The sequence below is a fragment of the Triturus cristatus genome, chromosome 4_2 (assembly GCF_964204655.1).
Source record: "Triturus cristatus chromosome 4_2, aTriCri1.1, whole genome shotgun sequence".
Lineage (NCBI taxonomy): Eukaryota > Metazoa > Chordata > Amphibia > Caudata > Salamandridae > Triturus > Triturus cristatus.
The window spans coordinates 497,125,369-498,278,801 of NC_140586.1; the positions used below are offsets into that span (position 1 = coordinate 497,125,369).

At 44.3% G+C, this 1,153,433-nt stretch overlaps 2 protein-coding genes across 4 annotated transcripts; both read left to right on the forward strand.

The window, feature by feature from the left end:
• Positions 1 to 411,563: 411,563 nt before the first annotated feature.
• Positions 411,564 to 435,594, forward strand: LOC146834603 (G2/M phase-specific E3 ubiquitin-protein ligase-like). 3 transcript variants are annotated; one of them, XM_085600126.1, is made up of 7 exons: positions 411,564 to 411,776; positions 413,243 to 413,344; positions 413,432 to 413,745; positions 428,501 to 428,682; positions 429,666 to 429,838; positions 434,004 to 434,218; positions 435,095 to 435,594. In XM_085600126.1, exons 1-7 carry the CDS (start codon positions 411,577 to 411,579, stop codon positions 435,349 to 435,351), a joined length of 1,443 nt encoding a protein of 480 aa, XP_085456252.1. In that variant the 5' UTR covers positions 411,564 to 411,576; the 3' UTR covers positions 435,352 to 435,594. The 3 variants fall into 3 exon arrangements, with proteins under 3 accessions (XP_085456252.1, XP_085456255.1, XP_085456253.1); XM_085600129.1 differs by lacking the exon at positions 434,004 to 434,218; XM_085600127.1 differs by lacking the exon at positions 435,095 to 435,594 and having other exon boundaries at positions 434,004 to 434,226.
• A 27,362-nt stretch (positions 435,595 to 462,956) lies between these two features.
• Positions 462,957 to 968,546, forward strand: DDAH1 (dimethylarginine dimethylaminohydrolase 1). Its single transcript, XM_085602072.1, has 6 exons — positions 462,957 to 463,381; positions 773,884 to 773,983; positions 821,499 to 821,572; positions 829,303 to 829,422; positions 938,268 to 938,411; positions 961,004 to 968,546. The coding sequence occupies exons 1-6, from the start codon at positions 463,082 to 463,084 to the stop codon at positions 961,118 to 961,120; spliced, it is 855 nt and encodes a 284-aa protein (XP_085458198.1). The 5' UTR covers positions 462,957 to 463,081; the 3' UTR covers positions 961,121 to 968,546.
• Positions 968,547 to 1,153,433: the final 184,887 nt, after the last annotated feature.

Below are 1,153,433 nucleotides of genomic sequence, written 5' to 3' on the forward strand. Positions count from 1 at the left end.
GATTCATGGTACTTATAGTCCAGTCCCAAGTGGGTTCACCCCAATTTAAAAACAAAATAGAACCCCAGTGGGTTGATGAAATGTTCACTGCGCATACCGTCGCTCTTCTCTATCCTCCAAACGGAGCCCCACCGTCCAGAACAATGACTCGTCTCCGGTGTCACATGGTCCACTTCTCGTAGCAGTGCTACCCCACGGCCGGACCAGCCGTAAAGTATGAGAAGAAAAAGGTTGCCCTTGCTCGGGGAAGCACACACGGTGGGTATTCACTTCTTTATTGGAGGTTGCGGCGGGATGAGCAAGAAAACATCCAGAGCTGTTACCATCACCTAACGCGTTTCGGGCATGCGCCCTTGTTCACAGGTGTCTTTGGGGGTGATGTTGATGCATTGCGGCACTTTTCACTTCGGGATTTCATATTACACCCGCCCCTGTGGGCGTGCCGAGAATGCTCCCAGTTGCACAGATTCATGGTACTTATAGTTCAGTCCCAAGTGGGTTCACCCCAATTTAAAAACAAAATAGAACCCCAGTGGGTTGATGAAATGTTCACTGCGCATACCTTCGCTCTTCTCTATCCTCCAAACGGAGCCCCACCGTCCAGAACAATGACTCGTCTCCTGTGTCACATGGTCCACTTCTCGTAGCAGTGCTACCCCACGGCCGGACCAGCCGTAAAGTATGAGAAGAAAAAGGTTGCCCTTGCTCGGGGAAGCACACACGGTGGGTATTCACTTCTTTATTGGAGATTGCGGCGGGATGAGCAAGAAAACATCCAGAGCTGTTACCATCACCTAACGCGTTTCGGGCATGCGCCCTTGTTCACAGATGTCTTTGGGGGTGATGTTGATGCATTGCGGCACTTTTCCCTTCGGGATTTCATATTACACCCGCCCCTGTGGGTGTGCCGAGAATGCTCCCAGTTGCACAGATTCATGGTACTTATAGTCCAGTCCCAAGTGGGTTCACCCCAATTTAAAAACAAAATAGAACCCCAGTGGGTTGATGAAATGTTCACTGCGCATACCGTCGCTCTTCTCTATCCTCCAAACGGAGCCCCACCGTCCAGAACAATGACTCGTCTCCGGTGTCACATGGTCCACTTCTCGTAGCAGTGCTACCCCACGGCCGGACCAGCCGTAAAGTATGAGAAGAAAAAGGTTGCCCTTGCTCGGGGAAGCACACACGGTGGGTATTCACTTCTTTATTGGAGGTTGCGGCGGGATGAGCAAGAAAACATCCAGAGCTGTTACCATCACCTAACGCGTTTCGGGCATGCGCCCTTGTTCACAGGTGTCTTTGGGGGTGATGTTGATGCATTGCGGCACTTTTCACTTCGGGATTTCATATTACACCCGCCCCTGTGGGCGTGCCGAGAATGCTCCCAGTTGCACAGATTCATGGTACTTATAGTCCAGTCCCAAGTGGGTTCACCCCAATTTAAAAACAAAATAGAACCCCAGTGGGTTGATGAAATCTTCACTGCGCATACCGTCGCTCTTCTCTATCCTCCAAATGGAGCCCCACCGTCCAGAACAATGACTCGTCTCCTGTGTCACATGGTCCACTTCTCGTAGCAGTGCTACCCCACGGCCGGACCAGCCGTAAAGTATGAGAAGAAAAAGGTTGCCCTTGCTCGGGGAAGCACACACGGTGGGTATTCACTTCTTTATTGGAGGTTGCGGCGGGATGAGCAAGAAAACATCCAGAGCTGTTACCATCACCTAACGCGTTTCAGGCATGCGCCCTTGTTCACAGATGTCTTTGGGGGTGATGTTGATGCATTGCGGCACTTTTCACTTCGGGATTTCATATTACACCCGCCCCTGTGGGTGTGCCGAGAATGCTCCCAGTTGCACAGATTCATGGTACTTATAGTCCAGTCCCAAGTGGGTTCACCCCAATTTAAAAACAAAATAGAACCCCAGTGGGTTGATGAAATGTTCACTGCGCATATCGTCACTCTTCTCTATCCTCCAAACGGAGCCCCACCGTCCAGAACAATGACTCGTCTCCGGTGTCACATGGTCCACTTCTCGTAGCAGTGCTACCCCACGGCCGGACCAGCCGTAAAGTATGAGAAGAAAAAGGTTGCCCTTGCTCGGGGAAGCACACACGGTGGGTATTCACTTCTTTATTGGAGGTTGCGGCGGGATGAGCAAGAAAACATCCAGAGCTGTTACCATCACCTAACGCGTTTCGGGCATGCGCCCTTGTTCACAGGTGTCTTTGGGGGTGATGTTGATGCATTGCGGCACTTTTCACTTCGGGGTTTCATATTACACCCGCCCCTGTGGGCGTGCCGAGAATGCTCCCAGTTGCACAGATTCATGGTACTTATAGTCCAGTCCCAAGTGGGTTCACCCCAATTTAAAAACAAAATAGAACCCCAGTGGGTTGATGAAATGTTCACTGCGCATACCGTCGCTCTTCTCTATCCTCCAAACGGAGCCCCACCGTCCAGAACAATGACTCGTCTCCGGTGTCACATGGTCCACTTCTCGTAGCAGTGCTACCCCACGGCCGGACCAGCCGTAAAGTATGAGAAGAAAAAGGTTGCCCTTGCTCGGGGAAGCACACACGGTGGGTATTCACTTCTTTATTGGAGGTTGCGGCGGGATGAGCAAGAAAACATCCAGAGCTGTTACCATCACCTAACGAGTTTCGGGCATGCGCCCTTGTTCACAGGTGTCTTTGGGGGTGATGTTGATGCATTGCGGCACTTTTCACTTCGGGATTTCATATTACACCCGCCCCTGTGGGCGTGCCGAGAATGCTCCCAGTTGCACAGATTCATGGTACTTATAGTTCAGTCCCAAGTGGGTTCACCCCAAGTTCTATTTTGTTTTTAAATTGGGTAGAAGTACACACCCACTGGGGCGGAACTTTCAATAAAGGTGTTTGTGCTCTAACACACGGCTGCTTTATTCCTGTCTGGCTTGTGAACAAGAACTGAAGAGTTTGAAACGCGTAGAGCCGTTTGAAAGGGATTAACATTTGGAAGGGGTGTATGCTGCAATCCCCAGAACAGGGGTTAACCTTCCATGAGGACGTTCTCTAATGGGGCAACCTGTTTGTTTTGAAATTTTAGTGGCCAGGCCCGGTCGCGAGAACGGCCCGCCGCTTGAAAAGCGGATCGGCGGTGCTGGAAAATCCTGGCGCCGATAAAGAATGGAAGGCTCAATCTGGAGGATCTTGGATATTGGCAGCCTACCCTTTTGCTAGTGTCATATCGACCCACTGTTGGATTTTATTGACGATACTTTGGTTTACAGCAGCAACCACTGGGATTTTAATGAGGTTAGAACACTACCAATACCAGAAGCCCTATCGGGTAGAAGTACACGCCCACTGGGGTGGAACTTTCAATAAAGGTGTTTGTGCTCTAACACACGGCTGCTTTATTCCTGTATGGCTTGTGAACAAGAACTGAAGAGTTTGAAACGGCTAGAGCCGTTTGAAAGGGATTAACATTTGGAAGGGGTGTATGCTGCAATCCCCAGAACAGGGGTTAACCTTCCATGAGGACGTTCTCTAATGGGGCAGCCTGTTTGTTTTGAAATTTTAGAGGCCAGGCCCGGTCGCGAGAACGGCCCGCCGCTTGAAAAGCGGATCGGCGGTGCTGGAAAATCCTGGCGCCGCTAAAGAATGGAAGGCTCAATCTGGAGGATCTTGGATATTGGCAGTCTACCCTTTTGCTATTGTCATATCGACCCACTGTTGGATTTTAATGACGATACTTTGGTTTACAGCAGCAGCCACTGGGATTTTAATGAGGTTAGAACACTACCAATACCAGAAGCCCTATCGGGTAGAAGTACACGCCCACTGGGGCGGAACTTTCAATAAAGGTGTTTGTGCTCTAACACACGGCTGCTTTATTCCTGTCTGGTTTGTGAACAAGAACTGAAGAGTTTGAAACGCGTAGAGCCGTTTGAAAAGGATTAACATTTGGAAGGGGTGTGTGCTGCAATCCCCAGAACAGGGGTTAACCTTCCATGAGGACGTTCTCTAATGGGGCAACCTGTTTGTTTTGAAATTTTAGTGGCCAGACCCGGTCGCGAGAACGGCCCACTGCTTGAAAAGCGGATCGGCGGTGCTGGAAAATCCTGGCGCCGATAAAGAATGGAAGGCTCAATCTGGAGGATCTTGGATATTGGCAGCCTACCCTTTTGCTAGTGTCATATCGACCCACTGTTGGATTTTATTGACGATACTTTGGTTTACAGCAGCAACCACTGGGATTGTAATGAGGTTAGAACACTACCAATACCAGAAGCCCTATCGGGTAGAAGTACACGCCCACTGGGGCGGAACTTTCAATATAGGTGTTTGTGCTCTAACACACGGCTGCTTTATTCCTGTCTGGCTTGTGAACAAGAACTGAAGAGTTTGAAACGCGTAGAGCCGTTTGAAAGGGATTAACATTTGGAAGGGGTGTATGCTGCAATCCCCAGAACAGGGGTTAACCTTCCATGCGGACGTTCTCTAATGGGGCAACCTGTTTGTTTTGAAATTTTAGCGGCCAGGCCCGGTCGCGAGAATGGCCCGCCGCTTGAAAACCGGATCGGCGGTGCTGGAAAATCCTGGCGCCGATAAAGAATGGAAGGCTCAATCTGGAGGATCTTGGATATTGGCAGCCTACCCTTTTGCTAGTGTCATATCGACCCACTGTTGGATTTTATTGATGATACTTTGGTTTACAGCAGCAACCAGTGGGATTTTAATGAGGTTAGAACACTACCAATACCAGAAGCCCTATCGGGTAGAAGTACACGCCCACTGGGGCGGAACTTTCAATAAAGGTGTTTGTGCTCTAACACACGGCTGCTTTATTCCTGTCTTGCTTGTGAACAAGAACTGAAGAGTTTGAAACGCATAGAGCCGTTTGAAAGGGATTAACATTTGGAAGGGGTGTATGCTGCAATCCCCAGAACAGGGGTTAACCTTCCATGAGGACGTTCTCTAATGGGGCAACCTGTTTGTTTTGACATATATATATATTCACTGAAAAAACCATAGGTTTCAGGGGTGTTATAGTTAGCTGGACTTTTCACTTGTACAAAACCATTGAAATTCCCCCGTTATAGTTAGTTCAGCTAACTATAACTCGCGCGCCCGCAATGCACTGCTGATGACGTCACATATTACATCACTCATGACATGGTCAGTGACATCACTCATGACATCACTGATGACATCTCAAATGACATCACTGATGACATCACTGATGACATCATCCAGTGAATGTGTGTTATTCTGAAAATTAAATATGTTTTATATATGCATATCTCAAGGTCGATGGAAGAATAAATGGGTATATAAGTGTCTAAATGGATGATTTGTTTTTTAAAAATTGATTGTGTAACTGACTGATTAAGTGTATCATAGTGAATACATGGCTTAGTGAGTAATGTTTAAATATGTAAATATCTGTATCAGTCTCTCACTTTGTGTATAAGTGGCTGCATGGGTTGGTGAGTAGCTACATGGGTGTCTATATAGGTTATTAGTTGGTTTTTTGAGTATCAGTCTGAGTGTCTGCATGGTTCGGTGGGGGTATTACGTAGTGCATAGGTGCATGAATGAGTGACTCACTGTTTGTATGTGTTGAACACAGTATGTGTGCAGGACTGTATGGGTGGATGAGTGTGTGTATGGGTGTGTTAGTGAGTGAATGACTGTCTCAATAGTGTCTTTAAAAGTAACTACATATGTTTTAAACTAGTATATGTGACTATTGGTGTATATATGTGAGTATATGTGAGAGTGAGAGATTGAAAGAGTTCCTGTATGAATAAGTATGTGTTTCTATAAGTGATTGTTTAAAAGACTAAGTATGTGTAAGTTTCCGTAGAAGTAAGTGTGGTGGTGTGTGTATAACTGTATATGCAAGTAAATGTATGTTTGATTCTTTATTAGCATGAGTGACTATGTGTGTGAGTAACTCTATGGATGAGTGGCATTGTGTAACAGGATGTATAGGTGTATGAGTACATATGATGAGTGAGTACATGTATGAGTGACTGTATTGGACTGTTGGTGAATGAGTGGATGTGTATGTGGATCTTAGAATTACTGAAGAGGTTGTTGTAACTGGTATTGGTATGTCCATTGTTTTGAAAATTTTAGTCTCTATTTTTGAATGTGTGTATCAAAGGTTATATTAGGGTGAGAGGAGGTCTGCCACTCTATCACAAGGATGATGTCATCAGTGATGTCATCAGTGATGTCATTTGAGATGTCATCAGTGATGTCATGAGTGATGTCACTGACCATGTCATGAGTGATGTAATATGTGACGTCATCAGCAGTGCATTGCGGGCGCGCGAGTTATAGTTAGCTGAACTAACTATAACGGGGGAATTTCAATGGTTTTGTACAAGTGAAAAGTCCAGCTAACTATAACACCCCTGAAACCTATGGTTTTTTCAGTGAATTTCTGAGGTTTTTTAAATGCTAATTCCTAACTATAACGTGCCTGAAACCTATGGTTTTTTCTGTTAATTTCAAAGGTTTTTTAAATGCTAATTTCTAACTATGCCTACAGAGATAGGACATGTGAAGAAAGAAGAAAAAATGCACAGAAAGAAACAAAAGAAGTGCAGAAAGAAGCAACAGAAGTCCTCAAATACAAAGATAAGTGCAGGAAGAAGGATAACGTGCAGAAAGAACAAAAAGAAGAGCAGAAAGAAGCCTTGTTGCAAAATCATCCTGTACCCTCAACTTTTTCAGACGGATACTGGTGGTAACTGAGTCTGACTAACCAGTCCTAGAGCCAGTGCTATGTTAAAAGACACTTAGAATACAGTGAAAACACCTACATACACTAGGGAACATTATGCGTTGGGGTCCGCCTGTGATTAGCCTTACCTCCTCTATAAGCCCCTAGTATATAATAGGGCATGGGGATTAAAACTACCTCTTAAAACAGGCCACAGGGTGTTTTTGCACACGTTAACTCAGGCCCCGTCCCCTCCTTTCACCATTGTGTTAACACGCCCTGTGTCCGTTTTTAGTTGGGAGATTAAGTTCATTTGAGTCCTGAGGGTCCCTAGGGTCCAACTAGCCCACTAGGTACCTCCAGTAAGTGCCACAGAGCTGCGTTGCAGAGAGGTGTAAAAAGTGGCACGGCCTGGACCACCTCTCTGCAATGCAGCTCAGTGGCGCTTACTGGAAGCACTTGGTGGGCTAGTTAGCCCCCAGGGGCCCTCATTATTGAAGGAAAATTATATCCCCAATTTAAAACGTGCCATGGTGCGTGTTTGCACACGTCACCTCAGGCCCCGTCCCCTCCCTTCACCACTGTGTAAACGCGCCCTGTGGCTGTTCTAAGTTGAGAGATTAAGTCCCCTTGAATCCTAAGGGTCCCTAGGGTCACACTAGACCACTAGGTACCTCCAGTAAGCGCCACAGAGCTGCGTTGCAGAGAGGTGTAAAAAGGGGCTTGGCCTCAGAACACCTGTCTGCAGCGCAGCTCCCTGGCGCATACTGGAGATGCCTGTTGGGGGCGCGTTTGCAGAGTGCTGCATGGAGGGGGCATGGCCTCCGGCACGATGCCAGTCTTTTATTTATTTTATTTTTTTAAGAAGGGGGGCTGTGTGGTTCCCCTTCTTATTCTAATTTATTGGCCCTGATGACCCCATCCCCCAGGGCCTGTCTCCTAATTATATTTTTTTGACCCCAATCCCCAGGGCCGGCCACTGTTTTTTATTATTTTTAAAAAATATATATTTATAGACACACCTAGGACATGCTGGACAAACCGTACGTACCTATCACCATGACGATTTGCGTGATATTCATTAAAAGGCGACTATGCATGCAATTAATCCACGTGGAATGTATTTACACCACTAGTGAAGCTCTGACATGTCTGATGCTCTACCGTGCCTAATCCCGGTAGACACCCTTGTCGTTTATTTATACAAACATGGGTAGCTATTGACGGGCACATTTAATACACATGCACACCAAGCCATTCAAAGGGGATTCGACAAAAATTCGACCAAAACTATGCAAGAAACCCCCCTCACAGTTAATAAAACACACATCCACTGCCGGATGTGTAATACTTTTTATTTTACTCTCTGGAAAGGGGACGAACATCACTTGCGAGTCACAGCGCGCTCCTGACAGAGCCCAATGCTGTGTTATACCCACCATTGCCTGCCGAGTGCCACACACCTCTGTATTGTATTCCACTAGCTAGTGCATATGCTATGACACTCTCTAGCCCATGTGCACTGTAACACCACCCCGTGAAAATGTCATGCCACACTTGTCTTCGCACGGGTTATATTGCCCCATCTAACGTGCCTTCCTCGATGCCTATGTTATAACGCACAGTGCTATGCCATACATATTACAATTTGGGATCCATATCTTTGTCACAGTGCATATGCAACGTTACACTCCCCAGCACATATTTTATATTACAACTTTAGAGACTAGTTAGGTTACACAACACTGCCCTGTGCATATTACACTCCAAGGCGCATATCGCATAGCACGCGCTAGTGCCTGTGCTATCTCGCACTCTCCAATGAATCTGTCATTGCGCACAATGTATTGCATATTATATTTCACGCCTGGTTCATCTTATATCACACTTTTTGGTGCATAGTTTATACCATACACTATATCTAGTTTTCATTTTCAATCGTGCTCTCAGGACTATGTTCTATATAACACTGTGTTCACCTACCCTTTTCACGGGCATTACATTTTGCGATAGGGGGTGGAGGGTCAGGGGGTGTTTTTGCCAAGTGAGCCCGGAGTCACAGTCACTAACGTCTTCTTCTTCCTGAATAAAAGTGAGATTATGCTGCATACTTGTTCATATTTTAAGTAGTTTGCACAGACAAAATGTTTTAAAAACAATAAAGTTTCTAATACCCGCCTTCTCTGAACAGTTAGCTTGCTGCCCCATCCCCCTCCTCCCTATCCTCTGTTGTGTGAATCCATGGACTAGCCTCCTCCCTCCTGCCATGCATGGTCTGATGTGCTGCCACTGCCCTCAATTTAGTATGATGTACCAGTCCACTCCTCCTGCCCTCCATTGCCCAATTCAATGCCCCATCATTGACCTCCTGCTTAAACTCTGTGCTTAGCTTGCTGCCCCTATTCTCCTTCCCCCTGCCCTCCGATGTCTTTGTGCATGCCCCTGCTCCATCCTTTTTGCCCACCATGTCCCATGGACCTGCCACTCCTATCTACTCTGAGTGTTCTGTTGAGCTGCCACTCCCCTCCCACCTGCCTAGCATTGTCAGATGACTGTAACCTGTCCCTGCCACCTCCACCCGGCTGTCCACATGCCATGCCTCTATCCTCTTCCTCCTGTCCTACATGGTCCATTGTACTGCCACACCCTTCTGCCCTCCCTGGTCTGTTGTGCTGCAACTGCTCCTCCTGCCTGCCCCGTGTGGTCTGTTGTGAGGCCCCTTCCCCTGAACTTTCTTGTCTGTGCACAGGTCCTGACCCTCCCTTCTATCCTCCATCGTCCTTTGTGCATGCCCCTGCACCCTCCTTCTTGTCCATCATAGCCATTGTGCTGCCACTAACCCTCCCACTTGCCATGCATGGTCTTCTGTGCTGCCATGGCCCCTCCCACCTTCCCTGTGTGGTCAGTTAGCTGCCCCTGACCCCCTCCCACCTTCCCTCCATGGTCTGTGTGTATGCCATCACAGTCTCACTGTTGCTCTTCATGTTGTGTCTTGCTTCTAGTGCCCATCCTGCCTGACCTCCATGGCCATCTTGCTGCTCCTGCCCTGCCCCCTTGCCCCCAGCCCTCTGTTTACATGTGCAGACCCCTACTCCCTCCCTCCTGGCTTGTCTGTTCCATTGTAATGCCCCTGATCCGTCCCTCCTGCCCTTTATGGTCTGTTATGCTGCAGCCTTCTCTCCTGTCTGTCCATTATGGTCAGCTAGCTACCATTGCCTCTTGCCCCTCTGTTCTCTGTTGTCCATGTGCATGGTCCTGTCCCCTCCCTCTTGCTTTCTATGGATTGTTGTGCTGCACTCCCGTCCTGCATGCCCTGTGTGGTGTATTGTGCTGCTGCAAACCCTGATGCCTGCCCTGCAGGGTCAGTTTGGTGCACCTCTCCATGTCTCTCCTGTCCTCTGTTATCCAAGTCCATGTCCCTATCCCATTTCCTTCCATGATCCAATGTACCATACTTGCGAACATTTTGAACTTGGTAAGAGGGAGATTTTGAAAAAAAACTGGGGTATTGATTTTCCCCTTTGAGTTACATTGAAAAAGAGGATATTGTAGACAGGAGACAGATCAAATAAAGCCCATTTGAGCTTAAAAACATTGGACGTTTCCTGGCTGAATCGGGTCTGTTGGCATGTATGGTTGTACTACCATTGCCTCTTCCTTCTGCCCACAATGGTCTATTACATTGCCACAGCCTTGAAGGAGGGTAGATTTTGTATCACAGGGGGCCCCTGGCCCGTTCTGTCCACACCTGAAGTATGAGACCCTTGTCCTTGCCCTGCCAGCCGCATTTGTAGGCCGTATTAAATTGACCAGCGGGTCCTGTGTTGCTATATAATTATCCTGAGACATCCTTACCACTCAGCCAGCATAAAACCCCTGTGTAGGCCCTTCTGTTCAATATGTAGGCCTCTTTGTTAAATTGACCATAGCTCTGCAATTTTAGTGTATAGCAGTCTGAAGGCAGGTCTGCGAGGCCTTCTGCTCCAAACTAGTAGCCCCCACCCTACCCGAGTGCTCCGTGCTCGGTATCAAAGTTCAACATCCCCCTGAAGCTGTCGACATACAGTAGGCTGCATCCTGGACTGGTACTTGCTTCCTGGGCAGGTTTCCCGCTTTTAAGGAAGTGGCAACCGCAGAGCGTCAAGTTAGGAGAACTGAGGAGATTTTATACATGAATATATTGAATTCCTGTACAATACCCATTATTTTCTGCTTGCTCTATGGAACTTACGATAAGCGATTGGCCTGAGAGACTGACCTTTTCACCCAGTCCATTGTCAGCATTAAGTGGGTAAATGACGAAATGTCTGGTAAAATCTGCAGACGAAGCTTTTGGGTAGCATACGTAGGTAGATGTAGCGTGCAAAGGAGCCCACAAAATGATATAAAAAGGGAGCACCCACAGATATCGACGGACAACCTCGACGGACAACCTCGCCGTCTGTATGTAGGTTAACAGGCTGTGCAGGTTTTCCCCAAGAACTGGGAGCTCTTGTCTTCCTTTGCTTAAAATGTCTTGCTCTGCTTTGCTTGAAGTATCTTATTCTATTTTACCTATATGAAATGTCATGTTATGTTTAACCATTGTTCTCTTTACTTTTGCATTTAAAAGATGTTGTATTGTAATTGCAGGAATGCTTGCTCTAAGAGTAAATGTGAGTGTCCCTAGGTAACATTTTCCTTGGTGTAACTTGTTTCTCATGATGCATTTATAGATGTGTTTTCTCTCTCTCTCTGTCAGTCCATTAATTGAGATACAGAGAATATTATGACAGCTGTATGATTATCTGGATTCTGTATTTTGTACTTTATGTCTCTATTCTGCGGTTTCTTTGAAGTTGCATATTCTCATTAAACTGCCATTGTATTCTGCCTCCAATTCCATGTCTCATATGTCTGTTTTCTTCATTTTTGGAGCAAGCGTTCCTAGGCACCCCGGCTCAAATTAAGGTGCCCCTTTTGTCCCTGACTCACTCTCCTGCTCAGTTCTGTGGTGGCTCCCGGGGCTCTGGGGACCGCCCCTAGCTTCCTTGACCCGTAATAGATCTTCCCTCCAACAGCCTCTCTTGCAAGTCCTGTATTGTTGGTTTGTTGCCCCTGCCCCCCCTTTCCTCTGCCCTCCATAGTCTGTTGTGCTTCCACGGCCCTTCCTGCCTGCTCAGTGTGGTTAAATTGTTGCCTTTGCACCCTCCTACCTGCCTTCAATTTTCAGAGTCCGTGCCCCTGGCCTCTGCCTCTCAACAGTATCCTAATGAACAACTAAATTGCTAACATTCTATATTTATTACAAAAGTGTGGAACGCCTGACATCATCTTGATGTAATCAAAACTGTAATACCTAGAGCATTCCTTTAGAAATTACATATATGAGAGGGTCTTATTGGCATCAAAATTATGGTTAGTGCTCTAAAAGACTAAAATAAGGACCTATTTTCTGAGTTTTCAAATAGCGACAAAGCACTTTTAAATTATTTGTTATCTTTATGTTTTTTTATCTAGTTGACAACTTGATTAAATGTTGCACTTAGGGGAGAGGATGTGGTGTTACTTCCAGAACTGCAGACTTTGCAACTGGGGAACCAGGTTGAAGTTTCTGCTTCAGCTCGACATTCTGTGATTCTGGTCAAATCACTTAGTCTCCCCATGTCTACAACCAAAATGAATTTGTTCTTGTGTGATGTAACCAATGCTCATGTAAAGCACTCCAATACCTGACAAGTCTGCACTATATAACACTGCAAAAACACAAAATAATAAGTGTTTTGCACACTTCTGTCATTGGGCTATATTTGGGCTATATCTGGGTGATTTTGGGCTACATTTGGGCTCTTTTGTCTCCGGTGGCCATCTTGGGAGATTTATTTGTTGTGTGAAGTTTCCTAATTTCCTCATGTACTGCAGTCTCCTCAGTCGGAAATGCTTTCAGTTTTTTACTTTGATTCCATCATGAAGGTATTCAGATATGTCACACATTTGCCATGAATTCTGAATGTTAGCACTCTAGTTGCTCATTAGATCACTGTAGTAAAACTACTGTTCACCATGGAAGTCTGCTCCTGGTATTAAAAGTGCATGTTTCAGTCTGCATGTCAGAATTTTTTAATGAAATAGAAGAGGATTTGAGAAGTCACTCAAAATGTGCCCTCATTTTCTTTCTTCAGCATTAATCATAATTTCTATGGCAAAATGAACCCCCTCATTGTGTTCCTTTTTAAATTAAATGTTTTAAGTGTTACCAGTTTATTCCAATCAAGATGGCTTCAGGTGTGCCATACTTTTGTCATAATGAAGACAGTAAGTGCTCTAGTTGTTTTTAAGAACATTCTTGGACATTCTGTCATTGGGCTATACTTGGGCTACATCTGGGTGATATTTGGGCTACATTTGGGCTCTTTTGTCTCTGGTGGCCATCTTGGGAGACTTATTTGTTATGAAGTTTCCTAATTTCCTCATTTACTGCAGTCTCCTCAGTAGGAAATACTTTCAGTTTTTTACTTGATTCCATCAAGAAGGCATTCAAATGTGTCACACATTTGCCATAAAATCAGAATGTTAGCACTCTTTTTGCTCATTAGATCACTGTAGTAAAGCTACTGCTCACCAGGGAAAACTGCTGCTGGTATTGAAAGTGCATGTTTCAGTCTGCATGCCAGGATTTGAGAAGTCACTCAAAATGTGCCCTAATTTTTCTTTCTGCAGCACTAATCATACTTTTTATGGAAAAATGAACCACCTCATTTTGTTCCTTTTTAAATTAAATGTTTTAAGAGTTACCACTTTAATCCAAGCAAGATGGCTTCAGGTGTGCCATACATTTATCATAAGTAGGACGGTTAGCGCTCTAGTAGTTCTTTGGAACACTCTGGAAAGCTGCAGTAGAACACAAAGGAATCAACTGACAGTCTCTGCCCTTGTTGGATGTACATGTTTTACTGAGAATGTCAGACTTCATTCTCACATGACTGAGAAAGATAATGTGAATTTACAGAAAATAAGCTCTCAGTTTAGCTTATAGATCACCTTCCAAACCTCTGTGGTAAAAGCATGAGAAAATATTTTTCTCTCAATCATGATATCCCAGCAGAAGGCTTTTTCACATGGTGAAATCACCTTAGAACATACCACAATTCCTAAAATGAGTATGGTACCATCAACAAATGATTTATAATGTAACTAAAGTCTTAAAATCTTCTATTAACTGCAATGCTTTTTAATGAGGTGCTATCATGTATATTGGTCCCAAGATGGCTGCCAACACTTCTTGGATGAAGTGCTGACAGCCAATCAGATCTCAGGATGAGATGTGTGGTTAGGCTCCGCCCACATATATATATTGATTTAAATGCTATTTTCTCAGGAACTACTGAACAGATTTACACCAGACCTACAAAAGGCACTTCCTTGACCTGAGGACTACCTCTCTGCCAAATTTCAAGTAACTCTGTTCAGCCGTTCGGGCTGTAGCTGTGTCTAAAGGTCCTATGGAAAAATGCATGGGAAAAACGCGTTTTGGGACCCCCCTTTTTTCTCAGCCCCCGCTTGACGAATCCCCCCGAGACTTTCAGGGTAGGAGCGGAGCGTAGCGCCCCACCTATTTTGAAAATTTTGCGAGGATTCATCGACCGGCGCCAAAGTTATTCCAAATAGAATGTTGCGGATTTCCTATGGAAACAGGGTCCTAACTATAACTATCTACTGGCGACCGCCAGTAGATAATATATATATATATATTCACTGAAAAAACCATGGGTTTCACACACGTTATAGTTAGGAATTAGCATTTAAAAAACCTTAGAAATTCAATGAAAAAACCAAAGGTTTCACACATGTTATAGTTAGCTGGACATTTCACTCGTAAAAAACCATTGAAATTCCCCCGTTATAGTTAGTTCAGCTAACTATAACTCGCGCGCCCGCAATGCACTACTGATGACGTCACATATTACATCACTCATGACATGGTCACTGACATCACTCATGACATCACTGATGACATCTCAAATGACATCACTGATGACATCACTGATGACATCATCCTTGTGATAGAGTGGCAGACCTCCTCTCCCCCTAATATAACCATTGAAACACACATTCAAAAATAGAAACTAAAATGTTCAAAATAATGAACATATCAATATCAGTTACAACAACCTATTCAGTAATTCTAAGAACCACATACACATACAGTAATTCACCAACAGTCCTCTACAGTCACTCATACATGTACTCACTCATCATATGTACTCATACACCTGTACATCCCGTTACACAATGCCACTCATCCATAGAGTAACTCACACACATAGTCACTCATGCTAATAAAGAATCAATCATCCATTTACTTGCATATACAGTTATACACACACCACCACACTTACTTCTACAGAAACTTACATATACTTACTCTTTTAAACAATCACTTATAGAAACACATACTTATTCATACAGGAACTCTTCCAATCTCTCACTCTCACATATACTCACTTATATACACCAATAGTCACATATACTAGTTTAAAACATATGTAGTTACTCATAAAGACACTATTGAGACAGTCATTCACTCACTAACACACCCATGCACACACTCATCCACCCATACAGTCCTGCACACATGCTGTATTCAACACATACAAACAGTGAGTCACTCATTCATGCACCTATGCACTAAGTAATACCCCCCACCGAACCATACAGAAACTCAGACACTCATAGTGATAAAAAACCAACTAATAACCTATATAGACACTCATGTAGCTACTCACCATCCCATGAAGCCACTTATACACAAAGTAAGAAACTGATACAGATATTTAAATATTTAAAGATTACTCAGTAAGCCATGTATTCACTATGATACACTTAAACAGTCAGTTACACAAAAAAAATTCCAAAAAAAAGTATCCATTTAGACACTTATATACCCATTTATTCTTCCTTTGACCTTGAGATATACATAAATATAAAAAATATATAATTTTCATAAAAACACACAATCACTGGATGATGTCATCAGTGATGTCATCAGTGATGTCATTTGAGATGTCATCAGTGATGTCATGAGTGATGTCAGTGACCATGTCATGAGTGATGTAATATGTGACGTCATCAGTAGTGCATTGCGGGCGCGCGAGTTATAGTTAGCTGAACTAACTATAACGGGGGAATTTCAATGGTTTTTTACGAGTGAAATGTCCAGCTAACTATAACATGTGTGAAACCTTTGGTTTTTTCATTGAATTTCTAAGGTTTTTTAAATGCTAATTCCTAACTATAACGTGTGTGAAACCCATGGTTTTTTCAGTGAATTTCAAAGGTTTTTTAAATGCTAATTTCTAACTATGCCTACAGAGATAGGACATGTGAAGAAAGAAGAAAAAATGCACAGAAAGAAACAAAAGAAGTGCAGAAAGAAGCAACAGAAGTCCTCAAATACGAAGATAAGTGCAGGAAGAAGGATAACGTGCAGAAAGAACAAAAAGAAGAGCAGAAAGAAGCCTTGTTGCAAAATCATCCTGTACCCTCAACTTTTTCAGACGGATACTGGTGGTAACTGAGTCTGACTAACCAGTCCTAGAGCCAGTGCTATGTTAAAAGACACTTAGAATACAGTGAAAACACCTACATACACTAGGGAACATTATGCGTTGGGGTCCCCCTGTGATTAGCATGACCTCCTCTGTAAGCCCCTAGTGAATAATAGGGCATGGGGATTAAAACTACCTCTTAAAACAGGCCACAGGGCGTTTTTGCACACATTAACTCAGGCCCCGTCCCCTCCCTTCACCACTGTGTAAACACGCCCTGTGTCCATTTTTAGTTGGGAGATTAAGTTCATTTGAATCCTGAGGGTCCCTAGGGTCCAACTAGCCCACTAGGTACCTCCAGTAAGTGCCACAGAGCTGCGTTGCAGAGAGGTGTAAAAAGTGGCACGGCCTGGACCACCTCTCTGCAATGCAGCTCAGTGGCGCTTACTGGAAGCACTTGGTGGGCTAGTTAGCCCCCAGGGGCCCTCAGTATTGAAGGGAAATTATATCCCCAATTTAAAACATGCCATAGTGCGTGTTTGCACACGTCACCTCAGGCCCCGTCCCCTCCCTTCACCACTGTGTAAACGCGCCCTGTGGCTGTTCTAAGTTGAGAGTCCCCCTGAATCCTAAGGGTCCCTAGGGTCAAACTAGACCACTAGGTACCTCCAGTAAGCGCCACAGAGCTGCGTTGCAGAGAGGTGTAAAAAGGGGCTTGGCCTCAGAACACCTGGCTGCAGCGCAGCTCCCTGGCGCATACTGGAGATGCCTGTTGGGGGCGCGTTTGCAGAGTGCTGCACGGAGGGGGCATGGCCTCCGGCACGATGCCAGTCTTTTATTTATTTTAGTTTTTTAAGAAGGGGGGCTGTTTGGTTCCCCTTCTTATTCTAATTTATTGGCCCTGATGACCCCATCCCCCAGGGCCAGTCTCCTAATTATATTTTTTTGACCCCAATCCCCAGGGCCGGCCACTGTTTTTTATTATTTTTAAAAAATATATATTTATAGACACACCTAGGACATGCTGGACAAACCGTACGTACCTATCACCATGACGATTTGCGTGATATTCATTAAAAGGCGACTATGCATGCAATGAATCCACGTGGAATGTATTTACACCACTAGTGAAGCTCTGACATGTCTGATGCCCTACCGTGCCTAATCCTGGTAGACACCCTTGTCGTTTATTTATACAAACATGGGTAGCTATTGACGGGCACATTTAATACACATGCACACCAAGCCATTCAAAGGGGATTCGACAAAAATTCGACCAAAACTATGCAAGAAACCCCCCTCACGGTTAATAAAACACACATCCACTGCCGGATGTGTAATACTTTTTATTTTACTCTCTGGAAAGGGGACGAACATCACTTGAGAGTCACAGCGTGCTCCTGACAGAGCCCAATGCTGTGTTACACCCACCATTGCCTGCCGAGTGCCACACACCTCTGTGTTGTATTCCACTAGCTAGTGCATATGCTATGACACTCTCTAGCCCATGTGCACTGTAACACCACCCCGTGAATATGTCATGCCACACTTGTCTTCGCACGGGTTATATTGCCCCATCTAACGTGCCTTTCTCGATGCCTATGTTATAACGCACAGTGCTATGCCATACATATTACAATCTGGGATCCATATATTTGTCACAGTGCATATGCAACGTTACACTCCCCAGCACATATTTTATATTACAACTTTAGAGACTAGTTAGGTTACACAACACTGCCCTGTGCATATTACACTCCAAGGCGCATATCGCATAGCACGCGCTAGTGCCTGTGCTATCTCGCGCTCTCCAATGAATCTGTCATTGCGCACAATGTATTGCAAATTATATTTCACGCCCGGTTCATCTTATATCACACTTTTTGGTGCATAGTTTATACCATACACTATATCTAGTTTTCATTTTCAATCGTGCTCTCAGGACTATGTTCTATATAACACTGTGTTCACCTACCCTTTTCACGGGCATTACATTTTGCGATAGGGGGTGGAGGGTCAGGGGGTGTTTCTGCCAAGTGAGCCCGGAGTCACAGTCACAAACGTCCTCTTCTTCCTGAATAAAAGTGAGATTATGCTGCATACTTGTTCATATTTTAAGTAGTTCGCACAGACACAATGTTTTAAAAACAATAAAGTTCCTAATACCCGCCTTCTCTGAACAGTTAGCTTGCTGCCCCATCCCCTTCCTCCCTATCCTCTGTTGTGTGAATCCATGGACTAGCCTCCTCCCTCCTGCCATGCATGGTCTGATGTGCTGCCACTGCCCTCAATTTAGTATGATGTACCAGTCCAGTCCTCCTGCCCTCCATTGCCCAATTCTATGCCCCATCATTGACCTCCTGCTTAAACTCTGTGCTTAGCTTGCTGCCCCTATTCTCCTTCCCCCTGCCCTCCGATGTCTTTGTGCATGCCCCTGCTCCATCCTTTTTGCCCACCATGTCCCATGGACCTGCCACTCCTATCTACTCTGAGTGTTCTGTTGAGCTGCCACTCCCCTCCCACCTGCCTAGCATTGTCAGATGACTGTAACCTGTCCCTGCCACCTCCACCCTGCCTGTCCACATGCCATGCCCCTATCCTCTTCCTCCTGTCCTACATGGTCCATTGTACTGCCACACCCTTCTGCCCTCCCTGGTCTGTTGTGCTGCAACTGCTCCTCCTGCCTGCCCCGTGTGGTCTGTTGTGAGGTCCCTTCCCCTGAACTTTCTTGTCTGTGCACAGGTCCTGACCCTCCCTTCTATCCTCCATTGTCCTTTGTGCATGCCCCTCCACCCTCCTTCTTGCCCATCATAGCCATTGTGCTGCCACTAACCCTCCCACTTGCCATGCATGGTCTTCTGTGCTGCCATGCCCCCTCCCACCTTCCCTGTGTGGTCAGTTAGCTGCCCCTGACCCCCTCCCACCTTCCCTCCATGGTCTGTGTGTATGCCATCACAGTCTCACTGTTGCTCTTCATGGTGTGTCTTGCTTCTAGTGCCCATCCTGCCTGACCTCCATGGCTATCTTGCTGCTCCTGCCCTGCCCCCTTGCCCCCAGCCCTACTCCCTCCCTCCTGGCTTGTCTGTTCCATTGTAATGCCCCTGATCCGTCCCTCCTGCCCTTTATGGTCTGTTATGCTGCAGCTTTCTCTCCTGTCTGTCCATTATGGTCAGCTAGCTACCATTGCCTCTTGCCCCTCTGTTCTCTGTTGTCCATGTGCATGGTCCTGTCCCCTCCCTCTTGCTTTCTATGGATTGTTGTGCTGCACTCCCGTCCTGCATGCCCTGTGTGGTGTATTGTGCTGCTGCAAACCCTGATGCCTGCCCTGCAGGGTCAGTTTGGTGCACCTCTCCATGTCCCTCCTGTCCTCTGTTATCCAAGTCCATGTCCCTATCCCATTTCCTTCCATGATCCAATGTACCATACTTGCGAACATTTTGAACTTGGTAAGAGGGAGATTTTGAAAAAAAACTGGGGTATTGATTTTCCCCTTTGAGTTACATTGAAAAAGAGGATATTGTAGACAGGAGACAGATCAAATAAAGCCCATTTGAGCTTAAAAACATTGGACGTTTCCTGGCTGAATCGGGTCTGTTGGCATGTATGGTTGTACCACCATTGCCTCTTCCTTCTGCCCACAATGGTCTATTACATTGCCACAGCCTTGAAGGAGGGTAGATTTTGTATCACAGGGGGCCCCTGGCCCGTTCTGTCCACACCTGAAGTATGAGACCCTTGTCCTTGCCCTGCCAGCTGCATTTGTAGGCCGTATTAAATTGACCAGCGGGTCCCGTATTGCTATATAATTATCCTGAGACATCCTTACCACTCAGCCAGCATAAAACCCCTGTGTAGGCCCTTCTGTTCAATATGTAGGCCTCTTTGTTAAATTGACCATAGCTCTGCAATTTTAGTGTATAGCAGTCTGAAGGCAGGTCTGCGAGGCCTTCTGATCCAAACTAGTAGCCTCCACCCTACCCGAGTGCTCCGTGCTCGGTATCAAAGTTCAACATCCCCCTGAAGCTGTCGACATACAGTAGGCTGCATCCTGGACTGGTACTTGCGTCCTGGGCAGGTTTCCCGCTTTTAAGGAAGTGGCAACCGCAGAGCGTCAAGTTAGGAGAACTGAGGAGATTTTATACATGAATATATTGAATTCCCGTACAATACCCATTATTTTCTGCTTGCTCTATGGAACTTACGATAAGCGATTGGCCTGAGAGACTGACCTTTTCACCCAGTCCATTGTCAGCATTAAGTGGGTAAATGACGAAATGTCTGGTAAAATCTGCAGTCGAAGCTTTTGGGTAGCATACGTAGGTAGATGTAGCGTGCAAAGGAGCCCACAAAATGATATAAAAAGGGAGCACCCACAGATATCGACGGACTACCTCGCCGTCTGTATGTAGGTTAACAGGCAGTGCAGGTTTTCCCCAAGAGCTGGGAGCTCTTGTCTTCCTTTGCTTAAAATGTCTTGCTCTGCTTTGCTTGAAGTATCTTATTCTATTTTACCTATATGAAATGTCATGTTATGTTTAACCATTGTTCTCTTTACTTTTGCATTTAAAAGATTTTGTATTGTAATTGCAGGAATGCTTGCTCTAAGAGTAAACGTGAGTGTTCCTAGGTAACATTTTCCTTGGTGTAACTTGTTTCTCATGATGCATTTATAGATGTGTTTTCTCTCTCTCTCTGTCAGTACATTAATTGAGATACAGAGAATATTATGACAGCTGTATGATTATCTGGATTCTGTTTTTTGTACTTTATGTCTCTATTCTGCGGTTTCTTTGAAGTTGCATCTTCTCATTAAACTGCCATTGTATTCTGCCTCCAATTCCATGTCTCATATGTCTGTTTTCTTCATTTTTGGAGCAAGCGTTCCTAGGCACCCCGGCTCAAATTAAGGTGCCCCTTTTGTCCCTGACTCACTCTCCTGCTCAGTTCTGTGGTGGCTCCCGGGGATCTGGGGACCGCCCCTAGCTTCCTTGACCCGTAATAGATCTTCCCTCCAACAGCCTCTCTTGCAAGTCCTGTATTGTTGGTTTGTTGCCCCTGCCCCCCTTTCCACTGCCCTCCATAGTCTGTTGTGCTTCCACGGCCCTTCCTGCCTGCTCAGTGTGGTTAAATTGTTGCCTTTGCACCCTCCTACCTGCCTTCAATTTTCAGAGTCCGTGCCCCTGGCCTCTGCCTCTCAACAGTATCCTAATGAACAACTAGATTGCTAACATTCTATATTTATTACAAAAGTGTGGAACGCCTGACATCATCTTGATGTAATCAAAACTGTAATACCTAGAGCATTTCCTTTAGAAATTACATATATGAGAGGGTCTTATTGGCATCAAAATTATGGTTAGTGCTCTAAAAGACTAAAATAAGGACATATTTTCTGAGTTTTCAAATAGCGACAAAGCACTTTTAAATTATTTGTTATCTTTATGTTTTTTTATCCAGTTGACCACTTGATTAAATGTTGCACTTAGGGGAGAGGATGTGGTGTTACTTCCAGAACTGCAGACTTTGCAACTGGGGAACCAGGTTGAAGTTTCTGCTTCAGCTCGACATTCTGTGATTCTGGTCAAATCACTTAGTCTCCCCATGTCTACAACCAAAATGAATTTGTTCTTGTGTGATGTAACCAATGCTCATGTAAAGCACTCCAATACCTGACAAGTCTGCACTATATAACACTGCAAAAACACAAAATAATAAGTGTTTTGCACACTTCTGTCATTGGGCTATATTTGGGCTACATCTGGTTGATTTTGGGCTACATTTGGGCTCTTTTGTCTCCGGTGGCCATCTTGGGAGATTTATTTGTTATGAAGTTTCCTAATTTCCTCATGTACTGCAGTCTCCTCAGTAGGAAATGCTTTCAGTTTTTTACTTTGATTCCATCATGAAGGTATTCAGATATGTCACACATTTGCCATAAATTCTGAATGTTAGCACTCTAGTTGCTCATTAGATCACTGTAGTAAAACTACTCCACCATGGAAGTCTGCTCCTGGTATTAAAAGTGCATGTTTCAGTCTGCATGTCAGAATTTTTTAATGAAATAGAAGAGGATTTGAGAAGTCACTCAAAATGTGCCCTCATTTTCTTTCTTCAGTATTAATCATAATTTCTATGGCAAAATGAACCTCCTCATTGTGTTCCTTTTTAAATTAAATGTTTTAAGTGTTACCAGTTTATTCCAATCAAGATGGCTTCAGGTGTGCCATACTTTTGTCATAATGAAGACAGTAAGCGCTCTAGTTGTTTTTAATAACATTCTGGGACATTCTGTCATTGGGCTATACTTGGGCTACATCTGGGTGATATTTGGGCTACATTTGGGCTCTTTTGTCTCTGGTGGCCATCTTGGGAGACTTATTTGTTATGAAGTTTCCTAATTTCCTCATTTACTGCAGTCTCCTCAGTAGGAAATACTTTCAGTTTTTTACTTTGATTCCATCAAGAAGGCATTCAGATGTGTCACACATTTGCCATAAATTCAGAATGTTAGCACTCTTTTTGCTCATTAGATCACTGTAGTAAAGCTACTGCTCACCAGGGAAAACTGCTGCTGGTATTGAAAGTGCATGTTTCAGTCTGCATGTCAGAATTTTTTAATGAAATAGAAGAGGATTTGTGAAGTCACTCAAAATGTGCCCTAATCATACTTTTTATGGAAAAATGAACCCCCTCATTTTGTTCCTTTTTAAATTAAATGTTTTAAGAGTTACCACTTTAATCCAAGCAAGATGGCTTCAGGTGTGCCATACGTTTATCATAAGTAGGACTGTTAGCGCTCTAGTAGTTCTTTGGAACACTCTGGGAAGCTGCAGTAGAACACAAAGGAATCAACTGACAGTCTCTGCCCTTGTTGGATGTACATGTTTTACTGAGAATATCAGACTTCATTCTCACATGACTGAGAAAGATAATGTGAATTTACAGAAAATAAGCTCTCAGTTTAGCCTATAGATCACCTTCCAAACCTCTGTGGTAAAAGCATGAGAAAATATTTTTCTCTCAATCATGATATCCCAGAAGAAGGCTTTTTCACATGGTGAAATCACCTTAGAACATACCACAATTCCTAAAATGAGTATGGTACCATCAACAAATGATTTATAATGTAACTAAAGTCTTAAAACCTTCTATTAACTGCAATGCTTTTTAATGAGGTGCTATCATGTATATTTGTCCCAAGATGGCTGCCAACACTTCTTGGATGAAGTGCTGACAGCCAATCAGATCTCAGGATGAGATGTGTGGTTAGGCTCCGCCCACATATATATATGCTTTTAAATGCTATTTACTCAGGAAATACTGAACAGATTTACACCAGACCTGCAAAAGGCACTTCCTTGACCTTATGGCTACCTCTCTGCCAAATTTCTAGTAATTCTGTTCAGCCGTTCGGGCTGTAGCTCGTTCTAAAGGTCCTATGGAAAAATGCATGGGAAAAACGCGTTTTGGGACCCCCCTTTTATCTCAGCCCCCGCTTGACGAATCCCCCCGAGACTTTCAGGGTAGGAGCGGAGCGTAGCGCCCCACCTATTTTGAGAAATTCGCGAGGATTCATCGACCGGCGCCAAAGTTATTCAAAATAGAATGTTGCGGATTTCCTATGGAAAAGGGGTCCTAACTATAACTACCTACTGGCGACCGCCAGTAGGTAATATATATATATATATATATTCAGCATACGGTTAAAGTCGATTTCAGCAGAAACCACACTGCACTCCCAGGGGATTGTTTCATTCGGCTTTTTTATTGATGAGTTCACATCTACGCGTTTCGGTGGCCTGCCGCCACCTTGTTCACGATAATGAAAAACCATTCGTTCCTCTTTTTAAAACAGACATGTGACGTACAAAACATAAATGAGGGACTATCAAATTATTTCCTCAGCATGGTAAACGGTAGGTTAAAGGCTCCCGCCATTTTGAAATGTGTTTTCATTTCAATGCTTTGTACATATTAACTACATTAGCATTATAAATAGGTATTCCAATATAATATTTTCATTGGCGTAAATTGCTTGCAATTATTTACACACACAATTTCTTGATCATATATGAATTTAAATATACAAAAATCAAAACCTTAAAACATTCTGATTTCTCAACCTTTCTACAAGATAAACCGCAAGTGCTAACGATTATCTTCTTTTGTTTATAAAGTGCTAGTGCTTATTAATGTAAACATTTACACTTGATTCCAAAATAAAGTGCTAGTGCATACATATCCTCTGTTTACAAAGTGCTAGTGCTTTAAATGTAAACAAATTGTCTTTATTAATCTATTTAATAAAGTGCTAGTGCTTCAAGTAAATCAGTATAATCTTTAAAAAGGTTAAAAAGGTTTTTTTGATGTATATATAATTCCCTACCTGGCCACCATTAAATTTGTATAGTTTCCTCTTAAAACGAATAATTCATTGAATAAACGGCATCTCTTACTTTAGTATTGATTCAAGTGGGAGTTTCTCTTTTAATCTTCATTGAACTTTTTTCTAGTTACTTTGACTATACATATTTTTTAACAACTATAACATTTCTTAATATAGACAAGTGTATAGATCTTCATCCACATTTAAACCCTGGGGTTCCATACAATCGAACTCCAAAATATAATAAGTTTCTAATTTACGGAGTTCCTTTTCTCGATCCCCTCCTCGTTTGTTCTTGGGGATCTCTGCAATACAGCTGTATTGTAGACCTGTTGGATCACTCTGATGGAACCTTTCAAAATGTCTTGCGATTGGATACGTTCTATCCTTATTTACAATCGCTCTTCTGTGTTGCAATACTCGTTGGAACACTGGTAAGGTGGTGCTCCCTATGTACATCTTTTGGCAGGGGCATTGTAAGGCATAAACCACAAAACTGGATCTACACGTTAAGAAGCCTCTAATTTTAATAGTTTTATTAAAAGATGTTTTAAAATGCGTCCGATTCACTCCATGCTGGCACGCCTTACATTTAAAAGATTTCCTAAAACCCATTTTCCGTGTCAACCATGTAGGTGGTCCCAATTTCTTACTTTCAATGTATTCATTGTTTACAATTCGATCCTTTAATGATTTGGATTTACGGAAAGTAATCTTAGGATACTTTTTCATCCTAGGACCTAGTATTGAATCATTTTTCACAAGATGCCAGTGTTTATTTAAAATCATTCTGACTTCTTTGTGATTTTTGTTGAATGTAGTAATAAATCTACAATCACTTTGCCCTTGTCCCAAGTTCCTCTTTTTCTTTTTCTGTTCCGTTTTCGAGGGTTCAAATAAAACTTTTTTCCTATCTAGTTTTCTTGCTTTTGAGGCTGCCCCTTCTATTATATCCCGTGGGTAGCCTCTCTGTAGGAATCTTTCGCTCATTTCCTCTTCAACTTTTAGGTATTCTTCAAGGCTGCTACATGTATATATATATATATATATCGACCCAAATCGGCTCCGTTCGTAGGACCCCTGGCGCGTCTGAATCCGGTGCTGTGCTAAGGCAGAGCCATGCCGTTTGGTATTGTCCCCAGAGATTCACTTGGCAGTGAAACAAGTAGCACGCACTCACAGTCTGTTGAGTTTCCCAATTATTTTATTTTCAATTTTAGTAATTCTCCAGTCTCCAATTTAACCAACGCGTTTCGCCATCCACCGATGGCTTGGTCACGGTTAGCACAGTACATTACATTTGCCCAATAAAAACATTCGTTGTTAGTCATGTGGGTGTTGATGTCACACCTTCCTTGGAAGCATGGAATTCTGGTATATGTAGTTTTTTCATTTTTTTGTTTGTTATTTTTTTGTGTGTGTTTTTAACCCAACCATCATCTACACAGTGTTCATAACTTAACCCAATTATCAATCATTGGCCCCCTTGCCTTTAGTAAATTACGTGACAGAGAACCGGTTCTCAAAAGGGTTCACCAGGAACCCATTTTTTGGTGATTGGCATTTCACTAATTAATGTGTACGGTCACCATTTGATGTAAGTTGATTCTCCCATTGCCACTGTAAGATACATTTATTTATCTCCCCTCTAGTGGGGATCGACTCTCATTGGTCTCCCGTATGATCATTCTTACTAACTGTGGGAATGTATCCGTAGTTATGACGTTCCATTAATTATGTGCATGATTACCAGTTACGTTAGTCTGATGTCTTCCAGTGATTTGATCCTCCCGATGTCAATCTGAAATCACATTTATTTGTCTCCCCTCTAGTGGGGCACGACTCTCGTCCGTTTAATACATGGTGGTTCTTAACTCACTGGAATGATATCTATCTTGTGTCGACCAAGGGTAATTCTAATGTGTATTATTTACATGTGTGTTTTTTTTTTTTTAGCTATCAGGTGTATGGGTTATGTGTGACTATATGAATGTGACTAACAAAAGATATTATAAAAAACCTTTACAGTAACAACATTTGTGCTTGAAAGCGGCTTTCTCTCCTGTTCACAGGTATCTCACTCATTGGGATAGCATATTGAGTCAATGTCTCTACAAATGGACGTACAGTTCCTCACTTTGATTGAGGCCCCATGGCGTAAAGGTCCTGAAATTGAGAATCTGGTATGATTCTCTCCGTCTTAGAGTCTTTTCCCGGTCACCCCCTCTTTCGTGTGGGGGTATTGTCTCCAGGGCATAGAAACAAAGGGATTTCCAATCTCCTCCATGGTTGATCTCCATATGTTTCGCCACAGCATTGCTCCTGTCTTTATTGACTGTGGCTCTGACGTGTTCCAAGATTCTCTTTTTGAGTTCACATTTCGTACTTCCTATATACTTCAACGAGCATTTCAGATTGACATCGGGAGGATCAAATCACTGGAAGACATCAGACTAACGTAACTGGTAATCATGCACATAATTAATGGAACGTCATAACTACGGATACATTCCCACAGTTAGTAAGAATGATCATACGGGAGACCAATGAGAGTCGATCCCCACTAGAGGGGAGATAAATAAATGTATCTTACAGTGGCAATGGGAGAATCAACTTACATCAAATGGTGACCGTACACATTAATTAGTGAAATGCCAATCACCAAAAAATGGGTTCCTGGTGAACCCTTTTGAGAACCGGTTCTCTGTCACGTAATTTACTAAAGGCAAGGGGGCCAATGATTGATAATTGGGTTAAGTTATGAACACTGTGTAGATGATGGTTGGGTTAAAAACACACACAAAAAAATAACAAACAAAAAAATGAAAAAACTACATATACCAGAATTCCATGCTTCCAAGGAAGGTGTGACATCAACACCCACATGACTAACAACGAATGTTTTTATTGGGCAAATGTAATGTACTGTGCTAACCGTGACCAAGCCATCGGTGGATGGCGAAACGCGTTGGTTAAATTGGAGACTGGAGAATTACTAAAATTGAAAATAAAATAATTGGGAAACTCAACAGACTGTGAGTGCGTGCTACTTGTTTCACTGCCAAGTGAATCTCTGGGGACATATATATATATATATATACATAATATATATATATATATATATATATATATATATATATATATTCACTGAAAAAACCATAGGTTTCACACATGTTATAGTTAGCGGAAATTTTACTGATAAAAAACCAATGAAATTCCCCCGTTATAGTTAGTGCAGGCAACTATAACTCACGCGACCGCAATCCTCTGCTGATGCTAATACTGTATTTAGACACTTATTTGCCCATGTCTTCTTCCATAAATTTTTAGCTATACATAGATTACAAATATTTTTTTTTCATAAAGACACATATGTCATCAGCAGAAGATTGCGGTCGCGTGAGTTATAGTTGCCTGCACTAACTATAACGGGGGAATTTCATTGGTTTTTTATCAGTAAAATTTCCGCTAACTATAACATGTGTGAAACCTATGGTTTTTTCAGTGAATTTGCAAGGTTTTTTAAATGCTAATTCCTAACTATAACGTGTGTGAAACCTATGGTTTTTTCAGTGAATTTGTACGTTTTTTTAAATGCTAAGTTACTTTACGCCATTCGTGGCGTGCGCGCCCACTTAACGCAGTTCGTTCCGTGCGCACACGGTGCGCTTCGCGCACCGTGCGTGCACAGTGAGCACGCGGTGCGCTTCGCGCGCCGCGCGCCCACTTTACGCAGTTAGTGCCGTGCACGCACGGTGGGCACGCGGTGCGATGACAAAGCAAGAAAGCACGTCAACAAATCTGTTTCTGCTTTCCTCCGTGACTATGGTATGGGTGCCATTTACCACAACAACTTGCGTTTCAATGATGAAGGGAACAGAGTCTTCCTCTTGAACCTTAGACTCTGCATCGGTACTTACTTGTAGGTACCACTAAAAAATCATTTCATAAACACAACGGCTCTTTTTAGAGCCCCCTAATATCTAAACACTTAAATCTGATTTTCATTTTTTTTTTTTTTTTTTTCTACCGTACGCTTACCGTAAGCTTACCGTACGCGTACCCCGTGATTTTTTTTAAAATCAATAAATGTTTTCTTTGTACTTTACAGTCCTTCTTTGACCCCCTCACAAATGTAAGGGGGTCTGTAACTCTCCTCATTGCCCCCTTTCCTTGTTTTCACTCTTTTTTTTCTGAGTGAAATACACAAAATGGCGGCCGCCGCTTCCTGGTTTCGGCCGATTCGAATGTTTACTAAGATCTAAGAGCCAATCAGAATCGCGCTCGCGCACGCCACCGTACGCTTACCGTAAGCGTACGGTAAGCGTACCGTAAGCGGGCTCAGATATATATATTGATTTAAAGGCTATTTTCTCAGAATCTACTGAACAGATTTACACCAAACCTACAAAAGGCACTTCCTTGACCTAGGGACTACCTCTCTGCCAAATTTTGAGTAATTCTGTTCAGCCGTTCGGGCTGTAGCTCGTTCTAAAGGTCCTATGGAAAAATGCATGGGAAAAACGCGTTTTGGGACCCCCCTTTTATCTCAGCCCCCGCTTGACGGATCCCCCCGAGACTTTCAGGGTAGGAGCGGAGCGTAGCGCCCCACCTATTTTGAGAAATTCGCGAGGATTCGTCGACCGGCGCCAAAGTTATTCAAAATAGAATGTTGAGGTTTTCCTATGGAAACGTGGTCCTAACTATAACTACCTACTGGCGACCGCCAGTAGGTAATATATATATATATATATATATATATATATATATATATATATATATATATATATATGGAGAGAGCAGGTTCCCAAAATCCAGCAGGTAGGCGGAAACGGGTACAGACCACAACACGCTGAAAAGTATATTTCGTGGAAATTTATTACAAGTAGATCGGCTATATATATATATTACCTACTGGCAGTCGCCAGTAGGTAGTTATAGATAGGACCTATTTTCCATAGGAAATCCGCAACATTCTATTTGGAATAACGTTGGCGTCTATTGATGAATGTTCGCGAAATTTTCCAAACTTTTGGCCAGCTCCGGTCCGCTCCTATCATGAAAACTTCACGGTGATTCGTGAAGCGGGGGCCAAAAAAATAGGGGGTCCCAAAACACGTTTTCCCCATGCATTTTCCCATAGGACCTGTTGACGCAGCTACACCCCGAAGTGCTGAACAGAATTACACCAAATTTGGCAAAGAGGTAGTCCTCAGTTCAGACTCGTGCCTTTTGCTTAAATGGTGTAAATCCGTTCAGTAGTTCCTGAGAAAATCAAAAGTAAAATCATATCTGGGCGGAGCCTAACCACACATCTCTTCGTGAGATTTGATTGGCTGTCAGCACTTCATCCATGAAGTGTTGGCAGCCATCTTGGGACCAATATACATGATAGCACCTCATTAAAAAGCATTGCAGTTAATAGAAGGTTTTAAGAGTTTAGTTACATTATAAATCATTTGTTGATGGTACCATACTCATTTTAGGAATTGTGGTGTGTTCTAAGGTGATTTTACCATGTGAAAAAGCCTTCTGCTGCGATATCATGAATCATGTATGAGAGAAAACTATTTTCTCATGCTTTTCCCACAGAGGTTTGGAAGGTGATGTATAAGCTAAACTGAGAGCATATTTTCTGTAAATTCACATTATCTTTCTCAGTCTGACATTCTCAGTAAAACATGTACATCCAACAAGGGCAGAGATTGTCAGTTGATTTCTTTGTGTTCTACTGCAGCTTCCCAGAGTGTTCTAAAGAACAACTAGAGCGCTAACAGTCCTACTTATGACAAACGTATGGCACACCTGAAGCCATCTTGGTTGGAATAAAGTGGTAACTTTTAAATCATTTACTTTAAAAAGCAACAAAATGAGGGGGTTCATTTTGCCATAGAAAGTATGATTAGGGCTGCAGAAAGAAAAATTAGGGCACATTTTGAGTGACTGCTCAAATCCTCTTCTATTTCATTAAAAAATTCTGACATGCTGACTGAAACATGCACTTTCAATACCAGCAGCAGACGTCCCTGGTGAGCAGTAGCTTTACTACAGTGATCTAATAAGCAACTAGAGTGCTAACATTCTGAATTTATGGCAAATGTGTGACACATCTGAATGCCTTCTTGATGGAACCAAAATAAAAAACTGAAAGTATTCCCACTGAGGAGACTGCAGTAAATGAGGAAATTAGGAAACTTCATAACAAATAAATCTCCCAAGATGGCCACCAGAGACAAAAGAGCCCAAATGTAGCCCAAATATCACCCAGATGTAGCCCAAGTATAGCCCAATGACAGAATGTCCCGGAGTGTTCTTAAGAACAACTAGAGCGCTAACAGTCTTACTAATGACAAATGTATGGAACACCTGAAGCCATCTTGATTGGAATAAAGTGGTGACACTTAAAACATTTAATTTACAAAGGAACAAAATGAGGGGGTTCATTTTGCCATAGAAATTATGATTAGTTCTGCAGAAAGAAAAATTAGGGCACATTTTGACTTCTCAAATCCTCTTCTATTTCATAAAAAAATTCTGACATGCAGACTGAAACATGCACTTTGAATACCAGCAGCAGACTTCCCTGGTGAGCAGTAGTTTTACTACAGTGATCTAATGAGCAACTAGAGTGCTAACATTCAGAATTTATGGCAAATGTGTGACACATCTGAATGCCTTCTTGATGGAACCAAAATAAAAAACTGAAAGTATTCCCACTGAGGAGACTGCAGTAAATGAGGAAATTAGGAAACTTCATAACAAATAAATCTCCCAAGATGGCCACCAGAGACAAAAGAGCCCAAATGTAGCCCAAATATCACCCAGATGTAGCCCAAGTATAGCCCAATGACAGAATGTCCCAGAGTGTTCTTAAGAACAACTAGAGCGCTTACTGTCTTACTCATGACAAAAGTATGGCACACCTGAAGCCATCTTGATTGGAATAAACTGGTAACACTTAAAACATTTAATTTAAAAAAGGAACACAATGAGGGGGTTCATTTTGCCATAGAAATTATGATTAGTGCTGAAGAAAGAAAAATTAGGGCACATTTTGAGTGACTTCTCAAATCCTCTTCTATTTCATTAAAAAATTCTGATATGCAGACTGAAACATGCACTTTTAATACCAGCAGCAGACTTCCGTGGTGAGCAGTAGCTTTACTACAGTGATCTAATGAGCAACTAGAGTGCTAACATTCAGAATTTATGGCAAATGTGTGACATATCTGAATACCTTCTTGATGGAATCAAAGTACAAAACTGAAAGAATTTCCTACTGAGGAGACTGCAGTAAATGAGGAAATTAGGAGACTTCATAACAAATAAATCTCCCAAGATGGCCACCAGAGACAAAAGAGCCCAAATGCAGCACAAATATCACCCAGATGTAGCCCACATGTAGCTCAATGACAGAAGTGTGCAAAACACTTATTTTTTGTGTATTTGCAGATTTATATAGTGTAGACTTGTCAGATATTGGAGTGCTTTACATGAGCATTAGTTACATCACACAAGATCAAATTCATTTTGGTTGTAGACATGGGGACATTAAGTGATTTGACCAGAATCACAGAATGTTGAGCTGAAGCAGAAACTCCAACCTGGTTCCCCAGTTGCAAAGTCTGCAGCTCTGGAAGTAACACCACATCCTCTACCCTAGGTGCAACATTTAATCAAGAGGTCAACTGGATAAAAAAACATAAAGATTACAAATAATTTAGAAGTTCTTTGTCGCTATTTGAAAACTCAGAAAATATGTCCTCATTTTAGTTTTTTAGAGCACTAACCATAATTTTGATGCGAATAAGACCCTCACATACATGTAATTTCTAAAGGAAATACTCTAGGTATTAGTTTTGATTACATCAAGATGACGTCAGGCGTTCCACACTTTTGTAATAAATATAGAATGTTAGCAATCTAGTTGTTCATTGGGAAACTGTTGAGAGGCAGAGGCCAGGGGCACGGACTCTGAAAATTGAAGGCAGGTAGGAGAGTGCAGATGCAACAATTTGACCACACTGGGCAGGCAGGAAGGGCAGTGGCAGCACAACAGACTATGGAGGGCAGTGGAAAGGGGGGCAGGGGCAACAAACCAACAATACAGGACTGGCAAGAGAGGCTGTGCCAATATAATAGACCATTGTGGGCAGAAGGAAGAGGCAGTGGTAGTACAACCATACATGCCAACAGACCCGTTTCAGCCAGGAAACGTCCAATGTTTTTAAGCTCAAATGGGCTTTATTTGATCTGTCTCCTGTCTACAATCTCCTCTTTTTCAATGTAATTCAAAGGAGAAAATCAATACCCCAGTTTTTTTTCAAAATCTCCCTCTTACCAAGTTCAAAATGTTCGCAAGTATGGTACATTGGATCATGGTAGGCAGGAGGAATTGGGGTAGGGACATGGACTCGGATAACAGAGGACAGGAGGGACATGGAGAGGTGCACCAAACTGACCCTACAGGGCAGGCATCAGGGTTTGCAGCAGCACAGTACACCACACAGCGCATGCAGGACTGGAGTGCAGCACAAAAATCCATAGAAAGCAATAGGGAGGGGACAGGACCATGCACATGGACAACAGAGAACAGAGGGGAAAGAGGCAATGGTAGCTAGCTGACCATAATGGACAGACAGGAGAGAAAGCTGCAGTATACCAGACCATAGAGGGCAGGAGGGACGGATCAGGGGCATTACAATGGAACAGACAAGCCAGGAGGGAGGGAATAGGGGTCTGCGCATGGAAACAGAGGGCTGGGGGCAAGGGGGCAGGGCAGGAGCAGCAAGATGACCATGGAGGTCAGGCAGGATGGGCACTAGAAACAAAACACACCATGGAGAGCAACAAGGAGACTATGATGGCATACACACAGACCATGGAGGGAAGGTGGGAGGGGGTCAGGGGCAGCTAGCTGACCACGCAGGGAAGGTGGGAGGGACCATGGCAGCACAGAAGACCATGCATGGCAAGCGGGAGTGTTAGTGGCAGCACAATGGCTATGATGGGCAAGAAGGAGGGTACAGGGGCATGCACAAAGGACCATGGAGGATAGAAGGGAGGGTCAGGACCTGGGCACAGACAAGAGAGTTCAGGGGAATGGGCCTCACAACAGACCGCGCGGGGCAGGCAGGAGGAGCAGTTGCAGCACAACAGACCAGGGAGGGCAGAAGGGTGTGGCAGTAAAATGGACCATGGAGGACAGGAGGAAGGGGATAGGGGCATGGCATGTGGACAGGCAGGGTGGAGGTGGCAGGGACAGGTTACAGTCATCTGACAATGCTAGGCAGGTGGGACAGGAGTGGCAGCTCAACAGAACACTCAGAGTAGATAGGAGTGGCAGGTCCATGGAACATGGTGGGCAAAAAGGATGGAGCAGGGGCATGCACAAAGACATCGGAGGGCAGGGGGAAGGACAATAGGGGCAGCAAGCTAAGCACAGAGGCTAAGCAGAAGGTCAATGATGGGCCATAGAATTGGGCAATGGAGGGCAGTAGGAGTGGACTGGTACATCATGCTAAATGGAGGGCAGTGGCAGCACATCAGACCATGCATGGCAGGAGGCAGGAGGCTATGGATTCAGACAACAGAGGATAGGGAGGAGGGGGATGGGGCAGCAAGCTAACCATTCAGAGAAGGTGGGTATTAGGAACTTTATTGTTTTTAAAATGTGTGTCTGTGCGAACTACCTAAAATATGAACAAGTATGCAGCATAATCTCACTTTTATTCAGGAAGAAGAGGACGTTTGTGACTGTGACTCCGGGCTCACTCGGCAGAAACACCCCCTGACTCTCCACCCCCATCGCAAAATGTAATGCCCGTGAAAAGGGTAGGTGGACGCAGTGTTATATAGAACATAGCCCTGAGAGCACGATTGAAAATGAAAACTAGATATAGTATATGGTATAAACTATGCACCAAAAAGTGTGATATAAGATGAACCGGGGCGTGAAATATAATATGCAATACATTGTGCGCAATGACAGATTCATTGGAGAGCGCGAGATAGCACAGGCACTAGCGCGTGCTATGCGATATGCGCCTTGGAGTGTAATATGCACAGAGCAGTGTTGTGTAATCTAACTAGTCTCTAAAGTTGTAATATAAATTGTGTGCTGGGGAGTGTAACGTTGTATATGCACTGTGACAAAGATATGGATCCCAGATTGTAATATGTATGGCATAGCGCTGTGTGTTATAATATAGACATCTAGGAAGGCACGTTAGATGGGGCAAAATAACCCGTGCGAAGGTAAGTGTGGCATGACATATTCACAGGGTGGTGTTACAGTGCACATGGGCTAGAGAGTGTCATAGCATACGCACTAGCTGGTGGGATACAACACAGAGGTGTGAGGCACTCAGCAGGCACTGGTGGGTGTAACACAGCATTGGGCTCAGCCAGGAGCACGCTGTGACTCTCAAGTGAGGTTCGTCTCCTTTCCAGAGAGTAAAATAAAAAGTATTACACATCCGGCGGTGGATGTGTGTTTTATTAACCGTGAAGGAGGTTTCTTGCATAGTTTGGTCGAATTTTTGTCGAATCCCCTTTGAATGGCTTGGTGTGCGTGTATATTAAATGTGCCCGTCAATAGCTACCCATGTTTGTATAAATAAACGACAAGGGTGTCTACTTGGAGAGTACCCAGCGGCGGGGGCGCCGGGATTAGGCACGGTAGGGCGTCAGACACGTCAGAGCTTCACTAGCGGTGTGAATACATTCCATGTGGATTCATTCTATGCATAGTCGCCTTTTAATGAATATCACGCAAATCGTCATGGTGATAGGTACATACGGTTTGTCCAGCATGTCCTAGGTGTTTCTATAAATATATATATTTTTAAAATAATAAAAAACAAAGGCCGGCCCCGGGGGATGGGGTCCCCGGGGCCATAAGTGGCCTGAGGAGGGGGGTAACGCAGCCCCCTCCTAAAGAATAAAAAAAAAAAAAAAAGGTCATGACCCGGGGGTTGGGGTCCCGGGGCCGATTAAGACCTTGGGAGGGCCAAATTTCTTTCTTTCAACAAAACAAATTAGGGTGCAGGCCCTGGGGGATGGGGTCCCCAGGGCCAGTAAATTAAAAAAAGAAGGGGGGCCACACAGCCCTCCTTCTTAAAAAAATAAAATAAATAAAAGTTGTGCATCGCGCCGGAGGCCATGCCCCCTCCTTGCAGCACTTTGCAAACGCGCCCCCTGGCCAGTTGTAAGTTGGGGAATTAATTTCCCTTCAATACTGAGGGTCCCTGAGGGCCAACTAGCCCAACAGGTATCTCCAGTATGCTCCCGGGAGCTACGTTGAAGACATGTGTTCTGAGGCCACGCCCCTTTTTACACCTCTATGCAACGCAGCTCTGTGGCGCTTACTGGAGGTACCTAGTTGGCTAGTTTGACCCTAGGGACCCTTAGGATTCAAGGGGACTTAATCTCACAACTTAGAACGGCCACAGGGCGCGTTTACACAGTGGTGAAGGGAGGGGACGGGGCTGAGGTGACGTGTGCAAACACGCCCTGTGGCGCGTTTTAAGTTGGGGAAATAATTCCCTTTCAATCCTGAGGGACCCTGGGGGCCAACTAGCCCACCAGGTGCTTCCAGTAAGCACCACTGCTCTGCGTTGCAGAGAGGTGGTGCAGGCCATGCCCCTTTTTACACCTCTCTGCAATGGCGCTTACTGGACATACCTAGTGGGCTATTTTGCTCCTAGGGACCCTCAGGATTCAAGGGGACTTAATCTCCTAACTTAAAAAACGGCCACAGGGCGTATTTACACAGTGGAGAAGGGAGGGGACGGGCCTGAGGTGACGTGTGCAAACACGCCCTATGGCGCGTTTTAAGTTGGGGAAATAATTCCCCTAAAATCCTGAGGGCCCCTGGGGGCTAACTAGCCCACCAGGGGCTTCCAGTAAGCGCCACTGAGCTGCGTTGCAGAGAGGTGGTCCAGGCCGTGCCACTTTTTACACCTCTCTGCAACGCAGCTCTGTGGCGCTTACTGGAGGTACCTAGTGGGCTAGTTGGACCCTAGGGACCCTCAGGATTCAAATGAACTTAATCTCCCAACTAAAAAGGGCCACAGGGCGTGTTTACACAGTGGTGAAGGGAGGGGACGGGGCCTGAGTTAACATGTGCAAACAAGCCCTGTGGCGCATTTAAGTAGGGGAAATAATTCCCCTTCAATCCTGAGGGACCCTGGGGGCCAACTAGCCCACCAGGTGCTTCCAGTAAGCACCACTGCGCTGCGTTGCAGAGAGGTGGTCTAGGCCGTGCCCCTTTTTACATCTCTCTGCAACGCAGCTCGGTGGTGCTTACTGGAGGTACCTAGTGGTCTAGTTGGACTCTATGGACCCTCAGGATTCAAGGGGACCTAATCTCCCAACTTAAAACGGCCACAGGGCGTGTTTACACAGTGGGGAAGGGAGGGGACGGGGCCTGAGGTGACGTGTGCAAACAGGCCCTGTGTCGCGTTTTAAGAGGTCGTTTTAATCCCCTGCCCTATTAAATACTAGGGGCTTACAGAGGAGATCATGCTAATCACAGGGGGACCCCAGCGCATAGTGTTCCCTAGTTTATGTAGGTGTTTTCACTGTATTCTGAGTGTCTTTTAACATAGCACTGGCTCTAGGACTGGTTAGTCAGACTCAGTTACCACCAGTATCCGTCTGAAAAAGTTGAGGGTACAGGATGATTTTGCAACAAGGCTTCTTTCTGCTCTTCTGTTTGTTCTTTCTGCACGTTATCCTTCTTTCTGCACTTTTCTTCGTCTTTGAGGACTTCTGTTGCTTCTTTCTGCATTTCTTTTTTTTCTTTCTGTGCGTTTTTTCTTCTTTCTTCACATGTCCTATCTCTGTAGGCAGAGTTAGAAATTAGCATTTAAAAAACTTTTGAAATTCACTGAAGAAACCATAGGTTTCAGGGGCATTATAGTTAGCTGGACTTTTCACTCGTACAAAACCATAGAAATTCCCCCGTTATAGTTAGTTCAGCTAACTATAACTCGCGCGCCCGCAATGCACTGCTGATGACGTCACATCTACATCACTCATGACATGGTAAGTGACATCACTTATGACATCACTGATGACATCTCAAATGACATCACTGATGACATTACTGATGACATCATCCTTGTGATAGAGTGGCAGACCTCCTCTCCCCCTAATATAACCTTTGATACACACATTCAAAAATAGAAACTAAAATTTTCAAAACAATGGACATACCAATACCAGTTACAACAACCTATTCAGTAATTCTAAGATCCACATACACATCCACTCATTCACCAACAGTCCTATACAGTCACTCATACATGTACTCACTCTTCATATGTACTCATACACCTCTACATCCTTTTACACAACACCACTCATCCATAGAGTTACTCACACACATAGTCACTCATGCTAATAAAGAATCAAACATCCATTTACTTGCATATACAGTTATACACACACCACCACACTTACTTCTACAGAAACTTACACATACTTAGTCTTTTAAACACTCACTTATAGAAACACATACTTATTCATACAGGAACTCTTCCAAACTCTCACTCTCACATAAACTCACCTATATACACTAATAGTCACATATACTAGTTTAAAACATATGTAGTTACTCATAAAGACACCATTGAGACAGTCATTCACTCACTAACACACCCATGCACACACTCATCTACCCATACAGTCCTGCAAACATGCTTTCTTCAACACATACAAACAATGAGTCACTCATTCATGCACCTATGCACTATGTAATACCCCCCACCGAACCATGCAGACACTCAGACACTCATACTGATACTAAAAAAAAACCTAATAACCTATATAGACACTCATGTAGCTACTCACCAACCCTGCAGCCACTTATAGACAAAGTGAGAGACTGATACAGATATTTAAATATTTAAACATTACTCACTAAGCCATGTATTCACTAAGATACACTTAATCAGTCAGTTATACAAGCAATTTTTCAAAAACAAATCATCCATTAAGACACTTATATACCCATTTATTCTTCCATCGAACTTGAGATATACATATATAAAACATATGCAATTTTCAGAAAAACACACATTCACTGGATGATGTCATCAGTGATGTCATTTGAGATGTCATCAGTGATGTCATGAGTGATGCCTCTGACCATGTCATGAGTGATGTAATATGTGACGTCATGAGCAGAGGATTGCGGGCGCGCGAGTTATAGTTATCTCAACTAACTATAACGGGGGAATTTCAATGGTTTTTTACAAGTGAAATGTCCACCTAACTATAACATGTGTGAAACCTATGGTTTTTTAAGTGAATATATATATATAAATCCTACTGTAGGTAGTTATAGTTAAGACATAGTGTCCATAGGAAATGCATTTTTTGACTTGCCTATAACTTTGGTGTCGTTTGGCCAATCTTCATGACATTTTCCAAATAAAGTGTCAAAGTAGAGTCTGTGTGTTATGGAAAGTTTAGGGGTCATCCATGCAGTTGGGACCAAGAAATAGGGATGTGAAATAAGGGTCCGTTTGCAATGTTAATTCCCATATGAACGCTTTGTTGAACCTACAGCCAGAACCGCTGGACGGAATTATAGCAAATTTGGCAGAAAGGTAGATGTTGTTATGCAGATTGTGCTTTGAGAAATTAAAACCGAATAATATATTGTTATCTCTAGCCATGGATACTTTATGACTATTTCACGGCGGTCACGGATATTTTGTGGCAACATAAAGGTAGAACGCAAATACGCTCACCAACAGGAATGCAGTGATTGGCTGGGCTCAATCTGGACAGAAAGTTGCTGCCGTCATTTTATCAATCGGGAACAGTTACCTAGGCTGAACATTTCTGTGAATGCTGACAGAAGGGGTTAGGGTAGAGGTACTCTGACTCCATGTTTGAGAAATAGGGGTGTTAGTGACATAGGTTATGTGCCCAAAATTGGTTTTCTTAATCATGCATGATACTCGCAACAACGCCGCGACCACCAGCATGGCCCCTCATGTACCATCGCAGGGACATCACGAATATTGCAGCAACATCACAAATACTGGTGGAAATATAAATATATGTATATATTCATACACAGTCACAGACTCATGTACCCACTCACAAACTTACTCAGGCACTTATACACCCATTCACATACCCACTCATAAACGTATATATCCAGTCACAAACCCACTCAGATACTCATGCACCCACTCACATACCAGTTCAGGTGCTCATGCACTCACAGACTCACTCGGAGAGTGTTGCACCCATCTACAGACCCATTCAGAGACTCACACACCTACCTAGAGATCCACTCATGGACTTATAGGCACAGTCTCATACCCTCTAGAGGCTCTTACACCCAGTCACAGACCCACCTGAGCCATTCACCCACTCAGATACTTAGGCACCCACTTACAGACTCACTCAGAGAACCATGCACCTATGTACAGACCCACTCAGAGACACCCACTTACAGACCAACTCACACACTTATGTATGTAAAAACAGACCCACTTAGACACTCACACACCCACTCACAGACCCACTGAGAAACTCATACATCCACTCATAGATCCACTGAGATACTCATACACCCACTCACACATCCGTACAGTCACTTACAAACCTCAGTCACAGACCCTCTTGGAGACTTCTGCATTTAGTTACTCACTCATACACTCACAGACTCTCAGACTCACTCAGATAAACATGCACCCATTCACTCACCCACTCAAACACTCACACATCCACTTACAGACCCACCCAGACACTCACCCTCCCAGTCACAGATTTTCTCAGAAACTCATGTATGTACCCCTTCACTCACCCACTCAGAGACTTTTGCTCTTAATCACAGATCCATTGAGACACTCATACACTCATACACCCACTCACAGAGTCACTCAGATACTCACACACCCATACAGTCACACCCACACCCAATCACAGCCCTGTTTAAAGACTTATGCACCCATTAAGTGATATACTCAAAGACTGACTCACCCACTCACAGTCCCACTGAGAGACACATGCACCCATTCACAGAACCACTCAGACAGTCATGCGCCCACTCACTCACCCTCTTAGACACCCACTAAGACACTCATGTATTGACTCACAGATCCAGTCAGACAGTCATACACTTAGATTCAAATGTACAAATGCACTCATACACCTACTCACAGATCGACTGAGAGACTCATGCAACCAATCACAGATCCATTGAGACACTGATGCACCCAGTCATAGATGTACTGAGACAGCCACGCAGTTTGTTATAGAACCATTGATAGACTGATGCACCGTCTCACAGATCCACTGAAATACTTATACAGTGAATGATAGACTTACTGATACAGTGATGTATGCAGTCACAGGTTCCACTGAAAAAGTTATACACTGTGTTATAGGGATATTAAGGGAGTTATACATGCAAATATAGAGTATTTTAGATAGTAATGTGTTTAGTGCATTGGTTATAATCCATTTTGCAGTTATAAGTGTTGTATGTTGTGGTGGCTATAGAATGTCTGCTTTTGTTTTGTCATTTCATGATGTATTCACGGTGATCTCGGCTACCAATATCATTGTGGCACCCGGCATCATCGCGAAAACAGAAAATTGGTTTCGAAGATTGTTTTTATACAAACTCCCCACAAAAATATGACTTTAAACAGTGCAGTAATTCAACCCTGGGGGCTTATTTATATGCCCCCTGCGCTGCTGGTGCATCACTTTTTGTGATACCCCGGTGGCACAGGAGCCTGCTCCATATTTACCAGGCAGACCTAAGCCACTTGTTTTTGGCCCTCTTGAGGGGAGGCATAAGAGAGGCACAGCGAGGAAAAAAATCTTTATTTCTTCTTGTTTTTCCTTTTTCTATGGGCATAGAAAGAGAAAAAATCCTCTTTTGATTGTTTTTGTGAAGGAAGGTTTCCCTTCATGCACAAAAACAATCATCCCCGCAATGCAGGCACCCTTGCACCATGGTGCAAAGGTGCCTGCATTGGCGCTTGGCAGCCCATTGTGCGCCAGCACAGGGGAAAAGGACAGGAACGTGTCATATCTGATAGGTACGGGGCATTCCTGCCCTTTTCTTTTGCCGTAGTGTAGCCAACTAGCCCACCAGGTGCTTCCAGTAAGTGCCACTGCTCTGCGTTGCAGAGAGGTGGTGCAGGTCGTGCCCCTTTTTACACCTCTCTGCAATGGCGCTTACTGGACATACCTAGTGGGCTATTTTGCCCCTAGGGACCCTCAGGATTCAAGGGGACTTAATCTCCTAACTTAAAAAACGGCCACAGGGCGTATTTACACAGTGGAGAAGGGAGGGGACGGGGCCTGAGGTGACGTGTACAACGCAGGCACCCTTGCACCATGGTGCAAAGGTGCCTGCATTGGCGCTTCGCATCCAATTGTGCGCCAGCACTGGGGAAAAGGACAGGAACGTGTCATATCTGATCGGTACGGGGCATTCCTGCCCTTTTCTTTTGCCGTAGGGTAGTGCCTTAGGAAGGCCTGTGGTGCAGCCCTCCAGCAGAAACTCATAAATGGGGCCCCTAGTGTCTAAAATACTGTAAAATGTGTGCATATATGTGTTTTACACCTCTTAAAAAAAGCACAAGTTTCCCGGTTACCTAAGTCATCGTGACTATTGGCGACATCACGAAGACAGTAATTTGGGTTCAAAGGCGGTTTTTCCAAAAACGTAATATATGTGTACAAACATGTTTTAAAGCAGTGATGTAGCTAGTAATTTGTGTATTAGAATGACATTTTCAAGTTGACATTTTGGAATGTGGTGATGGTCATTGAATGTGTGCTTTTGTTTTGCAATTTCTCAACAAGATTGCGATCATCGCCACGTCACCGTGGATTAAAATAATTCTTGAAAAATATTATCAATATATATAAAACACGCAGTATTCACCGACGTCATCGCGTCAAGGAATATGCATTTTAGGTGCACTTTTTTCGACAAATGTATACAAAGGGGAAAGTTACATCAATAATAAAGCTTACTAAACAGCTAGACTCAAACTTTTAAAAAAACATGTCTATATATGGGTTTTACACTTTGTCAAAACACACGGTGTTTGCGACCACCAATGTCATCATGACTGTCTGGTGTCGTCGTGAACAAGGAAAATGCATTTCGGATGCACTTTTTTCAGAAAATGAATACAAAAGGGAAAGTTAAATCAATATCTTACTACACAGCTACACTCAAAGTTTATGTAAAATATATCTATATATACTTTGTCAAAACCACATGGTATTCGCAACCGCTGATGTCATCACACCTGTCTGGTGTCGCGGCGAACAAGGAAAATGCATTTCGGATGCACTTTTTTCAACAGATGTATACAAAGGGGAAAGTTAAATCAATATCTTACTAAACAGCTAGACTAAAACTTTAAAAACAACATGTCTATATGTGTTTTACACTGTGTCATAAACACGCTGTATTTGCGACCACCGTCATTGTGTGATTCATCGTAATAAGGACCCTAATCAGATCACATATTTTGTGATCCATGCAATACCACCTAACAGAAGAGGAGATCGAGCAAAGAAATTAAGGGTGCTAGAAATGAAATACATTATCAAATTGGACTGTAAAGTCCCTAATGGCCTCAATATGGATGAAGAATTACATTTGAGTCTGTAAATCAATATGAAGCTCAGGTGTAGAACAATTGGAGAGTGACCAGGGCACTGTATAAACGTTTTCAGTTCAAATTGAATATGGGAGTCAGTATCCAGTCATTATAAACACACGCTGAAAAAATAATTTTTTCCACAACCCATTGGTTGTTGATCAAATTGTGTCTCTGAATTGAAAACCATTCATTACATTTTTTTAAATATATTTTAAATATGCAATAATACTTGTTTGTGCATGACAGGAATGTTCTGATTATCGATGTTTTGGGTCAAGAATAGTAGATCTCTAGAAATTATATCTCATGTGGGTCAAATGAAAGTAAGCGCTATGCAGAGATGTGACCCTTGATTTGAAAGATTAATGCTTTGGACAAATGAGTTAATGAAATGGGCAAGAGATGCAGTATACATAAGGAGTGAGCTGTAAATATTCAGGAACTTTGTGCAAATAAGTTGCTTTATTGAATCATGAAATGAAGTATGATCAAATGTGGATAAGTAGAGCAATCAGTCATAGCAAAGATGAATATAATAATTAAGCCACTGTGGTATAATAATTGTTAAACAAGAATGATTTATAAGTGATATTTCACGATGCACCTCCCCAACTCGCACCACAGCAACCGACCTCACCAACACCGGTGCTTCATCATCGCAAAGCCGATTCCTGATGTGGGTGACCTCCCGAATTCATCGACCCCACATCGTAGTAAGGAACCAACGCCTCAACGCCACCGCGATGTCACCTCCATGGCAAAAGTAAGGAACCAACACCTCACCTTCCCTGCTTTGCAGTAAGGAACCGATGCCTCACCTCCCCTGTGGTCGTAAGGAACCAACGCTGCCCGGCGCCAACAAAGCATCACATCCCCAAAGCGGTGCATCATCTTTGTTTTCATCGTTTACCAAGGTACTGTTCTTTGCGGTCTGTGTGCTTCCGTGTGACTCCATGCCCATCGCCACACACCCCATGGTCAGCGCCGTACTTTGGGATTTTCAGCTGTCACAACATCTTAATAGCCCCAGGTGGAGCTATTTGTTGCTGCAAGCTTTATTTTGGTGGATAACCTATTTTTGGTGTTATCTTGACACAGGTATTGTGGAATATTCTCATTTTGGCCTTTATTTGTTTAGATAAATATTTCCTATTTGTCTAAACTGGTGGGGTTTCCATTTGTAGTGTTTTCACTGTGTTACTGTATGTGTGCACAAATGCTTTAAAGAGATAAGCCTGTCTGCTCATGCCAAGCTACCAATGGGGTGAGCAGGGGTTGGCTAAGTGCATAACTCCCTTACCCTGACTAGAAGCAAAGGTCCCTACTCAGACAAAGGTGCGAACCATTGCCAACTAGAGAGCCCCATTTCTAACAGTATGGTGCCAATTACGATCCTGTAAAAAATTCCCCCGTACGACTCGTATCCGGTCTTTTTACCGTACGAATCGTACAAGTGCCGTACAAACTGGCAATCACGATTCGCATGGTAAAAAGTCCATACGAACCGCATTGGGAATCATTCCCCACACGTCCTCGGGTCGGAAAATGTGTCCAACACGTCCTCGGACGATTTACCGTACAAATGTGAAAAGTGAAGTCCGACCGAGGAATCACGATCCAACCCGTGCGCCCGAGGTCACAACCGTATGGTAAAAACACCGTCCGCACCGAACTCCCATTGCAACCATGGAGACATGTGCCCGCATACGCGCCGAACACCCCCCCAGCACCCATATGTTCGAGTCGTACTCCCCGTGAATGTACACCCCCCCTGTATGTACACCCGTGTATGTGTCGAACCCCCACCCGTGTATGTACACCCCTGTACGTTCGAGTCGTACCCCCACCCCTGTACGTGTCGTACCCCCGTGTACCTACACCCGTGTACGTCAGAGTCGTACCCCCACCCGTGTACATGTCGTACCCCCGTGTATGTACACCCCTGTACGTTCGAGTCGGGTCGTACTTACACTGTTGGTGTGGGGGTACGCTCCATACGTACACGGGTGAGGGTACGGGTCGTACTTACACTGTTGGGGTGGGGGTATGCTCCATACGTACACGGGTGAGGGTACGGGTCGTACTTACACTGTTGGGGTGGGGGTACGCTCTATGCGTACGCGGGTGAGGGTACGGGTCGTACTTACACTGTTGGGGTGGGGGTACGCTCCATACGTACACGGGTGAGGGTACGGGTCGTACTTACACTGTTGGGGTGGGGGTACGCTCTATACGTACGCGGGTGAGGGTACAGGTCGTACTTACACAGTTGGGGTGGGGGTACGCTCTATACGTACGCAGGTGAGGGTACGGGTCGTACTTACACTGGTGGGGTGGGGGTATGCTCCATACGTACACGGGTGAGGGTACGGGTCGTACTTACACTGTTGGGGTGGGGGTACGCTCTATACGTACGCGGGTGAGGGTACGGGTCGTACTTACACTGTTGGGGTGGGGGTACGCTCCATACATACACGGGTGGGGGGACGTTTCGTACTTACACTGTTGGCATGGGGGGTACGCTCCATGCATACGGGGTGGGGGTACGGTCCGTACATATCCGTCCCCACGCTACGTGATGCTTGTGCGGGCCGTACCCAGGCCTTTGCCACGTGGGTACGAGCCGTCCCGCCATTGTTGGGGTGACGAAGGTGTGGGCGTGGTACGACTCGTACCCACGCTCTTAAGGCGTGGGTACGGGACGTACCTGTCTGGTTGTGTTGCCGGTTCGCGTCATCATGAACTTCCGTTGTGGCGGTCGCTGGCTTAGCTGGACACGCCCCCACCCCCTCGTAGTGACCAGGGCCTGAGGATCAGGTATGTCCAGGGCATGTGTGCTGTGTGACTATGGTGGGGGTTTTGTGGCCTGCCCCTGGTCCTGCCCCCCCTTTCCCCCCTCCCTTTGTTGTTCTGACCTTCTGCGCCGTCTGCGTCGTAACCTGTAGAGGAGGTGGACTGCTATGAGGGCTGGGATGACACGTAGGTTCGGGTCCATGTCTGTCCGTCGCGTACGGGTACTCCTTGTTCGCCACGTCCTGTCTGTCCATCGCGTACTGGTACTCCTTGTTCGCGTCGTCCTGATTTCCCGGCAGTTTTTGGCAGCCGGAAAATATTCACCGTGCGGGATGACGTCGGTGCGAATCGTAATTCCTGGTTCGTGAATGGCAGGCTGCGAGCGTCCCGACGTCAGCTCGGCGCTTTCCCGGATCGCATTTGTATGAATATTTTCGTCGGTCGGGGTTTTGTACGATTCGTACGGAAATGGTGTTTCCGTGCGAATCGTAATTCCATGTTGGTAGATTTTGACTACCGGGTACGCGTCGGACGGAGAATTTGCTCCGTCCGACGGTTCGTACCCGGTTTTTACAGGATCGTGATCGGCACCTATGTGTTTATCAGAAAGTACATCAATAAGTTGTTATTTTTAAGCACAACATTGCCGTATTTACTGTGGAGAATGTGTGATAAGCAAATGTATGTCTCATACTGAAAAATCCAAACACTTAAAGAATTTTTTTAACTAAAGTTCAAGTCTAGATATTTAGTAAAATATTGTTTTAACTTTTCTTTCTGTGATCAATTTAGGAGAAAACCGCCTTTACCAAAACATTAATATTTGCGACTACCGATGTCATCGCGGTGACGTCTGTAGTCACAAAAAGCCAGTGGTTTGTATAAATTGTAAAATAAATATAGAGACATATTGTACGGTATTTTTAACAGTAGAGTTTTATTAGTGTACTTTTCAATTTCATATTTTTGTAGTGAGTTTCCAGGAAAAATCGTATTCAAGACTATTTTCCGTTTTCGCGGTGATGCCGGGCATCATGACGACGTCAGTAGTCGCGAAGAGCGTGTGTTTTGTACAAAGTGTAAAACATATATATAGACACATACTACAGTATGTTTAACAGTAGAGGTGCATTTATATATTGTTAAACTTATGTTGTATTTATTTAACTTAAAGGTAATGTTGAAATCTATTTTTCTAATTTTGCGGTAACGCTGGTCTTAGCGAACATATTTACAATTGTGATGATAGCGTGTTTTTCAAAAGTTAAAAAAATGTATAGACACATATTTTAGGGTAAGTGTGACAGTAGGTGGTTATATATCACAACTTTAAAGTTATGCTTTTATATTTACATTATTCATTGGGGAATCATTCTGAGCAGTTGTGTGTGCAGTGGAGAACTCATTGTGGAGGTTGGCTACTTTTTCATTTTTTGAGAGAAAATGTCAGCAGGAGGTGCAGAGGATAACCAGCTTCAACAGGAGGCAGAACAGTATATTGAGACGGTGGAATGAGGAGAAGAAGATGAAGAGTGCCAGCTGAAGAAGAGCAGTATAGCTTGGGAATTTTTCACTATCCCATCTGAGGAGTCTAAGACAGTTGTGAAGTTTGTACATTGCTCTCCTTGCGACAAAACATTATCAAGAGGTTCAAACAAGAAGTACTCCTATGGTACAACTTCTATGTCGTACCATCTTAAAACGTACCATAATAATGCTTTAAAATGGGCAAGGAAAGACAGAGAAGCTTCAGGACCATCAACATCTTTAGCTGCACCACCTGCACCAGGGCAAAAAGTCCCATCTGAAATTGAGAGCTGTCATGTAGACCTTTTTCCAGAAATCCATTGTATGGCAAGGTACTGCTTGGACTATACCACCATAGTCACTGCAGGAGAGCAGTTAATTGCAGCTATGAGAGATGTAGCAAAGCAGCACAGATGTTAATTTATTTTTTCAAACGTTAGTTTGTGCAGCTTGTTTCTGCTGCATGTTTTAGTTTTTTATACAATGTAACTAATAGAAGACGGTTTGTTTCAGAACCGCCTTTCATGGTTAAAAAAATAAGCTGAATGATTTTATAACTGCATGGGTAGTGCTTAAGTGATTAGATGACTGCTAGGGTAGTGTCTGAGTGAATAGACGAGTGCAAGAGTAGTGACTGAGTGATTGGATGAGTGAATGGTTGCACCCCATTGAATGGATGAGTGCATGTATGGTGCCTCGGTGATTGGATGTGTGCATGGTTAGGGCCAGGGTGAATGGATGAGTGCATGGGTAGTACACAAGTGAATGGATGAGTACAAGGATAGTGCCTGGGCCAATGGATGATTTCATGGGTAGTGCCTCAGTGAATGGATTAGTGCATGGGAACTGCCTGACTGAATGGATGAGTGCAAAAGTAGTGACTGGGTGATTAGATGTGTGATGGGTAGTGCCTGGGTAAATAGATGAGTGTATAGATGAGTGTATGGGTAGTGCCTTAGTAAATGGATGAGTGTATGGGTAGTGCCTGAGTGAATGGATGAGTGCAAGGTTAGTGCCTAGGTGATTGTGTAAGCGCATGGATAGTGCACTGGGTGATTGGATGAGTGCATGGGTAGTGCCTGAGTGAATGGATGAGTGCAAGGGTAGTGCCTGAGTGAATGGATGAGCTTAAGAGTAGTGCATGGGTGAATGGGTGAATGTTTGGATAGTGCCTTGGTGATTGGAGAAATGCATAGATAGTGACTGGGTGATTGGAAGAGTGCATGGGTAGTCCTTGGGCGATTGGATGAGTGCATGGGTAGTGCCTCAGTGAATGGATGAGTGCATACATTATGCCTAGGTGAGTGGATGAGAGCAAGAGTAGCACCTGGTTGATTGTGGGAGTGCACGGAGAGTGCCTGAGTGATTGGATGAGTGCATTGGTAGTCCCTAGGTAGCTGGAGGAGTGCATCAGTAGCACCTGGCTGATTGAATGAGTGCATAGATTGTGCCTGGGTGATTGGATGAGTGCATAGATAGTACCTGGGTGATTGGGTGAGTGCATGGATAGTACCTGGGTGAGTGATTAAGTGCATGGGTACTGTCTGGGTGAATGGATGAGTGCATGAGTAGTGTCTAAGTGAATAGATGAATGCAAGGCTAGTGCCTGTGTGATTGGATGAGTGCATGGGTAGTGCCTGGTTAATTGAATGACTGCATGGGTAGTGCCTGAGTGAATAGATGAGTGCATTGGTAGTCCCTAGGTAGCTGGAGGAGTGCATCAGTAGCACCTGGCTGATTGGATGAGTGCAAAGATAGTGCCTGGGTGATTGGATGAGTGCATAGATAGTGCCTTTGTGATTGCATGAGTGCTTGGGTTGTGCCTGGGTGATTGGATGAGTGCATGAGTAGTGCCTGGGTGATTGGATGAGTGCATGGGTAGTGCCGTAGTGAATGGATGAGTACATTTGTAATGTAAATTTTATGAATGATTAAACAGTTGTGTACATACCAGTGAATTCAGTTTGTAGAAAATATTATAGTTTTAGTTCTTTATGGATAGTTTTGACACTGTTAGGGTTTATAAAAACCAAGCACAAGAATGGTACAACACTCTCACACAAAGCAACCATAAAATGGCAACCTCTTCAACTTTGCACTCTGTGATCATGAGAAAGGTAGCACATTAAATCATGTCTTTCATTTTAGACTACACTATTTCCACTTGTGAATGGTTAGTATCTGTTAATGATAACCCGTTCCCTCTCTTTCAAAAAAAGATTCCTATCTATGTGTGTTCACTATGGTTTTGCGATCATCACGGATAAATCGCAAAAAAAAACCAGAATTCAGACCTATCTCTAGATTCATTTTTTTAAACTTTAATCACTACACAACAGTTTATTACATATTCCTGATTTGGAAATTAAAGCTTGCCATTGCTTAAATTGTGTCATCGCTCCTTAACTTTAAAAAAAATCTTTGTCTCTTTAATACCTTTCCCCCCAATAGACTCTTAGCTCAGAGTACCTGACAACCCAGTGGAACCAGCAGGTCACAAGTTCACGGCACATTCTAGAAGGAACATGCTACTTCCAAATGAGATACAGCAGGTGTGCTTTACTTCACATTCAAAAGCATATCCATGTCTGTAATACATTTCTTTTTTTAAACAACAGCCAAAAATAAGACTTTTTCCTAAGGCATCCAACACACTACCTAATTTTATTCACGTTCATGCTTTTCCTTTGGAAACTACCTCATTCAGCTCCAGCCTGCTCCTGCCTAACTACTATTGCTCCTTCACTTCAAAGTTCTTAGAGCATGGATTGTGGGTCACAGACATGTTTATTGGGCTAAAGAGGCTACAAAAAAGAGAGGTATTGACAGGGACTTGGGGTTGCCAAATGTGCAGATTACTTGGTTTGCCTAGGGAGGGTTAAAGTTTCATAAGTTACTGGCTTTCGTTAAATCCATTGTGGGTTCCCAAGATCCACTCGTCATGATTGTGCACTGTGGGGGCAATGACCCAGGCACATTGACCGGGGTAGGGCTTGAAATCCTAATGAATTAAACCTTTGCAAAACTGATGTCGCTTTTCCCTCACACTGTCTTGGTGTACTCTAATATATGCCATAGACAGAAATGGAAGTGCTCATATGAATTCTGTCCACAGATTGACAAAGCCAGGAAACATATTATTGAAACTGTTTCTGCATTTATCAGAGACCATCGCATGGGCTGCATCTATAACAACAATCTGTGTTTTGAAATGCATGGAATTTATAGAAATGATAGAGTGCATTTTACAGATGAAGGCAACAGGGTGTTTCCAAGTAACCTGAAACTCTGCATCCGGCCTTATGTGTGGCAGCCATATACACACAACCAATTCAACAGCTCTTGGCAGAGCCACCCTAGTACCCTAAAGGTTTTTTTTGTTTCTTTTTCAGGAATCTTCACGACAACGTCGCGATCCACAAGGACACGTTGTGAAAACATAAAACAAAAGCAGACATTCAATGACCACCGACACATCCAAAAATATTATGTAAAAAAATCTATTCTGAACATTACCATACAAATATTACTATAAACATAGTTCTTTAAAAACATGTTTAAACTCATGTTTTTGTACTAAGTTCCTTTAAAATCCATCTTTAAGACCTATTTTCTGTTTGCGTGGTTACGAGCTGATCGTGCCTTTTACATAAAGTCTAAAATGCATATATCCACACATACCACAGTATTTTACACACTAGGGGTTTCTTACAGTGTTCTCTAAAGTCATGTTTTTGTAGAGAGTTTCTCTCAAAACCATCCTTAAAACTTATTTTAGGTTTTCACGGTGACTCCAGAGATCACAATGACATCAGTACTCGCGTTTCCCCTGGATATGTCGCGAAAACAGAAACCAAAGCAGACATTCAATCACCACCAAAATATCCCAAAATAAAATGTACAAAAATCCATTCTGAACATTGCCCTGTGCATATTACTATATACACACTTCTTTCAAAGCATGTGTAAACTCATATTTTTGTAGTAAGTGTCTTTTAAAACCATCTTTCAGACCTATTTTGCATTTTCGTGGTTATTTGTGATGTTGCAATCAGCCAACGCATTTTGTTCCTATCACATTAGGAATTTCATCAGGTCTTTATTCATAAAGTAGTGTATCCACAATATTCTAGATAGTCCTGTATTATAATACTGATACCTATCAGGCTGTTTAATTATATCAGGGTTATGTAAATTGTAATGTGTTTTGGATGACTTTGGTTGCAGAGATCTACTCTGGGTTATTGCTTTAGCTTTCTTTTTATCCCAGCACTATTTAGAAGACTCTGGTGTCTGCTTGGTAACTTCGGCATCAGATTTTCCTTTAAGTTGTGGTTTATTAGGCCTGGTTCCCAAACTGTCCTCACCTATAGAGGTATAGGTGTCAGAAATTATTTTAGGGAGCTTGCGTTACTTGTCTGCTACTGCGGATTACCAAGTTGGTAGTGTTAACATGAGTGTGTAAATGTTTAGACTTAAGCGTGTTAGTCTGTAAATTTCTGATAATATCAGTGTGTTTCGTAGTTCTCTGTTTAGTAGAAAAATCTGGACCGATTAAATCGTACAATGGTTGAACCCAAAGTGCATAATTTAGTATGTATGTTCTTCCCAAGTTTTGAAAGCTCAAAAGAAATTGAAGATTTTTCAATGTATTTGGTGTTTGCAAGAGAGCACATTCCTAGGCTTTTGCCTTCTTTGGATAATTTGTTTCCCCTAAACAGGACACTGAGTAAGGCAATTTTAGATTTTGGAAAATTGAATATATAGCCATGTCTAGTGAATACCAATATTATACCATCCACCACGGCAAAATATGTGTTTAAATCTGTGAGGTAAATGTCTTCAACGTATGACAACGCTTTTGTGTTAATTTTTCGTGCAACATTTATGTTACTCGGGCAGCAAACAGATCTGGACTGTTCTTCTACCCGTTTGGAAACGTACAGAATCTTTTCTGGACTCCGAGTGCTGTGAAGGTGGTTAAGTCACGGACTTCTGGTGCTATATTTCAACAGAATATTTTGGGGAAATGTCCAATATAGTTTTGTATTTTTGACAAACAATGGTATTTATTAATCCTGTGCTATGTATATTTGTCACTGAAAAAGTGTGAGAGTGACTGTGTATTAGTCTGTAGTTCAAGACTATACAATAGGAATTATCTTGTTTAAGCACAGGAAACAATGGACTATTCATGGGGGAGACATAAGGCTCAATCACGCCTTGAGGACAGTGTGGCAAAGTTGGCAATGAGTTTCATATCCAAATTGAGGCCAGAGGCAGTTTCATGTTCAGTTTGAATCTGTTTAGGGACTTCAAATAAAACCGCAATGGACGGAGAACCGTTGACGATGATATTTATAGCTGCAAAAACAGTACCCCACATATTACACTCCTCTATGGGGGAACCAAACCAAGTGTAAGACACACAGTGAGAATTCTGATTTTATCATGGGAATTCGCCTTAGGGAAACACTGCCTCAAGCTGATTTGTTTTTTGTGCAATCCAAAATGGAATTCCCTCCTGTTTAGTAAGGATTTTACACAATATGGCACTATTAATTGATCCTGTCCAGCTTGAGTAGTGATGGTACGCAGAACATACTGCATGGACGTCGCTATAGTCTAACCAAATGGTATAAAAGTGCAAGAGTTTCATGTTGTTGTAATTGCTGTGAATTAGGATAAAGTGTATAGCCTGCTAAGGATGGCCAGGTCGACCCATCACAACTGAGAGGACCCAGTCTGGCATTGTCTACTGTGTGTGAGAGGGTGCCTTGGAACCAATTATGAAGTTCCTAGTATGTAAAAGGAATTTCTAAATAGTCATAAGGCCCTAATGCAGGTGTAACTGCAACCTTAGTGTATGTGTAAAATGTTTGTGTGTGTGCATCGACTGCAGGAAAATCAACCCAGGAATAAAAAACTCACACCTGTATCCTTCATGTGCCTTTTCCACAAAGGTAACTTCTCCACCGCCATTGGGGAGCCCATGTGTAGTTAAATGTGTAGTTACTGCTTGCCTGCAGTTTACAGGAATAACTACTGGTTGCACCATAATTAATTAATGGAATTCAAAGAAAGAAAAATACTATAGGGGACAATATCGTTAAATAATCAAGCTTGATTAACCGACATATATGAAAAGGTACTTCCTATTCAGTTGAAGGAAGAGAAAACCCTTATCGCCACTGACGTCTCCATAGAGAGGTGATGAAGGAGCTTTAGGCACACACAAGTAAACTACTCAGGAGACCCATTAAATAGGTACCAAACCTAGAACATTGGTGGTGCCATGTTCTACGGTTCCTATTAATCTAGTTGGACTGTGTATTTACAACAACAAAACTTCATAATACAAAGACTGAGACTTCTTATATATAATCAGTAAATGATGGTCTGTTCGGCTAGCTCAAAGTACCACATCTAAACTCCTAATTCCTCAGAGTTACAGATGTTGTCAGTAACCAAGAACATGATTCTTAGATTCCCAAGGAAATTGTGGACACAGATCTAATCCTTTTGTTTGTCTCCCTTGCATGCCCAAAGAACTCACAAAGAAAAGTTACAATATTGTATTTTCAAACGTTTATTGAAAATCTCTAATCTTTGTAAATAAAACATGAACTGTGATTATAAGAAAGATGAGGAACATTATTGTAATAAGCATTATTAGAATAGTGAAAAATACAAACAATTCAATTGTGGTAACTGTTCATAATGTTACTAAAGTTACTCCTATCTATTGCTAGACTTTATGCTAAAGAGAGCATATCGGAAGTATCCATCTGCCAGGCCTGTTGGACTGACATATCCTCATATCTTGGTACTGTATTTCAGGAAGCCAGGCGATGTACCTCCAAGAGAACCTTCTCATGATTAAGGTCGGGGATAGCAGGACTGTATCTTTCAGCAGCATACCGTGATGACTCCGGCAGAAGGGCACCTCTCACAGACTTCAGCATGTATGCAGTTTAAATAACAAGATGGCAAGCTTATCACACTGTGCCAAAGTTGCAGGACAGCATTTTTATTATAGTAAAGCAGAAGAGTCAACTCCTTGCGAGCACACAAACAATAAAACAATGTCTCATGTTCCTAAACTATTTGACCCTGGAACTAAATGTGCCGACTACAGGGCAACAATTTCTATCAGGAATACATGCTTGCAAGAGCCATTCTCACAATAGGAAAACATGTGCAAACCACCATTAGAAAAAGAGGATACGTTAAAATGAGAAATGAATATGGAAGCTAAATGCAAGTCACATAACACTCCCAAGCTTTTTCCTACAAATTTCTCTTTTGATTTCTACTGTCATTATATTTTTTCTTTAATTGGAGTAGCAGCAGTAATAGCATGCCTGCAGCCATGATCCCTCTTTGTGTCTATGTACAGGTGCAGAAAAGAGATGTCTAGAATTTAAAGTAATCATAATATCTACAATGCTGCATTACCTCACTAATGAAATGAAATGAAATGAAAAGAAGTTTGTATAGCGCAGCCTGCCACCCTACGGGTATCCTGGCGCTTCGATTGAAGAATTACTCACTATAGCAGTAAAGACCAATTGTCAATGAAGGGATCTATCACCCGCCCCTAGGAAATAGCCAAGTTTTCAGCTCCTTCCTAAAACAGGACAGAGAACTAACCTGCCTAAGGTTCTGAGGCAAGTCATTCCATAGACACGCAGCGGCCACGCTAAACGCTCTGCCCCCATCCTAGATTTTTTTAATTTGGTGGTTGTGAACAGATTTGTACTCGAGGAGCGGAGATGCCTCCCAGGAGTATACCAGGTGAACATCTCCTGCAAAGGGGATGGACCCAGGTCATGTACAGCTTTGTGTACAATGCAGAGAGATTTGAACCAAATTCTCTCTTTTATAGGCAGCCAGTGTAGGTCTCTCAGAGCCAATGTCATAGAGGTCCTCTGTTGTCTATTCAGTGCAAGCTTAGCTGCTGTAGACTGAACTCTCTGCAAACCCTGCAAGATGTATTGCGGTGCTCCCAAATACAGGGAATTGCAGTAGTCCAGTCTACTCAGAATTATACTCCTTACCACCAGTGAGCGGGTATCATCTGGTAATAACGGAAGGACCTTCCGAAGCATGCGCAGTAAAGTGAAACAGACACCAGCAGTTTTGTTGGCCTGTGATTCCATCTGGATATTATCATCCACCATGACCCCTAGATTACGCACCGTTTTGAGAGGAATCAGAGCCTCATCCTCAGGGGTGAGCCTAAATTCCGCCGGTAGGGGTCGAGCTATTCTAGTAGCACGGCAGTACACCACCTCTGTTTTCCCCCCATTAAACTGCAGGGAATTTTTCCTGAGCCAACTAGCGGTTTGGTGCATACACTCGGAAAATATCCATGGATATCGCTTGTTTCCCCTGAAGGGAAAACACCAATTGGGTGTCATCCGCATAGTTGACCAGGTCTATTCCATATGATTTAATGATGGGGAATATAGGGCGTAAATAGATGTTGAAAAGAACAGGGCTGATCGCCGAGCCCTGTGGCACCCCGTGGTGTACTCAAGACTTGTCGGAGGTGAACAGTGTCAGAGATACAACCTGTTGTCTTCCCGACAGATAGGATTGTAACCACTGCAAGGCCAATCCTTGGGTTCCTATGCCTTTCAATCTTTCCACTAACACTGCATGGTTCACCGTATCAAATGCGGCTGACATATCCAGTAATACTAGGACAGATGAATTCCCATTGTCAGCACGCATTCTTAGATTGTCCATTACGGTTGCCAGAGCAGTCTCAGTGCCGTGTCCTGGGCGAAAACCAAACTGGTCCCTATCCAGCAGGAAGTTATCCTCCAAGTAGCCTGATAGAATTTTGCTAACTGCCTTTTCTAAAAATTTTGATCGGATATGGTAGGAGAGATATTGGTCTAAAATTTGCTGGGATTGTAGGGTCCAAGGATGGTATTTTGAGCAAGGGGGTCACCAGTGCCTGTTTCCGTGCCTCTGGTACCTCTCCTTCCTCCACAGACTGGCAACAGATCTGCCATAACCAAGGAACAGTTTCTTGCCCAAATATTTTCCAGATCATATGTGGAAGGGGATCAAACGGAGATCCTGAAGACACGCTTTGTGCCAGATGGTGAAAAGAGTTCTCTGTAGGAGCTTGAAAGTATTCCAGGGAGGAATCTACCTGGAGTCCTACATCTGGCTTCCATGTGGAGTCATCCTGATCACTGGTACCAGTGGGGTGCAGATTGCCAACAAATTTTAGTTATTTTCTCTTCAAAGTAAGTGGCAGTCTCATCGCAGAGCTTCTGCGATGCGACCACCCTACTACTCATGCAGGCTGGGTTAGAAAGATCTCTAAACACATTAAAAAGTGCTTTTGTGCTGTTTGGTGCCTGCAGAATAGAATTGGCATACAAATCTGCTTTGGCCTTGGAAATTGACTCCTTATACTGGGCCTGTATTAATTTCAATTCTTTCTTTGCCGGCTCTAAATATGCCCTCCTCCATTTCCTCTCGGCCTTTTTGCAAGTTACTCGTAGTTGTTTCAATTCATAATTATACCAGGGAGCAGATTTCTTTTTCCTAGTTTTAAGTTGTTTTGCTGGAGCTATTGAATCAAGAGTACCGGATATATAGTCACAATAGGTTTGATAGTTATCACCTACAGAGGCAGAGGAGGCAACAAAAATTCTGTTTCGGGAAGGTCGGGTATGTCCTATTTTTCACTAGCTTGGACCATTCTATTCCCTTTCGATATATCGGCTGATTGTTATTATCCTCTAATCTGGATATCGAGATACAAAAATGAATTAGAAAGTCATCAGTCCAATTCTGAGGCAGTATGTCAACCACTTCGGTCTCTGCCTGGTTTGCAGACAAGAGGTCTAAGATATGCCCTCCTGAGTGAGGTGGCTGTGATACCAGTTGATGTAGTTTGAGTTTTTCACATAGATGTCCAAGATCTCTCAGGTGATTGTCTAAATTGCCATTATCCCATAAGTTGAAGTCCCCTAGTAAAATCATTCTAGAATGAGTTACACTCAGGTCGGTGATTGTATTAAATAATGGTTGAAATTGTGTGTTAGATCCTGGGGCTATAACAGACCACTCCCGTGAGTAGTCTACCCTTAGTTTCCTGAAGTGAAAAAGCCCAGCATCTCCATCCCTATGACGTCATCTATCTGTAGAGGTGCAAAATTCAATTTTTCCTTAAAAATCACCCCGATCCCCCCACCTCTTCCAGCAGCCCTTGGTTTATGAAATATCTTATATCCATCTGGGCACACAAAGCCCATTTGTACCGAGGAAACCGTGCTGGTCCAAGTCTCTGTAAGAAAAAGGACATCCAGATCCATGTCTTCTAACATGTTGGATATCTCTTGGTAATGCTTTATAAGGGATCTACAATTAATCAGCCCACAATTTAAAGTGTTCCTAGCAGAGCTCGTGAAACCAGCAGGAAAATAATGATTTCCCCCAGCATCCCTCTTACCCAAGGTAAGTAGCTGTTCCCTGGAATATCTTATCCTACTCGGACTGCAGCGGGCAGCATGGCTGGTGCTGAGCGCATCCGGAGCGCGGACGGGCGCAGTCGGGTTCAACTCTGGCGCGCGCTATACGCGCGCGCGCTGCGCGCTTGCATTGCCTGTTCTAAATAGGCAGGCGAGTGCTAATGCCCGCAAGACTAGAGCGCGAACCCGGAAGTGCACCTGACCCCAGGTTCCTTCACCCAAAATGGCGGAAGAGGAGCGCGACAATTTGGGATTCCCGCTAAAGCAGCAGGATGTGAAAAGAGCAACATTTTATGTGCGGGTAAGCGGGGCAGATGCAAATTCTTTTTAAAAAGTTTAAAACATTAATGGGACTAACGTGACAGTTTTAGCACAGTGGCAACACAATAACACCAAATGTCACAAAAGGTAAAATAAGAGACAAATATTAGCGATATGCCCAAGTGTACTGCACCTTCAAAGGTTAGCGCTTGATGGTTGCCTTCAATCTAGGTGACTGCGCGCTTGCACTGCCTCTTCTAAATAGGCAGGTGAGTGCTAATGCCCGCAACACTAGAGCGCGAACACGGAAGTGCACCCGACCCCAGGTTCCTTCACCCACAATGGCAGAAGAGGGCCGCGACGATTTTGGATTCCCACTAAAGCAGCGGGAGGTGAAAAGAGCAAAATTTTATGTGCGGGGCAGATGCAAATTCTTTTTAAAAAGTTTAAAACATTAATGGGACTAATGTGACAGTTTTAGCAAAGTGGCAACACAACAACACCAAATGTCACAAAAGGTAAAATAAAAGAGAAAGATTAGCGATATGCCCAAGTGTAGTGCACCTGAGGTACGGACTCAAAAACAAGATTTGATTGCTGTATGCCCTTTTCTCAGGACTCAGCTGGCAGTTTTCCCATTCGAGTACATGCACTACAGACCACATTTTTTATTAAAAGATGGGAGTGTGGGGATTGTTATAGAAGAGGATCATGAGTATGTCCCTAGTCCTCCTGTGACAATGGTCACAATCAGTTCAGCCTCCACATTTGTGGAAAATTTACTTTAAACTATGAATTGTTAAATCCTTTCCAGCCAACAATCTTGTGGCACTGAGATAGCAGAATCAGGGGTGTCTTGGAGTCATATGTTTCAGACCTTCAGGTCTGAATTACCAACTTTTGAGAGGTCTAGAGATCCGCCATCTCAAAGTCTGCTGATTGATTGAGTGAGAGAGGTCTGAACCCATGGTCCATTTTATTATGTCCATTTTTGTCTTCTACAATTTAAATTTTATTTCACTGTGCATATTTTATTCCTTTTACTCAGGTGCTTTGCTGGTCAGTGAGATCAACATATCTATTTGCCCATTTGTAGAGGACCATGAAACTGCAAATGTATACCCAAAGGTTTATTGGTGCTATCAACTTAGACAGTAGGGAGCTGCAGCTAAAGTAAATGTAATTAGATCTGAAGTTCAAATGGTCAAGTGGGTTCCTTAGAGAAGCTGTGTGCCCAGAAAAGGATCTTCCACTGATCTGAACATGTGAAGGTTTACAATTATGAAGGCAGTATGAAGGTTACAAAGAGGATGCCTATTATTCATTGCATTTGTATATATTGGTATGCACAGGTGGTGATAAACATCTCTCAAAATGTAAAGTGTCTACACTAACTTAGTAAGTTATTTAAAAGGCAGATGTATAAGTAATCATTAAAAGCTAAAGTGACAAGAATTGGCTACAAAGGTTTATAGGAGATGGCTGCCCTCATTGTGGCCATGTAATTGGTGTGATATTAATCACACCTGATATAATCTGATGCATTAGACTCACAATGTATCAGGTGTGATAAATACCAGTCAATTACACATTTTTGTGGAATAACATGCAGATGTTGGTGCTTATCACACAAAATGTGCATTTTGCATTAAATACCTGGCTGTTTCTCCCCAATAAATATTTGTGTGTTTGACCTGCCGGTATTAATCTCAAAACATATAACTGTCATATGCACATATTTCAATTAACCAGGCCTGTCGAAATCAAGGGCTTAAGGGCATAATGTACAAAGGGACAGGTTGCAAAAATGGTCGTAAATTGAGCATTGACGTTTTGGGACCTGTCTCTGGTTTTGCAACACGACATATGTATCAGTAGGTCGCATCACAGGCCATTTATCATAGGGAGTCACAGAAAAATCTGCCTAATCAACATTACGTCAAATAAATATGCAAAACTAATTAGGTACACACATGGATGTTAGCAGCAGCAAATCATTACCCCCACGTTTCCATCCTAAATAGGAAAATGTTTCATGCTTGAAAACACATCTGGCCTAAGCAGGCAGTGGACACATGCACCACTGACTGCTACCCTCAAGGCTGCCTCTAACAGTTTCCAGAAGGGGAGCTTTTCATGGGGTATAGCTTCTCATTTGTGCATGGATTACCACCTCTTTTGAAAAGTCAGTAATTCATCAATGGTTTATGACCGCAGATGTGGCCTTAAACCATTGATAAATAACATATCGAATCACATTCAGAAAGGGACATCTCTTTCATGCCTCTTACTAAGCGTGAACTGTTTTTTGACTCACAAAATGGGTAAAAAATATTTTGTAGAGACAAAACCTGTGACTTTACAAATCAGGTTTTTTAACAAGAGCGGCTTCTCCATTAGGGTGGAGGAGCATCGCCCCACTAGCAAAAATGCCAGTGCTCTTAAGAGGGCTAAGTGAGGCCGCTCTCTCTAATCCTGGCACTTCTCTCATGCTGCTTACCAGCATGAGAGCAGCGCCAGGAGTGTTTAGGGGAGTTGGCTGGAACCCGTGCGGGAGCCTGAAGCAGACAGAGAAGAAGAACACAGACCAGAGCAAGGAGGACGTCAGAGGTGTCGTGCAGCAAGCAAGGTAAGTGACTTCTTACCTTTATTTATAGTCATCACTTGCCTTACAGGCACCCACCCAACAACCATTCGCCTGCCCCACCACTCTTCCTAGTTGCCAACAACCACTGCTTTTCAACCACAAAATAGGTTTTTAATCAGAGCTATACTACTTCAAACCAAACAAGAAAACATTGATTAAACTGAAACATATACGCCCAAGAAATTCAAAAGTAATCTGCAACCACGTCAGGAGAAAGGCACAACTACTACCTAAAAAAAGGTTTATAAATTGGAATCTTAGAGTCTGCCCAGTTAGTACTTCAAAATCAGGGGCATGTATGTGCGAAATATTACAAGCTGCCAACAGACGTCTGTCAACACCACTAGCTCAGCAGAGCTTGTTAGATACAGTCAAACATGGGTACCACACACATACCATAGTGCATTAGTTCAAATAATCAGTCTGGGTATAACGCACCATCTTTTGATCAAACCAAAGCATTTATAACAAGTTATTAATCGATAATAATATTTACTAACCCCAGCGGGTAACTTAGCTCCGCCAGCAGAGTTTGCAGATTTTTGTCTACTCCGCGCTACGTTGTGAACACGAAGTTTAGGAAAACTCCCCTCCATGGCGGAGCGGAGTTAGCCAGCCCATCCATCCTCCCAAAATAATAAAAAATTTAATTAATCAATCAATCAGGGAATTGTAAGCCCGCTACTCACCCGTGAGGGTCTCAAGGCGCTGAGGGGGAGGGGTATGCAGATCCGTTCAGTCGAAGAGCCAGGTCTTGAGAGCCTTCTTGAAGGTGTCCAGGGAGGGAGCGCATCTGATATCTGTCGGTAGTTCATTCCAGGTCTTGGCCGCAATGTAAGAGAACGATCTTACGCCGGCTCTGGCTCTGTGGATGCGTGAGGTTTCAGCAAGTGCCAGGTTGGCAGATCAGAGGGTTGTATTGGGTATGTGGAAGTTTACTCTGTCATTGAGGTATTTGAGTCTGTTGTTATGTAGGCATTTGTGAGGATCTTGAAGGTGACTCTCTTCTCCATGGGGAGCCAGTGGAGTCTCCGCAGGTGCTGGCTGATGTGTTTGTGCCGGGGGATGCTGAGGACGAGCCTGACCACGGTGTTCTGAATTGTCTGGAGTTTGTGTAGTAGGGACTGGTTAATGCTGGCGTAGAGAGCGTTTCCATAGTCGAGTCTGCTGGTGATGAGTGCGTGAGTGACTGTCTTCCATGACTCTGGGGGGATCCATTTGAAGGTCTTTCGAAGGATGCGGAGGGTGTTGAAACAGCTGGAGGTAACGGCGTTGACCTGTCAGTTCATGGCAAGTGATGAATCGAGTACGATGCTGAGGTTTTTGGTAGTTTGAGGGGGTAGGTGGGCTACCGAGGGCGGTGGGCCACCAGGTGTTGTCCCAAGCTGAAGGGGTTGTTCCAAGGACGAGGACTTCTGTCTTTTTGGCATTGAGTTTTCGGCAGCTGTTGGTCATCCAGACTGCGACATCCTGCATCCCTCTCTGGAAGTTGAGTTTTGCGTTGGTGGGGTCTCGGGTGAGGAAGAGGATGAGCTGGGTGTCATCGGTGTAGGATACGATGTTGAGGCTGTGTTGTCAGATGATGGCTGTGAGGGGGTCATGTAGATGTTGAAGAGGGCTGGGCTCAGTGATGACACCTGCGGGACTCCGCAGGTGATTTCCATGGGGTTAGGGAGGAAGGGACTTACCTGTGTGGTTGCCTCCTCCTCTGCCTGGCTGCTCTCCTTCCTGCTCCTCGCCGTCCTTCTTCCATGAACAAACTCCAACCTTGTTTGTCTTGCGAGTGCGCATGCAAACGTGCAAGAGATACAATGTAGGGTTTTTTCATAGAAGAAGGACCGCGAGGAGCGGGATGGAGAGCGGCCAGGCAGAGGGGGAGGCAGCAAAGCAGGCAGCCAAGCAGGTAAGTGCCTTCCTTTTTCATTTTTAATTAATTTGGGAGAGAGCGTAGTTCCACAGAGTTTGAATAAAACTCTCTGGAGCTCTGCGTAGAGGCACTACTCCAGCTCCGCTCGCCCCTAAACACAATTACAGACTGTTTCTTGACAAGAGACCCCTGAGTTGTCAGAAACTTACACTAACTTATCTCTAGGAATAGGGTGGATATTTGTACACCAAATCTACTAATAAAATTGCAGTTACTGCATTTTTATTATCAGTGCATTATTAAATCGATGACCTTCTCCAACTCGTTTTACTGATGATGAACATGAGAGGCATTTTGTCATGGATTGGGGAGCCCTGGGTCAAAAAAGGAAAACACTGATCAGGGAGCATAGATGAAAGAGCCTTGGGTTTAGAGTGTTCGTGCTGCAGATCGGCACATATAAATTCTCCCTACTTCCACGGACAGAGTAAATCACAGTCGCACGCACAAACACTCATCATACGCTAGGGCCCATCACACCGGAATTCACACTATTACTCTATCCACACTGAATATAGGAGAGAAACCTAAACCAATCTGCATCTAAACGAGGTCAATGGGACCATACAGATATTGTCCTGAGTCATGATTTAAAACATAGGGAAAACATTTGAGACTCAATAAATGTCAAAGGAATGACCACCCGACACCAGAATTCAAATAAATGGTTGTTTATCTAAATCAGTTCAAATGAAAGTCAATCAATAGCAAGATCATTATTCTCATAGTTACCTATTCTAGCTAAATGGGTCAGGACAGGTCTCTCAGTAAAGTCTCCCGAGTCGCCGTCCTCACGATCAGCATCGATCCTCACGAGCATAGGTTCAGGAAGAAGTGGCCAAAATCGGAAAATGCTAAGCCCCAGACCCTCTCTAGTCTAGTAATATTTATACTGAAAATGTACATACTAAAGTTACAAACAATCTTTGAAACGTCCGTTGTCCGTTGAACAGAGCGAGCAGGAAAGGATGTTGCAATATTTAGAAAAACCTCCGCTCAGGAAAAATCACAAAAATAAAAACACGGAAGAAGGAAACTCGAGTTTGCAAGCGATACATTTATGAATGCTCTTCCTTGGTACCATAGCAGAACCACCGCAGGTTTATCTTTGTCCATTGTGGCTTTATTCTTCTCCAAGGACAATTGGAAGCATGCCCGGAGCTGCTGTCCTCACGGAAACTTTTAAATCAGACAGAGGCTGTGGTCAGGTGACTTTCAACCATGTTCAGCAAGGCCTCTCGTCAAAATTCAATCACTCGAGCGCAGGCTGTAAATAGCAGCCATCTTGGTTTAGGCCAAAACGGACCATCTTAATTAAAAGAAACACAAAACAATGTTACCACATCATAATGATTATACAGTGTTAATCCCCACTAATACCCTTATGTGTATGTAATTACCTAGCCATCTGCAACACAAACAAGCATTAGCACGTTATTTTTAAAGCGTAAAAACGAAACAAATAGCACTTTTGCGACAATCCTTTAATTAAATTGCACATATTATTAAGCAACATATATGCATTCCCACGTGTAGTTTCTCACATTAGTAATGTTGGTTAATCAAGACTTTTAACAAAACTAATAATTAGTGATTATAAATTAGTAATTTTAATCATAACATATAGACAAAACTGGAGCTTAAAACTCAATAAATTTTCAACAGAAAACTCTGCTCCAGCATTCGGAGTCGTTCCATAGGTAAATGTGTAGACATTAACAATTTCCAAAGTGGCTGCTAGCCTGGAAATTTTCGGCCCAACGACCGCATCTTTCCAAAGGTTGTGAAAACACGGAAAAATAGCGACCTAATTAAAAAATCTGAATCACTTTCTGTGCTACCAGAGACCTGTCTGTTCACAAACTCTCTAATGCCGCCTAACAATTTTGAAGAGTAAATAAAAGAAACAAAATAGCTCTAAGGATGGAGTTTAAACAAGATGTCAAACTCAATAAGCAATTTCGTCTTCGAAAAACAGTATTTCACAAGAATGTATTTGAACGAACTAAAACGTATGTACACCCACTCTTCCACTTTGAAAGAAATGTGTTGAAGCTCTTAGGTTAATATGGAGAAATTCAACAAAGAAGCTGTTTTATTTAAACAGCATAACCTCTATATTTTTATTTACTTCAGAAAGCAACTTAATTAGGTATGTGAAGAAATTGTTATGGCATTTACCTGGTTCCTAAAGTGGGAAAATAATTAGTGATCTGAATATATTTTAACTTCTACCTGAAATATTGCTTTGAATGTCTAATGTACTTTAAATTGTGGTGCCACAAAAAAAGCAGCAGGGATCCTTTGGGAAAGATGTCAAATCATTTAATTTAGATTTAACATGAGTAAATTGGGCTATACAAAGTAGCAGAGTTGTTCAATTTGCAACTTATAAAAATCATGGCGTATGAAGCTTTGAAAGCATATTTTCAATACAGGGTCACATTTAGTAACTCTGCAATAGTGAAATGGCTTTGCTAAAGGACAACTCATCAATTATCCTGTCTCGTTCGCTCTAGCCCTCCATTACCACACAGTTGATTTTTCCAGTTTAGGCATCTAGGGCCACATATACAAAAGGTTTAGCAGTCGCAAACAGAGAATCAGGCTTTTTGCGGCCGCCAAATAGTCTTTTGACATGTACTAACCCTATTTTGTGAGTCTGTAACCTATTACCGGCTCATAAAATAGGGTTTGTGAGTTGCTATTATGAAGGGGCGTGTCAACGGCGTCTGGGCAGGGGGGTGTATCAATGCTTTGCGACCGGACTGCAATCACAAAACATTTGCAGTACCACCTGCTTCAAGTAGGTGGTAAGCCAGTTGCAAACAGGAAGGGGTCCCCACGGGACTCCTTCCCCTTTGTGAATGGTTGCAAAAACGTTTTTTAGGAACAGGCAGTGGTCCCAGGGACCACTACCTGCTCATAAAAAATGTAACTGAAACGTTTCCTTTTTGTTTTTGAAATGCATCCCATTTTCCTTTAAGGAAAATGGGCTGCATTTTTTAAAAAATGTTGCTTTATTTAAAAGCAAACACAGACATGAAGGTCTGCTGTCTCCAGCAGGCCACCGTCCCTGTATTTTTAGTGATTCCCAATGTGTTGCAAATTGCTACAATTGCTAAATGTGTTTAAGACACCTTAGTACATCGCATTTTGCAACTTCCTAATTGCGAGTCGCAAAAAGTCACAACTAGGAACACACGTAATAAAGTGGTGCTACATGTGGCCCATCTTCCTTCATAAGTGACAGCAAAGTCCACTTCATGGAGATAGACCCAGATAGGTAGAGATCTCTGCCCAGATGGTATTCAATAATTCCGTGCAGAAATCTCTACCTCATACTAGGATTTACCAGTGTCTAGCGGTTGTGTGGTGGAACATCTCATGCCTGAACCACCGGATCTCAACCACGACTGAGTCTTTACCACACATGCCTTCACCACACAATTTGGTAAAGACATGATTGGTAAAGGGACATGTGTGCTAAAAATAAAACTCCAGGCCCCAACCCTCAAAACTGTCCCTTTCCGACACATGCATTGAGCCCTAAAAATTAACCCCACTCCCTCAAAACTACCACAACCCCAACCCCCTACCTTGAGTCCTAAAAATTGTCCCCTTCAAACCGTAAAGTACCCCGACCCAGCCCTCCCTGCCCTGAGGCCTAAAACTGACTCAGCACTTAAAACTGTACTTCACCCCCGCCCGCCCCGCCCGAGCCCTAAAAACGCACCCCAAGGCCCTAAAAACGAACCCGACTGCAGCCCCTCTACCCTGAGTCCTGAAAACTGTCCCCTACATGCCTAAAGAACCCTGACCCAGCCCCCCCGAGTCCAAAAACTGTCCCCAGCCCATAAAACTGTCCCTTTTCCCCCTCCTAGCCCTGAACCCTATAAACTGACCCAGCACCCTAAAACCTACCCTGACACCAGCCCCTCCCGCCCTGAGTACTAAAAACTGTAAAGTATCCCGATTTAGCACAGACCACCCCTGCCCTGAACCCTAAAACTGCTCCTAACCCTATAAACAACACCGACCCACCAGAGCCCTAACACTACCCCATCCCTCCAAGACCCGGCCCCAGCCCCACTTACCTTACCACATCCTCTCCCAACCCTACCTCTTCCTGTCTTCCTGTGCCTGCCCATCCGCTCTGTATCTAGAATGCACATTGCCTGACCAATGCATATGCCTTGTTAAGGCATATGCGTGGGTAGGCAAGCGTGTTTCAGCTTGCGGGGAAACGGCACGTGTGCCTGAGCCCACGTTGTTAAGACCACTTCCCGTCTCCAGCCCTTATAGGAGGAGTTGGATGCTCTTACACCCCCAATTATAACTGTAGAGTTAGTACAAATAACTTTACAACAATATTTCTATCTTTGCAACCACTATGGACGACTCTAAATGGGATTATGGCAACTACATGGACTGGCTCTGTACTCCCTCTGTAGAGTGAAGATGGTGTCCATGTGACAGGAATTGGCAGACCTGAAAAAACCTGGTAAGAGATGGGAGGAGGCAGGTGAAGTTCCTCAGGATATAGGTGACAAAAACTCTTCTGGAAGGCAAACCTGGATCCCATAAGTGTTTCACCAGCCTCGATGGACATACTCTCTCCACCATGATCCCTGCTATATGACCTCTCTGTTCCCAGGACATTCAACGTAAGGCCAGCTAAGAAATTAAACACCTCCTTTTTACCACTACTTTTCTACTCCTCACTCATGTGACACGTACCCATTCAAAGTTATGCACACTTTCTCACACATTTTGCAGATTCACCCACCCTTTGTAGTTTATAATTATTAGACTTATCCTAATGTGTTTTTTATAATCTCCACATTTCAAGTGCATTTGTAGCAACAACATGAATACCATTTGATGAACAAGGCAACAACCAGGGCACTTCTCTAAAGCCATACCAACTGCAGGCACCGGTATGCCATTCTAATAACTATAACACTACCAATCTGCAGAGTTACATTTTCTTGGTATTTCAGCCACCAACATTGATTTGAGTGTATCTCTTTCATGTATGTTGATTTTAAATGTGTTCATTCATATCATTATAAACAAAGAGGGGGACCCAGGAGCCAATAAAGGTCCAGTATCCATGCTCCATATGCCAATATCAAAACCAAAGGGGGGATACTCTTCCTATAGCAAGGTGCAAATAGTCACCATTGCATCGAGGTGCAAAAAGTCACCTATTGATTAAAAAGGAAAATTGAAAGAAGAAAAGGAAAAGGGAAAGAAATCCTAGGTGAGAGGGACCCACCAGTGAAGTGAAAGGACACATGTAGTCCTCTGTTGCCCTCACACACCCCAAGGAGTGTCATGCTTCATCATCGGGCGTTTGCTCCTCGTGGGGCCGGCGCTGCAATTCCCCACGGGTCCCCCGAAGGGTCTCTTTGTCGGAGATCTTTTAGGACTGCCGGATGGTGCATGCGGGTGTGTGGGGTGGGGGTCTAATGAGGGTCAAGGTAGTGCGTGCATAGTGATGAGTCGGTGTGTAAAGGGTAAACGTGCAGCAATTGTTGGGATTGTATACCCTTCACAGACTAGACTACTGTGTAAAATCTTGCCCCTGCAGCGCATTATGCCTGGGTGTGAGCAAGGTCGTAGGTCAACATGTTTCGCGCCTTTGTTGCCTTAGTGGTCGTTGGCGCTTCCTCAGGACCAAAACTGTAAGGTGCACGTGAAATAATTAAAATGCCCTCTAAATAAGACAGGGCGGGCAGTGAGCCTGTGTACCTATGAACTGGCTGCATCTGCATGATGTATACGGCTCCTGATCGATGCCTATGAACTGGCTGCATCTGCATGATGTATACGGCTCCTGATCGATGCCTCCCACTGACAGAAGTAATTCTTATCTGGCTCGAGCTGTGGACGCCCGCACAATGTCGGGCTGGAAAGCAATTAGGAAATAAGGATGAAAAGATGTAGAATCCATGCTAGCGAGCCAACGCTACTCCCTACTAGGTTAAAGAACTGACAATTTTTACCGGGATGTTGACTCCTATCCTCCTACCCCGTCCCTGCGACTGCCAGTTTGTGAGCCCAAACAGTATCCCCCCTTTGGTTTTGATTCATTCATATCATGCCATATTCATTTTTTAAATTCCTATGCTCTTTATCTATCTGTCAACTACCTCTACCTCCTCTTCTCTTCCAGCCAACGCACTGGCATGTGAACTGGCCATGGACAACAGCCAAAGGGCAAAGACTGGCATGTCTTGAGCAATTCCCAATTCCATTTGTATAAACATATTTTTCTCACGTTAAATATCAGGCTGTGTTTAAAATGTTTGTTATAAAGTATAAAAAAGATCATGTTCTGCATGTGTTCACTAAGACATTCAATCGGTCAGCATAAATTACAACCCTTACGATTCTTATGTTGCTGAACAAGTCCTTCAATTTTTCTGATTATTGGCAAGTATATGTATGTGGGTATCCCGTTTCAACCCATCTTACCACCTCTATCCTCATCCCATATATTTAATGATTAATCTATTACTTTTGTTATATTGCCTTATATCATTTCATATGATGTCAGTCTGTGCCTACTAATAATAAATTCATCCAATTAACAATTATTCTACAAATCTCTATATTCTTCTTTATGTGGTGTGCATAGCAGATAATTTAATAAATAGCGATACTACTTGTATTCACATATTATTTTTCACATCATTTCTATCTCCACAGCATCAACAGCCTCTGATGTCAAAACTACATACTCCCTATCAGAAATTATCGGACATCTTGTAAGCAACTATTTGGCCCTCTATCATCAGTTTGTCTGGTCAGTCTGAAGTATCATTAGATGTAGTACTTCTTAAAATATGTCCTAACTAATTTTCTCCTTTATAATCTTTTACAAAATGACTGTTCACTGATCAATTTGGATATCTTAATTGGAAATTACCTATAGCATGTATTACTGCCTTAGAACATTAGCCTGAAAAATCAATATTATTCTCATTCACACTAACATTTTTACAGCCGCTGGATCAAGATCTAGGGATACACATCCACTGCCAACTTCCAGGACCAAGGTACAGCAGCTGACAGCAAAGGATATATCCACAAAGGAAGCACCTACCTCAACTACAAACCCACTTGCACCCTCCCAAAACAACAACCTGAACCATAACTTCAACATCCAGTGGATCCAGTATTGCATGCATAGGAGCTGTTTGGGTCACCTCACCTAAGAACATTTTAACCAAACCCCTCACTAACTCATCCATATCTTCCAATCCCAAGCATTATGATGTATTAATACATTTTTATGTGCACATTTCTAAATAAATATCTGTTTCGCCTAGCATCAATCAATATGTATTTACACATTCCTAGCCATTTGCAAAGGATGTATAATATAAATTTTTATGTATTGTGCTTTGTATCATTTGACTTTGACATTTCATTTGCCTTAGTTCATGGAGCAAATGTAAACTGTGGGGGGGTGGGGGGGTAAACAATGGGAAAAATATCACCAGGAACTTCGAGAGAAAAGTGGATTTACATAGTCAACATCAAATAAAAGTTCAAAATGTCTAACAAACAATCAAAATGAAAGTCCAAACATCCAAAAGTGAAGCCAATGTTGCAAAGCAAAGTCAAAAGTCCAATAACAAAGTAAAGTTGTTCTCTCACCAGATATGTTAGACAAACATCTGCTGGGTTGGGGTGCAACGACTCCTGGCCATCCTCAGACTCTGACTTCATCACCACAACAAATTCCTCCTCAGATGCTGACAGGTGGCCTCCCAGGTCAGGACCATACACCCCAATGCACTGGGACAGATGATGCAATAATTGGGACAGACGTACTGGAAGATACTATAACAGCAGGTGGGGGGTCAGTGGTGGAAATCAAAACAATTTGTCTGCTGTCATAAAGGTCAGAAGCCTACGCAGCTCCCAATGAATGCTGTTCAGCTTGCACCTCTCAGATTGCATACAGCTCCCCGATGATCTGTTTCACATTCAAGAAAGCACCTACCTACCAGCAATCACCTGACTAATGGCCTCCTGAAAAGAAGTTATAGTTATATACTTTGGGCTTCATGGGGGGGGCACACGAGAAGGCTCATGGTTGTATGGGATGAGTGTTTTCTGAGGCCACTGTTCTTCCAGGCAGGCACAAGAAGGAAAATGTGTGTCAGGGAGGGGAGATGGCCTCAGAACTGGTGGTGGATGCTGCCCTAGATCATGGACTGGCCTTCTGCAGGGACACCACAAATGTTTCCTTCTATTGGCTAGGACGTGCACCCATTGGCTAACTCCTCCTTGCATATGGGTTCGATCTGTAGAACTCCCTAGGGGGACTACACATCCTATGCCCAGAGTATTTTAGATTGTGAGCACAGTCGCTTGCTATGTGCGCTTTCCTTGATGATGCTAGTTCCTCCGCCTCTCTGGTGGTATTCAACTGACATGCCTATACAGAGGCTGAGGTCCTTGTTATTCTACACCCTGGGTCCTGCTCTTCTCTTTACTTACCGGCACTGCCCATTGACAAGGAAGGATGATATGAAAAACATTGTGCATATGTCCAACAAATCCTGTAGGTTAAAACAAGGGACATTGTTGAGCAATCCACTTTCTATCCCATGCATGTTTGGTCTTTACACCTTTCACTTTTAGCAGTGGTTGGTTTAAGGGTGAATCTGGAACCCAAAATCTGTCATGGCAAAAAAGTTCAACCTCACATTGTAGGAGGCCATGATTAGAATGTACACAGAGGGAGTGTGTGGTCTAGCCATGAAAGGAGATGGCCATTTCAATCAGCAGCTCCATGCGAGGATGGGCCATGGACGGTGATTGCTGCATCTCCTACAGTGCAGGGGCTTCTCCAACTTGCCTCACGTCTCACATCGTCACCCATCACTGCATTGTGGCAGTGATGGGTGACGACGTGAAGCCTGCGGACCTCCTCTCTTGGTCCTGCGTGGCCTGATGTGAACAGGGCCTAAGCAGCGAGGAGGAGCCGCAGCCCACAGAATCAAGGGAGGCGTGGCCAGGCCGATCATCAATAGGATGCCCCACCAGCACTCACAGACGACAGGCATCCCTCCATACAGAGCAGTGGGGGCCTGAACCATCCCTACACCCCCACCCCACCTGCCACATACTTTGAATGCAGGGCACAGCTACTGGGCCTACACAGAGGGGAGGAGCCACAGCCCACAGCATCAAGGGAGGCCAGGCCGGGACGATCTAATAGGTCACCCTCCGGCACTCACAGATGACAGGCGTCACACCTTATAGAGCAGTAGGGGCCCGAACCATTGTTACACCCCCACCGCACCTGCCACATACTTTGACTGTGGGGCACAGCTAGAGATCTTGCATCGACGCCCACGAACTTCTGGCCCGATAACGATGGCAACACTGGCCATGCCTCGGGTGGATGGCTTGTGCAGGCCCACGGTCTGCACCCCAGGCAGCATCCCAAACCTTCATTTGGCCTCCACTAGAACACATGGCCCGTACATCTACGAGGTGTATGGGTTGTGGCTGGCGGCTTACTTCTCCGGGGAGATGAACAACTGTTGTAAAGCCTTCCTATACTTCCACCCCAAACTCCGGCAACTGGACATTAAATATGAACTCTTTGAACCTGCCCGCTTTAGGGTCTCCAAGAACAGAGTCTCAAAAGAATTCTTTGGCCTGGAGGACCTGCGCCGCTTCCTTGCTGACCTTTCCACTCAGGACAGGGACATCACCTACCCAGCAACGACAGAGGATCATGTTCTATCATTGTCCTCCCACACCACCGCTCCCAGCGCCCCCGGCGGAACTCTAGAGGCTCTTGGCACAGGGGCAGAGATCACAACAGAGCAGCCCTCTCCCCGGGCCACAGGAGCCAGGCTCTCCAGGCAGTGACTGCACTCATTAACGAACAGGACAGGGACAAATCCTGTTCCCCCTTGAAGCCTGCCTCTGCCCCGGAGACCGAGCCCAGAGGACTGAGCAGCCATGGTAATCCCGATGTCAACGGGAACAGAATCCGGAGTGTTAACGACCGAAGTCGGCGGGTGGCTGAGTACCAACATGCTTTTTTGCAGTCTGTCTTTCTCTACCCAAATGTTATTAATGTCTCATGCCTTTCTCACAGTTTTTTCATTGTTTCTTTAGCGCCACTGTTTGCTTATCATATTCTCCACTGTAGCGAGCTTTGTGCGCTGTCCCCTGCTCCTTGACCAATAGCCTACTCCCTACCTTTTCACCCTCCCTGCTTCCCAGACCCTACGCATTGCACTTCTAAATTCCCAGGGAACTCGTACATGCTGGCATCGCCCCCCCGCCGACGCCCAGGGGACCTCAGACTCATGGTCACCTGCTACTCTCCCTGCACATCCATATCTGCACATCTGTGTACCTTCTAACCCACCCTGACCCTGGAAGACACCCTCCATGCGTGTTGCATCCACAAGCCTAGATCCACAGCACAAAGTTTAGAGCCCCAGGTGCTGCGCTCTCTGCTGCGCTTCTCCTGCACAACCCAAACACTGATTCCCTCCTTTCACCTGCCACACTTCGTTCCATCCTCTGACCCTTCCTCTATTACGTCCTAGTGTCTTGAGACCTCCCATTTCGCCCTGGCTGTTCTCTGCATGTAGGTGCCTTCTTAGTGTGCCTGGCCCCGCTACCCACCTACTCCTTCTCCTTCCTACCTGAGCCCCCTCCTTTCCTTGTTACCTCACTTCTCGTGTCCTCCTCACACCCTTCCACCCCCCCTTTCTTCCCCCTTGTGCCCCCTACCCTCGTACCCCTCTCGACCACCACCTAGCCCACTACCCTCACTTTTTACCCCCCCACTCCTGCCCTCTTAAAGTTCACGGTCCCCTGCTGCCTGCACTACCCCCACACAGCAGTGTGCCATTCTCTCCCCCTCCCCCCCTTCTGGCTGACACTCGCCACCCACTCTTGCACCCCGCATAATTGCTCCCCACCCTGCAAGACCCTGGACTCCAACTGACTGCTCCTGCACCACGTGCCCTTCAACCTCTGCGTGAACTTTCCTGGAACATCCATTGCCTGCTGCACTATAATAAAGAGAAAAAGGTGCTCACGTATTTACAGGCTAAATGAGCGGATATGGCCCTCCTTCAGGAGACACACCTGGATGACCTAGAAGCTTCACAACTGGGTGAATAAGGTAATACAGAGCAGTACTTGGACGCCCTCCACTGCGGCAAATAGTCCACAACATACATGCAGAGTAGCGATACTTCTATGCAAATCGTTGCCCATCACAGTTGTTAAGACGTGGTCTGACCCGGATTGCAGACACATTTTACAAGCTGAGGGTGGGGGAAAGGTCTCTGTGTGTGGGTTCAGTTTATGCACCGACGAGTGCCAAACACGACTTCCTCCTCCAGTTAAGTTGTTTCCTTCTGGAGATCAGTGCAACTAAATACATCAACGGTGAGGACTGAAACCTTGCTCGCGAAACAGTTACAGATAGGACAGGTCCCCTAGACAAGGTAAACAACACGGATATCACCTCCGACCACGGCATCCTCAATCACTGGCATCTCTGCCACCGGACGGAAAAGGAGTACACCTTCCTGTCCTGGGTACATGGCACGCAATCCAGACTAGACTATTTCCTCATTTGCCACCCAGCAGTGGCACTTGTTGGGTAATCCCATATACTAGAAGCAGCCTTGTGCGACCACTCCCCAGTCCTACTGTCTTTGGATGTGGGCTTGGCCTCCCCGGGCCGTAAACCATGGTGCTTAAACGTACAAAGATACCTCTCCCCCAGGGCAAGACCCAACCCTGGGCCCATGTCTCTACATACATGGTGGACAAAAGCACTCCGCATACTCCCACAGGGTGCGCTGGGCAGCTGCAAAAGCAACACTCTGTGGCCAACTAATGAGGGATGCTGCCATGATAAATAAGAAGGCTTCTCTTCATAGTGCCGAGTTGGAGACACAGATTACCACTCTAAATCGCCTCTATTCCTCCCGCCACACTGTGCCCAATCACCGCTGGCTAGAAGAGTCCAGATGGCCCTCAATGGCCTTTATACCTCCAAGGCAGAGTATGCCCTCCAGCACATTAAAGGGAGGCACTACAAACAGGGGTAGAAGGCAGGACGCCTGCTAGTGGCCCAGCTCTCGCAACAGAAGGCTGCCATGGCCATACTACCATGTCATGGTCAACGAGGGGGGGGGATACTCACCCAACCCCAAGCCATTGTTAATGAGTTTGCGTCATTTTATGGCACACAATCCACCCCAGACACACCGGTGGGTGCGGATCGAATCACAGCATTCCTTGAGAAGATCGACGTCCTGCGCTTAATGGACAAGGGTCGAGAGCTCCTAGCATTAGGGGACATTAGGAAGAAGGAGATAGCGGTGGCCATCTTCAAGCTACCGTATCACAAAGCCCAGGAGAGGATCACTTCCCAGCTGTATACTACCAATGGGCAGGGGAAGAGGTGATCGACTCCCTCCGTGCGGCTTTCTAAGAGGCAGAGAGGACGGCTTCTTTGGGGTACCTCTCTAACAGGCAGTGATTGCGGCCCTCCCCAAACCGGGAAGGGATCTATTGCTGTCTAGTAGTTACCGACCTATATCTCTCCGAAACAGCAACATTAAGATCCTCAAGAGCCTACTGGCGTCATGCTTAAAAGCGGTCCTCCCCTCGCTCATTCATAACTCACAAGTCTACTTTGTACCAGGCCGTTCCTCCAGGAATCATCTCCGCACCCTGGCACATACTCTCTGGACTGCTGGGAACCTTCCGGAGGAGGCTGTTGCTTTATCCCTAGATGCCGAAAAGGCATACAACCGCATTGAGTGGGGATACCTTTTCACCACCATGAAATGGTTTGAACTGGGGAACAGTTTATCTCTAAAGTATGGCTGCTATACGACTGCTCGACAGCACAAGTCAACTGCGGAAGGTTTATTTCCAACCCCTTCCAGGGTACACGCCAAGGCTGCCCGCACTCTCCACTCCTGTTCCTACTAGCAATGTAACCCTTGGCCCCCCATAAATCGCCACTCATCGCTTGTTAGAAATAGTGGTCTCTAGTTGGCAATGGTTTGCACCTTTGTCCAAGTAGGGACCCTTGCTTCTAGTCAGGGTAAGGGAGTTATGCCCTTAGACAATCCCTGCTCACCACCTACGTAGCTTGGCATGAGCAGACAGGCTCATAGGTAGTGTGCAAAACATTTATGCACACATACAGAAACACAGTGAAAACACTACAAATGGACACCACACCGGTTTAGAAAAATAGGAAATCTTTATCCGAACAAGACAAGGCCAAAACAACAGAAATCCACCATACATATATCAAGAAATAGGTTATTCACAAAAATAAAGCTTGTAGCAACAAATAGCTCCAACTGGGGCTATTACTACGACATGACAGCTGAAAATCCCAAAGTACGGCGCCGACCGCGAGGTGCGTGGCGTAGAGCCTGGAGTCACACAGACCCCCAAAGAACAGTACCTTGGTAAACAATGAAAACAAAGATGGTTCACAGTGTCGAGGAGGTGATGCTTCATTGGCGCAGGGCGACGCTGGTTCCTTACGACCACAGGGGAGGTGAGGCATCAGTTCCTTAATGCGATGCAGAGGAGGTGAGGAGTCGGTTCCTTACTGCTGCAGGGGAGGTGACGTTGCAGTGGCGTTGAGGCATCGGTTCCTTAGGATAATGTGGGGGTCGATAGATTTGGGAGGTCACCCACGTCAGGTATCGGCTTGGAATGATGAAGCACTGGCATCAGTGTGGCCGGGTGGTGCGTTGTGAGCCTCACGAGCAGTGCCCTCGGCTCCAGTGCAGGCAGCAGCCTCGGTGATGGCATCAGAGTCGGTAGGGTGTAGCATTGGCAGGCGTCGGGACGGCGGTGCAAGTCGGGGCAGTGTGCTGTGCACTTCATGAGCGGTGCCCGCAGCTTCGTTGCAGGTCACAGCATCACTCGCTGGCATCGGTGTTGCTATTTCCCTCTGTGGCAGCTGAAATAGCAGGTGCAGGAGGATAGAGGAAAGTGAGTCTTTGTGTCTCTGAAACTGCAGAACAGGAGGCAAGCTCTACACCAAGCCCTTGGAGATTTTCTTCAAGCAGGAACAGCAAAGTCTGGGTCCTCTCTTTGGCAGAAATGGCCACTGCAGGCCAAACCCATACAGCAGACAGCAAAGGGGCAGTATTTCTCCTTCATGTTTCCCAGCTCCTCTCCTTGGCAGAGGTTCCTCTTGAGTCCAGAAGTAATCTGGGGGTCTGGGCTCCAATATTTATATTACATTTCTCTTTGTTTTCTTCTGACAGAGAGGGTCTGTGCTCAGTCCAAACCTGTTCTGTCCTCTCTGGTCCAGCTTCCTGCAGGAGGTGGAGACAGTATTTTCCAAGGCAGGCCAGGCCTATTCAGCCCAGCTCTAACTCATCCAGGAAAGACAGGACACACCTCTACCCCCTCCGTGGCTGTTTTGTGAAAATGCACTTCCCCAGCCCCTGTCACTCCAAAGCCAGTCAATCCACAAACCAGCAGATGCACACGGGATGCCTAAGCAAAAAAATACCCACTTTCTAAAAGTGGTATTTTCAAACACACAATATAAAAATATCACATATTAAAAGATGCATTGTTATATTCTGAGTTCCAGCATACTTAACTCCATCTTTCTATCTTGTCCAATGGGAAGTTATACTTATAAGATTTTATAAATAAACTCCCAATCTATCCTATGGGACAGATAGCCTTTCCATAGCGAAAAGCAAAATACACTGTATTTCACTATCGGGATATGTCACACACACCAGTTCATGTCCTAACTTTCACATGCACTGCACCCTGTCATAGGGGTACCTTGGGCCTACTGTAGAGGTGACTCACATGTAATAAAAGGGAAGGTTAGCACCTGGCAAGGGGGTGCAATTCCCAGGTCAACATTGCAGTGTAAAACTGCACGCACACACTGCAGTGACAGGTCTGGGAAGCCTTTGAATGGCTGCCTGCTTGGGTGGCACAATCAGTGCTGCAGGTCCACTAACAGCATTTGATTTACAGGCCCCAGGCACAAACAGTGCACTAAACTAGGGACTTAGTAGTAAATCAAATAAGCCAAACATGGAAACACCAATCTATAAACATCTACGGCGTAGTCCACACAGAGAATACTGTACCTGCCAACGAATGGGCAGGACATGCAACAAAGCTTTACGTTCATCCAGCATCTTTAATGAAGACCGAGAATTCTGGGCCCCTCACATGATCTGCTTATTCAATCAATGCTTTATCACATCGACAGTACTGGAATCTTGGAAAGGCTCCATCTTACACCCCATCTACAAAAAGGGGGACGCATCACAACCAGGGAACTACAGACTAATTGCCTTGTTGGATATTGATGGGAAAGCATTTGCAAAAGTGCTCCTGAAAGAACTAGAGGCCTGGGTAAATAAAAATCACATCATACCTCAATACCAGACAGAATTCCAGCCCAATTCATCCAGGCTGGACAACGCCATCGCCCTGTTAAACCTGGCAACACGAGCCACAGAGGTGACCTCCCCACCACTCTACGCCTGTTTTGTCGATTACAGTGCAATCTTTTACGGCATTGACCACAACATTCTCTGGTCCAAATTTGCAAAGTGGGGCATCCCGGGGAAGCTGTTGACGGCCATCATGATGCTCCACACGGGCACATAGGTTCGCACCAAGCTCTCTCAGACTCATGTGACGACCAAGATCCAAACCAACAAAGGCTAAAACAGGGCTGCGTGAGTACTCCCACCTTGTTCAACCTATACACTGCTGTCCTGGGAAAGGAGCTATTGAAAATCAGCATCTTTCCACCCAAATTAGGCCATCTTAGATTCCCCATCATGTAATATGCGGGCGGATGACCTGACACTACTGGATCACACCAGAATTGGCATTGGAGGCATTACATCTGTACAAAATGGAAAATAAACACCACGCTAATGCCACAAAAACAAAGGTCCTGGTCTTCGGTCACAAACCTAAAAACTGTACTACAGGTTACACAATTAGGGAAGAATTAAAAGCAGTTTTTGAAGACAACAATAGCCTTAATGTTAGGTACCTCTCAAAGGCAAATGAGACACTGAGATCGCCACCAGAGACTATGATTGACACATCTTCAACAATGGCCAGCCTGAAAAGCCTGCTAAAGAAACAGCGCAAACGCTTCTCAAGGTTACTGGACCTCGAACAAATCAGGCATATCCCTGGGACAGAGGGCCTCACCTAATCACACAAAACTATGGTAAGTCAACCATATCTTAAAGCAAGGCTGGGTAGGACAGCCCTACAGACCATACTGAGAACTAGGCTCCTTACACTGCCAATTTGGGACTACAGGACCCACTGGAAACACAGATTGCCTGGAAATAAGGGATTTCGCCTGTGTCAATATCACACAGAATCAGCCGAGCACATCATCTGCTGCTGCCCAGCTCTGCTGGGACAAAGGCGACTATATCTAAGAACTCTGCTTTTGAAAGATGGCGTGAGAAAACGCAAAGAGTGCCTAATGCTTATTTTTACCATCACAAAACCAATGGCCCTCGCATGAATTGGCAAATTCCACGCAGAAGCAGCAAGAATTTTAAAAACAACCCAAGTTATGGAGACAAATGTTCGCAACATACAAGCTTCCCATACGAACTGCCCACAATGATCTCACTCATGCGCAGCGCACCTTTGATTTTCAAGGCACACACTGAAATGCATGAAGGACACACCATTCTAGGGGCCCGCATAGGGTTCTGACTCTCCATCCTGTACCCTATTTATCTCTGGCATAATCCTTTGGAGAGGCTCTTCTGCACTTCCATGCGCCATATAGACCTACACCTCACACAGCATGCAATCGGCGACTCTAATATCAGACTTTTATTGACCCAGTCAGCGTATCACCTTTTATCTGTCGCATTAACCTTTGACACTCGTGCATGCATAACTTAACCCTATGCATGCTTGCACGCCACAACATTGAATGTCCTCGCACTCCATAACCTTGGCCTTGCGTGGTGTTGTTCCACTCTGTACTCGCAATGTAAAACACTCTTAACCCCACATCTCGGGCAGCTGCTAACCTCGCTTGGGGATAAACGCTACAGCACCTCAAACTTTTGATATGGCATTATTTTATGGCACAATTTATTTTGCCTTTATATTTCTATATTTAGTGTTGTTTTATGCTATTGCTGTTGCAAAAGATTTTAAGTAATCATACAATAAAGATCATTACTGTTACTTACAATCCATAAACATAATTTACATGGAAAGCGTATGCACTTTAGCACTGAATAGCAGTGGTAAAGTGCCCAGAGTTCTAAAACCAACAGACACAGGCCATAAAAAGGAGGCCAAAAAGTCAAATGTTTGGGGATAAACCCACTGAAAAAGCCAGGTCTAACACCGCTCATAGCTGGCATCCCCATCGCGGGAGGCCTCTTCACAGTCAATCTCTATGTGGTCAACAGCCTGCTCACCCTGCGGGATCTTCGCAACTCCCTTCCAGCATTACTGGAAGTCATAGATTACTTTGCAGCCCTGTCTGGGTACAAGGTAAACCGGGACAAGAGTGGGACCCTCCCGCTGTTGACCTGCACCACAATGGCGGCAATCCATGGATACCCCTTCTGCTGGAAAGCTTCTCGGCTCAAATATTTGGGGATCTTGGTCAACAAGGGCCTAACCGAGATGGTCACGGACAACCTGACTCCCCTCATCACGCAGATGAAATGGGACTCTGATAAATGGTCCCTGCTGGGTTTTACTATGTGGGGTAGGGCACAGGCGGTGGGGATGGTCACGCTGCCAAGCTTTACATACACGCTCAGCATGCTCCCCGTTACGGTGTCTCTGGCCACACTACTTCTCATAGACTCCCGGATTCAAGCCTTTGTGTGGGGATCTACCCAACCCTGACTAGTTGCAGCCAAACTTATGGTGCACCGCTCCTGTGCCGGCCTGGGTTTACTGTCAGTGGAACACTATTCACCTGCCCTACATCTTTCTCAACTCGCCTACTTAATACCAGGTACCCCGGACTCTCCACACTGGGTTCACACTGAACGTTCGCTACTTGTTTGCGATGATAGACTCGGCCTTTTCTATGAGGTCCTTACCCCCCAACCATCATACCCACATCCAGTGCTGCAGGCCATGTCCAAAGCCTGGCACCGTTCCCACCGTCTCCTTGGAGTGGATCTCTGACTACATAACAGGGAGCCGCTGTGGGGCAATGACAGCCTCCGCATTGACAGCCAGATCTTTTGCTGCACGCGATGGGTGAAAGCGGGCATACATATATTGGACAAGACCAATTACTACTGGATGGTGCCCTGAAACCTTTTAATCACCTGAAGGAGGAACTTGGCCTACACCCACGATAGGCCTGGTAATATCTGCAATACTGCCTACGATGCTGCCTGGATCCCCTCCTATGGTCCCTACAACCCTCACCAGTGGAAGATTTCTGACAGGAAAATACTGTTAGAAGCTATGATTCAGAGAGTCAGGACCGAGAGCATGAAATGCTTTATAGACTAGACATAACACCTTAACAGTGATTCTTTGTGTAATGGGAAGCCAATGCACATTTTTTATGTCTTGAGACACTGAAAAAAATGTAGGACTTTTTAGCAAAAGTCTAGCTGCAGCATGTTGCAGGATCTGAAGTTTGTTAATATTGTACTTGTGAGCAGTCAGAAGCAGACTGTTACAATAGTAATAAAAGTGGATGAAGTGAGGTTATTTACCTGATCTGTGTAGTTAAGTTTATCATCAATAATCACTCCCAAGTTGCGAGCCTTTTCCACTGGAGAAGGGATACGACCCATTATAGCTGGCCAGTCTGATGGGCCCCAAAAAGTCGATTGGGGTCCAAAACGTAGAACTTCTGTTTTTCCTGCATTCAATTTAAGGCAGTTACAGTCCATCCCATCGTGAACAGGAAGCGTGCAGTCATGAAATCTACGACCTGTGGCAGCATCATTTTTTCAATGAGGATCCCTGCTGGACTCCACATAGAAGGGAAAAAGAATGGTAAGCAAAACTTACAGTTTTCTAACCGACCTAGTAGTAATTTATTACTGACGGTGGCAAAAGCAGACGAGAGATCAAGCAGGATAAGGGCTGCCCCTTTCCCTTGATCCAAGGCCTGCCTGGCCTGCCTGATCTCTTTGGTTGCCTTGAGCAGAGCTGTCTCTGTGCTGTGGCCTTTCCGTAAACCAAATTGGGTGGTATCTAGGATATTTTTGGACTCAATAAAGGTTACCAGCTAGTCATTCAAAAACTACTCGGCTATTTTAGCTGTTAGTGGAAGATGGGAAATTGGACGATAATTGGTTGGGTTGTTATGGTCAAGTGAGGCTTTTTTAAGAAGAGGTATCAAGGCAGCTTTCTTCCAAATGTTTGGGAAGATGCCCGATTTGCACATGGCTTGATAGATAAGAGTTAGTTTAGACACAAAAGCTTCTGCTGTCAATTTAGCTATGTTTGGCGGACAAGGGTCATATGAGGAGCCCGAAGTAGATTTTTCCAATAAATTTCTAATGTCCTCATTTGATGGGGTGATAAATTCTGTCAAAGGTTTAGTTGTTTCGAAGGGCGGATCACCCATATTGGGAGATGATATAGTGGACGCTGGTTTAGAGTTGGAGATTTTTTTTTAAACTGTTTCTTCTTTTACTAAAAAGAACTTTGGCAAAAGGATTGACTAACAGTCAGGGATTTTTGGTTGCAATTATTGGTTAATTCAGTGATTGTTCTTTCACTTTAGTTGAGTCTTTGGCTTCCTCAATCTTCTTTGTAAAGTATGATGTCTTGGTTTTCATGATAAGATCTGTATAAATGGCTATATGTTGTTTATATTTTACCTTATCTTCCTCTTAATAGGCCATTACCTATCTTCTTTCCTGTTTTCTACAGTTTTGCTTACATTTCCTAAGTTCAGATGAGGACAATGGGGCAGATGGACTTTGCCGTTTTATTTTAACCATTCTAACGGGAGCTACTTGATTTGAAGCAGTTTCCACTCACTTATATTGTTTGGCTGCTGCCTCAGGATCATTTGGAAGAACTAGGGTTGTATTCTCTAGTACTTCATTAAGATGGTCTGGCTGCCCATTCCGCCAAGCTTGTGAAAGGAATGTAGATGGTGATTTATTTTTATTAGAATTAAGTTGCAGAAGAGACAGTTCAAAGGAGACTGCTCTATGATCGGACCATGCTACTTGAGATGTCATTACATTTATTAAGACGGTGTTATTTTTAAAAATCCCATCCAAGTTATGACTCGCCTGAAGTGTTGGTTCTCGTACTGTTTGATCTAAGTTTAGCGCCGAGAAAGATTGCAGAAGTGCTGCGGTGTCACAGTCTGAGTTTGTCTCTAGATGGTAATTGAAGTCACCAAGAACCGTGTTGTTGGTTTCTAGGATAGATTGCTCCAGTAGGCTAGCTATTTCCTTTTTCTAGAGCTAAGTGCTCTATATAAGACCATACCCTTAAACGATTGTTGCTTGTTGACCTCTATAACAAAAGAGATTGTTTCTCCGAAGGACAGGAGGGAAGGCTGGCAGCTGGATTTTAAGTCTTTTCTAATGATAACTGCTACCCCTTCTCCATGCTTTAGTTCCCTCTCGCATCTATAGATGTTGAAACCCAGTGGTAATGCTGCCTGCAAATCTATGTTACAAAGACCTTTTCAAGGTCGAAACGCATTGCTGCAATAAATTAATTTGACAATGAAACACTGAGTGTGATCCCGCTCTTTGTTTGCTGTTGGGGAGGCGTGTTTTCTTGAAACTATACACAGACCCGTATCCGTGACACCGCACCAGCCCCGTGTGGTGGATGTGACCGGCGTATTACGGGACAACTCTTGCTTCATATATAAATATACCAGGTAGTATGTATTCACTTAGTTTCTTTATTTGCAGTGTTTGCAGCAGCTGCGGCCCATGGAGGGAGTTCCGTGGGGCGGTAAGGCGGGGCGGGGGAGGGGCAGGGTGGGGGGTTCTAAAAACCGGAATATGGATAATTACAGGTAAGTAAACAATTAAATACATAAAACGAATTTCATAGCTCGCGCTGCATCGCATTTTGAAGTAGTGTTACAAGAGTAGCACTACTTTGAGTGCCCAGTTCACAAAGGCATTTATGAAGTATGTGAAGCAGTGCTACTTCACTTCAATCAGGCTGTCGCCTCACCCTATCCCATCTCGTTATGGGAGGGATGGGGTCAGAAGCCTCACTGGCTCTACTTACCCTATCCTTTGGCGAGTGTGGAGAGGGTTCATGATTAGTGTACGCACTTTGCAGGTTTGAGCCTTTAGTTTCCTGCTTCAGTGATTGAGGCTCGAGGGAGCTGTCTGTCTGCCTCAAGGGTCTATATAGCACTTGCAATTGAGGTGCTCAAGCACATCGGTGCAGGCAGCTGAACTTAAGTAAAAATAAATCATCTGTGTGCGTGAGAGAGACAGTGAGGTGGAAAGTGAGAGAGAGTCCGAGAAAGAGAGAGTATGTGTGTGTGTGTGTGCTTGCGTGCTTGCATGCGTGTGTGCATGCTTGCGTGCATGTGTGTGTCTGTCCATCTGTCTATCTATCAGATGACTCATTGGACTAATGCACCCACTGCAAGAACCTGTGTTCTACTCATGGTCACAGGTTCAGTTTCAAGCTGGCCCACTGAGCGATTCATCCTTCCAAGGTCGATAAAATGAGTACCTTTGAAGGAGTAAGGAAGGAAGGAAGGAAGCTAGCTTTCCTTGGGGATCAGCTCCTGCAGATCTTTCATGGGAGGGTCGAGAATGGATCTGATTCTTCACTCACTCACTAACAGCCACATGGTTCAATCTAGGGGGTGTTTTATTTACTGGTATTCTTTGTATTATAGCATAATGTTTTACGCTCTGCATATGTTAAATGTGCGCTCGTTTTGACCAGTACTGAATGACCTTTGCACACAGATCAGCCTGAGCCTCTTGCTGGAATAACAAGCATTTGCAATGCAATAGGTCTCACATTTGTGAGAGTTAGTGCTATTGGTGCTGTAAATTACAATGTCTTTTACCTATGTATTTTGGTTTGGAGTGTAGTGGATGTATGAACGGAGACGCAGCTACAGCACTGTGTAGAGGACTTAGAATGAGGAATTACCACTGGGACCAGAGCAGCAGCTGCAGCACTGTCTAGAGGATTTAGAATGAGGAATTATAGACGGGACCAGAGAAGCAGCTAGCAGCACTGGTTAGAGGACTTAGAATGAGGAAACACCATTGGGACAGAGACAGTTGCAGCACTGCTTAGAGGACTTAAAATGGGGGAGTTACTGACAGGACAAAAGAAGCAGCTGCAGGTAAATTACTTAATCTCCCGGGCTTTGATATAAAATTTGCCCCCCAAAAAATGTGTATTTGTGTAATGTAACTGGTACTTATGTAGATACCTCTGGATCAAGTTTGCACTAAATAAAACTGAAAAAGTCACCAGTACACTTTAGTTCAGCATCTCTCCTCTCAGCCCGAGAACCATATTTTGTTATGTTTCAAGTTACTTATATGTAACATTATTTTTTCAGCTTGTGGATATTCTAGATTTATGTTGTTCACCCACCTCCACTAAATATGAATACAGGAAAGCAGGTCCAAACGTCCTTTCAAAATGCATTCGACACAAATATATTTATAAAAGGTGCATGCAGACAAAAACATAAATGGAAATCTTAAAAATGTAGAGTGATACTTCAAAGGAGGAAGAGGTGCACAGAGGTATATGTGCAGGAGGTGTGTGGGGCTGGTAGGCTTGCAAGGCCACTTAGCCCGTCCTAGAGGTCGGATTGCCACTGCCATGGCTGCATAGAAACCTGATCGGCAGATGGAGCTGCGCAGCCTCCTGTTGCCCCTTCCTTCTGCCATCAGCTCTGATCGTGTGGCATGTCTTGTCTGCCTACTCTTACACCCCGCCCTCACCCACACAGTGCACCAGGGTTATGTATTGGGGCTAGACTTGTACAGCTGACGGGGGAGAGGAAGTCTTCCAGGTGAAACTAATTGTTCAGTACGCAAATAAAAAAAACACAGCAATTAAGAAATACGCACTCCTTAGAACTATAAATACACCTAATCCCCGAAAAACTACAAGTGTCAGATGTGCACTATTAACAAAGCCCATCAGGACTGCAACTTCACGTGCGGCATCACTGATTAAGCAAGTCACCTAAATACCCAAATGCCCGGTTTACACCATTCACTGAGGCCTTTAAGGAAGAGGCCTTCGCTGCCTGGAGGAGCTGGAGGGGACAATAGACGTGTGAAGTGAATAACCAAGCAGCTGCTGGACACAAGGGGGGGGGGCGCCTGGACAGGATTAGGCTGAGGGAGAAGGGCAAATTCAGCACCTCGCTACCAAGCCCTCCATCCCACACTTGAAATCTCTCACTTCACATGTGGCAGCTGAGGAAGGCACTATCCATTGGGGGACAGGGTGTGGCATACCCCTAGAGCTGCCCACTCTGCTGAAAATGTAATTCGGGAGACATGTTCGGGTCTTGACGTTGTCTCAACGCCCTGCAATTCTGGGCAAATCACTTTATCTCATGTGGCTACAAAAATGAATGTGTCCTTGTGTAACGGAACAACTGTAGCTAAATATTGTTTAATAGAATTGATTTGCACTTTCCTGAAACCAGTGTCAAGTGAGCTGCTTCATAGCAATATGGGATTGGGTGGGGGATTAATATTAAAGCAAAATGGAGAGGGCCAGTAGAAAGTAAAAGGAACATGGAGAACCCGAGGGGAGGCAATAGCGACAAAAAATTGGCACCGAGCTGAAGTGTTACTTGGAGCTGAGTAATGGGCGCGACAGGCTCCATGGTAGCTACAGCGGGAGAGAGCGAAGCCCCAACCCAGCAGGTAGCCAGGAAGGAGGCTGTGTCTGCGCAGCAGCTGCAGCACTTATGGAGCCTGCCAGGGTGAGACTCCTGCGTTACCAATGCTGTCCTACCACCGGAGAAATGGGACCCTCAGCATGGACTGTGTCGGGGGCCTTACCCCCCAACCATCATACCCACATCCAGTGCTGCAGGCCATGTCCAAAGCCTGGCACCGTTCCCACCGTCTCCTTGGAGTGGATCTCTGACTACATAACAGGGAGCCGCTGTGGGGCAATGACAGCCTCCGCATTGACAGCCAGATCTTTTGCTGCCCGCGATGGGTGAAAGCGGGCATACATATATTGGACAAGACCAATTACTACTGGATGGTGCCCTGAAACCTTTTAATCACCTGAAGGAGGAACTTGGCCTACACCCACGATAGGCCTGGTAATATCTGCAATACTGCCTACGATGCTGCCTGGATCCCCTCCTATGGTCCCTACAACCCTCACCAGTGGAAGATTTCTGACAGGAAAATACTGTTAGAAGCTATGATTCAGAGAGTCAGGACCGAGAGCATGAAATGCTTTATAGACTAGACATAACACCTTAACAGTGATTCTTTGTGTAATAGGAAGCCAATGCACATTTTTTATGTCTTGAGACACTGAAAAAAATTTAGGACTTTTTAGCAAAAGTCTAGCTGCAGCATGTTGCAGGATCTGAAGTTTGTTAATATTGTACTTGTGAGCAGTCAGAAGCAGACTGTTACAATAGTAATAAAAGTGGATGAAGTGAGCTTATTTACCTGATCTGTGTAGTTAAGTTTATCATCAATAATCACTCCCAAGTTGCGAGCCTTTTCCACTGGAGAAGGGATAGGACCCATGATAGCTGGCTGGGCCCCAAAAAGTCGATTGGGTTCCAAAACGTAGAACTTCTGTTTTTCCTGCATTCAATTTAAGGCAGTTACAGTCCATCCCATCGTGAACTGGAAGCGTGCAGTCATGAAATCTACGACCTGTGGCAGCATCATATTTTCAATGAGGATCCCTGCTGGACTCCACATAGAAGGGAAAAAGAATGGTAAGCAAAAGCAGCCGAGAGATCAAGCAGGATAAGGGCTGCCCCTTTCCCTTGATCCAAGGCCTGCCTGATCTCTTTGGTTGCCTTGAGCAGAGCTGTCTCTGTGCTGTGGCCTTTCCGTAAACCAAATTGGGTGGTATCTAGGATATTTTTGGACTCAATAAAGGTTACCAGCTAGTCATTCAAAAACTACTCGGCTATTTTAGCTGTTAGTGGAAGATGGGAAATTGGACGCTGCATCGCATTTTGAAGTAGTGTTACAAGAGTAGCACTACTTTGAGTGCCCAGTTCACAAAGGCATTTATGAAGTATGTGAAGCAGTGCTACTTCACTTCAATCAGGCTGTCGCCTCACCCTATCCCATCTCGTTATGGGAGGTATGGGGTCAGAAGCCTCACTGGCTCTACTTACCCTATCCTTTGGCGAGTGTGGAGAGGGTTCATGATTAGTGTACGCACTTTGCAGGTTTGAGCCTTTAGTTTCCTGCTTCAGTGATTGAGGCTCGAGGGAGCTGTCTGTCTGCCTCAAGGGTCTATATAGCACTTGCAATTGAGGTGCTCAAGCACATCGGTGCAGGCAGCTGAACTTAAGTAAAAATAAATCATCTGTGTGCGTGAGAGAGACAGTGAGGTGGAAAGTGAGAGAGAGTCCGAGAAAGAGAGAGTATGTGTGTGAGTGTGCTTGCGTGCTTGCATGCGTGTGTGCATGCTTGCGTGCATGTGTGTGTCTGTCCATCTGTCTATCTATCAGATGACTCATTGGACTAATGCACCCACTGCAAGAACCTGTGTTCTACTCATGGTCACAGGTTCAGTTTCAAGCTGGCCCACTGAGCGATTCATCCTTCCAAGGTCGATAAAATGAGTACCTTTGAAGGAGTAAGGAAGGAAGGAAGGAAGCTAGCTTTCCTTGGGGAGCAGCTCCTGCAGATCTTTCATGGGAGGGTCGAGAATGGATCTGATTCTTCACTCACTCACTAACAGCCACATGGTTCAATCTAGGGGGTGTTTTATTTACTGGTATTCTTTGTATTATAGCATAATGTTTTACGCTCTGCATATGTTAAATGTGCGCTCGTTTTGACCAGTACTGAATGACCTTTGCACACAGATCAGCCTGAGCCTCTTGCTGGAATAACAAGCATTTGCAATGCAATAGGTCTCACATTTGTGAGAGTTAGTGCTATTGGTGCTGTAAATTACAATGTCTTTTACCTATGTATTTTGGTTTGGAGTGTAGTGGATGTATGAACGGAGACGCAGCTACAGCACTGTGTAGAGGACTTAGAATGAGGAATTACCACTGGGACCAGAGCAGCAGCTGCAGCACTGTCTAGAGGATTTAGAATGAGGAATTATAGACGGGACCAGAGAAGCAGCTAGCAGCACTGGTTAGAGGACTTAGAATGAGGAAACACCATTGGGACAGAGACAGTTGCAGCACTGCTTAGAGGACTTAAAATGGGGGAGTTACTGACAGGACAAAAGAAGCAGCTGCAGGTAAATTACTTAATCTCCCGGGCTTTGATATAAAATTTGCCCCCCAAAAAATGTGTATTTGTGTAATGTAACTGGTACTTATGTAGATACCTCTGGATCAAGTTTGCACTAAATAAAACTGAAAAAGTCACCAGTACACTTTAGTTCAGCATCTCTCCTCTCAGCCCGAGAACCATATCTTGTTATGTTTCAAGTTACTTATATGTAACATTAGTTTTTCAGCTTGTGGATATTCTAGATTTATGTTGTTCACCCACCTCCACTAAATATGAATACAGGAAAGCAGGTCCAAACGTCCTTTCAAAATGCATTCGACACAAATATATTTATAAAAGGTGCATGCAGACAAAAACATAAATGGAAATCTTAAAAATGTAGAGTGATACCTCAAAGGAGGAAGAGGTGCACAGAGGTATATGTGCAGGAGGTGTGTGGGGCTGGTAGGCTTGCAAGGCCACTTAGCCCGTCCTAGAGGTCGGATTGCCACTGCCATGGCTGCATAGAAACCTGATCGGCAGATGGAGCTGCGCAGCCTCCTGTTGCCCCTTCCTTCTGCCATCAGCTCTGATCGTGTGGCATGTCTTGTCTGCCTACTCTTACACCCCGCCCTCACCCACACAGTGCACCAGGGTTATGTATTGGGGCTAGACTTGTACAGCTGACGGGGGAGAGGAAGTCTTCCAGGTGAAACTAATTGTTCAGTACGCAAATAAAAAAAACACAGCAATTAAGAAATACGCACTCCTTAGAACTATAAATACACCTAATCCCCGAAAAACTACAAGTGTCAGATGTGCACTATTAACAAAGCCCATCAGGACTGCAACTTCACGTGCGGCATCACTGATTAAGCAAGTCACCTAAATACCCAAATGCCCGGTTTACACCATTCACTGAGGCCTTTAAGGAAGAGGCCTTCGCTGCCTGGAGGAGCTGGAGGGGACAATAGACGTGTGAAGTGAATAACCAAGCAGCTGCTGGACACAAGGGGGGGGGCGCCTGGACAGGATTAGGCTGAGGGAGAAGGGCAAATTCAGCACCTCGCTACCAAGCCCTCCATCCCACACTTGAAATCCCTCACTTCACATGTGGCAGCTGAGGAAGGCACTATCCATTGGGGGACAGGGTGTGGCATACCCCTAGAGCTGCCCACTCTGCTGAAAATGTAATTCGGGAGACATGTTCGGGTCTTGACGTTGTCTCAACGCCCTGCAATTCTGGGCAAATCACTTTATCTCATGTGGCTACAAAAATGAATGTGTCCTTGTGTAACGGAACAACTGTAGCTAAATATTGTTTAATAGAATTGATTTGCACTTTCCTGAAACCAGTGTCAAGTGAGCTGCTTCATAGCAATATGGGATTGGGTGGGGGATTAATATTAAAGCAAAATGGAGAGGGCCAGTAGAAAGTAAAAGGAACATGGAGAACCCGAGGGGAGGCAATAGCGACAAAAAATTGGCACCGAGCTGAAGTGTTACTTGGAGCTGAGTAATGGGCGCGACAGGCTCCATGGTAGCTACAGCGGGAGAGAGCGAAGCCCCAACCCAGCAGGTAGCCAGGAAGGAGGCTGTGTCTGCGCAGCCGCTGCAGCACTTATGGAGCCTGCCAGGGTGAGACTCCTGCGCTACCAATGCTGTCCTACCACCGGAGAAATGGGACCCTCAGCATGGACTGTGTCGGGGGCCACCCACTCTGCCCTTTCAGCGGCATGGGCTCCTGCACTGCCGTGTAAACACACACACAGTCAGTAACTGTAAAAAAACCAAAAATAGCTTTTTAAAAGAAGGCTCGCAGACGCTCTGCTGAGGAAGGGGAGAAAAGTAGAGGAAGCGTAGCAACTGCGGGTTGGTGGTGGTGGGGGGGGGGGTCATTGTCCAAAAATGAAGAGTATGCAGTTCCTCAGGGTAGAGGGGGAGAGAGTGTAGGTGTCAAAGAGACCGTGTATGAGAGGAGAGGAGTTCCTCTGGTCGGAACTAGGGTCCTCACACACCAAGCAAGCTAGGTGTCATGCTTCATCATATGGACCTGCTCCTCATTGGGTCAGCACTGTAATACCCAACGGGCACCCATAAAGGGGCTCTTTAGCGGAGATCTTCTGTTCCTGGCGGTATGGTGCAGTGCATGTGAGGGGTCTAGTGGTGTAGATGTAAGTGAGTGTAGGTGATTAAAACAAGTTGGATAGTCCAAAATAAGACTTTATTGGGGATGGCTATCCACTTGGTTAAAAACAAAAACAGAGTGGCAGCTTGCTGACATCAGGGTTCAGCTTAGCTATGCTCATCTATGGTGGTCAACATGTTTCATGCCTCGCGGTCCTAGTGATCCTTGGCAATTCTTCAGGACCTATTGAAATGTCAACTATCTACACAGTGTGGTGGGTGCATTTGTTACCTGCCACGTATATTACTATGGGGAACGATCTCTCCATGTGTCAATGGCAACCTAAGAGAAAAATAAGGTAAACAAGTCACAGGTCAGCGTAGAGAACATGGTACTCTCCCGCGCATATCTAACAAACAAAATCTCTCTTCCTACATAGGTGTGATTATGAAACATACTAGTTGCAACAGAGGAGCCAAGTGTAAGTCTCCATGCGGTATTAGTGACATGTAATCAAAAAATAAATAAAGTATAGAACTTGCCATACGTGAGTGTGAAATTAAAAACAAGAACCCATTTAAAAACAGAAGACTGGATGTACGGTAGTGGCTTCAGTAAAGGACTAGTATTCACATCATAGAGGTACATGCGGGGCACTCACCTATTAGAGTGTATAACCCTGCTTCTGTCCGTGTTCGCTGCGCTACCGGGACACCAAGATTCTGGTGTCCTAATGATAAAGAAAATAAATAATGTAAAGAAGATAAAACACAGGGTGGCTTGCCCAACACATGGTTCAAGGACAGGTAAAGGGGTGCCACCCTCACTTCGGTCATGTCATGCAATCAGGGGTAATAAATGAGTAGTGACACAGATGCATAGCTGAGCACCAAGGAGACCCCCCCATGTGGTGCACCTCCCATACAGCCAGAACATCGTGTTGTCCAGCCGGTGTTGTAAAACCATTGTCCAGCACCCATAAACAACCATAAACATACCAAACCTCATGGTGATGTCCGGAGGTTAACCGGCACTCAACGTATGCATCCGAGAGACCCACACATGAGGGGTAGTGCTGTATCACAGATGCACAGTCGCAAACCTGGAAGACCCCGACACCCGTAGAAGGTCAAGTATGGCGTGCGGATGGTATGACTGACCCCCAGCTAGTACAACCCGTTGTCAATGATATGTAATGCAGCCGTTGTTAGAGTGCATGACCCACTGCGCATGGGGGGGAGTCATGACAGAGACAGGTGCCAAGCTAAAAAATAAAAACACGAACAGAGCATGAAGCATGCCACTGAAGTGTTAGTTAGAGGTTAGTGATGGGCACGGCAGGCTCCATGGTAGCGCCCAGCAGATAAATGGGCGCCGTGTTGATGAAAGAAAATACGGCACAAGCCTGCTCAAGCGGCTGGCATGTTACACGGCATTTCTCCCCCTCAGCCTCCTAGGAGGTGTAGTGAAATACAGGCAGCGGGAAGGCAAGTTTCACCAGAAGTGTTAGTGTTACATGGTGGTCACAACAAGCATTGTAACAAGCACATCAGATGCACGAACAGCAGCCATCCCTGTAAACACACACACTCCGTAACTGTAAAAAAATATAACAATTGCTATTAAAAAGAAGGCTCGCAGTCGCAGACGCTCTGCTGAGGAAGGGGAGAAAAGTAGAGGAAGCGCAGCAACCGTGGGTTGGTGGTGGGGGTGGGGGGGAGGAGTCATGACAGAGACGGGCGCCAAGCTAAACAAGCATGGACATACATACGCATGCACCCATGCAGTTCTACATAGTAAATAACACATACACACTCAGACACACACCAAAGCACAATCACACACGCATGCTCACACATGTACAGACATACACACAGACAAGCATGCGCATACATATATGCACATATACACACATAAGCAAAATCAAACATGCACATTAACTGACAACATTCATGCGCATACAGAGGATCAGACATGTATGTTAGGTGCTGGTTTTTGTTGCATCGTTCTTTTGCCTAAACCTGTTTTCCTGACCGTTGTAGTTGAGATTAACGTGTATTCTTTATTGGTAAATAATGTTTCATCCTGATGCTAAATAACTCTTGTCTAGTGATTTGGTGAGGCCGCCTGTGAAGAGTTTAAATTTATAACAGCATCTGTAAAAGCGATCACTAATTACTGGATTAATGGAGCGGAGGGGTGGGGTGGTAGGACCGACGTATGGAGATCTTGAACACTGGAGATGGTGGACACTGGGTGATGTGCACGGTGTGGGCGCTGGTTTGCTTCCCACAATACAAAGAGGAGCTGGGCAGTAGGTGTGCATGTCCGGCTTAGGGCGCAACCTCGCAACACTTTCAAACATAGAACGAAAAGAATATTTAACCTACCACAAGCACAGTCAGAAACGGAAAAAAATTAAAGTTAAAAACCTGCTGCATCATACTGCTACCTCTCTCCTCCATAAACTTAGCCGATGTTTTAGATCCCGGGCCAAAGCCTCTCCCCAAAGTAAGCAGTAGCAATAATTATAGATGAGGGTGTGTGTGTGGTGTGTGCGCCAGAGGCAGCAGGACACGAGGGTGGATGAACGCCGCCGCTACACATTTAAAATATAGCAGCTAAAAGACACATTAATGGGGGAGGAGCCTAGCGCGCAACCAAGATGGCCGCGTAGGTGCGAGGCTCCCGAGGACCTCCGCGACCTCCTACATTAATCCTGACGGAATCCTGTCCCAGATGAGGGGACTGTATTTGTGAGCCCGAGCAGAGGTGACGCCCGTTTTCCGTTTTTAAATCGGACCTCGGACACCGGCGGGAGCATCGATAGAGGTTTGCGGCCTTCTCCACACCGGCCCCCCGTTCTGGAGTGGTGGGGCGATCCGGACAAGAAGTGAACAACAGCGGCGGGTGAGGCTGGGTAGCTCGCGTGCCCCGCACTTTCACTTTCGCTTTTGCGCCCTCCTTGCTGCCAGGCGAGGTTGGGTTGCGGGGCGGTGTGCGGTGCTGTGGCCTCGTTGGGCTGCCCTGCCGCCCGCCGGCAGCGATCTGTCCTGAGGATCGGCGGTGGCCCCCCCCCGGAGCCCTTGAACGGGATTGTCTGCCCCCTTTCTGAGGAGATTGGCTCGATTTGGGGATTGCGACCATGGCCACAAAACAAGATGGCGACCGGGCCAAGGTGAAGTCGACCCGTCGTGGCACGGCCCAACAATCCAATAACATGGACCGCTACACCCTCCAGAAGGGATCTCCAGAGGTGCTGCGTAAGTCCCCCACGGGCCCGACGGATGCTCCCGCTCTGCCCACGGACCTGACCCTCCGGGACGTCATGGGCGCCATCGCCGAGATGAAGGCCTCGGTGGACCAGCGCTTTGACACTCTGGCGCAGAAGATCGACTCGGTCCTCGTGGACGTGGGCCTCGTGAGAGCCGATCTGTCGAAAACAAATGACCGGGTCGATTCTTTGGCCCACTCTACCTCGGGCCTCACCACTGACGTGGCGGCCCTGCAACAGGAGGTGCGCAGGCTTGGCCAGGCGAGCGCCCTGATGAGTCGTCGACTGGAGGATTCCGAGGGTCGGGCCCGGAGAAACAACGTCCGCATTATCGGGGTGCCGGAGGGACGAGAGGCGGAGGCGGCGGACCTGTTCGTGGAGGACCTGGTCCTCACCCACCTACAGCCCCGGGGGCTAAGCAAATTCTTTGCTGTGGAGCGGGCCCATAGGGTCCCTGGGGGTAGACCTAAGATCGGCGCCCCTCCGAGGCCTCTCATCGCCCGGATCTTCAATTTCAGGGACAGAGACGCTATCCTGCAGACTTCTAGGCTCCAAGGGCCGGTCAGACTGGACAACATGGATATTAATTTCTACCCTGACTTTACCCCGGCGGTCCAAAAGCAGCGATTGAGCTTTCTGGGTGTCAAACGTCGCCTACGAGACCTGAATCTCAAATATTCTATGCTTTTTCCAGCTAAGCTGAGGGTGGAGGTGGATGGCCGCACACACTTTTTTGATCGTCCCGAAGCGGCCGGGGACTGGCTGGACACCTTGCCCGGAGATCGTGGCCGGGGGGGCGGGGGGGGAGCGGTTGGTGGGGAGGGCCCGCCGGATCAGGACTAAGAGACTAATGGTAGGCCTTGCTCCGGACTGTGTTATTGTCACCATTGTCTGTTAGGGTAAGTTCCCCTCCTGAGGGGGTCGTGCGGGGTCTCTTGGGGGATCTCCCTCCTCCTCTGGGGGACTAGTTAGTTTTCTTCTATGGGGCGACAGGCACACTGCACTTTGGGGGGGCTATCTGGGCTCATGCAGGGGTGCAGGGTGGGGGGAGTTTTGTTGGGATGGGTGGGTTGGGGTGGGGTGTGGTTCGTTTCTACCGCAAGGCAAACCCTTTATTGTACTAATGTTCTTGAGTTGCTCTCGGGGGGACAAATGATGACTTCTGTATGTGATGGGGGGTAGGGATTTGACTTTATTGTCCTGGAACGTCAACGGGCTGGGGGATAGGATTAAGCGGGGTGTGGTCCTGCAGTATCTGAAACGGATCTCGCCTGATGTGGTCTTTCTGCAGGAGACACACCTTATTGGTAACTCCTTTTGTGCCATGAATCGACGTGGTTATCGTCTGGTGGCCCACTCGGGCTTTACGTCAGGCTCACGGGGGGTGGGCATTATGGTCAAGACCTCGCTCCCGCTAGAAATAGACGAGGTGCGCCATGATGAGAGGGGACGCTACACTGTTTTGGTGGGGAGGATGGAGGGCAAAGTGGTCGTCTTTGTCTCAGTGTACGTCCCACCGGGGTTGCAGTCCTCCACCTTTGCGGACCTGGGACGCCTCCTTCTCGACCTTCCGGGGGGGCTTCTGGTGGTCGGGGGGGATTTCAACGCAGTGGTTTCTGGGACTATGGATCGTTATCCCCCTAGGGACCTCCCCCGGGCACAGGCGTGGCTGTCGGGCCTTTTGGATACACTGGGATTGGTGGACTGCTGGCGTTTAAAGCATCCTACTCAGCTGCAGTACACCTTCCATTCGGGTGCCCATGGTAGCCTTTCGCGGCTTGATCATATCCTTGTCCCTGCGGCCTATGCCGGGAGGGTGGGGGAGGTGCGCCATTTGGCGAGGGGCATTTCAGATCACTCCCCGCTCCTGTTGCACTTTGATGTCTTCCCGAGGGGGGAGGGCAGGGTAGCCCCGATCAACGCTTGGTACCTGCGCGACCCCACTATTCGCGCTGGCTTGATTAAATCCTTGCAACGGTATTTCGAGGAGAATGTGGGGTCAGTCCCGTCGGCTATCTCCCTTTGGGAGGCTTTCAGGACAGTGCTGAGAGGGGAGGCCCTCTCCCTTATTTCCCATGCCCGGAGGCGCGCACAGGAGGAGGTGACCCGGGTGGAGGCTGAAATTACTGAATTGGAGGGTGACTTGGGGAGTGGGGTGACTGACGCTGCGCTGCACGTTCTGCACCTCAAGCAGGCGGCCTATAGGGCCCTCGTTACGGAGGCGGCCAGGGGCCTCAGCAGAGAGCAACAGGGGCGATTGTATGATGTGGGTGATAAGGCGGGCAAGTTGATTGCGTGGCTGGATAAGAAGGAGAGAGCGAGTCGTGTGGTCCCGCTGATTGAGAGGGCGGATGGCGTGTGTGTCACTGAGCCGGAAGGCATTGTTTCCTGCTTCGCGGATTATTTCCGCGAGGTATATTCCCCGGTTTCTACCTGCTCGGAGGAGGATTCCCATGCCCTGCTGCGTGACATCGCGCTCCCCTCCCTTTCTGTGGAGGACAGGGAGTTGCTGGATGCCGCCCCCACCTCGGACGAAATCGCCCTCGCCATCCGCTCGGTCGCTTCTGGCAAGGCCATGGGCCCGAACGGCATTCCTATCGAGTTATACAAGCTGCGACCGGATGTACTGGCACCCCACCTCCGCGCGATGTTCCTTGCGGCCCACTCGCGGGGCTCCCTCCCGCCGGACCAGCGTCTGGCTACCATCGTGGTTATCCACAAGGAGGGGAGGCCTCGAGACCGAGTCACATCCTATCGGCCAATCTCGCTCTTGAATGCGGAGCCTAAAATCCTCGCCAAGGTGCTCGCCAACCGGCTGGTCGGTGTGGTGGGCGACCTGGTCCACCAAGACCAGTCCGGCTTTATTCCCCATCGCAATACGGCTCTTAATCTACGACGCCTGCACGGCGTGCTAGCGCGTGTTCCGTTCGTGCGGGAGCCGGCCATCTTGGCGTCTTTGGACGCAACCATGGCGTTCGACACACTCGAGTGGCCGTACATCTGGGCGATGCTGGCGAAGTTCGGCTTCGGGCCGGGTTTCGTCAGCTGGGTCAAATTGTTGTACTCGGACCCACTTGCGCAGGTGGTGGTGAATGGTCGAGTCTCGGCCCCATTCGTGCTGGGACGGGGCACGCGACAGGGTTGCCCCCTGTCGCCGCTCCTGTTCGCACTGGCCTTGGAACCTCTGGCGGAGTGGCTGCGGTGGCACCCTTCTATCCGAGGTCTCCGTTGGACCCCCGAGTATGAGGACCGCGTGTCTCTCTATGCAGACGATATCCTTTTGTATTTAGCCTCCCCGCGCAAATCACTGATTGTCCTGGTTGATGTTCTGCACTCATTTGGCCGTAACTCAGGCCTTGTCATCAACTGGGCCAAATCCTGTGTCTATGTGCTTTCCGGGGAGGCTCCTGTCCTCCCGCGGGGCTGTCCGATCCAGATTGCCTCGGAGGGATTTCGATACTTGGGTGTCTACATTACGCTTGACCCAGTGGCCCGCTACGAGCGAAATTTGCTTCCCCCCCTCCAGCGTTTGAAGGAGGATGTCGCGCGCTGGAGGCGCTTGCCACTTTCGCCGCTCGGCCGGGCGGCTTTGTTCAAGATGATGTCACTGCCGCGCTTCCTGTACGCTCTCCAGAACACCATGGACCTGGTCCCAGCGAGCTACTTTCGTGAGGTGGAGGGTCTGCAGCGCCGCCTGTTCTGGGACGGGAGGCCGCGTATAGCCCTGGCGAAGTTGACGCTCCCGTGGTACGACGGAGGGATTGCCCTCCCGGATATTAAACGGTATTACTGGGCCTCCCAGTTAGCTGCAATTAATCACGGCCTCTATGGGCCCGCCCTAAACCCGGCATTTGAAATGGACAAGATGCTCCTGCCCGGCGGCGACTACAATCGAGCGCTCTACGCTAGTGTGCCCGATTCCCGCTTGACGGGACCCACGCGTGTGATGGTGCGAGTATGGCACGCGGCTAGTGCAGCTATGGGCTGGAAGGACCGTTTGACCCGGGCGTCACCGCTGTATGCGTCCGAGAGGTTGGGCTCTCTGTGGACCTCAAAGGGCTTTGCGCAGTGGGACACTATAGGCATCAGTACAGTGGGGGATCTCTGGACGAGGGGAGGATTTAAAACTTTTGAGACGTTGCAGGCGGAGTTTCAGCTGCGCGGCAGTGAATACTTTCGGTACCTGCAGGTCCGTCACGCACTGGGCTCCGTCTTCCCAGACGTGGCCTCCATCCCGGAGTCCTCCCCCCTGGAGGATCGAGTGCTAGATGGCCATGTTCCGGACAGCACGATCTCCCTCATTTACAAGAAATTGATAAATGATCGCTCGGGCTTACTGATTGGCCTCCGTGAGGCCTGGGTTGCCGATGGGCTGGAGTTGGACGACGAGGACTGGATTTCCGCGGTGGCCTCTCCGAAGGAGGTGGCCATCCCGGCTCGCCTTCGTTTCGTCCAGCTTAAGATACTCCACCGGGTGTACATGACGGGGCCAAGGCTTCTGCGTATGGGCTATGCCGAGGACGGACTGTGTAAGCGTGGATGTGGTGCCTCAGCGACCTTTCTGCACATTTTGTGGGAATGCCCGAGGGTGGAGCGATTCTGGCGTGGTGTGCATGAGGTCCTGCGAGCGGTTACGAATGTCGCGCTGTTGCCTGAGGCGAGGAGATGTCTGCTGAATGTGTGGGAACCGACCGATTACTCAGTCCCGCAGACGCGATGGGTGACTCTGGGCTATATGGTGGCTAAGCGGGACGTTGCACAGCTGTGGGGATCCCAGAGGTCCCCGGCGGTGTCGGCCTGGAAAGAACACATGGATTGGTGCATGTTCCGAGAAAAGGTGGTGTATGTGGCGCGGGGTAAGCCTGGTGCATGGGTGAAGATATGGGGCCCCTGGAACGCCTTCCGCGGGGATATCTGCGAGCCGCCGTTGTTGCCTCCCGCCTCACCAGCTCCATCCCCTTAGTTGTCTCCCTTCCCTAGCTCCAAGCATAGTGTTCCCCCAGTCCTGGACTTGTTTCCCTTCCCCTCTTGGGGGTTTTCAGTGGATGGTTTCGGGTCCCCCATTCGAGGAGCACGTGCTGTCATTCTTGATCGTGGGTTGCCTTGCGGGTGTGTGTTTATTTATGTTGTTGTGTTATAGAAAATGAAACCGTATTGCGGGCTCGGAGCCATATGGCCTGCGTTGTTGATACCTCCTGTCTCAGTGTCTATGCAAAGCTAAGTGCCTCATTGTATGTTTCTCCTTTGTTCTCGTCACTTTAGCGGCCGGCCGGAAGGTTGTAGGCCCATACCTGTATATATTTGAGATTGAAATAAACGGTTTCAAAAAAAAAAAAAAATAAAAAAAAAAAAAGACACATTAATAACAAGCAGTGGATTTTAACCTGGTGGTGTCACAGCAACAGTGAAGTGAAAACAGTCAAAGCCAACATCACTGCACTAACTTGTAGAAACTGTTCGAAGAACACGACACTCCTGCTGGTAATTAAACAAGCATTGGCCGCGCGCGTGCCGCGCGCTCAAAGTTAACAGGCACAGATCCTGCTCTGCGAACAACCCGAACCTTTCTACGATGTTTCTCGACATGTTGGGTGCAGATTGGCTCCTCGAGATACTGTGAGCACAGGGGGCAGGAGTGGTCCGGAGCACCGAGTGATGCGCGAGTGGCAGAAGTTGTCTCACAATCACTAACACACCGGCTGCTCTGACGGCCCGAGGAGGGAGCAATAAAGCTGAAAAAAGACCTACTGTGGGCCCAAGTGCGTCCTGGTCCAGTCTGGGCATGAGAGGAGGCACCAGGCAACAACAAAGTAGTCCCTACAATTGAAAGATACTGCCCTGCAGCGTCAGGGAACTGAAGTTGGTCAATGCTGCTTCCTCAGAAAAAACAAAAGTGACGCACCGGCCCACCAGCCAATAATGAGAAAGTTTCAAAGAGCAATGCCAGATTTAAACCAATGGTAAGGGAAAAAACAAAAAAAATGCAATGTGTGGAGTTTCACCCTTAATACTATTACTTAATGCCTCGTGGAGGCAGCGCATGCGCTGCCCTATGCGAGACCTAAAAACGAAGGAAGCAGCAGAAAAGTATTGATGCTGTTGTTTAGCGTTGGCTTTTGCAACAAGCTTAGTTCTCAGACTGACAAACTGAACAACATCTGTCAGAAGTAGAGAGCGCGTGAGATGGGATGGATGGATCCAGTCCTTAATTTGTGTCTGTGTTTTCCAGTGCTCAGCACCCACACTAAGGGCCCGATTACGATGGCGGTGAGACCACCAATGACAGCCAGTCGGTGGCAGTCCCTCATAATGTGGCAGGCGGGGTGTTGGTGTAAATACCGACCGCCATGCATCCAACAGGCTCCTTGAGCCCGCCGGTGCAGCAGAGGGTCTCGTAGTTCCTATAATGGTGGCGGTGCATACCAGGCACCGCCGTAGGGGTTACGATGCTCCTTTCCACTGGCCCTTTCATGACGGTGAACTCACCGTGAAATGGCTAGTGGAAACGGGCATTGGGGGCCCCTAGAGGGCCTCCCTTGCCCTCTAGACACAGAACCTGGGGGGCAAGCTCCTCATGGTGCCTGCCACGTAATGCAGGGAGATGTAAAGTGTCCCTTTTTTGCATTACAGCCTGTCAGGTGGTCCCAATCCCCGATAGAGTGGCGGGCGGATGTAAATCCGCCCGCCATCGTAATCAGGCCCTTAATTCCTAATCCGGGCCCTTTTTATTATGACTGTCCACCACATGGTGGCGATGTCTGCCTGTTTTCAGCAGCGCACATCAGTTTATCTTTTTAATATACACTAAATAATAACAAAAGTGTGTCCAGGACATTAGCAGTGCCATTTCACAGACAGGTGCAGTGGGGGAGTGCAAGCTGCAGTGCCATCCAAGCTGTACCTTAGACTCTGGCACTTATTTATGTAGAAATAAACCACTGAGAGTTTCACTTGTGGGCCATAAAACTCATACCCTGCTCTGACCGCACAATTCTTTGCTTTAATTCTCCTTTGCAAGGTTCAGCACATATACACTTCTTTAAGTTGTTTGTCAAGTTAAAAAAATCAACAATGGATACAAAAATGCCATTTCTTGGAAATGAAGAAGCAGAGTAATTGGAAACAGAAGAATCAGAAAGGGTTCACATTTGAGATGTAGTAGTATTTCTAAGGTCTGCACTGGGATCTGTGGGAGGGTCCTTCTTTTGAAATGCTGTCAGACAGGATTTTTCTGCAAGGAGGTGTGAAGTCTAAGGCATGTAAGGAGTCTTAAAAAGCAATGCCTGTATAAGTGTAGGGGGTTGGGGCAGATATATTCTGTCAGTTGTACCTCACATTCATTTTTCTAGTAGAACTCCAGGAGAAATATTGCTGTATTTTCAAATATATAGAATAATTTACAGGGTATTTAGCAAATGTTAAACTATAGAAACTGAAAATCTACAAGGCTTGGATTGGCGACCAAAAATAAAGCAGGTCATCCAAAATGGTGGTCCACATTCGCATAATGTGACCTTTTGTGAAACATATTTGGTTAAAATCTGAGGGCTTAATTTTGTTCTTGGGAGAGAAGTGTATGGCAAATTAAGGGCCTGATTTACTAAGCCCTTGCATTACCCATAAGTCACGCAAGGCAACAGAAAGGCTAAAGAGAGATTTCGTAAGCCATGCAAAGCCACCTTGCATGGCTCTGCTTGGTTTAGTAATTCCAGAATAACACAAGGCAGCACAAATTGCTGCCTTGCTTTAATCTGCATTGGGAAGGTGTTGCATGGGGGTAGAATGGGTGCTCCCATGCAACCACCCATGGATATTGAGCCAATGCCAATTTGCTAAGGATAGTAAATCTGGGATTGCATCACAATTGCACACCTTCCCAGCAGAGGAATGATGATGAAAAATATCTTCATTTCATCTTGTATTTCCCCTTTCTACATGTGCTGCATTTTGCAACACACACAGAATGAAGAAAATGCCCCTACAGATTGTTTTGTACATGATGGTGTCCCTTCCGGCCCAAAACAATTCTTCCTGTAATGCAGGCACCCTTGCACCATGGCACAAGGATACCTTCATTGGCGCTAGGGAACACTCAGTGCACCAGCACAGGGAGAAAGAAGGAATGCATTATATCTCAACTGATATGGTGCATTCCTGCTCTATCACTGTCTGTGGTGCAGCAATTTGTCTTAACTGCATTACTTTGTGTGATGTTTTGATAAATCTACCCCCTAAGTGTTTTGAAGACATGTAGGGCCATCTTCCAATAAGGTGGAGTGAGGGGTAGGTTCCCGGCACCGGATCCCTGCTTAACTGACGTTAACTATTGTGCCGTACATCCTCTGCCTGTCACTCGATGGAGCCTGACCATAACCCAAATCGGGACAGTCCATTCTATATATAATAAAAAGGTACCTCAATGTTAGGAAGCAGAGTGCTTGGTTCACCTCGGAGAGCATCACCGAACCAACCACTGTGTAGATAGTGTATTGTTTCTGGTCCTGACAAACTGCCACATGATTTATTACACACTAGGCAAGAAACATGTTGACCACCCCCTTGTAGCCACCTCTGACCATTATATTAGCTGTGACACCACTGATGTTTTCAATTGGGACCAGTGGGCTCGCAGATTAAATTCATTTTGGAGCACCACTGCGCCTCATTTTATCCCTCCACACACCTTGTCCACTTCTACATCACGAGGCCCAGCACCTCACCTTACGACTTGGGCAAAAAAAAATGTCTGACAAAGACCCCCTCAAAGGGTGCCCATTAGGCATTGCAGTGCCGACCTGACAAGGAGCAAGCCCTATGATGAAGCATGACACCCAACCGGGTGTGTGAGGGATCCACTTCCCAAATTGGGAGACACCCCGTCTCCCCTTTAGGGTAAGGGTGTTGACCGACCCAGCCTCCTCCTACCTCCTTCACAGGAACTGCATACCTCTTCTTCTCATTAATGTTCTCCTGGGCAATAATGGAAAAAGGAAGCAAGTAAAGTAGAGAGGTCTCCATGTTTGGTCACACAGGACCATATGCAGTTTATATAAGGGTTCAGGGATTCAGGCTGTAACACTGACAGACGCCTAAGGCTTCCATTTCTCCTGGACACTGGATGGGTCTTGAAACAATCAGAAGAGTGTAATGGATCACTTACCTGTAGGTTCAAAGGGCCAGAGACGCTTAAGGCTTGGACAATGTAGACAAATGCCTAAAGCCCTCACCTTCCAATGGCCACTTTGAAAAAGTGATTTTTCTCTTGTTCACTGCTATTTCTCCAGCTCAACCTCTCTCCTACTGTATGCCTGCCACAACCTCTGACTTTCACCCTTTATCTACCTATCCAACCTCCTCAAATTATATTATACTCACTACCTCTCTTTCTTTCTTCACCCAATTCATCTCCACTTCTCTGTCTATCTCACTCTAAGTTATTCTTTTCCTCCCTCACTCTGTCTACCTTGCCTCTTCCTTTCCCCTATCTACCTGCCCTTTTTCTACTACATCTCTTGCACTCTACTTCTATATTATGTTGTATTTCATCTCTCTCTGACTCGCTATTCACTAACCACTCGCCCTTTCTATCCACCTAATTTCTGTATCTGCCTCTCAGTATGACTTTACACATCATATGTCTACATCTCTTTGTACTCTCCCTTCTCTTTCTCAGCTCTGTCTGCTTCAATTGTTTCAAACACACCTCTTACCCCATCTCTCATAACCTCATTTATGTCTCACCTATCTATAGTGCATATGTCTACATCTCTATCTTACTACACCCTCGCACTTCTGCATATGCTTCTCTCTACCTTACCACTCTATCTCTGCATCTCACTGGTCTGTTCCCATCTCATTTCCCTTTACCTCTCTTCCATCTACTTTTCCTCCCTCTCAGCCTCATCTCACTCTTTACCTCATATGTTGCTTATTCTGTACCTTACCTTTCTACCATTCAAATACCCCTCTCTCTGATCATAGCTTTCTCACATCTTTCTCTTTTTCTTCCTCATTTCTCTAACAACTCATGGTACTGCCACATGTCTTTCTAACCCATCTCTCTCTCTCTCACCCACTACCTAATCTCTCAATTTAGTACAAAAGGGGGGTGGTAATGGACGGAGCATCAGAACCAATCAAACACTCACACCCAGTCAACAGATCTGGGTTTGATCCATCACCGTTCTTTAGCCCACTCTGCCACCCCAGTTCAGACATGGCCATATGCAAATTAGTCTGACCCTGTGCCTCATGGGAACAGTCCAGCCCGAACTGCCAAGCCATGCCTTCCCTGGACCGGAAACAAGCTTCCTAGGACCGGTTTCTGGGATTTCAGCCGTCTTCAGCCAGGCTTGCTTGAAGCCAGTGGCAAAGTGAGCAAGGGACTCACGTCTGAGCATACCCTGCCAACTTATGGCGAACAACGCAGTACAAAAGGGGGGTGGTAATGGACGGAGCATCAGAACCAATCAAACCCAGATCTGTTGACTGGGTGTGAGTGTTTGATTGGTTCTGATGCTCCGTCCATTACCACCCCCCTTTTGTACTGTGTTGTTTGCCATAAGTTGGCAGGGTATGCTCAGATGTGAGTCCCTTGCTCACTTTGCCACTGGCTTCAAGCAAGCCTGGCTGAAGACGGCTGAAATGCCAGAAACCGGTCCTAGGCAGCTTGTTTCCGGTCCAGGGATGGCATGGCTTGGCAGTTCGGGCTGGACTGTTCCCATGAGGCACAGGGTCAGACTGATTTGCATATGGCCATGTCTGAACTGGGGTGGCAGAGTGGGCTAAAGAACGGTGATGGATCAAACCCAGATCTGTTGACTGGGTGTGAGTGTTTGATTGGTTCTGATGCTCCGTCCATTATCACTCCCCTTTTGTACTGCGTTGTTCGCCATAAGTTGGCAGGGTATGCTCAGACGTGAGTCCCTTGCTCACTTTGCCACTGGCTTCAAGCAAGCCTGGCTGAAGACGGCTGAAATGCCAGAAACCGGTCCTAGGAAGCTTGTTTCCGGTCCAGGGAAGGCATGGCTTGGCAGTTCGGGCTGGGCTGAAGACGGCTGAAATGCCAGGAACTGGTCCTAGGCAGCTTGTTTCCGGTCCAGGGAAGGCATGGCTTGGCAGTTCGGGCTGGACTGTTCCCATGAGGCACAGGGTCAGACTGATTTGCATATGGCCATGTCTGAACTGGGGTGGCAGAGTGGGCTAAAGAACGGTGATGGATCAAACCCAGATCTGTTGACTGGGTGTGAGTGTTTGATTGGTTCTGATGCTCCGTCCATCACCACCCCCTTTTGTACCGCTTTGTTCGCTACAAGTTGGCAGGGTATGCTCAGACGTGAGTCCCTTGCTCACTTTGCCACTGGATTCAAGCAAGCCTGGCTGAAGACGGCTGAAATGCCAGAAACTGGTCCTAGGAAGCTTGTTTCCGGTCCAGGGAAGGCATGGCTTGGCAGTTCGGGCTGGACTGTTCCCATGAGGCACAGGGTCAGACTGATTTGCATATGGTCATGTCTGAACTGGGGTGGCAGAGTGGGCTAAAGAACGGTGATGGATCAAACCCAGATCTGTTGACTGGGTGTGAGTGTTTGATTGGTTCTGATGCTCCGTTCATCACCACATCCTTTTGAATCTCTCAATTTAGCACCCCATTTCTGTATTATTTCACCTTTTCACCTACACTCTTATTGTACCTCTGTCCCCTCTACCTCACATTTAATACAAACTTACTAATTTCTTGCTACCTCTCTTTCTCTAACCTTGCCTCTTTTTCTATCCAACATTACCTGCTCTCTCTACCTATTAGTTCTCTATGTACTTCCTTCTCAATTTCAACGCACCCTCTGTAACTCACCTCACATCTCTCTACCTGTCTCTTTATACTTCTCTCTCTCTACCTCTCCTTTCTGTTTCCCTATTAAATCTCACTCACTGGCATACCCTCTTCACTGCCATATCAACATTATCGCTCTATATCTACCTCATCACTGTCTCTCTATTTTACCTCTCTCTCTCTATAATTCATATCTCTTTCTATACTTCACCTTTCGCTCCACCTTACTTGCTGCTTCTCAACACTCCTTACTTGACCTCTTCATATATAACTCACTTATTGTTTTTTCTTTTTCTCTACACTATCACATGTACTCACTCTTTACCTATCTTTTTACATTGTTTTTCTACCAACCTCTTTCTTGTTCTACCTCTCTGCAACACTTTTTTGGCTATTTAACCTTTCTCTCTTTACCTTACATCTCTCCTTATATAACATTCCTTTCTACTTCATCTCCATCTTTACCACTGTTCACACACTTCTTCACCTCTCTCACTATGGCATACTCACTACTTCTCTATTCTTCTTCTAGCGTATGCCAAATCCTATTTCTCTTACTCAGCAGAGCTGGAGGTCCCTGTCTATCCCATGGCCAAAAGTCAATGGCCTTCTCATGGGTCACCTCTATTAACTATGAAAAGACTACAACAAATTCAAATCTCTGCTGCCAGGCTGCTCTTACATATAAAGCCACAACCCCACATCTCTCCTCCCTACATTGGTTACCAGTTGCCAGAAGATCCACTTTCAAGCTGCTTTGCATCTTCTACAAATAAAGACATGGAACTGGACCACTTTTCATCAGAAAGAAAATCACAAAATGCATACAATAAAGAAACCTTCACTCCATATTGGCGCCTTGACCCAGCATACAAGAAAAAACACACATTGGTGTTCTGTTCAAGCAGCCAAACCTTGGAATTCAAGACTCCAAACATAAGATCCACAGATAAACATCTTATGTTCAGATGATTACTTAAGGACTGACTCTTCCCTACACTATATTCAAAATACAAATGTCAGCAGTAGTATGCACAAGACTCCAATGGTCCATATATGTGTGTTTGTAAACATGTATACTTTGATTATATGTCTGTATGCAGATATGTACATCTCTTTTTACAAATGCACATATTACTTATAAATACAAATATATATACTTTCCTATGTTTATGCTTAATAAATGTGTATATTAATTATGATTATATATGTACTCTTTACATTTATGCTTAAAATGTATATAGGTCATTACATAAATAACACCTAAGTATTTCACTACATGCTTATGGATCTCAATTTAGTATGACCACTTATATCCCAATACTTAAATATTACCATACACAAAGTATGTGTAAATGTTACCTAATCAATATACTAATTACTTTCAAGAAAACATAAATCAAAATAATTAAGTAATAAAAACAAGTATTGCAAATTAATTAATGAAAAGACAAAACAAAAAAAAATGGGTATGTATCTCTATATATTTTGTATACTTACTAGAGGAATGAATATAACTAAATAAATATATTTTTTCAAAAACAGAAATAGAAAAATATATGTACATACATGCATTCATATATGTACACCTTTATCAATATATCAATTTTTTCATGTAGATCAATAACATATAAGACGATGAGTGTATGCTAATGGGTTTATTTTCCTATAACGACACATATGTGTCACAATGTGCAAATATGATTATAGCAACTTTATTTATAAGTGCTTCCCTATTGAAATATTGGGGGACAAATATAAATAAAGAAAAGAAAAAACAGAACCATAACTAAATTGAAAAAACCTAATTTACAAGAAAAAATGTCTGAGTTTATAAATATTTATTCATGCATACACATATGGGACATTAATTAGTACAACTTATTTATCCTCATTTTCCCCATGTGTGTATCATGTTAAAATCGCTATATATGTATCTCTTTTGGGTGGTAATGTATCTACATATTTATATATGTTCTTCCCACTGCAGAGAAAGAAAAAAAGAAAAAAGTTAACTTATCTCCCCAAAGCTCATCAAATCACTACTCTATGACTCATCCTATTCCTCTTTCAAAATTTCCCCTACCTCCACTCTCTGACTCATCCCAAACCTCTTTTACTACTATGAATTCCCAAACAACTTTTTCCAAACTCTTCCCTCCTCTATCCCTCATTTATCCTATGCATCCAACTGACAGGGTCTCTGACGCATCCTAAACCTCTTTTACTACTATGAACTCTCAAATAATCCTTACTAAACTCTTCTCTCCTCTGTCTATCCTTTATTGTATTCATCAGAATAACAGACTCATATGTTTACTGCTCTCACCACTCCCAATGACAATTTAGATTTTCCTCTAATAATCCGTCTTTGGTTTCTGGAACAGCGTGCTACTCACTGAAAAGTACCTCAACACCTCGTCAGGCGTAGTAAGCGCTATTTAAATACAATAACAATTAGTCTATGCTATTCCACTGTAAGCTACTCCACTGTATGCTATTCCACTCTATGCCACTCCACTCAACGCCACTCCACTCTACGCCACTCAACTCTACCCTATTCTGAATGCGTACCCTCTGTAAAGGACCAGTTACACGACGTCTTCAAATTCCATTCTAGATTATACGTTATTAACTGTCCTGCTTTTGTACCAAGTGACATTTCTGAGTACTGAAGACAAAAGCGATCCTGGTCAACAGATAACAGAAATTTGTGTTCAAAACCATCTCCACCAGAAAGCGCTGTTCTTACCTGGAGAAGTAACTGCAATCAACTAATGGAAGTTGATATGGTCAGAGCACTCACAAGTAAGAACAAACAATATAGCTGAAACAGTAGCAAATAATTTCTGTAGTAAAGTTTCACATTACCCAGTAGCAAAGTGGTTCCTCTTCACTGGGAAAATAATGGACAATCACCAAATTATGAGGTGTGCAAGGCCAATTGGAAACAAATCTAACTCAGGTGAACAAAGGAAAATTTAAATGTTGTCATATTGTCATGCAATCACAAATGAGAGCAATAGCTCATGGAACCTGATCAAGAAATTTCCAGAAAATCAAGATTTCTGTAGAATTTTCAATAGTATAAACAAAAACTACAGAAATACAGTATGGGAAGAAAAATCAAAGCTTAAACAAAAATTTGGGATGAGGGTCCTATTTGTCTCCAAGAAGAAAACTCAAGATATATCTGACAACTAGTTAATGGTTTAAATCGAGCACCAGCTCAAGTAATAATTTCGAACCTGATGGAAACGATCTGGGTAAACCTCTTGATGGAGCACTTTGAACCCTCCATTAAATTAACTATTTCGTATTCATATTCACAGAGTAATGGAATAAGGAATCTGCTGTGCTCACAGGAACAGGCTCCTTATCAGTTCTCAGAGGATTGAACATGCAAAGTAATACAAAGAGGTAGGAAGGATTGAGCCCCTGGTCTAAAGGGGCTTACAGAAGCTCTCTTCAAATCAAATGCAGCGTTTTGGGCAAGTAAGCTAACTCCGGTATATAATTGTGCATTCCAGCAAAAAACGATTCCAGACTCATGGAGGGGATCAATAATCAATCCAATCTTCACGGATGGCAATATGCAACAGCCGGAAAATAATTGCCTAATTACCTTCCAAGATGTTGAGGCTAAATATTTTGCCAGTCTGCTACGTAGTGATCTGCTTGAATGGGCATCAGACAATAAGATTGTATCCGCAAACCAAACAGGATTCTCTCAAGGAACAGGCACGGAAACCAACTTATTGTCTGTATCACTAATAATGGATAAAGTTAAACACAAGAAACAGGCGCTTTACTTGTGCTAAGTGGATGATAAGTCTGCTTTTGATTGCATGAGTCATAACCTTTTGTGGCAAAAGCTATCACTCTTGAGTATCCCGGCCCCTCTTTTAAAAGCAATCCAACTGCTATATACCAACACTTGAGCGAGGGTAAGAATCAGAGATGGATCTATGCTACAAAGGTAAAATAGTGCCACATTAGGGCGTCACGCAGGGCTGTGTTCTTGCTCCAAATTTATTCAGCTTTTTTTAGCTGACCTTTTGATTGACCTAGATGCAGTAAATTCTTATGCATCAAAAATAGGTTCTATGATCATTTCAAACTTTTTATATGCGAACAATGTTATTTTGATCGCTTGAAACAAATCGGCCTGCAACATCTCATGCATATATTTGTCATCAAATGGAATGACACTTAACTGAAAGAAAACAAAGATCATGGAAGTAAGCAGCAGCATAAATAAAAGGCATAAACGTTTCTTGGAAGGCGATAAACTGGAGCAGAAAAGAACTTACAAATACCTAGGAGTTCTTTTTGACAAAATAGGGCCACTCTTAAACAGCATTAGAAGGATTTGAAGAGAAAGGCTGTTTCCTTGACCCAGGTATTCCGTACCCTACAAAGAACTTCAGATGGATTAAGCTATGCACCATTATGAAAATTCATCACAGCAAGACTCTTTCTGACTGTTACATATGTTGGTGAAGTACTCGGGGCAGAGACGCAGCACTTTTAAATCTAATCTCTTCAAAAGTATTCAGATCACTGTTCCACTTTCCTTTGAAAGCATCGCCAGACCAGATAAGATTGGAGTTTGGGGTCATTAATCAACCAACATCAAGGAAGGACGCCTACATAAAAACCTGGAACAGAATAAGGTAAGCCTCAGAAAGTCAGGTATGCCAAGCTCTGTGGCAGAATATACAAAGAAATGAAATAGCACCAGCCCGCCTCTACTTAGATTCAGCGATTAAAGAACTGTGAATCCAAGCAAATTCCCCTTCTCCAACATCTTAAAAAAAAAAATTAAGGTTATAGTTAAGAAATAATCACTTCTCAATGATAAAAGAGAAGTTAGCCCGTAGATCGCATGAACAACAAATATAAAATACTCAAGTGTCTACCATATCTAGAAGCTGGATGGTTAAGAAACCTGAAAATTGTTTTTATGCACATCCCTTTCGGCTGCATACCTGGAGAAAAAAAAAGGAGAACAAATAGAATAAGACACCCACGAACGTGCCTTGTAGGCTCTGTAATTAGGGGTAAAAAATATCACACACCTCACATGTGTCTACCCAGGATTATTACAAGAAAAAAGACATTTGCTGAAGTTAATCGAGCAGGGAATACATACCTGTGGGCAGGCTGTCACTGCAAGTTTAAGATCCACTGATCCTATGATAAACAGTCGATACACAAAATTTCTTAAAAGTGAAGGCAAAAAAACGTTAGTTACTCCTGAGCATTATTTGACAAACGACAACTTTCAAATATCGAGAAAGTGACCTTGTATATATTTTGTTTGATAAGACCACCTGCTCTTTTTCCACATACTTTGGGCACATTTGTTGCGCTTTAGAACAATATATATATATATAGCATGGCACATATACACTTTAGGGAAACATATAGAACTGTAGGATCTTGAAATGATTGCAGTGGTCCTGTCTTTTATACACAAAGCAGTAGCTTATATTTCATACATATTATATTGTTTTAACATAGCGTCTTTATAAATCTTGCGCAAAGCAAGACATGATGAATTGCATAGACAGGTTTTTATATTTCCTTCTTTTAAAGCCAATATTTGGAATAATTTTATGATGAAAATGTTTTACTAAATGTTACGTAAACTATGATTTTAAATATGTATGCATGAATAAACTTTACCTACCTTTCACTCCACTCTACTCCATTCTATGCCTCGCCACAATATGGCACTTGACACTATGCTATTTCCCTGTATGCCATTCCACTCTAACACACCCTAGTGCATGCCACTGCACTGTACCCCACTCTACGGTATGCTATTACACTGTATACTGCTCAACTGTATGGCACTCCAGTCTATGCCACTCCATTCTTTGCCGATCTAATCTACCCTACTACAGTCTACTCTATTCCCGGAGTATATGCCACTCCACTCTACATCACAAGACTGTATGCCGGTAACACTCAATGTACCTCACTCCGCTCAATGCCAGTCAACTCCTAAACACTTCACTATGCTCCTCTCCAATCTACTTATTCCACTGTATGCCAATCCAATCTAACCCACTCCACTGTATGCCACTGTACTCTACGCCTCTCTACTCTACCCCACTCCACTCTATTCCACTCTCTGCCACCCCACTCTATGCCACTCTAATCAAACCCATTCCAGTCAAAGCCACTTCACTCTACGCTAGTCCCCTCTGCGCTACTCCACTCTGCTATTTCACTGTACGCAACTCCACTTTCAACACTACACTCTACGGTAATCCACTGTACGCCACTGCACTGTACACCACTTCACGGAACGCCACTCCAACATCTGCTATTCCACTCCATGCCACTAGCCTCTATGTCACTCCAATGTACGACCCTCCACTATACTTTGGGCTCCGCTTTAGGCTATTGTACTGTATGCTACTACACTGTACCTCACTTCATTGTACGCCACTCCACTCTACACCACTGCACTCTACTGTACACTGTTCCACTATACCACACTACACTCTAAGCCACTCCACTCCACTGTATGCTATTCTACTGTATGTCACTCCACTCTACACCACTCCACTCTACAACACCCCACTTTATGCTATTTCACTCTATGGCACTCCACTATTTGCCACTCCACTTTACTGCATTGCACTGTACAACACTCCACTCTATCCCACTCCGGTACTGTAGCGGTGGATAAGCTGATTTATCCTTATTACAATAATAATTTGTGCATCTATCTCTCATATACTCTCACCCATGACACCATCAGGGTCTGCCTCCTACAATACGATAACCGCACCTTAGTGGGCATTTTATCACAAAATGAAAAACACACCCATAGAGGCTCAAAACAAAAACAACACCTTTCCACCTACACGCATAACAAGGTGTAGCTTGCTATCTGCGTAGGTAAGCGCTTAGACACCCCAAATAGGGGGTGGTAAGCGCTATATAAATTCTACAATGCAAAATAATACAATCATCTTCAGAACATTTTCCTAGTCATTGCTAGGCAGGAAGCTGAACATATGGGCGCTGTTATAAGGTTAACTCTTGACATTCGCCTTTAGAGAAGTTGGAAAATGATGACTGGGCAGCTAAGAACAGTCGCTTTGTTAGATTTGTGGCTGGTATTATTTCCATGCTCTTAACGTTGTCCAGAGCTTTTAAGATAATTGTATTTGAAGGTCAGCTGGTTTTACGAGCACACTTGGAAAAGGCCTCTCACACAACTTTTGTTGAATGATCTCATATGTGAATAGTCAGCATTTTCGCAACGCCTTTGTTACTCGTGTGTTCTGCATTACTTTAGAGTCGTGTTGCATATTTTATTGTTGCTTAATATACATCTGCTCACTGTTTGTTTTTTCTCGCTGTCCGAGGGATGAAAGTTGGATCCATATGTCCCTGGCATTAGCACCTGCAAACCTCAAGATTTCACAAACCTGGCAGCTGGAGCCCGGCCAGGCAGCTCTGCCTTTCTGGTATCCCTGGAATGCACCCCCTGCATGGCTCAGCCTATATTTTGAAATCTTTGGTGACCATGCGTTTTCCTTTTCCCCTCCCCTTGCTGGTAATGTGTGTTTGTGGATGCCCAGCCTGGAGCGAGTCACGTTACATTCCAGCCATATTACAAAATCCACCTCTTTGTTCTTGCTTTCCTGTGAGTTTGTTTTTCCATCACTCTCTGTCCCTCTGGGACAGTCTAATGGATTTTAAATGATTACTAAGTGCTCGGAAACCATCTTGTGTGCAGAAGAGAGCGCTGTTAACCTTTTGAACATGTGACAGAAATAAAATAGTAGCAATCTGTGACAGGGAGGCCGACGTGCATGCTGGGTATGCACCATCTTAGTTGGCCCTCAACATAGGTGCTTTCCATTCACGGGAAATGGCATTCTTCGTGGACATTTATTTCAATTGTGTGATTCTGTCTGACCATAATAACTACGAGATAAAGAAAATACATTCATTTGATCGTGTTGTCTGAATGAAAAACAGCAAAAATAAAGCAAAGGAACGTAATGAAAAATTAGGAAATTGAAAAAAATATGGTTTCCTCATTCCAGCACAGATTTATCAACATTTGGAGTAATGCAACACAGCAAGACAACTTGCTGCACTGCGTCAAATGGAGAGAACAGTAATGTGCCATAATTACTAACATGCAGCTCGTTCTTGCTCTTTATCTGCTCTGGTGCACTGGTGGCTGCCAAGTGCCAACACAGGCACATTGTACAATGTTGCAAGGGTGCCTATAGTTGCACAATGGTGCAAGGGTGCCTGTGTTACAAGCAGATTTGTTTTTGTGCAGTAAGGCAGAACTTCCTGCACAAAAACAAACCTCTTAGGCATTTTCCTCTTTCTATGTGTGTTCTGAATGCACCACACGTAATAAGAAGACAAAACAAAGAGAAATAAACATATTTCTCCTCAATTCGCCGCACCTGGGAAGGCGTCACATTTTGAAGCATTCTCCGGTTTACTAGTCTTAGTAAATCAGGAAATGTGCCAAAAAACACGGGTGGATGCGTGGGAACCCGTGGAGCACCTTCCCAATGCAGAGTACCCAAGGCAGCGGTTTGTGCTGCCTTGTGTTGCTCCAGATTTGTCGAGCCACACAGGGCCACGCAAGGTGGCTCTGCTTGGCAAAGTAAATCTGATTCAAGAGCTTGCGTCGCCTTGTGTGATGGAAGGGCAGCGCAAACCCTTGATAAATCTGTCCCTCAGTGTTTTATAAGGTGAAAGTAACATATATGAGCAAAACACTAAAGTATCTGATCTTCTAAACTATTTTGTGGATTTGGAAAGAAAGTGATGACAGTACAGGAGATGCTAAATGGCAAAACACTTTTGAGGTGATAGGGGAAGTCATCAAAAGAGGGGAGACATGATTAAAGAGGGAAAAAGAACTGCAGCCCTAAAGAAAATCGAGATTATAATCAAAAGCTCGCTTTATCTCCAATATCAGTATATAAAAACAGAGCCTTCAAGAAGGGCCTTATGATTCCGCTGAACTCTGCCTAAGCATACTTGTACATTATTTTCTATTCACAAACGTTCCTTTAGGTACTTTTGGAAGTCTGTGCCAGGAGTACTTAGATGAAACAGGAAAGTGGAAAGGACCCAGGAGCAGGTTTCTAGGCATACTTCTGGGAATGGTAGAGTGATAGGTCAAGCAAAAAGTTGCCTGAGGACACTGTGTGCACCACTGAGGAAATGCTTTATACTTTTATAGCAGTTTTTGACCATGTATGACACATTATTAAACAATGTGAGCACAAAGTAACTACATAGTCAAAAGTATGTATACATGAGCATTTTCATTGCTTCACAAAACAAACAAATTTCAGTTGATGATAAACAATTCCAATTGAATTACACCATATATTCTGGTAAACTTTATACATGGTATAGAATCATGAAATGAAGTACAATCTTATTGATTCGAGTTCCACTCAATTGTGTGATGCCCTATGCATTTCGCGACAAATCGTCCCTTCTTTAGGGGCCACTGTGAAATAAACAGAATAAAACCACTAATTACTATTGCGTTACAATAACCACTGCCAATGGCTACCAAATTGTTTGATACCCCCCCTTGTGTGAATCAACAAGTTCATGGTGCAAGATCCATGGAATGCAGAACCTACTGCAACAACCTCAAATCCGTGCTCACAAAGTGTTCCTATTGGAATTACTTCAATTCTGCTTGCAACACAACTACTTTAGCTGGGGTGAGGAATTTTTCTTACAAATAAGTGGGACCTCCATGGGGTTTGGGGGGGCTCCCACGTGCGTGAACATCTTTATGGCTGCTTTTGAACAAGAACACATCTACAAAAATCCCACATGGAGTGAACATCTGGTCATGTATTGTCGGTACATCGATGATATATTTTGTATCTGGTCCCACACAGAAGAGTCTTTAAAAAACAACATCATGCTATTAAACACCAAAAACAGTAGAATTCAATTCACATACACCATTAGCAATACTCAATAACCATTTTTGGATGTTCTGGTCGAGAAAAACGACCAAGGAATTAACTCCAGTGTATTTGTCAAGGAGAGCTCAGCACATCTGCTGTATGATGTATGTTATATTGTACTTATTTCAGGTCACTCTGTGATTAATTATCCATGACAACCATGTTAAATCAATGCAATAGGATTGTGATGTGCAGCTGCCACGTTGCTTTCACATCATTGTTTATCAACATTGGGTAATGTAATGATACTCCTTGTGAACTAGATTATATCACCATGTATTTTCTCTGTACCATGACCTATACACTTTTCAACTGGGATATTCGTTGAACTTACACCAGCAGTAGACAGCAGTTTTTTCGCATCTGAACACATGTCAATGTCAGCTACACGATGTTTATCTCACTGGGTTTTTGATCTGGGAGGTTGGTTTATTTTGTGCAATATAGGCATTTTGGACGATTCACTCACGGAAATTGGGGTTGTTTTTCTCTCTCACTGCACTCTTATTACTTTTCAGTTAACGTTCGGTTTATTTCAGAATTAACGTTTTGCTATTATAAATGGTCAAACCGCTTTTTGCATTTCCGTCGTTCTATGTACAACTTTAAACATGGCCACCATAAAATTGAAGACATTTAGATGGTTCTTACCTAGGGCGGAGTTATGATCAGGTGACCGTTTCAAAGAAGATGCTGGAATAGTTTCGTGTATATCTAGAAGACCTAAGATAGCGTCTTCCAAAACTTGGCAACTTGTTGTACCCAGACGAAGACCATATTCAAGTTCCGGTAAACTCAGTCCGTTAGGAGATTATTTTCTGTTGTTATCAGTAGATTCATGTCGCTGACACACATCTCTCTTTTACGTTTTACAGGCTCTGCCAAGCGTAGCGGTTATTTGGCAAGGTATTTGTACTTTGGGCACTGTTTTTGATAGTAAGCGGTGCGTAGTACCTGTATCACATTTAAGTCTGACGTATATACGGTTATGTTTTCAGAAACACACACCTTTATTATAATTTTTACAACACAACTTTCAAACGCTGTCTACGTGTGACAGTAAGTATTGGTTGGTGTTAGCACTTGTTGCTTGATTCACATCCAGCACGTTTACCATGTATCAGGAATTTCTAGCACATTTTTATCACTCACGCTTTTTGTTAACGCTTGTTGAGGACTTCTTGCACGTAATGGTAGACATCATTTTGACGTTGGCTTCTATCCTGTGGGGCATAGTAGCTGACAAATGCCCAGCATTAGCGACTGGTTGTAGCGGCCACACAGCTTTCATAATTTTTGGAAGCTTGGTATGCATGCAGGGGTTCTGCATGCCATGAATCTTGCAGCATGAACTTGTTGATTCACCCAGGAGGGGGTGTCAAACATTTAGTAGCCATTGTATTGGTTATTGTAACGCGGTAGTAATTAGTGGTTACATTTTGTTTATTTCACAGTGACCCCTGAAGAAGGGATGATTCATCCCGAAATGCATAGGGCATCACACAATTGAGTGGAACTCAAATCAAGAAGATTGTACTACATTTCATGATTCTGCACCATGTGTAAAGTTTGCCAGAATATATGGTGTAATTCAAGTGGAATTGTTTATCATCAACTGAAATTGCTATCAAAACTGTTAAAGCATTTCCTCAGTAGTGCACACACTGTCCTCAGGCAACTTTTTGCTTGACCTATCACTCTACCAATCTCAGATGTGGGACAGGCAGCCCACAAATACTTTGTAGCACGCACTATTAGTTAAGCTAGGTGAACTATTACCACATAGTATTATTTTTCAATTACTTTTTTGCAGTGTGCATCGCTAGCATAATTTCAATGTATACTTCTGGGAATGCCATGTGGCACCTCCTGTGGTGTCCTATTCACCAGTGTGGAATTCTACATAGCTTAGAATTATGCAGGAACCCCCTTTTTTATCCTTTTCTCTAGGGGATAACATGTTTTCTCCAGAGAGAAAGAAAATTCCTGCCTGGTGTAAATGGAAGTATTTACCAGCCATAAAAGAATGTTTACAGAGTCAGGTAAATTTGTGAACATGTCTGTTTGTTCTTAAATTGTTTTGCTTCTTCGTTTCTGATTTCTACAGTAAATCTTCCCTACCAAGTAGCTGTTAGCCATCTGGTTGTGAAATGCCTTTTCTGGGCTATTCCAATAATTTTCAATGGATTTAGAGCCTACCCACTGCTTTCAATAGTTGTCTTTGTTGTCACTCTCATTTGCTTGCTTCTTATTCAATGGCTTGCCTTTCTCCTTTTGTGTTTGTTCCACACCTAGAGCACGGTCTCTTTGCCATGCTTTTGATTTACTGACTTGTGTCTTTTCAAAGCTCACCTTTAGGGAACTACTTTTTCACTAAGCACTCCATGAAAGTGCATGTGTTTTCCAGCTCTGTGTGTTACACGCCTATTCCCCTGCCAAATCCCACTGCACTCCATGTTGCAATCTCCTTTGTGTGCCGCACTCGTCTTATGTGCTTCACCCACTGAAAAACCATTCAACCCCAAGCTCCGAATTCCTCTCTCTCATGTGCTGCTTTTCCCCTCCTTCCCCAACAGGCTTTATTTTTATTTTATTCCCCCAACACCAATTTGCTCCACTAGCAGACTCCTCCTTTGCCCCGCATGTGAATTTACATATGATTTAAAATAAACATGTTTTGAAGGGCCCGGCAACTGTCATTTGCTGCTGGCATTCCACTACAAAAAAAGCATGTGTGTATGGTGACTCGTGGTTAGATACACCATAATGCATGTGCATGCATACAGCACAATTTAAGCATTAATAAGCATGCGCACATATGTCATATCACATGCAAATGATGTGATTGGCAGTAGTGGCCATATCATTGCATTTTATTTTCTGGCCAATGCTTCACAGCTTTGGCAAAAACTATTGGCATGATGTATTGCATTACAAAACAAGGCCTATTGGCTTTGCCAATGCTTGTTTTTTAAAGTTCAATATCTTGATTAACATAACCTATATATATTTTTAATATTGTGCCTACACCTCACACTTCTTTCAGAGCATGAAGCTGCAGGTCATGTGTATAAGAAGACAGGTAGATTTCTAAAAGTCCAGGCAGCCGTCAACTACGCTCAATATCAAAACCCACCTCGAAACATTTAAGAATAGCGCTGCTGGTGGTTGGTGCCATGTACGCTATTGCTACCTCAAAATGGAGCAACTATGCTAGCTCTGTTCACTAAGTAGCATATTCATGAAAGAGTTGCATCGCCCTTGCGCCATGCAATGGGTGCAAAAGCAACGCAACTCTAAAGTTTGATTTATCAAGCCAAGGAAGGCCACCTTGCGTGGCTTGATAAACCTAGAATAACTCTGTGCAAATCGCACAGGGAGGCATTCCACGGTTGTAGTGTGGGCGTTCCCACACACGCACCCATGGATGATGGACCATTCCCAGATTTCTCATTACTGGTAGACCTGGGAATGCATCTAAATGCGGCGCCTCCCCAACTGAGGCGTAGCGAGGAGAAATAGCTTTATTTCTCATCATTATTCCTATTTCTAATGCAGCACACATAGGAAGAGGACAGTGCCTCTGGGATCGTTTTTGTTCTGCAAGGTGTTTCTTCCTTCGCAAAAGCAATCCTGCTTACAGCACAGGTACCCTTGCACCATGGTACAAGGGTGCCTGCGTCAGCTCTAGGCAGCACATGAGAAATGACAGGAATGTGCCATATATTATTAGGTATGGCGCATTCCTGCCCTTTCCCTAACACGCAGCACAGCAGGGTGACTTCCTGCGCTGTGATTATTTCTTAGATATGCCCCTGCATACCCTGGTGACTTTGGCGGGAAGCATCCAGAGATTAACGTGCACTTGATTTGAGCGTGTTCCGGAAAATAAAACCTCTCGGGAACAGGCGCGTGCGAGCTGCACGTTCTTTGTTAGAGGAAACGATGTGCTATTCTGAATAAAAAAAGGAATGGGTTGGCATGTATGGTGGCTAAGCAGAATATTGCATGGCTATGGGGTGCCCAAGAGCCCCCCAAAATTGATTGATTGGAAAAAGGATATGGACTGGTGTATGCTAGCCGAAAAAACTGTATATGACAGCAGGGGCTGTCCAGACAAGTGGACTAAGGTTTGGGGGAAATGGAATTAATACAGAGGCATGTTATGTACACCTATACAACCATCCATGCAAAGGAATCAGATGAGAACGGGCTGTGATGTGGGGAGGGGGATTGAGACCACTGATCCCCTGCAAATGTATATTTGGGATGCTGAGATTCCTCGGCTTGGTGCCGCCTTCACGACAGGTAATGCAACACTGGAAGTATATTGACTCGCTGATTACTTGTTGTGTGTTTTCTTGTTTAAATAAAAAGAATTGGGGAAAAAAGGAATGGGGTAAGTGAAGAGGAATGTGCTGCCGGAGAGCAAAGTAAGCGCCCTCTTTGAGTGCAGCCCCATTAATCCCATGAGGTCTGATGTTTGGACGCAGCACAGGAATGTCTCTTAATGGCTTCCTAGCTACGGCGCGTAGTAAGAACGACGGGGGCAGAGTCTGACTGTGCGCCGCAGCGCCGCAGCGCGAGTCACTCGCTTTGATGTCACGCGCCCTGCTCCAGATGTGCATTTCACAATAAGAACTGGGTCAAGCATTTCCTGGTATTCTCGGCTAATGCGAAGTGAAAAGTGCCGAGGACACAAAACCGAGCCAAACTTCATTACATTTCTGGAAATGTTATTTATTAACATGCAGTTTTGAAATTAAAAACATCTTGTGATATAATTTCTTTGGAAGCGTCGCAGAATTCTGTTACGGAGGATATTCACGGGAATGCACACGTGGCGCTTAAATGACAACTCAAAGTTAAGTCTTCAAAGGCAGAATGTAAAAATAAATGCAGTTTAGCACTTATCTATGCCACGGGGCATGGAGTTAAGGAGATGCTCTTTTATTCTGTGCCAACACCAGTCTTATTAATAGCATCGGTGCCTCAAGGCTTCGGCAACTACAATCGGCGGACCATCCATGTGGGTGAACTAGGCTGTTGCATAGTGTGCCAAGCTAAGCACCAAATTCGAGAACAAAAAAAAGACATTAAAAAGTTAAATTGAAAAAATGTATTGGTGCCGATTTCATTGTTTGCCTGGGGTGGCAGCTGCTGGCAGCTAGACTCGGGAATGCCCTGCGGCATTAAATGGAACACCTCGCACATGTGTCCCCAATGCATTGGTCTCATTAGCATGGCATGGTCAGCTGGGCACTGTTTTTTTGTAGCCTTGGCTATCATGGTTTCTTTTAGAGCTAACCCAAAATGCTTTAACCTATTTTATATGACAAAGCAATGTCTTGTGGATGTGGAGAACACTGACACTTTAAAATGGAAAACTAAATATTATGGGGCAGATTTACAAGCCCCTTGCGCCACTTTTGCGTCACTTTTCCCATGTTAAAAGTGAAGCAACAGTGGCACAAGGGGCTTGTAAATCTGCCCCTATGGATAGATCTTTATAAACGCCAACAAAAATGTTATCCATGGAACCTCAATAAATAGAAAAAAGATTTGAAAGTTGTTGGGCAAGGAGCAAGCATTGGATCAGTGTAAACTGAGATTATCTTAGCTTTAGTGAAAGAAAGTCTTGATTTTATTCAAGACAAGTGGACACGTATTATCTATTCTATTCAGATCAAATGTTTTAATGTAACAGCAGCCGAGATAAAACGTACCACATTATCCATGAAAACTAGAGAAAAGAGCTACCAAATGGTGTTGCAATGGTTGCCACCAATCAGCTACAAGATAACCTATAAATCTCTCTATTGTGAGCAAGTCTTCTTTTCCTTGTAGCAGCAGATCAAATGTTTTGAAACTTTTCTCTCTTCTACTCAGTCTGGCTGTGACAGATGGCTTTTCAAGAGGAAGAAGGAGAGGAGAAGCAGGCTCTACAAAAGAAGCAGAACCGCAACATAAAACTTCAAAGACCCTGTTAGAAATGGGGGTCTCTAGTTGGCAATGGTTTGCACCTTGTCCAAGTAGGAACCCTTCCTTCTAGTGAGGATAAGGGAGTTACACTCCTAAAATAACCTCTGCTCACCCCCTTGGTAGCTTGGCACGAGCAGTCAGGCTTATCTTAGAGGCAGTGTGTAAAGCATTTGCACATAACCAACAGTAATACAGTGTAAGCACTACAAAAGGACACCCCACCAGTTTAGAAAAATATCCATTATTTTGATATACTTAAGACAAGGCCAAAAACGATAAAAAAAATACACAATACAGTACTTAGAAATCTTCAGTTATCAAAATAACCTTGAAATAAAGTTCCTTGAAGTTGATAGCTCTGTCCAGAGCTATCACCCCATCGTGAACAAACAAATCCAAACAGTTCTGGCGGACCGTGGCATCGCGGGACAGCTACAGTGTCGGGGAGACCCGCAAAACAATACCTTTAGAAATGCAGGGTGTCGGCGACCTCTCGTCTAGCATCTGAAAGGACGGCGTCTGTAGGCGTAGGTTCCGGAGGTCAGTGCAGGAGTCGTCAGGCCCTCGAAGTAACACGTGTTGCATATCGAACTCCTCGCAGTTGAAGTCAGAAGCACTGGTATCGGTGGGCGTCGAGTGCTGCGGTGCGAAATGCAGCGGTGCGGCGTGCGATGCCCTCAGGTAGCGGTACGAGCAGCGGCTCAATGGCGGCGTCAGATGGCGTCGTCAGTGAGACCAGGGTCGCGGTGCAAAGTGATGCGGTGCTCATCGTGGTGCTAGCAGGTCACGGTTCAAGCAGCTGCATCGTCGTTGCTGAAGCACTGTCGTCGGCTGACAAACTGGAGACAATGGCGCTGGCGTCAGTAGGCCAAGGCTGAGGTGTGGGATGAGGGTGGTGCATCGTGTAAATTTACCGTCGGAGCCCTCGAACCACGTTTCAAGCAGCAGCGTTGATTTTGGCGTGAAGCGGCATCATAAGGTGCCGTGTCGTGAAGCGAGGCGGTGCAGAGTGCAGTGCCCACAGGTTGTGGTGCGAACAGCGGCTTGGTGTCATCGTCAGATGGCGTCATCGGTGAGACCAGGGTCGCGGTGCGGCGTTGCGGCTGTGCCCTCTGCGGTGCCTTCAGGACACACCGTCTGCAGCAGCGTCGTAGATGGCGTCGGGTTGCTTTCACTTCTGTTGCAGCACAAAACGCACAGTATCCAGCGCTGAGAGCAGAAGAACTTGAAGTCTTTGCTGTTCCTGAGACTTCTTGAACAGGGGGCAAGCTCTACCTCAAGCCCTTGGAGATACTCAAAGGAAGAAGTTGTAGAAAGTTCTGTCTAGTCCTTTCACTGTAGCAGCCAGTGCAGGCCAACACAGCAAAGCACTCAGCAAAGTGGTATTTCCTCCTCACAGTCCCTCCAGATCTTCTTCTTGGCAGTCCTCTTGGTCCAAAAGAGTTCTAAAGTTCAGGGGTTTGGGCCCCACTTTTTACAGCCCAAAATCCTTTGTCCTCTCAGGCAGAGTGTCTGTGCCCAGCCAGAACCAGTTTTGTCCTCTCTGGTGTGGCTTCCTGACAGGAGGTGGAGACAGCATTGTCCGAGGCAGACCAGGCCCATTCAGGTGAAAGGAAATCTCCTCCTCCTATTCTAAATGCAGGCCAGGTCTATTCAGCCCTTCCCTGACTCATCTAGACTCTCTGGAGACACTGCTCCTCTCCAGCCCCTGTCACCCAAAACCCAGACAGTCAATCCACAAACCCAACAGAGGCCTACTGGATGGCTGAGCAAGACAATACCTACTTTCTAAAAGTGGTATTTTCAAACACAGAATGTAAAAATCACCTTCACTAAAAGATGGATCTTTAGATTCTGAGGTCAGGCATACTAAACTTTATTTTTCTACTTTGTTCCCAGGGCCAGTTATGTTTATAAGATGTTATAAACAAACTCTCCATTCTGTCCTATGGGAACAGGGAGCCTTGCAATAGTGAAAAATGAAATTGGCAGTAATTCATAATCAGGACATGCCACACACACCAGGGCATGTCCTACCATTCACATGCACTGCACCCAGCCCATAGGGGTACCTTGGGCCTACCTTAGGGGTGACTGACATGTAATAAAAGGGAAGGTTAGGGCCTGGCAAGTGGGTACACTTGCCAAGTCTACATGGCAGTCCCAGACTGCACGCAGGCTCTGCAATGGCAAGCCAGAGCAACATTTACAGGCTGCTTGTGTGGGTGGCACTATCCAGTGCTGCAGCCCACTAGCAGCATTTTATTTACAGACCCTGGGCACACACAGTGCACTGTTCTAGGGACTTAACAGTAAACCAAATAAGCCAATTATGGAAACACCAATCCATGGCTACAATTTACAGAGGGAGCACTTGCTCTTTGGTACTGAACAGCAGTGGCAAAGTGCCCAAAGCATCTAGACCAGCAGAAACGAAGTCTGATACACAGTAAAAACATAGGAGGCAAAGGCAAAAATACAGGGAAAACCCACACCAAGGATGCCAGGTCTCACAATTTGTATTATAAGTAAGATACATTAGTGGGTTAATGCTTTTGTTGCAGTGATCCTCACGTAACTGGTAAGTCACGAGTTACGATCTAGGTAAAATATCTCAATGAGTTATTCACCCATCTACATGTGATGCTTAAGGCTGAAGGTTGGATTATTGTAGATTTTTTCTCAATCTTTCATAAGTCTAATGTAAATTGAATTGATTAATTTGTCTAATAATAAACACAAGTTTTTAGTATTGGGCTATGGAAATGGCTAATATAGTGTAACATCACACCGAGCTGTTTCAATAGGTTTCTTCTTTGCCTGCCTCTGCCATTTTTGATGGTTCCCTCTTTCAGGCCTATTCTGTACAGATATTGGAAAGTGGAACTTAATCAAGGTGCCATAGCGGTGAAAGCATGGCTTCCCAAGCGTAATCCAGTCCTTGCTTACATTTTCAAACTATAGGATGTGGTTGGTAGTCTGGTTGTTATGTGATACGCTATCCTACTGGAGAAGAGGCAATAGGACAATTCTCCCACTGTATGTCTCAATTCAAATCATATCTTCCATCATTTCTTCTGACCTCTGCCTCCTCCTTTCAAATCTGCTTATGGGCTCTTTTCACCAGCTGTGACGTTTGTGGCTTTGACTCTTCGTTTTCCATCGTCCCGCCTCATCATGGTACCTCCAGTGTACCCTGCTAGTTGTTATCTCCCTTCTAGTCACGGTCTAATGAGTAGTGAATAGAGGTTGTATGTTACATGCCTGCTCTAAACAAGAGGTGAGGTGTTGAGGAATATTAAATCCAATACGCCTGGTTTAGGTATGTTGATGGTTTGTGTTCAAGATAGAATGTCTGGTGTGAGTGTGCAATTAGCCCGCACCATGATCAGTTGTCACGGTGCAAGGAGAATCCTAGTGATGAAGTGTGCCACCTATGGTGGGTGAGGGAGTTTGTCCTAAAAAAGGAACATTTCTGTTCAACTAGCATTTTTTATCCTTTTAGACCCAGGCATTTCTGTGTGTGCAAGAGTGAGTGTGCATACACCCAACATCCTGTAACCAAAAAAGAGATGGGTTCTCTTTTTTCGCTTAAAAAATATCTTACTAGCAGAATGATACATTACCTGTGATGACATAATATGACTTCAGGTTTGATGATTATATCAGAGAGAGATCCCATCACCTGACACTCACCAAATTAGAGGAAGTTAAATCATGACTGTGATCCAGTATTGCATGATGAGAGATAAATATAAACCAGTTATTCTGAGCTCAATGGCCTGCATTAACTTCTCTCTTCAATATCGATTTGGTGGGGCAAGCAGCCCAGTAACTGGTAAGTGAGGTATGCATTTGAAAATATTAAGGGCATATTTGCAAGGAGTTAACATCAGCAGAATGATACTTTTTCCAATGTTCTGGTGGAGTTAATTCCTTCACCCTATTTGGAAGGCGATATTAAGCCATGCCACCTTGCGAATAATGCCCCTATTCACACAGCACTTAGCATGAAAGGGGCTAGCAATGGGTGTTGCAGTGGGGGTGCGACCACAACACCCATTTCTTTTAGGCGCTGCCCCATATTTTCAAGGTATGGGGCAGCACCCAAAATATCGCCTGGGAATACCTGGTCTTAAACAGGCAATACAAGAAGAAATGCTTAATTTCTCCTCGTATCATACTCTTTCCATGTGTGCTGCATTCTGCAGCACACACAGAAACAGCAAATCGCCAGTAAAGATTGTTTATGTGCAGGAAGGTTTCCTTCTTGCGCATAAACAATCACCCCTGCGTAGCGCAGGCACCCTTGCAACATGGCGCAATGGTGCCTGCGCTAGCGCTAGGCAGCTTCTTTAGTGCCAGTGCTAGGGAAAATGCACTGGTGCGCCATATTCTTGTGAATACTGTGCATCCCAGTGTTTTGAAACTGACGGAGCGCAGAGTTAAAAAATTTGATGTAACACTGCACTCCACCAGTCTCTAGTAAATATGCCCCTAGGTGTTTTCTTAAGGTGGATTCTGAGAGTTTTCTTGGGTTACAAACCATTTTTCTAACACCATCCATTTTGCGAAAGACTTTTGGAACTCTGCAAATTGCGGGAATGCCCTACACATAGGCATTACATTGCATACCGGACAGCTCTGCAGAGCGCACATCTAGCTACATCATACATAGAATGAGAAAGCCAGAACACATAAACACTTTCAGACCCTGGTTATTTCTTAGTAGCTTTTGAAATTACACTCTAAATGTAACTTTATTTTCCTGAATGAGCTGCTGAGCCTTTGAGGCAGGGGGTGAGAGCTCTGCTGGATCCTTTTGATCTCCAAATGCTCCCAGCCAGAATCCAACTCAGTCAAAGGGAATTACTTATTTTAAGTGAGATGAGACATGTGTACTCTGGGTGCACTATAGAGGAAAATAAAAGGCACCTATCGCCTTGTACACTCTGCATTATTATATACACCATCTGTGAGCAGTCAATGCTGTCACTGTGTCAGCATACAGCACCTGTACACAGGCGGAGCAATCCTCAGATTCCACCTGCATCCCGGATTAGACTCAAGAATAGCACAATGAGAATACAAGGAGCTAAATCCAGGCATTGACAGAAAAACACACTGAATATGTATCCAGACTATTAAGCAAGTGTTTTTTTAGGTCGAGCATTCGAGACCTCTTGTATATACTTTAGTATATACTTATATGTGTATGTCCTTTGTGGAATCTGGAGATCAGCCCTAGGACTTGTCTCCTTCCACTTAGGGACATTTTTTCTGTTTGACTACCTCTATTTAACTTTCTTGATAGAAAACGACCAGTAGAGGTCAGTAAAATACCAGAATTGCTTTCTGCTTGTTCAACTACCTCTATTTAACTGTATTGATAGAAAACGACCAGTAGAGGTCAGTAAAATACCAGACTTGCTTTCTGCTGAGGGACTTTCTTTTTCAAATTTTGCTGGCATCTGCCTCTATTTAACTTTCTTTATAGAAAATGACGAGCAGAGGTCAGTAAAACACCAGAATCACTTTAGCATTCTGTAGATTCCAGTCCATAGAAATTGTCTTCCACGAGCATCCGTAGACAATAATATTTTTTTCAAATCTTGTAATTTCAGTGATATGACCACCGAAGGCCCTGATTTTATATTAAAAACAGAGCTTTGGACTATAACATTTCCCTCTGAAAGGCAATATCTCTCTCCATGTGTTCCCATACCTGGCATGTCACGCAGTTTGGTGTTTATTTTCCCTCTATGTTAAAGAACAGTAGATGTTTCAGCACCCAGGCTAATGTGCTGCATAGCTAAATACATATAAGTTCCCAAAGGCGAGACCGATTGCATTGCAAATGTTTGTCTATGTGAAGTCATCGTAGGACGCATTCCATGAGAGAGTAGGAATTGTTTTCTTACCTCCGTTAAGCTACGTTGTGGTAATGTTGTTATCTTTGACCCTTGCACCCTACTAAAAATTGTGTGAATGTGTTTATCAGTAAACACATGCTGCATTGAATGTTAATTGAAAACATAAATTTTAGCTGATATGACATGTATATTATATGTAGTATAATGATTCAGTTGATGGTGTGTGCCCGGAGCTTATGGTGGGTTATATTTCTCTACACCAGGTATGATCACCATTGTGATATTATTTTAAAGTTAGGACAACATTCAGGTGGTACTTGAGTGTGTCATTAGTAGTCACGCAGCATTGTTTCTTCTCTCGTGCACCCTTTGCTGCCAATTCTCCCCATGACCTGTGTCACTTTGAAAAAAAGTGTTTTTTAGCCAGCAGCATTCCCCATCCCGCAGCTTGTAATTTCATATTTCCCATTACATTTATGGACTAAAAACGCACCAGCATGCAAAGTACACCTGGCTAAAAAGTCGTCATCAGCATAGGGTGTTGCACATACCATGTGGCCATTTGGCAGATATGTCCAAACTCTTTTATACTTGATACCGCAACCAATGACATGACAGTGAACCATGCAGCTGAGTTGCTAGGGGCTACAAAGGAATGAATCTTCTCTTGTGGAAAATTCGGTGTAGGACATAGTATTCCACACTTTGCATATTACCTCTTGTTACAGGGATTCTGCTTAGAAACAGAACTGTGCCTTGGGATCACAGGACGACAGAATGTAGGGACTGAGTCTCCATACCACATCAGTACCCATGTATTCAATTCCGACTAGCTAGCAGTGCCTCACTTGCCCAACTAACCTTCCCAGAGTAACAGGTGAATTGGCAAACAAGAACACAACTCTCTAGTCCCCAAGGGAACTGTGGAAACAGATGACCTTTCGTTTCTCACTCATACATGTCCATAATAAACAAAAGAGAGATACATTATCTTAAAGATCTATGTAGGACCAGTTTGCCGAAATCTGGCTTCTTTTGGAGACAATTTTGCCAGTGTGTGCTACACCTGTTCTATTAATGAAATCACCGCATGTAGGATTGACGTCACACCTCAGAATAGTTGTAGCAAGGACAGAAACAGTGTTAATGCTACTTTTATACCATTATGAGTAAGCAGGGCTCGACAACTGACACTCTCTCAGCTTTTTCTATATCAATGGGGAAATGCCAGGCAGGCAGCTATAACTCCCCCTTGCAAAACCTCATAAAAAAGAGATTTGTTCCTATGCATAGCTGTAAGTTGTTAATGTGAGTTTGAGAGTTCCTAAATCCCTATCACTGCTCACACAAGCTGTGGGTCACTGCTTTCTACCATTGGGCACTACTTGTATAGCCTCTCAGTGACCAGGAAGATCATGGAGGGAGTGGCAAGGATAAACAATCTTTTGAGGGTTGTGGTATTCATAATTCTGGAACCTGAAATCAATTTGTGGTTTGGATTAACACTACATATAGTCTTTTCATTTGGAAAGCTTGCACTGCACATGATATAATTTCCAGGAATCTTGAACTGCCCTTGGCGTCAATTCTAGAATTCTGGAATCTTGAATATCATTTTCACATCCCACACTTATGCTCACAGTGCACTGGAGAACAGCATTTGGAGTTCTTTTTTGTAGTGACGGTCATAACTGTAAGGATTACATTATGCTGCAGACTGCCAGTGCTTAATTGGAGCCTTGTAGTTGCACATGGGGCCCTCATTTTTGGGGACTGGCACCTATTTGTCATCATGTGCCTTTTATTGAGAACAAGAGAGAGAAAAAGGAAGATAAAACCAGAAAAAAACAGAATAACACTGACAAAGTGAGCATGGACAAAAAAGAACCCCCAAGAGTGAGATATATGGGTAGGGAGTGCCTGGTGGTGGAGGAATCACGAATAGGCAGTCTTGTACTCGGCAATCGCCACATTCAAAATGGCCAGCAGTGGGTGTCTGAGCAAAACGTTGGGCCCGGCACTTATTGTTTTTTAAAATAAGCACTGAAGTTCGCCTTTGGACTCAGCTTGTTATTTCTACATTAACTACTCATGATGTGGTGCATGTGACATCTGTCTGCTATACCTGATCAATGCTCACCAATGAATGAGCACTGTACTGGGGCTACATTCTGCCAATGCATTCTGTGCTGTTCAGACAATAGTAGTGTACAGAACAATGTGCACATAATGAACACTATGCATGTTACACATTGTCAACATCAATTATTTGTGCTTAATGATATGTTAATCTGTAACCCATATAACCCCTACTCATTTGATTTACACATGATTTGCACCTGACTTATTCTTTATTTTTCAGAATTATTTCCCATATTATTTTATGTTGTTTTATATTTAGGACTTTATGTATTTATGTTTAGCAGACTATATTAATCAAATGTTTTTGATTAACTTTAGCTAGCCCATGTGCATCTTAACATTGTCATGAGTAGGCCTAGGTGCCACACTCCACCTGAAATAAACGTAGTATTTCTGCTGGTGTGTAACACTTTTCTGATTCAGGCACCAGAGTCACAGTGTGCTCATTTACAAATGTTATTCTTCAATAGTTTGTAGTTTGAAGATAGTAAACTAGCAATTAGGTAGTTTGGATAGTTGCTTCGGCATCTGCCGGGATGGGAAACTGAGGAAGTGATAACTCCTTTGTGAAATATCATGAAGGTCATAATGAGAGATGAAGTAGGCATTATTATCCATGAAAAGGAGGCCGACACCAAGTATGGAGAGAACACTAGGTTTTGATTGGTTCTTGCCTGGTGGGAACCCGAAGAATGTATCATTTGGAAGGAACTTATGTTTTAATTGTGTGAAGCTTGCTACGTAGTTTGATCATTTGCACCTGCCCACCTTTGCAGGCAGACGTCCTTTCCCTTCTCTTGAGACCAATGCTCCTTATTATTCTGCTCAGATATTCCCAAGAGCAAGTACATTCCTTCTGCTCCTAATCGGAACCTCCATTTGCTTCTCCTTTTGATGCTCTCTTTACTGACGCCTGCTGCTTCTGAATTTCCCAGACCTGCCCCCACTGTAGGTTAGCCTTAGGCAGTTTCTTTATGGAAGCAAAAATTTGCTTGGATTTGATTCACACATTTTGCCTTAAATAACGCAAAACCCACATTCACTAAATTGAAATATTTGGATTATATGGATGTATGATGTATTCAGCTGAATTTTGATTTTTGCTTGATTGACATAGTAAATGTATTAATTTGCTAATAAACCTTTATGGTTTGCAAACTTACTCCTCTCTATCATTACTGTGAGACAAAATCTGCCTCACTGCCATTGAAATGTTATTGAATTTGAAAATCAAAGAGGCCATAGCAGAGTGTTGAGTTTGCAACAAGTATGCATAGTCCAAATACCATCCTTATCTACTCTGATATCACTATGAGATATGCAGGTTGTTAGAATCCGGGTTTTCTGGTTGGCACAGGTAGGTACTTGTGACAAGCAGGGAACCTTTCCTCTAGTCAGGGTAAGGGGTTATACTCCTAAAATAACCCCTGCTCACCCTCTAGGTAACTTGGCGCGAGCAGACAAGGCTTATCTCAGAGCGTTATAGGTTAAGCATTTGTGAACACATACAGTAACCAAGTGACAACACTACAAATGGACACCACACAGGTTTTTATATTAAAAATAAGGATTCTTTATATAGAGTTACCACAAAACCATTAACCGACAAAAATACACAATACTGCTACTTAGATGGTAGAAGTTTGCTTAGTTCTCTTAAGTTCTTAAATGCGACACTTCAAGTCAATGTACCTTAGATGGGACACGCAGGGCAACGAAAGTGTTGCAACGATGTTGATGCGATGAAGTTTTTGGTGCAAAGAAAAGATCTTCCAGATGCGTTACACTTCTCCGATGTTGCGAGAAGACTCGACTCGATGCGTCAGCTACAGCAGCGTCACCCCTTTACGCAATGCGACGTCAGCGGCCTTGGCAGTGGCACTCTTCTCTGACGTTTGTGAGGCGCTTCCGCTCGATGCGATGCTGCAGCGGCGTCACCCCTTTATGCGATGCGACGACAGCAGCTCCGACGGCGGCGGCACGCTTCTCCGTGGATGCGAGGCGCTTTTCTTGATGCGGTGCAATGCGACAACTACGATGGCTGCGATGACGACACGCTTCTTCCTCGATGCAAGACTCTTCTCTTGATGCGGTGCAATGCGTCAGCTACGATGGCTGCGATGGCGACACGCTTCTTCGGCGTAGCGAGACACTTCCGGAATGATGCTAGATGCTTCCGCTCGATGCGATGTTGCAACGGCGACACCCTTTGCGAGATGCGACGACAACAGCTCAGACGGCGGCACGCTTCTCCTTCTCGAGTCGCGCTTCCAGTTCCTTGCGACACGCAGTCCCTCAGAAGGCCCAACAACAGCAGCAGGCACTCCCAAAAGACTCTGGGGAGCTGGGGGTGAAGTCCACTGGTCCTGGGACTTCGTTCAGGGGGCAAGCTCAGCACAAGCCCTTGGAGATCTTTTAAGCACAAGTTGTAATAAAAGTCTTTGTAGTCTTTTCTCCTCTCCTTTCAGCAGCAAGGCAACCACTGCAGGCCAATCCCCCAGGTCAGGGACAGTACTCCTCCTTACAGCTTTCCCAGTTCCTTCTCCTCAGGCAGAGGTTCTTCTTGTCAAGCAGGATCTAATTTCTTGGGAGCAGGGTCCCAATACTTATACCCCTAATTCCTTTGTTCCTCTGGGGTGGAGGGGCCTTTGCCCAGTCCAAACCAGTTCTTGAGCACTTTGTTGACATGACTCTGCCTTCCTATTCAGGGTGCAGGGCAGAGACATCAGCCGCTCCACAGGAGGTGGAGCCAGTATTGTGGTGGCAGAGCACAGCCCTATTCAGAGTCCAGGTGCACTCCTCCCACCCATCTGGATGTCAATCTCTCCATTCACCACCAGGCTACCTAGCCCTGCCCCTCTGGGTTTCCCCAGCCCTGTCACTCACAGAAACCAGACAGGCAGATACTCATCATAGCAGAGGCGGGCTGAAATGGTTAGGCAAGCAAATACCAACTTTCTAAAAGTGGTATTTGCAAACACAGAACATTAAAATAAACTTTACTAAAAGATGTATTTTATTATTCTGAGTTCAGGCATACTAAACTCGATTTTCTACCATGTTCCCTGGGTCTGTTAGGATCATAGGATGTAACAATTCTAACAGCCCATTCTGGCCTATAGAGAACAGGTAGCCTTACAATAGTGAAAAACGAAAATGGCTGTAATTCACTATTAGGACATGCCACCCACATCAGGGCTTGTCCTAACTTATGCTTACAATGCACCCTGCCCTTGGGCCTACCATAGGGGTGACTAATATGAAGTTGAGGGAAGGTTTAGGGACTGGGAAGTGGGTGCACTTGCCCAGTCAGCATGACAGTACCAGACTGCACGCAGGTTCTGCAATGGCAGACCTTAGACACATTTTACTAGGCCGCTTCTGTGGGTGGCACAACCAGTGCTGCAAGCCCACCAGCAGCATTTGTATTTACAAGCCCTGGGCACTCCTGGTGCACTTTACTGGGGTCTGACAGTAAACCAAATAAGCCAATCATGGAATCCAACCAACATATACATTTTAAATAGGGAGCACTTGCACTGTGGCACTGGTTGGCAGTGGCACAACGCTCTGATCAGCTAACACCAGCAAAACACATGAGGCACAGCGACAAAAAGTGGAAGGGAGACTCACGCCAAGGTGCCAGGTCTAACACAGATACAGAACACGGTGTATGTATTAAGAGGTGTCCATGAACTGTAAACGGTGTTGGAATTCATCTCTGTGTATGTACTGAAAGGTGGGCAGGTAGGGAGTTCTGTATATGTGCTGATCAGTTTCAGGTTGTGAGCATTGTGCATGTACTGAGATCTGTGAATGGAAAAAGGACTGTGCAAATGTTGAGGGAGTAGTGTGCATGTAGCCAGAGCTGTACATTTGTAGAGAGCTGAGCAAATATAGGGGCATATTTATCAAAGTTTTGTGTCACACTAGTTCCACGCAAAGTAATGCAATGGCAAACAAAACCTAGATGAGATTTACCAAGCCACGCATTGCCATGCAGTGCTGGGTAAATCGGGAATAAAGTAAGGCGGCGCAAGTCGCATTCTTGCATTACTCTGCCCGAGGGAGAGGTTCCATGAAGAATCGTGTGTGTTCCCACACATCTATGGATTGTAACGCGTTCACAGATTTACCATGAGTGATAGATCTCAGAATGTATCAAAATGCTACACCTTCCCCAGGGGAGGTGTAATGAGTAGAAATATCTTTATTTTTCCTTGTTTTGTCCACTTTGTATATGTGCTGCAGCACACATAGAAAGAGAAAAACCCCTCAAATTATTGCTTTTGTGCAGGAACGTGTCCCTTCCTGCACAAAAACAATTCTGCCTTGATGCAGCACAAAGTTACCCACTCTTTACACATTGTCAAATACTATAACAAGAATGATGTCTGACACAAAAATAAACTTGCACTTTGCACATGATTTATGCAAACATTTCCTCTGACAAGACTATTGCAGAGTGTCTTTACTGTAGAAATGTTATGGCTTTCTCACATAGGGTGTTTAATAATGTTAAAAGCAATGTTTCTGATTTAACTTAGGAACCATCTTCACTTACTAGACATGCATTTAATATAAATGACCTTGAAAGAATCTTTTGATGTATGATTAATAAAGTGACTGTCATGTAATAACAAAATGCATAAGAATCTAATATCTATCGCCGTGTTATTCTGCTTCATTGCAACTAAAAGAGTTATGATTTATAAATTTGTGCTACCTTGCAAGGATAAATGTTAGTAATTTTTAACTTACTCTGAACCATCCTCTCCATGTTGTTGTGCTTCACTGCTGATGCCGAGTTTATGAGTCCTAAACGTGTACTATAGTGTCTGTGTAACTTTTAACTTAATTGCAAGTTCCCATCCATCCTTATATTTGGAGAATGTTAGTACACATTAAATGACAAAAATCAAGCAATGTAGGTATCAATGTTACATGTATGTGTTTCCAATGTAGTTCTTAGTCGTACTTATTATTGAATAATTTGATTATTCCATCTAATGCAATACGGACCAAAAGTACTAAAGAAATTATATTCCTATATCTTTAAAGGTGCACACACATTTAAATATGCACCATTGATTTAATAACATAAGTTTATATTTACTTTAAATGCCTTTATTTTGCCATGCTGCATTTCATAAAATCACTGCATTTCACTTTTGCTAACTCAAAATGCAGCACACATAGAAACAGCAAAAACAAGGAGAAATAAGGCATTTTGATTTTGACGCTGACCCATATTTACACAGTAAATATTGGGCAGCCCAAAAGTTAAGACAAAAAAATCCTGGCATGAAACATGGAGCCACGAGGAGAAATGCTCTTCATTGCGCCATGTTAAGACCAGGATTTTTTGGTCTTTATTTTGGCGCTGTCCAATATTTATTCAACCCTTGTAAATATGGGTCAGCGTCAAAATCAATGAGTGTTGCGGCAAAACGGCCTCCGCAACACCCATTGCCCACCCCTTTCACGCTAAGTGTAGCATGAAAGGGGGCCTTATTTCCAAGCCAGCGTTAAGCAACCAGCGTAAGTGGCTTAACGCTGCCTTGTAAATAAGGCGAAGCCCCTATCGCCACAGGAACGTCGTAAAAAATGACTTTCCTGTGGCGATAGGTGCTTGTAAATATACCCCTAAATTTATCACAGGTAATAGATATACTCTCTCAGTAATTTAATCAAATGGACTATATAGTTCCTCAGCCACAGATAGTTATATTAAATACGGCAAAAAAAGTATGCAATATTTCCCAGCTGCAGAAATGCACAATTAAGGAATCAAATACAATATACATTTCTCAGCCACTTGGAGGTACGCTAAATAAACCAATGATAGCATACACCAGTACATATTGTTTGTCAATTATACCGAAGTAGATTCTTCAAGCCTATTACACAAATTACATGGCATAAATATTCACATGCACGTCCCACAAATAAATGGGACATGTTTGAGATGCGAAATGGGCTTTTCTTTAATTGTTTCAACCAAAAAGGCCCTATTCTCCCACCTGTGGCTGCACATATTTAACTTATATAATTACTATCTCCATTTCTATCACACTCACGGCTATGGTAACAAACATTGTCAATAATATCTTTAACCCTTTCGATGCTTTTGACGGAGTGGTTCCGTCATGCGCGTCGGTCGCGCTGTGCGCATGACGGAACCGCTCCGTCACGGCCCCGCCCGCGCAAGAACCCTTCAGCACAGCGCGGTAATCCGCGCCGTGCTGAAGGGGTTAAACACCCGTGCCCCGCAAAAGGAAAGTTCACCAAATATTTTGTACAGCTTGAAAGGATTAGAAACACAAATGACACGTAGCGATCCCCAAGACGATTCCTGTTACAAGTAGATGAAGACAGTAATCAGCTACTTGTTAGATCCAGATTCTTCTGCATGCAGAAGAGCAGCATATCTTTATTTCGATTCAAAATATTCTATAAGGACGCACCACGCTGGCAATAGCAGTTTTAGAGCACTCTGAATGACCTTAAAATGTGAGCTTAAAAATACAATGCACACAAAAGCCGAAAAGAGTACAAATACAGTTCAACACACCAGCATTAAGGCTTTAATGGGGTTTTAGCTGTGGAAGAAGTTGGAGGAGCTTCTTGGACAAGATTATCAGATTATCACACCGTGGTGATAAAAAAGACAAGTTCATAGAAAAGTGGCAATGTTGAACTGCATTTCCACCTACAAATGTATCTTCTTCTTATCCCCCACTTTACAGGTTACCACAAATCTTACCAGAAGAAGTTGGAAAGTTTTGTGAAGATTCGTCGAATGGTGCCACATTTCCTATTAGGCCTTTTTAGGACTCACGGGGTACTACAGGAGGTTTGTCAAGGGGTATGGCAACATCGTTGCCCCCTTGACGCAGCTGACTTCACGGGAGCAGCCCAAGAGAGTGAATTTGACTGACACCTGTCAGAAGGCTTTCGATGCCCTGAAGGGGGTGGGGGCTGTGCTGTCACAGGTGAATGAGGAGGGCCTAGATAAACCCGTAGCCTTCATCAGTCGGAGGTTACTTCCACGGGAACAGAGGTGGAGTGCAATTGAGCGTGAGGCATTTGCTGTGGTCTGGGTGGTGAAGAAGCTGAGAACATACCTGTTTGGGACTCACTTCCGGGTTCAGACAGACCACAGGCCCCTCAGATGGTTGATGCAGATGAGGAGTGAGAATCCGAAATTGTTGAGGTGGTCCATTTCCCTACAGAGAATGGACTTCACGGTGGAACACCGCCCTGGTTCACAACACGCCAATGCTGATGGTCTGTCCAGATTTTTTCGCCATAGTGAAGAGAACTCCCAGGGAGATGGGTAGTTCTCCCCACATTTCAGCTGGGGGACACGTGTTAGACCTGGTACCATTGTCGTGGGTCTCCCTTCCACTTTTTGACGGATTGCCTCCTCTGTTTTTGACCTGTTTTGCTGGTATAGATGCTTTGGCCACTTTGCCATTGCTGTTCAGTGCCGCAGTGCAAGTGCTCCCTATGTTAAAGTGATGTATTTATTAGTGACTCCATGATTGGGTTATTTGATTTACTGTCAGGCCTTAGTAGCGTACACAGGGGTGCCCGTGGCATGTAGATCAAATGCTGCTGGTGGGCTTGCAGCACCGGGTGTGCCACCCACCGGAGCAGCTCGTAAAGTATGACTCGGGCCTACCACCTCAGAGCGCCGTACACAGACTCGGCGAGTGCAACCACTCGCTGGTCTGTGAACCTTCCCTTTACTGCATGGTGGTCACCCCTACAGAAGGCCTGCGGGCAGGGTGCATTGTATGTAGAAGGCAGGTCATGCCCTGCAGTGAGTGGCATAACCTGGTAGTGAATTACCCACAAGCTCGTTTTTCACTATTGTAAGGCTACCTGTTCCCCGTAGGCTAGAATGGGCAGTTTGGTTATAGCATCCTATAATCCTATCTGACTCAGGGAACCAGGTAGGAAGTTGAGTTTAGTATGCCTGAACTCAGAATGATAAGATGCCTCTTTTAGGAAAGTTGATTTTAACATTCTGTGTTTGAAAATACCTCTTTTAGAATCAGTCAGAATCATTTGGACTCGCAACTGGAACAAACAAGATAACCCTCTGCCAAGGAAGAGCACCCGGAGACCGCAGGAGTGTACTACCCTTTCGCCAGAGAGCTGAAGTGGGTTGACCTGTGGTGGTGTCTCTCGTGCCAAGGAGAGATAGAAAGGAACAAGGAAGAAACTTTCATCATCTTGCTGAGTATTCTCCGAGGGTTAGAATTGAGCTAGCCTCCTGTCTGAAGATGCAGGGATACCAACGACTTCACCTCTTCTGTTTGAGCAAAGCTGGAACTGCGGTTTCAGCCGCTACAGAGGAACTCTGCAACGCAAGCCAGCTAAAGTCACCGCCATCTGACCCGAGACCGTGAGCGCTGCTCTGACTTGCCCCGTAGACGGACACCTGCCGCTGTGCTGCACCGGCTCTGAGATCGCCATCTGGGCGGAGCCAATTATCAACAAGAGTGACCGAGCATTCACTGACCCAACGACATCAGCAACGACCTGTGGTGCCGGCACTGCTGTAACCTCTCCGGTAAGGCCCGAGTCAGCCCCCTGCTTACAGCCACATCCAGGGCCCGCCGCATCGCTTTCCCCTGAAGCAAGGAACCGACGCTACCAACGTGCCACACGACATCACAGCTCCCTGATGCCGAAAAGAGCCTTTGTTTGTTTGCTTAAAGGTACTGTCCTGTGAATGTCTAGTTGTGACTCCGGGCCCGACGCTGCACTCCACGCAGGCGGGCTGTACCCCGAGAACTCTTTTGTGTGTTGAAGTGATAACTCCCGTTGGGGTTATCTGTTGCCAGAGACACTTGAAGCTAAAACCTATTTTTGAGTAACCGTAAAGCATATTCGTACTGTGGATTTTTGCCGCTAAGGTCTTGTGTTAAATATATAAAGCGTACTTATTTTTTATACATCCCCGTGTGGTGTCCATTTGTAGTGGTTCATCTTTATTACTGTATGTGTTCACAAATGCTTAACACACTGCCTCTGAGATAAGCCTGTCTGCTCGTGCCAAACTACCAAGGGGGTGAGCAGGTGTTATCTACAGCTTTTAACTCCCTTGCCCTGATGTAGGCGAAGGGTCCCTTTTGACAAAGGTGCATGCCGTTGCCAATTACAGTCTCCGGGGTCTAACATTGGTGGTCAGTGGTGAGGATTTGGACTTGCATTTGTGACGCATTTACAATGATCGGTGAACACTACTAGTGGACCAAAACTTGACCACGTACTGAGTATACTACTTTCCGTTGGAACCGCCTATTTTTGCTATCATGAGCCAACCAGCATTAATAGCATCTGTGGATCTGGACTTCGAGGAAGAGAGTTTGGAAAGCTACAACGTGAAACAGTTGAAGTACTTCTGCCGAAAATTGAAGGTTGCGACCCCTGGTATCACCAAGAAAGATGAGTACCAAAAGCCACTGAGGGCCTGGGTCGAAGCACGAAAAGCCCCTGTGCTGGTGGTGGAGAAGGGCAGCTGGATAATCCGTTGGTTCCAGCCAGGGCAGGGGTACCGTCCCCGCCTGGCAGTAGCATTTCTTCCAAGGGTCTGTCTCCTGCAGAGTTGGAAGACAGGGAGAGAGATCGGATGCACAAATTGGAGATGGCCAAGCTCTCATTAGAGGGTCAGAGGGACCTAGAAAATAGTCGGGTGTCCTTGGAGAGGGAGGGAATGCGTTTGGAGTATGAGAGAATGTTGAGGGAGTTAGAGATCAAGGTGAAGGGCCTAGAAATCAATCCCTCTGGTGGCAGCGCACCGTCTGTGCCTGCAGAAGACAGAGTCCACATTCCGAAAGATGTGATAAAGGAATTTCACAGGCAGGAGGATATCGGGCAGTGGTTTGCAGCCTACGAAATTGCAATGATGGCCCACTGGGTCCCTGAGAAGGATTGGGGAGCGGGGTTGTGGGGTCGCTTTGGGAGTGATGGAAGGAATACGTTGTTAGACCTGCCCAGTGAGCATAGGATGTCGTATGACCACATGAAAGGTGCCCTGATGACAAGGTATGGTTTGACCCCAGAGCTGTATAGACAGAGATTTAGGAACTGTAAGAAGCTAGAGGCAACTACCTGGGTGGAGTATCAGTCATTTTTCTGCAGAACGATGGATGGTTGGGTAAAGGGTAGCAAGGTGGAAACGTTTGAGGCGCTCTATGATTTGTTTGCGTGGGAGCACTTGTCTGCTAACTGTTTTCCAGAGCTACGCCAGCATTTGATTGGTAGTAAGTTGTCCAATCCGAGGAAACTTGCTGAAGAGGCGGACGGACCGCTGGGTCAGCACCAGGGTACACAAGGGTCACGTGGGAGACTCAGCCAAAGGTGGGCAGGGTCCCAAGCAGAAGAGTGGGGGGACAATGGTAAACAGATGAAGTTCAGGAAAGGGCCCCAAAGTAATTCCCAAGGGAACCAAGGGAAAGGCTCCAAGCCTCCCCAAGAGAAGAAGCCAGAGGCCCCGACAGGTAAAACTGTTCAAAGGGGCCCCTTCACGTGCTTTACGTGTTGCAAAGTGGGCCACCATTATGCAGAGTGTCCTCTAAAGGACTCCCCAGCACCGCCACGTGTACCCCCTGACAGATGGGGAGTGTAGCCCTAGGAAGGGAGGAGACTGGTGCCCAAGGTGGGTGGGGTGCCGCAGAAATGTCCCTTGTCTCCCTAGGAGACTTTGAGATGGTCCCAAGGTCCCAACTGCCTGATAACACTCGGAAGTACCGGCAGTGGGTGACCATCAATGGCCAAAGGGTGGAGGCTCTACGAGACACTGGGGTGAGTGTGACCGCTTACAGTTGCCGACTGGTGTCCAAAGAGCAGGTGATCCCTCATGCATTCTACCCCGTAGTTGCAGCGGACAACTTGCAGAGCCAGTGATAAGTGGCTCAGGTTCCCTTTGAGTGGGGGGTCTCAGGTACTCTTCAGGTAGCTGTGAGGCCCGCCATGCCTGTAGACTGTCTGTTGGGCAACGATTTGGAGAACTCCCCTTGGGTGAAGGTGGAGTGAAGTGCACACTTGGAGATTTTGGGTTTGCCGGAGTCGGCCTGTGTGACCACTTGGGCGATAGCAGTAGTAAGGGTGTACAAGAGACTCAGGAGCCTGAAAGTATGGCCCAGAGACCTGCCTTGAAGAGAAGAGGGCGGGGCGCGGGAAGCCGGCCTCCACCATTCCTGCGGTCCAGGAGGAGGTAGACCTCGAGGGGGATGCCCTGGTACCGACAGTGGAACAAGTTGCTGAACTGGGGGACCTACCTGAGCTGACCCATTGGCAGCAAGAGGGAGGGCCCTCCAGGGAAGAGTTTTGCACAGAGCAAAAGAAGTGCCCTTCTCTCATGGGTTTGCGGCAACAGGCCATGAACCAGGCAGCAGGTGATCAGTCTGGCTCACACTGGATATACTGGGAGAACGACCTCCTGTATAGCGAGCGTAAGGTTGCGGAGCCTGGGTCAGCCCGTGTGCTGGTGTTACCCCAGCGCTTTCGAGCCTTCCTACTGGAGTTGGCTCATGACGTTCCTTTAGCTGGACATCTGGGGCAAGACAAGACCTTCGAGAGGCTTGTCACCCATTTTTATTGGCCCCAGATGCGGAAGAGTACAGACACTAACTATAGGACATGCCAAACTTGCCAGGCAAGTGGGAAGAGTGGAAGGAAACAGAAGGCTCCTCTCCAGCCTTTCCCGGTAGTCAGTACCCCGTTTGAGCGAGTGGGGATTGACATTGTGGGGCCACTGGACCCCAAGACAGCCATGGGCAACAGGTTCATCCTGGTCTTGGTGGACCATGCCACCCAGAACCCGGAAGCCATACCTCTCCGGACAGTGATGGCACACATGGTGGGATGGGCATTGATGGAGATTTTCTCCCAAGGGGGTTTCCCCGAGAGGTAGTGTCTGACTGAGGTACAAACGTCATATCGAACTATATGAAGTCTCTGTGGCAGGAGTGCGGTGTAAGGTCCAAGTTCACCACTCCTATACACCCCCAAGGTAACTGGCTGGTTGAAAGGTTCAACCAGACCCTCAAGGGCATGATAATGGGTCTCGAAGAACCCATGAGGCGTAAATGGGACATCCTCTTGCCATGCCTTTTGTTTGCGTACCGTGAGGTGCCGCAGAAGTCCCAAGGGTTCAGTCCCTTTGAATTGCTGTACGGGCACCGTGTACGAGGACCTATGAGTTTGGTCAAGGAAGGCTGGGAGCAGTCTCCCAGGAAACCTCCCCAGGATGTGTACAGTTATATGCTGGCCTTTCGGAACCAAACTCGTTGCTTCCGACAGCTCACTCAGGCGACACTGGAGGCCAGCCAGGAGGAGATGAAGCGGTGGTACGATCAGAATGCCACTCTGATCGAGCTTTAGCCTGGGCAGAAGGTTTGGGTCATGGCCCCTGTTGAACCCCTGTGCACTCCAGGACAGGTGGACCGGACCCTTCGAGGTGTTGGAGCTCAAGAGTGAAGTCACCTACCTGGTGAACTTGCGGACTCCTAGGAACCCTTTGTGGGTCCTACACATTAACCGCCTGAATTCCCACTTAGAGAGGTCCGAAGTGGGCATGCTCTTAGCGACGGATGATGGAATGGAGGAGGAGACCGAGCCTTTTCCGGACTTCCTGTCGGCGACTGAGCAGGATGGGTCAGTGGATGGGGTCAACCTCTCGACCACACTGACTCCCGAACAGCAGCAAGACTGTTGCCACCTGTTGGGGCAGTTCTCTGACTTGTTTTCCCTGGTTACCGGTGTCACGGTGTAGTGCGTCCACGACGTGGACACCGGCGACAGTCCTCCGGTGAAGCACAAGGCTTACCGAGTGACTGACAGGGTCCGGACTGACATCAAGTAGGAGGTCTCCAAGATGTTTGCCCTAGGGGTGATTGAGTCATCTCACAGCCCGTGGGCCAGCCTTGTGATCTTGGTCCCTAAGGCTGCCGCAGAAGGTGCCACACCCAAACTACGGTTCTGTGTGGACTACAGAGGACTTAATTCGGTCACTAGGACTGATGCGCACCCCATCCCCAAAGCTGACGAGCTCATAGATTGGCTAGGGGCTGCACGGTACCTCAGCAAAGTTTGATCTAACGTCTGGGTATGGGCAGATCGCCTTGACTAATTGGGCAAAGGAGAGGTCAGCATTCTCCACACCATATGGCACTACCAGTTCCGGGTTATGCCCTTTGGGATGAAGAACGCCCCTGCCACATTTCAGGGGTTGGTCGAACAGGTGTTGGCTGGGCTGGAAGATTTCAGTGCCGCCTACCTGGACGACATCGCAGTGTTCAGCGCTAGTTGGGAGGAACACTTGCGGCACCTCTGGGAAGTGTTGATGGCTCTGCGGAAGGCAGGCCTCACAATCAAGCCGACTAAGTGCCAGATCGGGCAGGGTTCTGTGGTGTACTTGGGGCACCAAGTGGGGAGCGGCCAGGTGGCGCCCATGCAACCCAAGATCGATACCACCCTGGCATGGGAACCCCCGAAGACTCAGACACAGGTGAGAGCCTTTTTAGGACTCACGGGGTACTACAGGAGGTTTGTCAAGGGGTATGGCAACATCGTTGCCCCCTTGACGGAGCTGACTTCACGGAAACAGCCCAAGAGAGTGAATTGGACTGACACCTGTCAGAAGGCTTTCTGTGCCCTGAAGGGAGTGGGGGTGGGGGCTGTGCTGTCACAGGTGAATGAGGAGGGCCTAGATAAACCCGTAGCCTTCATCAGTCGGCGGTTACTTCCACGGGAACAGAGGTGGAGTACAATTGAGCGTGAGGCATTTGCTGTGGTCTGGGTGGTGAAGAAGCTGAGACCATACCTGTTTGGGGACTCACTTCCGGGTTCAGACAGACCACAGGCCCCTCAGATGGTTGATGCAGATGAGGGGTGAGGATCCGAAATTGTTGAGATGGTCCATTTCCCTACAGGGAATGGACTTCACGGTGGAACACCGCCCTGGTTCAGAACACGCCAATGCTGATGGTCTGTCAAGATTGTTTTGCCATAGTGAAGAGAACTCCCAGGGGGATGGGTAGTTCTCCCCACATTTCAGCTGGGGGGACACGTGTTAGACCTGGTACCATTGGCATGGGTCTCCCTTCCACTTTTTGACGGATTACCTCCTCTGTTTTTGACCTGTTTTGCTGGTATAGAGGCTTTGGGCACTGCACCACTGCTGTTCAGTGCAGCAGTGCAAGTGCTCCCTATGTTAAAGTGATGTATTGATTAGTGACTCCATGATTGGGTTATTTGATTTACCGTCCGACCTTAGTATAGTCTCCGAGAGCACCAACACCATAGCCCCCCTCAAGAAAAACAACAACACCCACGCCAAGAAAGCTAGATGGTTCACCACTGAACTTCAACAGTCCAGACGCACTTGCCGCCGCCTCGAAAAGGCCTGGAGGAACACCACATCCACAGAAGCCCACAACAACTTCAGAGCCGCCACCAACGACCCCACCAACAACTCATCAGAAAAACGACTAAAAGAGCGATTGAAGACAGAATCTCCACTCATGCACACAACAGCAAAGAAATCTTCAACATCATCAAGGAGTTCACCCAACCCACCAGCGAGTCCACCGACATCCCTCCCTCACAAGACCTCTGCAACAAACTCAGCAACTTTTTCCACCACAAAATCAAGAGCATCTACGACAACTTTGACGAAGACAACCAACACACTGAACCCTCACCAACCACCCCTGACACCCTGAAGCCAGCCATCGACAACTGGACAGCCCTCACCACCGAAGACACACTGAAGACGAGGAAGTCAATCCACTCCGGCGCCCCCACAGACCCCTGCCCCCACCACATTTTCAACAGAGCCGCCGACACCATAGCACCCATGCTCTGCCACACCATCAACCGCTCCCTGTCAACCGCCTCGTTCCCTGACGACTGGAAACACGCTGAGATCAACCCCCTCCTGAAGAAACCCTCAGTGGACCCCACCGACCTCAAAAACTACAGGCCCATCTCCCTGCTCCCGTTCCCAGCGAAAGTCATCGAGAAAGCCATCAACAGCCAACTCGCCACATTCATCGAAGAGCAAAACATCCTCGACTCCTCCCAATCCGGCTTCAGAAAAAACTACAGTACGGAAACCGCCCTCCTCATCGCAACAGACGACATCCGTACCTTACTGGACAAAGGAGAAACAGCCACCCTCATCCTCCTCGACCTCTCAGTGGTGTTCGACACAGTCTCTCACAGCACCCTAATACGCAGACTCCACGACGCAGGGATCCAAGACAAGGACCTCGACTGGATCTGCTCCTTCCTCTCCAGCAGAACGCAGCGGGTCAGACTCCCCCTTTCCTCTCGGACCCTACACCTACCACCTGCGGAGTCCCCAGGGGTCCACCCTCAGCCCTACGCTCTTCAACATCTACATGGCTCCGCTCGCCCCCATCGTCAGAACCTACGGACTCAACATTGTGTCATACGCACACGACACCCAACTCATCCTCTCCCTATCGAACGAAGCCAACACTGCCAGACACAACTTTTGAGAAGGCATGGAAGACATCACCAAATGGATGAAAAACAGCTGCCTACAACTAAACACCAACAAAACGAAAGTACTCATCATGGGCTCAAACCCAGAAGCCTGACACGTCACCTGGTGGCCCCCCCGCCATCGGAAGCCCGCCCACCCCCACGGACCACACACGCAACCTGGGAATCATCCAGGACTCAGAGCTCAAAATGGACCACCAGATCAACTCCGTCTCGTCCTCCTGCTTCCACACCCTCCGCCTCCTACGTAAGACCTTCAAATGGATCCCCCTCGAACACAGAAAGACCATCACTCACGCCCTGGTCACCAGCAGGCTCGACTAAGGCAACGCACTCTACGCTGGAATAAACAAAAACCTCACCCGCAAGCTACAGAACATCCAAAACGCCGCCGCAAGACTGGTCCTCAACCTGCCAAGACACTGCTACATCTCCCAGCGCCTGCACACACTCCACTGGCTCTCCATCGAAGCTAGAGTCACCTTCAAGATGCTAACCCACGCTCACAAGGCCCTCGATGACACCGGACCAAGCATACCTGAATAGCCGACTCAAATTCCACGCACCCCAAAGGACCCTTCTATCAGCCCAGCTCTCCTACGCCATGGTCCTCCGCACCAGAAAGACCAGATTGGGAGGCCGCTCCTTCTCCTTCCGCGCGGCCAGAGCCTGGAAGGACCTTCCACTCCACCTCAAACAGATAACATCACTCCCCATCTTCGCAAGAAACCTCAGAACCTGGCTCTTTGATAGACCCCCTCCTTGATGGACTGGAACCTGCGAGCCCCCCACACCACCCCAGCATCTTGAGACCCTTACGGGTGAGAAGTAGCGGTTAACAAACACTTGATTTGATTTGATTTGATTTGACTCAGGGACATGGTCCCTCTGTACTGAAAATTAGTTAAATAAATAAGTAGGTAATGGGCCAGGGTTAGCACACGCTGGGGTTTAGTTGCTCACAACATTGACAAGATGTTAAGATAACCATCACAGGACTCTGAGACGCTGAGACATGGCCCCCAATTGTAATGCATTTAGGGCATTAAAAAGGAGAATGTATAAAGGGAGATAAGAGATTGTATTTGCAATTTAAATTATTTGTTGGTTGTCCCATACTTATTTTAGGAATTGTAGTGTATTCTAAAGTGATTTACCTTGTGGAAAATGCTGATCATCTGCTGGATTTCCTAATCTTAATTCCTGTGGGACAATGATAATGTAGATAGTTTGTAGGATACAATATTTAAGTAAGACAATGTTCTGACAATGATTTTCTGGTATTATATTGTCAACAGAGTAAATAGGTATAATTGGTGGATTGCTGCCATAGTATAATGTTGTATGAGGTCTGTAAGTGACTTCCTAAGACCTAACACTTCTCGCAGAGGCTTTTATTGCTGCTTCACTGGGCACAGCCCCTACTGATCACATAAATCACTTTCTTGCACCACTGCTGCCTTCTTGGAAAAGCAATCTCTTCACTCTCTAAAAAACCTGTACCTACCTGCTCCCACTCTCCTTGTACAAAGGTGATGAATGGAGATTTCTTCAAAAACAGAACTCCAGAATATCAGGTTCTCTTCAGCCCCCCAACTAAATTAAGGCAAAGTCAGAAGCCACAGACTCCGAGAAAATAGCCACGAAGCCTCAGGCCATTGTCTGCTGGGATCTAATAAACCATGTCATGTTTCAGTTCTGTTTTCTCACATGGATTTTGTCATAACGCTTATGGAAGGAGTTCCTAAAGCTAAAACAAGAGCATATAATGTCAGTAAAGCCACTCTATCTCCCTCAGCTTTGTGACAATAATGTCTGACATACTGAGTAAAATATGTGCTTCCAACAGCAGCAGCCTGTCAGTTGATTCCCCAGTGTTATACTGCAGCATCCCACATTGTTCTAATTAACAACAAAAATTATTGTCTATGACAAAAGTGTGGCTGAATCAAAGTTGTTCAACCTAAAGCATTTCCTTTAGAAATTATAACGTTTGAGGGTTCTTTTTGTCATAGAAAAAATGGTTAGTGCAGTAGAATGCAAATTTTGAACACATTACGCATGCCTTCTTAAATATCTTCCTCTTCCATTTCAGTAAAAGAATCCGACATGCAGTCAAACATGTCATTTGAACACCAGTAGCAGCTTGCCAGTTAATTTGCTGGTGATCAACTGCAGCTTTACCACGGTGTTCTAATGAACTACAAAGCTAACATTCAGCATTTATAACAAAAGTGTGGCATACCTGAATGCCATTGCAGCTGAAGCCTATGCACACCTGGGCATTGGCCACCCACAATACAGAGAAAATAAATAAATAGATATGTAAATTGTGGTGTAGGGGTCCATGGGGATTGGCAACCATAGACGGATGTCCTTATGCCCAGGTCTGTGGGAAATTCCCTCTGCTCATGCCCAAATGACATGAGCAGAAGGGGGTTGGCCACCTGCAGGGATTTGGGAGCAGGGCCTGAGAACAATCTCATGATGCGAGCAGCAAAAGGCCATATGCAGTGCGAGGTTGGCCAACTGTGGCTTTGGACGCATAACATTACCTCTGGCCCACCCCTTGCTACACATGACTGAAGACCATAAATAGCGAGGAACTTGCCATTCGTGGCTGCCAACACCACTCTTTGCACAGCCAAAAGCCATGCTCAGTGAACGAGTTAGGTGAATATGATCAAAGAAACCCAGAAATTGACTGAAAGAAAACAAAGGCTAAAGTGATGTTATAGTTAACAATGGTAATAACATCTTAGCTTAGTTTTAAAAAAAAGATATTCACTGAAAAAACAAAGGTTAAAGTGACGTTATAGTAAGGTGTTAAAATAATACAAAAAAATAGCTGAGAAGCTAATATACCAATGATAACTTGTGCTGCATTGATTATGACCTTGCATATTACATAACTCATGTTAAATGACATAATTGATGACATCACAAAGGACATCATACAGCGTAATGCTTCTCAAATTACTCTATAAATGGCTAGATCATTATTAGAAAACAAAGTAGGAAGTATATGTGTGTGTGTATATATATATATATATAGATTCCAATACTCAGGTATGACCTGCCGCTGCACCTGAACGAAGGGTGCGTTGTCCTACGGACCTCCCGGGTCTGGTCCGAAATAATGGAGCAAAACATTTGTAAAGTAAGGATGACAACGCTGTGTCCCCTCTGCAAAATACTGCTGCAAAATACTGCTGAACGCGTTTCGCCTGTACAGCAGGCGAAACGTGTTCAGCAGTAACCGGCAAATAAAGTATTTTGCAGAGGAGACACGGCGTCGTCATCCTTACTTTACGAAGGTTTGGCTCCATATATATATATATATATATATATATATATATATGATGTAAATATATATTTATATTACATGTTTGGTTGCTTTTATTGTACAAACTGAAATGATATATAATGAGTATTGTTGCAGGGCTTCTGTACATACACAGTACTATGTGCAAGATTATGGGAACTCGGTGTATAGGGGCTAAGCCTTCCTACCGCCTTTGTACCCACGAGCCCAGGACCGACTAGCTATAGTTTCACTCGCTCTCCCACTCACCAATGGAGAAACCAATGATTAGACACCCCAGAACACAACACCCCCAGATCTCTCAGGACGCGCAGTAACAAGACACACCCTTTTGCTCACATTCTTGTACCTGTCCACAATAAGATCTGACAGAAAAACAAAAAGAGTTGAAAATATTTATTTTAACTGACAGGCTCTAAAATGCAGTATATGAGCCACCACCACCAGCAAAATGCATTCTATCAATACAGTTAGCATTGCAGCAAGGCACTATATCATAAAGGGAGATATCATTTTATAAAGACAGTGGATAAAGGACTATAAGGCCTAACCACCCTCCCCATGGTAAGCAGAAGTATTATTATATATTAGAAGATCTCAGTGATTTGTCAGCAGACCCCATACCTCAGGACATAGATCGTATTTCTACATCGCAGGCGCGTGTTGCTCTTCTCCCTAGTAAGGTCCCTCTCCAAGTGTGTGTTACCTAAACATTCATCCTCATAATATCAAAGCACGATCGTCCAGCAGCAACAGCTGCCTTGGTATGTTTTGTCTAAGTGCTAGGGCCTGACCAGAACAGAATAACAAAAGTCATTGTTTATCGACCTTGCTCACTACGTTCAGACTAAACTCGAGGAACAGGCAGAGAACGAGCACTGCAGAGAGTTCTCATGTGAAAGGCATAAACAGAGTTGTGCAAAATAAAAACATGCAGTGTCATGCGCAAAAGCAGCATCATGGCTACTGGCCTCATGCTAACTTAAAGATGTCGATAATGTCTCTAATAACCAAGTCACACCCTCCCCTCTGCCAGGTTGTAGTGCGTATATTAGCAGGTTCCACAGAGCCAAATTGCATTATGTTTCATTCAAAATAGATTCAATCAAAAGCCGGGGCAAATTAAAAATGAATAAATTATATATATATATATATATATATATATATATATATATATATATATATATATATATATATATATATATATTACCTACTGGCAGTCGCCAGTAGGTAGTTATAGTTAGGACCTATTTTCCATAGGAAATCTGCAACATTCTATTTGGAATAACGTTGGCGCCGATTGACGACTCTTCGCGAAATTTTCCAAACTTTTGACCAGCTCCGGTCCGCTCCTATCCTGAAAATTTCACGGTGATTCGTCAAGCGGGGGCCGAGGAAAAAGGGGGGTCCCAAAACGCGTTTTCCCCATGCATTTTCCCATAGAACCTGTTGACGCAGCTACAGCCCGAACTGCTCAACGGAATTACACCAAATTTGGCAAAGAGGTAGTCCTCAGTTCAGACTCGTGCCTTTTGCTTAAATGGTGTAAATCCGTTCAGTAGTTCCTGAGAAAATTTGAGTTAAAAAGATAGATATCTCTGGGAGGAGCCTAACCACACATCTCATCGTGAGATCTGATTGGCTGTCAGTACTTCATCCAAGAAGTGTTGGCAGCCATCTTGGGACCAATGTACATGCTAGCACCTCATTGAAAAGCATTGCAGTTAATAGAAGGTTTTAAGACTTTAGTTACATTATAAATCATCTGTTGATGGTACCATACTCATTTTAGGAATTGTGGTGTGTTCTAAGGTGATTTTACCATGTGAAAAAGCCTTCTGCTGTGATATCATGAATCATGTTTGAGAGAAAACTATTTTCTCATGCTTTTCCCACAGAGGTTTGGAAGGTGATCTATAAGCTAAACGGAGATCATATTTTCTGTAAATTCACATTATCTTTCTCAGTCATGTGAGAATGAAATCTGACGTTCTCAGTAAAACATGTATATCCAACAAGGGCAGAGACTGTCAGTTGATTCCTTTGTGTTCTACTGCAGCTTCCCAGAGTGTTCCAAAGAACAACTAGAGCGCTAACAGTCTTACTTATGACAAACGTATGGCACACCTGAAGCCATCTTGATTGGAATAAAGTGGTAACTCTTAAAACATTTAATTTAAAAAGGAACAAAATGAGGGGGTTCATTTTGCCATAGAAAGTATGATTAGTGCTACAGAAAGAAAAATTAGGGCACATTTTGAGTGACTTCTCAAATCCACTTCTATTTCATAAAAAAAATTCGGACATGCAGACTGAAACATGCACTTTGAATACCTGCAGCAGACTTCCCTGGTGAGCAGTAGCTTTACTACAGTGATCTAATGAGCAACTAGAGTGCTAACATTCAGAATTTATGGCAAATGTGTGACACATCTGAATGCCTTCTTGATGGAACCAAAGTAAAAAAACTGAAAGTATTTCCTACTGAGGAGACTGCAGTAAATGAGGAAATTAGGAAACTTCATAACAAATAAATCTCCCAAGATGGCCACCAGAGACAAAAAAGCCCAAATGTAGCCCAAATATGACCAAGATGTAGCCCAAGTATATCCCAATGACAGAATGTCCCACAGTGTTCTAACGAACAACTAGAGCGCTAACAGTCTTACTTATGACAAAAGTATGGCACACCTGAAGCCATCTTGATTGGAATAAAGTGGAAACACTTAAAACATTTAATATGCAAAGGAACAAAATGAGGGGATCATTTTGCTGTAGAAATTATGATTAGTGCTGGAGAAAGAAAAATGAGGGCACATTTTGACTTCTCAAATCCTCTTCTATTTCATAAAACAATTCTGACATGCAGACTGAAACATGCACTTTGAATACCAGCAGCAGACTTCCCTGGTGAGCAGTAGCTTTACTACAGTGATCTAATGAGCAACTAGAGTGCTAACATTCAGAATTTATGGCAAATGTGTGACACATCTGAATGCCTTCTTGATGGAACCAAAGCAAAAAAACTGAAAGTATTTCCTACTGAGGAGACTGCAGTAAATGAGGAAATTAGGAAACTTCATAACAAATAAATCTCCCAAGATGGCCACCAGAGATAAAAGAGCCCAGATGTAGCCCAAATATCACCCAGATGTAGCCCAAGTATAGCCCAATGACAGAATGTCCCAGAGTGTTCTTAAGAACAACTAGAGCGCTTACTGTCTTACTTATGACAAAAGTATGGCACACCTGAAGCCATCTTGATTGGAATAAACTAGTAACACTTAAAACATTTAATATAAAAAGGAACACAACGAGGGGGTTAATGTTGCCATAGAAATTATGATTAGTGCTGAAGAAAGAAAAATTAGGCCACATTTTAGTGACTTCTCAAATCCTCTTCTATTTCATTAAAATATTCTGATATGCAGACTGAAACATGCACTTTTAATACCAGCAGCAGACTTCCGTGGTGAGCAGTAGCTTTAAAACAGTGATCTAATGAGCAACTAGAGTGCTAACATTCTGAATTTATGGCAAATGTATGACACATCTGAATGCCTTCTTGATGGAATCAAAGTAAAAAACTGAAAGTATTTCCTACTGAGGAGACTGTAGCAAATGAGGAAATTAGGAAACTTCATAACAAATAAGTCTCCCAAAATGGCCACCAGAGACAAAAGAGCCCAAATGGAGCACAAATATCACCCAGATGTAGCCCAAGTATAGCCCAATGACAGAATGTCCCAGAGTGTTCTAATGAACAACTAGAGTGCTAACAGTCTTACTTATGACAAAAGTATGGCACACCTGAAGCCATCTTGATTGGAATAAAGTGGTAACACTTAAAACATTTAATTTACAAAGGAACAAAATGAGGGGGTTCATTTTGCCATAGAAATGATGATTAGTGCTGCAGAAAGAAAAATTAGGGCACATTTTGACTTCTCAAATCCTCTTCTATTTCATAAAAAAAATTCTGACATGCAGACTGAAACATGCACTTTGAATACCAGCAGCAGACTTCTCTGGTGAGCAGTATCTTTACTACAGTGATCTAATGAGCAACTAGAGTGCTAACATTCAGAATGTATGGCAAATATGTGACACATCTGAATGCCTTCTTGATGGAACCAAAGTAAAAAACTGAAAGTATTCCCTACTGAGGAGACTGCAGTAAATGAGGAAATTAGGAAACTTCATAACAAATAAATCTCCCAAGATGGCCACCAGAGACAAAAGAGCCCAAATGTAGCCCAAATATCACCCAGATGTAGCCCAGTATAGCCCAATGACAGAATGTCCCAGAGTGTTCTAACAAACAACTAGAGCGCTAACAGACTTACTTATGACAAAAGTATGGCACACCTGAAGCCATCTTGATTGGAATAAAGTGGTAACACTTAAAACATTTAATTTACAAAGGAATAAAATGAGGGGGTTCATTTTGCCATAGAATTTATGATTAGTGCTGCAGAAAGAAAAATTAGGGCACATTTTGACTTCTCAAATCCTCTTCTATTTCATTAAAAAATTCTGATATGCAGACTAAAACATGCACTTTTAATACCAGCAGCAGACTTCCGTGGTGAGCAGTAGCTTTACTACAGTGATCTAATGAGCAACTAGAGTGCTAACATTCCGAATTTATGGCAAATGTGTGACATATCTGAATACCTTCTTGATGGAATCAAAGTAAAAAAATGAAAGCATTTCCTACTGAGGAGACTGCAGTAAATGAGGAAATTAGGAAACTTCATAACAAATAAATCTCCCAAAATGGCAACCAGAGACAAAAGAGCCCAAATGCAGCACAAATATCACCAAGTTGTAGCCCACATGTAGCCCAATGACAGAAGTGTGCAAAACACTTATGTTTTGTGTATTTGCAGTTTTATATAGTGCAGACTTGTCATTTATTGGAGTGTTTTACATGAGCATTGGTTACATCACACAAGATCAAATTCATTTTGGTTGTAGACATGGGGAGATTAAGTGATTTGACCAGAATCACAGAATGTTGAGCTGAAGCAGAAACTACAAACTGGTTCCCCAGTTGCAAAGTCTGCAGTAACACCACATCCTCTCCCCTAGGTGCAACATTTAATCAAGTGGTCAACTGGATAAAAAAACATAAAGATTACAAATAATTTAAAAGTTCTTTGTCGCTATTTGAAAACTCAGAAAATATGTCCTCATTTTAGTTTTTTTGAGCACTAACCATAATTTTGATGCAAATAAGACCCTCACATATATGTAATTTCTAAAGGAAATGCTCTAGGCAATACAGTTTTGATTACATCAAGATGACGTCAGGAGTTCCACACTTTTGAAATAAATATAGAATGTTAGCAATCTAGTTGTTCATTGGGATACTGTTGAGATGCAGAGGCCAGGGGCAACAAACCAACAATACAGGACTGGCAAGAGAGGCTGTGGCAATATAATAAACCATTGTGGGCAGAAGGAAGAGGCAGTGGTAGTACAGCCATACATGCCAACAGACCCATTTCAGCCAGGAAACATCCAATGTTTTTATGCTCAAATGGGCTTTATTTGATCTGTCTCCTGTCTACAATCTCCTCTTTTTCAATATAACTCAAAGGGGAAAATCAATACCCCAGTTTTTTTTCAAACTCTCCGTCTTACCAAGTTCAAAATGTTCGCAAGTATGGTACATTGGATCATGGTAGGCAGGAGGAACTGGGGTAGGGACATGGACTCGGATAACAGAGGACAGGAGGGACATAGAGAGGTGCACCAAACTGACCCTACAGGGCAGGCATCAGGGTTTGCAGCAGCACAATACACCACACAGGGCATGCGGGACGGGAGTTCAGCACAACAATCCATAGAAAGCAATGGGGAGGGGACAGGACCATGCACATGGACATGGACAAGAGAGAACAGAGGGGAAAGAGGCAAAGGTAGCTAGCTGACCATAATGGATAGACAGGAGAGAAAGCTGCAGCATAACAGACCATAAAGGGCAGGAGGGACGGATCAGGGGCACTACAATGGAACAGACAAGCCAGGAGGGAGGGAATAGGGGTCTGCACATGGAAACAGAGGGCTGGGGGCAAGGGGGCAGGGCAGGAGCAGCAAGATGTCCATGGAGGTCAGGCAGGATGGGCACTAGAAACAAGACACACCATGGAGAGCAACAGTGAGACTATGATGGCATACACACAGACCATGGAGGGAAGGTGGGAGGTGGTCAGGGGCAGCTAGCTGACCACACAGGGAAGGTGGGAGGGGCCATGGCAGCACAGAAGACCATGCATGGGTTAGTGGCAGCACAATGGCTATGCTGGGCAAGAAGGAGGGTGCAGGGACATGCACAAAGGACCATGGAGGATAGAAGGGAGGGTCAGGAGCTGGGCACAGACAAGAGGGTTCACGGGACGGGCCTCACAACAGACCGCGCGGGGCAGGCAGGAGGAGCAGTTGCAGCACAACAGACTAGGGAGGGCAGAAGGGTGTGGCAGTAAAATGGACCATGGAGGACAGGAGGAAGGGGATATGGGGCATGGCATGTGGACAGTCAGGTTGGAGGTGGCAGGGACAGGTTACAGTCATCTGACAATGCTAGGCAGGTGGGAAGGGAGTGGCAGCTCAACAGAACACTCAGAGTAGATACATGGTGGGCAAAAAGGATGGAGCAGGGGCATGCACAAAGACATCGGAGGGCAGGGGGAAGGAGAATAGGGCCAGCAAGCTAAGCACAGAGGCTAAGCAGGAGGTCAATGATGGGCCATAGAATTGGGCAATGGAGGGCGGGAGGAGTGGACTGGTATATCATGCTAAATGGAGGGCAGTGGCAGCACATCAGACCATGCATTGCAGGAGGGAGGAGGCTAGTCCATGGATTCAGACAACAGAGGATACGGAGGAGGTGGATGGGGCAGCAAGCTAACTGTTCAGAAAAGGTGGGTATTAGGAACTTTATTGTTTTTAAAATGTGTGTCTGTGCGAACTACTTAAAGTATGAAGAAGTATGCAGCATAATCTCACTTTTATTCAGGAAGAAGAGGACGTTTGTTACTGTGACTCCGGGCTCACTTGGCAGAAACACCCCCTGAGCCTCCACCCCCCATCGCAAAATGTAATGCCTGTGAAAAGGGTAGGTGGACGCAGTGTTATATAGAACATAGTCCTGAGAGCACGATTGAAAATGAAAACTAGATATAGTATATGGTGTAAACTATGCACCAAAAAGTGTGATATAAGATGAACCAGGGCGTGAAATATAATATGCAATACATTGTGCGCAATGACAGATTCATTGGAGAGCGCGAGATAGCACAGGCAGTAGCGCGTGCTATGTGATATGCGCCTTGGAGTGTAATATGCACAGGGCAGTGTTGTGTAAACTAACTAGTCTCTAAAGTTGTAATATAAAATATGTGCTGGGGAGTGTAACGTTGCATATGCACTGTGACAAAGATATGAATCCCAGATTGTAATATATATGTCATGCGCTGTGCGTTATAGCATAGGCATCGAGGAAGGCACGTTAGATGGGGCAATATAACCCATGCAAAGGCAAGTGTGGCATGACATATTCACGGGGTGGTGTTACAGTGCACATGGGCTAGAGAGTGTCATAGCATGCGCACTAGCTGGTGGAATACAACACAGAGGTGTGTGGCACTCGGCGGGCACTGGTGGGTGTAACACAGCATTGGGCTCAGCCAGGAGCACGCTGTGACTCTCAAGTGAGGTTTGTCTCCTTTCCAGAGAGTAAAATAAAAAGTATTACACATCCGGCGGGGGATGTGTGTTTTATTAACCGTGAGGGGGTTTCTTGCATAGTTGGGTCGAATTTTTGTCAAATCCCCTTTGAATGGCTTGGTGTGCGTGTGTATTAAATGTGCCCGTCAATAGCTACCCATGTTTGTATAAATAAATGACAAGGGTGTCTACTTGGAGAGTACCCACCGACTGGGGCGCCAGGATTAGGCACGGTAGGGCGTCAGACATGTCAGAGCTTCACTAGCGGTGTAAATACGTCTCACGTGGATTCATTGTATGCATAGTCGCCTTTTAATGAATATCACGCAAATCGTCATGGTGATAGGTACATACGGTTTGTCCAGCATGTCCTAGGTGTTTCAATAAATGTATATTTTTTTTAAATAATTAAAAAAAAGGCCGGCCCTGGGGGATGGGGTCCCTGGGGCCATAAGTGGCCTGAGGAGGGGGGCAACACAGCCCCCCTCCTAAAGAATTTTTTTTTTAAAAAGGCCATGACCCGGGGGTTTGGGGTCCCTGGGACCGATTAAGGCCTTGGGAGGGCCAAATTTATTTTTTTCAACAAAACAAAATTAGGGTGCAGGCCCTGGGGGATGGGGTCCCCAGGGCCAATAAATTAGAAAAAGAAGGGGGGGGCACACATTCCTCCTTCTTAAAAAAATTAAATAAATAAAAGACCGGCATCGCTCCGGAGGCCATGCCCCCTCCTTGCAGCACTCTGCAAACGCGCCCCCTGGCCAGTTGTAAGTTGGGGAATTAATCCCCCTTCAATACTGAGGGTCCCTGAGGGCCAACTAGCCCAACAGGTATCTCCAGTATGTGCCAGGGAGCTGTGTTGCAGACAGGTGTTCTGAGGCCATGCCCCTTTTTACACCTCTATGCAACGCAGCTCTGTGGCGCTTACTGGAGGTACCTTGTGGGCTAGTTTGACCCTAGGGACCCTTAGGATTCATGGGGACTTAATCTCTCAACTTAGAACGGCCACAGGGCACGTTTACACAGTAGTGAAGGGAGGGGGCGGGGCCTGAGGTGACGTGTGCAAACACGCCCTGTGGCGCGTTTTAAGTTAGGGAAATAATTCCCTTTCAATCCTGAGGGACCCTGGGGGCCAACTAGCTCACCAGGTGCTTCCAGTAAGCGCCCCTGCTCTGCATTGCAGAGAGGTGGTGCAGGTCGTGCCCCTTTTAACACCTAACTGCAATGGCGCGTACTGGACGTACCTAGTGGGCTATTTTGCCCCTGTAGGCAGAGTTAGAAATTAGCATTTAAAAAACCTTTGAAATTCACTGAAAAAAACATAGGTTTCAGGCACGTTATAGTTAGGAATTAGCATTTAAAAACCTTAGAAATTCACTGAAAAAAACATAGGTTTTAGGGGCGTTATAGTTAGGTGGACTTTTCACTCGTACAAAACCATTGAAATTCCCCCGTTATAGTTCGTTCAGCTAACTATAACTCACGCGCCCGCAATGCACTGCTGATGACGTCACATATTACATCACTCATGACATGGTCAGTGACATCACTCATGACATCACTGATGACATCTCAAATGACATCACTGATGACATCATCCTTGTGATAGAGTGGCAGACCTCCTCTCCCCTAATATAACCTTTGATACACACATTCAAAAATAGAAACTAAAATTTTCAAAACAATGGACATACCAATACCAGTTACAACAACCTATTCAGTAATTCTAAGATCCACATACACATCCACTCATTCACCAACAGTCCTATACAGTCACTCATACATGCACTCACTCATCATATGTACTCATACACCTATACATCCTGTTACACAACGCCACTCATCCATAGAGTTACTCACACACATAGTCACTCACGCTAATAAAGAATCAAACATCCATTTACTTGCATATACAGTTATACATACACCACCACACTTACTTCTACAGAAACTTACACATACTTAGTCTTTTAAACATTCACTTATAGAAACACATACTTATTCATACAGGAACTCTTTCAATCTCTCACTCTCCCATATACTCATTTATATACACCAATAGTCACATATACTAGTTTAAAACATATGTAGTTACTCATAAAGACACTATTGAGACAGTCATTCACTCACTAACATACCCATGCACACACTCATCCACCCATACAGTCCTGCATACATGCTGTCTTCAACACTTACAAACAGTGACTCATTCATGCACCTATGCACTACGTAATACCCCCCACCGAACCATACAGACACTCAGACACTCATACTGATACTCAAAAAACCAACTAATAACCTATATAGACACTCATGTAGCTACTCACCAACCCATGCAGCCACTTATACACAAAGTGAGAGACTGATACAGATATTTACATATTTAAACATTACTCACTAAGCCATGTATTCACTAAGATACACTTAATCAGTCAGTTATACCATCAATTTTTCAAAAACAAATCATCCATTTAGACACTTATATACCCATGTATTCTTCCATCGACCTTGAGATATACATATATAAAACATATGTAATTTTCAGAAAAACACACATTCACTGGATGATGTCATCAGTGATGTCATCAGTGATGTCATTTGAGATGTCATCAGTGATGTCATGAGTGATGTCACTGACCATGTCATGAGTGATGTAATATGTGACGTCATCAGCAGTGCATTGCGGGCGCACGAGTTATAGTTAGCTGAACTAACTATAAGGGGGGAATTTCAATGGTTTTGTACGAGTGAAAAGTCCAGCTAACTATAACGCCCCTGAAACCTATGGTTTTTTCAGTGAATATATATATATATATATATATATATATATATATATATATATATATATATTATGCAAAAGTAAGTAAAGTAAAACGTGCTCTCAGATGCATTAAAGCCAAGCAATGATTTATAACGCGTTTCAAGAGTATTCACTCTCTTGTTCACACACTAAATGAAAAGTGACACTATGTTTTACATGTTTAAAACAAGTACTTAACACAAACAAAGGACTTGGATTTCATAGTCGTCCCAAGACAGCCTCACTACGGCGGCCATGATGGAATAGGTTATCATACACTTAAAGCATGTTTTATTCACATCGAAATGGTGGGAGGCGGTCTCCCTCCAAGACTATGTTGATAAGAACATGGTGCCGCCAGGGTTAAGGATCTATACAACACCTTCATACGAATCACCTAACCCGAAGATGCTAGAAGAATGGTCTGAGAACTCCTCTAAAAGTTCCAGAACCATGCTCTGCATACTTGTAAAATATGCCTGGGAAGACAGGGAAAATATAGTCAAAGAAATTGCGGAGATTGAAGAAGAACTCAAAGTACATAGTGAACAAACAATAATTAAGAAATTTAAAGAAGAACTGAAAACAAGATTACTTCAGCACGAAGAAGATATAAAACTGAGGAAACAAAGAAAACTCCACCGAGACTGCACGGACTATGATACTGGTCGATTATTAACATATAGTAGAAAATATGACCACTTATATGACATACAATTACCAGAATCTGGGATGATTAAAATAAGAACAACTGAAACAACAACAATACCAACTGAAACAATAGAAGATTCAGATACAGATACATCAGTGAAAACCACAAGTACATCATCAGAAGTGGAAGTTATCACCCGACCGGCAACTTTTTTAGACGAGTTCCGAGTGCTGAAGAAGGGGCGGCAATCGGGGATAACAACCCCTCCACCAGTTCAGACACCAAGGGGAAGAGGATATCGTGGGAGAGGAAGAGGCAGAGGAAGAGGCAGGGGCACAGCAAGCAAAGAAGATCAAGACGTAAACAAAGGACCAACAAGAGAAAAAAACACAGAGCCCATGGGAACCAGGCGTGGTGGCTACAAGAAGAAACAACAATAATGAATAACAACACCACGGTAAATAAAACTATTGTCAACCTTACACAATCGACAACTTTCACACATAGAGACTAGAATGTTATGTCTTGGAGTGTCCTTCTGCCCAACCGAAGTATTTACCTACTCTGATACTCGCATCAACATGTTTAGATTTATTTGAAAGCTCAAATTAACCAAATGGCATACATTGAAAAATAGTATTGTAAGACATGACGATGTATATCCTGATAGAGATAATCAACCTAGTCTCACAGTGGAAGATGCAAATATCCTCAGAACTATGCAGGACCTTGCCTCAAACACTATTGTTGAAGGGGTGAACAACGACACTGCCACTGTAATTAGGGATATTGTAACAGACAAAGCGGCTAGCACCAAATTTAAGCCCAAATCTGTATTTCATCCAATTCTCCCACACAATAACATTGATACATTTCATGATGTGGTTACGAAGTCATTACTTGAATGCAAACCCCAACAAGGTAGAGATAAATGCAGATCCTTTAATTTAACTCTGAAACAGAAATCCATCATTTCAGATTTAGCTAATGATAAGAATCTTATAATCCGCCCTGCAGACAAAGGCGGCAATGTGGTATTACAAGACAAGGAAATGTATCTTAAGGAAGCATACGGACAACTAGACAATGATAGATTTTATTCCAAAAGTAACACAAGAGTCTATAATGATAATATTACAACTACTTGGGGAAAACTGTCAGAATGGCAAATGCAAGGGATTATTTCATGGGAAGAATACTTATTCCTAAAGAGAGATTATCCAAAACTGCCAATAATATATTTCCTCCCTAAGATACATAAGAATCCACTTGTGCTCCCAGGGAGGCCAATTGTTTCATCTATAGGCAGTGTCTTTGAAAATATTTCAAAATATGTTGACCATTCCCTACAAGAGTACGTGTCAAAACTTCCATCGCATGTTAAAGACTCAAAAGACTTTCTCTGTAAAATTGAAAATATTGTATGGGAAGAGAGTTACATGTTTTTAACCATGGATGTGTGTTCCCTGTACAGCATTATAGAACATAGTCAAGATATTGAAGCTTGTTCAAGATATTTAAATGAGAGAGATGTCATGTTTTTGGAACACACAAAGATGTTAACTGAAATGATGGACATGTGTCTTCGTAACAACATTTTTCTGTTTAACGGGGATCTATATAAACAAACTACCGGTACATCGATGGGAACATGTTTCACACCTAGCTTTGGGAACTTGTTCCTAGGTGTATGGGAGGAGATGATATTCAAAGAAGAAAAACACATGATGTATTTGGAAAAAGTGGTTACATGGTTACGTTATATAGACGACCTGTTTCTTATTTGGAGAGGCAGTGAATTGGAAGCCACAGAATTCATTAACCTTCTTAATGATAATACATGCAACATAGTCTTAACTTACAACTTGCAGGAAAAGAAGATAGAATTCCTTGATGTCAAGATTACAGTTACAGGTAACACCTTTAAAACAAGACTCTACAGAAAGGACACGGCAGGCAACAGTGTCCTCCATGCTCTCAGCAGCCACCCTGATACACTGAAATGGAGTATACCATTTGGTGAGCTGCTAAGGGCACGGCAGAACTGTAGTGATACGGAAGAATACCAGGAGGAAGAAAAAAACATGCTCTGTAGGTTCAGGGAACGTGGCTAACCAGAGTGGGTGCTCAATAGGTCGGTGTCTAAAATAAGAAATATATCGAGAGACAAAACCCTAGAACCCAAGGGTAATGATGATTCTACCACCGATTCTGACACACATGTGATTCTGACCTATAACAATGACTCACATAAAATTCAGAAAATTCTCAATGAAAACTGGAACATTTAAAAAAATGATTCCGTCATAGGCCCCACGATGAGAGATAGACCTAAAATCACGTACCGGAAAAGTAAAAGTTTGAGAGACATACTAGTATGAGGGGACATTACAGAATCTAAAGACTATAATCAGCATAACTTGAAGGGATTCTACCCCTGTGGCCATTGCAAGGCCAGTAAAAATAGCAAGATGGCACGGGAATTCCGCATGCCATCAAATAAAGGCTTAAGAACTATAACTCAATTCCTCACATGTAGTACTACATATGTTGTATATGTGTTAGAGTGTCGATGCGAGAAAAGATATGTGGGCAGCACTACCTTGATGGCGAAGAAGCGAGTCCTCGAGCATCTCAGGGCAGTGAATAACAAAGACCCTCACTATCCCATAGCACGACACTTTGCAGAGTTTCATCTGTCCAATAGTAGCCTTCTGCGCTATTTTATAATAGAGCAGGTACATGTTGGACGGAGGGGGGGCAACAGAGAGTTAACCCTCAGGAAACGAGAATCAAAATGGATTATTAATCTTGAAACTAAGTATCCAAAAGGACATAACCAAGATAAGGAATTAGCAACACACCTCATTGAAGAGTAGTGAGACAGATACTCTATCCTGCTCTATTATCTGTCCCCTTCCCATAAAAAGTGTTGGAAAATAATGGAGAGAGGAATGCATTTTTATGCCTCATTTGTTGTCTTCTTTCCATAGTTCATGATTTTAAGAGAATAGTATTTAGCCATTGTTTTGATATTACATTGTATTAAGGACGCAATTTTAATCCCTATGTTTTCTGTTCTTTTTCTTCACAGGAGGAAAGGAAGGGGCCCAAGGTATTTTTATGGATAAGTCATGGGCCGCCTACCCTTTTCTTCGTCTCTACAAGATAATGCACCTGGGGAAGAATAGATAAGAATTTATATATGTTATATATAATTTTTGTTTTTCATATTTTTCACCTATTTATTTACATTTGGTACTGTTGCATGACATTAGGATAAGATGCGGAGTATGGAATGTTTAAAGGTTATGATATTACAACAGTAATCACTCTGTAAGGAATTTGCTCTTGCTATATAGATATAACGATTTTTGATGCTAGACAGAGAATCTGATAGGTCCTGGAATGTATGTAGATTAGTTTTAGAGACCCACTACCACTATGGAGTATGTATTGACATATTATCAAATCTGTCATTTTAATTCATATGTTGCTTAAATGTCAAGAGCAGTGGTACTCAAAAAAAAAACATAGAGCCAAGTGGCGTAAAATTAGATTGAAAAAAGATTGTTACTGCCCATTTTCGACTTCTTTACTTTGGTTAGCCACTGAGGCACGAGTATTGCTTATGCATAAAGGTTTTGTATAGCCTATATAAGGCAGAGTGGACTTGAGAAGTATCTGTAATATAAGATAACTCAGGGTCAAAAGGAAAAGTATTTCCATTCCTTTTCTGTGCGTTAACTTTAATGCACTTGAGTTGAAAACATGTGAATAAAACATGGTTTAAGTGTATGATAACCTATTCCATCATGGCCGCCGTAGTGAGGCTGTCTTGGGACGACTATGACATCCAAATCCTTTGTTTTGTGTTAAGTACTTGTTTTGAACATGTAAAACATTGTGTCACTTTTCATTCAGTGTGTGAACAAGAGAGTGAATACTCTTGAAACACGTTACATTGACGAATAAATCATTGCTTGGATTTACTGCATCTGAGAGCGCCGATTGACGAATCTTCGCCAAATTTTCCAAACTTTTGGCCATCTCCGGTCCGCTCCTAAATTTCACGGTGATTCATCAAGCGGGGGCCGAGAAAAAAGGGGGGTCCCAAAACGCGTTTTCCCCATGCGTTTTCCCATAGGACCTGTTGACGCAGCTACAGCCCGAACTGCTGAACGGAATTACACCAAATTTGGCAAGGAGGTAATCCTCAGTTCAGACTCGTGCCTTTTGCTTAAATGGTGTAAATCCGTTTAGTAGTTCCTGAGAAAATTAGAGTTAAAAAGGTAGATATATCTGGGCGGAGCCTAACCACACATCTCATCGTGAGGTCTGATTGGCTGTCAGTACTTCATCCAAGAAGTGTTGGCAGCCATCTTGGGACCAATATACATGATAGCACCTCATTAAAAAGCATTGCAGTTAATAGAAGGTTTTAAGTTACACTATAAATCATTTCTTGATGGTACAATACTCATTTTAGGAATTGTGGTGTGTTCTAAGGTGATTTTACCATGTGAAAAAGCCTTCTGCTGTGATATCATGAATCATGTTTGAGAGAAAACTATTTTCTCATGCTTTTCCCACAGAGGTTTGGAAGGTGATCTATAAGCTAAACTGAGAGCATATTTTCTGTAAATTCACATTATCTTTCTCAGTCATGTGAGAATGAAGACTGACATTCGCAGTAAAACATGTACATCCAACAACGGCAGAGACTGTCAGTTGATTCCTTTGTGTTCTACTGCAGCTTCCCAGAGTGTTCTGAAGAACAACTAGAGCGCTAACAGTCCTACTAATGACAAACGTATTGCACACCTGAAGCCATCTTGATTGGAATAAAGTGGTAACTCTTAAAACATTTAATTTAAAAAGGAACAAAATGAGGGGTTCATTTTGCCATAGAAAGTATGATTAGTGCTGCAGAAAGAAAAATTAGGGCACATTTTGACTTCTCAAATCCTCTTCTATTTCATTAAAAAATTCTGACATGCAGACTGAAACATGCACTTTCAATACCAGCAGCAGACTTCCCTGGCGAGCAGTAGCTTTACTACAGTGATCTAATAAGCAGCTAGAGAGCTGACATTCTGAATTTATGGCAAATGTGTGACACATCTGAATGCCTTCTTGATGGAATCAAAGTAAAAAACTGAAAGTATTTCCTGCTGAGGAGACTGTAGTAAATGAGGAAAGTAGGAAACTTCATAACAAATAAGTATCCCAAAATGGCCACCAGAGACGAAAGAGCCCAAATGTAGCACAAATCTCACCCAGATGTAGCCCAAGTATAGCCCAATGACAGATTGTCCCAGAGTGTTCTAATGAACAACTAGAGCACTAACAGTCTTACTTATGACAAAAGTATGGCACACCTGAAGCCATCTTGATTGGAATAAAGTGGTAACACTTAAAACATTTAATTTACAAAGTAACAAAATGAGGGGGTTCATTTTGCCATAGAAAAGTATGACTAGTGCTGCAGAAAGAAAAATTAGGGCACATTTTGACTTCTCAAATCCTCTTCTATTTCATAAAACAATTCTGACATGCAGACTGAAACATGCACTTTCAATACCAGCAGCAGACTTCCCTGGTGACCAGTAGCTTTACTAAAGTGATCTAATGAGCAACTAGAGTGCTAACATTCAGAATTTATGGCAAATGTGTGACACATCTGAATGCCTTCTTGATGGAACCAAAGTAAAAAACTGAAAGTATTTCCTACTGAGGAAACTGCAGTAAATGAGGAAATTAGGAAACTTCATAACAAATAAATCTCCCAAGATGGCCACCAGAGACAAAAGAGCCCAAATGTAGCCCAAATATCACCCAGATGTAGCCCAAGTATAGCCCAATGACAGAATGTCCCAGAGTGTTCTTAAGAACAAATAGAGTGCTTACTGTCTTACTTATGACAAAAGTATGGCACACCTGAAGCCATCTTGATTGGAATAAACTGGTAACACTTAAAAATTTAATTGAAAAAGCAACATAATGAGGGGGTTCATTTTGCCATAGAAATTATGATTAGTGCTGAAGAAAGAAACATTAGGTCACATTTTGAGTGACTTCTCAAATCCTCTTCTATTTCATTAAAAAATTCTGATATGCAGGCTGAAACATGCACTTTTAATACCAGCTTCAGACTTCCGTGGTGAGCAGTAGCTTTACTACAGTGATCTAATGAGCAACTAGAGTGCTAGCATTCAGAATTTATGGCAAATGTGTGACATATCTGAATACCTTATTGATGGAATCAAAGTAAAAAACTGAAAGCATTTCCTACTGAGGAGACTGCAGTTAATGAGGAAATTAGGAAACTTCATAACAAATAAATCTCCCATGATCACCACCAGAGACAAAAGAGCCCAAATGCAGCACAAATATCACCCAGATGTAGCCCACATGTAGCCCAATGACAGAAGTTTGCAAAACACTTATTTTTTGTGTATTTGCAGTTTTATATAGTGCAGACTTCTCAGGTATTGGAGTGCTTTACATGAGCATTGGTTACATCACACAAGATCAAATTCATTTTGGTTGTAGACATGGGGAGATTAAGTGATTTGACCAGAATCACAGAATGTTGAGCTGAAGCAGAAACTCCAACCTGGTTCCCCAGTTGCAAAGTCTGCAGCTCTGGAAGTAATACCACATCCTCTCCCCTAGGTGCAAAATGTAATCAAGTGGTCGATTACAAATAATTTAAAAGTTCTTTGTCGCTATTTGAAAACTCAGAAAATATGTCCTCATTTTAGTTTTTTAGAGCACTAACCATAATTTTAATGCAAATAAGACCCTCTCATATATGTAATTTCTAAAGGAAATGCTCTAGGTATTACAGTTTTGATTACATCAAGATGGTGTCAGGCGTTCCACACTTTTGTAATAAATATAGAATGTTAGCAATCTGGTTGTTCATTGGGATACTGTTGAGAGGCAGAGGCCAGGGGCACGGACTCTGAAAATTGAAGGCAGGTAGGAGAGTGCAGAGGCAACAATTTTACCAAACTGGGCAGGCAGGAAGGGCAGTGGCAGCACAACAGACTATGGAGGGCAGTGGAAAGGGGGGCAGGGGCAACAAACCAACAATACAGGACTGGCAAGAGAGGCTGTGGCAATATAATAGACCATTGTGGGCAGAAGGAAGAGGCAGTGGTCGTACAACCATACATGCCAACAGACCCGTTTCAGCCAGGAAACGTCCAATGTTTTTAAGCTCAAATGGGCTTTATTTGATCTGTCTCCTGTCTACAATCTCCTCTTTTTCAATGTAACTCAAAGGGGAAAATCAATACCCCAGTTTTTTTTCTAAATCTCCCTCTTACCAAGTTCAAAATGTTCGCAAGTATGGTACATTGGAACATGGTAGGCAGGAGGAATTGGAGTAGGGACATGGACTCGGGTAACAGAGGACAGGAGGGACATGGAGAGGTGCACCAAACTGACCCTACAGGACAGGCATCAGGGATTTCAGCAGCACAATACACCACACAGGGCATGCGGGACGGGAGTGCAGCACAACAACCCATAGAAAGCAATAGGAAGGGGACGGGACCATGCACATGGACAACAGAGAACAGAGGGGAAAGAGGCAATGGTAGCTAGCTGACCATAATGGACAGACAGGAGAGAAAGCTGCAGCATAACAGACCATAAAGGGCAGGAGGGACGGGTCAGGGGCATTACAATGGAACAGACAAGCCAGGAGGGAGGGAATAGGGGTCTGCACATGGAAACAGAGGGCTGGGGGCAAGGGGGCAGGACAGGAGCAGCAAGATGACCATGGAGGTCAGGCAGTATGGGCACTAGAAACAAGACACACCATGGAGAGCAACAGTGAGACTGTGATGGCACACACAGACCATGGAGGGAAGGTGGGAGGGGATCAGGGGCAGCTAGCTGACCACACAGGGAAGGTGGGAGGGGCCATGGCAGCAGAGAAGACCATGCATGGCAAGCGGGAGGGTTAGTGGCAGCACAATGGCTAATGATGGGCAAGAAGGAGGGTGCAGGGGCATGCACCAAGGACCATGGAGGATAGAAGGGAGGGTCAGGACCTGGGCACAGACAAGAGAGTTCAGGGGAAGGGGCCTCACAACAGACCGCGCGGAGCAGGCAGGAGGAGCAGTTGCAGCACAACAGACCAGGGAGGGCAGAAGGGTGTGGCAGTGAAATGGACCATGGAGGACAGGAGGAAGGGGATAGGGGCATGGCATGTGGACAGGCAGGGTGGAGGTGGCAGGGACAGGTTACAGTCATCTGACAATGCTAGGCAGGTGGGAGGGGAGTGGCAGCTCAACAGAACGCTCAGAGTAGATAGGAGTGGCAGGTCCATGGAAGAAGGTGGGCAAAAAGGATGGAGCAGGGGCATGCATAAACACATCGAAGGGCAGGGGGAAGGAGAATAGGGGCAGCAAGCTAAGCACAGAGGCTAAGCAGGAGGTCAATGATGGGCCATAGAATTGGGCAATGGAGGGCAGGAGGAGTGGACTGGTACATCATGCTAAATGGAGGGCAGCGGCAGCACATCAGACCATGCATGGCAGGAGGGAGGAGGCTAGTCCATGGATTCAGACAACAGAGGATAGGGAGGAGGTGGATGGGGCAGCAAGCTAACTGTTCAGAGAAGGTGGGTTTTAGGAACTTTATTGTTTTTAAAATGTGTGTCTGTGCAAACTACTTAAAATATGAACAAGTATGCAGCATAATCTCACTTTTATTCAGGAAGAAGAGGACGTTTGTGACTGTGACTCCGGGCTCACTTAGCAGAAACACCCCCTGACCCTCCACCCCCATCGCAAAATGTAATGCCAGTGAAAAGGGTAGGTGGACGCAGTGTTATATAGAATATAGTCCTGAGAGCACGATTGAAAATGAAAACTAGATATTGTATATGGTATAAACTATGCACCAAAAAGTGTGATATAAGATGAACCGGGCGTGAAATATAATATGCAATGCATTGTGCCCAATGACAGATTCATTGAAGAGCGCGAGATAGCACAGGCACTAGCGCGTGCTATGCAATATGCGCCTTGGAGTGTAATATGCATAGGGAAGTGTTGTGTAACCTAACTAGTCTCTAAAGTTGTAATATAAAATATGTGCTGGGGAGTGTAACGTTGCATATGCACTGTGACAAAGATATGGATCCCAGAATGTAATATGTATGGCATAGCGCTGTGCGAAATAACATAGACATCGAGGAAGGCACGTTAGATGGGGCAATATAACCCATGCGAAGGCAAGTGTGGCATGAAAGATTAATGGGGTGGTGTTACAGTGCACATGGGCTAGAGAGTGTCATAGCATACGCACTAGCTGGTGGAATACAACACAGAGGTGTGTGGCACTCGGCGGGCACTGGTGGGTGGAACACAGCATTGGGCTCAGCCAGGAGCACGCTGTGACTCTCAAGTGAGGTTTGTGTTCTTTCCAGAGAGTAAAATAAAAAGTATTACACATCCAGCGGAGGATGTGTGTTTTATTAACCGTGAGGTGGGTTTCTTGCATAGTTTGGTCGAATTTTTGTTGAATCCCATTTGGATGGCTTGGTGTGCGTGTGTATTAAATGTACCCGTCAATAGCTACCCATGTTTGTATAAATAAACGACAAGGGTGTCTACTTGGAGAGTACCCACCGGTGGGGGCGCCGGGATTAGGCATGGTAGGGCGTCAGACACGTCAGAGCTTCACTAGCGGTGTAAATACATTCTACGTGGATTCATTGTATGCAGTCGCCTTTTAATGAATATCACGCAAACCGTCATGGTGATAGGTACATACGGTTTGTCCAGCATGTCCTAGGTGTTTCTATAAATATATATTTTATAAAAATAATAAAAAACAAAGGCCGGCCCCGGGGGATGGGGTCCACGGGGCCATAATTGGCCTGAGGAGAAGGGCAACGCAGCCCCCCTCCTAAAGAATGAAAAAAAAAAAGTCCATGACCCGGGGGTTGGGGTCCCCGGGGCTGATTAAGGCCTTGGGAGGGCCAAATTTATTTTTTTCAACAAAACAAAATTAGGGTGCAAGCCCTGGGGGATGGGGTCCCCAGGGCCAATAAATTAGAAAAAGAAGGGGGGCCACACAGCCCTCCTTCTTAAAAAAATAAAATAAATAAAAGACCGGCATCGCGCCGGAGGCCATGCCCCCTCCTTGCAGCACTCTGCAAACGCGCCCCCTGGCCGGTTGTAAGTTGGGGAATTAATTCCCCTTCAATACTGAGGGTCCCTGAGGGCCAACTAGCCCAACAGGTATCTCCAGTATGCGCCAGGGAGCTGCGTTGCAGACACGTGTTCTGAGGTCACGCCCCTTTTTACACCTCTATGCAACGCAGCTCTGTGGCGCTTAGTGGAGGTACCTGGTGGGCTAGTTTGTCCCTAGGGACCCTTAGGATTCAAGGGGACTTAATCTCTCAACTTAAAACGCCTACAGGGCGCGTTTACACAGTGGTGAAGGGAGGGGACGGGGCCTGAGGTGACGTGTGCAAACATGCCCTGTGGTGCGTTTTAAGTTGGGGAAATAATTCCCTTTCAATCCTGAGGGACCCTGGGGGCTAACTAGCCCACCAGGTGCTTCCAGTAAGCGCCACTGCTCTGCATTGTAGAGAGGTGGTGCAGGCCGTGCCCTTTTTACACCTCTCTGCAATGGCGCTTACTGGACGTACCTCGTGGGCTATTTTGCCCCTAGGGACCCTCAGGATTCAAGGGGACTTAATCTCCCAACTTAAAAAACGGCCACAGTGCGTGTTTACACAGTGGGGAAGGGAGGGGATGGGGCCTGAGTTGACGTGTGCAAACACGCCCTATGGCACGTTTTAAGTTGGGGAAATAATTCCCCTTCAATCCTAAGGGCCCCTAGGGGCTAACTAGCCCACCAGGTGCTTCCAGTAAGCGCCACTGAGCTGCATTGCAGAGAGGTGGTCCAGGCCGTGCCACTTTTTACACCTCTCTGCAACGCAGCTCTGTGGCGCTTACTAGAGGTACCTAGTGGGCTAGTTGGACCCTAGGGACCCTCAGGATTCAAATGAACTTAATCTCCCAACTAAAAACAGCCATAGGGCGTGTTTACACAGTGGTGAAGGGAGGGGACGGGGCCTGAGTTAACGTGTGCAAACACGCCCTGTGGCGCGTTTTAAGTTGGGGAAATAATTCCCCTTCAATCCTGAGGGACCCTGGGGGCCAACTAGCCCACCAGGTGCTTCCAGTAAGCGCCACTGCGCTGCGTTGCAGAGAGGTGGTCTAGGCCATGCCCCTTTTTTACATCTCTCTACAACGCAGCTCTGTTGCGCTTACTGGAGGTACCTAGTGGTCTAGATGGACCCTAGGGACCCTCAGGATTCAAGGGGACTTAATCTCCCAACTTAAAACGGCCTCAGGGCGTGTTTACACAGTGGGGAAGGGAGGGGACGGGGCCTGAGGTGCCGTGTGCAAACACACCCTGTGGCGTGTTTTAAACGGTAGTTTATTCCCCTGCCCTATTATATACTAGGGGCTTACAGAGGAGGTCATGCTAATCACAGGGGGACCCCAACGCATAGTGTTCCCTAGTGTATGTAGGTGTTTTCACTGTATTCTAAGTGTCTTTTACCATAGCAATGGCTCTAGGACTGGTTAGTCAGACTCAGTTACCACCAGTATCCGTCTCAAAAAGTTGAGGGCACAAGATGATTTTGCAACAAGGTTTCTTTCTGCTCTTCTGTTTGTTCATTCCTCATGTTATCCTTCTTTCTGCACTTTTCTTCATCTTTGCGGACTTCTGTTGCTTCTTTCTGCATTTCTTTTTTTTCTTTCTGTGCGTTTTTTCTTCTTTCTTCACATGTCCTATCTGTGTAGGCATAGTTAGAAATTAGCATTTAAAAAACCTTTGAAATTCACAAAAAAACCATAGGTTTCAGGCACGTTATAGTTAGGAATTAGCATTTAAAAAACCTTAGAAATTCACTGAAAAAACCATAGGTTTCAGGGGCGTTATAGTTAGCTGGACTTTTCACTCGTACAAAACCATTGAAATTCCCCAGATATAGTTAGTTCAGCTAACTATAACTCGCGCGCCCGCAATGCACTGCTGATGACGTCACATATTACATCACTCATGACATGGTCAGTGACATCACTCATGACATCACTGATGACATCTCAAATGACATCACTCATGACATCACTCATGACATCATCCTTGTGATAGAGTGGCAGACCTCCTCTCTCCCTAATTTAACCTTTGATACATTCAAAAATAGAAACTAAAATTTTCAAAACCATGGACATACCAATACCAGTTACAACAACCTATTCAGTAATTCTAAGATCCACATACACATCCACTCATTCACCAACAGTCCTATACAGTCACTCATACATGTACTCACTCATCATATGTACTCATACACCTATACATCCTGTTACACAACGCCACTCATCCATAGAGTTACTCACACACATAGTCACTCATGCTAATAAAGAATCAAACATCCATTTACTTGCATATACAGTTATACACACACCACCACACTTACTTCTACAGAAACTTACACATACCTAGTCTTTTAAACAATCACTTATAGAAACACATACTTATTCATACAGGAACACTTTCAATCTCTCACTCTCACATATACTCACTTATATACACCAATAGTCACATATACTAGTTTAAAACATATGTAGTTACTCACAAAGACACTATTGAGACAGTCATTCACTCACTAACAGACCCTTGCACACACTTATCCACCCATACAGTCCTGCACACATGCTGTCTTCAATACATACAAACAGTGAGTCACTCATTCATGCACCTATGCACTACGTAATACCCCCCACAAACCATACAGACACTCAGACACTCATACTGATACTCAAAAAACCAACTAATAACCTATATAGACACTCATGGAGCTACTCACCAACCCATGCAGCCACTTATGCACAAAGTGAGAGACTGATACAGATATTTACATATTTAAAAATTACTCACTAAGCCATGTATTCACTAAGATACACTTAATCAGTCAGTTATACAATCAATTTTTCAAAAACAAATCATCCATTTAGACACTTATATACCCATTTATTCTTCCATCGACCTTGAGATATACATATATAAAACATATGTAATTTTCGAAAAAATACACATTCACTGGATGAGGTCATCAGTGATGTCATCAGTGATGTCATTTGAGATGTCATGAGTGATGTCATGAGTGATGTCACTGACCATGTCATGAGTGATGTAATATGTGACGTCATCTGCAGTGCATTGCGGGCGCGCGAGTTATAGTTTTTTCAGGTTTATTCAGTGAATCTCTAAGGTTTTTTAAATGCTAATTCCTAACTATAACGTGCCTGAAACCTATGGTTTTTTTGGTGAATATATATATATATATATATATATATATAAATTCACTGAAAAAACCATAGGTTTCAGGGGTGTTACAGTTAGCTGGACTTTTCACTTGTACAAAACCATTGAAATTCCCCCGTTATAGTTAGTTCAGCTAACTATAACTCGCGCGCCCGCAATGCACTGCTGATGACGTCACATATTACATCACTCATGACATGGTCAGTGACATCACTCATGACATCACTGATGACATCTCAAATGACAAATCCTTGTGATAGAGTGGCAGACCTCCTCTCACCCTAATATAACCTTTGATACACACATTCAAAAATAGACTAAAATTTTCAAAACAATGGACATACCAATACCAGTTACAACAACCTCTTCAGTAATTCTAAGATCCACATACACATCCACTCATTCACCAACAGTCCTATACAGTCACTCATACATGTACTCACTCATCATATGTACTCATACACCTATACATCCTGTTACACAATGCCACTCATCCATAGAGTTACTCACACACATAGTCACTCATGCTAATAAAGAATCAAACATATATTTACTTGCATATACAGTTATACACACACCACCACACTTACTTCTATGGAAACTTACACAGTCTTAGTCTTTTAAACAATCACTGATAGAAACACATAATTATTCATACAGGAACTCTTTCAATCTCTCACTCTCACATATACTCACTTATATACACCAATAGTCACATATACTAGTTTAAAACATATGTAGTTACTCATAAAGACACTATTGAGACAGTCATTCACTCACTAACACACCCATACACACACTCATCCACCCATACAGTCCTGCACACATGCTGTCTTCAACACATACAAACAGTGAGTCACTCATTCATGCACCTATGCACTACGTAATATCCCCCACCGAACCATGCAGACACTCAGACTGATACTCAAAAAACCAACTAATAACCTATATAGACACCCATGTAGCTACTCACCAACCCATGCAGCCACTTATACACAAAGTGAGAGACTGATACAGATATTTACATATTTAAACATTACTCACTAAGCCATGTATTCACTATGATACACTTAATCAGTCAGTTACACAATCAATTTTTCAAAAACAAATCATCCATTTAGACACTTATATACCCATTTATTCTTCCATCGACCTTGAGGTATACATATATAAAACATATTTAATTTTCAGAAAAACAGACATTCACTGGATGATGTCATCAGTGATGTCATCAGTGATGTCATTTGAGATGTCATCAGTGATGTCATGAGTGATGTCACTGACCATGTCATGAGTGATGTAATATGTGACGTCACCAGCAGTGCATTGCGGGCGCGCGAGTTATAGTTAGCTGAACTAACTATAACGGGGGAATTTCAATGGTTTTGTACAAGTGAAAAGTCCAGCTAACTATAACACCCCTGAAACCTATGGTTTTTTCAGTGAATTTCTGAGGTTTTTTAAATGCTAATTCCTAACTATAACGTGCCTGAAACCTATGTTTTTTTCTGTGAATTTCAAAGGTTTTTTAAATGCTAATTTCTAACTATGCCTACAGAGATATGACATGTGAAAAAAGAAGAAAAAATGCACAGAAAGAAAAAAAAGAAGTGCAGAAAGAAGCAACAGAAGTCCTCAAAGACGAAGAAAACTGCAGGAAGAAGGATAACGTGCAGAAAGAACAAAAAGAAGAGCAGAAAGAATCCTTGTTGCAAAATCATCCTGTACCCTCAACTTTTTCAGACGGATACTGGTGGTAACTGAGTCTGACTAACCAGTCCTAGAGCCAGTGCTATGTTAAAAGACACTTAGAATACAGTGAAAACACCTACATACACTAGGGAACATTATGTGTTGGGGTCCCCCTGTGATTAGCATGACCTCCTCTGTAAGCCCCTAGTATATAATAGGGCAGGGGGATTAAAACTACCTCTTAAAACAGGCCACAGGGCGTTTTTGCACACGTTAACTCAGGCCTCGTCTCCTCCCTTCACCACTGTGTAAACATGCCTTGGGTCCGTTTTTAGTTGGGAGATTAAGTTCATTTGAATCCTGAGGGTCCCTAGGGTCCAACTAGCCCACTAGGTACCTCCAGTAAGTGCCACAGAGCTGCGTTGCAAAGAGGTGTAAAAAGTGGCACAGCCTGGACCACCTCTCTGCAATGCAGCTCAGTGGTGCTTACTGGAAGCACTTGGTGGGCTAGTTAGCCCCCAGGGGCCCTCAGTATTGAAGGGAAATTATATCCCCAATTTAAAACGTGCCATAGTGCGTGTTTGCACACGTCACCTCAGGCCCCGTCCCCTCCCTTCACCACTGTGTAAACGCGTCCTGTGGCTGTTCTAAGTTGAGAGATTAAGTCCCCTTGAATCCTAAGGGTCCCTAGGGTCAAACTAGACCACTAGGTACCTCCAGTAAGCGCCACAGAGCTGCGTTGCAGAGAGGTGTAAAAAGGGGCGTGGCCTCAGAACACCTGTCTGCAGCACAGCTCCCTGACGCATACTGGAGATGCCTTTTGGGCTAGTTGGCCCTCAGGGACCCTCAGTATTGAAGAGGAATTAATTCCCCAACTTACAACTCGCCAGGGGGCGCGTTTGCAGAGTGCTGCAAGGAGGGGGCGTGGCCTCCGGCACAATGCCAGTCTTTTATTTATTTTAATTTTTTAAGAAGGGGGGCTGTGTGGTTCCCCTTCTTATTCTAATTTATTGGCCCTGATGACCCCATCCCCCAGGGCCTGTCTCCTAATTATATTTTTTTTACCCCAATCCCCAGGGCCGGCCACTGTTTTTTATTATTTTTAAAAAATATATATTCATAGACACACCTAGGACATGCTGGACAAACCGTACGTACCTATCACCATGACGATTTGAGTGATATTCATTAAAAGGCGAATATGCATACAATGAATCCACATGGAATGTATTTACACCACTAGTGAAGCTCTGACATGTCTGATGCCCTACCGTGCCTAATCCCGGTAGACACCCTTGTCATTTATTTATACAAACATGGGTAGCTATTGACGGGCACATGTAATACATATGCACACCAAGCCATTCAAAGGGGATTCGACAAAAATTTGACCAAAACTATGTAAGAAACCTCCCTTACGGTTAATAAAACACACATCCACTGCCGGATGTGTAAAGGGGACGAACATCACTTGAGAGTCACAGCGCGCTCCTGGCAGAGCCCAATGCTGTGTTACACCCACCATTGCCTGCCGAGTGCCACACACCTCTGTGTTGTATTCCACCAGCTAGTGCATATGCTATGACACTCTCTAGCCCATGTGCACTGTAACACCACCCCGTGAATATGTCATGCCACACTTGTTTTCGCATGGGTTATATTGCCCCATCTAACGTGCCTTCCTCGATGCCAATGTTATAACGCACAGTGCTATGCCATACATATTACAATCTGGGATCCATATCTTTGTCACAGTGCATATGCAACGTTACACTCCCCAGCACATATTTTATATTACAACTTTAGAGACTAGTTAGGTTACACAACACTGCCCTGTGCATATTACACTCCAAGGCGCACATCACATAGCACGCACTAGTGCCTGTGCTATCTCGCGCTCTCCAATGAATCTGTCATTGCGCACAATGTATTGCATATTATATTTCACACCCGGTTCATCTTATATCACACTTTTTGGTGCATAGTTTATACCTACACTATATCTAGTTTTCATTTTCAATCGTGCTCTCAGGACTATGTTCTATATAACACTGTGTTCACCTACCCTTTTCACGGGCATTACATTTTGCGATAGGTGTGGAGGGTCAGGGGGTGTTTCTGCCAAATGAGCCCGGAGTCACAGTCACAAACGTCCTCTTCTTCCTGAATAAAAGTGAGATTATGCTGCATACTTCTTCATATTTTAAGTAGTTCGCACAGACAAACGTTTTAAAAACAATAAAGTTCCTAATACCCGCCTTCTCTGAACAGTTAGCTTGCTGCCCCATCCACCTCCTCCCTATCCTCTGTTGTGTGAATCCATGGACTAGCCTCCTCCCTCCTGCCATGCATGGTCTGATGTGCTGCCACTGCCCTCAATTTAGTATGATGTACCAGTCCCCTCCTCCTGCCCTCCATTGCCCAATTCTATGCCCCATCATTGACCTCCTGCTTAAACTCTGTGCTTAGCTTGCTGCCCCTATTCTCCTTCCCCCTGCCCTCCGATGTCTTTGTGCATGCCCCTGCTCCATCCTTTTTGCCCACCATGTTCCATGGACCTGCCACTCCTATCTACTCTGAGTGTTCTGTTGAGCTGCCACTCCCCTCTCACCTGCCTAGCATTGTCAGATGACTGTAACCTGTCCCTGCCACCTCCACCCTGCCTGTCCACATGCCATGCCCCTATCCTCTTCCTCCTGTCCTACATGGTCCATTGTACTGCCACACCCTTCTGCCCTCCCTGGTCTGTTGTGCTGCAACTGCTCCTCCTGCCTGCCCCGTGCGGTCTGTTGTGAGGCTCCTTCCCCTGAACTTTCTTGTCTGTGCACAGGTCCTGACCCTCCCTTCTATCCTCCATCGTCCTTTGTGCATGCCCCTGCACCCTCCTTCTTGCCCATCATAGCCATTGTGCTGCCACTAACCCTCCCACTTGCCATGCATGGTCTTCTGTGCTGCCATGGCCCCTCCCACCTTCCCTGTGTGGTCCGTTAGCTGCCCCTGACCCCCTCCCACCTTCCCTCCATGGTCTGTGTGTATGCCATCACAGTCTCACTGTTGCTCTTCATTATTATTATGAAATCTGTTTATTAGCATTTGTTAATATAGACATAGCATACATCATAAATGTAATAACCCACAGGCAATGAGTCTGGTACTCGGAGGAGTATCCGCCAATCGTGAATGCGGTGAGCCGCAGGGTCCATCGCCACTACGAGGCGTGGATTAATGCAAACTGATAAGTGTCAGGGCCACCGCCCGCAGTTGAACAGATTCATGGAACAACCGAAATGGGGTAAAAGAAAACAGGTTAAACAACAGAAGCCCAACAGAACAGCAGCAGCAGGTTCGATCTTAGACCATACGACCCTCAGGATACCCCCCCCCCAGTCAATCCCCCCCCCCAGACCCGGCCCCCCCATCTCCCGTGACATATCGTTCTATGGAAGGCAATTGTCATTGTCCGCACATCCGCCCGGTTCAGCTAGGACCTCCCCGCCAATCCCCAGAGTGGGTCCCCCAGGCTCACCTTCATTCCCTTCCCCTCCAGGAAGTGGCTCCGCAGTATGTGTCCCACAGAGTCCCAGGGCATCCCCATCCAGCTGCATCAGGACCTGCAAGTGTACGTCCCATTGATTCGCTATGGGTGTGCGTCTGAGGCCTAACGTTTCCTCTCGCAAGAGAGCCGTACCCTCCGCCCCCACCCACACTAGCAGGGAGCTCCGCCACGCCTGCGCCCGAGGGGGCTCAGCCGCCTTCCAGCGCTTAGTAATTAACCGCTTCGCCACAATCAGGCCCAGGTCGAGGAAACGACAGGCAACTTTCGTGGGGGGAGTTCTACGAAACAAGTGTAGCAGACAGGCTGGCCAGTCTCCCCGTGCCAGCGGACCGACGCAAGCACGTAACGCTCCATGCACCGTCCGCCAGTATGAGTCGAGCGCTGGACAGCTCCATAACATGTGCACCAGTCCAGCATCCAGAGCCTCGCAGCGTGGGCATTCAGCGTCCGCCCGGTGGAAATAGCGATTGATGGAGTCGGGAGTGAGATATGCTCTGTGCAGTATGAAGTACTGGATTTGGCGAAACCGCAGGTTCCTGGGGACCCGTGTGGGCCCCCGTAGAGTGTCCCTCCATTCCTTGTCGGTCATGGGGCGGTCCAGATCCACTTCCCATTTACCCCGCAATAGAGACAGGTCTGCCGCCACCAGCGTGCGCAAGGAGGCCGCAAACCAGCGAATCATGTGACCGCCCCGTCCCATGACGTGGAGGTACTGCATCATGAGGTGTTGTGCCGGTTCCTCCTGAAGAGCGCCCCACCGACTCATCAGCGTCGCGATTAGCGAGCGGTGACGGAGAAACTGACTGGCCGCTAACCCCGTCTCCTCCGCCAGTTGAGCGAACGGTATAAGCGCACCATCGTGGTAGAGGTCCCCCAGCGTACAGATATCCACCGCGTGCCAGTCGGCAAGCTCTGCCGAGCGCAATATCCCTCGACCGCTAGGTGAACCTTCAATCGGCATGGCAGGGGCATATGGGGTATGCGACCGAGTCAAGTAGAGGGCACGCCGATAGCACCTACAGGCCACCGCCACTAGAAGGGGCCCCGGCTTGACCACTCTGGCCGTCGGGTGGAACAACGCGATAATATCCGTCAGGGGGAATGGCGGCTCCATGGATGCCGTGTCATCCCTCTCCCGGTCGGCCAACCACCTGGCCACCCATTGCAGCTGTGCTGCTAGCTAATAGTGTTCAAAGCAGGGCATCGCGAGTCCCCCCTGACCCGTGGGGAGGTAAAGCTTAGAGAGCGCCACTCTGTGGCGTGCGGTGCCCCATACAAAGTCCCGAAGGGAGCGTTCCAAGGCGGCGAAAAAGGACGCCGGGATGTAGGTCGGCAGGTTAGCAAAATAGTAGAGGAGCCTGGGCAGGGCCACCATTTTGACCAGTGCAATTCGACCCGTGACCGCAAGGGGGAGGGTGCCCCAGAAACGCATCTGGGCCCTGATCGCCGTCACCGCCTTGCCCAAGTTACCCTCCACTAAGTCAGCGGGTCGCCGGTACACCTGAATACCCAGGTAACGGAAGGTGTCCGGTTGCCACCGGACAGGCACACCCCCCAGCTGAAACCGGGGATCCAGGGCATCATCACGGAACGGGTAGAGACACGATTTGGCTGCGTTCACCCTTAACCCGGAGAGCGTTGCAAACTCCGTGAGAACCCGTTCAAGGTCTCCTGAAATATTCGCCACGTCCCGCACGAAGATCAATAGGTCATCCGCGTACAAGGAGACCTGGTGAGTGGCGTCGCCCATTGGAATGCCGTCCGTCAACACCCTCCACAGGGTAGCCGCCAAGGGCTCAATGGCAAGCGCAAAAAGGAGGGGTGAGAGGGGGCACCCCTGCCTGGTACCTCGGCCGACCGAGATGGCCTCGGAAATATACGGGCCAGTTCTCACCCGGACTACAGGGTTCTTATAGAGGAGCGCCGCCATTTGCAGAAACCCAAGGCCTAGTCCGTAATGCGATAGTGTTGCCACCAGGTAGCCCCATTCCAGGCTATCGAAGGCTTTTTCGAGGTCTAACACTAGGCAGCCCGCCCGTGGCCAATGCTGTGCACCGTGTGCGGCGACACGGAAGAACCGGCGAAGATTAAGCGAAGTGCTGCGCTTCGGCACGAACCCATTCTGGTCCCTGTGCACCAGTACAGGCACGGTGGGGGCCAGCCGCTCCGCTAGGACCTTGGCCAGGATCTTGTAATCAGTGTTGAGGAGGGCAAGGGGGCGATAGGACCCTAGATGAGTAGGATCACGTCCCGGTTTGGGGAAAGAGATCAGGTAGGCCTCCCTCATGGAGGCGGGCAGGGTGGCCTCCTCAAGGGCTGTGAGATATAACGCGTGCAGACGGGGCACCAGAGACTCCCGGTATGCTTTGTAGTATTCTGCCGGGAGACCGTCCGGCCCAGGCGCCCTTCCAGAGGCCAGTGAGGCCACCGCGTCCCCTATCTCCTCCAGAGTGAGGGGACCCTCCAGTGTTTCCTGGTGGGCATCCGGAATTGTGGGGAGGCCGGCGGCCCCCAGGAACAGATCAAGATCCTGTGCCTGCCATCGCCCCACCGAGGTGTACAGGTCTTTGTAGTGTGCCGTGAGTATCTGGTGGATCTCCCGCTGCGTGTGCACCAGCGTGCCGTCCAACCCGCGAATGGAGGCTATTGGCGCATAGCCCGATTCCTGTCGGATCAGCCAGGCCAGCAATCGCCCCGCCCTGTCCGATGTGGCGTGGACCCGTGCCAAATGGGCAGCGTAGTTCCTCTCCAACCTCTCCAACAGCTCAGCATGGCGTGCCCGAAGCCGGGCCAGTCTGGTCGAGTCACGCCCACCACCCTCGCCATGACGTTCGCATGCCAGTAGCCGAGTTTCCAAAGCGGTGAGTAGCAACATAAGTTGCTTACGGATATTTCCTGTCACCCCCAGACAGTGTCCCCGCATGGCCGCCTTGTGCGCGTCCCACTCTGTCAACGTGCTCTCCGCCGTGCCCTCGTTGAGGTCAAAGAACTGTTCGACCGCTGTGCCGAGCGAGGCCCGGAACTCCGCGTCCTCAAGAGCAGCCGGTTGCAAGCGCCAAGTGGGAATGGGGGGTCTCCCCGGGTCCCAGCAGAGACGCAGTCTAAGAGGGTTGTGGTCAGAATGAGTCCGGCCCAGGTAATCCGCCTGGATTATCAAAGGGTCCAGCGACGGAGAGCTCACCACCCTGTCAAGGCGGACGTGAAGATCATGTACCGCAGAATAATATGAATAGAGCCGGTCAGTGGGATGTAAGGTGCGCCAGACGTCATGAAGGGCCCACCGTGACAGCCAATCAGTAAGGTTCCTCGCATTCGAGACTGCCTGTGTACTACGGAGTGGCGGGTAGGATCTATCAAGGCTCGTGTCCAGCACGGCATTAAAGTCCCCACCTAGCAGCCAGGGAAGACCCACATACGGGGTCAGGGCCACCGAGAGGCGATCAAGGAACGACGGTTGGTCAACGTTCGGGGCGTAGATAGAGCCCAGGAGCACAGGGTGCCCATTGAGCTGCCCCCGCACCAGAGTGTATCGACCGTCAGGGTCAAGCACCATCTCGGAGCATATGAAGGGCGTGCCTGCCCGTACCCAAACCAGTGTGCCCCGAGCATGCGCGGAGTATGTGGTCCCGAAAAGCTGTCCCCTCCATCGGCGCGCAGCCTGTCCAGTTCCAGCCGTGTCATGTGCGTCTCTTGAAGAAGGGCCACCCCTATCTTGTGCCTCTGGAGATAGGCAAAAACAGAATATCGGCGGGCCGGTGTGTGCATGCCCCTAATGTTCCAAGTGACTATTGCAGTGTCAGCCATCGGTGTAGAGCGCGGACAACACCAGGCTCATCGGCCGAAGCGGGCCGGCCGGGGAAGGGGAGGGGGAAAAAAGACCAGAAGGACCGCTACCCAGATCGCCTGCTGCAAGAACATGGTGTGTGAGAGAACTGCAGAACACTGCAGAATGTAAAGAGGCAAAAATAAAGACAATATGAACAAAAGGAACTCCATAACCGCAGGGGCGAACCCCAGAACCGGGCATTCGTCCAAACATGTAAGGCTCAATTGCCTGTGAACTACCAGATCAAAGATGGACTTACGAGGGGCTAAAGAGCAATACCGTTAGTCCTGGCCTGCAAGAGCCCCATGTTACCCCCGTCAGGGCCTCGTGTGCCTGTAGGGCCGCCAGTCGCCCAACCCCTCCCCAGAGGAGTATGTGTGGGGATCGCCATCACCCCGCTTCCCCGCAACCAGAACAAGCCCGAAACCCCGGTCCCCGGCCCATGTGTAAGGGGACCCATGCTACCCCTCCAGCCCCGCGACCCCCCGCCTCACTCACGGAAGCATACAGGGCCCCAAAAGTCACAGTCCAGGGGACAACAGAGGCAGAAGGCTCCCCCCCCCCGAGAGTAGTTCGGAGCAACCCGCCCGACACCCCAGGGTACCTGTAGTGGACACAGTGCAAACCAACAAGAGTTCACCCCAGAAGGTCGGCTGTCTGGGGGGTCACCTCTGGCAACACCTGGTCTTCCGGAATCAGGATGGACGGGGAGGAGGACAGGTCAGTCTCAGTGTCACTGTGAATGCGAGCCGCCACGTCCCCCTGGCTGCTCGCAGACCCCAGAGTGGCCACCGCCTCCAGAGCCTCCAGCCGCTCCACACGCATCCTCTCCGGACTCAGCACAGTCGGGGGACTCGGCCCCATCCCACCACGTCGGTCCCTCTGTCTCCGCCGTCTCAGCCGCTTCTCCTTACGCACCACAGGCCCCGGGTCCGCGGGCCGGGGGCCACCATGTTGGCCCGTTTCCTCCAGCCAGTCCCAAACATCGGACGGGGCATCGAAAAATCGTGTCTCGTCTTTCGTGACCACCCGGTGGCACGAGGGGAACAGCAGCGAGTATTGGATGTGCAGCTCTCGGAGCCGGCGTTTCACCTCCAGGTAGTTGCTCCTCCGCTTCTGAACAGTCGCAGTGTAGTCTGGGAACAGCATCACCGGGCCACCCCCTATTGTAAGGGCACCCATCTTCCGCGTTTCCCGGAGGATCACGTCCCGGTCCCGGTAGTTGAGGAGGCGAAACAGGAAAGGACGCGGCCGGGCTGCAGGGACAGGCTTCCGCATCGGCACCCTGTGTGCCCTCTCCACCACGAACTGCGGGGAGAGCATTCCTGGGGGCAGGATATCTCGTAACCAGTCCTCCACAAACTGCTCGGGTCGCCGCCCTTCCTCGCCCTCCGCCAGGCCCACGACGCGTATGTTCTGGCGCCGAGAGCGGCCCTCCTCATCCTCCGCACGGTCCTCAAGGGTGTTAACTCGGTCGATCAGATCCTGCAAGGTGGCGGAGTGATTGCGCACTATCGGCTGCACGTCCTGTAGCGCCTGGCCGTGACCGGCAACGGTGTCCGCCAGCCTGCGATGGTCGGCGTGGAGCAGGGTGAAGTCAACCGTGACTTTGTCGATCCGGGACTCCAGTGAGGTGCGGGTTTGCTCCAGCGTGTTGCTCAGCCGGTCGATCGCCGCCAACATGGCGTCCATTTTGGCCTCCAGGGTCGATGCAGGCGGTGCCGCGGTCACAACAGGGCGCCCCGGCATCGCATCAGGGCTGTCCGCCCTCAGTCTGGGCTCAGCCTGCTTGTTCCGAAGCTGCCCCATGGCCAGCTGCTGCGCCGATGGCATTCAGAGGGCTCAGTGGTGCACGAGGTCAATCGGGGCTCCAATCACCACCAGGCGCCGTTAACGAAGGGGGTCCAGTCCCGCCGTCACGAGTCGGGCCAGCGCCAGGGGTGTCAGGGCGCAGGGCAGAGCCGCCGGCGGGGGAGGTGCACCGCGAGCCGTGGGCAACCAATAGCCAAGATCCGCCAGGCCGCACTCCGTCGGGTCCGTAGCAGCCACTCCCCCGCGTCCAGCAGCAGGCAAGCGGTCAGTCCCCTGGGCGTCTCACCCCGATCCCGGCCTATCGGCGCGAGCAGTGGGGCCACCACGCGGCCGCCAGGGTCATCTCCGCCACCACAGTGATCCGCTTCGTCTCCAAGGGGCAGCAGTCGGGCGCTCGCCAGGGGCCCGTCCTCAGCCTCACACCCAGAGAGGGGCCCTCTACATCAGGTCACTCACCGGGCCCCTGGGCGGTGCAGGCGTCATGTCCTCCTCCAGTGCCTCCAGCCGCCACGTCCTCCACCACCGACCACCGCGGCAGGCCCCTGCTGTCTCAGGGTGCTGGGACTGGCAGGAGCACAGCGTAAGGGGCGTCAGCACAGCGCAGGCGATGCAGCAGGCGTCAGGTGCATCGTCGCCCCAGGGGAGTCCCTCGCGGGTCCTCAGTCCTCCCGCGGCCGGTCCGTTTCTCGACGTGTGGCCCAGCCGCCTCGTGGCAGGCCGCGGCGTGGGGTGATGCTCGCGGCAGAACGCCGCTTCCAGCGCTCTCCGCACTGCCACCGGTCAGATCCCCAAGGGGGGCGGCACGCAGGCTGAGGCCGCCCCCGCCGCCACTTTGCGTTTCACCGGGCGCCGGGACCTCACGGGCAGGGATAGGCAGTCCTGGCAGCCCCACAGCACACTCCGGGCAGGAGAACCGAAGGAGAACGGCTCCGTTGCTCGGGAGCTTCACACAGGCACAGCCATCTTGGCCGCGCGCTCTCTAGCGCCCCTCACTGTTGCTCTTCATGATGTGTCTTGCTTCTAGTGCCCATCCTGCCTGACCTCCATGGCTATCTTGCTGCTCCTGCCCTGCCCCCTTGCCCCCAGCCCTCTGTTTACATGTGCAGACCCCTACTCCCTCCCTCCTGGCTTGTCTGTTCCATTGTAATGCCCCTGATCCGTCCCTCCTGCCCTTTATGGTCTGTTATGCTGCAGCTTTCTCTCCTGTCTGTCCATTATGGTCAGCTAGCTACCATTGCCTCTTGCCCCTCTGTTCTCTGTTGTCCATGTGCATGGTCCTGTCCCATCCCTCTTGCTTTCTATGGATTGTTGTGCTGCACTCCCGTCCCGCATGCCCTTTGTGGTGTATTGTGCTGCTGCAAACCCTGATGCCTGCCCTGCAGGGTCAGTTTGGTGCACCTCTCCATGTCCCTCCTGTCCTCTGTTATCCAAGTCCATGTCCCTACCCCATTTCCTTCCATGATCCAATGTACCATACTTGCGAACATTTTGAACTTGGTAAGAGGGAGATTTTGAAAAAAAACTGGGGTATTGATTTTCCCCTTTGAGTTACATTGAAAAAGAGGAGATTGTAGACAGGAGACAGATCAAATAAAGCCCATCTGAGCTTAAAAACATTGGACGTTTCCTGGCTGAATCGGGTCTGTTGGCATGTATGGTTGTACTACCATTGCCTCTTCCTTCTGCCCACAATGGTCTATTACATTGCCACAGCCTCTCTTGAAAGTCCTGTATTGTTGGTTTGTTGCCCCTGCCCCCCTTTCCAATGCCCTCCATAGTCTGTTGTGCTGCCACGGCCCTTCCTGCCTGCTCAGTGTGGTTAAATTGTTGCCTTTGCACCCTCCTACCTGCCTTCAGTTTTCAGAGTCCGTGCCCCTGGCCTCTGCCTCTCAACAGTATCCTAATGAACAACTAAATTGCTAACATTCTATATTTATTACAAAAGTGTGGACCGCCTGACGTCATCTTGATGTAATCAAAACTGTAATACCTGGAGCATTTCCTTTAGAAATTACATATACGAGAGGGTCTTATTGGCATCAAAATTATGGTTAGTGCTCTAAAAGACTAAAATAAGGACATATTTTCTGAGTTTTCAAATAGCGACAAAGCACTTTTAAATTATTTGTTATCTATATGTTTTTTTATCCAGTTGACCACTTGATTAAATGTTGCACTTAGGGAGAGGATGTGGTGTTACTTCCAGAACTGCAGACTTTGCAACTGGGGAGCCAGGTTGAGTTTCTGCTTCAGCTCGACATTCTGTGATTCTGGTCAAATCACTTAGTCTCCCCATGTCTACAACCAAAATGAATTTGTTCTTGTGTGATGTAACCAATGCTCATGTAAAGCACTCCAATACCTGACAAGTCTGCATTATATAACACTGCAAAAACACAAAATAATAAGTGTTTTGCACACTTCTGTCATTGGGCTACATTTGGGCTACATCTGGGTGATTTTGGGCTACATTTGGGCTCTTTTGTCTCCGGTGGCCATCTTGGGAGATGTATTTGTTATGAAGTTTCCTAATTTCCTCATGTACTGCAGTCTCCTCAGTAGGAAATGCTTTCAGTTTTTACTTTGATTCCATCATGACGGTATTCAGATATGTCACACATTTGCCATAAATTCTGAAAGGTAGCACTCTAGTTGCTCATTAGATCACTGTAGTAAAACTACTGTTCACCATGGAAGTCTGCTCCTGGTATTGAAAGTGCATGTTTCAGTCTGCATGCCAGAATGTTTTAATGAAATAGAAGAGGATTTGAGAAGTCACTCAAAATGTGCCCTCATTTTCTTTCTTCAGCATTAATCATAATTTCTATGGCAAAATGAACCCCCTCATTGTGTTCCTTTTTAAATTAAATGTTTTAAGTGTTACCAGTTTATTCCAATCAAGATGGCTTCAGGTGTGCCATACTTTTGTCATAATGAAGACAGTAAGCGCTCTAGTTGTTTTTAAGAACACTCTGGGACATTCTGTCATTGGGCGATACTTGGGCTACATCTGGGCGATATTTGGGCTACATTTGGGCTCTTTTGTCTCTGGTGGCCATCTTGGGAGACTTATTTGTTATGAAGTTTCCTAATTTCCTCATTTACTGCAGTCTCCTCAGTAGGAAATACTTTCAGTTTTTTACTTTGATTCCATCAAGAAGGCATTCAGATGTGTCACACATTTGCCATAAATTCAGAATGTTAGCACTCTTTTTGCTCATTAGATCACTGTAGTAAAGCTACTGCTCACCAGGGAAAACTGCTGCTGGTATTGAAAGTGCATGTTTCAGTCTGCATGTCGGAATTTTTTAATGAAATAAAAGAGTATTTCAGAAGTCAAAATGTGCCCTAGTTTTTCTTTCTGCAGCACTAATCATACTTGTTATGGAAAAATGAACCCCCTCATTTTGTTCCTTTTTAAATTAAATGTTTTAAGAGTTACCACTTTAATCCAAGCAAGATGGCTTCAGGTGTGCCATACGTTTATCATAGTTAGGACTGTTAGCGCTCTAGTTGTTCTTTGGACCACTCTGGGAAGCTGCAGTAGAACACAAAGGAATCAACTGACTGTCTCTTCCCTTGTTGGATGTACATGTTTTACTGAGAATGTCAGACTTCATTCTCACATGACTGAGAAAGATAATGTGAATTTACAGAAAATAATCTCTCAGTTTAGCTTATAGATCACCTTCCAAACCTCTGTGGGAAAAGCATGAGAAAATATTTTTCTCTCAATCATGATATCCCGGCAGAAGGCTTTTTCACATGGTGAAATCACCTTAGAACATACCACAATTCCTAAAATGAGTATGGTACCATCAACAAATGATTTATAATGTAACTAAAGTCTTAAAACCTTCTATTAACTGCAATGCTTTTTAATGAGGTGCTATCATGTATATTGGTCCCAAGATGGCTGCCAACACTTCTTGGATGAAGTGCTGAAAGCCAATCAGATCTCAGGATGAGATGTGTGGTTAGGCTCCGCCCACATATATATATGATTTTACTTTTGATTTTCTCAGGAACTACTGAACAGATTGACACCAGACCTGCAAAAGGCACTTCCCTGAGCTGAGGACTACCTCTCTGCCAAATTTCAAGTAATTCTGTTCAGTTGTTCGGGCTGTACCTTGGACTAAAGGTCCCTATGGAAAATTGCATGGGGAAAATGCGTTTTGGGGCCCCCCTTTTTTCTCAGCCCCCGCTTGACGAATCCCCCCGAGACTTTCAGGGTAGGAGCGGGGCGGAGCGCCCCACCTATTTTGAACATTTCGCGAGGATTCGTCAACCGGCGCCAAAGTTATTCCAAATAGAATGTTGCGGATTTCCTATGGAAACACGGTCCTAACTATAACTATCTACTGGCGACCGCCAGTAGATAATATATATATATATATATATATATTCAATGAAAAAACCATAGGTTTCACACATGTTATAGTTAGCTGGAAATTTTACTGATAAAAAAACAATGAAATTCCCCCGTTATAGTTACTGTAGGCAACTATAACTCACGCGACCGTAATCCTCTGCTGATGCTAATACTGTATTTAGACACTTATTTGCCCATGTCTTCTTCCATTAAATTTTATCTATATATATTTTACAAATTTTTTTTTTTCATAAAGACACATATGTCATCACCAGAGGATTACGGTCGCGTGAGTTATAGTTGCCTACAGTAACTATAACGGGGGAATTTCATTGGTTTTTTATCAGTAAAATTTCCAGCTAACTATAACATGTGTGAAACCTATGGTTTTTTCATTGAATTAGCAAGGTTTTTTAAATGCTAATTCCTAACTATAACGTGTGTGAAACCTATGGTTTTTTCAGTGAATTTGTACGGTTTTTTAAATGCTAAGTTACTTTACGCCATTCGTGGCGTGCACGCCCACTTAACGCAGTTCATTCCGTGCGCGCACGGTGCGCTTCGCGCACCGTGCGCGCACAGTGAGCACGCGGTGCGCTTCGCGCACCGCGCGCCCACTTTACGCAGTTAGTGCCGTACACGCAAGGTGGGCACGCAGTGCGCTACGCGCACCGCGTGCCCACGTTACGCACCGTGCGCACATGGAGGACATATTATGCGCTTCCTTGTGATAGGTAATCTGTTAAATTTAATTTGTAAGTGATGACAATAATATGCCATGCACAGAGTGTTTTTTTTTTTTAATTAAAATTTTTAGCGTAAGCGCACCGTACGCGTACGGTAAGCGTAATCGGCGAAATTTTCAAAAAATAAAAATTTACCGTTTTTGGCCTTGGGGGATCTTTGAGGACTCAACTAACATGGCTATGTGCATGGGCGCTGTCTAAACAGCCCCTTTATATGTTTTTTGCCTTTGTTTACAGCCCCCCCTCAGAGTGCGAGAGAGAAAATGGCGGCCGGCGCTTCCTGGTTTCGGCGATTCGAATGTTTACTAAGATCTAACAGCCAATCAGAATCGCGCTCGCGCACGCCACCGTACGCGTACGGTAAGCTTACGGTAAGCGTACCGTAAGCTGGCTCAGATATATATATTGATTTAAAGGCTATTTTCTCAGAATCTACTGAACAGATTTACACCAAACCTACAAAAGGCACTTCCTTGACCTGAGGACTACCTCTCTGCCAAATTTCTAGTAATTCTGTTCAGCCGTTCGGGCTGTAGCCCTGTCTAAAGGTCCTATGGAAAAATGCATGGGAAAAACGCGTTTTGGGACCCCCTTTTATCTCAGCCCCCGCTTGACGAATCCCCCCGAGACTTTCAGGGTAGGAGCGGAGCGGAGCGCCCCACCTATTTTGAGAAATTCGCGAGGATTCGTCGACCGGCGCCAAAGTTATTCAAAATAGAATGTTGCGGATTTCCTATGGAAACAGGGTCCTAACTATAACTACCTACTGGCGACCGCCAGTAGGTAATATATATATATATATTTTTTTTTTCAGTGAATATATATATACATATATATATTTATATATATTCGCCAAGATTTTGCTTCTTACTGGATACCCAGGCCCATAGACAGCTGGTGCGTGATGCCGGCGAAGCCTCCGGCCGTATTAATCCCAAAGTCATAGAACAGATGACACGCACACTCAGGAGATAACGCCAAGTTACAGGTTTAACCGATTAAACCTGTAACTTGGCGTTATCTCCTGAGTGTGCGTGTCATCTGTTCTATGACTTTGGGATATATTTATATATATATTTATTTTTAATTTGCCCTGGCTTTTGATTGACTCTATTTTGAATGAAACATAATGCAATTTGGCTCTGTGGAACCTGTTTATCTACGCACTACAACCTGGCAAAGGGGAGGGTGTGACTTGGTTACTAGAGACATTATTGGCATCTTTAAGTTAGCATGAGGTCGGTAGCCATGATGCTGCTATATATATATATATATATATATATATATATATATATTCCGTAATGATTTTCGCCCTTCCTGGAAGCTCCGCCCGTTGATCGGTGGCGCGTGAAGCCAGTAAGGCACAGCTGGCAAAATGTACTCTGATCCACAATGCAATAATACGCGCTCTCAGAAGTTCAAGGAGCCAGTATAAGCTATCAGCTTTGATTCTGATTTCTATCTTGTTTATTCCACTTGCTGGTACATTGGTGGCATAGATGTAGGGCTTTCAGTTATGATGTGTTAAGCCACTTGGCTGTTAATTTTATCCCTTTATCTTTCTTTTTCCTTTTTTCCTTTCACTATGAGGAAATAGCAATAGACTGCACACAGCTAATGTAAACTAGGACCTTTCCTATGTTTTCTTGTGCACTATGCACCGTATGGAGAATTCATACATATGAAAAGAAATTGCTCAGAACCTGAGGAAATGGAAAGAAAATTTGCAGACACCAAAGCACGCTTTACAGCACGTGGTTATAAACAAGGTGACATCTTGCGGGGAGAAACAAAAGCAAGATTAAAGACAAGAGCCCAAACATTAACAGCTAAAAACAAAATGAAAAATCACATGAGTATGGAAGAGTCAAAAAAAGAAGACGCCCCTCGCCTAATCTTGACATACTCAAAAGAAAGCTTCCAAATTCGTAAAACTCTAATGAAATTTTGGAATGTTTTAAAAAAAGACTCAGACATTGGTCCCATAATTGGAAATTTTCCAATGATCACTTACAGTAAAGCACCATCATTATGTGACAAGTTGGTTAACAGCCACTTCCAGAATATCAAACCACAATCATGGCTGGAAAAAAGACAACTCGGCTTTACAAAATGCACCTCCTGCAAAGCGTGCAAAATAGGTAGAAACTTGAAAACACTCAAAGATCCCAAGGATCGAACTTTCAGGATTCAAAATTCAATCACTTGCGAATCACAATTTGTGGTATATTTGATCGAATGCTCGTGTGGCAAACGTTATATTGGCTCTACCATCTGCCCACTAAAAAAGCGCATATTAGAGCACATACGCGCTATCCAGAACAAAGATATGTCCTATGCTCTAACCAAACATCTTCAGAATCATATTGGACAAACCTGGAAAAACATCACTTACTCAGGCATTGCCTCCATTGCTGAACATGAAAGAGGAGGCAATAGAACTGAAAGACTAAGACGTCTGGAATCGAAATTAATAATTCGCTTCAAAACACGAATCCCTCACGGGCTTAATGGAGATGAGGAACTTTATGTACATTTATGAACATTAATCTACAGACGTAGATCAACTCTTACTCAAATAATTGAATTTGTAATTCTTATCGTGTAATTATCTTCACACAGGAATTACAATTTTTTCTTGGAAAATGTTTTGTGCAGTTGGAGCTACCTGTAAATGTATCCTAAACTAGCTGTTATTTGCTGGTGCTGCTCTTCTTAATGTCTCTCTGTGTGATAATGACTTGGGCACTCAGCCTCAATTCAAATCAAAATGACATGATCTAATACAAATATGCGTGATCGTAAACTCGTTAGCACTGAGCAACTTGGTTGTTCACCGGATATGGAACTATTCTATCAGACCAAGTCTATATGAGGAGAGAAATAACGTTGTTTCACAAACATATTTAGGCACTCAGCCCTAATGTTCTTTGTCGTCCCTTTTGAATTAATTTTACATACACGCATTCATTTAGATATGTCATAGTACACGTAGTTTAAACATGACTAGCTTCCAACACGAACTAACTGTGTTGTAAATCACTCATAAATCAATAACACCATGTAGAGACACATTATTTTGATCAGTGACACCAGCATGTTTTGATAATTATGCTTTATAATTTAAAATGTTAAATACTACCACTCCCAGAATGCCTCATGATAGGCAGGACGGAACAGTTGGTATAAATATGTAAAAATGAAAGATGGACTTTTGTAAAAACCGTGATCAGGAACCGTTGAGTTCGAAACGCGTTGGTGGAGATAAGGTCATTAGACTTATCAATTTACATCCAGGAAGAGTGCGGCTATTCTTTCTTGCTTCTGAAATACTTGTGAGGCTGTCCTACCTCACGGCCGGCACCAGCTTTCCAAGCGCTCCCCCCGCAAGGGCGCTTTGTTGAATTCATATATATATATATATATATATTCACTGAAAAAAACATAGGTTTCAGGCCTGATATAGTTAGGAATTAGCAGGCACGCGAGATGTAGTTAGTACAACTAACTATATCGGAGGAATTTCAATGGTTTTGTTCGAGTGAAATGTCCAGCTAACTATAACACCCCTAAAACCTATTGATTTTTCAGTGAATTTCTAAGGTTTTTTAAATGCTAATTCCTAACTATATCAGGCCTGAAACCTATGGTTTTTTCAGTGACTTTCGCAGGTTTTTTAAATGCTAATTCCTAACTATATCAGGCCTGAAACCTATGTTTTTTTCAGTGAATATATATATATATATATATATATATATATATATATATATATATTCACAGAAAAAAACATAGGTTTCAGGCACGTTATAGTTAGGAATTAGCATTTAAAAAACCTCAGAAATTCACTGAAAAAACCATAGGTTTCAGGGGTGTTATAGTTAGCTGGACTTTTCACTTGTACAAAACCATTGAAATTCCCCCGTTATAGTTAGTTCAGCTAACTATAACTCGCGCGCCCGCAATGCACTGCTGATGACGTCACATATTACATCACTCATGACATGGTCAGTGACATCACTCATGACATCACTGATGACATCTCAAATGACATCACTGATGACATCACTGATGACATCATCCAGTGAATGTGTGTTTTTCTGAAAATTAAATATGTTTTATATATGTATATCTCAAGGTCGATGGAAGAATAAATGGGTATATAAGTGTCTAAATGGATGATTTGTTTTTGAAAAATTGATTGTGTAACTGACTGATTAAGTGTATCATAGTGAATACATGGCTTAGTGAGTAATGTTTAAATATGTAAATATCTGTATCAGTCTCTCACTTTGTGTATAAGTGGCTGCATGGGTTGGTGAGTAGCTACATGGGTGTCTATATAGGTTATTAGTTGGTTTTTTGAGTATCAGTCTGAGTGTCTGCATGGTTCGGTGGGGGGTATTACGTAGTGCATAGGTGCATGAATGAGTGACTCACTGTTTGTATGTGTTGAACACAGCATGTGTGCAGGACTGTATGGGTGGATGAGTGTGTGTATGGGTGTGTTAGTGAGTGAATGACTGTCTCAATAGTGTCTTTATGAGTAACTACATATGTTTTAAACTAGTATATGTGACTATTGGTGTATATATGTGAGTATATGTGAGAGTGAGAGATTGAAAGAGTTCCTGTATGAATAAGTATGTGTTTCTATAAGTGATTGTTTAAAAGACTAAGTATGTGTAAGTTTCCGTAGAAGTAAGTATGGTGGTGTGTGTATAACTGTATATGCAAGTAAATGTATGTTTGATTCTTTATTAGCATGAGTGACTATGTGTGTGAGTAACTCTATGGATGAGTGGCATTGTGTAACAGGATGTATAGGTGTATGAGTACATATGATGAGTGAGTACATGTATGAGTGACTGTATAGGACTGTTGGTGAATGAGTGGATGTGTATGTGGATCTTAGAATTACTGAAGAGGTTGTTGTAACTGGTATTGGTATGTCCATTGTTTTGAAAATTTTAGTCTCTATTTTTGAATGTGTGTATCAAAGGTTATATTAGGGTGAGAGGAGGTCTGCCACTCTATCACAAGGATGATGTCATCAGTGATGTCATCAGTGATGTCATTTGAGATGTCATCAGTGATGTCATGAGTGATGTCACTGACCATGTCATGAGTGATGTAATATGTGACGTCATCAGCAGTGCATTGCGGGCGCGCGAGTTATAGTTAGCTGAACTAACTATAACGGGGGAATTTCAATGGTTTTGTACAAGTGAAAAGTCCAGCTAACTATAACACCCCTGAAACCTATGGTTTTTTCAGTGAATTTCTGAGGTTTTTTAAATGCTAATTCCTAACTATAACGTGCCTGAAACCTATGGTTTTTTCTGTGAATTTCAAAGGTTTTTTAAATGCTAATTTCTAACTATGCCTACAGAGATAGGACATGTGAAGAAAGAAGAAAAAATGCACAGAAAGAAACAAAAGAAGTGCAGAAAGAAGCAACAGAAGTCCTCAAATACGAAGATAAGTGCAGGAAGAAGGATAACGTGCAGAAAGAACAAAAAGAAGAGCAGAAAGAAGCCTTGTTGCAAAATCATCCTGTACCCTAAACTTTTTCAGACGGATACTGGTGGTAACTGAGTCTGACTAACCAGTCCTAGAGCCAGTGCTATGTTAAAAGACACTTAGAATACAGTGAAAACACCTACATACACTAGGGAACATTATGCGTTGGGGTCCCCCTGTGATTAGCATGACCTCCTCTGTAAGCCCCTAGTGTATAATAGGGCATGGGGATTAAAACTACCTCTTAAAACAGGCCACAGGGCGTTTTTGCACACGTTAACTCAGGCCCCGTCCCCTCCCTTCACCACTGTGTAAACACGCCCTGTGTCCATTTTTAGTTGGGAGATTAAGTTCATTTGAATCCTGAGGGTCCCTAGGGTCCAACTAGCCCACTAGGTACCTCCAGTAAGTGCCACAGAGCTGCGTTGCAGAGAGGTGTAAAAAGTGGAACGGCCTGGACCACCTCTCTGCAATGCAGCTCAGTGGCGCTTACTGGAAGCACTTGGTGGGCTAGTTAGCCCCCAGGGGCCCTCAGTATTGAAGGGAAATTATATCCCCAATTTAAAACGTGCCATAGTGCGTGTTTGCACACGTCACCTCAGGCCCCGTCCCCTCCCTTCACCACTGTGTAAACACGCCCTGTGGCTGTTCTAAGTTGAGAGATTAAGTCCCCCTGAATCCTAAGGGTCCCTAGGGTCAAACTAGACCACTAGGTACCTCCAGTAAGCGCCACAGAGCTGCGCTGCAGAGAGGTGTAAAAAGGGGCTTGGCCTCAGAACACCTGGCTGCAGCGCAGCTCCGTGGCGCATACTGGAGATGCCTGTTGGGGGCGTGTTTGCAGAGTGCTGCACGGAGGGGGCATGGCCTCCGGCACGATGCCAGTCTTTTATTTATTTTAGTTTTTTAAGAAGGGGAGCTGTTTGGTTCCCCTTCTTATTCTAATTTATTGGCCCTGATGACCCCATCCCCCAGGGCCAGTCTCCTAATTATATTTTTTTGACCCCAATCCCCAGGGCCCGCCACTGTTTTTTATTATTTTTAAAAAATATATATTTATAGACACACCTAGGACATGCTGGACAAACCGTACGTACCTATCACCATGACGATTTGCGTGATATTCATTAAAAGGCGAATATGCATGCAATGAATCCACGTGGAATGTATTTACACCACTAGTGAAGCTCTGACATGTCTGATGCCCTACCGTGCCTAATCCTGGTAGACACCCTTGTCGTTTATTTATACAAACATGGGTAGCTATTGACGGGCACATTTAATACACATGCACACCAAGCCATTCAAAGGGGATTCGACAAAAATTCGACCAAAACTATGCAAGAAACCCCCCTCACGGTTAATAAAACACACATCCACTGCCGGATGTGTAATACTTTTTATTTTACTCTCTGGAAAGGGGACGAACATCACTTGAGAGTCAGAGCGTGCTCCTGACAGAGCCCAATGCTGTGTTACACCCACCATTGCCTGCCGAGTGCCACACACCTCTGTGTTGTATTCCACTAGCTAGTGCATATGCTATGACACTCTCTAGCCCATGTGCACTGTAACACCACCCCGTGAATATGTCATGCCACACTTGTCTTCGCACGGGTTATATTGCCCCATCTAACGTGCCTTTCTCGATGCCTATGTTATAACGCACAGTGCTATGCCATACATATTACAATCTGGGATCCATATCTTTGTCACAGTGCATATGCAACGTTACACTCCCCAGCACATATTTTATATTACAACTTTAGAGACTAGTTAGGTTACACAACACTGCCCTGTGCATATTACACTCCAAGGCGCATATCGCATAGCACGCGCTAGTGCCTGTGCTATCTCGCGCTCTCCAATGAATCTGTCATTGCGCACAATGTATTGCATATTATATTTCACGCCCGGTTCATCTTATATCACACTTTTTGGTGCATAGTTTATACCATACACTATATCTAGTTTTCATTTTCAATCGTGCTCTCAGGACTATGTTCTATATAACACTGTGTTCACCTACCCTTTTCACGGGCATTACATTTTGAGATAGGGGGTGGAGGGTCAGGGGGTGTTTCTGCCAAGTGAGCCCGGAGTCACAGTCACAAACGTCCTCTTCTTCCTGAATAAAAGTGAGATTATGCTGCATACTTGTTCATATTTTAAGTAGTTCGCACAGACACAATGTTTTAAAAACAATAAAGTTCCTAATACCCGCCTTCTCTGAACAGTTAGCTTGCTGCCCCATCCCCTTCCTCCCTATCCTCTGTTGTGTGAATCCATGGACTAGCCTCCTCCCTCCTGCCATGCATGGTCTGATGTGCTGCCACTGCCCTCAATTTAGTATGATGTACCAGTCCACTCCTCCTGCCCTCCATTGCCCAATTCTATGCCCCATCATTGACCTCCTGCTTAAACTCTGTGCTTAGCTTGCTGCCCCTATTCTCCTTCCCCCTGCCCTCCGATGTCTTTGTGCATGCCCCTGCTCCATCCTTTTTGCCCACCATGTCCCATGGACCTGCCACTCCTATCTACTCTGAGTGCTCTGTTGAGCTGCCACTCCCCTCCCACCTGCCTAGCATTGTCAGATGACTGTAACCTGTCCCTGCCACCTCCACCCTGCCTGTCCACATGCCATGCCCCTATCCTCTTCCTCCTGTCCTACATGGTCCATTGTACTGCCACACCCTTCTGCCCTCCCTGGTCTGTTGTGCTGCAACTGCTCCTCCTGCCTGCCCCGTGTGGTCTGTTGTGAGGTCCCTTCCCCTGAACTTTCTTGTCTGTGCACAGGTCCTGACCCTTCCTTCTATCCTCCATCGTCCTTTGTGCATGCCCCTCCACCCTCCTTCTTGCCCATCATAGCCATTATGCTGCCACTAACCCTCCCACTTGCCATGCATGGTCTTCTGTGCTGCCATGGCCCCTCCCACCTACCCTGTGTGGTCAGTTAGCTGCCCCTGACCCCCTCCCACCTTCCCTCCATAGTCTGTGTGTATGCCATCACAGTCTCACTGTTGCTCTTCATGGTGTGTCTTGCTTCTAGTGCCCATCCTGCCTGACCTCCATGGCTATCTTGCTGCTCCTGCCCTGCCCCCTTGCCCCCAGCCCTACTCCCTCCCTCCTGGCTTGTCTGTTCCATTGTAATGCCCCTGATCCGTCCCTCCTGCCCTTTATGGTCTGTTATACTGCAGCTTTCTCTCCTGTCTGTCCATTATGGTCAGCTAGCTACCATTGCCTCTTGCCCCTCTGTTCTCTGTTGTCCATGTGCATGGTCCTGTGCCCTCCCTCTTGCTTTCTATGGATTGTTGTGCTGCACTCCCGTCCTGCATGCCCTGTGTGGTGTATTGTGCTGCTGCAAACCCTGATGCCTGCCCTGCAGGGTCAGTTTGGTGCACCTCTCCATGTCCCTACTGTCCTCTGTTATCCAAGTCCATGTCCCTATCCCATTTCCTTCCATGATCCAATGTACCATACTTGCGAACATTTTGAACTTGGTAAGAGGGAGATTTTGAAAAAAAACTGGGGTATTGATTTTCCCCTTTGAGTTACATTGAAAAAGAGGATATTGTAGACAGGAGACAGATCAAATAAAGCCCATTTGAGCTTAAAAACATTGGACGTTTCCTGGCTGAATCGGGTCTGTTGGCATGTATGGTTGTACTACCATTGCCTCTTCCTTCTGCCCACAATGGTCTATTACATTGCCACAGCCTTGAAGGAGGGTAGATTTTGTATCACAGGGGGCCACTGGCCCGTTCTGTCCACACCTGAAGTATGAGACCCTTGTCCTTGCCCTGCCAGCTGCATTTGTAGGCCATAATAAATTGACCAGCGGGTCCTGTGTTGCTATATAATTATCCTGAGACATCCTTACCACTCAGCCAGCATAAAACCCCTGTGTAGGCCCTTCTGTTCAATATGTAGGCCTCTTTGTTAAATTGACCATAGCTCTGCAATTTTAGTGTATAGCAGTCTGAAGGCAGGTCTGCGAGGCCTTCTGATCCAAACTAGTAGCCCCCACCCTACCCGAGTGCTCCGTGCTCGGTATCAAAGTTCAACATCCCCCTGAAGCTGTCGACATACAGTAGGCTGCATCCTGGACTGGTACTTGCTTCCTGGGCAGGTTTCCCGCTTTTAAGGAAGTGGCAACCACAGAGCGTCAAGTTAGGAGAACTGAGGAGATTTTATACATGAATATATTGAATTCCCGTACAATACCCATTATTTTCTGCTTGCTCTATGGAACTTACGATAAGCGATTGGCCTGAGAGACTGACCTTTTCACCCAGTCCATTGTCAGCATTAAGTGGGTAAATGACGAAATGTCTGGTAAAATCTGCAGACGAAGCTTTTGGGTAGCATACGTAGGTAGATGTAGCGTGCAAAGGAGCCCAAAAAATGATATAAAAAGGGAGCACCCACAGATATCGACGGACTACCTCGCCGTCTGTATGTAGGTTAACAGGCAGTGCAGGTTTCCCCAAGAGCTGGGAGCTCTTGTCTTCCTTTGCTTAAAATGTCTTGCTCTGCTTTGCTTGAAGTATCTTATTCTATTTTACCTATATGAAATGTCATGTTATGTTTAACCGTTGTTCTCTTTACTTTTGCATTTAAAAGATTTTGTATTGTAATTGCCGGAATGCTTGCTCTAAGAGTAAACGTGAGTGTTCCTAGGTAACATTTTCCTTGGTGTAACTTGTTTCTCATGATGCATTTATAGATGTGTTTTCTCTCTCTCTCTGTCAGTACATTAATTGAGATACAGAGAATATTATGACAGCTGTATGATTATCTGGATTCTGTATTTTGTACTTTATGTCTCTATTCTGCGGTTTCTTTGAAGTTGCATCTTCTCATTAAACTGCCATTGTATTCTGCCTCCAATTCCATGTCTCATATGTCTGTTTTCTTCATTTTTGGAGCAAGCGTTCCTAGGCACCCCGGCTCAAATTAAGGTGCCCCTTTTGTTCCTGACTCACTCTCCTGCTCAGTTCTCTGGTGGCTCCCGGGGATCTGGGGACCGCCCCTAGCTTCCTTGACCCGTAATAGATCTTCCCTCCAACAGCCTCTCTTGCAAGTCCTGTATTGTTGGTTTGTTGCCCCTGCCCCCCTTTCCACTGCCCTCCATAGTCTGTTGTGCTTCCACGGCCCTTCCTGCCTGCTCAGTGTGGTTAAATTGTTGCCTTTGCACCCTCCTACCTGCCTTCAATTTTCAGAGTCCCTGCCCCTGGCCTCTGCCTCTCAACAGTATCCTAATGAACAACTAGATTGCTAACATTCTATATTTATTACAAAAGTGTGGAACGCCTGACATCATCTTGATGTAATCAAAACTGTAATACCTAGAGCATTTCCTTTAGAAATTACATATATGAGAGGGTCTTATTGGCATCAAAATTATGGTTAGTGCTCTAAAAGACTAAAATAAGGACATATTTTCTGAGTTTTCAAATAGCGACAAAGCACTTTAAAATTATTTGTTATCTTTATGTTTTTTTATCCAGTTGACCACTTGATTAAATGTTGCACTTAGGGGAGAGGATGTGGTGTTACTTCCAGAACTGCAGACTTTGCAACTGGGGAACCAGGTTGAAGTTTCTGCTTCAGCTCGACATTCTGTGATTCTGGTCAAATCACTTAGTCTCCCCATGTCTACAACCAAAATGAATTTGTTCTTGTGTGATGTAACCAATGCTCATGTAAAGCACTCCAATACCTGACAAGTCTGCACTATATAACACTGCAAAAACACAAAATAATAAGTGTTTTGCACACTTCTGTCATTGGGCTATATTTGGGCTACATCTGGGGGATTTTGGGCTACATTTGGGCTCTTTTGTCTCCGGTGGCCATCTTGGGAGATTTATTTGTTATGAAGTTTCCTAATTTCCTCATGTACTGCAGTCTCCTCAGTAGGAAATGCTTTCAGTTTTTTACTTTGATTCCATCATGAAGGTATTCAGATATGTCACACATTTGCCATAAATTCTGAATGTTAGCACTCTAGTTGCTCATTAGATCACTGTAGTAAAACTACTGCACCATGGAAGTCTGCTCCTGGTATTAAAAGTGCATGTTTCAGTCTGCATGTCAGAATGTTTTAATGAAATAGAAGAGGATTTGAGAAGTCACTCAAAATGTGCCCTCATTTTCTTTCTTCAGCATTAATCATAATTTCTATGGCAAAATGAACCTCCTCATTGTGTTCCTTTTTAAATTAAATGTTTTAAGTGTTACCAGTTTATTCCAATCAAGATGGCTTCAGGTGTGCCTTACTTTTGTCATAATGAAGACAGTAAGCGCTCTAGTTGTTTTTAAGAACATTCTGGGACATTCTGTCATTGGGCTATACTTGGGCTACATCTGGGTGATATTTGGGCTACATTTGGGCTCTTTTGTCTCTGGTGGCCATCTTGGGAGACTTATTTGTTATGAAGTTTCCTAATTTCCTCATTTACTGCAGTCTCCTCAGTAGGAAATACTTTCAGTTTTTTACTTTGATTCCATCAAGAAGGCATTCAGATGTGTCACACATTTGCCATAAATTCAGAATGTTAGCACTCTTTTTGCTCATTAGATCACTGTAGTAAAACTACTGCTCACCAGGGAAAACTGCTGCTGGTATTGAAAGTGCATGTTTCAGTCTGCATGTCAGAATTTTTTAATGAAATAGAAGAGGATTTGAGAAGTCACTCAAAATGTGCCCTAATTTTTCTTTCTGCAGCACTAATCATACTTTTTATGGAAAAATGAACCCCCTCATTTTGTTCCTTTTTAAATTAAATGTTTTAAGAGTTACCACTTTAATCCAAGCAAGATGGCTTCAGGTGTGCCATACGTTTATCATAAGTCGGACTGTTAGCGCTCTAGTAGTTCTTTGGAACACTCTGGGAAGCTGCAGTAGAACACAAAGGAATCAACTGACAGTCTCTGCCCTTGTTGGATGTACATGTTTTACTGAGAATGTCAGACTTCATTCTCACATGACTGAGAAAGATAATGTGAATTTACAGAAAATAAGCTCTCAGTTTAGCCTATAGATCACCTTCCAAACCTCTGTGGTAAAAGCATGAGAAAATATTTTTCTCTCAATCATGATATCCCAGCAGAAGGCTTTTTCACATGGTGAAATCACCTTAGAACATACCACAATTCCTAAAATGAGTATGGTACCATCAACAAATGATTTATAATGTAACTAAAGTCTTAAAACCTTCTATTAACTGCAATGCTTTTTAATGAGGTGCTATCATGTATATTGGTCCCAAGATGGCTGCCAACACTTCTTGGATGAAGTGCTGACAGCCAATCAGATCTCAGGATGAGATGTGTGGTTAGGCTCCGCCCACATATATATATGCTTTTAAATGCTATTTTCTCAGGAAATACTGAACAGATTTACACCAGACCTGCAAAAGGCACTTCCTTGACCTTATGGCTACCTCTCTGCCAAATTTCAAGTAATTCTGTTCAGCCGTTCGGGCTGTAGCTGTGTCTAAAGGTCCTATGGAAAAATGCATGGGGAAAACGCGTTTTGGGACCCCCGTTTTTTCTCGGCCCCTGCTTGACGAATCCCCCCGAGACTTTCAGGGTAGGAGCGGAGCGTAGCGCCCCACCTATTTTGAAAATTTCGCGAGGATTCGTCGACCGGCGCCAAAGTTATTCCAAATAGAATGTTGCGGATTTCCTATGGAAACAGGGTCCTAACTATAACTACCTACTGGCGACCGCCAGTAGGTAATATATATATATATATATATATATATATATATATATATATATATATATATATATATATATATATTTCCACAGCGAGGACTCGTTGTTGGCGGCATTTGGCGCTCTTGGCGGTGCGAGAATTGTGGAGACGGCAGAGTCAGCCGTTGTAAAATTCAATCAAGGCTCCTGGTTCAGGAAAAAATCCACACGCACTCCCTGGTATGGTGCAGTTCCAAATCAATTTAATAACATCCCAAGCATGGCAAGCAGGTTTACAAAACCCAACGCGTTTCAGTCAGCTTTGACCTTGTTCACGGGTAACAGTGATTTTTCACTCTTCTGTTTTTATACTAGTCACATGATGTTACATTTCGCTTAGCCTTATGGTCCTTGTAGTCCAGCGACCATAGTGGGATTATTATTAACCATTTTACCAGGTGTCAATTCATATATTTTAAACAAGTTTATGTCATCAATAATACCAATCAAATTATAGGTGCATGTATCAATTAAACATTTTAGTAATCCAATCGTCATATTGACTACTCTTTGTTAATCAACTTGTACCTTGCTCCTTTGCCCTCTGGTGGGCCAAGATTGAATATATCTGCACATTTTATCTCTCTGGAGAGTGATATACTTTTTAAACAATATACCTTAAGTTTAAAACACCTGATTCTGTGAAAATTAAATTTTATAACCATTTTTCAGTTACTTCAAGGAAAAAAGAAGAAAAAAACTTCAGATGAAAAAAGAGGGAGAGCACGGAAATCATAACGGGGCATTTAAGACTGTGTCCAGATCATTTAGTTCTACTCATAAGTGTGAGTGCATCTCCTCGTCTTTATTTAAACCATACGGGGTCAGAGTCCTGAACCCTAGGATGTGGCGTGATTCCTTTTGTCTGAGTGTCTTTTCACGGTTGCCACCTCTCACATGACAACCCACCGTTTCGACAGCATAGAATTTCAATTGTTTCCAGTCACTTGAATGATATTTTTCCATGTGTTCCGCTACTGCGTAACTGCGGTCTTTATTGATCGTTGCTCTTACGTGTTCTAAAATACGTTTTTTCAGTTCGCACACTGTGCTTCCTATGTATTTCAGCTTACATGGACATTCGATAATATATACCACGTATTGGCTTTTGCAGTTGATCATTTGGTTTATTGTCCACTTCTTTTTGTTTGCCATTTTGATTACTTTGATGTTTTGCGCAATTTGACATACTTTACACGTCGAGCATTTATAAAACCCTTTCAGTTGTAGCCAAGTTGGTTGTTTTACTGTTGTTGCAAAGTGACTGTGTACCAGCTCGTCCTTGAGATTTTTAGCTCGTCTGTATGTTATTTTTGGGTGATTTCCCACTATTTTTGCCATCGTAGGGTCCAGTGTCAAAATGTTCCAATGTTTACGTAGAATCTGTTCGATTTGTTTTGATTGGGTCGATAGTGTCGTGATCAATCGAATGGGATTCTCTTCCTGTTTCTCACAGTACTTATGGTCTTTGATGATGTCTTCCCTGTTTTGTTTTTCAGTTCTTTTGAGACAGTCCGATAATATTTTGTTGTTGTAATTACGTTTTTTAAATCTCCTGATTGATTGTTGACTGTGTTTTCTCCATTCATTGTCATCAGAGCAGATTCGACGTATTCTTAGTAGTTCTCCATAGGGAATGTTCCTTATTAGAGATGGTTGATGAAAACTCTCCGCATGTAGGGTAGCATTGCTGGCTGTACTTTTGCGGTGTAATGTTGTTTGTATCTTTCCCTCTTTGACATAGATCTCTGTGTCCAGAAACACAATTCTGTTGTCACTGATGTTATATGTGAAGTGCAAATCACGACACTATCGACCCAATCAAAACAAATCGAACAGATTCTACGTAAACATTGGAACATTTTGACACTGGACCCTACGATGGCAAAAATAGTGGGAAATCACCCAAAAATAACATACAGACGAGCTAAAAATCTCAAGGACGAGCTGGTACACAGTCACTTTGCAACAACAGTAAAACAACCAACTTGGCTACAACTGAAAGGGTTTTATAAATGCTCGACGTGTAAAGTATGTCAAATTGCGCAAAACATCAAAGTAATCAAAATGGCAAACAAAAAGAAGTGGACAATAAACCAAATGATCAACTGCAAAAGCCAATACGTGGTATATATTATCGAATGTCCATGTAAGCTGAAATACATAGGAAGCACAGTGTGCGAACTGAAAAAACGTATTTTAGAACACGTAAGAGCAACGATCAATAAAGACCGCAGTTACGCAGTAGCGGAACACATGGAAAAATATCATTCAAGTGACTGGAAACAATTGAAATTCTATGCTGTCGAAACGGTGGGTTGTCATGTGAGAGGTGGCAACCGTGAAAAGACACTCAGACAAAAGGAATCACGCCACATCCTAGGGTTCAGGACTCTGACCCCGTATGGTTTAAATAAAGACGAGGAGATGCACTCACACTTATGAGTAGAACTAAATGATCTGGACACAGTCTTAAATGCCCCGTTATGATTTCCGTGCTCTCCCTCTTTTTTCATCTGAAGTTTTTTTCTTCTTTTTTCCTTGAAGTAACTGAAAAATGGTTATAAAATTTAATTTTCACAGAATCAGGTGTTTTAAACTTAAGGTATATTGTTTAAAAAGTATATCACTCTCCAGAGAGATAAAATGTGCAGATATATTCAATCTTGGCCCACCAGAGGGCAAAGGAGCAAGGTACAAGTTGATTAACAAAGAGTAGTCAATATGACGATTGGATTACTAAAATGTTTAATTGATACATGCACCTATAATTTGATTGGTATTATTGATGACATAAACTTGTTTAAAATATATGAATTGACACCTGGTAAAATGGTTAATAATAATCCCACTATGGTCGCTGGACTACAAGGACCATAAGGCTAAGCGAAATGTAACATCATGTGACTAGTATAAAAACAGAAGAGTGAAAAATCACTGTTACCCGTGAACAAGGTCAAAGCTGACTGAAACGCGTTGGGTTTTGTAAACCTGCTTGCCATGCTTGGGATGTTATTAAATTGATTTGGAACTGCACCATACCAGGGAGTGCGTGTGGATTTTTTCCTGAACCAGGAGCCTTGATTGAATATATATATATATATATATTACCTACTGGCGGTCGCCAGTAGGTAGTTATAGTTAGGACCACGTTTCCATAGGAAAACCTCAACATTCTATTTTGAATAACTTTGGCGCCGGTCGACGAATCCTCGCGAATTTCTCAAAATAGGTGGGGCGCTACGCTCCGCTCCTACCCTGAAAGTCTCGGGGGGATTCGTCAAGCGGGGGCTGAGATAAAAGGGGGGTCCCAAAACGCGTTTTTCCCATGCATTTTTCCATAGGACCTTTAGAACGAGCTACAGCCCGAACGGCTGAACAGAATTACTAGAAATTTGGCAGAGAGGTAGTCCCTAGGTCAAGGAAGTGCCTTTTGTAGGTTTGGTGTAAATCTGTTCAGTAGATTCTGAGAAAATAGCCTTTAAATCAATATATATATCTGAGCCCGCTTACGGTACGCTTACCGTACGCTTACGGTAAGCGTACGGTGGCGTGCGCGAGCGCGATTCTGATTGGCTCTTAGATCTTAGTAAACATTCGAATCGGCAGAAACCAGGAAGCGGCGTCCGACATTTTGTCTACCGCACTGAGTGTTATGTATCAAACATGATGGCCAAAAACATGTTACGGGGATGTTTTGACAACTCCCTCTCACATAGTCATGTTGAGGGAGTCCCCAAACATCCCCCAAGAGCAAAAACGGCATTATTTTTTTTTCGGCAATTTCGCGGGGTACGCTTACCGTACGCTTACCGTAAGCGTACGGTAAAAAAATAAAAATAAAAAAAAACTATCCACACTTTCTCCACCCCTTGTGCAAATGGTGGCCGAAGGCCACCATTTGTGCATGGCTTATCAGAGCACAGAAATTTCCCAAAAAATTTCAACAGATTACCTATCACAAGGAAGCGCATAATATGTCCTCCATGTGCGCACGGTGCGCGAAGCGCATCGTGCGTACATGGCCCATCTAGCGTAACGTGGGCACGGCACTAACTGCGTAAAGTGGGTGCGCGGTGCGCGAAGCGCACCGCGTGCTCACTGTGCGCGCACGGTGCGCGAAGCGCGCACGGTGCGCGAAGCGCACCGTGCGCGCACGGAACGAACTGCGTTAAGTGGGCGCGCACGCCACGAATGGCGTAAAGTCACTTAGCATTTAAAAAACCGTACAAATTCACTGAAAAAACCATAGGTTTCACACACGTTATAGTTAGGAATTAGCATTTAAAAAACCTTGCAAATTCACTGAAAAAACCATAGGTTTCACACATGTTATAGTTAGCGGAAATTTTACTGATAAAAAACCAATGAAATTGCCCCGTTATAGTTAGTGCTGGCAACTATAACTCACGCGACCGCAATCTTCTGCTGATGACATATGTGTCTTTATGAAAAAAAAATATTTGTAATATATGTATAGCTAAAAATGTATGGAAGAAGACATGGGCAAATAAGTGTCTAAATACAGTATTAGCATCAGCAGAGGATTGCGGTCGCGTGAGTTATAGTTGCCAGCACTAACTATAACGGGGCAATTTCATTGGTTTTTTATCAGTAAAATTTCCGCTAACTATAACATGTGTGAAACCTATGGTTTTTTCAGTGAATTTGCAAGGTTTTTTAAATGCTAATTCCTAACTATAACGTGTGTGAAACCTATGGTTTTTTCAGTGAATATATATATATATATATATATATATATATCAACGCTACCAACAAAGTCCACACTTTCGGTCAAAGTATGTTTAGTTAATCATATCTTGATTGCATTTACGATGTGTAACAATTGTGTAGTCTTGACGTTGTTAATTTCACTCTTGAATGTCGAGCGACAAACAAGAAAATGTGTTTATCCATATAAGTTGGTACATTAACTTCACCCTGTTAAGATGGCCGCCATGTGATAGATGAATATTGCATTAGCTGTACTGGTGGGGGAAGTGACGTCAATGGCTTTTTGATTTCAAAATGCTCTTGCGCGGCTAGCGCAACTAGACACTGAAGAAGGATAACCTGAAACGCGTCTGTCTTTTGTTTGTTGCTGAATAAACAGACCTACGGAATACTCCCTGAGTGCTGTACTTTGTCCGAAAGTGTGGACTTTGTTGGTAGCGTTGATTTTGAACGCGGGCACTACCGCGTAACAGCACCCGCCTACGAGTGCCTTGGCTTCTCGTGCAACTTGGTAGCGATAATTGTTTCCAGGGCACCGCGTGAGGACACCGCAGCTGTGCATCTACACAGGAGTGAGAACTGCAACCGCAGGAGCAGAATGAGCACGGACCGTCCCTTCCAGTGAAAGCAACGGGATCGGGTAAGGCGTGCTCCTATCTTTATCTCAATCCTCCTCAATCACTGCATTACGAGTCCCACGTCAGGCGTATGGGAGTCCGTTAAAAGGAAGAGTACACCTTCTCTTCCTTACATTCAAGCAAACGACAAGCAATGTTTGACGTAGCAGATCGTCGCGAGGCAGCTCATGACATTTTCAAGAAAACCACAACATCGTCATTAGAGAACCCACAGGCTGTATCGAATGAGTCAAACACTCGCAAAACCTTGCGCACACTTTTCACCAAACTCGAAAGACTCTATGAAAGAGAGGTGAGAAAATGGTGGGAAGCCACCTCCCTCCAAAGTTACATGGATGTCGACAGAGTGCCTAGGGCCCACGGATCTACACTGTGCCCGCTTATGAAAACCCGGATCCTTGTCTCCTAGAAGAATGGTCTGAATATACAGCAGCGTCATGCAAAGGCATGCTCGCAATCCTGGTTAAATTCGCGTGGAGTGACAGAGAAAAGGCATTGGTGGAAATTGCGAATCTGGAGAAAGAAATTGCTAACGATGATGACAAAGCTAAACAGGAAGAGCTAAAGGAAGAAATGAAGAAACGTTTACAAAAATATGAATTGAAGATACGACAACGTAAGCAGGACAAATTTGAACGTGATGAACGCGATTACGCCCAAGGGAGGATCCTGACCTTCGCAAGAAAATTTGATGAACCACGAAAAGCCATCCACAAGAAGAAATCTCCGGTACCGTCAGATAGAATAGAAACTTCCGAATCTGAGGTCACGGAAAGTGAACTATCGGGAGAAGACACGACTGCCCCTCAGAGTGATAAAACGAAAAATCCTTTTCACTTGGAGTTCGATCTGATACGGCAAACGTGGCTGAGAGGCGGAAAGAGCTAGCCTCCGGAAAACGCAGACGGACAAGGAGAGGCGGCTGGTGGCGCACGAAGCAGAGGAAGAGGCAGGGGCGCATCTCGAGCAAAGCGCAGCAACAGGGGCAAACGGTGGTAGAAGAAACAAATGATCTGACCATCATTAACCTTACGCCACGTGTATTAAGCAAAGCTGAAGAGGCAGCCCTGAAACTAGGACTATCATTCTGCCCGAGCGATCGCTTAGAATACACGCAGACGCGCATCCACTTATTCAAATTTATCCGCAAAATCAAATTACAGAAATATTTCAAATTAAAACCTTCCATAACTGAAGCGAGAAGACTGAAGCACAAACTTAGGCATAAGGTAACAGATGTCTTAACGGTCCAGGATCTGAATACAATTGAATTGCTGGAAGAATTACGGGCAGAAGAAGCAACCGCAACCACACAGAGTGAGGATTTAGTCCTGAGAGTACATCGGGCGGGGATTGAACAAGAAACACCTTCAACCACCTTTAAGCCTCCCTCTATTTTCAATCCGCAAATGCCATATGATGCCATAGACTCGTTTTCCGATGCAGTACTTCATGATCTTCAGAAATTCAGAATCAAGACCTCTTCCTGCACACCGAAACAACAGAGGAACTTAACCCATGAACAAGAAGTGATCCTTAAAAATTTGGCTATGGATGAAAATATAATTTGTAAACCTTCGGACAAAGGTGGCAACGTAGTGTTACTCACAAGAGAACAATATTGTCGAGAATCTTACCGGCAGTTGAACGACATCAGGTTCTATGAAAAAACCAATAAAGAACTGTACCAAACTAGCATCACCCAGTATCATGCCTTGATTGCTAAATGGCATAATCTAGGGTTGCTTGACATTAATGAATTTCTCTTTCTACGCAACAATGAACCAGTCACACCTACGTTCTACCAATTACCGAAAATACACAAAGACAAAGTTGATCCACCTGGGAGACCGATAGTCTCTTCAAAGGGCAGTCTGGCAGAGAACATGTCCATGTATATAGACAGTTTTCTTCATCCATTTGTTGTACAACTCAAGTCATATGTCAAGGACACTAAAGATTTTATTCTTCATCTGATGGACATTCACTGGGAACCTACCTTTAAACTAATTGCTATGGATATTACTAGGCCTGGGCGGTAAATTCCGCTCCGCTCGCGGAATTTGCGGAATTTGGGTAATTTCGCGTTGCGCGGAGAACGCGAAATTGCCCAAAAATCTGCTTTCCGCGACTTCGCGAAATTTTTTGCTTGTTCGCGTTCTCAATATGCGTGTTCGCGAGATATTTCACCCCGAGCACGCAAACAGCGATCGCGAACAGGAAAAAAGTATCGCGAACAAGCAAATCCGCGTGTTCGCGGAATTTCTGCACGTTCGCGGAGATTTTTTACCGTTTCGCGGAGATTTGCGTAACGCGATTACGCAAATTTCGCCCACCCCTAGATATTACTAGCCTATACACCTGTATCGATCATCAGCAGGGTATAATGGCAATGCGATACTTCCTAAATAGAAGGCCCCTAAAATTTGCAGAACACAGTATCATGCTGCTTGAATTCATCGAATTCTGTCTCCATAATAACATTTTCCTATTTCAGGGGCAATTGTTTAAACAAATCTCTGGAACAGCTATGGGCACCCGCTTCGCCCCCAGCTATGCGAATCTTTTTGTAGGCTGGTGGGAGGAGCAGGTGGCCCTTAGTGACGAGAGACAAAAATGGGCCGAACATATAGTTGTGTGGCACCGTTACATCGACGATCTTTTTTTAGTTTGGAGAGGTTCAATTGAACAAGCAAAGGATTTCATTTCTGAACTCAATAAGAATAATCTTAATCTTGGGTTCACATATGAAATTAGCACCACGGAAGTCAACTATCTAGACCTGAAGGTGCAGGTGAGGGATGGCAACCTTGGAACCGAATTATATCGGAAACCAACTGCCGGTAATTCAATCTTACATGGCAGTAGCAATCACCCCCCCAAGCTGATAAACAGTATACCCTATGGGGGACTTCTCCGGCTTAAACTAAATTGCTCCAGAGAGGCTGATTTTGTGTCTGCTGCTTCAAATTGTATGACAAGATTTTTAACTAGGGGCTATAGTCAGGAAGTTCTCAATGCAGCATTAGTGAGAGTCAACAATATTAAGAGGAAGGATCTGTTGATCCGAAATGACATCCAGACTAACAGCAAAAAAAGTACTAACTTAGAAGGTAGCAAACTTTGGATGATAACAATCTTCTCAGATGATGCCAATATTTTGAGGAGAATAATGAAAAGGAATTGGCATATATTGCAAACTGATTCCGTAATGGGTAAAGATATCCCGGCAGTGCCATTGATTACTTTCCGTAAATCACGGTCTTTGAGGGATAAACTGGTTCAGAGCTACCTACCACCTGTAAGTCACTCTAAAGGTGTTCTGAAAGATATGAAAGGTTTTTTCCCATGTGGGAAATGTAAAGCTTGTTGTAACAGTAAAAGAACCCTGAGCTACACTATTGATGGGATTAAAAGACCTAAACCCATAGATAAATTTATCACCTGCACCACCACTCATGTAGTTTACTGCCTCTTGTGTCCCTGTGGACTTAAGTACATTGGCAGCACTATTCATAGTGTAAAAATGCGCATCTTGGAACACCAGCGTGCGATTATGAATAATGACAGCAACTACCCTGTAGCCAGACATTTCGCCCTCAAACATAACAGCAACAGGGAACTGTTACAGTATTTTGGTTTGGACTGTGTATTTACTAATCCAAGGGGTGGGGATAGAGTGCAACGCTTGCGGAGACTTGAATCCCGCTACATTATTGATTTGCACACCAAAACACCCTTTGGGCTGAACAGCGGAGAGGAATTAGCTGTACATTTGGGGAGGTAATCAGGGAGATTCCGAAACATAATTGTCTTCTTTTTCTTCTTTTCTCGTTTTCCTTCTTTGTTACTCAGGAAGCTCAGGGACGATAAGGTGTAAGAACAATTCTAGTCACCTATATATGTTTTTACTGAGCATGTTATGACTCTTTCTAACAGTAGTGAATGTATAGTCTTATAGATTCTATTGGATATTCTCAATCATACATAATATGCTTACGCTGATACACGGCTTTGATTGTCTAATGAATTATTTAATCCATAAATATATCAATTGAATGATATGAGGTTTTTGCTACAATATGTACGCCGATCCACGGCTTAATTTTATGTACATATGTAGCTTTTCATGACACACAATTGTCAAGCGACATTTACAATATGTTTAGTTAATCATATCTTGATTGCATTTACGATGTGTAACAATTGTGTAGTCTTGACGTTGTTGATTTCACTCTTGAATGTCGAGCGATAAACAAGAAAATGTGTTTATCCATATAAGTTGGTACTTTAACTTCACCCTGTTAAGATGGCCGCCATGTGATAGATGAATATTGCATTAGCTGTACTGGTGGGGGAAGTGACGTCAATGGCTTTTTGATTTCAAAATGCTCTCGCGCGGCTAGCGCAACTAGACACTGAAGAAGGATAACCTGAAACGCGTCTGTCTTTTGTTTGTTGCTGAATAAACAGACCTACGGAATACTCCCTGAGTGCTGTACTTTGTCCGAAAGTGTGGACTTTGTTGGTAGCGTTGATTTTGAACGCGGGCACCACCGCGTAACAGCACCCGCCTACGAGTGCCTTGGCTTCTGGTGCAACTTGGTAGCGATAATTGTTTCCAGGGCACCGCGTGAGGACACCGCAGCTGTGCATCTACACAGGAGTGAGAACTGCAACCGCAGGAGCAGAATGAGCACGGACCGTCCCTTCCAGTGAAAGCAACGGGATCGGGTAAGGCGTGCTCCTATCTTTATCTCAATCCTCCTCAATCACTGCATTACGAGTCCCACGTCAGGCGTATGGGAGTCCGTTAAAAGGAAGAGTACACCTTCTCTTCCTTACATTCAAGCAAACGACAAGCAATGTTTGACGAAGCAGATCGTCGCGAGGCAGCTCATGACATTTTCAAGAAAACCACAACATCGTCATTAGAGAACCCACAGGCTGTATCGAATGAGTCAAACACTCGCAAAACCTTGCGCACACTTTTCACCAAACTCGAAAGACTCTATGAAAGAGAGGTGAGAAAATGGTGGGAAGCCACCTCCCTCCAAAGTTACATGGATGTCGACAGAGTGCCTAGGGCCCACGGATCTACACTGTGCCCGCTTATGAAAACCCGGATCCTTGTCTCCTAGAAGAATGGTCTGAATATACAGCAGCGTCATGCAAAGGCATGCTCGCAATCCTGGTTAAATTCGCGTGGAGTGACAGAGAAAAGGCATTGGTGGAAATTGCGAATCTGGAGAAAGAAATTGCTAACGATGATGACAAAGCTAAACAGGAAGAGCTAAAGGAAGAAATGAAGAAACGTTTACAAAAATATGAATTGAAGATACGACAACGTAAGCAGGACAAATTTGAACGTGATGAACGCGATTACGCCCAAGGGAGGATCCTGACCTTCGCAAGAAAATTTGATGAACCACGAAAAGCCATCCACAAGAAGAAATCTCCGGTACCGTCAGATAGAATAGAAACTTCCGAATCTGAGGTCACGGAAAGTGAACTATCGGGAGAAGACACGACTGCCCCTCAGAGTGATAAAACGAAAAATCCTTTTCACTTGGAGTTCGATCTGATACGGCAAACGTGGCTGAGAGGCGGAAAGAGCAAGCCTCCGGAAAACGCAGACGGACAAGGAGAGGCGGCTGGTGGCGCACGAAGCAGAGGAAGAGGCAGGGGCGCATCTCGAGCAAAGCGCAGCAACAGGGGCAAACGGTGGTAGAAGAAACAAATGATCTGACCATCATTAACCTTACGCCACGTGTATTAAGCAAAGCTGAAGAGGCAGCCCTGAAACTAGGACTATCATTCTGCCCGAGCGATCGCTTAGAATACACGCAGACGCGCATCGACTTATTCAAATTTATCCGCAAAATCAAATTACAGAAATATTTCAAATTAAAACCTTCCATAACTGAAGCGAGAAGACTGAAGCACAAACTTAGGCATAAGGTAACAGATGTCTTAACGGTCCAGGATCTGAATACAATTGAATTGCTGGAAGAATTACGGGCAGAAGAAGCAACCGCAACCACACAGAGTGAGGATTTAGTCCTGAGAGTACATCGGGCGGGGATTGAACAAGAAACACCTTCAACCACCTTTAAGCCTCCCTCTATTTTCAATCCGCAAATGCCATATGATGCCATAGACTCGTTTTCCGATGCAGTACTTCATGATCTTCAGAAATTCAGAATCAAGACCTCTTCCTGCACACCGAAACAACAGAGGAACTTAACCCATGAACAAGAAGTGATCCTTAAAAATTTGGCTATGGATGAAAATATAATTTGTAAACCTTCGGACAAAGGTGGCAACGTAGTGTTACTCACAAGAGAACAATATTGTCGAGAATCTTACCGGCAGTTGAACGACATCAGGTTCTATGAAAAAACCAATAAAGAACTGTACCAAACTAGCATCACCCAGTATCATGCCTTGATTGCTAAATGGCATAATCTAGGGTTGCTTGACATTAATGAATTTCTCTTTCTACGCAACAATGAACCAGTCACACCTACGTTCTACCAATTACCGAAAATACACAAAGACAAAGTTGATCCACCTGGGAGACCGATAGTCTCTTCAAAGGGCAGTCTGGCAGAGAACATGTCCATGTATATAGACAGTTTTCTTCATCCATTTGTTGTACAACTCAAGTCATATGTCAAGGACACTAAAGATTTTATTCTTCATCTGATGGACATTCACTGGGAACCTACCTTTAAACTAATTGCTATGGATATTACTAGGCCTGGGCGGTAAATTCCGCTCCGCTCGCGGAATTTGCGGAATTTGGGTAATTTCGCGTTGCGCGGAGAACGCGAAATTGCCCAAAAATCTGCTTTCCGCGACTTCGCGAAATTTTTTGCTTGTTCGCGTTCTCAATATGCGTGTTCGCGAGATATTTCACCCCGAGCACGCAAACAGCGATCGCGAACAGGAAAAAAGTATCGCGAACAAGCAAATCCGCGTGTTCGCGGAATTTCTGCACGTTCGCGGAGATTTTTTACCGTTTCGCGGAGATTTGCGTAACGCGATTACGCAAATTTCGCCCACCCCTAGATATTACTAGCCTATACACCTGTATCGATCATCAGCAGGGTATAATGGCAATGCGATACTTCCTAAATAGAAGGCCCCTAAAATTTGCAGAACACAGTATCATGCTGCTTGAATTCATCGAATTCTGTCTCCATAATAACATTTTCCTATTTCAGGGGCAATTGTTTAAACAAATCTCTGGAACAGCTATGGGCACCCGCTTCGCCCCCAGCTATGCGAATCTTTTTGTAGGCTGGTGGGAGGAGCAGGTGGCCCTTAGTGACGAGAGACAAAAATGGGCCGAACATATAGTTGTGTGGCACCGTTACATCGACGATCTTTTTTTAGTTTGGAGAGGTTCAATTGAACAAGCAAAGGATTTCATTTCTGAACTCAATAAGAATAATCTTAATCTTGGGTTCACATATGAAATTAGCACCACGGAAGTCAACTATCTAGACCTGAAGGTGCAGGTGAGGGATGGCAACCTTGGAACCGAATTATATCGGAAACCAACTGCCGGTAATTCAATCTTACATGGCAGTAGCAATCACCCCCCCAAGCTGATAAACAGTATACCCTATGGGGGACTTCTCCGGCTTAAACTAAATTGCTCCAGAGAGGCTGATTTTGTGTCTGCTGCTTCAAATTGTATGACAAGATTTTTAACTAGGGGCTATAGTCAGGAAGTTCTCAATGCAGCATTAGTGAGAGTCAACAATATTAAGAGGAAGGATCTGTTGATCCGAAATGACATCCAGACTAACAGCAAAAAAAGTACTAACTTAGAAGGTAGCAAACTTCGGATGATAACAACCTTCTCAGATGATGCCAATATTTTGAGGAGAATAATGAAAAGGAATTGGCATATATTGCAAACTGATTCCGTAATGGGTAAAGATATCCCGGCAGTGCCATTGATTACTTTCCGTAAATCACGGTCTTTGAGGGATAAACTGGTTCAGAGCTACCTACCACCTGTAAGTCACTCTAAAGGTGTTCTGAAAGATATGAAAGGTTTTTTCCCATGTGGGAAATGTAAAGCTTGTTGTAACAGTAAAAGAACCCTGAGCTACACTATTGATGGGATTAAAAGACCTAAACCCATAGATAAATTTATCACCTGCACCACCACTCATGTAGTTTACTGCCTCATGTGTCCCTGTGGACTTAAGTACATTGGCAGCACTATTCATAGTGTAAAAATGCGCATCTTGGAACACCAGCGTGCGATTATGAATAATGACAGCAACTACCCTGTAGCCAGACATTTCGCCCTCAAACATAACAGCAACAGGGAACTGTTACAGTATTTTGGTTTGGACTGTGTATTTACTAATCCAAGGGGTGGGGATAGAGTGCAACGCTTGCGGAGACTTGAATCCCGCTACATTATTGATTTGCACACCAAAACACCCTTTGGGCTGAACAGCGGAGAGGAATTAGCTGTACATTTGGGGAGGTAATCAGGGAGATTCCGAAACATAATTGTCTTCTTTTTCTTCTTTTCTCGTTTTCCTTCTTTGTTACTCAGGAAGCTCAGGGACGATAAGGTGTAAGAACAATTCTAGTCACCTATATATGTTTTTACTGAGCATGTTATGACTCTTTCTAACAGTAGTGAATGTATAGTCTTATAGATTCTATTGGATATTCTCAATCATACATAATATGCTTACGCTGATACACGGCTTTGATTGTCTAATGAATTATTTAATCCATAAATATATCAATTGAATGATATGAGGTTTTTGCTACAATATGTACGCCGATCCACGGCTTAATTTTATGTACATATGTAGCTTTTCATGACACACAATTGTCAAGCGACATTTAAAATATGTTTAGTTAATCATATCTTGATTGCATTTACGATGTGTAACAATTGTGTAGTCTTGACGTTGTTGATTTCACTCTTGAATGTCGAGCGATAAACAAGAAAATGTGTTTATCCATATAAGTTGGTACGTTAACTTCACCCTGTTAAGATGGCCGCCATGTGATAGATGAATATTGCATTAGCTGTACTGGTGGGGGAAGTGACGTCAATGGCTTTTTGATTTCAAAATGCTCTCGCGCGGCTAGCGCAACTAGACACTGAAGAAGGATAACCTGAAACGCGTCTGTCTTTTGTTTGTTGCTGAATAAACAGACCTACGGAATACTCCCTGAGTGCTGTACTTTGTCCGAAAGTGTGGACTTTGTTGGTAGCGTTGATTTTGAACGCGGGCACCACCGCGTAACAGCACCCGCCTACGAGTGCCTTGGCTTCTGGTGCAACTTGGTAGCGAAAATATATATATATATATATATATATATATATATGTGTTCCCTCAAATTGCCCAAGCATATCTGGACGCACTCAATGCTTCTGCAGAGTTTATTTATTGGTGGCAAACAGCAGTCACATCTTGATTTAAAATCACGTTGCCGACACGTTTCGAGGTATTTAACCTCTTCTTCATGTGCGGCTACATCAAAGCATTAGGAAAGCCCAGCACGCTAGTTAAGTAACCTCCCGCCCTTAGTGGGTGTTGCAAAGTGCACGGTGCATGCTGGAACTTGCAGTACATACCCTGAGTGGGTTCCAAATAACTTCTTTGGCAGCTCGTGTTAATATTCTTGGTAGAGCTCCGGATGGGATGCTGGTGTCTTAAGCCTCAGTAGCATTGCCGAATCGGTAAGGAATCGTTCCTACCGCAGCCTCTTGATTTGCAGATGGTGCGCTCCAGCGCGGCAGGGCTGCCGCGTGTAAAATGTTCCCTCAAATTGCCCAAGCATATCTGGACGCACTCAATGCTACTGAAGAGTTTATTTATTGGTGGCAAACAGCAGTCACATCTTGATTTAAAATCACATTGCCGAATAACTTCTTTGGCAGCTGAAGAAGAGGTTAAATACCTCGAAACGCGTTGGCAATGTGATTTTAAATCAAGATGTGACTGCTGTTTGCCGCCAATAAATAAACTCTGCAGTAGCATTGAGTGCGTCCAGATATGCTTGGGCAATTTGAGGGAACACATAGCCAGTAGATAGTTATAGTGAGGACCTATTTTCCATAGGAAATCCGCAACATTCTATAGGGAATATCTTTGGCGCCGATTGACGAATCTTCGCGAAATACTCTTGGCCAGCTCCGCTCCGCTCCTACCCTGAAAGTTTTGCGGTGATCCGTGAATCGGGGCCGAGAAAAAAGGGGGGTCCCAAAACGCATTTTCCCCATGCAATTTCCCATAGGATCTGTTGTCGCAGCTACAGCCCGAACCGCTGAACGGAATGACACCAAATTTGGCAAAGAGGTAGTCCTCAGTTCGGACTCGTGCCTTTTGCATATTTGGTGTGAATCTGTTCAGTAGTTCCTGAGAAAATGAGGGTAAAAAAGTTAGTGAGATCTATGGCCGCGGAGGATCCGCGGACCGAACCCGCACCGTAAGCGCACCCTCCCCGAACAGAGCGCGCACCCTCCCGATCGCGCACTCAATGCTAATTGGCTGTCAAGCGTCTCTCTACATTCGAAACCAGGAACTGTTGGCGGCCATTTTATGCCTCGGTAGAAGCGAGGCTGAAGATGGAAGGGGAATAAGTGTGTAAAAGATATAAAGGGGGCAGAGTGGAAATACTCTGACCCTCTAGATCTGCTTAGGGGGTCCCAGAAGGACCCACTGTGGCCCCCCTTTTTAAAAAAGAAAAAGCGGCGAAATGCGCGCACGGTGCGCGCATCCTATCGCGTTGGATGCACGGATTCTCTCGCGGTGGGTGCGCGGATCCACGGCAACGTTTTTTGAAAAACGACAAGAAATCATTGGTTGTATAACAACTTTCTACACTGAAAGGTAGGATGTATATTTTTGTTTTTTAAAGGTATGATTGTTATTGGTTAACAAAAACAGATTGTAAGGAACATTATATATGATAAGCTGATATGTTGAAAAGTCAAGCACACTTCCTGTCTTGTGTAGGAACATTGTGTGCTGAACTTGTGACCTGTGAGCTAAGTGCAGTGTTCCATGACCTGTTTCTATGGTAACAGGCAGAAGGCAGATTGGGGGAAGGGTTGAAATGTATTTCAGCTGGAAAGGGTTGAAATGTTTAACCAATAGAAATGTGTGTTTGCTTTTGAGTTTATGTGCGAAGGATTGTGATTTGATGTTTACATGTATATGTGTGGAAAATTAAAGGGAAACTTTTCCATTCTTTGCTTTTGCTGAGAGGTGCACAGTGCAGAGATTCTGTAAAAGAAAATATGGTGAGTGATTGATATACTCCTTAATCTACAAAAGAACTTGAAAGATGAGTTATTTAATTGTGAGGGGATGTCTGTAGACTATTTTGATTTTAATCAGACTAATTAATTTTTTCCTGCTAAAGTGTAGGGAGTACTTTTTTTCTCTACAATGTGTGTGCATGTAGAAACCATACTGTGATAGGCATTTGTGTTTTTCATGCGTTTGTAGACAGATAACTGTGCAGTTTTTATATTTTGGTAGAATTAGAAACCAGTCATTGTTTATGAATTTGTGAAATGAGCTATGTTATGTTTCTATACTAAAATGTAGTACTACTTCTAGATGTGTTTTGATATAGTGCATTTGTTTGTCTCGAATCACACAGTGAGTCTGTGTGCATTTGGGAACCACTGTGAGAGAGGCATTTAGTAAAATCGTGTATCTGCTGACAGATAACTGTTTTAAAACCAGTCAGGTTGTCAAGTTTTAGTAGCATTAGAAGACAGGTATGGCTTATGCTTTCATTAAATGAGTGAGGCATTGACAGTAAATTGCAGTCGTGAAATATGTAGATTGTGTGCAGTTCCCTTACCACTTCCACTGTAGTGAATGAGCTTTGGTAAGCTGCTAGGGATAGTGTTGTTTGTCTAGAATCACACTGTGAGTCTGTGTGCATTTGGGAACCACTGTGAGAGAAGTGTTTGGAAAATCTTGTATTTGCTGACAGATAACTGTTCTAAAACATGTCATGTTGTCAAGTTTTAGTAGCATTAGAAGACAGTTATGGCTTATGCTTTCATTAAATGAGTCAGGCATTGACAGTAAATTGCAGTTGTGAAATATGTAGGTTGTGTGCAGTTTCCTTACCACTTGCACCGTAGTGAATGTGTTTTGGTAAACTCCTAGGGATAGTGGTGCTTGTCTAGAATCACACTGTGAGTTAGTGTGTATTTGGTATCACTGTGAGAGAAGCATTTGCTAACATCATGTATTTGCTGACAGATAACTGTTTTAAAACCTGTCATGTTGTGAAGTTTTAGTAGCAGTAGAATCCAGTCTTTGCTTATGCGTTGATTAAATGAGTCATGCTTTGACACTGATGTGCTGTACTTAAATATGTAGATTGTGTGCAGTACCATTAACTCTTCCAGACTAGTGAATGAGTTTTGGTAAACTCCTAGGATAGTGTTGCTTGTCTAAAATCACACTGTGAGTCTGTGTGCATTTGGGTAGGGATTGTGAGAGAAGCATTTGGTAACATCGTGTATTTGCTGACAGATAACTGTTTTAAAACCGGTCATTCTGTCAAGTTTTAGTGGCATTAGAAGCCAGTCTTTGCTTATGCTTTGATTAAATGAGTCAGGCTTTGACATAAAAGTCCAGTCCTGAAATATGAAGATTGTGTGCAGTTCCCTTACCACTTCCACAGTAGTGAATGATTTTTGGTAAACTCCTAGGTATAGTGGTTGTTTTTTTGGGGGTTTTTTTTGTCCTCATCTCACCAATAAACACTTGTGGGTCTTATGAAGCCGCTTAAACGATCTGTGGGAGAGGAGGCACACGGCTTACCACAAATGTTTCCGTTGGTCGACCAGTCCCTTGTTTTGTGTAGGTATCTGGTGTAATCATTGGACAAAGGTGTTTAGTCGTAGATTATGACCCCAGTTCATAAAGGGATGCCAAAGATTGGTAGACGCATCCCCTGTTCCGTCGTATTCCAGATGGGCCATGGCAAAGGAGACTTTAAGCCAGTCTTCTCTGTTGGGTGGTTGAGGGTCCCTCCATCTCTTACATATTTCCCTTCGTGCAAGCAGAACCAAGTATAACAGTAGGCCTCGTTGCTGTTGTGACGCCTTAATACAAAATAGGCCATCGTCCCCAAAGAAAATCAGCGACATGTTGACCTCAATATTGGAGTTAAACACATCTTTGAGAATGTCTCCGATTTCCTTCCAGAAGGTCTTAATTTCTGAGCACTCATAAAATATGTGTAGATCATTTGCTAGGGGAAGCTTGCACCTATAGCATTTCGGGGTTGGTATTGGAGCAAATTTCGCAATTCTAGCTGGAGTGTAGTAGAGTCTATTAATAACAAAAAAGTGGTTCTTTTTTAGAGCTGCAGGTTTGATATGTTTATACAGCAGCTTCAATGATGGCTCAAACAGTGCTTCTATTATTGGCTCAAAAGGGGACTGCTCCCATATTTTAATCAATGGGGGTGTTTCAGGGTCAACGGCTTCCAGGGCTAAGTTGTACCAGACTGATACCTCTTTTTTTAAGACCTGGGCAGAGTGACACAACCTTTCTATCTCCCAGTTTCCTTTTACTTGCTCTTTCTCGGCTTCATACCACGAGGCAAGCTGTAAGTATTTAAACCTGGAGAAACCTGTGCCGATCCTAGCCCTCAAAACCTCCCATGGAAGGATCCCCTCTGTGTCTACCAGTTCCGACCAGATTGTGATTCCGGCCCTCTTCATAAGTAAGGCCAGCCCGTCCTTTAGACAATGATGTGTCCCCGGGGAATCCCAGAGGGGAGCATGGTGTGAATAACACCCTATCCCCCATGTAGTTCTTACTTTAAGCCAAAGTACTAGAGCTGCCCTTAGAACCTTCAGGCGTACTTTTTTGAAGTACTTTGTAGCACCAAACTTGTGGAGAAATGCCTCTACTCTTCCTCCCTCTTCTACCGTTTTTGTCATTTCATTCAGCAATTTCCCCCACGCCGAATCATCAGGACTCATCAGTAGCGAACGGATGGCTTTAAACTGGAAAGCCACTGCGTACCAGCATATATCCGGGAGTGCCAAACCCCCCTTAGCAAGTCTACGCCTAAGCTTTTTCCACGATAATCTGATACCCTTATTTCCCCAGATGAAACTCCCAATCTTACTCTGAATTTTACTTATTAAGTTTTGGGGAAAGGGGAGAGGGATAGCAGAGAAGACGTAGGAGAGTTTAGGGAGAATGGTCATCTTCACCAGATTAACTTTCCCGTATATGGTGAAGGGGAGGTTCCTCCATCTAGAGAAGAGGCGATCGATTTCCTTAATTACTCTGGACAGATTTACAAAAGGGACTCTATCTAGGTCTTTTACTATGTAGATACCCAAGTATCTTAGTTCTGATGAGTCAACTCCTCCCCATTGTTCGATATTCCAGCCCATCACCTCCGTCTTAGATTTATTTACCAGGTAGCCTGAAAAAGCCCCAAATTCCTCCGTAATGGACTCTAAACGGGAGAGAGCAACACCGGGATTGTTCGTGAATACAGTCAGGTCATCAGCATATAGTGCTAATTTGCAACTGTAAGATTGAGATTTGAAGGGATGAATGTCGTTGTCTAGCCTGATGGCTTGGGCTAATGGTTCAATATAAATATTGAACAAAAGTGGAGAGATCGGGCAACCCTGCCGAGTCCCTCTCTGAATGCTGAAACTTGGAGTAAGTATTCCGTTCAGTAGGATACGGGCAGATGAGCCTTGGTAGCAATTTCTCAGAGTTTGGATGAAAATTGGACCAAACCCTAGTGTTGCCAATACCTCCCATAAATATACCCAGCAAACTCTGTCAAATGCTTTGGCCGCATCCAAGGCTATTATAGCCAAAGGATCAGATCTTGTAGTGGCCAAATCGATGTTACCTATCATTAACTGAGTTTGCTCTTGAATCTGCCTGCCTTCTATGAATCCCTTTTGGTCTGGGTGGACCAACTTGGGGACCAGCTTCGCCAATCTCCCTGCCAACACACCCATAAAGATCTTATAATCGGCGTTAAGCAGGGAGATAGGACAATAAGAGTCAGCTCTTAATGGGTCTTTACCAGGTTTAAGGATCAAGACTATGGTTGCCTCTTTGCAGGACTCTGGGACCTTACCAGCAGGGCAGTAGACCGAGTTAAACAGGGAACACAAGGCGGGGGTCAGTTCTTCAGCCAGAAGTTTATAAACTTCATTTGGGAGTGAGTCTGTACCAGCAGCTTTTTTATTCTTGCTTTTGTTGATTTGCCCATTTATCTCTTCCATCCTAATGGGGGCCTCTAATTTCTTCCTACATTCCTCTGTTATGATGGGAAGAGATTTAGTGCTTAACCAGGCTTGGACTGAGCATGGGGAGGGCTCCAAATCCTCTTTATACAGATCTGAAAAGAGGGAAAGTAAACAGGATTGCAGATCTTCAAATCTACTTGAAGTCTCCCCCATGGTGTTTATTATCAGTCTATTGATGTTATTTTTCGCTCCATCTGTTCTAGCCTTCCAAGCGAGTAGAGCCCCTGCTTTTTCCCCGTACTCAAAGTTCTGCATATTCCTTGCATGCCATTGGGCCCTGCACTTTGATTCTATAGGTATAGTGGTTGTTGTCTAGAATCACACAGTGAGTCTGTGTGCATTTGGGAAGCACTGTGAGAGAAGCATTTGGTAACATCGTGTATTTTTTAGCAGATAACTCTTTTACAACCTGTCATGTTGTCAGGTTTTAGTAGCATTAGAAGGTAGTCTTTGCTTATGCATTGATAAAATGAGTCAGGGTTTGACACTAAGGTGCAGTACCATGTACTATTCTGTTCACTGTGGCAGAACTGAAAATGTAAAAGTTTTACCTAAGCACTGTCCTAGAAGTAGTCTGATTATTTAGTCAGTTTATAAGTACCAAATAGATTGCTTCAAATGTCTATGCAGTATGCATGTAGTGTTCTAACATACTATATACTTGTCTTTTACACCTTCAATTCCCTAGTCAGTATCCATACACTTCCAGGAAACACCCTGACACTTCCTTTGCAGTCCTCTAGAGACCCATTCAGCACCATGTACTAATCCATTCACTGTGCTAAAACCCAAACACTTATAAATTGACCAAGATACTATCTTTGCAGTATTCTAATCATGCACTCAGTGCCTAAGTATTCATGCACTGAGCCAGGACTTAGCACATGGACTACTTCAAACCACTATGCACTATGCATGCAGTCTTCTAACCACCTAGACACTTGTCTTTCACACTTTCAATTTCCTAGTCAGTATCCATACAATCCAGCACTTGCCACTGCCTTTGCACTCCTCTAGTGACCCATTCAGTACCAAGTACTAATCCATTCCCTGTGCGAAAAGCCTAGCACTTATAAATTCACCTAGGCACTCTCCTTGCTGTACTCTAATCATTCAGTCAGTACCCAAGTATTCATGCAGTGAGCCAGGCCTTTGCACATGGACTGCTTTAAATGCCTATGCAGTATGGATGCAGTCCTCTAATCACCTACACAGTTGTGTTTCACACCTTCAATTCCCTAGTTAGTATTCATACTCTTCTAGCAAACACCCTGTCACTCACCCATTGTGTCTCCTTATAGTACTGTAATCATTTAGTCAGTTAGCATGTAGAGTTTTAGTGAGGTAGGCTTTAGGGCATGAACTGCTTCAAAGTAGTATGCACTATGCATGTAGTGTTTTAACCATTGTCACACTTGTGATTCAGGGACATAGTTTCTTAGTCAGTATTTATATAAAATGTGTTTGTACAGTAATGGAATAATATAATTTTGAAAGTTATTAATATACATTTATTTGTGATTCTTTTTTACAGACACAGAATAGGAGTGTTTCTCATCTGTTTGCACTCTTCTCGTGCAAGATTGTTTGGATGAAGGGTCCTTAGGTGTTTCATCATACTTGTCGTGCCGTATGAGTATTTCTTGTTAGGATCCCCTCGTGAGAGAACTCTTTTGCAAATCTTGCACGTGATCAAGGTGGCATTGGTCTTTGTTTGCCCCTTGGGAAAAGTAAAAAATGTCCTCACCTCACCTCTGAAGAAAAACGTTGTGGGCGTGGTGCCTTCTGTAAAAAATGTTCCTCAGTTTCGGTAAATATTTTAAAGCGGCAACATTTACAGTTTTTGTAAGTTAAACTTATACAATTTTGTTAGCTGTATGCATTTTATATATCTGTGATTTGTTTCTTGTGGTATTTTGTTGAGAATACCATGTTGTTTTTTTTTTAACAATCTTTCTGATTTTCCAGGTCTTTTGTCGACATCCATGGTCTCCACAGGAGTGTTCCGCCTTGTTGTTTTGTATTATTGTTGTTACATTTTGTTTATTAGTTTATCGTTCATATATATGTTAATAAAAAAACAAAGTTTGAAAATAGTTTATCGTTTACATATTTATGATTATAAAAAATAAAGTTTGAAAAAAATTAATAACGTTTTGGGTTGTTCTCTTAACTGCTGTGTGACTCTGTCTTGTTCTTAGTACTGTTATTTGATGGAGTCCACCATGGTGTTAAATTTTGGGGCACTTATCGCTGGAATACTGGTGATATCTGCAGTTTGCACCAACTTCTGAATAGTGTGTTAGATTTATCTCAACTTTACTTCCGTTAAAGTGTTGATAATGAAATGGAGACTAGCCGTTCTCGTGCAAAAAGACACGAGGTGCACCTTTCCAATTTATTATAAATACTAAAATCCTGTATTGAATTTACACACAAAATTTATTAAGAAATCTCATTGTATTTATATTGATTGGGAATAGTGCGTCAGGTGCTGGATCTTGACGAGATACACTGCTCAGATCGTATATTGTTCTGCACACGAAAAAAATCACATCACAACTTTCACACCAATTGCAATGCGAAACAAATTCCATCGATAAGACACGTTAGCACCAGGGATTTTACACCTGCTTTCTCCTGGTGTTAAGCAGGACAACTACCTGCACCATGAAAGGGAACACAGCAAAGAGCCACACCAGAACACCCACAGGTGCCATAGAGTCTTTTTCTCCCATCTTTACTCATACATTCTCTTTTAACATATTTTCAATAAAATGTTATGTCCCTTAACATACACCCATATATCTATTCTCTTTATATCATTCACTTCGATTTTAGTCTGTTTTCATTTTCTTATCTACCACCATAGTCTATTTACTCTTTCCATCACACCATTTACGTCACACCTCATAGAATTATTTATACTTCCAGGTTGGGATCCATAGCGAGCACCTTTCCCGCGCACCGCCGGTTGTTACGAAGACTTCACTAACACTGGGTAAGAGCTTAGCAACGGGCTTCCGCGTATTATCCTTTTAAGACCATCACGTCACGCTTTAGATTTCTATCTTCTTTCACCTCGTCTGAACGTTATCACTCGATTCTGTCAATTGTCACACATTCCGCATTTCTAATGTTACCTACCACGGGTGTTTACTAGTCACCGAATTCAGTTCACCACACAAGGGTTTCACCTTTACTAGATTGGTTTGTATACTTCACAGCTTTTTTCGGTAGACAACATTCACGTATAGGTTAACTTTATAACCACCTATAGCTTAGATTCCTACTGCTTTAAACTAACAACCAACAGTCCCCATGCCCGATTCTCATATTTACTTTTGTCCTCTTTAGATTTCCCCTGATGAAGGCATATAATGCCGAAATGCATTGGGAAACAAAATACGGAAATTCAAACAATTGTTTAAAACGTATATGAATTGCCACACGTCTTCAAGCTTTATGAAACCTCAAATGAACAATAAAGCTTTGTGTTTAAAAAAACTCGACAACAGTTTTCTTTAAATTTGGAAACCTCTTCCGAGGACTATTATCTGTGCCAGGGGGACACACCCCACGTTGGGGGTGCACCTCACAATTCATATCGACACTCACTTTCGGAGAGTGATACCCCGGAGCACGATTCAACAACAAAAACCTAATAATTTCCTACGGTTGTGCGCGCACTACACCCTTGTTTTACATTATTGATTCCGAAAAATCAGTACGCGGCACACCAACTGAATCAAAATGCAATTTGAAGAAATTTCCCATCTCACAGAAACCAGAGCAGACACGTTCGCTTTTGGACAAGAAGAAGCTACCAGAATATATGCTCTCATCAATGAGGACACAACCACTTTCCCCAACAGAAACACGAAAGAACAGAACATCCGCCAATTACTATATCTTTCAAAGAAGGAAATCAATCAACGCCTGCATGCGAGTACTATGATCAGGTACCTCAAAGCTCAAAGAATTCCGAGGGGCCTGAGAATCCCACTGAAACCCTCCCTATGCAAAAACCAACAAAAATTCAAAGACAGATGGTTCGCTATCCTAAATAAATGTTCGTTAGACTTGATCCTCCTAATCATTGAAGAACTCTCTACCATCTAAGAAGAATTAACCAAAGAAATTCACAACATCAAAACCGAACTTGAAAACTCCCTAACAACGGACAAATTAAGTAAAATACTTGAAGACATCAACAATCAATTAGCTAAACATACAGCGGAAGTAAACGAACGAAAGATCCGCAAATTTCGTAGGGATACGATTGATTATAAGATGGGAGAGGTATACTCCTGGGCTGAAGTTTATGCTAGACGCAGACAGAATAAACCATACACTATCAACACCGACACCTCCTCCTCAGATGGTGATCAAACTCAAAAATCCAGAAGATACACGGCTAAGGACAAAACATCAACAGCTATCCCATTGAACGTGCCTTCAACGTCAACTACCAACATCGTAACTGAAGACACTACTTTTTTAGAGGTAGGCCATTCAAATCTAAACGACCCAGGAGGAGTCACAGAAAAAGTCAAAGAAAAGGACAAGGACCAACCACAGACACGCATGACAGCAGCAAAGAAGGATCGGTCAAAGAAAGGGAATTGACAGATAACCTTGTTATCAACATCTCTGATCATCACTTTAGTGACATTGAATTAAAGATCTTACAGAAAGGCACATCATTTGTACCGACGTCGAATACCAACACCTTGGAACCTAATATTAGTTTTTTTAAACTAATGAGAAAACTCAGATTACGACATTTCTTTGATAACATCCTTGAACCCAACGATGAACAAACCGAGGACCCCCTGATGGGCTTACATTCAAGAAGTACCTTCATGGCACCAGTGAGCCACAAATGTTTGGATCTGTTTGAGACAGCAGTAAAAAACGATATAGCTAAACTCAGCAATAAAAAAAGATTAAAATCTAGTAACCTCACCAACAAGGAATTGGGCATACTAAAAACGATAGCTCAAAATCTGGATATAATTTGCACCAAAGCAGACAAAGGAGGTGCCCTAGTAATACTCAATACTACCTACTATAACACCCAAGTATTAACTCACCTGCTTGATTCAAACACCTATATGAAATTGGGATTCAATCCAACGACAAAATTCAAAGAAACCTTACAGATCATTATTCAAGCAGCAGTCGACAAAGGCACCATTAATGAAAAAACGCAAAAATATCTCATACAACCCAATCCTAAGAGCCCGACAATTTTTATGGTACTTAAAATTCACAAGAATCCCATCAAGCCACCATGTCGACCGATTGTCTCCACCCGGGGGAGTTTACATGAACCAGTGGGCAAATTCTTAGACCGCCATCTACAACCCAGTGTTAACATCATGAGATCCTTTATCAAAGACACCACTGACTTTCTTATCAAATTAAACCAAATCAACCTCACGGATGAAGAAGACATATACCTATGCACCGTAGATGTCAATTCATTATATACATCCATTCCCCACCAATTAGGTCTGGAAGCCATTGAACAAGCCCTTTTACGGTCAAATCATCCACAGGATCTACAAGTATTTTTGATGGAATTGATGCAATTTACCCTATCGCACAGCTATTTTCAATACAATGATGAATGGTTCCAACAGCTCACAGGCACATCCATGGGAAATTGCGCCGCTCCCGCGTACGCGAATATCTTCATGAATCACTTTGAGGAAGATCATATCCTTACCACACCAACATGGATGAACCATTTAAAACTGTACCTAAGATTCATTGATGATATATTCATCGTATGGAAAGGTCCTGTTCAGATTCTTGAAAATCATCTTAACCAGCTAAACCTAATTGATCAACGCCTGCAGTTCACTTTTAACATCCATCCACATTCGATCACATTTCTCGACGTCAACATCACAAAGACCTCGACAGGATTTGACACAGACCTATTCAGAAAAACCACGGACAGAAACAATACCTTACATTACCAAAGCTTTCATCCTTTCCCCCTTAAACAACATCTTCCATATTCACAAATGCTTAGAGTAAAAAGGATTGTTTCAACCCCCAACAAAGTTACCGATCAACTAAACACCTTAGTACAAAGATTCAAATCACGTGGTTACCCAGATCTTGTACTACATGAAGCAAAAGAACGTTCATCTACTATATCTCGCAATGAGCTCTTGAGAACCCAAACCAAATCTGACAGAAATCTAATTACAGTAGTCTCTAAATATTCTATCATGAGCGCCTCTTACAAACATATCATAAAAAAACACTGGCAGCCCTTGAAACTGGAACAAGATTTCAATCACATTTTTGACAACGAACCAGTCTTCGCCTACACCAGAAACAAAAACATTGGAGAAATACTCAAACCTATACAACCATTATCTGGACAACCTATTTTTAAAGGGACTACTCCATGTTTAAATTGCAACAATTGCAACAATATCATAAAAGGTAATTACATCACACACCGATGAAGGGGCACAAGATTAAAATCAAAGTCACCGCAACATGTGACACCTCTAATGTCATCTATATGCTCAAATGCCCTTGTGGCAAAATTTATGTCGGACAGACAGAGAGAAAAATAAAAACCAGACTCAATGAACATAAATCCAACATTAGAATCAAACAACTCAAATCAACGGTGGCCCAACACTTTATTGAAGCTGGACACAATGTCAGTCAATTGAAATTTTGTATCCTTGAAACTATCACGAAAAAAGAAGGTAGAGACAATCACAACTTCATACTGCAAAGAGAAAACTATTGGATTTACCTGCTAAACTCCATGAAACCTTTCGGCATGAATGACCGGATGGAATTTACATGTTATCTTTAATTACTCAGTCTTTTCGCCCTTGATCGAACCAGAGACTCTGCATTTATATCTTGTATTCATATTCTGCATTTGTTCTTTCGTTATGTATTATTTGATGAACATTACCTTCATTGATTCTATTGTTCAAATTCGCAATATTTTCTACCATGGTGTATTTAACCATTGAACATACTCGATTTTCTTTTTTATGGATGTTCTAATTCGCTCGTGTAACACTACGGTTTCATCCTCTGAAACCTTGACACATTTTTTCTTCCATCTTTTTCTCCCATCTTTACTCATACATTCTCTTTTAACATATTTTCAATAAAATGTTATGTCCCTTAACATACACCCATATATCTATTCTCTTTATATCATTCACTTCGATTTTAGTCTGTTTTCATTTTCTTATCTACCACCATAGTCTATTTACTCTTTCCATCACACCATTTACGTCACACCTCATAGAATTATTTATACTTCCGGGTTGGGATCCATAGCGAGCACCTTTCCCGCGCACCGCCGGTTGTTACGAAGACTTCACTAACACTGGGTAAGAGCTTAGCAACGGGCTTCCGCGTATTATCCTTTTAAGACCATCACGTCACGCTTTAGATTTCTATCTTCTTTCACCTCGTCTGAACGTTATCACTCGATTCTGTCAATTGTCACACATTCCGCATTTCTAATGTTACCTACCACGGGTGTTTACTAGTCACCGAATTCAGTTCACCACACAAGGGTTTCACCTTTACTAGATTGGTTTGTATACTTCACAGCTTTTTTCGGTAGACAACATTCACGTATAGGTTAACTTTATAACCACCTATAGCTTAGATTCCTACTGCTTTAAACTAACAACCAACAGTCCCCATGCCCGATTCTCATATTTACTTTTGTCCTCTTTAGATTTCCCCTGACGAAGGCATATAATGCCGAAATGCATTGGGAAACAAAATACGGAAATTCAAACAATTGTTTAAAACGTATATGAATTGCCACACGTTTTCAAGCTTTATGAAACCTCAAATGAACAATAAAGCTTTGTGTTTAAAAAAACTCGACAACAGTTTTCTTTAAATTTGGAAACCTCTTCCGAGGACTATTATCTGTGCCAGGGGGACACACCCCACGTTGGGGGTGCACCTCACAATTCATATCGACACTCACTTTCGGAGAGTGATACCCCGGAGCACGATTCAACAACAAAAACCTAATAATTTCCTACGGTTGTGCGAGCACTAAACTTTTTTTTTTACATGATACAGGGATACCCATGAGGGCCAGAAGACTCATCTCAACAACTCCAGGACCGCCAATGGCCCCCAAACCCACATCTTAGTAAGTCTGTCCTTGTGGTCATTGTCTTAGCATGATAGGCACGAGCCCTGCAACATCACAGTGTGCTGTCACCTCAGCGTTGGCAGTGGGCTTGGACGTGTAGCTACGCACGCATCCTCCTGCATGCACAACTGGCGTGTGCTGGTCTGGGGTTCACAGGTCAGTGCAGGGGTGTGCCTATCCGGCAAGGGGAACGGGGTGTCTCGGACATGTCCGTGTACAGGAAGTGGGGTAAGTGTGTCTCTGTGTTCTGGTGTGGCCTGCTACAAGAGCCGCAGCAGTCGATGTTGTAAAGTGGCATGCACCACCTCCAAACGGCACTGTGATGGTGTAGTTGGAATGTAGTAGGACATGCGCAAATAGGCATTACAATGGTGTGCCGTACGAGTGCACGAGATACAACAGCGCACCGTACAAAAGTGTGGGGGCTCGTGGGAGGGAGGAGCAGTCGTTTGGCAACACAACACACAGTGAACTCGACCATGTGCCACATGCTGGGCATTTCATCCATGATGACCACGGTTGCAGACATCCCACAACACCAACGACTGGCCTTTGTACACATCCTGTATGAATGCAGCGTGGTTTTCACTTTTATGCTCGTTTAGTGGTGTGATGTTGGTGGGTTGTGTGACTTGTGCTCCTTGTTGGTGTGTTTCATTTTGGCCATTGTTAGTCTATATGTGTGTTGTACTTCATTGTGCATGTGTGCCATTCTGCCCATCTCCCCCCTACCCCCACTCCCTGCTTCTTCCTCTTCCTAGTGCTGTTGTGTCTATAATGTTGTTGCTGCACACATAAATACATGTAAAGAATAAATTAGAATAGTTCCTTGATTCTTTTAGGTTTCAAAACTTCTCTATTGTTTTTTTTTTAATTTTCCATATGAACCGTTTTTTAATATTCAGCAACACATAGAAGTCAGAAGTGCAACGTATTCTATCAACACACTTTCTAGAACATTCTACAACACGTGCAGGTTAAAAGTTCATTAATTTTTTAAAACTTAACGATATTTTTTTGCAACATTTTCTTGAACATTTAACGACACGTGCAGGTTAAAAGTTCACGATTGTTTTAAGTTCCAACAGTGCCTTCCAAATGCAAGTAGCAGGTGTGGTTGAGCTGAGCAAATTTTATCCTATGATATGTACTCCACGTTGAAACTGCTTTTTCTTAACCAATCACAAAGATGCTTTTCCCCAAAACTAATATGCACCCTACTTTTAAAAAAGAATCCTTTTCATGATATCTTTAGAGATAAGTTATAGATAGGAATTAGCATTTAAAAAACCTTTGAAATTCACTGAAAAAACCATAGGTTTCATGCACGTTATAGTTAGGAATTGGCATTTAAAAAACCTTTGAAATTCACTGAAAAAAACATAGGTTTCAGGCACGTTATAGTGAGGAATTAGCATTTAAAAAACATTAGAAATTCACTGAAAAAACATAGGTTTCAGGGGCGTTATAGTTAGCTGGACATTTCCCTCGTACAAAACCCTAGAAATTCCCCTGTTGTAGTTAGTTCAGCTAACTATAACTCGCGCCCCCGCAATGCACTGCTGATGACGTCACATATTACATCACTCATGACATGGTCAGTGACATCACTGATGACATCACTGATGACATCTCAAATGACATCACTGATGACATCACTGATGACATCATCCATTGAGTATGTGTTTCTGAAGTTTTAATATGTTTAATATATATAGGGAAAGGCCTGATGAAAAATAAGTGGGTGTACAAGTGTGTGAATGGATGATTTTCTAGGTGTGTAACTGACTCTATAAGTGAGTCATTAAATGTATCTTACTGCAGACTAGTGACTAAACTGTGTGAATGGCTGTATGTGTCTGTGTGTTGGTGTATAAGTGGCTGCATGGTTTTGTGAAGAGCTATATGAGTGTCTATATGGGTTATTGATTGGTTGTCTGAGTATCTGTATGGGTGCCTGAGTGTTAGTGTGGGTAGGGTGTGTGTGACTCTGTGACTAGATGTGTGAGTGTGTGATTCAGCGGGTGCATGGTTTTAAGAGTGCATCTGTGATGGACTGTATGGTTGGGTGAGTGTATGTATGGGTGTGTTAGTGATTGAATGTATATCTCAGTTGTACATGTGTCAGTAACTACATATGTGAAATGCAGTGTATATGGGTGTAAGAGTATATAACTATCTATATGTGAGAGTGTGTGATTTTGGGAGTGGCTGTATGCGCCATAGTGCAAGGATATCTGTGTCATGTGCTGTTTGTTTTTCTGCAGGAAGACACAGAATTTGTTAGTATTTTTATGAGTAAGTGAACTTGAGTGTGTTTAACTGTATAGGTGAGTAAATTGGACTGTGATTAATTATTTGCTTGACTGACTAGATGTGTCAGTACCTCAATGGATGATTGGCGGTGTGTGAGTGTCTATATAGGTGTATAAATGCACAGAGTGACTGTAAGTATGAGTGACTGTACAGGTGAGTGAGTGGACATGTATGTAGACCTAAAAGTCAATGAGTGGGTGTGTAGTTATTGGTATTGGAGTATCTATGGTTGTCAAAATGGCCGTTTGAAATTTTGAGTCGGTGTATCAAAGGTTGTATTAGGGTGTGAGAAGATGCACTAATTTATCACATGGATGACGTCATCAGTGATGTCATCAGTGATGTCATTTGAGATGTCATCAGTGATGTCATCAGTGATGTCACTGACCATGTCATGAGTGATGTAATATGTGACGTCATCAGCAGTGCATTGCGGGGGCACGAGTTATAGTTAGCTGAACTAACTATAACAGGGGAATTTCTAGGGTTTTGTACGAGGGAAATGTCCAGCTAACTATAACGCCCCTGAAACCTATGTTTTTTTAAGTGAATATATATATATATATCAAACTTCAAAGACGCTCCTTCCAACTGCTGTGGAACCAGTGGGAGGGGGCGCACACGCCGGCGGAGCACGCCAGAAATAGTCCTCTATTCCAAAAAAGTCAATTACGTGCGCTCTCAGTGCCAAAAATTCCAACAGAACAGATGATACAGAACAGATCACGTGATAAAGACTCTTGTAGTTGAAACGCGTTGTGAATAAACACCCTTTGCCGTATCATCTGTTCTGTTGGAATTTTTGGCACTGAGAGTGCACGTAATTGACTTTTTGGAATAGATATATATATATATATTTAGATTGTTGTATAAATGTTTGTAGTTAATGCATTCTTTTTGGTTATATTACTATAAATTTTGTCATATATTTCATTGGGGCGTATTAAATAAATATTTTGGTGTTGTAATATAAAAAGTTTAAATTTTGACATCTGTACACAACGTTTTATGTTTATTTGAAATATTTGTTTGAAGTAAAAAGTGTTTTTTAATGTTTATTAATAATAATGTAAATGTTTTTGCAATATCATTGTTGTCGATGTTGTGTGAATCAACATTTTTGACATATTGTATGTTTATTTACAGGTGACAATACTTTTGTTTCTGATATTTGTGCTTTTCATTTAAGTAAAAATCTATATTTTTAACAATGATATTTGTGTTCCTGATATTTGTGGTTTTATTAGTTAAGTATAGGAATTAGATTTATTTTCTGATATTTTTGTATATCGTATGCATGGATGTTATGTTAGTGATCCTATGCTATAATGTTTGCATATTTTGCTTTTCAAGTATCATGTTTTGGAATTATAAATGTTTTATATTTAGATATAAATGTCAAATTCAGATGAACATTTATTCATGTCATTATTCATTGCACTGTAATAATTAAGCCTGCTCGAATATATTCATGGTTTCTAAGTGGACCAAGTTCTCTTTGCCAGTGTCTGTAGATCCCAATAACTTCACTTTTGGTTTATTCTTTGTAAACAATAGGCAAGGCTTCACAGAATGCACAGAGTGCCAGGACCATTCTGATAATTATTTAGTTTGAAATTGTTCACCAATGTTTGGATACATGATATAAACTAAGAAAAGAGTGTAACGAAATAGGGAAGACCTTCATAATAGAGACCAGAGACAAAGGCAATACAGAAATGTAAACCTGTTCCTTCCTGAAAGGTTACTCAGGAGGTACATCTAGCTTTTTCTAGGTGGACTACTATGTCTCACTGCCAACTCAGACAAGAACATCAGACGCTTTTTACCTTTTTTTATTTGTTCTGTTGTTCAGCAGAGGTATGAGAGTATGATCCATCTTACAACTGAAATAGGGACCCCCTTCCTTGGTGCTTAGTCAGATACATAAATAACATAGATTAACATGAACACAGGTTTGTGATACCATGAACATGTCACAATATGTTTTATTGCTCACCCTTTTGATAAACACCATTACCATTAATTTGTTTATTTTTCATAACAATTACAATGCATATTGTAGGCACTAAAATAGATTTTTGATTTTATAACAAACGTTGAAACTATAGCCTTGATTTTCTACTGATTTTGAGTGTGTATTAACATGATGAGACAGAATTCCATTAATTATACCTGTGACACATCATGGGGTTTATTGTTACTTAGAACGCATCTCACTCTAGTATTTCTCAGTGGGTTGCAGGTTGGCTGCTCTCCAACAAGTTTTCTTTCTCGAGTTGGTATATTGACCAAGGACCTTATTACGAGTGCCGATGCCTTGGGACCGCCTGGCGATCTGAACGCCACCACCCTGGTGGTCCGACCATTGTACTACTATGGTGGCAGTGGGACCGCCACAAGACAGTCACTGGGATCCAGGATCCCGCTGGGCAACAGTCTGAAAAAGGGCCAAATACGCTTGAGGGTGCCAATGCCGGCACCGCAGAGCATATTACGACATGCATTTCTACTGTCCATTTCATGGCGGTGACCCAGCCATGAAAAGGGTGGCAGAAATTAAGGTAAGGAGGCCCTATCAGGGCCACTGGGTAAATCTGGCCATGGGGGTACATATTGTGCTCCCCTACAATTGCACCTTTGTGCATGCTCTGTGCGGCATGCATGACATGGTGCATGCCACACTGTGCATGTACGTACTGGATGCTCTCTCAGAGCAGCGGTATAATGGTTAGACTCTCCTATGAGCCTAATTTACCCGCCAACATAACACTGCCACCACACGCCCAACCGCCTTGTGACCTGGAGAGAATATTTTGAAAAAGGTAGCTGTAAGCTAGAGTAGTGGGGTAGAGAGAAGAATTGTTGGCGATGCCAAATACGCACCCTTTCCTTATTAAATCATTTGCATAGTGATCAGGGGAGCTGTCAGAAAAAATGATCATGTAGTTTAGAAGGACTTTAAAGGACAAAAAGGTTAAAAATTGGTCTATTTCTGGACACTGCCAAGTAAAAAAACTGCTTTCCCCATGACCAACTTTGGCCCACCAATAAACTTTCCTACAATACTTCACCCCAAAAAGGTACACGGAGAGACTGTATCTTGCCATAGAACTTCATGCTCCCCCCTCAGCCTATGGTCTGCCTCAATATTTAGCAAGGTATGAGGCTGAGCGAACCTGTTGGCCAATGGTTTTATGATGCAGTATAGTGTGACCCATGAGCAAATTTAGGTCTATACTTCATATAGGTCTAAAATTCCCTTTGAATAGTTCTGTATAGATATTCTGTATTCTACATAGTGGGATATCACTATAGTAGGGCTCGGGTGAGCGCAGGCCCTGACCCATTGGTTATAGTCCATAGGAAGTAAAAGAACCATACACCTGAGCTCCATTACTGTGTTTAGTATTACATTTCCTCGTGCTGTTAAAATACTTTTCATGTTACAAGAAAAGTACTGGATGGACAGCATCTTTGGGTCTGTTGGTTGATTATTTTGTTCTGAGTTCTTGCTTCTCCAACACTTCCTCCCTTAGGAAGCTTTCACTGCTCATCCTTGCTACCCTGAGAGTCAAGATATGATAGGCTGTACTTGGTCACATTTGCAATGCCATAGCAAGCTGGCCCCGGGCCACCAGTGGAAAATGGCTGTGGCCCATTAGTAGTTTAGTAGGGGGTCTGACACAGGACTTGGCCAGCCAGTCAGAACAAAGTGCTCAATGCTATGGGGTCAGTACCAAAAATATACAAACTGTCCTAAAATGCCACAGAGGATGCTTCATCTTTTCATTCAATAGAGTTATCAAACTGGATAAAAAGTAAGTATCATTTGCTTGATTAGTGATGATAATGCACCAATTGGCCATTTGTGCACAAGCAATATAAAGGTCTTTTTAAAAAAAACATCTTTTTATTAGGCACACAGCAAAGCAGAGGTAAGTAAGTACACCTCAGCATTCGTACATAGAAATAATAAATATACATAGTGCAGTCCTGCCCTTGACAGTTTCACTCCTGGTTTACCAGTACGCTCCCACCTCAGTGCACATCAAATGTAGTCTAGCTGAGAATTCCGGCCTCAGAGGTCATTACAATGGGGGTAGCTCCCTATAATTATTCCATTTGCCCCAGACCCTCTCCCACTTTTTGGGGCAGCCCTTAGTTTCATAACCACATTCTCAGCCACCGTGCACTAGTCCATGCCTCTTTTCCAGTTCTAATATGTGGTACAGCCACTGCCAGCCATATTTGGGCTATGTTATGTTTAGCAATCACCATGCCCAGGCATCCAGATTTGATCCATGCGACTCAAGTATGTAGCATCCCACACATTAAGTAGGCATCACTTAGCTGAGAGTTGCAAATCACTACCACATACACTTTTCATGCATGTTTCAACAAATTACCAAAAGGCCTAAATCGCTGTACAATCCCAAATGATGTGAAAGAAGGACCCTTCCTGACCACACTGTCTACGACACTTCTGATCAGACCCCCTACCCATTTTACGCATTGTGTTGCAAGATAGTAAGACATAGGAAGTATTTTACGCTATACCAGCCTAAACCGTGCTCTAATTGCCACCTTCCTGAGAGAGGCTAAGGCCTCTGGCTCAGCCTCATCAGAGGTCTTGCAGGTGAAGGAGTGCATTTGGGAGTTGATAATCAGCTTTATATAGGAAAGGAAGATCGCTTTGCAGTTCATTGGATCGTCTAACAATCTATCCTATAGTGGTGACAAGGTCTCTGCAGTCGCCAACTCATACTCTCTCTGTAATTCGAAGAATGGGACCACCCCCCACGCGACCAGAGATTCTCCACCATAGATATACCTAAAGATGCCATTTATCAAAGCCAGGTCTTGTCCCCAGCGTGCCCAACCTCTCAGAATACCACAATGATGTGGCCGGGGTAATTTTACTTCCCCAGCCCAATGTATTAAGTGGTGTGTGTCAGATTAGGACTGTGAATGCTGTCAGTCTCTTGAATGTCAAACATTTCAGGTTGATGTAGAGTGCTCACAAAAATCCCCCCTGGTGTAAGATATGATGGTTCATACAGTATGCTGGCTCATCCTCTGGGTGATGAACCCATTGATTAATGAACTGCCAGTTGTGCCACCCAGTAGTATTTTTAAATGTCATGTAGGGCTATCCCCCTGTCATACCAGCCCTGTGTCAATTTAACTAGAGCTATATGAGGGGCCCCTCCATCCCACAGCAAGATTCTAACTTCACCTTCTATGGTTTTAAAGTAGGTTGCGGGAACAGGGAACAGCATGTTTTGCAGCGCGTAAAGAAAACACACCAGTGCCATCATTTTAAACAAAGCTGCTCTCTCCAGCAGTAAGTCGGAGTGACCTCCAATGCTGGACATAACTTTTAAGGCACATCAAAGGGTCTTGGAGTTTTCTGGTGTTGAAAAGGACAGGATCAGTGGTAACATAAATGCCAAGAGCAGAAGCCATCTTTCACTACTTGCGTCTCACAGTCTGGTGGTAGGTTTTGGATTTGGACCAATTAATAGCGTACCTGGAATATTTACCATAGTTGGTGAATATATCCAATATTCTGTGGATGGAGGATTGCAGAGCTGCGACATACAGTAGGATGATGTCAGCATAGAGAGATATCCTAGCCTCTGATTCCTCTGTCCAGTGCAATCCGCAGATCAACAGGTCCATTAATAACCAGGCCGCCAAAGGTTCAAGGATCAGAGCAAAAATGAGTGTCAAGAGAGGGCAGCCCTGCCTGGTTCCGCGCTGGAGGGAGAACACCCAAAATATCTTCCCATTCACAACTAGCTAAAGTAGGGGTTTTGAGTAAAGAAGTTGCAGCCAAAACAGAAACTTGGGGCTGAGGCCCATACACTGCAACACGGCAAAAATGTATGATTATTCAACTGTATCGAACGCCATGTGAGCATCAGGGGACTGGACCACAGAGACTTCTCGGATCCTACCAACTCCACCCAGCACTCAATGGAGCTGTCGCAAATTAAGGGACATGTTCGGGCCAGGCATAAAGCCGGACTGGTCGGGATGCACCAATTTGGAACTGATTTAAATATGTCGGGATGCCAGAAGCTTGGCAAGGATTTTAGCTTCTGTGTTGAGAAACAAGATAGGTCTGTAGGAAGCACACTTCTCTGATGGTCTACTGTGTTTATGTATAACCACTATTGAGGCCAATCGCTGGTCCTTGGGGAGTGTAACTTTTTGTCAGCTCTACATATACATTTGTAGCAAATATGGCGCTATAGTGGATGCGGCGAGCGTATAAATCTCTTTCGGAAGACTGTTAGGCCCCATCACCTTGCCCGACTGTATGTTTCGAATTGCCAGGGCTACTTCATCCTCAGTAGGATCGCTCTCCATAAGTGTTTTTCTTCGGTGGAGAGGGTCAGAAACTGTAAATCAACTAAGAGATTGTGAGATTCTTCCACAGTAGCCGTACCTGCAGAAGAATAAAGATGGGAATAGTAGTCTGCAAAGTTGTTGGCAATATCCTGTGGATCTCTCAAGTGTTTCTGGTAATAAGAGCAAATGTCAGTTACCCAGCAGTTCGCCCTCTTTCGCCTGTCCAGCCATGCAAACAGTTTCCCATGCACAGTGTCTGGTTTAGCTGCCTCTGACACTGGATCTCTGTATTCCTGGTGTTTAAGGCCTAAGGGGGGGTCTAGTGTTCCTGATCTCCTCTACCACCAGGCTAGCCTCAAGGTCAAGAATATCGGGTTTAAGTGTCTCTATAGCAACCCTTTCTTCTTTCTTATGTCCAACAGTCAGGGAGAGCACCTGCCCCTTAATGACGGTTTTGTATGATTCCAAAAAGAATTTGTGAAGACTCCACCGATGACCCATTTTCTTTTAATTAGAGCTCCAACAGATTTTACAAGTCCCTCCCAATGTAAAGGTCTTTTAATTGAAATTGATACATAGCTAGGAGATTTCACTTGTACTGAGGATGGTTCTCAAGTCTAAGGCATACTATCTGAATGTAGCTATAAAGAGGGCATGTTAATATACGTATCAACTTTTAGATCAAGAGAGAAGGCTCATTCTCCACTCTGGAGTTTACTTTGGCTCCAGTGTTCTTCCTCTTCTCCTTCTGTCTATTTCAGGCCTATCACTCATGAAGGCTCTTGCCCATGTCAAAGAGCCTTCATTCTCCACCCCCTATATTCAAATGTATTGACAATTTGACCCCTATCAAAGATGTATTTCTGAGACTAAATGTCTCCTCACTTTCTAACAGTGGAAGATCAATCTATATTACACCATTAGCGGTTTGGCATTCCTCACATGCATTTGCACCTTACAGTAGGTCCATCAAGACATCTCTCTTATAATAATCAACTCAATCTGTACGTTCCCTCTGCATCTACTCAAGAGTAGTGCTGTTTTAGTAGTTAGTCTATCAATAGATCTTCCAACGCTTTGTAGCTGGCTGTCGGTATGGCATTGGTGGTGCCTGTTTGCTTCAGAGTCCGCCTGCACAGACACATTTTACACACCCACCATCTGGCCTAACAATGAAATTGCTCTGACGTTATATTCCTCCGATCACTGCATTAACACTCCAACACCCTATATTCAGTAGCAGACATAAGTTATTCTGCACTAGCACTTGAACCCGCTGTTGAACTGTCATCCTCTTCTGGCTATATTACATTAGTATTTCATTGTCTGTCATTCTTGATGGACCTTTGAAGAGGGAGAGAAGATTTCATGGCAGTGGAAATAAAATCACTTTTCACTCATACATTCTGCATGTGTTCTGAGGGCACAGGCTTCCCATGGTGACTAAATTACATATTACTCAATAGATATTTGTTAGTGATACAATAGTACATTACGCATGTATATACAGAGGTGTGGGAAATCATAGGAGGGTTTTCAAAGGGTCTCTAAGACCTAACACCCCAACTTACACATCTCGTCCTTTGGAAATCTTGATGGCTTCCTGACAGGTCAATGGACCTTTGCCACCATTTTGAAATGGAGCTGGAGGGAGAATACAAATCATGCATAGATCAACAACTGGCTGATCCATAATGTTCAATCAGTGACGAGAGATTGATAGAGTTTTCAAAATCTTTCTTTATCTTACAGGATTAGTATGGTTTTTGTCATCTTTCTTCAGATTAATTCATTTTACAGAAATGCCAAATAAAAGATTGATTAGTGACAGCATAAATCAATACAAGGAAAATTGTCACTAATCTACCCTAAATTGAATCCATGAAGAGTTCCTTTCAGAAAAGAGCAAGATAGAGCTACTCATAAAGAGTCGTTTTGGAAACCTACATGCATAGGCAATTACGATTCCATAATTGCCATTCCTTAATAATCGCAATTAAGGAATCGCAATTGCCTACCTTGATGCATGTGCCCCAAAGTCACCTTTAGCAATAGCTGTCTGTAACAAATAACTAGAATAGGAAGTGACTTTCCTGAGTCAAAAAGGGGCCTCCTCCAAGTGAGTCTCAGAGGAAGAAGGAATAGAGTCTAGTCTCCTCACTAGCTAGGAACACTCATTAATATACAATCACACCTTAATGTAAAGAAACGTAGCAAGTGTTAATAGTTCTCCTACAATGGAAACCGCTCATCCGAATGGTGTCAACTTCCGATGGTTCTTCTCTTCATTCCCACGATAAAAATCCACGTCGGTATATGGTAAAGCATTGTTACATATGCTTGTAACATGGAAAAAAAAGTCTGATGAGACCATTATTACCTAAGTTAAAACATGCGTTCTATGTCCATCATGAATACAAAGGAGAGTTGGATATGCTGAGACAAAACTATCAATAATGTTCTGGTGAGGCATACATAAAATATATCTAAATCATTGTTTATTCTAATAGTCACAGCAGGGTTCTTTGTTCAGTTTAAATGTACTAATGTGACATGATGAAGCTAAGAAAACAGAAGCTTGAAACAGCACATTCGTAACTGGTGCTAGGCACAAACATTCTAAATATATGTCTATTAAGATATGAGTAAGAGTCAAAATAACAGGCTTTTGGGCTAACTAAAGGGGCACATTTAAGAATGATAGCCTAGTACAAAAATGTTCCTTTACATTATTTCATATACATTTAGGCAAGCACATTTTCCCTGCATGTGATTAATTAATTAATTATTTTGCGACATTAATAATGCATTTGAAAGGGATTTTTTCACGTTATGAAGCAAGCACATTTTGCCTACGTGTCATTTTCTAAGTAAAAACATTTCTGTAACAATTTAAAACGCATTCTAAGGTGCAATTCTAACTTTGAATTTGCAAGTCAAACTTTGATTTTTAAAGTTATTTCCCAATGAGGCCTTAGCAATGTACTTGTGGGTAGATGCATGGGGACATGGCTATTTAATCAGTGCAGCTAAAACTGTTTGGACTACGTGTTCGATGTTTCAATGAGTGTGACTGATTTGGATTACTTGGTGCATGGTCATTGTTGATGTTTCCTATGTGGTACTACATTCAGTTGTGCAAGTTTGTGTGTAGTTTGGGGTATACTTTTCTAAACGTCTGCTTTATGCTTGATCTAACATGGTTGTTGCTGTAGTGAATTTGTCAGTGCTGCCCTCTTCACTGACTGCTGCGGGCTGAAAAGTACTCTTTAAAAATGTCTCAATGGGCTGGTTCTGTGTAGGGTTGCCCACCTGTTGAAGCTGCCTTTTTCTCCTGCTGCCTTTTCTGTCTTTGCAACTGTTGGTAATACCACTTCTTATGAATTTCATTTATTTCATCAACCATGTGTCTTATGACATGAACAGCAGTGTTCCTCTGGCAGATGCATCATTTTATCTGTTTTTGTGACTTATGTGACAATTTGAGAGGTGTTATTAAACAACTTGTTATTCTGTACAACACACTCCTCAAAAGTGATCTTCAGTTCAGTGTCACCGCACTGCTTTTTCCTCCTTCTGCTTCCATTATTTTCATACTGTGACTTTAAGATTGCCATGGTTCTTTTTTTTTAGACATTTGCAGGTGCTGCCCACCTCACCTGTGGAGTACTAAAGGTGCACTTCTGAGCCTGTGTTATCATCAGTGACTGCTGATGAAGGACTACATCTGAACTGCAATATATGATTCCTCATTTGCCATTTATGACCTTTACTGATTCTCTAGTTATAATATGCCTCTATACACACAAGCACATTTTTCAAAAAAGTCACCTTGCAGTGCTGCTTGATAGGCAAAGCACCGTATTTACCATTATACTATGGCTCCACACTTTACAATATCTTCAAATGTATCCCCACCCACTCCTGGAAAACTTTCACCCATGCACTTGTCAGCAGCAGACTCAACTACTGCAATGTACTCTATGGCAGCACCACCAAGGAGCATCAAAAGTAACTGCAGACCATCCAGAAATCCTCCACCAGACTCATTCTGCTCATCCCACACTGCAGCCACATCACAGCCACCTAAGAGACCTTCACTTGCTACCTATTGACAAAGGCAATACCGTCAAGCTCATCTCACATGCCTACTAAGCCCTCAACAATGCCCGACCTGCTTTGCTTAACCACCGCCTCTCCTCCTACCCTCCCACCAGACATCTCCGCTTCACCCAACTGGCCAGGGCCACGATCCCACAGATTTCCAAGACTACAGCTGGAGGAAGAACCTTCTCCTACCTCACTGCAAAGACCTGGAACTCCGTACCTTTGCACATCAGGCAATCACCATCGCTGCCACAATTCAGGAAGGACTTCAAGACCTGGCTCTTCCACTGCACTGCAGATCCACCCCACACCCCCTGTGCCTTGAGACCCTCACTGGTGAGTGGTAGCACTATACAAGAATACTGATTGATTGGTTAATTGATTTATTGTGGCCCAGACTGGCTTAATTAGTGTCAACATGTGCAACTTGTAAAATCTATTTTGTCCTTTTGCCTTTTTATGTGTGAAAATATTTATGGGGGCACCGCTACAATGTATGCACAGTAGAATTCAATAGAAGACCTATTTGACATTGTTATCCTACATGATTGAGTGCCTTGTGGTCTGTCGTGTGTTTGAGATGTCCTTACCAACAAGCAGGCCATTCCCATAAATCCCATTCACGAAACACTGTTTGATGATGGATTGCCGAAAGATGTAGGAGTCATGCGCACTGCCAAAGTACTTTGTTAGTACATTAATGAATAAGCCCAGATGTTCTACGATTGCCTGCACGTTCATTGAATAGGTGTGCTTCCTATTGCTGTATATTTGTGATGTTTCTGCAGGTGGCACAAGTTACACATGTGTGCGGTCCATAGCCCCCAACACTTGCAGGATCACAGCAATGGCTTAGAAGCCTGCTTGTTGTCCTGTTGTTGCTGCACAGTGTTTGGGAAGTAGAGGTACTGTGGCATGAGGCTAATGATGCCATGCAGGACGATGCGGAGGAACCTGGAAAAGGATGCCTGGGATACTACTGCATTCTGGTGGTGGTGGGTTGAAAAGTTACTGACGCCAGCATGTGCAGGACAGCGAGTGATTGGCCTGCGGAGGGATGTTGGTGCAGCGCTGGGATGTGGGCTGCAGCCTTGGCACAATCTGGTTCAGGAGGCAGACAATTGACCCCCTCTTGAGCCTGTAATGGGCAATGACCTCCTCTTGCCTGAGGTCCATGTGGGTATTTCTCTGATGGTATTTATAATCCCTTCCCCGGCGTTGCCTGTGTGGTGGTCCTGGTGGTGGTAGAGGTCTCCTTGGTGCTCCTAGCTGCAGTAGCAGGAGATTTATGGTGTAGTTGAGCTTGCCGAGGTGATTTGGGTCTGTTCAATTTTTATACAAGTGTGTTAGCGTCATGTTTAAGACCAGGTAATTTCTAACGGTACAAAACTGCCACTAATAGGACTTGGCGGCAGTTTTCGATATTTAGCGGCATAGCTGAAATTCCTTGTACATATGGAGGAGTAGATTCAGCGGGTGTTTTACCGTGGGATCGCCTACCTTGCGTATCATTTTCAGTAAGTCTCGCTAGCCGAATTGGCGTTGTTGAAAATAAGCGATATCTGTGGAAAAAATTCACTAAAGGGGTTTTGCAACACTTTGTAAATAAGGCGCGAAAAAACAACAGTAGCTTCAAAAATATGATGCTACGGCTGCATTAAATCCTTGTAAATATGCCCCCAAAGACCTTCGAACTTGCCAAATAATAACATCTGGTATTTGCAGTGCCTGGAAGCAGAAGTATGCATTAAAAAGCAAAGAAAACAATGTGCTTCATAAAGTAAGGGTTATTGCCACAATTTTATCATAGAACACGTGGCAGGATATGTGGCATCTATATACTATTGGTGCAGAATGCATGCCCAGCATATTTAGTTAGCAGTAGCATGCCCATTTGTTTTGGCAAAGGACATTAGTGGTACTCTTGCCTGTGTAGCTCTTCTCTCCACCTGCCCCTAACTCTTTTCCTCTTCCGTCATCTCTCATTCCTAAACTAAAGCTTAACATGTCTCTTTTTTCTTTTTCTCTCTCCCCTGACTCTGGCCTCTTTTGTCACCCTTATTTCATTTGCACCTTTCCTCCCCTGACTCATATTTCATCCTCCTGCCCTACTCACGCTCTCTTCTTCCTTGAAGTCACTTCTCCCATGTCTCACCTCTTCCCTCCCTCCTTTTATTCAATGTCTATCTTTCTATCTCTTGCCTTCTCTCTTTCTCTTCGTGTCATGCCTTTTCCTCCTCACCCTCTTTATCCCATTATTTGCACAGGGCTGGCTGAATAAAATGGGGGAGGGCATCCTTTCTCCTTCTTACGCTCTCTCTTATACCCATCCTACCCTGCTGTGTCACATGCAACTCACTTGGTGTGTGCAGCATTAGAACAATAAGGTAGGATTTTCCTAAAGACCTATCACACCCACCATGACAGAGTACATAGACTATGGGTATGACCCGAGAACCAGCTGGCAGCACTTGAATAATTACCTTCCATGTCCAGTGGGATGTGCTCTTCTTTAATCCACAAGATGCAGTGCAGGCTGCTTTCTACCTAGGTACGCAAGAGCAAACACAACCAGGGCTAACTTAGGCCTTTAACTATGCAAATGGAAAGCCCCCCTCACCGTTGCACTAGTTAGTAGTGCTTAATTTGAGTCAGTGGTTTCCAGGGCTCGCCACAGGTACTTAATGGTCAACACCTGCGCTGGTGCAGTCTGCCACAAGGTGGCGCTGTCTGGCTAATTTCGAGATGATCACAACAACAGTCAATCATTAATTCAATATACATTAAAAATGACTAGTACCTGCCGCCCAAGCCATTCTACTAGCTTTGGGGGGCTGGAAAAGTCCAAAATATCACACTTGTAGGAGCGTGATGGTCAGTAGTTGTGTTGGTATTATCATTGGCAGCATGTCAATGGCAATGTGTGGTGCAAGCTGCAGTGGCCTACCGACGAGAGCCCTGGCACTTATGTTTTTTACAAATGAAGTACTGCCAGTTAGTATGCACTGAATGATTAACAGGTCGGTGGAGGCAAGGCAAAAAGAGGCTTAGGGCGACAAATGGCCACAGCAAGTTTTTTGTGTGAACTGCTGGTGTACTGTCACCAGTATACTGAGCGCACAGCTGAAAATCTAAAGAGAACTAGTATTTCAGATTCGCAATCTCATAATGAAAAGAAACAGCATAAGCATTGACTCAACAGAGCAAATATCTATTAGACAATAAACCAAAGGTTTTTGGAACAAACAATTTTTATAATCCGATCAAAACGAACATAAGAATTGCACATTGCATCAATGTTGAAATAACATTGAAAATTAGAATACATTCAAGTATGCAAACTACAAGAGTAGCAACAAAGTTAGACGTCAATTCATGAAGGAGTGCCCAATGCATTTCAGGATGAAAAACATCCCTTCTTCAGGGGCGGCTGTGGAAAAAAGAAATTTCATTGTGACAAATAACAATGTAAAAATATCTTGGTCAAAATTGAAAAAACTGGTACAAGATGCATCGTGGGTTGGACAACAGAGAAGAACATCTGGTCTGTTTCAAACCAAGACAATTCAACATGCACAGTGCATAGAAGTAATTAGGACTGAGACTGCAAATTAAGCGCATGTGTGAAAAGCGAACACACATGGACTGATAGAAAGTGCATAGGTGGTTACATCAGTGCAAAAGTGACAACAATGGCTAAAAGAGGGTGTTGTGTGAAAATCCGCGTGAAAGATATCTAACGTGCGATAATAATCATAAAGCATGCGTGATTTCTGACAAACACAGAAAAATGACTCCCAAAAAACTCAATAAACTCTTACTGCAAATGAAGAGACGAAGGAAACACTTCCTTAAAACATGAAGGCCGCAGTGACAGTCAGGTAAATCAGAGACTTCAAAGTTAAAACTCTAGAACACAGAAAGCGCACGATTGACAACCAGAAAGGGGAGGCAAGGAGGCTACAGAAAGTAAAATGGAGAGTGTTGAAAAGGACTTCCTGAGAAAAATGTCCAAAGGTTGCTGGTCAGAAAGTTGAAAGACACTGTGAACCAGCGTGGCAGAAATGCCACTGCTCTAAAAAAATTAAAAGGAATGTCAAAAAGAAATGCGGGAGAAATAAAATGCAATGGGCGTGTTGCCAAAGGCTGCATGCTGGAAAGAAACGGTAAAAGTACCTGAACAGAAGAAACCCACATACTTCAAGCGTGGAAGAAGCTGAAACAAAGATAAAAAAAGAGAAACACAAACAGTTACCAGCGTGTTTGGGAAAAAATCGGACGGAAATAGCTGAAGAAGCAGGGATAGACTTACCAACGAGGCGTTAAGAAAGACAGGGTAACTGTGACGACTGCAAACAAGAGCGAGGAAAAGCAACCATAAACGTGTAAGCTGGTGAGTAAAAACTAAATGCACGGAATCACGTGAGGCCCCTGAGTGAGCATAGAAAACGAAAGAGGACTGCGTGAAAAGAAAGCACCATCTTGCACATGAACCCAAACCGAAAGTTGTGCTCACAATGTGATGAGAAGAGCTGGTAAAGGAATTAAAAACAAATTGAAAACAGAGAGATCTGTATGAAAGTGAAACACCATTTTACTCATGAAACCCGAATAAACGCTGTGCTCAGAATGTTGTGAGAAAGTAGTGAACCATGAGAGAAATTGTAATGAAACATGACCAAAAGAGAAGCAAAAATGAAAACAATGTGGTGATACTAATGGCATTAAGACATGTGTGAAGGGAAAAAATCGGGGACAAACTATGTGGGAAAACAAAGGTTAGGCTTGTAGAAGAACAGAAATACAACTGGAGGGAGACTAAAGAAACATGTAGAAAGAGATAATACAGGGGACAATGGAAATCCATAAAGGACGAAACGTAAGAGACATTGTTATGAAAAGTGATAACAACAGTATACTGCTACTAATAGCAGAGGGACCTGTGCAAAGGGAAAGAAACAGAGACAGGCTGTATAAACGGAAATAGACAAAAGGTCAGACTGGTGAAGAGAAACGCACTGGAGGGAGACTCAAAATGTTATGTTAGAAGAGATGATGGAAGGGACAATGGAAATCGGTAGAGGTCTGCAAACGTTAGCAATGTGAGGAAAGAGGACAAGGATCGAAAAAACGCGTGAGGCAACAGCAAACGTGAAACGAGGAAAATATATAGTGATGGAAGTGACGAAACTGATAAAAAGAAAGGAATTGTTGAATTGCTCAGAATGAAACAGGCGTACAATCTGGAGGGAATCGAGGAGGAATGTAACAAATTGGCGGTCTGTGACGTTACAAAAAACATTGCATTTCTAATTTGTCATTGAGCCCATGGGGTAACAAAGTTTGCAAGAACTTGGTCCACCAAACTTCTCTCTGCGCTAATAGCCTCTCAGTGTTGACTAGCGTTTTACAACGCATGATTTCAAGGATGGTGTATCTCAATTGTGCAATGGTGTGATGGTGTTCTAACCAATGTGTGACTAAATGAGATTTGAGGCTTTTAGTGCGAATTGAACTTTTATGTTCAGAGATCCTGACTTTCACTTTGCGCGAGGTTTTACCGACATACAATAAGCCACAGGGGCATTTGATGGTGTAAATGACATTAGTACTGTCACAAGTGCCGGTGTATCTGAGGTTGATGGTTTTACCTGAACGAGGGTGATGGATAGAATTACCGGTGATAACATTGTGACAATTAACGCAATTGTGACATCTTTGCATGCCTTTAAACTGGTCTAAATTGGCTGCAGTGGTGGATGACAGCATGTCTTTGATATTTTTGCTGCGAGTGTACGCAAATAATGGATCTGTAGAAAACAGACCATTGAAATCCGGTTCATGTTTTAAAATGTCCCATCTGTTTTTGATGATTTGACGGATGCGTCGAGAACTGGTGGAAAATATTGATACAAAAACATAACATTTTTAACTGAAGGAGATAGAAGTTCTGTACGTGTTTTAGTGAGAGTTCTGGATATGGCAGACTCAAGGACAGTCTGGGGGTAACCCCGCTCTTTGAATTTAGCAACTTGTGTTTGAAGTGCTGGATCCAGATGTTGGCACTCGGAGACAATTCTCTTGATCCTTATAAGCTGGGAATACGGCAAATTGCGAATAAGAGAAGGTGGATGGAAGCTAGAATGCAGCAGGAAATTGTTTCTGTCAGTCGATTTAGAGTAGACTGACGATGACAAAGTGTTAGATTTTTTGGTAATCAGTACATCCAAGAACAACAAGTTTTCAGAACTGATGTTATGTGTGAACTGGATGCGTGAATGTTTGAGGTTCAATTCACCAATTTATTTGACCAATGAGATTTCAGAGCTCTGCCAGATCAAGAAAATATCATCAATGAATCTCACATAGAATACTAGATTGTCACTCCATAAGGCGTTGGAAAAGATGTAGTCATGTTCGAACTTGGCCATGAACGCATTTGCGTACGCAGTTGCACCAGAAAAACCCATTGAGGTACCGCTTATCTGAAGGTAAAAGTCGTCTTTCCATTGTAGATAACTATGTTGAAGGCAAAAAGTGAGGAGCTCCAAGACAAAAACTTTTTCTGTGGCAATTTCTGGTAGTTGAAGTAAGGCCCATTCACTGGCTTCAATGCCTTCGGTCAATGGAATCGATGTATATAAAGATGTAACGTCAATGGTACAAAGCAACCATGTTTCTGAAAAATTATTATTCACCTCACTAAGGAGGGTTAAGAAATGAGTAGTGTCCTTGGTGAAACTTTTCCAAGTCTGTACAAATTTTTGAAGAAAATGATCAACAAATTGACCCGCAGGCATAAAAATGGAGTCACACCCAGAAACAATGGGTCTAAATGGTGGATCTTGAAGATTTTTGTGTATCTTGGGGAGCGTATAGAGTTTGGGTCGTCTGGGATGAGACACAGTAAGGAAACTCCGAATTTTTTGGGTAATCCAAGCCATTTCTTCCGCATGATCAAGAATTTGAGCCAAAGTGTTTTGAAATAGAGTAGTGGGATCTTGATCAAGTTTTATGTAGGTGGTGGTGTCTTGAAGGTGAAGACTGACTTTCTGTTCATAGAAAGTGCGATCCATGACGACCAAGGCCCCGCCTTTATCTGCGGGTTGGAATGTGAGTCTGTCATCCTTGGCTAATTTGTTGAGGATGGCAACTTCATGTTTTTTCAAATTGGTGGAAACAGGTGGAAAAAATTTCAATTTGGTGAGGTCACTGCGAATGAGCGTTTCAAAAGAGTCAAGAGTTTTGTGAGAAACTGGTGGCACAGGGCAAGTGCAAGGCTCATTCGGAGCTTGGGGTATCGATGGAGAGAGTGGTCCCCTATCCTGAGCTGTCGCCAGGTTGAGGTGAAGTTTCTTGCCCAGCAATTGCAGGTGAATTCACTTTCCGGAGCAGTCGAACCATGCACTGATTTGGTTCTTATATCCTTTTTTGTTGATTCACTTGAGCATTGTAGCAGCAGCATCCGTATAGCTCCTGAAGAAAGCCTCGCCCAACTCAGGGGCATTTCTAGGCTGAAACATGTTGACCAATTTAGTCCACCATATCACTGCAACTTAAATCCATGTAGCTGGTGCACTGTTTTTAACCATGGCAGAGGGTGCTCTTGAATAAAACATACATTTTTTGCACCCCCTAGCTAGTTTTAATTGCACTTCTTGCACAATTTTGTATTTTCTTTGCGCTGCGCCCTCACTCACACTACTCTGCTCACCGTATGTGGATTTAGAATATCCTAAAAATAAAATTTAAAACATCCCTGAGATCGTCCCTCTCATTGACAACTGTTGCACATGGTAATGATCCCAGTGTGCTCTACGTTTACAGCATGGACCCTCCCACTCCAGTTGCTGGTCACGACCATTTAACTGCACTGATCTACCTGCCCCTGACAAGCCCCACAGTGTTCTTACCTTTCAGGTTATGGTCTACAGAAGCTGATGCAGGTCTTGTGGGGCTGGGTGGTAGTGCTGGTAGTATTTTGCCAGTGGTGAACACCGCACAGAGCCATGCTGTCACACAGTCACCTCACGCATGCAAGCACACACAATACAGGCTTAAGACAGCTATGTTAGAGTCAGTGCATGTCTCCTGGGTGCTGTGGAGCACCGAGTGTGGCCTCTCCCTCCAATCAGGGCGCTGCTCTCACAGCATGAGAGCAGTGCCCTGATTGGTCAAGCGAGTTCCAGGCTCCAGCTTCCAGTTTCTGTGGAGGTCCGGAGCGGAGGATGTGGCGTTTGCCCAGCAAGTGTTTTCATTTAGTTTTTTTTGCACAAGCATCCCGCACCCCCTCTCCCTGTAGATGCCAGCTACTACTAGTCACACTTATTTTTGTAGCCAACACAGTACATTAGAAGAGAGAAAAAAACTTGATTATTCGTTGTTGTAAGACAGCATGCTGTGGTTTTAACATTTGTATACTACATGATTGTCCGACCTGGCTTTTCAATGATTTTAATTAATCTTGCAATAACATTTATTAAAAATGCAATTTCACAGCCCTTAGTCGCAACAGTGCCACCTTTGCCTGGCCACAAATAGGCACACTCATCATGTGATTCTCATGATTTCCTGCTTGTCAGAGATGTAGCTGGCACAGGCCTGCGTTACACACATGAGGTGTGATTACTAGGCAGTGACTAATTAGACCCTACACTGTCCCAATATTAGGAGTGTGGCATCAGACTGCCACAGGACCGCTGCGTCTGCATGGGATCCGAATACTGCCGTGGTGGAGCAACGGTCAGGAGCATTAATATGCTGGCAGTGGCACTGCAGCACGGCCGAGCATATAAGGAGTTACCTGTCCACCGTCCTTTTCATGGCGATAAGCCCGGCATGAAAAGGGTGATAGAGAGGCAATTAAGGGGACCCTAACTGGGCCCCCTGCTGCTCCTGGGCCTGGGGGTGCATACGGGGGGCAACCCTGTTCCTGCACGGTGTGGCATGCACCACATGGTGCATGCCAAACCATGCAGGAAAGTGCAGTCAGCGCTCTCACAGTAGCAGTCTGCATGTTAGGCTCTTCTTTGAGCCTAACAGACCATTCAACGTGAGACCCCAGCAGCACCGCCTGCCCTCCATGGATTACACTTGTAATCCAGCGGTGAGTGCACTATGGGCTTGTCGGTCCTCCTGTCGGCGCTGTTGTGGCAGACCGAAAGGAGGAACACTATACTTGTAATGAGGCCCTTAGTGACTAATAAATTAAACAATATATCAACAATTAATAAAAACAGCTCACAAAAGAACAGTTAGTTAGAGTTGAATTGATTTATTTATATAGTCTCTTTTAAATTATACTCTGGTAGCAATCTGATAAATATCTAATCTTTTTTTCCAATCTGTCACAATTTATACTTCCGAGTGGCTAATGACAGACAGGTGCAGAAAGCTCACACATCTTTGTGACTGGTATGCACCCTGCTGTAAATAATATCACTCTGCACAATGGCTGTATCAGGGGAGCAGATTGGAAAGGAAGGGACATCTGAAAGGAGAACCACTAAAAGCAGTGGATATGGATCCTAAACTCATGGCTGCTTTGTTTCTATACATATGGGACCACTGACTCACTTATCTTTTTTTCCTGTCTGCTGAGTGAGGGAATTAGCCTAAGAACACTGTAAAAGGAGTCACTGCCCAGGAGGGGCCAGGTGCAACAAGCATCAAGTGATTGCAGGTGGGAACTTCTGAATTACGGTTGCTCGGTGCCACTGCAACAATATTTTTTTTATTTTATTGGTTTTAACAACAGCAAGACAAACTCCCTTGCAGGATTAAACTCACATGTGAGAATCTCCTAATACAATGATTACAGATTAAATCTTGTTTTGCATATGGACACTGCGATTTCAATCCATACAAAAAATACTAGGTACAAAATCGGTCAAACATATCATGCATTGAGGAATCTAGTTGAAATGAATTATTCATTGCCATGTACTTAGCACGCATATTAATAATACTTGGTTACAGAGAAGTCCCATCATCCCGCTCCTTGTCGCCCTCTGTTTCCCCTGTATCCTTGCTCCCTAAGGTATGTTGGAACAATCGCCAGAAGCTTTTGGGCTGACTCTGAGGGGGTAAAAGCTCACTATATAAGTCTGATTGGGTATTACAATAAGGCATAGCAGCGACCCATTCATCTATCATTGGTAAAGGGCCCTTCGTCCATCTTATTGCAACTCTCTGTTTGGCTAATAGTAGCCCAATCACTACCAATTTCTTAATGGCGTTATATATTTCCTTATCTAACCCTAGTAGGATCAATCAAAGTTACAACAGTAACGTTCGCTCAAGACCAAAATTTCTTTAAATAGTGGCTACTCAGAGCTCAAAAACAAGGGGCCCTTGTTTTCAACCCCTTTATGAAAGTATAGCGGTTGGCACAATCCATGATCCAAACCACCAGTTGCACAGGATTTAGGGTAAAACAGACAAGCATTGGCATAGGCAATAGGTCTCGCCTTTGGGACCTTATAAGTATTTAGTTATGCAGTACAATATCCTTGGTGCAACAACAACTGTTGCATGGCTAAACACTTATAAGGTCCCAAAGGCGAGACCTATTGGCTATGCCAATGCTTGTTATGATTCTTCTGACCTTTTGCGACGGTTAAAGCTATTGGCATTGTAAATGACAATGCCTTTACCCATGTTTTTTGGATTAGAGTGGAGTGGATGCATGTGGTGTGGAGTGGAATTATGTGGGTAGTATTGGAATTGTTAATTGTGGAATTGTTCGTTGTGGAATTGTGCGATGTTGAATTGTGTGTTGGACAGTGTATTTGTGTAGTGGAATTATGTGGCATGGTGAATAGATAGGGGTGAGAGCTTTACAGCAATGACGTTACGAAAGAGAGCTAATATCCTCACCAAATGCACCAAGATGTACCATACTACCACAAATTAATGTGTAATGAAACCGGTGCTCGTGTAAAGCACTCCAATAGCTACGGGTCGAAATTGCGCTGTATAAAGCTCCTAAAAAACATAATCTTACCTTGCGTAATGGAAGTCAAATTTTGAGTATATGGCTTTAGTTTTTCTTATTACATTTCACTGCAGAGAAAAATGAATACATATTTAAAACTTCGCAGAGGGTGGCGTGGTATTTTTTGTTTCTTTTTTGCACATATTTTTCCAGGGGAATTTCGCAAACACACAAAGGATTCCTCCCTTGCAAATACTCATTGCACTGAAAGTAAAAGATTAAAACCAAGGACTTGTACTAAACCTGTGCACATTTAAGCGATGATTGTTTTTTAAAGTTTTCCGTATTGGCGCTGTAATGATACAAACCGGGTATGTGTGCCAGTCTACCAGTAGCATTCTGCTTTCCCACTGAATAGAAAGATCAGAGCATGTATTACACAATGGACACATGAATGGGAGGGAGGGACCCATCTTATGGGAGCACATCATTGTCTTCATTGGTCATTGTGTTACGTCTCCTCATCCTTATGGGCATATTTCCAGGTTGCCACGCGCAAGCAAAGGATTTAGGCATTCCCAGTACTTAAGAGCAGCGCACAGAGTGTTTTATTCTTAATATAATTTTCGATTTCAAAGGCCTAAATTATGAGCAGTCCCATAAGTTTAGGACTAAATTCGTAGGCTCCTTCTCAGTTGTTGAACAGTCGTGCTTGTTGACTTTCTGCATTGCTTTTCCTAATAGTGCAGGGCTGCGAGGCTGATGTGGGCCTTTGAAATAGTATTCATGTTAATTGCAGCGCCTGTGTGCTCTGCAATTAACATGAATACTATCTCAAAGGCCCACATCAGCCCTGCAACAGCACAGTCTTAAGAAAAGAAATGCAGAAAGTCAACAAGCAAAACGTGTACTTTCACGATTCTGAAAACACACGTTGTGTTGGTTAACTTTCTGCATTAATGTTCCTAATGGTGCTTGGCTGCGGGACTGATGTGGGCTTTTGAGATAGTATTCATGTTAATTGCAGTGCCATTGTGCTCTGCAATTAACATGAATACTACTTCAAAGGTCCACATCAGCCCCGCCACAGCGCACTCTTAAGAAAAGAAATGCAGAAAGTTAATCAACACGACGTGTGTTTTAAGAATCCTGAAAGCACACGTCGTGCTTTAGATTTGCCGCATTAATTTTCCTAATGGTGCGCGGCTGTGGGACTGATGTGGGCCTTTGAGATAGTATACTATCTCAAAGGCCCACATCAGCCCCACAGCCGCGCACCATTAGAAAAATTAATGCAGCAAGTGAATGTCAGCCCTCCCTAACCCCACAGGCGGTAAGGGAGACACTTACCTGCCGCTCCGCCGTGTCACCATTGTCTTTTCCTGCCTCCCGCAACCAGGAAATGACCGTATTTCGCGCCACTCGCGTTTTAAAACCGGTGGCGCGAACGGTCTCTCAGGGGCAGTGTGCGCGCTCCGGGTGAGCATGGTGCGCGCGCGCGCTCATGCGTACATTATTGGGAACAGTGGCTGTGACTATCGCTTCTTTAGGTAAATCGTCCCACTTACGGACCACGCCGTTACAAAAGAAATCTCCCAACCACACTATATGGGATCTTAGTGTTGTTAGTATATGCCTCGGTAAAGTAATGAGTATATTTAAAAAAGGAAGAGGAATCTAGGCAGAACTACCATTTTCATGATCCAGATGCGTCCCAGCACGAGAGATGTAGTTTAATCCATCTGTCAATGTCATCCTCGAGTCTGGAAATAGCCTTCCCATAGTTCTCAGTAAGAACTATATCAGAGTTTGTGTGGATTTGGACTCCCAAGTAGCGTATTGAGTCAGTGGACCATTGCAAGGGAAGGTCAAGCTGTATTGTTGTGGTGCAAGGGTTTAGGGGGAAGATAATGGAGTTAGACCAATTGATGTGGAGCCCAGAGACCTGCCCAAACTGTGTAACTTCCGACAGGGATGAGATTTCTCTCTGGCTCCCTGACATATATTAAGATATCATCAGCATATGCCAACACTATGAGTTGATATCTGGGAAATTGTACTGCCCTGTGACCGTGATATTCTCTTAATTCAGTAGTGATTCCGCAACTAGAGCGTATAGCAATGGGCATAGTGGACACCCCTGGCGGGTTCCTCGCGATATATCTATCAAGCTGGAGACGGTACTGCCCACCCACACTCTGGCTCGTGGCAGTGTGTGAAGTACCATAACAAGTCGAAGGAACACCTCCCCCACTCTACTCAGGCAAACGCCTTTTCTGCATCTAGAAAGACCGCAGCAGCTTTGACTGCTGAGTCTGACTGGAGATTGGAAGTAATATTTCATCCCGGGGTAAATCCAGCTTGCTCTGGTTTAACTACTAGTGGGATCAGGGGAGAGAGTCTATTCGCCAGGATTTTGGCAAAAATCTTAGTGTCCATGTTTAAAAGTGACAATGGCCTGTATGAGGAGCAGGCGTCCGGGGGCTTCTCAGGCTTCAGGAGTGTAATGATTACTGTCTCCCTCATGGTGGGGGGCATCTCCCCGTGCTGCACCATCTACTCATATAGGGTTAAGTGTGGGGTGAGTAATTCCTGAAAAACCTTGTATAACCTTACTGTGAGGCCGTCAATGCCGGGGGCACTGTCTGTATGCATCCTTTGAAGTGCGGCACAAATTTCGCTGGGGTAAAGAGGTGCCAAAAGGTGTTCCCTATGGGCATTGGAGAGCCATGTTATAAGTAGTGTTGGATCGACTCTTCATCGACAGTCGCCTTAGTGGAATATAATTCAGAGTAATATCTATGGAACCTTTCGGCCACTTCCCTGGGAGTGGTGAATTTTTGTCTTGCCTCATCTATAACTTCTAGAATCATTGCTGCCTCGCTTCTAGGTCAAGTAAGTCGTGCTAGCATTGCCTCCGGTTTTATCCCTCCCTGTAGACCCTGGCTGACACATATTTAGCCAAATGTTTTACTCCTCCATCTGCTGTATCATGGAATTTCTCTAAAACCTTTTTAAAATCTTCCAGGAGTTTAGTGTTGCCAGTTTGCTGGTGGGTTTTTTCTGGACTGCCTATTTCCCTCTCGAATCTTGTTAACCTGTCTCTGAATGCCCGGAGAACCCCCGCGTGTTTGGAGAGTGTCATACCTCTGATGTATACTTTGAACGTTTTCCATACCATTGCAAAGCTATCTACAAAGCCGATATTTATTTAAAAAAATTTCTCAATCAGCTGTGGCATTTCTGATTTAAAAACCAGGTCCATCAGGTAATATGGGGGGAATCTCAATAGGAAAGGCGCACCTGTTCCAACACAAAAGTCTATCTCTAATATAACCTGCGAGTGATCAGAGAATGTTCGGGCAGTGTGTCATATACAGCGACTTGAGGGAGCAGGCTTCTGGAGATCAACCAGAAATCTATGCTGATATGCGTGTCGTAACTGGCAGAGTAATGTGTGTATCCTGCAGTGTATAGGAAACGCTGCCTCCAAACATTAACTAGTCCTAGTTCGTCCATTATTTCTGCAATCGCGCCAGAAGCAGCCGCAGGGCGGCGAGGGGGACCTTTTGATGTATCTTTGCCAGGGTTTAATATGCAACTAAAATCACCCCCCCATATTATTGACATACCTTCAACTGGCATTAATAGCGAGCCTAGTGCCTGATAGAATTTAGGGTCATCATAATTAGGAGCATATACGTTAACTAGTATGGCTTCTTGTCCCGCTTTATGACATTTAGCTATATTGTACCTTTTCTTACGGTCTATTTGTAAGCACTGCAACGTTACGCCTGCTTTCAGGTTTAGCAACCATAAGAACTCCCTTAGCATGCAATGTGAAGGCTGCTGAGTATACTATACCTTCAAATTTTCTATGTGTAAGGATTTTACTATTCGAGGCAAGGCGAGACTCTTGAAGCATAGCGATATCAATCTTATGGCGTTTAAGATATGCTACCACTTTCCGTGTTTTTCTATGCTTATCTAGTCCGCTAACATTCCAGGTCATGAATCGTACTTTATTACACTTCAGGGTTAATGGAGATATTCATACCTTCATGTCGTAATTCTTGTAGTTCTCTGGCTCTACGGAGGGCTATATCTCGGTCCCTGTGATTAAGGAGCTTTGCAATGATGGGGCACGGAGGGGCACCCGGGGCTGAACTCGGAGCGAGCAATCTTTTTGTGCGCTCCACTGCAAACATGTTTGAAAGGTTTTCTCTGCCCAGCAATGCAGCCAGGAGCTGCTCCACGTAGTGCTCAATTTTTGTGATGTCTGTGGATTCAGCTGCCCCACAATGCGAAGATTATTTCACCTGGAGTGTGCAGGTCCTCTGCCTTAGCTTGGATGCTCCGTAGTAGTTTCTCCATTTCAGCTTGTGCCTGTGAGCTCGTGCTGTGAGCATCCTCAGCCTCAGACAATCTTTGTTTGACTGTGTTCAAGTGCTCTGTATGTTTTTCAAGTCGCTTGGACATCCTGTCCATGCGGTATGAGAGAGAGCATTGATTTTCCTGTATATTTTATTCAGGCTATGTTGCATGGTAGCTAGAATTTGCTTCAAGTTCATGTCACCTGGAGAGTTGCGAGCTTCCGAACCTGGCTGCTTTTTTATCAGAGTGTTGGTGTCTGGGTGTTTCCCTCGGTTCGAATTGCAGCTTAAACTGCGATTTTTCAGTTCTGCCCATTGTCGTTCCTTCATGCTTGTGCCAAACCTCGATATCTGAGTGTTGGTCTGCAAATTTGTATGTAGGACAGCACTGTCTAGCACAAATGCATTTCACAAGCTCATTTCTGTTGCATGCGGTTCCGATATAGAGATGGGGCGAATACCACTGGAGGGTGGAGAGGACTGACCAGGGGCTCCTAATTCAGGTACACAACTTTAAGAAGCACCTCTGTTGCCACCCACAATCCACCTGGGTGGTGCTCTCAACATTTTGCCTGCTTAGCTGCACATCTCTTGCAGTGAACCCTTAGTCTGGTCTACGGTCTCCCACTCAGCCACTATTTTCCCCTTAGTCTGTCTTCCAGAATACATATAGCTATATTCTGGGCACTTCATCGCCCTGTACATTATGTGGCCTGGGAAGGCCCAGTTTGGTCGTTATACTATCTGTTCTTCGCCAAGACCAACTAGTTGCCAGATTACCAGCTCACACTCTTCCGCGTTTCCAGTTGACGATGTTCGAGGAATCAGCCGTCCCGAGACTTAATTATGCAGCGTGCGAGGGCCCAAAGTCACGCGGTAGGCCGCTCTCTCCTGGCCTTGCCCCTCATATCCAATAATGGTAACGGGGGAGCTCCCCAGCCATGACAGCCACTCGGCTCCCTCCCGTCTCTCCCAGATCACCCACCACCTCAAGGGTGCAGCGGCTCCTGTCCCCCAGAGGGAGCATGGGGTGCCCTGGCGGCCGATGGCTCACTTAGGGGGCTGCCACCCATGCGCTGTGATCGGCCCTCTTCTCCAGTCGGGGTCAACGATCTTTGGCGTCTGCTTCGGCGACGCTGAGCACGATCAGTTTTAAGACCTTCTATTAGTGACACCTTGTCACAGAGGGAGGTGGATTAGCAGTTTCACTGACCCAATCCCACTCTGTGATGAGTGAGTGGCTGCTGCCTTTTCTCATTGGCCAACAATATGTCAGCCAATGAGGGAAGGCAACGGTCCCAACCCTCCTGGGACTTCCAAGGCTGCCCTCTCTACAATGAAGGTACGTTTTAAGGTTTTTTGTATGTTTGGATGTGTGTATGTATGAATGTATGTGTATTTGTTAGTGAGTGCTGTGAATTGATGTGTTGTGTGTGGGTGGGTTAATGCATGGTTGTAAGAAAGTGTGTATGTGTGCGTTTGAGCCCTACCTCCTGGTAAACTTACCATTCGCCACAGATCAGAACCGTAGCATGCACACTGCAGGAGAGGGTCTGTGCCATGCCACAGGCTGGCTGCTGCCAAACACTCTAACACCTTCAGGGCTTACAGTGGTGAGAGGAAGACTCCATGAACTGTGAAAGACTAAGCACACTGACAATTGACCAGGTGGGTAATCTGCACCTGAGCCAAAATTCAAGCAATTACCACTATTCCTGCAAGGTGGGGAATGACCTAGATCAGGACAAAGGTGAACAGAGGTATGAAGAATTGGATATCTGCTTGAGCATACTAAACCCAGGACCTAGTTCACTGACGTGTACCAGGCCATTATTCCATCTGGAGTATTTAGTTTTGATGTGTATTGAGGTAGCTTTCGTTTTAAACTTGAAAAAACTGGGCTGTTCCATCATTTATTTCAGTGTTGTGTGATTGTTGAGTTATGAGCATGAGCACCCTACATTACCTCCCTGAGAATCCTGTGGATGCTCACCATCACCACTATTGAGAGGCAAGTACTTATGGGGTTGTACTAGGCCCTTTTGGCAACTTCATAGTAGGAGGGACCCAGCAACATCAGAGGCACATGACCCCTTCTCGGTTGAGGCCCAGTAGTCTGCTTAAACTCTAGCCTGCCAAACGGGGTATAACAGTATAGTATTAACATTGTATGCCAGTAGTTCTCCAGATGTGCTTGTGGGAGACAAACCCATTAATCATCTGAACTCCAATATTTTGAACACCCAGATTTTTACCAGATCAATTTGTTTTCAATGTTTCCAGTCTATCTAGCGAGTAGAGACTTCACTCCTCATCAAAAACACATTAATCTAGCGGAGTAAAATGGAATAAAAAATGGAAGCATTAACAACTGAGTTCCGAATCAAAAATAGGGACTAATATGTTCATTACAGAATTATTCCTAAAAGCAGTACAGCGAAAAATGCATGAATCGCCATGAAGGCACGGACACAGAAATACAGAATCACAAAATTTAGCAAAATCCCTAATAAGACATGTCGAGGCAAAAATCTAGCATAAATACCAAAGAACAATGGTGGAGGTCACAACCTATGAGCACCAGTGAGCCTAATTAAGAAATATTATAGGTTTCATACGCCCAACTCCTTGTGGCTCACCGTTAAGCCCCAAACCCCAAATTACAAATTTTACGATATTCAAGAAGGAGCGTATAAATATCAATTCAGAAAAAAATATTTCTTTGACAGTCCAATACTGTAATCCAGAAGGTAAACAAAGATTGTAGAAATGTTCGCTTTAAATTCAGATCCTTTATTTTAGATGGAATTTACATCATCCAACATCATCCGATTAGATGGAATTTACATCATTCAACATCATTCATGTCCTTCTAGCTTGCCGATGGTTTTGATAGGCTATCGGGTAAACACATTTGATTTGCATAATGAAAGGCTTGAAATCCGGACATTTGATTAGATATAGCACGGTTTAAAGAGGGAGCCTGCCGTCTAAAGGAGGCATTCCGGATTTATCGCACCGGCTTGCGGCGGGTCGGAGGCTTTGACGAGAGACAGCCTTGGAAATTTGAGCAGGTATCAAGGGGATGATACATATTTGGTGTTTTCTAGTTAAATAGAAGGGACAATCATCAAGGATTTTCTAAACTGGGTCTCATAAATTGATTATATTATTTTTGTGTAGAGTTGGAATAACACGGGAATAACCATGTGGATTGGAAAATTGGATTTCGTAGCAGTGTATTGTCTTGAGGAGATAAACTAATTTATTCAATTAAGTTCAAAGGTGAGATATGAGGATTTTCGTATATAAATAATGGTGCCTAAAATGGCCATCTAGCGGGATAGGCAATATGCTACATGGAATTTAAATAGATTGATATTGATATTTATGAGTATAGAAGTGGAATGACACAGAATCGAATATTTGAAAGGGAATATGGTGCTGCTACCCAGTTGTATATTGAAGGGTTTGAGAATGAATTGATTAAAATAGGTTGAAAAGGCAGACTAGTGTGAAACATTTGATGAGACCATTAAGAGGAGATATAAATTAGTATAAGCAAAAAATACTCCCTTTTTTTCATTCAACCTTACAGGGAGCTGATATTTTGAAACAAATCATAAAAACATTTGTACTGCGGCTGTCATACTCAATCAGAATTAAGAGGATAAAAGGACAGTAGAATTGGAGTCAATAGGAGGTGAGACAGATTGAATTAGATTCATTATTGCCGATGAGTTACTGGTTGACATGAGGATTGAAATATATTATTGTTTTACTAAATGCCATCCCTTGAATAAATACAGGATTATATTGGGAATGTAGACAGTCATTTGATTATGAGTTTTTGTATAATTTTCTCCCTTGAATTGTATATAGATTGTTAAATAGGCAGGTACCTTAATAGTTGCTATTTTTGAGATTGGAGGTAGGGGATTTTGGATACTTTATGATTTTGTGTATCTTTATTTTACAGCCCTGATGATGTCCTAAAGAAGAACAAAACGCGTCGGCTGTAACTACATGATTTTTTGAAGTCAGAGGATGTTGAATGATGTAAATTCCATCTAATCGGATGATGTTGGATGATGTAAATTCCATCTAAAATAAAGGATCTGAATTTAAAGCGAACATTTCTACAATCTTTGTTTACCTTCTGGATTGCAGTATTGGACTGTCAAAGAAATATTTTTTTCTGAATTGATATTGATACGCTCCTTCTTGAATATTGTAACATTTGCAAAAATCTAGCAGTCAAACTCATAAAGAGTACTGACAGCATCCCAATAAGGAAGTCTAAAACAAATGAACAGAGTCCCAGGGCGGAAATGAAACGTTCCCCCAACAGCAGCGGATGCAGCCACATTCCTTAAAGACAGCAGCAATAATGACCCCTTGATCCCACAACCCAAGGGTTGTCATCCATAATTGATGCAAGCTCATAATTTGCTCTGCAAATTCAGCATGGTATGATCATGGTTAAGTTCGCATTTGCAAATCAGAAACAGCTATGTAATACTTTAAAGCTTTTAGTAGTAGCTTATTTCTAAAAGTAAGAGAAATCTTCCGCCTGCTTCCTCAGCAACTACACTCCAGACATGTACATCAAAAAATGAAATATTTCTTAAACGGTGGTTCATATAATTATGTCCTCTAGCATGCCTGCATCAGAACTTCCAGCTGAAGTCCTTGAAAATGATACTTTGGGTACATGAGGGAAGCTTTATTTAAAGTACATGCTTTCTAACATAGTTGTCCATCTTTGACGTCATTCACTTGGTGCTTTGTGGAAACGAATGGAAAGATAGCTTGCAGCTGTTCACTGATTAGGAGGGGGAAAAGCAAAAGCAAGCTGAACAGAACACCACAAACTGCACCTTCCAAAAATAAAACAGTGTCCCACACAAAAATGCTGCAAACACGAGATGATGGATGCAGTGCTGAAACTTTTCAAACAAGTCCAAACATCTGTGTTAAATCCATTGTTCGTTTGCTCACCATGTCAACCCAAGTTTGGACCCAGCCATATGCAAATCAGCCTTCATCCTGCTACCCATAGGGACAGCCAAGACCGAACTGCCAGTCCAGGTCTTCCTTGAACTGGAAACAAGCATCCTGGGACTGGTTTCTGGGTATTACCTCTCATCAGCCAGGCTAGCTTGAATCCAGTTGCAGAGCGAGCAAGGGACCCATGTCTGGGCATACATTTGGCCACTTAGGGCAAACATAGCAAACAGTACAAGATGATGGACGGAGTGCTGAAACTTTTCAAACCCTCACCCCCAGTCAAGAGATCTGGTTAAATCTAGTTCAGGCTAGACTGTTCCCATGGGGAGCTGGGTCAAGACTGATTTGATGAATTAAACCCAGATCTGTGACTGGGGTGAATGTTTGATTTGTTCACCATTCCGTTCATCATTTGTTCATTTTGCTTTTCACACACAAATGTGGCATAACTCCTCTACAGTATTATTTTCACTCCTAAGTATCACAGAAAATTCATTACAAGTGCAACATCATTACTTCATCAGTTATGACTCAATGCATCCCTAAAATCATCAATTATCACAAACATTTTTCACACAATACTTACACATCTTGCACTTTTGAAAAACGATATTACATGCTCAGGATGTCTCAAAATGAACCTATCTGATAAATCAAATGGATGCTGTTCACATTTTACCACCTTTGAAAGTTCACTGAATACTCCAACCTTTAAACACCGTAAAATACCTCTTTATTGCATATTGATCTGATGAACTTCCAAGGTGATGAAGCAGTGAGGCAGCACCTGCTGCATCATTACATCCAGCTTCCCTGTGTAGCAAGGTGGAATGCATAGGGGCATATTTACAAGCCTTCACCGCCATCGGAGCGTCACTTTTGTTGACGCTTCGGTGTTGCAGCACCATTTTCCATATTTACAAGGTAGCACTAAGCCACTTTACATGGCTCAACGCCACCTTGTAAATATGCCCCTTTCCACCATAGTCCTCTATAGCAAATGGGCGTGCAGTAGGTATCGCTGTGGGCATTACACCACAATACCCATTGCGTTTTGGCCCTGCCCCAGATTTACAAGACTAAAGCAGCGCCAAAAATGAATGCCATAGGCTACCAGGTGTTAGAATGCACAATGAGGAGAAATTATTATTTTTGCCTCGTTTTTTGCTCTTTCCATGTGTGCTGCATTCTGCAGCACACTTAGAAGGTACAAATCTCCATTATTTATTGTGTATGTGCAGGAAGGTGTCCCTTCCTGCACATAAACAATTATCCCTGCAGGGCAGGTTCCCTTGCAAAATGTGGCACGGTGTCTGCTCTGGCGCTAGGCAGCTTTTTTTGAGCCCGCGCTAGGGGAAACACTGAGGCAAGCTGTATTCTTGTCAATACTGTGAATCCCTGAGTTTTGAAAATGTCAGCGCGCATCTCTGCCAAATTTAGCACAGCTCCGTGCTCCGACATTTGATTGAAACTATGCGCCATATTTTGATAATCGGTCTTTCTTGGCTAGGCCATAAGAAATCTAATCTGTCAGGGTTTTGTTTGAACAATTTATTTGTGTACTTTTTATGTAAGTGATTTTGACAGAAAAGAAACAATCAACCTCCCTCGGGTATACCTGCAGGGCCTTCACCAGCACGTGAAAAAAGCAAGTTATTACAGTCAGATCCCATGATCCCACCAGCTAAGATTCTTTTACTACAAATATATCATGTTTGCAGAGTTTGTCGTTTATGTATGCAATACCATTTTTAATGTCAGCTGTATTCGGAGATAAATTATCAATTGTTCTTCCACCTTTGCTAGAGATGTTGATGTATTAATGTAGCTAGCAACAAAACAAACCTGGGAGCAGGGTGACTAGATCATGCGACCCAAAAACCAGGGCATTTCACAAAAATAGAGGAAGAACTACAATTTTACATCAACGAAGTGGCAAAAAATTACAATCCTCATCAACACAAAGGCACTAAGAAAATAAATAAAATGTTATGTTCAAAACCAGCATCATACCTGTTAATTAAATTGCTTACTTATAACAGCTGCTAACTAGCCCTGATTTGGAACACCTAAAAAAAGCTATCAATTTTTTAAGTTGACCATCTCTAAAAACTGGGACATGACCCAAATTTGCCAAATCAGCTGTTGAAAATTAGGGATTGTCCCGGCACACCTGGTCACCCTACCTGGGAGTCACCTCAAATCTTCCTTTATTGACCTCTGCACGTAATTACATCATCCTTGTAACTATCCAAACAAACTTCCTTGCTGGTCCCCACCAAAGTGTCCGAGGACCCCCTCTCCGTCCGATTACAATGGGTGATACCGGAACCGGGCAGCATCAGGTGGGACCTGGTATCTTAAACCCGAACCCTGCGCCTGGACTATTTTCAGAAGTTATCCATTTGAAATTGTGCTCGTCTAGGTTGCAATGGTCTACTGAACATGGTAGTCAATTCTTGGAACTGGCGGAGTAGGTACGTTTTCCGAACAGAGGAGTTAATCTGTAACATCAAAGATGCTGCGTTTGCGTTCTTCAAACTTGATAAGGGGTTGGGTACAAAGAGCGAAATGCAGAATGAACTCAACCACCTGATGAGCATCACGACGCATCCATGGAGTAACATATTGGGGAGAAGATGTGGTCCGTCGGCTAGACTGCCGACTTTGGTGCTGGAAACCAGGGTTCGAGCCTCGGTGTCGCGTGCACATCCTGTGATTCTGGGCAAATCACTTAGGGGCATATCAACAAGGGCTTTATCTCTGCTTTTTTGGCTTTAAAAGCCAAAAAAGCAGAGATAAAACTAGCGCCCTATCAGCAACAGGGTGCTAACACGCAAATTCGCATGTTAGCACCCTTTTACTCTACGCTTCCCCTTGCATCTCTAATTAGATGCAAAGGGGGCGTTCCAGAGTAAAATAATAGGAGAAATGTCGCTAAGCGACATTTCTCATATTATCAAGAATGTCGCTAACCCTGTTAGAGACAAAAAAAGCAGCGCTAACCGCGGTTAACGCTGCTTTTTTACGTCTGCTAATTTTCAGACTTAGCCATGATATCCTATGGAAGGAGGATATCATGGCTAAGTTTGCCTGTCCCTATCAACAAGGTAACGTGAGATTATCGCTGGGTTTCCAGCGATAATCTCACGTTAGCCTGTTAGCGTGAGGATTTTTATCGCTATTGAGATAAGCGTTGCTAATAGCACGCTATCGCAGCGATAAAAATTCACGCTAGCCGGCGATAATTATCCTCACGCTAAGAGCGCTGAGCGATAATTATCGCCGGTTGTTGTTGATATGCCCCTTAATCTCCCCGTGCCTGAATATGTAATGTAAATACGGAGCTCATGTAAAGCGCTCCAATACCTTCGGGTCGAGTTCGTGCTATATAAAAAATGCAAAAAATATATATATATCACACTGGTTCCCTTCATGATTATAGCAAAGACCTGTTCACCCAGAAAAACGAAAAGTTAATGATGAACACAGTGTGAAAAAGCCGAGCAGGCAAAACTACGAGGCGGGGTGAACTTCATGACAGCCTTCACAGAGCTCTCGTGGGGTGCCACTGTCCTGATAAACTATAGTTGAAGAGGACGATATTTTGGGAGCATTTTCAAGGTATTCTTTATAGGTCCCAGCCGTGGGTTGGCATGCCTATATATACGTTTGCATAATCATAACTTAACTCACATATGTAACCTTTTTTTACTCAGGTACGTCACATAAATACCCATTTTCCGGATTTGCCCTGAACGGAGTGGGAATTCGCTTCTGAAATAAGTCCCTGGTCACTGTAAAGTTTTCCAGAACCACTTCAACTGGCCATGATTGACAGTAAATGAGCAGAAGGAATTGGTAGCAAAGTAGACATAAGATGAGACTGAGTCCGTGAAAGTAACCAAGCAACTCTTTCTTCTGGTAGCAGTGCCCAAAAGCAAATCACTTATTGGTGTGCGATTAAATCATGAATGCATTGCAAGAGTTATAGCACAGAAAGTAGTGTCGCACAGAGATTGTAGAGCTACAAAGGTTTGGACGAATAAATCAAGATTCACAGCGTCTCCTGGATCAACCTCCTCAATTCAGCATCCCCCCTCACTGAGTTTAGGAGGGGAAGGAGAAGAGCTCGAGGAACTAGAGACCAAAGAGAAAGACTCCGCACCATGCTTCCTCTTTCTGGTGTGCTTTCCCATCATCCGAGATGAGTAGAACCACAGCAGAAAAGACAACTGGATTACAGGAACATATACCCATTATGTGGTACTCACCCCGTGCTAAAATACTCTTCCATCATCAAAACTCAGAAGGCAACCTGCCCCAAGACCTGCCCAGGCATGCCTACCACAACTTTCATGCCTGGACACAACCCGATGCTACTCCATGGTGAAAATCAGAAGCCAGGCACCGCCAGAGCATACCCCGTCCAGCTCCGACATGCCAAACATGCCCACAACACTTCCAACAACTTTTCCTGTATCGTCAGAGAAACAGGCACCTCTGGAGCACACCCAATCCAGCTCAAACATACCCAACACCACCAGCGTCTGCCAAACGAACCCAGCCCACAGGCAGAAGCTACCGAGACCCGGACACACCCCAGCCTCCAAGGGCCAGGAGACCGTCAACGTCAAAAAATGGCTGCGCAGGAACCCCACCGCTCCCACCCAGCAAGAGCCTCCCAGCCCTCAGTAAGACAGTAAAAAGGAACAGAATGGCTGCTGGGTAAGTACAGTGTATGTACTCCCGGTGGAAGGTGGTTGGGTCGAGGGACCCAGCAGCTCTTATGTTCTTCTTTCTGTCTAGGAGATACTAGATCTCCATTAGTGATGAATGGGGCGAGGATCACAGGACCAGGAGTAATGAAGATTACCAGTAAGTAATAAGACAATTCACGACCTGCAATGGAGAATGAACATTCACCCTTAAGAAACAAATAGGCTTTGAAGAAATCCACTGGAGCCAGAGAAGAGAGAAGCAAAGTTTAAAGTTTGTTGTTTGTAACTTCCCTTCATGTATATGCAAGAGGTGGCTAGACCAGCAAAGGATTTGTGACAATGCAAAGGCACTGATTATGAGTTTAGGTGTTCTTTATTGCACCTGACAAATGACGACACTAAGGGTTAAGTTATTTATCATGTGCGATAAATAACACCTACGACGAGTTTGTGGGAAATAACATGCAGATTTTAATGTTTAACACAACAAAATCTGCATAGTACGTTATATACAGTGCAATTTCTCTTGTCATATTTCTGTCCGTTTAACCTGTCATACTTTAATGACAACAGAGGTATTTAAAGTACCTGATAATTATCAGATACGTAAAATACAGCCAAAGTCGTAATTCTGACCTTTTCGTAAACAGGAGCTTATGCACAGGTAGGAATTTACTGGCCCACTCATAATCAGGGCAATACTGTTTTACTTTGGAGAGCAAAGTTTGACTTTGGTTACTTGTATGTTCCCAGGGTTTCTTAGAGGAACTCCTAATTTCAGCTTTGATTTCTGTAACTTTTATAGGTGTGCTATCGATTGATAGTGGTGTCCGATGAAGAGGTTGACTGAAGTCAAAGTAACTATTGGCCAAGGAGCATACAATTATCTTTCTGTTTTTGTAAGGGTTGAATGGTACTATTTAACTCAGAGTAATGACCCAGATTGCAAGGGTGTCTGTGTGCAGGGGAGGGTTGTTTATGTGCAGGAAGGCGCCCCTTCCTGCACATGAACATTCCTGAAATACCATTTTGCAAAAGGCAGCACACATGGAAACACCAAAAACGAGGAGAAAGGAAGCATTTCTCCCCGTTTCCCCAACTTAAGACCAGGATTTTTCTGGTCGTAAGTTCGGTGCTGCTACCTATTATCGCCGCCCTTGATAATAGGTGGCAGCGTCGATTACAATGGGTGTTGCGGTGGAACGCCCACTGCCACACCCACTGCACGCCCCTTTCATGCTAAATTTAGCGTGAAAGGGGCAGTATTCTCAAGGCAGCGTTAAGCCACTTTACGTGGTTTAAAGCCACGTTAAGTGGGTTAACGCTGCCTTGAGAATAAGGCGCTGACCCTATCGCCACGGGGGACGTCAGAAAAAGTGATGTTCCTGTGGCGATAGGGGCTTGAGAATATGCCCCCAAGAGTCATTATCCTGGTCAGCTAGTTGTTCCAAAAAATGTTGAATACCCTTGTTTAGTTAACTAACTATCTACTAAATTGAATGAAAGACATTGTGGCAAATAGTTATTTGGGGAGTAAGCTCATCTCCTTGAGAATAGCACAAGAGGTTGTCAATAGGACAGGCGCACGGCGGCAGCGACGCCCGATGGCCGAAGAATAGTTTCCCTCCTTTGGGAAGGAAGTTTATCCGGCACATTGGGGGCTCATTAATTAATCGAAAGGCATCAGAAGTCCAGAGAGCGGCAGGGTAGATTTATAGACCTCTAATTGTTCTGATTACCTTTTTATTAGCTTTTGCCTAGCAACTCCCGGTGGGCTCCATTTAACGGGTGCCATTTTATGAGCTTTTCAGCAGTTTTTCTCCTCAGGTGTTTTCCTTACTTGCATGGCAATATTGGCTGGAAAACCATGGGATTTTTTCCCAAAATGAAGAGTCTCTTTTTATGTTTACTTTCCCATGGTTAATACTTTGTGAGCAAGCTATATGGGTAGCCTGACTATTATTAGTGCATACAGTGTGGACCTGACAGAAGCATACTGGTATTTTTGAATTGTTATCCTTGAAATAGTCTTTTTTGGCTGTCATTCAAGTGGTCTGTTTTACTTGTCCTCTTCATTGAAGTTACGCAGTCTCTAATCTGTTCTTTGCGGGTGTTGAAAGATTACTTTCACCATCTTGCCTGCCTCCTTCTGCTCAATTAAATATGGGAGTGGCGTAGTCAACTAAATCTCAGTCGACCAGGAACTCCAATGCTAATAGTCGCAAAGAACCTGGAGACAATGCTAATAGAAGGGCTAAAAAGGATCCTTCTTCTCCTAATAAATCAACTTTGCCTTTTACTCTGGAAGGCATCATGATAAGTTAAAAAACATAAAACCTTTTACGGAAGATACCAGTGCGGCACTTCAGTGGATTGAGGAGAAGTGGTTTCATCTGGATTCTAGAATTACAAAGGTCGAACAGAGGGTTAGCGTTGCTCAAGATGTGACTGCCAAGGATGATAATCTATCCAAACAAGAGACCCAACTAAAGAAACTAACAGAGGACCTGGAGAACCGAATCAGGCACAATAATCTACGCATGTATGGCATACCGTAAGGTTCTGAAGGCTCCAACATGATCAACTTCTTGAAGATCCACATACCGAAAATAGTTGGTCTACTAACACTTGCAGATCTCAATATCCAAAGGGCACACAGGTTTGGTCAGCTTGGTGCTTCGACCTCACATAGACCACGAGGGATCATTGCCTATTTTCTTCAATACTCAGACCTAATGATGATACTCACAGCTGCTAAACAATGCAAACAAATGCTGTGGTCTGGTCCGAAGATTCTTTCCAGTCAGGATGTCTCCAGAGTTACAGCTCCCCCCCGGAAGGAATTTTTAGATCTTAGACCTATGTTGCCATCCATGAATGCTCCTATGGCCTTATTCATCCTTGCTTTTTCAAGGTCACTTACAATTACAGGACTGTTACTTTTGCAGACCCCGCAGAGCTTAAGAAATTCATACATAATCACAGGGGTAAAGTTATGGAACTTAGTAACTCTTAAAATGTTGCCATTTCTTTTTTTCTCTCTTTTACAGGTCCCTGACTCCCTCTTGCTTTGATGTCGGTGTCTTCGTTGAATAGCGTTTCCTAGTCCAATGTCTCCGTTTTGTTAAGCTATGCTGTCCCCTTACTGTTTGGTAAGTTCCATTAGCACTGTGACTGTTGTCTTTTCATTTTATATTGTTCCCTCCTCACATGTTGGTAATATGTTCATTTAAACTCGGTGTTTTGATCTATTGGGCGGCGTCTGTTTCTTTTTTCTCATCGTCCCCCCCCCCCTCAACATTAATGTCTTTTTGTGCTTCATTCTTATGACTAAAGTCCTATGGCTTTCTGTCATTTTTCAAAACTATTAATCGTTCTTTGATCCAATTTCTATGGAACAAACGCAAACCTCAATTCTCTTTGGCCCGCCTTCAGCAATCCAAAGATACTGGTGGGGTTAACTTTCCCAACTTTAAATTATATCATTCAGCCTTCACATTGAAACATATCTGGACTTCGCTTTCGGAAACCCATGCAGATCCATCAACAGTTTGGGGGCAACTAGAACATGCACAATTCACGCCCTTTGATTTCAAAGAGATAGTCCTCATCACTCAACCCCCAATACTGACTCATTCTACAGCTATTGTTAAACCTTCAATTATCTCTTCCAAATCCTGCTCTGAAAATATTTCACAAAACCCAATTTGGTATAATGAACACATTAAATTACACAATTGAGTAGCTTTGTGGAAATAATGGATCAATAAGGGAATTATGGTCATAAGACATCTGCTATCTAATGGTTCTTTGGCATCCAAGAAAAATACAATATATCCACTTATTATGCCTCTCATTTCCAGTGCCTTAAACCTCTTCTTCTTCTTTATATTTCACAACAATCTGAAATAGCTTCAAGCAAACAGCCTCCTTCTTCCCTGTTAGATTTTTCTGCCCAAATGAAGGCCTCTGGCTTAGATAGATTCTTGATCGGTTCCTCTAAGACTGACACAAAATCAAAAACAGAGCTAATTTGGGAAACAGATCTCCAGCAGGAGTTTTAGGCTCATACCTGGAAATTAGTGTGGGCCAAGATCCATACCTCTTCTCGTGCAGCAAGCACAACCCAAACTTTATATTATTACTATAACAGATCATATGTAACCCCTATGAGTTTCTATAAATTCCAACTTTCTAATAATGCTAAATGTTGATTTTGTACTCATGATAATAGTGATCTCCTTCATATGCTTTTTGAATGCCCTTTAGTCGATTAGCTGTCTATGTATATAGGATAAGCTTAATGAAATTTAATCTAAATCATTTGTTTTGATATCTTGCATGTTTTTTTGGGGGGTTCTTCTCCCCTTTGGAGTTCACAACGTATGGTCGGGAAATTCATTGACTTGACAGCTGCTCCTGCTTTACAAATAATTACATTCAATTGGAAGGATACTACTAAAATCACCGATATCGGATGGTGGAATCTGTTATATCATCACCATAGACTGGATCATGCTCATGCTACTCCTCTTCCTTTAATGATCAAAAAAGATTTATTATGGTCACCCCTTACCTCATTCCTTTCCAGGCAATGGGCTCGATCCATGTCTAGGGTTATTAATTATGACCCTCCTTAAAGATTAGAATGTTTATTACACAATTATTTTTATTATTGCATAGTTGTTAACTGTTCGCTCTATAATATAAATATTGCACTATATCTTCTTTTCTTCGTTTTCTTCTTTCCCCTTTTTCTTCTCTCCCCTTCTTCTTTCCCCTTTCTTTCTTTTCTGATTTCTTCTTTCTTTCCTCATAAAAATTATTAAAATCCAGTTGTTTTCAGCATTATAGTTATCTATATCAATTCAAGTTCTTAGGCTCATAATTTATTATTATATGCTATGTTTACTTCACATGGTTTTTATAAGTTTTCTTCCTTCTGTATATTCAAATCAAATCAGGTGTTTGTTAAGCACAACTACTCACCTGTAAGGGTCTCAAGGCGCTGGGGGTTGTGGGGGGTTCGCAGGTTCCAGTCCATCGAGGAGGGGCTCTGTCGAAGAGCCAGGTTTTGAGGTTTCTTGCAAAGATGGGGAGCGATGTTATCTGTCTGAGGTGGAGCGGAAGCTCGTTCCAGGCTCTGGCCACGCGGAAGGAGAAGGAGCGGCCTCCCGATCTGGTCTTTCTGGTGCAGGGGACCACGGCGTAGGAGAGCTGGGCTGATCCTGGGGTCCTTTAGGGTTCGTGGAATTTGAGTCGGCTATTCAGGTATGCATGTCCGGTGTCGTGGAGGGACTTGTGAGCGTGGGTTAGCATCTTGAAGGGGTAGCTTCGATGGGGAGCCAGTGGAGTGTGCGCAGGTGCTGGGAGATGTGGCAGTGTCTTGGCAGGTTGAGGACCAGTCTTGCGGTGGCGTTTTGGATGTTCTGTAGCTTGCGGGTGAGGTTTTTGTTTATTTCGGCATAGAGTGCATTGCCATAGTCGAGCCTGCTGGTGACGTGAGTGACGGTCTTTCTGTGTTCAAGGGGGATCCATTTGAAGGTCGTACGTTGAGCCGGAGGGTGTGGAAGCAGGAGGACGAGACGGAGTTGATCTAGCGGTCCATTTTGAGTTCTGAGTCCAGGATGGTTCCCAGGTTGCGTGTGTGGTCCCTGGGGGTGGGCAGGCTTCCGAGGGTGGGGGGCCACCAGGTGTCGTTCCAGGCATCTGTGTTTTGGGCCCATAATGAGTACTTCCGTTTTGTTGGTGTTTAGTTGTAGGCAGCTGTTTTTCATCCATTTGGCGACGGCTTCCATGCCTTCTCGAAAGTTGTGTCTGGCGGTGTTGGGTTCGTTGGATAGGGAGAGGATGAGTTGGGTTTTATCTGCGTATTACACAATGTTGAGTCCGTATGTTCTGAGGATGAAGGTGAGCGGAGCCATGTAGACGCTGAAGAGCGTAGGGCTGAGGGAGGACCCCTGGAGGACTCCGCAGGTGGTAGGTGTAGGGTATGAGAGGAAAGGGGGAGTCTGACCCACTGCGTTCTGCCAGAGAGGAAGGAGCGGATCCAGTCAAGGGCCTTGTCTTGGATCCCTGCGTCGTGGAGTCTGCGTATTCGGGTGCGGTGAGAGACTGTGTCGAACGCCGCTGAGAGGTCGAGGAGGATGAGGGCTGCTGTTTCTCCTTTGTCCAGTAAGGTACGGATGTTGTCTGTTGCGGCGAGGAGGGCGGTTTCCGTACTGTGTTTTTTTCTGAAGCTGGATTGGGAGGAGTCGAGGATGTTGTGCTCTTCGATGAATGTCGCGAGTTGGCTGTTGATTGCTTTCTCGATGACTTTTGCTGGGAACGGGAGCAGGGAGATGGGTCTGTAGTTTTTGAGGTCGGTGGGGCCGCCAAGGGTTTCTTCAGGAGGGGGTTGATCTCAGCGTGTTTCCAGTCGTCAGGGAACGAGGCGGTTGCCAGGGACCGGTTGATGGTGTGGCAGAGCATGGGTGCGATGGTGTCAGTGGCTCTGTTGAAAATGTGGTGGGGGCAGGGGTCCGTGGGGGTGCCCCGGAGTGGATTGACTTCATCGTCTTCAGTGTGTCTTCGGTGGTGAGGGCTGTCCAGTTGTCCATCGCTGGCTTCAGGGTGTCGGGGTGGTTGGTGAGGGTTCAGTGTGTTGGTTGTCTTCGTCGAAGTTGTTGCAGATGCTCTTGATTTTGTGGTGGAAAAAGGTTCTAAGTTTGTCACAGAGGTCTTGTGAGGGAGGGATGTCGGTGGACTCGCTAGTGGGTTGGGCGAACTCCTTGATGATGTTGAAGAGTTCTTTGCTGTTGTGTGCATGAGTGGAGATTCTGTCTTCAATCGCTTTTTTCCTCGTTTTTCTGATGAGTTGGTGGTGGGCGTTGGTGGCGGCTCTAAAGTTGTTGTGGGCTTCTGTGGATTTGGTGTTCTTCCAGGCCTTTTCGAGGCAGCAGCAAGTGTGTGTGTTGTGTATTAGTCCATATTATTATATTTTTCAATATTTGGTTGGATTGACTTTCTATACTTTTTTAAAAAAGATGTTGTCAATAGGGTCATCTTCTCCTCTCGTAATCAAGCAACTGGGTCAGTGTAAGTAATTCAAATATTCTGTTTTCAGCTCCCAAACATATTTGCAGGACAAACTTTTCCTCACAGACATTCAAAATTGGAATAATTGAAAAGCTGCTAAAAGCATTGTCAAATGTACACGTAAGACATTAAAATTTTATTAGACAATGAAATTGATAATGTTAAATAACTTCTGAAGCAACATGCACATCACACCTGAGCTGCAGAGTCAAATTGTATCCTAGGTTTTTAAGTGACACTACTCTTTCAATATCTCTGGAGTTAATGTGCCAAGTCACAAGTGCAGGGGTCATTTGTTTCATCCAGCAACATTATGCTGCTTTTAGCTGAATTATGGAGGCATACATATTCATATTATCCAGTTGTTTTGCAAGTCTTTTGGTTTTATTTTAATACTTAAAAATGTTTGAACAATTTTAGTGCATGATCTGGTAATTCCAATGCCCATTTGGTGGGGACCAAAAGGAGGATGTCTGGCTTAATTGCCAAGTACCAATGATAGGTCAAAACGCAGAACAATGCTAAAATATTACTCTACTATGTGTAAAAACTGGATTAATGCACGATCTTTAAAAGAATGGTTTTGTTGTGTGATTGAATAGGGCCTGGTTGTCTACATACAGTTGAAAATTACATCTTTTAAAAAAAATTGTGTTAACATCAGAGGGCAATACTTTTATCTAAAGTGGAGATAATAACTGGTTAACACAATTTTCTATAACGTGCCCACTAGGTGTTTATCACAATGAAGGTAATGTTCTATCTAATGCCTGGAATTGTGTCTGGGTCAGAATATGCAACCATAGTTTATATATATATACTCCAAAACAAAAATTAAAAGACTTACCTTTTGTTAAGTTTCAAAAAAGAGTTTATTCAAGAAAAAGAAAAAGAGAAAATACAATAAAAAAACAGATACACAATATGATATGAGAACATATAGTCATACATGAAGTCATGTTCACAGCATTATTTAAGAGGGGGAGGGGAGATAATTTAGACTGAAATAAAAAATGAAGTTGTCAACAGAGATTGTAGAGTCTACAAAGGTTTAGACAAATAAATCACGATTCACAGCGTCTCCTGGATCAACCTCCTCAATTCAGCATCTTCCCCACCCTGTGTTTAGGAGGGGAAGGAGAAGAGCTCGAGGAACTAGAGACCCAAGAGAAAGACTCCGCACCATGCTTCCTCATTCTGGTGTGCTTTGCCATCATCCGAGAGGAGTAGAACCACAGCAGGAAACATAACTGGATTACAGGAAAATATACCTGCTATGGGGTACTCACCCCACGCAAAAATACTCTTCCATCATCAAAACTCAGAAAGCAACCTGCCCACAGACCTGCCCAGGCATGACCACCACAACTTTCATGCCAGGACCCAACCCAATGGTCCTTCACAGTGAAAATCAGAAGCCAGGCACCACCAAAGCATACCCTGTCCAGCTCCAACATGCCAAATATGCGCACAACACTTCCAGCAGCTTTTCCTATATTGTCAGGGAAACAGGCACCTCTGGAGCACACCCAATCCAGCTCTGACATACCAAACACCACCAGCGTCTGCCAAGCGGGCCCGGCCCGCAGGCAGAAGCTACCGAGACCCAGAAGCACCCCAGCCTGCAAGGGCTGGGAGACCGTCAATGTCAAAAAATGGCTGCGCAGGAACACCACCGCTCCCGCCCAGCAGGAGCTGTGGAAAACGTGTAATATTTTACTTGGCATATGCGACAGCCATTTTGGCTGTTGGTGTCCATTTAAGTTTCCTTCGTAATTCTTTTGTCTTTTCACTCTGCTTGTGCTATCTATTTTAGTTGACTTCCTGACTCAGCATCAAGCAATGTATGTGCTGAGGGTTTGCAGCTGCCAGAGCACATGGTCTCAGATGTTAAGTGTCAACCATTTACTGCTGCCATAAGAACTCCTGCTCCCCCTCCCACTTTGCTGACCAAGTCGTTATTCATCTGCCCTTGTTTGCTGATAACTATTTCTAAAACGTGTTCTTCCTATTTCTGTTCAAATGCTTACAGTGCAGAAAACCTGTATAAAAGACCTGTGTTGTAGTCCCTCAATGCATGTTTTGGGAACTGCGCACACTCTTATGTAAATTGGCGTGGGCGGATAGGACCCCTCCCGTCGCATTTAAAACCCTCACGATGCCGTATTCCTCTGCAGGCCTGGGTGCTCCTGATTTGGAATTATATTCTAGGGCTGCGCAAGCTTCTCATGCACACCACTGGATTCACGGCCCAGTAGACCTACCTCATTTACAAATAGAGGAAGTTGTGGTGCTCCCCGACCCGTTGCCCCGTTTACTGACTCAGCCTCCTACGCGATGCTGCAGAGTTTTGGACTCGATGAATTGAACAACTCATGCTTGGCACACTTTGCTTAAACTACATTCTGGGTCCTATTTATATTTGCCATTGCTCCAGATGACATGGTGTCAGTGGCTCCCCTTGAGTTCGAAACGGGGGGCCCTTCGATCCCTCGCAACCTTGCACATACGTGAAATGGGTGGTTTGTTTGTCGAAGGGAGAGCCCAGACATGGGAGGAGGTGGTTGAAGGAATGGATCCCTCTACCGCACTCACACAATTCTATTTTTATAGACTACGACACTCTTTACGAGCTCTATTGGGAGATGACCTGCTGGAGTCCCCCAAACTTCCGGCACTAACCAAACTACTGAGTTCTAGGTCACCGGTGAAACTGGCCTCTCGCCTCTATGCCTCGGCGCAAACTGCTGCTCACATGGCCTACACCAAAGCTAGATTAGATTGGCAAGCAGAACTTGGCACACAAATTACGGATGAAATCTGGCATTATTGTTGTGAGATCACGCAAAAGATCTTGCTCAATGGTAGGCACAGATTAACTCATTTCAACTGTCTTAATAGAGTACACTATACACCGCTACGCTTGTTCAGATTTGGGCTCGAGAGACGGACAGATGCGACAGATGTAATATGGCAGGGTGGATTTCCTACATGTGGCCTGGCTTTGCCAAGCTGTAGAAACGTATTGGAGACATATATTCCAGGCCCGCACTGACATCATTGAATTACCGATTGCCCCTGACCCTCTATTGGCACTGTTGGGTTATACTAAGCCGCTCAAAAAGGAAATAAGAAACTTACTAGCCATGGGGCTTTTGTTAGCAAAGTAGAGAATAGCAATGCGATGGATGCGGGGTCCGAAACCTACTATTGCTGAGTGGGAGAGAGATATGTTGATTTGTAATACTCAATCTGCTGTTTATAATGAATTTCTCCCTCCTAGTTACAGGCCGAAGAGTTTTTGGGGCCTCTATACGGAGTACAATCTTGCAAGACAAGCTGCAGATAACGATTCTGATTGAGTGTACACTGTCAGGGGGCTTTTAGTAGTTGCAATGGGACCAGTTGCGCTGTTGGGGTGCATTATGAGTGCACTGAAGTTGATATGTGGCTTCTGTGGTTCACTGCAATGTCTGCTGCTGGGTGTGACTTATATTGCTTTCAGTTAAGACGTCTATTTGTCATGTTTTCTTATTGAAGCATGGAACTGTGAAGTATATTTGCACTTATTTGGGTTAAATTGGATGGCTATTCAGTTTAGGAATGTTTGATTCGCCTTTCCAATGTCTAGATGATGCTAAAATTTGTATTCAGTATTGAATTTAGTTTTTTCTGTTGCTGATTTGTCTTTACATGCCAAGACTTAATAAAAATATTTTTTTTTTAAAAGACCTGTGTTCTGTGACTTCAGTTTACTACCTCAGGCAGCACTTGAGAGTGCTGTGTGGATGTGGTCCCACTCATGAGTGATTAATAAACTTGTTATTTATTTCCAACTCCAGTGCTGATCTCTATTTTGTTGGTTTCTGAACCCGTGGACAAAAGGGTGACCTTGCACCGGTGTACCCCTAAAAAGGTACATTTCCACAGTTGGCGCTCAACGTGGTACCCCATTGGAGACGCGGCCGTCTGAAGGAGTGGTCTTGACGGAAGATCGGAATCTTACTGAGGAAGCGCACTGATCGAGGAGACCTTTGGCTTTGCAGGCCGACGTGACTCTTCCGGTTTTCCAGATTTGACCCTCCAGGTTGTGGCTGGTTTCAACTGGGGTTTTCTTTGGCGCAATTTTGAAATTACCATTAGGTCGACCGGAGATCCGCTGGTGGGAGCTGGAGTCTTCTGTTTGGTAAGGTCGCTAAAGCGACACTCTTGATTTGTTAAGCCTGGGCTTTTTGTTTGAATTTGTTATTCAATCTTTGCAAAGTTTGAAGGCAGGTAATGTGGAGATTGTTCTCCTTTTGAAATATTTTGAAGTAGTACTATTTTACACATATTGGTAAAGCATGCCTGTTCTCAGCACACTCCTTAGGTGGTGTTGCTGCTCTGGTGGAACCAAAGTAAAATTGAAAAAAAGTCAGCTGGCTCCCCCAGAGGGGACACCTAATAGAGATGTGTATGTCAAATATGGTATTTCTTCCATAATGTACGGTCCACTATGGAACAAATACACAAAGAAAGAATTCGATCTGCAATGGCCAGTGAGTGGGTCATTCGATTCTAAAAAGGTTCAATATGTAGAGCAGTGTTTATTTAAAAGAAAAAGTAGATAGGATATGTTTGATTGTGTCCATATGTGGGAGAAAGAAGTGCGATGAGAGCAGAAGCTATAGCAGAAAAAGTACAACGTAAAACGATATATCAAAAAGCTCTAGAATAAAAAAAAAGAAAAGAAGGAACAAATAGAAAAAGAAGGTAGGGAACGTCGATTAGAGGTAAATGGCCAGTACCCTATTAGGCGCCCTATTTATCCCATACTTAATAAATCTAAGGATGATTGCATCCTATTAGAACACCCCCCACCCACATAAAAATGTCCCACTCCAAGTGCCCCGATGAGGTTTCTGACAACAAGCATTTGTCTTCAGATGACAAAGAACAAGATAAACAAGATGGCCGACAAACTCGCTCTACTTTGACTAGAGCAGAAAAAGATAAATTAAAAACCACTGCTAGGGAGGAGGCTTGCCGGCCTCACGCTGCATCGCTCATTGTAACTATGGTTCAACAGTGGAAAAAAACAGAGCAATTTTATTTTGTAGAAAAATTTGTTTGGGAGGTAATATTTGATTATAGACAAATTTCTCAGGAATTAGAGCCAAAGGACATAAATACTGATTATAAACGATTAACAGAGGAGACTTTCCCTTTTTCAGCCTTATCTGATATGATTAGACGAGTGGTTAAAATACGAGATGCAACATTTTGTTTACGAAGGGAGCAGGAATTAGCTAGAAAACAGAAAGGTGTAGAAACAGTTCAATCCCCAGCACAAAAAGTAGATGCTCCGGTGGATGAGGTTGCACTAGTTAGTACTACAGTTACTATAAAACCTATGCGTGAAGCTGCAGCCCTCTATGTTCCTCCTAAGGGTCAGAGAACCAATGATGATAAAACTTCGGATGATGCAAAGGGATATTTTATATATAGTTGGGTTTATACTCCTTGGAGTAGAGCTGACGTGATGGCTCTTAAAGCTGCTTTACCCAATCCCCCGAAAAATGCTGCCGCCTTCTATGTGGAGGTGGAAGGAGCTATGACCTTGCCAGATATTGATATGTTCTTCGGGTTAATTTTGCCCTATGATATGTGGAGAACGATACGTAAAATAGATGAAAATGTAGCATATGGTGATACCTGGGAACATTTAGAACAAATAGATGCAGAAAGGGAGCCTGCGCAGAAACCTCCGAAGGAGATATTAGATCTTCCTTAAGCTATTGTGACTAAGATAAAGACTCTCATACCTCCTAAGAAAATAGATTGGACTACGTTAGCGTCCTGTAATGATTTTAGTGGTCAGTCATTGGCCGATGATACGTGTCAGCATTTGTTTGTAGATAAATGTGTCGCTAACATGTTACCGGAAATAGCTAGTCACTTAAAGGGCAGCGAGAGTTCTTGGACCACGTCTTCTCCAGTTTCCCTTTTGACTATGGCCCAATATTATGAGTGACAGGAACAGGAAGCGAAAGGCATGGAGGATAAGAAGGATAAAACCTTAAAGACAAAAGTTATGTTGGCTCAAGTATATGGTCCACCATTTAGGGGAGGTGGAAGAGGCAGACGTGCAATGTATACACCTGGGGTGCCCCCACTCCCTTGTGCAAATTTGTCCCCTGATCAGTGTGCTTATTTTAAAGAGACTGGGCAGTGGCGTTTTGAGTGTCCTCTTTTGCGAGGTTAGCAGTATCAGCGGGGAAGAGGAAGTTTGAGAGGACACCCAGGTAATTCAGGAAACAGGGGAGGTACAGAAGCTCGCCCCAGATTTGAGGCAGTTGAACAAGGACAAATTACTCTAATACTTTTGATAGACTAAATCAATATCTAATGTCTGATTATTCTGCTGATGTCCTTGCGGATTCCAATTATGCATAGGGATGCCTAGAATGGGGTAAGGAACCGGTTGAGGTGCCAGTAGATCAAATGGGTCCTTATATTGACGCAAACTTCTTGGGATTTACTGATCGGTTTCTGGTTGACACAGGGGCTACCCATAGAGCTCTGTCTAAAAAATTGGTTCCTAGGGCTCCCCTGTCCGGCACAATGATAACATCGATAGGATTCGATGGGACACCTACACCTAGCCCGCTTTCACACCCACTTGAATTTGGACTTGACAAATTCACTGCAACATGTTCATTTTTGCTTTCCCCTAACACGCCGGACAACATTGTGGGTATCGATATGCTTAAATATTTTCGTGCTACAAAACGTTCTCCGGATGATGTGCATGTTATTTTAAATAACAATTATCCAATGGTTGAGAGATCCTGTCTTATCAATGAGGATGCCGCTCTGGCGTCCTTGTCTAGTGTGAAGAAGGGACACTGTTATTGTAATCATTTCTTGCCTCCCATCATCACAAAGTCTCGCGAAAAAAATTGCAATATTGTAGACAGCAGGTTACCTATTTAGGTCACCTCCTGTCTAAGGAGGGACGTGCACTTACACCAGACTGCAATCAGACCATTTTAGATACTACCGTACCCTGTACTCAGAAGGATGTCCGTGTACTGATTGGCCTCACTTCTTTTTGTAGGCAGTTTTTCGCACATTATTAAACCTTTGTTGGCCCTTTTGACTAAAAACACTCTGATGCCCCTCCCATGGACTGCTGAGTGCCAGAGCGCCTTCCAACAGTTACGCCAAGCCCTTTGTTCTGCACCAGTATTAGGTACCCCAGACATGTTGATGAGTGACTATTTGTCCCAGTTAACTGACAGCTTGTCTTCTATTTATAAGCAGGTGTGGGAAGCTCTTCCTTCATGAGCCCTTCTGTGCTGACAGATCCTCGCGACATTTTGGTCACCGAGAGAGGACGAGCTGTGTCACCTGAAAGACCTGAGGAAGTCTTCCCGGACCACACGATCCCTGATACATCTAGATATCTGCTTCGATCCAGGAAGAAAGACATTTCATCGCAGAAATTTCCTTTAGCCGACCTAGAATTTGGATACACACTGCAAAAGAGCACCATAATTTTAATTTGCCGCAACATGAACAGGGATACCGGCAAAATCTGAGAAACAATTCATTTCTTCCAATGTTTCATCAGACACACCAGCTAAGCAATGCTACTAACTGTTGGGTTTGTGGCAAGATTTCTCCTCATCAGAAAATAAAAGGAATCCCGTTGTCACCGCAGCCATTCTCTCACAATGGCTCATGCCCAGCTTGGTTCAAACTTCTATATGCCTCTAATGAACAAAGTCTGTTACCCCAACGAAGATGGGGACCCATAAGCAAAAGTGACTGCTTTAGAAATGGAAGAATATAGTAAAGGAAGTGCAGCAACAAACTATGTGTATCCAAATTCTAGGTCGGCTAGAGGAAATGGACCCCTTGTTATCTCTGTTGCCATGATCACTGGCCCCCTTTGTGTACAAAGTACAGCCAATGTGCCAGTGGGCCACAGTAACTGTTGGAAAAGGGGAACTCGTTCAATCTTGGTGTTGGTGGGGTAGAGACACGAACGGGCGCCATCTTTAAGGTCTGCGCTCTAGTGGTCTACCACCGAAACACGTAAAAACGCGCCAACAGCGAGCGCGCAGCGGGCGCGCCAAAGGCGCGCACAAGGCAAGCCTGTCTGCGCCCACCCGCGCCAGGACGCTCTAGGATGCTGCTGGCAGCGAGGTAAGCGAGGTGAACTCTGATACAGGGCCGTAGTGTAGCTATGCCTCCTCTAAAATATTCCAGAGACCGACTGCTGGAACTTTGGACACCTAGGTGTAGTAAGAAATGCGACAGTAGGGCGTGTCGGGACTCTAGAATCTGTAAGCAATGCCACCCTTATCGTCAATGTCCATCCAGTCAGTCCCAGGGAATGGGGGTTCCTGGAAAAAGGATAGGACCAGCAGGGCGGCAAGGGATTAGGAATAGTAACCTGGGGGAGGGTGCGAAGCACAGCAGACAGACAGAAAATATATGTAGAGGATTTTACATCAATGCCAGATCTGTCTCCAAACATGCCCCGGAAATTTGGGACTTGCTGAATGATAGTAAACCAGACCTCTGTTTTTTTACAGAGACATGGTTCCACACAAACTCGGCCCCTGACCTAGCGATCGCCTTTCCCCCAGACTATAAAGTATTAAGGCTGGATAGAATAGGCAAACGAGGGGGAGGCTTAGCCATTGCATTTAGACCAGGGGTTATGGTAAGGTCGCTAGATTCCATCTCATCCCCCATATTGGAGCTGATGATTGTATCGATCGAACTGGCATACGATCACAAATTATTAGGAGCAGTTGTGTATCGCCCGCCGGGGGAGAATAAGAAGGATTTCTGCACGGCACTATTAGAAATGTTGGCTCCATATGCCCTGCAGAGGAAGGATTTCTCCCTTTTGGGTGACTTCAATTTTCATATGGACCTGGACTCTAATCCAGATACCATTGATCTCTTAACAGCCTTGGAATCTTTGGAGCTACGGCAGAGGGTGGTTGGCCCTACGCACGTGGCAGGGCGTACTCTAGATAATCTCTTTACCAATATATCTGATTTGGTGACAGAGTCTCCCGTAGTGATGGGTTGGTCGGACCATAGGGCTCTTAACTTTCCTTTCAGGGTACCGAAGGGCCTGCAAATAGTGCAAGGTCGCAGATTGGTACGCAGACATTGGAGGAAGGTTTCCCCTAAGAGCTTTAAAACAATTTTCTCTCCCCCCCCAGCCTAGTGAAGGCCAGGACATAAACTCTGTGCTAGATAAACTAGAGACTGAGGTCAGTAGAACCTTTGACATGATGGCCCCATGGAAAGCTGTCATAATCTATGACAAAAAGTGTCCAGCCCCATGGTACTCAGATACGTTAAAGATCGAAAAGGCGGCCTGTAGAAAAAAAGAAAGAAGGTGGAGGAAATCCAAAACCGATTTAGATAGAATGGCCTATAATATCGCTCACAGGAGATACCTTAATAACTGCAATGCGGCAAGAAGAGCTTTCCTGGCCACTCGTATAGAGGGGGCAAAGGGCTCCTCTAAAAAAATTGTTTAGGATAGTAAAAGAATTTACTGCACCCAGTGTAATCAATTCATCGTGCCCTTCCACCCAGGAGTTCTGTGATAAGCTAGCGAGCCACTTCAAGAACAAAATAGACACCATTTATGATTCCTTTGTGCCGCTGCCAGAGAACTGGGAGGAACTGCAGAATATTGTGAGTCCCCCGTCGGTGAGTCTGGCAGCATTCTCAGTGATCACGAGGGAACAGGTGCTACCACTTTTAAAAGGCCTAAAGTCAGGATCGCCGCTAGATATAGCTCCCCCTTATGTGCTGTCAGATCTAGCTTTAGAGCTTGTTGACCCTATGACAGACATCTGTAATGTCTCACTGACGACTGCCTCCGTCCCAACCAGCTGGAAGAAAGCCTTCATCAAACCTCTGCCAAAAAAAACATCATTGGACACTGCAGACCTGCAGAATTATAGACCCATCTCGCTCCTCCCAGGATGCTCCAAAATCATGGAGGCGCTGATAAATCGCCAACTGTCGGATCATCTGGCCCAGCATGGCCTGCTAGATCCCTCGCAGTCGGGCTTCCGTGCTGGTTATAGCACGGAGGCAGCGCTGGTGGAGGTAACAGATACCATCAGGCTTCTTCGGGACGAGGGGACCCCGGCTGTGCTGGTCCTACTTGATTTGTCAGCGGCATTTGACACCATCTCCCACAGAATTCTCTTGCACAGGCTACGGGAGATAGGTGTCAATGGAAGGGCCTGGGAGTGGATGCGAAGTTTTCTATCAGACAGGTGGCAGTGTGTGCAGGTAGACTCTTTTGTCTCTCAGTCTACAGTAGTGGAGAAGGGGGTACCGCAGGGTTCTATTTTGAGCCCCACTTTGTTTAACATCTACGTGGCCCCACTAGCCGCCATCATAGAATCCTGCGGCTTCCAAACCATCTCCTATGCGGATGACACTCAGGTGCTTATCCCCATAGAAAAGGATCACCCACTGTCGAGAGAAAGATTTAAGAGCTGCATGATGAAAATCTCCAATTGGATGAAAAGCAACTATCTCCAACTTAATCCCACCAAGACGGAGATTTTATTGTTCGGGAAGGCAGAGGTAGTATGGACGGATGAGTGGTGGCCAGAGGCACTGGGTCCCTCACCCATTCCAAAAAAATGGGTTAGAAATTTGGGTGTGATTATGGATCAGAATCTATCCATGGAACAGCATGTTAAAACCGTAACAGGTAACTGCTTTGGCATGATGCGCACTCTAAGGAAGATCTTTCCTTGGTTGCCCCTCTCTGCAAGAAGGGGCCTGATCCAGTCACTATTAGTGAGCAGACACGATTATGGGAATGCCCTTCTGGTAGAAGTCAGGGAAGATCTATTGTCAAGGCCACAGGTCGTACAAAATACGGCAGCGCATCTGGCTTTAAATAAACCCCCACGCACGCCTTCTGCCCCTTTATTGAGAGAACTCCATTGGTTACCAATTAGAAAGAGGGCTCTCTTTAAACTCCTTTGTCTGGCCTTTAAAGCACGGGTCGGTCATGGTCCGGCTTATCTCACTAAGAAACTAGTTTGGCACTCTTCGGCAAGGTGCCTAAGATCGAGTGGCCAAAAATTATTTCAAACGCCGAGAATCAGGACAAAAAAAATGGGGGGTCGTGCCTTCTCCTATCTCGCGCCCAAGTATTGGAACCAGATACCCTGGGATCTGCGCTCTTGTACAGATTTAAACATCTTCAGAAAACATCTAAAGACTTGGCTGTTTAGTTGATCTGCTGTGGTCATTTGGAGCCTGCCGCATCTGCGCCGAGAGATCCCCCTGGGGATGATTTGTGAGCAATATAAATGTAATAATAATAATAATAATAATAACTGTACTACAGTGTTGTAGATGTCTACGAGAGGCCGAAGCAGCTTCCTTGCATCACATCACACTTATTTTGTTTGTGGAACTAAGGCATACTACTTCCTACCTCCTGGCTGGTCTGGTACCTGTTACATAGCCTTCCTTCTACCACCTATGTTTTTAACTCCCCCAACCTACCATCAAGATTTGCAATTGTTCGATCACTTTCGTCTCTTTAGTCGACCAGACAGAGACCACATGGGAACAATGTAGACTGGAGCGTGCTGTATCATCAGTTCCAACTGTTGTGTCCTCACACCGGACAATTCACCTTCTGTATATGAGGTCATCTCCAAACTACACAAAATAGCTACTGACATACATCAAAACTCAGGAACTTGGGCTGAATGGTTCTGGAACATATTTTCTGTATGGGGCTTAAAAATATTATCGGTCTTGTTCATAATTATTGCAATTCTCTTCTCTTGTTGTTTATGTATCCAATGCGGGCCAATGCCTTGTTCCCTCTGTATTTCCACTTGTACTACTTGTCTACCATCTAAAACTAATGTCCAAAATGTAAATGCCCGTTTAGCACTAGACCCAGAGGTCAGCGATATGATGCATTAATATACATTATATTTATCGTACCCCTTTTAAAGCATAAGAAAATGTCTTAGCCTATGCCAAAAGGGCCGTCTGTGGAAAACGTGTAATACTTCACGTGGCATAAGCCACAGCCATTTTGGCTGTGGTGTCCATTTAAGTTTCCTTCATAATTCTTTCGTCTTTTCACTCTGCTTGTGCTATCTATTTTAGTTGACTTCCTGACTCAGCTAAAAGCAATGTACATGCTGAGGGTTTGTAGCTGCCAGAGCACCTGGTCTCAGATGTTAACTGTCAACCATTTACTGGTGTCATAGACACTCCTGCTCCCCCTCTCACTTTGGTGACCAAGTGGTTATTCATCTGCCCATGTTTGCTGATAGCTATTTCTAAAACGTGTTCTTCCTATTTGTGTTCACATTCTTACAGTGCAGAAAACCTGTATAAAAGACCAGTGTTCTGTTACTTCAGTGTACTACCTCCGGCAGCACTTGAGGGTGCTGTGTGGATGTGGTCCCATTCATGAGTGATTAATAAACTTGTTATTTATTTCCAACTCCAGTGCTGATCTCTATTTTGTTGGTCTCTGAACCAGTGAACACAAGGGTGACCCTGCACCAGTGTACCCCTAAAAAGGTACATTTCCACGGAGCATCCCAGCCCATATCCTGTTTTGGGAGGTGGTTGGGTAGGGGGACCCAGCAGCTCTTATGTTCTTCTTTCTGTCTAGGAGATACTAGATCTCCATTAGTTATGAATGGGATGAGGACCACAGGACCAGGAGAAATGAAGATTACCAGTAAGTAATAAGACAATTCACGACCTGCATTGGAGAATGAACATTCAACCTTAAGAAACAAATAGGCTTTGAAGACATCTATCGGAGCCGGAGAACAGTGAAGCAAAGTTTAAAGTTTGTTATTTGTAACTTCCTTTCATATATAAGCAAGAGTTGACTAGACCAGCAAAGGATTTGTGACTATACAAAGGCACTGATTACGAGTTTAGGTGTTCTTTATTGCACCTGACAAATGATGATACTACAGGTTAAGGTATTTATCATGTGCGATAAATAACACCTATAACGATTTTCAGGGAAAAAACATGCAGATTTTGGTGTTTAACACAACAAAATCTGCATAGTGTGTTAAATACAGTGCAATTTCCCCACCAAATTTCAGCCGGTTTAACCTGCCAAAATTTAATGACAGCTGAGGTTTTTAACGTATTTGGTAATTCTGACTTGTTCGTAAACAGGAGCTTATGCACAGGTAGGGATTTACTGGCCCACTCATAATCAGGGCAATACTGTTTTACTTTGGTAACTATGGTTACTTGTATGTTCCCAGGGTTTCTAAGAGTAACTCCTAATTTCAGCTTTGATTTCTGTAACTTTTATAGGTGTGTTATCGATTGATAGTGGTGTCCGATGAAGAGGTTCACTGAAATCAAAGTAACTATTAGCCAAGGAGCATACAATTATCTTTCTGTTTTTGTAAGGGTTGAATGGTACTATTTTACTCAGAGTAATGACCCAGATTGCAAGGGTGTCTGTGTGCAGGGGAGGGTTGTTCATGTGCAGGAAGGGGTGAACATTCCTGAAATACCATTTTGCAGAAGGCAGCACACATGGAAAAACCAAAAACGAGGAAAATTGAAGCATTTCTCCTTGTTTCTCCAACTTAATACCAGGATTTTTCTTGTCTTCAGCTCGGCCCTGCTACCTACTATCGCCGCCCTTGATGATAGGTGGCAGCATCCATTACAATGGATGTTGCGGTGGAACGCCCACCGCAATACCCACTGCACACCCCTTTCACGCTAAATTTAGCATGAAAGGTGCCTTATACTCAAGGCAGCTTTAAGCCACTTTACAGGGCTTAAAGCCACGTTAAGTGGGTTAACGCTGCCTTGCGAATAAGGCGCTGACCCTATCGCAACAGGGACGTCAGAAAAAGCGATGTTTTCGTGGCAATAGAGGATTGAGAATATGCCCCCAAGAGTCATCATCCTGGTCAGCTAGTTGTTCCCAAAAATGTTGAATACCATTGTTTAGTTAACTATCTACTAAATGGAATGAAAGATATTGTGGCAAATAGTTATTTTGGGAGTAAGCTCATCTCCCTGAGATTAGCACAAGAGGTTGTCAATAGGACAGGTGCACGGCGGCAGCGACGCAAGATGGCCGAAGAAGAGTTTCCCTCCGTAATGCCAAAGGTCTTTTTCCTTCAGTGGGAAGTTTATCCGGCACAGTGGGGGCTCATTAACTCACCATAAGGCGTTGGAAGTCCCATGAGCGGCAGAGTAGATTAATAGACCTCAAATTGGTCTGATTACCTTTTTATTAGCTGTTGCCTTGCAACTCCCAGTGGGCTCCATTTAACAGCCACCATTTTATGAGCTTTTCAGCTGGTTTTCTCCTCAGGTGTTTTCCTTACTTGCATGGCAATATTGGCTGGAAATCCATGGGATATTTTCCCAAAATGAAGAGTCTCTTTTTATATTTACTTTCCCATTATAATATTTTGTGAGCAAGCTATATGGGTAGCTTGACTATTATTAGTGTATACAGTGTGGCCCTGACAGACGCATACTGGTATTTTTGAATTGTTATCCTTGAAAGAGACTTTTTCGTGGAGAAGTGTGGCTCAATGGTTAGAGTGGCAGACCCTGAGGCAGAGTTCTGGCCCGGGAACAGAGTTCAATCCCCCTCCTCGGTGGGTCTTGGATTCAATTTCCTCTGACCTGATAATTCTTGCCTCGGTGCCTATTCTAATCATGGGTCCCACGCTGCAACTCTGGGCAATAGCTTGCTTAATCTCCACAACGGCCTCAGCAGCACTGGGATGCCTGGCATCACCATGGGGGTGCCCAGGAGTGGACATTTCACAGGGAAAGGCCAGGAAGGGTTCCACAGCGGTATGAGTAAAAGCGCCAGGATATCCCCGTTGGGGTGGCAGTGCGCTATACAAGTACATACACATTTACATTTACATTTCGTCTGTCATTCAAGTGGTCTGTTTTTACTGGTCCTCTTAACTGAAGTTACGCAGTCTCTAATCTGTGCCTCGTGGGTTTAGAAAGATTACATACACCATCTTGCTTGTCTCCTTCTGCTCAATTAAATATGGAAGTGGCACAGTCAACTAAATCTCAGTCGACCAGCAACTCCAATGCTAATAGTCGCAAAAAAGATCATGGAGGCAATGCTAATAAAAGGGCTAAAAAGGATCCTGCTTCTCCTAATAAATCATTTTGCCTTTGACTCGGGAAGACATCATGGATGAGTTAATAAATATAAAACCTTTTATGGTAGATACCAGTGCGGCACTTTAGAGGATTGAGGAGAAGTGGTCTCATCTCGATTCTAGACTTACAGAGGTTAAACAGAGGGTTAGCGATGCTCAAGATGTGACTGCCAAGCTTGATAATCTATCCAAACAAGAGACCCAACTAAAGAAACTAACAGAGGACCTGGAGAACCGAATCAGGCGCAATAATCTACGCATGTATGGCATACCGTAAGGTTCTGAAGGCTCCGACGTGATCAACTTCTTGAAGATCCACATACCGAAAATAGTTGGTCTACTAACTCTTTCAGATCTCAATATCCAAAGGGCAACCAGGATTGGTTCGCTTGGTGCTTCAACCTCACATAGACCACGAGAGATCATTGTCTATTTTCTTCAATACTCAGACCTAATGATGATACTCACAGCTGCTAAACAATGGAAACAAATGCTGTGGTCTGGTCAGAAGATTTTTTTCAGTCAGGGTGTCTCCAGAGCTACAGCTCACCCCCGGAAGGAATTTTTAGATCTTAGACCTATGTTGTGATACATGAATGCTCGCTAAGGCTTGATTCTGTCATGATTCCACGTCTAAACATGAATGAAAGAGAGACCTGTAAAGTCTAAACATGAATAAAAAAGAGACCTGTAAAAAAGCCTATGTGACAAAACTAACGTAGCGTCTGTAGACTTTATGTCTTTTATGATCCCATAAAAAACCCACCCCTATCCCGTGCATCCTGAACTCCACGGAATTTAATTCAGTGTGCTAAGTGTCATTATGTGCTTATTTGTTTCATTACGTATGTTGTATTAATGTATTTTGGTCTGAGTACTTGTTTGTTTATGATTACAGTAACATGATACATTGAAAATGTTGGCGAAACTATGGAGAGACTTGTTTCACTGTAATATTCCGGCAGCAGAATCTGATGTTCACTGTAATATTCTGGCAGCACTATCTGATGTTCAACTTTCGTAAAGAACAAAAGCCTCGCGTATTGCCACGCGCTGAACGTGCAATGAAGAATGAGCCTCAGTACTTTAAGACGTCGCCTCGCGTATGAACGCGAGCGACGTCAAGCATCTTATGGGTGCGGTTCGGGTGTGGCAGGTGTATAAAAGCCACACCCGAGCCTCTAGAAGGCGCTTAGCCTTCCAAGTGCGGTCACGTCAACATCACAGCGGCTTACCTGAATTCGTCCAGACTTCCAGGAACTTCGACGTGAGCTGGACCCACGATCTTCTGAAAAGAAACAGAGAAAGCTAAGTTACTTTTAAATTCTTTTATTCAACCAGGCGCCCTACGCAAGGCAGTAGTGACTGGCAACTTGAATAAGAAGAACAATTTTTGGACACACTTTTGACTTTCAAAAGGAACATTGCCAAAGGAACATTTGCATGCATGCCATGTTTGTAATTGCTAAAACGGAATATTTTGAAGAGTATTGTAGAGGCATATTGTCTATCTTTTGGTGCATATGTATTATTATTTAAGGAACCACAAATTGAGTGATAGAGTATGGAGACATAGAAGCAGAATAACACTAAGTAAGTGAACAAGACTAGAGTGTAGAGTAAACAGTATGAGAAATGAAACACCTTTTTGAATATTAGAATTAAAACACTAATACTCATTTTTTCTTCATAAGAATAGAAGAATACTTGACCAACCCCCTGCATTCTAATAAGTAGATTCATCTGGACTTCAATTCGGACAAGAACTCCATCACACTACGACAACAGGACGCTAGGACCATACCTGTAGATTCGCAGGTAGGATGTTTACACAATCCATTTCTCAGCCGTAACGTAGAGAGCGTAGAGTTAAGAGGTCTTCCATAGTACAAAGCGCTAACAATATTTCTTGTTGCCTTGCAGGTCGACAACAGGAATGCAGCAGCGTCCTAATCCGGCCCTCCTCCCTAAGTTTCTATTCTATGGCCATGGTTTTTAGATACAATTCTCTGGTTATACATTAGGGGTTCTGGGAGGTTGGCCGATTGCGTCTCTGCAAAACCTGCCAAGCACCTTACAGGTAAGAGAACAAGTATCCTGCAGGTAAGAGTGACTTGGTAACCTGACAGAAGGCTAAGCACACGGAAAAAGGTTTGCCCAGATGCTATGGATCAACCATCACCGATTTCCCTACAAGAAATAGCAGCCCTTTTAACAGACATTAAAAATGAGAACGCAGAGTTGCGGAAAGATATTTCGGCTTTGCAGGCTAACATAGGTACAACTAGAGCTCAAACTTGGAATTTCCCATCTGCTAACAAACCTATTTTAAAACCACCACGTTTTCAACCTCAGATGCAGAAATTACAGAGTAATGGCACTGATGCTTTACCTACACAAATTCAGGTAGTAACTCCGGTATCTGTTCCTTTAGCACCCCTGGAGAGATTCAATGGAGACTGCAATAAATTTACGATATTTTTGAATCAATGCCACCTTCATTTTATAGCCAAGCCTGGTGCATTCCCAGAGGATTCCTCTAACGTAGCTTTTATATTATCATATTTAGCTGGGGATGCGGCTTTATGGTCTGTGCCTATTGTAGAAAGAATTGACCCCATTTTATATGACCTTAGACGATTTAAAGAAACAATGAAAAAATTGTTTGCTAAGCACGTTTTCGTGCAATCAGCAGACCATGAATTACTACAACTAAAACAAGGATCCTCAGACCTTTTACATGACATTTCCGTATTCAATAGACTTGTAATAGAGGCAGAATGGCCAGAAGAAAAGCGTGTCTCTTAATTCTATAAAGGTCTTAAAAGATATGGTCACTCAGATTTTAGACCCTCCAACAGATTGCTGGGACTTCATAGACCTAGTAGTAAAATTGAATCATCGTCTCTCTGAAAGAAGGGGTGAGAAAGGGAGAACAGACCATAAGGCATTTCAATTTAAGGACAGAGTATTCACTAAAACTGAGACATTCAATAAAACTGATTTAGGAGTACCCATGCAGATAGGAACCCTTAGGGGACCACTCACCAAAGAAGAAAAAGATAAACGTAGAAAACTAAATCAATGTCTGTATTGCGGAAAAGCTGGGCATTTTGTGAAAGACTGTCCCACTAAACCTACAAAACCCAAAGCTAAGGTTTCTGATGTGACTGTTTCTCAATTATCGGAAAACTCGACTAACAACGAGGTCAGTTTTTCGAGTAAAAAATCCACTTTGGCCTCCACTACTCCGACCACACCATAATGTCATATTAGTATCCGAGTGATGTTACAATCACAAGTAGATAAAAACAGAGCTTGGTCAGTGGATGCATTAATAGATTCTGGAGCTACAGGGAATTTTATTGATGCTCAATTAATGAATGAGTTAGGTTTAAAAAAGGTACTTAAAGACACCCCAGAAAAGGTACGAGCTGTAGACGGAAAAGAACTAACCTCAGGTCCTATCAGACATCACACAGAGACTCTCATCATGACTTGTTCTACTAAACATAGTGAAAACATTGCATTTGACATTATAGATGCCCCGCAGTTTCGTTTGATATTAGGAACTCCTTGGTTGGTGTTACACAATCCTCATATTGACTGGATACAAAAAAAACATTTTATTTAAATCAGAGCCTTGTGTATCTAATTGTTTACAACATCAAGAGGTAGAACATTTAGTTCAAGGTTACGATTTCCCTATGGAATCAAATCATGTTTTACTGTTAGAAGGAGTTCCTCAAGAGTATGAAGATCTCTTAGATGTCTTTGACAAGAAAAAGGCGAACATGTTAACCCCACACAGAGACTTTGACTGTCGCATCGATTTAACTCCTGGTGCTACATTACCATTCAGTCGCATTTATGCACTAACTGAATCAGAGAATAACCATTTACGAAGCTATTTAGATGAATACCTTGCCAATGGTTTTATCAGGCACTCTAAATCACCGCTTTCATTGCCTCTTTTTTTCATTCCGAAGAAAGGAGGTGAATTGCGCACGTGTATTGACTATCGCGCATTAAATAATGTAACTATTAAAAACTGGTACCCCTTACCATTAATACCAACGTTACTGGATCAAATTAAAGACGCTACCATTTATACAAAACTGGATTTACGCGGAGCCTACCATCTGGTAAGAGTTTGTGATGGCGATGAATGGCCTTCCGTACCAAATTTGGTCTATATTAATATCAAGTCATGCCCTTTGGACTTTGCAACGCACCAGCTGTGTTCCAGTTTTTTATAAATGAAGTTTTGAGCGAATTTTTGTATATATGTTGTGTGGTATATATTGATGACATATTGATATATTTGAAAACCACAGAAAAACATGTAAAACAAGTAAGAGCCATTCTCCAACAGCTTTTAAACATGTTTCATGTCACCAAAGTTGAATTTCTGGGCTATAATTAGTCCATCTGGACTCGAAATGGACCCAAAGAAAATTCAAGCAATCTGTACCTGGCCCAGTCCATTGTCTGTGAAACAAATTCAAAGTTTTTTGGGCTTTGCAAATTTTTATAGACAGTTTATTCCTAATTTTTCTCAGCTCATTACTCCCATTACACGATTATTCCGAAAAAATACAAACTTTGAATGGAATGATTAAGCAGAGAAAGCCCTTCAAACCTTAAAGAGACAATTCACTTCAGCCCCTATTCTTATGCATCCAGATCCTTCTCAACCCTTCATAGTTGAGGCGGAGGCTTCTCAATGTGCAATAGGAGGCATTTTGTCTCAAAGGCATCAGAATACTGGACAAATGCACCCCATAGCATACTATTCTAGGAAACTTACCCCAGCAGAACAAAATTATGTGATCTCTGATAGAGAATTGTTAGCAATAAAAGCTGTATTTGGATAATGGCAACACTACTTGTTAGGTGCTCGTCATCCAATTACCATTTATACTGACCATAGAAATCTGCAAACATTAAGATCAGCCAAAGCTCTTTCAGCCCGTCATTTACGGTGGACTTTGTTTTTTAATGATTATAATTTTGTAATCACTTATAGACCTGGGAAAGAAAATAACAAAGTGGATGCTCTCTCACGTATTGGTATAACTGATGATATAAATGTAACATTAGAATCTTCTCAGCCGATTTTACCTTCACACTGTTTCCAAGTGGGAGTCATCGATTCAGAGGATATGACGGACATGCAAAAAGAAATAAAGACAAGACACAAATTAGACTGGCAAAAGGAATACCCTTTATTGCAATGGAGAGATAATTATCTCTATAACAATGAGCAAATCTTTGTACCAACATCTCAGATACAAAATCGAATCATGCAAGCCCATCATGATACGCTTTTGGCTGACGTGACTAAAATGTATCACTTGATTAAGAGACAATTTTGGTGGCCTTCCATGTTTAATGATATCAAACAATATGTGGAAACCTGTGTCACATGCATTCAAAACAAACCCACACATCATGCCCCAAGTGGTTTATTACAACCTTTGCCATTACCTCCACAACCATGGCACACAGTATCTCTAGATTTTATAGTGGAATTACCACGTACAGGGACTGGATTTACCACCATTTTGACTGTTATAGACCATTTTACTTGAACAGCTCATTTCATTCCTTTACGGAAACTACCTATTTCTTTTGAAATTACTCAGATTTTTACAAAAGAAATAATTAGATTACATGGAATTCCTTCAGTAGTGCTTTCTGATAGAGGCGACCAGTTCATTTCCCATTTTTGGCAACATTTAGGAAAAGCATTAAACATGGAAGTACGCTCCTCATCCAGTTACCATCCACAGACTGATGGCTTAACTGAACGCACAAATCAGACTATTGAACAGTATTTACGTTGCATGTTAGCCACCTGCGAAAAAGAATGGTCAGGCATATTATGGGCTATGGAATTCGCATATAATAACATGAACCATTATTCTACGGGCATGTTTCCTTTCTTTTATACTCATGGATTCCATCCTAAAGCAATTTTCGAACACAAGAACATTCCAGTAACAAATCCAACTGTAAACGAGTATATGAAGAACTTGGTTTCCGTTCAACAACAGGCACAATATCACTTAGCTCAAGCAAAAGAAGTTCAAAAACAAATTACTGATAGACATCGATCTATACCACCATCGTATGTAGCAGGGGATAAAGTTTGGTTATCACCCAAGAATTTACGTATAAAAGGTTGTAAGAAATTTTTTCCACGCTTCATAGGACCGATTGTTATCGAAAAAGTAATTAACCCAGTTTGTGTACGCTTGACACTTCCACTCTAGTACCATTTTCACCCTGTGTTTCATGTTTCATTGGTAAAACCTTTTCATTCTCACACACGAATCATTAAACCTCCTCCCGCCATTGATGTAGATGGCGTACCAGAATTTGAAGTAAAAGCAATCCTTGATTCAAAACGCAATCCAGGTAAATTACACTATCTGGTGGATTGGAAGGGGTATGGTCCTGAAGAATGATCATGGGAACCACTTGCTAATTTACAGAATGCTCCACGACTGCTTAGGGCCTTTCATTTGCGATATCCTGATAAGCCCAAGCTCGTACCACTGGTCTTAGGGGGGCTTTTGCGGGGGGTACTGTCATGATTCCACGTCTAAACATGAATGAAAGAGAGACCTGTAAAGTCTAAACATGAATAAAAAAGAGACCTGTAAAAAAGTCTATGTGACAAAACTAACATAGCGTCTGTAGACTTTATGTCTTTTATGATCCCATAAAAAACCCACCCCTATCCCGTGCATCCTGCGCTCCAAGGAATTTAATTCAGTGTGCTAAGTGTCATTATGTGCTTATTTGTTCAATTACGTATGTTGTATTAATGTATTTGGGTCTGAGTACTTGTTTGTTTATGATCACGGTAACATGATACATTGAAAATGTTGGCGAAACTATGGAGACACTTGTTTCACTGTAATATTCCGGCAGCAGAATCTGATGTTCGCTGTAATATTCTGGCAGCAGTATCTGATGTTCAACTTTCGTAAAGAACAAAAGCCTCGCGTATTGCCTCACGCTGAACGCGCAATGAAGAATGAGCCTCAGTACTTTAAGACGTCGCCTCGCGTATGAACGCGAGCGATGTCAAGCATCGTATGGGTGCGGTTCGGGTGTGGCAGGTGTATAAAAGCCACACCCGAGCCTCTAGAAATCGCTTAGCCTTCCGAGTGCGGTCACGTCAACATCACAGCGGCTTACCTGAATTCGTCCGTACTTCGGCGTAAACAGGACCCACGATCTTCTGAAAAGAAACAGAGAAAGCTAAATTACTTTTAAATTATTTTATTCAACCAGGCGCCCTACGCAAGACAGTAGTGACTGGCAACTTGAATAAGAAGAACAATTTTTGGACACACTTTTGACTTTCAAAAGGTACCTTGCCAAAGGAACATTTGCATGCATGCTATGTTTGTAATTGCTAAAACTGAATATTTTGATGAGTATTGTAGAGGCATATTTTTGTATCTTTTGGTGGATATGTATTATTATTTAAGGAACACCAAATTGAGTGATGGAGTATGCAGACGCAGAAGCAGAATTACACTAAGTAACAAGACTAGAGTGTAGAGTAAACAGTACGAGAAATGAAACACCTTTTTGAATATTAGAATTTAAACACTAATACTAATTTTTTCTTCATAAGAATAGAAGAATACTTGACCAACCCCCTGCATTCTAACAAGTAGACTCATCTGGACTTCACTTTAGACAAGAACTCCATCACACTACGACAACAGGATGCTAGGACCATACCTGTAGATTCGCAGGTAGGACATTTACACAATCCATTTCTCAGCCTTAATGTAGAGAGAGTAGAGTTAAGAGGTCTTCCATAGTACAAAGCGCTCAAAATATTTCTTGTTGCCTCGCAGGTCGACAACAGGAATTCAGCAGCGTCCGAATCCGGCCCTCCTCCCTAAGTTTCTATTCTATGGCCATAGTTTTTAGATACAATTCTCTGGTTATACATTAGAGGTTCTGGGAGGTTGGCCCATAGCGTCTCTGCAAAACCTGCCAAGCACCTTACAGGTAAGAGAACAAGTATCCTGCAGGTGAGAGTGACTTGGTAACCTGACAGATTCATCCTTGCTTTTTCAAGGTCACTTACAAGGACAGGACTGTTACTTTTGCAGACCCCACAGTGCTTAAGAAATTCATACATTCATACATACTCACAGGGGTGAAGTAATGGAACTTGGTAACTCTAAAACATTTTTTTCTCTTTTACAGGTCCCTGGCTCCCTCTTGTTTTGATGTCAGTGTCTTCGTTGAATAGCGTTTCCTAGTCCAATGTCTCTGTTATGTTCAGCTATGCTGTCCCCTTACTGTTGTGTAAGTTCCATTAGCACGATCTATTAAGAGGTGTCTGTTTCTTTTCTCTCAACGTTCCCCCCTCCAACATTAATGTCTTTTTGTGCTTCATTCTTATGACTAAAATCCTATGGCTTTCTGTCATTTTTCAAAACTATTAATTGGTCTTTGATCCAATTTCTATTGAACAAACGCAAACCTCAAATCTCTTTGGCCCGCCTTCAGCAATCCAAAGATACAGGTGGGGTTAACTTTCCCAACTTTAAATTATATCATTCGGCCTTCACGTTGAAACGTATCTGGACTTCCCTTTCGGAAACCCATGCAGATCCATCAACAGTTTGGGGGCAACTAGAACATGCACAATTCACACCTTTTTCTTTTGAAGAGATAGTCTGCATCACTCAACCCCCAACGGTGTTTCTTTCTTCAATACTTACTCATTCTACAGCTATTGTTAAACCTTTAATTATCTCTTCCAATTCCTGCTCCGAAAATATTTCACAAATGCCAGTTTGGCATGATAAACACATTAAATTAAACAATAGAGTTCTTTTGTGGAAAGAATGGATCTATAAGGGAATTATAGTCATAAGACATCTGCTCTCTAATGGTTCTCTGGCAACCAAGAAAAATACAATATATCCACTTATTATGCCTCTCATTTCCAGTGCCTTAAACCTCTTCTTCTCCTTTATATTTCACAACAATCTGAAATAGCTTAAAGCAAACAGCCTCCTTCTTCGCCGTTAGATTTTTCTGCCCAAATGAAGGCCTCTGGCCTATATAGATTCTTGATCCTTTCCTCTAAGACTGACACAAAATCAAAAACAGAGCTAATTTGGGAGACAGATCTCCAGCATGAGTTTTTGGCTCATACCTGGAAATTAGTGTGGGCCAAGATGCATACCTCTTCTTGTTCAGCAAGCACCACCCAAACATTATATTATTTCTATAACAAATCATATGTAACCCCTATGAGGTTACATACATTCAAACTTTCTAATAATGCTAAATGTTGATCTTGTGCTCATGATAATAGTGATCTCCTTCATATGTTTTTTGAAAGCCCTTAGGTCGATAAGCTTTGGCTACGCATATGGGATAAGCTTAATGAAGTTTTATCTACAAGCATTCCTTTTGATATCCTGCATGTTTTTCTGGGGGTTCTTCTCCCCTTTGGAGTTCACAACGTATGATCGGGAAACTCATTGACTTGACAACTGGCTTTGCAAATAATTACATCTAATTGGAAGGATACTACTAAAATCACCTATATCGGATGGTGGAATCTGTTATGTCATCACCATGGACTGGATCGAGCTCATGCTACTTCTCTTCCTTTAATGACCAAAAAAGATTTATTATGGTCACCCCTTACCTCATTCCTTTCCAGGCAATGGGCTCAATCCATGTCTAGGGTTATTAATTATGACCCCTCTTAAAGATTATAATGTTTATTACACATTTATTTTTATTATTGCATAGTTGTTAATTGTTCACTCTATAATTTAAATATTGCATTATATCTTCTTTTCTTCATTTTCTTCTTTCCCCTTTTTCTTCTCTCCCCTTCTTCATTCCCCTTTCTTTCTTTTCTGATTTCTTCTTTCTTTCCTTATAAAAATTATTAAAATGCAGTTGTTTTCAACATTATAGTTATCTATATCAATTCAAGTTCTTAGGCTCATAGTTTATTATTATATGTTATGTTTACTTCACATGATTTTTATACATTTTCTTCCTTCTATTTATTCGATTTGTGTATTAGTCCATATTATTATATTTTTCAATATTTGCTTGGATTGATTTAAGGATGTTTCTTTTCATCTGTTCTAAATGCTTTTTTTTAAAAGAAGTCAATAGGGTCATCTTCTCCTCTCGCAATCAAGCAACTGGGTCAGTGTACATCATTCAAATATACGTTTTCAGCTCCAAAACATATTTGCAGGACAAACTTTTCCTCACAGACATTCAAAATTGGAATCATTGAAAAGTTGCTAAAAGCATTGTCAAATGTACACATTAGATGTTAAAATGTTAAGATTAGACAATGAAATTGTTAATATTAAATAACTTCTGAAGCAACATGCACATCACACCTGAGCTGCAGAGTCAAATTGTATCCTAGTTATTTAAGTGACCCTACTCTTGCAATATCTCTGGAGTTAATGTGCCAAGTCACGAGTGCAGGGGTCATTTGTTTCATCCAGCAACATTATGCTGCTTTTAGCTGAATTATGGAGGCATACATATTCATATTATCCAGTTGTTTTGCAAGTCTTTTGGTTTTATTTTAATACTTGAAAATGTTTGAACAATTTTAGTGCATGATCTGGTAATTCCAACGCCTATTTGGTGGGGACCAAATGGAGGATGCCTGGCTTCTTTGCCAAGTACCAATGATAGGTCAAAACGCATAACAATGCTAAAATATTACTCTACTATGTGTAAAAGCAGGATTACTGCACGATCTTTAAAAGAATGATTTTGTTCTGTGATTGAATAGGGCCTGGTTGTCTACATACTGTTGAAAATGACACCTTTAAAAAAAAATGTGTTAAAATCAGAGGGCAGTACTTTTATCTAAAGTGGAGATAATAACTGGTTAACACAATTTTCTATAACTTGCCCACTAGGGGCCTTATTTATGAGAAGTGACGCATCGCTGCGTGAAAGCAGCGATGCGTCACTTCTCAGTGCGCCCTCCTTGTGACATGATGGATGCGTCATATTTACAGTATGACGCATCATGTCGCAAGGAGTTACAGGTGCGTCAGTATTTCCGACGTAGCTGTAGGCGCAAAAGTGACGCATTGCTGGAGTGTGTCACAAAAGTGACGCAACTCCAGCAATGTGTCCTTTCACATGGGGCAAGCCCCATGTGAAAGGGCCTGCGTCAGTCTTACGTCTGCTGTGAGGCAGGCGTAAGATATTGACGCATTTGCACCCTAGAAGTGGCGCAGTGAAATCTCGTAGATTTCACTGCGTCACTTCTACGATGCTTACTTACGTGGGAACACCCACCCTGCATACATTATACCTGACGCAGGTATAATGTAGCGCAGGGGTTTACAAAGTGAAGCATCTACCTAGATGCGTCACTTTGTAAATATGGTGCAACAAGCTTCAATTTTTACGCCGCTGGTGCGTCAAAAAAAGTGACGCACCGGCGACGCAAAACTGACGCAAGGACTCATAAATGAGCCCCCCAGTGTTTATCACAATGAAGGTAATGTTCAATCTAATGCCTGGAATTGTGTCTGGTTCAGAATAGGCAACCATAGTTTACCAATATATACTGCAAAACAAAAAGTAAAAGACCTACCTTATTTTTAAGTTTCAAAAAAAGAGTGTATTCAAGAAAAAGAAAAAAGAAAATACAATAAAAAAAACAGATACACAATGTGGAGTTCCCTAGTTGATAAGGGAAGAGGATTCCCTTCTTGATCCATGGGTCTAGGGTTAGGCTTTTTCCTTTCTATTTAATCTTGCTATTGGGCCAGGGGGATTCTAAGTTAGACCCTTTAATACTGTTTTCCAGTTCTTTGTCAACCTTAAGCAATGCTATCTTTGTGTTTTTAAAAATGGATTTGGAGGACTGTGGGTATAGTCTATTTGTTGTTAGCAGTGCGAGGGGGCTTAAGTTATTGCGGATTGCCCTCTCCACCTCTAGCCATGCCGGGGTGTATCCAGTAGGTGGAGTTATCCAGTATGAGCCTTGTTTCGCCAGGAAAGCCAGCTTGTATAGTCTGAAGTTAGCTAGGTTCACCCCTCCTAGTGTTTTATTTAGCCTTAGTTTCTTGATACTGATCCTTGCTTTTTCCCGCGACACTGGAATTTAGAGATGAGATTATCTGGTTTGCGGTGGAAGTCGGCAGTTAAAAGGAGCGGGAGCATGCTGATGAGGTAGTTGACCATTGGGGGGATCATCATTTTGATGGTCTCGATTCTGCCCCACCACGTAATGTATTTTGGTGACCAAGAATCCAAAAGCTTCTTTATTTTCCCTATTAATGTTTTCTCGTTCTGGTGTAGGGTGTCTATCATGTTACTACCAAATTTGATGCCTAGGTATTTTATGTAGCCTGTTTGCCACGCTAGTCCCGACCCTCCCAGGAACTCCCTCGTACAGTAGATGTTTAACGGTTTGAGTTCAGATTTCTCCCTGTTGAGTTTGTACCCCGAGAGGTCGGAATATCTAGTTATTGTGCCAATCAGGGCTTCAATTGATGTCTTTGACTGTTCCATTACTATGTCTTGTGCGTAAGCGGCTAGTTTTACTTGGGCGCCATTGATCTCTACCCCCTTGATGTTGACGTTTGATTTGATGTACCTGATAAGGGGTTCCAATGCTAGTAAAAAATAAGGATGTAGATAGTGGGCAACCCTGTCTAGTACCTTGCTGTAGCGTGAAGGGCTCAGACAGCGAGCCATTCAAGACAATGCAGCGGACCCCCAAGTGAAGTATAACCTAGCTGACATTGAATTCTACAACTTCTTAAAAATTAGAGCGGCAATCACAAAATCAAAATTATCTAACGCCGAACCCTCAATCTCCTTATTTGTGTCGAAAATTAACAAACTGGGACACCAGGTATCACAGATATATAAACTTCTCCGCCCAAAATCTTCCAAACTTAATGACAAAGCAATAGCCTACTGGGGTCAACTGCCACCAGAGACGCCAAAAGAGCAGGGATGGCCCTCACTATGGAGATCCGTCTCACGTAATAAGATCACCCCGGTTCTCTCCCAAACCAAATACTGGCTACTACATAAGGCATTTTGGACCCTGGCCCGGTTATTTACATTAGGCCTCCGAAGCGATGCAACATGTTGGAACTGCAATCAGGAGACGGGGCCCACCTTATCTTTCAATGTACATTTCTCAAAATGTTTTGGGACAACATCTTTACCTTCATAAGGGGGGTTTGTAAAAGTAATTTTGACAGAAATACATTCAATTTGCCCACGGCCTGCATAAGTACAAAATGGAGAAATGAATCTGACAGAGATCTTTTTGACCTCTTAATAACCTCTGAAGTAAAAATAGTTCTTGCCAACTGGAAAGACACAAGCAAGACGTCGTACAAGAGCTAGTTAAACTGGATCATTCATCTCAGAGGGGCAGACAACATAGCTTTACAAAGCTCCTCATGGAAACCGTCAACCAGGACACTATGGAACTCTTTAGACACGTTTCTAGACTCTTATGAACCCCCGTGAATAATAGAACTCAAGAAGGAACCAAACCCTGGGACTTTACTATCGTACCAGGACACTAGGGAACTTTTTAGAGTCTTTACTATCGTACCAGCTGTATAACTGCATTCAAGAGAAATGATTCATGGGTACACTCAATGTACACCATGTGATGTAAAATTGCCAATGACGAGCACCCTTATGCGTTCAAATGTATAGACATGCAAATATGATACTATAGCTCGCCTAACAGTGGATCCCCCCTCTCTTCTCTTTTCTTCTCTTCTCTTCTCTCCTCTTTTCCTTTCCTTTACCCTACCTTTGCCTGTCCTGTCTATCAGCCACCAATAGGCGCTGGGTTAGGCCCGTGATAACCATGAAGGGTACCACCCTCACGTGATACATGTACATGTAAAATTTCGCCTGGGATAACCTTGCATACACTGCTATACACTTTTGTATACCTTGCTAAAAAACCAATAAGGAATTTGAAATTAAAAAACAGATACACAATATGATATGAGTACATATAGTCATACATAAAGTCATGTTTACAGCGTTATTTAAGAGGGGTAGGGGGGATAAAGGAATGTATAAAGCTAAAAAAGGCTGGTCACGTATCAATATTGTCAACAATATACTTATATTAAACATGCATAAACAATAAAGAAAACAAAATCTGGAATGTCAAGGAAGTTTCAAGACTTCTTGCTCTGAAGTATCACATGCATGGGAAACTCTAGCTTGAAGATCAATACACTTCGTAACAGGGGACCATAACTGTAAGCGTTTTAGAGCAAGGGACACAGGGTATACATAAGCTGTGTCCAATCTATGGTTATGGAATACTGCATACCACCAAGCTTGTAAGTATAGACTAGAAAAGTATTTCCAATGTTTAGGAATTTGTTGAAAAGCTACTCCTAAAAGCTAATCCAAAATTGGTATATTCGAAGAGAAATTAGACCAATCATCAGATAGAGAGCCTAAAAAAATATTAGTAATGGAGTAGAGTATTGTAGAGCTAAAGATAAGGGTAATTTGATTCCAAACACGTTTCAGAGTTTATGAACATTAGGGCAGGTAAAACGGAAATGTTTTAAATCGGCATTTGTTAGGAAACAAGACCAGCAGGTCTTGCAGATATGCAGATATGTCAGCATTTATCTTATGAAGAATTGTGGGGGAAATAAGCAATCTATTGCACATAAAGAAAAGTGTCTGTTTAGAGTTAGCTGCTCTAGAGGATTTTCTTATCTTGAGCCAAATTTTGTTCCATAAATGAGTGGATCAATCTGCATCAAAATCATGTTCCCAGTTCAACTCCCCGTTGGTTTTGTCCCTAGTAACCTTTGATTTTTATAGGTCAGCATATATAGTAGAGGCTTTGGGGCATGTGCCAAGAAAAGTACGAGTGAGATTGTCAGTAATATGTGATGAAATAGGAGTGAGACTGGCTTGATCAATAGCAAGACACAACGCATTGTGCAGTAATTGGTAATTATTTTGAAATGAGAGAGGGAGACTGAATAGGGATTGAGCCTGCGAAAAAGACATGATAGTACCATTATGGACTAGCTGGTTAATCCATAGTAGACCTTTCTGCCTCCATGCTTTGCAGTAGATGGGCTTACCCTTTATCGTTATGATCTGTTATGCCATATGGTGGATTGTAGGAATGTTACCATGTCTATGGACTTATCCAATAATAGTGTATCCACTCGTGTATTTGTGTGCTTAACAATGGTAGTGAATAACTTTTGAGGTTTCCGAGTAAATGACAGATATTCTTGAAAGGAGAAAGGAATAAGGTATGAATGCTCAAGCATAACCCAAAGTGGAGAGTCTGGTAAGGGTCCCAGTAACCACTGAGAGGATTGACGTAATATAAAAGCTTTGTGGTAGTTAGGAAAGTAAGGAAAATTGACACCCCCCTCCAGTTTTGTACTTGTGAGTTTTGATAAGGACATACAGGCCCTCTTATGATTCCAAAGGAAGGAGGATGACAAGGAGTTAATTTTCTTTAAAAAGGTTTGAGGTATGGCAACTGGTATGTTAGAAAGAGTGAAAAGAGCTATCGGGGATAGCATCATCTGTAGAGTGTCTAATCTCCCCCACCAAGAAAGGTAGAGAGGGTGCCATTTGTCTATCAAGGCGGATATTTTTAAAGAGAATGTATCTAAATTAATGGAGATCAACGATTTAATTGATGCAGAGGAGTACATACCCAGATACTTTATATGTTGGGGGTTCCATTTAAAATTAGTTATTCTAAAATCATCTTTAAAGGTAAATTTAGTTAAGGGTAATATCTCACATTTGTCCCTTGTTTAACCTATATCCTGAAACAGAAGAGTAAGCTTTCACTTCTTGTAGGAATGTAGGAAGGGAGGAGTGTGGTTTCGAGAGAAATAATAAAATATCATCTGCATAAGCCATCAGTTTAATGTGCGTCTTTTCAGATGCAAACCCACAAATATTGGGATTCTAGATAAAAAAAGGTTCTAGAAGCTAGATTAAAAAGAAAAGGGGATATTGGACATCCCTGTTGAACACCTCTTCTCAAATTGAAGTATGAGGAAGTAAGGCCATTGACAAAAGTTGCCAGCCTAGGGTTTGAATATAGTTTTGGGCCAAAACCAAACCATCTAAGTGATGAAAAAAATAAAAGGCCAGTACACTTTAGCAAATGCCTTTTCCACATCTAATGCGATATCAGCCATGGATTCGGATGTATGAGAAGTTTTAGAAAGTATGTAAAAAAATAAGCGATTATGGTCTGCCAGGAATCGGCCTTTGACGAAACCAGATTGCTCATTACCCAAGAGATCAGGGAGAAGTGACTCCAATCGCAAGGCCAAAAACTTTGAAAAAAATGTATAATCAATATTCACTAAAGAAATTTGTCTATAAATTCTACAAAAACGTGGATCCTTGTCTTCTTTAGGTTTGAGACAAATCAGGGCTTCCAAAAAGGAACCAGAAGAAGTACCTGCTTGTGAAAAAGAGGTCAGAAGTGTATGTAAATCGGGGAGGAATAAATGAGAAAAATACATGAAAAACTCTACAGTAAAACCATCTGGTCCTGGGGCTTTATCTTTTTTAAGCATGTGTAATGCAGTGTGCAATTCCTTCGATGAAATATCAAGTTCCAATGAGTTAAAGTTCAAAAGAGCATCAAAAGACTTTTCAATAGAAGAGAGATAGTCCGAAATGGCATCATCTATAGGAGAGGACTCCAGTGTGTACAAGGATTCATAAATCTGTAAAATTCTTACAGAATCTCGAGATCTTTGTATTTGGATAGTTGTTGATCATCAAATATCAACTCAATATTGAATTTATGTTTTTTAACCTTAAGATAATTTGCCAGTGTTTTGCCAGATTTATTCTGACCACCATAACATTTTGCACTGGTTTTCAGTAGATATCGAGAACCATTCTCAGTAGACTCCTTCTTAAACTTATGTTTAGTAGCTATGAGTTCTGATAAACATTCTTTCAACTTGGTAGCATCGTAGGAATGTTCCAATCTCTTTATCTTTGCAAAAAGGTCTGTGGCATTTTTGTAGGCAGTATGTTGTTTCTTGGAAACGTAATTAATAATAAAATCACGGGCTGAGGCTTTAAAACATCTGGCACTTGGTTTGCTTAGTATATCTATTGAAATAAAGACGGGAGCATGATCAGTGTTGGAAAGTGGATTATTGGTAGGCGCAAATAGAGGTCTGCCACTGGCAATAAGGCCACTAACACAGTATAGAGCTCAGAATAGGTCTTAGAAATGTATTCCTATGCTCAACCCTTGGTAACGTGGCTGCAAGCAGGCAGGCTTAACTTCAAAGACAGGTATGTAAAGCATTTAAAAACACAAATTCAGTAAATAATTAAGACACAAAACAAAATAAAAATACAACACCAATTTATAAAAATAGGAAATATTTTTATCTTTTAAATGACACCAACACGAAAAAAAAATCCACTGTAGGGAACTAGAGATATGATTTTTTAAATATTTGTCACTTTTTAGTGCTTAGAAACCAACAGTGCCCCATTTAGTCATTTTGTTGCCTCTGACAGGGACACATTCACATTTAGCAATTGTTCTGGAGAGTCTCTCACCAGTCTTGTGAAGCCCCCCCCCCAGCAGGATGTTTTTTTAGAACTCCTTCCAAGAAGTTTTTCTTGCGGGTCCCAAAGTATCCAACACACAATCCAAGGTTCTGGAATCTCCAAGAGGGTCCTTGAAAGTGTGAGACTTCAATTCCCACAGTCCACTTGAACAAAACCCTTACAAATCCACTGGTAGTACTCCAGGCTGGGGATTCTTGTGGTGATGTTCCAGGTGAGCTCTGTTAACCTGTAGCTTGCAGGGAGTCCACTCTTTATTCCTTTTGAAGCAGGTTTGATCCACAGAGCTGTAGTTTCGAATAGTAGGAAATGCACATCAAACTCTTCAGCGCAGATTCTTGTGATTCTCTTAAGTTTCAAGCAGCAGATCTGAGAGCACCGCCCCTCTCAGATACCTATTCAGTGTTCTCTGGGGTCAAGCAGGAGGGCACTCCTGTCCAATGAGCTGCAGGGTTCCACCCAAGTGTCTGACCATTTCCTGCAGAGTGTAACAAAATGCTAACCCGGAAACCACTATTCTTGCAAAATTCAATATGTCAGAATTTTCAGCAACGAGAGAAGAGCTATCTTAACAAACCCCTAGGATGGCTAATCTCCACAGTTTCTCCCCCTTGCATCTGCTCATTCCTTCCTTAATCCTAGCATCTGGCTGGAGGTGGACAGGGGTCTTCCCCTTCGCTTGAAGTCCATGGTTTATGACTCCTCCCCCTGCTCTGGCATTCGTATGCCAAGCAACCTCTCCTCCCCAAGAGGATTCCTAACCCCAGGGGTCATTTATCACCTCTTCAAAGCAGCCAGGCTCACCCAGTTATGTCTGACCAATCAGGGCAGAGCAGTACTGGGTTGAATTTTGGCTTACAGACAAAAGAAGTCTTGCAATGTCTTGTCTGTACATTTTACAATGAATTCAACAATACCATATTGTTGGATTTATCATTACCATTCTACTGAGTCCTTTAATCCTAGTTTTATGGCTTTTCTTTCTCCAGTTATTAACTAATATCCTTTGCCAATGGTAACCTATGGCATGGGATTTGCAATGGGAAAATTGACTTGGGACATTTTTACAGCATCAGGGCTTATAAAAACATATTTTATAAGAATGTTACATATATCTACAGGACCCCCACCTCAGGAACACCCAGGGGAGACTTTAGGGGTTCTGAATATGTACAAATATTGCAGATCCTCCCTCCAAAATGCTCATAACACCAAAGTTGATTTTGGGCAGCACTTTATCACAATGTGGGGAGTGAAATGTGCAATTTCACTTTACCCAGGGTATATAAAACTCTTTTTATAAGGGTCCACCTCATAGATACCTGACCCCCCATCCCTGGGACACCTAGGGGAGACCCTGGCCATACCTAATATGCCCAGACTTTGTAGGTTTACCATTTTTAAGTGCCCCAAACACACAATTCGAGTTTGGGCACAATTTACTTTTTAAAAGCAGTCTTGTAGCCCAGAGCCAAGTTTGAAACTGACCTCGGGCTACAGCAGTGCACACATGCAAGTGCAGAAAGGGCTGCTGGCCTCTAAACTGACATGACCTATTATATACTAGGGACTGATAGGTAGTTTCAATCCCTCTGCCCTATTATGTACTAGGGCCCTATGGGATAGGTCATGCCAATCACAGGGATACCCCAACCTTTAGTGCCCCAAGTGTATGTAGGTGTTTTCACTGTATTCTAGTTGTTTTCAGCATAGCACTGGACCTGGGCCTGGTTAGGCAGAGCCCAGGGTCAGTTAAAGTCAGATACCACCAGTACCAGTCAGCAAAAGGTTGGGGGGTGCCCAGGGCACAGGATGACTTTTCCACAATCAGATATTAATAAAGAGCCAATTTCTGTAGATTGTATGGATTGAGAAATGTTGTGGAAAATAAAAATGTGATCAATGCATGACTGCGTCTGACGTGCCGGAGAGAAGTATGTACATTCTCTCAAGGTGGGATTGCATGATCTCCAGGCGTCTATCAATATTCTATGTTGAAAGGATTGCAAAAATGGTTTATGAGCCTTAGTTGATCTGAAGTAAGTCGGTTGATAAAAGGGGTCTATGATTTGATTGCAATCTCCCGCCAAAATGAGATTATTGTGAGGACATTGCAACAATTTCTTTGCAAGGTGAGACTAAAAAAGGGAATCACCTGCAGTTGGTGCATAAATATTGAATCAATAGAGTGAAACCTTGGCAATCAGCAAATCCATGAATAACCAGCAACCCACATTATCATTTTCTTGAGATACAAGTTTAACACAAAGAAATTTGTGACACAACGTGATAACACCGTTTCGTTTACTGTCACTCAGAGGGAAGAAAACTGTAACTATCCAATCTCTCTTCAATTTTAAGTATTAAGTCTCTGTAGGGTGTGACTCTTGAATCAATGCTATATCTGCTTTCAGTTTAGCTAAATGTGTTAAAACACGTTGTCTTTTGATCGGTGAATTTAATCCTTGTACATTACAAAAAGTAATATTCAATGACATTAACTAATTATTAAGAGAACAAATTGAAGTAAACCAGAAGGAATATCAACCTGATAAAATTTAAACCACAACATCATGTATAATAGAAAAAACATAGCGCTGAACATCATGGATGAAGAAGAAAAGAATGACATAGATAGAAAAATAGTGGAAGAACAATTAAGGGAGAAAGATAATGAGAAAAGGAAGTAAAGAGACAGCAAATGGTAAGAGACAAAAAAATAGGAGAAAAAAGAAAAACATCAGGGGAAAACCACATGGAAGACCGGTACATCCAGATCCCGCTAAGGGACACAAGGACGACTGGATTTGACAAGGTGAGAGACAATGACAAGTATGCAAAATGGAATACCTAAAAGGAGAAATAGATGCAAGCAAGTTATTGACTAATAATTTAACAAACACAACATAATAGGTACGTCAAAAACGGAAGTGACTTAAGAAAAATAAATAAGCACACAGCATATTTTAATATGCAGGCAGAAAATTTAAACACCAACACTACATCAAGAATCTGTTTTTAACCACAATGAGGAGTTGAAACGCCTTAAGCGTCCATAGTTTCTGTTTTGCCAGAGTTAAGAAAACTTTTAAGTTTAACTGGATCCACATAGGTAGTTGTCTTATTTCTGTAGGTGACATCAAAAAGACAAGAATGGAAAAGGCCAAAGCATGAAGATCCGGCCTCATATTTAGAAATTCTCTGTGTCTGTCCTGCGTTTTCTTGGCACAATCTTGTGAAAAGAATAAAGCATGCCCTAACCAAGAGATACGTGTTAGTGTTTTAGTAGCCAAGAGAACTTTAAGAAGATCCATATACTCCAGGAAATACAAAATGACTCCTGTTGGGTGGTTTAAACCAGATTCATTAATATGTTGACGACCCAATCTATGTGCGCGCTGAATGTTCAGATTGGTAACTTCAGGTAGGTTCAGCACCTTCCCTGTTTTCCGTTAGACCATAAATGCGTACGTTGTTCCTTCTATTTCTATTTTCTAAGACCTCAACCTGTTTCTGCAAGGAAGAGACTTGTGCCTGAATGGAAGTTACTTTGCTTTCAGTTACACAATATGAGGAAATGTTCCGTTCCACTGCGTGAAGCCCTTCATCCAATTGGGACCACCTCTCCATAAGAAATTGTGGTTTAGTATTTGTTTCCTTCCAAAAGGGCCTTAAGGCACGTATTTCATCAAGCGATAGATCCAACGAGGCAGGAGGTGGTGATTTTGTAGGAGAGGGTGGGTCTTTTTTGAGAAGCTTGGTGGTAGCCTTACCAGAGTTCGCCAGAATAATTGCTGCTGATGTCGTATTTAGGGAAGCACCATTCTCTGGCTGAGAGGCTGAAGAAGATTTAATTGCTGCAAATTTCAGAAAACTGTGGAGTTTTTGATGAATCTGCAGGCCGGAGACATGTTAGGAGAGCTAGGTCTTCTTATTCTTCCCATATGCTGTGCAAAATGAAGTTCATATAAAGGAAGACTCCTTCATAGGAACAATGAGATATGACAAAGCTTGTAATTAGGAAAGAAACCTATTTAAATGCGGTGAATGAATGACCAAAAATAAAGTCTTGGAGAGATGACTGGTTAACTTAGAACAATTTTCTTTTGCTATCGACGACAAAACTGAGACATATACTTTGAATTTCGAAACAACAACTCAGTCTCTCTCTCGTCTATGGATCGAACTCCTGGAGCGCCAGTAAAAAAAAAAAAAGAAAAGAAAAATCACCTCAAAACATGTTGCTGATTCCGGCATCATCCCCTGAGAAGGATACAGCGGGTATGTTGAAGCGCGTCTCCTCAGTGCTGCAGACTAGATAATCAGAGCGCCCACATTATAAAATGGACACCGTTTTTGAGGGCAGCAGAGTCAGCAAGAAAAACACCACTTCCTTGCTTTCGGCGAGCCTCACACTTCACCAGGTGGGCGTTGAGTGCTTCCTCATGTCCGACCTACGCGTTGGCACAGCAGTAGGTTGCGGAGACCGTGCAAAACGATTGTCAACTTGCGCCGACACACCGGAGATCACGGAGCACCGCCATCTTCCTTGGGCGCCAAGCCATACCCAATAGACCTATCTTTATTTTATTTACATTATGCTGGATTTCCTTAATGGCGATTCTAAAATAAAATAATCTAATTCAAGCACATTGTGGTCCTTGCTCATTTATAAAATGTTAGTATTCTAACAATGTTGCATTTGATGATACCGCGACCCATGAAATAAAAATAAAATATGCATAAGCTTACTCTTCATATTGTTTCTAATGCAATATAATACATTGATTCACTTAATAAAATGAAGGCGTTATCACATACAGGCATTTGGAAAATATATTTACTTAACAAAAAGATCCATCTCTTACGGGGAGAAAAGAAGGAAATTCAAACCTGGGTTATATGGGTGTAAATGTCCCACAATGGTTGGACATACACAAAGGTGTTTAAATACCCCTCACACACCAAGAATGACCAGTGGTGTCATGCTTCATCATAGGGGTCTTCCCGCCCCGCTGCGGGACGGGGCGTGCTACGACCTACGAATACGTGGGAGCACTGATAATAAAGTGCTATGTGTAGTGCAGTGGGAGGGTCTGGGATAGGTGTGAATGTGAGTTAAAAAGGACCTGGCCCCTAGGACAAAAAATGTTAATAAGTCGGGGGGGCTGGTACTAGTAAAAGGGTGGTGCGGAGACTTCCTACTCAATGTGTGGTGTTCTCCTAGTATGTTGTCGACATGTTTCGATGCTAGGCATCTTCTTCAGGACAGGGTTAAGATCCCTCCTATGTGCGCATATTGGTACTCATGATAAGTTTATCAATGTAAGAGAAAACATGCGTGAGTATACAGTACCTAATGGTATTCGTATTTATTTTTAAGTGTATGTGAGGTATTGCCTCATGGACCTTAGGGTTGATGGAAAAACAATAAGGAGCCTCAATGGTATCCTTTAGCAGCCAATCGCTACATGTGCATCCATCCCGATGTCCGGTCGTACTGTTGGAAAATATATCCTAGCCAGATTTGTGAAACTGATGGAGCACATAAATCCACAGTAAATGTGCACAGTAGGATATGTAGTGCTAAAATGTATTTAACCTTTTCTCAGCGATTTCTATGCATCATAATTACAATATCCAAATATAAGCAAATAAGCAAAATTGAGGATTTGGCTCTTACCGCTATGGAGCACTAGAGATTGTGGGCCTGAATAATTTAAAAAAAAACTAATTCATTTACCTACATAGGGCCAGATTTTTCATAGGATTGTGTTGTCCTTGCATCACGCAAGGAGACACAAGGGCAAAGCAATCTTTACTTCAGATTTACCAACCACACAAAGCCAGCTTGTGTTACTGGAGTAACGCAAGGCAGTTCAAGTCTCTGCCTTGTGTCACACTGCACTGGGAAAGCATGTCATGGGTGGAGAGTGGATGTCCCACACATCCACCCATGTATATTGGTGCATTCCCAGATTTACCAAGACAAGTAAGTCTGGCAATGGGTCAAAATTGTATGCCTTCCTGATAGATGTGCGATAAGGAGACATATTTTTATTTTTCCTCGTTCATTCCTCTTTCTAAGTGTACTGCATTCTGCAGCATATTTAGAAAGAGGAATACACCTCTAAAGGCTGTTTTTGTGCAAGAAAGTATCCCTTACTGCATTAAAACAGTCCTGCCTGCAAAGCAGGTCCCCTTGCACCATGAAGCAAGGGTGCCTCTATTGGCGCTAGGCAGCAGACAGTGCACTAGCCCAGCTAGAGAGCAGAAATGCACCATATGTTAGTAAATATGGAGCATTCCTGCTCTCTCCATTTGACACTATGTAGCAATTTGTCTCGCTGCATGACGGTGTGTCAAATATTGATACATCTGTCCCATACTCCTGCATACAAGTTTAGATGTACAATTTTGAGGAAATCGTAAACATTCTCAGAAGTATGCCTAGAAATCTGAATCCGGCAGAGTTTTTAATGCATTCTAATTGGGATGTCAAGTGACTTCTACTATTTCCTCCATTTGATGTTTTATTTAGGGAGTGACTGAAATTTTTGAATAATTCAGGTGATGTGCAAACAAACCTTTTGTTTCTTTTTCTCTGTAGGGATGTTTGGAGATGTTACATTCCCTTTCCCACCCTGGATGCGGAGTTGCTTTGGCCATGTGCTGGAGTAAATTTGCAATAATTTGCAGAGTAAGGAGCGTTCAAAGAGTAGTTTGTGAATAGCAACAATGTCATGTTTCTAAGTGTTCACAAACTCTCAAGGCAAACTGAACCACCACCCCTAATGTGGGTGTACTGCTATGTAATTGTATGTATTTATGGCTCACAACAATGCAGTAGAAACACCATTCATGCTAGACTAATCTCTCTTTTTACATGGCTGTTAGGTTAAAATGGAGACAATTTTAAGCTGTAAATATAGATTATAGAATAAATGACTATGCCACTCTGGTCCTATGTATATTCAAGTGAAAGTGTATCACATAGCTGATATACTATAAACAATACAGTCCACTGTAATGTTAGTTAAAGACCACCTGGAGCCGTATAACAGAACATGCCCCATAGTTGCAACGAGCATTTGTGCCCGCTTTGCGCGCCCCCGGGGCACACGTATTACAGAAGGGGCAGCAGACACTTGTGCTTGTCCTTTGTGATTGGTAAGTTATCATCAAACAAAAATATGAGTCTAATTTTCAAATACAATTATCTAAACAGAATACTTTAGCCAACTTTTTTAAATATTAATGTCCTCCCATTGCCTTTGCTGTCTACTTGACACTTTGGAGACATGGGTAACTTTTTGTGGGATGGCAGCCTTCAATATTTGTGTTTGTGAATCTAATTCATCCCAAAGTAGTACCAAGTTGGCGAACACCCATTAAAGTTTTATGACAACTTTGAAGTTTGCGCTGAAGTTTTAGAAGTTCTGCGTATGGTGGAAATCTGATTTCAACATTCCTTTTGGATTTGGTAGGTTGGAGGAGAGAGGAGAACAGGACAGGCTACCTTAGTGGATTTCTGGCTCTGTTTACATCAAATAATCACCTTTGCTTACTGGCTTTATCATGTGTTAATTACCTTTCTCGTGGCTCACTCTCATTGCTTTGAGTATGATTCAGTTTAACTTAATTTTCGTTTGACCATAGGTATCTTAACGCTGAGTTATGGGATAGTGTTTAACATGTTTCCCTGAAGTTAAATGAACCCTCTATGTATCTGGGCTGGATTGCAGTCAGTTTGTCACTGTCAAACAGTGCATATCCACCATTAACAGTGAAAAGACAATGATGGAGAGGAGTGGGCCCAGGTTATCAGTATATGAGAACAGAGTGATGAAAACGATGAGATCATTCTGAGAAAATGGAACAAGATGAGGTGGAAGATTACTTAAAATGTGTTAGTAACCAGTGGCCTTGGGACTTTTTCAAGAGAGAATATGAAATACTGAACTGGTATGAAGGGAATAAAGTGAAGTTCTGGTCATGGATGATGTGGTGCAAAATTAAAACAGCATTGTACTGTGGGATGTTCACTGCATTATATTAATGGGTGATTTTATTTGATAGGTATGAGTGTTACTGAAAATTGTGATAAGAATTAAACATTAAAAATAGAAAAGGAATAATAACAATGCAATCTACAATTCACAGTCTAGTAAAGGTAAGCTTTTACACACAATTAATCCCAGGTACACATGGGATCCCTACTGTGCAGTTGATTTTGGATTTGACCATAGTGGAGCTACACTGTACAGACACAAGTGATGGGGCTGTTTTCATTGAAAATAATTCTATAAGCCAAAAAGCTGATGCAGGGTCAAGGCCGGACAGGCCTTTCTTTCCACCAGTGGGCTGGAGACCTTGGAAGCCAGTTTTGAAAGCCCGGGGCTGCTCTTGGTGCTACTTTCCACATCTCCCTAGGTTAATTTCAGCTGGGGGGGGGCTTCAAGAGAGAGAAAAAGAGCGGGAGGAAGGGGAAGGTAGAGAGAAAGCCATCAGAGATGGAGAATTGAGAGAGGAGAGAAGGAGAGAGAGAGAAAGAGAATGTATGGTTGGAAAGTGTGCGATTGCACGAGAAGAAAAAGAGAGCATGGCTGAATTCAGCATTTTGAAAAGCTCCATTTGGTTCCACCAGTCCGGCACTGCTCAAGGTGTCATCATGGACCTCTGTCACTGTTTTAGTTGCCATCCACATCACAGGAAATAGTTCCTATTGGCTTTGAATGACTGTAACCGGAAAACCAAGTTTAAACACACAAGAATGACTAAAAATTGAGAAAACATTCAAAGAGAAAAAGCATTGACACTGTAAAATATTGGCCCATCAGCCCTGATTTGCAGTGCACTTCTTTTTAGGCGGGTGTGCAGATGTGAGAGGCAGTAGCTGAAGTGGACTAACCCATTCCTCCATGTTGTAGTAGGCAGAAGCAAAACGTAGATGTCAGTCAGTTGATCAGGTCAATGCATAAAGATAGCTGAGCAAAAGCCACTTTATGCATTTTTATTTGATGCATTTTTTTTTTAATAATGTGGTTAGTGATTAAGCGAATCTGCCCCTAGACAATTCTTAAAAAGGAAATCTTTTTTAGTGAAGAGCACCTAAGTGCTTCAATTGTCATACATGTAATTCTTGGCAGAGATATCCAAAATCTGGGTGAACCTCACCCCTTTCTTCTGACCTCTAGTTAATGTGCAATTCCATGCGACCAATGAAAATATGTTTTTAAAGTGCACATAATGACTGCAGATGGGAGACGTTTGCTGAGAAATTCAGAATGAGTCCAGCCTTTTTCATTGTTTTGGGGCAGAGGGTCTGTAATAGTACATATGCTGCCAGTCTATGGGAAGGTGAACAAGGAAGGACAACAGCTTATATTGAGGCCACGGCAAAACAGGAAAAACATTGTGCAAAGTATCAGTCACCACAATTCATGAATGCTCAATATTTGTTTCAGGAAATATATGTCTCTGACTGAGTTAAAATTCTGCTGCACGGTTTATTACTCAGACCTCAAAACAGGGACCATATACCTTTCATTACCCCAATTGGTTACCAGTGAAAAGCAGAGGTGTTTTTTAATCTATGGTCATTGTACCTAGAGCAGTGGACCAAGCCTCACAGGATTTTTTACCTAATAAATTAGTCTTTTATGCTGCAAACCGTGGTTTTCAGTGGGTTATTCAGCACTGGCCAGCATCTCCGAAAACTGTACACGCAAGTATGGGGACGGGCGGCCCCCAATCGCAGCCACAAATATCGTATTCTCCTGCCATCACTTCAGTCAGAATCCAATCTTTACCAATTCAGGAAACGCTTAATTTTTAAAATTTTAATTTGTTTATAGAGTCAGGCTTTGATGTGATATCTGTGAGTAGTTTGTCCAGCACCGTGATGCTTAGGAGATCGCGAGCGCTATAAATACTACCCCTAAACTATAGACAATGCGGCTGAGTTAAGGACAAAATTATGACAGCAATTATCTTAGGGATTGTTTTTAAGTTTATTTAATCTTTCCAACCTTTTACAACACCCAGGTATACATTAAGTGGCGAGCTGTTGTGACACATTAACATAAATAATTAGGATAGGCGATTCCAACATTAGAGTGAAGTCATCCACCTGTATACATTCAAATACGCACTAAACCGGGCTAAATACAAATAATGAGAAAGCAGAAAAAAACATTGCACTTGTTAGCAGGCTGGTCCAGAGCCACAGTCACCCACCTCAATAGGCTTTACGTACAAAGGTAAATCTACACGCTATTTTGTTTATGCGTAATCTACTCCTGCACCTAAGTATAAATCTAAACTTTTGACCTATTCTCCATTTCTGAGTATAAATTTGCATTTAAGTGTAGGCTACAGCTGAATTTATGAGTGTAGAATGTCTATGGGGACGCGCATTGTCTTACCTGGTGCTATAATTCTGAGGGTGCCTGACACTTGTCCTGCCGTGAGGGGATCGGCGCTCTGCAGCAGAACCCTGGTGTTGGCTCTTTGACGCGCTTCGCATTGCCGTGAGGGGAACGGCGGACAAAACTACATTTCCCAGCACTCCCTCACCCGGGCGCCTGCCAACTACATCGTCAGGCAGCGCCAGGGAGGGATAAAAGACAGAGAGGAGAACCGCAGCGCGGGACGCGCATTGTCTTACCTGGTGCTATAATTCTGAGGGTGCCTGACACTTGTCCTGCCGTGAGGGGAACGGCGCTCCGCAGCAGAACCCTGGTGTTGGCTCTTTGACGCGCTTCGCATTGCCGTGAGGGGAACGGTGGACAAAACTACATTTCCCAGCACTCCCTCACCCGGGCGACTGCCAACTACATCGTCAGGCAGCGCCGGGGAGGGATAAAAGACAGAGAGGAGAACCGCAGCGCGGGACGCGCATTGTCTTACCTGGTGCTATAATTCTGAGGGTGCCTGACACTTGTCCTGCCGTGAGGGGAACGGCGCTCCGCAGCAGAACCCTGGTGTTGGCTCTTTGACGCGCTTCGCATTGCCGTGAGGGGAACGACGGACAAAATTACATTTCCCAGCACTCCCTCACCCGGGCGCCTGCCAATTACATCGTCAGGCAGCGCCGGGGAGGGATAAAAGACAGAGAGGAGAACCGCAGCGCGGGCCGTGCCCGGGCAAAGCCCGGGCCAAGGGCGGGCCCGTCCTTGCCCGTCCCTGACCGATCCTGACTGGGCTGGGCCACCCCTCCAACGTTGCTACTGAGTTTCTGTGCACAAGGTAGAAGTGTGCTTCCAAGTTGGTCGGACAGTAGTTAAGTGCTTGTCTCGTACTTGCTATCGAGCCCTTCGGGCCATTACCCAGTATTAACACAGAGGTTTATTATTCAGCAAATTGTGTTATTGTGTTCCACCATATTATTGATATTGCCTTGAGTCTACATTCCCACTCGTACGTTTTTGTGCATGATGGCGGGCAAAGGGAATTGTACTGGTTGGGGCGGATCTGTGACTGGTACTCTTGACCACTTTATTACTGGAGCGGTTTCAGTTCTAGAACATGAATTAGCCATTACTGAGCGTCGTTTATCCTCAGAGCTAATTCAAGCCAGACGTTCATCTCTGGGTATTCTAGCACTTGCAAAATCCCCAATGATTTTAGCAGGGCAGGACACATGTGACCTAGAGCAGCGGGAGATTCCTGGGGTTAGTTCTACTACATCACTGGCCAGTGGTGACGTGACTGACGCTCTTGGTGAAACTGCCCATACAATAGGTAGTACTCCCAATATCCCCAAACTTGTTTCTACCTACCCCCAGACAAGGGCCAGCAGAAAAGTTAGAAAACCCCCTAATCTCAAGAGGAAAAGAGATGGGCTGACCCAGGGAGGGAGACAGGCGAAACATCCTAACGTTCCGAAAAACCTATTCACTGCGACGGGGGAGGTTTAGGCTGATGATTATCCATCTTTGGACGAGAACTCCACTAGACCCCCTGACCCGCCCCAAACCAGTTATCTGATTCCCCAGATTGAAAAAATGGTGCGTTCCTTATTATTGCCACTCCTAGAAAGAGTAAAAGTGGTCAACGAAAAGGTTGAGCGACTCGAACAAACTGTTTTAGACAACTTTTGCTCTCTGAAAAATGTCATCAAATTAGTTACCAAGGACAGAGACAACTCCTCCAGGGTAAATTCTACTCATCCTGTCCTGCCATCTTTACCTTTTGACCTTGATGTCTTGCCTAAGGTCAATTCTGAGGTTGTTCCCCCTAAGGCCCTGGCCATAGATAATCCCACTAACCAAGGTGTTGGCCATGAAAGGGACTACCCTACGAGTATTTCCAGTATTAATACTGTAAAAAAGAGCGTGAGTAAAGGAGTAAATATGGAGTCTGGGGACAAAACCAGCATACTCCCTAGGGCTCATATTCACCTTCCTCCAGATTCTACTCCTTACGTAGCTGTATTGACTGGTGTCCCCGAACTAAAAGAAGGTACATTGGAATCCTACCAACAACTCAAAAACACAGTTATATTCTGGCTAAATAGGAATAGACCAATCCCGAATTATTTGGACGGGAAGATTCTTTTTGCTAGAAGGGTTAGTTGGGTAGGTCCTAGACCCAAAGATGTCCCCGGGGACTCCATCATCATCAATTTTGAAGACAGACGTATAGTGCGTTTTATTTGTGACCGTTCATCGGTATGTGCCCAGTCCAAAATTGGGGTTCATGATTCAAGGCATTTTTATAATTTTAATACCAACATACCTGCAAGATCTAGTCCAGACCAGACAAACTGGGGAACCAATGATTTATGCTACTCTGTAGCTTTAGACTGACCGGCGTTTGGCAAGCCGTTTCCTATTATGTCTTCCAACTCAAGCAACCCTATAGGCGAGTCCAAGGGTGGAGGAAAGGCAGCCCACCTTCCTGCTAACAGGGTGTCTCAAGTAATAGATGCATTTTCCCCCAAATTGGTTGGCGAAATCCAAAGGGGTTCTGAACAGACCTATGCTAATCCACTTCATGCACCTGGCTATGGAAAGGCGAGGGGATCAATGGTCTCCTGGAATGTTGCAGGTTTGAAGTCAAAAATGGAATCCCCAGAATGGCTAGTTTTTGTAGGTGGCTTTGACGTTTGCCTCTTCCAGGAGACTTGGTCCTGCGAGCCCCAGTTTATGCAGGGATTCTTGAATTTTGGCATCCCTGCAATTCGGGGACCCAAGGGGCGTCCGATGGGAGGCTTGGCAACTTGGGTTCGTCAGGATGTTTTCCCAGGAGCTCACGTAGTCTCAACTAAGTCCGACGATATCCAACTAGTCAGATTACCACTGGGCCCCTTGGGTGATCTGGACATTTACAATTTGTATATGAGAGGACCTAATAGGTCGGGCTCACGGGTTTTGGCTCACTTGGCTTCCCTCATAGACCAGCACTCAGGTGAGAGGGGTGTGCTTGTCGCTGGAGATCTGAATGTCACCTTCGAACCACTCCTGGATCCCGATTTCGGGTGGGGCATTGATCCTGTGAAAGGCCAACTTTGGGGAGTACCTGAGCTTGACCTTAATCCTATAAAAAGGTGGTCTGAGACTATCATCCAGGTCAACGCTTTTTGCTATGAGTATGGTTTGAGGGCCCTGAATGGAAGGACGCCAGGTGATGAACTAGGGGCCAATACATTCGATAACGGTTGCCACTCCAGCAGGATTGACTACGTCCTATGTAGTCTGAAATTATGGCGATTTGTCCTAGATATGGTGGTTGAGGTTAGAGCCGAGAGTGACCATAACCCTATCTGTGTTACCCACCAATGGTGGACTAGCAACCGCCCAGTAGCTGAGGACATGGAACCAAGGCCGCCTGAAGTTGTTCCTACAAATGATATACGTAGACTCAAGTGGCGCGAGCTCAAGCTAAATAACCTGGCCACTGCTGACATAGACAAGAAATTAGCTGATACCATAGTGGAGCTCGAGGGTATGTTGACCTCTGAGTCACGCAGCGTAGTTACCACCGAACTTCATGACAAGCTGTTTGATGATATAGGCTCGTATTTTATGAAGCCTATGAGGAAAAAATAACTATGTGTAACTTTTCACAGTAAAATGGAGATCTCTGTTGTCATAGCAGAGATCTCCCTAAAGGTATATATAGGTATATATAGGGAAACTATTGTATATGAATATTTAAAAAAATATATTAATAAAGTTTCAATAAGACATAAACATGATAATAGTTTTATTATTAATAATATGAACCAATCAAATATGTTGACACAGCACATTAACACTTTAATTTAAATATATATTGAATAAATAATCAAATCTAAATCTATTTATATACATTATTTCTTAAAACAAATTTAAAAAGACACTCACAATAACATTTTTATTTAATGTGCATTACATTTAACAAAACGTTATCTGTTGAATTAATTTAAATTATTTTAAATTTTTAAACAAAAGTTAAAAGACTAATATAATGTTTGTTATTTAATAAATAAATTGATTACATATTTGTATCATATATATATATATATGTGTGTATATTATCTACTGGCGGTCGCCAGTAGATAGTTATAGTTAGGACCGTGTTTCCATAGGAAATCTCAAAATTCTATTTTGAATAACTTTGGCGCCGGTTGACGAATCTTCGCGAAATTTTCAAAACTAATGGGGCGCTCCGCTCAGCTCCTACCCTGAAAGTCTCGGGGGGATTCGTCAAGCGGGGGCCGAGAAAAAAGGGGGGTCCCAAAACGCGTTTTCCCCATGCATTTTCCCATAGGACCTTTAGTCGAAGGTACAGCCCGAACGGCTGAACAGAATTACTTGAAATTTGGCAGACAGGTAGTCCTCAGGTCAGGGAAGTGCCTTTTGCATATATGGAGTCAATCTGTTCAGTAATTCCAGAGAAAATTGCAGTAAAAAGCACATACATATCTATAGCCGCGCAACGTGCGCGAGCGTAATTCTGATTGGTTGTTACATGTCAGTCAACGTACGAATCGGTCGAAATCAGGAAGTGTCGGCCGCCATTTTGTTTGTTTTCAGTGCGAGAGTGGAAAAGGAAGGTGGCGAACATGAAAAGGGGGCAGGGTAGAGAGTTCCTGACCCCCTAGCCTTTGTCAGGGGGTCCCTGAAGGACCCCGAAGGCAGTAAAAAGCATTTAATTTTTTTTTTTTTAAATCGCGGGGGTGCGCTCACCGTGCGCGCATGGTAAAAACCATAAAAAAAATTTTTTTAAATTAATACGTAGTTTATTGAAAAATAAATAGATAAAAAAATAATAATACATACATAACTTAGCATTTAAAAAACCATACAAATTCACTGAAAAAACCATAGGTTTCACACACGTTATAGTTAGGAATTAGCATTTAAAAAACCTTGCAAATTCACTTAAAAAACCATAGGTTTCACACATGTTATAGTTAGGTGGATATTTCACTCGTAAAAAAACAATGAAATTCCCCCGTTATAGTCACTTCAGATAACTATAACTCGCGCGACCGCCACTCTATCATAAGGATGATGTCATCAGTGATGTCAAAAGTGATGCCACTGACCATGTCATGAGTGATGTAATATGTGATGTCATGAGCAGAGGATTGTGGGCGCGCGAGTTATAGTTATCTGAAGTAACTATAACGGGGGAATTTCATTGGTTTTTTACGAGTGAAATATCCACCTAACCATAACATGTATGAACCTATGGTTTTTTAAGTGAATATATATATGTGTGTGTATACATATATATGCACATGTATTTAGTATTAAAATTTTACATTTGATTATTAAATTATTATTTTATTAGTTTAAATGTAGTAAGAATCTATAAATAATAAAATAAATAACATAATTTATTTTAGATTATTTGCTATGGGTGCTTTGGGTGTTATTTTGTTATTATTAAGCCCCTGCCTCCATTAGATTTCAGGGAGTGTGTTGCATAGTGTATTGTTGTACTTGTGAGTGGCCCTGTGACTTACTCCAAGCTAGGCTGGAATACTATTACTACTGTTTTGTCAAGTGTAGTTTGTGAAAATCATGGGGCTTAATATTTTCTAGATTGATATTTGATGTATCTTGTCCCTCCTTAAACCTGTCCTTACTTTTGCCTAAACTGATCCCAGTTTTTAGGAGATATTCCCGAATTTCCCAACACCCTTAAATAGCATAAACATATATGTGTGGCCATCATCCCCTAGAAAACCTAGCAGAGTTGGAGAAGGAGATCTCCACCCATAGCTTTCTGAATGGCATTTTGTAGCACGTGGTACACAATCCAGTTCTTAAATTGGCCCCAAAGTGTCTATGTAAGCAGATATTGTCTACGAGGGGACCAAATGTTCCTGACATGACGAAAGGAGTGTGGAGTAGGTGTCTGATGAATCATTACAGCAGATGAGGTCATTGGTCTACTCCTCGACTTTTGTGAGTATGATACCCTTGCATGCTTTGCCATGTATCTCACAAGGTTATCAATGAACCGAGATAAAGTTTATGTTTTGTTCTTTTTTCGAATTTGACAAAACCCATCCACAATAACATTTACGCTATGACTGCATTCTAAGACACCATCAAGCACTACTTTAACCTAAACCTTTAAAATTGCTTATCTCGTGTTCTACTGAGTGGATTTGTGTTGTTTTGGTGTAAAATAATTTACTCTATTTTTCTAAATATGTATGGTGCTTTTCTTGTGTTGTGTTTTCACTTTATAACTGTTTAAGTGCTGCATAAATACTTTACACATCGCCTCTAAGTTAAGCCTGACTGTTCTGTGCTAAGCTACCAGAGGGTTAAGCACAGGTTAATTTGGGGTTTGCTTATGACTTCAGCCTGACAGAAATTGTGGTTTCTGCTTGCGTAGGGTTTCGTCCTCCTCTACCAGTAACCCAATTTCAAAATGGTATTATATTGGCCTCTTTCTAGAAATAAGGAACCATAGCCGTATCTAAAGATGTATTGAATACCAGTATTTAATGCAGGATTAATAACATATAAGGCCACATTTAACAGATGAGGCATCTTTCTAAGGCACAAAATGTCACATGGGACTCATTCAAGCTTTGAGAGCTCAACTGTAGGTATGGGGGCTCTTTAATTTCTTAACCTCATTCAATTCCAACTTTATTGTGTAGGAACATTACTATAGGAAGTACTGTGCTGGACAAAGTCAGAATTTCCGTCATACATGTATTGTAGTCATACATATACAAACATGGGGTGCAATCTGAATATGTAGTGCGGATGACGCAGTGCTCACATGGTCATTATATTTACAACAAATAATACACAAAGACACAGCACTATTCCCAATGGTTGTGTGCATTTCTAAGTTCAAGTAAACATAGGGAAGTTCCAATGCATTTGCAATCTCTCTTGTTCACTGTAGATGTCAACCAATTAGGGGAGTTTGTTGATGTTACGCCCCCAACATTTTTGAGGGGTCTCCTCAGGATGTCATCATACAGCTACTACTATTAGGTATCGGAAGGATACTGCCTACAATCTGTCGACCATTCATTAACTCCAAGAGTTAATGCACCTGTTGAACAGTTTTGTGAGTGAATATACGCATTCTGCATCGGTTGAGCGAGCAGGAAGTTGTAGTGAGGAGCAGGGAGGAGTCCAGGCTTAATAGCGTATATTTACTCACAAAATGGTTCGAGGGAGACAACCACGTGGTAATTGGTATTTCAATTTTTTTTTCTCAAAGAATGTGGAAAGATTATTGCAAAGGTCTTTGGACTGGGGGATCTTCACATCCCAGGCTCAGGAGGAAAACAAGATTTCTCAATTTGAAATATTTCACGTGGTGTGTTTGTTGTTGCTGCATTGATTTTCTGAATGCAGAAGTCAGCTTGAGCAGCTTTAATTGCTTTGCGATTATTTTTTTGTGGTGTTTTGCAATTCTCTTTAGACACACAATTGATGGACGGAATGCAGAACAAATCAAAACATTCACCCCAAGTCAAGAGATCTGGGTTAAATCCATCATTCTTTTGCTCACCATGCCACCCCAGTTTAGACCTGGCCATATGCAAATCAGTCTTGACCCTGTGCCTCATGGGAACAGTCTAGCCCATACTGCCAAGCCAGGTTTTCCCTGCACCGAAAACAAGCATCCTAGGACCGGTTTCAGGGTTTCACCCCTCTTCAGACAGGATAGCTTGAGTCCAGTGGCACAGTGAGCCCAGGACCCACGTCTCCGCATACCTGGCGCACTTAGGGCGAGAAAGCAAAAGACACACAATGAATGGACGGAATGCAGAACAAATCAAAACATTCACCCCCAGTCAAGAGATCTGGGTTAAATCCATCATTCTTTTGCTCACCATGCCACCCCAGTTTAGATCTGGCCATATGCAAATCAGTATGGACCCTGTGCCTCATGGGAACAGTCCAGCCCGAACTGCCAAGCCAGGTCCTCCCTGGACCGTGCTCACTATGCCACTGGAATCAAGGTATCCTGGCTGAAGAGGGGTGAAACCCCAAAACCGGTCCTAGGATGCTTGTTTCCAGTTCAGGGAGGACCTGGCTTGGCAGTTCGGGCTGGACTGTTCCCATGAGGCACAGGTCAAGACTGATTTGCATATGGCTGGGTTCAAACTGGAATGGCATGGTGAGCAAAAAAACGATGGATTTAGGCCCAGATCTCTGTACTGGGGTGAATGTGTGACATTGTTCTGCATTCTGTCCATCAACTGTTGTTTTTGCATTTGCAATTCTCTTTGTCCTCCGAGTCATAGTCCCTTCTCTATTTTCTCTCTAGGTGTGTACAGTGCATTTTTGGGTCCTCATGGAGCTAATGAAAACCAGGGAGTTAAGAGAGACAGCCTCGTGGAGTGAGATGTTTTAAAGGGGCTAAATGGTCAATTGTCAGTCATTATTTGTTCCATGTACTCCTCCATAGAGCACCTCTGTGAGGGCCTGGAATCACCCAAAAGGTTGGTGAGGTCTTGTTTTTTTATCTTGTTCCATAGCCGTGATGTGTTTGCCACTGCCATTCCTGTGACACTGGCTTTAGGAATAGTTTAACTAAAGGGAATAAGCAATTGATCTGACCTAACCAGTGGTGAGAAGATCAGTGGTGTGCGCTACTGCGTAAGTGGAAAAATAACCCAAGTTGTTCAAACTTTAAGGCAGAGACAATATCCAATAAAGCTTGGGCTAGGATGTTAGTGTCTTCAGTGCATAAATTGAAATGTCCTAATACAGAAACCTTAGAGTCTTTCACATAGATAGGTTCTACAACACCACCAGGGGAGTTGAAAAACTTAGCAGGGAGATAAATAAGGGTCCCAGAGAAGGAGTAATTTGAGGATGTTTTAATACTAAACCACATCCTTTTAGCTCCTACTAGAATACTGAGTTGGAAAATAGCGCCCTGGTAAGAGTCGCAAAAAATAGTCACCAAACCCCGCCTTTTCACTCTAAACTGTTTTGATTCATAATGCAGTATCCAGGGGGTATATCTAACAAAATATCTTGATTAGAACATTCACTAATCAATGTTTGTATTAGACACACACAATACAGCTTAGTATCATTAAAAAATTTAAATATTGAGAGCGTGTTTGGACAGCGAACAAACATTAATGAATTGAGACAGCGTCTCTAGTGCGCATGTAAGCTGATAATAGGTGTGGTTTCCGTAACCCCAAGGGTTTTTACTGGCATTATTATTATTATTATTATTTTAGACTTGTAAAGCATCAAGCTGCCCTAGGGCTTCCCAGCGCTAAGAGGCAGGTTTGCAGACCGTGTCTGGAGGAGGATTAGAAGTGCTGTAAAAACAGCCATGTTTTTATTGATTTCTGGAATGCTGGTTCCTTGTCCAGGCTCCAACATTCCCTCGGTAGACAATTCCAGAGTTTGGGAGCAAAGTGAGAGAAGGATCTCCCCTACCTCACTATCTTGATGAATGTTGGTTTGAGAAGTCTTTCTCTGCTCTATCTCAGGTTTCTATTTGGGACATATGGGGATACCAGATTTCTGATTTTCCTGCGGCCCTTACTGTGTAGAGCTCTGTGTAATATAATCAATGTCTTAAACTTGATTCTGGCCTCCACCGGGAGCCAATGTTGCCCTTTAAGATGCTTTTTGGCAGATTCCCGAGCTGGGGCCTTGCACAGTAATCTGGCTGCCGCATTCTGGACCACCTGGAGTCTATTGGTCACATATTTTGGCATGGGTTCTACAGCTAGCAATGACTAACGGGAAATGTAATATGCTGGTCTGGCAAGAATCTGAATGGAGATCCTTACATTACACTTATCATGCAACATAGCTCCATCAGATCCTGGGTAGAATATGACAGTCTGGCAGAAGATTTTCATGGTTTGTGCTCGAGGCAGAATGTATGTGGATGGGTACAGTTGGGCTTGCCTGTGTTGTCCCTTTGGCTTGATTATCTTAAGATTTTTGGGAGTTCTGAGCATATGTATTTTGGGATCTCCTGTATGGAACAAAATAGAATGGTATTACCCATTTTCTGATAATCCATGCCCACCGTGTTGCCAAATAGTTCTATATAAATGTCTTGCTGAGGACCCTAAAAACCCTTTAGATAACACTGGGTAGAGAGACATAGTCAGGGTTAGAGGTAAGCAGTGGGAGAGAGGTTAAATGAGAGAGAGAGAAGTAGAATAGACCAAGGGTATATTGAGAGAAAGTTCACTTTCACAGGGGTCCCCTTGGAATGTGGAGGCCCTGGGCAATTGCCCAGATTCATCATGCCTTAGAACATCTCTGCCCTTGGGCTCACCCGCGGCCCTAATGGTAATCTCTATTGAAGTGCTAATTCTAATCCTTCCTGGGAGACCCTTAATAAGCCTGTGCCCCCCATGCAATTAATGTTGCAGCATGTGTCAGGCACAGGTGCAGTTTTCTACTGCTTCACAAGTCAAATGCACACTTAATTCATTTGTTTCAAATGTTTTTACCCCTGGTGGTATAGTTGTTAATGAGTTAGTGTCTTTCGCTCATCCAGTGAGGATTCGACAGCTTCGCCATCCTCCCACAGGTGGGGGTCCGCCGTAATTGAAGTCAGTCTTAAAGGCTACCAAGGAGGCCAGGCACGGCCCACCTCTCTGTGCAGGTGACCAGGTAAGTGGTGAGAGGAGGCTATAGCGCTTGTGTGCAGGTGTGCACCTGGCTGTTGTGGCCTATTCAGCTAAGGAAACAGAGCTAGCCCCAACTGGGCTATTCAGTAGCCATGGAAGCATGTAAAGGCCCCAACAGTCACCACAGCAGTTGCAGACCCAATTAGGCTGATGAAATCACTAAGGCAGCTTCAGGTACTATCAGGCTGACACAGATTGATGCATCACCCTAAATGGCAAGGGTATGCAAAGACATTGGTCCCGTGCTCACTGTACCACTGGAACCATGCTCCAATAGACTGACTAGTCCCAGTCATGGTGAAACTGGTCTTGAAATGTCTGTGTTCTAGTCCATGGGGGACCAGGCCTAGCAGTTTGTGCTGGACTATGCTTATTGGAGCAGGGTCAAGACTGATTGCATACGGTTGGGTCCAAAATGAGGTGGGATGGTGGGCAAAAGAATGATTATGTATTATAAAAACCTTGTTTATACCGAGCCATGACTGAGAAGTACAACTCTGAGCCTAAAGGTATTGCTGATTTCTTTTAGTGGAAGTTAGCTCGCCTCACCACTTTGAATCGTTTCGTTACCAGCCGCCACTCTGTAGCCGATGGAGTCCTCCAGGCATAATGTAGGTCCCAGACGGCTGTGCCTGGCATAGAATTACCATCAACAGAATCTGAGTACGACTCAGAGTGCAGACGGTTGTGCACTGAGGCCAGTCCACTCCACAGTAAAGCCAGCTGGCCCGACACAGCGACAGGCAAGAAGTTAAAGTTCCCAAGAAGTGCTGTTCAATTTCTAAAGAATCTCTGTAACCTGCCGAAAGGTAATCCACGTCAGCGTGCAACCTATCTTTACATTTCACGTTTAACTTCATTTTCCAATCCCGAAGGTTATTTCCTTTTGCCAAATGTGCCGTTTCTGTACTTTGTTTTAAAGTCACAAACAGTTTGTTCTGTGAACCTTGTGGTTCCTTGATGTTTTACCGAGTTCAGGTTGATGGTTGGTGTTAATCATGATAGGGCATCAGTGTGCTCTCCAGGCAGTACAGGTTTCTCAGCTTGCCGACCAACGCATCATAATGGTAGACTACCCGCTTGTCTCATGAAGAGCGTACAAAACGATGAAATATTATCACACGTGTGGTAATTGTAACTACTATTCTTTATGGAGGTGTGGGAAGGAGATACACAGCTGTTGAAAAATTAAGAGCTCCAAAGGAAAAGAAAACGTGCTTATCAGTGAGGGAAGAGTGGATCATGTGTGTGTTAGCGAGAGCATGGTTGAGGGCAACACAGGGAGATACTTGCAGAAAGACAGAGCATAAAGACAGTGATAGACATGCAACCTGTGCAGATGGACAATTTGAGAGAGAGAGAGACAGAGAGAGAGAGAGAGAGAGAGAGAGAGAGAGAGAGAGAGAGAGAGAATGAAATTGGCTCAAAGAGTGCGAAACTGTAAGGGACAGAGTAATAGAACATGACAGATTGAAGCACTTTGAAGGCCGCTTCCCTTCGACTGACATTAGTAATGTTTAAATCACAGGCCTGGCTTGTTTTAGGGGTATATTATTTATTGTGTTATAAGTCTGGATACAATATTAGAACAATCACAGGCATGCAAACACTAGACATTTCTCTGATTTACTTACGAGGAACTGTCACTCCTACAGCAGTAGATTGTCCCTTATTCACGCACTAAAACCATAGAAATGTGACACATAAGAAATCCCAAAATTTGTCATCTATGTCACTCTCCTGAGGCTTGCCTGACGCTACGGCAAGTTTGACAGCGCTTGGAGCCGAAGAGTCAGCTGACTGTAGTGACTCTGAGTACTTATGATAAGTTATTAGCTGGCAGCTGAGATCATCCGGGCAGGGGCCTCTCACACCCTGTTTGGTACAGTCCGGTCCTACAGCGCCCTTCCATTGAGAAGGGGTTGGAGCCCAAGTCTGGCATGTGACATATGCCATGACATATGTCACAGCGTGTCACATTTGTTGGATATGCTGTTTCAGGAATAACTGTGTTAGAACCCCCAGAAGTGGTAGTGGGTTATTTTAAAGACGTATCTTTTATCTGGGTTGACTTAAGAAAAAAATATTTAAAAAGTACAAAAGCATTGATTACATATTATTTGGAGGGTCTTGAACCCTTGCCCTAACACATGATTATGCTTTGTACTTACCATTACACCACTTAGTACAACCCCGAGGCAAAAATTTTTATGAGACTGTGCACAACACAGAAGTCCGTCTTCTATTTCCATGTCGTTTTGCTTTCACATGCCACAAATCTACACTTGATTTTCGTTATTTATAAACAAATAGCCCTTCTTTTCTTTCACTCTCAGACTTGCCCCATGCATTTCTTTTTTTTTACACAGCCATTCCCAAAGTCTCATTTCACAAATTAAGGTATTTCTTTCATTGCAAACCTTGCCCCCCTTCCTCATGCCACAGCATGTCACAAATGTCTGACATGCACCGACTTGACTAAAGTGGCCACAAATCTCACAGACACTACTAGGGGTGATTTACAATAGGGCATCTTTCATTTGGGTAAAATAGAAAATAATGAAAAAGAATATAAAAATCGAATTTCCCAGCTGGAGTTTGAACCCTTCTCAAAAAGCACTCATGTTCCCTGTGAGCTACCACTGTACTATCTATTGGATTGTGAGGTTTACTTGGCCCAAAGCCATTTTATCAGGGAAGGAGAATGCCCACCTCTCTTTTCTGTCTCTGCCATTTTGTTTTTACATGCCACAAATTCTATGTCATGACCTGGAGGCTCTGTTTATGATTCTCATTTCTTTACGACATTACAGATGTTTTCCTGTACCTCCCATGTCACATGCTCTAATTATACATGAGCTACCCATATAACTTTGCTGCTTCACAGCCAGAGAAGTGCAGTTTAATTCTTTATGCTTGTACTGACGTAATTATAGATATCTCATATCTCTATTGCTTAGAATGTTTCTTTTCTATATGCTTGTAATGCCATAGTTATAGGTATTTCCTACCTCTATTTGCTGTTAATGTCATGCTTTCTATGGGTTGCGGTTCTATGAGGGCAGGAGTGGTAAGTTGACCGATCACCTACTTCATGCACTACAGCACTGGGATTCAGCCTTCATTTTCTGAACACTTACGGCTGTCGGACTCCGACGCTGCTTGCTGCCTCAGTGGAGCGGGGAACGGACAGCGCACATCTCGCTAATGTGCACAGTCCTCTTTTACTTACAAACAAGGACCACACAACGCGCATGTGCAGAAATTGAATGCGATGCTCAGGGATATTGATCAGAGTGTTTTCTGACTTTTTCTACACATAACGTGACTTGGCTCTGTATGTGGTGGCAGGGGTGAATGCTCTCCCTACGCCCTGTCTCACAAGTATGTGCTGGGTTGTATACATTTGCATAGGCTTTGCCTCGAGTGGGTTATTTGGTCCAGCATCTCCCTCCACATTTAAATTAAGGCATAATCCTTGGCCTTGTAGGGTTAGTTTCACTCCCCTCTTACTTTCTCAACTCTCAGTAAATTGAGTGTGCATGCAGAGAGAATGGCTGGTCGAGTTGCACTTGTGAAGATGATTGTCCTGCCAAGGTTTTTGTATCTGTTTCACAACATTGCAATCCCACTCCACAACACTTTTTACGCACTTTGCATTCTTATCTCATCAGATTGGTCGGGGAGGAAGACCTAGAGTTAGCTGGGACACCATGTCCTTACCATATGAGAGAGGTGGTTATGGGGTCCCCAATCTTCAGATCTACTATTTGATTGCTCAGTGCAGTTTCATACACTCCTGATATCACCCGGACACGCAGATCCACTACACTAGACCTCAGCCTGACCTGGTGCTCCCGGCGCCCCTATGTACGGTGCTGTCGCGGGGCTTTGCCAGGGATCCCCGGGATATCCAAACAGTTTGCACCACTAGCTGGGCCTGGCATAAGTTGACAAAAGTGGAGGTGGTGCTCTATACTCATTGGAGATCCCTGACAATACTAACTCCTGGATCCCCATTACGGAACAAAAACTGGCACAGCGTACTCACTACATATTCAATAAATAAGATTGGGGATCTGTTCCCAGGGGGCTATGTTTTTTCTAGCACAGAGGGTGGGAGGTTCAGTGAGGCAACATTCATGGACCCATTTGTATTTAGCCAGATATGGAGGGCGCTCGGAGCTAAGATTCCGGAGTACCTGTTGAAGCCCGAGTTCTTCCCTCCGCTTACTCTCTTAATCACAAGTTCCGGGGAAGAACACCTAACCTCGAGGCTATACAAAGCATGTATGTCATTAGTCCCTAGCAGGTAGGCCAAGTTACGGGAGGCATGGGAGCGGGACCTTGGACACCCAATTTAAGACTCTTACTGGTCCTTTTGTTGTGCACAAACAATAGAGGTCTCCTTAAACAGCAGACATAAGCTTATACACTTCAAATATTTGTGGAGGGTCTTTATGACCCCAGTGAAGGTTCACTCCATTGATCCCAATCGACCACACACTTTTGTCCTAAGTGTGGTGGCCCGCAAGCCGATTTTGCCCGCCTGACTTGGAACTGCGCTAAGATTGGGGACTTCTGGAGATTCATTTTCAGATTAATAACACAAATGACCCACCTTGAGATGGTCCGTACACCTGAGGTCGCCTTGTTGGGCTATGTGGGGGGACTCCCAACGAAGTTGTGCAAATTCACAGCCATTGCCCTTTAGCTCGCAAAGTAGGAAATGGCTCTCAAATGGGGAAGTAGGGCATCCCCCACAGTGAAAGATTGGCTCAATAGCCTCACATTCTGTAATACTAATTGTGACCTTCATGCTACGACCCAACCTTCGGCATCCAGGCAAAATGACATTTGGGAGCCTCTTAAAAATTACTTACTGGAGATTAGTGCCGCCCCTATTTCACAACAGTCTGCTGGGATAGTCCCCACTGGGGTGGGGTAATTCATATTTCACCCAACTGCTCAATTGTTGTGTTTATTATGTCAAGAAAAGTACAGGCCGGACAGTGAGTTGGTCAGATCTTGATACCACAATTTATGATATATATGCTACCCTGAGACATTGGTGCATTGCACACTTGAGTACACTTGTTTTGCAAATGATACTTGTCTTTATTCTTACTCGATTTCTATGATCACAGTGAATGACCATGCAATGTTGTAAGCAATATTAAAATGATAAAGTTATTTTTAAAAAGCTGTCACTTTGTAAATCATCCCCTAGCAGAGTCTGTGAGATTTGTGGCCTTTTTAATCAAGCCAGTGCATGTCAGACATTTGTGACATGCTGTGGCATGTGGAAGGGGGCAAGGTTTGCAATCAAAGAAATCCCTTAATTTGTGAAATGAGACTTTGGGAATGGTTGTGTAAAAAAAAGAATTGCATGGGGCAAGTCTGAGGGTGAAAGAAAAGAAGGGCTATTTATTTATAAAGCATGAACATTAAGAGTGGATTTGTAGAATGTAAAAGCAAAACAGTATGGAAACAGAAGAAGGACCAGCACTCTCTGTCTATGACAAAAAGCTTTGCACTCCATGATATCAGAATACAACAGATGGTACAGGGACTAGTATCAGGGACTTGCTTGAATTTTGACAAGGGTTCAAACCCCCACCCGGGAAAATTCATTTTTATATTGTTTTTCTTTCTTTATTTATTTTAGCAGAAAAGATAGTACTTTGGAAATCACCAACTGGCATTATCTGCAGTTAATCATGAAAGAGCACGACAGAAATCTATGACATGCTGTGGCACGTCACATAAGCTGTGGCATATGCCACATGACAGAGTGACAAGTGTCACATGCCAGGAATGGGCACCAATCCTTACTGCTTCCATTTCTGTTGCTGAGCAGTTTTAAGACCTTCTTAGAGTTTCTCCTTGCTCAAATGGGTGTAATTTTCTGATATTTATGGGTTTCCCTTGTCTTCATTGCTTGACTTTGCTCACAAGAAAGTGTCACTCATTTGTTGACTGTCACTCATAATTACACTGAGATTATGAAAACGTTACACATAAGCAATCTGAAACCTTGTTAACTATGAGCTAGCTGGCAACTTGGAATTTATGCAAATGTTTGGGAAGCCGTTCATGTCAAAATTACAGATCCCCATATAAGGCACCTCCTGAAATGCATAGAGTGCTCCAAAATAAATTTCACACACACCAGGATGAATGTAAATTGTGTCAAAACAAATATGAAACCTGGCAGAGTGAATGTGCTACTTAGTGATTAATATGAATAACACACACTCAGAATTGAATAAGAGATATAATGAAATATATATCAGTCAAACTAAAATGAATATGGCCCTCACTGTAAATAATATAGCTATCACTGAAGCGAATGCAGTAAGCATCAAGAAGAATTGGACATTTCTTGAATTGACGTACATATGCCAAGATGAATATGACGTACATTGAAATGTATATTACAGATTGAAATGGATATAAGTTACTGAAATGAATATGTTATATTATGAAAATAATATTATGCACATTGAAAATAATATAACATACACTGAGATGAACATTACACATGTTGCAATGAATATGAATTGCTTTGAAATTAATGTTACTCAGATTGCAATGAATATGAGAGATACAGAAATTAATAGGAGATGATTTAAAATAAATATGGCTTGTGTTGTAATTAATATAAGCCCTATTGAATCGAAATTGGTAAGCCTTAAAATGAGTATGACCAAAGCTGAAATTCTCATGACATCCATCAAAATTAATATGGCATGCCTTGAAAATAATATGATATGTATTCAAATGAATGTAATATATATTAAAAAGGGTCAGTTGCATCTTAAAATGAACATGACAAATGTTAATATGAATATGACATCCATTGAAATAAATATAACATTGATTGAAAGAAATAGGACACATTACAATGAATATGGCATGTGTTGATATAAATATACGCTTTATTAAAACAAATTTGACATGATTTAAAATGAATATGAGTAATGTTGCAATTAACATGACATTTATCACAATGAATATGGCTTGCACTGAAAAAAAGTATGATTCACATTAAATTGAATATGATATGTGTTGAAATGGATATGACTCATGTTAACATTAAAAAAAGAAGTATTCATATGAATGTGACATCCAGTGAAAGGAATATGTCACATGCTAAGATGAATGTGACATGTGTTGAAATGAATATGAGTCTCATTTGAATAAATGAAACTTGCTTGAAAATGAATATGACCAATGCTGAAATAAACTGGCCTCTGGCAAAATAAATATGACATGCTTTGAAATGTTTATGATAAGCATTGAAATGAATATCACATATTTTGAAATGGATATGACTCATGTTAAAATTAATATGACACGTTGTATTATTAATATTACATCCACTGAAATGAATATGACATGAGTTAAAAGGAATATAACACATATTAAAATGAATATAATATATGTTGAAATGAATATAAACTTTATTGAAACGAATTTGACATGTTTTAAAATGAATATAAGTAAAGTTAAAATAAACATGACATTTATCAAAATGAATACGGCTTGCATTGAAAATAATATGATACGCATTGACACGATCATAATATGTGCTGAAATGGTTATAATTCATGTTAAAATTAATCTAAGATGTGTTAATATGAATGAAACATCAATTGAAAGGAATATGACACATGCTAAGATGAATATGACACGCTCTGAAATGAATATGAGCCCCTTTGAAATTAATTCAGCATGCCTTAAAATGAATATGACCCATGCTGAAATTATAATGACACTTGCAAAATGAATATGGTATGCTTTAAAATGAATATGATATACATCAAAATTAATATTGCCTCTATTGAAATGAATATGGCCTATGTTGAAATGGATATGACACATGTTAAAATTATTATTGCAGATACTCCGGAGCTCTGCATCGTCAATGAGATCTCCAGGAGTTTACTGAGGGGCCCCGCTGGACAAAGCCACCGTCATTGACAGCAAACATTGCCTGCTGACGAAACCCGCATGACATTGAGAGAAAAAGAACCAAAAAAGTGACTACGTCCAAAGGTAAAGTTTTGACCGGCCCAAACCCCCAAGTGCATCTGATCCGCTCTTCATCATGGTGGGCCTGAATTTTGACTTGGTCCTGGTCTGGTGCATCCACATAGCTGCAATTGGCACTTTTAACTTTTTGGCGCTAGAAAGCACAGTTTTACATTTAATCTTTGAAAATGTATGTCTCCAGTTCCCTACATTGGATCTTTGTCATTTTGGTGTCATTTTAATCATAAAAATATTTCCTATTTTAATAAATTGGTGTTGGACTTTTATTGTCTGTAGTGTCTTTCTTATTTAGTGTATTGGTGCTTTACACACCTGTCTCTTAAGATAACTTTGCCTGCTCGTAGCCAGCTATCAAGGGTTGAGCAGGAGAATAACTTATCAAGACCTTGACTGGGCCTTATATTGTTATTGTGGTGTAGATACCTACTTTCACCTACTACCAAACCACCATCCAACAATCGCACACCCCAATCCATTGGTGGCCTTGCTCGGCAGGCCCCAAGCTGCAGCCAAGGAGGGAGAGAGTCTGTGGCATGCACACAATTGGCATGGGAGAAAATCTGTAGAAGGCTGGGTTGCCCAATACTCTATTCCACTGAACAATCCTTGCATCACTTCACTTTAATACTGCTGACTAAAGACAAAGTTGTCCTATAGAGGTTGACTAAATGGGGGATCCACTGACTAAGTAAGCTATTCCATACCATCCAATTTTTAGGTTTCCCAAAAGCTGATTTGCCCCTGATGGGCACAATCACCTACTTTTGCTTTCGTGCATTGAGTGGAGAGCACTATCATCTGTTTCCTGAGGAGCTGCTGAATCCAAGATACTAACCATGTTCTTAAATCAGGCGTGCAATGTCTGTAGGGCTAAAAGGGCTTTAGGTCCCTTCTTTCGTGTGTCTCAGCCCGGGCTGCTGCAGCTCCAGCTGCTGGGGCAGATAAGTGCTAGAAGTACTGGCTTTAGGTGATTCCACTTATTTCTGTACTGGTTGGGACATCAAAATACTGGTGCTGCCGGTAGGCATCCTGTCAGCTGGCAACCCGAATCAGGAGACTGAAAGTTTGTTGCAGGATCAGCACTTCATTTATTTACTCCACTCTCAATCCCTGATTGATGCCATAATAGCAATAGTTTAGCTTATATCTGAAACCCTACGGCAGCCATCAATTCAAAGGTGAGTTACTCTAGGTGCCTGGGATTACATCCTGCATTCAGACAACTCACTCCTCATTCTCACCCTTCACTTTTACGATCACCCTGCACTCACAGCAGTCCCACAGCACTCACACTGCTCACCAGGCACTCAAACTCCTTCACCCTCCTCCTACCCTGCACTCACACTTGCACACCGCTCACCTTGCACGTACATGACACTCCACTCACTTGTAACTTTCACTGCTCACCCTACACTCACAGTGATCACACTGCACTCATGCTGTTACCCTGCACTCATACCATTCACCCTGCTCCTAACCTGCACTCATACTTGCACACCGCTCACCCTGCACGCATATAACACTCCACTCACCTGTAACTTTCACTGCTCACCCTACACTCATAGCAATCACACTACACTCACGATGTTACCCTGCACTCATACTGTTCATCCTTCTCTTACCCTTCAATCACACAAGCACACTGCTCACCCTGCACTCACAGCGACCACACTGCACTCATTCTCCTTGCTTTGAACTCAAGCCGTCCTCCCTCACCTTACCCTGCGGTCACATGAGCACACTGCTCACCCTGCACTCACAGTGAATACACTGCACTCATGCTACTCACCAATTACTCACGCTTTTCAGCCTGCACTTACACGATCACACTACTCACCTTGCACTCATTTGATGCTTCACTCACCTGTCACTCTCATGGCTCACTCTGCAATCTTACTCAAACAAGCACATCAATCACTATGCATTAATTCCTCTCACTCTGTTCTTTCACCTGCACCTAAACTCATCTGTCACATCACTCACCCTGCAGTCACTCCTCTCACCCTCTTCTCACACTGTCACATCGCTCACTGTGCACTGATAGGTACTCCTTTCATTCACGCAGCTCACCATTCACTCACATGGGCACAGCCCTCACCCTACACTCACACCATGCAAATAAGCACAGCACTCACTCTGCACTCACACCACTCACCTGCACTTCCTCTTCTCATCCTGCACTCACACAGACAAACCTCTCAGCCTGCATTCCATATAGGCAATCTGTTCATCCTACCTGCACACACCACTCACTCTGCAGTAACTCCTCTCACCATGCACTCACCCGTCACTCTCACAGACCACCCTTCATTTTCACCGCTCACCCTGAACCACACACAGGTACACCACTCACCCTGCATTTAAACTGCTCATACCACCCTGCATTCACTCCTCTCACTCTGCACGCACTCCTCTCACCCGACACTCACATGGGCCCTCCTCTAACATTGCATTTAGCTCACCCAACCCTCACATTGGCACATTTCTTACCCTACACTCGCACCACTCACGCTGCACTCCTTCATACTATTCACCATCACCAAGCACTTAAATGAGCATACCTCTTATTCTGCACATATGAAAATGACACAACTCTCAAGAATATAAACATATTTCTATAAAGGCACCCACAGAATACCTGCTCTTTCCAAAGTAGTAAATGCCTACTAAATTCCATCTGCAACAACGGGGCTGGTGCAAGAGGGGAGAGCGGACTGAGAATGTGGGATGGCACAAGGTTTGGCACACAATCCTCAATCCAGCACCATATCCAAAGCCTCAGCCCTACAATGGGAGGCTTTGAGGTGTGATTAAGGATTGTGAGACATCTTCAGCCATTCCTAGTTTTCCATTCACCACAATGCTTCATTCTGGGACATGTGGTGTTTCTTTACATTGTAAGTTGGGTCTCAAAAACCCAAAATGCAAAGTGTTACATGATAAAATCCATGGTTGCTGAAGAATTCAAGCATTTTATTAGATCAGTTGGATGCTGTGATATTACATGTTGTATGTAGATTAGTTATTTTCCAATACTGTAACTGTTTGATCCACACGTGAAACCAAATATAAGTCCTGTACAGCTATTTTAAGGAAGTGCACTTTTCATTCACATCAAACTTGTACCAAAAATTGACAAGGCAATATATTATCATTTTTGGATAGCGTGTAGAGAATATGTTTTTATTAAGCTTCACTTAAAGGAAAGGCAGGTATAGCAGAAGCAGCCGAGCAAGCTAATCTAACACAATAAAAGCAGATTGACTAATGGAAGTGTGAGTGGCAGTGTGTCTGTGTGTGAGTGTGACAGAGTACATATGTAGGAGAGAGTGCAAGACATATAATGAGAATGTGTGTGTGAGAGAGTCTGTGAGTGTATATGTCTTATGTGTGCACGTGTGCTTCTGGAGATTATTCTTGCCTTATTGACAAGGGCACTAACAGCATATGGATGGGATGTGTTACCTATGGCAAACTGCAGGCCCTGATATGCTTCTATTAAGACACCATCATTGGCTGAGGGGACTTGAACTGTCTAACTGAGAAAGCCAATTGCCCAGTCATACACAGCGGCTGGGACACAGAAAACACGCCACCACACCTGGCTGAAGACCTTGACATGATGCATGTGATTCTTAGCATATGGGGTACCCCTGACATGACATGAAATTCTGTCACTGTCATATTGAAAGTACTCCTTGGCATAAGGGGTTCACCCATGAAATAATGATGACCTTGGTATAGTGAAAGTAATTTCTGATTTAAGACATTTGAAAAAAATGTGATCTGCTATGAGGAAAGGCCAGGTTTCCCTGGTGCACCATGAAAGTACTGGAATATTTCATGAATGCCCTATAAGGGTCTGTGGTGTTTTAGCAAATTTTATCCCAAACCTTTCAAAAACATTCTCAGACCAGAAATCTACTCTCCCTTAAATCATCTACAAGAAATCTGTTAACTTGTTTTTGCTTGCTGGAATTTGGGGGAAGTATCACACCTCACCAGTAACATAGATCTTTTCCCTCATATAATGGCTAAGAGGTTAGCTCTGACCCCATTTCTGGAAATGCTTGTCCTGCCCAATTGCTGGGGTCAGGACTGGTGTTAGGGCGAAGGGACTAATGCAGCTGCACCTGGAGTTGACTCTGGTGGGGGCGCTGAATTTTTTGTCTAGTGGCTGTTTTGACTCACTGCAAAGTAGCGCAGAGGGTTAATGTGCCTGTTGCAAAGAATGTGTACCATGCAGATCACACAACTGAGTGTGAGTGAACTGTGAGTTACACTATACAAAAATGAAATGTACATCAGAGAAAGGCTAATGAAAGATGTAGTGCAGTATTGGAGAGTGGTAGTGAGGGAATACTTTGAGAAGGATGTTATAGGAGCGGAGATCACCAAAAAAGCCTGTGGTAACTGGTGCCACCAGTTCTCGAGCTGGCCCTGGCTGGGAGTCTTAGCTCCCCCACAGTTTGGGTCTAGTTGCGCCCCTGTCTTAAATGCACAGACGGCTAGACAACTGGTAACCAAGCTCTACTCCTCCATACAGGCCGAGCTCTCAACACTAAGGCCTAGTACCAAGGTGCTGTGGGATGTGGACCTGGCAGATCTAATTACGGATAAGGAGTGGCCTTAATGTTGTAGCAAAATTGAGGAGCTATCTCCGTCGGCATATTTACACCGGACATACCATACTCTCCTCAAACTGATTACTCACAAATTACAGGCCACTCCAGGTGTGTAAGGTGTAACGCACTATAAGTGGGCTTCCTGCACCTGAACTGAGCATGCCCACTGCTTGCTAGCTACTGGGGCAAAGTATTTCATGTTCTAGGAGCTATACTAAGGTCACGCCGTGTGACGGTTCACATTGATGGCACTACTGTTGGCAAAGAGGCGTGTGTCATGTATGATGGGTAGGGATCACATACCTACTTTGAGGACCTGGTCGCATGATATGATATACTACAATGACCAACTGGAACTCTACTCTTCCACTATTCTCCATTGTGTCCAACCCAACAACATGTGGGGCCCATTGCAAGCTTACTTCTTAACTCATGAAATCAATGTCATCGAAAGCCATTAAAGATGTGGCCCAACATGCAGAATGGGGGAGGGATGGATGTGTGATGGGAATGTACATACACATTGATTCCTGGACAAAAGCTCTAAATGTAATAGTACCCGAAGCGCCATCTTGGCCCCATTACAGCTTTGATTAATGCCACTGTGCTTTGGAGGTGCCATCCTTATGTGTGAAAAAGATGTTCTGGGAAAAGAAGGATCCTGCTGGACTGTTAATGTATTAAATGACATGCTGTCCCATGTGTTAAGGTGCTGTCATTTACTACAGGAAAGTGTACTGTTTTGCATACAGTTGATATAACACAAAAGCTAATTTAAAAAAATGAATTAAAACATTTTCGTTACAAATGGTTTGAATATGTCAAATCTTGAAATTTATATAACTAACAATGAAGCAAATAATACTGTTGTCAAAATTAATATGGGCATCACTGAAATAGGATATGAATCACATTGAGTTGCATAGAGTACTGAATGAACTGGATAAGGACGTGAATGAATTGGATATGGTGAGCTGTGTGTATAACATGTACTGAAAAGCACATGACACTGACAGCCAATCACAGTGGACTTCAATGCAAGTTGCAGAGCTCACTTTGCACACTGAACAGGGTGCTGAGCAAGAGGAGGGGTTTGGACAGGAGCATATTGAAAAAAATGTGCAGAAACAGTAGCAAAAAGTCCAGTCACACCCTTCTCTCCTGTGCTGTTTGGATCACAGAGCAGTCAATCTCCTAGAGAGGAAACACCTACCAATGATGGCCCTGTATGTGGTCCTGCCCCCACCCTTGCACTCCTTCCCATAATCTTTTGCAGGTCTTCTCTGTGCACGCAGCACGTGTTTCCTTTCGTAGGCCTCGCTAATTGTGCAGAGGCTTTTGCTCGAAATTGGCACTGGCACTGATCAACTGCGTGCCAGTGCCCAACAGCCTCTCCAGTCAACAAACCCAGCCCCTCCCAGACTTCTGAGCCCTGCAGCCCCGGTGCACCGTCACAGCAGCAAGGACAGAAATTCGGACTACAAGCAATGGGTATGTAGACACAGAGCAGAGGCGCAACTAGAGCCAAATTTGGGGGGGGGTGCTAAGAAAATTTTTCGAGGGGGGCTGAAACTTTAAGCAATAGGCATAGTGGAGCTGATTTCCGGGGGAGGGGGGAGCTGAATCTTTAAGCAATAGGCAGAGTGGAGCTGCTGGGGCTCTTGGAAGGGCTGAAACAACAGCGAAGCCTCATTAACATGCAAATGGTCTTTTAAAGACCTGTGAAGTTCTCGGGTGCGGCTGTGTGTGTGCCGGGAAGCTGCCTCATCCCCGGCTGCCACACACACGGGGGGGGCTGAAGCCCTTTGACTCCAATGGGTGTTGTGCGCATGCTGACAGGTGTAAAAACAAATGGCAAATTCAGCTGTAAACTAACGCTTACGACTGAATTTCGATTAGGGACCTCTTCCAGTGTTTTTAGTCGTAAGGGATGAGAACATTCCCTTTGTGATGAAGGACACCCTTCGTTAGCCTTTTCTGGCATGTGCGTCGGATAGCATAGATATCATTATCATTAAAGTACCTGAAAGAAAAATATATTTTGAAAGTGTGCAGACGGAGACATGCTTGGAGGAGGAAGTGACGAATGAATGATGGAGCTCTGGCATACGTGGCGTCCTGCAGGTCTGTACTCGGATGCCACCACAGCACAGCATGCTTTTCTCAGCGCTTGGAAAAAAAAGTCGGCGACTTCTTTTTGGCCTATATTGAGGTGCATTGGCAGCGCTATGTTTGTGGTCCCAGTAGTGAAATAGCAGCAGGCGTCGGGGTGCATTGTCAGACCTATGCTATATGTTGGTTTCAGATAGGCAAAAGCAGGGGCTGCTGCAGGCCTAGACCCAGGAGCCCTGGCAGATGCAGAGCAGTGTGTGAGTTATCAGCACTGGAATAGCAAGGGCTGCTGCAGCCCTGTAGTGGGGGTGCACTGACACAGCTGTGCATGAGAACTCAGTGCTGGAACAGCAGTTGATGATGCAAGCCTGCAGTGGGGTGCTTTAGCAGAATTTGGGGTGACAGACGTCCCAGATTTGCAGTCACTCCCAGTTGGAGAGGGCACATTAATTACAATGTAGTACAAGTTCACGATCTCACCAGCCCTCTCCTCTGGGACCTACAGCCAATTCTTTAAAGAGCTGTGTGTGCTCCTCGCCCCATTCACACAGCAGGATTTAAAGAGGGGTGAATCTGGGTCTCAGGAGCCCATCTGCCAAGGTCAAGCCTGGCCCTGGCACGCATCACCCTATTGGAAAGGGTGCATTTCATTGGATGGGTGTCAGAGGTTTGCACAATTCAATATATCCACTTTTTAAAAAATTCCCAATTGAGGAATGCAAATCATTCCTATCACAGGCCCAATGGCGCCTCCCCGCAACCTTCTGCTCCCCATCATAAGATATCATTCCTTTTTTGTCATTTCCTTTCTGATACTTGTAGTATACCTTTGTCATTCCAAACACAGGACTAGAGCTCCCAGAATGCAAAAAAAAAACTGGGATGCATGTGTGCTGTTAGACAACTTGAAATTTCAGTTCTCTTCTTATGGCTAGCCAAAACCTTTTTTTAATGGGAAAAAGTTTGCAGCCCCTAAAATGCAGGCCTTTTTTGTCTATCTTATGTATGTAATATTGCTTATGGGGCTTCCAGAGGGTGAAGTGTAATCTTTCATTTTCGGTGCCAACAGTAGTCCTACTCTAAATTGGTGACTCTACACTCATTTACAATTATATATACCACTCCTCATCCGAACTTGTTATACAGACTCAGGCAGGCAACTAGAGCCAAATTTCGGTGAGCCCAATGGGTGTTGCGCGCCTGAATGTGATTTTTATGATTTCAGTAATCTACAGCAAACAGATAACAACACTGACACAAGGCAGGTTCTATGCCAATCCCGGGAGCCTGGAATTATAAAAATGTAAGCCCCGGTTTATTTTCTCCCTGCTCAATAATCCAGTGCTTCTTATCATTCTCTTTCAAATGCTCTTTCCTCCTTACTCGCTCTATTCTCTTCTTCGTTGTTTTCTCTCTCTTTTTCACCCCAATTTTCTGCCTCGGTTCTTTTCAGTGCACGGCTGTTCCTTTCATGCCTTTCCCTCCTGCTTTCAGTTTGTCCTTCCTGCCTCTCTGACGCATTCACTTCCCGCACTTCTCCTTTGTCTTCCCATCTCTTCTATCTTTGTCTCTGGTTTATATTCCATCTCCCCACCTCTCCTCCTCTTCTCTTCCCTCCTCTTTGCCCCCCTCCCCCACTTCAGCTCTCAAGCTCTCACCGCCCCCTCTATTTCCGCTCGGGAACCTTTTACTCATTCTCCTCGCATCTCTATTCTCCTTTCCCACCGCTCTCTACATCTTGTACTCTTTCTCCCTTCTTCTCCCATCTCTTCTGCTCCTCTTTTCCCCATCTTAACCTCGTTCTGCCCCCCTCAAGGCCTCTCCCTTCCCTCCCCTCTTTAGCCTTGGCCTCCTTTCGCACACCTAATTCTTCTATCCCATCTCTCTTTTGCCACCCTCTCCATCTCACACCTACCATTTCTTTCTGACCTTTCCCTTTCTAGCTCCTTCACTCTTCCTTCACATCTCACACTTCTCACCCCTTCTTGTCTCTTCACCATTCCTCTTCCTCCAATCTCTCTTCCTCTCACCTCTACATCATCCAGCCCTCCCCCGTTCGCGCCCCCTCACTCTTTGTCCCTTTCCCTCTCCATCGCTTCCAATCCTCATCCTCACGTCTCATTCGCAGCTCCCCCTCTCCACGCTGCACATCTTTCCGTCCCTCGCAGTTTGTTCTTCATTCAAATGCCCGCAGTTGCCGCTGGTCACATCAGCCCCCCTCCCCCCACACCTCCTTCGCCTGCTCCCCCACAGGATGCGCAGGCTGGACGAAATCTCGCTTTTCCGGCATCTACCAGAGATTCACCATGGGTGGGAGGGGGGCGGGGGTTACTTTTATGAGTGAAGCCGCGCCCTGTTCCCCACGAGGGTGATGTGCAGGAATACACATGTGGGGCCAACATTCCAGCAGGTTGGGCGAGATCTGCTAAAAAGAGACCTCCCCCCAGCGCCTGAAACATTAGACATTGTTGTAACGTGTATCTGCTGATGCCTGCAAAGGCCTAACAAATATGCCACACATATTGACATTGCAGACAGCTGTCCTGTCAGCACAGACACCTAAAAGGGGCCTCCTTCCAAGTGCTGCCTAACCGTCCAAATTTCGCAGGCAGTTTTGTAACAAGCATTTGCAATGCAATAGGTCTCGCTTTTACGTGAGTTTGAGCTATTGACATTGCAAATGACAATGCCTTTTATTTTTGTTTTCGTTTTTAAAACATAAATAAAAGGCATTGTCATTTACAATCCCAATAGCTTAAACTCACGTAAATGCGAGACCTATTTGCATTGCAAATGCTTGTTTAAAAGGCAAGTAAGGCAGCATTTTGTGGATGTGCGTCTGCGAGATTGCTGCCTGCAGATCCCCTTTCTGGTCTGGTCCTGTCATGATACTTGGTGCATTCCTGCTGTCACCGTTTACCAGTCAGGCTACGGCCAGGTTTATAAACAGACTAGGTCAATCCAACAGGCAGTGACTATGCTTTACATTTATTATTTGCTGTTCTATATAACGAGAACTCAGTCCAAGGGCTTCTGGGCGCTTTACATGAGCACCAAACTACTCAACGAGGTCAAATTCATATGTGTAGGCTCGAGGAGAATACGCAGTTTGCCCAGAATCACACAATGTGGAGCCGACGCAGGGTCTTGAACCTGTTTACTCCGTTCCAAACTTGAGCGCTTTGCATGAGCACTAGTTACGTTTCACACAGACACATTCATTTTTGGTAGGCACGGGGAGATTCAGTGATTTGCCCAGAATGACAGGATGTTGAGCGTGTCTGCCGAGACCCGAACCCAATTCCCCAGGTTTGAGGTCGACCCGCTCTAGCTGTTAGGCCACATCCTCTCCACTTCGCAAGCTGTTATGTTTAGCACAGTTATTGGGAGGTGTTTGCGGGTGTTAAGAGTCCAAACTTTGCATGGTAGAGCGGGCCTCTACATATGGATCTTTGTGCCTAAGACTGCAGTTTTAACCCGTCAACGGGATTTCGTTCCAGTGAAATCATTTACACACACATGCACACTTACTGCTAACACATCAACTACACACGTTACCACTACACACACATTTGCATTCACATCACACTCCCGAAGGTGTAAATATGCACAATATATATACAAACACATCGCACACATATACACATGCCACACGCGCATATATATGAAGTGCTATGCTTAGCGCTGCTTTAAGAAAGGCGCCCATCCAGGCACTGCATGCAGAGCCAGGCGTGGCGGGTATTTGTAGGAACCTAGTTTCAGGTAGGTTCAGTAGCACTTATTGGCCCGATGGCCGTTTGATACCTGTGCAAGCAGGCTGTGTCTGGGCAGAGGCTGGTGGGAGGGAAGGGGTTGGGGCAGCTGGTCGGGAGGGGGATGAAATGATGGGGGTGGAGGGCAGGTGAGTAGAGATATTTGAAATAGTATGCAGTAAGTCAAGGGGAGATGAGAGAGAGCACGGTGTGTAGGGGCACATAGATGCAAGGGGGAGTACAGAAAAAGTCGCATACATGGCGGTGAGGTGGGTGACAAACTTTGGAAAGCCGAGAATGTCCTCTTGAGCAGCGCTACGAAGACACTAGCGGGGTTTAAACGAGGGTAGGAGAGGGGCTGCGCCTGCGGGTCTGAGCCAGACTGCTTGGGTTCTTCCAGACCCCTTTTATAAGGCTTTGGTAAATCTCTTCAGACTTCCATGCCGTTATCCAAGCACTCATTCGTCAGCATCATGCCAGTATATGGTATTTGAGCTACGAGGTGACATGCTCTTTATACTGTGCAATTGGGCGCCCATTCTCCTATTATAATAGTATTAACCACTGTTGTATCTAGCTACACAAACTGCATTTCCAGCCAAGCTTAAATAATGGGTAGTACACAACTCAGCATGTTACCAGTTTAGCACCAGCGGAAGTAACACAAGCACCTGAAGCCCCTGCGGTGTGTGTGTGTGTGCGCGCACGTGTGTGGTGGGGGGCGGCCTTTCAGCCCAAAGCCTATGACTATCTCTGAGCTGTGGAAGCCTAAAGGGGCCGGCTCTGAGAGTGCACTGAAGCTTACTAACCACACCTCAGTGCTTTGATTTAATTGCACATACAAATAGGACAGGCGCGTCGATTATATTTTGTTTAATTATTCTGAAAGTGAAACTTCAAAAATACAAACTCGTGGCTGCAGAGAGCTGACTTTGTAAATTGCTTCCTATATTGTCGTCGTCAGAGGCGCAACTAGAGCCAAATTTCGGGGGGGGGGCTAAGCAAACATTTCGGGGGGGGGGCTGAATCTTTAAACAGTAGGCAGAGTGGCGCTGATTTCGGGGGTGGGGGGGCTGAATCTAGGCAGAGTGGAGCTGCAGGGGCTCATAGAAGGGGCGAAACAACAGCAAGGCCTCATTAACATGCAAATGGTCTTTCTGTACCCGGGAAGATGTCTCATCCCGGGCTGCCACACACGACGGGGGGGTGGCTGAAGCCCTTTGAGTCCTGTAATGATGGTAGTAACCCCTTTGAAGCAGGACACAATGCAGGGAAGTATGAACCAAGTATACTTTTATTTAAGCTCAACACACGCAGGAGCGCCAGGCAACACATCCTACTCGGTGCCGCGGCTCCGCGATCTCTCACTCGCGCTAATCGCGCATGCGCATTACCCCTTAGCGCGTTCTGCTCTCGCGCGCTGCATAGCCACGCAGCGTGGGAGAACTAGAACGCACACTACATATCTCCCTCCTTTTCCATGACCCTGATATAGGCAGTCCTCACAGTCTCTAGGGTATGCACCCTCCATCTAGTTCATAGTCTTTGAAGCGGCTAGGCCTCACAATCCCTCTGCCAGCTCGGGTACGTCTTACCGGGGTGCCGGGGTTTCCAGGATCATTGCTTACAGCTGGACTCTCCTCCATGCCTCGGGGATCGCCTCGTCCCGCTCTGTCCGGGCTGTGGCCTTCCTCCGTCGGTAGCTCTTCCACTTCCGTCGTCCCCTGGTCTCCCTGCTCCCCTTCGTACTCTCTCTCTGGTATGCCTCTTCCTTCCGGGAGTTTTCTTCCTTCAATGTCCTTAGTGTAGGTCTCATGGGCTAACTTCTCGTTCTCTTCCTCTGGCCATGTTAAGATCTTGTTGCATTTCGCCATGCGGTCGTGGGACCACACGTTCCCATCGCTGAGTAGGGCGGCTCTCTCATAAACCTCCTCCACTTGTAGAGGTGGACTGTACTTGCTGTCTCCCTTCTTCCTTCGAACCGCTAACTTGACTCTCACCCACTCCCCTTTCTCCAGGGTGGTGTGTTTTACCTTCCGTCTCTGGTTGTAGTACTCTGTGTACACTCTCTGGGCCTTCTCCAGGTTGTGTTGTACTACCGCCGGGGACCATTTGCTTGTTATTGTCTTTTCTCACCACATGACGTTGTCCTTGGTGAAAGGGTGTCTCCCCCTTAGTATTTGGAAGGGGCTGTATCCCGTCCCCGTGGGGGTGATGCGGTAGGCCCACACCGTTTTCTGTATCTCTTTCTCCCAGTCTTTCCCCATCATGATGGCTGCTTGGATAGAGCCCATTAGCACTCTGTTGAAGCGTTCTACCTGTCCATTGCTCGACGGGTGGTACACCGTCGTGTGCAGCAATTTTATCCCATTTCGCTCCACGTATTTGTTCCATTTTTCCGATCTAAATTGGGGTCCATTGTCACTCAATAGCGTTCTGGAGATGCCTTCCCTTAGAAAAACCGAGGTGAGAAATTTTATCACAGTCTCTGCTTCCATTTCTTCCTGTATGTGTATCTCCGGCCATTTGGAATACTTGTCAACCAGGACACAGAGGTATTGGGGCGTTCCGTGGATGTCCAGCACCGGTCCCAGGATGTCCACCGCCACTTCTTCCCATGGCCCACTTGGTAAGGGGAATTTCCCTAGCGCCGGCCGTAATGGCACCAGCGTCTTGTCTGCTCCTTGGCATTGGCTGCACTCTCTCACTTGCCTTTCCACCTGAGCGTCCATTCCTGGCCACCAGTACATGTGCTTCGCCCTCGCCTTAGATTTTACTATTCCTAAGTTCCCTTCGTGTAGCATTGCGAGTAATCGGGGGACCACAGCTACTGGAGGAACCACTTTGTCTCTCCTGTACAGGAATGTTCCTTCGTTCCCCACCGATAACTCTTCTCGTACTTCGTAATATTTTCGGAGTGCCTCTCCTAGCCGTTTCTTCTCTGGCCATCCCTTTATTATGTGTTCTTTGACCTTGCAAATTTCCTCATCTTCTCCATACGCCTGTATCCAGTCTTGTTTGCTTATCACCTTTTCTGGATCCTCCATTATTGCCACCATCTCGTCTTCTTCGGGCGTCGTGTACGGGGCACCTTCCATGGCTGCTGCTCGGCTAAGATAGTCTGCCACCTTGTTCCTCGTCCCCGGAATATATTCCACGTCATATCTGTACTCTAGCAGTTTGAGCGTCATTTTCGCTATGCGGGGTGTGGCGCCTGCATGCTCGCTTGAGGTGAGCACCTTGACCAAAGGCTTGTGGTCCGTCTTCAGCAAGAATCTTGTGCCCCATAAGAATTGGCGATATTTTCCCATCGCCCACACCACAGCTAGCATCTCTTTCTCAATCACACTGTATTTCTGCTCAGTGGGCGATAGTGTCCTGGACGCGAAGCTGAGTGTTTCCACCTGTCCATCACTTCTTTCCTGCATGAGTACTGCCCCTAGTCCTTTTTCGCTGGCATCTGTCGTCAGAATCGACCGGCCGAGTGGATCATACCCTTGCAAGGGCACCGCTTGACTGATGTCTTTCTTCAGGGCCTCAAATTCCTTTTGTGTGTCCTCCGTCCATTGGTAGGTCATTTTGTCCCTCGTTAGTTGTCGTAGGTGATGGGTCTTGGTGGCGAAGTGTGGTACGAATTTGCTGTAATACTCTGCCATCCCTAAGAAGGACCTTACTTCCTCTTTGTTGTTGGGTGCCGTCGCCTTGCATATCGCCTCCACATTTGCTCTTTTGGGGGTGATGCCGTGTCCTCCTATCTCGTGCCCAAGGTAGGTGACTGATGTCATTCCCAGCCTGCACTTTTCCCATTCCGCCGTCAGGCCCTTGTCTTCTAGTACTCTGAGTACCTTCTCTAGTCTCTCATCGTGGTCTCTTCTATCTGTTCCCATCACAAGTATATCGTCCTGAAAATACTGGACGCCCTCGATGTCCTGAAACAGCCGGTGCATCAGCTTTTGGAACACTGCCGCTGCGGAGGCGAGGCCAAATGGCATTCTCAGGAATTGGTAGCACCCGAAGGGTGTGATAAACGATGTCAACTTCCGGCTTGACGGGTGTAGGTCTATCTGGTGATAGGCGGACGTTAGGTCGATGATGGAGAACCACTTTACCCCTTTGGTCTTGGCTAGCATTTCTTCGATGCGAGGTAATGGGAATTTCTCTACTATGAGACGCTTGTTTAGTTCCCGAAGGTCCACACACAGACGGACTTTCCCGTTAGGTTTCATCGCCACTACCAGGGAGGCGAGCCATTCCGCACTGTCGATCGGCTCTATTATCCCCTCCTTTTCCAATCTGTGTAGCTCCGTCTGCACCGCATCTTTCACCGCTAATGGTATGTTTCTGACTTTGTGGGACACCGGACTGGAGTTTTCTTTCAGTACTATCTTGTGTGTAAATTTCTCCAGTTTCCTCACCTTTCCTCCGAACACTTTCGGGAATTTATGCTTCATCGCTTCCAGTACCGGCCAGCTCCCTGGCGCTGTCATGAGGACTTGTGTATCACCTCCCGGGTCTAGTTTGATCCCTAGATCCCCTTGGTCCATCCATCGCAGTACGGAGGGGCCTTTCTCCGCTATGTACAGTTTGCACTCGGCTTGTCTTCCCCGGAATTCAAAGGTCAGTTTCCGGTACCCCACCATGGGTATTGGTTCCCCTGTATACGATACCGGCCGAATGTCTGGTGGTTCCAACCTTGTTCCCAAAGTGGGTTCAAACTGCTCCTTCCATACCGCTTTCTGGATGATGGTGTACGGGGATCCCGAGTCTATTACTATTTGGATGTTCACCCCTCCAATCTTCATGTCACATTGGGGTTTGCGGGTCCTCTTCCCGTCTATCCCCAGCACCTGATCCTCAATGCACAGGACCTCCACGTCTTCCTCCTGCTCTTCTTCCTCTTCCCATTGCTCTTGTTCCACATACTTCACCACGGGTCTCTTCGTCTTCCTTCGGCAGACTTTCTCATAGTGACCCATTATGCCGCAGAACATACACTTCGCACGGAACGCTGGGCATCTCTTGTCCTGAGCTGTGTGTGCAGGGCTGCCGCATCTGTAGCAAGCTCCATTGTTGTCTCTTGTCGGCTTCCACGTTTGTCCCGTCTTCCCTTTCCACTTCGGGGGTCCTCTGCTCTCCTGAGCTGGTTGTTTGCTTCTTCCCTGTGCTTCTGCTTCATCCACTTTGTTCACCATGACCTTGGGGACCACCTCTCGTTTTGCCGCCTCCGCGCACCGTTTAGTCAACTCCGCTCTCTTCACCATCGCAATCACTTCTTTTAGTGGCGCCTCACTATTCGCCCACAGTTTGTCTTGTATGCTTTTGTTCGTAGTATGCATGACGATTTGGTCCTTGATGAACTCATCGTGCAGAGCTCCGTATTTGCATGTCACTGCCAGTTTCTTCAAGGCCGCCACGTATTCATCGATGGTTTCTCCCGGCTCTTGTTTCCTCTGTTGGAAGTTGTACCTATCTATCGAGACACTCACCGCTGGGCGGTAGTGGGCATCAAGGTCCTCCATGGCGTGTTTAAATACGTCATCGTCCGCGTTTTGCCTGAGTTGCGGCACTAGAATCTGGTAGACCCTTATGCCTTCCGGGCCTAAATTGTGCAGGAGTATTCTTTTCTTCCTCGCGCTGGGGAACTCTTCTCCGTTCTCATCTTTGAGGGCCGCTAGGTAGTTCTTAAAATATTCCCGCCAATCCTCCCACTTCATTTGGGGTTCTCCTGGTCTTGGCAGAAATGGTATTAGCGCCGTCAGTGAAGATCCTTGGGTTTTTATCTCTCCTCTCCTTCCTGGCGCCGCTCCTGAGCCTCTTGGACTATCTGGCGTGTCTCCTCTCTCCGGTTGCACCTGCTCCTGCTGTCGCTCCTCTTCCGACCCCCCCGTCGCTGCGTGCTGCTGCCTCCGCCAGGTTCACTGTGACTAGGCCTCTCGCGTGCTTCTTGCGGTTGCGCGCCGTCTATCGGCCCCTGCACGTGGCCTGTACCTTCTATCTGCTGCCTCTGCCACGCTCCTTGTGTGTTTTCCTCTGGGATAGTTCTTCTTCCTGTCTTCCCTCTTGGCTGGCCAATGCTGCTCCTGCCTGCTCTCCTGGTTCTTGGGTCTGGATCCTTCTGCTGTCTCTGATAGCAGAATCCCACTCTCGTCGCCACTGTAATGATGGTAGTAACCTCTTTGAAGCAGGACACAATGCAGGGAAGTATGAACCAAGTATACTTTTATTTAAGCTCAACACACGCAGGAGCGCCGGGCAACACACCCTACTCGGTGCCGCGGCTCCACGATCTCTCACTCGCGCTAATCGCGAATGCACATTACCCCTTAGCGCGTTCTGCTCTCGCGCGCTGCGTAGCCACGCAGCGTGCGAGAACTAGAACGCACACTACAAGTCCAATGGGTGTTGCGCGCCTGGTCGTCGTTGTGTTGAAGCGAGCTCTGGGGGGCACCCGCTAAAGCCATCTGTAGCCAAACCTCAGAAGTCCCTCGAACTTCGTGAACCGCCCACCATTACTTGATAATAGGTCAAATGAACACTTCGGAGGCTGGACGGCCTCCCCCAGAAAGGGGCAGATACAATGTCTTGTAAGAATAAAATTGAATCCGTTTGAAAGGGCAGACACCAGATCACCCTAATCCCTGCTAGCTGCCTTGGCTTCCTTTTATTTCAAGAAAGCAGCCCTCTAGAAATCTTCTTCCTAATACAGCGACCTGAAATTCAATCTCTTTTTTTTCCGGAAAAAAAAGAAAATTGAAGTTTCATGCCCGAGGTAGCCGAGCTGAGAGTCCTCTGTGTTTTTTTTCTTGTTCGGTAAACAAAACCTTGAATGGAGGCAGGGCGTTTAGCACACAATTAACTCCCCCTGAGCCCCGCACACAATCGTGTTGTCTTGAAGTTTCCCCAGCAGACACCAGATAGCCCCTGGATAGCCACCAAATGGCTGCCTGCTAGATGTCGTCGCTGATTGCATGTTTGCAGACCTTGCCTCTGTGTTTATGGTCTTGTATTTTTCAGCTGGGACATTAACTAACCTAAAAGACGAAGGCCACATTTCTAATACAAGATTGTGCAACCAACCACGCTGTGGAAGTCCAAGGTTTGGTGGAATTTATGACATTTTCTGAACCGATGCCTGGCATTTCTCTTCATTTGTTCGCTCAATTTTTTTAATGCGAGGAACATTATGTTTCTCCAGAAATTGAGGCAAGGGGAAACACAAGATGGTGATTTTAATGAATGTGCACGCATATGTTATAGATGTTGGTTTTCTTCCTTGTTTAAAGTAGACACAACGAAAGTTGATAATACAAAAAAAGACAAACCCGGCTTCTAAAGCGAGCGCCTGCCGCGCGAAAGAGAAAGCAAATTTGTGACGCGGCGGAGCGTGGCGCGCGCGCGCTTGGGGGCGGGGGAGCGCATTCCAGGCGGGGGAGCGGACCCTTTGAAGTGATCCCAAAAGGTGGATTGCATGGCGGCACGATGCGCGTGATTGTGCGCGTGCTAGCCATGCAATCCGCTTTTTGAGAGCACTTTCCAGCCCGCTCTCTATAGTCTCGGTTTGCGATCGCTTACGCGATAGCAAGGCGAGACCTAAAAATCGCGGCATTTTTACAAAACTGCAGATTTCGCGATTTTTTTGCAAATCGCGAAATCCTGGAGGTTCTGAACAATGAAAAGTAATAGCGGTACTATTTACCAACCAATGACATTCATTTTATAGAATCTAGAAGGATGAAAGGCTGAGTGAGCCCTGCTGGGATTCTAAAGGGTGGCCCAAAGACTTTAGTGGCATTTCTACAGGTGCGTACACTAGCCCAGCACTGATGATAGCCCTTGGCGCTAGGTGACAACTCTCTGCACTTCTAGCCAGGGTGGAATATTCCAGAGTTCAAAACTTTATCAAGCCTCCCAAAAAGTTTACACTGCCCCACTACCAGAAACAATAAAGGCGCATATATATATGTCTCGCGCACCAGCTATCTACCAAGCGCCTTCTGCATCATGGGCTCTCCCCTTCTGCCATATCTCTTGTGTGCTCTGTACCACACCACCTTCGGCCCTCCCTGTCCTTTCATGTCATGCTTCCTCACCCTTCTACGGTCTTTGACACCCTCCTCCGTACCCCTTGACATGCTCCCTACCCCCTACCATGCTTCTTCCGTGTTATGCTTCCTCTTTTCTGCCAAGCGCTCCCTCAATAATATCCTCTTGCCTCCCTCCCTAAAATGTTTTTCCTGCCTCATTCTCCTTCACTCCCTTTACCTCGGACCTCAGTGCGTGCCTCACCCCGCTCCAGCTTCTTGCCAAGCTCCAGTTGCCCTCCCACCCCATAACCCACCAGGATCATGATTCCCCCGCCAGACCCCACCGCTGTACTTCATCCATTCCTGATCCAGCCTCATCAGGTTTCTTCTATAAGGACAATGTTCCACCCTCCTTCATGCCCTCCTTGTTCATTCCCCCCTCATTCTCCTTTACCGTATCTCCACTCACTCCTCTCTCCACCATACTTTCTCCTTCATTCATTTCCATGCTGTCACCATTCCTCCCCCTATCACCGCTCTCAGCCTTTCTTCCTCACAAGTCCCCTTGTGCCCCTTCTCTGGCAATTCCTGTCACCTCGCCGTCCCTGAGTGCTTAATTTTTGCCGGTGCTTAGCACCGGCATTTATTTTTCAGGGCCGGGTCTACACTCTACACAAAATATTGATAATTGGTTGAACTGCACGATGCTTACTAAGTTCTGATATGGGTCCCAGTCTCCCCGGGGAAGAGCTCATATCTCATGTGACTGCGTGTGTTTAAAATATTTCAAATTGGAGGCCGCTGCTTGCCCAGTTGGCCGCCTTATTGTGAGCCATACAGTACTGCCAGAAGCTGCCTGAGCCCCTGCCTCGGCGTAATTTAGGTCACACCCCATTTTGAAATTGTTCAATCAATGGTGAAGGGTTGCAAGTTCGCCCCTGCTTGGCGAATCGTCAAATGAGTACCCGGAGTGGCCCAATGAGCAGTGTTTTTGCTCACGGCCCGCCCAGCATACTGTGCAGCCGCAGGCCTATTCAGCCGACGACAGAAGTAATCATCGTGTCGAGCAGCAGGCCTCCTTCGTAGATCACTTAAAACTAAAAAGAATGTCCCAGTAAGTAATTAATTTAACTTTGTAACATGATGGTAGTGGTAGTGTATACGTAACAGAGCAGTTAGAGAGTCTGTTTTTAGACAAACTGTGGCATTTACAGTTTATCACTCTGATAGTCATTCTTTAAAGCTAGGTTTTATTTTATCCTGTTGTTTGCTTGCACTGTATAAATGAAAATCAATATGACACTTCTAAGCTGCACTGTTTTCTATCGAGATAGCACATGTGCTGGAGTCGGCATTTGTGCATCTGTGCAGAGCCATGATTATGTGAAATACATTTGCAATCTAGGATATTTCACCATTCATGTTTGAACTGCTCTTGTGGAAAAGGGCAAGAGAAGCTCTGATGACAGAGACACCATGGCTCGGAGACAGATAGCTTGTGATTCCACTTTTGAGCGTATGTGGGACATTCTGTGATTGGGAATGTATCCTACTTTGTGAATGTATTTTGATGTCAATAACTCATATTAAACCTTTAATAAACATATCCATCCATTGTTTGGATTAAATAATGTAATAAACTGTAACTGGTCAGTGAAATACCAAACAAATACTAAAAATTGGATAGTTTGCTCTTTCTGACCACACCTCTGACTCCGTCCACTGGCCCAATCCTTGGGTTATTCCCGCCCTCTGATTCTCTGCCTACAGTTCCCCTACTTTTTTTTCCCCACTTCGACCACAGGTTGAGTTCAATTATGTTCTCTCTTCAGTTCTATTCAGTGGGTGCTGCTTTTATTCAGGGACCTGTGCCCCGGGTTTGCTTGCATGCCATTTGCAAGACTCTAGCCACCACAAGCCATACACCCATCATAAAATAAGCCTTTCTTTCGCAACATTTTGCAGATGTCAGCCTGCGGCCCTACAAGGATATTTGATTTATTAATGCTTCTTTATTGGAGGGTCCGGTGCCTCCGGATGGGGTGTAACACATGAAAAACTTGACAGATGGCTTTTGCAACAGATATTCTCCATTACAGCCTGCTGGGAACTATGAAAGCGGACAAACAGCAAGTCCCAAATGTCTTGAACCCCATGCTTCCTCTGGAGGAGCAGTGTTCTGTTAATATGACAATGTTAATTTTTCACTTTGTTGAAAATACCCAATCGTGCTTCGCAGCCACACATTCAGAGTAAATTGTGCATGCCCCTATTTCTTTTTTCTGCAGCGTTTGTATGTATATTAGGCAATAATTTAGTGATTATTTTTCCTCAGCATTAAAATAGCATAAGCCCCCCCGAGTGCAGAGCTCCAGGGGACCCCCTCAGCAAAGTGGTAGGTGTTGGAGAGGGGGCCCCCTCCCTGTACTTTGCAGGGGGGCCCCCTCTTGTTTCGTTACGCCACTGTAGGAACCTCGACTCGTGGCATTGAAATATTTGTTGACCGGGAGCCAGGAGGTCTTCCCTTCCTCTTGTGGGAGGAAGCATCAAACCACGGAGCCCTCTCAGGGAACAAACCCTGCTTTTCGCCAGTTTTTATCAAAATATGCATTTGGTGGCAGTCCACCTTGGGCGGAGGTGTGAATCGGTTTCTTTTCAATTTTTTAACGTGAGACTACTGGGGTGAAACAGGTCGATGAGAAAGAAAGCCCTGGGTGCCATCTGTGTTTGAATAAACGCCGATTATTCCTAAAGGGAGAGTATTTCGGTACCTGGAACTAGAGAATGCAAGACAACGTACATTTTGAAATAACATAACACGTATACTTGGGTCAAAAGCTGTGTTTTCTTTATGCACTATTACCTGAACCACGATTATATATTTCGAAGTCACTGTATCGTACTCTGGATATACATATTTCAAAACAAACGGGCACCCGGGCTTGACAAAGAACTTTTATTCCCTGAGGCAAGCAAATATTACCTCCTGAAACTCAGCACAAAGGCCAAGAGCGTGGTTTCTGTGCTGTGTGGGGGATGGGGTCGAAGAAACAAAGATGATTCAGCACTAAGAGAAATACTATTTTACAAAGAAATATTAACACTTGGGCAGTGAATGCTGGTGAACGTTTGTCTTTACCCCCTCTGATTTCATGCTCTGTTACTTGGGAAAATGTGTGTATTATATGTAAAGATGACCCCCAGGGAAGTGACCATTTCTTATCACCTTTAATACCTACCTGTGTTGGGGAAATTATGTAATAATTGCGACCCACTCAGCTCATGATACGTCCTTAAGACAAAGGCATCTACAACTTCAATATTAATTAGTGACACATTTATTAAAAAACTTAAATTGCCATTTACAAATGTGAATCTTTAACTGCATGTGTGCGCAACACATATACATCCTATATGCTACTCAGTAAAATTAATGGGGTTTGGAAATAAGGTTAAGGAACTTGTACAATTGCAATGCATTTTAAATGTGTAAGGATCTATTAAGTTTCCAGCTCAAACTCCAATGTTATGTTTTGAAGGAGGGCCAAAAGCCCAGTAAGTACTGGATCCACGTGTGACTCTGCCCGGTAGCGTGATGACGTGGGCGTTGGTCCCTAACATAAGCAATGCCATTTGGAAATTCAAGAAACAATGGTAGGAATAAGCTGTTGCACCCGGGTGGCCAAGCTCATATCAATCCCTCTACTGTACAGTGTATGGGACTGAGAAGTCCCTATTTAGCTCTCTGATTGATTAGAACAACCCAGGGCTGTTTGGGAGTGCGAAACTCCTTGTTATTGCCATCTCTATGCCGGCCAAACTGAAAAGCTCTTCACTTGCCCCTGAGCTAATCTAAGAGGACTGGACCTAGGCTGGATTCTAACACGGGCGGATGACACTGAAAACGAAAGAGCCCCAGCGGTTCAATAAATCGTATACATCATGGGTCTTCTCAATGCACAGAAATTCCAAACTCGGACTATAAATTATCCGCTGGAGCCCGCACCTCCCTTATGTCATTGGGTAAATAACCCCAGGGTACCCCAAACTCAGCGCAGGCCGGGCGCTCCCCTGCGGGTGAAAAAACAACAATTGATGGACAGAATGCAGAACAATGTCATACATTCACCCCAGTACAGAGATCTGGGCCTAAATCCATCGTTTTTTTGCTCACCATGACTTTCCAGTTTGAACCCAGCCGTATGCATATCAGTCTTGACCCTGTGCCCCATGGGAACAGTCCAGCCCGAACGGCCAAGCCAGGTCGTCCCTGGACTGGAAACAAGCATCCTAGGACTGGTTTTGGGCTTTCAGCCCTCGTCAGCCAGGATAGCTTGATTCCAGTGGCATGGAGAGCACGGGACTCACGTCTGAGCATACCCGTCCCACTCAGGGTGACAAATGCAAAAACAACAATTGATGGACAGAATGCAGAACAATGTCATACATTCACCCCAGGACAGAGATCTGGGCCTAAATCCATCTTTTTTTTGCTCACCATGCCTTTCCAGTTTGAACCCAGCCATATGCATATCAGTCTTGACCCTGTGCCCCATGGGAACAGTCCAGCCCGAACTGCCACGCCAGGTGCCCAGGGATGCTTAGGTTTGGCAGCAGAACCGACTTTAATGCGTGTAGCAGGTCACCGGCGTCGTTAGGTAGCCCACCCTGTGGGTGTTGGGATCAAGACCGTCACAAGTCGGTATTACTTGCTCCCATAACTGATGACGCATGTACACCTCATGGCTGTATGTGATATGGGCTACCAAGCGGTGTGGGCCGGGTCTGAGCACCGGCAGTTACTTTCAGGGGGCCTCGAAACGGGTCTCTATGGGGCTCTCTTTTCTGGCCTCGCAAAGGTAGTCCGGTTTCTTTTTTTTTTAAATTGGAGTGTAGTGAGAGCTTGCACGTCGCTCACTACTGAGAAGTGGAGACGTCATGCCAGGTGAGCCATTTTCTCTCAGGATTTCCCTTCCCTTCTCTTTTTTCAGCGCATTAGCAACATCATTGTGGGGTGCTTAGGAGAGAGACGACCAGGCGCGCAACGCCCATTGCCCCGGGCTGAGACAGCTTCCCGGGCACACACACATCCGCACGGGAGTACTTCACAGGTCTTTAAAAGGCCATTTGCTTGTAAATGAGGCTCTGTTGTTTTTCACCCCTTTTTAGAGCCCCTGCATCCCCACTCTGCCTATTGCTGAGAGAATTAGCCTCCCCCGAAATTTGGCTCTAGTTGCGCCTCTGGAGACAACCACAGGCAGCCGACCCTGCTCTGACCTTTCACAGTGTCTTGTTTTAGTGCTATGAAAACACACGCTTTGCCTGGCTCATTTAGTTCTCACACCCCTCTTTAATATGAAGATAGTAGTGTTGGAATTACCTTTATATTCCTATACTGTGCTTCACATGGAAATATAGAAGGGCAGGTTCTCACCACCCCAAATTAGCTGTTTGGTATGCTCTCTAAAATGTAAGAACTACAGGTATTCAGTATCTGTCAGTTACGGCCAATTTAAATCAGTGTTCCTATATAGCAATGGATAAAAGTTTATGTTTCTGAATTAGTGTCTTACACTGAAAAGCTGGTTTACATTTCTTTCGCTGGATCAACCTTTGTTTAAAACAAAACCAGAGAAGGGGGTGTACTATGGTCCACAAAGAGCAACTGAAAGCTTTCTTGTTCTTTATCAGAAACATCTGCCTGTCAATGGTTATCACCAGCCTTTTCGGCCCATTAAGAGGCTGGGTGGATGAGTATAATACGTGGTGTTTAGGATCGGGGGAGGAGGGTGCACGGAAAGAAGGACGGATAGGTGAATTAAGGACGAGTGGATGGATGGCCAGATGGATGAATGGATAGCTAGATGGATGGAAGGATGAATGAATGCATGGACCAGTACTTAGGATAGTAGGGTGGGCTAATAGATGCTTAGGATAAGTTCTGGGACAGATGTATGAATGGATGTATGGGCGTATGGATGGCACAGTGCTTAGGATAGGCGGGTGGGCTGATAGATGCTTAGGATAGGTCCAGGGACACATGTATGTATGTATGGATGGATGGCTGGATGGATGGATGAATTAATGAATGGATTGCTGGCTCGATGAATGGATGGATGGAAGGATGAATGGACCAGTACTTAGGATAGGCGGGTGGGCTGATAGATGCTTAGGACAGTTGCAGGAACAGATGTATGTATGTATGTAGGTAGGAATGTATGGATGGATTCAAAGATGTTTGGATGGCACAGTGCTTTGGATGGATGTATGCAGGGCTTTAAGTGGACCGGGTCTGAGCACCGGCAGTTATTTTCAGGGGGCCTCGAAACAGGTCTCTATCGGGCTCTATGTTCGAGCCTCGCAAAGGTAGTCCTTTTTCTTTTTTTTTATTGGACTGCAGCTAGAGCATGCTCATTTTGTGGAGACCTCATGCTAGGTGAGCCACATTGTAGGAGGAAGGTAAATCCTTTAAAGAGAGTGTTTTCCGAAGGTAGGATAATTGGAGGGGATTTTCTTAAGCACACAGTGCTAGTTATCTTGATTGAGACCACACCCTACTTGGATAGGCCACACTCCTTTAAGAGGTTTGCCCCGCCCCTTTTAGAGCACCCCCAGTTTTTTCCCCACTTAAAGCCCTGGGTATGGGGCTATAGACGCGTTGGTCCCCCTTTAGAAGGGGTCAGTAATTAAATATATAGACAAAAAAGAGAGACAGATAGACAGACAGACAGACAGACAGACAGACAGACAGACAGATAGACAGACAGACAGACAGACAGACAGACAGACAGACAGACAGACAGACAGACAGACAGACAGACAGACAGACAGACAGACAGATAGATAGATAGATAGATAGATAGATAGATAGATAGATAGATAGATAGATAGATAGATAGATAGATAGATAGATAGATAGATAGATAGATAGATAGATAGATAGATAGATAGATAGATAGATAACTGACTTGTGAGGAGTCTGTAGAATGCTGCCCTGGGCCGCTCTCTGGATTCCTCACACTTCCAGTGTTCCTATGCGGAGCTGTTCATAACATCACATTGCTGATAGCCCGTTGGTGTGAGAACTCAAATGACGTTAATGGGATAATAATTGTGAAACGAATATTTTAGTTGTAAAGGAACCGCACATTCCTCTAAATAAATGATAATCAAAATACTAAACCTGAAGAAAGAAACAGTTTTTAGATGGGTTACACATCTTGTAAAGTTTGCTTGGCTGAAAGTAAGTAAGTTTTGGTCCAGACGCAGGGACAGGTCGTTGTCTGTGCTGAGGGGTGATGGTGATTTGCTATATCTGTGGTATGGTTTTTAGTGTTTATTAGTCGTAGCATACCTACGTATGAAATGGTACCTGCCATACTAGCCAAAGGGCAGCCCCTTACCCGAAGCTACAGCAGAAAGCAGCGTTTCTCCTGCAAAGCTCGGTGTCAGTTTTCCTTAATTCTGGAACAATAACACTTCATGTAAAGTGCTGAGAGATCGCTCAGTTTGTGGTGGGGAACTGGGGATGGTATGAACGTTCACCATTATCATTCTGTGGTTTGCACAGCTGGCCGGTGTGAGGCACATCTGTGCTGGCGGTGCACCACCACTTGTCCGGGCCTTAGACGCCCACCTTTGAAGCGGCGGCATGCCTGAGTCCCCACCAGGCAGGGGGGGTTCAGAAATGCATCGACGCTCCAAGCTGAGGGCGGACCCTCTATTCATCGTGTGGGGGTGCTGTCCGTGGAGACAGGGCCTGTCAGCGCCTAGAAGAGAAAGCGCATGTGCATGTTAGAAATGAGGTGTCGGTGAGATTCATGAGGGGGCCAGGACGGAGGAAGGGCAGGGATGGAGGATTGAGAGGACAGGGCGGTCGGTCTTCTGCACCCACACGGCGGGAGTGGCCTGCTGCTAAAATAATTCACACTTGATATTGCTTATTCGGTGCTGGTGCGGGTGGGTTGCGTCCTTGGTACTATTTTGGTGGATGTTTTTTCCCTGTGTTGCCTTCATAGTGTTTTCATGTGGTCTTTGCCGCCTTGGTGCTGCCCTGGGTGGGTTGCTTAGTTGGTGCTGCCCTGGGTGTGTTGCTTCCTTGGTTCTGCCCTGGGTGGGGTTGCATTAATGGTGTTGCTGTGGGTGGGTTGCATCCTTGGTGCTACCCTGGGTGTGTTGCTTCCTTGGTTCTGCCATGGGTGGGTTGCTTCCTTGGTGCTACCCTGGGTGGGTTGCATCCTTGGTTCTGCCCTGGGTGGGTTGCTTCCTTGGTTCTGCCCTGGGTGGGTTGCTTCTTTGGTTCTTTCCTGGGTGGTTGTCGGCCTTGGTTCTGCCCTGAGTGGGTTGCTTCCTTGGTGCTGCCCTGGGTGGGTTGCTTCCTTGGTGCTCCCCATGGTGGGTTGCTTCCTTGGTTCTGCCATGGGTGGGTTGCTTCCTTGGTTCTGCCCTGGGTGGGGTTGTATTATTGGTGTTGCTGTGGGTGGGTTGCATCCTTGGTGCTACCCTGGGTGTGTTGCTTCCTTGGTTCTGCTATGGGTGGGTTGCTTCCTTGGTGCTACCCTGGGTGGGTTGCATCCTTGGTTCTGCCCTGGGTGGGTTGCTTCCTTGGTTCTGCCCTGGGTGGGTTGCTTCTTTGGTTCTTTCCTGGGTGGTTGTCGGCCTTGGTTCTGCCCTGAGTGGGTTGCTTCCTTGGTGCTCCCCATGGTGGGTTGCTTCCTTGGTTCTGCCATGGGTGGGTTGCTTCCTTGGTTCTGCCCTGAGTGGATTGTGGCCTTCGTTCTGCCCTGGGTGGGTTGCTTCCATGGTCCTGCCCTGGGTGGGTTGCTTTAATGCTTCTGCCCTGGGTGGGTTGCTTCCTTGGTTGTGCCATGGGTGGGTTGCTTCCTTGGTTCTGCCCTGGGTGAGTTGCAGTGCTTAATTTGAGCCGGTGTTTTCCGATGCTCCGCACCAGTACTAAGTTGTCAGCCCTGCTGCTTGTGACAGCCTGCCACAAGGTGGCGCTGTCTAGCTAATTTAGAGATAACCATAACAACAGTTAATTATTAATGCTATATTCATTCAAAATGACCACTACCTGCCACCCAAGCCATTCTTCTAGCTTTTGGGCATCAAATAGTCCGAATTGTCACACTTGTAGGAGTGTGACTGTTAGTAGTTTTGTTGTTACTATCATTTGCAGCATAGCAGGACAATGTGTGGTGGAAGCTGCGGTCCCCTCCTGACGAGAGCCCTGGCACTTCTTATTTTACAAATGAAGCACTGTGTAGATGGGATACAGTCCTTGCACAGGGGCTGCAGTGCTAAGTGTGTGTGTGGGGTTGGGGGGGTCCCCTAACAAATAAATTCCAGCTCTGACTTTAATAACTGTCTTTCTGGTCAGACAATTTGTTTATATCCAATGATCTGTCCTTAGGCCACGCAGGCCTGCCCGCCCGGTCAGCCGCAGGCAGAGGAGCGATGCTGGCTCCTCTTTTTATCCTCCACGCACGACCCCCCTTTCCGCATCAGGCCCTGAGGGCTACAGAGGCGATGCTGCGGGGGGCAGCAAGCAGCGCAGTTGGCCCAATCGCTAGGGGTAGACCCGCAACTGGAGGTTGGTCTCAGCTGCCATGCGTTGAGCCAGCGCAGATTTACCCGGGTGGCGTGGCTCCCTGCTCTCCGCGATGTGCGCGAGTGGGCCAGCCATTGGTGCGCCAGCTTCCTTGCCGGAGTCCCTGGGTTCTTGCTTGCGAGTGCACATGATCACTGATCGTGATCCCAGTGGCGGCAGGGTCACGGTTCCTCCAACCGCAAGGGACACAGTTTGGCGGATCAGCTGTTTGCCAGGGGCCTCGCGGTGCAGTCCTGTGGGGTGGCCAGTTGGAGGGCCGCGGGCCTGCTGCCTAAGAGCCCTTACCCCTGTCGCTCGGGGAGGGTCGGTTGCGTAGTCCTCCCCGGGTGGCCTGCTGTGCTCCTCGTTCGGGAGGGCAACACTGGGGGGCTGTGCACCACCGCTCAGGACTCGACGGTGAGTCGCTGGGGTGGCTCCATGTGCAGATCCCCTCCCCACCTCTGCCTTCTCCACCCCAGGAGGCCCCATCGTTCAACTAAGGGGCAATGCAGCCTCGACCTTTCGTGGGGGTGGAGCGGTACCACATGCGGCAGGGTGTGTGGTGCGCAAGTGTCCGAAACCCTTGGGTGAGTTATTGGGACATGGCGGGGAGCTATTGGTGGGCCTTTGAACTCTTGTGTAGTCTGCACGGGGACTCGGTGAGTTGTGAGCATTGGGACATGGCGGGGAGGGGCCAGCCGGGCCGCATTGCTGAGATGAGTGCTGCCTCCCGGCCAGAGAAGTGGCCACAGTGCGTGCTCCCTGCCTTCCCCACGCAGGGCGTACATCGTGAGCCCCTGTCACCCCCTCCTCCCTCGCGGTGAGTTACGGTATTGTGCTAGTGCCTTGCGGTGTTCACGGCATCCCTGGACACGTGGTGAAGTGAGGCCGGCTTCCATGGGCACATCTAGAGGGAGGCCCCGATTCCAGCCTGTCACTGTGGTGTCCAGGGGCTGCATAGCTGCCAAAATTTCAGATTGCTCTGTGTGACATTTTCATAATTTACGTGTTATTAGGAGTGACATTTCAATGACTATGAGTGAGACTTTCTCGCGAGGAAAATACAGCAATGAAGATGAGGGAAACATATAAATATCGGGAATGACACCGATTTGAGCAACAAGAAACTCTAAGAAGATCTTCAAACTGCAGGGCATTAGAGTGACACTGTGGACTCCAGGGCCTGTCTGTCCCACCTGGGACCTAGCCCAAACAGGATGTGAGCCCCCAACAACATTCTCTTCTCAGCCTCCTGGTAGTGTCACTGGGCGGACCGGCTGAAAAACAATAAAAATTAATTCCTGCCTTAGCTAGCCTTTGCCCACTAGGCCCCTGGATTCTTCCAGTCATACACTAACTTCAAAACCTTACTTGAGAACTCACACAATTTGTCCAGGCCACACAGAAATGAAAGAAACTGCCATTCAGCAAGAACCTCTTGGCCCTCAATCTGTGTAGAAGTACTTGTTTGCTGCTGAGAAGTGCCAGTACTCACCCATTAAAAGCATTGTAGCAGTGATGAGAAGTGCCAGTGCAATCTCTTCCAAATGAAAGAATGAAAGAAGTGCAGGTATACTTAGTACCAGCTATGCCTGTCTATATAAAGCGATGCTCTCAATTGAATCCAGACTAGTGGGAGAGTTAAAGGGGGATCCTACTGTTGATAGTAGGTCTGTAGGCACTGCTTTTCACTGCCGTGGGAAATTTTTGTTATTCCGCAAAACCCTTGAATTTGAGCATCCTAGACCGGTAATTCCAGGGGCTGTTGTAGGCAGGGGTGGGACAGATAACAGGTATTATTTCAGGCCAATCGTAATAAAGGGCAGAATGTTTTGTGGCCTATTTAGGCTGCCATGGGTCCTACTACAAGCGAAGAAAATGCTGTCCCCATGAGCATTTATAGTCTCCAACCCGGTCACAGGGAGAGATGCTGCAGAGAGGACACGGCTGACAGACACTTTAATTTCTTTTGACATTCATTGACTTAGGATACAGACCCACCAGCAACCCCGTATCTACTCCCGTCCTACTCCAGCCATTCCCCACTATCCTTCAAAATCCTGCTTGCCATTATAGATTATGCTTAATCCTGGGATATCCTTTCAAAAAGTTTCTTGTTTACAAAACCCAGTGTGCTGAGAACTCGTAATGCTGAAAAGTAGAGTCCGCCCGCCCCCTCCACCCTCTCATTTTACATGCATACACCATTGCTAGTACAGAGCGCTCATGTTTCTCAGGTCCACATATGAGGCGCTCATCTAGTCCCGGTCTTGGTTCTGCATTCTGGAATCGTGGTTCCGATTTTATAGAGGATAAAGCAGGGCTACAGATCTGGTGATGAAAAATCCTGGTCTCTGTGAGTTTCTCGCAAAACTTGAGAGCTCTGGAACTGGCACTTCTGTTGTCTTTTTTATCAGACAAGCCTTCAGCGGAAAGGTCAATAACTAAGGGAAGGAAGTCTCAGCGCCCCTTTAAGCAGGCTAGTCAAGTGTCATTCATGTCACAAATATTTTGTCCGTTTTTTGCACTATATAATGATTAGATGGCTCACTGTTTCTCTCTGGCCATCACATATCCACATCGAAAGTTAAATCTGTTTAAGTTTTTGTACAAAATCTAAACCTAAATGCTTCTTTTATTAAAATAAGCACGATAACCTTTAGGTTCCTTTTACACTAACATAAGTATTGCTGTGAAATATAGATCTAAATCACGTTATACAAGCTGCATTACACTCGTACACATGTATTGTTTAAACTGAGAGATTAAGTGATTTGCTTAGAGTTACAGGATGTTGAGCTGACGCCGAGACTCGAACCCGGGTCCCCCAGCTTTGAAACAACGGCTGTAGCTGTAATGCCATATCCTCTCTCCTTTGCTTAAAATATTAAGGAAGTGTTGTCTATATGCAAATATAAGTAATTGTTCTCAAACGCAATTATGAAGGAAAAAAGAGTTTTAGTGAAATAAAATATTTGCCTAAGATCACAGAGTGTAAGCGTTGAATCCGCGGTTTATCCAGGTTTTCTGGATTTACTTTATGCAAATCAGCCAGTAAATCGAAATCTATTTGTCGTTTGTTATTTCAAAGCTTTGTGTTTACCTCAGTGCATTTTTAGCATTTTTTATGTAGCGCAAACTTAGAGCTCTATTCATTAGTACCAGTTACATTGCACACTTTTTATAGGCAAAGGGATGATTAAGTGATTTACCCAAAATCATAGCATTTTGAACAGATGCAGAGGGTTGACCATTGCTCCCCAGTTTCAAATTCAGGACCCTGTGGGACCCCCACCATATCCGGGAGGTCAGGATATTCCTACCCTGCCTCCTTTTCATTATTTTTTACTTTTTTGTGGGACCCGGCTTCAAGCCTGCCCCAAGATGGCCGCCAACATTTCCTGGTTGAAGGGTTGGTAGCCAATCAAATTTTAGTAGGCTCTGCGAGTCCACTGCATGGACTTGGGTCCCCAGATATCTATATTTTTTTTAACTTAAATTTCTCTGGAACTATTGAACGGATTTAGACCAAATCAGAAAAAGCACACTTTCTGCACCAACATCTAGCTTTTTGCTAAATTTGGTGTAATTCCGTTCGGCGTTTTGGACTGTAGTCGTGTTCATAAAATGAAAAATCCCCACCGACAGAACATTGGGAGAATGCATTTTGGACCCCTGTTTTTCTCGGCCCCCGCTTGACAGATCACCACGAAACTTTCAACATGCCAGCTGAACCAAATTGTGAATTTGTCTAAACATTTTGCGAAAATTTGTCAAGGTGCGACAAAGTTATTGGTAAAACAAAATACGCTTTTCCTATAGAAAGTTTAGTCCTAACTATAACTACCTACTGGCTATCGCCAGTAGATTATATATATGTATATGTGTGTGTGTGTATTATATGTGCAAAATTAGAATTCTGGGTAATTCCAAAGTTTAGCTGGATTTCAGCCCCTATATAGTGTACCTGACAATACCAGCGACACTGAATCTGATCACCTCAAATGTCAGTTTTTCTATCAATTTTTTTAGGCATAGGTTTAGCACAGTACCACACACGCCAAGCTAGAAAGTGACAAAGTCTGTTGCCATTTTTACAGCAAAGTCTTTAAGCATAGGATTAGCTTTTGCCATCTGAGATCCAAAATCTTTTACCACTCCAGGTACAGTACTACAGATTTGGATTGGTAAAATACTTCCCAAGCCAACCTGGAATTAATAAAAGCAAACCCTAAAAACGTGTTTAGCTCTTACTATGAGCTTCTCAGAAAGGTATAGCTTTCTCCAGATTCAAGGGAACAGCCAGTATAAGGCAAAAAAATAGCCTTTCAGGCTTACAGTGCCAGATAATTTAGGCCAAAAAAGGAAGCAAGGAACTCTGGGTAGTTCCCAAGCAACCCCACTCCAGGCTTCTATGAAATAGATGCTAACTTGATATGTTACTTTGTCATTATGTAAGCTCATTCTAAATGTGTGTATATTACATATTAGATCAAATGCCAACCGTCAAACAACACATTGACAAAGCCAATGCTTGCTTTCTGCCAGGGCCAAACTAATGAAAAAAGCTGATGACAGTTAAAGAACATGGTGGAGAGGGTAAATAGCCTTTATTTTTTAACCATGACACTTATTCTACAGCCAATTGAAAAGCCAGTAGTTACAAATCTTCACATTGTAATTCCTCTTTCTTATTTTTCAAACCAAGTGATTGTCTACTACCTACATTTTCAGTAATATGCAGCGCACCTAAGTCACAATAATATAAAAGAAAAAAATAAATGGAAGCAACTGCTTACTTAGACTTTTTTCAAATAACATCAAAAGTTGTTCGACAATTCAAAATGTGCAGTACAGCACAGTTCTCCACAGAGTATTGTTAGCAGACATCAGAGGTTCAATATTTATTTCCGTTTTTTTCACAGCCATTCTGAATTGCTTTGCTAGGAAACAAGATGTGAACAAAGTGGATTCCTTAAAGGTGTCCCTACCGTATTTTTTGACAGATGGAGGGCTGCATTTTCATTCTTGTATTAAATGTATACATTTCAACTACACATGGAATTCTGAAGATTGCAGTGTTTATTTTATGAAGGGTGAAGTTTAACTGCATCTTTCTAAGTCCCACGCCTCTCAATGGTGAATCAAGGAGGGCAATACCATTTGTTTTACCACATTACATGTTCAAACCTCGAAATATTTGTACTTATCTCTTGCTCAAATTTTGCCAGGTTATTATACTTGTCAAAAATCTTGCAGGGAAAATCCTTTTGGGTGGGGTAATTTCCATACCTTATCTAGCTTGTTATTTGTCAGATGATATGAGTTTTTTACAGTGTTATTACATACTGATATGTTCTTTTTTCCAGATCTCACTAAAAAGATGGCTGCAGAGTCAAAGGTAGTGTGTGACCTTGTTGATAGCCTTTTAGCTCAGCCATCAATTTTGGAGGCAATAAGCCAAACTCTAGATGTACCAAGGAATCCTCAGACCCATGTTAGGTCCAATCAAACCTTTTCAGGAAGTAGTAATGCCAATACTAACAGTCTAAGCATATCTAGATCAAACTACAATACACGATACAGAAACAGAGGACAAGAGGTGGACGAAGAAGTAAGACACGTTTTTTCGAGAGGAAGGTGTTCTTCAAACCCAATGGAATCTGCTAAGTCAGCCCAAGAACAGTCAGAAACACGTGTGCAAAGTTCTGTGACGCAATCGCCAATATTTCACTTTACACGCAACTTTGGAAGACAGAATGGTGAAAGGATGCAACAGGCAAAATATACTCGGAGGTTAGATTACATATGAAATACTATTTCATTGCCTTCATTGTCTCCCAAATATTTTGTTCAAATAAATTTCACTATGAGTTTCACTTTACATTGGGTGTGTGGCCTAGAAACCACCGGGGTGGTGGATGGTCTCCTTCCTCAGACCCAGAATCTCTCACTTGCCAAATGTAGAGTTTCTTGTTGTGTCAGTGATAATTTACCAAATGAGCTTACTTGAGAGAAGCACATATGGCAAAAATGCAATGGGGTGCTATGCAATAGTTACCGTACAGCATTTTTTTGTTTTATTTGAAAGAAACACTTGAATTTGTGGATTCGTATTAATTTTTTTAAAATATATATACTCATATGTACACACACACACACACATATAGTGTATATATATATATATATATATATTATATATATATCAGTGTATATATCTATCTATATATCTATATTCACTGAAAAAACCATAGGTTTCACACACGTTACAGTTAGGAATTAGCATTTAAAAAACCTTGCAAATTCACTGAAAAAACCATAGGTTTCACACATGTTATAGTTAGCGGAAATTTTACTGATAAAAAACCAATGAAATTCCCCCGTTATAGTTAGTGCAGGCAACTATAACTCACGCGACCGCAATCCTCTGCTGATGCTAATACTGTATTTAGACACTTATTTGCCCATGTCTTCTTCCATACATTTTTAGCTATACATATATTACAAATATTTTTTTTTCATAAAGACACATATGTCATCAGCAGAAGATTGCGGTCGCGTGAGTTATAGTTGCCTGCACTAACTATAACGGGGGAATTTCATTGGTTTTTTATCAGTAAAATTTCCGCTAACTATAACATGTGTGAAACCTATGGTTTTTTCAGTGAATTTGCAAGGTTTTTTAAATGCTAATTCCTAACTATAACGTGTGCGAAACCTATGGTTTTTTCAGTGAATTTGTACGGTTTTTTAAATGCTAAGTTACTTTACGCCATTCGTGGCGTGCGCGCCCACTTAACGCAGTTCGTTCCGTGCGCGCACTTTACGCAGTTAGTGCCGTGCACGCACGGTGGGCACGCGGTGCGCTACGCGCATCGCGTGCCCACGTTACGCTAGATGGGCCATGTACGCACGATGCGCTTCGCGCACCGTGCGCACATGGAGGACATATGATGCACTTCGTTTTGAAAGGTAATATTTTAATTTTTCGTATATGTTATAAGCCATGCACAAATGGTGCCCTTCGGGCACCATTTGCACACGGGGTGGAGAGAGTGTGGATAATTTTTTTTTTTTATTATTTTTTGTTTTAATATTTTAGTTTAACTCATCTTTAATAAGCCATGCACAATTGGTGCACTTCGGGCACCAATTGCACACGGGGTGGGGAGAGTGTGGATAATTTTTTTTTTTTTTAATTTTTTACCGTACGCGTACGGTAAGCGTAATCGGCGAAATTAGCGAAAAAATAAAAATTCCGTTTTTGGCCTTGGGGGATCTTTGGGGACTCCCTCAACATTGCTATGTGTGTGGGAGCTGTCTAAACAGCCCCTTTATATGTTTTTGGGCTTAATATTTTAAACATCACTCTCAGTGCGAGAGAGAAAATGGCGGCCGCCGCTTCCTGGTTTCGGCCGATTCGAATGTTTACTAAGATCTAAGAGCCAATCAGAATCGCGCTCGCGCACGCCACCGTACGCGTACGGTAAGCGTACCGTAAGCGCACCGTAAGCTGGCTCAGATATATATATTGATTTAAAGGCTATTTTCTCAGAATCTACTGAACAGATTTACACCAAACCTACAAAAGGCACTTCCTTGACCGGAGGACTACCTCTCTGCCAAATTTCTAGTAATTCTGTTCAGCCGTTCGGGCTGTAGCCCTGTCTAAAGGTCCTATGGAAAAATGCATGGGAAAAATGCGTTTTGGGACCCCCCTTTTATCTCAGCCCCCGCTTGACGAATCCCCCCGAGACTTTCAGGGAAGGAGCGGAGCGTAGCGCCCCACCTATTTTGAACAATTCGCGAGGATTCGTCGACCGGCGCCAAAGTTATTCAAAATAGAATGTTGCGGATTTCCTATGGAAACGTGGTCCTAACTATAACTACCTACTGGCGACCGCCAGTAGGTAATATATATCTATATCTATATTCACTGAAAAAACCATAGGTTTCACACACGTTATAGTTAGGAATTAGCATTTAAAAAACCTTGCAAATTCACTGAAAAAACCATAGGTTTCACACATGTTATAGTTAGCTGGACATTTCACTCGTACAAAACCAATGAAAATTCCCCCGTTATAGTTAGTTCAGCTAACTATAACAAGCGTGCCCGCAATCCACTGCTGATGACGTCACATATTACATCACTCATGACATGGTCAGTGACATCACTGATGACATCACTGATGACATCTCAAATGACATCACTCATGACATCACTCATGACATCATCTGTGTGATAGAGTAGCACATCTTCTCACACAATAATATAACCTTTAAAACACCGACAAAAAATGTAAGAGTTCCATTCTCAAAACCATACATACTGCAATACCAATAACTACATACCCAATTATTAACTCTTAGGTCAACATACACCTCCACACACTCACCTGTACAGTCACTCATACTTACAGTCACTTCAAACAAAAGTGTCATATGAATTTATACACACACATAACTAGACACTCACACACTACAAATCATCCATAGAGGTACTCTCACACTTACTCAATCTTGCAAATAATCACACTCCCATTTACTCATCTAGGCAGTGAAACACACTCAATTTCACTTACACATAAAAATAGTATCACATTCTTACGCTCTTATACAATCATTGATGCAAGCACACACTCATCCATACAGCCACTCTCACAATCACACACTCTCACATATACCCACTTATATACTCTTACACGCATATGTACTGCCTTTCACATATGTAGTTAGTCACACATGTACCATTAAGATATACATGCAATCCCTAACACACCCATACATACACTCACCCAACCATACAGTTCAACACAGATGCACTCTTAAAACCATGCACCCATAGAATCACCCACTCACACATCTATATCCAGAGTCACACACACCCTACCCACACAAACACTTATGAACCCATACAGATACTCACACAAGCAATCAATAACTCATATAGACACTCATATAGCTGTTCTCAAAACCATGCAGCCACTTGTACACCAACATACAGACACATACATACATTTACACTCACTAGTCTGCAGTAAGATACATTTAATGACTAACTTAAAGAATCATGTTATGCACCACTGAAAATCATCCATTTACACACTTGTACACCCACACATTCTTAAACAGGCCTTTCCCTATATATATTAAACATATTCAAATTTGTATTAAACACATACTCACTAGATGATGTCATCAGTGATGTCATCAGTGATGTCATTTGAGATGTCATCAGTGATGTCATCAGTGATGTCACTGACCATGTCATGAGTGATGTAATATGTGACGTCATCAGCAGTGGATTGCGGGCGCGCGAGTTATAGTTAGCTGAACTAACTATAACGGGGGAATTTCATTGGTTTTGTACGAGTGAAATGTCCAGCTAACTATAACATGTGTGAAACCTATGGTTTTTTCAGTGAATTTGCAAGGTTTTTTAAATGCTAATTCCTAACTATAACGTGTGTGAAACCTATGGTTTTTTCAGTGAATTTGCAAGGTTTTTTAAATGCTAAGTTATGTATTTTTTATTTATATTTTTAAAATATTTTTTTTTACAAAAATTTCCTATGTATTCATTTATATATTATCTTTATCCTTTAATATTTTTTGGCTCATTTTTTTAAAAACTTTTCAATTAGAATAAAGTTGAACAGCATAGTTAATATTTTCAATTAAGTTATGTCCTTTTTTTTTATATATAAATTCTTAGGGTGCGCGCTCAGAGCGCGCACCTAGTACGTTTGCATAAGTTTTTATGAATTCCGTTTTACGTTATTTACGTACGCATACATATTTTTTTTTTCGCGCTCGGAGCGCGTACGCATGCATACTGCGTACGTACGCATGCGTGCGTGCGTCGTACGTGCTCCATGCGGTACACTTCCGTATACGCGTAGAGTACGCGCGCTGTCGTTCCCGTATACGCATGTGCTACGTATGCGTGTTACGTACGCGCATACCACATATGCGCATGCGCTCGTACGCGTTCGCGCATGGGTAATTGCCCGGTGCACGCTCCGAGCTTGCTCCGTGCTCGCACCTCGGGTTATGTTCTTAATAAAACAACACTTCTAATTGGTTTTCATTACTTTCAGTTTCTGATTGTTTCAACACCACACCCAATCCCCTCATTGCAAGTCATGTGATCAACAATAATCACTTTTGATTGGTTTGAAGTACTTTCAGTTCCAGATTCTTCCAACACCACTCCCACTTTCTTCATTATTAGTTCTGATTCCCTTGGAGAAGGAGCTAATCTGTTGTTGAGAGACAATGGCTGAGCAGCAACCATCTTCAGAGAGTGAACAGGACACTCTTGAGAGACAGAGGAACAGGAAGCAGAAAGACAGCTTTATATGGCAGTTTTTTACTTTCCCTGAGGGACAAAAAAAAGTGAATGCACCGAAAGTTACTTGTGTATTGTGTCAAAAAGTCTTAGCACGTGGGAATGCTAACAAGAAGTATTCTTTTAGCATACACACAATGATGAGGCATGTTGAGGCAATGCATCCAGTGACTTTTCGTCGAGCTTCTGGAGAAAACCCTCCACCTGCTCAGCCGACGACATCTGCAGCAGCTCAGCTGAGCACATCTTCGGCAGCTCAGGCAAGCACTTCTACTGCGATGGTGCCTTCACCTTTTTCTACACCTCTTGTTGGTCCACCTTGTTTGGCGAGGTTGTCTACACGGTGCACTGATTGCGGTAGTCTTATTTCTGTGGGGGAGACCAGTCTTGATCTCCTTCAGCGAAAATTTGATGCGCATCATTGCTCTAGGCCATAGATGTTTTTTCTTTTTTTCGTTTTTCTCTTCCTGTTTCCCTACATTAACTCAAGGGCTCTTTTCAGAGCCACCTAAAAACTAAACCCCAAAAAATTTTGGGGGGATTTTTTTCCTTATTTTTTTTTTTTTGGGTGTGCGCACGCTGCGCGCACTCGAGGAGGTTTTTTTTAAAAAAAATTTTTTTTAAATTTTAATGAACAAAGAGAGGTGAAGAAAAGGAATCATGAAAAGGAAGGATTAGGAAATTCAAATATTTTTAACTTATCCTATTTTTAAAATAACTTATTTTGATAAAAAACATTTTTACTAATTTGTAAGGAAACACAATTTCATTTTTTTATTTTTCTTTCAAGTTCTGAAAAAAAAGAAAAAAGTATTAATATTCAATCATACATTTTATAAAGCCGCACATGTTTTTACATATTTTAGAAAGCAATTTTTTGCCCTTTTTTGCTGTTTTCAGAATTTTTTAATTTTCACTTAAAATAGTGAAAATAATTGTATTCATCATTTAACAGCGGGCAAAAAAAAAACAATCTGCAAAGAGTGTGTTTCTGGAGACTGTGTATTCTCTGGTGCAAGAGAAATGAAAAAAGAGACTTCCAAAATGGCATGAAGACTGCTGGGATGTATATAACAGTGCATGTGTGGTAAGGGTTAATTTGAGTTTTGAAAACAGACTGCCCATTTCTTGGGTCTGCAATTCTTACAAAACAACAACTTCACAAATTAAATCTCAGACAACAATTCCCATATGCACACAGACTCATGCTGTGATTTTACGCACAAAACACAGGCTGCCCCTTTCCAGGGACTGCAATTCTTACAGAACTAATGCTAATTTCAAATGTGTTGCCATTTTCCTCTCATTTCTTTCAAAGTGATTTCTGCTAAATCCTAACCATCACAGTTAAAAAGAAGCTGTCCTTTTCTTTCAACTGCAAGTCTTACTTTTCAACAGCAACACAAATTAAATCTCTGTCAACAATTCTTATCTGCACACAGACTCATGGTTTGATGGTAGGCACAAAAAAGTATTCCTCATTGTTACCAGTACACATTAACTTATGATGAAAACATACTCCATAATATTTAAGTAGTTAAAGACAGTTAAATATCTCCCAAACCTCAAAATGTAAAACATAACTTTTAAAGAAGATTCACAATTCTAATATTTATATCAAAAACCACCACATACATCCCCTCTCAAACTCATAACTCACCTTTAAAATTAGTTAGTTGTGAAAGAAATGTGCCACTCAAACAGCAGACTATCAGAGTCAGAATATCAGAGCTCTACACCTCTCTCTTCTCTCCAGAACCAGTAAATGGCAATGTTTCCCTCTCTTTTTTCACACATATACATGTTAATTTAAAATCTCAGTGCTTCCCACTTTTTTTCAAATGAAATCACACATTTCTATTGGTTGAAAACTTCAACCCCTTTCCAAATGTACCCTTCCCCCAACTTGACTTCTGCCTGCTACCATAGCAACAGCTCATGGAACACTGCTGTGAGGAGAGAGGTCAGAAGTTCAGCACACAATGTTTCAAATCCAAAGAGCAGGAGTGGTTCACCTGTCCAACCTAACAGCAAATCCAAACTAATCTTCTGTGGGAACACAATTTTCTGAACCAATACAAAACATGCTTCTAAAAAAATACACATACAGCCTACTTTTTACTGTAAAAAGATTTGAATCAGCCAATGTGTTCTTTTTATGTTAAAAAAATATCTATGCCTCCATTTTACAACTGTCTTTCATTTCATATTGCCTTTCTACTGAAAGACACCTCCTGAGTGCATCCAGATCTCCTTGGAAGATGTTCACAGTGTGGATTGTAGGTCACAGCTATGTCTTCTGGAGTGAAAAGTATGCAGAAAAAAAAGGTATGGTGAGAGACCTTGCTTTGCCAAATGTAGACATTAAATGGATTGGTCAGAGAGGGTTAAAGTGGCACCAATTAATGCCTTTGGTGAAAACCTTTCTACATCTCCCACAGCCTAACCTTATTATTGTGCACTCTGGTGGTAATGACCTAGGCACTTTAACTGGGGTAGGTCTGGAAATGCTTATTAAGGACACCTTTGTGCAATTGATGGCGCTTTTTCCACAAACTGCCTTTGTATATTCTAATATATGCCAAAGGCAAAAGTGGAACTGGTCCAACCAATTTTGTCCACAGATTGACAAAGCAAGGAAGCACGTCAACAAATCTATTTCTGCTTTCCTCAGAGACTATGGTATGGGTTCTATATACCACAACAACTTGCGTTACAACATGCAAGACATTTATAGAGGAGATGGTGTACACTTCACTGATGAAGGCAACAGAGTCTTCCTCTTGAACTTAAGACTCTGCATCGGTACTTACTTGTAGGTACCAAAAAACACACAATGAACACAAGGGCTCTTTTTAGAGCCACCTTATATCTAAACACTTAAATGCGATTTTTTATTCTTTTTTTTTATAAGTTTTTTTTCGGGTGCGCGCTGGGTGCACGCACTCGGAGATATTTAAAAAAAATATATAAATCTTTTTTTTTGCCCTACAAGGTCCTACTGTGACCCCCTGACAATGCCTAGTGGGTCAATATCTCCCCACTCTGCCCCCTTTACACGTTCTCCCCCTTTGTTTCTCACCCCCTCTAAATGCGACAGACAAAATGGCGGCCGCCACTTCCTGATTTCCACTGATTCGAATGTTTACTTACTTTTAACAACCAATCAGAAGTGCGCTCGTGCACTGCCGAGTGCGCGCACCCAGCGCGCACGCTGCGCGCGTACAGATATATATATTGATTTAAATGCTTTTTTCTCTAGAAATACTGAACAGATTTACACCAAACCTGCAAAAGGCACTTCATGGACCTTTTAGCTACCTCTCTGCCAAATTTCACATAATTATGTTAAGCCGTTCAGGCTGTAGCTGCGACTAAAGTCCCTATGGAAAAATCCATGGGGAAAACGTGTTTTGGGACCCCCCCTTTTTCTCAGCCCCCGCTTGACGAATCACCCCAAGACTTCCAGGGTAGGAGCTGAGCGGAGCGCCCCATTAGTTTTGAAAATTTCGCGAGGATTCGCCAACCGGCGCCAAAGTTATTCAAAATAGATTTTTGCGATTTCCTATGGAAACTCGGTCCTAACTATAACTATCTACTGGCGACCGCCAGTAGATAATATATATATATATATATATTCACTGAAAAAAACATAGGTTTCAGGGGTGTTATAGTTAGCTGGACTTTTCACTTGTGCAAAACCATTGAAATTCCCCCGTTACAGTTAGTTCAGCTAACTATAACTCGCGCGCCCGCAATGCACTGCTGATGACGTCACATATTACATCACTCATGACATGGTCAGTGACATCACTCATGACATCACTGATGACATCTCAAATGACATCACTGATGACATCACTGATGACATCATCCAGTGAATGTGTGTTTTCCTGAAAATTAAATATGTTTTATATATGTATATCTCAAGGTCGATGGAAGAATAAATGGGTATATAAGTGTCTAAATGGATGATTTGTTTTTGAAAAATTGATTGTGTAACTGACTGATTAAGTGTATCATAGTGAATACATGGCTTAGTGAGTAATGTTTAAATATGTAAATATCTGTATCAGTCTCTCACTTTGTGTATAAGTGGCTGCATGGGTTGGTGAGTAGCTACATGGGTGTCTATATAGGTTATTAGTTGGTTTTTTGATTATCAGTCTGAGTGTCTGCATGGTTTGGTGGGGGGTATTACGTAGTGCATAGGTGCATGAATGAGTGACTCACTGTTTGTATGTGTTGAAGACAGCATGTGTGCAGGACTGTATGGGTGGATGAGTGTGTGTATGGGTGTGTTAGTGAGTAAATGACTGTCTCAATAGTGTCTTTATGAGTAACTACATATGTTTTAAACAAGTATATGTGACTATTGGTGTATATAAGTGAGTATATGTGAGAGTGAGAGATTGAAAGAGTTCCTGTATGAATAAGTATGTGTTTCTATAAGTGATTGTTTAAAAGACTAAGTATGTGTAAGTTTCCGTAGAAGTAAGTGTGGTGGTGTGTGTATAACTGTATATGCAAGTAAACGTATGTTTGATTCTTTATTAGCATGATTGACTATGTGTGTGAGTAACTCTATGGATGAGTGGCATTGTGTAACAGGATGTATAGGTGTATGAGTACATATGATGAGTGAGTACATGTATGAGTGACTGTATAGGACTGTTGGTGAATGAGTGGATGTGAATGTGGATCTTAGAATTACTGAAGAGGTTGTTGAAAATGTTAGTCTCTATTTTTGAATGTGTGTATCAAAGGTTATATTAGGGTGAGAGGAGGTCTGTCACTCTATCACAAGGATGATGTCATCAGTGATGTCATTTGAGATGTCATCAGTGATGTCATGAGTGATGTCACTGACCATGTCATGAGTGATGTAATATGTGACGTCATCAGCAGTGCATTGCGGGCGCGCGAGTTATAGTTAGCTGAACTAACTATAACAGGGGAATTTCAATGGTTTTGCACAAGTGAAAAGTCCAGCTAACTATAACACCCCTGAAACCTATGGTTTTTTCAGTGAATTTCTGAGGTTTTTTAAATGCTAATTCCTAACTATAACGTACCTGAAACCTATGGTTTTTTCTGTGAATTTCAAAGGTTTTTTAAATGCTAATTTCTAACTATGCCTACAGAGATAGGACATGTGAAGAAAGAAGAAAAAATGGACAGAAAGAAAAAAAAGAAGTGCAGAAAGAAGCAACAGAAGTCCTCAAAGACGAAGAAAAGTGCAGGAAGAAGGATAACATGCAGAAAGAACAAAAAGAAGAGCAGAAAAAAGCCTTGTTGAAAAATCATCCTGTACCCTCAACTTTTTCAGACGGATACTGGTGGTAACTGAGTCTGACTAACCAGTCCTAGAGCCAGTGCTATGTTAAAAGACACTTAGAATACAGTGAAAACACCTACATACACTAGGGAACATTATGCGTTGGGGTCCCCCTGTGATTAGTATGACCTCCTCTGTAAGCCCCTAGTATATAATACGGCAGGGGGATTAAAACTACCTCCTAAAACAGGCCACAGGGCGTTTTTGCACACGTTAACTCAGGCCCCGTCCCTTCCCTTCACCACTGTGTAAACACGCCCTGTGTCCGTTTTTAGTTGGGAGATTAAGTTCATTTGAATCCTGAGGGTCCCTAGGGTCCAACTAGCCCACTAGGTACCTCCAGTAAGTGCCACAGAGCTGCATTGCAGAGAGGTGTAAAAAGTGGCACGGCCTGGACCACCTCTCTGCAATGCAGCTCAGTGGCGCTTACTGGAAGCACTTGGTGGGCTAGTTAGCCCCCAGGTGCCCTCAGTATTGAAGGGAAATTATATCCCCAATTTAAAACGTGCCATAGTGCGTGTTTGCACACGTCACCTCAGGCCCCGTCCCCTTCTTCACCACTGTGTAAACACGCCCTGTGGCTGTTCTAAGTTGAGAGATTAAGTCCCCTTGAATCCTAAGGGTCCCTAGGGTCAAACTAGACCACTAGGTACCTCCAGTAAGCGCCACAGAGCTGCGTTGCAGAGAGGTGTAAAAAGGGGCTTGGCCTCAGAACACCTGTCTGCAGCGCAGCTCCCTGGCGCATACTGGAGATGCCCGTTGGGCTAGTTGGCCCTCAGGGACCCTCAGTATTAAAGAGGAATTAATTCCCCAACTTACAACTCGACAGGGGACGCGTTTGCAGAGTGCTGCAAGGAGGGGGCGTGGCCTCCGGCACGATGCCAGTCTTTTATTTATTTACATTTTTTAAGAAGGGGGGCTGTGTGGTTCCCCTTCTTATTCTAATTTATTGGCCCTGATGACCCCATCCCCCAGGGCCTGTCTCCTAATTATATTTTTTTGACCCCAATCCCCATGGCCGGCCACTGTTTTTTATTATTTTTAAAAAATATATATTTATAGACACACCTAGGACATGCTGGACAAACCGTACGTACCTATCACCATGACGATTTGCGTGATATTCATTAAAAGGCGACTATGCATACAATGAATCCACGTGGAATGTATTTACACCACTAGTGAAGCTCTGACATGTCTGATGCCCTACCGTGCCTAATCCCGGTAGACACCCTTGTCGTTTATTTATACAAACATGGGTAGCTATTGATGGGCACATTTAATACACATGCACACCAAGCCATTCAAAGGGGATTCGACAAAAATTCGACCAAAACTATGCAAGAAACCCCCCTCACGGTTAATAAAACACACATCCACTGCCAGATGTGTAATACTTTTTATTTTACTCTCTGGAAAGGGGACGAACATCTTTTGAGAGTCACAGCACGCTCCTGGCAGAGCCCAATGCTGTGTTACACCCACCATTGCCTGCTGAGTGCCACACACCTCTGTGTTGTATTCCACTAGCTAGTGCATATGCTTTGACACTCTCTAGCCCATGCGCACTGTAACACCACCCCGTGAATATGTCATGCCACACTTGTCTTCGCACGGTTTATATTGCCCCATCTAACGTGCCTTCCTCGATGCCTATGTTATAACGCACAGTGCTATGCCATACATATTACAATCTGGGATCCATATCTTTGTCACAGTGCATATGCAACGTTACACTCCCCAGCACATATTTTATATTACAACTTTAGAGACTAGTTTGGTTACACAACACTGCCCTGTGCATATTACACTCCAAGGCGCATATCGCATAGCACGCGCTAGAGTCTGTGCTATCTCGCGCTCTCCAATGAATCTGTCATTGCGCACAATGTATTGCATATTATATTTCACGCCCGGTTCATCTTATATCACACTTTTTGGTGCATAGTTTATACCATACACTATATCTAGTTTTCATTTTCAATCGTGCTCTCAGGACTATGTTCTATATAACACTGTGTTCACCTACCCTTTTCACGGGCATTACATTTTGCGATAGGGGGTGGAGGGTCAGGGGGTGTTTCTGCCAAGTGAGCCCGGAGTCACAGTCACAAACGTCCTTTTCTTCGTGAATAAAAGTGAGATTATGCTGCATACTTGTTCATATTTTAAGTAGTTTGCACAGACACACGTTTTAAAAACAATAAAGTTCCTAATACCCGCCTTCTCTGAACAGTTAGCTTGCTGCCCCAGTCCCCTCCTCCCTATCCTCTGTTGTGTGAATCCATGGACTAGCCTCCTCCCTCCTACCATGCATGGTCTGATGTGCTGCCACTGTCCTCAATTTAGTATGATGTACCAGTCCACTCCTCCTGCCCTCCATTGCCCAATTCTATGCCCCATCATTGACCTCCTGCTTAAACTCTGTGCTTAGCTTGCTGCCCCTATTCTCCTTCCCCCTGCCCTCCGATGTCTTTGTGCATGCCCCTGTTCCATCCTTTTTGCCCACCATGTTCCATGGACCTGCCACTCCTATCTACTCTGAGTGTTCTGTTGAGCTGCCACTCCCCTCCCACCTGCCTAGCATTGTCAGATGACTGTAACCTGTCCCTGCCACCTCCACCCTGCCTGTCCACATGCCATGCCCCTATCCTCTTCCTCCTGTCCTACATGGTCCATTGTACTGCCACACCCTTCTGCCCTCCCTGGTCTGTTGTGCTGCAACTGCTCCTCCTGCCTGCCCCGTGCGGTCTGTTGTGAGGCCCCTTCCCCTGAACTTTCTTGTCTGTGCACAGGTCCTGACCCTCCCTTCTATCCTCCATCGTCCTTTGTGCATGCCCCTGCACCCTCCTTCTTGCCCATCATAGCCATTGTGCTGCCCCTAACCCTCCCACTTGCCATGCATGGTCTTCTGTGCTGCCATGGCCCCTCCCACCTTCCCTGTGTAGTCAGTTAGCTGCCCCTGACCCCCTCCCACCTTCCCTCCATGGTCTGTGTGTATGCCATCACAGTCTCACTGTTGCTCTTCATGGTGTGTCTTGCTTCTAGTGCCCATCCTGCCTGACCTCCATAGCTATCTTGCTGCTCCTGCCCTGCCCCCTTGCCCCCAGCCCTCTGTTTACATGTGCAGACCCCTACTCCCTCCCTCCTGGCTTGTCTGTTCCATTGTAATGCCCCTGATCCGTCCCTCCTGCCCTTTATGGTCTGTTATGCTGCAGCTTTCTCTCCTGGCTGTCCATTATGGTCTGCTAGCTACCATTGCCTCTTGCCCCTCTGTTCTCTGTTGTCCATGTGCATGGTCCTGTCCCCTCCCTCTTGCTTTCTATGGATTGTTGTGCTGCACTCCCGTCCTGCATGCCGTGTGTGGTGTATTGTGCTGCTGCAAACCCTGATGCCTGCCCTGCAGGGTCAGTTTGGTGCACCTCTCCATGTCCCTCCTGTCCTCTGTTATCCAAGTCCATGTCCCTATCCCATTTCCTTCCATGATCCAATGTACCATACTTGCGAACATTTTGAACTTGGTAAGAGGGAGATTTTGAAAAAAAACTGGGGTATTGATTTTCCCCTTTGAGTTACATTGAAAAAGAGGAGATTGTAGACAGGAGACAGATCAAATAAAGCCCATTTGAGCTTAAAAACATTGGACGTTTCCTGGCTGAATCGGGTCTATTGGCATGTATGGTTGTACTACCATTGCCTCTTCCTTCTGCCCACAATGGTCTATTACATTGCCACAGCCTCTCTTGCAAGTCCTGTATTGTTGGTTTGTTGGCCCTGCCCCCCTTTCCACTGCCCTCCATAGTCTGTTGTGCTGCCACGGCCCTTCCTGTCTGCTCAGTGTGGTTAAATTGTTGCCTTTGCACCCTCCTACCTGCCTTCAATTTTCAGAGTCCGTGCCCCTGGCCTCTGCCTCTCAACAGTATCCTAATGAACAACTAGATTGCTAACACTCTATATTTATTACAAAAGTGTGGAACGCCTGACGTCATCTTGATGTAATCAAAACTGTAATACCTAGGGCATTTCCTTTAGAAATTACATATATGAGAGGGTCTTATTGGCATCAAAATTATGGTTAGTGCTCTAAAAGACTAAAATAAGGACATATTTTCTGAGTTTTCAAATAGCGATAAAGCACTTTTAAATTATTTGTTATCTTTATGTTTTTTTATCCAGTTGACCACTTGATTAAATGTTGCACTTGGGGGAGAGGATGTGGTGTTACTTCCAGGACTGCAGACGTTTGCAACTGGGGAACCAGGTTGGAGTTTCTGCTTCAGCTCGACATTCTGTGATTCTGGTCAAATCACTTAGTCTCCCCATGTCTACAACCAAAATGAATTTGTTCTTGTGTGATGTAACCAATGCTCATGTAAAGCACTCCAATACCTGACAAGTCTGCACTATATAACACTGCAAAAACACAAAATAATAAGTGTTTTACACACTTCTGTCATTGGGCTATATTTGGGCTACATCTGGGTGATTTTGGGCTACATGTGGGCTCTTTTGTCTCTGGTGGCCATCTTGGGAGACTTATTTGTTATGAAGTTTCCTAATTTCCTCATTTACTGCAGTCTCCTCAGTAGGAAATACTTTCAGTTTTTTACTTTGATTCCATCAAGAAGGCATCCAGATGTGTCACACATTTGCCATAAATTCAGAATGTTAGCACTCTTTGTGCTCATTAGATCACTGTAGTAAAGCTACTGCTCACCAGGAAAAACTGCTGCCGGTATTGAAAGTGCATGTTTCAGTCTGCATGTCAGAATTTTTTAATGAAATAAAAGAGGATTTCAGAAGTCAAAATGTGCCCTAGTTTTAAATTAAATGTTTTAAGAGTTACCACTTTAATCCAAGCAAGATGGCTTCACGTTGATCATAAGTAGGACTGTTAGCGCTCTAGTTGTTCTTTGGAACACTCTGGGAAGCTGCAGTAGAACACAAAGGAATCAACTGACAGTCTCTGCCCTTGTTGGATGTACATGTTTTACTGAGAATGTCAGACTTCATTCTCACATGACTGAGAAAGATAATGTGAATTTACAGAAAATAAGCTCTCAGTTTAGCTTATAGATCACCTTCCAAACCTCTGTGGGAAAAGCATGAGAAAATATTTTTCTCTCAATCATGATATCCCAGCAGAAGGCTTTTTCACATGGTGAAATCACCTGAGAACATACCACAATTCCTAAAATGAGTATGGTACCATCAACAAATGATTTATAATGTAACTAAAGTCTTAAAACCTTCTATTAACTGCAATGCTTTTTAATGAGGTGCTATCATGTATATTGGTCCCAAGATGGCTGCCAACACTTCTTGGATGAAGTGCTGACAGCCAATCAGATCTCAGGATGAGATGTGTGGTTAGGCTCCGCCCACAAATATATATGATTTTACTTTTGATTTTCTCAGGAACTACTGAACAGATTGACACCAGACCTGCAAAAGGCACTTCCCTGACCTGAGGACTACCTCTCTGCCAAATGTCAAGTAATTCTGTTCAGCCGTTCGGGCTGTACCTTGGACTAAAGGTCCCTATGGAAAATTGCATGGGGAAAACGCGTTTTGGGACCCCCCTTTTTTCTCAGCCCCTGTGTTGGACTTGGCCCTTCTGGCAGGTTCACCCCTGAACTTTTTGCTTTTTATTGGTGACTTGGTGTGGTGATTTGTTTGGTTTCTGCGCACTTTCCCTGTGTCCCAGGGTAAAGTGCGTGCGTGCTCTGAGTGCATGTGGTGAGATAGGCCTGCCCTCCCATAGGAATGCATGGGGAATGTATGTGTCCCTAGTAGTTCCTGATGCGTGGGGTGTGCAGGCCCGAGTTTGGTATGTGCGGACTCGTGGGAGTGAATGCTGCGCAATGATGTGTGCGGCGTGTATGTACCTAGTGTGGAAGTGCCACTTCTAGAAGTGGGCACTTCTGTGTGCAGTGTGTCTGTCGCGTGATTGGCTGGTCATGTCATGTGACGGGCTAGGGATTCCCCAGTGTCAGGATGAGTCACCCAGTGGTGAATGGGGAGATCAGCAGCTAGATGGGTGGGAGGAGTCCACCTGGGTCCTGAATAGGACAGGGTTTTCCACACACAATGCTGGCCCCGCCCCCTGTGGTGCGACTGACGACCCTAGCCCTTCCAGTGAATAGAGTGAGGGGCTGAGCACATCAAGGGTGCTCCCCAACCAGCAGCGACTGGTTTTCCCCCTCACCCTGAACCAAGAACAAAGACTTTTGCTGTATAAAAATGGGGCTGTGTCCCCACAGAAACTGTTCTCTGCCAGGATCTTACCTGAGGGGGGGCTGCTGCTGCTGCTGCTGGACCAGAGGACCGCCACTTGGACTACCTCCCTGCCTGGAGGCCCAGTGAGCTGGCTCTGGGTCCAGCCTTGCCCCCCACCCCTGCCCTGCTGCATGCAGGGAAGAACTTTGCTTGGATCCCTCATAGCGCTGGGAGCGCTGGATGTGTTCCCCTAAGTGCCTGCAAGCGCTTTCCTGCTCCCCAAAGCGCCTGGGAGCGCTTTCATTTGCCTTATAGCGCTAGGAGCGCTTTATGTGGGCCCCTAAGCGCCTGGGAGCGCTTTCACTGGCGTCGTAGCGCTAGGAGCGCTTTATTCTGGAGGCCGGTGCCCACCCGGCATTGTGGTGCGTTAGCGGGTGCCCACCCCGCTTATTTGATAATTTACGTTGCGGGTGCCCACCCCGTTCATTTCCCTTACGTCGCGGGTGCCCACCCCGCGACGCGAAACTATTGCCGGAATCACCGCCGCGGCCCGAGCAGCGCATAGGATTCCCTCCGGGCCGCTGCCCAGCGCGACCCGGAAGGCAAGGACTCCGTGGGCGGGACTTCCGGATTGAGGGAAGCCCCGCGAGTAAGGAAACGCCGCCGGAGACGTCCAAGCAGCGTCGCGGCTGCCTGATCAGAGTGCTGCCGGTCCCGTGACAGACGACGGAGCCCGGAGGTGAGTGGGGGCCGCAGGAGGGCGATCCTTGTCTGTGAGCCCCGGGAGGCTCCAAGTGCCCTGCATACTCACTCTCGAGCCCCGAACGGGCTCCAACGACGGGGGCATTTGGTTCCAGAGCCGTGAAGGCTCCGGGGGCATTTTTTGTGAAAGAGTCCCCCGTGTGGGACTCCAACATACAGGGGCAGTCTTCTTAGTTTCTGAGCGCGAGGCGCTCCAACGACGGGGCCAGCATTTAAGCGCGAGTGCGCTCTCCCGCTTCTCAGGGGCACATTGTTTGAGAGCCCACGAGGCTCCCACGTTATTCGGGGGCATTTCATTGGTGATTCTGAGTCCCAGAGGTGACTCCAACGTCTGGGGGCATCACTTCTCGAGTCCCTGCGCAGGACTCTAACGTTGTGGGGCAGCCTTTCGCTTTTCTGAGTCCAGAGGGACTCCAACAGGGGGCATTCTTTTTGGCAGAGCCCAGGGGGGCTCCAAGGCATGCCATATTTGTTCTAATGGCCCAGAGGTGCCCAGGCCCCAGTCCCTACAGCTGCCCAGCACTTAGTGGGCAGCTGCCACGTTTAGGTGGTGCCTTGTGCGCCTGGCTTGCGCAGCCTGCATAGTCGCTCCCTGATATCGCTGTATATTGGGTATTTCTGCGCCCAGAGAGGCCAGTTGGCCTGCGGACAGTTATCTTGTGTTGTGCCCTCCCCTAGGGCGCTTGGTGATTTTCATACATGTACTTTTTGCGCCTGCGCAATGCCTTCATGATATTTTCTGTCATGTGCTTTGCTTTACACCTCTGAATGTTATGCACCATGTGTTTATGTGTTTAGACCCCTACAGGTATTGTGATACTTAGGTGGTTGTTTTTCCCCTAGTACAGGTGGTACTAGTGAGGTCCTAGTTCCCTGCGTGATATTCCTAAAGGTGGTTAGGGTTGCGTAGGTGGTACTTTCTGTTACCAGTAGTTACTGGTTGGGTGTTATATATGTTATTGTGTGCTATGTTCTAAAATATTATTCCTACGTTCTAAGTGCTATTTCTACAAAGTGCTAATTCCTGACAGTGGTCCATGTGGCCCTGTCCCCTGTATATATAATCCCTTGTAAATTCTGCCCGTGCCTGTTGGCACATTGTAAAGTGTGTGTTTTTATCTAATGTGTTGTGTATAATACAAAGGTTATTTTTATATAATACCTTGTGTGGAGTTTCCTTTGTGGTGGGCCTTGGGTGTTGTTGCTGGGTGCGCGCGCAAACGCTTTACACATCGCCTCAGGGATAAGCCTGTCTGCTCGTGCCAAGCTACCAAGGGGGTGAGCAGGGGTTATCTTTGGCGTGTAACTCCCCAGCCCTGACTAGAGTGGTGGTTTCTGTCTGGCTTTGGCGCAAGCCTCAGCCAACCAGAAATCCCATTTCTAACATTGGTGATCAGCGGTGGGATTTGGACTTGCGTTTGCGCTGTACCGCAGCGGCAACTGGCCGCACTACAAAACTCTGCATTAGATAAATCACATGGTATAGGGATTATTGTTTTAAATTTGTTTTTAATTGTCATTTCTTTGGAAATGTGTTTTTGTGCACTGTGAGTTAGGTGTCCCTAGCTCGGGAGGGTAGATCATTCCCCTTAGTGCATTGTGTTTCTGGATTCACCAGAGGGTGGGATCCAGTGGTGGCAGCGTAATAGTGTCCTGTACATTTGTCCCCCGCCCTGCGCCCAGAGTTGGTACCTGTGTCACGTGGTGGTCAGGTTGAGGAATCAGGGGTGGTAGAAACTGCCTTACCAGTCCGAGGGGAGGGTTGTGTGTGGATGAATGGTGTGTGGCACTAGGCAAGTGAGTGTGAGTTCTCTGGGTTAGAGAGCTTGCTGAATCTTTTTGTGAATTGTGTACTCCTGTTAAGCTCAGACCCCTAGGTTCCCTGTGTGATCTTTTCTCTAGAACGTCTGCCAGAATGGAGCCTGCTTTTGATCTCAGTGATCTAGTTTATTACAATATGCAGGAGTTGGAAAGGTTCTGTAGAGAGAGAAACATAGGGGTGAGCGAGTCAGACACTGTGTACGAATTGAGGAACTACATGATTGGATGGCAAGCAGATGAATGGGAACGTGAGCGCAGTGAGGAAGAAAGGGCCCGGGCCTCACACCTGGAGGGTGGTGGGTCTGTGGGGAGCCCTGAAGATTTAGAAGAAGATGACAGTACCTGGACTCCAGTAGAGAGTGAGGACCCCGTAGGTAGGGAGTCCCTTGCTGGGTCCAGTGTAGGAGATAGCGCCTCATCCCTTTCCCTGTCCCCTGAGCATAGTGGTAGTTTTCTGGATTCCCCAGTGAGGGTGGAGTCCAGTGGGGGCAGCAATATAAAGTGCAGTATAGAGAGTCCCAGTCCCCCGAGTGTGGTACCTTGTTCCCGAGAGGAGGAATGTAGGTTGAAGTTCAGGGGCAGTAAGAAGCTGTCTCACCAGTCTTGGGAGGAGGCTGTGGAGGAATGTCATGATGCCCTGGTGGACTGGTTGGTGTTTAACCCGGAGCAGGATTTGGATGGAGTACTAAATATGATTATCAAGGAGCAGATGCTCAGTAGTTGTTCTCCAGGGTTGCGCCAACACCTGTTGAGGTATAACTCTTTTTGTCCATTTGAACTTGCAGAGGAAGCAGACCGCTGGGAAAGGGCCAGAGGTTCTCTAGTGTCATTAGTGAGTGATTCCAACAATAGTGGGTCAGAGATCCTCCAGCCCAGCGTGGTGGAGGAGGCTCAGTGTAGCCCAGCTAGGTCCCAGGATAGCGAGGAGGGTGTAGGGGCTCGCTGCCTGGCTCAGTGGAGCAGGAGTGAGGGGGTGACCGAGGGTCCCAAGACGCCCGAAACCCTGCCTCAGGACTTGGATGGTTTCATGAGGGAACACCAAGTTGGGGACCTAGGCTGTCCTGTTAGTCCACTTGAGGAAGATCTCTTAGTGAGTGGAGGACCTGGGGCACCTGTAACCAGGGTTCCTGTGGTTCTGGAGTCTGGCGGTACCGCTCCGGTAGGGAGGGTACAGGAGGCCAGCGTGAGTGATTGGGGGATGAGTTCCCCAGTGGAAGAGCCGGTGGGTCAGGGACTTCCCAGTTGGGCTAGGATCCCGTGTAGTGACCAGGGTGGCACCACTTCTGTTCTGGGGGATCTCCGCGCACTGTCAGGTGGACAGGGGACGGGAGATCAGCGCCAGACAGACAGTCGCTCGACATATGTGTCATTTGATAGCCTCAGGGGGATGGAGTGGAGATCCCCAGAAGTCCTGGAGTGCCAGGCAATTATTCCACCAAAGGTTCTAGGCCGGAGGTTGGAAGGCCAGGTTCGGGATCAGCCTGACCTGAAGGGTGGGTCGTCTGTAATCAGCGTCCCGACCAGTTCTTCTTCCAGAGGTACCGCCCCAGTTGGTAGGGAGCAGGGCTCTGGAAGGGGGTGCAGAGGGTGGGAGAGCCCACCTCTGCCCCCGGTACAACCTGAGGGGTTAAACCCTGGGTTGGAATGGCGTTCTAGGTGTACCCCTCGCCAGAGGAGGAGGAACCCTAGGAGAAGAGGTAGGGGGAGGAGAGCCTTCCCTGAGACTCCTGGTCCGCCTGAGGGTGTAGACCCTAGGCTGGAGAACCAGTGGCAGTGTAGTCCCGTCTTTCAGAGAGGAAGAGTGGAGAATGGCCGCTATGTGCCAGGGGTTACTACCCCCCACTCTGTGATTAGGCAAAGACCGGTGGCACCTGGGTGGCCTAGGGCCTGGTCTTGGCCGCGGACAGCTTGGGAGTACCAGTGGGGTAGCCCAGTTGGTCCAGACAGTGGTGTTAGAAAGAGTTCCATGGGTTCACCGTGGCATAGAACCGGAGGGTGTCCCTGCAGTTGCGGGCCCGCGTCCGTGTTCTATCGCCCCAAGCAGGGAAGTCCATCACGGTGGTGATTGGGCTGCCCTGCGTTTTGGCTGGAAGGGGGTTGTGTTGGACTTGGCCCTTCTGGCAGGTTCACCCCTGAACTTTTTGCTTTTTATTGGTGACTTGGTGTGGTGATTTGTTTGGTTTCTGCGCACTTTCCCTGTGTCCCAGGGTAAAGTGCGTGCGTGCTCTGAGTGCATGTGGTGAGATAGGCCTGCCCTCCCATAGGAATGCATGGGGAATGTATGTGTCCCTAGTAGTTCCTGATGCGTGGGGTGTGCAGGCCCGAGTTTGGTATGTGCGGACTCGTGGGAGTGAATGCTGCGCAATGATGTGTGCGGCGTGTATGTACCTAGTGTGGAAGTGCCACTTCTAGAAGTGGGCACTTCTGTGTGCAGTGTGTCTGTCGCGTGATTGGCTGGTCATGTCATGTGACGGGCTAGGGATTCCCCAGTGTCAGGATGAGTCACCCAGTGGTGAATGGGGAGATCAGCAGCTAGATGGGTGGGAGGAGTCCACCTGGGTCCTGAATAGGACAGGGTTTTCCACACACAATGCTGGCCCCGCCCCCTGTGGTGCGACTGACGACCCTAGCCCTTCCAGTGAATAGAGTGAGGGGCTGAGCACATCAAGGGTGCTCCCCAACCAGCTGCGACTGGTTTTCCCCCTCACCCTGAACCAAGAACAAAGACTTTTGCTGTATAAAAATGGGGCTGTGTCCCCACAGAAACTGTTCTCTGCCAGGATCTTACCTGAGGGGGGGCTGCTGCTGCTGCTGCTGGACCAGAGGACCGCCACTTGGACTACCTCCCTGCCTGGAGGCCCAGTGAGCTGGCTCTGGGTCCAGCCTTGCCCCCCACCCCTGCCCTGCTGCATGCAGGGAAGAACTTTGCTTGGATCCCTCATAGCGCTGGGAGCGCTGGATGTGTTCCCCTAAGTGCCTGCAAGCGCTTTCCTGCTCCCCAAAGCGCCTGGGAGCGCTTTCATTTGCCTTATAGCGCTAGGAGCGCTTTATGTGGGCCCCTAAGCGCCTGGGAGCGCTTTCACTGGCGTCGTAGCGCTAGGAGCGCTTTATTCTGGAGGCCGGTGCCCACCCGGCATTGTGGTGCGTTAGCGGGTGCCCACCCCGCTTATTTGATAATTTACGTTGCGGGTGCCCACCCCGTTCATTTCCCTTACGTCGCGGGTGCCCACCCCGCGACGCGAAACTATTGCCGGAATCACCGCCGCGGCCCGAGCAGCGCATAGGTTTCCCTCCGGGCCGCTGCCCAGCGCGACCCGGAAGGCAAGGACTCCGTGGGCGGGACTTCCGGATTGAGGGAAGCCCCGCGAGTAAGGAAACGCCGCCGGAGACATCCAAGCAGCGTCGCGGCTGCCTGATCAGAGTGCTGCCGGTCCCGTGACAGACGACGGAGCCCGGAGGTGAGTGGGGGCCGCAGGAGGGCGATCCTTGTCTGTGAGCCCCGCGAGGCTCCAAGTGCCCTGCATACTCACTCTCGAGCCCCGAACGGGCTCCAACGACGGGGGCATTTGGTTCCAGAGCCGTGAAGGCTCCGGGGGCATTTTTTGTGAAAGAGTCCCCCGTGTGGGACTCCAACATACAGGGGCAGTCTTCTTAGTTTCTGAGCGCGAGGCGCTCCAACGACGGGGCCAGCATTTAAGCGCGAGTGCGCTCTCCCGCTTCTCAGGGGCACATTGTTTGAGAGCCCACGAGGCTCCCACGTTATTCGGGGGCATTTCATTGGTGATTCTGAGTCCCAGAGGTGACTCCAACGTCTGGGGGCATCACTTCTCGAGTCCCTGCGCAGGACTCTAACGTTGTGGGGCAGCCTTTCGCTTTTCTGAGTCCAGAGGGACTCCAACAGGGGGCATTCTTTTTGGCAGAGCCCAGGGGGGCTCCAAGGCATGCCATATTTGTTCTAAGGGCCCAGATGGTGCCCAGGCCCCAGTCCCTACAGCTGCCCAGCACTTAGTGGGCAGCTGCCACGTTTAGGTGGTGCCTTGTGCGCCTGGCTTGCGCAGCCTGCATAGTCGCTCCCTGATATCGCTGTATATTGGGTATTTCTGCGCCCAGAGAGGCCAGTTGGCCTGCGGACAGTTATCTTGTGTTGTGCCCTCCCCTAGGGCGCTTGGTGATTTTCATACATGTACTTTTTGCGCCTGCGCAATGCCTTCATGATATTTTCTGTCATGTGCTTTGCTTTACACCTCTGAATGTTATGCACCATGTGTTTATGTGTTTAGACCCCTACAGGTATTGTGATACTTAGGTGGTTGTTTTTCCCCTAGTACAGGTGGTACTAGTGAGGTCCTAGTTCCCTGCGTGATATTCCTAAAGGTGGTTAGGGTTGCGTAGGTGGTACTTTCTGTTACCAGTAGTTACTGGTTGGGTGTTATATATGTTATTGTGTGCTATGTTCTAAAATATTATTCCTACGTTCTAAGTGCTATTTCTACAAAGTGCTAATTCCTGACAGTGGTCCATGTGGCCCTGTCCCCTGTATATATAATCCCTTGTAAATTCTGCCCGTGCCTGTTGGCACATTGTAAAGTGTGTGTTTTTATCTAATGTGTTGTGTATAATACAAAGGTTATTTTTATATAATACCTTGTGTGGAGTTTCCTTTGTGGTGGGCCTTGGGTGTTGTTGCTGGGTGCGCACGCAAACGCTTTACACATCGCCTCAGGGATAAGCCTGTCTGCTCGTGCCAAGCTACCAAGGGGGTGAGCAGGGGTTATCTTTGGCGTGTAACTCCCCAGCCCTGACTAGAGTGGTGGTTTCTGTCTGGCTTTGGCGCAAGCCTCAGCCAACCAGAAATCCCATTTCTAACACCCTGCTTGACGAATCCCCCCGAGACTTTCAGGGTAGGAGCGTAGCGGAGCGCCCCACCTATTTTGAAAATTTCGCGAGGATTCGTCAACCGGCGCCAAAGTTATTCCAAATAGAATGTTGCGGATTTCCTATGGAAACACGGTCCTAACTATAACTATCTACTGGCGACCGCCAGTAGATAATATATTTAGATATTTAGATATATATATATATATATACAGGAACTTCGTCACACCATTCAAGCTTGCAGAAAGGACGAAGCTGACCCAGTCGAATCAGTGCATATATATATAATCAAAAAGTGTGTCGTGCACCGCCATGACGCGTTTCGGCCTCAGAAAGGCCTTGATCACATGACCAAGATATATATCCAAGCCCAGTTCTCCACTTCGGTAGGAGCCCCCGTCCCTACAGGGTGGCCTCGTTTGAACAGGCAAGGAGTCTCCTGTCCTTTAAAACCACAACACAGGAAGAGATAACCTTTCCAAGGAAATGCTGCCTCTGTGTACTTCAATAAAGCTGCTGTTTTACGGACTTGAAGCCTCGATATCTCTTCCGGTGTTGTGATATTTAGATATATATGTCTATATATATATCCTCACAGATTTCTCTGATTTGAGGCCGCACTCCACATCAGGTTAGTCACAGACCATTTATTTTAAAAACACACAGTTTTTCATCCTGGTTATTGAGTCCTTGACCTTACGTACGTTTCGAAGCATTTGCACTTCTCGTCAGAGGCCCGTAGCAGAGAATCATTTTCCTGCAGCTACCTCTCCATTCCGCATGTCTTCATTCTTCAACTGTCCTCCGGTGTGCCTGTATTGATCTTCTCCATGCATGCAGGGAGGTGTAGTTAACTTATGCACTTTTTCGCCCTTTGGTGGGTTGATTTCTGCTGCTAGTTCTAGGACACATTGTTTTACAGCCCTCCGGTGAGCCCCAGCACACACCCATGCATGTTTAAAACTACAGTCCTGATGTTCCCATCCAGAGATGATTCTTTACCTCCCTCGCGGGCCCTTCTTTGGTCTTTGAGCGGTGCGTCCATGCATGGCGAAGATCTATATATATATATATATTCACTGAAAAAACCATAGGTTTCACACATGTTATAGTTAGCTGGACATTTTACTCATAAAAAACCAATGAAATTCCCCTGTTATAGTTAGTGCAGGCAACTATAACTCACGCGACCGCAATCCTCTGCTAAAGCAAAAACAGTTGTAATAAAAAATGCAATCATTGTCATAGAAAAGTATATAAAATGAAGCAAAGAAAATGGATTAAAAGTACAAAAACTCCTCTAATAAAAAAGTATACAAAATAGCCATAAGACAAGCAATAAAATGGAACCATCAGGAATGCTGTCAGGGAGGTTTGGGAACTTCTTCTGTACACGGAGTATGTAATGGTAAGGATCTAGCAGATGCATTTAAGAAATCTGTAATGGGAAGCCATAATAAATCACGCTTAATGGCAAGTGTAATGGGATAAACATAGGCTCTGTCTAGTCTGTGGTGATAACAAACTCCATACCACCAAGCCTGAAAGGAAACATTTGAAGTATCCTTCCAAGATTTAGTGATTTTCTGAAACGCTACAGCAATAAGTAAATCAATAATAGACGTATTAGTGGAGGAAGAGGACCATATGTCTGAGAGACTGCCTAAGAAGATATTTGAAAATGTAAGAGGGAAAGAAGTGGAAAAAATCTTATTGATCTGAGTCCACACATCAGTCCAAAATGTATTAATCCTTGGACAAGTAAATGGCATATGCTTAAGATCTGCCCGTGATGCTGAACAAGACCAGCAAGAAGAGGGAATGGAAGGATCAATTGTATGCAATTTGGCAGGAGTAATCAAAAGTCTATTATATATAAAAAATAACGTTTGAGTTGTATTTGCTGCTCTAGAGGATTTCCTTATCTTGGTCCAGATTTTCTGCCACAATAAGACAGAAAATGTGTCTTCTACATCTGACTCCCAATCTGTTTCTGTTTTAGATTTATCTCGAGTACTAGAGGTATCTCTTAATTTTGTATATATCTGAGAAGCGGAGGAAGAAGCAAGTAAACAAGGAAGAGAAAGAGGAGAAGAGTTGGTGCGAGTGATTGAAACAGAAAGAGCATCATAACTGTTTTGTAAAACTGCGCTCAATAAATTATATTGGGATTCAAATGACATAGGCAAAGAAAAGCGAGATTGAAGGGTAGAGAAAGAAATACAAGTGCCTTCATCAAACAATTGATGTGTCCAATTAATACCAAGGGTATTCCAATCCTTCCAAAAAAGCATCCTATTACGAAGTTTAATAAGAGGGTTATACCACAAGGGGGATTGTAAGAAACGCGAGCGGTCATCTAACCTCCCAGGAAAAAAGGAGAAAAAGTTTTCCGAGAATTTTTAAGAATAGGGAGAGAAAATTTATTAGGAATATGGGACAATGACTCAAATTCTTCAAAAGTGAAAGGGTGAAAATAAGATGATTCAATCTCAACCCACAAAGGTTTTGAGATGGTATCAGATATCTGTTCAGATAGCAAGGGAACAGAATGTTTAAGGAAAAAAGAGGAATGATAAGAAGCAAAGTCCGGAAAATTAACTCCACCCAACTGCTTAGGACATTTAAGTTTTGCAAAAGACATCCTAGCCTTCTTATGTTGCCATAAGAATTTAGACAACGTAGAGTATATATTCTTATAACAAGATTTAGGGATATTAACTGGGAGATTAGAAAGATAAAACAAAATAATGGGAACCAACATCATTTTAATAGCATCCAGCCTACCCCACCAGGATAAAAACAAGGGATGCCAACGAGTTGTAGAATCTTGGATCGTTGTTTGTAGATTTTTAATATTAAGTGTTACAGTATCTTTAATAGAGGAAGTGAACCACAAACCCAAGTATTTAATCTTAACCGGACTCCAATGAAAAGAAGAGGCCAAAAAGTCAGCGTGAAAACAAAATTTATTCAGAGAGAGAATTTCACATTTATCAACGTTAAGTTTGTAGCCTGAGACTTTCGCAAAATCAGATACTTCCGATAAAAAGGATGGAATAGAGGATTGTGGATTAGAAATGAATAAAAGGATATCGTCTGCATAGGCAGAAAGTTTCAGATACTTGTCCCCATACGGAAAACCAGTGATATTCCTATTTATTCGAATTTTTATCAAGAAAGGCTCTAAAGCCAAAATAAAAAGAAGAGGAGAGAGAGGACATCCTTGTCGAACACCTCTGAAGAGAGGAAATGAAGAGGAAACAAGACCATTAGCTAAAATAAAAGATCTAGGAAAGGAATACAGTAAATAAATGTAAGCAAGAAATTTCTGGCCAAAACCAAACCAAACAAGGACTGCGAACATAAATTGCCAATTAACCCTATCAAATGCTTTTTCATCATCTAACGCAACAGCAGCTAAAGAATGTTGATAGGAATGGGACTTACTCAGTACATTAAAAAAGAGACGGGTGTTGTCAGAAAGATGACGACCTTTAATGAAACCACACTGTTCTTTACCAATTATGGTAGGTAAAATTTTGTCAAGACGAAGCGCAAGAATTTTTGCAAAAATCTTATAATCCAGATTGATTAGAGAGATGGGCCTATAATTTTTACAGAAAGTATGATCTTTATTATCCTTAGGGAGGAGGCAAATTAAGGCCTCTTGAAAGGACCCTTCAGATTTTTTGGATGATATAAAAAATAAAAATAGGTAATGGAGTTTGGGAACAAGCAAATTAGCAAAATGTAAATAGAATTCTATCGTAAAGCCATCTGGCCCAGGAGCCTTGCCTTTCTTAAGTTACCGAATGGACTCTCGGATATCCTTAGGGTCTATATCTGCTTCTAATGATGTGAAATCAACGTCTGGAAAGGAAGGAGAAGGAATGGAGGATAAATAATGATCAATATCCGTTAACAAAGGAGGAGACTCCGGAGTATAGAGAGTTTGATAAAAATTAGAGAACTCTGCCAGAATATCTTCATCCTTATGAAGAGTGAGATTAGATGAGGAGACAATAGAGTCAATTTTTGTGCGTTCTCTCTTAACTTTAAGATACTTAGCAAGAAGATTGCCTGCCTTATTGTGCGCACTATAATATTTGGCACTGGATTTAAGTAGGATTAGATTTGCAGATTCCATGGAGAGCTTATTAAAAGAGAGTTTGGCCATGAGAAGTTTATCTAAAATAGACTGAGATTTAGTTAAATAATAACAATGTTCCAATTGATTAATTTGCGTATTAAATAATTGTAAGGAGTGGGATGCAATACGCCTTTAATGGGAAACAAATGAAATAATGAAATCTCTAGAAGCAGCTTTAAAAGTGTCCCATAATACCTGAGGGGATATCAGAGGAGACTCATTTTCAGTAAAAAATAGGGATGAAAATTCAAGGAAGGCTGGGGTAAATTTGGGATCTAATAGGAGAGAATTATTAAACCTCCATCTCCTAGTACCTTTTACGGGGGGAAGTAAGTTGAGGCGCAAGGAAACTGGAGCATGATCAGAAATTAAAATAGAGCCTATGTCAGAATGGGTAATGTGTTGGACCAAGGGTTTAGAAACAAAAATGTAGTCAATCCGGGACTGTGAAGAATGAGCTGGTGAGTAATATGTGTATTCTCGAAGTGTAGGATGGCAGAGTCTCCAAGAATCAACAAGAGAGCGTTGGGATATGGTAGAAGTGAATTGAGTGTGCATGGAAGAGGGAGAGAAACGTGAATGGGACCGTCGATCTAAAAGAGGGTCCAGAACCATATTGCAATCTCCGCCTAAAATGAGATAGTCATCAGAGGGTTGCATCAACAAGGCTAATATCTGGGGCCAAAATAATTTATCTTGTGTAGAAGGAGCATACAAATTAAAAACAGTTAAAGGGATTTTATCAATCAACAAAGATACCATGACCCACCTACCCTCAGAATCAGTGGCTTGATTTATAACTTTGATATTTAACCGCTTATGACAGAGAATTGCAACACCATTACGTTTCCCCGAACCAGGAGATGCAAATACATGACCTACCCAATTACGGCGTAATTTGGTAATTTCAACTTCTTTTATATGAATTTCTTGTAATAACAAAATATCTCCCTTCAAGCCTGCTAAATGAGACAAAACTCGTTGCCGCTTAATGGGAGAACCCAAACCTCTAACATTCCAAGTAAATATATTTAGCGACATCTAAAAATATAACTCATAACAAAAAACTTTATGCAAGAGACAATTAAATAGATGGATATCCAAAAGATCATCATAGAAAAATTGAAGAAAAATAACAACATTATCACAAGAGGAGCATTGATAAGTTATGGCAAAGAAGTATGAAATAGGAGAGTAAATGGAAATAGAGAGATTGTAAGCAGGAAGAAATAAAGTGAAAAATGTGAGAGTTAAAAATAAGAGAAGAAAAAAATACCAGAGACAAACCTGAAAGTGAGAAGAGAAGAGAACTAGCAACATAGGAGGAGAAAAAGAAGTAACAGAGAGGCCTAGAACAGAAAACAGAAAAACAACAGCAGCAGTATGTGTAATATAACAGTAAGAAAAGAAGAAAAAAGAAAGAGAAATAGAAAAGAATGAGAAAGAGTGAGTAAGAGGAGAAACAGTACAAAAGAACGCTAATATTTGAGGGGAAAACCAAAGAATAAAAAGACATGATAATAAAAACCAATATAATAAGTCATAAAGACATACCACAAATAAACATTGAGGATGGGGGGGGTGAAGCCACATAGGAAAAGGCAGCATACCAAGACGGACAACTCCAGGACTGACGAGAGCACGAGGGATAACGACCTCCAGGGAGAACGAAGGAGGAAGGAGGAAGGGATTGAATAATGCATCTACAAGAAAATGGAAAAGAAAACATGTTAACCAACAAAGTCACAGACTAAACAAAGAGGAAATGCAAAAAAGGTGGACTTGAGGCAAAAAATCACAACAATGCTAATACAAATAGAAAAATCACGATCTGGACATGTCCATGGATTCATCTGTACAAGTATTCAAAAAATGTTGGAGAAGTGCAGGATCGTCATAGTTAGTAGTTTTGTTTTGATAGGTCACCTTGAACAGGCACGGATGAAATAAACCATAACGAGCATTTAACGCACGAAGTGCAGGCCTCATATCCAAAAATTTCTTCCGGCGATCCGCTGTGGCTTTAGAGTAGTCTTGAGCAAAAAACAAGGTAGAGCCATTCCAAAGAATCTTTCCTTTCTGCTTGGCAGCCTGAAGGACCTTGAGCAAGTCGGTATATTCCAATAAATATAAAATGACACCCCTAGGCTTCACATGAGAGGAAGCAGTAGAAGGACCCGGACTATGACCCAAGCGGTGAGCTCGCTGGATGTTGAGAGGGAAACCGAGGAAAACCGAGAAGCTTTGGTAGGAAAGAGCGAAAAAATAGCAAGGGGTCAGGATTCTCAAGGCCCTCCAAAAGGCCATAAATGCGTAGGTTATTACGCCTATTTCGGTTCTCCAAATTCTCCACCTGTTGCGTCAGATGCGAGATTTCCCTTCGCATATCAGGAATATGATCTGTGATAGCTTGAATAGATCCGACATGAATCTCAAGATCATCCACCCTCTTCTCCGTGTTTGACCAGTTATCTTCAAGATGTTGGAGACGAACATTAGTCTCTGTCATATAAGGTTTAAGAGAGCGTATCTCTTCCAACAAGAGCTCCATTGAGATTGTAGGTGAAGTAGTAGGAGGAGAAGGAGGAGTTACCTTTGTTCTCTTACCAGATGTTGAAGGCGAGGCAGAAGGAATTTCGTTATTAAGGAATACCTACCCATTCATTCCTATGGGCTAGGAGGCCCATAGGACTGAATAAGAAGATTTTCACTATTAGCGATTCTATATTACCGAATCTCTAATAGCGGGAGCTATTTCAAGGGTGCCAGGGTGTCGAAAGGACACCCTGTTGCACCCCTGAAATGTGCAGGTGTGCACATGTGGCGCACATACATGCCCTAAGGGCATGGATGTGTGCCACATAGCACATTTTAAAAAGCAAAAAAGTGCTTTTTCAAAGGAAATCGCTACTTACCACCAACTTGAAGTTGGTGGTAATTAGCGATTCCTTAAGGCTGAAGTGCACTATTTTTAGTGCTACGTACATTGCATTTAAGGAATCGATATTTCCGATTCCTTAAATGCAAGAGCAAAATAAGGAATCGCTATTATGCGATTCCTTATTTTGCAAGTAGGTTTCAACTCACCTACATTGCACTCAGCCAAATACCAGTCGGTAACGCAGAAATTCTGCGAATTTATGCGTTACCGCTCAGTATTTGGCCACCTACATCTGGCCCTATGTTGTTACCTAAAATAAAAAGGAGGAACATTACTTAATATTTAGATAGGAATATACAACTTTACTTTATAACATAATTCAATATGATCCACTTTGTTTTAATTAGGGCATTAAACAGTATAGTTCAATATTTAACTTTATTCATAGAGCTATGTATCACCAGCCTATGCAGTTCTCTCTTACTCTATATGGAGTGACTGCCAACAAATGTGAACAATTGATTGCCTAGACAGAGTTTGTGAGTGAGTTAATGTCCGTATGTGTGTATAAGATGCAGAGGCGAATTTATTTTTATTTATTTATTTGAAGAGTTTTATATAGCGCGAACGTGACCATTGGGTATCAGAGCGCTTCACAATTACATGAGGTAGGTTAACGATACAATTTGAATAGCAGGACAATTTACCATGATATGAGGTAGATTAGGTATGCAGCTATACAGTATTAGCAAATAAATATACAGTGACAAAATTAGGTTACCGTGTGATGTCAGGAATCACATATATATAGTTATTTCCCTAATATGTTTTACTTCAATTTTCCAATTAAAGTTATTGGAGCTGCTTATTGCACAAGGTGTACTGGGACTTCCAATACAAATGTTCCGAAGTGTCTTTTTCCGAGCATTCTACATCTGTGAGTCTCGAGTAGTATAGAATCGTAAATGGTTATCCCCAGTATGGATGTATGTCGTTACAACGCACACTTTTACAACGCATGCACTTACAAAGCATTTTTTACAACGCAAAATCCACTACAACGCATTCCATTACAACGCAGGACACTACAACGCATTTTTAAAATCTACCTTTACAACGCATTCCATTACAACGCATACTACCTTTACAACGCATACCATTACAACGCATAATATTACATTGGATTTAAGGTAAGTATTGGATAGTATAGGGGTAAAAATTACTATTCTTACTCCAGGGGGTGCAACAGTAGGGTAAGTGTTGGATAGTATAGGGGTAAAAATTACTATTCTAACTTCAGGGGGTGCAACAGTAGGGCAAGTGTTGGATAGTATAGGGGTAAAAATTACTATTTCTAACTCCAGGGGGTGCAACAGTAGGGCAAGTGTTGGATAGTATAGGGGTAAAAATTACTATTCTAACTCCAGGGGGTGCAACAGTAGGGTAAGTGTTGGATAGTATAGGGGTAAAAATTACTATTCTAACTCCAGGGGGTGCAACAGTAGGGCAAGTGTTGGATAGTATAGGGGTAAAAATTACTATTCTAACTCCAGGGGGTGCAACAGTAGGGTAAGTGTTGGGTAGTATAGGGGTAAAAATTACTATTCTAACTCCAGGGGGTGCAACAGTAGGGCAAGTGTTGGATAGTATAGGGGTAAAAATTACTATTTCTAACTCCAGGGGGTGCAACAGTAGGGCAAGTGTTGGATAGTATAGGGGTAAAAATTACTATTCTAACTCCAGGGGGTGCAACAGTAGGGCAAGTGTTGGATAGTATAGGGGTAAAAATTACTATTCTAACTCCAGGGGGTGCAACAGTAGGGCAAGTGTTGGATAGTATAGGGGTAAAAATTACTATTCTAACTCCAGGGGGTGCAACAGTAGGGTAAGTGTTGGATAGTATAGGGGTAAAAATTACTATTCTAACTCCAGGGGGTGCAACAGTAGGGCAAGTGTTGGATAGTATAGGGGTAAAAATTACTATTCTAACTCCAGGGGGTGCAACAGTAGGGCAAGTGTTGGATAGTATAGGGGTAAAAATTACTATTCTGACTCCAGGGGGTGCAACAGTAGGGTAAGTGTTGGATAGTGTAGGGGTTTTAATGTAATATTATGCGTTGTAATAGTATGCGTTGTAAAGGTAGTATGCGTTGTAATGGAATGAGTTGTAAAGGTAGTTTTTAAAAATGCGTTGTAGTGTCCTGCGTTGTAATGGAATGCGTTGTAGTGGAGTTTGCGTTGTAAAAAATGCGTTGTAAGTGTAGTGCGTTGTAAAAGTTGAGTTGTAAAGGTTGTATACCCCCCAGTATACCAGGTGAATTATCTTTACATATTCCGAACGACTGTTATGAGAACATCTATATCACGGTGCTAGTGATGAGCTGTCTTGTTTACGAAAGGAACTTACTCATTAGGAAGATCTTCGCTTCCCTCTTGAATGTTGCTGTGTTAAGGAATTTTCCTAATGTTTGGAGGTAGTGAGTTCCAAATTCTGGGGGCTGCTCCGGAGAAAGCTCTGTCATACGTTTTCTTCATCCGTAACATGGGTGGTCTCAGCAACAGCTCATTAGCACTTCTGGCAGGTCTGTTTCCCCCTGATAGTTCAATTTTCTTGGCCAAATATCTTGGTGTTTTGGAGTGGAGTGCTTTGTGTGTAATACATGCCATTTTAAGTTGAATTCTGGCTTCGTAAGGTAACCAGTTTAATGCTTTCAGGTGTGGGGAAATGTGGTCGAATTTCTCATATATAAGTCTTGCGGCCGCATTGAGACATGCTTTTAGTGGTGCTGTGGAAGTTTTAGATAGACCTGCTAGGGATGTACATCCATATTCAATCCTTGAAATTACTAAAGATTGGACTTCCAATTTGAGGTCTGCCATAGAAATGAATGGTTTCACTTTTCTAATGTAGTTCAAGTGAAATCGGGCACTTTTTGCCATTGCTTTGATGTGGGCTTTCATGTCTAAGTTCTTGTCCAGTGTGATTCCTAGCAATTTCGCTGATTCGACCAGAGTAGGGGTGCAGTTTAGTGCTGTGATCAGTTCTGTCCATTCTTTCACTTCTGTCTGGTTCTTTGGTGGTGACATTAATAGGAATTCAGTTTTTTGTGCATTTAGCTTCAGATGATTGCTAGTTAACCAGCGTAAAGATACTTTTAAGGCCTCATTCATTAACTTGATGTCTTCCAGCGACGTGATCTTGATGTATATCTGCGTGTCGTCCGCGTACATGTGGTAGGATATCCTTGCATCTCTCAGAATTTCTGTAAGGGGTTCGACATACAGGTTGAAGAGTGATGGAGATAGTGTGGATCCTTGAGGGACTCCAATTGAATTTGGGCATGTTGGGGATAGTGTCTGGTTGACCAGGAATCTTTGCGTTCTGTTCTGAAGGAAGGATTCAAACCATTTCAGCACATTTCCTGACAATCCCATCCTGTCATGAAGCCTGGCTAGTAGTTTTTCATGATTTACAGTGTTAAAAGCTGGCGACAGGTCAAGAAGGATTAGTAGGCATGTTCTATTGTGATCTAGGGCCTGTAGCGCATCATCCACAATATGTAGGATCACTGTTTCCATGCTGTGGCCTGTTCTGAATCCCGACTGGCAGTCGTCCAGCAGCTTGTAATTTGCGATGTGATGGCTTAGTTGATTTTGCACACATTTCTCAATTAATTTGGCAAGTAAAGGAATATTGGTTACTGGGCGTAAGTTATTAGGTTCTCCCTGATCCGGTGTGTTTTTTTTGATGATGGGGACGACTTGACCTGTTTTTAGGTATTCTGGAAGGATCCCTTGAGATAGAGAGGCATTTATTATTTTTGTCCATATTGGGATGACTATATGGCTGATTGTTTTTAGGCATTTAGAGGAGAGTGGGTCATTATAGTGGTTATTAGGTTTGATATCCAAGCGCGTTTTGGCGATGGTATTCTGGTCATATAGTTTGAAGGTATCCCATTGTGCCTTGTTTTTTGTCCATTCATTTTTGATTGTCGTGGTAGCATTATTCAGTGTGGGTGGTTGGTTGAGAAGGTTGTCGGATGCCATCCTGAGCTCTCTTTCAAGCGTGTTGGCCTTTTCGGTGAAGAATGTTGAGAATTCTTGACAACTCAGTTGAGTTTTAGTAGTTTCATGGGTCGAGTTTGACAACTTATTGGACTGTTGCTTTAAGATCTCGAATAATTTCCGTGGTCTGTTTTTGGTGTTGTCCAGTTCGGATCTAATAAATTCCTTTTTAGAGTTGAGTGTCTTTTTGTTGTACTTGTTTCTGATTTTTCTGAGAGATTTCAACGTGGGGGATGATGAGTGCTGTCTCCATTTTCTTTCAGCAAATCTTAGTTTTCGGCTATCTTCATTTAATGTTCCATTAAACCATGGATTTTTATCTTTCTCTGTGTCTCTTTTCAGTTTTAGTGGCATGGTGGGGTTGACTATGTCCGTTGTTGAGGTAGTGTAGCGATCCGTTAGATCATTCACATTCTGCAGTTTGTTAGGCGGAACTAGGTCCTTCTCACATCTTTCTATTAGTAGATCAATATTAGTGTCTCTGGTGTCCCGAATCCACTTCTTGATTTTGATAGGCTGCGTGTTCTTGTTCTTTTTAAAGGTGGGTATTAGGAAGGTTCTGGCATGGGGATCTGACCAGTCGCATGGAATAATTGAGCGTATTGAAGTATCCTTGTTTTGCGATATTATCCAGTCTAACGTTGCTCCTTTTGAGTGTGTTGGATGTGTGCAGGCTTGGGTAAGGTTTAGCTCAGTTAAAAAGTCTTTAAATGCGTTGACCTGTTTGTCATTATTATAAAATCGCCTAGGAATATGTTCTTAGAGTGAGTGTTAGAGTTAGCCGTGATGACCTCCATTAGCTGGTCTATGAAAGTAGCATTATTTCCTGGTGGGTGGTAAAGCGCATGCATGTTGCATCTTTGATTGTCTGCCGATCTTATGTTGAGACCTAGGTATTCACAGGATTCGAGTGGGTCAGAATGAATTTGGCTGACCTCTATATCCGATCGATGGATGCAGGCTATACCACCTCCTGTACTTTTTAGCCTATCTAATCTAACAATGTTATACTGTGGGGGCACCAGGAGATCCATGAGTGGAGAAGAGTATTCCAAAAGCCAGGTTTCGGTTAGGATAGTTAGGTCAATTTCCTTGCTAACTATGAGGGCAGCGATGTCTGAAGCATGTTTTACTGCGGACCGACAATTGAGCAGTAGGCATATCAGAGGTTTCCCTGAGCTACTAGGGTTAAGGTCTTGCGAGTTGGTGGTTAGCTGGACTTGTTGTAAGTTGTTAGGATTGGGTTTCCTTTCCTTATGTCTGGATGTTCTATTAGAATCGATTGGGACTGTCCTAATTTCCTCCACTCTACTCTGGTCTGTAGGCTCATACGTCCGGAGTAAGGATAAGGTTTCATCTTCAGATAAGTAACTAAGATTTCTGTCAGGTCTATTATGCCTATTTGACAATGGCATGGCCGTCTCACTGCTCTTTCCTTAAGACTTATGCACTGATTTATGGATGTGCTCGACTTTGGAGTGAGTGCTTACTGTGATTTCAAGTATCTTTTCCATCGCTTGCAGTGTGCTTAGAATGTCTTGTGACATATTGCTTATTTGTGTTTGAAGTTCTTCGATTTCACTCTGAATCAGGGGTGAAATATTGGGCGTACGCATCCGCTTATTTCGTGATTCGTGGTTTGCGTCCCAAAGTTTTAGATCTGTTATTGTGCCCGACTTCCTATTCTTTTTGTCATTAGTTCGGTTGTCTGGACTTCCTCAACGTGCGGTGTGAGATGTGTTCTCTGTGTCTTGTGATCTTAATACCATGTTCTTGGGGTATAATTTTCGTAGTCCTCAATGTCATTTGTGTTGTAGTAGAGAGGGATATGGAAGGGGTGATATCTTCCCTGTCATTTGTTTCTAGATTCCCGTAGACTGGCCTACTCGTAGAAGGTGTCCCATCATGTGGGGGCGGTGTTAGTTCTTCCCTCTGTAACGTCGTCGGATCGGAATTGGTATATCTTGTGGATATTTCTGTTGTTTCTTTATCTTTTCCATCCAATGCACCTCCTGTCACATTAGTGTCTTTTTGTGGCATTGTATTTTGGGGTTCCTGAAGGTCTCTGGGTAGTATGATGCCTTTGTTGGCATTGCATAGGGTGGCTACTTGTGAGGTCTGGTGTTGTTGAGAACTTGATTTCTCTACACGTTCTTTTAAGGTTAAGAACATGTTGTCGAATTGTTCCAATTCGTTGTTGGCTGCATAGGTTCGCTCTAAGACTAGGTGACGGTGTAATCATAAGTCTTTTGCCATGTGGGATATTACTCATATATTTTATGTTGAGCATCTCTGTGACGACATTGCGCCATTTAGCCGTTTTTCTGGTAAAAAAGATCAGGTCATTTACAATAGTGCCATTGTCTAGATTAAAGGAGGGGTCAGATATCAGCGTGTCCGGGTTTGTCCTTAATAGCTTGTGTTTGAATTTTTTGGCTGCATTGTTAGATAAGATGGTTGGATACTTTATTGCATGTGCGTTTATGCCCACTGGTTCTAAATTGGTAACGGCCATGTTTGCTAGTTGTGTAAGGTACTTTAGTGGTGATCTCCCTTAGCTGTCACTATCTATTCCGGCTGTATACATAATTGGCTTGTCTAGGTAGCTTTGATTAATTCTTTTGACTTTGGTTTAGAGTGTTTTGCCAAAGTATTGTTCAAAAAAATTTCCCATACCATTCCTCCTTTCCCTTCAATGGTGTTATAAAAGAGACCGAGGCAATCCAATATAGCCGATGTCTTAGTTACCAAGCTCATCTGAGGGCTGGATGCCCTTATCTGTTTCTACTTCCTAGTCCTCTTTCACTTGCCCTTTCCTTGATCCTTCCATTTTGTAGATCAGCTTCTCAGCATGGAGCCATCCCCAAACTCGAGAGTGCCCAGGGCATCCAGGCAGCGAGGCAACAAAACACCAAGGTGAAATGTACAGTTAAAATGGTGCAAGTGTCTGATTTCTGTTTGCTTTACAATATTTTCATCCTTTTAACTCAGTTTTTACAAATTTGCTCGTCAGCTGCGGCCGCCATTTTAAGGTCAGGCAAGCCGTGCCCTGACTTCCCAGCTCATGGAGTTAGGGATGAAAGAAACACAACTGTGCATCGACACAAGGATGGTTATTTAGTAAAATACAGAAATCTACAAATGGGTTAGGTTGGTAGCCTGTGTGGCAAGAGCTTTGGAATAGTGGGTGATGACCAGAGAAGTATTCTTACCATCTTGTGTTGATTCTGAAGTTGCTCTTACAGGGAGGTCAGAAAAGAATATTGAGAAATACATGTGCCTGTGTTCATGCCTAATGTCTTGTCAGTGGGTCAGATTCTACTTGGAATGCAGGTGTGCTGGCTTTACTTTAAGGAAAGGATGGCATCTGTTTCAGAATAGTCTGGTTATTATTGCCTTCCTCAATTACATTTGACAATGTTTCATATATTGTGTGTGAAGAAAAGAAGGGGTCTCATTTTTTCAAGCCTCCATTAAGTACAAGATGGTCAGCAAATGGTAAGTGCCTTCAGCTGAGAGTTCTATTACACATGTAATGTCAGAATTTATATTTGAAAAATATGGAGTTGTGCTACGGATGATCTTGTAGGCAGTTTAAATCACCTTATAGGAGTAGGATTTGTGTATTGAAAGATGCCAGTGAACACTGGAAATGCTTGTGTGATGCTGTCCTGAAGGAGTAGTTCTTGCCTGGCTACTACACACTGGCTATTTGTAAATTGTTTGATTACTAGCATTTCTTGGATATCTTCATCAAGATTCATTTGATGTGCCATTGATGTTTTTGTAGGATAAAGGCATAGATGAAAAAATGGAGATGGTGATGTGGCTGGAAAGTGAAGAACCTTTCAGCAATAATTCTGCTGAAACAGAATACCTGAGTAGTTCAGATCCATTGAAAGTCGACAACATTACAACAAATCCAATTTCTGCTAACACGACAGAAGAACATACGATTCAGATATCGCCCTCTCCCACTGTCATTAGCGAAGGATTTGATGACCATTATCGGTACTGCTTTTCTCAACCCAGATACTCAATTTGAGATTTGCTTTATTTTTAAATATTGTCATATAATTTCGAAAGTATTTGGCTTTCATAAAAAAAGTTATTCTCTTGCAAGTTTTTTCATGACCAGCCCAGTAATGCAGGACCATGAAGAACTGTTTTCCCTGCTATTTCCCGTGATGTAAGGCTATTGGATCATGAAGTTAATGTACAATGCATCTGAAGTGGTCAAATACTTTAAAGAAAACAAAATCAGTATATCAAGGCAGGTAATGGTATGTACAGCAGTCACTTAAATTATGCAGGAATACAACAATGTAAAATGTACAATCCCAAGCAGTAGTTGTGCGGCATAATGTAGTGCGGTGACCATGGCATCTTGCATGCAGACAGAATTACAAAATTCTTCATTTAAAAGATGTAAAATCAAATGTCTAGGTGCCTATTAGTCAATATGGAGTACCACAGGTATGTACTTCTGAACTATAACACCCTTGGTGTGTGGCATGGCGCTAGTAGTTTGTTCTTGTTTTACATATTGTATGGATCTTAACTATATGCTACCACTAACCCATGTTCTGTCTATTAAAATGCATTGATGGTAAAATTGTAATCTGCACTACTATACTAAATAAATGTGTAGGGCAAAGACAAGACTGGCAATTTCTACAAGTCTAAAGTAATTGGCTTGCACAATTAAGCATAATTAATCATTAAACATACTCAGGTTGGTTACATGATCATACCTTGTGGGCACAAATTAGATAATGAGTTCTCTAGTGATGATTGTTGCTTAATTTGGTAAAACGTTAGTAATCCAAACCTAGGAACATGTACATGTAGTCACAAACAAACCAATTCACAGAGTCGGGCCGTTTGCGTCCTCCAAAATGCTTTTATAGAATGGCAATTTGGGTTCTGTTATTCTGTATTAGGAAGGGGCATGAGGAGGGCATCCCTTCCTAATACGAAATTGAAATGATATGTACAAATGTTTTGCGACTGAAATACGGTGGCAAAAACATTAGCACTGGCCTGCTACAAAAATGAAACTTCCAAGTTTCATTTATTTCTTTTTTAAACTCACCATGTTTTCCTTCAAGGAAAATGGGCTGCGTTTAGGCACAAACAATAGTTTCTTTATTTAAATGCAATCACAGACATGGTTGTCTGCTGACCCCAGCAGGCCACCATTCCTGTGATGGCAACGATTCCTAATGGGCTGCAAATTGCGACCTACCTCAACCCACTACAAACCAGTGATTAAACTCAAAAGACGTCCATTTAGGAATAGCGATTTCCTAATTGTGATTCACAGCGAATCGCAATTATGAAATGGCTATTTCTAACTTTCATACATGTAGCCCTGTAAGTCATGTATAAGGTTGCCTTGTAACAGGAAGCTATAGGATGATACATTGTTTTTTTTTTTAACATAGTAATAGTTGACAATATTCTTACTGTTTTAGATGTTACACTGAACTGTTGGTTGATAATGTGCACATCCCTGACGATGAAGAGTTTGATACCTCAAATATCAATATTGCTGAACAAAATGAGGCACACGAAAGGTAATTTTATAAGGTTTAATTCCGAATATATACGTTTAATTTTGAACTGATACATTTGATAGCTTAGCTTTATTTCCTGTATTTCAGTGAGAGCGATGACATAACTTTGAAGGATCTACTATCAAACCTTGCTTTACAAATTGACTCTGAAAAGACATCCAAGTTCAACATAAATCGGCGAAATATTTGGGATGGAGCACGTCGTGGCTTCCTTCGCAAAACCTATAAAGCAATCAACCGCATATCTGTTATGTTTACTGATTCCTCTGGTAACTCTGAAGGAGCTGTTGATTTTGATGGTCCAACACGGGAATTTTTGCGATTGTTAATGCATCATTTACAACACAGCAAACTCTTTGAGGGACCCGAAAACAGGAAGACACTCAGTTGTGATGCCCAAGGTACCGTACATTTATTATGTTCCAACCTTCCTAAACTGCTCAAATTATAGAGGAGGGAATTAATAATTATTTGAACTGTAAATAATGTTTATATTATATTACTTACTGACTTCTTCAAAGTTTGGTTGAGACCACTGATCAGGCATTCTCAAAGAATTTTAACTAAAAGTGGAACAGTGAGGGGAATACTACACTATACTATTCATTTATGCAGCAAGAGCAGACTGGTTTCAATTTCACCCACTGAATATATCCCTTGCAGCCTGTAAAACAACCTTGCTAGCATGTACTCCATTATATATTTTATGTTTGCTTTGCATTAAATGAGGGGCTAAGGTTTTCCTGCTGTAGTTACTGTTATCAATTTAGAGAAAATTCCCCTGACAAGTACTTCAAATAATGGCTGACTTTAGAGATTCTGCATTAGGTAATCTTAGTTGATGCTCTGGTGCAGCAGTGTGTATGAAATAATCACCCAAACTGTACAGATGCATCCTGCTTAGGCCCGAATATCAAAGGCAATAACCCACTGCGTGGGTTAGTTTGATACATGAGACTTCAGACACTGGTTGGGTTATAACGGTAGGAGTTCTTGTTGTACGTAGAAATTAAAGTCTTCCAGTCCATTGTAGATGCAGATCTTTAAAAAAAAAATTCTTAAGATAGACTCTTTCCTCTGTGGAAATATGGATTTTTATGATCAGTTATGTCCCCTATCTTGGACCCCAACGGTTTCATGTATAAATCACAAGTACATGTATGTTCCCTCCAGTTCCAGTTATGAAGACGCAAACACATGTGCGTCCACCGCCAACATGTCCTCTTTCAGATCCGCCATGAATGGGCCGGATATTCCATTCCTAAGTACGAAAGGCCACCGGCTTTATATGGTTCACTTATGCCATTTTACAGTCCAGGCAAGTAGGCCCTGATTCTGCCATCAAGCCTTTTCCTGCCTTCTGCCTCTGAAAGCTCCAGTCTGAGCTCGCATCTGTATCCATGAACTTTGTCCTACTCTCTGCGCAGCTAACGGTGTCTGACATCAGCCTGTTGCCTGCCAAAAACTGTATTTCACCTTCGAAATTATCTGCTCCGCTCCCTACCCAATGCATTCCTGTCTAGTAGTTTAAGTAAACATTCTTCCAGCTACCGAGCGAAAGGCCCGGCTTCTCTGTCTTTATGCAAGTAATTCATAGCCCTGTTCTATGGAAGATTTCTGCCCCCGCATCTAGTGTAGACACTTAGACGCTTGTACACGCACTAATAGTCAGTATAGTCAGTATAGAATAAGATTCTACTCTAAGAGACCTCTCTTTTGGATAACACAGTTCTTTAAACATAGGATGTTAGATATGATTTGGGATTAGGTTGACTTGACTCTCCAGACTTCTGACGCCACATGTAGAGCTAAATGTCAAGTCCCCTTTACCCCCTAGTTGCACGTCAATCACACGTCATGCTGCTGCGCGCGCATTTCTGCCAAGTATTTCTGCTGACATTGCGAAATTCTTTCATGGAACCACCCTATTATGACATCATACTTGATGACGTTCTTTAGTTACACCCAGTTACACCCACTTTTGCTACGCATGTATGTTTTATCTTTACTATCAATTGTTACGCCTCCTCCATTTGTTTCACTGTAATGCCTATTGTATAAAAATGATTACCTGTCAATAAAGTAACGTCTTCACTTCCTGAACCTTCGTGGTGATGGAATATGGAGCTCATCAATTAAAATTGATTTTGGTATAAAGCCCGTTCCGAACCTCTAATACCACGGATTCTGCCTCTTATTTTACTGAGCTATTGTTATAGATTTTCCGCATCAAATTAAGTTCCGGTAATTAAATTATTTACCACATAAATGGCGCCCGAACAGGGACACTTTCTCATCTCACGCGCCGGCGGTGCGTTGCAGGCCCGGTCTCCTGTCACAGCTGGACGGACAACAACGCGTACCCACAGGATTTCCTGTATCTCCCTCCTGCCGAGCGGGGGTAACTGAGGCTGCGATCAACACCCAGACGAGGCGGTGAGAAGTGCGAAGTATCCCGACCAGAGCCTAGCTGAGAGAGCAAGATCCGAGGTATACAGAGGCCCACCAGTTTCCGAAGTTTCCGAAGTTCCGAGTCGAGTCCAGTCCGGTTCAAGTTCAGTTCAGTTCCGAGGCCTTCCGTTCCGAGCTACCCGGTGAGTACCATTATCGGGGAGGCGTTCTGACGTGCACATAGGTTGTGCCGGTCAAGACGGGTTTGGGTACACAAATCCGGTCTGCACTGTTTCAGCAGTGTATCTGTACTGTTTAGCAGTATATCAAGTATGTCTAGTATATAATTCAGATTTACCTAGTTAGTATCGAGTATTATGCTTAGTGACTAGTTTCCCTAAATGACCATCATTGTTTATTCATTAAATGTTAAATGTTAAAATGTTTTAAATATGTTCTGTATATTGTGGTGTGAATGACTGTTCATTATTGTGTTTTATGGTATTAAACGTGTTCAAAATTAGGTATCAGATCAGTTCTCAATATGCCGCTCTTTTCGAAATTAAGACAGATCAAAACTAGAAAAGGGGTACTCGAAGAAGCTGTTCCCATTCCTCCTAGGGACACTCCAGGGTACTTCATGTATCATAAACATGGCCTAGACGCCATATTATTTCTTGATCTATGGGTAGATTACACCAAGGAATTACCAGAAAGTCAGAGATGGCCCGCAGCGGGGACCTGGGATGCAGATTGCATCGTGAAAGTAGAAGAAGAATTATTGAAAAAGAAAGCTAGACAGTCACAGAAAGATGCCATTGAATTATGGCGTAAAGAATCATATAGACGCACAGAAAAAGCGCTCAGACAGGAAGAGAAAAGTAAGGAGAATTCAAATAAAGTTCGAGAAAGTGTATTAATTGAAGAAGGTACTCGAGTAAAGTCAGAACAAACAGACAGACAAAGAAATGCCCTTGTGAATGGTATGTATCCTCTTCTGGCCGAAGGATTACCTAAGGCTACTCCGGAAATACCAAAAGACTTGCCACCCCCATTGTTTCCGATAAAAGTACATCCCAAAGGGCATCCCAGATCCGCAGAAGATGTTTTTCTTTCCTCTTATTTAGACGACGCAGCTCCCGAGTATGCTAATGCTGCGCCACATAGACCGTCTGCCGAGGGGGTTCAACGCCAAGACCCTCCTCCGTCTGTACCTCTGCAACAGCAAACCCCGACACAAGTTCCGGCAAGCACATCTGTTTCTACATCTGCATCCACACCTATGGTTGCTATATCCCGTTCAACGAATCCTTTCACATCCAGCACCCCAGGTGGTGCTACCGGAGGTGCATCAAGCATTTTTTCTACGCCACCCAGAACAAATAAACTTTCCTTTCAAGAATTAGCCCACCAACGTACACCCAAACTAGTAACTCCCAACACGCTCAAGGAACTTCTAATAGATTGTAGATATGACCCTGTGCCCGGAAAAGGGGACGAGATGATGCTGGCATCATTACGTATCCGACGAGCTGCAATATACTTAGGGAAGCTACCAGGAATGACTGCACATTTAGAAAATATATATCATTTTGTTCAGTCAGGGCGAGACCCTGAGAGTATTAATAGAGCCATGGAGTACCAAAAAGTGGAAATCCAGGGGGAACTGTTACGTTTCCTCATAAACTGTGTGATCAGAAATCAAGATCAACCAGGGGTAAGTCCGGAAGAAATGCAAATTCTTACCACTTGGGGTAAAAATATATCAGAGGGGAGACACGATAAACGATCATGTATAGTAGCTATGAGCCGAAAGATCCGCAAAGAAATAGAACGAATACACGAAGAAAGATTAGCAGTAGACGAACCTGAACAAACCGAGGACGAGGAAGAATTAGAACTGCCCACAGGACAGTTAGAAACCATGGCCTATGTAGGTAGAGGAAGATCTTGCAATAATACTAGATGCTTTACTGATCCGATATGTCCGATACGTCCAGATAATAACAGAAAATTCCAAACTCCTATAATAAATATAAGGTCCCCCGAACATTCATTCCAAGCCGCTGACAAATTACTCCGAGAACGAAGGAGTTATCATATACTCGATTCTATGGACGAACAAGAATTAGCCAGGTCAGCCGTACACTGGGTTGATAGTCCTGGAAAATATGGTGATGATACACTAGCGCATACGTTTTTGAACCTCGCCCCAGATGAACAGCGTTTAGCTGGTATCTATATGATTCAACAACTCCTTATATTATATAAAAGCCAACACTCCGATCCTGGCCCCTTACCAGATATATTGACTGAATTACTCACGAATAAATGGAGAGGTTCCGGTACTAAGTTAATTAGAGAAATACTAGAATCTAGAAGGCAGTACATTCTTTTTGTATGTCCTGAACATGTCTCACTGCCCATCAAGGAAAGAACGACGTATTACATGGATAGACAAAATCCCTTACGAGAAGTGCACCCGATAAAGGGTGATGACAATGAGTTTAAACGTGTGTTTGTATACATACCCATATCCAAAATAGAACTATTAGAAATGAAGAAAGTGGTACCCAGTCATGACAAAGACCCAGCGGGTTTCCACCGTGAAATTAAAGATATGTTACTCATGGGAGAATATACCTACCCCGACATTATGACAATATTGAAGGTATTAATGCCTGCGGGCATTTACGAAAAACTCAAGGAAAAGGATTGAGAGGTGGGAGACCAGAAGATAGATTGGACAGCATTAGAAAACGAAGAAAAAGCTCGAGGTCCAGGTTCAGGGCTCGGGGACAAGACCAAAGCACTACCAGGTTTACTAGTACAGGTATTGCCACGATTATTAACTACGAAAAAGGAAGACTGGGGTGCAATCTCAGCCTGTAAACAAAAATTAGATGAAGACACTAGTGATTTCTATTTCCGATTTGAGAAATGTTTTGGTATAAATAGTGGAATAAAAGCAAGTAGCGAGTCGTATCCACATCTGTTTGTGACAAAGTTAGTTGAAAATGCCTTGCCCCAAGTTAAGAATAGAATATTGAAGTTCGAGAGTACCTGGCAAGGTAACACTCCATCACAAATGTTACAAATGCTACAGTACCATCACAATAGAATTAGAGAAGAACAAGAACATGAACATAGACGCATGAAAGACACGAAAATGAAAATGCTAGTTTCCCAGACAGTGCCAGCCGACGGTCATAAGAAGGGTATAACACAGTCCAGTGTTTCAACAGGTCCTGTAAAAGGGACGTGCAACTATTGTAAACAGCCAGGTCATTATGTACACGATTGTCCAGTTTTAAAACATAATATTGCCATAGGTAACGCAAAAGAAAGACCACGACCAATTAGACAGGATCAGAACCAACAAGGAGCCCCGCAGCATGCACAATCCATGCCAGCTCCGCAACAGTCTATGCCAGCTCCACCACCGCAGCCTATTGCTGCCACACAAACAACGACCCGACAGATGTATCAGACCGCACAGTATGACTATCCTGATTATCAACGATACTCATGAAACAGCCTAGAGAGGGAAGTTGGCTTACCCCTTATTGAGGTCCCTGTAGATCAAGAAGGACCTTATGTACACAGTGAACTGTTAGGTCAAGATAGAAAATTCTTACTTGATACAGGGGCAAGTCGAACAACAATAAAACGTAGTGAAGTTCCAGGGGCACCCCTCTCAGGCACACAGAATATTTCCCTTGGCTTTTCAGGAAAACCCATCATTAACGAAGTAACACAACCTCTTCCACTTACGATCGGTCCCTTGACACGAACTACAGATTTATTGCTTACTAAATCATGTCCAGAAAACTTGTTAGGTATAAAAACTTTGAAAGCTCTAGGAGCTATAATATGTTGTTCTCCGGAAGGAGTAAGATTGTTTTTACGTGATTTCAAAGGGCACTACGTGTCCCGAGACATGGATCACCGATTACAGACTTTACCGACACATTTATGGGCACAAGGCCCTACAGATGTTGGTTGCATGAACATTACACCATATCGAGTCACACTAAAGGCAGGAGTGGTACTTCCACGAATGCGACAATACAAGTTACCCCCAGATGCTGTAGTGGCTTTACTACAAATCATTGACGAGCTTATTACCCAAGGAGTGGTTGTGGAAACTGACTCCAATGTATGTAATTCACCGATAATTCCGATTCTTAAACGAACCGATCCAACAGCCCCGCCAGTATATCGATTGGTTATTGATCTGCGCGAATTAAATAAATGCATAGTACCACAATACCCCGTAGTCCCAGACATTTCTTCATTACTGACAGCCATTGATTCCGAAGCAACATTCTTTACTGTAATTGATCTTAAGAATGCCTTTTTCAGCGTCCCAATAGATCCGGAAAGCCAATACTTGTTCGGATTTAGTTTAAATGGACGTAGCTTCAAATTCACACGCGCACCTCAAGGATTCACTGAAAGCCCCAGCATCTATAGCCAAGCACTGAAACGAGAACTCGACAGTATCCACATGCCAGTCAACACTGCCCTGCTTCAATATGTCGATGATCTGCTGATCACCGCTAGAAGCGAACTTGAATGTGAAAAAGCCTCACTGACGGTTTTACAATTTTTGGCCGAAAAGGGGCACAAGGTGTCCCCTTCTAAGCTGCAATTCTGTGTCCAGCGAGTTGTTTACCTTGGTCACTCGCTGTCCAAGGAGGGAAGGCAGCTTACACCAGATCGCATCCAGCTAATTGCTAATATGCCAGTACCCAAGACACAAAAGGAGGTGCGGGCTTTCATAGGCCTCACTTCATATTGTAGGCAGTGGATCCCTCAGTATGCATTTCTAGCAAAACCACTCATTCAATTGACAACACAGGAGGCAGCCACATCGACTGTTCTCCCTTGGACTCAGGAACATACACAAGCTTTTGAAAGCCTAAAGAAAGCCTTATGCCAAGCACCTGTTTTAGCAACACCATGTTACAATAAACAGTTTACACTCTTCGTTACAGAACGCGAAGGTACTGCCTTGTCAGTACTCACACAGGAACAAGCAGGATCACACAAACCATGTGCTTATTTTTCTAGTACATTAGATCCCGTAGCTCAGGCTTTGCCTGCGTGCCTGAAATCAGTGGCAGCAACGGCTTTAGCAATCAGACAAAGCGATGCCATAGTATTAGGACATCCATTGACAGTACAAGTACCACATGCAGTAGAGGTTCTCTTGAACCGCACACAAACACAACACTTGACTATAGCACGACTTACTGGTTACGAATTAACATTGTTTCAGCCACATATAGAAATCAGACGTTGTAGTACATTGAATCCTGCCACACTGTTACCTATAAATGGAACAGACCCACTTGCACATGATTGTATTGAAGTTATCACTATCATGACGAAACCCAGACAAGATTTAACAGACGTCCCATTGTTAGACCCAGACCTGACATTGTATGTAGATGGTTCATGTATGAGAACAGGTACAGGAGAGCTAGTGGCCGCTTATGCAGTCACAACAGACACTGAAATCATTGAAACAAATTGCATAAATACCTTGTCAGCTCAAGCCGCAGAGCTCATCGCTCTGACACAAGCCTGTATTCAAGCCACAAATAAAAAAAAAGTCAACATATACACTGATTCACGTTATGCATTCGGAGTTGTACATGACTTCGGCGTGCTGTGGCGAGAGAGAGGTTATTTAACTTCTCACGGGGCCCACATTCAGCACGGACCCCTTATTCATGCCTTATTAGATGCAATACATCTACCCACTGCAATATCAATTATGAAATGTAAAGCTCATACGAAAGTTACTGATATCATTTCTCAAGGCAATGATCTAGCTGACAAAACAGCTAAACAGACTGCTCAAACTCAAACATCCGACATGACAAAGACAATAGTCCTGACGCCAACATATTGCATGACGGTTAAGGATCCCGCTCTTGACGTAATTGACAGACAGACACATGCTACACCAGATGAAATAAAGAAATGGACTGAATTAGGAGGGATCCAAACGGATCAAGGATGGATGACAAAGGAAAAATCTGTGTGGTTCCTTCCTGATTCAATGGTCCAAGTCGTTATTAACACTGTACATAGTCCAGCGCATCTAGGAGAAAAAGCTATGATAGACAGCATTCAACACATTTGGTTCAACAAACATTTACGAGCAGCAGCTAAACAAAAAGTTCGTACCTGTATGATCTGTTGTCAGTTTAACCCAGGTAAAAGCATTCCCGTAGAGCAGGGTGGATTTCAGCCTCCTGATCACCCTTTTGAAGTCCTCCAGATGGATTATATCCAGATGGAACGATGTCGAGGATTCAAATATGTTCTCGTAGTTGTCTGTGCTCTTTCTCGTTGGACAGAGGCATACCCGGTTTCAGATTACACTGCCCCGACTACTGCCAAACAGTTAGTTCGAGAATTCTTCCCACGGTACGGTTTACCACGTGTTGTCTACTCAGATAACGGCCAGCCGTTCTCATCCGAACTAATGAAACACGTTTCACTTTTGTTAGGCTATCAGTGGAAATTTCACTGTGTCCGACACCCCGAGGCAGCAGGTCTCGTGGAAAGACATAATCAGACCCTGAAAATTAGATTGTCCAAAATATGCAGAGAGAAAGGTGTCGACTGGGTAGTAGCCTTACCCGTTGCACTCTTTTACATGAGAATGGTAGCACACTCTCGAACAGGGCTATCCCCGTATGAGGTGATCTTCGGTAGACCACCAAATATGTGGGGGACGCCTATACCACGCAAAATAACTGATATTGACTGTAATATGCTGACAGATTACTTGGCTTCCTTGATGTCTGCACTACAATCTTGTCGTTCACAGGTAGCTGCAGCCTTTCCCGACAACACCGAGGTGAAACCCCATGACGTAATTCCAGGGGATTTAGTTCTAGTGAGGAACTTTGATCGGAAGTCTCAACTGGATCCTAGGTGGAAGTCGCCTCAACTCGTATTGTTAACGACGAGGACAGCCGTGAAGATCGAAGGTCGAAAAGGCTGGATACATTCAAGTCATATCAAGAAATTTCATGGACTACCGTCAGACGTAAACGACACACCTTGCGTGTCTTCGCCGATTGACTCAAAACTTCCTTTGGTTGAACTGAATAGCCATGAACAATACAAACTAAAACTTAGGTCTAACCAGTCAGGTAATTTGATTGTTTAAGTCCTCTCCAAGGTGAATCGGTCGAATTTGTCTCTGACATGTATCCCTTAGACCTGTATAGAGAAAGAAACAGAAGGATAAAGTTGAAACGACATGCGTACTGTAAATCACTGCGTAGTCATTGCACAGTGACGTTATTAATTTTGTTTTTCTTAAGTCTTTTAATAATTACTGCAAGTATATTGTTGCACATATATTATCCTATTTCTAGACATGTTTATAATGTTACTGCTGAACATTCTTTTAGTGAATTACCTCCGCATGAATTGTCCTATAGATTTGCGCTGCGCAATAACACTTTTATTAGTATGTTACATCATTCCCATCAGGTTAGCAATGCTACAAATTGTTGGATATGTGGTCGACTCCCTCCCTATCAGAACTATAAAGGAATTCTACCTCTCTTTCCATACCCATTCACACACAATGGATCCTGTGGAGCATGGTTTAGTTTAATTAATTCCCTAGATTCGAATTCTGCAGTTTATCAAGACAACTGGGTATGGGGAAATCTGAACTTAGGTTTACTCAAAGTCTGTCACCCTAACAAGGAGGGACTTCCCAAAAGAACAGGAACTGATCTAGAAAATGAAGTATATGGATTAGGTAATTTTACACTTAATCTCATGATCCTGAATGTCGAATCCGAAGCTACACCAATTTTGCCCGCCATGTCAGTATTTCCAGTTAAAGGTGAATTATGTGTAAGAAAGAATGGTTCCATACATATGGGCCATAGTAGATGCACCACTGTAATAGAATTTAGTGATCAAGGCAAGTCTACATTTAGAGCTTCCCACCATTCCTACTTCATATGTGGTCAGACGGCATATATACGTTTGCCACTAGATTGGGATGGTACCTGCTATATCGGATTCCTTTTGCCACCTGTTTTCCTAGCTCCTCCTGATTATCATAGAAATACTCATTTAGTACACAATAGAGAAAGGAGAGATCTCCCAATAGTCGATTACACTGAGACAGCATGGGAAAAATACACAGATTTCAATAAAGGTCTCTTTCCCTATATAGGTACAGTTACCAATAGTAAGTTGATACGTAGATTAACCAGAACCCTTGAAGCAGTAGTGAACGAAACTATTTCCGCCTTAGGCAATTTAACAGAAGAGCAGTCTGCTATGCGGATTGTTGTGCTTCAAAATCGTCTTGTCCTTGACGTCATCCTGGCCGATAGGGGCGGAGCTTGTAGGGTCATCGGATCAAGTTGTTGCATTTTCATACCAGAAAATTCGCCATCTGTATATAAAGCCATAACTCGCCTTCATAAGATTGTAAGCCAGATACACCAGAATCCAGGCACCTGGACTTGGTCCGGTTGGTTTTGGAGTGTATTATCTACCTTTGGATGGAAGGTCCTATCCTTCCTAGGTATTGGCTTCCTCATATTATTCAGTTGCTGTCTATGCCTACAATGTGGACCAGCGATCTGTGGTCTGTGTGCCACATCGTGTATTCCACCACCAAGATTTCATTCATCCCAGAAGAAAAAAGAAGAACAAATGATGCTATATGAACAGATCAACGGATTGATGAAGATTGATATCTCTTGACGGGCAAGTAGGGGACAAGGAGGGAATGTGGAAATATGGATTTTTATGATCAGTTATGTCCCCTATCTTGGACCCCAACGGTTTCATGTATAAATCACAAGTACATGTATGTTCCCTCCAGTTCCAGTTATGAAGACGCAAACACATGTGCGTCCACCGCCAACATGTCCTCTTTCAGATCCGCCATGAATGGGCCGGATATTCCATTCCTAAGTACGAAAGGCCACCGGCTTTATATGGTTCACTTATGCCATTTTACAGTCCAGGCAAGTAGGCCCTGATTCTGCCATCAAGCCTTTTCCTGCCTTCTGCCTCTGAAAGCTCCAGTCTGAGCTCGCATCTGTATCCATGAACTTTGTCCTACTCTCTGCGCAGCTAACGGTGTCTGACATCAGCCTGTTGCCTGCCAAAAACTGTATTTCACCTTCGAAATTATCTGCTCCGCTCCCTACCCAATGCATTCCTGTCTAGTAGTTTAAGTAAACATTCTTCCAGCTACCGAGCGAAAGGCCCGGCTTCTCTGTCTTTATGCAAGTAATTCATAGCCCTGTTCTATGGAAGATTTCTGCCCCCGCATCTAGTGTAGACACTTAGACGCTTGTACACGCACTAATAGTCAGTATAGTCAGTATAGAATAAGATTCTACTCTAAGAGACCTCTCTTTTGGATAACACAGTTCTTTAAACATAGGATGTTACATATGATTTGGGATTAGGTTGACTTGACTCTCCAGACTTCTGTCGCCACATGTAGAGCTAAATGTCAAGTCCCCTTTACCCCCTAGTTGCACGTCAATCACACGTCATGCTGCTGCGCGCGCATTTCTGCCAAGTATTTCTGCTGACATTGCGAAATTCTTTCATGGAACCACCCTATTATGACATCATACTTGATGACGTTCTTTAGTTACACCCAGTTACACCCACTTTTGCTACGCATGTATGTTTTATCTTTACTATCAATTGTTACGCCTCCTCCATTTGTTTCACTGTAATGCCTATTGTATAAAAATGATTACCTGTCAATAAAGTAACGTCTTCACTTCCTGAACCTTCGTGGTGATGGAATATGGAGCTCATCAATTTAAATTGATTTTGGAATAAAGCCCGTTCCGAACCTCTAATACCACGGATTCTGCCTCTTATTTTACTGAGCTATTGTTATAGATTTTCCGCATCAAATTAAGTTCCGGTAATTAAATTATTTACCACACCTCCACTGGAGCCCATCAAGACATCTTGAGTGTTGAGAAAGCAGATCTTTTTGGGTACGGCAACTTACTTATGGTAAAGTTCGGAATATGCTGCAGCTTAAAGAAAGAAACATCTGGAAGGTCCAAAAATGGTATGTAATGTTCTATTCCTGGTTAAACACACTGTTGTAAATCTCTTTGGGCAGGAATGAGTTGTACCTTTTAATCAGGTACTACATATAAAAGCACGAGGTGGAGACATTTATTTTGGGTTATTAAGACATGTCCCCAACAATCATCCTCCAAGGAATATAACTTTGCCAGCTTTCATCCCTTATTGGAAGTTGTGCCTGGTGATGTTGGGTTCCTTGGTGAGGGAGAGCATGGGTTGGGTGTCATCAGCGTAGGAGACGATGTTGAACCCATGGTTTCGGATGATGCGTGCGAGGGGGGCCATGTAGACTTTGAAGATGGTGGGGCTGAGGCAGGATCCTTGGGGTACTCCGCATCTGGTCTCGGTCGGTTCTGAAAGGAAAGAAAGAAGTCTTATTCTCTGTGTTCTGCCCATGAGGAATGAGCGTATCCAGTCTAAGGCCTTTCCTTGGTTGCCGGCGTCGTGGAGTCTGGTAGTTAGTGTGCATTGGGAGACAGTGTTGAACGCTGCGGATAGGTCCAGGCGGATGAGGGCTGCAGTTTGGTCTTGGTCAAGGAGTGCGCGGATGTCATCTGTTGCGGTGTAGAGGGTGGTCTTGGTGCTGTGGTTGCTGCGGAATCCGGTTTGGGAGATGTCTAGGATGTTGGTGGCTTGAATGAAGTATGTTAGCTCGGTGTTGATGGCCTTTTCGATGACCTTGGCTGCGAAAGGGAGCACCAAGATGGGCCTGAAGTTCTTCCGGTCCGTTGGGTCTGCGGAGGATTTCATTAGGAGGGGGTTGACTTAGGTGCGCTTCCATTTGTCGGTGAATGTGACAGTCACGATGGAGCAGTTGATGGTTCAACGTAGCTCGGATGCTATGGCTGTGGCAGCCCTGTGTAAGATGTGTGGCATGCAGGGGTCTGAAGGTGCTCCGGAGTGGATGTTCTTCATGGTGTTCTCTGTCGTGAGTGGGGTCCAAGTAAGTAGGATCTGTTGGGTGGCATTGCTGGGGGTTGGGGTTGAGGCGGTGCAGAGGTCTTGGTCGTCCAAGTTGTAATAGAGCGTCTTGATCTTGAGGTGAAAGAAGGAGCTGAGTCTGTTGCAGAGGTCTTGGGAGTGGCGGGCGTCTGTTGTTTCGCTGTTGGGTTTGGCAAATTCCTGTATGATGGAGAAGAGGTCCTTGGAGTTGTGGGTGTTGGAGAGGATTCTGTCTTGGAGGAAATTCTTCTTTGTGGATTTAATGAGTTGGTGGTATGCCGTGGTGGCTGTTTTGTAGGGGGTGTGTTTTTCCAGAGTTTTGCTGTTTCTCCATGTCTTTTCCAGTCGTCGGTAGGCGTGCTTAGATTCTTGGAGTGCTGCGGTGAACCACTTTGCTTTCTTGTTGTGTCATCTTGTAGTCTTCTGGAGGGGAGCGAGTGTGTTTGTTCAGTTGGCGATCCATTGGTGGAGGTTGCTTGCCACAGTGTTGGCATCTGTCATAGTTAGGGATGGAGTGCAGGTGAAAGCGGAGGTGATGTGTTCTTCTGAGACTTTGCTCCAGATTCTGCATGGGAGGCGATGCTTGTGCTTGTGTGTTGTGGGTTTTCTAAAGGAGAAGTGGATGCAATGGTGGTCAGCCCAGAGCAGTTCCGTGATGTGACAGAGGAAGATACTATTTCCTCCTGCGAAGACAGGGTCAAGTTTGTGTACTGCTGTGTGAGTGGGGGCAGAGACAAGTTGCTTCAGTCCTATGTTGCTGAGGTTCTCTAGGTGGGCGGTGGTGTTGGGGTCGTGGTGGTTATCCAGGTGGAAGTTTAGTTCTCTAAGTAGTTTGTAGTCTGTGGAGGCGAGTGCATGGAATGTGATTAGGTCAGCAATGACATTGGTGAATGGAGCCAGGCAGTCTGTAGGCGAGGGTTCCATGGAGCGTTATTCTGGGGTTGGTCTGGAAGTGGATGTGTTCCATGGGGGCGAGGCGTCGTCCAAGTCAGTGGTTGTCATGCGGAGGGAGCTTTTGTGGATGCTGGCGAGTGGGGCGGGTGGAGCGGTCTTTCTTCAGGATCTTGCATTTGATCATTTTTGGATGTAAAAAAAACCTCAACCTTCGATAAATTTTGGCATGCGAAACCTGTCAAAAGATAATGGTAGAGAAAAACAGGGTATTTACTGTATCATGCAGATTTTGGTGCTTTAATCACCAAGATCTGCATGCTATTCGCCACAAACTAACAATAAGTGTTATTTTTCACAACCAATATTTAATGTACCCTGTGTTAAAATTATTTATCAGGTGCGTAAAGTAACGGGTAAACTCATAATCAGGCCATCTGTCTAAATATCTTAGTCTGTCTTAAATATATTGTGGTCCTGATTTATAAAGGTACTGTTAAGAGTGCGGAGTCTTGTACTCGGGCCGAATTTCCGCACTGTGAACTGTGTAGATTCTGCACCGAGTATGGAGACTGTGTCCCAAGTACAGTGATTAAGCCCCGAGTGCGAAGGATTGTCCACATATGCCGAGACTCTGCATACTTGACTTTACTGCACGTAAGTACCTTTGTGAATGGTGCCGTGGATTATTGGATAATATGTGTTCTAGATTTTATGCAATAAATTTAGTTTGAGATGTATAATAAATGTTTTATAGATAAGCAGAACACTTTATGTTTAATTTCTTTTTTCTTGTTTAAGGTATGCGAAATGATGACTATTACCTTGCTGGCCAAGCCCTGGCTGTTTCCCTAGTTCACGGGGGGCCTGCTCCAAATTTTGTGTCTCCTGTTTTGTATCGATGTTTAGTTTCTGATGCAAAAAATGTGAATTGCAGTTTGGTAGATGTGGTAGATCCAGATACACGAGACATGTTGCAAGAGGTAAGCAATAGATACTAAACATTTGTGCTGAGGGATCTTTATCAAATTTTCTTATTTTGTTTTCACGTATTTGAGGGTCTATTAGGCAAAAACATGCAAATCATTTGGGTCTAATTTTGTGGTTAATAGTTATTTATGTATCTTGGATTTATGTCTAATTGCCACATGTGCTATAAATGAATATGAAAAGAAATGACACTCGTCTATTTGATATGGAATTGGGTCAATCCTGAATGTCTATTACCGGGCCTCCACACCTTTTTAAAGTTTCCAGAGCAACCTCTACGTATTTGCTACTCTCTCAACTGCCATGCACAAATCCACATTCTTGCATCAGTGATTAATCAAGAACGTCATACTGTTAACCAAATTTTGATCTATATTTCTTAGTGATACTACCAAATCAAAAGTATGTGATATGTTCTTGATATGTCAGAGTCTTCATATTACAAGAAGACAAAGTTTCAGGCACATAACTACAGTCATACCAACTACCACTTGTAGTTGCCCCATGAGACTCCCCTGGAATTGCTACAGTTTTTCAACAATGACTAATAACATAATAGATGGGGCCTTCCTGACCATGTTTCTGCAAACAATGTGATATAGGAGAGGACCTAAATATCTGTATTCTGGATTAATATACTCAGTGCCAAAAACTTTCAGGTACATTAGGCCATTTTGCTAGTCATCTTTGTCTAATTCTCTCCCACTCTTTTACAGTTGGTGTTCCATTCAGGGAGAGAGTGTAGCTAGTGTAAAACTACAGTGGCGTTAACTACAGCAGCAGTTGATACTGTTTTAGTCGATTGACTGTTAAACTTTTATAAACATTAAACTTACTGAACAAATATGTTTATTTAGCAGATGGCCAAGGCAAATTATTCTGCATCATCATGGTTTAATTACAGTTTTTTTTGTTACAGTTAAAATGTTTTTTGGTTCTATTTAATCAAAATATCATAATCTTATTTTTTCCATAGATAGAGGATGCTTCGTGTCTTGAAACTCTTCAAGGATTGCTTCAAAAACACAGCACAGTTCTAAGCGTAGCAGGTTGCTTGCGTCCATTAAAATCTCTGAATGACAAAAAAGAACTATTGGAAGATATCATCAATTGGTACATTGTGGGGAGGACTGTTCCTTCACTAGTTAGGTACAGTGCTATTTATGTGCATATGCATTATAAAACAATATCATTTTGACTTTGCAGTACATGTATGTCCATTTTTAAAAAGTAATTACTGTAAATCACTGTGCACCCTAATGGCATCATACATATTCACACTGTGTGAAATGTCCCAATGACAGAATGTGAAATCAAGCACATCATGGTGCTCAAATATATTTTAAATTTAGTTTGTTTCAGTTTTTTATTGGCATTTTACAATACAACTTGTGCTGTCCTTCCTCCAGGTGGCATAAATAGAAGGCTAACAAAAATTACAGGAATCCCAACATTCCCATAGGTTCAGCCCATGCAACACAAATCAAAATAGAGAAAACAAACAGGAAGAAATAAAAAGCTAAAGGCCTTCCCACCTCCCCAACTTCCCCAAATAGAAATTGCACTAAAATTAAGCAACAACTACCTTCCCTTCATAGTCACAATGGGCATCAGCATAAACAGCAGAACATCAGAGGAATTGGACTTCTCATATTCACGTCTTGGCAGCCCAAAAGGAGTTCTAAAAATGTAACAGATTCATGGCTTGCATGTGCGTGGGATAGAAAAGTAATGGCAGCCCAGTGAATAAAAACTTGATCAGCAGGCCACACATTTCCTCAACATTTTTGAATGTATCCACCAGGACATTGAACAGTCTCACAGGTGTGCGAATAGTCTGAGATGTCACATTGACACTGGTGGAGGGTCCACCTCATTCCGATCCACCGCCAGTGTTGTTTTATCTGTCCCCAAATAATTCCACATATTCAATTGATCAGCAATTGTTTGATATTTTAACAAGTTACAGCATAGTCCCAACAAAGCAGAACCTGGTCTATCCAAGTATCACTTTAAATTCTGTAATGATTTTGAGAAAGGGGGGCCAGATCGCAGCACGATTTCGCCAAACAGTCACGGAGAGCTCCCCCAAGCCTCAACTCACTCTCCAGTCATGCAGTGGGCCCCAGGCCAGAGAGAGGCGTGCAATACCAGCCACAGCCCAACTGGCACGAACATGCAGGACAGGCTGTGATCAATACCGCTGGTCACGTTTAAGGATCCTCACCACTTCAGTTGCACGGGGCCACGGCTCAAGGCAGGGCCCCCACCTCACTCCGCTCTCTCCACGGCCGCGGTGATGGAGGCCACAGCCGGCGCCTCCAACGATATTGCCCAGTTGCTCCCACATGCCTCTCCGGACTCCAGGCCACCTCAGTCAACGGATCTCCAGTGGCGCACACGTGGCCCCGCAAGGGTCGCGGCGAGCAGTAGCCACAGTTCGGGGTCTCCCGCCGGTCTTAGTAGGTGAGTCTCCTATGTTCCTCAGCCCTCCAGTTGCACCGAGGGTCTCCGCCTCCGAAAGTGCTCCCAGCCGGGTGGCTGCACGGTGGCTCACACGGTCCGTTGCTGCAGTTATCGTTGCCAAGTCACCGCGGCCTCGTCCGGACCGCAACTGGCATCAATCGGCAGCTTTGCCCCTCCGGAGACTTAACTGTGGCAATTCCGCTGCAGTTTGGGGAGTAATGAGCGGATATTTAATCGGGTGTAGAGCTCGGTCTGCGGAGCAGACAGATTAGGCGGCCATCTTAGTGCTCGGCTTGGCCACGCCCCTCGGCCTTGTGCATTTTAAGCTCCTTAATTGCCTTATTAGGTGGCAAGCGGTTCTATATTCGAATACAGGTGTGTTAACTCTCCACTGATTAGCTATCCCTTGTCGGTCCAACAATCTCAAGGAGTTCAGTGTACAAAACAGACTCCAGTCTGCGCTTGTGTTTAAGGGGAAGCCCTTGCTCAAGCACCAGAAGCAGATGTCTTCATTAAATTGTGAACGTTCTGTTTACAGGGGGCATCAGGCAGGCACGAATTTGTAGATTTAATTCAGGGCAATAACTGTGCCATGCTGTCTTGCCTCATCACAACATCTTTGCTCAGCCAATTCGGATCACTGCTGATCCCAGCAATGCTAAATATCTGTCCCCTCAATCCACGAAGCGTCTCTACTGAGCAACAGGCTCTCCCCTGCATACTGCCTCAGAGAGCCCTCTGCATTAGTCAGCCACAGGGCGCCATCTTACCAGGGTCGGACATAGGCAGCCTACAGCTGAGGTATTTTCACCTTGTCCCCCCTTCCAGCAGTAGACAGGGTGACTAACTATCACTTGTCAGCAGAACAAAGGCCAGGTATTAAGGTGCTGTCCATGCTCTGGCTGCATTATAATGTTGCTTAGTAAGGCACTCACTCTGTGGCGGCCGCCATTTTTAATGCGATATGGTGTGTCCTGCTCTGGTTCTTCACTATCAGTGTGTCATCGTTGCTCGATCCAGATACATTCATGAACCCTTTGCTTTTGCCAATCCTTGATGTAGTCAGTTCAGACGCTGGTAGTCTTAGTCGCTTCCCAAAAACATACAGATGAGTTTAGGCCCACAGAGCCTCATGTTCATTTGGCTAAAATGCCAAACCTCATCCCTTCGAATTTTCTTTGATTTAATTTCAGTTATATGGTTAAAATACTATAAAATCTGTGTTGATTTTTTTCAATGCTTCTCTACTAACCAAAAGTAAGATGTACATTTTTTATGGTCACAAACTGTCTGAGTGACTGTCTTCAATATCTTAAAACAGTCTGTAAAAGTTCCTAAAATGGTTTTGGGACTCCATCCAAATTAGATATTTTGAGTGTATTGTAGGTGTCACTTCAAAAATACGGAATCAATATGAGATGATTCAACATTTGATGACTAAAATCATGTTTAAAGTATTGAGACATTATTGGCTCTGAAATTGAGGTAGCATTGCATTCACAAAAGGGAATACTCCATTACCTTTGTGAAGGTTAAAAAAAAGGTTTGCTCTAGAGTAGGCTGTGGGCTGAAGATCCACTGCTAAATCTCGAAGAGACTTTGGAAGAACTAACCCTTTTTATAACTTACCTGTTGCTTTAGTGAAAATGGGCTACTATTTTTTTAAAGTTTATTTTAGTTAAAGGTGATCAGAGACATGGTTTGACAGCTACATATTGTAATAAGTTGCAGTTTTCAATTTAACTCCTTAATAGTCATGATGTAGGTCGAATTAAGACCCACTCCAAAGTAGAATTTTAAAAATCAACATATAGGTCGGAAATCATAAATGTAATGGTCACAAATTGTGACTAGTGTTTTGTTGCCAATGACTTGTGCATTTGCCCTAATAAGTGTTTATTGAGGCCATTCTCTAATGTTCAAAAACAGAATTTGCTATCGGTATCGCAGTGCTTGTTTGCCTCAAACATTTGCTTAGCAAACTCTGTAAGGTGTTCTATCAATTTAACAAGTTTTTTTTTATCCAAATGCAAAAAGATCAATAATTAGATGTTGTCTAGGTAATTTGATGCATACCTAAGAATAGTAAATTTGCGCTTGCCTGTATAAGGTTACCTTGACTATATTTTAGTTTTCATCATTCTATATCATATTTTTACAGTTTGTTGAAAAAAATATTTGGCAATGCAACACTTTCTACTCCTCATAAAGTAGATGGTTTATGGAGTACAGATTCACCCAGAATTAAGAGTCAAAATCTATTCTTTGACATCTACTGACACCTCTAGCCCCCTACCTTCCAGTGAACTCCCACGGTTGATGTGAGCGTGAAGCCTGCAGACATCAACAGCTACAAATCACCTTGCCCAGGTGGTCTTTTCATCTAATGCATAAAATAACAATTTATTATGCAGGGTTGGCTAGGCCTTACTAAAAGTCCAAGCACAGTCTCTAAGGTCCCATTCACACACTCCACCGGGTCAACAGTTTGAAGTCAAAAATTGGCAGCCAAAAAGCTCCAAAAATGAGCAGTTTGCCCTCTAATAATGTACTTGCTGGGTTTGGTTATGTTTTCTTAAGAAAAGCTGCAAGTCGTGTGCTACCTTGCTGCTAGGAATTCATCACGAGACCACAGGAGAAACAGAATTTGCCTTTGTCAGTGTTTTCAAACAGCTAGCTTCAGATTTTTGTTTTTGGACAGAACTTTTTTCGAACAGCATGAACATAGGGCACTGAAGGACCTTTAGATGCGTCATAGACATATATTAATTTTATAATAACTTTTACATTATAGTTTGACCAATAGTCTGATTATTTATGGTTAGGTATTCTTTATTCTTTATTGCAGATTAAAGGAGGGGTTAAAAACTCTGGGAGTACTTCAGGCCATGGAAATTCATAAACAACTTTTTGAAGAGCCATTCATTTGGATGGAACACGAAATCACCACTGATATCATTAATGGCATGTTTAACATTAAATTCAGTTCATTAGGCAGTAACCATCGGTTACAGGAAGAACACATCATTGCTTACTGGAGAGATTACCTCCAAGATTGTGAAGGCAAGTGAAATTGTTTCATTATGTTATAGCTCAACTATTGATGAGACACATGTATTGAAACTATCATTTAAACCAGCATATTATGACAAACATGGTGTCAAAGACTTCCGAAAGATACTGTAGAGAAAGAGAGTTAAGGAGGGACATACTAACCCGTTTTATTTGCACAGAGTAAAATCTATAATAAGAACAAAAGGACAATGCATCCAAAATTGTGAAGTCTATGCCTGCTTTATTTCAATCTTTATTTTGCACGATATGTATATTATTAATGTTGTTCAAGCTTTATTGTAGTGTCCTGGGAGTAAAATGGTAGCTACCCCATTAGAATGATGCTTCATGTACTGCATCAAGGAAAAGTAATACAAATCTATATAGAGCATGATTGGGTCTGCTGTGTGGGTCTCTAACAGAGTAAAGCCTTTGCACAGTGGAGATTGCAGCTACCTCCAGCCCCAAGCCTTTAAGATAAGGTTATTGGCTTACCGGCATTGTTTGTATAAACAGTGGTGTGTGTGTGTGTGAAGACTCAGAGAGAGTGTCAGATGCAGGTCTATAAGCATGGAATACCTATGCTTACTCCATGTTGAACAATGGGAAGACGTCTATTAAAGGGAGAGTAAGGTGAGCAGGATTGTGGAAATGGTAAAATAGTCTGACACCAGATCTTGAAGTGTTATCTGTTGTTAACAACAGATAATCTCGAATTGATGAGTTTTTGGTGAAATGAAGCACAGCAAATCATCATTGGTTTTATTATTCACATGTCAACCATTACTGAAGTATTCATTTAGCAGATGAAATGAAAAACAATCACAATCTTTGCTGTAATCACAATTTAACTAGTTTGACTCATATATATATTTTTTCTTTTAGAGCTTGCATGTGAAGCCAAATTAAAGGACATTCTGTGTTTTGTGACTGGCGCTAACACAGTTCCACCACTTGGCTTTAATCCTCAACCATCAATAGAGTTTCTACATGCATGCGATGGCCAAGTTGAAATGTCTAGGTTTCCAGAGGCATACACCTGTGGAAATGTGTTGCGCCTCCCCCTTTCAATATCGTATGAAGAATTTAAAACAAACATGGACTTTGGGATACTGAATTCTCCAGGATTTGGACGAGCCTAATGATCATATTGAAATGAGGGGTATAATGTATATATATGACAAAGTAGTTATGGATACAAAGTATTGATCATGCTGTTGTCGCGGAAGGTGTGAGTCTTGTGGCAGCTTATGAAATGCAAGGGCATTAGGCTTCTGTAAAATCACCTGATAGCCACAGGGCAGGTCTCTGTGCCTTGAGAATAGCACATTTCTTTTGTCAATGTTTGTTGTTGCAATGATGAATAAAGTTTTTTTCTAAACGATCTTTACCAATAAATCTACATTGGTTGTCAATAAATAGAAGTTCTTCAGATTGACGGAGTTCTTGGTTTCATGTTTTTAGTGTGTCTTGTGTCAGACCCTGTTTCGGTGGCCACTGGGCAAGCAGTGGCAACTGGGCCTGAGGCCTGTGGTAATGTACCTCTGATGTAAAGGGGTACAGTGAACCTTTGGCTGTGCAAAATGGGCTATGTACAATCTCTATAACACTTTACTCTCATGTAGCAATGGCAAGCAGTTGCAGGCTTCTCAGTGAGGTAGTGTGAGGGTATGTAAACTCAGAAGTCATCTATTGGTCTGCAAAGCAGCAACTGATCGTCTAACCCATACCTTTACTTTGCTTATGAAAAATGCTTAACTTAATGCTTCACAGAACAGGCTATAGCTACAATTACTTTACTGAGCTACTGTGCCTTGTGTCCTAGTCCTCCTCTCCAAGGGGTTCCCATCCTTTTGGGTTCAAGCTCTCTGCTGACAGTAACAAGGGTCAGGGGTTGATTATCATTTTGAGTGGTCTCAAGTAGACCCGTTTGACAGTTCCCACCGGGGGAAATTGGTTCATCCCACAACGAGGGGTCAGATGCAAAAAGAACAGTTGTTGGACAGAATACAGAACAATGTAATACATTCACCCCAGTGCAGAGCGCTGGGCCTAACTCCCATCATTATTTTGCTCACCATGCCATTCCAGTTTGGACCCAGCCATATGCAAATCAGTCTTGACCCTGCACCCAATGGGAACAATCCAGCTCGAACTGCCAGGTCAGGTCCTCCACGGACTGGAAACAAGCATCATAGGACCGGTTTCGGGCTTTCAACCCTCATCAGCCAGGATAGGTTGACTCCAGTGGCATGGAGAGCACGGGACCCATGTAACCCCGAAACCTGTCCTAGGATGCTTGTTTCCGGTCCAGGGAGGACCTGGCTTGGCAGTTCGGGCAGGACTGTTCCCATGAGGCACAGGGTCATGACTGATTTGCATATGGCCAGGTCTAAACTGGGTTGCATGGTGAGCAAAAGAATGATGGATTTAACCCAGATCTCCTGACTGGGGGTGAATGTTGTGATTTGTTCTGCATTCCGTCCATCAATTGTGTGTCTTTTGCACCACGAGTGGTCAGCAGGGACCTACTGCACTGTGTTGTGCACCCCCAAATTGCAGGGCACATCCACCAAGATTCACATAACTGTAAGGGAAACATGGTTCCTACACTACCTTCAGAGAATAGGAAAAAAGACAGGCGTATCTCACACTTCCCTGCAATGAATTATGCTCATCTTGATCCTGACTTTTATGAGTCAGAGAGTCCTTCCAGAGAAGCTCTTATCTGAAAGGAGTCTTTGTAGATGTGTGGAGCCTCAACCTGAAAGCAGTCAACATCACAACTAATGGTGTTTTTAAATAATAGAATAGGCAATATGGACAATCTGCACATAAAAACCTTGTGTATCAGAATATGGCAAACATAATAATAATTCTAGAACTCATACTATCAAATAAAAGAACATTAGAAAAACCGAAAACATATTTTTTAGTGCACTTCTATAATATTGGTAATGAATTAGCTTAAACCATACCTACAGCCTATATTGAAAATATTAGCAGCTTTACAGTTATTATATTGGTGTGTGAGTAGTGTTGTCCCTAATTATTTTACGCCAATTCATATCATGCCACTGAATACATTTGAAGCTTGCAGTTGGACACTAGCATTTCCCACAAGCAATTAGTCCTCTTGTCTTCCTCTCCCAAATTTGTCGATCTGTTTACAACTTTCTCATCAATACTTCTCTGTGGAAATGTTTGTGTAAGTTGTTGTTAAGTCTGACGTATCTGTATCACAGAACAAACAATGCCTCCGTTAGAAGCATGTATGAACGGTAAGCAAATGTATGGAAAAATGCCTCTAAAGTTGCTCTTTCATGGTTTGAATGACCTTGTAATGCTGCTTCTAACACATTGCTCTTTGAACAGCTGAATGGAAGTTTCATATGCTGCGTTGCTGTTATTTTTGTTGGTGTAAGTAAAACCTAACTGCTTTAAAAATAATATAACCATCTTGCACACTCTGTTAAGTATTATCACCATTCAAAGCATTCGTTTTCTAGACCCTAAGCCTAGCAGGTACACACTCTACCGGGTAACATGCATGCGTCATCTGAGAAAGAAAGCCCTGCCGCACATGTCAGTTCCCATGACATGTTGCTCCCTCTTCCGAGAGCTGACATGCTGACAGGGGTTCCAACATTTTGGCTGAGGACACAGCAGGTAGCAGCCGAGGCCTCCGCCGCTGTACTTGGAGGAGTACAGACTCCAGTGAAGACACAGCCCTTCGGCTTTCTATGAACCCGCTTCTGGACTTGAATGATCGATCCCCCGATCAGGCTGTCTCATCAAGAGAACCTTTTTTGCAGCAATGGGAGGGTCCTACACTCGAACCTGCACACCCTTCACCAGCTGACAGTTTTCAAACTTCCTCACAAAGTATGTGATGTTATTCTGACAGCCAGGAGTACCTCCACCAAGTGGGTATACGCCAGCAAGCGAGGATAAATTTGTTGCATGGTGTTTATCTACGAACATTAGTCCTCTAACTGCTCCCCATTCTCAGTTTCTCCTGTATGGACAATCTTCTTTGTTCAAGGCACCTTTTGTGGCTAGGATCCTCAAAGGTTTGCAACATACATTTCCTCCCAGGCCATTCAGCATGCTTTATTGTGTGCACACTTTGAGCCTTTGCATAATTGATCCGGCCACTGATTAACCATCAAGACTGCTTTTTTAGTGCACGTTACATCGCACAGAATGGTCAGCAAATTGCAGCCACTCTATGTAAACCCTCCCTACACCATCTTCTATCCGGACAATCTCGTACGCCGGACACCTGCCTCCTTACTCCGGAAGGTTGTAACTCCTTTCCATGTAGGCAAGTGCATCACATTGCCTAACTTTTTTTCTCTACCTCACACTTCAAAGGAGGAGGAGAGACTCCATTGTCTGGACCCAAAAAGAGTTGTTGATTCTAACTTGATCACACAAAAGAGTTCCGGGTGTACGATGTGGCTAAGACAGGAAATGCTGTGAAGAAATGGACCATCTCAAGACGGATACTGCTCAGCATAAATACCTGATATGTATTGGGCAAGAAGCAACCTCCTGAGGGCTTGCTTGCTCATCCACCACAGCCAAGGCTACGACCATTGCATTAGCGTAAGGAGTCCCTGTCCTGGTTATCTGTTAGGCAGCAACATGGGCATCTCTGCAGATGTCTACCAAACACTACTGCCTGAACAGTTTGGTCCGTTATGATGGGCACTTGGTCCACTCAGTCTTGTAGGACTTCCTGGTTTAAACCAGCTTCGGATACCCATCTCCTAGGAGGCTTAGCTTGGGTTTTGTATTCTAAGATAAGGAATAAGCAGCTAGAAGTCTCTTATCAGATGACCTTTCTGGTCATTCCATCCTCCATGCTCGCAGAACTGATCACAGTGTAAGGCTCACCATTCTAAGGGCCTTAGAATTTCAGCTCAGTTGTCAGTCTTCATCATGGCTGCGTGCTTGACATGGAAAGTCACAAAAGGAACTAACATCAGCGCTTCAGGGTGGCATTTATTTAGGCACCACGCATTGCATTTCCAGCATAGACACCACAACACAGAGACGGACGAGGCCATCTCAAGCGAACTGCTTGAAAACTTCTGGATCTAGTCTGACTCCTGGGGAATATTCTATGGTTAGGAATCTGCAGCTAGATAGAGTCTCTACTAGATAAAGCATTACCGAATGTAAGAAACTTCTTGTGAGAAACAGACTGAAATGGTAAGAGGGACCAGGTAGGCAATGGCACAAGTAGATGGGTGTGGCAGGAGAGAGATAGATAGGGAGGTAAGATCTCACTGGGACCAAGTGATGAAAATTGCATTATTGTGCAAAAGGAAGGTAGGAAGCATGAATGTGTCTAGGACTCCAGTCACAAAAACACAGCAAAGTAAGAACAAAGCATGAAGGAAATAGGGCAGAAAATGGCGCAAGCAAAGAATAAAGAAAGGAAAGGAAAAAGAGACTGCATGGGATACTCCAAGTATGTACAGTGGAGTGGAAGAAAGAAGTTACAAAATATTAAGAGTAGGCTTGGAAGAGAAGTCTACTATAGTTCATACCCTGTTGAGGTGGGATGAGGTGAGAACACCAGGATGGAGTACACTCTGGAAGTTAAAGGACTAAATTCAGGAAATGGATCCAGGTTGGAATGGGATCTAAGGAGAAATGGTACATGGAAGTGTGCAAGAAGGTGGGGAAATAGACAAATAAAAGGGGTCAAGGCTCTGTAGGGAAAAGGACTGAATGGATGATGGAGCCCAAGCATACAGATACTACATGTTAAATTGAATGCTGGAGGCTAAAGGAACAGGATACTCCCATAGGCACCCCTCGAAACTGTCTGCAAACCCTATTAAATACATTTGCGTAGGCTAAGCTGTAGGCTGTGTGCCCTTGCAAGTAGATTGCAAACAGAAATGTCATGGGACCCAACACGGATGTAGGTAGTAGGGTGCACCTTGCAAAAAGCATCACACCCCAAAATCTAGGGAGAAATTTTTTAAGTACATGAACGCAGTGCAGCAAGGCAAGTTTCTGTGGTGCATTACATGAATGGGATAGAGCTCACAACAGCCATATTTAAAATATATGGCACTCTCTTCTGGTGCTAGCACACTTGTTGCTGCTTAGCAACAATGCAGGCACCCTTGCTTCATGCTAAAAGTACCTGCATTACAGTCAGCACTGTTATGTTCAGGATCCTACAGAAAAACACATCAAAGAAGCATTTTTCTTTTTGTATTTCTGAAAATGTGGGAAGAATTTGGTCTCAGTTCTGTTTCTATTGTCATTGAAGCACGAGACAAAGACATCTTCCTTTATCCTCTTTTGGCCTAATCACCTGTGGAAGAAAAGTCTAGCCCTGTTTAAGATGCCAGCATCAGTAAAAACCATGCTCTTATGACCATACAAGAATTACAGTGCCCCATATTCAGGACAACAGTTTTACAATGACTGTCAGAGCCAGCCTATGTAGTGATGGGGACTACCATGTGAAGAATGATGAACCCAACCATGCTAGCTACAGACTCACTGCATATGTACTATAGGCTTTGTGAGAAATATGTTCGGTTTGAAAGTACTTATGATTGATTGTGACTGTGCTGATGTCTAAATACAAAAGTAAAATATTCAGAACTATGAATAATAAAGTAGTATTTTCTGTCCCTATCCGACCTGATGCACAAAACATTAACCCAACAGAGAGCAGGAAAGATTTACCAACTATTGAAAAACAGGAGCCTTCACAGGCCTGAAAAGTGAGTGGGATGTCGTCAGATTAATGAGTTTTATTTTTATTTTATAAAGCTTTATATAGCGCGGACAAGATCCTGAAGGATATCAGAGCGCTTTACAAAAGGATGGAAGGAAGGACATAAATGCATTAACGACATCAAGTAAGAATACAAAAAACAGGAATAATCACATAATTACGAGACAATGAGTCAAGGAGAGTAATACAATAAACAGGTATATAGCGGGCTACTAAGGGGGGCACACTGCGGTAAAGAAGAGCAGCATCAAATGATGGTACAATGGTTGTAGGATCAATGACTTAGAGCAGGTGAACATTGCCCAATTTAGGTAAGAGTTAATTCATTCGGAATCTTTGAGCTTCCACTTTGAAAGCTGTCATTGTGGATATTCTGCGTACTACCAGAGGAAGAGAGTTCCGTATCTTTGGGGCAGTGCTGGAGAAGGCTTGGTGACAAGTTTTTTTTGTTGCTATGGATGAGTGGTTTCAAGAGGAAAGTGTTAGCGCTTCTTGAGGCTCTACCACCACAGGATAATTAAAGTTTTTGCGCTAGGTACCTGGGAGTTTTGAAATGCAAGGCTTTGTGCGTCTGAACGGCAATCTTTAACTGAATTCAAGCTGCGTAGGGCAACCATTTAAGGGATTTTAGGACTGGGGATATGTGCTCATTTTGTTTGCTACCTGTAACCAGTCTAGCCGCAGCATTCAGTGATGCCCTTAGTGGAGCCAGGGTGTATTTGGGAAGACCCCAGAGCGTAGCGCTGTTGTAGTCTAGCCCCGGCAAGACAAGCGCTTGGACCACCTGCTTGAAATCAGACTGTGGAAGGAATGGTTTGATATTTTTAAGTGTCCTCATCAAGTGATTAGCTCCCTTACACACATTGCTGATGTGATTTGTCATATTCAAGTGCTTGACCAGGGTGATTCCAAGAGATTTGGCTGAGTCTATGATGAGAGGGATGCAGTTAAAAGCAGTGAGGTGAATCAGCCAAAGGTCTGGCTTGGAGATGTGGTTCGGAGGAGAGATGAGAAGGTATTCAATTTTGGAGGTGTTGAGCAGGTGATGATTCTCAGTTAGACGTTAGGGTAGTGTTGAGTGAGATGATGTTGTCCGGGGATGAGAGTGTCAGATAAAGTTGCGTATCGTCCGCATACATATGGAAGAGAATGTTTGTGGAATTTAGTGAATTAGCTAGTGGTTCCAAGAAAAGGTTGAAGAGGATAGGAGAAAGGGCTTTTCCTTGGAGGTCTCCCATGAGTACTAGAGAAGGCTGGGAGAGTGAGTGGTTTGCCTTGACTCTTTGTGATCTGTGGTGGAGGAAGGACGAGAACCATTGTAGCACCCGACCCGTGAAACCCATCCTGTTCTTCAGAATGGATAGGAGGTTGTCATGATTAACCATTTCGAATGCGGAGGAAAGGTAACGGAGGATTAGGAGTCAGGAATCATTTTAGTCAAGCATTTTTAAAATGTCATCCATAACATGAGTGAGAGCCGATTCCGTATCCTGCCCCTTTCGAAAACCGGATTGATAACGGTCTAGGAGTTGGAAGTTATCTATGTGAGCACAAATTTGGGATTGTGCGCATTTTACTAGGATGTTGGCTAGGGTTGGGATGTTGGAGATAGGGCGGAGGTTATTGCGGTCAGCTTTATCTGCGTTCGTTTTTTTTAGTATAGGTGATACCTGAGCTGATTTTAGGCAGTTTGGGATTGTGCCTTGTTATAAAAAAGCATTTACAATCCTTGTCCAGCTGAGGATGAGTGCATTCTTGATTTCTTTGAAGATGGCCGGGGGTAACGGGTCACTGAAGTGGTTAGATGGGTTGATATTCTGAAGAATCTTGTTGATGTCTTTTTCACTGAATGGGGTAATGGTGCCCCATGTCGAATTGTTCTTAGTGTTCAGGCTGATAGGTTTGCTGATTTGCCCTTTTCTTAGAGGTCAAGGCATGGTGCGTACCCAGAGGATGACCGGAGAGCCTTCTTGGAGGTGAGTTCAGTGGTGATGGGTCTTGATTTCTCAGTGAAGAAAGCAGCAGGTTTGTCGCATGAGGGTGGACTGCTTCCAGAGTCAATGGTTTGGACCTTCCACTGATTGCTGTTTGACCAATACTAAAAGTTTCTTGGGGCGGTAGCAGTTTGATCAAGTTGGTGTCTGAAGTAATCAGCTTTAGCGCTCTTGATTTGTTTGTTATAGAAGCTCCTAACATCTCTAAGGAGTTTTAGTTGGTAGGGAGGATTTGGATTTACAGGACCGTTCAACAGTCCTGAGGTTGCGGCGTTCCGTGTTTAGATTATCATGTTACCACGGTTTGGATATTTTTGTTGAGGCATTTTTTTGTTTGGGTGGTGCAATGTCAGCCATGATGTTGGAGATGGTCGAGTTGTAGGAGTCGGTGAGTCACTGAACCTCAACCAAGTCAGCTTGAGAGGAGAGGGCAGCTTTACAGTAGGCTGCTAGTTCATCTGAGTTTATTGATCTGAGGTCCCTTTTCCAAATCTTTGATTTCGTTGGTTGACACTTCCTCTCCGACACCTATCTGTTAATATACAAGAGGATGCAGTGGTAGTTAGACCAGTCACAAGGGGTAATGGTCTCCAAAGTGATGGTCTGTCCTTTCAAGATAATGAGGTCTAGAGTGTCTCCTTTGTTATGAGTAGCTTGATCACAGTGCTGAATCAGTTCTTGATCAGTTAAGAATGATTTAAGGCACATTACCGCATGTGCATTGGGGTTAGACCGGTGAAGGTTGAAATCACCAAGGAAGATTTGGGACACGGCTGAGTCGACATTGCCAGAGATGTTTTCCATTAGTTGGTCGAAGAAGGGAGATTGTCTCCCGGGGGGTGATAAAAATGGTGAAGTTTGCAATCCGGCAGGTTAGTACTTGAGAGCTGAGACAGAGGTATTCACAGGAGGAAGGCGAAGAGGACTCCATGTGAGAAATCGAGAGTGTGTTCCTATGAATACAAGCTAGGCCACCACCCAGCTTCCGAGCTCTGTGTAGCCTAATTATGTCATGAGTAGGAGGTACTAGGCAGACCCCCCAGGATATTGCGGCATGGATTAGCAAATTTAGCGGCACAAATATGAAAATTTAGCAGCATTTTTGCGGCACTTTATTTTACTCATAATCATTCGTTTTCAGCTCTAAAACAATGGAAACTATTTTAGCAGAGTATTCCACTGATGTGATGTCATTTCCTGTGATGTCCCTTCCACTACCCCTAGCATTTTAGTGAATTGACGCCCATGCTCTAGTTGGTCATGTTACACCCTCACCTTCCATGTCCAATGTGCCTGTATTTAAAAAGATCTTGATGCGTTGAGACAACCCATACTTTCATATATTAAAGCAACTTTTGAATTTGAAAGGTTTATTAAAAAGGGATTTCTATTTTAGCTTTTACGTACATTGTTAGCAAGAAATAAATATACTTGAAAGAAAATGATATTAGTTGCCTTTTCCTGACAATGTCAGACATACTCTCAAATATATTTTAAAGGGTGCTTTTTAAATGTAAAATACAATTTAAAAAAAACTATAAATAACATATTTTGTAATTGTATTTATATAGCGCTTACTACCCCTAATGAGGCGTTTAAGGAGCCTTTAATAGAGGTAAGCTCTTTTCTGCTGCGTCATTTTGTATACCTTCATGAGGGGTATTCAGGCCTACAAAATGACGAACAGCCATGTCAAAAGCTTTTATTTTCAAGTCTTTAGTCCGTGTCACAGGTTCAGGGGATGCTGTGGCGAATAACTAAAACCATTAGTAAAGTCAATAGATGCCAAATGTGAGAATTATTGCCTTAGCCAATGCTTTTTGGACGTGCCTGCCATGAACGTTTGTGACTGAGGCTCTTACTCTTCATACAAGTTGAAAAAGGCTCAATTACAGTTTTGACTCTAAAATAAAATATATTTATGTGCAGATTAAAAAAAGTTCTGTAAGCTGGTAAAAGCTAGAACCAGTCCGAAGAATTATGGGGTTTGGATGCATAATACATTGTAATCAAACAAGCAAAGCCAGCATTTCAATTTTTAACTATCCTTTTATTTTTATTTTTACCCAACTTTACAGCAGGTTTCTTTGCTAAGTTTTGAACTGGTGCATGTGATGCGGCAAATATTGACCTCATATTATGTGCTATATGTAAAAACTATTAAACAAACGGGTTTCTCAAGATTTACTTGACACGTTTTGCATAAAAGCTTTCATTAGACGAAAGTAAAGAAAACTCCGTTTAGTATTTTCTCGCCTACCTAGGAAGTATAGTTGAAGACTGTGCCTGCAGCACATGAAACCCAAAAGATGTTTGGGGTTGCAACTGGTTAGTATCCTGCTCCTTGTATAAACTACACAAATAATACAGAATTAATTTGTTCCATGTTTGCCAAGGTTCAACACACAATGTAATATGCCACAAAGCAAAACTTTGCTCAACCCTCTAATTACGCAGGCAGCAAATATGGTATGAGTTGTATTCCACTACTGTGCACCTTATTGCCGTAGAGGTGTTGGAATTATCCTTTTGATGGACTTCTTGGCATTGGAAGCCTCTCGGTTGAATTTAGTGTAATCTTGGTAAAGTCTTTTGTGTTAAAAACATTAATGGAAATAGTTCATGTCTCGCTGATGCACCCTCTTGTATGAATGAATGAAACATTTAATTGTATGAGTAACTCAGTTGCAGGGACGGGTATAGATTTTTGCTGAATCACCAGATGAGTGAGGAACACCTCTGCTTCCACATGCGGATTATGAACTCAACGCTTTGCCTTAAAATCTGAGTAACATTACCTTCTTCAGGACTAGGTAAATGTGTGTTTCTGGTGAAGGTAACTTTTAGTATCTAATGCATTTTCACTTTAAATACGAGACTTTGCTAAAAGTGCACATTAATTGCGGCATTTTTATAAAAGTGCCGATTTCGCGGGCACTTTTGAAAAAATCGCAGTATTTTTATCAATGTGCCAATTTCGCGGGCACTTTTGTAAAAATCACGGCATTTTTACAAAAGTGCCGATTTCGCGGCAAACCGCGAAATCGCAAAATCGCGAAATCCTGGAGGGTCTGACTAGGAGGTCTAAGATAGGAGTGGAGGCGGGATTTAGCCACGTTGTACATTTTTACATCAGTGCCGCTCCAGCACGTTGGATATACCAATTAGATTAGCCCCGCTAGGGACGAGAAGTTTGAAATAATTTCCAAGTTCAAACGTTTTTGAATTTCTGAGGATTTTCAATCTGACTCTGGGAACTGCCAATCAAATACTTTTTGCCATTGGTCCCTTTAAACTTTGGAGCAAAGTTCCCGAACGTCTTGTGATGCCTGAACCACCACAGGAGGACACTTATAAGGTGTAGTAGTTTTAGACTCTAAGAGGCAGATTTACCAACGAGTTGCATTGCCTTTGCGACACAACTACTAAGTCAGATTTATGAAGCAACGCAAGGCCACCTTGCGTAGCCCAGCGTGGCTTGATAAATCTAGAGTAACGAAACACAGTGCAAATTGCTGTGTTGCATTACTCTGTCCAAAGGAGGTATTTCATGGGTGTAGCCTAGGTGTTCCCACGTATTCTACCATGCATTTTGGCACATTCCCAGATATAACATTACTGTCAGATCTGGGAATGGGTAAAAATGCTAAGCCTCCCAGGTGAAGCATAAGGAGGAGAAATGTCTCTATTTCTCCTCTTTTGTTCCACTTTCTATGTGTGCTGCAGCACACATAGAAAGTGGAACAAAAGAGCACAAAGAGAAAAATGCTTCAGGGGATTTTTTTAATACAGGAAGGTGTCCTGTAAAAAACACTCCTGTCTGCAAGGCAGCACATGGTGCGCCAGTGCAAGTAAAGGTCAGGAATGCGCGGGTTCGTGTTGAATACGGTACAATCGTGACCTTTCTCTTTCACGCAGCATAGTGCAGCAAGGTGGCTTGCTGCACTGCACTGCATAAAATAATGATAAATCTGCCCCTCAGGGTGTCTGTCAGAGGGAAATAGCAAAGTTCAGTCCAGGTCCAGTTGCCACTGGTCAACTGCCATTCTTCACAGGAACATTCTTTTCAGGTTTTTGTTGGTTCCTGGACCCGCATAGGAGATCAGCCTCTTGATCTTTGGAGACCTTTCAGTCCTTGGATTTCAAGAAGGAGGGGGTCCAAACTCTTCAGGTCCTTCTAACAGGTCACAGAAGCCAAGTGCAGCAGCTTCAGACTTTTAGCAAGTCTGCCATTTTTCTGAAAAAGAAAAGGATGGATGAGGGTCCAGACTTCTTTGGTTCACCAGCTTGTGGGGGAATTGGTACACACTATGACACTCCCAGTTCCCCTATGACCAATGGAGTAAAGTTTCCCAAGCAGTAAAAAAAATTACTAGCACCAACACTTTCAAGCTTAAAACAGTTTCCACTTGCTGTCCAGCTCAGGGTTACCACAATTTATTATTTTAAATAATGAGACCAACAAAGGCCATGTTTAATAACAATATATTTTTTGCTCCACTAATTGTAAGTCCACAGTGTGGAATGCAACCACTGACATCACAAATACTTAAAGTGTTGTACAAAAAATGTCATTTTTACATTAGTAAATAAATTGCTATATACCTTGCATAGAAACAAGGAAAGTATTTTTTTTAAGAAAACAAAACATTGGAGCATATCGGAGAGCAAAACGAACTACTTAGAATTTAAGCATTGTCTACATTGTTAATTACATTTGCAATGAAATTACATGTGCTTATAAAAATGTCTACTGCATGATTAGAATGATTGGTGTCTGGGTCCATTGAATTCTCTAGTGCCACCCTGTCTTCTTCTCTTAAAATTATAACATTTTCCGGGACCTGTACAGAATCGTTTACTTCAGCAGTAAAAGTGTACCCATAGTTATCAACACCATAATCATCTCCTACACAAAAGGTGTCTAACATGGAGGTGGCACAGAGCATACCACGAGTCCATAACTGTAAAGGAGTTAAGTGCCCTTCTGTACGCAAATGGTGATTATTCCATTGGTCCACAAACTCAGCAACTGCTTTATTTAGTCTTTTTAGGTAAATAAAGTGCAGTGCAAAAAGATGGACTTCATTTTGAATATCTAATATTCCATTTTGTTCCATCCAAAAGAACAAATCCTTGAAGTAACGAACAACAACTCTGTTTAACTCTCCCCACAATCGCTCAATACGTTGATTGTGAACACTTCGACCACAAATAAAACTGCCTCTGTTTAATCCTCTTCTACATATCATGTAACGTGCAACATTAACATTTTCAACACCCATGTCGCCTCTAACCCTCAATGGCAGTCCAAATCTGGATATTCCATCTCTGAAAAGGTTAAGAACTGTGCCTGCTCGATTGTTGGTGCAACATTTCACATATATAATTGCTCTACTGAAGCCATCGATGCAGCCATGGAAGACAAACCTCCACCGTATCAGCTTGTGATTACTGTCAATATGCCTGATGAATAAAAAAATAAACAAACTTTATAATGGTGAAAAAATATTTCATACATTAGCGTAAATCGAAAAACAACACTATGACCTTCATTATGAATTGAACGGATTTAGGTGCATATCTAAGGATTGGATCTCCTCTTGTGGCCACTATCCCCATACCAAAGTCAATGATTATGTGTTTTAGTGCCCATAAAGAATTACTGGAAACACTGATTGCTGATTATTAACATTACATGAGTAAAGGTGAAATCAAATCAAACCTTCTCCTTTTATTTAATTAACTTCTCCAATAGGAAGAAATAATTTTGAAGACAGGGAAGGCTCAGAGGTGAAAAAGAAGTTTACGGAAAAGAGGGGGATGAATCCATTCAACAACAAAATACATATTTATAGGTAGCTTCAGTCACAAGTAGAGAGATACAAATGAAACATTTTAAATAACTCACTTTATTTTACCAAACTTACTCCCCAACCAATTTTAACGGTAGAGAACATTACCATTAAACTAGATTCACCCATATCCTCCTGGCTCAAGGAAGCCAGGAACGTATTCCCCCTAAAACAGAAAACAAAACCAATTCACCGCCATGAACCATCAACATGGTACACAGAGGAACTAACAAAAGCTGAACTTGAGCAATGCCAGTTATAGCAAACATTTCTGAAAACCTCTACTCCGGAGAATAAGGCCATTTTCATGGTGCGACTAAAAGTCTACAAGAAATCAATTTGGGGGGCTAAATATGCCTATTTATTAAATAAAATCCTAAATTCTGGCAACAAGACTGAAGAAATACTTGATACTGTCAGCAAACTTTCTAACCCTGATCGCTCAAGTGTGACTACTTGGGCTTTTTTTTCATTGACCAAATACGGTTGATTATAAACAGTATTCCTCCCAGCCTCCTAAGTAGCACTACTGGCTCGGAAGATGTGAATTTTATAACACTCCATATAACACAAGTTTTACCGGCCATCTCTAAAGCTGATATGTGGAAATTGATGACTAAGGTCAAATCTGGCTCTCCAAAAGACACCTGTCCCCCACGGATCCTGGTAGTGTTAGACATATCTGCGGCCTTTGACACAGTAGCGCGCACGACATCTTAATCAAATATGTCACGGTCGCACGTGTGAAGTAGTCGGCATTAAACTGGATAAAGTCCTTCCATTCTGGATGTTCAAAATCAGCACATCTCACTCCTTTTTCCTCATCAGAGGTAGAACTTAACTGAGGAGTATTCCAGGGGTCCTCTTTGTCCCCCCATCTTTTCAACCTCGGTATCCGCCCCCTAGTCCGCACCCTACAGGAACAGATGGTGAACATATACAAGTACGCTGATGATATGCAGTTGCTTTTCAACATCGATGACACAACAGAATCTGCATAATGTTTCTGAAGCACCATGTGATACATTTGTGACTGAATGAGTTGTAATGAGTTAAAGTTGAATTCAGATAAGACTGAAATTGCGACGCCTGAAAACAAAATGCATAGCTGAAATCCTTCCATTTGACCAGTGAAGAAAAAAACGGTCAAGAGCCTTGGGGTCATGATAGATGAAAATCTATCTATGAAGCCTCAGGTAAGTGCAGTAACTTTATCTTATCACTCAAGGCTATTACTCAGATTATAATCGCCTTGGTCATGTCCCCATCAACTATGCAAACTCACTCTAGCTGGGACTTCCTAAGGGACAGAGACAGAAGCTGCAGCTGGTTCCAAACCAGGCTCGTATGGCTCCACACTAAACCTCTGATGGCAAAATTACACTGGCCAAAGGTCCTTAATTAAAACTGGGTGCATTATTTTTAAATCGCATAATGGTGAATATCCTACCTTTGTGAACTCCAGAATCCAGGACTATACCCCCAAACGTAACCTTAGATCAGCTCATCAAAATCTGCTTGTGGTTCCCAAGTACAGCAAAAAGAGACTGAGTGCCTAAGGTTTGCTGTGACTGCTCCACACATGTGGAATTCTCTTCCCTGACTCATTAGAGTCACAACTTCCCATGGAAGCTTTACGACCTCGCTAAAAATATGGCTCTTTAGACAGGCTTATGGATAAGTTCCAAGTTCCTTGCCTCTTTTGCCCCAACGCCATGAAACCTTTTTGGTGTACGTGCACATTAGAAATACTTGGCAACATATCATACAACTCATTCCTTTTTGCTCCGCACCAACTCATGTGAAAATTTGACAATCAGCTTCCCAATAGTCAAACAAGTCTGCATCAAGAGCAAAAACCAAATGGTGGTTGACTGCTTTCTCCACCTCCCACTATCTTTCACCTTTTTATGTACCAAAACGTATGTCATGGGTCAATTAAACAAACAGACGATCTGAACGAAAAATTGCAGGGACACAAACTGCTCTATCTGGAATAGAAGAGCATTACAAAATTAGCCAACAACATAAATGAACCCAACATTACTTGTTTAACAGCACATTATAATGAAACCATGATTGACATGGCAGATGAAATTGTTTCACTTAAAAAAAAGACAAAATAATCCCTCTTCTTTGTACTAATTTGCAAATAATTATATGAAGAAAGGAAAATTCTTAGCACAACAGACAGAATATGAAGGAGATACACTTCCACTTTAAACGGGAAAAGGTAAGACAAAAATGGAAGGTATAGTATAATCACATATTGGAGACCAACACCTTCTTTATTAATAAGGGATCTATATTGTAAAAAATTAAAGCAAGAAGCTTTTGGAAATTGTTAAAAACAATAGAAAACCCCAACTGTTGTTACATGCCATCAAAAAATCATGTTGCAGGGATTCTGCTCATGCACAGAACTATGCGCAGGAAACCAGGACCTCAGTGAATTGCGGTGTACCAAAAACTCACCTGAGTACCCAGAACACTATCCGGTCAGTGTCTCATTCGCTCTTCGTATCATCTCGAAGCTACCAATGATTAGACAACCCAGAACATGCGACTTAGAGTACTCTCAGGAATGGTGGGAATTAGAAATACCTGTTCGGTATTATTCTCATATCAGTCCACAACAAGAGTATTCTGAGACACAGTAAAGTGTAAAATGTTTATTTTATGAACTACGTGTCCCAAGATGCAGTACTTTGGCTAACAATAGCAGACAAATTCTTATAAATAAAATCCATCAGCATTGTTACAATACCATAGAAAATAAAGGGAGAAATCATATTGCAAATGATAGTGGAATACAAACACTCTCCCTTCATTAGTAAGCTAGTATTATTAGACTAATAGAAGGTCTCTAGGTTTGAATGGGGAACCCCATACCGTAAATAACAGCTTAGGTGCATCACATCACAGGATCAGCTTTGCTCTGTGTCTGGAAAAAGTCTTCTCCAGAATGTGCGTCTCATGCATGCAAACTGCAATATTAAAGGCGCTCGAGTTTCAGATATTTGCAGCTGTGTGCGTGTTATGGCTAGAGCGTGGGCCGATCAACCTGAATTCAAAAGCATACATTGTTTGTTAGCCCCGACTGGTTCCGCACACAATGTTCAAACCAAGGTCGCGGTGCACGTCTAGCGATGTGAACAACAGACCTTTCTCATGTGAAGAAAAAGCAAGCAAGCAGTTTTCATATAATAACATCTATCTACAGTGTCGTGTGCAAGAGCAGCAAAAGTGGCAAGATGGCATTTTAATGTCTAAGACGCTTATGCTATCATAGCAATGTGTATATCTCTAGTTCCGCCTGCACTACAATACAAGAGACAGTGTGAAAAAGTATCTACCTTCTTCCAGTACAAAATAAGAGAAGTAGAACTCTCATAGTTGATACTCCTGAGAAACTCCCATTCCTACTAGTCTGTGAGTCCGCACAGATTTGATCTTTGTTTTATAAGATAAACCAGGCAGTATTAACAAAGACTGTTGCTAATCTAAGACCCTCCTGTCACTTCTGCCACTACATGCCAGCGAGGCGAATAAAGCATATAATCCATTCAAGACATAACGATCTTTGCCAATTACTCCCGGAGGCAGCGCATGGTGCCAGGACAATTTGAAAATCCGCTAAGTCATTCTTGTGCTCAGAAAACAGTGATCCGATTAAGAGAATCAAGATAATTTCTGACCATTTTTCAAATTACCTTTCCTAGATAAGTTTTGGAAAGCTACATCATGAAATAATCAATGCTTTTTAGCAATGAAACACAAACCAGCTCATCTATGATCTTCAATCAACATTCCTTGCAGGCTGTAACTCAACAACTGGTATGGTACAAATAGTAGATGATGCTGTCAAAATCCTACTCTAATGATGTTTACTCATTCTTCCCAGTTTATCATAGTCAGAGTTACTTAATATAGTAAATCATGCCATCCTTTTGAAAACATTTGAACAGTGGTTGGGAATCTGTGCCCCAACCCTAAGAAAAACTGATCCCTGAAAATAAAACTAGCAAACTTCCTGTCAAAAACGTAGGGCCTGATTACGAGTTTGGCGGTCCATAGACTGCTGGGCTGGTGGTGGCAGTCTGAGGGCGGCAGTCCATCCGCCGTATTACGAGTTGACAGTGTTGCCTGTGCTGGGAGCTTAGTTGAACCGTCGGCACTGCCAGCACAAGGTAAACTTCCGGCACGATGGTCACGGAAAGGCAGCACCCATTGGGGAGTCAAGCGGTGCAAGACCGCTGACCGTATTACAAGTTTGCTCTTCTGCCAGTTAACCTTCGCAGTTTGGAAGGCAGAAAGGAAGGGTTTGGGGTGCATACTTACACCTGTCCTGTTTTTTCTCAGAGATTTCAAGGTGGATCTTCACCCGGAGGAAAAGGATACCAAAATACACGTAAGTGCATATCATAACATATACCCATTGCCGGGACTGCACACATATGGCTCGGAGCCCGGTAATGGGTAAATGGTATCTTACCATATATATATCTTGCATATGTATGCATTCAACACATATGCAGTCGAAATGAACACATATGCATCGATATGTATGGGGATATAGTATCTTAATATATAGATGGTATCTTACAATGTATATATCATGCATATTTAAGCATTCAACACATATGCAGTCGAAATCTACACATACTCATTGATATGTATGGGGATATACTACCCACCACTGCAGCCACTCCACTGGCCACCCTGGTAACTCGTAATACGGCAGCCGGAAGAGCTCCAGCACAGCAGTGTACTGGCATTCACAGACACCGTCTAACAGCGGTTGGACTGCCAAACTCATAATCGACCCCTAGGCCTCACTACCAAGGAGTACTCTAATAGTCAATTTTTTTCTTGACACTCTTTAGTGCATACACAGAAAACATCTTCTCACTTCTGAATCATTCAAACATCTCCTGTTGCTTGTATGTGAACAATTGCAGCTCTGTCTGAGAGTCTCCTCACTAGAAGATATTATTTAAAGTGGGTGAGACCATAAAATTCCTTAAGTTATTTTGTGACCACCAGCTAAAGGTAAACCCCTACAAAGATTTAGCTCCTCTTCTTCTCTACATTGACATGCACCTCTCCAGTGAAAACATGGTTAGATGAAACTAAACATGCAGGACTGCAAACAATTATAATGATTGCTTGACCCTTGAAATAAAGGCACTTACAGGATCACATCGATGCCCAAGCTCAAAACGCTAACCACCAAAACAGACTTGTAGGAGGCATTGAATCCATCATTCCACAAAATACCATCAGATCTGTGACGCAAACCTTTGTCCTCTCAAGAGTTTCTTATAATCTTTCCTTGCTTTCTGAATTTTGATAATTCACCTTTCGCTATTAAAAGCAGCCATCAACACTGAAGATTGGTTAATGTCTGATCATACCACATCACTAAAACAGATTTACGTAGAAAACAGAAGTATTTACAAAATAGCCCTCATTATCCATAAGTCTATACTCAACACCTCCCCCCAGCTATCTAGCCGACAATTTGGTAATCTCTGGCGATCAAGTATACTACAGAGTGCAGACTCTCTCCTACTGTAAACTCTAGCCTTCAAGAAACCAGAAGTCTCACCCAGGCTTTCTCAGAAAGTGGTGCTAGAGTATGAAACTTAATCACCCCTCTATGGGAATTATTACATTCTTTTAATGCCTAAAAAAAACCCTCAAAATCCTAATTTCAAAATTATATCTAACAGGATAGGTATGTGAGATGATCCTCTCTCAGAGGGTTTGCAAATAATTATCTAGATTCAGCTATGTTAGACACCCGGAGGCAGAGGCGGAACAAAATTTGAGGGGGCCCCCCTGCAAGGTACATGGATGGGCCCACTCTCAGAATTTAACCCAGAGCTCTCAGGCCTGAGCACTCTGCTGGGGGAGGACCCAACGGGGCTGCGGGAGCCTGTGTTAAGCCACTGCCCTGAGGGCTAGTCATTAACTGCATTTTGTAGTACTACAGTAGCACTACTAGCATACTGACAATGGTATTCACAAGCCTCTGTGCATAGTTTCCACCTCTACTGCTCTTAACTTTTCTGAGCATAGATCTCCATCATGAGAGTGAAGTCTCCGCACAGGTAAGTATACCTTTTAGTTGTAAATTGGGAAGGGACAGGGAAGTGGATGAAGAAAACAGCATACTTACTACTACAGAAGCGCTCTGACACCTTCGGGTAAAGTCCGCGCTATATAAAAATTCATAAAATAAGTAAATTAAATAAAATAATAAAGAGGAAGGATTAGGGAGGAGTTTAGGGAGGGGCAGTGAGAGGTTTAGGGAGCCCTCTGGGGATGCACCAGGTCTTAAGGGCGGCGGGGGACCCCACCAAGAACATGTGCATTTGCCGTTGACCCACCCACCCACACCTGAAATACGGGCGTCGCAGCCACAGGCAGATGTAGGGCTCAGGCAGGGCGGAGTTGCACAGAGGGACAGCAGTCAGAGCTGAATAGCCAAAGAGGAGCTGCTCAAACCCGTGTCCTTGGGATGTCTTACGGGTGGGGCACAGGGAGCAGGTGACAGGCCAGCAGAGGGCAGACATGGCATTTGCAGCCCGGTTCAGGCATGAGGGCCACCCCTCAACACTCGTCAGCAAGGTTTAGCCTAGAGGACGCAAAAAAATGGCTTTCGCTCAGGGCACTGTCAAAAAAGGGTTGTGCTGTCAAAATTGAAGTAAGGAGGCAGGAATTACATGATTGATTGAAGTGTTATGACGTTTGTATATGACAATATGTAATACAACTGTGGCCTTTTGCACCATCAATGAATTAAGCGATTTGTGGAATAAAGGAAGTTGGGGTGCATAGGTTGCAAGCGGGGCAGGAAGCTCAAGGGGCTTATACTCCATATCTTTGTAAATACGGAGCATTTTTGTTTTCTCCCTTTCGCACAACGCAGTGCAGAAAATTGTCTTTGTGTCAGCGTTCTCTAAAAGAAAAGTAAATCTGGGCCCCAGTGTACAGCCACTCCTCAAAGCCGGTGTGCCTACTGGAAATTGCCTTCAACTTTGAACAGCCTCACTTTGGTTTGCAGTAGTGGTGCCTTTGACCAGACCCATACATTTGGATAGTCTAAAAATATAAAAACAATTGAACCACACAAGAACACAGCGAAAACCAGCAACACCGCAGAAAACAACAAAAGGTCGAGAGGGCACAAAAACACAAGATGAAAGCAAAACAGCAAACGTAACAACACAACAACACTACACCGAGCAAAACTACACGAACACAACAGAAAACATTAATACTACACAATTCAATACTGTTAAACAACACTCAACACAGCCATATGCAATAGGTTTGGAGGATTTTAGAAATTACATGGGGCATATGGCCTTAGTGGAAAATCTCTGGAAACAGGGCATGGTCTGAAGCTCAGAGTTGTTGCTGAAGGGCAAAGAGTTTGGATAGCATATTCTAGTTTTGGCCTAAATAAATCACTTATCAAACATTGTTAAAGTGAATCACTGACACTCGTAGAGAGAGAAGTAACCTATACATGATAGACAGACAGACAGACAGACAGACAGACAGACAGACAGACAGACAGACAGACAGACAGACAGACAGACAGCTAGATAGATAGATAGATAGATAGATAGATAGATAGATAGATAGATAGATAGATAGATAGATAGATAGATAGATAGATAGATAGATAGATAGACAGACAGACAGACAGACAGACAGACAGACAGACAGACAGACAGACAGACAGATAGATAGATAGATAGATAGATAGATAGATAGATAGATAGATAGATAGATAGATAGATAGATAGATAGATAGATAGATAGATAGATAGATAGATAGATAGATAGATAGATAGATAGATAGATAGATAGATAGATTGGAATGCTTTACCATAAATGATTTGGACCTTGCACATGGTACACCCTTCGTTGAATAGCCGTACGTTGTCTAATTGCTCTACCAACAGGGTCAAGAAGATGAAGTCTATTTCTCACTCTCCATCTTTGAATTCTTAGTCCTCTACCTCTCAAGCTTCCACTTACATAACTTTCTCCCGAATCAGGCGTTGAACTTAGAATGTTTATGATTTGTTGATCAAGCTCTGCATCACTTATATTGGTAAATCTATTTTCAGAAGATGTGCACAAACCCATTTCAACTCTTCGTCTGTAAAGAGTTGAGGAACTTATGTTCATACATGATGCAATCGATGCCCATGAAAATCCAATCTCCCATAGGTGCTCCATATTTTCTTTTGAAACAAGAAACCTGCAGAAACAGAATTAAAATAGACTGTAAAAAGCCAGTTGCAAAACACTGTGACTGAAATAATAAAATTGAACTTACCTTGGCCTTCCTACTCCTTGATTTGCTGCAGGTGTATGGAAAGTACTCGCAGAAACAGCTGACAAACTGGTGACCTTGTTTTCAATGTTTGTAATGGAAACAGAAGTGAGCCTACACAACTCTTCCAAAATGAAGCTCACAGTGGTGGTCGCACTTCCAGAAAGATTGTAGGCCGTTAATATGGCAATTCAAATTTCCAAATGGCTCTCCAGTTTTCTCTGCAGGTGTTCCAAACAATTTATATCAACACACAACAAAGCTCTATCTAAAGCAAAAAAGCATGATTTTAAAGAGGTGAGATAGTCTACAAGGTCATCTGATAATGCCTCATTTAAGAAACAAACAAGCAAAATTAGCAAAAAATTAAATGTAGAGGCATTTGTTAAAGCCATGATCTCTAAGGGCTAAAAACTGAAGGACTGAGCATTTTCAGAAGCTGGTTTTCCTGTTTGACTTGTCCTGCATTTTGATTGGGCCACAATGTCATGTGCCTTCCAGTGCTACTGAATCAGGCACCTCAGTAATATTTATTAATCTAGGCAGTTGTTGGTTAACTGTAGCAGTCCCTTTTATTTTATGTGCATATCATATTTATCATAGGACGTCATAGTTGATTAGGTGAACTACACATTAATTTCAGTCCATGCTATAATCATGTCAGTCCAGATTTTATTTAATTCATTTGACTTTATTATTTGTTTGGTGTGTGATATACTAATTCTAAAATGTGTCAAACTGATGTTAATGTAGGTCATAATAATTTCAAAATGTGTCATACTCATTTCCAATTAGGTCATATTTATTTCAATGCATCCTATTTAATGTGCATCATGTTAATCTTAAACCAGGCCATATTCATCCAAGCCTAGGTCATATTATTTTAACAGTCATTTTAAAAAGTGTCACATTCAATGTAATATGTGCCATATCGATTCCAATGAATGTGGTATTCAGTTCAAAGCTCCTCATATTCATATCAGTTTGGGCCATATTCATTTAAATTGCACACCAAATGTATTTCAACTAGAATCATATTTATATTAACGTGTTGTATTCAGTTCAGTGTTAGTCATATTCATTTTGACACTAGTCATAATTATTTCACCTTATATTGTATTCATTTGAACATGTCATATTCATTTGAACATGGTTTGTATTCTTTGCTGATTGTCTGACATTCCTTTCATGTCTGTCACAGTTATTTGAAAAAGTGTCACATTCAATGTAATATGTGCCATATCGATTCCAATGGATGTTGTATTCAGTTCAAAGCTTCTCATATTCATATCAATGTGGGCCATATTCTTTGTAATGCACATCTAATTCATTTCAACTGCAATCATATTAATATTAACATGTGTCATATTCAGTTCAGTGTTAGTGATATTAATTTTGACACTAGTCATATTTATTTCAAATGATCTTTTATTCATTTGAACATGGGTCATATTCATTTAAACATGGCTTGTATTCATTGCTGTATGTCTGACATTCACTTCATGTGTTTCACAGTCATTTTAAAGAGTGTCAAATTCAATTTACTATGTCCCATATTTGTTCCAGTGTGGGTCAAATTCATTTCAGCACCGGTGTATATCATTTCAATAAGATTTATATTCACTTTAGTTCTTTTCTTTATTCTGCCATGTTTCATTGCTCCAATGCATGGTGTATTCAGTTTAAAGCTTCTCATATTCATTTCAGTGTGGGCCATATTCATTTAAATTGCACACCAAATGTATTTCAACTGGAATCATATTTATATTAACGTGTCATATTCAGTTCAGTGTTAGTCATATTCATTCTGACACTAGTCATAATTATTTCACCTTATCTTGTATTCACTGCTGTATGTCTGACATTCATTTCATGTGTGTCACAGTCATTTTAAAGAGTGTCAAATTCAATTTAATATGTGCTATATTTGTTCTGATGTGGGTCATATTCATTTCATCACCAGTCTATATAATTTCATTAAGGTTTATATTCACTTGAGATCTTGTTGTATTCTTTTCAGCAACAGTCATATTCATTTCAGCATAGTTGCTATACATCTTGGTATACATTTTATCCAATTCAGAGTGTGTATTATTCCTATTGTCCACTAAGTATTATATACACTCTGCCATGTTTCATATTTGTTTAGACACATGTTACATTCATTCTGGTGTGTGTCAAATTTATATTCACTTGAGATCTTGTTGTATTATTTTCAGCAACAGTCATATTCATTTCAGCATAGTTGCTATACATCTTGGTATACATTTTATCCAATTCAGAGTGTGTATTATTCCTATTGTCCACTAAGTATTATATACACTCTGCCATGTTTCATATTTGTTTAGACACATGTTACATTCATTCAGGTGTGTGTCAGATTTATTTAGGAGCACTCCATGCATTTCAGGAGCAGTGGCGGATGGTCCATTAGGGGCGTTGGGGCAGCGCCCTACAAAAGAAACTGCTCACAGTTGCAGTTCGGCCAACAGGAATGTAAGCAGACGAATTGACAGCTTTTACAATTCGTCTGTTTACATTTCAGGGCCGGCCTGTGCTTCAGGGGTGAAAGTGCGCATGTGTCAAGGCACAGCGCACGCAGGCGATAGCAGGAGTCTAGATGGACTGTCTGCGCATGTGAGAGAGGAGCAAAGCCCCTCACTCACATTGACAAAGCATTAGGCATGCTGCGCATGCCTAGTGTAGTGTAGGAGTCTGGAGATAGGTTCCTGCTCGGGCGGTGACGTGTTTTTCGTCAAGTCGCCACATGCCCTATCAAATGCTAGCCGCCCGGCCCCCCGTCGCATCCAGTCTCCTGATTTGGCAGTTGGAGTTGGTATTTCCTGTTGAGCGGCAAAAGAAAGAGCTGGGAGAAGTTTGTTCCGCGGTCCACCACATTGTAGAGGGGACGTGATGCAACTCGGGACTGGACTCACTGGAGGAGGAGGAGATGCCTGGTAAGTTTTATCATTAAATTAAACCCCCACCCGCCCCCCTCCCCGCGCGTACCTCCCCCCCCTCAGTCATGCCCGCCGCCCGCAACTGGTGTTTCTCCCTTTCAATGCACCTGACTCAAGTCACCGTCATGCACCCCCCACTAATTCCTGGTGCCTAAAGCAGGAGGCTTGTCCAGATGCCCGGCATGCCGGAAACGCGACACCATGTTCAGTCAGAGCATGTGTCTAAACAGGGTAATTTATGAGCCAGAAAGTCAGCAGCAGTGCGTTTTGGCCGAGTGAGCCTGTACCTTGGTTAATAAGCTGAGCAATAAGTCTGTATCGCCGTGGAGCAAGCAGTCGAAGCTTCCAACATTTGCAAACATGAAATGCATGGTATAGTGTGTGTAGCCTTTTTTGTATTTATTTTTTTTTTAAACCTAAATTAATGTTCAATGTATGAGGCGGCGGGGCTATGGTCAAGCATCGCATACTTCAATGCAATTGGAAATAGGAAACGTTTAATTGTCATTAACATGCTATGGTTACGATAATTTGTAAACTCCTTTTCCAACTCTGATGCTTTTGAATACAACTTGTCAGCGAGCCTGCAATCTACGTTTTCTTTGAATATACCGCGTGCTTTGGTTTAAAGCGCTCACTTTCTTTTTAGAATTGTTAACTCGTGTTTTCAGAGGCAGTGCATTCAGTGTTCTTCAAGTAAAATAAAGTAACAGTCTGAATGTATTTTTATAGATTACAGAGTTTCGTGCTGTTATAAGAAATAAAAAATCAAACGATGTTCAAACTCTTGTAGTATGTGCAATAAACTTGGCGAGGCACAAGTGCAAACTTTGATGGCTGAATGCTTGGGCAACCATTTGTCTGTTGCTAATTTTTAAATGCAGATAAACTGAATTTTATGGGAATAGCTCAGTGGTTTACTGCGTCTGTCTCAGAGATACTTGTGTTACTTGTAGTTCAGAAGTTACTATCCTAACATAGGACAGTGACCAGTGAACTGTCATCAAAGAGTTGCCTACAAACTTCATTTTTTTGTGTTATGATATAGTTAGAACTTCTCCATTCTTTCATTATTCTACTAAAAAGAGTTTGTTCGGGCAAATATACATTTATATCAGTAAAGCCATCCCCCAACCACTGGAGTACTCTTTAAATCCTGAGTTTGTGCTTTTCCAGACCAAACCCCCGTAAAATATATTGCCCACCACCAGTATGTATGACGTGATTTCTACACCTTGTAATCCATTTGTTTATGTGACATTCCGCGTAAACCGATTTGTCTCTGTATAATGTGTGCTGTTATGTAACGTACTGTGACACTCTACACTCATATGAGTAGCGCTATACAAATAATGGAATGGATATGAGAGAGGGGCAACAGAGAGATGAGGGGCACTAGTGGAGGGTGGCAGTGAGGGAATCTCAGGAAGAGGTCATGGGGTGGGGGGGAGCTACGGAGAAATGAATGGTGCTGGTGCCGGGTGGCAGCGAGGGAGTCAGAGGAGGAGGTCACGGGGTGGGGGGAACTACAGAGAGATGAGGGGCACTGGTGGAGGCTGGCAGTGAGGGAATCTGAGGAGAAGGTCATGGATTGTGGGGGAGCTACGGAGAGATGAGGGGCGCTGGTGGAGGGTGGCAGTGAGGGAATCTGAGGAGAAGGTCATGGATTGTGGGGGAGCTACAGAGAGATGAGGGGCACTGGTGGAGGGTGGTTGTTAAGTTATCTACAGAGAAAGAGGTTAGAAAGACTTTTGCACCAGCACTAAAGCCGGCCCTGTCATGGCCTTTCTGTTTTTGTTTATTTAATTAATAGTCAGGTGATTAGGACAACTGTGGAGCATACTTTAGCATGCATGCTAATTACATTTACTGCTATATTCAATGTTTCAAGTTTGAAGGTGACTTTACTATTGTTTTTTACTGGGAATAATGAAAGTGCATGATATGGGGCTGGGGCCCAAGGTCAGCTGTGAGATAAGGTGTAATGGAGAGGGGTGGTAGAAAAGTGGATAATCAAGCCTGTAAGGGAGTGCACTGCAGAGTCAGGGGTCAGGTGGAGGTAGTAATGAAGAGGGTTTCTCCCTGAAGGCTCGCACAGAGGGAGCCCGAGTAGAGTAACTTGCTAGATACTCCCACCTTAGAAACCTCCTCTTCCCATCAAAGGGACATTACATGGAAGAAAAGCACTTTTTGAGAGTGATAACATTTAGAAAGAGACTGTATTGCATTATTAACCTTCCTGCTTCCTCATATTTGCTTGAAAATGCTACATTTATTCACAATCTTTTCAAAATTTTCTCGGGGGAGAACCCCCGAACCCCCCGTAGGTTGTTTAGGCTCGCGAGCTACGCTCGCTCGCCTCAGTGCAGTACTGCGATAATTTTACGCCTCGCCACTTTCAAATGTCACCAGCGGCCACTGTTCAGGAGGTGTCTTATCTGTATTTTTGACATGAACGGCTTCCCATACAAATGCATTCCCTTTAGAAATCTCACCCCGATCCTCTCTTTGAACTGCGAGGAAACATTTTTAAAACGTGTTTTGCTTTGCATTGCAGGCACGACCTTTGGCTTAGAACTGCTGTATTTCTTTTCTCTAACGAGCGCCCGGGCTCGCTTCCCGCCAAGTAGTCAGCCTCGTCAATTTTCGATTCACCCAGAAATTATTAAACAGACCAGGGCAGACGATACCACTGTCAGTCAGTCATTACAGACTTCTGAATGTCCAATGAGCAGCTAGGATGAGGGACCAATGAGGAAATAGCTTTCATAGTTACCGAGGAGCAACGAACATTTCTACAGAATGTATCTGGTATAAATATAGAGTGGTGTTCTTTGCAGCTGGCTGGCAGCGCTTAGGAGACGTTTGTTTGGCTCCGTCTGTCAGTCATCTCAGTGCTTGCTCACGAGGTTTAAATACCAGTAGTACAATGGCAGGTTTACGCATGTCAAGGTTTGGAGAATGCACACATGCCGTCGTCCGGGATGTCCCTGAATCCCTGTGTGAGGAAGCCCTGAGGACGGAAAAGGGGGAAGTGGTGGACATTGCGGCTGCTAAGCGCCACCATGACTTCTATGTGGGAGTGTTGAAAAATAAACTGGGGCTGCAAGTCATAAACCTGCCGGCGGATGAAAGCCTCCCAGACTGCACGTTTGTGGAAGATGTGGCGGTGCTGTGTGGAGAAACAGCCCTCGTCACCAGACCGGGAGCGCCCAGCCGAAGGAAAGAGGTACCGTATTTGTGAACAGCCATTCACAGCAAGAGGAAAAGGGAGTGCCTGGCCCTTGCCAAGCAGACCGCACTGCTTCACCCAGTCGCCCAGTTTCACAATTCATATATGTATGGGCACACAGATGTCATGTGAAACGAGCGGTGAACACTTTAGGATTTACGTTTTAAAAATAATGCCTGAACTGAATGTATTTTGTTGTCACGTGGTTTTTAATTAAGCTGTAAATCATTTTAGGAGATTTTTTTTTTTTTTTTTAACTCTGCCGACGCCTTTGGTGGTTTGTATAGATGACCGGTGTTTATTTAATGATAACAGTACTCTGGTTTTTAATAAGCGGTGGCTATTGGAAACACACATGATGTGAACTGAGTTTTCATTTTTTGATAGCTTCTCGTGCGCTTTCCCAGAAGTGACACTTGCTGACTTCACAACAGACCCATCACAAGTCATATCTTCTTGTCAATATTTTCATTTTACAGAATGCCCTATTACGGAAAGACGTTGAAAACACTCATACACACAAGCGGACATACATGCACATAGAAATACACACACATATACGTAAACACATCTGCATAGTCTCACGTGCACCCACATACGTATAAAAAATATGCACATAAAATGCAAACTTATACTGTCACAGGTAAATCCCATCCAAGCGGCAGGCAGTTTACATGCGTGCTCAGCATACACACAAAATCAGATAAGAGCACAAACGCTCACTACATACACTCACAATTGGCAAACACACATGCACATTTCCAAGATCAGATACCTACTATTTTGTACTTTAATTTTATCTCTTTGTTTTTTCTAAATATGTATTTTTTTATTTTACTATACATGCTATTTATGTTGACAGTATGTCCCATTTCACAGCCTGAAATATTCAGTTCTGAGGATTGCAAAGCGTGGATGCATCGATCTTCACCACACCGGAGTGCCCCTCGCGAAAAGTGTTGGGTGTGACCCCCTGTTGTCCTATATGCATTCAAAATTCGTGCCTACTTCGTAGACCCTAAATCACCCTCACGATCACTTTTATGCAGCATATGGCCCATTCCACTCATAACCAGTGCTCTGAAACTAGAAGGGCCTCTACGATATTTTAAGATTTCCCTTGGGGTGAGAGATGACTTTCTCACCAGTGGCCAATATGAGGATTTGAGAACAAAATAATTTATTATGATATGAAGTCAATATCCCTCAATGAAAGGAGCGTTGTGTTCAATAATAAGTATCTTCAATTGAAGGTTAAATCTTAACAGATCCAATCCACAAACAGACTTCCTTTGTTCAAATCCTTATTTTATTATACGTTATATCAAGTTAGTGATTTTAAAAGTTCATCAACAAAAATTCAAAACACAATCAGCCTACGCGTTTCGTCCGTTGTTGGACGTCATCAGGGCTGAAAAAAAGAATAAAAAGAACAATGTTCATGTTTCCCAAATTTTTTCATAGATTACATAACACAAAATTATATACATTTCTGCTATCATCACCATCATAATGTGTACAAATTAATAATCTATTAATTCTCCCTCTTAAAGGAAGCCTGCCTATATAACAAACTAATCTGATGTCAGCATATCTAATGAATCAAAATTAATTCACTGGTGAATACTTCCACCAATCAGTCTATGAAATAGAAAACACAAAACGGACGCCCCAAGTCCTGAGTTCATGATCTTTAAATTAAAAAAATAGCAAAATGATGTAAAAACATGGCAAGTGATTGGTCATATTCCCTCATTGATACCCCAACTATGTTTCCAACCACTGTCCCAATCCATTTAAGAAAGCATTGTATGCTAAAAACTAGAAATAAACCCAACATTTGAGTCTTCCAATTGTACTAGGACAAGAAGAGTAATCACCACATACCTATAAACAAAGTATGATCTCAAATGACTTCACAAAGATAAACTAAATTCTATTCCTTCCTTATTTATCCATTCTAATTTATCTAAAAAAAGAAACAAAATAAATGTGGTGATTTCATCATTCCCAACTCGCACATCACGATCAGCTTATTATTAGTATGATGGCCTCCATTTTACTCCAACATACCTCTCAATATTGCGGGATCCCAATTAATTTAAGTAATGTAGTCCCTCAGCTGTATATGTCTTCCTCATTTTTTGAGGCCATCATACTAATAATAAGCTGATTCAGATGTGTGAGTTGGGAACATTCATTCCCTCTCCCCCCTCACTTACTCGAAGTCACTCTTATTTACTCATTCTTACTTGTACTCTCTCCCACTCCCTTTTACTCACACACAAATATACTCATACTTATTAGTTCTCAATTACAAACACACTTACACCCGCTCACCCTTTCATATTTACTGACTCTGGGCCGTAGTGCAACTGCTTCACTCACTCCCTCACACTCCATTTCACTTATTCATACGTTTTCTCAAAGTCGGATTCTCGACAACTTTCACTCAAATTGACACTCTTAAACACACTTATACATACATTCTTATTCAATCACTCACAAACACATACACTCACATGCAAAGAGAAACAAATTGTTTTTACTTATCTTGCTTCCTTTGCTGGCAACTTAGGTTCTGTGGCAGCAGCAAGTCAGGAATCTGGCTCTGAACATTACAACTTACAAACCATTATACCCAATGAGGAGCCAGACAGAGCAGGAAGGGCAGCCCATCTCCAGCCCAGCTCCTTGATAGGACTGGAATCACAGCCTATAAAAAGATGGCACAATGTTTGAGATCCCGCACCTGCTCTACTGTGTGGCTCCTCAAAGGCTGCACTGATGTGCTCCCTGATAGCCACATTTTCCCAGATACACTGTGCTGCCCGAGACATGCAAAGTATGCCTGCTAAATAAAATGTTTGGGGGATTGTAATTGAACTGCACTACTCACATGCTCAATCAAGATAGCCTCATATATAGAGCAGTGTTTTTTAACAACGACTTGATGCAGAGTAAGTGTGCTAACAAAGTATTTTTTTTCTCTTTCCTTAGTTTACTTTCATATCACTCCTCTAACCGCAGTGGACCCTTTACTATTAGATGAGCAAATCAAATTAATTTACCACAGAGGAAATTATCTTCTGATCTTTCTCCACCGATAGGAGGGGTGGAAGTTAGGTTGACTAAACTCTAAGTTAGCTATCCAATGAGGACCATTAGTTGACTGTCAACTTACAGGTTAGAGATCAGATTTAGATAAACCACTCTCAAGACCATACTGTAATATAAAGAATAGCAACAAGAAGTCCCAACCTACTAAAGAGGTTAAGACGAGTAAGAATTATACAAACTAAAAACTCTGCAGTCGCTACACACAGTAAGAGAAGTAACTCTTGGTGTTCTGTCAGAGCTTGCTGATTTTTCCTAAAACGCATTTAAAATATTAATCACAGTCAAATGGATGGATCAACAGGACTCAATAGTAGACTCAGACTAAAACTGAATAATTTGGTTATTGTATTAGAGATGCAAAATTCATCACAACCAGTATTTGCTTAAGAAGTTTAGCAAACATTATAACAGCTTTCATAACAGTCCCAAGCATTTAAGCAGGCATTCAAATCAGCAATAGCCACATAGTTACAGAGTCCTAACAACAAATAGGTGGAAGGATAGTTCGTTGTCTAACCACTCAGATTCCCTAAGAAGATGGAAAGGGTTCAACAAATCCATTAAGGGCTAGTCCATTAGTATAAGCAGAAATAAAGAAATAACAAAAGGTCGGCAGAGAGGCTCAGTCCATATGCTACCGACTGTAGCATGGAACAGGCAATCCAAAGGTAGTAAAGAGTTCAAAAATCAAAAAAGCATTCAGGTCTGCGAAGCAATGCGATGTGGTTCTAAAACATCTCAAAGAGTGTGAGATTGCATGTGCGCATCTGTTGTTGTGTGCATCTGTGTGTGTGTGTGCATTGCCTCTCCTTTGGGGTTTCTTCATTTATAAGTTCTTCGGTAAAGTCCAGTGACATGGCATCGCACCACCATCAAAAGACCATCACATGGCTAGGATCACATCATGTCACCTAAGATGACTGAAACATCGAGCTGGTTTCCAGTGCTAGTCATGAGAAACACAATTTTGCAAGTCCACACAGGCCTAACATTGCTAGAAAAGAAATACAAAGTTGCAGCTTATGGTCATAGCTAAAATTATATTCCCACCGGAATATTTTTCTGTTAACTTTGGGAAAAGTATTTAAAATATGTCAAGGGACAGAAGTGTACAGGACAATCAAGGTCCATTACTCTTTGCAAAGAACAATCCATTGTAATAAATCAGGCGATAGGTCAACACCAGAGAAAAGATATCTTGGAAAAGGCCTTTAACTTAGCATCACAAATTTAAATGAAATAACCCTTTACTTCAAATATAATGACAATAAATCAATTCACATAAAAATGTATAAACTTTCACAAAATATTACATGGAAATAACTAACGTTAGAAATATCCAACTACTACAAATTTTCACGTTATTCATACAAATGCATGTTTTTCAAAAAACATTTTTTTAAATATCATTCTAGGGTTTTGATAAACCATAATGTCTTTAATATCTTTCTAGAAAATGTTAAGTGTGTACTTCATTGTTTACACATTTTTGCACTGTCTTTTCTAACTGATGCATATTAGCAAAATCATCAAAATACTAGGCCACTTCATTTGGCATACAACTCCACTAATATAGGTCAATAAGCATAAGTAAATCAGTAGCCAACTTTGTTTATGTGTATTAATTTTACCTTATTTATAATTTATTAATCTCTGATTTTAAAGCACACTTTTACGGTGGTCTTACTGCACTTATCTCTGTGTCATGTATCACTGTATCTATCGTATACAATGTATCTGTTCGACTTTTCGTGTTCTTTATGTATAAATGTGTCCTGTGTTATGATTATTAAAATCTCACTGGATCAACCTTGTAGTTTGGTTGTGCCTCAACCCCGACCACACCACCATCCTCCTGTCACCAGAAGTTTGGAGACTTGACTTAGAGGGCTGAACTGTGCATTTGGCATTGTTCATGAATTCACAAAAATTGTGTTTTCATGAACACTGCTCAGTTAAAATTATTAGCAGCAGAGGCAAGGGGCAGTAAGTGGCACCTCACAGGAGGCAGGCTGCACCCTGAAACCCCAGATAAGGAGCCATAACTGGTCAATCCACAATCAGAACTCAATATGAACACAAATATTGGAGGATTTGCTCAGGAGAAAGACAAAAGCAATTTAGTGACTCTGCCGAACACATTGAGGTAATTTATTCCATCTCTGTGTGTCTCTTAACATTCCTTCACAGGGGCCAAGTTTTCTATTTGTATACAATGCACGTAGTTAATAAATTCTTTGATGTGTGATGATTGTGTGTACTTTATAATGTAAAATAGTTCCTCATGCCTTGGAATGCAAGCAGGGCATAAGAATGATACATCAAGGAAGCAATAGCATGAGGTGTGTAGGCGTGCTGTACCCCTAAATGTTACAGCTCAATAACACACTTAACAGTGGGTTGGATTGGGGATGGTGCTATCTTCAATTTCATCAGGCAATAAGTCCCAGAGACAAGGTACAAAACACCATTTCAAAATACAGTCAAATATGAAAGACCTGATTCAAGAAGTGAGTTCTAGAGTGGTATTTAGAGAAACTATAAATGTAACTACAAAAATACATTCAAAAGTACAATACAGGGTAATGGGATGCAGGATCTGATGAGTTACATAGAATTCAATTGCCTTAACTGCTATCAATGGAAAATAGTGAACAAATAGAGAAATGTTAAGTATCAAATGTGCAGGAAAATCAACAATAAATCAGCATTCCCAGTAGAACCCAAAAGGATGTGGCTTAGCCCTATATTCAAGGTTTTATATAGCAAATGTCTCTAAAAAAGGGTATGGAAACTGCAAATTTACTGTAGCATGAGCAAAGAAATACATTTTCATCAAAAAATTCAGACTGCAATATCGTCATACAGCATTACCACCTAAGTACTAACCCACTACATTACTATTAATTAAGCCCTTCTGACCTAATGTCATCTGGAGGTGTAAGAACCAATTAGTTACATGAACAACAGTGAAACTTTGTTAATGAATGTAATATGTGTGCCCCCAGAAGTTCCTTGAAAACATGTCCCAATGAGCTCTCTCTCGCAAACCCCTCAAAACAGTGTCACTTGGAAATATATCTTGTTGAAGTACGTTCAGTAGAAAAACAAAGGATGATTAAATATGATGCTGTGTCATCCATTTTGAACAAGATGGCATTGGGAATTAATTGAGTCATAGTTACTAGAGGCCATCAAAAAACAAAAAAAAGTCAGAGAATTTTTTTTTTCCAACTACAATAGTATCTCATTAATGTATACATTTGAACCAAGTGTTAATCAGTACTCTGCCCCTGTTCATAATGCACATTCTTGGTAAATGCACAAAAGCTCCTTCAACTTACAGAACAAAACTCTTCTGTCGAGAACCCAAAGCCCACTCTATGTACATATTTAAATATTGGTAACCTCAAGTTGCAGGCTGCTTTGCTGTCAAACCAAGAACATAGTGACTGCAACTCATTTATGACATTTAAGCAACTTTACTCACTCCTGACTAATTTCTTATGTCAGTGTTATGTCACTGTTTATGTTAATCCCTTGAGAGGCCACATTTGATATCATGTGGAACTCAACAACAGTACATTGATGGGAAAGTTGACTTTTGACTTTTGTGGTTAGTATTAATACCTTCTATGTAAACTTATCTATCCACTTCTGAATCCTCTGGTTGACCTGATGTTTAAAAATGTGCATCCTGGCAGGCTCCCTCAGCCTTCCATCATTTCAACATTGATGAAATGATTATCATTGAGTTTGGTAACAGTAAAGATTTGGGGCCAGATTTGGAAAGGTTTGACATTGGGATTGTGTTACGTTTTTAATATAGACAAGCGCAAAGCCCTGCTTTGCATTACTCTGCATCAAGTGTGCGTTCCATGGGTGGTACATGGGCCTTGCTGTGCAACCACCAGTGGTATTTGACGCAAAAGCCTATCTACTACCAATAGTAGAGAGGGATTTGTGTCAAAACGTAACACCTCTTGAAAGCCAAAACTTAACACTGCTTGAAACAGGCATTACATTTGAGAAATGCTTCCATTTCTCGTTTCTTTTCCAACTTTGCATGTCTTCTGCACTGTACAGCACACATAAAAGTAGGCAAGGTTTTATATTCAGTCTAAGCATAGTATTTTGTACTAGAAGGGCTCCCTGCCTGTACAAAACCTATGCTAGAATCACGCAACCACCTTATATCTATGACGCAAAGGTATGTGCATGGCGCTCGGCAGGAAAGTACTACGCTTTGGCTAGGAGAGGGGAGGAGAGTCCCATATCTCTGTAGATATGGGGCCATAGTATGTGTTAGGGTGCATTGTCCCTGTTTGCGCACTGCAAACCTTAAAACAGGTGTGTTGGGTGCAAACCGAGAAAGTGCACCCTATTACATAGAATGTGCTGCCCCCAGGGCAGCCACGAATGTATGCTGCCCTGAAGGCAGCGCATTTAAGAGAGATATGGAGCTGCTTTAAAGCCGCTACTCCATGTTTCACAGTGGAGGCGGCAACCCGCCAGCACTTTTAAAAGGGATTAGAGATCCCCTTGCAGGCAGGAGCAGCCAGTGACTGCACCCGCCTGCAAGGGGATGTCTGGGGAGGGTCCATCAGACCCCCTTTATCCCCTGCAGAGGGTTGCTCCCAGGGGATGTACTGACAGTGTGCCATCTTTTAGTTGGTGTCCTGTCAGTGTGCCTTCGTACAGCTTCTTTGCCTCTGTGTCCATATCTGTAATACAGGCGTGGGCGCAGAGGCAAAGGGATTCCCTCATTTGCAAGGGGCTTGCCCTCATGCAAATGAGGGATCGCCCCCTGCAGGTAGCGCTTTATGTGTGCCAGCGCTATCGGTATTACAGACCCCTTCTGTAATACCAAAGTGCCCCGGGGGCGTGCAAAGCAGGCGCAAACGCCCATTGTGACCCCGGGACACTCTCTGTAATACTGTTCATGGTGCTATCCTGCTCTCTCCCTGTCACGCAATGCAGCACAAAAACTACGCTTGCTGCTCTGCGTTGTCTGACTTTTTCGTAAATCTGGGACTTGGTATTTAATCCCAAGGGGTGACCATGAGCGTCACAAATAACAAATTATGTTACATTGAGCTGCCTCTTGCTATCTTTGGGAGTTTATTTTGAAACCTTAACATTCATGCATTTTCAATAGAATCTCATTTTCAGTTAAACATGGTGCACATTGACGCCTATAATGGATTGCTTACTTACATTTTAAGATAGTGTAACTTTTTCAGTAAAAGAAAATTTTGGCTTTACTATGCTTTAATTAAATATTTTACAGCTGTTCTGAAATTTGTTAGTCACTGCAGCTTTTCCTTATAAAATGTACCAGTGGGTCTATGCTTATTTTTTTAATGTTACTGGCAGAAATTAATTTCTATAAATTTGATAAGGAAATGTAATGTGCTATATATTTGCTCAATTACAAATGTTTATATTTAGTATGAACTTGGTTTTGAATTTAAAACGTCACCGGCATAAATATTAATTAACCTTTACCTCTTGCACTTGAAAATTAAATTGACATGATAAAGTTAATAGCCAGGCTCCAGCACTGAATGGTCTTTTCTCTGAAAGAGCCAACCCCCACTTAAAGCATATGTGTATGTGTGATCTATACATACATCAAATTATCGATTCAGAATACTCCATTTATCAAGTTTCATGCTTGCCGTTGCAAAACCACAGCAGCCAGGCTAGCGTGGTATGCTTGGATTCATGTTTGTCTTATCACACTGCTGTAGTCCATAGGTGGCATTTACCTTTCCTTGCCATAGGTGTATTTTAGGATACCATGGCCTTGTAGGACAGTTAAATAGGCCAATCAGGAGTATGCCAATTTCAAAATGTTTAAGGGGTCAGAGCACATGCCTTAATCTAGAGTCTAAAGACCAGAAGCATCAGTCCACACAAAAAGAGGATGACCATACAAAAAGAGGTAATTTCTCACAAGCATTTATTTGCAAAACTCTAAATGATGCGACTGTGATTTGCAACCACCAGTCGATGCAGTGCAAGAAGCACTCTGTCAGTGTCATATTTGGTCAGAGGACTTTGTTTAAGGCTTGAACTGCTTCCTGAATGACGTGTCCATCTATCATGTTCTGGGAATTCTCTGATTGTGTCTTGATTGGGATAACTCTGCGAATATGAGGAGTTGCTGTTAAAAAAAAGTTTATTCCTGTATATGGTAGCCTTTTAGCATTTATATTGCTTTAAAGATTGCCTGTGCTATTATCTGCTAATCTCCAGAATTGTTTGGGGTCATCGATGATTCTATGTGAAGATCCCATTGGTACTTCCCAAATTCTCTTAATTAGAGTTTTATGCCATTTTCTTGACTTTTTTACATTGGAGATATCTTTATGATTTAGGGTTTGGATCAGCTTTGATTTTGCTTCTTAGCTCTTGCTGTTGAACCACTGATGTTTGTTTTCTCTTTGCCTCTTAGTTAAACGTCTTTTTGCAGAGACTTCATGTGCCAGCCATGGGATAGATTGCCAAAGCATTCCTTATGTATTTTGATGAAATCTTTGATGTCCATTTTGGTATCTGTTAATTTAGTGTGGTACATCAGTTTCAGTATGATACTGAGCAGATCTTCTGCTCTTTTCCCGCATACTTTGTTTCTGTTCCTGGTCTCCCCATACATGTTGGTACATGGGTCCTGGGGTGAAAGCTTTATGTTTAGAGAACATTTCACAACCAGTGAGTTTGTTCCCTTTTGAAGGGCCAGGGTTTCAATATTTCTATGTAGTAATTATGTTGATGTCTTTGTATAAGAATGTAATTCATTCTAGACTGATCTTTGAGAATTGTAGGTTGGTGCTGCTGGTGTACCTTTTGGATGGGAATTTAGTTGTGACTCTAAGAAGTTTTACAGGATGAATTTGTTTATGCTTGTACCTTTTATGTCTTTACTTTTAAAGCTGTGGGGAAACCTTGCCCATGACCTACTTACTTCTTGGTAGTGTTGGTGTCTCCGCTTCATACCGTCCCATTCCCCTAAATTTACATTGAAGTCCCTGCACAAGATGGTGAGGCCATTTTTGTGCATTCTGGTGTGTTTTTCTAGTGTGTCTTATGATACATCTATGTTTGTTCCAAAGTGCTGGTGAGATTTGAAAAGAGTGTCTACATTATAGATAATTCTATCTTGATCCTAGTAGGTCCTTACTAGGGGCAGATTGAACGAAGTTGATGAACCGGTCAGGTCAATTTTGCAGCAGATTTGTAGTCCTGCTGAATTTCTCCCACACCTCTCTGAGACGGCTTGCAAGGCATGGGTTCTAAATGCTTGAGTCTCTCAGGCCATTAGGGACCATGGTTCTTGAAGCACCATAATTAAGTGAGCCTTTTAGGAACAAGTGGAAATCTCCATCTCCTAGTTTGCTTTTGATCCTAGCGTGGTTCCATGAGATCATTGACCATGTGTGTGCAGCTATCCCTTTTCACCAACTGGTTACCTGTGAGGTCAGAAGTCTTTGTTTGTTGTTAATTTAGATTGGATGCTGTGGGTATTTTATGTTTCAGTGAAGAATGTTCAGCTGCTTTATTTTTTAATTTTCTACGAATGATTCGGTACTTGTGTCATACTAGTCCAGACTTCTTAAGGAGATAATTTAGTCAGAAGTTAGTTGTCACCTATGTGTTTTAGATGGGATGATGTTTTATTTTTGTACACTCCTAGTTTACTCCTGGAATTCAGGACTAATCCACGAGTACTGCAAGAGTAAGCCTCAGCTACTTGCATCAAATTCTTTGTGAATGATGCCGTAAGCGTTTCTCTAGTGATTTCCCACAGTTTCCAGTGTTTCCGGTTCTTCACTAGTCACAGTCTCAGTTTGACTCCTCTAGGGATAGGACTTTTCATACATCATAAGTCAAAAGAATCTAACTGTTCCTCCTGCACTGCATTATAGGATGCAAACCTAATAAAATATAATCATCCAAATTTGTCTTTTGTTGTGAAACTTGCAAGATGAATGGAACCTTTTTTTCATGATCTGAATGTGTGGCTGTTTAATGAATACATATTTATGGAACATGATATATAGCTTAGAGGCAACAAGTTGACCTCTTCTCTTTGTAGCAGTTTATGTTTCTGATCCTACCATTTAGCCTCTTCCTCTGTGCTCATCCCTCCCAGCCTTCAGAACTTTGCCATGACAAATTTCTATCACACAAGTCTGTCTCTCTGGAAATTACTTCGACAACTTGTTGAAAATGTTTGCAAGCTATCAGAGAATCCCTCTTATATTCTCCTATCTTCCTCTTTGTTCCTCATTCATCCTTAGTTAAATGAGTACACCATCAGTCTCATTAGCTCTTTTAAACGTTTCTGTCCTCGGTAATGTCAGAAACTTGTCTTGTTTCTGTCCTGTTTATAATTAATTTTCTTTTCCTAGTTCTTTGATGAAAGGTAGCGTGTTATAATGAGTATATGTTCCAGTCCTCCTGTTCTACATAATCTCAACAGAGAACGTAGATCTGTCACATTCGTACTAGAATGTGGGTTTGAAGGAAGAGGATTCAAGGGGTGACAGCTGCTTAAGTAATGCTTCTGTGAAAAAAGTGATGAGGCTTTTCATTCTACCAATGAACCTGATTTTCTACTCAACTTTATATGGAGTGGCATTTACATCAACATACTCTTCCACTCTCTGGTTGAACTTATCACCACTGGTCAAAAAGTCAACTCTTGTTTGTTCCCCGCAAGCTCTCTTTTCTCTTAAGGCATTGGAATTCTCCACCTTACTCACACTCCACCATCTACCGGTGCTAATCAACTGTTCCTTACAGCATGGTTCATTCTACCGTGCTTCAAAATCTCTAATGCACCCCAATGCATACAATATACAACTGCTGCTCCCCACTTTTGTCTTGCCCTTCCCTCTAAAACCTTGAAATGTTTGTCTTTACTGACCTCACCAATGATTTCAACACAGCTTCAACTGGGCTTTCTATTAATGTTCTTCATTAACAAATTTCTAATGCACGTCACTAAGAATGTTCTCATCTTCATATGCTCTATCTAATGCCAATGTTTCTTTTTCTACATTATCTCCACCACCATTGTATTTATAAACTACTATTTGCTTGGGCATCGCATCCAGACTTTGTGGGTCAATTTTGATTCTAAAGTAGGCATAGAAATTCAGACACCGTGTGTGGCACTTTGAAAGCTCACAGAATGATGCTGCCATCATTTAGTTGTGCACTTACATCACCCAGATAGCCTCTGATGAAGCAGGTAAACTGCTGAATCCCTACTTGACACGTAAAACAGATTTTTACACCTTTTGAAAGAAAACAACAAACATGCACAATTAGTGCTCAATATAGGTTGATGAGTCTTGAGAAATAGATAATTAAGAAATGTAGTTACTGCATCGTAAAAACATGCAGAAGAGTGTAGCCTAGATGAAAATGCTAGTTTGAATAGCATAGGTTTGTGCTTCCTAAGTTTCCAAGGTGTGCTTTTTTAACGTGGTATAGAAATGTGAAAGTGATGACTCACGTTGTGGAAGTTTCATTAACCAGTCTTCTTTGAATAATGATATATGTGTAGAATTAACAGGACTAAATGTAAATTAGATAACCTTATGAATGATTATTGAACGGTTGTTTCAATATTATCTTTGCTCAGGGTAAGTGTGCACCAACCGACAAAGAAATGATGCTGCATGTTAATGCTAATCCCAATTTCACTGAAACTTTGAGTGATCCTCCTACATGTACTAATGAAAATGACTAAACACGATTTAGTTACTTCACATTTTGAAATAATTTTATACGTTGGTACCTTTCAAATGTTGTAATGTGCCATAGTTACACGTGCAAAATGTAAAGAAATTAAAATGCTTTATAAGTGACATAGAGTTAAAAAAATAAGGTTTTAGAAACTTTAGAATGCTATTGTATTTCCATTAATTTACATTGTGTATTTCGTGAACTAAAATTCAATTTAAGCCTGCATTTTCTTTCTCTTGCTCATTTCTGTTCTCATAAGAAAGCTTCATACATTTGCAATGTGGGATGAAGCAATGTTGCATAAGAAGAGTTCCCATGTACCTATCAGGACTATTCACAACTATTTTGCTACTTTGGGAACCCCTGCCGTGAGACATTGTCCTTTCAACTCACTCTTGTGCCTTTGCTTAAAGCCAATTATTTATAATTATACATTGTGAAATCTTCAACAGCTTCTGTGATGATCTCCACCTTTTTTTCCATAAAATGTGTCTTCTATATGCTGTATGACAATCATCCTATATGTACTGACCAATGGACTGAGTGGTCTGATCAGAGGAACTTGGAAATTATATTATGCGTTGGATTCATGATTGGACACATATTCATTTCCCACTCTTTTCAACTCTTTGCGACCTTTACATTGAGGATTGCTTCCTTTTGGACTGAGAGACAGCTTTGGACTTGTTGACTCTCTTGGCTGGTGCATACATTGTGTGCGCTATTCCTGGATTTCTTTCCCCTGTAGGAGAGAATCTTTGAGCTGATATGATCCATGTCCCTTCCTGAACTCTTTCTGGAACGTTGGTAATTTATGGCCTGAAAGCGATACATTTGATTATCCTGTACTCTTAAATTCAAATGCCTTATATGGATGCATTTACCTCTTTAATTTACTGATACATTCTAACCATTCATAAATCCTATTTTTGTCTCTGTATTACTTGTCTCCATTAATTGATTGTGTATTGCAATAGTATTGAAGGGGGATAGAAATTCTAATTGAGAGGTCTCTAGATAACTGGTCATAATGCTACTATTTTGCGTAGCTTTAACTCAATTACTGGTTTGAATACTTCTAGCCTGTCTGAAGTTCTACAGATTCGGTTTAGCAGTAATAATCCTGTACCTATATAGTGTAGTATTGAGAGTCATATAAATGAATCTCATTCCAAGCTTGTGAGTCGGTTACCCAATTCCTGGTCGTCATTGGATAGCTGGATTGGATCCCATATATCATACCCCTCTTGGCACCATACAAGAGCCACTGCAGGACCAAGTAAATTACTCTAAGGGTAGTCACATGAAAGATTAAGATCAAAGCCAATGGGTTCAGTGATGTGACAGCACCTCTATTCAGAACCTAGCTTTACGAATTGAGTAAGGGTGCTTATATATGGGTGTGATGACCAAAAGGAGGGATCCAGCCTTGCTTTTGTCTGCCTTTGATTGTATAGTAAGCCCAAGCTTTTATGTTACATAGTGTAGACTCCTTCTTAGCACTTCCAGATCATACAGAGAGAAGCAGTCCGAACAGTCTGGAAGACTTGAACAATACCAATCTCTCTATGTAGAGGGACTGAACCCTATACAGAGAAACAGGAGAAAATGCTGAACTATCAAAATAATCGCCCATGCTCATTGTTCACTTAACACGCTAGCAATCTGGTGTGGCCATAAGGAAGCTTGCGTCACTCAAGAAAAGCACCCAAATAGATAGATAGATAGATTGATTATATTAGATTGATGGATACATTTATGTCCTAACCCGTCAGCTGGACATTCATCTTGCTCCCAGTGGGAACCCACCAAGTTCTCTGCACTTGCCCCCCTCAAATCACTTGATCTTTAACATTATACCAGTCTTACACATGCAGATCACAAATATCATGTAATGCCACCATGAGTCAAGGAAAATAACAAGAAAGACCCTTTCTCTTGCAGACACTCACAACCAAATACACACACACATACATACATACATACATAAGGGTCTCAAGATGTTGGGAGTATGGGGTGCAGGTTCCAGTCCATTAAGGAGGGGGTCCGTCGAAGAGCCAGGTCTTGAGGTCTCTTATGAAGATGGGAAGCGATGTTGTCTGTCTGAGGTGGAGTGGAAGGGCATTCCAGGTCTTGTCCGGGAGGAAGGAGAAGGAGCGGCCTCCCGATCTGGTTTTTCTGGTGTGTGGGACCATGGCATAGGAGAGCTGGGCTGATCGTAGGGTCCTTTCGGGTGCGTTGAATTTGAGTCGGCTGTTCAGGTATGCTGGTTCGCTGTCGTGGAGGGCCTTGTGTGCGTGGGTGAGCATCTTGAAGGTGACTCTTGCCTCAATGGGTAGCCAGTGGAGTGTGTGCAGGTGCTGGGAGATGTGGCAGTGTTTTGCCAGGTTGAGGACCAGCCTTGCGGCGGCGTTCTGGATGTTCTGTAGCTTGCGGGTGAGGTTTTTGTTTATTCCGGCGTAGAGTGCGTTGCTGTTGTCGAGTCTGCTGGCGATCAGGGCGTCTGTCTTTCTGTGTACAAGGGGGATCCATTTGAAGGTCTTATTTAGGAGGTGGAGGGTGTGGAAGCAGGAGGACGAGACTGAGTTGATCTGGCGGTCCATTTTGAGCTCGGAGTCCAGGATGATTCCCAGGTTGTGTGCGTGGTCCGTGGGAGTGGGCAGGTATCCCAGGGCGGGGGCAACTGAATATATTCCCTCGTAGCCTTCACACTTTCAAAAAGATCAAGTTATTATTAATTTAACTCATCTATTGATACACAATAGTGACCAAAGACATGAATGATTTCATTGATTTATTATTTTCATTTACTTCATTATTTTTCATGACTTTACAATTTCACCTTTTGTATATATTTTTCATTTTACTTTTTAGCTTTTCTAACAAAAAAATCACTATTTATACACAATACAATAAACAGACATAATTATTTGCAAAAAGTTATTATTCCATATCCACAATTATGTACAAAATTGAAAAAGTGTCCCTATAAACGACTCGACTCAAATAAATACAAACATACTACATTCATTCAAAACATTCATACTCTCACAAAAATCATGCAATCAATATCTTGTAATTTAGGAGAAGATAAAGGATGACAAGTAACACTTCTACGACCAATCAGATGTAATATTACAGAGCCTCCAAGCTCAATAAGAGGTCGACGCGCGTTTCGGTGGTATGGAAAGATGATACGACCACCTTCATCAGGACCTACAGAGTTCAATTCCATCCGTGATATAGTAGTCAAGGGACACGATCTAATGGTAAAAGATATATTCCAAAGGTATGTGCGGCAAAAGCTTCAAATGGCGTGCCTCCACTACGTTCAACCAATAGGACCCCTGTATTTATCAGAGGTAAATTCTTATAGTACGAGTATATCAATTTGTATTCTTGTTTAAGGACTCCAGAGTGATCAAGAGAGTCAGATTTGTTCCAAAAAATAGGATACGAGAATCTCTTCCAATCCCTCCTCAATATTTCTTGGTGTTCAGGCTGAGCCTCATTACAATACCATATTTTGGCTTGAATGTTGTAAATATTCTTCACATCCAAAGCTTTCAATCCTCGCGTAGTATCCTTCACGTCTTACAGATGAGATGAACGTATCGCGGGGGTGCGCGCACGGTGAAAAACCCCAAAAAACAACAATTTTTTTTTTTTAATACGTAGTTTATTGTAAAATAAATATATAAAAAAATAATAATACATACATAACTTAGCATTTTAAAAAAACGTACAAATTTACTGAAAAATCCATAGGTTTCACAATACGTTATAGTTAGGAATTAGCATTTAAAAAACCTTGCAAATTCACTTAAAAAACCATACGTTTCACACATGTTATAGTTAGGTGGATATTTCACTCGTAAAAAACCAATGAAATTCCCCTGTTCTAGTTAGTTCAGATAACTATAACTCGCGCGACCGCCACTCTATCACAAGGATGATGTCATCAGTGATGTCATGAGTGATGCCACTGACCATGTCATGAGTGATGTAATATGTGACGTCATGAGCAGGATTGCGGGCTCGCGAGTTATAGTTATCTGAACTAACTATAACGGGGGAATTTCATTGGTTTTTTACGAGTGAAATATCCACCTAGCTATAACATGTGTGAAACCTATGGTTTTTTTAAGTGAATTTGCAAGGTTTTTTAAATGCTGATTCCTAAATATAACGTGTGTGTGTATGTGTGTATATATATATATATATATATATATATATATATATATATATATATATATATATATATATATATAATAATATCAATTAAAAAAATTAATTTGATGTAATATACATTTTAACAAATATAACAAACGTAATTTAAAAAGTTAAACATATATATATATATATATATATATATATATATATATCCAATTATAAACCACAATGAAGTATGCTCTCAGTAAAGGAAGACGAAACCTTCAGTGAAATGTGTAGGTCAGGTTTAATTCACACAACGCGTTTCGGCACGCAGCCTTGTTCACGTGTGAAAACAAATGAAACCAACAGTCTTACATCTCATACTGGTCACATGAAAATGGACAGCAAAATAGGACTTACTTTGTCAACCAGCCCTAAACCCAGCCGAGATCGGCGGCCATCTTAAACTGTGTATAAACCTGAATGGGTGAATACGTAACCATAGTAAGTCTCAAGTCCTGGGACTGGGCAAAGAAAAAAGTGGAAACAGTTATCCTCTAATTAAATGCCAAGGTACATTATAAGCAAGAAAAATGCAAAATGCATCACAAACATATGCTGCTGTCCAGAAAAAGTGAAAGTGAAACAAAAGTGACATAATGTAACAAGTGTAGGAATCCCCAATAGATATACGCCATTCCACCTCCTATTGATAGCACAAACCCCTGTGGGAATGCGACGTGAATGCAGAGAACGTGTTAACGTATATGTTCTGCATTTTGAATCACTCGAATAGACGTGAGGGAGGCAGGATCTATGGAGCCGTCTGTGAGATAATCTTGCCCCAGTGGGCAACGACCTTAAACTGAGTGGAAATCACATCGTGGCAATGTCAAGAAATCACTAAAAGAACAATGAGAGAGCTGTAGGTTAAGGATACAGGTGGTGAGACTCATGGATGGTGCAGGTGAAATCAAAGGGAAAAGGGTAGGATGCCCGTGCAGGTGCTGTCAAGTGATGGGGCCCCTTCCTTCTCTCCTGTAAAAAATACAGATAAAAATCTGAATTAAAAACATGAACAGTGGAATGAAAACTTCATTCTAACGAGGAGGCTAATAGAAGAAGCGATAGCAACAAAGTAAACTGTAAAGTAGAGAAACACAAACAACATCCATTTAGGTACATCAGAGGAAATGACATTGCAAACATTAACAGTCAGTTTTGAGATGTATTGACATTTCCTCATCCATGTTAAGACCTCCAGGGGTCTTAGTTTGAAACTCTATGATGTACCTGGATTCTTTTTGTCTTAAGGCCAATACCCTATCTCCCCCACGAGGGTTCTTAGGTATGTGTTCCAGAATTAGGTAACTCATTTCTCCTACATTCGAGAAATGGCGATCATAGAAATGGCGTGCAACGGGATATTTAGGATCATTATTCGTGATCGCCCTTTGGTGTTCCAGTACCCTCTTTTTGGCTGCACAAGTAGTACTGCCAATGTACCAAAGATTGCATGTGCACATAATGGCATAAATCACGAAATTGGTGCTGCAAGTGAGGAATTGAAAGATCTTTTTGGTCACCCCTCGGTATTCTAATGATGCTTTGTATTTGCTGTGTTTACAGGCTTTACAGTGGCCACATGGGTAGAAGCCTATCAATCCATGATCAGTGGTGGTAGGGAAGACCGTGATATCATTTTTGACCACCCAATCACGACACCCAATAAGACAAAAAGAATCCAGGTACATCATAGAGTTTCAAACTAAGACCCCTGGAGGTCTTAACATGGATGAGGAAATGTCAATACATCTCAAAACTGACTGTTAATGTTTGCAATGTCATTTCCTCTGATGTACCTAAATGGATGTTGTTTGTGTTTCTCTACTTTACAGTTTACTTTGTTGCTATCGCTTCTTCTATTAGCCTCCTCGTTAGAATGAAGTTTTCATTCCACTGTTCATGTTTTTAATTCAGATTTTTATCTGTATTTTTTACAGGAGAGAAGGAAGGGGCCCCATCACTTGACAGCACCTGCACGGGCATCCTACCCTTTTCCCTTTGATTTCACCTGCACCATCCATGAGTCTCACCACCTGTATCCTTAACCTACAGCTCTCTCATTGTTCTTTTAGTGATTTCTTGACATTGCCACGATGTGATTTCCACTCAGTTTAAGGTCGTTGCCCACTGGGGCAAGATTATCTCACAGACGGCTCCATAGATCCTGCCTCCCTCACGTCTATTCGAGTGATTCAAAATGCAGAACATATACGTTAACACGTTCTCTGCATTCACGTCGCATTCCCACAGGGGTTTGTGCTATCAATAGGAGGTGGAATGGCGTATATCTATTGGGGATTCCTACACTTGTTACATTATGTCACTTTTGTTTCACTTTCACTTTTTCTGGACAGCAGCATATGTTTGTGATGCATTTTGCATTTTTCTTGCTTATAATGTACCTTGGCATTTAATTAGAGGATAACTGTTTCCACTTTTTTCTTTGCCCAGTCCCAGGACTTGAGACTTACTATGGTTACGTATTCACCCATTCAGGTTTATACACAGTTTAAGATGGCCGCCGATCTCGGCTGGGTTTAGGGCTGGTTGACAAAGTAAGTCCTATTTTGCTGTCCATTTTCATGTGACCAGTATGAGATGTAAGACTGTTGGTTTCATTTGTTTTCACACGTGAACAAGGCTGCGTGCCGAAACGCGTTGTGTGAATTAAACCTGACCTACACATTTCACTGAAGGTTTCGTCTTCCTTTACTGAGAGCATACTTCATTGTGGTTTATAATTGGATATTTTCGCCGGCTTGCTCCGCCGGAGTGTATGCCAACCTCCAAGGGTCCCCGTAATCCAGCAGGAGCACTTTCGTTTCTTGGATATATATATATATATATATATATATATATATATATATATATTTAATGCATATATATTTACTTTACACAATTAATAAACTATTCATTTTAATTTATTTTATAATTTTGAAATTATATAAAATTTAACAAATACATAAAGTATTGGATAGCGGAGGGGTAAAAAATACTATTCCCATTACAATGAGTTCAACAATAGTGAAATTGTTGAATAGTGGAGGGGTAAAAATTACTATTCCCACTCCAGTGAGTGCAACAATAGGAAAAGTGTTGGATAGCGGAGGAATTAAATTTACTATTCCCACTCCAGTCATTGCAACAGTAGGGAAAGTGTTGGATAGCAGAGGGGTAAAAATTACTATTCCCACTCCAGTGAGTGCAACAGTAGGGAAAGTGTTGGATAGCAGAGTGGTAAAAATGACTATTCCCATTCCAATGAGTGAAAGAGTAGGGAAAGTGTTGGATAGTGGAGGGGTAAAAATTACTATACCAACTCCAGTGATTGCAACAGTAGGGAAACCCACACCCAAAATTAATTAAACAAATTCCATATTTAATTATTAATTAATATCAATTAACAACTAATTATTAATCAAATAAAAAATTACATCTTACCCTTTACTACTATAAACCCCACAACCTGCACCTAAATTACACAATTACCAAAAATGAATGAATTAATATTAATTAACAACCAATTAGTAATTAATAAAAAAAAATACTTCCCACCTTATACCCCTATAACCCCACAACCCACATATAAAATTTAAACACAAAAAATAAAACCACAATTAACGCTATAAATTCTCAAATAAATATTAACAAATACAAAATAATCATTCATTTATTATCATTAAATTACTTCCCACCCTATTCCCCTATAAACGCCCAACCCGCTACATAACTAAAAAATTCAAAATTTTATTAAAATAAAATTGATAACCTCTAAAAATTTAACACATGCATTTAAAAAACCTAAACAATACGTATACAAAAAAATACATCCCATACATTTAAAATATATACTAAAATACATAACACTAATTAAATAATTTATATTTTAAACAACTGTATTTTTGCAAACAATATTAATGACTACTATATTTTCTTAAACGATATTTCTTACCTTAAGTCAATATTATTGGCCACGATATTCTTGCTGTTGATATTTCTGTCACAATATTTCTAACTCTATATTTGTAAAGGGTGACATTTCCAACTCAATATTTTGTATAAATACCCATGCCTAAATAATGATATAGTGCTTTATGATGTTAGAACACCTGCCAATACGTCAAAACAGCCTCATACTCTTTTGCCTGGTTATTAGCTCACACCTGCCCACAATAAGGCTTTTTTTATTGCAGATCTACTACCACATCTTCAATACCAGTTCCAGTCTTAAAAGGATCAATCTGGCTGATTGACAAATCTTCTACATGAAAGAGCCATGGGCATTAGATAACAATTCAAGTTTAAATGCTCCAATAATCCAGCCATATATAAGGAGCTTGTCATTGTTTTAAATCTAAGGGGCTGATTACGATCTCGCTAGCCTCCAGACGGGTTCCGGAACGAGCAAATCCAATTCATACCCTATGTTTGTGACCAAATCTTCCCTTCGTTCCGAACGATCAAGTACGATGTGAAGATCTAATAGGCGTCGACTGAATAGTTTCCGAACCTGATCCTGTCAGTCCGACTCGTTCACAGCCGAATAGTGCCGTGCAATGGATCTGGCTCTTGAACAATCGAGTATAATGCACGATTCGGACAGCCGTATCGACTGGGTGAATCGGACTTCGGGGGGCTGTAGCAGGCCCCCCTTCACCCAGGGCCCTCCGAATCAGTCCCGTGGGGGTACCCATGGTTCCCCTCTTTTCATGCATCCACAGGGTGTACGCTTTTTCTGACCCACCCCTTTTTACAATGGGAGGCTGTGTACGCATTCGGTATATAGGCTCCCATAGAGTTCAATGGGAGTCTGAGCGAACCGAGTCCGCCACCATATAGGTGCATCGGACTCGGTCGCTCAGACTCGTGTAGCATAATTCACTAGGAAAGCCCCCCGGATCAGAGTCGTACGGAGGGCTTTCCTAGCGAGATTGTACTGTGCCCCTGAGTCGTAAGCGGAGCACAGAAGGACCTGGTCCCACCTTATTCTATCCTGGAATTACATTCCATTTTTAACATAAGATAGCTTGCCTTTTCTTGACCGAATTTAGGATATCTATTTCTGGCAAATAGATAATCAAAATGGGGATTGTTAACAATCTGCTCTCATTTGCACAACATATTTTCTTGTGAACATATTACTTACATACAGTCAAACATTTGTCTACAGTAGCATTGACCTCCAGTTTCCTGAGCATGCCACATCTTTCAAACTGAAGTAAGAGTTTGTTTAGAACATTTTTTGTGCTGCCAACAGGGTCATCTGCATGTAAAAGGCAAGGAATCTTGACATTATTTTCCTTTGGGCAGTCTGCGTCCCTTGTGCCTTATATTACCACCAGTTGAAAATATTAAACAAAAATTGAGGTAATAAGCAAACTTGCTTTTCACCCATGTCCATCATAAAATAATCAGTTGTCTCTCCTTGGATACATTATCATACTGTGTATTCAATATGGACTATCACGATTAGGCCTTCTGGGATTTGATATTTTAATGTACTCACCCCAAAAAACAACTCTTGCTCCAAATGATGCCTTTAGATTGGGAAAGGCCAAGATGAGTCTCTCTCTTCTAAAGGCAACGTAATTCTTTGTCAGACAGTAAAGGAGTAGTTCCCGGTCAAATGCTCCAGTCTTCCTTTGGAAGTCCCCCCTTCCAACTATTTAATATTGCTTCCTTTTAATATATGTCTGAAGTCTAGTAACTCGAATTTTCTCAAAATGCTTTTCTACTCTGTCTAATAAAGAAATCAGAAGGTAACTTGAGCAGTCCGTTCTCTTAACCTTCTGATTTAAGGGCACTATTGTGTATGGCGCTGTGATAGCAATACAGTTGCATATTCTCATATAGTAGACAGATTAAGCCTGTAACGAGTAGGCCAGAGAATCAAAACTTTCCTAACTATTGTAATGGAAAGTTTCAATTCTATTAAGGACTTAGAGGTGAAGAATATGCTTTACCTCTTTTCACTTTATTGAATAGCAGCCTTTCTTATTCATCTAACAAAACTACATTTCCCATGGCACACTGGGAAGGATAGAAACAAATCATGTCCAACAGTCTCACAATCCATCAGGTGTCCAAACAGAGGCTAGTATCCCCAACATAGTGCTTTGCCTTTGTTACCAACTCCTCTTTCATAGTGCGACTTATGCCACAGCTTTCTAGGAATCCGACTTGCCATTCTCCACTCCTGAGAACGAGAGAGACCATATCAGTAGACTAAACCCTTAATAGATCTAGAAGACTATTAGCATGTCAAGTATTATTCGTAGATGTAACAATACACATGGTAGAGAATCAAAATCTTTACTTACGAGTCACGAGGAGGGTTGTCCGGATGAATAATCCATGGGTGGAATAATCCTCACCTCTGAGTTCTTAATAGAATTTAAACTTTCCGTTACGATAGCTGGGAAATTGTTCATTCTATGTTATGACGGGAGGCAAGGATTTTCCTAGTTTAAAGCTTACTTACTTGCCATATCCAACACTGGCTTATAATTGAACAGTTTAAAGGTCCTATCAGAGGACCAATCGGGTGTGTTCACTTTAAGCAGTTTTTTTAGAGTTGTTGTAGCGTTTCTTCTCTCTGACCGTATATTTTGTACCACTCACTTGGCCTTCCGATGGACCTTGTTTTATGTCAGGTCAACAACGATGCGGTTGTCCAATTTAAGAACTGGATTACTACAGCGGTTGACCAGGTGGCACCCGAAAGACTCACTAAAGTAAAAAGAACCCGGGCTACGTCACCTTGGTATGGACCAGAGCTTAAAAGCCTAAAAGCCATGTGCAGAAGGGTTGAACGCATTTGGAGGGCGGACTATAGTATTGAACTTAAGGATGCATATAATACAGCACTTAAATCCTACAAAGAGGCAATCATTAAAGCCAAAAACGTATACTACACCGCAAGAATTGAAGTAGCTAAAAACTCCTCTAAGCACTTGGACGGTTTTGAAAAGCTCCTATCTCAACTCCAACAGGCCAGTATATTTAAACCTGACCAAGCATTCTGCAATAAAATGGCGAATCGTTTTCAAACCAAGGTGCAATCTATCTATGATGGTCTCCACAATAACAGGAAGTCCACTGAAAATGACCCTAATTTGGCACTGGAAGAAACAGCACCTCACAGCCAATTACCAAGTTTTAGCACCCTCACCTCAAGAGAAGTGAATAAAATGTTACACTCCATCAAATCTGGATCCCAGAATGACCCGTGTCCGCCAACGATCTTACACTTGGTCTCTGGGTCGATTAGTACATACTTAACCTCTCTCTTAAACCAAGTGCTTCATTCGGGAATACACCCGTTGGTATGGAAAACAGCCTGCATAAGACCAATTTTTTTAAAAACTACTCTAAATCCTATGGATGTGAAGAACTATCGACCCATCTCCTGTCTGCCAGTCACAGCAAAAATCCTCGAAGGTGATAAATCGGGAGCTAATGCAATATCTAGACACCAACAATTGTCCGGATTCCAGCCAGCATGGCTTCCGGTCATGTCACTCGACCGAGACCACCCTGATCATGGCATCGGAGGAAATTTGCAGACCGGTGGATGAAGGGGGCAGAGCCATCCTTATTCTTTCAGACCTCTCGGCTGCATTTGACACTGTGAATCACGCGGTGATAGTAAGGCGTCTGAGGGCCGTGGGGATTGGGGAACGGGCTCTGTCCCTACTCTCTTCTTTCCTGGCCTCTAGGTAGCAACGTTTGGTATACATTGGGATAATATGCAATCCGAAGCTTTTTGCATACCATGCGGTGTGCCGCAGATATCTGCACTGTCACCCACACTGTTCAATGTATACGTTGCTGCACTTGCTGCACTTATAAAAGAGTATGGTTTCTCGTTGGTTTCTTATGCAGACGACTCACTGATTGTCATCTCTATATCCACACAGTATGAGGCCACTGCTGTCAAATTCTATGCCTGCAAGACCCATATGATGAGCTGGATGAGTCTTAACTATCTTAATATCAATACCGATAAGACTGAGGTGATGGAATTTATCAACGGGCCGTCCCTATAGAACTCTACATGGTGACCGGCAGAGGCAGGTCAATGTTCGGTTCTGTCCAATAAAGTCAGGAACCTTGGGGTCATTTTTGATGACCAGCTTAATTTTTCGGCCCAGATCAATAGCGTGGCCTCTTCCTGTTTCTTCATATTGAAGCTTCTCAGGAAGATATTCCCTTTGTATCCCGCAGGATCTAAGGAATTCTGTGGTAGTTGCCCTCGTCCTCTCGCGGCTCAACTACTGCTATGCGCTATATATAGGCCTTGATAAAGCCCAGAGGCTAAAATTGCAATCTATACAAAACGCTGCATCTCGGTTACTGCTAAACATTCCTAAAGTACACCCCACTTCTGCTGCTATTAGGTCACTGCACTGGCTCCCGATCCAGCAAAGGTCGGAGTTCAAGGCCCTGTGCCTCATTCATAAGACTCTGTTCGGTGGAGGGCCTGCCGACTTTCGGAATCTTTTCTCCTGGTATTCCCCCACCAGAAACCTTAGATACACTGATGCCGGTTTAATTTCCACTTCTAGGATTCGCAAAGCCAGATGTGGAGGCAGAAGTCTGTCTCACTGTGCAGCCAAACTCTGGAACAAGCTGCCGATTTCCTTGAGATTAATGTCCAACAGGCTTCATTTCAGAAAGGCTCTAAAAACGTGGCTGTTTCCACCTTCTTAAAACTCAGTCATAGCCGTCCAAATCCCCTATCTCACCTCTCAGCGCCAAGACACATTTGAGAGCTCTATAAAACCATATCCTATCCTATGCCCAGAGGGGTCGTATATAAAAGGGTCAAACAATCATCCATTGAGGACCAGTAATCCGATAACTGTATTACAAACTAGAATCTAAACTCATGTAATTTACCCTCAAAACAATGCCGTAAAGGTAAAGGGTTATCACTGCAGACCCAACTCTCCTGAAGAAAATAGGCAAGCCAAAATCATACACACCAAGAGCTCAGTTAAAGCTAAACCGAATAATATCATTAGTATTTGATACTCCGAGATCTCTCTAATAGGATCTCTCCTGACCATTGATAAACCCAAATTAAGAATGTGCATTCTCTTGAATAGAAATAATCATGATACCTGAGTCAATATGAAAATGTTAGTATAGTTTATCAAAGGTTAAGGAGAGAAGTGCTTCAGTAAATGTTTCTTCTGGTTATAAGACAGTTTCACCAAATTCTAATAAGATATCAAAGCTCAAGACTTCAGAAAAGGACATGAACCATGCCAGTTCAAGCAGTCTCCCAAGAAGGAAGAGACCAATAGGCGCATATGGCGTATGAAGGAAGCCAGGTGAGTCTGCATCGGGTGAATGCGTCTCCGTCACAGGATTTGTTTGTGTCAGCACAACTCCAAAAGTAAGAAAATAGCCAGCAGCCTATCTGTCACCATCAGGGTGTGCGCCACTGTCAGTTCAATTGGGCAATATTATATTCTTAAATTTCCATGGGTGACATCTCCTGGAGTCACCCCATATGATCAGACCACTCAGTTCATTGGTCATTTCGCATAGGGTGAGTGTCAGGCGACCTAAAGAAGACACAAAGGTGCCAATTACGATCCGGTAAAAAAAAATTCCCGTACGACTCATATCCGGTCTTTTTACCGTACGAATCGTACAAGTGCCGTACGAACTGGCAATCACGATTCGCATGGTAAAAAGTCCATATGAACCGCCTTGGGAATTAGTCCCCACACGTCCTCGGGTCGGAAAGTGTGTCCGACACGTCCTCGGACGATTTACCGTACAAAGGTGAACAGTCAAGTCCGACCGAGGAATCACGATCCATCCCGTGCGTCCGATCTCACAACCGTATGGTTAAAAGACCGTCCGCACCGAACTCCCATAGCAACCATGGAGACGTCCAAACAGGTGCCCGGTACGCGCCGTACCCCCCCCAGCCCCCGCATGTACGCGCCGTACCCCCACCCCAGCCCCCGCATGTACGCGCCGTACCCCCCCAGCCCCCGCATGCACGCGCCGTACCCCCCGTGTATGTACACCCGAGTACGTGTCGAACCCCCCCGTGTATGTACACCCGAGTACGTTCGAGTCGTACCCCCACCCGTGTATGTACACCCGAGTACGTTCGAGTCGTACCCCCACCCGTGTATGTACACCCGAGTACGTGTCGAACCCCCGTGTATGTACACCTGAGTACGTTCGAGTCGTACCCCCACCCGTGTATGTACACCCGAGTACGTGTCGAACCGTACGTGTCGAACCCCCGTGTATGTACACCCGAGTACGTTCGAGTCGTACCCCCACCCGTGTATGTACGGTGCGTACCCCCAGTACTCGGGTGTACATACACGGGGGGGTTCGACACGTACGGTTCGACACGTACTCGGGTGTACATACACGGGTGGGGGTACGACTCGAACGTACTCGGGTGTACATACACGGGGGGGTTCGACACTTACTCGGGTGTACATACACGGGGGGGTTCGACACGTACGGTTCGACACGTACTCGGGTGTACATACACTGGTGGGGGTACGGCGTGTACATGCGGGGGCTGGGGGGGGTACGGCGCGTACATGCGGGGGCTGGGGGGGGTACGGCGCTTACCGGGCCACCTACTCTGGTCGTTTCGCGCCGTACTTCGCATTTCCGGCACTTTTTGGGTGCCGTAAAAATATTGCCGTCCGGACTGCTGTCGGTTCGAATCGTAATTCCTGGTTCGTGAAACGCGGCCTGAGAGCGTCCCGACGTCACGTTGGCGCATTCCCCGGATCCCATTTGTATGTATCTTTTCGTCGGCCGGTGTTTTGTACGACTCGTACGGAAATGGTGTTTCCGTGCGAATCGTGATTGCATGTTTGTAAATTTGTACGACCGGGTTTGAGTCGGACGGAAAAAAGCCTCCGTCCGACGGTTCGTACCCGGTTTTTGCCGGATCGTAATCTGCACCAAAATGTAGGGCAATAGGTGGGACAATAGCGTATCCTTAAGCAAACCAGTAAGCGAAAGTTCGGAACAATGTCCCTTTAGCAAGAGCACATAAGCGTTCAAGAGGCCAGTTTACCAGGCAGCTCTTCTGGACTGTGTTAAAAAATGTAGCAAAATGTCTTGAACAGTACATGAGATCTCAGGAAAGAATTCACTGTTTCACATTATTGGTTATATTGAGAAATTCTCTCCTGAGCAGAAGATTCAGCAAGTCAATAAACCTCATATATACAGTCTGGCCTACATTAAATTCAGATAATTTAATGTAAAATACATATGATTATTAAACATACATTCATAGGAAATATAAAAATGTCATGATTCTAGTATAACTCTGATGCACTTGAAATCACATAGTATGGTTACAAATAACGGGTCAGTATGGCACACTACTACTTATCGAATGTACTAACATTTAAATATATTTCAAACCATAAATTTAGAAATTAGTTTTAGGTGTATAACATTAGTACACATGTGAAATACATTCTCTGAAAGTTTCATGAATGCATCATTAATTAGGAATGTGTAACACCTATTTTTTTGTTCGTCATTTCGATGCACACATCTACACACACAAAGATAAAATGTAATAAAATTCACCATCATCATCAGGTTAGATCTTAATATTTGACTAATTCTCATTAGTTAAATACACATATAGATGATCATAAAGGATGATTAGAGAGAAACTCTATAACGTGAGAGCTCACCATTTACACATTTGTAGCACAATGAAATATAGTATTTTGTTAATTTGTAAATCACAGTCTATATTACTTACATGAATAAGATCACCTGAACTACATATTTTCAGCATGCTTTTATGATGCAGTAGCTAAAGGTTCTCTTGTCATATTTCCTCAAACGTGTAGTTGGTGCACGTTTAATAATTTTCTCACAGAAGTGTAAAAAGTTTAAATGTGGTTCCCACTCCAACAGAGTGATTAGAAGTTGTCGCTTGCCAGGAGGCTGGAAGTTCTGAGACATCCGCTCATAGGCCTTGAGACACTGCACTACGCACAACTTTGGGGAGTCTTGGAAATCTGGGTATTTAATAAACCTATTATTAGATTTTGTACGCCTGGTCAGCGTAAAAGAGGCATCCTGCGCATGCTACGTAAGATCTTCTGGTGGATCCCCACCGAAACCAGGAAGGCGGTCACTCAGGCACTCGTCACCAGCCGTCTGGACTACGGCAACTCCCTCCACGCCGGAACCACCGCCAAACTCCAGAAACGACTCCAGCGCATCCAGAACGCCTCAGCACGCCTCATCCTGGACATCCCCCGTCGCAGCCACATCTCCGCACACCTGAGAGATCTGCACTGGCTCCCGGTCAGCAAGAGAATCACCTTCCGCCTCCTCACCCACACACACAAAGCCCTACACAACCAAGGCCTAGGATACCTCAACAGCCGCCTCAACTTCTACGCTCCCACACGCCAGCTTCGATCGACCGGCCACGCCCTCGCCGCCGTCCCCCGCATCCGAAGAGCCACAACAGGAGGAAGGTCCTTCTCCTACCTGGCCGCCAAGACCTGGAACCCCCTCCCGACCCACCTCCGCCTGACCCAGGACCACCTCGCCCTCAGGAAGCAGCTCAAGACCTGGCTGTTCGAGCAGTAGCGGACCCCCCTCCCCTAGCGCCTTGAGACCCCGCGGGTGAGTAGTGCGCTATATAAATGCTTTGATTGATTGATAGAAGGATCTTCCCATTATGTCGAGGGCAAAAATGTCCGAAACCCTCCTGCATGACACCATGCAGAGCAGCAGCACCAGTTTCACTGATAAATCCTTCTTTGAAAGAAATCGGTTAGGTTTTCAAGAGAGAAAAATGTTTAGAACTGTGTTATCATCCAAAAGAGCCAGATAACATGGCTCCGGAGGCGAGGAGAGTCTGATCTCATGGAGAAGCCTACGCACAAATGGGTGTTCTTCTACAGGGGACCCCTCTACCGGTACATGACATGCCTAGATGGCTGAGCGGAAGGTGTTCATTGACCGGTATTGCAGGCCTTTCTTCACAAGGGCAGCCAAAAAATTCAAACCTTTGCACTATATCGGCACCCAGAGGAACGCAATCCCATCACACAAACCAATGAAACCATCTATTCCAAGCTTATCTATATCACTTGATGATGCTGTCTGACCATGCCTTAGATAGGAATTCCTCAGTATGTGCCGAAAAGTTTGTGATCAGCCATCGTTCCTTGTAGTCCTCCATGCCATGAGATGGCATGATCCTGCTAAGACCATCTGAAGGTGATTCTGATCTGGTTTGAGGAGGAGAGTCGGAAACCAGGGAGAGGAATTGGAAAATCCCAACGAAGTCCCGGAACAACCAGAAACCACACTTTTCAGATCGGGGTGATCAACACCACCTCCGTCCTTTGTCGCCTGATCTGGGCCAATGCTCTGATGAGCATTGCAAATGGGGTAAAGTTTAGCTCTTCTCTAGCTGTCAATCCTATAGAAAGGCATCAGTGGGGGTCACCAGGGGGTCCAGCCTCCAACTGAAGAACCTGGGTAGTTGGTGATACAGCCTAGAGGCATAATTGTCCACAGAAAATGGACCCCAATGATCTTGGAGATTGGCAAAAACCTCCAGATTTATATTTCCAAAGACTGGAGTCCCTGAAATTCTGAGGTTGCCAGTCTGCCACCGTGTTCTCCGATCCTTAAAGATACTCGGCTGTGACCAATATCTGATGGTCCAGAGAGAAATGGCAAAAGATGGTTGCTAGATCTGTGAGGACCTATTACCGGGTGCCCCCTAGGTGTTTTATGTATATGATGGCTAAGATGTTGTCCATGTTTAAAAGGACACAGGACTGGATTCTGTCTCATATCCAACACCAGACTGCGAAGGACCCTGCCAGGAGTTTCAGGCAGTTGATACGTAGTTCCTATTCCTGAGGGGACCGCAATAGCTAGAAGTGGGATAGCCGCTTAGTGGAAACCCAAGCATAGCGCTCTATAAAGCGCCTACCAATGTGGGCTAAGCGCAAAGTGCTGGCAAATTGGGGTGCTGCAGTCCAGTGATTCGATAATGAGCAGAGTCTCACATTCATAGGGCATCAAATCCCGGGGACACCACCCTCTGGCTCTTTATTCACTTATGGGGTGTGGAAGCCACCTGGGAGGATGCCCCCCACAGCCTTCACAGCCTGGAAGCAATGTAGACTCCAGTGGGGTGTCCGATAAAGGCACTCAGTACCGGTATTTTGGCGCATCGGTTACCAACCGGCTCAGGCTTGGAAGCCTATTCAGACCTTAGATAGGGGCCTCACTCTCCAGGGGCAGGTAGAGGCTGAGTCAAACGATGTGCGGTTCTGGACACTCAGTCACAGGAATTTCAAAATCGCACGTCATGTGCCATAGAAAAATAGCACTGCCACAGCGCCCCCGAGAGAGGGGAGGACCACACCACACTCTGCGAATGCCAGGAATATATACTATGGTTGCGTAGTAGCGCGAAGTGTTCCTGCGACACTGGAAAACATGCATACTTGTACAGAATTAAGCAAACATCACATATAATGCAGAGAGAGAAGATGAGAAATACCTATCTGGTCTGTGAGCAGCGAAGAAAGAGGAGTTGGTTACAGAGGCAAAGGGCCAGGGGCCTGATTACGATGGCGGGGAGACCGCCACTGCCAGGCTGTCGGTGGCTGTCTCCCCGCCATTGTAAACAAGTTTATTGCCTGCCATATAACAATGGCAGGCGGATCCGTGGCGGTCGGAATGACCTACCGCCACCGGTCCGACAGTTGGAATCCTTCTGATTGCCTGTCGGACCGCCAGCAATCCCTGGAATGGCGGCGGTGCCTGCCAGTCACAGCTGTAGGGATTACGATGTCCCTTACCCGCCAGCCTTTCCACTGCGGGTAACCCGCCATGGAAAAGCTGGCCGAAAGGGACAATGCTGGTCTGTGAGCAGCGAAGAAAGAGGAGTTGGTTACAGAGGCAAAGGGCCAGGGGCCTGATTACGATGGCGGGGAGACCGCCACTGCCAGGCTGTCGGTGGCTGTCTCCCCGCCATTGTAAACAAGTTTATTGCCTGCCATATAACAATGGCAGGCGGATCCGTGGCGGTCGGAATGACCTACCGCCACCGGTCCGACAGTTGGAATCCTTCTGATTGCCTGTCGGACCGCCAGCAATCCCTGGAATGGCGGCGGTGCCTGCCAGTCACAGCTGTAGGGATTACGATGTCCCTTACCCGCCAGCCTTTCCACTGCGGGTAACCCGCCATGGAAAAGCTGGCCAAAAGGGACAATGGGGGCCCGTAGCGGGCCCTCCTTTCCCTCTGGACCACAGACACAGTACCTGGGGGGCACCTATGGTGCCCTCATACATATCTCCGCACCATGTGGCAGGCAACACATGGTGCCTTCCACATAGTGCAGGGATATGTGTGGGGTCTCTGTTTCGTATTGCGGTGGGTGTAGCACCCGCCGCAATACAAAACATGGTCAATGCGACCGCCGCAATGGCGGTCGCATTATAATTATCCCTGTGGGACCGCCGCCATCATAATCGGCCCCTATGTTGGGGATTCTATCCTCTGTTTGGACAACCCCGCTTGATTGTAGGATTCTTGGACATCATTTGTTTTCATCATTCCCAGTGTTCCATGGGAAATGTAGTTTTGGTTGATATAGAAGGGGTGCTATTCAATAGAGTAGAGAAAGATAAAGTCTCATCCTAGCCTCCTGTCGTGACCTAGAATTTGTCAGGCCTAAACGCAAAGAAGTCTCTTGTTTATCGTGCCGGATGCGGGACGCTGAAGACGGAGACGGCTCCTGACAGTCTATTGGATGCGGCTAATACCGACATTCAATAACTCTATCCACTGACATTGGTTGAATACGCTTGCTTCACTGTGAGCCATATCATCATACTTTAGAATCCGTGTCCAGTTGCTCGTTGACTCACCAGAAGACACGCCTCGCATTCATATTATCTTGCCCTGAAGAAGCCCATGTTTGGGCGAAACGCGTTGGCTGGCTGTTTTTATGAAGTGCAACAAGGAAAATAAAAAGACGTAAGAAACAAAACTTTAATATGTGAAATGTTTTATGTTGAGACACTATTGCTTATTTTGATTACTTGTGTTATTATATTGCCTCTCATCCAATCAATTTTCAAGTACATATTTACGATCTACAAGAAGCAGATCGTTTGAGGTGGGCATTATTGCCTATTGCTAGTGACTGATTCTGGTGGTGCAGTCTCCTATGACCCGGCTGCTTCTTATTCTTTTTTATGTAAGTCTCTGTACGTTAGATCTGGGCCAGAGGCTTTACTACTTTTTGGTCTATTATCACGTGTTTCACTTCTTGTAACTCTGAGTATTATATTCAAGTTACTACAGCTCAATGCTCTCATACTTTCTCCTTGCCCAATTTATTGAGAAAATCCTGCAATGGGAACAACTTTCAGCACTTGGATAATTAAAATCCTTCCCTGGGGTCATGGCGACCACATGCACTGGGATTGAGATTGCTCAACTGAACAAAATGACCAAAGGACTTGGACACAGGATAGCACGTGCTGATTAAAAGGAAAATATTTTAGGAATTAAATATAAGGAGCCAACGTAATGATACAGCCTTAACTAACTATTCCTAAACTTTAGCCACTTTCACAGGCAGTGGAAGAAAATCGGAGTAATTTGAATGGAAAGTGGAAAAACACAAATTAATATAGTTGTACATCAGCTTCTCTACAATAGTGACGAGGTGTAGACAGCTTTCGTAAGAGTTTTCTTCTACTTTGGTTTATGTTTGCAAAGTCAGTAAATACCAAATCAAATTCAATAACCATTTTACACAGCTCTGTCCTGTTTATTAAATGCTAAGCAAGAATTTCAAATGCAAAATCGGTAATAAACTTTAAAAGTAATATGTCTTTAAGTATTAGCTCATTTAAGCATGCCATTTATCATAATGCATTTCACTTGCCAGTTCAATAGTCTTTATTCAGTCATAACAATGACCATAAAAACACTGAATTAAAATACATTATACATCATATAATTTTTCAAAAACAGAGGTTACTAAAAGGCTTCTTACAACAAATGAAAAGAGATTGAAAACATCATTGAATATAATTTATATATACATTTATCCATTTTATATAAAATGACTGTATTAGCACTCCTTGGGACAAGTACTCATTTAAAACTATTGCTAATCTTATCCGGGCTAAAGAAAAGTGTCTTTATGAAGCATACCTCCTACTCAGTTTTATTGCAGACAAAATATAGTTGAGGACAGAGAAACAAATCGGAGTATTTAAAAAAAAAAAAATTAAAATCACTCCCTCTTGGTGTGATGTTTAAAAGTGGTCGTAAGAAGCATCTTCTCAAGATACTATATTAAGTTTAAAAAAGTATAAAATGCGCTGTTTGTGGTGAGAAGTAATTACATGGGCATCACTGAAGAGATTCAAACCAGGACCCAGAGTTAGGGAAAGGTGGTGACTAAATAATGAACTGTATGTAACTTGAACCTCGTGAGGAAAAATCTATGTTCTGGTTTTTCCACTCTGGTTAAATACAGCTCTGTCCGGGGCGTTGTGGAAAAAGGCAAATAGTTAACAACTGAGGTTAAATGACTGACCTTGCGATTCTAATCTCTTCATCCTTCATAAAAAAAATTCCTTAACTATGGCCTTAGTTTGGGGCCCAATGCTATCTGGAAAATCTGAGGTTAATCAGGACCATATAATTAAAGCTTTTCTTGACATATGCTAGCCAAGGGATAGAGCAGCTTTTGTCCAAATACAGACCGTTGCGCAAATTTTCTCTTGAGAAACCCGCTTGTGGGCTACACCAGATTTTAACCCAGAGTAAGAGGGGGGGCATTTTAACTTTGTCTTCCAAATAGCCCATACCAAATTCACGGTAGGAGATAAATCTTGGGGTTGATTTCAGGATGGTCGGTAACTGACATAGGAACTGGATTTCAAAGGCCTGCATTCTAGGTGGTATTTCATGACCCCACACACCCGCTCAATATGTTCCCACACCCAGACATTTAGATTTATATAGCTTAACCATCTCTTTAATTGGCTCATGCCCCAGTTTCTTTGCAAATCTAAAAATAGATTCACACACTATTCCCATTTTCTGTATTCTCTGGCTAGTAGTGCCGCCCCATGACAGATTTGCTTCAAACAGGACACCAAAATAATTAAAATGTAAAACCTTAGTGATCGGTGTCTCACCAATAAGAAAGATTTGGCTTTGCTATCTTTTTAGACTGCATGTCAAAATAAACGATTTCTGATCATTTACTTTTAAACTCAGGTTTTTCATAAAACTGTTAAAACCATTTCAAAGTTTCTGGAGGCCAGTTCCTCTTTGTGAGATTAGAACTGTGTCATCTGCATAGAAAAGAACTGGGACTAGATGAGAGGAAATTCTAGGGTTATTATTGGTACATAAACTCAGGGCTTTGTCTAGGGAATTAATAGTAAATAAAACCGGAAAAGGTGCCATTGTACAGCCCTGCAGGACCCCTCTGGCTACCTTTTATAGGTCGAGTACAAACGCATTGTTGAGTGTATCGGACCTTGAGAGTGGTATCCCAGGGTAACTGCCTTATAAGGTTCAACAATGGTGAGTCCACCCCCGTTGCCTCCATCAGAGACCAACACTTTCCCCTGTCCACCTAGTCAAAAGCACAGGAGAGGTCCATAAACACCATATGTAATGAATCTCTCCTGGCCTTGACGTATTTTCAGAGTTAAGGGATAAGTTCCGTGCCTGCTCGATGGTCCCCAGGCCTGGGTGGCAACGATATTGAGCCTTTGAGAATAAGGAATTATTTTCTTCCCAAATTTCCAGTGTTTTCAGGATCACTCATACTATAGTTATTACTGTGACATCTTACAAATAAATTGGGTAAGCATTAGGGTAGTTCCTATTCCCTTCCTTGAATATAATTAATAAAATGGATTCCCTCCATGTGTTAATTGGGGCCCTCTTTACAACTGCTTTAAATATGTTAGTTACTAATGGGCCTCAAATTTCCAAATAAACATGTCAATGGGGACTCTATCGGGGCCTGGGGCCTTGCCTTGGGCAGCGCTCTGGATAGCTCTAGTGACAGCTGTTAGATCAATTTCACGTTTCATTTAGTTTAATGTTTACAGATTTCCTGATGTTTTGTAAAATCGCTTTTAATAAAGTTTTGGTTTATCATGTAATACCAGCAAGAGGCACACCAGAATATGCCGCCCACCAGCATTTTCACTTTCGGGGGTCAATGTGCTCGGTGACTTACATCAAAGTATTTGAAACAAACACATTGCATGTACTGTTTTAAGTTCATTAGGAATATTGGTTTTATATTTGTAATTTTTCACTACGTAATTTGTGCTCAAATCTAATTGATAATCTAGACCCGGAGTGTGCCGTTTGTGCATGAGGGCCAAGTTCCTGGATTGCTGCCTGTTAAGTGCTATGTAAATCATTTCTGTTAAAATTAAATGCATTTTATGTACCTCATGTCAATATCGGGGAAAGGCGGCATGGATAACTGGGACCAATTGTGGACACCCTGGTGCAGACTCATACAGAGAGCTTCTCATTGCCTTGAGTAGCAAGCATTTTTACAATGGGCCTCTAAAAGAGAAAATGAGGGTTACTTGAACAGAGCAGCATGTTGTTGAGCATTCCTTCAACTCCAGAGCTGCTCTGCATGCCTCAAATGATTTCAGAGGTCAACCAGAGCATGACAGGTGGTGTAATGTTCAAGAAACGCAAAGAAATGCCACATCTGAAAATGACACCCAAAAAATGTGTATTACGCAAATGGGAATTACTTGTGCTCGTGGGTAACATTTTACACATTCCTGCTTCTGAGTATTTAAAATGCGTCTGCTCTTAAAAGAAGGAGGTACCCCAGGTAGTGCTTACTTTGGGACTCAAGCAACCAAACTCATAGTAGAGAGTTCAGAATTAAACGGAGGCACAGATTGTGCTGGATTTCCTGCTATGTGGCAAGAAGGCAGAATCGCCCAGCAGCATGCTTCATAACAGCAATCCTTGTTTGTTGTACTTGCCAGGTAATTCATCATTTACGAAATCCAATGGTGTTCAATTTCATTCGTAAAACATCCATGAATAACATTAATTCATCCAAACCCAATGCATTTCGGGTCTATTCCAGACCCTTCATCAGGGGTCATTCATCAATTCTATAAAGTAAACAAAAAGGCAAATTATCTACTGGCCCTCCATGCTTAATGCACAATAATGTCTTTAAACGAAAAGTGCGCATGCAACAGGGTGATGGCAGAAAACGCTAAGTGAACTTGTGCCCAAAAAAATAGCAAATCATGTTAACTACGAAACTTCACGTGTACATAACAAAAGGCCTGATGACATGCGAAGCATAACACGCAGTGTACAAAACATAATACATAAAGATAGTGTTCAAAATAAAGTTTTACGGTATGAATCAACTCAAAACAAAGTCGCGGTGTCAAGCGATTTTACGCGGTGTCAAAGAAATGGTAGGCATAAGGACCTAAACCTCCTATTCTATCACCCATCGTGAAACTGAACGCCAATCCATTTCCAAGCGTGCTGCGAACTCACCGAGTATAGTGATTGTGCGTGGCTTCCTCAGCCAGGAACGTGTGCGTGACGTAAAAGACGTGTCTATTTAAAATAGAGGTAGAAAGCGGATCACAGTGTCTCTTAGTAGACATAGAAAAAAGATGTGAGTGAAGGCGCGTCAACTGTCTCGTAATGTGAGACATTATCTAGCAATACGCAAAAGACAAAAATAATAAAAAATAATAAACAATTCATTGTAAACATATTGAAAATAATCAATCTGATGTAAGTAATATTTACAGAAAACAACTATATTCAATCCTATCATTTAATCCCATCGGTTGCAAAGATTGCAATTTTTTGGTCCAAAAAAATTCAGAGCGTGCTAGTGATTTGGAAGGATCACAGTCTCTTGACGGCTTTTGTGCTTCCAGAATGTTGAAACGCAGTTGCGATATGTTATGCCTGGCCTCTTTCCAATGTAATGCTACTGATGACTTATCATTCATCAAACAAATATTACTTTTGTGTTCTCCTATTCGTGTCTTGACTTTTCTTTCTGTTCGACCCACATAAATTTTATCGCAAGGGCATTTCAAAGCGTAAATCACATTCATAGTGTCACAAGTGCTCAAGTGTTGTAATTTGATTTTATATCCTTTGGTTGGATGGTTGAAATGAGCACCTGTCATGACGTTATTGCAGTGTATACAGTTCATACATTTTTGCATACCTTTGAATGTTTTTTTGTGATCCGTTGCTCCTTTAGTCAACAATTCTTTGAGATTCTTGGACCGCTGCATCGCAAAGATAGGACGTTGCGGAAAGAGATGACTGAGATCTGGTTCAGTTTGTATAATATCCCAATGTTTCATAATGGTTGATTTAATCGTTGTGGACTGTGTTGAGTGTTTTAATACACAAACTATTCGATTAGTCTGTGCTCTCTCAGTGGTTTTCAGTAGCTCGGTACGATCAACAGTTTCTAGTCTTTTGCTAGTTTGTTCAAGAATGCGATCCGGATATCCTCTATTGCAAAATCTGTTGGAAAATTTATGGGTGATGTCTATTGTATCTTGAGGGTCCGAAGTTATTCTTTTTAATCGGATGAATTGAGAGTATGGTAAGTGTTCTTTTAGAGCAAATTGGTCAAAACTGTTGAAATGCAAACAGTTGTTTCTGTCCGTGGCCTTGATGTATACATTGGTTTTGATCTTACCATCACCGATTTTGAATGAGCACATCCCAAAAATTAATCTGAGATTTATTGATTGAATGAGTAAATTTGATGCGATTGTGGATGTGATTTAGATCAACGATGTTCTTCTCCAAAAGACTACGGTCACCTTTCCAAATTATCAATATGTCATCAATGTACCGTTTGAATAAGATCAAATGTTGAGTCCATGCTTCATTGTTTAGGATGTGGTCATGTTCGAGTTTGGCCATGAAAATATTGGCATATGAAGGTGCCCCGGTAAAGCCCATAGAAGTGCCATTGTTCTGAGCATAAAAGATGCCTTTCCATTCGAAGTAACTATGGAATAATGCGAAATGAAGCAATTCCAAAAGAAACACTTTTTCAGCCTTGATGTTATTGTGATTCAATAGTGCCCATTCAATGGCATCTAATCCATCATTGTGCGGTATAGAAGTATAAAGGGAAGTGACATCCACAGTACATAGGTGCCATTCATTGATATGTTCAAGATTCAGACTCTGTAGGATGTTTAAAAGGTCAGTGGTGTCTTTAAGGTAAGATTCTTGTTGTTGCACAATGGGTTGTAAAAAATAATCCAAATATTTGCCAATAGGTTCAGAAAGTGAGCCACATGCTGACTCTATCGGACGAAAAGGTGGGTTTTCCAAATTTTTATGAATTTTTGGCAGCATTTATAGTTTGGGACGTCTTGGATATGTAGTGTATAAAAATTTCTTGGTCTTGTGATTGATCCAGCCCATCTCTCATGCCCGTGTGAGAATTTGATCTAGAAGACTTTGTTAACTGGAAGTGGGATCTTGGTCTAGTCTGGTATATGTGTCACTGTCAGTGATGTGTTGCATTACGCTTTGCTCATAGAATTCCGAATCTAGAACCACAAGGGCTCCTCCTTTGTCAGCTTTTGAAAACATAAGCGATTGATTATTAGACAACTGTTTAAGAGTACTCCATTCTTTAGGGCTGAAGTTTTGTTTGATTTTCTTACCAAAATTGATTTTGCTCATATCTGCTTTAACTAATCTTTCAAAAGTATCAATCGACTTGTGTGAAATTGGAGAGCAAAAAGAACTTTATTCAAACGGTACATTGATGACATATTGATAATTTGGAAAGGTGACCTTAGTCTTTTGGAGAAGAACATCGTTGATCTAAATCACATCCACAATCGCATTAATTTACTCATTCAATCAATAAATCTCAGATTAATTTTTTGGATGTGCTCATTCAAATCGGTGATGGCAAGATCAAAACCAATGTATACATCAAGGCCACGGACAGAAACAACTGTTTGCCTCTTAACAGTTTTCACCAATTTGCTCTAAAAGAACACTTACCATACTCTCAATTCATCCGATTAAAAAGAATAACTTCGGACCCTCAAGATACAATAGACATCATCCATAAATTTTCCAACAGATTTCGCACTAGCACGCTCTGAATTTTTTTGGACCAAAAAATTGCAATCTTTGCAACCGATGGGATTAAATGATAGGATTGAATATAGTTGTTTTCTGTAAATATTACTTACATCAGATTGATTATTTTCAATATGTTTATGTTTACAATGAATTGTTTATTATTTTTATTATTTTTGTCTTTTGCGTATTGCTAGATAATGTCTTTCACATTACGAGACAGTTGACGCGCCTTCACTCACATCTTTTTTCTATGTCTACTACGAGACACTGTGATCCGCTTTCTACCTCTATTTTAAATAGACACGTCTTTGCCGTCACGCACACGTTCCTGGCTGAGGAAGCCACGCACAATCACTATACTCGGTGAGTTCGCAGCACGCTTGGAAATGGTTTGGCGTTCAGTTTCACGATGGGTGATAGAATAGGAGGTTTGGGTCCTTATGCCTACCATTTCTTTGACACCGCGTAAAATCGCTTGACACCGCGACTTTGTTTTGAGTTGATTCATACCGTAAAACTTTATTTTGAACACTACTATCTTTATGTATTATGTTTTGTACACTGCGTGTTATGCTTCGCATGTCATCAGGCCTTTTGTTATGTACACGTGAAGTTTCGTAGTTAACATGATTTGCTATTTTTTTGGGCACAAGTTCACTTAGCGTTTTCTGCCATCACCCTGTTGCATGCGCACTTTTCGTTTACAGACATTATTGTGCATTAAGCATGGGGGGCCAGTAGATAATTTGCCTTTTTGTTTACTTTATAGAATTGATGAATGACCCCTGATGAAGGGTCTGGAATAGACCCGAAATGCATTGGATTTGGATGAATTAATGTTATTAATGGATGTTTCACGAATGATATTGAACACCATTGGATTTCGTATAAATCACTGTTGCATGGAATTAATGCAATAAATTTTCAAACATTGAATACTGTTCTACAATTGTCCATAACTAATTGAGCAAGAACATTTGACTAATTGGTTGATAGCAATTTTATTTGCTGTGACAACAGTGCTCACACCAGCAGAAGTGTTTTCTCTTCATGCACTTTCGACTGGATATTTTCTAAATGACGCCTTGGTCAGACGTCATGGTGTTTGAAGCACACGAGTAATCTTACTAAAAGTACACGTTCAACTAAGAGTGCACGTCTGCATCTATCCAGAATAATTCATCATTTACTGCATACCTTACTGGTGTTGACAAAAGGCATTGTACCTCAAATGAATTAAGAGTTGTAGAAATGCCTGCACACTTTGTGTAGTGCGTTGCTAAAGACTTTGTTAAAGGTAACTGATGTGTTGATTGCTGATATTAGCCAATACAAGAGGTGAGAGTATAGCCGACATAGAGTAAACATACATGTATGATAAGAATGGATTTTCCCAGTAATAAACTTTGTAGCTCATTTGAATTAAGAGGTAGAGAAATTACTGCACACTTTGTGTAATGGGTCACTACACAGTTTTTTTAAATTAACTGCTCACCGTCTGGCGTTGATTGCTATAATTAGCCAATTAAAAAGGTGACCGTGTTGCCAAGATAGATCAACCATTCATTGTTAGTAGTAATAACTTTGATCTGTTACAGGATGCATACCCTTAAAGACTAGCGGCCCAATTTAGAGTGTGGCACATAGGGTACTACACCATAAACGTTGCGGAGTACCTTGTCCATCAAACTCTTGCTTCTCCCGATCTATTATGAGTTGAGTGTAGCTTCATCTTTTTTAAGGCAAAGTCCCCACTTGGTCTGCCATTGGAAAGCTTATTTTGACAGCCCAGTGGTGTAGGGGGGCCTACGGAGTAAAGACATCAGACCCCCCGCCCTAATTAGAGTGGGCGGTCTGATGTATTTTTTTCTCTAATCTTCACACCAGGAAAAATCTGATGGTCTCAAGTGGGGGAAATTCCTATGGTGTGGGGGTCATTAGTTTTTTTGTTTTTCAATAACAAACTCCCACTTCTGGAATTTGTTTTTGAAAAACAAAAAAGTTTGGTGCTCAAACACCTTGTAGGCGGCGGTTGCACACCAAACTAGAAGTGTCTTATCAGGAACAGAAGTAATGGTGGCTCCTCTGAAGGCATATATTCTCCACTGGGCCACGGGTTATCTCCAGATAAGGTAGGCGGTAGTCTGTCAGGATGGCAGGCATAATGTCCTCTGCAACCCTATCACATGGGGAGCCTCCTGACCGTTTTTAAATGAGACCCTAATTGTTATTTGTAAATTAAATGTGCAGACAAAAAGAATATTTTCTCCTATGCCATGATTTGTTTTTATTTCACCAAATGTGCGTGTTCACATAATGGACACTGTTGTCAAAGCTGCAATTATTAGAGGTTTAAGAGGAATCATACATATGTTGCATGAGGTAACATACCTTGAATCCTAAAGTACCTCTTAGTCAGACATATAATAATAAATATAGTAATTGGACTGTTTTCTTCTGCAAAATAGAAAGAGGGTTGCATAATATACATTTCTTTGTTGCATAATTTCACCAACCATGCTCCATAAATTTGTTGTCCACTGTCGCATTATGCTTATAAATTTAATCTCCAATTTAATTTGTGCTCACTTCGTTCATTAACTAATAATCACATTTTGACACCCACCTCACACCATGTCAGTGTGTGCTATTGTCCTGACCCTTAATTCTGGTCTGAAAACCCACTGATATATGTCCACGTGCTTGTTTTCTTGCCGATTCATACACATGTATACGTGCATTTCATTTGCAAACATGTTTGCCCCTGAGAAGCTCTTCCATGCACTGTGGCTGTTAAATTCCACAATATGCACATCTTTGAACAGAACAGCAGTACCAGAAGCCCGACTATCAACGCCTTCCGATTTGCGCCTCATTTCTCGTGGTCAAGTGTGCTCACAAAGCTAGCTTGCTGCTGTAATGCCTTTAAGTGTGGACATAGTTTAGCTGCTTCGCTCTCGTTTGTTTTGTTAGCTTATTGGCATGTGTATAGAACGTTCTACTATGGCAATAGCACCATTGCGCTTTCTTAGTGTGGGTGCGGCCCTGGCACTGCCATCTTTGGAAATCATATGTTGTTTCTTGTTATCTGGTTGTAAAAGATCAGTAGCATTTGCTCTTTTGTCGAACTTGGATTTTAGAATTTAGCAAGGCGTTTTACTATCCAGGAATATATACTGTGGTTGCGTAGGAGCGCAACGTGTTCCTGCAACACTGGAAAACATGCATACTTGTACAAAATTAAGCAAACATCATATATAATGCAGAGAGAGAAGATGAGATATACTTATCTGGTCTGTGAGCAGCGAAGAAAGAGGAGTTGGTTACAGAGGCAAAGGACTAGGGGCCTGATTACGATGGCGGGGGGACCGCCACAGCCAGGCTGTCGGTGGCAGTCTCCCCGCCATTGTAAACAAGTTTGTTGCCTGCCATATAACAATGGCAGGTGGATGCGTGGCGGTCAGAATGTCCTACAGCCACCGGTCCGACAGTTGGAATCCATCTGATTGCCTGTCGAACCGCCAGCTATCCCTGGAATGGCAGCGGTGCCTGCCAGGCACATCTGTAGGGATTACGATGTCCCTTACCCGCCAGCCTTTCCACTGCGGGTAACCCGCCATAGAAAAGCTGGCCGAAAGGGACAATGGGGGCCCGTAGCGGGCCCCCCTTTCCCTCTGGACCACAGACACAGTACCTGGGGGGCACCTATGGCGCCCTCATACATATCCCCGCACCATGTGGCAGGCACCACGTGGTGTCTTCCACATAGTGCAGGGATATGTGTGGGGTCTCTGTTTTGTATTGCGGTGGGTGCAGCACCCGCCGCAATACAAAACATGGTCAAAGCGACCGCCGCAATGGCGGTCGCATTATAATTAGCCCTGTGGGACCGCCGCCATCATAATCAGCCCCTATGTTGGGGATTCTAGCCTCTGTTTGGACAACCCCGCTTGATTGTAGGATTCTTGGACATCATTTGTTTTCATCATTCCCAGTGTTCCATGGGAAATGTAGTTTTGGTTGATAAAGAAGGGGTGCTATTCAATAGAGTAGAGAAAGATAAAGTCTCATCCTAGCCTCATGTTGTGACATAGAATTGTGTGAAGAGCCTTGTATGCATGTGTGAGGAATTTAAGGTTATTCTTCTGTCGACTGAGAGCCAGTGGAGGAGTTCAGTGATGAGGCTGCAATGGGGAGTGTTGAGGATTAGTATTGCTGTGGTGTTCTGGACATTCTAGAGTATTTGAACGAGTTTCTGGGTGACGCCGGCGTAGGTTGTGTTGCCGTAGTCAAGTCTGCTGCTGATGAGGTCATGGGTGACTGTCTTCCTGGATTCGGCGGGAATTCATCTGAAAGTCTTTCGAAGCAGGCAGAGTGTGTTGAAGGAGGCCGAGGAGACGACATATATCTGGCGGTCCATTGTGAGCGAGGAGTCCAGTACGATGCCGAGGTTTTGTGTGTGGTTCATGGGGGTAAGGAGACTTCCTAGAGAAGAGGGCCACCAGAAGTCGTTCCAAGTGGAGAGGGAGGCTCCCAGGATGAGGACTTCTGTCTTTTCTGAGTTGAGCTTCAGGTAGCTGTCCTTCATTCAGGCGGCGACTGCTTTTATTCCCTTGTGGAAGTTGTTCCTGGCGACAGTGGGTTCTTTGACGAGGGAGAGGATCCACTGATCTCTGTCAGTTTCGAGAGGTGCGGTGGGAGTCTAACCCATTGTGTTCTGCCGGTGAGAAGGGGCGGATCCAGTTGAGAACCTTGTCTCGGATACCAGCGTCATGGAGTCTTGAGGCTAGGGTGTGTGGGGAGACAGTGTTGAAGGATGACGAGAGGTCCAGTAGGATGAGGGCCGCGGTTTTCCCCTGGTCGAGGAGGGAGCGGATGTCGTCAGTTGCAGCAAGAAGGATGGTCTGGGTGCTATGATTGCTTTGGAATCCGGATTTGGAGAGGTCCAGGATGTGGTTGGTTTCGATAAAGTCAGCGAGCTGGGTGTTGATGGGTTTTTAGATTACTTTGGCTGGGAAGGAAAGCAGGGAGATGGCTCTGAAGTTCTTGAAGTCCGTCGGGTTCGTGGAGTGTTTCTTTAGGAGGGGTTTGATCTTTGGGTGTTTCCAGTCGTCGGGGAAGGTGTCGGTCTCGAGCGAGCAGTTAATGGTTTGCATAGCTCAGGTGTGATGGTAGTGGCAGCTCTGTGGAAGATGCGGTGCGGGCAGGAGACCAAAGGTGCTTCGGAGTGGATGCTTTTCATGGTCTTTATGGTGTCATCTGTGGTGAATGGGAACCAGCTGAGCAGAGTTTGTCGGGGGGTGCATCAGTTGTTTTGGTTGCTGGAGTGGTGGGGTGGTCCTGGGTGTCGAAGTTGTTGTAGATAGTCTTGATCTTGTGGTAGAAGAAGGTGCCAAGTCTGTTGCAGAGGTCTTGGAAGGGTGGGACATCTATGGCCTCGCTGTTGGGTTTGGTGAACTCCTTCATGATGCTGAAGAGTTCTTTGCTATTGTGTGCGTTGTTGCTGATTCTGTCTGGGAGGGCCTTCTTTCTTGTGTATTTGAAGAGGTGATGGTGTGCCGTGGTGGCTGCTTTAAAGGCGGCTTGGGCTTCCAGGGTTTTGTTGTTGAGCCATGTCTCCTCGATCCGTTTACAGGTGCGTCTTGACTCTTGAAGCGCAGGATGAACCAGCTTGCTTTTTTAACATGTTGTTTGCCAGTGGCTGTCTTGAGTGGTCAATGGTGTCAGCACAGTTTGCGATCTATTGGTGGAGGTTGCATGCTGTGGTTTTGATGTCTGAGGATGTTGGTTGTGATGTGTCATTGGGGAAGGTGGTGAGTTGATCTTCTGTGACTCTGTTGCAGCTTCTGCGGAGTAACCTGTGGGCGTGCTGGTGTGCAGTGGGTTTGTTGAAAGAGATGTGGATGCAGTGGTGGTCGGTCCAGAGGAGTGGTGTGGCTGTAGGAGATGCTATTTCCTGCAGGGTCAAGTGTGTGTCCTTTTGTGTGCGTGGGAGAGATAACTAGCTGTTTATGTTTGAGTAGGATGTAGTCGGTGGATGCAAGGGCCTGGGGTGTGATGAGGTCAACAATTGCTCCGGTGAAAGAGGCGCGGGGACCGGATAGTCTGTAGACGAGGGTGCAATGGAGGGTGGTTTTCGGGTTGGTTTGGATCTGGAAATGTAGGTGTTCCCTGTGGGTCTGGTGGGTGGTCGGGCAGAGGGAGCTATTGTGGACGATGTTGATTCTTCCTCCTGGCAGGATACCTTGCGGATGATATTGTAGCCGTTGGGGATGGCGGTGACGATGTCTGGCACTGAGCTGAGTATGTGTCGGTTTCCGTCCGGAAGGTGATGTCAGGCAAGGCAGCGTCGAGGAGGTCCCAGATCTCTGTGGCGTGTTTGTGGAGGGATCGTACATTGAGCAGGATGCACTTGAGAGGCTTGGGTGCGTTGAGGATCGGTAGGTTGGGTGAGGGAGCCATGGTACGGAGGTGGGTGAAGGTGAGTCAGCAGTGAAGGCAGGAGAGCGGGCCGTGGGTGTTGGTCGGCATCGAGAGCTGGCAGTTGTTGCGTCCGGGGTTGAGATTGTGGAGGATGCTGGATTCATAGCAGTAAATTACATAGCTACAGTGGTTTTGTCAGGTATGTGACTGATTTCTTCACAACATTATTATTTTCAAAAGTAGACAATAGGAACACATGTGGAAACCACTTCATGTATACCGAGTTCAATCAGGATATTTATTTAAACTAAATTTATCAGGCTGTCAACAAAAACAGTGACAAATAATGCATTGAAAAAAGTGCTCAGTGACTTTTTTGAAGTGAAAGCAATATATACAGGTTTGAAATAAAATATGTACAGGTATTCACAGAAGAGATTCCAAATTGTTTGCAAAGGAGGTCAGTACATGTATAATCAATGTCTCTGGTAGTGCACCCAGTTGCATTATATTCAGAGTCCAGAGACTCAATGATATTGATCCAACAAGTTAACAACGCCGACGTTTCGACCCTGATGACAGGTTATTTCAAGGGTGTCATGGCGGGTCTTCCTCAAGGCTATAGAGTAGGTGTGGACAGCCAAATGCTGAAGTCTGAAATTCTCAGGAGCACTCTTTTTCCCGAATCCAAAGAGTATTTGTTGTGAATCAGGCGCCAGTGTGGTCTTGCTTGGTAACTGGAAACCAGACAATAAATTAGCCCTTTATTCTTTCTAGAGGCATGTGATTTTGAATGACGCGTCCTCCACGGAGACAGTCTTGGACATGTGTTCCTATTGTCTACTTTTGAAAATAATAATGTTGTGAAGAAATCAGTCACATACCTGACAGAACCACTGTAGCTTTGTTGTTTCATACCCCGGTTCTGAGGGACACAGGGTATCCCCATTGTTTTTTGTGGATTCATGGCAGTGTCGGGTCAGATGACCAGGGTCCCTGGTGCCGGGCGTGGTCAAGTGGTGGACGGGCGCAGACCGACTTGCCTTTGGTATGCCATCAGCACATCCGCATGGCGCCCACCATTAAGTAGTGTTGAGGGGAAGGGCTAGTCAGCTGGGAGGCGGGAAGCAGGCAGCGGGAAAAACAACACTAGACGGGGGAGGGGCCGTGGGGGTCAGCAGCTGTGGGAAACCTGGAGAGCAAGAAAAAAGAGGCAAAAGGAAAGCAACTGAGAAAATGGCAAGAAGTGAAAAAAGGTGCAAAGATTAGGAGGGAAAAAAAAGAGAGCAAAGAAAAGACAAAAGCAGCAGACGGACAGAGAGCAGAAGAGCAGAATGTTCTCTCACTGGACGACCAGGGATGAGGCGCAGGCAGAAGCCTGCGGGTGTAGGAGGGCCTCAAACACCCAACCCAGAAGGGTCAGAGCGCACTTAGGGGTCAGCTACTTAGCGGTTGAGCTGCGTGGGGGAGAACAGTGGCACTGATCAGGTCAGTGGGCTTGCTCTCCTTGCTGCACTGCGGCTGCCATTAAGTAGTGTGAGGAGAGGGCTGGTCAGCTGAGAGTCAGGGAGTGGGAAAAACAGTGCGCTGGAACAGAAGGGGCTGTGGGGATCAGCAGCGGTGGGAAAATGGGAACGCACTTGAGGTCAAGAAAAAGAAGCAACAAGAGTAAAGAGGCAAAAGGAAAAAACTGAGAAAAAGGTAAGAAGAGAATGAAGGCACAAAGAGTAGCAGGGCTGGACTGGCCATAGCGGGCACCGGGTGTTTCCCCGGTAGGCTGCTAGGGTGGGGGCCGGTTTTGGGCTCCTGGGGGGCCGTTTTTGTTACCGGAGGTCGGCAGTATCGGCCCCCTGTAACAAAGATGGCCGAAACCGGCCCTCGCAAACTGCTCAGCTGCACTTCCCCTCACACGAGGGGGAGACGGCTTAGCAGTTTGCCAGGGCCGGTTTCTGATCCCAGTCTGGCCCTGAAGAGTAGGAGGAAAGAAAAAGACAGAGCAAAGAAAAGACAGAAGAAGCAGAGGGACAGGGAGCAGAATGCTCTCCTGCTGGACCACCTGGAATGAGGAGCAGGCAGGAGGCTGCAGGTGGAGGAAGGCCTCGAACACCCAACCCAGAAGGGTCAGAGTGCACTCCGGGGGCAGCTACTTTGTGGTGGAGCTACGCGGGGTCAGGTCAGTGGGCCTGCACCCTTGGCTCCATGTAATCAGGTCCATTGAAGTACACTGTGCATCAACACTCCCGCTCCAGGCTCTGGCTCTTTGCAAGGTTGGCGTTCCTCTCAGTCTGCTGCGGTGAGAGCTGCGCTATATTGTTACAATCTGGTGACCCCTTAGTGCAGTTGAAGCCCTAAAAGCAGCTGTAGGTCATGACTCGTCACAGAGCTTCAACAGAAAGTTGCCATCTTCCCTCGTGGGTAACTCCACCCCGGCCTTCTGATTGTGACTCTGCATGCTGATTGAACTCATCAGTGACATCTAATATCCGTAATGTCCTGAAAGCGTACATTATCCCATACGTAATTAATTAAACATATAGCTTGCTCTATTAAAATATTAAAACGTAATTAATTAAACATAAAGCTTGCTCTGTTAAAATATTTACATTCAGCATTTACGAGAAATGATTTGTCTTCATGACCGTCCCCAATTCAGTGCTACTTTTATCATCTGTACCATGGGTAACCCTGAGCTAAGACTGCTTTCGTCATTGGGTTGTATGGAATGCAGCTGTCACAACGTGCAGGTTTTTTTTAAATACAGAACCTGAAAACCTGGCTATTCAGCATGGCTCAGATTGCAGCCACTGCAGCCCAATGCCCCATTATCCTCCTTTACTGGCTACAGACGTAATCACCTGTTGTGCATAGGCCCTTGTGATGTCATCCATGAGGTCAGAGAAGGAGCAAGGGCACTGAGTTCAGAAGGATTAACAGCCGATTGTTTCAATCATTATTAACATAGCATTCATTAGGTCAGAAGCACAACATAGGTACGCTGGCTCTTAAGTGTGTCAGGCCAATCCTTTGCAGCATGTTGCTAGGCGTGAATAAAATGTCCTGATTTTAAATTCATACTTAGTCTGAAGCCAGGAATTGTCTCACGAGTCCAAACAGTCACGCTAGCGTATTGTGTAATATTCGCGAATATATTCCCAGGGCTCCTCATATTTTCTGATATTCTTGCAGCTAATAAATGAATGAGGATTATTTACAAAACTGTGAAATGGCAGTTTGTATGTGACTCCCAAGGAAAAAAGGTGACGTCACAGAAGATGAGGCCGGGTCCTGCAGAATATCCAGGACTGATATTGTAGAGTGCTCCATATTGTATCTTATTTAATATATTAGATTATGTACAGAAATAAAGTTTAAAAATATATATAATTAGCAAATAAATCAGGAAGTCGCTCAAATATTGGAACTAGAAGACAGATACAGTAGTTTTATTTTGAATTCACAGATAATTCAGTTCAAAAGAATGACAACAGAAAGCCAAATTAAAAAGAAACGAATCTGTGCATTTTTCAAAGCCAAACCGTTAGCCTGCTCTAGGACAAGCAGCGAAGAGTACAGTTTGAGAGGTTTTTTTAGGCAGATAATATACGGGAGGGCAAACATGAGTGACTTATATCTGTAAAAACAGCACTAGTTGAAATGCCGAAGAATCCCAATATCCCTGGAGCCTATCAAACATCTCAGCAGTGATGTCTATGAATCTTTCACTGCACACCTGTTTTTTAACTTGGGAAAGCACGTTCATTTGAATGGCGTTTTCAGACATTAATGTAGGATTTTTTGTTCCATCATGGTGTAACTCTGGGCGTGTCTTCGGAACTTTTTACTTAAAATAGAAATTAAAACAGAGGTAAAAAGGAAATCAACTTTTTGGCCAAAAGCTGCTCCGTGTAACAGCTCCTGTCACAGTAGATCCTGCCAGCCGGGCTCTAAGAAGAGAAAATCAGCGGATGTTTTCTACCTATAAACCAGCGCCCTTATAATGTTTTTCTCAATTCTTTAAAAATACACCTTTGTAGGCCCTTAAAGTGTAAATAAAACTTACATAAATTCACTAAAAACATTCAAGTGTAAACAAAACTTGCATAAAATCACCAAAACCATTTTATAGCCACATTCCATACTATGTTTCTCTGAATTGTAAAGACATATAGTACGGATACAATTACAAATGCTTTTTAAAATTTAAAAACATTTCGGTTTTGATTTTAATGGAAGTGTACTTTGTTGTTCTTGCCTCAAGTACATATCGTTTTTTAGGTCTGATTTTTGCTGTCAAACAAACCTATTGCTAACAATACACATTGAGTGGGCTTTGGGTCCTCCCTTCTCAACCATTGGTTTTCTTTGCCCAGCCACTTTCAGCCATGTGTTTGAGATCGTCATTCACATTTTAGCTTAACCCAGCGGAGTATTGTCCTCTTAAAGGCTGTATGAGCGAATCGTTCTGCATCTGCTCCTCTGTTTCCATTGAACTGTATGAGGGACTACTTCACACCCCTCTCTGTCAACTGCTGTTAGCTCCCTACCATGTGCGTTCCTCCAGTGTGCTAACACCGCATGTGTTAGCACATTGAACCCAGACCTATTGGCGCCCAATGTTTGTTTCTTGGGCAAACCGCTCCACTTTAAGGATTTGTTTATTTTGTTTGCAGATAGTTATTGTTCATTGGCGTGAGTCTCTCCTCCATTTTTTTCTGTTTGCCTCCTCTGTTTACGATGTTTTGATGGTTTATTGCTTTGGGCACTGTGCCACTGCTGATCAGTGCCACAGTGCAAGAGCTCCCTATGTTAAATTGTTACATTGATTGGTGTTACCATGATTGGCTTGGTTGACTTACTGTTCAGACCCTAGTCTAGTGCACTGCGTGTGCCAAGGGCATGTAAGTTAACTGCTGCTGGTGGGCTTGCAGCACTGGTTGTGCCACCCACAGAAGCAGCTTGTAAAATGTGTCTCAGGCCTGCCACTGCAGCGCCTGCGTGCAGTCCCTGACTGCCATGTCGACTTGGCAAGGAAACCTACTTGCCAGTCTCTAAACCTTCACTTTGCCACATTTCAGACACCTCTATGGTAGGCCCTAGGGCAGGGTGCATTGTTGGTAAAAGGTAGGTCATGCCCTGATGTGTGTGGCATGACCTAATAGTGAATTACAGCCATTTTCGTTTTTCACTATTGAAGGGCTACCTGCCTCCAATAGGCCAGACTGGGCAGACTGATTATTAACTCCATTATAATCTATCTGACTCAGGGAGCATGGTAGCAGGTCGAGTTTAGTATCCCTGAACTCAGAATTTAATAACACACCCTTTAGGATGGATGGTTTTTAAATTCTATGTTTGGAAATAGCCCTTTTAGAAAGTGGCTATTTTCTTGTCCAACTATTCACCGGTCTCTGCTGGTTTGGTGTGTGTGTCAGGGGCTGGGTGGCTCCAGAGGTCTGAATGAGTCAGTGTGGGGTGAATGAGGCATTTACACATAGAGTGAGGGAAGAGTAGCCTGCCCTGCCTGACACAATGCTGGCTCCACCTCCCGCTGGGCGCCTGATAGCCCTGCTCCTGCCAGTGACAATACTGGCTCCGCCTCCTGCTGGGCCGCTGAGGACTCTGCCCTGCTCAGTGAATAGGCCAAGTGCCTCTGCCTGGCAACACCCACAACGAACCTGAGATGGGGGGGGAATTCCCCTGCTTGGACAAAGGGAACAAAGGAGAAAAGGGGTATAGAGAAGGACCCCTGAACCAAGAACTCAGATCACTTCTGACAAGGAAACCTGTACCAAGGACAAGAAGCCTGCTGATCTAAGGACTTGCCTCCCCTTTCTGCCAGAGTGCTGTTTTGCTGTGGAGGAACCTGAAAGCTGCTTCTTTATTTTTGCCAAGGAACAAGGAGAGAGGAACTTGGTGTGTACTCTCTAAACGCTTGCTAGGAAATCTCCAAGGGCTGGAAGAGTGCCAGTCTCCTGTTGCAGTCACAGGGCCAAAGGACTTCACCATCTACTGAATTGCTGGAAAGTGTTGTTTCCAGTACACAAGGGAAAATCTGCAGTCTCGACGCCGCCGAATCCAGCTCGACATCGTGAGTAACGGCTCCAGTGTCCCGAGCCTTCGACGCCGGCCGCCGGGCCCGATCGACGCCAGCAGCAACGCCAGTGAGCAGTGGGTATCGGCCCCAGTTCCAAGTGACCCCGTCTCGACGCCGGTATCGACGCCAGTGAGGAGTGAGTATCGGCTCCACCTCCAAGCGACCCCGTCCCGATGCCGCTGCTGATCGCATCGACTCGTCGCCCTTCTCGACGCCGTGAGCGCTGCTCCGGCCCGACATCCCTCGACGCCGCTGCAGATCGACCCGACTCCGAGGCACGATCAACGCCGACCTCGACGCCGACATCTCGACGCCGTGGATCATCGTTTTCTTCATTTCTCAAGGTACTGTACTTGTGGGGTCTGTTGCAACTCCAGGCTCGACGTAGCGCTCCTCGCGGTCGACGCCGAACCTTGGGAATCTTGTAGACTCGACGTCGTGTGACCCCTGTGGGGGTCACATTGTTGCCAAAGAACTGTGTTTCAGAAGAATACTCAATTTTGTTGCTAAAGAACTATTTGCCAAGAAGAAACCTTACTTGAACTATTATTTTTCCTTCCAAAGAGTATTTATTAAGACTGTGGTATATTTTTGTCGTTATTTGGTCTTGTGCTAAGCCTTATATAAAAATCCTATTTTTATAATAACTTCTGTGTCGTGTCCATCTGTAGTGTATTCACTTTATTACTGTATGTGGTCATAAATGCTTAACACACTGCCTCTGGGATAAGCCTGTCTGCTCTGCCAAGCTACCAAGGGGGTAGCAGGGGTTATCTGAGTGTGTAATCCCCTTGCCCTGACTAGAGTTGGTAGGCCCCTATTTGTCAGAAGTGTATACCTCTGCCAACTAGAGACCGCCGGTTCTAACAGTTATCATGAAGCAAACTTCTTGCTCACTGTGCTATAGGTATGGCTTGGTTCAGTATAGAATACGAGACAACTGTCCCTCAAAAGATGGATGCAGAGAACAAGTTTTAGCATGCAGCACAGATGACCGGAAGCAACTGTAGTCTCCATTTTACTAGGTGAAATGTCAAACCTGGTGTCCTAAAACACTACGGTCCTCAGTCTGAGCAGCCTTTTAAATCTGGTGGGGCTGGTAACTGTAGTAAGCAGACCCATATGGGTCTCCCTTAACTCCACAGATGCCGTGTCTCTGGGAGGGAATCTGCACCTGCCAAAATGAGGAATTATAGACAGGAATTGCAGATTTGTCTCATTTCTAAAAGGACTCTGAGGGCTCCGCATATCATTTTCCTGTAATTCTTGCCAACCTCTGGCGAGAGGGGGAATACCACCCCTTTATCAGGCACTCAGTGTTAACAAATATTATTTGGCTGTACTGTGGGCCCACTTTGACTGATATGCTTTCTACTACGGTATATTTTGGAAATATTTGGGAAAGATAGTGAAGGTTTTATTAACCATGTTCAAAAGTAAAACGAAACCACATGAAACACGCTTATTTAGGTTAATAAATGTGTAAGGGGATATCATTTTGGAAATATGAGACAAATGTAGTAGCAGATACGGCGATTCAAATCAATGACAATAGAAAGAAAAATTCAAGAGAAATGAATTTGGCTTTTTTCAAAGCCAAGCCGTCAGGCTGTTCTGGGCGAATCAACAACGAGTTCAGCTTGGGAGTTAATTTCACTAGACAAGCAGGGAGTATAGAGATGGGCGAATGACTGGTAAAGCAGCACAACATAAATGACCTATTGAAACATACCAACAAAATAGACTGCTATATTGGCACACATCAGATGTTAGTTTTGTGTCTATGCCCATCTTGCAGGAATGAGCAAAACCCATATTGCTGTATCAGAACCGTGTGGTGGTCAGATCCCAGCAAAAGGATCAGCGGGGAGGGAAGGGTGATGTCGGCAGAGTCCCACTCTATGATAATAGGACTAATCACACATGAACATAGAGAGTCCAATGGAGTTCTAATATCAAGTAGGTACTAAAATCAGTATTTTCTAGAGAGAGCAAAGCTATCAGACTATATCAATCATTATGGCATCATAAACCCATTTTTATTCAGCATTTATTAGCATTATTCTGAAACAGAAATTAAGGGCAGAGTTTTCTTAGTGCTTAGAAATAATTTTGCAGTGCATTGAAGATAATGTTTACTGCAGTCTAAAACAGCAATACCTGGCTTTCTGGCATTTCCCTCATTAAAGCATCACACCATAACTGTTGTGTAGACGCTTCCCAAGCCCAAATAAACCCTTCTTAGAGTTGCTGGCCCTGGCTAATAAAAGTTAGACAGTCCCAGAGAAATGCAGAAACTGCTCATTCCAAACATGGCAGCACAATATATTACACTCGTGTATTTCTCTGACAGCAATATGGCAGCCTTACCAAATGTGCTTTTGAGAGGCTCTTCTCCTCCCACTGCATCTGCGCACCCAACCAGGCACCTACCCCAAACCTTTTCGGGCATAAGCTTCACCATCGCAAGGGCTCCAAACCAACGCGTCGTCTTCCTTCCAATGCAATACAGAGGTATCCGAAAAGTAGTCTCTTAGAAAACAGAGCATGGAAGGGTGATGGAATTGGTGTGAGCTGTGTCTCAGTCAGGCAGTCCTGAAAATGCAGAGTGGTTGATTGGGCACGCTGAAGGAGTGAGTGAGTGAGTGCATTCAAGGGGCTGTCCTGGCGCAGTGCCCTGGATATTCCTGCTGGAGGAGGAGGAACTGGTGCACTGATGGCAAGGGTCTTAGTAAAGTGGCATCTAAATATGGAGTAGGTGAACAGACGTGAGTTGGCATGATTATGTATACGTTGTAGGTGATGAAGTACATAAACACCATCATTAAGTGGAGGCTTTTTCTTTGCATCTGGGGTCTGTAGACGACCTGTTGATCCCATGGTTAATTGGGATCTACAAGTATCAGAAAGCAAAGAGCACCCACCACCAAATGTTTATTAAAAATTCAAATAAATAATTGAAAAAAGTATATAACTGGTCAAAACTACATCTTATAAGCTATATAAAACTACAAAAAAAGAAATTAATAGTCACATAGGAGTTTCATCTACTTAAAAAGACATCTGCCTTGTGACTCTACATGTTCATAGAACTCACGCAACACGCCTCATAGCCACATTGAAGATGACGTGCAACATTGAGGCAAACCGGGATTCGCCTTTCATGTACAATGCCAGTCCAAACTATGTATAATGACAGTCCAACAAATGCCAGCATATGTAGGATCAGCAACAGACTAAGGCTACACATGTGTTAAATGAATTGCCCAGTATTCAACTAATGCATTACTGCATTAACTTAATTTGAAAGAGAAATTGTGGATTTAGGCTGTAATGCGGTGTACTGAGAAGGAACTAACGATATTTATGTATGAAATGATAAAAGTATAATCTAACTGTGGGACTAATTGTTAGCAATACACTTATGGTTGTATTGACAGGTGGACTACTTCGTCCTGAAGAAGACATCTTGTTGAAACGCTTTGGGCATCATGTTAAATCTCCAAAGTGGTTGGATTTTAAGTAAACAAGGAAATGTTTTTAAATTAAAGATTATACGTGAGTTACGTGTTCACTATAAAAATACAAGTATTTTCCTTGATATAGGAGTGCAAATTAATTGTGAATTAAATGCTATTCACAGCAAGGTTCATATGGATTCCATGAAAAACTTAAGGGGAAATTTCCAAATATACACTGCTGGCCGTGTGTGCTTCCCATGCAAAGTTACTCATCAAATAACCAGTTTCAGACATTGGATTTCTCTGAAGCTCTGGTCACTGGTGATGGGCAAGCATGGCTTTTTGATGCTCTCTGTCCTTATCGCTGAACTTTTGTGGCTAGCTACGGCTTCCACACAGGCAAGGTCTATAGCAGCAGTAAGCCAGGCCAGCAGACATTCAGCAGGTCTTTAGGCTTAACTTTAGCCTACAGGAAATGCACCGCATCCAGCTACACATTTAAGAAGTGCCACAGCAGGCTGCACATCAGGGCATCGTTAGTCTTATGAGGACGTTGCCTGTAGTACAATATGGCATTCCTGACCTCTATGGCACATCAAGAACATATAATGTCCTATGAGTGGCAACTAAAACAAATTCAAGAATATGTGCAACACCTTGGGGGAACCCTTGTCATTCAGTGACCTCTATCAGGGAATTTAAAGCATGTATAGGCATTTAAAGTGCTATGGCAGGATTTTTTAGACTACATCATGAACGTGACTGGTCAGTAAGGTTAAGAACAAAACTGGGTACAAAGTTCCTCTGGTACATAGAAGAGATTGCTCAGGACGTCAATCCTATTATTCAGAACCGGAAAGGCCTGGCAGTGACTTGGGAAATTCCCTTGGTTGAACTAGAGCTCTCACACACCCAGCAAGCTGGGTGTCATGCTTCATCATATGAGCTCTGCCCCTCGTCAAGGCGGCGCTGCAATCCTTGACGGGCACCCGAACCGGGGCTCTTTATCGGGGATCTTCTGTTCCTGCCGGTTGGTGCATGGGGGTGAGGGGCCTAATGTGTGTAGATGTGTGAAGGAGTGAGATTAAAACGGGTCAGTTAGTCCTTATCAATAGTTTATTAGGAAGGTAAACTACCCGATTAAAATGGTGTAGAGTGGCTAGTGTACTAGAGAAGGTGTCTAGTCATGAAGCTCTACTCTAAAGATCGACATGTTTCGTGCCTCGTGTGTCAGGGGGATCTAGGCACTTCTTCAGGATCAGAAGCAACTATCTACACTACGTGGTAAGGTGCATTCTACCTACCACGTCTTCAGGTGCGTTACCTGCGGACAAAGGTGAGAAAAAGTATAATACCGGATAAAAATCTAAACAAATCTCTTCTAATTATTAACAAGGGTTATAGTGAAAAAGTGAAAAGACCACGCTATTAGAGTTACAGATGCTTAGAGGTAGATCAACTCTTAATTATTACAGCGTATGGTGCCTATTTAGACCAAGTGTGCAATCTAAAAAATATAAAATTGTGCAATATTTTTTTTTTTTTAAATAAACCTATGTTAATGGTGAGTAATAATTCAACACTCATGGTCAAGGGGATCGCAACTGCGAACTCACCTAGTGGGTTGCTAGAAATTGCTAGCAACAGTCCTGGCGGTGACTAGAGGACACCAGTTGGGTCCTGTAGAAATAAAAGCGTCAGAAAAAGGGGAACCTGGTAAGTGACGCGAGTATAACAGGTAAACTGTCGAACCAAAACTAATAGTAATGGTATGGTGATGAGAAGCGCTGCTGGGGTACTGGGTGGAGACTCAACCGTGTAAGGCGAGACCCATTCACACCGAACAGGGGCCGCAAAGCAAGGGGTGTGTCAGGCGGTCTGATCGGGGCGAAGGGTACGGCGGTTTACAGGCGGAGGAGAAGCTCACCAAGGGGAGCCCAGAAGTTGCTCTCGAAAGCGGTACGAAGTGACCGGAATCAGGAACTAGAGGTGTACTCACCCGCGCTGAATCACGCTAAACTGCAACACCTACCCAATACCGCCAGGAACCGGGGTGGTGACCGGTTGTGGATAACTCGGGGAGATATACCCACTGTTTCCTGATTCGTAACGTGAAAGAGGTGTGGTTCGGACGTGGCGCGTCACCACGATGTTCATGTGAGGCGTATAAGGTCACGTGATGTCGACAAAAACTCTGGCGGACATATTGGAATGGGGAGTTTTGTTAATCGAATCCTCACGTACAGAGCTCTGATTACGTGATGGTGGAAGATGCCGCTGGCGGACATGTTAGTGAAGGGATGACGTTAGGTACTCCGGTGGAGAGTATATTCTAACAGAGACTCGCAGTAAAGTACACGTGGGTTCTAATGAAGTGGGAACAAAAAGGGGCACAACATCGCAGAATAGATTTGAGTAATCTACGCTATTGAACCCAATATCGTCAACGTTGTGGTAGAGACTGTGTAACGGTGAAGGAACAGGGCCAATGATGTAGTGACAGAGGGAAGGCCAGCTATTGGTGGATAGCCTCTGTTCCATAAGGTGCGATAATTCAAGCAAGCAATGGCAATGTAGGAATTTGGTTAGATATTGGGTGCTAAAGAAATTGAACTCCATGGGATATCATCATTTAGACCCTCAGTATGGCTTGCTAATCTGTGTACCCATCTCTGTTCTATCCTAAACAGAGATTGTTTGGAAATATGTTGGTGAGCTTCCAATACAATCCCGTGTATAGAATCAGGGGAATGCTGAGTCTCAGTAAAGTGTCTATACAGTCTCGTAGTGGCTCGTTGGCAACGTATGTTACTTCTATGTTCGGTGATGCGAACCTTGACCGGGCGCATGGTCATCCCTATATATTGTAAACCACAAGGACAGGTGATCAAGTAAATACAATGTCTAGTGTTACAATTAGTATGTGTTTGGATGCACCACTTGAAGTTGGATCGTAATGTCACTTCCTTTGTAATTGTCGTGTACTTACAGACTGTGCAAGTGCCGCAGGGATAATGTCCCTTAACAGGTGGTAGGCCCCATAAAGTGGTCTGTGCCGCATCAGCATGGGTCCTGGGTCTCGTATGGATCAGAATATCTCGCAGACTACGGGTTCTGGTGTATGCAAATCTAGGTTTAGATATCCGTAAGTCTCCTGTATTCAAGATGTTCCAATGTTTCAAAATGATCTTCTTGGTTGGAGCTGAGGTGGCTGTATAGGAGGTGACACATGTAATTGAGTCTACTGGTGGTTTAGAGTGAACTTCTAGTAGTGCTTCCCTAGGGTTATTTCTAGCTCTCTTCATAGAGTCATTGATCACTTTGGTAGGGTAGCCTCTAGTCTTTAGATTAGTGGCTAGAATCGCGGACTCTTTCCTATAGTCAGTGGTGGATGTGCAATTGCGTCTAATGCGCAAGAACTGTCCAAAAGGCAGGTTGTCTTTGAGGGCCCTAGGATGGTGGCTCTGGTATAGGAGTAAGCTGTTACGATCAGTAGGTTTTCTATACAGACTAGTGGAGAGCTCCCCCTCAGATAGCCTGATGTTCAGGTCAAGAAATGCAACATTGGTTTCTGAAACGGTGTGAGAAAAATTCAGAAAGATGTTTTGTTGATTAATCCAGCCTATAAAAGCCATACATGTCTCGATGGTACCATGCCAAAAGATTAAAATGTCATCAATAAACCGTTTCCAAAGTTTCAGGTGGTGGACGTATGGATTGTTGTTGTTATTGATGACATCCATTTCAAAGGCAGCCATGTAAAGACAGGCCAGACTAGGAGCAAAAGTGCTCCCCATCGAAGTACCCTGGCATTGATGATACAGTTGGCCTTTAAATTCAAAGAAGTTTTCAGTCAATGCCAGGGATGCACACTCCATGATAAACGTAATAGGAGTGGGGGAGTCCCAATTTAAGGAATTGAGGGCCGCTTCTACAACAGTCGGAGTGTCTCCCTGGGGAATGTTTGTGTAGAGAGCCTCTACATCCAGGGTAATGAGGAAATCAATTTCTCCTGGATCCTCTATAGATTCGATGATTCTGAGGATGTCAGTCGTGTCCCTTATGAAAGATGGTGTGTTTCTGACTAGGGGCTGTAAGAAATGGTCAACGAATTTGGACAAGGGCTCAAGTATTGAGCCAATTCCAGAGACAATAGGGCGCCCAGGAACCGGAACTGTGCCTTTGTGTATTTTAGGCAAGGTATAGAAGTACGGTATTTTGGGTTCTGTCGCAATCAAAAAAGTTGACTCTCTTTGACTAATCCAACCGTTGGTAACAGCCTCCTGGACTAATACGGAGATGGCATTAGCGAGGCGTGGGGTTGGATCAAGTGTGATTGGAGCGTAATATCTGTCATTGTCAAGTTGACGTCTGCATTCCATATCATAGTCAACTGTGGATTGTATCACAGTTGCCCTACCCTTGTCTGCTTATTTGATGGTTATCGATTTATCCCCAGCAAGTGTGTTCGCAGTTTGTATTTCAGTTTTAGAAAGGTTGTGGAAGGGAGAAGGAAGGGGTATTAAGGCTAGGTCTTTTAGTACTGCCTTCTCAAAGGTTACCACTTCCACGGGGATCATAGCATTGAGTGGGGTGAAGGTAGAGGGATTTCTCAATCCCGAGTCATCCTCTGTGTTGTTGGGTTTGTCCTGAAAAAAAGACTGAAGTCGTATCTTGCGGAACAATTTTTGTACATCACAAAGGTCTCTGAATTTGTCTACTTTCGGGGTGGGGACAAAGCCTAACCCCTTTTGTAATATAGATATCTCAGATTCAGTGAGAATGCGTGGCGACAGATTCACCACTAGTTTCTCTTGTTCACCGTTTTGCTGCGTGTGTCCATCCCTGTTGTTGGTTGGTCCTGCCATTGGACCAGTTTTTGAGAGCCTCTTCTGTTGCGCCCTCTTCCTCTGCCCCAACCTCTGTCTAAAAAAGGGGGGCCATTATTGAAGAACTGAGGGGGTCCTGGTTGAAATGGCGGGTATTGCCAATATGGAGGTGGTGGAGGATGGCCAGGAAACAGGGGAGGTCCCTGGAAGGCCGGGGCATTGTAATGGTAATTGGAGTGTTGATTTCTCCGTGCATTGTTACTGCCCCAGCTTCCTGTACTGGAATTGCTGTCAGAGGAGTCTCTTCTATCAGAGTTGTCATCAGATGAGTAGCTGCTCTTGACCGATGTGTAGTCTGCCTTAAGGTAAGGGTAGACTTTCTCTTTATCGAATTTCAGAATATCTTTCTGAAGCTTCGCTATTTTTTGTTTCATCAGATATTCCTTGTTATCGGTGATCTCTGCATTAATTTCAGCAAGTCTACTCTTGTAAGCTGTAATCTGGATGGTGGTTTTGAGCGCTCCCTCAGCAATTTGTATCCTGACTAGGAGGGCTTCCGCTAGACGTCTTGCTGTATTAATGATGAGTACTAATAAATCCCTGGTGCATTTCCACGCAACCAGGGACCATTCCTTCTTGAAGGTAGCATCATCTAGAAATAATCTAGGGAAATTGTTGATGATGAGTCCAGTGGGTGCAATATTAGCACGTAAATATTCCGTCATTACTTTGACTGAAAACTTCTTTGAATTTAAAGGCCAACTGTATCATCAATGCCAGGGTACTTCGATGGGGAGCACTTTTGCTCCTAGTCTGGCCTGTCTTTACATGGCTGCCTTTGAAATGGATGTCATCAATAACAACAACAATCCATACGTCCACCACCTGAAACTTTGGAAACGGTTTATTGATGACATTTTAATCTTTTGGCATGGTACCATCGAGACATGTATGGCTTTTATAGGCTGGATTAATCAACAAAACATCTTTCTGAATTTTTCTCACACCGTTTCAGAAACCAATGTTGCATTTCTTGACCTGAACATCAGGCTATCTGAGGGGGAGCTCTCCACTAGTCTGTATAGAAAACCTACTGATCGTAACAGCTTACTCCTATACCAGAGCCACCATCCTAGGGCCCTCAAAGACAACCTGCCTTTTGGACAGTTCTTGCGCATTAGACGCAATTGCACATCCACCACTGACTATAGGAAAGAGTCCGCGATTCTAGCCACTAATCTAAAGACTAGAGGCTACCCTACCAAAGTGATCAATGACTCTATGAAGAGAGCTAGAAATAACCCTAGGGAAGCACTACTAGAAGTTCACTCTAAACCACCAGTAGACTCAATTACATGTGTCACCTCCTATACAGCCACCTCAGCTCCAACCAAGAAGATCATTTTGAAACATTGGAACATCTTGAATACAGGAGACTTACGGATATCTAAACCTAGATTTGCATACACCAGAACCCGTAGTCTGCGAGATATTCTGATCCATACGAGACCCAGGACCCATGCTGATGCGGCACAGACCACTTTATGGGGCCTACCACCTGTTAAGGGACATTATCCCTGCGGCACTTGCACAGTCTGTAAGTACACGACAATTACAAAGGAAGTGACATTACGATCCAACTTCAAGTGGTGCATCCAAACACATACTAATTGTAACACTAGACATTGTATTTACTTGATCACCTGTCCTTGTGGTTTACAATATATAGGGATGACCATGCGCCCGGTCAAGGTTCGCATCACCGAACATAGAAGTAACATACGTTGCCAACGAGCCACTACGAGACTGTATAGACACTTTACTGAGACTCAGCATTCCCCTGATTCTATACACTGGATTGTATTGGAAGCTCACCAACATATTTCCAAACAATCTCTGTTTAGGATCGAACAGAGATGGGTACACAGATTAGCAAGCCATACTGAGGGTCTAAATGATGATATCCCATGGAGTTCAATTTCTTTAGCACCCAATATCTAACCAAATTCCCACATTGCCATTGCTTGCTTGAATTATCGCACCTTATGGAACAGAGGCTATCCACCAATAGCTGGCCTTCCCTCTGTCACTACATCATTGGCCCTGTTCCTTCACCGTTACACAGTCTCTACCACAACGTTGACGATATTGGGTTCAATAGCGTAGATTACTCAAATCTATTCTGCGATGTTGTGCCCCTTTTTGTTCCCACTTCATTAGAACCCACGTGTACTTTACTGCGAGTCTCTGTTAGAATATACTCTCCACCGGAGTACCTAACGTCATCCCTTCACTAACATGTCCGCCAGCGGCATCTTCCACCATCACGTAATCGGAGCTCTGTACGTGAGGATTCGATTAACAAAACTCCCCATACCAATATGTCCGCCAGAGTTTTTGTCGACATCACGTGACCTTATACGCCTCACGTGAACATCGTGGTGACGCGCCACGTCCGAACCACACCTCTTTCACGTTACGAATCAGGAAACAGTGGGTATATCTCCCCGAGTTATCCACACCCGGTCACCACCCCGTTTCCTGGCGGTATTGGGTAGGTGTTGCAGTTTAGCGTGATTCAGCGCGGGTGAGTACACCTCTAGTTCCTGATTCCGGTCACTTCGTACCGCTTTCGAGAGCAACTTCTGGGCTCCCCTTGGTGAGCTTCTCCTCCGCCTGTAAACCACCGTACCCTTCGCCCCGATCAGACCGCCTGACACACCCCTTGCTTTGCGGCCCCTGTTCGGTGTGAATGGGTCTCGCCTTACACGGTTGAGTCTCCACCCAGTACCCCAGCAGCGCTTCTCATCACCATACCATTACTATTAGTTTTGGTTCGACAGTTTACCTGTTATACTCGCGTCACTTACCAGGTTCCCCTTTTTCTGACGCTTTTATTTCTACAGGACCCAACTGGTGTCCTCTAGTCACCGCCAGGACTGTTGCTAGCAATTTCTAGCAACCCACTAGGTGAGTTCGCAGTTGCGATCCCCTTGACCATGAGTGTTGAATTATTACTCACCATTAACATAGGTTTATTTTTAAAAAAAAATTTATTGCACAATTTTATATTTTTTAGATTGCACACTTGGTCTAAATAGGCACCATACGCTGTAATAATTAAGAGTTGATCTACCTCTAAGCATCTGTAACTCTAATAGCGTGGTCTTTTCACTTTTTCACTATAACCCTTGTTAATAATTAGAAGAGATTTGTTTAGATTTTTATCCGGTATTCTACTTTTTCTCACCTTTGTCCGCAGGTAACGCACCTGAAGACGTGGTAGGTAGAATGCACCTTACCACGTAGTGTAGATAGTTGCTTCTGATCCTGAAGAAGTGCCTAGATCCCCCTGACACACGAGGCACGAAACATGTCGATCTTTAGAGTAGAGCTTCATGACTAGACACCTTCTCTAGTACACTAGCCACTCTACACCATTTTAATCGGGTAGTTTACCTTCCTAATAAACAATTGATAAGGACTAACTGACCCGTTTTAATCTCACTCCTTCACACATCTACACACATTAGGCCCCTCACCCCCATGCACCAACCGGCAGGAACAGAAGATCCCCGATAAAGATCCCCGGTTCGGGTGCCCGTCAAGGATTGCAGCGCCGCCTTGACGAGGGGCAGAGCTCATATGATGAAGCATGACACCCAGCTTGCTGGGTGTGTGAGAGCTCTAGTTCAACCAAGGGAATTTCCCAAGTCACTGCCAGGCCTTTCCGGTTCTGAATAATAGGATTGACGTCCTGAGCAATCTCTTCTATGTACCAGAGGAACTTTGTACCCAGTTTTGTTCTTAATCATTGGGGCCTGTACACTGGACCTCATTAAATAAGCCCGTCTGTCTTGTCCCTCCTTTTGCATTATGGTCAGTAAGGTTATCTGAGGCATTGAGTGATCTGTGCGTTTTGCCTCACCCATCATGGTATTTACTCACCTTTGGGTGGCACCTGGGTGACATAATGTCACAGAGAGGAGTATGATGCCGAATACCTGAACACATTGTGGTATTTAATACCATAGATTAGGACATTTGTGGGCTCATGATGGAAATGATTGATATTATGGCATATATTCCTTGGTCTCAGATAACACTTGGGGCCGATTTAGAGTTTGGCAGAAAGGGTACATTTTCACAACAGCGATGAAGTACCAGGTTGACCAAACTGAAGGTCCGCCCAGCTCTTTCAGAGACGGGTGGGCCTTCATTATGTTGATGGCGGAGACTACTCCATCTATCACCGACAAACCCTCAATGAAATGACGAAGTAAGGACCATTGGAGGTTTGGCCTACCCGATTTACAGTGGGCGAACACATGGCCTGTTTTCACTGCCTGTCACTGCCAAGTAAAACCTGGCAGTAAGGGGCACTGAAAACTGCAAAATGCCCCCTTGTGGCATGGTATAAATCTCTCATGGTGAGGGGGGGGCATAGTTTTTTTATTGTTAAAAAAAAAAAACAATGTAAGTTTGCCGTGCGACTCCCTCGCGTTGACAGAGCCATCTGTCAAATTTACACTGCATTGACAAGAACCGCTGTGACGCAGCAGCGGCGGGCATTGCTCGCGGGTGGGGGGGGCAGGTGTGGGAGGGAGTCGCAAGGGGAAGAGTCACTCGCGCGGCGGGTCATAATAAAAACAAAACAAAAAAAGTATCTTGAGGCCTAGTTCCTCGTCTTCTCTGCTCCTGCTCTCCTGCCTCCGGCTTGGACAGGAACAGGAAGCAAGCAGCCAGGCTCCCTCCGATAAGCCAATCACAACACTGCAGTGCAGTTTTCTGATTGGTCTGTGCACCGTGACACGGCGCTCAGCCAGGGCCTGGAGGGGTGGGTATATTCCCCATGCAGGCTGCAGCCTGCATGGAGAAGGGGAAAGTGCGCATGACTAGTTTGGGTGGCCCGAGAAGGAAGACCAAACAGTCATTAGGAACTCAGGAGTGCGCAGTCCGCTCCTCCCCTGCCCTGCTCCATAAGCAGAAAGAACAATTGATGGACAGAATGTAGAAAAATGTCATACATTCACCCCAGTTTCTAAAGTCAGGTGGCATGGTGAGCAAAAGAATGATGGATTTAACCCAGATCTCTTGACTGGGTGGTGAATGTTTTGATTTGTTTTGCATTGCATCCATCAATTGTGTGTCATCTAAACTGGGGTTGCATGGTAAGCAAAAGAATGATGGATTTAAGCCAGATCTCTTGACTGAGGGTGAAGGTGTTGATTTGTTCTGCATTCTGTCCATCAATTGTGTGTCTTTTGCTTTCTCACCCGAAGTGCGGCGGGTAGGCCCAGACATGGGTCACGGGCTCACTGTGCCACTCGATTCAAGCTATCATGGCTAATGGAGGGTGAAACCCTGAAACCGGTCCTAGGATGCTTGTTTCTGGTCCAGGGAAATCCTGGCTTGGCAGTTCGGGCTGGACTGTTCCCATGAGGCACGGGGTCAAGACTGATTTGCATATGGCGTGGTCTAAACTGGGGTGGCATGGTGAGCAAAAGAATGATGGATTTAACCCATATCTCTTGACTGGGGTGAATGTTTTGATTTGTTCTGCATTCCATCCATCAATTGTGTGTCTTTTTCTTTCTCGCCCTAAGTATGCCCGATATGCCCAGACGTGGGTCAAGGGCTCACTGTGCCACTAGATTCAAGCTATCATGGCTGATGAGGGGTGAAACCCTGAAACCGGTCCTAGGATGCTTGTTTCTGGTCCAGGGAACACCTGGCGTGGCAGTTCGGGCTGGACTGTTCCCATGAGGCACAGGGTCAAGACTGATTTGCATATGGCCAGGTCTAAACTGGGGTGACATGGTGAGCAAAAGAATGATGGATTTAACCCAAATCTCTTGACTGGGGGTGAATGTTTTGATTTGTTCTGCATTCCATCCATCAATTGTATGTCTTTTGCTGCTCCGTAAGCAGAGGAGCCCCTCCCGCCCACCCGCCTGCCCGCAAAGGTAATGGTAATAACTAAATGTTAGTACCATTCTATGTTTTTGCTTCTCTCACTGCAAGAAAGTAGTGGGGCGACGCTCCTGCGCTATAGTGGAGGAGCCGCCACTGCTGTGACGGCGTTCCTGCCACTGCTAGAGACGTCCACTGGGCTGACCGACATCTCAGAATTTGACAGACAGGAACTCCGTCAGGGTGGCAAAGTAAAGCACCATCGACCAAACTCTGAATTGACCTGTAAACTATATGACAAGTAATTTGCTGCAAAATGCAGGATTGGAAAAGAAGGAAAGTGAATTGTAGGGATGAAAGTGGGTGCCTCGTACATTTTTATAATATTGTTAACAGCTGTGTCAAATCACAGACTTTAATATTTGAGTGCAAAAACGTAAACCTTTCAGTTAGTTTATTTGGCAAATTATTCAGCAAAATGCATCATTTACCGCCGAAAGTCCTACCATGGGGTGGGTGTGTGACATTGGTCTAGTTCTATCGCCCTGTGCAATTTAGCAGTAGTTTACGATACAATTTGCCTGACATTTTTTCAGATCACTAGTAATGGCGCTATTTGTAATTTGCCTAACAGTAAGGACTCACTTGCAGTCTATGGCAGGTTTGTTCACCTCACAGCGGCGCGAGAAGTAAAAAGCACTGTTACCCAATGACAATCAATGGAACTGTCAATGCATCATGCTGAGTGCGTCACCCTTGACCGCGTCAGGGAGGCTCGAGCTCGTCAGGTGCCTGTGTTTTTATTTTGATACAACGTTCGCTTTCTCTACTGGCAGCCAATATGTTCAAAGTACGGAAACCTGTCGCTGTGCTCATGCATGCGAATATCTGTTGTGTGATGTACTCGATTAGGCAGGCCTTGGAATGCCAGGCAGCAATGACCTTCAGCCGCAACTGGTCCGTGTTTTATTCCAGCTGATGGCCAAGATAAAAGGCATTCTAACCTTGTGGCCAATCGCTGCGCTGTTCATTTATCCTGCAAAGACTATCGTTGCAGCAGCTGTACAGCTGTTCATCCCGCGGTGTCTCAGGGGGTAGAAAGTACACAAAACATAGCATGTTTAAAATGAATTTCTAAGTCTAAATATCCTACGTAGTTCAAAGTTATGGGGTCACGACAAAATGTAAAAGCAGCTGTAAAAAGCGTGGGGGGCTGTATGTTGAAATACAAAGGCAGAAGGATTCGAAATGACGCGTTCACATTGATTATAGTTAACACAGAATATTTGAGAACAAAAACACCTGCACGTGCTCCGTAGGAGGCTGTTCTCATAATAATACAACGGTTTTTTTTTTAGTTCTAATTTGAGAATTCCCGTTATGTTTATTTTCAGCACCATATAAATTAGGAAGTGGTACTCATAAATGCAAAATATACTTGCAGCAGCGACACCTATTGGCACATCAGTAAACCACTTTCACTAATGCTGAAGAAAAGCAGAATATTGGCCTATGGAAAAGGTGAAGAAGAGAACAAGAGCACGCTTAAAGCAAGGTTACGTAACAGGGTTAAGACTCAGGGAAAACGACAAAACGTTTTAAAAAATATCTGCACTGCTGGTTGCATGTAACATTTCCATTTCCATTAGCTAATTAGCCCAAGGAAACTTGCATCAAATCCCTGAATTCAAGCCTGTAAGATTTTAAAATTCACCAAAATGCAAGTTAACTAGTGTTGTTCTGCTTACAAATAATGCTTTTTTGGTCTTTATCGAATCGATACAACTCCTTCGCACCCTGTATTTTCCAAAAACTCTCTCTATGATAGACAACATTCATTATTGACCACATGATCCGTTCCATACATATTTGCATAATATATATGGTTTGCCCTGCAACCACACATTGCTCACTTACCTATCCAAACATAACCTCCATGTGCATAAACAATGAACAGAGTACTAACTCTCAACCACAATGTGACAGAAAATGATGACGTATCTTTAGCGTGCAAGACTAAACTTTAATAGTTAGAACTGTGGTATTAGCCATAATAAGGTATATTGAACTAATAACCAACTGGTGTTGTGCTTGTCTCTATATTAGACAAACAGCGCCACCATGTGGCAGATTGTATAAGCACCGGTGTTGACATTAAGTGCTTGTGCCGAGCACCGGAAACCACCGACTCAAACTAAGCACTGCAGCATTCATTACCTTATTTAAACGATTGTTGCAATGCAGCAAACAGTCAAAAGTAGGGAATGCCCCGCCAGCCAACCTCTAGCACTGTCTTCCTCATGTGGAGGACGTGGGATGCCAGTTTCCCTCATGGTAAGGACTGCCAGTATTCCCACCAGCTCTGCCGAATGAAAACCCCTCAGTGCCATAGAATCACCGGTGTAAATGGTAACAGCACACCTACGCAAGGCTCAAGTTATATGCTATTTCTACCATTTTTCTCTTGTCCAGGATAGGGAAATATACTCCAACCACTAGGCAAAAACCCTCAGAGCTTCAGGGATAATGTTTTTCATTTTCCAGAGACATCCCACTCTTTTTTTTTTTTTTTTTATAAATAAGAAACCAACTGACTAGTCAAGCATGCCACCATAGCAGGTGGGCTGGCTGTCACTCTAATTTTTTGTCAAAGTGGCCCCCACCGAGTCATTTTCAGATGTAAGCAAAGTGGGTAATTGCACAGAGGTCCACGGGGCTCCCAGTAAAGAGAACTTTCTCTGTCTCACCTCTGTCTGTTTGTGGATCTCAACTTCTCTCGCTCTCTCTGCCTGCTGCTAACTATGTCTCTGCTCAGTGTAACCTTAATGATTTTTGGAGCGGGGGTATGGCCTATTGTTTTAATACTTTTATTGGCTTTAAAATGTTGGCAATTCAAACAGTAAACATTGTTGTCCTTATAGAGGCTAGTCATATTTAAAAAAAAAAAATGTTTAATTGACCCAATTTCTGAAACTTTGTTTGGCATCATGCAGGCTTGAATTAGCAGAACATGGGTAACAAAATTCAAAGTTGTTCCAAAAAGGGCCAACAAAACGTGTTCCCCAGGGCCCCAAAAAATATTTTATATTACTGCACCGACCATGGCGACGAGCAATTTCAGCAGAAAAATACCTGCTGACCTCAGCATTCTCCTACTTGAGTGAGCCTGCCACAGCCATTTGATGTACAGTCTACCAGGATCTAAATGACCCTCCATCTTTTTTGAAATAGTTATAACTTCATACAACATGTAAGATGCCTCTAGCAAATAGATGAAAACACTATCTAGGAATATCATTGGATGTGTTGTGAAAATCTTCTATGTTCTTTACCTAGTATATTTTGTTTTTGAAAATGCATGTGTTCTATTTGTTTTCTCGAGTTAAGAAGAGCAATTGTTCTATGGTCATCAGGTCAGATCCCATTACTCCACTTGTAACTACCCTCATCCCCTGAAGCCCCTTGCCCCTTTTCTTACAGAAATTGTTAAGGTTCCCTTTCTAGGGACATGTCCCTTACAATAATGTACACTAGGATATTTATTCCCTGAAGATTTATGCTGAAAAGCCCTGATCTGTTTCAATTGGGCCTACTCCACTCTCGAATGATCATCGAACATTTCAAGAATAAGGCAATCACCTCCAAACTCGAGTTTCTTCTAGGTGCCTAGCTGTCGTTACAGCTTCCTTGGATGATTTCATATTTATCCCATGTTTGTGGCTGTAAAACAATTGGTATTCTGTCAATTTCAGGATTTATCTGCTATATTTCACCCTTCTTGCGACAGAAGGTCTGCTATTATGGTCCACTGTTAAAAAAACACACATTTAAAACACAGAGAAGGTGCCAGGAGGTAGCACATAGCACTATCCAAAATTCCCTAATACATTAAGCATTAGGAAATAGATGCCAAAACAGATCCAGCTGAGGTAAACAACAAAAAATAATTTGGGAAGAACCCTCTATATGAAAGATGGTAGAATGTCAACATAATTGTGGAGGTAATGGGGCATCCAGAGGGGGGACCGGTAGAGGAAATGGGTCTGTAGGCAATGAACCAAGCAAGAAAGGATCAACATGGAAACCAGCAGGTGTGAGTTGAGATGCGGTAAGAAGCAATGTAATTTCTGTTTTTACAATTCTGACTATCCACGTCATCTGGAAGTGATTTCCTGCTATTTTGGATTGGGAAGAGGCACTGCATAGGGAGGAACAAATGACAGGGTGCTTTCTAGTGCTTCCTGTTTGATAAGAAGGATGGTGCCTCTGGCATACAAAAGATTGAAAGCACGATCTGAGAAATGCCCCACACTGAACAGCAGCTATGAGTCTTTTGGGAATTCTGTTTAGGTGAAGAAGGAAAGCTTCAGAGATGTCTTGGAACTGCTGCATATGAAGTACAGAAGGGTGAAATACTAACATTGGGAGGAATATAGGGCTGCAGGAAGCCATAATTGGGAAGACTTTGGACCACACGAAGATCGCAGCTTGATTAACTAAGAGTCACAGGGAGTCAGTAACATAAATAGTGTCGGCTATTGGGGATCCAGCCACTTGAGAAATCTTGGTGTTGGGTAGTTGGTAACAGTCAATACCATCTGCTCAATAGCACAACCATAGACTCGTCTTTGTTGTATATAAGAGAAAGTTACCCTCTTTAGAAATATTTGCAGACAACGTAGATTGCAAGATGGTTCCATCTCTTCTCACCAAGAATGTGGAAGCCCCAGTCCATTGTTTACGGGGAACTTTTCAAACTTTCTTTGAACCTGCATGTGTTTTACTTAGTATTGTTACAACTTCAGTATTATATATCCGTGCCAACACTATGACAATGCAGTCCTGCAGCACTGTTATTATCACTCTTGTCATGGACATTTTTATTATCGCAACACAGATATTAGTATTATGGGCAGCAGAGCGTTTCACATATAGCAAGCAATGACGTCTTAGGCATAGCGTGAGAATGCTCGACTTAAAGGTTTGGCCTTTTTGATTTTCATTATTTTCAGAAGTAGATAGGAGTTATCTGTTATGTTTCTTTTTCCTCCTTTAGGTATATGGTTGAGCCTGTGTGAATTCTTTTCGAGTGGGGCAAACCAGTTTAAAGTTAATTCTAGCTTCTATGAGAAGCTGATTAAATTATTTTAAAAGGAATGTGTTATGATGTGACTTCCTCATGCTGGCCATGATTACGGAGCAGCTGTAGGTAGGCCGCATGGTAGTTTATGCCTGGGTTTGACAATGAAGCTCACAAGTGCTTGTACTGCATCACTAAAGCATGCCAGAGGGCTGGAGGATGTGAGTTATCTTTTTAGATGTACTTTGTACGTTGTGGCAAGATAGAAGGCTGTACCATGGCTACACTTTTAATAATAAGAAAGATAGAAGATTTAGCAAAAAGGCCAGCATGAGAGAGACCTCTATTGCACAAGTACTTCTAGCCCTCATTGAACATTTGGCAGATCTTTTCAGATTCGAAAATTCTGTTTGAATGGGCTCAGCTTTAGGAAGAACGATCTTGTTTGTAGAGTTCAAAACTCAGTGGAATAGTTAGGTATTATCAGCGTATAAGTGAATGAGGATGACGGTAGTGTCCTCCCCAGCCCGGTAGTATGTAAATTAATTACACCACCATGGCGATCGGTATTACACATCTTTATTCTCTAGAGTGGAATCGTCAATTGCCACATACTACATCATGAATTTTATTAACCACACCCAATCACTTGCATCACTAGACTACGTAGCAGGGACTATAGGGGTCCCGCGCTCTAATACACAAGACACTAGAATGACTTTGACTAACAGCATAGTACGTAGTACCTTGTAAATGCTGAATTTTTATGGAGAAAATATGTTAATCCCCAGGTAATGTTAATCCTAGGGATCTATAGGAAGAACATTTTGCACATTTTATGCTTGACATGAGAAAGGATTCAGGTTATTCAAGGCAGTGGGCTCACTTAGAGAACTGAAAATCCTCCAATCTTTGAAGAGTTTTTTAAATATCAATTAGCATCCTCTTACTGAATTTTCTGCATCAGTATTGTGGGGGAAATTCAGTTGATAAAATCCCCTCCATACGCAGGGCTTCTGTCAGAAATGGAGGATTTTCAATACTCTCCAAACATATAGGGGGTTGTTAGAATTGGGGGTCTCTAGTTGGCTGAGGTAGGTACCTTAGTCCAAATAGGGACCCTAGCTTCTAGTCGGGGAAAGGAGGGACATCCTCTTAGATTACATCTGCTCACCCCCCGGTAGCTTGGCACGAGCATCCAGGCTTATCTCCAAGGCAAGGTGTAAAGTATTGGCAACCACACTCCAAGTAACACAGGGATAACACCATAAATGGACACCACACTGGTTTTTATGAAAATAGCGGTATCTTTTGAAAAGGAATAAGATGAAACCAAATGATAGAAATCCAACATATGCATATTCGTAATCTTTCACTTTGCCGGTTATTAGGCCAGCAATTACTTATAGGTTCTTACGGTATTAATGAGCAGTTCCCAATGATCTAATGCAGTCCTAATGCAATGCTATGCAGTTCGTAATGTAGTAATAACACAGTCCTTAATGCATGTACTAATGCAGTTCGTAACGCAGGAATAATGCTATTCATAATGCAAGAATCAGGCAGTTCGTAATGCAAGAATAATGTGATTCGTAATGCAAGAATCAGGCAGTTCGTAATGTAAGAATAATGCATTACACCAATCTGCGCAGTCAACTCTGGCCCCCAATAGGCCCCAACACCAGAGACAACGGTCATAAGCTTAAAGGGGCGACCCCAGTACTGCTGGGCAGGTACGGGACGCTCGGGGATTCGGCACGTCTAACGCTGTGCAGTGGGATAGAGCTCAGAGCACTCCTGTACTCCTCCTGCACGCCTCCCCAGGCCACACACGCTTGCGGCTCCCGACCGGAGTCCTAGCCTTACCTGGGGAGGTGCTCTGCCTCGCTCTCTCTCTCCCCCTCTCTCTCCCCGCTCGTCGGACGTCCTACTGGGCTGCCCCGTTGACGGTGCAGCTCTGTTAGGCGACGCTGTAGCCGGACGGGTTACGGCACTGCCTTCTGCTTCGTTGACTATCTTGGGCAGATTCCTCTCGGTGAACAGCGATCATGATCCCTTTGACCTTGCAGCTTTCTTAGCTTCAAGAAATCCTTTAGCACATTGCGGCTCGGGCCAGCAGCGGGGAGCCTTACTCACAGCCTCAGTTACGATGACGGCTCGACCCACAAACAGCAATACAGCAGCGTGGATGATGTTTCACGCTGCGGGGGCAATGCGATAACGGGGCACCTAGTAAACAATACCACGGACCACACGGCAGTCTTCTAGAAATCCTTTACCACGTTGCATCTCGGGCCGGAGGCGGTGATTCTTACACACAGCCTCAGTTACGATGACGGCTCTGGCCCCAAGCAGCAATACAGCAGCGTGGACGATGTTTCACTCTGCGGGGGCAATGCGATCACAGGGCACCTCGTAAACAGTACCACGAACCACATGGCAGTCTTCCAGAAATCCTGGAGAGCACGTTGCAGCTTGGGCCGGCGGGGGTGGTTCTTACTCACAGCCTCAGTAACGATGACGGCTCGGGCCACAAACAGTAATACAGCAGCGTGGACGATGTTTCACGCTGCGGGGGCAATACGATCATGGGGCACCTCGTAAACAGTACCACAGACCACACGGCAGTCTCAGGCGTGCAAAAGCACCACGCACCAAGCGTCGCTGAGACACGGTTGGAAACTTTTATGTTCCTGAGTTTCCACAACAGGGGACCAGCTCTCCTCGGGCACTTGGAGATACGATACTTCAGGACACAGCACACAGCAAAGTCCTCACAAGCAGGGGAACACAGCACACTTAAAAGTTCCTTGGCCTCTCCTTAGTCAATTCAGCTAACTGCAGGTCAGCCCCAGAACACACAGCAAGGGCAGTCCTTCTCTTCAGTCTCCTCAGCTGTTCTTCTTTGGCAGAGTTTCCTCACGATCAGAAAGTAGGTTCAATCCTTTTTCAGTCTGGATTTCAGTCTTGAGTTCAGGGGTTTCAGCTCTCACATTTATACCCATAAATGCCTTTGAAGTCTTTGTGGTCAGGGGGCTCTGAGCCCAGTGCAAACCAGACCTAGGTGACTTCCTGCCAGTGCACACCCTCTTCCTTTGATAGCCAGGGTCATGGGCCCAGACGCTGAGCAGGAGGTGGAGCTATTCTTTTGTGGCAGCAACACAGCCTCTTCACATCCAGGGGGCTACTCCCCCCCCCCCCCTCCCCCATCAAATGCAGGTCAGCCTGTTGCTGTCTCACCTTCTCCTCCCTGGGATCAGGACACTTCCCAGACTGTCACATCCAAACCCAGATGGTCACAACACAAACAGGCAGAGGCACACAGGATGGTTTAAGTCAAACAAGCCACTTTTAAAAACGTGGTTTCTAAGCACACAATTAAAAAACCATCTTCACAAAAAGATGTGTTATTAAATCCTGAGTTCAGACACACTAAATTCCATCTCCATCTTATGCCTATGGGAAGATATGCTGGAAACATGGGACACAGCATTCCCCATTCTGTCCTATGGGAAAGATGGCCTTGCAAAACTGAAAAACTAATTTGGCAGTATTTCATAGTCAGGACATGGTACAAACCTCAGTACATGTCCTACCTTTCACATACACTGCACCCTACCCAGGGTTACTTGTGTGGGTGGCACAATTAGTGCTGCAAACCCAGGAGTAGCATTTGCATTACCAGCCCTGGCACACATAGTGCACTTTACCAGGGACTTTACTAGTAAGACAAACATATCAATTATGGACAACCAATTACCATAACACTTTATACAGGGAGCACTTGCACTTTGACACTGATCAGCAGTGGCAAAGTGCCCAAAGCATCCAAGTCGGCAACATAATGTCAGAAAAAGGTCTAGGGGGAAGGCAAAAAGTTTTAAGGAACTTTAGCCAAGAAGGGCCAAGTCCAATAGGGGTCGGCGGAGGGCCTGCCAGTGGCAGGCCCTCCGCCATCGTATTGCTGTTTTCCGCCCGCCAGATTTCAATGGCGGGCGGAAACATGCCCACCGGAAAAACTGACCGCCACGGTTCCGAAAGGCGGTCATTTTCCGACCGCCTGTCGCAGCAGCTGCATTGCGGCGTGCCTCTCAAGCACCGCAGTCGGGATAATTATATCCTTTTTCGCCGGTTGTTTCGCAGTGGTCAACCCACCACGAAATGGCAGGCGGAAACAGGGTTTGGCCCCCCTTCATCTCTGGGGCAAGGGTACTATTTCTTCAAGGTTGTCCCCTGCGCAATGTGGCAGGCACCATATGGTGCCTGCCATGTAGTGCAGGGATATGCAAGTGTGTTTTTTTTGTATTGTGGCGGAGTGTGCTAACCATATTCCTGCCGGTGGCAGTGGCATCCTAATGCAGTTGGTGGGTAGGCCGTCTCGTTTGCAGCCGGTCTCACTACCGCAATGGTGGCGGACAAACTGAAGTCCGTCTGCCATCGTAAAGACCCCCTAAATGAGAACCTGTATGTCTTATCAACAACCTTGAAGAAAGAATGGTTAGTAGAGTTTTGTATTCCAATTTGTACCAGATGCCTATGAATAATAGAGTGGCTGATGTGGCCTTCCTCTACAAAGCACAGAATGTCATTAAGTAGTTGGAGAGGTGCCATTTCTTCATTGCACAGGTGACCGCAGCACCAGTTCCTTTACGGAACACAGGCTACTTTAAAAAAAATCTTTTCACAAGCTTGGTTGTCTGCAGCCTCTTCCATCCAATGCATGGGTCCCAAGCAGTGACCTACCTAATTAATAATAGATACTTGGAGATTTAAGTGCTTGAGGAATGTTCAAATCATTAAAATGCTTGCATTTATAATGGCGGTATCTCCAAATATTCCCATGCATGTAGCTAGTATTATGCCTAAAATACCCAGTTTAAGGGAACTGGCGCAGAGGCAAAAACAGACAGGTAATCCCCAACAAGTAACACCCCAAACCTATTCTGAGATTAACATCCCCCTGAACTAACACTAATTAAACTTTACTTTGAAGGACGAAAACCCTCTCAAAATAATACTAATATTTAGCACAACCCACAACCTGGTAACCCTTGTGAATAGTGACATTGATGATGAATGGGACATTTAAGTCCGAATCCAAGCCATTCAGCCAAATGTACCCTATTTATGCTAACATAAATGACACAAATATCCCATTAGTTTACAGCTTTCTCCCTGACAAGTAATCATCAACGTACACTGAAGTTTTAACAGTGATAAAATCCAAAACTATGAACAAAAGTCCTAGAAAATTGTAGCTGACTGTGAATTAACAATTACTAATATTATTACCAACATTTGCCTTGAAACCCAAATTCAAGAATGTTTGTTTCACTTTTCCCAGGCATATTGGCGAAAACCTTCTAAAAACATCCTTAGCTAAGACTGCCTTATCAGTTAAAAGAGCTAACAGTTTTGTGCTTTGTTCCTCCTTTGTGGATGAATTCTACACCACAATTACAGAATCAGACAATTTTACCCAAAACATTGGCACCACTGCTAAATCACTTTGAGGACACATGGATTGGCCGTCTAAGCAGGCTGGGTCACAGGAGGAAGCCAAAGTTTGACTTTGACTGGTGAAACTGTTGCTCTACCTGCTTAGAGGGAGATGTAAAGACAAATAATGGAATAGATGGGTGGCACAATTGCTTTAACAAATCAATTGGCAGACCTCACCCTAACCTTAATAATGTTTGGAAAATTTTGAAGAAGGAACGAACTTTCCAAGAAATGAGAATGGTACAATCATTGTCAGGTAGCCTGAATGCTTGTGTTTATGAAAAAAAAAGAAATGTCTGAGAGACTATTGGCTAAAATCCATCAATTTATATTGAATGGAGCTTCAGACTACCTAGACAATATTACATACATCCTACACTTCTAACACACACTAACAACCTACAGAATGATTTGCCTGTTTTCTGAACACCTTCAAATTAATTTGACATTTTTAATCTTTTTATTTAACAAAGTAAAGGAATTTTGGAGTTCCTACCTGTTGTTGTCTTTTTACTACAACTCTTGGTGAGTTTTCAAACCACCTGTCACTAAGAGTCTTTAGTACTCCTATAATCCAAACAGGGAAACCAACCTAAAAAAAAAGCCAACTCCTAAACAATCCTTTTTTGAAAAAAAAATCCATCTTGTACAGCAAAAAGTAAAATCCATTCTGCAAAACAAAATTCCAAGAAAGAAAACCAGTAGTAATGCATCCACGTCAAAAAAGCAATTCCCAAAATTAAAATCCAGAAGGAAAACAATGTTTGGAAAAAAAAGAAAATCCATTCTCCAAAGTGAGATTCTCCCATGAAATCCAGTAGTAATCATTGGCGACTCCTGAGTTTCTCCAGTAACTAAATGATCTCTGTCCAGAAAAGTCACCAAAGTGTTTAAAAAACATGATACAAAAATGTAAATGTTGCTTTTATTTCAAATACGTTTAAAAAATGATCACCATTTTTTTGGGGTAATTTTTTAAACCTACTTTGAGAAAAAAACAACCATCCCGACGTGGGGATATGAAAACAAACTGCATAGGAACGTTAAAGTGGTAAAAACACAAAAAACATATAATACTATACTGTATAACATCTACCTACCTCCCCTCCTCTGTCCTTACAATAAGCTTAGCCACCTATATGTCTAAAAATGTAAGATAAATAGTTCTTACTTGAGCGCAGCTCCTTCTTGCTTCCGATCTTGACCATGACGCTCCAATGACTGTAGAAACAGCCACACAACTGAAAAATTGAGCCTGAAATTAAAAAGAAACAGGCATTTGCAATGCAATAGGTCTCCATTACTGATAGTTTGTGGTATATGCCTTGCAAATAATAATGCAAGGCCAATAGCTCATACTTTCAGTAATGCGAGACCTAGTGCATTGCAAATGATTGCATAGTGAGCCAGGAACCAGCAATAAATGTCTCAGTGTCGTCCCGCAAGCTGCTCCTAGAGCTCCCGAGTGAGCAATAGGTGGGGTGGGTGTACAAACAATTTCACTTTCAAAAAGGTAGCACGAGAGCAGGTTCCACCTACCAAAAGTCTTTGGGAGTCAAGTGTCACTGCTATACTCTGAAAGTGCAGATAGGTAGGTATTTTAGTAGCACAAGTCAGGGAGGCAGACGACCATGGGTACAACTTGAAAAGTCTTAATTCAACTAGCAGGCATGTGGCAAGGTAAGCAGGACAGGCGGGGAGGCCAGGAAGCTTCCGATAAATTCTAAATGAAGCCAATAAATAAACAAGCACAGACAATGCCAATAAGTCTGACTTCTAAGTGACAGCTCCTCTTCAGTCGCTAGTGGGTTTAGCTACTCAACTCCTGTTTACAAATGCACTCTGTCACTCATTTTTGCACTTTTGCATCCATTTATCGATTCTGGCATTCGCCCATTCCTCAATCTACAATTTAAAAAAATGCACAAACAAAAAACATTTGCAAAATAATAAAAGTCGACTGCAGTGTTAAAGCCAATAGGAAGCACCTTTTTGAACTATTCTTTTTGCCTTTGCTTTGAGTCAATGCAGTGCAGCATCAGCAAAATGTAAAATTGCTAATGCTGTGTGTTTAAGACAAAAGATGCAAAGGCGGGAACTGCATAATTTCGTAGGCATAAGGATGCTTGATAGCGAGATGATGTGGGTGCAGTTGTTTTTTTTATTATTTAGCAATCACAACTGATGGACATCTGCTGGCTCAGCAAATACAAATTACAAATAAATTGACTTGCCCGAAATCACGGGGGCTGGGGAGGAAAAATGTTTTAAAAAAAAGAAGTCTGGGAGGGGAGAGCAATGAGTGAGCTTGGGGAAATAAACCAGCAACAGAGCCTGCAAGAGTAGGTGGTGTTTGTAAGGGGCAAAAACTACGCCAGTAAGAGCTGGAAAACGTGCACTCGTGGAGTACTGAAAGAAAAAAACAAGCATTGTCAAAAGCAATAGTTCTCACCTATTCGAGTTCTATTAACTTTGTCCGTTTTTGGGAGCCATGGTGTATAGCACAATCAATGCTGGTCGCATCATAGTTTTTTTGTTTTTATTTTTTTTAATCTTTCAACCATGCTGCACAGCAATCTCGTTCACTCATGAGTTTCCATCATTTAAACTCAAGACTCTTCACACACGCTTCTAAGGCGTCTTATGCGAGAACTGCATCCCTAGGGTCAGCCAGACACCTGTCTAAGACTTAAGATCAGGCACTTTCAACAAGGAACGGCAAAAAGAGAGACTGAGCTATAGTGGTTGTACTGGGAGAGGCTTGAGGGCTTCCCACCTGGACCACAAAGACCAACTTAGTAGAGGATGGGTTAAGAAGGTTTACAGAGGAGAGTGGATCAAATGCGCAAATGTGGAATGGTGCTGGCAGGGGTACATTTGTACTTTGTGTCTGATACTCCTGTACCCCTTATACCTCTTTACAGGAATTTGGCCTACTTCTACCTTGCATTAAACCGCCAGTTGAACAGCCGTTTCTTTACACCCATCTGTCCCCCAAATCAAGTTCTATTTTTCGTAGAGAACGAACATCACTGTGCAGCTGAAGGTCACAGGGATTCCAACAAAGGGTCAAATGGCCATTTCCAGAGCATGGAAGAGGCCCCCACTCATGTGCTGCCCGACCCCACCAACTTTACACAGGATTAGCTCAGCCTTTGACCGGTTGCTCGCTTCATTTCTTTGTATTCAGCGGCTTTTCACCGCCACAAAGGATGAATTGTTCCATTCCAGACAGCTCTCTTCAAACACTGGGGCTGAACCGTGTACTCCAGATTGCGGTCATGGAGAGATAGCACAGAACGGCTTTAGATCAGCAAAGCTACGTGCACAGCTGTGTTTGGCATGGAGATTGTGTTCTCAAAGTAAAAAGAACAAGCTGTCGCCATTGCGCGAAGGCAGCAGCTTGTTTATATTTGCATTGCGCTTTCTCTTTAACAATAGTTGCCGCCCCAAACAGCACTCGCGGGGTTGGCCGGCAGCTATTTTTAAAGTGAAAGCGCGCTGCAAAAATAAACACGCGGCCGGCGTTGCCAAAGTCGAATGAAAAAAAAAAAAAGTGCTTACCGACTAATGAAGGAGACAGTGTAACGCCGCAAAGTAAAAGATCCAGTCCTGAGGGGCAGTCACAAAAGGAGACAGGGCAGTAACAAGGAGCGAGTAAGAAGCCTCTATCAATCGGAAGCCAGCATTTACCATGGACAATGACACCAGCCAATGAAAAATATTGCTACTTTGTAACTATTTCTAAATCATTTAAATCTTAAACATGTTGTGTGTGTTTATTTGTTTTTTATATTAGAATTATTAAACATAGTTTTTAGGCATTTTACATGTTAAGTCCAATATATTTTTTTCCCTGTAATAATTTCTATTAATTTGTATTTGGTAATTAATACTCAAGTATTGAAATGAATACCTGAGCATAAATATGCTTCCCTGGCCCGTACCCCTATATTCCTTGCATCCTGTCCCTAAAGGTTTGCGTTACAGTCCTAGAAATATTTTTGTTAATTCGTATTATAATTAAATATTAAATATTATAATGTTTACATATTAATACTAGAGTATTAAAATGGAAACTTGAGAATGAATATACTTTCTTAAGTAATGCCTCTATATACCTTGCATTCTGTCCCTAAAGGTTTGTGTTCCAGCCCTAGAAACATTTAATTTAATTTGTATTATTAAATATTATAATGTTTACATATTAATACTAGAGTATTAAAATGGAAACTTGAGAATTAATATACTTCCTTACCTAATGCCTCTATATACCATGCATTCTGTCCCTAAAGGTTTGTGTTACAGCCCTAGAAATATTTTATTTAAAGTACATTATTATTACATATCATATATTGTGTTTGAATAATAACACTCAGGCATTAAAATTCATACCCGAGTATTAATACACATTACGCCCTATGCCCCTATATCCCTTGCATCCCATCCCTAAAGGTTTCTTTTACATTACTAAAAATATTTTGAATAAATATTTAAATTACTTAAAATCGTATATAATAACATTTAAACATTAATACTCGGGTATTAAATAAATATTACCATTCTGTAAATATCATATACTTAGCTATATTCTTATCCAGCAATGCATGGTAAAGAAAAGCGTGGCAAGTGTATATACCTATAATGCATGGAAGTGGCATGTGTCTTTGTGATTAAGCCGTATACATGGTAATGTCTGCGTGGTAAAGGTATTGCTTGGTTAAGACTATGTTGTAATGGTAGTTTCCCCTAACTTGCCAGTAACTGTAATTATAGCAGTAATGAAATTCTCGCAAGCTACCCTGTAGTGTAATAGCATCATGCCTTATTGTGTCATGGTTTGAAGCATAGTGTGTGTAAGAGGCCATATGTAAGCCGACTCCTGCTACCCTCTTATGGTAAATGTTCCACCTGCTCGTTTTAGCTTAAACATCCACGTTTTGTTTAAAATATTTTTCTTGCTCCCAAAGCACTTTTTGCACCTCTGTGCCCACATCCCTTAAAATTAAATATAAATAATGGGAATCGCGACCCTCATATCCCCCAAACATTTTGTTCCACCACACAAAATCACAGTTTTGGCCAAAACATGCAATTTTATAGATGCCAAGAGAAAAAAATAAGATTACAGACTTTCAATAATAACTTTCCCAAACATTCACATTTTCATTATCTCTAATACATCTATCTAGTTCATTTGTCAAGTATATCTATCTTTGAAAGTATATATAAGTGTTTGACCTCATTTCATGCTTACTGCTTTTTGCTGCTTTATAAAATATGTTGGAAGATTTTCAGCAAAACAAAAAAGAGGATCACCAGTTGGACTAAGCTGCTTGACTCCATCTAAGAGGACTGGCACAGAAGATGGCTTTCTCAATGCCACGTTCGCAGTTTTGGATAGGACATAGAAGCAGCGCTCAGCCGTCTAGATAGCCTGCTCACAGCTGCAAAAACACACCGAGGCAGCTGTCAGCGTCCACTGTCCTCCTGCAAAAGCATGCGAAAGAAAGACGACCATGGCCACTCAACTGTAGTTACAAGCAGGACATGAATTCAGCTTTCAGCTACACTGGGTTCTTCTCCCCCTGAATGCTTTTCTAGCAGACAGAAGAATGGACATCCGGAAGGCGCCCCAGTGTCCAACAGGTAACTAAGGACTTACCAGGATAGCTTTGAGTGACACAGAGAGCTCCCCCCGTCCTTTAGGTAGGGTGAGAGGCTTGGGAAAACCATCTTTCCAGGCCCCTGGAAAAGTCTAAATCAACTGATGTGGGAGCCCCAGAGGTGCAAGGGCTATGCAATGCCTTCGGACCTAAGGTAAGACTGGATAAGACTTCAAAAAGAAAAGATGTGCTTTGTTTGGCTCCCCCTCCCACCCACCCCACAGCTTTCTTCCCACAGAGCTGTATACAGTTTACAAAAACAGTAGGCCCGTACCAAAATCCGTGTTCATCTTTTTTTTTTTTCTCTTAATATCTGTATTTGTGATCACTGGGGCAGATTTTTTTTTTAAATGAAGAACCGTTTCTATGCTTAAGGAGCCCCAGTTGTGATTCTGAAATCACCATAGTCCAAGACCTTTCAACAGAGCGGCAACTTTTTAACCGCTCCTGGTGAGTATGAACAACAAGAGAAATCGAATCATTTGTTTACTTTCTATTGCTCTGTGAGAAGAGGAAGCTTCACTCATCATTTTGTCCTTTCTCTATTTTATTAAAATATAGCGAGCTTGACTTCCTATTGCAGAATGATATTGTCCTAAGACATACTCATCCCTCCATCCTAATGAAGTCAGGACATTCTGGCCCTTTAAAAAGAGTAACAGTAACATCTAAGTCTGGTTACAGAAGTAGTTCGTATGACCAGCATGCCTTTGTGCCTGCTTTTGACACCCCTGGCCACTTCCTTATTGCAAAAGGTGCTGCAGATGCTTACAGACACTCTTCTTTATTAGCCACTGCACGAAAGAACATTTTGAATACTTGTAATATGCCTGGGTATTCTCTCGTTCTAAGTGGGTCTTTGAGAGATGATGCTCATGCTGGAGAGAGTGTTTTAATCGTAAAAAATCCTCGAGATTTTCTGGAAGATTAAAGACAAACCTTAGCTAAGGTTGCCAGGATGCTATGGTCTGTCGACGCAACAACTAAATAGACTAGAAATTCACCAACTTAAGGTAACAATGTGACATGAAGTGCCACCCCAAAACACGCTCTTAATCACAAATTATTTCACACATAAAATACCACGTTACTTGCTTTTGGATCCAGCTTTTACAACATGAGAACTTTCTGGATATAGTTAACAGCAACAAGAGTTATAAATAAAAGTGGAACACACTTGAAGAACGCGTAACACATTTTTTTCTGCTTTATATTCAGTTAACTGCTGTTTCTGTAATCCTCATTTTAGTTCTGAAGTCCTGTCGGTATATAAAAAGAACCATTTATTTAATGCATGTTTGATCCAACCACAGGGTATAGGATTCATGAATACTTCAAGAATGACTCTTACACTCTCTAATTCCTATTTTTAAAACAAATGGTGTTACTATATCAGGACTCACTAAATTGACTACTGTATCAGTTACTGAAGGAATAAAAGGTTCTGTTCTTTGTCGGTTTGGACTTCCTTAAAATATTTCATTCCAGATGTCAAAGTGTTATTTTTTCAGAAGCCTTGTTAGGTTTCCAGAAGTTGGAAAATTCTAAAGGATTTATGAAACCTCAGTTGATCATAACACTTTGGAATCCAAGCTTTCAATGTTGAATTTCTGGCCTCTAAACTTCTTAGCAGCTGCAAAAAATATGTCTGAAGGCGCAGGTTCAAGGAGTCATCTCCCTCTGCCCTTTTACGGTAAAAGAGTGAGTAAATGCCCACTGCTGGACCCTGTTTTACGCTGTGATTCGTGTCACCCATTTATTAATAAACACAGCCGAAGTAAATCTGCCCTTTTAATTTTCACTGTCATGAAGTTGCAAGAATATTTGGAAATACAATTGTAATTCTTGGCGGGATATGATTTGATCATTCGTCACCAATCACCCACGAGGTTTTAGCCACAGTTAGCAAAACTCTTCCAAAAACTCTTCTTTCTTTTACTGTCCTCTCTATTTGTCATGTTAGGTCTAGCCAACAAACATCTGCTTGACTTTGAATGTCCTTATCCTAAGAGGTTCATTGCTTGTACATTTTGTAATTGTTCACTTTGTATTTATGAGTTACTGAAGAAAGGGTTGAAATCCCCCCCAATTTTTTTGTTGACTGTACCAAACGGGTGTGTGTGTGTGTGTGCACATGCGTGTGCAGAGCCACTTACCAAGAACAGTATTACTGGGAAATTATACACGGACCCACCAATTGCATGTTTGCACTGGGCCTCTGCTTTACACATTTCTCACAGATAATTCCATTTTTATGCACGTGAGCATCAGTTTTTTCCTCCCTTGGCCGGCAGTGCCAATGATAGTTTGCCAATACTTAGGGTTTTAATTCACCTAATCGAAACAAGAATTCAGGTGGTCCACTCAAGAGAATTATTTAGGCGGTGACTTTTGGTTATCTTGTCTCTAACTATTCTCAATTAAATGACCAGGATATAATAGGGTTTAAAACAGTGTACCAAACCCAAAGTGATTCCAGTTTATCCATTAATTTCAATCATCAACTAGACCTTTTCTACAATGTGGAAAATTACGTTCTTTGTAATAATGCGTAAATGCTAGAATACTGCAATCAAGCACTTGCTACTTTCCTGTGGTCCTCTGTTGAGAATGTCTTTCATTTTGCAAACTGTATTCAAAACAGTTAGTTTTTCTGAACACAAATCACATGCATATCCCATACATGAGAACTAGATGGCTCAATATATATGTATAACTGTGTGGGTCTTTGATCTGAGATCATCCCAACTGAGCGGTATCCAAAAGTAATTATCATTTGGTAGTAGTTAAGGGAATTGTCTCAGAAATTTCTTAGTAGTTTTCACATGCACCATTTGGCACAAAATCCTTTGAGGCCTATTTTTCTAAGATTTTGTTACGGGTAAGTGCAACATACTCTTGCACTACTCCTCGCTGACTCCTATGGTTCAGGAGTAGGGTAGGAGTATTGTAAAAGTAATTTACAGCTAAATAGTTTTGAATCATGGTATATGTTTTCTTTGACTATCTCACCTTCAACTCCAAGGAATCATGGAAGTTAGATTTCTCTTCATTGTCAGGTCCTTTCCAATAAGAAGTTTACGATGTATTGAGAATGCTGTCATAAGGAGGGTTATCAGCCAACTGATACACATTTAGTTGGGTCTCTTTTCACACCCTTAACCAGTAATCAAATAGACATTCATATGCAAGGAGGCTTACTAATTTCGTTTTCTTGAATTCTGTACCAAGCGCCCTTAAATAGGAGTCTCAAATTTATCATCAATCAGGTTTCATACTTTAAAGTTGTAGGGACGGAGAAATTACATTTTTGGGTGCTTTATTAAAATTAGTGTGCTAAACCATGGTTCCACATGTGATTATCTCACCAGTTTCAAAGACATTTTAATATGTAAGGAAGAGTTGATACCCCCCGGAATTGATTAAAAAACTTCTCTCCAAGGTTGAGAAATATGCCTTTACTATTTAAACATCAAAACAGAAATACAATTTAGGGTTCCTTGTGAGATTGCACAATTATTATTATTATTATTTTTTATTTTTTTTGCAATACACTAGAGGTTTATTTATGGTGACGTACACAATACGAAACTTGTCTTTATGCAGGGTTTGCAGGCTTCTATGCACTTTGCTCTATTCAAGTCACTGGATTTTTTTGTTACTTTGCATTCTGCTAATACTGTTACATTGTCAAAAATAAAGGCCAATTGTAGAGAAAACAGTGTTCGCAATCTCTACACAAACCTCTTCATTCTCCTTAGTTCCTTCCAAGGACGCCTTGGCACATAGATTAGATACCTCTGAGCCAGCACTTCTTTAAATTCGCCCACAGTCTCTCCTGAACTCTTTTGTTATTAGTATGCATTATGGTTTGGTCAAAAATTAATTCTTCCTGCAGAGTTCCAAATCTACATGGTATTGCCAACTTCTTCAACGCCGAAACATAGTCATCGATGGTGTCTCTATTCCAGTTTCTGATGATAACATTTGTATCTATCAATTGGAATACAAATCGCCGGCAAACAGCAAGTTTCCAACTTATGCATATGCATCCATTTCATCTGCACTTCTTCTCTTTTTTTTTCGATTTGATTGTTTGTTTTTTTCTTTTCTTAAAACCTTTATACGAACATTTCAAAACCAACACTTTACATGCCATGTCAGAACAAACCAATTTACACAGTGAGGTCCAAATCACAGGAGATCAAAAAGACAGGTCCTCGCCCGTCAAAGACAGATACTGTGGAAGACAACTAAAACAGAGTTAACCGATGCGGCCCCCCCCCCCCCCACCCAAAAAAGGGTTATGATTCCGCCGCATCAACAAAGGACAGCACAGCTCACCGAGGAGGCAAGGAGAGAGAGGGAAGCAATCACTGACCAACACCGGTGGCCGCCAAGATTGTACAATTATTGAATATTCTTTGACCCAACAGTATGTATATTTGAATAGAGTCATATTTAAGTGGTTAGACACAGCTAGTGTTATTTAAAAATTAGAATTAAATCATTTCAGTTGTTATAGTGAACTCCAGTCTTAATTCTGCACCCTTTACTTTTACATACTACATCATGCTTGAAACCAGTTAGGCATGTTTTGTGCAGTACAATTTCCCATTACAGGGTGTGTGTGTGTATATGTGTGTATAGGGTAATACTATTGGTATACAAGCAACCAATCCCCTTCCTCCATTCAGATACGGCTGCCAATGAGAATTCATCTATCATTTTAAAAGACATTGTCGATATCCATGCTGTTGTTTGTTCTACCGCGAGCAGAGGAAGGCAAACGCCGAAACGCGTCCTCGCATGAATAAAGCTAACTTTGATGGAACCCTGCGAGTGCTGTATGTTTCCGTTGGAGACAGGAGCCTTCATTTTTAAATGGATCCACCTCCATTTTTTACGCACCCGTCACAAAGAGTGCAGTACGCCCCAAGGTGGATAATGGAGCATAATATATATATATATGTATATATATATATATATATATATATACAATTACCGCTGGTGCATAAGGAAGATGATGGGCGTCAACGTTCCAAAATCACAAGCAGACACGGACCTTCGTTGAAGTGCGTATTTATTTCGTGGGGTTTGCCGTCATAACGTTTCGGCTCAGCAGAGCCTTGATCACATGACAACGTGTGCTTCAAACAAGATCCAATAAATAGCAGGCACATAGAGTTCAAAGAGCAAATTTGTAAACATGTGACCTCTGGTGTTATAGACATAGAAAAAACACAACTCCACTTTCATGGATAAATGCAAAATACATTCTGGTCTATTCCAAAAATTCGTAGGAATTAAACCGTCTAGTTGTGCAAATTACGCTGTTTTTTAGATTTAAGACAATAAATAAATAAGTCAATAAAAACAGACCATCTATTTACAATGTAACTACACCCCTTCCTAGTTTAAATAAGATTCATGGCATAAATGCCAGGTATATAAGCAGATGCTGCAGCCCTAGAGCGAAATGTTAGACTCTGTGCAAATTATAAGTGGATAGTGCAAAAATAGTGGCTTAAATGCCTATAGCACCCAACATCTATAAATTTAGATGAATATTACTCATAGGGTAAACAACAGGGGAAAATAAATATAATCATTGCCTAAAAACATATGTAGTGGTAGTCGGTCTTAAATACAAATAGTCTTATGCAACTCTAATGTTATGTGTCTAAGCTAAAAATGGATCATCAAATAAGTGCAAAAATAGTGCAAAAATCTGGAAGGAAGAAGGTAAAGACATATCATATCCAATTATAGCGTGTAACGAGAAATATATGGATAGATACAAGTGTAAAATGATCACTGGGTCAGGGAAGAGCTTCACAATTGGACTCAGATTAATATATGAAAAATATATATACATCGAAGATATATATACAAAATATATATATAAAAAAACAGGTTACTCGGTTAAGATCATGAAGAGGTTAAACCAATCAAGTGCGATACATTGTGAATGCAAATCAGAATACTAAATACAGGTGCATATGTCATCCCTTGCATAGGAGACAAATACTGTGGATAAAACACAACTTTAAAATTCGTTAAAGTCTAGCAACATCACAAGGTATTAACAGTTTTGTTCCCTTTGTTCATCTCATTATCCAATGGTATAATAGTCGTTTAGGGTAAACAGGTATACAAATCCTCAGTTACATTAAGCCCCCTCGGGTGTTTCGTGTCTAATTGCAAAATGTATTGAGTTTCCAACTTCCGGAGCTTCGCCTCTCTATTGCCTCCTCGCCTACTCGCATTGACTGCATCAATGACATAAAACTTAAGTAGACGGTTGTCACTGTGATGGAAATCCCTAAAGTCTCTGGCCACTGGGTATGTATTGTCTTGGTTAGAGATAGCTCTGAGATGCTGAAGAATTCGCTTGTGCACTGCTAATTTAGTGCTACCCACATATCTCAATGCACATAGACAAATTAAAATGTAAACTGCAAAATTTAGTTTTACAGGTAAGTAACTTATTGATCCGCTGTTCAAAGTTACTAAAGCCATCCTGGTAAGATCTAGTATTCACTCCTTGGAGGCACGATTTGCATGTTTTGCATTTGTAAAAACCTGTGTTAGTTTGTAGCCAGGTCGTTTTCTCGATAATCTCAGGATTAGTGTCCACAAGTAAGTCCCTCATAGAAGGTGCTCTACTAAAGGTAAGCGAGGCACGTGTTGGTAATGAAGTACCTATAACTGGATCATTGAGTACTATGGGCCAGTTACGATTGATGATTTTATATATATCCGTGTGCTGCTTGCTATACCCTGTGATGATTCTAAAAGTATTAACCATTGCAGAAGGGGTAAAAGCTGAACTGTCATCCATAACAGTCTGGTTATGGGCATAGGTGCTCAGTAGTTCCTCTCTAGTGTGTTGCATAGATTTACTAATAGCACTCTCTATGGTTTTTTTGGAGTAACCTCTTTCCAAAAATCCAATACTGCTGGAGAGTTGTGCAGAGGCCAAGTCAGTGATATTACTGCATACTCTTCTGATACGCAGCATTTCCCCGTAGGGGATGCTTGCTATCAAATGAGCCGGGTGCGAGCTTCTGGCGTGTAAGAGTGTGTTGCCAGCTGTTTTTTTGCGGTATAGTCTTGTTTCCAATGTATCATTAAGGACATATACCTCAGTATCTAAAAACGTCACTGATGTCTGGCTCATAGTTGCAGTAAAAACTGGGTTGTATTCATTGTTGTTAATGTCATTGATAAACCTTAGAGCTTGGTTTTCATCACCTCTCCAAACAATGAACAAGTCATCAATAAATCGGTACCATGCTACCACCAAATTTTCCATCACTTCTTTGAATTGAATCCTGAGGACCAGTTCTTCCCAAGCACCCATAAACAAACAGGCATAGCTTGGTGAAAAACTGGCCCCCATAGCAACTCCCTGAAGTTGACGGTACAGCAAGTTATTAAACATGAACACATTGTTAGTTAGACAATATTGTAACATTTGCAATAACATAGTGTTATGTTCTTTATCATGGTCTTCCCTCTGGTTCAAATAATGGGAAACTGCATTAAGACCAATGTCATGTTTGATGCTGGTATAAAGAGCTGTGACGTCAAGGGCAAGCATCTAGTATCCTTCAATCCACTTGACTTGTTGTAACTTACATAAAAAGTCTCCTGTGTCCTGAATGTAAGAAGGTAGCTTTTTGACAAACGGCTGGAGAAAGAAGTCTATGTAAACTGAGGTTCTCTCCAAAAGACCCCCTCTGGCAGAGATTATAGGTCTGCCTGGGGGTTTGTTAATATCCTTGTGAACCTTCGGGATGAAGTAAATGACTGGAGTTAACGGATTATCAACTCTAAGATACTTGAATTCCGCTTCAGTTACAAGTCTTTTGTTCTTCCACTTAGTGAGTTTTAGATGATAATCCTGTACCATGATTTTAAGGTCACTTGCGTTAGATCTGATGTAACACTCTATCATTAAGTTGGGTATAGGCTTCTTTCTCATATAGTGATCGCTCCATAAGTACAACATTGCCACCTTTGTCACTTTGTCGGATCACTGTATTCCTATTTTCACCAAGTTTTTTCATCAGTTTGTCATATTCAAAAGATTGCTTGTCAAATTTTTTTCTCTGTGTTGCTGTTTTTTTATAACGTTTTTTTATCTGACAGACCGTGTTCTCATGAAAGATGTCAATGGCATCTCGTGGCATGATGGGATTAAATACAGATGGAGGTTTAAAAGGTGTTTTAGCTGGCTTACTTGCTGTTTTGCTGCACTCATAGCCAGTTCCTTCCATTTCCCATAGTTCTAAAAGCTCAGCTGTTAGCGATAAATCACCTGAGTCGGTGTTGCTAAGGGGCTGACCGTTAGGCTTTGAGCTGTCAATAGTCTTGTTGAGAGCAAAATACTTGCGGAGTTTTAATTTTCTAACCGCCCTATAGATATCACATCTAGTCTTAAGTTAGTTCATGTTACTTTGAGGAACAAAGGTAAGACCCAGTTTAAGGATATTTTCTTCTGACTTGGTTATATATAGTGCCAATGTTCCATATTAGCAAATATTAGAGATTTGCATTGTGAAAAAATGCTTTTGCTTGGCATCTGTGCTGAAATCTAAAGTACAGCAAAACTCAAGTTAATCCTCAAAATATGGTGACCATTCTGTCTTGAAATATCAGACATGCTTACGTACCTTCATGAATATGCCAAATATAAGCTATGGAAAAGGTGAGGTGTGTGGTGTGGTGAGCAAAAAGAACAATGGATTAAACCCAGATCTTTGTGATTGGGGTTGAATGTTTGCATTGTTCAGCATTCCGTCCATCCTTTGTTCCTTTTTTCATTTACCACCCTAAGTGGAAAGGGTATGCCCATATGTGGGTACCTTGCTCACTGCGCCACTGGATTTAAGCTACCCCGGCTGATGAGGGGGTGATGCCGAATCTGGTCCCAGGATGATTGTTTCTGGTCCAGGGAGGACCTGGCTTGGCAGTTCAGGCTAGATTGATCCCATAAGCAACAGGGTCAAGACTGATTTGAATATGTCTGGGTCCAAACAGTGGTGGTGTGGTGAGAAAAAGAACGATGGGTTAAATCCAGATCTTTGTGACTGGGGGTGGATGTTTGCACTGTTCAGCATTCCATCCATTATTTGTTCCTTTTGCATTTATTACAGTAAGTGAGAAGGGCATGCCCAGACATGCGTCCCGTGCTTACTGTGCCACTGGATTCAAGCTAGCCTGACTGATTTTTTTTTTTTTTAAACAGACTTTATTGCAAGTTTATTACAATAAGATAATAAACATCTCAATGACTACTACAAGTTGGGCCGTGCCTAAATAAACCACCCACTCTAGGGCCCCTGTCCAGTTCCCCCGACCCAATTCCACAATATCGATATCTCTCTACCATCCCCATCATAAGACAGGGTCTTTCCTTGGACCCCCCATGCCTCTATCCCATCCTACCCCTGCGATATCAAAGCCCCCTGGAAGGAGCATCACTCCCCCTATCCCTGTTTCCCCCGTCGGCCCCGCAACCCCATCTCTTCGTCAACAGTGTCAGGTTAGGCACGGCCCATAGTCCCATCTAGGGTATCAAGGCAAAAGTGTCCTACGATGCCTCGCTGCAAGCCTCCGCAATAAGTAACAAGGTAACAAAACCCCCTCTGCCCACCCCCAGCCCCTCCAATTCCCCCCCCCCCCACTGCCAGACATGTCGCTCCCTCCGCTTTCAGCATCACTAATGAGCCCCGCTGATTGGACCACTGGTATTGTACTGTCAGGGGGCGAATAAACAGTAGTTGCCACTCAAACCCGCCATCCTCCAACACTGCCGCCCGCTCGGGAAAGCTAGCCTGACTGATGAGGGGTGATGCCCGGAAATCAGTCCCAGGATGCTTGTTTCTGGTCCAGGGAGGACCTGGCTTGGCAGTTCGGGCTGGACTGTTCCCATAAGTAACCGGGTCAGGACTGATTTGCATATGGCTTGGTCCAAGCTGGGTTGGGGTGGTGAGCAAAAGAACAATAGATTAAACCCAAATCTTTGTGCCGGGGGGGGTGAATGTTTCCCATTTTCTGCATTCCGTCTATCATTTGTTTCTTTTGCCTTTATCGCGTTTCTGGTCCAGGGAGGACCTGGCTTGGCAGTTCGGGCTAGAATGTTCCAATAAGGAGCATGGTCATGACTGATTTGCATATGGCTGGGTCCAAACTTGGGTGGTGTGGTGAGCAAAAGAATGATGGATTAAACCCAGATCTTTGTGACTGCGGGTGAATGTTTGCATTGTTCAGCATTCCGACCATCATTTGTTCCTTTTACAAATATGAACTATGGATCATTTGTGACATGTATGAGATGAAGTCTTTGAATGAATGCACTGACTTGTCCAACCCATAATGATTGTTAAGTGAGTAGAATGGAACAGGCACATTTCCACGAACATGTTTTTACTTCAGTGTATCTGACATTTATAAAATATTGTGAACAAATGAAAAGGATGACCAGAGAGCATACACATTCCATATCTTTATCATCAAATGCACCTGCATAAGGGTAAATGAATATGAGTAGAATAAATTACTACTACAACTCACACATAATAGTAACCAGGACAATGACAATTGGAGCTGATGCTGCTTGCTATTTACACAACAGTAAACTGATGTTGACGTGTTATCAAGTAGAGTAAATCTCCCAAAAAATTAAAGGAAGTAAATGACTGTGTGGGTTTTTCTTTTGGCGCAAGGGAAGTCAGTGGTTAAAGCACCGTGCCCATGGTTGATTTTGTGGTTTATCACTAATGGCCTGGATTTACATGTTCTATTAAACTACAACGATATTACACATCTATTCACCTCGCTGTATTACTTGACTCTCGAAGGATAGAGGAGACTGCGCAGTTGAGACTTCTTTATAAGGTAGTTGAATAGTTATGCCATATTCCACAACACCGTGATTGATTTGGAAAAATACAGTTTGACCCAGTATTCATACTTATTTAATTAAATATCAAAATAGAACTCTAACTTTGAAAATAAAATATAGTTTTGGATAATTAAAGTTGTCTGGTTAAAAAAAGGTACAATAAAAAGAAACGCTACCTATTGGCACCGTACAAAATATGACTCAAAATATTTTACAGTGCTTAATGAATAAGGCACTTAAATCAAACTTACATTAGAGTTTATGAGAAAGTCTGTCATTCCCTGTATCCTTGGGTCCCTGTTTCTTTTGGATGGGCAAAAAGTTCCCAAAGGCTTTTGTGGATGCTGTACTTTAGAGCCCCAGATCTAGTACACTGCTGGTCATGCTCAAAGGTTTTCATTGGCAGGGTCCTCCCTGATGAGGGGCACTTACTGCACTCAGTAGTTTAGTTCTTCTCACAAATGTACTGTATTAGTATTTTTGTCCTGCTGCACCTTTAAACATCAATATCTCAATCTGAATATGAAAGACAAATCACTTCATGTCTCCCATGAGATTTGAGAAAGGTAATATGGACTCCCCTAGAGCCAAATACATCGTGGGACTGTGCAGGATCATGAACATTTGCAATCCGTCTACAGCAGCAGTATTTTCTTAATCCAAAGATGACACAGATGTTAGCAGGTTTAATCATCTCCAACTTGCTACAGACGCTTAAGCCTTCAGAGCAGGCTCAAGTTCTAGAGATGTCCATTTTAGAAATACCAGCCTTCTGGGCCTTGCAGTTGTCCTTCCGATAAGGCAATTTGTTTCTTCTCTCGTAGGCAGCCGTCCTTCAGCGCTTCACCCAGACAAATGCATAGCAACAATGCTTCTCCAGTTCCTTCGGGTTAATCTTATCCCTGGATGGAAAAGCGCGACATCGTTTGTCCTTCTTCTGGTCCAGATGACTAGATGTCCTCCATAGCCATAGTTCAGTATGCGTTGTGAGAATCCAGGCCTAACCAAAAGGAGTGGACAGTCTAGTTTCAAAATCCTGGGATATAGGCAATTTGTGCATGACAACGTTTTTCAGTAAGAGGGGAGGGGCAAAGCAACACAAAAGGATGATGATCGGAATGCTGGACATTGTCAAACATTCCCCCCTGTCACAGATCTGTGTTAAATCCTTTGTTTTTTTTGTTCAGCATTCCACCCCAGTTTGGACCAAGCAATATGCAAATCAGTCTTGGCCCTGCTCCCCACTGGAACAGTCCAGCCCGAACTGCCATGCCTGGTTCTCCCTGGACCAGAAAACAAACATCTTGGGACCATCTCCCCTCATCAGCCAGGTTAGCTTGAATCCAGTGACATTGGGAGCATGGGACCCACGTCTGGGCATACTCTTGCCACTCAGGGCAACTATAGCAACACAAAAAACTTAAACCAGTCCCAGGATGCATGTTTCTGGTCCAGGCAGTTCAGACTGGACCTCCTGAATGATGTCTCTCCTTCTTCCAGACAGCCCCTCAAGCAGAACAAATAGAAAGGGACGGTGGTGTTTACTGGTCAAGATGCAAATAATTCCAAGTGGTGATAACTTAGTGCCTACCAGACACAGAGGAAGAGATACCCTGGTATCTGATTCTTTGTTCTCTGGCTTTGCAGAATATGAATGTAGATTGCCTTAATCCTCCCAGATATCCTACTGAGCTCTGCATGAAGCTTTTACTTCCACATAAGAAGAAGTGCACCCTTAAACTAACTAAAACTGTTAATTATTTCAAATACCTAAAACATGATTTGTGTGGAGCCGCCTGAGAAGTTTGAGGGTTCTGAAGAAGTCATAAGTCTTCTGGGAGAGAAATTGTACTGGGAAAAGATTTTACTGGAAATCCTCATTTTCTGCTTAGTTTAAGCTATTATTATATTTGAAATAGAATGATATACTTCATTTGAATGTAACAGTAAATACTGGAAGACCTAACCACTAAAGCAAGTAGTGATGGGGTAAGAAGTTCTACCTCATATATACATTTTATTTTACTCGTTTCCATGAAACACAGATTCTTAAGATTTGTTCAAAATGTGGATAGGTCACAAACATCCCCTCGTTTAGCAATATCGAGGAAATTGAACACTTGTACCCTGTCTTTTCACACTCTGCACTCCCATTATTAAGTATTCCTTGCTTTCACTCAGATTTTCTTCGGTGCTTGCATTAGTTGCTCTTCTCTTCCTCTAATGCATTCAGCTCCCTGTGCCTCTTCTATTCTGCATCTCTAGGGTTGATTCTAGGGTCTGTCTGCAGTGTTCAGCTATTCTTGCTCTTAACTCTGTGGAAGGAGGTGTCCTTTTCATGGATTAGGGACTCCACATTCCAGAAGAAATCTGAGAATAGGTACTCCTTGAATGTTGAGCTCCAGTATTGCTCAGCCATGTTGAAAGACTCTGGACCTGATTACTAGTATACATGGTATTTATTGAACATGATGAATAATGATACCACGTGGTCCATTATTTATAGAGTGTGATAAATATGACTTATTACGAGTTGTTGGGTGATAACATGTGGATTTTGGTGTCTAACAAATCAAAATCCACAACGTATAGTAAACACTGTATGGTTTCCCCCCTTAAATCGATCTGCCGAAATTTAACAAAGGTTGAGTTTTTTAACATATCAGATAATTATCAGATGCGTTAAATACCTTCAAACTTTTAATTTGAACCCTGCGTAAATAGGGGTTTACGCACGTTTCGGAATATACCTAGCAACTCGTAATCGGGGCCTCTGTGCTAAGCCCCATGTCAATGAGATAGATTCTGTCAATCTGCTCTTTTATAGTTGGATTATTGACACGATTCCTGGCCCTCAACGTAATGTAGACAGACATTTTTTAACCAACATTATCACATGAGAAGGATGTAAATTACATGCCGAGAAAATGATTCAGAGTTCTAGTCCTGGTATGTCAAGGTCTAATATTTCCTATAGTTATTAAACCAATTCAGTTGTACAATCACTAGCATCAGGGCTGGCCTAGAAGCCAAAACCAGTCCTGTCTTAAATGATAAAACCAGTTCCATGGGGCGATAGGGGCTTAGAACCCCAGCTGCTCTGGAAGCAGCTCTCTATTCCGCAGCGCATCTGGCTAATGGAAGAACGGCTAGACCGGCCTTGACTAACATTAACTACCCAGAAGCGAAAAAACTCTTGTCTGTAGTGTTGTCATACAGTGAGATGTTTGAAGTTATATTCAATACATTCACATGCTCACTGCTGCCTTTTAACACGGATGGCTGTATCACGGCCACTCTATCCATATTAATCTGAAAACACCGGATGACCAAATAAATAGTTCTTTAATGACCAATGTACGGTTTTTAAATTACTGTTGTATCCACAGACAATGATTTTTTTTTGTTTTTCCACGTGCTGCCAAATGCTTCGGCCTAATTTTATATCCAGATTCGGTGGAACTGTAAGACAGGCTGTAAGGTGACGTTTCCAGTCTGCGCTGCTGTTTGCAGATGGCGCATTCGACCATATTGTCTTCTTGGCAGACACCATTACACATTCCAGCCGCACAGAGGCCCCGATTGTTGTCTCCATTCCACTGCACTTTCCAAATAATCTGTTGAGCACACTGGGGCTGACGTCTACATGTGTTCTCAAAAGACTCAATTTATTCAACCAAACAAGCGAGGAAGGAGGCCTGTGGCTGAGAGGAAAAAGGCAGATTGTTGGCCACACGAATGTCTCTTAAAATACATATTTTTTTACAGACTAAATAGTTTGGGTGATGTCGCTTGAATTAGGTAGCGGGCTAAACATTGTAAGAACTTGAAGTTAAAAATGGTAAAAACGGTGACTGCTATAAATCGCTGGCAAAGGAAATTCGTACATTATATTTATCAGCAAACCACAACCCAAAGTAGGTCAACCATGTTTTTTTAAACAGAGAGGGACTTGTCTACTAAATACGTGTGACAGGCTGCAATGGCTGGGGAAAGGTCGGTCACTAGTCTTGGGTTTTGTGCTTTTCAAATTCATGAGCTGTGAAGAAAAAATAGGATATTACTAATGTTTTCTTTTAACAGGTCTCCGAGGTTGCTGAGAATCATGTCTGAAGTGTTTTTTAGTATCATCATGTTGATATATGGCGAAGGCTTTTGTAAGTATGACAACAGGGGTGTAGCTTAGTCAGTGAAATTCAGAGGGTGTGAATCTCGAATTTTCCAGCTAAAAAATTAGTTTGCCATGTAGTGAATGGGTGGGGTGCCCAAGTTTCAGGATGGACTGATCGCATGAAGAGTAGGGTCAGTACTGATTTGCATTAGGTGGGCCTCAGGGGCTAATTTTGAGTTTAGCAGACAGGTACTCCATTGTAACGGCGACAGACTACCTTGTCTGCAAAACTCAAGGTTCACCCATTCGCTTTTGAGTCAGGTGGCCCGCAGGTATTACACCGCCCGTGTAAAATGTGCCCTGTCTGTGTCAACCCTCTTTCGATAGTTTGATGAATTAGGTGCCATTGGAGTGAAGCCATCTGATCGTCAGTCCTATATAGAGTGGATGGTCGGATGGCATTTTTTATACTGTCAGCCACGACTAAGTATATCCTGACAGTGAGGGAAAGTAAAAAAAAAAGAAAAATAACCCCCCACACCGTGGAAGAAAATTACCATGGTGTGGAAGTCATTCGTTTTTTTTATTTTTAGAAAACAAACTCCCGCTTTGGGAGTTTGTTTTTGAAAATAAAAAACTTTGGTAAAGTTTGACAGTCAACCATCATGCTTGACAGAGCTGTCCGTCAAATGTATAGAGATGTGTACAGGGTTGGCAGACATCTCTTAATTTGCCAGGCAGAGTAAAAGCAGTAAAATCCGCCTTCACCCTGTCTGCCTTTAATCCTCCCAATCTTGAATTAGACTCTCGGACTAGAGTTGCACAGTGGATGAAAAATGATGGTTGGAAAGTCTACCCTGAGGGATTGCCATTGATTAGACTGTTGCATGTATTCGTCCCATCAGCTTTTGGGTGTTTGATTGCCAGCAGTCGCCTGGAAATTGACCAGCTCACCTTTCCAAGCTGAATGCTGCCAATGTATGTAAATTCTAAAGTGAAATCTGGATGACGAGAAAAAAACACTGACATAGCAGAGCTGACATGGGTCTCCAGACCCACCTACCAACCCATGAATGAATTTATTTGTGGGGTGTCGCACCCCAAACATCCCGCCTGAAACTACACCCCTGCATGACCAATCCATTGTTTCAATGTATACCTTTGAATTTGTATCAGTATAGGATTGTATCTTGCACATGATTACTGAGGATAGGATCACAAATGGTAGATATCATATCCTGATTTACAGTACAGAAGAGCTGGATTTATTGCACTTAAGGAGAAAGGGGCCTATTTACCAAAGTAATTATGGTTGTAAACATAAATTTACAACCGTACATCTGCCAAACATTTTCAAAGTGATTCTTGCCGGGTGTAACTGCATTGTGTGGACTTCTCTGCATTGAACCCACATTAATAAATCCCACTGAATGGGTTGTGAAGTGGACATTGCAAGTGGTGGTTTGCTTTGGAAGTTTAGGACTGCCCATAAACATAACCAACTGTGGACATTGCACAAACTCCTCTCTGACCCCTTTTCACCCTGAAAATAGTTGATGGTTTAAAGTAACTTCCCTTCCAGGAAGGCACACTCGTCCAAATTCTAGATGTGTTTACAGCAGGTTGTCAATATTGTAACACAGTGGCAGCTCACTAACATTTTTGCGGGCAATCTGTGACACTCTACCGTTTCTCATATGTGAGGCCCTGTTTCCATCTAAAAAACCTTTTGTTATGGATGTTGCATGAAACAAAAACATATTTCCCTGCAAAATGTGTGTAACTGACTCTCAAACATCACCCACTATAAAATAAATAAAAGGAATGAATAAAAGGAATTTAAAACAGTCTTTTTAAGAATTATTCAAGGTCATCAGGACAAAAAAACTTTGCAGAAAAGGCTGGCTCTATCAAGGGGCCCCCCAAAAGGTTGGGGCCGTCGACCAGAGCCCACTTAGCCCATGCCTTAAAACGTCTCTGATTGTACCTTACAAGGCCTACGTTGAAATCATTGAAAGGAGTCTCTCAATCTTTGTTCTGCTAAACTTAAAAGAGTGCAGTTGAATTGAGCAGATAACAACAATAATTATTAGGTGGGGACATGTAAAGCGTTTTTTTTCTGTATGCTCTTTAAGTGGCCAAGATTACAAACACCAACCTTCAAAAGTTTATTATATTTCATGTAATCTGTGTTAAATTGTCATTTATAGGCATTGACTGGATAGTGTGTCAAAGCAGTTGGCGTCCTTCCAATAAGAAAATCTGGTTCTCATTTGTGACCATTCTCCCGCACAGAATTCCCTATCTGACGACCAAGTTTACATTTCTTCATACCTTCTAGGTTGTACGGTGGTTTCTCGCTCCTTCCAATGGGTCCCAAATAGCCAACTCACAACTCTAAAATTACTCCATGAAATGGATTTTTGAATTGACTTGTCAGATTTTGATCCATGCGTTGGTCCAAATTTAAGTAATGGCGGGTGAATGTTGCCAAGCAATCTGGGAATGGAATCTTTTCAGCAACACACATAATTATTATTGAGGCGTAAGCAACATAAAAATATGTTTGATCTGAAATCAATCTATCAGCGTCCACTACCATCAAACTGAGTAACTACCAGAATGGCCAGGGTGCGGGAAGTGATACTTCTAAGGAAACTATGTAAACGATGGTCAATGCTGGCTGGCTTATATCAGGGTTTCACGATGTCCATATGAAATAAATATACTTCCAATTATTCTACATAGGAATCAATAAGGTGCCTGAAAATATTTCACATGTCTGTTTTTTTTGGACGTACCTGAAAAAAAGGAACTTCACCAAAGAGGGAAAAAGTCACAAAGTCGAAGGTCCCAGAGAGCTGAGAGTTAGTCTATGACATTTCAGACAATGGACAGTACATTACTGCTGTCTGGAGTTGTTGGTACATCACTAGGGCATCATAGACTATTGCTACCTCGTCATGGAACACTTTGATAGCTTTGCACACTCCCTGCAAGTGATCAAAAAGTGTCGCCTGCAGGAACAGACCGTAAATCACAGAATAAAATGGGTTCAGATATTTTTACTCATCAATGTCTTTCTCGCTCTATTTGCACCCCTAGGGTTTGTGCCCAAAAAGTTGGAAAAATGGTCACGAAAATAGATAAACATTCCAACACTTCAAGGGGGTAACGGGTGGGGTTGGAGTCGGCGGGTGGGTATTGCCTTCGCCTGTATATTTTCAAGGTTGAAAAAAGTAAATAAAGTGCTGTTGCCCCAGGCCAGACAACTGTATATATAGAATTAAAGCATAGACTTAACATCTGTGATTTTTTTTTTTTTTAGCTTTCTTTCCAAAGTCACGGAGTATTTGTGCATGCAACGAAATGAGTTACTGTACAAAAATCATTGGCATATACCTAATTTTTTTTTTTTTTTTTTATAAATGGCCATGTGTTCTTGAAGTAGGTCCCTCTTACTAAAAACCAAGGGGCAGATTTACAAGCTCTTTGCGCCACTTTTGCGTCACTTTTCCCATGTTAAAAGTGACACAAAAGTGGCGCAAGTGGCTTGTAAATCTGCCCCATTTACAAGCCCCTTGCGCCACTTTTGCGTCACTTTTCCATGTTAAAATTGACACAAAAGTGGCGCAAGGGGCTTGTAAATCTGCCCCATTTACAAGCCCCATGCGCCACTTTTGCGTCACTTTTCCCATGTTAAAAGCGATACAAAAGTGGCGCAAGGGGCTTGTAAATCTGCCCCCAAGAGTTTTACTATCCTGTTTTACTTTAAAAGAATGTAGGTTGTTTGGTTTGGGACGGATTAAAATGAACAACATTTTAATTGTGCTAATGTGCAATTAATTTGCAGCTAATTTGTAGCTTCCAAAAACAAAAAAAACGTGCCTTTTGCTGATCTGAATGCTTATAGCATAGTCAGTCTATGATTGCTTCACCGACAAGCATCTTAATTATCTATTAGACACACTTTGGCTGATATTAGCAATAATTGTTTTTCACTGTATTTTATTTTAGAAGTTTCAGAAGTTTTTGTTTCTTTTATCTTTGGTTTATTTCCCTGTGTATTTTTATGTTCACAGTGGATGGATTAGCTCGTCTGTCTGAGTTGGGTGCAGAAACAGCAATGAACACTGACATCAGGCTAAGGGTTCAAATTCTGGTGATATGATGCAGTATTTGTGGTCAGAGAGGGCCAACACTGCCGCTGAAACAGGAACACTGGAACCAGAGCTTAATTTGTAAAAAAAAAAAACCATGCCAGGGCCATTCCCTAGAGGCCACCACAGCTTGCACCATCCATTGCCACTGCCAGCGCTGCCAATGATGGTACCTACACAACTGCTACCCATCACGCTGACTATTCAGACTGTGCGAGGCACCCAAAGCTACAAGGATGGCTTAGCAGTGGAATATTAGTTGTTTTAAATATATATTGAAACAATAATCGACTGTTGTTCTGCTTATCTTTAAATTGCACAAACTGTGCCGCCATGTGGTGGACTGTAATAAGTGTCCATGTTGATAATTAAGTGCCCATGCTGAACCCAGGAAAACACCAGCTCAAATTAAGCACTGACTGGAACACTTGAATATCCCAAACAGTCCCAGGGCTAATATGGGTTTGTCAAGACGCAGGTGTGGGGTGGAATATATACCTACCTTTCCTTTCAAACTGGAGGGTTGGAATGCACACATGTTACAATACGATGATGACACTGTATTACTAGACACCATCCCCGCTGGTCTCCAGGGTATGCTGCACTTGGTGCATGAATATAATTACTTAATTGACCTAGTAATAAAGGTAAATAGAAAAAGGTGATTTCTGGTGGTAGAGGTAAAATCCTATCCTTTGTTATGAAAATGAGCCCTCAACAAATTGGATGTGTCAGATTGTATAACTATCTGGCAAGTTCGCCGAGCTGGGATCAAAGTTTCCCAAAACGCCTGTAAGATAAAGTCAGGACATGGGGGGGAGGGGGGGGGGGGGTTGGGCGAAATGTATATTGCAATTCTCACTTGCAAGCAGTTCCCTCAATGAATTCTTGAACATCTATACACACTTGATGGCTTGGCACACGCACACAGATTTCTCTCTTTTTAAGCAAATATGGAGTGTTGAAAGTGCTCTTCTCTCTGTTTAAGAAGAACCTTATGTCAGGGTGGACAGAGGAAGAAACAATCTGGTCAAGATTTTCTCCTTCAGATTCAGCTCTTAATTGAAGTATTTGAAGCAGCTGGAACTTGTTTTTCTTGAGCTGATTAATACTGGTTCCAAGAATGCAAGTTTGTCTGCCACCTTCTCCCTTCATATCACAGGAAAAGTAAGTCTTTGTCCTCAGTCCTTGAGTTTGATTCCTTCTCTAAGCACAAGCAGGCAAGTTTCCTACCTCTGATCCAGTCCTTTCTCTGTGCTGGTGTAGAGCTTTCAAACGAAGAGCTTGGTAGTAACAACCTTGGAGCTCAGACACCATAATACACAGATACAATATCTTGTAATTATTCTTAGTGGTCCATTTTGCTTCACGAATAAAATTACCTGAAATGGACTGAGAGGTGGATCCTTAAACAAACAAATGAAATATTTGCTTTTGTTGTCACATACATCTTGGCATAGTTAAGAAGGATTATTGCCTTGTAGGCTTACTGGATTCTGAGATGAAGTTGTTCCAAGATATTATTGGAAGCAATTGGCTCAAAGAATCAAAGGTTCTCCCTTACTTTTCTGGAAATATTGGGGATCATTGTAAAACATAGAAGTCCTTAAGAGGATAGCTGAGAGTCCAGGAGAAAGACTGTATTGCATCTAAATGGATGATTCAGCAGCTCAATGACAGGGCAGAGAGAGACATTTTCCTGAAAATGTTAGTAGTATCGGAAATCTCTAACACTCTTCTAAGAACATCTCAACTCCTCCATTGAAATTCCTGGATCTTTGAAAAATAGGCTGATTACACATTGAAAACTAAAGGGTTGTAAGAAAAAGGATAGACAAAAAACATGCTGTCTTACTTATTGTTTAATCTGTACATGGTAGAAATGGCTGCTAGTCAAGAGAAGGAGAAACTTTCCTCCCAAACTAGAGGGTTGGAATGTACACGTGGTACAATACACTGATGACACTGTGTTAGAAATGGGGTTTCTGGTTGGCTAGGGTATGCACCTAAGCCAGGCAGAACCCACCACTCTCGTCCGGGTAAGGGAGTAACACACCCAATATAACCCCTACTCACCCCCTTGGTAGCTTGGCACGAGCAGTCCGGCTTATCCCCGAGGCAATGTGTAAAGCGTTTGCTCACACAGGCACACACCAGTGACACAATAAACACACCCCAAAAGAGATTCCACACAAAATTATCTATAAAATATCTTATATTTTGTATATAGCACATAGAAACAACATAAACAATGTTCGACCATAAATCACTTTGCTGACTAGGCAATTGTCATAACATCGCAGTTAGTGCAATAAATAAATCCTTATTGGCTGCACATGTCATAAAAATACCATCACTGTACATAATATGCAGACCCTGAAATGATACTTGTTATCCTGTCACTACAAGGCCTACAACAACATAAATCATCCCTTCAGGGCATTAAATGCAGGTTAGGTCATTGGCAGAAAACATAGGAATCACCCACCATAACTGTAGTACATAAACACTTTGTGCACAGAATCTTGTGCATGTCTGCTACCGAGTATGGCAATTCTGGCCAAATGTAGGGCACAGGAGCTTCTGCATGCCTACTACAGTTAATCTGGAAACTTTCGTAGTCACCAGAAACCTTGATCAACAAAACAGGGGTCCTCCATCTGCTCCCCACAATTATCCCCAATGAGTACCCCCAAAGGTAGGGAAGAGGAATAGGGGGAGTGGGCACACACTACCCACGTTGGCGTAGACCTTTCTAGGTCCTCTACATACCAAAGGATTAAAAAGGCAGCTACCCACGGACATGCGGTGCAGCTGTTGTAACCAATGCAGTGGTTCACTGGGGATTGATGGCGCATCCCAAAAGAATGGGCCAACACCGCGGCGTGTCAGAGACCCTCCCAGGTCTCTCTGACTGTCGTCCAGTAAGACAGGCAATTGGAGCCAATAAACAGCTGAAAGGAGCGCAGTGTTCTCTTTAAGCTCGCTTGTGAACCTGAAGCGCGGGCTTCCCAGAGTGCTGCATCTTCTTCCAGGGGACAGCAGATGTCTCCAACCCACATTGGATTGAAGTGAGTGATGCCCTCCCCCCTCTACCAGCAGATAACCTTGGGTGAGATTTGGCAATGTTGGTGCCTTGAACATTCTGCCTGTCACCCCGTAAAGGAGGCTTGCCGGCTTGCAGCTGCCTGTGCGGTGCGTGTCTGCCATAGGGCTACACTGGTCCCAATGCAACAGAAGTGAGCACGCCGGCTCAGAGGATTTCCCCCCGGAGTGCCTCTCCGGGGGGGAAAGCCTCCACCAAGACATAACCAACAGGGAGAGCCAAGGCCTCCCAGGAATGGCTCTCTGATGACAAGGGAAAACGCTGACCTGCACTTTGCAGAATTCATAGTGAACGTTAACTTAAGGGATTCCACAGAGTTCCCAGCTGAGCAGGAAGAGCGATCCCACCCGTCCTTGGAGAGAACCAAGGGCACAAAGGTCAGGCACGTTGGCAGCCAACCAGCACACTAGTTTCCTTGAAATGAAATGAAATGAAATGACATGAAAAATTATATTTATATAGCGCATAGACTACCCGGAGGCCTCGCCTTGTGCAGAGTGGCAGTTTCCCCAGCAGGTGCAGGACTGCACAACAAAGCAAGTAGTCCCAATGGCGGTTCCTCCTGGCAGCACAGTTCCTCCTGGCAATGTGCAGAATGTAGAGCCAGCAGGGCCTGGTTACAAGTCCCACGCAGTGTCTCCAGTCATGGGGTCCGTGCCCCTGTACTTGTACTCAAAATGTCTTTGAAGTGGCGGTAACTTCAATACAGCTTTAGAGGTGCACAGCACCTCTAGTCTATTCAATCCCCAGCCCTGGCTCCAGACACTACAGGGGGCGTAGACACCATTGTGAAAGGCAGGCACACCCATATTCAGGTTCCGGTGAGAACTCCTCCCAACACTCTAGCCCAAGAAGACCCATCAGGATATGCAGGGCACATCTCAGCTCCCTTTGTGACTGTCTAGAGTAAATGCACAAAACAGACCCCTGTCAGTCTAAACCACACGTTGATTGGAGTCAGGCTGCAAAGCACAAAGAGTTATAAGCACACAGAAATGCCCACTTCTAAAAGTGGCATATCTAAAATAGTAATAAAAAATCAGCTTTCACCAATAAGCAGGATTTATACCACTATTCCAAACATACCAGACATGGCAACGCTACTCCTTCCAGATTAGAAATTACCACTGAAACACATATCAGGGAATTCCCAATGCAAACCTATGAGAGGAGCAGCCTCACCGCAGTGAGAAACCATATAGGCTGTTTTTCACTACCAGGACATGCCTCTCAACAAAGGCACATGTTCTACCTTTTACCCACACCACACCCTGCCCATAACGCTACCTAGGGCCTACCTTAGGGGTGACCTATATGTAGTAAAAGGGAAGTTTCAGACTTGGCAAGCACTTTAAATGCCAAGTCACTGTGGCAGTAAACTGCACATTCGGGCCCTGCAGTGGCAGAGGCCTGAGCCAGGCTTGAAAGGCTACTTCTGTGGGTTTTGCAAGCAGCACTGCAGTGCACTAGTCGCATTTAAATTACAGGCACTGGGTATATAGGATTCCACTGTGAAAGGATCTTACCGATAAATTAAATATGCCAAACAGATGTAGACCAATCGTACCATTTTTACAGGAGAAAGCACATGCACTTTAGCACTGATCAGCAGTGGTAAAGTGCCCAGAGTCCAAAAGCCAACAAAAAGCAGGTCAGAAAAATACAGGAGGAATGCAAAAGGTTTTGGTTAAACCCTGCAAAGAGGGGCACTTCCAACACACTGCATAACTAGACGCCATCTCCACTGGTTTCCATTTTTCTCTGCACTAGGTGAATGAATATAATGACAAAAATGACTTGATAATAAAGGTAAATAAAAATAGTGATTTCTCATGGTAGAGGTCAAAAATCTTTTGTTTGAAAAATAGGTACTCCACATATAACTAGCTTGAAATCTGGCAAGTGTGCAGACCTGGTGTCATAGTTCACCCAGATGCTATTAAGGCAAATGTCAGCCTTTTCGAAATATTTGATTGGGAATATCAGACCCCAGTCACAACTTGCTATTGAACTTTCAGCTCATATTACTCTTTCTTGCTATTAACATTCTCACAAATGCTGAACAAATCTTGAGGAAGTCCTAGGGGAGTTTGCCACACATACTAATAGACTCCCAGACACGTATTTTAATAAAGCTGATCACTAGTCAAAGAAAAACTAACTAAATAATTCTAAGAAACCAAACACCCAGAGATCCCTGTTGGTTTCAATAATTAAAGCATTTCATTTAGAACAATTTACTAGTAGGGCTCTTTGCTTACAAAAACATTTAGAAATACCACAGAATATACTGCAATCATGGATATTAAAACAATATTCTCCACATACAATTAAACGTGGATTAAAGATATCAGTGTAATTTCGATCTCACATTTAGATTAATGATGTAAAGTTAAAAGTGAGTCACGGTAGGGCCAATACCTGCTTAACTCTTTTCACAACACAAATTGCCTCTTTGATGTCTCAATTAAATCTAATAAGATTAATTATACATAAAATTCACAAGATCACCAAATCCACACCGAAGTAGAGCACTAAACATTTTTCTCCTGCCTGCTCCATCAAATGATGATTTCCATCACCAGGAACAGACACTCTTCCTCATTGTGACACACACTGAAATTCTAGCGCACAACAAAATACATTGGTCACTAGTGTTCTGCCCTCAACATTAACTTACCTTAATCAGAAACTAAATCTTATTTTCATTAAGTCAGATCTAATGTTAAACTTTGGGAGTGATGTCTAGCAGGGATACTGCTTTAACATTAGTGAGCTTAGACGGAAACTTCTTCTTGAATAATATGATAATTGCCTCTTATAGGAAAGTGCCCCTTTTTGCATGGTTACCCCCTAACTTTTTGCCAGATGCCTGATGCTAACTTGACTGAGTGTGTGCTGTGACCCTGCTAACCAGGCCCAAGCACTTGTGTTCTTTTCCAAAGCTGTACCATTGCTCTCACAATTGGCGCACCTCTGGGCCACAGATGAGTCCCTTGTTAAAGGTACCAGTGGTACCAAGGGCCATGTATTGTGCCACCTTAAGGGGCCCCACACCCAAACTCATAAACACTGCCATTGCAGGCTATGTGGTGTGGTATGACTAAACTAAAAGAGTAGACATAGCACACCAACCTGAGCCTGTGGCAGAGGTAAGTCACCCCTAAGGCAGGGTGCACAATACCACAGGTGAGGGCATAGCTGCATGAGCAGTATACCCCTCCAGTGTCTGTGTCCATTTTTTGACACTGTAAGTGCAGTAAAACCATTTTGAGTACATGGGCTGGGAGTTTGTCATAACGAACTCCACAACTTCATGATGGCTTTACTGAAGACTGAGAAGTTCAGCATAATGAACCCACACTGATGCCAGTGTTGGATGTATTATAAAATGCACTCAGAGTGCATCTTAGAGATAACCCCTGAAAAACAACCAACTACTAGTGTATTGGCTGACTAGTCCCTGCCAGCCAGCCAGAACCAGACATGTTTCTGACCTCATGGACCTTTGTGCACTTGGAGGTCAGGAACAAAGCCTGCTCTGGGTGAAGGTGCTTTCCACCCCTCTCCTTGCAGTAACAGCAACAATTGTCAGTGAGCCTCAAAGGCTCTCACCCTGTGTTATACAGATTTGGGCAGCTCCAACTAGTGGAGATGCCCGCCCCCTGTTCTAGCCTGACATTTGGTGGCAGAACAGGTGGAAAAATTAGTAAGCAGAGTAGGAGTGTCCACCTTAGCTTGGCACAACCCTAGGGTGGCCACGAGCTGAGGTGAACCATTCTCTTGAAAATTCTCCATCTTGGTTTGAAGAATTAGGCCCAATAAGGACAGGGATGTGCCCCTCTCCCCAAAGGGAGGGGCACCCAAAGGGTGTAGTCACCCTAGAAGACAGTAGCCATTGGCTACTGCCCTTCAACCTCAGTACTGCCCTTAGTATTTAAGGGCTCCCCTAAATCGGGTTCCTCAGATTTGATGACCTATGCAGAAGAAGGACTGAAGAGCTGTGCAACAGTGGGAAAGAAGACGAAAACTGACTTGTAGCCAGCCCTGCCGGCCTCTCTCGTTCTCCAGTGACCCTGCTCCAAGAAACTGGCATGTCCTGCAGCCAGCCACCTCTAGAAACCCCAGAGACCCAAGCTGCCTTCCACAAAGACTCTTTTCTCCTGTGGACACAGGGTTTGTCAAGAAAGAAACCACCCCAAGAACTCTGGAGCCAGGCGGATCCGCAACCCCAGTCCACTCCTCACCTGATGCCCACAGCCCGAGGCTGAGAGGCTTACCTGTCCAGTGATGTCTCCCCAGTGATCCAGACCCCCATCATTGGCTGACCTCTTCTGGACCCCACAAAGTCGGCTACAGCCTCAACGCGAAGGGTCCCCCCAACTGCGACCTTCTCCGGTAAAGAAAATTTGATACCAAAAGTCACCTCTGCATCCTCAGCCCCCCAACCTTGGGAAGTCCAGCCGACAGTGCCCAGGCCTTGCCCTGCATCCCAACTTACCTCTTCAGCTGGTGGTCACCTTCCAACAGCCTCCTGGACCGAGCCCGTAGCTTCTTTGTGCAACCAAGATTCCCCATTGAAACGCATTGGTAACCCAACACCGATTGTACACCCTGCACCCGGCCGCTCCTGTGACGCTGGTGGTGTAGCTTTGCTGCTGCCTTGTGGCCTCCCCTGTGCTCACCTGAACCCCCAGGGACTGTGTCCCTGAACCATGGGTACTTACCTTCAACCAGTGCCTATTCGAGGTACCCATTAGCAAACATTGGGCCCAGTGACCTCTGCACTAGGCTGCTCCAGTGCCGCTGGTGGCACAGTACCTACCTTGGACCCACCCTTGCCCTGTACTGGTCAAACCCCCTGAAGTCTGAACTTGTAAGTCGAGTGCTTACCTGAATTTACTTACCTGTCTTTCCTCCCATAATATTGTTTTGGTTTCTTTCTGTATTGTAGTTGTTGATTCTGGGAAAGATACAAAGTATCTATTTGACCTTGCACATGTAAAGTATTTTTAATGCTTACACAAACCTTTGTCAACTGTAATTGAAAGTATTGCAATTCCTAAAAGTTTACTTACTTGTAACTGAGTTGTACTTGGTTCCTAAATTAAAAGTTACTAAAGTAATATTTTTACAAACATCGGCCTCGAGTTAGTCATTGAGAGCGTGTTCCTGCCTTGTATGAGTATGTATAACAAAAGCGGTCACACTACCCTCTGATAAACCTAACTGCTCAGCCCAGCTACCACTAAATTGAGAGTAAGGGTGTATCTACTTTATCCTCTGCTATAGCTTTGGGGACTCCCTGGACTCTGCACACTATACCTCTTTTTGGTATAGTATATACAGAGCCTGCTGCCTGCACCTCTATGGCAGCAGAATTGTAGCTTTTTTAGCAGTAATATTAACAATTCTGATAAGAAATAGGCTGTAAAATCCGGGATCGCGTTTAATGAAGCCAATATGACAAAGCTCAGGGTCTTTGCCTGATTGCCTGTAATTAAAGCCATGACTGCATCTACAACATCAAATCTTTATATTGTTGTCAGCGATTCCTAATAGATAGCTATATGCTGGGCTGAAATTGAGAGCCCCAATTAAATTAGTGAGATCATCATTCTAATATCTGTAACTTCAATAATGAGCCTCCAGATAGATTTTTTTATCAGCACCGACTGTAAATTTATAATGTAATTCTGGAATTCCTTTTCTGCTTGATATTAATCAAACAGTTGAACTTAGCTCTCACATCAGGACAGAGCTTGTGATTTAGGAACCTTATGGAATTCCTCATTGCCATCTATACTGTTGTCAAAACAATAATTCAAACATTTTCATATTACCTTAGTAAGGCCTCACAGACCTGACACTAAATGATTCAAATGTTGATAATGCTGCAGGTCATCTGGTTGTAAGATGCATTCTATGACCAACAGACATTCTACTATAAAAATGATCATTAACTCGGGCAGTTGTTCTAGCCTCCTCTTTATATTCCTGTAAGTATGTAATGCCATTACTAAACCAGCATCCTGAGAGCTCAGAACCAGGACACCAAGATTCACACCAAACCATGACTTAAGAAGAAAAAAGAATTGTGGACATTTTCCAAACTAATAGCAGGACACTCTTCCATAGATACAACAATACAGCCAAGCAGACTACATCTAATGCTAGTCCTAAATGTAAATGTAAATGTTAAGTCTCAGAATGAACAGCATAAGAGTAAAAAAAGACAAATCGGATATTAAAACCTATGAATGTTCAAAAGTGAGGATGTTATTTGTATGTATAGTAAGGCAAAATTGGTTAGCAGAATAAACTAAAACCAAGATGTATCTGGTTTCTGACCGTGAGAACAAAGGGAGAGATTGATCAAGATGGAGAAATGACGATGTAGGGAATTAAATCTCAGATAATTGTGAGTAAAGATTTGGTCCTCTTACATGCACATATTATTTTATACAGATATGGGGAGGAAGAGAGAAAATCCCTCGATGGAGAATCGAAATAGCATGGTTAAGTCTGGTAAGAATAGATGAATGAGTTAGCTGTAATCACTCAAAATAGGAAATAAAGAAAGCAATAAGAATCTGTCCTATATATTCATAAGGGGACACCCTGGGTATTCTTGGATTATTTGTCATGGAAATATAGTTCTATACATATTCACAGAGTTTGTACTGTTTTTATTTAAAAGTTTAAAACAATAACACAAATTGAAAAAATTGAAAAAATGAACAACTTTGAAAGCATTTGCCACATTAAAAAAACTGGACATTTTGTACTGCCCTGATTCTTATATATGTACACAATCTTTTTAGGCCCTGATGAAGTCCCTTTAAGGGAAATGATGTTTGGGATTGAATAAAGGACTTGTATGTGAACTTCAACATTCTATGATGCATTTTTAAAAGAAAAGGAAAATAAGACATTATTTACAAAGACTGAAAAGAGTGATTGCAACTACAAAAAATTGAGGGATGTGTGTAACAAAAGAAGGATATATTGTTGCCCTCCTTTTTTGAAAAAAAATAATTCAGTCTAAGTTAATATGTAGATCCTCATCTAAGTTCAGGCCATTCGGGTTGCGGTATTTAACTCAATAATCCTTCTGGATTCAAGTTTACACAATTTAGCTACCATATTACCCACTCTGGCGTCAATGGCGAGATGCTCTATGCCAAAGAACTGGAGAGGTTTCCTGTCGCTATAATCACATGACTCAAAGTGGTGTGCTACTGGGTAGTGCTTATCCCTTTTAGTGATGGCTCTAGTGTGTTCAAGGATTGTTTTGCGTACTGGGTGTATGGTGTTCCCCACGTAACACAAGTTTAAGGGACATGCAGCACCACCTTTGTGATTTATGTTCTGCAAGTAATAAACAGTGCTATCCTTTTATATTTGGTAGTCTGAGGGATTTATATCATGTTAACATTAGTAGAGTATTGGCATGCTTTACATTTCCTGCATGTATGGAAACCTGTGAGCTTGGATCTTATAGCCCTGTGTAGAAATTTGTCTTGCTGTGATACCTAGTACGTCTTTAAGCGATTTGTTCCTGCGATAGGTGACTCTCGAAGTTTCTTATATGGTATTCCTGATTATTGAGTCACATATCAGGTGCCTGCAGTTCTTTGCTTGGATCCCCCGTACTGCACCAAGTTCTATATTGAAAGTTGTGATCAGCCAAGTGGAGTTTTTATTACTGCCTGTCCTATAGTTATTAGCAGTACCAAAAAGTCTCATTCCTAGGCCATATGTTGATTCTCTGTGCTGTTTTGTCTAGGACCCACTTGAGATAACCTCATTCGGTGAGCCTTTGTAACATGATGCTTTGTTCAACAAGGAACTTACACTCCTCACTTCAGTTTTTTTTATTGCCCAGATATTTTGCATATGGGATTCTCCACTTGAGTTGACATGGATGGCTGCTCAGGGCATGAAGGAGGCTATTGGCTGCAGTAGGTGTTCAATGTAAGATAAAGGTGATTTTGTTATGTTCCACACAACCCTCATCATCCAGAAACACTATGCGCTCTTTGTGCATGTTGCTGGAAGATTCTAAATTAACGTGGTTGTTGTTCAATTGATCGACAAAATTACTGGCTTCATGTTCACTGCCTTGCCATATCAGAAATACGTCAATACGTCTTACCCAGAGAATGATTTTCTGCATATCCTCACTGAATTCAGGTCTGGTGGACACCTGCTCCTCCCATCAGCCCATGAACAAGTTCACATAACTGGGGGTGAAGCAGGTTCCCATCCTAACACCCTGGGTTTGCCTGTACAATGTTTCATTGAAAGTAAAGATGTTGTTACTCAGGCAAAATGTGATCATGTCCATGAGCATGCATGTGTGGGTATAAGACCAGATTGGTCTTGCCCTGAAAAAGTGTTCACATGCCCCTAAGCCATCCCTGTGTCGTAAACCAGTGCAAAAGTGACTTGACATCTAACGTCAATGGGAGGAAATCAAGCTCCCAGTTGATGCCCTCTATACTTTACAGGAATTCTTGGGTGTCTGTTATATGTGAAGGGAGGTATCCTACAAATTCAAAAAGAAAATGGCCTATGTATCTGGGTGTGTTTCCCAGAAGGTTATCTCTGGAAGACACAATGGGTCTGCCTGGTGGGTTGATACGAGATTTATGCACTTCGGGAAGATGATACAAGAGGGGCAGCCGGAGAGATTCATTCTTGACGAAGTGATATTCCTCATTCTCAATCAAGCATTTACTCTTCCAAATATTGAGTTTCTCCCAATATTGAGCCACAGTGTTTTTATATTCTGCCTGACTGATAATGGTGTAGCATGTTTTCTCCTTAAGCTGCCTGCATGTTTCTAAGACACATTTCAGTGGGTAAAACCACTATATTCCCTCCCTTGTCTGCAGAGCGGATAACAATACTGCTAGCCTTAGCGAGGGTTTCTATGGCCTTGGTTTGACACCATGTGATGTCACGTCTGAATCTATTTTAATTGGTCCTCAATTTTCTCAAGTCACTAACGACTTTATCATTAAAGGCATCTATCATGTCAAATCCTAACATGGGGGTTAACTTTGATTTGGGTTTGAAATTAGTATGTATACTATGATCAAAAACAATATCTTAGTCATGGTACAATTGTTCGACATGTGTCACGCTCATATCATTATACTGCATTTCAACCAGTGTTGTGAAGAAATTGACATATCCTATTTTCAGGTTTTCTAAATTCTGGGGGCCCATCCTAGGCGTCCTCCCACCTTTGGATGCAGTATTAATTTTGAAAAATGTTGTCACTTTATATGCCATCAGGGTACATAGATGTTGAGTTAAGAATACAAAATGTATACCTACCTTAACAATATTATGGTAGTCGATATTCTGAATGGAACATTTTGGATAGGGTAATATTTGCAAGTCGATTTTGTTGCAGCCACTCACAACAAGTATAGGCAGACCACGGATTACATATCGTATTATAGATAATAATGAATAAATATCACTCAAAAATGGACAATCTCATGATTATACAATTTGCGCAAATATTTAACATTTGATTTTGTTGAGTAAGAGGGGTTGAAGGGAGGACTCCTTGGATTGATAAAGAATAAGCTTTATTTCACTTCTTATCAATGAGTAGGGAAGTCCTTCCCTCAGCAATGGAAAATTGCAGATATGAAATTATGAAATCCAGTTTGGGCAGAACAGGGATGAAAGCAGCACGTAGTGCCTGTTTGGGATGACACAAGAGCAGAGAAATGGGGCACTTACCTAAAAATACGTGTAAAGTATGAACCAGAAAAATTCAATAATGTATAAAAATAGTATTCAGGTAAATTGAAAAACCCACATAGTAAAAATAGGCACTAATGATATGCGTGTAAATCTGTTATTAGCACAGAGGTGTTGAAATTTAAATTGATGTCTTTGGTTAAAGTTCATAGATGCAAGTGGCTGCACGTGAACGGGGTCATATTAAACCATTCCCTTTTACTTATTAGTATTTTGCATTATGGGACATGTAGGCTCAAAGTGAAAATGGTGATTGTGAAACCATTGCCATAATGCCTTTATGAAAAATGCCAGACCTGGCTGATGGCGGCAGTCATGAAATGGTCCAGTTTTCAGCTATTTGGGACTTGGGGCATGGAAGAAGTGCAGTGTGCTCCTGCTTTCAACGACTATGCCTGTTGTTTTGTTCAGGCCTGCATAGAGCACAGGTGTTCAACATTTATGGAGGGAGAGGCGTAGTGATGTAATGAGTATTAAAAGGTACAGTAGTGGCCGGAGAGGTGGTGGTAGGAGGAGAACATGAAGGGAAGAGGGCAAGGAACGGAGTGTGCTGCGGTGAATAAAACAAAGTCAATGGGGTATGTTCGAACTAGGAGGAAGGGCAGGCGAGATGAAAGGTGCAGTGTGTAGCGCTCTAGTGCTCCGAGGGTCTCAGGTTGAGCCCCGGAAGCACGTCGCACCATGTATCACTTTCTGGCCAGGCGTGGCTAGAAAGCTTTAAATAAAGGGACCGAAGTGGCACGGCACTTCCGGTCCACACCAGCGTAGTAACGGTGTGGGTGTCAGTCACTGCGCGTATCTGGCGGCGCTGCGCTGCGAGGCTACCTCGGGTCTCGGGTCCCCACACTGGCGACGAGAGTGGGATGCCCGTAAGCCAAACGGCGCCAGCAGGCGGCATGACCTGCCAGAGCAACAGATGACCCGGTCGCCCCAGCTGCAGCACCAGAGCGGAGCACCGACGACGGCGGCAACCACCGGAAGCAAAACTACACTCACCGGTAAGCAGCGTGAGCAAGGAGCTGCGTGCGGCACCGGCGGTAGCAACGGCAGGAAGGCCCAAGGCAGAGACGCTCGCTGAGAGACAACCACGCGACCCGGCAGCAGGCCCAGCAGTGCGCGCATGCGCAGAGAACGCGAGGCGTCGTCACGAGGGAGAGAGAGGCCCTGGGAGAGCACGAGGCCTAACGAGCACCATAGAGACCCAGCGAGGCGGCCGACCACACCACGGGACGACGCAGTCAAGCCCAAGACAAACACCAACAACCACGAGCAAAGACAACTAGCAACCCAATAAAAACACGAGCAAAGTCAAACAAGCACTGGCCAAGACAGACACCAACAAACACGAGCAAGGACAACAAGCAACCAAATAAAAACACGAGCAAAGACAAGACGCCCAAAAGAAAAGCGCCCAGCCACCTCCCAGCATCAGAATGACCTCAAATCCAGGAGGAGCATCTGGGGGAGCCGGCCAGGCTCAACAAGCAGCACCACAGGCGCCAGCAGTAAACATCGGAACACAGCAGCCAATACCATCAGCCCACTCACAGATCCAAGCACTGCCACCTTTCAGCGAACTGATAGACCCCGGGACAGCAGCTCCCCGATGGGCTGTGTGGCTAGGGCAGCTCAATAACTACTTCACTGCCACTAGGGAAAAAGATAACGAAGTAAAGAGGTCCCTGTTGTTACACTTTGGAGGCACGGAACTGTACAAATTATTCAAGCACCTCCCGGACACGGGAGATGACGATGACTACGACGCGGCGGTCAATGCGCTGAACGCACATTTCGACCCCCAGCTAAACCCGCACTATGAGCGATTCAAGTTTCGCCAATCCAAACAAAGGGAAGGAGAAACCATGGATGCGTTCCATGCACGGTTGAGAGATCTCATAAGCACGTGCACGGATGATGACGAAAAGAAAGAAGTGACCGCACAGCTTATCCAGGGCTGCCGCAACAAACACCTAAGAACACTCATTCTGAGGCAACCGCTCATCACACTGGAAGAAATATTGATCCTGGCCAGATCCCACGAGCTATCAGAAGCACGTGCAGCGGCAATGGAAGCAGCCCTGAACCTGCGGGCAGAAGCAGGAACCGTAGTGAAGACCGAAAGGGTGGATGCAGTCCGCCACACCAGTCGGGGAAGCAGAGGAGGATGGCCGACTAGGTCGCCACGCCGAACGTCATGCGGATACTGTGGCCGAGACGCACACAACCAAGATGGCTGCCCGGCACGTGGCAAGACATGCTCAACATGCGGCATACCCAACCACTTCGCAAGCGTATGCAGGGGTGGCTCCCGAGGAAGAGGGGCATCAGGGAGAAAACCAATCACAAGAGCCGTGAGACAGCTATCACTAGACGACGCAACGTCGTCTCGATCACACAGATCGCTGAGGCAATCCCAGTTCGACGAAACATCCACAGAGGATGAAGAAGAATGCTACTACGTGTCGTTCGTAAGCGAGTTAAAGAAGAGGCGGAGACCCCAGCCGAAATGCCAAATACACATCGACGGATCCCCAGCGACGGGTGTCATTGACACGGGAGCCACCGTGAATGTCATGGGGATCCAACACTATAAAGCACTGAAACCAAGACCCAAGCTAGTCCCCTCGAAGGCGCGAATACTAACATACGGCAGCCAAGAACCCCTCCCGCTGCGAGGGAAGATGACGGTCCAAGTAAAGGCGGACGGCAATGAGGTGACGACAACGTTCCATGTAGTAGACCAGGAAGCAGACCTGCTTGTAAGTAGCAACACAGTGGAAGACCTCAGCCTCATTGCATTTGCAAACGCCATCAAAGCACTCCAAACAGAAGACATCCTAGAAATGTTCCCCACATTATTCAAAGGCCTCGGCACAATCAAACGACCGCCGATCAAGTTGCACATCGACCCCGCCATCCAGCCCGTAGCCCTGAGGCACAGAAGGATACCATTCCACTTGCGCGCAGCCGTCGAAAAAGAACTCAACCAACTTGAAGAACAAGGGGTGATTGAGAAGGTATCGGGGCCGACGCCGTGGGTATCCCCAATGGTGATAGCCGAGAAGCCGCGCCAACCAGGCAAAATCCGCATCTGCATCGATATGAGGGCCCCCAACAAAGCCATTCGACGGGAGCGGCACCTCACCCCAACAGTTGATGACATCCTGGCAGACCTGAATGGGGCCCAATGGTTCTCCAAGTTGGACCTTAACGCAGGATATCATCAGCTCCGGCTAGCGGAAGAGAGCCGCTACATCACCACATTCTCAACGCACCTGGGGCTGAGACGATACAAGCGACTAAATTTCGGTATATCATCCGCAGCCGAAATCTTCCAGAACACAATTAAGGAACTCCTGACAGGACTTGACGGAGTGCTGAATGTCAGCGACGATATCTTGATTTACGCACAAACAAGTGAGGAACACCACCGAAGACTGAAAGCCACCCTCCAGAGACTTGCACAGTATGGCGTCACGCTACACAAAGACAAATGCCAGTTCTTCAGGAGATCAATAGAGTTCTTCGGATACGTATTTGACTCAGACGGAGTTAAGGTGGATCCCCGCAAATCACATGCCATCAAGAACGCCCCAGCACCATCAACCGCATCCGAAGTAAGAAGCTTTTTGGGCATGGCACAGTACTGTGCCAGATTCATACCCAATCTTGCCACAATAGCAGAGCCCCTGAGAAATCTGACGAAGAAAGACAGCTCATGGAAATGGACGGCAACGGAAGACGGAGCATTTCATCGGATCAAAGAAGCACTATTAGACAGCACAACGATGGCATACTTCAACACCGCGAGACCCACCGAAATACTTGTTGATGCCAGCCCAGTGGGCCTAGGAGCTCTCCTGTCGCAAGAATCTGAACCAGGGGTGTGGGCCCCGTTGGCGTTCGCAAGCAAAGCCCTGACAGCGACAGAGTCGCGGTACTCGCAAATTGAGAGGGAGGCGCTGGCAGTGAAATGGGCTTGCGCCCACTTTCACCTCTACATATCTGGTCACCCGTTCAGAATGGTGACAGATCACCAACCGTTAATTCCCTTATTCCGTGGCACCGCACCGCACCCACCGCCAAGGATTGAACGCTGGGCGATCCAAGTTCAACAATACCAAATGGACCTAGTGTACCGACCGGGGGCGAGGAACCCGGCGGATTTCCTGTCTCGCCACCCCTCCGCGGAAGGATCCCACAACACAGACCCGGAAGTCCAGACCGAAGAGTTCATCAACATGCTAGCAACCGGTGCATGTCCCTGCGCACTGACCGCCGACGTCATCATCTCCCATTATGACAGTGATGCGGTCGTCAAGAGAGTGAAAGAAGCAATACAATCGGGAACGTGGGCAAACTTCCTGAAGGATACCAATGGGTGGAACGAAGCAGACAGGACACGCCTGCAACAATTCTGGAAGATTCACGATGACCTCAGCCGCGCTGACAATGGCCTTCTACTGAGAGGGACTCGCGTGGTAATCCCCAAGGCGCTGCAAGACAAAGCAACCACCCTGGCACACGAAGGCCACCAAGGCACCCGCAGAATGAAAGCGAGGATGCGGGAGAAGATATGGTTCCCCAACATGGAGGAGAACATCGAAGCTTGCGTGCGGGAGTGTCGAGCATGCCAAATCACCAGCAGCCCCGAAGTGCCAGCCCCAATAATCACGGAGGACCATGCCCCTTCGCCATGGTCATGGCTGAGCCTAGACTTTGGCAGTTTCCCGGATGGGAGGGTCACCGTCGTACTAATGGACAACTACACTAAATACCCCATAGTGGAAACGGCAGCATCAACCAGCTTCGTGAACATTCGCCCCATCCTCAGCAAAACCTTTGCCTTATTCGGCATCCCGATGGTCATCAAAACGGACAACGGGCCCCCGTTCCAGGGGAGCGAGTTCAAAGAGTTTATGAACGACCTTGGAATCACACATCACCGAATCACCCCGCAATGGCCACAAGCCAACGGCGAGGTAGAACGGTTCATGAGGACAATAAACAAAGTACTGCGGATATCTTCCGCGGAAGGGAGTGACCCAGAAGAAGCACTGCAAGCGTTCTTAAGAGAGTATCGCAGCACACCACACAGCACCACCATGCAGTCACCGTGGGCATTGATGCTGGCCGGACCTCGGAGAGACTTACTACCCATGGCTGACAATTGGGCTCCCGCACCATACTCGCCAGCAGACACCCAAGAAAGGAGAAGGAGGACAAACGAGAAGGCAAGTCGCAAGAGGAGGGCCCAAACAAAGACCCTGAATCCAGGAGAAACTGTGCTGATCCGAACAAGGAGGCCAGGAGGAAAGTTCAAGACTTCGTTCGAACCGGAACCCTGGGTCATCAAGGAAACCAAAGGAACAGCAATCACAGTCAGCCGAGCTGGAGAAGAAGTGACTCGCAACGTGTCATGGTTCAAGCCGATACCCACTCCAAAAGGACAGAGCTCAAGTGATGGCATACCTGCAGCGAGGGAAGAAGGAGAGAATGCAGCCACGAACGACACCTCGTGCCTGCCCCCGGACACTACAGAACATCCACCTCTGCCATCACCGGGACCTTCTCGAGACCAGATCCCTCCGAGAGGCAAGTGGCAATACAATCTTAGATCCAATCCACGGCCAAATCACAGACTGGCAGATTTCGCATGTTAAACTGTTTGTCATAGTTAGTTTGAAAAATCCAAGTTGGGAAGGGATGTAGCGCTCTAGTGCTCCGAGGGTCTCAGGTTGAGCCCCGGAAGCACGTCGCACCATGTATCACTTTCTGGCCAGGCGTGGCCAGAAAGCTTTAAATAAAGGGACCGAAGTGGCACGGCACTTCCGGTCCACACCAGCGTAGTAACGGTGTGGGTGTCAGTCACTTCGCGTATCTGGCGGCGCTGCGCTGCGAGGCTACCCCGGGTCTCGGGTCCCCACACAGTGAAGACCAAAGGCGTGTAATAGGGAGGTAAAGGGGAGAAGTACAGTTTACAGGTAAAAGAAATTAAGGAAAAACTGATGTAGCGCAAAGGTGACAGACATAGGTACAGCGAAAGAATGTAGAAAAAGAAGAGCTGGAATAAGAAGGGGAGTTACAGGGAAAAGGTCAAATGTAGGGGATGTACTTATCAGGGAAAATAGGAAGGTGCAGCAAAGTAATGAGAGGGGTGAAGTAGAGGGCAGTGGAGAGCAGTACGATCATTCAAAGTAGTGGGGAATTGGAGAATTTAAAAGGAAAAGAACCGAGGAGAAATCCGTGGTTCGAAGGTTATTTTAGAGATGCTGGGGAGTGGTCCAGGGTGTAGAGGAGACGTGACGCTGCGAGGAGAGAGAATAGGCACAAGGGAGAGGGTTGAGGAGAGTTGGCAGAGGGGTGGGAGATTAGGATGAATAAAATGCAAAAGTAATTAGATTTCCACCTCCCATTCCAGCATTCTTTGTGAAATGGGCTATTGTACTGACCTATTTTTCTTTTTCTGTTTTTTTGCTACATGTCCCACAAAACCTGTTGTAGCTCTACTGACTGTAATAATAGAGACTATATTGGTGTGTAATAAATTGAAGTTATTACAATTTGGGTGTCCTGGACAAATAAAGCTATCTTATACTCAAAGAAAGTTGAAGATAAAGTACCTTCCATCCACACAACTTGTAAAGCTAGTATTCTTAGGAGAATCCTCTCGAAATTATATGAAGGGTTTTTATCAGCACAGGCAACTTTAGGCCAGCAAGTAAAATAAAATCAATAGTTCTCTCTCAGCTCTGACAGGTTTAGTACTTCCAGCAACTCTTCTTTAGGTGTTTCCCGTGTTAGCTTTGTATAGTGTGTTTTAAAGATAACAAATATCTGATGATTTTCTTTAATGGTAGTTTAGGTGGCATTTTTTTAACCATGTCTCATCAAGTAGCCTAACATGGCTCTGTGTAGCATTTACTTAACATAAAATTATTTTTGCAAGAGAACAAATCAAACCCTATTTGCAGCAGTAACCTGTTTTATATACATTTCGTTTAGTTTTCATCTCCTTTTTATTTCCTGTTTAAATAAAATGAAAGGATGCAGCTGGACATGTCAAACTAACTAGAGCTCTATGATCACTGCACACAAGTTACAGCTCAAAATTAATTCATATCTCACTCTATTTTACCTGTCCACATTTCACCTATAATGGTTCAGTATTCATGCACCTTATGTTCCATAGCTCTCCTCAGTGGTGTGTTTGATAACCTATCGAGAGAGTGATGTATTAATCGCTTGCCATTATCTGATCTCCGCCAACATTTCTATAGTATTGCTCAATCAAAATAAAAGTAAAGCAATCAGGATCAATTTAGAGGCAATGTGTTAAGTATTTAAGAAACACACAAAGTGGAAACACAGCACAAGAAAAAAAACAATTTAGAAAAATAGAGAAAAGTTTAATAAATAATTTGACACCAAAACAAATTAAAACCAATCAGTCGAACCAGAGTTATGAATTCTTAATTTTTTGTGTAAAATAGCAACTAAAAGATCAAAGCATCTAACCGCGGACATCTAGTGGTGTGAGACCTGAACAAAATCAGATGTTATGAGTGACTGAATTGGAGCGTGGTTTGGATACATCCAGTGAATTGGGTCCGATCTTGGCTTATCTTCACACTTAACATTTTTTTTGCAGAAATATTTCTGAGAAGGTAAAGTTCAGTGGTGCAAGGAAGCTGGTGGTGACCGAGGAGGAGGTGTCATCATCAGCGAGCCGCTGGACGAAGTCACTGTGAAGATTTCTGTGTTTAGACTTTGTCACTTTTTTGGAAATCAAAAATCTACAGGGGGACAATGCTGAAAGCTCTAGCTGTCGAGGGCTTCACAGGGTCGGATACTCTTCCTGAGTGGAGCTGCTGAACAAGATTTGCTGCTGAGGAGAAGAACGTAGCGGGAGTTACAGCAAAGTCAGGCTGACCAGTGATGAACCTTGTGTGGATCGGTGAGCAGGTAGATCCCAGGATCCTATTGGTTCTCAGGCCACTTTTTGGTAGAAAGTTTTGTAAGTCCCAATTTTTTGATTTTGGCTCTTTGGGCACCATTAGCACCAACCCCAAGCATAGGCCTACTGCGAGCTATTCACAGTCATATGACCCTGTACACAGGCTGCAGGCACCAAATGGTTTGGACAAGAAATTGCCAGATTTCTAAAAGCTAAATTTTCACAATTGTGACTTAAAACCCAACTTTACTACTAAATAGGATTTTAGACTACAATTCTTTTGCTGCCAAACATGGTAATTCTACCTGTTTCCAATCAAAAGTTAGCACTTATAAAATGTAATAATGTAACCAAATGTTATTCTTATGAGAGAGTTAGGCCTCACAGTAGTAAAAAAACAAATGTAGGAGTTTTTCGTTACCAGAACATGTAAAACTTAAACACACGTCCAACTTTTTTAATACAATGCACCCTGTCCTATGTACTGTTTAGGCCTAACATTGGGGTGAATTGGTGGATCGGCTGAAGCCTAAGGCTACCAGGCGGGGAGCCTATACTCAGGCCAATAATATGGACCGCTATGCCCAGCAGAAGGGGTCGCCGGGTGGATCGAGCCAGTCGCCGGATGCACAGAAGACTGCCTCACACTTGGCCCCGGAGCTCTCGCTGCAGGATGTCATGGGCGCGCTCGAAGGGATGCAGACTTCGATTGGGAGACAGTTTGATGCCCTGGCGCACAAAGTGGATACCATCTTGGTGGACGTTAACCTGATCCGCGCGGATTTGGGCAAAACAAATGAACGAGTTAAAACCCTGGACCTCAAGACCACGGGCCTCGCTGATGATGTCTCGGAACTACAGTCCGAGGTCCGTAAGCTGCGGACCGAGAGTGATCTCTCCGCCCGTCGGCTGGAGGACTTTGAGAGCCGGGCCAGGCGCAACAACGTGCGCGTTATCGGGGTCCCGGAGTCCTCGGACGAGACTTCTGTAGACCTGCTCGTGGAGGACTTGGTGCTTAATCATCTGCAGCCTAAGGGTCTTGGGACGTTTTTCGCAGTTGAGCGGGCCCATAGAGTGCCGGGTGGGAGGCCCAAGGTGGGAGCCCCACCGAGGCCGATTGTCGCCCGGCTCTTTCATTTTCGAGATCGGGACGCTATCCTGCAAGCATCGAGGGTGACGGGCCCGGTCCCCTTTCAGAACGCGTCGGTGAATTTCTATCCTGACTTCACCCAGCAGGTGCAGAGGCAGAGGCAGGGTTTCCTGGGGGTGAAGAGGTGGCTTCGGAAGAGGGATCTGAAGTATGCCATGCTCTTCCCTGCCAGATTACGTGTGGGGTACGAAGACCGAACATTCTTCTTTGAGTCGCCTGCCATGGCCGATGAATGGCTGGACGCTTTGCCCCGACGACGGACGGGAGAGGACACTGCCGCAGACGGGGACAGTGGCCGGGATGGGCAAGGTTGAGCCGGACTGACTCGATTTGGCTCTAGATAATGACTTGAACAGAGTGCAGTAAATGCGGAGGGTTGCGGGAGGACGAGGGGAGCTCTTTTCCTGCCTTAGGGTGCTTTTTGTAGATTTTGGGTTTGGTAGGGCGACAAGCACACTGCAAGTTGGGGGGGCTTGGTAAGCTGCAGCAGGGGTGCAGGGTGGGGGGGATAGTTGGCATTTTGGGTTTGTTGTTGGGGGGTTCGTTTCTGCAAGGCATATTGATCATTTTTAGGACTGTTCCATGGTGGCTCTTCGGGTGTGGGGTGGGCCTCTTTGTGTTTGGGGATGGGGGGTAGGGGTTTAAGTGTTCTTAGCTGGAATGTTAATGGTTTGGGGGATCGCATTAAGCGCGGGATAGTCTTGCAATTCTTGAAACGGTCATTGCCGGATGTTGCCCTACTGCAGGAGACACACCTTATAGGTAACACATGCTATGCTCTTAATAGGAAGGGTTATAAATTCATAGCTCATTCGGGATTCTCCTCCGGGTCCCGGGGGGTGGGCATCCTAGTCAGAGCCTCGCTACCATTTGAGGTGAACTCCACCATTGTTGACGATAGGGGGAGGTTTGTGGCGGTGGCGGGGATGTGGGAAGGACGAACCTTGGTTTTAGTTTCGGTTTATGTCCCTCCCGCCCTGCAGGCCTCCACGTTTACAGATCTGGGTAGGGCCTTGCTGGATCTCCCGGGGGGTATGCTAGTGGTGGGGGGTGATTTCAATGCTGTCGGCTCTGGGCTGCTGGATAGGTGCCCGCCCAGAGACACTGGGGGGGCTCAGAAGTGGCTTCCAGACTTTCTAGACACACTCGGCCTGGTAGACTGCTGGAGGCTCCGGCACCCCACACAGAGCCAATACACCTTCCACTCCGGGGCGCATGGTAGCCTCTCTAGGATTGATTACCTGCTCACTCTGGCTGCGCACGCCTCATTGGTGTCTGAGGCCAGGCACATGGCGCGTGGCATATCGGACCATTCACCGGTGTGGGTCAGGCTGGATGTCGGCCGCGAGGGAGGGGGCAGGGTGGCTCCTATTAACCCCTGGTACTTTCGAGACCCCAAGATGCGCAGCGCACTGTTGAAGACAGTTGATAATTTTTTCAAGGACAATCAGGGGTCCGTGGACTCGGCAGTGTCGTTGTGGGAAGCATTTAAGACCGTGCTGAGAGGGGAGGCCCTCTCCCTTGTAGTGGCAGCCAAGCGGCGGAGAGATGGCGAGGTTATGCAGGTGGAGGAGGAGATCGTGGCTCTGGAGGGAGCGCTAGAGGAGGAGGTTACAGAGGCCTCGCTGCATGAGCTGCGCTTGAAGCAAGCCGAGTATAAGGACCTGGTGACGAATGCCGCTAAGACCCTCAGTAGGGAACAGCAGGGCCGCCTGTATGATGTTGGTGATAAGGCCGGGAAACTCCTAGCTTGGCTGGACAAAAAAGAACGGGTTAATAGAGTAGTGCCGGAGCTGACGGGAGAAGGGGGAGAGGTGATTGTGGAACCTGAGAGGATTGTACAGTGTTTCTCGGACTATTTCCGTATGGTTTATGCCTCAGTGTCGGATAGGCCGCCCGAGGACTCGCGTGACCTCCTGCGTGATATCGCTTTGCCCTGTCTTTCTGACGTAGATAGGGATGATCTTGATGGAGATATAACGGTCGATGAGGTGGCAGGAGCTATCCGCGCGCTGAACTCGGGCAAGGCCTCGGGCCCGAATGGCTTGCCGATTGACCTGTATAAGCTGTTTCCGGATAGGGTTGCCCCTCACCTGCGCGCCATGTTCGTGGAGGCGCGGGGGGTGGGACCCTCCCGTTGGATCAGCGACTGGCGACAATTGTTGTGATACACAAAGATGGTAAACCTCGAGATAAGTGTGCCTCATATAGGCCTATATCACTCCTTAACGCCGAGCCGAAGATTCTGGCTAAAATCCTGGCGGGCCGATTGGTCAGGGTACTTGGAGACTTGATCCACCCTGATCAATCTGGTTTTATTCCGCATCGTAACACTGCGTTAAACCTTCGGCGCCTTCATGGTGTGATCGCCAGGGCGGGCACGCTGCGAGAACCAGCTATTGTGGCGTCTCTCGATGCCACGATGGCCTTTGATACCGTGGAATGGGCATATTTGTGGGCTGTGCTAGCCAAGTTCGGCTTTGGCCCTGGTTTTGTGAGCTGGGTGAGGTTGCTGTATGAGGGACCCCTTGCGAGTGTGGTGGTAAATGGCCGGGCATCGACTCCGTTTCAGCTTGGGAGGGGCACTCGGCAGGGTTGCCCCCTGTCGCCTCTGTTGTTCGCCCTCGCCCTGGAGCCGCTGGCGGCGTGGATACGCTGGCACCCGGATATACGTGGACTTAGATGGTCGCCCGACCACGAGGACCGCATTTCGCTATATGCTGATGACATCCTGTTGTATCTTGCCTCGCCCAAGAACTCACTTATAGTGGTCTGTGACGTTCTTACGTCTTTCGGTAGGAATTCGGGTCTCGTCATCAACTGGAGTAAATCGTATTTATATGTTCTGAGTGGCGAGGTTCCACCGGTCCCGCGAACTTGTTCGATCCAGATCGCTCAGCAGGGCTTCGTGTATTTGGGGATCTTTATCTCCACGGACTCCGCTTTGCGGTATGAGAGGAACCTGCTCCCCCCCCTGGCGCGCCTGTGGCGGGATGTTGAGGGCTGGCGGAGGCTCCCGCTCTCCCTCGTCGGGCGCGCTGCCTTGTTCAAAATGATGTCTCTTCCCCGGTTCCTCTACGCATTGCAGAATACTCTAGATTGGGTACCGGCCAATTACTTTCGGGAGGTCGAAAGCCTCCAACGAACGTTGTTGTGGGATGGGCGGCCGCGAATAGCGATTGCTAAGTTGACGCTTCCATGGTATGACGGGGGTATTGCGCTTCCAAACATCCGACACTATTATTGGGCCACCCAGTTGAGCGCGATTAATCATGGTTTCTATGGCCCGGCCCTCAGCCCCGGTTATGCCATGGACAGATGGTTGCTGCGCGGCGGTAACTATCATAGAGCGTTGTACTCGCGGTCCCTGGACTCGTCCCTCACGGGGCCCACTGGGGTGGCGGTGCGTGTGTGGAAGATGGCGACTGACTCGCTGGGCTGGAAGGATAGGCTCACCCTTGCTACCCCGCTGTTTGAATCTGAAAAATTGGGTAGGCTTTGGCATACGAAAGGTTTTGATAAATGGGACTTGATCGGCATCTCCAGGGTTGGAGATGTGCTGATTAAGGGGAGGGTGAAGTCCTTTGAAGAGTTGCAGAAGGAGTATGAGTTGGGGACATCCGAGTTTTTCCGCTACGTTCAGGTGCGTCATGCCCTGCGGTCAGTCCTCGTGGAGGGTGAGAAGGTGCCTGAGTCCTCTCCGTTGGAGGACCGGATCCTTGATGGCCATATGCCAGAGAGCACGATCTCGCTCATCTACAAGAAATTGATAAATGTTCGGGCGGATATGCTTCTGGGGCTGCGGGACCAGTGGACTAGGGACGGACTCGAGCTGGATGACGAGGATTTGCAGTCTGCTGTTTCCTCTCCTAAGGAGGTTGCGATCCCGTCGCGTCTGAGGCTGGTGCAGCTCAAAATACTGCATCGAGTGTATGTGACGGGGCCAAGGCTGGTTCATATGGGATTCTCTGAGGAAGGTCTATGTAGGAGGGGCTGTGGTATGGTGGGTACTTTCCTGCATATCATTTGGGAATGTGGTGTCATCATGGAATTTTGGAGGAGAGTCCATGCAGTGATGGGGGAGGTGACGGGCATTGTTATGCAGCCGGAAGCGCGGTGTTGTCTCCTGAATGTCTGGGGGCCCACTGATCACGATGAGGCACAGACCCAGTGGGTGACTCTGGGTAACATGGTCGCTAAGAGGGACATAGCGCGTTTGTGGGGCTCCGTGGGGCCCCCCACATTGACTGCGTGGAAAGAAAATATGGACTGGAGTATGCTCAGGGAAAAGACAGTATATTGCGCTAGAGGCCGCCCTCGGAAGTGGCATGCCATCTGGGGGCGGTGGAATCAATACAGAGGGGGAATGTGTCTTGCCCCTGATTTGGATCCCCCCGAGGAACAGCTCTCTTCTTGACATTCTTTCCAGCTCTGTATATAGATGTGATTGTTAATTGACTTCTTGGGCCTCTGCTTTTCCCCCCTTTTCCTCTTATCATAGTACTGTGACTGTTAGAAGATCGGGGTCCGGCCTCCCCTGAGGGGCAACCACCATGGGCATTCAGTGTTTCTGCCTTGCTGGGGTTTGTTGTGTGTTTGTGTTTATTTAAAAATGGAACCTTTTCACTACTCCTTTACTGCAATGGGGACGCTTCTTTCTCCTCCTCTACCGAAGCTGCCGAACCTCCGGGTTGTCGGCTGAATAGCTGTGTCCAGACTCTTGAAGAAATAAAGGTTTTAAAAAAAAAAAAAAAAAAAAACATTGGGGTGAATTATATGAATTAAAATGGGAGGCTTAATCCTGGCAAAAGGTTTATTTTGCTAAGTCAAATAGACATTTTAAAACAGCTCACCAGTTACAAGGGCACACCTGAGACGTGTTTTAAAGGGCTGCTTAAATAGGTGACACAGTAAGTGTTGCTGGCCCACTTCACTAGTGATTTACAAGTAAATTATATGTGCCAGTTGGGTGTTAGCCAGCTTTACCATGTCTAAAGCTATGAACACAAGCACTTTAGCACTAGTTAGCCATGGTAAATTGCACAGAGTCCTTTGGCCAGCAAAAACCAATTTCAGCAAGCAGGATGGGAGAAGATAAAACACTTGGGGGCACACCACACCAAATAAAGTCCTGCCTAACATTATAAAAAGTAAATTTCTCTGGTATCTTGAGTAAATTTTCTCCATCAAGCTATACCTCTCACTTAAAAGTCAGGTAAGATACCGGCAGGAGCTTGGTTCATAAAATGTCTCACTCAAGGAGAAAATGTCTCTCTGCAAGAATTTTGTTCCCTGAAACAGTCTGGCACATGAAAGAATTATGCAAAATTACACATTAAGTCAAATACAAAGTTTTGCACATTTTATAGATAGCGAACTTTAGGACCCCTGCAAGATTACATCAGCGTAGCCAAATTATCTATGAGGCCTAGTACCACATTTGGTTGATGATATTGGAAACAGCATAATAAAGTTTTCAACCAATTCAAGACTGCTTGTGTTCTCAAATTAAGTTAACTCCTCCACCAATAAGATGAATCGGCAGTACAGGTGAAACGTTAGTTACAGTGTTCTCGAGTATTACAATTGTTTTAACCCACCTGGCAGAGACGGTGCCCTATAACTGTAAAACAAATGCTAATCCCCGGTGATTGGTAGGTGGACATTTTATAAACTTTTCTTGTTCCTGTCAGTTCCTGTTATAGTCACATAGCTTCCCTGTGGATCTACTAATTCTGCTTCACTAGCAGATTTGATATCTTTGGTGATATTTAAACATTCCCTCTTAGAGAAACCTATTATTTTTATTAGAAAAATGTGTTTCTTCCCAAATAAAGATACTTATCTTCAGTCTGTTGACTGAACTACACATTAATTGTCTATTGGCAAGAAACTTTAAACCTTTGGAATTCCATGTATTTTACATCTTTCAGTAGATCATAGGGCATGCAAATGGCCGTTCACGTCTCATGTTGTATGCTCATGTCATAACTTCTTTTGGGAGGTGTTGGTGTGTTTTTAATCTCTATGGAGAAAACTGAGGAATTGCATAGGCTATGTTACCTGTTTTGTATGGTGTATCATGAAACAAATATTTCAGAATTGTTTAGTTTGAAAGTGTTATCATACGATGGTGATCTGCATTGTATTTGCACTGCTGTACACCTCTTTGCCATCTTCTTGAACATTATATTGTCTTTAGTTATTTGTTTATATATTTTAAAATTTTTTAGTTTTGTTAAGTGAAAACATATCTGTTAAGGTGGACTGGTGCTGGATGGATTGGCAAAAGGCAACGTAGAAGAAAATTGAGGGTCATATTTACCAATATTTCACGCAATGCAGGGGAGCAAGCAAAGCTGCTGCGATGTGTTGAGTGAGAAGAAGAGAGAAGAAATGCTCCCTCTTTAGAAAGATATGGGGTATTTACAAGAAAGTAACGCAGCGCGGCACGGAAAGCCATTTGACTGCGCAGCCCTGTGTCCCTTTCAAAGTACAGGGATGCATCAAATTTAAAACAATATGTTGCATCCCTGTGCTTTCCCCTGCGCTGGCGCACTATAGGTTTCCATGCGCCAATGCATGTACCCTTGCGCCATTGTGCAAGGGTGTCTGCGTTGTAGGGGAGATTGTTTTTGTGCAGGAAGGGACACTGTCCTGCAGAAAAACAATTGTGAGGTGTTTTCCTCCTTCTATGTGTGCTGCAGAATTCAGCTTGCAGAGAAAGTGGGAAAAACAAGGAGAAGTATAGAATTCTGACGCATTCCCAGGTTGACGAAATGTTGTAAATCTGGGAATACAGCAGAATCCATGGGTGTTGTGCGGGAACACCCAATGGAACACGCATGGCAAGCTCCTTTCACGCAAAGTGCTACGTGAAAAGGAGCTGTATTTACAAGGCCTCAAAATGCCATGCTGGGTGGCATTGCGTGGCCTTGTAAATATGGAGCACCACAGTGTGCTGCCCGTGCTTCAAAAAAAGTGACACACCAGTGGCACAAGAGGCTTGTAAATATGGCCCATGGAGCACTTCTGCTCTCTCCGTGCGCCGGCACACTGTGTGCTCCTAGAGACAATGGAGGCACCCTTGTACCATAATGCAAGGGTGAATGTTTTATAGTCCGGATTGTTTTTGTGCAGGAAGGAATAGCTTCCTGCACAAAAACAATCATTAGAGGCATTTTCCTCTTTCTATAGTTGCTGTAGAATACAGCACACGTGGAAAGAAGAAATAATGAGGAGAAGTAATTTCTCCTCGTTACGCCTCACTGGGAAAGGCATATCATTTTGCCGCAGCTTTAGCAAATCTGGGAATGCTCAAAAGCCATGGGTGAATGCAAGGTAACGTCCATGCTCCACCCATGGAATGCCTCCAAAGTTGAAATGTAATGAAACGCAGCACAAGCAGCTGTGTTACGTTACATTTCTTTACAGTGCCACACAAGGCCAAGCAAATCAGGCCTTGCATGGCTTTGTAGACTCCAAAGAAGCCTTTGCGTTGCCCTGCGTAGCCTTGTGCGATGCAAGGGCGATGCAAAGGCTGAGTAAATCTATGCCTAACTATTTTAGTATTACTAACGTAATATTGTAGTTGCACTACTACTACTACGTCTTGAACAGTTTTAAGAAGGACAAAGGGGTGACAGTGGGACAAGTGGCTAGTTGAAGAGAATTCGAATTTATCGCAGCCAAGAAAGCAAATGAGCTGCCACCACTGCTTGTTCTTCGAAGTTTTATCACTCTAGGAAGGAACCTAAAAACAGATCAAAGAGTATGGGGAGGGTGGTGTAGAGAGTAAATGTTCTTCATGAACTCAGATCTTCCCAACCATAAAGAGCTTTAGGAAAGATACATAGGATTTTAAAGGCAAATCGCTTGGACATTGCCAGCCAGTGCAATTGGACTCAATGCTTAGATAAATAACAGCACTGTGGCAAGTCAAGCGAAAGCTGCTCTACAGTGTTCTCATTTGATTTTGAGAGAATCTTTTTAATCCCTTAGCTCCTGAGGCTCCCCCAGTTGCTGTGCCCTCTTTTGGTGTATGGACCACTTTGTGCTTAAACCTTGATAACTTTCTCACAACAAAAGGTTTACAAGACAAATTTTATTCATTTTTCCATATGTTGGAGATTTTATAGGTACCCAGAGTTAGTGCATTCCCTTGGAGGGAGCAGAGTAAATACCCTTACTAGCGCAACATTTGTTTTATTGTGGAAATTATTTAAAAATGCTGTGCCAGAAAGTGTGTTTCCCCTAAATATAGCATAAAAATAGTGTTTGCTGCACTATGCTCACCATCTTCCCACCTTTCAAGAACAAGCAGAGTTGTAAATAAAAAACATTTTTCACCATGGTTTTTGCATTTTCGTAAATGTTAGTCCTTTCTTCTAATTTTTATGGTTTAAAGCCACTTAAAGGTTGTGACTAAAACTGGTGTGAAACCCATGAATGATTCAGGAAAACTACGTACTTCTGAATACTAGACAACAATCCAATTCAGCAATTGCACATTTGTGTATATTTCTCATTGTTTTTCCAAGCAAACTGATTGTTGACTTAAAACAGTTATGAAAATAAGTTTAAAAAAATAGAAAAACATGACAATGTTTTCATATATAATTTATTTGTCCAGATGAACAATTTACAAAAGATATATACCTTTACGTCTGTCAGGCAGTCAGACTCTTTTAGTTGCAGGCATATGTGATGTCTGTTGAGTTCCCAACAACACATGATACCCAGAGTCAATAACTGAGCTGCAGCTTACATTAATTGTTCATTGTTTTTTTTTGTTGGAAATATATTTATTATATCTTAAACAGTAACACAACTGCGCAATCATGCTGAGTTTCAATGCAATAGACTAGTCTCATCTGAACAGCAGTACAGTCTTTTCATGATTTACCACCAATGCATCAAAACATATGGTAAAACTCAATGAATGAAAAATGAATAAAGGAAATCGCTACGTTTTAACTGTGCATAGATATTGAGTTTAGGAAAAGTGTTCATTTGTACAACTCTGAATTTGGGGTTGCCCACACTATCACGTGATTCAGATTTGAGGTTCTTTCATTTTGCAAGATGTGTTCTTTCTTGCTCATTGTCTTACATTTGAAAACCACAATAAGAGACAAATTCAATAAGTAATAACAAATGTTATGCTATTCCGTGTTCTCACACTCTCCAGGTGAAAATGGCACCACAGTTGTGTGGCTGTTACCATCTACCGCAACAGGAAGGTCTCCAAAAGCAACATGGAGACATCAAGTTTTTCCCTTGACTATTGACCCCTTTTGGTGATGTGGGTAGCTCCAATGTTTGGGCCCAGCATCAGAAGTTACTCAAGGAAACTTACCAATGTAGACTCAGAATGCCCTGCAAACCTCAAGGTTTAGCTATGGTCACACATTTGTCTCCGATTTCTGTGAGGGAAAGTTTCAGAATAAGAAGGGATCTGTAAAATTTCTACCACCCAGCGTGCCCACTCTTCTCCAGATAAAAATGATACCCCAATTGTGTTGCCGGGCCAAATGTTTGTGATAGGATAAGCCCCAAAACGTATCATGGAGACATCAGAACTTCACCTTGAAAATTGACCTATTCTGGCAATGTGGTTAGCTTGATATTTGGGCCCGGACGTGGCTGCCACCAAACTCCGACCTTTCAGGCATAAATAACTCTAAATTATTGTTGTTCATTCAACATTTCCAATAAGCAGGCTTTCCCGCTTACGTTTATCCTCTTTATCATTGTTTTACTAGATAAATGTAGTGTAGTATTTATAGTGACTAAAGTTTTTTCAAAACATATTATGTCAAGAGGGCTCTCAAAATACAGAAAAAATCCACATATTTTTACTTCTCTTTTTCAGGTCTAATGTCTTCTCTTTTACAGTAATGTACAGCCTGCGTATTGATGGAATGAGATTCTAATGGAGATAGATAGTGTTGTTACAGCATTTATTTAAAAGTGAAGATCATTACTGAAATGTGACTGGGATATAGAGAACAGAAGATTGCAGAATACAAGAAGTGTGCACATGTAAACTTTTCTCTCAGTGTTTTTTATATTTTAAATAAACTGTTTTATGCCAGGGTTTAGAAGAGACGTGATAATAAAATGGTATTCCTGTTCTTCCATACAGGTCAAAATAATTATTTATTGGTAAATAACATGCATACTTTTCTTTCTTTGTATTTTGCTTTGTATTGGCTCAAAATAGTGAGATAAAACGGCAATTAATGTGCTGCACAATTTCCTCTTTTGCCTCGAAGTTTTGTCAACCATGTCAAATAATGTGCTCCTCAATTCCTTCTTTATGTCAGTGTCTCCATTCACCCCCCTGTGAATCTTTGTTATTTGAACAATACAGCTACTGCTGACTTGTCATTTCATGAAAACTTGCGTAGGCTTCATAATGTACACAGTTTCTACCTTTCATTCAGGTTGCATAGATCGCACTGTAATTATTTTTGTTCTGATTGTATGCCTCTATTAAATAACACAACACGTCAATTTTAATTTGGATCCCATGTTTGGTAGATACGTTTATCCTCAAAAATGTCTTAAGTGCAATTTTACCTGAAAAGTTACAACTGTAGTCAGACCTTGAATGATTTGAAACAATGGCTTTGGGTGCTGGATTCACCTGAAGTTGTCTAATGAGATGTATAGATTAGTTGAGGCCATTATACAGCCTTTCATTCCTCTGCATGGAGAGTTCAGTTTCACCTCATATACTTACTTTCTAAGCTGAACAGGGAACAGGCTTCATACTTTAGAATACAGAAGGCTGTATACGTTTCAATCCTTCCTCTACATTTTACATCTATCCATCCTTATTCCTATCCTTCTCTTTTCATCCATCTTACATCCTTCTTTCTAGCCTTCTATTCATCGGTCTCTCCATTATTACTTCTGTGCATCCATCCATCCTCTTACCTTCATTCTTTCCCTACAACCATACCTCTTTTCTCTCCATCCATTCATTCTTTTTTGCAGTTATCCATCATCCATCCTTCACCCCACTCATCCCTTCACCCTTCTCTCCATCTATCCTCCTCTTCAATAGTCTCTGCGTTCATCTGCTGCCTTGTCGCTAACCTTACCGCCCGTCTTTCATTTCACTGCAAGAGATCTGTTTAGTAGCCTCTTGCAGACCAGATCTCTGGTCAAAGTCAAATGAGTCATAAACACATCTTAAACGTTTCATACTGCACAGAAATATCCCGTGACACCCAGCCCCGCTCAAGCTGATAAAGTTGAACCCAAGATGTGGAGACACCTTCAGATTGATTTAAGGCCCCTTTTCAAAACCTTTAGTAGGCCTCCTGGCACTTTGGAACTAGCTTGGAACTTAGAAGGAGATTCCTTCGTGATTACAGCAAGAAAACTTTCTACTGCCTCAAATGGAAATATTGAAGCACTATTCCTCAACGTGATTTCCATCTATGTGCCCACAATTTTGTTTCACAACACGTGGAATTACACTTCCTGTGCTAGTTCAGAGGGATATTTGGAAATGATGCCATTGGGAAGAATGCCTTCTAATGGTGCCTGCTTCAAGAAGATGTGGGCTGAAAAGCTGCAATATCTCTGGAATCAGTAGGAGTGTGGACCACTCAAAAGCAATTGATTTTTATGGAAATGGTTCTGAAGACCTAAAAACAAGTTAGGACCTGGTAAAGCTGCCAGTAATTTTCGAATCAGCTCCAACTTCCTTGTGGAGTCAAGGTCTGATTTGGAACACGCACATAGAGCAAGTAGTAATATTTGGACTCGGAAGGTGTGTTCTCGATTTTTGAGTTTTCCTAGGACACAATGTGACTCTGACCTTGGCATCGTCGAACCATGGGTTTAATCCAGAAGTCCACATGATTGTTCAGCTTGATGGGCAAACCTAGCCTCGACACTACCTCATGAACCAAGTACACAGTAAATCAACCTGCAGGACCATCTACCGGCAGGGATCCTTCGAGCCAGGTGCTTTTACTTCTTCAAGACAGTTCTACCACACCTTCCAGCTGGAGATGCACAACCTGCATTGATGGGTCTCTACGGCTGTGAGCTAAAGGTGCCCAGATTCCCCATCACCTCCACAGGCACATCTGTCGGTTTGAACCAGTGGATTGAGGGGATAGACTTCCTGCTTGAACTGAGCTCTGTGTCCTCGGTTGCTACAACCTGAAAGATCACTTTCTCAGACATGGTCACAGCCCTTTGTCTCTGATTATGAGCGAGGTATACATTTTATACTGTAGTATTGTAAAGTTCCTATCAAATAACGCATCTGTAATTTATATGCATAGAATCTGTAGTGATGGAGTCACTGGATGAAGAGAGATTCTGGTAAGCAAAAGTGAGGCAGACACAGAAGCCAATCATTCAAGAGAATATTGCTTACATATGATTGATTCGTTTCACTTTTCTCTCTGTGTGTATGCAGCTGCTGCTAAGGCATTCCTTTGTGTGTGAATCAAGCAGTACTCAGCACAGGGGCATTTACCTAAGGATATAGCGTAAAACATCTCAATACACTCGGTCACACAGCATTCCCTTATAATATACTTTTGGTAAAGGCAGCGTGAGAGGTAGCAGAAGCAGCCTAACAAAGAAAACCACATTTGACAACTGGTAAAGGTGATTGGCTTCTACTGCTAAGTAATGACTGCAAACGAGGAGCGCCGATTGGCTGAGGCATTCCAGCATCTTCCAAGCATTCCAGCGCGTGCTTCCAGAGCATCTAATGCACGTTTGTCTTTTAAATAGATGTCATCTATTTTTATCCTTAATTTGCTATGTAACCAGAAAACATGTGGAACATCTCGGCAGCTTTATACAGCTTACAGTTTGCGATTTAGCGAAAACTAACGTAGAATTCAACATAAATCCTTTAATTTCAATGTGTTGTATGACCAGCTGCAGCGAATGGAAAAGTAATTAGGAAGTTACACGTGTTAAGAAAAACCAGAGCACAATCTGTTTTGTTGGGTTAAGTTTCAACCGACACATTCTGTATTCCCGCAGTGTCTTGGAAATGTATTTCCGTTGTCTGCCGTCTGGAGGCACAATTAGGCATTTCTCGGTAGAAGATTTATGCCGGTCCAAATAGACCTCTGTAGAAATAGTAGACCATTAACAATTATACGAGTGGAAATATATGCATCTGCAAGATATTTCTGAAAAGGAATTTAATGCCGAACAGACATAAACTAAATTTAGTAAATTCTCTAACCTTGTCAATTTCCCTTACAAATGTGCCCAAAATACTCTCTTTTGCTGCTCATTAACCTTAGTGTAAACTGCCAAAGCATACCATTAGAAATATGGAAAGAAAATTAATGTGTGACTTGACAAATTTCTGTTCCATTTTAACATGAATGGACAAGTACTTCATTTTTAAAAAAAGTGCAAGGCTTAAAGAGGTCTTCGGAGCACACCTCTAGTGCCTCTGACTCTCAAGGTTGTTGAATACGAAAGCTGTTTAGTTTGAATTCCACTTCATGACTCTTTCTTCAACCACCCTACACTTTCTATCTTTATCTCTGTCTTGCCAGGCCTCATGTAACAAACAAATCTTAGTTATATACATTTCAGTGTTTTTATCCATTACTATGGTGAAATGTCATTCACATTTTTCTTCTGCACACTCAGCCCCACAACACAGCTCAGTACTGCATTTGGCAATGGCTGTTTTGCACTGTGAGTGATGACAGTTTTACTTGAGCATGAGTCTGCCTATAAGAGATGTACTTTGGTGCCATGGCTAGTGGGCCAATACTTTGCTATACCGATGCTTTTTTCTTTACATACTTTATCATTTGTTCTTTTTTTTACTCATCCTTTAGTTTTTAGGGCTCAGCTAGACAGTTTTAGCTATCTGTAGGTAGACCTATTGCTTCCAGTACACAACATGTTGTGTTATGTACATTTGTAAAGTGTGCTATCATCCACAAGAGTATCCTGGTGCTGAGCGTGTGTGTGCCTAGCCCTGCCTATGGTAGGTTGGCTAATTGAAAAGCCAGGTCTCCAAATTCTTGCGGAATTCAAGAAGAGAGGAGGCTCTGATGTGGAGTGGGAGCCCGCTCCATGCTTTAGGAGTGATGTAAATGAACGCCCGTCCTCCTGATCTGATTCTGTGTAGACATGGGATGTGTGTGAGTAGGAGTCCAGCAGAGCAGCGGTGCATGGGTGGTTGGTGGAAGATGAAGCGAATGTTCAGGTAGATGGGGCCTAAGCTTTGTAGTGTCTTGAATGTGTGTATGAGAAGTTTGAAATGAGCTCATTTGTTTATCAGGACCCAGTGGAGATCCCTGAGGTGTGGTGTCATGAGTTCTGTGTGGGGGATTGAGGATGAATCTGGCTGCAGAGTTCTGGATGGTTTGTAGTCTTCTACTGAGTTACATGGTGATCCAGGCATAGTGGGTTTTCAGTTAGTCCAACTTGCCGTTGACTAGGGATTGAGGACGTTTTTCTAGTGTTGCTTGGGAACCATTTGACGATCTCTCTCAACATCTTCAGAGTGTGGAAACAGGATGCAATGATGGAGTTGACTTGTGCGGTTATGTCCAGTTAACTGTAGATGACTATTCTGAGGTTGCTGGTGTGGGTGCCAGGTGTGGTTTTGAGTTCGGCCGGCTATCAGTTGGAGTCCCATGAGTGAGATGTTCTTGCCGAAGATCGCTACTTCTGTCTTGTCGATTGTTAGAAATGGGATTTTTGGTAGGTTAGGGCATGTGCCAAAGCCAGGCAGAAACCACCACTCTAGTCAGGATAAGGGAGTTACACTCCTAAAATAACCCCTGCTCACCCCCTTGGTAGCTTGGCACGAGCAGTCAGGCTTATCTTGGAGGCAGTGTGTAAAGCATTTGCACATAACCAAAAGGAATACAGTGTAAGCACTACAAAAGGACACCACACCAGTTTAGAAAAATATCCAATATTTTTATATACTTAAGACAAGACCAAAAACGATAAAAATCCATAATGCAGTACTTAAAAATGTTTGGTTATCAAAATATGCTTGAAAAACAGTTCCTTGATATCGATAGCTCCGTCCGGGGCTATCACGGCGTCGTGAGCAAACAGATCCAAACATTTCTGGCTGACCGCGGTGTTGCGGGTCAGCTATGGTGTCAGGAAGACCTGCAAACAGTACCTTTTAGAAATGCGGGGCGTCGGCGACCTCTTGTTGAGCTTCCCAAAGTACAGCTTCCGCAGGTGTCGATTCTGGAGGTCAGTGCAGGAGTCGTCGGGGCCCTCAAAGTCGCACGCGTTGCAGATCGATCTCCTCTCTGTTGGGAGTCAAGAGCGCTGGCGTCAGCAGGCATCGGGTGCTGCGGTGCGAAGGGTAGCTGTGCGGCGTGCGGTGCCCACAGGTCGCGGTGTGAGCTGTGGCTCGGTGGCAGCATCAGATGGCATTGTCGGTTAGATCAAGGTCGCAGTGCGAGGTGAAGATGGTGCTCGTCGCGGTACTGGCAGGTCACGGTGCAAGCAGCGGCGTCGTTGTTGCTGAAGCACTGTCGTCGGCTGACGAACTGGAGTTGAAGGCACCGGCGTCGGTAGGCCAAGGCTGCGGCGCGGGATGAGAACGGTGCGTTGTGTAACTTTACGAGCGGTGCCCTTGAACCATGGTGCAAGCAGCGGCGTCGATTTCTGCGTGGAGCGCCGTTGTCAGGGATACCAAGGCGTCGTCATGAAGCGAGGCTGTGCGGAGTGCGGTGCCCACAGGTCGTGGTGCGAGCATCGGCTCGATGACGGCATCAGCAGGTGTCATCGGTGAAACCAGGGTCGCGGCGTTGTGGCTTTGCCCTCTGCAGTGCCTTCAGGACACGGAGTCGGCAGCTGCGTCATAGACTTGGTCGGGTTGCTTTTCTTCTGTTGCAGCACAAATCACACAGTCCTTAGTGCTGAGGGCACAAGAGCTTGGAGTCTTTGCTGTTCCTGAGACTTCTTGAGCAGGGGGCAAGCTCTACCTCAAGCCCTTGGAGAAACTCACAAAGTAGATTGCAGAAAGTTCAGTCCATTCCTTTAACTGCCCAAGACAAAAGCAGCCACTGCAGGCCAACACAGCAAAGCACACAGCAAAGTTCCTCCTCACAGCTTCTCTGGCTCTTCTTCTTGGCAGTCTTCTTGGTTCAAAAGAGTTTTAAAGTTCAGGGGTCTGGGCCCCAATATTTACATCCCAAAATTCTTTGATCTCTTAGGCAGAGAGTGTCTGTGCCCAGCCAGAACCAGTTCTGCCTTCTCTGGTGTGACTTCCTGGCAGGAGGTGGAGACGGCATGGTCAGAGGTAGACCAGGCCCTTTGAGGTGCAAGGAAATCTCCTCCCCCTTCCCCAATTGCAGCCCAGGTCTATTCATCCCTTTCCTGACCCCACTAGACTATCTTGAGCCACTCCTGCTCCCCAGCCTTCTGTCATCCAAGACCCAGACAGGCAATCCACATTCCAGCAGAGGCACACGGGATGACTGAGCAAGAAAATACCTACTTTCTAAAAGTGGTATTTTCAAACCCAACGTAAAAATCACATACACTAAAAGATGCATCTTTAGATTCTGAGTTCAAGCATACTAAACTTTATTTTCCTAGCTAATTCCCGGGCCAGTTCTGTTTATAAGATGTTATAAACAAACTCCCCATTCTGTCCCATGGGGAACATGTAGCCTTGCAATAGCAAAAAACGAAATTGGCCGTAATTCACTATCAGGACATGCAACACACACCAGGGCATATCCCACCTTGCACATACACTGCACCCGGCCCTCAGGGGTACCTTGGGCCTATATTAGGGGTGGCTGACATGTAAGAAAAGCGAAGGTGAGGGACTGGCAAGTGTGTGCACTGGCCAAGTCGACATGGCAGTTACAAACTGCATGCTGACTCCGCAATGGCGGGTCTGAGTTACCTTTTCAGGGCTACTCGTGTGGGTGGCACAATAAGTGCAGCAGGCCCACTAGTAGCATTTGATTCACAGGCCCTGGTATACTCAGTGCACTTTACTAGGGACTAACAAGTAAATCAAATATCCAATCATGGAAACCCCAATCCATAACACAATTTACCACAGGAGCACTTGCATTTTACCACTTATCAGCAGTGAGAAAAGTGCGCAGAATAACTACACAAGCAAAAGCAGAGTCAAAACCGGGAGGTCAGAAAGCAAAAACTCAGGGGAAACACGCCAAAAGATGCCAAGTCTAACATCGATGTTGATCTTGAGTCTGTTAGCTTTCATCCTTAGGTCATGCAGGCAATGAACTTGATTCTTTTATGAGAGGGAGAGTATGAGTTGCGGGTTGTCGGCTTAGGAAAGGATGTTGATGTGTGTGCCTATGACAGTCAGAGGGATCATGTATGCATTGAAGAGCGTGGGGTTGAGCGATTAACCTTGAAGCACTCCCCAGATGAGTTTGCGGTCTTCCGAGTATTACAGTGCCAGGCTGGCAGCTTGTGTTCTATCTGTTAAGAAACAGCAGATACAAGTAGTGGGTCCTTGTATGCCAATATTGTACAGCTACCTGATGAGGATGGGATGTGAGACCGCATGCATTAAATGCTGAAGAGAGGTCGAGGAGAATGAGGGCTGCCATGCCTCTTCTGTCAAGGATCATGCGAATGTCGTCTGTGGTCATGAGTGCTGTCTGTACTGTGATTGGGCCTGAATCCAGACTGAGTGGCGTTGAGGAGCTGGTGATTGCTGAGGTATTCAGTGAGGTGTTCATTGAGTATTGTCTCTAAGATGTTTGCCAGTTGTGCAGGAGGGAGATGGGTCTGTAGTTAGAAAGTGTGGCCGGGTCAGTGGATGGCTTCCTGAGCAGAGGCGTGATAGTGGCATGTTTCCAGGGTCCTGGAATGTAGATGAGTCAATGGATGCATTGAGGGTTGGTGTTAGTGCTTCAGTGATCGGTAAGAGTCATTTGGTGAAGGCATGCTGGGGGGAAATGTCAGCAATCAAGTAGATGGTCTTCATGGTAGCAGCGATTTCGACAGTGATGATGGAGGGCCACGAGGTCAGGGTTCGATCTTCGGTCATCATGGGAAGTTGAGTTGCAACAGTGATAAGGTCTGGTTGAGTGTTGAAAATGCTATATATTGAGGTGATTTTGTTACAGAAGAATTCTGAGAGCATGTTGCGAAGAATTTTTGAGGGGGTGATGTTGCTGGAGGTGACAAGAGGTGCAGTGAAATCTTTCATGATGGTGAAGATTTCCTTGCTGCTGTTAGTGCGGGTGTTGATGTGATTTGCAAGAGCTGTGTACTTGGTGTTCCATATCTGCTGGTGGTAGGGTGTTTACATATGACTACCTATACTGAGGGTTGACTTTGGGTCTGACCCTTGCTCATCTTTAGATAGCTTTGTTATCGAACTCACATCGCTACTCCTGGATTCAAAGGCTTGCATCCTTATTTTTGTGTTTGTCCCTCCTAGAAATATTTTGATCTCACAATGCTTTAATTGAAAGATGAGTCCTTCCACTGCTGATTCAGACCCTCCTTACAGAGCATAAAAAGGGTCTATTGTTTCTCCCTCTTGCACTGTTTCCTCTACTCCCCTCCTTCCCATCTCCCTTTCTTCCGCATCTTTCTCAACCCTTACTTAGTGTTATCTTCCCCCAAGCCCTGCTGTTTATTTTACTTTTTTTCGCCCACTGCCCCACGCCCCACAGGTGATGGCCAAATTAAAGTATGTTTTTGACAATTACAAGAGAGCTTCCTGTTCCTAGGCATGTACATGCATGTACAGCGGGCATCAAGAAAAGGTTTTGTTCCTCTTAACAAATCCCATTCAAATATGGCTGCCCTGTTTGCAAGCACATCCACAGTGCCCATCTTTGAATGGGACATATTAAAAGTTAAAAGCCTGACGGGGGTGACGTTTCCCTCCAGATACAGATGCGGAATCGGGCATCACAAATAGCGACACTGCTACTTACACCGTTGGATAGAATTTAAAGAGTACCTATGCTGAAGGACAAGAACAGACCTAGCTACTTAGAGAACAATTTATTCTACTTACACAATTGAAATTAAGACGCACACCCTTTTAAATGACACCCAATGATGCTTCCGGTGACATGATTATTGACCCAGAGAAATACATTAAAAATACTAAGATTAACACAGCAATTCGTTTTGTCCTGAAGAAGTCCCGAGGTGGACGAAACGCGCCGGCTGCTTTGGCTGTTTTTGATGTTTTAATGTGTACATGACAAATTAAAATAAAGAAGATTGCTTTGAAAAGAAACCTGATGGATTTGGACTAATTCATACTATATTGGATACTCGGAGTGGTGCAACTTGTGTTGTTTTCTTTACATTCATTCCAGAATTTGGAACAGCACAGTGTTAGCGGGTGCTTTTCGAGTTTGCACACTCACGGTGAATAAGAATATCACCACTGGATAGGATGGGATAATCCAAAATTCGGTGCTGTCCCAGAGGGATACCGCTAGCTTTGTTTTCTTTTACATTAATAGATGGCCCCTGCAGATGTGTGCACATCAGCAGCCGGCAATTTTGAAAAGCATTTGTTAAATAATAACAAAATGTATTTTTAAAAAATTGTCTTTGTAGCTACACGTGCTGCAGCCAACTTTGAATGCATTTTGTAATGTTCTACAATCCCATTTAAAGATGGTTGCTGCTGATGTGTGGGCATATGCAGATCCCCAACGTGCAACCATTTGCATCCAATACACACTGGAAAAAAGTAATTGTAAATTGTACTTGCAAATGTATTTATATCACACTTACCACCGCTGACGAGGCATTGAAGCATTTTTTTATTGAGTAGCATGCTAGTCTGTTACCCAAGATTAGTAGTTGTAATTTTTGTGTTGGGCTCGATTCTCTTGATTTCATATGTGTTTAGTACAGTTCAGAGTAGGGATAGCATGATGGAAATAGATTTGTAATGGGGAAGTAGGAGGTTTTTGTGTAAGCAGTGGTCATGTCTGCTTGTTATTTGGATGGGATGGCTAAAGGAGGGGTGAAAGTTTGAGAAGGATGTTTGGGTGTTCTTAGTAGTCAGAAAGGTTTGGAATGAGACAGAGGGAGAGGGATGAGAATGTTTTTAAATAGCATGATATAATGTATACATCTACAAAAAAAACACATGATGCTTGGTAAAGTTAAGCTTGTTTTAAATACCCATATGCACTTTAAGGCTGCAATATTTACATGGTCTTATGTCCACACTTATCTTCTGGTACATTTTTTTATGGTTTCAAATTAGTGTAATTAACTTGTATATAGATAAATATGCACATGCCACTTATTGCAATATGCTAAGAAAATATATACTGTAAGGCTCGGGCTATTGTCAAAAAATTAATGATGCAATTTAGTACATAGCATAGGGAGATGCCCCATACGTGTGCTAATTGCTGAATCCATATCCCTTAACATTGGTGTAGAATATATCATTAGACTCTAAGGGCCATATGTAGGTAAAACGTGTTTTGCGATTCTCTAATTGCAATTTTTAGGGAATCGCAATTAGAGAATTGCAAAACGGAATGTAGGTAGGATTAGCAAAATATTTTGCGATTCCCACCTATTCCTTATTTGCGATTCATTCCTATGGGCTAGAAGGCCCATAGGAATGAATAGGAAGACATTCTCAATTTGCGATTCTCAATTAGAGAATCTCAAATTGAGAATGCAATTTCAAGGTTGCAAGGGTGTCAATAGGACACCCTTTTGCACCCCTGAAATAGACATGTGTGCACATGTGGCGCACATACATGCGCTAAGGGCATGTATGTGCGCCACATGGCACTTTGAAAAATGCAAAAAAGTGCATTTTTCAAGGAAATCGCAAATTACCACCAACCTGAGGTTGGTGGTAATATGCGATTCCTTAAGCCAAAATTGCACAACTTGGGTGCTTCCTATATTGCATTTAAGGAATCGCAATTTGGGATTCCTTAAATGCATTAGCAAAATAAGGAATCGCAAATTTTGCGATTCCTTATTTTGCGTGTGGGTTTTTGTGTGCTACATAGCACAGTGCCCAAATTGCGATCTCAAACGCCGAAATTCGGCGAATTTCAGCAATTGCGATCGCAATTTGGCTTCCTACATATGGCCCTAAATGACTAACTCACCTACAGACCTGCAGGAATCCGACCCAGCTTCTGCGACACCATCCCAGACTTCCTCACTGCGCTCGCCATTGACTCCAGATATTACATCTTCCTCTGACACCTCAAATTCCACCTTGATGACCTGGACTACACCAACACCGCCAACCTCCTCGAAAGCATGAACACCCTCAGCCTCACTCAACTAGTCACCGACCTCATGCACATCACAGGACACACTCTCAACCTCATTTTCACAGCCAGTGACAGTCGACTACTGCCACACCACTGAACTTACCTGGACAGAGCACTCCAATCGTACGTTTCACCATCACAGGTCTCCCTGGCACCACCACCAGACAGCCCAGCACCGCTCACTGAAAATGAAATAAAGTATCAGAAAACCAATTGACCGATGCCCTCAATGCCTGCCCCCCGAACACCTCTATCAGCCTGGAACAGGTTGTCATGAATTTCTCCTCCTGGATCACCGATTGCATCAACAGTCGCTCCCTCTCAGCCCACCAAACCAAAGACACCGTCAAAGCAGGCCAGCTGGTACACCACTGAACTAAGAACCATTAAATGTGATTGCAAGCATCTTAAGAGCAGGTGGTGCAGGAGCAAGAACTCCACAAACCAAACAGCTTACAATAAATTGCCCAGCCAATGCCATTAACTCCTGAAAAAGATGAAGAGGAGTGCCTTTGCTAACCGCTTCGAGGCCAGCACCAACCACAAGAAAGAAGACTTCAACCCGGTAAAACTCTGACATATACAAGAACTTTGTCCCCCATCCTACCACCACCGACATCCTCAGCTTCATTGCTCCCACAGAGGCGAACTATGACCACCTGCTAATACTGAGACCATCTCACCACTCAAAGCACCACCGACATGAACTCCGTCCACTCAGGAGCACCAAGGGACCCCTGTCCCCACCATATTTTCAACTTTGGAGGCAAGATCATCAGCAAATAACTTACCGCCATCTCCAAGGCTGTTAAATGGTAGCGGCAGATTCAGTCGGTATCCTTTCAAGTATTTGCCCGGCGATAATCGCCTCTCATACCACTCGATAATTTACCAATAAAAGAGGCAGGCGCTGGAGACTGGAAGGCAGGAAACAAGGTTTTATTCCGTCGGAGCAGAACACATCAGATCAGACAGCAAGGTATCGTCACGAGGTGCTCTAACTGCATCTCTGAGACCTGGTCTCTTATACACTGGTTTATTGCTTTATTATACATAGTACATTCTTGAGATTCCCTTGATGTGCGGGGAAATATCCCCTGAAGCCCCGGCTCAGATCCGCTCCCACACATGGTTACAGTAGAGGTTCCCACCCTACCCGCAGTGGGAGATGGCTATCGCGCAGCAGGGAATTCCGCTAATTCCCGGGGGTGTGTGCAACCGGCCGGGTCTCAGGGGGTAGGGGCTTTGATTCTACTGTAATCCCTTTGATGTGGGGTGTTTCCCTTACAGTAGGGGCAATAAACTGCATCCGCAGGGCTAGGTGATGGCCTGGGACCAGTTCAGACAATGGGGCGCAGAGGAAGGGGGTTATCAAAGGAGAGGCATGACCATGTATGGGTTGTCGGTCGGAAGTGGTTCCGTAGCAGGGTCGCGCCGAAGGAGAGGGTTTATGGCCTGTATGAGAGAGCGGGGGTGGCCGGCGCGCGGGGGGAATGCTCGCAGCGCCAGGGGAAAGCGCTGGCGGTCGAGAGTGAGCGGGGAGAGAGTGGGGTGCCTAAAATGGCAGCCGTGCGTTCGCTTGTGCGTGGTGCTGGGGAGGGGCAAGATGGCGCAGATAATGTTCAGTTTGCGAGCTAAATTTCCACAGTCCTCCCTTTTAACATATCTCGCCAGCTTGTCCGGCCAATATTCGCCTTTGTTAGCCTTTCAGTTACAGTATCGTCAATGTTCGTCACACATTTTAAAGATACAGAGTCGTTTTAGGGTAGGCAGGAGTAATCTGACACATTTGTACATTGTCTCATACAGTTTGATAAAGTAGGCGAGGAGGAAGTACATTCAAAGTTGCAGTATAGTTGTGTACATGGCTGGTGTTGTATGAATGTTACTATACAAAGTTACATTTTCTTAACTTCTCAGTGTACAGTCGGAAGTGATTGATGCAACATCATGAAAACTTGATAAGAAGATAGTTAATATAATAAGGTGGTTGGGAGAGGACTTTCAACTTTGACATGGGTTCTTCTTTCCAGTGTCCTTGTTTATAAAGAGCTATCACTGGTAAGCTCTCATTGTTGTTCTTCTTTCGTTGGCACTGTTGAGCACCGGCGGTGGAACTAAGGTCCAGCTCAAATCCGATTTCTTCACGTGGCAGGGTGTGACCACTCACTGTTCTTTGATCACAGTCCTGTTCCTTAACACAGTTCACCACAGGTACTTTTGAGACAGGGTGCCGGCCTTTTGTTCCTCGGTAGTAGGTCAAAGTCATAGTCCAAATGAAAGAGGAAGAGAGAATGGGGTGGCATGGGATCGGATCAAAAATGCGGACCAAGGAGAGCAGAATCTTTTCAGCACTGGGCCCATCAATCGGGCCCGACGGGTTAAGACTTCAGGCACGCTGGTCAGTGAGCAGGGGCCTCGATGTAGCCCTTCGCGCTCATCGTTCTGATAATGGTGCCTCGTCTCACACTCTTGTTGCTTCGTCGCTTCCCCCTTGGTCGATGTCATAGATGTTTTATGATCCGCAGCCAGACTGTGCGTCACATCCGACCCCTCTCTTCCGATGGCTGCAGGTTATCCTTGAATAGGTTATAAGAAACGAAAGTCTTAGAGATCTTGGCAGGGAAGACATTTACATACTTCATTCTCTCTCCCAACCACTGAGTAGTTGCGGAAATGCTCTTATCTGTTACTACATGATTGGTGCCTATTAACTCTGATGTTAATGTGCGTGTTACTAATCTATTAATTACTGCTGTGGTGCAGGGTTCTGTGGGTGTCCCTGTCCATCGTCTGGCCTTCTAGGTGTCGGTTTCTGCGCCTTATAATACAAGGTTTGGTAGTACCCGTAAGTGCGAGGTGCTACTGTCATGCGTTCATGAGTATCCTTTTCATACAGTAGGTGACCCTTTATCAGCTTAAAACAGGGCCATCAGTTGTTTCGTTCGGGATACTCTGAGACGGCTTAGTATAGGGCTGGAGTTATTTCTGGGAGAACAGGGTGCTTTAGACATTCTATTTCGGGCTAATTGGTCAGGAGTGATTCTGGGTGGTGGAGATGGTGTCCTTTAAGAACAAAAACCACTGACATATAGTCCCCGTGTCGAGGGTCAAATTGGGAGACATCAGTCGTCTTACCTGTCCTTTCTTTCTCAGCCGATTAGGCTTAACGTTTGCAGAAAGGAGAGGTAGTAATCGTGGTAAAGTATGGTCGTTTTTGTTTCTGTCAATTTTGTTCGAACAACACCGTGTTCGGGCCAATTATACACTTACCAAAGAGGTGTATGTCGTTAATTTATTCAAGAAGAAGGAGGACAAGAAAGAGCCTTTTGCGAGGGAGGGGGAGAGGGAGAGAGAGAGAGAGAGAGAGAGACGTGTGCAGAGAGAGAGAGAGAGAGAGAGAGAGAGAGAGAGAGAGAGAGAGAGACGTGTGCATCAAGTAGGCTACTTTGGCGTACATACGACACAAAACAAGAGAGAGAGAGAGATGGGTAAGATAATAGGCCACTTGGTGCACACACAACATGGAGTAGCATGGGTCTGTTCCATATAAGAAAACACAAGCGGGGAAAAGACATAAATTCGGTGACCACGTACACACAAATGCCGGATAGGGTGTGACAGTACATGCATCAAGACGGAGACTCAGGGCTGCGTCGAGCACGGGGACCTCTCCTTTCCTGTCCTCTATTCCTATGTATGCTGCGTACCTTTAGCATTTTGTAGTTTATCTTATGGGTTGTCTGACCCTTTATTCTTCCTCCCTTTGGTCGGTGGACGAGCACCTCAATCATACGATGACGCTCTCTTCAAGTGACCCGAACATGAAATGCATACACATTCATATCGTATAATCGTAGTACACACGCACAATCATATCATACAGTTTTTCATGTTCCCAATGGTGGTCTGTAATTTTACGCACTATCTCACAACGTTTGTCTATGTTTTCCCTGATATTGAACTTGGTTCGGTCCATGTCCACTCCACTCTTCAGTCGGAACTTCGTCGTGACCTATAGAGGGGAAAATAAGAGGGGAGGTGCAGTATTCAAAATACCCCAGCGCGCGCAGACACGAAAGGTTCTACCTACCATGTACCAGGCTAGCCGCAGGGTTGGGTAATACCACGGACCCATTATTCTTTAGTTTGAGGCAAAGATGCTCTAGTTCATTCATCTCCTAAATTCGCGTTCCCTGGTCGTGCATGTATTTCTCAATTGGTCGTGTATTATGGTGCAGGATACCATACCTTGCATGCGACATATACCTTAAGTTATAGTTCATTATTGATTTGACAATTCTTGGAAAAAGGGCAGGCGTGATGGGTACAAATTCCGTTAAACAAAAAGATTTTTAGGCAAATTGTGTCTGTGTTATCTGTATGCTTTCGCTTAGGAGTAACAATCATTTATTTAAAAGAAAAAACTTTCAACAACCCAGATGATTAGTCATGACACTGATTTCGTAATTCCCTTTTAAGAAGCCCTTTATTTAAAACAATGTCAGTATGGAAGTACGGGCCTACAGCCGCCATAGACCGGCCACGGTGTGAGAGGCGTCGAGCAACATGAGCAACACTGGATTAACATAAAAATCGGTCCCCCCCCCCCCCTTTTTTCCCCACCATCATGTGTGTAAGCATCGCATATATATATATATCTCTCTTTTTTAACACAAATGTCACGTGACTGGAACGCCACAAGGAGTTGTAGGCCACTCCTACATCAGCGCCATCTTAGGGCGGGGTCGGGTCAGTGCACAGTCTAAGTCTTTCCATGAATTAGCAGTTGAACCAGAATTCCTTTCGGCAGTTCGAGAACTTTCGTTAGCGTCAACTTTGCGTCAGCATGGCGTCACTGCAACCTTGTAGCAATGCCACGGTTTGTTCTTAGGGCGGGGCAGCAGGCGGGTTCTTCCGCCGACGCTTTACTGTCTCACTGTATCAAGCGGAGGCAAGGTGGCTGCCGCCCGGGGGCAAAAAGAGCAATGGTGGTGGTTTTGTCCTTACCGGAAGTCCGCAGGAGTCGAACGTCAAATGACTCCAACCAATTCTGCAAGGCTGAGGGGAGCGTTCTGTCAAGGGTGGGGCCCATGCCCTAGCAAACAAGCTTTCGAGTCCAGAATTGTCTCACGGTGGGCCAGGCCTGGAACCGGAGGGGTCAACCGCCGGAGTTCAAGGGCAGCAGTAGCAGCAGCTCTTCGGTACAGTCACCGGAGAGGAGCCAGCAGCAGTAACAGCAGCAGTTCGGGTGGTGCTGCCACCGGGGTGATTCCAGTAGCAGTGACGACAGCAGTTTGGATGGTATCACCACCGGGGTGGGTCCCCGATTACCTTGCTGCGGGGGCCCACTCCTCACGTCGGGCGCTAGCGGCAGTCCTGGTGAACCCGGTGCTTGGGTGGTTGCCTGGCGGCCGCTTGCAGGGGTGCCGGCTCAGCCGAACGGCGAATGAAGTGGCAGGGCGCAACTCAGCTGGCCGACGTGTGAAAGGTGTGGTTTGGGGTGCCCTCATCTGCTGGCGAGCCTCCACCTGGGGAGGTGGGGGAGGTCCGTCCGCGTCGCCTCCCCCCGCCAGGGCACCCTCCGTTATTGAAGGAAGAAGTGACTGGGAAGATCCGCACAGCGTGCCAGGGTGAAATTCAGCAGGCCGATGAAAAAGATGGCTGGGTGCAGCTTAGCTGGCCGGTGAGTGAAAGACGGTTGGGTGCAGCTTAGCTGGTCGGCGAATTAAAGACGGTTGGGTGCAGCTAAGCTGGCCGGAGAGTCAAAGACGGTTGGGTGCAGCTTAGCTGGCCGGAGAGTTAAAGACGGTTGGGGTGCCCAGCGAGCCTCCACCTGGGGAGGTGGGGGAGGCCCGTCCGCGTCGCTTCCCCCCGCCAGGGCACCAGCCCTCATTAAAGAAAGAAGAAGAGAAAGCGGAAAGGGCCGCACAGCGTGGCGGGCTCCGCCTTGGTGTTGCCAGAACTTCGGCGCTTCGTATAGCCTCCGGCCTATTCGCACAATCGCTCGCCACTGATGTCAATGGATTTTTGCATGGCTTTTATAGCCCAAAGTCAACTAAGAGGGACCGCCCAAAACAGGCCAATGTTGCAATTTCGAGGAAGGAGAGGCGAGGACGGTGTCACGTGGACGTTAAGGCTTTGGGATGGAGGTTGCAGCAGACTGTCATGTAAATAGTTGTTTTAAAACGTGTTTTAACCTGTTTACCCTGTTGGTGTGTTTGTTATATCCTATAAGTTATTAAAATGTTATAACTACATTACTTCGTTGGAGTGTTTGTACATATTTGTAGTTTGATGACGAGCACAAGGAGGTTACTGTGCAATCGGAAAATTAACATAGCCCAATTGTGCGCGATCTAGCCCTAGTTTGGTGACGTCGATGGTGGGTGTCAGCAGGCTTCCGTTTGTGCGGGATTTTGTCATGCTTATTGGGCGGGGTGGGCAGTAGGGCAGACATGTTTAGGTAGCGAGAGTAATGGAGTCGGGCTACCTCGCGGTCGTCTCGACCGTGAGCTTGACTCGTTCCCTTGGTTTCATATGTCCCACAAAGGGCTAACTCCTAGCGTTATTTTAGTTTTTGTAAGGTCAAAAAGGATCCTACCAGTGCCTTTATTATCTTGTCGATTCCTGTTCGTTCATCCTTAGTTAATCGATTCATTCTGGTGGACTCTTTCTTTCCTATCTCATGGTCGTCTAGCGTTGTAGTCGACGTTGAGTTCGGCACAAGAGGCTCAGCCGGCGCGGAGGCCGTGAGGGCCGAGGCCCTTGTACTGCTTTCGCTCGTGTTCGGGGGTTGTGGGTGTTGTACTATTGATTGGGAGGGTGCATACGGAGGGGGCATGTAAATGATCGGAGGACCTAACAGTAACTCGTCATTCGTTCGCTGCTTGGAGGACAACTCAGGGTAGAGCAAAGAAGGGGTCCTAACAGCGTACTGGCCTGAGGTTTCGGGTTCCTGTCTTAGTTTAGTTTCCCTTCTCTCCTTTATGTCTTCTTCTAACTTTCTAGCGGCAAGGTGAGCTGCCTTTCGTAATTCCTTTTCTGCTTTTACTTCTTCCCTCTTTTTCCGTTGCGTTGCTTCTTTGCGCCACATGCCGATACTGTCAAGCATAGTAGGCGTCGTCTTATTGCTACGCAGAGCTATTTCTAGCGCTTCTATCTTATGGTCGTCGAAGGATCCCATCAGTGGCCACTGACTTTCGGGGTCCTTCTTGGTATATTTATGCCACAGCTTGCTATAGGCTACGGCGACTAGTCCATATTTAGTGAACATGTCCTTATTAGGGGTGCCTTCCAGTGGAGCCGGATGGTTCACCTCTAATAAGCGGTCCGGGCAGAACCAACTACCAATCAGTGGGGAGAAGATAGGCATGACGGGTTTCAACGGGGACAAAAGTCAGCACTACCTATCTTTTCACTGCTTGCAAAGACTAGACAGAATATCTCTATTCTTCGTTATTTGTAAGCAGAGAATACCTCCAAAGAACCAATATCGAACAACTAGTGTTCGGACAATCAATCAATCAATCAATGGGGAGATAAAGATAGGCACGACGGGTTTCAACGGGGACAAAAGTCTGCGTTACCTACCCTTCACTATTTGCAAAGACTAGACAGAATATTCCTATTCTACGTTATTTGCAAACAGAGAATATCTCAAAAGCACTATTCTTCAAAACAATCAATGTTCGGACAATCAATCAATGGGGAGATAAAGATAGGCACGACGGGTTTCAACGGGGACAAAAGTCTGCGTTACCTACCCTTCACTATCTGCAAAGGGAGAGAGAGAGAGTATTTCTACTCCTCCCCGTTTGTAGACAGCGAATATCTCAAAGAGAACAATCAATGAGCACAATCAATGAGCAATACTAGTTTTTCCAGAGCATTAAACAATCAATAAATTATTTCTCAATTTGTCGTGTATCACGACCTTACCCGGACCGCGTGGACAGTTTCTCGTCTTCCGCCTCCAGCGCCCGATCGTCCTCTACTCTCCGTATTTGCCGCGGCACTCCTGATGGTTCCCAGTCAGGACCGTAGATCACTCGAGAGAGGTCTGCTCGGAACCAGTGAAGTTCGGATGATCGGCTGCCAGACGAGGGTCTATTGGGCAGGAGCTCTCCCGATCGTTGCAGTCGTTCACTCTGTCGTCGGGACCTCTCCCACTGGATCCACGTGTCGCTGATGGGCCCCACGTTTGGGACGCCAATTGTTAAATGGTAGCGGCAGATTCAGTCGGTATCCTTTCAAGTATTTGCCCGGCGATAATCGCCTCTCATACCACTCGATAATTTACCAATAAAAGAGGCAGGCGCTGGAGACTGGAAGGCAGGAAACAAGGTTTTATTCCGTCGGAGCAGAACACATCAGATCAGACAGCAAGGTATCGTCACGAGGTGCTCTAACTGCATCTCTGAGACCTGGTCTCTTATACACTGGTTTATTGCTTTATTATACATAGTACATTCTTGAGATTCCCTTGATGTGCGGGGAAATATCCCCTGAAGCCCCGGCTCAGATCCGCTCCCACACATGGTTACAGTAGAGGTTCCCACCCTACCCGCAGTGGGAGATGGCTATCGCGCAGCAGGGAATTCCGCTAATTCCCGGGGGTGTGTGCAACCGGCCGGGTCTCAGGGGGTAGGGGCTTTGATTCTACTGTAATCCCTTTGATGTGGGGTGTTTCCCTTACAGTAGGGGCAATAAACTGCATCCGCAGAGCTAGGTGATAGCCTGGGACCAGTTCAGACAATGGGGCGCAGAGGAAGGGGGTTATCAAAGGAGAGGCATGACCATGTATGGGTTGTCGGTCGGAAGTGGTTCCGTAGCAGGGTCGCGCAGAAGGAGAGGGTTTATGGCCTGTATGAGAGAGCGGGGGTGGCCGGCGCGCGGGGGGAATGCTCGCAGCGCCAGGGGAAAGCGCTGGCGGTCGAGAGTGAGTGGGGAGAGAGTGGGGTGCCTAAAATGGCAGCCGTGCGTTCGCTTGTGCGTGGTGCTGGGGAGGGGCAAGATGGCGCAGATAATGTTCAGTTTGCGAGCTAAATTTCCACAAGGCATCCATAGCCATTTTCCCTGATGAATGGACACATGCTGAGGTCAAGCCCAGTCTCCCAGTCTCGTTTTCGTGCCAACTACAGCACCGAAACAGCCCTCATCGCTGTCACAGACGTCATCAGAGCCCTCCTGGACCAAGGGGAAACCATGGCCCTGATCCTTTTTGACCTTTTGGCTGCTTTCCACACTGTATCCCACCACATCCTTGTCAAAAGAGTTCATCACATCGGAATTCAGCAACATTCTCTCACCTGGATCGCCTCCTTCCTCACCGGAAGAACCCACAGAATGTTCCTTCATCCCTACACCTCCCTATACCTCTGAACACAAGAACATCATCATCTGTGGCATCCCTCAAGGGTCATATCTCAGCCCCAACCTGTTCAACACCTACACAAATCCACTGGCCGACAATGTCAGAACTCATGGACGAAACATCATTTCCTATGCCGACAACACCCAGCTTATACTCTTGCTATCAGAAGAGCCCTCCACCATGAGGTCCAATTTCTACAGGTGTATGACAGACATCGCTGATTGGAAGAAATTCAACTGCTTGAAACTCAACACCGACAAAACTGAGGTTCTGCTCTTCGGGAACAACACCTCCCCATGGAGCAACTCTTTGTAGTCTTCAGAACAAGGACCCTCACCCACAACCACAGACTGCCCACATCATCTTGGACAGGAAGCTCACCATGAAAAACCAGATCGACGCAGATGCCTCTCCCTGCTTCCTCACTCTTTGTATGCTCCGCAACATTTTCAGATGGCTCCCAGTCAACACCAAACATACCATCATCCAAACCGTGTTCACAGCTGGCTAGACTATGCAATGCACTCTACGCAGAAATTAACTTACACCTGCTGAAGGGACTGCAGACCATACATAACTCCACAGCCATATTCATCCTCTACCTCCCCAAGCAGACACACATCACCCCCCACCTCAGGAAGCTCCACTGGCCCCCCATTCAGAAGAGATGCCACTTCAAGATGCTGACCCACACATACAAAGCCCTGCACAACCAAGGACCAGCATACATCAACCACCGCCTGAACCTCCACAAAGCCTCCAAACACCGGCGCTCCACCTTCTTTCACCTCACTCACACCACTCCTATACATCAAAGCCTCAGTGGAGCCAGGGTCAGGAACAACCTCCCTTTTCCCCTCCAGATCTCACCCTCACTTTTGGAATTCAGGAAAGCACTCAAGACCTGGCTGTTCGACTGAGTCTCCGGAACACGACCCACAGCACCCGGATACCCTTACGTTTGATTAGCCTTGTTTTACAAAACTGGTTATTGATTAATCATTTTGTTAAGAAGGGGTTAGAGATCACTTATGGGCCCTTTCTCCTTGGCAGACTTAAAACTCGCCTGCAATGTCTATAAAGGTTATTGTATCTGGAAAGCTTTAGGGATCAAGGAACTCCAGAAAACGAAATCAGGTGTTACTCTTCAAGAAAAATCTGGTGTGAGAGTTTGCATGTTTTAAAAATATTTGTAGGAAATCTGTTATCTTTTCTTAAAACACTGTGGGAGAAATCAATTAAAATATTTTTTTAGATGACGACTTTCCCAATTATTAATCTGTCAATAGTATAATAATCCAATATCAGTCACAGCAGTAATAAGAGGTAATAGATTTGGTATGAAGTGGCTGCTTACTGCAGGCACTTTTCATAACTAAATTACTTATTAACATAAATTTGAGCTTGATTAGTCGTAACCTCTTAAAGAATGGGTTCCAAAAATGAAGTGTGTTTTCATGGGAGAATTTCACTACAGGAGGAGAGCATACTATGACAATTTGGGAGTGTGCCATGCAATTTGTGTAACTCTTGTACAACCTCCAGTCAGATCTGGGCAGTTAAAATTGTTTACGAAAGTGAATAGTAATGTCTTGGCACATTGTATATTCTCACAGATATTTAATTTTAAGCGTCACTATTGACGCGAGTGCATGTGCTTTAAAGTCATTATATTTAGCATGTTCTTCACATTCGGCTTCGGGATCAGTTAGTGATCCGATCTAGTCTAATTTTCAGAATTATATTGCTTTATCAATTTGCATATTAGCACTTTTTTCGATTCATACCAGTTATATTTAACAGAATGCCTAGTGGATATCTATTGATGAAAATAGAATACATTTCAAGCGGTGTTTCCACACATACAAAAACAATGTGTGTTATACTGCAGGAACCGAAAACCCTTTTATCGGGCGTTCATTTTAAAAGAATCATGCAAAAATGAAGATGACTGAGTGATGTGTTCACTAGAAAAACAGTTTGATTGCTTATGATGTACAATACTGTGTCTTCAGTTGATAGCATCAACTGTTCAAACCTAAAGAGCTGCTTACACTGTAATGTACTTTTTATTTAGAAATAACACTTTTAGGTCTGCATGTAAATGTGGGTCAGAAAACAATGGAGGATATCTCTGCCTGCTGCCATCGGAAGTTTATGTTTATAAATGGTCAACTATTGCTTGCATTTACCACGACTGGATTCTGCATTTCACGTACCTCAACAGCTGACTCAGCCTCTACACCCCCACCCGCCAGCTCCGCTCCGCAGACCGCGCCCTTGCCACCGTCCCCCGCATCCGAAAAGTGACCGGCGGCGGCAGATCATTCTCCCACCTCACCGCCAAGACATGGAACACCCTCCCCATCCGCCTGCGGCAGACCGAAGACCTTCTGACCTTCAGAAGACTTCTCAAGTCCTGGCTCTTCGAACAGTAACAGCTTGCTTCCCCCATCCCCCTCACCCCCCCCCCTTCCCCCCCCCCAGCGCCTTGAGACCCTCGCGGGTATGTAGTGCGCTTTACAAATGCCATGATTGATTGATTAGGCTCAGAGAGTAACATTCACAGTCTACAGCTAACCCAAACGTGGCAATCAGCCAGTGCTTTGTGGAAACTCCCAAAATGTGACCACATCTCACCCACTCTCTGCCAGCTTTGTTGTCTCTCTGCCAAATATAGTATCTTCTGTATTATACAGAAGTTCCAACACACTGGAAAGAGAGCACATCTTGTGGAAAGATCACCTTACCCACAAGCACCACTCTCCTGATCATTCCCAATTAATTACTAATCACAAACTAATTCAGAATTAAATCAAGAATTCCAGTTCCTAATCTCAAAACCCTTGACCCAGCATGCCAGTCTCAAACATCTGAAATTATATAAGTTATTACAAACCTTAATTTCTCCCTTGTCTACTATTCAACGTATTGAAGGCAAACCCTGTTCCCGATGGACAAGAGCAGACAAGCTAATCTGGGGATAGCTAACCTAACCCACCTCCCAATGTAGAACCAGCAACCTTTTGGATCCCACCGTGGCATTCACCTGCTACAAAATGAAACTCCTTCTATCTCACTCACAACCATCGTAAAATTACAGCTCACTCCCCAACCAAACCTGAATTTTACAGTTTTCTCATCAAATTTATGAACTACTCCCTTATGAGAACTCATCCGGACCTACAAAAATTTGTAGCTTGACCCATCTCTAACCAAGACTGGGGAGCCCATATGCAAACTTTCATGAAGGCCCTAAGTCGTACCTCTGTCCACAAATGAAGTTGGAAAACTGTACATTTCCATATTTATTTAACTGATAGATGTGCACTCATACTTTTGATGTTTGTCGTGTTTTAGCTATTTAACTCCTTCGCCGCGGCACGAATTTTGCCGCAGTGCTGGGGGGGTTCGGGGTGAGCGCGGCGCCGCCATGCTCGTGACGGAACCACTCCGTCATGAGCCACGGACGCGCTGTGCTCATGACGAAGCGGTTCCGTCACAACTCCGCCCACTTGCATTGTTCGCCCGCACAGGCGGGGAATCAGCGCCGCGTGGGCGGAGCGGCCGCAACGGCCGCAGCATGACGGAACCACTCCGTCATGAGCACACGGCGCCCGTGGCTCATGACGGAGTGGTTCCGTCATGAGCAGGCAAGGGGTTAAGCTGCCAAATTTTACACAACACAGCCACTGGTAAATACTAGCATTATACCACAAATGTATATTGACACATGCCATTATTTAAAGAAATTTCATCCTGTTTTTTGATTTCCCATGCTGTCCATCTGCTCACTGTTGGGCTATAATTCATGTAAGACAGCATGGAGAGTCACTTAAAAACGGCACAATTTTCTGTATTTATCCACTTTTAAAAATAAATGCAGATAGCAAACACATTGTTTTCTGTCTGTATTTATCTGTAAATATCTGTAAAAACAGAAAACAGGGAGCCTTATTTATATAGTACTATGCAAAGGGCATCTAAGAACACCTCTAATCTTCACTCCTCACTGGACTGTGGGACTGTTGTGTTTTTCAGATATGAACCTCTTCGTCCCTCCATGCTCTAATCATTTTCAGATATAGATGGCCTTTTCATGAGTGTACAGCCTCAGTACCTAAGGGACATCCCACCCCTTTATGCCTCCTGTCTCTTTGTGGATGTGTTCAATTAAAATGCTAGTCATTCAGTTGTGTTTCTTAAATTTCACTTTCAACGCCACTTATTGAACACGCCCTCTAGAGATGCAATAAGGCGGCAATGATAGGCTGTGCCTTATGTATGTACAAATAGCCAAAAATCTAAAAGAAAAGCAATGAGGAGGAATTTTATGTATTAGTAACATATCCACCCATGTTTGCTTCATAACAACATAAGCCATAGATAATCCATGATTTGACAACATCACATCCTTCCACCATCATCAGTTATGTACCTGCTGTCAGTTATGTGAAACCCGTTGTCATTACTAGTGTCATGTGTATACCAAAATGCGAAACGCATGTAAAGAGGTTTTAATGCTATACATTCCAGCTCAATAGTTTAACAAAAAGTAAAACGTTTAAATGTTAAATCAACAAAAAACAAAGATTTTCATAGGCACTTGATGTAGACACCACCCATTCATACTAACGTTTCCCATAAATGTCAAGATGTTAAATATTGTGGTTAAAAAAAACTCCGAAATCAATCTAAATTAAGCTGTTCAAAATGTCACTCTGTTTGTTTTTCTGCAGCCCTGCACAAAGCATTGTCAACTATGAATTTTAAACAGTGAGTGCCCACGTCAGTCAGTTGATTTATAGGCCTTGCTTTCAATTCAAGTCTTTTTTAAGCTGAGACAAGTAGCCAATGACGTTGTTTTCCAGAAATTGTAAAATGGAACAAAACAGCTCTACAGATAAAATGGACAAGAAGGAGTTCCATGGGAGTGATAAGACCGCGGCCGTAAAATAAATCGGTATAAACCTTTATAGAAGCGCACCTGAGAAGCTCTGCTGGCACTAATATAGGCAGATGCCAAAATCTGTTGGCATATTGATTATTCCCAGTGCACAAGAATGTGTGCGTGGTTTTAGTTTCACCTGTAATTTTTACCACTAACATGTTGCTTGGTGTATTGTTTTCCATGTCAGTTGGATTGTAATTCAATATAATGAAAAGGCAAAATGGACAGAATGTCTTTACATGTTGATCATGTCAGTTTTTGTGCCCCGTTGTAAAGCCAGGAAAGACAATAACTTACTCCTGCAACGAGATTGTTTGTGACCCCGAAAGTGTTTTTCATATATGTACAAATGCCTTTTTACTAGTGGAAAGATTCTTTCTGACTTAGAAAAGGACTTTTGCAATATTGTTTTCGAATTGCATATAGCAAGGGGTGTGAAAGGGGCATCCCCCCAATTTCCAATTCCAAGAGGAATGTATTGCTGGTTTGTGGCCGCAGTTGTAAACCAATGGTCACTTTTTGACTCCAGTTTTTTTTTTTGGGGGGGGTGGGGAGTAGTGGGGTGGCATTAAGTTTAACTGACCCTTCCCCCTTTGGGAATCATGTCGGCAGCCAAATGGAAAACTTTACTAAAGAAATCAGCACTGGTTCCTGTGAAGAAAACGGGCTGCTTTTAATAAGCGTTTTCTGTTTTGGAAAGCAATAATAGCGATGGTCGTCTGCTGTCCCTTGCAAGCCACCATCCCTGTGACTGCAGCCAATAACAGGACATTACAAAGGCACCTGTCTAATGAATACTAATTGGACAGATCTAATGCAATCCGGTACTTTGTGAATCAACCTATTAGTGCATAGGTCAGTTCCCAAAATGAGATTCCAGTCACAAAAATCTGGAGCACAATTTGCAACCATTTTCTGAGAATGGAATATTAATACATGAAGCATCTAGCAATTTCTGTTAATGTAGTGAATTTATGTTGCCAACCATGGCTTTTCCTTAACACAGCCTTGCCTCCAGTGGCGGCTCGCATAGGGCGTGCTGCGGGGCGGTGGGCGGGGGAGGGGCAGGGTGGGGAGAAGTAAACTGACATACGACGGAACCGAGGAAAGTAATTATTACGCGCCTCTGTTCCGTCGTATGTCCGAGTTTACTACCCCACACCCTGCCTCTCCCCCGCACCGTCCCGCAGCACGCCCTATGCGAGCCGCCACTACTCACCTCCATTTAGGCAACCCGTAAATATACAAATTTTGGGACTTTTTCACAGTGCAGACTCTAATAAGCAGAAGGCCAATATGGGGCAGATTAGGATCAACAAATCAATTTGTAAAACTGCACACGTTTACAGCATTTGTAAATAATGGTTTGGTTGGGTACGTGTCTGGTTCTTACAGATTCATTTGAGATCTCTCTTTCTCTCTCACTCTCTCTTATATGTGTATATGTGTATGTACATACATATATATATATATATATATTTTTTTTTTACTGATATTACCTACTGGCGGTCGCCAGTAGGTAGTTATAGTTAGGACCCTCTTACCATAGGAAATCCGCAACATTCTATTTTGAATAACTTTGGCGCATGTCGACGAATCCTCACGAAATTTTCAAAATAGGTGGGGCGTTGAGCTCCGCTCCTACCCTGAAAGTCTCGGGGGGGGATTCGTCAAGCGGGGGCTGAGATAAAAGGGGGGTCCCAAAACGCATTTTTCCCATGCATTTTTCCATAGGACCTTTAGACAGAGCTACAGCCCGAACGGCTGAACAGAATTAAATGAAATTTGGCAGAGAGGTAGTCCTCAGGTCAAGGAAGTGCCTTTTGTAGGTTTGGTGCAAATCTGTTCAGTAGATTCTGAGAAAATAGCCTTTAAATCAATATATATATCTGAGCCAGCTTACGGTGCGCTTACGGTGCGCTTACCGTACGCGCACGGTGACGTGCGCGATTCTGATTGGCTCTTAGATCTTAGTAAACATTCGAATCGGCCGAAACCAGGAAGCAGCGGCCGCCATTTTCTCTCTCGCACTCCGAGTGTGGCAGCATAAATGAAGCCAAAAAATGTCTAAAGGGGCAGTATATTGAGATCATAACCACCCAGCAGTGATATACGGGTCCCCAAACAACTCCCAAGGCCCCCAAATTTTTTTTTTTTTTTTCGAAAAATCGCCGATTACGCTTACCGTACGCGTACGGTAAAAATGTTTTAAAAAAAAAAAAAATTATCCACACTCTCCCCACCCCGTGTGCAAATGGTGCCAGAAGTGCGCCATTTGTGCATGGCATAACAAACATATGAAAATAATAAAGAATACATTTCACAACGATGCGCATAATATGTCCCCCATGTGCGCAAGGTGCGCGAAGCGCATCGTGCGTACATGGCCCATCCCGCATAACGTGGGCACGCGGTGCGCGCAGCGCACCACGTGACCACCGTGCGTGCACGGCACTAACTGCGTAAAGTGGGCGCGCGGTGCGCGAAGCGCACCGCGTGCTCACGGTGCGCAAAGCGCACCGTGCGCGCACGGAACGAACTGCGTTAACTGGGCGCGCACGCCACGAATGGCGTAAAGTAAGTTAGCATTTAAAAAACCGTACAAATTCACTGAAAAAACCATAGGTTTCACACACGTTATAGTTAGGAATTAGCATTTAAAAAACCTTGCAAATTCACTGAAAAAACCATAGGTTTCACACTTGTTATAGTTAGCTGTACATTTCACTCGTAAAAAACCAATGAAATTCCCCCGTTATAGTTAGTGCAGGCAACTATAACTCACGCGACCGCAATCTTCTGCTGATGACATATGTGTCTTTATGAAAAAAAAATATTTGTAATATATGTATAGCTAAAATTTAATGGAAGAAGACATGGGCAAATAAGTGTCTAAATACAGTATTAGCATCAGCAGAGGATTGCGGTCGCGTGAGTTATAGTTGCCTGCACTAACTATAACGGGGGAATTTCATTGGTTTTTTACGAGTGAAATGTACAGCTAACTATAACATGTGTGAAACCTATGGTTTTTTCAGTGAATATATATATATATATATATATATATATATATATATATATATTACCTACTGGCGGTCGCCAGTAGGTAGTTATAGTTAGGACCACGTTTCCATAGGAAATCCGCAACATTCTATTTTGAATAACTTTGGCGCCGGTTGACGAATCCTCGCGAATTTTTCAAAATAGGTGGGGCGCTACGCTCCGCTCCTACCCTGAAAGTCTCGGGGGGATTCGTCAAGCGGGGGCTGAGATAAAAGGGGGGTCCCAAAACGCGTTTTTCCCATGCATTTTTCCATAGGACCTTTAGACACAGCTACAGCCCGAACGGCTGAACAGAATTACTTGAAATTTGGCAGAGAGGTAGTCCTCAGGTCAAGGAAGTGCCTTTTGTAGGTTTGGTGTAAATCTGTTCAGTAGATCCTGAGAAAATAGCATTTAAAAGCATATATATATGTGGGCGGAGCCTAACCACACATCTCATCCTGAGATCTGATTGGCTGTCAGCACTTCATCCAAGAAGTGTTGGCAGCCATCTTGGGACCAATATACATGATAGCACCTCATTAAAAAGCATTGCAGTTAATAGAAGGTTTTAAGACTTTAGTTACATTATAAATCATTTGTTGATGGTACCATACTCATTTTAGGAATTGTGGTATGTTCTAAGGTGATTTCACCATGTGAAAAAGCCTTCTGCTGGGATATCATGATTGAGAGAAAAATATTTTCTCATGCTTTTACCACAGAGGTTTGGAAGGTGATCTATAGGCTAAACTGAGAGCTTATTTTCTGTAAATTCACATTATCTTTCTCAGTCATGTGAGAATGAAGTCTGACATTCTCAGTAAAACATGTACATCCAACAAGGGCAGAGACTGTCAGTTGATTCCTTTGTGTTCTACTGCAGCTTCCCAGAGTGTTCCAAAGAACTACTAGAGCGCTAACAGTCCTACTTATGATAAACGTATGGCACACCTGAAGCCATCTTGCTTGGATTAAAGTGGTAACTCTTAAAACATTTAATTTAAAAAGGAACAAAATGAGGGGGTTCATTTTTCAATAAAAAGTATGATTAGTGCTGCAGAAAGAAAAATTAGGGCACATTTTGAGTGACTTCTCAAATCCTCTTCTATTTCATTAAAAAATTCTGACATGCAGACTGAAACATGCACTTTCAATACCAGCAGCAGTTTTCCCTGGTGAGCAGTAGCTTTACTACAGTGATCTAATGAGCAAAAAGAGTGCTAACATTCTGAATTTATGGCAAATGTGTGACACATCTGAATGCCTTCTTGATGGAATCAAAGTAAAAAACTGAAAGTATTTCCTACTGAGGAGACTGCAGTAAATGAGGAAATTAGGAAACTTCATAACAAATAAGTCTCCCAAGATGGCCACCAGAGACAAAAGAGCCCAAATGTAGCCCAAATATCACCCAGATGTAGCCCAAGTATAGCCCAATGACAGAATGTCCCAGAATATTCTTAAAAACAACTAGAGCGCTTACTGTCTTCATTATGACAAAAGTATGGCACACCTGAAGCCATCTTGATTGGAATAAACTGGTAACACTTAAAACATTTAATTTAAAAAGGAACACAATGAGGAGGTTCATTTTGCCATAGAAATTATGATTAATGCTGAAGAAAGAAAATGAGGGCACATTTTGAGTGACTTCTCAAATCCTCTTCTATTTCATTAAAAAAATTCTGACATGCAGACTGAAACATGCACTTATAATACCAGGAGCAGACTTCCATGGTGCAGTAGTTTTACTACAATGATCTAATGAGCAACTAGAGTGCTAACATTCAGAATTTATGGCAAATGTGTGACATATCTGAATACCTTCATGATGGAATCAAAGTAAAAAACTGAAAGCATTTCCTACTGAGGAGACTGCAGTACATGAGGAAATTAGGAAACTTCATAACAAATAAATCTCCCAAGATGGCCACCGGAGACAAAAGAGCCCAAATGTAGCCCAAAATCACCCAGATGTAGCCCAAATATAGCCCAATGACAGAAGTGTGCAAAACACTTATTATTTTGTGTTTTTGCAGTGTTATATAGTGCAGACTTGTCAGGTATTGGAGTGCTTTACATGAGCATTGGTTACATCACACAAGAACACATTCATTTTGGTTGTAGACATGGGGAGACTAAGTGATTTGACCAGAATCACAGAATGTCGAGCTGAAGCAGAAACTTCAACCTGGTTCCCCAGTTGCAAAGTCTGCAGTTCTGGAAGTAACACCACATCATCTCCCCTAAGTGCAACATTTAATCAAGTGGTCAACTGGATAAAAAAACATAAAGATAACAAATAATTTAAAAGTGCTTTGTCGCTATTTGAAAACTCAGAAAATATGTCCTTATTTTAGACTTTTAGAGCACTAACCATAATTTTGATGCCAATAAGACCCTCTCATATATGTAATTTCTAAAGGAAATGCTCTAGGTATTACAGTTTTGATTACATCAAGATGATGTCAGGCGTTCCACACTTTTGTAATAAATATAGAATGTTAGCAATCTAGTTGTTCATTAGGATACTGTTGAGAGGCAGAGGCCAGGGGCACGGACTCTGAAAATTGAAGGCAGGTAGGAGGGTGCAAAGGCAACAATTTGACCACACTGAGCAGGCAGGAAGGGCCGTGGAAGCACAACAGACTATGGAGGGCAGTGGAAAGGGGGGCAGGGGCAACAAACCAACAATACAGGACTTGCAAGAGAGGCTGTTGGAGGCAAGATCTATTACGGGTCAAGGAAGCTAGGGGCGGTCCCCAGATCCCCGGGAGCCACCACAGAACTGAGCAGGAGAGTGAGTCAGGGACAAAAGGGGCACCTTAATTTGAGCCGGGGTGCCTAGGAACGCTTGCTCCAAAAATGAAGAAAACAGACATATGAGACATGGAATTGGAGGCAGAATACAATGGCAGTTTAATGAGAAGATGCAACTTCAAAGAAACCGCAGAATAGAGACATAAAGTACAAAATACAGAATCCAGATAATCATACAGCTGTCATAATATTCTCTGTATCTCAATTAATGTACTGACAGAGAGAGAGAGAAAACACATCTATAAATGCATCATGAGAAACAAGTTACACCAAGGAAAATGTTACCTAGGAACACTCACGTTTACTCTTAGAGCAAGCATTCCTGCAATTACAATACAAAATCTTTTAAATGCAAAAGTAAAGAGAACAATGGTTAAACATAACATGACATTTCATATAGGTAAAATAGAATAAGATACTTCAAGCAAAGCAGAGCAAGACATTTTAAGCAAAGGAAGACAAGAGCTCCCAGCTCTTGGGGAAAACCTGCACTGCCTGTTAACCTACATACAGACGGCGAGGTAGTCCGTCGATATCTGTGGGTGCTCCCTTTTTATATCATTTTGTGGGCTCCTTTGCACGCTACATCTACCTACGTATGCTACCCAAAAGCTTCGTCTGCAGATTTTACCAGACATTTCGTCATTTACCCACTTAATGCTGACAATGGACTGGGTGAAAAGGTCAGTCTCTCAGGCCAATCGCTTATCGTAAGTTCCATAGAGCAAGCAGAAAATAATGGGTATTGTACGGGAATTCAATATATTCATGTATAAAATCTCCTCAGTTCTCCTAACTTGACGCTCTGCGGTTGCCACTTCCTTAAAAGCGGGAAACCTGCCCAGGAAGCAAGTACCAGTCCAGGATGCAGCCTACTGTATGTCGACAGCTTCAGGGGGATGTTGAACTTTGATACCGAGCACGGAGCACTCGGGTAGGGTGGGGGCTACTGGTTTGGAGCAGAAGGCCTCGCAGACCTGCCTTCAGACTGCTATACACTAAAATTGCAGAGCTATGGTCAATTTAACAAAGAGGCCTACATATTGAACAGAAGGGCCTACACAGGGGTTTTATACTGGCTGAGTGGTAAGGATGTCTCAGGATAATTATATAGCAACACAGGACCCGCTGGTCAATTTAATACGGCCTACAAATGCAGCTGGCAGGGCAAGGACAAGGGTCTCATACTTCAGGTGTGGACAGAACGGGCCAGGGGCCCCCTGTGATACAAAATCTACCCTCCTTCAAGCCTGTGGCAATGTAATAGACCATTGTGGGCAGAAGGAAGAGGCAATGGTAGTACAACCATACATGCCAACAGACCCGATTCAGCCAGGAAACGTCCAATGTTTTTAAGCTCAAATGGGCTTTATTTGATCTGTCTCCTGTCTACAATATCCTCTTTTTCAATGTAACTCAAAGGGGAAAATCAATACCCCAGTTTTTTTTCAAAATCTCCCTCTTACCAAGTTCAAAATGTTCGCAAGTATGGTACATTGGATCATGGAAGGAAATGGGATAGGGACATGGACTTGGATAACAGAGGACAGGAGGGACATGGAGAGGTGCACCAAACTGACCCTGCAGGGCAGGCATCAGGGTTTGCAGCAGCACAATACACCACACGGGAGTGCAGCACAACAATCCATAGAAAGCAAGAGGGAGGGGACAGGACCATGCACATGGACAACAGAGAACAGAGGGGCAAGAGGCAATGGTAGCTAGCTGACCATAATGGACAGACAGGAGAGAAAGCTGCAGCATAACAGACCATAAAGGGCAGGAGGGACGGATCAGGGGCATTACAATGGAACAGACAAGCCAGGAGCGAGGGAGTAGGGCTGGGGGCAAGGGGGCAGGGCAGGAGCAGCAAGATAGCCATGGAGGTCAGGCAGGATGGGCACTAGAAGCAAGACACACCATGAAGAGCAACAGTGAGACTGTGATGGCATACACACAGACCATGGAGGGAAGGTGGGAGGGGGTCAGGGGCAGCTAACTGACCACACAGGGAAGGTGGGAGGGGCCATGGCAGCACAGAAGACCATGCATGGCAAGTGGGAGGGTTAGTGGCAGCACAATGGCTATGATGGGCAAGAAGGAGGGTGGAGGGGCATGCACAAAGGACGATGGAGGATAGAAGGGAGGGTCAGGACCTGTGCACAGACAAGAAAGTTCAGGGGAAGGGACCTCACAACAGACCACACAGAGCAGGCAGGAGGAGCAGCTGCAGCACAACAGACCAGGGAGGGCAGAAGGGTGTGGCAGTACAATGGACCATGTAGGACAGGAGGAAGAGGATAGGGGCATGGCATGTGGACAGGCAGGGTGGAGGTGACAGGGTCAGGTTACAGTCATCTGACAATGCTAGGCAGGTGGGAGGGGAGTGGCAGCTCAACAGAACACTCAGAGTAGATAGGAGTGGCAGGTCCATGGGACATGGTGGGCAAAAAGGATGGAGCAGGGGCATGCACAAAGACATCGGAGGGCATGGGGAAGAAGAATAGGGGCAGCAAGCTAAGCACAGAGTTTAAGCAGGAGGTCAATGATGGGGCATAGAATTGGGCAATGGAGGGCAGGAGGAGTGGACTGGTACATCATACTGAGGGCAGTGGCAGCACATCAGACCATGCATGGCAGGAGGGAGGAGGCTAGTCCATGGATTCACACAACAGAGGATAGGGAGGAAGGGGATGGGGCAGCAAGCTAACTGTTCAGAGAAGGCGGGTATTAGGAACTTTATTGTTTTTAAAACATTGTGTCTGTGCGAACTACTTAAAATATGAACAAGTATGCAGCATAATCTCACTTTTATTCAGGAAGAAGAGGACGTTTGTGACTGTGACTCCGGGCTCACTTGGCAGAAACACCCCCTGACCCTCCACCCCCTATCGCAAAATGTAATGCCCGTGAAAAGGGTAGGTGAACACAGTGTTATATAGAACATAGTCCTGAGAGCACGATTGAAAATGAAAACTAGATATAGTGTATGGTATAAACTATGCACCAAAAAGTGTGATATAAGATGAACCGGGCGTGAAATATAATATGCAATACATTGTGCGCAATGACAGATTCATTGGAGAGCGCGAGATAGCACAGGCACTAGCGCGTGCTATGCGATATGCGCCTTGGAGTGTAATATGCACAGGGCAGTGTTGTGTAACCTAACTAGTCTCTAAAGTTGTAATATAAAATATGTGCTGGGGAGTGTAAGGTTGCATATGCACTGTGACAAAGATATGGATCCCAGATTGTAATATGTATGGCATAGCACTGTGCGTTATAACATAGGCATCGAGAAAGGCACGTTAGATGGGGCAATATAACCCGTGCGAAGACAAGTGTGGCATGACATATTCACGGGGTGGTGTTACAGTGCACATGGGCTAGAGAGTGTCATAGCATATGCACTAGCTAGTGGAATACAACACAGAGGTGTGTGGCACACGGCAGGCAATGGTGGGTGTAACACAGCATTGGGCTCTATCAGGAGCGCGCTGTGACTCTCAAGTGATGTTCGTCCCCTTTCCAGAGAGTAAAATAAAAAGTATTACACATCCGGCAGTGGATGTGTGTTTTATTAACCGTGAGGGGGGTTTCTTGCATAGTTTTGGTCGAATTTTTGTCGAATCCCCTTTGAATGGCTTGGTGTGCATGTGTATTAAATGTGCCCGTCAATAGCTACCCAAGTTTGTATAAATAAACGACAAGGGTGTCTACCGGGATTAGGCACGGTAGGGCATCAGACATGTCAGAGCTTCACTAGTGGTGTAAATACATTCCACGTGGATTCATTGCATGCATAGTCGCCTTTTAATGAATATCGCGCAAATCGTCATGGTGATAGGTACGTACGGTTTGTCCAGCATGTCCTAGGTGTGTCTATAAATATATATTTTTTAAAAATAATAAAAAACAGTGGCCGGCCCTGGGGATTGGGGTCAAAAAAATATAATTAGGAGACTGGCCCTGGGGGATGGGGTCATCAGGGCCAATAAATTAGAATAAGAAGGGGAACCAAACAGCCCCCCTTCTTAAAAAACTAAAATAAATAAAAGACTGGCATCGTGCCGGAGGCCATGCCCCCTCCGTGCAGCACTCTGCAAACGCGCCCCCAACAGGTATCTCCAGTATGCGCCAGGGAGCTGCGCTGCAGCCAGGTGTTCTGAGGCCAAGCCCCTTTTTACACCTCTCTGCAACGCAGCTCTTTGGCGCTTACTGGAGGTACCTAGTGGTCTAGTTTGACCCTAGGGACCCTTAGGATTCAAGGGGACTTAATCTCTCAACTTAGAACAGCCACAGGGCGCGTTTACACAGTGGTGAAGGGAGGGGACGGGGCCTGAGGTGACGTGTGCAAACACGCACTATGGCACGTTTTAAATTGGGGATATAATTTCCCTTCAATACTGAGGGCCCCTGGGGGCTAACTAGCCCACCAAGTGCTTCCAGTAAGCGCCACTGAGCTGCATTGCAGAGAGGTGGTCCAGGCCGTGCCACTTTTTACACCTCTCTGCAACGCAGCTCTGTGGCATTTACTGGAGGTACCTAGTGGGCTAGTTGGACCCCAGGGACCCTCAGGATTCAAATGAACTTAATCTCCCAACTAAAAATGGACACAGGGCGTGTTTACACAGTGGTGAAGGGAGGGGACGGGGCCTGAGTTAACGTGTGCAAAAACGCCCTGTGGCCTGTTTTAAGAGGTAGTTTTAATCCCCATGCCCTCTTATATACTAGGGGCTTACAGAGGAGGTCATGCTAATCACAGGGGGACCCCAACGCATAATGTTCCCTAGTGTATGTAGGTGTTTTCACTGTATTCTAAGTGTCTTTTAACATAGCACTGGCTCTAGGACTGGTTAGTCAGGCTCAGTTACCACCAGTATCCGTCTGAAAAAGTTGAGGGTACAGGATGATTTTGCAACAAGGCTTCTTTCTGCTCTTCTTTTTGTTCTTTCTGCACGTTATCCTTCTTCCTGCACTTATCTTCGTATTTGAGGACTTCTGTTGCTTCTTTCTGCACTTCTTTTGTTTCTTTCTGTGCATTTTTTCTTCTTTCTTCACATGTCCTATCTCTGTAGGCATAGTTAGAAATTAGCATTTAAAAAACCTTTGAAATTCACAGAAAAAACCATAGGTTTCAGGCACGTTATAGTTAGGAATTAGCATTTAAAAAACCTCAGAAATTCACTGAAAAAACCATAGGTTTCAGGGGTGTTATAGTTAGCTGGACTTTTCACTTGTACAAAACCATTGAAATTCCCCCGTTATAGTTAGTTCAGCTAACTATAACTCGGGCGCCCGCAATGCACTGCTGATGACGTCACATATTACATCACTCATGACATGGTCAGTGACATCACTCATGACATCTCAAATGACATCACTGATGACATCACTGATGACATCATCCTTGTGATAGAGTGGCAGACCTCCTCTCACCCTAATATAACCTTTGATACACACATTCAAAAATAGAGACTAAAATTTTCAAAACAATGGACATACCAATACCAGTTACAACAACCTCTTCAGTAATTCTAAGATCCACATACACATCCACTCATTCACCAACAGTCCTATACAGTCACTCATACATGTACTCACTCATCATATGTACTCATACACCTATACATCCTGTTACACAATGCCACTCATCCATAGAGTTACTCACACACATAGTCACTCATGCTAATAAAGAATCAAACATACATTTACTTGCATATACAGTTATACACACACCACCATACTTACTTCTACGGAAACTTACACATACTTAGTCTTTTAAACAATCACTTATAGAAACACATACTTATTCATACAGGAACTCTTTCAATCTCTCACTCTCACATATACTCACATATATACACCAATAGTCACATATACTAGTTTAAAACATATGTAGTTACTCATAAAGACACTATTGAGACAGTCATTCACTCACTAACACACCCATACACACACTCATCCACCCATACAGTCCTGCACACATGCTGTGTTCAACACATACAAACAGTGAGTCACTCATTCATGCACCTATGCACTACGTAATACCCCCCACCGAACCATGCAGACACTCCGACTGATACTCAAAAAACCAACTAATAACCTATATAGACACCCATGTAGCTACTCACCAACCCATGCAGCCACTTATACACAAAGTGAGAGACTGATACAGATATTTACATATTTAAACATTACTCACTAAGCCATGTATTCACTATGATACACTTAATCAGTCAGTTACACAATCAATTTTTCAAAAACAAATCATCCATTTAGACACTTATATACCCATTTATTCTTCCATCGACCTTGAGATATACATATATAAAACATATTTAATTTTCAGAAAAACACACATTCACTGGATGATGTCATCAGTGATGTCATCAGTGATGTCATTTGAGATGTCATCAGTGATGTCATGAGTGATGTCACTGACCATGTCATGAGTGATGTAATATGTGACGTCATCAGCAGTGCATTGCGGGCGCCCGAGTTATAGTTAGCTGAACTAACTATAACGGGGGAATTTCAATGGTTTTGTACAAGTGAAAAGTCCAGCTAACTATAACACCCCTGAAACCTATGGTTTTTTCAGTGAATATATAGCTGTAAAAAGGTTTTGTCTCTTTGTAGTTCGATGTGAGTGGCACTGTGCTAATCCTATGCTTAAAACTCTGCTAGGAAAAGCAAATATTTGCAGAGAGCAGATTCAGAGATTTGCTTGTGTTGTAGGGTGCTCCATACAAAGGAGATACTATCCACCTTAACTTTGGAACAACCCAGAGTTTCTTGCTTACTATTTTGTGTATATATATATATATATATATATATATATATATATATATATATATATATACATATTTATATTACACATCCAAATTGAAGAAAAACCCCTGCATGCCATTCTTCAGTGATATACACAGTTTTATTGCGATTTAGCAAACACCAACACGTTTCGACTCCAGAGAATCTTGCTCATGGTAAGTGAGTCCTTTTTTAAATTTCAATTTTTAAACAGTTGCCCGTCTTGACTGTTAGGAAGCATACTGGGACTTGTAGCATACATAATAAACGTGAATTAAAAGATTTGACATAATTTGGCAATTGTGTTTTTTTTGGGCAATTGTGCAGATGCTGGGCAACATAATCTGACAGCTTTCAATATGGATATTGCTCCCTGGCTGGTATGTGTCTAATGTGTCATGTTGGTGATATATATATCAGAGTTTGTCCCAAACAGAGATGCACCCGCAGAAGGGTTAAAGATGTAGTTTATTCCAAAAATGCAGGAAACTCGTTCAGTTTCACAGGGCCTAACGCGTTTCGGCTCCCCGCCGTTGATCACAGGCATGACACTTGAGCACAAAAGCAGAGCAAGCAATTGCCTCATTTAAATACCAATATCCCTCAGGTGAACCTCAAGTGGGGCAAATTGCATCACGGTAATTGCAGTCCTGCTCAGTACAAATTTTCCCTCCGTGGGTGTGCGCCATCACTTTTCAAAATTGTATCGCCCCAGTGGGCATTCCAACATTATTTCACCCAGCTTACCGCATACAATTATGTCCACAACCTGCTGTTCCGTATGTGACTGGAAATCACAGTAGCTCAGATCTGCCTCGTGTTTCTCAGCGGTGCAAGCTCCACGGCTGGACAGGCCGTTTTTTATTAACAGAGTTTGTCCCAAACAGAGATGCACTCGAAGAAGTGTCAAAGATGTAGTTTATTCCGACCAGAACAATGACCTTTGTCCATTGACTTCTTCATGTCAATTTCTTCATTATATACTACATCAAAAATCTTAAATATTAAATTGATCTTATACATTTTGTTTAGCATAAACAGCAAGTTCCATGCATATTTTACAACTCCTTAAAAGTAAGAAATTGTTCCGTAAACAATGTGTTTAATAACCCCTCCAGAGATTCCATTTGTATTTTTACCATTTGCTAGTATTCCCAGTTTATTATTTTCAGCCTGTTTGGATATCTGTAGTCTGCCACTTTCATGAAGCATGAGAGTGCTAGTAGAAGCAGGATTAGATGGTTGGAATATTTAGGAAAACATTTAGAGGTGGGTGGTGAGGGACCCTTACCAAAAAAACATGAGACGTCCCAGCCACACACCTCTGCATTCCACTCTCATTGGTTTGCGAGTGAAGGTGGTGTTTATAGCTGCAGTACCGCCACCAGTGCCACCGCAGCACCACCACCAGTGCCACCATTGAGGACGCCTTTTAGAGGTTTTGAAACTGATGAGAAATGCATCGGTGCAGGGTGCGCAATTAAATCTGACCACACCCACGTCATGCTGACCGATATCATCCAGGCAGAAAATATTCGAAGTGGTGCCTACATTCAAGGGTATTTTTATTGCCTCGTTCACCCTAATATTAATGGGAACACACTTGGTTCATCCCCTTAGTCCCAAAAGGAAATACATTATATTCAGGGAAAACGTAACAAGTTATCATCTAGTAGTTTTAGAGTCAAAGAATCTCTTATCTGCATGTGATGATACAATGAAGGCCCATGCTTGTACCACCACATCAGTATGCACTCACTATTATCGGTATTTTACTATCATATGTTTATCTTGCATTATTTGTCTGCACATTATGTGCATCAGAATGACCATAATTATTATAAACACTTCAGCTGATTATATGCGGATCATAGTAAAATTCAGATGCCAATAATATTTCATCATACATCCCTATCTTAGTTTATTCCCTATCTAAAGTGTCAAAATGATGCTATCACTCATCTAATGACTGTCTGTATCAATTTAGTAAGCTTAAATGATGCCAAGTCATACATAGTTTCCAGTGGCGGCTGGTGACTTTTGAAAGTGGTGGGGCGTAAAATGAGTTATACTGCACGGTAGCGAGCGAGCGCAGCGAGCGAGCCTGAACAACCTAAGGAGGGTTCGGGGGGGTTCCCCCCCCGAGAAATTTTTTGAAAATAGAGTGGACAAATGGTGCATTTGCAAGCAAATTTGAGAAAGCATAAAGGTTAATAAAGCAATTGTGAAAGTGCAGGTATTACCTTAATAAAGAGATGTCATATAACATAGGTAGCTGCTTATTCAGTATAACCACAGAGCTTCTTAACAGACTTCAGACATTTCTGAGTACCTCACAGATGTTTTTTATTTAACAAACAAGTAAACAGGTCGCAAAGTAGCAGCATTCAAATTATTGTTCACTTTTTATAGATAAAATCAGCACGCCGGTGGTAGCACTTTCCACAGAGACAGTATCTGTTTCACGTTTTTGTAACCTCTCATATAGTGCGTCAACATGAGGCATTATGTCAAAAAACTAAAACAGGAAAAACTGGAACTCCCAGTCTTGCAGTGTTCTAGCAAAGCCACGGGCCTCATTCCGACTTTTGAATTCAAAGTCTTCATCGGCTTCTATGGTGTCAAAACATTTCTCAAGGTCAACCCTATATTGGTATATTAGGCTGACTGTACGTATGTGGAAATTCCAGCGAGTTGTGCCTCCCTTTGGAATCCTTCTGTTGACAATCGTATTAAGTACCTCCGTTCTTTTGGGGGAACGTGTGAAGAATGCTGCCATTCCTCCTATATCCATAAAGAATATCTTTGCCTCAGAGATCTTTCCTACTGCTTGTTGCATAATCAACCAGCCGTTATTATCCCTGAGCCAATTCATTGTCTTCAATCGAGCACTCAACATTCAAATCGATATGTAATACTGATTACACAGTGATATGCCTCAAATAAAATTGATGCTGATGTGACTGTAGACACCACCCACCATGTAGACAACATACATAGCCCTTAACTACAATGTAAAAAATATAGCATCAGTTTCCTTACCTTAAACGCTGGGTTTGTTGACTGTTGTAGAGGCGCAAGAGCAGCAAAGGAGGTTGGTGCCTCTTCCTGTTTGCCCAAAATTTAGGTATAGTTAAGCAGCCTGAGGCTTTACCAGATGCTGAAAAGCAAAATATAACAGTATTTAGTGTTGGTCTTTCCCAGTATTTACACAAAGCAAATTGCATTTATGTAGAGCTTACTTCCCCTGAGGAGGCATTGAAATAATTTAAGTACACCATTATTTTTTCTTGTGTAGTCATACTTATTCAAATGGAGGGAGTCAGAGCGCTTTACATCAACACTTGCATATTACATGTACAATAAATTATATAAGTTTGTAATTGAATGTACAGGATGTGTTACATAAAACTGGGGGATTGCAAGGTGTAGAAGTCACATATCATCTTCCATAGCTCACTGTGCTATTAGCCTCGCAATGCGCTCAAACATACACAATAGACCTGCTAAACATATATGTGAGGGCTTTAGATCTGATGTCACTTCTTGTGATGCCACTTTCTGTAAAGTCGTGGCTTGTGATGCCACTTTCAATGATATCAATTCCTGTGATGCCATGTGTGATATCTTGCGCAGTGATGTCGCGCACCGTGATGTCACTTGCATACTGCCTAGCTAGGTTAGTCCCCCTACTTCTTTTTTTAGGACTTGTGCCCTGCTTGTTCCTCAGCACTTCATTCAATAGTGCAGAGATAGGTAGTGTGCCGGCAGCTGAGATCTGTGCGCAGTTCACAGGCACAAGCCCGGTGTGATCCTGGCCCCCTCTGCCTCGTGATCCCCCAGAGGCCTTATCTTCTCTGGCTGAGCTCTCCCCATAAATTGTCTGGCTCATCTACAAATAAAATGGAGTCTGACAACGTCAGGGCCAACGATCTCACTGCTTCAAAAGTGAGTGAAAAAGCTGTGACTCTTCAAGTTTAAAAGCAGACCTAGAACTAAAGGACATCCTATCAGGCTTAAGAGTGCTGGCAGCGAGATTAGAGGAGAGCTGTACAACTAGCCTGTAAACTGCATCGCAGCTGTGGTGGGAGAGACTAAAACAGGTGAGAATGCATGTTTGTCATGCGAGGCTTGGAGCCTCCCACACAGTCAGACAGCACCCAGGCTCGTAAAGGGGCCTCTTCAAAGCAGATGCCTCGAGTGAAATGACATGAGGCCTCAGCTTCCGGTATCCTTCGTGCTTAACCTCACAGTCTGCTGCTGTTCTTTGCTGATAAGGACACCCGAAGCTGAGGCCTCATTTCACAGTTAATGCTGCTTCTGTTTCAATACTGACTGAACCCCTAAAACTGCTGTGCTGATTATTAATCAGTGATTAATGCCCAGTGCCACACCACACACTGCCCAGTACAGAGTTCTATACACTCGTTTGTAGGGGAATGACTCCTGATGGGTTAATCATAATAGCCGACCGTGATCTAAAGACGGACGGTAATTAGCCCGCATTTTCTCTCCACATTATCCTCCGTTGTCGGAGTCTGTGCCTTGGACAGCCTGGAGGTCAAGTCACGGCCCAGACACCACCACGTGCGCACACAAAGGCCCCGCTGTGCGAGGGAGGGGCATACTAATTAAATAAGCAATCGGACGGTTGATCGGAGGCCCTCCCATGCAAATAATACCAGCCACAGTCAGCACCTGTTATAATATAAATATTAGATATATGAACTGTCTGCCACAAACAGTGCTAACTTACTTAGGTAACAAAAATGTGGATTGGATTTGGAGCACTGACTGAGTGAGTAGCACACACTACTAGTATCCGATCGAAGTTGCCGGCGGTGATTATGATGACTCGTGTCGTGTCACGGACCCATGTCTCACACAGTTAGTCTGAGTAATCTCTCCTCTCTCTCCCGTCTCCTCTAGACTACTCGTGCCCGGCGCACACTAGACTAGGGTCAAGGTCGGAGGATGACTTCTCCTGATTTGCCCAGCATTAATTGCAGAACGGCCAATCACCGCATGGCTTAACAATAAGCCATTACAGTTATTGGCCGTCCGTTGCTATGTTGGGCGGCCCTCCATCCCCCGCGGTGCCAACTGACTGGCTGTGTATGTAAACCGCGCTCTACACGAGCAGCGGCAGCCAATAGATGCTAGAGAGCGCTAGGATTGACGTGTGTGAGCAGGCAAACTCGCCGCTCATTTTGCGACTACTGGGGACGGCAATTTCGGCCCAGCCCCCTGTCACCGATATGTTTGTTATAGAAAGCATTGCTGGCGCATGTTAGATTCCTGGCAGCCGGTCAAAAAGTACATGCGCACCGCTGTCGTCCCACAGCCGCAATCACTCTGACAGTGCGCGCCGCTCGGCTCGTGTCACATGACGTGACGCCGCCGTGCGACTCTCGTGAGCAAAATAATTAATAAATAATCTCTGAATTTGGCAATATTTTCAACTTTCAAACTTTAAAAAAAAATTATTTTAAAAAAAGTTTGAAAGTTGAAATGGTACCAATAATAGGTGGGGCAACGCCCCACCGCCCTAATGGTAAAACCGCCACTGATAGTTTCTCTACGTACTGTCATTGGGCCAGTCCGCAATCGGAAATCAGCCCTTCAGTATCCCCCACCCTCCTCCAGGATCTGGTGATTGTGTCTGATCCCACCCTTGCGTATACCCTAAGTGCCAATGATGTCTTGTAGAGTGAGGATGGGTCTTTCGTGCTCAGCTCTTGCTTTGTTACCAAAATATCTAACACTGCTGCTACAGAAGCTAAAGTAGGTAATGCTACTTTTTTCTTTCTTACTTCCAAAAGGCACCCTTACTTTAGGTTTCTATTTTGAAATCATAGAAGTGATAGCATTTCTGACATGTATGCATGGCATGGATAAACTGGCATCATTTATTGATCTCAAATCGGCTACTGCAATGCATGTAGCCATTGTAATGGACATACCATCTTAGCTTCAATAGCAGTTTTCACAACTCGTTGCTAAACTGTAAAGGATGCCTTTAGTCCATCAGTAACTAGCGTCATGGATTACTGATAGCAAGCTTCCTTGTTGGGCCGTCTTCTTTCCAATTCACAATGACTGCTTTTGAAATTGAATTAGTAAAGCATTATTTGTAGCTAGCAAGCCTGTCACACCTACATCTTGTGGCTTGAATACCCCCACAACAAAACACAAGATCACGCGTTTTCTATTACTGTAGCACAGTGTGAATAAAATGAGCTTACACTGTTCTTTCTACACACGTTATACCTTGTCCAATAACCTTTCTGCTTAACACGTTATCCAAACATGCCACCAAAGTTGCACATTAGGACATTCTATCAAACTTTGACAATTTGTTCCCCTTTTGAGTCCTGTATAACTTCGACGGTGCGCAACCACCCAAGTACCCACATGCCAAATTTACTCTTGGAAGTTCTGAAATGTGGAGTCTTTATTCCTTACTGAATAGAGGTGTAGCTCACCAATGGCAAATATAACCCAACCATTTTGCAATCAGATAATGTTTGTAGAGTGTAGGAAGTTGGTTTACTCATTGAGGGGTTTGAAACCCTTCTCAGGCATCAACCACAATTCTTCTCAGGGTGAAGTCACAAGCAAATCCTAATTTTAACCTGTGCCCACCCCTCGGGTAGTTTAGCACAGAGCAGTCTGGCTTATTTCAGAGGCAATGTGTAAAGTATTTATGCAACACTTCAAACAGTAACACAGAGAAAACACAACACAAAAAGATCCCACACCAGTTTAGAAAAATAGAGTATTTTTTAATAAATGAAACAAGATGAAAATTACAAAATTCCAATCAGTAGGGACCAGAGATATTAATTTGTAAAGATTTCAGAAAAAATAGTGGCAAAAGCCATAAAGCCCTAACTGTGGATATGTGGTCGCACTGGATTGGGGCACAGTTACCAGTTTGGTCCGACTGCAATGGAGAACGGGCTGGCTACAGGGACTCGGGTAGGCCTGCTGAACAGAGCATCTTAAATCCTGGTTTGTGGAGCACTGTGAGGATCCGCATAGAAAATGCGTCGTGCAGCTGCAGCGATGCATTGGTACCGGGATGCGACAATGCTGCAGTGCGAGGTCCTGTGTTGTCGTCGAGGATCCTGTTGACCAAGGCTTGAAATGTGAAGTCCTGATTCGAGGATGTGGCACGCAGTTGGGGTAATGCATCGGACACAAGGAGCTGCGAGACTGAGTGGCTTCATAAATCTTGTGTAATGCAGCGCAGTCAAATCACTGAGTTGCATTACTCTGCACCAGGTAGGCGTTTCCATGGGTGTTGCGTCTGTGTTCCCATGCCACATCGAAGGATTTTGACTAATTTCCAGATTTACCAGAATAGACCAGGGAATGCGCTAAAAACCTACCCCACCCCATTTGAGGTGTAACGAGGACAAACATCTTTATTTCTCCTTGTTTTTTTCTCTATTTGCTTCATTCTGCAGGACACATAAAAGCTTCAGTGGATTGTTTTTGTACAAGAAGGTGCCCCTTCCTGCACAAAACCAATCCTCCTTACTACGCAGGCACCCTTGCACCATCGTGCAAGGGTGCCAGCATTGACGCTAGACAGCCAATAGGGCGCCAGCACTGGGGAAAAGGCAGGAATGCACCATGTTGACTTCAATACAGCACATTCCTGCCCATTCCTGTCACAAAGTGCATCGCAGCAAGGTGACTTGCTGCGCTGCGTGACTTTGTAATACATATGGCCCGCATTATCTTCGAACTATTTGGATTTGCTCCAAAATTAAGTCACATTTGGGTTCCTTTCCTGTGATTGGCACATTCAGCAAATATAGCTAATGAGGGCCTAGAAAATATCTTCAGATCACAGAACTAATTGAATAGGAAATATTAAAGCACTTTTCAATTATACTTTTCACATATTTTCCAATACCTATGATGACCTTCCCTTAGAGGGAGAAAACTCAATTTCACCAAACTCAACTTTGTTTTGGATATAAAGACTCTTTAATGGATTTCCTTGGTACAAGTAGTGTTAGCCATTCAATGGTTTTTTATAACATAAGATATTGCCACAGTTATCCAAGTGTGTATTGTGCTTGGGTTTTATACATAAAACGAGAACTCCTCTCTACTAAGATAATGAATATTGTTGACTGAGAGGCACTGATTAGTAAAGTGAAAAAACAAATGCATTTCTACCCCTTCAAAGGAATGTAAAGCAGATTGAGGTGGCGGCCACTTTTGAAATTTAGAAGGCTATTTATGACAAAATTATTGTGAATCCCAAAAATATAATTAAAGAATTATTAACAAGGGACTTCGCCCTCGGATGTACCCTTAGGGGGGTCCCCGCTTTTTTAAATCCTCCAAAATCCTGTTTCTCTGCATCCGGGCTGCGGCTGCATGCTGCTTTGTAGCTGAACATCCCCAGCTATCCAGAGGGTGATGGTTGCTGCCTGTGGGGCATGGCTGCATTGCTGATCTCCGGAGTTCTGGCAGCTGTCCAAGGAGTGTCTTGGCGGCTTATGCAGCAGAGAGTTGGGGCCCCAGGAGAGTGGCTTTCCATACTGCAGACAATGGACTTCGGGAGCGGTGCTGCCAGTCCCAAAGAGGTGAGGCCGGAAAGGGCTGAGGTCGGACTGCGGCCTGTGAGGGTGGCCTGCTCCAGGGCCAGGGAAGCGCCAATATAGCACAGCCTGGGAGGGTCAAAACGCCATCGACATCTAAATGAGACAGTTGTGTGCAATTAACACGTTGAGGCAGATTAACGAGCCCCGGGCGCCACATTTGTTCCGCCATTGCGTCACTTCTGTGACGCGGCGGCGTAAACCATGTGCCACGTTGCGCCCTATTTACAACATGACGCATCTAGAGAGATGCGTAACGTAAAGCCCTGCGCCACATGAAACCTGCATCAGGAACACCTCGGAAAAGTGCCTGAGTGAAATCTTGTGATTCTACAAGATTTCACTCAGTCACTTTTCCGACGCCACTGTATCAAAACCTTGCACCTGATGAAGCAGGCGTAAGGCGTGACACACCATGTTGAGGATCGGCCAGGTTGGAACAGTGCTGGAGTTGTGTCGCACCCGCGACACAACTCCAGCACTGCGCCAACCTTGCACCATGATGCCCCACATTGAAAATGCGGCGCATCTGTGGCTTCGCAAAGGGTAAACTTGCATCATGCATCTTTGCTGGTGCATCACTGCTGATTGGCAGGGATGCGCCAGGAAACGTAAATCTGCCCTGTTGGGTATTTACCTTTTGTGTCTGTCTCATGAGAGATACCAATTTATTCTTCGAAACTCACTTGTTGGTCATTTTTTCTTTGTCTAGTTCTGGTTTATTCACATGGTGTTTTTCTAAATCTTTCCACCATTCACTTGATTATAAATGTGATGAAAATAATTTTTTCATGTATTTCTAAATAAAACTTTGGGTCGCCTGAACCAAATTGGATAATGTAATTATGGAATACTGGTTGTCAGAATTTTACTCAAGGTTGCAACAAGATTAAGTCTTTACCGAATATGTCTGCTCTATTATAACTTATTCCATACAGATTAAGTCTGCCCAGGAAATCTGTTTAATCACTTATTTTTAATGAAAATGAGTTCCAAGTGAACACCTGTACATAGCTACTACATTTATACCCAAGTTCACGTGAACATATTGGGTTGCTCTTTTTTCATCTGTACTACTCGCAGAGCCAGGGCGCTAAACCTAGAATGACAGCTTCCGTCAGTGAGACCATGGTACACATGAGTTTCTGCGATGTTTGGTGGCATGAACACCAAGGATTATACTTGTTATTCACAGATGCAAGGAACTTATAGCTGGCTTGACCGCATTCTTATGTCAGCTTTGCAGGGCCCTGATGTTATAGATTTGTCACACCTCACCCACTACTTGTCGGATCGTGCTCCGGTTTACTGTGAATTTGCATGGGGGCGGTAGACAGAAACCGGAAACATGGAGGCTGTCCCCCGTGGGAAGGGAAACCTTTTCTGGGGCGTGGAAAGACTTATTCGAACTCAATTGGTCTATGATGCAGTCTCGGGCAACTGAATGGGAGGCCATGAAGGCAGTGCCCTGAGGCTGCTGTATTGGCCTGTTGTGTGGGGTGCAGTGCACTTTGTAGTCTGAGCTCATTCAGGAGGAGGATTCCCTGATACGGGCCCAGCAGTCGGCAAAGGACAGCGGGGAGGGGTGCCGGGATGAGTTGCAACTTTTGCAAGCAGTCGCAGAGGATAGGCATATACTAGAGTGATTCACGCTTAGATCGCATTGCCAGCTTTTCCATAGGTAGGGGGACAGATCTGGGCACCTCCTTGTCTGGCTCCTTTGAAGGGAGGTGCTGCCCTCTGTCATTTTGTACCTCTGTAGTTCTCAGGGTAGGGAGATTTACATACAGTAAATGTATAATGGATACACTGCATACCTACTTGGAACAGGTGTACTGAGACCCTGCTCCTTCTTCACGGGCACCGTTCGAGACCTTTCTTGCCGCTCCTGCAGCTGGGAGACCTGGAGGCTCAGGACTTGGATTCAGCGATTCTGGGCTTCACTTCCACAGCCTTTTATGGGCTGCGTGGCTGTCACAAAGATGGGCTTTCTGCCCCATTCCCTCTATGTTATCTAACTTTCCTTTGACATTTAGTCCCGTGATGTCTATCGTAGGCAGACCTCTCTTCTGATGTCTCTGATCTGAGCAGGGGGGCGGAGGAGAGTGGTTAGGGTCCATATGATGCTGCTATTGGAGGAGCGAGGTCTGGCAGTACCTAGCCTAGCGCAATAATACTTGACTGCCCAAATACTAAACACCGCACATTGGTTGGTCGAGGAGGGCAACTGGGATAAGTCACTGTTTAGAGATTTCGGCGGTGGTCGACCCTACCTCAGCTCTTGATGGCAGGGTACAGGGATGGAGATAATGTTTCTTATTTAGTCAGACACACCGCTTCACTGTGGGAATGTACTGTTAAAAGTGTTCTGAGTAGAGATTGTTTGCTCGTGACTTGGTCTTATGGGATCTCCCTGTTCTTAGACTGTTGGGGGCTTCTGTGGACTTGACTGCTTGGAGGACAGGTTGTTGTGAAGTGCTAGGGGACCTGTTTCCTAATGAGGATTTTGAGGCAGCACGGGAGTGCTTTAGTGTAGGGCCAGGCCAGCATTGCAGCTATTGTGCGGGATATATGGCCCATGCTTCCCAGGCCTACAACTACCTCATTTACTTTTAGATGCCTGTTGGAGTTGGTCTGGAGCAATCGCTGGATATCACACCTTTATAAGGCATTGACAGTGGACTGTTTGCGAGACCTATTCCTGACCCGGGGGACTGGGAGGGGGAGCTAAGGGTTTGCCTTTTTGGCCTGTCCTGCGCTATGTGAAAATTAGCATTATAAGGCTAAGTTAGTAGTATCTGCCACATTTACTGTAACCCACTTAGCTGTCCCTATAACGTGCAGGCTTAAGTTTAACATTTGCGAATCCATTTTGGATTTCGAGTGCCATGTTATATCACAACTGAATTAAGCTTCATTTATCTGTTTTGCTTGCTTCAGCAGAAGACTATTCAGCCATTTTTTTTCTCTAGTGTTCAAGGTTAGATTTCGGCTTACTAATGATTAGACTGTTCTGACATGCATTCCTATCTTTGTTTGTAGCTCTGCTGCCACGTTGGAGGAGCCGTGCTCTAGCAGGATGACCTTGAGATAGTGATAGTGTGTACCCATCTTGCAGGTGGTAGCCTATCCTTCTGTGCCTTCTTTGTTCATGTATGGCGCAAGTTGGTAACTTTCAATTGGGGACGTGGTTGGGGCTTGAGGAACAATGATTATGAGCTACCAAGAGTTGGGGAGCCAGTCCCCCTCGACAGCCATCTCCGGGTGATGGTCAGATTGGGCTCCACTGCAGTGTATTTTACTAATAAAGATTATTTGTATTCTCTACTGTCTGACCGACTCTTCACTTGTTAGGGAGGCTATGAGGTGGCCGTAAAGTGACCCTGGTGTCCCTAAACGGGTCACTTCCTTCAGGCTCAGATGGACATTGAGGTGGGTGGGACTATTGGACAGCTTTTTTCATCCAGAGGGGGTACGTTCTTTTCTCCACGTCGGACGATGAAGGGTCTGGTACTCTACTGAAGCATAAAATGATCCTATTATGTTCTTTATGTGGGATGGGGGGCTGGGAAAGGGTTAGGGTGGGATAGTAATTTGGTGGGCCTGTGTAGATGTCATCTCTGTGATGTTAAATTGATTTCACTGTTGGACGTTAACATTTACTGTGACATGATGGACTGTGGCAAGTAGTTTGGTAACTGTTGATGCCGGTTTGTGTTTGATGTAACCAATAAAATATATATTTTTTAAAATGTCAAAGATTTGTTAACAACCATTTTTATTCTAATCTTCACTGACCATTTCATCAACAAGTTCGCTCCATCAAGACACCTCTGCACAAATTTAAGGCAGTTTCTTATTAGATAAATAATTCTGTGATGTGGGGCAATTTAGACAACAGTGAATACCGCTCCTCGGGTGTGTTTCCATTGAGTCCCCATCTCAGAAGCTCTGGGGATAGGGTGGAGGCTCTCGAGGTTAAACAGCTTGACAGCCACATTTTAAATGCCAACAAGGGCACTACAGCCCCTCGAGGCTCACTTTATGGAGGGCTTTATCATCATTTTAGATAAATATAAAGCAAACGCTTAAACTCTTGAGACCGGACTCTTGTTGACTGTCCTATGATATTACTTCAGCTGTTCATCAGATTGTCAAATCTTCCTTGTTAGAAGGGATTTCCCCAACCTCCTTAATGGCTTACCTGGACCTGACACCGTGTTGGACACCGCTGACCATGAATAGTTTAGCACAAAGACTTTTTACTGTGGCCGGAACACATCATACATTATGGATTCCTTTATCGGAACAATAAATAAACTTTGTTATCCTTGTCTTTTTGTGTTATCTATATGATCCCGTTGATTCATCTGATTAAAGAAAACAACTGGCATGAAGTACTATGCAGATGTCACAAAGCTATACATCTTAGCAACAGGTACCAAAATAAACCTGAAAAAACTTCCAAGCGTTTTACTGTGTGGGAAACAAAACATTCATCATGGATTATTTTATTGTGACCTGTAATCTCTGTCTTTATGATATATTTGATTCATCTGATTAAAAGAAATCAGACCTTTAGTCCTATGCGGATGTCTCAAAGATTTACATCTCGGCAACATGTACCAAAACCACTCTGAAAAAAATCTCCTGGCTTCGTCTCAAATACATTCTTCTAAGAGTGACTGCAAACTGCAGTGGACTCAATCTAAGAAGTGAGGCCTTCGTCGTTAGGATGAAGGATTCTGTAATCTCGAGGGCACCCAAGAAAAGAACCTCCTGGTTTTTAATGTACTCATTAGTCATTACAAGGAGAAAAGCGGGATCAAAACGCAAGCAAAGTGCCAAATCTGCATTAATTGACAGCTACACAGCAAGACAAAGGCGAGAAACGAGTTCTTCTGAAAGCAAGTCACGCCTCTAGATAGTTGAGTATTGAACATGCTGTTTTCTAGACAGTTATAGTGAGAATCTATTTACGCGTAAACCGTAATAACCAGTGAGTATTTGTCTCACTGGGCCCTCACAATTATGAGTTGCGTGGGAAAACCGTGGGCCAGTGCAGTTTCCACCATGCCCTCTGGCTGCTCGAAGCAGCCAAAACTTTCAGGTAAAAACGCTGTTTTTAAATCCGATTCCCTTAGGTTATTCCCTATTCCTAAGTGACAGAGAACTGGGCTTTTTTTCAATTCCGTGATACACCATTCTGACTAGTAATGGTATCTCAGGTGCCTGTACCTACCAGACACATAAAGGGGTACCTCCTCAAGAGGTCTTCAGTGCTCCCATGGTATGCGCAAGGGGGCCCCCCATTCCTGAGTTGCAAGTAGCCACCTCAAGACACACATATGCACCAGCATGCTTACGAAAATCTGTCACATTCAGTGCTGGTGTAATAAAGTAAGGTAAATACAGTCTAGTGTTACCCACTCTCGCAGTTCAGAAGCACTGAACTTTCCAGCACTTTAGACACTGGGAAGAGGACTTGACTCTCAGTCACCTAGCTACCAAAACCCCACAGTAACATGCCAGTGATTGGTACAGAGGGCAGCATCTTCTGCAGACCTCCTGAACTGAGCAAAGGCAACGTGTGTACTCACAGTCCTTTGTATAGGAACAGTGACCGCCCTTTAGGATCTCTTGTAAATCATGTTTCCTTAATTTTTCACATCCCACGTGAATAATTCTGTTTGCTGTTGTATTGATCTCTCATTTGCGCTTTAGAATTTTATGTGGTATCATATCAATGTTTATACCAGATGTTTTTTTAGGTCTCGCCTAGTGACACAGCGCGAAGAGCTGTCGCTAGCGAGATCTATTGTTACTGACTTGCTTCGGAAGGGAGACAGGAGATGGGCACGCGCAGGGGCGACTGGAGGTTGTGAACGCGCCAGTGAATGCGTACGACGGCGTTACTTTCACTTTCCCTTCCCCCCGTCGGCTCCAAGGAGACAGCTTTTTAAATTGGTCTCTGTAATATGAAGACCATAACTCAGTGCCTACAAGTCTTAAGTACTCCCAGCACATTCCCGTACCTACATGTCAAACATACACAAAGCACGCCTCAATGGCTACTGAAAGTGTCAAACGTAACGGGGTAAATGACCGAGGCTATGGTAGCTTCCAGCACTTGCTAGTGCCTCCTGTTGCCGGCTCGTCAACGCACACCGAAGTAAGTGCTTGTCTCTGGTAATCACAGCACACCTTGACATTATTCATAAGTACCAACAACACCCCTGATCAGTAGCAGTACTTCTGGGGTTCTTACTTCCGAGTCCTCTTTAAACCGCGGCAGGGGTGGAAACTGAAGCTTCACATTCTCCATGTCCCCGAGCCTAGCTGGTGCGCAGGGTGGAAGAAAGGCATCTGGGTTCAGCGGAGTGGTTATTTCAGTAATACTGGTAATGGTTCCTTGTGATCCAGCGCAAGAGCATCTAGCAATTCTAATTCAGCCGCCATGCTACTCCTATTCTACGGGCGGGCACGCGTGGCCGCGCGCTCCCGGCTCCAGGAACTTGTGCTTCCGGACCAGTATCGCCAGAGACACAGGAGGGTGGATCTAGAGGGCAGCGCGCGGGGGCCGAGCTGGGCGTCAGCGAAGCTCGCTTAATCTCCTCTAGGTGCACTCCCGGCCTCCCTGTCCGAGGCTTCAGTGAAACCGCGAACCTCCAGCACTTGCGAACGACAAGTCATACGCTGCACTCAGGCGCACCACGAGCTGATTGTTAAGGACTTTCCGTCCTTTGATTCACGCCTGGGATCGCCCATGTAGAGCAGTGCGGCAAACTGCAGAGTGGGGTTGCGCGCTGTGCACTATTTCAGAGCTTCACCTCCATGTGCTAATTGATACTTAATATTGCCCTTACTCGGAGGAAGAAGGAAGAACTTATTTTTTAGCAGAGCCCATTAGGACTGGCGGTTCTAATTATAACATTTGGGAAAAGCGTTTTGTATATCTGCTCTTTGGACAACCCACATGCGGCCCGCCTGAATTTTTAAATACATTTATATAGGGCCTACTATCCCTGACGAGGCGTTGAAGCGCTTTACGGAGTAGGACGCTACCCCGTACCGAAAGTTAGTGATCAGTTCATTCGTTTTTCACGCTCATTCAGTGCATTCACGTTAGTTTGTTTTCGGTGCATTATTAACACAAATGTGAGCATTAGAGCGGGCTATGAGAGAAGCAAGTGCTTGCTGGAATTAATAAAATAGTTATGGTTTCCGAAAGATGTTAAGCTCAATAGGCATCAGATTTAGAGTAACTTGTATACAGGAGAGGCAGGTAGAAGGGAAACGGTGGTGCACTTACAAAAAATAGGGACTGGAAGGAAGTAAAACATTTGATAGAATGTACATTTTTAATGCAGGATTTTATGGAATATAGCAGGTGGAGAATTTTTGCATGCAATTTATATAGGTAAAGCTGTTGAAAGAAACACTTTTAAATTCTGCTCCTAAGAACTGTAGCTTACACAATCTTTCTAGAGGCACTTACAAGGTGTCACAGATACTTCCAACACTGAAAAGTAAGCCCAGTCAGTGCTCGAAAAATCATAAAGGGGCATATGTATCATCATCTCCATTTGCGATTCTCAAATAGCGATTTTTTGAGAATCGCTATTTGAGAATTGCAAAACGGGATTTATTTAAAAAATCGCACAAATTTTGCGATTTCTTAAAATTCCTTAATTGAGATTAGCAAATTGCGAAATCGCAATTAAGGAATACCTTCCCATTCATTCCTATGGGCCAGGAGGCCCATAGAAATGAATGGGAAGTCCTTCTCAATTTGCGAATCGCTATTTGCTAATCGCAAATTGAGAATATTTTCAAAGGTGCAAGGGTGTCATGATGACACCCTGATGCACCCCTGAAATCAGCATGTGTGCACATATGGCGCACATACATGCCCTAAGGGCATGTATGTGCACCACATGGCACTTTGAAATATGCAAAAAAGTGCATATTTCAAAGAAATCGCAACTTACCACCAACTTGAAGTTGGTGGTAATTTGTGATTTCTTAAGGAGAAATCGCACAACTTTGGTGGGTGTTACATTGCATTTAAGAAATCGCTATTTGCGATTTCTTAAATGCTTACACAAGCTTAAGAAATCGCGAATTTAGCGATTCCTTAAGATTGCGAGGCTGAAATGCCTCATACATCTCCTTTTGCGATTTTGTATTCGCAAACGCTGTTTTTTTGCGATTCGCAGCATTTGCGAATACAAAATCCTTTGATACATATGCCCCAAAATCTTTACTAGACCAGCAGGTCTATTAACTTTGATAATCTACTCGACCTAGCTGTAATGTACTTTCTGGTCACAAATTGTGTGATCCAAGGCAAATATTTTGTCGTATGGAGCCACCTTTTTCTTTATTATCACATAAAAGAGCACATTCAAATATGCAAGTTCAGTATTTCTGCTGTACAAAAAAACTTTATTTACTATACTAAATGTTTGTTCCATGTATAACAAGAATCAAGCCCATATACAGGGTACACATGATTCCTGGCTTGCCTCTTACTTCACTAATAGCATTGTCATCTGGGCAGGAGCATTAATAATTCCCAGAGCATGTTTAACAAGCATTTGCAATGCAATAGGTCTCACATTTGCGAAAGTTTTAGCTATTTTTATTGTAAATGACATTGCCTTTTATTTATGTTTTGGTTTTTGAAACAAAAATAAAAGCCATTGTCATTTACAATGCCAATAGGTCAAACTCGCGTAAATGCGAGACCTATTGCATTGCAAATGCTTATTTAAAAAAACGGTGACTTGGAGGTCCCATTTGTAATTTCAGCAGTGAGCACCTGGGTAAATGTGCAGATCCAGCTGCATGTATTATGCGAACGAAAGGCAGCGCAGAAGCAAACTTGTGAAGTAAGGATTTCTTCTCCCCCTTCCCTGCGGACAGCATCTGATTCCTGCATAGTGTATATACGTCAGATCAAGGCTGTGGTACATCTGGCATGTAAACATTTGAGTTGGAATGACTGTTTTGACCTTGTAATTGCTACCAGAAAGGTAATTTACCCAACCCATTTCCAGAGACAAATCCAGAGTTATTGATGGCTCTGCAGTCCATGATGCTTTTAAGCTAATAATCTTTCATTAGCAATGTCTAGTTGCTGTCTCGACCTAACTAAGTGATGGATGTCACTGAATTTAACAAAACTAAACCCACTATTAAACACACCAAAAATAGAATGTCTCTTTACTCGACAGCACCCCTCCCTATGGTTATCTATCCGGTCTTGCCATCAACCTTGTCTCTTAATAACATCTACAGGTTTTTTTCCACAGGCCGCTGACTTCCACAACATTTCGGATCCCTGATCATCACCACACTCGTTTATGTCTCCAATCTCTTTCAATCAATCAGTCAGTATTTATATACCGGGTCTTCCGACCCCGGGGGGTTTCCAGGCCCCAAAGGTATGGAGAGCCTTAGATGGAGAGCCAGGTCTTGGGTCCCTTTCTGAAGTTGGCGAGTGAAGGGGAGGTTCGGAGGTGGAGTGGGAGGTCTCCTTGCTCTTCCTTGCATATATTATACCTCCTATCCTGACTAAGCGTATATAAAAGGAATTAAATCATATAGACCTGCATAAGAAAGATACGATTAACCAAAGAAAACGGAAGAGCAAATGCTACACCTAAGTAGTGGCTGAAAGTTCAAATTGTACACCATGCATTCATGGATAACGTGGATTCATAGCAGTATTGGAAATGTGGATGCAGCCAGCAGTGTGAACCGTGCACATTAAATATATTTCTTATCAACACTCAATATTGGGAACCAGGGTTTAGAAAGTTCTTATTACACTTATTTCAGCAGCTGGTTTATACGCATCTCGACCTGGAATAGTCTTTCAAGAAAGTAGATTGAAAAGTCCAAGTCGATTTCAGTTCAGTTTCATAAATTATTCAATATTTTTCAGTGACAACACAGCCGCTACACTTTTAGAACGATATATACAGGATAAAGTACCCTCTGTGAAACATTGTAACAAGATTGCAAGTTCAGAGGAGTACAATGATCATATAAAGCAATGAGGCTTAAGGCAGAGTTTGTTTATAAGGTAATGGAACTCTGAGGTTATTTTCAATATCCTTAAAATGTATGGCATAGGGCATTTTATTCCTTTTAATACATGCTCACACCATCAATCTTCACTCAAACTAGTTAAATCCTGATATTTTATTAAATAGATCGTATAGTTGCAGACATGAAGAACAAATGCAGAATCTAATTTGAAGCACACCAAAAAGCAGTTAGTAATTATTTGCAAAATGAAAATAGAATAGGTTTAATGTAAGGCAGAATGAAACATGATGAGGCTCAAGTCAGTCAGTCATACAGCATTTGTAAAGTGTGACACTGTTACCCATAGAGGTATCTGGTTGGTGTGTCTCCGTCGCGGAGCCAGGTCTTGAGTCTCTTTCTGAAGTCTGACAGAAAGGGGGCTGTACAGAGCTGGAGGGAAAGGTCGTTCCAGGTCTTGTCAGGAATGCAGTAAAAGGAGTGTCCACCACTGCGACGGATGCAGGGTGTGTGTGCGAGGGCGAGTGAAGAGGAGTTCAGGTGTCTAGTAGATTGGTAGAAGCTCAGTCGGTGTTTGAGGTAGGTGATCCAAGGTCATGGAGGGCTTTGTAGGAGTGCATGAAGGTCTTGTACTGGTATCTCTTCTAGATGGGGAGCCCCATGGAGGTCTCTCAGGTGGGTAGCGATGTGGGTTAATTTGGGGAGGTCCAGGATCAGTCTGGCTGCTGCGTTCTGTATGGTCTGGAGTCTTCTGGGGAGCTGGGTGGAAATGCCAACATAGAAGGCATTACCGTAGTAGAGGCGGCTGGTGTTGAGGGCCTGAGTGACAGTTTTTCTGGTGTTGGTTGGGAACCATCTGAAGATTCTGTAGAGCATGTGAACAATGTGGAAGAAGGAGGAGGCAACTGCGTTGACTTGTCTTTTCATGGTGAGTCGGCTGTTGAGGATGATGCCGAGGTTGCGAGCATGGTTGGTCGGCAAAGGTCTGAGTTGTGCAGGCCTCCAGCTGTGGTCCCATGTGCATTTGTTCTTCTCAGAAGACCAGTACTTCAGTTTTGTCAGAAATGTCTTATAACCATTTGGCTACAATGGTCATGACGTCCCAGAAGTTAGTTTTGGCGTTATGGGGGCCTTCGGTGAGCGAGATGATCATTTGAATGTCGTCAGCATTGGAGATTATGTTGAGTCCATGGGATCTGATGACATCTGCAAGGGGGTCATGTAGTTGTTTAACACGGTGGAGTTGAGGGATGTTCCTCGTGGTATGCCGCGTATGATGTCTTTGGGTGCGGAGGTGAAGAGAGGCAGTCGACTGCTCTGTGTACACCCTGTAAGGAAGGAGGAGCTACACTTGAGGTTGTCTTGTTGTATGTCTATGTTGTAGAGTCTGTGGATGAGGGATTTGTGGGCAACTGTGTTGAATGTCGTGGGGGCCACAGTCTCTCCACAGCTGAGGAGTTTTCTGATATCGTCTGTCACAGCAATCAGTGCGGTCTCAGTGCTGTGGTTGCAATCCTGATTAAGAGGCTTCCAGTAGTTTTTTTCCCAGGAAATCGGTGAGCTGCTGGTTGATGGATTTTTCGAGTACTTTGGCAGGGTAGGGGAGCAGGGTGATAGGTGCAAATTTTTTAGATTTTAGATCGTTTTGCTCTGCGGCGGCTTTCTTTAGAAGGAGTTTGACATCTTCGTGTTTCCGTCTGTCCGGAAAGATTGCTGAGGAGATGGAGGTGTTGAGGATTTTGAGGTTTTGTTCCACAAAATCAGTAAGCTGCTGGTTGATGGATTTCTCAAGCACTTTGGCCGGGTGGGGAAGCAGGGATATCGGCTCGTAATTTTTGAGATTGTTGGGGTCGTGGAGGCTTTCTTTAGGAGGGGTCTGATATCTGCGTGTTTCCATCTGTCTTGGAAGGGTGCTGTGGGGATGGAGGCATTGAGGATGTTGGTGAGTTGAGTACTGATGGGTTCATTGCGAGATTGTAGAGGTGATGGGGCAGTGGCCAGTAAGCACCCTGGAGTGGATGAAAGGCATGATGGTTGAGGTGGTCAGGGCAGTGAGCGGTGTCCAAATGGTAATGGTTTGGCTGGTGTTTGTTGGTTGGTTGGTTGGTTGAGATGCTCGGGGTAGAGAGTGACGAGTTGGCTGTAGAAATCGTTGTAGATGCTGGTGATCTTGCAGTGGAAGTAGTCTAAGAGGGTGTCACAGAGTACTTGGAAGGGGAGGATGGTGTTCTCTAAGGCTGTCGGGTTGGAGAAGTTTTTAACTATTTTGTATAGTGGTTGGCTGTGGAGTCAATACGGGTGGTCCTTTTTTAGCTTCTTTGATGTGCCGGTGATAGTTGTTGGGGGCTATTTTGTGAGCTGCTCTGTCGGCGGGGTTCTTGGTGGCACGCCATCGTTTCTGCAGTTAGTGGCATTTGCGCTTTGTGGTCCTGAGTTCTGGGGTGTACAAGCTGGCATGTTTGAGGTATCTTGGGATTTTGTAGGTTTCAGTGGGGTCACTCTGTCTGCGCTGTGGATCAATCAATCAGGGAATTGTAAGCGCGCTACTCACCCGTGAGGGTCTCAAGGTGATGAGGGGGGTCCGCAGATCTGTTTAGCCCAAGAACCAGGTCTTGAGGGTCTTCCTGAAGCTGTTCAGGGAGGGGGCGCGTCTGATGTCTGCCGGTAGCTCATTCCAGGTCTTGGCTGCAATGTGAGAGAAGGATCATCTGCCTGCTCTGGCTCTGTGGATGCGCAGTGTTTCGGCCAGTGCGAGGTTGGAAGATCAGAGGTTTCTTTTGGGTACGTGGAAACTGATTCTGTTGTTGAGGTATTTGGGTCCGTTGTTGTGTAGGCATTTGTAGGCGTGAGTGAGGATTTTGAAAGTGACTCTTTTCTCCAAGGGGAGCCAGTGGAGACTTCGTAGGTGTTGATTGATGTGTTCGTGTTGGGGGATGCCGAGGACGAGTCTGGCGGCAGTGTTCTGTATTGTCTGGAGTTTGCGGAGTAGGGACTTGTTGATGCCGGCGTAGAGTGCGTTCCCATAGTCCAGTCTGCTGGTGATGAGTGCGTGGGTGACTGTCTTCCTTGACTCAGGGGGTATCCACTTAAAGGTCTTGTGGAGGATGCGGAGGGTGTTGAAGCAGCTGGAGGTGACGGCGTTGACCTGTCGGTTCATGGTGAGTGATGAGTCGAGTACGATGCCGAGGTTCTTGGCGTGGTCTGAGGGGGTAGGTGGGCTTCCGATGGCAGTCGGCCATCAGGTGCTGTTCCATGCAGAAGGGGTGGTACCGAGGACGAGGGCTTCTGTCTTCTCGGCGTTGAGCTTCGGGCAGCTGTTGGTCATCCAGACTGCGATGTCTTGCATTCCTTTCTGGAAGTTGAGTTTGGCAGAGGAGGGGTCTTTGGTGAGGGAGAGGATGAGCTGGGTGTCGTTGGCGTAGCATACGATGTTGAGGCCGTGTTGTTGGACGATGGCTACCAGGGGGGCCATGTAGATGGTGGAGCTCAGGGATGAACCCTGTGGGACTCCGCAGGTGATTTTCGTGGGGTCGGAGAGGAAGGGTGGGAGTCTGATCCTTTGGCTTCTTCCGGTGAGGAATGATCGGATCCGGTCCAGGGCTGTTCTTTGTATGCCTGCGTCGTGTAGTCTAGCGACTGGGAGAAGGTGTCGAAGGCCGCTGATGGGTCGAGTAGGATGAGGGCTGCAGAGTGGCCTTGGTCCAGGAGGGTGCGGATGTCATCTGTGGCGGCGAGTATGGCGGTCTCTGTGCTGTGTTTGCTTCGGAATCCGGATTGGGACAGGTCAAGGACTGCGTTATCTTCTATGAACCGTTTTCTCTGCAACCTTGGCTGCGAAGGGGAAGAGCGAGATAGGCCGATAGTTCTTGATGTCGGTGGGGTCAGCTGTGGGCTTCTTGAGCAGAGGTCTGACTTATGCGCACTTCCAGTCGTCTGGAAAGGTGCCTGTTTTGAAGGTGGTGTTGGTGGTGCATTGTAGTTCGGGTGCGATGGTGGCCGCGACTCTGTGGTAGATGTGAGGGGGGCAGGGGTCGGTGGGGGCCCCCAAGTGGATGCTTTTCATGGTTGAGGCGGTGTCTTCGGCCGTGATCGGTGTCCAGTTGGAGATGGTGGGCTAGCTGGTGTTTCTGGAGGGCGGGGGGCTGTCTGGTGGATGATCAATTAAGTTGAGGTTTTTGATCTTGAGGTGGAAATAGGTTCCAAGCTTGTTGCAGAGGTCTTGGGATGAGGTGATGTCTGTGGCTTCGCTGCGTGGGTTGGTGAATTCTTGAATGACACTGAAAAGTTCCTTGAAGTTGGTGGAGTTGGCCAGGATTTTGCTGTGCATGAAGTTCCTCTTGGTGGCTCTGATCTGGTTGTGGTAGTCCGTCATGGCGTCCTTGTAGGTGGTGTGGTTTTCGGTTGTCTTGGTGTTTCTCCAGTTCTTCTCCAGGTGTCTGCAGGTGCGTCTGGCTTCTTGGAAAGCAGTGGTGAACCAGGCGGCTTTCCTGGGGTGTTATCCGGGTTGCGTAGCGGGGCGAGCTCATCTGCACAGTCGGAGATCTAGGTGTGGAGTTCTCTGGCTGCGTCGTTTACTTCGGGTGCCCAGGTGTGGTTGTCTCGGGTGATGGTGGAGTTAAGTTGCTCGTCGGTAACCTTGCTCCAGTTCCTTCGTGGTGGGCGTGGGGCTGGTTTGGGTACCTTGGGTTTGTTGATGGCAAAGTGTACGCAGTGGTGGTCGGTCCATGGCAGCTGCATTGTGTGGCTGAATTTGACGCTGTTTCCTGCCACAAAGATGGGGTCGAGGGTGTGTTCTGTTCTGTGGTTCGGTGTTTTGACGAGTTGTTTAAGTCTGATGCTGGTGAGGTTGTCACGAAAGATAGTGGAGTTGGGGTCGCTGGGGTTGTCGAGGTGGAAGTTCAGGTCTCCAATCTGGATCTGGAAGTGCAGGTGTTCGGCAGAGGGGAAGGTTTCGCTGGAGGTTGTGAGGCAGAGGGTGCTCTTGTGGGCGATGGTGAGGCCCCCTCCTGGGTGGTTGGGGTGGTCTTTCCTCTGGATCTTGTATCCGTCTGAGATGGCGGTGCTGATGTCGGGGGCGGAGGATGCGTTGGTCCAGGTCTCTGTGAAGAAGGTGATGTTGGGCGAGAGAGAGTCGAGTAGGTTCCAGATTTCCATGGCGTGTTTGTGTACGGAGCGTACTTTGAGGAGGATGCATTTTAGGGTGTCGCCGGTGGTGGTGTCAGCGGTTTTGGATGACGGGGTGGCGGTGAGGGTCTGGCGGCAGTGGAGGCAGGAGAACTGGCCGTGGGTCGTTTTCGGTGAGGCCTGTTTGCATTCTCCAAGTCTTCCAGGGTTGAGTGCGAGGAGGGTGGTGGTGTTGTAGCGATGGGTTGTGGGAGGTCCAGGGTTCCTGGTGCTGGCCGCGGTCGGGTCGTAGACGGACGCAGACGGGCTTACCTTTGGCACGACTGCACAGCGGTTGCCATTAAGTAGGGGAGGTGGGAAGGAGCAGAGGCTGGGAGGCGGGTGCGGGGGAATTCCAGGGGGGAATTCCCCGGGGGAATTCCATGGGGGAGGGGCTGAAGGGGCAGCAGCAGCGGAAGGAACAGGTAGGCACGAGAAAATAAAAACAGTGGTGGAATTAGAGCAAGACACAGATGGGCACAATAACAGTGGCACAACAGGGAAAAATTAAGAAAAAAAGCAGCTGAGAAAGGTTACGGTGGTTGCAGGCAGTCTGGTCCCAGTTGGAGCGGGCAGCAGGCGCAGGAGCAGACAGCAGCCTCGAACCTCCCAAGGAGAAGGTAGGGATCTCGAGGCAAGAAAAGACACAGCAGCACTGCGGGGAGAGAGTGGACCTAGACCAAGGGTCGGAAGTCTTATTCCTGGCAACGAAGATCTGGAAGGCCTTGTTGAGGTCTGTTGATGCCTCGGGTTGGGAGGTGGTGAGAGGCTGTGAGCACTGAGTTTCGGTGACCTTGATCTAGCTGCGGTGAGAGATGATCTGACACTTGGTGAAGGTGTGCTGGGCATCAGTGATGACGGAGTGTACAATGGTGTGGTCATGCAGGTGAGTTCTGAATTTGATGACGTTGCTGAAGGTGAAAATGGGTTTGGGTGTGTGTCCAACTCCGTCATGACCATTTGGGTGAGGCTGAGGTTCTTCAGGTTCTCCAGGAGGGTGATGGAGTTGATGTTGTTGGGGTCATCTATGTGGAAGTTGTGGTCGCCTAGTAGGATGGAGTGTTGAGAGTCAATTGTAGGGGAGCGATGAGGTTGGGGATGGCGTCACTGAATGTTGCTCGGGTCCCAGGGCTCTGTAGACGAGGGTGTCTTTTATTGTAGTCTTAGCATCAATTGTACTAGGAAGTTGAGGTGTTCCATGAGAGGTGTGGAGTCATCATTGGTAATGGTGAATCTGATGGTGTACTTGAAGATGATGGCTATGCCTCCACCTTGTTTGTTGGCACGGTCTCAGTGTATCATCTTGTAGCTTTCGGGAGAGGCAGTGGTGATGTTAGGGTTTGAGGAGGAGTTGAACCACGTTTCAGTGATGAAGGCAACATCCATGGAAGGGGTGGTGATGTTGTCCCAGATTTCCTTGGCATGTTTGCAGAGTGTGGGGATTGAGCAGGATACAATGGAGTGGTTACAAGGTGTTTTTGGTGTTGTAGGCAGGAGTGGTGTGGGATCTTTCGTACGTTGTTTCGCAGGAGAAATGGCAGTGTCGGCAGCTGAAGGGTCCCTTAGTGGCTCATGGGGAGGAGGAGACGCAGCTGTTGTTTCGGTGCTCAGAGATGCGGGAGCGAGTGCCCTCTAAAAAGGGGCTGGTGGCCGAGAAATACCTATAAACCCGATGCAGTCCTGCTCTCAGTAGCAGAGGCTGCTGGGAGATGAGGTCTGCTGGTGGAGATACAGGATAATGCCGCAATGCGGGAGTGGGCGCCATCTAAAGAGGGCCTGGTGGCCGACAAATGGTGGGAAAACGGAGGCGGTCCTGCTCCTAGTAGTGGAGGCTACTGAAAGATGTGGTCTCCTGCTGGAGGGTCAAGGTAGTCCCTGTACACAGTGTGTAAATAAACTTTGAGATATACTTTACCTATAATGACCTTTTGTGTGCAAAAGATAAACATGTTCCTGTAAGTACCTCCTTTGTGTTCATCACTATTGGTTGGAGGAAAAAAATATCAAAAGAATAGAAAGTCAGTTTTCTTTTTGGGTGATTTGCTTAAGCTGCTGAATTCTGCTCCATGGCCTGACTTTTGCCCTTGCAGCAGTCATTGTGATATCAGCAGGAAAACGGGAAGCAAAAAAAGCGGCACATCCCCTTACCTTTGCTGTCCTCTGTTATTAATTGGAATTCTTGCCAGATCGAGAATCGAACAGCTAGTTTGCATAGAAACAACATGCATACCTGATTGGTGAAATAATGGCATTTGACATAATTTCTCCTCTTCGGTGAAGCATCATGGGAAGTGTAGTTCTGTGTGATGTTGATCAATATTTGAAAGCTAACAATATATGACTGCAATCATATAGAATTGAAGCAAAGTTATGTTCTCGTGTCTGTTAAAAACAGTGTTGACTGCTCATATAGATAACAATCATTACATTGTTGTACCCTATCATCAAAACCCAGAAAAAACGAATCTGTCATCAAATATTAACAAAGTGGTTGCACCATTGGGAGCTATGTGAGTTCATGCAAATGATTGGTGGGGTTAATATATGAGCTGAAGGAGGTCAGCCACTGTTAGGTTGCAGGGGTATGACTTTTAAATGAGTGTTTGTGATATTTGCAATGAATTGTGGGCAAATTCAAGAAATACATTAATAAAGATTACGGCAAACAGGTAAGAGATTTAGAGAAAGGTGTACCCAGAGATAAAAGGCATATAGAGAATGGAAAAAAGGAGAGGGTCATTTGAAATTAAAAAGGAGAGGCAACACTCAACAGAATTAAGTAGAGATAAGCTTTTCATGATACATTTTAGAAATATAGAGGAGGTTTATGAAGCACCATGGAATTTGCCGACTATTCCTGAAATGCTGGAGTGGATTTCCTCTTATGTTTGGCTCATAGTATTAATTGTAAAGCAAAGTAGGGTCCTTTTTGGATGCCTTTAGTTTGACATAGCCCAAGATGCGGAGTGAGGGCTACTTCCTCAGTCAGTGGAAGTGTAATGCTTCCATTCCTGTAGCTCGAGATACAGTGTTTGCTGTACATGTTAAATAAATGTTACATGTTAACTACATCCCATATTTCGACTATATATATATATATATACACACATTTATATATATCTCAAACGTGTAGGTATATATATATATAGTTTAATGTTCAAAAATATATACCATTATTCATTAATATTTTTTGAATGTTTGAAAATGCAATAATATACTTTGAAAGTAAAATTAAATATTTTAAAACAAAAATAATTGAAATAATTTTACACATAGCTTTTAATAGAGTTTAGTGCATATGAAATAGCAATTAAAATGCTAATGTGTGTAGTAATTTCTTTATATGATTTTTCATGAAATTTTGTTTATGAATTAAATACATATATTCGATACACGCCTAATTTGATGAGTAAATATGATGAAACATTTCTAATAGTTCTTGGTTTCAAATACAAACTTTAAATTATTGTACATGTATATATTTTTTAAGAATAACAAACCTTAATATTTTCCATGTTTTTTTCCATAGTTAGACCTCCGCCTCTTTGGTGAAAATCTCCACTTATGTGTGAAAAGCTACTGGTAGTAACTTCACACTTGCAAATGTTATTATAAGAGACTCCTCCAGGGAGGACATATGTAAGTCTACCCTTATGTGTAAATGTACACTCGAAAATGGAGACTAGCAAAAAAGTGACAATTTATACTTAGATGCTGTAGTAAATTTAGACATGAGCAAATCTACATGTGTAAATTTACCTTTGGAAGTCGGGTACCAGAATGATTGTCCACTTATGCCCTCATTACTAGTATGCAGGATTTGAGTGTAGGCATCCCGCTTCAGTATCCCTACGTCAAAATCCAGAAATTATGAGATTTTTCTCAGGAATGTTAAGTAAGCACACAGACAGTGCAATAATGGGTCATTTTCTGTTCCCTGAGCCCAGAGACAAATCCCTTGATATTTCCTGCTTCCTTAAAGCATAGAGAAAAATTCAGTAGGGGGCACGTGGGTTCAAGGAATACAAGTGGAGATTCAGGGGTCAATGCAGACCACGGCATTGCATGGTTCGACTGAGGAGAGCAATGTATGCTCCCTCTGTGGTGTTGCAGGGGTCAGATGGAGACCATGCTGTGGTCGTGCCCGTAGCCTGCGCTTTCTTCATTGCAGCAGATTTACTGGGCACACACCTGGCGAAACGTGACTCAGTGATCGCAGGCCCAGAATTTGCAGGTCTGGAGACATCAGGGTACTTGGAATGGCTTGGGGTGACATACCTCTTTAGTTGATGCTCACAGCGAATAGCATCACTTGTAATGAGGGCATTCATTGTGATGCTTCTGTTGCATTTAAATTCCTTTTGTCCTTGTGTTTTGATGACTTTACTTGCAAATCATTGCTAAAATAAAATATTACCTGCGATAGATCGAGTGATTCTTGGCTAATCACCTAAACTCCATGAGTTTAAAAACAGATGTGTGACCTACCCCTGGCTCTATGGTAAAGCTGAAGCACTCTAATGCCATCGGGTCAGGTTTGTGATATTAGAAACTGCAAAAAATTGGAAACGCTTGCAATATGGGTACTTGGTTAAGTTGTCGTTTTATGTTGTTCCCTGTACAAGCAAAAATAATAAAATGCGTGGTACAACAACGTTTTTAGTTCAAAACATAACAGCTAAAAAATGTTTTTATATTTCTTGCAAGCTGTCATGTTTTTTTTGTTGGTTTATTTTTGTAGCGTAGGCTTGCAAAAAATCATTGCACTAGGTGGTCAAGCCCAGACCCGACCTTTTTGAGTTTGATAATGTGCGTTGGTATTGTGTTACAGCTGTGGCTGCACTGCATGGCTCAGAGCCTTTGGATGTGTGAGCTCTGTCGTGGGGAGGCTGGATAGACGCCTGCTAAGATGCACTGGCTGCTCCTGCATGCATTGGAACGATGTGCTTGCCTTCCTCCTTTCGCTCCCTCGTGCCTTCATCTCAACCCATTCCATCCAGGCGAGCCTGGCCCATGCAATAATAAGAAATGATACTTCAGCAACCCGGAAGACAAAGGTACATCGAATCCCAAGCTCACCAACTTCCCCAGAAAGTACAGCCTCAACAGCTTTCAGTGTTTGAAGTGCTAACTTTTTCTCTGAAGTCCAGCAGGTTAGGCAAAGTGTTTATGGAGGTTTTTCAGATGTGCTCCTAAGATGAAGAGCTTCGAGGGGGGGGGGGGGGGGGGGGTGATCTTCCAGTTTTACAATGCCCTACTGATTAAACAGACCAATACTGTTGATTCAGGATTGTATGCTCCTTAAGACCCAGGTTATGACGATACTGAATTCTTGAAAACACCTTCCTCTGCATCTTATAGGATTTTCATGACCAGGATGGCGGTACTTTGTTGAATGGTAAAAAACAAAATCCACAATGGAGCAAAATCGACTAACATCCCTGCTGGAATCAATTTATGACCTTTTCAAGATACTATTTGACCGTTAAATGGAATTTTAATTGAAAAATTCTCAAAAGATATTTTTGGGCTCAAGTAGAAATTTCTTGAAGCTGTGTTCATTTTAGGGGACCTTTTTGTACTGAGTTTCTATACACAGCTGTTAACGTGAAGGAACCAGTGGCGTTTGCAGAAGCAGGCCCAGCTTCCAATATTAAAATGTGTATGTGCAGCACACCTGCATGCATGAGTGCACTTCATGACTCCAAATGCATGCATGGGTGTGCTGCATGACTTCAACTGCATGCATGGGTGCACTGCATGTCTCCACATGCATGCATGGGTGAACTGCATGACTCCAACTGCATGCATGGGTGCGCTGCATGACTCCAAATGCATGCATGGGTGTACTGCATGACTTCAAATGCATGCATGGGTGTACTGCATGACTTCAAATGCATGCATGGGTGTTCTGCATGACTTCAAATGCATGCATGGGTGCGCTGCATGACGCCAAATACATGCATTACTGCACTGCATGACTCCAGCTGTTGTGTTGTGCTTGAGAGGGCCAGGCTCAGATCTCAGACTTCAGCTGTAAACCTTGCAGTTTCTTGAAGTCTGGGGAAGCATTGGTAGAACGTCCTCCCAAATGTTTTGTAAGAGTGGAGAAAAAGATTTCAGGCAAAGTTTGGGGCTAAAGGTTTAGTGATTTTTCCATTTTATGGATGTTGCAAGTGCTCATTTTTGGGGACTTATTTTAAGATTTCAGTAGCATTCTTCGATCTCGAAAGTGAGCGCTATCACTCCCAACATATGGGACACTTCAGGGGCACAGGAGAGTCTGGGCCAAGAGTTTGACTTCTGGGATGGTTCCCAAAATCGGCGATGAACTGGTTAACTGTATCAGTGCTTAATTTGTGCATGTTTTTTGCTGATGTGGTGCACGGACACTCGTTTTTCGAGAACAGAATATAATGTTCATCATCAGAGTTTGACCCAGAGGAAGCGAAAGATAGTGAAACGGCGACAAAGGAAAAAGCATGAACCAAAAAGAACCTGCAAAAGTGAATTAATAATACAGGAATTCTAGAGTGGTGGAAGAAAAGGGAATGAGATGGAATCAAGACGCAGGAGTGTTGGTGTTTGGATAATCTTGAATCTGGCAAAGTTGAAGGAGGGTTCCTTAGGAAAGCCTTCATTTCCTACACTTATGTTTTTTATTAGCACTGGCTCAGTTTTAATACTTTGTGGAAATAAAAACCATGCTAAAAAAGGTTTTCCAGCATATGCCAGCCTCTGGAGCTCATACACATTTCATGGGTGGAAAGTCAGACTGGCCTATAGTGCCCGACGGACTGGTCTGACAGGTCAGGGTGTGGGCCAGGTTTCTAGCTGTTTGCAGTCCTGTTATATGGTCTGCTGGGCCGGTGTTACTTTTGAATTCCGTGATATTAAAATAAAAGCTTCCTGCAGCGACCTCAAATTCATGCAGTCTTCCATTCCTTGAAAAACACTTGTACAGCGTGGATTTACTAGTTCACAATAGCCCAACTTTGCTAACATGAGCAAGTTTTGTAGTTTCCAACTCACGAGTGGGGGCCAATTTTCATTTGGTGCCCGGGCCTATTTATGTCCCTTTCCAACGCTGGTAAAAAGTTATATCGGATTGCCACTTAACGACTGGCTATTACCGTGAGAGAAAGAGATGCCACTGGAGAAACAAGCAGCAACACATGGTTGCAAAACCCCCTCCTGGACCCGCTAAAATGATGCCACTGTCCTGTGTAGTGTGAGCACAAGGTTACATTGGCATTACAATCTGTTTATATATGCAACCACCATTCTTAAGATAGGAGCGAAAATGCAAAATGTAGCTCCAAAGCACTAGTCCGTCAGTCAAAAGAAACTTTATTTGGTTAGCACAACCATAAAGCATGATTTTAAAGGTTTGTTTAAAAAACGGTTACAAAGATTTAAAACCAGATTTCATAAAAAGATCATTCATTATATAAAAACATTTTTTACAATTCATACAAGGTTTCCAACTCATTTATGACCTAATTCATTTAGTATTGTCCACTAATCGTAAGAGTTTCTCAATCAAGGAAAGGAACTTAGCACCTCGACAGATTAAGATGGTACAAAGCACTATAACCATCCCAAAAACGTGCACTTATATTTGGTGTGAATACAATGGGCTTGGAAGGGGTGTGTCCATACATATCATGCTGCACTAATCCAATTTAACATTTTGGCCTGCATATGGCGCATTGGAGTACATATTAGAGATCAGATGACCCCTCGCCCTTGTAATAGTTTGTCTCTCCCTGGAGGTCTTTGATTGACGAGTCATTGGATGCGCCTGCCTGCTTGGAGTGTTACTTTGCCATAGAAACTATAAGCAATTTCTCAAACACTGCCTAATCCTGAGGGCTAGACTGCTGATGACTGGCAGCGACCAAGAAACACCGGTCTCCAGGTATGTCAAGCACAGGATCCGGGGTACCTAATCTACTATGAACCGCAACAACCAGAATGCACTTGGGCGTACTGATGTGGGCCCCTTCCTCATTGCCGACACAAGGAGGCTTGAGCGGGTGATAGTGATTGAAAACGTATATCTAGAGTAAATGCTTTAAGTAGTGGTTGTCTAAATCCAAAGTTCTCATCAGCTCTGTTGAATATGCCTCACTGGCAGACCATTCCGAGGGCGAGGCCAACCTCAGTGAATTGGCAATCATGGTATTTTGTACAGTTTGGATGTTGACGTCACACAGTGCAGGATAAGGCAAACCTGGTGCAGCGGCTTTTTTCCCTTCCCTTGCTTGCTCTTTTGCTCCATTAAAACCCAAACATGCTCTGAAAAATAACTTATGCAAAGAGTTGCACAGTGGGAAATCGTGGCCTAGCCGACACGATGTGATTGTTTACGGCATGGTAAACGGGGAATGGTTTGCTAGCAGAATTAGGAGCCTGCTGTTGTTTTGCATAAACCCATGATTGAACGTGTCCCTTCGAATATTCAGATATTAACCTTGAGCTGCCATTTGGTGTTTGATTCATTCAGCCATGTGTTATGTAGCTCCTTGCAGTGACTACATAGTCAGAGTTATAGCCACGTCTCTGTGTTAAAGTCGATTGTGTGCGTTCTCTGTGACTTGGGTATATATTGCCCAATTCAGATGGGATTAGAAGGCCTGCATTCAGGTTCAGATATTATTTTAAGGAGTGTTCAGCCCTCCAAAGGTCATACCGATGGGTACCAAGTATATTTCATAGGTGTTCATTTATTGTTTTTTCTCGTCTGTGGGCCATGGATCTGGCTGGCTCGACACTGCAAAGGATTTCAAAGATGTGTTTTGTGCTTAGGTGTATATTGTTTCAGATTGAGTCTGTTTTCTGTTTTCAAAACGTTGCCTGTCAGTCTACAGGTCTGTCGGCGAAAACATAATTACAAAAATATGTATCTATAAATATAAGTAATATCGTAGTGACTGACAATGTACATTGATAACAGAATACAAATGGCAAAATAAAAGAACAGAGGGCCTGATGCACAAAGGGCCTCCGTACTCGTGGCGGAGGACCTGCAGTCGTGGGGGAGTCTCAGCATTGAGGGGCTTATAGACAAGCCCCTTGTGCCGCCGGTCTGTCACTTTTAATGATGCTCCAGCGGCGCAGAGGCCAGACCCATATTTACGAGGCCACGCAAAGCCACTTTGCGTGGCTTTTGCAAAGCCACTTTGCATGGCTTTTCATGGCCTCGTAGATATGATGTAAGGCAGCGCAGTGCAAGTCGCTGCGTTGCCCTACAGTGTGTCAGGGGGGTGTTGCATGGGAGTTGCAGTGGGTTTGTCCCATATAACACCCATGAGTTTAGACACATTCCAAGATTTACAAGAATCTGTAAACCTGGGAATATGTCAAAACTGTACCCCCCCCCCCCCCCCCTCCAGGGGCGGTATAACGAGGATAAATATCGGTATTTCTCCTCGTTCTTTTGTCTCTTTCTATGTGTTATACATTCTGCAGCACACATAGAAAGAGTAAAAAGCCTCCATGGATTGTTTTTGTGAAAATTCTTATTGCGGATATTCTGCCCTGACAGCGGAGACTCCCCCAACGACTGCGGGGCCTCCGCCACGAGTGCAGAGGCCTTTGTAAATCAGGTCCTTAGTAAATACGGTTCTGGGGCTTTGAACGTAAGATAAAGGTAGAATGCAATTATTAAAGTTTGGTAAACAAAGGAACACCCCATTTCCAGTAATCAATCCCTGCTGGCAGGAAATTCACCCCTGGATTAATTTTCAACCATTCATTGCAGGTGACTCCTGGCGTGCATTGAAGATAAGCCAGGTCTGTGAGTGACCATTCCATGTACCATGGTACCAGTGTGGAACACAGCACACATGCATATAGTCATCCTCTGCTTATATGTCTGCAGCAGGCCTGTATTACCCAACATTGGGACGTGTGATCGAGGGATGTCTAGCTCAGTCTGTACGCTTATGAGGTTCTCCAAGCATTAGCGTTGCACAGCAGACTATAAATTACCTTCTGAACTACTGAATGCACAATGTTCAAAATCAAATGGATTGAAAAGGGCCCCACTCATGAAGCCGAGGAATTCTTGTGCCCTTTATCATTGGGGAGAATGTTATTATTGGGGAAAATGCGCCGAGCCAAAACAATCATCGGGGAAGACAATTTAGATGTGGTGTGTGATTTGCAGCTCTCCCTCAGAACAGGAGGGCTTTTCTATGTGAAAGGACGGCCCCTCAATCACTATCTTGGACACCCTCCATGGGCAGGTGAAGTCTCAGAGTGGCCAGTGATAGCTTGATGCAGAGCAAGAAGGTGTGTCCACAGGGTCGGGCTAGCCTATTAGGCAATGACGCAGTGTCCCACGGTCTGGTGCGGCAGGTCGGTGTGTGGGCCGGTTTTCTGCCTGTTTGTAGTCTTGTTTTATGGTATGCAGCAAGCTCAAATCCATGCAGTCTTTCACACCTTTCCAAACACTTAGCCTGTATTTGCAAGTTCAAAACAGTCCCAATTTGCAAATATGGGCCACATTTTAGCTGTATGATTCACTATTGAGGGACACTTTTATTTTGGTGCCCTGGACTCTTTTCTGTTCCGGTCCGATCCTGTGTGTCTTGCAAATCGAATGAAGTTTTTAAGACCTTTGATTTTTAAATATGATGTTCTCCATAGGAGGAAAGCTGTGGAGCTATTGTCAGAAATGCGCTATTTAGATGTGGCAGTTGGAATTTCTCGGTTTTTGCGGTCTGTTAAACAGAATTTTAATGATGAATTATAGTGGGTAAGGGGTGCTGGGTATTTAGGAGGGGGCCCTTTTAATAATTTTAATTGTCAACTGAGTTTTTAGAATGTTTTATGGACAACTGTCTAAATAAACTTGTTTTTCTACCTACCTACCCGTGTGTCCAAGATTACACACCCTAGCATTGTCCCATGGCAACTCTGCATATGGAGGTTGGGGGAGGGCCTCTGGTCCCCCACATAGGTTGGTGCATTCAGGAATGGCCCGCACACACATGGGATGTAGTCCCTAGAAATCGGTGTGAAGGATGACACTGACACCCTATGAAGTTATGCGGGTTGATCCCAGGATCATTCCGTTTACATTTGCCCAGCAGTCCGAGGCACCATCTGCAATCAGTTATGAAAGATGCTAAGGCGTGGTAGAGGTTTGCAAAGCTGCACATTCAACCCTATGGTTAAGGTTTAGTTCTGGAACCATGAGGCCTCAGCTGTGCTCCTTTCACCGTTTAGAGCGTCTTAGATTTGATAAAATCATGGCTCTGCACTGTTTTGCTTGCAGTCATTCTTTCTAAAAGGAAGTTTTTTTTTCCTTGAAACACAATCATGCTCTATCACATTCTCCGATTAATCCTTGTAATTAAAAAAAAAAACATTAATGTAAATGAAATTAGAACATGGCGTACTGAAGTGCCATAGAATCTCCTACACTAGCACAGATTCGATTACACATGAACAGTGGGTGGTCTATCTACAATGAAGCATGCTAATGTGCTGCATTTATGTTCAATTACACACGCACACATGCACTCACAGAATCCAGTTTGAAGTCACAAGTCAGGCTCATATATGTGAAGGTTCATGTAGTGTTGGCTTTCCAGCTTGTTCACTGCTGTCATCATTTGGAATTCATGATGACATATTGAGAATGTTGGGTTCTGAGCTCTAGAGTTGGGAGCTTGGGACTGAGCTGGAAGGTGACAGCTCCTGGTGGGGTTTTTATCAATTGGATTCATCTTAATATTTACAATTACCACCTTGTACCATCTTACTCAATAAATACCTATTCTTTCAAGAAACTACGTGGACCTGATCATTATTTACATCACTACAATTTTAATGTAGACATGCACACACGAAGCATGATTCACAAAAGTATGATATATTCCCGTATTCAATCTTTGAAAGTATGCATACATGATGTCAAAATAACATGTGAATGGGATTGGAAAAGTGGATGATTTCAGTGATATTCTACGCATGTCCACTCAATGAACTGTGTTCAATAAAAACACGTGTGAATTTAGGGAAACCGGTTCGGAACCGTGGCTGGACGTCAACAGCATACATATGCATCATACATTTTGCCATGCAAAATGTAAGACCGAGAATCAAGAGAATCTACACAAATACTCAAAAGTCAAACTACGCACAATGCTAAGCATACATTATGCATTGTACAGTGCACATCTAAGTGCCCATCTCTGTAAATGAGCCCCAATAAACTTGAAGCACCTTGTATGTTGTGCTCTTTTGATTTGATCAGCCATGCACACATGATGAGGAAACTTGTGAGCTGTCCGTCTTGCACACTGCAAACTAATTTTCTGAACTTTGCAAGATTTGTGCAGTTAGGAGTTTCTGTAGTTTAAAAAAGGAACAATTTGAGTAACCTTCTGTGGCAAAGTGAAGCATCCCACTGCATGAGTAGCCTATCACTGTAACAGGCAGCATTGTACCATTTGGCTTTTTTTCCGTTTCCCTGCTGCTATCCTTCTCCTTCCATTGGCAAAGTCCTATCCTACCAGTCACTCGCCAATCCTGGCAAGATTTCTTGCTCAGTCAGGTTTGCAGTGGCAGCTGGTAGGGAACGGTGGTGGGGGGCGGTGGCGGGGTAGACAAAAAGTAGAAAGTAAACATTCCTGCTGGTCTCCAGCTGCTGCCTTTCCTCTGACGCAGGAACCAGGAAGCACACAGGTTTCCAGACTCCCCTAGCCAATCACAACGCTGCGTTACAGCAGTGTTGTGATTGGTCTAAGCGCCATGGTTCGGCGCTCAGAGAGGGAGAGGGAGGCTCTGCATGTTTCCACCCAGACTGAGCAATGCAGTGCGCATGACGGTTTGGTCTGCCCAAGACGTCCAGCCAAACTGTCATGAGCAGTTAAGGTGCAGCAACCACTCCTCCACCCTCCGGGTCACGGGAGCCCCCCGCCCCAACCTAACCTGGCTGCAACTGCAAGCTCACTACTAAAAATAAAATGATAATAACGTTCCGTTATTATCATTTAATTTTCCTTTGTGCTGCTCCTAAAGCAGTGGGGCGATGCTCCTCCACCTTAGCGAAGGAGCTGCCGCTGCCAGTTTGGCCTGCATCTCACCCTCACGACCTATCCTTCCCTCCCTCACATCATTCACCCCTACCTCCCTCTCACTATTCTCGATCCCATGCCACCATCCAGTCATCTCTGACCACATGATCCCGGTGGGTTGCAAGCAGCTATTATTATCTAGTCTGGGATTCTCACCCGCAGGACATCCTGGAGCAGGAAATCCTTATCAGAGGCAGGTTCGGTTTTAAACCTCACCTTAGCAAAAGAACATTTGGAAAATCTGCTCACAGATGCAAGGGCTTAATTTCCCGACTTTCCCTGCTCACATGTTTGTGGGAAAAATCTTAATCGTCCGCTGATGGAGAGTAGAACAAGTCCCTGTATTTTCACTGTGCAAAGAATTATATACAAAATGCATGTACAAAATGTTGCCTTTATCAGCTCCACCCTTGTATCGTGTGGTGTCAACAGGTGAGAAACCTTGAGAGAAGGTTGAGGCTGTTGTAGGTACTCCGAAATGTAGACTGTGATAGAAAGGCCACAATTTCCCACACTGCCAAGGCTCCCACACTGCCAACACACAGTGATTCGCAAAAGTAAACAAATTTGAGTGAACTTTATACCACTCACATTTGGTAGATTGGAACGCACATAAAGGGAATGGGCAGCTAAAATATACGAGGAGTGATATATAGAAAAAGCCAACCAATCAACAATATAGATAAAGAAATCTAGACATAAAATGTTAATAAGAACAAAGACTTATAAATTCCGAAAAATGCTGAAAAAATGGGTAGTGGTGAAAAACTGTCCATAGAGAAATAATACAAAAGTGGCCAAAATCAATACTCAGGAGAGACAACTCTAAAATGTGTCAACTAGAGTAGAGCTTAGTAGCAAGCTTATTCACTAGATAATATTAAAACTCAAACAGGCCTGCTGGGTTGGAGTCATGATTCATGCACGTCGTTTCACTGTGGTAACGTTAACAACCAATTTAGCATGTTTTTTGAGTAGATTCATATGTCAGACTTTTGAGGACCGCTTCCAATCAACCAAGATCTTTCAGTACTTGACCTGTTATGTGGTAATAGGCAGAAAATAAGTTAAATGTTCCTTTTTCAAATAGCATCTTCATTCAGTAGGTACAGGCAGCATGATCCAGCAGCATGATTCCACAGTGCCTCGAAACCCTCACGGGTGAAGCTGTTGCGCTTTACAAATCCTGATCGGTTGATTGATTCTGGTAATTCAATACCGTGTCTACTGAATGCATTCATATGGTAATGCTTGCAGGATACTCTCCACAAGAGACAGGTCCTCAGATCTCCCCAATATTATTTAATTTAACTGGGAAGTCTTCTAACTAGTCAGTAGATACCTCTTGATCAGCTTCTTCTCTGCCCTCAACTACATCAGGGTCTAGGAGGCAGGTTCCTTACAAGACAGATAAACTTTACACAGCAGACCCAGGTTCAAATATTCCTCAAAGTCAAATCAGGAAACTGACTCTCAAAGTTCTTGGAGCACTTTCATAAAGCAGAGATTCAGAATAAAGGATTTAATTCTAGAATTAAGTACAAAACTATTCTTGCACACTAAATGAATGAATTATCAAAGGACAACATATCAAAACGTAAGTGCATAGACTGACGTATACATTTTAATATTCCTAACTCCACATCTGTGTATCTTGAGGCCATCCATATATATATATATATTATCTACTGGCGGTCGCCAGTAGATAGTTCTAGTTAGGACCGTGTTTCCATAGGAAATCTCAAAATTCTATTTTGAATAGCTTTGGCGCCGGTTGACGAATCCTCGCGAAATTTTCAAAACTAATGGGGCGCTTCGCTCAGCTCCTACCCTGAAAGTCTCGGGGGGATTCGTCAAGCGGGGGCCGAGAAAAAAGGGGGGTCCCAAAACGCGTTTTCCCCATGCATTTTCCCATAGGCCATTTAGTCGAAGGTACAGCCCGAACGGCTTAACAGAATTACTTGAAATTTGGCAAAGAGGTAGTCCTCAGGTCAGGGATGTGCCTTTTGCATATATGGAGTCAATCTGTTCAGTAGTTCCTGAGAAAATTGCAGTTAAAGTACATAAATATCTATAGCCGTGCACCGTGCGTGCACCCTAACGTGCGCGAGCGTAATTCTGATTGGTGGTTACATGTCAGTCAACGTTCGAATCGGTCGAAATCAGGAAGTGTCGGCCGCCATTTTGTTTGTTTTGAGTGTGAGAGTGAAAAAGGAAGGTGGCGAACGTGAAAAGGGGGCAGGGTAAAGAGTTCCTGACCCCCCTAGCCTTTGTCAGGGGGTCCCTGAAGGACCCCGAAGACAGAAAAAAAAATTAATTTTTTTTTTAAAAATCGCGGGGTGCGCGCACCTTGCGCGCACTGTGAAAAAAAAACCCACATTTTTTTAAATACGTAGTTTATTGTAAAATAAATATATAAAAAATATAATAATAAATACATAACTTAGCATTTAAAAAAACGTACAAATTCACAGAAAAAAACATAGGTTTCACCCACGTTATAGTTAGGAATTAGCATTTAAAAAACCTTGCAAATTCACTTAAAAAACCATAGGTTTCACACATGTTATAGTTAGGTGGACATTTCACTCGTAAAAGAACAATGAAATTCCCCCGTTATAGTTAGTTCAGATAACTATAACTCGTGCGACCGCCACTCTATCAAAAGGATGATGTCATCAGTGATGCCACTGACCATGTCATGAGTGATGTAATGTGTGATGTCATCAGCAGTGGATTGCGGGCGCGCGAGTCTCTACACTGACGGGCAAGCCAAAGGAAGCTACTGAAGGAAACCATTGGATGAAGCATTGGGGTACGAGGAATTGGGGGAATGCTTTATCATGAGATTGAAAGACATTTCTCTGGAATCAATTCTTTTAAGCCCTGTAGATGCGAGAATTTCGTGAAACACGTGTTGGCTGTTTAAATCATTACATGTTGATGAAGATGTATACCCAAGTTTCAAGTTTCAAAAGACCTTTATTCGAATTTGTTAAAATTCATAAAAGTACCGACACATCATATACATACACATAATACAAAACAATTAAATAAGTTACACTTCATAGTGACAAGACAATTCATACAAAAAATAGACAGTAAATTCCATTAACTTATAAGGTTTAAGCAGTAGTATTTTTTGACTGGATCTGATTACAAGGACTTTCCATGGTCTTACGTGCACGTATGGCTAGTCTTAGAAAAGTGCTAGTGCGAAACGTCAATTCATCATTGTCCAGGGTGAGCAACAGCATATAGGATTCCTGGAGAGTAAGAGGTCTGAGCTTTCTAAAATATGGGAATAAAAGCCATTTGGTATATCTCACATAATATTTACAGAAAAACAAAAAGTGCCAATCATCTTGAGTGCTTGTGCCGTCACAGGGGCAGGGAGTAAGGGCAGTATGATGTAGATACCCCAAAGGAAAAGAAAGCAGAAATTTAACAGTTCCTGCCCTTAGACGAAACAATAAAGATCTTTCCCAATTCGACATAGGCAGTAATAAGTAGGATGGCATAGTTTGCATACAGAGACCATTACCAATGTATTTTTTGACCCCTGATTTCTGTAGTTCAATTCCAAGCCGTTCATTACGATAAAGTGCATAGAGTGCCTTTTGAACCTCATGTTTGTCCTTTGGTTCAATAGCCGTTGGCTCTGTAAACAAAATACCTCTTCCAATTTCATTAAATATTTTAAAAACTTCTTTAAACCAGGGGATCTGTATGCCTTTATCACTATTGAGGCAGTCCCTAATGATGTTTTGCGTAAGGGCAGCAGCCTCATTCCTCCAGATTCTAATCCAGAAGAGTGCTGGTCTTGCTTTAATAAAGTCGTTTATGAATGGGAGGTTAAGTTCGTTATGACAGATGAAATTGGAAGAGGAAATTGGTGCTCCCAGCAGTTTCCTGCAAAAGCGGTTTTCCTCTCTTTGGATACCAATGCTGCTGGCCGATCCCCAAACTTCAGCTCCATACGTAGCAACAGGGGAACACTGTAATTTAAAAATTTTAAGAATAGCTTTAGTGGCGCCAATTTTCTTGGGGCGTGGGAGACTCAGGACGGAGTTGTTGGCTTTCGAGAACTTGCTCGTGGCGTGGGCCACATGCCCACTCCAGGAGCCGTTCGCAGCGAAAACCAACCCCAGATAAGGGAACTTATGGACAGATTCAAGTTTATCTGTTCCAATTTGAATAGTGCCGAGTTTCCTTTTGCCTGGCCCACAAGGCATAATAAAGGACTTTTTAAAATTAACTTTTAGATCCAGTCCCTCCATAAAATTTACAAAACTATGTACAAGCAGACGTAAGGCGTTTGGTGTGCGTGCCATAAGGACAGCGTCGTCTGCATATAAAAGTACGGGCAGGGGATTTCCTAAAATGATTGGGACATCGGGGGTGGCTTTCTTTAAACAGTTGGACAGGCCATTGATATAAATGATAAACAGCAGGGGTGCTAAAACGCACCCCTGTCTCACCCCTCTCCCTATCTTAATGGCTCCCGATACCTCTCCGCCCATACCAATACGTACCCGAGCTTTCAAGTCGGTATGGAGATAGGCTAAGAATCTAACAAGAGTGGCATCGAGGCCATTTGACAGGAGAGTTAACCACAGCTTGGATCTATTCACAAGATCGAATGCGGATGAGAGATCCATAAAAGCTAGGTAAACGGGGGATGAGCGGGCAATGCAGTATTTATCTATTATCAATTTTAAGTTTAGGCATTGCTCGACTGTTCCAACCCCACTCCTGAACCCCATCTGGCAGGGGTCTAAGAAGTCAGAATCAGATGCCCATAACAGTACCCTGTTATAAATTATTCGTCCTAGTATTTTTAGAGTATTGTCCAGAAGGGAGATGGGACGATAGTTTACTGGGTCAGACCTGTCTCCCTTTTTATAAATGGGGACAATAATACTGGTAGCCCAGGTAGCAGGCATAGCTACATGTGGAAGACTATTAAAAATATTTAAGAGTATTGGAGTCCAAAGATCAACGTTAAATTTGAGGATATCTATAGGGAGGCCATCTGGCCCGGGCGCCTTGTTGCCTAGGCTCTCTTTAATGGCTTTCCTGACTTCTGAGTCAGAAATCTCTAAGCCTGCTGTTTGGTTCGAGTTGGGGAGGGGTTGCTCATCGGAGGGGGCAGCATAAATATTAGTAAAATGAGTCTCCCAAGCTGTACTGGTTATGTTACAACTAATTTTAGTAAGTTCTTTGCCCATTTCCCTCGTTCTCCTAACCGCCGTCCAAAATGGGCCGCTGCCTCCCAGGTTGGCGCTGATAACCAGCTTGTCCCAGTGATCGGAGAGCAAATTTGCCTTCCTTTTCGATGTTTTGTCTTTATAGTTTTTCCTAGCGGCTCGAACAGCGTCCTTACACCTGGGGTTGGCAGAGAGGGCCTTTCTTAACTCTCTATTGGCCACGGAGCAAGATGTATCGAACCACCGTGGCTCTTTATGGTCAGTAGAGAGTGGGACTGACAGGAGAGTTTTTATATTGGTGCATAAAGCTTCAAAATCAGTGATCAGTTTTTCCTTATTTGTGTTGGGTGAGGAGAGACATTTCAATAGATCCGGATATACCACCTGAATCGTGTCTATAATGGCCCCACAATCAATTCCTCTCCATTTAAGGCGAAGGCCATCAATTGAGGGTGTGATATCCCTAGCTCCATTTAAATTCATAAAAATCGGACTGGGTGCGAGGTTAAAAATAGCAAACAAAGGATTATGATCGCTGAAGGACGTTTGCACCACAGAGGATTTGATTACGCAGTCAATTAACACAGATGATGTAAAAATGTAATCGATAATTGAACCGTTATCCCTGCCCTTAAACGTCGGGGCATAAGGAAAATTCATATCATACCCTACGCTCATTACATCAACAAGATTAAAATCAGAGAGTATACTAATCAGTTCCAAGCCCCTGCGGTCATTACAGTGATCAAAATTAATGGATCCATAGTTATCTATAAGTTTCACATTAAAATCTCCCCCGATCAGAATACTAGTCTTAATATCTACTGACATGGAACAATCAATTATATTTAAAACCTTAGATAAGGCAACAAAATTTTTGTTCGGTACACCGTTAAAATCATTATTGTAAAAATTGATTAAATAAATTGTGGTCTTTGATTTCAATTTATATTCCAAGATTTGAATATTGGAATTAGCTAGGTTATCTGACTCCAAAACATTAACTGTACCACCTGCTAAGATTCTGATCCCCATAAAGAGTCCACCCACCGCTCGGCCAAAACTGGGTTTTAAAGCCGTCAGGCTGAAACAATGGTAGCCTTCGATGTACAGGTTATCAACAGCCCAGGTCTCTTGGAACATGAGTATATCTATGTCCTTAATTAGTTCTGTCCAGACAGGATCAGAGAGCTTGGGTTCTAAACCTGCAACATTCCAGCTTAGGATTGATAGGCCGTGTTTAAACCCCTGATTAATAAATGTGCACCTAGTATTCCCCTTATCATAAAAAGTTAATTCTTTTGAAATGGCCGGAGTACTGTCCGACAATATGATTTCTGGAAGTACTGTTTTAGCGTGGAGTGATGCAAGTGAATTTGTAGTTGTGGCATCCTCTTGGTTACAGGCTTTTGCATTCTTGCATGATTCATTATTGAGGGGTATGCTCAGTCAATCCTGTTCGTCTAATGATGATAGGTAGTCGAACCGATTGGAAGTTGGGATGTTGTACATTGGCCTGACTTGTGTTGTCTGTGCAAACTGGGGTGGGTTAGGGATTGGATAAAACCTATCCCTGTGATTGCTCTGACGCATAGTTGGGGCTTGAAAATGTTGTGGATGGTTGGGGGTAAGAATTGGCATTAGAGGTTGTGGATGCCAATTGAGGTTGTTGAAAGAGGCGGCATTTAAGTTCTGGTTTTGGGCAAAAAAGGGTGATTTAACCCTTGCACCAAAATTCATCTCTTGGTATGGGTTAGTGGGGAAGTTATTGGGAGGGTTAACCGTGGCTTGTTCTGGAGATATCAAGTGTCGATAAAAATATCCTAAGGGAAGGAGCGTGGTGTTAAATTCCCATGGCGATGGTAAAGGGGCGTTAGCTAATGTTTTCTCTGCCCAATGTGGTTTTCTAAAACTGACAATGACACAGTCGCCCTCAAATTTTTTCCTAAGGGGTCCAATCCAACCCACCCGCTGTGTGTTAATAATCTCCCTTGCACCATCAATCGGATAATTGCAGTTGGTAATTAGCCAGTGCAGGGTTTTATTTTTGAGTGATGTGGGATTTTCATCCTGATCCTCTCTTAGTTTGGTAACGTTTACTAACACTAATACATATGCACCGCATTCCGGAGGAAGATTAATGCGGGCCGGAACTTGTCTGGGCGGTTTTGGGATAGGTTGGGGCAAGGTAGGATTGCTTGTGGGAATTGAATATGAAGGGTGACCTGTAGTGGACACAGTTGAGAGTGTGGTATTCACGGTGGTATAGATGGCAGGGTCCTTTCTTTTATCCGTAGATTTGCTGTTAGTTTGTGATGTTACTGTTTTTTGTTTTGTAATTGGGCCATTGGCCAGCGCAACAGGTACAACTATATCTACATTATTTGGGGCGACTGGGGGTACTTGTAAAATGGTTGTTTTAGGGCCTGCTATATTGGTGGGGTTACTATTTTCTGTACTGATTGTAGGACCTCCCTTTAGAAAAATCTTAAGAGGGTTGCTCAATTCGTCTAGCAGTTTTTCTAATCGAGCAAGCCTATTTTCGATTGGGGATAAATAAATGCTTAATAAATCCCCCAATCTTTCCAACAGGGGGTCGTATGCCTTATCTATGTTTCCGTTAGTGTTCGTTGTTCTACCCTGCTGAACAGTTTCACTATCGTCCCTCTGAGGTGTTACCGTAACCTTAGTCGCGTTGTGATTTTTGTCAGGGACGGAGTTGGTATTTTTCCCAGGTTTCTTTTGTGCCCGGCCATATTTCCTGATCTTAGTTATCCGGGACTTGGGTACGGGTAACTTCAGTTTTTGAACTGCCCCCTCACGCCTACCTCTAGCATGCCTGGTGTTATCGGCAGATTGTACTTTAGGAGAGGGGTTAATTAGTAAATCTGGCGTTTTTTCCAGGTCTGTGCTAGTGTCGGTATCTGTGTCTAACAGGGGAATTGAGGCTGAGAGGTTAACCTCACTAGGAATGGTATGTATGTCAGCACAAACATCAAGTAGGGGTCTGATGTTATTAGGCATAATTTGTGCAGGTGTAGTGGCGGTAGCAATAAGGCCAAGCGAGGAGCGTTTGGCATGCGCCAAATCTTGTGATACCCTGCGTTCTAGTAGGTTTATGCCCTGGTTGATGGCATCATTGGCCTTAGAAATAAAAAGGTCAATGGGGCCAGTCACAGCGGCAGCAGTTTTGCTGCGGGTGCCTCTTGGAGCCATGCTGACGAATAATAACCCCTGGTCTGCGGTTTGAGTTGTTGCGCAGGACTGCAGATACGAATATTAATGACACGTAGCGAACACTATAGGTTAAAGGCAAATAGTCCCGGAATTAAATAGCAGTACCCACGGTTCCCAAATGAGGAATGGCCAGTGGACCAATGAACAGTACCTTCAAGTTGTAACAAATAGGTGACTGAAAGGAAATGGCCCCGTCCCGGCCTCACTCGGTCCTCTGAGGGCCACAGAGGGCCCGCCCTTTGCCCGGGCTTAGCCCGGCGTCGCCCGCGCGCGTCCCGCGACGCGGAGGGAGCCTCAGCCTTTGAAGCGCCTCCGGGCGCGAATACAAGCGGAAGGCGGAAGTGGCCGCTAGGCAGCCTGGGAGCTGTAGTCTCCCCCTGTCACGGCGCGATAGCGTTGGGCGCCGACAGAGGGGACAAACAGCGTGGGCACCCCAGGAGCGGCTGAGCAGCAAGCAGATCACCAGCGGGACCTCCGGTAAGTAATGACGTCCAGGATTTCACCCCCGCTCCACCGAGGGAGCCTCAGCCTTTGAAGCGCCTCCGGGCGCGAATACAAGCGGAAGGCGGAAGTGGCCGCTAGGCAGCCTGGGAGCTGTAGTCTCCCCCTGTCACGGCGCGATAGCGTTGGGCGCCGACAGAGGGGACAAACAGCGTGGGCACCCCAGGAGCGGCTGAGCAGCAAGCAGATCACCAGCGGGACCTCCGGTAAGTAATGACGTCCAGGATTTCACCCCCGCTCCACCGAGGGAGCCTCAGCCTTTGAAGCGCCTCCGGGCGCGAATACGAGCGGAAGGCGGAAGTGGCCGCTAGGCAGCCTGGGAGCTGTAGTCTCCCCCTGTCACGGCGCGATAGCGTTGGGCGCCGACAGAGGGGACAAACAGCGTGGGCACCCCAGGAGCGGCTGAGCAGCAAGCAGATCACCAGCGGGACCTCCGGTAAGTAATGACGTCCAGGATTTCACCCCCGCTCCACCGAGGGAGCCTCAGCCTTTGAAGCGCCTCCGGGCGCGAATACAAGCGGAAGGCGGAAGTGGCCGCTAGGCAGCCTGGGAGCTGTAGTCTCCCCCTGTCACGGCGCGATAGCGTTGGGCGCCGACAGAGGGGACAAACAGCGTGGGCACCCCAGGAGCGGCTGAGCAGCAAGCAGATCACCAGCGGGACCTCCGGTAAGTAATGACGTCCAGGATTTCACCCCCGCTCCACCGAGGGAGCCTCAGCCTTTGAAGCGCCTCCGGGCGCGAATACAAGCGGAAGGCGGAAGTGGCCGCTAGGCAGCCTGGGAGCTGTAGTCTCCCCCTGTCACGGCGCGATAGCGTTGGGCGCCGACAGAGGGGACAAACAGCGTGGGCACCCCAGGAGCGGCTGAGCAGCAAGCAGATCACCAGCGGGACCTCCGGTAAGTAATGACGTCCAGGATGTATACCCTTATATTTGATGGTTTTTTACACCAATGTTATACAAATTTAAGACCAATTGTTTCAAACGTCTGGGAGAGGGACGTGCAATAAAAAAGGATTTGTATGGACATTCAAGATTCAATTTGGGTTTTTCTCAGCTCATGATCTAATATATATATATATATATATATATATATATGCTAACACAAGAGTCCGATCAGGTTGAAGGCTGTCAATCGAGCGGTCCGCGTTCAGGGTATCGGAAACCCTGTATCTATTACTCCACCACTATTTCCGATTCTGGAAATATCACGGACACAAAGGTAGTTGCAGCAAAAAAGGTTTATTTCTGGCTGCACAGCAACGCGTTTCAGCTTACGCCTTGATCACGCTCAGCCAGAAATAAACCTTTTTTGCTGCAACTACCTTTGTGTCCGTGATATTTCCAGAATCGGAAATAGTGGTGGAGATATATATATATATATATATATATATATATATATATATATATATATATATATATATATATATATACTTACACACACACATAAATATACATATCATAAAGACACATGGGTCTTGAGCTAGATATAGAAAATACATACATGCCTTTCAATATTTTATTCATTGGTTTCTGTCGACTACATTAGTCTCCATCGATATTTTGGAGTCAATATTTAGGATCCACACCAGGACAGACCATAGTAGACACGTCCATATTGTAGAAAGTAGCAAAGCAGAATTTCCTCGCAACAGTGGCAGCGAAGTCTCTTTTTCTCCCCAGAAAATCTTGTTCTTACTTTTGGTGGGCTTTTCAACAGTTGGTAATTGTTAAAACTAGCTTGTCATGGATAGGTAATATTATCTAGTTCCTACTTGGTTTCCAAAAGTCCTACTCCCACTCATGATACCTTTCCTGCACTACAAAAGTGTCTTATCCAAAAGGAGATCCCTGATATGTAAAATCTATTTCTAACAAGGTAATATGTTTTGTTATCTGACAGAATTCACTCCTGCCTCCCACCCCCATGCCTTGGTAACTACATCACCACTTTTCATTACAGGGGCATTACTTTGTAATTCCAGGCAAAGTTGTCCACGGCAGAGGAGCTAATGAGTCTGGAGAAGGGTCACCTGTTGAGCTAATCAGGTGGTAGTCACTAATATATACCTTTGTGACAAACAGAGTTCAGTCTGTGACCCCCCCAATATTCTTTCATTGTATTGTGATCCTTTAAATTAAGAGCCAACACAAATGGTTTGTTGGTCAGGGCTATTTGCATTAAGTGATTGGTTTGCTCTTCGCCTCAGAAGTGGCAACATATGTGTTATTTCTGTTTTCAAATATTGGCATGTCAGACACAACTACTTGAATGCACTGAACATGAACTCACTAGCTGCCACCATAAGGCAAATAATGTATGGCCAAATTGATTTAGAAGAGAAGGTGATGTAAAACAAACTGTCGGATTTATAAATGGCACATTAGGCCTGGTGTGGAGTGGAGCTAAATTATACAAGTGGCTAGCACTTGGAAGTGGACAAGGAGTCTATACTACTAAAGTGAATCTGTTATTTATTGATATTTTACGCCTCCCAGGGATAACTTATTCTTAAAGCTGCTGTACACAGAGCGAAGAGAAATTCATTGTAGAAGGAGCAAACAGTGGCTGTGGGCTGGTCAGCAGGCCTCGGTACACAGCAATCTAAACTTGTGAAAAACTGGAAATAACTGAGGCAACGCAAGGGGCAGATAGAATTTCTTACAGCTGAGTGCCACCCTACATTTCAATTTCATTACTTTTGTTGTTTTAGCTCTCTCTTACATTTTAGTGCACTTCCCTACAGACGTTGGAATAAGTTTGCATTACATTAACAGTGTATATTTCTGACCCTTTTCTTTTAGAAATTAATGATTTAGAAAAAGAAATACAGGAGCCTAATTGATGCATGCTTCCAGAACAGTGCTTCAAAGCCTTTTTTTATGTGAGGTTGAATATTTTTGCCTTGCCAAGCGTTTCGTGCTGCCAAATTCTAGTCACCTATTTCCTCTGCGTTTATCGTTCATCAGTGATTTATATTTGCGAGAGAACCAGTTTCCAGGAACATGGATTCTGAGTGCAATTATGTAGATTGTATTTGGATACGCTTATACTACTTCGAATACATTCTGTGAAGCTTTACAGACGCGTGGTTGCCACATATTCAGATGGCTTTACAGGGTGTGAATACTGACACGAGGAATTTTTATGCAAAAATAATCCGGTAAAATATTTTGTTTCAGTTTGTGCAAATACTGGCTGTAAGATTTTTTATGCAAACATGATCCGGTTAAATATTTTGTTTAAGTTTGTGGCAAAGCTAACAGATGTATGTTTCTGCTTTGGTCGGTTATAAGGGTACCTTTAACATGGAACTCGTAGGAGCTAATTCACGAGAATATTTCTGGCCATTTGCAAGGGAGTAAATGACTCACTGCAGCTGCGTTGACGTTGTCAAATCTTGATTCGCAGTTGGGAACTGAGGGGCATGTTTACAACGAAGTGACGGAGTGCGGTGTTAGCCTTCTTGTCACTTCAGAAATGCAGGGCTGCACCATATATACAACAATATGGTGCAGCCATGCATTTCCCCCTGCACTGGCGCTAAACTTAGCAGCCTAGCGCCAACGCAGACACACTTGCATTATAGTGCAAGGGTGTCTACATTGAGGGTAAGATTGTTTATGGGCAGGAAGGTCTCCCTTCCTGCACATAAACAATCTTTAAATGTAGTTTTGTAACTGTTGTGTGCTGCTTAATACAGCACACATAGAAGTGGCAAAACGTCATTTTTTAAAATTGTTTATGTGCAGGGAGGGTCACCTTCCTACACATTAATAATCAATGGCAATTTGCTGTTTCGATGTGTACTGCACAACGTATCACACATGGAAACAGCAAAAACGAGGAGAAATAAAGCATTTTTCCTTGTTTCGCCTGTTTTAAGACCAGGTTTTCCCTGTTCTTAATTTTGGCACTGCCTCCTATTTACGCCACCGGTGTGAATAGGTGGCAGCGTCAAAATCAATGGGTGTTGCTGTGAAACGGCCACCGCAACACACATTGCCCTCCCCTTTCACCGTAAGTACAGCGAAAAAGGGGGCCTTATTTACAAGGCAGCGTTAAGCCACATTAAGTGGCTTAACGCTGGCTTGTGAATAAGTTGAAGCCCCTTTCGCCACCACAACATCACTGAAAGTGACACTGTGTTGGTGATCGGGGTTTGTAAATATGCCCCTGAGTTCTCGGGGGGCTGCGCTCCCAGAGTTACACCAGCCTTTTGTAGATGTTGGAGCAATGGGAATGTACCTACTGCTATAATATGCTTTAAGTCCCATGAGCAACTTTAAGGGAGGGCTTTGGCATGCAGACTTTGGCAAGCTCTCACTCTCGTCCGATTCACCGCATAGAGCTGTTACATGTTGAACTGCATATCTACCCCTGGCATAGAAGTAGAAATGCAAGAACGTACTCCTGCAGAGTACATGGAGCATGCAGTGCTGGCATGGGATATTTCCGTCCCTATCCGTATTGCACATTCCTTTGCACCAACCATGTGCCTAAGTGAAACAAGCATAGTGAAATGGGATGTGTGGCAGGCACACATCCCACCACATTCCTTTGTAAATCGAGAAGGGGTTAAGATTTGTGTCTGCTCTACCTGGGGCCCCAATCCATGTGATCATTTTGTGTGAGGGACACACAGGGGAAAGATTTTCTTCCTTGTGGTCATCTGTTCAAGCCCAATGTGCTTTTTAGGTCTGGTGGTAGCCAAGACCATTTGATTTTGCTAAAATATGTATAACATACTTACATATATGGACTTTCAGCCAGTGCTTAATTTGTAAAATATTAAGTCCAGGTGCTAAATATTTTTAGGAGGCCACACCCACTTCCCCCAAATCCACCCACTTCCTCCATTGGCTCCACCGACTTACTCTAATGGCTCCACACACATCCTCAACTGGCACTGCTAAAGGCTAGATGCAATATCACCGTACAGATAGGTGCATGTAGTGCTCCGATGCAGTAAGTAACACTTCACAATACTTGAAACACACTTTTACCAAGTGGGACCCTACAGCACAAGGGGAACCGTTTATCCACATGAACAGTTATCACATGGAAGGAGCCAAGCATCACACAAGACATTTTTAATAGACGGTACTTGGCCTTTTAACACACAATTGTGACACAGGATCATCTTAACTCAGTGACTTAATGTACCACACAGACATTTGTATTGTTCAAAGACTCCTGTGGTGAAATCATATACAGTGGACCGAAGAAAAGAGGTATTAGGAACTGTAGCACCACGCAATTGAGATGTATTGTTAATTTATTAAAAATACCTGTATCAAAAATTGTTTACAATATTGTATCCAAAAAACACTTTACACATCATAATAGACATTTACATAAAAGACAAGCATTGATAATAGTATTTGTTCACAAAGATTCTATTAACAATTATTGTCGATAATCATGAGCATTATATAAAATCAAACATTGAATAAAACAAATTGAAATTAAAATTAAAAATTGTGTCCTCTTGTCGACGCGTTTCGGTGTAATTTATGATAAGTAACACCTTCTTCAGGACCCACACCTTAAATGTAAAAAACTGCTCTCTATATCAAATATGATCAATCTACGAGAAAAGGATATATACAATTAGATTACATCCGCGTGCTCAGAAGGAAATTTTTCTTTGGTTCAATATACTTGATAACAATGATTTCACAAGGTAGATACACTCAAATATCAATGTTGAGCGTAAAAGTACAATCTCTAAAGGTGAACTAATAATATCACAATGTTGAAAGAGGGTGATAGTATACCTAATATTACCACACCCCATCTTACCACTCTATTGCAATCATCAGTGGGAGAGGATCTCAAAACCAGATATCTCTTGGAATATGTCACACCATTGACTTTAAAATAAGCATATAAGAATATAAGAGTGTAAGGATTACTCTATTAGATTTATGGTAATCCTATTGTATATCTCTACCCTTTATCCTATATTTCTTCAATTCATGTATATAAAGGTATCCTGGATACAATTAAAGTTTAGACTCGTCCCATACTCTTTGATGTACTTACATAGGGGATATAGCTTCTTAATTCTTATCCTTTGCTGACCAAGAGAGGATATCAATTTACTCCGTCCTATTTAGGCAAACAAATAATATTATACAAAAAGATTGTTTTATTTTTTATTTGATCATGTTAATCGGTGTATATCTAGACCTATTGTTTAATAAACTATTTTTAGATCTTAACTCACCCGTAGTTTTACATTTATTTCCTCTCTGTTTTCTCATCGATGCTTTGCATATTCGATATGTGATTAGTAGAGGGTATCGAGTTCATGAACCCTATTAAATCAAAGAATATGTGTGCTAGTATTAATATACATAGAACAATTCGGGCCTATTCACTAATAATTTTTTTTAAAAATGGATTGACTCACCATGCAGACACAGATTTGTATTTTATATTATTCTTAGCCATCCTTATAGTGTCGAAAGCTTCCGGTACGTATTGTTACTTTTTATGATACCGGTAATACTGCTGCCTTTATTCAATTCAAGCAGAAGTCAATTCCTAAAATTAATAAAAATAGAGATAAAAAGTCTATATATGTGGATGATAAATTCAAATATATTTATCAACAACTGTCAAGTTATCACTGTACAGCCGAACATGCCAAGAATTCCTCACTATCTCCATAGTATTTTTACAAACTCCCTTGAGTCCAACTATCTGTGAGTCTATTCCTGTTTCCTAACATTAAATATACCGTCAATACCATTTATAAAGAACAGAGGCATTGCACTGCAATATTATTCACTGACATTACCGAAGTAAAACCCCTGCTCTGAACGACTACTTCCATGTCTATTCAATGAATGCTCGACTAGAAAAGAATACTCTAATTTTTAAGCATCCTTTCTAAAGCTCCATGTCGATTTTAAGAAAAACATACTGTTCTGACTTGAGAAAGCCCTGTTAATTTTAGAGAAATGTATACGTAGTCTCTACAAAATTATCTGCCTTACAATTATAAGTCGACCTGAGCCGCCGTACTATGCATCTTCTGCCAAAGTTCTTAGAACCTTACCGTATAGGACGCGTAGCGTCTCTACTGCCGGGATTCTCAATGGCTCGTCAAAGACGACATCGTCATATAATTTCCGTTTAAATACTGTGTCACTTCCGGGAAATACGTATTTGCGTCTCGTGCGGCCATTTTAGTAGTTTATGCCCAACTACTTTTTCCGGAACTGCTCAAAACTTTATTAAGTCAGAGAGAGCGTTTTAGACACCATCTTGTTGATATAAATAAATAAACTCTATTTGGAGAAATAATTCCAAACGTTCTATTATGAATAGCTAAAATCCCTGGGTTCATGATGGCTCGTCAGAAACGCCATCGTGTGTCACCCGTTTGTATATTATGTGCTTTCGGGAGTTTACATGGCGTACGGCCAATTTAATATGTAAAGACCACCTATTTACCCAAAACCACTTAGGGCTTTATTTAGTCAGAATGAGTATTCAAAAAGTCTTATTGGTGTTATACAGGGTCTATTTAAAAATTACAGCCCAAGTGCTAAATTTGTTTATGAAATTCTATAATTCTATAGAGCGAAGAGCCGAACCATCTCTAGATCTCATGTAGTGCCTCTAAATTGTTTTTAGGTAAAATCTATTTAGAAATTATTTTTCAACAATTCCTATATATTGTTGATGATTATTAAAATCACATCTTATGCATGGGCTAATAGACACAGTGTTTTATGTAGGTATCGGTCACTCGAACATTGGTATTCAGTACCTTTACCTAATTATTCTTTCCCACTCCTCTCTATTATTCAGGCCCTGGTGATACGTTTTAAATTTAGACATGAAGAATTGTTCTCTTTGTTTTCTTTTTTTGTCAATATCACCTCCTCGTATTGATGCTTTCATCTTTTCTAGAATGAACCACTTAAGATCATCTTCCCTGTGTTTCATTTCTAACCAATGATCTACTAGTGGAGCATTTTTCTTATTATTTTTTATTGCTGACTTATGTTCAGTGAGACGAAATCGCATTTCTCTGCTTGTCTCACCTATGTACCCCTTCTGACAGGGGCAGTCTAAAAGGTATATCACATTTTTAGTTCGACAATTTACCATTCATTTCATTTATCCAGTGTGAGATACCATTCAGTACTACTTTTTGTTCTTTAATGATCGTCCTACAATGTGTGCAGGTACTGCAGGGAAAATTACCTTTTAGTTTCGTCCCATCTTGAATGTTTGTTTGTATACTCATCTTGGATTCCCGGAAGGTTTTAACTAGGTGGTTTCGAATAGTTTTGTTCCTTCTATATGAGAATATAGGCTTACTCAATGGACTTTTTCCTGGTTTATTTAGAAGGAACCAATTTTTGTTTATCAAATTTTTCAATTTGTTACTCATCCCATTAAAGTTGGTAACCATCACAATTCCCTGTTCTACTTTTTGAGGCTTCTCATGAATATCAGAGACTATCACGGTTGTAATATTTAGCTCTCTTGTAGGCATCTTTTATTAGCCTTTTAGGATATCCTCGTTGTAGAAGCTTCTGTTGTAAGGCTAATGCATGTAGCTCAAAGTCTTTTCTATCACTACAATTACGTCTAATACGTAGAAATTGAGTAAAAGGGATACTATCCTTCTGGCACTTAGGATGATTGCTCGTGTGGTGTAAAAGAGTGTTCCTATCTGACGGTTTAGTATAAAGTTCAACAGACAATATGTCATCCTTAACTTTTATTGTAATGTCTAGAAAGACCACCGACTCCTGGCTCCTACTGGCTGTAAACTTCAAATTGCCATCTCCACAATTGAGCCAGTCTAGAAAGGATACCAAATCCTCTTCGTCTCCCTGCCAGATAAAAAAAACGTCATCTATGAATCTAGACCAGTGTTTTACATTTTCAAAATAAGGACTGATTTCATTATAGATATGACGCTCCTCAAACTTGCCCACATAGAGGCATGCCAGACTGGGAGCACATGTGGCTCCCATACTGGTACCTTTGATCTGACAATAAAGGTCACTCTTGAACAAAAAGATATTGTTCATAAGGATGATTTCGACAATAAAGACTTCCAAAGGCGATAGATCTTTATCTTCTTGACTGAACATTTCCCTAATCATTTCAACTGTATCTTGTTGAGGTATGTTGGTAAATAAGGACTCTATGTCCAAACACACCAACCATTCTCGTTCTCTGTTGAAATTGAGTCCTTCTACCTTCGAGATCATATCTGTTGTGTCCTTTATGTATGATGGTAATTCTTTTACCAGTGGACTAATATATCGGTCAACATACTTACTGAGTGGTTCTGTGATTGAATCAATACCTGACACAATAGGTCTCATGGGAGGGTCAGTGATGTTCTTATGTACCTTTGGAAGCCCATATAGGGCTGGTATTAATGGATGATCATATGTAAGAATCTAAACTCATCCTCGCAAATTATATCGTCATCCTTAGCTAACCTTAACAGGTTATTCACTTTCACTTTTAGTTTGTTCCATTCATCTAAGTTAGATTTTCTATAATGTAGTGGAACATCCAACAAATCCTGCATTCTCCTATTGTAGTCAGTTGTATCAAGAACAACTATACTACCACCCTTATCACCTGGTTTGACCGTGATAGATTCACAGTTCTGGAGGTTCTTAAGGGCACTAATTTGATTTTTGGTTAAGTTCCTATGTATCCAACAGTTCTGTTCAAACATAACTTCTAAACCTTTAGTGACTACCTTCTCGAATGTGTCAACTTCCTGTCCTACCAAATTACTTGCCGGCGTCCAGGTCGACAGGGGTTTCATGCCAGATTTGTTATTAGTGGGCATTGATTCTTTTCCCTCAAAAACATTTTTGATTCTAATTTTCCTAAATGGATCACGTATGTCCTTTTCCATTGAATATTTACATGCTTGAGCACTGGGTGCAAAGCCTAAACCCTTTTCTAAGGTTGCAATTTCATCTGCTGTGAGTACCCTACTTGAGAGGTTTATAATAGGTGCTTTGAGGGAATCACTACTTAGTCCCAATCCTTCTGGCTGCGTGTTCGCATGTATGGTCTCCTCAGGCCTGTCTCTCTTTGTTGATTCCCAGAGCGACCCCTCCCTCTTGTTCTGAATGTTTGGGAATGTCTCCGTTGTTGTTGTCCTAAAAAAAACGGGTAGTCCCTACTGCTTTCTGCTACTTCCTCTCTAGGATCATTTCTAGTTCTTATCTCAATACTCCTTTCTCCCTCAGAATCTGAGCTATTATACGAAGTATCTGAAAATGTAACATTTTTCTTAAAATATTTGTTTTTGTTATATTGATTATTCCTTGGTATATATCCTGTTTGAATTGGCTGATCATAATAATCTTTTTGTAGGTAAGGATATACCAACTCCGTATTAAATTTGGCAGTATCCTTTCATAGCTTATTGGACTTTTTGTTAATTAAGTATTCTCTATATCCTGTTATGTCTTCCTGTATTTCTTCCAGTTTGTGTTTGGCATCTTCCAAAGCTGTACTTTTCTTAAGTTGTTTTTCTAAGGTTTCTATTTCTTCCCTTTCAATTATGATTATTTCTTGTGCTGTCTCTATTATCAACAGCATCTAATCGCGACTGCAGCGATTCGCTATTAGGGTCCAATTCTCCTTAAATTTTTCATTTTTAACAAAGAGACCAGGTTCATTTTTAATTTGTAATCCTTTTGGGATTATTCCCTTTTTACAGTATTCAATTATAAAGTCAGAATGAAGTTCAGTGCGGATCATTTTTTTCTTAAGATTCCACAGATTGTTCCATTTTTCATCATCACTTCTTGAAAGGGTTACTGTATTGATTGTTTTGGAAGTACCATTTATTATTTTATTAAATTGGTCTTCCGAGAACCCCAATGTGCGAATAGTGTCCATGGCACTCACAAATTTACTCTCCAGCTACAAGAGCTGTTATTTGTACAAAGAAGAAGAAGAGAGTTTCCCAGGTATTACCAAAAGGGACCGGGTATATATAGTGTTAAAAATAAAGATTTCCCTTTTGTATTGTTCAAAGACTCCTGTGGTGAAATCATATACAATATACAATGGACCAAAGAAAAGAGGTATTAGGAACTGTAGCACCACGAAATTGAGATGTATTGTTAATTTATTAAAAATACCTGTATCAAAAATTGTTTACAATATTGTATCCAAAAAACACTTTACACATCATAATAGACATTTACATAAAAGACAAGCATTAATAATAGTATTTGTTCACAATGATTCTATTAACAATTATTGTCGATAATCATGAGCATTATATAAAATCAAACATTGAATAAAACAAATTAAAATTAAAAATTGTGTCCTCTTGTCGACGCGTTTCGGTGTAATTTATGATAAGTAACACCTTCTTCAGGACCCACACCTTAAATGTAAAAAACTGCTCTCTATATCAAATATGATCAATCTACGAAAAAAGGATACATACAATTAGATTACATCCGCGTGCTCGGAAGGAAATTTTTCTTTGGTTCAATATACTTAATAACAATGATTTCACAAGGTAGATACACTCAAATATCAATGTTGAGCGTAAAAGTACAATCTCTAAAGGTGAACTAATAATATCACAATGTTGAAAGAGGGTGATAGTATACCTAATATTACCACACCCCATCTTACCACTCAATTATTGCAATCATCAGTGGGAGAGGATCTCAAAACCAGATATCTCTTGGAATATGTCACACCATTGACTTTAAAATAAGCATATAAGAATGTAAGGATTACTCTATTATATTTATGGTAATCCTATTGTATATCTCTACCCTTTATCCTATATTTCTTCAATTCATGTATATAAAGGTATCATGGATATAATTAAAGTTTAGACTCATTCCATACTCTTTGATGTACTTACATAGGGGATATAGCTTCTTAATTCTTATCCTTTGCTGACCAAGAGAGGATATCAATTTACTCCGTCCTATTTAGGCAAACAAATAAATATTATACAAAAAGATCGTTTTATTTTTAATTTGATCATGTTAATCGGTGTATATCTAGACCTATTGTTTAGTAAACTATTTTTAGATCTTAACTCACCCGTAGTTTTACATTTATTTCCTCTCTGTTTTCTCATCGATGCTTTGCATATTCGATATGTGATTAGTAGAGGGTATCGAGTTCATGAACCCTATTGAATCAAAGAATATGTGTGCTAGTATTAATATACATAGAACAATTCGGGCCTATTCACTAATAATTTTTTTTTTAAATGGATTGACTCACCATGCAGACACAGATTTGTATTTTATATTATTCTTAGCCTTCCTTATAGTGTCGAAAGCTTCCGGTATGTATTGTTACTTTTTATGATACCTGTAATACTGCTGCCTTTATTCAATTCAAGCAGAAGTCAATTCCTAAAATTAATAAAAATAGAGATAAAAAGTCTATATATGTGGATGATAAATTCAAATATATTTATCAACAACTGTCAAGTTATCACTGTACAGCCGAACATGCCAAGAATTCCTCACTATCTCCATAGTATTTTTACAAACTCCCTTGAGTCCAACTATCTGTGAGTCTATTCCTGTTTCCTAACATTAAATATACCATCAATACCATTTATAAAGAACAGAGGCATTGCACTGCAATATTATTCACTGACATAACCAAAGTAAAACCCCTGCTCTGAACGACTACTTCCATGTCTATTCAATGAATGCTCGACTAGAAAAGAATACTCAAATTTTTAAGCATTCTTTCTAAAGCTCTATGTCCATTTTAAGAAAACACAGACATTTGCCACACGTCAGGCTCTTTACCACACGGATGGAACTTAATCCTTCCACTGGGAACTTTACCACACTGGCATTTGTCCGCTTTTCACACACGTGTCTCTTAAACAAGACCTTTACTGGAGGGATTAATCACGTGGCTGTTGGCCTTGCGGGACTTTGATCATACACACCATGTACCATCCATAAAGTTTTTTTTTAGTGAAACCAGACTTCACATATTCAAAACAGGAAAGGGTCAGCAAGAATATTTACAATAATATTTGTCAGCTTCTGTATTACAATATTGAAACCATACCTCCCTATCCGTGAATATTAGATGAAAACACATATAGAATTTGGAGGAGTGTGCATGGGCCCCTGTCTGTAACTTGGCTGAGGAGGGCATGAAAGAGCTGAAACTGGATCATAAAATCCAAACCTGTTCTGAACAGAATCCCACATAATTAGTTTGGCCCAGGGACCGCAAAATCCTTATAATGTTTCTGATCTGTCCTTCCTAGAACTCAAGCCTTCTCCCGTCATTTGTATAAGTATTACGTGTGAGTGTCAAGTTGAATGCAGCTGGGAGGCTCGGTGTTTTGTCCAACACGTTCAAACACTCACTTTTGTCATTTAGGTAACCTGGACGTCATAAAACAGCAGCTCCTTGAAACCATGGACCTGCGCTAAAATACACATCTGTTAAACTGATTAAATAGATAAAATGCTTAGGAATGTAACGTCACAAATGAATACAGTTTCGACATTAAAATGCACAAGTCATTAAAAAAAATGTTTACTGCCTTTTTCAAATCAGTGGTAGGTGGTGGCCACATACAGATTAAATACAAGAAAGAATTATGGCAATCGGAGCATTCTTAAAACGTATGCGAACGGTAAAAATGTTCACAATGGGTGTATGTTGTTGGAAGAAGTGCCATTCTCGTTTTAGCTTAATTGGTGTGATAATCTGTTCATTTTTAGGTATGCCTGAGTTGATGCTACAATATCAACTGGGAAAAGGATGGGGCCTAACCGCCAGCATTGCCGACCTTTGTGCTGGGTAACCAGGTGCAATATCCTGTGTTTCAGGGCAAACCACTTAATCTCCCCCACGCCTACCAAAAAATGAATTCGTCCTTATGTAAACGTAACTTTCAGGTCGAGTTTGCACTATAGAAATCTGCAAAACAAAAGAAAAAACGACATCCTCCTACCCTTTCTCCTGTACTGATGACGACTGCACCAGAACATGAAAGGACATTTTGATGAAAAGCAGGACCGTTTTTCGACAGATTGCAGCGTTGGTACTGAGGGACTTCTGAAAGCCCTGAACTCTCCAGGATTCACAGAGCGAAAGTGAAACTTCTTGAAGTTCTGCGCAAACATCTTTCTATCGACAGAGACGTCATCGAGTGATCCTCGCCCTCTCTCTTCTACAGGCATTGACGATATTAACCACTACATGTCTCCTGCCGTTACACGCAGTGACAGAAAACAATCTCCTGCGGGGTGGCCAATCCCACCACCTGTGACCGTGATGGCCAATTGGTAGTATCCTACTGCACAACGCACATGCAGACTGCGCATGACACAATCTAGTCTCACACCCTAGATTGTGCCTGGACCTGGGTGGTGCGCTGTCTGGAACTACCAGGCAGATATGCAATCGAACCAGGACAGGTAGGTACATTTATTGTTATTAATTACTGGGCCCATCGTACAAGGGGGCAAAATTCAATAGCCCCGGCCCTGTTAAATAAGTGCCGGTGCTTAGCACCGGAAAGCACCGGCACAAATTAAGCACTGCTTTCAGCCACCTCTCTTCATTCTTTTGTCTGGTGTGTCATTCACATTTTGCTTCCGCCCATTACAGCATACATCATGGGGCCAGGGGTCTGCCCACTTAAGCCACTGGCTAATTTCACTGTGGGTAACTGCATTCTTCACTTTTACAAGGAGAACATGTTTACTCAATGTAGTTCCCTTCAGAGACAGGAGTTGCTATTGCAACATGTGTTTTTGAAAAGATAAACATATTTTTCTTTTAGACATTTTTTTATATTGGAAAGGTTCTTCTAGCTTCCCCAATAATAATGTCCTTTTAATAAACTATGACAAAACAAATTATGCCTTGACTAAGCCAAAAGTCTTTCAGCCAACATCCAAGCTATTGGCTTTGCCAATGCTTGCTTCCTAACTGTAATTGTGTAGACAGGGAAACACAAAAAAATATATTTTAGTGCATACAGAATAGAACTGTTTTAACTCCATTGACAGTAACATAGCTCAGTGAATTCATGTGCCTGCTAAATAAACCTATGTAAAACGTGTAAGACCAGAGTTGAAATTGTGCTTAGTCATTAAAATATTTTATATTCCTGAGTCTGATACAATGAAGTTGATTTTGTAAAATATGTCTTGCCATAAAAAGCACTTAGTGAAATGATTGAAAAACGGTATCAAACTTTATACGGCATTATTACTAATATCACTATTGTTATTGTTACATTTTCTTGTCAGTGATTTTGGTAATATTGTACCAAAGTTTAGGTCATGAGTACAATATTGGGGTACCGGATGCCTTGCAGCAACCAAGACTTTTGTGTCCATTCTGGACACCAAAGCTGAAGAAAACCAACCTGTATGTCGAGGGACCTCCGGGACAGTGAGCCCCACATCAAGAGTGGCCCAGCTGTCCTGTTTGCCTCCCTTTTGCAGAACCAAATACAAAGAGTGAGTCTCCGGCTGCTGTCACCCGACACCTCAAAGTGCCTCTGCACCCACGCCCCACCGCCTGAGTCCGAGGGCGTGAGGTTGTCCACGGGTTCCTGAGACCCACAGCAGCCAAACCCATCCTTTTTAACTGGCCAGACTGGACTTCCGGTCGAATCCTGCAGCCTCTTTCGGCAGGCCCCGTCCAACTGCGAGTGACTCCAGCACCTAACCCAGTGCCAAAAGACACCACTGCAACCGAGCAAGACAAGCCAAAGGGAAGTGAACCAACAGGGTCCCTACATGCCCGAACATCTCAAGGGGACTGGCCCCCAGTCCCAGCTTGCAGCCGCTCTCTGACCGTACTGTTCCCCATTGAAGTGGATGGAAAACCCAACGCAGTAACATACCTCTGCACCCGGATGCCCCAGAGCAGCCGTGGCCGCTGCAGGTAAGAGTGGTGGGGCTGTGGAGTCGGCTGGGGGGGAATTTCGAGAGACGACCACAAGGGAAAATTCATTATTTAATTTTCCCTTGTGGTTGTCTCTCGAAATCCCTCCCCCCCCCCCCCCCCTCAGCCGGCACCACTGCTCCTACCTACAGCGGCTGCAGCTGCCCCAGAGTCTCCTGAGGTGACATATTTGTGTGGCCTTGGACCTTGTCCCATGCTCACCTCAAGTCCCAGATGAAAGTCCCATAAGTCGCTGTTAAGTGCCCAAATTCAATACATGTTTTTCCCCATAGGGTAACATTACCACTCCCAAAATTTGCAGTGTCAACTTTTGAAAACTGTAAAAATGTATTACTCAATAGTACTTGCCCAGTTCCAATGATCTTGGTATCTAAATTCATATAAAGTATGTGTTATTTTTTATAAATTGTTGTCGGATTTCTCTTTTGAGTGTGTGTCTCACTTACTGCCTTTGTGAGTGCAATAGATGCTTAGCACTACCCTCTGATATGCCAACTGCTCACCCACACTACCACAAAAGAGCATTTCGGTTTCATTTGTGCCTCTGCCAGCCAACTGGGGTTTGCGTGGACTCTTTACACAGTGTACCTCATTTTGGTCCGCTATATGAAGAGCCAGCTTCAGAACTGCAGGTCTGTTTTTACACTGTCTAAAGTGCAGACATTTCAGATTTAAATTTGCAAAGAGTTGATGCAATGCAGGGTAGCAGAAAACCTCTGCTTGCTCCCTGTGCTGGCGCACCCTCAGCAGCCATGCACCAATGCAGCCTCCCTTGCACCACAGTGGAAGTGTCTCTGTGTTGTAGTCAGCATAGTTTTAGTGCAGGAAGGGGTCCATTCCTGCACAAAATATGCTTTAATGCAATTTCCTATTTGTATGTGTGCTGCAGAATGAGAAAAAAGCAAGAAGAATTAAAATATTTCTCCTCATTAGGTAAGATATTTCTCCTCATTAGCTAAGCCTCAGGGAGGCACAGGTTTTTGGGGCAAATCCATGTCTAAAACTCTTTGTGGATATAACTTTACGTCAAACTCCATGGATGGTTGCACAGGAATGCCCCCTTGTCAAAGTTTACAAATTTGCGTTACTTTTGGTTACCAACCAACACAAATAATCGATATTTGCATTGGCTTCCAAATAGCAACCTGGATTTTGTATTGAGTCTACGTTAAAAAAGTAATGCAAACCCGACGGAAAATCTTTGTAATTCTTAATGTGGAATTTCTCTTTGTTGATGCATGAGCTGCGGACAGCACATCTCGGAACCAGAGTGAGGCAACCCCTGCTCACTGTTTTAGAGCTGGCATCTGTGCGCTGTAATTGAATATGAACAGAGGTACAGCTGTGCCCTGCACGAACACACCTGGTTATTATATGGTCCAGTTACCCAAGGTACAGACTTTCTGTGCATTGGGAACATGTGTAATAATTTTAGCACTCTAGCTATCCCATTTGTTAAACTGGTGTTTTTTCAAAATACTCACAAGTGTTTACTTTGAGCTTTAGTGCATATAGGGTGAAGATTTCTATTTTATATAAACACCCCATCCCCTGTCCTGCATTCCTACCACCCCTCTTCCTCTGACATCAGAAAACTGAATATTAGCTTCAGGCTAGGCCTCTTACCTCGTTCGAGCAGCCTAGGGCTTTAAGTGGGATGAAAAAACTGGGGGTCTCTCATAGGGGCGTGGCCTCTGTAATTAAAGGCGTGGCTTAAAACACATAAGCTTAAAAAAAACTGTGTTTAGCATAGTGTGCAGCCCCACTGGTATGTTGCTGCTTCTGTCCATACATCCAGATATATAACACACCAAGTAATATTACACCTACAAGAAGCAAGGACTATTGGCTTTGTCAATGGCTGTAATTGCATATGATAAATAGGTAACAACTAACACTTCGTTGTATATAATATTGAAAATGCTACTTGCTCTTGTGGGCGAGGTTGTGGCTTAACGTTAGCGCAGGAGATCTTCGAACTGAGAAAACAGGTTCGAGTCTGACTTTCCTGTGAATCAAAAAATGAATATACCTTTGTGTAATGTAACTGGTGCTCATGTAAAGCGCTCCAAGTTTGCGCTATATAAAACTGAAAAACGAGTTTCTTTGAAGTTACGTTCAAGGCAGTGACAGGTTGTACTATTGCAGAGTTAAGATTTTTTTTTTCTTTTCACCCTGAGGGTAAAAATGGAGAGCCTGATAGGTACCCGGCTCGGCACCTGCTTTTAAAAACTGCAGGTGCTGAGCACCGGCAGAACCCGGCCCACTTAAAGCCCTGCTGCAATTAAAGACAATCTCATGTCGATTGTGTAAATCCGTGGCCTGCTGCATCCAGAGATAGCATTTAATACGGAATCATATTTGGTGCAAATTATAGCCCGTACTGTTAAGTTGATTTGCTGTTTGTGATTTTGAGTCCGAACGTTACTTTTGTAGTCCATGGTTTGTTGCTCCACCTCTTGTGAACAATGTATTAATGGATGGGTAAAGCTCATTCACCAGGCGATGTGAACCTCTCGCTGAAATCAATTGGCACAGTCCTCCCCATTGTTCACCGCGTCTCCGTTCTTTGTCTTTTATTGCTGAACATCGCACTCTAGTGTTCACACTGAGTAAGTGCAGGCAGACCAATACAAATTGCCAATTTCATAAAATGGCCTCTGTTGCCTTCACGACAGGCTGAACGCGCGTCTCTTTTCAACAGAGGCAGTGATGTTGATTGGGAGGGGGCAGAAGACCCCGGGAAAATGTGGTCCCATCTTCTGTTAAATGCTCTCCTTTTGACAACAAATCAGAAGATCATTTAATAGTCATTTTAATCATATAATGTTGTCAAGGTTTTAGCGGAATACTTGGGCCCCATATGCTAGCAAATTTTTAAACACTTTGGGGCATATGTATCAAATTCCGTTATTGCGATTCTCAAATAGCGATTTTTAGTGAATCGCCATTTGAGAATCGCAAAACGGAATGTAATAAATTCGCGATTCCTTGGCATTCCTTAATTGCAATTAGCAAATTGCTAATCGCAATTAAGGAATACCTTCCCATTCATCCCTATGGGCTAGGAGGCCCATAGGAATGAATGGGAAGACATTCGCAATTTGAGAATCACAAAATGAGAATGCAATTTCAAGGGTGCCAGGGTGTCAAAAGGACAACCTGTTGCACCCCTGAAATATGTATGTGCGCAGATGTGGCACACATACATGCCCTGTATGTGCGTCACATGGCACTTTGAAAAATGCAAAAAAGTGCATTTTTCAAAGAAATCGCAAATTACCACCAACTTGAATTTGGTGGTAATGTGCGATTTCTTATGGCAAATTCACACTTTTTCTGTGCTTCATACATTGCATTTAAGGAATCGCAATTTGAGATTCCTTAAATGCAATCGCAAAATAGAGAATCGCAAATTTTGCGATTCTCTTATTTGCGAGGCCCTTTTGGGATGATACATCCCAAAAGGCCTTTTCCCGTTCGCAAACAGGCCGATTCTGAGAATCGACCCGTTTGCGAACGGGAAAAGGGATGGAAACATATGCCCCTTTGTCCCTTAGCAACAACTCTCAAATAAATTGCATTGTGATATTAGTCAACAACAGAGCTTCTGACTGTTCTTTTTTGAAGTACATTAAGGACCTAGTTATCAAAACTTCTTGTGTGTTTTAGTTTACATGCACGTGTAAATAGCTGGGTTAACGAGTGTAAACAACTTTGTAATTCAAAAACATTTTTGCACTAGAAAAAATATTTACTTAGACAAAGGTTCCCATATGATTAAATGCCCTCTTTTGGAAGGAGGGTGGGTGTTTCATGGGAGAAATGCCCTGGATGTTTTAAATAACCACAAACATATTTTGGGGTATTTACAAACTCTTCCCAAACCCCTGTCACCCTGGACATGGTGAAGTTTTACTTCTGCCAAAGACCAGCGTAATTCGCTTTCAATGGAAACATTGGAAATAGAATACCTTCAAAATGGCAGTGGGGTGGAATTGTAGTGGATAATCCTTGGGGAAAGATATGTTTCCGTGGAGAAGACAAGAAAAAAAAGCATGCAAAAATCTGTTCTTTTTGCTTGAGAAAATGAAACTTTCAAAACTTCCTGGAGTATACCTGTAAATTTCAGACTGGCGCAGGTTCCCATGTGCAACCTGGAAAGGTTTGAAAATTTCAACAAAATTGGGTGAAGATTTAGGACTTTGTCTGTGAATCAAGCCCACAGTGTCTTGTCACCTGTCACAGATCCGTTTGCGCGTGCAAGTTACACATGCAGGCTTGCCTTATCAGAGCAGATCCATGGTGTGTAGCCAACTGTGAATCTACAGTAGCAAATCTGCTTACTAACATGTCATATTACACGGCAATGATGTAATATTTCTTGGAGGTGCATATGCTCCCACAGACCAGGAGTGGGCCCTCCAGAACAGGGGAAAAATTTTCCTTAGCCCATTTCCACCCTGGAAATGGATGAGGGATAGTAAACGTCGTTTAAGGTGTGTATGTGTGTGGAAAATTTCCTATTAAATAAAAAAAAAGTTAGAGTGTGCAATATACATTTGGTAAGCATATAATCCTGCACATGTGTACATTATGTACCAGTTGTCGTGTAACTGCTTACATTTGTGAGTACTCCTAAAAAAGTTACAACTGTTGCATCTTTTCATGAGTACTCCTTGAAATCTGTGAGAATTACACCATTTTGTAAGTCTACACTTACAGACAGGAGTAAACCCATCAATGTAAGGTTGCAATTTTTTGTGTAAAATCAAACTATAGTACCTAAAAAGGGAAAAGTGAACAACAATTAAAATTATTCACATAATATTGACCATGCTAATTTGATACCACAAATCCTACAGCCTTTGTCACCCTCCTGTCTATAAGAACACTCTAGTGAGAATGTGACCCGGCGCAGGCGCATTTCCATTTCCACTGTTGTGAATTGCAACCCATTGCAGTCGTTTAAGGTTTACTCTTTCTTATCACTCCTGCCATGGGAATTCCCTGATTTGGTTTCGAGAAGAGGCTGCTCTTCACTGTCAAGGCCGCGTCCTCTGCGCGCCTGTGTCACAGAGCGGCTCCGCGCGCGTTTTTTGGTCGGTTCTTGCTGGGCAGGCCTGCGGGGATGCTACATTCTCTTGAAGTATTATCAGTTGTTTAACAAACTGTTCCTCAGAATTTGCGATTGTCGTTTATTTTGAATTGTGAATATGTCCAAAATATGTGGCATTTGAAAAATATGTGCGTATTTAATAAACATAGATGGAAAGCCAGGACTTGATGACCACTCTCCAAGGAAACACACAGTGATGTACACAGTCCAAGGACGTGACAGGTGACTTCACTGCACGCAGCCTTCGCCGATAGTCCTATCCAGAGCCTTTTTCACATCACAATTCTAGTTAGTTTCCTAGGATGGGCCAAGATTTTCTCTCATAAACTTGATATAATTCACGTAAATATTACGATTGTTACCCATAGCCCATGAATTTCACCGCAGGTGGATGTTCACTTGAGAATCTTTACGTTCATGCCTTTTTATGTTGCACGCGAGAAAAATCGGTGTCATCCATCCAGTGACAAAACTTTGCGAAATAAGATTTTATATTTTAACTCATGAGAAAATGACACAACGCTTTTCAGCGCTAAGCAACACTCATGAGAAATATTAGCAGTTTGTGGGAACAGCTACTCCGGTGCCTAAATGTAAGAAGAGCAGAAACTCTGCAAACTAACGGAAGCCGGATAATTCAGAAATATTGAAGACTGCTTACGTAAAAAAAACAAAAAACTTTGCAGAGTCTTAATAAATATTGCTCCCCGTCTTTCTTCCGCGTCCTTGCATACGTGAGGTGAGTCCTTACATTGAGACCAATGACTTTATTTTCAGGGCCACTGGAATTATACAGCAGGGGAGGACAAATTATGCCGCAGGGTTGAGTAAAGTATGCAGTAAAAAAAAAAACAAATTATGTGGCGTAATGAGGCACATTTTGTCATAGTATTACTTCCTTATTTTGCCATTTTTAGGCTTGTTAAAACTGTCTGGACAATGTACCAGTTTAATATACAAATATAGCAATAAGCAATAGAAAGGTGACCAGACAAGTTGCAAAGGGCCTTTAAATGCGCAACTACAGGTGTTACTGCGTTTTATTACTGCGTATTAGTACTTTTTGAACGGTTTGAGCAAGAAACTATTTTTTTTTGTTACAGTCTGCAGACTATGCAGCGGATGATGGATTATGTGGCAAATGCGGCAAATGCATAGTTATGCGAAAAAAGTCGCAGGTGCATGATCACATGATTTCAGTGGCCCTGGCTATTTTTGTTTTCCACCTAGCTGAAGAACTTCTTCCCTTTCCACTACCCATACTACCCTAGTGTCCCAAGGCGCATCCTCTCTAGGTGTGTGCAAAATTCACATTATTTGTATTTGCGTAATTACTAGAAATTTTGGGAACATAATACAAAATTACACATATGCACTATGCAAAACCGGCATTTGGTGCTGTATATTACTGCAAGATACATCCTCATGTCTAAGCTAATAGTAAGGGCATATTTGGCACACCAAAATGACCAAAAAACAAGCGCTGCTAACTGCATCCACTCCCAGACTGGTGCTTTGCATAGTTCCCATGCACTTGTGCTAAATGTTTGCAGTGAATGGCACATAATTACACATAACAAGAGTAATTTTAAATTATCAAGACTATGTGAGATTACTTTGGTGCGACAGAAATTTTGTGTTGGACCAACCCTGTCCTATACCAAGCCTCAACCATCGTAGACACAGCTCAAAATCCTGACAGATGGTGCCAACAGAGGAGGTCACAGGAAGGAGGGTGTTAGACATTGGAGTTCTGATTGGCAGATGTATGTACCCTGTCCAAACAGGAACCACACTCATAGGGTAAGTCACAACACACTCTAAATTATCCAGTGCTCACCCTCTGATACCTTGCATTAAGCTGTCAGGCTTAACTTAACAGCCAATGTGGAAAGTATTTGTGCAGCACTTCAAACAGTAACACAGTGAAAACACCACAAAAAGACTCCACACCAGATTAGAAAAATAGATTATGATTATAGAAATAAAACTAGAAGAAAAAAAACAAATATCCAACAAGTGGAAATCAAAATATGAATTTTTAAAGAATAAATGCAAAATAGCGCTTGGAAGCAATAAGCGCTTAAGTTGATTATCTGATCGCACTGGACCGGGGTAAAGTCAAAAGTTCAGGTCGAACGTGATGGAGCACGGGCCAGATAAAGGGACCCAATTGGGCCCGCTGAACCAGAGTACCTTGATCTGGGTTGCGCTGTCATCGACAAAGATGTGTGGTGCAGCCAAAGCGATGCATTGTGTCAAGCTACGCAGTGGACGAGATGTGTTGATTTCTCCATGCAACTGTGGTGATGTGTCAGTTACGAGTGCTGGTTCTGGGTGAGATAAGTGGCTACTGCTCCCGCAGTAGGTGATGCATCGATTCCAAAGGCGATGTGCCAGCTCAGAAAGCGAGAAGCCGGGCCCGGTCCACGCATTGACAACGACGTGCTGGTTCTGATGAGGATGCATGGGGTCTGGATGTAGACACATTTTAGGACTTATTTACGAGGGTCCTGGACTGAGGTGGTACCACTTGGCAGGGTAGACTCACAGCTTGTAGAGTTCAGATGCAGATGCAGGTAGTTGAAGTCTTTGATATCCCAGGACTTAGAACAGGAGACAAGACAGCAAGCCCTTGTAGTCCCTCTGGGTTCAAATGCTGCAGGTCCAGTCATCTCACCCAGGTAAGAGAACAGTAGGCAGCAGGGCAGCTCATCAAGGCAAGAGCACAGCAACAAAAGAGTCCAGCAAAACAGTAGTCTAGTAGAGTGGCAGTACTTTCAGCTGCACAGTAGTTCCTCTTCCTGGCAGTGTGACCACAGGTCCAGAAGTGTACGGAAGTCATGGTGTCAGAGGTCCAGTACTTATACCCAGTTGTTCCTTTGAAGTGGGGGGGACTTCAAACAAAGCTTTGAAGTACACAGAGGTCCTCCTTTCCTGCCCTGAATCTAGACTCACTACGGGGGGTATGCAGCCCTTTGTGTGGGGTCAGGACACAGCCCATTCAGGTGCAGGTATCTTCCCCTCCCTCCCATCCTGCCAAGGATGGCCCTTCAGGATGTAGATGGCTCATCAGTCACACTTAAGCTCCGTTTGTGTGTGGCTACCTAGAGGGAATGCACGAAGCCCAGCTGTTACTCACCCAAGGCTTGTATACAGAGACAGGCAGCTGGCATAGAATGGCTAAAGTAAGTAAATGACAACTTTCTAACAGAAACATTTGCTAAACTGTAACTTCAAATCCAACTTCACCATAAATTGTGAGTTCAGCGACACCAAACTTGAAAAGTACATCTCTTCACAATTGAAAATTACACTTAAAAGATGTAATAAGGAAATCCCAATGTTGTCCTACGGGAGAGATAGACCTTGCAGTAGTGAAAAACGGAGCGATCTATTATGATGTCGGGCGGATCGCCACCACCCGCATGGTGGTGGCGATCTGCCCCACATCATCCCCCGCCCGCCTCCCATTTCCCCCGCCATATTATGATGGCGGGAGGGTACCGTGGCAGACGGGAAAACCGTCCGCCGTTTTTCCGCCCGGTCGACGAGTCAACCGGGCAGAAAAGGGTTGAATATGGTGGCGGTGTCTGCTAGACACCGCCATCCATATTACTATGCAGGCAAGAAGCAGCCTTTCTGTGGCGGCATTGTTGCCACAGAAAGGCATGCGGATTCCCTGTTGGGGGCCCGTTGCGGACCCCCAGGATGTTGGGGGTGCACATGGGGGGTACCATTTGCATGCACAATATGCAGACACAGCATTGTGGCGAGCAGTGCTGTGTGCAAAAATGGAAGGTTTAGACCTGGAAAGAGGTTTATCTTGCCAAGTCAAAGTGGCAGTTTTAAACTGCACATATAGGCTCTGCAATGACAGGACTGAGTCATGGTTAGAGGGCTCCTTAAGTGGGTGGCACAATGACTGCGTAGGCCCACTAGTAGCTTTTAATTTACAGGTCTGAGGCACAGGAAGTGCACTTTACTACGGACGTGTAAGTGAATTAAATGTGCAAATTGGGGTTAAGACAGTAGTACCATGTTTAGGGGAAAGAGCACAAGCCCTTTAGCACAGGTCAGCAGTGGTAAAGGTCACAGAGTCCTAAAACCAGCAAAAACGCAGGGAGGCAGGCAAAAAGTTGGGAGAAGACCACCCTAAGGCTGTTAAGTCTAACAGAGGGGACAAGGAGAACTAGAACCCAGAGTAATAAAGATCCCTGGTAAGTAATCAGGACATTTATGCTCCTTAGTACCTGGCCACGCTAGATCGGAGATAATGCCTCCTAAATAACGCATGCTATTAATCTTTCTTTTAACAAGAAGGTGAAGCAATTTTAATTAGCTTTCTTAGTGGCATAGCGGAATGGTCATCATTTGAAAAATAAAAATATTTCACCCGGGCGCTGTTTGGCTGCTCATTGGTAGATGGATACCAGTGTTGCAGGCTGACATTCTTTCACCTAAATGCGTGTGTGGATTCTGCCAGATTCTTACACAATTTTTGCTTTTCCAGAAATGTAGAGCATCGTTTGATCTTTGCATTTCATATGTAGATGGACACTTGGGATGAGCAAAAACGCGCGCAATGTCCACAAACGCACTTAGAAAATAATTTACGAGATCAGGAGGAAAAAAATAACTTAATGAGATCAGTTTGAAAACTCGCCTGTGCTTTTCCATGGCAACCGATTAATGCCCAATGAGGAAAAAACAAGCAGCCTTTGTCTAAGAGGCGGCTTTGACGTCGTGTCCCTGCGCCATGATGCACGTCCTTGGAGCTCGGCTTCCGAGCTGAGTTTCATGGCCCAGTAATACCACTGTTTTGTACTTACAGTGACGTGGAAAAACGTTTGAAATCAAAGTGACCCCGTTCTTATACGTTTAGGACCGTAGCCCATTCCGGAGCTAGAGCGGATCCTTTTTTAGTTTAAAAACCTATAATGCCAGCTCATTTTCAAAAGAGGCACGTAATATACTAAATAAGATTAGATTAAATATGAACACATAGGAGAGGGTGCTCTGGCCCACAAAGGCAGAGCGTGCACACTGTGTCTGCACCATCTTCTGGGCCTCTTTGCAGGGTAGCTGATATGGGATTTTCGTTCTACATAACAGCCCGAGAGCAGCCAAGAGTGCACTGTGGGTCAGAGGTGATTATGCCTAAATGGTGTGTAAGTCGGACAGTGAACCCAGAAACTGCGTGCCCTGATGCACAAATACTATTTAATGTCACAGAGTCTGCGACCCGCAATGTCATGGAATTTTCAGTTACCAGAGCTTTAAGTGGGATGAAAAAACTAGGGGGGTCTCACAAAGGGGGCTATGTAATTAAGAGCGTGTCTTAAAAATACATAAGCTGAAATCTGTGCCTAGCCAGGGCCGGACTGGCCATAGCGGGCACCGGGCGTTTTCCCGGTGGGCCGCTAGGGCGGGGGCCGGTTTTGGCCCTCTGGAGGGCCGTTTTTGTTACAGGGGACCTGCAATATCACCCCCTGTAACAAAATCGGTGAAAGCGGCTCGAGCAAACAGCTCGGCCGCACCCCCCTCCACCCTCAGGGGGCCCGGCCGAGCAGTTTGCCAGGTCGATTTCGGTGCCCAGTCCGGCCCTGTGCCTAGCTTGTTGTGCTGCACGACTGGTATTTTACTACTTCTGTCATTGCATCCAGATATAATACAACAATTAACTTTACACCTACAACAAGCCAGTACTAATGGCTTTGTCAATCCTTGTCAGTTGCATAAGATAAATAAGCAACAGCTATGGCTTCGTTGTATAGCATATTGAAAATGCTTCCATTCTGAAATGGAAATAACTGTAACAAGTCTCTTTAAAGTTGTAGTAAGGGTGGTACTGATGCAGAGCTAAGATTTTTTTTTTGCAGTCTGAGGGTGAGGGCGATAGAGACCCGTCTCAGCCCCTGCTTTTTAGAACTGCTGATGCTGAGCACCGGCAAGACCCGGCCCACTTAAAGCCCTGTCAGTTACAGAACAACAAGTCACAATGTGCAAAAGGTATTTTGCAAGAAATGTCTTTGTGACTCGCAAAGTACAATTTGCATCTCAGTGTGAATCAGGAGCTGGTGGGGGCATGAATGGAGCACCCCCTCTTCTTACTGAACCACAATGTCATTTATCAATGATCTGCAACCACAACTGTAGCCCGGAGCAGTTAAACAAAGGAGTATCCATTTTTAAAGTTGAGGATGTTCCCAAGGTACACCTTCCATCTTTGTGAGTGTGGCAGTGGCATAACAAAGGTTGAGGGGGCTTCTGCTTATCACATAAAAGACCACAGCGGAAGTACAGTGATGTCACAACCCACCACAACCCTCCCCTGGACAAAGGAGAATAGAAAGACTGAAAGTCAATGATGCGGGTCAGTTGAGCAAAGAGGTTGTTGTACTTAGATGGAAATCATGATCAGATAAATTGCTCTTGATTTAATTAGGAGCCACAAAATGTGGAACCGTAGTCAACAGAATCCTTTTCCGACATACTGAGTCAGTGGAGGAACATTAGCAACTAGAGCCACACAATAAGGTAAACCCCAAAGGAACATGGGTGTGAGGCATTTTAGGTATATCAAGGGTGTGACGCATTATTTAAGAAGATGTCCAATTAGAGCGCAGAAGGGGAATAGGAAGAAAACAACAACAATCACCACTGCTCACCATATCTGACAAACAGGAGTCAGTTGGAAGAAAAATCACTGATTGTTGCAACTCCAGCAACGTGGGGCAAGATAACATGTTATTGTGTCAACAGAAAAGTTATCAATCCTTAAATGCTCTGTATCTAGAAGTGCTTCCTAGGTGTACTAACCGGCCTCAATATGGTAACACTGATAAAGTACGCATGCCTATTACATGGTGCACTGTTTGCTCAGTCCTCATCTGTTTGAAATTACCATTTTAAGCATGGTATTTTACCTTCTTTAGCTCCACCCATTTTTGCTGGCCATTGGACACTTTATTTCTGCTAACCAGTTGTAAAGTGCTTATACTCTCACTTTTAAACCTGACAAAATTGGCATGTACCTAAACGGCATGTTTAATTTACTTATAAGTCTCTAGTATATGGTATTACCTGTTCCCAGGACCTGTAAATTGAATACTACTAGCGAGCTGCAGCACTCATTGTCCCATTAAAGTACCACTGTAGAATATGCCTGCAGGCCTGTCCCTGCAGCCTGGGTATGCAGTTTAAAAACTGCCATTTCAACATGGCAAAATAAACCTTTTGCTAGACCTGAACTTTATTTTTAATGCTGAAAAGTCACCCCTACAGTAGGTCCTAAATGCCCATAGCACGGGGTGCTTGGCATTTAAAACGTAGGTCATGAAAATGTAATTTTCACATGCCCTAAGAGTGAAAAGCCTCCAAACTTGTTTTTCACTGTATCAAGTCTGGCTCCCCCATAGGAAAACACTGGTTTACAGTATAACAAATTATAATGCTTAATTTCAGTTTGGCATCAGCTAGAAAAATGGTTCAAGGACTCATTGTAATAGTAATTTAAAATCCAACTTACTGGTCAAGTCAGATTTTATATTACTATTTTACACATAACATTTTCAGAAAGTTGTCATTTTCCTACCTAAGACAAAAGGGGACAGTCTGCCAGTGTCCAGTATCTTCTGACTGCTGATGGCTCCCCTGTGGTGATATGTGGATTACTCCCAAACGGTGAACAAAGGGATTGGATATGGATAGGTGTTTTTCTTCCTTGACCATGGTGGCCTGGGGAGTTGTGCCCAATCACTTTCTGAGCTTCAAAGTGTACCTACTCTGTCATTGGCAGATGTAGCTCACACCTGGGACTGCCTTCCTTTTCTCTTGCTAGTCAGCTTGACTCCAACCCAGAGCTGCCCCAGAATTGGTTTGAAGTAATTTTTGTCAGTTTGGCGTCATTTTAATTATTAAAATGTGCATTTTTTTTTTATAAATTAATTTGGGATTTATCTTGTGTTGTGTTTCACTTTCTTACTGTTTGGGTGCTTCATAAATACTTCACTGCTTTGTGCCAAGCTACCAGAGTGTTAAGCACAGGTTTATTTAATAACTTTCGTGGTTCCCTTTGACAAGGTGATTAATATTTGAGGATCTCACCCCCCAACTAATACTCCAATTTCTTACATCTTAATTATTGTCACTCTTAAGTACTAAAGACTTATATAGGCAAATAAGTGTTGACCAACAAAGACAACTAAGCACTACATGGAAGTGAAAGTCTAAGAATAATTTATTATCCCTTAGACAAAGCATGGGAAGAAAACCAAGCCATGTGGAAACATATTTTGCTGGAAAATTCTTGTAAACCTATTACACACATGTCGCTACTGAATCAATGGTCAGAATATGTCCTCAAACTGGTTGCAAAATCCTCCTGGTAACCAGACATGTAATTAACTCCTTATCTGGGGGAGGTGGTTGTGGGGGAAGGGTTTGCCCCTGTCAGGAAAGACATTTTGGGAGTTTAGTAGTCTTTCATAATACTTTAAATCTTGGAATCTACAGGTGAACTTTTATTGGACATTAATCGGATTTTTGAGCCTGTTTTTGTTTTGGACAACCCAATGTTGTTGCACCGTTCTGCAGACTAATCGCCAACATGTTTTCTGCAAGAGTTCTCGATTCAAGTAGTGTGATATGCAGGTGTGGACATATGTTGAAACTGTTTGTATTTCTATTCACCCTGCCCTTTTCTCCAAAGTGGATTTTGTTTAGTAATGTGTAGAATTCATATGGAAGAAAAATCCATATTCAAAACATTAGTTCCTTTATGATCATACTTCACTCATCTATTGGGAGTAACACTGACATACTTTTGTTTTCATCCACTACAAAGCTCTCTCATGATTCTGCCCCATTCTTATGGTTGTCGTTCCTCTTCTTTCTGCTGGTTCCTCTTACACTTTATTAGGTGTCTTTGCAATGGAACCCTTCTGACAGCTTTGTTCTCCGAAACCGCAGAGACTGACTTACCCACTAGCAGGCAGACTTTGCTCTTTACTGAAAACCGCCTTGAAAAAGCCCAAGGCCAATGGGCCACATAGGCGAAACACGTGTTGGCTTGTTTGCTTTTTCTTTCGCAATTTATATTTGCATTGTCTACTAGCAATAAAAACATTACAAGCATCTTCAATTGGAACTAAGTTTTTGAAGTTGATTCTCCACTGACGTGGACTAACTAAGAAGGCACTACCCTCCACCATTTCTCAACCTTACCCTTTCAATGGCTCTTGGGTGTAGCCATTCACGAGGACTGTGCCACATGTAAATTTGGGCCCTGACAACTGTAGCGCCGTAAGTCCAGAACTTTCCACCCATATAGCGTTTTCAAGTCTTTGCAATGGTGTATGGTAGCACCAGACTTTACTATGCAATCCACTTTTCCTTTCTCAAAATCATCTCCAGCTGTAGACAGAACTCTTCTTAGTCGATGGTGGTAGTATGAAAGGTTTGCTACAAGACAAATTGCAGTTAATAGCAGAAACTCTACACCCAGTGAGATGACATTCTTGTAAATGATAAGTAGGACACAATATTTATTTCAGATCATATTTCTGAAAATGTTGTTCCGACATTCAACCAATGTGGAGGTAGTTATACTGAAGTGCAGATGCTTAATGTAATGTATACAGTGCTACAAGCAAACGTCTTTGCTGCCTGTCCCTAGATAGTGTGTGCAAAATAATAAACTATACGTTCAGCCCTTTTAATGGAAAATTGATTATAAGGAGGATCTGTATGGATGTATATACCTAGGATAAAATGTGTGAAAGTTTCATTATTTTTTTTTTTTTTGAAAACCTTTATTAACCGCAGTTGCATCGATTGGCAATGTACAGTCCTTCGCCAAAGCATCGATTCGGCAATACTAGAATACACACGTTCAGATGGTTAGACACAGCCATTTAGCCGACAACCCGGAGGTCCGGCGGCGGAAATCAGTTGAACATATGCAGAGGAATTAGGTATGTACATTGCGTATAAGTGAGTCGATGGTGCTTTTCTGTATTTCGTCGTGTCTCATCTGAAGCGCATTGCCTGCAAGAGAGGAGGGCGCTGTGTGCCAGCCCGCAGTGCAGCGCCGTCAATTAGCCCCTAGGCTCATAGGAGGAAGTGCGCTAGGCGCCGGGTTTTCCACCAAATGCCCCGGTCTCCGGGCAGCGGAGCCCCGGTGGCCTGCTCGTGGCGTAAGCTGGAGCGCGACAAGGAGGTTGCAGCATAGCTCGCAAGGACGCTCATAGCAACTGTTGCCGTGGTGGAACACGGGTTCGGCCAGGGAGCGTAACCAGTCGCCGAACTGCTCCCCGTGTGTGCAACATGAACGTAGGGGTCAGGGCCAGGGTCGAAAACTCGGGTGGGGACTAGAGTAAGAGGGGTGGGGGGGGGGGAGGTGGAGATCGTTCTGCAGCAGTGTGAGAGGAGACAGGAGCTGTCCAGCGGGGCATAGCCGGGCCATATGGGAGGCGCGTCGAGTGGCAGGTCGTGAGGGGGGGGGGAGTAGAAGGGGGGGGGGGCAGAGGGCCATCGGAGGGGGGGGCCAAGAGTCCGCCGCGCTTGTGTCCGCAGTCTGAGATTGTCCTCTCATGTGAGGGAGGTTTTCCTCCACGTCCAGTAAGGGGCATCTGAGCGGGGCGGAATGGTCATGTCTTCCCGGGTGTGTCCATGTCCCAGTAGTGCGCGCGCCCTCTCAAGCAGCAGCGGCAGCGAATCCTGCGCGCGCGCCATAGACACACTGTAGGTGATATCTAGCAGTAGTAACCTGAAGCACAATATGCGAGACGCGCCATGTGTGAAAGTTTCATGACTTATACACACATATAAGCCATTACCATGGTGCCTGGAAAGTGCAAAGCTTTATGCACATTCATATAAATGGTTGATGGAATGTTATATGAGACTGATGGATTCAGCTGATGGTCTAATTTGCACATGTATATTGGAGTATATTTAACAGGAAACACAATCGCAACATAGGTTATCCTTACTCTTAACAAGACACATGGTCACAGCAAAACATCAAGCACAAGTAAGTAATAGCACATCCAGACAACATGTGAGGCACAACCTATAAATCCCACATGCATGTTCTGCTTTTGCTGTTCTTAGCTCTAAAACAGCCTGCGATTACCAAATTATTTCAGGTATACAAGAATGACTAAATAAATCCATATATAAATATGTAAAAAAAGAAGACCTGTTGAGATTGATAGTGGATTTGCCTCCTACATCACACCACAGCCCCTGTAAAGTTATCAGCCTTTAGATGATAGCTTTAATGCCCAGGTGGCATTCACTGCAGGTTCAGAGACAGAGCTGCTAAACCTCATTCCAGATGTGAACTGCTTGAGATGGTGTGAATAAACAGGCCTGTAATGTTTCATGACTGAACAATTCCTGTTTTACAAACCTTGGACCTAAGTTTTCAAGGGGACTTTCTAGGTAATGCTTGTTGATGAACCAAAATGAAATATTTCCCAGTGTAGCTCAAGGGGGCATTTATTACTGCTGCTCCCTAAGGATCACCAACAGGCCACCATTTACTTACAGGGTGTCTTCTACTATTCACAGCAAAATATGAAGGACCTTATTATGAGAGCCCCTTTGTGGGGATCTCAGGAGGGTGTAAATGTGCACCACTGAAGTTAAAGGTACCAGGGCTTAGTTCATAGTTGGATACCTGTCCCGTCACCGACCATCTTTAAAGCAGGCCCTGAATATTTGGCATAGAACATATGACGATTTGACATAGAACATACACCTTCTGTATGCAGTATGATCATCCACTCGTTAAGAACAAATCACTAGCACACGTAAATTATCACGCTTCAGGGAGTGAGTCACAATTGTAACAGTGTAGATACAAAAATATCAAGAATCAGCAGTACACAGCAGGTTTCTTTATGTTCTTCAGTCTTTAATTCTTCTGACATTTATCTTTTGGTCAGTCAGTCATGTGACTGGTTGAAAGCCCAAACCCAAAGCCAACATGTGTTTCGTCGCTTTTTGTTCTATGTACATGCGACTTTTTCAAGGCTAGGTGAAAGACAGACCAAAGTCACTATTTATACATTCATAATCTTACCGTGGCTCTACATATTTAAACATCACTACCTTCACCGTGACTTTTTAAAAACAACTGTGAATTCAATATGATTAATAATTCACATGCCGCATTTTGTAGTATTGCCACAATATCTTAACAAGATTGCAATGTCTAAAATTATGTCTCAGGCACGCTTAGTGTAATCTGCCCGCCTTCCAATGTTATCACATACAAAGGACAACCTAAGATGTGTTATGTGTCCAATTGAATCTAATATGTGACTAATCACCACTGCTAAAATTTCACACTGTTGCTAAAACGACCAACTTATAGACCAACGTGTCGATAATGAGTGCCCTGCCACCCACGAAATGCTAACAGTGAAAGCATAGATCGTACCAACCTGAATTAGCTGAATTAAGTACCGCTAAAAAAATAACCAAAGAAAAGAAGAAAGGGAATCCCAATTAGTAAGGATCCGATCCATTCATGTAAGAAGCATGTTAATGCCAAGTGTAGATTCAGTATTCACCATATACCTACTTAATGTGTGGTGTTAATTCCGACCCGCATCGATCCTCCGGCGCGGTTATATACAATTATTTCTCATGAGGGTGTGGCAGTTTCCGTTCAGTATCTGGTGATTCGTGTCCCCAACTGAAATCATTATGAAAGAAGCTACTAGAATCCATCACTTAATATCTGTCCCGTGGGTACTGTTCCTATAGCATCTAGTTATGGCCACCATATATCCGTCAAAAACCATCGAGACTGTCTATTGTCGAAACAGTAATGTGTCTAAGCAGACCATAGTATCAATTAAATATATGCATGTATAAGTGACATAAAAGGTTTGCAAGAGAAGAGTCAGTAAACATCCCCTCATGAAGTATACGAAGTATAGTCAATTATACTCTCCTATTCTAATGCGTGGACGATTTCCGTTCCGTACAAGCACATAAGCCTATCGCGAACGGAACGGAAATCGTCCACGCATTCAGTTGGGGACACAAATCACCAGATACTGAACGGAAACTGCCACACCCTCATGAAAAATAATTGTATATACCCGCGCCGGAGGATCGATGTGGGTCGGAATTAACACCACACGTTAAGTAGGTATATGGTTTAATACTGAATCTACACTTAGCATTAAACATGCTTCTTACTTGAATGGATCGGATCCTTACTAATTGGGATTCCCTTTCTCCTTTTCTTTGGTTATTTTTTTAGCGGTACTTAATTCAGCTAATTTAGGTTGGTACAATATATGCTTTCACTGTTAGCATTTCATGGGTGGCAGGGCACTCACTATCGGCACGTTGGTCGTTTTAGTAACAGTGTGAAATTTTAGCAGTCGTGATTAGTCACATATTAGATTCAATTGGACACATAACACATCTTAGGGTGTCCTTTGTATGTGATAACATTGGAAGGCGGGCAGATTACACTAAGCGTGCCTGAGACATAATTTTAGACATTGCAACCTTTTTAAGATATTGTGGCAATACCACAAAATGCGGCATGTGAATTATTAATCATAATGAATCCACAGTTGTTTTAAAGAAAGTCACGGTGGAGGTAGTGATGTTTAAATATGTAGCGCCATGGTAAGATTAGGAATGTATATATAGTGACTTTGGTCTGTCTTTCACCTAGCCTTGAAAAAGTTGCATGTACATAGAACAAAAAGCGATGAAACACGTGTTGGCTTTGGGCTTTCGACCAGTCACATGACTGACTGACCAAAAGAAAAACGTCATAAGAATTAAAGACTGAAGAACATAAAGAAACCTGCTGTGTACTGCCGATTCTTGATCTTTTTGTATCTACACTGTTATAATTGTGACTCACTCACTGAAGCGTGATAATTTACGTGTGCTAGGGATTTGTTATTAATTTGTGTAGTAGCTTAGGCTACTGATTAGGAGAGGTGGGTGGTTCTCTCCACCTTATAGCACCGTTTAAAATTGTTTTTTACCAAATAAGTACAGTGAATATTTCTTATTGCGCCCTCCCTATGCCAGATACCACTATTCTCTTTAGTATTAACCTATGATCATCCACTTGCCCTAAAAACAGTGGAATTATCAAAAATCCTAAATTGGAAACATTAATCCTCTCGCTTCATGTTGTTTGTGTGAACATGAGTAGGCCTTTTTGAAAAACTGCTGCTGTCGCTGGGGCGGACATTGAAATGTAATCCATCGTGCTTATGTTTTTAAAAATAACCTATATGTTTAAATTTGGGATGACAGTGTCAGATTCGGTGCAGAATCATTGGCACGGCTCGGTGATAGAAACCTAGAAGCAGGCTTGAATTTCAGTTTTTGAAGTCTATTTGAAGAACTGTGATCTTGAAAATATATATTCAAGCTCGAAATATCTCTCCAGCCAGCCAAAGGTAGCTACATTTCAGAATGTCAACAACAATGGTAGCTTTGAGTGCATGTTGCATGCGCCACAAAAGGGACGGCCAAGGTCTAAGAATAAGGCCAAATGTTTCCACAATAAACCACAAAGGCCAAACAAACAAGCACTGGCAGAGGCAATAGCTCAGGCTTTGCCGATGTAGAACAACCAAGGAAACCTGCTTTGCCAATGCCCCACCAGCCATTCAAAAATATAGAAAGCAATGAAAACATTGCTTTCTAGGGTTTCAAGATGACCTCAGAGTTGAATGGTGCAAAGTGCTTGCATCTGCACGTGCGTCACATATGTTGCAGCGATGTTAACAATGCAATGCACGTTGCGTCACACAGTGCTGTGTTCATCTTGAAAGTAGATTTTCATTGTTTTCTATACTTCTAAAAAGCCACCTTTGCCAATGCTACAAATGTTTAAAAGCCTCTGGCAAAGCCGATAGCAGCTACTACCATGGAGAGAGCATTGGCTAGTGCAGTGGGCTCCATGATATCAGCAAGGCTGCGATCTGGAGCCTGGCACGCCTCAAAGACACTTGGAGAGGGAGGGTCTGTGGGGAAAGACACGATAAGGAGAAACCCCGGGCATTACCCAGGCCGCCATCTTCCACCAGGCGCACTTCCAAGGACCATCAGGAAGGAAGACCGGATTGGAGAGATGGGGCCATTTGGGAGGGATCAAGAAAAGAGCAAGACTGCTCTGAAAACCAGTACCTGCACTCCCATGGACTTCTAAACAAGTAACGACAGAGAAAATAACTCAAGCAATAATAGAGGAAAGTGAGTTCCATGAAGTGAGAACTGGTAGGCTACAACCTAGCCAATCAAAAGTAAGAATGAACGAACTATGCAGAATCCGGAGGAAAGCCACCAATATACTTTAGGAGCTAAGTATGACAAGAAAGGCATCTAATCACGAGCAAGGGCTGACTGTGAGTAGCATCGTATGTAAAGTGGAGCCACAGCAAAAAGAGGAATGATGGAGCAATATTGTTTTGACACTTCAGGTTAGGAATTCGATAACATGCTGCCATCTAGTGATTGCAAAGGACATCTTAGTAGAAAATGAGGGTTGAGAGTACTATGCAGGCTAGGATTTCATGAGTCACAAAGGTCTTTGTGTAAGAAAACAGTTCAATAATTATTCGCATAACATATTTTAAAGAGAGAAACTATTTTAAAAATAAGTGCATAGAAACGAGTTCAATGAACTCAGAGTGCCTCATGACCTGTTGTTACTTTTCAGATGCTTTTATGATATATCTAGTGAAGCGAAGTACCTAGTTTCAGGAAGCCATAACGATAAACAGTCACATCTTCACCAACAGTATGTAACACTGTTAAATGATCAAAGAAGAGCTGTAAGGAAAAAGGTCCGGATTGTGTTGCTAAGGCAAGAGTGCTAGGCCTTCCACTTACATTTTGCCCCATTTCCAGATTGCACCAGCTGGTCCAAGGTGTACAATGTGTGTTTGTCTTCTTTTTACGCCTTGCAATTGTAATTTGCACTCAGGCAGTGTAAAATTGTACAAGTACAGTGTATGTAATAGGAAAGAGTGTTGCTAAATTGCACAAGTGCCCGCGCTATCAATGTAAGTCTCAACCAAAAATGAAATAATAAATAAATATTAAAGGATTCTAATCAAAGACACATAATAAAATATTTGACAGCTACATGAAATGTTCTGAACAAAGCAGTTATTAAGTAACTCTAGTATTGAAGAAGGCTTCTTTTAAAGTTGAAATCGGTAAGCCTTGACCCATTATCTGGTGAAGTTCTGAAAACGCTTTCTCACCCTTTGCATGCAGCTGACCACTGACAGGTATGCATTTCCTTCCCAAATTTAATTATGTATCTAATATGATGATGCATTTGCAAATTTTTCTCGTGCATGCACAGAGTATTATGAGTTATTTATCTTTACTCTAAAGGTTGCCTGGTCATAGAGGTAACATTCTGTCGACACAGTTTCACAAGTTGCTATTCCCGCCCGAAGAGCAAACCTGGTGACAGAGAAAATACATATTTTTGTTGGCCGCAATGCTTTTTAAAAAAAAAAAACCTAGTGTTAGACCTGGCATCCTTGGCATGGGTTTCTCCTGCATTTCTACCTTTACCTCCTGTTATGTTGCTGTTTGTTGGACTTCGTTTTCGCTGGTCTAGATGCTTTGGGCACTTTGCCACTGTTGTTCAGTGCCAAAGTGCAAGGCATCCCTGTAAATTGTCATGGATTGATGATTCCATGATTAGCATATTTGATTTACTAGTCAGTCCCTAGTACAGTGAACTGTGTGTGCCCAGGGCCTGTAAGTCAAATGCTGCTTGTGGGCCTACAGAACTGATTGCGCCACCCACATAAGCAGCCTGTAAATGTAACTCAGATCTGCCACTGTAGTGTCTATGCACAGTTTGGTACTGCCATGTCGACCTGGCAAGTGCACCCACTTGCCAGGCCCTAACCTTCCCTTTTCGTACGTTAGTCACCCCTAAGGTAAGGCCAAAGGCACCTCTGTGGGCAGGGTGGAGTGTATGTGAAAGGTAGGACATGCCCTGATGTGTGTGGCATGTCCTGATAGTGAAATACTGCCAATTTTGTTTTTCACTATTGAAAGGCTGTCTGTCCCATAGGATAGAATGGGAAGTTTGCTTATAACATCTTATAAGCATAATTGCCCATAGGAACAAGATAGGAAAATAAAGTTTGATATGCCTGAACACAGAATGTTAAAATGCCTCTTTTATTGAGGGCGATTTTTACATTCTCTCTTTTAAAATGCCACTTTTAGAAAGTAGGTATTTTCTTACCCTACACAGTGTGCCTTTGCTAGATTGTGTATTCCCGGGATGAGTCAGGACTGGGCTGAATGGACCTGGGCTACATTCAATGTACGGGGAGGAGATTTCTTTCACACCAGAATGGGCTTGGTCTGCCTTAGACAATGCTGTCACCACCTCCTGCCAGTAAGCTGCACCAGAGAGGACAGAACTGGTTTTGGCTGGGCAAAGAGCTTCTCTGCCACAGAGAATAAAGGATTTTGTATTATAAAAAGAGGGGCCCGGACCCCAGACTTTTAGATCACTTCTGGGAATCAAGAGTAACCCTTGCCAAGGAGAAGAACTGGAGAAAATGAGGAGGAATACTGCCCCGGTGCAGTTTGCTGTCTGGGGTTGACCTGCAGTGGCTACTTTATGCCAAGGAAAGGAGAAGGACTTTGGTGTGTGCTGTGTCCCCTGCTTCAGGAAGATCCCCAAGGGCTTGAAATAGAGCTTGCCTCCTGTCCTGAAGTCTCAGGGACACAAAGACTTCACCCCAAATCCCCCCTGAACTCCTTTGTTGGAAGTCCTGACCTGCTGAGAGGTGCCTGCCAGTGTTCTGGACATCTGGAGCTTGTTTTGATACTGGAAACTGCAAGAACTGTGAAAATCCACACATCGCCTGTTTCCAGGCAATGCGAGAAGAATTTTCCTACGCATCGCCACCGCTGAAGAATCGACGCAGCGCCTGCTCGCGGCTTAAGTGTCTGCCGTACGACGAATCCTGTGCACCGATCTCTGACATCCAAGATCACCGCACCGATACTGATGCAGGCCCTGTTGTGGAAGAACCAATGCATCGAGGGGCTGTGGTTGAAACCATTGCAGCGCATTCTGGATCTACACGCATCGCATCGTACCTGATCGTCATGCATCGCATCGAAGCTTCAAGTCAGTCGAATTGTTGGGCGACGCAGTAAGAAACTGATGCATCAACTCCTCTCCAGTAAGGAACCGACCCATCACCTTCCCTACACAGCAGTAAGGAACCGACTCATAACGTCCCCCGGAGCAAGGAACTGACGCATCACCTTCCCTGAGTGTAAGGAACCGACGCATCGCCTTCCCTGCGACCATTTTCGCTTGCATTTTTCAACGCATCCAAGGTACTTTGTGTAAAAGTGTTGCATCCCACATTTTCTTGGAACAGAACTGTTTCTACCATTTTTAAGAATCATATTTTTAGTACTGTATTGTGGAATATTTGTCGCGTTGGACTTGTTTTGGTTGATAAAGATTACTTATTTTTCTAAACTTGTGTGGTGCCCATTTGTAGTGTTTTCACTGTTTTACTGTATGTGTTCACAAATGTCGTACACACTGCCTCTGAGATAAGCCTCATGCCAAGCTACCAAGGGGGTGAGTAGGGTTATTTTAGAAGTGCATTCCCCTTACCTTGACTAGGAAGAAGGGTCCCTACTTGGACAACAGTGCAAACCATTGGCAATTAGAGACCCGCATTTCTAACACCTAGGAATAAGCATTGTGACAAACATTGCAAAAAATAGACTCTAGTCAGTAGATGATTCCACTAATAAACCTACTGGCCCTTGATGATCTGTGGGGCCTTTGTTTGCAACCAACTGTTGAGAACAGATAAAGATGATGGTCGGGATGCTTTTTTTTCCCCACTACGCCAATCCTGACAAGGAGTAGCCATATGCAAATCAATCCTTATCCTGCTCCAATCCGAGCGGTCAAGTCCTAACTGCCAGACCATGTCCCCTCTGCATGGGACATATAAGCAACTCCAGACTGGTTTCAGCCATGTTGGGCTTCATCAATGAGCTCCTGCTCGGATCTCATGGCACAGTGTGCATGGGACCTGCACCGGGTCATACACTTTGTGCTGAGACACCACAGTAAAACAACAAAAAGTAATGGGTAGAATGCATGCAAACGTCTCAGGCATTGGCAATCTACTAGGGAAGGGAAACGGCCAGAAAAACACGGCCTCAGCAACACGTGCCTGAACAATGCAAGCGCTACCACACTTGACTTAAACACGCATGTGCCTTAACTAGGGCAGCATTTTAGTCCATTGGGGAATGAGAAACAACCACATTCAAAACTATCTTGTTACTACACTAACAGGAATGGTCCATTACAATATGCCAGGCTACGGCCCTTCCGAACAGGTACGTAAGCAACTCCAGGTTATGATACTACAGGTTTCCTATGAAAGCTCATTTCAAAGAAGCAAGACATATTTTGACCGGTTTAATAGCATTTGAATCGCCTGAATGTTGTACTTCTGCAACAAACAAGCAGCAAAGTCAAAGGAGTTACATTGAAGATAAAGCAACGCAGCAGAGGGAACAGGATAAACACATGCATTCAATAAGCATTGAAACACATAATTCAGAAAGAGGGAAGCATGAAAATAAGATCTAATCAGAGATGAAAGCAGCAACTGAATTGAAGATTAAATGTGTGGAAATAGCATTCATTATTGATAGCAGAAGCAGGAGAGTTTGAAAGAGGCCTCATCTGAAGCATGAGGCATAATGCACCAGTTGAGAATAATCTAGGAGCAATGTAATATTATGGAAAATATTGTGCATTCTCAGCTGTCTTCGGAACCTTCAATCGTCACGGCACTTCCTATGGATTTGCTTTTGGTTGCTGGACCACGGATGGACTGGCCACTGTATCACTCTGGTGTTATCTTGTAGGCTTCATGCTAGGGGGCATCTTTCAGAGTATGTTGGACTGCCTACCATGGCCAAACCATCACTCATGGCACAAGTCTAAGCGAAGCCTCCTGTAGTGTAGGACTTGTTTGAATATTTTTGTCAGGGCTGAATTTGGCTTCCAGTGCTGACCTGTCCTCGGCAATAGAATGAATATATTTGACTGAGATTGTGTGTCATAATATCATTGACAAAAAGAACAACTGACTTAAATATTGTATCTCAATGATGGTTTACACAAGTATCATCCCATTGGGGTAGATTTACTAATAATAACTCCAAATGTGTGATATGTTTGTAATCAACACAATATTTTTTTCAGATTATATTTTTTGTCTACAGTATTCTAGTGCAATATTGTAAAAAAATGGCCTTTTCTCATGGTCTTGCCCACTTTTTTCAGTTTTTTCTTGCTGGTGTATGGACTCTGAACACCAGGGCTCAGCCGTCCTGCGCCCAGTGTATGTGGTCAGCTGCTTAAAATTGCAGACTTGGCTAATCCCCGATTGGCATTTTTAACTTACCTGCAAGTCCCTGGTATATGGTATTCTGGGTACCCAGGGCCTGTAAGTTAAATGTCACTAGAGAACTGCAGCACTTATTCTGCCACCACTAAAGGGACAAGGCAAGGCATGCATTCAGCCCTGCACCTGCAGTTTTAAACCTGCAAATTCAACCTGACAAAATGAACCTTTTGCCAGGCCTATACCAGCTTTTTTATTACTTAGAAACCACCCCTACGGTAAGCCCTAAATGCCCATAGGGCAAAGTGCATGGTATTTAAAAATTAAGACGTGTTCTTAAGTTTTACCTGTCCTGGCAGTGAAAAATTGCCAACGTTGTTTTGCACTGTGGTAAGGCTGGCTCTCCCATAGAAAAGCAGTCGGTTACATTATAACACCTTATAATGCAAAACTTTTTTAGGCAATGGCTAAAGCATGGATCGGGGACTCAAAGCAATAGCAATTTACAATCCAATCTGATGGTCTAGTCAGTTAAGTATTTTTTTTAAATGGCACAGCTTTTCTTGCCTAAATCTTCTAGTAGCCCTTTCAAAGTGAATCCCCAACAGTTAGCTCACAGCCTTCTGGCAGGTATAAATGTCTCCCAGCGAAGGGAAAGGGTGTGCCTAGATCTAGGACTAGAGGAAAAAAGATTCTGCCATGTAGGATTTTGGCAGAGCAGGGCACTGTGGGCTGGTTTAGGGCTAAACCCCTCAGGGAATGATGTCAAATTGTGTAGGGTAGCCCCTGGAAACATTTTCCCTATTGCAAAGGGAGTTTTCCCCCACTGACAACCTAGTGCCAGGCATAAAAGGGGCACCCCTGGATAGCTTATTCAGAAATACAAAAGAAGAACTTCACCGACTGAACCCTGACTTCAGAAAGAGGGCTGCTCCTGCTATAACCTGTGGTGGAGACACCAAGGGCTGGACATGCTGCCACTTGTACCCAGGTCAGAACAGTAGACTCCAAAGGGTAGTTGTCTAGCCCCCTATTAAGCTACAGAGTCACAAAAAGCTGCAAGAAGCCCACCTCCCGGAAGAGACCAGCTGACCAGTTCTAACTGGACTTGCCCTAGACCCTGCTGGTGGACTCCCCTGGAAAAAGTTCTGTCCTCAAAGTGGTGTCCCTAAGGTTCTGGTGCCCTCAGATAACTGTCAGTGTGTACTCCTCCTGCCTAACCCTAACCCTAGCTGAGACTTAGACACTTTTCCAAAGATTCTTGCCTTAAGAACCAGATTCTACCATGGACCACCACCGAGCCGCAGCTGATGACCACGCACTGCATGTCGGATTCAACTTGGTGGTTTGCCCACTGAAAGAGCTTTGACTTTCAAAAATGTTTCTGAGTCTGAAGGTAAAAATATTCACCAGGAGAAGATTCTGAAGGTATATGGCCAATGAGGGACAGAAATTTTAACTTCTCCGATGGCTATCCTGCCTTGTGGAAACCATCTCGGTTTCAGCTTGCTGCCTTGCCTTGCCACCTTTGATTTCCAAAAGAGTTTCTAAGCCAGAGGTTAAACTTTCCACTGGAGAGAACCTGATCCCTGTATCCAACCCGCGCTCTATCGCAGCCAGCCTTAACTTGTGACTTTGACCCACTCTAGTGCGACCAGATACCCATGTTTGGCACTTTGCAGCGATAGAAACATCTTAAACTATGAAGAATCATATTTCAGGTTCCCTACATCTGATGTTTGTTATTTTGGTGTCTTTTAACGCATTAAATTTTTCTCTGTGTTTATAAACTAGAGTGGGATATTTACTGTGCTGTGTTTTCTCCTTTTTAAATGTTTTGATATGGATAAATGCTTCACAGATTTCTTCTACGTTAAGCCTCTATGCTCTGTGATACAGCTGCCAAGGGTTGAGCTCAGGTTTACATTGAGACCTAACTGGACCTAGTAAGGAATAATGACATTATTACTCAAACCAAACTACCATTCACTTCAACTAATAATCCATTTTCTCACACATACCTAGACAGTTAATAATGTATCTAAATTGCTATGCCACTCCACTCCCCAGCCTCTCAATGGCTATGGTGGTGGTGATACTTGTGAGACCTCTAATATCCACTGGACAAATTAGTTCCCAGTAGACACTGGATCAGTGGAGTTAAGGGTAGGGTCCTGTCAACCATTTAACATATCATCAAATGTAATGACTAGAGAGATGGCTTACATCGATTCAGCATTTGAGAGGCATGCCTCAGTCATGGGTAAAGAGAGAAATCCCCCCAATCCTCTCTCAGGCTAGAAATGGGGTAATAGAGGCCCACAAAAAAAAGTGAGGGGTTGTAGGGATAGGTCAAGAGAAAACTAGCTCACCACATTCACATTGATGAAATGTAATCTTCGGTCATTAACCATCTTTCAAAGCAGATGTATTTGAGTTTGATTCTTGCCAGCTGAACTGTAAGGTCCATATGGCTTCTTGGGGGGCCATGTCCCCAGGACAGTCTCCATCTAGTGTTTAGTGTGCTCGACCTTGGTTCTTATCTTTGTGTTATGGGCTTTGCTTCTCTCTACACACCTGTCAGTACGGTTTCTACTTCATTGAGCGCAGGTCACACCACTAAGTCTTCTCCCAAAGCACTTGGCTTCTAAACTCTAGTGGGGCAAACAAAGGCTTTCATATTCCGTTTATTGACCAAGTTTCCTTTTGTGGTGATGCAGCAGAGTTTCTCCGAAGATTCAGATGATTACAACCTACTGATCCAAAGAGGCCGATATTAATCTCAAAGAAGAGTCACTGGCAGGAAACCAGGTCCGACCGATCAAGTCAGTATGACAGATTTAAAATGTTTGTTGCAGCCAATCTTACGAGGGGTTATTCCGTATCTTTCATAAAGGAAGGATAAGGCAGACACCAACCAATAGGAAAAAAGCGTATTCCCTGGGAGACACTGCAGAATCCGAGAATGGGGATTTCCAAGCAGCCATTGACAGAGGGCAAAGGGTGTTGGCCACACATGGCCACAGTTATTAGAATGTGTTTTATACAAGACTAAGGCTCTGTATGAATGTTAGCTATTTATAAGTATTTCTAGAAGAAAATATGCTCAGGTAGTCATACCAGTTTAGGTCTCTTTTTCCTAATCTGAGGATATATTTCAGGCCAAATCCAGACAAAGGTGAAACTACTACTAGGTACCTGAACTGCAGCTTCAAGGCCTGCTTTAAAGACAAGACAGATCACTCAGCAACCATGCAGGGGAAAGCGAAGGACCATGATTTTAGGGTACTGAAATGGTTTTATTCTGAGCTCGTTCAGTCAATTTCTCTTCCAGTAGTACAGGTTAGAAGACCTGTGTATTTCTTTCAAGAATCTTAATATCTGCCAGTCACTAGTAAATTAATGGCTTGATTCAAAAGGGCAACTATATGTGGGGATTACACTTTGGATGTACCACCTGGCCGAATGTACCTGTGCTCTGCTGGAATATTGGTGTATGCAAATGAGCCCCTCTGTGGGGATGCTGACTGTCGACAATTCAAGCTAGGCCAGAAAATTTCAAAGTCGGTTTGGATGGCGCAAATTAGCTTGCCATAAAAGGGCTCTTAATGTTGAGCAAAATCATAATAGGATCTTTGTCATAGAGAAAAATGCAAATTGAGTGTTTACCATTTCAAGAATGTTAATAACCAGGTCCTCCCCTATTTAAGTTTTTTAATTGTAATGGATTGAGTTCTTCCAAATCCAGGACCAATACTTAGGAAAATATAAAAATCTTGAGAGTGTTATGTAGATAGAAACTTGCTATACGTTTTGAGTCTGAAAAAGTTAGCAAAATATTTAAGATTGTTGAAAGCAAATATTATTTCTCCCTTTGATGTTCATATCTATTAGATTGAATGTCCAGAATAGATTATGGGTGTTTGCGCTCTATAATTGCATTGGTTACAGGACACTGTATTTGTTGCATAAATGACAGTTATACTTAGTTCATATTCTTTTGATTGAATCTTGTATTTTACCAGTAATCAGTGTAGTAATTCTAAGTGTGTTTTAGTGGCTCCAACTTGACCTTTTCTTAAAGTTTTAGATGTGTTGCTATAGTTCAATGCTCAGCAGTGACTTGCCTTTCTGCCAAAATTTGAAGCAAGCAGTGGCAAAGCCAGTAGCTCTGGTTTGCAGTCTGAAACGTAACTAAAACATTTAAGAAGTTTGCTGCCTATAAAGAACAAAATACAAAAAAAAAAAACAATGGCAAAGCTGATGGCCGTGGTGCTGACTGACACCCTCTGGCTATTCTGATGCTATTCTGATGCTTATTTTGTCAAGGTTTTGGAACATGTTTTGTAATATGTTATTATTTTAGCAACTTCTGGATCATCAGCAATATATTAAAAAATTGGCTAGAAGCAACAATATTCACAAATAACACATTACCATTGTAGTGATTGGCACTGAAGTGAACTACTTTGTGAGGGGATGGGCTTCATGTGTAGGAGCAGATTTGTGTCACTCACAAAGAAGTTAGCTAGTGAGCTGACCAGGGCTGGACTGGGAACCGAAACCGGCCCTGGTAAACTGCTAAGCCAGCGCCCCCTGGAGTGGGGGGGTGCAGCCCAGCAGTTTGCGAGGGCCAGTTTCGGCTGATTTTATTACTGGGGGCCGAAAATGCCGACCCCCGGTAACAAAAACGGCCCCCACCCTAGCGGCCCACCGGGGAAACGCCTGGTGCCCGCTACAGCCAGTCCGGCCTTGGGGCTGACCCAATGTCCCACACTGTATGCTGCAGTGGGCAGAAAACAAATCTGAATGACACAACAACAGACCAGTGAGTGAAGAGGGATGGCTGAAAATCAACATAAGTCAGTATACTATATTCATATTTTTTGTAAGATCAAAGTTTTGGCTAATGCCAGACCTAAAAATGATGGTTTTGTTTTATGTAGAATGCATCTGTGAGCTAATAAATGTAACGTGTGAAGATTCAGTGTACATGTGAGGTGTAAATATTCTCTCGAAGCCCTTCATAATTAGGCAGAATGATACACCGAACTGCCAGCAGCATATAGTGACAGAGCCATGCTCCTCAAGATGGCGCCAAAACGAATTCATTTGGTAAAGATTTGGTAACAGTAGGTCGTTCGGACAGCTGTTTTGTCAGCCAGACCTAAAAAAGCTATTTCAAGAGTCTGTTGCTTAAAGTCTAATGGAGGAAATCACAAGGACATTCCTCTGCGTGCATTTGTGCCCAATGGAAATGGTGTTGGGCCATTAAACACTGAGGATGCTGCACTGCTACCGCCATGCCGCGAAGTACTTGACATTGTTTCCTTGGTGGGTGGATGGGCCCATTTTAAAATGGCAGAGGCGCGAAGAGAAGTCGTCACGTGCACTGTTTAATGCACTTAGAAAAGTGACGCTTAAATCCTCACTATTCGAAGCTCGCAAAGGGCGTGGCCCAGTGCTCATTTTTGCGTGTTCGTTAATCTTCACTTTGCATTCTTGAACGCAGCCTATGTAAATGTTTGCATTTCAAACCACTAACTGGGACAAATGGTACGTTCCCGGACGGTAAACACGTAGGCCAAAATACTCCATTCCTCAGTGAGTATCTCATTCGCGGCTGTTATCATTCCAGATTCTAGAGCTTTTGTGACCTTCATACGGGTGACAAGGATTCGAATATTTCTCTTCAAGACATTCTGACAGTTTGCAAGGACGTGTAATCTCACTGCCTGGAAGCACACACCTGATTAGGGTTGTGTGCGCATGTGTTGCTTGCCGCCTGGGCCTTCTGTTGTCACACACCAAGGGCCTTATTAAAGCTGACCTGGTAAGCTGCGACCCCAGCATGAGCCTCTGTGCGTCCAGGCATCACAATTACAAGAGGTGCAATGCTTATCACACCCAGTAATTACCAATTGCTATGAAGGTTGCGCCCTTAGATTCGGCTGGTCAAGGCGGCCAGGAATTAAGTGGGAAAAAAGGCTCAGTAATTACAGAGACACACAGATTTTGGAGCAGTAAGCATCAAAAACCACATGTTATATTCTAGTATAGGGAACAGATGCTATTGATCACACCTGATAAATTCCAATCCCTAATGTGTAAGATTGTATCCAGTGCATGAAATACCACATGTACCACAATGGCACTTATATTCAGGCGAGAGTGCGATCACGATTTAACATGTTGCACTTCGTGTAGGCCTGCATGGAATAAATAGTAAAATATTATTGAATGGCATGGAAAAATATTAAAAAGTGCTATTTTAAGACATGGCGCCATATCCCCTGAAGTGAGCACTGAGGGTGCTAAATTCACACGCAGTCTCTATCGGTTTTAGGCTGACTGGTGTCTCAAGTAGTTGAAGAGCGATGAAAGCACTATTTTTCCACCTTCGACAGTGGTAAATGGTTGCTTGTCATAGGAACTTTAAAGGAATGTGCAGCTTTTGACTGGAAATGTAGTAGTACTTGCTTTTTAAGGTAAACAAAAGAACAAAACTGCATAAAAACACGTTTTAAAGATAACGGGCCTATCGCGACAAAACCGAATGCAACAAAATGACTGCAGCGCTAGACAACAAAATCACATTTTGCAATAATGGAGCACAAGAAAACCAACATGACCACAACAAAATACCACACAACATAAATGCACATACTTTCTTTTCACACATTACTACCTACAGAGTCCTCTTTTTATAATACAGTAGTAAAAGGTATTTAACTTACCATCAAGGATAAGAATGGGCGCCAGTCAAAAATGTTTTGCGATTCTACCCATGATATCTGCCACCGTTGTGGGTTGTCTAGAGTCTTGAAAAGTTAAGGTGCTTGCCCAGTCATATTTTACCACTTTATACAGTGGTACATTTTTGTTTCTCCTATAAGACAATCACATTTATATGTTATGTTATGCAGATTTGTAGATCGAATTTTAACCCAGGAGTGTATACTGGCACTTAGTAGGTGAGTCCAGGGGCATAATTCAGACTGCTGCAGCCCCTGCGGAGAGGGGTGACCCAACAATCCAGGGGGCGCCATTCAGCCCAAGGTCAATGAATATCTGTGAGATATGGGAGACTTTGGGGGCCCTCATCACATTCTTCTGTGGGGGGGGGCTTCATTTTGTAATATGTCACTATGTGAGTCTAGCCCAACCTAGGGCCTCTCTGGACTACTCGAAATGCCCGGTCCCCAGCTTCTTGCAGAATTCAATAAGTGAGCAGGGGGCTCTTATGTGCAGCACCAGGTTGTTCCACTCTTTCGGAACGATGAGGAGGGTGAGCAGAAGTTTCGGCCACCAGATCTGGTTTTGTGTGTGTGTGGCATGTGTGCAAGTAGGAGTACGGACCAGTATCGGTGCCTGGAAGGTTTATGAAAGCAGATGCAATTGTTCAGGTATACTGTGCCAGTGTTATGTAGGGACTTGAAAGTGTGGGTGAGGAGTTTGAATTGTGTTTGTTTGTGTACGATGAGCCAGTGGAGCTGCTTCAGATGTGGTAATACTGTATTTATATAGCACTTACTACCCCTGGCAAGGCATTGAAGCACTGTACGGCAAGTAGCATGCTCCTCCAGCACCCAAGGTTAGTTGTCAGTCCAGTGGTGATTAGTCATGTGTGCTCAACAATAAATTAAATGCATTTACTCCAGTCAATTTGTGATATATTTTTTTAAAGCCACTTATGTGTGATCATTTGTGAGGGCTAGGTGGTTGCAGGTGAATGGCTGGTGAAATGGATAGTCTGGTAAAGATTAGATGGTTAGGGTTTTAAAGAGGAGAGGTTGAGATCTATGAAATGAGGTAGAATTGCAATAAGAGAGATTAAGGCAGGCAGGTATGAGGCTGAGGGGACACTATTCTAAGAAATAGAAGGCATGCAGAGGATGGAAGGTAAGAAGAGGGTGAAAGAAAGGAGAGGAATCAAGCTGAAGGAAGTCAAGGTCAGTTTTTCATGTACGGTTTTAGGAGTATTGTGGGATGCTTTCTGAGAGAACCATCTGAAGATGTAAGCTGTAAAAAGAAACAACATTACATACGGTGCTCAGTGTCTGGGGCAGGAAACTTAAACATGCAAGTCCAAGTGTACACATCGTTTAAACATTAAAAACACAGGTCTGCTGTGTGTGTAGCTTAGAGCATTACTTTAAAACATAGTCGATATTATCCCAAACTTGGTGCAGGGTCTGCACACTACCTAAGGGGAGGTGGTGCAGAGGCCTTCTTTAGGACAATGCCTTCTCATAAAGTCTGATTTAATGATCTTCAAAATGCATTGTGCATTAAGGGGAGTTTTAGTCACAAAATAATTCTAGCTTGTTTCTGTGGCACAGGGGAGCACCCGCTGAAACAAAAGATGCCTAGCACTAATATCCCAAATGTATATTTTGTGTGTTTGTGGCCAGTGTGGTGTATGCATTGTATGTAAGTAAAGCACAGTAATGGGGGTCTGTGGGTTCTATATTGGAAGCCCCCCAACCAAAACCCCCGACCCTGCTGGCGCGTTCCTGTGCAGAAGATGGTGATTCTCCTAGACAATGAGAGTGTAATTGCTGACATTCCTGAAGAAGACCTAAACACTAACATGGGGCCTAAGGAGACATGGCTCTTATAGAAATTTCATTAGATGCTTTTGTTGAGAGGGGCTGCTAATCATTGTTCTGTAGCACTGACACCTTTGAAGATGCTGGGGGTGAAGGGTGAGGCGACAGTCATTTTAGTGAGGCCAGCATTTTGTCTCTTCTTTCATTGGTCTTTGCTCATGGTCTGGGTGCAGATAGTTCACACCTCTTTGTGCCTCTGATATGAATGCTCCAGGTGGAGACAACCCTGCTGTGAGGAGCGTCATTCTGTTTAAGGCTGAGTTTACAGAACAGCACAGAGTGGCACATGGAAAAGGAAGCCACAGTAAACTAAGTATGTGCTGAATGAATTTCGCGAACAGCATGTAACAAGCTTGGTAACTACATTCCAAGTTAATGCTATTCACTCCGTACAGAACAGTGGCATAGATAAATGATATTCATTTATCGAGTTCCAGCCACATAAACTGTAGTATTGCTTATTTAGAGTTGAGCTAGTAAAAGGCTTGTTTTTGTGATTTTTTCACAGTGGCCCATGATGAGCTATTAAGAGTTCCCGTTAATCAAAAATGATGGAAATATGGAGGTAGTTTCTTCAGCCAATGCACAATGCTTGTGCAGGGCGATGTCTAGCACATGTGTATGGCTAATAGGTTCTTACGAGAAGTGTCTTGTAATTGTGCGGTGCTTAGAAGGCGCACTTAGTTCATTTCAACCAGGGCGCTGGTGCCACTAAGGCTTCTAAAAGCAAATAGATGGCATGTGAATGGTTCTCGGGCCGTAGCTTATAAACCGAGGCTAATTGTCAATGCGCGCATGTTTGGGCTGTATAGCGCGTGGGTGCAGTTGTTGTAAAATACATATATAATAAATACTGGATATTGGTGGAGGATGCTAGTGCTGCTCAGGTATTTCCAAGCGCTTTGGAAGGTCACAGAAGAGGTAAGGGTTTTTAGAATGGGTGTGAGCAGGACATTGATGGGTTACAATACTCTAAAGTAGCCATGGTGGGCCCAGGGGTTCAATGGGGCCCCTCAGTGGCTAGACCTTACGGCAGCAGCGTTTTTTTCTGGAAAGATGACATTACTCCATATTATCACAGACATTGGGGAATATTTATAGAGACTGGGCACATTCGGTGCCTTTCTGTCCTTTACCGCTGTGCTGGTGCAGTTTCGGCATGCTAGCGCCAACCCAGGCACCCTTGCAACACAGGGCTCCTGCATTGCATGCAGGATTGTTTTGGGGCTTTCTTGCACAAAAACAATCCTGGGAGGCCTTTTCCTCTTTCTAAGCATGCTGCAGAATACAGCACACATAAAAAGAGGAAAAATGAGGAGAAATTAAGTTATTTCTCCTCGCTGTGCCTCCCCTGGACACAATTTAACATAATTTAAACATAACAGAGCCAACGCAAGAAAATAGTCAAAACAAAACACAAGAAAACAGCGTGACACAACATCATATTGCAATAATCCAGCACAAACACACAGCAATACAAAAAAAACAACTGAACACATCCCCACGACAACAAAATGCTGCACAACAAATATGCACATTTAGTTACACATCACCACTCCCAGAAACCTGCTTTCGTAATATGTTGGTAAAAGAGGTTTGCACTGCCTTTCCACCGAGGACATGAAATAGTGCCAATCTAAAATGTTTTGTGGTTCGGCTCGTGTACAGATCTGGAAAAAAGTGGCCCCTCTGTAAGCCATTTTTTTGTGGTTAACCTAGACTTTGATTTATCGCAATCTTCGTTCCCTCTTAGCACAGCAAACTCTGTTTTTGAATGATTGTTTTATAATAAAAGAATGTATCAGTTCTGCGAGTATCAGCTTCCATTAGTGTTCTACAATCAGACCCCAGAATCCATGGATTCAACACACGCATAGAGATGTGGACACGATCAAAACGGAAACTCTGATATTAAATGTCCATATACTTTAAATCCATTTAAATTGGGATTACTTTTTAAAGTTTGGTCGTGTAAGGATATTGCCAGAATGAATATTAAATATTGAAATGCCAATGTGCTGGAAATTGAAATTCTAGAGTAATCGTAAATCAAGGTGAGAAATCGCTGAAAGGTGCGCCATAGTTGTGCAGTCTCACTGAAGGCATACACCTGCCATATGTTACATTCTGAATTGCGAGATTGCAGCCATATCTTCGTGTGCTCATAGGCCCTTTTTAATAGGGCTTGTAATTCCAGATTGAGCCGGGAATCCCCTATTAATGTTGCAATCCACGCGACCGCGAATGAGTTCCCTTAAAGTGGGGCTTATTAGCAATTTAATGTATTATTTTGTATTCAGGGCCAGTAACAGCCTGGATGAAATGTCTGCTCTGCGCTCTTTCCTTTTGGAATGACTAGAATGTGACAGGCCAGCTTTCAACAGGCTTCATGAATTTTAAATACTTTCCAGTCACAAAATGGCACTCATGGCGTGTGGTCAACGGTGGGACAGAGAGCTGGCAACCTGGCCGCCCCTGGGGGCATTGTGGGATATTGGGTGTCTCCGAGATAATGAATGCTCGGCTTATCCCGGAGCATTCTTGGCTCACCGTGCATGTCCAGGCAGAAAAGAATGTTCCGCGGCCCCACATCCAACAATCGCTCATTTTGTAACGGCAGCAGCAAGGTATTTAGAATGTTCCCTTCTCGGCATGCTTGTGCAAGATTTGAATTTCATGTCATCGTCTCTATCAGACAGAATCTGTGCAGGTATTTTGCAGCAATCTTATCTTGCCAGAAAGCCTCCCGTGGCAGCCAATTTTACATTTTGTCTGCTCTCCTAATGGGAGTGTTACCACTAGACCCGCCCATCGGTAAACATTCATTGATTTTGTTTGGTGCAGATATGAAGAATGTCCTAATTTTTCGTCTAGGGTTTTTTTTCTGATCGTGAATACACAATCAAGCAATATTAACGTACATTAATTAGCTCACTGATAATAAAATACATCCTGTCAAGTATCGATTGGATATTAGAGACCTAATATAACCTTTGTGATTGGTAAAAAAATAAAATATGTGTGTATGCATAGCATATATATATATATATACATACATATATATTCCCTAGTTCGTTTTCGCCGCAGCCGCCGCTCTCCGCGTGGCGGGTGCTTCGACACGCGAGGCCGTACTTGCGTTGGATGCAAAGTACCACAAAAGACATCAACGAAGGCCAAGAGGCCGATCGATACACGTCTGTCAGTCTATTTTCACCATAGGTGCATATTTTAGAACTAGTGGCATGGTAGATTACTGTATTTTTTGCAGTCTCATCCTAGACCCAAAGGCAATTTGGTGGAAATTAAATAGATGGTTAAGGCCCCTCCAACATGTTCTTCCAGTAACTTGGTGCTGATATGTATGTAAGGAGTGTGTATGGAGGGGAGCTTCGTAGCTCCAGTGCCAGGACAAGAGATAATGGCACAGAACAGATGGGCTTGTCTGAAGAATTTCAACAATATTCATCTATCAGGATGAATATGTGCACATTATAACCCAACCATTTACCAGAGCGGTTCTCTTTGTGCAGGATCATTAAGAGGACTTTTCCCTCGCGTTCCTCTCACATGTGTGCGTGCGGTGTAGTTCTGACACACTGGGTGCTGCAATGATCTTCTGCTTTAAGTATGGTCAAGAACAGAGGTGCATGCGGGTATTTCCTCTTTGAGTTGTAGAGCGAGAGTTACATTAAGGATATTGCTAGGGGTTTGTCTCTGCATTTCACCAGGTCTGGGCTAGGGTGTCTTTATGACTATGGGTCAGCCAAGCAAGGGGAGCTGGGGGTAAACAAGTGTCACAATGAATTCCAGAGGCCGCCTAAGGAGTTTTGGTTGAAATATGGATAGCCTGGCGCACTTCTGCTTTCCACTGCTGCAAGGAGAGGTGCACCAAATGTTGCTTGATTGCATACCATATACATCTGCAAGATTGTTATGCAGATGCAAAGTCATGAAGAGTATGTGACATAAGGGTCCATGCTGATGTATACTGGCCGAATTACAGCTCATGTTATCTCACTGCATCCTCAGAAGACCCAGCAGCCAATGCATTAAATCCATCCTTGCACAAGTTGCTCCTTTGATCGAGCAATCCCTTGCACAACCTAAACTATTGTAGAGTCCAGCATTATTAGAGGTAAAGTAGTCACCTAGGAAATGAAAAGATCAAGGAGGTTGACCAAATGGATTTCTGTAATCGTGCTTTGGGTGGGACACTAGAATATTCCATGGAGGGAAATGCATGTCTTGACCTCATGCCCCATTTCCACTTCCAACAAGCCATTTAATAGAAAGATAGAAGATGTGATTCTTCTCATAGAGGTATGTCCTGAACCACTGCAACTAGGCCTATATAGCACTTTTTACCCTGGTAACTCATGTAGCATTTAGCCACTTGTTTAATAGTCATTATTAAGACTGCCTATCTTCACCATCTCTTTGTGATTCTTTAGAAAAAGAAGGAGCAGAGATTAGCAAGTCAATGAGACATGGAAACACACTGCTCCCATGACCATGCAGGGGTCTCACCACCAAAGGTTAGTACATTATATTGTATTCAACGCATCCATCACTACGGCTGCCTTCCCCAATCAATTGAAACCCTCTGCCGACCCAGTGACCTCAAGAACTACAGACCCATCTCTGTGCTCCCCTTCACTACAAAAATCCTCAGGAAAGCCATCAACCAACAACTCACCGAACACCTGAAGAACAACAACCTGATGGACACCTCCCAGAACAAGCTTCTGAGACCGCCCTGAATGCTGCCACCGATGACATCAGAGCCCTCCTCGTCTGGGGAGACACAGCAGCCCTAATCCCCCTTGACCTCTCAGCAGCGTTTGACACCTTATCACACCTCACCCTTATCACCAGACTCTGGCACATCGGGATCCAGGGATATGCCCTCATTTGGATTGCATCCTATCTCACAGGAGATACCCAGAGAATACGCCTACCTCCTTTCACGCCCCTTCATGTCGGAACCCAAGAGCGGCATCCTGCAATCTCAGTCCCACACAGTTCAACACCTACATGACTCCGCTGGCCAACATCATCAGAACCCACAGCATCAACATATTTTCTTACGCAGACGACACCCAGCTCATGCTCTCGGAACACCTCTCCACCACCAGGACCAACTGCCAGAACTGCATGACGAGCGTCCCCGACTGAATGAAGACCAACTGCCTGAAGCTCATCTCGGACAAGACTGAACTGCTGGTCTTCGAAAACAACACCTCCCCATGGAACAACCCCTGGTGGCCATCCGAACTCAGAACTACACCCACACCGACAGACCACACCCACAACCTTGGCATTGTCCTGGACAGCAAACTCACCATGAAACATCAGTTCTTGTCCATTTGGACACCTTTGGGTTAGTCTCAGTGGATGAAGTCCTTAAGGAATTGGGCTCTCTGAAAAGTGGTTCCCCTAGGGATCCAGTCCCTATGAGATTCCTGAAACAGGTAGCAACCACTATTGCTGCTCCGGTTACGGACCTTATTAATGCATCTTTTGTCCAGGGCTTGGTGCCACTGAGCTGGAAGAGAGCAGGGCTTAAGGCTCTCCTGAAAAAGCCAAATCTAGATCCATCTGATTTGGCAAACTTCAGGCCTATCTCCTTGCTTCCTGGACTCGGTAAGATTGCTGAAAGGTTGGTGAACTGTCAGCTGTCACACTTTTTGGAGTCCAATGGCCTGTTGCGAAACTCTCAAACTGGATTCTGGCCAGGTCAGGGCACCGATACCGCTCTTCTGGCAGTCGTTGAGGAAGCCAGGAGCATTCTGGATTCAGTAGGGTCAGTGGCAGTGATCCTCCTGGACCTTAGTGCGGCCTTCGACACGGTGAACCATCAAGTGTTGATCCGGCGACTGTCAGATATAGGGGTAGCAGGTGTGGCTCTGGAATGGCTTATGTCATTTCTTTGTGAACGGACGTACCAGGTTTGGGAAGCCACTGAACGGTCGGTGTCTATCCCCCTCCAGTGTGGTGTGCCACAGGGCTCTTCCCTCAGCCCCACATTGTTTAATGTTTATATGGCCCCCCTGGAGGACGTGGTAGCCCCATTTGGCATTAAAATCGTCAGCTATGCTGACGATACTCAGCTGGTGGTTGCCTTATCCCATCTTTTTGATAACCCAGATTCGCTGCACTCCTGTATGTCCAAAGTCCACACTTGGATGTGCGAATCAGCTTTAAAGTTGAATGGTTCAAAGACCGAATTAATATTGTTAGGACACAAAATTCCCTCTCTCCCTTCGACTATCTGGCCTAGTTGTCTGGGAGCTTTTCCGAGTCCTAAAAAGGAGATCAAAAGTCTGGGGATCTGGCTGGAACAAGATCTTTCTTTCAGGACCCAGGCGAAAAAAACGGCAGGAGTATGTTTCGGTCTTCTCTGCTCAGCTCGTAAAGTTCTCCCTCTGCTCCCTTGGACATCTAGGAAGCTACTCATTCAGGGTCTTATTGTATCTAGATTAGATTACAGTAATACTATTTTTCTAGGTGCCCCTAAAGCTACATTTAATAAACTCCAGCGGGTCCAAAATGCTGCTGCAAGGCTGCTTATGAATACACCAAGGATGCAGTCAGCTAAACCTACATTGAAGGCCCTGCACTGGCTTCCGGTGCGGGAAAGGGTCAAATTCAAGGCTCTTTGCACTGCGCATAAAATTCTTCAGGGGAAGGGACCTCCTATCCTGGGGAATTTAGCTGTGCCTTATAAGGCTAAGAGGGCCTTGCGTTCTGACCAGAAACATCTGCTTCAAGTTCCCAGGGTGAAAAGCGCTCTGGCTGGTGGACGGAGATTCTCGGTTAATATAGCTAATTTGTGGAACGGACTTCCTCTGAGTTTGCGCTCAGAGACTTGTTTTTTGCGGTTCTGTAAACTTCTTAAAACGTATCTTTTCCCTCTCTTCCCTGCCTGACGCTGCTGAACCTATCTGCTTTTTCATGGTTGTCGCCCTGGACAAGCGCTGGGATGCCCTAGGGTAACTATGCGCTATATAAAACTCAGATTCATTCATTCATTCATATCAACGCATTTGCCTCCGTCTGCTCCCACATCCTCTGCATGCTCCAAAAGATCTTCAGATGGCTTCCCGTCAACAACAGGAAAACCATCACCCAAGCCCTAGTCACCGGCTGACTTGACAATGGCAACACACTCTATGCATGAATCACCACCCAACTCCTGAAGAGACTCCAGATGGTACATATCTCAGCGGCCAGACTCCTCCTCAACCTCCCCAAATAAACCCACATCACCACCCTCCTATGGAACCTCCACTGGCTCCCTGTCCAGAAAATATGCCAATTCAAGATGCTGACTCATGCCTACAATGGCCTCTGACCAAGGACCTGTGTACTTTAACCACCGCCTGAACTAACACCAGCCCCCCAGACATCTGTGCTCCGCCTTCCTCGCCCTTGCACACATAACCCGCATTCATGGATGCTGCAGCAGAGGTTGCTCCTTCTCCTACCTCGCCACCAAGTCTTAGAATTAAGCCATCCACCTCCGAACAGCTTCCTCTCTCAGAAAGGGACTCAAGACTTGGCTTTTCAACTGACCGCAGCAGGATTTCTGGCATCTGGATACCCTCACTGGTGATTAGCCGCGCTATACAAATCCTAATTTATTGATTTTAGCATTTATGTATTACTTCCGACCCCGATGCGGGGTGTTGAAGCACACTTTTGGACGGGTTGCTCCATACACCATGGAATACATCGTTTGGGAGTTTTGTATTTGTTGTGATCCTATCAAGAAAGTGTTTTGGTGTCATGCATGAGTGATTGCAGACCTGCTCTATTGTCTTGTGTTGGGTTGCTGCCACTAGCACTGTGGTGGATGAGGAGGTGATAGAGATCGGCCCACAAAACATAATTGTAAATTGCTGATGGTTATAATTTACTCTATAGGTTCAATGATATGGACCTTCTCTGTCATGGTTTCTGTTATGATGTACACTGGGGAAAGAGGTACCAATTTATCTGGAATGTCTGATAAAGGTAGTCCTGCTGAAAGGGCAGGGAAAGCAAAACATATAGTGCGGTGCATATCACCAACCTAGGTAGAGGGGCAGCAGAGTGCCTATGCATTCCCAAAAACTGAAGGGCTAATCAGAAAAGGTGCAGTAATCTTCAAGGCAACATGAGCATGGCAGAGAGCTCTCAAATAAATAAAATGATGCCAAATGGATGAGAATGGAAGTTAGTTACATGAACATTAGCCATGGACCTTTCTAAAGTTAGGGATACTGCCAAGTACTTTACAAATACTCATGGACAGGGATGAAGTGGAAGAGGACTCAATGTTGACAATCTGAGCAGAACTACAGAATCTTTAAAAGCTCATATTCCACCTACTGCTGCTAGGCCACAGGAAGTCAAACCTTTGAGCAGGTGTTCAAGCCCAATGACCCCCTCATCAGGGGCTTAACACAGGGCTCCGCAGCCCCTGCGTTGCGGGGGGGGGGGGGAGCAGCTCCAGGGGCCCCCCTCAGCACAAAGTACAGTAATTGACAGCAAGGACCGCGCACCACGCTAAGGCGTAGTTTAGAAGTTATGCTCAAGTCCCCTCAAATAAATGACATGCTGCTAACTGGGGCCACCCCATCGACTCCCGGTTAGAGCGACTGACACCTTTTTGTCACCACCTGGGACATTATCTGCAGATGATCACGTGCATTTTCTATCTTGAATTGGCGCCATCTGCTGCTAGACTGGGCCTCTCGCGCCTGTCAGGTCACGTAAACAGACTCTGACTTCTCCGCAGTGTCCGGACTCGGCGCAGGCTGTGGCAGCATGATGTGTTTTCTATTTCTTCAATTTTCTGCCAGTGGACCTGGGCCCCCATTAATTGCTGCCGCCGGCCGCAGTTTTATTGTCCTCCCTGACCTCGACAGACGGACACTTCAGGGCAGCAGGACGGCGTGGCACAGAGTTTGTGACACCATGGGCCTGGTGTCCGACATCATGGGCCTGGCTTGCTCTGAAGGTTGCAGCATGCTTCCCTCGAAGTGCAGGGGCCTCCTTTTCCCAAAGTTTTAAAGGTCTAAGGTAGGAACAGTTTTTCTTTTAATAATGGAGTATAGTTTGTTTCAGCTGTTGTGGTCATACATGCCAACATTTCAGAAGAGCAAAGTGGGAGATTTAAAATAAAAAAAAAATCGGGAGAATGGGGCCTTCAATCGGGTTTCTGTCATGTATGGACTTTGGAAGTGTGCTGCTGCAGGATCGGACATTTAAAAGCAAATTCACGTGTTTTTTTTTATCACCTTCCAGAAGCATGGAGCGCAATGGCAGGCAGAGAAAGAGGGGGATGCAGGAGTCGTGCACTGGCCTGGCAGGTTGCGGTCAGTGCATACACCCCCCCTCCCTCCCCCGTCAGCCCGGGCTGAAACAGCTTCCGGGCACACACACAGCCGCCCCCCCCCTCCCTCCCCAGTACTTCACAGGTGTTTAAAAGACCATTCGGTTGTTAATGGGGCTTTGTTGGTTTTTCACCCCTTCTAGAGCCCCTGCATCGCCATTCTGACTATTGCTGGAAGAATTAGCACGTTACACATTACCAAGCCCTGTCAGCTGAAACCCCGAGGAATCGGGTTTTTGCTTGCAGGAATCGGGAGGCGGGAGACTAGCCTTCAAATCGGTAGTCTCACGCCTGAATCGGGAGTGTTGGCATGTATGGTTGTGGTGCATGTTGCATACGCCAGATGTCACTCTCCAGACGGTGTTTGTTTACTTTTACTTTTGCTTCTTGCAATGCAGAGACCCGTGTGTTCTGTGTATTTGAAAACGGTTGCAGACAGTGCTGGACCCACTTACTTTTCTTTTACTTGTTCTCTCTGCGAGTGAGAAGGAGTCAAGGAATCGGCTCATTAAACCACGACAATGTGGGGACCGTCTCTCCCCTCAGGTGCTGTGTTTTCACAAATAAAAAACACCTGTCGAAAAACGTGTGTCCAGGGTAACTCTTATGAATAATGTTTCTGCTGAAGCGCGATCAGCCTTTTGTCTAGTGGCGGTTTTCACACATCCTGAAGTAGCACAGAATAATATTCCTGCTGCAAAGAAGGTATACATACAGATCACAAAGTGTATTTTATGTGGGTAGGTAGCGCAGTGGGTTACTGCTTTTGTCACAGAGATTCTTTAGTTACTTACAGTTCATAAGTTACTCTCCTAATATAACGCGATTACTTCTGAACTGCGGTGCAGAGTTTGTATTCAAACTGTGTGGTAAGTTTAGAACGTTATTTTTCTCTCCAGACTTTCATTATCCTAATGTTGCGAAAAGGTTTTTTTTTGGTAGAAATACATTGTTCTTAGTATAACCAACCACTGTGGTACGTTTTAAGTCCTGCGTTTGTGCTTCTCCAGACCAAACACTGAAAATATACTGTCTACCAGTATGGATGACATGTGATTCCTACAATTTATAATAATCACTGTCTTATGTAACATTTCCTTCAGACTGATTAGACACGTATGATTCATTGTCTCGCTATAATGTGTGTATGATGTAAAGTTCTGACACCCTACACTAGTAATGGTGCTTTGCAGCAGTTTCAAGATCCTGTTTTAGTTTCTCATTGCTCATATGAGTATAACATTTGTTATTTATCTGTTTCCATGGACTTCATTGCTTGATTTTACACAGGAGAAATTGTCATTCTTAGGTGTCACACATTGGTTGTTGAATGTCACTCATAATTACAATGAAACTATGAAAATGTCACACATAAGCAATCTCAAACCTTGGCAGCTATGTGCATGGAGCGCCGTGCGCAGCACAGAACCTTGTGGATTTTGGCTTCAGGGTGGGGCATACTGCCGGTCCCCTCATAATGAATGAAAAACTGCGTGGTGCGCCGTGCGCAGCGCACAATTACGTGGTCTCGGCATCACGTTGGGGCATACCACCAGTCCCCTCATAATGAATGAAATGCTGCATGGTGCGCCGTGTGCAGCACACAGCTTTGTGAATGTCTGCCTCATGGTGGGGCATGCTGCCAGTCCCCTCACAATAAATGAAATGCTGCCTGGTGTGCCGTGCGCAGTGCACAGCTTTGTGGTCTTGGCCTCACGTTGGGGCACACTGCCAGTCCTCTCATAATGAATGAAATGCTGCATGGTGCGCCATGCGCAACGCACAGCTTCGTGGTCTTCGGCCTCAGGGCGGGGCCAAGGGTGGGGAAGGGCAGGACTGGACGGTTAATGCGCAGTGTAAACCTGTCTTTTTTGGGGTTGCTTGCTGTGACTAGGTACATCATAGTGGGCCCTTGTCTCAGTATGTCTATGCAGCCCTTTTGCTAGGGCCTTTGTTTTCCCCAGGTCACGATTGCTGCCTCTTATTAGGTTGCCATTACTGGATGGGAGAGTGTTGCAACCAATTAAGGGCCGATGCCAGAGACGTTTTAAGGCATTGGCAAAGTGAGCTCTAGCCCAGGGCCCCAGCATTTCCGGGGGGCCCCTGATAGAACCAGCTTTGTTCTGTAGAGTCTTGCTTGCCCTGATTGCTTTGAATGATTCTTAAACAGATTGTTTTAAGTACCATTTTCCTTTGCTTTATTTTCACTGTGGGTGATATGTGTCTATTAAATTGTGTAGAGAAATTTGTGTTTGTTTCATGCAACATCCATGAAATAGTTTCTATTGGATCAAATAATGACCTCACATATGGGAAGTGTATCACAGTGATTATTTGCAATAATATTAGCAAACATCTGCTGTGTTACAGTATTGAAAACACACATCACTGTCCCTGAATATTACATGTAACACATTTAGAATTTGGACAAGTGAGTCTGTGCACTGTCATGGACTTGGCCAAAGAGGGCATGAAAGAGGTGAAATAGAATCATAAATTCAAAACTGTTCCTTACAGGGGCCCCCAAAATATGCCTGGCCCATGTCCCCCACAATCCTTAGGATTTCCCTGGTGCTGCCATCTGCGAATATGATGGCCCCAATTACCATGTGTGCTGGCACGTCTAGGCCCATGGAAAATACATTTTGTGTACAAAGTTCAGCAAAAAAGCACATTATAGCAAAGCTTCAGAATGTTTAAACTCTGCATAAGTGTTTTCTGAGGTTATATGAAATGCTACAGGCACTGTACATCAGTTCTCTTTGTATTACCAGTGTGCTCACATCACATTCCCTCAATATTACCTTAGGGAAAGAGCATCATAATGCAGAAACGAACCCTACATCTACAGATGTACTTCATCCACACATCTCTTAGTAAAAATATATACCATAACATCACATGCGTTTACAACACATGTGATTACAACGCGGTTGTTACATCTCAGTACATTACAACGCAAGTCGTTACACCGACTTGCTCTAGAAGGCGTGCTGGACTTAGGAATAGTATAATTTACTATTCCAACTCCAGTGTGTGCAACAGTAGGGAAGGTTTTGGATTAGTAAATTACACTATTCCTTAGTTTAGAGCGCCATCTAGAGCAAGTCGTTGTAATGACTTGTGTTGTAATGTACTGCGATGTAACAATGTAGTCGTTGTAACGACCCCGTTGTAAAGGTAACGCGATGTAATGACCGCTTTGTTAAGGTTGTTTCCCCTAAGGAAATAAAGGTTGATGAATTGTGCATTGCCCAAAATACACTGAATTCAGAGTTGGTTGAACCCACAAAGCCTTTTTCAAATGTGAGCTTGAGGTTTGTGGGTGTGTAACATGGGGAGCGGGCAGTCTGGCATTTATTTTAATATGTGCTACACTACTCTAACATGCAAGAGACATTGGTAGTATTCAGAAGTACCACACACTATTGAATGCACTAACTTCTTCTTTCGTAGACTGCCTTATATAAAAAAATATCAAATATTCTGGTTTCATATCATCAAGAATGGTACAACCAGATGAGCAGCTTAACAAGGCCTAAATTATTATCAAATGCATGTTTTATTTTAAAAGTATTTATCATTGAGATGGAAGGTTATAATTTCCATCTCCTATGTTATTTACCAGAAAACACACGAGAAATAAGTTGAATGAACTTGGGCACTCCTGCAGGAAGTAACAGAATGTAAATAATGTTAGCCCAGCACAGTGTCTCAGAATCCTGAAGTCAAGTGGGTGGTAATGATGGAACACAAAACTGCCTGGCTTCCTTAAATTTGAAATACACTCCAGCTGTTTTTCTCAGAAATTTGCATTTTTGATGACAATCAGTTACGTAGAGCTGCTGGGACAGTTTCAGGTTATGGTCCATCAATTTAAATTTTAATTCAGGCCCTACATAGTTGTTCTTTGCTCTTCAGCGATAAGCAGTTCCACAGAGACAACAGGACCGCTCCGTTCTGATTGCTGTCTCAGTTAAATAATCTACTCTTGACAATGTTACAAATGACATAGTTTTATATGTTAAGTGTTTCCCACTTTCTCATTGGAACTTTGAGCAAGACAATATAGAGGCATTTCATTAAATATTGGAGGTTTCAAATCAAAATGTACCAGATGTTTGGGTGGTGGGGCAAAGTGGAAGGTGGTGGGCCAGGTGGACAGGGGGGCCCCCTTCATGTACTTTGCAGGGGGGGGCTCAAGTTTTGTTACACCACTGCCCCTCATTCCCCTGAAGGTTCCCAAAGATGGAACAGTACCTGTCAGGTGAGAACTAATGACTCAGGGCCTCCTCATACTGGCACCCTGCCTATGCAAGGGTGAGAGGTGAAGTACTTATTAGATTGCTGCATTTACAGGACAAGAATGAAGCCGTGTGCCCATTGTTACCCTTCTATCCTCACCTCTGCATATGAACTCAATGCTTTTGTTCATATCCCAGAGACCTTTGCTCTTTCTAGTTAACATGAGAAGGCATCTTCCTGCCCTTCTATAGTTTTCTCTGAGATAACTAGCACTTTCATTATTAGTAATGAACAGCATTTCCTGATAAAAAGAGGCAGTTTTGGCTAGAACAACTGCATGGCATAGATTTGGTACTTCTCGTTTTGTTTAACCTTAGTCCACCTATCCATGATCTCTGAGCTTTGTGAAAAACAGCTTTAAGTATATCTCCACAAATTACTTTTCATTCTAATATCTGCCTGGTCCCTTCCTACTCTCTTATCTCATCCCATTGACCTGCTCTCTCCTCTAGCACAAGGCCTTTGACGCGAATCATGGTTACCAACCGTTGTAATTTCGTGTTCGAGATAGCTCCTTTGTTAGCCTCTCAGAATACCAACTGCAGCCAGCAAAGTGTGATAATTGAGATTGCTAAGTACTGAAGCACGTGTCTGCCCGGGGGCAGCTGGCACCCTAGAAGAAGCAGATAACCTGAAAGACAGGATTTCAATCTGGAAGTGGAGAGAGGCAACTGAAAAGTAAAGAAAAAGCATGTTACATTCCTGGATTGTTGGTGAAGTTACGCATGATAGAAATCTAGTGCTCACAAACTACCCCCCCACTGGCTCACACTTTGAATTATTGTCTGAAGAGTTGTCATCTTGAGTAAGGTAGATACCATACATCTGTGTCTTGAAGTTGAAGTTTAGGCTGCAGGGCTTTTTCATTAGGTACTGGAGTATATAGATGCCCAAAGCCTGATTTCTGAACCAGGCAGATGGCTTGTCCCCCAGGATATTCGTAATTACCTGTATCAAATTTCCTAGATTTTTGGGCTCCAATGTAGCTGATAAAAAACTAAAGGCAGAGCTAGAATTGAGAATATGCAAGTCTTGTATCTTCAAAGTCCTTTATTCTCTGAACTTAAGACAATCCTAGAGTGGAACGATCCCTTCACTTGTTGAGTGGCATTGTAGTGCCCGGAGCACTAATAAACTTGGGGAGGCTGGAGACAATTTCCGTCTGAAAAGTAGCTTTCTTTTCCATGGGCTAAAACTCCAAAGAAAAATCTTTGTCTGTGAAACAAATAGTTACTGCACATTTCACAACATAAATATACTCCTCAGATACCTCTTGAACTGGAGTAGGACACTTGTCCAAGTGGACCCTACAGTTATGTAAGAAGGGACAGCATGACTGAAATAGGATCCTGAGAATTTAAAAAGTGGGAGATGGACTGGTGCAACGTTATGCCCATCTCAACGGTAAGGACACATTTCATTGCATACAGAGAGTTATGAGAAAGATGAATGAGTAGACAATGTGATGGAATGTCTATGCCAATAAGAGGACTGAGTTTTTTCTAACAGGAAACAAGCATCTCTGGAAAACAAAATTAAAAATTAAAAAAGGATGCAATGGAAAATTGGTCAGTAACTTAAGAGTGGAGTTTGGAGCACAGAAGTAATATAGTCAATGCTGTAAATAATTAAATGTCAATTAAACAGAAGGGCAAGTTCACAAACTGCATTTTTTAGTACTTGAAGTAGTACTACAGTATTACTACTCATGTACTGCGAAATGGCATTTACTAATTCATTGGTGGAGACATTCTCCTCTGTCTCGCCTATCTTTTCTGTTAATAAATATCCAACGGTGGAAAAGATTGCTGCACTCTTAAGCCTCCCTTTTAGTGGAAAATGTGGGAGGGAACAAGGGCAGTGGTTGGAAAATTAGAAATACTTACTACAGAATGGGAGTGGTGTAGGGAAAAGTAAGTAGGGGGTTAGGAAAGGATGGCTACTACAAACCCCCACCCACAAAATGGTAAACCCATCGCTATTCACAAAGTACACTTATAAAGTTTCAACAACCCTTATGGTAACAAACCAGTAGTAAATGTACTCCAGCCCAGCCTTAGAGTATGTCAAGCACCCAGGCAAAATAAATTAATATCCTGAAACTTTCTCTAGAGTGCGAGATTTACTGGTGTCTCTTTGAAATTGAGTCGCGAGTGCTGGTTTGATTAATTACAGCGTTCTGTGCCCTGCAACTCGGTACCGGCCTCGTAAGGTGGATGCGGCCGGGTTGAAACGCACAGGGAGACTGGTATGTGGGGAGATATATATATATATATATATATATTTATATATATATATATATATAAAGACGTTTTGTTGAAAGATACATATGTACATATGTAAGATATATATTATATATACATTTTAATGTATTCATTATTTAATACACATTTGATTTATTGATGTCATGTGCTGTAACAATTTACTGTAATAGTTCTAAACATATAATAAATCAATTAAATTAGTTTGCATTTATATTTTATGTTAAACTATTTATATATCTATACACATTTTAAATAATAAACGTTAATATGTTCCCTGCCCTTTCCTATAGGAAGATCCCTGCCGTGGTGGCTGAGCTCTCTACCTTCTAATGAAAATTACCAGTAGTAACTTTACTTTTGTAAATCATGTTACAGGAGGCTATCTCGAGAGTGTGGGTGGGGAGGGGGTAGGAATAGGTCACTGATAGTAAACTGAGAGTGTTGCTCGGTGCCAAGTTCCGAAATTCAAATTTGAAATGTCCTGCAGCTATCTGAATTCTCTTTAAAAAGTAAGATCTGAATCTGAAAAAGGAAGCAGCATTCCAGCTACACACATTTTACAAAATGTAATGAACGTGTTCACTTTAGCATGTATGGAATTTGAAAATAACCCGTCCAACTACAAAAATAAAAATCATGAGTGTTGCTTTTCACATTAAAACCTCCATTATTTACGGACATGCAATTGTAAGAATAAAGAATTGAAAACAAGTTGCAATGTTATTTCATGCCATACTTTGTGCCCTTGGCAACCACTGTTTTGGTGCCCTCAGGGCAATGTGTTTGGATTGCACAAATAAACCGGGCAGGGACCTTACATTAGACTTCATGGGGATTTATGGAGATTTGTCTGGGATGCACCAATCATGCTGGATACATTTACGTCACGGAATTCGAGTCTAACAAATGCCATGAAAGAAAGACGTTGTCCGTTTCCTGAAACAGAGCCAAGGTGGCGGGAGAGCTCTCTTCATTAACCGGATTAAAGGCGGATTAGACGCATTCCACCCTATTGCATTAGCCATTTACAATAAACTGCGCGGCAAAATCAGCTCACGGTAGACTACGGATTCCAGTTGCGGGAATATGTATTGCAGCGGCATCCCGTCATCTCTTTGGAATGAAAGAAACGTGATGCATTATTAGTTGCCAAAAATCCGAGGCAACAATGGAAAATGAGAAATGTAAAATTCCATTCAGCAGCTTCAGGAAACAGGAATTGTTTAGTAACTTCCTTTGCACAGAAATATTGAGCTATTGGACAATGTATCTTATATACCAGTCTTTTAAATATGCTTACTATTTTTAATGCACGATTAAATCAAAACAAGCGCGTTGATAATAATGTGACAAGCTACATTGAATGTAAATAGTAGATTGGAATGGAAAGGGGCCTTTATTTAGCTAAGAAGGTTGACTAAACAGTGTGTGGGATAGGGAAATCTGTAACCCCTTAAAGAACATGTCCTGTTGACAACGCTACATTGAAGCAGGTGAGAAGCCATATCTAATTCAGCCGCAGGATACATTCAAAGCAAATTTTGTTTTTAATGCTATGATATCGTTCACAAGTCATTTTATTTTCTAGTTCTTGGTCAGGAGTCTCCAGCCTTTTCTGTAATCGGAGTTACTTATGTTCACTGAAACTCACTAATATTACTAGTGTTGCAATAGTGACCACATCAGGCAAGATTACATTCCTGGCTCTGCATGCAAGATTACTACCAGTGATCGCCTCGGTGCATCCGGCATGGTTGCCAGAACTAACAGAACAAAGGGTTTGTCATATGAAATGCCTCCACATGGGTAATATTTAACAGCCATAGCTGCAATGTATTTGACATCAAGGTAATAACATGTGTAAAATGTATCCCCAAACTCCAGTGCCACATGATTTGTCACTCAAATAGCAACTTTAAGTATGTTTTGGAAATACAGCGTTTCTTCTGTAAATATCAGCTAAAGAGTCCTGAAAAACACATTTTTGACTAAAATATGCACTTTCAATTGTGGTTTACGTATGTTAATTCAGCAAAGCGAAAGCTTCTAATTTATTGGGTGGGGCTGTACACAGGAGACCTACATACAGGTAGCTGGAGAGCTACAAGTAACTCACAAGCTACTTGTTGGAGAGGCAAATTCTAGGATGTTTTCCATTTTAAGACAACATAGTTTGCTGAAATGTTTTAGAAAAGGGCAGTAGCCAGAAAATGTACATTTCCATTCACTTGGAACCAAACCTCTAAGGTAAGGTGATGAGGGAGAGAAGCTAGAAAGTCAAATAAAAAAAAAAAGTACAAATAGTGTATTTGACAACAACATTTAAAAAATAATTTTATGTTATATCATGCAGCGACCGCTTCAGGAACTACAAGAGACTTGCTTTAATATGATGCAGCGAGTAAAAGAAAAAGCATAGCATCTATCCTCATGAGTCAGTGGGGAGGTGAGTCCTGCAGGAGCCCGGGCTTCCGACAGGAGCCCAGGCTTCCTAAAGTCCACCACTCTTTCATACTTACCCCACGGGTATTTCCCGTTCCTAGTCCCGGTGTTTGATTTCTAGCTGGTCTGCTGACTAGTGTGCTAGCTCCCAGTCTTGTTGTCCCTTATTGGTCACCATTGTATCTCAACCCTACCCCCCACAAGCTAAATTAAAACAAAGAAATGAAATAGTGGAAAAATTAGCAAAACATGATGAAGGACAGATATCTCTTTCTACCTTTCAGCTTTGATCGATCAAATTATTTCAATGAGTGTCATTCGTCTCTTGGAGATCTACTGAGGTCGCTGTGGTCACCTCTTGTTGTCCTCTTGCATATAATAGCTTGCTTTGCCTTCCTTAACTGCTTCATCTATTTCCAGATCATCCATGTCGTCATAGACACATTGGATGCTGTATTGACATGGTCTGAACTGTAAGATGTTTTGGGTTAATTCTCTGCCATTGGCTTTTTGCAGGCCTTTTTGTGGACGTGACGTTCATCAGCTCAGTGGCACACTGTGTGTCAGACTTCTTGTTTTGCTTTGGTGCCTTCTTCCTAGATGTTGGACGAATACACCCCTTTTCTTTGGTCCACATACTGCTTAATTTTCTCTTTCACTGGTTCTTGCTGCACATGGCCTCATCTCTGATGCTCATTAGCATGCTTGGTGGCATTCAAACCAGTACTGGAGTACCTACATCTCATCCCAGTATCGGTGTTGGCGGGCACTGTCTTGTGGTGCTGTGTGGAGTTCCTTAAGTTTCAGGAACACTGAGCAGTGCCTCAGGATGTTACGTTATGTTCTAGCGGAAGCATTATGATTGATTTACATCTGTCAATAACTCGTTTGGAAATACCTAAATATAATGCATTGGAGTAATCTAGCCTAGCAGTAACCAGTGCCAGAACCACCGTATTCCTGGTGGGAAATGGTAGGAATGGGAACACCTTAGGAAGGCTTTTTAGGACACCAAAACAAGTAGTGGTGACCACCTGAACCTGTAAAGAGAAAGATCATTTGGAGTCAGATTACATATAGAATCAACCAGGCATGGAGGTGTGCCTAATTCCGTTGGCCACCAATCACCCGTCCAGTGTTGGGAATTCAGGATACAGATCAATAATCAGAGTTTACCTTTAGATGATTTTGGGGCATCCACTTAGAGACAAATGTCATACATTGAATGAACTTGAGTCTTGTTTGTCCATCTCCCAACATTAGTGGTACATTTAATTCAGTGTCATTTAGGGGTCTGACAAAAGAAGTTCAACCTTTGTTTATCTTATTTTCTGTTGACATAACTGTGTGAAGCTGCTTTGTTTTAATATGTGAAAATAAGTGCTTTTAATTGAGTGTTTTTCTTTGGTGATGTAGCTCTGTAGTCTCAGTTTATATTGTTTGCCATTATTTTCTCATAGGCTTTTGTTTGTCTTCTCCACCTGATTTTGTAATGGTTGCTCTTATCTATTCGTAGGGAGGTGCCTACTTCGAATTGGCCACCCCCCCTTTAGTTTTTCCCACTGTCTCTTGTTATTTGCACAGTCTGACCTTGTGGTGGTCACTCTCATCCTTTTGATTGGGGTCTCTGTCTTTAAAATGGCCACCACACTTATACTTTCTCCCTTTTCTGTTTCAGTTTCTTTTATTTTCTTAGTTCATGCATGTTTGTTAAGAAGGTGCGCTCCCTTTTTTTCAGGAGCTTCTTGTTGTGCCATCACCAAATGGCCACCACACCATTCTCCCAGAGTTCTCTTGATGCTTTGCAATGCTTCTTTAAATGAACGCTTTATTGTTTAAACTGCAAGCAAGCTTGATTTTGAGTGTGCCTTATTGCTGGGCATCTCCTTTTTGGGACGCTGTAAAGCTAAGGGTTCCAACTCTTTCATTGTAGCATGATGGGCCACTCCAGCCTCTTCACTCCTTGCAGTCAGGCTCTGTGCTCACTGCCTGTCAGTCCGCTGATGGGTTTCTGCCATCCTGTGCACAGGCGGGGATTCTTGCCCAGCATGGTCAGTCTACTCACAGTTCTTGGAGCAAGTTCTGACTTAATGTGTGGTTGGCCACCGTTGCTCCTCATGGATTCATCGCCACTTGTCGTATCGTGGAGTTATCACTACAGGAACTACGGGACGTTGGAGATGTTTATCTATCTTTCTCATGATGTGGTGGGTAGAACAGAGAGAGCAGTGTGAATCCTGCTAATGCTCAAAGGGACAAATGAATCTTGCAGGGGCTCAGACCTCCTAAAGTTCACCTATCTTTCCCCCCTACTCCAATCTCATTCCCTGTGCCTAGCCTGGGTGTCCAATTTCTAGTTGATCAACTGACCATCATGTTTGTTCCTAGTGTTGTTGTTACCATTACATTTTCCTCGAAGTAAAATGTATTCCAAGTGTTTTCAAAGGAGCACTCATTACACAATCCAAAATAATAAATTACTGCCTGCTGCTGAGTCTGTCCTTCCCCACGTTTTTTAGCAGATCACTCATACACACCCTCCTTCCATGTCCTCGCTCTTTCCTCCTTTTTTCTACCCTATTTTTTCCCTTTCCTTCTGTTTTTTCTCTCCCCTTTTGTTCTTTCTTTTCAGCTTTCATTCTTTTTGCCTTTCTTCTTTTCTTTCTTTGCTTCTTCTTTCTTTCTCTTTAACTTTCACTCTTCCTTTCTTTTCTCCTTTCCTTGTCTTATTTTTCTCCCTGTTTTAGTTTTTCATCCATTTGTTTCTGCGTCTCCCTTGCTCTCTCAATATGTCTCTTTCTCTTCTCTCTTCGTTCTTTCTTATATCAATAATGTATTTTTCCCTATCACTAGAGGCACTACTTGTACTCAGTGTCTTTTCCAGCTGCAAACCCCACCTCACAGCTCTGTCATGGCATTCCCCAGAGGTGTTATTATGAACTTCTGTCTACAGACAGAAGGAGATCTGTAGAGAGCTAAATAGAAATCCGGCCCATGGGCTGCCCCGATGTAGCTGCTGAAGTGAAGAGTTTATTATGCCACCGAAAATAATCCCTGTGTCCCAATAAGTCTACAATCGGGGGCCCACGCCAAAAATGTAAGCAAGTAAAGAACACACACGTGTTTAATTACCTTGTGGGCCCGTGCCAGAAATGTGAGCAGGTTTGACTTGCCCTTGGTATAGAGTGTTTCTACTTCCAGGTTGGTGCGTGCCGCCATCTTACTCCTGCAGTGTCCACAGCCACAGCGCTCGCTTTTCCGAGTCACCCCGTGAGTTCCAATCCCCTGAGTAAACCACTGAAAACAGAAGATGTACGCACAAGCAAGATACGCGAATGTAGTCATTTAAGACATTCTCGATATTGCTAAAATGGACAGGAATTGAATTTCATTGCCATTTTAGTATTAGCAAAATTTAAAACTGAGGTGAAAATTGTGCTCACTCACATACACTGACCAGCAGCATTTCGGAAGTAGTAATGGCAGTGCAAAATGTGGAAATAACGACCTCAAAACTAGTGCACAATAGCCCACATGTTTGAGCAAAACTGTGAATGGGGTTCATTAACTTGCGTGAATCCAGGGACAATCATAATTGTCATCAGGAAGATGTGCACTCGATATTTTGTGCTGTGTGCTAAAACTGTACCAAAATTGTAAAGAGAAACACTAACATAAGCTCAGAGAGGCACTCAGGCAGGCACAGTCTCAAATAATGTTTCCTGGGGGCAAATTTGAACACACTCTCATTATACACACATGTATTTACACTCAAAGACACATTGTTGCAGACACACAATGACATCTTTGGGATCCCATGGAGGACCGCAGTAGTTATTCCAGGCGGGTGGACATCCTTGACGAATGTGTGACTACAGGAGTCCGCCCCCCTCCGGTATCATTTCAGCTACTTAATATTGGTAGCCCTTATTATATTCCCTGGCAGTGGTAACCTTAAGTACGGTAGCGTCACTGCACCTCTGCACACCTTAGCGTGTGTGCTCACCCTTTTTTGCACTTTGATTCGGTCCTGAAGAAAGCCTCAGCTCCTCTTGCTGAGGCTGAAACATGTAGACCATACAAATAGGGATAAGGAAGACCAATTTTATCTTCACATATATCCAAACTCTGTTTTTAAATGTGCCCTAGAGATCCAGGAATAAAAAGTAATTATTGGACACTCCAGAGGTACTTTGAATCTGCACCTCTAGCACCTTTTACTTTTCCACATACACACCTAAAAAAAAAACACTCCGCTGTAATTCAGGAGTCGCAGCACAGCTGAGTTGCATTCGGCAGCCCAGCTGGGAACCCAATGATGAAGCATGCCACCAACTAGGTTGGTGGGTGAGGGTTGTTTAAAAAACCAAATGTTTTTTTTCCCATTCATGTGAATGACTGTGTGTCATCCCCCTCTTTTTTTGGATCCCCACTGGGTTCGTCCTTTTTGTTGTATACTGATCTACTTTAGGGAGACAGACGTTCTCCTTGTTCCTTACTCTCTCTTTGTTAACATTTTGACACACAATGACAGACCTATATATATCTTCTCCCATACAGCAGCGCACAGGATCTTTCCCCTCCCCCTCGTCTATATTCTTTGCAGCATGGCCTGTGCTGGTGTCACCAGCATGCTGTCCAGGTGCTGTTCTATAATGCCCCTGCTATCCTGCTACCTTTTGCAGGTGGCCATGTTCCCACTGGTTCCCCCTTAATGTGTTCATAGAGTTCAGCCCTTACCACAGTAAGGGATTTAATAAAGGCAGTTCACAATTAACACTGTGCATTGCATCTAAATTCAACACTTCAGTAAATTCGAATTACTGCTCTGAACTCAATGGAGCAAAAAAACATATTAATCATAATATCAAAGAGGCTTAATTGATGTACTTTAGTTACGTTTCCTGTAGCCAATTTAGCAATGATATTTTAAAGAAATTGTTTTGCACTGCTAACAGCGATGGCATCGTTATTTTATGACAGTTTGTAACCAAAACCTTGCGTGGCCAAACTTTCTATTGAACACAAACCTTTATCAAAATGACCAAGAATATGTGGTGGGGTTGGCTGGGTTTGTTGAGGTTGCATCCATAAAAGAGGTGTGATCTCTCAACTTGGCCCTGTCTGCAGGGGCATCCCCAGATGTTATGCCTTCACCCTCCTGCTTTCAGAAACCCATTTTTGTGGGATTTTAGAACTCTGCACTTTACCATTGCTAACTGGTGCTAAAGTGCTTGTGGTCTCACTTTTACAACTGAATTACACCCAATTGGCACATTTAAATCGCTTGCGAATGCAAAAAGGATTTTTGAAATGTACAAATTCCTATTTGTGATACAGTAACCTATTCCCGAATCACAAACTGGGTTTGCGATTCGGTATTAGGAAGGGGTGTGTTTACGGTGTCCCTTCCGAATACCGAATCACAGTGGTGTGTAAACGTTTTGCAACTGAAATGCGTTCACAAAACAGTTGCATTTTACCACCTACTTCAATTTGGGGGTGACCCATTCACAAATGTGTACTCCTTTGTGAATGCTTGTTAAAACATTTTTGATAAATCAGGGAGTGGTCCTTCGCACCACTGCCTACTCTTCAAAAAATGAAAAGAAAACTTAAAATGTTTCTTTTTTAAATGCATTCCATTTTCCTTTAAGGAAAACGGGCTGCATTTAAAAGAAAAAACAATTGCTTTTCTTTAAAAGTAATTACAGACATGGTGGTCTGCTGGGTCCAACAGGCCACCATCCCTGTGATTTTTGCAACTCCTAATGGGTTGCAAACCGGGAACTTCCTCATTAATATTCATGAGGTAGGTCTATTTGTGACCCACTGGGAAATCGCAAAATGTGTAAACTGCACATTGGTACATGGGTGCTTGCAATTACCAAATAGCGAATCACAAAACATTGCTATTTGGTAATCGCAAATGATTACCTACATAACCTGTTCCTTAGTTCCAAATAGCAAGAACTTCTATATAGCAAGGTTAAAAAGAGGATGAGAATAAGAGCAGATTGAGAGACTACAAAATCCCTCCCAACTACAAACAAGGATTGGTATAGCCAATAGGTCTCGCTTTTGGGACCTTATAAGTATTTCGTTATGCAGCACAATATCCTTGGTGCAACAACATCAACCGTTGCATGGCTAAACATTTATAAGGTCCCCAAGGTGAGAACTATAGGCTATGCCAATGCTTGTTTTTCTTGCTGGTGGTGTGTCCAGTGTCCAAACCCAGCATGTGTCAACCGGATCCCATGAGAACTATTTGCCACTGGTGCATTGCAATATCCACCAAGAGGTGCCATTTCACCTCTCGGCAATATGTGCTTAGATTGTATTGTAGCATTAATATAGCGCTTTCTAACCCTGTGTGGGGCACAGAAGCACATTTTCTCCAGCACACCATACTGTGAGTAGCTATTGTATTAGCTGTGATGCTGTGTAGCAAAGGAATCGTGTTGGTGTGATGCATGAGTGACCAGAGAGCTGATTTATCTTGTTTTGGAGCGCAGCGCCTAGAAGGTCATCAGGAAGGAGGTGTGAGAGATATATGTACAAATTACAGATATTGTTTGAACTACTAGAGGTGGGTGAGCCACTGAAAGCTCAAGCTATTCATTGGTCTTGGGATGAAGGTTTCGGGGCCCCCTGAAGGGTTGGGGGTCCCTCTGCAATGCTGAGGCTGCAGGGTCCTGCGTCACATACTTATTAATGTAAATGGCATTACGTCGTTTGTAAAAACGACAGAAAAATACACAATGATAAAAACAAGCCCTGACCTAAGGAAAAAACAGATAGATGCCCATTCACTGGCTCATTTGCACAAAGAGGGTAAAACAAAGCGCTACCATATAGAAGGATAGAGAAGCAGATAAGCATCTAGTGGCTGATTTGCAGGTGCAGCTCCTCCACTGAGGCGGAGGAGCGCCTCCCTACTGCTCTGTAGCAAGTGAAAAATGAAAAATAAAATGATAACACATTGTTATTATCATTTTATTTTTCCATCTTTGCTCAGCTGGTTAGGGGCAGGGTGGGGCTGACCTGTGTCAGAGGATCAGAGGGAGGAGTGGTGCCACTCTCCTAAGTGCACTTGAATGTTTGGCCGTCCATCTCGGGCCGGCCTAACCGTCATGCGCACTTTGCATGTTCATCACCCAGGCTGCTTTACAGACTGGCTGGAGAACATGCCCGTTTCTCCCACTCCATCTCTGAGCGTCGAGCCACGACGCTCTGACCAATCATAACGCTTTTATCAGCAGCATCCTTATTGGCTAGGGGAGTCTGGAAGCCTGGGTGCCTCCTGGTCCTGCTTACGACCCTAGAGTCCTGGAAGCAGGTGAAGAGGGCCGTGGCAGGCTGTGTGAGAACCTCAAATCAAGGCCTCCTGCCTGATCTCAAACATGGCACAGCATCCCGCCTTATGAAAGTTATCAAAGGGTTGTGGTCCCCAGGCTAGATCTGCTTTATTTTATTTTTTTATTTTTAAACGCTTTATATAGTGCTTGCTTGACTCGTGGGTATCAGAGCGCTTTACATACACAAAGGAAAGAAAATTGCATTACATAGCAAGACATAAGGAAGCATAAAGATATAAGCAAAACGTAATAATCAGGCGTACATTGAAGGGGGGAAGAAATACGCAGGTGGTTGAAACAGTCAAATGACCAACTATTCTTGATGGTCAGGTGAGACAACTACTTTATTTAGCAGGTTATCTGCTAAACATGTGAGATGTTGTCCAGTGCCAGAGCAGTGTTGTCTCCTAGGCTCGGATGCTGATTTACATAGGCTACAAATAAACCACTGGGATACAGGGGACCACTGGATCTAGCTCACCTGATTCTTTCATGAGACCTGTATGAGTACAATGCTCCAAGCAGTAGTTTTACTTTTCTTTGAAGTGGAAAAGGCTAAAAAAAAGGTCCCAAATGTCAGCACTCAAAAGGGAGGTTAAAATAAGGCCTCACTGAAAAGGGGAGATGTTTCCCCAAGTCATGCATGCTGAAGCCCTATGCCAGACCCTTCCACACACTTGTTCAGAGGTCCAACCAGTGTGGTTTTTCCAAAGATTCTAGTGGCACTCTTGAGTTTAAGCACTGCAGATGTATTAATGGTTATGATGTCACCTCCTCGCTCTGCAGCTAGAATATACATTTCACAGCCAGACGCAAGGATCAGAGGTCAATCCATTGGAAGATTTCAAGCTTTCAGAAATAAAGCAGACACAAAACTTGGCCCATCTTGATAACATATGTAACAGTTTCTCAGCCCTTCAATGCTACTAGCAGCAGGGTGAGTGGGCAGGTTCACACCTTCTACCCCTCCCCCTCCAAAATATTACCCCATGACCAAAAACCGAAGAAGGGATGAAGCCTGGGACACTCACCACTAATGCCACATCGTTCCCCTAAAAGATTTACCAGGCTTTCTGGGAGAATGCAGTCTCGGGACGAGGGGGGTATGCCAAGGGCTTGTGGGAGGGGTCCTAGCTTTGTTGGGAGGGGTGGAGGAGGGGGCTCACCGAGTCCGGGGGATGCGAAAGAAACACCATGAGATCGGCTGGCAGGTTTTAGGGATGCGGGCCGGTCACTTAAACCTGATCCGAGAGGGCAGTGTCTGGGTTACTGCCCACAGGCATTTCATTCATTGCCACAGTGAGTCAGAACAGCTTCCAAGGCAGAGAGAGGGACTTTCCATTTCCACTCGGATGTGAACGGATGTAGGTATGTCTAAGTTAAAAAGAGGCTATGCGTAATCCTCAGATCAACCTATTTGCAAACGTGCTCGAATGCAAATGTTAAACATATGCAGCGCATTGACGGGTTAGTGAGCAACGCTGAGGAGTGAAACACTTGTGCGGCATTCTTTACCAACTTCACCGCATAACACTGGCTGCTGGTGCATCAGACTTGTGGAGGTTAGCCCCTCCCATCAATCGCCTCACCGTGCATCACCCACAGCTCACAGTTTTGCACTATACACGACTGTCAGTTGCCTTTAGTGGCCACTGCGTGTGTGTGAAGTGAGACCAGGGACCTTTGACCTGACCGGGGTGTTTGTCAGTCCTCAAGGCACTGAGTCGTGAACCACAGCCCATCTGCTCGCAGAGTGCGGAGCTGGACGCGGGGTGCCAGGTTTTAGCTGGACAGAGAATCTGTCCAATGCTTGTTACTGACATCTCCCGCATGGCCCCCATCAACCACTAACCACTGGGCCTTGTCCAGTTCGGTTCATCCTCACCCCCTCTTGTGCTGCAGTGTCCTCGGGGGCTTGACAGAAATCTACAGGTCACAGGGTGTGGCGCGTGCATGTGCTCCAGGCCTCGTGCCCCGCTAGCGCCCACTCGGGGTACTGTGGCAGCTGACCAGCAACCCCGGGGTAGAGAGGGAGGGCGCCGCCTTAGTACCGAGATATGAGAGAAAGAGAGAGAGGCGTAGGGGCAACCTGGCATGTATGCGCATGCATGCGTGGGTGTCTCTACTCTCTAGCCCTGCGCCTGGACATGTAATGTAGCCGTATGAGTGGCTATCTTGGGATTACGTAGGAAGTCGCTACCAAGCATTGGCCGCACGCGCGCCTCGCGCTTAAAGTAAAAAAAAAAATACAAGCCCTGGAGTTGTGTGCGTGCGCGCGCGCTAGAAGCAGCGGGGAGGAGGGGGGCCTGCGCGAGTTTACTTGCGGGAGCGATAATTGCTACCATATGGCGGCTCTCCCTCCCTCAAGCAAATCGCCTCACGTGCACGCGTTGCCATTGAGGCGATTGCAAAAGGTCTTTTTTGCCTATGCAGCGCATGCGCGCTGCGTAGGCGAGACCTAAAAATAAGGAAAAAATTATTTAGAAAGTGTATGTCCTGCCATCATTTTTGCATAACGGTTGACTGAAAATCAATATATGAAAGAATTTGTGATCTACCTTATGAAGGAAGCACTGTATGGATTTTGTCATTGCTTCATTTCAAACAAAAATACAAGACAGTGATGAGGTCGTTGATAAGGATATACATGGTAAAGTGGGACACACATTAGAGAAACGCAATGAGGGCTGGCAGAGCACAAATGCTATATAGGTGTTTTGAAGATTTGCTATGTCCGAAAGAGGTTATAGAAAATGGCCAATGAATATTATGGATTTGATTGACAATTTGTTCAGAAATGTACCCATGTGGGTTTATTTCTACATCTTCTGTCAATTGCTGACCTTTTTGAATTCATAAAGGTTTTTTTTTTGAATACTCTGGTGATGAGGCTACAATTGCTGCAGTTTTCTCTCGAGAACTCCTGGAAATATTGTGTGAATTTCATTTTTTCTTACGAAAAACCAACACCAAGTGCAATTGCACTTCCTAAATATTTTTATCCATACATATGTGCAAAAACCTTTTCTCTTACTCCTGACTACTCGTGATCTCCCATATGACAGAGCACAGTATGTATGACAAAATGCCATACCAGCACACCACTAGAGGTAAATGTGTTGAGGTAGGACATGTACCGATGACAAACTGATTGCTGTTGGAATCAGCTCTGGCCTCAGCAATGTTCTGTGAGGCAAAAGGGGAGTCGAGTGCATTATGGTTGTATGTATCATCATGACAGGAGAATTCCTATATTTCTGAATCGAGGACCTGACATTTTTAGGGGATTTCTATTTTTCTTTTTTCAAACATTCTCTGTTAGAAATGTTGTTCTCTAGTTGGCAGTGGTATACACCCTGTCCTGTTTTAGTCAGGAAAAAGCAGTTACACACCTAGATAACCCCTGTTCTCCCCCTTGGTAGCCTGGCATGAGCACACAGGCTTATCTCAGAGGCAATGTGAAAAGTATTTGTACATAACGCGCACAGTAACACAGTGAAAACACTACAAATGTACACCACACCAGTTTAGAAAAATAAAGTATCTTTATCTAAACTAAACAAGAACAAAACGACAAAATTATAACATACACAACTCAAAATCTGACTCTTAAAAGGTTTCAAGCAATTCTGTTCATAGAAATCTATGGATGCATGATTTTTACACAAAGTAAAAATCCAAAAGGCAAAACAGCCACAGAGAAGGGAAGTGTCAAAAAACACAGCGATGCATCAGTTCCTGAGTCCTTGGGGAGGCGATGCAACAGTTCTGTTGCAAGCAGGCGAAGTGGTGTCTAATCCGGACTGTAGGGTGAAGTGATGCGTCGATTCCAAGATGGTTCTGGTCTGCAGGAGCTGCGTCGGAAAAACATGGCGCACAGGTGCGATGCATGGAAATCCAGGACACGTTGGAGGTTGATGTGGTGAAAGCGGCAAACAGGCGCATCGTTGATTTCTTCAGCCGCAGTCCCACAATGCATAATTTCTTTTAGCCACACAGTAGGGCCGGACTTCGAACAGGACTTTTTTGAAAATAACAAAAGAAAACAATTTGGTGCACAAATTGTTTTCTTTTGTTATTTTCAAAAAGAAAATCCCAATACAGGATTTTCGTTTAAAAAAAAAAAAAAAAAAAGGAATGATGGGAGTCATCTCCTCTGGTGAGGTGAGCATTGTTTGCATTTTACTGTCCCTTGCTGCTGTAAAGTGGTAACAGTGGTAAAGTGCACAGAGGCCGGAAGCCAGCAAAACATGAAAGTTGAATGCAAAAAGTTAGGGGAGAAGCAGGCCAAGGATGCCAGGTCTAACATTGAGTGAGATGAAAGCATATACTTGAACTGTTGAACGTTGACAAGCTGGTATCATAGTTTGGAGAGAAAAGGAATAAACAGTAGAAAGTATTGGGTAGAGAAGAGTCAATCGTAAGAGCACTGATTATGTTATGGGAGCTATGGTTGCATGTATGGAAATGTCAGAGAAAGATCCGAAAGCAAGTAAGAAAATGAATAGAGACCCAGAGTAAAGAGAGCAAGTGGTGGATGGGAGTGACTGGAGATGGAAGGAGAATGCCAATTACTGTGGTCATACAGTTTGGCTCTGGAGCACAATGGGTACTCTGTGCTCAGAGTCAGAGGTGTAACTAGCAAGCTGATAGTAGCAGTGAGGCAGGAAGACAATAGATGGGTGGGTGATGGACTGATACATGTCAGTGTTAATTTTAGGTAACAGTACATGAAAGGCCAGCACAGGAGAGAGCAATGTTGCAGAAGGACTTCAAAGGCAAAGGAGCATGAGTGTTGATTTAAAATTGTGAATAGGGAACTTAAGTGGGAGGATAGGCTAGTAAAGAAACCATAAGGGTAGTACAGCTCGAACTAAGTCAGTACAGTTATAACATGAAAGGGCAGTGGGCAGGGCCGGACTGGGCTGTAGGACAATCTGACAGTGCCAGAAGGGCTGGTCTGACAGTTTAGCGTGAAGCCGTTTTTAGGTGTTTTTGTACCTGTTTAATGGTCTTGTGGGTCAGTTTCTACAGTTGATTTTTCTACAGCAAGCTCAAATGCATAGTATGGCATACTTTGCAAAACACCTAAATGGCCTATTTTTACAAGTTCAAAACTTCCCCGATTTGCAAATGTGCACTTTTTTTGCGGTCGTATTCACTAATGGGCGCCCCTTTAATGTTAGTACCCGATCCTATTTCCCGATCCTATTTCCTGTCCCCATTTCGACCCTGGCTGGATAAAGAAATATGTTCAGCGAAAGGGGCTGATTTCATTCAGGTTCACTGAAACCCCAAGTGAGTTGTGGGAGAGCTCCAGGAAAGGGAGGACATTAAGGGTGTTGCCAGCTAGGGGTAATTAAGTGAGGAAAACAAAGGCAACCATAGAAAGGTAGGGATTCAATTAATGTCAAGGATGCACAGTGTGATTTTTCTTTTAATATTCTTTTCAAAGGGTTTAGCAACCTTACTATTAGCGTGCGTAATATTGAAGAGTGTAAATGCATGGAGCCTCGGACCTCAGAATATCTATCGCCGTTGGATTTCAGGGGCCTCATTTACAAGCCCCTTCCTCTGCGCCACTGCTGCGTCAAAAAAAGTGATACAGCAGCAATCAGTGCACCACAGTGCTCCTCATCTACAAACTGACACATTGGGTCCAATGTGTCACTTTGTAGAGCCTTGCGTCATATTCTATCTGTGCCCGGTATAATGTATGCAGGTTAGGAGATCCACGCAAAAAGCCACATAAATTTCACTGCGTCACTCTAAGACTTAACAGCGTCAAAATCCTTACGCCTGCTCAGACCAGGTGTAAGGATTGGCGCAGGGCTTTTACAATGGGACTCCCTTATGTGTTCAGACGCATACCTGAAGTTGCATCACCTTTTACGATCAACTCCAGCAATGTGTCACTTTTGCGGCAACAGATGCGTCAGAATTTCAGATGCATCCGTTAATCCTTGCTCCATGGAGTCCTGTATCATAAATACAGCACATCCATGGTTTCCCAAGGGCATTTGATGTAGGTGCAAGGAAATCAATGCCGATGCGTCAGTTTCTTGTAAATGAGTCCACTAGTTTTTAAAACCTACAACATGGCTGTAAAATTTCATTGTTGTTTCTTTTTCTAATATATTCTGTTGATTTTCCACTGCATTTCATCTAATCATAGGCATGTTGGAGGGTCTCTTTGGGTGTGGAGATGTTTGGGAGTTTCAGGTAGACTTTTCCAATTAACATTCCGTGGCACAGCTGCTCATGTTTTCTTCCTTAGTGTTTACAAGGTTTGTGATTAGTATATTAGTGAGGTTTCGTTCAAGTGGATTGAATACATTTTGTAAGGTACAAAAACACTTTCAACAGACGGTAATTATCCTTCTGTCTCGCCTGGTGCAGCCTGACTTTTCCACTTTTATTGCCGCTTTGACATATTTAATTACATCTAATTAAAAAGAAAGAATTTAACGAGATCTTTATGTCATGAAATTGAGCAGAGTATGCAAATTTTCCATGGAGAACTCAATTCATTCATATTAAGGATAAATATATTATGATGGTAAAAACGTAAGCCAACTCGCAGTCAAATTTCCCTAGTTTTCAAAGTCAGCCCCGGATGCATCATATTAGTGTATAAGTGTCACAAAAACATCAGTGTGGAGGTGACACAAAAGAAACATCTTAATTTAATATTTCTGCCGTAATCTCCTATATCATAAAGTAAAAGAGTTTGACCATGTCGCAAAGTGAATAGATAAGATTTTGGTCTCTGATTTTCAATAAACCAGTAGTGCATGATAAACCATACTGGACACTACAGCATAACAGCACTGGCAAAGTCAATAGGTCTTTCCTATGCAAGAGCTATTGGCTCTACCAATGTATTTTTAGCAATGTTGTACTCCAGCGTGGCTGCTGTTCAGCATAGCTAAAAGTTAGTAGCATAGAGTAGAGTTATGTGGAGTGGTTTAAAGTGGAGTGGTGTGGAGTGCCGTTGAGTGGCCTGGAGTTTCGTAGAGTGATGTGGGGAGGCATTGAGTGGAGTAGAGTAGAGCCAAGTAGAGTGGAGTGTTGTGGTGTGTTTTGGAGTGTCACAGAGTGGCATAGAAAGGAGTGGAGTGGCATAGAGTGTTGTTGAGTGTCATAGAGGTAGTAGAGTGTCGTATAGCAGATTAGAGTAGAAGGGCATTGAGTGGAGGGGCATAGAGTGTTGTAGAATGGAGTGGCATTGAGGGGATTAGAGTGTCTCAGAGTGAAGTGGTATAGAGTGCCATAGAGTGGAGTTGAGTGGCATAGAGTGGAGTAAAGTGTGGAGTGGTGTAGAGGGAGTGCGCAGAGTGAAGTAGAGTGTTGTAGAGTGGAGTAGAATGTCGTACAGTAGAGTGTCATAGAGTGCCGTGTCGTAGAGAGTTGCATACAGTAGAGTATAGTGTCATAGAGTGGAGTGGCATTAAGTGCAGTGGAGTGTTGAGTGTTGGGGAGGCAGCAGAGTGTTGTAGAGTAGAGGGGAGCGGAGTATTGGGCCATGGATTGGCACTGAGTGTCATAGAGTGAAGTGTTCTAGAGTATTGTTGAGTAGAGTGTTGTAGAGTAAAGTGCAGGGGCTAGAGTGGGGTAAAGGGGTATGGTGTGACATAGAGGGAGGTGCGTAGAGTGGAGTACTGTCATAGAGTGGAATGCCATAGAGTGGAGTAGAGTGTTGTAGAGTGGGGTGGCAAAGAGTGGCGTAAAGTAGAGTGGAGAGGTGTAGAGTGGATTAGTGGTATAGAATGGATTAGTGTGTCGTGGAGTAGAGTGGCATGGATGGCATAGAGGGAGTTGCATAGAGTGTCTTAGAGTGGAGTAGACTGTTGTGGACTGGCATATAGCAGAGTAGAGTGTTGTAGAGTTGAGGGATGTAGAGTGTCGTAGAGTGAATTGATGTAGATTGGAGTAGACTGGTATAGAGTGGAGTGGAATAGAGCGGAGTGGAACAGAGTGGAAGGGCTTAGAGTGGAGTGTCATAGAGTGGTGTGGCATGGAATGGAGTAGAGTGGAATGGCACTGTGTAGAGTGTAGTAAAGTGTCGGAGTGGAATGCTGTAGAATGGAGTTGTGTCGTGTCATGAAGTGTTGTGGAGTGGCTTAGCAAGGAGTGGAGCGATGTAAAGTGGTGTGGAGGGAGTAGAGTGGAAGGACATAGAGTAGAGGGGCATAGAGTGCCATAGAGCAGAGTGGCTTAGAGAGGAATAGAGTGTCGTGGAGTGGCATAGAGTGTCATAGAATGGAGTGGTGTAAAGTAGAGTAGAGTGGAGTAGAGTGGAGTGGCATAGAGTGAAGTAAAGTCGGGGAGAGTAGCATAGAGGGAGTTGCATACAGTGGAGTCGAGTGTCATAGAGTAGTGTGGCATAGAGTTGAGTATATTGTCATAGGGTGAAGTGGCATAGAGTGGAGTAGAGTGTTGTTGAGGCAACAGAGTATCTTAGAGTTGAGAGGAGTGAAGTAGAGTGTCATGGAGTTGACTGTCATAGAATGTCATTGAGTTAAGTGGCGTAGAGTGTCGTGTAGTAGAGTTAAGTAGCATAGAATGGAATAAAGTGGCATGGAGTGGTGTAGAGGGAGTGCGTAGAGTGGAGTAGAGTGTTGTAGAGTGGAATAGAATGTCGTACAGTGGAGAGTCATCGAGTAGAGTGTCATAGAGTGGAGGTCATAGAGTGGAGTGTAGTAGAGCGGAGTGGCATAGAGTGGAGTGGTGTAGTGTGGAGTAGAGTGTCATAGAGTTGAGTGGTGTAGAGTAGAATGAAGTGACAGATTGGAGTAGTGGAACAGAGTGCAGCAGTTTGTCAAAGACTAGAGTGGAGTTACAAAGAGTGACTTAGAGTTTCTTAGAGTGGAACACAGTGCTGGGGAGTGTCATAGAGTAGAGTAATGTGTTGTAGAGTGGAGGGCATAGAGTGAAGTAGAGTGGCATAGAGTGGAATGGTGTGTCATAGAGTAGAGTGTACTATTACCTTACAGTGGAGGGGCATCTAGTGGAGTAGCATGTTGTAGAGTGGAGTGGCATGCCATAGAGTGGTGTGTCAGAGTGGCATGTTGTAGAGTTGGGTGCCATTACTTAGAGTGGCGTGGCATAGAGTAGAGTGGAGTCATGTGCCATACTCTCATACAGTGAATGGAGTGTTGTAGAGTTGAGTGACGTGTTGTAGACTGGAGTAGAGGGGAGTCGAGTGGCATAGAGTGGAGGGGCTTGGAATGGTATAGAGTGGTATAGAGTGGAGTTGCATAGTGTGGAGTATGCACTATGTGGTAGCATACAGCCATTAGAGGCAACACATTTTCAGTTGAAATGACCATTACATTTGCACACACGTACAGTTTTACTGATAAAACTATACAGCGCAACAATTCATTACCTAGTTTGTTGATTTGTTTAGATCGATCATATCAAAATGTTTGTTTCCACCACACTTCTGAATTCACAAAAAATGTGCTTTCCTCATTGTGATATATTCTCAACTTTCTACACAGTTCATTTACTGACATTACAATTTTGTTGTGTGGTACAGAAAAAGCCTTTCCTTTCATTGCAAGATTGTCACATAAATCTTATCAATTTGAAGTCAGAGAAAGAAAAGTAAACACCAAGCTGCCTTGGAAGACAGAGCCTGACATTTGACCTCTGTCTATGAATGCACAGAAAATGTGACAAAATAAGAGCAATATTTAAAGGACTGTTTACTGAAAGCAAGCACATGTGGAAGAATACAAGGGGCTATGGTAAACAGGCGATGCTCCAGGGATGGAACTAATTGAAGCTGGACAGCCTAAAACAAATAAATCCAGCAAATAGAATGCAAGCAATTCTGAGTTACAAAACACAAAGCCAATGTTAAACAAGGGGTGGAGTGCATTCCCAGGGAAGCTTTCAGAATATCACCAAGAAGATACACACATCATAAGCAATTGACAACTGTGTTTAAAAGAGGTTTTTAAATTTTTCTCCTTTGGTTTAATTATGTGTTCTTGCACTTCCAAAACCTCTTTTTGGTGAAATGTATGCTGATGAAATACTGTTTTTATTTTTTTTATTATTATTTACATCCATGTTGTACAGACCTCTATATGACACCCAGCTTCATGGTACATTACATTTTCAAAACAAAATAAAATAAATTATTTTACATTTCATGTCTTCCGCTACTCCACTCCCAGTCTCCATTTTTCTCCGTGGGCAAACGCTTTTTTGCCTCAGGAATAAATGGTAATGCATGACCTTTGTGCATTCAACAATTGCAAGCTATTTTTTGAAAAAGTTTATTGCATGCTTCTTATGCTTTTAAAACATAAATTGAACTGAAGTATATTCTATGTACTGTGTCAGGGGCATCCTTGTCTGTCTTTTTTTCCCCGCCCTTTTGGTTTGACGTTTTTCCATGATGGTACCCCATTATTTCTGAAGCTACAGCGGACACCCTGATTTGTAGCAAAGCTTTAATCGTGTGTCAAATCCACTTGTGTGCAAGAGGTCAAAGACTGGATGCAGAGGAACCACGAGTCAGGTGCTAAGGCTGGGTAGCTGCCTTTCTGGTGAAGAAGTCCAGCTTTTTTATTGTTTCCTGACCATCAAGGCAGCATAGTTGACAATATTCTGTCAAGCGTATTATCATTGATGACAGATCTTACACTCTGATGAACTTCCTTGTAGCATTTGATAAGTATTTCTTCTCCAGAGATACTGGTTCTGAACAGGCTGTGGACCAGGGTCAGGCTGGCCTATAGGACAAGCTGGCCGTGCCTGAAGTGCTGGTCTCACAGATCAGTGTATGGGTTGCTTTTTTGGACACTTGAGAGCCTGTTTCATGGTCTGTTGGGCTAGTTTCTACTGTTGATGTCTCTGCTAATAGCCTGCATAAAGCACAAATGCATGCAGTCTGCCATACTTTGCAAAACACTTATAAAGCTTGTCTTTCCAAGTTTGAAACTGCCCTGACTTACATATGTGGGTCTCAATATTAAGCTATGAAAGTCACTCCTGAGGCCAGTCAGTCATTTGGTGCCCCAGTCCGACCCTGCTGTGGACACGTGGCCCCTCGAGCCTCCTTCCCACAGCACTTTTTGACACATTACCTAATTATCAGTCTGCAAAGCTCTTCTGTTTTTTAGCTATGAAAGTTCTTGATTGTATGTGTTTTTTCCTTTTTGCGGGCTTAGCTGTTTTAGTTCATGTCATTCAAGAGTTACCCTTCTAAATATCGTTTCCAAAATGTATACATTATTTGCATTGTGCCACAGTCAAACGACCCAGGAGACCTGTCAGCCCTGATAAAGCATGTTTACTTGGTCGTGCTTACTCGGGTGGTTTTGGAAATCTCTGTTTACGCACTGTGTCTTTCATGCCCCGTTTATGTACGCTGATTACTGTGCTGGCCACCCGTCAATTAGTGCTTTCACATTTTTAGCATACGTATCTATAAGTGAAATTTTCCAGGTCGTTGGTCATGGAAACAACGCCAATCAACCACTTCAATGTATAGCGTGCAGTGGTCTTGATTGGACTATCTGCCACCAGATCTCGAGATGCCTGTCAATCGCAATCGAGTGTGAGCGGATCATGCACCGTGCCCTCTCTGAGCTGGGCCTGGTGCATCCCAGAAGGAGTTTGTTTGTGTATGCCTCACAGAGTGCATAATTCACTTTGGCATTTAGGAGTTTTAAATAATTCTCCCCTGGAACCTACATTAAATTGTGCTTTTTGCGATTTCATTTGTATCCTCTGCTTGTTAAAAACGACTAAAATAAAAAAAACTAAAGCCAGCCCCAACCACTGGGATTCTTTTTTAATCCTAAATTTGTGCTTCTGCAGATCAAACACTCTTAAAATATACAGCCTGCTAGTATGAATGACATGCGATTCCTACACCTTTTAATCCTCATAGTCTTAAGTAACGTTTCCTATAGACTGATTTACACACAAATGATTGTCTCTGTAGAATATACGTGTGATGTAAAGTGCTCTGACACACTACACTAGTGTATTTAGCGCTATAAATCAAATTAAATGCATGGTATAGAGGAGCTATGGAGAGAAAAGGGGCCCTGTTGGAGGGTAGCAATGAGGGAATTCATGGAGAGGAGAAGATCATTGCGTGAGGTGAGGGTGCCAAAAAAGATTATTGCACCGGGCACCACCAGTGCCTGAGCTGGCACTGTGGGCATCCCTTCCAAACTGCGATTTCTATCCATATGTATCAATCGTTTATGTCTGAAATAGCAGCCATAAACCACTGAAAATTACTGAACCTCAAGTTGGGGTGGTTCCCGTTTGTGAATGTTAAAATAGGACGCTGTGGAGGAGGCAGAGCTCCACTGCAAACTCTCGAGTAAGTTTGTTATAATGTGGCTTTACATACGGAAGATCCACGCCATTATTTTTGGTCTGACCATTGTCTGATTAGATTTTCTTGGCAGCTCCCAATATAGCTGGATCAGATACCGAGTGGGCCAACCCATAAGCTGAAAGCCTTTTACAAGATAGATCCTCTTGAATTTACGAAGGGCTTAAATCGTAACATTCCGGTGCTCTCAGTCACGATGGCGGATGATGTATCAAAATGCAATAATTGGATCAAAAATGATACACAGGAGTTGGCTCCTGTCCTCCAGTGCCTAGCGTACAGAGGCACACCTTCCAAGCCCTGGTTTTCGACCACCCTCAAAATGGAAAAAAGCATTCTAAGGCGCTGGAACGTAAATTTGGGGAGGGAGTATAATACAGTGGACAAAGAGTCCTTTGAAAAAGCACAAAAGGAATGCTATGTGGCCATAATTAAAGCTAAACAAACCTACTATGAGAATCGATTTGGAAAGGCAGGTAAGAGCTCTAAAGAGATCTTTGCAATAGTTAAGAGTTTTATGACTCCATCAGCCTTCACATATTCCCAAGAGGCCTTGGTCAAAGGGTATGAATAGCTGGCATGTTTTTTTCCTAGGAGTAGGCAGGACGCCGGCTGTAGATTCAGGACCTATAACTCCAAGCAAGGAGATTACTGAATGTAGTATGAAGCTGAGTTCCTTCGAAGTTATTTCTCCGGAGTGTTTTCTTAGGGCTCTTAAAACTATAAAGTCAGGCGCCCGGAATGACCCATGCCCCCCTAAACTTCTGGTTGTCGGGGAAAAAATAATTAATCCAGTGATCAATGAGATTCTCAATGCATCATTAAGAACAGCTACTGTTTCCAGCATTAGGAAACAGGCTATGCTTTTACCACTCATAAAAAAGCCAGAAGCAGATCCAGCTGCCCCATCTGTCTATTGGCCTATCTCCCTATTACCGGCTCTTTCCAAAATCCTAGAGAATCAGGTGAATAGACAGCTGTCGAATATTGTGGAGGCTAACCGGCTTCTCCACCCAAGTCAATCGGGCATCAGAGCCCAGCACAATACATAAAAAGCATTGGTAAAGGTATTGGAATTCATTAGGGGTACCCTGGACACAGGGGGCGGAGCTGCACTAATATTATTGGACCTGTCAGCAGCATTCGATATGGTCCCTCATGCTCTCCTTTTAGACTTTTAGATCATCTTCAGGATATAGGAGTGGCAGGGCAAGCTTGGAGCCGGTTAAAATCTTTCTTAGAAATTAGAAGCCAACAGGTTTGGATTTCCCCCTGTTCCACAAGTCCCCAAAAGGTGGATACAGAGGTCCCCGAGGGGTCGGCGTTCAGCCCTACACTTTTCAACATATGCCTCACCCCTTTACTCCAGCTACTAGAAATATTAGGAGCAAAAGTGATCTCCTATGCGGATGGTAGACAGTTGCTCTTCTCCTGGAACAAGGAAACAGAATTGACTAGCTCTCATATTACATTTTGTCTCATTGCAGTTTATCATTGGCTAGCAAAGGCGCAATTGAAATGTAATGTGGAAAAAACTGAAATTCTCCACTTTGGGGAGTTCTTGTCACAGTTCTGGCAAACTTTTTGGCCAAACGATGCACCCTTGCCTGATTTTCAAAGAGATTTGGTAAAATTGAGGAATATGTTTGATAATACGCTGTCATTTGGTACCCAAATTATTAGGTTGGCTGAGGCCTACTTTGGGATCATGAGATCCCTAAAGAAATTTCTGCCTTTCTTGTCTTTCTAGGGAAAGAAAACAGTTATCCAGGCATTGATTATGTCCCGAATCAACTAAGGCAATGCCCTTTATTTGGTCCTTCCGGAATATCTCTTGGATAAGATTCAGGAGGTCCAGAACGTGGCAGCACGACTTTTGGTTAATCTACCAAGGCTGGCGCGTATTAGGTCTCACCTTTGGGATCTTCATTGGCTGTCTATCAGGGAGAGAGTGACATTCAAGGCTATGGTTTTGGTACATGCAGCCCTCTATTGTAAAGGACCTACTTATCTTAGTACTAGATTCAGCTTTTATAACCCTCCCGACAGCTAAGATCCACAAAAAATATCTGGCATGCATCCCCAGGATCCGGAGACAGGGAGCAGGAGGTAGATTGCTTTACTTTTTTGGGTGTATCTACCTGGAATTATCTTCCATTGGAATTATGCTCCATAAGGGCTCAGGGCTTTTTGGAAAAAAAAACTGAAAACCTTGTTCTTCATGCCGGCCTAACTTCTTCCTCTCCCACTTTCAGCAAGTACTGCGCTGGTGCACTCCACGCAATCTAAATAGCATATCATATCATAACACATTCGCATAAGACAAGAGGGTCCCTTGGGGACCCTTTCCCGTTTGTGAATGTTGAAAAAGGAAGTTGTAGAGGAGGCTGAGGTCCACTGCAAACTCTCGAGCAAACTTAAAAGATACTCAATGGTGATCTGAGATCGTCCCAGGTGGCTACTAGAATTAAAGTGGAGTTGTCAATATTTAATTTAACACTGTAGGCGTTCTGAAGTCCCATCTGTTTTTTTAAAGCAGAGGAAGGGAACTATAACTTTGATCTTCACTCCTCTGATGGGAAACCCTACACTCTGCTGCCTGAACCATCCCCAAGACAAGGCACTTTGGTAATTGAACCTGGTGCGATATAGACATGCAACACCTACAGACTGCCTGCTTTACATAAAAGTCCTCAGATAGGGCCACGCCCAAATATCGTCCACACAGATGTGTTGTGTCAGGAGGAAAAAGAACTCTGAGAGACAAATTATGTCCATCACTTTAAACGTCCACATGCCACTGCTTAATTTGAGCCGGTGGTTGTAGGTGGGGCACAGTGGCACTCATTTTTGGAGACCGGCATAGAGAAGCAGAGAGTGTCTAACGGTGGATTAAAGAGGCATGGGGTGGAATTGAGATTACACAGCCTTGGTACTCAGCACGCCAGCATTCAAGAGCACCGGCCGCTGACTTCTGACCAAACATGTTGGGCCAGCACTTATTCTTTTACAAATTAAGCACTGTCACACACCAAAATGATCAGCGCTCTTTCTCCTGCAGTACCCCAAAACTTTGGAGCTCCTTCTCAATAAGAATACGCCTGACCACCTTTCTCAAAAACGTTATCATTAGCCTAAAGAGAAATGTATTAGCCTCTTGCTAGCCCAGAACCTTGTTAGCATGCCATGAGTGGATTTTCTCTATCAGATTGATATATACGGCCTCTAATTTTGATGCAATTATTATAATAAATGCCAATGTCTATTTTGCACTATGGATTTTCTAATTTTTTATTTATAATATATATTTCCAGATATGTAGAGAGCATTAGCAACCTTGCGAGGACCAAGAAGCACCATACACATTTTTTTAAATATATGAATTTCATAACTATGGATTAGTTTGATCACGTTTGTGAAACCTTCTCCTTAGTCTCTTTCACAGATTATATTTCCTTTCAACAATGTAAATATTACTATTATATTTGAAATGAAGAAAGGGTTATGGCCTGCATTAGTACTGGCATACAATCTGTCTCTGCAATGTCGGTGTTAATCTAATGCATTCTGATCTTTTTTTTTAACAGGTTGAAGAAATGAAAAAAGCTCTCCAAACACTTAATCTCAACGTGGTAGAGATGACAGATGAAAATGCAACGTTGGATGGTGGAGACGTGTTATTTACGGGTAAAATGTGGATTTGATTACTTCTTCAGTGTTTGCACGACAGTAGCAGAATGCCTGTCACTTGGTTGTCCTCATATTGGGATAACACTTGCATTAATATACATGGTAAAGTCTCTCCTATTGTGCCTTACAGGGGTGTTGCAAGGAACCAGGGAGTTTCATGATATTACACAGTAAGGAAGTAGAAGTCTAAGGGCCTGATTTCGAGTCTGGCGATCTCGCGGTGGCAGTCCACGTCTGCCGCATTACGACTTAGAAAGTCGGTGTGGCGGAGAACCACCAGCTGCGCCAGGAAACAGATGTTCCCTGGTGGGGCTGCCTCTGCTCCACAATGTAAGGTGCTCACGGGACTGGTGCAGTCCCGCTGATCATATTATAAGTTCTGCCACTGTCAGCCATTGAAAAGGCTGGCGGTGGAGGAAAGAGGGGGCCCTACAGGGCTCCCATGGCCCCCCGCCATGGGGATACATTCGGGGGGGCAAACATGTGATCCCCCTGTCTGTATACCTCCAAAGTTCCAGCACAACATGGATGTCCCCATCCATGCCGTGCTGGAACATTTTTGCCGTTCCCATTGCGGTGCCTGTTTTTCAGACACCGCCATGGGAAAGGCAAAGGACTGTCTGCCGTACACAATTTCAACTCGTAATATGGCAGGCAGTCCTTGCGCGGGTTTGGCACAGCTGTGCGGGCGGAGAGCCGGCGCAACTGCGCCAAACTCGTAACCAGCCCCTAAGCTCTTTTACAATGTTATGAACTTAATAGGTGGCTTGCAATATTGTTTCTGCCGTTGTTGGTGGATATTATTTTCTTATAATACACGGCGCCCTCACACCACTTAACTCCTTCTCTGTGCTCCCTCTGATACAAGAGTTGTTATTGCAGATTTGTTGGAAAGTGTTGAATCAGGTTTATCGAAATAAGCAGTTTAAAATCTTTTTTCAGAAGATTTATGTAAGCCTCCTTGAACGCTTGCTCCGGGCCGACAGTTTATGGTAACACGCAGGTAGGTTCAGCCTGTTCTGGTTTCCATAGGAGCTCCAACGAAACCGAGAAGTGTAAATGTTTCCACCCCAGTTAATCTTGGTTAACTGTGGGAGAAAGAGGATCCATATGAAAGGCGACAGCAATTGAATGAAGTGTTTAACTGTTTGGGCTGCTTGTCATCAATGTATTGGCAATGGTATCCAGCATTGTGACGTCAGAACTGAACTGTGTACAGCTTTTGCAGTACAGATGTGATGACATTTTCTTATTGCAGGTGAGTTCTCATCTGGAATCAATATAAAATGTACAGGTGTTTACACAGGGACTGCAGGCTGGCGTGTTTCACTTTGTTTTAGTATTCAATACAATCCTGCATAGTTTCCAAGGTAAAAGATACACAAATGATGGACGGAGTGCCGAACAAATCAAATATTCACCTCTAGTCAATAGATCTGGGTTAAATCCATCATTCTTTTGCTCACCATGCCACCCCTGTTTAAACCCAGCCATATGCAAATCAGTCTTGACCCTGCTCCTCATGGGAACAGTCCAGCCCGAACTGCCAAGCCAAGTCCTCCCTGGACTAGAAACAAGCATCCCGGGGCTGGTATCGGGGTATCACCCCATATCTGCTGGGCTAGCTTGAATCCAGTGGCACAGTGAGCCCCGGACCAACTTCTGGGTGTACCCGGCACACTTAGGGTTAGAAAGCAAAAGATACACAAACAATGGACGGAATGCAGAACAAATCAAACATTCACCCTCCGTTAAGGTCAGTCATGATGTATTCCTCCAGTCCTGTTTTTTTCTTTGCATTCAGGCTTTGATTCTTGTTTATCCAGTTTTAAAATATGTGCCAGAATGCACAGAAAAAACCTGGACTGGAGCATCTACTCACACATGGACCTGAAAAACGTGGCACCTACACTGTTTAAGTGCTGATAAATTACATTTTTGTCCCATTTTACTAGTGTTCGCTGAAAGGGTAGGCTAAGCTGTTCAAGTCATCCTATCTACCATTTTTCTAATATCAGCTGAAAGCACTGCTAGCAACTTGGGTCGGAGGGGTGTCAAATTACCAGTATAGCCACCCTGTTACCCTTAGCAACTAATGCATTGCACCTGAAGCCCTGTGACTGTATCCAGTAAAACTTGTACCCATTGCGCCTGCTCTCACTGCTGTTGCACCTACTGCACCTGCACCCACCATGTCTAAATCCACCACCACTGCAATGATACACCCACTTTGCTTGCATATGCAAGAACCTCATGTGCATACAGCCGTATGACCCCTCTGTATTTTCACCTACTACACCCATCCACACCAACTGCGCCTTCACCCTTTGTCGCCTGCAATTAGGATTGAAGCATATGCTCATCATGACCAGTGCACATACCCATGACAGGAAGGTACAGTGGCAAATATACTCTGGGCCAGTCACTGAGAGAGACACAGACCTGGAATCATTAGATGACACAATATTAGAAAAGGCAATAGCATTACAGATTGATGTATCCGTGGTTAAAGACCATCTAACCAACTTGTAGGTCAGTGCATCTTGCTATAGAACAGATCCTTAAACTAAACTCAAAATTGAAATTTTTGCTCTGAGCCCCCTCCCCCCAAGCAAAATGTTTTGAATTCAGACCCCCTCCAAAACTTTGTGGCAAGAATTGGGAGAGCCGGTTGGGCAGGGCTGTGCAAAAAGGGAAGGCTTTAGATCATTTCAGGTTTACTTTTCTGTAGCTCATAATCTACACCAAACAAAAATGATAACTGACCCAAAAATACTGCTTCCCATTACTGGGGTGTTGTAACCCCTCATACTCTGGAAACAACAGTTACAACGCTTGCATTACAGCGCAGGCTTTTAACCCACATGCCATTACAACTAAAATGTCTTGCTGTAGGGGATATGAGGTGGTGGATTTAACTCCAACACCTTCCCTACTGTTGCACAGACTGGTGTTGGAATAGTAAATTATACTATTCCAAACTCCAGCGCACCCCGACAGCAAGTTGGTGTAAACAATTGCGTTGTAACGGCATGGGGGGAAAAAGCATGCATTGTAACATCATACAACCCTCATACTCATGGGCCCTAATACACCTGCATCTGTTACACAAATGATAATCACAGTGGCAGCTCCTCTGCAATAGCGGAGGAGTGTTGCCCCCCTGCCTGGTGCATTAGACCCAGTAAAGGAAAAATAAAACGATGCTCGAGCATTGTTTTATGTGTTGTTTGCCAGCTTGTGCATGGAGGGTGGGGTATGGGAGGGGGAGGAGGAGTGCTTGTTCATTCCCTAGTCCCCAAGTGCCCACATGGGCCTTCTCAGGCCGACCAAAACACACATGCACACTTACGTTTTCTCCAGCCCAGTTGCATTGAGCAGCTGGGCTGGGGAAACCCCACAGACTCCCTGGTCTGAGCAGGGCATCTCTTCTGCCTGCTCAGACCAATCTCTGCACTGCTCTGCAGCACAGGGATTGACTGGGAGTCTGTCCCCGGGGCTGCTGGAACCCAGGAAACGGTCAGCAGAAGCAACGCAACGGGGAAGGTGGCGTCACATAAGTTATTTTAATTATTATTAATCCCCCCGTGCTTTCTTCCCCCCCTATCCTCAGCCACCGCACCGCCGTTTGTTACTGGCGGCCACAACTGGATAATCACTGCCCTAAGTAGCAGGCTAGCGACACTGCCTCTTTCTTCCCTTCCCCATAACCCTTGATCATCACTCCAATCTCGAAACAGGATTCTGTTGCTTGCAGAATAGAAATGAGCTCACACATGCTGTCTCCCACGTTTTGCAGCAAGGGTGCCCTTGGCCCTAATGCTAGAAACAAAAATAAGTAGTAATGGCTCTTTTTAAAGTAAGACAGTCATAATTGTGATGTAGTGGGTCTCTCAGATCCCTTGGCCCTAGTGCTCCTGCACCTGCTACCATAATGATAGCTAATGCCATGCGACGTGGACTGCTTCTGTGCCCTTTGGAAAAAATCTGGACTACCATGTTGCCACATCCCTCTCTCTGCCATCTCTTTAAGGCCCAAACTAAGGTGTCTCTTCTGCTTAAGTTTCCCCCTCCCTTTGATCAAGGATGTAATCTATATGACTCTATCCATGGATTTTGCTGCTTTCCTTCTCCTGGGCCATGACTCTGTGGCACCAAGGGTTCAGAAGATCAGGACTGTGCATTTGACTGCAACCCTACTGACCTCCTCCCTCCCACAGTCCGGGACTCACATTTTACAAAACAAAAATAACTGTCCCTGAATGGCTAATGCTGACCTTGAGGTGCCTCTGCCTGAAAGCGAAAGAGGGGAGGGGGAAATGAGAGTTAAAGAAGAAACAAGCCTTCTCCACAGGTTTTTATTGATGGAGCCATCTAAAGCTAAATAGTGACAAAGATTTATTCTTTTTGAGAGGTAATGTAAAGGTGTTATAGTCTGATTTCTAGAGTGAGTAATTTTAATGGACAATTATAAAAATGTTTGCACTAGGTATAGTCTCTTTACTTATTATTAAATAAAATTTACATCATCAAAGCACTTGTCTTATCTTAAACACTACGTCATGAGTGGAATGGGCTCTACCCTCCTCAAGCAATTATGTTGTAGGAACCTGAATACGATCACAGCTGCCCTTCAGGGAAGAGGCCCTTGAATCTTCTAATGCAGCCAAGGATAGCTCTTTCACTTTTTCTGTGGAAGGCTTTCGAGACTGGGTAAAGGCTGCTCTGGACACTGTTGCTCCCTTTAAAACCAAAGCTGTGGTCAGAAGTAAGCCGAAATGGAGGGCAAGTCCATGCTCTAGTGAAAAAGAGAAGCACAAAGTACTACTCTTGGACCTTAAACAGGCCATAATACAGACTAAAGCATTTGTTTTACAGAGAATATTAGGGGAGCAAATAATTCTCGCTTGAAGCTTCTCAGGAGTTATGCGACAAAGTTGCAAGATATATTTGCAAGATAAAGTTCTAACCATCTTTTATAATTTCAAGCCGTCTGCAACAGATGAAACACTTTGTGACAAATTTGCTTTTGTCTCCCCTGACAATCTCCTTTTAGCCTTCCCTCCTATTTCTGTCCAACGGACCAAGAACTTATTGCTGAGTTTAAAATCAGGGTCCCTGTCTGATCCCTGCATGCCCAGAATGTTACAACTTGCCCCTAATCCGATTGCAACATTTTTACAGAAGGTGTTTCATTGCATGCTTCAATCAGGTATTTTTCCTGCTATTTGGAAGGAAGCTATTGTTTCTTTGCTCTGCAAGAAAGCCAATGCCAATCCAAAAGATATGAAAAATCTCCGTACTATTTCCTTGTTGCCGGCTCCTACTAAAATTCTAGAAAAATGTATTAATCAGGAGCTAATGAAGTTTATTATTACTCAGGGGATCCATGATCCTTCTCATAATGGAGTTTTTGCCGGCCATAGTACGGAGAGACAGCCCTTATATTGATCACAGACAGCATCCGTGCCCAGGTCAGTCGGGCGGAGCGGCTATCCTGGTAGTGCATGACCTGTCGGCACCATTCAATACTGTCTCGCCCGCAAGGATGGTTCAGCATCTGCAGCAGGCTAGAGTTAGCGGGATCACTCTTCAGTTTCTCCATTACTTTTTGTCAAACAGGGTGCAAACCGTCAACTGCTGCATTTTCAAGGCAAAAGCATTCAGTCTCCCTTGTGGGGTGCCCCAGGGCTCATCTTTGAGCCCAACACTTTTTTATCTTTATGTAGTGGCTGACCTGGTGTGCACATTCGGGTTTCAATTGCCGTTATATGCCGATGATACTCAAATTATTTTATCTATTTCTAACAACCTGCCTTTGGTAGTGGATAGGTTCAGTCAGTGCATGTCCAGCATTATCTGCTGGATGAAAGACAATTCACTGAAGTTTAATGCAGACAAGACTGAAGTGCTGATGTTTGGCTCTCAAAACTCCATATGGTCCAACGCCCGGTGGCCAGATGTCTGCGGATCCCTCATCCACTCCTGTCAGATCAGCTAAAAACCTTGGGGTCATCTTTGATAAGACTCTAAGTTTTGATGCACAGGTCAGTCGCATTACTAGCACTTGTTTTTATATGATCGAGACCCTGGAAAAGAACTTTCCTTACACTCTATCAGAACTGCACCAGACAGTTGCTATCGCCCTTGTCACATTGCGGTTGGACTTCTGTGATGCCCTTTACCTTAACATCAATAGCTTCTCAGCTCCTCTCTGAACAAGCATGAGGTCGTACAGAATGCAGCAGTCTGTCTTCTTCTGAACATACCCAAACGTCACTCTGTCTGAGAAGGGATTCGTTCCCCCATTGACTTCCAATCAGGAGGCAAATTTTTTACAAGGCCCTTTAGTTTTTCAGCGTTCTTCATCACAAGGGCCCTACCGAAATGAATGAACTCTTTCATTGGTATATTCCTTGCAGACCACTCGGATCCTCAGGTTGTAAAAAACTCAGGATCCCCAGTTTTCGGAAGACTTCTTGGTGGTCGCCACCAAACTGTGGAATACTCTGCCCTCCTATGTCTCAGAAGCAGATTCTCTTATGTCTTTTCAAAAACATCTTAAAACCTTGCTTTTTTTGTTCAACATCAGGATTCTTAGCTGCTCTACTCCTGCTGATTTGTCTGTTCTGCTATAGTGCTTTGGCACCTTCGGGTTTTAGTGCGCTCTATAAATTCTATCCTATCTATCCGATTTTGTGGCTGCCTAATTTATCGTGTGTGTAATGCTATTTTAAAATAATGACTTACATATTCCCAGTGCTTTTGGTCAGGTAGATGGGTTCTCATAGCACTATAAATACACATTTCACTATTCCCCACTGTGCTAACGAGGAATCAGGCTCTGACTCTCTGGACATCTGCAGTAATGGCATTAGCCAGTTGGGGTTTCATAAAGTAAAAGAGTACATTTCCCAATGACTTGCATTTATTTTAATTTAAGCTGTGCATGCATAATTTTATATACACTTTCTTGCAGGTGAAAAAACTAAATATTTACCTGGATATTTTGTTCTTTTTAGCCATGTCTTTGACCCAACGACCCCACTCGATGGCCATGCCCCAGGACTCTCAGGAATAAAGATCCCACACATGTTTATGCACTTGAGGGATTGCAGAGAAATGAAGAGAGCCTGGAAACTTGCAAAATAAACAAGTTGCACTTCCAGTCCATCTCAATTTACAAGTAATTGCAGAAACATTTGCCTCCCAGGGGATTACATGTATAGACACACTTAGGGACGCCCAAAGTTTGAAGACCTCTGCTCTACAACTAGTATCAATATCCAAACAGGCCACTATTTTTGAATTTGCTAAAGACTGAAAAATTGCGACCTCCAAACCGCAGTACGTTGCAATCAAAATTGGAAGGTGGCGATACAAGAAGTGAGCAATGGTAAATGTTTCTATGTTAGCAATGCTAGAAGTTGGCCCTGGCTTTTATGTTGATAGGCCATATTCTTTCTTGTTTTTCTAAGTATTGCAAGGTATTTCACAGCAATAAATTGATTGATTGATAATAATGTATTTCTGCAGAAAGAACAGTCATAAAAGCACAATACAAGACATTAAAACATAATTACATCCTCGCTTGAACTTAGAATTCATAAACAACAGATAAATAAATACAAGATAAAAATAGACAATAAAAAACATTAAGTAGCAAAATGACCAGGGTAAATTCCCATACAGTTGGATTCAGAAGCTTTAACAAACCCATCAGACAGATGCCCCTATGTGAGCATCTGATTAGGTGACCAAGCGTAACTTGGGGTGCATATGGGTTAAAATACCATCGGTTTTCTTTTGGCAATTGCACTCTTTAAAAAAGAGCAAATGCTGCTGCAATGAGTGAGAGAGTTTAGCTGTTGCTGGTATGACAAGACATCAGCACATCTTCTGATACCACATTCTCTAATTAGTGGAACTAGAAACCTAGAAAAAGGCAAAATGGAGCAGGCTCTGGGGCGAAGACTCATCACATGGGCAGATTAGCACATTTCTAGGATCAAATTGATCCAGGGAGAAACCCAGGTGTCACCTCACATGGACCAAGCCTAAATCTGGTTCAGAGGACTGTATCCCAGGTCACATCTTTGCTTTCCAGATACAGCTCCATGTTAGGGATATTTTGAAGTTTCACATACTCCCTTATGGAGGTTTTAATGATTTCAGCTTCCTCTCTAAGCCAAAGTTTCCTAGTTTTAAACACATTTTCAACCCAGGCTAGGTCAGTCTTGGACATAACAAAGGGGTTCCAAAAAGGTTTCGGTCTCCCCAGATGAAACATTTTAATGTTAAGATATTGCAACCATGGTATACCCAGGACTCTATCACAAGCAAGACAGTCAGTGATCACCTCCCTATTGAGGTCTCCGTGCGCGTTTGCCCAGACCACACACCATAATTCCAAAGGGGCAAGTGTCATGCTGTCTTCTAAATACTCTAAATACTCAACCCAGAGCGCCTGATAAACAATATGGATAGCACAAGTCGGGGGGACTCCCAAAATGCACCGCAAGAACTTTTTCTCTGCAATCTGAAGAGAGGTGGTAATAGAATGTACCCTGATGCCACCTCCGTATGTGAGTATGGGAAGGCCTTTGCTCCTAATACCTCCATAGAGGGTCCATTGACTTACTATCAATACATGAGGCTAAACTTTAAATGTATCCCACTGTGCTAGCAAGCCTTTGGGAGGCATTAAGCTTGCAGGGTCCCCAGTTCCCCCTAACATCGAAGACTATGCCTAGTTATGAGAAGTCCTGGGTAGAGTCGACAGGATGTCCCTGGAAATATACACTCTTCATCGTCAGTGGTTTAGGGCCACAGGCCATAGAGTTCATTTTGGAGAGATAGGTGGCAGGATGTTAAGACTCTTAAACGTTCTCCCAAGTAAAATGGCATCATCCGTGTAAAAGAATGCAGTAACTTTTTTCTTGCCAACTTGGAGATCACCCGTAGCACAAGCAGAAAGGGTGGACTCAAGACCATAATAGGATTGGGGCCAGTGCACAGCCCAGGCGTACACTCTTCCTCAGCGTAAAGCTGGAGTTTCGCTTGCCAGCAGGGCCATACCTGACAGATGCCCAGGGATCATAGTGCAGACCCCGCAGGAACTGAACAAGTCCTGGATCCACCCTCAGATCCATCAATATGGCCCACAGTTTAGATCTTACCATACTGACAAACGTGCTAGATAGGTCCATAATGGCCAGGCAGATAGAGCCCTGCCTCAGAACAATAAATTAGTAAATATTTATTGCTTACTTTCCACAACTTAATTAATCTAAAGACAGTCCCGGCAAAAATGTAATATATAATTATGTGCAGTGAGGCACAAAGTAGTATTAAAGTGACCATGTGCCAAGATGGTGGGACGAAAACAGCATAAACTAAAATAAATTAACATGTACGGTTAACAGTATGGGTGAAAAAAAGGCAGCATCAGAATAGTGTCACAGAAACATTTCCTAAAAATGGTGTGGGCCAATAAAGAAAGTATGATAACTTATGAACAGATAAATCTTCACATTAGCAAAAAATGTGTCCTATGCAGACATTAGAGATGATGGCTAAAATGTTTTGTCAGTAGGCATTTTTTAATTACATACAGGTTGAATATGAAGGATTGACTATCCATACTCTCGGTTGCTTAATACTTCCATAAAATAAACGAATTTGGGTGACATAGAACCTCATTTCGAGTGTGCCGGTAATGGATGCAATATTTATCAAACCTGATCAAATCTGACTGCACTGTGTAGGAATTTATCTCGAGAGATCAAGACCAGCCAATAACAGTAAAAGCATTAAAAGATTTATCTATGGGCAGTTTTGGTTTCACCATGGGAGTAACGATAGTGGCAAAAGGGCAGGCATATTTTTTGTTGACTAGAAGAATTATAGATAGTGAGCACTGTTAATATCACACGGATAGGTGTCAGTAAGTGGCAGGACTGAGACAACTGTCTGTTTAGTTAAAGATTTTTATGAAGATATCCGATATAAAAGATATTTACTTAGCTTACTTGCCTAATAATACTCTCCATTTCTACCTAAGAGTGAGTGGGCACCAGTGAGAAGAACAAGAGTGAAGATGGCTGCTGGAAATAGAAATTCACACTCTTTTTTATCAGATACTTCATGACTATAGACACAAGCTGTGACCAGTGCTGGAATAAGATTTCCAAGAATTATGGTGGGTGTTAGAAATGGGGGTCTCTAGTTGGCAATGGTTTGCACCTTTGTCCAAATAGGGACCCTTGTTTCTAGTCAGGGAAAGGGGGATACACTCCTAAAATAACCCCTGATCACACCCTTGGTAGCTTGGCACGAGCAGACAGTCTTATCTCATAGGCATTTGTGAACACATACGGTAACACAGTGAAAACACTACAAATGGACAACACATCCGTTTAGAAAAAATAAGTAGTCTTTATCTAAACAAGACCAAATGACAAAAATCCACAATACTGTATTAAAAAAAGACTTTCAAATGGTAGAATAGTTCAGTTCAATGCAAGTTGTAAATGCAACACTTTTCCAACAAAGTACCTTAGATGCGTCGCGCAAAACAAACAAAAGGGTTGCAGGGAAGGTGATGTGTCAGTTCCTTGCTTCGGGGGAGGTGATGCGTCGGTTCCTTATTGCAGCGCAAGGGAGGTGATGCATCAGTTCCTTATCGGAGAGGAGGGGATGCGTCGGTTTCTTACCAGTTCCGGTTACGATGCGACAAGATGGCACCGCGATGTGGTGATCCGGTGCGATGAGACAAAATGGTGGCTCGATGCGATGCGACGATCCAGTACGATGCGTGCACGTTTTCAACCACACGCAAGTGTTGCGACGGTCTTCTCGGCAATGTGTCGGTATCCGGTGTGGATGCAGCGCGCTTCTTCCTGGTTGCTCGGCGAGGCGTCCAGGCCTAGTGCGGATGCGGCACGCTTCTTCCCCGTGGCTCGGTGATGCACCGGGAATCGGTGCGGATGCGACACGCTTCTTCTCGTTGCGTCGATCTTCCAGCTCCCAGCGACAAACAGTCTCTAGAGGTCCTAAACAACTGCTTGAGATCAGCAACAAAAAGGACATCTGTAATTCATGAACTAAATGGATGCATATTAACATCATGTTAGAAGAATTGTTCTTTGATCCACACTTTATTGTAAATACTTTTTTTAACCCTCTGATGAAAAGATCACATTTTGATACATCTCCGGAGATGGCTTTTACTTCCTTTTCTGTATTTTCTCCAGTTCTTGAAGTCTCTAGGTGAGAAAAAATTAAGCACAACTTTCTAATTTATTTATTGTGCACAACATTTATGTTAAATTCACAAATAAAGTTTTTAAATTCAATCACTCCATATAAGCGCCATCCTATAAGGACGGCCAATATGACTATTCGTGTTCATTATGGCCAACTAGAAATAGTTAAACCTATTTACCATTATAATTAATTGTGCATCTGGTCATTCAGGACTTTGGTCGAATAATGCACTTGCAAATATATACACCTTTTAAATCCAGTCGATTTGGCATATTTTCCCCATTCAAATATGGTGCTTACACAAGCGAGTAGTCCTCTTTTCATCTTTTGGCTACGTCCGTCACGCGGCACATTTAAATAGATCCTGTTGCTGATCGGCAAAACACACACCGATTATTCAGCGCGCGTTGGTTTTCTCAGAACCCAGTCCGAAGCTACTAAACAGGTACCTCATTTATCGATATTGGTGAAATGCATCACCTTACTGACTTGACTTTGACTAAGGGAACTTGGGCAGTATTATCTATAATATGCTTGCGATAAATCCAAGACAAGCTTTTAAACAACAATTCATTTAAGGTGAATACGTTCAATCTATATCATTTCTGGAATAATATAAATTATTTGAGATACATGTGCTCAAACTAATGCCTTATATCTATATAGTACATGAGTGACTCTGATATCATACTCAACCTTAAAGCGTTTTAGTATAGTTTGCTATCAATATATACTACCCAGTGATGGTTTCACGCTGCTGGTTACACTTAAGACACAAGCTATCAATATATAACTGTGCCTCTCTTAACCAAATGGCCATAAATAACTGCCAATGGACACGTTTTATTCTTTTTTCCCTTTAGCAATCATTGTATGAGTAGCAAGTCGATTTATGGACTAGCTTCTACGAATAACTGACTTTATTGAGTGCTAAGTACGTGCCGATTAATTCCTTCTCTCTTTATTTCTTTTCCTGGGGCTATAAGGCTTCCATATACCTTTTAAAACATAGCTAGCTTTTGCAGTGGTGAGATACACTCTTTCAGACAATCCCCCCACCTGGGTGTCCGGTATTAACATTTAACTGATTAAGTGTCAGATACCACACGATACTTATCATGAGCAAAGTCCTGAGGATGGTCTAACGGACAAATACAACATTAGACCGAAACGTCGACTACTATACCTATTTCTTATTTGACTGCAGTATTGACAATTTTGGTATTGTGTAAACTTCTCAGATTGCCTACAAACTTTCTATGAAAAGGTGTTTACTATTGTAACCATGAAGACTATTTAACTTTTTGTACATGTTTTCACTTCTGGCTACATTGTGTTGGTTTTGTAATTCTGTACCCTTTATTATTCAATGACCTTTTATCAATATAAAATTGAGTTTTTATTATACCTACACCTTTGTTGTTTTCCATAGTCTCTCTTGACAAATTTTTTTCATCTGTGTATCTCTAAGTTTGATTCATTGTTAAATCAGTAGATTTGTTTTTAGAATATTCCAATTGTAAGCGACTTTGATAGAGTTTACCTCGACTTATTTTCTCAATTGATACAAATATACATTCAAACTAATCCCTTGTAGGCACACTTACCTGCTCATTCAATTGCCCAAGCCTCCAAGGGTCTATTGGGTTTCCCATTTTGTGTTACTAAACAGCAGCAGGCACCTCTTTGCAGGTTAGAAATCACAGCAAGGAAATTCAGGGGAGCTGTTGGTGAAGTCTTTGTGTCCCTGAGACTTCAGAACAGGAGGCAAGCTCTGTTTCAAGCCTTTGGAGATCTTTTCTTCAAGCAGGTGACAAAGCAAACCGCAAAGTCCTTCTTCTCCTTTCCTTGGTAGCAAGCCGCCACTGCAGGCCAACCCCAGACAGCAAACCGCACAAGGGCAGTATTCCTCCTCAGCTTCTCTGGCTCTTCTCCTTGGCAAAGGTTCCTCTTGATTCCCAGAAGTGATCCAAAAGTCTGGGGTCTGGGCGCCTCTTTTTATACACCAAAATCCTTTGTTCTCTGAAGGCAGAGAGTGTCTGTACCCAGCCAAAACCAGTTCTGTGGGGCACTTTGCAAGTGCACAACAACCTCTTTTGTCAGTGTGAGCCCTGGCTTCAGACACACCACAGGGGGACGGAGCCGTCATTGTGGAAGGTAGGCACAACCCTATTCAGGTGAAGATGCTACTCTTCCCTCAGCTCCAAATGCAGACCAAGCCTATTCAGCCCAGCCCTGACTCATCAGACTTCTGGAGCCATCACCCTCCTCTAGTCCCGGTCATCCAAAAAGCCAAACATGCAATACACAAACCTAGCAGATGCACACTCGATGGTTAAGCAAGACAATACCTACCTCCCAAAACTGGTATTTTCAAGCACAGAATGTTAAAATCACCCTCACTATAAGATGCATCTCAACATTCTGAGTTCAGGCATACTAAACTTTATTTTACTATCTTGTTCCTGGGGTCAGTTAGGTTTATAAGATGTTATAACCTAACTCCCCATTCTATGGGAACAGATAGCCTTGCAATAGGGAGAAAACGAAATTGGCAGTATTTCACTATCAGGACATGCCACACACACCAGGGCATGTCCTACCTTTCACCTATAATGCACCCTGCCCATAGGAGTACCTTGGGTCTACCTTAGGGGTGACTAACATGTAGAAAAGGGCACGTTTAGGGACTGGCAAGTGTGTGCACTTGCCAAGTCGACATGGCAGTCCCAGCCTGCACACAGGCTCTGCAATGGCAGGCCTGAGCCACATTTTACAAGCTGCTTCTGGGGGTGGCACAATCAGTACTGCAAGTCCACCAGCAGCATTTGATTTACATGCCCTGGGCACACATGGTGCACTGTACTAGGGTCTGACAAGTAAATCAAATCCGCCAATCATGGAATCACTAATCCATCACATCATTTTACAAAGGGAGCACTTGCACTTGCACTGGGGCACTGACAGTGCCCAAAGCATCTAGACCAGCAAAAACACAGGAGGCAACAGCAGAAAAAATGGAAGGGAGACCCACGCTTGATGCCACATAGTGTCAGTTGACTACTGTCAATGTACATGAAGATTGTGTGTTAGGCAAAGTTCCATATTCGCAATGTGGAGCATTTTTATGAGGGCAAGTGTGAGCAAAGCAACTGGGAGCTGGTCCACAGTGGAGCCAAATACTACCTAGATACTTCCTAGGATAGCCAGCACTCTGAAAGTGCAGGCCACCTGCAAAGTATCTCCAAACGTGAAGAGAATCTTTAAAGCAACGTATCAAAATAGAGCATGGTGAGCATTATTAAGTGATAGTACTTGGACTGCTGTGTTCTGTATTTGTACCCTGTGTTTTAGGTGAAATCTCAAAGGATTATACATATAGTTAGCACTTCAATATAGGGAAAAAATAAATGTGGGACAGGCACATCACAATAGGCATTCATCATATCTTATAAAGCAGCACATGCACTAGCAGGTGAAATAATAGTAACATTTATAGTGGTGGCGTTACATCAAATCTCTAGACTCATTCTCTGGCATGGGCCAAAAAAAACTATGTCTTTCCACTGTTCTACAACACATTAATTTTTCACTGTTCATTTATTTGTCAGATCGAATGTAAACATTAATCGTGACAGACATAAATAATAAAAACAAGATAAAATATAAGATCAATAAAACATATAGTATAATATGTTATCATTACAAAGAGAAAATAATTAGTAAATAAATAATCAATGTACACGACGTATACGATCAAGTTAAGACCAATAACAATTTAAAAGCAATGGAAATCCTGGCTACACAAATTAATCAATCTTAGGCCTTTCCTAATTTGCTGATTGCAGTGGATAGCATCCTTTGTTTTATGTTGTATTTTACTTTGTCTGCTGCCTTTATTCTCACTAATTTCTATGTGACTTGCATTGCTTTGCCTTATTTATATGGTAACATTTCAGTCCATTTATTTCTTAAATGGGTATTATTTTGGTTATACATTTCATTTGCAACAGGTGCACTTTCTAATAATCCCACAGTGATATTCAAGAATACATTAAATTGAAAAATCGAAATAGTCAACTATCATGTTTAACATCAGCAGAGGCAGCCTTACATACAGAGTTGATAGCTGGGTATAACAATTGTGATATGAAACAATGAAGAAGGACTCCACAATTCAAGAGTTCTTCTGGTGTGTCAAGCACATCTCACCCTAGAAAGAGTAGGAAAACAATATGGACAGGCAGTCTAGCTACAGATTCTAGCACATGACTCTCCAACCGTTTTCTGTAGTGAGAGCTACTTCTGGTCAGTGAAAATCATTGTGAGCTACTGAAGGTGAAGCCACTTGTGTAGTGTTACCAGACACCCCAATGCTCAGCTTAATTGATTTTAAACCTATTATTCATAGAGCCAGATACTATGGTTTAAATAAAATACCTTGACTTGGGGCACTATTTCATGGCTACCATGTGTGTCAGTAAGAGCGTGGTCTATGGGAATGTATAAACGTGTTTGCATATGAATGGGATATATGTGTATGGGTGAATGAGAGTTGTGTTGTGCGTACTTGTGGCACAAGACATACCTTCCGCCAAATGTCACCGTTACATGTATAAAACAAACATGCAACCATTTTTCAGATGAGAGAAATTGAAATTGGATGAAAATGTTCTGCAAACATGTTGATAATATTGAAAACATTTCTGCACTTTAAATCTCCTCCATTTAAAATAATTTGTGTATACCGGTATACCAGTGACTGGGAAGAAGAGGCCTGCTGTTTGTAAATGTAAAGCTTTGAAATGGGAGAAAATTAAAATGAAGAGATTAAGTTAAATCTTCATTTTTACTTTCTCCCCTTTAAATTCATGCAAAAGGATTTCTATTTAAGAGTTAAAAACCTCAGTGCTTCTGACTCCAGCACAGCTCATTATCAGCCCCTGCTATCTGCAGCCTGATGATAATAAAGTTAAATAAACACAGCCTTCCTTTAACTTTAAGAGGAAAATGTGACCCTGTTCTTATTTTAACATGAACTCAAGGCTGTAAGCTACTCTGAAGGGTCTGTGAGCTACTGGTAGCTATGATCCACAGGTTGGAGACACCTGACAGCACATCCTGCCCTAAATACAAAAGAAAGATGTTACGCTCCTTACCTATGGCGAATTGGAGAAGCCCCAGCATAAAGAGCAGCATGGAAGAGAGGCAGTGAGCAAAGTTGCCCGAATGCATAAGACAGAAGAGTTAGAGATGCAGAGGAAATGAAATGAAGGTATGTGATGAACTAAAATTGGGTGTGTGAATGGATCCATGGGTGTGAAAATAAGATTTACACAAAAACGTCTGTACCTATTCTGAGCAGGGCATCAAGATGGTGTTGTTAGACATTGCGAATAAGAAGCATAGCATGGCAATAGAGTGAATATGGCAGAGGTGTTCCTGGGGTTTTCCAACTTTTTCGTTCAGAGGGCACAACAAATGTAAAACAGCAAAACCAAAGCCAAAATTTCAAACTACTAATTAATTACCTGAAGAAAATGCAAAAAAATGTCATAGGGTAAAAAGGCAAAATCATTGAAAAAAGAATAGCTGAACCTACCTCAGCATACATGCAATTAATGGAAAAAATGAGTGATGACAGAATATTTTACTCTGCTTCTTTAATCTTGTTCCTCATGACCAAGGTTTCCTTGTGCATCAGTTTGCCCTCCATCCTCCTCCAATCTAATTAGAATTCATCATCTCTATTACTTATTATTGCAAATCCTTACCTACTCCACAAAGTCCTCATTTTATTGACATTTACAGTATTACAGCTCGTGAAAGTTATAGCATATTCCTACATGTCAAATATTCTACTATAAAACTTAGCAATCAATAAATCCGCCTCTATGAATACTGCCTTCTTGTGGTTCATTTACAACTTAGGAGTCGATTACGATGTCGTTCGGGAATGGCATTCAACTCATTCAAATCCGATTCAGAAGACTTGGTTCTGACCGATTCGGAAACATTTCTGAATCACCGATTATGATGTACGGAAACCGTTCGGACTGTCTGACTCCGTTCCGAACAGCATTTGGAGTAACCGAGTCATTCGGAGCCAACTCGTAGAGGTCTATGGACCGCGTTTCTGACCGAGCAATAATGATGTTCGATTCGGACAGAATTTCAGAATCGGTTGTTCCGACATGGATTTGGCTGTTGGAATCTGACTTTGGGGGCCCGTAGCAGGCCTCCCATCACCCAGGGGCTTCCGGATCAGGCCAGTGGGGGTATCCATGGGTTCCCCCTTTACAACCATGCACAGTGTGGCAGGCACCTTAGGGTGGCTGCCACAGGGTGGACGATTTTCCACAATCACCCTATTCTTCAATTGGAGCCTGTGTATTCGGTCGGAACACAGGCTCCCATTTAAGTCAATGGGAGTCTGACCGCACAGTGTTGGAAAGCATCGTAATCATTCGGATGGACTCCCAGAATCTGATTCGGTCCGAAACTGACTCGGTCCAAATGGTTTCCGAATGACATCGTAATTGGCCCAGACATATACATACACTCTGCTATTATTGCCTGCATCAGCCTTGATCTTGATGGACTGGAGCATGCATCCCCCTAACCCCCAGCGCCTTGAGACCCTTACGGGTGAGTAGTCGCGCTTAACATACGCCTGATTAATTGATTGATTGATTGATCTTGCTTTATCCTTTATCCTAACAGCAAGGGACTTGCTTTTCCTCAATTTGTCCTTGTGTGTCTGTTAGTCCTGATTCTACATTTTTGCTAGTGGTGTTATCTGACATTTCTTCCGCTCATACTGTGATGTTACTATGCACATTATCCGCGAATCTTAAACTTATCTCTTCTAGTCAGAAACACAACACACTAATGCCATGGGAATTCTGAAGCCAGTACTGCTTCACCAATGTCGCTATTGCTAGTAAGACCTTGGGCAGCATTCCATCATGTTGTAGCTTGTTTCTACCATTACAGGAGAAGGTGATAAAATGGAAATAAGTATGACATTGACATATGAGGAAGAGTCTAGCTCGGCATTCTAGGCACTCTCCACAAGAAAACAAGCAACTCTAAGGTGTGCTTACACCTTGCTGGGCCTAATCAGTCAGGCATAACGTGAGTCTCTAATTGAGAGGGGTGTCTCCCGATGGAGATCTCTTGTTTGTAAGACTTAAGGATCACCACCACAGTGTCCAATAAGAAGAGCGTCAGGGAGTGATTCCGTTTCTTTTGCAATATTGAAGATGAACTAACAATAATGGGAGGGTGCAAATGATGCTCCAGAGTCAAGAAATGTAACTCACAACTTGTGTGGAATGGTAAAATAACAGTGGTGAGGGTTCTACCATGAGTCATTCCCTGCGGTCAGGAGTAGCAGAGCCGATTTTCTTAGCAAGAATTATAATATTCAAATTGCCCAAAATGGTCGGCAGCAATACTTTTGCCAATATTTATTTCAAAGAAGAGTCACTTGTTTCTCTAAAACTTTATTCTTGACACACTTTTTAGCTAGCTCTCTTCAACATTCCAGTTGTTTAACATTGCCTTCTAGATTGAAGAGGCTCTCAACCATCATAAATTATTAAGATGGGGCCTGTTCACAAAAGCATTTCTGAGTACAGGCGGTAAGACTCCAGGATGGCTCTTCTACATACTCTTACTCTTGTGAATCTTCACGAAACCTCCAACTTCCCATTAGTAAAGGTGCAATGAGGGCACAGTCTTTTCTATTTGTACTGCCTGTATGTGACTGTTTCATGAATATTCCACTGATATTTCAATGTAAATGTTTTGGGTCCAGTTTACAAAGGCATACATATAAGTAACCAGCATTGAAAATGCAATAGGCCTCGCCCTCGTTTAAGTTAAAGCAATTTTGTTTGTAATTAGGTGGCTTTTTAGCCTTGCTTTTATTAGTGTTTTTGAAACTTTCATGTACATAACATGCATATGTATGCATATATGTATGCATGCATTTATATTTGCATTTATATAGATATGCAGATGTTAGTCAGTTTCTTCAATAGTTTATTGCTGTGCCGCCATAACGTTTGGCTCCGAGGAGCCATATATATATATATATATATATACAGAGAGAGTAGTAGAGAGAGAGAGTAGTAGAGAGTGAGGTAAAAGAGTAGAGAGTGAGTAGTACAGAGTGAGTAGTACAGAGAGTAGTAGAGCGAGAGTAGTAGAACATGAGTAGTAGAGTAGAGAGTTGTAGAGAGTAGTAGAGAGTGAGTAGTAGAGAGTAGTAGAGAGTGAGAAGTAGAAAGTGAGTAGTAGAGAGTAGTAGAGAGTAGTACAGAGTAGTGAGTAGTAGAGTAGTAGAGAGTAGTAGAGAGTGAGGAGTAGAGAGTAGTAGAGAGTGAGGAGTAGAGAGTTGTAGAGAGTAGTAGAGAGTGAGCAGTAGAGAGTAGTAGAGAGTGACGAGTAGAGAGTTGTAGAGAGTAGTAGAGAGTGAGGAGTAGAGAGTGAGTAGTAGAGAGTACACATATACCAAAGACATGCCACACCACTTACATTACACTCCAAGCATAAAAACCACACAGGCACATAAATCACCAATAAAAGACAAAATCCACACGTGCACAATAAACACACACAGACACATACCACGGCCACAGATAGACACACAGATCATGCACAGATACTACCAAACATACCCACAACAGACATGCTCGCAGCCATTACACGAAATAACCGACATACGATTATCCGATAATAAAGGCCTTTGCAGTTTGACGTTCCTGTGCAGTGGAAGGCGGACTTTTTCTTACGCTATCGGATGAGACCGCTTAAATTATAGTACGCAGTCCCTCAAGGGCAGATTAAAAACCAGAGTAAGACGGTGGAAAAAAACAGTAAGACTGGAATCTAACCAGAAAATGGGTTGACGTAGAACCAGGGCTATGAGTGGAATTAAACAATCGGGATGTCCCTTAAAAGGGCTGTAGCCGATGTAATTATGGGCGTGGCTTAAAACAAACTAAAAAAACTGCTTAGCATAGTGTGCTGCCCAACTGGTATTTTGCTGCCTCTGTCATTGCATCCAGATATATAATACAACAAGTATCATTAGACCTACAAATAGCCAGAACTATGAGCTTTGTCAACGGTTGTTAGTTGTATAAGTTAAATAAGCAACAACTACGGCTTTGTTGTATAGAATATTGAAAATGCTTCCGTTCTGAAATGATGACACTGTGAAACAACTATAACGAGTCTCTTTGAAATTACATCAAAGACATAGGGGTGGCACTGCTGCAGAGTTAAGAGGTTTTTTATCACCCTGAGGGTGAATGCAAAAGGGAGAGCCCGATAGAGACCAGTCTCAGCACCTGCTTGCACCGGCAGGACCTGGCCCACTTAAAGCCCTGCGTACAACAACATTGTGGAAATTACAAGCAAATAAATAACGACTCCCGTCCATCCACTGACCCGAATGTTTGTTCTGCCTTTATTCATTTGAAGGTACTCGGTCCTCAGATTTACCCAAGGTGGGTCAACACAAAAGCCCTGTCTGCTTGGACTTCTCAACCCATCCTCATTGGACTAAATTCCATCCTCCAAACAAGCAAAATGTCAGATTTTCTATTAGCATCTGCATTCGGTGCTCTAAATTGAAATACAGAAGCGTTTGTATTCACTCTACAGAGTAACTGTTTGCTCCTGTGGCGTGCAGATACCCTGGAAATTGGATCGCCCCCCAAAACCTAAGTTGCAATTATCCCAGAAACTCAAAAGGTTGGGAGGTGCGATGAATGGACAGTGTGACTGGAATGAGTTGTAAAATCAATGTACGGGGAAGGTGCATTGGGCGATGCGATGATGGTCCGTGCAAAGGGGGCGGGGGAGTTACTAACATAAATCCCAAAATGTAAACTGCTGGCATAACCCATACTGGGTGGAGGGAGTGTGAGGATAAAGCGACAGCAGTGGGCAAGTGGGGCTCGCTATTCTGCCTGGATTGGTAAGTTTTTTGGTGTTACTCTGTTTTAAACAGGTCTGCTTTGCTGTGGCTGCTGGAAGATGCAAATCAACGCTCTTTGTTGACAAACAAACGCCTATTGTTTGGATACACTTTTCCCTACACAGGCAGCAATTGTTCTGTGCCAATCGGGCGCGCAGCAATGGCGAGGGCACTGCCACGCCGATCACGTACCTACCAGCAGTGAAAAGCGCTCACATTATTTGGCGACGTGGCAACAACAAACATTCCTGTATACACACCCCCTGCAAGTCCCTGGGGACCAGAATATATTTCACGCCAAGTTGGAGATTTTGGCAGCATACTGCGAGGCTGGAAGATTCCGTGCAACGAGGCACGTCTGCGTTAGCAAAAGAGGGAAAAGTATGCACATTCACTCGAAAAAAATGTGACTAGCTGCGCGATTACAGAGGAGCAGTGCCCTGGTGCCGTGCTCATTGCCCTCACCAATAATCGTATGACCGATAGACATCTGAACGGAATTTTATCAGCAAACTCACTTCGCTGGGAACGTGATGCAGTCACCGATAAACAGGTACATGGAGTTTGGAACAAAGCTCCGGGTACCATCGGCGAAAGACCCAAGGACGCCAGGTACATAGAATCCAGTAGGGGAACACCCGTAAGATAGGCAGTCTACACCTCCCATTTCAGGCAGCATTATATGATAAGCACGGTCCCGAAAGCGAAGGAGGACCGCGCTGCAGCCGATCTCTTGTCTTTATGGGGCCATGTGTTTAAACACATGGCCCCATAAAGAAAAGAAATCTTTTGCGACGCACAGAAAGCAGGCGAGCCCGTCCAAGTGGGCCGTCTGAAAAGGCAACCTCCACAGCTCTTTTCCAATGGCTGGCCACCGTTAAGCATAAACGATGACGCCAGCCAATGGAAAAGAGGGGCGGGGCTTATAGCCCTTTACTCAAACCCCTCAAAATCATTAAATCTCGCCGAGCGAGCTGCGCATGTGCGCAGCCACGCTAGCCGAGACCTAAAAAAGTACCAAAAAAGTACAAAAAAGTAAAAACGTACAGCGGAAGTACTTGTGTACTCTTTGCAAACGGGCCCAAAAGTGTTCAGTCCACATTAGTCTAACACCAAGATTTACTAAAAATCATGGAACACAGTGCTGTTCGAAAATCTGCAGTGCTGGGTTGTGAGAAGGGTTTAAAATTGTGTCATATCATATTTACAAAGAATTGCTCACCAAAGATGTCATTGAGGCGCTTGTGCAAAAATTGCCTTTTGCTGACATTACACCACCACGTTAATAAGCAAGCAGTGTCTTACTTAACTATGTGCTATAAGGGTCGACTGAGACCCCCATTGCAACATTCAATGTGCAAACAAAAATGTCTACATTTAATCATATGTTTAATCTTGCAAAAATTAAACACCTAGGGAAATCACAGGATTTTTTTATTAGTCATTGTTTGCACCTGCTTTCATTTGGCACTAGGAGTTCACGCAAAGCTGTTTCAGACCTCATTACTAGATTTGGCTTTGTGTGGAATACAAGGGGTGTTTGACTTGTTTTTGCTCCATTACTTCCCCTTTGCTACCTTGGCTGTGGTTTGGTGCTACAAGTTGCAAGACTGTTTTGCAGCCCTCACAAATCAAATTTCGGCACAAAAACATTTGCAGGCAACAGTTGACAAAAGCACTTTTCTACACTTTGCGTCGCATGAATGCATTTTGTAAATCTCAGCTAAAATTAACTGATCAATGATTCTAATTTTATCGAAACCACAGAATCGCAAATTGCACCACGGAATAATGATTCCTTACTGCATTGTGCCAGAATGCCTGTGCTTAACTTGAGCCGGTGGTTTCCAGTGCTCGGCACCAGCACATTATTCCCAAAACTGGCTCTAATGACAGTCTACAACATGGGTACTCACAAACTTTCTCTAGGGGGCCAAAATTACAGTGTGGTTTGTGGCCGAGGGCCGCACTGGTGGGGGCGGGGTCAGAGTGGGAGGGGCGGGGCTAAAGCAAACAAAATTGTGACCATGAGGTTGAACACCAGTCCCTGCAGCAGACACCTTCGTCCACTGAGCCACCAGACCCGGCATACACACATCTCTCTCTCTCTCTCCCTCTTCCCCTCTCCTTCCCCCTCCCCCTCTCCCTCCCTCTCTCCCCCTCCCTCTCACTCCCTCCCTCCCTCTCCCTCTCCCTCTCTCCCCCTCCCTCCCTCCCTCCCCCTCCCTGTCTCTCTCCCTCCCTGTCTCTCTCCCTACCTCTGTCTCCCTCCCTCTGTCCCCCTCCCTCTCCCTCTCCCTCTGTCTCTCTCCCTCTGTCTCTCTCCCTCTCCCTCCCCCTCCCTCCCTCTCCCTCTCTCCCCCTCCCTCTCCCTGTCTCTCTCCCTCCCTGTCTCTCTCCCTACCTCTGTCTCCCTTCCTCTGTCCCCCTCACTCTCTCTCTCCCTCTCCCTCTGTCTCTCTCCCTCTGTCTCTCTCCCTCTCCCTCCCCCGCCTCCCTCTGTCTCCCTGCCTCCCTCTGTTTCCCTCTGTCTCCCTCCCTCCCTGTCTCCCTCCTGCCCTGTCTCCCTCCCTCTCCCTCCCTCTGTCTCTCTCCCTCCCTCACTCCGTCTCCCTCCCTCCCTCCGTCTCTCTCTCTCTGTCTTCCTCCCTTTATCTACCTCCCTCTATCTCTCCCTGTCTATCTCCCTCCCTCGATCTCGCCCTGTCTCTCTACCTCCCTCTGTCTCCCTCCCTCTCCCTCTGTCTCCATCCCTGTCTCCCTCTCCCTCCCTCTGTCATCCTCCGTCTCCCTCCCTGTCTCTGTCTCTCTCCCTCCCTCCCTCCCTCCGTCTCCCTCCGTCTCTCTCTGTCTCCCTCCCTTTATCTCCCTCCCTCTATCTCTCCCTGTCTATCTCCCTCCCTCTATCTCTCCCTGTCTCTCTCCCTCCCTCTGTCTCCCTCCCTCTCCCTCTCTCTCTCCCTCTGTCTCCCCCTCTGTCTCCCTCCCTATCTCCCTCTCCCTCCCGCTGTCACCCTCCGTCTCCCTCCCTGTCTCCCTCTGTCACTCTCCCTCCGTCTCCCTCCCTCTCCCTCTGTCTCTCTCCCTCCCTCTCCCTCCCCCTCTGTCTCCCTCTGTCTCCCTCCCTCCGTCTCTCTCTCTGTCTCCCTCCCTCTATCTCTCCCTGTCTCTCTCCCTCCCTCTGTCTCCCTCCCTCTCCCTCTGTCTCTCTCCCTCTGTCTCTCTCACTGTCTCCCTCTCCCTCCCTCTGTCTCCCTCTCCTTCCGTCACCCTCCATTTCCCTCCCTCCGTCTCCCTCCCTCCGTCTCCCTCCCTCTACCTCCCTCTCTGCCTCTGCCTCCCTCCCTCTGTCTCCCCCAGACTGCCCCTCTCTGTCTCCCTCTCTCTGTCACCTTCTGTCAACCTCTGTCTCCCTCCCTCTCCCTCTGTCTCCTTCTCCCTCCCTCCGTCACCCTCTGTCATCTCACCCCGTGTGTGTGTCAGCCCTCAGCCCGGGCTGAGACAGCTTCCCAGCGCGCACACACAGCCGCACTGAGACAGCTTCCCAGTGCGCGCACACAGCCGCACCCGAGCACTTCACAGGTCTTTAAAAGACCATTTACATGTTAATAAAGCTTTGTTGTATTTCACCTCTTAGGCCCCTACATCTCCACTTTGACAATCACTGGAATCCCCCAGCCCCCACAGAGCAGAGTCTCAGAGTCCGGGCTGTTGCACCCGGCAGTGTTTGCTAACACTATTTAATTTTTTTTTTTTTAAACACAGGTAGGATGTCTGAAAGGTCCGCGGGCCGCTAAGGAAGGCTTGCCGGGCCGTACTATGAGTAACCGTGGTCTACAACATGGGGGCGCTGTCCATCAAATTTTGAGATGAGCAGACAAACAGTTTTTAATAATGCAATATATATTATAAATGAACAATATCTGTCACCAATGCCATTCTTATAGCTTTGGGTGGCCTGGTGTAGTCATAATAGTCACACTTTTAGAAGCGAGATGGTTATTAGCTATGTTAGTACTGTCATTGGCAGCAATGGCGGGGCAATGGATGGTGCAAGCTGCAGAGGCCTCCTGAGAAGGGCCCAGGCACTTACATTTTTTTTTTCTTACAAATTAAGCACTGCAGGATACTCTTGTGGATGATTGTTCACTTTACACATACACGTAACTTTGAATTGCATCGCACAAATATGGTTAGCAAGCGAGTCCAAAAGAAAGGCATTCCTTTGCTATTTTGTATCCTAATGCTACATTCCCTCTAAATCATTCAATTGAATCATATGCAATATTCCTGCCCAAGGATCCTACATTTTAGATAAATAATACATTGGACCTAAGCACAGAAAACCAAGCTAAGGTATCTTGGCAGGACTTAATTAGTGAAATATAATGTAATTTTTCAAAAACACACTTACAGGAATATTGGCAAAAAAAATTATAATTCTGTAAATCGTAATGTTCACTTCACAGAACTCAACTGTGGGATAGCTTGCTCTTCTGAGTACTTAATTAACTCGAGATATACTATTAGCACTGTTATGCTGGAAAGATGATTTCAAATATAATTTAGGTAATATGAACTCGCCCACCACCCCTTCAGCGGTGAAGCTGGAAGATGAAGGGTCTGTGTGTCCAGACTAGGTTGGAAGTATGCAGAGTATATCAACTTGACATTTTCAGACTGCCAGAGAAGAACGTTTTAGGCCCTTTTCTTAAATCATGGTGAAGTTTAACTGACAACTTAATTGTCACGTTGTGGTTTACAACAGGGGATTCTATGCCATAATGTCTGTCTCTAACATGTAGTATTTCAACAGAACTGCTGTAAGTGGTAATCATAAATATTCCCAACTATACTTATATTCACATCAGTCTTCAAGGTTAGGCAGAGCCATGAACGGGCTACTTACTGCAGGGCAAAATGAATAACAATACAAGGTGCCATAAACAACCACTCATATACAGCACCTATGTTGAGCAAGTGACAGCCTAAAGCAAATATTCTTGGTAGAAGCTGGAGTAGGCGATGAAGGCCTTCGATATGTTGCAATCCTGTTCCTGTTCTCATAAAGTATGTAAAAGAGGAGGCTAGCTAAGATTTTAGTGAGAGCTACTATTGAGAATACTCCGAGCTCCACAATTTACTTACTTATCTGGACTTTCAGCCAGCCCTTATCATCCATTGGTGTAAGAAAATGTGTTATTAGTTGAGAGAGGTGGTGGGCCCCACTCAAATAATAAACACAATCCATGTCAAAGTGAACCCCAAAAATATCACTAAATAAACCTGTGCTTAACTCTTCGGTAGTTTGGCACAAATCAGTCTGGATTCATTTAGAGGCAATATGTAAACTATGTATGCAGCACTTACACAGTAATAAAGTAAAAATAAAACATAAGAAAATTCCCCAAAAATGTTTGAAAAAAGAGTAAAAGTTAATAAATAAAACGACACCTAGGCTACAAAAACCCAATGAGCAGAACCGGAGTTATGAATTTTGTAATTTCTATGTGAAAATAGTGAAAAAAGGACAGAGCGCCACTCACAGGTTTCTGGTCACTCTGGATCAATCGAAAGTCACAAGTTCAGGCCAGCCACGATGGACGGCAGGTTAGCTACAGTGACCAGGTTTGTCTAGGTGAAGAGTTTTACCTTCTAACAGTTCACGCAGGGAGTTTCAGCTGGATTTTCACATTAGTGAGGGTCAGAGGTTTCTGTTGACGGCGTGAAGAGCAGGCTGGTGCTGGTACTTCCCACTGGCAGTTGATACAGGCAGTCACTGTTTGGCGAGACAAGCAGGTCGTCGCTGGAGCTTCGCTGGTGGTCGTTGCTGACATGGACGGTTGTAGCTGACACAAAGACTAAGTGATTACTGGAGCTTTGCTTTGGTGGGCATCATGCACAGTTGTTTCTTTGCGTGATGAGTCAGCTCACAGTTGCAAGGAGCCAAAACCTTTAGATTTTCACCTGAAGTTCTGTTGTGAGGCAGAAGGAGGACACTCTGTTGCCAGCCAGGGGAGCCAGGACCTGGTGACACCTCTTAGGGAATTAGACTCACTTCCGCAGAGGCAATCAGAAGGGCTCAGGCAGGTACAGTTGCTGCTGGTCAGTGGGGCAGTAGCAGGGAATACCTCAGATAACTTGGTGGACCCCTTTAGCTCAAACAGAAAGTCAGCCAACTGACTCTTGGAGTAACCTCTGGAGATTCTAGGTTCAAGACGAGCAGGTTCAGTTTCCCTTCTTCACACAGTAGAATGCTCCACAGGTCCAGGAGTGTTCTTATGAGACCTTCTGAAAGTTCCTCATCTCTACCCAGTGCCAGCCTTAATGTGGGGGGAAATCCCTGTCTTACTCCCATACTTCTTCTGGGGAGTTATTCCCCTTCCCCAGGGGTTGACTCCAAAGTGTCTAGGTTGACAAAGTCAGGGGGAGGCCTTAGGTGAGGTTCCTTTATGTGTGGTACTTTGAAGTGAAATCAGGGCAGGGCACAACTCCTTCCCAGCCATCCTACCAGGAAGACTCACCCCTTCTACACCCAGGCCCCTTTTGTCTGCATTTCTGGAAAGAATACCCAACACACCTCAAGAGCCATTCAGAGTCATGTGACCCTGGACACTGGCAGAAAGGCACAACTCATTTAGGCAGAAAAATGCCAACTTTATAAAAGTGTCAGTTTCAGAATAGTAACTTAAAATTTGACTTTACCAATAAATAGGGTTTTAAATTACAATTCAAATGTGAGGAAGAAATATTTCTTTATCTGTTCCCAAGCTTAATTTATCCCTTAATATGTGTAATTTCACTCCCAGAATATGTAAAACATAAGCACATATGTCCTACACTTTAAGTACCATACACTCAGCACTATGAGCCTGTACGGCCTAACTTATGAATGACCTATAAGTATTAACAAACATTTGCAATGCAATAGGTCTCGCATTTACGAGAGTTTGAGCTATTGGCATTGTAAATGACAATCCCTTTTATTTATGTGTTGTTTTTAAAACAGATAAATATATGGTATTGTCATTTATTTATTTATTTTTTTTTTTTTTTGGAAAACCTTTATTACAGTTTCAGAGACATACAAATATGGGCCTACAACCAAGAGGCCGGCCGCTAACGCACAGTGTAAACCTAGGCACAGCTTTACATTCACATCGATGAAGCAACAAAAGAGCTACTGGGGTGCTAATCAACTCCGCCGGCCGCAGCCGTAGTCCATAAACAAGCAAAGAAAGGTTTCATATTTTGAAAAAACGAAAAACATCACACACACAAGGCAGAGGGGGTTAATGGCAATAACATGTGCTCCCCGCATCGAAGGAGTAAACAAACCCAAGGAGACAGAGGGGGGGGGGGCAGGCAGAAGAAACCAAATTCGCATGTCGCAGGAGCATATAGGAATGCGCGGGTTAGGGAGACAGAGCAGCACCCATCTCACGCGTCTGGGGCGGGGCGCAAATACCTCCACGATAGGAGTTCCAGGGACCCCACACCTTAATCCACTTCCCAGGCTTGCCTCTCGCCACATACACCGTTTTCTCTCTGAACATACACCAGTCCATGTGTTCCTTCCACGCTGAGACCGTTGGTGGCCTCTGGGAGCCCCACAGTTGTGCAATGTCACGCTTCGCTACCATATAGCCCAGAGTCACCCACTGCGTCTGCATCACATTGTAATCAGTCGGCTCCCAGACATTCAGCAAACATCTCCGTGCCTCCGGCAACAAGGCAACATGCGTGACTTCTTCTAACACCGCATGCACTCTACACCAAAACCGAGTCACTTCCGGACATTCACACAGGATATGGAGGAAAGTCCCCAGTAGTCCACAGCCTCGCTTACACAGACCATCCACCGAGTACCCCATACGCATCAAACCAGGCCCCGTGACGTACACTCTGTGAAGTATCTTAAGCTGGACGAAACGCAAACGGGCCGGGATAGCCACCTCTTTCGGGGAGGCCACCGCTGACACCCAATCCTCGTCGTCAAGTTCCAAGCCGTCGGCAGTCCATGTCTCTCGCAATGAGGTCAGCAAACCCATTCGATCATTGATAAGCTTCTTATAAATCAGCGAAATGGTGCTATCCGGCACATAGCCGTCCAATACTCTGTCTTCCAACGGGGAATACTCTGGAATAGCCGCCACGTCCGGGAACACGGAACACAAGGCATGGTGAACCTGAGCATACCGAAAGTATTCCCTATCGTTCAACTGATATTCAGTTTTCAGCATGTCGAACGTCTTAAATTTCCCTTTCGTCCAGAGATCCCCTACCTTGCTGATACCAATCATATCCCATTTCTCAAAGCCTTTCGTAGTACACAGATAGCCCAAACGCTGGGAAGCGTACAATGGCGTTGCCCGAGTCAAGCGATCCCTCCACCCCATCGCCGCATTTGCTGCATGCCACACCTGCACCGCGACCCGCGTCGGGCCAGTCAACCGCGCATCAAGGGACCCCGAGTATAGTGCTCGATTATAATCCCCGCTTGGCAATAACAATTTGTCCATCTTAAAAGCCGGGTTCAAAGCAGGCCCATACATCCCGTGATTGATAGCAGCCAACTGGGAGGCCCAATAATATCGTTTAATGTCAGGGAGAGCGACCCCCCATCATACCACGGTAGGGTTAGTTTAGCGAGAGCAATCCGCGGCCGCCCATCCCAGAACAATCGACGCTGAAGACACTCCACCTCCCGAAAATAGCGGGCCGGCACCACGTCCATAGTGTTCTGCAGGGCGTACAAAAAGCGCGGCAGCGACATCATTTTGAACAACGCCGCCCGGCCGAGCGGCGAGAGCGGCAGCCGCCGCCAACCCGCCACATCCGCCCTGAGGCGCTGAAGGGGGGGGAGAAGATTCCGTTCATACCGGGCCACCGGGTCCAGGGTTATAAAGATTCCCAGATACGTGAACCCCGACTGCGCAACCTGGATAGGGCACCCCCGTGGAAGGGGGGGGGCCTCCCCGGAGAGAACGTACACACAAGACTTAGCCCAGTTAATGACCAATCCGGAGTTGCGACCAAAGGAGCTCAACACATCCACCAATACAATAAGCGATTTGCGCGGAGATGCAAGATACAAGAGGATATCGTCCGCATATAGGGAGACACGATCCTCGTATTCCGGCATCCATCGAAGGCCACGCATCGAGGGGTGCCACCGCAGCCACTCCGCAAGGGGCTCCAAACAAAGCGCAAAGAGAAGAGGCGACAGCGGACATCCCTGTCGGGTGCCCCTACCCAAAACAAAGGGAGCCGACACCCGTCCGTTGACCACCACCTGTGCCAGTGGGTTATCATAAAGCAATTTCACCCAACCGATAAACCCCGGGCCAAACCCAAACTTCGCCAATGCTGCCCAAATATACGGCCATTCCAAGGTGTCAAACGCCATGGTAGCGTCCATGGACGCCAAAATGGCCGGCTCACGGATGAATGGCGCTCTAGCGAGGACGCCATGCAGTCGCCGCAGATTCAAAGCGGTATTGCGATGGGGTATAAAACTGGATTGATCTTGATGAATCAGGTCGCCCACAACCCGGAGCAGGCGATTGGCCAGTACCTTGGCAAGGATTTTGGGCTCCGCGTTTAACAAAGAGATAGGCCTGTAAGAAGTACACCGATCCCGCGGCTTCCCTTCCTTATGGATAACAACAATAGTAGCAAGACGTTGGTCAGGGGGGAGGGAACCCGCCGCCTGAGCCTCAAGGAACATGTCCCGGAGATACGGCGCAATCTTATCTGGGCGCAACTTATATAATTCGATGGGAAGGCCATTAGGACCCATGGCCTTACCAGAGGCAATAGAGCGAATGGCCAAAGCAATCTCATCCGGCGACGGGGCCGCATCCATCAATAATTTATCCTCATCAGATAGAGATGGCAGAGCAATGTCTCGAAGCAGTAGTCGAGAGTCTTCCTCCGATCGCTCTGAGACCGGAGAGTAAACCCCATGAAAATACTCCGCAAAGCAATCAACAATATCACCGGGGTCCGTCACACGCACACCATCCACCCTCTCAACATCCGGCACCACTTGACTCGCTCTCTCCCTCTTATCCAACCAGGCAATCAACTTCCCGGCCTTATCACCCATATCGTACAAACGCCCCTGTTGCTCCCTGCTCATACTCCTAGCAGATTCGGTAACCAGCGCCTTGTAGTCGGCCTGTTTAAGCGCCAACACATGCAGTCTGTCTCCGTAACACCTTGCTCCAAATCAATCTCCAACTCGGTGATCTCATTTTCTAGCCGAACAACCTCCTGCGCCTCGCATTTTTTGGTATGGGAAATGAGAGACAGAGCCTGGCCCCAGAGCACCGTCTTAAAGGCCTCCCAAAGGGAGATGGCGGAAGACACCGACCCCACGTTGTCATTAAAATAGTGTTCCAGGGACTTAACCAGGTCTGCACGGATCGTGGGGTTTCGTAGGTACCAGGGGTTGATCGGCGCCACCCTCCCCTCCGCCCCCAAGGCGATATCTAAGTGTAGCAAAAGAGGGGAGTGATCAGATATACCGCGTGCCAAGTGTCGCACTTCCCCGATCATCCCAGCTTGGGCCGCAGGCACTAGCATATAGTCAAGCCTCGAAAGTCTACCGTGGGCCCCACAGAGGAAGGTATATTGCGCCTGTCCAGGGTGTTTCAACCGCCAGCTGTCTATCAGTCCCAGGGTATCCAGAAAGCCCCCCAGCCAATTCTGGGCCCGAGGGAGGTCCCTAGGGGGGTGTCGATCCTCAACTCCGGAAACCACCGCGTTAAAATCCCCCCCCAAGACCAAAACCCCCCCCGGAAGCCCAAGTAGCAGGCGCCCCAAATCAGCAAAGTGGCCGTCTGCAGGCCCGGCGGCACGTAAACCGTGACCAGCGAAATCAGCTTACCCTCCCACCTCCCCACCAGCGCAGTGTACCGCCCTCTGTCGTCGTGGAGCACCTCATCCACCACCAATGGGAGAGAGGTCCTGACTAAAATGCCCACTCCCCTCGAGCCAGAGGTGAAACCAGAGTGGGCCAGAAGGCGATATCCACGTCTGTTCATGGCATGGAAAGAGTTCCCTATGAGGTGCGTTTCCTGCAGAAACACAATGTCAGGCGAAATACGTTTCAAGAGCTGCAGGACTACCCCCCGCTTTATCCTGTCCCCCAGTCCGTTCACATTCCATGAAAGAAGTCTCAACCCCTTACCCCCCATCCCTCCCAGCACAAACTATCCCCCTCCCGGAGAGCACAATCATAATAGCACAACAAAAAACATTACCCCGCCTTGTGAAACAAACAAACAAACCCCAACCCCACCCCATCAACCCCAACAGAACTCCCCCCCACCCTGCACCCCTGCGTGAGCCCGAACAGCCCCCCCAACATGCAGTGTGCCTGTCGCCCCAATATGAAACTCACTACAGAAAGGAGAAAAAAAAAAAAACCCGAAGGAGGAAAGGGCCCCAACAAGCCCCCCGCAACCTCCAAATACCACGGGGCAAAGAGTTACAAACTGGAGTCCAGTGCAGCCACAGGTGCAAAACGTTACCAGTCCAGCCCATCGACAGGATCACAGTTCCATTCCTACTCTGTCAAACCCTCTCCGCTCTCCGCCATCCGACCTTCCCAACCTCGACTCCTGGGTAGGGCGTCCAGCCACTCTCCCACCGCCTCCGGCCAGTCGAAGAAGTGTGAGCGACCATCTAACTCGACCCGCAGCCTAGCCGGGAATAGCATCGCATACTTCAACTCCATGTCTCTCAAGCGCCGTTTGATGGCCGAGAATCCCATCCGTTGCTTTTGAACCGCTTGCGTGAAGTCTGGGTAAAAGCTAACATTAGAGTTCTCAAATTTTACTGGCCCAGTCACCCTCGATGCCTGAAGGATAGCGTCTCTATCCCGAAAATTAAAAAGTCGGGCAATGATAGGCCGCGGGGGGGCACCCACCTTCGGCGCACCCCCTGGAATCCTGTGGGCCCGTTCCACGGCGAAGAACTTGCTCAGCCCTTTGGGTGCTAGATGAGTCACCACTAGATCCTCCACAAAAAGATCCACAGCAGACTCCTCCGATCGTTCGGGCACCCCGATAATACGGACGTTATTCCGCCTGGCCCTGCTTTCGGAGTCCTCAAGGCGACGATCAGTCAGGTCACTGGCGAGCTGCAACCTCCGCACCGTCGTCTGCAAAGCGGCCACATCTACCGTTAGGCTCGACGCCGCTTGAGTCAATGAGTCGACCCGGTCATTAGTTTTGGACAGGTCCGCCCTGACCAAAGTGACATCAATCAACACCGAGTCCAATTTATTAGCCAAGGTATCAAATTGCTGGTTCACAGTCGCCTTCATCTCCTCAATGGCCCCCATGACATCCAGCAGAGTCAATTCGGATGATGCGCCCGAGGCCTCCTTGGGCGGCTCAGGCGATTTACGTGATCCACTAGGGGATCCCTTTGGCTGCGCATAGCGGTCCATATTGTTGGCCTGGGAATAGGCTCCCCTCCGGGTAGACTTGGGTTTCAGCTTATCGCCGTCCACTCTCGTCGTCATCGTCGGCGACCACCAAGGTCAGCACCCTCCAGCACCCGGAGGAAGGCTAGGAGATCAGGGCCACCAACTGAAATAGGCCCGTTTACAGTTCAAGAATCAGGCTATGCACTCCGTCCTCGGCGCTGCTCACCCAATGTCCCGACGTCAGTTTCCGCAGATCAACACGAAACCGAAAGTGAAAGCACGGGATCCGGGGCTGGCCCAGCCTGGCATGCCGCTGTTGTTCACTTCGCACCCGGACACTTCACCAACTCGAGTTCGGGACCAAGGCCGAAGAAGGCCGCAAACTTCAGATCGCCACAAAACCGGTTCCCGGAGTCCAATTTCGATTTGGAAAACGAGTGGCACCTTAGCGCAAGATCATAAACAGAAGCCCATCGAGAAAACCAGGATTATGACAGGATAGACGTGGGAGGTTGCGGAGGCCCTCGGGAGCCACAAGCCTACGCGGCCATCTTGGTTGCGCGCTAGGCTCCTCCCCGGTATTGTCATTTTTAATGCCAATAGCTTAAACTCTCGCAAATGCAAGACCTATTGCATTGCAAATGCCAGCACCCCTACACATTTAAAAAAAAAAAAAAAAAGCATTAGGAGAGAGAACGTGTCCTGCCTGTAATAGCAGGCAGGACAAAGCTATTTAAGAAAATAGTGCTTGGAGGCTGTAATTAAAGCCTACCAAGTAACAACACACGTAACACAGGGTGTTGATGTAGGAGGTTACAAAATGAGACAAGGCGGTATTAAGAAGCGACTACTAAGCCTATTGACCAATGAACATCCACAGTTTACAGTGGACAATGATGCAAGCCAGCCAATGAAAAATTTGGGCGTAGAGTGGGCGGAGCTTCAAGTCCCTACCTGAATACATCATGCCTTGCAGAGCAGTGCATGCGCTGCCCAGGCCCGACCTAATAAATGTAGTTCTCTGAAAAATTTGACATGGATCTAGCCCTCCATTACTGACTTTAGAGAACCCTGCTCTTGAGCACCCTCTTTTCACTTCCTCCTGAGTGCACTACCTCGCATGTCGTTCACTTCACCATCCCCCAAACATGCCCAACAAACATGCTCACCTGTAAGCCCTGCATTTTCTTGTCAATATTTGGACATCTATGTACCTCCTTCACACACGTTTGCACAGAATAACACTGCAACCGGAAACCCAACATTTGCTCCGTTCAGCAGAGAAGCCAATGATTGGAAGGCCCCTGTATTCTGAACATATTTTTGGCTACTGACAGCCACAGTGAGAAAGATACTGACACTGCCTTCAGCTTCACTCCAAAGCAATCGTGGCCTAGTATAAACACCTGAAAGCGACCTAGTTCAAAGTATGCACTAAACAAGAGTAATATGCAACACTAAAATTACAGAGACACAACATCCTGGAAATGTTTTACTTAACCTTGCCTTTCCTAATAGTGTTAAATATGTGAAATATATCCAGAAACGTCATCGCTGACATGGGCTACTTTAAAGTTTTTTTTACATTAATTTTCCAGAAATGTATCGGTGTATTTTTCGGTAAGGTTAAGGATATGTGGAGAAGTGTAGCTCACTGGTTAGAGGAGGCATACCCTGAAGCAGAGGTCAGACCCGGGACCAGGGTTCAATTCCCGACGCGGCAGGGTCCGGAGCCCAATCGTCCACGGACTCGATAATTCTCGCTTCGGTGCCCACTCTAAGCACAAGTTCACACTATGCAGCTCTGGGCAACAAGCTTGCTTAATCTCCACAATGGCCCCCCCGCGGCGGGATGCCTGGCTTTCACCTTGGGGATGCCCAGTATGGGTTATCTCACAGGGAAAAACCAGGACGGATTCCCAATGCAAGCGCCAAGATGCCCAAGGGTAAGTTGAGCGCTATATAAGAACACATAATAATAATAATAATAATATGTACATACTTATAGGGACCCATTTCGATGTCCGTTATTAATTACTACCGGGCCGGAAAAGACCCAGTCCTCTTAAAGCCCTGGGCGAATAATGAAAATCAGCTACCACAAACCACAAGGGCAGTTTCTGTCCTCGAAGCTGACTCCTCGCTTAACTTGGCGCCACACCATTGCCTGGTTCATTATACTGACGGGCTGCTACTGCCCCAAGAGAGTGGCTGACTTGTGGACACAGGAAGGACCCCAAATGAGACTGCCCATGAAATTAATGGCCCACAATGAGGGTCCTGCTGGAAGAAAATGGCCCTGCGCGAGACTGTGTTTTGGGAGAGTCACTTAACAATAGTACAAGGGAGAGCCAGTCAGCGTGATATTAATGCCCCAGTTAACATAATGGCCTGAACTGACACTCAAATGTGAAATTTACATCATTGAAGAAGGCTGATATTTGAAATTATTGCCCTAGGAGAGGACCAACAACGTGATTAAAGACCCCTAAGAGACTCTGCACACGAATACTCTCACACATGCCCCCATAGCCTCTTACCTCCATAGTGGGTGCAGAAGGGCACATCCCCATTGGGCAAACTCAGGTGTGGCCCCTTGAAGATGAACTTGTACTCAAACCTGCGGTGAGCAACGAGGGTCTCAGACTGGGAGAGGCACAGGAGTGGGAAGGCAGCCAGGAGAAGGGGAATAAACCCCAAGAGACTCATCTTGCCTCCAGGATCTGGCCAAAGATACCTGCCGTATGAGGAGGGGTGGAGGGAGCAGGGCCTAAGACCCGGGAGCTGCCAGCGGGACAGTGAGCGGGCACAGAGCACTGGACAGTGGCTCAGACTGGCAGAAGCAGACCACACACTCCTTGATTGATGGAGACCAACCCTCCTCTCCCCCATTCCAAGATTACCCCCGCCCACCACATTTCACCTGTGTCATCTCGGGAGAAACAGTTGCGGAGCTGATAAAAAAAGGAAAGTGACACTTTAAAATACAGCTGCCTTCTTTCTGCTTCCTAAAAATAAAGGGGCATATTATCAAGAAACTGCGCTACAATTATCGCCGCTTTAGCGGCAGAAAACTGCAGCTAAAGCGGCGATAATGGGCTTGATAATAGGCCGCAGAGAATTCCCATGGAAGCCCATGTTGACACCAGAACATGGGCTAATATGGGAATTCTCTGCTGCATATTATCAAGCCCATTATCGCCGCTTTAGCGGCAGTTTCCTGCCGCTAAAGCGGCGATAATTTTAACGCGGTTTCTTGATAATATGCACCAAAGTTCTTTCATTGCTTTTCAATGGCGAACCTGAGCATGTCTCGTTCTAAGTCAGCTATCAACCAATAATGCTTATTTCAGGTTTACAACCTCCATACAACTTGATATAAAGCACGCCTCAAACCTGACTGTAGCACTGCTGCTTCTGGCTTCTGCAGCCGAGTAGTGGGTGGGGACAGGGGGTGTCATGTGTGTCAGGGGACGCATCAGTGCTGAAGGCACAGAGCTCGTCCGATACAAAGAAAATGAAAGCGTTGTAGTATGAAATCAATCTTTGTAAAGCTGTTTTTGGCGAGCTGCACACAGGAAAACAAAAGTGCGGCCAGCACTTTACATATTTTGTGTGGTGTGTACGCTATTGTTAAAGTGCTGAGCCTCTAGGCCCAAGCCGGGGTCTTTCCTACCTCACCTCCCCCAGGAGTAAAGAGAGGAATGGTGGAGCAAGGGACGCAGGTCTGCCTGACCGTTCATCTTCGGCCAGCCTGGGTGGGAGGAGAGGCTCCTCGCAGATGTAGCACTTTGAGCCCAGCTCTGAAGGTGACTCGACCCCGCATCACTTTCTCTTTCATAGTCTGAGCCTGGCTGGCTGAGTCCAGAGCAGGGGGCGGAGAGGGAGCATGAAGCGCTGGGGCTTGTAGTCCTTCGGCTCAACAGTGAGATTTGAGGGGAGCTGCGAGACAACGGACAGCGGTAGGGGGACGGGAGGATGGAGAACACGGACAACAGGAGGGGGCAGGAACAAAGGGAACGCGGACAACGGGAGGTGGGCGGGAACAGGAAACTAATAAGAAAGTACATATACGTGTAGAAACCAAGTAAAGGGGCCAGTAACTATGGGAGGCTGCAAATGACGACATGGCCAAACTAAGGAGGGACTAAGAAGCCAATTAAAGAATCAGACGCCAGCATTTACAGAGGACAAAGAGACAAACCAATGAAAAATAGGGGCGGGAGAGTGGGCGGGCTTCTCCCTGTACTGAACTACCCCAGATCTTCTCAGAGCAGCGCTTGCACGCTGGCTCACGCTCGACCTAAAAAGGAAGTTTTATGCTTGTAAAAAGCATTATTTTTCCAGGTTGATGTGTCAGTTTACAACTGCACTACAGGCTGCAGTGGCGGGCCTGAAACATGTTTTACAGGGCTAATTTAGTGACTGGCAGAATGAGTTCTGGAACCCACTTGCAGCATTTTTTTTAAAGGCACATGTAGTACCATTTACTAAGAACTTGTAAGTAAAATAAATGTACCAATTAGGTGTGTGTCAATTATACCATGCTTGAGGGAGAGAGCACAAGAGCAATGCAAACCATGCATTACTTTTGGAATAAAATCCCACACAATCCATACAAATCTATAATTGTGTGGATTGAAAAATCCGAACATGGATTTTGAATAATGGTTGCCCTACAATGGCGATGCAACCCCAGCACAAGCTCTTGATACATTTTGGCCTTGGCCTCTTTTTTTACTCATCTGTGTTTGGCTAGACTTTCATCATTTTTTTCTTCACCTGTGTTTGGCTAGTCTTTCATCAGTTTTCTACACAGATAAGAAACTGTATTCTATAGTAAGATGGACATGGATTAGGTAAACAAGGCTTAGAGATAGGTTGAATCACAAAAGAGAATGTTAAACAAAGCCAAAAGAGGGCTTATTGCTGGCCGAGGTTTTATGATGACTTTGGTTTTATCCCATGCTACTATCATATTGTTTATTTCAGTGGCATCAGCAGTTTTAGATCAAAAATGGTACTTTCACATATCATTTTCTCCCTACAGTACATCAGTGTTTCCCTAACTGTGGGTCACGACCCACTGGTGGGTTACCAGCAGATGTCAGGTGGGTTGTGAAAGATCTGTAAATAAAAATACCTTTACATTTTGTATTTATCTTGTCACATTTGCTGTGTTTCAAAGACAGAGGTCAAATGCTAGGCTATATCTTCCTCTAATTACAAGGCAAGAGGAATTTTCAAAGTGAACTTTGTGAAAATCTTGCTGGGGTACAGGGAGTGTGAAAGGAAAGGCTTTAGGATGTAATTTTTTGGTAACAAACAACAAAATTGAAATAATTGAACCTTACACATATTTCAGTGTGGTGGAAACGAACCCTCACAAATTTTCCCAAGTAAGACTCTAGTGAAACTTACAGCATTATTTGTGAATGCTATTTTACTTTACAAAGCCATTTCAAATGAGAATGAGCAGACTATACATTATCATGTACAACTATCGCATTTGTGTATGACTTTCACACATAAATACAAATATATGGATGTGTCCTAATGGCCAGAGCTGCTAACTTTGGATCTGGAGAACCAGTTTCAAGTCCTGAAATTTGCTCTGGACAAATCGATAGATAGACAGATAGTCCACAACGCACCACTCCACCAGGCCTTGTTTTTTCACAAAAATGGATATAAGGCCTTGCCCTGTACACTGCTGCAGAAGGGGTTTTCAAATTTGCTAAATCACTGGCATTAACACCAAGATTTTTTAGATGCCTTGTCACTTTAGTGAACAGATGCCACAGAACCCAGTTTAGGTAATTGCTACCTCTATCAACGATCATAAAGATAGGTCACAGTTTTTCTGACATGTAATTTAACTAGCCTTTAAGACAGGAAGAAAAATATAAAACGAGCAATCATCATTTTCATTCTACTTGTAGAGCACATCTCTGTGTGCTGTACGTCACTCACGTATGAATCTATTCAAGAGCACCGAAAAAGACACCTTGTGGTTTCTCTGAAAGAGCTGAAATTAGCAGCAAACATTTGCCGAACTTCGATTCCAACTACTGCCAAAGCACAAATGATCTCACAAGAGAGTGGCAGCAAAGACGGATGTTCTGTTAGTTATGTTAACCACTTGGAATGAATAGGCTGAGGCACATTGGCAACTGTTCTAGTTCTTGGATTAGCTGTGTAATGCATTCAGACAATGACAAATACCACAAAGAAGCATGGTGTCTGGACCGTGCTCTACACTGTCTGCATCAGAGAAATGAAGCCTGAAGGCAAACTCAATTTAAGGTTATTACACCGTCACTTCTAGAGACTTTTATGAATCACTAGATGTTTTGATGAAAAGTGTTACTTTTATCTAATGCCAATATCTTGGACTGAGATCATTATTCACTGAAAAAAAAATGGTTACAGGGATGTTATAGTTAGGCTCTGATTTCACACGTACAAAACCAGTGAAATTCAGCATTTATAGTTAATTGAGATAACTATAACTTGCGCCCCCAATGCACTGCTTATGACCTCACATGTTACTTCACTCATGACATGGTCAGTAACATCACTGATGACATCTCAAATGACATCACAGATGACATAACTGATGGCATCATCAACAGAACCACTTACACACCCATACACCCACTCACACACCAACTCAATCACTCACACACCCATACAACCACTAACACACCCACTCACTCAGCCATAGAACTGCTAACACACCCATTTACAGACCCATACAACCACTCACCTATTCAAACACACACCCATACAACTACTCACACACCCACTCACGCACACATCCAGTTACACACCAATAAAACCACATCTATTCATAGACCCATGCAGCCAATCACACACCCACTCACAGACCCATACAACCACTCACAGACCCATAATGACAGTCACACACACAGACCCAGAAACTACTCACACACCCAAAAAACCACTCATACACCCACTCACACACTGATACAACCATTCACACACCTACCCATATACTCAGATAACATACGTTACTAATAGTATCACTCATTAGTACTACAGAAAGTGTACTAATTTAACTTATGTAGTCGCTTAGTATATATCTTTACCAAACCTTTCCAAAACACTCAGACTCTCTGGATAATGTCATCAGTGATGTCATTTGAGATGTCATCAGTGATGTCAATGACCATGTCATGAGTGATGTAATATGTGAGGTCATGAGCAGTGCATTGCAGGGGCGTAAGTTATAGTTAGTTCAAGTAACTATAACTGGTGAATTTCTATGGTTTTGTATGAGCGAAATCTGAACCTAACTATAACGTCCCTTTAACCTTTGGTTATTTGAGTGAATTTCAAAGTTTTTTTTAAATTCTAGTTCCTAACTACAACTACCCTATACATATATATATATATATATATATATATATATATATATATATATATTTACAAATTATGCAGCAAAGTATGTGGTAACCTGAGTAAATACATAATTATGTTGTAAATGCTGCAGTCACAGAATCACATATATCCTCTGATCCTCACCATTGTGCATTGTTTTATCATCAATGTATTCACTAATTGTAAACTTAAATATTCTATTTGCAATCAGTGCTCAGTGTTAGCAGCTTTGTTGAACTAACTATAAATTGCACCCATGTCATGTCATGACATGACATATTACATCACTAATGACATGATAAATGACGTCATTGATGACATCACTGATTTCAAACTGCAACTGGCGCCTAACTCCCCATTGAGCACAACCTTTAGCAGTGTGCATTGGTGGGCTGGCCCTGCACCCAACTCTCTGCAAATGACCAATCTCCCACTGTGCATGGCCTAACGGAAGCACAATGGTGGTTGAGCGCATAGTCCGGTCTATAACCAGACCTTTAAAATTGTTTTAATTGTTTTTTGGTGCCACAGTACTACAGGGATTCCCGGGCTTGGTATTGAGGTACCAGGTGTTGGTACCGTGGTAAAGGGACCCAAAATAATATATGCAGAAAATGGGGGTCTCTAATTGGCAGAGGTAGGTACCTTTGTCCAAACAGAGACCCTTGCTTCTAGTCAGGGTAAGGGAGATATACACTTTAGATAACCCCTGCTCACCCCCTGGGTAGCTTGGCATGAGCAGACAGAATTATCCCAAAGGCAATATGTAAAGTGTCCATACTCAAAACACACAGTAATACAGTGATAACACCACAAATGAACACTACACCAGTTTAGAAAAATAAAGTATCTTTATCTAAACTCAACAAGACCAAAACAACAAAAATCCAACATACATGTAATAAGAATATGACTTTAAAGTAACTGGGTCCATAGAGGCCAAACATCCGCAGAGATGGGAAGCGTCAAGAAACAAAGAGATACGTCAGTTCCTGAGACCTTGGTGAGGTGATGCGACAGTTCTGCTGCACGCAGGAGAAGTGATGCGTCATGTCTGGTCTGTAGGGGAAAGTGATGCATTGACTCCAAGACTGTTCTGGTCCACAGGTGATGTATCAGGAAAACTTGCCGCACAGGTGTGATGCGTGAAAATCTGGAATGCGTTGGCGATCGATGCAGCGGTATCGAGTGGCGCTGCGTCGGTTTCTTCATCTGCAATCCCTCGATGCATCTATTCTTGCAGCGGAGACAGGAGCTGCATCGGTTTCAGCAGCGGTGCTGCGATGCATGGAAATTCTTCTTGCACAGTGGTGCTCCGTCAGAAAAACAGCTGCAAAAAGGGCGATGCATCCATTTCTTCAGTTCTTTGGGTTTCTTCCAGCTCCCAGCAGCAAAGCACAATCTCAAGAGGTCTAGAACTGGAACAGGCACCTCCTGGCAGGTCAGAACTCTCCGCAGCAGAGTTCATGGGAGCTGGAAACGTTGAACAGATTTACACCAATTCACAAAATGTACGCCTTCAAAGTAAAGTCCAATTTTTGCCTAATGTAGTGTTATTCCGTTGAGCTGTTTTTCTGTATCGGAGAGGTTGGTTTTAGTATGTTGCAAGCATTTCTAAAGTGCTAACATTGCCTAAGGTTAAATGAGTCTGAATGGAAGGATTTGAAGGAGGTGCCTCTCAATTTCTGAAAGGTGGGTTTGACGCTGCATAGGAAAAAGATGTTGCCCATCAAGATACATAATAGTCTTAAAAGTAGCAGCCTAATTCAGTTCTACCACAGTAGTACATACTTGCCTGAGTTGGATCCGTGGTAATAAAACTGGCCTAAAGCATTTGGAAAGTGTCACCAATGAGCCAAAGAGTAAACGCTGACTTATCTCGCTTTTTCTAGTATGTGCACTCGTCACCAACCACACGTCTCTGAAGTAAACGTTGTTGTCTGTGTTAAGGTGTGTCCAGATCCACTTTTATCTTAGTCAATGCCATTGACTCACTTCACTTTGCACACAACTAGCTGGTCACACCTCCTATGTGCTGCTATAATCCTTCCAGTTCATTTTGCAGTGATACTCAGTCCCACTAACATAGCACCACTCGATAAAGTGAAGCATACTGCTGGTTTCAGCACCTTTGAGCAATAGTTAGGTGCAACCTTGTCATCAAAGACAGGTAGCGTAAAATCATCTAGGAACACAGGAGTATAATTTCTGGAATGGGTCTGGTTCACCCATCTCTTTATATCATCTCTTTTAAATTCAACAAATTCCTTACAATGTTCTATTTAAATTACCCTAGTTTTGTCCCAACTAGATACAGTAATACTACATTCAACATAATGTATCTTTGCACTGTTAGTGTAAAAGACAGATACAAATGCTATATTACTTTAATATAACACAGCAAGACACACAGCTATGTTTTCATATAACTGTGTCAGTATACTTTATACAGTTTACAGTATATCAAGCATGCTAATAATTGCTATCTGGTTTTAATGTGCTAATGCATGTAAACACTTCCATGCACAAATGCATACAGACTGTTTATTTATAACGTTTTAAATAGCGCAAACATGACCCTTGTATTCTATCAGACTACTTTACAGTGTTTAATAAGATAGGGGTATAAAGAACAACATTAGTATCAGGGACGGAACACATTATGATAGAAGACTCAAGAGGGAACAGCACAGAGTCCAAGACATTCAAAATTCCAGAGTCAAGGGATAAGCAGGCGTGCAGGCCTAAGGGTACTCATAGGGCACCGGAGTGGAGATTGTGTGTTCTATGGGAGAAATTTGTTCATCAGTATCACTTTACCTTCTTTTTTGAATGATGCAGTTGAGGGGCTCAGTCTGATTTCAGGGGGTGGGCATTCCGTATTTTTGGGGCAATGCCTGAGAATGCTCTGTTACATTTTTCTTTTTATGGAATTTCAGTGGTGTCTGCAGTAGGGTGCTCGCGCCACTAGAAGCTCTTCAACCACCCGATAGTTCCAATTTTTCTGTAAGGCATCTCGGGTTGTTTAAGTGTATGGCTTTGTGGGTCAGGCAAGCAATTTTTAAATGGACACTTGCCTCATATGGGATCCAGTTTAAAGATTGTTTCCTTTAGATCCTGTGATGAGTCTGGCAGCACAGTTAAGAAAGGCCCTTAGAGGCGCCATCGTACATCTGGTAAGGTCGCAGAGGCTTGCACTTCCATAGTCCAATACTGGAAATCACTGGGTGTGTGCTGTGCAATCTGCCTTTTTCAGTCCCCACTATGTCCTTGCCTTGTTATGTATTCCCTTATTTCACTGTAGTGCTAGTTATGATTCCAAAGGTTACTGTACTACCCCCTGCGTAATGCCAAAGCAATTTTGATAATGGCTGTTTCAGTCCCGCAGTGGGCTCTGATACCTGTTTGTGGGTCATCAAGGAGAATATTTTCATTAATAAAATGTTTTAGTTGATTGGCACCACAGCACCTGAAGATGTTATCAAGGACAAGGAGGCCAGAGATAGTTCAGAAGTTGTTAAGGTTATCCGGGTCTATTGAAAGGTACCTTAAGAAAAGCTTTGATTGTCTATCTTTTACTTTTGTGTCAATTGAGGGGGCGCATTTCCTTTCAGGGTCTTCAGCTGTGAAAGTGGAGTCTAGTGGCTAGTGGTTGATTAACTACTTCAAACTGTGTTTTCCATTACATCTAGTAGGGGTCAGCTCGTGTTCATGCGTTCCACAATATCTTTGTTTCTAATTGTACGGGGTTCACATTTAATGAATATTACGTTATTTTCTAAAAATCAGTCTCTAGAGCAGTTCCATATATCACGTAATATCTACCCTTTAGGGATGCTATTGACATCACTTCATGATTTTGAATTGAAAGCATGAAGTATGGAATCGGTGTAAGCTTGTTTCCTAAACAATATTTTTGGTAAACTGTTACCAATGCGCGCAACACAAATATCTGAAATATATATATTATTGTTCTCATATGTAGAATGTATCATATTTCATATGTTCCGTGCTTCAAAACATTGAATTACATCTCTGCATATCATTCCCCAATCATTAAGATGTCACCAGTGAAATATAACCACGGAATTACACAACCTGTCCACTGCTTCAATGTGTTGGTCAAAGCTACAGTTTACTTCCAAAAGTCCATCTTTATAATGACATAAGGCAGAGAAAAACGTGAGCTGGTTGTATCATTGGTGTGTAAAAAGCAACTGCCATCAAAAACAAAGTGGTCATAATTCAGCAGTCTGGGCGGCTGAATCCTGACTCAGGCAATCATGTGTCAAGTCCCAGGATATACCCTAACGCTTATTAGAAATATATTTGATGACACATGCATAAGAATTTACAGTTAAAACATCTGGTGCCTGAACGGCCTTGCATGTCCATCTATACTAATATTGTTTCACATCTTACAAATATATTAGTGAGTTGGGAAGTAACCACGCGATACACTATTATGTGACACACTGATGTGTGTGGTGTATTATTCATCCTTGGGTCATTAAGTTACCCTACATAATACCTAGCTTATCACAAATTTCCTGACATGCTTTTCTGTTATAATAAGGTAATAGATAATGGTGACCAGACATGTACCCTCATTCACTCTAGTGAGATTGCAGATGAATGCCAAAGTGATGCTGCATATCAATATTTCTATACGGCAAAGTGCTATAGAATCTGCTACATTATGATATTATTTCTGTTCTGTATTTATGAAATGCTAATAAAAAAATTCGACACAAAGTGATGCGGCAATACTAGAATGTCAAGCACATATCTCTGGACTACGTTCTTGAGTTGGATTTAGCATTAAGTTGATATTATTTCATAAATAAAAGGGCAGATGTTTTCCACTGTGACTAATACAAAAGGATTTGAAATTTGAACAGGCACATAGCAGGGTGGCTGTCATCACCCTGCCTTTCACATGGCTTCTGAAAACAGTGGCTCAATTAACACATCAGCACAGATGATTAACTGGATTCAGGTATGTTTAACTGTGAAATGATGGCCTCAATGTTTATCAGTGCTATCCGAGTGTACTCCTGTAACTAAAAAAATATTAAATTAACATTTAGAATTTCCTCTTAAAAAACAAATATGGTAAAACGTGAGACTAATGCAAGGTGCTAAGCTGCACCACTAAGAATTCTGTATCCCACTAGTAAGTGTTTTGGAGTATAGCTTTGGCACAATCTAAATACGCTATTTTAAAACAAGCATTAGCAAAGCCAATAGGACTGGTGTAGGGTGTTGGCCTATTGGCTTTGTCAATGCTTTTTTTCATGGTTTTGGTAAACCCCTTGTTTTGAAGACCTGCCAGGCCATCGCCAAAATAAAAAATCAGCATTGGCAAATAGCAAAAAGATTTTTTGGCCCTCGCAATGCATACATTTCCATAACCGTCCCTGACTACTTTGATGGCTGTGCTCTTTGTGAAATAGCTGCATGACATCACTCACAGTAAAGTTAGCCAATGGTAGAAGTGGGCTGACCCATTGCGCCAAGCTGAATGCTGTAGTGGACTGAAGAAAACTGTGAAAGATACGTCCACAGACGACTGGACGAAGAGAGCTAGCTGAAAGTCTTTATATTAAGTATATTGTATATAATTTTAATAAAGTTAGAGGTACTGGCTAACATCAGACCTAAAAAATCCAAGGCAGCCATAAATACATTTATATGGACTTATGGGGCCAACAAAATTACTTGTCAAAATTTACAAGACAGAAATTGAAGGGTGGATGGACATTTTCGACTAAGTAACATTGTTATTATGAAGCGTAATCACATTGTTTGGCAAATGTTGATTAGCACCGTACACAATCAAGTTTATCGTAGCTTGAATGTGCATCTTTCCATCTAAAAAAATGTCTATATAAATGTAATAAAACTGTGTATTCAAAAAATACAACGAGGCCCTTCAAAGTTCTAATATAGAGCACAATTAGTCCACTTTTGCTCTCGAAATCGTTTAAAGTATGGTGACAAAATGAATCACCATATTAGAAATGTAAAAAAACGTGTCCCAAAATGTAGGTTGTCAGTGGGACATATTACATTAGTAGTCTCAAATAAGGTCCTTCTTTATGACGTTGTTCAACTGCATGTAAACCATTTAAATCACATCAACAGATGGTGATTCCATGATCCATTTCTGAAAATCAGGTATTTTAAATCCTGTGATTGACAACAATATATATTTTGATTGTGTTTTTTGGTACAACAAATTTTCCACGTGAGAATTTGTGAGAGATGAAAAATTCAAAATGTGAAGAGCTATGCGATAATAAAATGTGTGTAAATCATTATTGATATTGTGTGCGTTCACTTTACAGAACCCATATATTAGTTGTTATTGAATATTATTTGCCACTCTTATTATATTTCAGGTAAAGAATTTTTTGTGGGCCTGTCTAAAAGAACAAACCAGCGAGGTGCTGAAATTTTGGCTGATACATTCAAGGTTTGTATCGATTTGCGTCTAAATCATATTTTTTACATGGATTGTTTTTATTGAAGCATGAGCCAGGTCTGATTGGCATAAGGCAGGCCCTTGTTTGGCGTCACATTTTCTCTTTCTTGTTTTTCGTGGCCTCAAATTTGGCACTGCTTTGAGCCTTGCATAGCCCTCCAGAGGTATTGATCGTAAAAGCCAGGTAAAATGGGGGGCTATTGTGTACTGCATTGGGGGTTGTTCATGTCTTGAAGGTAATACAGGTGGGTAGATGGAGCCAGTTGAAGTCTCTGAACAATACCTATACAATTTCCTGAGTTCTGCTAGGAGAACGCTTTCTACAGGAGTCAGATGGGTTTGTGGCATGCCCCAATAGAGCAAGCGCATTGCAGCATCAATAGTTTATGCAGTAGGGTCAATTGATGCCGGGCACTTCTAGTCTTGTGTGTGATGTGCACTTCGAACCTGAAGAAGACCTGGAGCCGCTGGGACCCTTTCATCCGGCATGATTTAAACCATGATGGGATAGTGAAGAAAGAGGTGCAGGTAGCAGGCATTCTTGCACGAAGCTCTTTTCGTTAACAGGAACCCCCCTTGTGCTAGGCACTTTGAGGCAAGGATGCACGGATGACAGACCCTTGCAGGATGCTAGGAAGATGAGGGAGGGTCCCGAAAGACTGGTGATTTCGGCAGGCGGCTTTGGAAATCACATGGCCTGCTCATCCAAGCTTCTCATGCACTGCTATAGTGCTCTGTGGTCTAATTGACTATTTGATGAGGTCAGTGTGGTGACCTCGGATTGACTGGTGGGTTTCAGCAGGCTGCAGCGGGGTGCTACGGGATCTGTCTGTGTTGCTTTACGGAAAATGTCTAGAGTGGGCTGTGGTCTGGATGGGAAACGTGAGGAGGCCGGTGTGTGGGTGAGCATGGGGGGCTCTTCTTTGGCTAGGTGTGCTTATTAGGGGTTCATATGACCATTGCACATATGTTGCTGAGGAATTGCTACAGTGCCCTAGTTGGCCAATTTTAGATTTGAGGAGGCTTGTGGAGGAGGAAGTTTTAGAAAGACTCTGACTGGGTGTCAGGTTACAGGATGGGGTCACCTGACCTGTATAAGCGGCTTGGTGCTACCCTAGCTTAAAAATTCACTAATAGACCCAGCTTTTGGAAAATGTCGCAGGCCATTCACTTTTGTCCCAATCCCATTCATAGCAACACTGAGATTATTTTCTTAATTGTGACTCTTATATTGATATTGAGCCCCGTGCATAATAACAATTGACCCGACAAACCTATACTGAAAATTGTTGAAGCTGTTTAGTTTCAAGTTTTCTAGATTATATTTTTCCTCAGTTTCGTGTGATAAATAACGAATACTTTTTAATGCTTATGAACTTGGTGGCAGATTTATCAATCTTTCATGCAACGCAGCAAGACAACTTGCTGCGTTGTGCCGCTTGAAAGGGAGAGGGCAGGAATGCCTCATATCTATCAAAATGTAGCGCATTCGTGCTCTCTGCCAGCGCTGGTGTGCAATCTGCTGCCTAGCATCAATGCAGGCTTCCTGGCACCATGGTGCAAGGGTGCCTGCGTTGCAGGCAGGAAGGCACCCCTTCCTGCACAAAAACAAGCCTCTGAGGCTTTTTCCTTTTGCTAAGTGTGTTGCAAAATGTAGCAAACTTATAAAGAGGAAAAAACAAGGAGAAATAAAGATAGTTATCTTCATTGCGCCTCCCCTGGGAAGGCATAGAATTGGTAAACCTGGGAATGCACCAAAATCCTTGGGTGTATACGTGGGAACATGAAACGCCTTCCCAGGGCAGACTAACGCAACACAGCGATTTGCAATGCCTTGTGTTAGTCCTGATTTATCAAGCAAAGCAGGGCCACGCAAAGTGACTTTGGGTTGACTGGTAAATCTAACTTGTTAAATCAAACTAGGTTACTGTGTTGCCCTTGCGACACCATGTGTGTGACACAAGGGCAAAGCAATACCTTGATAAATCTGCCGCTTGTTTTGCAACTGCCATTCGAAATTATTTTTTAGGTCACGATCCAGGTCCACACTGCCAAATAATCAACCAAGGACTCTTTAAGGAACTTTCCTGGCAATGATTTTGTGAGAACTCAGCTGAGGCACACACAAACTGTCATGCGACTTTTTCACCTTGTACCACCGGATAGATTTCTTTCCCAAGTATTTGATGACCTGACAGAACTATAAGTACCCTGGGTGCTATGAAAGTGCTACTTACCTGGGTGTTTTCTGCTACTGTGCTGTAATACACAGTGATAGGTATATTTTAGGTTCCCTAGAAGATACGTTTCAGTGCTCTTTGTCACGTTATGTGAAAAGCGTTTTGATAGGAGTTTCAGTTCGGCTTCGCCACAGATCTTAAAAGTTTTGTGTAAAAAGAAAGCGGCGATAGAGCCGCTTGAGTACCTTGAAGAATTACCCAAGGTTGAGTTGTGTGTTACTGAATGACGTGCAGCATATTTTTATGGGTATGAGTGCCAATTACCTATTGATTGTAATAAGATTTTCTCCCTTTTGCACATGTGTTTTAGAGCCCTTTTGTAGCTAAGGTGATTAAGTCTATGTTCGTAATCCACACCTCTCTTGGCTTTTCTTTGTACACTTTGATGGGGCACTCGTACACCATTTACTTGACATTTTTGTTGAAAACTCAGCAGAATTTGATAGGTATGCCTTTTCCAACATCGTCATTAGGTCGGAATGTGAGACCGTTCAAGGAGGTGACGCAGTCTTGGACAGGAGTTTGACTGACATTTTGTAGCCCTATTTTAAAGCCAAGTAAGATTGCTGTGTCCATTTCATATGTTGCACCAAGAAGGAAAACGTCATAGCATTAGGATTTGCCGACCCAGTGGGAATGGGAACACGCATATTCACCACCACGTGCAGCAGCAGTACTAGCTTCCCTCACATACACAGAACCGTTACAACAAGGGCAGCAGATTACCTCAGAGTGTATGAACACTACACCAGTGCTGTGGGTAGAGTAAAAGGAAGGCAGGCGGTCAGAGTATGATAAAAAGTCGGCAGACGTGTGTTTTTGTTACAACTGTATTGTGTGAACAATAGAGGTAAGGCCTCGTCCACGGTACTGAGTGTATTTCTGATATTGTGCCTAATTCATAATGCCTCACACTGAGTATTGCTGCTACATCTATGGCGTAGTGCATAGTGCTTAATTTGTGGCGGTGCTTTCCGGTGCTCAGCACCGGCACTTAATTGCCAGCACCAGGACTTATGACTGTGTGCCACATGCCAATTTTGGCGCAAGCACAACAACTGCTGTTTATTATTTAAATGTACATTTCCAATTAGTAGTTTTTGCCTCCAATCCATTCTTATAGCTTTGGGGGGCTGTAATAGTATGAATGGTCACACCTTCAAGAGAGTGATGATTACTAATGCGTTGGTGCGGTCATTTGCAGTGCTGCCAGGGGCAACGGATGGTGCATGCTCTAGTGTCCTCCTGTCGAGAGCCCCGGCACTAAGTTGTTTACAAATTGAGCACTGGTGGTGCACACCATATTGGGGGTGTTGTGCCCAGTTCTGGAGAGCTCATCTGGGAGTATCATATCACATGCTTGACTCCCCAACTGGGAAATTGCTGCAAGTACTAAATGCCTCGCCTAGCGCCCTGCTAGAACTTTGAGAGGCCACCACTGAGATACTGCATCCCAGAATGGTGGCCCTCTCTGATGTATTATATTTATTGCTGAGGGTCCTATATGAAGCAATGTATGCAGGTTTGAAGACCCCTTTCGATACAATATGTTCGTCTTTGTGGGCTGCAGCTGAGAGATATTTAAAGTCATTCAAGCTTCACATAGAGTGTATCTAAGGTTGTAAGAACTTTGCCTGAAGCACAAATATTCGTGTTTAACTATTATGTGGGAGTGTGGAGAAGTGGCTTGACATCCAAATCTATAAACGGGGTCTACTTCAGATGCAAAGCAGCCTTATATATGGAGCTCAGATATGCCTGGGTATTTGAGCATTGGTTGTAGCGACCTAGATGCAGCAACATGCCACACTCCAAAACAGTGATCTAATATGAAAATTGTCATCTCAAGACGTAATTATCACCTAACAGTGACTCAGTTAAATTGTCACAAATGAAAAAAGATAATAACAATATGCTAAATCAGTGGTAAGCTATTCATGCACAACACTGTAAACATTAACAGATATTGATAGAGGTGATTGAGGTGGAACGGTGAGATGTAAAGGGGTGCGGTAGGGTATTGCAGAAAGGGTGACATTTGGGGGGGTGTATTGAAGGCTGAGGCGAGGTTTAGGAGAGAATGAGATTAGGTGACCTTGATAGCAGGGTGAGTGTGAGGTTGAGGAGAGGAAGGGGAAAGTGTAAGGTTAAGTTGAGATGGAATGAAGGTTACAGTGATGTTGATATGAAAATTGTGGTAGAGATTAGGTCGAGGTGATGTTAACCTGATATTGAGGCTGGACTGAGGTGAGGTTGACATAAGGATGGTGAGTGATTGATGTAGGTTTGAAGTAAGGTGACATTAAGGTGAGGTTGAAGCGAGATTGAGTTGAGATTGAGGTTTGTAGGCATTTCTCTCAAGGTTGATGTTAAGGTGAAGTTGAGATGCGGTTAGGTCAAGGTGAGGTTGAAGTGATACTGGATTTCCCTGACGTTGAAGTTAGGTTGAGGTCAGGAGGAGCCAGTGTTTTATACACTGAAAAGATGTTGTTCTCTTGGCCTAAATCTACACACCCTTAAGTGAAACTTGAAGACAGAACAGAGAATAGATGTGTTTACTGTGCATCATCTGGATTGTACAATGATCTAACTCATGAATATGTCACTGTACAACTCAAGCCCATCTTATAAATTATCAAAGACATTTGAACAACTGGACCTTGAAGAAGTGATAACAGTGGTTATAAAATGTGTAGGCTCAATGTGTGCAATTCAAAAATATTGATTTTATAATATTTCAATATCAAAACTGGCTTGTACTAAGATTACATTTTATAATCAAAATATACATTCCCTGAGATTAGTAAATTAATGAGTGGAAAAAGAAAAAAATAATTGACTCATCAGAAAATACAAATATATTTTAAAAGCTTTAGATTGTTACAGTCTGGACTTTCAATGCTTTGGAGGGAACATATCCCAAATTCTTGTCAGCATTATCCAAATAAAGTCCTTAATAACTCCAGAAGTCGATTTTGAGGCCTTCTTCACTTACCAAACTAAATTCTGCCAAATCTTCAAGAGGACTCTAATTAATCTGATCATTCTGCTCTCTACGCCCCCTACCTCCACCATCATAGGAGGTACCCAAGAATTTTGTAATAGACTGGCGAGCTTTTTTCAGACCAAAATTCTAAATATCTATAGAGAATGGGATTCACTTAACGCAGACTCTGGTATTCAATTTGTGATAACGTGCATGGGAATGTCACCTTTTTAGAGCCTGGAGAATCAAGTGTTAATCAGATAGTAGAGCTTTCTAGTTTTTCTTGTTTGAGTCCTGACCAAGTTGAGGTTTATCTCCTCGTTCTGAAGGTGGGCTCTCCCTATGGACCATGGCCTCCTAAAGTCCTGCAGCTGGTTGCCAAGACGTTTGCTCCTCAGTTGGAAATTACTATCAATAAATCTATCGGCTCTTGAATTCACCCTCGACTGTGGAAAAGAGCAGCTGTTAATCCTCTTTTGAAACAAAACAAACTTGGATACCACAGATCTGAGAAATGATACGGCCATCTCTCTTCTGCCTACACTGTCTAAAATCTTGGCGAAGCACCTCAATTCACAACTGGTGGCTTATTTGGCGGAGTATGAGCTGCTTGATCCCTCTAAATTTCGTTTCAGAACCAACCATGGGACAGAAACTCCTTTGGTATCGGCTGTCGATAATATCCATTCGGTGGCTGATGCAGGGCAGGCTACCACACTGATCCTTTTGGATCTCTCCTCAGCCTTCAATACAATTTCTCCTGTTTTGCTGGTGGACCAGCTGTGGAACCTGGGGGTTTCCGGGTCAGTATTAGATCTGGTAACTTCCTTCTTGAAGGATAGATCCCAAATGGTTGTTATAAACCAATTAAGTTCTGATTCCATCCTTATACCATGTGGGGTGCCTCAGGGTTCCTCCCTGAGCCTGACTCTTTAATCTTTAAGTCCCTCCACTGGCTAAATTGATATGGTCCTTTGGACTGCAGGCCCTATCCTATGCTGATGACACACACATTTTCCTGTCTTATCACCAAGATCTAGAGGCCATGGCTGCCAACTTCAAGAAATGTATGCAAGCCGTAGTGTCTTGGATGGGTAACAACTATCTCAGACTGAATGGGGACAAGACTGAGGTCATGATTTTTGGCAACCAGCCCTCCATCAGGAATAATTCCAGGTGGCCAGAAACACATGATGTCTTGCCAATCCTGGTAGACTCTGCCAAAAATCTTGGAGTACTAGTGGATACCAAGCTATCGTTTGAGCTTCAGGTTAACTGCATGGTATCTACTTGTTTCTGGATTATCAGGACCCTGAGGAAGGTGTTCTCTTATTTCTCTCTGGAAGCCTGCAAGCAGGTAGTTCTGGCCTTGACTACTGTGGTGCCCTCTATTTGGGTATCAATAAATCAGCAACTGCTAAACTCCAGTTAGTATAAAATGTGGTATTGAGACTGATATTTGAAATTCCTAAATACCAATCGTCTCAGCAGGGATCTCCAAATTTCATTGGCTACCTGTTAACAAGCGCATTACCTGTAAGGTCTTATGCTTTGTTCACAGGGTGGTGCAAAATGTCAGTCCCTAAGGTCTGACTAAAATGTTCCAGAGATACACCCCCACTAGATATCTTCGCTTAGCTATGTACAACTTTGTAGTTGTGCCTAAACTTAGGAAGACCAGGTGGAGCAGTAACAGGGGCGTAACACAGGCCCCTGCAGCCCCTGCGGGGGGGCCCCGAGCTGTGCAAGGGGGGGGGGCCCTCCTCACAAAGTTCAGGCATGAGAGCTCAAGATTATTCCCGGAGCGGGCCCCTCTGTGTACCTGGCAGGGGGGCCCCCTCAACTTTCGTTACACCACTGGGCGGTAAGGCTTTTTCCGTGGCTGCAACAAAACTTTGGAATTCTCTTCAATGCGATATCAGAGATCTTCAAGAACACAACAGTTTTTGAAAACATTGAAGACCTGGCGTTTCACTCTTTAATTCCTGGCCAGTGATTTTCCTAGGGATAGTAGCTTTTTCCTCTGTATTTCTCTCTGCAGCTCTTCCCTGTTTAGCGCCTTGATACCCTATGGTATTTGTGTGCTTTATAAATCTACACCATGCTGGAAACTGAGCAGTGACTAAATACTGTATGACTAAATTCTCATGGCAGTAATCATGCAGAGATTTTTTTGCAAAACCACTAACAGCAGAGCTGTTGCGGCAAAGAAGATTACCGTCTAAGCCTTTGTACAGTTACATTATTTCTTAGAATACAATATAATTGCTTGCACCTTACACACATGACTTTTTACTATCCAGACCTCTATTTGAATGATTTACTCACACCCCACATTACTGCCAGTTTGGTTCTGACAAACTTACCTTTTCTAGTGCCAACAACAAAAATAAGTAGGACTAAAGGTCTTGCCATTATAACTCGATGAGATTCCTCTCTACTCTGCAGCACCTGCAGTCATTCTCTAAGGCCACACTGTTTCTTCTTCCATGCAGGACTACGCCGTCTCCACAGTCCCAGTGCACGACTATCTGCACCTGAAGAGCTTCTGCAGCATGGCCGGACCCGACCTGATTGCGATTGGCTCAAGCGACGCCGCTCAGAAGGCCCTGAAGGTAACATGAAGGACTGAGCGCCACCGTCTCGCGGCGCCTCCGACATTGCTCACGGCTCGTGGGAGGTAGTACGTGTTCCGAAAGGAATCCTCGGAATGTCTCAGCAGCATTTAAAGGGGAAAGGTCACGGAGGCCGGCTACTGTGCTCTCTGAAATGTTATTTACTTTTTAGAATGAAGGTCATACAAATCAAATCCCCATACTATTATCGGCCCAGGATAACATAACACAGATCCCTGGAGGACATTTATTGAAAAGCTTGGTTGCAATTGTGTATTTTTCACGACTTTTTGACTATGAGGTGTTGCGTTGCCCTGGTGTATGGCAAAGTTTGCAGCTTATGTCTCCTCATTATTTTTGTATTTGCCTGGCACTTGCTGTAAGTGATTTATACAGTGTCATGCAATGCGCTGCTATGAACGACGACCAGCAGTGTGTTCTTTGCTCTTTGAACGTTTGCGTGCATTAACACATGAACATAGAATAGGGGTAGCAGATCAGTGCTTAATCTGTGAACCAATAAGGGCCAAATTTAATAAAGGAGTGTGTTGCCCTTGTGTCACGCAAGGTGGGGCAAGGGTAAGGCAAGACTTAAGTGACATTTACTATGCCACGAAGAGCCACCTTGCGTGGCATAGTAAATCTGTTGTAATGCAGCGCAAGGTGCTGCCTTGCGTTACTCTGCCTTGGGAAGGTGTTCCATGGGTGGAGCCTGGGTATTCCCACGCATCCACCCATGGATTTTGGCACATGCCCAGATTTACTGCAAGTAGTACACCTGGGAATGTGCAACAAAGGTATGCCTTCCCAAGCAAGGCGCAGAGAGGGCAAATAACTTTATTTCTCCTTGTTTTTTCCTGTTGCTATGTGTGCTGCATTCTGCATCACTGCATTCATACATAGAAAGTGAAAAACGCCTCTAAGAATTCTTTCTTTGCAGGAAGCTGTCCCTTCCTGCTCAAAAACGATCCTGCCTGCAGCGATGACATGCTTGCACCATGGATACATTTTTGGGCAAAGTTTCCATATGAAAATAATTCAAAAATATACCATGATATATATAAAAATTGAAATTATTGAAATCAATGTCCAGTTTTTGAGATAGCTTAAGATGTTTACCAAAACTACTGACTCAGCACAACTACTTGTATCGCTTATGACAATTAGTAAGTCCAATCAAAGTATCAACATCAGTATATCACATACTGCACAGATTTCATCTTCTGCATTATTGGAAATCACTTCTTTATTATAATCTTTTAAAATCATCTTCTTGAGTCTGGTTGTAGCCAATGCGTTTCATCCAAAAGGACTGTGTCAGAGCTTTTTAATATGTTCCCACTTTATGGCACAAAGGAGATACGGTTTCAAGAAGGTTGTACAGCCAGAGATGTTACGTCTTCCAGTCTTTCATCTACCCGGCCCGAAATATCGACCTATTACAACAACGTTCCTTTCAGTCCGTGCTGGTTGTAGAACACCCGTATGTGAATCAAAATATGAGGCGTTGGGCCCTGTAAGTCCCAGCTATTGATCCACCAGCCCCACACGTGATTGCACCAATGACTTCAATCTTCCATCCAATTTACCTTTCTTCAGGCAGGATTCTCCTGATCTAACGAGCATGGTCGCTCTCGACATCATCTCATCAATCGATTTCAAATGGACGAGTTGTTGTAATCAGTTGACATTTCGGGCTGGGTAGATGAAACGCGTTGGCTACGACCAGACAGAAGATGATTTTAAAAGATTATCAATAAAGAAGTGATTTCCACTACTGAAGAAGATGGAGTCTGTGCATTATGTGATATACTAATGTTAATACTTTGAATGGACTTACTAACTGTCATAAGCTATACAAGTAGTTGGGCTGAGTCAATAGTTTTGTTAATTGTGTAAGGAGCATATCCTGGTTGGAAGGCTAAGAGGCTTGGCCTTTCTGACTCATGCACTTCAAGAATCAGTTTTAATCTTTTCCCACTAGAGGTAAAGGTGCTTAGTGTTGCTGTCTCAGTCTCTTTTTTTAAATTACATATCTGATGACGGGTTTGCTTTTCTTTCATTGTTTTTATAAATATTCCTTCATTTTACTTTTTTAGCAATGGTATACAAACAAGCAAACAAGCATTTCGCAAAACCAATAGCTCAGTACTAGGATTACAAGGCACAATTTACATGTTTTGCTAGTGCTTGTTTCTTATAAAAAATAAGACCATCCTCAACCCAGTCACATACCCTAATATGTAATGATGTGATAAACTTATCCTGTGGATACTTATAGTAATACGCTATGAGGAACTTTACTTGTAGAGGAATCCCAAGGCTCAAATATGAAATGCCCCGCAAAGTTCTGTTCAACATGTATTTGTAGAAGCCAAGCAGAGTAAATACAGAATACATTCAGAAGCTTTTTTTCGCAATGTACTAAATCCATAAAAAACACACTTTTTATTACGAAACGCATGTACCTGTAGGCTTAAATTCTTGAAGTGAACAATATTTATATTTTCTCTGCGAAGGATAAAGATCATTAACAAAGTAGGACTCTGGGGCTTTGATGTCATACACTATCCTTGTTAGTAAAATATTTTAGGGTGTATTGTTTTCTATATTAAGAAGCCAGTGTATTTTTAATGTCATCAGGATCCATTTGCATCAATATTTGGATGTCAAAGAAGGTAAAAAATAATGTCACTGAAATTGTGATACAAGTTTTCTTTAATCATATAATATCCCCAAAAATGTGAATTTTTTTCTGCATGATTTGCCTTTCATGGCACATAATTTAGTTAGCCCTGTCTCATATTTGGGCTCCATATGGCCCTGATAAAACCCGCTGTGTCAGTTTAGTCTGCTGCAAGGAAAGATGTGTAAGCAGTTTAATCAGTAGGGTGGAGTGGCCTACTCTGCAGAGCTGAGGCCATGATACCAAAGTCTCAACAAAGTAATGTTAGTTCCAAAGAATAATGGAATCAAGGGCCATATTTACTATGGTTTTGCATTGAGGATTTTACGATGCAGTATGACACAATGTGGTACCTAGCCAAAATGGACTGACGAGGAGCTTTAAATCTCAAAATCTGTTTTGCACTGAAAGTCAACCCTTGTGCTGAGCAGGGTCATAGGTTGGTCAGTGAGAGCCAACAATCACGCTGGCATATAATGTTAAAATACATTATGCTACAAGCAGGGTGCATGAGAGAGGCTTAAGTGGCAGTGGAAAGGGAGAGGATTGCGAATTGGTAGGGGTACTTAGTAAGAGAAAGCACAATATTTTCTAAAATAAAGAGATGGAGAGAGTGTTTGCATTTTTGTCAGGGTGTATGTAAAACTGACTTGTGAAATCCACAGACACCTCACCATTCACGACTGAAAGCACCTATACCCAACTATTTACCAGAAAATACATTTATTGGCAGGGAGAAACATCCCAAATCACTTTGAGACAACTCTCTGTTTAAGTATTCAAAGGAAAGGGAAGCATGCCTGGAGCAGGCCAGTACAATGCCCTTAACTTCTGGTTCAAAGTCAATCTACTAAAGCAGCGTGATGCTGCTATGCCCTGTATCATTTTATCGAGTAAAACCAAGAGGCCAGGCAGTATGTCACCTGATATATTTAAGTGTAATATGTGCTTTATACAAAAACACACATCTTACAGGCCTGTCTCAAGTGTAGTTATTTACATGTAGGAGTTTTACTGGAAGTTAGGCCTCAAATAGAAATCCTACACCAGACCATGGTGGGTTGCTGATGGGCCATTGTGTGAGGATGAACGTGAGACAGAACAGCCACATTTACTAAAATGCCACTGATGATGATATTGCAAAGTAACTTGTTAAATCAGATTCTGCGCTGTTTGACATGCACCACTCTGTTGCATGAAAATCAGTAAGTCTAAGTCCTAGTTCATGATAGTCAACATCTGATATACTTAATGTAAAAGACCATGTATAAAGAGTTCTCAAATGTACACAGGAACAATGAAAAATCCAGAGAGCAAATGGATCTGTCTAATTTGACGTCATCAGCAGTGCATTGCGGGGGCGCGAGTTATAGTTAGCTGACCTAACTATAACAGGGGAATTTCTATGGTTTTGTACGAGTGAAATGTCCAACTAACTATAACTTTCCCTAAAACCTATGGTTTTTTCAGTGAATTTCTAAGGTTTTTTAAATGCTAATTTCTAACTATAACGTGCCTGAAACCTATGGATTTTTCAGTGAATATAAATATATATATATATATATATAACCTACTTGCGGTCGCCAGTAGGTAGTTATAGTTAGGACCTATTTTCCAAAGGAAATGCGCAACATTCTATTCCCAATAAGTCTGGCGCCAGTTGACGAATCTTTGCAAAATTTTCCAAACTTTTGGCCAACTCCGGTCCGCTCCTATCCTGAAAGTTTTGCGGTGATTCGTCAAGCGGGGGCTGAGAAAAAAGGGGGGTCCCAAAACGCGCTTTCCCCATGCAATTTCCCATAGGACCTGTTGGCGCAGCTACAGCCCGAACTGCTGAACGGAATTACACCATATTTGTCAGAAAGGTAGACATTGGTTCAGAGTCGTGCCTTTTGCTTAAATGGTGTGAATCCGTTTAGTAGTTCCTGAGAAAATTAAAAGTAAAATCACTTATATATCTGGGCGGAGCCTAACCACACATCTCATCGTGAGATCTGATTGGCTGTCAGCACTTCATCCAAGAAGTGTTGGCAGCCATCTTGGGACCAATATACATGATAGCACCTCATTAAAAAGCATTGCAGTTAATAGAAGGTTTTAAGAATTTAGTTACATTATAAATCATTTGTTGATGGTACCATACTCATTTTAGGAATTGTGGTATGTTCTAAGGTGATTTTACCATGTGAAAAAGCCTTCTGCTGGGATATCATGAATCATGTTTGAGAGAATACTATTTTCACATGCTTTCCCCACAGAGGCTTGGAAGGTGATCTATAAGCTAAACTGAGAGCATATTTTCTGTAAATTCCATTATCTTTCTTAGTCATGTGAGAATGAAGTCTGACATTCTCAGTAAAACATGTACATCCGACAAGGGCAGAGACTGTCAGTTGATTCCTTTGTGTTCTACTGCAGCAAACATTTAATTTAAAAAGGAACAAAATGAGGGGGTTCATTTTGCCATAGAATGTATGATTAGTGCTGCAGAAAGAAAAATTACGGCACATTTTGAGAGACTTCTGAAATCCTCTTCTATTTCATTAAAGAATTCTGACATGCAGACTGAAACATGCACTTTCAATACCAGCAGCAGACTTCCCTGGTGAGCAGTAGCTTTACTACAGTGATCTAATGAGCAACTAGAGTGCTAACATTCTGAATTAATGGCAAATGTGTGACACATCTGAATGCCTTCTTCATTGAATCAAAATAAAAAACTGACAGTATGCCTACTGAGGAGACTGTAGTAAATGAGGAAATTAGGAAACTTCATAACAAGTCTCCCAAGATGGCCACCAGAGACAAAAGAGCCCAAATGTAGCACAAATATCACCGAGATGTAGCCCAAGTATAGCCCAATGACAGAAATCCCAGAGTGTTTTAAAGAACAACCAGAGCGCTAACAGTCTTACTTATGACAAAAGTATGGCACACCTGAAGCCATTTTGATTGGAATAAAGTGGTAACACTTAAAACATTTAATTTGCAAAGGAACAAAATGAGGGGGTTCATTTTGCCATATAAATTATGATTAGTGCTGCAGAAAGAAAAATTAGGGCACATTTTGACTTCTCAAATCCTCTTCTATTTCATTAAAAAGTTCTGACATGCAGACTGAAACATGCACTTTGAATACCAGCAGCAGACTTCCCTGGTGAGCAGTAGCTTTACTACAGTGAACTAATGAGGAACTAGAGTGCTACCATTCAGAATTTATGGCAAATGTGTCACATCTGAATGCCTTCTTGATGGAACCAAAGTAAACAAGCATTGAAAATGCAATAGGTCTCGCCCTCGTTTAAGTTAAAGCAATTCTGTTTGTAATTAGGTGGCTTTTTAGCTTTGCTTTTATTGGTGTTTTAAAAATTTCATGTACATAACATGCATATATGTATATGTATGCATGCATTTATATTTGTATTTATATAGATATGCAGATTATATATATGTTTATATATGTATGTATATATATATATATATATATACACATACATATTATCTACTGGCGGTCGCCAGTAGATAGTTATAGTTAGGACCACGTTTCCATAGGAAATCCGCAACATTCTATTTGGAATAACTTTGGCGCCGGTCGACGAATCCTCGCAAAATTTTCAAAATAGGTGGGGCGCTACGCTCCGCTCCTACCCTGAAAGTCTCGGGGGGATTCGTCAAGCGGGGGCTGAGATAAAAAGGGGGTCCCAAAACGCGTTTTTCCCATGCATTTTTCCATAGGACCTTTAGACACAGCTACAGCCCGAACGGCTGAACAGAGTTCCTTGAAATTTGGCAGAGAGGTAGTCTACAGGTCAAGGAAGTGCCTTTTGTAGGTTTGGTGTAAATCTGTTCAGTAGATTCTGAGAAAATAGCCTTTAAATCAATATATATATCTGAGCCAGCTTACGGTGCGCTTACCGTGCGCTTACCGCACGCGTACGGTGACGTGCGCGAGCGCGATTCTGATTGGCTGTTAGATCTTAGTAAACATTTGAATCGGTCGAAACCAGGAAGCGGCGGCTGCCATTTTCTCTCTCGCACTCTGACAGGGGGTTGAAAAACAAAGGGCAAAAACATGTAAAGGGGCTGTTTAGACAGCTCCCAAGCACCTAGCCATGTTGAGGGAGTCCCCAACGATCCCCCAAGGCAAAAAAGGGAATTTTAATTTTTTTGAAAATTTTGCCGATTACGCTTACCGTACGCATACGGTAAAAAATATTTAAAAAAAAACAATTATCCACACACTCCCCACCCCATGTGTAAATGGTGCCCGAAGGGCACCAATTGTGCATGGCATATCACATCCAAGAGAAACTAATATATTACCTGTCACAACGATGCTCATCATATGTCCTCCATGTGCGCACGGTGCGCGAAGCGCATCGTGCGTTCATGGCCCATCTAGCGTAACGTGGGCACGCGGTGCGCGAAGCGCACCGCGCGCGCACGGAACGAACTGCGTTAAGTGGGCGCGCACGCCACGAATGGCGTAAAGTAACTTAGCATTTAAAAAACCGTACAAATTCACTGAAAAAACCATAGGTTTCACACACGTTATAGTTAGGAATTAGCATTTAAAAAACCTTGCAAATTCACTGAAAAAACCATAGGTTTCACACATGTTATAGTTAGCTGGACATTTTACTGATAAAAAACCAATGAAATTCCCCCATTATAGTTAGTGCAGGCAACTATAACTCACGCGACCGCAATCCTCTGCTGATGACATATGTGTCTTTATGGAAAAAAAATATTTGTAATATATGTATAGCTAAAATTTAATGGAAGAAGACATGGGCAAATAAGTGTCTAAATACAGTATTAGCATCAGCAGAGGATTGCGGTCGCGTGAGTTATAGTTGCCTGCACTAACTATAATGGGGGAATTTCTTTGGTTTTTTATCAGTAAAATGTCCAGCTAACTAGAACATGTGTGAAACCTATGGTTTTTTCAGTGAATATATAAATGAATATGCATATATGTGCATATGTGTGCGTGTAGAGAGAGGTAGAGAGGTAGAGGTAGAGAGGTAGAGAGTAGTAGAGAGAGAGGTAGAGAGAGGTAGAGAGTAGAGGATGAGTAATAGAGAGTAGAGAGTAGAGAGAGAGTAGTAGAGAGTAGTAGAGAGAGTAGCAGAGAGTGAGTAGGAGAGAGTAGCAGAGAGTGAGTAGGAGAGAGTAGCAGAGAGTGAGTAGGAGAGAGTGAGAAGTATAGTAGAGAGTAGTAAAGAGTGAGTAGTAGAGAGTAGTAGAGAGTGAGTAGTAGAGAGTAGTAGAGAGTGAGTATTAGAGAGTGAGTAGTGGAGACTGAGTAGCAGATAGAGAGTAGTAGAGAATGAGTAGTAGAGTGAGTAGAGAGAGAGTAGTAGAGAGTGAGTAGTAGAGAGTACTAGAGAGTGAGTAGAGAGAGAGTAGTATAGAGAGAGTAGTAGAGAGAGAGTAGTAGAGAGTGAGTAGTAGAGAGTAGTTGAGAGTGAGTAGTACAGAGTAGTACAGAGTGAGTAGTAGAGAGTGATTCTTAGAGAGTAGTGGAGTAGTAGAGAGTAAGTAGTAGAGAGCAAGTAGTAGAGAGTTGTAGTAGAGAGCGAGTAATAGAGAGTAGTAGAGAGTGAGTAGAGTAGTAGAGAGTGAGTAGTAGAGAGTGAGTAGCAGAGAGTGAGTAGCAGAGAGTGAGTAGCAGAGAGTGAGTAGCAGAGAGAGTAGTAGAGAGTGAGTAGTAGAGAGTAGTAGAGAGCGAGTAGTAGAGTGAGTAGTAGAGAGCGAGTAGTAGAGAGTTAGTAGTGGAGAGTGAGTAGTAGAGTAGTAGAGAGTGAGTAGTAGAGAGTGAGTAGTAGAGAGAGAGTAGTAGAGTGTAGTAGAGTGAGTAGTTGAGAGTGAGTAGTAGAGAGAGAGTAGCAGAGAGTAGTAGAGATTGAGTAGTAGAGTAGTAGAGAGTGAGTGGTAGAGAGTAGTAGAGTGAGTAGTAGAGTAGTAGAGAGTGAGCAGTAGAGAGAGTAGTAGAGAGTGAGTAGTAGAGTGAGTAGTAGAGAGGGAGTAGTAGAGAGAGAGTAGTAGAGAGTAGTAGAGAGTGAGTAGTAGAGTAGTAGAGAGTGAGTGGTAGAGAGTAGTAGAGAGCAGTAGAGTGAGTAGTAGAGAGTAGTAGGGAGAGAGTAGTAGAGAGTGAGTAGTACAAAGAAGTAGCGAGTGAGAAGTAGAGAGTGAGTAGTTTAATTTAAAAGGAACACAATGAGGAGGTTCATTTTGCCATAGAAATTATGATTAGTGCGGAAAAAAGAAAATTAGGGCACATTTTGAGTGACTTCTCAAATCCTCTTCTATTTCATTAAAAAATTCTGACATGCAGACTGAAACATGCACTTTCAATACCAGCAGCAGACTACCCTGGTGAGCAGTAGCTTTACTACAGTGATCTAATAAGCAACTAGAGTGCTAACATTCTGAATTTATAGCAAATGTGTGACACATCTGAATGCCTTCTTGATGGAATGAAAGTAAAAAACCTGAAAGTATTTCCTACTGAGGAGACTGTTGTAAATGAGGAAATTAGGAAACTTCAAACCAAATAAGTCTCCCAAGATGGCCACCAGAGACAAAAGAGCCCAAATGTAGCACAAATATCACCGAGATGTAGTCCAGTTATAGCCCAATTACAGAATGTCCCAGGAGTGTTTTAAAGAACAACTAAAGCGCTAACAGTCTTACTTATGACAAAAGTATAGCACACCTGATGCCATCTTGATTGGAATAAAGTGGTAACACTTAAAACATTTAATTTGCAAAGGAACAAAATGAGGGGGTTCATTTTGCCTTAGAAATTATGATTAGTGCTGCAGAAAGAAAGATTAGGGCACATTTTGACTTCTCAAATCCTCTTCCATTTCATTAAAACATTCTGACATGCAGACTGAAACATGCACTTTGAATACCAGCAGCAGACTTCCCTGGTGAGCAGTAGCTTTACTACAGTGATCTAATGAGCAACTAGAGTGCTACCATTCAGAATTTATGGAAAATGTGTGACACATCTGAATGCCTTCTTGATGGAATCAAAGTAAACAAGCATTGAAAATGCAATAGGTCTCACCCTCATTTAAGTTAAAGCAATTCTGTTTATAATTAGGTGGCTTTTTAGATTTGCCTGTATTAGAGTTTTTCAAACTTTCATGTACATACCATGCATATGTATGCATATATGTATATGTATATGTTTGCATGCATTTATATTTATATATTTATGCAGATTATATTTATATGTTTATATATGTATATATATATATACACATACATATATTCACTTAAAAAACCATAGGTTTCATACATGTTATAGTTAGCTGGACATTTCACTCGTGAAAAACCATTGAAATTCCCTCGTTATAGTTAGTGAAGGCAACTATAACTCACGCGACCGCAATCCTCTGCTGATGACGTCAGATATTACATCACTGTATTTAGACACTTATTTACCCATGTCTTCTTCCATTAATTTTTAGCTATACATATATTACAAATATTTATTTTTCAGAAAGACACATATGTCATCAGTGATGTAATATCTGACGTCATCAGCAGAGGATTGCGGTCGCGTGAGTTATAGTTGCCTTCACTATCTATAACGGGGGAATTTCAATGGTTTTTCACGAGTGAAATGTCCAGCTAACTATAACATGTGTGAAACCTATGGTTTTTTAAGTGAATTTGCAAGGTTTTTTAAATGCTAATTCCTAACTATAATGTGTGTGAAACCTATGGTTTTTTAAGTGAATTTGTACGGTTTTTAAAATGCTAAGTTATGTATTTATTAATATTTGTATTTTTTCAGGTTTTTCACCGTGCGCGCACCGTAGGCGCACGTTGCGCTTCGCGCTGTTCATGCCGTGCGCGTACGGTGCGCGCACCCTGCGATTTTTCGCAAAAAAAAATATTTTTTTTTTCGCCCTTGGGGGACCTTCAGTGACCCCCTGGCAAAGGCTAGGGGGTCAGGACCAGTCTATCCTGCCCCCTTCTCACGTTTTCCCCCTTTGTTTTTCATTGCCTCAGACTGCGAGAGACAAAATGGCGGCCGACACTTCCTGATTTCGACCGATTCGAATGTTTACTGACATCTAACAACCAATCAGAATTGAGCTCGCGCACGTCACTGTGCGCGTACGGTATGCTTACCGTACGCGCACGGTGCGCGCTTACAGATATATATATATTGATTTAAATGCTATTTTCTCAGGAAATACTGAACAGATTTACACCAGACCTGCAAAAGGCACATCCCTGACCTGAGGACTACCTCTCTGCCAAATTTCAAGTAATTCTGTTCAGCCGTTCGGGCTGTAGCTTGGACTAAAGGTCCTATGGAAAAATGCATGGGGAAAATGCGTTTTGGGACCCCCCCTTTTTTCTCAGCCCCCGCTTGACGAATCCCCCCGAGACTTTCAGGGAAGGAGCGGAGCGGAGCGCCCCACCTATTTTGAAAATTTCACGAGGATTCGTCAATCGGCGCCAAAGTTATTCAAAATAGAATGTTGCGGATTTCCTATGGAAACACGATCCTAACTATAACTATCTACTGGCGACCGCCAGTAGATAATATAAATGCATATGCATATATATGCATATATATATGTGCATATGTGTGCATGTACAGAGAGGTAGAGGTGTATGGGTAGATGTGTAGAGGTAGAGAGGTAGAGGTAGAGAGTAGTAGAGAGTGAGAAGTAGAGAGAATAGTAGAGTAGTAGAGAGTGAGTAGTAGAGAGTGAGTAGTAGAGAGTAGTAGAGAGTGAGTAGTAGAGAGTGAGTAGTAGAGTGAGTAGCAGAGAGTGAGTAGTAGGGAGTAGTAGAGAGAGAGAGTAGTAGAGAGTGAGTAGTAGAGAGTATTAGAGTGAGTAGTGGAGAGTGAGTAGGAGAGAGTGAGTAGTGGAGAGTGAGTAGTGGAGAGTGAGTAGTGGAGAGTGAGTAGTAGAGTGAGTAGCAGAGAGTGAGTAGCAGAGAGTGAGTAGTAGAGAGAGAGTAGTAGAGAGTGAGTGGTAGAGAGCAGCAGAGAGTAGTAGAGTGAGTAGTAGAGTAGTAGAGAGTGAGCAGTAGAGAGTGAGTAGTAGAGAGTAGTAGAGTGAGTAGTAGAGAGGGAGTAGTAGAGAGAGAGTAGTAGAGAGTGAGTAGTAGAGTAGTAGAGAGTGAGTGGTAGAGAGTAGTAGAGAGCAGTAGAGTGAGTAGTAGAGAGTAGGAGGGAGAGAGTAGTAGAGAGTGAGTAGTAGAAAGAAGTAGCGAGTGAGAAGTAGAGAGTGAGTAGTTTAATTTAAAAGGAACACAATGAGGAGGTTCATTTTGCCATAGAAATTATGATTAGTGCGGAAAAAAGAAAATTAGGGCACATTTTGAGTGACTTCTCAAATCCTCTTCTATTTCATTAAAAAATTCTGACATGCAGACTGAAACATGCACTTTCAATACCAGCAGCAGACTACCCTGGTGAGCAGTAGCTTTACTACAGTGATCTAATAAGCAACTAGAGTGCTAACATTCTGAATTTATAGCAAATGTGTGACACATCTGAATGCCTTCTTGATGGAATGAAAGTAAAAAACCTGAAAGTATTTCCTACTGAGGAGACTGTTGTAAATGAGGAAATTAGGAAACTTCAAACCAAATAAGTCTCCCAAGATGGCCACCAGAGACAAAAGAGCCCAAATGTAGCACAAATATCACCGAGATGTAGTCCAGTTATAGCCCAATTACAGAATGTCCCAGGAGTGTTTTAAAGAACAACTAAAACGCTAACAGTCTTACTTATGACAAAAGTATGGCACACCTGATGCCATCTTGATTGGAATAAAGTGGTAACACTTAAAACATTTAATTTGCAAAGGAACAAAATGAGGGGGTTCATTTTGCCTTAGAAATTATGATTAGTGCTGCAGAAAGAAAGATTAGGGCACATTTTGACTTCTCAAATCCTCTTCCATTTCATTAAAACATTCTGACATGCAGACTGAAACATGCACTTTGAATACCAGCAGCAGACTTCCCTGGTGAGCAGTAGCTTTACTACAGTGATCTAATGAGCAACTAGAGTGCTACCATTCAGAATTTATGGAAAATGTGTGACACATCTGAATGCCTTCTTGATGGAATCAAAGTAAACAAGCATTGAAAATGCAATAGGTCTCACCCTCATTTAAGTTAAAGCAATTCTGTTTATAATTAGGTGGCTTTTTAGATTTGCCTGTATTAGAGTTTTTCAAACTTTCATGTACATACCATGCATATGTATGCATATATGTATATGTATATGTTTGCATGCATTTATATTTATATATTTATGCAGATTATATTTATATGTTTATATATGTATATATATATATACACATACATATATTCACTTAAAAAACCATAGGTTTCATACATGTTATAGTTAGCTGGACATTTCACTCGTGAAAAACCATTGAAATTCCCTCGTTATAGTTAGTGAAGGCAACTATAACTCACGCGACCGCAATCCTCTGCTGATGACGTCAGATATTACATCACTGTATTTAGACACTTATTTACCCATGTCTTCTTCCATTAATTTTTAGCTATACATATATTACAAATATTTATTTTTCAGAAAGACACATATGTCATCAGTGATGTAATATCTGACGTCATCAGCAGAGGATTGCGGTCGCGTGAGTTATAGTTGCCTTCACTAACTATAACGGGGGAATTTCAATGGTTTTTCACGAGTGAAATGTCCAGCTAACTATAACATGTGTGAAACCTATGGTTTTTTAAGTGAATTTGCAAGGTTTTTTAAATGCTAATTCCTAACTATAACGTGTGTGAAACCTATGGTTTTTTAAGTGAATTTGTACGGTTTTTAAAATGCTAAGTTATGTATTTATTAATATTTGTATTTTTTCAGGTTTTTCACCGTGCGCGCACCGTACGCGCACGGTGCGCTTCGCGCTGTTCGTGCCGTGCGCGTACGGTGCGCGCACCCTGCGATTTTTCGCAAAAAAAAATATTTTTTTTTTCGCCCTTGGGGGACCTTCAGTGACCCCCTGACAAAGGCTAGGGGGTCAGGACCAGTCTATCCTGCCCCCTTCTCACGTTTTCCCCCTTTGTTTTTCATTGCCTCAGACTGCGAGAGACAAAATGGCGGCCGACACTTCCTGATTTCGACCGATTCGAATGTTTACTGACATCTAACAACCAATCAGAATTGAGCTCGCGCACGTCACTGTGCGCGTACGGTATGCTTACCGTACGCGCACGGTGCGCGCTTACAGATATATATATATTGATTTAAATGCTAGTTTCTCAGGAAATACTGAACAGATTTACACCAGACCTGCAAAAGGCACATCCCTGACCTGAGGACTACCTCTCTGCCAAATTTCAAGTAATTCTGTTCAGCCGTTCGGGCTGTTGCTTGGACTAAAGGTCCTATGGAAAAATGCATGGGGAAAATGCGTTTTGGGACCCCCCCTTTTTCTCAGCCCCCGCTTGACGAATCCCCCCGAGACTTTCAGGGAAGGAGCGGAGCGGAGCGCCCCACCTATTTTGAAAATTTCGCGAGGATTCATCAATCGGCGCCAAAGTTATTCAAAATAGAATGTTGCGGATTTCCTATGGAAACACGATCCTAACTATAACTATCTACTGGCGACCGCCAGTAGATAATATAAATGCATATGCATATATATGCCTATATATATGTGCATATGTGTGCATGTACAGAGAGGTAGAGAGGTAGAGGTGTATGGGTAGATGTGTAGAGTTAGAGAGGTAGAGGTAGAGAGTAGTAGAGAGAGTAGTAGAGAGTGAGAAGTAGAGAGAATAGTAGAGTAGTAGAGAGTGAGTAGTAGAGAGTGAGTAGTAGAGTGAGTAGTAGAGAGTAGTAGAGAGTGAGTAGTAGAGAGTGAGTAGTAGAGAGTGAGTAGTAGAGAGTGAGTAGTAGAGAGTGAGTAGCAGAGAGTGAGTAGTAGGGAGTAGTAGAGAGAGAGTAGTAGAGAGTGAGTAGTAGAGAGTAGTAGAGTGAGTAGTGGAGAGTGAGTAGTGGAGAGTGAGTAGTGGAGAGTGAGTAGTGGAGAGTGAGTAGTAGAGTGAGTAGCAGAGAGAGTAGTAGAGAGAGAGTAGTAGAGAGTGAGTGGTAGAGAGCAGCAGAGAGTAGTAGAGTGAGTAGTAGAGAGTGAATAGTAGAGAGTAGTAGAGAGAGAGAGTAGTAGAGAGTGTAGTAGAGAGCGAGTAGTAGAGAGTAGTAGCGAGTGAGTAGTAGAGAGTGAGTAGTAGAGTAGTAGAGAGTGAGTGGTAGAGAGTAGTAGAAAGTAGTAGAGTGAGTAGTAGAGAGTGAATAGTAGAGAGTAGTAGAGAGTGAGTAGTAGAGAAAGTAGTAGTAGACAGTGAGTAGTAGAGAGTGAGTAGTAGAGAGTGAGTAGTAGAGAGTGAGTAGTAGAGCGTGAGTAGTAGAGAGTGAGTAGTAGAGAGTAGTCAGTCAGTGTCAATCAGTGTCAGTCAGTGTCAGTCAATCAGTGTCAGTCAATCAGTGTCAGTCAATCAGTGTCAGTCAGTCAGTGTCAGTCAGTCAGTGTCAGTCAATCAGTGTCAGTCAGTGTCAGTGTCAGTCAATCTGTGTCAGTCAGTCAGTGTCTGTCAGTCAATCTGTGTCAGTCAGTCAGTGTCAGTCAGTCAGTGTCAGCTAGAGCAGCTCTGCTGACCTGGTTCTCTGGCTCTAAAGCAGCTCTGCTGACCTAGTTCTCTGGCTCTAAAGCAGCTCTGCTGACCTGGTTTTTCTGGCTCTACAGCAGGTCTGCTGACCTGGTTCTCTGGCTCTAGAGCAGCTCTGCTGACCTAGTTCTTATGCTACAGAGCAGCTCTGCTGATCTACTTCTCTGGCTCTACAACAGCTCTGCTGACCTGGTTCTCTGGCTCTAAAGCAGCTCCGCTGACCCAGTTCTATGGCTCTGAAGCAGTTCTGCTGACTTGGTTCTCTGGCACTAGAGCAGCTCTGCTGACCTGGTTCTCTCCCTCTAAAGCAGCTCTTCTGACCTGGTTTCTCTGGCTCTGCAGCAGCTCTGCAGACCTGGTTCTCTGGCTCTAGAGCAGCTCTGTTGACCTGGTTCTTAGGCTCTAGAGCAGCTCTACTGACCTGGTTCTCTGGCTCTAAAGCAGCTCTGCTGACCTGGTTCTATGGCTCTAAAGCAGCTCTGCTGATTTGGTTCTCTGGCTCTAGAGTAGCTCTGCTGACCTGGTTCTCTGGCTCTAAAGCAGCTCTGCTAACCTGGTTCTCTGGCTCTAAAGCAGCTCTGCTGGCCTGGTTCTCTGGCTCTAAAGCAGCTCTGCTGACCTGGTTCTCTCCCTTTAAAGCAGCTCTGCTGACCTGGTTCTCTGGCTCTACAGCAGCTCTGCTGACCTGGTTTTCTGCACTCACGATGCACGCACCCGACTTCGCGAAAATATATTTAAAAATAATATAAGTTTATTATAAGTACAAATATATTATTTTGATGAATATCTTACATAATCTATTGCCTTAATATGTATATTAAAGACACATACATATAATTTTGGAACATTCATTTTTTTTGCGGGAGTCGCGCACCCAGCGCGCCCCAGCACGTATATGATGTCACGCGGGACCCGCAACCGCGCAAACATCTCGTACCGTAATGCGCCTGTGTCGCAAATGCGCGGGGGCAGGAGTCGCAGACTGGTCGCATACCAATCGCTCATATCATGTGATATTAAATGTACATGATGTAACTGAAAAACACGCAGCCGTCGCACACCATACGCGGATCCTTCATGACTTTTCTAAAATGGCGGCTAGAATGCGCGCACCCACCGTGATGTGTACACTTTGACTGCGCGACTCCGAAAAAAATTGGAATTTTATTTTTAAAGAAAATAATATAAATATATTTTAAAAAAACACGAAAACAAGAAAATTAATCAATATTTCAGTTTTAACTAAAAACTTTTTTTTTGTGCAATTTTCAGAAAAATATATAATGTTATTTAATGAATATAATCTTTATAAATAAACAGTTAAAAAACTGTAGAAAATCAGTACAAAAAAATAGATATAACTACTATCACACTACAAAAAACATAGGTTTCAGAGACGTTATAGTTAAAAATTAGCATTTAAAAAACCTTAGAAATTCACAGAAAAAACCATAGGTTTCAGGGGTGTTATAGTTAGCTGCCCATTTCACTCATACAAAACCATAGAAATTCTTCCGTTATAGTTAGTTATGCTAACTATAACTCACGCGCCCGCAATGCACTGATGATGATGTCACATATTGCATCATTCATGACATGGTCAGTGACATCACTGATGACATCTCAAATGACATGCACTAAAACGAAATGCACTCAGCAGTATAATTAAAATGTGCTTGCAGAACTTCCGGTGTGCCTAATTTGCATATTGACCTTTGATAAAGAGGGAAATCCTTGAAACGCGTCAGGTCTAATCAGTGACCCGGAGTGACGAGAGCGAGGTGCCTGAAAAAAACCGGATGGTGTGTTGCCAGTTGTGTGCGCTCCTAAGCTCGAGGGCAATTTGTTGAATAAAATAAGGACACGGCGGCCCGGCCGTGAGGAGCAGCACCATTCTTGGAGTTCGAGGAGGCTGTAAGCTCGGAACTGTTCTCGGGCGTGATATGCAGCACAGACAACAAGGTGAATTACTTGCTCTCTGAGGTCTGGGGCCCACTCAGGGCAAATATAATTATAGTGCAGGTTAATGCACATGGGACTTACTCAAAGGCGAATGACTGTTCTTAATGAGACTAAAAGTACCAGCATGCACTAAAACGAAATGCACTCAGCAGTATAATTAAAATGTGCTTGCAGAACTTCCGGTGTGCCTAATTTGCATATTGACCTTTGATAAAGAGGGAAATCCTTGAAACGCGTCAGGTCTAATCAGTGACCCGGAGTGATGAGAGCGAGGTGCCTGAAAAAAACCGGATGGTGTGTTGCCAGTTGAGTGCGCTCCTAAGCTCGAGGGCAATTTGTTGAATAATATATATATATATATATATATATATTACCTACTGGCGGTCGCCAGTAGGTAGTTATAGTGAGGACCACGTTTCCATAGGAAATCCGCAACATTCTATTTTGAATAACTTTTGCGCCGGTCGACGAATCCTCGCGAATTTTTCAAAATAGGTGGGGCGCTACGCTCCGCTCCTACCCTGAAAGTCTCGGGGGGATTCGTCAAGCGGGGGCTGAGATAAAAGGGGGGTCCCAAAACGCGTTTTTCCCATGCATTTTCCCATAGGACCTTTAGACACAGCTACAGCCCGAACGGCTGAACAGAATTACTAGAAATTTGGCAGAGAGGTAGTCCTCAGGTCAAGGAAGTGCCTTTTGTAGGTTTGGTGTAAATCTGTTCAGTAGATTCTGAGAAAATAGCCTTTAAATCAATATATATATCTGAGCCAGCTTACGGTGCGCTTACGGTGCGCTTACCGTACGCGTACGGTGGCGTGCGCGGGCGCGATTCTGATTGGCTCTTAGATCTTAGTAAACATTCGAATCGGCAGAAACCAGGAAGCGGCGGCCGCCATTTTCTCTCTCGCACTGAGAGTGTGGATTAAAAAACCACGAACAAAAACATGTAAAGGGGCTGTTTGGACAGCTCCAAAGCACCTAGTTATGATGAGGGAGTCCCCAAAGATCCCCCAAGGCCAAAAACGGAATTTTTATTTTTTCGCTAATTTCGCCGATTACGCTTACCGTACGCGTACGGTAAAAAAATATTTTAAAAAAAAATTATCCACACTCTCCCCACCCCGTGTGCAAATGGTGCCCGAAGGGCACCATTTGTGCATTGTTTATACAAGGTGTTAAAAATTAAAATATTACCTTTCAAAACGAAGTGCATCATATGTCCTCCATGTGCGCACGGTGCGCGAAGCGCATCGTGCGTACATGGCCCATCTAGCGTAACGTGGGCACGCGGTGCGCGTAGCGCACCGCGTGCCCACCGTGCGTGCACGGCACTAACTGCGTAAAGTGGGCGCGCGGTGCGCGAAGCGCACTGCGTGCTCACTGTGCGCGAAGCGCACCGTGCGCGCACGGAACGAACTGCGTTAAGTGGGCGCGCACGCCACGAATGGCGTAAAGTAACTTAGCATTTAAAAAACCGTACTAATTCACTGAAAAAACCATAGGTTTCACACACGTTATAGTTAGGAATTAGCATTTAAAAAACCTTGCAAATTCACTGAAAAAACCATAGGTTTCACACATGTTATAGTTAGCGGAAATTTTACTGATAAAAAACCAATGAAATTCCCCCGTTATAGTTAGTGCAGGCAACTATAACTCACGCGACCGCAATCTTCTGCTGATGACATATGTGTCTTTATGAAAAAAAAATATTTGTAATATATGTATAGCTAAAAATTTATGGAAGAAGACATGGGCAAATAAGTGTCTAAATACAGTATTAGCATCAGCAGAGGATTGCGGTCGCGTGAGTTATAGTTGCCTGCACTAACTATAACGGGGGAATTTCATTGGTTTTTTATCAGTAAAATTTCCGCTAACTATAACATGTGTGAAACCTATGTTTTTTTCAGTGAATTTATATACCCCTTAATAACTTAGGCTCACCTTTATGAATTTGTACTGAACCTAAAGGAAACTGCAACCAAAACCGAACCTTTCAGAGTGCTAGAGTTGGTGCAAATTTCTCAAAGGGTTCAAAATTTATGAGAGGGTCATCTTACTTCTAACTGTTTGAAATAACATGGGGTTTTACATATATATATATATTATCTACTGGCGGTCGCCAGTAGATAGTTATAGTTAGAACCGAGTTCCCATAGGAAATCTGAAAATTCTATTTTGAATAACTTTGGCGCCGGTTGACTTATCTTCGTGAAATTTTCAAAACTAATGGGGCGCTCCGCTCAGCTCCTACCCTGAAAGTCTCTGGGTGATTCGTCAAGCGGGGGCTGAGAAAAAAGGGGGGTCCCAAAACGCGTTTTCCCCATGCATTTTCCCATAGGACCTTTAGTCGAAGGTACAGCCCGAACGGCTGAACAGAATTACTTGAAATTTGGCAAAGAGGTAGTCCTCAGGTCAGGCATGTGCCTTTTGCATATATGGTGTCAATCTGTTCAGTAGTTCCTGAGAAAATTGCAGTTAAATGTACATAAATATCTATATGCGCGCACCGTGCGCGCACTGTGCTCGCATGGGGCGCGCACCAAATGTCCGCGAGCGTAATTCTGATTGGTGGTTAGATGTCAGTCAACATTCCAATCGGTCGAAATCAGGAAGTGTCGGACGCCATTTTGTGTGTGACAGTGAAAAAGAAAGGTGGAGAACGTGAAAAGGGGGCAGGGTAGAGAGTTCCTGACCCCCTAGCCTTTGTCAGGGGGTCCCTGAAGGACCCCGAAGGGTAAATTTTTTTAAAAAAAAATTTCAAAAAATCTTGGGGTGCTCGCACCCCCCAGCCGCCATTTTGAGTTTTAGAGGCAGAAGAGAGCTAAAAACACAAGTGGAGAACGTGAAAAGGGGGCAGGGTAGAGAGCCCCTGACCCCCTAGGCTTTCTCAGGGGGACCATGAAAGACCCCTAAGGTACCAAAAAAATATATATATTTTATACATATTGCGCGGTGCGCTCACGGTGCTCGCACGTATGCGCGCACGGTGCACGCACGCATCAGAAATTAATTACTTTTAACCCGATTTCTAAAACCTGAACAGGAGGCAGGGAAGACACTCCCTGACCCCTTAGACCTTCTCAGGGGGTCCCTAAAGGACCTCGTAAATAAAAAAAAAACATTTTGTTTAATAAAAAAAAATTGCCGGTGCGCGCACGGTGCGCGCACTGTGAAAAACCCTTAAAAAAAAAAACATTTTAAACTGTTTATAAGTTTATAGAAGATATTAACTATGCTGTTCAACTTTATCCAAATAAAAAAAAAAGAGCTGAGCCATTCCATATTACAGGATACAGTCAATCTATAATTATATACATAGGTAGTTTATTGTAAAATAAATATATAAAAAATATAATAATACAAACATAAATTAGCATTTAAAAAACCTTACAAATTCACTAAAAAACCATAGGTTTCACACACGTTATAGTTAGAAATTAGCATTTAAAAAACCTTGCAAATTCACTTAAAAAACCATAGGTTTCACACACGTTATAGTTAGGAATTAGCATTTAAAAAACCTTGCAAATTCACTGTAAAAACCATAGGTTTCACACACGTTATAGTTAGGAATTAGCATTTAAAAAACCTTGCAAATTCACTGAAAAAACCATAGGTTTCACACACGTTATAGTTAGGAATTAGCATTTAAAAAACCTTGCAAATTCACTGAAAAAAACAGAGGTTTCACACATGTTATAGTTAGCTGGACATTTCACTCGTACAAAACGATTGAAATTCCCCTGTTATAGTTAGTTCAGCTAACTATAACTCGCGCAACCGCAATCCACTGCTGATGACATCACATATTACATCACATATTACATCACTCATGACATAGTCAGTGACATCACTCATGACATCACTGATGACATCTCAAATGACATCACTGATGACACCTTTGATGACATCATCCAGTGAATATGTGTCTTTCCGAAAAATAAATATTTTTTATATATGTATATCTAAAGGTTAATGGAAGAATAAATGGGTAAATAAGTGTCTAAATGGATTTTTTTTTTGTAAAATTAATTGTATAACTGACTTATTAACAGTATCCTAGTGAGTAATGTTTAAATATTTAAATATCGGTATCAGTGTCTCACTTTGTGTATAAGTGGCTGCATGGGTTGGTGAATAGCTACATGAGTGTGTATATGGGTTATTAGTTTGTTTTTAGAGTATCAGTATGAGTGTCTGTATGGTTCAGTAGGGGATGTTACTTAGCGTATAGATGCATGAATGAGTGACTCACTGTTTGTATGTGTTTTGAAGATCGTATGTGAGCAGGACAGTATGGGTGGATGAGTGTGTGTATGGGTGAGTAAGAGAGTGAATGACTGTCTCAATAGTGTCTTTATGAGTAAGTCCATATGTTTTAAACTAGTATATGTGAGTATTGATGTATATAAGTGAGGATATATGAGAGTGAGAGATTGGAAGAGTTCCTGTATAAATAAGTATGTGTTTCTATAAGTGATTGTTTAAGAGAGCAAGTATGTGTACGTTTCTGTAGAAGTAAGTGTAGTGGTGTGTGTATAGCTGTATATGCAAGTAAATGGATGTTTATTTGCATGTGTGAGTATGTGTGTGAGTAACTCTATGTATGAGTGTAGGTGTGTAACAGGATGTATAGGTGTATGAGTACATATGATGACTGAGTACATGTATGAGTGACTATATAGAAGTGTTGATGAATGAGTGGATGCGTATGTAGATTTTGGAATTACTGAATAGGTTGTTCTAACTGGTATTGGTATCTCTATAGTTTTCAAAACTTTAGTTTGTATTTTTCAATGTGTGTATCAAAGTTTATATTAGGATACGAGGAGGTCTGCCACTCTTACACAAGGAGGATGTCATCAGTGATGTCATTAGTGATGTCATTGACCATGTCATGAGTGATGTAATATGTGACGTCATCACCAGTGGATTGCGGTCGCGCGAGTTATAGTTAGCTGAATTAACTATAATGGGGGAATTTCAATGGTTTTGTATGAGTGAAATGTCCAGCTAACTATAACATGTGTGAAACCTATGGTTTTTTCAATGAATTTGCAAGGTTTTTTAAATGCTAATTCCTAACTATAACGTGTGTGAAACTAATGTTTTTTTCAGTGATATATATATATATATATATATATATATACAGACACATTAATTCATAGAGTCATTCATGCGCTGGGAGCAGGGTTTTCCTGACTCCACGAAGACTATGGGTTCTACTTCTGAGTTGTGAAATATGTGATTTTATACTGCACCATGTGGAGGCATTACATTTCTTAGAAAGTAAACTTGTATCTGGAAACCGCCTGAACGTTTTACAGGAATATGAAAATGATGAACACATGCAATAAACACGAAACAAATCCTCAAATTGATCCTGGCAACCGTCACAAGACCTAATATAACTTGAAAAATGTGAACTTCTTTTGGTTTAATGTTTATAAAGAAACATTCTCTTCCGTCTCGCATAATTAAACCAGGCAGTCGAAGATGATGTAATAGAATGAGCTCATACCATAGTAAATTGTAGGCGTTGCATATCTTTGGCTGATGGATATTAGTTTTGGTTTAAAAGATATTTGAGAAAATAGCATAATTTAACCTTCGTAAGTACCGTAGAGATCTTCTGCCCTGTGACATCTGACAACCGTTATCTGCTATCATACAGAGAAAAAGAGACACAAAATATACACACAAAGACACACACAAGAAACAGCCCTTCTAGCTCAAACAGTGCCACAGTGTGTAGCACAACTGTCACCTGCTGTAGTACAAATATCACATGACGGAACACAAGGTGTGCTGGAACCACCCTTGGAATGGGTTTCCAGCTCGTGTTTGGAGGCTCTGTACAGCCGACGTACATAATGGGCTGTGAAATCTCCCCAGAACGTCAGTGGCAGTCTCAGAAGATTTTAGGGCGAGCTGCTGTGAGGCATGCCGTTTTGGAGTATGGCATTGAAGCCCCGCCCACTCTCCGCCCATATTTGTCATTGGCTTGTGTCATTGGCCTTCATAAATGCTGGCTTGCGAGTCGTTATTAGGCTTGTTAGTCCCTCCTGGGTACCGCCTTGTCTGCATTTGTAACCTCCCATGGCGACTGACCCTTTTTCTTCGGATGTCTTATTTCGTCTGTGAGCACTCTTTTCTTTAATGGGTTTCTCCTACTGCAGGCACGACGTGCTTTCCTAGCCATGCACGCTTTCTCTATCAAGTAGCCCCGGCTCATGGCGGCCGCTTCTTTGAAGTGAAATAGGTCTCGCAGAGTTTGAGCTATTGCCATTGTAAATAACAATCGCTTAAACTCTTGTAAATGCGAGACCTATTACATTTCAAATGCTTGTTTTTTCCCTAGTGGTTGAAGACTGAGGATATTCGTGCCTCAACAAGTACTCAGCACAAATTGCCCTCACCTCCCACATAGCCCTGCATCCTCCTGAAAATTAAACGATTTTAAAGGATGGCAGGTTTGACACACAGGTGTAGACACAATCGTGGGTGCATACATTGACTGACACATTTCTGTCCTGTCTTTAAAGTTAAAAGTGTTTCCAGTTTTTCATTAGAAACAATTACACTAAAAATCCCTACATTCTTACATTATTACACTGCATTAGTCAAATCGAATCTTAGCACAGCCCACACAAATGGAAGCAAGCAGTGCTCACTGCCCCACAGGTTCTCTGTTATAGTGTATTTAAAGACGAAAACAACTGGCCTACTACCTCCAAGGTGTTGGATTCATTCTTACTGCATAAATATATGCCACATGTTCTATTTTTTTATAATTACCTTTGTTCATCATCAATAAGCACATGAAATAGTATGCCATAAATAATACATCCAGATCCCATGAGCTATGCTATTTTTCCCCACTGTTGAGGGTTCGAGAGGCCTTGTGAGCCACCTCTTCTGAGTCATGAGCCCTCCCACACACCCAACAGTGGTAATAAGTAGCATATTGCACTCGCCGTATCGACGGGTGAAGAAACACAGATGCACACACACCCACGGACACACATATATTTATATTTATAAACATATTTATTAGTGTAGAGTCTCTAGAGTTAATGTGGACACGTCCGTACATATGAAATTCTGTTTTTACCCCTTAATAACTTAAGCTCCCTTTTATGAATTTGTACTGAACTTCAAGGAAACTGCATTGAAAACCGAACCCTTCAGAGTGCTAGATTTGGTGCAAATTTCTCACAGGGTTCAAAATTTATAAGGAAGGGCCATTATACTTGTAACCTTTTGAAATAACGTTTTTTTCTTTTTTTAAATCAAAGGCAAAGTTTCAATGAATAACTCTGAAACTGCTTAATGGAACTACACCAAATGTTAACCACACTGTAGTGTTTATGCCATTCTGTACCTTTATTTGGCTGGGCAAACATGTGGTTGTATACTCACTGCACATGTACCAGTGAATTAGATATCTGCAAATGCATGTACAGTTCAGATAAAAAAATCAAGACGTATGAATAATGATCACAAGTACATTCACACTTTTAAACTTTAGGAGTTGAGAATAGCAACAAATACATGTACACATAAGGTCAACATGGGCAAAGATCACGCAATTGAGATCCTCCGACTCAGGCGCTCACGAAGACTTCACAAGTTAAAAGAGACACCGAAGCAAACATACCGATACCCAAAGGCACACACACAAGGTCAGAATGGGCGAAGCCTGCAGACATAATGGTTGAAGAAATAACTTGATTATGGTGAACATCTAGGCATCTCCACACCAGTGGTGGCTCCTCTGCTAAGGCGGAGGAGCGGCGCCCTACTGCTTTCAAGCAGTGCGAGAAGAGGAAACGTAACATAATAACTTTCAGTTATTATCATGTTATGTTTCCTTTGCGGGCAGGAGAGTGGGCAGGCTGCTCTGCTCACGGAGCAGGGCAGGGGCGGAGTGGTTTGCTCACTCAAGTGCACAATGACTGTTTGAGCGGCCCTCCCAAGCCGCCCAAAGCAGTCATGCACACTTCCCTTTTCTCCATGCAGGCTTCATTACAGCCTGTATGGAGAACATGCCCAACCCTACAGCCCCTTTCTGAGCGCCGTGTCACGGCGCCCAGACTAATCACAAGGCTGCACTGCAGCATTGTGATTGGCTTAAGAGGGGAGCCTGGCTGCCTGCTTCCTGTTCCTGGAAGCGGACTCAGGAGAGCAGGAGCACCGAAAATGCAGGACCCGGCCTTTAGGTAAGTTTGTTTTTGTGTGTAAATTTCTAAACCCTGCGACACCCCCACGACGCCCACTGTGATACCCGCAGTCCCCACCGCCTCACCCGCGAGCTATGCCGGCCGCCCCTGCTCTTCACACACACACACACACACACACACACACACACAACAAAACGTTGCCAGTAAGAGTTAAAGTTCATGTCCTACTTCATTAAAAAACATAACAGCGAAATGAGGGCCATTGGGGGAGAGTGGTCAGGGCTCTTGGTTCCAAATGGTTGAGTTGGTGTTGGAAGTAGCTACAAAACTTGCCACCTCAGGAAAATTTGACATTTTGTTTGCAAAACCCACCATTCTAAACTTTTACACAAAATATGGGCTGAACATTCACTCCCTAAAAATCCATACAATGTTTATATTGTGGTAAAACCAATGGAAAGGTAAGATGTCTCACTACAACAGCAAATGCTGTCTATTAATTATGTAATGTCTTAATTAAAAGTGAAAATAAGTGGTAACATATTGTTACATATAACACAGCAAATCCCCCATTACCTAAAATAAAATTTTTGATCTATAAGGAAATTAGGGAAAGGCGTAAGGGCATTATGCTGAGGGTCACTGGCCAAAAGTGTGGAGTTTTACACTGGCATGTGCAGTCTACCAGCGTTACGCTGAGCATGAGCATCAGGAACAATTCAGTAAAGGCTTTCCTGGCTGATGATCATCCAGTTTTCAGAATCTTTAGAAGCAGGAAAAGGACTTGGTCATGAAACGCTGCTCGCATATATTTCCTCTTCAGCAATGTTGTTCCAGTAAACATTTGTACAGGTTCTGATTGTACCAGTAACAGAGGTGTGCCTAAGGACATGCAATGAAATTCATAACTTTGAGGTATTCACAAAGTTTCTGGCATGAATCCACTGCTCTTAGCTGAGCTCCTAATTACCCATTAATAAAAACACATTTAAATGGTAGCAGTAATGAAAAGTGCAGCAATCTCTGAAGGCTTCACAGGAATTATATGAAGGGATGGTCTGTATTGAAATCTGATTTATTAATGGAGAATAAATGTGAAAAGAAAATATTTTTTTTCTACAAACAGAAGTAATTATCACACCCATTCTGGTTTTCCTAAATAGATATCACCAGATCAAATGTGATTTAATTCATGAAGGAAAAGGTCCAGAAGAAAGTCAACAAATGTGGAATTCGGAGTGTGAAATACATATTATGCATGCTATGCCTCATTTCCAAGTTAAAATCTCAGAAAAAGTCAGTAATTACCACACCTGGTAAATACTTAACCCCAGGTTAACAATATTTATTGTGAGTGCTAAGTTCCTCCTATAGGAAAGCTGTCTTTTCTGTGTGATTACTACTGTATTTTCACCTTTTGCTGAATCCTATTTTATTGCTTGCTTTTAGATTCTAAACACTGAGGCACTTCTGCCCAGTACCCAGTGTATGTGCTCTGATCCCTAAAACATGAAAGGCATGTTTAACTTTTCTATAGTCATAGTAGTATATGATGTGGAGATACACTTAAAGAATGAAACGTTAACTGCCACCTGTGGACTGTATCACTTCCTGTGCCATCCCCTATTGGGGCAAAAGAAAACATGGCTTAAGGCCCACTATTGGAGCCTGACTGCTGCAGTCTAAAACCTGCAATGCAACCTGTTAAATAACTCTTTTAAATATTAGTAAGTCACCCCTAAATAGGCCTTCAAACTCACATGGTAGAGTGCATGGTATTAACAGTGGAACATGTAAAAATGAATATTACCATGTCCTTACAATGACAAGGTCCAAAAAGCTATTTGCTCTGTGGCAGCCCTAGCTGTCCAATGTAGAAGACCATAGTTGAGATAAAAATACTAGTACTGTATCTCGGGAGTGGGACCAGCTAGAAAATTAATCTAATCATAATTTTAATACTTATTGGAAATCCAAATCACTGGTGAAGTTGGAATTCTAATACATTTTAAGGAAAAGTAACTTTCATAAGGTTACCCTTTACCTTCTTGAATTGTCAGAAGGCTAATTAACATAACCCTCTGCCAGCTCTCAGCCTATGATGAGCCTTAAATAGGCGTCCTATGATGCCACACTGTCAAATACTGTTTGGCAGGTACATTGAGCCACATGTAACACATGGCACACACTTGAAAGGGATAGAACAGGATGCCTAGACAGTTCTTGTGGCTCCCCTTTCGGCTTACTGAAGAACCCTGCTTTTGTCCTACCAAACGTCTGTCTCAAGGGTTGTTGTGGGTACAGTATCTGCTCCAAACTAGATTGTAGTGTTAGATGTGAGAGGACACTAGTCAAACTAATTCATTGGTGCCAGAACCCAGACATCCCAATTCCTTGCCATTAGCAAGTACAGCCTGAGGACAAGAAGTTATAATAGATAATAAGAAGCAGGAAATTAAATCGGCATCAGCCCCACCACGAGGAGAGCAGGATGGCCACTCAAACGGTAATATGGAATTTGAAAGAATAGTGGTTAACATTCTAGAAAAACACGTAAATACCTCCCTCACCAACTACCTGGAAGTCCATAAGATTCTACTCACTTCCCAGACAGGGTTCCGTCCCAACCACGGTACAGAGACAGCACTGATAACAGTGACCGAGGAATCCTCGACTTGGGGGGCAATGTGGCACGCATGATCTGAGCGCCGCATTTGACACAGTAAATCATGGCACTCTACTAGACAGACTCAAAGAGGTGGGAGTGACAGGCAAGGCATTCTCCTGGAACGAGTCCTTTCTAACGGACAGAATGTTCCAAGTATTTGAAGACAAGCACACCTCAAGGAAGATCCCCCTCACATGTAGGGTCCTCATTGAGCCTCACCCTGTTCAACGTGTACCTGAGACCCCTAGCTGATCTAGTCCTCCCATATGGAGACCAGATAGTAACATACGCCGATGGTGGTAGCCCTCAACCACCCTGATGGTAGCAAAATCGACCTTGAAGCTTGTCTGACAAAGGTGGCCATCTGGATGGACAAGTCTTACCTGAAGCTTAACGGGGATAAGACTAAACTAATGATCCTCGGCAATACAGCAAGTGCCCCTTAGACTTAAAATGGCCAGCCTGCCTTGGACCAACTCCCCAACCCAAGGATAGAATAAAGAGCCTAGGAATCTGGCTGGATAAGTCACTTAAACTTGACCATCAAGCGGTACAAGTAGCAGCCACATGCTTTGGCATCCTAAGACAACTAAGGAAAATACTACCACTACTCCCAGATACCGCACGCAGAGCGATGGTTCAAGCACTGATACTCCCTCGGCTGGACTACTGCAACGCACTATACCTGGGCACCCCAAACTCCGTAATTAGTAAACTCCAGGTGGTACAGAACTGTGCAGCTAGACTATTATACAACATTCCCAGAAAACAATCTGCTAAGCCAGCAATGAGGACAGGCTTCCCATCTCAGACCGAATAATGTTTAAATCACTCTGCATCACAGATAAGACCCTCTGGAACACAGGCCCAAAAATTCATTCCACCCTTTTCTCCTTCCACCGTCCCCTGCGTAATCTGAGATCTGCCAGTCTGTTTCTAGCCAAGGTACCAAAGATTCGAGAGGTACGATCGGGGGGACGCATGTTCTCATACAATGCCTCCATTCTTTGGAACTCACTTCCCCTACAGCTTAGATCCACAACTCACCACCTCTCATTCAGGAAACAACTAAAGACGTGGCTTTTTCCAGTAATTGCAGTAAAATAGGAATGTGATTGGCTGCAAACCAGCGCTGGGATGCCTAAGGGTAGCCATGCGCTATACCAAGAATCGATTAATGATAATAATAATAATAACACACATAGAACAAGTCCCCACACAGGAAGACTGGATCAAAAATTAAATCCGCAAGAAAACAGTCTAAAAAATCATCAAAACCTCTCTCAAGGCAAGAATTCCTGCCCTCTGAAGGAGAAAATAAATCGGCAAATTCTTCTAAAACCCAGAATATGACTCACAAGGCATACAGGATACCCTCAATAGAGGAAACATAATGAGACTGCTCACGAAAATTCCTGGTTTGGAGCATCACAAATCATCAGACCTGCTATCAATCGAATTCATTTCTAACTAAGACCTTAAACAACAGGAACAAACCCTTACCACATGGAGAACTGAAGACATAGCACTTTCAAATACGAATTTCAAACAACAATTTGAAATATGAGGCATTACACTGTCGAAATACACAGAGCCCCACTACCCTCTTACTTTGTTGCAGACTATCGGGTTAAAAGCTGTCATGGAAACATCCCCTGTGCATTCAGTCCTGCAGAGTGCTCGAGGAACAACGACCAGTTCGGTGCTAACACAAAAAACAAACAGGCCAGTAATATGAGCCTGGATCAGTGGAATTGGCTATCACCTGCATTAAATGCCCCAAGAAAAGGGTGACTCCCTCACCAACAGCCAAGGGTGACCTCGGGAGACATACTACATCTCCTGTCGTGGAACATCGCAGGGTCAAAAACGTTACTACAAGGCGGATTCCTTCAACAGAATTGGGAGGAATATGAAATTATTGCATTCCAAGAGACCAGGTCAATTGAAACTCTGCCACCTATTTTACAACGCTCTGCTTTCAGAGTGGTCTGCTTGATTTTTAAGTCCCTACTTGGCCCAAGCCCCAAATTCATCTCAATCCTCATTCAAAGGCATGTACCCACGCGCACCCTGCGCTCGGCTCATATGAATCTTCTAACCATGCCCACTTATAAACTGAAGTAACAAGGTGGTTGTAGATCTGCAGTGTTGGCGCCTAGCTTTTGGAATGCAATGCCACTTAACAGCAGAGCATGCACGGAACTTATGAAATTCAGGAAGCTTCTTAAGACCTGGCTATTTGTTCAAGCCTACGATTAGTTCAAGTACATGACAGAATAACACGGCCTCAGCCTATCCTAGACCAAGCACCAAGAAACCAATTGGTGAACACGCGCTCTATAAATAATTATTAACATAACATAACTTGAAGGCTATATACTTCACCATGTTACGGCCATAAAATCGCATTGTAATAGGAGAACCAAAAGGGGGCTTGCCGTAGCATATGTATCAATAACTCTAACCTCTTGAACTGCTCCCATCTTCGGATCCTGGCTTACAAATAATTAAGTTTAGCAAGTGAAGCAAGCATGCAATAAATCCAGTCCTGCAGTTTGATGTTTGTGCCTCCCAATCTAAAGAAAAAGCAAGCACTTTATGCAATGCTAATCTCCAAGATAACGGAAACCAGGTTTGCAAATCCATCATGGGACATAATCCTGACAGGGTACTTCCACGCCAACTAAATCTATACTCCAGACGAAGATATAAAATTAGCAGAAAAAAATGTATTTTGGTATGTGCAACCACATCTTTGCCCCCTATTAAAACGTCACAATGTTAAACGACAAAGGCTAGTAACAGCCTTGGAATATCTAGGAATTAGAGTCATAAATGGAAAGATTATACGATATCACTCCTCCAAAAAACACATATCATGGTGCAAAGTCATGATCAATTATAGACTACTCAATTATATCCCTCTCGTTAATTCCATGTTTAAGGCAATATTCAATTAAATATATAACACTAAGTGATCATTCTTATCAGTTACTTACATTGGGTATAAGTCTTCCAATGCACATCTGTGCCCCAGTGGATGTTGGCCTATTAAAATTAACTTAAGGCACTTGAGGTGGATGACTAACTCATTAACCAGGCTTAGCAAAAAAGGCTATTGGAGGCAAGCCCTATGACTGCAAGCAATCAAAGGGATGCATGGAGGGAATCTACAGCTCGCTTGATATTGCATGCACCCCCAGTTAAAAACAATATGTGGCAAGTAAATAAGCGGTCCAGAGTCCTCTCTCTCAAATGCCTAGCCTTAAAAAGGGAACTAAGAAAGTCAATCAGAAACCTGAAGAAAATGAAGACCCAAGCTACTTCAAGGGAAAAAGTGAAAATATTGAGCAAACAATACAAAAAGCAGCCCTGGAAGATGATCAGAAATCAAAAATAGACGTGTTCTGGGCAAAGCTAATTTTTAGTGCAAAGCAGACTAACTCCAGGTCATTCTGGGTGATTATTAACAGGCTAGGCAGGCCTGTTAATAATTGCCGGCTCCTCCGCTAAGGCGGAGGAGCATTGCCCCACTACTCCCGAGCAGTGTAAAAGAAAAAAGAAAATGGTAATAACTGAAGGTATTATCATTTTACTTTTAGTATTGTCAGGGTAGGGTGGGGTGGGGCTTGGCTCCCCTGACGTCGGGGAGCATGTGTGATTGCTGCACTCTAAAGTGCGCATGATGCTTTGCCTGGCCCTCAAAGGCCGGCCAAAACATCATGCTCACTTTGCATGTTCTCCACCCAGGCCGCCTTACAGCCTGGGTGGAGAACATACCAAGGCTCTCATTCCCCATCTGAGCGCGGAACCATGGCATTCAGACCAATCACAACGCTGCATTGCAGCATTGTTATTGGCTCAGGGGTGCCTGGGTGCTTCCTGGAAAACAAGTGGAGGAGACACGATGCAGGAGAGATTGTGGAGAGATACGGCGATGAGCTAAGTGATTTTTTTTTCCCCTCCAAATCCCCCCTCACCCCGCCTCACCACACCCGTACCGTACCGGCCACCATTGCTGTTAATGCAATTAATAACTCAAATGAGCCAGAGAAAGCATGGATCGCATACCTGGAGAAGATGTTTGACGGTGGTCCCTATCTTGAGGCATCGGAGACAGGCGAATGCTGAAGACTTTTAAGCAATAAAAGGGGCTATACCATTGTAATTCATGGAACTGAAATGCACAAGAACCCTGAAGCACTGGTGTTTGATGGGGTAGCCAAAAAAGCTGAAAACAACATCAAATGATATCAGTAATACAAAAAGTACGGAAAACAGTCAGTTCAATATATGTTTGCTTGAGTACAAACAGAAGTCTTATTCACCCAATGAGGTTAAAAAACTAAATTCAGCGAGTGTAGAGATGGCGTGCTTGGACCAAATGGTAACCCACAAGCCATCTGTTAACTAGACCCTCAATACTGGGCAAATCCGCTATCTGCTTTATATAAAGAAGTCAAACTAACAGGCGCCATCCTGATGAGCTGGTGAGGTTCAATAATATATCTGGTTTTCTAAGGTGAAGATCAACCCAGTCCAGCTAACTGCAGGCTCATAGACTCAGAAGCTAAGTACTATGCATCTCTAATCCTAGCAGACCCCATTGAGTGGTCTAACAAGACCAACATGGTCCCAGTCAACCAAACATGATTCAGAAGAAGGTTTGGCACAACTACAATCATCTTAGCAGTTTCTTCAATAACAGGTAAATGCAGGTGAATGCAAAAAAAGTTACATCTTTGTTTTATGGCTGTCAAAGCAGCATTAAACCGTGTAGAAATTAAGTGAGTAGAACATCCCAGCTCAGATGCTATCCGCCATTGAACAATTGTACACACAAACCTGGATTCAAGTCAAATTGGGAGGTGGCGCAAGGCTTTCGAGGAAGATTGCTATGGTAAAAGGCCTGAGGCAGGGCTGCGAGTTGGAGTCTTTTTAACCTGTTCGGGGCAGATCAGTCACCAGGTAAACTCGTATCCACTACGCCTGTGCCGCTTAAATCTGTCACACCTATCCTAAGCAGATGATGTTGTATTGCTTAGTCCAACAAAAGTTAGACTGCAAAGATCAGTCACTGAACTGAAAAATTAAAACTAAAACAATTACTATTTAGAACCAACCAGGGCCCTCGTTCAAGATCCGACTGGACAAGACAATGCTGGAAGAGGTTAACAGTTCTAAATATCTGGGAGTGTATATATAGACAACAGAGTAAATTTCCTTGAGCAGAAATAGTACATGACAAAAAAGTAAATGCCCTTAAATTTGCATTTTGCATACTTGCAAGGAAATTGGATAGATCCTCTTTTAAGTCATTACTGTATGTAATAGCGACCAAATTGCTACCGACCATGGCATATGAAAGTGTTGCCATGCATGGGAAAGATGCATTCCTTTTGGACAGACTGCAGGTCATCGATTTAGGCGGGTGTTCAGGCTTCCTAAAAATCGCCTCTCCGGTGCAAGTCAGATTGGAATTTGGGCTCACAAAATCAGGTACTTGGGAGAATGTACACCATCATAAACTGCTGGCATAAAATTAGGTAACATTATGGAAGCTTTTTAAACAATTCATAATGGTCAGCCCTGGAAAAAGATCCTCAATCTACTTTTCATAAACATCTCTATATGTCATTAAAACTGACAAATATAGCTGAGTTCTGGAATAAGAATCTGCCCTTTTCGACTTTGATGCAATTGGTAAATAAAGCCATGAAAATGCACTGTATGTATCTGGATGACAAAAATAGCCTCAGCTGTCGCTCACATGCTTGGATGGTGCTTAATCTGACAGGCTGAACCCAGCCCCATTCTTAAGTCTCACATTCTTGGCGCATATAAAGAGAAGGTTGATGGTGATTCGATTTCGCCAATTACCATCGCTGGTGGACCAACCGTCATGGAAATATAGTTGCCCTACTTCATGTAGACTTTGTGGATCTGAGAAGGAGGACTTTATACATTGGATTTGTATATGCCCCTTCTTACAAAAGGCACTCTATTAAAAAAGAGCTTTAACGCAGAGGGCATAAGAACATGTAGGGCTACCATAATAAAATGTCTTAAGCCTGCTGACCCCCAGTTGAATTGCAAGCTGATTAAATATTATTATTACACACAAAAAACAAGTACAATTTAAATTGGAATGAACCCAAATGCATCTTGGTGAGTGGTCAACTGCTATGGATTAGACGGTGAAAAGAAGATTAACTGCTGCTAGTCAAGAGTTTAAAAGGGTTAACCTCCACTACCCAGTTAACCGGTGGGGTCAATTTTAGTTAGAACTCCATAATAAGTACTTACACTAATTAGATGGTGGTATGATGAAAGCACTATTTTAGTTCATCAGTGAACTTTATTGTCTATTAGCTAATCTAAATTGTTGCTGATTTTAGCTACTACTAACGAATCCGAATTGTTACATTTTATAATGCTCTGCTCACTATTTTTGCCTTTTATTCAACATATCAAATATTTGTAAGTTTTCATAAGTAACATTGGGCCCGATTCACAGAGCTAATTTAAGACAAAATCCCAAACTTACTACTTTTGGTATTCACAGAAGGCATTTAGTAGTAGTAAAGTTAGGATTTTGTCTTAAGTCTGTCTTAAGTCTGTCTTAAGTCTGTTTTAAGACAAAATCCTAACTTTACTACTACTAAATGCCTTCTGTGAATACCAAAAGTAGTAAGTTTAGGATTTTGTCTTAAATTAGTTCTGTGAATTGGGCCCATTGTTATGGTTGTAATTAACCACAACAATAAATAATTTTTGATTGGTTGATTGATTATATGCACAGGGATCCGAATTTAGCCTTGCACTGGTAATCAGAGTCTAAGCAATAAGGTAAAATTTTTGACCAGGACGAAGCTGGTTGGTGTATCTGACCCAGCTCCATCACCCTCGGTCTTAAATCACACCTAGGCCCCAATCTACCACGACCATTGACTGTAATCAGTGCTTTGTGATTATTGCAAATATATATATTTTTTTTTTAAATGTAAATCATATATCTGGGTCCCCTTCTTGGAGTTTTATCATTTTGTTTATTACATTTTACTCTTTTATTTTCATTTTCTTTGGGCTTTTTATTGTTCAACATTGTATTTTATAACTGTATAGGCACTGCATAAATACATTACACAATGCCCTAAGGTATGCCTATCTGCTCTGTGCAGCAGCTACAGAGGGGTTGAGCTCAGGTTGATATAGTGACTTGGAGGGTTCACCCTGACAAGGGTTGTGGTTATTCCTTGGTGTGGGTAGTCACCAACTCCAAACAGTAATTCAATTTCTTACATTTCCTTATTCCACAGAACTTGGAGTCAGGGCCTACGCTTAGTACTATGAATACAAATTACCTGTCTTGTGAACACTATACAGTCGTCATGCGCATTCTTTGCAAGGGTCTGAGAGAATTGTCTGCTGGCATGCAAACAATTGTAACATTAGCACTATGGCCCTCATTACAAATTCTGACCTAAACCCACTCTGGATTGTATGATGCGTTGGAACGCCACATTTCCAAAAGGACCCAAGGTAAGGGAAATACATAAAGATATCAATGCAAAATACAACCTTCCCGAGTAGTAACATTTGGTAATACTGCAATAAGGGTTTACAATACCCTGCAGTATTGGTAATTCCAAGTGCAGTATTTTATCAATGTGGATTCCTCAGCAATCCTCAAGATACAGGCTTTGATAGTCTTAACATATACATGTGAAATGTAATGACTGTCTTCATAAATTCAGACGAGGAAAAGGTGGATAGAACCAGAAAATGAAAATCATCACTTGAGAAACAGCTGAATAACTTCTAATTTTTTAATGTTTCACCATGTCTGTATTTACATGGTTAAAGACTGAAAAATGTATATAAAAACCTTGAAGTAATAACCCAGACAGTCTTCTTTGAGCATGAACCTCTCCACTTTCCCAAATCGATAATTCAGAAGAAACCAGAAACTGTAATATTAGCCCATCAATGTCTATTTATGAAAACCACACACTAGTAAATGTCCCAACACTTCTGGTTATGAGAAGCCTTGAGTCCATCGTTCACCTGAGGAATGTGTGCTCCCCTTGGCCACAGTTGAGCCAAGCCCCCTGTGCTTTGTGCATGGCCTAATCTGTCTCCTTTGTGTGGCATGTGAAGAAATATGTCGATGTCTAAGAGACCAATATCTACCCAAATGTAAGCAAGCTTTTGAGTTCACAGAAAAGTCAATTGCTTCCCTCCCTGGAACATCAGCCCCACATAATCCCACACGGGTCAGTTTAATGGAGATTTATAAAATGTCTCTATAAAAGACTATAAAAACCAAGTGCTGACAGGAAATGTGTAATATTCGACATCTGAGTTTGCTTTTTTAGGTCGCACAGATGGATGGCGGTCTGTAGTCCAAGCTAGATGGGAAGGAATGAACTGTGGCCAATCATATATGATAACCTCCCAAATATTTTGCTGCAATTCCTTACTGGACATTGTCAATAAAACTTGCATGAAATCTACAAAATCTATGTAACTCTGGAATATATTCATCTCATCGTACGAAAACAATAAGCATGTGATTGTGCGTGTAGCGTTTTTATCACAAACGCATATTTAAGAAACCACATCTAAAACGTAATTTTTGATTGGAAACAATATTATAATACAAGACATATAGCATTGCACACTATAGTTAGTAAGACTCGGTGGTGCATTGTTGCTATTTGCAATTAATACCTTTGTGCCTGACGTACTATGACATTTAAGATAATACAACATGTTGTGTTTGCATATGCATAAATATTGCACCACTCCAAGTCCTGAACCATAGGACGGGCGATAATGTGCTAATTACATGTGCCATGTTCCAAGTTGCACAAATACTAACTCTGTCCAATTTGTCCACCCAATTCCTATCCGGTTGTACATTGTGAAAATCATGTGGCAAAAAACCCTGTGGGGAGAATTTTGCTCCTGACTTGTACTCGTGATTCAGCAGCCAACATCAGTACTTGACTTGTGAAGCAGGGTTCCTTAGGCCTCCACGCGTTCTGTTTGAAAGCTATATAGAGTCATTGTCATGTCTCATCCAGTCTATGACTTACATTTATACATAAACACACAACTATGGGGCATATTTACAAGCCCCTATCGCCTCAGGAACATCACTTTGTGCGACGTTCCTGTGGTGGTGATCCCTTTGCCTCATTTACAAGGCGGCGTTAAGCCACTTAATGTAGCTTAACGCCGCCTTGTAAATAAGGCACACTTGTGCGCTACACTTTGTGTGAAAGGTGTGGGCAATGGATGCTACGGTGGGCGTGCTGCTGCAACACTCATTGATTTTGACGCTTCCACCAAATTGCAAGGGTGCCGTAACTATGGAGCAGCGCCAACATTAAGACCACGGAAAACCTAGTCTTTACATGGCAAAAAGAGGAGAAATGTTTAACTTCTCCTTTTTGCTGTTTCTGTGAGTGCTGCATTGTGCAGCACACGTAGAAACAGCAAATTTCTATGAATGATTGTTTATATACAGGGAGGTGTACCTTACTGCACATAAAAAATCATTAAAAAAATGACGATTTGCAACTTCTACGTGTGCTGCAGAATGCAGGACACTTAGAAGTTACAAATCACCATTAGTGATTGCTTATGTGCAGGAAGGGACACCTTCCTGCATGTAAACAATTATTCCCTCAACGCAAGCACCCTTGCACTATTGTGAAAGGGTGCCTGTATTGGCGCTAGGCAGCTGAGATTAGCGCCAGCAATTGGGAAAATGCAGGGATGTGCCATACCATTGTCAATATGGTGCATCCCAGCGTTTTCAGAAAGGTGGAGCGTGGGGTTGGCAATTTTTGCTTAACACCACAATTCGCGATTCACTTGTAAAAATGCCCCGATCTGTCTCCTTAATGTTGAATCGTCAAAGTAGCAAAGTAGAGGGTCAATGTATTTCCATTATGTCGTTGACATTTTTAAATTTTGTGATAGGTATCATTAATAACATTAATTGCGTCAAACCGATACACAATATTGATACATTTTGCACAGCACCTAATGTAGTCTGACCAGAGAGAGAGCGATAGTTTTTAAACGGACCACCAGCATGGGATGATGTGGTCGGATCCTGTCATTTGGGCACTGAGGCATTAGTTACCCCAGCTTTGGGCTAATCATTAGTACTCGTACACTAGTGGCATGTGAAGGTTTATACTCAATGATATCTGTGTCGAGGTGCAGTGTTTCATACACCTACCTCCCAACCTACAGATGAGAGTCATACTCATTTTTCTACTTTCTGGCTGTCAGCATCCATTTGGAATGAATATTATTCTTACTATACTTTGGGAAATATCCAGCATAGTTGTGCTGGAGATTGTAAACACTTGATCCCAAACAAAGCTTGAACACTGATGACATTACACTTGGGGCCAGATTTATCAATCTTTCACACAACACAGCAAGTCAACTTGCTGCACTGCGAGATAGGGAGAGGTCAGGAATGTGCCATATTTATCAGTATATGGTGCATTCCTGCTCTCTGCCTGCGCTGGCACACAATGTGATGCCGAGCGCCAATGCAGGCACCCTTGCACAATGGTGCAAGGGTGCCTGCCATGCAGGCATGAATGTTTCTCTGAGGTTATTTCCTCTTTATAAAAGTATAGTAGAATGCTGCATAGTTAGAAAGAGGAAAGATATTTCTCCTTGTTGCGCCTTCCCTGCCATGGCGTAGTATTTTGACACATTCCCAGGTTTACCATTCTTGGTAAATCTGGGAATGCACCAAAATCTATGGGTGGATGCATGGGAACACCCATGCTCCACCCGTAGAATATCTTCACAGGGCAGAGTAACTAAAGGCAGCAACTTGCGCTGTATTGTGTTACTCCAGATTAACCATACAACACAGGGACATGCAAGGTCACCTTGACTTCCGTATTGCGTTGCCCATGTGACAGAATGTGTGATTCAAAGGTAACTCAGTACTATGATAAATCTGGCCCTTGGTTTTTATATTGTGCTTCATGAATAATTAGGAAGATGTATCCAGTTCTTTAATTCCTTCTGTCTCTCCTGTGTGTAATATGGAAGTTGCATTTAAAGAGCATTGCAGTGATGGTGATGGTAGGCAAAGAGCAGCTTTGAAACTCAGCTTTCTGGCCTTCTTATGAAGGACCTTTTTCTTAGCCCATATAGGGTAGCCAGAAACATGGGCTTCAAATTCAACTTCATTTACTTTCCCTTAAAATGTTTACCTTGTATCAGGATTCTTTTTCGAGCTCAAACTGGTGAGACAAATACTTCCTTGCCTTAATTCTGGAAGACAAAAATCACAAAGAAAATACATGTTTTTCTCTGCAAAACCATGGGCCCTCATGCAAGCAAAGAAAATTGGCCCCATTACATGCTCTTGTGGGATTGGTATTTTAAAGGCAGTCGTAATGAGGGAGCAGTTGACCCCTAGCACCTCTGGACATTCGTATTGCTGCACCTTCGATTTTCCTCATTGTACTAGTTTTCCCTCGCACAACTATAGACTTCCTCTCTTTTCAAATTCTCCTTTTCTTCTCCTTGCTTCCCTTTACTCATTTTCTTTCTCCCCCTTTTCTCTGTTGCCTCTCGCATCTATCTCCTTCTGGATTCACCTTTTTGTTTCATCTCCCTTTCCCTCTCCATCCCATATTTTGTCTATCTTCTTTTCCGTTATTCTTCTTCCTCTTTTATCTCTCCTCCTCAACTTGTCTTTTCTCTTTCTCTGTCCATTCCATTTCTTTCCTCCTGTTCTTTCTACACTCCATTCTCTTCTTCATGTTGTTGTGTCCTGTGTTTGTATGTATGAGGCCTCTAGTGGTCCTCGGTGGTCTCCGTGCAAGTACTACGTAATCTGGTAGGTGTGGCTGGGTGAGGTTAATAAAGTTTGTGATGCAGTGCATTCAGTTAAAGGTTGCATGCTGAAGAATAAAGACGTGCAAACCAGATCTATGTCGGAGATGTGTATGTTACCTGATACCGGGCTAAGGAGGATGCTACAACTGGGAACGAGATAGGAAATATAGGCCCCCAAGGATACAGGACTGTCATGCTCCCTGAGAGCTTGCTGGGGACTAGCAAACGTCTAGTGCGCGGCACATGTGGTCTAAAGTTGGCGTATGTGGAGTCAAACCGCAATTCCATCTTTTGAGAGGCCCTCGAAGATGGTGAAGGCCCTGCAGAGGAGCACAGTCAGTAAGCCTGCCAAAATTCTACTGGTAAGACTGAAAGAAGAGATAGTGCACCACAGCATAAAGAGAGCCAGCACTGATACAAAGCAGAAACACTAAAGACAGTGATGACCAGGTATGAAGAAGCGCTGATGCCAGCGACGGCCAGGTATAATGCATAGAGTCGAGAACAGTGAAGAGCACATGCAAGAAGCAAAACCATTACCTACCGTGAAGTAGGAAGATGGTGCCTGCCGACCGCACATCAGTCGTGACAACCCAAGTACTAGGCGCAGGCTGATGCTTGCAGAGGTGCCACTGGGCCAAGAGAGGCTGAAGATCAAATGTTGTCTTAACAGCATATACTTTCTACGTCAGTAAGAAGCTGCACAAAATATGATACCACTGTGTTCCTAAAACCACCACCTCCTTTCGATACTGCCAAAAAGCAGAATATTGCCTTCAGATGAACTGCATGTATAAAAATGTGACCTCATAGATGCTATAGAAAAAGTAGATGACAAAAGATCAGTTACTTAAAGAACCTTGCAGGTGACGGAGTAAAAGAAGTGATAAAGAAGATATCACACACTGATGAAGTGTCATACCATCAAATTAGGAAGATGTTGGAAGCCAATTTCAATCCAATGCCGAATGTCGATTACAAAAGGTACACTTTCAACTAAGCAAGACAGCAACCTGGTGAGATGACGAATGAGTTTGTTGAGAGACGTGATATGCTTATAGAGCATTGTAAGTTCAACTAATTCAATGATGAAGAAGCCTTTGGTCTGAGATTTATCAATGGTTGCCTCTCTGATTCAATCCGACAACTCATGCTGCAAGAAACGCTCAGGCTCGAGAAAGTACTCATGGCTGAAAGAGCGGAGGCACTTGCTGATTGAAAAGCTGCCCAAATGGAAACTGGGCCAACTCAAAATGACTCAGCCTAAAGTATGAAAAGTAAGCAGAAACACAAGACAGAGGCCCACAGGTTGATGTCTCCGAAGAAAAAGAAATTGTGTTTCCACTGTGTGTTCTCCTTTCCACCAGACGGTAGATGTCTTGCCATCAGACAAATCTGCAAAAGCTGCAGGAAGGAAAACCATTTCATACCAGTTTGCAAAGCAAAAGAGAAACTAAGTGCATCACAGAAAAACAAGAACATTCCAGAAGTACTCTTGCCACTCCCACAAGGCCATACAGCTACATCGACTAAGGCAAGTGGAAACGAAAACAAGTTATTTGTTATCAAATTAATTTTCCAAGGGTTCTCTAACATCACCATCGAGTGAAAGTGAGGAAAATGGATGTGCGATGGTGATGTCAGTCACAGACCAACGTGTGCATGTAGGATTGGCCACTTGCAAAGAAAGCAAAAAACAATGTGGACGAACCCTCAGAAAGGAAAGTCAGAACTCACTGTTGTAATGAAGAGTGCCAATGAAACCATTAGGTTTTTTTAAAGTCCCCTCACACACCAACCTAGTTGGTGTCATGCTTCATCATTGGGGTCCCAACCGGATGGCCGATGCTCCCCGGTCTTGCTCTCACAGAGCTGGTGTGGTGTATTGTAATGTGAAGTGGTGAGGTGAAAGTTTAAAACTATCTCTGGGAATCCTTGCCTTATGTGTTTTATTAATTGCGGCCCAGGGTACGGTTAAAACCATATTACACAACTACTAGAGTGAATTCCACTCTTAGTTATCAGAGAATAAGGTCTACATGTTTCAGCTCTAGAAAAAGATGGGTGGGCTTTCGTCAGGACCAAGTGAAAGGGAACGTGAGTGGCAAAAATAATGCCACGTGAAGAGTGAATATACAACACACACGCTAAGGTGTGTTGTAGGTGCTCAGTGGTGTTGGTAATACTCACAAGCCCACTGTAAAGACCTGTGGAGATAAAAGGACAAGACAAAACACTTAAAGAAAAATTGCAACATATAATGCAATCTTTAGCATGGTTTAGTGCCTATGTGCTTGTTTCAGATCAGTAGGCACAACAGTGAGTCTCTCTGTAGTCCTAGCCCAGTGGGAGAAATGAACTAGCAATTTGTAAAGTGCTCATATAACTCTCTACCGGAAGGTAGGCTATCACTGTGGCGGAACAGCATGCTAAACCATGTGCTTATGCATGAGGCACAGGGTCAAGACTGATTTGCATATGGCCATGTCTAAACTGGGGTGGTGTAGTGGGCAAAAGAACGATGGATTTAACCCAGATCTCTTGACTGGGGGAGAATGTCTGCATTGTCAGCATTCCGTCCATCAATTGTTTGTTGTAACGCTATGCATTGTAAATGGCATGCTGGGGAAATATCACGAGTACTCCAAAGTGAGGAAGGACAGCGGTGCCTAGGTGATCGGCAGGAAGGTGGTCGTCTATCTAGGAATTGAAAAGAGAATATGCGACCATTAGGGATAAAAACAACTAGATTGAAAAGAGAGATTGCGTGCAGCATGTTTACACTGAATAGGAGTGTTGGCAGGAAAATCAGGGTCCGGGAGGGGTAGCGCCTGTAGTCACACACTGGGAAATGAAAAAAGAGAGTAAGGGTAAACACTTGGGGAACATCCACGGGTTGAGAGGTGGGCAAGGTGCACCTGCAAAGAAGGAGAGTGGCAAAGCCTTACTTTGCCAAGACGCGTAGCCCGCTAGAACCTATTTTGGCTCCCGTGATCCTGGCTGCTGGCGTTCTCATATTTGTGCAGGTTTAAAAGGTTTGAGGGCATGCATGAGCTTGCTGCCTGCAGCTGTGGATGACTAGACCGGAGGAGCGGGAAAGAACGACGCAATCGTGGGCGCCATGTTAGAAGAAGAAACTGTTAATGAGCATGCGTGAGTGCCTAAGAACTGGACCGGGGACTGGAGTGTGAACTGAGCATGCGTGTACGCCATGCTGGGAGTGAAAAGACTATGGTGCGTGCCTGGGCACCTGCTCTGTATTTGGACAAGCGATATAACGGAATGTGAAGGTAAATTAACATGCTGTGAAGTGTCTGGTCCAATGTCCTATACCCGAGGCAGGGTAATAAAGGATATTGATAACGGAATGCCAATGTGTCTGAAAAAGATGATGGACTGCAATGAGTGGGGCTCCTTGAAACATTGTGGGAAGCCAGTTCATTGGTAATGAACCAAAATGCAGTGCACAAAATACCAGTACTGTATAGAACCCTTGAGTCAGGCACGTGGAAGGGGGCTTGGCAGTGTGTGCTACAAAACTCCATAGTATGCACATGGATGTAGGTATGTACATGGATCTGGAAGAATCAGGCCTATAAAGTGCAGATCGCCCGTGAGGTGTAAGCTACATATGTAGGGCCTCTTATATTGATTTGCTCAAGTTATTCCATGGGACGTTATCATTCAGGCCAGTAAGATGGCTGGACAAGCGGTACACCCAACGTTGTTCCTTTTCCAGGAGGCGACTCTGCATATTGGGGATTCTGGGGTCCAAAGTTTCGATCACGACTCACTGCATGTCGTTGGTAGTGTGTCCTGCCTCAAGGAAGTGGTTGGTTAGTCGTGTAGTGTTTTTCTTACACCGGATGGTGCTGCAGTGTTCGCAAATGCAGGGTTTAACCTTTCGGCTAGTCATGCCAATGTATATGAGCCCACATGAGCAGATGATGCAATAGATAGCATTGGCAGTGTTGCAATTAGTATGTTGTATGATGTGCCATGTCTTGCCAGGTTCTAGTTGTAAGGTTTTAGTGGTTTCAGTGATATGACAGACGCTGCAGTTCCCGCATGGGAACCTAATGGTTTCATTGGCACTGTTCATTACAACAATTAGTCCTGACTTTCTTTCTGAGTGTTCGTCCACATTGTTTTTTGCATTCATCAGAACTGGGGATAGGGAAGTTCCCCATTATTTCCTCGCTCTCTCCTTGCAAAGAAAAACACAAACCTAAAGAGAATTGCCACACGAAGCAACAACTTTCAATTAGACATTGTCCTAAAATCACGCTCAAGGTGAATGGTTACCCCACAAATGTTATTATAGATAGCGGTGCATCGCTAAACATCATGCCAGCAGAAAAGTACAAAGAACTGTCTCCGGTACCACATATTACACCATCGAGAACAAAAGTGTGCACCTGGCAGCTTCTAACCTCTTGTAGAGTAAAGGATCCTTTGTGATGACCATGTGGCATAAGATAACTCATTTTGATATTGCTGTTGCTTTCATGGGACTGATTTCTAGTAATTACAACTTGAATGGCCATTCTGAAATAGTGAGTCAGTTTCCAGCATTGTTTCATGGGCTTGGGAAATTTAAGACAGTGAAGATGCAGCTTCACATCAATGAAGATATTCATCCTTTTGCACAGTGACCCTCTCAAATTTCTTTCCACTTACAAGAAGCAATTGAGAAAGAACTAGAAACACTGTTAAAGTATGACACCATATAGCGTTCTGCTGGTCCAACATTATCGGTTTTACCCATTGTGGTGGTACCAAAAAAGGGCAATGGATGTTCAGTGCGCATTTGTGTTGCTATGCGACAGGCCAACAAAGCAATCGAAAGAGAAAGGCATCCAGGGCCACACATTGCAGACATGATCACGCAGCTGAATAGCGCCAACTTTTTCTCCTGCCTTGATTTGAACAAAGGCTACCATCAACTTGAACTGGAAGAAAGCTGTAGGTACAATACTACATTTTCAACTCTTGTTGGTTTGTTCTGATATAAGAGACTCAGTTTTGCTGTGTAGTCGCCTGTAAAAATCTTTCAAGATATCATTCATCAAATAATTTAGCATGTCACCCATGTTTTTAATTGCAATGATGATATACTGGGGCTACAGGAAAGGAACATGATAAAGACATCTGCTTGCTGATGCAGCTCTCACACTAAATGCAGAGAAGTGTGAGTTTCACAAAAATAGACTTAAATTATTTGGGCATATTTCTCTGAAAAGGGAATGACCCCCTAACATTGTTGTCTACTTGCTTTCCAGATGTGACCATGATGCGATCCTTTTTAGGCATGGCCTGCTACTGCTCAGATACATTCCTGATTTTGCCACTGTAAGTGCCCCTCTAAGAGAACTTACAAAGCGAGATGTTGCGTTTGAATAGTCAACTGAATGTGACTGAAGTTTCAAACAAATAAAACACGCGATTGAAAATGCAACTGATATGGCTTACTTTGATCTGAAATTGCATACAGAGATTGTGGTGGATGCAAGCCTGGTGGGCTTAGGTGCACTCCTTGCTCAACACAATGCACAGCCTGATGCTCAGAGACACATTGTGGCCTATGCTAGCCGTAGTCTATCTCAGACCGAACATGCTTATTCTCAACCTGAGAAAGAAAGCTTAGCTGTAGTATGGACATGTGAACACTTCCATGTGTTTCTGTACTGAAAGCATTTCACTCTTGTCACAGATCATCAGGCGTTGCTCACCATTTTTGGAAATCCGAAAGCCAGACTGCCCCTTATTATCGAGACTTGAGGTTTGCGTCTGCAGGAGTGTGATTATACTATTGTACACAAATCGGGGAAGGATCAGAACCCATCAGGCTACTTTTCACGAGTGCCACTACAGCGTCATAGTACAACATCCAAAGCGACTGAGGCCTACACCAATTTCATAGTAGAGTCAAGTGTGCCTGCAGCTCTTTCAATTGAACTGAACAAATACTGACAGCTACTAGTACTGACAAAGACATGAAGCTGAAAGAAATCATTGCAGTGCAATCATACTCGACCCCATACAGATGATGATGAGTACCAGAAATTCAAGAATGTTTAAGAAGAACTTTATGTTACACATGATGGCGTCATACTAAGAGTGGCCAGAATACTTATCCCTGAAAGCCTGAGGCAACAAGTTATTGAACTGGCACACGAAGGACATTGTGGCATTGCCGCAACTAAAAGAGCCCTCGGGGATCGATTGTGGTTCCCGTGCTTTGATGGACGAGTTGAAAGGGAGCTGAAAGCTTGTCATCTGTACAACTGTCTGTCTCCCAAAATGACTCAGCACCCGCTAAACATGTCCGATCTTCCTAAGCAAGCCTGGGAGAGGATTGCAGTTGACCTCTTTGGACCCTTAAATAATGATCATCATGTCATGGTAGTTGTCGTTGACATTTTCCTCCAGTGGAAGACGTATCATCAGTCACACAAGACAGAGTTATCGAGAGGCTGGACGAGATCTTCACTGCATGCAGTATTCCTTCCCTTCTCAAATCTGACAATGGTCCACCCTTCAATAGAAGAGAGTTCAAAGACTTTTTCAATCTTTTGAACATCAAACATTAGAAAAGAACACCTCTCTGGCCACAGGCGAATTGCACTGTTGAACGATTTATAAGTACTCTAAAATGGTAGTTCAGCGTGCTGCACTGGAAGGCATGGCCCCTCAAGTTAGCTTTATGCCCAGCTCTCCATGCCTACCATTCCACTCCTCATTCCACGACCGGAGAAAGTCCTGCCACCTTGCTGTACAGGGGAGCTCTTGCAATGAAGATGACACAATGGGCCACCAGTCGGTCAATAGGCCCTGATGAGATTCTTGTCACTGACTCCTTCACAAATGCAAATGCAAAATGAAGGCTTTCACCAATAAGTGCTGATGCGTTCAAGACACCTAATTCTTGTCAAGCAAAATCAGACACGCAAGACTGATGCTCTGTTTGATGCTGAACCGCTAAGAGTTGTGGCGAGCAAAGAACATATGGTAACAGCCCAACAACCTGGAAAATCCATAACCTGCGACTCATCAAACTTTAAGCCTTTGCCTCGATGTTCATCAGCTCCAGACCTCAAGTCAACCTGAGTGCCGATGTTAAGCATCTCACTCTGCTCCAGAGAGGCCAGTTGAAGGTGCCCCTCCTCTATCTCATACAACTAGATCTGTAAGACGACTCATCGAGGAGTTATAATGTGTCTATGTGTATATATTTTTTTGTACTTTTTATTTAACAAGATGTTGTGTCATGTGTTTGTGTGTTTGAGGCCCCTAGTGGTCCTCGGCAAACTTCTTACAAGTATTATGTAATCTGGTAGGTGTGGCTGGGTGTGGTTTATAAAGTTTGTGATGCAGTGTGTTCAGTTAACGGTTTCATGCTGAACAATAAAGACATGCAAACCAGAGTTCTGTGTGTCTGTTACCTTCTCCCGGGCTTGGGAAGACGCTACACATCTCCTTCTCATCTGTTTCTTCCAATTATTTGTGTCCTTCCAATCATTTCTCCTTTCCTATCCCACCACTTCTCTCTTTTCCTTCGTTTTCCCTCCTCCTTTGTCATGTCTTTCTCTTGTTCAACTCTTCCTTAATTCCTTTTCTTCATATTCCTTTTCTCACCCTCCCTAATAATTCTACAAGTGGCATATTTGACATTGGCTGACATCTTAACACCGACGTTTTAAACACCAGACTCTGGCTTGAGCTGAGCTGCTTTGTAATTGGAAGACAGACAAAGCAGCTCTGGTCATTAGGAGCCCGTTATACATCCTCTGACGCAGCCTGTGTGTGTGCCTGTGCCTGCCCAGGGCCCATGTGCCTTCCAGGAGAACTAGGCCCCATGGGTTCACTTGCAGAGTATATTCTGAGGGGGTGATCTGTTTATTAAATTATAGCTGGTGAAGGGTAGGCAGACCCCCTTCCGCACCAGGCCCCACTACCAATGCGCTGACCATTTTAATCACACCTTTGAATTCTTTGATTTTGCAGCTTTTATATTCTGCACACCTTTCGTCTGTTTGATAGCTCCATTTAAAATGCAAATTGCTACTAACTCCAAACTTTGCCTCACTTGCCCAACCCTCTGTTACGTTGCCCTTTTCTACTGGCACCATCTTGATTTATCATTCTTGCTACCAAACTACCCCTAAGCCTGTAAAAAGAATGGGGGTCCTAGAACTGGCCCAGAAGAATCCACAACCAAATACAACTATGAAGTGTATCCAGAAATGATCAAACTCGAAGATCACTTTAAAGACAAATACAAAAGGTATGTATGCCATCTTTGATTTTTAAAAAGGATCAGCCATGCCATCCAAAATCTGTTATCTCTCTGGAAACCACTGAGATAATGAATGATCTGGGACGAAGAAAATTAATCTCTGTATCTTTAACAGAATCTAAACCTCCACACACTTTAGTGAAGGAGATTAGGCACTCACTGGGCAGGTGAAATAAGAATTCCACTACCACTACATTAGAGGAAAACACAGAATTAAAGTGTTCTAAGACACCAAAGAACACAGATTTACGAGACATTTGTATGATTTTACTTAGTAAATTGAGTTGAATCCAGGACCACCTAAGAAAGTTTCTTCGCCTTGTCCTGCGAGATCTCGGGACTTCAAAATATCCTCTAAGCTATCAGTGCCATATGATCCATAGAAAATAAAGTTGAATAGGTTGCCAATCTGATCCATCAATAAGAGGGGTATGAACATGATCATCCTAGGAATATGTACAGCTACTTCCAGAATGAAATGTTGCCAAACTTGGGTTGGCAAGACTGAGTTAACAGAACAAAAAAAAGCAAGATCAGCTTAATAGAATACAAAAAGGCTGGTGAGAACATTCCCATCTATGTTAAAATCCAGATTATGAAAGCCATCGAGGGGTGCGGCCTCCAGTGAAGAACTTCAGGAGTTTACGCTTAAGGCAAGAGAAAAGGGAATCTATCTGAAAGTGATCCCATAGTATGCCAACAATCCCTGGATCTAGGACCCATCCACTGTTGCCCTGATGAATCTGTAGTAATAATAGACCATTGCACTGGAGGGGACTCAGACATACTCGCCTAAATCAAATTCTTGTTCAGACAAAAGCGCTAAAACCTGTTCATCACATTAGTTTTTTTGTAATATTATTCATCCTGAAGGATTTATATCTCTTACAGCTGACGTACTGACCATTTTCAAAAACACCCTAGAGTATACACTGTGCTTCACCAAACTTTTTAATTCAAACATACTTCATGCAATTCTAAATAAATTTAAAGCAATTGACTCTCTTCTGTTTCCTCATTAATACCTCCCACATCTTGGTTCAAATCCCACATCTCTTGCATCAGAAGCAAATCTGGTTAGAGACTGAAGCAGACATTCCATTCCCTGCCATACTGTGGAAGAGAGTTCAACGCAATTACCTTAGCATGTTTTCATTCTCTGAATGGACATGGTACCAAACCTGATCAAACATGGCTACCATGAGGCTATATAATTGTTGTCTTGCGAATTCCAAACAATGCAAAGGCTCTTAATACCCAGCCAATATGTAGTAAGCACCATGCTTCCAAAATATGCTGTTCACCTCATAATTTAAAGTTAATTTTGGGCATTGTATTTTAAAATAATTGTATCCATCAGAGAACTGTTTGTCCCCAAGTAGATATTATGCCAATACTGGTCCATTATATTGCAATGGAATGATTAATTTTCTTGTTGAGTTCTTGCGAAACCATCAGGATTCATGGCTTAGAGGAGAAAACACTCTGTCCCTGAATATGCTATTGAAACAGAATAGGTGCTTTGGGCTTTTTAAAGGGCGGTAAGACATGGAGTAGGAAGGAGGCTGAAGGAAAAAGAGTTCCCAAAGCTGGGACCCAAAATAGAAAAAAAACTGTGAATAGGGGAAATAAAGGAATCTGAGAAAGTCTGGGTAGGCCTTTCAGAGGGAGTAATACCATCTCATTTCTGTGCCAAGTTTATTTACCATGTTCACGTGCTTCTCCTTCTCCATAGGTACATGTCTGGAATACTATAATGGTTTGTGTTGTGGTATGCATGAAATACAACTGCAATTGGTACATGACATTTTGGCCTACAGAATACAAAAATTAGAAATGGAAGTATATTTCACCTAAAAATAAACAGTTCCACTCCACTCTCTTCCATTATTTCAATGCTTAAATTTCAAAATTCATACAAGTGAGTGAGGCAGCATGCATGTAGCACACCCCACTCCAAAGGGGACTCTTTGCACTGATCTGGCAAAAACTGCCTGCCCAAGCAAATGAGTCTTCATCTTTTACCTGAAGTGTGAGGAAGATCCTATTGTGAAGAGGAAGAGCATTCCAGAGTATGGGACCACCTCTAGAGAAGAAAGGCTACTACGTATGTAGATTTAGGCAGCAAAGGTTTTTCCAAAATGTAGTGATGACGTTTGGATGTCAGGTAAGTAGAAACTAACATATGTAAGCATATGTAGACAAAGCATATGATTTTGAGCACAATATGCTCTCTAACTTGAAGCCAGTACTGGGCCCGCCTAGCTTGGACAAATGGTCTTTCTTTCTTAAATCATAAAGTGAATTTACAGAAGCATTTTGCACCCACTCCAGTGTGTCCTAGAGATAGCTATAAAGGCAACCATGCCGACAAACATACAAAGCTTATAGGAGGATTTATATTAGCTTAAAGGGGAATTACCTACTGCTCTAATAAACAGGGCCCCATCAGTGGCGTAAGAACAGCCTCTGGCCTCCCCGCGGTGTCGGGGGGCCCGAGCTCCAGGGGGCCCCCTCTAACACTGTGCACATCAGAGGGCCCCTAGCCTGAGAGATCCTGACTGGGTCCAAGGCATGTGGGCCCACTCCATGTTCTTTACAGGGGGGGGCCCTCAAGTTACGTTGGGTCACTGGGCATCGTTCTTTTTGAAAAGGAGGGACAGTAGGGTTTTAAGACATTGGATAGTAAAGAAACAATTTTGCCCGCTTGAAGAATTTGTAATTGAAAAGAAGTGCCAGGGCCAAAGAGAACCAACAGATTTGTTACCTTTTCCTGAAGGAGTAAACTTTTAATTAAGATGATAGGTCCCTCCAGCGATGACTGGAAGGGTCCTTCTTTAGCACGTGAAATGATGACTTCTGTTTTAGACCGATTAGCTGTTCTTTGAAGCCTCATATCAACATGCTAGTTCCTTGAACGTCTGAATATTTTTTCCGTACTCTTTGTCCAAAATTATGACCGTCCCCCATTACGAGTGGCCCCATAATTTGCAATAGGTGGGGTAAAACATGTTACTGTACATACAGGGGTTTTGCATTTTCTAATACACTCTGTACATACTAGTGTGGAAAAAACTGCAACCCCTTCAAATTTCAGCTGGTGAAACATGACGGGATTAAAAGAGATGAGAAAAGACCTGGGAAATACAAGGACATGCTCATTTTGGGTAGGTATGCACCAAAAGCCACTTGTGATTCCCCTAATTAGGGGGAAAACATCTAATAAGTGCTAGTTGTTTCACCCGATAAATGACGTACCCTACCGATTTGTTGTTTGTCAGTTGCAATGAATATCACACCTAACACCTGTTCTCTGCCAATGCGGACCTTGGGCAGACCTCGCCTGACACCTGCGGCTGCTGCCACTCCCCTTCGGCAGCGCGCTCTGACCCCAGCTAGAAGCGCCAGAAGCACATTTCTCGTCATCTCAGGAAAGAAATAAGCTCTCTGTTTCTGAAGCTGTTCTTATAGCTGATCACAGGGCTTTATATATCTTCATTTTATGGTCTTTCTAAATTAATAAGTAGGTCATTAAGTTGTTCGGTCTGACATACATGTATGCCTCAAGCAATGGCAGGATATTCAAAAGTGAAACAGAAGAACTTCCACAAATGACAGTTCATGCTTAAACAGGAAGTCATTTCTAAAATAACGCCTCCAAACTAAGTCCATCAAATAGCGCCTACAATCCACGACTTTCGCAGTTCAAGGGTCCAGTGGTCGGGTTCTAATTTAGGGTGAATATTTCATTGGTTTTCGTTGGGTGACAATGACCACAGCTGATAAGACTCCATCAGCAACATTTAAATTCATTTGATTGAAATGTCAGAACCGGCAAGCATTCTGTCCCGTCATTCACTAATTCCATCTAATAGCCCCAGTATGCAGTGATGTAAGGCACTCCGTTTAGGCCACCGCAAAGCAGCGACCCCCATCCATATGGTTTTGCTGATTGGCCCTGCGGTTGGTTTCCATTTCAGTTTACAAGACGTCCATCATTGTGAGGATGTATGTAAAGAATAAAACGGAGGTCCCAAGACACTATCGTGACTTGATTTTGATTTATAAACATTAAAACATGCATTTTCTGAAACTAATTAAGCGTTGCCAATCCTTTTACTTGCTTTTGTTTGCTCATTGATGTAGGTTTAACCGTTGCAAGGCAGGGGATTTTGATATATAAATCTGAAACACTAAGGACCGTATGTATGAGGCCAGTTGTGTAGCACTTGCACCACGCAATGTGGTGCTTGCGCGACGCCACTCAAGAATGACATTTATGAAGCCACGCAAGGCCACTTTGTGTGCCCTGCATTGCCTCATAGATCTGGAGCAAATAGCTGCCTTGAGTTACTCTTCCTTGGGAAGGGTGGGTGGTGGATGTTCCCACGCAACTCCCATTGATTTTGATGCATTCCGAGGTTCACCAGACCCAATAGTACACATGCTTGAGGCTTGTAGCTTAATGTGCACTGGTGGCTTCAAGTGGGTGGCTCATGGACACGTTTTTTCATCACTGGGTTTGGACCAGATCAACAGGGATAAAGGCAGCAAGGAGGGGAAGGGAAAATAAGAAAACAGAGCTAAATGGAGAAATCATGGATGTAAAAGAGTTTTTAAAAAAGCGTGGACCAGATTTACTAAGGCATTGGGGTGCCCTTGCGTCACCAAAGGCGGCTCAAGGTAATGCAATCCCCGCGCGAGCTATGAAGTGCTAGGACCTCATAATAACCACGTGGGCTGAGAAAGGGCCATATGAACAAACACGGATATGTAGTCGGGTAAGAGCTGTCTAGTAACGGAGCCACATGGCAGGCTTCCTCTTGTGATGCTGTGACATGTTATGTTTGGCGTAGTGTAATCCCAGAACTTCACGTCACATTTTTGTCTCTTTGCCATTCGTGAGGCAACACATTGTAACAAGTGAAACAAACTCTGACAGGACTTGGCAGCAGTCTGCAGACCAGGCATACTTTGTTTCTCTGTCTATCAATAAAGTCTGACAAAAATTAATGTTAGCCACCCATGGCGTGATGGAGAGTTCAATAAGAAAACCACATGGGAGCTCCGTGTGTGTAATCGGAGATAGAGTGCAGCGTTCACACATCAAGCTGATTCCCTGTGTGCTGCAACCCCTTCTTTTCAGTTCTAATCTGCATGCGCTCCTGGCCAGGATCGCTTTGAGTGAAGAGCGCCTTGGGTGAAGTGGTTGGGTGAACGGGTTAGGCAAAGGCTGCCAACAGAGACAGTGAAGGTCAAAGTGCAGCAATGCAGTGCTTAATTTGTGCTGGTAGTTGCAGGAGCTGCACACCCACATTCATTGTTGGGGACCGAGGCTTATTTTTCATCATCAGACTTTGACCCAGAGCAAGGGAGAGGAAGAAAGAAAAGGTAGAAGGAAGAGAATTGTAGGGACATAATGACAAAGAGGGAAAGCAGGACCGAAAAATAACCTACAAGTGTGAGCTACAGAGATAGGAAGGGTAGGGTAGAGGAGGAAAGAGGCCCGTGGTGGAATCAAAAGTAGGTAGATGGTATTCTGCAACTCCTGGGTTCTGCTCCTAGAAAAACTTTAGAACCCTACCCTTATTTATTTATTTATTTGTTTTGACAAATTAAACATTGTTGCATGCTTAACATCTGTGAAACTAATTAAAACAAGTGCAGTTGTTGGTCCACCAGTTTTATATATCGGAACTCCAGAATATCTTCGGAGATTGAGTCCCACCCCAATGACAATTTTACCTACATAAATCACTTGCCGTACTCATACATATATTACAACAAACCTGTGGATGACGCAGACTGGCTGCCCGAGGGACATACTGCCTATCCTGTAGGGGTCCCTTGCTGCTGATCTAAGTGCATAATCCAGCCAAACAGAGACGCCATGAGCTTCTTTCAAAACACCGTCCACTTAACTCCCATTGGAGAAAAAGCCCTCCACCGTTGATGATGAGGTTGGAGGAAGAACATTGAGAGGGAACCCGCTCAATCTATGTAGTAGTGTACGGGGGATGTGTAGATAAAAACTGATGGTATCAGGTGCCCTAGGTCCCATAGATAATGCATGCGTAGGTCAGACTGGCCACGTTTAAACAGAATGTGTTCCGCTGTGGGTGCCAATGAAGGAATCCAAGAGCAGATTAATATTGTTCTCTACTTTTCATCATTGTAAAAGCCTGTAAAGTAGAATTGTAGAAATATGGAGTCTTAAGAGTTCTTTGGTAAGCCACTGTAAAGAGTGCTGCCATGAAGGGCGCTTTTAATGGCAGCCACAACAAACAAAGCATGCCTTTCTGTTATGTTCAAATTTGCATCTACGCATAATTACCAAAAAACAGATGTCCTGGACATAGTTCTGATGTCCTGTTTGAAAATATTTGTACGGATGAGTTTTTAATTATCTCCTAAAAGAAAGTTGGTTCCTCATTAAGCGTAGACGCATAGAAAGTGCATTTCGCAGCTGGGACCCTGCATAAGAAAAGGCAAGTCCTCCTTGACGAACCCTTCTAACTTTAGGGAGGTCGAGGACACACTCTTGAGGAGATCACGGATTCCGAGCTGGAGTGTGAAATTCTTGACAAATGTAGGTTTAAGGCCTTAATTGACCTTATGACTGATGGAGAGAGCTTTAAAAGTAATTGTCTATTTTTTATTGATATATTTGTATCGATTTTCATATTTTTTCAAACAACATAAACATATGAAAATACAAAAGTGCACTGCGGTGAATGTCAGAGCAATTGCTACACCCTAGGCGTTGCTACATACTGGCGACCATTTAACAGGAAAGTGTGCGAGGAATGTGCTGCCCGTGTGAGATTCTGTCTCCGCGAAATCCCACCCATCTGGCCAAAGACGAAGGGCAGAAGTGAGTGAGGCCTTTCAGGACCCCCAATGTGGTGCCAATAAAAGGTCGAATTACTATAAGGGAGTAAAGAAGGAGCCCATCTCTCTCAGGAAAGACTGTCAATCTACTGGAGACGGAAAATCTTAAGAGGGTGATAGCGGGAGGTGAAACATGGAGGTATAGGCTCTCAAAGGGAGGAGAGGGAGACCATATACGTTTCGCCAATGGGAAATGACGTTTGCAGATTAAGAAACCCGACAAGAAGATGAGCACGCCTGTAGTGAGTATACCGATTCTTCATGGTTTGTTTTAGTAAAACCCAAGGACTCTACATAAAACCCCTCCCGTTGCATAATTGAACCCAATAATACAGACTGGTGCGAGCAGACAAGTAAAGTAATATTGAAGAGAGATAGTTCTATGGTATAGACAATATTCAGGCTTTCCAAACAACTGAGTAACACGGTACCCATCACATAATATCTCACACACTGTGCCATAAATGCAGGATTCAAGTATTGATGCCCAATTGGGGAAAACAAGGAGTAAGGCAACAATCGATGCAGGGAGGAATGCTTAATTTGTATGACAAACAAACAGTTCCTACCATTATTGTTAACCACTTGCATAGAAGCCAGTGACTTCCATCTTGGAGTCGGCCCAATTCGCCACCTAAAAGTAGTGTTCTCTACTTTTCTCAATCTCTATTTATAAAGATAATTTTCCATATGGCTATAAATTATTCAAAACATTAGCTCCATATACAGCAAGTAGGTGCAATAACATAATGGATCAGCCTATAAGGTGGGGTAGGTCCTGTACCATGCCAATAGGTGACTAACATTATGCTCCATGTATGCCCAATGGGTAGTAGAGAGGGAGAGTGTCTGGTAGTGTATCAGCAATGCGTCATAGAGGTGCAGTTGAAGCAAAGTTTTAAACCTCAAACAATAACGTAACAACCATTAAGCAGGTTGAATTGTGGTTATCCACATCTTGAGTCTGTGCCCGCGTAAATGAGGGAGAGCTTGTAGAATAGGTGCTCGGGGTAAGTTAGAGGGAAGTTACCAAGGGGTATTAGGGAAAGGGTCCTGTTCAGCCTACCCACGAGGGGCCCTGCCAAATACTTCAATCAAAAAGTTGTAGTGCCTTGAGATTGGGGGGTGGGGGGAGGATTAGAGCATGTATATTCCAGGTGTGTGAAATAGTCAAACCTGGGCAAACTTGGAATCAGTACGAGTGACCCTGTGTATTTGGAGTTCCATGGCCATGATGTGCCATAGCCGCATGAACCACAGGGCTACTGGAGGGAAGGAAGTCTGCTTCCAGTGAAGGACTGTGCTTGGCTGCCCTCAACTTGTGGTACGCAAGTCGCCAATCCATGTGGGGCTGGAAAAATCTTTGTAAATCTGGCCACTCAGCAAGAAGTAAAGTGCAGGCGGATACTTTATTCAAGCACTTCCATAAAACTTACCTTTCACTGTGCTTCAAGTACACTGATATTGCAATGTAGACTTGTGAACATCACTCCATCACTTTATAAGTAGGTTTTTGCTATAGAAGTACCAGTACATATATATATTTGTATGCTCACCAGTGAGTATCTTTGTGCTTAATAATTAACTTTTATTGTTACCCAAAGGTACCCATTTCATAAATCTCCAGTGGATAAAGGTCTGAGGGGATCCACAAGTACTTCAACCTCGTGGTCAATCACAGATTCCTGATGTAGATTCATTAGTCCATATAACTAGGCCATACAAATGGATAATTAAAAATCATGTTATTGCCTTCAGAACTGAAAAAACATCTTAAACTCTCTTCTGCTTTTTACAACTGTGCCATTATTGTACTCATTTCCACTAACATGTTGACTTAACACTTCATCAAACGGAATAGGAAGGTCTAGCGGGGGGCCACGTGAGGTGGGCCCATGACAGATTACCGTGATATCTAAATAAATAAATGTACATGCTATGATGCTAGATGAAACTTGTTTACATAGAGTCCAGGGATTCAGTCGATTAATGCAACAACTCTTGGGATCTATGTCTAGTCCCATGGTCATGGTGTTGAATCCTAGCAACTAAACTCAGCCTTTTATCCTTCTGTGGGTGATTATAGGAGAACAATGAACATCAGGAGGCTGTCTCGGGGTGAGTGTGTTTTTTCCAAATACCCCTATTTTGTTAGTGATTATCATGAAAATGTGACATGGATCTAACTATCATAGACATATGTTTGACATGTTTGACATGCACCAAGACTCAATTAATGACTAAACAATCTTCCCTATAAAAAAAATTGCTCCCAATAAGGGCCTCATGTAGGTAGCATACCAGTTACCACTTCTTAAATACCGAGCCGTACCGAATCGGTATTTAAGAATCGGTAAGTTATATGTAGGTAAAAATTCGGTAACAATTACCGAATCGGTAACGTTCGGTAATCAAGAATCGGAAATCACCGATTCGGTAAATACCGAGGTGGTATTTACCGAATCGGAAAATACCGAGGTGGTAATTACCGAATCGGAAAATACCGAGGTGGTATTTACCGAATCGGAAAATACCGATTCGGTATTTACCCAATCGGTAAATAATATCACATGACTTGAGGAAATAGCCAATCCTGTGCAACCACACCCCACCCAACCAGGAAGTGGCCACACCCAGGCAGGTGCACATAATTAACAGACCCTGGAGAGGCTTGGAGTGCAGAGGAGAGGCAGGGAGCCAGTGCCTGTTCGTGCAGCAAAAAAACATCATGTCCAGCCAGAGGACACAGAGAGATGGAGGGGAAAGGAGGAGGAAGCTGAAATTCAGCCCCAAGGAACTCCAGGTGCTGGTGGAGGAGGTGGTGAAGCAGCACCAGAAGCTGTTTGGGAGGCAGTCCCTGCAAGTGCCTGAAGCTGAAAAGCGCAACATTTGGCTGGCCATCCAGGCGCAGGTCAATGCTGTGGGAGTGACCCACAGGGACATAGAGGTCCTCAGAAAGCGCTGGTATGACCTGAGGATTGTAACCAAGAGGAAGATGGGGGACATCCAGAAGGAGGCCAGCCAGACTGGAGGTGGAACCAACAGGGCACCTGCCCTCACCGAACTGGAGGAGCTGGTGGGGGCCACAATCGAGCAAGAGAGCGTCGTGGGTCTTGGGGATGCTGGCAGCTCTGCCAGAGCCGCCAACCAACAAGGTAAGACGAATGCACAGCAATGTAGCCCCCCCTACCCCTATCCCACATTCCCCATTGTGAAAGGAGAATCCCACTCCAGTCCACATGTGTTAGTGCAGACAGGCAATGCATTCTGGGAGATGTAGTCAGGGAAACACCAACCATGAAGTAAATGGCACAGGGCAACAAGGCATGTCACACACATGAGGCACAAGGAGGCAGAGGACATTTTGGAATGTGAAATGATTTATTGTGATGCTTGCAATGCAGCCCTTCGGGGACACTGAGCCGATGTTGCATTTCTGTCCACAGATGTGACATCACGCAGGACAGGTCATGCTGCAGGAGAGAGGGCACACCGGCCACAAAGATCACCTCTGGCCAGCACAAGTTCAGCCCAGGGAGCAGGGCCACAGGCAGCCGCACCACCAACACAGGCAGCCTCGCCTCACCCAGAGCCAGCATCACCGCACCCAGAGCCAGCATCACCTCACCCAGAGCCAGCATCACCTCACCCAGAGCCAGCATCACCTCACCCAGAGCCAGCATCGCCACTCATGTTTGAGTCACCGGCCACATCACCGCCTGCAGGTGTGAGAATGAGGAGGCGTCCTGCAGCCAGGCTGCGAGCCTTAGACACCTCGTCTGACGACAGCAGGGGCCCTGAACAAATCACCATGCCCCAGGATGGGAGCCATGCCACTGTGCCCTACACCTCACAGGCAGCACAGACGGGAGCAAGAGGGCGCCGCAGGTCGCGTGTCCAGAGTCCACCAGCAACCATTGACAGCCATGGTGTCTTCTCGGGGCTCGAGGGCCAAATGTTAAAACAACAGCGCCTGCAAACAAAGGCAGTCATGTCAGTCCAGAGGCACATGTGGGTCATGAAATCTACATTAGTCAACATGGACAATAACATCAGCGCTATGGCAGCGGGCATTCGGGACATGTCCCACTCAATCCAGCAGTTGTGCAGCAAATTAGATGCTGACATAGATGCACGGCGCCGGGAACGGCAGAGAACGGACACTACCACCAGGGCACTCAACCGTCTGGCAACTGCCACTTCTCTACTCTGCCGGCGCTCTGTGTCGATGCAGGAGGGCCTGACACACTGCTGCAGCGACGTGTCTCGGGGGATGGTGCAGGTGACAAGTGCACTAGAGGTGCTATTAACTAGTCAGGCGGCGACAACTGCTGCAGGGGATGCTGCGGAGAGCATCGACACCAGCAGCCGGAGCAGCATTACACCCCCTGTTCCAGAAGGACGCAGGAGCAGCAGGCGGCTTGGGGTTGGCTCTAGTGAGGATGCTCAAGCCGTGCCATCCAACACTGCAGCGCGTATGCGCAAACATTGATGCAGCCCTGCGTGGCCACTACCCAATGGGTGACGTAACCCTGGACTTACTCCTTGTATATATGCTGTGTTGCCAGATTGGCTTGGTCTTGTGTTCATGGCGTAGTGCCGCATTAAACTATGTCATTACATACCACAACTGGCTGTGTCCCCTTACTTACTCAGAAATAGTTGCATGTGATCACTGCCCGTCTCTCTCTCCCATCTATTGCAGTTGGCACTCTAGCTGCGTTGCCCTCTGGCTGGCCTGACTCATCCTCGTTGTCCTCAAAATGTGTTAGTTCCACATCTGTACCTTTCTTCGTGGCAAGGTTGTGCAGCATTGCACAAGTGGCAATGATCTTGCAGCAGTTGATGGGTGTGTACTGGCGTGCGCCTCCGCTCTTGTGGAGGCAGCGGAACCTGCTTTTCAGTAGTCCAAACGTGCACTCCACCACGTTGCGTGTAGATTTGTGTGCCACGTTATATCGTCTCTCACTCTGGGTTGATGGGTGTAGGTAGGGAGTGAGGATGAATGACCGGCAGGCATATGCACTGTCGCCTAGGTGAGTAAAAGGGAAACATCAGTCACATGCCTCTATACACGATGTATTGTAGGTTTCAAGGGGCGTCACTGTTACTTACCTAGCAGGTATCCCTCTCCAAATTCTCCGGCACTCAGTCGTGTGTAGATCCCACTGTTCTGGAAGATGTAAGAGTCGTGGGTGCTCCCAGGAAACTTCGCGACAATATCAGTGATGATGTTCCCTGCATCACAGATCACCTGCACATTGATGGAGTGGGTGGACTTTCTGTTCCTGTAGATGTGCTCAGTGTCAGCTGGTGGGCAGATTGGGATGTGTGTGCCATCAATACAGCCAATGACATGGGGGAACTGTGCCATGTGATAAAAGTCAGTTTTAGTTTTCTGCAGTTCAGCCTGTGTGTTTGGGAAGCTGATGTAGTGGTGCATTCTCTGCATCATGGCATCCAGGAACTTCCTGAAGAAACGGGACAGGCAACTCTGGGATACACCACCCACCGCAGCTATCACCACCTGATAACTGCCGGATGCCAGTAGATGTAGGCTGCAGAGCACCTGCACATGTGGTGGTATGGCATGCGCCCTTCTAGTTGGCTGGTCCAGGAGTGGGAGCAGGTCCCTTATCAGGTCCATGATGGTTTGGGGGTGTAGCCTGTACCTTTCATGTATCTCTGCATCAGTCAGTTGGAAGAGTGTGATGCGCTGTCTGTAGATTTGTTCCTCCCGTCTCCATATCCTCAGACCTGCTGCCTGTAGACGTAGGCGCCTTGCAATGACATACAGAGCGGCCATGTTGTCCACGCTGTTGCATTTTGGGATTGCTTATATGCACTGTTGATGGTTACCACCTGCTTTCAATCCGTGTTAATTACCGACTCTTAATTACCGATTTTCATAGATTTCTTAATTACCGATGGTTCCTACATGTCATTTTCCGTTTTACCACTTCATATTTACCACTTCATATTTACCGAATCGGTAAATATGTATTCGGTAAATATGAATCAGTATTTTTGGATTCGGTAATTATGATTCGGTATTTACCGCTTCATATTTACCGAAAAGTTGTTTTTGGACTCCTACATCTCACTTGTCTGAATACCGGTCGGTAACGGCATATTTACCGAAAATCGGCCGTTACCGACCGGTATTTGGCGACCTACATGAGGCCCTAAGTGCGGTCTGGCCTTAACTGTGCTTTTAGAGAAAGAAAATAAATGAAAACAATTTTAATAATTGTCACCTAGAGTCACACTTTCATTATTTGAAACAGAGCCAGTATTTTTGTATTCGAGAGGTTTAAAATGATATCAAATTGGTATCATACCTGGCTGTTAACAACAACCAAACACCACTTTAAGCACAGTCTGCCTGCCCTGGTCATCAGCTACATTTCAAGACATGCCAATGACTGCAAATCTGCCCTACCCATTACTGAGGTTTATGAAGCCACGTACACTGCACGTTGATACACATCCTAAAGGACCCTCAAACAACGTGGAAGACAAGAGCAGCATGTGCGGCACAGATGGCTGCTGACGCCTAATCAAGGAAAGGCCTGATATTCTTTCACTTTAATAATTTTAGTTTCCAATGAAAAAGTTTTACACAGTATGGGACACTCATTTCTAAGCAATTCCTAATCTTATCTGGAAGTGTTCAAGTGAGCACCACCAAAATGATGACACTCTGAACGTCCTTGTTGTGCAATTATTGGTTTTCTGAAAGGTGCCTTCCTCTGGTTTGGCTCCTGTTCACAATGTTGTGCAATAGTTCAGACTTTGCTACTACATGTGCCTACAAGGGTGAATTTCGGTCTGAATATTGCTGCTATCTCTAAATTGTTCAACAATTTAGCCTAATTCTCCCACCAAATTTCCTCAGATATGTCTGCTGCTTTTAGCAGCCAGAATCTCTGGGTAAAACTTGAGGTCTGCGGTATCATACCTTGAGAGTAATGGGTGGAAAAGACAGTGGCCACATAAAATGCAGCAAACATTTTAAAAAGTTGTACATTTGTGGGCAAAAACAAACATTTGCATGCATGTTCAACCCCTGGAAATACACACACTTGTCAGTCAGTGTCTTTCCAGAGTTGATAAGCGAGCAGAGGAAACAATGCTTCCTGGGAGTTAGAGAAAAGAGTTTCTCCGCAGAGATCATATTTTCCCTGTGAAGAAACAAATGTTAAATGTGAAAATGTACATTGTTGCACCATTCTTTCATGCTGGCTGTGTACCTAATGTAAAATGTGCGTGAGTATATTTTGAGAAGTTGCAGCTATCCAAAATTTTCCAGGAGTGCTCATGGCATTTTATGTGAATGTCACACATACTGTAAATGTAATCCAGATGGAGGAAACAACATTTGAGATTAGAGTTCTGTTTTTTGCAAATCATGAGTGAGTTAAATGTAAGCAAAATTCGAAAGCTAAACATCTAATAGTAGAAAATGTTTTTCTACTTCTTCCTCCTTTCCTATGAGGGAAATAAAAGAAGACTTCACTCAGTGTTGCAAATATGGACAATTCAGAAATACATTGTACCATTTTTTATTGCTTTATACAACTGTCTTTCCTCAATATGATGAGTTACTTTTTTGCAGTTTTGTATCAGATGAACTACATCGTTTCCTTGGCCTCCTTCTCTTTCTTGGACATCCAGAAAATATCAGAGTCTGGGATGGGCTAGATTTTGTCCCAGTCCAATAAAGGCAGGGCCTGGTTTTCTGACGTCCAACCTACATTATGTTTGAGGCTGTCTGATACGAACCTATTCCCGTTTCTTTTCTTATCAAAATGTCTGACCCTACTTGATGGATCAACTAGTAAAACTGGATGGCATCTACATTAGTTATCTTTCAAATAATGTTGACAATGCCCTTTGATTGCATTATGGAAATTCAGAAATTAGACCAGCTGCACACCCTTCCACCTGTAGCAGTGTGTTTCAGTTTATGAAGCATTTCAAGGGTACTACATTACAACATTTACTCGTTTTTTGTAAAATATTGCTATCTGACTACTTGAGCTGGTTTGAAAATATAATCAGTGGTTCTATGACAGCTTTAAAATGTCACTTTCCACCAGGGCCGATTTTAGCGCTGGTGGCGCCTGATGCAACAATGTTTTTGCCCCCCCCCCCCCCGCCCCCCATGGCCTTCTCCTTCTCGGCTTCTCTCAATAGCACCCAGAAAAAGTGCCCCTCAGCTTGCCGTAGCTTCTCTCACATCCATTTCATTAGTTTTAAAATGCTAGTAAAGGCTGGCGTCACTAATCCGATCAGCTATCCACATCAAATACATATCTGTTCTTTGCAGCAGGCATTGTAACCCTCTGTGCTACTTTATGGTGATTCAAAACTGCCAATAGGCAAAACTTCAATTTCTCTCTCTAGCAGGAACTTTAATCACAAGAGCTATCTTGTCATTTTAATTGCTGCCTGAAAGCTGAACGTACAAGGAACTCTGCAGCAGGTGTTATTTATTCATAAGTTATTGCTACACACAAGGCCCCCCCTGAGGTTGGTGCTCCCCCTCCCAGGTCAGCACGCAAGGAAGCCGAACCGGTCACACCACCCTAAAGCTGGCCCTGCTTTCCACAGTAGCCAGGCCCACACCTGTTCAAACAATTACCTACTGGGGCCACAGTTCAAAGTTAGTGTATGGTCAAATAGCCTCCTGGGAGAAAAAGCACTGATGCACACCATGTTATGTGGATCAGACAATACTTTGCACAGAGTTCTGAAGTTTTTATGCGTCAGAGATGTCATAACTAGCCTCAATCTTCAGACATGATTTGTGATAGATGCAGTGATATACTTGTCCATTATCCTTTTCTGTGTCCAGCACTTTTAGGGAAAAGTGGCTATTGCTTGTCCTTTAGAGAGACATCGTACGAGACACAAGTTAAGAACTCCCTTTACCCATTATGTAAAGATTTTCATAACCTCCTTCCTCCAGTCTGATGGAAATATATATATATATATATACACACAAAGCAAACACAAGGAGATGATGGACGGAGCGCTGAAACTTTTCAGACACCCCCAGTCACAGACCTGGGTTGAATCCATCATCCTTCTTTAGCTCACTTCGCCACCTCAGTTCCGACCCAGCTATATGCAAATTAGTCTTGACCCTGTGCCTCATGGGAACAGTCCAGCCCGAACTGCCAAGCCAGGTCTTCCCTGAACCGGAGACAAGCATCTTGGTAAAATCATAGGACATTAATGGAAGTTAATTTGGTGGCTATTTTAGCATTAGTGTATTCCATGGCCTTAGACCTAGGAGCACAACTGATAGACAATTTGCGATAATCATAGGAAACAGGGCATAAAAGTTCATTTTCTGGCAGGAAAAGGACGTGGTAACGCATTGCATTACAATGATATGCATCTAATTCATCAGGTGAACAGACACACCTGTGATCTCTCATAAAAGATATGGGTGGCTGGTCCTGGTCTCGTTGCAGACATGGGTGGGTGCAGACAGACTTAATTAAGTTCTTAGTGAAAGTAGAGGAAGTCACTGTCACAGTGGACTTCTGTGCTCACTGGATAACGACTGCCAATCACACAAGCACACAATACATTATATTACAAGAACATTCAAGGTGATATGTTTCATCCTAGGATCCATTCCTCACCATAGTTGGATATCTACATCTACACTGAACTCTATTATAGGTTTGTGTTTTAGGTCTCGTGTAGACAGCTCATGTGCTGTCTCTTTGAGACATGTTGTTTACTGTTAGTGGGCTTTGAGGTTGCCCATCACTAGCCATTGGATGGCTTCAAAGCCACTCTCAATTGCTTGCTTCCTGCAGGCCAGCTCTGTGTGGCCACTTTCCTCTTTTTGCATGTGACTGTTCCTTGGAGCATGGCCCTAATACTTGGGCCCTTACACTGCTCGCTCTTTTGGGATCTATTTTTTTCTTTTTGTTGAGTCGCTCTACAGAGTGCATCTTTTGTAGCTTGCACTGTCGTCTGCTACATCCATTGTCTGTGTTGCTTGTTCCCCCCTTTCCTCCCTCCCATTGACGTGTCCCCACCTAGCACACTAGATGAGACAGGAGGCAAGATGACTCTGACCTCTGACTTTTGTTTTTGTTGCAGGTTTTATATAGAGTTAACTCAACCTGAAGATTTTGGAGCGCTTTACACATTCATTTTGTGTAGACACAGGAAGGCTAAGTGATTTGCCCAGAGTTACAGGATGTTGAGGCGGTTTCAAGACTCAAACTTGATTCCCCAGCTCCAAAGTTGGTAGCTTTGTCCATTAGCCATATCCTCTCCCCTGGTCTGGGCGTAGATATCAGTCACAAATCTTGCTTCCAATTTAGAAGTCCTCGGAGGCAGAGATTTCAGGTGCAAACGCTGACGTTATTTTATTTTGCATTAGGAATCTCTGCCTTCAGGGACTTCAAACAGGAAAGCAAGACGACATATTTCTCCATAAAACAATTGACATTTGACAACAGCCTGAAAGTTTTATGGAGCAATATGTCAACAAATAAATGCATGACATTTTCAATTTAGTTATAAAGTCTTAAGGTTTTTCTTTGCAACCAGATGAAAAATATAACAAAACAACATGCAAGCTCTTTCGACACAAAAGTCACAAAAAATATTTTAGTGCTGTGAAATTGGTCAAACAGGGCTCTGCTGCCTTTGAGAAGAAAAAAGTGTAAATTGTTTGATAACTTCACTTGGTGTAAGCACAGGAGAAAGATTACGTGAATTGCCCAGAGTCATTGGGTGTGAGTTGCCACCGAGACTGAAAACAGGTTCCCCAGCTTCAAAGTCAGCAGCTTTGGCCGTTACACCACCTCCTGTTCCCTGGCTTACTTGCAGCTACTAGATAAATGTTTATATTGCTGACGGTATTTATTTTGGCACTGGGAAGCTTACATTTGAATCTATCCCCTCCTGTCCCAACCCTCTTTCTTCTTCCACACACCACCCCATCCCTGTCTACTCCACATAATTCCATTTCATGCTATGCAATGTCAATACACATAATTTAACGCCACTCCGTGCAACATAATTACATTTCTCATAATTCAACTCCACTTAATTCAACACAACACCACACAATTAAGTGCTTCGCAGTTCCTCAACACATTAATCCACATCACATATTTCAAACAACCATTTCAACATATCACAATTCTACACCACGTATTTCAACTCCACACAATTCCATTGCACATCATTCTACTCCATGCCATATAATTACAATCCAAAAAAATCCAACTCAATATATCTCCACTCCGTTCTCTGCCACACAATTCTGCTTCAAATCATACCACTCCACACAGCATAATTCCACTCCAATTCACATAATTCCACTTCATGCAACACAATTCAACTCCAGATATTTCCACTCCACATAATTCCACCTCACACAACATAATTACACTCCACACCATGCCACATAATTCCACACAACACTGCACATTTTAACGGTACAAAATGTATCGCCACACCATTCCACACCACACAACATAATTACACTCCACATAATACCAGTCCACACAACATAATTCAAATCCACATAATTACACCCCATTCAATACCACATAATTACACTCAACATAAATCTATTCCACACCACATAGCAACAGTCCACATAAATACACTCCACACAATGTAGACCTGGGAATTGACAAAATTTGGTAACTGTGTTAAGTTTGTAATGCAGAGTTCCTGACAAATTCCGCCAATTGGCACGTGGCGGAATGCTTCTGCTGTTTGAGCCTCACAAGGTTCAAGCGAACAACACAAGGCTCCACAACATGCGCTTGCAAGCGAGATTTGCTGGCCCCAGGTATGACATATGGTCACCACGGAGCCTTCCGGCACCATTTTGTAATGCCTTTGGTTGTGAACAGTGTGGACTGTTTCTCAAGTAGATTTTCTACTTGCAAAGCTGCTAAATCAACTCAAAAATATATTTTCGAGTGAATATTCTACTCGAATGAACGGTTCAAGTGGTTTTTAATGCGAAAAGTTTTTATTTTTATTTAATTTTTTTCAACAGAAAGGAAGTGCCTCACGTTAAACCTACAATTCATTCCGTAAGGCCTAAGGTCTGGCGCCATATAATTAACGGGGACCACATTTTTAAACCTCTTTTTCGTCGCCTATTGCCCTTGCGTTTATAGATAGTAATTTCGATGTTTGCGATGGCAAGAAATCTGGCCAACCATTGTTGGAAGGTGGGGGCAGTACTATCTCGCCACGCTGAGGCAATACATAGCCTGAAAACAGCCATTGCGATAAAGATAAGTTCATGGCCTGCACTGGTGTTTCCAGGGTCTGCTGCCCCCAGTAAAATAACCCCGCTGGATAGAGCAGTAGTGTTATGCAAGATTGTGGATACAAATTTCCCTATCTCTTGTTTGACAGATTTTAGTCCTTCACAGGTAGAGAAGATATGTATACAGTAAGCCTTATAAAGGATACATCTAGAGCAGCAAGAGCTCATACCACTGCCCCACTTTGCTATTCTATCCGGTGTATAGTATAAAAAGAAACACGTTTTAAAAAATTGTGCTTGGAGTTTGGTTGACATTAAAATTGTTTGTGACATTTCATAGGCGTAATTAAACTCTTCATTGGCAATTTCAGCCTTCTCTAGCCATTTCTGTGTAACTTTCTCCATATCATCGGGAAACATAGCATTGATGTGAGAATAAATACCCCTAATTGTGTTTCTTATGCCAGGTAACAATGTGTCTACTAGATTAACTTTTACAACACCACCCCCCCCCCCCCCGTCCCGCTTACTTTCTGTGACAAGAAGTCTCTAATTTGGATTATACTGGCGGGACTTCTTTAAGTACCTTCAAATTAATTTTTTAGTTCTTCAAAGGAATGGATCCCGGCAGAGGAGAAGAGGCAACCTATCTGGCTGATTCCTGTGTTGTGCCATTTGGGCATATACTTATCATTAAAAATTTCAGGCAGATCTGGATTATTCTTTATGGGTGTATAGAAAGAGAATCTTCCTATCCCAAACAATTTCCTGACTGTCTTCCAAACCTTGAATCCACTAAGTAATGTTTTAAACTTAACCTTTTTGTGGTAACTGTCGTGTAAATATCTCCACCAGTACCCTCTGCTCTCACTACCCAGAAGTAGTTAAAAAGTCGAAGGCGTATTGTCATCCCCCTCCAGACCTTCCGAGTTATTATGCAGCAGTTCCTTACTATATAATAACACAGTTGCCCAGTAATACGCCTGTACGTTTGGGAGGGCTAATCTGCCATGGTCCTTCTGGAGAGTAAGAGACTTATAGGCCCGCCGTGGTTGTGAGTATGCCCAAATAAAACTAGAGAATATCCGTTCTATCGACTTAAGCCAAGGTATAGCAAATTCTAAGCAGATTGCTCTAAGCAAATATAGAATTTTGGGGAAGAATACCATTTTTTTTTTTTTTTTTTTTTTATAGCAGTCTAATGTATCTGATAAAGGCCTCACTCACACCCATGCGCTGCAGCAGAGGGAACAGGAACCCCCACTCCAGGGAGTCGAACGCTTTGGTGGCGTCCAACAGTACCGCCGCAGCCTTAACATGTGGGGCCAAATAGTGCAGTACCCCGAAGAGGGTGCGGAGGTTGTGGGACGTCGAGCGACCCGGCACAAAGCCCGACTGATCCGGGCGGATCATGAGGGGCAACACCGGCTGTAGCCGAGTTGCAAGCATTTTTGCAAAGATCTTCGCGTCAGTGTTAATTAAAGAGAGTGGCCTGTAGGAGTCGCATTGTTGGACATCTTTGTCCGGTTTCAGGAGGGTAATGATGACAGCCTCTCTCATTGATTCTGGAAGTATACCCGACTCGACCGCCTCAGCATACACTGCCAACAGTCGGGGGCCAGGAGATCTGCGTATTCCTTGTAAAACTGCGCCGGAAGGCCGTCCGGTCCCGGCGCCTTTCCGGCCGCCAACGAACCTATTGCCTCCCGTACATCGTCCGCTGCAAAGGGCCGATCGAAGTAACCTTGTTGGTGCGCATTGAACCATATAAGCTGTACCGTATCAAAATATTCAGAAAGCTCCGCCGGCGAGTGGGCCGCTCGTGCCCTGTACAGGTCCCTGTAAAAGGTCCGAAATGTATCCAGCATTTCCGGGGGGGTATATACGCTATCACCTCCCTGCGTCATCACTGAGGACACGAAGGGAGAGGGTCGTTGTGAGCGCAGGAGGAGGGCGAGCGTCCTACCCGGGCGATCCCCCTCCCCATATCTGCGGGCCACAGCATGCTTAGTCAGGAACTTAATCTCCCTATCAGCTTCCGCCTGATATTCAGTAAGCGTGGTGCGAGTTGCAGCCAAGGTGGCAGCCGAGGGGTCCGAACAGTACTGCACCTCTAGAGAATGCAGGCGATCCTCCAATTTACCTAGCGTACCCCTTATAGTCTTAAGGACTTTGGCCTGACCCGCAATGCAGTGGCCCCTGATCACCACCTTAAATGCGTCCCACAAAGTGCCCAACGATGCCACGGAGCCCTCATTAAGCTCAAAGTAATCTAGTATGTGTTGATGGATATCCTCCCTAAACACCTGATCCGGCAGGGCATGCGCCGGCAACCGCCACGTGAAGGGTGTAATGTATGGCTTGGGGATATTTAGAGTTAGTTCAACCGGGCAGTGATCTGAGAGGGTGCGCGCCTTGTGAGTGACTGCAGACACCCAGGCATGCACCTGTGGGGTCAAGAGCCAAAAGTCCAAGCGGGACCAGGCTCCTCTGTGCGGGGTGAAGCAGGTGCCTTCCCTAACCGCGGGATGCAATACGCGCCACGAGTCTAGTAGAGTGTAGTCTGCCATTAGGCCACGGAGGAGACCAGCAGCTAGCGGGTGATGCGTGCGAGCAGCCCCTTCCCTATCTAGCTCCAGCGAAAGTACGGCATTGAAATCTCCTCCCCACATGCATGCCCCTACGCCCAGTGATTGTGCCAGGTGCCAGACATGCCGGAAAAATCCAGGGTCATCCGAGTTGGGGCCATATGTATTAATTAATGTGATCGGCATATGAAATAGCTGCCCTAGCAGTATGATGTATCGCCCCTCAGAATCAGCGTGCACCTTAACTGTTTGCCAGGGAAGGCCTTTACGGATAAGAATCGCCACTCCCCGGGAGTAATTGGAGCAACCAGAGGTGTGAATCTCGCCCCACCAAGCACTTCTAAGCTTGTCCCCGGCGTTGCGAGTCAAATGTGTTTCCTGTAGGAAACATATGTCGATTTGGTGTCGTGACAGATGTGCATGGGTCAAGCGTATCTTCCGGTGATCGTTAAGACCACGGATATTCCATGTAAGGCAGCGCAGTGCGGTCAGGGTGGCTTGTATGCGTGTGTCCTATGTAGTGGCGTGGTCACCGACAGTCCCCGTAGGAGGGCCCACCCGTGGTTACCCCTCGCCACATTCCCTTGGATCAGCAACCATAGTAAGTAGGCCTGTGGCAAGACTGCATCATCATTCAGTGGTATAGACATAAAGTACAATGTAATAGAACCAACCAACAAGAACCCCAACCCCCCTCCACCCACTCCAACCCCCCAATCAGGTTGAGATACCGTCCCCCCCGCCACCCCATCCAACTGTAACTGTCCTGCAATAGTATCTCGGGAATCATCCCACAGGGGCGTGGGGTCTCCGGCTCGCTCCCCAGTCTGAAAACGACCGGGTGGCCGGACAGTTCTGCCCGTTACTAACGCAGTACCTCAACTCACAGCTAGGGAGGCCCTGCATTCCTCCCCCTACAGTGCTCCGCAGGGTATCGGCAATGTTAACCATGCGAGATCAGACCTTTCCCACAGTTCCGGGACAGATCCATCACCCTCTGCAGGCCCCGGGGACCCCCATAGGTGGGTACAGGTCGTGCACCCGACAGTCACGGTGTCCGGCGTCCCAGCACGTCTTAGCGTGTTATAGTGTTGTGCTATTCAATGTCACTTAACTGGCCCATCGGAGGAGTATCTTGTTCATCTCGCCGCTCTCGCTGCGATCGTTCCGCCTGTCTAGCAAATTTGAGCGCGTCCGCCGCCGCTGTAAATACCATTGGCTTCCCTTTACTGTGGATCCGCAACTTGTCCGGGTACAGCATTGCATACTTAATTCCCACCTTCTGGAAGATTTTTTTAGCCGGTATGAATTCTCGCCTCGCGGCCTGCACAGCTTGTGTAAAATCCGGAAATAGGGAGATGGCCATATTTTGGAAAGTTAGCTCACCCTTTTCACGTGCCAACCTCAGGATAGTATCCCTGTCGCGGTAGTTTAGAACACGGGCCAGGATCGGTCGTGGCGGAGCTCCCGGCACAGGTCGCGGCCCCAACGTGCGATGTGCACGTTCGACCAGGAACATGGCCGACAGGTCCTCCCCAAACAGTTCGCGGAACATACCTTCAACGAATTGTTCCATATTTCCAATGTTGGTGGATTCCGCAACACCAAGCTTCCAAATCCTCGTTGCGCCCTCGTATCACCTCCAGGACCCTGTCCATGCGAAGTAACTTCTCCTGGGTGTCTCCATGGCTCTCTTCGCAGTCGGCAATTCGCGCTTCCACCGCCGCGGTACGCTCCTCATGCTGGTCGACCCTGTGTGATATGCCATCAAGCCGCTGGGCCATGGAGTCGAGTTTGCCGTCAATTTCTTTGAGGCAGCCCTTAAGGTCGCGGAACATGCTTTTGACATCATCATCCGGTGTTTGGTCTACCTGCGTTTCGGGGACCACAGTCTGCGACGCCGGCACAGCATCGGCGCCGCACAAAGTCTGCTTCTCAAAGTGGAGCTTCCTCTGTTTGGTGTCCGACTTCCTCATGGCTCCTCCGAGGGGCTGCCACCCACCGACAGCGACGGCGGGAGACAGCAGGCCCACCGCAGGCCACAGGCCCCACCAAGCCCAAGGATCGTGCAGGCCAAGTGAGCACACCACCAAGCGACCCCTCTCGCCGCCCACGCCCCTCGAAGCTCACCTCCAAGTAGGTAAGGCCAGGCCAGCTCTCGGCGTACTCAGGTCTCGGGCCTGCATCAATCATGTGCCAATGGCGGTCTCACTGCGTTCGGGCAGCGGCCCGGTAGGCAACCCGGCCGGCCCCTCGCGCTCTCCTCACCACCACCTCATCAGCTCCCCAGCCGGCAGGCATACAGTGTTCAGAGTATGGCTTCCACAGGCCCGACAGCCGGATTTCACTCGCTGCAGGGTGGGATCGGGCCTCACCTATCAGGCGCCGCAGCTCCCGTCCCCGGCCGTCTCACCCCAGCCGGAGCAGCGGCACAGGGTGCAGAGCAGTGCACGGTCACGCCGGGGAGGCCCAGGCAGTCCGCCCGTCAGCTCAGCAGATGTCGAGCGCCAGTCTCTCAACGAAGGCTGTCCTCCGCACATCAGGGGCCCAACGCAGTCACACGGGCGCCAGTCGCAGGGCGTACAGCGTCCCACCAGGGTCAATGACAGCCTCTGCGCGCCTGTCGGTCCACGGCCCGCGACCAGGACCTTGCGTAGTAGAGGACGCCGCCCCGCGCGGTGCCTCCCGTCCGCCTGATCTGCTCGGAGACGTAGCTTCGGATCTCCGCCGCCGATTTTCGCCACAGCAGCACCGCTAGAATCCTCGTCGCCGGGGCACCTCCCGCTGTATTACCACGTCACAAAAAGCAAGGCATTAGCCGGATGGTCTATCGGATTAGCTGTCCGGCCGGCAGAGCTCCGTTACACGGCGGCCATCTTGCAGCTCGGCTCGGCCACGCCCCCAAGAATACCATTTTAATCGCGTTTACTCTGCCAATGATAGAGAGATGTAGATTATCCAAACGCTGAAGACCTTTCTTGATTGAAGCTGTTATTGGTTTCAAGTTTATATTAGCCAAGTTATCCAGATCAGATGTAATGCAGACACCTAGATAAGTAGCTTGTTCGACCACCCGCGCATTCCTCATCACGCATTTCTTATTTAACACAATCTGGGTTTTCCCCTGATTGAGTGGATATCCCGACACATTTCCAAATTGTTTCGCCTCATTCTCTATTGCGGAAATGGCCGAGTTTGGATCGATGGTAACAATAGCAATGTCATCCGCATAGGTGAGAGTTTTAGTGGAATAACCTTTTGATATTATAGGTTTAATTACTCTGTCCTCCTCTAATCACCTGATAAAAGAGTCTATATAAATTTCGAAGAACAATGGTGAGCAGGGGCAGCCCTGCCGTGTTCCGCCCGAAATTATCGGCTCTTCTGTTAGACTACCGTTTACTATCACTACGGCCCTTGGATTAACGTATAGTTTTTGAACTGCTTAAATATACCCTCCCTGAATCCCAATTCTGAACATTGCAGCCCAGAGGAAGTGCCAGGAGACCCTATCAAAAGCTTTTTCCTCATCAAGCAAAACTAGAGCCATAGGGTCTCCTGACACTTCCATGCCATCAAACAAGGTGATTACTCGATGGATGTGATTAGTGGTAGATCTACCAGGAATGAAGCCATGTTGGCTCGGAGCGATCACCTTGTGGATTAAGGGGGCTATTCTATTGGCCAGAACTTTCGCATAGATTTTAGAATCTGTGTTAATGAGAGTGATGGGGCGATATGACCCGAGCTGTTCCGGAGGTTTGTTCTTTTTAGGAAAATTGATTATTTTAGCCCGCGACCAGGACTTCGGGGGGTGACCTCCTTTAAAAATGTGCGTGATGAGATTAACCAGGGTGTTTTTAATTTGATTTAGGAAAAGGGCATAAAATTCCGATGGAATACAGTCTAGCCCAGTAGCTTTCCCTCTTGGTAAATCTTTAACTATGCCAATGATTTCATCTTCTGTGGGGGACTCTTCTAATAAATTTGCATCTTCATCTTCAAATTTAGCAAGACTGGACTTATCTAGGTAATCCTCAATACTCACCTGATCGCCTCCCCCCGTTTCGGAGTGTAAGTCTTGGTAGTATCGCCAGAAAGCATCTTTTATAAGTTTAGGGTCCTCTAAGCGGGTTCCATGAGAATCCTGAATTTCACGGATTAAGTTTGAGGTGGCCTGTTGTCTCACACGAACGGCTAACTGGTGTCCGATTTGTTCATTTACTTCATATACCCTCTCTTTTTGGGCGAGTGCTTTTTTAATTGCTTTTTCCGAAAAGATATTCGTAATTTGAGCTTTCGCGATCGGCACTTGATGTTGCACTTGTTCGACAACTTCCTTCTTAGCTGGACTATTGCCCATAGTGGCAATTAATAAACCTTCCTGAGTCTTCCTCAGGTTATTTTGTAGCCCCTGCATAACTTCCTTAGCTTGTTTGTTAGTTTTTAAAGAATATTGCATAGTCTCCCCACGTATCCCCGCTTTTAGCGTGTCCCATATTATTTCAACTGAAGCACTCCCCTCATTGTCAGATAAAAAGTTTGGAATCCACTCCCTTATATGACTGCAATAGTTTTTAATGCATCAATCCGTTTGAAATCTCTTCTAAAACTGAAGGCTCATCATGATTACTACCATATATGGCACATAGAGTCATCCTTTGCCCGCACCCATACTGGCATTCTGTGATTACCCAGCGACCGAATTTTTCAGCTTTAGAGTGACTAAAGATAAGCCCGCTTCCCTTAGATAAAATAGCAACCCCTCTTACCCTGGTCCCTTGTGATGTAGCGCATATCAATTCGATATCCTAGTGTTTTTAAAATATGCATTTGTGACCCCTCAATGTGCGTCTCCTGTAAACAAACAATATTTGTGCCCCAGGCTTGAAGACCCACCACCACCATCTGTCTTTTCTTGATATCATTCAGGCCGCAGACATTCATCGATAGAATTCTTAGCAGACTCATCTTGTTGTACTAAAGTGCTCCGTATATATAATCACCATTTTTTTTTTTGTATCCCCTTTTTTTTGCAATTTGTCCTGTCTGTCCCATCCCTCCCCCCTCCCCAGTCCTCCCCCCCCCATCCTCCACCACTTTTGGAGGTTACCTGGCTGAGCCAGGAGTGTGGCATCCGACGTGCAGAGCTCCGCGAGCCCGCCGGGTCCCCCCCATTACCACATATAACCAAATATAACCATAATCCAGAAAAAGAAAAAAAGCAGAAAAAGAGTCATATCTCCAGGCAGGAGTTACCCCAAACAGAGAGAGAGAAAAAAGGAAAGAAAGAAGAAGAGAAAAGACATAGCGGGCAAGCACCCCCCCATTCTACAATAAAAAAAATATATATATATATAAAAAAGTCAAAGCAGAACCCCGAAGAGAAAGAGAGAGGGAAAATAGGTACACCCTAACTGAACGACAAAGCGCAAGTGTAATCAGATGTGGGTACATTAATATATGTATTTTCTGTGTGCTAATTATGGTACTCTATGCTCTACAATTGTATGTATTCCTGTCTGTCCGGGGGGAGGAGGGTTGGGGGGAGGGGGAGGAAAACCAAGGCCGTTGTTAAAACTCTGAATAAAGATATTTAAAAAAGAAAGAAAAGGATGTGCCACAGGGACTCCAACTTCCTCTTTCCATCCAGAAGGCTGCTCCCACTGCTTTGTCATCTCCTGGCCACATTTCATCTGGATTTCAAGGTGAGAGGATCACTCTCTTTGTCTGCAATTACTGCTGCTTATACCATTGGAATTGAAGGACGTTGTTTTTGTGACATCTCAAAAAGTAGTTAAAAAACTTTTGGATAAGGATGCTGTTTGATAGAGGGCATGTACCAGTATATATGTGTACCTGTTATTCCATTTTGCGATTGTGGTTATGGTGAGTGGCCTGGAGTTGCAGTAGGGGCCTATTTTTTTTGCAATCAATTTTTTTTAGCTTTTATAACGGAAAAGGTTTGCACAGTACCTTTTCTCCATGTTTGAGAAATTTGCACTATTTATTTATTTTACCATGTTCCCTAGTCTGCCCATGGGCCATCCGGCTAGTACTAGTAGGCATTGGGTAATGAAACAATTGCTTCTGTGGTATATTTTCTTCTAAATATCTTTGATTTAGGGATGGCATTTAAATGCAAAATGTTTATTTATTTAGTATTTCATTTTTCTCTGCAAAAAGTGCATTTTAATGAAGTAATATATTATGATGCCTTGGGAGTATTGTTGGAAAATTGTTGTAGCTGGCTTAATTTTCATTTTTGGCGTTGCAAAACGAATGGTGGTGTTTTCCTTTTTGTTTACAATGCCATTTTGTGTAGCCAGCCAGTGTTTTGAATCCTTTTTTTTTTTTTTTTTACAGTTTCCAAAGCCATTTTCTAAAGACATTGATAGAAGAGGGCTATGCCTTTTTGTTTTTGTCCATGTTTTATTTTTTTCCCCTGATATCAGTTTAATGAGCTTCAGGAAGGCTGAAGTATGTATATACAGTGTTTATATGATATATATGCAATTGTTCCATTTTCCCCTGCACTTCCTTGCCTCCCAGAGGATTTCTCATAGTCCCAAGTGAGACACTAGCAATTACTTTTTTTTTACATTATCTGATTTTTCCCTGCACCCCATGCCTGCCATAGGTCTCATAGACTATGTATGCACACTAGCATTACGTTTTTTAAGGATTATTTCATTCTCCTCTGTCCACCATAGGCACACACCATCATTCTTTTTTTAAGGATTATTTCATTTTTCCCTGCACTCCTTTCATGCCATAGGAGCACACCAGCCTTCATATTTTTTTAAAGATTATTTCCTTTCCTCCTGCCTGCCACAGCATTACATTTTTAAGGATTATTCCATTTTACACTGCACCCCCTGCCTGCCACAGTTGTCTCATAGATCTTAGAGGCAGATAAAGTAAACTTTCAAATCGGTATGTTGTTATTGAAATATTATGTTATGGTGTGGATTGGAATCGTTAGAGTTTTGTTAATTATTTGGGATAACCTCACTAAATTATATTGTCTGTATGAATACCACAAACTGCAAAAATGCCACATTTCACTGAATGTTTTTCTTCTTTATTTGCTTTTAGGTGCCAAGAGACATCACCCACAGTACTGTATGACAGAAGGTCGGCACAAAGTGACCCTACCCAACTCCTCCTCTGCTTCCTATTGTGCCACTAACATCAACTGACATAGCTTAAAGATGGCCCTAAAGAAAGGTGTTCCTGCCAAGAAAGTGGGCAGTGAAGACATGAAAATAGCAGATTGCTGCCCTCCATCTTTTTAGGAAACATGGTATGCCTACCATGCCATCCTCAGGGCAGCAAGGTGGGAGCAGTACTGGGACCACCCCAACCAAAGCCCAAGCCCACGTCTTTCAGCAAGGCAGCCACTGCAGTCAGAATGATGAGCAGCGAGTCTGAATTGGATATGTGTCAGTTGCAAAGTACACAATTGTCTTGGGAAACTGAGCAAAGTGGACAACAAGAGCTGCAGCAAGCAACAGTTCTTCCTGACGTAAGAGCAGAACGGGAGACTGAGCTGCTGAGCAAGTGGTAGCTCTTGAACCATTGGCTTCACAATCTCCAGCAAGAAAAAAGATTACTCCACCATCTTCTCCAAGCGCCCCTTCTGATGATCTGGATATGGATTGGACCCCAGACAAGTCCGAGACACACCATGAGAGACAAGGGAAAACGAAAGGTCCTGAACGTCTTAGAATTAATGAATGAGACGGTGAAGAGGGGGAGCCAGTGATTGTCAGTATGGAGAGCAGCTCAGAGGACACCGAGATGACCCCTCCTATTCAACCTGCTCAGAGGGATTTGTCACTGGTTCTGTCACCACCGCCAGATTCGGTATTTGTAAGGCCCCGGTGAGACCTGCTTCCACCACTACCTCGGTCGAAATACGCACTGCAGTGAGGCAAACAACGCACCCACTTACCTCCAGTTCTTCAGGCAATGGCACACTAAAAAAGATATCCTCCCCAGTTTGGGACATCTTTACAATTAGCAAGCAGGAGGGTGACATTGCAATATTCTCCTTTTGCAGCGCCTGTTCATCGAGATTAACCAGATTCACACTATGGTTACTGGAGGACCAACTTCCCATCTGAAAACACACAACAAAAACCGGTGTGAGGAGCAACTTGATGAGATAACGGCTGGTGGGTATGAGAGAGGGGAAACAGCTCCAGTAACCGTGATAGAAGGAGGTTTTGAGGAAGAAGAGGATGACAGCTTTACACAAAGTAGCCCTGTCCCCTGCAGTGTGCCAGCATTACCTGCATCAACAACCTTCAAATGTCACAAGACTCAGATGCACACACCACTGCATACAATGATTCCCCCAAGATGCACATTAAGTCTACCATCTCCTGGTTCTCTCCGGACGTTTCGTTTGTCAGTGGCATCACAAAAGAAAAAAATCCAAGGAACAATTATGCGCATGTTTAGGCAGGAGGGGCCCTATGAACGCAACCACCAGGTGGCTTGTTTGCACAGCGAAAAGTTGGCTAAAAGGATAGCGCTGCATATCTTCCCTTTTTCTTTTGTGGAAAGAGTGGGATTTTTAGAATCTGTGGGGGCCATCTCCCCGAAATGGAAGGTTCTCAGCCTGACATATTTTGCCAGTGTTGCTATTCCAGCGCTCCATAACAATGTGCTGCAATTAGCTGGCCAAGCTATGCAGCAGAGTGATGTTCACACTAAAAACCTGATGACATATAGGTGGACCAGTTGTCAAGCAACATGTTTATCACTGCACACTGGATCTCTTTTCTGGGGGTTAGGCAACAGCTATCTGCAGGTCTCAGCGCTGAAGAAAGTTTTAAGGGTGTTCGGCGGCATGCAACAGTATCGATGATTGCCATAGAGAAACCCTATACATCTGCAAACATCTTGGAAGACTTTAACATCAAGGTGTTTGAATAGCTTTGACCCAGAGGTCTCAGAACTGGATTTGGTGCCATGGACAATGGCAGTAATATAGTCAAGGCCATGGCATATGGTGGATATTTCAGGGTCCTGAGTTTGGCGCATTGCAGCAATCTGATTATGCAGGACTTTCTAAAAAACAAGACATAGTCAGCAATATACTGGTCACCTGCAGAATGATCTGCACTGATTTCAGTCATTCTTACAAAGCCCGGAAGCAGGTGAGGATCATTCAGCGTGCTACTAGAATACCGGTCAAAGCCCTCATACAGAAGGTACCAATACATTGGAACTCGACCCATTACATGTTGCAACGTCTGTCTGATCATTACAAACCGATCACTGACTATGTCCTTCAATGAAGAGGGTATGCAGCTAGCAAAAGCATGACCCTGGAGATGGACAAATGGGGGTTAGTCAAATGCCTGACACAAATGCTGCTTCTTTTTGAGGTCCTCATATGGGAATTCAGCAAGGAGGACTGTACGATGAACCAAACAATCCCATTGTTGTATCTGCTACAGGACCAGTTAAAAAGGTGTCACAAAGGTTCATTAGTGTGAACAAATAAGCATACAAGTTGGTTCAGAGCTTAATCCTTTGCTTGGCTATTAGTGCACGGCTGCAAAGATAGATTGTGTCCTCCAAAGAGTACATGTGTGCCACAATACATGATCCACAGTACAACAAATATTGGGCACTTTCATTCCTTTTTCAGAAGGGGATGTTTCACAATACAATGCAAAACTTGGATTGTTGACCAAGTAAGAGAACTGGAAGACGAATGGCTGGAAGCTAGAGGCCTAGGCAGACGTTCTAGTGTTCAGCCTTCAAGCTCCAGAGAGGACAGTGCTATTGTTTCACAGCAGCCATCACCAGCAACCGAAGAATCAGACCCAACCTTTGCAATGGCTTGGTTTCAAGTGGCTGGGCCGAAGTCAAGTGCAGAGGTGAAGGTAAAAGAGGTCAAGCAACTGGCAGCACCAATGACCCTTCAGAGGATGGTCCAAGACTATCAGGCTCAACACCCTTTGGTCTATTGGTATGGGAATATGCGCCAATGGCCAGAGCTCAGCAGGCTGGCAATAAAGTATCTGGCTTGCCTGGAAGCCAGTGTGTCTTCTGAGCATTTGTTCAGTGCAACTGGTGCAGTAGTCACAGTATGTGTGCTGGCTCAAATGTCAAACTCCTCTAAGTGGTTGTGGTGTGGGGGGCTGTAACTGTAGATATGACACATGATGGATGCACTCAGCTGTTATGACAGTTAACAATTGTGAGTGTGATCAGTCAGGTACAAGCACCTACTTGTCTTGGTCTGGTTGCAAAATTGTTCTCACTTCTCAGCTAATCACACATGACTCCTCTTATTCTTCATGAATAACACTCCTTCTTAATTACTGGACTGGTCCAGTCCTGCATCCAAGAAGAAGAAAAATACAGATGCACCGTCCATTTTGGCATTCATAAACCGTATTAGTTTAGCGACAGAATAATTAAATAACTTGGGACTGGGCTGAATAACTGTTCACATGGCTTTTATTTACCAAACTAAGTAATTCCCTATTTTCCTTCCAGAACAAATGTGATGATGATGTGCTGCTTATTGACCTGATGAATTTTATGTTTGCCTTTGTCACACCTTTTCCCAAATCCCCATTCCCATTCATTCATCAAACCCCTAACCCTCTTCCCCCAGACTGTGCGATATACTGAGATGTGACTTACGAATTTACCCATAAATGGATCACCCACTTTGTGGCGCGGATGTGGTGAAAGTGACACCAACTCACTACAGGATTACCTTACCTGAATAATAGCCCACCCCAGCCCCACTTACCTACCCAGGCATGAAAGGGATAACATCATCATAGTACAGAGTCAGAACAATGTCTGTTCCATAATAGGTAGTACTAGTGTGCATATCTGGCCTGGCTCACAAAGATAAAGTTAGATTTTTGATGTAAGTTCACTCTTGCAGTTGAAATTAACTATCACAAATGAATAGTAATTAGCTGTAGTATTAGAAACTCCTTTTAAAGTGATTACTTACTTACTTAAAGGGATTACTTACTACTCGCAAAGTTACTACTTGTACAGTTGCTGATGGAAAAGTTACTATACATAAACTTACTCTGCAAGAGTCCGTAAACTAACACCAAAAGTATAACTTTACCTTTGTGAATCAGGCACTGTGTTGCTTACAAAACCTATGCAACATAGAGTAACCCAGCCTTCTGAGTTCTAAGTCCTGGCTTTAGGATTTTGTAAGTTTAGTTGTCTTTTGTTTTATAAATTAAATAGTTACTAGCTCCCCGAATTGCTTAGTTACTACTGCTAGTTTTTGTAGTATGAGATTTTTTGTCATGGTGGTCTGGTCTCAGTCTTTGATAACCCACTAACTGTGTTTTCTTTAGGTCTGTGATGGATAATCTTTCTGAATAATCCTACAGTTGGAGTTCTGGACCCAGGGTCCCCATTCCCCGGGGCCTGGCCACACCTCCCTTGGTGCTCCACCCCACCCTGAGGCATCCAGTGTGCTTGTTGGGGACTGCGGGGGGAGCCTCAAGGCCCCAACGGGCCCAGCCAGGCCAGGGAACATCTGGAAATGTAGCTCCCTGTGTGCAGGAGCATTTTGACACTTCCCACTTACTGGAAGCTGAGTGTTTGCTTTGGCCTGGTGGGAGCTGTCACAGCACCTGCCAAGTAAAAGCAAATAGCTATCTCCCAAGGGTGGGCACTTTGGGAGATAGCCATATATGGCTCCATAAAGAAGGCCACTTGGCCCTCCACCTTTGTTCTACATGGGCCCGGTCCCAGGGAGGTGGTGGTCCCTGGGGCTCTATATGAAGGGGGACCATGTGGCCTGTCCCTTTTTAAAAAGTAATTGTCCCCAGGGACGTGGTGGCCCCTCAGGCCAGGGGTCCACACAGACCCCCCTCTTTAATGTTTATTTTAGCCTCGGGGAGGTGGTGGTCCCTGGGGACCAAGGGGAGTTCACATGCCCCCACATTATTTTTTCTTAACAGCCCCGTGGAGGTGGTTGTCCCTGGGGCCCAAGGGTCTGTGCTGCCCCCGATTACTATTGGCATTAGCCCCAGAGAGGTAGTGGTTGCTAGGACATTATTAAGCACTTGTGTACCTCCCTCCATTTTTTTAAAATAAACTCTCTAAACTCTGCATGCCCCCAGGTCCTGTCCACCCGGAGACTACAATTAGTACAGGAGACCGCGCTTTTTTTTTTTTTTAAATCACGGCAATATTTGCAAAATTCACAGTGAATTTAAAAAATGCTTTTTTTGCCATGCAGTGGTGCCAGGGGGACCCCAAGACCAAGGTTAGAGGGTTATGCCGTTCGTACCCTGCCCCCTTTTCTTTTTTTGTGAGTGTTTTTTTGTTGACTCAGTTGATGCAGAGTCCCAAAATGGCTGCAAACATTTCCTGGTTGAAGTGTTGGCATTCAATCAGAGCACTGAGATCCCTGCACAAGCTCATCATTATTTGAGAATACTTCGTGACCCAACATATACAAATTTGGATTTAATTTAATATCTCAAAAACTCCTGAATAGATATACACCAAATAACAAAAAGCAAGATTTCTGTACCAGAATCTACCTTTTTGCCAAATTTGGTGTAATTCCGTCCAGCGGTTCGGGCTGTAGGTGTGTATAAAATCTCCATGGGAATTAACATGGGAAATACACTTCTCCCACTCCCTTTTACACAGACCCCGCTTGATGGATTGCCCCAAAGCTTTCCATTCACAACTAGAATCACGGCACACTTTTTTGGGAACATTTTGTGACGGTACATCAACCGGCGCCAAAGATATAGGCAAAAAATGCTTTGGCTATGAAAACATGGGATTAACTATAACTACCTACTGGCAACACATGTCTATGTGTGTGTGTATGTATGTATATATATGTATATCTATCTATCTATCGATCTATCTATCTATCTATATGCAAAAAAGAAGCAGAGAACTCTGGGTAGTTCTCAAGTTTAGGTGGAAAGTAGCTCCTGTATGGAGCACTCTCAACACCAGCGACACTCTAGATCTGCTCACCTCAAATGTCTGTATTTCTATCAAAATCTTTAAGCATAGGATTAGCACAGTGCCATCCACGCCGAGATAGAAAAGGACAAAGTCTTTTGCCATTTGTACAGCAAAGTCTTTAAGCATAGGACTAGCACAGTGCTGTCCTTGCCGAGCTGTAAAATGACAAAAGCCAATTACCACTCCAGGCACAGTATTACAGCTTTGAGTTGGTAAAATACCAATCAAGCCAACCTGAAATGAGTAAAAGCAACCCCTGACACAGTGTTTCGCTCTAATTAGAGCTCTTCAGAGAGGTATAGCTTTGTCCAGACACAAGGGAGCACCCAGTATAAGTCAAAGAAATACCCTTTCAGGCAGAGAGTGACGAATAAATTATGCAAAAAAGAAGCAGAGAACTCTGGGTAGTTCTCAAGTTTAGGTGGAAAGCAGCTCCTGTATGGAGCACTCTCAACACCAGCGACACTCTAGATCTGCTCACCTCAAATGTCTGTTTTTCTATCAAAATCTTTAAGCATAGGATTAGCACAGTGCCATCCACGCCGAGATAGAAAAGGACAAAGTCTTTTGCCATTTGTACAGCAAAGTCTTTAAGCATAGGACTAGCACAGTGCTGTCCTTGCCGAGCTGTAAAATGACAAAAGCCAATTACCACTCCAGGCACAGTATTACAGCTTTGAGTTGGTAAAATACCAATCAAGCCAACCTGAAATGAGTAAAAGCAACCCCTGACACAGTGTTTCGCTCTAATTAGAGCTCTTCAGAGAGGTATAGCTTTGTCCAGACACAAGGGAGCACCCAGTATAAGTCAAAGAAATACCCTTTCAGGCATAGAGTGACGAATAAATTATGCAAAAAAGAAGCAGAGAACTCTGGGTAGTTCTCAAGTTTAGGTGGAAAGCAGCTCCTGTATGGAGCACTCTCAACACCAGCGACACTGTAGATCTGCTCACCTCAAATGTCTGTTTTTCTATCAAAATCTTTAAGCATAGGATTAGCACAGTGCCATCCACGCCGAGATAGAAAAGGACAAAGTCTTTTGCCATTTGTACAGCAAAGTCTTTAAGCATAGGACTAGCACAGTGCTGTCCTTGCCGAGCTGTAAAATGACAAAAGCCAATTACCACTCCAGGCACAGTATTACAGCTTTGAGTTGGTAAAATACCAATCAAGCCAACCTGAAATGAGTAAAAGCAACCCCTGACACAGTGTTTCGCTCTAATTAGAGCTCTTCAGAGAGGTATAGCTTTGTCCAGACACAAGGGAGCACCCAGTATAAGTCAAAGAAATACCCTTTCAGGCATAGAGTGACGAATAAATTATGCAAAAAAGAAGCAGAGAACTCTGGGTAGTTCTCAAGTTTAGGTGGAAAGCAGCTCCTGTATGGAGCACTCTCAACACCAGCGACACTCTAGATCTGCTCACCTCAAATGTCTGTTTTTCTATCAAAATCTTTAAGCATAGGATTAGCACAGTGCCATCCACGCCGAGATAGAAAAGGACAAAGTCTTTTGCCATTTGTACAGCAAAGTCTTTAAGCATAGGACTAGCACAGTGCTGTCCTTGCCGAGCTGTAAAATGACAAAAGCCAATTACCACTCCAGGCACAGTATTACAGCTTTGAGTTGGTAAAATACCAATCAAGCCAACCTGAAATGAGTAAAAGCAACCCCTGACACAGTGTTTCGCTCTAATTAGAGCTCTTCAGAGATGTATAGCTTTGTCCAGACACAAGGGAGCACCCAGTATAAGTCAAAGAAATACCCTTTCAGGCATAGAGTGACGAATAAATTATGCAAAAAAGAAGCAGAGAACTCTGGGTAGTTCTCAAGTTTAGGTGGAAAGCAGCTCCTGTATGGAGCACTCTCAACACCAGCGACACTCTAGATCTGCTCACCTCAAATGTCTGTATTTCTATCAAAATCTTTAAGCATAGGATTAGCACAGTGCCATCCACGCCGAGATAGAAAAGGACAAAGTCTTTTGCCATTTGTACAGCAAAGTCTTTAAGCATAGGACTAGCACAGTGCTGTCCTTGCCGAGCTGTAAAATGACAAAAGCCAATTACCACTCCAGGCACAGTATTACAGCTTTGAGTTGGTAAAATACCAATCAAGCCAACCTGAAATGAGTAAAAGCAACCCCTGACACAGTGTTTCGCTCTAATTAGAGCTCTTCAGAGAGGTATAGCTTTGTCCAGACACAAGGGAGCACCCAGTATAAGTCAAAGAAATACCCTTTCAGGCATAGAGTGACGAATAAATTATGCAAAAAAGAAGCAGAGAACTCTGGGTAGTTCTCAAGTTTAGGTGGAAAGCAGCTCCTGTATGGAGCACTCTCAACACCAGCGACACTCTAGATCTGCTCACCTCAAATGTCTGTTTTTCTATCAAAATCTTTAAGCATAGGATTAGCACAGTGCCATCCACGCCGAGATAGAAAAGGACAAAGTCTTTTGCCATTTGTACAGCAAAGTCTTTAAGCATAGGACTAGCACAGTGCTGTCCTTGCCGAGCTGTAAAATGACAAAAGCCAATTACCACTCCAGGCACAGTATTACAGCTTTGAGTTGGTAAAATACCAATCAAGCCAACCTGAAATGAGTAAAAGCAACCCCTGACACAGTGTTTCGCTCTAATTAGAGCTCTTCAGAGAGGTATAGCTTTGTCCAGACACAAGGGAGCACCCAGTATAAGTCAAAGAAATACCCTTTCAGGCATAGAGTGACGAATAAATTATGCAAAAAAGAAGCAGAGAACTCTGGGTAGTTCTCAAGTTTAGGTGGAAAGCAGCTCCTGTATGGAGCACTCTCAACACCAGCGACACTCTAGATCTGCTCACCTCAAATGTCTGTTTTTCTATCAAAATCTTTAAGCATAGGATTAGCACAGTGCCATCCACGCCGAGATAGAAAAGGACAAAGTCTTTTGCCATTTGTACATCAAAGTCTTTAAGCATAGGACTAGCACAGTGCTGTCCTTGCCGAGCTGTAAAATGACAAAAGCCAATTACCACTCCAGGCACAGTATTGCAGCTTTGAGTTGGTAAAATACCAATCAAGCCAACCTGAAATGAGTAAAAGCAACCCCTGACACAGTGTTTCGCTCTAATTAGAGCTCTTCAGAGATGTATAGCTTTGTCCAGACACAAGGGAGCACCCAGTATAAGTCAAAGAAATACCCTTTCAGGCATAGAGTGACGAATAAATTATGCAAAAAAGAAGCAGAGAACTCTGGGTAGTTCTCAAGTTTAGGTGGAAAGCAGCTCCTGTATGGAGCACTCTCAACACCAGCGACACTCTAGATCTGCTCACCTCAAATGTCTGTATTTCTATCAAAATCTTTAAGCATAGGATTAGCACAGTGCCATCCACGCCGAGATAGAAAAGGACAAAGTCTTTTGCCATTTGTACAGCAAAGTCTTTAAGCATAGGACTAGCACAGTGCTGTCCTTGCCGAGCTGTAAAATGACAAAAGCCAATTACCACTCCAGGCACAGTATTACAGCTTTGAGTTGGTAAAATACCAATCAAGCCAACCTGAAATGAGTAAAAGCAACCCCTGACACAGTGTTTCGCTCTAATTAGAGCTCTTCAGAGAGGTATAGCTTTGTCCAGACACAAGGGAGCACCCAGTACAAGTCAAAGAAATACCCTTTCAGGCATAGAGTGACGAATAAATTATGCAAAAAAGAAGCAGAGAACTCTGGGTAGTTCTCAAGTTTAGGTGGAAAGCAGCTCCTGTATGGAGCACTCTCAACACCAGCGACACTCTAGATCTGCTCACCTCAAATGTCTGTTTTTCTATCAAAATCTTTAAGCATAGGATTAGCACAGTGCCATCCACGCCGAGATAGAAAAGGACAAAGTCTTTTGCCATTTGTACAGCAAAGTCTTTAAGCATAGGACTAGCACAGTGCTGTCCTTGCCGAGCTGTAAAATGACAAAAGCCAATTACCACTCCAGGCACAGTATTACAGCTTTGAGTTGGTAAAATACCAATCAAGCCAACCTGAAATGAGTAAAAGCAACCCCTGACACAGTGTTTCGCTCTAATTAGAGCTCTTCAGAGAGGTATAGCTTTGTCCAGACACAAGGGAGCACCCAGTAGAAGTCAAAGAAATACCCTTTCAGGCATAGAGTGACGAATAAATTATGCAAAAAAGAAGCAGAGAACTCTGGGTAGTTCTCAAGTTTAGGTGGAAAGCAGCTCCTGTATGGAGCACTCTCAACACCAGCGACACTCTAGATCTGCTCACCTCAAATGTCTGTTTTTCTATCAAAATCTTTAAGCATAGGATTAGCACAGTGCCATCCACGCCGAGATAGAAAAGGACAAAGTCTTTTGCCATTTGTACATCAAAGTCTTTAAGCATAGGACTAGCAAAGTGCTGTCCTTGCCGAGCTGTAAAATGACAAAAGCCAATTACCACTCCAGGCACAGTATTACAGCTTTGAGTTGGTAAAATACCAATCAAGCCAACCTGAAATTAGTAAAAGCAACCCCTGACACAGTGTTTCGCTCTAATTAGAGCTCTTCAGAGAGGTATAGCTTTGTCCAGACACAAGGGAGCACCCAGTATAAGTCAAAGAAATACCCTTTCAGGCATAGAGTGACAAATAAATTATGCAAAAAAGAAGCAGAGAACTCTGGGTAGTTCTCAAGTTTAGGTGGAAAGCAGCTCCTGTATGGAGCACTCTCAACACCAGCGACACTCTAGATCTGCTCACCTCAAATGTCTGTATTTCTATCAAAATCTTTAAGCATAGGATTAGCACAGTGCCATCCACGCCGAGATAGAAAAGGACAAAGTCTTTTGCCTATATATATATATATATATATATATATATATATATATATATATATATATATATATATATATATATATATATATCATATGCCGCACAATTAATACTGGACTATGAAATATTAACTGAACCATGCTGGCTGGTCTGCTTACTCTCAAGCATGTTTTTGGGGCAGCGCAGCTGTAGCATGTTATGTTATTAACTTATAATTCCAATGGTCCTGCTCTTCTTCAACTCCCTCTTCAATTCTACTATGCTAAATCAAAACTCAAGCTTATAGGCTTAGGCTGAGAGAGTCTGGCAAATGGGAAACACTTGGTGGATAACGGATATCCCATCTGCCGTATGACAGTAGACGGTGAATAGAATATACATTATGTCATGTAGTACAGCGAACAGGATTCATTTTATTTGTCACAGAGTATCCCATCTGCCAAAGTTTAAGTTGAGCCCTAAGTCCTACATTACACCCAGGCCTCCAACACAGATTATTTTCAAGAAATACCCTCACTTGGCAGTGGGGAAAATTACTTGTCCACAGGGAGGTAAGTTATAGGGATTGGGCTAGGTAGAGGTTTAGCTATGGGAATTTTGGGTGTCATTGATCAAGTTACACTCTTTTGTTTAGTCACATTGATTGATGGGAGGAAACTAAATTGGAATCGTCAATTCGTAATGGAAGCTGTGAAATATAACTTCACTTGGGCAGAGAAATGTGGCACATACATCATATGTTGAGATAGAATTTACTTTTTTAGGTAGGCTGGGACAGAAAGACAGAATGATGAAGTTAAGTACTAGTAGGTGACTGAGTGGGCTCCGGGAAACACACCTTGTCTTCGGTTTGTGCATTGCAGACTTCCATCATGCCACTTTGCCTTAGCAGATGCACACAATTTCACCACCTGCACTGCAGCACCCAATTAAACCTCCCTGCAGGTTTAGGTGCTAAAATGACAAGGACAGGGACTGGAATCTGCAATTGATGGGCAGGATATCTGCAGTGCTTAACAAATACAGTATAGGCAATAAGAAAGCAAAATGACTTACCACCTGTCCCTGACAAAACTGGGACTTCTCCCCCTCCCTCAACCTGTTGGGCCACCTCCAACATCCCTGTGCTTGTGGTGGTACTGCTAGTGGCCTGTGCACCTAGCGAAAAACATAATGCAATCAGTTTAGAGACCAGATTAGCCACCTAAGTATTTATTTCACGCAAGGTACAACAGCAATACCTCACTACAAGTAGGTTAGCTATCTATCAGTATTTACTTCTATCAAAAGTAATCACTTTGGGAGGTTTGTGTTACTTTGTTTGTTGCTTGGCAACATTTTAAAAACCAGGTAGTCATTGAGTCAACCAAAAGCATTTTTCTCCTAATGGAGGGATAACAAGGGGAGGGCATAAGGCAAGGCTACGAAAGGATAAGGAGTAGAAAGGAATACAAAGGACACATGGTATTGGTTGTGGCATCTTATTTCTGCTTACTTTATTGTCATGGAAACTGTTAGTATAAGACAACATTGGGGGTCTACAACCACGAGAAACACTGTATCTCTGCCCCTGTATTTTTTGACTGTTTGATATAGAAAACTGCCAACATGTTTGGTGACTAAAGTACTAGGGCCTGGCTGTGCAATCTTCATTACGTTACCAAAAAGCTTTTCTCCTCTCAGTACTAAACAACAAGACATGTAAAAGAGGAACGAGGGGAAGCTTACAAAAAAAGGGAGCAGAAGAAAGCTACAGCTGTGGAAACAGGAAATATAGAAAACACAGGGAAATGCAGGGATAACAAACAGCATCCAATTGGAGTTAAAAAAAACGAGTAAGTATACACAAAGGCACAATTTTAGTAGTGGGACTAGAAAGGAAGAAATAATAAAAATGACTTACAGGGGACAGCAGAACCATCTGCTGTGGCTGCGGCATTGGTGCTAGTAGTTCTTGTCATCACAGTCACACCCGCTGTGACGCTGGTGGGGTTGGCAGCCGGCTCAAGTGCCCTCTTGGCCAAGGCAGCTTATGAAAGAGAGTAGATAAAAAAACTATTATTGGTAGTACTCTGTACAAAACGTTTTTTGAGAGGCACAACTCTTTAAATCACGTAGTCTATTCCTTGTTTTATAATCCTAATCCTGAAAAATAACATTTTTAACTATACATCCATTCCAAAGAATGATCTTTGCTTGTTCACCCCCTATGATGAGAAAAGTAAGTCCCTCTTTGTGTGCTGCCCATCAGGAAGATTGGGACTATGAGCTACATAAAGCCATAGAGAAGAACACAAGTTGCGCAACACCACAGATATACTGCCATTGTAAGAGGGAGCGACATGATGAGTTAACAATCATGCTTTAATTCAGCCCAAGCGAGGATCTGCCGAGCTCACACTGAAACAGAATCCTGGCAGTATCCTTCAATTAACTTCCACTTCCCTCCTATGTTACTGACTTCCAACACCCTCCCTGTCAGGCTGGCACCATGCACCACTATCTATCAAGGGTTTGTATCTAAGGATTGTTTTTGTGCAGGGGTTGTCTTTTCCTGCAAAAACAATCCAGGGTGCCATTTTACAAGGCACCCTTGCACCATCATGACGCAAGGGAGACTGCATTGGCACGCTAGGCAGCACTCGGTGTGCCAGCACAGGGAGAGAGCAAGAATGAGACCTCTTAAGAATGCATCTTAATAAATAAATGTCACATTCCTGGCTTCTCCCCTTGGCACAGTGCCGCAAGTTGTCTTGCTGCCCTGTGCAAAATCTTAATAATTCTTGGCCCTTGCCACTGATGCGCTCAGCAGTGTATTGAAAAAGCCTGGTGTATTATTATTGTATCATGCCCACATTCCTTTTGGAACAAAGACCGTGGATGTAACTGCAAGCACTCTCTTATGATAAAAGTGGCTTTATTTAGGTGAGTGGCGCACACTAACATATAAAAACGTCTTGCATGAACATGGTACCACGCTCATAAACAAAATGTCCTTTTTGCACCAGAGGGCACATGTGGCCACTGACCACAATCATTGCTGCAAATATATATATCTATATTCACTGAAAAAAACATAGGTTTCAGGGGCGTTCTAGTTAGCTGGACATTTCCCTCGTACAAAACCCTAGAAATTCCCCTGTTATAGTTAGTTCAGCTAACTCCAAGTCAAGAAAGCTTTATTCGACGATTGTCATAAAAGCATACAAAATGTATATATATACACAGTTTACAAATAACATATTAAAAAATAATTTAAGACAATAAATAAAGGCATTTGCAGAAAGATTGACATTACAGAATATCGGGATGGTTATCCCGCCAGCATTTTGTTCCTGATCACCCATGCCCTACCTAAAAACTTGGCAACAGATATGTAAACAAATGGGATTTCAGCAGAACGCATAATACGCACTGCCACCTTAGCATTTCTGGTACCTAGCTGTCGGCACATTGATTTTAACCAGAACTTGCGAGGAATTACATAGGATGGACATTGGAACAGAAAATGATTGACCGATTCAATAGGTGCGGTACAGCCAGGACAGTTAAGCACATTAGACACGGCCCATCTAGCAGTAAACTCTCTAACTGGGAGACTGCCAACCCTAAATTGAAAGTACAGCTTCCTGTCCAAAGGATTTGTAATGTCATCCCAAAAAGGTGCCAGAGAGTTCAGCTAACTATAACTCGCGCCCCCGCAATGCACTGCTGATGATGTCACATATTACATCACTCATGACATGGTCAGTGACATCTCAAATGACATCACAGATGACATCATCCGGTGAGTATGTGTTTCTGTACAGTTTTAATATGTTTAATATATATAGGGAAGGGCCTGTTGAAGAATGAGTGGGTGTACAAGTGTGTGAATGGATAATTTTCTAGGTGCGTAACTGACTCTATACGTGAGTCATTAAATGTATCTTACTGCAGAATAGTGACTAAACTGTGTGAATGTCTGTATGTGTCTATGTGTTGGTGTATAAGTGACTGCATGGTTTTGTGAATAGCTATATGAGTGTCTATATGGGTTATTGATTGGTTGTATGAGTATCTGTATGGGTGCCTGAGTGTTTGTGTGGGTAGGGTGTGTTTGACTCTGCATATGTGTGAGTGGGTGATTCTATAGGTGCATGGTTTTAAGAGTGCAACTGTGATGGACTGTATGGTTGGGTGAGTGTATGTATGGGTGTGTTAGTGATTGAATGTATATCTCAGTTGTACATGTGTCAGTAACTACATATGTGAAACGCAGTGTAAATGTGTGTAAGAGTATATAACTATCTATATGTGAGAGTGTGTGATTGCGGGAGTGGCTGTATGGATGAGTGTGTGCTTGTATTAGTAATTGTATAAGAGCGTCAGAATTTGTTAGTATTTTTATGAGTAAGTGAACTTGAGTGTGTTTAACTGTATAGGTGAGTAAATTGGACTGTGTTTAATTATTTGCATGACTGACTAGGTGTGTCAGTACCTCAATGGATGATTGGCGGTGTGTGAGTGTCTATATAGGTGTATAAATGCATATGATAGTCTTGTACGGAGTGACTGTAAGTATGAGTGACTGTACAGGTGAGTGAGTGGAGATGTATGTAGACCTAAGAGTCAGTGAGTGGGTATGTAGTTTTTGGTATTGGAGTATTTATGGTTTTCAAAATGACCACCTGAAATTTTGGGCCGGTGTATCAAAGATTATATTAGGGTGTGAGAAGATGCACTAATTTATCACATGGATGACGTCATCAGTGATGTCATCAGTGATGTCATCAGTGTCATTTGAGATGTCATCAGTGATGTCACTGACCATGTCATGAGTGATGTAATATGTGATGTCATCAGCAGTGCATTGCGGGGGCGCGAGTTATAGATAGCTGAACTAACTATAACAGGGGAATTTCTAGGGTTTTGTACGAGGGAAATGTCCAGCTAACTATAATGCCCCTGAAACCTTTGGTTTTTTCACTGAGTTTCAAAGGTTTTTTAAATGCCAATTCCTAACTATAACGTGCATGAAACCTATGGTTTTTTCAGTGAATTTCAAAGGTTTTTTAAATGCTAATTCCTATCTATAAAATCTCTAAAGATATCATGTTTAATGATCTTCATTGGATTTCTACATTTTTCAAATTTAGTGTGTCAATTTCATTAATTATGTTTTATATCACCATTTTTTAAACTTAATATTTTTTAATTTTTAAACAAATTAATTGAAAAAATATTTGTTTTTATTGGGTTTTTCAAACATATTTTTTTATATTTTTTAAAATATTTTTTAACTATATGTTCAAAACTTTATTTTATATATTTTTTTCCATGTTTTTTGGATCCGCGCACCCTATGCGCACCGTTCTCGATCCCTACGCGGTAGCATCTGCGCATGGTATGCGTTGGGTACGTGTTTAGTGCGCGATCGCAATGCGACCGGTACGCGACTCCGAGCCTATACGCGACATGTTCGATGTACGTAAGGCGACGTTTACGCGCTTCCGCGATGCGTCATCTGCGTCTATGACGCGGTAGGTGCGCGGATCCCGCGAAATATTTAACATTTAAAAAGACATATATATGTATTTCATGTGAATATTAATTGAAGACAAACTCTAAACTAGTCTTAAAAGTAATATAGTTTTACATCTAATCCTATATTTTTGGTTAATTCAATTTCGCGGATGCGCGCTGGGTGCGTGATGCGTAAGCGCAGGGTGCGCAGATCCCATGAGACCTGCAAAAAAAGAGATTTGATTGGTTCATTACACTTCCTGTTCTAACTATTGAAAGACCCCACCCAATTCAATCATTCTTCTTTCACCTTCTTTGGAGGAGCATCTCTTTGCAGAGAAGAAGATTTTTGGGACTAAGATTTCACTTAGCTCTAACTTTTTTCAACCAAAAATAGCTTCAGGGCAGCAGGCATCACCTGCATCTCCTCATACATCTGAGGATGAATTTTTGGAGGAGACACCACACACACCACGTTTTTCATCTGTGGTGTGGAAATGTTTTACTTTTCCCGAGGGGCAAACGAAGACCAACGCCACCTTGGTCACGTGCAAGATTTGCAAAAGAGTGCTGTCGCGAGGGGATCCTAACAAGAAATACTCGTGCGGCACGGCAAGTATGATGAAGCAAATGAGGACCCTTCATCCAAACAATCTTGCACAAGAAGAATACCGACGAATGAGAGACACTCCTGCTCCTGCGCCTTCCACCTCATCACAGCCGAGCACTTCAAGAGTGCATCCATCAGCCCAAAATTTGGACATCCGTCCTCAATTTCAATTTTTAAAAGTGCTCTGCACTAAGTGCAATGCTACGGTGAGCAGTTGATCGGTCTGATCTGCCGCCGGCTAGAAAGTCACAATTGCTAGGTTTTTTTTTTGTTCCCTGAAGTTCATTGTTTGGTTCCTCCTGTTTTGTTTTTTGCTTTTTGTTTTTCCATGAAAAACAAAAAAATCACAAAATTGTTAGAAAACCCCCCAAAAAAATATAAAAGAAGAAAAAAAAAAGTTCTTCTAAGAACTAACTTTCCTGGTTTAAAAAAAGGGCTAAATTTCTTTGTTAGTGTGTGAAAGTTTAGATGAATGTATGTGTAGTACATAATTGACTGAATGAATGCATTAGTAGCGTATGGTGAATGTAGAAGTGCAGAACTATGAGGAAGTGCTGCAGCATCACACAGTAACCTCTTTAACTGCAGTGTGCTGTAGTACTTCCGAAGCACAGGGATGCAACATATGTACATAAATATGTTGCAAATCTATGCTTCTCTCTGCACGGCTGCTTAAACTGCAGCCATGTGGTGACACAGGCACCCTTGCACCATAGTGCAAGGATATCTGTGTCATGTGCTGTTTGTTTTTCTGCAGGAAGACACACCTTCCTGCACAAAAACAATGAGAAAATGCATTTTTCTCCTTCAATGTATGCTGCACATTTCAGCATGCATTGAAGATATAAAAATGTGGAGAAATGAAAACAATTCTCCTTGTTGTGCTTTCCTACACCAATTTTAGAATCGTGCAGCATTCACACACATATCAAGATTTATGATTTATGATAAATCTAGACATGTGTCTTGTTCTATGAGTATTCAGTGCAATCATGCACAACAACATTTAGAGAACACCCTTTCAACGCAAAGTGGTGTGCATAATGAGGTTGTATTTACATGGAGTATAAAAAGTGCACAGAGTGCCTTTTCCTCTCTTTGTCAATATGAAAGAGTGTCTTGCGCAATAACTATGTTACAAAAAGTGACATATTTCCGGTTTTAAAATTCCTTGCGAATGATAGAAGGTAAGCACAGAGTTTTGTCTGCAAAGATGTTCAAAGAAGAATGATTGAAATGATTGCGGTCCTTCAATAGGTACAATGGGAAATATTATGAACCCCTCAAATCTCTTTTTTTGCAGGTCACATGATATCTGATTATGGTCAGATTTCAAAACGACATAGGTATAAACGGAGTGTTTTTAGAAACGTGTTTCAACTTTGTAGCTTCTTGCAGACCTCCTCAGTCTGCATATTGGGACTTAGTTAAACTTACCTTCACAATAACAGGAATAAAAAATGGTATACATTTTTTTCAGATATTCATTGCAATCTAAATTCATATAAATTGCTTATTTAAAAATTTGGATCTGTGAAAGAAAAGAAAAAAAATATTATAACATGTAATAATACATTTTTTACAACACAGCATAATTTCCACAAAGTAATTTGTTTGCCTTTTTTGCCGTTCTCAGAATATATTAAATTTCACTAGAAATAGTGATTTCAATCGTACTCATCACTTAACAGCGGGCAAAAAAAAAACAATCAGAGATTGTTAAAAAAAAAAACAACATGCTATTCTCAGTAAAATACCACAAGATACAAATCACACATATATAAAATGCTTACGGCTAACAAAATTTTATAAGTTTAACTTACAAAAACTGTAAATGTTGTCGCTTAAAAATATTCACCGAATCTAAGGATGAATTTTTGAAGGAGGCACCACGCCCACAACGTTTTTCTTCAGTGGTGTGGAAATTTTTTACTTTTCCCGAGGGGCAAACAAAGACCAATGCCACCTTGGTCACGTGCAAGATTTGCAAAAGAGTGCTGTCGCGAGGGGATCCTAACAAGAAATACTCGTGCGGCATGGCAAATATGATGAAGCACCTAAGGACCCTTCTTCCGAACAATCTTGCACAAGAAGAATGCCGACGGATGAGAGACAATCCTGCACCTTTCTGAGTTTCTTTTCTTTTTCTTTTTTTTTCTGCCATGATTTCTCTATTTTAACGTTGAAAAACAGTATCTGTAAAAAAGAATCACAAATAAATTTATATTAATAACTTTCAAATTTATACTATTCCATTACTGTACAAACACATTTTATATAAAAACTGACTAAGAAACTATAGCCCTGAACCACAAGTGTGAGGATGGTTAAAACACTACATGCATAGTGCATACTACTTTGAAGCAGTTCATGCCCCGAAGCCTACCTCACTAAAAGACTACATGCTAACTGACTGAATGATTACAGTACTATAAGGAGACACACTGGGTGAGTAAAAGGGTGTTTACTAGAAGTGTATGAATACTGACTGGGGAATTGAAGGCGTGAAAGACAACTGTGTAGGTGGTTAAGAGGACTGCATATATAGTGGATAGGCATTTGAAGCAGTCCATGTGCTAAGGCCTGGCTCACTGCATGATTACTTGGGTACTGACTGAATGATTAGAGTACAGCAAGGAGAGTGCCTGGGTGAATTTATAAGTGGTTGGCTTTTGGCACAGTGAATGGATTAGTACTTGGTACTGAATGGGTCACTAGAGGAGTGCAAAGGGAGTGACAGGATGTTTGCTGGACTGTATGGATACTGACTAGGGAATTGAAGGTGTGAAAGACAAGTGTATAGTATGTTAGAAGACTGCATGCATACTGCATAGACATTTGAAGCAGTCTATGTGGTAATGTATGGTTCACAACATTAGTACTTGGAAACTGACTAAATCATCAGACTACTGCTAAGACAGTGCCTGGCTAAAACTTTTAAATGTTCAGTTCTGGCGCAGTGAAGAGAATAGTACATGGTGCTGCACTTTAGTGTCAACCCCTGACTCATTTTATCAATGCATAAGCAAAGACTAGATTCTAATGCTACTAAAACTTGACAACATGACCGGTTTTAAAACAGTTATCTGTCAGCAAATACACGATGTTACCAAATGCTTCTCTCACAATCCTTACCCAAATGCCACAGACTCACAGTGTGATTTTAGACAAGCAACAGTATCCTAGGAGTTTACCAAAACTCATTCACTAGTCTAGAAGAGGTAAGGGTACTACACACAATCTACATATTTAAGTACTGCACGTTGTCAAAGCCCGACTCATTTTATCAATGCATAAGCAAAGACTGGCTTCTGATGCTACTAAAACTTGACAACATGACCGGTTTTAAAACCGTTATCTGTCAGCAAATACACAATGTTACCAAATGCTTCTCTCACAGTGGTGCCCAAATGCACACAGACTCACAGTGTGATTCTAGACAAGCAATACTATCCCTTGGACTTTACCAAAACTCATTCACTTCTCTGGAAGGGGTAAGGGGACTGCATACAATCTACATATTTCAGTTCTACACTTTAGTGTCAAAGACTGACTCATTTTATGAATGCACAAGCAATGACTGGCTTCTAATGCTACTAAAACTGAACATGACAGGTTTTAAAACAGTTATCTGTGAGCAAATACACAATGTTTCCAAATGCTTCTCTCACAATGCTTACCCAAATGCAGAGAGACTCGCAGTGTGATTGTACTTTACCAAAACACATTCACTACTCTGGAAGATGTAAAGTAACTGCACACATTCTACATATTTCACTACTGCACTTTAGTGTTGAAGCTTGACTCATTTTACGAATACATAAGCAACAACTGGCTTCTAATTCTACCAAAATTTGAACAGGAAAGGTTTTTAAGCAGTTATGTGTATGCAAAGATATGAAGTACCCAACACTCTTCCTTGTACTTTACCAAGACACAATCACTAGTCTATAAGGGGTAAGGTGACTGCACACATTCTACATATTTCAGTACTGCACACTACTGTGAAAGTCTGACTCATTTTGCAATTGCATAAGCAATGATGGGCCTCTAATGCTACTAAAACTTGACAACAAAACAGGTTTTAAAGCAGTTTATCTGCCAGCAAATACATGATATTACCAAATGCTTTTCTCCCAATAGTTGCCCAAATGCACACAGACTCAGTGTGATTGCAGACAAACAAATATCCCTTGTACAAAATACATTTACTAGTCTACAAGATGTAAGGTGATTGCACACATTACACACATTACAGAAAATTTTCGACTACACATTAGTACCAAAATGTTATTCTCAAAATGATTCCTAAATGCACACAGACTCACTGTGTGATTCTAGACAAACCACACTATCCCTTGCACTGTACCAAAACACATTTCATAATCTAGAAGGAGTACTGCATTTTAGTGTAGAAACGTGACTCATTTTGCAAATACATAAACAATGACTGGTTTCTAATGCTACCAAAACATGAAAACAGCACAGTTATCTGTCTGCAAACACATGAAAAACACAAATGCTTATCACAGAATGGTTTCTAAATGCACACACACTGACAATAAGATTCTATACCAAAAAAAGTACTCCCTGCACTTTAGCAGGAGAAACACATTAGTCTGATTAAAATCAAAATAGACCACATACATCCCCTCACCATTAAAAAACTCACCTTTCAAGTTGTTTTGTAGATTAAGAAGTATTTCAGTCACACACCAGATTTTCTTATACACAATCTCTGCACTGTGCACCTCTCAGCAGAACCAAAGAATGGCAAAGTTTCCCTCTCATTTCCCACACATATACATGTAAACATCAAATCACATTCCTTCCCACATAAATTCTAAAGCAAAGACACATTTCTATTGGTTAAACATTTCAACCCTTTCCAAATGACATACATTTCAACCCTTCCCCCAATCTGCCTTCTGCCCATTACCATAGAAACAGATCATGGAACACTGTACTGAGCACACAGGTCACAAGTTCAGCACACAATGTTGCTAATCAAGACAGCAAGTGTGCTTGACTTTTCAACAAATCAGCTTATCATATATAATGTTCCTTACAATCAGTTTTTGTTAACCAATAAGAATCATATGTTTAAAAGAAAAGAAATATACACCCTGCCTTTCAGTGTAGAAGGTTGTCAAACAACCAATGATTTCTTGTCTTTTTTCAAAACTGCGTCTTAGCCACCATTTTAGAAACATCTTACTTTCCAAACTGCCATTTCATTTACAGAGACCATCTGAGTGCATCCAGACCTCCTTTCAAGATTCTTAGAGTGTGGATTGTGGGACACAGCTATATTTTCTGGAGCCAAAGGTATGCAGAAAACAAAGGCATTCACAAAGACCTAGGTTTGCCAAATGTAGACATTAAATGGATTGGACAGAGAGGGTTAAAGTGGCACCAATTGATGCCATTGGTGAAATCCTTCATGCATATCCAACACCCTGACCTCATAATAGTGCACTGTGGTGGCAATGACCTAGGCACTTTGACTGGGGTAGGTCTGGAAATCCTTATGAAGGACACCTTTGCAGAACTGATTTCACTTTTCCCCAAAACTGCCTTTGTGTATTCTAACATATGCCAAAGGCAGAAATGGAACTGGTCCGATCATTTTTGTCCACAAATTGAGAAAGCTAGGAAACATGTGAATAAATCTGTTTCTGCTTTTCTCCGAGACTATAGAATGGGGTCCATTTACAATAACAATCTGCACTTTCATATGCAAGAGATGTATAGGAGAGATGGAGTATACTTTACTGATGAAGGAAACAGTCTTCCTCAACAACTTTAGACTCTGTATAGGTACTTACTTATAAGTACCAAAGACTCTCAATGAACTCAACGGCTCTTATTAGAGCCACTCAAGAACAAAACACTTAAGTTTGATCTTTATCTCCCAAAAATTTCATTTTTTTTTCCTTGGATCCGCGCACCCAACGCGAGAGAATCTGTGCACCCAACGCGTTAGGATGCGCGCACCCTGCGCGCATTTCACTGTTTCAAAACAAAACAAAAAAGGGGGCCCCAGGGGGTCCTTCTGGGACCCCCCAAGCACCTCTAGAGGGTCAGAGTATTTCCACTCTGCCCCCTTTATATGTTTTACACACTTATTCCCCTTGCTTCTTCAGCCTCGCTTCTACCGAGGCAGAAAATGGCCACCAATAGTTCCTGGTTTTGAATGTAGACAGACACTCAACAGCCAATTAGCATTCAGCGCGCGATCGGGAGGGTGCGTGCTCGGTTCGGGGAGGATGCGCTTACGGTGCGGGTAGGGTGCACGGGTCCTCCCCGGCCATAGATATCAAAAACTTTTTTACCCTCATTTTCTCAGGAACTACTGAACAGATTCACACCATTTATGCAAAAGGCACGAGTCTGAACGGAGGAAATTTGGTGTCATTCCGTTCAGCGGTTCAGGCTGTAGCTGTGACAACAGATCCTATGGGAAATTGCATGGGGAAAACGTGTTTTGGGACCCCCTTTTTTCTCGGCCCCCGCTTGACGAATCACCACGAAACTTTCAGGGTAGGAGCGGAGCGGAGCTGGCCAAAAGTTTGGACAATTTCGCGAAGATTCGTCAACTGGCACCAGACTTATTGGGAATAGAATGTTGCGGATTTCCTATGGAAAATAGGTCTTAACTATAACTATCTACTGGCGACCGCCAGTAGATAATATGATTATTTATATTTATATCTACATCTCTCTCTCTTTCTCTCTCTCTCTCTTTCTCTCTCGCTCTCTCTCTCTCTATATATACATATATATGTGTAGAAATGTGTAATATATATATATATATTTACACAAAGTACACAATTAATGTAATACACACATGTAATTTGCATTTTATAATAAATGAACACACTGACATTAAATATAAATATATTATATTTATATATACTTACATTATTGTGAAAAATTAATATGCACACATTATTAGCCAGCGTAAAATATATTTATTTTTCATGTATACAAAAAATACACATAAGTAGTCATTGTGTATATACATATGTGTAAATATAATCACCAAGTCAATTTACCATACCTGCGATCATGCAGCTTGAATTTTGTTTTGAATTTTTAGAAAACAAAAATATTATTACTCCCAGCAGCTCCTTGTCCCTGTCCAGGATGTCTGCCCAGTGGTGCCTCAACTGCTGCTGGGTGCGCGCGATGCCAGTGTAGTGGTGCATACATCACCACACTTGCCCCCAGACCACCGGACACTTTCTAGTAGGAAGGAAACGGGACAGGTCAGGAAAGGAAAAGTACAAAAAAAGCACAAAAACAGCAAAATGTAAATAAACATGGGGCAACTGAGGCGGTAACATATACAAGTAAACAAAAGTTGAAATTGGGAAATTGGAGGTAAGATGGGGTGGATTGGGTTGAATTAATTGGAGTAGGCAGCCAGCAGAGAGAGAGAAACAAGAGAAGGCAAAACAAAATTTCCACGCCCTTTCAGGCCACGTGGTGCTGTTCACACTGATTTTTCTGCGCGGAACATGCTACTGGTGTGGAAAAAGCAGGGTGAGCATTTTTTTCCCATTGGTGGAATTCTTCAGAATCTTGTGGAGTTTTTTTGTAACTGCGTGGAGTTCCATGGAGTCAAACTCTGCAAGTTCCGCCCAGGCCTAACACCATGCCACATAATTCCACTCAACATAATTCCACCTGATGCCACACAATTCCAGGCCACAGAATTAAACTCTAGACAATTTCACTGTACACCACATAGTTCTACGTCAAACCACATAATTCCACTCCACAACACATAACTCCATTAAACACCAAATACATCCAATCCACACCCCATAATTCCACATCATGCCACATAATTCAACAGCACTCCACGACACACAATACCATTCCACATAATTCCCCTCCAAGACACACAATCCCACTCCACATAATTCCACCACGCTCAATACCATATAATTACTATCCACACAATTCCACTGCACACCATGCCACATAATTCCACTACACATAACTCCACTGAAAGCCGCACAATTCAAAGCCACATATTTCCATGCCACACATTTCATTCCATGCCATACAATTCCACTCAACACTATTGCACATCAAACAATTCCCCTTCAGCCCATATATTTCCACTCCACACCACACAATTGCATTCCACACAATATAATTCAATATCATTCCACATAATTCCACTCCACTCTATGCTACTCCATGCCACATAGTGCCACTCCATGTAAATCCACACCATGTAACATGATTACACTCCACACAATTCCACTCCGCACTATGCCACATATTTACACTACACATGGCTCAAATCCACACCACATAATCCACTCCACTCCATAACACACTATTCCACTCCCCTCTATACCTCATAATTAAACTCTGCAAAATTCCACCCCACACCAGACAACATATTTCCAACCCACATAGTTCCACTCCACACCACATAATTACACTGCACAAAATTCAACTCTGCCCCATATCACATAATTTAACTCAACATAATTCTATTCAATCCCGCACAATTCAACTCCACACAATTCCCCACAACACAATTTCACTCCACAAAATTCCACTCAACACAGCACACATATATGCTACACAAATTAAATGCCACACATTCCACACCACATAATTCTATACCACACCACATAATTTTGCCCCACACTACTTAATTGCACCCTACAAAACATAATTCATCCCCACAGCATATAATTCCAATCCATGCCATTCCACGTCACAATGCCACTCCACGTAATTCCACTCTATGCCACATAATGAGAGTCTACATAATTTCACTCCACATCATACAACATAATTCCACTCCACAAAATTCCACTCTACATAACTCGACTCAACGCAACAATTCCATGCCACACAATTCCACACAGCACTATTCCACCCCGCACCATAACATTCCACACCGCACCACTTAATTTCACCTCACACCAAATAATTGCACTCCACAACAAAAGGAAATGCCAGAAGCAATAGTCTCTAAAGTGAGACCTATTGGCTTTGCCAGTACTTGTTTTATGTACCTCTGCTCCTATAGACTTTGGATCTCTGTTTATTTATAGGCCCTATTGACACCTCACTTCTTCATTCACTAGTAAGTAGGACCAAAATTAAGTAAAAATTGCATCTCAGTATGTTCCTCTGTTACAATCAAGAGAGTGTTTTATGACTCTTTGTCTTTTAATTAGTTGACCTGTTTCTGGCTACTCAATTGGCCTTAGGAATGTCCTACTACCTTATGTATTAAACTATTACATTGTGAAGATGTGCATGTAATCACTACATGGATGTTTCATGGACCACCTTTAAGACATGTTAATGATGATAAAATTCCCATTGCACGATGCTTTTGACGATATCTACACTGATGGTGTACTTTGGAACAATGTTGTTACAATATAATTATTTAGTAATATCACTATTATAGCTTACTGTAGGGTGAGCAGTACTGTCAGTTTGTCAATTTGGTAGCAATATGTTGGTGTAAGGATACGGTGACTGGAGTCTGTACATCTGAGAACAACTGCAGAAATTTGATGGTAGCACACCCGGGCACTAAATGCAACCATGTGAGTTAAAGAACAATGTCAGAACATCTTTCAGAAGGCCACATGGCATGCAGGGGCTATTAGACCCAACCGTGGTGATTGAGGCCTTTTACTCCTGATGTCTCGGGGGCAGAACTACTATGGATCCTGAGCGAATTGGCCAAGTACCCATTCTACACTTGACTCTCAGTGGTAGCTGTGGCTGAGCAGTCAAAGGCTCACTCAGGTGAGAAGTGTAGAAATTCGTTAGTGACCATAACTCGTAACTCAAAGTGCACTCAGCAATGCCAATAAATCAATGCCCAGTCAAATACTTGATTTTATATTAAAAATAGGTATTTTATTTCTAAGTCTATGCATTAAAAAAACAACATTCATAAGCAGCAACACAGTCCCCTCGAAGTGGAGACTCTAGTGTTTATCGGACAAGTCCCTATCCCACAATCCTCCTTGCAATGTTATCGGGGTTATTCCCCATTCAGTGATGGCTACATCCAGGGAATGCTCTCCAGTAGGCCATACTCATTTTAATCTTTAGGAATTATTCATGAGTGTCTACGGTGCTGCAACACCTCCAACAGCAAGTCCCCCGGGGGCCCCACAGGCTCGAATCATGTCTTGCTCACTTTGCCACTAGATTCAAGATAGCCTGGCTGATGAGGGTTATGAACCCAAAACCGGTCCCAGGATGCTTGTTTCCGGTCCAGGGAAGACATGGCTTGGCAGTTAGGGCTTGTCTGTTCCCATGAGGCACAGGGTCAGACTGATTTGCATATGGCATGTCTGAACTGGGGTGTTGGAGTGAGCTAAAGAATAATGATGGATTAAACCCAGATCAGTTGACTTGGGAGTGAATGCTTGATTTGCCCAAGCGCTCCGTCCATCATCCCCTTTAGTATCGCTTTGTTCGCCCTAAGTTGGCAGGGTATGCCCAGACGTGGGTCCTTTGCTCACTTTGCCACTGGATTCAAGATAGCCTGGCTGATGAGGGTTATGAGCCCGAAACCGGTCCCAGGATGCTTGTTTCCGGTCCAGGGAAGATATGGCTTGGCAGTTCGGGCTGGACTGTTTCCATGAGGCACAGGGTCAGACTGATTTGCATATGGCATGTCTGAACTGGGGTGGTGGCGTGAGCTAAAGAATGATGAGGGATTAAACCCAGATCAGTTGACTGGGGGTGAGTGCTTGATTTGCCCAAGCGCTCCGTCCATCATCCCCTTTAGTATCGCATTGTTCGCCCTAAGTTGGCAGGGTATGCCCAGACGTGGGTCCCTTGCTCACTTTGCCACTGGATTCAAGATAGCCTGGCTGATGAGGGTTATGAACCCGAAACCGGTCCCAGGATGCTTGTTTCCGGTCCAGGGAAGACATGGCTTGGCAGTTCGGGCTGGACTGTTCCCATGAGGCACAGGGTCAGACTGATTTGCACATGGCATGTCTGAACTGGGGTGGTGGAGTGAGCTAAAGAATGATGATGGATTAAACCCAGATCAGTTGATTGGGGGTGAGTGCTTGATTTGCCCAAGCGCTCCGTCCATCATCCCCTTTAGTATCGCTTTGTTCGCCCTAAGTTGGCAGGGTATGCCCAGACGTGAGTCCCTTGCTCACTTTGCCACTGGATCCAAGATAGCCTGGCTGATGAGGGTTATGAACCCGAAACCGGTCCCAGGATGCTTGTTTCCGGTCCAGGGAAGACATGGCTTGGCAGTTCGGGCTAGACTGTTCCCATGAGGCACAGGGTCAGACTGATTTGCATATGGCATGTCTGAACTGGGGTGGTGGAGTGAGCTAAAGAAAGATGATGGATTAAACCCAGATCAGTTGACTGGGGGTGAGTGCTTGATTTGCCCAAGCGCTCCGTCCATCATCCCCTTTAGTATTGCTTTGTTCGCCCTAAGTTGGCAGGGTATGCCCAGACATGGGTTCCTTGCTCACTTTGCCACTGGATTCAAGATAGCCTGGCTGATGAGGGTTATGAACCCGAAACCGGTCCCAGGATGCTTGTTTCCGGTCCAGGGAAGACATGGCTTGGCAGTTTGGGCTGGACTGTTCCCATGAGGCACAGGGTCAGACTGATTTGCATATGGCATGTCTGAACTGGGGTGGAGGAGTGAGCTAAAGAATGATGATGGATTAAACCCAGATCAGTTGACTGGGGGTGAGTGCTTGATTTGCCCAAGCGCTCCGTCCATCATCCCCTTTAGTATCACTTTACATGTTTCTGCAGCACAGAAGCATTCAGCGTTTCAACGGGTGCCCTGATCACAGGCATTCGTACGCTCTGATCCGGTTCTCTCGGTACATGCATCAGCACATGGCAGGCACAGGCTCATTCCTGAGCAGTGCTTCTGGCTTTCCTCAGTGATTAGAGATGCTCCCAACCTGCGAACACATGGTAAGTCAATCTTTTCCACACAGGGGCAGAGGGATTTGATCTTCCAGCTTCTGAAAAGAGCAAGCGATGGTGCAACATCTTCTCTAGCGTCCTCCACAGTCGACAGGGGTTGATCAGGGGCAGGTCTCAATGCATGGGCTCAACCCACTAGTCCAAGCCTCTATCCTTTCCCAGGTAATGGCACAAACTCCTGCAAAGTTAGTGCTGGCAACCCCTTCTTGCTTACGGGTTGCTAAGGCATTTGAGAACACATCGCAGACCCCTCTGGAGCATACACCAACACCACAGGAGCCCCACCTGCATATGGGGTCGCCACTAAGGCCATCATGAGTCTTTGGTGCTTTTGTCGAACAATCACTTCACCAATGGCCCCTTCTAGCATACAGGGTCACCCCAATGAGGTGGTACGAGCTTGCGTTCCCACATGGTGCTCGATGCATAGCTCACTCCACAGTGGCCCTCACCAGGCATACTGGGATCACCAAAACAATCCTGCACAAAGGCAATGATCGTATCCTCACATCACACACATGGAGTCCTCTCTGTATGGTTTCCCACTGGACCTCCCTCCCTTCAACATTCTCATCTTCCTCACAGGGCACACTGGTCTTGGCAAGCAGGCAGGCACTGGTGCCCTGGCAGGTGGTCTTGTTTCCTTGGGTGATGTCCCCTCACCCAGCATGGAGACTAGCAGGCATTGGCCCCCAATCCTGGTCACAGGCGCAAGTCTTGCAGAGCTTCCCCTTTTCACGCATCCCAGCTGGCTGCTTGACAGATGACAAATTTTGGGGTCTCAACCTCCCCTACTTTAGTACATCAAATGTGATTTAGGGCCCGATTTTGATGTAGGACGGAAAGCCATCCTTCAGCTTGTCGGAGGCTTCATGCCCAACATCGATGATTTCCATACACCTGCTGTTTTACAATACCGGCAGTCGGAAGGAAACCCGCTCGGGAATTCCACTGCATCTCTTATGGGCTCAAGGATCCCATTGGAGCATCGCAATGCATTATAATCTCATAATGAAGGTGGAGCCAGCATCAGCTCTGCCGTCTGGGTTATGATGTCACTTTCCCACAGCCTTTCAATGTCAAAAAGTGACTTTGTAGGCCCCTAGCTGGGCCCCCTTCCACCCTGGCCCTCCGCTATGGGGCCTGGGGGGCACCTATGGTGCCCCCTAAACATACATGCACCATGTGGCAGGTACCACATGGTGCCTGTCAGATGGTGCTGGGTTGTTTACAGACATCCATTTTTCAATAGCAGCTTGTGCTGTGGTCCTTTTCCACCCCCCGCTTAAGCTTTGAAAAATGGATGTTTCTGACCACCCATAGGGTGGTCACATCCATAATTTTGCGGGCAAAACCACCGTCCTATGGTCTGGAGGTTCCAGTCGCAGCGGTGTTGGTCAGACGCAAGTCCGACCGACATCGTAATCAGGGCCTTAGGGTCTGAGTCTTTGATGTTTTATGTTGGGGATCTGCTTCTGTTGAAGTGTGCACTTTTCTTTCTCTTCTTTGCTCTTGAGAGGCTGTTTTTTACAGAAGGAGAGACTCTGGAACTGACAGACCCAAAACACAGAACAGTCACGGGTTCCCTGCAGTACACTAAGAATAATATTTAAAATTCTTATTTATACATACATGCAAAAATAATTTTGCTTGCATATATGAAGATATTGTACATTTAAACATTGAACTATGTTAAGACTCCTATGCATTTGCTCTTCAAAACTATTTTTTCTCTATGAGGAGAATATTTTCTATGCCTCATCCCGTATGGCGCCACAAAATTTGGGGATGTTTCCTCACGTTTTACACCCTAGATAGGTATATACTCCTGCGCTTGATAGGAGTAAATACCTAAACATGTCCATGGTGGGAATAATCCATAGAAAATTTTGTGAATACGTTCCTTCCATGGTATTTCCATCCTGTAAACCACACTCTCCCTGGGAGAAGATTTACTCACATTTAGAAGTACATATGAATAAATTTTTTTGCGGGTGAAAATCTATGTGTTGAGACTTGTCAGCAGTGATTTACATTGAAAACCAAATCTATTGCTTACATAAATTGACCTTGTGTGCACAAATGGCTTTGAGAATCGGGTGTTTTGTGAGCTGCAAGCCGCCTTAGCATTTGGTATGCTAGGAGTAACTTTGGGTCTGATTACGAGTTTGGCGGTCCATGGACCTCCAGATTCGCAATGGCGGTGGTCGACCACTGGATTATGACTCTCTGACTTGTTCCAGCTGTGGACCACCAGCTGCGCCAGGGAACCACTGTTCCCTGGCGGTTGTGCAGTGGGGGGGGCAATGCAATATGCTGAGTGGGACTGGCGCAGTCCCTCCTAGCATATTTCGAGTTCGTCCATCACTGGCCTTTTCATGGCAGTGAGGCCGCCACAAAAAGGCTGGCAGTGGTGAAACAAAGGGGATGCATTCAGGGGGGTACAACATGTGCCTCCTGTCTGCTTGCATCCCCAGTTCCAGCACGTCATGGACTTCACAGTCCATGCAGTACTGGAAGATTTCTACTGTTCCCATTGTGGTGCCCTTTTTTAAGGGCACCGCCGTAGGAAAGGCAAAAGGATCGTCCGCCTGCATGAGTTGAACTCGTAATCAGGCGGGTGGTCTTTGCGCGGCTTTGGTGGTGCTGTGCCGGCGCTGTGCCGGCGGAGAGCTGGTGCAGCTCAGCCAAAATCGAAATTAGGCTCTTTGTAACTTTTGCTTATATAAGCACAATTGGCCAGGTATTCATCAGATGTGTGTTAATATTGGTATTTTATCTCTTGCAGACCATGCAGCAGATGAGTGACCATCGGTATGATAAACTGACCGTACCTGATGACCATGCAGCAAACTGCATCTACTTGAATATCCCTAATAAAGGGCATGTGCTACTGCACCGATCTCCTGAGGAGTTTCCTGAAAGTGTGAAGGTAAATGCAAATGCCTACTTACTGTTCAGCACCACTTGTGTGAAATATCACCCTTATGAAAGCAAAAAGGTCCTCGTAAATCTTCAAAACATTCTATTTTATGCTCATGCAAGCAAAGGTGTGTGCGTATATATATATATATATACATATACATCTCAATGACGCTTTCCTTTAATCCTTGTTTAAAGTCGCAGAAAGCAAGAGCAGACCCAGATTCGTCTTGAGTGGTGTTTATTGTCAAATCACCATGTCGCCATGACGCGTTTCGGCCGGAAACACCGGCCTTGATTACAGCACAATCTGCCCGGCGCGTTTCGGAGCTCTAGGCGCTTTGCTCATGGGTCAGGTCAGGTTTGCTTTTCCCATACACAAATACACCATGTGATTTTAATTCCACAAAATAAAAGCAGGACTTTCATGCATCGTCAAAGTACATTGACCGCAACGGCCATTTTAAGACATCTTTGTACTCACTGGTGACCTATGTTACACTTTTATACCACGTTCTTGTACAGATAAAATGAATTCATATTGTAATACTCAGCTCTTCACATGTATTCAATTACATTTTGGGTATCAGTTGGGAATTTGGATAGCAAATGGCACTTGATAGCAGCATAATGCTATTACGTGTACATTTAGGGTATATTCTTAGTGTGTAAGAGCCAAGGAGGACAATGATAAACAGGGGCTAATTCCCCTCATCCCGCAATATGATATACAGTTAAACCCAAGTGGGCCTGCCTTTCCCAGACCCAATTCCTCAATACTCCCCCTCTGGATGCAGTTCAGCCCAAGTGGGCAATAGCATTCTTTTGCTTAAAAAAAATCACAAATTATCTGTACAATACTGCATTGAGTCCATCAAAAAAAAAAAAGAAAAACGACAGGTCTAGATATATTTGGCTCTCTTGCATTCCTTCTCCCCATTGGGACATCCTGAACTCCTACGAAATAAAAGAACAAAAGTTCAGTAAAAATCTCATATTCCATTTCTCTCTAAAAACTAGCAAATCTAACAAACAAATAATCATGAACAAAGACAGGCAGCAACATTAAAAAACCTAGCAAAAGCAAAATGTTTTCTCATCTCCAGATTAATCCTGTGCTGATTTTCACATCGTTTACAATTACACAGGATTAACCCAGATGGACTGCCAGTTCTGAACTAAACCTTCTTAACTCCTGTATTCTGCTACCACCTCTTTCTCGGATTGGGATCCTATCCAATACAGAGAATTTGAAAGGACAGATGTTTTTATCATGCTTTTGTTTGAAATGCTTTGCAATGGGATTTACTTATCTTCGTTGGTGATTGCTCTCATGTGCTCCAGTACTATTTTTTTCGTTTTATGAATCGTACTACAAATGTAGTATTTATCACATGGCAGCACAACACATAAACACAGAAATCTGAATTACAAGTGAGATGTTTAATGATCTTATATGGCCAATCGTCTTTTGACAGTTAAACTGTCTTACAGTTCATACTGTATTTGCAGGCTTTGCACATGCCACATGTGAAAAAGTCTTGTATATTGCTGGGTACCATTTCATGATTTTACTAAACTATTACTGAGAGTGCCTTGCAGGGATGCAGACCTTCTAAATATATATATATATATATATATATATATATATATATATATATATATATATATATATATATATATATATATATATATATATATATATATATATATATATATATATAATTTTATTATTTAAGGTACATAAAGCAAAGCAATGGAGTACATGAATTGGCCTGTTGTGTATCTCATTTATCATGTCACTATTGTCACCTCATTTGGAATTACATGCAATACCATCCAATGGAAAGGACTCTTACTATGTCAGAACAGTTTGCCCCTTGACTCCAGGAGACATATTTGTGAGTGCTTTGCGTCAGTGTTTGCACCACGCAACGTGGTGCATGCACGACGCAAACCTCTGTCACATTTATGAAGCCACGCAAAGCCACTTTGCATTGCTTTGAATTGCTTCAAAAATATGGAGTAATGCAACGCAGAGCAAACGCAGTGTTGCATTACTCTGTGCAAGGGAGGAGTTCCATGGGTGTTGTGGTGGGTGATCCCACACAAATCCTATGGTTTGTGATGCATTCCCAGATTCCTGAAACCTGGTAAACCTGGATCTGCACCAAAAAGATACACCTCCCCATATCAGGCTTCACGAGGAGAAATATATTTATTTCTCTTCATGTTTCCCTCTTTCTACGTTTGCTGCATTCCGCAGCACACTGAGAAGGAGGAAAATACCTCTACAGATTGTTTTTGTGCCAGGAAAGGTGCTCCTTCCTGCACAAAAACAATTCTGCATACAACGCAGGCACCCTTGCACCCGTTTCGGGCTCTGTAAAAAGCGCTTGTATTCTCTCTTTGGAACTTGTGGTACATATATGAAGATGTTTTTTGATCTGCGCTTTGCATTTAAGCAATCTACCTTTAACCTATTCAGCGCGGCGCGGATTTCCGCGCCACGCTGAAGATTACGTGCGCGGGCGGGGCCATGACGGAACGGTTCCGTCATACGCACAGCGCAGCCGACGTGCATGACGGAACCGTTCCGTCATGCACGTCGAAGGGGTTAACCTGAATCCTAAACTTCGCTTGCACCACATTCTTTTAGTTTGCCATGTAAACCAGTTTTCCATCTCCTGAGCCGATGGTCCATGTTTGCAAGTATAAAGCAGCATAAATAAATCATGGCCTCTCTTACCTTTGAGCTCTTTCTGGGCCTGGGGATAATAACCACTACTTTTGTTGCACAATCTTTTAATCTTCGCGATGTTAAATCAACATTATCTTTGAATGTTACTAAAAAAGAGAAACAAAATGTGTCTATATGTATATAGACACATTTTGTTTCTCTTTTTTACTACCTTATAACTGTGTATCACAATAAAAAGGAGGAACATTTTTAAAAAATGGGCGGCTGGCTGTATTCTGAGAAGCTAGCTCAGCTCCATCCCTCTTGGACCTATATTGGACAAATCTACTTTAAGGTAAACCTGTACTCTACAGATAACATAATACAGCACGACACAACAGCTACCCATAACTAGCCCCACTTGGTAGTCTTCCAGGTCCTGGGCACCCTGTCCATGGTTGTTTATTGTTCAAGACACTTCTGAATTAATTTGAGACAGGAGGCTGGCCTGTTTAGTGGCATGTTTGGTGTACAGAAATAGTGCTGATTCAAAGCAAAGGGATCGGAGGGCCAAGAGCCTGAGCCTGACTGAGAGTGTTGCTGGGTGTCATGAACGGGGAAATCCTCATCCATTCCGGGGGTCGACAGTAGGTAGGGGGCGTTCAAGTAAGAAGAGAGATAGGCAGTCTGCAGGGATGCTACGGGAAAACGTCAGCAAAGATTACTTAAGGGCACACACACCTGAAACTCACTTACTGGAAAAGCAAGTAATGATAAAGCTTCTTAAAAATAAGATTGTTTAAGGAATATACACAGTATTCGTAGAACACACTTCTTGCCAGAACCAGTGCTTAATTTGTGCCAGCAGTGGGCACCACCACAGTTTTTTGGGGACCGGGACTTATATATACTCATCAGTCTTTGACCCAGGCGCGCAACACCCATTGGACTCAAAGGGCTTCAGCCCCCCCCCCCCCCCCCCCCCGTCGTGTGTGGCAGCCCGGGATGAGACAGCTTCCCGGGCACCGACACAGCCGCACCCGAGCACTTCACAGGTCTTTAAAAGACCATTTGCTTAAAGATTCAGCCCCCCGACCCACCGAAATCAGCGCCACTCTGCCTATTGCTTAAAGATTCAGCCCCCCGACCCACCGAAATCAGCGCCACTCTGCCTATTGCTTAAAGATTCAGCCCCCCGAAATCAGCTCCACTCTGCCTATTGCTTAAAGATTCAACCCCCCCCGAAATTTTTTCTTAGCCCCCCCCCCGACATTTGGCTCTAGTTGCGCTTTGACCTAAAGTAAGAACGAGAAAGACAGAAAGTAGGATGAAAAGAAAGAGAGGAAAACAGCAACAAAGCATGGATAAACAAGCATTTGCACGAGTTTGAGCTATTGGCATTGTAAATGGCAATGCCTTTTATTTATGTGTTTTGAAAACCCGCAAGCGGTGCGTTAACATGCACTTTGTACTTATAGTTGTTGCTTATGAGAAACAAGGCTGGCAGTAAAAAAGGCGCAATTACTGCCAGCCTTGCTTCTCTGAAGCAAGGACTATAAGTACAACGTGCATGTTTATGCACCGCTTGCAGGTTTTCAAAACTAATAAATAAAAGGTATTCTCATTTACAATGGCAATAGTTGAAACTCTTGCAAATGTGAAACCTATTGCATTGCCCATTTAAGCTAGAAACAGGTTATGCAGCAGATGATGAATAATGTGGAATGTGCAGAAAACGCAAAATTATTTGTAAAAGGCGCACCTGTGGAATCACATAAATCCTGTGACTGTGGCAGAACCTATGCCTTGCAGTTTGCGTACAGGTTTAGTGTTAAAGCACTTACTTAATGATCTACATCAAATAAAAATCTCATCTGAATGTTACAGGATGTGCTTGGCAGGATATCAATATACATTAACTCTCAATGCTCCTTTATTAGTCGTAACTGTCCAGCAAGTGCATTAACAACTAGTTATCTTATTATTATTATTATTCCCTCAGATTTACTGGGCACACAAAGATTTCCATAGCAAGTGCCTTAAACCCATAAAATATTTTAAAATGCAGCTTTTGTGACCAATTATGGCATGTTTTAAGATCTGATGTCACTTCTTGTTTCACTTCCTTTGTGGTTATGGGGTGTGATGCCGATTCCTGTGATGTCACAGGTAATTTCATGCACCGTGATGTCACTTGAATATAGACTAACCTGGTTAGTCCCCGCAACTTTTTGTTTTAGGACTTGTGCCCTGATGTGGTTAATAATTTGCAGATTACAGTAAAAAAATAGTGTCTAGCTCAAAGGGATGAAAAAGCACAAAAAATGTAGCAAAGCATGATGCCGCACAGTGGAAGGCCCTTTGCAGTTCTCTACTGGTCACCTTTCTGTTGTTTATTTTTGTATTTGGGTGTCAAAGTGGTATTAATGAGGGGAAACGTTTGTCTAGAATTAGTAAGAATGCCAAAATAATGAGGTAACACTACAACAAAATGTGCCTCGTTGCATTACATAATCCCACTCATCTTGCCACATAATTTATGTCAACACTGCCACATAATTCCAGTTGTCCAGCCTACACCTTCAAAATTGTAAAATTGGAGTATTTCTATTGTGCTTGCTCAGCAGCAGGTCCCTACATAACTGGATCAAATACACAACAAAAAGCGAGTATGTTAACTTGAAGAAGCTATTGTTCCGGAATGTCCAAATTTTGTTTTGGATTCCATTTCGAAGTGTATTTCAATCACTTCCACATATTTCATCACAAGTTATTAAGGCGATGCTTTCCCTTAAATCACAATTTTCATAGAAGACTATTTGGAAAAGTGTAATGGTAATGAAGGAAGTCATGAACCCACACCAAGTCTGCAGCTACAGGATTTTTTTGTAAAGCACATAGGAATACCTGCAGTCCACTGAAATACCTAACGTACCTTAAAAACTTTATCGGCGGTGTAGGATGAACTGATTTGAAAGGGCGTTATTTAAGCAAGCTTGTAAGAAGGAAGCGTGCGTCAGACAGAGAGGAACGCACGGATTATTGATTACTGTAGGTCTTGCAGACAGCGCATGCGCACTGTAGCTCGACCTAAAAATGCAAGAGTGAGATAAGGAGACAGGAAGAGTAGAATGGAGGACGAAAGAGGGCATGATCTGGTATCCAGACTATGCAGCCTTGGCATTTGGTTCTCAGCAGGACTTCTGGTTGCCTTTGGCTTTATGCCCCATCAGTTATGTTTCCACAAATTAAACACAACTTAAAGTACTTAATACAATGTTGCACCTTCAGGGTTAGTCCACTAAATAACAACAGAAGGACGACCATCGCTGGTTTTTCCACGATTTGCACTTAGTGCAAGTACATTATACTGCGAATTTCACGAACTGCCTTCATTACTGCTTGCCTTAGATTATGCATTTGTGCATATGACTTGCAAATATTTTGCACATTTGCATAACTGATGCTGATGAGGATTTGGGCAAAAGCAGTGCATACCGTTTCCAGTAAGTCCTGGGCAGCAACTTTGCATCCACATATCTAGATTCTCCTTGTGTTCCACAAGCGAGAGTGCAGAGCACACACTGATACAAAGTCTGGTCATCCTGAGTTGTACTGGACGTCCATGTTACGCATGTTCACCCTTTGAAATAGAGAAAGAAACAGGACACATTTCTTGCGTACACTTTATAACCTGAGGGGCTCAGCTAAGCCTTTATGACTGGAGGGAGCTCATGATTTCTTGAAGCTCACGCTTTATCGACAGAGGCCTCGGGGAGCTAAACTCTGCAGAAAGCTTAGCTAACGTAACATAAGTAACTTAGACTGCAGTGCACAACCGAAACCCCCCCAATCAGCACAATGCAGGGGACTGACAGGGAACCTCTCAGACAAGTCCCTGTGAACAGGACACGGGACAGGACATGCTTGGGCTATTTTCATATATATACATCCTGAGACACATGGAGTCTTCAGAATTCTGATTCCTCTGACTTTTAGTGACTTATTTATTCAGTTATTCTCCCTGAGGCCTGTGGTGACTGGTGACTGGACTGCTATGGCACACACAAACATGAACATAGTAACTCAGCCACTAGACTCTTCCCCCAAACCCCAGCCCATCTGTCCCAAGATACCCAACAGTAGTTGCTAGGTGGAAGTGAAGGAGGTAGAGGTCATTGTCACACCCACTCCTATAGTGTCCCAAATGGTCTGCCCCTCCTCCGGCCATTTAGATTACTGGAGAACGCCCCAGATAAACATCTATTGCTGGCAGTGACACACACACACACATCAGTGTGTAGTCACTGCCTTGGGTTATGCCTGCAGGTCAAGGGTTTCCTTGCCCTGCCAATGCATGCGCAGTGCCTCCTCCTTCATCCTAAAAAACACAGAATTAGCCACCTTTGCAATTGTCACTGAGCAGCAAGCACAATTTATTGCAAGCTGCTCAGCGTTTTCTTCAAACCTTTTATTTCTCCCCCAGGCTGGCAGCAGGGCGATGCCCTCTGCACCTGTTCACACCAACCGTCCCTGGTCAGTGTATTTCACCTAAATTAGTTATAGTGGTATTCTATCCCAGTACTGGGGTCCTGGGCATTTGCTGGGTACACCAAAGTGATCACTGGAATTTCCAGCTGCTTTGCTTGCAGCGGTGAAGCAATTCAAAAACTGGTACTCACAGATCCAGGGGTTGGAGGGGTGAAAAAATACAAAGGATGTCCAAAGCCAGAAGCTGCCAATTTTTTTTAAGACAGTTCTGCTGCTTCTTCAGGATATTTTTCAGTCAAGTATCAAACAGCTCTCATGTGGGCAGTATTATGTTAAGGGCAAATGTTCTTTTTGAGCGTTACAATACTTTTTAGGTAGCAGAGAGAGAAAATGTGACAGGGATCAAAGTGTTCTCTTTCTTTCAGCCTGAGTTTCATTACCGTCTCTCTAGGGCTTTGCCCCCTGAAGTGGCTGCACTGTCAGCAGTTTTGGCTCAACCCTGGCACATGTGTAGGCTTCGAACTGGATGCTATGACTAATAGAAATAAATATTAAGCTCTTTCATAACTCCATCTCTAACACTCTCCTTTTCCAACATATAGGGGCCGATTCCGATCCTGTATTTTTTTTCCCATTTGACTCGTATCTGTATTTTTTTACGTACGAATCGTACAAGTACCGTACAAACGGTGAAGTACGATTCGTACGGGAAAAATACATATGAATCGCCTTGGGAAAAGTCTACGAGACGTCCCCGGACAGTTTTACGTACGAGTCATAAAACTGAAGTCCGAGCGCACAAGTCCGATCCGTACCGGCGTTCCGAATGCACAAGCGTATGGAAAACGTCCCGTACGGAGCAAACTGTGTACGACCCCTACCCCGGGTACACTCGTGCCCGGGGTATGAGTCGTACAGCCCCCCCACCCCACCCCCATATGTATGCGCCGTACCCCCAGCCCCCCGTATGTACGTGCCATACCCCCAGCCCTGTATGTACGCGCCATACCCCCAGCCCCCCTGTATGTACGCGCCATACCCCCAGCCCCCCTGTATGTACGCGCCATACCCCCAGCCCCCCGTATGTACGTGCCGTACCCCCAGCCCCGTATGTACGTGCCGTACCCCCAGCCCCCATATGTACGCGCTGTACCCCCAGCCCCCCGTATGTACTCGCCATACACCCTCCTCCGTATGTACGCGCCGTACCCCCAGCCTCCCCCGTATATACGCACCGTACCCCCAGCCCCGTATGTACGCACCGTACCCCCAGCCCCCGTATGTACGCACCGTACCCCCAGCCCCGTATGTACGTGCCGTACCCCCAGCCCCCATATGTACGCGCCATACCCCCAGCCCCGTATGTATGCGCCATACCGCCAGCCCCCCGTATGTACACGCTGTACCCCCAGCCCCGTATGTACGCGCCGTACCCCCAGCACATAGCGCTGGGGGTACGGCGCGTACATACGGGGGCTGGGGGTATGGCGCGTACATATGGGGGGGCTGGGGGTACGGCGCGTACATACGGGGGGCTGGGGGTACGGTCCGTACATATGCAATGTTGGGGTACGCACCGTACATGATGACACATACAATGTGGCTGATGGCGTGTACGGCGCGTACCGGGCCCCCTTTTCCTCGTGCTTCGCGGCGTACTTAGCTTTTCCGGCACTTTTTGGCTCACGTAAAAATATAGCCGTGCGGACTGCTGTGGGTACGAATCGTACTTGCTGGTTCGTAAAACGCTGCCTGACTCCGTGCGGACGTCGCGTACGCGCTGTCCAGGATCGGATTTGTATGTATTTTTTAGCCGTACGGTGTTTTTTACGATTCGTATGCTAATGGTATTTCTGTACGAATCGTACTTACTGGTTTGTACGGTGGAATTCCCGGGTACGAGTCGTACGGAGAAAACGCTCCGTACGACCATTTGTACCCGGGTTTTATAGGATCGGAATCGGCACCATAGTGTATGGTTCTCTTTTCCTCTATGACCTTAACTATTAATTCGTGTTTTGAGGCTCTTATACGCTTCTCGATGCCTAATCATTTTAGAATTGATAATCTGATTTAAAAATATGTAGAATTACTTTCTCTTCATTTTCCTATGACACTCAGATTGTCAGATATTAAAATCTTGGGATCTAATTGTATAGGGTGTCCTATGATATTTGTAACGAGAGCTCATGAATAAACACAAATAAATATAGGGTTCTTATGATAATATCTGATTGATTGTGTAACATGCTTTTTCATTTATATTTTCCAGGTGTCCTGGATTTGCAATGTTGCCTCTGAGAATCCATTAAATATGACTGCAACTTGTAGCTGCCAATTAGTGTAACTGGGTTCCTATGCACAGCCAGAACAATTTAGTTGACAAAGGCCATTTGACCCTATCTCCACTGATTTTTTACTTGTAACAGACTCTAGCATTGAACTAGACCAGTCAGGATCCCGAAGGCTATTCTTTAATGATTTATTAGATTAAAATCATGCAGATACATGTATTTGATGACCAAGGACACCCTGGAAAATTTCTCCCTGCTCTACATTCATCTGTTCCGAAAGCCAAGTACAAATTCGGTTAACATGGAATTTTGCTAAAATTGAAGAAAGGGCCAAATAGGGAACTACTACAGGGATTTAGATAAAGAAATTTAACTATGAATCTAATGTCAACATAACTGTCTTCACTCACTACCTCACTATTCTTTAATCTTGAATTTAACAGCATGTTTAACCTGTGTTCTCCTGTGCGAAAGCCACCTGCAGTGAATGTACCATCTAGGCACTACCAGTGGATAGCTTCAAGCCTCTAGAAATCCTTCCAGTCATCTCAACATAACAGTGGCAATGACTGACATGCATGATAGTTTTGTTGCGATGTAGGTGGAGGGTAGGCCCATGGGAACACAAGGGACCAAGAGTAGGGTGAAGATGGAAGCAGAAAATGTACATTTATTAGGAATAGAAGGGTAGTCACCATATTAACCACAGATGAGCATGTGGTGATAATCGAAACAAACCACCTACTGTAAAGAATCGTAAAAACAAGTTCTTGCCGGAAGCCATTCTTTCTTTTCACTAGTTGAGAGATTTTGGTTAACTGACAAAATATCAAAACCACAAACATCGTGGGACATAAATTTTGAGTCAAAAATATTGAACACAACAATATTGTTATCCTATACTTATAATGCAAATAACAATATTGTTATACAATAATATCGAAAAAAATATACGTTTTTAATCTAAACATAGTTAAACATAGTAAACATTATGAGCCTCATTTGGATGTTGGTCGTAAAGCCTCCGACCGGTAGTCGGAAGCTTTCTGACCGACATCCATGGTTTAAACTCCAACCCTCTTATTACAAAGAAGGTGGTCGGAGTTTAAACTGGCCGGTCAATCCGTATGGCTTCCGACGGGCTGTAGGAGCCCGTCGGCCAGTCAGCAACCATTCATCATCCCTTACAGACGGCGTTTCCGCCATCGGGATTATAGTGTCGATTCCGACAGGCTTTACATGTCGGGCTTATCGACATGGAAATCCTGTCAGAAAGTGACTTTGGGGGCCCCAAGCAGGGCCATATTCTCTCCGCGGCCTACAGTCGTGGGCGGCGGGACACCTACGGTGCCCCACTGTAAATCCTTGCACCGTGAGGTGCCTGCCACACGGTGTAGGGATTTACAGTTACTCACATTTTTCTACGGGAGCTTGTGCTGCGGCCGGTTTCCGACCACCGCACAAGCTCCCAAAGGAAAATGGGAGTTTGCGACAGCACCATGTGCAGTCGCATCATAATTGCTGTTCGAAGAGCCAACCTGAGGTCGGTTGGTTCCAAAACTACAGAGATGTCCGACCGACATCATTATCGGGCCCTAAATATTTATCATTAAACATTATTATAATGTATATTAAATATGTAAATTATATATAAATTTTAAGCTTATTTTTTTTAAAACTCATGTGTATCTTTATTTAAACATGCATATTTATAACTATTAAAATAACAAATGACAATTAAAATGTATGTTACAGTTTACAATTTTTTTTGTAATCTTAAAAAATAACAAATATAATAAATTACAAATAAACTGGAAACAATTATGCATAAAAAATAAACTAACTAAAAATTACATTTTTCTAAAAGTATATTACATATTACAAATATTGATTAATAAAAACAATATAATGTTAAACACTCAAAAACATCATCATAATGCAAATGTAAAACAATATAAACAAAACTATAAAATCGTACAATTAATTTATATACTTGTTCCCACTCCAATTTCTGCAACAGTAGGGAAATAGTTGGACTCAGGAGGGGTAACATTTACTATTCCCACTCCCGCCTGTGCAAAAGTAGGGAAAGCATTGGACTCAGGAGGGGTACAAATTAGTGTTCCTGATCCAATAACTGCAACAGTAGGGAAAGTGCTGGATTGTGGTGGTGTAAAATTGACGATTCCCTCTCTAGATAGTGCAACAGTGGGGAAAGCATTGGACTCAGGACGGGTGAAATGTACTTTTCCCATAACAGTGTGTGCAACAGTAGGGAAAGAGTTGAATTGCGGAGGGGTAAAATTTGCTATTCCCTCTCGAGTCTGTGCAACAGTAGGGAATGTGTTGGACTCAGTAGGGGAACAAGTTAGAATCCCCACTCCAATAACTGCAACAGTAGGAAAAGTGCTGGATTGTGGTGGGGTAAAATTGACGATTCCCACTCTAGATAGTGCAACAGTGGGGAAAGCATTGGACTCAGGAGGAGTGAAATGTACTATTCCCTTAACAGTGTGTGCAACAGTAGGGAAAGAGTTGAATTGCGGAGGGGTAAAATTTGCTATTCCCTCTCGAGTCTGTGAAACAGTAGGGAATGTGTTGGACTCTGTAGGGGAACACGTTAGAATCTCCACTCCAATAACTGCAACAGTAGGGAAAGTGTTGGATTATGGAGGGATAAAATGTACTTTTCTCACTCCAATCATTGCAACAGAGGGAAAGCGTTTCATTGCAGGGGGTAAAATTTACTATACCCACTCCAGTCAGTGCGACAGTAGGGAAAACATTGGACTCTGGAGGGGTAACAATTTACTATTCCCACTCCAGTCTGAGCAATAGTAGGGAAAGTGTTGGGATGCAGAGGGGTAAAATGTAACCCTGGGCATAGTGCTACGCTTCTCTCATGGAGCATGCGTAGTTTGCACAACTAGGCACTACATAAAATGCACGTAGCACAGTACATAAACTGTGCTACAAACACATAGCGTAGCAACAATATCAACAATACCCACAAATGCTTTGATAAAGCAATTTTACATGCTAAAAAGCATGTAACCAATTCACAAAAGTGAACTGTGAATGAAAACATTAGGCAATGAGAGAGGTGATGATTTTGGGGTCCCCCCTAACCTAGGGGAAGGACCAAGCAGATGCCTTGAACACAAAGAGCACATCATGCTGGTGAACGATTTGTGGTGGTCCCTTCCTCCTAGGACCACCCCAAGCACTGTTATGGGCAAAAATACAATCCCAACCAAAGGCCCTGCAAAGGACTATGGGATGAGATTAGCAGTGGGCAGTGAATATTATAGTGTCCAATATCAAAATAATTCTACACAGAGCTGCAGTTCAACTAGTCGTTACTAGATGTCCCTCACGAGTCAAATGCAAAAGCATTGAAACCCTTTCATGAAGCTTTTGCATTTGACTCGTGAGGGACATCTAGTAACGACGAGTGGAACTGCAGCTTGATGTAACAATAATTTCAATGCTTTTGCATTTGACTCGTGAGGGACATTTAGTAATGACTAGTTGAACTACAGCTTCTTGTAGAATTATTTTGATATTGGATACTATAATATTCACTGCCCACTCCTAATCTTGTCCCATAATGCTTTGCAGGGCCTTTGGTTGGGTTTGTATTTTTTCCAATAACTGTGCTTGGGGTGGTCCTCAGAGAATGGGACCCCCGCCGAATCGTTCAAGAAGATGTGCTTTTTTTTTCCGAGGCATCTGCTTGGCTCTCTCCCTAGGTTAGGGAGGATCACAAAATCCTCACCTCTCTCACTGCTTGCTAATTTATCATTTTCACTTTTGTGAAATGACTATATGCATTTTAGCATATAAAGACAGAAATACTTATTTTATCATAACTTGCACCGTGCAAGATGCTGTTTGCAATTATTGCTCAGAGCAGAGAAGCACACAGTGCTATCAGCTGCGCACTACGCAGTTTGAGGAGTAGCTGAACGTAGATCACAGTGTACTCCGCGTAGCTACGTGTAGTGCTACTACGCAAACTACGCCCAGGGTTAGTAAAATATACTATTACAACTCCAGTCGGGGCTACAGCAGGGAAAGCCTTGAACTCCGGAGGGGTACAAATTACTATTCCCACTTCAGTCACTACACCAGTAGAGAAGGTGTTGGATTGCAGAAGATTAAAATTTACTGTTCCCACTCCAGTTGGTGCAATAGTATAGGGAAAACGTTGGACTCATGAGGGGTAACAATGTACTATTCCCACTCCAGTCCCTGCAACAGTAGGGAAAGTGTTGGACTCAGAAGGGGTAACATTTACTATTCCCATTCCAGTCAGTGCAACAGTAGGGAAAGGGTGGGACTCAGGAGGGGTAACACTTTACCATTCCCACTCCAGTGTTGGATTTTTAAAGGGTAAAATGTACTATTCCCACTCCAGTCTGAGCAACAATAGAAAAAACGTTGGATAGCAGATAGGAAAAATGTACTATTCCCACCCGGTCTGTACAACAGTAGAGATAGAGTAGTTCACTTCAAACAAATACAATATTTTAACAACTACATTTAACAAAAACAAATAGATATATTCAAATCTAAAATATATATTTGAATTAAAAAATTAAAAATGTATTACAATGTCTAATAAATATTTTAAATTAAAACAAATAATAAAATAATTAAATAGCACAATATATTTTCACAATTATATCTACAAATGTAATTTTATTTACAATTAAAATTCACAACACAATACACATTACATAATAAATAACAAATTATTTAAATGATACTTAACTATTTTTAGGTTAGTATTACTTAAATAAATTCCTACCCTATACCTTCACAAAGTAAATAAAACACCAAATTTATATCTTGCAATTGTAATAACACATTTTACATAATTAATTATCAATGAAACAATTATTATTAATTAAATAATATCAAAATATTTAGATTTAATTCACTTCTTGCCTTTATCTCTCCAAACATAATGCACACCTAATATATATTTTTAATAATTAGCATAACTAATTTCCTTCACACTCTTTACCCCTACAAAACGGCAATCCTCACAAAAAATATTAACAAAAGATTAACTTTCTTATACAATCAACATAATTAAATCAATTATCAATTAAATAATTAATGATTAAAACAGAATTATCGAATAATTATAAGTAAATTACTTTCCACTCTATACCCCTCCAATTCCCACAACCTGTGCCTAAAACGTAACGCAATTTAAACATTAATTACACAATTAACATTATTAATTACCAATAAAAGATTATTATGAATTAATTATTATTTATAATTACATTACTTCCCACCCAAAACCCCTACAAACCCCACACCTGCAACTGAAACTTAATGCAATTAAAAAAAATTATCACATAATTAGTTAGCAAAAACAAGTAATATAAATTAATAATTAATTATAATTAAATTACTTTCATCACTAAAAATACAAATAAACTAATAACTTTAATTTAAAAATAACTAAAAATCTATTAACTATATTAAAAACATTAACAATAATTATACAAACAATTTATAGCATATACAATTAAAATATATACTAAAATGCACAAAAATAATGAGAAAATTATATCAACAACAATATTTTTGTCAACGATATTAACAACATAGATATTTTCAACAGATATTTTTAACACTAATATTAAATATAGATATTTTTATCATCACTATTTCGTACCATAAAATTGATATTCTTGTCAAGGATATTTTTGCACACAATATTTCTGCATTACGATATTACAAACTTAATATTTCTGTTACTCAATCTTTTTTTTCGATATTTTGTCTGAATACCAGAGACTTTCAGGTGTGTGTACAGTATGGTGATTAATAAAATTTTTATAAAAATAAAGATGTTCTTGATCTGTTTCTGAAAGTAATTTTTCATCCTAATTTATTACCGCAATCACCACACCACTGTATCCAGGTGTGCACCTATACCCATAAATCCCTTACCATTTAGTCATCCACACACGCTTATGCATACATTCAGTCCCATGCTTGTGCGTATATACATGGGTGAGTAATTCTCCCAGAAGATAACTTTTATTTGAATTTTGTTTTCCAAACCTTGCTTTTTTTAATAATACACACATATGGTCCACTTTAGAGCTTTGAGGAGAGGGTATTCTGTTCTGTCACACATGTGACGGCCCACCCTGTCCACCAAACCCTAGTAGATAAGCCCTTGTCTAACAGGAGAAGGGTCATTAGTAAGCCAAGAATGTGTGTTGGGTCTCTGCAGTAGAGCTGAGAGGCAAACCAGTTCTAAATGGATTTTCTCTTAGGAAGCATTAAGCACACTTTCTGAAAGTTACTTTTCCACTAATGCTAACAAACTATCTATTTTCAGCATTTTTTTTAACCTGTGTGAAACATTGCTTTTAATCATTGTTGTAGCATTTACCCTGATTATAACATGAAATGATAATGTCATTCATTCCCATGCCTGTTCCTGGTAAAAGCAGTTATACCTCAAGAGCTTGAGGGCAGTTGTTCACTGTGATTACATACTATTCCAAATGCTTAGTGTGCCATATTTGTATATGTTCCACTCCAAGTATTATGGTCTTACAAGGCATATTTTAGATGCGACTTAGCTGATACATGAAAAATAGGTTTCCATGGTCACTGGAATTCTTTTAAACTGCAGCGTAGTGAAAGCTCAATGGTGCTCTCTGAAGCAATATATTTTTGTCATATATGTGTTTGTGTAAATATACACAGCAGCCCATATCTGACATTTAACTTCCACACCATTGGTTCATTTTGCATGCCATCTGCTACAGCCTTACAGGAAAGTTAAATAAGCCAGTTATGTGAAATCAATGCAAAGTTTTTCTTTTTAGCTGTGGCATAGCACATAGAATCCTAAAGCCAGCAAAATCAGACAGGCAGTTGTGATGTAATGTGCAGTGTGTGACCATGTCATACAATGCCGATTGACATAATGGGATTCTATACATGGCTGTTGATCCCTGAGTCCTTGTTGGAGTAGATGTCACTCGGCAGTACTGAGACGTGTATGCTTATTCACTTCAAGATTTTGGTGATGAATAAAATTCAACAAACCAAGAAAGAAGACATCTCCGCACTGCGTATAGAAGAAAATGGGGGCTAGAGGGTAGTGTGTATGGAAGGGCATATGCCGGGACAAAAGTCAAGGTAGCCGCTTCTCTCTGTGACATAAAGGTGAGAACCATGTTGTGAGCAAATTTTATGCTCACAACGCATGTCGCATTCTGATTTTTTAGGGGTTTTATTAGACTATCGGGCGCACTGACTCTAATGGTAATTGATGTCAGCGCAAGGCTGGTATACTGCACTGCCCATTGTCACGAGCGAAGGCAAACTGTACTGTTGTCAAGCAAGCATGAACAGTGCCTGCTTGAAGCCGTGCTGTGTGCGTGTGTGATATACTGTGGCCAGGCAAGCCGGAGCAGCACCTCCCAGAGCGAGCTTGAAGACACGCTGTGAGTGTGTTCTGCAAAAATAGAAATAGAAGTAGCACTACTTCAATGGAGAACTCTGCGTGGAAAGAGAAATAAGATTGCAGAGTATTTTTATTGAGCAAGATAACAACCAAAGGTTAAAAAAGAAATCAAAGCTATCTTTAAGTGTAAATTCCCCTTCAGCAATTTACACGCTTATATAAAGAAAAACATCGTTACTGTGCAACTCACAGGGATTTGCATGTTTATGAAAATAATTTACTTGTATTTGTTTCTAAATGTCAATTACTCAACTCACTTTTAGGGTTCTTGTTTTTAAAGGAAAGTTAATTTTAAGTGTTTTTTTGTTTTTTGAATGTGTATGATCCTTTACCTGAGCATGAACCCACAGAAGATGAAGATTTGGATAAGTTCAACACAGCTGTAGCTCAATTGGACAAGTACTTTTCAAAAATTAAGAATATTGTGCTACACAGATATACATTTTTTACAAGAACGCAACACCCCAATGAAAGCATTGACACTTATGTCAAAGCATTAAAAATGTTAGCAGTCCAATGTGAGTTTGACAACTTTATAGCAGAATTAATCAGAGACCAGTTGGTGGGAAGGTGTTATTCAAAAAAATACAGGGATGCAAACATCCATTATTGGATAAGGCTATAGACTTAGCTAGGAGCATTAAAGGATCTTGCAAGGATGCAAAGTTGTTAGAGGAGTCTTCAACCAAGGCTTCAATATCTGGAGCTGTAGTCAGTAAACCAGTTTCCAAATGTTCCTCAGGAAGTACAAGACCCAAAATAATAAAATAAGCCCAATGTTATGTCTCAATAATATAAGAAGATTAGCTGTTTCAGGTGTGGTTCACCAACTCATGTATCGTCATTCAGGAATTGTTCTGCCCAAGGGCAACAGCGCAAGAAAGGCAGGAAGATGGGTCATTTCTTTAGGGTGTATAGAGGAGGAAAGAGCAGCCGTGTTCTTTGTGCAATCAATGAACAGTATGAGGATAGCGATGATGATAGATATTAAGAATGTACAGGATTGGTGTTGGGAGTGCAGAATGAAGATATTGAAGAAGGGAAACACATTTCTGATCCTGACATTGATGTCATAATTGAAGGACACGAAATCAAACTCCTGGTCGACACTGGTGTCTGCATCACCATTATAACTGAAGAGAAATTTGAAAAGTCATGGTCAGACAAAATTTAGGTTTTACCAGATATCGTTACGGGGGCATTTGAAGGAAGCAGAGTAGACTTGATTGGTTTCTTTTGGACTGTCATTGGAGTGCTTGGTTAGTCAATTAAAGGTAAAGTGTATGTTGCTAGGAAAGGATCAATGTTTTAGGATGGGTCCATCAGGCTGAATTTGGAATCATAGTAAGAACAGGAGTGGACAAACCTATTACTATTGAAAGGAATAAACCGAGTCAGTATTCAGCACCAAAGAATTTTGGGAAGAAAAGTTCAGCAAAGTGTTTCAAGAAAAGTTGGGAAAGATATCAGACTTTACATATAGTATTAAAGTCAAGCAGGGTGTGCCACTAGTGAAACACAAGTTATGAAACATCCCTCTTAGTGTGAGAGAAGATCTCTCTGAAATGTTAAGACATGTGCACACAAGGCATTATTGAGAAAACAGAAGCAACATTATGATCGTCCCCCATTGTGTAAGCAGTCAGGTGAACATCGAATGTGTGTGGACCGGAGGAGTGTTAATGAAGCCATATCAGTGGACATCTATCTGTTACCAAGGATTGAAGACTTGATCACAAAAGTAGGCCAGGTTGGTTGGTTCAGCAAACTGGATTTAAGGGCAGCATACCATCAAGTAGAGCTTGACAAAGCTTCTCATCATCTGACTGCCTTCGTAACCCCAGAAGGGGTATTTCAATTTTGTAGGATGCAGTTCGGTATAGCCTCTGCTGCGACAGTATTACAAAGATTAATGCCAGATATGTTCAGTGGTATGGCACATGTTGTGATCTTTCAGGATATGTAACAAAAGACAATGTCTCAACAGGTATCAATTGAAAGCAAGTTTAAATATGTACACAGTATTTATAGAATAACAAGGAGACAAGAAAGGAGGGAGACATCAACGGTTATGCAAAAAAATTGCTGGGAACGGTTTTATGTTTAGGATTTGGAAAGAAGCACTGTGTTACATTTAATGACATCTAACCTGTACCACTTGTGCAAGTTTGTGCTTGTGAAGACAGTGAACAGCGCAAAGTGACAAGTGTGAACCAGCAGGGAACGGCACAAAATACAGTGATGTATTATATACAAAACATTAGTGATGGTCCACTCTTATTTAACAATAACTAAGAGACAATTTACAGGTTTGTAAGTACCAAAACATAGATGCGCCTGTTGAATTGCGCTAGGGTGTCAATGACTTTTCGACCTGATAATAATGCAGGTCATCATCAGGGCCAGGTTACATTTATTCGAAAAGCTATGAAGAAAGGGGTAAAATATAATAGAGAATAAGTAGAAGGGCTAACGTAGCCGCAGAAAGTCAGTGGTACAAATTAGGCTGGAAATACCTGCATAGGGCCCACCAGGAGGGCACAAGGATGGGGATCTGTGAGATGGAAGGTGCTGGGATCAGCGTCACAGCCTATTTCAAGCCAGAGGGAAAGATAGGATTCCTCAGAGCGGTTCCGTTAGGAATGGCTGGAGCCTCAGAGTAGAGGAGATCAGGCTCAGTCAACCAGGGTTGCTGTGAGTGGAGCAACCATCGTCCTGGAAGAGGGGCAAACAGAGGAAGGTATAACAAAAGGAGTGGCTAATGGGCCTATTTAAGGGTAAAAACACTAAATGGCGGATCCTTACGGTACAAAGTATTGTTGATCCGAGGGATGGTAACAAAGTTCATGGTAGTGAAAGTGAGGCTGGCGTCCAGGGTAACAGGCGTCCAGCAACTACAGTTGGGGGAGTAAAAAACTAGCAATAAGTGGAGTGAACACGTAGAGCGTTCGAGTGTCATGAACACATTATGCAAGGGCCGGCTGCCAATTACAAAAAGCCCAAAAAGTTCAAAGAAATTAACGCATCAAACGTTCGAATGCATGGAGCTATTGCTGCGGGACCAGGCTGACAATTAAACAAGCGCCGGAGATAAAAAGGGGCGGGCGCTTATGACGTCCAGCTATATTTAAGTTAAGTAGCCACAAGAAGCTGCGGGGGCCAAGCTGACAAATTAAACATGCTCAAAAGATTAAATAAAGCGAGCATGCAAGGCGTTTGCATTCATTGACACATGGCAGCGGGAGAGGGTTGCCAGTGACTGAAGGTGATTGAGTAAAGCGGGCTGGAGGGATAGAAAAGAGCGAGCGCAGAAGGACTTTGCGTCCATAACTTTCAAGATGATATTTTAATATTTTCAAACACTGAATGGATATATTATCGTGTTTTGTGTGAAGGCTTGGGAGTGTTAGAGAAAAGGGGGTTACCCTGCGGAAAGAGTAGTGCATATTTAAGACAAGGAAGCTTGAATATCTTGGACATGTTTTCTCAGAACATGGGGCAAAACCCAGACCTAGTCTGGTTAAGAGTATAGCAGATGCCACAGCTCCAAAAAAAGAAAGCCGTTGCTACCTTTTATAGAACTCTGCGAGTTCTATCCAAAGTCTATGAAAAACTTTGCGAATGTCATGGAGTGCTTTGAAGTATTGTGAAAAGGGGTGTGGAGTTTGTATGGTCTGAGCAATGCCAGAGCACTTTTATAAGAGTCAAACTGGTGATAGTTACAGCAAATATGCTGCAATCATTTGTAGAAAGCAGAAAAACAAATGTCACAGTGGATGCATGCGATTATGGATTGGGAGCAGCTTTGACCGAGCTGAATGGAAATCATGAAAACACAATAGGTTTTGCGTGTAGGACTTTATATCAGGTAGAATGCAAAAACTCAGTTATAGAAAAGTAACTTCTAGCCTGTGTGTGGAGAATTTCAGAGCTTATCTTTGGGGAAGGCCATTTGTATTAAAGACTGACCATCGTCCCTTTCTAGACATTTTGTCCTAAAGGAAGTTGAAATGCTTGACTGCTAGGATTGGCAGATTATGTGTTAGACTGTTAGAATTCACATTTTCACCGGCACGAAAAGGCAGTGAAAAACTGCCATAGTACTCCCTTGGTCGTAAAGAGGCGGCCGGGAGAGTACTGAGGGATTTCTGGACGACGGATGGGCTCTCTGAGCCTGTCGGCCGCCGTCCGGAAATCTGAGTCGGATTCCTTTCCGACCGAACCCATCAGAATGGCTTGGTCGGAAAGGAATCCGGCCGACACATTCCGATTCGGTCGGAAGGGCTCCGACCATCGTTCGGAGCCCTTCCGCCTGGAACCAAAATAGGCCCCTCAGTTGGAAAAGGTATTTTTAAGTTCAAGAAATCAGCACAAATATGTGTGGTAAGGAGGAACTCAGCTAAATTAACTGATGGCAAATGGTGGAGCACATCTCGCATAGCTTTGGATCCAAGTGTGCACAGTGGCTATGAGAATGGTTGTAGAAGGATACATGTTAAATCAACAACAGAGGGAATGGACAACTGTGTGAGAAAACGTTCTTGCTATAGGAATGCACCAAAAACTGGCAAGACTTTGTTATTAAGTGATGTATGGTCTCACAGTAACATCGGGATACTGTTCTGTATAGACATATATATATATAGGTGCACATAGTTTATGTTTCTTTTACACCCCCCTCATCTCTTTTTCAGTTGTATTTTACAGGGGTGTGTATGGTGCTATGTTATAAGGCGTTATATATTAGTGCCTTCCAGTAGGGCACAGTCAAAAGGATGTATTTAGATAGAGAAGTATAAGTTGTTTATCTTTAGTAAAAACTGTATTTTTTGGAAAATAGGGGGCGAAATGTGGTGATGTAATGTCATAGTTTGCCCATTGAAATCATAGGATTTTAAGCACGGCTGTTGATCCATGAGCCCGTGTGGGAGTAGACGTGATTTGGGCTTCTTAAATAAGCACTTTGGCAGTACTAAGACGTGTATGCACATTCACTTAAGCAGTGTCTCTGGATGTTTGGATGTGGGAAGTGCCCCATCACACCCATAAAACCTGAGAGAGTTTAGATGGAGAATAAGTAATTCAGAGGCCCTTCAAAGGCTTTTCTTCTGGTAGCACTTTTTTGTTTTAAACGAAACACTGTAAAATATCCCCCCTGCCTTTACTGAGGTGAAGTTATTGAGCAGCACCCCCACTTAAATAATCATTCCAGCACCACTTCAGGCAGGAAAACGTGGAGGGTGCATGATAAAAGTGATGGGTTTTTTCACACTTATCATGCACTGATGATATGAGCATATTACATTTCTAAGGCATTGTTCCTTATTTTGAAAATTCTTACCATTCTAGAGCCTGCATTAGCATTTGCAGTATGAAGCTCGAGAAATCAAAAGGGACACCAATCTTACTCAAACAGTATCTTGTGGATGTCAGTCTGTTTATATTATGCTTCAGAAATGTAACTTTACTTGATTTGTATAAAATATATTTTTAGTGCTGGTATCTCAATATTGTGTGTAATGTATCCTTTTCAGATTAAAATCTTGTTTATTATAATACCATAATCTTTGGTGCTTAATACACTGGATGGGGATAACATGATGTCCACTGTTTTTGTTTTCTAGATTTTTGAAAAACTGAAAGACTACATGCTGATTCCTGTGACTGCAACAGAACTGGATAAAGTGGACGGTTTACTTACCTGCTGCTCTGTTCTGATTAATAAGACGTCTGGCCTATGAGTTTGCAGAATTGCCCTCTTTAACTGGCAATAAATACATGCAAGGCTGCAAAATCTGCGGCTACCATCTGCAATGAATAGTTGACAATCTACCACTGTGCTTCAAGTCTTTCTATATACAATATAGGTCCAGACTCTAATTTTGTGTTAGAAAATAATAATATTACAAGCATACGTACTTTTACTCAGGAGATGTGGCTCCATAAACCCTCCAGAATTTGATGCAGAATACCCAGTCTAAGGGGCACATCTACTAACAATTTTATTGTGGAGGATGTCCACTGCTTTGGCTCAGCCATAGCACAAAATGTTATTTGTGATTTACAAAGCCACACAAATCAGATTTGAGTTGCTTTGTGTGAGATTGTTGCCAAAAGGCATTAGGAAGGTGTTCTATGGGTGGAGCAGTGGCGTTCCCGTGCATCCACCAATTGGTTTTATTTTGCCACATTCACAGATTTACTAAAGCTAGTAAGCCTGAGAATGTGCCAAAAAGCTACGCCTCCCTGAAGCAGTTGTGACAAGGAGAAATATCTTTATATCTCCTTTTTATTTCCTTTTTCTATGCTTGCTGAATTCTGCCTTTATAGATTGTTTTGTGCGGAAAGGTACTCTTTTCTGCACAAAAACAATCCTGCCTGCCATGCAGGCGCCATTGCATCATGGTGCAAAGGTTCCTGCATTGAGGCTAGGAAGCCCACAATGCTCTAGCGCTAAGAGACAGCAGAAATGCGCCTGATTCTAGTTGATTAGGCACATTTCTGTCATCTCAATTTCATGCAATGCAGCGCAGCAGCTTTTGCTTGCTGCCGTGCGTTGCGTGAGAAATGAATAAACCTGCTCCTAAGTGTCGAAGAATTAGAATCACACATACTTACGCTTTGTGTGTAAGAACTATGATGTATTAAGCCATCCTTTAACACATAAAATGTGTGATGAATTAAACATTATTCTTCAATGAAAAGTTTGTACATTCAGATGTATTTTCTCCTCTGAATAAAATGAACGACATAGTTGCCCTCGGGTGAAACTTAGGCAGTAAACTTTTAAATTACTTTTAAATTAGTTCACCCATATAATGTTGTTTTGACACCAGATCGCCTCAGAATATTTAAATAGGTGTCATTTCATCTGACATAATTGTAAGATCTCAATCAGGTACCACTTTGGTTTCGAATAAATAAAAAGTACTTTGAGTGCAGAACATGCCCAATCCATCATGGGTCACAACCAGCTTTGCCCCAGAAAGCCAAAGTTTTCACAGCACTCTTGGGGGTGATCAGGGAGCATATGATAGACAATACGTGCCTGTGCAAAAACTGCTCTGCGTACCTCAATTTTCTCCTCAGACAGTGGCTAAAGATTTTTTTAACATATTGTCAGGAAGACATAAATGTATAAAATGAGTGCCAATTTGGGAAAAATGTTTATATACACATCTGTAGTAACAGGGCCGGACTGTGGAACCAAAAGCAGCTAGCACACAATTGTTCAAACCAGACCCAATCCATCTGTCTCCTTGTACACTCTGTTTCCTTCAATCCATTTTTTCACTCTCTCCTCTCTTTCCAGTTGCTATCTTTTTACCTTCCCCCTCCCCGTCTCTCTTGAAACGTCCCTGTGTCTGTTGCAATTTATTTGGGGAAAGTAAGAGAGGCACCAGCAGTAGCCCTCTTCTCTAAAAATGCAGGTGTAATAAAAGGCTTGTCCGGCCCTGTGTGGTAATTAAAACAGGGGGCAGGCGTCCAAACCCTTAAGTGTATAAATCACAAAAGCACTGCTGCATCGGTGTAAGCGGAGGCACGCAAACCAGTTTTTGCACAGACTCTGAGGGCCTAAAGGTAAATTTAGACTAAAAGTCTAACTTAGACCAAAAGTCTAAGTTTACTACTTTTGGGACTCAAAAAGGCATGCTTGTAAACTTACTACTAGTAAAGTTACTACTAGTAACTTACCTTTGTGAATACCGAAAAGTAGTAAAGTTAGACTTTTGGTCTTAGTTAGAATTTTGGTCTAACTTTACCTTTGTGAATCAGGCCCTATGTTTAGGCCTAATGTTTAACTTTAGACCTGAAGTCTAAGTTTAGTCCTGAAGTCTAAGGGCCCGATCCACAAATGTAAACTTGGACCTGAAGTCTAATTTTAGACCTGGAGTCTAAGTTTAGACCTAAAGTCTAACTTTACACCTGAAGTCTTCCTTTACACCTGAAGTCTTACTTTACACCTGAAGTCAAAATTTAGACCTGAAGTCTAAGGGCCCAATTCACAAAGGTAAATATAGACCAAATATCTAACTTAGACCAAAAATCTAACTTTACTACTTTTCGGTATTCACAAAGGTAAGTTGTTACTATTAACTTTACTACTAAGACAGTTGGTCTAGGTGAGCCTTTTGGTCTAACTTTACCTGTGTGAATAGGGTCCACAGTATTTAAGATACAGTCCTGGGTCTAAGGAGATTCTGTGCTGAACATATCTATTGTATTCACCCTAGTGTCAGTTTTATAACCAGTATTAGCATTATCACTTTCATGCAGGTGTACAGTATTGCTCCATAATACTTACGGCTTTGGTGAGGCATTGCCGTTCACAAGTCCCAGACTTCTGATAAGATAACCACTTTTAAATTATTTTATATCCCAATGGTTGCATGTTGGGTGAAGTTTCAGTGATTCTTTCGTTTTTTATAGTGTGTTGGGGTGAATTTCTGGTTTGTGCATAAGGATACGAATCAGCGTGATTCCGGTAAACTCAGTGAGACTTTGCATGTTGGTCTTTGAGTGTACGAGGCATTCATGACCTAGCAACCAGCCGGTTTTGCACAGAAGTTTCAACGTGTGGCAAAAACTACATTACAAACTATTTTAATGCTCACCCTGTACATAGAAAAGGCCACCCCATTTATAATAAAAGGTCAAAATTGAAACCTCAGAGAACATGCCCCTGACTACAATCAGTTATAATTATTTCAGAAAAATAATAAAATAATTTGAAATCAATCCTAATCTATTACCTGATCCTAAACCTGATTCTAACACCAAACACAACAATAACATATACCGAACAATAATCCTTACCTCATCCTAACGTAACCTCAACTCTGAGCGTGATCATCACCCTATGCCGAACGATAATGCTAATCTAGCCATGGCCCAAGCCCTCATATTTTCATTTTTGTAATTGCTTTATTGTTTGTTATATCGTACTTGTAATGATGCTTTGACCATCATGTTTGTAATAGATGTTTTTTGGGGGTTCAGATTAGATTAACTCAGTCATTGTGTAGAATACTTATAAGAGAACAGAGAAGCATACAGAAGATTCTTAAAAAAGAAATAGGCTAATATTGCCCTCGATAAATATTTTTTTTCATTAAGTCAGACTTCAATCATTACAGTGTTATTATTGAGGATATTATTAAGATAACAAAATTGAGGAATTTGTTTAAAATGGATTATGTCTTCTATTAAGAAATGATTTTGTTTCATACAAAGCTGGAGTGATGCGTCTCTTCCTATGTAGCTCTGGATAAGACTAAGGGGTCTATTAGGATGTCGTGTAGATTGCCGCCGGCTGTGGCGATCGGTGGTGATCCGCACAACATCACAGCACAATTTACCCCCTTCATTGGCATGCACAAGGTGGCAGGCACCGCGCGGTGCCTGTCACATTGTGCATGCCAATGGGCAACATGCATATTTTACATTGCGGCGGGTGCTGCTTACAGCACCGCCTGCCGCAATGTAAAAGGTGCGGGATGCGATAGCCAGGGTGGCGGTCACATCCTAATTGGCCTAGCGGGACTCCCGCACCTCTGGAGGTCGGTCCCGTTTACCGTTACGGTGGCGTGCGGACTCCTCGTAAAGGGGCCCTTAGTTTTGAAAAGTGTTCTTTTATTTTTTATATTACATGAATGCCAAGTGGACTAGCGACTGGCAACAACAGGAAGCATACTAATCAGACTGTCGCCTTATAATCAAAGACAGTCTTCCAATAAACCACTGCCTACAAGAGAAAATAAAACAAGTCTATTTGCAATGCTGAATACAATGAATGCAGTGTTGGTGAAGCATAGTGAAAAATTAGGTGCATCCTATAAGGCATTTCAGCCTATAGCTCTTTGAAATTCCAACAGGAGAAGAAAGCCTGAAAATACATTTAAACTCTACAGGAAGCAGATGTTGTTAATGTGAAAAACATACCATGGCACATGCATAACAAACCCATCAATACTTTTTCTGAAGCTGACATCCAAATATTTTCCAGATAGTTAAGGGGAGAGGTTGGAGCACTTGGCAGATTCTCAACTTATGGTCAGTGCAGCATTTTTGTGTTATGGAGCAGCAAATGTGATCCATAAGAATAAATTAGCATTTTCTCACAGCTGTGAGCATGCACTTCTGTTATCTTCTTCCCACGTGCAGGTCCAAAATGATAAAATATTGAAGAAGTGCATACATTAAACTTTGTACAATGTCATAATTTGTCTGACAAAATCCACCTTTTCTCCAACTGACTGCATTTCTATCCAAAAACCTCTCAGTGGGCCAGATGCACTTTTTTAATGACCGAAAAATATGGTCGCAATTTGCGTCCAGTATTTTTGCACCCATTATAGAATGTTAGGAAACAATTTTTATACTAATAAGTTGGTTCTCAAAATTGCGAATAGTAGCGGGTCACAATCTGCACTTCCTTATGAATATTAATGAGGTAACTCACAAATTGTGGGTCACTACGAACGGAGGTCATAACAGGATGGTGGCCTGCTGGCGTCAGCAAACTACCATGTCTGTTATCAGCTTTAAATAAAGCAAGATTTTTTTATTTTTTTAAGAGTATCCCATTTTCATACAAGGATACAAAGCTGCATTTAAAAGTGTGTTTTTCTAAAGTTTGTTTAAGAGTTTGCAGTGGTCCCCTAACTGTCTACTCTTCAAAAAGTTTTTTTTTTTTACATTCACAAACAAAGTGAGAGTGGTTCCAAAGGGACACCATTCCTTTGCTGAATGTATTACCATCTTCTTTGAGGTGTCAGTAAAATTTCAGGGCATTATTTCTGAAGGCCATACGCTGCCGATGCGTCACTTTTTGTGATGCTGCGGCAGCGTAAAAAATTAGCCGCAATGCGCCATATTGACAAAGTAACTCATCTAGGCAGAGGCGTCACTTTGTAAACCCCTGCGCCACATTATTCCTTCGTCCGATATAATGTATGCAGGACGGGTGTTCCCCCGTAAAAAAAAGCTTGTAGAATCTATGAGATTTCACTGCGCCACTTCTACGAGTTCCGGATGCATCTGGTCAATCCTTGTGGCATGGACAGCCGTAGTGTAAATATGGCACATACATGGTGTCATATAGAGGGCTCAGTGAAAAGTGTTGCACCACTGTTTTACCCCAGCGATGCAACACTTTTCATAAATGAGGCCCTCAATGTTTTACGATTTGGTTTCAATTGCAAACAATTTGCACATATGATAGTGATTCAGTATCTGGAAGGGATGCCTACAGCACTCCCCTTATAGACACTGAATCGGTATCAATCACAAATCCCATTCTAGGACTCAGAAAATCATTTATGTCTGATAAAAGGGGATTAGTACACATAAAAATGTGTTTTAATGGTCGCAAATGATGGGTTAGAGTATTTTCAACTATTAAAATGCTTAGCACATCTGGCCCAATATTCTCTTCCTATTTATCAACGGCCTCACATAATCCCTCTGGAATGAGAGGATTCATGTCTATATTCCAACAACAAAACTTATATTTGCACAATAAGTTAATTTACAAATTCTCTCTCAATGGGAACTTTGAAATCATTGGGCCTACTCATAGGAAAATCGGGTAAGCAATCTTATCTAAGAACTCTTAATTCATGTCTTCACACTTCTCTGCCAATAAGTAGGATCAGGATATAAAAAACTGAAAGAAATTAATTATTTAGTCTACCAATACCGTAGTAAACATTGTTATCAAAATAATTAAGTAATGTTCTGTCTCGCCTCTCTTGCTCTTGTACAAGAACCCACACCAAAAGCCCAAATCAAATAGGCATTCTAAATTTTACACCCGTAAAAACACTCTGGTGTGTTTAGATACAGAATTCCTGTTCACAAACCTTACCTGCAGCACATCTGGAATGCAGCAGCCACAGCTTTCAAGACATACTACTGGAGCAGTTTTGCCACTTTTAAAGTAATGCTATTTGCCTAATGCAGAATTCTCTTGTGTGCAACTCCATATATGTAAAAGGCAGCACATATTGTTTTATTTTCTTCTCCATGGGGAAAATGTTTTCCCACGGAGTAAACCCCTCCCCCCTACATGTGCACAAAGTCTGAGGCTGGTCCTGTCCCTTGCCGACCCTGGAAGATGATTTGCTGTCACCATTTACTGAAGTAAATGTTTGTCCATTTATAGGTTTGTAAACTGGTGGATGGCAGTTTGTGAAATCCCACCAAAGGACACATTTGTGGATATTCACAAACTGAGAAGGTTATCCACAAAGTGCCATGCCAACTACCTAACCTAACGCTTGCATACAATATACATGCGCGTAATTGTAAAGAAGATGTTCCCTATTCCTAAAATAAATATCTAGACCTGCATTTCAGAGTTTCAAGTGTGTAAACTTACATCTCTGCTATAAACATTGAATGCTAGTGTTCAGTGGCAATGGTCTCTGCATTTCTCTTTTCAAATGGATTTTTTTAAAATTTCTCAGTGATGTACTATAAACTAATTCTTCCATTCCTCAAGAAAATCTCCCCAACCTGCCTTCACAAGAGAGATGGAACAAGGATCTCTTTTGACAAAAACGAATGAATTGTTCTTCATTTGTTCCATTGCTTTGACTCCCAATAAATCAAAGTCATTTCATTGTCCCTAAAGTGTCAAACCACACATCTAAAGTGAATAGATAAAAAGGGCTTGCATATTATTTGCCTTTAATTCTTAAAGCAAGAATACTTCGGGGACCTGTGTTGCACTGCAGCACCGTAAGAAGAAAGGAGGAAATGTTCAGATTTTTGACTATTCTTTCCTTCTGATAATTAAGCTACATGCTTGTCGTGAATCCAAAATCTTAGAAGACACCTTCTGAAATGCGTACTGTGTGATAAATTGTCCACCACAAATTTATGACTCGTAAATAGGTGTTTGTCAAGAAAAATGGTGTAATGTATATTAAAATGCATGTAATTAGTACTATTCACTTAATGGATGGTCAACCCCATGTACCATGACCTTTTATTCTATTCTCTTATACTTATACTGACCATGTAATATTTGTTGTCGTTCACTTTTGTGCCAATGCATCCTCTGTCAACGCCTTTTACACTGGAATATGTTTACTGTGAATGGACACTGGCCTTATATTTGTGCCACAAAATTGTGAAATAAAGCTTCAGTTGTAAGGAGAACCAAGACTAGGTTTGTGAAATTTGTTCTTGTTGCACAGTATGAAAGAAAGAACACGAGTTTAGGAATGTGTGTAAACGGAAGTATCAGACATGTGCGAACCAGAGGAATTCTATGTGCATCTATCCAAAGAGATGTTAACATACAGTACCTTATTCTAACATGCTGAACGACGGTGTGATAGAAATAGTTTGTCGATACTGGATTAATCAGCAACCCGGGATGAGGCACATGGGAACCGCAAATGTGAGATTGAACTTTGGGGCTCGTTTCTAGGATCAGGATAGTATTGGGAGGCAATACCACCAGGGGAACTATCGATACAAAGAGAATCAGGTTTTCCCCAGTGCAATATTACCTTTCTATTGGTGTGCACTCTGAATATTGACCCCTGAAAATTGCTGGAAAACAGTATTGAGGACAGAAATTTCTGCAAAAAATATTGTCAGGTAAGCAAGTCAAGTTTTCTATGCCTAACTCCACATATATGTATGTTTTCAAGTTCTGTTTAGATGTGTAGTTAGGGCTAGTAAATCTATTCATCCCTATATACACTAACCTTTTGATATTTTGTCCCTCAATATTCTGTCCTAGAGATTCTTGTACCACAATATTCGGGAGTTTGATATTTGTGGAGATGGGGAATAACAAGAACACTCAGAAACATCCTCTGCTAAATCCACACAAAAAAAATAATACAAAACATAATCATGAAACTTGACAGGTAACCTAGAAACCCGCTGAATGCGTACATGACCATCCTCGAGTGATCCTCAGGAATGAGAAGATGAAACAGTGTCAGAGCAGTCAGGGGAAAAACAGATGTGGTTAAACCAGAATTAACATTCGATGCATTGTGAACATTTATGTCAAAACCAGGACCATAAGTGAAATCAGAATCTTCTTCATCAGACCTGTTAGCATAAACTTTGTTGAAAATACCAACTTGAGATTCTGTGAGATTGACAACATTGTTCGTGTTCCACCAACCTCTGTTTTCTAGGAGAACAGAGGGTTTGGTGACTTTGACAACCCAAACAGGTAATGGAAATCTAGACTGGCCTTTGCACACTTTGTAAGGTTTTTTATAAGGACCCAGTCATTAGTTTTGAGAACAGGACCTAGGGATCTAGAAACCCCGTCATAGGATTTTTTTCTGCAGAGATTGCTTTAAGGTAACTCTCCTTTTGTTCAATCGGGGGTCTGCTAAAGTGTTTCTCTTGTGATACAAAGCAGAACCCACAGCTAAATCACTGAACCACTGAGGCATGAGTTTGGACCTAGCTTCTCTACCCGTGAGAGCCTTGAAGGGTGTAACCCCAGTGGTAGAATGATGTGTTGTTAAATAGGCCCATACTTTTTTTGCAAAAAATCACCTACATCAACATTGGCTGCTATGGCAGTTTGAACTCCTTGAGAAACCGATTGGCTCTCTCGGCAAGTCCATTGGAAGAGGAACTGCACAATGCAACTTGACAATGTTTTACTTCGGAACTCTCCAGAAAGCTGGTAGCCTGATGGGAAAGGAAAGGTTGGCCATTGTCAGTAATAACACAACTAGGAGTACCCTCAATCTTGAAGAGACTTTGAAGGAAAGAAATAACAGTGGAGGAGTTGGCTGCTTGTACAAATGAATAATAGATCCACTTGGAGTCAATTGCAACTAAACAAAAATGTTATCCGAAGGTAACAAAATGAAAGATCCTAAAAAATATAAGGCACGTTTATCCCAGGGAAAATCAGGGAATGGAACTGGAAACAAAGGCTTTCCAGTATTTGTCTGAAACAATACAGCTAGGGCAACTGTCTACAAAAAGAGTCACTTGTCTGTCTAAACCTGGCCACCAGTCTTTTAATTTTTTGCAAGTGGCAGAAATGCCTAAATAGCCTTCATGAGCAATGTTAATGATCCTCACTCTGAGAGAAGCAGGAGGTGCAAAAAGCCAATTCCTCACACATACTCAGTTTTCAAAGGATAATTCCTCACTGATTTGTGCAAAACATCTTAGATCACTGCTCAAACTCTTATTGGCAGGCCATTTTCTCTTGATAAATAACTCTACTTTCTTAAGAGTTTCATCCAGTGCCATGGCGGATACTCATTCGTCTTGTGAGATGCTGCCACTGCACATGGAGATGGCATCTACTAGACCAACCACACAATCCTTATGAAAATCGTCTTCGCCTTCACTAACATCGGGGAGGGGAATCCGTGAAAGACAATCTGCTCGGATGTTTTTCCCTCCTTGAATGTATTCGACACTGAGATTATACTCTTGTAATTTGGAAAGTAATCTGACAAGTCTTGCGGAAGATTTGCCTAATCCATTAGCAGACAGTAAGGATACTAATGGCTTGTGATCGCTGAAAACTTCACATCGAGTTCCCCAAATGTAAGTTTTACATTTTTGAACTGCCCAGACAATGGCAAGAGCTTCTCGTTCTATCGTGCTGTAGTTGCATTCAGTGGGTGTGAGAGTACGTGAAGCAAAGGCAATAGTGTTTTCTTTACCCTCCACCCACTGCCCAAAGACTGCCCCAAGGCCTCTCTGACTAGCATCCACAGCCACAAAAGCAGAGGCGTTGGGAACAAAAGGACGTAGTGCAGGTGCATTAATAACTAGAAGTTTAACCTTTTCAAAGATGTCACGGAGAGTGTCAGTCCAAACAAATGTACCTTTTTTAAGGAGCCATGTCAAAGGTTGGACCAGTTGTGCATAACCTGGGACAAAGCTGGCATAATATTCACAGAGCCCAAGGAACGAGCGCAAGGCATCTTTATCAACAGGAGGAGGAGCATTACGTATTGCTTCCACCTTGCAAAACTTTGGTTTGATACCTTCATTTGAAATTATGTGACCAAGGTATTCTACCTTATTAACAAGTAATTTACATTTACTGGCTTTTACAGTCATGCCTTTGTTTTGCAAGATGGTTAGTACCTTGTGGAGGATTTGAAAGTGTTCCTCTTGTGTTTCTGTGTGTATTAAGATGTCATCTTGAAATGCTTGCACCTGGGAATGTAAGTCAATATTAGAAAAAACTTTGAATTCCCGATATTGGCTAGCATTTCATGTATGTTTGGTAATTCAGGACGATCCACGAGAATATTTTGATTTAGAGATCTTAAGTCCACACATAACCTCAGGTGCCGAGTTATTTTTCCGTAAAACAACCGGAAAAACCCATTCTGAAGCATCGATAGGAGAGATGATACCTTCATTCTGGAGGTTGGACAATAGCAATTTTAGTTCTTCGCTGACACTAAGAGGCACAGGTCTAACCTTATGTACAATGGGAACAGTATCTTTTTTAAGCATAACAGTGTGTTTGTAACCTTTGACAGAACCCACAGAATTTTTAAACACACTGGGAAAAGATTGTCCTAGCTTTTCAACAAAGAGGCCCGGTTGGTTGATGGATAGAATGCTGGAAGGAAGATCACCCAAAATGATGGGAGGATCTTGCCCAGGACACAAGATGATGCCTAGGAGGGCTAGGTCCTTCCATCCTATGATGTCTCTTGTAGGAGAGTAGGATCTGCACTTGTGTTGCCCCCACTTTTTTTCTGATGTATACACTGGTTTCTGACTATAGTCTGGCTGGGTCCCTGCTAATCAGGGCCCAAGTCTAACTGATCTCTCTAAACAACTTGGTGTGCATATTAGATGCACTAGTGATTGGATACTGTGGTACCTTATGAGCCCCTAGTATATGGTACCTTTGGTACCTAGGGCATTGGTACTTCACAGGCCTACCAGGGGCTGCAGCATGTATTATGCCACCCCTGGGAAGCATTCACAATCTGACCCCACAGGCTTGCTACTGCAGCCTGTGTGAGGTAGTGTTAGCACTCCTCACTGAGGTATAGGTTCCTATATCTCACCATAAACACACATATAAACCTATCAGCCACCCCTATGGTAGGTCCTATCAATCCCAAGGGCAGGGTGCTTGGTTTACTATGTGAGGGGGTGCTTCTGCCTGAGCAGGACCCCTCTGCAGCTGGCAGAGTCTATTATCTGCTGCTGTTTGTGGATGCGGTTAAACCATATACTCTTAAGTGCATTATAACCTCGCGGTAAATGCTAACTTTGGAATGACTGCATCAAAACATGTCGTGTTTGGTGTCAAACAACTTGGAATCCTACCCCCACACCAGTAACTGGTGTGGGAGTAGGATCCCACCCTTCTAGAGGGGACGACATGTACCCACTGTACTACATGGTAGAAATCTTCTAGAGCCCTGGCATCACAAAATGGATGCCACCAGCACAGACACCTGGCTGCACTCCTGCTGCTGACCGAAACTCGCAGTGGAGGGAGCCCAACAAAGGGTTTCCTGTCACAGGGAGGTGTCACCACCTCCCAGACAGGATTTAGTGTATTGGAGCTGGGTGGGTGCACTCTTAGAGTGCTTTGAAGTCCTGCACTGGGGGAGCAGTAGGCTCCTCTGTGCATATGCCAGCTCAAACCGGTTCAGAGGCTACCTGCCCCTGCTCTGGTGCGAAACTGGACAAAGAGAAGTGGGTGTAACCATCCACTACCCTGACCCTCCTAGAGGAGTGGTCATAGAGCTAGTCCCTCCCATCTTTTCACTATAAGATACCAAGCATTGCCAATGCAACTTAGATTACACCTGGACGACGCTCTACAGAGAAGAATCCTGGCCCTTCGACGTTCCACTATCTCTGGAAGACTGAAGAATCTCCCTTGGAGTCAAGGAGTGACTCCCCTGCTTGGCAGGCACCAAAACTCTTCGACAACGGTTGCAAACTTCACCGCTCCCGCTGGAGTACAAAGTCCCTGCGTCCCCTGAAGCAGATTTCCTGACCTCTTGACGGCCATTTTGAGTCCCCAGCGAAGCTGTGGCATCTGGACCCCACGAGTGACGAGGAACAGCAATACCAGGGAACCGTGCACTGATTTCGAGTGCAAGCCCTAATCTGCTTTGGACCATTTGTTCTCCAAGTTCCTAGCAGGTCTAGTACTAAAAATCAGCGGCCTACCCCGTCCCGAGTGACCGTGGGCTCCTGTGATACTTTTCCTGCCAAGGCGTCTTCGCGGTTACTTGCCCATTGGCTAGTAACTCACCTGAAAACTTTCACATCAACTTCAAGGACTCGCCTGGTTGCTCTGGGCCTGCCCTCACTTACCCTCACTGGGTAAGTCCGTCAGACCTTGCTGGTCTGCACCAGTGACAATCTTCACTCCACACGAGACTTGCAGTTGCCAAGGCTTGTTGGATCCAATCCGGGTGCCGACACCGTTGACAGCTGCAGACGTTGTGGGACACTCCGAATCCAGCTGCTGGTTATCGTCGATCCCTCCTGGACCTCGTGAGCGAAAAGACAAAACACCATCATCGACCTGAAGAGACGTGACAGCTGTGGTCATCCATCTTGCTGGCCACCGGTCACTGGCAAGTGACTTTGAATTCTGTCCCCTCAATTTCTAGGTCTTCTGCAACTCCAATCCATCTTCGGATTCCAGCAGACACCTCTCCAGTCGTCACAAGCAGCAAGTCTTCACTGATCTCCATTGAAAACAGCATCGCGACCCGACACTAAAGGACACCTATGCACCCGGCTTCCCTGGGTGGGGTAACTCGTGCACTCCGGTGCCAAAGTGTGTGTTGGCCCTCGAAATACTTACCCTGTAAATTGCTTGCTTGTTGACTTTTGCGAAGTGCCCTAAAACTGTAAATTACAAACCGCGACATTTGCCATTGAAACGTATAGGAAACCCGCGTGTGTGTTTAGACACTGCATGCGTTTCCTGTGGGCTGATTACTTACCTGCTAACACTGCAGAAGTGAAGCCCCAACGATTCCCAAGGCCCTAGGCCTCTTCATTTTGCAAGTCGAGTTTGTTGCACCATTTTTTTTGTATATGGTCTGGTACGCCCTTAGGGCTACAGCCACATTTGTGCTTAATTTATTGAGAACTGTTGATCTTTTGAATGTTTACCTGGCTCTAATCTCATAAAGAGATTAGTAGAGTATATTTAGAAATAAATACATATATATTTGATATATATACCTGTGTGGTCTCTTTTCATTTGGTAATTCAAGAGATTATAAGGTAAAACAAGCTGCTTTACATTTCTCAGAGACTTAGCCTGAAGGCAGCTCTCCACAGCTACCACTAAGATAGCTTTCTTTAAAGGTTGTCTTAAACCTATCTACCACAAGAGTCGAATTGGACTGGTGCAAGGTGGCCACTATAACTAGTGACCAGCATATGCCAGGCCAACTTCTCACATCTCTCCCTTTGACAGCCACATAAATTTTAGTTTTAGCGGATCTGCCTAAACACTCCACTTTGTCCCAAAAGTAACCTAGTAGATCAATATCATGTTCCCCAAAGACTTTGAGGTTTACATCCGGAGTAAGAAGAAACATGTCATTAGGCCATACTGTGTAAAATGTGCGATCTGCTAGGATAGTAATGGGAGCTCCTGAATCTGCCATAGCTAAAATGCTTTTACCATCGATGGAAATGTCAACCAAGGTTCCTTTAATAGGATTATCTGAAAGTTCAGGGATGTCAACAGTGACAAGAATATTATTAAATTGGGAAGTACAATCTTGAATGTCAGGAGTGTCCAATGAAATTGTTGTGAAGAATAGAAGACACCAGGTAGCTGTGAACCATCCACTCTCCAAATACCCTTCACTTCACACAACATTCTAAGGTAAGCTTCTTTCAGAAGATTCCATTATGGAAAAAGGGGAAGGGGTGGCGGAAGGTTCCACATATAAAGTAAATATTACAACACACCTCCCTTACTTATTCAACATTTTACAATTTTATCACAACTCCACAGTTGACCATTTTCTAACAGAACTACATTGTTGAAGACTTTAGACACTTTACATGGTGGGTAAAACCTGCTTTGATTGTTGTGATCCTTGACACTGCGTTTGACCTGTACCCAGTCTCCTACCTCGTAATTGTGGTGTTTGACACCATATCTGGTGTCGTACCAGTTCTTGTAAGATTCCTGGTGGCGTAAGATCTTCCTTTCCACCTCCTCAGTGTCAATATTAACAGGTTTACCCCCCTTTAGCCAATTAGGGTTGAGCTTTGTGCTAGGTTCCCTACCCCTGAGAGAAACAAAAGGGGAGATTCCTGTAATAGTGTTAGGAGTGGTGTGAAAAGCCCACAAACATTCACACATGGACGATTCTACTTCGAGACCACTCATTATAGCCAACTGAAGATGTTCCTTTATGAGTCGGTTCGCTCTCTCGACCAACCCATTGGCCTTAGGGCAATACAATGCTGTTTTCTCATGTTTGATGTTATAGTTCTCCAAGAATTCTCTCATGGCCTGAGTGGTGAATTGTACACCGTTGTCCGTCACAATGGACATAGGTATGTCCTCAGTAGCGAAGGTCTCTTTAAGGAACTTGACAACTGATTTAGTGTTCGCACTGTGTACAAATCTGTGTGTTATCCAGTGAGAGGTATAGTCCACCAACACCAGCATGAACTTTTTGTATTCCCCTAGATGATCCGTTGGTCCTATTTGCTCCAAGGTTTCTTGGGAACATGAACTGGGGAAAAGGGTGCTCCGCGGATGGATTTGGATGTATCACTCCTGGCACAGCTGACACAATCCTTGACTAGACTTTCGACCATGGTATCCATACTTGGGAACCAGTAATTAGCTCTGATACTGCTCTTAGTCAGGCTACGTCCTAGTTGTCCTACGTGAGCAAGTTCCACGATTCTTTTTTACATCCCTAGGAGGAACCAATTTATCCTTCCGGTGAACTTTTCCTCCTAAAATGCTCAGTTCTAAACGGACTTCCCAGAAACTTTTTAAATCATCATCAACTTCCATAAGCTTGTCTGGCCAGCCCTCAACTATGACTATCTTGAGTTTACTGAGCTGGTCGTCCAGTTGCATAGCTTTTTCCCATTCTTCTTCAGTGATAGCTGGTCCATTCACAGCTAAAATTGGACTATCCAACAATTCTTCTTTGCATTCACTTTCAAGAGGTGACCTGGACAAAAAATCTTCAACTTGGATTTTGTTTCCTGGCATGTATTCAACTTTGAAACAATAATTCTCCAGCCCCAGTATCCACTTTCCTATTCTAGGAGTAGTTTTCCATGCCTTTCACAGAGAACATGTAAATGAGTGGTTTGTGATCCGTTCTTATGGTAAACTTTAGCCCCCACAGGAAAAACTTGAAGTGCCTCACCGCCCAGAAGCACGTAGCAATTCTTTCTCTATTACAGAGTAGTTTGTTTCAGCTCCTGAAAGGCAACGAGAGGCGAAGGCTATGATCTTTTCTTCTCCCTCTTCTTTTTGGATTAATGCCGCTCCCAACCCTCTATTGGAGGCATCGGTGATGAAAATAGATTTCTTCCTGGGATCAAAGGTGCTCAAAGCTGGTGACTTCAGAATTTCTTCCTTCAATGCATCCACAGTTCTCCTGTGACTGTCTTCCCAGACAAATTCTGCATTCCTCTTAAGAAGAGTGCGCAAGGGGTCACATTTGGTGGCAAAATTCCTGACATACTTGGACATATACTCTTGCAGTCCTAGTAATGACTTTAGTTCTTCCTTGTTCCTTGGTTGAGGAGCATCGCGAACAATAGCAAGAAGATTCAGTTTGGGGCGGAACCCCTTCTCAGTTATAGAGTGTCCTAAATAGACCACAGATGGAACTCGGATCCTACACTTAGATTTTTGAACTGTTAGTCCTGCATCCATGAGTTTGGTGAATACCGTCCTTAGGGTGTGGTCATGCTCTTCCAGAGAGTCTCCATACACCAAAATATCATCCTGGAAACAAAGGCAATTTTCCAACTTCCCAGGATATGATGCATAATTCTTTGGAATACGGCAGCCGCCGACGCCAGTCCAAAGGGTAACTTCTTAAACATAAATGCACCTAATGGGGTTATGAATGCAGTCAAAGGCCTCGAATCTGGGTGGAGATCAACTTGATGGTACGCCCACGATAGGTCGATGACACTAAAAATGTTGGTGCGTCCCATGGTACTGAGCATGTGATTTATGTTGGGTAACGGGTACCTCTCCACCCAGATGCTCTCATTCAAGCTACATAAGTCTACGCAGAGTCTAATGCCGTCACCATTGGCCTTTGAGGCAATAACGATCGGGGCTAGCCACTCAGAGGTGGTGATGGGTTGGATTATGTCTAACTCACATAACCTTCTGATTTCTTTCTCCAAAGGTTCCTTTATTAGATGTGGAACAGGTCACAACTTGTGTACTATTGATTTAGTATTGACTTTGATCTTGATCTTGTGCTGGAAATCATGGAGGAGTCCAAGTTTGTTCTCAAAAAGTTTAGGGAATTCTTCACATATGTCACTACCTTTAGGGTCTTCATTTGTTAAAAGAACTTGTTCCGAGTTGTTGGGGTCCAAGATAATACCCAACTCCTTCTGGTGTTGCCACCCTAAGAGATTAGAACCAGATTCAACAATATATACCTTTCCTTTTGTGCACCTCCCTTTAAATTCTATATGCATCTCTTTCATGCCAATTAGAGGTATGGGTTCTTTGGTGTAACCAGTTGGTGAAATGTCAGGCTTCATAACAAATGAATCTTCCTTGTTGTTCATACTTTCAAAATCATTGCAGTTCAGCAGGGTGAAAGGAGAACAGAAGTCTGCGAACATAGAGACACTAGAATTGTCAAGCAGTATTTCACATTTGGGGTATAGCATGTTAACACAGCCAGACCCATCCTTGACTTGGAAGACCTATTTCTTCTCTTCAGGATTGTCAATACTAATTTCTTTTATTTGGGTGTTATCCTTGTTAGCTCCTTCTTTCCTATGAGGTTCACCTTCTTTGCACACCCTGGCGAAATGACCTTTTCTATTGCATTTTTTACCAGTAAAGCTCCTAGCCGGGCATTGTGCATAATTAGCTAGGTGGTTATTGCTTCCACGCCTGTAACATATACGTTTCTTATTAACATTAGAAGCAATACTTTGATGTACATTCTCACCACTTTTAACTTTGCACGCTTCAATTTTTTCTTCAGATTCATGCACATTGGCTACTAATTCAGGGGCTGCTTTAATTTCTTTAATACATTTCGCCGTATGTTCTATGGATTTAGCAATGGCTACTGCTTCTCTAAGATTAGGGTTTTTAGCAAGTAGTTTCTCCTGAATGCGTGTGTTGTTAGTGCAACGCACTAACTTATCTCTAATGAGGGAGTCAGTCAAATTACTAAAGTCGCATAATTGACTGAGTCCCCAAGAGCTGCAATATAATTAGATACAGTTTCCATCTTGCCTTGTGTTCTAGTAAAAAATGTATGCCTCTTTAGAACAACATTTATTCTGTCCCCAAAATGCGTCTCTAATATTAACATAGTGATAGCAAAGGCATCAATTGGTTCTCCCTCTACCGTTTCTGGCTCAGGCAAGGTCTCGTATATTTTTTTACCATGCACCCCCAAATTATGCAAGAGGATATGCTGCTTGCGCAATGTAGTAAAACGTTCCCCCCATAGCAATAAGGTAGGACTCAAATAATTTCACCCATTCCTTCCAGCATATTTCTGGTTCCCCAATTTCGTTCAAGAAGGAATGTGGCTGGCTCATACTTGAAGCAGCCATCATGTTGGTAGCAGAAAACGTAACAATAGAAGGAAAATAGGTAAACTGAGCGACAGAAGAGAAAAGAGATAGAGAAGAGAAAGCGTAGGTAGGTGAGAGATCGAAAAGAAAGAAGGTAAGTATAGCAGAGTACCCAAGGAGGATTTAACTAAATCTGAAAATCCGTATTATCATAAGCACACATTCCTAATGAATACTCTGATTGAAAAATGTAGTAGACCTGTAATGTAACGTTTGAGACAGTGTGGGTAGCATACACAGCATAAAATACAGTAAGAACAATGCAAACTATGAAGTCTCGTAAAGTATCCTAAAGGTTGTAGTGCACCAACGCAGACCCAGTGGAGAGGAGCAACTAGAGGACGGATGCAGAATAATCACAGGAGGAGAAAAAGTCAATCAAGGCAAACAGAGTAGGCGTTGAAATGAGCTGTTAAAGTGCCAGATGAGTCTATGTTGTGGGATAAGTTGCAGAGAAGATTAAGCGCGTAGATACACTAACCTGCACAACTGTCACAAAACCCACCAACAGTATAGGCACACCCAAGTCATAACCTGCTCCTCAGCTCAGAATTCAACCAAAATGCCATGGATCTACAACGTAGGCATTCGAAGTAATGCCAATGGAAGGCAGGTGGCGCTCCAGCACAAGAAGATTCTCTTCAGGCGATGTCTCAGATCCAGGAAATTTGTCAAGAAGATAAACATGCAGGAGACACCACTCTCGTCCTGAAACTAAAGGATCTTCGCGGAAACCGGAAGCAGACTGCATTCACCGGTGAGAATCAAAACTCAGTCAGGAGGATGGACCACCGATGTGAACTCCGAGAGGCAATACCGTTCAGTGAGGTGATTAAATGTATTGCGCGGGCTCACACAGTTATTTACTTCATGAAGGAAGAATAGCAGAAACGCTGCATTAAATCAGAAGACAGAGCAGCACACTTCTATAACGCAGTATCCAGCCCACAATGGATGAGAATGGGGATAAGCAGTGAAGAATACCTGACTGGATCGACACGATAATATCTTTGGACACCAACGAAATACGGTAAAGTTCCACGCTACCGCCACACCAGTACAGGATTCCACCAATGATCCGCATATGTAGATACCGGAATCTCTGCTTGAGAAGTAATGCCAAAAACACTGCAGCACTGAAGAGTCTTCCTCACTTATGGAGAGAGAACTGAAAGGGGAGATGGTCACCGCTGCCCCCTGCACAGCAAACGCGTCGCCTCTGTTGTGAAGAATAGAAGACACCAGGTAGCTGTGAAGACTTCTTTATTTGACCATCCACTCTCCAAATACCCTTCACTTCACACAACATTCTAAGGTAAGCTTCTTTCAGAAGATTCCATTATTGAAAGAGGGGAAGGGGTGGCGGAAGGTTCCACATATAAAGTAAATATTACAACAGAAATGTTAGAGACTTTAACTCTACTGGAAGTAGTGCTGGGTGTTGTATTCATCCCACTCCTACACACACCTTGAATATGTCCAAATTTCCGGAACTTAACACACTTTTTCCCTATAGCTGGACAATTAGGATTGTTTCCTATGTGGTTCCTAGAACCAACCTGAAAACAAACCAATTGGCTTCTAGAAGGTTGACTCTTGGGAAACCTTTTATGAGAGATTTGTTTAGCGTTGACGGCATAAACAACATTATCATCGTAAACTAGATTCACAGCAGGAGGAGCTGCAAGGTGCATAGGAGACTGAGTAGGGACCATAGTTCGATTGGAGTGACCAGACAAGACTTTGGATGTAACGATTGACCTTTCAATGCTTCAATGCTTTTGGCAATGTCAATTGTCTCAAGTAAGGTAGGATTGCAAGAGGTCAGAAGACGCTCCTGAATTTTCTTTGAGTAGACAAATTGGCCCCTTAGGTACGTGTCAACATTGATACCAAATTCACACTTTTCAGCCAAAACACTGAAAGTTGCTACATAATCCTCTACTGATTCTTCAGAGGATTGTTAACACATGGCGAAATTAAACCTTTCTAATAAGAAACTTGTAGAGTCAGAATATTGTTTGCCCATGTGTAATTAAGCTTCACTAAAGACATCCCATACAGTATCTTCAGATGCAGGCGCAGGATAGCGTGGAAGATTGTTGAAAACTCTGTGGCCAGCTGTTCGCAGATGATTAAGTAACGAGGCTAATTTCCGTGAAGGAGAGTAACCATCAGCGTCAATTGCAGTAAAATAGTTTTCAAAATCTCCCAGCTACTTCAAGTCAGGTTTGCCTGGTTTTTGTAGAAAAGGCGCAGGCTGAACGACTCCTTGACTGGATGCCATAGTGGGTGAGCAACAAACACGAAGTAAATAAAGTAGTACTAGAGAAAACACGACAAGTAAATGGTGTGTGAGTCACCGAGATGTGTCACACAAATACATAAAATAACTGAAAGAATTAATGACTTGGTTAAATTTCTCCTAAGAATGAGAAGTCCTGTAACAAGCAAGTAAACTGACTCACTTGTGGAGCATAAGCAGGAGAGGAAAGGTGTGCGAATCACAGAGTATCGCACCACAAGTGGTGGTCTGGGTTGAAAGCTGGTAGCAGGCAACATTTGTTATACTTGAGTGAGGTGTGCGAATCACCGATCGCAGCGTTGCACGGACAGGGAACAGCTGTTGCAGGCAAAATGGAAGAAAAACAATACCTGACTGATCCGAAATGGCCGCCGTGTGATGTGAAGACGTCTCCCACAATGCTCAGCGGATGGAACTCCACAGCTGCAGGAATCAGGAACGATGGAGGTAGGAACGAGAGAGCCAGGCAGACGGTTATTATTTGAATCAGATCGCAAGTGCACCAACGGGAAGTAAGGTTGGATGCACCTCGTAGGTAGAGCTCTGGAGAAGACTGAGGTCAGCGTAGAAGTATAAGTAGTGCAGTATAGGCAGGCCGGTGGGCTCCAGTAGTAGCGTGGAGCAGTGTAGAGAAACTACAGCAAAAGTACACCACTCCTGGTACCAACATGTGGAGATGGGGAATAACAGGAACACTCGAAAACGTCCTCTGCTAAAGCCAAACGTTACTTTATTCGAGTCAGGCGCGGTGCGTCCATTAGGGCGTTGGGGCGTAGCCCCCCCGCCCGCAGCGTCGGCGACGGCGTCTTTGAATTTAAGTAATCAGTTTACTTAAGTTCATCAAAGAGGAGATCTGACAATCATGTCAGTCAGAATGACGACGGACCGCCCACCCGGGGGTGGGCGGTCCGTCGTCATGTTGACTGACATGATTGTCAGACAGACCAGGCAGGGGCAACAGGCAGCAGCACAAGTGCGCATGATTGGGGAAGGGGAGCGAATTTTCGCTCCGTGCCCAGCCATGCGCACTTGTGTCTGCTCTGGCTGGCGCATGCCCATTAGGAGACCGAGGGTTGAGCAAAGGCTCAAACCTCGATCCCCTAATGGGCAGGCGGGCGAGCAGTAACCCGTGCCCTCGCCAATCCTGGCGCTGCTAGCAGCGCCAGGATTGGCTGACTCAGCCAGACAGCCAATGAGAGCCTGAGAGGGGCTGTACAGTAGGCGCCATTCCAACGGATGACCCGAGGCGGTGCGGACGTGCTCAGGAGTCCTCAGCTCAGGTAGGATAACTAGTTTTTTTAAATTTATTTTAACACCCCCGCGCGATACCCCCCCCTGCAATACCCCCCCCCCCCGCGCGACACATACACCCCCCCTCCCCCCCCTGCGAGCCGCAACTGAAACGAAACACAAAAATCGGTCATAAACAAGGGGTTGTGTATTTTTTTTTCTTAGTATTGTATTACAGCGTGTGTGTATACTCAAGTTGGGGGAACTTCATGATACTTCGGAAGTAGGCACAAACGCCTCGTGCAAAGGCATTTCCCCCAACCCCTATGACAAATATTTGACAGCTATGGGCAGGCGTCCAGGAGATACCGAGTCTCCTCGGAGACACAACCCTACCCAGGGATCCAACATGTTGGGTACAAACTAGGGACATACTAGAATGACATGTCATCTGCTGTTGAAAGGAAGTGTACGTAACACGAGAAACTGTGATATATAGACTTGGAGGGTTTACTGCAAGAAAGTGTTACGCTGTGTTGCCCGTTTTATAGGTACTTGCTTAGTTTAGTTACCGGGTGCCTGTGTCCCAATTGCTAGTCAACAGCACAGTCAGTCGCTATAAGTAGTCTTCTCTGCACAAAAGGTTACTGTGTACGACCAACTATAAAGCGACCCGTCAATGTGAAGTGTCAATAAATAAACAGAAAAACAATCTGGCTGTAAGAGCACAAAGATCAAAACGGTGGTCCCGAAAACGGATGTAGATAACCGTTTTATTAGCCTACTAAACCAGTTGCCCAGTGTCACCTGAACTCCAGTGAAAGCAAAGGAGCTTTGAAAACGTAAGCCTGACTGAGCACACGTCTTGAATAAGTAGGCAATTCTAGTCAATTCTATCCTGTCTGCCACAGCAATCTCCCACCTGAAAAGAGTGTAGAAGAAGCATATATTCTTTTAAAATGTGATGTGAGGCCGGGCACACATCACAAGCCTATCCTGTTTCATGTGTATGACGTGCAGGGCTTAAAAAGTCGATCGTACGACAATGGAGGAGTCAGACTGCTACCATGGAGCAAGCATGTTCCCCCGCTTGCATTCAGCACACATGCTACGTGACAACAGACATTTAAAAGCTGAACGATAACACAAGCTACCGGCATTTGGCATACAATTAAACCACTTAATTAGCATTACATGCTAGTCATTGCTCAGAAATGGAACCACTATGGTATAGCGTCATATAATCAACACATTATAAGCACAGAGGTAAAGGGGGAGTGCACGCGACAGACATTTTTCAAAGTTTAGTCACATTTTTAAGAATTATTCTCTGTAGGAAACATACAGGCATGCAGGCGGTTAATGAGAGCTTGTAGTTATATGGGCAGGCACACACTTATGTATTTATTATATATTTTAATGTATTGCACTGGACGGACTCATCAAATGCATACAATTAGTGCCATAGGGTTATTGTTTACTGCGCTATGCTGCTACTGAGAATGTGCAGCTCACACCGTGGCGTCATGCGTAGTCCTGTGGCATTTATGGCTGCAGGACTTCAACGTGCACAATAATTTGCAAGTTAAAATATAGGTTTGGAAAGTGATGTTGAGGTGTTGTTTAGTGGCTAAGCTATTAACTTTAAAGCCTGGGACCCTGGGTTCTGATGCCAGCTTCAAGAACTAAATAAAAATCCTGGGATTCTGGGAAAATCATTTACGCTCCTTGTGCCCGATATAAATATATTCGAAACGTAATATGATTGTAATTATGTACCATAATGGTGTGCAACATCCACATGACGCAGTAGATCTTTTGTTTTCCCTTACCCCCGGATGTACACACTACGTGAACATAATGTGCGCGGGCATGGCGCATTAAAATATGTCAGCTGCATTACCTCAACAGGTGTGGGGCCTGTTGGAGGAAATTTGCTGATAATTGTCCCATATGATTTAGTGGCTGACTTGGCAAAAGTGAAAGATTTAAAAATGCTAGTTTAACTCTATGAATGGCTTTGGCAAAAAAAAGTTTGTTAGTCTCTATGGATGGATTCATGCTTTGCCTGCCTTATCTCAAGCATGCTGAAATTCTCTCTCACCACTCATGTTGATTTTAATTTGCAATATTTCCCACTGCACTCCTGCATTTTGTTTGAACATTGCTGCCTAACTTACAAGTACTTGTTATACATTAGCCTGTTGAATAGGTTTTAAATCTGGCAGGTGGCCATAGTGACCAGAAGCAAGACTGGCCCTTCCAAAATACAACATCCTCATGTCTCAGCCATGCTTTTTCTGATGTTGCCCCTGGTATTAAAATAATACTCCACTACAAATCGGACGCTTCCTTCACTTCAATGCATTTGAAGGGCTTTATTGGGCACCTGTTGTATTGGTCTTTTTTGCAGATGATTTGGGGTGTCTGGTGACCTTCTTATTGCTTCCATGTTTTCTTTGTTCTTTTATTAATCTGTTTTACCTGTATGGAAATCCTTTTTGTGGATTTTGCTAATTTCTTTGATCTCTTTGGCACTCAGTCACACTTAGTGAACCTAGTCTACTTTCTAGAGCAGGCATCAGCAACCGATATGGCGATTACTGTTGTCGTGTGCACCTATTATAAGCAAGATTGAGCTTTTTTCTCCGTATAATTTGTAATTTTGCCTTGTAATTGTGTTTTTCAGGCTGGTTTTTAGATTTTTAGATATGCAATGATGTATAGTGAGCCATATGTTTAACCTGTAAGGCAGGTGCAAGGGATGTATTATGTTTTGTGAAATTGACCTGTTTTATTCAAGTGGCCTGTTCCAGATCATAAACGTTCAGGCATGCAAAAAAAATGAATTTAACCGAGATCTGTGACTGGGGGTGAATGTTTGATTTGTTCAGCATGAAGACTGAAGGTGGGGAGCTGGTTTCTGGCGTGTTAAACATTTAATACTCCACAGTGTTTGGTTTCCAGTTCCCTGGGCCAGGCAGGTATGCCCGTTAAACATGTGGGTGCTGCTGAGCTCATGTCCTGAGCTGGGAAGCTTATGTTCAAGGCTATTTTTCAGCACCTTGATCCTTTTTCATGTTTTTCTTCTTTCTATATTGCATCTTGGAGTCTTGGTATAGCACTGTGGCTCATAAAAAAATGCTTCCTTTGATATTACTCAGCAATGCATTGTATCTCGAAGTCTCTTATGAAGCTCTGTGGTTATACTGAATAAGCATCTACCTATGTTATATGACATCTCTTTATTAATGTAATAACTGCACTTTCACAATTGCTTTATTAACATTCTTGCTTTCTCAAATTTGCTTGAAAATGCACCATTTCTCTTCTCTTTTTTCAAAATTTTCTCGGGGGGAGAACCCCCCCGAACCCTCCTTATAGGGGTTCGGGCTCGCTCGCTACGCTCGCTCGCAACGGTGAAGTATACCAATCATTTTACGCCCCACCACTTTCAAATCTCACCAGCCGCCCCTGATTCGAGTACAACAAATAAATATATATAGTAGGGAGCCCACGGCAGAAGCAGTTGCACAAATAGGAGACAAGCAGCAACTGCCAGAGCCAGCATAGAACGAGACATCCCACAATAAAGGTTATAGGAACAACATTCCAAAAGTTAAAGAAACAGCAATCATCATAACTTACCACAATATTCAGTAATACAATCTTTTCATTACGTCTTCCACTGGTTAGAGCAAGTTATGATGCTGTAGTACAACATGTTTTCCCACTACCAAGCTGCAAAACTCAATCTTATATTTTGCCCTCCAAACTAATTTTGGCAGGCACTGCCTTGTAATTGTTTTGCTGGAAAAACTGCTTGTTCAATGTAAAACGTGTGCACATCCTTTAATGACGAATATAGAGTAAAGTCCAATTTGTTCAAAAGTCAAACATTTTGAGCAACAACGAATTAAGTCCTTTGTACTTTAAACGTATGGGTGAGGTACCTAAGGTCTGAAAATAATTCCAGTTCCACTAATTCCTGGCCCAATCAATACCTTTGAAACAGTTTAGTAGCACCCTGAGCTCCATGCAAACAATCATTAACTTAATTGCTGATTGCATTTAATAGTAAACACAGAGATTCAATTAAGTCAGTTTAGTCACTTTGTGCTGTCCATGGGATCAACTATAGTAATTAATTTATGCTTTTCACATCCACCAGAAGATTATTTTATATCATGGTCAGAGTTGTTATAAAAAAGAGCGCTTAGGGGCATGTTTATGCCATGTGTCCAAAAGTACGCCAACTCAGATGCAATGGCCACAGTTTCACCTTAGTGATCGTTATAGAGCACTGAAGTATCTTTTGCTTTCATTTTATGAGAAGCTGCTGTGCATAGAAGAGAGTGAGAATGCAAAATAGACATATGTACTCCAAAATACCTTTCATGTTAGATTGTAAGCGATTATGCTTTCCTACTGCACCCACCACTTGCCTCCACATGATCAATACTTTGTAGGCGAGTTTTAGACCTATGCAATATAACACACATACCCCACAAGATGTAAGGTTGGCAGGTTCTTTCCATATTATACATACAAGAAGCCAGCACAAAGGTGGAAGTGTAAGAAGGGTCTGGTGGTTTTGGTTCTGGACACAAATCTGAGAAAGGTGTGGAAGCGTTCTACAAATATTCTATTCTAGAATCTACTGTCAATAACACCCTGAGTGCTGATAAATTACTGCAATTTAGAAAAGATCTAAATGCTGTCAATGCCTAATGTCAACTCTCTTAGAGAGGGTTTTGGGCATCACTTTTAATTCCCTCACACTCGCCGCTTTCTCCACAGCACTGGGAAGCCATTGGGCAGCTATGCACTTTATAAATCCATAAACATAAACATTTTGCTGCTATGAAAAGTAACTCTCAGATGTTGTTCAACTAAGATTCCTTGAGAGTGCATTTGGAGTGCAGTGGACATTTGTACCGACATTTGTGACCACAGGGCATGTTTCTATTGTAGAAGAAAGAACAGAATCACATGCAACTGCTACTACACCATGCATGGAGCAAGTGCATGTACTCATTTGCATCGGGCTTGGTCTCATAGTAATAAGAGAACACCTTTACCCATGTGGATGTGCCATATTACTACCACAAAAGCAGGCATTTTGCACGAGTTTGGAGGGTCATCCCCCACAAATGGCATAATTGAACCTCAATATAATGAAATATGAGGTATGTACATATAGTACGAACTTAGAGTTATATAATGTGCTCCCATGACTCAATTTAAGTCAAATGGTTTTAAAAAATCAAATATAGAATAATGATCGCAATATTAAGAGAAACATATGAGAACATGGTTACTGGTATTATAAGTGTAACTTTTTTTCTCTATGTAAGTATGTTTTCTGAACTCAAACAAAGCAACAAAATGGAAATGTGTTTTGTCAAACTGTTAAAAATAGAACAACAGTTAGGACGGCTAAGTTCTTACTAAATATGAAATCGCACATTACATAGGTGCCGATCACGATCCTGCAAAAACCGGGTACGAACCGTCGGACGGAGCATATTCTCCGTCCGACGCGTACCCGGTCTAAAAAATATGCAAACATGGAATTACGATTCGCACGGAAATACCATTTCCGTACGAATCGTACAAAACCCCGACCGACTAAAATAAACATACAAATGTGATCCGGGAAAGCGCCGACGTGACGTCGGGACGCACGCAGCCTGCCATTCACGAACCAGGAATCACGATTCGCACCGACGTCATCCCGCACGGTGAATATTTTCCGGCAGCCAAAAACTGCCGGGAAATCAGGACGACGCGAACAAGGAGTACCTGTACGCGACGGACAGACATGGACCCGAACCTACGTGTCATCCCGGCCCTCATAGCAGTCGACCTCCTCTACAGGTTCGGACGCAGACGCCGCAGAAGGTCAGAACAACAAAGGTAGAGGGGAAAGGGGGGGGCAGGACCAGGGGCAGGCCACACAACCCCCACCAAAGTCACACAGCACACATGCCCTGGACATACCTGACCCCCAGGCCCTGGTCACTACGAGGGGGTGGGGGCGTGTCCAGCAAAGCCAGCGTCCGCAACAACGGAAGTGCTTGACGACGCGAACCGGCACCACAACAATACAGGTACGTCCCGTACCCACGCCTTAAGAGCGTGGGTACGAGTCGTACCCTGCCCACACCTACGTCATCCCAACAATGGCGGGACGGCTGTACCCACGTTGCAAAGGCCTGGGTACGGGCTGCACAAGCATCACATAGCGTGGGGACGCATATGTACGGACCGTACCCCCACCCCCGTATGCATGGAGCGTACCCCCAACCGCAACAGTGTAAGTACGACCCGTACCCTCACCCGCGGACGTATGGAGCGTACCCCCACCCCAACAGTGTATGTACGACCCGTACCCTCACCCGTGTACGTATGGAGCGTACCCCCACCCCAACAGTGTAAGTACGACCCGTACCCTCACCCGCGGACGTATGGAGCGTACCCCCACCCCAACAGTGTAAGTACGACCCGTACCCTCACCCGCGGACGTATGGAGCGTACCCCCACCCCAACAGTGTAAGTACAACCCGTACCCTCACCCGCGTACGTATGGAGCGTACCCCCACCCCAACAGTGTATGTACGACCCGTACCCTCACCCGCGTACGTATGGAGCGTATCCCCACCCCAACAGTGTAAGTACGACCCGTACCCTCACCCGCGGACGTATGGAGCGTACCCCCACCCCAACAGTGTAAGTACGACCCGTACCCTCACCCGTGGACGTATGGAGCGTACCCCCACCCCAACAGTGTAAGTACGACCCGTACCCTCACCCGCATATGCATGGAGCGTACCCCCCATGCCAACAGTGTACGTACGGACCGTACCCCCACCTCGTATGCATGGAGCGAACCCACACCCATGTATGTTCTAAGCGTACATATCCTGAAATAGGAGGGGTGGGTGCAGAGTCCTCCCAGCAGTGCCCAGAGACAGGAGGGGTGGGTGCAGAGTCCTCCCAGCAGTGCCCAGAGACAGGAGGGGTGGGTGCCTATCACTCCCAGCAGTGCCCAGACACAGGAGGGGTGGGTGCAGAGTCCTCCCAGCAGTGCCCAGACACAGGAGGGGTGGGTGCAGAGTCCTCCCAGCAGTGCCCAGAGACAGGAGGGGTGGGTGCAGAGTCCTCCCAGCAGTGCACAGAGACAGGAGGGGTGGGTGCCTATCACTCCCAGCAGTGCCCAGATACAGGAGGGGTGGGTGCAGAGTCCTCCCAGTAGTGCCCAGACACAGGAGGGGTGGGTGCAGAGTCCTCCCAGCAGTGCCCAGAGACAGGAGGGGTGGGTGCAGAGTCCTCCCAGCAGTGCCCAGACATAGGAGGGGTGGGTGCAGAGTCCTCCCAGCAGTGCCCAGACACAGGAGGGGTGGGTGCAGAGTCCTCCCAGCAGTGCCCAGAGACAGGAGGGGTGGGTGCAGAGTCCTCCCAGCAGTGCCCAGAGACAGGAGGGGTGGGTGCCTATCACTCCCAGCAGTGCCCAGAGACAGGAGGGGTGTGTGCAGAGTCCTCCCAGCAGTGCCCAGACACAGGAGGGGTGGGTGCAGAGTCCTCCCAGCAGTGCCCAGAGACAGGAGGGGTGGGTGCAGAGTCCTCCCAGCAGTGCCCAGAGACAGGAGGGGTGGGCGCAGAGTCCTCCCAGCAGTGCCCAGAGACAGGAGGGGTGGGTGCAGAGTCCTCCCAGCAGTGCCCAGAGACAGGAGGGGTGGGTGCCTATCACTCCCAGCAGTGCCCAGAGACAGGAGGGGTGTGTGCAGAGTCCTCCCAGCAGTGCCCAGACACAGGAGGGGTGGGTGCACAGTCCTCCCAGCAGTGCCCAGAGACAGGAGGGGTGGGTGCCTATCACTCCCAGCAGTGCCCAGACACAGGAGGGGTGGGTGCAGAGTCCTCCCAGCAGTGCCCAGACACAGGAGGGGTGGGTGCAGAGTCCTCCCAGCAGTGCCCAGAGACAGGAGGGGTGGGTGCAGAGTCCTCCCAGCAGTGCACAGAGACAGGAGGGGTGGGTGCCTATCACTCCCAGCAGTGCCCAGATACAGGAGGGGTGGGTGCAGAGTCCTCCCAGCAGTGCCCAGACACAGGAGGGGTGGGTGCAGAGTCCTCCCAGCAGTGCCCAGAGACAGGAGGGGTGGGTGCAGAGTCCTCCCAGCAGTGCCCAGACATAGGAGGGGTGGGTGCAGAGTCCTCCCAGCAGTGCCCAGACACAGGAGGGGTGGGTGCAGAGTCCTCCCAGCAGTGCCCAGAGACAGGAGGGGTGGGTGCAGAGTCCTCCCAGCAGTTCCCAGAGACAGGAGGGGTGGGTGCCTATCACTCCCAGCAGTGCCCAGAGACAGGAGGGGTGTGTGCAGAGTCCTCCCAGCAGTGCCCAGACACAGGAGGGGTGGGTGCAGAGTCCTCCCAGCAGTGCCCAGAGACAGGAGGGGTGGGCGCAGAGTCCTCCCAGCAGTGCCCAGAGACAGGAGGGGTGGGTGCAGAGTCCTCCCAGCAGTGCCCAGAGACAGGAGGGGTGGGTGCCTATCACTCCCAGCAGTGCCCAGAGACAGGAGGGGTGTGTGCAGAGTCCTCCCAGCAGTGCCCAGACACAGGAGGGGTGGGTGCACAGTCCTCCCAGCAGTGCCCAGAGACAGGAGGGGTGGGTGCCTATCACTCCCAGCAGTGCCCAGACACAGGAGGGGTGGGTGCAGAGTCCTCCCGGCAGTGCCTAGACACAGGAGGGGTGGGTGCAGAGTCCTCCCAGCAGTGCACAGAGACAGGAGGGGTGGGTGCAGAGTCCTCCCAGCAGTGCACAGAGACAGGAGGGGTGGGTGCCTATCACTCCCAGCAGTGCCCAGACACAGGAGGGGTGTGTGCAGAGTCCTCCCAGCAGTGCCCAGACACAGGAGGGGTGGGTGCAGAGTCCTCCCAGCAGTGCCCAGAGACAGGAGGGGTGGGTGCAGAGTCCTTCCAGCAGTACCCAGACATAGGAGGGGTGGGTGCAGAGTCCTCCCAGCAGTGCCCAGACACAGGAGGGGTGGGTGCAGAGTCCTCCCAGCAGTGCCCAGAGACAGGAGGGGTGGGTGCAGAGTCCTCCCAGCAGTGCCCAGAGACAGGAGGGGTGGGTGCCTATCACTCCCAGCAGTGCCCAGAGACAGGAGGGGTGTGTGCAGAGTCCTCCCAGCAGTGCCCAGACACAGGAGGGGTGGGTGCAGAGTCCTCCCAGCAGTGCCCAGAGACAGGAGGGGTGGGTGCAGAGGCCCCCAGCATTGCCCATGGAAAACAAAAGGGTGGAGTACCCACAGATCCAATTGCCACAATTGTCAGTCAGGTGCACAAAGACCCTGCAGTACATGTAACACATGTGTGCGAGGCTGGGAGTACACATATGCATACAGCCTAAAAGGGAACATGTCCACATGAAGTCATGTCAACAGACTACATACACAAGTACAGTGATCACCAAGGATGCCACGAATGATGCAGGTGGAGACATCGCTCTGCATGCATGGCCAAAGTTGAAGGGCTCCGTCACACACCCAGCTAATGTAGACACAGCTCAGCGCAAAATATTGGGAACACCCTGCAGGGAAGATGTCAGGGTACACAGAGGAAGGAATACACCTTGGGACAATTTCACCATGCAGTAACTGCTTACATGAACAGAGAAACCTAGCTAACACCTTGTGATGGCACACAGATACCAGGGTCCCCCCTATGACCAGCCCACTACTACATTTCCCACACACCCAACACATGATCACCACCCAAAATCATGTAGCAGCCCCACCAACAGCAACACCACAAAAGCAGTAGTGTTCTAAGGAAAAATAAAAGGCTTTATTCAGCATTTCCAAATAATGTGTGTGTGGATAAAGTTCAATATTTACAAAGCCCATAGGGCAGTCCATGAGTCGCAGCTGGATGGGGGACACAGTGGGACGTGTGTCCCCTAGCTTGCCTGCACAGTCAGACTCCTTCGTCTTCCACAGCGGGGAGGGCATCATGTGGGGGGGAAGGACCAGGCACCGCAGGGACAGGAGGGCGAAGGGTAGGCGTCGTGGGTGCAGGGATGGAGGACTCCACCACAGGGGGTGGGGCAGGGCCAAAGGTGGAGGCCAGGATGGCGCTGCACACCTTAGCAAGGTCCTCCAGCGTCTCCCCTGCACCCGAAGGAACCACAGGCCCCAAGGAGGGGGGGGCGGAGGGATGGGTCGCAGCGCCCCTGGGGGAGGTTGTGGACAGGGGGGGGGGACTCAACCACCCTGACCGGGGACTCCCTTGACCGCTTGCGGGGTGGTGTCACAGTGGGGCTCAGGGACAGAGCGGCCATGAAGGAGTCCTTGCCGGATATGTGGCCAGGAGAGCTGAGGGGAGGGGATTTGGAGGGAGTGGATTTGGTGGAATGCGGACTCCCACTCTGGCTGCGTGACTTACGTTTGCCCCCCAACCCAGTGGGTGTGCCTACTTCACCCTGTGTGTGCGTGCCAGGAGGTGTGCGTATGACCTTCCCTGCTGGTGTGGTGCCTGTGTCTGTTGTGGTGGGTGCATGCTGACGTCTGGGTGTACGTGGGACAGGCATGGGAGTGGGAAGTGTGGATGGGGCAGGGGTAGGGGGTTGGACGTAGCGCTGCAGGAGACCCACTGCTGCAGTCAGTGTCGAGTCAATGGACCTCAGCAAGTTGCGTTGGTCAGCCTGCGATGAAAAAATGCCCTCCAAGTATGCCTCCATGTTGTGCAGCACTTGGCTGTGGCCATGGAGGACATTAAGGATCGCAGCCTGACCAACCTGCAACTGCCGCTGGATGTCCACAGACTTGGCATTGGCGGCAGCAGTGGAGATAGGGGCAGGGGGTGCGGTGCCTGGCAGGAAGGAGACATGTGGTGACCGGGCACGCTGGGAAGGGACACAAGCAAGTGGGAGGTGGCTGATGGCAATGGAGGGGGCGGGGTGCGATGTTGTGCTGCTGTCAGCTGCTGGTGCAGCCTCCGCCCACTCGGAGAGATCATCCTCGGACCCGTCTGCTTCATATTCTGTCGTGCCAGTGGACAGGTCCTCGGCCTCACTCTCCTCCGCCTCTGTACCACTCAATGTGCCAGCCACGATGTCAACGCTGGCACTGGTGCTCGGTCCCTCCGCTCCGTCTGTGCTCATGTCTCCCTCCGTGTCCCCCGACGATGCTGTGGGCAAGGTGAAGAGACAGCAATTAATCACACACCTGTATACATATGTCACATGAGTCCAATCTACATAGGTTACAGTGCATAGCCTGCAAAGAAAGATCAGTAACATCTACAAAACAAGGTACAGATGTAGGGCATGCAACACACAGTTGGTTGACCCACCATGCCACAGAAAATCCATGGAGAGCATGACACAATAGCAAATGACATGAAATGGAGTTTGACATAGGAGCCAGGCCCTGGGGACAATCCAGCACTGCATCTGCACCACACAGCGTCCCCGAAAATAGGGATGAGCAGGGACCATATCCATGAACTTGAGGCACATGCTGCATAGGTAATACTGAAAACATGCCCACCATGACTGGCTCACTGCACCTTGAGTGTATGTCCAGACAAACATCACACACTGGCCAGACCTAGAAAGGAGGATTCTGGTTTTGACATGTCGGCTTTGCCCACACCAACCACCCCCTACATGAGACAATTTATTGAGACACAGGTGGCACTTACATCTCTTAGTCTGGGTGAAATACACAGGGGCTGCATAAATGCAAAATTGGACGCCAAATACCCAAGGTGCGCCTGTCCAAATAATCATGTACAAATGGCCATCATCAGATGATTGTAACAAGACACACAGGCACTGGCCACTGTGAGTATGAACAAGGAAAATCAGGTCAGGCTGTACAGTGGACACTTGTACTACATTTTACGTCAATATACATGGTGCCAGGGGACAATGGCACAGAGCACAACCTATGCTGTAGACACTGAGAGTATCCACGTTTTGTGATGACACACATGACACCTATGAAAATATGCCCCAGGGAAAAAAAGTGGCCACACAACTCCATGGTCCTGAATGGGAATGACTGCAACACACGCCACCATCTCTGCACTATGCGTATTGCACACTCATGCACATCATGTCACAGGCCACAACATAGGACATGCGTGCTGTGAGGCATGACACTTGAGAGACTAACTCCCATGTCTGGACTCAGCATCAGTGCCAACTGACATGGAACCCGCATGTACTGAACTGGACAGGGCACAGGCAAGGTCCCAAAACCTGTTACACACCACCCCCACACATGATGCTACAGGCATTGTTCACGTGGAGAAAGCACCAGCCTACATTACCTTGTGAAGGAGTGACTACACACAGACCAGGGAACACATTGCAAGGAGGGGAAGGGAGGCAGGAGAGCACAGCTATACTGTGGGTAACTGGATCTGCACAGCACCTTTAAACCCTGGCAGTGTATCCATGCAACTGTGCACTTACAAATGCTGGTGACACACAACAAACACACATGTACCTACCCCCTTCCTGCTGCTGCTTCTCCTGTAAGCGCCTCTCCAAGTCTGGAAATACCACCGCCAGCACACGCTTGTGGATGTGGGTCAGACGGCGGCGCCCGCGGTTCTTATGGGTCTCAGGTGAGTCCCCCAGCAGGACCCGTGTGATCCTCTGCCTCCAGCACCGGATATCCTGCCAGCGTTTCCTCACCTGGGCCAGGCGCCGCTTGCGACCATCCGCACCCCTCACGGCACTGACGGCGGTCAGCCATATCTGCTTCTTGGCAGAGGCGCCTACCTGTGAGGATGAACAAGTGACACTACATCAATACACCAGGCACATGTCACAGAGAGACATATCAGAACAAATTTGCTGTTTACAACAAGGCATAGTATGCATCCAACGCATTGCACCTTTGTCATAGGGACATGATCCTCTGGGGAAGGGCAAAAGCAGTACGTGCCATTGAAAGTACACAGGTGGAATGAGGGCAACTACACAATCAATGATCCAGGCTCACACTGTGCATCACAAGCTACACCAGGATAATGTGCAGCACCTCTAAGCAGTCACATGCCACAGGCCACTGACGCTACCGCAGCAGAGTATACAGACACACACAGGCACAGGACATTCACCTGCCATTGCCAAATGCAGCGACATACCTCACTCTGCAAATGTGCCACTAGACGGGGGGGCTCACAGGTGTGGGGCTGGCTCTGCACGTCAGACACACAGCACTGCTCCCTGCTCACATCAGATGGGCAGGGTATATCCATCCCTCATGCAGCCCGGGTGCCACACTCCACATATGCACCCACCCACATGACAGGGGACTTACACACACACCGATGTCCAGGGTACGAACACATCATGTGGACACTCTCAGCACAGGTACACAGAACTAACACACATCTGTGGGTACAGTCACCTGTCACACTGGGCTGACCACATAATCACATGAGGACTGTAGAGGCTACATTCCCAGGAGGACAAGACAGGCAGAATGTGGCATGCACCATGCAGTGATTGTCACAGTAAACACAATGCAAGTGAGGACGGCAGCCATGCACCACAGCATGCTCTGGCTGGGAGACATCAGGCATTCCCCCCTGGGACCCCCCCTACAGTACATAGCATGTGTGTCATACCTGGACACAATGGCAGAAGTCACAGTCACAAACAAGGGACACAGTCTGTGCTAGTAGACTCTGCACTCACCTGATACCCTGGTCGCCCATACAGCAGGGGGTACTGTGGGAGGATCACATCCAGCAAAGCCAGGTTCTCCTCCAGGGTGAATGGCTGTGACCTCTCCACAGACCTTGACATGCTTCCAGGGAATCAGTAGCAGCAGCTGGGTCGTCGAATACAAAGATGTGCAGGCAAGTGCTCCCTCATGGGACCTGGCTGCCTTATATCTGCCTTGCTGGCCTGTTTCATGCACAGGAGTACAGAGTGATTGGTCACTCACATTTGCATCCTATGTTTCCTCCAATCCCTTCAAACCTAGCACAGTCAGTGGGTTCTTGTTGTGTTTTTTTCTTCAGCATGATGTCAACTCCAGAACCACATTGCAACAAAGTAGATTCATTCAAACTGACTACTGCTGTGCACCTGCTTAAAAAATTCAAACTTTGAACTTGGTCTCTATGACAACCAGCATGCATGTAGGCCTTTATACTTGTCCCTCATGTGTCCCCTATGTAATTTGGAGCTTCACACACAGGTACGGTGCGTCCCGGGGCCCTAGGGCACCCCAAATGCATATCAACGGCCCGTACTGGCGTGTGTACGGTCCGTACCACTATGAGTACGCATACGCGACAACACCCATAGTGACAGTGAGCGTACATGCGTGTGTACGGTCCGTCTCACTATGGGTGTTGTCGCGTATGCGTACTCATAGTGATAGTGAGCGTACAGGCGTGTGTACGGTCCGTCTCACTATGGGTGTTGTCGCGTATGCGTACTCATAGTGATAGTGAGCGTACATGCGTGTGTACGGTCCGTCTCACTATGGGTGTTGTCGCGTATGCGTACTCATAGTGATAGTGAGCGTACATGCGTGTGTACGGTCCGTCTCACTATGGGTGTTCTCGCGTATGCGTACTCATAGTGATAGTGAGCGTACAGGCGTGTGTACGGTCCGTATCACTATGGGTGTTGTCGCGTATGCGTACTCATAGTGGTACGGACCGTACACATGCCTGTACGCTCACTATCACTATGAGTACGCATACGCGACAACACCCATAGTGATAGTGAGCGTACAGGCGTGTGTACGGTCCGTACCACTATGAGTACGCATACGCGACAACCCCCATAGTGATACGGACCGTACACACGCCTGTACGCTCACTATCACTATGAGTACGCATACGCGACAACACCCATAGTGAGACGGACCGTACACACGCCTGTACGCTCACTATCACTATGGGTGTGCTCGCATATGCGTACTCATAGTGGTACGGACCGTACACATGCCTGTACGCTCACTATCACTATGGGTGTGCTTGCGTATGCGTACTCATAGTGGTACGGACCGTACACACGCCTGTACGCTCACTATCACTATGGGTGTGCTCGCGTATGCGTACTCATAGTGGTACGGACCGTACACACGCCTGTACGCTCACTATCACTATGGGTACACATACGGCAGCACTCCCATGGTGATAGTGAACATACACAGGCCCTCAGAGCGAAAGTACGGTGCCTTTCACACATCACAGTGGTGACAGGCAGCACACAGGAAGGAATAGGGCTGACATACTTGTCCATGGATGGACATCGAGGCATTGTCTGGGCAGTACTACATGTGTGGGGCACAGGTGTGAAGGCTGTGATGTGGCACATTACTCCTGAGTGGAGAAGGCACCAGATGTATGATGAGATGTGTACAGATGTTATGTGTGATGGTGCAATGTGTGCCAAGCATGGCCTTAACTCCTTTGACATGTGTGCATGTCGTACTGCACACTTGGAATGAGCGTCACTGGCATGGCACAGTCAACAACACATGCAAGTGTCCCCTGATGCCCGCTACTGGGGTTACCACACCAGAAATGTGACTACCCACGGTGCACGATGTGACTATGTCATGTATGTGTGGGGGGTGGCCATTTGCTTGATGTTGGAGCTCCCTCAAAAGCATCAGCTGTTGCAGCAACCAACATGTGTCTGTGTGTAGATGGACATGGCACACTGTTCTGCACACCAAGCCACATGTGGTATCGGATGTGAGGTGCGTATGTATGCATGGGACACGGAGTAGCGTAACAAGGACATGTCTGCATCCTCTCTATGAATGTGTGTTGAGTCATTACATGTACACCTTATTGGCAAGGTGTGTGAGCTGTCCTAGTGTAATGTCATGTGACCTGTGGCTCTAGTGTTCCGCTACCAGTCTCTGCAATCGACATCCTACTTCTGCTGATGTGTTGATGTATGTCACTCCTGTGTTGCGTCTGGCTGTTCACTTACACTGGGACACAGCTAATCCCATGCCATGGCATGTGGAGGTTCACAATCTCCATGTGTAGCTGGGTCTTGGTAGGAGTGTCACCTGGCAGCCATACGTGTCCAGGGCATGTGGCACATACCTCACTCCGTATGTCGCATATGTGTATTGACAGATTAACATGTGCTCAGCACCCAAAAATTGTTGTAGTAGTGCACTCACTCTTCCTTGTCACTTCCAAATTACTGCAGAGCGCCGCCTCTTCCCCGAGCAATTCCGGACTTGGCTGACATGCGGGAGAATGACTGTATCCGGTGCTACCGCTTCCCCCAACCATTGATTCTGGAGTTGACGGCGAGGCTGGCACCACACCTGCAACCGCTGCACAGGTATCCTACGGCACTGACACCCAAGCTGAAGGTAATGGCAGCCCTACATTTTCTTGCCACGGGTACCTTTCAAAATACCATAGCTCATGTTGGAGGCATGTCCCAGAGCATGTTCTGCCGTGTGCTGCATGAGTTCTTAGAGGCCATGTTGATTCACCTGGATGAGTTCATCCATTTCCCAACCCCTGAAATGTTGACTGGTGTCAAGCGTGGATTCTATGCCCTGGGAGGGATGCCCCATGTCATTGGGTCCATAGATGGGACACATGTGGCTTTGGTACCACCACAGGCACAGGAATCGCAAGCACTACCACTCCAACAATGCCCTTGTGGTGTGTCTGTCCAACATGGTGATTTCACATGTCTGTGCTCGTTTTCCAGGATCAGCACACGATGCCTACAGCATGAGGCGTAGCAGGGTGCCTGAAATGATGACGCAGCTGCGCAACGAACGAGCATGTGTTGTTGGTGGGTACACTCTGTCTGTCCTGTATTTTGCGTAGACTTCCAGCACGACTGCATCTCCGGTCCTACTTATGTCCATGTGCTTTCCATGTAGGGGACGCTGGCTATCTCAACATGCCATGGCTGATCACACCTCTCCGCAACCCCATCACGCCGGCCCAGCTCCGCTACAACACCGCCCATGGCCGGACAAGGCGAGTGATAGAGAGGACATTTGGCCTCCTGAAGAGCCGATTCCGATGCCTCCACAAGACCGGCGGCGCCCTCCCATATGCCCCGGCGAAGGTCTGCAAAATCTTCATGGTGTGCTGCATGCTGCACAACATGGCAGTTGAGAAAGCTGTGCCACTCATCCTGGATCAAGATGATCAGGACCATCCACCCGTGGAGGACCAAGGTCTTGGCAATGGGGCTAGTGATGTGGAGGATGTGGTTCCGCAAGAGGACATCCGGACTCGGCTCATACGCGACTTCTTTGCTTAGTGGTGAGTACCAGTGTCTGTGTGTGCACGCATTGGTCCCAGTGTGGCATGTGTTGCGATGTGTGTGTCCATCTGCATGTATGGCACCTGAGTCAGAAGTGTGTGTGGATGTGTCACTGGAGTGATGGTGCCAGTGATGTGTATTTCCCCAGTCAAAATTGTGACCTAGCATGTTGTCATCCATACATGTGTCGAGTACATGCACATGCAAGTGGCTGTGCTTTTTGTGGCTGACTTCTTGTGTGTCTCTCTTCCCCAGGTACTTGCGCATGCCGTCTGCTGCTTGCATTGTTGTGGCACTGCTATTCCTCATGGACACGTCATCGTGTGCTGACTCAGCGTTACACGCACGGACAAGTTTGGAAGTCTCCTTAGGGTAAGGGATGCATCAGGGGTGTATTGGGTGTGGCAGTTGTTTACGATGTATGCACACTGCCCCTGTCGATGTTTGGTTCCTCTGCAGACGTGTCGCATCACCATGGTACACATGACATGCTGCTGGGTACACCTGAATAGATGGTCAGACTTGTTGACAGTCATCAGTGATGGGATTGTGGAATGTGATGATGGCATCAATGTGTGTTACACTGCCCTCGGACACATACGGTTTGCATTGGCTTGACATGGTGTGGGACTTCCACATCAGCGGATCAATGGTGTATGGCAGTCTCTCTGTGAGCAGCAGGGGGTGTTTAGCTGTTAGCCGACACTTGTGTGCCAGTTCCATGGCTATCACGCATTTGTGCTGCAGAAGGGGGGTTCCAGTGTTGGACCCACATGTTACTCCACATGACCCGTTCATGTGTACTCCGAGTTGCCTCTGCAATCCCGAATACATGACTAATAAAGGTGTCCCTATGCCTCCAAGGTGCCTCTTCTCAGTCAATGCTGGTGTGTTGCCACGGTGCATCTGGCATGTCTGGCATGGTTTTCCATGACAGTGGCTATGTGTCTATGTGTAGAGTGGCAAGATGCAAGCTGTTTGTGTGGGATTAGACTGTGTATTGTGCATGATGTCCATGACTGTGTGGGTATTGTGACATGTGCCATCCCCATGCATCCAACGTTGGCCAGGCCACCATTCTCTGCATCCACCTGACTCAAGCTTGCAGGACATGGTTCTGCCACCTGTCCACACATAGCTGGGTGCCCCCCAAGACACTCCACATGATCCCTGACCTCTGCGCATGGCTGTCGCTGTACTCAAAATGTCTGTCGGCACGGTTGTGCGGCCACCCCCTCAGCTGGTTGGGCCCATCACGGGTGTGTATGGTGCTCCATGTCTGTCTTGCCTAATACAATGTGACCCATGTGTGTCCTGTGCCAGACTCAGGCCCCAGGGTGTGGATGGTTGAAGTCAAATGAGAACTCAGGCATGGTTAGACTTTACAAGACACATGTAAGGTAATAATGCAAAAGGTAGGCATCTTCTTTTTATGGTGTAACTTTTTATTTTGGTTGGGGTACCGGGGGGGGGGGGGGTATGACATGAGGGGTTTTCCGGGTGTGTGGAATCCAAAGTTAACTAGGGGATTTGGTGTCCTTGCCATTTGAAATCCTCAGAGTCCATGCCACAGTGTTTGTCAACATTGGTCAGACAGTGACCAGCAAGTCCATGTGGCAGAGAATGTCTTTTGCTGTTGTGCTGCTGTTGCTCCAGTGGGCCAGGTGCCAGGCCAGGTGTCCTGGGAGATGGTGCTGTTGCGCCGACCCTCACGGTCTTTTCCGTGGACGACCCGCCCTCCTGCGGGGACCCTCAGAAGCAGGCCGTGACGATGTTTGGGATGCTCCGTCGGATGTCTCCTCCTCCTCCTCATCCCTCCCTGTGGGTGGTGATGTTCTACGCCTGGTGGCACAGGGAGGGTTGCCCATGTTGTCGGCCATCTGACGGAGTGTACTGTGAATTCCCGTGAACACCGTCACGAGCTCAGCCTGTCTGTCCTCCATCCGCCGTTGGTGTCGCAGTAGACAGGCATGTTGCTGGGCCTGCTGGGTCTTGATCTCATCGAGGGTCCCCTTCATCTCGTTGAGGGTGGACACAACCTGGGCCATGCCCGTGGTGTCCTGCCGGTATGTGTCCAGGATGTTTTGGACATGGGAATATACCGGTTCCCCAGCCAACTGGTCAGGCTCGCGCCTCCGCCGTCCTCCACTCCCACCACCCCTGCACACTTGCGCCTGGCCTGCCCTTGTGGGCACATCGGGTCTCCGGGACCCCTGAGGGGTGGCATTGGCGTTGTCGCCTGCCTCCTCCTGGGTGCCCCGTACGCCGTGTCCCTCCTGGCCAGCCTGGCTGCATTGTGGTGGTGTGGCAGGGATCCTGGGTGTCTCCTGGGATGTGGCAGGAGTGGGGGTGGTGGTTGGCCCAGTTGTACCTGACGCAGGTGCTGCAGGTCGTTGGACACCAGAGGGGCCAGGTTGGTCGGGGTCGGGTTCATCCACAGAGTGGTGAGAGTCGTCGCTGCCGGTGGCTCCTTCATCCCGCCGAGCCGGGTCCTGAGAGTCTTCCCCCCCAGTGTTGGGGGGTGATCCACGACGTTGACCTGTGTGTGAGAGAGACAATGTTAATTTTGTTCCATGCAACATCCATGTTTCATTGGTTTCTAAGTTGGCACATTTCCTCTGGGAATTTGGATATGTCTTGCATTCCACTCACAGTGCACTTGTGCATGGGTATGTCCCTTGGCCACAGCTTTTGCGACTTTACCTATGTGTGGCACAGTCTTACTTGCTGCGTCAATTGTGACTGCAGTCAGCAGTGGAGTGGGCAGGTGTGGCGAGCCGTGCATTGGCGCCTTCCGTGTTGCACTGTACGTGGGCACATGGAGTGGTTCCACCCACTTAGATAATGCAGGTAGCTGTCGTGCTCGTGCACAGGTTGTGACATGGCCCTGTGTTTTGCCATGGAGAAGAGGGGGGGTTCTGGCACTGGCCACCCTTGTCTACATGCACGCAGTCCACCTGCTGACGAGCAGACATTCCCACACCCCCCAAGGCTGATTTGCTCTCCCTGTGTGTCCCTTTCTCGCTCCCTCTCTGTCCCCCTCTCCTTCCCTCTGTGTGTCAGCCTCCTCCCTCTGTCCGTCTCCCTGTGTCTCCCTCCCTCTCTCTCCCCCTCTCCCTCCCTCTGTGTGTCACCCTCTGTCACCTCAGCCCAGCTTCCTAGGCACACACTTTTTGCAGATCTTTGAATGGCCCTTGGCTTGTTGATGTGAGTTTGTTTCTGATCTGCAGGCACCCATTGGGTGTAGTGTCTGTGTCTGCGCTGCTGCTGTGGTGGTGTGTGCTGCCACTCTTTCACAGTGTTGGCTGTTCATTAGCTGCTGTCATGTGCAAGAACGTGCCGTCACCCCCATGTGTTAATGCAAGGCGTCCGCCATTTGCTGGCAAGTCTTTCCTGTGTGGGGACACACTGTTTGTCTGGCTGTGACCTAGGCCATATGGGCAGGGGGCATTGTTGTCTGCTTCTGAGTTGCACTATGTGATTTTTGGGGCCCACACTCCCGCCATCCGGCTTACCGTGTCTTGTGTTGGTGTTTTCTGTGGCCTGTGACTTGGCATTGTCCAGCTGGGTGCATGGGGCATGGTGGCGCCAGTGGCATGTGCGTGTTCATGGAGTGTGGTTGAGTCATGCGATGGCTTGGGGTGGTTGCGTGCCTGTTTGTGAGTTTGGTTGTGGATGACGTTCCCCCCATGTGAGGTGAGTTGTTTGTGTACTCACCCGGGTCTCGGAGTCCTTCTAATCCGTCCACTGCCACCACCGGCAGTATGGCCATCACCCTCTCCTCCCAGGGATGGTAGTGTACGGGTCTGCGGGGCGGCCCTCCTCCAGTGACGTTGGCCTGGTTGTGGTCGTCGGTCATTTTGGCTCGGACCCTCCTCCGCAGATCATACCACCTGGCTTGGCATTCATGCCTGGTCCTTCTGGTGTCCGCAACAGCATTCACAGCATCGACAATCGTCTGCCACATGGCTGTTTTTTCAGAAATGCTGGTCTGTCTGACCAATGTTCCAAAGAGGTGTGGCTCGACTCTGAGGATTTCATCGACAAGGACCTCCAACTCTCGGCTAGTGAACTTTGGATTCTTGTTAGTGGGCATGGTGAGGGGTGTGGGTGTGGTTGGTGGGGGTGTGTGTGTGGATGGTTGTGGGTGTGTGGGTGTGGTTGTGCAGGTGTGTGTGTGAATGTGATGAGGGGGTGTTTGTGAAGGTGGTTGTGTGAAGGTGTGCAAGTGTAAGGTGTATTAAAGGTTCTAGTATGGTGCTGTAGGTTGTCTGTGGGGTCTGGCAGCAGTGAGTCTGTTGCAAAGGCTCATGGTTTGTCTGTGTGGGCCCTTTTTATTGGTCCATTGGTGGGTGTGGCTGTGTTTGAAGTTTGGGTGGGTGTGTTATAAGGAGTGGTTGTGTTTTGGGCCTCTGTTTGGGATTTTGGCAGTTGCAGGTCAGTGAATGTGTTGTTTTTGTGCTTGTTGGACATGTTTTGTGGCTTTGTGCCATTCGAATGTTGAATTCTTGTGTTGTTTTGCTTTGTCCTGGTTGTGTACGTGCGTTTTTAACGTGTGTACGGTGTGTACTTCGGCCATTTTGTTGTACAGTGCTGTCCTTGTGTTTGGCTTGGTACGACTCGTACATGCGCGATGTTGGGTGAAGGTGCTGGTGTTGGGGCCTGGGGTGCGCTCCGTACTTAGAATGTTGGGGTGGGGGTACGCTCCATACGTACGCGGGTGAGGGTACGGGTCGTACATACACGGTTGGGGTGGGGGTACGGTCCGTAAATACACGTTTGGGGTGGGGGTACGCTCCATACGTACGCGGGTGAGGGTACGGGTCGTACATACACGGTTGGGGTGGGGTATGGTCCGTACATACATGGTTGGGGTGGGGGTATGCTCCATACGTACGCGGGTGAGGGTACGGGTCGTACATACACGGTTGGGGTGGGAGTACGCTCCATACGTACGCGGGTGAGGGTACGGGTCGTACATACACGGTTGGGGTGGGGTACGGTCCGTACATACACGGTTGGGGTGGGGGTATGCTCCATATGTATGCGGGTGAGGGTACGGGCCATACATACACGGTTGGGGTGGGGGTACGCTCCATACGTACGCGGGTGAGGGTATGGGTCGTACATACACGGTTGGGGTGGGGGTACGGTCCGTACATACACTGTTGGGGTGGGGGTACGCTCCATACGTATGCGGGTGAGGGTACGGGTCGTACATACACGGTTGGGGTGGGGGTACGGTCCGTACATACATGGTTGGGGTGGGGGTATGCTCCATACGTACGCGGGTGAGGGTACGGGTCGTACATACACGGTTGGGGTGGGGGTACGCTCCATACGTACGCGGGTGAGGGTACGGGTCGTACATACACGGTTGGGGTGGGGGTACGGGTCATACATACACTGTTGGGGTGGGGGTACGCTCCATACGTACGCGGGTGAGGGTACGGGTCATACATACACGGTTGGGGTGGGGGTACGGGTCGTACATACACGGGTGTACATACACAGGTGTACATACACTAGTGTACATTCACGGGTGGGGGTACGTCTCGTACATACACGGGTGTACATACACGGGTGTACATACACGGGTGTACATTCAGGGGTGGGGGTACGTCTCGTACATGCACGGGTGTACATACACGGGTGGGGGTTCGACTCGTACGTACACGGGTGTACATACACGGGTGGGGATTCGACTCGTACATAGGAGGGCTGGGGGGGTGTTGGGCGCGTATGCAGGCAAATGTCTCCATGGTTGCTATGGGAGTTCGGTGCGGACGGTGTTTTTTCCATACGGTTGTAACATCGGACGCACGGGATGGATCGTGATTCCGCGGTCGGACTTCACTTTTCACATTTGTACGGTAAATCGTCCGAGGACGTGTCGGACACAATTTCCAACCCGAGGACGTGTGGGGAATAATTCCCAATGCGGTTCGTATGGACTTTTTACCATGCGAATCGTGATTGGCAGTTTGTACGGCACTTGTACGATTCGTACGGTAAAAAGACCGGATACGAGTCGTACGGGGACATTTTTTACCGGATCGTGATCGGCACCTTAGTGGATTGTTCGGATTATGTAAGTTCATTAAAAATATTCTAGGGCCAAGTGTCAGTTCTATTTAATAGTTTGAGTAGTGCTATGTTGTTTAAAGTATGTTAGATAAAGAAGATGGGATATCCATTGGAAAACAATCTTGTTGTAAGACAAGGGGCATAGAATAAGAAAAATAGGATATTTAGAAGAATCGTTATATGTTTAAACTGCACTCTTTATTGGAGATCTGATATGCATTTCTTTTAATTTAGATTTGATGAAACTTTTCACTCCTGAAGAAGGTGGAAATATTACAGAAATCACCGAAACACTGCGTCGACTTTTTAATACAAATAAATAGTTTTATCTGAAATCTGTAGGAATAAGATTGTAACCCACTTTTGGGAGGCATTTTGTCTCAGAAAAGATGTTTTTAAATATGATCAATGATTAATGAGTTAAATAAAATGTTTTTAACAACATTGTTTTTATAAATTTTTGCTTAAATTTAGAATTTGGTTCATATACAATGCGTGATGATTGTATGATAGATTAAAGTGCAGGACTTTTTGAGAATAGACAACAGTTATTAATGTATAATAATTGCCTCTTTTATGATAATTTGATACTCTTATGAACCACTGACACTTGGTCCAGGGTGTAATTGTTTGCCCTTCTTATATTAAGTGTAGGGACGTTTGTGTTGTTGAAGGAGTATTGTGGGCATCTACACCAATTTATGCAATCCCAGGGGGCAGCTGAATTATAGAAGAGGCAGCCAATTGTTATGTCTGGGATGCTGTTACTGTACCTCCTTGGGTGTGCTATGAAATGGAGACAGAGACTCCATTAAAGGGGGAGTGGCAAAAACAAGACCCATATACTGCTTGTTCTAGAATGTTAATAGTTTGCTGAACTAATATGATGGATAAGGAATGCTCGGTTGTTTCAATCTAGAGCTATGAGGAGGTCCTGCCAAATGCTGTTCAGCTTAGATTCTATGTAAAATATTAAATAGGTACCCCAGCAGAGCAGTGGGCATTATCACCCAGTTTCTGAGATCCTGGGGCATGTCCATTTTATGAAAGTGGCAGCACATGCTTGTAGAGCTACTTCTGCAATACACAAAGGCTACAGATGAATCTCAAGGGATGAGGGTTTATGGTGCTGGCTATTTTCATCAACAGAGTGCAGCTATTTGCACCCATCTTTGTGTCCATATAATAGAAGGGTTAGAAGTTATTTATGGAGATGCAGTTACTTAGGGCACAACCTAAGAATGCCCAAGGGAAGGGGACTCCGATTGTTCCATGGATTCGACCACAGGGAAAGGTGCAGTCACAGACAACATACATCCCTATGGTGGGGTTTCTAGGCACTTTCAAGCAAGGTTGAAGGTGTATCTGAAAATGGAAAGATAGCAAGGTAAGATCTGTGGTAGAAGAGATTTGTTGAGTGATTTGTGTAATGGGCTATGAGAAGATCCTACCAGAGTTTCATTTTTCAGAAATTCACTTAAAAACACAGTTAAAGGGCAGATATGGTAAAATTAAACTGGAATTACCACTGAAAGCTTATAACGTCACAGTATTTAAACAAATAGATAACGACCCCTAAAAGCAAAATTTAAATAAATCACAACACATACTCAAACAACTAAATTATACTACATTCAGAGTAGTCTCTGTCAAATTGGTAAGGGTAATGTGATAGGTAATATCATCTGTAAGATAATTTACAACACTTGTAATCTCATCCATTTAATTTAGGGTGAGTGAATGAGGATTACATTCAGTGTGCATGTTATGGTTTTCATGGCAGTTATGTGAGTTATGGATTATGGCCCTAACATTACTTGCGAATTTCAGTGGTTTTTAATTTGTAACTGTAAGAAATTGGGGGGCTTATTTACAAGCCCCTTGCGTCACTGGTGGGTCACTTTTAACATGGGAAAAAGTGACACTCGGGCGGCGCAGGAGGCTTGCAAATAAACCCCAGGCTTTTTAGTTGAGGACAGTGGGAGCCACACTCAAGTAATAAACACAACCCTAGCCAGGGTGAACCTCAAAAGTCTCTAAATAAACCTTTGCTTATCCCTCTGGTAACTTGGCACTAAAGGAGTCAGGCTTAACTCAGAATCAATGTGCAAAGTATTCATGCAGCACTCAAACAAAAGCAGTCAGGCGTAACTTAGAGGCAATGTGTAAAGTATTCATACAACGCACAACACAAAAAAAAATCCCAAACCAGTTTAAAAAACTTGAGTAAAATTGAGTAAATTAAAAAACATCAGAATGACAAAAATCCAGTCAGTAGAATAAGAGCAATGAATTTTTAAATGTTCAGGTAAAATAGCAACAAGAAGCACAAAGCTTAAATTGTTGTTATCTGGTCACACTGGACCGGGTCAAAGTCACAAGTTCAGTTTGAGCATGATGGAGCGTGGGTTGGATCATGTTCATCTCAGTAAGAAATTAATATGCTCAAAGACCAAGTCCACGTGAAGATCTTCAGATGGAGGTCCACTGTGGCGGGGGTCCACATGGAGGTTGCTGACGGTGCGAGAAGTGCTCGTTGCTGGAGTTTTGTGATGGTGGTTGACATGGGTGATCGCTGTTCAGTGCAAGGAGCAGGTTGCAGTTAGAACTTTGCATTGGTGAGAGATGTGAAGACTGTTGCTGACACAAGGATTCTGCTCATAGTCGTGAAGAACCCAAAATGTCTTGGTTTTCACCTGCAGTGGAGATCTCTGTAAATTTAAGTCTGGAGGAGTACACTCCGATCCAAGCCAAGGGTCCTGGACCTGGGGGACACCTTTTGGGCATCAGGACTCACTCCAGGAGATCAAGTAAGTGCTGGGCATTTGCAGGAAAGGCCTGTGGAAGCTTGTTGTGTCCCTGTAGCTCAAACAGGAGGTCAGCCAACTGACCCCTGGAGTAATTTCTAGGTGTCCTGGGTGCAAGGAAAGCAGACCTTGTCTTCCTTCTCCAGACAGTAGTAATCCTTCTGAATCTTCTACAGTTCCAGAAGAGGTTCTGATGTTCTGCAATTCTTCTACCCAATGCCAGTCTGTGGGTGGAGGAAGGCCCCTCTGCCGAAAAGTCCTATTTTCCTGAGTTTGACTCCAATCTGTCTAAGGTGACAAAGGCAGGCAGTCAGGAATAGGGTGAGGCTACTCTTTAAATTTTAGCAAGGTCTGAGTAAAATCCTACCTGGACATCCTGCTCAGGAGAGGAACACCCTGCCCCATGCCCAAGGTCATTTTCTCCCCATGTAGGGAAGGAATGCACAACACACCACATGAGAGCCATTCACAGTCCTGTGACCCTGAACACAGGCAGAAAGGCACATTTGCTTTAGATAGAAAAAGGTCAGCTTTTTAAGAATTGGCATTTTCAGAATAGTAACTGAAAATCTGAATTTTAAAGAGGCTTATAAATTATTATTCAAATGAGTGAAATAAGCAGTTTTGTATATGTTTCCAAACTGAAGTTATCTCATATTAAGTCGTAATAAGGTAACCCTGTGTTGATATATGGGAGAGTTAGCCTTGCTATAGTGAAAAATGACTGGGATTTTTTCACTGTCAGGACATGCAAAACTGAAGGACACGTCCTACTTTTTAAATATCATGTGCCATGCCCTATTAGCCTTTAGGGGTTACCTTAGGGGCGTGTAATAAGTATTAAAAATAATACCAATAAAAATTGGGTAAGTAAGGGAAGGCAAACAAATTAGTGGTGACCCTACCAAAATGGCCCAAAGGTAACCATAACTTCACTTTCACCTTTGTTTTTGTTTTTCAATGAAAAAAATATTCAGCTTGGTTGTGACAAATTGAATCGAATGTGAAATACATGGCACAGAATCCTCAATGCTGTTTGGCTTTCACCTTGGTCAAATCTGTACAAACTGTAGTGCTATAAAAACTCATTTGTCACGGGGAACTCTGAAATATGTCACTGTTCCCTGTGAAGTATGGATTTCATCATCACAGTGACATCCCCCAAACCACTCTGCTGAGCTCTATCAAGTATGCAACTTGTGTGGCCCTAACGCGTCGGGTTTAGTTGGAACACTGTATCATGTACAATAAATACATTGAAACATTAAAAGTGTGGTTTGCAGTTTATGGTTTTAGAAGTGTTTAATATATATATATATATAATATATATATATACATTTTTTTTTTTTACCAAATTCTGTTCAAATCCAAGAACCACAAAAGCGGCACACCTGATGGCAGCATTTTCATTTATTGTGCAAAATAACACGGTTCGCCCAAAGCCTTTGCCAAGTTATACAATGTGCCCCACTCACCGGAGAAATAAGTTTCTAGTACATAAACATAGATCAAATACTACACGTTTCTTTTCTTTTTCTTTGAATATCGGCATAATTGTACAAGAGACAATTATCTGTGTCAATTAGTTTGACAGACTGCTTGATAAATTATAATTAGAGAACGTTTTCACTCCTTTATATATAAGGAATATTTGTATAATCTGAAACAGTTCAAGTGCCATCCCTTGTTTGCAACATAGTCAATAAAGATTGATATTCAAAACAATCAAAACCATGCCATTATTCCTGGGTAATAACTTTCAAATCATTTTGAATGATTAAAAAACTTCTGAGAGTGGTACTTTACACCTCTTGTGCACTTATGTCAGTGAGAATGTATATATAAATCTTATAGACACAAAAGAGAGGTAAAGGGGAGAAGGACACTCGATTATCGCAATGAGAAGGCAAAATTACAATCGATAATGGAACTAAGAGGCATGATTAGCCTCAACTATCACAGAAAAAATAATATATATAATCATATTATATTCCTAGTATATTAATAATTATTATTCCGACAGGATTAGGACGTCTAGTATAGTCCATAATTTGATTTGATAATTCATATATGAAATATGATTTTGGGCCAGTGCCCCTATCCTGCCTGCTCAAGCTTGCTACTTTCTGAACAAGTATACCATATGGCTATCCCATTGGGGAAATGCCTAGCTGTCGCTGGCACCAGCACCATCACCGTGAGGCAGGTTGTATGGCGTAGTGAGCAGCAACTCGGGTTACCATATAGATATAAATATATATGTGTGTGCGCGCCGGTGTGTGTGGGTGTATCACAGATATATAGATATATATATTCACTGAAAAACCATAGGTTTTACAGACATAATAGTTAGGAATTAGCATTTAAAAAACCTTTGAAATTCACAAAAAAAACCATAGGTTTCAGGGACGTTATAGTTAGTTGGACATTTGACTCATATAAAACCAGAGAAATTTGCCTGTTATACTTAGTTGAGCTAACTATAACTCACGCGCCCGCAATGCACTGCTGCTGATGTCACATATTACATCACTCATGACATGGTCAGTGACATCACTGATGACATCACTGATGACATCATCCAGTGAATGTATGTTTCTATAAAGTTTAAATATTTTTCATATATATCTATGCCAAGGTGTATTGAAGAATGAATGCATTTACAAGTGCCTGAAGGGATTATTTAGTAGGTGCGTGACTGACTGTATAAGTGAGTGATTGAACATGTCTTACTGAATGCAAGGGTTAGTGACTACACTGTGTGAAAGTCTATCAGTTGGTGATTAAGCAACTGCATGGGTTGCTGAATAGCTACATGAGTATCTATATGGATTATTGATTTGTTGTCCCTGAGTGTCTGTATTGTATGACTGCACATAGATGTCTGAGTGGGTGATTCGCTGGTTGTATGGATTCAAAAGCGCATCTGGGAAGGGCTCTATGGATGAGTTGCTGCATGTATGGGTGTGTTGGTGAGAGAATGAATGTCTCAGTGGTATATGTGTGACTAACTACATATGTTTTAAGGCAGTATATGTGAGTGTTGGACTATATAAATGACTATACATGAGAGTAAGTTATTTGAAGAGTTCGTAAATACATGAGTGTCTGCTTGTATCACTAATTGTATAAGACAGTAAATATGTGTCAGTATCTCTATAAATAAGTAATATGGTGTGTCTATAAATAACGGACTTGGTGTGTATAACTGTATACATGAGTAAATGGATATGTGATTGATTCTTTGCATTACTGACTAGGTGTGTGACTAACTCTATGGATGAGCGGCGGAGTGTGACTGCATATATAGATGTATGTCTACATATTATACTACTGTGTCGATGAGTAACTACATGTATAAGTGACTGGATGTGTGTGTAGACCTAGGAAACAGTGAGTGGCATGTAGTATATGGCATTGTTCTGTATATAGTTTCAAAAATTGTAGTCTGCATTTTAGAATGGGTGTATCAAAGTTTGTATTAGGGCATCAGTAAGTGCATCAGAGTATCATGTAGATGATGTCATCAGTGATGTCATTTGAGATGTCATGAGTGATGTAATATGTGACATCATCAGCAGTGCATTGCGGGCACGCGAGGTATAGTTAGCTCAACTAACTATAACAGGTGAATTTCTCTGGTTTTATATGAGTCAAATGTCCAACTAACTATAACGTCCCTGAAACCTATGTTTTTTTAGTGAATTTCAAATGTTTTTTAAATGCTAATTCCTAACTATAACGTCTGTAAAACCTATGGTTTTTTCAGTGAATTTCGAAGGTTTTTTAAATATTAATTTCATATTTTAATGTTTATAAAACCTATATTTTTTCTATTTTTGTGTGTAATATTTTGCAACTTTATTATACTTCTTGTTTTTTTTACTTTAAAAATTAAGTAATGTTTTATATCTTCCCCCAAAAATATGTATATCTTATTTTTTGTTGAGAAAACTGCACTCCCATACTGGTAGTGTACCAAGCTCCATCACCACGCGAATCCTATCCACCATATTGCTAAACTTCTAAAGGATGCGTATTTCGTATCCGACGGATTCGTGGCACAGTGTCCCGTGTAACATCATATACGTATGAGTTCGCGCCAGCTGCTACATAGGTATCCGACGGGTATGCAGTACCAAGCCACGCGTCACGTCATGTACGTATGAGGTTGTGCCCGCTGCGTGTTGCGTATGCGACGAGTGAATGCTGCCAGGCCCTGTGTTACGTCATAGACGTATGGTGTCGCGCCAGGTATGCCTTTCCCTCGGTTTTTTTTATGTCTCAAAACTATATCTAAATAACTTTAAACTGTATATGAGAGCAAGCGATAACCTAAAATATTTTAAACATTTATATATTTCTAACTGTAATAAACGTATATTATGATAAATATATTTTCTCAAAATCTTGTCGGGTGCGGCCTCCTTGCGCCCTCGATCCGCGATTGCCATGTCACCTTAAAAAGAAGCATTTGATTAGTTCATAACATTTCCCATTGCAACAGTTGGAGGACCCCACCCATTTTAGTCATTCTCTCTACAGCGTTTGAGACACACCCCTTCTGCTTAGAGAGCTTTTTTTAAAAGTTTTTTTGCTGTGTACACATATCTTCTACTACACACAACATGCAACGATCATTTTGCTCAATATTCATGGTCTGTACATTAGCCTTCCACGTGTGATCGCCATGCATCTCAAACGTTACATCAAAAATCAAATGTGTGTTACACGATGCCCCTGGTGTGTGTGTGCGCACATTATTGTGCTGCCTTTCGGCCTGGCTATTGCTGGCCCGAAGGGGTATCATCAGCCATGGGTAGAGTGCACATCCTAGATCACATGTGACAAACAGTAAACAGTAATGTGTACATTTGTATTGCTGTATTCTCTGTTGTCAGGCTTTACCAGTATAGTAGTGTGTCATATCTGAGACTTTCAGATTCACGTTTGGCATGCATTGCTTAACTATAATGAACGTTATCACTATTTATGACGTAGCCTCACTGCTCATCCTCCCTCCATCCGAGCGCATTCACATGTGTGCGCTTCGTGATAGCAACACTTTCAATAATACCGCACACCATTCACATGAGTGTCTGCGCATATCCACAACCTCGACAACGACATGTGATGTTGGCCATTCAATGTTTTCAAACAGCATCTCATTAGCGATAGTTGCCGCCCTCCTGGTACATGCTACATTAATGTAAATTGCGCATTCTGCGATGACAAAACTGCAACAGAAACACACATAAGTACACTTCCTGGCCAGGCAGGAACTAAACAACGCCCAGGTCCCGGAACTATTATTAACACCCCTACGTTCGCCTGGCGTACGCAAGCCCAGCCCACTTTGCGTACGTACAAATAGGATAACGACGATGCCACATGTCCCAGTTCTTCTGCACTGCCTCAGGTGATATGGCCGCATCCACCTCGCATATCACAATGCGCAATAAATAAAAGGGATCCATGAGGCGTACACTATCATCGCAATCAACACTGCACCTGAATTGTGAACACTGCTGCCCGTCGTGTTTGGACACACAACAATGACCGCAGGTGAGCAGTGGGGCCTGGGTGCACAGGGGCTGCAATTGAGCGTGATGCTGCAGGAGGGGTGGGGTGCATCAGCCTGGGTGCACAGGTACAAACAAGCGATATTGCCCTGCTTAATAATGTGTTCTCTGACCTCATTCAGTCACATGTCTGTCTCATTTTAAGGACCTGCTGGACCGTACTGTAGGCCTGAGCCAGTGGGCACCGCTGCCCTACAGACACGTGTTGAACGCAGTGCTGCGGGAGGGGTGGGGTGCATCAGCCTGTGTGCAAAGGTGCGAACAACCGATGTTACTCTGTGTACCGATGTGATCTCTGACCTCATTCAGTTACATCTCTGTCTCATTTTAAGGACCTGCTCGACCGTACTGTAGGCCTGAGCCAGAGGACAGCGCTGCCCTACAGACACGTGGTGTTGGCTTTTGGGGCACTGTAGTGAGCTGATTACTAAGTGTACATGCACACAGGCTTGTGCCACTGCATTACACACACACATTATACTTCTAGCATGCACTCTGTTCCTTTGTATGTGAACATTGGCATAACATATTATTATTTAACCTTGTGTATTCTCGTGCACTCCAACTCCTCTTTGAACAACGATTACCACTACCAGTTCGAAGTTCGTACTTCAAGAAAGAAGGATGCACTCAACTGGTGTTCTCTATTAACGTTGAAAGAAACCTTCATTTACCTCAAGACGTTTCCAACATTATATTTTTTCCCCCCTTTCAGACACTGGGTTAGTGGAGCCAAAATGGGCGGAGCAGGTGCTCATCCCGTGATGATGCCCTGGGCATTCTGACTCCTTCCACCGTGGTATCAAGACACCATCCCCGACCGGAGACCTGCTGGGCCACTCTGATAGCAGCACCCCGGAGTTGGAGCTCGCACTGGCACGTCCTTGCACACACCGGTTGTGGCAGGTGAGCAGTCAAGCCTCGGCACGCAGGAGCTGCAATTGAGCACAGTGCGGGGAAGGAGCCGGGGTGCAGCAGCCTGGTTGCACAGGTGCAGGCAAGCGATGTTGCCATAGATAATAATGTAATCTCTGGCCTCATTCATATCTCTTTTTCATTTTTTGGACTTGCTGGACCGCACTCTTGCTCACGGACCCCAGCATCCCAGACACACGGGTGACGGGAGGTGAACAGTGAGGGCTGGGTGCAGTAGGCCGGCGCTCTGATTCCTCCTCCCTCTGTTCTTTTCACTCTCCCTCCCCTTCTCCCTTCCACCCTCTCTCTCTCTGTCCCATTCTCACTTTCCTCTGTTCATTCTCACTACCTTTCTTTTTCTCTTAGACATGGCACACATACTTATGTTTCTTTTTTGTCTTGCAGGTTTTGTACGCTGCTTCCGGAGGAGTCCAACCCACTTCTTTCATGTTTTGCTGTTGTTCTAATAAAGTTACATTTCCATTTATTTGTGTTGTGTTAATAAAAGTTATTTTTGTTTACCAATAAATAACTGAGTGTATTGGTCTTCTTTTTCTGACAACACTTGTCTGTAGTTTATTGTGAAAATCGGCGGTTGATAGTAGGTTATAAGGGAAATGCTGTTTAATTTTCCGGTGTACCTACCAAATATAAACCAAAACACTATTACACAAATGAAGCCTGGGTAATTGTACAACGGCAAGAGTTCTATGAGTGTATCACTTGATAACACCATGAGTACTGCCCGTGTGGTTTCAGAACCAATAAGGCACTGCCTAGGATCACCGAGGCTTCAAGGACTGGCGAGACCCACCCTCCATATTTAAATAAAGCCCCGGAGGTTGCCGATCCCTGGTCTTGAGTTGGCCCCCCGAACAAATCGTAAACAATACCCGGGGAGGTGTCGATGCCCTAGTCTGCGAAACGTCTCTGTGCCCTCCCGCACCTAATTTACAGTGCTGCAGAGACCCCGCAATATAATAATAGGATTGGCCCGGAACATTACCCACCAGTGTGCTCATTTAAATGAACGGGTGAGACCTCGCTTCATTTTTTTTTTCTCCATTTTTACCATCCGGTTCCGCTTTATTGAAACGATACGAGGTTTTCCTCCTCTCGCTTCAACGAGGCAAACAAAAAATTACTATCAAATGGTGCAAGCAATGCTCCCGCCCTGTAATAGCAAACATAAATGTCCCGCGCTTGCACACCCCGGGACATTGTATGACCTGCGCCTGGGAGGTGGCGCTCCATGGGACCATGATGCTTTGTTTAATGCATAACTACAGAATTAGTGTAAACACATGCTAACCCTACTTGCACACGTGTGGTACAGCAACCAGAGTGTAGTGAAGAGGCAGAGGAAGCCCAAAATCAAAAAATATAAATCCTACCACAGGTAGGAGCACATAGTTCGATCAGCCGACGACCCTGGGATGAGTAGAAACGTATTCACCAAGAAAACGGTCTTCAGCACAACCCTGGGATGAGTAGAAACAGATTCACCAAGAAAACGGGTCTTCAGCACAACGCAAGCAAGCAAGTGCAAAATCTTGGTGAGTGCTGCCTTCTTTTCACCTTCTCCCGCTTGTCACCAAATTTATGTAGTGAACAGGAAGACAGCAGTGGATCCGATAAGTAGATTTATTGCAGGAAAAGAAGACAGCTTAAACAGCCACCAACAGGACCAGACACCAAGGCATCCGTCTTCTCCAGCACCGAGTACAAACTCCCCAAGATTCCCCTCATGATAGCCCTACATTCTAACATTAGATACTTACATTATAGTATCATTACATACTAACATTGTACTATGACTTACTCTGAAATAGTACACAGAGCACATCACTTTACAGCAATGAGCTCACGGTTTAATCCCCGAGTCTTCAGACCAGTAGGGGTGAGTAGTTTGCTTCCCGCTCCCTGTATAGTATAAATGCATAATAACACTATTTACAGTTATACTACTGCGGCCAGTATGCTACAGTGCCCACTGCCCATCCCTTTACAACAATCAGCTCGGTTTGATCCCCGACTCTTCACACCGGTAGGCGTAGTACTTCGCTTCCCACTTCCGGTATAGTATAAACGCACGGTAGAGCTCAGTAGTTCACTTCCCACTCCCTGTATGGTATAAACGCCTACTAACACTACTTCCACAGGTATCCTACAAACACCAGAGCACATCACTTTACAGCAATGACCTCCCGGTTTAGGCTCTAGGTTTCATACCCGACTGTAGCACCATCTCCTCTCAGCACCATGTCACTCTGAGCAACACCGCACTTTCAGACCGGTAGGTGTGACTACTTCACTTCGCACTCCCCCACTGAGGTTACAGTGCTCCTATCCTCCTGTTTCCTACTCTTTTTGCCCTTTTTCCCCCTTACTCGCTTAAATGAAATCACAAAATGGTGACCAAAATTCCTAGTTGCAACCATTCGCAGCGCTCACAACCAGTAAGCAGCAAGCTCGTGCTCATAACTCCTCAGCCAATCAGATGGTAGAATTCCCAAATATCGATATCTGTAAATTTCGATATTTCTCCAAAACTACTGAACGGATTTACGCCAAATAACAGAAGCGTGCTTTCTAGACCAAGACCCTTCTCTCTGCCAAATTTGGGGAAATTCCGTTCACCCGTTCAACCTCTAGCCTTGTCTAAAGTTTCCTATGGAAATGAACATGGAGAAACCACGTTTTGGGACCCCCCTTTTTTCTCGGACCCCCCTTGACGAATCACCCTCAAACTTCCAACATAGGAGCTGATATTAACAAAAAAAATTGGTTCGGAAAATGTTATGAAGATTCATCAAACGACGCCGAAGTTATAAGCAAAACAAAAAATGCTCTTCCTATGGAAACTTGGTCCTAACTATAACTACCTACTGGCGACCGCCAGTAGGTAATATATATATATATATATATATATATATATATATATATATATATATATATATATATATATATATATATATTCACTTAAAAAAACATAGGTTTCACACACGTTATAGTTAGGAATTAGCATTTAAAAAACCTTGCAAATTCACTTAAAAAACCATAGGTTTCACACATGTTCTAGTTAGGTGGACATTTCACTCGTAAAAAACCAATGAAATTCCCCCGTTATAGTTAGTTCAGATAACTATAACTCGCGCGCCCGCAATCCACTGCTGATGACTTCACATATTACATCACTCAGAACATGGTCAGTGGCATCACTCATGACATCACTGATGACATCATCCTTGTGATAGAGTGGCGGTCGCGTGAGTTATAGTTATGTGAACTAACTATAACGGGGGAATTTCATTGTTTTTTTCCAAGTGAAATGTCCACCTAACTATAACATGTGTGAAACCTATGGTTTTTTAAGTGAATTTGCAAGGTTTTTTAAATGCTAATTCCTAACTATAACGTGTGTGAAACCTATGGTTTTTTAAAAGAATTTGTACGATTTTTTAAATGCTAAGTTTTGTATGTATTATTATATTTTTTTTTAAAGGTTTTTCACCGTGCGCGCTTATAGATATTTATGTACTTTTAACTGCAATTTTCTCAGGAACTACTGAACAGATTGACTCCATATATGCAAAAGGCACATGCCTGACCTGAGGACTACCTCTCTGCCAAATTTCAAGTAATTCTATTCAGCCGTTCGGGCTGTACCTTCGACTAAAGGTCCTATGGGAAAATGCATAGAGAAAACGCGTTTTGGGACCCCCCTTTTTTCTCGGCCCCCGCTTGACGAATCACCCCGAGACTTTCAGGGTAGGAGCTGAGCGGAGCGACCCATTAGTTTTGAAAATTTCGCGAGGATTCATCAACCGGCACCAAAGTTATTCAAAATAGAATTTTGAGATTTCCTATGGAAACTCGGTCCTAACTATAACTATCTACTGGCGACCGCCAGTAGATAATATATATATATATACACACACACAAACACATACAAAGCATTTTAAATATTTTAAGTACACTGCATTGAACTTTACTAAGGTCTAGGAGGAATGGTGGGCTTCAGAGTGCCTCAATCTGCTACGTTCTCCACTTCAGCAGTCTCTTTCTTAGACACTTATACCCTTCTTGCATATCTCATCTCTTTTCTCTTCACCACCCATTTTTCACTCTCTGATACACATACTTCCTTGCATCTCCTTCCTCTCCCCTCCCCACACACAAAACACCCACTCACCTGCCAGCACTACCATTTCTTTAACGTTTGCCAGGTTAATACTTTGACAGCTGTGCCCATGCTTTACACACTTTTACATAGAATCACATTTAGAATTGGCACCCTACCCATTGCTCAACGCGCTCCACAGAGAGGAAAAGGATTGGATGTGCATTTATTCGGAACCCCTTTATGATCTACTGATGGGCACTCTGAGAAATTCACACTACCTTCGGCTTCAACTCCACAGCTCTGAATCGTTGTCTGTTATGAACAATTACCCACAACCTGAACTCAAACAAAGATATGGGGGTAACTCTTTTCAGCATATGTACTATTCGAGAGTAATACGTTGTATGAAAAAAAACTTAAGAATCATATCCTGGAAAATTGAAATACTCTTAAGCAAGTGGTTAGTTTGTAAAGGAATAAGTGCTGATGCCCAAAATGCTGCTCAGAAGCCTGCGATCAGCGCTATTATATGTCAGTGTGCCGAATACTACGGCAGCGTTGTTTTCCGGGCCTCTTTTCACCCTTGGTAGACGATACCTGCCCCTTTATCTCACTGTTGCAAGCTCTTGCTTTCTCGCTTGGTGATGGTTGGTCCGTCATTTTCTTCCTCCTTTTTTTCCCCATTGTGCGTTTTCCCTCTATTGCTCTCAGGAAATGTCTGACAAGGAAAAATAATTGCCAGTCCCAAAACATAAGTGCCATTGGTTCCCACCCACAACCACCAGCTCATAGGCTCATATTAAGCACTGCAAGAGAAGTCAAGAGCAAGTAAAATGTAACATGCAAAATAGAACATCCCTCTTCCAAGGCTGAGAGGCCAGTGTCTGAGTTAGGTGGCTGCAGCTGTTGTAAGATGATTTGGCACAATGGGGAGAAAAGCAGGACAATTACGGGTGGCCCCACCACCCCCTCCCAACAACACCACTAGAAGGAGCCATTGAAGAACATGGGAAGAGTATATGGGGAAGGAAGCGGAAAAAACGAAGGGAGAGCAAGAAAATATTTGCACTCCCATGGAGTGCTCAATACAATAAAAAAAGCGCCCCCCAAGTATCCCCATCAAACCAGAATGTTGTGAGACTGAAGTCTCTTGGCCAGGACAAAGGCAAGAACAGGATAGTCATTGCCTTAAGAGCTAACACACTTGATATAGACGACAAAACCATCCCATCATGAACAAGGGTCTGGCTAAAAGCCCACTTGAGTATATGTTATGTATGACAATAGGTCTGCTTACTGGTAGCTAAGGCCGCCTATAGCCGAGACCTGAAAATGATTCTTCAGAGAAGTAATGTGATGAAGGACAACTCGGTGCATGAGACAGTAACAAGTTCTTATACCATTAGAATTGCGTAGGCTACTTGGGAATTGACATCTGGATTATTGTGCCCATGTCCTGGACAAGTAACAGTAAGCAATCCTAAATAGACAGCCAGAGAAAAGTACCAGCGGTGCCTCTGCTGTAGGCCCTCATGGAAAGAATAAAATGGCCTCCCTATTCTGCTCTTGTGAAGTAAAAATATCATTAGAGTTCAAAGTGGCCCTCCAATCCCAGGACCCTAGAGTCACTGCACCTGCTGTAAGATTGATAGCTACGTCCTTCATATAGTTGTGTTTTTTTGGCCAAGAGATGTAGGGGAATGTGACTAATGCATACCTTGGCAGTCCTCTTCTGCAGTTACCTATCAACAAAGCGGGACCGCACGCTTAAAATGCATTGTCGATGTTCTTAAAGGTACTTTGTGGTTACAGGCACTTTTCACACATATGTAGTCAGCAGGTGTTTTCTCCTTCAAGACTCTATCTCAATGCTACATGGATAACACAACTACAGAAAAAAGAAATGTCAATATGCGAAAATCGGTGCAAGACAGCAAAAACAATTAAATGTCATATCCGTACACCAAACTCGAAAAGTTGCAAAGCAAGAAAATCATATTTTTCGTATTATTTATTACTAGTTCATTCTTTTCAAAGCGTGCATGTCGTGAACGAAAGGCACATTTAATGATGTACTGAGTGAAACAAATAGATTAAAAATAATACAGAGCACTCAACTATACGCATTGTTCATTACAAGCCACGCCCACACACTGCCCAGGCAGTACTCAATTGAGGGAGTAATACAAACTAAGCGAGTGGATCTTTCTTTATTTTAGTGCGTTGAAAAATCTTACAAAGAATTCTTCTTAATTATTTACTTTCTAACTTGTGTAGAACATAATGTGGAAGCTTTGCGCCATCTACTGGAAATGGCTTGTAAATACATGTTATTCAGACGCATATGGACAGCATGTGGGCACCATCACATAAAACAAGCATTTGGAATGCAACCGGTCTCGCCTTTGGGACCTTTAAGTATTTAGCCATGCTGCACATTATCCTGGGTGCTGAAACATCTACTGTTCTTAAACATGAAAGCTTTGACACTAATAGGCACATTATCGCACTGCTTTTAGGCTGATACAACTCTTTCAGCCATCTAGCCATACATTTTAACACCGACATCTGATCGCCGGCCTGCAGCGCCTGCTATGCCTGACACCTGTACCTTGCAAAAGGCACAACTGTTTGGCAGATGCCGTTCAAGGTGGCAGAGGGCCTGTCACAGTTAAAGTTGTGTCGAATTCAGGGGCATGGGTATGATCAGTGCAGCATGTGCAATGGCACTGGGCCCCAGGTGTAAGCTGCGCCCACAGCACACTAAATATGACAAACATTTACTAGCTAACCAGAGTACCTGAGACATGTCTTCCTGTTTGCACTGGTCCCCAAGAACCTTTACAACACCGCACATTTCCAGGGGTGCAGTAATACAGAACCAAGTCACAGGAGGAATACAGCGCAGACTGGGGCAAGTAAAGTGGGGCATGGCTAAAGAGCGGGGACAAAATAAATATTCTGCAAACTACTTTGGCACCCTTGGTCAAATCTGCACAACGGGTGACAGGAATGGGACAAGGCCGAGCGCTAATTAGCGCGCGACGCCATTATGGCGGTCGGACCGGTCCCCGGGGGAAAGGAGGAGGTGGGAGCACTCCCACCTCCCCCAGTATGCGTCCAATAGGTGGCGTTTCTGCTGGGCGTAAACCGAAAGCACTTTAGTGCTTCCGGTTCACGCGGGTATCCAGCGTGGGGGTCTGGACGGTTTAGACTGGCCTGGCCCGTGCCACCCCCCTTTAAAATGGGGTGTGGGGAGCAGAACAGTCTCTTGTTCTGCTCTCCCCACGGGCACAGCACCCGGGCCACCAGCGGCCCGTAATGTATTTTCATTTTTTCCCGCTGCAGGTTATGGAAGACCGAGGAGGTGACCTTCAGTTCCCTGCCTTTGTTGGTAGAGTGGAGCGGGCCGGCTGTGAGCAGCGCGGGAGCAGTAGAGGAGTCTAGAGCGAGGTGGCTAATAAACTTGTAAGCACAGAGGGAAAACACGAGATCGGCGTAAGGAGAGTAGGCTGCTGTGGCTGATCAGCTGTGTGTGAGGTAATCGGTGCATGTGTAAAGCGCCCAATATTTTTCACGTTTAGCGAGTTTCAAGAGAAGTTTTCTTACCGGTGCGCTTTCAGCCCAGCGCACCCCCGTTTCCTTGGCCCTCTCTTCTAACCAGGCCCTGAGGGGATGTAGCTCAGTGGTAGAGCGCATGCTGTGCATGTATGAGGCCCCGGGTTCAATCCTTGGCACCTCCGCTTCTTTTGTCTAATTATGGTGCTAAAGGGGAACCAGCGCAGCGGGGGCTCGCTCTCGAGCCCCCCCCCGCTTTTTTATTAACGGCGAGATAAGTTTATCGCACGGTCCAGCATAGGGTGTCCGTTTAATGCGACAGAGCGTGTACACGAGGTAGTATGATACTTTTTCAGCAGCAAGCGTCCACAACCTGTATTTTAAGCGAATCGCGTAATCGCCCCCGTACCTGAATGTGTACTGTCAATCCACTGCTCGGGTAAAGCGCTCCAATACCTTCGGGTCGAGTTCGCGCTATGTAAATATACCCACTCTCCAGCTATGGACGCGCGTACATGCTGATTCACTGTTGCGCGTACATGCTGATTCACTTGCTCGTTTTCAGCCTTGCCCAGGTAAGGGATCCTTGAAATTGCCGAGTGCACGCTAGCCTTTTAATCTAGGCATCTCCGCCTAGCAGAATTACCCTCGGGTGCAAACATCTTAATTTTGCTGTAAACACAGAAAATGCCTGGAAATCAGCTTGTGGCATACTCGCAGACCTGGGCGTGGGCCTTTCTGCCTTAGGGAACCTATCACGTTTCCAATAAGAGTCCCTGTCAGCATGTCAAATATTTAAGTATTATGTAACTTTGTAACCATAGAGCAGCTGATAACATCTCACTGAAAGACCAGAACGCCCAGTAGAGTTCCGTGAAAATTGCGTCAGACCATCCAGAGCCTTCCATTGTATGTTAAATAACGCAGGAGTCTTTGACAATCCCCTGTCCCAGGGCCCTTTGTTTTACTACTTATTTTCTGACCACTGTATACACGCGCTATAGACAGAAAAAAACTGTATCATGTTGCAGCTCACAATGAGCAGATGGGATGTATAGATGTGGACAGACAGTCTGTGGCCTGTGATTTGTCACACAGTACCTATGCACCCTTTGTGCGCATATACTTATGATGAGTTATGTATTGTATCAAGAAAAATCTCGGCACCCTTGTGCCTGAACGCGGAGGCATTGGGATGGCCGTGTAACACGGTACCTATGCACCCTTTGTGCTTGTGCAATCAAGATTTACATGCCTGGGGTTTCGTCACCCCCTTTTTGTGCTCGTACACTTATACTATTAATGTATTGTGTCACACAGTAACTCAGCGCCCTAGTGCCTGAACACTTATGCAACGGATGTCCATGCTTGTATCTCGGTACCTATGCTTGGGCACATTCCGGCATTAGATGCCCAGGTCATATTATACAATACCGACGCACCCTGTGGTTTCTACACTTTTCACACTAGATACTATGGGGTAGCCAATGGGCCTGGCATGCAAACCGCATCTTTTACCCAAAGGCGAGGAGCACTAATCATCAGTGTTTTATGTATGGTGGATCCATGAGGGTGACACCTGTGAGGTGACCCACACCGCAATGACGGCGAGCTGTCAGGGCCACTTCTGCGGCGTGGCGATGGGTCACGCCTCACCATCTTCCAGTTCAAGAGTCATGAGTTTCGCCATCCACGACGCTGGGTTGGATTCGGCTGATTTGCTGTAGCCCATCGGTTCTGTTCATATGAATTGCAATTTTTATCCTGTGACTCAGGGAGAAGTTTGCATCAGTGCACTGGTACATAGTATCATGCACAGTAGTGTAAGTTTTTAGCCTGGCAGTAGGGCAATACACGGACGAATGTGCTATTTTCATGTTTGCATACAGTTTCACAAGGTCATGTGGCATAAGTTGGGAGCAAGAATAGAGTTAGCCCATTGGTTCTGTTTCACGTGAATGGCAAGCTTCTTTACCCTGTGACTCAGGGAGAAGTTTGCATCACTGCACTGGTACATAGTATCATGCACAGTAGTGTACGTTTTTAGCCTGTCAGTAGGGCAGTACACTGACGGATGCGCTATTTTTATGTTTGCTTGCAGTTTCCCGAGACCATGGTGCGTAATGTGGGAACGAGAGTATAGTTACATGGACATGCACCTAGAGGGTAACGACCCGGCTAGCCTGGGACCAAGGGTTGTGGTTGAGCCTCGGGGCAGGCGAGTTGCAGGGCATGACCTTCCTAGTGGGATGAGGGAGAGGACAGATAGACGGGCAACTATGCTGTCCTGTGGTGGTAAGGTCATGATTGGTAAGCATAGTCTTCGGTCCTTAGCGGTCAGAACCATGTAACTCCAGGGGCAGGGACAGCCAGTAGGTAGGCTGTCTGGGTGCGGGGGCCGGGGGAGTCATTCTTTCCAGTGGGCCTGTGGCCACCCCCGCCCGCGCATGCGCATCAGGGCGCAAGTATGCAGTATTTCTGCAGCCCCCGATATGGAGTTTAAGGCACAGGGCGCAGGGGGGGCCCGGGGGAAAGTATCCGTCCGATAAGCTGTACCCCCTGCGCAAGCCAACTCCGGCGAAGTAATTTCACGTAGTTTGCTAGTTTGCTGGGATCTGGAGGCTGCCAGTCATTGACCGGGCCATAGGCTCTAGAAGGGACACGCAGAAAGTGAATATATGCATTGTTAGATTTACGGTAGGAGTGTCGTGTGTATTAGAAGTTAAGGATAGCCATGTGACATCATCTGTCTAACAATGTATTTGGCCTTTCTGCGTAATTGTACATAATGTTAATAAATAATGTTTTTTAATTTTGCAATAAATACGGCCGGGGGGGTTACACTCCCTAATCCAAAAATTGGTGTGGTCTCAATACTTGCCTTGAAGGAGGGAGGGAGACCTCATCTGGACAAGGGCTGTGGGTTCCAAAGGGAAAGAGGGGACTTGGGGGAGTCCAGGCCATATTACAGGCCTCGTTTTCTGTTGCCATGTCAGGTTATGGCCAGATCAGGGATTCCAGGTGGAATGCGAATGTGAATACAATGAATAAAGGGGGAGGAGTAAAAAAAGCTTTGCTGTGACAATATGTTTGGCACCATTTGACACATCTGCACAGAAGTAGAGCTCCTAAAATTGGTAATTACTTGCAAACTGCATGGTCAGCTTGGGACTGGGAGGTTGGCTGCCAGCAGCATCTGTCAGTTGTGCACGGCCAAAGGATACATGCAGCTAGCTGCGAGTTTTGTGGAGGGTCTGGCATTTGCCACTGATAGGATTTCTTCAGTTTCCATTAGTTCACATCTGGCCGAGTGTTTTTGTTGTTCTGAGGAATGCCTATCGCTGAAATGCATTTACTGTGACATTGCAAATAAATTATGCAGGATCACGGGAATGCATGCTGGCTTTCTTGGATGCACAGTTTTTTAATGTATATCACATGGTGGCTACTGACCGCAGTTGCACCAGGCCCGTCAGGAGTATACACTTAGGTATAGCAAGCGATGGAATATATATACACACACACACCCCTTTAACACAATGAGCAAGCTGTCTGGTGCGCCACTCATTCTTGCATTTGGCAAGCACCTCTGGCACACTACATCAGAGTAGTCAAGTGATACAACAGAGCACTATGTCATGAACCAAAGTCTGAATTAGCATATTTTTAATATAATGAATTGTCTCTGCAGTGAAAGACCAACGTCAAAGAAGACACCCTGAAAAGTGCATTAATTAGTGCAAATAGAAATAATCTATGCACAATTTAATATATAATAGAAGGGAAGTAAACTTTTGAAATAAAAATATATTTTAGAGTTCTTTTAAGCCTCTTCCACTCAAGGTACAATTTTGGGGGTACCTTCTTCATTACAACATAAGAACTCACGGGGCGAGCTCAGGGGTGTAGTGGGCATGTTACATGCCCTAATGCTAGCCAGATAAATGGGGCCTTACTATAGACGTAATTAGGGGTGCTCTACGGCCACTACCCAGAGGTATTTCTTTGCCCTGTTCCTTACTTCTGTCGAGCTATTGCCAAAATAAATTGCAGAGCAAGATAAAATATTTGAAAAACGTTAACAAAGGTGCTTGGACCTTTTCCTAATGCCGGTTGTACCCCTGTACGTTCTGAGAGGGTTCTTGTGGGCATGGGCAGGACCCACGCTGCCACGGCAACTTGTTTGCTGGAATACTGTAATGTATATATTTTACGCTATAACGTTTACATGTACAGGGATTAATGTATTAACAAAATAAGCACCATGAATCTTCAGTCAACGATTACCAAGGTCATAGATCCTGTGCCTTTTTAGTTAAGAACGTGGTCGGTATATCGCGCTCCCGTTAAATATCAAAGGCAGATCTATAAATCAAACAAAAAAAACAACAACGAACGTAGCAGCCACACATTTGCATTATTTATGACGGGATTTGGTCTCCTGTTTGTCTATCAACGTTGAGGACAGCTATCTCGTTTCAGTTAGAAAATCAAACGCATTTTTGCAAATCTCTGCACCCCTCCAAACTGCTAAAAGCGCCTCCAGCGATCCACTTCGCAGATCCGGGCATCGGAAGCATTCAGTTATGTTTTCTTTAATTTACGCTACTTGCAATTTTATAGCGCCCCTTCAATATTTAGTTTTGATGCCTATCGAAAAAAATTAGAATTGTTAACGAGCAATACATTATTTTACAGTCTGTAGACATCAGAGTCTGTTTTATCATGTGTTTAACGTGTTTACTATTTACGTGCGCACAGACTAAACATTGTGAAATAGACATTTACCAAGTAATCACCCTTATTTCCACCAGATTTCTTGTTTTTTAAGCCAAGAAATCATTTTAGGATGAACAGAGGGCTCGGCAAAAGATAAATGAAATGCGTGCTTTACATAATCAATTAAGAGTGGTAAGAGTTGGGGGAAAAGAGGGTGACACCATCAATATCAGAGGGTTCGAACAGCATGTGAGAAGTTGGCCTGTTATGTGCTGTCCACTAATTATAGTGGGCACCTTGCACCAGTCCAAACAACCCCTTATTGATGATAGGTTAAAGACAACCTTTATTAAAAGCTATCCTAGTGGTAGCTATGGAGTGCAGCCTTCAGGCTAAGTCTCGAAGGAATGTAAAGCAGCTTGTTTAGCAGTCTATAATCTCTTGAATGACCAGATGAAAGGGAACCACACCACGTATATATATAAAATATATGTATTTATTACTAAACACACCCCTCTAGTCTCTTTATGAGGCTAGAAGTAAAAGCACATAAGTTACACTTCAAATATTACAGTAACATAGCACAAATACACGTCAGGCCCTAGGGGCGAGCCAAACCATATAATAAAATAGTGGTATAAGGACCACTACTTAACTAGACACAAGGCCTAGAGCCTGTAGAATCGCTGGGACCCCAAGGAACCACCCAAGGTAGTGACACAGGGGACCCACGGGGGCCGTGTGCAATGTGAGAACACAGCCGCAAGCTCCCCTTAGTTTCTATGGGGAAAGTTGCAGTTAGATTTTTAAAGATTAGGGACACTTGAGATGAGCTAGGACCAAACCCTTTTGGACCTAGTAAGTTCTAGGGTCCACCCACATGGGAGCACCAGAGTATTCTAGTTACCTCACCCAGGAAAGCCGGGTGCATAGGTGTCAAATGGTGTCGGATCGGGTCGGGTCGTTGTTTTCAGTGGGAGCTGGTGAAGAAGTGCTGCTGGCCGGAAGATGCGAAGTGTCCGAAGAGATCCAAGCCTGGATCGAAGGTAAGAAGAACCTGAAAGCAGAGGGGACAAAGTCTGGGTCACTAGCCAGTGACCAGGGGCACGATAGACAAATGCCCACCGATGTCGGGTGATTTCAGGTGAAGAAGGACCAGGAGGCGTTGATGACGAACAGGAGCTGGATTCGAACGGTCCCATGAAGGATGTCGAGTGCTGCAGCGTCGGTGCCCAGATTGGACACAACAAGCCTTGGCAACAGCAACCCATGCAGAATGGAGAAAGGTGCTTCAGTGCAGACCAGCAAGGTCTGAGGGACTCACCACGCAGTGGGTAGTCAGGGCATATCTGGAGCAACCAAAGACGCCCAAGGAAAATCAGAGTTGCCATCACAGGGACCCACCAGTCGATGGACCAGGGATCGCGAAGGGACCTCAAGAGGAATCACAAAATCGCAGCCCACGGGTCACTCGGTGTGACTATTCCGACAATCTTTGGTGGACTCTCTGCTTGGGGTGTGGGCTACAAGTAACCTATTGCACAGCATCAGGGGACGTCGAGAAGTTGATGCACTTGCAAATGTGCACGATGACCAGGAGTTCCGGTTCCACGTTACTCACGAGGGCTGCGGGTCTCAGCTTTGCTGGAGACTCGCGTCGACCTCTGAGAAGTCTCAAAATGCTCTTCCTGGGCTGCAGGTACTTCGGAGTCCGTCGGGAGCTTCGGTGATGTAGACTGGCAAATGCTGCGTTGGTGCCTACCAATCAAGGGAGTCACTCCTTGACCCCAAGGGAGATTTCTTCAGTCCTCTACTCTTGAGTAGAGCGTCAAAGTTCCAGGATTCATTTGCAGAGTTTCATCCAGGGATATCTAAAGTCCTGTTGTCAGGAGTTCCTTACTTTTACCTAAGAAAGGGATTGAACTAACTCTGGGGACCCACCTATGGGAGGGTTTGGAAAGAGGGGTGGCTACATCCATTTCCTTTGTCCAGTTTCACACCAGAGCAGGGGCTGGTAGCCCCTGCAACCGGTTTGAGCTGGACTATGCACAGGGACACCAAATGTGCCCCCAGTGCAGACTTCAAAGCACTCTTGGAGTGCTCCCACCCAGCCCCAGTACACTAAAGCCTGTCTGGGAGGTGGTTACACCTCCCTGTGACAGGAAACCTATTGTCCAGGCCTCCCCTGCCAGAGTTTCGGTCAGCAGCATGAGGCCAGACTTGTGTCTGCGGCTTCAGCATCCATTTTGTGATGCCAGGGCTCTTTTAAGTTGGTACAGGGTATACCGGTGCTGTCATGTCTCTCCCTCTAGAAGGGTGGGATCATATTCCCACACCAGTTAGTGGTGTGGGGGTATGATTCCAAGGTGTTTGACACCAAACACGACATGTTTCCATGCAGCCAGTCCAAAGTTAGCATTTACCGTTTAGTTATAATGCACTAAAGAGTATATGGTCAGGCGTCACTACTGACAACCCCGGAGTATAGATTCCGATGGCTGCAGAGGGGCTCAGCTCATGCCGGGCATCCTCTCACATATAACCAAGCACCCTGCCTTCAGGATTGATAAGGCCTGCTATAGGGGTGACTGATAGGTTTCTATGTGCAGTGATAGGTGAGATATAGTGAACCTATATCTCTGCAAGGGGTGCATGCACCACCTTACCCAGGCTGCAGTAGCAGACCTGTGGTGTCATTTTGGAGGGCTCCCCAGGGGTGGCATAATACATGCTTCAGCCCCTGGTAGGCCTCTGGGGTACCTATGCCCTGGGTACATAGTATACCATATACTAGGGACTTATAAGGGCACCTCAGAATCCAATTTGTGGTGTACCTAAGGTACAAGAAATCAATTTAGAGAGGAAGCAGCTAGGCTGGTGTCCTGAATAGCAGGGCCCCAGCCAGACTAAGGTCGAAAAACAGTGAAACATCAGCAAAAAGTGGGGGTAACCATAAGAGGCAGATTATACTCTCCTACACAGCATGTAAAAGAAGTCCTTGTAATATCGCGTTAGATGCCTGCCAGATGCGAGCCAGTGATGTCCATCTCAGTATGGTCATTGATTTGCGTGTATTCCCCTAACTTCTGGGAACCGCTTTTAGCGCAGATGAGATGCGCCGGGTTACTACAGGGCCCTGCCGGCCCGCCTGAACTGCAAAACCAACTTTTAAAGGGAAGCGAATGCCACTGCTCCGCAATGGATTTCTATGGCAGGCTCTTTCAATTCTCATAAAAACACGCAAGGTTTAAGCTGCCCCTCTTTATTGCCAGATGGGTATTTTTCAGTCCGGTCAGATGTCGGTGCCAAATATAGCTTCCCCTTTTCTGAAACTGGACGTTCAGTTTGCACGATGGCGACAAGCAGTGTTTAATAACTGTAATAAAATTAATTAATTTAAAAAAAACACTGTTAAAAACTATTTGGGAGGAGGCCGTGTGTTCAGCTATTTCTTCCGGTAAAGGATATTGTTGGACAGGCCACACAGAGGGCTGGCTCCCCCCCCGCACGACAGGGCCCGAGCTCCGGCCCACCCAGTATACCCCCGTGACAAGCCCCTGTACTCCGTCTCCCGACGGACCCTCTGCCCTCGGACCCCTACTCATCACGGGGTCCAGCCCCACCGGCTTCCCCGGCCAGGTCAAGCCGCCATCTTGGGCCCTGCACCACGCGGCCGCGTGGCCTCACCTCGACCCTAACCCCGGGCCTGGCCGGCCCCGACATCCCGGCACCACCATCCACCCAGGAGGTGAGCGGACCACTTGGCAGGTCAATGGGAGAACGAAGCGTCAAGAGCTCTTCCCCCGCCAGGTGCCGATCGCCTCCAGCAGCCCCCAGGCGCTGGCTCCACCCCCTGCTGGGTGTCTGGACACCTTCATCCCGGACCCTCCGACCTCCAAGTGCGAGGGTCCGGACATCAAAGGGCACCAGCCCTATAACTAAGACAGCTCCGGAGCAGGAAGGCAGTTGTATCCTGGAGTCGAGAGACACCGAGTGAACTCAACCCTGACGGTCTACTGGCGCTGCCGTAGCCCGCTCTTGTGAACCATCGTCCTGCCTGCTGGCGCTGCCGCGGCCTTCTGCAACCTTCATCTTCCTGGGACCTGCTGGCGCTGCCGCGGCCCGTTGTACCGACCATCCTCACCGGGACCTGCTGGCGCTGCCGCGGCCCTCTGCAACCTTCATCTTCCTGGGACCTGCTGGCGCTGCCGCGGCCCGTTGTAACGACCATCCTCCCCGGGACCTGCTGGCGCTGCCGCGGCCCTCTGCAGCCTTCATCTTCCTGGGACCTGCTGGCGCTGCCGCGGCCCGTTGTATCGACCATCCGCACCGGGACCTGCTGGCGCTGCCGCGGCCCATACCACCTAACCACCAAGCTCGAGGATTGTGAGCTCATCACCATCTCATCCGAATTACCTGATTGGTAAATAGACTGTCCCGCTACCCCCTTCCCTACCTTACGAGACTCTAATCGAGGGGACCCCTGAGTCCAGACCTCCTTGTACCCTTTTACCGTACCTTAAATAAGTGTCGATAAAGATCACTGAACCTTATCCGTGTGTGATATCTGTCTGTGGGGGGGAAGTTACTTGTCTGTACGATCTCTGGAGACGGCTCTCCCCGGAGACCTCTCCTCCTGACCCCGGCCGACCCTCCCGGTCCGTCTACCTTTTCTAACATTGGTGGCCAGCGGCGCGATCCGAATCAACGCGTAATCGTACAGAGAGTAGCTCACCCCACGACAAAGCACGATGTCGACCAAAGATAGCAGCTCCACCGAGAAGTTCCAAATGGAGAAACTAGAGGAGTACAACCACCGCGAACTGAGACAATTTTGCATAGAACTTGGCATTGCTACCACTGGCCTGAGTACCAAGGATGACCTAAAGCACGCCCTTGAGTCGTGGACAGAAACGGGGGTCGCAAGACCCTCCGACCAAAACAGCGTCACACCAGAGGGGAACGCCACGACTCCCGAGGAACGGGGAACGGGCCGATCACCGGAGGAGATACGAGAAAGAGACAGAGTCAGACTGCACGAATTAGAGATGGCACGACTCAAGATGGATGGGGAGCTCAAGTTAGCTGAACAGAAACTCAACCTCGAGCAGATGCGGATTCGAGAAGAGCGAGAAGAAAAACAGAGACAGAGAGAGCTGGAAGAGAAAAAGATAACGCTCGAGCACGAGCGCCAATTGGCAGAGATAGAACTGCGCAAACAGCATAAGGACTTGGGGGTGCCTGAAAGACCACACACCCCGGGACCAACTGAGAAAAAAGTTCACATCCCCAAGGATGTGGTCCGCGAGTATGTCCGAGAAGACGACATACAACAATGGTTTAAGGCCTATGAGTTCGCAATGACCTCCCACCGGATCGACCGGAGTGATTGGGGAGCCGGACTTTGGGGGAGATTTATCAACGAGGGTCGCGATGCCCTGCTGCAGCTCCCCGATCACCAAATGTCGTCCTACGACCACATGAAGGCTGCCCTCCTCACCCGCTACGGCCTCACGCCCGAGATGTACCGCCAGAGGTTCAGGGATTGCACCCGGATCCCAGGTACCACTTGGGTGGAATACGTGAACTATTTCAGCCGGGCCTTCGAGGGTTGGATCAAGGGAAGTCAGGTCACCACCTACGAACAGCTCTTCAACCTCATGGTATGGGAACACCTGTCAAACAACTGCTTCGTCGAGCTCCGGCAGCATCTACTCGACAGTAAGCTGACTGACCCCCGGCAGCTCGCCGCCGAAGCTGACCGGTGGGAGAGCACCCGAGTGGGCCGGAAAGGGCCACACGACCAGAACAGAAGCAACCAAGGCCAGCACCGTCCTCGGGGAGGAGGAGGAGGCCAGGGGCGGGGGAGAGACGCCTTGCCAGCAACAACCGTGGCCAGCACCCCGCCGCCGACCGGCCGGGGCAACCCCCCCTTGCGGCCTGGGTACCGAGCCAACGTCACGTGCCACAGATGCCAGCGACTAGGCCACTACGCCAACGATCCGAACTGCCCGCTGAACCAAACGCCCAAACCCCGCCAGGTAGCTGCCGCTGCCCTGGGGGAGGAGCAGTCGTTGGAGGGCCCCGAGGAGTGTGAGCCGGACCAGCAAGGGTGGGAACCGGCCGCCATGGTCCTGGCATGCTTAGGGGGAAGAGACATGGTTCCGCGGGCTCCCCTACCCGCCAACACCAGGAAATACGGTCAGTGGGTGACCATTAATGGACAGAGAGCTGAGGCCTTGCGCGACACCGGCGCCAGCGTGACGGCCGTCCGCTGTCACCTGGTGAAGCCCGAGCAGATCTTGCCGAACATTCTCTGCCCCGTCCGCTCGGCAGATAACTCTGAAAGCATGTGCAAGATGGCCTGCGTCCCGTTTGAATGGGGAGGGGTCTCCGGCCTACTGAAAGTGACGGTCCGGGACGATGCCCCCGTGGACTGCCTCCTGGGGAATGACCTCGAGAGTTCCCCGTGGGCCACCGTCGAGAGAAGAGAGCACTTGGGGATGCTGGGCCTCCCGGACTGGGCCTGCATAACCACCCGATCCATGGCCGGCCGGGCCGCCCCCCGATCAGAAGAAACCGAATGGCCGGCACCTCCGCCCCCGGTTGCCCCCGTAGAGGACAACGGCGAGGCCGACCTCCCAGACCCGGCCCCCGAAGAAAACGCGCAACCCCAGGACCTTCCGGATCTGGCTCAGTGGCGGCAAGAAGGGGGGCCCACCCAAGAACAGTTCCGCCAGGAGCAAAAGACCTGTCCCTCCCTCGAGGGGCTTCGCCAACAAGCCAGCACCCAAGCCGCCGGGGACACCACCGGAACCCACTGGGTCTACTGGGATAACGACCTGCTCTACAGCGAGCAAAGAATCGCCGAGCTGGGGGCCAGTCGAGTTCTGGTGGTACCGCTCCGTTTCCGAGACTTTCTACTCAACCTAGCCCACGATGTCCCCCTGGCTGGGCACCTGGGCCAAGATAAAACGTACAGTCGACTGGTGACCCACTTTTTCTGGCCAAAAATGAGGAATGACGTCCTGAACCACTGCCGACCGTGCCCCACATGCCAAGCAAGCGGGAAGAGTGGCCGGAAGCTTAAGGCTCCTCTACAACCCTTCCCGGTGGTCACCACCCCGTTCGAGAGGGTGGGGATAGACATTGTGGGGCCGCTGGACCCTCGCACGGCACAAGGACACAGGTTCATCTTGGTACTAGTGGACCATGCCACCCGCTATCCCGAGGCGGTGCCCCTACGGACCGTGACCGCTCCAGTGGTTGGCCGGGCCCTGATGGGGATCTTCTCCCGGGTAGGCTTCCCCCGAGAAGTCGTCAGCGACCGAGGTACGAACTTCATATCGAAGTACATGAAGTCCCTCTGGCAACAATGCGGGGTCACATACAGATTCACGACCCCCTATCACCCCCAAGGAAACGGACTAGTGGAGCGGTTCAACCGCACTCTCAAAGGGATGATTGGGGGATTGGAAGAGCCTCTCCGTCGCCAGTGGGATGTACTGCTCCCGTGCCTCCTCTTCGCCTACCGAGAAGTACCCCAGAAGTCCCTCGGCTTTAGCCCCTTTGAACTCCTATACGGACACCCTGTGCGAGGGCCCCTCAGCCTCGTGAAGGAGGGTTGGGAGTTGGCCCCCCTAACGACCCCTCCAGACGTCTTCAAATACCTCCTGGCCCTACGAAACCAGACCCGGCGCTTCAGGGAGATGGCCAAGGCGAACCTCGAGGCCAGTCAGGAGGACATGAAAAGGTGGTATGATCACAATGCCTCCTCCGTTGAGTTCGAGCCTGGGCAGCAAGTATGGGTGATGTCCCCCACCGAACCATGTGCCCTGCAAGACAAGTGGACGGGGCCCTTCAAAGTGGTCGAGCGTAAAAGCCCCGTCACTTACCTCATCGACATGGGGTCCACCCGGAACCCCCTGCGGGTCCTCCACACCAACCGGCTCAAACCACACTTTGTGCGCTCAGAACTAAGCCTCCTGATGGCGACCGACAGTGGTACAGAAGAAGACTCCGAGCCCCTCCCGGATCTCTTAAAGACTCAGGAGAAGGACGGCTCCGTGGATGGGGTCCGACTCTCCGACGCCCTCACTTCGGAGCAACGCCAGGACTGCCGGGACCTCCTGCTGCAGTTCGCTGCCCTGTTCTCACTCACCCCCGGGGTCACCCCTTGGTGTTTGCACGACGTAGACACCGGGGACAGTCCCCCTGTCCGGCACCGGGCCTACCGCGTACCAGATCGGGTACGGACCTGCATACAGGAGGAAGTGGCCAAGATGCTCACGATCGGGGTCATCGAGCCCTCGGACAGTCCCTGGGCCAGTCCGGTTGTATTAGTTCCCAAGGCCGCTGCCCCCGGCACCGCCCCTGAACTGAGATTCTGCGTCGACTACCGGGGCTTGAACGCTGTCACCCGGACCGACGCTCATCCCATCCCCCGAGCAGACGAGCTGATCGACCGGCTGGGGGCCGCCCGCTACCTTAGTATCTTCGACCTGACGGCGGGCTACTGGCAGATCGGCCTCACACCCAGGGCTCAAGAACGGTCAGCCTTCTCCACCCCCGATGGCCACTATCAATTTAAGGTCATGCCCTTTGGCATGAAGAATGCCCCCGCCACATTCCAACGTCTTGTGAACCAGGTCTTGGCAGGGCTCGAAGAATTCAGCGCTGCCTACCTGGACGATATCGCTGTATACAGCCGCCACTGGTCCGACCACCTCCGTCACCTCCAAGAGGTCCTCCAAGCCCTCCAGCGGGCCGGCCTCACCATTAAAGCCGGCAAGTGCCAAATTGGCCAAGGGTCTGTGACCTACCTAGGGCACCAAGTGGGAAGCGGGCTGGTGGCCCCACTACAACTTAAGATTGCTGCCATCCAGTCCTGGCAGCCCCCCGTCACCCAGACCGAGGTCCGAGCCTTCTTAGGGCTCACCGGCTACTACCGGCGGTTCGTGAAGGACTACGGCAGCATCGTGGGGCCCCTCACGGGACTCACATCCAAGAATCAACCGAAGCGGGTCCACTGGACTCCTGATTGTCAAGCGGCCTTCGAAGAGCTGAAGGCCGCCCTGTGCACCGCCCCGGTGCTCCAGGCCCCCGATTACAGTCGGGAATTTGTAGTACAGACCGACGCCTCCGACCACGGCATCGGGGCCGTCCTCTCTCAGCTGAACCCCGAAGGCCATGACCAGCCGGTGGCCTTCATCAGTCGACGTCTCCTGGCCCGAGAACAGCGTTGGAGCACAATCGAGAGGGAGGCATTTGCAGTAGTGTGGGCCCTCAAAAAGCTCCGGCCCTATCTCTTCGGTACCCACTTCCGGGTACAAACCGACCATCGACCCCTGCAATGGCTGATGCAGATGCGGGGGGAGAACCCAAAACTCTTGCGCTGGTCCATTTCCCTGCAGGGAATGGACTTCACTGTGGAGCACCGGCCAGGCCAAGACCACGCCAACGCGGACGGCCTGTCCCGCTTTTTCCGCCTCGACGAAGAGAGTCCCCAAGGAGATGGGTGACTCTCCCCGCCTTCAGCTGGGGGGGACGCATGTTGGACAGGCCACACAGAGGGCTGGCTCCCCCCCCGCACGACAGGGCCCGAGCTCCGGCCCACCCAGTATACCCCCGTGACAAGCCCCTGTACTCCGTCTCCCGACGGACCCTCTGCCCTCGGACCCCTACTCATCACGGGGTCCAGCCCCACCGGCTTCCCCGGCCAGGTCAAGCCGCCATCTTGGGCCCTGCACCACGCGGCCGCGTGGCCTCACCTCGACCCTAACCCCGGGCCTGGCCGGCCCCGACATCCCGGCACCACCATCCACCCAGGAGGTGAGCGGACCACTTGGCAGGTCAATGGGAGAACGAAGCGTCAAGAGCTCTTCCCCCGCCAGGTGCCGATCGCCTCCAGCAGCCCCCAGGCGCTGGCTCCACCCCCTGCTGGGTGTCTGGACACCTTCATCCCGGACCCTCCGACCTCCAAGTGCGAGGGTCCGGACATCAAAGGGCACCAGCCCTATAACTAAGACAGCTCCGGAGCAGGAAGGCAGTTGTATCCTGGAGTCGAGAGACACCGAGTGAACTCAACCCTGACGGTCTACTGGCGCTGCCGTAGCCCGCTCTTGTGAACCATCGTCCTGCCTGCTGGCGCTGCCGCGGCCTTCTGCAACCTTCATCTTCCTGGGACCTGCTGGCGCTGCCGCGGCCCGTTGTACCGACCATCCTCACCGGGACCTGCTGGCGCTGCCGCGGCCCTCTGCAACCTTCATCTTCCTGGGACCTGCTGGCGCTGCCGCGGCCCGTTGTAACGACCATCCTCCCCGGGACCTGCTGGCGCTGCCGCGGCCCTCTGCAGCCTTCATCTTCCTGGGACCTGCTGGCGCTGCCGCGGCCCGTTGTATCGACCATCCGCACCGGGACCTGCTGGCGCTGCCGCGGCCCATACCACCTAACCACCAAGCTCGAGGATTGTGAGCTCATCACCATCTCATCCGAATTACCTGATTGGTAAATAGACTGTCCCGCTACCCCCTTCCCTACCTTACGAGACTCTAATCGAGGGGACCCCTGAGTCCAGACCTCCTTGTACCCTTTTACCGTACCTTAAATAAGTGTCGATAAAGATCACTGAACCTTATCCGTGTGTGATATCTGTCTGTGGGGGGGAAGTTACTTGTCTGTACGATCTCTGGAGACGGCTCTCCCCGGAGACCTCTCCTCCTGACCCCGGCCGACCCTCCCGGTCCGTCTACCTTTTCTAACAGATATCTACAGAGCAAGGTATCCGATCAGTTCTGGCATCGCAAGTAGTTGTTTTATTCATAAGAAAAAAAAACATCTTACTCCAGCGCGAAGTCTCCCCCGGGGGCCCGGGCATTCGAGCGCTCCGTAAGTTTATTTAACATAATAACATAATATGACATACTGCTTTAGGGATAATGGTTTTGGGGCAGGTCACAGGCCGCGGATCGTGCCAGCTGCGGGATTCACCTTCTGCAAGGTCTGCTGCAGCACATTCTGCTCCACGGTCATGGCCCGGCCCTGCAGCGGCCGCAGCGAGCAGGTGGTGCAAAGGAGGCGTGAGACCCAGGTGCTGCAGTGGCGCAGAGGGAGACCGGGGCCAACGGGCGAGGGAGCGTGGGATTACCGGAGAGCGGCTGGGCCAATGAGAGCCAACGTCTGACTGCGCATGCTTCTGCACAGACACTCTACCTGTGCCAGCTCTCTACTCCTCCTCAGTGCGGCCAGACGATAGGAACTACTTTAAAAACAAGCATTGAAAATGCAATAGGACTCGTATTTACACGAGACCTATTGCATTTTCAACAGAAGTTAGTGCGTGAAAGAAGGCATGGACAGGAGGGGATGGTGTGGGTGGTGATGATCCAAGAAGTTACGGACTATGGGAGGGAACAGGGAGACGCAGGGGAACAAAACTGTTTTGGAAGTAAAGGGGCTGATAGCCTCGGAAGGAGGAAAATGACGACATGGCTGTCAGGAGGCAGGATTAAGTTCCCGAAAACCAATCAAAATACGGCATTTAGAATTGCGGCCAATCAAAATGATAGGCGGAAAGTGGGCGGAGCTTCTCCCGCTTTACTCTATACAGCATCTCTCGACAAGACAGTGCATGCGCTGCCTAGCCGAGACCTAAAAATGAGCATTGGAAGTGGTAATTTGGACCGGTCGCTGGCATCGTTTAAGGCTGACTGGTGACTAAAATATCTTCAGAACTGGAACAGCGTTATTTTACCTCCTTAATAGTAAATGGTTGTCTGTAACTGAAATTTTAAAGACATTTGCTGGTTTTGGATAGAAACTTACGAGCATTTAGTCACCTCTCTAAAGCAATGATTGTGCACAACATAATACAACACAATAGTATACTGCAAAGCAAAATAACAGCACAACACAAATAAAGCACGGTAAAACACAACAGAATACAGCACACTAACCACAGTAAAATTCAACAACATACAACAATACTGCATCACTGTTCGCCCTGACATCTTTAGAGGGGTATTCCTCCAAACCTTTTGCCTTCACTCCTCCTGTTTTTCAGAATTTATTTTTGTTGACTCGAGGACTTTGTGCACTTGTCCACAGCTAATCAGTGCTAATGTACTTGTGCTCACTCCTGTAAAGATGGTAAAATTAGCTTACTCTGAAATGGCATATTTAATTTACTCGGAAGTTCCTAGTAACATTGAGTTTTCTTATTACATTTAATAAGTCATAACATTTGGTTAAGAGCAGGTAGGAAGTCATGTTTTGTGTCTGAGAAATTGTAATTTACAACCCTCTTTAATGGTAAAGTTGTATTTTAAGTCACAATTCTGATAATGTCACCTTTAGAAAGTTGGCATTTTCTTGTCCTGACCATTTGGTGCATGCAGCCTGTATCCTGAGTCACATGACTAGGTGTAGTTACCAGTTGGCCTTTGTGTATTCCTCTCAGACAGTATCACAATAGAGTGTCTGGGTGTTGGCAGGATGGGGTATCCTCACTTGATGGGGGGGTGGGAGGGGAGTGGAGCTGTCACCTACCACACCTGCACTTCAAAGGCACTGGCTCAGCTCACACATAAAGGACTTTACATTAGACGATTGTGCTCCCAGACAGACTGGGACCAGGGCAGGGAGGCAGGAAAATGCAGACACTTCTGTATGAAAAAAATTCCACGAGCTTCTCTGACTTCAAAGGGGGCACCAGGTATAAAAATGGGACATTCAGACCCACTCCTAAGTACACTTCTTGACATGTGGATACTACAGAAGAAGAACCGCCTTTCTGCTAGAGGACTGCCTTGCTGCATGAAGCCTTCCATGCTTTCTGAGAAGGAGGACTGGGCCTGCTCCCTTCATCCCAGGCTGAAGTGACTCCAAGGGTCAGCTGACTGACCTCTTGTTCTGAGCTACAGGGACTTAACAAGGTACAGAGGCCTCTATGCAACTTCTCAGCTGACCTGCTGCACTGAACCTGCCTGGACCTGCCTGAACTCTGCTGGCCTCTGCTGAAGTGCGTTCCTGATCCCCAGGAGGTGCCTCCCAGGTCCTGGACCCTTGGTGTTGTATCAGATGAGCTCCTCCTAGAAGGAAAGGAGAAAACTTTAAGTTTTGGCTTCTTCACGGCTGCAAACAGACTTGTTCCCGCCATGATCTTGTCGCACATGCTGCTTGCCAATGCAATGCTCTGGTGAACCAGACTCTTCGCGCTGCAGCAACTGCCAGCAATGACCAGCAACTCAAGATCTGCACTTCACGGTACAGCATCGCAGCCTGCAGTGACTGCCAATGTGAAGCTCCAACGACAGTCCGTAACGCCCAACAAGGTCTTCAAAATACAGTCGCAATCGTCCATAACGCCCAGGATGCTCTTCTTGCTAGATGGACCATCCGGGACGCTCTCCTATCTCCACCCGGCCTCCTCCGTTATGAACTGGAACCTTCGTGCTGGACTTTAGAAGGTAACTTTTGCAGCGGGACTAACCCGGTCCCTGTATCAGGCCTGCACTCTATCACAGTTGGCCAGAACTTGTGACGTTCACCCAGTCTCGCACAGCCAGATAACTGCGAATGGCGCTTCGTGCTTTTAGACACTGTACTTATCTTAGTTCTATGTAATTGCATAACTCAGGTTTTACTGATTGGATTTTTATTATTTTGGTGTCAAATTATTTATTACATTTTACTGTATTTTCCAATTATTTTTGGTGTTGTATTTTTCTTGTGTTGCGTTTTCACTTTATTATTGCTCAAGCGCTACATAAATACTTTATACATTGCCTCTAAGTTAAGCCTGACCACTTTTGTGTCAGGCTACCAGAGGGTTGAGCACAGTTCATTTAATTACTTTTGTGGTTCACCCTGACCAGGATTATGGCTGTTACTGGATAAGGTTCACACCCCCCTCAACCCACAATCGAATATCTCACAATCACAAAAAAAGCAGCATAAAAAACAGCATATCGCCACAGCAAAATGGAACACAAAGAATATGCACAGATATTTATGCCACAAATTACCACTTCCACAAATCATAATTTGGTTTGCATCAAGTGCAGCCTTTATCGTCAAAAAGGGCCATGCAATAGCATCTGTCAAAAATGATTTAAAATCTACCATACTTTGCTAAGCCTTCCTTTGGCTCCTAGTTGTAAGTATGGGAGAAAAATATGCAACACTTTTGAGCAATTGGAGATATTTTATTATTATTATTTTAGGAACAGGTTCTCTGCTGAACGTATTTTTCTGGGATTTTTTATTCACAATCATTCCCTGAAGTATGCATGAAAAGCTGTGCCTGGGGCAGATTACAGGTGTTCTTCTGGGAATGTCTTGTGAGGTTTCCCAAAGACTCCTATTCCTCATGTGCAGAGCTCTCTATAGCAGAGAATTCTGCATGGGGTAGAGCCTCCTGTGCAAATGCACTTTTTTTCTATGCAAGAAAATATTTTTTGCTCTGGAGAGAGTTGTTCCCCTCCGACCAAGCAGGAATAGGGTGATGCGTTCTGGAAGGGAGCTGCACAAAACCTTGGCTGAAGTAAATTTATGACAATTTCCAGGGTGGAAAGGTTTCGGAGAGGAGCTTGAGAAGGCCCACAAACATACTGTGAGTGTTCAGAAAATCTCAGGAAAATTTCATCGTGCCTGGTAGGAGCAACTTCAGACCCCTTGATTGACCTACTGTTCATTTCAACACACTCACGGCAGAGACATCTGCACTCATGTTTCCAAATAAATTACCTTTGTGTACAAGCCCCAGTATACCGATTAAGGGGATTACCGTAGCTGGAGGTAACTAGGGGTACCACTATAGTGCATTTACACACATGGATCAGTGGAGTGTTCTATGCCATACAGATACAGTGACGTTAGCACTGTGAAAATGAATCATGGACGAGGCATGCAGGATTACCACCCAAAAGAAGAAATAGTAAGCACAGGCCTAAAAGACTTTTAGATCAATTGAAAGACTGGCCAGTCAATAAGTTAAATGTTCAGTACATTTTAGAGACAAGGCTGCACACCCAGAACCAGAAATAGTAGAGAAATAAATCAAGCTCCTTTTCATTAATATTGAAGTACCACCATCTGGACATGTGGAGGTATATAAAACGTATTTCTTTTTTATTGGCGTATTTGTTTTGTTTAATGTGGTCTCTTGCTGGATGAATATGTCTCCAATTGCTATCTGCTCATGCACCTCAATCAACTCTACACTGTACTGCCAGAATATTTCCAAGTATTATTATTCCATCTCTAGGGTCAGCTTTCACATGCCTGGGTAAAACCACTGCAGGCAGAGGTGTTTTTTGTTGTTGTCATAACCTAGGTACAATGTTTATATGACCAGAAATAAACACTCATATTTGCTGGCAGATTATACTACTGAAAATCAACACCAACAATATTGTGGCATGCTTATTTCGAGGACAGAATATCATTGGATAAAATAACAAAAAGCATAGACTTACTGCTCCTAACTCCACAACTATGTACCTTGCAGATATATGTAACATGTAGGTGCATATAAGTGGAGTTAGGTATAGAAAATCTAGACCTACCTACCTGTTGATATTTTATTTTTGATATTCTGTCCTCGATATTCTGTCCTATCAATATTGATGACTCAATATTCAAGGGGCACACCCCGAGTCACACCCGGAGGCACAGCTTGTACGTTTAACTGCTGCTGCCATAAACCCATCATAGTCCCAGATGCTACTATTGAAAGCCTTTTAACATAACAAGTTCTAGTATTGCCTCTCCATGATATGGGCTTACTTTTATAGGAACCGAATCAACCTTCATCTGCCCAGTACAACCATACTATCTGCCGGTGCATCAGTTGCAACAGCAGCGGCTACTCCGCTAAGGCGCAGGAACGTCGCCCCACAGGAAAATTTTAATTATAATAACTCCACGTTATTATCATTTTATTTTTCAGAAGACTCTGAAGGTGCGAAGCAGGGGTAGGCGTGGTGAGCACTTTCTAAGTGCGCATGACAATTTGGCGAGATGTCTTGGGCTGGCCAAACAGTCATTCGCACTTAGCATGTTCTCCACCAGGCTTTGATGCACAACCTGGGTACATGCACAGGAGCTCACTGCCTGTCTGACTACCAAACCATCGTGCTCAGACCAATCACGACGCAGCTGTCATGGTGACAGTAGCATCATGATTGGCTAGGGGAGTCTGATTCCTGCTGGTTTCAATGAGGATGGACGAGCAGCGGCGTCCGGCAGCGCAAGTAAGTTAAGCCCTGTGCCTCCCCTTCCCCCGCACCTCTTCCCCACCCCTCCCCTGCCCCATCACTACTGCCCCGTAGCAGCTACTACTGAATTACATTCCGAGGTACTACCACAATATACTCTGTTATAGCCATCATGTGCTATGTACACAATTGCATGATAAGGAACAGCATCATTAGCTCAGGTACACCTTTGCATGTCCATCTACTGCCATCACATGTGAAGGTACTGATTCAAATGTCTAGGTACTCAAAATGTTAGTCCCACTACTCCCATTCATTGTTCTCCTAATGCATGATATCAACATGTGCTTCCATTCTGTAACCAGATAATGCCATAGACATAGCCACAGCCCCCCGTGACAACATACAGTAAACATAGGTCCAGTATTAGCATTTTTCTGCTTGAGTGGAGCATTACATTCCAGGAGCATCCTTCCTTCCATGGCTAAATACTTTCATATAACACTCAAAAACCACCCAATTATGCCTTTGGGACATAAATATATTTCAAAAGAGGACACTCATACATCAATGTGCAACCGTGTGGGTACAGGTACTGTCATCAAATGCTACAATATAGCCTGCAATCACATATCCAAAGATGTTCCACATGCATTTATTGACATTTTATCCCTAAGCAAATCATTACTCAGGAGTGATAACTTTTCTTTGGGACATGGCCAAATTAGTGGCACTGAGCATTATCCATGATGAATATTGTAATATACCACCAATGTTACACGACAACAGGTACTATTGACCTCCAATTAGATAAGCCAACTATGCCAGTTACACATAATATTCACAAACAGTACTCACATACACTAAATCCAATGTCAAGTCAGGAACCAATATTTTAATGGGTAAACCTTCTATATAAAGGTAGATAACAGAAACATGTGCTAATAGCAGAACTTACGTAATTCAGCGCCAGGATACACTTGGGGTGATAGTGCGCGTTATAAATGTGTGTAATATAACATAACAGAAAGGCAGGCAAATTAATAGTCACAAATATCACAGCCTCAGATGGTGCTTGAAACGTCCTGTGTAGAGATACAGCCCACAGCCGCCTTAAAGTGCATATGCAAAAAACAACTATATGCACAAAAACACTGAACTTTAGTGACAAGTTTATCCTGAGTCCTGAGCAATCTCCCGATATCCTCAGGTCATAAGTCTTATTGTGGACTTTTTTGATGTCTGCCAAACTATAAACCAGGCCCTTGAAAGAGAAGATCCAAAATAAATCAAATAAATTAGCCTAAAAAAGAAGAAAAAGCCAAAGTGCTCATTCCTTATGTTGATACACACAGTCAGACGCAGACAATGGCGCCGCTAAATAGTGGCCTCAGTTAAAAAACTATTGCTATTATTTGCTTTCTAGCATTGATTATATTTGTATTGTGTGAATGGCAACTGCTGAATACACTAAGTAAAAAAGTGAAAATGGCCTTTTGTGCCTACACCAAGGACATTCAACCAAAATATTTTGACAAAATATTGACTGACACAAATTTTGTGTCCTTAGTATTGTGGTGTCAAAAATATTGTGGGACAGAATATTTAAGGGAAGAATATAGGGCACATGTACTAACATTAGTGTTTCCGAATAGCACACATTTTTGTGATGAGTCATTTGGTAATCACAAACACTAATGTACTAAAGTATGTTTAACACTATTTGTGATTCCCAGTGGGTCCCAAATAGACCTACCTCATGAATATTAATGAAAAAGGTCTCAGTTTGTGACCCATTGGGAAGCACAAAAATAACAGGGATGGGCCTGTGATTGCTTTTAAATAGAGCAATCTTTTTTTTTAAGCAGCTCGTTTTCCTTAAGGAAAAAAAGTTTTCTTTTCATTTTTTAAGAGTAGTCAGTGGTCCCTGGGACCACAGTCTGGTCTTATAATTTTTTTTAACAGCTATTCTCAAAGGGGAAAGGGTTCCTTGCGGACCCCTTCACACCTGCAAATAGGTTACCAACAAGTTTGAGTTGGTGGTAAAATGCAAATGTTTTGTGACAGCATTTCAGTTGCAAAACATTTGTGCATACCATTGCGAATCAGTATTAGGAAGACGCCCCTATCAAATACTGATTCGCATTCCCAAATTGTGATTTGGTAGCAGATTACTGAATTGCAAATTGGACTTGTCACATACAATCATGCATTTTTGCATTCACAAATGGCCCGATTCTGCGAGCCGGGCCATTTGCGACCACAAACAGGCTTTGTATATGTGGCCCAGAATCTTTCAGTCTTTTTCATCTTTTTTAACCCCTTCCCTGCTCATGACGGAACCGTTCCGTCATGAGCCACGGTTGTCGTGTGCTCATGACGGAACGGTTCCGTCATGACAATCCTGCCGGCGGCCGCTCCGCCTGCGCGGCGCTGTTTCCCCGCCTGTGCGGGGCGACAACGCAAATGGGCGGAGTCATGACGGAACCGTTCCGTCATGAGCACAGCTCAACTGTGGCTCATGACGGAGCGGCTCCGTCATGAGCACAGGCCCGCCGCGCTGCCCCCCTGCCCCCCCCAGCGCTGCAGCGGAATGTCCGCAGCAGCGAAGGGGTTAAATACGGTTTTAATACCACGTAATATCATTTGGTGTGTTGCTTTTTATTATGTTTTGTGTTATAAGTTGGTAATATTTTAATGTTTATCTATGTTTAATTATTTGTTAATGTATTTTTTTTATTTGGTAATATATATTAAGTAGTTTGTTTTGATGAGTTGTTGGGTTTTTGTACACTATTTAATTGTTTTTAATATTCTGGCTATAAATTAGCTATATTAAGTTTTAGATCATTTGTATAATTTTAGTTTTTGTAAAATAATGTATATATTTTTAGTTTCTAATCTTTATTTAATTTATTTTTGAGGGTGTTTATATTTTAAGGCAATATGGTTGTCAGTGTGTTCAATGTATTGTTTAATACTTAGATTCACAATTTTTAAATCTAATTTTATGTTTTATTTTCTATGTTTATTATTATGAAATCTGTTTATTAGCATTTGTTGATATAGACATAACATACATCATGAATGTAATATCCCACAGGCAATGAGTCCGGTACTCAGAGGAGCATCCGCTAATTGTGAATGCGGTGAGCCGCAAGATCCAGCGCCACTACGAGGCGTGGATTGATGCAATCAAGTAAGTGTCAGGGCCACCGCCCGCAGTTGAACAGATTCATGTAACAACCGAACTTAAATAAAAGAAGATAGGTTAAACAACAGAAGTCCATCAGAAACAACAGCAGCAGGTTCGATCTTAGACCATACGACCCTCAGGATACCCCCCCCCCGGTCCACCCCCCCCCCAAACCCGGCCCCCCCATCCCCCGCGACATATCATACTATGAGAGGCAAATGTCAGTGTCCGCACATCCTCCCGGTTCGGTTAGGACCTCCCCGCCAGTCCCCGGAGTGGGTCTCCCAGGCTCACCTCCATTCCCTTCCCCACCAGGAAGTGGCTCCGCAGTATGTGTCCCACAGAGTCTCAGGGCATCCCCATCCAGCTGCATCAGGACCTGCACGTGTACGTCCCATTGACTCGCTATGGGTGTGAGTCTGAGGCCTAACGTTTCCTCTCGCAAGAGAGCCGTGCCCTCCGCCCCCGCCCACACTAGCAAGGAACTCCGCCACGCCTGCGCCCGAGGGGGTTCAGTCGCCTTCCAGCGCTTGGTAATTAACCGCTTCGCCACAATCAGGCCCAGATCGAGGAAGCGACAGGCAACCTTCGTGGGGGGAGTTCTACGAAACAAGTGTAACAAACAGGCGGGCCAATCTCGCTGCGCCAGCGGACCGGCGCAAGTACGTAGCGCTCTATGCACCGTCCGCCAGTATGAGTCGAGTGCTGGGCAGCTCCATAACATGTGTACTGGTCCAGCATCCAGAGCCCTGCAGCGTGGGCATTCAGCATCCGCCCGGTGGAAATAGCGATTAATGGAGTCGGGAGTGAGATATGCTCTGTGCAGTATGAAGTACTGGATTTGGCGAAACCGCAGGTTCCTGGGGATCCGTGTGGGCCCCCGCAGCGTATCCCTCCATTCCTTGTCGGTCAGGGGACGGTCCAAATCCACTTCCCATTTACCCCGCAGTGGAGACAGGTCCGCCGCCACCATCATGCGCAAGGAGGCCGCGAACCAGCGAATCATGTGGCCGCCCCGTCCCATGACGTGGAGGTACTGCACCATGAGGTGTTGCGCCGGTTCCTCCTGAAGAGCACCCCACCGACTCGTCAGCGTCGCGACTAGCGAGCGGTGACGGAGGAACTGACCGGCCGGTAACCCCGTCTCCTCCGCCAGCCGAGCGAACGGTATAAGCACACCGTCGTGGTAGAGGTCCCCCAGCGTGCAAATATCCGCCGCGTGCCAGTCGGCAAGCTCTGCCGAGCGCAATATCCCTCGACCGCTAGGTGAACCCTCAATCGGCATGGCAGGGGCATATGGGGTGTGTGACCGAGTCAGGTAGAGGGCTTGTTTATTTTCTATGTTTATTTGGTGTTTTTAGTTTTTAATTATTTCTATAAATTATATCATGTTAAAAAGTATAATATTTCAAATGTTTGTAGAAATGTATTTTATGTTTCCGTGTTTTATATAGTTCAACATTTTCCCCTACTGCCGTTTATGCTGCTGTAGGAATAGTAGTAATGACCATTAAACAACCCAGTACTTTTCCTACCATTGCTTATGCTGGAGTGGGGATAGTCAAATCTGACCCCTAGAAAGTCCAACACTTTCCCTACTGTTGCTCGGATTGGAGTGGAAATAGTAAAGTCCAACAATTTCCCCTACAGTTTATTAAATTGGAGTGGGAACAGTGAATCTAACCCCTCGAAAGTCCAGCACTTGCTATATTGTTGCTTACATTGGAGTGGCAATGGTATATCTAATGCCTCCAAAGTTCAATACTTTCTATACTGTTGCTCTGTTTGGAGGGGCAGTAAAAAACATAACTCATCCAAAGAGCAAAACATTTTCCCTACGGTTGTCCAAGTAAGAGAGTAGGAATAGAAAACATGACCTCGCGAACGTGAAAAACTTTCCATACTGTAGCTTACATCGGAGAGGGAATAGTAAATCTAACCTCTCCAAAGTCAATCACCTTCCCTACTGTTCATTACATTGGAGTTGGAACAGTAAACCTCATTCATCCAAAGCACAACAAATTTTCCCTGCTTTTGTTCAGGTTAGAGTGGGAATAGTAAATCTAACACCTCCAAAGTCCAACATTTTCCCTGCTTTTGCTTACTTTGGAGTCACGATAGTAAATCTGACCCCTCTAAAGTCCAATACTTTCTGTACTGTTGCTCAGGTTGTAGGTGCTATAGAAAATGTAACCCCTCCTAAGTCCAACACTGCGCCCTACCATTAGTTGTAATAGTAAATCTGGCCCCTCCAAAGTCCAACACTTTCCCTAGTGTTTGCCTAGTGTTCAGAACTTTTTCTTTTCATTTATATTTAAACATTAATTCTATATTTAGGTATTATGTTTATTTTTTGTGATTGTTTCAAAGTATATAGTTTTTACGTTTGCAAGTTCTACATGTTTTATACTTTTTGAAATTATAATTCTAAGTTTTAAAATATAATATTATTTGGCAAGGTAATATATATTTTAAGAATTCTCATACTTTGACCAGAGGTGCTCAATTGAGGCCAATTGGAACTCGGCAACGCTGGGGGAAATGGAGTGGGGTGCCCAGAAGGTGGTGGTAAGGTGGGGAGAGCCTCTCTAGGGTCGTGGCACTAGACAGAGACTTGAACAGGACCGGGTAGCGGGCGAGGAGCTATTGACATAGTTAGGGACCAGCAGACAGTGAACTGGGAACTACTAGTCGTACAGCATAGGGTAGCAAACCTATAGGGCAGATTGTATTGCTACACGGGGTGAGAGCATAGACAGCGGCTTCACAGGGGAGGAGGCAAGTTGGGTGGCTATTGGCGTGGCTGCTTAAAAAGGAGATGACCCCCCCCATACTGATTAAGTCCTTGACCCATGCGGACGGAACTTTTGTAGAGGGCCAGCTTGGAGTAAATACGTTAATTGCGTGATCACCTAGTGGGGTGTACAAGGCACCTACAGAGAACACGGTGAATGGAGTGTTGGCCTTCCTGGATCGTGTTGATGTGCACTGGTTCACAGAGGCCCAGAGGGAGCAATTAGAGGGGTAGCTACGGACGGAAGAAATACTAACAGCCATATGCAATATGGACCATGGTAAGTGCCCTGGTCCTGATGGTCTCCCAGTGGAGTATTGTTAGGCTTACCCCCATTTGCTGATCCCCAAGTTCCTGGAGATGTTTTTGGAGCCAAACATCGAGGTACACTACCACTGCCTATGTGCAAAGCCCTATTGTGATGATACCTAAACCAGGCAAGGACCCGAGAGACTTGGGGTCCTTCAGCCTGCTGTCCATGCTGAATGTGGATATGAAGAAACTTTTTAAAAACTTGTGATGAGATTTAGGCGCGTCATGATGCACCTAGTGGGTGATGACCGATGTGGTTTTATGGCAGGATAGGGTTCCCATATGAACCTCCGATGGCTGTTTCATGTGATGCACTCGTTCAGGGGATGGACTTAGAAGCGGCACAAGCGGCAGGAGATATATATTAAAAAGTTTCTGACACCCAGGGCAGGGAGTACCTGTGGGAAGTATTGAGATGTATGGGATTGGGACCAGGTTTCTTATCCTGGGTGCGACTGTTGTACACAGCGCCCACTGCAATGGTACGGACTTGGAACGTAGTATCTGAAGTTCTCTATATAGAGAGCGGTATGAAACAGGGTTCCTCAATACCTTGGCAATGGAGCTGCTGGTGGTATGCCTGAGACAGGTTCTCATAGATTGGGAAAACACCGTCCATATTGTGTTGATGTATGCCATGATACCCTCCTTTACTTAATTTGACCGGAAATGTCATTACCGGTGAGGTTGGCAATAATGGAGGACTTCAGCTGGGTGTCTGGACTGCATATCTACAGGCATAATATGGTCCTCTTTCCCTTGGCAGGCAATGCGGCTAGAACGAAAACTGATCTCCCTGAGGTGTCACTACCCTGGGAAACTGAGAAGTTCTGGCATCTGGGTATACAAGTTGCACACGACTCCGGCCCTTAATATGACCTCAATATAGGCCAGATTATAGACATTATAAGTGCTTCCATACGGTTCTGGAACACGCTACTGTTTTCAGTGATGGGCAGGGTGGCCTTGAGTAAAATTATGCTGCTGCCTCGGTGTCTCTACGCGATGCAGAATTCCTTCTGTGGCCTGTCGAAATCTATGTTCATGAAAATCAATAGCCTCCTGTTGTCATTGGTGTGGGCGGGCAAGGGGAGCAGATTCGCATTGGTTATCCTAAAACTGGACCCTAAGGATGGCATGTTGAGACTCCCTGATCTGCAGTTGTTTTACATGGCTAGGCTCTTTATAGCACACGGCGTTATGGTGTGTGGACAGTAGAAGCAGGGAAAAGCATCTGCTGGCTGGCCTGGTGGAGGACAGTGACCTCCCCAGGCTACTGATGAGCAGCCTGGGGGCGCTGATGGGTAAACCGTATATAGTGCGACAAGTGGTGAAGGTTTGGGAGCAAGCTGTAAAACGAGGTTTTGGAAGGATTCCTGTATGCTAGGTTTCTGCCCCTCTGGTGGCTGAAGACTTTTCAGTACAAACAATCACTGATGGATATGTCTCAATGGACAGGGAATGGTTGCCAAAGGGTGGGAAACCTATACCTGAATGGCACTTTTGTTAATATTGAGGAGGTTGGGCCAGTTCCTGCAATACACCAAATTCTCCCGTACGGCGATCTGGCCGTCATTTCGGTGGAACCGGACAAGTCCTGTGCTCTCAATACCATACTAGACCCGGGCTGTAGTAGTCTAATCTCCCAACTGTATGTGACACTGAAAGGAGGCAGACATACTGATATGGCGCCTATCCGCAATAGCTGAACTGCAGATCTGGATGAACCACTCACGAATGACGAGTGGAAACGTGCTTGTGCACAAGTGAAAGACACCGCTAATAATGCAAGTATTAAGCTCCTGCAGTTCTATTACCTGCACTAACCTTATCTTACACTGCAGCGTTTTCACAGACTATTTCTGGACCGTGCAGAGGGTGCACCAGATGCAGTACGACCTCAGCTCATTTTTAGGTCTTGCCTATGCAGCGCACATGCGCTGCATAGGAGAGGGACCTAATGCCATCCGCACAGCTTTGGGGACAAAAACGTGCATGCGTTGCATCGCTTGCAATGGCAATGCGTGCACGTCTGGCGATTTCGTTGCGGGCGCGCGTGACACCATATGGTGGCGCCATATGGTCGCACACTCCCGCAAGGGAATCTCGAAGGCCCCCTCCCCTGTGCGAAAAGTAAACAAGCATTGGCATAGCCAATAGGTCTCGCTTTTTGGACCTTATTAGTATGTTTACTTTTGCTATAATCGCGGCACGTAATGCGCGGGTGCCGCGACTATAGCAAAAGTAAAGAAATAGATGTTTTTTTCCATTTCTTTACTTTTGCTATAATCGCGGCACCAGCGCTTTACATGCCGCGATTATAGCAAAAGTAAATATACTTATAAGGTCCCAAAAGCGAGACCTATTGGCTATGCCAATGCTTGTTTAGAATTGACATAGGGGTTCCACCGATTGGAGAATACTGGACAGGGGTGGTGCCAGTGCTCCGGGGGGTCACTGGTGCCAGGCTGGAGGTAACAATTTGCCATTGCCTCCTTAGCATCTTGACAATCCCCAAAACAAGGAGGAAGGTGAGGCAAATACTTGCTTTACTGGGGCTGGTGTTAGCCAGGTGTAGCAGGCAATTCATTGGATTAGTCCTGAACCCCACCTCCACAGCACAAATGGCTGACACCTATGGAACTGTACTGCCGCTGAGGAGTGAAGACTGAAAAGGGTAAGGACTGACGAGAACGCAGGCCAGACCTAGAAATATGGGGAGAGATGGTGAAGCAATTGAGAGAGTGGGATGGGAGGATGGAGATCACCGACATGTATCCTCTGATATGGAGGTGGTGACAGCATAGGTGGAGCGAGTGCTTGGCAGTAGCGCAAAGTTGGTGAGAAGCTGCGCATACCCCCCACCCACAGGTAGAGACTAGAGTAGTGGGCTGAACGTGCAGACCCAGACTGAGTCACTATAAGTTGTAGTTTGTAGGAATGTAATTGTGTGAATGTCACCTCCCGGTGCAGCCAGGTCTGAACAGCTCATGAAAACTGGGCATTGCCTATGTGTATTGGGGAAATTACTGCAATTCTAAGTTGTCGATGTGTTTTCCTTTACTTGTCTTTGCATGTAAAATGATAATAAAGACAATAAAAAAATAAGCTATTATAATGTATAATAGTATAATTTAATATACTAGATTTCTTCTAAATTTATGTAGTTAATAATTTTGAATTTACATTAAAAAAGTACGTAAAGTCGATATTTATCCACACAATTTTTTTCAGCAAACTTTTTGTCTATATTTGTGGGTGGTATTTGGTCAGATGTATTCTCAGGATTCCAGGTAGTAGTTTTGTATGCCTAATTTCATGCATCATATACTTAGGCACAGCCTGGTATCAGATGACAATGACCTACGTCTTCCTTCACCCAGCCATACACCCATCTGGGCTTTGGCAAAAGAATAGCAAATAGTGATTGAGAAGAAGAGGTTGAGGAGAAGGACTTTATTACATATTAAAACGATTTCTATAGAAATATTTATTTACAAGTGTGTGCTATGTCTGCAGAACCCCTACAAATGTTGCGCACTTTCTCATATTACATGTGTGCTCATACTTAACATGTATGCTCATCAATCACATATGGGGCCTGTTGTGCATTAAATCCCTGGATGCAACTGCCAAATCCCTTCTATATAATTAATGTTATTAAAAGGCAGCCTTTTATAATTCATTCCGAATATTATGTTTTACTGCTACCTTCCTGATATGATATAACAAAAGGTTCTGGTCCAACCCATAATATTCACAATATTAATCTACAACCATTGCAGATCGTTTGTGATCGATAGGAAGCTTACACAAGCAAAAGTGTACAATTATTCAGACCAACCTGAATAATTCCATATCAGTGGCGATTGGAGATGACCATGTTAAATGTTGAGTAATTCAAAATCATGCACTATATATGGAATATAGAACTCTTTCTATACATTTCAAGGATATTGCAAGCCACTGAGGTGTTCTATGACCATATAAAAGAATGAGGCTGAAGGCTGAGTTCCATTAGAAGGTCATGGAGGTCCTTTTGGTAAAGACATGTTTCATTGAAGGTTTTACATAAATTGTAACAAACAGAAGCAGTCAGGGTTAAACAGCTAAGAAGCATTTCCCTGGATCTTAAGAGAGTGGGCAGGAGTCTTGTGCTATAGGGTGTTCAGGCGTGCTTTGGAGAGGGAGGCTGGTCTGGGCAGCACAGAAGGGAGGGAGAGGGAAGGATATCAAGGTGGTGCTTCCTCGTTGAAGGTAGATCCCACCTCCTCCAGGATAGCATCCCAGGAGGAAGCAATGGGATGTCTACGGAGAACTCTGGATTCCTCTCTGTGTAAGACCTTACTCTCTGCCTCAGCCCACTTGAAGAGGGCAGCACCCCATGCCTCAACAGAATGAGGGGTTGTGGCTTTCAAGCAGGAGGTGAGTATTGCTTTTTCCAGGTGAAGGGCAAAGTTGGCAAAACGGGACGCAGTCTTATCCGTTTTGGGCTCCTTGTAGATTCTAAGTGCTCTCATTACCCACTCTATGAGATTTGGAGTAGATCATGGACAGGACTAAGGCAACAACTTTGGCCCAATACGGAGTCCGAGTGACACATGACTATAGGTTATGTTGGAAGACAGCTGAGGCAGCAGAGTAATGGGGGAAGACATCACCAGCAGAGGGAAACAAATGTTATCCGCCACTAGAAAAAGCTATGCTCTATGAAGGATGTAATACTGCACAAATTTAAACTTGGCATTGTCGAAGACACCTTGGGGAAAGACCACTTCGAGTCATGGAAGACCTTGCCAGCTTCTTCATCTCATTTCCCTTTAAGGTTTAAGGGTGTTGAGGGAGCAGGTTGAATCAGACAGGAGGGCTTTGTAAAATCAAGTAAAATGCTTGCGCCCAGCCCCCATGGTTAAAATAGACTGGACTAGGGAGAGTTTCTTGTACTCCGTATCCGTAATAGACCAAATGCGCTAAAGGATGAATTGTATGCAACCGTAGGTTAAGTATTGCCCTCTGTGCAGTGCAAATTGATCAGCTAGTTTGCTAAACGCGAAGAGGTGGCAGTCAGGTCACCCAGGACATTAATTTTGGAGAGGTGCCACTGTGCCACATCACCCTGGCCGATGAGACCACAAAAGTCGTGGCGACCATGAAGGAGGTTGATAAGGGTGTAAGGGGGTGTGCCACTGAACCAGTGCAAATGCAAAAAGAACAATTGATGGACAGGATGCTGAACAATGTCACACATTCACCCCAGTATAGAACTCTGGGCCTAAATCCATTGTTTTTTTGTTCCCCATGCCGTTCCAGTTTAGACCCAGCAATGTGCAAATCAGTCTTGACCCTGCTCCCCATGGGGACAGTCCAGCCCGAACTGCCAAGCTACATCTTCCCTGGACTGGAAACAAGCATCCCAGGACCAGTTTCGGGGTTTCACCCCTCATCAGCCAAGCTAGCTTGACTCCAGTGGCATGGAGAACATGGGACCCACGTCGGGGCATACCCGTCCCACTCGGGGTGACAAATGCAAAAAGAAAAATTGATGGACAGCATTCTGAACAATGTCATACATTCACCCCAGTACAGAGATCTGGGCCTAAATTAATTGCTTTTTTATTCCCCATGCCATTCCAGTTTAGAGACCCAGCCATATGCAAATCAGTCTTGACCCTGTTCCCCATGAGAACATTCCAGCCCAAACTACCAAGCCAGATCCTACCTTGACTGGAAACAACTATCCTAGGACCAGTTTCACTCCTCATCAGCCAGGCTAGCTTGACTCCAGTGGCATGGAGAGCACAGGACCCACGTCTGGGCAAACCCGTCCCACTCAGGGTGACAAATACAAAAAGAACAATTGATGGATAGAATGCAGAAGAATGTCGTACATTCTCCCCAGTACAGAGATCTGGGCTTACATCTATAGTTTGTTTGCAGTTTAGACTCATAATAAGTAGAAACAAGGAAACCCTGTGGGTCAGATGGGACCAAGGGTAGGTAATTTTGCAAAGAAAACAAGAACCCATTCAATTATGGATGGGTATAATGTCACAATTTTCCAATCAAAAATCGGAGTATACACGTAAATCAATCAAAAAATAATTGTGATTTAATACAAATACGGCGAAACACAATTGGTATGTGGTGGGATAAGTTAGCAACCCGTGAGAAGGTAAAAAGGAAATCAGCCGATTTCCTTACCGCAGGCAAGTGACTTTAAAATGTGACTTTTAGTGTTTGTAAAGTAGAAAATACAGCAAGTTACAATTAGTTAACATCTCATACTCGAATGTAAAATACAACGTATAGTAAAGAGTTTAGAGACGTGACCATAAGGAATATTAATTCTTATGAAAAAACTTTTAATGCCTATATACATATAATTAAAATTTCTGAATTTCAGATGTACCTACAAATGTTGGAATAAGAGATATTGGAAGAAATAAAATGAAAACTGACATTTTATGCAGGACTGCAAGTAATAACCCTTCTATTTCAACACCTGCAGACCGGCTTGGACAACCAAAAATTGGTAATGAAGTGTAACGCCCTGAACGTCTCAGGATCGTTTAACAGACACGACAATGAGGACGCAACCACTAGTGAAGGGTTAGTTGTTTTAATGAAGGCAAATATAATACAAAGAATAAACAAGTTATAGTCACTGGAATCCTCCAGGCTAAGTACGTTACCAGCCCACAGCACGGATGGTCCTAACCGTCCTCTGCATATACGCCGGTCCCGGCGTATGCCAACAGAGGGCAGAAATGAAATGGCCGACAATGCCAATCGGTAGGCTGTGAGGGGCACGAAGAGTGTTGGGGAGAATCGAGGAGTCAGGGAAACACCCAGCCGGGGTCTCTACCTGAAGGGAGCAGCCGCTCAACCTCTTCCTCAGACTGCACCGGGACGCGGAGTCACCTCCTGGTGATGCGTCACCGATACCCCAATCACAAGCAAGAAGACTGAACCGAGAGCAGCCGCTCGATCGATCCTGTGGACTTCCGAGTCTGTAACGCGGCAAACACCTCCTGGTGTGCGTTACAGCTGGCAGTCCCTGTGTCTCTGGTCGGGCTGGGAGTTACGACTCCAACCAGCAAAAGCGCCACTGCGCTTGGACTCAGCCGAGTCAAAAAGCGAAGCTCAATGGTTGACCGGTAGAGCTTCCGTGTCCTTCACAGGTGACGATGGGGCAAGATACGGCCCAGGGAGTAACGACTCGACCTACCTCCGTTCTTGCCTTACTGGAGCACCACTCCGGAACACTGCTCTTCACGAAGCAGGTACGTCGGTGTGAACACAATATCCGACAGCGTTGTACCTCCCGGTTCCTCCCTTTATAGGGCGTGTTTTCCTTGAGTTATGTAACAGCTCTCCTGTTTACATAAGGGCGTGTTTCCTTGAGTTATGTAACAGCTCTCCTGTTTACATAAGGGCGTGTTTCCCTTGAGTTATGTAACAGCTCTCCTGTTTACATAAGGGCGTGTTTCCCTTGAGTTATGTAACAGCTCTCCTGTTTACATAAGGGCGTGTTTTCCTTGAGTTATGTAACAGCTCTCCTGTTTACATAAGGGCGTGTTTCCCTTGTATGACAGGAATTCTTGACAGTACATCCTCCCTCTCAGCGGCTCCCCACGGGTCCAGCGCTGGCAGGAAAACGCCGATGGAACAAGGAGACCAAGCGCGGAGCATGAACCCCTTCAGCCGGTTCCCATGAATGCTCCTCCGGGCCATAGCCTTTCCACGCAACCAGGTACCACAGCTTCCCCCTGCGCCATTTGGACGCCCGTATGCCCGACACTTCATACTCCACCTCCGACTCCACGCATACCGGCCGAGGTGTCCCAGACGGCTTGGAGGGTGCTGGTTTGAGCAATGATACATGAAAGACAGGGTGTATCCGCAATGACTGGGGCAAGCACACCTTCACGTTCACGGGACCCATACACTTGGTAATTCGATAGGGGCCCATGTACTTGGGATGGAACACACTGTTCTTTCGAAACCTCATGTTTCTTGTGGATATCCAGACGTAGTCTCCAGTGCGGTACAGTGGCCCGGGCCTTCTCTTCCTATCTGCCGCAGCCTTGTATCTGCTCTTGGCCTCTATTAGGACAGCCCTTGAGCGCATCAATGTGTCTTTTATGTGTGCCACCCTGTCCGCTGTGGCGGGAATCCTGTCCTCTCTGAACGGATGTAGAAATGGCAAGAACCTGGGATGTTGGCCATAGTTGCTATAGAACGGAGATGACTGTGTGGAGCTGTGAGTGGCGTTGTTATAGGCTATCTCTGCAACCCATAGCAAGTCGACCCATTCTTCCCTGCCCTGGTCCACAAAACATCGCAGATACTGTTTGAGCGTTTGGTTCAGGCGCTCGGTTTGGCCGTCCGTTTGAGGGTGGTAGCTGGTGGACAGGGCGGTCTTAACATGCAGCGCAGTGCACCAAGTCTTCCAGAATTGCGCAGTAAACTGCGACCCCCGGTCCGACACGATCACCCCAGGTAATCCATGCAGTCGTACCACATTCTTTAGGAGTAGTGACGCCAATTCCCCGGCCGTAGGGACTCTCTTGCAGGGGATGAAGTGCCCCATTTTCGTCAAGTAATCCACCACCACCAGTATTGCCGTCATCCCCTGGTCTACCGGTAGGCCCACCACGAAGTCCAGTGATATGCTATCCCATGGTCTATCCGGGGTTGGAAGTGGATGTAAGAGCCCTTGGGTTCGGCCATGGTCGGCCTTCATGGTAGCACACGTAGGACACTCCTGTCCCCACCTCCTGACATCCACTCTCATGGTTGGCCACCAGAAATGCCGTCCCATGCTAGCCACCGTTTTTTCAAAGCCCAAATGACCTGCGCATGGAGAGTCATGGCACCAGATGAATGCTTGTTTCCTTAGCCTAGGCGTGGGTATCAATAGGCACCTGCCCTTCAGGGGTATCCCGTCCTTCAGCTGCCATTCTCTGTGACTGAGGAGCCACCTCCGCCATGCGAATGACCTGATCCCTCTCTTTATTCCCCTCAGGAAAGTATCCGGTTGGATAACCCCCAATACCATCCTCTGGGAAATGATGGAACGCTCGGTCGCAGGCAATGGTTCCTTAACTGCAGATTGACGGGACAGGGCGTCCGCCTTTCGGTTTTCCGTCCCCGGCCGACATGTGATGCGGAAGTTGAACCCCGCAAAGAAGATCATCCACCGCAGCTGCCTGGGAGAAAGGTGTCTAGTGGCAGTCATGAACTGTAGGTTCCGATGGTCCGTGTACACCGATACCACATGTCTTGCCCCCATCAACCAATGCCTCCATTCGGTGAAGGCGTCCTTGATTGCGAGAAGCTCCTTCTCCGCAATATGGTAGTTGCGTTCGGCGTCGTTGAGTTTGCGGGACATGTACGCAACGGGATGAAGCACCCCTGTGTCGTGGTTGCGTTGGGACAAGATAGCCCCCAGCGCCACATCCGACGCGTCCGCTTCCACCACGTAGGGGAGATCCGGATCGGGGTGAGCCAACACCGGCGCCTTACCAAAGGCGCTTTTCAGGGCCTCAAAGGCTTTGTTCGCTTCAGGGGACCAGACAAACTCCTTGGACTTCCTCAGTAGCTGTGTGATTGGGGCCACCACTCCTGAAAATCCATCTATGAACCGCCTGTAAAAGTTGGCGAAGCCAATGAAACTTTGGACGTCCTTCACGCTTTGGGGCACCGGCCATTCTTTCACCGCCTTGATCTTTCGTTCTGCCATCTCCTGTCCCTCTGGACTCAGCATCACTCCGAGGAATTCCACGGATGTGACGTGGAAGTCACACTTGCTGAGTTTACAAAACAGCATGTTTTCCCTCAGCTTTTGGAGCACAGCTTTGACGTGGTGTACGTGCTCCTCCACACTGGACGAATAGATGAGGATGTCGTCGATATATACGACCACGTAGATATCCAACTCCTCTCTGAATACCTCATTCAAAAAGTACTGAAAGGCTGCCGGGGCGTTGCACAGACCGAACGGCATGACGAGGTACTCAAAAAGGCCGAACCTGGTCTTAAAGGCGGTCTTCCACTCGTCTCCGTCCCTCATGCGCACCAGATGGTATGCCCCTTTCAAATCCAACTTGGTGTAGATACGAGCTTTCTTGACCTGTTCCAGAAGTACACTGATGAGAGGCAAGGGGTACCGATTTTTTATGGTTATCGCATTCAATGCCCTAAAGTCCACACAGGCTCTCAGCTCCCCATTAGCCTTCGGGATGAAGAAGAGTGGCGAGGCGGCCGGAGACTTGGACGGGCGGATGAATCCTAGCTTGAGGAGTTTATCCAGGTACCCCCGGAGATGCACGTTTTCAGGCTCCGTCAGGGCATACAGCCTGCCGCTGGGAACGCTGGCCCCTGGCACCAGGTCGATCTGGCAGTCAAACTGTCTATGTGGTGGTAGCACTTCCGCCTTCACCTCATCAAATACATCCTCAAAACTGTGATAAGCCTGGGGGAGAGCCACATCTTTTTCTGCCGCTGTAGCCACCGTCTGACTCCCGCTCTCATCTGCGTCAAGGGATTCCGTTCTTATTCCACAATGCAGGATGCAATACGGTGACGTCATTTCGATGCGATGTGTTGGCCAATCCACAAAGGGGTTGTGTTTCTGTAGCCATGGCAATCCCAATATGACGCCATATTGGGGCGCTCGGATGATGTTAAAATCGATTTGTTCCAAATGGTTCCACCCATATCTCATCGGAAGGACCCCCGTGTGCTGCCCGATGGGCCCCGTCACCAATCGCCTTCCGTCTACAGCATAGACGTCTTCGGGTACAGCTTTGGGAAGAAGCACTAGCCCTAGCCTGCATGCCTCATTGTGGTCCATAAACATGCCAGTGGCCCCTGAATCTACCATGGCCACAACGGGTATCCACTGGTCATGCACTCCCACGTGCACCGCGATAAACAGGTGTCGTTGTCCCTTAGTGACCGAGTTGGAAAGTGAAGGGATGGATGAGTGACTCCGAGATGCCCCTTCTCTGGTCTTGGAGTCCTCTAGTTTTCCGCCGGTATGTCCACCACGGCTGTTACCGACCGGTTGGCCCGATAACGTGACGTCTTCGGTTTGGCAGGGCATTCACGTACGTAGTGGCCTTTTTTGCCACAATATAGGCACAATCCTTGTTTACGGCGTGACTCTTTCTCCGTGGCTGTGAGGCTCGCTCGTATTGCGCCGATGTCCATGGGTTCTCCCTTGGATGCGGTGGAAGTTTCAGGACTTCCCACCGTCACATAGGATGGAAGGGATTTTCCTTTTCTCCCATGATCCCCCTTTCTTTCACTTAGCCTATGTTCCAGCCGTAATACCAGGTTGATAAGGCCCTCACATGTCTTGGGTTGAGGGTCAATATGAGCCACGGCGTCCTTGAGCTCATCGCACAGCCCTTGATGGAAGAGCGCCGTCTGTTTAGCAACAGGCCACTTGGTTTCCGCAACCAGCCTTCGGAACGCGTTGAGATACTGCACCAGGTCGTTGGATCCCTGTCTCAACTCAAGCATTTCACGGTCCGCCGTGTACGAGTCAGCCCTTCTGTCGAATACCTTCAGGAATTCCTCGCGAAAAGCACCCCAATCACATAAGAGGGGGTCGTCCCTGCTCACCAGAGGTACGGCCCATTGTGCCGCGTTTCCAGCCAAATAGGATATAAGGAAAGCCACACGAGCCTGACTCGTGGGGAACGCCTTTGGTTTGCACGATAAATGTAGCGCCACTTGTGTGAGGAATACCTGCACTGTGTTAGGATCCCCACTGTACCTCTCTGGTGTCGCCAAGGGGATGGCTACCGGCATTTCCACTACTACCGCAGGGGTCTGATTCGTGAGGGAGGTGCTGGGCGTGAGCGGGTCCAATTGGATAGCATCCAGTCTGGCTTTTACATCGGCTGTTTCTTGCCTAGAGGCAGCCACTTCAACTTGCATGGCCGCTAAAGCAGCCAGCACATCATCAAGTGTTGCCATGTCTGTTATCGACCGGGAGACAGTTAGTGTTATTAAGGTCGGATATTTTGTAACGCCCTGAACGTCTCAGGATCGTTTAACAGACACGACAATGAGGACGCAACCACTAGTGAAGGGTTAGTTGTTTTAATGAAGGCAAATATAATACAAAGAATAAACAAGTTATAGTCACTGGAATCCTCCAGGCTAAGTACGTTACCAGCCCACAGCACGGATGGTCCTAACCGTCCTCTGCATATACGCCGGTCCCGGCGTATGCCAACAGAGGGCAGAAATGAAATGGCCGACAATGCCAATCGGTAGGCTGTGAGGGGCACGAAGAGTGTTGGGGAGAATCGAGGAGTCAGGGAAACACCCAGCCGGGGTCTCTACCTGAAGGGAGCAGCCGCTCAACCTCTTCCTCAGACTGCACCGGGACGCGGAGTCACCTCCTGGTGATGCGTCACCGATACCCCAATCACAAGCAAGAAGACTGAACCGAGAGCAGCCGCTCGATCGATCCTGTGGACTTCCGAGTCTGTAACGCGGCAAACACCTCCTGGTGTGCGTTACAGCTGGCAGTCCCTGTGTCTCTGGTCGGGCTGGGAGTTACGACTCCAACCAGCAAAAGCGCCACTGCGCTTGGACTCAGCCGAGTCAAAAAGCGAAGCTCAATGGTTGACCGGTAGAGCTTCCGTGTCCTTCACAGGTGACGATGGGGCAAGATACGGCCCAGGGAGTAACGACTCGACCTACCTCCGTTCTTGCCTTACTGGAGCACCACTCCGGAACACTGCTCTTCACGAAGCAGGTACGTCGGTGTGAACACAATATCCGACAGCGTTGTACCTCCCGGTTCCTCCCTTTATAGGGCGTGTTTTCCTTGAGTTATGTAACAGCTCTCCTGTTTACATAAGGGCGTGTTTCCTTGAGTTATGTAACAGCTCTCCTGTTTACATAAGGGCGTGTTTCCCTTGAGTTATGTAACAGCTCTCCTGTTTACATAAGGGCGTGTTTCCCTTGAGTTATGTAACAGCTCTCCTGTTTACATAAGGGCGTGTTTTCCTTGAGTTATGTAACAGCTCTCCTGTTTACATAAGGGCGTGTTTCCCTTGTATGACAGGAATTCTTGACATGAAGTTGCTGTTGCTATGGGCAAGGTAGAACTTGCAGTGGGAGAAATTCTGAAGGATCTACCATATTTTGAACACCTTGGTGCCGATTACGATCCTGGAAAAAAATTCCCCGTACGACTCGTATCTGGTCTTTTTACCGTACGAATCGTACAAGTGCCGTACAAACTGCCAAGTACGATTCACATGGGAAAAAGTCCATACGAATCGCATTGGGAATTATTCCCCACACGTCCTCGGGTCGGAAAATGTGTCCGACACGTCCTCGGACGAATCACCGTACAAATGTGAAAAGTGAAGTCCGACCGCGGAATCACGATCCATCCCGTGCGTCCGATGTTACAACCGGATGGAAAAAACACCGTCCGCACCGAACTCCCATAGCAACCATGGAGACATGTGCCTGCATACGTGCCCAACACTCCCCCCAGCCCCGTACGTTCGAGTCGTACCCCCCCGTGTATGTACACCCCCACCCGTGTATGTACACCCGTGTATGTGTTGTACCCCCCGTGTACGTTTGTGTCGTACCCCCCCGTATTTACACCCGTGTACGTTCGTGTCGTACCCCCGGGTATGTACAGCCGTGTACGTGTCGTACCCCCGTGCATGTACACCCGTGTACGTTAGAGTAGTACCCCCCCGGGTATGTACACCCGTGTACATTAGAGTAGTACCCCCGGGTATGTACACCCGTGTACGTTAGTCGTACCCCCCCGTGTATGTATACCCCCACCCGTGTATGTACACCCGTGTACGTGTCATACCCCCTGTGTATGTACACCTGTGTACGTGTCGTAACCCCCCGTGTACGTTCGTGTCGTACCCCCCCGTGTATGTACACCCGTGTACGTGTCGTACCCCCATGCATGTACACCCGTGTACATTAGAGTCGTACCCCCGGTATGTACACCTGTGTATGTGTCGTACCCCCCCCTGTATGTACACCCGTGTACGTGTCGTACCCCCCGTGTATGTACACCCGTGTACGTGTCGTACCCCCCCCGTACGTTCGTGTCGTACCCCCGTGTATGCACACCCATGTACGTGTCGTACCCCCGTGTATGTACACCCGTGTACGTGTTGTACCCCCCCTGTATGTTCGTGTCGTACCCCCGTGTATGTACACCCGTGTACGTTAGAGTCGTACCCTCCCGGTATGTACACCCGTGTATGTGTCGTACCCCCCCTGTATGTACACCCGTGTACGTGTCGTACCCCCCGTGTATGTACACCCGTGTACGTGTCGTACCCCCGTGTATGTACACCCGTGTACGCGTCGTACCCCCCTGTATGTACACCCGTGTACGTGTCGTACCCCCCCGTGTACGTTCGTGTCGTACCCCCCTGTGTATGTACACCCGTGTACGTGTCGTACCCCCCCGTGCATGTACACCCGTGTATGTTAGTCGTACCCCCCGGTATGTACACCCGTGTACGTGTCATACCCCCCCCTGTATGTACACCCGTGTACGTGTCGTACCCCCGTGTATGTACACCCGTGTATGTGTCGTACCCCCCCTGTAGGTTCGTGTTGTACCCCCGTGTATGTACACCCGTGTACGTGTCATACCCCCGTGTATGTACACCCGTGTATGTGTCGTACCCCCCCTGTACGTTCGTGTCGTACCCCCGTGTATGTACACCCGTGTATGTGAGAGTCGTACCCCCACCCGCGTATGCATGGAGCGTAACCCCACCCCAACATTCTAAGTACGGAGCGCACCCCAGGCCCCAACATCACCACCTTCACACAACATCAAGCATGTACGAGTCGTACCAAGCCACACACAAGGACAGCACTGTACAACAAAATGGCCCATGTACACACCGTACACATGCAAAAAACGCACGTACACAACCAGGACAAACCAAAACGACACAAGAATACACCATTCAAATGGCACAAAGCCACAAAACATGTCCAACAACCACTAAAACAACACATTCACTGACCTGCAACTGCCAAAAACAAAGAGAGGCCCAAAACACAACCACACCTTATAACACACCCACCCAAAGTTCAAACACAGCCACACCCACCAATGGACCAATAAAAAGGGCCCACACACACAAACCATGAGCCTTTGCAACAGACTCACTGCTGCCAGACCCCACAGACAACCTACAGCACCATACTAGAAGCTTTACCACACCTTACACTTGCACACCTTCACACACACACCTTCACAAACACCCCCTCATCACATTCACACACACACCTGCACAACCACACCCACACACTCACAACCATCCACACGCCCCCCACCATCCACACCCACACCCCTCACCATGCCCACTAACAAGAATCCAAAGTTCACTAGCCGAAAGTTGGAGGTCCATGTCGATAAAATCCTCAGAGTCGAGCCACACCTCTTTGGAACATTGGTCAGACAGACCAGCACTTCAGCAAAAACAGCCATGTGGCAGACCATCGTCGATGCTGTGAATGCTGTTGCGGACACCAGAAGGAAAAAGCAGGAATGCCAAGCCAGGTGGTACGATCTGCGGAGGAGGGTCCGAGCCAAGATGACCGATGAACAAAACCAGGCCAACGTCACTGGAGGAGGGCCGGCCCGCAGACCCGTACACTACCATCCCTGGGAGGAGAGGGTGATGGCCATACTGCCGGTGGTGGCAGTGGACGGAGTAGATGGACTCCGAGAGCCGGGTGAGTACACAAACAACTCACCTCACATGGGGGGAACGTCATCCACAACCAAACTCACAAACAGGCACGCAACCACCCCAAGCTATCGCATGACTCAACCACACTCCATGAACACGCACATGCCTCTGGCGCCACCATGCCCCATGCACCCAGCTGGACAATGTCAAGTCACAGGCCACAGAAGACACCAACACATGACACTGTAAGCCGGATGGCGGGAGGGTGGGCCCAAAAAATCACATAGTGCAACTCAGAAGCAGACAACAATGCCCCCTGCCCATATGGCCTAGGTCACAGCCAGACAAACAGTGTGTCCCAACACAGGAATGACTTGCCAGCAAATGGCGGACGCCTTGCATCAACACATGGGGGTGACGGCACGTTCTTGCACATGACAGCAGCTAATAAACAGCCAACACTGTGAAAGAGTGGCAGCACACACCACCACAGCAGCAGTGCAGACACAGGCACTACACCCAATGGGTGCCTGGAGATCAGAAACAAACTCACATCAACAATCCAAGGGCCATTCAAAGATCTGCTAACAGTGTGTGCCCAGGAAGCTGGGATGAGGTGACAGAGGGTGACACACAGAGGGAGGTAGAGGGGGACAGAGAGGGAGGGAGACACAGGGAGACGGACAGAGGGAGGAGGCTGACACACAGAGGGAGGGAGAGGGGGACAGAGAGGGAGGGAGACACAGGGAGACGGACAGAGGGAGGCGGCTGACACACAGAGGGAGGGAAAGGGGGACAGAGAGGGAGGGAGACACAGGGAGACGGACAGAGGCAGGAGGCTGACACACAGAGGGAGGGAGAGGGGGACAGAGAGGGAGGAAGACACAGGGAGAGCAAATCAGCCTTGTGGTGTGTGGGAATGTCTGCTCGTCAGCAGGTGGACGGCGTGCATGTAGACAAGGGTGGCCAGTGCCAGAACCCCCCCTCTCCTCCATGGCAAAACACAGGGCCATGTCACAACCTGTGCACGAGCACAACAACAGCTACCTGCATCATATAAGTGTGTGGAACAACTCCATGTGCCCACGTACAGTGCTACACGGAAGGCGCCAATGCACGGCTCGCCACACCTGCCCACTCCACTGCTGACTGCAGTCACACTTGACGCAGCAAGTAAGACTGTGCCACACATAGGTAAAGTCGCCAAATCTGTGCCCAAGGGACATACCCATGCACAAGTGCACTGTGAGTGGAATGCAAGACATAACCAAATTCCCAGAGGAAATGTTCCAACTTTGAAACAAATGAAACATGGATGTTGCATGGAACAAAATTAACATTGTCTCTCTCACACACAGGTCAACGTCGTGGATCACCCCCCAACACTGGGGGGGAAGACTCACAGGACCCGGCTCGGCGGGATGAAGGAGCCACCGGCAGCGACGACTCTCACCACTCTGTGGACGAACCCGACCCTGACCAACCTGGCCCCTCTGGTGTCCAACGACCTGCAGCACCTGCGTCAGGTACAACCGGGCCAACCACCACCCCCACTCCTGCCACATCCCAGGAGACACCCAGGATCCCTGCCCCACCACCACAAAGCAGCCAGGCTGGCCAGGAGGGACACGGTGTCCCGGGCACCCAGGAGGAGGCAGGCGACAACGCCAATGCCACCCCTCAGGAGTCCCGGAGACCCGATGTGCCTACAAGGGCATGCCAGGTGCAAGTGGGCAGGGGTGGTGGGAGTGGAGGGCGGCAGAGGCGCCAGCCTGACCAGTTGGCTGGGGAACCGGTATATTCCCATGTCCGAAACATCCTGGACACATACCGGCAGGACACCACGGGCATGGCCCAGGTTGTGTCCATCCTCGAGGAGATCAAGACCCAGCAGGCCCAGCAACATGCGGAGCAACATGCCTGTCTACAGCAACACCAACGGCGGATGGAGGACAGACAGTCTGAGCTCGTGACGGTGTTCACGGGAATTCACAGTACACTCCGTCGGATGGCCGACAACATGGGCAACCCTCCCTGTGCCATCAGGCATAGAACATCACCACCCACAGGGAGGGATCAGGAGGAGGAGGAGGAAACATCCGATGGAGCATCCCAAACATCGTCACGGCCTGCTTCTGAGGGTCCCCGCAGGAGGGCGGGTCATCCACGTAAAAGACCGTGAGGGTCGGCGCTACAGCACCATCTCCCCGGACACCTGGCCTGGCACCTGGCCCACTGGAGCAACAGCAGCACAGCATCAAAAGACATTCTCTGCCACATGGCCTTGCTGGTCACTGTCTGACCAATGTTGACAAAGACTGTGGCATGGACTCTGAGGATTTCAAATGGCAAGGACACCTACTCCCCTAGTGAACTTTGGATTCCACACACCCGGAAAGCCCCTCATGTCAAACCCCCCCTCCCCCCCACTAAAATAAAAAGTCACACCATGAAGAGAAGATGCCTACTGGTTGCATTATTACCTTACATGTGTCTTGTAAAGTCTAACCATGCCTGAGTTCTCATTTGACTTCAACCATCCACACCCTGGGGCCTGAATCTGGCACAGGACACACGGGTCACAGTGTATTAGGCAAGACAGACATGGAGCACCATACACACCCGTGATGGGCCAAACCAGCTGAGGGGGGGGCCCGCACAACCGTGCCGACAGACATATTGAGTACAGCCACAGCCATGCGCAGAGGTCAGGGATCATGTGGAATGTCCTGGGGGACACCCAGGTATGTGTGGACAGGTGGCAGAACCATGTCCTGCAAGCTTGAGTCAGGTGGATGCAGAGAATGGTGGCCTGGCCAACGTTGGATGCATGGGGATGGCACATGTCACAATACCCACACAGTCATGGACATCATGCACAATACATAGTCTAATCCCACACAAACAGCTTGCATCTTGCTACTCTACACATAGACACATAGCCACTATCACGGTAAACCATGCCAGACATGCCGTATGCCCCATGGCAACACACCAGCATTGACTGAGAAGAGGCACCTTGGAGGCATAGGGACACCTTTATTAGTCATGTATTTGGGATTGCAGAGGCAACTCGGAGTACACATGAACAGGTCATGTGGAGTAACATGTGGGTCCAACACTGGCACCCCCCTTCTGCACCACAAATGCGTGATATCCATGGAACTGGCACACAAGTGTCGGCTAACAGCTAAACACCCCCTGCTGCTCACGGAGAGCCTGCCATACACCATTGAACCGCTGATGTGGAAGTCCCACACCATGTCAAGCCAATGCAAACCGTATGTGTCCGAGGGCAGTGTAACACACATTGATGCCATCATCACATTCCACAATCCCATCACTGATGACTGTCAACAAGTCTGACCATCTATTCAGGTGTACCCATCTGCATGTCATGTGTACCATGGTGATGCGACATGTCTGCAGAGGAACCAAACATCGACAGGGGCAGTGTGCATACATCGTGAACAACTGCCACACCCAATACACCCCTGATGCATCCCTTACCCTAAGGAGACTTCCAAACTTGTCCGTGCGTGTAACGCTGAGTCAGCACACGATGACGTGTCCATGAGGAATAGCAGTGCCACAACAATGCAACCAGCAGACGGCATGCGCAAGTACCTGGGGAAGAGAGACACACAAGAAGTCAGCCACAAAAAGCACAGCCACTTGCATGTGCATGTACTCGACACATGTATGGATGACAACATGCTAGGTCACAATTATGACTGGGGAAATACACTCATCACTGGCACCATCACTGCAGTGACACATCCACACACACCTCTGACTCACGTGCTATACATGCAGATGGACACACACATCGCAACACATGCCACACGGGGACCAATGCGTGCACACTCAGACACTGGTACTCACCACTAAGCAAAGAAGTCGCGTATGAGCCGAGTCCGGATGTCCTCTTGTGGCTCCACATCCTCCACATCACTAGCCCCATTGCCAAGCCCTTCGTCCTCTACGGGTGGATGGTCCTGATCATCTTGATCCAGGATGAGTGGCACAGCTTTCTCAACTGCCATGTTGTGCAGCATGCAGCAGACCATGAAGATTTTGCAGACCTTCGCCGGGGCATATGGGAGGGCGCCGCCGGTCTTGTGGAGGCATCGGAATCGGCTTTTCAGGAGGCCAAATGTCCTCTCTATCACTCGCCTTGTCCGGCCATGGGCGGTGTTGTAGCGGAGCTGGGCTGGCGTGATGGGGTTGCGGAGAGGTGTGATCAGCCATGGCATGTTTGGATAGCCAGCGTCCCCTACATGGAAAGCACATGGACATAAGTAGGACAGGAGAAGCGGTCGTGCTGGAAGTCTACGCAAAATACAGGACAGACAGAGTGTACCCACCAACAACACATGCTCGTTCGTTGCGCAGCTGCGTCATCATTTCAGGCACCCTGCTACGCCTCATGATGTAGGCATCGTGTGCTGATCCTGGAAAACAAGCACAGACATGTGAAATCACCATGTTGGATAGACACACCACAAAGGCATTGATGGAGTGGTAGTGCTTGCGATTCCTGTACGCTACCTCCATGTGTCCCATCTATGGACCCAATGACATGGGGCATCCCTCCCAGGGCATAGAATCCACGCTTGACCCCAGTCAACATTTCAGGGTTTGGGAAATGGATGAAGTCATCCAGGTGAAGCAACATGGCCTCTAAGAAATCATGCAGCACACGGCAGAACATGCTCTGGGACATGCCACCAACATGAGCTATGGTATTTTGAAAGGTACCCGTGGCAAGAAAATGTAGGGCTGCCATTACCTTCAGCTTGGGTGTCAGTGCCATAGGATACCTGTGCAGCGGTTGCAGGTGTGGTGCGAGTCTCGCCGTCAACTCCAGAATCAACCGTTGGGGGAAGTGGTAGCACCGGATACAGTCATTCTCCCGCATGGCAGCCAAGTCCGGAATTGGTCGGGGAAGAGGCGGCGCTCTGCAGTAATTTGGAAGTGACAAGGAAGAGTGAGTGCACTACAACAAAAATGTATATGTACTGAGCACATGTTAATCTGTCAATACACATATGCTACATACAGAGTCAGGTATGTGCTACATGCCCTGGACACGTATGGCTGCCAGGTGACACTCCTACCAAGACCCAGCTACACCCGGAGATTGTGAACCTCCACATGCCATGGCATGGGACTAGCTGTGTCCCAGTGTAAGTGAACAGCCAGACGCAAGACAGGAGTGACATACATCCACACATCAGCAGAAGTAGGATGTCGATTGCAGAGACTGGTAGCGGAACACTAGAGCCACAGGTCACATGACATTACACTAGGACAGGCCACACACCTTGCCATGAAGGTGTACATGTGATGACTCACCACACATTCATACAGAGGATGGAGACATGTCCTTGTTACGCTACTCTGTGTCCCATGCATACATACGCACCTCACATCGGGTACCACATGTGGCCTGGTGTGCGGAACAGTGTGCCATGTCAATCTACACACAGACACATGTTGGTTGCTGCAGCAGCTGATGCTTTTGAGGGAGCACCAACATCAACCCAATGTGAACCACCCATACATACATGACATAGTCACAAGGTGCACCGTGGGTAGTGACCTGTCTGGTGTGGTAACCCCTGTAGCGGGCATCAGGGGACACTTGCGTGTGTTGTTGACCGTGCCATGCCAGTGACGCTCATCCCAAGTGTGCAGTATGACATGCACACATGTCAAAGGAGTCAAGGGCATGCCCGGCACACATTGCACCGTCACACATAACATCAGTACACATCTCATCATACATCTGGTGCCTTCTCGACTCAGGAGTGAGTTGCCACATCACAGCCTTTCACACCTGTGCCCCACACATGTAGTACTGCCCAGACAATGGCTTGATGTCCATCCATGGACAAGTATGTCAGCCCTATTCCTTCCTGTGTGCTGCCTGTCACCACTGTGATGTGTGAAAGGCACCGTACTTTCGCAAAGAGGGCCTGTGTACATTCCCTATCACTATGGGAGTGCTGCCGTATGTGTACCCATAGTGATAGTGAGCGTATGCAGGTGTGTACGGGCCGTACCACTATGGGTGTTCTCGCGTATGCGTACTCATAGTGATAGTGAGCGTACAGGCGTGTGTCCGGTCCGTACCACTATGAGTACGCATACGCGAGAACACCCATAGTGATAGTCAGCGTACAGGTGTGTGTACGGGCCGTACCACTATGAGTAGCATACGCGAGAACACCCATAGTGATAGTCAGCGTACAGGCGTGTGTACGGGCCGTACCACTATGGGTGTTCTCGCGTATGCGTACTCATAGTGGTATGGCCCGTACACACGCCTGTACGCTCACTATCACTATGGGTGTTCTCGCGTATGCTACTCATAGTGATAGTGAGCGTACAGGCATGTGTACGGGCCGTACCACTATGAGTACGCATACGCGAGAACACCCATAGTGATACGGAGCGTACAGGCGTGTGTACGGGCCGTACCACTATGAGTACGCCTACGCGAGAACACCCATAGTGATACGGAGCGTACACACGCCTGTACGGGCCGTTGCTATGCATTTGGGGTGACCTAGGGCCCCGGAACGCACCGTACCTGTGTGTGAAGCTCAAAATTACATAGGGGACACATGAGGGACAAGTATAAAGGCATGCTGGTTGTCATGGAGACCAAGTTTAAAGTTTGAATTATTTTCTGCAGGTGCACAGCAGTAGTCAGTTTGAATGAATCTACTTTGTTGCAATGTGGTTCTGGAGGTGACATCATGCTCAAGAAAAAAACACAATAAGAACCCACTGACTGTGCTAGGTTTGAAGGGATTGGAGGAAACATAGGATGCAAATGTGAGTAACCAATCACTCTGTACTCCTGTGCATGAAACAGGCCAGCAAGGCAGATATAAGGCAGCCAGGTCCCATGAGGGAGCACTTGCCTGCACATCTTTGTATTCCACGGCCCAGCTGCTGCTACTGATTCCCTGGAACCATGTCAAGGTCTGTGGAGAGGTCACAGCCCTTCACCCTGGAGGAGAACCTGGCTTTGCTGGATGTGATCCTCCCACAGTACCCCATGCTGTATGGGCGACCAGGGTATCAGGTGAGTGCAGAGTCCACTGGCACAGACTGTGTCCCTTTTTTGTGACTGTGACTTCTGGCATTGTGTCCTGGTGTGGCACACATGCTATGTACTGTAGGTTGGGTCCCGGGGGGGGAATGCCTGATGTCTCCCAGCCAAAGCATGCTGTGGTGCATGTCTGCCGTCCTCACTTGCATTGTGTTTACTGTGACAATCACTGCATGGTGCATGCCACATTCTGCCTGTCTTACCCTCCTGGGAATGTAGCCTCTACAGTCCTCATGTGATTATGTGGTCAGCCCAGTGTGACAGGTGACTGTACCCACAGATGTGTGTTAGTTCTGTGTACCTGTGCTGAGAGTGTCCACATGATGTGTTCGTACCCTGGACATCGGTGTGTAAGTCCCCTGTCATGTGGGTGGGTGCATATGTGGAGTGTGGCACCCGGGCTGCATGAGGGATGGATATACCCTACCCATGTGATGTGAGCAGGGAGCAGTGCTGTGTGTCTGACGTGCAGAGCCAGCCCCACACCTGTGAGCCCCCCCCGTCTAGTGGCACATGTGCAGAGTGAGGTTTGTCGCTGCATTTGGCAATGGCAGGTGAATGTCCTGTGCCTGTGTGTGTCTGTGTACTCTGCTGCGGTAGCGTCAGTGGCCTGTGGCATGTGACTGCTTAGAGGTGCTGCACATTATCCTGGTGTAGGTTGTGATGCACAGTATGAGCCTGGATCATTGATTGTGTAGTTGCCCTCATTCCACCTGTGTACTTTCAATGGCACGTACTGGTTTTGCCCTTCCCCAGAGGATCATGTCCCTATGACAAAGGTGCAATGCGTTGGATACATACTATGCCTTGTTGTAAACAGCAAATGTGTTCTAATATGTGTCCGTGTGACATGCGCCAGGTGTATTGATGTAGTGTCACTTGTTCATCCTCACAGGTAGGCGCCTCTGCCAAGGAGCAGATATGGCTGACCGCCGTCAGCGCCGTGAGGAGTGCGGATGGTCGGAAGCGGCGCCTGTCCCAGGTGAGGAAACGCTGGCAGGATATCCGGTGCTGGACGCGGAGGATCGCACGGGTCCTGCTGGGGGACTCACCTGAGAGCCATAAGAACCGTGGGCGCCGCCGACTGACCCACATCCTCAAGCGTGTGCTGCCGGTGGTATTTCCAGACTTGGAGAGGCACTTACAGGAGAAGCAGCAGCAGGAAGGGGGTAGGTACATGTGTGCTTGTTGTGTTTCACCAGCATTTGTAAGTGCACAGTTGCATGGATACACTGCCAGGGTTTAAAGGTGCTGTGCAGATCCAGTTACCCACAGTATAGCTGTGCTCTCCTGCCTCCCTTCCCCTCCTTGCAATGTGTTCCCTGTTCTGTGTGTAGTCACTCCTTCACAAGGTAATGTAGGCTGGCGCTTTCTCCACGTGAACTATGCCTGTAGCATCATGTGTGGGGGTGGTGTGTAACAGGTGTTGGGCCATTGTCTGTGCCCTGTCCAGTTCAGTACATGTGGGTTCCATGTCAGTTGGCACTGATGCTGATTCCAGACATGGGAGTTAGTCTCACAAGTGTCATGCCTTACAGCGCGCATGTCCTATGTTGTGGCCTGTGACATGATGTGACATGAGTGTGCGATACGCATAGTGCAGGGATGGTGGCGTGTGTTGTAGTCATTCCCATTCAGGACCATGGAGTTGTGTTGCCACTACTGTCCCCTGGGGCATATTTTCATAGGTGTCATGTGTGTCATCACAATACGTGGACACCCTCAGTGTCTACAGCATAAGTTGTGCTCTGTGCCATTGTCCCCTGGCACCATGTATATTGACGTGAAATGTAGTACAAGTGTCCACTGTACAGCCTGACCTGATTTTCCTTGTTCATAGTCACAGTGGCCAGTGCCTGTGTGTCTTGTTACAATCATCTGATGATGGCCATTTGTACATGATTATTTGGACAGGCGCACCTCGGGTATTTGGCGTCCAATCTTGCATTTATGCATCCCCTGTGTATTTCACCCAGACTAAGAGATGTAAGTGCCACCTGTGTCTCAACAAATTGTCTCATGTAGGGGGTGGTTGGTGCGGGCCAAGCCGACATGTCAAAACCAGAATTCTCCTTGCTAGGTCTGGCCAGTGGGTGATGTTTGTCTGGACATACACTCAAGGTGCAGTGAGCCAGTCATGTTGGGCATGTTTTCAGTATTACCTATGCAGCATGTGCCTCAAGTTCATGGATATGGTCCCTCCTCATCCCTATTTTCGGCAACGCTGTGTGGTGCAGATGCAGTGCTGGATTGTCCCCAGGGCCTGGCTCCTATGTCAAACTCCATTTCATGTCATTTGCTATTGTGCCATGCTCTCCATGGATTTTCATTGGCATGGTGGGTCAACCAACTGTGTGTTGCATGCCCTACATCTGTACCTTGTTTTGTAGGTGTTACTGATCTTTCTTTTCAGGCTATGCACTGTAACCTATGTAGATTGGACTCATGTGACATATGTATACAGGTGTGTGATTAATTGCTGTCTCTTCACCTTGCCCACAGCATCGTCGGGGGACACGGAGGGAGACATGAGCACAGACGGAGCGGAGGGACCGAGCACCAGTGCCAGCGTTGACATCGTGGCTGGCACATTGAGTGGTACAGAGGCGGAGGAGAGTGAGGCTGAGGACCTGTCCACTGGCACCACCGAATATGAAGCCGACGGGTCCGAGGATGATCTCTCCGAGTGGGCGGAGGCTGCACCAGCAGCTGACAGCGGAACAACATCGCACCCCGCCCCCTCCATTGCCATCAGCCGCCTCCCACTTGCTCGTGTCCCTTCCCAACGTCCACGGTCACCACATGTCTCCTTCCTGCCAGGCACCGCACCCCCTGCCCCTGTCTCCACTGCTGCCGCCAATGCCGAGTCTGTGGACATCCAGCGGCAGTTGCAGGTTGGTCAGGCTGTGATCCTTAATGTCCTCCATGGCCACAGCCAAGTTCTGCACAACATGGAGGCATACTTGGAGGGCATTTTTTCATCGCAGGCTGACCATCGCCAGTTGCTGAGGTCCTTAGACTCGACACTGACTTCAGTAGTGGGTCTCCTGTAGCGCTACGTCCCACCCCCTACCCCTGCCCCATCCACACTTCCCATTCCCATGCCTGTCCCACGTACACCCAGACGTCAGCATGCACCCACCACAACAGACACAGGCACCACACCAGCAGGGAAGGTCATATGCACACCTCCTGGCACGCACACACAGGGTGAGGTAGGCACACCCACTGGGTCGGGGGGCAAACGTAAGCCACGCAGCCAGAGTGGGAGTCTGCATTCCACCCAATCCACTCCCTCCAAATCCCCTCCCCTCAGCTCTCCTGGCCACATATCCGGCAAGGACTCCTTCATGGCCGCTCTGTCCCTGAGCCCCACTGTGACACCACCCCGCAAGCGGTCAAGGGAGTCCCCGGTCAGGGTGGTTGAGTCCCCCCCCTGTCCACACCCTCCCCCAGTGGCGCTGCGACCCATCCCTCCACCCCCCCCCCTCCTTGGAGCCTGTGGTTCCTTCGGGTGCAGGGGAGACGCTGGAGGACCTTGCTAAGGTGTGCAGCGAGATCCTGGCCTCCGCCTTTGGCCCTGCCCCACCCCCTGTGGTGGAGTCCTCCATCCCTGCACCCACGACGCCTACCCTTCGCCCTCCTGTCCCTGCGGTGCCTGGTCCTTCCCCCCAACATGATGCCCTCCCCGCTGTGGAAGACGAAGGAGTCTGACTGTGCAGGCAAGCTAGGGGACACGCGTCCCACTGTGTCCCCCGTCCAGCTGTGACTCATGGACTGCCCTATGGGCTTTGTAAATATTGAACTTTCTACTAACACACTATTTAAGATCATGCTGATTAAAGCCATTTTTGTTTCCTTTGAACACTACTGCTTTTCTGATGTTGCTGTTGGTGGGGCTGCTACATGATTTTGGGTGGTAATCATGTGTTGGGTGTGTGGGAAATGTAGGAGTGTGCTGGTCATAGGGGGGACCCTGGTATCTGTATGCCATCACACGGTGTTAGCTAGGTTTCTCTGTTCATGTAAGCAGTTACTGCATGGTGAAATTGTCCCAAGGTGTATTCCTTCCTCTGTGTACCCTGACATCTTCCCTGCAGGGTGTTCCCAATATTTAGCACTGAGCTGTGTGTACATTAGCTGGGTGTGTGACGGACTCCTTCAACTTTGCACATGCATGCTGAGCGATGTCTCCACCTGCATCATTTGTGGCATCCTTGGTAGTCATTGTACTTGTGTATGTGGACTATTGACATGACTTCATGTGGACATGTTTTCTTTTCGGCGCTATGCATGCGTATACTCCCAGCCTCGCACACATGTGGTACATGTACTGCAGGGTCTTTGTGCACCTGACTGACATTTGTGGGCATGGTATCTGTGCCTACTCCACCCTTTGCGTTCCATGGGCACTGCTGGGAGTGATAGGCACACACCCCTCCTGTGTCTGGGCACTGCTGGGAGGACTCTGCACACACCCCTCCTGTCTCTGGGCACTGCTGGGAGGACTCTGCAGACACCCCTCCTGTCTCTGGGCACTGCTGGGAGGACTCTGCACCCACCCCTCCTGTGTCTGGGCACTGCTGGGAGGACTCTGCACACACCCCTCCTGTCTCTGGGCACTGCTGGGAGTGATAGGCACACACCCCTCCTGTGTCTGGGCACTGCTGGGAGTGATAGGCACACACCCCTCCTGTGTCTGGGCACTGCTGGGAGTGATAGGCACACACCCCTCCTGTCTCTGGGCACTGCTGGGAGGACTCTGCACACACCCCTCCTGTCTCTGGGCACTGCTGGGAGTGATAGGCACACACCCCTCCTGTGTCTGGGCACTGCTGGGAGTGATAGGCACACACCCCTCCTGTCTCTGGGCACTGCTGGGAGGACTCTGCACACACCCCTCCTGTGTCTGGGCACTGCTGGGAGGACTCTGCACACACCCCTCCTGTGTCTGGGCACTGCTGGGAGGACTCTGCACACACCCCTCCTGTGTCTGGGCACTGCTGGGAGGACTCTGCACCCACCCCTCCTGTGTCTGGGCACTGCTGGGAGGACTCTGCACACACCCCTCCTGTCTCTGGGGACTGCTGGGAGGACTCTGCACACACCCCTCCTATGTCTGGGCACTGCTGGGAGGACTCTGCACACACCCCTCCTGTGTCTGGGCACTGCTGGGAGGACTCTGCACCCACACCTCCTGTGTCTGGGCACTGCTGGGAGGACTCTGCAAACACCCCTCCTGTCTCTGGGCACTGCTGGGAGGACTCTGCACACACCCCTCATATCTCTGGGCACTGCTGGGAGGACTCTGCACCCACCCCTCCTGTCTCTGGGCACTGCTGGGAGTGATAGGCACACACCCCTCCTGTGTCTGGGCACTGCTGGGAGGACTCTGCACACACCCCTCCTGTCTCTGGGCACTGCTGGGAGGACCCTGCACCCACCCCTCCTGTCTCTGGGCACTGCTGGGAGGACTCTGCACACACCCCTCCTATTTAACGATATGTACGCTTAGAACATACACGTGTGTGGGTTCGCTCCATGCATCTGAGGTGGGGGTACGTGTCGTACATACACGGTTGGGGTGGGGGTACGCTCCATGCATACGCGGGTGGGGTTACGGGTCGTACTTACACTGTTGGGGTGGGGGGTACGCTCCATACGTACGTGGGTGGGGTACGGTTCGTACTTACACTGTTGGGGTGGGGGGTAGCTCCATGCATACGGGGTGGGGGTACGGTCCGTACGTACACTATTGGCATGGGGGTACGCTCCATACGTCCACGGGTGAGGGTACGGGTCGTACTTACACTGTTGGGGTGGGGGGTACGCTCCATACTTACGTGGGTGGGGTTACGGTTCGTACTTACACTGTTGGGTTGGGGGGTACGCTCAATGCATACGGGGTGGGGGTACGGTCCGTACGTACACTATTGGCATGGGGGGTACGCTCCATATGTCCGCGGGTGAGGGTACGGGTCGTACTTACACTGTTGGGGTGGGGGGTATGCTCCATACGTCCGCGGGTGAGGGTACGGGTCGTACTTACACTGTTGGGGTGGGGGTACGCTCCATACGTCCGCGGGTGAGGGTACGGGTCGTACTTACACTGTTGGGGTGGGGGGTACACTCCATACGTCCGCGGGTGGGGTTACGGGTTGTACTTACACTGTTGGGGTGGGGGGTACGCTCCATACGTACGCGGGTGGGGTACGGTTCATACTTACACTGTTGGGGTGGGGGGTGCGCTCCATGCATATGGGGTGGGGGTACGGTCCGTACGTACACTATTGGCATGGGGGTACGCTCCATACGTACGCGGGTGAGGGTACGGGTCGTACTTACACTGTTGGGGTGGGGGGTACGCTCCATGCATACGGGGTGGGGGTACGGTCCGTACGTACACTTTTGGCATGGGGGTACGCTCCATACATCCGCGGGTGAGAGTACGGGTCGTACTTACACTGTTGGGGTGGGGGGTACGCTCCATACGTCCGCGGGTGAGGGTACGGGTCGTACTTACACTGTTGGGGCGGGGGTACGCTCCATGCATACGGGGGTGGGGGTACGGTCCGTACATATCCGTCCCCACGCTATGTGATGCTTGTGCGGGCCGTACCCAGGCCTTTGCCACGTGGGTACAGCCTTCCCGCCATTGTTGGGATGACATAGGTGTGGGCGGGGTACGACTCGTAACCACGCTCTTAAGGCGTGGGTACGGGACGTACCTGTATTGTTGTGTTGCCGGTTCGCGTCGTCAAGCACTTCGGTTGTGGCGGACACTGGCTTTGCTGGACACGCCCCCACCCCCTCGTAGTTACCAGTGCCTGGGGGTCAGGTATGTCCAGGGCATGTGTGCTGTGTGACTTTGGTGGGGGTTTTGTGGCCTGCCCCTGCTCCTGCCCCCCCCTTTCCCCCCTCCCTTTGTATTTCTGACCTTCTGCGGCGTCTGCGTCCGAACCTGTAGAGGAGGTCGATTGCTATGAGGGCCGGGATGACACGTAGGTTCGGGTCCATGTCTGTCTGTCGCGTGCAGGTACTCCTTGTTCGCGTCGTCCTGATTTCCCGGCAGTTTTTGGCAGCCGGAAAATATTCACCGTGCGGGATGACGTCGGTGCGAATCGTAATTCCTGGTTCGTAAATGGCAGGCTGCATGCGTCCCGACGTCACGTCGGTGCTTTCCCGGATCGCATTTGTATGTTTATTTTCGTCAGTCGGGGTTTTGTACGAATCGTACGGAAATGGAGTTTCCGGGCGATTCGTAATTCCATGTTTGTAAGTTTTGACGACCGGGTACGCGTCGGACGGAGAATATGCTCCGTCCGACGGTTCTTACCCGGTTTTTACAGGATCGTGATCGGCACCCTTATATCCAAATTAAACACTGAACAACTTCAAATGTACAAATTCAAGAATGTGTAGATCATGGACCTTAACATGAACGTGAATTCTGTGAATGTACTAATTATCAGCCTACGTTGCAATATTTTTCAGGGCAAGCTGGAACAGGCACAAGCTTCCTTATAAAAGTAATAACTTCTTACATGCATAAAGTGACAAATTCAATGTTATCAGGTGGTGTAACTCCTCCTACTGGATTAGCAGCACATAGTACAAAAGGAATTACATTACATTGTCTATTGTTACTGCCAGTGGTACATGATAATAAATTAAAATACTTGAAATTAAATGCTGATACCTGTCAAAAACTCCATAGGGTTTTACAAAAATTACAAGTTATGATTATATATGAAGTTGGCACGATGTGCAACTTGATGTTCATTTACAGGTCCAAAAAGTATTAAGGACATCTGATGATATTCACTTTGGAGGTAAGCTTGCTATTGTTTTTGTAGATCTGTTGCAACTTATCCCTGTTATGATATGTTGATATGCATAGCCCACTAATCACTCGAGAGGGTATCCAGGTGCTTAGACAAGGTGTGTAGGTGTGTGGCCCCAAGGAGCTTATATGAAGAGTCAGATCTTCAGCTTCTTGTGGAACGCAAGAAGTGAGGAGGCTCTGATGTCTTGAGGGAGATTGTTCTATATTTTGGGTGTGAGATAGGAAAATGAGCAACCTGCAGTTTGTCTTTTGCGGATGCAGGGACTGTGTGCAAGTGAGAGTGGGGAACAGCGTAGGTGTCTGGTGGGTTGGTGAAGGTATATGCAGCCGTTCAGGTATTCTGTTCATGTGTTGTGTCGGGCTTTGAATGTGTGTGTGAGAAGTTTGAATTGGCTGCGATTGTGAATGGGTAGCCAGTGTAGCTACCTCAGATGTGGTGTGATTTGGGTGTAGGGTGGCAGGTCAAGTATGAGTCTTGTGCCTGCCTTCTGGATGGTCTGGAGTCTGTGTAGGAGTTATTTGGAGATTCTAGTGTAGAAAGTGATGCCGAGTCCAGCTTGCTGGTGATGAGTGCTTGTGTGATGGCCCCTCTAGTGTTTCGAGGCAACCATTTGAAGATCTTTAGCAGCATGCGTAGGATGTGGAAGCAGGAGATGCACACCTCTGTTGACTTGAGACGTCATGTTGACCTTGTCTTCTAGGATGATCCATAGATTTCTTGCATGGTCTGTGAGTGGGAGTGTTGATTCTAGCTCCGACGGTCACCAGTTGGAATCCCATGGGGAGGTCTTATTGCGAAAGACCAGTACTTCTGTCTTGTCTGAGTTGAGCTCCAGGCAGTTGGTTTGCATCTAGTCTGCTACCATGGTCATGCAGTTCGTAAAGTTGGTTCTGCTGGTGTTTGTCTTGTCTGTCAGGGAGACAATGAGTTGGTTGTCATCGGCATAGGAGATGACGTTGATGTCTTGTGATCAGATGATGTTGGCGAGCGGTGCCATTTAATTTTTTTTAAATGTGGGGCAGAAGAACAACACTGCACATCAGTTTCTTGGTCTCTGATGTGAAGGGTGGCAGCCTGATCTTTTGGGTTCTTCCCGTGAGGAAGGAACAGATTCATTTGAGAGTAGATCCTTGCATGCCAATCTCATGGAGTCTTCTGATGAGGGTGTTGTGGGAGACAGTGTTGAAGGCCATGGAGTGGTCAAGCAGTATGAGGGACACTGTTTCTCATTGGTCCAGGATGTTTTAAATGTCATTGGTGGCCATAATAAGTGCTGGTTCGGTGCTGTGGGTCTTTCTGAATTCTGATTGTATGTTGTCTAGAAGATGGTAAAGCTCAAGGCGGGTTGTGAGTTGCTTGTTAATGGCCTTCTCATTCACTTTGACTGGATAGGTAAGCAAGGGGATGGGCAGGAAGATGCTAAGTTAATTTGGGTCTGCTGTGGGATTCTTAAGGAGGGCATTGATTTCTGCAAGTTTCCATTCATCTGGCAATGTGGCGGACATGATGGAAGTGTTGATGACGTGTGTTAGGGGGGTGCTGATTGGTGATTTTCCCAGGTTGTAAATGAGGTGGGGGCATGAGTCTTTTGGGGCACCTACCTGTGTGGATGGTCAGCATGATTGCCACTGTGTCGTTTCTGGTGTGGATTGTCCATTCGGTCAGGTAGCCATCTTAGTTGTTGGTGGGTAGGTTGGTGTTGAGTTCTCTGGGGTTGGGTTGGTGTGTGAAGTTGCTGTAGATGTTTGTGATATTGCTGTGTAAGAATTTGGATAGGTTGTTGCAGAGTTATAAAAACAAAGCACAGGTGCACCACAGGAGAAAATTACAGTTCACAATCATAAGATTATCTCCAACATCGCAGATTCTTCAAAATTATTTTCTTTTATTCCATTTTCATAATATGTAGAAAAGACAGACTTCGATTCTTGGAAATCAACAAACAGAACAGCCAACGCGTTTCGTCCTGATACAGGACTTCTTCAGGGCGCTAGTAGTTGATGGTGAGTAGAGTTTTATAGTGCTTGGAAAGCAAAAAAGAATTTGTATTGGAAAAGTTCTCCCATCCAGTAAAATCTTTGGAAGATCCAAAATCAATATTCACGTGAAATATGGTGTCACACCATAAGAACCAATTAAGGTCAATTAAGGCCAAAACCGAGACATTCTTTCAGCTTCTACTTGGGACGCACTGAGGGTTGACTGGAGACAACCCAAGGGAATAAGCACTGTGACAGTGGGTGCTATTCAGGGTGCACGCGAATCCCCATTAAAACTGAAAGGGAGAGTACTGAGAGAGTGATATTAGGTTAGGTGCTGGTCATTAGAAGGTTCCACTGTTCTTAGCTTTTTTTTATGTTGTTGCAGAGTTGTTGAGAGTCAGCAGTTTATTGACGGTGGCTGAGGACGGGAAGAAATCTTTGACGATCGAGAAGATCTCTTTGCAGCTGTTGGAGCTTCCTTCAATTTAGTCCACTGGTGCTTTCTTGGTGTCTCTAATTTGCTGTTGATAGCACCTAAGTGTTGTCTATAATGTGGTTCTGCCTTGTGATGTTGGGACTAGGCTCTTCATTTACTTTCTAGCTGTTTACAGTGTTATTTAGTGTCTTGGGGGTCTTCTGTGTACCAGCTGGCTTTCTTGTTTGATCTACTATGCTTGGTGGGTTTGATGGGTGTGAAGGAGTACGCACAGTTCATGATCCAGTAGTCGAATCTGTTGATATCCTTGTCTAGGTTGTCTGTAGGGCTAGGCTGATCTGTGCTGAATGTGCTGAGCTAGTCTGCTTCTGTGATTTAGCCTCAGCTGCAGCTTGGAGTGCTGTACCCTGTAGAGTGTTTACTTGAGGTGTGTTGATTTGGAAATGGTTGATGGAGTAGATCCTCCATGTGAGCTGTGTGGTATAGTTGTATTTGATGCTGTCGCATGTGCTGAAGATGGATCCAGTGCGTGTCCCTCAGTGTGTGTTGATCTTGTGATGAGCTGGGTGAGTATGATGTTGCTCAAACTTTCGAGGAGTGCTGTGGAGCAGGGGTCCTTTCGATCTTCCAGATGAAAGATGAGGTAACCAAGAAGAATGTAGGCTCTGCAGTGGATGGTGAGTGGAGCGATAATGTCAGTGATGAAGATGGTAAAGGTGGCTCGTGGTAGGTAGGTGAGGGTTCCGTTCAGGGGACATTTTTCAGATATTTGCAGCTTCAAGTGCAGATGTTCCATGAATGGGGTGGCTTTTTCTGCGAGTAGGCTAGGAATTGTAACAGAAGAGGCAAAGTCTATGCCTTTGAGAAGAACAATTACTTCTTTATTTCCAAACTTTCAATCTCCAGCACAAGTAAGGCATCATCTTTTATTAAAGTCACTACCTGTAGTTTGTTTGATGCCAACTTTCAAAGAATGCTCTGACTTAAATATGGAAATGCTAAATCTGGAAAAGGAGGAAATTATACATTTACCTTATGAAGATACAGTCGAAAGACACGGAATAAACATTCCTATTACTAAAGCCTTATCTACAAGATTAATAAACATGTATCAGGTACTGCAGGATTAGAGAAAGACTTACATCCATGTAAAAATTGTCCTTCATGGCCGCTCTGTCCCTGAGCCCCACTGTGACACCACCCCGCAAGCGGTCAAGGGAGTCCCCGGTCAGGGTGGTTGAGTCCCCCCCCCTGTCCACACCCTCCCCCAGTGGCGCTGCGACCCATCCCTCCACCCCCCCCCCTCCTTGGAGCCTGTGGTTCCTTCGGGTGCAGGGGAGACGCTGGAGGACCTTGCTAAGGTGTGCAGCGAGATCCTGGCCTCCGCCTTTGGCCCTGCCCCACCCCCTGTGGTGGAGTCCTCCATCCCTGCACCCACGACGCCTACCCTTCGCCCTCCTGTCCCTGCGGTGCCTGGTCCTTCCCCCCAACATGATGCCCTCCCCGCTGTGGAAGACGAAGGAGTCTGACTGTGCAGGCAAGCTAGGGGACACGCGTCCCACTGTGTCCCCCGTCCAGCTGTGACTCATGGACTGCCCTATGGGCTTTGTAAATATTGAACTTTCTACTAACACACTATTTAAGATCATGCTGATTAAAGCCATTTTTGTTTCCTTTGAACACTACTGCTTTTCTGATGTTGCTGTTGGTGGGGCTGCTACATGATTTTGGGTGGTAATCATGTGTTGGGTGTGTGGGAAATGTAGGAGTGTGCTGGTCATAGGGGGGACCCTGGTATCTGTATGCCATCACACGGTGTTAGCTAGGTTTCTCTGTTCATGTAAGCAGTTACTGCATGGTGAAATTGTCCCAAGGTGTATTCCTTCCTCTGTGTACCCTGACATCTTCCCTGCAGGGTGTTCCCAATATTTAGCACTGAGCTGTGTGTACATTAGCTGGGTGTGTGACGGACTCCTTCAACTTTGCACATGCATGCTGAGCGATATCTCCACCTGCATCATTTGTGGCATCCTTGGTAGTCATTGTACTTGTGTATGTGGACTATTGACATGACTTCATGTGGACATGTTTTCTTTTCGGCGCTATGCATGCGTATACTCCCAGCCTCGCACACATGTGGTACATGTACTGCAGGGTCTTTGTGCACCTGACTGACATTTGTGGGCATGGTATCTGTGCCTACTCCACCCTTTGCGTTCCATGGGCACTGCTGGGAGTGATAGGCACACACCCCTCCTGTGTCTGGGCACTGCTGGGAGGACTCTGCACACACCCCTCCTGTCTCTGGGCACTGCTGGGAGGACTCTGCAGACACCCCTCCTGTCTCTGGGCACTGCTGGGAGGACTCTGCACCCACCCCTCCTGTGTCTGGGCACTGCTGGGAGGACTCTGCACACACCCCTCCTGTCTCTGGGCACTGCTGGGAGTGATAGGCACACACCCCTCCTGTGTCTGGGCACTGCTGGGAGTGATAGGCACACACCCCTCCTGTGTCTGGGCACTGCTGGGAGTGATAGGCACACACCCCTCCTGTCTCTGGGCACTGCTGGGAGGACTCTGCACACACCCCTCCTGTCTCTGGGCACTGCTGGGAGTGATAGGCACACACCCCTCCTGTGTCTGGGCACTGCTGGGAGTGATAGGCACACACCCCTCCTGTCTCTGGGCACTGCTGGGAGGACTCTGCACACACCCCTCCTGTGTCTGGGCACTGCTGGGAGGACTCTGCACACACCCCTCCTGTGTCTGGGCACTGCTGGGAGGACTCTGCACACACCCCTCCTGTGTCTGGGCACTGCTGGGAGGACTCTGCACCCACCCCTCCTGTGTCTGGGCACTGCTGGGAGGACTCTGCACACACCCCTCCTGTCTCTGGGGACTGCTGGGAGGACTCTGCACACACCCCTCCTATGTCTGGGCACTGCTGGGAGGACTCTGCACACACCCCTCCTGTGTCTGGGCACTGCTGGGAGGACTCTGCACCCACACCTCCTGTGTCTGAGCACTGCTGGGAGGACTCTGCAAACACCCCTCCTGTCTCTGGGCACTGCTGGGAGGACTCTGCACACACCCCTCATATCTCTGGGCACTGCTGGGAGGACTCTGCACCCACCCCTCCTGTCTCTGGGCACTGCTGGGAGTGATAGGCACACACCCCTCCTGTGTCTGGGCACTGCTGGGAGGACTCTGCACACACCCCTCCTGTCTCTGGGCACTGCTGGGAGGACCCTGCACCCACCCCTCCTGTCTCTGGGCACTGCTGGGAGGACTCTGCACACACCCCTCCTATTTAACGATATGTACGCTTAGAACATACACGTGTGTGGGTTCGCTCCATGCATCTGAGGTGGGGGTACGTGTCGTACATACACGGTTGGGGTGGGGGTACGCTCCATGCATACGCGGGTGGGGTTACGGGTCGTACTTACACTGTTGGGGTGGGGGGTACGCTCCATACGTACGTGGGTGGGGTACGGTTCGTACTTACACTGTTGGGGTGGGGGGTAGCTCCATGCATACGGGGTGGGGGTACGGTCCGTACGTACACTATTGGCATGGGGGTACGCTCCATACGTCCACGGGTGAGGGTACGGGTCGTACTTACACTGTTGGGGTGGGGGGTACGCTCCATACTTACGTGGGTGGGGTTACGGTTCGTACTTACACTGTTGGGTTGGGGGGTACGCTCAATGCATACGGGGTGGGGGTACGGTCCGTACGTACACTATTGGCATGGGGGGTACGCTCCATATGTCCGCGGGTGAGGGTACGGGTCGTACTTACACTGTTGTGGTGGGGGGTATGCTCCATACGTCCGCGGGTGAGGGTACGGGTCGTACTTACACTGTTGGGGTGGGGGTACGCTCCATACGTCCGCGGGTGAGGGTACGGGTCGTACTTACACTGTTGGGGTGGGGGGTACACTCCATACGTCCGCGGGTGGGGTTACGGGTTGTACTTACACTGTTGGGGTGGGGGGTACGCTCCATACGTACGCGGGTGGGGTACGGTTCATACTTACACTGTTGGGGTGGGGGGTGCGCTCCATGCATATGGGGTGGGGGTACGGTCCGTACGTACACTATTGGCATGGGGGTACGCTCCATACGTACGCGGGTGAGGGTACGGGTCGTACTTACACTGTTGGGGTGGGGGGTACGCTCCATGCATACGGGGTGGGGGTACGGTCCGTACGTACACTTTTGGCATGGGGGTACGCTCCATACATCCGCGGGTGAGAGTACGGGTCGTACTTACACTGTTGGGGTGGGGGGTACGCTCCATACGTCCGCGGGTGAGGGTACGGGTCGTACTTACACTGTTGGGGCGGGGGTACGCTCCATGCATACGGGGGTGGGGGTACGGTCCGTACATATCCGTCCCCACGCTATGTGATGCTTGTGCGGGCCGTACCCAGGCCTTTGCCACGTGGGTACAGCCTTCCCGCCATTGTTGGGATGACATAGGTGTGGGCGGGGTACGACTCGTAACCACGCTCTTAAGGCGTGGGTACGGGACGTACCTGTATTGTTGTGTTGCCGGTTCGCGTCGTCAAGCACTTCGGTTGTGGCGGACACTGGCTTTGCTGGACACGCCCCCACCCCCTCGTAGTTACCAGTGCCTGGGGGTCAGGTATGTCCAGGGCATGTGTGCTGTGTGACTTTGGTGGGGGTTTTGTGGCCTGCCCCTGCTCCTGCCCCCCCCTTTCCCCCCTCCCTTTGTATTTCTGACCTTCTGCGGCGTCTGCGTCCGAACCTGTAGAGGAGGTCGATTGCTATGAGGGCCGGGATGACACGTAGGTTCGGGTCCATGTCTGTCTGTCGCGTGCAGGTACTCCTTGTTCGCGTCGTCCTGATTTCCCGGCAGTTTTTGGCAGCCGGAAAATATTCACCGTGCGGGATGACGTCGGTGCGAATCGTAATTCCTGGTTCGTAAATGGCAGGCTGCATGCGTCCCGACGTCACGTCGGTGCTTTCCCGGATCGCATTTGTATGTTTATTTTCGTCAGTCGGGGTTTTGTACGAATCGTACGGAAATGGAGTTTCCGGGCGATTCGTAATTCCATGTTTGTAAGTTTTGACGACCGGGTACGCGTCGGACGGAGAATATGCTCCGTCCGACGGTTCTTACCCGGTTTTTACAGGATCGTGATCGGCACCCTTATATCCAAATTAAACACTGAACAACTTCAAATGTACAAATTCAAGAATGTGTAGATCATGGACCTTAACATGAACGTGAATTCTGTGAATGTACTAATTATCAGCCTACGTTGCAATATTTTTCAGGGCAAGCTGGAACAGGCACAAGCTTCCTTATAAAAGTAATAACTTCTTACATGCATAAAGTGACAAATTCAATGTTATCAGGTGGTGTAACTCCTCCTACTGGATTAGCAGCACATAGTACAAAAGGAATTACATTACATTGTCTATTGTTACTGCCAGTGGTACATGATAATAAATTAAAATACTTGAAATTAAATGCTGATACCTGTCAAAAACTCCATAGGGTTTTACAAAAATTACAAGTTATGATTATATATGAAGTTGGCACGATGTGCAACTTGATGTTCATTTACAGGTCCAAAAAGTATTAAGGACATCTGATGATATTCACTTTGGAGGTAAGCTTGCTATTGTTTTTGTAGATCTGTTGCAACTTATCCCTGTTATGATATGTTGATATGCATAGCCCACTAATCACTCGAGAGGGTATCCAGGTGCTTAGACAAGGTGTGTAGGTGTGTGGCCCCAAGGAGCTTATATGAAGAGTCAGATCTTCAGCTTCTTGTGGAACGCAAGAAGTGAGGAGGCTCTGATGTCTTGAGGGAGATTGTTCTATATTTTGGGTGTGAGATAGGAAAATGAGCAACCTGCAGTTTGTCTTTTGCGGATGCAGGGACTGTGTGCAAGTGAGAGTGGGGAACAGCGTAGGTGTCTGGTGGGTTGGTGAAGGTATATGCAGCCGTTCAGGTATTCTGTTCATGTGTTGTGTCGGGCTTTGAATGTGTGTGTGAGAAGTTTGAATTGGCTGCGATTGTGAATGGGTAGCCAGTGTAGCTACCTCAGATGTGGTGTGATTTGGGTGTAGGGTGGCAGGTCAAGTATGAGTCTTGTGCCTGCCTTCTGGATGGTCTGGAGTCTGTGTAGGAGTTATTTGGAGATTCTAGTGTAGAAAGTGATGCCGAGTCCAGCTTGCTGGTGATGAGTGCTTGTGTGATGGCCCCTCTAGTGTTTCGAGGCAACCATTTGAAGATCTTTAGCAGCATGCGTAGGATGTGGAAGCAGGAGATGCACACCTCTGTTGACTTGAGACGTCATGTTGACCTTGTCTTCTAGGATGATCCATAGATTTCTTGCATGGTCTGTGAGTGGGAGTGTTGATTCTAGCTCCGACGGTCACCAGTTGGAATCCCATGGGGAGGTCTTATTGCGAAAGACCAGTACTTCTGTCTTGTCTGAGTTGAGCTCCAGGCAGTTGGTTTGCATCTAGTCTGCTACCATGGTCATGCAGTTCGTAAAGTTGGTTCTGCTGGTGTTTGTCTTGTCTGTCAGGGAGACAATGAGTTGGTTGTCATCGGCATAGGAGATGACGTTGATGTCTTGTGATCAGATGATGTTGGCGAGCGGTGCCATTTAATTTTTTTTAAATGTGGGGCAGAAGAACAACACTGCACATCAGTTTCTTGGTCTCTGATGTGAAGGGTGGCAGCCTGATCTTTTGGGTTCTTCCCGTGAGGAAGGAACAGATTCATTTGAGAGTAGATCCTTGCATGCCAATCTCATGGAGTCTTCTGATGAGGGTGTTGTGGGAGACAGTGTTGAAGGCCATGGAGTGGTCAAGCAGTATGAGGGACACTGTTTCTCATTGGTCCAGGATGTTTTAAATGTCATTGGTGGCCATAATAAGTGCTGGTTCGGTGCTGTGGGTCTTTCTGAATTCTGATTGTATGTTGTCTAGAAGATGGTAAAGCTCAAGGCGGGTTGTGAGTTGCTTGTTAATGGCCTTCTCATTCACTTTGACTGGATAGGTAAGCAAGGGGATGGGCAGGAAGATGCTAAGTTAATTTGGGTCTGCTGTGGGATTCTTAAGGAGGGCATTGATTTCTGCAAGTTTCCATTCATCTGGCAATGTGGCGGACATGATGGAAGTGTTGATGACGTGTGTTAGGGGGGTGCTGATTGGTGATTTTCCCAGGTTGTAAATGAGGTGGGGGCATGAGTCTTTTGGGGCACCTACCTGTGTGGATGGTCAGCATGATTGCCACTGTGTCGTTTCTGGTGTGGATTGTCCATTCGGTCAGGTAGCCATCTTAGTTGTTGGTGGGTAGGTTGGTGTTGAGTTCTCTGGGGTTGGGTTGGTGTGTGAAGTTGCTGTAGATGTTTGTGATATTGCTGTGTAAGAATTTGGATAGGTTGTTGCAGAGTTATAAAAACAAAGCACAGGTGCACCACAGGAGAAAATTACAGTTCACAATCATAAGATTATCTCCAACATCGCAGATTCTTCAAAATTATTTTCTTTTATTCCATTTTCATAATATGTAGAAAAGACAGACTTCGATTCTTGGAAATCAACAAACAGAACAGCCAACGCGTTTCGTCCTGATACAGGACTTCTTCAGGGCGCTAGTAGTTGATGGTGAGTAGAGTTTTATAGTGCTTGGAAAGCAAAAAAGAATTTGTATTGGAAAAGTTCTCCCATCCAGTAAAATCTTTGGAAGATCCAAAATCAATATTCACGTGAAATATGGTGTCACACCATAAGAACCAATTAAGGTCAATTAAGGCCAAAACCGAGACATTCTTTCAGCTTCTACTTGGGACGCACTGAGGGTTGACTGGAGACAACCCAAGGGAATAAGCACTGTGACAGTGGGTGCTATTCAGGGTGCACGCGAATCCCCATTAAAACTGAAAGGGAGAGTACTGAGAGAGTGATATTAGGTTAGGTGCTGGTCATTAGAAGGTTCCACTGTTCTTAGCTTTTTTTTATGTTGTTGCAGAGTTGTTGAGAGTCAGCAGTTTATTGACGGTGGCTGAGGACGGGAAGAAATCTTTGACGATCGAGAAGATCTCTTTGCAGCTGTTGGAGCTTCCTTCAATTTAGTCCACTGGTGCTTTCTTGGTGTCTCTAATTTGCTGTTGATAGCACCTAAGTGTTGTCTATAATGTGGTTCTGCCTTGTGATGTTGGGACTAGGCTCTTCATTTACTTTCTAGCTGTTTACAGTGTTATTTAGTGTCTTGGGGGTCTTCTGTGTACCAGCTGGCTTTCTTGTTTGATCTACTATGCTTGGTGGGTTTGATGGGTGTGAGGGAGTACGCACAGTTCATGATCCAGTAGTCGAATCTGTTGATATCCTTGTCTAGGTTGTCTGTAGGGCTAGGCTGATCTGTGCTGAATGTGCTGAGCTAGTCTGCTTCTGTGATTTAGCCTCAGCTGCAGCTTGGAGTGCTGTACCCTGTAGAGTGTTTACTTGAGGTGTGTTGATTTGGAAATGGTTGATGGAGTAGATCCTCCATGTGAGCTGTGTGGTATAGTTGTATTTGATGCTGTCGCATGTGCTGAAGATGGATCCAGTGCGTGTCCCTCAGTGTGTGTTGATCTTGTGATGAGCTGGGTGAGTATGATGTTGCTCAAACTTTCGAGGAGTGCTGTGGAGCAGGGGTCCTTTCGATCTTCCAGATGAAAGATGAGGTAACCAAGAAGAATGTAGGCTCTGCAGTGGATGGTGAGTGGAGCGATAATGTCAGTGATGAAGATGGTAAAGGTGGCTCGTGGTAGGTAGGTGAGGGTTCCGTTCAGGGGACATTTTTCAGATATTTGCAGCTTCAAGTGCAGATGTTCCATGAATGGGGTGGCTTTTTCTGCGAGTAGGCTAGGAATTGTAACAGAAGAGGCAAAGTCTATGCCTTTGAGAAGAACAATTACTTCTTTATTTCCAAACTTTCAATCTCCAGCACAAGTAAGGCATCATCTTTTATTAAAGTCACTACCTGTAGTTTGTTTGATGCCAACTTTCAAAGAATGCTCTGACTTAAATATGGAAATGCTAAATCTGGAAAAGGAGGAAATTATACATTTACCTTATGAAGATACAGTCGAAAGACACGGAATAAACATTCCTATTACTAAAGCCTTATCTACAAGATTAATAAACATGTATCAGGTACTGCAGGATTAGAGAAAGACTTACATCCATGTAAAAATTGTCACATCATTTTATGGAGAAATTTGGATGTAGAAGATGGACTTGTAAATGGATTAAAGGGATATGTAATACATTTTGTAAGCTATCCAAACAACGATGACAATGAATTTATTATTGTTAAATGTGACAAAATAGAAGAACTAACATACATTGGATGCGGATCAGCAAGGTTTTTCCTTATCAAAGTTGTACATATTCGCAGAGAACAATCTCTTTATTTAGCTTATGCAGTTACAATACACAAATCTCAAGGACTAATCTTGAATTACTCATTAATTAACATTGGCTATACTGTTTTCAAAGAGGGTGTGGCATATGTTGCTATGCCTCATGTAAAAACATTAACTGGTCTATATATTATAGACTTTGATGACACAAAAATTAGGGCTGACACTTCCTGTGTCTGCAAATACAATCATTTGGGAGGGACAGATACTCTTTCTCTTGCCAAATATCAAACCTTTAAGTATTTCGGAAAAGGATACAGAATATCAACACTAATGACCCTGATCTGATGAAAGAACCTTCTGAAAAAAAGCACACAAAAAAAATCACATGGAAATAACTGGATTTTAGTTTACTAATGACAGTGTCACTAACTGTTATAGAAATGTTATTGAAAATCTTCTTCTTTACTTACCTTTAGTGAAAGAAGTAATCCAACAAAACATCCATAACAGTTTAACTGATCTCTATGCACACGTCAGTCACAAAAAGACATCTGCCACCCTACAAGTGGTATTAGAGATATTGTTGATGTTTGTATAGGTACTATTCAGTTTTCCATTAATCAGCAGAAACATACTTAAGATTTTTGAATGACTATTCCCCAAATAATTGCTAATCAGACTCAGCCACATACAGATATTTTTGGTGTAAGCTACTACTGGGAAATGAATGTCTCCATTGCTTGAATTCAGTTTCAACAGTAACAGAACGTGAAGGATTTGTTTGCATTCTAATTCCTGATGGTATATCCATTCCATATAAAAACTTAATATGCAAAGCTGACACAAGGAGATGATGGTCGGAGTGCTGAAACTTTTCGAACACTCACCCCCAGTCACAGATCTGGGTCAAATCCAACATTGTTCTTTAGCTCACTTCGCCACCCCAGTTCAGACCCAGCTATATGCAAATCATTCTTTACCCTGTGCCTCACGGGAACTGTCCAGCCCGAACTGCCAAGCCAGGTCTTCCCTGAACCAGAAGCAAGCCTCCTGGGACCTGTTTCGGAGTAACACCCCTCATCAGCCAGGCTAACTTGAATCCAGTAGCAAAGTGAGGAGGGACCCACGTCTGGGTATACCCTGCCAACTGAGGGCGAACAAGGCAAACACGAGGAGATGATGGACGGAGCGCTGAAACTTTTCAGACTTTCACCCCCAGTCACAGATCTGAGTTGAATCCATCATTGTTCTTTAGCTCACTTCGCCACCTCAGTTCAAAGCTGTGCACTCTAACTTTTGTTCCAACTGTACGTTGCAGGTATTATTCTCACTTTGTTTAGCTATGGTAATTAAATAGATTTTTTTGAAAATTCAAAGGATACGTGATTACTGATTTTACTGCCATACAGATTTCTACTTCTGACCAGACTTTTACTTGCGCTGCAATTATTTTCCATCATGAAGAAACAACTGTTTCAGGAAGCTATATAGTATATTTGAAGAACAAGAAAGGATGGACAGAATGTGAAGATACAAGGTTAACCTTTAAACATAGATTGCCTAAAAAGTAGCAAAACTCTTACCTACTAATTCTACATTCTAAATTCTAATTAAAGGTATGTCCTTAAAATGCACTTTGAACAGGTATCCTACAGTTTAAATGATATAATTCAGCAGATATGTCATTAAAAGGCCTTGCATGTTTGATGACTTTCATTAAATCGCTTTCAATGCTATCTGATGAGGAATAAACAGTTGAACAGTCACAGTATTCTCAGGGTGTTTTCACAATCCATTTAATTTGTGTTTTCCCCAGTGTTTCATGATGACTACAACACTATGATCTTCACCTCATTAGGTGCTAACTTATGACATATTGATGACACTTTATTTTCACCGCTGTCTGAGAAGCACAAAACCAAAATAACATAAAATGTGCCATATTTATGTAAATATACATGTGCAGTAATATAGTAAGTGTTTTGACACTTTACAAATACCCAACACTATAATGGTCCATAGACCTTCATGGATGTCCCCACATTTGTACTTATATTATAAAACTTACCTTGCACTTACCTTTCTGTCAACTCTATTCTCAGCATCTTCTTCACTTGTGTAAAAAAAGATTAGCATAGAAAACAGCTCTTTGGGCCACATGTATGAAAGTACAGGTTTGCGAGTCCTCAATAGCGATTTTTTGCGTCTTGCTATTAAGGACACACAAACTGCTATGTCGGTAGGTTTCGCATTTAAAATAGCGATTCCTACGCATTCCTTATTTGTGACTCGCAAATTACGATTCGCAAATAAGTAATGGCTTCCCATTCATTTCTATGGGCCAAGAGGCCCATAGGAATGAATGGGAATTGCGTGTGCAATTTGCTAGTACCCGATAGGTACTCGCAAATTGCGAATGCAATTTCAAGGGTGCAAGGGTTCCAAAAGGCCACCCTGTTGCACCCCTGAAATGTGCATGTGTGCACATGTGACGCACATACATGCCCTAAGGGCATGTGTGTCTCCCACATGGCAGTTTGAAAAAAGTGCTTTCTTCGAATCGCAAATTACCACCAACTTGTACTTGGTGGTAATTTGAGATTCCTTACAGCAATATCGCAATTTGCAATGTCTATTAGAATAGCATTTAGGGGATCGCAAATTGCGAATCTCTAAATGCATGCGCAAAATAGTGAATCGCAAATTTTGCGATTCCTTATTTTGCAAGTAGGTTTTTGCTTACGAACATTGCACACAGCTAAATTGCGATCGCAAGCACTGAAATTCTGAGATTTTCGGCGTTTGCGATCGCAATTTAGCTTGATACATCTGGCCCTTTATGTTTATGAAGATGGAGTTAGTTCTGAAAAGAATCCATTTTTCTTCTTTTTCTAATTTAGTTTTTTTTCTGGATTTTATTTTTAAACAGATCAACATAACAAGTGAAAAAACTAAAACAATGGGGAAGGGAACTGAGGGAAAGGAAAAACATTTAAATCAAACTAAGGATTTTAGGGAGGGCACTTGTGAGTCATGACCAGCTCAAGATTAATGTTTTCTCCCCAGAGACAATAAGAGCATGACAATATAGACAGTATGTTGCAGTACCGGCATTCTGCTCAACTACATGCTGCTCCTGCTTCCGCTGGTGCACTGGCACTGCAGACCCAGGTAGTGGAATTGAGGGTGCAGTAGTGGGAGCAAATGTCTGTGGCACAGCAACGGGCAAGGCTGAGGTAGATGGTGTGGCTGTGTTGATAGCTGGCTGTGCTGTTGGGTTGTTGAGAGCAACTTCTTTTAACTCCAAGTCTAGCCTGCCATGAGAACATGCCAGATGTGTGGAGTGTATTGGCAGCAGATGTTTTCTCATATCGAGTATCCAGTGAGTACTGCTGGCCACTCCCACGTAATATTACTTTGTGACAAGGATTACATGTCACATACCAGGCGTTCACCTTCTTCTTTGCCACACCACTGGCTCCTGCAGGCGTTTGCGCCTCTATACCTCCTGCTCTTACTGTGCAATGGCCTACTCTTCCTCCTCCATTCGGTCCTCCAGCCCCCCAACAGGGTAACCTCCTTCTGCCATAGCTGTAAAATAAATCTTCCCCTTTAACTGCAGGCAGGCAAAGGCACAAGATGTATATGCCTTCAATATTGGCTGCTCCACCTCACCATAGAACAACACAAATAACCAAAAATACATAGGTACTTTCTAATTGTAACATGAAAATTGAATCTACCCAATCAAAATATTTCTTACAATGGAAAAGTACTGTGGTACCAGCGAAATAAAAAAAAAATAAAAAAAAATACTGCCACTGGTTTTCATAGAGCTATTCATCCACACTTCTACATATGTTTTAGAAGTCATATTTAACCTTCAAAGTAACCACATGCTTACTACTATCACAACAATTCCTATTGAGCTATTAAACCATAGTGCAGTTTTACTGAAATACATCTCACATACTTTAGCATCACAGAAAACCAGTGAAAATAAATATTTTACACCTTATTTTGACATGAAACTCCAAAGATAAAACATAACATTTGTTTACGAATACTTATTTAGAAAAATGCAACATTAAAGTTAAAATAATTAGCATACAAGTGTATGCAGTCATAATATCGAGTTTGAAATATCGATATACAAAAATATCGATGTTTAAATCTCGATATGACAGAATATCGACCTGCAAGAATATCGTCAAGAAGAATATCGACATGCAGGTAAGAAATATTGTTTTACTGAATATCGAAGTTAGTAATATCGTTAGTAAAAATATCGTTGTTTATAATATCAAAAAAAAAAATGGTATGTTAGTATATGTGTTAAAAGTATAGCTTATTTTTTTAATTACATTTTTTATTATTAAGCATTTCCAGAAAATACATATACATGAAATAGCAATCAATCAATAAATGATAAAACCAGTTAATACACTAAAATAAATTGATTAGATTAGTTAAAAGGCAGTTGGTTTAAAAGAAAAGCAGTCTTAAGAATATTACATTTCATCCGATGTTAAAACGGCTTGATCCAATAAACAAACAGTTAACCTCTCTTACACGGTATTTTGGAGATATCTACAAACGAGTCAGTTCATTAGCGCCTATCTTTGATGACGCTAAGGGCCTCCTCTGTTAATCCCTTCCTATGCCACCCTTACATCTCTGCTCCAACCGGCGATATGTGCCCAAACCTTCTGCCCCTGAATTGGCTCATTTTTTAAATGTGTGTTTGATTTTTTAGAAATAATTTATTTTATGTTGATTAATTTGTGCGTATTTTAGTTCCGTATCGGGTTGTGGGTTTATAGGGGAAAAGGGAGGGAAGTAGTTTAATTATAATACATGAATTGATTTTTTTGAAGTTATAAAAAAAAAAATTACAAAAATATTGCGTTTTAGTTCCTTAGAGGGTTGTGGGTTAATAGGGGAATAGGGTTGGAATAATTTAATTGAAATTCATTAATTCAAATTTTTATTATTTACTATATTTGTATTTAATAATTTATATTGTTAATTGTGTTAATTAATTTGTTATTAATTAATTATTAATTGGTTATTAATAATGAATTGGTAAATATGATAATTGTGTAATTGTTTTAGGAGTGGGTTGTGAGTTGATAGGGGAGTAGGGTGGGAAGTAATTTATTTATAATTAATGTATTAAAAGTTTTATTAATTCATATATATGTAATTAATATTTTATATTGTTAATTGTGTTAAAAATGTTATTAATTAGTTATTAATTGGATATTAATTATAAATAATGAATTGGTAAATATGTTAATTGTGTAATTTGTTTAAGAGCAGGTTGTGGGTTGATAGGGGAGTAGGGTGGGAAGTAATTTAATGTTAATACATTATTTATTATTTTCTTTATATAATATTTATTGAAAGTTATTTTATAATGTTAATTGTGTGAACTAATTTATTTTTGATGGTTTTAAATTGCTAGTTAATTGTTATTAATTAATTGTTAATTAATTATGTTAATTGTGTAATATTTAACAATATTGGTGTTGTCAATTATAGGGGAATATGGTGTAAGGTAAATTATTTTTGAAAAATTAATTATTTGGTAATTTATATTAATTATTTTGTAGGAGTAGGAATAATAAATTATTCCCCTCCGCTATCCAACACTTTATCTACTGTTACACTTGGTGGAGTGCAAATAGTAAATTATTCCCACCCGCTGTCCAACACTTTCCCTACTGTTGCACTTGCTGGAGTAGGAATAGTAATTTTTAGTCACCCGCTATCCAATACTTTCCTTACTGTTGCACTCACTGGAGTGGGAATAGTAATGTTTACCCCCCCTATCCAACACTTTCCCTACTGTTGCACTCGCTAGAGTGGGAATATTAATTTTTACTAACCCGCTATCCAATACTTTCCCTTCTGTTGCACTTATTGGAGTGGGAATAGAAGTTTTTACCTACCCGCTATCCAACACTTTCCCTACTGTTGCAATTACTGGAGTGAGAATAGTAATTTTTATGCCTCTTCTATCCAACACTTTCCCAGCTGTTACATTCGTTGGAGTGGGAATAGTCATTTTTACCCACCCGCTAGCCAACACTTTCCCTACTGTTGCACTCACTGGCGTGGGAATAGTAATTTTTATCTACCCGCTATCCAACACTTTCCCTACTGTTGCACTCACTGGAGTGGCAATAATAATTTTTACCCCTCCCGCTATCCAACACTTTCCCTACTGGTGCACTTGCTGGAGTGGGAATATTAATTTTACCCACCCGCTATCCAACACTTTCCCTACTGTTACACTCTGTGGAGTGGGAATAGTAAATTATTCCCCTCCGCTATCCAACACTTTCCCTACTGTTGTAATTGCTGGAGTGGGAATAGTAAATTATTCCCCTTCGCTATACAACAATTGCCCTACTGTTGCACTCTCTGGAGTGGGAATGGTAATTTTATCCTACATTTTCTTTACTGTTATAGTTAATGTAGTGTAAAATATTTTTTTCCAAATAATTATTTTTTTAAATATTTTTATTTATTGTATATATATTTTATTTGTATATTTATATGACAGGTTTAGGTATACATATATGTATTTATAATTTTTATTATGTTTCTAACATTTTATAATTAAATAAAATAATTATGTATTGATATTATTAAGTTAATATATAAATAAATGTTTTTAAATATGTATGTTTATTTTTTTAATTTTACATTTATTATTTAAAATTTTTAACATTTGTAACTAATTCTGACTATGTTTCTATTAATTATATTTAGTATTTAATGAATTTTATATAATGTTTCAGACATTTAAAAAACAAACCAATATTTTATACAAGGATTTTTAAACAACGATATTTTGGTTTCGATATTTTTGTACTTACCTTTGTAAAGATAGGATGTCGATATTCTGCCCATCGATATACTAGACTCGATAATCTTGTAGGTCGATATTCGGTCTGTCGATATTCTGTCAGTGATTCGCATATAAGATGTCCAGTCTAATAGCAAACACATATCAGAGAAGCATTGCGAGCATTCTTTGAGTGCAGCCACAAGTCTTTCTCAATATTAGACACCACCGAAACCAAAATCAGAAGATATTGAAGTTCTTTGTCAATGGCTATTGTAAAAATTGACTTGGCAGGGGTTAAGCCAGTGCAATTCTTATCACGGAACATAAGCGATGGAAGTAGGGGTGCTGCAGCACCCCCAAATAATAATCCCTGAGTTTCGAAGATGAATAAACAATATATGATGCCTTTACCTTTTGTTTTTATCTTGTCACATTTTCTGTGCATTCAAAGTCAGAGGTCAAATTTCAGGCTGACAAATTGTTGCTTATTCCTTTAACATGGAGATTGGTGTTTACTTTTCTTTCTCTGGTTGCAACGTGAGAGGATTTTGTAAAGTGAACCATGCAGAAATCTTCTGATGTGAAAGGAAATGCTGAAGGATGTCATGTTCTTCAAACACACAATAAAAATGAAGTACTTTTAAATGAAATTTTAAAAATATTTCAAAATATATGAGCTGTTAAGAAAGCACAAATGAAGCACTTTTTTGTAACGACGTGTGACATGCAAAAGAAATCAAGACTTTGGTGATGTGCAGTTGACAAATTTCGCTGAAATCCGATTACTACCAAAATCTATTAATGTATTTGTGATGCTTGGAGTTTTCAAAGTCCCTATGAGTTTAGTGATGTAACATTGATGGAAGCACCCGCACTCTGAAAATTGTTCAAGCACCACTGGCACAGAAGAGCTTTTGCTGGCTGAAATTGAGCACCACTGGTCGCATTGTTCCACCATTGTCAATGTATGGCTGCACTGGAATGCCAATCCCCATAACACACTGGCATGATACATTGCCCACCATTGAGTCCTATTATGCATTAAGCCATAATTGTTGCTCCTGGGATAGAACACTGCTCCAGCTGGAAGTTTGTCAGTTGGCTACAAATGGGCCCAGGTTGATAATGGGTCAACCTATGTTAGCAATCAGGATTTTACCAATCAACATAGTACACAATTTCTTTTTGTGTTCACTTGCTTTTGTGATCTTCTGAAAGATTTCTAGCTACTTGTTCCCAAGTGCTCATTGTATATTTTAGTGAGCAAGAAACTGCAACGGACTATATCATCGTCAGGTTTTTGTTAAAGAAAACATAAGGACATTGCTCATCAACAGAGAAAATTGAAATTAATTCAGGAATAGGTTTTATACAATGATTTTATGCAAACTACATTTTGGACATGATGCATTTTCACTTAGTTTGAGCTACATCGGTGAACCATCTCAGATATTCCTCTCGATTCCACAGCTGATATGTGCATTATATAGAGAGTAAATCCTCAGCACAGTGGTTTAGCAAAGAATTGTTCCTTGCATGACACAATTCAGAAGTCAAATAATTGTTCTGATTATCTATTGACATTGATTTTTCAGGGAAGGTTATGTACCAGAAACATATGCTTGAGTGGATATGTATCGTTTTCTACAACATAAAGGGACCGATTCCGATTCCGGCCGCAAAACGAACCGACCGACACGGACCCGGACCGAATACCGACCGACACGGACCAGCGGTGTACGACCCGTGCAGTACGATGCAACGCGAGTGAATTACAACCGACACGTAAGGAATACAAGCCGTACGACCAAGCCGGAGGGAAAATAGTGATCCGGCCAGAAAACCGACGCGATTTTCACCGACCGACATGAACCCGGAATCAACCCGACCGACCCATACCCGCGATGTACGATTAGCGCAGTACGATGCAATGCGTGTAAAACCAGACCGACTCGCACGGAGATGAAGCCGCACGACCGACACGCACAGACAACCCGGCACACAAGCAATAGAGACCGCCGTGAACGACGCCTACCAAACACAGAAGACAGGCAGCATGAACGAGACGGAGAAGCCTGCACGAGACAACAGCAGCATCCGTTTTTGTCACATGAACGTCTCCTACATGCCTACAAAACACAAAGGAAAAAACACAAAAAAAGGACCAAACAAGCAATGACTAAGCCAATAAATACCCAACACAAATTAATTGGACAAAGACACACCCACAACTACAACTATATAAAGGACTACAATCACTACCATCATCCCTTGCAAACAGGAGACACAGCCAGCAGCAAACACCAGTACACAGCAACCACAGACACACTCACAACTCACCCATCACACAACTCACACACCATCAGCACCTCATACAAAAGCACACACACATACACACAGCAAAACCAACACCAAACCAACATCACTTGCACCCTCACACACACATCCCTCACCACCACCACCCATCACCATGCCTCCAAAGAAGAATCCAAAGTTCACAGATAGTGAGTTAGAAGTGCTGGTAGACGAGATCATCAGAGTAGAGCCACATTTGTTTGGTACTGTGAGACCGGCCTCGTGGCGTGGGCCCTCCCGACCAGCAAGTTACCCTACAACCACGCCGAACCTCGTGGACACGGCCTTCCGGCTCCCGTGGGCCAACATCCCGAGGGCCGACCAGATCCCCAACACGCATGCCCGGCCGAGGGAGAGCGAAACCCCCCAAACCAGACCGAGAGGCGCCGACCCTGTCACACCTCTGGCCTCTCCCCCGAGGGAGGTTTCGATCGCCCACCAGGCCCCCGGTGAGCGGGCGCCTCGCCTGCTGGGTGTCTGGAGTCCCTCCCGGACCCACCTGAAGAGATCAAAGGGCCGAGCGACAGGAAACCCCGTCACACTGCCCCCCCAGGCACCAGACCCCTCTCCGCGAGGACCCCGGACTTCAAAGAGGAGGGGGAGTATAACAAGGGGTGCTGACGGGACGGGAGCAGAGAAGACCTGGACTGACGAGAGCCTGCTGACTTGGTCGCGGCTCGATCGCTCCCCGAACAGAAGAACGCTACCCGAACTCTGAACCATCTGAGCCCTGCTGACGCTGTCGCGGCTCCCCGAACTCTGAACCATCTGAGCCCTGCTGACGCTGTCGCGGCTCCCCAAACTCTGAACCATCTAAGCCCTGCTGACGCTGTCGTGGCTCCCCGAACTCTGAACCATCTGAGCCCTGCTGACGCTGTCGCGGCTCCCCGAACTCTGAACCATCTGAGCCCTGCTGACGCCGTCGCGGCTCCCCGAACTCTGAACCATCTGAGCCCTGCTGACGCCGTCGCGGCTCCCTGAACTACGACCCTCCGGTGCCTGCTTAGTGACTCGCGGCCCGCTCCTCCAAGAGAACCGGCAGAGATTGCCGAGAGAAGCAACATCCCCTCAGCTCGAGGATTGAGAGCTGTGCGCCGGATACCTCGCAGAGACACTGATTCAAAGACTGTCCCGCTACCCCTTTTCCCCTCATCACGAGATCGCTGCCGCTTGTGGCATTAATTCTGCACCTGCCTGCCGGATCATAAAGATCCCTGACAACCACCGATAAAAGTATATTATCTTGCAACAAATTACTGTGTGGTGTCCCTCTATCCAAAGAAGAGAGTAAGCGCGGCGTGTGCGATCCTAGGTACGAGACCCTTCCAGGAAGGGCCTCCCTGCTCTTGCTCGGCCTAACTCTGGGTAAGGTGGGCCTCCGGGTGGTCGGGAACGCATTCCAAAACCTCCCTGGGGAACGCCTTCCAACATTTGGTGGCAGGCGACGGGATCCGAGCCAACACCTAGAGATCGTGCAGTAGACGGCTTACGCACTACCAAGAAGAAATGGAAGGAGAAACTTCCCTAGGTGCCGCAGGCACCAACCCGAGCACGCATTCCAAAAGGACCAGTTAGAATCTTATACGCACCGAGAACTGAAACAATTTTGCAAAGACTTTGGAATCGCTACCACCGGACTAAGCACGAAAGAGGACTTCCAGGGGGCATTAAAAACCTGGGTCGAGGCGGGAACTCCCCGGACGCAAACAGAAGGAGAGCCGCCCAACGAACCACGAAGCACCCCGGGGAGGAACGGCGCCCCCGAGGGGGGCCTATCCCCAGAGGAACTAGCGGACCGAGAAAGAGGTCGCAACCACGAACTAGAACTAGCAAAATTAAAAATCGAAGGAGAGCTAAAACTGGCTGAAAAGAAACTGGCGGTGGAACAGTTACGCCTGCAAGGAGAACTAGAGGAAAAGAAACGACAGAGAGAACACGAAGAGAGAAAACTCCAACTAGAGCACGAACGTAGCCTAAAAGAAATCGAGCTCAAGGCTAAGAAGGCGGAGGCCCGACCCTCGGAAACCCAACCCATCTCCTCCACCGTGGAACCAAAGGTCCACATCCCCAAAGATGTGGTGAAAGAATACTATAAGAACGACGATATTCAGCAATGGTTCAAGGCCTACGAAGTCGCCATGAACTCCCACCGAGTCCCGCAGAAAGACTGGGGGGCTGGGCTGTGGGGCCGGTTCCTGAGCGAGGGGAGAGATACCCTGCTGGACCTGCCCTCCACGGTGATGAACTCCTACAGTCACATGAAAGAGGCCCTGATAGCCAGATATGGGCTCACCCCTGAAATGTACCGGCAACGGTTTAGAGACTGCAAAAAGATACCCGGTACCACCTGGGTGGAATACGTGAACTTTTACAGCCGGGTCTTGGACGGATGGATCAAGGGCAGCAAGGTCTCCACCTTTGAGGAGCTGTTCGACCTAATCGCATGGGAACACTTGTCCGCTAATTGCTTCGTAGAGCTGCGCCAGCACCTCCTGGACAGCAAACTCACAGACCCTCGAAAACTGGCCGTCGAGGCTGACCGGTGGGTGAACACCCAGGCCTCCCGGGGCCCCGTGGGAGACTACAGTCGCCACAGTCAGGGACCCCCCCCGCCAGAGGGGCGGAGGGAATCAAGGCCGGCAAAGGGAGCTCCCGGGGGGATCCCCGCTCAGCCCTCCCAGAGGACAATCTCCGCCCTTTCCAGCTCCACCTCCGGCCAGCACCGGGCCACCAGGGAGGCCGGGGCCCCGAGTGAGAATCACCTGTTTCTGCTGCCAACAGACCGGACACTATGCCAGCGACCCTCAATGTCGCATGTACCAGCGAACCACAACAACCACCCCGCCGGCTCGACAAATGGCCTCCGTAGCCCTGGGGGAAGAGATGGAAGACTCCGAAGAATGGGAACCAGCCGCCATGGCCTTGGTCTCCCTGGGGGACCGGGAGATGGTCCCCGGAACGCCCCTACCCACCAACACGAAGAAGTACTGACAGCAGGTGACGGTCAACGCTCACCGCGTCGAGGGCCTCCGGGACACGGGGGCGAGTGTCACGGCGGTTCATTGTCACCTGGTCTCCGAAGATCAAATCCTGCCCGGCACCTTTTGCCCCGTCATATCATCAGACAATTCCGAGAGCCTCTGCCGGATGGCCCTAGTCCCTTTCGAATGGGGGGAGTCACCGGCAAGTTAAAGGTGGCGGTCCGAACCTCCCAGCCCGTGGACTGCCTCCTGGGCAACGACCTTGAGAACTCCCCGTGGGGACAAGTGGAACGAAGAGCCCACCTCGAGATGATGGGCCTACCCGAGTGGGTATGCGCCACCACGCGCTCAATGACTCTCAGGGCGCCTTCCTCCGAGGGGGGAGAGGCCATGCCGCTAAACACCGCCACCATCCCCGAGATCCAGAATACACCACCAGCGGCCAACGACCCCCTTCTGGACGAACCGACCGCTCCCGACGAAGGGTCAGTGCCTTCCGACCCCGAAACCCTGACCAAACTCGGGGACTTGCCAGAACTGGCCCAGTGGCCCTGCGAAGGGGGCCCCTCCCGTGAAGAGTTCTGCCAGGAACAATCCACCTGCCCGTCCCTCATTGGACCCCGACAACAGGCCGAGGCCCAAGCAGCAGGCGACCGGACTGGCACCCACTGGGTATACTGGGAGAACGGCCTCCTGTACAGCGAACAGAAGTCGGCCGAGTTGGGATCGGCCCGGGTACTAGTGGTACCCCTACGCTTCCGAAGTCTCCTCCTGGGCCTGGCCCATGATGTACCCCTGGCCGGACACTTAGGCCAAAATAAGACCTACCAACGACTCGTCACCCACTTCTATTGGCCCAAGATGCGAGCAAATGTGGAGGCCCACTGCAAGTCCTGCCCCACGTGCCAGGCCAGCGGAAAGAGTGGGGGCAAGCGCAAGGCTCCGCTACAGCCCTTCCCCGTCGTCAGTACCCCTTTTGAGCGGGTAGGAATCGACATTGTGGGACCGCTGGACCCCAAGACCGCCCAGGGCCACCGGTTCATCCTCGTCCTGGTGGATCATGCCACCCGTTACCCCGAAGCCATCCCCCTCCGCACCGTGACGGCCCCCGTGGTAGGCCGGGCCTTGATGGGGATCTTCTCCCGCATGGGGTTCCCCCGCGAAGTCGTGAGTGACCGGGGTACGAACTTTATCTCTCGATATATGAAGTCCCTCTGGCAGCAGTGCAGAGTATCGTACAAATTCACCACCCCGTACCACCCCCAAGGAAACGGCCTAGTCGAGCGCTTTAACAAAACACTGAAAGGAATGATCATGGGCCTCGATGAACCCCTACGCCGGAGGTGGGACGTCCTCCTCCCATGTCTCCTGTTCGCCTACCGGGAGGTTCCCCAAAAATCCCTGGGATTCAGCCCATTCGAACTACTATATGGACACCCCGTCCGAGGACCCCTGAGCCTGGTCAAGGAGGGGTGGGAAACAACCCCCCGGAGGACCCCTCCGGATGTGTTCCGATACATCTTGGCGCTCCGCAACCAGACCCGGAAATTCAGAGAACTCGCAGAAGCGAACCTCGAGGCTAGCCAGGAAGAAATGAAGCGCTGGTATGACCAGAATGCTACGCTGGTCGAGTTTCAGCCGGGCCAACAAGTCTGGGTCATGGCCCCGGTGAGACCCTGCGCTCTCCAAGATAAATGGACTGGACCCTTCAAGGTGATCGAGCGGAAGAGCCAAGTCACCTATCTCGTCGATGTGCAGTCCCCACAGAACCCCCTCCGGGTTCTCCACGTGAACCGCCTCAAACCTCACTTTGTACGGACCGAATTGAGTTTACTCCTGGCCACCGACGATGGGGCCGAAGAAGACACCGAGCCCCTTCCAGACCCCCTGGGGGCGATAGAGACCGATGGGTCCGTGGAGGGAGTGAGACTGTCAACCACCCTCACAACCCAACAGTCCGACGACTGCCGCCAGCTACTAGGGCAGTTCGCGGACCTCTTCTCCCTGACCCCTGGAGTCACCAACTGGTGTGTCCACGACGTGAACACCGGCGACAGCCCGCCAGTGAGACATCGGGCCTACCGGGTCCCTGATCGGGTCCGAACCTGCATCCAGACTGAGGTGGCGAAGATGTTGGCCCTCGGGGTGATTGAACCCTCCGACAGCCCCTGGGCCAGCCCGGTAGTCCTGGTGCCGAAAGCGACTACCCCGGGTGTTGCCCCCGAGCTGAGGTTTTGCGTGGACTACCGAGGACTCAATGCGGTCACCCGAGCGGACGCTCACCCTATCCCCCGTGCCGACGAGCTCATTGACCGCCTTGGGGCCGCTCGCTACCTCAGCACCTTCGACCTGACTAGTGGATACTGGCAGATTGCCCTCACCGAGGGAGCCAAGGAGCGCTCCGCCTTCTCCACCCCGGATGGGCACTACCGCTTTAGGGTGATGCCGTTTGGAATGAAAAATGCCCCGGCCACCTTCCAGCGGCTGGTGAACAGGGTCCTGTCCGGACTAGAGGGGTTCAGCGCAGCATACCTCGACGACATAGCGGTCTTCAGCTCCCAATGGACCGAGCACCTCCAGCACCTCCGTCAAGTCCTGCTGGCTCTGCGCCGGGCCGGCCTCACCATCAAAGCCAGCAAATGTCAAATTGGGCACGGCTCCGTAACCTATCTGGGGCACCAGGTCGGAAGTGGGCAGGTCGCCCCGCTCCAGCCGAAGATCGACGCCATCTTGTCCTGGGAACCCCCCGCAACCCAAACGGAAGTCCGGGCCTTCCTGGGCCTCACCGGCTACTACCGAAGGTTTATTAAGAACTATGGCAGCATCGCAGGACCCCTCACAGAACTGACCTCCAAAAAACACCCCAAGAAAGTACACTGGACTCCCGCCTGCCAGAAGGCGTTCGACACCCTAAAGGCCGCCATGTGCGCGGCTCCAGTGCTCAAAGCACCCGACTACGCCCAGGAGTTTGTGGTCCAGACGGACGCCTCGGAACACGGCATCGGGGCAGTCCTCTCCCAGTTCGACGACAAAGGCATAGATCGGCCCATAGCCTTCATCAGCCGAAGGTTGCTGCCCCGGGAACAGCGGTGGAGCACAATTGAAAGAGAGACCTTCGCAGTAGTCTGGGCCCTCAAAAAGCTACGGCCCTACCTGTTCGGAACACACTTCCGAGTACAAACAGATCATCGACCCCTGCGGTGGTTGATGCAGATGCGAGGGGAAAACCCCAAGCTGCTACGCTGGTCCATCTCCCTCCAAGGGATGGATTTCACTGTGGAACATCGCCCGGGGACGGACCACGCCAACGCGGACGGCCTGTCCCGATTCTTCCGCTTCAGCGAGGAGAACCCCCAAGTGGATGGGTAGTTCTCCCCGCCTTTCAGCTGGGGGGGGCACGTGTGAGACTGGCCTCGTGGCGTGGGCCCTCCCGACCAGCAAGTTACCCTACAACCACGCCGAACCTCGTGGACACGGCCTTCCGGCTCCCGTGGGCCAACATCCCGAGGGCCGACCAGATCCCCAACACGCATGCCCGGCCGAGGGAGAGCGAAACCCCCAAACCAGACCGAGAGGCGCCGACCCTGTCACACCTCTGGCCTCTCCCCCGAGGAAGGTTTCGATCGCCCACCAGGCCCCCGGTGAGCGGGCGCCTTGCCTGCTGGGTGTCTGGAGTCCCTCCCGGACCCACCTGAACAGATCAAAGGGCCGAGCGACAGGAAACCCAGTCACACCGCCCCCCAGGCACCAGACCCCTCTCCGCGAGGACTCCGGACTTCAAAGAGGAGGGGGAGTATAACAAGGGGTGCTGACGGGACGGGAGCAGAGAAGACCTGGACTGACGACAGCCTGCTGACTTGGTCGCGGCTCGATCGCTCCCCGAACAGAAGAACGCTACCCGAACTCTGAACCATCTGAGCCCTGCTGACGCTGTCGCGGCTCCCCGAACTCTGAACCATCTGAGCCCTGCTGACGCTGTCGCGGCTCCCCGAACTCTGAACCATCTGAGCCCTGCTGACGCTGTTGCGGCTCCCCGAACTCTGAACCATCTGAGCCCTGCTGACGCTGTCGCGGCTCCCCGAACTCTGAACCATCTGAGCCCTGCTGACGCCGTCGCGGCTCCCCGAACTCTGAACCATCTGAGCCCTGCTGACGCCGTCGCGGCTCCCTGAACTACGACCCTTCGGTGCCTGCTGAGTGACTCGCGGCCCGCTCCTCCAAGAGAACCGGCAGAGATTGCCGAGAGAAGCAACATCCCCTCAGCTCGAGGATTGAGAGCTGTGCGCCGGATACCTCGCAGAGACACTGATTCATAGACTGTCCCGCTACCCCTTTTCCCCTCATCACGAGATCGCTGCCGCTTGTGGCATTAATTCTGCACCTGCCTGCCGGATCATAAAGATCCCTGACAACCACCGATAAAAGTATATTATCTTGCAACGAATTACTGTGTGGTGTCCCTCTATCCAAAGAAGAGAGTAAGCGCGGTGTGTGCGATCCTAGGTACGAGACCCTTCCAGGAAGGGCCTCCCTGCTCTTGCTCGGCCTAACTCTGGGTAAGGTGGGCCTCCGGGTGGTCGGGAACGCATTCCACAGCCTCCCCGGGGAACGCCTTCCAACAGGTACATTGGTTCAAAGGACCCCCATCTCACAGAAAACCAAGATGTGGGCGAGGATTGTGGACAAGGTGAATGCACAAGCACCAACGTTGCGCACAAAGGACGATATCCAGAACAGGTGGTATGACGTGCGCAGGAGGGTCAAGAAACTCATCGAGAAAGATCACGCCTTGAGTCAGCGCACCGGCGATGGCCCTCCTGCCAAACCAGTCTACTTCAGGACCTGGGAGGAGAAGGTACGGGACATCCTACCACCAGAGAGCGTCCATGGCCTAACAGACATCCCAGAGACTGGTGAGTACACAAACAACAAACCCAAGATTGTGTGGCAAGGGGACAGTGAAACCATGCACCCCAAGCAAACCTACACTAACCAATAGATAATCAACCCAAGATGTGTATGCCAGTCACACAAACACAATACCTGCCATCTCATAGTGACTGGGGACTGTGTCATGACATGCACCAACCTACAAACAAATAGAGCAAGCCACTGGCACTAAGCCAAATACATCCAGCAAGACAGTTTGCCACCACAAACACACCACCTCACAGTGCAGCTGACTGTCAGGAAGGGATAGTGGGGATGCAGGTGAAGTGAGTGTAGCCAAAAGCATGATGGGGCCTGTAGTCACAGATCATGCTCCCCCTCCTGATTGGCCCATCAAGACCTCTATGAAACATGCCCACATCACAGGGAGTGGAAAATGACTAACGATGGCTGACACTGGGTCCTGCTGTGGGGACACAAGGCCCTGCTAGGGCATGTGCGCAAATCAGAAGCAGGACACCACTGACTGACATCCTGAAAGACAACTTGCACGCCCTACAATGGAAGCACGTGTCATGATGGGAAGGAGGACTGACAGCCCTGACCATACTAATCAGCATGGGGAGACACCCCCCCCCAACACAAACTCCACACAACTCACCGGGTACAATGCTTTGACACACACCTCATTGACATATCAGCAAAAGATCCCCCGTACTGGCTGCTGCTGTGTGAAGCACAGGGGCTCACTTGGGACTTGTAGCCAAACAAACACCAAGATTTCACTGTCAGCCATCTTGCCATTGCTGTCACACCCCCTCACAGGGAAGCAGAGTCAAGAGGGAGGAAGCATAGGCATGCTGGGAAGGGGGGTGTAGCCAAGAGTATGATGGGACTCGCAGTCACACACAACCTACACCCACCCACATGGCCCAGCAAGATCAACCTGAACCATACTCGCCTCACAGGGAGTGGGAAGGGACCGACAAGATGTCTGACACTGGGCTCTGTTGTGGGGAGCACAAGACCATGCTGTCAAATGGCCAACAACAAGATCAAACTCTGTCCGTGACAAGCTGGGGAAAAGCAGTGTACAGGCAGGCATCTGTTATAAAAGTAGAAAATTTCATGTTTGTGAACCAACGATGCATGTAGAAACATAAATCACATTGTGTGTCTCTTCCAAACACAGGTTGTGCTGGGCACCCACTGACAAATGACAAGGATACCCAGTCCCAGACTCTGTTGGACACTGAGCTCTCTGGTCTGACTCTCTCACTGTCCTCTTCGGATGACGATGACCAACCTGGCCTCTCCGGTGTGAGCCATCATGCAGCACCAGCAGCAGCAACATCTTCCCCCCCCTGTACCCAAGCCTCCACCATCTGGACACCGCCAGGGCACCCCCGTCAACACGGACAGACCAAGGACAATCAACACACACAGCCCAGGGACACAGGAGCCCCCGGAAGCTACAGCCAACACCACCAGCAACACCACCCAAGAGGTCCCAGGGTCACCTCTGCGTACCGAAGCTTGTCCTGCCCGAGTGGAGAGGGGTGCTGGGAGGGGTGGGAGGCACAGGGCACGCCTTGCAGAGGGGTCTGGACTGCATGATGACCCAAAACTGGCACACATCATAGATGCGTACCAGGATAGCACCGGAGGATTTGGCCAGGTAGTGGGGATCCTCAAGGACATAAAACAGAGGCAGGTCGCTCACCATGCCCACATGGAGGCAAAGTGGGATGCCCTTACTGCAGTGCATCGGGACATACTACAATGCCTCCGCCAGATCAACACCAACCTGTCCCCACCCCCCTGTGTGCCCACAACATCTGTCGCAACACCATCTGCCAGCGCCACAGGGAGGGAGGAGGACTCTGGCGGAGAGTCCGCTGCACCGCAGAGGCCTGCACATGAGTCTCACCCCCCGGAAGAAGAGTGCGTCCGAAGAAGGACATGTGAGAGGCAGATGTCCCAGCACATCCCCCAGGGCCTCTAAACCTGTTCTGGACAATGTTCTTTGTGCGCAACCCGTTCACCTTGTCCAATCGCACACAACTTGCCCACATGACATGGAGGGTTCATGTTGGGCCAATGTATCAGATGACTGTGGACTTTACTCTGGACATTTCATCTACCAGCACGTCCAACTCAAATGTGAACTTTGGATTCCCAAACCACTGTACAGCACCCAACATCCTGGGCACCTCACTCACACATGTTTGTAAAAAAACTCACCAGTACACCATACTTGCCTCTGTTGTGATTCAAACTTGTCATGTTCAGGGCAAAGTCGATCTGCTACACAACACAGTGCATGCCAAATACTGCACAAATGTGACCAATGTAAGGTCAGTCATTAGGATGTGACACATGTGAGGGAGACACACCACTATGGCAACACAAAACATACTCACCATGGCCATGTGACTCATCACACACAATGATGTTGACCTGAAACACATTGGCATGCACAGACACAACACCAAGCACAGTCAGTGGTAACAAGTCCACAGGTGAGGTAAGCAGATATCACTCAGATATGGGAAGACAGACAACGCACATAACAAAGCGTAGCACAGGTTCATTACACACCAGCAACACGTTTATTCTACAATAGTTGCATGGTAATTCTACGTAACAGTGGACACACGCTCACAATGTTTTGGAGAATGGAAGTCCAGGTACATCAGTTGATGGGAATTCTCAACTTCCACACTGGTGTTGGCTTCTGGGTGTTGGGGGTCAGTGTTGACCACACAACAGGCAAAGGACCCTGGGAAGGACAGACAAGATACAGTCAAAAGCACTGACGAACAGGAGAGAAATGCAATACACATGCACAAAACATGTTGCAAAACACCTACACAAACCCTAGTTAGCAGTACTACCCTATTGTGGAGTACACACCACCTGAATGGACACATCACAGCACGCATCCAGTCAAGTGGCACACAGACACACTCAGACAGCAACAGACCTGGCTCAACACATACCTGGCTACCTCCATACATTCACATAACAACCCTGGAAACTCACTTTCAGGTGAAGAAGTTGTTGATGAGCTGGGAGCGGATGTCACCATCATCTTCATCATCACTGGCATCCTGGCCCAGGCCGGGATCCTCCACAGGTGCCGGACGTTGGTCATCGTCATCCTCATCCAGGATGAGAGGCACCTCCTTCCGCACCGCCATGTTGTGTAGCATGCAGCAGACCAGTATTATTTTGCACACCTTTACAGGCTCATATGGGAGGGCCCCTCCGGTCTTGCCCAGGCAGCGAAAGCGGCTTTTCAGGAGGTCGAATGTCTGCTCAATCACCCTCCTGCTCCGACCATGTGCCTCATTGTAGCGCAGCTCGGCTGGTGTCACATGGTTCCTGAGGGGTGTCAGCAACCACGGCATGTTGGGGTATCCGGAGTCACCTACACACACAAAAATGAACAAGTAGATGAGTTTGGTAGGAGTGTGGAATACAACAATGACAAACACACACAATGAGAAACAGTCAGTACACACCGACAAGCCAGGCATGCTGAGCTGGCATCTGTGACATCAGCGTTGCAATGAGACTACTCCTCATTATGTAGGCATTGTGCGCGGAACCAGGGAACCGTGCACACACATGTGTGATCAACATGTCAGCAAGACAGACCACCAGAGCATTGATTGAATGGTAGTGTTTCCTGTTACGGTATGCCTGCTCATGTGCCTGTGGTGGTATCAGGGCAACATGTGTCCCGTCAATGGATCCAATGACGTTTGCCATCCTCCCCAGTGCATAAAAGGCATCCTTAATTTCAGGGAGTTCATCTTGGCTCGGGAACTTGATATACAGGTCGAGGAATTGCAACATCCCCTCCAAGACATCGCGTAGCACCCGACTAAACATCGTTTGCGACATACCACCAGCAGTAGCCACAGTGTACTGAAGGTACCAGTAGCAAAGAAGTGCAGGGCTGCCATCACCTTCACCTCTGGGGTCAGTGCTGTAGGGTATGTCCGGCCAGGTAGCAGATGTGGTGCCAACTGCTCCGCAAACTCCTCAATCAGTGGCCTGGTGAAGCGGTACCGTCTGATGCTGTCACATTCCTGCATGGTTGCAAGGTCTGGGAACGGACGATGCACAGCTGGTGCCCTGCAGTACAGAGATGCACAAAGGAAGATTGTCAGTACATCCCCCCATGTGGCCATGACCACTCTCACATGCTAGTTCATGACATTACACAATGTACTGAGGTGTGTGCTGTTGGTCATGGACACATATGTCACCTACAAGACCACCACCTCACATCTCAATTCCACATGTCCACATGAGTCCCATGTAGTGCAATGGGCTAATCATCTGGCTGTGTCACCCAACCTATGTGCTGCTGCAACGTTCAAAAAACCCACCCCAGTGACTAATGAGGACTCATGTCTCCCAGGCATCACAGATCTTTGCCATGCAGAAACCCAGGCTCCCTGTATTGCCACATCAACACAGCAATGGACATGGCATAGCACGTACACACCACAAGGCAAGCGTAAGTCCCACAAGTAGTGGCCACTGTTGTCCATGCCGGCCCTACATGTACGTGTCTTAGACGCACACCCCATCAAGGTTGATGCATATACCACATGGATGTGGAGACTGTCACGCATTGGTAACATGTGATCAGACACATCTGAGACACAACATGCACACATATTGTGGGTGCACATCAGTATTGGGGCTACAGGTCTCACTGTGACGTACATGCCATCACCCCCAGGACTCAGGGTGTATGTGACATGCCTCAAACATATCCAACCTGACACCGTGGCCTTCACTCATGCCAATTACTGTCCAATTGCACATCACAGTGCTAATGTGCACAACACACAAAGGACTCTCCCCCCATGTACAAGATAACAGCCTGGAAGTGGCTGCACAAAGTGCCAAACAAAAAAACACTGCTGTGGCCCCCTCAAACACCCAGGGAATGCAGCCTCACATGCCATGGGACACTGTGTGGCCAATGCTATAGTGTGGCAGGTGTGTGCAGGTGTCCATGGCCAGTATATGTGTGTTGCATCCGTCTAATAGTCACACTAATGCGGTCCGACGTGGGTGATAATGCGTACGCATTGCACGGGTCATGTCCCAGCCATGCGTACGCCTTGTCATTGAATGCAATGAGGTCCGACGCAGGTGACAATGGGTACGCATTGCACAGGTCATGTCCAAGCCGTGCGTACGCTTTGTCATTGAATGCAATGAGGTCCGACTCGGGTGACAATGCGTACGTATTGCACGGGTCATGTCCGAGCCGTGCGTACGCCTTGTCATTGAATGCAATGAAGTCCGACGCGGGTGACAATGCGTACGCATTGCACGGGTCATGTCTGCGCCGTGCGTACGCCTTGTCATTGAATGCAATGAGGTCCGACGCGGGTGACCGTGTCACCAACCCCTTCCCTGCAGACCTCACCTGTCCCCCATTCCGCTCCCATGGATGTAGGCACTGCTTTGGAGTCCACGCCCACCCCGTCTGACTTGGGCACTGCAGTGGTGAGCCAATCCTGCTCACTGGAGTTGTGCCGGCACCCACCCCATCTGACTTGTGCCCCACAGTTGTGACAGCTCGGACCACTTCAGTCATCTCCACTGCAGTTTCAAGTGTCTCGCCTGCATCCCCCACCTCTTCACTGCCTCCTTCTGCTGTGCCTGATCCTGTCCCTGCGGTGCCTGGCCTTCCCCCATGTATGCCCCTCCGAGGGGATGACCCCGGTCCGTAGCAGTGCAGGCAAGCAAGGTGTGACAGTTGTCACTCTAGTTCACTCCTTGGCAATTTGACATGGACTGGCCAGTGGCCTTTTGGTTGCACAGACGTTTCGAATTTCATATACTGATTTTTTGACTCTAGTTCAGTCCTTGCCCTTTGGACATGGACTGGCCATTGGCTTTTTGTTGGAACAGACGTTTCACTTTTCATATGCTGAATAAAGCTTTTTAATTTGTCCCTGTGATCTTGATTTAGCTGTACATCATGTTGAGGTTGTTTTAGATGCCCTTGCACCTGTAATGCTTGGTTTACAATGTTGCATACTGATGTGTTGATGTGAGGTACTCCTTGTGGTCCATGAGATATGTATCCTATTCTGGTGGGTATCCATGTCATCCTTTGCAGCTACCTGGGTGTGTCTGGATCAACCATTTGTGTACATCTCTCTGTGAGCATTTAATTGCCATGGTCACATCTGTGGCTTGCACCCCTGCACATATGATGTGCTTCCCATTGTCCAAATTGTCACTTCCACATACTTTGTGCTCATCACTACTGGCCCTACAGGTGTGGGCATCATTGGTATAGGAGCAACTGGGTCCTCTGTGCAACTTGCTGTACATATGTATTGAGTATGTGCAGATGACTTAAGGGAGACTCACGTACCCAGGCTGTTGTGACCAGAGCCTTCATTGTGCGGTAACTGATGGCTGACTGACCAAGTGTTCTGCAGACATGAGTGGGACTTGCGGTGAATATGTTTGGCACAGCTGGGCTCCCACAGGAGTTGTGTCCCCTCAAGTTAGTGTGTTGTCCAGTGACATGGCCTGGGCCCATGGTGTGTGTTGTATGTGCATGTGTGTGTGTCCACATCCCTGTTCATCCACTGACAGTGTTCCCTTGATATGTTCGTGTTGTTGATGCTTGCTGAGTGGTACTCTGGTTAATCCCACTACTTTTCCAATGGGCTACCAGATGTGTGGGTGCATGATTCACTACTGTTAATTGGTGTATCATCATTATAATTTGTCAGTTCTGAGTGTTGATGATGTTGTCAGACACAGATGGGACACGGTGAGGGTTCCTCAAGGCACTTGTTTGTTCGCAATATCATGTAATTGTCCCTAGGTGGTAGTTTTCAGTGATTGAGACATTTGTATGTGTGTGTGACTGCTCCCACTTGTCGGGTTCACGGCAGCGATGCTGGCAGGTGTCAGCATGGGTGCCTTGTGTTCCTCCTTGGCATCTGCATAGTCCTGGGACAGTGGCAGGGATTGTGAAGGTCACATGAGCTTTGAGGTCATGACCATGTGTCTGTCATTCCCCAGGGTTGTAAACAGTCCTTGTGTGATGTGTGTGTGCACCTTAGTTCCTGTCAACATTCCTGTGTTTGTCATGTGGGCATGTGCAATGTCACCTGTCCATGTGGGCTTCACAGATACACATTGTTGCAGTTCAGGTGAGTGGTGTTGATGGTGGACTGATGTGAATGTTTGCATGGATGGTCCCTTAGCTCCCGTTTATCCATGGATGAGGGGCCATGCTGAGTGATTTGTGTTTGTGTATGTGTGATGTACGTTTGTGGCACAGGACACATGTCTGGGTTTCCCAGTTTGTACAACATCTGCCTTTGTCATCACAGTGGAGGTGTCATGCATGCTTGTGTCACACCAATGTCTTGTCCCTGGGGATTGTGCTGTTGTGTGCCAGTCTCTTGCTGTGTTAGTTGGTGTTCATTCCAGCTAGTGTCACATGTGTCTCTTGTGCTCCCTCTCATCTCCCAATGCCTGATTGCCCACTGAGGGTGTCCCAATGATGGTTTACTTTTGTATGGCACTGTGTCCACATCTGTGTCACTGTGGTTCAGCCCCTCTCATGTGTTGTGTAGTTGCCTGTGGATACTGTGACACACACACACACATGTGTCCGATGTGCAGTGTGAGTTTGCCTGTTTGTGTTTGTGCATCTGCACCAGTGCATTGATATTGCTGTTGTGGCCCTTTGTCTGGATGCTGTTTCTGTGATTTTGCATGCTGTCCCTGTGAGTCATTTCACATCATTGTGCACATTCATCCTGGTTGTTGGGTGCCATTGCTGGCATGGAATGTGAGTTAGTGAGCTGACACCTACAGTCTACACATGTTGTTTTGGTTGGTGTGTCTATTTTCGAGATGTGTGCATGCTTGGTGATGGTCACTTCTGCTGTTGTGTCATTGTACGCTGTGTGCATTGTCAGCCCCCATGTGTGGTGCTTGTCTGCACATGGCCGAGAGTGTTATGTTCTCACAGCACTGTTTTCCTCAACACATCTCTGTGTGTATGGGACACAACCACTATTTTCCCCCAGAAGTGTTTGATGTGTTGGGAGCAGGGATCATACATGCTGTTTGCTATTTGCAGCTTTCACCATGATGACACTTACCTTTTGGTCACTGTGTTGAGGGGGGTTTGGTCCCCATCACCACAATGCTCCACATCTGCTGCATTTTGTCAGCCCCCACTTGACTTCTGTTCTACACAGTGAGGGGGTGTTCTTTTTACATTGCCACAGTGCTATGGTGATGCTTGCCTTGTGTATGTCACACTCATGTGTTGGTCACACATGTGCTGTTACTTACATTGTATGCTCGTAGCCATATTCACTGTTGTGGGAATTTGTCACAGACTACACACTGTTGTCATGATGTCATGGGGGATGTATTTTGCGGACATACCTGATGTTTGCATATGCTGGATGTGTTGTGCATCACCCATCCTGTGGCTGGGGGTGGCAGGGGTAATGGCCAACAGGTCCTCTGTGAGTGGGGGTGGCAGAGGTGATGGGAAACATACGCCCTGTGAGTGGGGGTAATATCAAACAACAATGTCTCAACGTGGAATTCAATGGAAGGACAAGTAATTAAAGGTGAGCTGTATGTTACAGTATCAGGGGAATGAATCCATACACAGAGGACAACAGGAGACCAAGTTAGTAGGAAAGATTGTATTTTCAACACATGATGAACATATTGCGTCATATGTACATATCATATAGGTTAAAAAAGCACTGCGTGACACTTAGTGAAAGTGTAACCGAAAAGATACTGTGCACAAGTGCTCGTGCAGTTTGTGACGGCGCAAGTGACACATAAAGTGGTATATACAGCGGTGAAACGGCGCAGCAAGAGAACAATGGTATTTTGAATATGCCAAAATTAGGGCATTTACACAGTAAATGTATGGGAATTTAAAGGACAGTAAAGCAAATGCCCATGTTTGTAAATGCGCCAACAGTAACGCTGTTGAAGTCGACGGCGTTTCGGCCCGTGACAATCAAGGCCATCATCAGGACTGGTTACACATATTTTGAACAGTGCTAGGGTAAAGAAAAACAATTCTCAAAAACTGGACCAAAATGAAGAAAAAGGGGGACAGATGTGCAGATGGTGGTGAACACGGCGACGAGTAATGGCCGTGGGTACGGGTCTAATGTATGGCCATGAGCCAAGGAGCAGTGATCGGACGAAAGGTGAGCGCGAGAACGGGTATCAAAGCGGCGCGCGAGTCGAGTGAGGCGTGCCCGAGTGGGCAAAGGTAGAGTGAATAGGGACTGGGGCCAAGAAATGGTGAGCTATGTGGTAGAATAACTAACGGATAGAGCGGAAGAGAAATCGCACAGGTGGATGGTAACAGGGATGCAGGGGAGTGCCACAGTGAAAAAAACAGGGAGTGACAAGGGGTAAAGCAAAGGAAAAGAAACTTACTCGCGTGGAAGGGGCGAGCCCGGTGAATCGGCAAGGAGGAGTCAGACGGGTCCGGGGGAGTCCAAACTGGACGGGGGAGAGAAAGGAGGTGAGGAAAAGAACAGGTAGGAGTTGGGGGGGGGGGGAAAGACAGTAGAAGAGATGGGAGCGGCAAACCACTTACTTATTCTAAAAGGACGAGCCGAATGAAACGGCAACGCTGGACCACGTAATGTTAGAAGGGTCCGTGGAAATTCAGGCTGAAAGGGGACAAGGGACAAGGGGTGAGGAAAAGGCAAGGGGGAGAGAACAGTGGGAAAGAAGGGAATAAAGGAGCCACTTACGTCAGGAGGGGGACGGAGATCAATCAATAAGGAAGCTGGAAAGAAAGGAAGGGGTTTAGAGACGGGGCTGATGGACGCATTCCGGGGAGAAAGGATGCGGGCAGAATGTACTTACATTTAGCCGAGGCGAGTGAATCACCGAGGAGGGGTCCGTTAGGAAGGGCGTGCCGGTACGAATCAGGCAGAGAGTGAGGACGGAAGGGCACTGACGAGAGTTTTATGAGGTCAGTGCTTCCGGGTCACGAGGAGCGTCCACCAATCAATGGAAAGAAGACGGAGGCAAGCAGCGCGCTGATGGGTTCTGGCGATTGATAGGCTGGGGGGTGCTAAAAGGGGAGTGAAGCGGAAAGGCCACCAATGGATCGGAGAAGGAGTCATGGCAACCGTTGGTGATAACCCGCAAAGACGCGTGTGTCGCTCGAGTGAGGAAAAGAAGAGTAAAGGAATAACATTTAGAAATGAAAACATTGTGGTCAATTCAATGGACCCAAAGCAAGCCAGATAAGGCCAATAGCAATATATACAGAATACATAATAAATATAATACATTTGTTTCAATGAAGTCATGGGCCATTGACAGGCTGGTTATGCGATAGTACATCAGGGGTAGGCGTGTGGGGGGGGAGGTGGGAAGGAAAGGGGAGGGGGGGGGAAGAAGGGAAAGGGGGGGGGTGGGTTGGGAGGGAATGGGAGGGGGAGGGGGGGGTTTGGGAGGGAAGGGGAGGAAAAGGAGGAAGGAAAAAGGGAGAAGGAATGAACAAACAGCTAATTAACAAATGAATGGGGCGGAAGACAAGGGGAAGGGGGGAAGGGAAGGAGACGGGGAAAGGGGGGGGGTTGGTTTGTACAGGGGAAGGGGAAAAGATGAATGCATACAAAGTACAGATTAAAGAAGCAAGGATGGAGAACGTATCGGCTGTAAAGAAGGCAGATCAGTAAATCACAAACATGCAAAGGATTACAATCATGCAAGGGTAGAGTTCCATTCATCAAGGGAATTCAGGCCCTGCTCAATGGAGTTAAAGCGGGAGATCCAACGGCATTCGCACCTATTCAGGAGTCTTTGGGTATCACCGCCTCTTAGTGGGATGGACGGTTTGTCAATTACCAGCCAGGTGAAATCGGATTCGCTGTGATTCTTTTCTTTGAAGTGGGAGACCAGGGGGGCTGTTAGGACTCCGCATCTAATGCGGCTGCGATGTTGTAGAATGCGGTCCTTCACCATCTGGGTGGTTTGGCCAATGTATATTTTGTCACAGGGACATTTTATCATGTAGACAACGTTCTGAGATCTACAGTTGGTGAAGGAGTGTAGGTCAAATTTCAATCCATTGTGTTCAAACATCTTTGTGTTTGTGGTAGAGGAGCATGCTGCGCATCTTTGGCATCTATAGTGGCCGAGCACTGGTGGTAGTTTCCATGAGTTAGGAAGTGATTCTGATACGTTTGGTGCAGTGGGCCAGGTGATTGCATGCACCAGATGATCCGCTATGTTTTTGCCCCTGCGGTAAGAGAAAAGAGGTGGTTCATTGAAAATGGTGAGTGGAGCAAGGATGTTCCAGTTGGCTTTAATAATCTTGGCTAGTTTGTTGCCGGAAGGTGAGAAGGTGGACACAAATGGGATGCGAGTATTTGTCCTTTTTTCTTTGGGGGTAAGTAAGGTATCACGGTGGTTATACCATGCTCGTTTTCTTGCCCTATTGACCAATTTTCTGGGATAGCCACGGGCCAAGAGTTTTGCAGTGAGTATCGCTGCCTCCTTGAAGTAATCTTTACGCCATTTGCAGTTGCGACGGATCCGCAGAAATTGTCCATCACTCCTACACCACCTGGTGCGACTGAATCCCGCATCTTATTGGACAGACTTGAAAGGCTTAAGAAGAAACAGATCCGTACTGATCTTCATGCACGTATGCTGACGGAATATCTCAAATCCAACGTTATTCCGCTCGGTTTACAGATTCGCAACGTCCCGGCAATCTTCACACAGGACCCCAAATTTAGAACTGGGTTCAGCCATCTGGCCACCACCTGCTCGCGACATTGGATGGTCCTTGGGATCGATACGGCCTTGGAACATAGCCGTAAGGAACTAGCAGAAATCGCTGAACTTGAAAAACTTATCCTTGAGGACTCTACCATCACCGATGCCAAGAACCTTCTAGATAAAGTGAACGACACCATCAATACCTTCAATACCTTTGAACAAAACAAGAAAATCAACAAAATTCAAAGAGACATCCGCTACTACAACAACGACCACACTTATCCTTACTTAAAGGACGATTTTTACGATACACCATACCAACCCCCTAAACAACAAAGAAACTGGGGCCGCTATCGGAATCAACAACGAGTGTCATTTTCTAACTCCTCTAACACATCAGCTGAGGACTCGAGTCCAGGAGAAGGACCTAGCACCTCATGACCCCAAGCTAACCAACCACCGAGACCACAACCCCTACTGCCAGCCGGTTTTTTAGAGTCAAACCGGGGGAGGAACAGAGGCAGACCGAGGGGCAACAACCAGTACCAATACTCCGGAGAACGTCAAACAAGGAGAAAGTTTTACCAATGGTAACTGAAAGTAACACTGTGAACTCTCCAATGACACTCCCTATCTTCAACCTCTCTCAGTATAACCTGACGCCATTTGAAACTAATCTCCTCAGTAAAGGATTATCGTTTGTACCCACAGACCGAAGTAACTTCTTCGAAATCCATGAGAACTTACTGTTATTTTTCAGACGTATCAGACTAAAACAGTTCTTCTCGGAGAGACCCTCACGGGACCTGAACATACGCTCCCCATTTCATTTACCATCCACCTTCAATCCGCCTTCAGTACTTATGCCCCCAGAAGTTCTCACTTTTGAAAGACGGATTCTACTTGAAATGAAGGACATTCAATCACAACATGAGTTTGTCCCTTATAATTTACCCTTGGAAGAAAAACAGGCACTACATCAACTCAGCAAAAAAAAGGAATTAATCATCAAGCCCGCAGACAAAGGGGGTGGTATTGTCATACAAGATCAGACTGCATACGATAAGGAAATTCTCCGCCAACTTAACAACACGGAACACTACCGTACCCTTCCTTCTGACCCCCTCCCGGACATAAGAGCCAAGATCCTTACTCTAACCAACCAAGCCAAACTGGACAATATCATCTCTGAGAAGGAGACTTTGTTCCTCAACAAAACCAGCCCACGGACTCCAGTAATCTATGTATTACCTAAAATACATAAAAATCAACAAAACCCACCTGGTAGACCCATAGTCTCTGGGTGTGGGTCCATCCTGGAACCCATCGGCAAATACATTGATAGCATCCTGAAGGAATTTGTACCCAAAACGGATACTTTCGTGCGCGACAGCATGGATTTAATCAACCTGATCGAAGATACTCCTTTCATACCAGGTACCAATTTAATGGTTGGTATGGACATCGAATCGCTATATACCAACATACCCCACAGAGAAGGCCTAGAAGTTATAAGAAACATCCTTAACGCTCGACCATCTCCTTCAAAAATACCTACTGATTTCGTGATGTCTTTATTGGAAATTGCCCTAGAGAATAACTACTTTCTATATAAAGATACCTACTACTTACAAATCAAGGGAGTCTCCATGGGCGCATGCTTCGCACCAAATTTTGCCATTTTGTATGTGCATCATCTCGAGAGCACGCTGATCCTCACTGACCTTAACCCTTTCAGAAACAATATCACCTTCTGGCGTCGCTACATTGACGACATCCTCCTTATCTGGACAGGCGACAAAACTTCTTTGTCCCACTTCATCGATTGGTTACACAATAGCCAACAACATCTCAAATTCACAGCGGACGCAAAAGAGGATAATCTTCCATTCCTAGACCTCACTTTACGAATTGAAGATGATAAAATTGGCACTGCACTATACAGAAAACCTACAGAACGCAACACCTTGCTACTCTACTCTAGTAACCACCCACGTGGTCTACGTGACGGTTTTCCATTTGGACAATTTCTGCGGATCCGTCGCAACTGCAAATGGCGTAAAGATTACTTCAAGGAGGCAGCGATACTCACTGCAAAACTCTTGGCCCGTGGCTATCCCAGAAAATTGGTCAATAGGGCAAGAAAACGAGCATGGTATAACCACCGTGATACCTTACTTACCCCCAAAGAAAAAAGGACAAATACTCGCATCCCATTTGTGTCCACCTTCTCACCTTCCAGCAACAAACTAGCCAAGATTATTAAAGCCAACTGGAACATCCTTGCTCCACTCACCATTTTCAATGAACCACCTCTTTTCTCTTACCGCAGGGGCAAAAACATAGCGGATCATCTGGTGCATGCAATCACCTGGCCCACTGCACCAAACGTATCAGAATCACTTCCTAACTCATGGAAACTACCAACAGTGCTCGACCACTATAGATGCCAAAGATGCGCAGCATGCTCCTCTACCACAAACACAAAGATGTTTGAACACAATGGATTGAAATTTGACCTACACTCCTTCACCAACTGTAGATCTCAGAACGTTGTCTACATGATAAAATGTCCCTGTGACAAAATATACATTGGCCAAACCACTCAGATGGTGAAGGACCGCATTCTACAACATCGCAGCCGCATTAGATGCGGAGTCCTAACAGCCCCCCTGGTCTCCCACTTCAAAGAAAAGAATCACAGCGAATCCGATTTCACCTGGCTGGTAATTGACAAACCGTCCATCGCACTAAGAGGCGGTGATACCCAAAGACTCCTGAATAGGTGCGAATGCCGTTGGATCTCCCGCTTTAACTCCATTGAGCAGGGCCTGAATTCCCTTGATGAATGGAACTCTACCCTTGCATGATTGTAATCCTTTGCATGTTTGTGATTTACTGATCTGCCTTCTTTACAGCCGATACGTTCTCCATCCTTGCTTCTTTAATCTGTACTTTGTATGCATTCATCTTTTCCCCTTCCCCTGTACAAACCAACCCCCCCCCCCTTCCCCGTCTCCTTCCCTTCCCCCCTTCCCCTTGTCTTCCGCCCCATTCATTTGTTAATTAGCTGTTTGTTCATTCCTTCTCCCTTTTTCCTTCCTCCTTTTCCTCCCCTTCCCTCCCAAACCCCCCCCCCTCCCATTCCCTACCAACCCACCCCCCCCCCTTTCCCTTCTTCCCCCCCCTCCCCTTTCCTTCCCACCTCCCCCCCCACACGCCTACCCCTGATGTACTATCGCATAACCAGCCTGTCAATGGCCCATGACTTCATTGAAACGAATGTATTATATTTATTATGTATTCTGTATATATTGCTATTGGCCTTATCTGGCTTGCTTTGGGTCCATTGAATTGACCACAATGTTTTCATTTCTAAATGTTATTCCTTTACTCTTCTTTTCCTCACTCGAGCGACACACGCGTCTTTGCGGGTTATCACCAACGGTTGCCATGACTCCTTCTCCGATCCATTGGTGGCCTTTCCGCTTCACTCCCCTTTTAGCACCCTCCAGCCTATCAATCGCCAGCACCCATCAGCGCGCTGCTTGCCTCCGTCTTCTTTCCATTGATTGGTGGACGCTCCTCGTGACCCGGAAGCACTGACCTCATAAAACTCTCGTCAGTGCCCTTCCGTCCTCACTCTCTGCCTGATTCGTACCGGCACGCCCTTCCTAACGGACCCCTCCTCGGTGATTCACTCGCCTCGGCTAAATGTAAGTACATTCTGCCCGCATCCTTTCTCCCCGGAATGCGTCCATCAGCCCCGTCTCTAAACCCCTTCCTTTCTTTCCAGCTTCCTTATTGATTGATCTCCGTCCCCCTCCTGACGTAAGTGGCTCCTTTATTCCCTTCTTTCCCACTGTTCTCTCCCCCTTGCCTTTTCCTCACCCCTTGTCCCTTGTCCCCTTTCAGCCTGAATTTCCACGGACCCTTCTAACATTACGTGGTCCAGCGTTGCCGTTTCATTCGGCTCGTCCTTTTAGAATAAGTAAGTGGTTTGCCGCTCCCATCTCTTCTACTGTCTTTCCCCCCCCCCCCAACTCCTACCTGTTCTTTTCCTCACCTCCTTTCTCTCCCCCGTCCAGTTTGGACTCCCCCGGACCCGTCTGACTCCTCCTTGCCAATTCACCGGGCTCGCCCCTTCCACGCGAGTAAGTTTCTTTTCCTTTGCTTTACCCCTTGTCACTCCCTGTTTTTTTCACTGTGGCACTCCCCTGCATCCCTGTTACCATCCACCTGTGCGATTTCTCTTCCGCTCTATCCGTTAGTTATTCTACCACATAGCTCACCATTTCTTGGCCCCAGTCCCTATTCACTCTACCTTTGCCCACTCGGGCACGCCTCACTCGACTCGCGCGCCGCTTTGATACCCGTTCTCGCGCTCACCTTTCGTCCGATCACTGCTCCTTGGCTCATGGCCATACATTAGACCCGTACCCACGGCCATTACTCGTCGCCGTGTTCACCACCATCTGCACATCTGTCCCCCTTTTTCTTCATTTTGGTCCAGTTTTTGAGAATTGTTTTTCTTTACCCTAGCACTGTTCAAAATATGTGTAACCAGTCCTGATGATGGCCTTGATTGTCACGGGCCGAAACGCCGTCGACTTCAACAGCGTTACTGTTGGCGCATTTACAAACATGGGCATTTGCTTTACTGTCCTTTAAATTCCCATACATTTACTGTGTAAATGCCCTAATTTTGGCATATTCAAAATACCATTGTTCTCTTGCTGCGCCGTTTCACCGCTGTATATACCACTTTATGTGTCACTTGCGCCGTCACAAACTGCACGAGCACTTGTGCACAGTATCTTTTCGGTTACACTTTCACTAAGTGTCACGCAGTGCTTTTTTAACCTATATGATATGTACATATGACGCAATATTTTCATCATGTGTTGAAAATACAATCTTTCCTACTAACTTGGTCTCCTGTTGTCCTCTGTGTATGGATTCATTCCCCTGATACTGTAACATACAGCTCACCTTTAATTAATTAATTCCACGTTGAGACATTGTTGTTTGATATTATGTACTGCCCCAGTCTCACTGTGGTTTATGGGCTACCTCCTGTGGTCTGATACTGCCTGTGAGTGGGGGTGGCAGTGGTGATGGGCAACATAAGCCCTGTGAGTGGGGGTGGCAGGGGTGATGAGCAACAGGTCCCCTGTGAGCGGGGGTGGCAGGGGTGATGAGCAACAGGCCCCCTATGGGTGTGGATGGCAGGGGTGATGGGCAACATAAGCCCTGTGAGTGGGGGTGGCAGGGGTGATGGGCAACAGGTCCCCTGTGAGTGGGGGTGGCAGGGGTGATGGGAAACATAAGCCCTGTGAGTGGGGGTGGCAGGGGTGATGGGCAACATAAGCCTTGTGAGTGGGGGTGGCAGGGGTGATGGGCAACAGGTCCCTTGTGAGTGGGGGTGGCAGGGGTGATGGGCAACATAAGCCCTGTGAGTGGGGGTGGCAGTGGTGATGGGAATCATAAGCCCTGTGAGTGGGGTTGGCAGGGGTGATTGATAACATAAGCCCTGTGAGTGGGGGTGGCAGGGGTGATGGGCAACAAGTCCCCTGTGAGTGGGGGTGGCACTGGTGATGGGCAACAGGTCCCCTGTGAGTGGGGGTGGCAGGGGTGATGGGAAACATAAGACCTGTGAGTGGGGGTGGTAGTGGTGATGGGCAACATAAGCCCTGTGAGTGGGGGTGGCAGGGGTGATGGGCAACAGGTCCCCTGTGAGTGGGGGTTGCAGGGGTGATGGGCAACATATACCCTGTGAGTGGGGGTGGCAGGGGTGATGGGAAACATAAGCCCTGTGAGTGGGGGTGGCAGGGGTGATGGGCAACAGGTCCCCTGTGAGTGGGGGTGGCAGGGGTGATGAGCAACAGGCCCCCTATGGGTGTGGGTGGCAGGGGTGATGGGCAACATAAGCCCTGTGAGTGGGGATGGCAGGGGTGATGGGCAACATAAGCCCTGTGAGTGGGGTGGCAGGGGTGATGGGAAACATAAGCCCTGTGAGTGGGGGTGGCAGGGGTGATGGGCAACATAAGCCCTGTGAGTGGGGGTGGCAGGGGTGATGGGCAACATAAGCCCTGTGAGTGGGGGTGGCAGGGGTGATGGGCAACAGGTCCCCTGTGAGTGGGGTTGGCAGGGGTGATGGGAAACATAAGCCCTGTGAGTGGGGGTGGCAGGGGAGATGGGCAACATAAGCCCTGTGAGTGGGGTGGCAGGGGTGATGGGAAACATAAGCTCTGTGAGTAGGGGTGGCAGGGGTGATGGGAAACATAAGCCCTGTGAGTGGGGGTGGCAGGGGTGATGGGCAACAGGTCCCCTGTGAGTGGGGGTGGCAGGGGTGATGGGCAACAGGCCCCCTATTGGTGTGGGTGGCAGGGGTGATGGGCAACATATGCCCTGTGAGTGGGGGTGGCAGGGGTGATGGGCAACATAAGCCCTGTGAGTGGGGGTGGCAGGGGTGATGGGAAACATAAACCCTGTGAGTGGGGGTGGCAGGGGTGATGGGCAACAGGTCCCCTGTGAGTGGGGGTGGCAGGGGTGATGGGCAACAGGCCCCCTATGGGTGTGGGTGGCAGGGGTGATGGGCAACATAAGCCCTGTGAGTGGGGGTGGCAGGGGTGATGGACAACATAAGCACGGTGAGTGGGGGTGGCAGGGGTGATGGGCAACAGGTCCCCTGTGAGTGGGGGTGGCAGGGGTGATGGGCAACAGGTCCCTTGTGAGTGGGGGTGGCAGGGGTGATGGGCAACAGGCCCCCTATGGGTGTGGGTGGCAGGGGTGATGGGCAACATAAGCCCTGTGAGTGGGGGTGGCAGGGGTGATGGGCAACAGGTCCCCTGTGAGTGGGGGTGGCAGGGGTGATGGGCAACAGGTCCCCTGTGACTGGGGGTGACAGGGGTGATGGGCAACAGGCCTCCTATGGGTGTTGGTGGCAGGGGTGATGGGCAACATAAGCCCTGTGAGTGGGGGTGGCAGGGGTGATGGGCAACATAAGCCCTGTGAGTGGGGGTGGCAGGGGTGATGGGAAATATAAGCTCTGTGAGTGGGGGTGGCAGGGGTGATGGGCAACAGGTCCCCTGTGAGTGGGGGTGGCAGGGGTAATGGGCAACAGGCCCCCTATGGGTGGGGGTGTTAGTGGTGCTGGCCATGCAACCCCTATGGTGGGCTGTTGTTAGTGGACAGGATATGTATCCCCTGCGTGTGTGTGCCATTTTGCGGGTACGTGTCGTTTATTTATGTGGTAGGTGTCTGACTTACCGTCTGCGCCGTCGGCGTCGGTCCCTAATCCGGTTATTGATGTAGAGTACTGGTATGACCTGCGCTATGGGATTCATGATGTGTTTGTGTCGTACACGCTGCTTGTTGCTCCGTCTCGTACCCACTGCAAGCTGTTCCGTCTCATAGCCGTGTATTGATTTGTGGCGCAAATCGTAGCTGATATGCTTGTTTTCCGGATGCTGTGACATGCCGTACGTGACGACCCGTCCGGCGCGTAGGAAGTACGCATCGTACTTGTCATGCCGGAAACTGCTATGGATACTGCTTCCGGGATACTGCTTCCGGGTGACACAGTTCCTCTTTGGGAGTTACGGCTCGGACGGAGAATGGGTCTTGATTCACAGCCTACGTGTCGGTCGTGTTTTTTGCAGTTATGCGCATCTTACTTCCTATACAGGACGGACCGGCTCCGGGTACGTGTCGGTCACAGGGTAAGGCTATGGACAGCTGTCCGACCGGCCATCGGAATCGGCCCCAAAGTATCAGAAATATAGGAAAAAGCCATGAGACTACCAAGGAAAAGAATGAGCTTTCACAAATATGATGGGACAGTCTGCTTATGCTTCCAGATCTTCTATGAAATCTTTCTCAGTAAAACCATTCCCCACGACTCCAAGAATATGAGAAAATTGTTATTTGTTTCCTCCCTCATTGCAATCATTGTACTCCTTTACTCAGGTCCAGAAAGTTTTTAAACAATCGGAATGCAGGGAGATGCAGTGGGTTTCCCTTCTTTATCTTACAATGCATGTAATACGTCTAAGGCCATATTTACACAGGTGTCCCAGAATGGTACTCGCCATTGGATACAGAGCCATACTGAGAAGCCAGTGTTCCAGGTGTTGAAAAACACCAGATCTAGTAATCTCAGACCTGGAGACATCAGATCCAGAGCCTTGATGGTGCTACAGGAACTGCAGCCAGCTTGCACTTGATTGCCGGAGCAGCAATCACTCCTATTGGCGATCCCTTCACCTACTCTTCCCTATTTTTGATGCCGGTAGGGCTCAGAGACCCAAGCCCTATAGTATACTAGCACCTAAATCAAGGGAACTGGTAACGATGGCCTAAGTATCTTTAGGTATTTGTACAGTGCAAACCTTTCCACAGATGAAAGAAGCCCCGAACAAGAGTGGGGACCTGTGTTACAACTGAGATTCATTTACAATGAAGCAGCAAATTCTTGGGTAGGGCCACATTGATAGCTCAGTCAGTGGCATCAGTCTCTATCACATAAGGTTGAAATAGATAGACATGACAAAGTGGGAGCATGTGTTATGGTTACAGCTGCTTCAATTCATCACAACAGTTTAACCTTTTATTGCAGTAGCTTGACTCGTAGAGAAACTGGTATCCTGACATTTTGTTCCTCACTGGCACGACAGCAATCTAGAGTATCCAGAAAGGCTTAGATCTGTACCTGTTATTCAATGTTCAAAATCAGTATAAGGTAGCAAGTCTCAGTGTGTGATGAGAATTTGACTACTGGGACCAGTGAGTATCATTGTGGATGACCCCTGGCTTAGCATGGACACAAGATGGAAAGTGGATACAGCTTCCCCTAACAGTGGACATGTGTTGACAGCATTCCAGTGGCGGGAGGAATTTCAATTAGATCCTTGTTAGGAAAGATTTACTAATTAAATCTTTCTGAGAACTGCCATTCCGTGGATGGTAGGAGTGAGGGATGGGACTGAAAAATCTGTGGTATAAGATGAGGAGGTTTCTAGGCAGGACCTGTCCTTTTCTCGGTCTTGGATTACCTCATCAGACAAACTGATTTCAAACATGTGCAGAGATCTCACACTTTATTGTGCCCTTGTTTTGGACGATCATGCTTGGAGCCTGCATCAATGCTACCTGCTGCCATCGGTTGTATGTGCTTTCCTATAAAAATGATTTCATGGAATACCATTACTGAGAAACCATTTCATCCTTAACTGTTTAATGAAAATTTTCAGAATGAATGGCATTTACCTTTTTGTAGAAACTAATTTGTAGTATTTCATTTTGGTAGAAATTGACTTTTGAATGCTTATTTTTTTAAGTGTAAATTCAATTGTTGCAGGTCTTACTTTCAGAAACTGTTTTGTCAGAGATATTTATTTCAGTGCTTTACTTCAGGGAATATAATTTCATACTTGAATATTTTACATTGTCAAACAATTACTTTGGATTCTTTTAATTCACTGACCCATCACCACCCGTAAACACCATCAATCGCTGACCCCTCACAACCCCTAAACACCATCAATCCCTGACCCCTAAAACCCCTCACCACATCAAAACAACAATCATTCCTCAAGCCTAAAAGTCCCATCTACCCTAATAATCAGAAATACCTGAACCATAAAAACACTCACAACCCCTAACTCGACCCATTCCTGAACCCTAAAAATCCCTTTCTATGCCTAAATTCCACTCATCCCGTACCCCTTAAAAACACCTCAGCAAATCCAAATTCCACTCATCCCTGAAACCTAAAAAACCTTAACCACCCTAAAACACCAGCCTTCAATGACCTATAAGAACTTCTCATCATGGTAAACTACTCATCCCTGAACCTCAAAGACTCCTTTCTACATCTAAACTCCACTCCTCCCTGAATTCTCAGAAGCCATCACCACCCTAAATTTACCCCATCCTGAACCCTAAAAACTCTTCACATCAGCTGCAACCCATATTTGAACCTTAAACTCCCTCACCAGCCCCAAACTCTGCCCATCAGTGAACATTAAAAGCCCTCAACACCCTTACACTCCACTCATCCATGAAACCTAAAATCACCTCACACACCCAAACACCACTCATCTGTGGACCCTGAAAACCCCTCCGCTCAACCTATCTGTGAAACCTAAAAACCCATTTCTATGCCCGAACTCCAATTATTCTGTACCCCTAAAAACATTAATTCCCCAATAGAAAACCCACCCCTGAACCCAACAACCACACAGTATTCCTAAACTCCACCCAAGTTTAATGCTACTTTGGACATTTCCTTAAAACTGTCTTTCCTTTAAAATGTTTCCTTTAATTGTCATTTATTTTGTATTTTCCTAGAATTGTCTTTACTTACCATTGGTTTTCTATGATTTGGTTTCCTCCAATGTGGTTTCTCAGGTTTCGTTTTCCATTTATTCATGCACATCAGCTGCCTTCACCTCGAACAAAGTCTGTGTTTGAGGAAGAGCCAGAAAATGAGGCATTAACGAGAACCAACCCATTCCTTCTCTGGAAAGTGTGTATAAAAGTAGGATACAAACCACCGTACTTTGATCCAGTTACAGCTTCTTCAGGGGTGTTATGCAGAGTACTATAAAGACAATTGTGTTACTAGGGCTGGTATTTGCATAACAGGTATTCTCCCAGGTAAGAGGCCTTTGTCTGAAGACTACATTTTCTGCTGGAACGGCACAGTATCTGCTTATACCCTAGAACCTTGTCTGTCTGCTGAGACAGGGAGGAGTGTGCCTGGTCCTTCAGGAAGAGAGACTGTCAAGGAGGAGAAACCAAGTGTGTTCCCAGGATCAGGAACACCCAGAGAAAGGGAGTGACTATGATGAAGTGAACCCAGGTGTGGCTTGTGAGACAAGGGGCCCACCCGTCTCCCTCAGCATTTCTTGTCTGCAACTGCACCATGACTTCTGAAAGTGCCAAGCATCATGGGTGAAAAGCAGCCTGCTGTGGGACTGAAAGACTGGTGCTGTGGTTGATAACCTCATAGTTGGGATACTTTGTCGACGCGAAGCTTGGAAGTTTAAGACTGCAACTGCTGAAGATACCCACACGTTCACAATCATCCTGAAGCTTGGACCTGCCACCCCAGCCCTCTGAATGCACCTAGCAAAGGGAGGTTGATAGTGCTGAAGACAATTGTCACAGTGTGAGCCACTAAACTGACATTCTCTACAGTTGGAGACCCACCACAGCAGGAGTGTGACAGTTGACCTAGTCTGTCCTGCTCTACCCACACTGCAACGACAAGAACGCAATAACTGCTGGGCTATAGCTGTGAGTGGACCAAGAGACTGAGGAAACAGACCAAGGTCTGAGATAAGTAAAGGAGACCTCTACAGAGTAAACTTATAGAGGTTAAAGTGAACGGAATGATAGAGGACATCTTGACCTTGGAGGGGTTCTGAATGAATTGTACCTCTGCCTATTCAGTGCCTTTTCCTGTGTTACCCATTAGGGATTATAGACATAAGGGAGCTAGCAGCGGGGTACTGAAAGGTGTAGCTCCTCACAAAAGATTGCAAACAGAACTAAAGCCCTTTGTCTGAACCCTCTTTTTATACTGTGTAGTATTATGTAATAAATGAATGAATGACACAGGATTTATATAGCGCACAGCTACTCATACGGGTGTCCCAGCGCTCAGCTCACAGCAAGAGTCACATGGATTTGACAAGACCTCTATTCACGTGCGTACAGTCATGTTTCCAGTCTTTTCCTGAACGGGGAAACTGATCCCACAGCACGATGCTTAATAGTGAGCTTGTTCCATGCTGATGGTCCCAAATAGGAAAAGGCCCACCCCTGCTCTGGCGCGTCAACTCTTTGGAATCCTGGTCAGTAGGCTGTTCGCGGTTCACAGGTGCCTGGTGGGGAGGTAGAAGCTAACTCTGGCTCTCAGGTATCCTGCCCCTGTGTGGTGAAGCACTTTGCAGACTCATACCAGCACTTTAAACAAGATCCTCTTACTCACTGGGAGCCAGTGGAGGGCACAAAGATGGAGGGAAACATGAGTTCTTGGAGGAACATTGAGAAGAATGCAAACTGCTGTGTTCTGGACCACCTGGAGGTTAGTCATCAGGTAAGTGGGTAAGCCCAGATTAAGAGTGTTTGCATAGGTCAGCCTCGATGTGATGAGTGCCTGATGATTGATGTTCCAGAAAAAATGAGAGTGCAGAAACTGCTTAAGAATGTGAAGCAGACCAAAGCAGGAGCCTACCACAAAATTGATTTGTGGTTGAAAAGATAGACGACTGTCAAATTTGACACCAAGCATCTTGGCTACTTCACCCTGAGGGGTGGTGTGAATAAAGTTCCTGATCTTAACACAAAAGATAAGCACTGGGCTGGGCTGTTCGTTGATTGTTGGTTGTTGGGTTCTGCTCGCTTGCCAGCCACGCTACTCCCATCCCTATCAGAGGATCCTTTGTCTGTTCTTCCTTGCTACCCTGAAAGTCAAGTACGGAAAGGGTGTGCGTGGCTGTGTTTGCACAGCAATAGTAGGATGGACATGAGAACACCAGAGGCAAACAACCTCAACCACCACTGTTTGGGACCAGTTGCATTTATCTGCCCTGAGACCCCCAGAATAGGGTCAAATATCCCTGGATTTGTGTGTGATGATTCAAGTTTGAATCAGAGATACTGGCCCTCCAGTAACCCTGACCCTACTTCTTCAGAATTTTTTGGGGTGAGACTTCTTCACTGACTTTGTCAGAGGCGTCTGTCAAAATGACAAAAGTAAAAATGCATTGGGATATCAATAAATGGAAGCTTGTGTGAAGGTTATGCCTGTTTCAATTTCATTTTTATTTAAAGGAGGAGGTAATGCCGTAACTGTTTGCACGTTTCTTTGATCCAAAGTGGATAGAAGGCTACCAAGGTATCCCACCACAATATGATCAAAAGCATATTTTTTATTTAGATTGTGATGCTGTTTGAATATTTTCTAATGGTCTGACAACTTTTTTCAAATAGTGACCATGAGCTGCAGCACCAGCGGCAAAAAATAAAATATTGACTAAATAAACAATGAGCGCCCAATTATGATATCTAAAATTAGCACTCACAAATTCTTTGAAAAACTGATTTTTGGTAGGAAGCCCACAATGGAGCTAGAATATACTGATAACCAAGTGGAGCTATCATGTACTGATAAACGTTTGTAAAAATCATTTCCAAGTCATCTTGCTTGTCCCACAACACAAGGTAGGATGATAGTGGATTTAAGTTTGTGGAAAAAGATGTGCATTTTAGACACCTATAAATGGGATGTATGATGTTACAACGCATGCTTTTACAACGCATGCTGTTACAACGAAATTTTTACAACTCAAATGCAGTGACAACGCAAGTCTTTACAACGCAAGTCTTTACATCGACTTGCACTAGATGGCGTGCTAACATTAAAAAAGTGTAATTTACTATTCTAACTCCAGTCCACGTAACAGTAGGGAAGGTGTTTGGATAGTAAACTACACTATTTTTAATGTTAGCACGCCATCTAGTGCAAGTCGATGTAAAGACATGCGTTGTAATGGCATGCGTTGTCAATGCATTTGCGTTGTAACAGTTTCGTTGTAATGGTAGTGCGTTGTAAAAGTTGCGTTGTAAAGGTTGTTCACCCTATAAATGTAATTAATGTATATTTGTTCAAAAGAGATCCCAGCAGGTGGTTTAACTCGCTGGTTTCTTGTTAATTAGTTCTTGAAATGCAGTAGCAACTTTACAATATTCATTTGGTAAGTTAGTGAAAGCAGATCTAGATGCTCCTGCCATCAATGTACCCAATTCACAAAGGATAAACTTACACTATTGTGCAAGTTTCAAACTTTTTGCTATTCACAAAGGTGGACTTAGATCAAAATTGGGCCCCATGTTTATAACCCCAATTTGTGGAACTCAAGTAACAACGTGTTTTGTTCCAGACTACTACTAATACTAACTTTACTACTACTAAACTGAGACAACATTCTAACTTTACCACTTTTGGTATTCACAAAAGGCATTTAGTAGTAGTAAATACCTTTACTACTACTAAATGCCTTTTGTGAATACCGAAACTGGTAAAGTTAGGATTTTGTCTCAGTTTAGTAGTAGTGAAGTTAGGAGTCCTAACTTTACTACTACTAAATGCCTTCTGTGAATACCAAAAGAAGTACATTTAGGATTTTATCTCAGATAAGTTCTGTGAATCGGCCCCATAGTAACCACAGACAACTGCGAAAGGTTGGTTAGTCAGCTTATTACAAAGCCAAAAATAACTGGACATAGAGACACCTCAAAATAAGAGTGTAAAAATACATGGGAATCAGCATAATGTTATTCACATTCCTAAGGTCCTGAACTATGCAAAATTTTTATTTATTTATTTTAGTTTCTGAAATATCATGATGGGCGAATTGCACTGACTTCCTATGATCTCCTTCAGTATGCCCTGCGCAATCATGGACTCACTCACAGGTGTAATCTCTGCCACTGTTTCCAGGATCAGGTTGTACTGAGGTGATCTCAGAAATTTAGCATTAGGCTTGATTTGTATGCGGACTGGCTCAACTCCTCAAATCAATCCGTTTCCTCTCCCATGAAGTCCCAAATCATTGGAGAGAAGGTATCTCTCAAGTCCAGCAGCATGCCTTCCACTGTCAGTAAAGAAAACAAGTCTACATAATGGTTTTGATTGACTAGTTGGAAAGCAATGTCATCATGATTAGTCTGCAACTCAATCCCCTTCGGCGAACAATAGATAGTACAATTCAATTTACACAAGAGATCACGCCCTAATAAACAGGCTGGGCTCGAATCACACACTACAAACTGGTGATGATCCTGGAAAGTTCAGATTCTCACCGGCACCTCTTCTGTTAATGGGTTTGTCATTCTTTTATTGGCAACTTCAACAACTTGGATTGATTTTCCCGAGAGGGGTGGGTTTGGGACTATGGTAACCCTCACAGTAGAACAGGTAGCACCAGTATCAATCAAGAATGTAATGGGATGACCATCTACGTCTGCCTCTACATCTGGTCCATTCTGGTCTAAGTCTAAGACTGCTCCAAGAGTAGAGTCTTCCTACCCCTCAGGCACCATCATTGGGATGGGTCCTGATCAAATCCATCTAGCACTTCCATAAAGGGTATCTGATGATACGTTTGATTGCCCAGTGAGTATTTCGGAGGCTGCGGCACTTGCACTAACTGGTTCTGGTTCCCTCCCTCATTAAGGGATCTTGGCCTTGTCACCGTTGGTAAATGCTTTACCGCATCTGTCACCTGCACGAGTTCTCCCTTCTTCACCTGATTCATCGGATTTAAGTTGCACTCATGCTTCCAGTTCCCGACAAAAATGACAGGCAGTCAACATCTATCCCCGATTTTGGGATCTATGGGGACACCTCCATCCTTCCCTGTCCCGCTGGACCTGATGTACCCTGGGCACCTCCTTGGTTATTCCCTTGATTATGGATTACTGTCCCTCCAGTTGCCTGCATCTGCTCTCCCTTCTGTGCGTTTTGCATTTGAACCAGCATTAAGGTCTCCTTTATCCTCCTTTGTTTAGAATCCACTTTATCACTGCAATACCTGACATACCATTGAATGTCATTCACAGCTTTATTTTGCCAGCAGATCAAATGTTGCTGGATCATAAGGCTGATTTCCGGCCTCAATTCTGTCACAAATTTTTAGATGAATTTACCCATGTCTTTAGGGTCGAGGGTGTCCAACCTGCTGTACTGTTTAAAGGGTTGCAGGAGTTTCCCTGGACCTAATAGGCATGTACTGACTCTTTAGGCTCCTATGTCGTTCGATCTATCTAAACCCAATCGATGTCTTGGGGGCTATTTTGGACTACAACCATGTGATCACCTGATCGTACATTTTCATAACCAAAAGCGAAGGACCATGAGTTACAGGATCCCTCTCTGGCTCAGCAGCAGGCCACTCAAAAGCAATGTTACATGCAGAGTGTAGATCACTAGGAACCACAATTCCAAACAGAGAATTTAAGTCAATCTGCAACCCTTTCGCGATTTTCACAAAGCGATCGACTTGCTTGTACCATTCAGCAGGTTTCTCTCTCAACCTAGGAAAATCATTTGTGGATGAAGCAAGATTGCCTCTACTCCAAGGGACATGCACATATCCTCCACTAGGATATCATAGTGGATAGACCTCAACTGCCAACGTTCCCCCTCCTAGAGGTAGTGTTTCCCCTGTCTTCTTCTTAGACCACCTTCCCTCCCAATTATCAAGCTTACTAGAAGCCTGTATTCCTATAACTAACTCTCTGGTGTGTGTTTGCAATCATGACACTCTCTTTTCCTCCAGCTCCTGGTCACAATAATTGGGCCTATGATTCCCCTGTAGCATTTTCATTCAAGACAAGTCTAATTCATAGCTCTGAGCTGGTTCCGACGAATTCTCATGTGCTCGTCTCATCTTGCAGGTGACATCCTATGCTATAAACAACAGGTCATTCGGCTCATAGGTCTCTATTCTTTCTAAAGGTAGATTCCCACTTATGATCTCGTCTATCATAGACTTCAACCTTACCACATCCAATCGTTTTGCCTTTACTGCAGCCTCGATGGTTCTTTGACTTGATGTACTTTTCTGACCTTCCTTGTTATTGAGATCGCTCAACCAAGTCTCTAAGTCTACAACATCTAAGACATGTTGATTTCCTTCAACTCCCTGACTTGCACTTGCTTCTGAAGCTACACCCACTGGTCCTCTCACCGGTGTTTCCCAAATCCTCAAGTCTGAGCTAGTGCTCGCCATGGGTATGGATCATAGAGTACTGGAACCAATGCGTATTTCTGAAGGATTGGCAGTGGCTGGTAAAGGAGTACTAGACTCTATATGCACTAGTGATGGGCAATTTCCGCTTATGTTTGCTGACCTTCCCAATCCAGTTCCTTCCACCTGAGCGGACTGTCGCTGACTAAGATTTCCCACTGAGCTCGGGTCATAGACCAGAACAACAGGACCAAAGGTGACCAGTACTATAAAAGATGCTTCCGGTAGCCGTGAAGCAGCGCTAACTCTATTTTGTTCCATATCTCCTAAAGCGGAAACTCCAGTCCCCCCTGTCCAGCTCCTGTACTAGGACCCATGTGAGGTACTGGCATACTTCCCGCGTTCCCTGTATTCGCCAACTCATGCTTCTCCTCCTCTGAGTTCGGATTGTAAGGTGGAGGACGCTCAGATAACAACCCATCCAACAAGCTGTCGTCAGTATCACTCCCATTAGTTCAATGTTCCCTTCTATTCCAATTCTGAGAATCTCCCTCTCCTACAAGCATTGGCTACAACCTTTCTCCCTCAATGGTATTCACTCTCCATCTCTTAAGCTGTGCATCCCATTGAGCTTCCGGACATGCCCTCAAAGCTTTCCTCATTTTCTCTTGATATATCTCCCTTTTCTTTGCATGTGCTGCACGTATCCATGTGTCTAATGTCTCAAACTGTGTTGGTCTAGGCAAAAGTCGCAGCATAAACCTATCTCCTCTCAACTGGTGCAACACGTCCAACTGAAATGAACTAAAATGTGGAAATGACAAATCACCCTCTTTTTCAGTGATTTTGTGCCAATTTTGAAGCCAAATTTTAGTATGGAGCCCTACTTTTGTCACCAAATGGTGTGCTGGAGTGTCCTCGGTGGCGCTTCTTTACTAACTCGAGTAACAATCCTTTGATCACCCTTGAAAAGATGCCGCAACTCCCTAAAACATTGCATGATTCAATTAAGTTGCTCAAATTTTGACGACAGAAGAATACTTTCCAACCACATGACTTCCAACCAATACCAGCACAGCGTTACACCAACCAGCCTATCACAGCGCAGCAAACTCTGATGTCAACTTCACTCCTCGCAGCGGCTCACCCTCCTTTACAATTTCTCCATACACATTCACTCACACAATCGTCTTAAACTCCGTAATTGTCTGCTATCTAAAAGGATTGATAGAATTCAGTCATCGAAGAACATTCACACACTGCAACTCTCGACCTGCTCTAATCACCTAAATCAGTATATTTCACCTCTGTACACAAGGTCCACTAAACGATTCCCATACGACCCATTCACACAAGTTCCCTGTCTTAAGTGGAACTGTTGATGACGTCTCACGACAACTCCTGAATTCTTTGTTCAGACAATCACAATAACTATCAGTGTCTTCTACACCATTTAATATATTCCAGAATCTTAGGCCACTTCGGGACCTGAAACTCAAATTTCAATACTTGGACTCTGTCCGGCCCGAAACCACATTCATTCGACTCTAACACCAACTCAATCAGACATCACACAATCAATTGATTCTCTCAATCTATCACACGCCATACACCTTATTGATACTCACTCCCCCGTTCGCTGCTGATCTCGCCGCACCATCAAACTCTGTCAGTCTCCGCTGAATTCTGTCATTCTCCGTTCTTGATCACTGGGCTCTATTTTGGGGATCTGGGGTTCTAGGTTCCCTCTTTTCTAGACTAGTTCGGGATTCTCCCTTAGCTTAATGTGCAAACCATCCTAATCTTCTACCAACTGAAAGGACCGGTCCCATACGTTCTGGACCGACTCTAGAATCACAATCCGATGGTTTTTTTAGCAGCATGTAAGTGTAGAGGGGAGATAATCGTTATTAATGCCACTCAATTCAACAGAAGTTTCCCTACACTCATAGTAACCACAGACAATTAAGTAAGGTTGTTAGTTTATTACAATGCCAAAAATAACTGGACATAGAGACACCTCAAAACGAGAGTGTAAAAATACATGGGAATCAGCATAAAGCCAAATCTGCAAATAAAGTTGAGGCGATGCAACATGCACAAAACAATTAACTTAAGAAATAAGATGCAGAGGATCAGAAGGCATGAGTCCAAATTTCCCTGCATTGAGGGTTGATGAAAATAAAGTATCAATCTATCTCTACACTAACAGGACATCCCTACTTAAGCATCCTCAGGGAAAGGAATAAAAGGTGCCAGCACGTGGCATCTTCCTAAGAAGTCTTTCCACTATCGATGGGTCCAGTAGCTTAAAGCTATTGAGACAGAGCTCATTCTAAGATGGGCTCTCTCTCCGTAGCCAGAGAAGAAAGTGGCCACTTTCCCTACTCTAACATCACATTATTACAGGTATTTTTCCCAAGAGTCCTTGCAGTTCACGCCATCCGCTCTGAACACAATGTCATAGATAATTTTCCAAGGGATAGATGTATTCCTAAACTGCAACATGTTGACCTTAATTTCCAGGCCTTCTCCACTGTAAAAGCACAACAATTTCCCTTAACGGCTTGAGCTTACGATGCATCTCCTCTCCTCACCTGCCTAATAAAACAAATACATTATTCTAGCTAACAAGGGTGCTTCTTCCACCTACAACACAAAACGTGAGGAAAAACGAAATCCATAGCACACATGAAATTCAAACTGTTTGTTCTAGAGCGAGAGCTTCCAGGGATATTGCATTTCAGGCCTACAAATTGAGCTAACATAAGAAAATAGCATATGAGCTTATCGACTTGCAAGAGAAATTAATGCATGTTCAGTTAATATTCCTACCTACATGGAAAATCACACACTAATAAGCACTTTTAATAAATGAATGATTGTCAGTTGCACAACACAAGTTCTTCACGTTTATGTTTTCTGCTAGTCACATTTACTTTCTACATGAAATTCAAACTGTTAGTTCTACAGCGAGAGCTTCCAGGGAAATTGCATTTCTGGCCTACAAGTTGAGCTAACATAAGAAAATGGCCTATGAGCTTAACGAATTGCAAAAGAAATTAAGGCATGTTCAGTTAATATTCCTACCTACATGGAAAATGACCTATTAATAAGCACTTTTAATAAATTAATGATTGTCAGTGGAGTGACCCTTGACCCGGTCACTCCACTCCGCACGGCCCCCGTTTGCCCAGATTCTGCTGCTGCCTTCTTGGCCTCTCTTGCTGCCGCCTATCCTTAAGGCCCCTGCTCTCCAGGCTTGCCCAGGCTTGCCCAGGCTCGCCCAGGCATGCCCTCGCTCTCCCGCTCCGTCTTCCCACTCTTTCCACCCACCCCTTCCGCTCCCCGTCGCTGCTCTCCTGTGGCCCCGCCCCTTCTCTTGGCACCCGCTCCCCATTTGCCGCCCCGCTCCCGCCTCCCAGCTGCTCCTCCCTCCCACTTCGCCATATATGGCGGGGACCGCGCATACGCGCAGCGGCCACGCGCAGCGGGCGCGCCGATTGTGCGCCGAAGGCGCGCCAAAGGCAAGCCCGTCTACGCCCGTCCAAGCCTGGACCGCGCCCAGCGCCAGAACCCCTGGCCCATCCCGGAGCCAGCCAACCCGACAGATACGACGCCGCCACCCTCCACGCACTCAACACCGGCCGACAGCCAGCCTGCTACCAAGCCAACCCGAAATGCACCCACGGAGCATTAACCTGCCACGCCTGCAACTTCACCTGCACCCGATCCTGCACCGCACCCACCAAGCCAGGCTCCAGCAACGACCACCTCAAGTGCATCTTGCTCAACACCCGCTCAATCCACAGGCACGCCGTAGAACTCTGGAACCTTCTCGACACAACATCACCAGACGTCGCCTTCCTCACAGAAACATGGATGAACGCCTCCTCAGCTCCCGACATCGCAATAGCCATCCCGGATGGCTACAAGATCGCCCGGAAGGACCACGTCAACCAAGCCAGAGGAGGCATCGCCATCGTCCACAGAAACACCATCCGAATCATGACCAACTCCGACGACACCCTCACCGCCGCCGAACACCTTCACTTCCAGATACACACCGACCCCAAGACCACCCTCAGAGGCACCCTCGTCTACAGACCCCCGGGACCACGCACACAATTCAGCGAAGCCATCGCAGACTTCGTCAGCCCGCACACCCTTACCTCTTCAGACTACATCCTCCTAGGAGACCTCAACTTCCACCTGGAGAACAACAATGACAGCAACACCGCCACCCTGCTGGACTACCTCGCCAACCTCGGACTCAAGCAACTGGTAAACAACCCCACCCACATCGCCGGCCACACGCTTGACCCCATCTTCTCCTCCAGCAAGCACATCTCCTTCAGCCACTCCACCGGACTGCACTGGACAGACCACAGCTGCGTCCACTTCAACTTCAGGAGAACCACGACCCACAACCACCCTCAACAGGTTCCCCGCAGAAGCTGGAGCAAGATCACCGCCGACCAGCTCACCACCTCCCTTAGCCAGAACCCCCCCACCAACACGACGGACCCCAACGAAGCAGCCCACAACCTCACACAGTGGCTCACCAACTGCGCCGATGACCTCGCACCACTGAAGAACCCCCCCAGCAGACACGGCAGCAAGAAAGCCTCCTGGTTCACCAACGACCTCAAAAACTCCAAGAAAACCTGCCCTACCCTCGAGAAAGCCTGGCGCCACGACCAGACTACAGAAAACATGACAGCCCTCAAGAACGCCACCCGGAAACACCACCAACTGATCAGCACCACCAAAAGGACCACATTCAAAGAACGACTTGACAACAACTCCCACAACAGCAAGGAACTCTTCAGCATCGTCAAAGAGCTCTCCAGCCCAAGCGCCTGCAACAACGACATCACACCCTCGCAGGACATCTGCGACTCACTCGCCTCGTTCTTTCACTGCAAGATTGCCGACATACACAACAGTTTCAGCGCACAGACTGCGCACCCTACCACCGATCCGGCGCCCCCCACCACCACCCTCCGCACCTGGACGACGGTCAGCACCGAAGATACCACCCACACGATGAACACCATCCACTCCGGCTCCCCAACCGACTCCTGCCCACACCACATCTTCAACAAAGCCGACTCCATCCTCGCACCCCAACTCCGGAACATCATCAACAGCTCCTTCGCATCCGCCACCTTCCCAGAGAGCCGGAAACCCGCCGAGCTCAGCGCCCTCCTGAAGAAACCCACCGCGGACCCCACAGACCTCAAGAACTTCCGCCCCATCTCGCTCCTCCCCTTTCCGGCGAAAGTCATCGAGAAGATCGTCAACAAACAACTCTCCGCCTTCCTCGAGACCAACGGATCCCTCGACCCCTTGCAGTCCGGCTTCCGAGCAAACGACAGCACCGAGACCGCCCTCATCGCAGCCACCGACGACATCAGGTCCCTGCTCGACTAAGGGGAAACAGCTGCCCTCATCCTCCTGGACCTCTCGGCAGCCTTCGACACCGTATGCCACCGCACCCTGATACAGCACCTCAGCAACATCGGAATCCAAGGAAAGGCCTTGGAATGGATCATCTCGCTCCTCGCTCAGAGAGTCCGCCTTCCCCCGTTCCGGTCCGTGGCCACCGAAGTCATCTGCGGCGTCCCGCAAGGATCCTCGCTCAGCCCCACCCTCTTCAACGTCTACATGAGCTCCCTCACAGCCATCGCACGCCAACACAACCTCAACATCATCTCCTACACCAACGACACCCAGCCGATCCTCTCCCTCACCAACGACCCCCCACAGCCAGAGCCAACCTCCAGGAAGGAATGAAAGACGCCGCGGAATGGATGAAGCTCAGCTGGCTGAAACTGAACTCAGATAAGACGGAAGTCCTCATCCTGGGAACATCCCCCTCCGCCTGGGACGACTCCTGGTGGCCCCCTGCCCTGGGCTCCGCTCCAAAGCCAACGGACCATGATCGCAACCTGGGCTTCATCCTGGACTCCTCCCTCACGATGACCAAGCAAGTCAACGCCGTCTCGTCATCCTGCTTCAACACCCTGTGCATCTTCCGAAAGATCTTCCGGTGGATCCCCACCGACACCAGGAAGACGGTCACCCAGGCCCTCGTCACCAGCCGACTGGACTACGGAAACACCCTCTACGCTGGAACCAATGCCAAACTACAGAAAAGACTCCAGCGCATACAGAACGCCTCTGCACGACTTATCCTGGACACCCCCCGCTTCAGCCACATCTCTCCCCAGCTGAGAGACCTGCACTGGCTCCCCATCAGCAAGAGGATCACGTTCAGACTCCTCACCCACGCACACAAGGCTCTCCACGACATGGGACCCACATACCTCAACAACCGCCTCACATTCTACACACCCACCCGCCACCTCCGCTCCGCCAGCCTCGCCCTCGCCACCGTCCCGCACATCAGCAAGACCACCGCCGGAGGAAGATCCTTCTCCTACCTGGTGGCCAAGACATGGAACTCCCTCCCCACCCACTTACGACTGACCCAGAACCATCTCTCCTTCAGGAAACAGCTCAAGACCTGGCTCTTCGAGCAGTAGCGGATCCCCCTCCCCCCAGCGCCTTGAGACCCTACGGGTGAGTAACGCGCTTTACAAATTGATTGATTGATTGATTGATTGATTGAGTTGCACAACACAAGTTCTTCACATTAATGCTAATAGGAACTTATAAAGTACGGCACCCCCCTTTCTTAAAATTGTGTATTACAGGTTACAGTCTCTCTAGAAGCACTTAAGGGCCCTTGAACCTGGTCAGTTCTTCTCTCCAAAGAGAAGTCTGTATGTTTTTCACTCTGCAACTTTTCAAGACAGTCTTAACTTCTCTTTTTTTCAAAGCAGATTATAATTCATTTCATTGTCTTCACCACTCATAACCATCAATCAAATGTGTGAACAAAGACCAAGGCAAGGGGGGGGGGGGTAGGTACAAGATGAAAATGATGAACAAGGAACTCTTGTAAAAAAACCTCTCCTCTTCAGCCAAGAGCAACAACGGATTTTCAGGCAACCGGAACAGCATGCATAAAACAACCACATGGGCAAAAAGTCATATAAAAACTGCTTCTTTATTACATCTTTGTACACAAATGCATAAAACAGAATTGAAAAAGAAGCAGATGATAAATGACAGCCATGATGAGTTTGGACCATGGTAAAAATGAGGAAAGGGATCATATGAATCCACCACAGTCGAAAGGAACTAGTTTATTTTGTCTCAGAGTTCCCGTTATGACTTACCATACATGAAGAGATAATGAAAGCCAGAGATGACGCGACTCCCAGAGATCATTTATGGTGGTTGATATAAAAATTGGATAACAAATGTTTTGAGGAGATAATATACACACAATAACTGATGGGCAATGAATGTATAGGCAAGACCAGGGAAAGCAACATGAAGAACCGGGAAACTGAAGAACCGGGAATTTAATCCCAGCAGCGCAGGGGACACGCCCTCAGTCTTCGGGTTCACCTGTCTTAGAGTACAGAGACACGGGATTCTTCTGGCGACATCAAAGATCATATTTATTAGCTGCAGCCAGTAACAGAGATCCTAGAAGTACAACACGGTGTATGTTCTCAGTAGACTGCTCAACCAAAAGGAGTGGAGCATCGTCTTTTATGTCAAAAACCACGTTCCTGGCTAGCATCAATTACTTACAGGTTTGACCAATCAGAGGATGACATTTATAGAGGCATCAGATAACGACAAACCCACTTTCAGTTAACCAGCCCATCATCAATGACAGGGTAAAAATCCAGCATTCTTGCTCGAACAGGCTGGACGAACCCGTCATAAAAGACCTTAACCCAAATCAATAATTAGCCCATAAGGCCATAAAAGGGAAAGAGCAGAAACAGATGAGAGGCAAGATAGAGGGGTGTGTGCGTGTACCATAGGGTCAATAATGTCCTGCTCTTTGATCACTATCTGACCAGCTGCTTAACAAGGGCCTGGCTTAACAAGTTTTGGCCTCGGGCAACAGGGTCAGTTGACTCAGGTCAAATAGAAGTCAACACGCACTCAAGCTAAGGGGTATGCGTCCCTGGAGGCTTGCTTGGCCAGTCATTTCTTAATCATTTGCCTAGGTGAGGGCAACCACAAAATGGCGGATGTGCACAAAATGAAACCCAAGGGTACCGACTAGATCGTCCAATACACAGTCAAAATCTTGGTGTAGAATGATGAAAATGCTCATGCGCACTTGTCATTCGCGGTTCGCTGATACCAAGATCATCAGGATATGACGACCTTCATTGAACGGGTTCAGAATTCACGGAACCACAGACCCTCCTTTTGCCCTTACATAGGCAATAACCTAAACTCACGTCAATCTGAATCCAGGTCTATGTTCATCAGATCATTGAGATGTTGCTGTAGCATCATCCTGGTACTTAGTAACTCTCTCTGGACAGGTCTCCTCGAACACGAGGTAGCAAAAAGGCCACATATTACGGGAGCACACTGTACACAAAGACAGAACAGGAAGAGGGTAGCTAATACCATCCCAATGACCATCAGGATCTTCCATCCCCAAGTGGATAACAATCCCCAGAACCATTCCATAAACGACCAATCTCCTTCGTCCACATGTATGGACTCGGAGATCTTATGTAACTTGGAGATGGCTTGGTAAACTGTCGGAGCGTTATCTGGGATGAAAACACAACAGCTCGATTGGATCAATTTACAGACCCCCCCTCTATCTGCAAGTATGACATCCAACGCAACTCTGTTCTGAAGGGTCATAAGGCGATCCGACTGGAGCTCATCAGTCAAGTTACTAAGGGCGCCGGCAGTTTCGACTATGGTGGACTCAACCACTCTCGTCAATTGCCGTATGTTCCTGATGTTAACCATAGGTCCCCAAAACGGCAGAAAACCCTTCACGGAATCTCCCAATTCTTGTCCTGCGGTATCTTCCTTACTGAAGACCCCTCTAACGACTCTCGTTTTGTGGTAATCTGCCGCAGCTGTAAATGTAGGAGGCAACAATAACGAGACAAAACATGTGCCCGAGAAATCAGGGGGCAACCATGTATATGCTCTGTCATGGCAAATGAAGTAGGTACCCTTAGCTGCTAAAAACGATGGGGAAGTCTGGGACGCAAAAACATATGTCTCAGTGCAAACACTCTTCCCTAGCTGAGCTCTAGGATTCTCGCCATTTCCTTGTAGACAGTAATGACCCCGATGGGGTACTATCCAGATCGGGGAGGATCTCTTCGCTCGCTGGTTCCCACTCAGACTAATTCCATATCCAGTGACGTTCCATCCAATATACGCTAGTGTCTCATCTCTCGGGATAGCCTCATAAGAGCTCATTCCTCTAATCATGTCAACTATTCCCTTGACCAGAGCACTATTCTTCGGGCATAAATGAACATTGTTCTGTATGCCCACACAGAACCATTGTAGCTAAATGGCAGGACCAGGTAAGGAATACCTTTCTCGGCAGTATGGGGCATAAGGCCACACACCCAACAATTAGTTGTGTTCACTACTAGCTGGTGTTGGTGCAGAAGCTGAACAAAGGAATTATTAGCGAATTCCATTCTCCTAATGGACTAATGTTCAGGCAGAGGGTGAAAAGAATGCGAAGAAACAGTAGGAGGAGGCATAGGTTGTGTAGTGGGCATGAATGTCGCTTGAATAGAGAATGTCACATATCCAATTAAAAACATTATTAAACTTAACAGTATAAACAGACATAATATTAAAAAACGTTCTCTACTCATTATTATACATATTTTGCTCTTGAAGCTCATTCTTTTAGTAGGTCTCTCCATCTCGAAAAACTCCATCCTCTAATCGTGCTGCTCAAGGCAGATGGGTGTTCTGTGCTAAGGAATGCGCCTGTCGGTCCAGGGAACGCCCTGAGACCAACCAGAACCGTCGACCTAACGTCTTCGGCTTGCACTCCAAGGACTTGGCACCGCGACCCTACAGCTGAACCCGGATGGTGGTTTGAAAAACAAAAATCAAAAAATAGTTTCTCGGAGGGGAGCCAACCATAAAAGAATAGCAAAGAAGGGACTCAGTTTGTTATTCGTCCCACGACTCTCGGTCGCAAGTTATAGCGCTCTTTACCAGGCAATGTCTGTTCTCGGAAGAGTAACTCAGGTTCAAAAGTGTTCAAATGATTTGATGGAGGTACAACTTCTTGGAGAAGTTCGTCGCTCTCTGGCTCAATGTTTGTTCCAATCAAACGGGCATCGCTGAAAGGCAGAAAACGAGGCATGGTCTTAGTCTCAGAATCAGGAAGTCCTTTTTGGACCCACCGGTCGTACGGCAGAGGCAAAGGGACCCTCTTACAATGTACGCCGTGAATCCAGTTCTTTTTACCGTGCACTCGTACCGCAGAACGGGTGGACAATAACACCAGATACGGTCCTATCCAGCGGGGCTGCTCGTTCCGGGTTCGCTGAAAGTTCTTCACGAGCACCCACGCGCCAGGTTCAATGGTGTGCCCTGGATCTTCCGAAACCTGTGGCAAAGTATCATGAATCTGTTGATGCAGAACACGCAATTTAGCTGTCAATTCGTACAGGTAGTCAAGCAATACAGGGTGTTCTATCTCACTAAATTTTGTCGGCCGCGGCACTCCCCAAATATTTGCCGGGCGACCGAACACAACCTCATAAGGACTCAGACCCATTCGCAAATGCACAGTCATTCTTGTGGACAGAAGGGCTAACGGCAAAGCATCAGGCCATTGTAGACCAGAACTCGCTTGAATTTTGGCCAATTTCAATTTTAACGTGCCATTGTAACACTCAATTAGACCAGCTGACTGGGGATGATTGGCAGCGTGGAACTTCTGCCGGATACCCAACCCAACACACACTCTCTTCATCACTTGACCCACAAATTCACTCCCATTGTCACTCCAGACCACTCTCGGCAATCCAAACCTAGGGAAAAATTCCTTAATAAGGGCTTTAGCTGTGGACAAGGCAGTGTTGTCCTTCAGAGGGTAGGCTTCCACCCATCTAGAAAAAGAGCAAACAACCACTAAGACATACTTCAGGTTGTTGCACCTCTCCATGTGGATGAAATCTAGCTGCAAAGCCTCAAACGGATACGTGGGGGGAGCAAAATGACCAGCTGGAGTTGGAGTTTCCTTACCAGGATTGTACATCAAACAAACCATACAGTTCTTGACCAAATTCTCTGCACACTTAGGAATGCCAGCATTTTGCCATACTGGGGCCAATGACTTACAAATCCCGTTCACACTAATATGAGCCATCCCATGTGCCATGGTAACCACTGGAAGTACATACGCGTCAGGCAACAACCATCGCTGATGCTCTGACAACTCAACCCAACAACCATTTGAATCCAATTTACCCTTGCTTTCTCTCCATTCATTCAACTCTTTCTCTGTAGCTTCAGCTTGGATGGATTTCACACTCTCAATTGTATCTTCACACATACTCCTATCTGGAATCCATCTCGCTGGACCCGCAACATACATTCGACTCATCACATCTCTCGCAGTCTCTTTCACGACTTCATCTGCAAACGCATTACCACGACCAACATCATCCGTGACTTTCTTATGCGCACTGCATTTCACGATCGCAACTTGCAACGGCAAAGTAAGAGATTCAAGAAGTTCATTCACCAATCGACCATGTTGGATCTTGGTCCCATGCGAAGTCAGAAACCCACGTTCTCTCCACAATCGTCCAAAGCTAAAAGCAACACTGAACGCATACTGGCTGTCAGTGTACACAGTCACTCTTTTCCCTTTCGACACCACACACGCTCTTGTCAATGCAATCAATTCTGCCGCTTGTGCGGAGTTGTGTGGGATACGAGCAGCTTCAACAATCGTATGCAAAGTCGTAACCGCATATGCCGCAGTCGTATCACCGTTCGGAAGTTTAAAACACGAACCATCAACCCATAGAGTACCATCACATTCTGCAGGGGGAGTGTCCCTAAGGTCTATCCTCCCTTTCGTTTCTTCCTCAGTCCTGAGGAAACAATCATGCTGTTCTGTATCATTTGTCTCAGTTGAAATCGGCAACAACGTGGCTGGATTCAACGTGTTGCATCTTTTTATATGTACATGACTTGCTAACAAGGTCAATTCGTAACCTGACAACCAAGCACTAGTTAAGTGCTGTGTCTTGGTACGGTTCAACAAGGTATCCACTGCATGTGGAACCATCACAGTCAGTGTATTGTTCATCACCAAACCAGCAGACTGTCGGATTGAAACAGCCGCTGCCGCTGTAGCTCTCAAGCAACTCGGCAACGCTCTAGCTACCGGATCTAAAGTCGACGAAAAATAAGCACATGGACGTTGCCTATCGCCAAACTGTTGAGTCAAGACTGACAATGCACATCCCTCTCTCTCGTGGACATACAATGTGAAATGTTTACTGTAATCGGGGGTACCCAACACAGGAGCTGAAAACAGGGAGTCACGCAATTCTGAAAAACTCTTCTGACATTCGTCGGTCCAAGGAATAGGATTCGGGGTATCCTTAACAGTAAGAGCTATCAAAGGTTTTGCAAGCAATGAAAAATTAGCAATCCACTGTCTACAGTACGATGTAATACCTAGAAATGCACGCACTGCTCTCTGTGTCGTAGGCACACTCATTTTCTTAATCGCTAGGATTCTCTCTGGGGTCAATCTTCTTCCCTCCTTCGATAAGAGGTGACCTAAGTAGGTAACTTCTTGTCAGCAATACTGCAACTTCGACAGAGAAACTTTATGATGGAATTCAGACAAGTGACGTAACAACGACAGAGTAGCCTCTCTACAAGTCTCTTCATTTTCAGCGGCGACTAAAAGACCGTCAACATACTGAATAAGGGCAGCGCCATTTGGTAAAACCAACAAATCAAGTTGCGTCGTTAAAGCTTGACTATAGATCGATGGACTCTCACAATAGCCTTGAGGAGCGTGTTTAAACCTGAAGCTTCGGCCTCCTAAAGAGAAGCCAAAAATATCTCTACTCTCTGCAGCAATCGGGATGCTGAAGAAAGCATTCTTCAAATCAATCACCGAAAACCACGTGGCTGTAGCCGGAATCAAAGTCAGTAGAGCGGTGATATCAGGAACAACAGGAAATTGTGGAACACCGATCTTATTTACCTCGCGAAGATCGATCACAAACCTATATACAGGAGGCTGAGAAAAATCAGTTAGTTTCAGAACCGGCAAAACCGGACTATTGCACACATTACCTCTCGTTTCCTCAATCACACCTTTCTCAATCAGATCAGAGATGATTGCCAAAAGTGCTTTTTCACCATCACTTGAGATACGATACTGTGGAATGCGTGGTAATCTAGCATTCGCCTTCAATGTCACAACATATGGTGGAATCTCCAAAAGACCCACATCATTCGGACCAGTAGCCCAAAGAGAATCAGTAAGAGAAGACAATTCAGCTGGAAGTCCGTTTTTAGACAAATACATCAGAGAGATCACTCTCTTTCCCAATGTATGCTGTACTCCTGAAGGAGAACAATAAAGCGTCGCATACAATCTCTTCAACAAGTCCAAGCCCAACAAGTTCTCACCACAACCTGTCGTCAGAATGAGGGGTGCTTCGAAGTCACAAGGTCCAACAGAAAGAGACAAAGGACTAGAAATCGGATTGCTAACCGGGGCGCCAGAAAAACCTACTGAAACATTTGTTAAGCCAGACAAAGGTGCGCCAGGGAGTTTGGTGTGCATGATAGAACTTTTCGCAGCACCAATATCCAACAGAAAAGGTTCAGACTCCCCTGATGCAATCACTTCAACATAAGGTCCACTCTGATCTACTGGAACTGAAACAACTCCCTTTCTTTGTCTGTGGCTGTCCTAGCAATCATTACCTTCCATACTCTCTCCTTCAACGTAATAATCGTCCGCATAATACTGAGCCGTCCTACCAGACGCACCATTCTGTTGATCAAAACAATTCATCGAATTCTGCGGAGGCAAGGAACGCGCAATCTGAGACACACCACGTCCTCGACCTCGCGGAGCTTGTTGAACACCTCGACCTCTCATAACAGAAACCCCATTTGTGCGCTGTAATAATCTCGGGCAATTATTCTTGAAGTGACCTTCTTCTTTGCAATACGCACACTGATTGGGGCCTACAGGGAAACGCGGTTGAGAAGACTCGAACATTTGCGAGCTTCTCTGATAGTGTTGTGGTTGCTGATAATCACGCTGGGTATTGCGGGGCGGGTATGCTTGCTGCAAAAGAACCTTAGTCTTCAATTCCTTAGTCTTTTTGTCCGCTTTCTCTATCTCATCTTTATTTCTATTCTCATAGTACTGGGCAGTAGCCAATATCTGCGCTGATGAAGAAACAGCCCAAGCACTTTCAGAATCCTTCAACCTATTGCACAACTCGGGAAGCAAATTATGCACAAACTTGTCAACGAACAACCTTTGACCACCTTCTGTACTCATGTCTTGACCACTGTGGTCTACAAATGTCTCTTCAAATCTAGTGAAAAAGTCGGACACAGTTTCGTCTTTCTTCTGCTTGCACGCAGACAATTTGTCCCAATTCACACGTGTAGCAGGCATCAAAGTCTTCATATAATCAATAATTCTACCAGGGAGATCAGCAATCACATTTTCGGGTTTAGCACCACCTTGTCTTTCATCTGTAGTTCTAAGATTATTCCATGTATCACCTAATTCCTGCACATGATCCGTATGACGGATCTTACTCCATATAGGCTGTGGAACAACATTCCCAAATAACATATCTATATCAGCCAAATTCATAATACAGGAACTCGCAGTTTGAGATAGCTCCTTATAAAACCCCGCAGGATTTTTACGTGGATCAGGCAGAGTCTGCTTTAGAGCTAGTACTTCGGCACGCTTCCATGGAACATGTACCTAAACGCGCTGGAAATG

Coding starts and splice junctions, on each gene's coding strand:
- LOC146834603 (XM_085600126.1), top strand. CDS start 411,577: ATGGAGATGGTGATGTGGCTGGAAAGTGAAGAACCTTTCAGCAATAAT. Junction 429,839..434,003: donor ACTGTTCCTTCACTAGTTAG/GTACAGTGCTAT, acceptor TCTTTATTGCAG/ATTAAAGGAGGGGTTAAAAA. Junction 434,219..435,094: donor TTACCTCCAAGATTGTGAAG/GCAAGTGAAATT, acceptor TTTTTCTTTTAG/AGCTTGCATGTGAAGCCAAA.
- DDAH1 (XM_085602072.1), top strand. CDS start 463,082: ATGGCAGGTTTACGCATGTCAAGGTTTGGAGAATGCACACATGCCGTC. Junction 829,423..938,267: donor CCGCTCAGAAGGCCCTGAAG/GTAACATGAAGG, acceptor TATCTCTTGCAG/ACCATGCAGCAGATGAGTGA. Junction 938,412..961,003: donor AGTTTCCTGAAAGTGTGAAG/GTAAATGCAAAT, acceptor TTTGTTTTCTAG/ATTTTTGAAAAACTGAAAGA.